Genomic DNA, 1,097,500 nt, shown 5'->3' with positions numbered 1-1,097,500 from the left:
TTTCATCCAACATTTCTGCTGTGGCTTCTAACAAGAAACTTAATTATAAAATGTAGCTCCTTTGGTAGAGTTTGCTTCTTCAGATCTGTCATCTGGTGTGAAATGTGCCTACAAGACAAATACAGAAGCATTTCTTACTGAGAATTTATGGTGCATGGATTTCATTTTCAATAAATTTGTACCATATGCCCCCCACCCCAGCGTTTCATTAGTTCTCTGTTGCTAAGGCTTTCATGTTTGAGTCTAGATAGGATAAAAATCAATTGGTTAAAAAAAAAAAACCTTTCTGCTAAAGTGTCATTTGATGTATGTTGGGCAAGATTTATATTGGATTGTTTTTAGCGCAATACTTCACTTGAAGCCAGAAAACTGCTATTCGTCTTTACGTTTTAACAATATTTAAGAGACAAATACACATTCCAAATTGACAATAAAGGTCAGCAATATATGAATATCTGAAATTTTCTTTACAGCAAGCCAGACAATGTGTATCCGAATGTTCCTAAATTCCTCAATTTGGAGAAAATCAGTAAACTTACCCAGCACCTAGGCTCACATCTTGTACTGGCAAAAGACACAACCCCTTGGGAAAGATATACACCACTGCATTTTTAAGGGGAGATCTTCTTACCCTAAATGGATGGGACAATTATCATCCCAACAAAGCACATTTTCTAAATAATTTTGAGTAATATACCAAGCAAAGTGCAACTTTTTTTTCCCTCGTGAAATATTGGACTCGCATCAAAGCATAACTTAAGTCTTCCTGAACTAAGGAAAGTGAAAACTGCAGCTGGGAATATCATGCTCAGCAAATCCACAGAAATCAACCAGAAGAAATTCACTGAAGACAGACTGCCAAACATTGATATGCCCCTCCAAACATTTCCCTAACCTTCTGGTGAGCCATGTTGAGAATCACCTGGAGTTTAACTTTGACAAGCTCCACTACCCCCTGAGGAGAATAAATAAATATAAATATAGAGCCTCACTAAGGATGTAATAGTCCCCATTCTACCCAAAAGGCTCCGTTTTACAGGGCAGCAAGCGAAGGATCAAACAATCACAGTGTTACTTATGTTTTTGAAATCGGCTAAGATTTGGTATCCAGAGAGGCTAAGCATCAGGTAAATGAGTTCAATAGGTAAATAGATGAATAGCCCAGAAACCCAAAGATAATAGGCACATCGGACCAAAACCAGGAACCAGATAGCAGCAGGCTGCTCAAATTTCTGGACAACCAGAAATGTTGTATCGATGCTGATTTGGTCTTAAAACAGTGTTTTTGTTTTTATTTTTATCTTCAAAATCTTTACTAGACCCAGCTGCTGCTACTGTTCATCTTGGTCCAGTCAAAAATATTTTTTGGGAATAAAAGTTGGTAGCAATAAAATATAGAGAAATAGAGGAGAACTGGGTATTTTTACCCTTCCTGATATTCTGAACCCTACAGTAAGTATTTGCATTCATGAAGGACAGATACAACCACTGATTCAAAGTCAAACTCAGTTGCCCTTTGCATAAAGAACAGTTCTGTCACGTCCTTCCCAGCAGCCTTCAGACCCAAAGCTTCTTAAAGTTCTTCCTCCTTCGCATATATGTAGAAGAAGCATTTAACGTTCCAATACTTCTGCCCTATTTCTTAGGAAGAATATTTCCACCAAGAGGTTTTGAAAATTAGAGGGGAACAGGAAAAGGAGGAAGGGGGCATGACAGTGCACAAAAGCACCTAAAATTGATATTTTCCCCACATGCGCTATTTAAATACACAGGGTACAATATGGGAACAGTGTGACTCTACGCAATAGAGTCAGCCTAGTTTAACTCATGCTTTCTGCATTATTCCTATAACCTTTCCTTACACAATGCTACCTCCAAACATATTTAACAAGTAAGCAGATTCAGAGTGTGCAAAATGGTTAGAAAAAGTCGTAAGAGTTTTCTCCTTTGCACTGAAGAAGTAAACATTTATTTACCTTTGTGAGGCTACAATTCAATGGGAATTAGAGAGAGGGGGGGAGGGAGGGAGGGAGGGAGGGAGAGAGAGAGAGAGAGATTTCTTTTTTTTTCCAAAATGTTTTAAGTATTTTAAAAGATATCAATTTTTTCAAAACATTCCACGCACAGCAGAGAAGAAAATGATGTTACATTTTTTATTCCACCAACTAAAGTTCTTTTGCTTTATTCAGGAGTAGATTACTTCTTAAGCCAAGGGCGCTTTTCCAAAAGGCAACTGGACATTCTTGTGGGTTTTTTCCCCCTTGAAAATGTTTCACTTCTCATCCAACGATCTTCTTCCATTCTTGCTTCTTCAAGCTTCTTGGATGTAAATGAAATGTTTTCAAGGAAGAAAAACAAACAAGAACATCCAATTGCCTTTTGGAAAAGCACCTCTGGGACAACCATGACCTATGAGAATCTCTATGGACATTACTTTTTAACGTTTCAGGAGATTTAGCACAATATATGGTCTAGCATAGCAATAGCAATAACACTTAGACTTATATACCACTTTATAATACTTTACAGCCCTCTTTAAGTGGTTTTTACAGAGTCAGCATATTGCCCCCAACAATCTGGGTCCTCATTTTACCCACCTCGGAGGGATAGAAGGCTGAGTCAAACTTGAGCCTGGTGGAATTTGAACTGCCAATTTGCAGGCAGCCGATAGTCAGCAGAAGTAGCCTGCAGTACCACTAACCACCAAGGCTCTTGTGATCATGCTCTAGCATGATCCTAGCTTCATCTTATTCCACAATAAAAAAAAGCTTTTACCGTTTTTAGAGGAAGACAACTGTGCCCAAAAGTGGCTTCCAGTATTATGCGATTCTTTCCCCATAGTTGGTTCTCACAGGCACAGCTCAATATTTAGATGAATGAAATGTCGGTGACAATACAGCAGGACGTTAAACTCCCGTATGCCAACCTTGCATTTGCTGGAGGCAAGCTGTAGACAGAACCAAAAGCATCAGCTTGACGTGGAGCAGATGCCAGAAGCAATCCTATGAAAGTGACAACCAAATTTCTTATTCCAACATATTCTGGAATGTTTAATGAACAGTATCCAACAAGGCTTTATCCTAATGAGATATCTGATGACCTGCACTAAGCATAGATCAGTTTTATTTTATTAGTTCTTAAGTCTTTGCACTTTGATTAAAATAAGGTTTCTGGTTGAAATTTTGTCAGAAATCTTGCTGCCTACACTAAAGGTAACATGACAGCCAATTTCAAAAATGCCAGGGCCAGGTGCAAGGTTTGCTCTGGGTCTCAATTTGGCTAGCCTAGTTCCGTTTTGCAAACCTAACGCAGAAACACAAGAAAGAGGCAGGTTTCCTGGGGCCATGGTTCTCCCCTGCTGGATGGTTTAACATATTTCATGAATTAGCATCTCCTACTTAGCCCATGAATCAACGCTGTGACAGTTTGACCATGATAAGGTGGTTCTGTATTATACAGAGGGTCCTCAGTTTACAACCCGAAGTTACAACAGCACTGAAAAAAGTGAGTTATGACCGTTTTTCACACTTATGAACATTGCAACACCCCCATGGTCACAGGATCAAAAATTGGATGCTTGGCAACTGACACATATTTATGACAATTGCATTGTTCCAGAGTTATGTGACACCACCCCTTTTTTGTGACCTTGTAACAAGCAAAGTCAATGGGAAAAGCCAGTTTCGCTTGACAATTATGTTACTAACTTAACCACTGCAATGATTCACCTAACCACTGTGGCAAGAAAGGCTGTAAAATGGGGCAAAAATCACTTAACAATATCTCCCTTAACAACAGAAGTGTTGGGTTCAAAAGTGTGTCAGCATTCCAACGAAACTCCCCCTACTCCTTTATCACTCAGATGCAGAGTTCATCCAAGTAAGAATTTATTAGAGAAGTCATATTGGTACATCTGGGAAAACCCAAATCTGAGAGTTCTGGGTTTTCCCCCAGTAACTGAAAATCCAAACCCAACCTCTGTACCCATCAGTTCATCACATGGCCCAATCACCAATCGCCCCAACTGGAGACATCCCTTTAACCACTCCTTCCCCAAGTCCTTGACTCAGAAGAAGAATGGTGCTATGTCTAATCTTCCAGCTCTCTGTAAGATTCCCCGCTCCCAAATTCCCGGGCACTAAATTGTGGCAGCGTGGAAATTTCTAATGAAATATGGCTTCCAAACTGCCAATGTGGTCATAAGTGGAGGGTATTTCTATTAAATACCCTATAGAGAAAGGTATCATTTTGCTTGGGAGGTATTCCCTCCAGTAACCTATTCCATAAATATTGTGCTGGGATTGTAAAGAAAAGAAGACCCAGCTGTCTATTTGATTTTTAATGTCCCACCAATAAATGTTTCTTACTAGTTACAAACCAGTCGAAGTTTATGACAAGGCTTTTTCAGCATGGTGATACACAGAACATCAAAATAAAACTCAAAAGGCATAGATTCTGGGTCAAAGCAAATCAGCTTTGTAGTTGAGCAAAAGTAAATGTCTTTTAGGATTTTCAAATGATTGTCAAACAAATATCTATATGGAGTTACTTCTAAATTTCTAACTAATCATCCAAAGTTTACCTTTTCTTGCCTATAAAGAGGCATATTATGTGGAAAGCACAAGACTACACCAACCTCTTTTAATGAAAGACCTTCATTATTGTTACTGGATTTCTGGATTCACTAAGCAGATTTGCCAGCTGACACCTACAAATCCAAGACTGGATTAAAGATGCTTAAAGTGCCTAAGCGTGTAAACTAAGCATCCCTGTTAAAGCTGCATAATACCAGAAGTTTCCTATTATTACTATGGTACCAGTTGTGACTGAGGATCAGTGTCTTTAATTATTCAAATGTAATGGAGAGTGAAGGTGCTTTATTGCAGGAGGAAATCCCATTTGTATAATTTCACTAATTGCAACAGCTTCTCCATTTCCCAAGTGACTAAATGAAGAGTGAGAAACTAACTAGACAAGATAATACTTAAACTGGATAGAAAGAGCAAATCTTGTAGAAACTCTACATATTCAATCAGACTTACACACATCCTCACATTTTCGGATATGAAGAAATAACTAAAAATAAGTGCAAATTGCCCAGAGAAAGGTAGATATTCTACATTTAAAATGAGGACACAGATTGTTGGGGCAATATGCTGATTTTGTAAACCGCTTAGAGGAGGCTGTAAAGCACTGTGAAGCAATATATAAGTCTAAGTGCTACTGCTATTTACAACTAGAAAGCTATACAAATACATATAGCAACTTTTCAAATCATACAAAAGCAACTCAGGGAATCACTAATGGCACCAGAGAACATTCCATCACATTTCTTTATCAGTACTAATTTTCCCTTGCTGAGCCTTCACAGAGCTGGCTTTTTGGTGCAACTGGATGAACCAAGGTTTAGTTATAGTCCTGGACTTTACATCTGAACTTACCTTCACAATTGGGATCAGCATCTCGGTCATTGAGCGAAGCACTCATTAAGCAAGAGGTCACATGATTGCTTTGCTCAACAACTGCATTCCAGGTTGCAGTCGTTAAGTGACCTCGCAGGTTATTAAATGGACTTGCCTCTCCCACTTTGGCTCTTGCTTGATTTTGGCATGGCCCTTATTTAACCAGCCTCTAGAGATTAGGAGTCTTCTTGGTAGGGGGCAGAAGCTTGCAACTTTCCTGCTGGCTTCCCCACTGATTTTGTTAGAAAGCCAGGAGGAAAGATTACAAAAGGCAATTACATTATTTTGGAGCACTTGGCAAATAGTCATAAACGCAAATGGGTTACAGGAGTGTAGCAACGGGCATAACCTCTGTCACAGGTTATAAATCCCTACTTTCAGCACCATCAACAACAGTTGCCAAACAATTATCATTAAATTGAAGACGATCCATACATATGACTCAAAATTATATAGTGTATTAGAATTACAGACACATACCCACAAAGTAATTTGCAGAAAGCCATTATACATAACAGAAAATGTGTTAGTCTTCTTTGCAATTGAGGGATACCGAGGGGGATAGGATCATGCCACTATTTATACCTGAACTGGCAACAAGACTGAAACAACCATTGAGTTTTCAGTTGTAGCATGACTCACATGTTAATTTCCTTAGACAGTGCTGGACCCAGACATCCATATTATCTTTCATTTCCTGCAGCAAGCTAGAGATTCAGTGATTGCATGAGACAGAGAAAAGAAGGTTGAAAGGTTCTGATATTTAATCTGTTGATCAACCAAGGTGATAATAATATATAAGATTATATTGTTTATTGGCTTTTCATAATTTAAAAAAAGAGATTGAACAGGGCTTTTACAGACACTATTTACACCTCAAAATTGTGTAATCCCAGTCAATGTACAAAAAGATCCTTGAAAGCAAAAGTATGACAAAAAAAATTCACACATTTAAACTGCAAAGCAATATTCCAGACAATATCTCGTTATGTAGCAATGTGTAGGGAGACCCAGGAGTTAACTAGCTGAGACAGTATGTATAGTAAGTGAACCAAGAAGTCACCTTCCGATCAGTGATCCAACGAGGGCAAAAAGGAGCATCAATTAGAAGTCCACCAAGCTAAGGGCACATGAGAATTCTGGATAAAAAGAAACAACAAGCAGAAATCTCAGTGTTGAATGGCAAATACCCACAGGATATTTTACACTCATGACAAATGCCCAGAGGATACTTTACAATCCAACTTACTATTGTGAGGAAAATAGGTGGAGGAAGGAACATTAGGTAAGTTTGCCATCTCATGTTATTTATACAATAATAAAGTTGGGATAAATAAACACATCAATCAATAACAAACCCATTACCTGGGAAAAAAATTAAAAATCAATAAGTGTTGTGCGTTTGCCACATATACTTTCATTATCACATTATGAGTTTTACAACTCTAGCCTGAAGTAGGTACAGAGGCTCTGTATAAAAAAAAACAAGCATATAACATTTGTGTGCCACAAACAAAACAAGAAAACAACAGAAGTACTTATTGCTCAGCATATTTGTACTCTACTACTGAGGAACTTGGCCTGCTAAATTATTTAATGTCCCACTGGCATAACTGTGAGTAGGACAATAGCTGCCCAGTGCCATCTTATCCACATTTACTCACGTATGTTGTCATGAGTTAAATGGGTCACACTACCCAGGCAGAATGCATGCAACATCACCACTGAAGATAGAAAATCTGCATTTGGAAGAAATACCCCCGAGGGCAGTGCCGTTCAGTAGAATTTCTGCCCTTGTTGCTCAAAGACCACAGCCTTAGCTAATATTTCACCTAGTGAGCATTTTGTATAAATAAAATGGCCTTTAAACTAAAATCTTTTGGTTGAAAATCCCTATGCTTAGAGACACATAAAACATATCAGGACTGTTAATGTTACCCTGTGTTCTTACAAATATGGAACTTTCCCCAAAGGACATCTTGAAAATCAAATGTAAATTCTTTTTTCATAAATGGGATTGCATGAAGCTGCTTATACTTTCAGCTCTTTGTATGGAATCTTGCTAAACTACAGCCAAGATGTGTAATGTTTTAGGCATTGGGCTAGGACTGAGGAGGTCCCAGAACAGATCTATCATCTAACCTGAAACTCAGTTGAGGACCCTCTTGCAGGGTTACGCTTGTAGAGAATCAGAGGTGGTATTCAGGAGGTTCTGACCAGTTCTGGAGAACCTGTAGTGGAAATTTTGAGTAGTCTGGAGAACCGGCAAATGCCACCTCTGACTGGTCCCGCCTCCATCTATTCTCTGCCTCCCGAGTCCCAGCTGATCGGCTGGGTCTTCTTTTGTTGCCCTGCACAGGAGAACAGAGCTGGAAAGCAGGTTAGTGGGGTGAGGAGGGAATGGGGATTTTGCAGTATCCTTCCCCTGCCAGGCCCACCAAGCCACGCCCACAGAACTGGTAGTAAAAAAATGTGAATCCCACCACTGTAGAGAATGATGGAAGGAGTGGGAGGCCTGTGCCTGAACAAAACACAGATTTTCACTGATAATACTCCACTCAGAATCAGCTAGTTAGCTAGTCTGTATATGAAACACTTTCCTCATACTTGATCATTTATATATAGTACTTTGACAAATATTTTCCCTATAATGCAGCCTAAAATTTAACATATGAAAGTAATCACCTTCCTTTTTACACATTTGTAGAAGAATTTTTAGACATATTTGCAATGAAAATTTAACACACCAATTCTTTGTCCAGCCAGGAATTTTTCCTCATGTTTCAGAGCTGTTCTATGGTCAACAAAATCTACATTCAGTTCCTTAGCATGAAAATGCCTGATTCTTGAAAACCTCCAAAAAGTATTGCATAAATACTCAGCCAGATTTGTGTGTGATGCTGCAAGTGTTGGTCAGGCAGGAATCCACAAAGTGAAAATATCACACTTTTGACCTGGATTTTAGTAAGGAAAATGGCTCGGACAGAATATAGTAGGCACATTTCCAGAGGGTTACAGAATATTACATTCTGTACCCTAGTTGTGTTTCTTAGCATCATTCAGCATCTGTGAATTTTCACAGACTGTCAAACCGCTTGACATATTTCAATAACCCTTAATTAGTTTAAAGATCTCTACTTTGAAAGTACCAACCAGCATTTAGATTCACAACCACCAGCTGGCATTTACAGTCCTAGCAGAGCAAAATCCCTAACTTTGTGAATCAAAGAGGAAGCTGAATGCCGTAATTGCTGCTTCGTATCTGCATATACTTCATTCAGTCGAATTACATTGTAACATTTAACAAAAATAGCTGAAGAGCTATTTCAGGAAGCTGTGTTGAATTCTGTGCAAATTAAAAAGAGAAAATAGAAAGCTACTGTGTAAACAAAGTTAAGGGACTCTTGTTTGCTAGGAATACAAGAATCTGCACTACTATTTCCACAGCAGCATTGTATTTTGCTTATTATTTTCCTCAACTATTTTAAACATTGAAACTCAAACACAGTCACTTCTGGGGCAAAGCACAGTTATTACAACTCTAATCCTAGCCTAAGTTTAACATTAACCAACTCATTAAATTAAATCCACTGGGTGAACTTCAGAACAAAATTAACCACCTACCCATAATGTTGATATTGTGTTACAAAATAACAAAGGAGTACCATTTCCCAACCCACCAACCAGGATTCTGAAAACCAGGTGTTAAGCCTGGATTCCCCAACGGGTGTTAAGGAAAACAAACTAAACAGAACGTGCAGCGAAGTCAGATAGGAAGACAGGTAAATGTGTGAGATAAGTTTTCTAGTTAACGCGCAGTAAAAATACAGATACGCTTGTGCTATCAAAAATATAGTTTATTCCATTTAAGAATTATAGCATAGTCAAATGTAACGGTCCATTAGTCATATATCAATTTCAGTCAAGTCTTGTCGGGGATACTCTATTTGCAAAGTCCGTGTTGAATAGCCAATGTCAGTTCACTTACAATAAATCAGTCCAATCTTTATCTTCTCTCCGTTGAGAAATATCAACACTCCTTTTTCTCTCCCCATTCCAGCAAGAACGCAGTCATCAATCCATCCAGTAATTAGGGATCAGTAAGCAAGAGAGAGAGAGCTGCAATTGCCTCGCTTCTTATATAGTGCTTTTACAACCACACCCTTAATTACATTCTTGCTGTTAAAGTTACACACACTTTAACTAACAAACCATGATACCATATTTATTATTTTTACCCAAAACAGTTAGGGTAAACAATGTTATCCCTAACACCAGGAATCAGTCACAGCAAGCAATCCGTAGATCAAGGGCCTAAGCTTCATCATGGGGTCTAAGCCACTAGACAACTGGGAATGCAAGTGTTACAATTTGTGCAGATTCTACAGAAAAGGGTCACCATGAGGAAAAGAGTATTTGAAATTATAGAATAAAAAGGACATATTTCATAATTCATCCTTTCTTTTTAAATTTTATATACAGCTTTTATGTTTAAATATTTTATTTGTGTACCATCCAGAGTCCCTCTGTGTGTGAGAGAGATGGGAGTTTTAAAAATTTAAAAATACATTTAAATAAATAAACAATAGCAGCAATAGCACTTAGACTTATATACTGCTTCACAGTGCTTTTACAGCCCTCTCTAAACAGTTTACAGAGTCAGCATATTGACCCCAACAATCTGGGTCCTCATTTTACCAACCTCGGAATGATGGAAGGCTGAGTCAACCTTGAGTCTGGTGCGATTCAAACTGCCAAACTGCTGGCAGTCGGCAGCTGGCAGAAGGAGCCTGCAGTACTGCATTCTAACCACTGTACCACTGCAGCTTCTAACAAATGTTTGTTCTTAACATATATTGCACTTCAGCTCACAGTGGAATTTATTGCTGCTTTAGGAGAAAACTTTCCCAGAACTGTGTCTGTCTGTCTGTCTGTCTGTCTGTCTGTCTGTCTTCTCCTTTCATTATTTTTATAAACAACTCAAGGCAGCGATACCTCCTACACCTTCCTCCTATTTTCTCAGAAGAACAACCCTGTGAGATGGGTTGGATTGAGAGGGAGTGACCATGGGGATGCTACAATGGGCCTACGTGCGAAAATGTGCCATAAGTCACTTTTTTCAATGCCGTTGTAACTTTAAATGACCACTCAACAAATGGTGACAAGTTGAGGACTACCTGTAAAACACAAGGGAGAATAAGAATCTGCTTGCTTCCGGAAAGATGGCAAAGTCCTAGGGAAAGTGTTCCAGACCTGGGAGCACCTTACCTGGGAGCAGACCTGCTACAACTCTGCAAGAGACTCCATCTGTTTGGAAAAATTAAGGCCCTCGCAAGTTATATCAACACCCTAAATTACAATCCAGAACTGATATTGTATGAAACTGGCACTTTATGGTTCCTAACATGTAGCTCCAGGCAGTACCCTTGTACTTTTTAGAAACTTAAGTTTCTTCAAGGGCAAACCCCCATAACCTATATTACAGCAACCAAAGCAACAGCTTGACATAAGATTAACTGAAGTGAAGCTATTTCTATCCAAGTAGGCTTAGCTCCACGGAGGATACTTGGAGCTCAGATAGAAATGGATCTTAAACACTCCCTAAGCACCAAACTCAAACCTTTAGGGAGAGTGTGACCTTTTCCAGAACTGGATGAATGCTGTTGTTCTGCTGTAAGGATGTTGATCTCTAGAAATCTAACCAAGAAGAGTGGGAAAATGAAAAAGATGATGTCTCTGAGCAAAGACAACAAACACTTGCATTTCCTCCACTGAAGGGAAAAAATGAGTCCTCAATTTTTTTCTATTATTTAGTACACTGAAGAATGATATCTGGTGTAGGGCCACAAGGAGAGCCAACTTGATGTGACATTGTGAATACACCTGATAATTCACAATTTACTAACAGTTACACTTGTAGCAGCAGAGTGGTAACACCTGGGTCTCTAGTGGAAAGTTTTAAAAGCAAAGGTACATCGCCATGCATTCATTACACAGCCTCAATTACTTGGTGAATTGAAAACTTGATGTTTTTTGCAACTTATAAATTGCTTATAGGTGGATAATGTGTAAGGATAATTACTATGAAATATGGCAATTCTTCACTGAAATTGTTATATATACCGTATACACACATATTTTTGCTAGATTGCTTTTTTTCTTTTCCATTTCTCTTTTTATTATTTTTATAATAATAATCTTTTTTTAAGATAAGGTAACCTTCATTGTCATTTTTTTTACTGTGAGCACACTGGCACACATTAAAATGAAATTCTGTTGCCTGCTCTCAAAAAAAGTGTGTGTGTGTGTGTGTGTGAGTGTGAGTGTGTGTGTGTGTGTGTGTGTGTGTGTGTGTGTGTGTGTGTGTGTGTGTGTGTATATATATATATATATATATATATATATATATATATATATATATATTCTTAAGTTTTAATTGGTACTTACATGTATGGCATTCAGCTTTGTTTGGTATTTTCCCACATCATTGTAGTTGTGCTTTTAAAGTTGTAGCGTTTGGCAGAATCTCATCTGCCATCATCAGGCTTCTGTATGATGAACACTATACAGAAGCCTGATGATGGCAGATGAGATTCTGCTGAAACGCTGCTACAACTTTAAAAGAACAACTACAATGACGTGGGAAAATACCCGAACAAAGCCAAATGCCATACATGTAAGTACCCGCGAAAACTTAAGAATGAATATATATATATATATATATATATATATATTATACACACACATATACACACACACACACACACACACATATCCATCCCACACATAACATACAACATACAGTACATATACACATGCTATATACATACATATCAAACACACACACATATATAAGGTATGTATCACACACATATGATGTATGTGTGCATATAGCATGTGTATATGTACTGTATGTTGTATGTTTTGTGTGTGTGTGTGTGTGTGTGTGTGTATTAATCACTGACCATTTTGAATATATGGTAGAAAAAGAAAACTTGAGAGCTCATAAGGTTGACACTATATGGACCAAACCTGTGACTGAATCTAGATGTTCTCCTTCGGATACTACGAAACCTCCTCCCAGAAGGTAACAAGGAAAACTGGTCATGGAGAGGATGTGTAGCATCCCTGACAATACTGTGGACTCTACTCAAGCAGCGCTTATGGGCTACATCCTGGATAGAAGGAAGTGAACTACTAATTATCTTTTCTGCTGTCATCACCATTCTGTACCACCTTCCTATCCAAAGTAGTAATGCTGCCAAACCAGACAGTAATGCAATATGACAGGATGCTCTCAATCATCGCTCTACACAAAGTGATAAGGACAGGGGAAGGAAGATGACCTTTTCTCACGCCACCTAGAAAATGCAGGCGCTGCTGTGCCCACTTCACTAGTGTCTCACTGTTGAGTGACCAAGATAACGTATTTGTTAGCTGCACACCCAGAAACTTGATGCTGCCAACCCCTACCACAATTGAATCATTAATACACAGAGGTGTGTGCCTGCCTTTTCTGAAATCAAGAATAATTTCTTTTGTTTTTCCTACATTTAAAATGAGGCTGTTTTTATTACACCAGTTCATCAAGTCCTCTACCTCCTTGCGATAACCTCCCTCACTATCATCCTAAATAAGCTCCACTACTGTTGTATCATCCACATACTTCACAATATGGTTTGGGGCAAACCATATTGAACAACAGTCTTGGGTCAACAGGATGAACAACAGTGGACTTAGGATACAGCCCAGAAGAGAACCTGTGTTCAAGGAAGTGGTGTTTAGAAATATTAGTCCCAAGTTGCACATACTGGGACTCATCAATAAGAAAATCAAGAATCCAGATGCGCAAAGAAATATTGAAGTCTAAAAGGCCCAATTTTAATGGACTCATTACACAGCAAGACAGTTTTCAAACGACTCCAACTAGCTACACTCTGTTGAATGTGTGGTACATGAACTTCTCCATATTTTCCTTTATATTTTAAACAGTTTGTCACAGAATAACATTAGTTCATAGAAGTTGAAATAGAAGGGTTGATTTTACGTGCAATGCAAAATATACTGACTGGTTTAGCTAGAAGCACTAATGTTAACTATTGTGCAGAGAATGGCATTCTTACACAATTTGAATACAGAAGCAAATGCCTTTAAGAAACAAAGAGATCTGCTGAGATCAATGTAGTTCCCTAAAGCTTAACCTCTGAAATATATACACAAGGATTTGCTTCAGGTTCTCCTGACTTCAGGAGGTGCTCTGCAGATGTTTCAGCCTGTTGCTCTCTGAGGCTTTCTCAGTGCAACAGTGTCCTCCTTCTGAACCATGGGAACCAAGCTAAGTGGAAGTATTTTGTGCATATGCCTTGACTTGAGTAAGGCGCAAAGCAGCTGTACTTTAGAGCTGCTTCTCTGAAGCTTCAAGGAGTAGAGTAGTATTTCATTCTCACTGAATCATTCGCACGGGCCCACTATAATCAATTTTCAATCAAAAGGCACAATACAAATCCAGATGCAAGGATTTTCTTTCAGCGTTCATCATGTCCTATTTCAAATTTGTTTACACAAAATAATTTAAATTAAAAATCAAAAAGAGGAACATGAAAAGTAGTAGATATAAATCACAGTTCTTCCAATTAACACTAATGTCCCCGATATTACACAAATCACAAAGCAGTTAAATTATAATTTTGGAACAGTGCTGTTAAACAACTAAGCAACAGCATAATCCTACGCAGAATTGATCCCCAGCAGCCCAGCCAACAACAGGCACTATTTTTTTCATTTGCATACTTCAAATGATTGCCTTTCCCACTCTCCAAATGCATTCTTAAGGTTTTCATCCTCTTACAATTGCAAAATAGCTCACTTCTTCAACATTCATTCCATCCAAGCAACTCACAGCTTAACATTAACTGACAAATTCTGCTAGAATTAGTAGTAACTAGAACACTGAGCTGTGGTTTTCAAATGATTCTATTTCCCATAAATTGGGCAAGTTTTATCTTTCTTGCTAGAACATGAGGTTTATACTTATGGGCACTGTTAAGATGTACATAAATGACATCTTGCAATTTCAGTCCAGCAGAGGTTATTTCAATGTTACATTGAGATCATAAAACAGACTCCCTAGCTTGATGCCGTCCAGATGTGCTGGGACTGCCATTTCCAAAATCCAGTCCAGACTTTTCCTGGAATAAACCTTTTACCGGATGGGAAACTGAGAGATGTCTCAAAGTTTTCTACTGACACTTGGCTTCCCCCCCACCCAATGAACATACCTAAATAGCCTGGGGAAAGGAATAAGTAACTATTGCTTCCCTTCCAAATTATGATCTATGCCTTGGTTTCCCAATCAAGAGTATTAATGACCTGCAAAATCAAATCAAAACCACTTCAGTAATCTCCTCTTACTGAAGGAAGACAAAATTAGCTGGTTATTTTCAATCCACATGAAGAATGTGACAACACCCTTTACTCATCCATCTCACCTTGATACACAAGCCACATAAAACAAAGAAGAAGTGATGAGCAAAGCTGTAGTGACAAAGGTAGGAGCTGACAGTCGTGACTACAGTGTTATTGTAAGTGGCATAGTCAATTTCTTCAGCAGACAGAATTTGATCAGAAATGATTGGGTTAGAAATCTTAGTATGGAGAAAGAATAATAGATTCCCTCCTCCCACAAGCTGCTCAGAGCATCCAGTAGTGGGAGGTGCTTCAGTCTCTGCTTCTTTAGGCTGGGCTTAATTTGTGGAATGCTCCTCCTCCTCCACAGGACTCCTTCCCAGCACTCCCCAGTTTTAGCTCAGCCTCATGAGAGATAGGCAGTGCTTTTCGTTAATCCTTGGCCGAAACAGGAGAATTCTTGTTAAGGTTTGCAGATAGTCAATTTCCTCTCCTTCTAACAATTGTTATTTGACTTACCGCCGCTGCCTTTGCCAACTGGCTATCGGGGATCACATTATCAGGATGCACTCCTAAGCGTAGGGAGGCTTCGATTTCATTTCCCCCCCCAACCGCTAGCCCTACCCTTTTCATTGCGATCACCGCACCGTTTTAACATTCAAACGGTGTGGCTTTTTCTCTCTCGCTCTCTCCCGAGTCGTATCGCAGGTTTTTTTCCCCCCCCCAAGAACGCTGTTTAGGGGTGGAGGTGTAATCGCCTGGTTATTTTCACCCCTCCAAGCCGGTTGAGCCCTAAGGGAAAGCTGTTGGAGCTTATCCCTTTTCTCAGCGGAGATTGCTGCTGGCGCGCGCACCACAAATAATGGCTGGTCACCATTTTTTTGCTATAAAGGGATCGCGTGGCCACGTTGAGTGCTAATTCAATAGACTGTGTGTGGTAATCCTTATTCCAGATTGAAGGGTTTTTTTACACAAAATACCCCAAGGAATCATTACAACCTCGTTTCCAACCTATTTGAGGCCTTTGTTAATTCGTGTTGTTGGCTCAACCCTCACAGTTCTCCCTATCCAGCGGCACAACAGCGAGCACCTAGGCCAGTGTCCACCTGTGCAGGGAAGCTGTTGAAGGCCTGTGAGTGATAATTTGGCCTGCTAGGCGTTCTCAATTTGGCTGATTGGGACTTCCAAATTTGATATATATTTCCATACCCATACGCTCTGGTAATATTAATAATTATATCAATATAATAATACTAGCAATATCGTAACAATAATAAATTATTATTGTTGAGATACGACTCAATTTTGAAGCAGATATCCATATTTATAAAAAGGGGGGGATTTGATTTCAGGGCACCCTGTCCATTCGTGGCCAGGTCCCTGGGCGCACCAACTGCCTACTCAATATAGCATTAAATAACGAGCATACTGTTCATTCCACAATCAAAATGGCAGGGGGTAGTGGTTCACACACCTCAACTTCAAGGGGCAAGTCCAAATCTCAACACAATCCTAAGCAAAAAAAGGGGGATTTCTAAGGCATCAGAAAAGGACGCCAACAGACACCACAAGGCACTGGAAAAACAAATAGATAAGTGCACACGGGAGGCACACAGGACCTCTCAAGCTTCCTCGCCCCACAGTCCAGAGCCGTCCTCCTCTTTCCTCCCTCCTACCCCCCTAGATCTCTCTCTCTCATCCAGGCGCAGTGTGGCTCCCTAGAGTCAACAGGCCCAATCAGCTCAATCACCAACCATGTGAAGGATACCCAAAGCGACGTTCACACCAACGGCTGCCAGTCTTCAACAGGAACAATCTCTTCCAGACGATGTGCCAGAGCGAATGAAGACCTGGATGGAGACAGCTATCCGTCAGGGAATCGCAGCAGGCCTACAACATGCAGTTCTAACCAGGATCATCCTGCACCCGCTGAGTATGATTCGCAATCAGTTCAGTCATTGGCCAGGTCGGAGCAACACTATACCCAGGTACAGTTTCAAGGGGGTATGCTCCTACAGGGGCCGCAGGACGAGGAGCAGGAGGAGGAGGCAGAAGAGGTGGAACACATTGAGCAGATGGACCAGAGTGAATCAGAATCAATGCATGATACTGACCCAGCCATGTCAGAAGCAGACCCCTTAAAAAGGGGGATGTCTGAGGATGAGGGCCTTGTTCCCGACCAACTGGTATTTACAGGCTTATTCTGGCCACAACTTTTCAAATCTCTATTGTTCAAGACCAAAAGCACTGCGCGCCTGAACAAGCCGGCCCCTTCTACCATTCCAACTCCGTCAGACGAGGGACCAGAGAATCTCATCTTCACCCAACCTGTAGTCGAGGCAGATGTGATTCCAGTCCATCACATGTTTGCAGACCTGGTACAGAAACAGTGGGCTTCTGCAGCAGTGTACCCGGCCCCCATGGGTTACGACAGGAAATTCTTTTTTAATTTGGCCCCAGATTTCTTAAAATTGTTGAATACTCCTGAGGTAGACGAACCCATTGTGGGAATAGCGTCCTTGTCCTCCATTCCCAGTGAGGCGCTGGAGGCATTAAAGCCGGAGGACAAACTGGCCGAGCTAGCCCTATGCAAGGCCCATCAGTCTGATGCATGGGCCATCAGAGCGGCCACAGCTGCTTCCTTCTTTACCCGTTCTTCCCTTAGATGGCTCCGGCTATTACGGGAGCATGTCCCCAATTCTAACACTAGAGCACACCAAGACATTGCAAAGCTTATAGCAGCTGCTGAATTCTCAGCTGATGCAACCTTTCATGCAGTTAAGTTTTCAGCCAGAGCCATTGCTTCACATGTCACAGCACAACGCTTGCTATGGTTAAAGAATTGGCAAGCGGATATTAAACATAAATGCAAGCTCGCTTCATCTCCTCTAGCGGGAGACAGACTGTTTGGCCCTTCCCTCGATCCGCTACTCATCGAGACTCGAAACAAAAAGAAAATTTTACCTTCCCTTTTTCGGAAATCAGACCCTAGAAACCCTCAGTCCTTTTGGAGGGGATCCTTTCGGCCCTTTTATGAGGGACCATTCTCAACCAGATACCAGAGACCCCCACCTTTCTGACCAGGGCAACAGCCAGAGAGGTCAGACTTTGGGGATAGGAACAGAAGGGGTGGCCAACCCAAGAGATCCTTCCAAGGAGCAGGAAATAGATTTTTCCGGCGTCCAAGATAACCCCATAACTCCCATTGGCAGCCGCCTTAAATTATTCGCGGACCAATGGGACACCTCAATGTCTGATTCCTGGGTCAGAGACATGATCAGATTCGGCCTCACGCTGGAGTTTCAATCCACTGCCCCAGACTTCTTTATGTCATGCCCTCTTTCCAGAGATCCAGTTAAACGAAATCTTATGGAAACAGCTATTCAGCACCTACTGGACATACGAGCCATCCAACCAATAGCTACCGACCAACGAGGGTGAGATTTCTATTCACATCTTTTCATTGTTCCCAAAAGTTCAGGGGGGTGGAGAGCAATCTTGGATTTGAAACGCCTTGATCAATTTTTAGTATATCGCAAATTTAAAATGCACACCCTGCAATCTATCTTACTTGGTATCAGAAAAGGTGATGTCCTTACATCCATAGATCTGACGGAGGCATACTTACATATTCCCATTCGGCCTTCCCACTATAAATTTTTACGATTCTGTTATAATAATCTCCATTTTGAATATGTGACTCTTCCTTTCGGACTAGCCTCTGCCCCCAGGACCTATACAAAGGTTCTCGCAGCCCTCGCTGCTCATCTCCAGGGTGTCCCCATACGACTGCAGCGTTACCTCAATGATATCTTAATTTTGTCATCTTCTGTTCATCAATCAGTCATAGATACTCAGACTACATTACAATCCCTACAACTACACAGGTTCTCAATCAATTGGGAAAAGAGTCATTTAACACCTTCAGTTCAATTAATCCATCTGGGGGCAGTCATAGATACAGTGGAAGGCAAAGTTTTCCTGTCACCAGATAGACAAAACAGCATTCATCAATTAGTTAAGGAGATCAGGATTCATAGGAGGGTGTCCCTAGCTAATCTATCAAAATTGTTACGCAAGATGATCTCATGTACATCTATTATTCCTTGGGCCCAGCTCCACACTAGATCCCTCCAGTGGTTCCTGCTCCCATACCAGTGATCCGGACGAAGCAACTCCAAATACAAGGTCAAAGTTCCATCATAGGTTCTCATATCTCTCCTCTGGTGGACCAGACCAGCCATAAACAAAGGTTGTCTATTCAAAGAGCTCCACAGACTTACCATCACCACCGATGCCAGCCTGATTGGATGGGGAGCTTATTTTCAATCGTTCACAGCCCAAGGCTGCTGGTCCTCCATAGAACAGTCGTGCAGTATAAACTGGCTGGAGCTTCGAGCAGTACACATGACTCTCCGCAGCTTCCTTCCACAGGTACGCAACCAACACATATTGATATTGACCGACAACGTAACCGCGAAAGCTCACATAAACAAACAGGGGGGAACTCAGTCGAAACACCTCATGTGAGAAGTGGAACGTTTGTGTCGTTGGGCAGAGAGCAACCTGATTTCCATCAGAACACATTTCAGGACTGTCGAATACACAGGCAGATTGGCTAAGCAGGGCCACGATAGATCAATCGGAGTGGTGCCTCCATCCGACCCTCTTTCAAGAGGCGGTCAGGACATTTGGGCAGCCAGTGGTAGACCTGTTCGCTTCCCCCCTCAACACTCAGCTCCCGAGATTTCTTTCAAGATACCCCTCGCAAGGAGCGGAGAATTTCAATGCGCTTCACTGCTGTTGGCTCCTGGAACTTCTGTATGCATTCCCACCACTTCCACTGATCCCCAAGGTCATCCAGAAGCTGCTCGATGAGAGGGCGGACCCGCTTCTGGTAGCTCCTGGCCCAGACAGTCGTGGTTTGCAGACCTCCACAGTCTATCTGTATCACCACCATAGAGAATTCCACCAGACAGGGTCTTGTTAACCCAGGGACCCTTTTAACATCCGGACCTTCAATGGTTGCACCTGACCGTCTGGAGGTTGAGCGGAATCATCTGAAGAGCGAAAAGTTTTCCAACAGAGTTATCGCCACCATCCAAGCTGCCAGACGCCCCTCAAGAACTCGCATCTACAATGCCACGTGGTCCAGTTTCTGCAAATGGTGTACCAAGTCTCAAATTGATCTCCATCTGTGGCTCAAATCCTAGAGTTCTTACAAGAGGGGATTATCACCTAATACGTTGAAAAGACAAGTGGCGGCCTTGGCATCAGTTGTCACTTATGAAGGTCTCCTATCTCTTTCTCATCATCCACACATACAATGTTTCCTTCGAGAAGCCACAAACTTATGCCTGCCAACGGTTCACTGTTATCCCACTTGGGACCTTAACAAGGTCCTTCTTGCACTCACTAAGTGCCCTTTCGAGCCTTTGCAATAGTCAAGTCTCCAATTTCTGACGTATAAAGTAGTTTTTCTTGTAGCGATCACTTCCGCTCATCGTATTTCGGAACTGGCAGCCTTGTTGATCAGACAAGATCTTCCGATAGGGTCATCCTTCATCCTGATCCTACGTTCATACCCAAAGTTAATTCAGCCTTTCACAGGGCACAAGAACTGATACTTCCTAATTTTCGTCCCAGACCATCCCAAGGGCTGGAACGACAATGGCATCGGCTGGGTGTGAGGCAAGCGTTGCGAATATATATTCACCACACAGCCTCTTTAAGAAAAATGGAAGCTTTATTTGTGTCTTTTCAGCCCAACAATCAGGGATGCAAGGTCTCATCCTCCACAGTAGGCCATTGGCTACGGGCCGCAATAGCGAAAACTTATCAGACTCAATCACTACAGGTGCCCAGGGGCATAACAGCTCATTCAACAAGGAGCGCTGCAACATCGGCAGCATGGGCCACGCAGGCACCAATCACTGACATCTGTCATGCCGCAACCTGGGCCTCTCCCATCACCTTTCATTAGGCATTATAAAATAGATGTGTTTGCATCAGCCGAGGCCTCCTTTGGCAGAAGAGTTCTGCAATGGGTCCACAGGGACCAGGAGGGGATCCCAAGACAGACGGAGTCCCTCCCGTAGGACAGGCCAAGCTTTGGTATGTCCCACTACTGTATGCTCTGAGCAGCTAGTGGGAGAAAGGGCGTTGGTACTTACCTGACATGCCCATTCTCTTTGAGCTGCAAAGAGCATCCAGCTCCACTTTCTTCCGTCTGGTGGGATCTTGTTTCAGCCAACAAATTTTTAGCGTATTAAGGGCGAGGGTGTTTGTTTCTCTCATCTTCGCCAAAACTGGGGAACACTGGGGAGGAGTCCCGTGGAGGAGGAGGAGCATTCCGCAAATTAAGCCCAGCCTAAACAAGCAGAGATTGAAGCACCTCCCACTACTCGATGCTCTTGGCAGCTCAAAGAGAACGGGTGTGTCAGGTAAGTACCAATGCCCTTTTTCATCTGAAGTTCATTTGTATCCCCCAGAAAATTACCCTCAGATGAATTATTTGCCAAATTATACTCTACTGAAGGGATTCTGTCTCAATTGGCATTGCATGTTTATCCAGCCAGTTTAAAGTCAGGAAAACAAAGAGCCACTGTTCTATAATGCACAATAGCTTCCTTTCATAGTCAACATGTTAGTGCAAATTGCATTTACACATTTACAAAAGCTGGACTGTACTGAGCTGTAGCCTAAAGGCTTCTTGGGAGACTAACATTTTTATTTGAACCACTCCTACCATAAAATTAATTTAGGAAAGATTGATGTAAGCATCACTTTCTACATTAGTGTCTATTCTTACATTAGTGTCTCTGTTTGCAAAGGAATGTTTCGAAATTGTATTTACAAGCATCAGAAAGACAGTAAACTGTCTTACAGAGTTGAATCATTTATTCAACAAATTTCTGGAACCTTACCAATGCACATTTCGACAATTGATTTAATGACCGTTCGGCAATCTTCAAATCTGCATTTAAAAATGGGGTTAAAATATGGGTATGATAAAGTAGAGAGTCAGCTTGGTGTAGTAGTTCAAGCACCAGCATAGAATCTGGCAGACCATGAGTTCTTATCCTGACTTAGGAAGAAAACAGACAATCGCTCTCAGTCTAAGGAAGAAGACAGAAACAAACCATTTCTGAAAAACCTTGCCAAGAAAATTGCAGGAACTTGTCCAAGCAGTCAAAACCTGACTTGAAAGGAAAGAGGATGGGAGGGAATCTCTTCCCCTCTTTCCCCTTTCCATTTCATCAGGTGACCCCAATCCCATGGGCATAGGACTTGGAGAAAGTTGGGCAAACCTTACACATAATCTGGTGTAGAAATAAATTTTTCTTGATTGTTTAACGTAAAGTGCAGATAAAAGTTATCAGAATGCCCCAGAAATTTAAATAAAAGAGACCTAATCAACTGATGTGAATGTCCCATGGCAATACAGAAGAAATGGGAATTGGGATTTCTATGGTACCTATGTTACAGGGCCAGTTCTGGACATAACTATGTGTATGTGTGCCTGGGTGGAGAAGGACAGGTAAGATACCGTAGTTGTTTTAAGGTTCGAAAATAAATTACTAGAAGCAATTTCACATTTTGCTGGAAGCATAATGAAAACTGTAACAAAATCTGCATCAAAAATTAAAAGATGGGTACAGACAAAATAATGATCAAAGAACTAAACTGTAATTCTTTCTTGTGTGAATAAGGATTTAGAAATTCAAAAAATCAGAATGATTTGCACGTGGTAAGATTATGGTAGGTTAGCACAAGGATCAAATATAATATAATGAAGTTTTAATTATAGCACATACAGTGATGCCTTGGTACTCATCCTTAATTGGTTCCAGGAGGTATAATGAGTACCAAAACCAATGAGTACCAATTTTTCCCTAAGGAATAATATAGTCAGTCACAAGGCACCTGACACCAGTAAGTTCTAGCTTGTGCATTGAGTGTCAAACAATGAGTACTAGGACAAAATTTGAATGTCAAAATATGTTGAGTCTGATGCATTTCAAACTAGTTAACAACCAAGGTAACATTCTACGTTGTTTTCCTGGAACTAAAAGAAATTATATGATGGACACTGAAATAATTTTTTATGGCAAACCTTTTTGTTGAATAGCGTTTTCCTATCCTAGAAATTCTGTCTGTCTGTTTTGCATTGGGGTAACTCTGAAGTATTACATCATACACTAACCTTGAGAAGATGTAAGAATTTTGCCTAATCTGTCTTTTTAAGCATACTGACCTACTTAGTATCTCCCAGACTACCATGGGCTTCATCTAATTGCCATGCTGGTGCACATTTCTCCTCATTTTGTATTGCAGCTTCTGACTCAAATGTCGTATCAAAATAGCCACATTATATAAAGCTCCATATGGAAATGAGGATGAGTTTTCACATTGTTAACAGACAGACCCAGAAATTCAACAATACAAAGTTATAGCAAGAAACATGCGAAATAATCACAGGCCAGACATAGATTGACTGGTCCATCTGGAGTTAACCTCAAATGAAATTAAGAGCTCTTGTCAGTTGATCTGAATCCTGTAAAATCTTTTTGGGGCTGCTATTATGATTATTTTGCTTTAGGAAGTCATTCCAATGGATGCCATATTTTTAACAAGTGTTGGCACGTTATTGTGTCACTAATCCATAGCTTCTTATTCATTTCTAAAACAGTTTCTGAAGCTTAGCCCAGTTCCTCTGAACTTTTTTTATACTCTGAGCTACAGCTTCAGAAATCAAAGGTGGTAAATAAAACATTATTCTATTAATCAATAAAATGATTAATATTACTGCCAACCAATTTAAGGGAGTAGGCAGATCATTTTATAATGATGAAAAATCATCTCAAATGCCAGGCCTTTTAATCTAAATTGCTCAACACAATTGATTTAACACTGAACCATCTACTACAGCAGACAGCTTTGCTTTAAAATTAGATTTAGAAACACCCTATTCAGTCCATGACTATTTGAATCATCTCCTGGACTATAATCTGAATATTTTCATACCCACAGTTCCCAAGTCTGCCTTCCAAAAATAGAGTACTAGACATTCTTGGCACAATGCCTAGCAGGGTTTTATTTTTAATTATTTTTCCTGTTATTCTGAGAATCCTATCACATGGACTCTGACAACTGACAGTCAAAACTGACTTGCTGACGAACAATTCTTTTGAAAGCACGTCTAAGTAGATTGCCTCAAAGGCAGCACTGAAACTGCAAAAGATACTGCTTTACATTTTATCCACTGAAAGACAGGCTTTCATGCCACATATAATTTTATGTGAGCTAATAAAGAGATATATGAATTGCAGTTCTGAATACATACTGTGTGGCAAACAGCTCATAGCTAACACAATCAAAGCTAAGAAAATCTTAAAGGCAGAACTGGGAGGAATGAGTTCCCATGAAGGTGATGATGTCAAATGTGATTTATGTATTTTATTTCATTTATATTTTAAATCATGTTCTTGACCATATCTCAGTTGCTAAAGTATTACATCACACTTAATTCAATGCAAAGTTCCAAAAATGTAGTCAAATTGTTTCTGGCCTGTATGTTTATACAACTCAGTTCCTTATTATCAACAAATTAGGATAAGTTTATCTCATGGGCAAGTTCAAGCCTAATCAGGTAAAAAAAACAAAAAACCAAGACTGCACTGGGAAAGAAACATTGCCTATAGAATTTTAGTAGTGATATCCTGTATTACCACAGCTTGTCTTCATCGTGTATTATTCTAATTTTATCTAATGCTTAAAGCATCAGGTTAGAAACCAGGAGTTCTAATACTAAGGCACAAGAACCAGTTGGATGACTTTGAGTCATCACTCAGAGCCCACCTCACCTCACAGCAACAAAAATAGGAGAAGGAAGGAGTATCACGTATCTTCATTGCCTTGAGTTATTTACAAAAATAATAAAGGTGGGATATAAATAAATAAAATCATAGATATGTCAGAGGCACACATCTCAGAGGCACACATCCCTGAGTTAAACAAGAACAGAATAAATTGGTGGTGGGGAATTTAACCCAAAGTTTAATGCTGCACCAAACAAAGTGTGGAAAGGTTGTTTTGAGCGTACAAATTTTACCATATAGTGCTGTCTCTTTTAAGCAGGTAAAGGATCATAAAGAAGAAAAGAAAGCTAAAAGATCTTGGAGATAATCAATACACATTGTTTTGCACTTTCTGAAAATATTTATTCAGAGCCAAATTCCTACTCTTTCAACACATGAGTCTAGTGACAATTTAGCACCAACTTGAGAGTTTTCTGAATTGGCAAGAAGATAGGCTTTTGCATCGCTTCAGTTTGACAGTTCTGCCAAATGTGGGTCTCAAAGGCTGGTTATTTTTCTCCACTAACTTACAATAAGACTTTACAATACTTGGTTTTTTCAGTTTGTTAATGTATTCTGAATCACAGAGAGCTGCAATTTTTGTTTTATTTTTCTTTAAATGCAGTTTACCTGTGGCAGTTTTCACGCAATAATATTTTAATTGATAATGCAGTGAACTCAAATAGTTTAGTAACAAGATGAACATTTTAAATGCTAAAGGATACAAGAGGAAGAGAATGAGTTTATAGAAGAACAAGGAGGAGGAACATCTGAACATATTTATCCTATAAAGCTTTTTGTATTTGCCGGTTGATTTCCTCAGAGTATGCTAACTCAACAAGAATGCTGAGTAGTAGTCACAATTAGAATATGACGGTTCTCCTCTGGGGTGGGCAAAGACATTACAATGAATACACACTGACATTCAAATAACTATTAGCATATCTACTTGATATGTAAACATTCAGTGTAGTAAGGACTAGAATCCAACTTAATGTAGAGTACAAAATATTCAAGGCAACTAAAAGGGAAATGTTTAAAATACATAAATAATATAACAAATTAATAAAGCAAAGCTACTCTGAGTCACCTTGCAAGGAGATGGAAGGCAAAGAAAGTTAATAGCAATAGCACCTAGGTCTATATACCACTTTGCTGTGCTTTACAGCCTTCTCTAAGCAGTTTACAGAGTCAGCATATTGCCCCCAACAATCTGAACCCTCATTTGGTGACAGGAAGGGCATTTGGCCATTAAAACACTCTGCTAGCTCCATTCAGTTGCCCAAACATCACCCCACAAGGGATTATGATGATGAATCAGAATCCTCATTTTACCCATCTCAGAAAGATGGAAGGCTGAGTCAACCTTGAGCTGGTCAGGATCGAACTTCTGGCAGTGGGCAGAGTCAGAGTCAGCCTGCAATACTGCATTCTAACCATTGCACCACCATGGCTATTAATAAATAAATATATAAATATTAGTACGTTAAAAAATACCATCTGACTTAACAATTCCATTTTTTGCATCAAAGATCTGGAAAATTACTTGCCAACAGAAGAATGAGCTAACACAACTTCATTTGTCAGAGACTGCTTCAAAAGAAGGTGACAAAAGTTGCCCCCTAGATTTCCAGCCCTATACTCTGATGATGCCATATCTTAAATCAGGAGACCTTAAGAAAGAATACTTTTTTAAAATTGTCTTGTTTCCAAGTCAAATAGTGATTTACAATTGATTAACAGTCTATTGAGTGGGATCTAGAAACAGACTGGTAGCCAGTGGAGCTATTTAAATAGCAGATGCATTCCTTACCACCACATATGGCCAAATATATACTTCCACCATTTGGGGCTCATTGGGAGTCCAAATCAATAATACCACATCAATGCTTTTGGGGTGCAACTAAAACTGAGGTTACAATGGTCCAATCTGATTATCTACATGAAGAAGAAGCACTGCTATACAAGAAAGATGTATCCCCATGCAATTTGTTTGATGAAATCTTGTGTAGTTGTTATCTCATTAAGAACTTTAGAGCAAAATTTACAGTTTAAAAAGGATTGTCACATTCCACTTTGAGAACTATGTGATTGAGTGCCAAGAAAGCAAATGTCAAATCACAAGTTTATACAACAATCCCATGGAGTCTACCAAAAAGCAAATGGATTGTGTGGAAGAGTGAATGCATCACCTGGAATGAGCAGCCATTTTTTTCTACCTGGGATCCAAAGGTTTGAGCGACCTGTGAAAGAAGTGTTAAACAATCCCATCCTTTTTATAATTGGAGAGTTTGTTTTATTAAAAAGGAACTGAAATCTAGCATGTGTATAGTGTCTCCAGGAAAAGAGCCAAGCCCCAGAGGACACCAGAGACAAAGAGAGTCTCAACCCAAAGACAACTTTTTCCTGGAGGCAAGAAAAAACTTCTTGGAGCTGCAAAACCAATGAGACAAGGAGCTGAGAGAAAGCGAGGAAAACTGAAAACTTATGATGCAAGGAATATAAATCCTTCCATTCGCCACCATTCAGCCAGAACTGAAGGAGCTTCTTAGATGAGAAGCAAAATGTTTTCAAGGAAAAAAACAAAAACAAAAACAAAAAAGTCCAGTTGCCTTTTGGAAAGCAGCTTTGGGACAACCATGAGCTGGATGATAGAAAATCTCTACAGACACAGAGAGAAAAGTGCTGACTAGCACCTAAAAACCCAAGCAAGCCCAAAAGCAGAGAAGCCAGTTACAGAATTCAACAAACCAGCTTCAAAAACAGTGCTAGAAAACCCATTTCTAAGTATATAAAGGAGTGAAAAGGGTTTTCACATACAGATAGACTGTGATTGACAACAAGACTGGGAGCTGAAGACTGGGAGGTGGGAGGGGAGGAGGAAAGATTTAAAGAATAGTTAAGATAAGACAACATAGTACTAATGTAGGAATGAGAACATAGAAATAGAACACAGCAGTGGTGGTATTCTACCGGTTCAGCCTGGTTCAGTCGAGCCGGTAGCAGTGATGAGCAGTGGAGACCAAACTGCTTCTCTCCGCTGCTCTGCTGTTGGGCCCACTCGGGCTCCCATACTCACCTTTATCCTCTTCTTTTGAAGTGCAGCTGCTTTGCGCGGCACAACGGAGTGCTGCGCGGCAGCTGCTGAAGCGACCAGGAGAGTGCAGGCTTGCAGGAGGTGACTTGGAACACCTCTGCACCTGCGCAAACACCTCTGCGCCTGCGCAAATGCCTCTGTGCCTGTGCTAAGTGCAGATTTGGTGTGCGCGTGCATGCAAAGTGTGTGCATGCACGCAAGGCACGCCCACCAAGCCACACCCACCAAACTGGTGGTAAAACATTTTGAATCCCACTACTGGGACACAGAGATTAAATAAGAATAGAAATATAATAGGTATAAACTTACAACAATAAGAAGATAGTAGAATAAGATAATCTAATTGTGTGCAACAAAACAGGTATGTCTGGGAAAAATAAATAGTATAGAGTTCTGTGTTATCTTTTTAAAAAATCAATCTAACAATAATTTAAGTGCATCTCAAAAATAATATGCACACCTGACTTACATTACAAGCCTCTTCCAAGCCTATAGCAAGTGAGGTGTGCATGTTAATTATGAGCTAACTTAAGCAAAACCTTTATACCCAATGGGCATTTTTTACTAGAAACCAGAAATAAATGCCAGGTTCCACCAAAAAAACTGTCATAAATCATAGTTACATGACTGCAAGATGCTGAAAATGGCCACAAATATGCCAAGGGGGTAGGAGCAGCCACAAGAACTTCAAAATCAAGTTGCAAGTAGCTCTGGGGAGGTCCGTCGTAATTATAAACAATTCCAAGCAACCGACTATAAGTTGAGGAGTGTATGTATAAACAGTGAGCAAATCCAACACTCACTGGTACTGATGATGTCACCTAGTCAGGTAATGAAATGCCAACAAACATACAAGCTCAGAGAGCACCACAACATATGTATACCCCAGAACTCTTTGAAATGCATAGAGGTGCTGTGGCAGATACTCAGAACATTTCTTGGAAATCAGATAACAATAGTCTTTCAAGACAGAAGCCTGAAAGTCATGGGCTTAAAACGATAAGACAACCCCCTGGGAAAAGCTGGCAATATAATTAGCTTGCAAAGATGACTTTTAAATAAGAGCAATGCCATCGCTAGTGGTACAGAACAGCATGTTTGACAACACATCAGAAAAACACAGTAACAGTGGAAAAGATTTTTGAAAGAGATTCTAAAGTAGCAAAGCATAGCGTTTTACCTAGCACGGATGATACCATAACAATTCGTGTCATTTCTCAAGTAGCGAAACAGAAATATTAACTGGCTTTGTTGGCAAGCTATCCTGCATACTAATCATTAGTCCTGGTCTCAGCCCATGCTCTGGCATCAGGTGGCAAAACTCCTACACTTGGTTCAACAAGGTCAATCCTATTATTTCTTGAAACTTCTGAGAAGCAAGGTGAAATCTGAGATGAGGAAGATGCTTCCTTGAGGAAGGGGCAGTCTCTGTGGTGACTGAATTTCAGGGCTCTTAACAACACCACATTCTTTCAGCTGTAAGTGAAGTTGAGAACAATCAGCTCCAAAGCTCATTTACAGATGGAATCATACCAAAAGCCTCCCACCCATTCCCAGGGGAGAAATAGAGAAATTAACTGAGTGTGGTCCAGCTGCATCACAGCAGATGTATGAATCCCAGTCAGTTTTAAAAAACAGGACCACATTGTTGGAATTATATATTTGCAGCTAAATCAAGCTATCAACTCCATATTTAAATTGTTTGATTTCTATAATACAGACCACCTGCTATTGCAAAACAATGTTAGTTGATGTTAGTGGATGAAGATTTCCAAGTCCTCTGATGAATGCCAACGTATTGCTTACATGCCACACACAATCCTTAAAATAAGTCCAACAAATGCTTCTGATGCTGGAAGAAAAAAATTAATTAATGATCCTTAGACAAAAAAAGGTACGCAGCAAACAAAAGTGGTTAAACAAAGATAATGGAGTAAAATGGTCAAGTTTGCAACTGAATTTAAACCTGATTTGGGGAGAATCAGTGGTGATATTCTACCGGTTTGGACGAGCCGATAGCAGAGATGAGCAGCGGAGACCGACCCGGTTCTCTCTGCCGCTCTGCTGTTGGGCCCACCTGGGCTCCCATACTCACCTTTATCCTCTGAATTTGAAGCGCAGCTGCTTTGCATGGCACAGAAGAGTGCCGCACGGCAGCTGCTGAAGTGACCAGGAGAGTGCAGGCTTGCAGGAGGTGAGTTGGAATGCCTCTGCGCCTGCGCAAAGTGTGTGTTTGGCATATGTGCGCACACAAAATTTGAGCACGCACGCAAAGCGTGCCCACCAAACCATGCCCACCAAACTGGTGGTAAAACTTTTTGAATCCCACCACTGGGGAGAATGGCTTAACTTCATATATTAACTCTTTTTCTTATTGTCTATTTAATGTTGCCATCAATGTTAACAGATGTCAAAAGCACCAATATTAATAGTGATCATCTATTCCCACAGAGAATGAACAATATTATCTTGCTGTGTTAATGGATGCAGTATGCTAACACAGGCAAAGTTCAAAAATTCTGTAAAACATATTTAAACAAACAAAAGTTAGATGGCATTCAATTTGCTTAGTAAGCACTGCAAAATCTATGCTTGAATTTGAAAGAATTGAGGTTGATTGGAAATATATCACATTCAACTTAAATTTTATCTCCTTTACTTTTTATTTTATTTATTTGAAGTCTTCCTTTATTATTTTTACAAATAACTCAAAGATACAACTTCCTCCTCCTAGTTATCCCACAACAATCCTGTGAGGTGAGCTGGGTTGAGAGACAGCGACTAGCTCAAAGTTATCCAGCTCGCTTTCATTGCTAAGGCAGAACTTGAACTCACAGGCTCCTGGTTTCTAGCCTGGGGCATTACTACTAGACCAAATGGGCTATTTAATGAATATTTTTATGAACATTTCTACCAAATCTGTCTCAATAAGCTTTCCAGAAGGCTAATCTCACTACCTAAGGGAAGGCAGAAGCACTAATCCCTCCCTAATCGAATACTTACCTTTTACTTTCCTCCATACCAGCTCTTGGCCCAACTGTGTAATGTGTTTCTTTTTGGCCCTCGGGATGGCCATTTCACTGTCCTTTCATGCCAAGTCCAGGCTTTCAGGAGAAATGCTTTGATTGAATGAAAAGTTGCTTGGCTTTCAGCTTCGTAAATTCAGATTTTAGGTATACGCAAAACAAACCAACGGGTATATTCTAAGAAATGTTCTCCATCAAAAAGATACTTTATTGTAGAGGCAATGCCTCATAGAGAATGGGCAGAGAAAGTAGTATTACTGATATGCAACCATTCACCCTACAAATGCCAATCATGCCAATCAGAGTGAAATCTTTATAGAAGATGCTGCGTGTTTCAATACTGACTCAAAATTAGTTTTGCTACCAATGTAAAGACAGTATTGAATACAGGTGGCAGAACCTGCATCAGCGGATCTTTTTCAGTGGGATTTTATCTGGTCCTTTGCATTACTTCTAACCCAACCCCACCCCAATTTTCTTCTTTTTAGTATCCTGTAATCTCTTTTTATTGGGGTGGAGTTGAGGTGACTGAATAGAACTGAGCATTTACCATCTGAATGCCCTTCCTTACACCTGCACGGTGTTTGCAGCAGATATTTTCTCTTTGTGCCTTGGTAGAGAAACATCTGTCACTGCCTAGGACTGAACTGAATGGGAGTCTTTTGAATGGGAGTTCAGTTTCTTCACCTCTAGGCTACTGTGCCACTCTACATCTACTCCCCACAAATAATATATCAAAACCAAACTATATGCATATTTCCTGAAAGGAAATTTTACTGAAATCGAGAAGTTATGAAACCCAATTTTCTGTTTACATGCATTCTCCAGGTTGAGAAGGTCCAACTTACAAGCAACTAGTACTTATGAATGGATTGCCATAAAATCTATTATACTACAAAGTGGAGTTATGTATAATGGTTTGTAGTAACAAATGCACACACTATGATACTTATGAAAACAGTGTGCAGCTTCAGGGGTTTCTTGGCTGGAGAAAGGAGAACACCATCCACCATTTTAAATTGGATCACACTGCTGTTAGCATGTTGAATGTGTAACTTAGTACTTGGCTTATATTTTTCTCTTATCTACCCTTGTAGCCATGACTCTGACTTGTAAATTCAATACAAGTGCTGGTGATGTATCAAAGAAAAGGAAAACAATTATGATTGAAAATGAAGTGGAAATAATAAAGCTATCAGAAAGAGGTGAAACATCATCAGTCATTGGAAAAGTATTAGGCTACTATCGGTCAATAATTAGAACAATTCTAAAGAGTAAAGTAAGAATAATGGAGCATCAGAAACACCCTGCCTTGATGAAAGTAATTATTAATAAGTAACAAGTGATTTAATTACTGGAATGGAAAGGCTATTGATAATTTGGTTAGATGATCAAATCAGAGTAATATATCGGTTAATCTTATTTACACTCAACGCCTTTTCAATTATTTAAAAGCTACACATGCATCAAGTGAAGATTGTAGTGAAGAACAATTGGTTCAATTGTTTTAAAGTGAGGGCAAATTTACATAATATTAAAGTACAAGGTGAAGCAGTGAATGCCAATATAAATGTGCCATGTAATTTTCCTGAAATATTGAAAAAATATTAAGAAAGATTATTTGTCCAACCAACCATTTAATTGTTTTTGGGGGGGAGTACCTAAAAGGACCAACATTTTAAAAGAGGGAAAAAAGAGATCCAAGGATAGACTGAAGGAAGGATAGACTAAAGTTATTGCTTGGGAGTAATGCATCTAGGGATTTCAAGTTCAAGCCTCTGCTTGCATATTGCTCCCTAAATCCAAGGGCACTTTGGCATTTCATTACGCCATCTCTTCTTGTTATTTAAATGGCAAATGCAAAGGCTTGAATTACAATGACCATCTTTGAAGGTTCTTGAATCATTTTGTTCCTGCTGTTGAATGTTCCTGCTCAACCAAGAAAATGGCTTTCAAGATTCTACTTGTCTTTGACAATGCACCTGGATATCCAAGAAATCTAGAGGATTGTAATCCAATGTAATGGTTATATTTTTATCTCCCAATATCACATCAAGACTTCAGCCAATGGATGAGGGAATCATAGCCTCCTTTAAAGCCTATTATTTATGGCAGATCTTCTCACAAGCAGCCAAGGCTAGCCAAGATGATGTGATGAGCTTAAAGGAAGTCTGGAAGAATTATAACATCTATATTCTATCAAAAATATTGCTGATTGGGGGGGTAGAATGAAACAGTCAAATATGAAAGGAATGTGGAACAAACTGTGCCTCCAATTCATGCGTTCTTTTCAGGAGTTTAGAGATGACAACATTGCTGAAGCCAGGCAAACTGTGGTTTATGTTGATAATTAACCACAATTAAACACCAGTGAATATTTCAATTATACACTATCTTAACGATGTCTAAGTGTATTTGGAAGTATTTCTTGAGTGTTGTATATGGTTAGGAGGTAACATATATAACGTATACTAAAATAACATTTGGTTAACTAATACTAAATAACTGTTCTGACTTATCTACACATTCAACTTAAAAACAGAATTAGAAACAGGCCTCATTTGTAACCCAGTGACTGCCTATATTCTATGCTCAGATATCACTCCCAAATGAAGGATAATTTTCTACCTTTTATATTTCATAAGCTGTTCCATTTTTAAAGAGAAAGTAGGCTACTGAATTAAGCCTAAATCATACCAAAGGGTACTTTGATCCTACTGAACATACACTTATTTACAGTTATATCAAGATACAAGGCTCTAAGGATCTGGATGGGGAAGAAGAGGTTGAAATGAAATCACAACAAGCTAGTTTGTCCATAAATCATCTGACACTCTAACTGCTCCAGTGAGTAAAATGAATGTAGATATGTCACCTTCCTGCATTCCACCGCTCTTGTAATACTGCTGATAAATTGTACCAATATCTGGTCATTGGCCATAATAAAGGATTTGATTTTACTGAGTGAGAGAAATTTCATCCAAAGCACCTGGAAAAGCAGAGATTTCCTCTCCTTGCCATGTTCAATATAAACAGGATTATACAGTAGCCCTAAAACGATAGCAAGCACATCCTTATCTTTGAAAGCAACCACTACCACCTAACTTGATATTTTTTTAATATAACACTTCAAAAACAACAAGGAATATTGAGCAAGGAATAAGATTATATAGTGACAGGTTTCCTTATGAGATTATTAATTTTTATGCCGCCCATCTCCTATATAAGGGCAACTCTATTCTTGATGTTTTCAAAAATAAGCTAACAGGCTAAAAAAACCAAAGTTGTAGGGATGCTTTTTCTCTTATCTACAGAATCCCATCTTTTCCCTTCCATCAAGGGGCTTTATGAGAGCAGTCACAATTACTGAATACTTTAAACCAGAGCTATCAAATTCGTGGCCTACAGGCCAGATGCATCACACACTGGCCATGCCCACACCCAGGTTAGCAAAAGGGAAAAAGTCCCAATACATCACACAATGATGCCGTGATGACATGAGTTTGACACCCCTGCTTTAAACTATGAAGCTTTTCTTCTGACAAATCCCCCCAAATACCATTCAGACAACACCCTAAATTTTTAAAGTAAACTCAGAACATTTGTACATAAAGTACTGTGATCCCCACCTGGTTAGGGGAAAGAAGTAGCAAATGGAATCCTAGACTTCCTGAGTACAGCTTGTCCCCTTTTATATAACAACTGCGGTGCTCCCCTGTCCACATCAAAGCAAAAACACAACTAGCCAAGTGCACAGAGTCATGCCAGTTGAAACTTTTGTAGTAAAGCACTTGTAACAGTAAATGAACTACATCACTATGGCAAGGGACTTCAAAGCCAAATTAGATTGCAGTATCATGGTAACATGTAGTCATTGAAAAGAGAAAGCTTGGCAAGGTTTTTATAATCTTTCCAGTCTGGAATGCAGTGCAGAGAGGAAGAACAAACTTAATGCACTGGAGAGCTCACACACTTCCATTTCAATGGCCAACACTTAAGGACTGCAGCCAGCAGCAGCCACAAAAGTCAGTGGTTTGTTTCTAGTTCACAAAGGAACTTAAGCAAGCCAGATTACTATTCTCGGGAGGGATATTATTCATATTTTCTTGCTTTCAACCTTCTGTCCTCCTTTTCTCTTTTTCTCTGGAATTCAAAGTTCACATCAACATCCAAAGTTCACATCTTCATCAGCCATTTAGGCACAGAGCAGCACATCAGGAACACTACATCTTGGCATTTAAAATCAGTTATGCACTTGGGTCTTAAAACTCAAAGAATCATTTACTAAATTAAGTTGGAATTACTGAATACTGAATAATGATACTACTACTACTAATATTCTATGGTTCATCATACAATCAGCCAGGTGTTCAGACTGGATTTGGCATTTTTACATAGAGTCCTTCCCAGGGACTTAGGATAGGCAGATGCTTTTGCTTGATTATATTAAAGGTATTGTTGCATGATATAAGCTGTTCCAAGTAAAACTGCCTTTTACAATTGACTGGTGGTGATTTGTCAATTCCGATGGTCAGGACCTGCAATTCTATATACGCTGCAAGAGTGTCCAGGAAATGGGTATGACTCCTCCTACTGACGTCATAGAGTGGTAGGCCAGATGTTTCACAATTGCATACAAGGCACCTATCACTACTGTATTGATACTGTACTATCTTTGCTTTCTTTTGCCTAGTTATTCTATTTCTATTTGCAGGTCTTTGAATTTTATTATTTTCTTTTATTCTATTCTGCAGTCTCTAGGTATTGCAATACATAGACGAAACACAGATGCTCTGGATGCAATCCTGCCTGATCCCTGTGCAAAACATTTGACACTCCTTCAATGGCTGGGCAGGTAGTTTGGATTGAAAGAGTTTTCATACTTAAAAAAGAAAAAAACTAAAAATCAACTATAGAAGTTCAGGTGGACCTCGAATAACAACTGTAATCAGGACCTGCAACTCTGTCACTGAGCAATGCAATAGTAAAACATAATGGGCGTTGGTAGAATTACCTGAGAACGCCCTTTCTATATACGCTGCAAGAGTGTCCAGGAAATGGGTATGACTCCTCCTACTGACGTCATAGAGCTGGGTCTGCCACTATAAAACCAATCAGCCTTAGCTGCTCGCCATCTTTTAGGAGAAGATTCTTGACAGACATAACGTGTCTCTGGAAGATAAACAAACAAATTAGAACCAAACAATGCCCCCCAGACGAACTAGGGAGGGGCTGGACACTTTTGCAGCATATATAGAAAGGGCGTTCTCAGGTAATTCTACCAACGTCCATTCTCATACACGCTGCTAAGAGTGTCCAAGAAATGGGACATACCAAAGCTCGAATGTCCATGGGAGGGTCAACATCTGGGCAGGTCACTCCGACTATGGAACCACCTGCTGAAGCACCCTCCGTCCGAAGGAGGCGTCCGCCGAAGCAAAGGAATCCAACCTATAATAACGTATGAACAGTGATGGCGATGCCCAGGTAGCCACCCTGCAAATCTCCTCCAGTGAAGCCTGCGTAGACCAGGCAGCCGAAGCAGCTGCGCTTCTAGTGGAATGGGCCATGATGTTTGTAGGCACTGGCAGGGACAAAGCTTGGTAGGACTTGGTGATGCAAGATTGAATCCACCTCCCAATCATTGAGGGAGCCACCTTGGTACCCGAGGAGGTGGGATGAAAGGACACAAACATGGCCTCCAATCATCGGAATTCTGCTGTCCTCTTGATATAAATCTTGAGGGCCCGCCTTACATCCAGTCTGTGTCACCTACGATCCAACTCATGTTGTGGGTTGGGGCAAAAATTAGGCAACACCACCTCCTCCGCCCGGTGAAACCAGGAATTCACCTTAGGAACAAACGTAGGATCTAATCTCAATACCACCCTGTTCTCGTGGAACACACAAAGATCTTGCCTAATGGAAAAAGCCGTCAACTCCGACACCCTCCTGGCCGAAGTGATGGCCACCAAAAATGCCACCTTAAAAGTCATCATTTGAAGAGAAACTGACTTAAGGAGTTCAAAGGGAGGCCCCATAAGGGCCTGTAGAACTGAAGGGAGATCCCACGTGGGAAATCTGTGAACAACAGGAGGACGCAGGTTAGTCACCCCCCCTTAGAAACCTGCGTACGGAGGGATGATGAGAAAAGGAATCAAAACCTTCCCAGGCCAAAACAGAGGACAGTCAACCTTGAGCCTGGTGGGATTTGAACTGCCAAATTGCAGGTAATCGGCAGTCAACAAAAGTAGCCTGCAGTCCTGCATTTTAACCACTGTGCCACTGAGGCTCTCAAACTATGGTACATTTAGGTTGGTCTTCCTTCTCTTGCCGTTTTCCAAAATCATCCTGTCAGTTACGAGCTGATATTTTGCTCCATTGCTCTTTGGGCAGATTTCTTTCTGCTCAGCTAATCATAGTTTAAAAATCCAGGCTTAGTATATGATATAGTCTTAAATTGAAGGCTTTCTTAATGGTTCAAAAGATGTAAATAAGTTCCAGCACCAAAGCAAGTCCCTTTGCAACTCCTTCCTCAGCCGCAAAACATAATGGAATGGATCTGGTTTCATGGTAGGAAATCAAGCAGACCACTATAACCAAAAATATCTCATTACATATAAATGCAATTGCCAGATTCCGTATGTTCCAGTCTCAAGTGGAAACATTTATATCAATCATTATCAATAATAAGTACAGCCGCACATAAAATAGATAGGAATATTAGAATGAACTGTATATGTTTAACCACTGCCTTTTTTATCCTGCCTTCCTGTTTCAGTTTTGTTTATTGTTAGAGATATAACATATCTTTCCTCCAGGACCTCAAGGCAGCTTATGTGGGAATCTCCTTTCATTATGGACCAGCAACAATAATCCTGTAAGACACGATGGACTAAGGAAAGTCAACTATGGCTGGCACAAAATCATTCATGAACTTCCATTGCTAGGATGAACTTGAACCTGGCTTGAACCCCATCTTTTAACTACTACAAGGCAGCATCTCAGAAAGGCCATCACATAAAATAGAAACTGTAAGACTTTCCAGCGAAACTTTACCTTGAAGGGAAATCATACGAAGTACAGTAGTGCACAGTCGGTCTCAGGACTAATTAGGAACACCAGAATTTAGCAATTAACACATGAAAAGTGTGCCATTACGTTGTACCTTTCTTCCAAACAGTATCAGCAACAGCTTCTTTGTTCTGTTATTTGCTACTCTTTGTCTACAATTGCATAGCACACTCCTATTAACATCACTTGAATCACAGAAAAGACATAGCAGCCAGCAAAAAGCATAGTTATTGTTGTCGTCATTGTTGTTTTACCCCAGAGGAGTCTATAGGCCACTCTGAGCAGTAAGGAAAGCCTAGGACATAAATAAATTAATAAACTGAAAGATCAATTCTACCAGTGTGTGCCAATATTCACGTGATCTGCTACTTTTTCTCTTGATTTAGTCTCCTACAAACATGTAACTTTTTCTGCAGATCTTTGGAGGTGATGAAGGGATGAGGTTAAGTGTTCATAACTACTTTATTCGGGAGAAGAGTCTGTGTATACTTTTCCAGCCCCTCCACAGAGGCTTTACTGAAAGCTTAACTTCTGGGACTGCCGAGTCTGATACCGTAGATAGGAAAGAGCTCTACTCTGGAAATAAGCCCATTTGCTATCCAGGGGAGCTTTATTTTGACAGATGTGAAGCAATTAATGCAAACATCTGTCTGTCCTGGTTAAACTTGCCTCCTAATGATACAAAATTAGACGCCAAGGAGGCTGAAGAATGGTTACTCCCCTAAGACTCTGGGCTGTTGCTTCTGGCCCTGGCGGTTGGTTTACAATGGGTGAAGTCAAGCAAAGGGGAACCTTTGCTGCTCTAGTTTGGACAAAGAGCTCCAACTGGCAAATGGGCCAGGTCACACTGTGTCTTTTGTTTGAGGATATTTTTTTAAAAAAAAACAGGAGAGTATTCCTGTAACTTTGCAGTTCTCACAATGATAGCTTCTTCACCAAACTATAGAGGTCAAGGAGTGACTTTCCCTAGTTAAAGCTTCAGGGGAGACGGGAGGGGAGGGCTCTCTTGCACATGTATTGTTATACTAATCTGAGTGGACAAGGTGAAAGTCCTTGCTTTGGCTAAAATTGTCTTTGCAAATACTGCGATGTTCACAGATCAGGAAGTCTTCCTGAAAAGACCAAGTAGTCATTCTGGAGAGTGAGGATAACGTTGTCAAGCCTCTCACTGAGGCTTCTGTTGCTGTTGTCACAAAACCTGATCCAACTTGGGATCATCCCTTGGGATCTTTCATCCCTTGATTGGCAATCTCTATTCACTGGATACAATACTGTTGAAGACCATTACGACATATTTTTACTTGAAGTCGAAAGAGTCATCAAACTATATGTACCAATAACAACTCCCAAAACAAAAACCAGAAAAACAGATTACCCATAACAATAAGGAAATTTCAATCCAAAAAGAGATCACTCTGGCAGAAAAACAAATCTGGTCACGTTGCCAATTTCAAAAGTCGATACAAAAATTTATGCCACCAGATAAAGACTGAATGCACCAATTATCACATTAAACAAGAGGAAAACCTTCTACACACCAATTCCACCGTGCTTTTTACAATTTTGTAAACAACAAAATAAAAGACTCAAGGTCCATCCCACCCCTGATAGGACCTAATGGTAAAGAATACAATGACGACACCATTAAAGCCAACATCTTTAACACATTCTTTGGCTCAGTATTTGTAAACAGCAATGGATCATGCCCAGTATTTCCTAGCCGAACCACAGAAAACTACAATGATCTAATACATATCGATTTTATAGAAGACAATGTTGAAAAAGCACTACGCAATCTAAAACTATCTCTATCAATTGGACCGGACGGAATATGTGCCTACTTCTTAAAAAAAGCTATCCACTGCCAAAGCAGAACCTCTAAGCATAATCTTTGAAAAATCTTTCAGGACCAGCTCCTTGCCTAACCTATGGTCACAAGCCACAGTCATCCCCATCTTCAAAAAGGGAGAACCCAGCCTAGCTGAAAATTACAGACCAATCTCCTTATGCTGCGTCACCTGTAAAGTCATGGAATCAATTATTAACCAATCCATTATCCTTCACTTAGAGACAAACAACCTACTCTCCAATAAACAATTTGGTTTCAGAAAAAAACTATTCTGTAATCTGCAACTCTTACACTGCAAAAACATATGGATTACACCACTCGATCAGGGCAAAACAATAGATGCAATCTACATAGACTTCTGTAAAGCCTTTGATTCAATGACACACAACAAACTACTCCTAAAACTAAAATCCTATGGTATCTCTGGACAACTGTATAACTGGATAGAAGCATTCCTGGCAAACAGACAACAAATGGTCAAAATTGGAAGTCCTATCAAATTCTGTATCTGTCAATAGTGGTGTCCCCAAGGCAGTGTTCTAGGACCAACTCTCTTCATACTCTACATCAGGGGTCCTCAACCACTGGGCGCGGACGTACCAGTCCGTGGAGCACTCTGTACCGCCGCAAAGAAAATAAAAATAAAAAAATGGCGCTTTCTTCGCCTCGGTGAATGCTGCTGGGATCGGGGATCAAGGACACAAATGAAAGAAGGGGGAGGGCACCATGGCTCAGCGGCCGGTTTCCTCCCGCCTCGCTTCTCTGCCCACCAGCCCAGGAAGAACTGCCAACTCTCGTTTACCCCACCCCACCCGCCCGCCGCTCAAATCAGTGCTCCGTTGCTGCCTGCCTGCCTTCTTCGTTCGAGCAGCTTCGGCTGAGAATAATAACTATTCGCCTCTTTTTATCAGCCGAAGCTGCTCCGAAATGAAGGCAGGCAGGCAGGCAGGCAGGCAGGCAGAACGGAGCACTGTGGATTGAAGCACGCGCGCTGGCGGGGTAGGGGTAAACAGGCGCTCGGAGGCGCTGCGGCGACAGGAAAAGCCACCCCCGGCTTCTTTGAAGCAGTTTCTTCCTGGGCTGGTGGAGCAGCGAGAGAGCGACTGAGAGGAACGAGGCAGACACCTGAGGGAGGGAGGGAGACACCTGAGGGATGGGGCTGAGGGAGGCAGGGCGAGGCGCTCCTGAACTTGGTGGTTTTGCTGGCAGACGTTTTATTACCCGACTAGGTAACAACATCAGATGTTACCTAGTCAGGTAATGAAACGTCTGCAAGCAAACCACCAAACTCGATTCTCTCCCCCCGGTCCTTGAAAAAGTGTTTGTGCTTGAAACTGGTCCCTGGCACAAAAAGGTTGGGGACCACTGCTCTACATAAATAACCTCTGTGATCATATTAAGAGCAACTGCGTTCTCTTCGCTGATGATGTAAAGCTGTTCAATACCACAGACAATACTGCTACCCTTCAAAAAGATCTTGACTATGTATCAGAATGGTCAAACAAATGGCAACTTCAAATCTCAACAAATAAATGCTCTGTCTTATATACTGGCAAAAAAAATCAGAAAATAAAATACAAGCTGAATAGTCAAGACCATGTTGATGATCCAAGCTCTGTAAAGGAACTTGGAGTACACATCTCTAATGACCTAAGCGCTAGAGCCCACTGTAACTACATAGTCAAAAAGGCATTAAGAGTTGTTAACCTAATCCTACGTAGCTTTTTCTCTGGTAATATCACACTACTAACTAGAGCATACAAAACATTTGCTAGACCAATACTCGAATACAGCTCATCAGTCTGGAACCCACATTACGTATCTGATATTAACAAAGTTGAAAAAGTCCAGAAATATTTCACAAGAAGAGTTCTCCACTCCTCTACTCGTTGTAGAATACCTTATGCCACCAGACTCGAGATGCTAGACCTAGAAAACCTAGAACTACGCCGCCTTCGGTCTGATCTAAGTATAGTATATAAAATCATACATTGCAATGTCCTACCTATCAATGAATACTTCAGCTTCAACCAAAACAATACAAGAGCACACAATAGATACAAACTCAAGGTTAATCGCACCAAACTTGATTGCAGGAAATATGACTTCAGCAACAGAGTGGTCAATATCTGGAATACTCTATCTGACTCTGTGGTTTCTTCCCCAAACCGCAAACTCTTTAACCTTAGACTATCTACTATTGACCTCACCCCTTTCCTAAGAGGTCTGTAGGGGGCATGCATAAGTGCACCAATGTGCCTACCGTCCCTGTCCTATTGTTTTTTATTTTTCTTATATGTACCCATTTCATGTATTCATAACTATGTATATACTTATACCTATTATCTTGTAAGTGATTGACAAATCAAATAAATAAATAAAAATAAATAAATAAACTGGAAATATTGTCTATCCAATCATATCCCCCTCCTTTTGTCCCAACAGCAGCAAACTTAGAAATTAACATTGTCAAATAAAAATAGATACAGTAATTGGGGTTCTTGTGACATGCAAGAATTTTCAGAGAGCCCTGGAATGTCTACTTCCAATTTAAAGTATGTTTTGCTAACAGCTGAATTTTCACTGCAAACCACTCAGATGTAGACTACAACTTCCATTCATGGCTGTTGCTGCCTATCTCCTTTTTTTTCTTATTGAGAAATATTTAGCTATATACAGTATTGAGTCATTCTTGAAGGCACTGGATTCCTTCTAGATAAATCTGAATTATGCCGCTGTAATTGACAGCTATGCATTCAGCAGATTAATCCACCTTCACTGAGCACTACAGCGAAATCTGCTACTTTAAAAATGGTATTAATAAGGGCTTTGAAATTGTTGCTTTGTGTTTTTTTTTTTTTAATCCTGGCAAAATAGGGCAGACGTTACAATGGAAAACTACAATTTTGATTAGGAAGTAAGGAGAAGGGATAAAATCAAGCATTTGTTTTTCTGTAGGAAGGTTTTTCCATGCAAGGAATGAAAAAGCCCCCACCTTAATTCAATCCAATCTCACACCCCAGAAAATGCAAAACACAATTCTGGCTTAGCAAACTGTGGGGATACAGTCAAGATGAAACAAGCATCAAAACAGTCAACATCTAATTGATCTGTAATTTAAAATACCAAGTTTAATACTGCAGTTTTCTTCACAGATAAGAAAACTCTGTGTATTTGAATTCCAGCTGCTATGAGTGACTTCTGTTTTCTACTCCAAAATACAATTGCCAGAATTCTTGGACATGAAACTTACAATTAAGCTATCTTGCATCTGTAAGTGCAGAATGATATGCTTCAAGTGTTTTGAAAACAAGTGGCCATGCCTTTATTAACTGCAGCTGAATTAATCAACCTCTAAGATTCTCCCAGTTGGACAGAGCAGACCTGCGGAGTCTACTCGTTTTTGATGAGTAAAGCAAGGAAAAATGAACTTTAACCCAACGGAAGCAGGCACAGTATGGATTCCATAAGAAAATATTTGAAAAATTAGCTTCACAGCACACAAACTCATATGAGGCTTAAAACAATGGTGAAGTAAAGAAAACTAAAAAGAGAAATCAAATTGCGTACATATTGTTGTTCTGGCCCAGTTTCCCAAATATGACAAACCCTGTGAAATGAACTCAAAAGTTTCCTTTATTAGGAATGCCAGCAGCCCCTGCAAAAAGTTTCTCTCGCAGGCTAACAAGTCCAGCCGTCCAGAAGATAAATTGTTGTCTGCCACACCTATTGATCTCCGCCCCCTGCCTTTTATCCCCAGAGCTAGGGTGGGGACTCGCTAGCAGCGGTGGCTCTTTCTTCCTCAGGATCAGTTCACAGCTTTCACTGCTCTCGTCTCTGCCCTCTGCACAATGGAAAGCACTAGACCCAGCTGTTCCTCCTCTTCTTCATCAACCACCTCCAGACCTGGGTCCTGTTGACTCGCCATCTGAGGGCTGATGGATGGACCAGGCTCTGCCTCTGTCTCTCTCTCTCTCCCAGCTCCATTCCCTCTTTTCCCTCGGAGCTCCCAAGTTGTCCAGATGGTGACCCTTCCACTCCTCCTCCTCCTCTGATTCAGCTGCTGGAGGGCCCGGTGGCCAACAGGCCACAACAGGTGCATGAACATTAAGGTGTGCTCTTCAATCCAGGCACATTATCAATCTGCTTCATAGGCATCAGTTGCCATGTTTTGGATTGTGTAGGAAAGTCCTTGAAGCAACCTGCTACAACCCACAATCAGCAAACTAATCAATTAAGCGCACCAAAACGTGCCTACCATCCCTGTCCTATTGTTTCTTTTTTTTTCTTATTCGTATCCATTTCATGTATTTATAACCATGTTTATACTTATACCTGTTATCTAATAATTGTTTGACTAAATAAATAAATAAACAAACAAACAAACAAATAAATAAATTATAAAACATTATAATTCATCCAGTGTTCTATCAAACCAAAACAGCTAGATTACCTTCCATTGTTAGCTGAAAATGTGCCTTCCCCAGTTCTTTGCCATTGAACCAAGGGTCGCCATGAGCAAATGCCTTAAGCAACTGTAATTTCCACTGTCTCCCCACCCACAAATATTGGTCCTAATGGATATAGCTAAGGTTAGAAAATAGCTTCAGCAAAACATCCCAAAGCATGTTTCATGTAGGTACAAGAAGCAAAAGAGCACCACAGTAAATTATGTTTGTACAATTTCCATCCTCCTCTTTACTCAGAACGGAGTATCAAACATCAAATATACTGGTATGTTTCTTCTGTTCATTTGCCTTCATTTCCTAACAAATCCTACAGCAGCCAATTCTTCCATTCTTCATTAGCCACTAGCATTGCTACCTGGCTTTCACTCAAAACGGCAAGGCCCCATTTTCTTTTTAAGCTGAGATTCAATTATGCAGATTTGCCAATATGTAAAATAGAAAGTGAAATTCTGGGCCTTTGGGCTGGCATCCTATTTTTCAATGGAGCCACAAATCAAAGTGGGGGGAGGCATTCTAATCAGGCCTCCTCCCTGACAAGTTCTTTTCCGACGTGCAGGGGATTTATTTCATGCAGAGCATACTGCCAAGTGAACCAAGCCTCCTGTACCAAATGCGCCAAAAGTTACCAACTCAGGGATCTCTATGCTGCCCATTAAGGAAACAAGAATATATTGAGGAGGTAACCAACCACTACAAGGGATTTTAGTTGAAAGAAAAAACATAGGTTTTGCATGTATAGTTCTCAGTTTTTTATTTACCCTACTCCTAGCCAGCCGGGTGACTGAAATTGCCCAAGAAGATAATGGCCCACCAAATTATAGTTTGTATTGTGGTAAAGGGGGCACCATGGCTCAGCGGGTAAAGATGCTGAGCTTATCAGCTGGAAAGCTGTTAGGTTGGGTTCAAAACCCAAGTGCCATTCCTTGCTCCAGCTCCTCTCCCCCTCGTAGTTCGAAAGCATGTAAATGAGAGTAGATAAATAGGTACCACTTTGGTGGGAAGGCAAGAGAGTTCTGTGTGCCTCAGCATATACAGGTAGTCATGCTGGCCACATAACCATGGAAATGTCTTTAGACACTAATGACTCTGTTGGCTAAGAAATGGAGATGAGCAACACTCCCAAGAGTCAGATAAAAGGGGAAACCTTTATCCTTATTGTCATAAAAGGGAAGAAATAGTACATAGAGGCAATCATATTCACCATATTTAATTTCAATTAAAACTAAATTAAAAGAAAGGGAATCTATCTTGGGTTTCACTATTGTGGCCTCTCCTGTCACTCAACAGTCAACTACAACCACCTCTTTTCCATATATCTGATAGTGTTAGGTTTACACTTTGCAAATCTGCATGACTTCCGTTTCCCCACTTTTTAAAGTTGCTATTGGACCCATAGAGAGTGCAAATAGATCCCTAGTTTCCTCTCTGTGGAGGAAAATGGAATCTAGAATAAAAATATCTTAACCATATCAATCTGCTTTTGACAACCTCCTACAATCCTAACAATCTGTTCCAGAAGTTGGTCATGAGAATCGCACCATTTCAAAGCAGCATATGAAGCATATTTCCAAATATCCTTTCTACAATACCTCAGTGACAAATATGCCTTGGCTTCGCTTATTCTAATCTAGCTAGGATGGCTACAGTAGCTGTGCAATTTTCATGATCTATGAGCTTTTAATTACGTCTATCAGCACAGCATAACCAGGAGGGATGTTAGCTTTCCACAGAAAATAAATAAAAGAGGGTTAAATTATTTCATTGCATTTTTAAAAGGTTCTGATAAAAAAAAAAAAATCTTCCAAATTTTAACAGTTCACTTCATCAAACAGCTGAACTTCAGCATGTATTCATTTTTATAATCATCATATCACTATGATTTGTGTGTTAGTTCATGAAGAAGAAAAAACCTGAATTCAAAAGAATTAAAATGATTGTGGAGATAGAAAGTATAATTTCAAAATAATAATTTAAGAGGATCACCAGCAAAACCTGAATGATTAAATACTATCTGGGGTGAAAGAACTGAATGGTCACATCATAATAGCTTACCAAATATACTTATGGTCTTTCATAAATATACTCTTCTATAGCCAATCAAGGTAGGAATACAAAAACTTGGGGAGGGGGGAATACTCTGCCTTTGAATTGCAGGCCCGAGTTTACACTGCAAAATGTAAACAGAGCCAGTATAAACATTAAATTCAATTAACTTAATGAAATACAAATATGAATGTAATGTTATGGGCTTAGTCCTCAGGTAATTTCTTCCATTTATCACATTAAAAATTACAATTTGGTAATAGGTTGAGGGTTTGATGGCTGCTTCCAAAGCTTTTGATGATTAAATATAGGCATATAGTCTCATTGGTACACTTGACTAATGAGCTGAGAATTTCAGACAGAGAAGAACTTCACAATATGAACTTCTGATATAAGAAGATTTAAAATTATTTCATAAAATTATTTTTTTTCAAAACAGGTCATACCTCCCCCCGCCCCACATTAGATAAAAGAATTTTTTCAACAACAATTTGAAAGTTCACATACTGTACCATAAAATAAAACCCAGAATTATGCCCAACCTTTTAACAAAAACTCTTATCTTATTATTGGGAAGACTGATAGCTTAGCAGTCAGATAAAGATCAGTTGTTCTTCCTAAACAGGTAATATTTGTTAAGAGCAGCAGATACTTAAGATCATGTGCAGGGCAGAGTTGGTATTCAGGAGGTTCTGATCAGTTCTGGAGAACCAATAGTGGAAATTTTGAGTAGTTCAGAGAACTGGCAAATATCACCTCTGACTGGCCCCACCCCCATCTATTCTCTGCCTCCCAAGTCCCAGATGATTGGCTGGGTCTTCTTTTGTTGCCCTGCATAGGAGAACGGAGCTGTAAAGCAGGTTAGTAGGGCGGGGAGGAAACAGAGATTTTACAGTATCCTCCCCCTGCCACGCCCACCCACCAAGCTATGCCCACAGAACTGGTAGTAAAAAATTTGAATCCTACCACTGATGCAGTGCCCTGCTGAATTGGACCCCTGATCCGTCTCTGTTTTCATGGTGGCCAACCAACTGCACAAGGAAACCTAATGGTGTCGCAGCAGATAGCCTTCATACTGTCATCAAGATTAACAGTGGAGATCACCATAACATCCATGAATTGGTCCATCTCTTTTCTGAAGCCAGCCAAGCTGGTAACAAGCACATTTCATAGTAGCAAATTCCAAAGTTGCATTATACACTGTGGGGAAAAATCCTTTAATCTGTCCTTATTCTTCCAGATTATAATTCTATTGGGGACCTCTGGTTCTAATACAGGCAGTCCTTGACTTACATTAGTTCATTTAGTGACCGTTCGAAGTTACAACAGCACCGAAAAAAGTGATTTATGATGATTTTTCACACGTATGACCGTTGTAGCATCCCCATGGTCACATGATTTACAATCAAATGCTTGACAATTGGTTCATATTTATAACAGTTGCGATGTCCCGGGGTCACGTGATCACTTTTTGCAAACTTCTGTCAAGCAAAGTCAATGGGGAAGCCAGATTCACTTAACAACCACATTACTAATGTAACAACTGCAGTGATTCACTTAACAAATGTGGCAAGAATAGTTGTAAAGTGGGACAAAATTCACTCAATAAATTTATCACTTAGCAACATAAATTCTGGGTTCAATTGTGGTTGTAAGTCGAGGATTACCTGTATTTGGGAAAGGGAAAAATAGCTTCTCTTTGTATACTTCAATCATATCCCTTCCCATTCACCCCCTTTCTAAACTAAAAAGCCTCAAATATTACAATATTTTCTCAAAGAGAAGCTTCTCCAGCCCCTTTATCATTTTAGTTGCCCTCCTCTGAACCTTCTTTAGCTCCACTATATCCTTTTGTGGCCAGAATTGCACAAAATGTTCCAGATGCTGTTGCAGCATTAATTTATATAAGGGCATCATGATATTGGCAACTCTATTTTCAATAATTTTTATTATCCCCAACACGCTGCTGGCCTTTTTGACAGTGAATTCATACTATGTCAGTGTCTTCATTGAACTGTTTATCATTTTTTTTCTTTCTTTTCTCATCCGCTACTGCTAGCTCTGATCTCATTGTTTGGTATATGTAGTCTGGATTTTGGGGACCAATGTGCATCACTTTCAGTGGTGGGATTCAAATATTATTGCCACTGGTTTGGTAGGTGTGGCTTGGTGGGCGCACTTTGCATGCATGCACACACTTTGCGTGCATGTGTGCACCAAACGCGCACTTTGAGCAGGCGCAGAGGCGTTCTAACTCACGTCCTGCAAGCCTGCACGATCCCAGTCGCTTCAGCAGCTGGCGCGCAACATTCTCCTGTGCCGCGCAAAGCAGCTGCGCTTCAAATTCAGAGGATAAAGGTGAGTATGGGAGCCCGGGCATGTGGGTGACCCCAACAGCATAGTGGTGGAGAGAACCGGGTCAGTCTCCAACGCTCATCGCTCCTACTAGCTCACCAGAACCAGGCCAAACCAGTCAAACACCACCACTGATCACTTTATATATACTCACACTGAAAGAACACAAACCCTTTATTGTTTTTTGCCACTCTGAACAATTTAGTGTCATCATTAAACTTAACTATTCTACTAGTCATGACTGGTGCCAGATATTTTATGAATATGTTTAAAAAGTACTGGTCCTGGAATGGAACCATGGGAGACCTAATTAGTTACATTCCTCCAATGTATTCTTGCTGACTATTTTTTAACCAGTTTATTTATTTTATTTATCAAGTTTAGAAACGGTTCATCTCCTTCACAGAGCTGCTTATTCACAAGAGGTTCTGCTTTTTTAATTGTACAACATTCAGTTTATAGAGAAGTCTTTGATGAGGAACTTTATCAAATACTTTTTTAAAATCTAAGTATATGAAGTTGCCACAAGTTTATTTAACACACTCAAAAAAAAGTTCTGGTAAATTAATTAGACAGGGCCTTCCCTCAATGTAGCCATGTTAGGTATTCTTGAGCAAGGCCAGTGTCTCCAAAGCTGGTAGTTATCTTTCGTAGCAGTTTCTATTATCTTCCTTGGAACAGATATTAACCTGACAGGCCTATAATTTCCTGGATCTCCCTCTGAGACCTTCTTAAAAATTGGAGTTACATTGGCTACCTTCCAATCCTCAACTCCAGAGATCAATAGCAGAGAGAGGTTGCATGTTTTAGTTAAAAGGTCCACAAACTCCACTTTAAACTCCTTAATAACCCTTGAGTGGATGCCACTGAGGCTTGGGTGATTTTTTTTAGGTTCAATTTGTCAGTAAGGCCTACACAAGGGTCTTCAAACTTGGCAAGTTTAAGACTTGTGGACTTCAACTCCCAGAATTCCTGAGCTAACATGACTGGAGGAGGAATTCTGGGAGTTGAAGTCCACAAGTCTTAAAGCTGTCAAGTTTGAAGACTCCTGGCCTAGCATTTCTTCTCCTCACTATATGGCACAATTCATTTGATTTCCTTCCTGAGAATAGGAGTGTTGTGAATCAATAAAAGTTACTAACATAAATGCAAATCAGGGTTTGGAAACCTGCACACCTGATTGGCCCTTATACAACAACTAGGGATTGGTCCATAAGTAGTCCCTGATTGGCCACTATTTGGACACTTCTCATTGGTTATAAGTTTGAACTTATGGCACATGTCATTGGTTAATAAGGTAGCAGATAACCCTATAAAAGGGTTGCTGTTGCCCATAGCCTTGCTCTGTTCTGTTCTATTTACGATTATTAAAGAGTTGAAGTCACTGGTCAGATGTCTGGTCTCCATTATTTCCCAAACTTAACACTGGCGACGAGGATGGGATACGGAGACCGAAGAGCTGACTGAGTTACAGAGCAACCAACAGAGCACGTGGTCGAACACGCACCATCAACAGCAACATGGCCAGCGGTGCCGTACCACCCGCTCCATTCAACCCAGAAACCGAAGACTGGGAGGCATACATGGACCGGTTCCAGATGTTTCTGGAGACCAACAATTTGAAAGATGCAACAACCGGCAAAAAAAAAGAGCTATCTTTCTAACTCACTGCGGGCCTACCGTGTTTAAAATGGCAAAGTCACTTGCCAAGCCAGCAGAGGTAAAAGAGATGGACTGGGACGTCCTCGAGCCCTTACTACGGGCTCACTACGCGCCCACCATGCCAACCTTAGTCAGAAGACACGAATATTACCAGAGGGACCAACGGAAGGGCGAAAGCCTTGCCAATTACATCGCGGACCTCCGCAACCTTGGAGGCCTCTGCAGATTCGCCGACTTAGAAGAAGCCCTCCGGGACCGCCTGGTTCTGGGCCTAGAAGACGGCACGATCCAGAGCAAAATTATGGCTAAGGGGACATCAGCCTCAACGATGCCCTTAAAGAAGCCTCGGCAGCGGAGGCGACCAAGAAGTCGGCAGCCGAATGCGCTGCACCAACGCACCGCTACGTAAACTCGCCAATGATACCTCGCCTCGCTCAGAGAGACACCCGGTATCGACTCACCACGAAGACCTAGAATCCCCATCAGAAAGCGATGAGGAAGAGGTCAACCGACTCGAGCGGGCGAGACCAGTTCACATAACCCTCATTCCGACCGTGTGCAGGATGTGGGGCTAATCACCCACGATCCAACTGCAAATTCCTCGCGCACTCTGCGAAATTGCGGGAGACGAGGTCACATCGCAAAGGTTTGCAGAAGCAAACAAAACTCCAAACCCGACAGGCGAATGCCAATCTTCAGGATTCTTCAGCACACACCGAGAAAAACTGAACCACCAATGGGGAAACCACTCCTACAGAAACAAGCCGTCCACCACTTCCACCAGGCGTGAAGAAACCAGGCGGGAAGAGACCCACCAAACAATCACCATTGGCCACGCTACATCCCTTGATGCCGGGAAAATCCGAGTAAAGGTCGCCATCGAAAACAAACCTTGCGTGATGGAGGTAGACTCGGGATCTTCCCTCTCGATGGTGTCGTGGAAAACGCTCCAACAGCTCATTCCAACGATTCGCCGCCAAGACCTTAACCCTCAAAGGGTTATACTCAAAGACTATCAGGGCAACCGAATTCCCGTCGTCGGGTCCCGCAGATTCCAGATCTCTTTCAAGGACCGTACTGTCGCTCTGCCACTGACTGTCGTGGACCGCGACAGGCCTAGTCTTTTAGGCCTTCAATGGTTCAGGCCGCTCGGAATTACTGTAGCCGGAGTCCACCGAGCCGAGAGCAACGATTGGGAGGAAGCACTCGTGCAAGAATTCCAAGACGTTTTCGCGAACGGACTAGGCAAGTACAAGGGGACCCCGATCTCGTTTAACTTGAACCCTGAGATAGCACCCATCCGCCTTAAGCCACGTCGGGTGCCATTCGCCTTGAAGCCTAAAATCGACGAACAACTCGATAAGCTAATAGCGCAGGGCGTGCTGGAACCCACCGACCACGCCCGCTGGGAAACCCCTATAGTGACGCCTATCAAGCCTGATGGGTCACTGAGAATTTGCGGAGACTACCGGGCCACCTTAAACCACGCACTACAGCAAAGTGCATATCCAGTGGCGGTAGTACAACACTTGCTCCATTCCTGGGTGGCGGGAAAGTTTTCGCTAAACTAGATCTAGCCCAGGCGTATCAGCAATTGCCTGTAGATCCTACCACGGCAGAGCGCAAACTATCGTAACGCATAGGGGCGCATTTAAATGCAACCGGCTCCAGTTCGGGGTAAGCGTTGCCCCGGAATCTTTCAGAGTTTAATGGAAAGGTTGTTACAAGGGATCAGAGGGTCGTACCATATTTCGACGATGTACTCATTGCCGCCCCTAACAAAGACATCCTAGAAAAGCGACTCAGAGAGGTTTTACGAAGATTCCAAAAGCATGAGCCTCAGAGTTAAAAAGATAAATGCCAGTTATGTACCGAAAAAGTAGAATTTTTGGGATACCTCCTGGACAGCCAAGGAATCCATCCCACCGAAGACAAATTAAGGGCGATTAAAAAGGCCCCCCACTCCAAGGAACAAGGCAGACCTACAGGCGTTCCTTGGACTTATCAATTTCTATAATGTCTTTTTACCCCACAAAGCAACGGTAGCAGAACCATTGCATAGACTATTAGACAAAAAAGCAACGTGGGTTTGGGGACAACGGGAACAATGTGCTTTCCAACAAGTAAAGAAATTGCTAACTTCTGATTCTGTACTTATGCAGTACAACGAGACTCTTCCGCTCACTATCACGTGTGACGCATCACCTTTTGGGGTTGGGGCAATTCTGGCCCACGTATTACCAAATGGAGTGGAAGCCCCCATCGCGTTTTTTTCGCGAACCCTAGCTAAAGCTGAAAGAAATTATAGTCAGCTGGACAAGGAAGCTTTAGCTATTGTGGCTGCAGTTAAAAGATTTCATGAATATGTTTATGGCCGTGCGTTTACGATAATTACTGATCATAAACCGCTACTGGGGATCATTGCGGGTAATAAACCAACCCCGTATATATTGTCCCCCAGAATGACCCATTGGTCTGAATTCTTGGCGGCCTACAACTACACCTTGCAACATCGCCCGGGGAAATCAATTCTCCACGCTGATGCATTGAGCAGAACACCGCTCCCAGACTCTGTTGTAGATCCAGCCCCAACCATCTCAACACTACAGATCGAAGCTCTACATGCACCACCATTGACGGCTAGAGACATTGCCTTTGAAACGAAATGTGACCCAGTTCTGCAACACATCCTGCGCTGGGTTGAACGGGGGTGGCCGACGGACCAAATAGCACCGGAATGGGCGCCTTTCAAAGCCCGCCAAACCGAACTGTTTTCCCAAAAAGGCTGTATCTTGTGGGGCGATCGAGTCGTAATCCCTGGCAAATTGCAACAAACTGTTTTGGCGGTATTGCATGAGGGACATCCGGGTATCGTGCGGATGAAAGCACTCGCACGCAGCTACGCTTGGTGGACGGGAATCGACAAAAGAATCGAGGCCTGGGTCGCTACTTGTCAACGTTGCCAGGACGTCAGCAACGCCCCGCCTAAAGCAAGCCCAACCGAATGGGAAACTCCGAGGGGACCTTGGTCCCGTATTCATATTGACTTTGCGGGGCCTACCAAAGGACACACTTTCCTTATTACTGTCGACGCCTATTCAAACTGGCTCGAGATTCATCGAATGAATACAACTACAATGGACTCAGTCATCAATAAATTAAACAGACTATTTGCCACACACGGGTTTCCGGACGTGTTGGTCTCGGACAACGGCCCACAGTTTACTGCATTACCCTTTGAACAATTTCTTGCTGATCGAGGCATCCGCCATGCGCTAACCTCGCCCGCGCACCCTGCGGCGAATGGACGTGCAGAACGCATGGTACAATTTGTAAAAAAGACCCTTCACAAAATGGAATTTGGCAACATCGACGAGAAAATCAATCGAATTCTCTTGTTGCAGCACATCACGCCCCACAGCATGACCAACAAAACGCCCGCTGAACTTCTTATGGGGCGGAAACTACGATCGCACCTTGACCGGCTCCACCCCGCATTCGCACCGGAAAAGCCCTTCGGCTCCAGCAGCAAATGCCGGGAATTTAAGGTAGGCGATTTAATCTTTGCCAAAAACTTTTCCGGCGACCCGTTATGGATACCCGCAACCGTTACCCACCTTACCGGGCCTAGATCTTACCGCCTGCTAACGGACGATGGGAGGGTGTGGAAACGCCACATAGACCAACTCCGATCGAGATTACCACCCAGCACCCATGACTCCCCGGGTTCACCAACTCAAGGGGGAGGAAATATCAAGGAAATTGACTTTGATATGACAAATAGCGGGCCAACAGAAACCCTACGGCCCAGCGAAACACTGGAACTTGAAGTGGGGAGGGAGTTGAATTTTTCAGGGAACTTTAATACGGGAAACCGAACTGCAAAACCCGAAGAAACACGGAGTAGCAGAGACAACCACAGTGGAAGCAGCACGGAATCACCGTGCAGCGAAACTGAATTTAATAAAGATCATCCAAACGCTCCACCGGAACCGGACCTTAGACCAAAACCGGTGGAGCCACGGAAATCATCCAGACAGACCAAACGGCCTGTCTATCTTGAGGATTTTATTACAGCTCCCCTCAAACGGAACCCAAGGGGGAGGGGTGTTGTGAATCAATAAAAGTTACTAACATAAATGCAAATCAGGGTTTGGAAACCTGCACACCTGATTGGCCCTTATACAACAACTAGGGATTGGTCCATAAGTAGTCCCTGATTGGCCACTATTTGGACACTTCTCATTGGTTATAAGTTTGAACTTATGGCACATGTCATTGGTTAATAAGGTAGCAGATAACCCTATAAAAGGGTTGCTGTTGCCCATAGCCTTGCTCTGTTCTGTTCTATTTACGATTATTAAAGAGTTGAAGTCACTGGTCAGATGTCTGGTCTCCATTATTTCCCAAACTTAACAAGGAGCTCAAGCGCACAGATCTCTCAATCTTTCTCTTATGAAGATGGAAACGAAGAATTCATTCAGCTCCTCTGTAATTTCATTTTCTCCTCTTAGCACACTTTTGACTCCACCCAAAGAAGCCACAGCCATTATCTATCTTCACAGTTTTGGCCATATACTGCTTAGATTTATTATTATTATTTGCCTCCCTCTCTGTCTCTTTGAATTTCTTTTGCCAGTCATTGATTTTCTTGATTAGATGTCAGTCCTTTGAGGTAGACCAGACTAGCAAAACATTATAAATACTGTTTTTATTATAGGGTTACACTAATAGAAACTTGCAAGTCTGAGCCTCTCACTCCTCTCTGCCTTACCTTTACGAATACCAGGAAGGGTCAGGTCTGAGACATTTTCTCAAAATTACATTTGTGTTTTGGACTCAAATTTGTTTTATCTGACTTTTATCTTTCATCACAATCTGAGTCTAGATTGTGGGGCTTCCTCCCGTTGCTCAAGGTTATTCTTACAGCCCATTATGCTAGGTTAGGTAATCTTCCATTTTGTAAATGGTTCTTGTTTGATCTTAACAACTCCTTTCACAGTACAACTTGCAACAATTCACTTAGTCACCATCTGAAGTTATAACAGCACTGAAAAAAGTGACTTATGACCATTTTTCACACTTATGACCATTGCAGCATCCCCATGGTTATGTGATTTACATTTGAATGCTTGGCAACTGATACCAACTCACTTAACAAACTCAATGCTTGGCAACTGATACAAACTCACTACATATATTAATCAACCATGAACCCTCTCTTCTTAGACTTTGGGGCCATATTCCTAATTTTGGTGATACACTGTGTCTGAACCTCTTATTGTCATGGTTTTAAATAATACCAAGCTTTCTGAAGGGATCTTGCCTTTCCACTTTCTCTTGAGAAGTCCCTTTTTTTTTTTAAATCAAACATGACTATGTGGGACCTGCAATGTAGGTTATAATTTATCTGCTTTTTAATGCACAAATCTTCTTGTGCCTGATGCAAGCAGCATAAACCTGGCAGAGATTAAATGACATATGGCAAGTTTATGAATAAACAATGCATTTCACTTTAGGATCTTTTTCATCTGCTGGGCTACTGCTGTGGGGATTCCTCCAGAGAAAAAGACTATTTGATTGGAAATATTTCTTGATTGTTCACAGAATACAGCAGCCTCATCTGACAATCTCGGAGTAGGCAGGAGAGAGGTTACAGGATTGATGTCCAGTCATACTTCAAATCCCATGAGCCTTTTTACAACATCACCCATAAAAGGAGAAGTTTTAGATTTCCTTTTCTTATTCATTCCTGTCTCCCAGATTGAAGATGGTAACACATTTAGGATCTATGCACTTCTGTCAAAGACAGGAAGGTAGCAGGCTAACAAAATACTGAGAGTTACAAGCTTGTCAATCGTTTTTATGCAACAATAGGTCTTCCATTTCAACAATGAAAAACTTTAAAAGGCAAGTGTGATCTAGGGAAACTAGTTATTTAAGGTCCAGATCAATGTACCATTGTTTATGGCATGTGAGCTCTTACCTAGCAAAATATCTGAATTCATTCTATCAAGCAGTATAAATTCTTTCAATGTGGCGCTATTTCAAAAGAACAAATCCAATTTAATTCCTGTTCCATACAAAAACATGGAGAAAACTATCTTTGTCAAGTCAATCATTTCTGACTCAGTGTATTCCACAACATGGTAGTTCCTCTGTTCTTTGGGTTTCAACAGAAAAATCCTTTCAAAGTCTTTAAAATTTATCACCTACACCTCTCCTCCAAAACAATCCCTTCAGGAATACAGGATCGATGTATATTTACTGATTGAGTAGAGTGATAAACAGAAGCACAATCATTATCATTAGATTCTAACTACCTATTCGAATAGCTTTAAATACAAATAGGAGCATTGGTGTAAGCAACATGTTTATTTATTTATTTTCCACCAGGGCCTTCTAAATGACTCAGCCTTCCATCCTTCAGAGGTGAGTAAAATGAGGACCCAGATTGTTGGGGGCAGTATGCTGACTCTGTAAAAACTGCTTAGATAGGGCTGTAAAGCACTAAGTGCTATTGCTATTGCCAAATGGAACAGGAATTCCCACCTGAGAAAAGTAACACTCTCCATTTTATAAGCACAGAGAAGCATTGTGGGTTTTCAGCATGGGATTCGAATTTGCATCAAAGAACCAATATTACAATTTTTTAAAACGTTTGTTTGTAATGTTTATATAGCTACCCTTCTTTCAAACCAACTCTGGGCAGCTCCCAATCAAAAATTAAAAGGCATATAAAATCATTTTTAAATGGTAAAACTCAATTGATTAATACATTAAAACATTAAACACAACAAAAACCTGGCACCAATCCATTGTAATGTATGATTAGTCGTCTCTCAGTGCTTGGGGGCACCAGATCTTCAAAGCTGGAATACAGAATACAGAAGGGTTGAAGGGTGGAGGTGTGCCAAATACCTGGGGGCAGAGTGTTCCATAGGGCAGAAGCTGCCAGGGAAAAGACATGCTTCCTAGCTCCAGTCAGATGATAATATTTAGGGGAAGAGACTAGGAACGTGCCCACATTATCTGAACCGGTGATAGATATCCTTTGGGAAGGGCAGTCTTGCAGATAACCTGACCCTATGACATGAATGGATGGATGGATGGATGTGGAGCTTTAAAGCAGATGATCATCACCTTGAATTGCATGCAGAATGAAACTGGAAGCCAGTGCAGCTTGCACATCAGAGTGTTTTGGGAGAAAACCTATTACTGTGCATCCTGCTGTTTTCTGGGTCAGTTGAAGTTTCCAAATGGTCTTTAAGGGCAGCTCCAGGTAAGGAACATTGCAATAATCTAGACAGGAGGTGACTAAGACATGAGTGACCATGAGCAAGGCCATAGCCAAGTGTTGCTTTATTCACTGTTGTTTCAAGCCTCACTAGTACAAGAGCCTTACCACTATTTTTTTTTCCTGACCAAAAATTTAAGGCAGTACACTATTGCTAAAACTCTGCACTTTAGTTTGCTCTAGTTTTCTCAATAGCACTATTAACAGAGAAATTGTGTCCAAATGAAAAATCAGTAACTGTATCTATGAAGTTTTTTTTAAAAAAAAACACCAAATGCCATTAGCATGATGTTAGCATAATGAAACCATAATTTTCAAAGGCAACACAGCACAGCCTAGCTCATAAGTCAACTCAAAGATATATAGATGTGAAAAGCTGATTCCAAGTAGAAGATGCTTCAGTATTTCTAAGATATAAACAACATTTCAATGCTGTTTTATTTTTCCGCTGCCAAGCTATATACAAACTACAATGTAAAGCAATGTAAAAATTAGACTCCAAGGGAAAAATACTGCATGTGTTACAAGTCAAAATACTTAAAAATTGCATCACGCTGCTCTCTTTTTTTAGATAGCAAGAACTACTAAGCCATTTGTAAAGCAACTTCAGCATGGTGTTCTGGTATCTGGGAAAAACGAAACCACACAATAAAATTAATCTGCGTCTCTCTGCTTGACAAGTAGTTACTAAATCCTCATCTTTTACTCAAGGATTCCAGCAGAAAAATCACATTGCTACACTCCAGTCCTTTAATTGTTTTACTATGTACCTAAGTGAAGGGTAAGATTTGAGCTTGCCAACAGCCTCAAGCGCACATACGTACCTGTATGTACACACACACACACACACGACACAGCCTTACCCCATCAATGCTATAAGTACATGGGGAGAAGTTTTATATTTGATAGTATGAGGAAAGAATAATGTGAGGGAGAAGAAGTCAAATACAGTCACAGGCAAATGATTATATTTTCAATTATCCCCTTACCACTTATAAAAAAATTAATCCTTGGGCAAAGAAAATTAAACATCAAGCAAAAGTGTATCTGCACAGGCGCAACAGTGGACTGCTTTGTGCTCAGATTGGCCCGTGAGTAATCATGCTACCTGTGAGTCTCTTATGTCCTTGTAGTTCATTTTAAACGGAACAGAAAAAAATGAAATATGATAGGCCTCCCTGCACCTTCCCGCATATAAAAGCATATGCAAATCTTCCAAAGAAAAGCCGTACTGTACATCATAGGCTATTTTGCCATCCCTAAAAAGAAGGGGATGATAAGTCTTGTTTTTGGGAGGGGTTCTCAGCAGGTGGCAGCACTTGAGTGACCTTGTCTCTGCTCAGAAGGTACGCAGAGTCAAGTCTAGTCAGAACTTGAATTCAGGGTCAGCCAGAAAGACATCTTGGAAGAAGACAAAGGCAAAAAAAAACCTCTGTACTGTTAGCAAGGGGAAAAAATGCTTTCATGTAGCCACAGAAGTCCAGTTTGACTCAACGGCATCTTTACCTTAAAATCAAAAGACTTAAGTCACCTCACCTTTCTCTAGGCGAAGGTAAAAATTTCTCTGATCAGTCATGTCTGACTCTAGGGCACAGTGCTCATCTCCATTTCTTGGACAAAGGAGCCAGTGCTGTCCGAAGACAATTTCTGTGATCGTGTGCATAGAAAGGTGCATAGAACACTGTGACCTTCCCACCAAAGTAGTACCTATTAATCTATTTGCATTTGCATGCTTTCGAATGGCTAGGTGGGCAGGAACCTTTCTCTAACTGTGGCCAAATGCCATAATTGATGGAAGGAAAGTCATTTATCTAAGTAATAAGTTTCTGAGCTAACAAGGCATCTCTGTAAATTCACTTGTAACTAGCAATAGGCTGTTACAAACAGCTTTACTAGAATAAATTGCAAAAGATTTAAAAATACAAAAGTTTAACATTCCAATTTTTTCCCTAAAATTCAAGAAAGCTAATATATGAAATAATATACAAATAAATAAGAGAGTAAAGTACATCACAGATATAGTTATCAAAATACTGCTTGTAACATTATGGACTTAGAAAACGTATGCTTTCTCTGGTTTTCTTAAGAAAACTTCAGTCTTCTGCATATGAAGTGATATGACTTTATGTCTCCAACATCACATACTAAGGATTGAATAGGATTCTAAATGTATCAAAACAGCAGATTCATGCCAGATATTATCAGCCAAGATGAATTTATCCCAAATTGGCAAGAACTTGGTAAAGATGTGGTTCAAACAAGATGATACCATAAAGTGCACTTGGTGAGGCTTGAGTCATTTTTAGGAAGAAAGTTCTTACACATTTAATTATTACATAAAGATATTCCTCAACTTATGGTAACTATTGAACCCAAATTAACATCGTTAAGGAAGGCAGTTCTTAAGTGAGTTTTGCTCTATTTCAGGAATTTTTTACCATAGTTAAGCAAATCACTGCAGATGTTAAGTGAATCATGCGGTCATTAAATGAATTTGGCTTTCCCAATTGACCTTCCATGTGGGGAGCCAGCGGGGAAGATTATAAATGATGACCACATGATAGCAATAGCAATAGCACTTAAGATTTATATACTGCTTCATAGTGCTTTACAGCCCCCTCTAAGTGGTTTACAGAGTCAGCATATTGCCCCCAACAATCTGGCTCCTCATTTTACCCACCTCAGAAGGATGGAAGGCTGAGTCAACCTTGAACCACTCAGGATCTCCAGGAGTGAGCAGTGAGTTAGCCCTGCAGTACTGCGCCACCACGGCTCCCTGGACAATGCAACTGTGATAAGTACATGCCGGTTTCCAAGTCCCCAAATTTTGATCCCATGACTGTGGGGATGCTGCAAAGGTTCTAAGTCCCAAAACCAGTCATAAATCACTTTTTTCAGCGTCACTGTAACTTCAAACAGTCACTAAATAAATAGTTGAAAGTTAAGGACTACCTGTAACTTGTTTTGTGGTCCTATCAATACATATTTTGAAGAATTATTGCTGTGTGCTATAAGAGTATATTCATAACAGAACATTATTCAAAAATCTAAAATCTAAATTTGTTTCAAGTCATTCCAACTCGATACTTCTTACTGTTGTATCTACCAGCTGCCTTTGTTGATTCCACTGGTAGAAATGACTCTATATCTTCCATCTGTTATATGCTTCATATAATTCATCCATCTCTTAACACTTTTGTATCAAAACCTATGCAATAAAAATGAGGTGCACATTTCTTATGTGATGCAGGAGAAGTCCTGGATAATCAAAAGGGGCAAAGGAGAATGATTGGCAAATAATATTCAATATGACTCAATATGATATACGTATTCATCATCTATTACTTCACCATCACAGGAGATATCTTCACAATTAGCAATCAAAAAATAAAAGGCAAATCTTCATGCCATCCACCAGGTATTAAACCTTTAAGAGAAGGAGGAAGAGGAGGAAAGGGGAAGAATAAGGAGATTTATAACTCCCCACCAAGCATTGCCCATAGGGGAAGATGCTGAGAACTGTAGATTAACAGCATCTGAAGGGCCCCAACCCTTCAGTCTTTCTTATCTCAGCAATCCACGAGCACCACATATAATTCGGAAAATTTTGCAGTTCATCTAGCTGCTTACGAGGACTGTCCAAAAGGTAAATGAAGCAATGAACACACCTGAGGTCGAAAAAGATAATTACCTTTGAATGCAGTAAGTCAACAGTCAATTGCAGAGAAACCAATTGGCAGCAGGCAGCAGGGAACCAAACGGGAATACATTTATGGGATATTACTGTCAACCTTGGAGGAAGAAGTAATGTCGCCATTTGTCATAAGCTAGAGGTAAAGCTTACAATGACTCAGTACAGTGTGTGCAGCTTGCATTTAAACAGAGTTGTAGAATTTTTGCTTAGATAAATTGGATATAAATCCACAACAAAAGTGACGCTTGAAATTCTAACTAGATGCTGTGGTCCCAAGTGCAACATGCATATATTTTGATATACAATAACTTGCAAGGACAGCAGTACCACACTGCAATACCTCCAGAGAGGCAGACAAGCAGTAAATCAGGAAAATGAAAATTAGAAAGCAGCAGCGTTTGAAACAAAAATATGACCTGTAGGACCTCATAGCATGGGTTGCTATATCCTTTTTCCCCCAACATCAGCAATTGTGGAATAATTATAGGAGGAACTCCAGCTATTCAATGAAGTACAGATTTAAATGATCAGGTAATTGCTCACCATATCATTATGCTTTAATAAGATCCTAAGAATATAGGATGAGACAGGAAGCCAATGAGCTCACTCATGCTGCTTCTTTCTATGCAGCAGACACCACCATGTTAGGGCTCTGCAGCACTTCAGACCAAAAAGGCGATCAGATCATCTATTAACAACTTTCTAAAAGCATCTGTTTCTTTTTCCAGGGTCAGATCATGTCAAAAGATAAATTAGGTTTACAGCGTTGCAGACAAGTACTGGAAACAAATATCTTTTTGCCTTCAAACCTGAAGCGGTACACACCCCAATATTCACAGTTGAAAAATGTTACATATTTATATATTCAGTAAATGTGTATGAGAGTCTACAATAACAATGAAATAGAGCAGGCGTTTCCAACCCACGGTCTACAAACTGCATGTGGCCCTGGACAGCTGGTAGAATGGTTCCACAAGATAATAAAAAAATATTTAAAAAATAAAGAAGGTTGTATATATTAACTGTATTTGGTAGGTGGCCCAAGACAACTCCTTTTCACTCAATGAGGCCCAGGCAAGCCAAAAGGTTGGACAACCATGAGCTACAGCTATCATTTCTTCACACCAAAAGAAAACAGATGCAAGAGTTGTACGAATTTTGTTCCCAAATCTCTAGATCCCACATAAAGAGGGAGAAAAACATCACACATCTCTGCAAGAGAAGCATTAGGAACATACTGGAGAGAATACTAAATGAAAACATATTGGAAGTATGCTAGCATGACAAAATAGAACATGAATTGGCGAGAAAGGTATGTGCGGTCCGCAGCCATGGGAGTACAAACCAGTGTGAGAACTATTGGCTGTATATTGCTTTGGGTCTTACAGGATCATTAACTGTGAAAAATGCATGAATTAATAAATGCATATAAGCTCAGAACAGGTCGTTCTGTTGCTTTGCAAAAGCAGGCCTTGAACTTTTCCAGGTGTTCCCTGTGCCAAAAAGGGCTGCTTTTTGTCCTCTTCCTTGGCTTCCCATAAGGACGAAGAAATCAATATTTAATTCAAAGCATTTTCTTGCCCCAGTTAGTAAAGTAGCGTTCCAGTTTTTAAAAGGTGCATTTGGAAATTTTAATCAGATTCACTTGAAACTGCCATAACATATGGAGCTTTTCTATGTAAATTTCTCTACTGTATAAAAATTGTATTATCAATTCCCAAAAGCTACTTTTCATAGAAATTCTAACTACATTTTCTAGTGCCAATTTCTAGCGCAAGATTCTGTGAAGTTCTTAAAAATAATTCTGAAGAAAACAGAAAAATACATTTTTTGAGAAACAAACGTTCCGTTTTCACATGAAAGTATCCTGAAACTTAAAGAAGTGGCACACTTTTTATATAACTGTTGCCATATATGAAACTTCATTATATGGATTCAGAAGTAGGTTTCAGCAGTTACAAGCACAGATAGTGTTAACAGATGTGATAAACGAGAACACACCTGATAACTGAGAAGAAAAACTCCTTCAAGGAATTAGCACTCTTATTTTTAAGAAACAAAACACAAAGTAAGATTGTGTATTGCTGTCACATTTTTCAGTCTATAACTAGCGTTTATTTAAGAGTAGATTCTGGTAAAGTACCTCCATTTGAAGGTGATTTCATTCTATGGTATACTGCTTTTAAGCTGGATTCAGTTCTAGACTCTCACCACATCTGGAATTAAAGGTATCACACAGTGCCCCATAAGTTAACCAGAATCCAATCTCCATGAAAACCTGCAGATGTATAGCTAGAACTGCAATCTCCAGTATTCCCCAAACAATATTACCATGATTATTGGGAATTTTTGAAGATGCAGCCCCAAAACATTCAGAGCAGGAAACGATTATGAAGGCCAGCCTAGCAAACTAAAGTGAAATCTAAAACAGACAGTTATGAAATGCCATGTTCCCAAATAATTTGGATAAGTACAGCCATAACCCAAACAGAAACAAGTGTTTGCACTACTTAATATGTGCCATGCTAAGGCTATGTAGCTAAGTTGAACTCATTTTAAAATATAAGCTCAGAACAGTAGTCCTCACTTACTGACTATAATTGGGATCAGCAACTCCATCACTAAGCAATGCCGATCATCATGTGACTGCACCCAATTTATGACATCAGGTCTGCCTTGTTAAGAAAATCATGCATTGTCATTAAGCATGACACCAGGTGACCACAACTTGCAACTTCTTGCCAGCTTCCCCATTGACTCTGCTTGTCAGAAATCAGCTGTGAAAGTACCCACATGACCATAGGAAGACATGACCATTATATTTGTGAAATGGTTGCCAAGTGTCCCAATTACAATCATACGACTCTGGGGCATTGCAACAGCCGTGATAGAGCCAGTTGTAAATCTTCTTTACCAGCACTGTCATAACTTTGAATGGTTGTTGAATGAGCAATGGGTAAGCAAGAATTACTTGTAATATAACTGCAGTAAAGTTGTTCTAAAAGATATTACAACTTGACCTTAGCCAAATGGGGGGGAAAAGAAAAGAAAAACCATTGCTTTTTTAAACTCACCATAAAGAGATGGCCCTCAAATTCACTGAGACAAGTTAATTAATGGTCTAGGACAAGGGTGTCAAACTTGCATCATCACGGTGGTGTCACATGACGTATTGTAACTTTTTTCCCTTTGCTAAACTGGGCGTGGATGTGGCCAGCATGTGACGCATCCGGCCCGCAGGCCGCAAGTTTGACAACCCTGGTCTAGGACATTATGGTGGGGAGGAAAATCAATACATAAATTTACATTTTGGTTATTACAATTTATTTATTATGTGCCTTTAATCTGATTAAAGAAATTCAAGTACCAAGTACAAGTTTGTATCCATAAAAGTTTGTTCCTCAAATAATAGAAATAAATAAATAAAACATCTATGTAAAGCTTCTCTTATTATTGTCAATATATGAGAGTTAAAGATACATTATTTTACATTATTTAAAACACTGAGGCCCCATTTGGGAGGGGAGGTGAAGAATCTTTTGGCACAAATTATAAAGTCACCTGAAATTATTGGGCCCTTGCCTGAAAAAACATTTTTTTAACAAAAGTTTAGCTTTGCATTCCAAAACATTCTGCTGATACATTTATTCTATCTACCCTTCTGTTTTTTCTAACTTGTGCCCTATAAAATGTGTTGCTTGCAAAATTTAAAAAGATGTTCTCCTCCTTATTTTAATTTATTGGTAAAAGGGGAATTGTAATACTTTTCAGATGGGGCACACAAAATCTCTGTGCCTGATTACTCACATCTCAATAGACTGAAATGAGCTCAGGAAAAAAGCTCTAAAGAGCAAAAATGGTCATTTCACTTTCCAAATTCAAAAAGGTGAGAATTACTTGAAAGGCATTTACAGACCACATTAAGGACTTTTGTTTTGGATATGCTAAATATAATCTAAACATTCAACCATAGCTATTTTTAACATCAGCCTTCTCTCTCTTCCTTGTGTGGAAAATCCAGTGGTACTTACTCCTAGGTGAGTAGGCATAAAAGTAGAAAGTGCTTTAACTGGAAAGTCCTCTGGCTTGACTGGTTTGTAGTTCAGTCCATCCTAAGTCAGGATGAATGAAACAAGAGTCTACACTACATCTTCCTTACCTTACTATGTTAGACAATAAAGGACTAATTTTTAATCAGGCTACAAACCAAATGATATTAGCTTTCAGCAAGAATGCATCCATGACAGAATTTAAAACTTGCTACAAAATCATTTAGCAGGGGAAAAAATTCCACTCTGTAATTAGCTGGGTTTTTTTTCTTTTTTAAAAAATGATTTTTTTTCTTTTCCGAGCAACTTTGCATCAGGCAAACAGTATTATTTTAAAAGAAACCATTTCCACAAATTAGACTGTCTCAAAATCATAAACTGAGGATAAGAATTACACATCTTTCAAGACTTAAAAGAAAATGCACGTATCGACATGTACAGATTGCCAAGGCACTGTTTGATACTGCCCCCTTATGTCAAGTGAAGCCAACAGCTGAGGCTTACATTCAAACTTTTCCTTAGTTGTGCAAATCCCCAGAAACGTATTGAACAAAATGTGAAGCCATGCCAAAACTGCAGAAAGGGATAATAAACCACAATTCTGAGAATCTCGAGTCACAGTTAAACCTAGATATGAAAGATTTTTATCCTTTGTCATTGTAGTTCCGGATGAAGTCCCATCTCTCTGCTCATTGCAACCAAAGATCCCACTATAAATTAGAACATTGTGCAAGAGTTTCATTACTGCATTTAGCTAATCCTCTCCACTGACGCAAGGGGGGATTGGCTAAATGCAATAATGTATACAAGCATCAATTGCAACACCAAGTAATTGATGCTTGTATACCTGGAATGAAGTCCCATGGACTATAATGGTATTTACTTCTGTACTAGGTGGTGCTTTCAATTCTAAGCTTGTCTCACTTCAATGTCTTGAACAGGATTAGAATTCACTCAAACCACTATTTCTTCCACAATCATATTAAGTTCATTATCGCCACTACTCAAACAAATGCATTTTCTCCAGGTTTGAACAGTTACATCAGACACAAGAAACCTGTGGCCAACCAGAGAACACTGAATTTTATTCTCAGCATTTGATGGTATGAACCAATGTGCCTGAGGTCACAAGTTCTCCACCCATACTCACATTTAAAGAAAACAGTAAATACCACACACAAACCTATGACGAACAATCCCTTTAGCACTAGTTATATGTCAAAGCACTTTTACCAGATTATGAGTCTGTAGCACTCATTTATTGTTAATTGCAAAGACTGAGCAAAAGTAGATTTATTGAATGCCCTGAAAACTACAGAAACCTTCCTGAAAGACCATCCCAGTACAGTCACCTGAACAGATTAACATTCAACTATCAACCTTGTACCTTATATTATAGAACTGTCGGCAGGTATGTTATGAACATGAGGCCAAAGTTGCCCTAAGACCCAAAGAATCCTCATCTCCTAGTATAATATTTGCAAACTTGTTTCGACATCCATAAAATCCAAATTCCAGTGTCAGCAACTCTAAGAAGTCTGAATTTCAACTCCCAGAATTCCCCAGCCAGAAAAATAATACTTCCAGTAAGGAGAGTTAAGAGTTCTCAGGAAGCACACTGTATTCCCAAAAAGCAAAACTGTCTTCCTTCAAAATCAAAAACAAGATTGAGGGGAAAAAATATGTTCAGATATTGTCTAAAGTTGTAACTGAAGTACAAACACAAAGATGCACATACACTCCTGTTAAAAGATGCTAGCACTCCCAAATAATGTTTGCAGTGACTATGATACCACCATCAAAAAATAAACTTTATAACTCACACAACCTTTGCAATAGGGATCAAGAGGTATGCAACTTTAAAAAAAAAAGCTACACAAAAGACTAAACAAAACATTAAGAAAAAAGCTTTTAAATCAAGCTATAAACTAGTCAACCATTCATCTTGCTTCATAAAATGTACACATCTATAAATGCTATGGTGATATACAAGAAAACAGATGACTATTGGCTAAAAACTTAAATTGAAAAAAATCAAGCTTACAATCTTGTCAGAAGCGGCAGCCTTTATCTTTCATGTGAATACCTTGAGGCAGAGTAGCATTGCCACTAGAGGTATTTTATGTTTGGAGCTAAGAGCTGCCCCTTTAAAAAGCACATTCCTTAAAGCAACTCTTAACACAGAATGTCTATAGCAATAGACATCATCTTCCAATCTGTTTCCTACCTCTTATTCAAAATCTTGTTTTAGAATTCCTCAAGACAGAGCCAAAGCACCCTAGCAGGAATGTAAGGTCAACCACAGCCTAAGATACCTGGGAGAACAGCAGAACTGGGGGGGTCTGCTGTTCTCTGTTACAGCAACACACACTGCAAGACTGAACACACAGCTCTCCCTGAACTAGTTTATTCTTCAGAGACTATTAATCATAAAACAATCTGAAAGGGGAGGGAAAAGTTGTCATGGGGGAGTCAGTAAGAAAAACTAATGATTCAAATAGATGCTGCATCTATTTTAAAACTCTGAGTAATTTGTTTGAGCATTAGCAGATTTCACTTCCCACCCCACGCTTCCAGTGTGCAACTGCAATACTTTTCCTTGGTTGCCTTATTGATCTGACATAAGGAGCAAGTTAACAAGGAACGGTGAGGATGAACAAAGCCTCATCAAGTCCACCCCCTCATAGCTATCAAGAGCTTTTCTTTCCAAGATCTCTGTCCCCATTCAACAGCCAAGGTTGGATTCTTTCAAAAGAGGGGCTCAGCCAGGTTAGCTAGCCTCTGTCTCAAACTTCAGAGCTGCCTTTCCTGCCCTCTATGACAAGAGAACAGGAGGATAGTTTGGGTGGGTGGGAGGAGGGATTTTTACTTTCCAATCAGAAACAGAAAAAGGAGGTTAATTTGGAACAGAGATTCAGTTTCGACACTCCTGTTCAGGAAAACAAAAAGTAAAATAAAATCAAGGGCTGGGACTGAAGGACACAAAAGCAATGAAATGTTAAGAATTTAAAAAGCAAGAATTGTGTTGCCTCAAACTTCCCATTTTCTCTCCCATCACTCCAATCAACTAAGTCTTTGGGGGGAAAGCAATTTATTTATTTTTTTCTGCCAGACTGGAAAGCTCTTAACTGCCCACCACCAGGCATGGTGTGTTGACATACCAAGTCAGAAGTGGAACTGTTCAGGAATGGAGACCAACAGATTTCTTAGGTGAGGAGTTAGGGAAATAAAAAAGGCATTTGGACCATTGAAGGAGAACGTTTATGCATGTGTGGAGTGGGAGAGGAAGGTGGTGCAGGTCTTAAATGTATTAGACTCCATTTGAGGTATTTTCTTATTTCTCCCCCCCACACACACACACACTCCAATTCCCCTTCCTCTTATTTCCAACAATGCATGAAACCAGAGAACCATGCAAGCTTCTCTGCTTCCCTCTGCTTTTGATCTTCATCAGGACGTGAGCAGAAAGTTAATGGGGCCAGCCCTACCACAAAGGCAAATTACCATCCGAACACAACACAACAAAACCCCAAAAATAAAAAACCCCAAAAGCAAAAAAACAAAAATCTTCTGCTTCAGAGCCGACCTTTCTCCCCAAAGGCATCCCCCCTCTCTCTGCTCAGCATCCCCTCAAGCTTTCTTACTGCTTGCAGCCCCCCCGCCCTCGGCCCTTCCCTAATTCACGGACGGAGAAAGAATCCTGCGATTTAAATGGAATTAGGCAGCGCTAACCAAGCTGCCGGCGATTGGGGAGTCTTAAAACGGCTGCAAGATCACCATTGCTAAAGCTTTTTGTGTGTTTTTTTTCCTTCCCCTAAACCCGAAGGGGAATTTGCCGCGGGGCCCCGTTGCTCAGATGCGTTGCGACCGCGGATCACAACGCATCCCAGGAATCATTCAGAAAAAAAAGGAAAATAAAAACCCGATCCATCCCTCCATCCTTCCTCCTCCGACGCCTTTGTTTGTTCCCAACGATCCGACCAGAGAAAAGGCGACGCAACAACATCCAGCAAAGAAAGAACAAACAAAAAACAAAAAACGGCAGCCACCTTTTTCGCCCAAGTCGCGCTTCAGACAAAAATGCTTTGCGCTTCCATCCTTTCCCAGCGACAGACTACGCCTCCCTTCCTCCTCCTCCTCCCCCCCCCCCAAACTCAAGTTCCTAAACTTTACAACTTCCTCCTCCACTTTTTTTCGGGGGGGGTGTTAGAAGAGAGAGAGAGAGAGCTCCCACCCCCCATCCCCCTCGCAGACAAGAGGGGATGGCATGCAACTCACCCTTTGTGATGTCTCCCGGGCGACGGCGCACAACTGTTCACCCGCACATCTTTTGAAACCAAAGCCTCTCAAACCGGAGCTGAGGAGCAGGAGAAGAAAAAGAAGAAGCGAAGAAAAAGCAAGAAAGTCCCGGCGGCGACCGCGTGCTCCCAGTAGCCACCTTTGACGTTCCCTCTGAGGCGAAAACCCGGAGCGAGCGGGCAATATCCCACCGCCAACTGCAGTCGCCCGGGAGTCGCCGTCCTCCTCCTCCTCCTCCCGCTCGCTCGCTCGCTCCCTCCTTTTCCAGCCAAGGAGCCGTCCACTCTCCTATCAGAATCGCTTCAACCTTCTCCATCAGGAGGGGAGGAGACGGAGAAGGAAGGAGGGAGCAGCGAGCCAAGCCAGCGAAGGGGGCCGCCTGCCCCACACGGGCTGATGTCAACTCTCCTCTTTTTGAAGAGTTCAACGCGGCACTTTGTCGCCCGCAAGCCCCCCTTCCAGTTATAAGGCGAACCTGGGCGACTGCGAAACGTTGCGATTTCCAGAGGCAGCCAACAAACTAACGCCCGGTTTGGAGAATTTAACGCGCATCTGTCTATATTACAATTACAAATAGAGCTTACCTCACCGCTTTAATCCTCAACGGAGATTTCTCCTGTCGTTGCCTCGATTTGCCTTTTCCCGCTTCTGCGCCCTGGAATGATTCGCTTCGTCTATATGGAATTAATCCCTCTTTTTCTTTCTTTCTTTTTTTCTTTTCCACCCAGGAATGGCGGCGCGGGCCGATTTATAGACGGGTGCGTGCCCGAGGGCAGAAAGAGGAAAGAGAGGGAGAAGCCGCCGGGGTGTTTCATTTCCACTCCTCCAGCGTGCGTGTGCGACGCGGATGGTGAAGGGCAAAGCTTAAATGCATTTAACTGCTGGTGCAAAACGGCGTTTAAACCGTTTATGGCCGATTACCTTTACCTGTCCCGGGAGGACCGGCAGAGAGGGAAAAATTTCCATCCAGCAGGACGTCCGAGGCGGGCTTTTTCTGCTGGGACCCCCCCTCCCTCTGGAACATCGTCCTTCCCGAGGGGAGGTTTAGCCCCAAACCTTTTTTTTAAACCCTCAAAACATGTTTCCCCCAGCAAACCTGGGGACTTGCTCTTTACCTCGTTATTACATTCTTTTTAATGTCATACTTCCCCTTCGCGCTCTTGCTTTACTTTGTTGTTTTATTTTTTGGAAGAAAAAAAGTAGTTTTACAGAACGTTCTTAATTAGTGGATTTATATTACGCCTCCCGGAATCACTTTCGTGTGACAGGGGCGGCCATATAAATTTGACAAATAAATGCCTAAAAACCGACCTCCTCAATTTCCAGGGAGTGCAAACGTGACCTGGGCCAAAGGGGGAGGGTGTGTGTGTGAGGAAAAAATGGGGGGCTCTTCTGGTGCCCTAAGAGAACGGGCGCTTGCAGAAAGTTGGATAAACTCCCTTTCGTTGCTTCTTCGGTGCAAGCGCAGGTGAGCACTGTGGCAATCCGTTTGCAAAAGGAAAAAGCCGAAGATTTCAGGCTGCAGGAGAAAGCTGACCCGTAGAGGGCAGTAAGGGACCGAGAAACGTCCGCTCTCGGCCCAGGTTTGGAAATGGAATACAAAGAGGCCACTTTAAAGAAACTTAAGAAGAAAGTACTTCTTCCTGATCAAGAAGTACAAATCAAGTTAAGACACTGGTGAACTCTGATTAAAACCTAATTAAGAAGGTATATAACTTCTTACTAAATTTAAAAATGGTTGAACAAATAAAAGACACAATGGTACAATGGGGGAAAAACTTTGGCTATAACATAGATCTAGAGAAATGGCAAAATTTATGAAAAGGGAACTATAGATTAACAGTAGCAACTTCTTATTAAAAAAATTCAGATAAAATATTTTATAGGTGGCATTTACCCACCTGCTAGATTAGCTAAAATGTTTAAAAATATGTCTAGCAAATGTTGGAAATGTAATTTAAAAAATGGGCACATTTTATCATATGTGGCGGACTTGTGTTAAAAAAAAAACAATTGGGCAAAAATACACAGATGGCTAGAAAAGATAACAGGGAAACATGTAGATTTTAAACCTGACCTGTTTTTATTGGGGATGATGTCAGAAAAATGGGATAAGGAAAGTATGTATTTAATATTACATGTCTTAACAGCAGTAAGGATTATCTTCACACAATATTGGAAAAATGAAGAAACACCGCAAGACGAAGAGATAATTAAAGAGATACTAGATTGGGCAGAAATGGATAGACACATTGAAAATTAAACAGAAAGAAGACACAGAATATTATCAAAGATGTAACTTATTTTATCAGTGGTTGGAAAAAAGGGGCGGAAATTAAAAATATAATCTGTATTGCTAAACAAATTAAATACCCAGACAACACAATGTTTATTAAGCACTAAGAAATGTAATTAATAAAAAATAATAAATTTTATTTTTTTAAAAAAGTACAAATCAAGCAAAAGGGCTTGATGATGAAAGACATATTTGCAGCAAGACGGGCCTTCAAGCTGGATCTTCAAACTGATTTGTTGTGGGGAAACTAGGAGGAGGAGGAAGAAATATTAGATGTGTTTGCTCCCTTGAGTTATAATAAAAGCAGGATAAACAAAAAATTTCCTCTTGGCATTGTACCAGGAGGTATTTGGCAAGCAGCAAATGGACTGTCTGGCCACTACAACTACTATTCCATACAATATTCCATACTGACAAACATCCTAACTGCATCTACTTGTGGGCAAATCCAGGGAAGCATCTCTCGACAATCCCAACTTTATTTTAACTTGGAAATACATTTTCCTCTTTTCAGGTTTTCCTAAAAATTTAGGCAATTTTAGTTGCCTTATTAAATCAGGAATAAAATTGCAACTCAAAGAAATAATTTCCTTCAGATTTGAAGGCCGAGGGCTAGCCATCGGCATAAAACCCACACCAGAAATGAAAAAAATGCATTTTGCTCCATGAAGCAAACACTCTGTGGTTTCAAATGTTGATAGGATTTGTAGTGGGTTGTGATGCGGCTAAAGTGAAACCAGACGATTTAGATTGGTCTCGGAATCCACTGAGGCAAATCCAAAGGCATTTTAAAAAGGAAATAGGGCTCACGGATGCTACATTTCACCACTACTAGTGGTGGGATTCAGCTGGTTCACACAAGTTTGGGCGAACTAGTTGTTATATTACCCATCCAGCGCTATCAAAGTGGATCCTGGGTGCTGCACTGTAATGGAGAAGGCCGCTTTCCCTCCTCCTTCCCTCATGTCGGCTGCTCCATTGCCCGTTTCTCCATTGCAGTGCAGCGCAGCCCCCAGGATCCATTTTGATTGGGGGGGTAATTTAACAACCAGTTCACCAAGAGCCAGGTTGGCTGTTGGGGGAAGCTCGTCCTGCATGTGCAGCGGAGCTGGAGGATGGGGATTGGCCACAGCTCCCACAACAGCCAACCTGAACCTTGGCGAACTGGATGTTAAATTATTTGAATCCCACCACGGACCACCGCCCGTGTCTTGTACCCATCCAAAGACTTTGCCCTATGTCTCTGCACCAAGTACTCTGATTCCCCTACCACTTTTCAGTTGCCCCCTTGCCGCTCTGCTGCCATTCATGGCCCTTTCTCCCCACTGTTTGTCAATCCGAAACACCTTTTCCAGAATATGCTGTCCCTCGTCTTTACACAGACCAAACACAGATGCTCTGGATCAGCGGTGGGATCCTACCTGTTCCACTATTGGTTCAGTGATCGTGCGCATGTGTGCGCGCACCTAATGCACATGCCCCTAATGCGCACATGCAGCTTTCCCCCACACCAACTGAGGCCTGCAGCGCCAATCAGCCGAGAGGATAAAGAAGAGGAAAGTGCAGGGGTGGGTGAGAGGGATGATGATCCTGCACTTTTCTTTCTCCTCTCAGCTGCTTGCTTTTTTTTTACTACCAGTTTGGTTGAACCGATCTGAACCAGTAGCATCCCACCACTGCTCTGGATACAATCCTGCCTGATCCTTGTGCAAAACATTTGGCCCTCCTTCCATGACTGGGCTGGTAGATTGTATTGAAAGAGTTTCCATACTTAAAAAGAAAAACCTAAAAGACAACTATAGAAGTTCAGGTGGACCTCGATTAACAACTGTAATCAGGACCTGCAACTCTGTCACTGAGCAATGCAATGGTAAAGCATAATGAGCATAATTAGACTTACAATAGCTTTATTGTCACTTTGAATGTACGCTAATCGGCATACAGCAAAAGTACGTTGCATACAGCAAAAGTACGTTGCATACAGCTCTCAAAGGGTCTCTACCTCTAATATAAACATAAACATGACAAAATAATAAATAAACAAAGCACATACCCATATATATTATATGACATTGGAGAAACAACACAGTCTAGTTCGGATGTATACATGTACATGGTGAGAGAAACAAATCTTGCACATTTACCAGATGGATGGCATAGGGAAAAAAGCTGTTACAGAATCTGGAAGTCCTGCTAGAAATACTTTGAAACCTCCTCCTAGAGGGGAGCAACAGAAACAGACCATGAAGTGGCTGTGTGGGGTCTCTAACAATGCTTTGAGCTGTAAGCATATAGCGCTTATAAGCAGTATCCTGAATGACAGGAAGTGAGTTTCCTATAATCTTCTCGGCTGTCCTTACCACTCTCTGAATGGACTTTCTATCAACTTACAATAGCAGTTCCAGTTGCTGTTATTAAGCAAATTCCACACAGGTAATAAGCATGATATTATACAGTTGCCATTTGCAACCTCCTACCAACTCCTTTATTGACTTTGCTTGTTGGAAGCCAGCAGGGAAAGTTGCAAATGGCAATCACTTAACTAGGCAATGCTGCAACAACTTTGAAAACTAGCAGAAGTCTCATTCAGAACTATAATACAGGTAGTTCTCGACTTATGACCATGATTAGCCCAAAATTTCTGTTGCTAAGTGAGACATTTGTTAAGTGAGTTTTGCCCCATTTTACAACCTTTCTTGCCACAGTTGTTAAGTGAATCATTGTAGTTGTTAAGTTAGTAACAAGTTCAGTGAATCAGGTTTCCCCATTGACTTTGCTTGTCAGAAGGTCACTGTGATGACCCAGGGTGGGGTACAAAACAAACACGGTCACAGAAAACAGGTGAAGCCCCTTTTATTCCTTCAGTTTGCTTCCAAGCTTCGAATATCTTTGACGGAAAACAAAAAAACTCCCACACAGTTACACAAAGAAGGAAAAAAGGAACACAAACCAGGCAAGATAAGGGCTGGAGGATGTCCACAGATAACACACACTGGGAAGGACGCCAAACTCAGAGAGGAACTATAAACTAGATATATTTACACGATTTGTTTCCAGCGTTTGCCAGTACGCAGGTCCAAACTCTTATTCAGTTGTCACACCTGCAGCCCATGAAGAGGATCAAGGCCCTTTCCTCCCGAGGAGACCACGTCTCTCCTTTATCCTCTCCTCCCTGCGTGCCTTAGGATGGAAAGGGGATGGGCCTGGGTCCTCCTCTGTCTGCTCAGCCAGCCTCTGCCCTTCCCCAGCCTCCTCCACAACCTCTGGAGCCACACTTCCACTTCCTGTTGGCTGTTCCTCCTCTCCCTCAGAGTCAGTCTGCACCAGGGGCATGATAGTCGCAAAAGGGGATCACACAACTCCGGGACATTGCAACAGTCATAAATATGGGTCAGTTGCCAAACATCTGAATTTTGATCACACGACCATGGGGATGCTGCAACGGTGGTAAGTGTGAAAAATGGTCGTTAAGTCACTTTTTTCATCACTGCTGTAAATGGGCTATTGTAAGTCAAGGGCTACCTGTAACTTTGAACAGTCATTGAATGAATGGCATTAAGTGAGGACTACCTATACAAGGTTTATAAATGGAACACCAGGAACTCTGCCTTCTCTCTAAAACAGGGGTGCCAAACTCAATTTCATTGAGGGCCACATCAGGGTTGTGTTTGACCTTGGGGGTTGGGGTGGGCGTGGCCCGGGTGGGCATGGCCAGCTCAATGTCACTCAGGTCAGGGGCACCTGTGGCAGCCCAAGCACTCTGCCAACGAAAACGGGCTCCCGAGCTCCGTTTTCTGCTGTGATGGCCTTCTGCAACCCACTGCCAGTGAAAATGGAGCTTGGGAGGACCGCGCTCCATTTTCTCTGGCAGAAGCACCACGGGCTGGCCCAGCGAGCCAGATCTAAGTACCCCGCGGGCCGATCTGGCCCACGGACCTTGAGTTTGAACCCCTGCTCTAAAAAAATAAAACTCCCTCACCCAAAAACGGGGCCAATATCTCAAAGTACATAAACCCATCCACAGAATATATACCATGGCAAGGTGTTCCATATGCCAAACCAGAAATCCTGCTTGATAAATTGGCTGATTCGCTTTTCAGATGATGTCAAAAGCCCCACAAATCATACCCTGGCATGCTCTGTTAGGTTGAGCCAATTTATAATTTTTAAGATCAGAAAGGAAGTTTCTTAATTTTTCTTTACCTCATACGAAGGAGACTGCAAAATGAAAAGCCAGTTTCTAAGATTTCAAAGCAGAGGAAACAATAGCTTTTCTTTTCTTTTTTTCTTTTCTTTTCTTTTTCTTTATTCTTTTGGGATATAAAATATTCAGGTGATATGGAAGGTAGTTAAAAGAAAATATTAGACAGCATTTCATAGCTCATTTCTTGCCAAATTTTCCAGGGATAATAAAAGGCCCCAGAAGAAGCAAAAAGCTTTCCCCGGGTTCCACCCGCCCCCGTGTGTTCACTTATCTCAATCCAAGTAGAAACCCTGAAGGGCTATAACCCAGGAGACAAGTAAGTATTGTTTCTCTTCTTCATTTATATGGCAGTAATGGCTTATGGGGCTTCTTGGCCATTTGGGGGCAGCAAGCAAAACATCAGTTTCCATTTGTTCTCATAACAATAAAATGCTTACCTATTTTACACATACTGCACTTCATCCAAAACATTAAACCAAAAAAGAAAAGAAAAAAGACCTGGGGACAACATTTATAGAATATGCAAACCATGGTTAGTTTTAATCTTTTTGTGTGTCATAGCTTGGTATACAATCAAGTCACATTCGTTGGTTTGTAGCTCAATATGTTAAACCGTATGAAAAATATGCCATGGTCTCCAGTATACATGCTGGAGTGAAGCCTATGCTGAGATAGAAAACTCTGAGTTCAAGTCCTGCCTTAGCCATGAAAAGCTGCTAGGTAACTTTGGGCCAGTCACTCTCTCTCTTAGCCCAACTTATCTCATTGTGTTGTGGGGGAAACAGGAAGATGTGCTGGACATGTTCACTGCCTTGTGTTATTGGTAAAATTAATAAAGGCAGGATACGAACAAACAAATAAAACACACAACCCAGGGAGTTGTCTTTCCATTGGACAGTAGGAGCACAGAGTCATAGAGTCTAGTTTGTTTTTAGGGGTCTTCAAGGTAGTCTTGAAGACATCACATGGTGAGTGCCTGGTCTACAGGTAATCCTCCACTTACAACAGTTCATTTAGTGACAGTTCAAAGTTACAACGGCACTGAAAAAAAGTGACTTGTGACCATTTTTCACATTTATGACTGTTGCAGCATCCCCATGGCCATGCGATTCACATTCGGATGCTTGACAACTGATTCACATTTATGACGGTTTCAGTGTCCTGCAATCATGTGACCCCTTTGTGCATCCTTCTGACAAGCAAAGTCAACGGAGAAACCAGATTCATTTAAGAACTGTGCTACTAATTTAAGTTCTGCAGTGATTCACTTAACAAATGTGGCGAGAAAAGTTTTAAAATGGAGTAAACTCACTTAACAAATTTTTCACTTAACAATATAAATGTTGGGCTCAGTTGTGGTTGTAAGTTGAGGACTGCCTACAGTTCCTGTAATTTTCTTGACAAGATTTCAGAAGTGATTTACCCTTGCTTGCTTCCTAGGGCTAAGAGAGAGTCACTACTGTCCCAAGGTCACCCAGCTGGCTTTAGGCATAAAAGCAGCAGGCCTAGAACTCACAATCTCACTAGCCTGATGCCCTATATCCACAACACCAAACTGGCTATCTCACCATAGAGTAGAAATCTGTAAATGACTACTTTCTTTGTCTCCAGGCTTCAGGTCTCAGAACATATGGACAGGCATCTTGTCCTGAAGCACCTGGCAGCACAGCTGCGCGTGGTTAATATTTACTAATGGCTTTTCTCATCTTTCTCTTCATAGCTGGCATGAGGTCTGCAGCCATGCTGCTTCCTTCCTTACTAATGGAAAAATGATACCGCCTGCCATGCAACGGCTTTAAAAGGACACCCACACTGGATTTCCCTGATATTTTACTCATTTCCACTTCAAAGTTTTTAAGTGGGGGAACCAAGAGTTGTTCCAAGTATTTCACTTCATTATCTGCTGCAAATGAAGCATGTCAGAGAAAATTTAGAATTTCACAAATTAAAAAGTGCCATGGGGCCTCGTCATGTTTTCAAACTCGGTTGTTGGAGAATACTTCTGAGAATATTTTGGATAGCCAAGGAAACGAACAAATCAGCTCAAAATTCTTCCTTGTGGCAGGCTCAGATTATCATATTGTTGTTGTGGTTCGCCGGCAGTCTGTGCAGATGGCAGTGGAATCGGACAGTGGGGGAGAAAGGGGACCAGTCAGGGAGTCTGGAGAGGACTCGAACCAGAGTCCTATGTCCAATGCAGAGATGGGGCCAGCACCATCTGGGAGTGGGGTGCTGCCTCTGGAGCCTTCGGAGCTGGCACCAGCAAGGCAGAGGACCTAGGGCGGCCTTTTCCCAGTGCACGTGTGCATAGAGCTGCTAGAAGGCGAGAGCAGCTGAAACAAAAGGCGCAACTTGGGAGTAAGGCTGGGAGGTGATTGGTCCTCCCATAAGGTATAAAGGACATGCAAAGATGATGAAACCTTTGCAGGAAGCAAAGTCGTTCATTCGGTTCAGACTCATTCTTGAAGCTCTTTGTACTTCGGTTGGTTTTCTTTCTAATTAATTTGACACTTCTGTTATTGGCAGCACTTCACAGGAAAGCAAGGTGGATGCTTATCTCAAGGGACTGTTTGAGATTAATTACCGGCTGGGAATGAAAATAATTCCCAGTGTTGCAATAAAACAAGACTTGTTTTTAAGATAAGCATGTGCATAATTACGGTCTCGGGAGCCTTGGCCAGAACAATTATCTAGATTAGGGATGTCAAATAACAAGGCCCACCAGCTGGACTCAGCCCACGATGTGTTCAGATTCGGCCCACAGTGCCATTCTGGAAAATGTAGGGGGCCAGCCTGCATCGCTTCAGCCCTGTCTACCAATGCAAAGAGGAAACATCGGGACAGCAAGGCTTCGGCCCAGTTTACCCAATGCAAAGTGGAAACATGCCAGAAGTCTGGGGAGTGGTGTCAAGATGGCCACGCCCACTCAGTTGACCACACCCACCCAGTTGGCCATGCCCCCCTGGAACCCCTGAGGTCAACCACAGCCCTGATGCAGCCCTCAATGAAATTGAGTTTGACACCCCTGATCTAGATCATTCAAGGAATCTATAATGCAAGGAAAAAATAGAAGGAAAGAGAAGATGATGACCAGATGCAAGGTGACTGGACTCAATTATAATCAGGAGAGATGCACTGTTGGAAGAACCAGGATGGGGAGAAATCATCTGGAAAAGAATTTATCTGTGGTCACTAAATCGACATTGATCTGATGGCACATAATCACTCAGTGGTGCTTTAGGAACTTATACGAGCTACCTCAGGCTGTTAACTTAACAAAGTGTGGTACTTAGCTGTTGAAAGGTAAATATTGTTCTTTAAATAATGAATGTGCCCTGAAATGGCATGCAAGCCAATAGAAACAAAGTACATTTGCAGGAATGAGAACCGTTTTCTCACTATACATTTCCTAGGCACTTGTATGAATGCAATAACATATTCATACAAGCAGTATGACTCCACTGTTACAAATGTACCTTATATCCCCCGAAAACAGATTTTTGACCATAAATGTTTGGTTTTTTAATTCATTTAATTAATTTCTTCTTTTTTATTTCATGACTTTTACATTATGCATTTCAAAATTTGCTTTAGACCTTGGGTTATATCATTGTTTCCAAGTACCAAAACATATTCATTTGTCCAGGCCAATTATCCTATTTATGCAAAAGAATACATTTATAAATAAACATGAGATTCAGTTTTTCATCCACTAGATGGAGTTAGTGTGTCCCTTTTCTATTTTCCAGAGCAGGAAAAATAATCTGGATATTTTATGTTAGTTGTTTATTTTTGTTTTGCACTGTTACAAAAGAGCAGCAATTGGATAATGTGTGTGTTTGGGTGTGTGTCTATGTGTGTGTGCATGTGTGTAAAAAAGATTTCAGGTACAGCTGAATTTAAATTCTTAATTTCATCATCAGAACCTAAGCACGTAGATTTGAGATTCCCATATCCCTTCCAATTCAAATTTTAGGAGCCATAGACTTTAGTGGGTATTAAAAGATGAATACAATTGTACAGTATTGTTATGTTACACTATGTTACACTATATTATATATATTATTATATTTATTATATACTATATATTACATAACATCATATATTACATTATGAATATAATATGTTTAATATATTATATTATCATATAGTACAATTAGAAGGCTAGATCAAATAATCACTGAAAGCGATGGCACAAGGCAGTTCTTATTTGCGTATATTTTTGCCTGCTGTACAAGAATAAGACATTCTGACTGCTGGTCCAGCACAACCCTTGAATCTTGTAAGACAGAAAGAATTGTGAGATGTCTTACTGAGGGTCCAAACAGCAGCCTCTCTGCCAGAAGAAAGAGGCTTCAGCAGAAAGCTTTTTATGCTATTATCTGCAAATTAATAGGAAACATTAGATATCTTGGAATGTTGATAGGATCCCAAGTTTGTACTGATTCCTTACAGAGAACTCAAAGAATCAGCTGAACAACCCCATATGCTAAGAAGCATCTTTATTGAGCATTATAAGGCTTGGCACATAGACCAAGTCCAGGGGATGGCCAATTAGTCACTATTACAAGGCAGTAAACCCAACTCAGCCTGTGCCATTTCCAAATAAATGCAGGTTGGCTCATCCTGTGCAAAGGGAAACAAGGAGGTATTACCTGTTATGGTTCGCCGGCAGTCTATGCAGATGACAGAGGTATCGGACAGTGAGGACGAAAGGGGACCAGTCTGGGAGTCTGGAGTGGACTTGGATGAGGGTCCTGCATCCGATGCAGGGATGGAGTCAGGACCATCTGGGAGTGGGGTGCTGCCTTCAGAGCCTTTGGAGTCTGACAGCAGCGAAGCAGAGGACCCAGGGGAGCCTTTTCCCAGTGCGCGTATGCACAGAGCTGCTAGAAGGCGAGAGCAGCTGAAGCAGAGGGGGTGACTCGGGAGTAAGGCTGGGAGGTGATTGCCCCTCCCATAAGGGATAAAAGTAGACCTCAATGATGAATGCTTTGCAGGAAGCAAAGCAGTTCAATATATTCTGAGTCTTTCTTGAAGCTCTGTGTATTCTGGTCGGTTTTTTTCTGCTCCTGTTATAATTAATTTGGATACTTCTGTTTTTGGCAGCATTCCACAGCACTGACAGGAGTGTGCTTATCTGTTTAAGTTAGTTTTGGCTGTGAATGAAAATAATTCCTAGCGTTGCATTAAAATAGGTTTTGCTTTTAAAACAAGTTTGTATTAATTACCAGCTAAATATTTTCCTTGCACCACAATGCATTGAACAGGAAAGTTAAGCCTTGTCTGTTACAGACCAAGCCACTTCATAATAAGAGAGAAATACCACTGAAGAAGGGGTAGGCGCCTTTTCATGGCCAAAGAGTACTTGTCAGATTGTGGGACAGGGCATGAAGCAATAATGGAAAATGCAACCATGTCATTTGTAACAGGCGAGGGATGTTGTCAGCATTCCAAGTAATGCACCATTGAGTTTTTCTTCTTCTGTGATATTCCTATATGAAGGCTTTGGGAGCTTCTTTTTACATCTTTGAACCTTAACTTTATCTATGATATATAATGAGGTGGCACAGTGGTTAGAGTGCAGTACTGCAGGCTTCTTCTGCTGACTGCTGGCTGCCTGCAATTTGGCAAGTTCGAATCTCACCAGGCTCAAGCTTGACTCAGCCTTCCATCCTTCTGAAGTAAAATGAGGACCCAGATTGTTGGGGGCAACATGCTGACTCTGTAAACTGCTTAGGCCTGTAAAGCACTGTGAAGCGGTATATAAGACCAAGTGCTATTGCTATGATATATAATGTGCATTTTTGTGTTTCCACATCCATTTTTCTCCAAATCAGTGGTATCTGGCAGTTTGTTATTCAACAGCATAATCTGCAGGAGGCTATTAAAGAAGAGGGAAAGATTCAATGTTGCTCTGCAGCATGGGACAACCCCATGCAGAAACACCTATGCAATAACACCCTTCTAGTTAACCTGGCTTGGATGGCTGCAGTTAGATCAGATCTTTCAGTACATCTGGTTAGCAATTGTGGCCATGCCAGGGTTTCTCGACCTTGGCAACTTTAAGATCCATGGATTTCAGCTCCCAGAATTACCCAGCAAACATGGCTATGTATTTGAGTAACAATATGTGGAGGGAGGTGAGGGGAAGGAGGAGGGAGGGAGGGAGGGAGGGGGAGAGAGAGAAATTGCTTTTGAAAATACAAGCCCTAAAATGGCACAATCAATGTATTGCTATCATCTTTTATTTTATATAAAAACAGCTGGTGGGAAACATAGGCCTCTCCTAAGCAACATGTCTTTATACCTGAGGCCTGCTACTTGAATTCTGAGTATACAGAAGCATAGAAGTATGTAATACAGATCTGTGCAAAGCAGTCTTGCCGCAAGTCATCATAATTTTTTATCACCAGCCAAATGTTAGAAGGCACCAGACTCTAAGTAATTTTATGAGTGTTTAAATACATGGCTGCTCTGATCCCTCAGGCAAACTCTAAGACGACCTTAGTATTCTTGCTTATAGGAGACAAGATTTCAGAAGCACAGATTTGTTGATTGCACTGTATATATGAGAATTGCAAAACTATACAATCTATGTAAGGTTTCTTTAAGACATAAGATATCTTCAGAGCGCTCACAATAGGTATTAGGTTATCAATTGTGCTCAAGCTGCAATTCCCCATTCTCATAAGCAATTGTGCAATTTTAGAGCACTCAATTTACACAGATAACAATAATTTATGACATTTATATGCCACTCACTACTAGCAACTCTGGTGGTTCACAAATTGTTAAAACCATTTAAAAACAAGGAAGCACTACCAACAACAATAAAAGATTAAAGAAGGCAGAAACTGAAGTAAACAAAAAAAAACCTAGATGGAGACCATTAAAAAGTCCCTCTACATGGATTTGATGAATGAAGAGGAAAGGAAAGCAACGCCTTTTAATGGTTGCCTCTATATTTAGAAACAATGCCATGTTCAATAATACATGTCTATTCAAATGTAGAGTGCTATGTTTAAATGCCACTCTTCTAAAAAGTGGAAGAATGATTACACATTCCATTTAGAAGCAAGTACTTAAAATACTGTTGATTAACACAGGTAAAAAAAAAATGAATGAACAAAATATTATTTCTCTGGCTGCACAATACACTTCATTCCAAGCACTGAACATCTTTTGACCATCACTGTACTGTACAGATGGTCCTTGATTAAAAACAACTCATTCAGGGACCAAAGTTACAATGGTGGTAAAAAGTAATACTTATGACCAATGCACAAAGCTCTGGCCATCCCATCACTGTGGTCATGAGATTGCAACCCTGGTGTTTAACAACTGGCTCACACTTATGAGAGTTGCACAGTCCACAATCACGTGATCACTATTTGCAACCTTCTCTGCTGTCTTGCCATAAGCAGTCAATGGGGAAGCCAGCAGGAAAGGTTGCTATCAGAGTATATTCATTAACTGGCAGAGACATGGTTAACAAAATCAGTAAGTGAGTAAGCATGGCAACGGACCAGCCAATGGGAGCTGACAGCCTGGGTATGGTTTAGCTCTGTGTGCTTTGCTGAGAATTGAAAGTGAAACTAGTTTTGTTTACTTGCTGAAACTGAGTTCCGCTCTGAGCTGCTGCTGCTTGTGTTTGCTTGTGACCTTTCTAGGTAGGAAGGAATTACAGGTATTGTACATTTACTTATTTTATATAAAAGGAAGTTAATGGATCCTGCTGAATCAGTCATCTGTGTGTTTTCTGGACTTGAACTTCTGCTGCAAACTCTAACAGTTGCAAGTCAGTCTGGTAAGTGTCCTGCACTCAGCAGTAGCCAACCCAAAACCTATTCCCCTCCCACCATTCTCCTATTACAGTTCTTTTTTAAACTATACCAAATTGGATTGAACCAGACTAAAGGGGAAAACATAAAAGCACCAGTCCCCGTACAAGTATGTTTTTAGTATCTCTGTACAAGGGTTAGGCAGATGTTTTATTTTGTAAGAACAAACATAAAAGTGATATTTGAGGGCTTTAGATTCCAAAAACCAAGAAAGACACTCTGAGTTTCTTCTAAACAGTTTCCTTTATTGTTCCTCGCCCAATTTTATTCAAAATGAACTGATTCCTTACACCAGACCTGGGCATTTTATGACCCGAGGGCCACATTCAGCCCACAGGTAAGCCCAATCAGGCCTGTTGTGTTGGTGGCATCTGCAGCAGGGGTGGGCTAGAGATGGGGCATCAGAGCATCAATAGAGGGTGGAGCATTAGTGCATCAGCATCAGGGGCAGAAGGATGGCAGCGATGGGGATGGTATGCAGCTCTCCACAACAGTCCCAGTTTCTCATGTGGCCTCTTGGGAAAATTAATTGCTCACCCATGATGGTTAAACATATCCTCTGAGAGCTCTTAAGGAACTTTTTTGAGTCTCTTCCAAACTTCACTGACATTTGCTCCCCTGGAATGTACTCCCTAACTTTTGGGAATCCAGACTTTATTCCACCACACTGCTTCCTACATTCTATTGCTACGTCTATAACAAAAGTGTAGTATTACTCTTCCATTACTATTATAACAATGTTTAACATAGTCATAGTCAATTCAACATATCATCGTCTATACAATTACTATTCAATTACTATTACTGTTATCTATTACTCTATTTATATACTAACACTCTTTTCTGTTTCTGTTAATGGCCAGCATGTAGAATTCTTGCACCTTTGTTACGTTGTCCTCTGTATTGCTGGGCTACTATACTTCTTTTCCTCTCTTTTGAACCATCCGCTCCTTCTGAAGAAAAAAATGCCTTGGCTGCTATTCTGTTTACTGTTTGTTTCCCACAGAGCTCAAAACACATCTACCTCCACTCTATTCTCCACACTTGTGTCAAGGTTACCGCTTTATTGGCAACTCTGCCATGCTGACACTGGGGAAAAGGTTAAAATAGAAGGGAAAGGCAGCAGCACAGGTGCTGGCAATTTTGTTCTAGCAGCCTTCTATACCTCTCCCACCCAGCAGCAGCCACATGCCTTACCTGTTGGCCCGACTGCAAGCCACTGACTTGGGTTGTTAAACTGGCAAGAAATGCCCTAACTTAATGACCCTCCCCAACCTCCTTTAACTATGATAGTAGGCACTGCCAGGATTGTCATTGCTAAATAATGCAGTCATGCTTTACAATTGCATTGCATAATGACTGAAAGTCCAGTCTCAATTACTGTCATTAACCTGCACTATACATTTAAAGATCAAGAGTAGGTTTGACACTCTAGTATATTCTGGCCTTTAAGGCATAGCCGCAATATGTAACCCTAGGACTTTTTTCCACACCTGATGTTCTTGATGAGCATGAGAGTACCATGGTAGATAACCTGTTATCTTTATAACATGGGACCCAGGTGTTATGTATTGAATGTATACAGTTGTGTAAGCCTGCTAAAGTGAAACTAACCTTTAGCTGACCCTCATTGTTCATTCCAATTGTTTTGGAGGGAAACTTTGAACATTTATATTTGGGTGGATTTTTCAAGCATTATGATTGGTTAAGACCCTATGGGCCCAGAGTATAAATCACAGGCATTTGCCTGAAGTTCCTCAGTTCCAGTTTTGAGTCAATAAATGTTGTTGCAGCTATGCAGATCTGGTTCTTGCCTACTGAAGCCCACGATACAATACCAGGAAGCAGACCTTTCTTAGCAATGCCTGTCCTTTGGAATAACCACCCGAAAGGTCTACATGGCCCCTAATCCGACTATCTTTAGAAAGGTTCTGCAACCTGACCCTGATAAATGGTGAACCACTTCAGAAATTTATATTATATGCCATTGAATTTTTCCCCCAGATACTCGTGGTTCTTTTATCTTTTTGGCTTCCATTGTTTTTGACATTATATAATGCCCAGAGCTACCTGGAGTGGAGTAGCTTTATAAATTTAATAATTTTATTATTTGTATGTTTATACTGCATAATAAGTTTATTATAAGTTTAAATAATGTTTTATAAATGAAGAAAATTAAGGGTACCCTACAAATGGCTTGGTTATGACCCTCAATCGCGTTAAACACGTATACAAAATAATATTCTTTGGAGATGTGTAATTTGATAAACATTTTCTCTAGCTGTATATTTAGACCTCTTCTGCTGATTATCGAACAAAGCAATACTGCCTGCCAATATGTCTCTAGGCAGTGAATGAAGCTTATAATGCAGAACAGAAATTTGATAATAGTAAAGTTCTGATGAAATTAAATGGGCAGCCAACTTCGCAAGCAATTACAGCACATAGTAGAAAATCTGTACTACAGCACACTTGGAACCCATCATTCAGCAGAAAAAAAAGGTTAGATAAATGGGTTATTAGGGCAGTATTTGAATACAGGTAATCCTTGAGTTACGACCACAATTGACTCCCCCAAATTTGTGTTGCTAAATGAAACATTTGTTAAGTGAGTTTGCCCCATTTTACCACTTTTTCTGCCACCATTGTTAAGTGAATTATTGCATTTGTTAAGTTAGTAACACGGTTGTTGAGTGAATCTGGCTTCCCCATTGACTTTGCTTGCCAGAAGGTCACAAAAGGGGATCACATGATCCTAGAACACTGCAACCATCATAACTGTGAACCACTTGCCAAGCATCTGAATGTTGACCATGTGACTATGGGAAGCTGCAATGGTCGTAAGTGTGAAAAAGGGTCATAAGTTACTTTCTTCGGTGCTGTTGTAACTTTGAACGGTTACTAAATGCACTGTTGTAAGTCAAGGACTACCTGTATTCTAGTCCTCAATTAATGCTGCTCTGTTTACCAACCATTTCAAGTTACAACAGTGCTGAAAGAGTAGCTGTGGCTAACCTCACATTTATGGCTGTTGCAGTGTCCCTCCAGAGCCATGATCGAGATTTGTGTATTTTGCAACCATCAGGCATTTATGATCATCATAACTTCCCACAGTCAGGATTAGCCTGTGACAGGCAAAAGCAATGGATTTCACTGACAGTCAGTCAAATCTCAAGTCATGGTTATGTGGTGTCTCGTTTAACAATCATGGATGTGTTTTTTTTTATGACCGTGGTGGAAGTAAGATTTTATATCCATTGTGGTCACTTGATGTCTTGCTTAATAATTGTGTTGCCTAGTGACAAGAGCTTCTGGTCCCAACTGTAGTAAATGAGAATTTCCTGTAAGAAAAAACAAGCTGTAATCATTTAACACACAACAGGTTTAGCCAAAACAGTTGAGCTACACACCTTTAAGTCTCTGCATGTCCTAATGTAGTGGGCTGTGGTACAGTAGTTCCCCCTCCTCAAAGAAAATGAGGCAACTGTGCCCCAAAGAGTGCAAGGCCTACAATAGGAGTCTAATTTTCCATCTTATTTCAGGAATCAAAGAGTTATATTCTTCTTTTCACAGTTCAGATTCTTATCAACTCCCCTTCCAGGACTGGCACCAAAGTTTCTCATGGGGTTGTATGCAGACCTAATCAATATGAAAATGTAGAAATTTCTTATGAGGCAACTAGTATATCATAGACCGCAGCTTTCAATGCCACATTGTACTTTCTTCACCTGCGACTTACATATTTGCTTTTCTGTTCCAATACAAGCCAGGAGTTATCAGTCGGGTCACTATTTCTATTTTGTTTTCAGCCTTACAGGTCTGTGGCAGATTGTGATCTTGAGATTAAAATGCTGGTAACATAATTTCAGGATACAAGCCCTGTGGGCTTTATTTCATAATAAAACAGCCATTAGTATGCTGAGAATTGTTTTGGACCACAGAACAGTTATAATGAATTATAATTTTTGCCAGAGAGGAAGAGAACTGGTGCTTGAAAATGAGAGCGAGACAATTTTCTTAGGAAACAAACAACTTGAAGCTCATGTTCTCCAGGGACCTATGACTCAGATTTCGCTTTTTGACATTCATCCAGAAGCTGGGAATTATTGTTGATCTGGCAAAAGGGCAGGTAAAGTAAATGTAAGGGTATCATTTATGCAGTAATACTGGTTTTTGTCCCCCACAAAAATATTATTAAATATTGTATTATACAAATACAACTTATACAGTTATGGAATAAAAATGCATTAAAAAGAATAGGTGTGTGTGTGCAGATAGATAGATAGATAGATAGATGATAGATAGATAGATAGATAGATAGATAGATAGATAGATAGATGATAGATAGATATATAGATACATAGATATATAGATATATGTGTGTATGTGTTTGTGTACATGTACAAACATATACACACTCACACATATATGTCTGTGTTGAATATATAATTAATGTATAACATACATCGGCCGACGAAAGCTCCCTTGAAGGCAGAGTCCCCAGCCGCTTTGGGGCAAGGCGTGGCTGCCCGTGTCCCCTCGCCATTAGGCAGTGTCTTTCGGGCGATGGAAGCTCCCCAAGGGCAGTCACCAGCCACTTCGATCGGCCGATAGAAACGGCCTCACGATGAGGGGAGTGTGCATGTGCACTTGCCCCGAGACCGCTTCTACTGGCCGATCGAAGTGGCTGGTGATTGCCCTTGGGGAGCTTCCATCGCCCGAAAGACGCTGCCTAATGGTGAGGGGACATGGGCAGCCATGCCTCACCCCGAAGCGGCTGGGGACTCTGCCTTTGGGGAGCTTTCGTTGGCTAATAAAAATGGCCTCGTGGAGAGGTACGTGCGTATGGGCCACTCTAGGTGGGGGAGGAAATTAAGTCACCCCCCAAAAAATGGCTAGGCCTTATTTTGTGAGAAACACGGTATTGCATAGTATAACTAATCAAGAAGAGGAGCAATCTAGAATTAAAGAGAAACTTCCTAACAGTGAGAACAATTAACCAGTGGAAGAGGTTGCCTTAGAAGTTGTGGTTGTTCCATCACTGGAAGTTTTTAAGAAGAGACTGGACAGCCACTTGTCTGAAATGGTATACTAGAAAACCTCCAAGGTCCCTTCTAACTCTATTCTGTAATATATGTAACAATATATAGAAGGAAACTTGGAGGTCTTCTTGTGTGTTCTCATGGGAGAGGATCTTTTCAATTATTTACTGTACAAAGCCTTAGATAAAGTCCACCTGAGCCCTTAACCATATAAAACTTTCTAACTCCAACAATCCACCCTTTTGCTCTATGTTCCAAAAATATAAACTATAATTAAACTATATCTGGGGTCTCCTTATAAGTTTGAAGGAAATTCACTCTGACTTCAATAAAACTTCTGAAAAATTCAACCATTAAAGAAAGCCAAAGAATTAAATAACAAATAAAATCCAAAGTGATTAAAAGATGTCCATGAAGGCAACATTAGCAGCCATAAGCACAATGGAATCCTACAGCTCCCAGTTCTTGACATCTGCTTGCAAAAAAATTCCCCCCAGCTATACAGGATACATGTGGATAATCTGACAATCTCTCTTTTTCTACAGAGAGATTGCAGCAGCCCAGTTCTTTCAAGTAAGCATCTTTTTGGCCACAGTATGTTCCTCTCTTTATTTTTTATTTTTTTTTATAAATAAATTTTATTAATTTTACAATTAAAACAAACCAACAACACATACAGAAATGAAAGAAAAGAAAAGAAAAAAAGGTCAAGAAAATAGAAAAAATAGAAAACAATTAAAAACATTCTCATCTTCAACAGTTTGTAAGATCTCTTTTTTTTTTAACCCTTAATTTATGCCATATACACACACCTAATCCTTACATATATCTGTATATCACTACTATGGTTTTATCCTATCCTCTTTTGCCTTATAGTGTAAAATCTATCTTTGGTCTATCCATTTGTACCAGCAGTTCCAGCTATTGTAGTATATTGAGGTGTCTTTATTTTTTAGTGCCAAAGTTAATTTGTCCATTTCTGCACAACTTGAAATTTTTTGAATGATCATTTCCTCTGATGGAACATGAGGCTGCTTCCAACATTGGGCAAAAGCTAATCTGGCCGCTGTCAAAATGTGTATTATTATGTATTTCGCTTTTTTTGATATGTGTTTGTCAAAGATCCCTAACAGAAAGGACTCTGGTTTGTATTCGATCTGCTCTCTTGTCATTTCTTCCAGCCAAATTCTAATTTTCTGCCAATATTTTTGAGCTTCTGTACAGGACCACCACATATGGAAAAAAGTTCCCTCTTTTTTTTTGCATTTCCAGCAATTCGGACTCATATTGGGGTGCATCTTCGCTAATCTCGAAGGAGGAAGGTGCCATCTATAAAACATTTTATAGGCATTTTCTTTATATGCTACCGACTTTGTAATCTTATTGTTTCTACCCCAGACCTTTTCCCATTCTGTTAAGGTGATACTACGTCCTACATTCCTACTCCAGGCAATCATGTTCCCTTTTACAATTTCTTCTTCTAATTCGACTTCTAATAAATAATTATAAAATTTTGTTATATTTTTTTGCAGCTAATATGTCATGTATCAACACACTGGCATGCATTAGCTCACAACTCACTGATGAATTATCACAGGAAAAAAACTTAAAGAAAAAGACAAATTGAAATGATATTTAGCAAATGTCTAATCCACCCTTCAGGGGGAGAAAAAAAAACCCACTTCTCGGGGCATGGAGCCATGTAGAATACCAAACAAAATAAAGGGAATCTGAGTTACAACTTTTATAAAGAATAAAGAAAATGCATAAAGGGGATAAAGACTATACAGCAAGGATCAAAATAAAATCTGAGATCATCAAAGGCTTGGGAGAAAACAGTACTCCTTGTCCAGAGCTCAAATGATAGATAGAATTGGTCAGGGGTAGGATTCAATTTTTTTAACAATTGGTTCTGTGGGTGTGGCTTAGTTGGTGGGCGTGGCTTGGTGATCATGTGACTGGGTGGACATGGCTTGGTGGTCATGTTATTGGCTGGGCGTGGCCAACTCAATATCACTCACATCGAGGCATGCATCTCCTCGTCTGGCCTCTCAAGTCTGTGGGGATGCTGCAACAGTCGTAAGTGTGAAAAATGGTCATAAGTCACTTTTTTCAGTGCCATTGTAACTTTGAATGATCACTCTACACAAGCAAAGTACCAGCAAAGGAGGGGGAAAAAACTCCAGAGATGTTCCTGAGACAGGAAGTCTAGTCCTGACAAGAATGTAATAAGGATTAACGGAGAGGCAGTTTCTGTAAGCAACACCAGAATGTTTCCTTCCTGCCTTCCTTACGGGATTAGGCCAGTAATTTCTTCTAACAACCGGTTCTCTGAACTGCTTAGAATGTTAACAACCGGTTCTAGTGTATAGGTGTGAACTGGTAGAATCCCATCCCTGGTATTGGTTTAGAACAACTCATAGTAGTTCAGCAGCAAAAGGAATTTTCTTACCCTAACTGACTTATTCATTAGCTTCTCCATTAGGGACCCATGGCAACTGGCAGAGCCAGTTTTAAGGCTCTTCCCAAAGGCCAGAAGGCTGGGGGAAGATTTCATATCTTGGGCCAAGATGTTACAAAATGTGGGAGCTATGGCAGAATAGGCTTTTCTCCTAGACCCCACCAATTGAAATTCCTTGGCTGATGAGGTCCGTAGTAGGTCTTTTTTTTTTTTTTTTTTTTTTGCCATAATGAATGGGGTAAGCTGATTCCAGTGGGGCAAGATAATTCCACGGATATTCTGGACCTTTAAAGGCCTTTAAAGGTTTTTATAATAAGTTACATATAATAAGTTACATAACTTACATCAAGACAGTTCCCAAGTAAAAGAAAAGCATATAATTATGAAAATAGATCCAGATATTCAGATCCCATCCTGCAGTAAATATTTCAGAGGTTACGACTGATGAGAGCATACCAGAACACAATAGCACTTACAATTCTTAACATCCCACCTTAGCTTCTGTCATTCAAGATGTGTGTGAAGGCAATTAAGGAAAGGCTATATGGAAAACTGACCTTTAAACCATGCAACCATGGTTAGACCACTCACATAGCTTTCTTTCATTTCTTCATACACACACAGATGCATATAAAAATACACACACTTTGTCAGCAACTGACAATATACCACCATTGGGGGAAGGGGAGGGATCATGGAATAATGTAGACAAGGAACTTTAATTGCAGTCCTATAGGCTTCCTTTTTAAAATGTTTAAAAATAAATGGACCTTTAAAACCCTACATGGCATAGGTCTATGTTATCTGAGGGATCCCTTCTTCTCCTTCCATCAAATCTACTTGTCCCATCAGCTCTGGCAGGAAGGCATGCTCTGTGTCAGCTTTGGAAGCCATATTAGCACCAGAAACTTCCATGCTACCACATTCCTGTGCTTGGGAAATTGGGAGGGGGGATTTTTGTAGAGTGGTTGTAGTTAGACATAATAGCCTGCTTCTTTACAGTCAAGGTTATTCCTGCACCTGGAAGAGGAGCGGTTTAAGGCATGTCTCAAGAGGGAATGGAGGGGGAATTGGGCCATGTGATGGAGCGATGGGTGCGGGGATGGATTTTGTGATTTGTAATTATTGGAGGAAAACCCGGAACTCTTAGATTTGAGTTTTCCCAGATGTGCCAGTATGACAATTCTAATAAAATGGAACTTTGAGAAAATGCCTGTCTCGGAGTTTTGGTGTTGGAGTTTGTTTTCCTGGAATGCTGATACTCTGGGACCCATCTGCGAAGAAGTTCTGTCTGGATGTGAGACTTTTCTGCTCTGACACTTGTCCTCTGGAACGTCATCCTTCCCCAGATCAAGTTAACCCAACCTTTATTGCTTTCTGGAAAGCCCTTAAATTGTGTTTTTTTTTTTTCAATAGGCCTGCGGATCGCCTGGAGGTAGTGAGCCCATCTGTTAGTTTTATTATGTGTGATATTCGCCCAGTATGGTTAGTTTTTATCTATGTTTATTGTTTTAATTGACTTTAATTGGTTTCATAATATTTTTTAATACTAGATTTCACTGTGTGAGATACAGGGCTATATACATTTCCCAAATAAATAAACAAACAAAGCCTTCTCCGGAGTTAGCTTTTTCCACCCCCCCATAATGTGTTCAGATTAAAAAAAACAAAACCAGAGAGTTTGATTACTACTATTCAGTTCACAATAACTCTCCAAAACATCTACATGACACTAGAACCAATTACATTTCCTGAAATTGGGACAGAATGCTGTATATTACACATAATCTTAACAAGGTATATTCAATGATCACAGCTTCTGATAAAGAAAAATGATTGCAGCAAAGTGTGGAATTCAGGCAGGAACAGAGGGCTCCTGCTGTAACATTCAGTGATTAATAACATGCAAAACCTTCTCTGCACACTATTATGTCCTCTATTCAACGCGACATCACAAGCACATGATTTTCTTTTTTTAAAAAATTACATCCTGCCTTTTGGACATGCTACAAAAAAAAGAAAACCCAGCAGCTTTCTGATGCCCTCTCTTTTTTTTTTTAAAGGTATAGTTCTAAAGTGCTACCTTTTAAGAAAACGGCATTCTGTGTTAGCACATCATCTAGCAATATCAATGGGACAATAGCACCCTTTGAGTGGATTACAGGAATTTTGAGCAGGCAATAACTTCGAACAATGAGACCAAGATTATTGCACTGTTGAACTCAATTAAATGGGAAGGTGTTTCTGAGATACAATAAAACGGCAACACAAGACACTTGCAATTTGTCTTCAGGACAGACCCATCCCTCTCAAGATTGAACTGAGACATCTGCTCTGGGTGGAAGTTCAAGAGGGGTGGCATATTGTGCCCAGGCAATTCATCTGTCACAAATGCCTGCTTCTACTGTCATCGCCACAGGTGCTTTAACTCAATTGCAGCTTTACTCTTTTCTGCATCTGCCTCTTCTGTGTGAACTACAGGCCAACCAGCTGGGTCCTCTCATTCATTTCTGATGTACCTGGTGAAAACAAAACCAAACAAAGCAAAACCGGACAATAAAAAATTCCTTCCGCTATTGGCAGACTCATCTGTACTCCATCACTATGGTTCACTCTCTGTCTGGATTCTGGCATGCTATACAATTGTTGAAGTAGGCTAATATTCCTTTGGGGAAGCACCAACCATTAATTTCCTTGCTAGCTAAACCTACCTTAGGAAGACAGTTGGCTGTGGCTTCTTCTGAATGCAAAGGCATACTTCCCTTTCAGCCCTAAAAAGCCAGCTGCTTCCCAATCACACCATGGCTGAGCCCAGCAGGAAGGTAAGTACATTTGATTTAGTATGCCTTAATTCCAGAACAGCCTCAAGCTCTAGCTACTGTGTCCTCTGCCCTCACTATTGTCCTAAGCATTAATCAAAACATGATTTTTACAGGCACAGCTTCAAAGCAAATCCACCCTTCTGCTTTACCCAAGAATGAGGAGCTGCCACTGAGGAAGGCAGAAATCAAAGCATGATGTAACATCTTCCTCAGTTCTACCCCAGCTAGCCAGCCAGCCAAGGCGAATTCCACCTGTGTTTTCTGGCCCCCGTATCCCAAATAGACTTTTCTATCTTGCGCTGTCCACTTTGCAGGTTGCCAGTCGATTCTTTGTAATCCAATCTCTTTATACAATATGCCACTGTGGTCTGCAGTGGGAAAACTCTCTGCTTCTCTGGCCACGTTAGGAGGGGAGGTGCAGATCCCATTCATGAAGCTGTGCAAGTATGGACTGGTTTTTCTCTTTACAAAATGGACTCTCATTTTAGCCCATGTGACAGAAAAAAATGATGAACCCTAGCTGTTTTCTGTTCTACTACTATGTTTCCCAAAAAATAAGACCCGTCCTGTTTTATTTTGGGCACCAAAATAAGCACCCGGGCTTATTTTGGGGGAAAAACAATTTCAGGGTGATCAGCCCAGCTAGGTGCCCCACCCCGTGGAGCACACACACAAGATCATGCAAGTCTGAGGGGATCAACAGTAACCAGAAGCAGCTGCAGCCCGCCAGTCCCTTAGTCAGGGCATTCTGGGGTTCTGTAGTGTGGAAGGCATGGAGCAAAAGGCAGGCGATCCCAATGTGTGGAGCAGAAGGCAGGCGATCCCAATGCGTAGAACAGAAGGCAGGCGATCCCAATGCACCAGTGAGCTGCAGGCAAGCCAAGAGGTACAAAGATAAGCCTAGCGCAGCTGCCCACAACTTCAACCCACCACCTCCCGGCTTTCCCATGGCCGCATCTGGATTGCCTGCCTCCCCCCGCCTCTGCTTCTGTCTGCTGCTTGCACAGGTACTCAACTCATCTGTGCTGCGTGAGCTGTGGCTGCTGCCCAGACACCATTGACCCATGCACGCTCGCCGGCTCCTATGCCGGCCATGCCCACTTCCCTTCACTAGGGTTTATTTTGGGCATAGGGCTTATATTAGACACACACATAAAAAACACCCTGGAGCTTTTTGTGGAGTAGGTCGCATTTTGTGGAAAACATGGTAGTTTGGGAGGGATAAAGGAGTAGAGCCCACAGTAAACACAGTTGGGAGAAAGTATCAAGCCATCTCTGTAAGGAGACTTCTTGAGACAGCTTCATTTTCTTTATTTTATGTGTGGGAAATAATTGGCTGAAGGCTGCAGCTCCCCTAACTTGGGGACTTAGAAATGGAGATAAGGGCCCTTATTTTTTGCCTTTCTGCCTGGAAAGGAAACTCACGTTTATTTACTTATACCCTACCCTCATTATTTTTATTACACAATATTTCTTCCTCCTACTTTCCCCATAACAACAACCCTGGGAGATGAGTTGGGCTGAGAGGAAGAGACTGGGCCAAAGTTACCCAGTGTGATGATCCAGGATGGGATACAAAACAAATACAGTCACAGAAAACAGGTGAAGCCCCTTTTATTCCTTCAGTTTGCTTCCAAGCTCCCAATATTCTTGACGGAAGACAAAAAAACTCCCACACAAACAGTTACAAGAGGAAGGAAAAAAGCAACACAAACCAGACAAGATAAGGGCTGGAGGATGTCCACAGACAACACACACTGGGAAGGACGCCAAACTCAGAGAGGAACCATCAACTAGAGATATTTCCATGCTTTGTTTCCAGCGTTTGCCCATACACATGTCCGTCCTCTTATTCAATTGTCACAGCTGCAGCCCATGAAGAGGATCAAGGCCCTCTCCTCATGAGTAGACCACGTCTCTCCCTTATCCTCTCCTCCCTGCATGCCTTAGGATGGATAGGGGATGGGCCTGGGTCCTCCTCTGACTGCTCAGCCAGCCTCTGCCCTTCCCCAGCCTCCTCCACAACCTTCGGAGCCACACTTCCACTCCCTGTGGGCTGTTCCTCCTCTCCCTCAGAGTCAGTCTCCACCAGGGGCATGATACCCAGCTGGCTTTAATGGCTAAAGCAGAACTAGAACTCCCAGTCTCCTGGCTTCTAAGCTGATACCTTAACCACTAGATTAACTGGCTTAATGGACCTACACTAAATTTATTCTGTTTCAAACATAGTCATTTGATTTTAATCCACATTATTTTCCCTGAGGATGGGCTCCAGCATGCATCTGAAAGCTCAGAAGACTAAACCTTTGGTCCTGGTGACTGATCCAGATTGAGTCCTGCAACACACACACACACACACACACACACACACACACACACACACAAGTTATTTTGGTTCTCAAGATGCCTAAGTATCCCAAGGTTACTTTATAAATATTCAGGGTTTGAGGGTTAAAAAAACAAAACACCACACTTACCTTCTGTAACTAATAAGGGTAGATGATAACCTTTTCCAGTATTCCTACAGCATTCAAAATCTCTGGAGAGCTTATAAATAACCAGTGAGCCTAGGAGATGTCAGGTTTATATACATTGACTTAATAATGAAGACTAGAAGGAGAGAAAGAGATTATCAGCAAACAAAAATAGATCAATGCACATTGTAGCCACCATTTGTTGCAACTGAGCCCGTCTTCCACAGATTTACATAGGATTAGCATCTTCATACCAAAATATTTTTAATGGAGAGTCATTCCTTTGAGCAGCCAAGTTTCCCTCCTGTCTAGATCGTGCCCAAATTCTTTCACAAAATGCACCACACAGCCAATTTCAAGCAGAAATACATACAGTTCAAGGACTAGATATACCAACGATATAGTTCAAAAGGTGAGTTTAAACACAGCTCAAAATCCAGGGATTCAGCCATCAAAATAACTCCTGAAGCCTATGATACAATACAATATTGCTTCAAGCAGGGAGAGGCTTAGAACGGATTATTTTACTGCCCAAACTCTCTGGGCATTGCCCAAAGCTCAGATGCTGGCCATTGGAAAGCTGTGGCAGTAATTCTGCTCATGGGCAGGTCTTTACTCAAAGCAAGACTGTGTTTGCATAATGCACTGGTTGTGTAACCATGGCTTGCTGAATTAACTCGGCTGATTGAATTCAGAGAACGTTCTGACTCCAACAAGATAGAAAATCTTTTTATTCATTCATTCATTCATTCATTCAATCAATCAATCAATCAATCAATCAATTAATTAATTTATTGGCCACTTATCTTATCACAGGGTAACTCCGAACAGTAATTCTTGTTAACTTCAAGAAGATAGAGAAGAAAATAACAATTACTCTTCAAAAAGAATAAAGGCTCCAGAAATTCTCTTTGAAGCCCTCCATTTGCAAAGGACAAAAGTTTTGAAGGACACTGGAAAATAGGATTGATCCAGCTATTAAAAAAAACACATTGATCCCCTTTTTTTTCCATTGCCTGGGTACAGTTCGATGACATAGATCTAGAAAAAGGGTAGAAAGAAGCTTAAGAGAAATCAGTGTTCTGTTCTAGTCTGTGTTGTTAGGATCACACCTAGGATATTGTACAGTATTAAGTCATGGGAATGCAGTGGCTCAGTGGCTAAGACTCTTGAGTTTGTCAATCAGAAAGGTCAGCAGTTCAGCGGTTTGAATCCCTAGCACTGCATAACGGAATGAACTCCCATTACTTGTACCAGCTTCTGCCAACCTAGCAGTTGGAAAGCATGTAAAAATGCAAGTAGAAAAATAGGGACCACTTTGGTGGGAAGGTAACAGCGTTCCGTGCACCTTCGGCGTTTAGTCATGCTGGCCACATGACCACGGAGACGTCTTCGGACAGCGCTGGCTCTTCGGCTTTCTAACAGAGATGAACACTGCCCCCGAGAGCTGGAAATGACTAGCACATTTGTGCGAGGGGAACCTTTACCTTTACCTTAAGTTCTGGATGCCACATTTTAGGAAGGATATTGACAAAGTAAAATTTGCCTGGAAAAGAACATTATCAAAGCCCAAAAGTAGGAGGAATGGTTGGAGGCACTGAATTTTTAACCTGGAGAAGAGAAGACTGCAAGGGCAGATGATAAAGTACAAGCCTTGACAGGTGATACACTCTATAAAGTTCTTTAAATAGAGTAAAGATAGCCAGGTGTCAGGGACACAGGATTAGTAACTGGCAGGGGATGGACTAGATGACCCAATGCACCTTCCAACCCTTACATTTATGGGATTACATACTATATGATTTTCTATCACAGCCCCAGATGTGCCAGTCTCAATCAGGTCATTATAGAATGGTGATTTTTTTTTCCTTAACAGGAAGAAAAATGAAATAGGAAATTGTCGACAGAGTGCCAGTCAGGCTCTTCAAAAATGATAGGAATGCATCTGGTAAGATTCCCAATAAAAAGAACTCCGGTTTCAAATCTATACCTTTCTTTGTCATTTTTTCCAACCACATGCGAATTTTAGTCCAATATTTTTTTGCGTCCTCACAAGTCCACCACATATGGTAATATGAGCCAGGTATCTGATGACATTTCCAGCATTTTTCAGATTTGTTCTTGAACATTCTTGCTATTCTTGTCGGGGGAAAGTGCCACCTGTAAAACATCTTATACAAATTTTCCTTATATGCTGTTGACATTGTCATTTTATAATTTTGAGACCACAATTTTTGCCATTTCTCTAAATCAATCCCATATCCAAAATTCTACCCCCAAACAATCATAGTTTCTTTAACTTGTTCTTCCTCTAATTTAATTCCCAGTAAATAACCATATAATTTTTTAATCACCTTCTCATCAGTACCCATCAAGATCTTATCTAGATCAGTCTGTTTATCATAGAATCCTTCTGTTTTAGAATCTTCATCATACCTTGAATGTATTTGCGCATATGAAAACCAATTCATCTTTATACCTTGTTCCTCTAAATTTTGTATCGATTTAAGTTCACCCTTTTCATCCAATAGTTCCCCATATCTAACTGTTTGTTCCTTCTTATAAATTATAGGATAGGAAAATGCTTCAATAGTCGATAACCAAACTGGAATTTTCAAATAACATTGTCTTTTTATCTTCTCCCAGTTTAACCACAAAGACTCCCGTATATAATGTCTTCTAAAATAACCCTGTGTTTTAGTTCCCTTATACCATAAAAAAGCATGCCAACCCAACAGCAAATCATGACCTTCTAGTGTCAACAATCTAGTCTTTCTTAATGTTATCCATTCCTTAACCCACATCAAACTTGCAGCTTGGTAGTACAATTCCCAATTGGGCAGGCCAAAACCTCCTCTAATTCTAGCATCTTGCAAAAGCTTTAGCTTTATTCTCGCTTTCTTACCTTGCCATATATACTTCAACATAATTTTATTTAAATCATCAAAATAGTCTTTTCCGAGCCTAATTGGTATTGTTTGAAACAGAAATAGAATTCTGGGTAAGATATTCATCTTAATTGTTGAAATTCTCCCTATTAATGACAATTGCAAGTTTTCCCATTTCTTCAAGTCTGTAGCTATCTGTTGTTTAAGTTTAATATAATTATTCTCTTTTAATGTGCTACATCTTGCTGTCAAATGTATCCCCAGATACTTGACCTTATTCGTAACCTGAATTTTCAACAGATCTGCCAGTTCTTCTCTTTGTCTCAGTAGCATGTTCTTTGTCAAAATCTTTGTTTTGTCTTTATTTATTTTCAAACCAGCCACCTCACCATATATCTCTATCTTTTCCAATAACTTTGGAGCTGTTTCTAATGGATCTTCCAAAATAAAGGCTAAGTCATCAGCAAAGGCTTTACTACATATAGTAAAGATTTGAAATATCTGATTGTAAATGTGTTAACAGCGGCTAGGATTGTATTTGCTAAAAACTGGAAGAATGAGAAAATACCATCACAGGAAAAAATTATTAAGAAAATATTGGAATGTGCTGAGATGAGTAGATTGACATTTGAAATTAGAGAGCAAGAGGATAAACAATTTTATGAAATTTGGGATCTTTTTTATCAGTGGCTAGATGACAAAATACGATAATAGAATATTTAGAAAGTTAGATAGCAAGGAATACCTTTATTTTTTCTTTTGCTTATGTTATTTGACATTATATCTATAAAGTGTTTTTAGGATAGATTTGGTATGATTATATGATTTGTTATAGAATAAACTGTTTAAAGTATTGTTATCTCATAAAGCATGAATGATTAAAAGTATAGTCAAATGATTTTAATAGCGATATTAGGATATATAAGTTTGGATTGACAATATGAGTTGTTATGTAACATAACTGTAATTGAGACTACGAAATGAATGCACAAAACTGATGAACCAACCGACACACTGTACGTACATAAGAGAGTTGATGTTTTAATGTTTTGTTTGTCTTGTTTGTTTGAAAATCAATAAAATTGTTTTTTAAAAAAAAAGATAGGAATGCGATGCATTATAATAGGAGTACTGCCTATTTCTTTGACTATCTGACACTGGATCAATAATTTACCTATGGCTCAGACCAAACTGTGCATGATATGCTTATTCATTTTTGGCAACCGTGGTTTAAACATAGCTTTTACCCAAGTGCTGTGATCAGGTTAAATGCAGAGTTATGAATCTGGTGGTCTTAACATATATATATCCTGGTTGTATAGTTTTTAACTGTTAATTGTTTTAATTTGTTTTACATTGTTATTTGTATATGTTTTTTGGTGTTGTTCAGTTGTATGTTGTGAAAGAGCACCTTATTTCATTGTTCTCAGGTTCTGAGTACAATGACAATAAATTTATCTTATCTTATCTTATCTGGTTTACAAATTTACCCTGATTTTCTGCCTCTGCTTTATTAAGATCATGTCATTGTTGCAGAGCTGGGTTGCAAAAAACCGGACAATAAGCATAAGAAAAACTACCAGGGTAAAGTTTTCCAACTCAGTTTTTGCTGCCAAGATTTGACAGCCCTAATTATGGGCCATTTGATAAACCTCTACTACTAGTCAAAGTGAGATTTTTATCTCCAACAGGAGAGATAAACACTATGGTCTCTCTCTCTCTCTCTCTCTCTCTCTGTGTGTGTGTGTGAGAGAGAGAGGGGGGGGGGGGGGAGAGAGAGAGAGAGAGAGAAAGAGAATCTGACTTTCTGCAGGAATTCAAGAGGATTTATAGTGCATGAGAGTCTCTCTTCCTTTTCTTCTCACAGCAACTCTGAGAATGATTGGCCCAAAGTCACTAGGGAGTTTTGGTCCTAGGTTGGACTTGATCCTGGATTTTCCCAGTTCCTAATCCAATACCTCCATCACTGTGCTAAGTAAGACTGTACTGTATGTCATGAAATGGTGATAAAGTGTTAGTTACTATTGTCATATTTTTACTGATAGGGAAGGAAGAAGCATTTGTGAGTCTTTTACTTTACTTTGTTTTGAATGCTACATAGGTACGACACAACACAATTTGTGTGGAACAAGGCGGGAAAGACCCGTTTATTGCTTTGCCTCAGGTAGCAAATATCTTCTTCAGCTAATTCCAACCCCAGGATCCTACTAAAATGATTGTACTGTAACAATATCATGTGAAGTTGCAGCGGTTTAGATGGATAAGTATTTATTAATGCTGCAAGGCCATAAATACAGGCAATGAAATTATTCCCTGAAACTTAATTTCACATCACCTACTAATACCTAAAAGAAGAGATTCTGAGGCTTAAATCAGCCCTTTATTGATCCATCCTGACTTTCACAGAGAGAAGTCAGGGTGACACCTATAAAGGATTATTAATTTTTCTTTCATAACCCCATGAAGCAGATTAAACTCATTTACTTGAGGAGCATTATAGCTGCAAATATCTACCAGTTCCATGCCTGAAACCAGGGGTAGGATTCTACCAGTTTGCACCTATTCGCTAGAACCGGTTGTTAACATTCTAAGCAGTTCAGAGAACCGGTTGTTAGAAGAAATTACTGGCCTAATCCTGTAAGGAAGGCAGGAAGGAAACATTCTGGTGTTGCTTACAGAAACTGCCTCTCTGTTAACTCTTATTACATTCTTGTCAGTACTAGACTTCCTGTCTCAGGAACATCTCTGGAGTTTTTTTCCACTCCTTTGCTGGTACTTTGCTTGTGTGGAGTGACCATTCAAAGTTACAGTGACACTGAAAAAAGTGACTTATGATCATTTTTCATACTTATGACTGTTGCAGCATCCCCACAGTCATGAGAGGCGAGGTGAGGAGATGCATGCCTCGATGTGAGTGAAATTGAGTTGGCCATGCCCAGCCAATAACATGACCAAGCCACATCCACCCAGTCACATGATCACCAAGCCATGCCCACCAACTAAGCCACGCCCACAGAACCGGTTGTTAAAATTTTTGAATCCCACCCCCGCCTGAAACTCTAGTGCGGTGATGGCTAAACTTTTTGGCATTGAGTGCCCAAAGCGTGTGCGCGCACATCCCCAAAATGCAATGTGTGCATGTCCCCCATGCATGCGCCCTGCCCCCATGCATGCACATGCATCTCCGCACATGCACACCAGTCCCGAGCATGCGCATATGTCCCCATGCATGCGCCCCACCCATTGCACATGCGCAGCAGAGACCTGAAGATCAGCTGGCTGGCAGGAGGTACGCGCACATGCACAGTGGAACTAGCTGGAGCGATAGCTCACGTGCCCACAGAGATGGGTCTGCATGCCACCTGTGGCACGCCTGCCATAGGTTCGCCATCACGACTCTAGTGCTTTTACCATAGCAGTTCTTAGCTTGGTTTCTTACCAGAAGCTAGATTAAAATATAGTTGTCTGGCTGTCATTCAGGATACTGTGTCAATGGAGTCAGGGTGGTTAGTTTATGGTTCAGTCCTTTTTTTTATCAACAGGGATGTTGAGGAGGGAGCAGGAGGTTGTGTGACCATGCCATTTAAGCCCTGTGCTCTTTTCTCTCGCATCCTGTTTGATACATAACAAGCAGCAAAGAGTCAACAGTGTGGCTGTAAACACTTTCTTGACTTTTTTGAACCATCCCTGGAGATGCTGTATTTGTAAACTTGTGTAAGTATATATCACAATCTTTTAGTCACTTCTGTCCTCCTGCAATATTTCACTGTCAAATCTGCGCAACTTTTCTTTTTTAACCAAAGGTGACAATTTAGTGCTGCAAAACTTGCCGCATGTACAACATAACATTACATGATGCACTGCAAATTTAACTCTTATTCCCAAGCTTATATTTGGTGAGACTGACACAAAATTAAAGTGTGCAAAATACATTCGCTGATGTCTCAGGTAAGCTAACGGCATTCATCTCTGAGGCTGTACTTCCTACCACCCAAAATTAATAATCTTTCTCTGTAGAGGTATTTGTATGTCTCCACAGTCACTTTCTTCAAAATACAGTACATTTTTCTTTATTGATTGACATTAATAAAGTACAGTAATATGCCAAGGCTTCAAAGCACTCTCAACAGAGAGAGAGAGAAATCTGACCTTGCAGATCTTTGTCTAGGGTGCCTACACAACAGAGATGGTATTCAGCAGGTTCTGACCAGTTCTGGAGAACCGGTAGCGGAAATTTTGAATAGTTCAGAAAACTGGCAAATCCCACCTCTGACTCACCCTGCCCCTATTTATTCTCTGCCTCCCAAGTCCCAGCTGATCGGCTGGGTCTTCTTTTGTTGCCCTGCACAGGAGAACGGAGCTGGAAAGCAGGTTAGTGGGGTGGGGAGGGAATGGAGATTTTGCAGTATCCTTCCCCTGCCATTTATTTTTATTTATTTATTTTTATTTATTTATTTATTTGATTTGATTTGTCAATTGCTTACAAGATAATAGGTATAAGTATAAACATAGTTGTGAATACATGAAATGGTTACATATAAGAAAAATAAAAGAATAAGAGAAACAATAGGACAGGGACGGTAGGCACGTTGGTGCGCTTATGCACGCCCCCTACAGACCTCTTAGGAAAGGGGTGAGGTCAATAGTAGACAGTCTAAGGTTAAAGTTTTGGGGGTTTGGGGAAGAAACTACAGAGTCAGGTAGAGCCATACCACACCCACCAAGCCATGCCCACAGAACCAGCAGTAAAAAAAAAATTTGAATCCCACTACTGTTACATAAGCTCTGTGACCCACACAAACAAGTAAATAGGTCTCTTGTTCACCTAAAAGGGAAGGACATAAGAATATTGGGGCATGATGACCTCTGCAGGTACCAGATGCAAAAGTATGTAGGATTTACCTTGGGAGATTGGGTGAAGAGATGCTGCATAGGGAATGGACAGATAAGAGAGAACAACTGCCCCACAATTGCATAACGGGAGGAGCAAGAAGATCAGGAGGGACCTTCCCTGAGTTCTCAGGCTCTAAAGGGGGACAAAAGACCAAGCATATTCTCACGAGACCTCATGCTTCTGCATCTTGAAATTTATGTTTGACATTGAAGCTTTCCCAGGCTCTGGAATGGTCCTTTTGAGAACTGGCTGCCTGAGCCTGAAGAGGTTTATCAACTTTCCTAGCTGAGCAGAACTTTTGTCAAAGCAAACAAGTCATGTTGGCTCTAATGTGTTTCTGGAACTCTTCTTTCTTCTGAAAATCTGTCAGGTAAGTTTTGATATCTCTGCCTTTGTCCAGGTAATCCTTGACTTACAACCCTTCGTTCAGTGACCTTTTAAAATTACAATGGCACTGAAAAAAGTGACTTATGACTGGTCCTCGCACGTATGAACATAGCAGCATCCCCATGGTCTCATGAACAAAATTTGGGCATCAGTATTTATTTATAATGGCTGGATCTTGCATGTAATTATTTGAAACGTTCCCAGCCGGCTTCCAGCAAGCAAAGTCAGTAGGAGTAGCTGGATTCATTTAATGACCGCATGATCCATTTAACATCTGCAGTGATTTGCTTAACAGCCAGGGCAAATAAGATAACATTGGGGGCCACTCACTGATTATTCAAATATTTAGCTCCCATCTTTTCTCAAAGTGGGTCTAGAGGTAATATATTTGTTTCAAAATTTAAAAAAGCTTAATATCCCAATTTTCATTCTAACTCCAATCTAGCTCACATATTGTTCTGACCCAAACCCTTTTCCAATAAGACAAACAATAACTAAAGGGAACAGAAACCTTTTAATGAGTCTTACGAATCCCCGGTTAAAAAGCTGCTGCAAACTAATTACTTTTGATAAGCACAAACCTTGCCAAAACTGTGCAAGACTGCCAAGAATCAGATAAGAAATATTTCACAACACAAGTCTTCAAATACCAACTGTAATGTCCATGAGGCTGAGTTTCAAAACGACTTTGCTTCCTGCAAAGAACGTTTGCTTCACAGCTATCTTTTATCTTCTTGAGGGAAGGGCCATTACCTTGCAGCCTTACTCCCGAGTCATCCATGCTGCTGCAGCTGCTCTTTCCTGTGAGCAGCCCTACGCGCACTTGGCACAGGCACCTCCTCATCGCTGCTGCCAGCCCCCACAATCTCTGAAGGCAGCAGTCCATTCCCTAATGATCCTGGCCCCTCATCTGAGACCTTGCTCTCCTCAGCCATCTGCACCTGCTGCCGGCTAACCACAACACATATCCAGCCATCTATTGAACACACAAGGTGTTTTCCCAAAAGATACTGGGCAAAACTCTGGTTGAATAGTTTGAGGTCCAATGTATCAAGCAAATCCAGTCTGCCTACTTCTACGTGCAACTTGCTTATGGAGCAAATAGCAGAAATATTTGCACCCAAGCCATAACCCAATAGCATCCATTGCAGAGGCATGCACAGGCATTATTTCTTCCATTATTCTTTGGATCCTGCCAGTTAGTATCTTAAAAAAGAAAAATAAACAAGAGGACAAAAGGGCAAGAAGCAGAACAGGAGTCGGGAAGCCCACATTAATTTGTGGAAGCAATAATAATTTTGCTCATCATCTGTGTTTCCTGCGGGGTGTAACTGCACTGATTCAAAGTCACTGAGGTTACATTTGCTTTTGCTTGTCGTCAGTTAGTCTTGTCCAGCTCTTCTCCAAAGCTTCAGAATCACCTGACCTTTGCATCCGTCCGTCATTCCTTTACATGACAGTATTCAGCCTAGGGATTTCTCAGCCCCAGATTCCAGCATTAAGCCATGTTTTTTATTTCCTTTGCTTGATAATCACCAAATGTTTTCCACAAAGGTTAAGAGTCTTCGGGGCATCTTAAAGACTGACAAATTTATAACATGACTATAATGCTAACTTGAAGATATTCATTGTTGCCTAGGCTTTTGTGGATCATAACACACTTAGCAAATGTATTAAAATATTATGAATTTCATTTAAAAAAAAAGTCTAGCATTTATGGGAGCAGACCTAAGTAGAACTGAGAAAGCTAAAAAGAAATGAAATATAAGAAATATAATCAGTGATAATTCCATTATTAACAAAGGCCATGCATGATTTGCTTGCTCAGGGACTTAAGTGGTGAGAAAGGTGTGTATAAACACAAACATCTCCCAATGTAGCTTATTAGGGCTCCCAGTTGAATACAGGGTTGTTGAACGGATCACTTTTGACAGCTCCTTTTGCAGTCTTCTGGCTAAAAGGACACAACAATCTTTTCAAGAATCTAGACCGGGGTCCCGAAACTTGGCAACTTTAAGACTTGTGGACTTCAACTCCCAGAATTCTCAAACAGCTCTGCTGGCTAGACAAAGAGGAATGTACATTGCAGGGCTTGTATGCATATTCAGACCCTCATTTTAGCTTTCTAACTAAGCAAACACATACAAATATTTTTATGTTGCTGGCCTAATTGACAGGTAATATAATTTTTTTAAAAATCTATTCAAGTATAGTAATAGAAAATAGAGATGAATTTCTCTTGATGTCAATAAAGTAAATATCACTACCTATACTTTAAACATTTCTTATCACATTGACCCTACCATTTATTAGGCCAAATGTATGAAAATCAGGATAGCAATTCACACATCTAATTACTGGGCTGCAGTGTTCAGAACCTAGTAGTACAAGAAGCTTTTAAAGTGGACAGAATAACTGGAGTTTATTACCCAAAATGAATGCCTCTCTGGAAATTGTTTTAAAAGTTAACTTGCTATCTCCATAGAATTTAGTGAACTTACCTATGTTTTATGTATAAATACAAGGAAATTTGGCAGAATGTGATGCTTAATTAGCAGCAACACTGAGCTATCTTTTTATTCAGCATTATTTGCATGCCACACCTTCCTTGTGCATCATTTCCCAAGTCATTTCATGTCTTGTTCCGAGATGTCCTTTCATAACATTGTCCTAACTCAATCTGCCTTGCAGTTCTTGCCAGCTAGTAATATCCTTAATTCTGAACATTTCAGCCTCTCAAATCCTAGAGAGATTATCAATGTTTTTTTGGGGGAAAACCCATCCTTTTCCCCATCTGTCTTCCTTGACTGTTACTGATTCTATAACTGGATTGTTGGATTAAAAATTGGCACGCATATACATGAGAAATGGGATCAGGTTTCTCTCTGTGACACATTTTCATTTCATTCATGGAGATTGCTTGCATCTTCATGTGAGGATGCGAGATCTATACCCAAGGGGTCCCTTGCCTTAAAATGAAAGAATTCTTCTTTTACCTATAAAGAAAATAGCACAGATGATAAAGACCCACACATTTCTACTTGCTGCTTATATTGTTTGACTGACTTGATGTACGTCAGCTGAACAGTATTTAATGTATATTAAATGAATAAGAATCACTGATTAAAGAGAATGTCAATACTTATGCACTGTCAGGAAGTTTTCCATGATTTTGTTTCATACACACTCATGTGGGAGTAAACAAGCCGAGTGATTAGTGGCTCAATGAACATGCATAACAGTGCACCATCACTCTCTGTGAGCAAGTTCACAAACCTAAATAAGAGTGCTTTCACACCTTCACAGTCCTTATGATCCATGCTAATTTCTCACTCCTCCTTCCTTGGTTATATCTGTTGTTTCCTTTTCTCTCTCAACACAGATCCCTGGGCTTCTCACCCCTCTCCCTGCCACCTTTTATTTCTTGTTTGCTATTCTTCCCCAATTCTTACATGTTCTTAGGATTTGCTTGCCCAACACATTTTGTTAGCTGGAACAACAAATGATATATTTCCCTCCTTCTATAGAGGAGTATGCATTATATTTAAGGCTGGCCAAGATAGGTTGGTACCTCTGACAACAAATCCAGAATCGCTTTCTCCTTGGAAGTAAAAATGGTGTTTTTAAAACATCCAGCCATTTTCTAGTATCTAGAATCAGCTGCCTGGAGTGGTTCTCTCATTTTGTTTGAAATCAGGGCTGATCCTGCTGAAGTGTCCTGTCTTTGTTCTTGTTCTACCCATCTGCCAGCTTGTCATATCAGACTGATGTCAACCCTCAAAGCAGGCCCCCTTGTCACATATGCAGCCCCTTGGGAACCACAGAGCTGTGTGAATCCTCCCTGATGGACAGCAGCTATTAAAAACTCCTGGAATCTATCACATTCACCTGCCTGTGCAGAAAGAGAGGCAATCAATTTGTGCTGTTTTAATTTGTCCAGAATAAAATAAGATGCAGTCCATCCCCCCCCCCCCCCCCTCAATAGAATATTGGAAATAAATTACATAAAGCAGCTTGAGCATCCGTTCATTGGTAGGATAATTCATTGACAATGGAACAGAATGGAACCAAATTTGGTATGGTGAGAGAAGTCAGCAAAAGACATTTTCTATTAAAATGGGGTCAATTGGGTGGGAGCTACAGAGAAAAACAATCCAGAAATAATGCACTAAGAGCCTTGGTGGCACAATGGTTAGAGTGCAGTACTGCAGGCCACTTCTGCTCATTATCGGCTGCCTGCAATGTGGCAATTCAAATCCCACCAGGCTCAAGGTTGACTCAGCCTTCCATCCTTCCGAGGTGGGTAAAATGAGGACCCAGATTGTTGGGGACAATACGCTGACTCTGTAAAACTGCTTAGAGAGGGTTGTAAAGCACTATAAAGCAGTATATAAGTCTAAGTGCTCTTGCTCTTGCTAATGCATCCCTAAGGGAGAGGCTAAGTTCACAATTTTGGTAATTGCTCCATTCTACACCTCCCTCATGTGACTCAGGGTGGAGCTCTTATAAATGGGCTGAAAAGAATTCCCACAAATATCCTTAGATCTCTTAAATATCCTTAGACTTCCATTTATATCACTTGGAAAAAAAATGGGATTGGGATAGTTAATCTGGAATTCTCCAGGAATCAAGGAAGTTGAAATGTAAAATTTCTGAGCTGGCATCAGGACCTGAAATCCATGTCTGTGGAGTTATTAAGTTGGGCAGAGCTAAATGTTAACTAGCAAAGAGAGTACACCTGCTTTCAATAATTATTTTATTTATTCCATTTCTAAATGATTGGCAGTCATGTGGCTAATGCACTAATATATGTAATACAATTTTCTTGTAGGCATTCTTCTCCCACAGGGAATTCCTCACTGCAAGCAGCAGAAATGTAACTCCTTTCAGTTAATTTTTTTTTTTTTTTTACAAAAATGCACTAGACATTTTATTTGGAAATGATTCATCTAAATTAATTCATCCTTGACCATTATTTTATGATTGTGGCATTGTCTGGTTCCTGGATTTGATCCACCATAAAGATCAGGGTATGATTCAGAACTGTAAATGTTTTCATTGCCCTTCTCTACTTCGGAAATTACATTTCCTGCACATTTCCTACATTTGTAAAGACTGCCAATCATGTTTTATCTCCCAACAAATCCCTACATCCCTTATATAGCCCTCTCTATATAACAGGGCCCAATTTTGCTTGTCTTTAGAAAAGCTTTTAAGATCTAGCTTTTTCCAGGCAACTAATTCCAGTTGAGCAGAGTTTCCCCTTTGGTTGCTAATTCAGTGCTTCTCAAGCTTAACCACTTTAAAGCTGGTGGACTTCAACTCCTAGAATTCCCCAGCCAGCCAGCCATGCTGCCTGGGGAATTCTGGGAGTTGCAGTCTATTGGTCTTAAAGTAGCTATGAGAAACACTGGTTTAATTGCCCCCTTTGCTCACAATTTTATATTTGGGTTGTTCTTTTTTAAGGTTGTATGGTTAATTGTCTTTACTTCTCCCCACTTTTGTACATTACCCAGAGACATTTTGTTTAAGTTGGGTGACCCTATAAATCCATGAAATAAATACATAAATAAATCCACCCAAACTTAAGGATACAATTTAGGGCTTTTCCCCCCCTCATTCTGTGTATTTTTGTGAAATGCAACTTCCAATCTGAAAGGTTCTTTTTTCTCCTAATGTCTTATTTCAGACACACCTAAAACCATTGAACTTGTTCCAGCAATCTACATAGATACATCTGCACTCCATTCTGTTGTTCTATAAGATTTCAGCTGGTCCGTACTTTATTACTATTTCAAGGTTATTCTTGATTTCTATTTCTTAGGATCTGATACTTGTGCATATCTTATTATTGTGGCTGTCTCTATCCCTTAGCTAACTTTGCTTCTCTTTTTAAATCACCTCAGATGAGACTATGCATTAATGGTAGATGCATATCATAAGTTTCTAGTGCCACCTCAGAGAACATCCCACGAACCTTCTAAAGTGCAGTTGCATTCCTACAATTAGAACAAAGTTCTACTTTTCTTTGAACATATTTTCTTTGCAAAAAAGTCAAGTAACTTTAAGCCATTGGCAGTTGCCTGGGGGAATCTCTTGATCAACTATTCACGGATTTGATGCTGGAAGAAGCTTGGCTGTGGGGAAAATAGGAGGAAGAAAGTGGGTATGTTCACCACCTTGAGTTATTTGTAAAAATAATAAAGGAGGGATTATTATTATTAGTAATATTATTATACACTTTGTTCATTAAACATGAAACTCAGTCAACTGAACATTCAAAAATGCATCACAAATACCAATGACTGGTGCTAATGGTTGATACGGGTTGCTGCCAGTGTCCTAGGTATCAACCAAGTACCTTCTTAAGATGTATGATGTTCCAAGTAGTGCATTTTTTTGCTGGTGTAATTGCAGGAAGCTGCAATTTCTTGATTTTATAAAATTCTTGGACATGGTACCAAGTGCCCTGATGACAATGGGTATCACTGTTACATGTTTCATCCATAATCATGTAGCTTCGATGGCCAGGTTGTGATATTTTGTGATTTTTTCCCCCCGTTCTTTTTCTTCAACTCTGGCGTCTCCTGTCAAACACAATACAAATAATTAAATCACAACAGTAGCTGTTGTTTGTTGAAGCTGAATAGGGAAAATTATCCCATCAATAAACACAGGATTAAACTTCACCAAGCACAGAATTAAGCTTCACCAAAAACCAGTTTTAGACCAAAACTCAGAAAGGGTATGTAAACTCATGTTTGAATGTCAATCTTTCTAGCTCGCCAAGAAGCCTTGCTGAATATCACTCATCTTGGTTCCCTGTCAGTAAAAGCTCTGCTTCATTATTCAATTATTTCTTCAAAGTGATAATTGTCCAGGCAAGTATTTCCTCCCAAGAGCAACGTAAAAATCCCTTCCCCTTTAAGAAAGGCAAGCCTCAAGAAGCTCCAGAGACAGGAAGTCTAGGCGTTCTGGCAAGAATGTAATAAGGGTGGACAAAAACAAAACGAGATTGCTTCTAACTACCGGTTCTCTGAACTGCTTAGAAAGTTAACAACGGGTTCTATAGAACCGGATAGAACTGGTAGAATCCTACCCCTGCCCTGCACTTAACAGTTGTTGATAAGAAAGAAAGAAAAATCTGCATAGTGGATGTGGCAATGCCTGGAAACAGCAGAAGAGAAGAGAAAGAACTGGAGAAGATAAAATACAAAGACCTACAAACAGAAATAGAACGACTATGGCAAAGGCAAGCAAGGGTAGTACCAATAGTAATAGGTGCCTTGGGTGCAGTCCCAAAACAACTGGAGCACCACTTGAACACCATAGGCTTTGACAAATTTGCCATCAGTCAATTGCAGAAGGCGGCTTTACTTGGAACAATTTCCATCCTGCGACAATATCCATAACACCATCAAACATCCATATCTGCCTTTCCCTGGACTTGATAAGTAGACAAAAATGCCAAATCTAGTCTGAACATCTGGCTGACTGTGTGATGATCAATCATCATAATCATTATCATTAAAATCTCTTGTTAATTATGTATTCAATCGTCATCATCATCAAAATCCCTTGTTAATTATGTCTTCAAAGATTTCCAGGTAGAATAAGCTTCAACTTCTAATAAAAACAATCCAAAACAACTGTCTCCCACTTTGGTTGATTTCAATTGTAGCAAATGACAAAAAACAATTTGTAGATCTTGTTGTATTGGTCTATACGGACACACCAGGCAGACACAGGAGCTGAAGAGTAACGTTTCTTTATTTGAAGCAGTAACAGATTAACGTGGCTGCCCAGCTGGGCTGGCAGCCGGCTGGCTGGAGCCGGAGCCCCCAACTGCCCCAGCTGATGCCGTTTGACAGCTCCTTATATAGTCTGCTGTCAAACGGCACCAACCAATGGGAACAGTAAGATGGTCCCGCTCAAAATGCGGACCAGGTTGAAGACTTAGCTAGTCAGGGACACAACACCCCTTTCCCCTAGCTAAGGACATGCGCTGCCCAGCCTTTCGGGAATACAATGGTATAACCAGGAAATTGAACTAGTGAGGAAATTGAACTAGCGGCCAGGGACGAGCACCTGGCCTGGGAAGGAGACCCTGACAAACGTGGCAAGCAACCCTGCCCAGGTGACCTCCCGCCTGTGGCGGAGTAGGGGCCCCACATCCCAAGGGTTGTGGGTCAAATACTGACAGCTGCCTGCCTTGGAACCAACGCTGTAGAGATGGCAGGTCTAGCTGTGGCTTGCACAAAAAATGGCACCCCACCTGTCACAAGGCAGGAGCCTGAGAAGGGGAACCAGATAAGATGGTGAATAAACCTGTCTGGTGACTGCCTGCATGGGGTAGGGCAGAGGTGCCTGAACCCTAAGGCTGGAGGCTCGTTGTGCTCTCCTGGCCCCCTTGGGACAAGAACATCCAACCTCCCACCTACCTAGCTTTCGCCCCCTGGGGAGTGTAGTGCTAATGACAAGGGAGACAAGCCAAGGTGGGAGAGACCCTGGAGGTGGGTGCATGGAACTTCCTTGTTCAACGCCTGACACCCCCCTCCCCTAAATACCGGATCCATCCCCCAGAGCCATTGGAAAGGGGGGCAGAGAGAATTTTTATTATCTGCATCTCTGCAGAGCCAATGGCTGCACCCATGTCCACAATGGTGAAAAGCCTGAAAATGGAGAAAGTCCTGGAGCTGAACGCAGCAGGCCCACGAAGAGCTGCACCCGCAGTAGGCCCATCGCTCGGCAGCCGGTGGAAGTCGAGGAGGCGCTCGGGCTGTCGGCGGCCACGGCGGAGGCGGCAGCGGCGGCGATGGCCGGGACGGGAGGCGACTGCAGCGGAGGCGCGGCGGCGCTGCGGAGAGAGACGACGAGCTGCGGATGCGCGCGGCGGCGGCGGCAGAAGAAACGGAGGCTGCGGCAGCGGGCGGGCGCGACGCGGCGGCGGCAGAACGGAGGCGCGGCGGCGGCAGGAGAGAGCAGCGCGCGGCGGCGGCGGAGCTAGGCGACGGCTGTGGAGGCCCGCGACGGGCGGCGGCAGAAGAAACGGAGGCCGCGGCGGCGTAGCGGAGGCGCAGCGGCGGCAGAACGGAGGCCGCGGTGGCGGCAGGAGAGCGGAGCGCGCGGCGGCGGCGGCAGCGAGGCGCGGCGGCAGCAGAACGGAGGCACGCGGCGGCGGCTGAAGAGCGGAGGCGCGGCGGCGGCTGAAGAGCGGAGGCCGCGGTGGCGGCTGAAGAACGGAGGCGCGGGCGGCGGCAGAAGAGCGGAGGCGCGGCGGCGGCAGCGGAGGCGCGCGGCGGCGGTAGCGGAGGCCGCAGCGGCGGCTGAAGAGCGGAGGCGGCGGCGGCTGAAGAGCGGAGGCGCGCGCGCGGCAGAAGAGCGGAGGCGCGCGGCGGCTGAAGAGCGGAGGCGCGGCGGCGGCTGAAGAGCGGAGGCGCGGCGGCGGCAGAAAAGTGGAGGCGCGCGGCGGCAGCGGAGGCAGCGGAGGCGCAGCGGCGGCTGAAGAGCGGATGGCGCGGCGGCGGCTGAAGAGCGGAGGCGCGGCGGCGGCAGAAGAGCGGAGGCGCGGCGGCGGTAGCGGAGGCGCAGCGGCGGCTGAAGAGCGGATGACGCGGCGGCTGAAGAGCGGAGGCCGCGGTGGCGGCAGCGGCGACGCGCGGCGGCGGAAGAGCGGAGGCCGCAGTGGCGGCAGCGGAGGCACGCAGCGGCGGCTGAAGAACGGTGGCGCGGCGGCTGAATAGCGGAGGCCGCGGGCGGCTGAAGAGCGGAGGCCGCGGAGGCTGCAGCGGCGCCCTCGGCGGGAGCGGCTGCAGCGGAGGCGCTCGGCGCCTTGCGGGAGCGGCTGTCGGGTCGCGCGGCGGCGGCAGCGACGGTAACAGCGCCGGATCGGTGGGGGGTGGAAGTGTAGTCTCGCCGGCCTTCACGGCCTTGAGGCGAAATCTGGACCTCTGCTAGAGGCTGTAGGCTTTTGCGCTCTTGTAGCGCCCACGGGTGGGGGTTTTTCGCCAGCCTTCACGGGCCTTGAGGCGACGTCTGTTCCTCGACTGGGAGGCTTTTCAGACTTCTGCGCTTTTGGTAGCGCCAACAGGGGTTTCGCCAGCCTTCACGGGCCTTGAGGCGACGCCTGTTCCTCGACTGGGGAGGCTTTTCAGACTTCTGCGCTTTTGGTAGCGCTAACAGGGGTGCCTTTCGCACGGGAGGCTAGAGTGCCTGTCAGGCAGTAACTTTCTCCTCAGCTCAGGGAGACTTTCTTTCCTCAGCTCAGAGAGACTTTTCCTCAGCTCAGAGAGACTTTTTCTCCTCAGCTCAGGGAGACTTCTTTTCCTCAGCTCAGGGAGACTTTCTTCTCAGCTCAGGGAGACTTCTTTTCCTCAGCTCAGGAGGCTCTTTAAATTTGGCGCGCGCAGAGACTTCTGCGGCTCCAGACATTCTGTGGCTTCAGCTCTTTCTTCAGTGACTTAGCTTCTTGCCTGGGTGTCTCTTCTGACATCCCATCCTCGCCGCCAGTGTTGTATTGGTCTATACGGACACACCAGGCAGACACAGGAGCTGAAGAGTAACGTTTCTTTATTTGAAGCAGTAACAGATTAACGTGGCTGCCCAGCTGGGCTGGCAGCCGGCTGGCTGGAGCCGGGCCCCAACTGCCCCAGCTGATGCCGTTTGACAGCTCCTTATATAGTCTGCTGTCAAACGGCACCAACCAATGGGAACAGTAAGATGGTCCCGCCAAAATGCGGACCAGGTTGAAGACTTAGCTAGTCAGGGACACAACAGATCTAACGGAAGAGATGGAGCACATCTGGAACCAAACATTTATAAACGGGCAAGAGACATCCGGGTGGCAAGACAGATGGAAGACCTGTCAGCTGGAAATATAGGTTTTATGGTTTCTTGGAGTAGCAAATCATGTTAAGGTATCGAGAAAGAAGGAAGAACACCACCAACTTTTACACCAAGGGTAACTGACCTAAGTAGGCATAAGTGCAGCAGGAAGAGTCAGTCTCAGTTACAGTTTAGCTAATTGGTTTCTATTTTTTAGCCTGGAATATATTCAAAGTGTACTAAAATAGTACATGGGATATGCATTTTGGAGATTGCTTTTTTTTAGTTTTTTGCTTGCTTTTTTTATCTACAGCAGCATAAACTTAGGAATGTACACAGCTCTGATTTTTAACTGGTCCATTCACTGTATTTTTCTACTCTTAGATATATTAGCTGATAGCCTGTTGAACCAAGGATCACCTGGTGTGTCCGTTTTACAAAATAACAATTATGGCAGCTTTGGCAAAATGGATGCTGTGATGGGTTAGCCAGTCATGAAACATGTATTTCTTAAAGAGCAAAGTAGTGAAATAGCTTCCTGCGACTTCCTGTAGTTTTCCTAGCTATTTTTCTCCACTTAGCTTATTTTTCGGAGACGTTTGGCAATGCATCCAAGCGAAGGACTAGGCTACAATAACCCATTCTTTTTCATTTTCCAGGGAGGCCTGGGGGAAGAGGAAGAGGGCATTCTTGAAGGATGCCAAAAGCTATTATTTGTTTTGCAGCCCAGTTTTTATGTAATATTTGTTCATTAAAAGCATCTCTTAAAAAAATTAAATCAGGTGAGACACAAAGACAGGCAGGTGCCAAAGGAAATGATTGCATCTAACGTGCATCAAACAACCCACTCCTATTTTATAGCAGCGCTTTCAAGATGGAAATTAAGTATGGAAGAGGGACATCTGTATTTTGTAGATTAATCATCTAATGATTAATTAAATGTAGGTTCTCCATTATATGATGAATTTTAAGGTTTTCATGTGTGTCGTGGGTAACAAAAACTGACTATAATGATTGTGTTTAGAAATAAAGGTGGTGAAAGAATTAAAGATGTGAGTAAAAGATGATATTTAGTTTAGTTTACTTTATTGTCATTGCACCTTGTACAATGAAATCAAACACCATCTTCAGTACACAACATGACCATGACCATGAAAATAAACACAAACACACATTCTTCACCCTCCACACATTGAACCGAAAACCCCCGACACCACACCAACACTGCACTATACAACAGAATTCAAAAAAGCTACTGTCCTGGGATAGAAGCTGTTTTTCAACCTATTTGTCCTTGTTTTTATTATTCTGTACTGTCTGCCAGATGGTAATAGTTCAAAATAAGGGTTCCCAGGATGAGATGGATCTTTGAGAATGTTTTGAACTTTCTTAAGGCAGTGGGAGCTATAAAACTCTTCCAAAGAGGGGAGAGGGCAACCAATGATCTTCTGGGCAATGACATTAACCCTCTGAAGTGTGTTCCTATCTGCCACTGTGAAATAATATAATATAATACACATGGAAAAGTGAGTGAATGTATACACTCTGATTATAGAAAAACGTGATGCAATCAAAAATATACGCACATAGTCCTCTACTTACAACTGCAATTGGGATCAGATTTCTGCTTGTAAGTCACTAGTTGTAGTGTAGAGGCATTCATGTGTTCACACTCAATTTTACAATTTTTTTTGCAGTGGTTGTTAAGTGAATCCCCACACTTGTTACGTAAATCCACTGTTGTTAAATGAACCCCACAGTTGTAAATGTAAACCTATTCTACTGAGTGTGCAAAAAATACAGGTAGTCCTCAACTTACAAGTTCATTTAGTGACCGTTACAATGGCATTGAAAAATGCGACTGATTTTGCAAAGTTATAACCTTTGCAGCATCCCCATGATTGTGTGACCAAAATTCAGATGCTTGGCAACTGGTTCACATTTATGACCGTTGCTGTGTCCCAAGATCATATGATCACCTTTTCGACCTGCTGACAAGCAAAGTCAATGAGGAAGCCAGATTCACTTAACAACCTTATCAACTGCAATGATTCACTTAACAACTGTGGCAAGGAAGGTGGTAAAATGGGGCAAAACTCACTTAACAAATGTTTCACTTAACAACAGAAATTCTGGGCTCAATTGTGGTTGTAAGTCGATGACAACCTGTATTACAAATCATAGCCACGTGACCACAGAATGTTGCAACTGGTCATAAAGACAAACCAATTGCCAAGCACCCAAAATGTAGTCACGTTACTGCAGGTGTGTGTATTGTGTACGTAGCACAACATTTTATGACGACCATTTAATGATGTGCTTTAGGGGCTGTAATTTTGAACAGGAGTCATACATAAGGGAAATGGGGGCGGGGGGAGAATGTAATTAAATGGAATTGCTCACTTTTTTATGTGTAAAACATAGAAAGGATTTCTAACGTTAGAAATAAAATCTGACAGCAAGAAGTACAGTAATAACTTTCACAGAAGGCTGCCCACCAGCAATGCTCTGTTAACTTCATGAACTGAAAGTAATTTCGCATTGTTCTCGGGCTGATGTTGAAACCACAGAGAAATGTAATTTTTATTACATTTGCATTATTAGTCAAGATTGTATTAATAAGTATGATTATAATTAATAACAACAATAATCACAATATTATTACAGTGAAAAAGAATTAGACATGATGAAATGCTTTGAAGATAGTAAATATTGTTATAATTTGTGCAGTGGCTACCATCAGATTGGTTTTATTACATATCAGGGTTTTGTTTTGTTTTGAAGCCTATAGTAAGTATGTGTCCTGCTAATACCAAATGCGTATATTCAACTCTCACTTTGCTTTACTGACCAGGGAGTGAAGAACAAAACCAAATTTAATGTCACACACTGCTGGAACCCAATCTGACTGCAATTGCTAAAAACTGTTGTATTATTTTCTGCCATTTCAAGCTGGGAAACACATGAAAGGAATCGTATCACTCCCAAATATGTGTGGCATAGTGTAAAGCACAAAAGATAAATACAAACATTCTTCTTAGGAAATATATATATACACACACACACATACATACATATATACATACATACATACATACATACACACATACACACACACACACACACACACACACACACACACAAACACTTGGCTGTACACAATGCACAATACAATTCCACATATTTTGCATTACTGGCCAGAAAGTTAAGTATGGACTCTGGTAATCCAAAAGTTGATGATTCTTCTCTTTTCTACTGCATAGTGGTTTGTATCTAGGAACAAGGTTGGTTTCTGAAAGAAAATTGAGCTTTACAAGAAATTTTAGAAGTTATATTCTCCTGGGAGCCGTTCGGATCATCCAGTGTGTGGGAGGTGCTTCAGTCTGCGTCGTTGTAGACTGAGCTTAATTACTGAGGATTGCTCCGCCCTTCATCACGTGGCTGCCTTGCAATCCCCAGTTTACGCTCAGCCTTCGTTAGGTTAGGCTGTGTATCTCCCACTCTTTGGCCGATTCAAGCATACTCATTATTATTTCAGGTTTGCCTTTTATTCCTGGTTCTCCCTTAGCCTCTGTGCAATTGGGGTGGCTGTAGCAGGGGAGCGCGTTTCTTCGCCCCAGGGGGATAGAGAGCGGGCGGTTTTCGCGCTCCGGCCAATCCTCCCCCCTTTCAATTCGGCTCCTTGCCTGCCGCTTGTTTCGCGCCGCTCTCATAGCGGCTTTATCGATCGCGCTGATAAGCGCAGCTGGTGTTCCCCCCACCAAACGCCGATCGCCCCAGCAAGGGGCGAAAATTACTTGGCTGCCTCGCTCGGCTCCTAGGTGTGCCGGAGAGGCTTATGTAGCGCTCTGAGCGGCCCGGGATTGAAGAGTAGGTGGCGGCCGCCATTTTGGGCGCCGCCGCGTGTATAACGGGCGTCATTCTAATAGGCCTCGTTGGGCTGCGAAGGGGCTAGCTCCTGTTGTAGGCCTGCCAGCCTATGAGAGCTACTGCAGATTCAATTTAATTGGCTATCTTGTTGGCTTTCCACAGCATGCTCAGAGCAGAAAATCGCAGCCTATCCCTCCCGGTTTGTGCCTGGGAGCTCCAGCTGCCAGAGGCCTCACTCCAGCCTCAGGCGTTTATTTGGCCAATTGGAGATTTTTAGCATTGTATCTGAGGTCACTCCCTCCTGGGAGCACTGAACAGATCCCTGTTCATTTCTTGTATATGAAAAATAAATAATAATAATTAATAATTAATAATAATAATAATAATAATAATAATAATAATAATAATAATAATAATAATAATAATAATAATAATAATATAATGAAATATTATATAGAGATATACATATATATCTATTGGTACATGGCAATAACGCATTACCAACACTGATTGGATTACATATACAGTGCTTATAAGCATGTATATATATTTATATCAATAATTATAACAATAATAATATTGTAGAACTTACATATCTAAATTCCAAAAGGGGGCGCGGGCCAGCTGAAAGGACACCCGGCCTTTGTTGTAGGCCAAACCCTTGGCGAGCCAACCGCCTTAAATTGGAGCTATAGTCCTTTCTTCTATAATGGCAGATGACAATTCCACTAGAGGCCCTTCGTTGAAGGCCAGATCTCAGTCCTACCACCTGCGCAGACAGGCTAAGGAAGCCTCTAAGGAAACTTCTAAGGCTTCTCAGAGAGACGCCCTAAGGCGCCATAGGGCACTGGAGAAAGAATTTGACAGGTGATCTAGAGAGGCACAACCAGTGCCCCCAGCCCCCTTCCTTCTACCTCCAGACACCCCCCTCCTCCAGATTCCTCTTCCCTCTCCAGGCGCAGCTTACAGGGACACCAGGTGCCCAAACCAACAACCAGACGAACACTCGAAGCCACTTTCACACCCACGGCCGCTGGCCTGCGCCAGGAGGAGGCCGCTCTGTCGAGATTCCTGCGCACATGCAGGCATGGATGGAACAGACTATCCGCCAGGGGATAGCAGAGGGCCTTTAACAGATGTCCAGGTCCGGTCCCCTCGATGGCGCCCGAACACGTCTCGCCATCACTCAGGTCCTTGCCTAGATTGGACCCCACTCATGGTCAGGTACCTTTATGGGGGACAGCCCCCACTCAGAAGGGGAAATGGAGAAGGCTATAGAGGACCTGGTTCGGTTCGGGAGGAGGAAGATCTTGAATGGGGTCCATACACCAAGGGGAACCCTATCGGAGATAGACCCGAAGGAAGGGGACATGTCCGAGGACGAGGGCCTCACCCCGATCAACTCACCTTGTGGGTTTGTTCAAAGCACACATATTTTAAATCCCTGCTATTTAAGGCCAAGAGCATTTCTGGCCTATCTGTTCAGTCCTCCTCGCTCTCCCCCTCCGGCAGAGGGACAAGAGGACGCCGTTTTTAGGCAACCCGTGGTGGAGGCGGAAGTTATTCCGGCCCCACTCATATTTCACGACCTAGTTTCAGACCAGTTGGACTCTATAAGAGCTCCCCTGCCCCATCCAGCCAGGACAAGAGGTTCTTAACCTCGATTCGAGCTTCTGCAACTTGCTTAACACCCCGAGGTAGACGAACCCTTCGTTGGCTTAGTATCCTCGTCCCTCCCCAGTGACCCCTTGGAGGCTCTAAAACCCGAGGACAAGAGGTCCGAACTGCCGTTGAGTAGGGCTCATCAGGCTGACACCTGAGCTGTCAGATCGGCCATGGCCGCTTCCTTTTCACCAGGTCCTTGATCCGGTGGCTCCGCCAACTGAAACAGCATGTTTCCCCTCCAACACTAGGGCACATCAGGACATCGTAAAGTTAACGGCCGCAGTGGAACCTCGGCCGACGCCACCTACCACAGCCCTTTGTCAGGTGGCCTAGAGGTAGAGCACTTGCCTCACAGTCAGGAGGCTGTGAGTTCGATCCCAGGTAAAGACTGATATTTCAGATAGACTCTCCTGCTCTTGTACATTACCTCAACGGTTAAGTTCTCCGCCCGAGTAATAACCTCTCACGTTACAGCTCGCCGCCTACTCTGGCTCTAGCACTGGCAGGCAGACATAAAAAAACAAGGTTAAGCTGGCCACTGCCCCCATTAAGGGGACGGACTATTTGGCACCGCCCTGGAGCCATTGCTATCTGTAACCTGAAACAAGAAAAAATTTCTCCCCCTTTTTTTTTTTTCCGGAGGTCAGAGTCAAGAAAGCCTCTGCCCTTTCGGAGAGGTTCCTCCCGACCCTTCTACCAGTCCCCTTCCAGCCCAGGTATCCGAGACCCCCTCCTTCCGGCAATTCCAGCCCCAGGATCGAGCCGATCCAGGTTACAGGAACAGGAGGGGCGGCAGCCTACAGACGGCCCTTCACGGGCCCCGGAGGGAAGCCTCTCTGGCGCACCAGATAGACCCTGCTCCTCCCTTCCCATCGAGGGATGCCTCAGGCATTTCGCCGACCGATGGGATTCCCCACTCCGATGCCTGGGTCCGTGGTACCATCAGGCTTGGTCTCGCGCTTGAATTCCAGCCCCCCGACTTCTTTATGGCATCCCCCTTTCGAGGGACCCCACCAAACACAACTCAATGGATTCAGCCATTCAGCACACCATCCCAGCGGGGGCAGGGTTTACTCCCTCCTCTTCGTGATTCCCAAACCCTCAGGGGGATGGAGGGCGATTCTAGACCTGAAACGCCGGAACCATTACCTGATCTACCGCAGGTTCAAGATGGACACCCTACAGTCCATTCTACTGGGCATCAGGCAGGGGGACTGGCTAGCCTCTATAGACCTTTCAGAGGCGTCTCCCCCTCCCATTCCGGCCCTTCCATTCCATATTCCTCAGATTCTGCTACAACCACCGCCACTTCCAATATGTGGCTCTTCCCTTTGGGTTGGCCCCTGCCCCGAGGATCTTCACTAAGGTCCTCGCGTCTCTGGCGGCCCCCGCAGGAACCTCCCGGTTCGTCTCCATTGTTACCTGGATGACATCCTCGTCCTGTCCCACCCCAGACTCTAAGCAGGGAAGGATGTCAGAGCTACCCTCTCTGCCCTCCAAGACCATGGGTTCCTGGCAAACTGGCAAAAGAGCCGACTGTTACCACCTACACGGATCACCCCTTGGGGTCCGTCATTAACTCAGTTCGAGGAAAGGTTTTCCCTTCCTCGGAAAGATTCCTTAACATTCAGGAAACCGTCAAACAAGTCAGACGTTCAAGAAGGGTAACACCTTTAGAATTGTCTAAGCTACTAGGTAAAATGGTCTCATGTATTTCCATTGTTCCCTGGGCCCGGTTACACACCAGGTCCCTACAGTGGTTCCTGCTCCTGTTCCAACGGTCCTGCAGAAGCAATTCAAAGGCCACGGTCAAGGTGCCTTCAAGGGTCCTCACGTCTCTCCTCTGGGTACCAGTCCCGCCATCAACAAGGGACATGGCTTCAAGGAGCCCCAACGCCTCACCCTCACCACAGACGCCAGCCTGTCCGGATGGGGCGATCACATCCACTCGCTCTCGACTCAGGGCACATGGTCTCAGGTAGAACGAGCATGCAGTATAAACTGGTTGGAACTCCGCGCCATCCACCTGGCCCTGCGCAACTTCCTCCCTCAGGTACGCGGGCGGCATGTCCTCATACTCGCGGACAACATCACGACCAAGGCCCATGCCAACCGACAAGGGGCACCAGTCCATCCATTTGATGAGAGGCCGAGCGCCTCTGCCATTGGGCGGAGCGCAATCCCCTCACTCTCAAAGCCGAGCACATCTCAGGGGACTTAAACACCCAAGCAGACTGGTTGAGCAGGACCACGGTGGACCAGCCCAAGTGGCGCCTCCACCCGTCACTGTTCAGGGAAGCGACCAAGCTGGTCGGTCTCCCGTTAGTGGACCTTCGCATTCCCCTCAACTCTCGACTCCCCAGGCTTTCTCGAGGTACCCCTCCCACGGGGCCGAGAACTACAATGCCCTCCGTTGCCCCTGGCCATCAGGGCTTCTATATGCATCCCTTTAGCCCTGGTCCCCAGAGTCATCCAGAAGCTCATCTCCGAGAAAGCAGAACTGATTCTGGTGGCACCCTACTGGCCCAGGCGCCCATGGCTTGCGGACCTCCGCAACCTATCGGTGGCCCCTCCCTGGAAAATCCCTCCGATCAGGATATCCCTTTCTCAGGGTCCCCTCCAGCACCCGGATCCTCAGTGGCTCCTGTTAGCAGTTTGGAGGTTGAGCGGGAGCGTTTAAGAAAGGGGCAGTTTCTGACCAGGTTATCGATACTATTCTAGCCGCCAGGCGGCCCTCCACAACCCGGATATACAATGCCACTTGGAATAGTTTCTGCAAGGGTGCCAGGGGTTCCAGGTCAACCCGCTTTCACCCTCCATCGTTCAAGTGTTGACATTCCTCCAAGAGGGTCTGAGGAAAGGTCTTTCTCCGAACTCCCTGAGGCATCAGGTCGCAGCCCTTTCAACCGTCATTGTTTTGACAATCTGGGGTCCCTTCCCTCCACCCTCGCATCAGGGCATTCCTCAGGGAACCACCAACTTTGTCCCCCAACGGTTCACAGATACCCTACCGGGGACCTCAATAAGGTCCTGGTGGCCCTTATTAAACACCCCTTGAGCCTCTCAGGGTATCCTCTCTCCAGTTCCTAACGTACATAGTCGTGTTCCTGGTGGCCATTACCTCGGCTCGCCGAATATCAGAGATAGCAGCCTTGTTGGTGAGGTAGGACCTCTGCATCTTCCATGCCGACTGGGTAGTTCTCCGGCCGGGCCCTACCTTCTTGCCCAAGGTCAACTCAACCTTCCACAGGGCACAGGAACTTACACTTCCGAACTTCTTCCCCGATCCCCGTGGGAAAGGGAGAAGCTCTGGCACACCCTGGACGTTAGACGGGCCCTCCGCATTTACATTAAACGTACCCAACCCTTCAGGAGATCCGAATACCTTTCCTCTCCTTTCAGCCCAAATCATTAGGCCACAAAGTGTCCCCGTCAACCATCAGCCGCTGGATTAGTGCTACTATTTCCAAGGCGTACTTGTCCCAGGCCCTGCCAGTTCCCAGCGGAATAACGGCACACTCCACCAGAAGTGCTGCTACCTCTGCAGCTGGGGCCACTCAGGCTCCAATTGCTGGTATTGGTCGGACGGCCACTTGGGCCTTCCCATCTCCCTTCATTAGACATTATAAGATCGACATATTTACCTCGGTGGAGGCTTCGTTTGGTAGAAGAGTCCTCCAGCGAGTCCTCGAGGAACCACAGGGGTCACAGAACCAGACGGAGTCCCCGTAGGACAGCCAAGCTTTGGTATGTCCCACACACTGGATGATCGAACGGCTCCCAGGAGAATGGGCGTTGGTTCTTACCTGACACGCCATTTCTCTGGGAGCCGTGAGGATCATCCAGCCCCACCCTTATTAGTTTTCCGTCTGGTGGGGTCTTGTTTCGCCAATGAACCCTTTAGCATAGTAAGAGGAGAGCAAGATTTTCTATTCACTCTCGACTTCGCGTAAACTGGGGATTGCAAGGCAGCCACGTGATGAAGGGCGGAGCAATCCTCAGTAATTAAGCTCAGCCTACAACGACGCAGACTGAAGCACCTCCCACACACTGGATGATCCTCACGGCTCCCAGAGAAATGGCGTGTCAGGTAAGAACCAACGCCCATTCTGAGAGTGCAATGTGACCTATGCTTAGTGGCTAGAAGAAAACACATCCTTGCCAGGGGTGGGCTGCTACCGGTTCGCACCAGTTCACACAAACCGATATTTAATTTTTATGGCCAGTTCAGCGAGCCAGCAAATGCCACACCTCCCATGAGTCACTGCGCAGCCCATTTTGGATCACAGGTAGGTGCAAGGCCCATGCAGAGGCTCAGGGAGGGAAAAAAATGGGCCTCCTGGAAGTTTCAGAAGACCAGAAACAGGCCCATTTCCAGCCTCAAGAGAGCCTCCAGAGCCCGGGGAGGCCGTTTTTGCCTCCCAGAGACTTGAGGAAAGCCTCCGGAGCCTGGGGCTTCCCGGAAGTTCCAGAAGGCTGGAAATGGGCCTGTTTACGGCCTCTAGAGAGCCTCTGGAGCCCGGGGAGGCCATTTTCCCTGGAGGCTCGAGGACGGCCTCCAGAGCCCAGGTAGGCTGAAAATGGCCCCCTCACAGCCCGTTTTCACTCCCAGGCCAGGATGGTGCAGGAGGCTGACTAGGCCATGCCTATCATGGCCACACCCACCCAGCAACTGGGCAGAGAACCAAATGAAGATTAGCTGGCAAAAGCCAGAAAATAATATGAAATGTTGCTAACACACTGAAAGCTACTTTGGTCTAGTAATTATGCACTGGACCAGAAACCAGGAGACTGTTTGCTTTAGTTCTGCTTTATGCACAACATCAGCTAAGTGACCATGGGCCAATCATTTTCTCTCAGCCCTAGGAAAAAGGCAAGGGCCTTCTGAAATCTTGCCAAGAAAACTGTAGGGACTCAGGCACTCATCAGAAGTCAACAGTGACTTGAAGGCCCAAACACAGAGACAAAAATCCAGTTTAAATGGGCCTGGCACTTCAAGTTCATACTGTTTTACTGTTGGAGATCACTGTGGGTAATTTTCAATTTAGTTTCCACCCAGCACACTCCAGAAAATTCCCACCTTCAGATCAGATCAAGTATACAAGCCGTCCATTATAGCTAGCAGAAAGTATAACTTGATGCTTATTTATAAATCACCAGGAAATATCAACAGCTCACTGGTAAAATGGGACATAAAGCAGGCAAAAGTGACGAGAGAAAGATATGAACAACAGGAAAGAATTTTCATTAGGTAGGTTATTTATATAAATAGTGTTCGGGTCTTTTCCCATGTAAGATTGAGAGCATCTTGGCAACATTTCGGCGAGTTCCCACTCACCATCCTCAGGATGGTGCTTTCAGCTTCGTGCCAGTGTGTGATTGGAGCTGCTGTCTCTCTATAAATACTGGTGGTGGGGGCTGGTGTGCTGGGGTGGTTGGCTACGCTGCTGCCTCTTGATTGGTTGATGGAGTTGGTGTTGGCATAATGGGCTGTGTGATGGCCTTGTGAGTTTTGTTGTGGAGGTATCCTGGATCTTGTCCTGTAATCTCCCGGGTCGTTTGTTTTGTAGTGATCTTTTTTCCATTAGCCTCTTGTGTTTTAACGGCTTGGGTAATGGGTTGTGTGATGGGGTTGTGAGTTCTTTTGTTGTGGTATCCTGGGTCCTGTGTTGTAATCTCCTGGGTCGTTTGTGTTTTGATCTCTTTTCCATTAGCCTCCTGTGTAGTAACGGCTTGGGTAATGGGTTGTGTGATGACCTTGTGAGACTTATTGCTGTGGTATCATTGGTCTTGTGCTGTGATATCCTGGGTCATTTGCTGTGTTGCAACTTCTTGAGTTCTTGTGGTGTAATTTCCTGAGTTTTCTGATGTGATATCCTGAGCGGGTGGCTGTGATGTAGCATTCTGGGTTTTAGTCTGGCTTCGAGTTTGGGGTCTGGGTCTGTGTTCTTGGCGTGTGTCAGCTTGTTTGGTTTTGGGGTCAGGGGGTGCGACAGCTGGCGAGGCAGCCATGGTCTGTTTTCTGGATGGTGGTTGTCCTTCGTTTATAGGATGGGCTTGGGCCTGGGTCTGATGAGGGGGATTGGCGGTGGTGTCCCGTGTTGTTTCGGGTCTGGTGTTGGTTTTCGTGGCTGGGACTCATTTGTTGGTGAGGGCTAGCTTCCAGATGTCTGGTAGGCGGGAGGTATCGTCCCATCTATTCATGTTATGGGGGTGTTTCTCTATCTTGATGGCTTCCCTGATTATTCTGTTGCTGGAGTGTTCAGGGTTGGATATTAATTTGGTTCCTTCGAAATTAATTTCATGTCCTGTGGCTTTAAGGTGCTGGAAGAGGGAGGAAGTATTTTCTTCTCTTCTGACTGTGTTTTTGTGTTCTGCGATGCATGCATTTATTCTCCTGTTGGTTTGTCCACTGTATGTGGCTGGGCAATTGTTGCATGGTATTTCATAAACTCCTTGGTTTTCTAGCTGGATCTTGTCTTTGGGGTTTCTTAGGATGTTGGCTATTTTTTGGTCAGTGCCGAAGGCTGTCCTGATATTGTGTTTGTGGAGAATTTTGCTGATTTTTTCTGTGGTGCCTTTGATGTAGGGGAGGAGTGCGATACTGTTGTCTTGTTCTGTGTCTTGGTTTTTTTGGGGTATCTCTTTTCGGATTAGATTGGTGATAGTGTTTCTTTGGAATACATTGGAAATTAATACATTAGTGAGGGTGTGTAGTTCTGTTCTCAGGTGGTCTTTGTCAGCTAGGTGTTTGGTTCTGGAGATGAGGGTCTTGGCTACGGAGTTGATCTGTGCAGGGTGGTGATGAGATTGTGCATTTAGATAGCGTGTTGGTGTGTGTTTTTTTCCGGTAGATGGTGTGTCCTAGGGAGCCACTGGTTTTTGTAAATTAGGACGTCCAGGAAGGGAAGTTGGTTGTTGGTTTCTGTTTCCATCGTGAATTGTATTTTGGGGTGTAGGTTGTTAAGATGTGTGAGGAAGTTGTCCAGTTTTTCTTTCCCATGTGGCCAAGTGTTGAAAGTGTCATCTACATATCTGAGCCAGAGTTTGGGTTTGTGCTCGCACAAGCACGAAGTCGAAAGCACCAGCCTGAAGATGGCAAGTGGGACCTCGTTGAAACGTTGCCAAGATGCTCTCAATCTTACATGGGAAAAGACCCAAACATACCAAGTCCTGCATAGATAGATAGATAGATAGATAGATAGATAGATAGATAGATAGATAGATAGATAGAGAGAGAGAGATGTTTTCTTAAGTTTTCGCAGGTACTTACATGTATGGTATTCAGCTTTGTTCGGGTATTTTCCCACGTCATTATAGTTGTGCTTTTAAAGTTGTAGCAACGTTTTGGCAGAATCTAATCTGCCATCATCAGGCTTCTGTATTGTGTTCGTCTGTGAGTCAGACTTTCACAGCCGTTTCAGTTTTAAATTTGGGGCTAGCCTACTGCTGTGCCAGAATGGTTTTTTCTTCATCCTGATTGGTTGGGAGTCTTGGTCTGTGTTTATTGGTCTTGGAGTTTGCTGTGTTCTGCTTGATTGGTGTTTCTAATATTTTCTGTCTGTTTTTTGGCTCTTTTTGTATCTTGATTGGCTGGCAGCATTGTGTTACTTTATTGGAGGCCTTTAGTGCAGCTTGGCTTCGGGTAAATGGACGGCTAAGTCCTGAATAGATAGATAGATAGATAGATAGATAGATAGATAGATAGATAGATAGATAGATAGATAGATAGATATGTTTCATGGGTACTTACATGTATGGTATTCAGCTTTGTTCGGGTATTTTCCCACGTCATTATAGTTGTGCTTTTAAAGTTGTATGGCAACGCTTCGGCAGAATCTAATCTGCCATCATCAGGCTTCTATATTGTGTTCGTCTGTGAGTCAGACTTTCACAGCCATTTCAATTTTAAATTTGGGGCTAGCCTACTGCTGTGCCAGAATGTTTTTTTTCTTCATCCTGATTGGTTGGGAGTCTTGGTCTGTGTTTATTGGTCTTGGAGTTTGCTGTGTTCTGCTTGATTGGTGTTTCTAATATCTTCTGTCTGTTTTGTGGCTTTTTTTGTCTTGATTGGCTGGCAACATTGTGTTTCCTGTATTGGAGGCTTTAGTGCAGCTTGGCTCCAAGTAAATGGACAGCAATCATTTATTAGGAAGGTAGATTTCATCTGGGTGCCTGGTTGGGGTGTGTTTGAGCTGGAGGTATCAGGGGATCTGTTTGTGCCCAGGTGTTTGCCTGGCTTGTGGTGTGGAGATTTTTTTGTTTGTGAGTTCAGGCTTCCAAATAATTGACAGTCTGGTGGAATCATCTCTTCTATTCATGCTTTCAGGTCTTTTTTCAATCTCTATGGCTTCTCTGATGTGAGGCCTGTGTAGTATCTTACTGATTTTGTCTGTAGTACCTCTTATGTAGAACAGGACAGCTGTTCCATAGGTCTGTTCATCTTCTAGGTCTCCATTATGTCTCAGTGTGTTTTTTTGGATCAAGCCAGTGATTTTGCTTTTGTGGAAGCTGTTAGCTGTCAGTACTTTAGTCAGGGTGTGTAGTTCAGTCTTTATGTGTGTCTTGTCTGCCAGGCATTTGGTTCTGGCAAGTAGTGTTTTGGCCACGGAGTTTATCTGTGCTGGGTGGTGGTGGGATTGGGCGCTGAGGTAGCGGTTGGTGTGTGTTTTCTTCTGGTATATGGTGTGTCCTAGTGTGCCCTCTGTTTTTTTGTAGATTAGTACATCTAGGAATGGTAGTTGTTTGTTTGTTTCCGTTTCCATGGTGAACTTGATTTTGGGGTGTGTGCTGTTTAGGTGTGTTAGGAAATTGTTTAGGTTTTCTTTTCCATGGGGCCAAATCACAAATGTGTCATCGATGTATCTTAACCATAGTTTGGGTTTGTGGGTGGCATTAGCTAGGGCTCTGGATTCAAATTCTTCCATGAACAGGTTTGCAATGACAGGTGACAGTGGTGATCCCATAGGGGCTCCTTCAATTTGCTTGTATCTTTGTCCTTTGTATATGAAATATGTGTTGGTTAAGCAGTGTTCTGCTAGTTCCATGAGGTGTTTAGCTGGTTGGTATTTATTTTTGATGATTTCAAGAGTTTCTTTTATCAGGACTTGAGTGAATAGTGAAACCACGTTGAAACTTACAAGCAGATCTTCTTGTTCCACATGTAGATCTTTGATCATTTCCAAGAAGTGGTATGAGTTTTGTACATGTGAAGCTGCTGCTTCAGCATGGGGCTGTAGCTGCTTTGCTAAGCGTTTATCTAGGTTTTGTAGTGGTGCTCCTCTGGAGCTGACTATGGGTCTGAGAGGTATGCCTTCTTTGTGTATTTTTGGGAGGCTGTATAGTTTGGGGCATCTGGAAGATTTTTCTCTTGGGATGATTGTCTGTTGGATCTCTTTGCTCATGTGGCTGGTTATAATTTTCTTCTTGGTTATTTTTTCCAGATATGTGGTTGGGTCCGTGTTTATGGGTTTGTATGTGGAGTCTTGGAGTAGGTCTGTCAATTTTGTTTCATAGTCTTTTCTATCCATTACTACTGTGGCATTACCTTTATCTGCTGGAAGTATGATTATGCTGCTGTCGTTTATATATGTACATACACACACACACATATACAGTATACACACAAACACACACACACATACACACACACACACACACACACACACACATTATCTATATCAAAAGCTCTGCACTTTCCAGAGCCACCAAACAATGCTGTGGGTAATTAGCATGGAGGGTTCCAAAGGGAATGGCCTTTGGTTATTTTAGCTTTACTCTTTTATACACTTAATATTAGCAGAATAAAGGTGGATAATAGGACACAAGCTGATCCCTCTTTTATGCTGCACCACAAAACAAATATGTGGGATATATCGACAAGAATAATGGAAATAAGTCACCAACCCAATTCATATCTACTCCAAAGGAACCATTAAAAAGTCGCTTTCCCATTCATTGACAACATAATAGAATGATCTTGTAAGGATTTTGTATATGTAAGCTGCCTTTCTTGTGACGCTATTCGAAGACTTGTGCTACCCCAGAGGTTTTAAAGATTAAAGTTTAAACTTTAAAGGTTTAAAAGGATTTCTTTCATTATACTCCATTAAATACACTATAGCAGGGGTCCCCAATCCCCAGGCCAAAACCTGGTACTGGTCCGTGGTCCGTTGGGAACTGGGACACACAAGCGACAGGTAAACGCAGGAAGTTTCATTTGTCCATGCGCAGGATTAGGTTGCCACCAATTCTGCCACTGCCAGTCTGTGGAGTCAGAAAGGTTGGGGACCGCTGCTCTAGAAGAATACAACATTGTGCAACGTGATAGAATCAACAAGTAAAATATTTGAATTATTCTTTGAAAAGGGGACCTGGCATCTGGTTATTTGAGGTTCACTTTTAACCAGATTGCGTATGTTTTGAATAAAGTTTCCAAGCCTGTATTAAATTCCTACAAAACTATAGATTCTATTAATGTTATATGTCTCCTTAGGGTGCCCTTTGACAAACAGACAAAAGTAAAGTATAAGATGATATATAACAGGTTAAAACCAAGCTAGAAACCAATGATAAATGCAAGAGAATCCCACCTTTTTGCAATAATAGTTGACAACACTCCAAAATACCAAAGACCCCTGGCCAGAGACTAACTATATGGGAATAATTATCATACAACTGAAGTACAACAAAATGATACTATCTATATGACAAACATCCAGTGTGGATATTTGTACAATACATGTTAAGCATTAGGCACATTAGAGTTTAATATGAATTGAATTACTGATACTCTTCAAGTTATGACAGTAATTCAGCCCTCAAGTACAGTCATAAATAGGCCACTTACATGATTGGCAAAAACGTAAATCACAGCCATGTGATCACAGAGCACTGCAAATAGCTGTAAATGCAAGCTGATTGCCAAGCAGCCAAAATTCAGATATGTGACTGACATCAGAACTTCATAATTAGGTTATAAGCAGCTTTGAGGGGAGGTCTGTTGTAATGTCAAACGATCACTAAGTGACCAGTAATAAGTCAAGGATTATTATGAAGGACCAATTCTGTCTCAAATAAACACTCCCCACTCCCCCTTCTATCTTTCTGTCTGTTCATTTTTGTCTGTCTATCATCTAATATAATCTGCTTATCATCTTTCTATCATCTACCCATCCATCCATCCATCCATCCATCCATCCATCCAGGATTGAAACCATTTGGTGATTAGTTCATTTATATTTTGCTTTTTCTGTTATCAGCCAAAGAAGCCTTTCCTCACACATGAGACTTTACTTTCATGCTTAGTCTGATTTTACAAGCTATGTCACTGAAGCTCTAATGGTGACAACAACCCCACACGTAAAATATGTCTCCCAGTCTGCTACGTGCCACTGCAGTAAAATTCAAAACAGTCCAGCCTCTACTAGCGAGAGCAATCAAAGTGCCATAAGAAATTTCCAATTTCATAAATATTCATTTGAAATAAAAAAAAGTTCAACCTCTTTCCTGAGGTGGACAGGGATGGCAGATGTTTTGGTGTCTTTATATGTGATATGTCTCATATGATATGATATATTTCTCCCTAGGATGACAAAGTCTTTCCCTTTCCTTGTGTTTAAAAATCAAAGGTCCCATTGCCTCCAAAAGCTTGTGCATGGCCCGTCCAATTTTAATTTTTAATGTGACTGCATACAAAGAAATATATTGCATATGGAGTTATAACTATCCAATTTATATATGGATACAAGTAGTCCTCGACTTATAACCCCAATTGAACCCAACATTTTCACTGCTAAACAAGGCAGTTACGTGAGGTTTTGCCTCGTTTTATGACTTTTGCCACATATATTAAGTGAATCACTGTAATTGTTAAATAAATCACGCAATTGCTAAGTGAATCCAGCTTTCTCACTGACTTTACTTGTTGAAAGCCAGCTAGGAAGGTTACAAATGGTGATCACATGACCCTGGAACAGTGCATCAGTCATAAATACATGCCAGTTGCCAAGTGACTGAATTTTGATCACCTGACTGAGGGGATACTGCAGTGGTCGTAAGTGTGAAAAATGGTTATAAGTAATTTTTTCAGTCCGTTGTAACTTCAAATGGTTACAATAATGAGATATATGAATCAGAGGTAGTATTCAGCAGGTTCTAACCAATTCTGGAGAACCGGTAGCAGAAATTTTGAGTAGTTCAGAGAACGGCAAATACCACCTCTGACTGGAGATTTTACAGTGTCCTTCCCCTGCCATGCCCACCAAGCCACGCCCACAGAACCAGTAGTAAAAAAAATTGAACCCCACCACTGATATGAATGAATGGTTGTAAGTCAAGGACTACCTGCATAACTAATCACATTCATAGTATTTGACTGACTTAATCTAAATTAAACAAACCTGAATTCTCCTCCTAGCCCTATACCCTTTGTTGGTCTGGTTCTACTTATTATTTGTCTAAGAGTGTGGCTTCCAGCCTTTGGCTAAGAGTAGCCCTATGATCTGAATAAAAATGCACACTCAAGTTCCAAAATAAATGTCACGCACCTCCTTAGAAATCAACTTTTGAGCATCGGCTTTGCAATCATTTATTCATTCTCTCTGTATGATGAATTCCTTTCTCCTTCCTTTTGTCAGCCTTCATCTACACAAAAGATCATTGTAATGTAAGCCTCTTTCTTCCTTGGCTAATTAGAAAGATTGCAGAGCATAGAAAGACCCCCTACTTGAGGTTTTGGCAAGCTGATACCAATTAAGGGGAAACATTGGACTTAGAATGGTCATTTCCTGATTGGAACAAGGGAAATGCATTTTCTGAAAACAAGCTTGGCATGTAAAAAAAAAAAAAAAAAGACAAAAGACAAGAGTAGTTCGCATACATATTCATTCACTAATATAGTGTAGAAGCAGAGTACAATTTCTATAAACTGAATAAAAATCCAACACATCTCATTACTGTGTGCAAAACCACATGCAAACGTTATTTTCATGTTTGTCTACTCACTCCCTTTTTTGGTCTAAAAGCTAGTTCCTACATGGCCCAAGCAAGCCGACTGATATCAGATCTGGCCATTCCCAAAACAAGAAGCATAAGGAAACTGTCCGTCTCTCTCCCCCCAGGAAAATGTCACTTCTACCCTTTTTGTTAAAAAAAGGCAGGAAAAAGATGTACAAGAATGTGGAGCTGATTGCACTTTAAATAGAACTGGGATTTGATGCTTATCGGTTGCTAGAACTCTTTTGTAATGGCTTCGGAGCTTTCGTGAAATAAATCAGTTTTTATATCCTTGTCCATCTGTTTTGTCTTCCAGTTCACCTTATCTGAGAGACGCCTGACCTTTTGGTACTATCTATTGCTGAGCTCATTTTCAGAGGCCTAACTACTAATGCTAGAAAGCACATTGAGAAAGAAGTGGGAATGCCTGACCCTAATACAGAATCTCTTGAAGTTTTAGAAGTTTAACTTGTGCTATTCTTACACTCAAAAAAAGTGAACTGGCATTTCAGGTGGTGGAAATTAGGCGATGCTTCGGGACAGGATTTTCTCATCTTCTGCTGTTGTCCATTGCTGCAGTCCAAACGCAGAGGACAGCACCACATATCTAAAATGCACAACAATGCAGAAAATGTTGGCTATAGTATCACGTTGGGATATGACCATTCTGTATTCCACTTCAGCAGCAAAATTTCTTGAGCTGATATTGCCCTCAAGCTCTCAAGATTTATGAACAGCTTCTTCTATAATAACCCATACCTCAATAAGTCTATCTGTCTGCCTTCTCCTCCTGAGCTATACTCCTGGCATAAAATGAAGCTGTGTGAGAGAGAAAGATAATAAATTATGACCAAGTTTGCACATCACATTAAGGTTTATTTGGTTCTGGCTCCGCATTTGGTGTGAATCCAGTCATGGAAGTTTGCCGAAGCCATAAACCATGAATGTGATTTCAAACTACATTTATATGTTCTGCGGCAACTAGGAAATTGCCCTTCTGACCTTTTCCCTCTTACACAGGAAAGTAACTCTGCCTTTCTGAATATAAGAAAGGTGTCCGTCCTTTTTGTGATTTCAAGTACTATCCCTTCACCTCATTTGCAAGTCTAGCAACTGCAATGCACCATAAATACTTGGGGCTTTTTTCCCCCTTTTGTCCCTAATGATGGGACAAAAATACCCTGACATGACCACTTCCCCCCTGTTCTCTGTTACCTTTACCATCTTTCATTATGTTTGAGATGGTTTCCTGAGCAATGGCACATATAAATATAGGACTCTTTATTGGATATTTAATATATTTGGAATCTTATATCCCACCTTGCTGTCTTTTATTTTCTTATATGTACCCATTTCATATATTCACAACTATGTATACACTTGTACTTATTATCTTGTAAACAATTGACAAATCAAATAAATAAATAAATAAATAAATATATTTGGAATCTTATATCCCACCTTGCTGTCTTCTATCATCCTCTAATGTGTCCCTTTTGTCTCCCTGAAAGCTGAATGGAAATAAAAATCGGGCTGACTACCATTTAAATCTCCTGGGCTGGCTACTGCTTAGGACTAAACAAAAAAGTCCAGACACTTTTTCCTCCACCTGCCTCAAAAGCAAGAAAGCATACTTATTCCGGCTTTCTTTTTAGCCTGACAGCAGTTGAAGGAAGAAGAATATAATTTTCTCTTTGTTTTTAAGCATCAAGAAACTAAGTTTGGTCAGAAGATTGCTTTTTTGAAGGACATGCCTGGCTTATCTCTTCCTCCTCTTTTTTCCCCCCCGCTTTTAAATGTATTTTGTCATATTTTTTTAATTCCCAAAAAGTTTGCCAGAGGATGACAGAAAGAGAATGGGTGTCTGCTACCTAGTCAAATGTTCTGGTTAGAGAAACTCACTCTCTTCCCCTTGTCCTAGATTTCCCTATACACTTGGCAGCCCTTTCCCAAGCCCCTTTCTCCCAGGCTATGAGAAATCTTACCAACTTTTATTATCATTTCCACCCTTAAAAAAGAATTCCTTGGTTGAGAACCTATATGTTATTTCCCCTCTGCCTCCCCAACTCCACAATACATTATTCCCACAATCAAATTGCTTCCTAAACGGAACGCAGTGGTGGGAAACTGAACGAGACCTTTCTTTTAGGGAAATTACAAACATAGAACTTGTCTAAGACTAATCTACATTCCGGTTGTAAACGGAATGTAAGAAATAATGGTTCGGAGAAAGATGGAAATATAAATTTTCTCTCCTCTCCCCCCCATCACCTTCAGCCAAAGTTGAATTAAAGATGAAAGAGGGAGTTGTGCTCAATGGATTTGCAGACATGTTCAGAAAGAGAGTATAGGGTCTATCAGTCTCCCTTAATACACACTGTGTACAAATACTGTATATACCCATCCTGGTATTCTGTTATGGTATAAGCAACATTAAGCTGTGCTTAGATAAAGAAATAGCAAGCCAGGGAAATTGGAATGGGATAAGAAAACATAGCTAATTTCAGTTTACTGCAGCCTCATGCATTATACCTTTCTCTCTATGCTTTCGATCTGCTTAAACCATCTTTTTCTTCTATCACATCCATATGTTGCTTTCACAACCCTCCTTTTGTGGTATTTCTTTTTTGTCTCCCTTTCTCTGATTGGGGATCTTATCTCCATCCAATTTTTGGTTTTTTGGTCTTCGTCTCCCTCTTGGCCATTTACTCTTCCTTGGAAATATTTATTTTACAATTTGATCCTCATTCTTTCTACATGACCAAAGCATTTGCTGGTCACTGGCCTTGTATTCAAATCACCATCATTCATCATCTATTTGCATCTGGTTCTCTCTTCCTATTTTAACAATGCAACTTCTTAATTACCCCTAACCTGCTGCATTCAACTTATTTTATGTTACTCTGGACCCAGTCAACTTTCTCACTTCCCCCTAACAAACCATCTTAGAAGCATGCTGTTATACACAGCCAATTTTCTTTCAACCAACATTAAACTTAACACATGAGCTTGCCCATAAATGCACTAAATAACCAAAGAGTCATCAGTCATCCTTGTCTTACTCCTTTTTCAAGGCTGAACTGTTTGCTAAGCATTCGTTTTATTCTCACTCATGCATTACTCTCCTTGTATATTGTTCCGATTATATTCAGCAACCAATTTTTAATTCCATATTCATGGAAAAGATTCATAATATTATTCTATTCATAGTATCATTCACTTTATATTAACAAATGTGCAATGGACATTCTTCTTCAGATTCATTTCTCAATGACTTGCTGAAGAAATTCTTACCTGAAATTAAGTCATACAGTATTTCTCGATTTTTTTTCTCCCTGACACTCAACATACCTCCCTGCAATCATACCATGTATACCTGCAACCTACCATTTCTCATGGCATGTTATGACATTTATCCAACATTTTTGGAGTTAATTTTTGTAGCAATTCATTTTGTTAAAATTCCATTCTTCAATACATCACTGTCATTCATATATAAATCGCTAACATGTTGCTTTTATCATTTCCTCTCCTTCGGTTTCATCCCAAATAATTTCATCATCTTTATTCTTAATCCCCAAACTTTGCTGGGGATGATTTCAGAGATAGTATTCAGCAGGTTCTGACCAGATCTGGAGAACCGGTAGTGGAAATTTTGAGTAGTTTGGAGAACCAGTAGCAGAAATTTTGAGTAGTTCGTAATACCACCTGATTGGCCCCGCCCCCATCTATTCTCTGCCTCCCAAGTCCCAGCTCATCGGCTGGGTCTTCTTTTGTTGCCCTGCACAAGAGAAGGAGCTGGAAAGCAGGTTAGTGGGGTGGGGAGGGAATGGGATTTTGTAGTATCGTTCCTCTGGAGTGGGGTAGAAATGGAGATTTTGCAGTATCCTTCCTCTGCCATGCCCACCAGGCCACGCCCACCAGACCATACCACACCCACCAGGCCACGCCCACAGAACCGGTAGTAAAAAAAATTGAATCCTACCACTGGGTGATTTGTCTAGTAATCTGTCCTCACCTTCAAAAAAAATTTTTTTTTTTAATTCCATCAAAATCATTCTACTTTTTCTCTGCTCTTTTAATTATTTATTTTTTTGCAACTATATTTCTCCCACCTTTATTTTAGGCAGCATTTTTATATGCATTTTTCTTATTATTTTTCTTGTTTTTTTATTCTTTTTTATTCAAGAGTCATGGTGGCGCATTAAGTCACAATTTCCTCCGTGGCGCAGTGGTTAGAATACAGTACTGCAGGCTACTTCTGCTGCCTGCCGGCTTCCTGCAATTTGGCAGTTCAAATCTCATCAGGTTCAAGGTTGACTCAGCCTTCCATCCTTCTGAGGTGGGTAAAATGAGGACCCAGATTGTTGGGGGCAATATGCTGACTCTGTAAAAACCACTTAGAGAGGGCTGTAAAAGCACTGTAAAGCGGTATATAAGTCTAAGTGCTATTGCTATTCTTCATTTCATCACTTTATCACATGTTCCTTTTTATATTTCCTATTACAGTATTATAAGTCTACACAGAATCTTCCTGTTTCACAAATCCTCTAGGCACATCACCTCTGCACTTCTACAGACTATTAGTAAATCATTCATCTACCAAATTTCCCCCCCCCTGCATTAGAAAACAGGCTAAAAATGGTGGGGCAAGAAGCTTGCCAAGTTGACTCAGGTTTATCTATTTTCAACTGCACCCCAAAAAGGTGGAGGAAGGAAATCCAATTTAGCCAAGCCAGGGTTACAAACCATTCTAATATTAGAAGATCTAGAATAAAATGTGCAGAAGGAACAGCAGATCTTCTCTTTCTGCCAATCATTTTACCCAGTGTGCCTTGCACACATAAAATAGGATACCACATCCAGTAGTAAATCAGGGTAGAGGATAAATAAAATCAGAAATGGAAACAGGAAAATTCATGTTGGTTTACTTCTCTGCCTAATCAAGATTTGGTGAAGAGAATTTTAACTCAGTAGAATTCTAAGCCTTCACAGCCTTGAAAGTAGAATCAGTATAAAGGTGCGGAAAGAAAAATTCTAATATGGAGAGCAAGAATACATTTCCTTTGTGCAACTACCGTACAGTCTGATCCTGTTCAAAAACCTTACTAAATCCTATCATGCCCCTGGTGGAGTCTGACTCTGAGGAATAGGAGGAACAGCCAACAGGGAGTGGGAGTATGGCTCCAGAGGCGGTGGAGGAGGCTGGGGAAGGGCAGAGGCCGGCTGAGCAGTCAGAGGAGGATCCAGGCCCACCCCCTATCCATCCATCAGGCAACTGATCCGCCTCCTTCTCCCCAAACACACATTGGGCATATGATTGTCCAATCGACTTATTGCCCGATGCAAAATTGCCGGTGGGTCAGATATATTCCCTGTCGGAACCAGAGTTGGCCACGTTGCGGGATTTTATTGACAAGAACCTCCGGAAAGGGTTTATCCGGCCTTCTACCTCCCCATTGGCTGCACCGGTGCTTTTTGTGAAAAAGAAATCAGGGGAGCTACGTTTGTGTTGTGATTATCGCAAGTTGAATGCAATCACAGTGAGGAATCAGTATCCGCTTCCCCTCATCCCTGAACTGATTGAGCGGCTTTCTCAAGCTAAGGTCTTTATCTACAATCTGGTTCGCATTCGTGCAGGGGACAAGTGGAAAACAGCTTTCCGGATGAGGTACAGCATTTTGAGTATACCGTGATGCCTTTTGGATTAACCAATGCCCCAGCTGCGTTCATGCATTTCATGCACAATGTTTCCGTGATTTGTTGGATCAATTCATGGTCATTTATTTAGATGACATTTTGATTTACTAAGACTTCCTGCAGGAACATTGGCAGCATGTGTGGCTAGTGTTGCAACGTTTGCGTGATAACCACCTGTTTGCTAAACGTGAGAAGTGTCAGTTTGCACAAACCACGATTGACTTCTTGGGACATCATATTTCACCTGTTGGGGTGGAAATAGACCTGGAAAAAATTCAATCGTTGCAGGAGTGGGAACCTCTGCAGCGGGTTAAGGATGTGCAATGACTGTTGGGGTTTGCGAACTACTACTGCACATTTATTCCCTGCTTTGCTGCCTTGACTGCTCCCCTTTCTAATCTGCTCAAGAAGGGGGAGAAGTTCCATTGGGGTGCTGAGGAGCAGGCAGCTTTCGAGGTGTTGAAAGTCACCTTTGCTTCTGAGCCTATCCTCAAACACCCTGATCCAGGCCAGCCATTTGTGGTGGAAACAGATGCTTCCGATGTGGCTGTTGGTGCAGTGCTCCTCCAGGCCTATGCTCCCATAGGCACCTTGTTCCCATGCGCTTATTATTCCCAGAAGTTGCCGGCTCCAGAGCGCAACTATACGATTTGGGACAATGAGCTATTGGTGGTTAAGGTCGCTTTTGAGACAAGGCAGCACCACCTGGAGGGGGCTTGTCACGAAATCGAGGTTTGGACGGATCATCGCAATTTGGAACACCTACGTACAGCTCGGACATTGAACCAGCATCAGGTGAGATGGTCCTTATTCTTTGCTCAATTTGATTTCCGGGTGACCTATGTTCCGAGTGGAGGGAATCAACACGCCGACGCCCTATCTCGGAAGCCTGAGTATACCCGAAGGGAGGATAAAATCTTGCCCCGTACGGTGATTCCATTGGAGCGGTTTGCGGCCACCGAGGAATCTGTGGACCTTCAAGTGAGGATTCAGGAGGCGCAGCGGCAGGACCCATTCATGACAGCTCAACGTCGAGAATTGGATGAGAATGGGAGACAAGAGACTCCTTGGGTGTCTATTGGGGACCTGTTGCGGTTTAGTGATCGCATTTATGTGCCTGGAGGTCCTCTTCGTGGCCTTATCCTATGTCAATGTCATGATAGTCCAGCGGCAGGACATTTTGGGGTGTTCACAACACTGCACTTCATCTCTGGGACATTTTGGTGGCCGAGACTTAAACATGATGTGTCGGGATATGTGGCGTCCTGTGGGATCTGTCGCCAAGCCAAGTATGCTCCTGGTGTGCCCCCTAGTTTATTGCAGAGCTTGCCCATGCCAGAACGACCGTGGGGGGCTGTTTCATTGAATTTCATTATTGAGTTACCACCATCGAATGGTGTCACAACCATTTTGGTGGTGGTGGATATGTTGACTAAAATGGCCCACTTTATTCCGTGTGCAGGTCTTCCATCGGCCAAGATAACGGCTCAATTGTTTATCTCTCATGTTTTCCGGTTGCATGGGTTACCAGACCGCATAGTATCAGATCGGGGGTACAATTTACGGCACGCTTCTGGCAGACCCTACTCGCAAAACTGCAGGTTCAGGTGTGTCTGTCGTCTGCTCATCACCCCAAAACTGATGGGGGAAAAGAGAGATTGAATGCTATTTTGGAGCAGTACCTCCGCTGTTTCAGCAATACTCAACAAGACAATTGGGTGGAGGTGCTGCCGGTGACGGAGTTCGCTTATAACAATGCTCAACATGCATCCACCTGTGTGTCCCCTTTCTTTGCTAACTATGGGTTTCATCCAAGACTTTTGCCTTTAGTCCTGTCTGATTCCCCAGTTCCGGCAGTGGATACGTTTTTGCAGGAGTTAAAAGCCGTGCACCACATGGTCCGCGATCAACTAGAAAGAGCCAAGGAAGACAATAAACAGTATGCAGACCGACATCATCGCGATGTTCCACCTTTAGCGGTCGGCAATCGGGTTTGGCTCTCTACTCGATATTTACCAATAATGCGACCATCGAAAAAGCTCGATCACCGTTACTTGGGACCTTTTCCGGTGAAGGCACTGATCAATCCTGTGGCTTATCGTCTCTCCCTGCCATGGACCATGTGTATCCATCCTGTTTTTCATCGTTCCCCGTTAGTTCCTGCCTTGCCCGACAGTCCGCATAGACCGGCTCCATCACAGCCGGCCCCAGTAGCCCCACTGGGAGAGGAGGAATACAAAGTGGATAGCATCCGAGATTCACGCCAGTTGCGGGGCTGATTTCAGTATTTGGTGGCATGGAAAGGTTATGGACCAGAGGACTTCACCTGGGTCGATGCCACTGATGTTCATGCTCCTCGTTTGGTCCAGGACTTTCACGCTCAGTTTTCTCAACGTCCTCATCTGCCTGGTCTTGGGCGAGGGGGCCCTGAGGGGGGGAATAGTGTCATGCCCCTGGTGGAGCCTGACTCTGAGGAAGAGGAGGAACAGCCAACAGGGAGTGGGAGTCTGGCTCCAGAGGTGGTGAAGGAGGCTGGGGAAGGGCAGAGGCCGGCTGAGCAGTCAGAGGAGGATCCAGGCCATCCCCTATCCATCCTAGGTCATGCAGAGAGGAGGATCAGGAAGTCTACTCAAGAGATTACCATAATCCTCCTCATGGCTTGCAGGTGGGAGCTATGTATATAAGTTTGCAACTGCGCAGTTAGAATTGCTGAAGTCAATTAGTGTTTACCTTGAAAGAGGTTTATCTTTGCTGGCATTCTTCCCAGGGACTTTTCTTGGTTATTTTCCTGGAGTTTATAATTAGTTATCTCGGCTTGCTTCAGAACTCTCATCAATGTGGTTTGTTTTGGTTTTCTGTTTGCCTCATTATTTACTTTTGTGACTTTAAACTGTGCCTAATAAAACAGTGAAGTTAAGCTTTACCGGACTTTAATATATGTTTTGGGTTATTTTGAGAGACTATGGGTCATCACAAATCCATTGATTTCCACAAAAATGCATAAAGGGCTGCAATGATTAGTAAGCCTTTTTCTATCATGACCAGAGAAAATGGGCTACAGCTGAATTAAGACTGAGATGAAATAGGCAGCTGAAAGAGAAAAAAAATCAGGTTTGGCTGCAAACTAAGATCAACGTCACAAGAAAAAAGTGAACGATATTCAAAAGATCTTCACATGTCCACTTGAAGGACAAACTTACTTTATGAACATATTTCCAAACAAATCCCAACTATTTGGTAGGTCTCTATCTGATTTGCCACATAACCTTCCTGTCAAGATAGAAGTGTAATACAACTTGGAGAAGAATGTCAGCAATAATGAATCTCCCTACAAAGCAGGCAAAACAGCTTAAGTTATTAGAAGAAACTAGCTATCTAAAATGACATCTGTGTGGTTTGATTGCATTGTAACTCGACAAAACTGTTTTTTTCATTGATTTGCTGAATTGTTTAGGGGGAGCTATAGGAACTCTACTTAATCTTACCAAAGGATTAAGATATGAATTATTGTATCTTCTGTAAATCATTTTTTGAAATCTCTGGATTTTGAAATTACTGTGTAAAAGCTGGAACCCTACAGTCGGAAAAAATCCAACACGCAGTGTGATTTTGTTCCAAGTTGCAAATGTACTTTTAAATTTAAGTAAAAGTAAGCCTATGCTGTGTTGAAAGATGCCTTTGCTCCCTCTTTCTGCCTTTTCAGGGCACATTTCTTCTCTACTCTGATTAAAGCTTTCCTGCCAACCTTTTTTGGCAAAATTTTCACAGTGAGGTTGCATTTCCATTCTTTGAGAGCAGCGGCTGTACTATAGAAATATCTGAAGATGTAAGCAGTTTGACACAAAGGAATCGCATAAGGGTTCTGATCTTCATTGAGGGTTTTGAAATTCAAGCGAAACTAGACCAGCATACACAGGCAGGGATAATAGCCTTTATGATTTGCATGGAAAACTATTTAACAATGGCAGGGAGCTATAAGGTACTTCTGTTTGCTAAATCTAGTTAAAATCGCACCTGCCATTGGAGAAGTATTTCTGTACTTGCATTTTCAGTATACTTTCCTCAAATCCATGCCCAATATAATATTTTAAATGGTATATATTAATAGAGTGCCATTTTTACTATTGGCTGGTCTAAAATCCAAACAAGGATTATGCAGATAAGACCAAAAATACTTCAGATTCAAATAGCAATTCTAAAGTATCACAGAATGTATTGCATCTGTTTCCTTCACTATTTCACATACAGTTTGCCAGTTCCTCTTTGGACTAATTCACAAGTTTACACCCAAATGAACTATAGGACTAGTTGATAGGATTCTGAGTTCTTAACATATAACAGATTCAATCATCCATATTTCAATAATTTTGCTTTTTCTGTGGTAAGATTTGCACTGTGGAATGATTTTGAGAAGGACTTACAGTTGCTTTCCGCTTACACTTGAGGAAGAGAATAGAATAGAATTCTTTATTGGCCAAGTGTGATTGGACACAAAAGGAAATTGTCTTGGTGCAATGCTCTCAGTATACATAAAAGAAAAGATATATTCATCAAGAGTCAAGAATCATCAGGTACAACACTTAATAATAGTCATAGGGTACAATAAACAATCAAATCATACTAGGAAACAGTCAATATAAATCATAAGGATACAAATGACAAAGTTACAGTCATACAGTCACAAGTGCGAGGGGGTGGGTGATAAGGAGTGATGAGAAGATTAATAGTAATAGTAGTGCAGACTTTGTAAATAGTTAGTGTTGAGGGAATTCTTTGTTTAGCAAAGTGATGGCGTTCAGGAAAAAACTGTCCTTGTCTTTAGTTGTTCTGGTGTGCAGTGCTCTATAGCATCGTTTTGAGGGAAGGAGTTGAAACAGTTTATGTCTGGGATGTGAGGGGTCTGTAAATATTTTCACAGCTTTTTACTCATGCAGTATACAGGTCCTCAATTGAAGGCAGGTTGGTAGTAACTGTTTTTTCCATAAAGGGTAGGAAGAGGCTTAAAACATACCTTTTTAACTAGGCTAGTTGCTGTCCTGGAGGGGCATGGAATAGTTTAAACTTTTTTTTTTACACCATTTCAGCTACATACAGCCTTGGGATTGAGCATGATATAAATTTGTTAAATATTCTGAGTTATTCTTTTGCTTTGTGGAGTATGGGCAGCTGTGTAATGATAGAATACACCACCTGAAAACCTGTAGACCCATACTTGCTTTATTTATTTGGTTTCCAGCTTGCTCATTCATCAAATGATTCTGGATGGCTTACAAACAATTGAAAGCACAGAGGAAAAAAAAATCCATTAACACATCCCCAAGCAGGAAACAAATTCCAGGTACAGATTAATAGGTGGGTCTGCATCCTGGCCTAGTATCTGAAAGAATAACCCAGTTGTCAGGATTATATCTATCTGGGGCAGGCCCAGTGACAAAGAAGACACAACTGTGGGCCCCATGAGATGGCATTGTTTTATTGGCAAGACTTGAATGATGCTTGCTCTGTTAGGTCTAGTAAGGTAGGCAGAGATTGTAGCAACTGGGATTATTGGAATGGTTCGTAAGTGCTATAATACACAGACTTTCTTAGCTCATGTACACTGATACTCACAGAGACAGTCTCCGATAAATATTATAAGACGCCATCTTATTAAGACGGGCACTCTCCTATGAAATCAAAAAGTAGCCCAAAGTGACTCATGATTGATTAAAACATCTCTATGGTAGGCTTGAAAGTAAGATAAATTTCCAGGAACATTTTGCAGAAGTTTCCTGATTCTGCAGTGACCAATTTGGATACATTATCTATTACTTTCCTGCCATTAGCATTCCTAGCAGGGGTTACTGTCCAACTTGCTCTTTGTGTGTATATAATTTGGAAAATCTAGCAATTAATTAATCATTCAGCTATAATTATCAAAATGAAGGTTATGCAGATTGATTCTGGAAGGGCTGAGCTTCATTTGTTTATCTGAAATTTTGGACGGTTCCCAATTCAATCAAGGCTGGAAAAAATCCAGCTCTCTTCAGGCAAGTCAGCCAAGGCTTTAAACCATAAGTATTTTCCTTCCGCAGTTAGTTAGTTGATGGAGTGTGAGAAGATCTTCTCTCAACCTTGAATGTGCCAGCTCAGTGTTTACATGTTTTCCTCTAGTTGGAGTAACACTGGTTCCTGGTTTCTCTAACTTAATAAGCTCAAGGTAGCTCCATGGAGACCTTCTTTCTTGTTATCCTCACAACAAAATATTATGAAGTAGACTGGGCTGAGAAATATTTGCCCAAAGTTTCTCAGTGAATATCTGTGGCTCAATGAGTTTCTATGGCTAGTGGTAAATTTGGACTGTCCTCCTCCAACCCCTTAATTGCTCCCCAGTTCTCCTATAGTATAAGCTTTTCTCTCAGGGTACACAGATATAGATTTGAATAGATGTGAACAGGATTCTGATGTATATATGTGCACATGTTTGGCAGTGCATTCCCTGTATTATTGTTGAATATAGAAGTGGCTTAGATGGGGAAATCCTTAAGAAATACATCAAGCAACTCCTTCCCGTTTGTTGACCCATCCTGCCTATAGTGCAGCAGTTCTATTTTACAGGGTGATGTCAACTATTTTTCTGTGCAGTTCTGTGGCACTAATCATTTTCAGCTGTTTATAGCTAGAACCAGAAAAGTGGAGCAGTGCCTTAAATAGAACACACTGATTAAGAGCAAATTTCTAATCAGCCCTTATGCTACTTTAAAAAATACCTGAAAGCCAGAATAATATATTTACTGCTAGAGTCCAGATGTGGTTTAAAGTAACTACAATACACTAGAACACTTCTTATTGAGAGTGTTGCCTAGAGCTTGTTTTGTAGCATGAAGTATGTTAAAGGGACCAAACCTATTAAAGGGATCCCAGGTAGCAAGGTTCAAGAGCTCAGCTAATTGCCTCCCACAACAGACAGTCCTGTCTAAGAAGCTGTTGGTTAAAATACTTGCAATGCTTTTAGAGATATGTGATGGGAAATAGGGAAGGGAAAACTTCAAAGATCAGAATTTTGTGAGACTATAAACATGTTTTTAAGTTCTCAGATGGCTGTCTTAATTTAAACAGAAAAGTGGGGGCTGACTTCGTAATATTATTTTAAAGGCCATACGATAGAATGATTTAGTTCTTTATCTATTTGAAAAAGAGGGTTAGGTCCCCTATGGAAAATTAATTCATTAATTTGGGCCAGTCATTCTCTCAGCTCAACTTACCTCACAGGGTGGTTGCTGGGGTGAGGTATTGAAAGAGAAAACGCTGCATGCTGTCCTGAACTCCTATCGCGTAAAAGCACCCATTAACAATTTAGAACTCTCATTTACTAACAGAATAGGTACGCGAGTCAGTACATCTGAAAATGGGGGTGTAAGTGCAAAATTATGGCCTGCTATCAAAAAGTGCTGTAGATTTATTTTTTAAAAAAAACAACCACCCTAAAGATTGGAATAGAAACCTGGCTGTTTCTAATCATCTCTTTGCAAGGCCATTGACACCCCCCTATAGAAGACTAATCCGAGGCAAGACATGTAACCTACAGATCATAAAAGGGAGAAAGGGGTCAAAGCACTAGCCATCATTAACAAAACCATCCCTGAAGCGGGGGAAACCCCACCATAAAAGCAGTCGATTAGGACTCCGATCTGAGATGAGATTTGAACCCGGGCTTTCTCGGTTGAAACAGTTTCCCCGCCGTTCTCAACCTATTCGGACTGACGCACCTTTCCTTCAACTCGCTGTCCTTTTTTCTCCTCCCCCGCCCCCCAGAGAATGAGCGCCTCCCATTCGGCGGCCGGCGGGCGGGCGGGCGTTCCGATTCTTTCTGCCACCTGTTTCCTCGCCCAACCCGAGCCGCTCGCACGGCGGAGACTACAGCCCCCAGCATGCACCTCACCGCTCACTCTTCGGCTCCAGTACGGTATAGCAGGGCTTTTTCCCTCTGTGTGTGTATGTGTGTGCTTTTTTTCCCCCCCTCATGGATTGCGCATGCTTAACCAGACGTGGCAGCAGCCGCTCGTTCTTCCAGCGCGAGCGGGAGCCGGAGCTTGAAGCCGGAGCGGGCTGGGTTATGGCTCAGCCGGGGCGCAGCTTCAAGGGGGCTCCGGTCTGCGGAGGGAGAATGCTGCTGCTGCTGCTGCTTTCTCTCTTGGTAAGCACCCGGCTTCTGCGGGGAGGGCTTCTCCTTTTGGCAGGGCGACCGTTGAGGGATGGAGCGGGCGAGTTTTTTTTTTTTTCCTGCGGGCGCTTGGCTTGGGACCCCGGGAGAGCTGCTTGTGGGACAGTCGTGGGTGGTGTGTGTGTGTGAGACTGTCGCCCGAGTGTCATCCAGAAGCAGCCGGCGCAAGTTAAGCGGGAGCTCCGGCAGCGCTAGAAGTTAAACTTCTTTGGCCTCGGGAGGCAGGGGCGGGGGAGGGTAGCTCACGGGAGGCGCTGCGGTTGGAGCTTGCGAGGCTCGCTTGCACGGGAGAGAGAGTTGGCGGGGTGGCTGCCTCCAAGAAAACCCGGGCGCCCTTCCTGCTGACCGGCTTCCCGAGGCTTTGCCTGTTTTTTTTTTTTTTTTTCCCCCGAGGACCGTTCCTTAACGCACTTTCTTTCTTGCCGGTGTTTTATTTATTTATTTATGTATTTATTTGGGAACCGGTGGAAGTCACCACCTAGTCTCTGTGAGGTGGGGTGCCTGGGGCAGTTCCAGGTGTTGGCTCTCAGTTGCATCTAGGAAAGAATCTCCTGCGTGTATTTTGCTTCTCTGCAAAACAAGACCCTTGACGATCAAAGCAGAGGTCTAGTAACTCACCTCGTATTTAAGGCTATGTATGCAATTGTGTAATCGCTTGAAAGTATTTCTAGTGTGCGTGTGTGTGGAGGGTGGATTTTCCCCGGGTAATTGTGCCTGTAGCCTAAAGGTTAATTGTTGAAGATAGTGCTTCAAACCTGCTTCCAAGCAACAACAACAAAACCCACCAATATCCGGCTGCTTACATCCTATTCTGATGTGGGATTACTCAGCAGCAAATCCCTCTTGGATGAACTCCCAGATCCATGGAATTGCTTTTGGCTTGATCTTAATTATGTTTATTCAGAATTCTCACTCTGTTGGGTTTACGGTGTGGATTTGGGTTTTCATTTTATGTAAAGGACCATTCTGCAAATTCTGGTTAAAAATAGCTATTACTGTGTATAAGAACTGCAAGTATTTCCTTCAAAGAGGTTGAGGATGGAAGATTGACAGCTGGGATTTACATGGGTGCTTAGATTTGTGACCTTGCCTGCAATGCAACACATTTCTCAATATTTGTTTTCCACTTCCCTTGATTCTCTGGACTTTTTCCTTACCTCTGTCTCAAAACAGGAACACTTTGTGAGTGTGTGTTTTTTTCCATTTCCTCTGTTATTTTCTAGACTTGTTTTTTAAATGTTTACTATTAATGCTTACAGTTAATACAGAGAAGTAGAAGACTGTCCTTCAATTAGAAGAAAAACTCTCCTTGCCTAATATTTATTTGGTTAACACTGCTATATTCAGTCATATATTTGTTCTAGTCCCCCCCTTCAATTGTTAAACTCTGGATCCATAAGATAAAATATAGTTGACAACGTGATCTTAAGGAGGCACTAAAATGAGAAATAATTCTGGAGCTGTCTATCCTCTCCCTTCTGTAAGATCACTCTGTGCATTGTTACATTTCATATACAAGCTTTTTTACTGAAGGTTTTGGGATAATTGAGTTAGCTTTGTAGTTCTGAACATTGAATAGAAAAGCTTTATCACTCCACATTGAGAGTTATCTAGGAAAAGTATGCATGCTTTAAATGCAGAGTACACCACAAGTTGTTTAAATCATACTAACTTTTAAAAATGGAGCTCTTTTTTGTGGTAGAAGAAAAAGCTTTTAAAACTCTTAGTAGATTGTGTAAAAATCTTAACATGAACAATAAAAAGTGAATGCTTGTGTGAGTTACTGGATAGAACTAAACTGCCATAGAATAGAATAGAATAGAATAGAATAGAATAGAATAGAATAGAATAGAATAGAATAGAATTCTTTATTGGCCAAGTGTGATTGGTCACACAAGGAATTTGTCTTGGTGCAAATGCTCTCAGTGTACATAAAAGAAAAGATACATTCATCAAGAATCATCAGGTACAACACTTAATAATAGTCATAGTGTACAAAAGCAATCAAATCATGCTAGGAAACAGTCAATAAAAAACATTAGGATACAAGCGACAAAGTTACAGTCTTACAGTCACAAGTGGGAGGGGATGGGTGATAATGAGTGATGAGAAGATTAATAGTAATAATAGTGCAGACTTTGTAAATAGTTAAACTCTTGACAAATAATATTAGAATAACATTTTAATTTCCTGACTTCTATTACATCAGAAGTATAGTTCCAACACAGAATGGTAGAATGATAATCCACAATTCTGAATATAGCAAACAAAATATTTCTGCCTTGCTTTCTTTTTCTCTCTTCATTTAAGTTTTGTTTTTCCTCCTACAAAGGGAGATTCACAATAGTGGACTGACTGGCCATCTTTGGAAAAGTATAATTGGTTGACCTTCATTGATCCTTGTCTCAAACTTGAGCTTTACCTGTTGGCTTAAAAAGACAGAAATCCAAGTGAAAAACTGTAAAATAGTCTTTATCTGTAGAGTTTAGTGCTAAAGGTTTCGTTTCTTGGTAAAATACATTCCTCATGCAACTTCTAAGAATTTTACCAAAAATCTTTATTGAAGGAAGCCGCAAGTTGAGAAGTGTTTCCTTCTGATATATTACTGCTACTCTGGAAGAACACTGCAACCATTTTTTGTTTTGTTTTTACAGATCGGAGACTCTTGCTAGGTGCTTGGATGCAAATAATTCTCAGACCACAGATGGAAAATTCTAAGATGAGCAGGTGTAGATATAATTTCAGTTCCACTGAAATAAATTTTATTAATTTTTCAAATTTTAGAAAACATAAAATAAAACTTTATACATTGTTATCAACATCAAGGCATCTTTTGTATCTCCTTACATTTTTCAGTATGTTTATTTATTCCTTTACCATTACATCTTACTCTTGCTATAAGTCTATATCTTTTATCCTTACACATCAATCTTCTCTGTGGTATATTTACATATTCCCTCATTCTTTTCCTAATTGCCATTTTATTTTCTTTTTATTTCTAAACCACTCATACCAGGCATCCCAGGCCCTATAGTAAATTGAATCTTCTCTGTCTTTTATTTTCATCGTTAGCCTGTCCATATAATCTATTTTTTTTTATAACCATGCCTTCTGGTGGAACCCCTTTTTCTTTCCAGAGTTGTGCGTATGAAATCCTTGCAGCTATTAATATGTGTAACATGATATATCTATCTGTTTTATTGCATTTTTTGTTGTTATACCTAATAAAAAAGTTTCCGGATTAAATTCAATTTTCTGATTCGTGATTTCTTCTAGCCATTGTCTAATTGTATTCCAATATTTTTTTCACCTCCTGGCATGTCCACCAGGTATGGAAATAAGTGCCTTTTTCTTTTCCACATTTCCAACAGTTTGGGTCTGAGTTAAACATTTTTGCCAGTCTAGCGGGAGGAAGGAGCCATCAGTGGAACATTTTATATTGATTTTCCCAGTATGCTGTAGATGTAATTATAATTTAATCTCCACATTCTCTCCCAATTTTCCAGATCTATATTATGGCCAACATTTTTCGCCCATACCACCATTGTCTCTTTGACCACTTCCTCTTCCATTTTAAAATCTAGTAGAAAGTTATATATTCTTGAGATCATTTTCTTTTCCATTTCTTGTAGAATTTTATCTAATTGATGCTTTTCCATGCAAAAACCAAATTGTTCTTTGTCCTTTTTGTATCTCACCTGAATTTGCATGTATGGCCACCAATCTATTTTTATAATTTGTTGCTGTAATTCTTGTCTCATTTTTAATCTTCCTTGTGTGTCTAATAAGTCTTTATAAGTCCTCTTTTTTCCCAGATCCATTGCGTTTGGGTAGATTTGTGCTTCCATAGTTGACAACCAGTTTGGTATTTTAGTATAATGGTTCTTTTTAATCTTGTTCCACGTCCAAATTAATGAATCTCTAATCATATGTCTTTGAAAATATACATGCTGTTTACATTTCCCATCCCATAGAAAACTATGCCACCCTCTCTGCAAGTCGTGACCCTCTATCAACTATACTCTTCTATTTTCCAGGTTGATCCGATCTTTAATCCATACCATAGCCGCAGCCTGGTAATACATTTCCCAGTCAGGGAGTCCAAAGTCCCCCTTTCTCTTTTGTCGTGTAATAGTTTCATTTTTATCCTGGCTTTTTTCCCATCCCAAACAAATTTACTTATTATTCGATTTAATTCTTTAAAAAATGTTTTATCCAATCTTATTAGTACAGTTTGAAAAAGATATAGTATTTTTGGTAAAGTACACATTTTAATTGCTGTGATTTTTCCCAGTAATGATAGCTGTAATTTCCCCCACATTTCTAATTCTTTTTTAATTTGTATTATTGTTGTAATTATATTTTTTGATTGAAGAGCATCTTGCTGTTAACCAAATGCCTAAATATTTTACCTTTTTCACACTTTGCATTCCCAATTTTCCTTCTAATTCTTTTTTTTGCTTATCTTTTAAATTTTTAGCCAATAATTTTGTTTTGTTTTTATTTACCTTAAGGCCTGCGACCTTGCCGAATTCCTCTATTTCCTTTATTAATTTTACTCCCGTATCCTCTGGATCTTCCAGAAAAAATACTATATCATCGGCAAATGCCTGTACCTTATAATGCTCCTTTTTGATTGAAGCCCCTTTGATTTCTTCATTTTTCCTAATGTTTTCCAATACATTTTCTAAGGTAAAGATGAAGAGAAGGGGTGACAGTAGGCATCCCTGTCTTACTCCCTTGTAGATCTTAAACGTTTCCGTTCTATCACCATTCAGTATTACACTGGCCATCTGTGTTGTATAAATTGTCGAAATCAGTTTGATAAATTTATTGCCAAATTGCATGCTTTTTAATTGTTGTATTATAAACTGCCAATTAACATTGTTGAATGCCTTTTGCACATCGAGGAAGACCATTGCCAATTGTTTTTCTGAGTTTGCTTCATAGTATTCTATTATATTCATTACCATTCTGGTATTATTTTTGATTTGTCTATTTGGTAAGAATCCGTTTTGGTTGCTATGAATGATCTGGTTCAAGGTTTTTTTCAATCTTTCTGACGTTATGGACATAAATATTTTAAAGTCAACATTTAAAAGGGATATGGGCCTATAATTTTGAATTAATCGATGGTCCGAATCTTCTTTTGGAATCAATGTTATGTATGTCTCCTCCCATGACTTGGGTAACTTCGCTGTTGTCAGTACCTCATTGTAGAGTTCTAACAATTGCATTTCTAATTTTTCTTGGAGTGTTTTATACAGTTCCCCTGGGAGACCATCCGGTCCTGGTGTCTTATTGTTTTTCTATTTCAGGATTGCTTCTTGGAATTCTTTTCGTGTTATTTTCCTGTTTATCTTTTCTTTATTCTCTTCCGGGATTGCGGGTAGCCCTTTCCCTTCTAAATAATGTTGGATATTTTCCTCTGGTATGTCTTCCCTACGATATAGTTCCTCAAAGAAACTTTTAACAATATGTTTTTTTCTTTACAATTTGATGTTGTAATGTACCATCAGCATCCTTCAATTGTTGAATTCATCTTTTTTCCTTTTCTTAAGTCTGTAGGCTAGCCACCTTCCCGGCTTGTTCGCGTGCTCAAAATAATTCTGTTTTATCATTTTCATGTCCTGTAACCATTCATCTTGGGCTAACATATTCGATTTGTGTCTAATCATTATCCTTTCTGTATTTGCTGTCTTATTATGTGGTGTTTTTTCTAATGTTTTTTTCTGACTCCTTAAGGATATCTAATAGTTTAGATTGTTCTCCTTTTATTCCCTTGTGTCTGCGTGTATTATATGAAATTGCTAAGCCCCTAATGTATGCTTTAGTCGTGTCCCATAGGTTTGGAATTGATGTTTGTTGTTTTTTATTTTCTTTCAAAAAGAACTCCAATTCTTTTTCCATCATCTTGTCACATTCTTTTTCTTTTAGGATCTCCTTATTTAGCATCCATCTTCTCCGTTGAGCTGCTACGAGCATCCAGATAATGGGAGGTGCTCTAGTCTTCGCTCTGACAGGCTGAGCTATAATTGAAGGAACGCTCCTCCTCCTCCACGTGACATCTCCACGCGTTCCCCCAGTTTTTAGCTCAGCCTCGCAGAGACAGGCAGCTTTCGCTTTTCGCTCCTTGGCCGAATTGGGATTTCTCTCTAAATTTATTCAGGTTTGAATTTCTCCTTGTTGTTTCCTCTGGTCCCTGCGCAGTTGAACTGTCTGTATAAGAAGGGGTCGTTGGTTTTCGCCCCTCAGGGGGAGATTGGGGGGTTTTAGGGCCATTTCGCCCCCTCCACCCCCCTCCTCTGGTGCCTGCCGTTCTAGCCGCATCGCAGCGGCTTGTGTTAGCGTGCTGCATAGCGCGTCGTGAAAGCTTTCCCCCCACGAACGCAGGAGAGAGAGAGAGCTCTGCTCTCTCAGGCCCCTCGTCTTGCCGCGTTTTTTCGGCAGTTTTCTTTCTGTTTAGAGGGGCTTTCCTCCTCCCTGAGTGAGTGCTGGTTCCGGCGGCCATTTTGGGTGCGCCTCGTGGCCGGCCGCCATTTTTGTTGTTGTACTTTTCACTTTCATTTTTGGCTGCGACGATTTGAGAGGCTTAGAACAGGACCGGCAGGCCTGTTTGCAGTTTGTTTTTTAATTTTAAGGGGTCTGTGGTTCCGTGCCCTGCTGCCCTGCTTTTTAGTTCTTTTGGTTGGCTACCGCAGCGACTCTGAGGTGGAGGAGAGACACCTACTTCCCATTGGTGTTGGGAGGCTGTCTCAGGAGGCCATTGTTTTTCTTCATAGATATTTATAAATTTTTTTCTTAAAAAATTTCACTCTTTTTTTGGCTCTTTTTTGCCTGGCCCCAGCGTTCATTTGATCCATTGATTCTTTTACATCTTAATTTGGCCTACTTTAATTTGACCTACTTTTGATTCTTTTTTGTTCAAAAAAAAATAAAAAATAAATAAAAATAAAAATAATAATAAAAATAAAATAAATAAATACAAATACAAATAACACAATTTTTTTTTTTTTACCAAAAGGGGGACGCAGCTCAACATTAAGGTAGCCGGCCCACAACTAGGCCGAACTCCTAGGCGTGCCAACCGCCTTTGTATTTATATTACCTTAATCAGGTTTTATTATGGCAGAAGGAAATCCCAGAGGTCCTTCTTTGAAGGCTAAGGCAAAGACACACCACCTGCACAAGTGGACCGAGGAAGCTTCCAAAGCCTCTCAAAGGGATGCACTTAGGCGTCACAAGGCTTTGGAGAAGGAGTTTGATAGGCGTTCTAGGGAATCTCAATCTGTACCACCAGCCCCCCCTACCCCCTCTACTTCTACTCACCCGCTTCCTTTGCCAGAACAACCTTCTGTTTCTAGGCGCAGTTCTCCCGCTCGAAGCCTCCAGACCACCTGGCCTGAAGCAACCTTCACACCAACCGCTGCAGGCTTGCGTCCAGAAAACCCGTCCTCATCCATTATCCCGGACAGCATAAGGGAGTGGATGCAGATGGCTATCAAACAAGGAATAGCAGAGGGCATGCAACAGTTGTCCAGAACTGGATCCCAGACAATGGCACCTGAGGTCGAGTCGATGTCCGGAAGATCTCTCTCCAGGCCGCCGTCACATCACGGTCAGGTACCTTCCCATGTGGAAGCCCCCTTCCTGGAAGGGGGGGTGAGCCAGGAAGAGGAAGAAATGGGGTTTGAACCCTTCAGGGAAGAGGAAGGTTCAGACAGGGGGGCGATCCAGTATTCAGAGCCATTCTCCGAGGTAGACCCCATGGAAGGGGAAATGTCCGAGGACGAGGGCATTTCCCCTGACCAGCCAGTATTCGTAGGCTTATTTAAGCCGCACTTGTTTAAGTCCTTGTTATTCAAGGCAAAGAATGTTTCGGGCCTGATTCCCCAGACTTCTTCTGAACCATCACCGGCGATCCCGGGGGGACCAGAAGACTTAGTTTTCAGTCAGCCGGTCATCGAAACCGAGGTCGTTCCAACTCCCCCAATTTTTTCCGATTTGGTCGCTAGACAATGGGCCTCTGCCGGCCCCCCTCCCGCTCCCTCCAGTCAAGACAAGAGGTTGTTCAATCTCGACTCAGAGTTTTCCAACATGCTGAACACCCCGGAGGTAGATGATCCAATAGTGCGGCTAGCGTCCTCATCCAACCCCGCTGACGCCTTAGAAGCGCTTAAGCCGGAGGATAAGCGGGCTGAGATGGCTTTACGGCGAGCGCACCAGTCGGATGCTTGGGCCATCAGGTCGGTCACAGCCGCATCATTCTTCACCCGGGCTTCTATCAGGTGGCTCAGGCAGTTAAGACAGCATGTCCCCCCTTCAAACACTAGGGCACATCAGGACATTGCGAAACTAACGGCCGCAGCAGAGTTCGCGGCCGATGCCACTTTTCATTCTGTAAAATTTTCTGCTAGGGCCATCTCCTCACACGTCTCTGCACGTAAATTACTGTGGCTTCGGCACTGGCAGGCCGATGTCAAGAACAAAGCCAAATTAGCCTCAGCTCCTTTGTCAGGAGGGAAATTGTTTGGCCCTGCACTTGATCCGTTGCTGATGGAGAGCCGAAATAAGAAGAAATTCCTTCCATCTCTTTTTCGGAGGCAAGAGTCTAGAGGATCTCAGTCCTTTCGGAGGGGCTCCTTTCGATCTTCCTTTCCACCGGCCTTCACCCCCAGGTATCAGGGCTCCCCAATGTTCCGGTCGTCCTACCAGGACCGGAGCGACTCTGGGGATAGAAATAGACGGGGAGTCTCCTACAGGAGACCCTTCCGGGGCGCTGGGAATAAAGCTCCCCGCCGTCCCAGGTAGGCCTTCAATTTCTTATCCCATTGGCGGCTGCCTTAAGCACTTTGCCGACCAGTGGGACTTATCCACGTCTGATTCCTGGGTTAGGGATACTGTTAGGTTTGGTCTCCCTCTTCAGTTTCAATCACCTCCCCCGGAACACTTTATGGTTTCTCCCCTTTCCAGGGACCCGACTAAGCGGGCTCTCATGGCGTCCGCTGTCACTCATCTTTTAGACATCAAGGCCATCCAGCCTGTACCCTTGTCGCAGCGGGGAAGAGGGTTTTATTCCCTCCTCTTTCTGGTCCCAAAGCATTCCGGGGGATGGAGACCCATTTTAGATCTAAAGAGGCTCAATCGATATGTAGTTCATCACAAATTCAAAATGCACACACTTCAGTCTATCTTACAGGGTACTAGGAAGGGAGACTGGCTCACTTCCATCGATCTCGCTGAGGCTTATCTGCATGTACCTATTCATCCATCGTATTCCAAGTATCTGAGATTTTGTTATAACAATCAACACTTCCAGTATGTAGCCCTCCCTTTCGGTCTTGCCTCGGCCCCGAGGACCTTTACCAAGGTGTTGGCGGCTCTGGCAGCACACCTGAGACATTTCCCTATTCGCATTCACTGCTACTTCGACGACATCCTTATTCTGTCTCCTACCCGACAGCAGGCTGAGAGTGACACTAAGATTACCCTCTCAGTGCTTCAGGCCCATGGATTTCTCATTAACTGGGAAAAGAGCCAGCTTAATCCTTCCACCCGTATAGCGCATCTAGGGGCTGTTATTGATTCGGTTCAAGAGAGGGTATTTCTTTCACAAGAAAGATTCACCAGTATACAAAAAGCTATCAAGACAATCAGGCAAAATAAAAGGGCTTCGTTACTAAACCTATCCAAGCTGCTTGGAAAGTTGGTCTCCTGTATATCAATTATTCCCTGGGCACGTTTACATTCCAGATCTCTGCAGTGGTTCCTTCTGCCTTACCAACGTTCCGGAAGGAGCAACTCAAGGCTCGTGGTGAGGATCCCCCCAAGAGTTCTTGCCTCGCTCCTCTGGTGGACAAAACCGTCTACCAATCGAGGTCATCTCTTCAAGGAGCCCCAGAGGGCCACTCTCACAACAGACGCCAGCCTTTACGGATGGGGAGCTCACATGCAGTCGTTTTCAGCCCAGGGAACTTGGTCAGTAGCCGAGCGACGCTGCAGCATCAACTGGCTGGAGCTGCATGCAGTGTATCTGGCTTTACGTGCCTTCCTCCCTCAGGTACAAGGCCGTCACATTCTGGTTTTAACAGACAACACTACCACCAATGCCCACATCAACCGTCAAGGGGGCACTCATTCCATTCGTCTTATGAGAGAAGCCGAGCGCATTTGTCGATGGGCAGAAAGACATCTCTTATCCATCAGGGCAGAGCACATCTCGGGGGTCTCGAACGTCCAAGCAGACTGGCTGAGCAGGGCCAAGCTGGACCAATCAGAATGGCGTCTACACCCCTCCTTATTCAGGGAGGCGGCAGCGAGGTTCGGTCAGCCTGTGGTGGACCTGTTCGCATCTTCCCTCTACGCCCAGACACCGAGGTTCTTCTCTCGTTATCCTGCCGACGGCGCAGAGAATCACGATGCCCTGCGTTGCCCTTGGCCCACCGGGCTTCTATACGCCTTCCCACCCCTCCCGCTGATACCCAGGGTGATTCAGAAATTGATCATCGAACAGGCGGAGGTTCTCCTGATAGGGCTAGGTTTTGGCCCAGGAGGCCGTGGTTTGCGGATCTGCGCAATCTATCAGTGGCTCCACCGTGGAGGATTCCCCTTGACAGGATCTCTCTGTCCCAGGGTCCTCTTCAGCACCCGGACCCGCAGTGGCTTCAGCTAGCCGTCTGGAGGTTGAGCGGGAAAGATTAAAGGATGAGGGTTTGTCGGCTCAGGTCATCTCTACCATCTTGGCAGCAAGGCGGCCTTCGACTACTCGCATCTATGACGCCACCTGGAATATTTTTTGTCAGTGGTGCCGTAAGTCACACGTGAATCCGCTCTCACCTTCAATCGCCCAGCTCCTCGCCTTCCTACAAGCCGGGCTAGATAGGGGTCTCTCCCCCAACACTCTGAGAAGGCAGGTCGCAGCCCTGGCAACGGTGATTTCTAGCAGTTCTTCTGGTTCACTCTCGCACCACCCTCGCATAAGGTCTTTCCTTAGAGGGGCTTCCAATATACGCCCTCCAGTGATTCACAGGTACCCTACCTGGGATCTTAATAAAGTTCTGATGGCATTAACTAAACCTCCTTTCGAACCTCTCAGGGAGGCGTCACTTCAGTTCCTCACACTCAAAGTAGTGTTCTTGGTGGCAATAACATCAGCAAGAAGGATATCTGAAATAGCAGCTCTATCCGTGAGAAAGGATTTATGTGTCTTCCACGCTGATCGGGTGGTTCTGAGGCCAGACCCCGCCTTTATGCCTAAAATCAACTCGGCTTTTCACAGATCTCAGGAATTAATCCTACCTAATTTTTGCCCCAAGCCTTCTCGAGAAAGGGAAAGGCAGTGGCACACTCTTGATGTGCGAAGGGCTCTTCGTATTTACATCTACCATACTCAATCAATCAGAAAATCTGAATCCTTATTCCTGTCTTTTCAGCCAAAGACGCTGGGTTGCAAGGTTTCCCCGTCTACTGTTGGTCGTTGGATTAGGGCCACTATATCCAAGGCCTATATAACACAGGCTCTTCCTGTCCCTAGTGGCATTACCGCTCACTCTACAAGGAGTGCGGCCACCTCGGCTGCCTGGGCTACTCAGGCGTCAATTCAGGACATATGTCGAGCAGCTACCTGGGCTTCTCCGTCTCCATTCATACGCCACTATAAAATTGATGTTTTCGCCTCAGCTGAGGCTTCCTTTGGCAGGCGAGTCCTTCAACAGGTGGCAAAGGATCCAGAGGTGATTCCGGACCAGACGGAGTCTCTCCCGTAGGACAAGCCAGGCTTTGGTATGTCCCATTATCTGGATGCTCGTAGCAGCTCAACGGAGAATGGGCGTTGGTACCTACCTGATACACCCATTCTCGTCGAGCTGCGTAGAGCATCCAGCCCCACCCTATTTGGTCCGTCTGGGGGGGAATCCCGTTTCGGCCAATGATGTTTATAGTTCAGAGTTGAGTCTTGTAATATAGTTGACATGAGAGGATAGCTGTTGTCTTCTCGTCTTCGTAAAACTGGGGGAACGCATGGAGATGTCACGTGGAGGAGGAGGAGCGTTCCTTCAATTATAGCTCAGCCTGTCAGAGCGAAGACTAGAGCACCTCCCATTATCTGGATGCTCTACGCAGCTCGACGAGAACGGGCGTATCAGGTAGGTACCAACGCCCATTCTGTTCCTTTTCAATCCTTTCCAAGTTATTTTAATAGGATTATGGCTGGCCCATGTGTTAGTTTCAATTTCTATTTCTTTTATATTACTCTCAATTTCCACATTTGTCCATAACATATCCAATCTTGACCATGATGTGTGTGGTGCTGAATAATAGGTATATTGTTTTTTGTCTGGATTTCTTTCTCTCCATATGTCTTTTTATCCTAATTCTTCCGCCATTTGATAAAATACTTTTGGTAATGTTTTCCTTTTCCTTTTTCCCCCTGGATTTTCATCATTATAATCTTTTCCTAAACTTGCTGTTGCATTGAAATCACCTAGCCGGTATATGTTCTCATATTCCTGTTCTACTAATTTTCTGTATAATTTAGTATAAAAATTTTCTTGTTTCTCATTCAGCGCATATATCACTGTCAATAACATTTTCTTATAGTTTATATAAACTTCTAACATCAAGATCCTACCCTCCTCGTCTGCATATACCTGGTTTCCTTGTAAATGTTTCTTAATATATATTGCTATCCCCCCCTTTTTTTTGTTGGGCTAGAGATACATATAAATCTCCTAATTGTGTTGCTTCTAACAGTTTACTTTGATGTTTCTGGATATGTGTTTCTTGAAGGCATATAATGTCTAACTTCAATTTCTGTAGTTTAGTTATCGTTTTTTTCCTCTTAATTTGTGAATTTAAACCGTTGATATTAATGGAAATCAATTTGATTTCTTCCGCCATCTTACTCTGTAGTTGTTACTTGTTGAAGCTTGTTTGCTCTTGTTTGGTGTCTTGTTCTTATGCCTTCTCTTTCCACTTCTTCCTCTCTTTCCTCTTATTCTGTTTCTCTTTCCTCCACCCGATCTTCTTCTTGGCTCCTACTTTCCACTTCCTGATTGCTGTTCTGGTCTTCTCCTGATACCACATACAGTTCAAAAAATTCCCTCGCTTTTTCTATACTATTTTAAAAAAATTTTTAACAAATTTTATTCAATTTTTCACATTAAAAACAAAAATCTCTTTTTAGTGGACAACATATTTCCGGGTCATCACCTTTACATACGAATATGACAGCAATTATACATTCATGTATGCATACTTAATTCTATTATTACCTTTTCCATTCCAAATTTTCAGTAAGGAGAGAAACAAACACATTAATTCTAGCCTTTCGTTAATCTCAATCGAAACATCTTTTTGTTTCATTTCAATTATTTCAAATATAATCCTTTAATATTTATTTTAAAAATAAAGATAAACAATATGTGTTTGCCTAATAATAATAATAATAATAATAATAATAATAATAATAATAATAATAATGGTTACCAATGTCTCTCCTTGCTTTTAATAGTCTATATTAACTTATTAATTTAGTTGGTTCTTTAGTCTGTCATATTTCCTTTCCATTACACCTTCTTTTTATAAATTCTAGATTAATACAAATTTTAACACTAAAGAAAAAAAAACAAGTGTAGGTTCCCCCCCTTTTACTGCTTTGAGTGTGACACCTCAATGATTAAAATATACCTTTATTCCCTCATCTTGATTCCCAATAAACCATTATTTTTAAGAAGTTACAATAATAATCATTACATCTTTTCATTTGGATTCCGCAGCATATTCCCCCCCCTCTTAATTTTAAATAAAAGTTATCGTATCTATATTACCTTATTTTCTAAATATTTTTAATTGCAGAAATATTCTTATTACACCGTCACCCTGTAGAATCCCCTTTTTAATTCATCAACCATTATCTCTGAAAAAACAATTTCTTTTCAACGTTTTACTATTTCCGTATTTCTTTATTTCATGAACCTGTTTCTTACTGCTTCTCCTCCCCCTCTTTTTCTCGTATCTTTTCTCATTCCAGTTTATATCCCTCTCTGTCTTAATATCTTCCTTTCCCCTTTTCTGCTGGGTCTTTCTGCCTTTCCTGACTTCACAGGTATTCCCCCTTTTGATTGCCTTCTTAAATCTCAACTTTTTAACCTTCCTTCTTTCCCCACTTCTTTGTAGTGTTCTTTCTGTTAATTGTCTATTTAAAATGTCTTCTCCTTGAGTCGATTCCTCCTCCTCTGAAGCTCTTTCTTCTTGGTCTTCAATCGCCATTTCCATTTTTTCTAACACAGAGCAAAGTGATTCGCCTCTTTCCTGTAGTAATTCTCTCATATTTTTAAGTTCCATTTTTAATTCCCGAAGAGATATCATCATTACACACTCTTGTATTTTATGATCATTAAAGTCCACCAAAAAAAAAAAACACCCACCTTTACTTTCCTTCTTTCTTCTTTCAATTTTCTAAAGTTCTGAATTATTCCAGCCCAGGGTCTGTACCAAAAACATCAAGCAATCCCACAGTCAGTCAGTCCTTGCTTTTTTCTTTATTCTGGTTCTGCTTTCGCTTTCTAAGATTCTTACTTTGTTTCAATATTTCTTTAGTGTTATATCCACACAAGTTCATTCAGAAACAGGATGCTTTCCCTTTTGTTTGAGCTCAAGTTTTTGTCAAAAGGTGGCACTCTCCATTATACAAAGTCTTCACCTTTTTCCCCTATTTTTTTGTTTAGGGTTTTTCGAACCTCAATATTCCAGCACAGTCCAGTCTCCAATTTGTAAACTTTATTATTATTATTTTTTGACAATCTTAAGTCCAGCTTTATTTTATGCCTGTTTATTGCCAAACTATTTTAGTCCAATTTAGTTAAATCTTTAGTTCCGGCTTCTCCCTTTCCCGGTTCGAAGCCCCGCTTAGCTGTCAAAAATATTTTCTTATTTTTTTTCCTGTCCCTTTGTAATTTCGCCGCTCACTTTTCTTTTCTTAAAAGTTCAATGTTACCTTAATCCCAGGGTATTTTTGTTTAGCTGTATTGCCCAGTTGTCCTGGTTCAGATGTTATTTACCTCTTTCTTCCCTCCTGCACAAATCTTAATCCAGCTGAGTCCTCCTCTTCGGGGTGGCCATTTTAAACCACCGCTGCAGTCGTCTTCGGGGAGAAAAAGACCAAGCCCAGGAGGGGAGATGCGGCTCCCCTCAACCTGGCTTGCGGCTTCCCCTTACTCCGCCGCCCCCTCCAAGGCAGCTTCAGCCCCTAATCATAATGATCAGGGCTCTCCAACGAAAGAGCACAGACCATATCCACAGAGAGTCGCAATCTACGGTCCGTCAGCGAGGAGGCTCCGCCTTCTTCTCTATACTATTTGAAATTTTTTATCCTGCCATGATATTAACATTCCCTCTGGGATGAGCCATTTGAACAGGATGTTATTCTTATTCAGTTGGGCGATCAGGAATCTATATTTCTTTCTGTGTTCCCTTATTCTTCTTGGAATTTGTTTCAACGTTACAATTTCTGTTCCCTTAAATATCAGCGGTTCGTCTCTCGTCACTTTGTATATCTCATCTCTCAGTTGTTTCTTTGAGAATCGTATATGAACCTCTCTTGGAAGTTTAAAATGTCTTGTATAGTTGGTATATATTCTATATACCTAATCCATTTCCCTTCAAACCTCTTGGCCCTCTTTTTGTAACACTTCTGCTATGAGATCTGCCATTAATTTGGGCAAGTCCTCCCCCCTTTCTTCTGTTACATTCTGAAATCTGAGGAATCAGCCTTTTCCATCCCCAAATATGCAATTGCCTCTTCTAATTTCCTGTTCTCTCCCATTAATTTCTGTTCTATTGATTCTACTTTCTTGTCTGTCTGTTCAACCTTTGCCTCAATTGCTTTCATCTTGTGTTCTGTCTTTGCTACTGTTTGTTGGATTTATAATTTCAGTTTCATTATCAACATATTTTATGAGAATTTCCCTGTGATGTTATGTGGATCCCATTTTTCAGCTTGTCTATTACAGTCTGACTCCTCTTTCCTACTGTGTTGTTTGATTTGCATATATGAAGCCATAGTTTGATTAATTTTAATTGAATAAATTAAAGTGGTTCTCCCCTTTCTACTGTCCACAAATCTGATAATCCTACTTTTCTAATCCCTCATCCAAATTTGTGATAAATACAGAGCAGGTGGTAGTTGTGAGTGTCACCAGGTAGCCATTGCATGAGTTTATCTTGTGCACCAGTTGTAGTTTTTCCTTGACCAGAACGCTCTTAAGACAGTCCCTCGTGCCCTAGTCACCTCATAAATGGACTCTAATGTGCTTGCATGTTGTTTCCCTTGAAGACCATGCTGGGTCCAAATTCAGCAGCATGAGCAGTAATGAGTGTTTGTCATTATGTTCATGTCCATTTTTTTATTTTTACACCTTCCTCCTCCTCCCCCCTCCCCCCCCAATATCAACCACGTGAGGTAGGTAGGCTGAGAGAGTGACTGGCTCAACGTTTCCCAGCTGGCTTTCATAGCTAAGGCAGAACTTATACCGCCCGGTTTCCCGCTTTCTAGCCTGGTGCCTTAACCACTAGACCAAATTGGCTTTAATATTTGCTTGTAGCATTTACACAAGCTGCATTTGGTTACCTGTTTGCTTCTGGGTGCAATTCAAGGTGCTAAATATTAGTTCTACAAGTCACAAGGGCTATTGCCAATTGTTTCTGTCCATCCGGTGCATTTGGGCAGTGTGGGTATGCTTCAGTCCCTTCAATTAGATGTTATTTTGTGGGACCGAGGAAGCATGCCTTCTCTAATGCAGCTCCTGCCTTTTATAGTAACAACATTCCCTGGAGATACGAATGGATTCCACTCCCCAAGGGTTCCAGAAGTCTCTTAAAACATGGCTCTGTTCCCAGACCTGGAACTAGGGTGTCTATGGAGCCTCTATCAAGCCTTTTTTTCTCAGTGTTAGGACTACTGTTTTGGTTCAGGGAACTATATTGTTTTAGTTGTATTTTTCAAACCTTTGTATTAGACATGCTAAAAGCTTCCCAGAGGTTTTTGTGAGGTTTTCTTTAAATTGAGTGGCCTTGACAAATCTAATAACTAGTGTACAGTACAGGGCTTTAAAAAGGAGGCCTACAGAACATCGGTTTATACTTCCAAGTTGCATGTAATTGATGCATAATTTTTGGTATAATTGTTTCACAACTTCTTCATCTGTCTAATGGTGGTGTTGTCTAGCCCACTCTTCACTATATTCCCAGCTATAATCTAATGGGATAATTTGTCAAATCCTTTGTGGAAATCAAAATGCATCATGTCCATCACATTCCTGTGGTCAGTTAAACTGGTCATTCTATCAAAGAAAATATACCAAGTTGGTCGGTCATAATTTACTCTCGATAAATAAATGATCAGTGCTGGCTCCCATCAAGCAATGTTTGGTATTTTTTTTCCCAAATATTCACTGCTTGTGTCAGTTGTCCTGCTTATTTCCATTTGAACACAATTGTAATAGTATGTGAGAAAGGCCTTGAGAAACAGGTTAAAGGGTGCTGCCTAGGGAAGAGAACAGAGAAAGAGAAAGCATAGCCCGATTGGCAGCCCCTGTTGGGTGATCTCACCACTGTCTGGCCCCACCTCTCACCCTCCCCTCCCAGTCACTCCTCGCCTGGCCTGAGAAGGTAAAACACAAAAAACAGAAATGGGAGGGAGAGACAGAGACAGAGAGAGGGACAGAGTCAGAGAGACAGAGACAGAGACAGAGAGACCCATTCCCCACAGAAAACGCCAGGAGCCACAAAACCTGGGTAGGTGTGATGTGTAGGTCATGTGACTCAGGAGTGATGTTGAGTTGGCCATGCCCAGGTTTTGTGGCTCCCAGTGTTTTCTGTGGAAAATGGGTCCAAATGGCTCTTTGAGTGTTTAAGGTTGCAGATCTCTGGCATAGCCCATAGCTGCTAATGGGCAGAGAAGGAGAAACCCTTTTTAATTTCTCAGGCTGTAAAGGAGATGAGAAATTTGTACTTGCAGACTTGTTAATGTAACCTGTCTGGTCAACCTGGGAAGGGTGATACACATTCCATTTGGGGAGAAGATAAAGCTAAGTTGGTATTGAGGAGCTCTGACCTTCCCCTATCACTACTGTCCTACCATCTTTTCTTAAATAGTAGTCTAATCCTCATATCATTTACAACCAGGAAGGTCTTTTTTTGTTGCTTGTGAAGAGTTTACATTCCTTTTGTGCTTTAGCCCTTCTAATATAACTAATTATTTCTGAAGGTGTTAGCTATTTGCTGGTAAGCTTCCTCAATTATCTTCTATTTCCCATGCATCTTTTAAAATGCATAATTCAGGTGAAAATTCCTTATAAATCCACAATAGTTTCCCAATCTGCAGCACATCCATCCATCCATCCAATTTCCATAGCTGCTCATCTCAGTCAGTGATTATGGGCAGCATAAAATTCAAAAAATATATTACAATTAAAATATTAAAAACATTTTAAAACTATAAAAACACTAAAAACAATTTTATTTTTTATTCTGTCTCATTCAAATGTGATTATTTTATTTTTGAAAGTTTCCTTAGCCTCCTGTGTCTTCTTTGACCAGAAGATTTCTGTCCAAGGGCCCATCACACTGTTTATGGTATATTTTTTCATTTCTCCATCCTTTGTTCCTGACTTTCTTCTGGACAGAAAATTCTTATGACTCTTAATGTCCTTGCGGTTCTATATTTATGAATCTTAAGTGATAGCCAGCTTTTACACAATTTACATTGATTCAAAGGGTCTTTTTTTCAACAGTACATGGGGTTTTTTTTCTCTGATATTCTGAAATTTGAAAATTTCTGTATTAGCTTGACACTATTTAGTCAGTTTATTATAAAGCTGTTTCAGTCAATTTTTGTGGAAATAATACAGTGATGCAAGTCCCATTTTTAACCATACATAAGTCCATTTCACTGTAGCAAAATAGTTTGAATATCATGGATCAAAGATCTCAGGGCAGAAACATGTTCTAACTTGATATTTGCATTGAAAATGTGTACATTGTGTGTTGTATTATAAATATATGCATCCATGCAAATTATTTTTTTTAAACTGGCTAATTTGCAAAAAGGCAAGCATTCTATAATCTTTGGATGAATCCTATATATCTTTACTCATGCCTATTGTGTTAGTTATTTTCATATGCATGTTAAAAAGTTCTTTATTTCATCATGCTTATCTTGATGTTCTGTTAGTGGAGCTATCCATTGTAGCTTGCATTTGACTGATTGGAGAAATATATCATTGCACTAAAAGGACATTATCATAGCGTTCACGGTTTGAAGTGAGATAATTGGAGTAGGCAATGAAATAGCAAAAGCAATAGCACTTAGACATATATACCACTTTATAGTGCTTTACAGCCCTCTCTAAGCATTTTACAGAGTCAGCATATTGCCCCCAACAATCTGGGTCCTCATTTTATTCACCTCAGGAGGATGGAAGGCTGAGTCAACCTTGAGCCTGGGGAGATTCAATCTGTCAAATTGCAGGCAGCTAGCTGCAGCAGAAGTAGCCTGCAGTACTGCACTCTAACCACTGCGCCACGGAGGAAATTGTGACTTAATGCCTATTTTTTTCTTCAGGCAAAATATTTAACAAAACCAAAAGTGCTATAAGTTTCTAACCTTCTACAATCTTAGCTCTCAGAGATTTTTATTATTTCTGTGTCTTCACATGTTCATCATGAGAAACTGGAAGCTGCTTTCAGCCAGTTAAGCACTCTGTTATTTATCCAATCTAGCAAGAGGAGCCAAGGGTTGGTTGATTGACTTTCAATGAAACATCTTTCTGATTCTTCCCTTTATTTTTCACAAAAATAAAGTGTTGATGAACTTGACTTACAGCTTTTTGCAGGGAAAGAATGTTGTACTGATGGGAGAGAAGAAATGTTGCTTTGAAATCTTTATGCAAAGGTTGATAACTTCCTTCTGAGGATGGCAAAATTTCATGGGCCCCACATGTGGCAGAACAGGTTTTTGTCTACAGTTCTTGGCAATTTGAAAATAGGAAATAGATTAAGCAATGCCATGTTTGCGTGCTTGTACACACACACGCACACACGCACACAATCGCACACACCCCGATGCAGAACATTAGAACAGATATCTGGCAGGATGGTTTGTTTTTAGAGGTTTTCTTCCAGTATAGGCAGTCCTTGGGTTAAGAATGAAATCTGTTCCTGTCTTTAAGTCAAATTTGTATGTAAATCGGAGCAGGCTATTTAGCATCAGTTAGTCAAATATTTGTCTTAGCTTGCAGTATTTATTCTACCTTTCTATGCATATAAAACACTTCAGAAACAGCAACGTGATCTGACTAAAATTGGCAGATGGCGTTCTCTTTTCTTGAACCTATGAATCACTGAAGACAATGTTTTCATGAAGCACTGAAAACAGGTTGCCTATTAAAAATGGACGCACTACTTTGTAACACTCATGAAAACATTGCGTGGCTTCAGTGCCTTGTTGTGTCAAGGAAGGAGAACACCGATTGCCATTTTTAGCAATAGGAAGTCCATTCGTAAATATGTGTAAGTCGGGCAATCTTAACCTGGGGACTACCTGCATGTAAGAAAGGTATAAATGGCTTGGAGAGAGCAGACTCTTTCGGCTGTAAGCCATTCTCTTCCTATAATAGCACTTGCTTGTCCAACTCAACCCATACATAGAAATCTATAACAAACCAGCTCTAAAGCATCTTTTGTTTTTCATTCAGAGACCTTGATCTAGCAGTAAAGCTATACAGGAAATTAAATGCTTTCTTTATGTCTTAAGTATATTTACCCATGTGGTATGGTTTTATTATTAACCTTTTCATCTTTTCTACTGCCTTCCCTTATTGGTATCATAATTATGTTTCTTAATTTGCTGTTGTTTTGCATGTACACTGAGAGCTCCTGCACCAGAGACAAATTCCTTGTGTGTCTAATCACCCTTGGTCAAATAAAGTATTCTCTATATCTTTAGCTTCTCTCTCTGGATATAGTGTATTGTACTCTTCCAAAATTGCTTCAATATAGTTGCTTTTTCTCCAGGAGAGGGCAGGAGGGGAAGTCTTATTATACAGTAGTGACTACACCAAAGATAAACCAAGTATGAGTACTTCATAGGGAGCTTAGAAGATAGGTATTTGTAAATGTCTTATTGAAAATATAAAAAGAGAATGAATTAAAAGGATCTGAAGAAAATGGGCTGACATGATCAGAAGAAAGAAACTGAAGTTCATTATTTAGAAACATAGAAAATTGACACAGAAAAAAAGACCTAGTGGTTCATTGAATCGTCCCTTTGAATTTGTTGGGGTTTTTAAAATTAATTAATTTTAACTTTTTTTAAAAAAATTGTCAGATGATGGGCATGTGCTTATCCTAAGCATGTTTAAACTCAGTTATTGACAATTGGCACACTACCTCCACTGGAGGTTAGTTCCAAGCTTCCACTACTCTTTCTGTGAAGTAATCCTTTCTAACATTACTTCTGAACTTCCATCCTGTCAGTTTGAGGTTACGTCCCTGTGTTCTTGATATTTGCTTAGTATTGAAAATACTGCCTTCTAGAACCTTGGCTCACACCTTTAATATATTTAAAGGTTTCAATCATGTCCCTTCTTCCCATTCTGTCTTCCAGGATGTACATATAAAGTATTTCTAGCTACAGTTCTCCTATTTTTTGTTATATAAGATCAGATTCATACCACAATTGGGTGCTGATGCTTCTCTATTGAAGTTATTAGGTATGAATTTTCACAGGTAATGGTAGGCAATCAGTTCCTGTTCCTATTATATATTTCAAAGATTTTATGACCAATTTAATTTTAAGGTACTAAAAGTATGTCAGAATAAGGTTGGATAGTGGCTTCACTATATCAGCGGTAGACTGAAAATAGACTTGAAAATGTCTGAAACTTAGCGTTCTGAAAACTGATAAGGTAAATTAGGCCTTGAGGTTAAGAAAGGAAGTAATACCTCCAAAAGCTTAAGCTGAAAAACCAGTATAATAGGAAGAGGATTAAGGTAGAAACTCTGTACTTAAACTTTAATTATCATTGAAAGACTTTTGAGCCTAATTAATTTTCAAATGAATTTGAAGCTTATTTCTGTCTGGAGTATTGGGTTTTATTTTCCTGTGTCATATGGTTCTGCTACATAAATATGTTGTGTATATATCTTTATGAATAAATTGTATGGGGAATCTTGTTTTCTGTGGGGTCCTTGTTGCTCTCTGAGTTTAGTTGTTTTCTTGCAGATGTTTCATTACCAAATAAGTAATATCATCATTGCTAACCCTAATCTTAACCCAGTACTGATAATGTTACCTAATTTGATAATGAAACATTTGCAACAGAGGTGGTATTCAGTAGGTTCCGACCAGTTCTGAAGAATCGGTAGCAGAAATTTTGAGTAGTTCAGAGAACCGGCAAATACCACCTCTGACTGGCCCCGCCCCCATCTATTCTTCTTTTGTTGCCCTGCACAGGAGGATGGAGCTGGAAAGCAGGTTAGTGGGGTGGGGAGGGAATGCGATTTTGTAGTATCCTTCCCCTGGAGTGGGGAGGGAATGGGGATTTTGCAGTATCCTTCACCTGGAGTTAGGTGGGAATGGAGATTTTATAGTATCCTTCCCCTGCCATGCCCACCAAGCCACGCCCACCACAGAACCAGTAGTAAAATTTTTTGAATCCCATCACTGGTTTGCAAGGATATAACCAAGCTTAGAGAGCACCACAGACTCCACAGTTCAACTCTGAGTTACAAATACAGGTCGTCCTCTACATACAACCATTCCTTTATTGACCTTTCAAAGTTATAGTGGCACGGAAAAAAGTGACTTATGGATGTTTTTCACACTTTCATCTATTGCAGTCATAGTGATAAAAATTCGGAAGCTTGGCAACTGGATCATATTTATGATGGTTGCAGTGTCCCAGGGTCATGTGATCACGTTTTGCAACCTTCTGACAAGCAAAGTCAATTGGAGAGCCAGATTCACTTAATAATCGTGCTACTAACTTAACCCCTGCGGCAATTCACTTAACTGAGGCAAGAAAGGTTGTAAAATGGGGCAAAACTCCCTTAACAGCTGTCTCACTTATCAGCAGAAATTTTGGACTCAGTTGCGGTTGTAAGTTGAGGACCACCTGTATTTTTTTTCCGATTGGAATCTTACTTTCCATTTAATGAAAAAAAGAGGTGAGGTTAGCAAGAGCCTATTACAATACATTTCAATATATTTTAATGGACTAACCCATTTGAAGGGTATGAAAAAGGAGCATCCAGGTTTATAATAATAAGGATCTTTAATTATCACGTGTACAGAGATATTTTGATTAATAATATGGTTTTTAACCCCAGTTTTAATATTGCATTTATTTATCAAATTTATATGGTGGCCCATATACTTTACAAGAAGTCACAACAATCAAATGAAACAGAAAACATGTAAAACAAAAATTTAAACAATCATTATTAAAGATTAATATATTACTAAACTTAAAATATACAAACTACAAGGCATTGAGAGAGATAGAATATACTAGCCTCAATAGATGGATCTTAGAATGTTTCTGGTTCCTTGGGACTCCCAAGTCTGATGACATAACCAGGTTTCGAAGCATTTCTGCAACATAAATAAGGATGGGGCTAACCTAATTTTGTGGGGGGGAGGAAGTTCCATAATGCAGGGGCCACAGCAAGTAAGGCCCACCTCCTGGGACCCACCAAATGTAAGTCTTCAGCAGAGGATGCCCATGGCATGCCTTCTCCGTCAGAACTAATGGGAGAGGATGATGTAATTGGGGAGAAGAGGTCCCTCAGTCCCATACCATGAAAGGCTTTAAAGGTTTAAACCAGCATCTTCAATTGGACCTGCAAGCAAACGGATATCCAATGCAGTTTGTGGAGCAGAGGTGTGAATCAAGGCCTCTTTCAGAGGTAAAGGAACAACTCCCTTATTTGAAGAATTCACCACTGCTAGAACCAGCTTGCACAATCACTCCCCAGCTAGGAGGGACATGGATCTAAAGAGCAGGTGGCTGAGCTCACAGTCCTAAAGACCTTGTCCACTTCCTCAGAACCAGCAGGTTCAGACCATTTCCAGATAACTAGACAAGTCTTCTCCCCAGGCATCTCTTCTGGGCCTGCAACAAGGCTACTATCCAACTGCAGATTGGGTGGTAGCCTTGGTTGCTACCAAGTTGCAACCGAGCAACTTTGTCTGAGAGATGCTGAGCAAACTCCTCCATACACTCCTATAAGAGGTTTCTTGAACCCCCTTTACACAAGAGGGTTTGTGTCACCCAAGCAAGCATAGTTGAGAGGCGGCTATTTGTGGATACAATAATAGTGGAAAAGTTCTGACACTTCTCCTCCCCTACCAAAACAAGGCATTTGGCAGGATGACTACCTTTATGAGATAACCCAGGAGCAACACACAGCAAATAGAGGCTTAGACATTAATAGTGGTTTAATATACAGGTATATACAGAAAATATACACGTGGTAGCAAAATGCCTTTACAAGCAAGCTTTTCTTCTTCCTAACACGCAGAGAACTTCTGCACTGAACTGGTCACAAGGAACGAGCACCATGCCCTCTAATGGCTGCCTTTATGTACATACCTCTTAAGGGGAACTTTGCTCTCCAGCCTTAAAGAGAAATACCCATACTCTGCTGAATCAGTCTTGTTATATCAGCCAGACTTACATCAGTTTCATAGCATCGTGCAGTTATTCACCACTGGTCAGTTTCTAAATCTTAATACTTTAACATAGGCCTTACTAGCTCTACCCCATGTTTGGGTTTGTCCTTTACTGAGTGTCAGTGAGGCTCTAGACATCTTTTTTCTTATTACATCTCCCTCAATGCCTCTGTGTATCAGGGAAGTGATGGGACCCCCTAGAAAGGAGAGCTTGCATGGGCAAGATCAAGTCACTTCAGCAGTTCCCTTATTCTAAGCAGTGACTGAGGCTTTATATGGTCTTTGCAGTAGACCAGTAGGAACAACCCTTATCTCTGTCTCTGAAACATATCAGGTTCCATCAATTGCTGGCCTCCCTGCAATGGATAGTGGCACTGGAGAATCCAGTGGAAAGATCTGATCATAAGAAGACACTAAGAGCTCTCCCAATTTCTACTGCTCTGACAGAAACACCAGATTTGGGGGTATGGCCTCTGTAAGTCTAGGGAACTCCATTGCCAGGGAGGTTGGTAAGCAGCAGGGAAACTCGTATAACAATCCCATTTGACCTCTAGAGCCTAGCTTAATGAACAGGGTCTCATATCTGGTGAACTGTAGTGCAACGCCCCTCAAATCATTGTAACATTTATATTAAGGAATTAGTTTCTCAATGCTAATTATTAGTAGCTTGATAAACCAAAGGTGGTTTTTTTGACAAATATTACACTAGTCTACTTTATCGTTCATTTCAGAATTAGTGTATTGTGTTGGTGCTGATAAAATTCTAATTTAACATGCTTTATTTTTCTCAATGTACTTAGTAAAGTAGGTAGGTTTTGAAAAGTCAGATTGAATTAATGGGATCTTCATGTATTGGAGACATAATTTCTCTAGAAGGAGGTTTTGATGTGACAAAAACATGACCACTACATTAATACAATATTGTATTAATATACGAAGGATTTTCACATAAATGAGTGCTAGATGATAGAGTATATAGACATTTTGTCTAGATTACAAAAGCAATTCAAGCTAGAAAGAATTAAACAAAGATACACTGTTGTTCAATTGGTACATCAACTCAGTATGGGAATTTTAACCAGAGAAAAGCATCATCTCCCAAAGTTAGTCAGAAAATATATATGCAACAGATGGAATAGTTTTATCATAATCTTAAGTAGCAAAAGGGACCAAGGAAAGCTATGTTCCATTTCTGCAGAGATCTCTTACTACAGATGAACTTTGAAGAAACCAAGATTATGAATTTTTCAAAAAACCAAAAAAAAACCACCTCTAGCATTGAGCATCACAATATTAAGAAGATGATATGTACCAATAAGGAAGAATATTTGTAGCTCAGGGTTGACATGAGGGGTCCTTAATGCCCTCCGAGCTTGGTTGTTTCTTTGCAATATTTCATTACCCAAACTAGATGATCAGCACTGATGATGTTACTTAGCTTGAATAATGAAACATCTGCAAGAAAACAACCAAAGAATACCAAGGACTCCTCAAGATGTTATGTTTCAAATACACTGCTCAAAAAAATAAAGGGAACACAGAAATAAGACATCCTAGATGTGAATGAATGAAATATTCTTATTGAATACTTTGTTCATTACATAGTTGAATGTGCTGATAACAAAATCACACAAAAATTATCAGTGGAAATTTAGCAACCCATGGAGGTCTGGATTTGGAGTTACACTCAAAATTAAAGTGGAAAAAAACACTACAGGCTGATCCAACTTTGATGTAATGTCCTTAAAACAAGTCAAAATGAGGCTCAGTCGTGTGTGTGGCCTCCACGTGCCTGTATGACCTCCCTACAACGCCTGGGCATGCTCCTGATGAGGTGGCGGTCTCCTGAGGGATCTCCTCCCACACCTGGATTAAAGCATCCCCCAACTCCTGGACAGTCTGTGGTGCAACGTGGCGTTGGTGAATGGAGCGAGACATGATGTCCCAGATGTGCTCAATTGGATTCAGGTCTGGGGAACGGGTGGGCCAGTCCATAGCATCAATGCCTTTGTCTTGCAGGAACTGCTGATACACTCCAGCCACATGAGGTCTAGCACTGTTGCATTAGGAGGAACCCAGGGCCAACCGCACCAGCATATGGTCTCCCAAGGGGTCTGAGGATCTCATCTTGGTTCCTCATGGCAATCAGGCTACCTCTGGCGAGCACATGGAGGGCTGTGCGGCCCCCTAAAGAAATGCCACCCCACACCATTACTGACCCACTGCCAAGCCGGTCATGCTGGCAGGCAGCAGAACGTTCTCCACGGCGTCTCCAGACCCTGTCACGTCTGTCACATGTGCTCAGTGTGAACCTGCTTTCATCTGTGAAGAGCACAGGGCGCCAGTGGCGAATTTGCCAATCTTGGTGTTCTCTGGCAAATGCCAAACGTCCTGCACGGTGTTGGGCTGTAAGCACAACCCCCACCTGTGGATGTCGGGCCCTCATACCACCCTCATGGAGTCTGTTTCTGACCATTTGAGCAGCCACATGCACATTTGTGGCTCGCTGGAGGTCATTTTGCAGGACTCTGGCAGTGCTCCTCCTGTCCCTCCTTGCACAAAGGCGGAGGTAGTGGTCCTGATGCTGGGTTGTTGCCCTCCTACGGCCTCCTCCACGTCTCCTGATGTACTGGCCTGTCTTCTGGTAGCGCCTCCATGCTCTGGACACTACGCTGACAGACACAGCAAACCTTCTTGCCACAGCTTGCATTGATGTGCCATCCTGGATGAGCTGCATTACCTGAGCCACTTGTGTGGGTTGTAGACTCCGTCTCATGCTACCACTAGAGTGAAAGCACCACCAGCATTCAAAAGTGACCAAACCATCAGCCAGAAAGCATAGGAACTGAGAAGTGGTCTGTGGTCACCACCTGCAGAACCATTCCTTTATTGGGGATGTCTTGCTAACTGCCCATACTTTCCACCTGTTGTCTATTCCATTTTCACAACAGCATGTGAAATTGATTGTCAATCAGTGTTGCTAGCTAAGTGGACAGTTTGATTTCACAGAAGTGTGATTGACTTGGAGTTACATTGTGTTGTTTAAGTGTTCCCTTTATTTTTTTGAGCAGTGTATATGAGCATCAGCATTTTTTCCGACTAGAAACATAAAATATTATCTCAAATTACAAAACTATGTATGTAAATAGCGGTATTTTCGTGAGTAAAATGGACTTGGATTCGAGAAGTTCAGGGTCACATTTTATCATGAACCTCATTATCTGATTTTGACCAGTCAGTTTCCTCAGCTCAAAAAAAACCTCACATGGCTGAAAGATCCATCTATGTATACTTGAGCTACTTAAAGAAACAGTAGAATATAAATGTAATATTATATACCGTATTTTCTATCAATTTGTACTAAAATTACTTCTGACAATAATTCAAATATATTAAATATAAATATATCAAATTAAGGAAAAAATAAGCAACCAATTTCAATACCTTCACAGTGACAAAGCATTTCATTCACTGCTATTATATCTTATTAAAATTATTTGCACAATTATTTCCAGAAGATTCAGGAAGTCACAATATAATAGAATATGAGTCAAAGATTCAACATAATGTACTGTAAGAGAAGGTTCTTTCTGCAAAGGGAATCTTTCTTTTGACATTATAGTCAACAAGTGCTGATAAGATGTCCAGTTGCATTAGCATAAAAGGACTGCAGTATTTATGAACTGCTCGGTTGCTTGTAATTATTAATTTAAAACATATGGTTTTCCAGTTCAACTACTACAGAAATTCTACTAAATTCAATTTGTGATTCCCTATCCAGAGTCCGTTTGCTACAGCCTACTCATAATCAAAAAAACATTAAAATCTCGGAAGAATATCCAGTGTCACAGTCTGTCAACAATGTCCCATTTCAGAAAGATTGATCACTACCAGCCAGTGTTTGTGAGAACAGACTACAAGGCAGACATTCTCCGTGGAGCTGCTGCGAGCATCCAGATAGAGGGAGGTGCTCCAGTCTTCACTCTAACAGGCTGAGCTATAATTGAGGAACGCTCCTCCTCCTCCATGTGACTCCTCCATGCGCTCCCCCAGTTTTAGCTCAGCCTCGCTAGAGACAGGCAGCTTGTTCGTTATTCCTTGGCCGATCCAGGTTCCTTTCACCTTTTTTTCTGCAATCAGGTTTGATCTCTCCTTCCTCCTTGTCCCCTGCGCTTTTAGTTTTCGTCCCAAATTTAGTTTAAGAGCCTTTTCGCTCCTTAAGGGGGGAAATAGGGGGTTTGGAGCCCTTTGCCCCTCCCACCCCACTCCTCTTCCTCTGCCGTTTTTTCCTAGCCGCACTACAGCTGTAAAGCGGCTTGAGATCGCGCTGTTGATAGCGCTGCGTTGCGCCTTCCCCCCAGAACGCTAGAAGAAGGGAGCTTCTTCTCTCAACCCTCATTGCTCTTTCTGTCTCCTTTTCCAGCCGTTGGTGGATTTCAGAAGGTTTGGGTGTCTCTGGGATTATCGCACCGGAGCTGGCGGCCATTTTGAGGGCGCCTCGTGGCAGGCCGCCATTTTGAATTCTAGTATCTTTCCGATCGGGCTGCGAGGCTGCTACAGGCCATAGCGGGACCGACAGGCCGCATGGATCCTGGTTTTGGAGGGTAGAGTGGTTCAGTGCCCAGTTACCCTTGTGCATTGTTATTCTTGCTGGCTTTCTTTTCTTGCCCGCAGCTCGCCCAGAGACTCAGGCACTCACTTCCATTTTTGTTGGGAGGCTGCCTCAGGAGGCCCACCTTTTTTTGACCTTGTTTAATTTTCTAATCCGTATTTTTTTCCTTTTTACTGGCCTCTGCGTTCATTTGGTGGATTGGTTATTTAGGTTTATTAACTCCAAATTTATTTTTCTTCTTTTTACTAAGATAAGTTGAAGGTACATTTTGGTTTTATTCTGTTGATTGGAATTTTTTTGGGCCCCGCCCACAAAATAATAATAATAATAATAATAATAATAATAATAATAATAATAATAATAATAATAATAATAATAATAATAATAAATACATAAATAAATAAATACATAAATAAAATAGAAAATAAAAATAAAAAAAAATTTTATCCAAAAGGGGGACGCGGCCCAACTATAGGAAAGCCGGCCTACGTTGTAGGTTGAACTCCCAGGTGTGCCAACCGCCTTTTTTTCCTTATTGTCAAAAATCTTTCTGGTGTCATGGCAGAAGGCAATCCTAGTGGCTCTTCTTTGAAGGCAAAGTCTAAGACGCACTATCTGCGCAAAAGGGACAAGGACTCCTCCAAGGCCTCTCAAATGGATGCCTTAAGGCGTCATAAGGCCTTGGAGAAGGAGTTTGACAAACGATCTAAAGACTCGCATTCTGCACATCCTGCCCTGCCCTCTGTTTCTACTCAACCCCCTCCCCTTTCAGGTCAACCTTCTCTTTCCAGATGCTCACCTGCACGTAGCCAGACTTCTCACACGCCTGAGGCGACTTTCACACCAACTGCAGCGGGCCTACGTCCAGAAGACCCGCCCTCGACCATTATCCCGGACAGCATTAGAGAGTGGATGCAACTGGCCATCAGACAAGGGATAGCAGAGGGTATCCAGCAGTTGGCCAGACCAGGTACCCAATCGATGGCTCCCGAAGCTGAATCGATGTCCGGACGATCGATCTCCAGGCCGGCTTCACATCTCGGTCAGGTACCTTCCCACGCGGAAGCCCCCTTCCCGGAAGGGGAAGTGAGCCAGGAAGAGGAAGAAATGGGGTTTGAACCCTTCGGGGAAGAGGAAGGTTCAGACAGGGGGTCGATCCAGTATTCAGAACCATTCTTCGAGGTGGACCCCATGGAAGGGGAGATGTCCGAGGACGAGGGCATTTCCCCTGACCAGCCAGTATTCGTAGGCTTATTTAAGCCGCACTTGTTTAAGTCCTTGTTATTCAAGGCAAAGAATGTCTCGGGCCTGACTTCCCAGGCTCCTTCTGAACCATCACCGGCGATCCCGGGGGGACCAGAAGACTCAGTTTTCAGACAGCCGGTCATCGAAACCGAGGTCATTCCAACTCCCCCAATTTTTTCCGATTTGGTCGCTAGACAATGGGCCTCTGCGGGTCCCCCTCCTGCTCCTTCCAGTCAAGACAAGAGATTGTTCAACCTCGACTCGGAGTTTTCTAACATGCTAAACACTCCGGAGGTAGATGATCCAATAGTGAGGCTAGCATCCTCATCCAACCCCACCGACGCTTCAGAAGCGCTGAAGCCGGAGGATAAGTGAGCTGAGATGGCTCTACGGCGAGCGCACCAGTCGGATGCTTGGGCCATCAGGTCGGCCACAGCCGCATCATTCTTCACCCGAGCTTTTATCAGGTGGCTCAGGCAGTTAAAACAGCATGTCCCCCCTTCAAACACTAGAGCACATCAGGACATTGCGAAACTAACGGCCGCAGCAGAGTTCGCGGCCGATGCCACTTTTCATTCCGTAAAATTTTCCGCTAGGACCATCTCCTCACACGTTTCTGCCCGTAGGTTACTATGGCTTCGGCACTGGCAGGCCGATGTCAAGAATAAAGCCAAATTAGCCTCAGCTCCTTTGTCAGGGGGAAAATTGTTTGGCCCAGCACTTGATCCGTTGCTGATGGAGAGCCGGAATAAGAAGAAGTTCCTTCCATCTCTTTTTCGAAGGCAAGAGTCTAGAGGGTCTCAGTCCTTTCGGAGGGGCTCCTTTCGATCTTCCTTTCCACTGGCCTTCACCCTCGGGTATCAGGGCTCCCCGGTGTTCCGGTCGACCTATCAGGACTGGAGCGACTCGGGGGATAGAAATAGAAGGGGGGGCTCCTACAGGAGACCCTTCCGGGGTGCTGGGAATAAAGCTCCCCGCCGTCCCAGGTAGCCCTTCAATTTCTTATCCCATTGGCGGTCGCCTTAAGTATTTTGCCGACCAGTGGGACTTATCCACGTCTGATTCCTGGGTTAGGGACACTGTTAGGTTTGGTCTCCCTCTTCAGTTTCAATCGGCTCCTCCGGAGCACTTTATGGTTACTCCCCTTTCCAGAGACCCGACTAAGTGGGCTCTCATGGCGGCCGCTATCACTCATCTTTCCGATATCAAGGCCATCCAGCCCGTACCTTTGTCACAGCGGGGAGGGGGGTTCTATTCCCTCCTCTTTTTGGTCCCGAAGCATTCCGGGGGTTGGAGACCCATTTTAGATCTAAAGAGGCTCAATCGCTATGTTGTTCATCACAAATTCAAAATGCACACACTTCAGTCAATTTTACAGGGTACTAGGAAGGGAGACTGGCTCACTTCCATCGATCTCTCTGAGGCTTATCTCCATGTACCCATTCACCCCTCGTATTCCAAGTATCTGAGATTTTGCTATAACAATCAACATTTCCAGTACGTGGCCCTTCCTTTCGGTCTCGTCTCGGCCCCGAGGACCTTCACCAAGGTGTTGGCGGCCCTGGCGGCAAACCTTGGACACTTCCCTATTCGCATTCACTGCTACCTTGACGATATTCTTATTCTGTCTCCTACCCGACATCAGGCTGAGAGTGACACTAAGACTACCCTCTCAGTGCTTCAGGCTCATGGATTCCTCGTTAACTGGGAAAAGAGCCAGCTTAATCCTTCCACCCGTATAGCGCATCTAGGAGCTGTGATTGATTCGTTTCAAGGGAGGGTATTCCTCTCCCAAGAGAGGTTCACCAGTATACAAAAAGCTATCAAGACAATCAGGCAAAATAAAAGGGCTTCGTTAGTGAACCTATCCAAGCTGCTTGGAAAGTTGGTCTCCTGTATATCAATTATTCCCTGGGCACGTTTACATTCCAGATCCCTGCAGTGGTTCCTCCTGCCTTACCAACGTTCCGGAAGGAGCAACTCAGGTCTCATGGTGAAGGTCCCCCCAAGGGTTCTCGCCTTGCTTCTCTGGTGGACAAGACCATCTACCAACCGAGGTCATCTCTTCAAGGAGCCCCAGAGGGTCACTCTCATGACAGACACCAGCCTTTACGGATGGGGAGCCCACATGCAGTCGCTTTCAGCCCAGGGAACTTGGTCAGCAACCGAACGACGCTGCAGCATCAACTGGCTGGAGCTGCATGCAGTATATCTGGCTCTACGGGCCTTCCTCCCTCAGGTACGAGGCCGTCACATTCTGGTTTTAACAGACAACACTACCACCAAAGCCCACATCAACCGTCAAGGGGGCACTCATTCCATTCGTCTCATGAGGGAGGCCGAGCGAATCTGTCGATGGGCAGAAAGACATCTCTTATCCATCAGGGCGGAGCACATCTCGGGGGTCTTGAACGTCCAAGCAGACTGGCTAAGCAGGGCCAAGCTGGACCAATCGGAATGGCGCCTTCACCCCTCCTTGTTCAGGGAGGCAGCAGCGAGATTCGGTCAGCCCGTGGTGGACCTGTTCGCATCTCCTCTCAATGCCCAGACACCGAGGTTCTTCTCTCGTTATCCTGCCGACGGCGCAGAGAACCACGATGCCCTGCGCTGCCCCTGGCCCACCGGGCTTCTATACGCCTTCCCACCCCTCCCGCTAATACCCAGGGTGATTCAGAAATTGATCCTCGAACAGGCGGAGGTCCTCCTGATAGCCCCGTTTTGGCCCAGGAGACCGTGGTTTGCGGATCTTCGCAATCTATCAGTGGCCCCACCGTGGAGGATCCCCCTTGACAGGATCTCTCTGTCCCAGGGTCCTCTTCAACATCCAGTGGCTTCAGACCCGCAGTGGCTTCAGCTAGCCGTCTGGAGGTTGAGCGGGAAAGATTAAAAGAGGGTTTGTCGGCCCAGGTCATCAATACCATCTTGGCAGCAAGGCGGCCTTCGACTACTCGCATTTATGACGCAACCTGGAATATATTTTGTCAGTGGTGCCGTAAGTCGTCCGTTGATCCGCTCTCGCCTTCAATCGCCCAACTCCTAGCCTTCCTACAGGCCGGGCTAGATAGGGGTCTCTCCCCCAACACTCTGAGAAGGCAGGTCGCAGCCCTGGCAACGGTGATCTCTAGCAGCTCTTCTGGCTCACTCTCCCACCACCCTCGCATAAGGTCTTTCCTTAGAGGGGCTTCCAATCTACGCCCTCCGGTGATTCACAGATATCCTACCTGGGATCTTAATAAAGTTCTTATGGCATTAACTAAACCTCCCTTCGAACCTCTCAGGGAGGCGCCACTTCAGTTCCTCACACTCAAAGTGGTGTTCCTGGTGGCGATAACATCAGCAAGAAGGATATTTGAAATAGCAGCTCTATCCGTGAGAAAGGACTTATGTGTCTTCCACACTGATCGGGTGGTCCTGAGACCAGACCCCGCCTTTATGCCTAAAATCAACTCGGCTTTTCACAGATCCCAGGAATTGATCCTACCTAATTTTTGCCCCAAGCCTTCTCGAGAAAGGGAAAGGCAGTGGCACACTCTTGATGTGCGAAGGGCTCTTCGTATTTACATCTACCGTACACAATCAATCAGAAAATCAGAATCCTTATTCCTGTCTTTTCAGCCAAAGACGCTGGGCTGCAAGGTTTCCCCGTCTACTGTTGACCGCTGGATTAGGGCTACTATATCCAAGGCCTATATAACACAGGCTCTTCCTGTCCCTAGTGGCATTACCGCTCACTCTACAAGGAGTGCGGCCACCTCGGCTGCCTGGGCTACTCAGGCGTCAATTCAGGACATATGTCAAGCAGCTACCTAGGCGTCTCCATCTCTATTCATACGCCACTATAAAATCGATGTTTACGCCTCAGCTGAGGCTTCCTTTGGCAGGCGAGTCCTTCAACAGGTGGCAAGGGATCCAGAGGTGATTCCGGACCAGACGGAGTCCCTCCCGTAGGACAAGCCAGGCTTTGGTATGTCCCACTATCTGGATGCTCGCAGCAGCTCCACGGAGAATGGGCGTTGGTACCTACCTGATACGCCCGTTCTCGTTGAGCTGCGTAGAGCATCCAGCCCCACCCTAATTGGTCCGTCTGGGGGGGGGAGTCCTGTTTCGGCCAATGATGTTTATAGTTCAGAGTTGAGTCTTGTAATATAGTTGACATGAGAGGATAGCTGTTGTCTTCTCGTCTTCGTAAAACTGGGGGAACGCGTGGAGGAGTCACGTGGAGGAGGAGGAGCGTTCCTCAATTATAGCTCAGCCTGTTAGAGTGAAGACTGGAGCACCTCCCACTATCTGGATGCTCTACGCAGTTCGACGAGAACGGGCGTATCAGGTAGGTACCAACGCCCAATTTGGATTTAGCCAATAATAGCCTAGTCTTTATTTTATTAATCCCCATTTCTTCCTAAATGCACTAGGATCACTTCCTTTCAAGTTTGGTTTGAATTGCATGAAGTTTAAACAAAAGTGGTCGATTGGTTTAACTAGGATCACAGAAGAGAGTTGCATTAGTGCCTCAACCTCAAATAATTGTAAAGCTGTTGAAATATATCCCATATGTTTCAAATAGAAAAAGTAATAATTAATGAATCCCCTTAAGAATTTAATTAAACATGAATAATACAGACATTCTGGTTTCCTGCAAATTGAAACCCAAACACTAAATACTGGATTTACTAACTAACAAAAAGTAAACTGTCCCAAAGGTGCTTTTTTCAAGAGGCAAGTGGACTTTCTGATTTTTCTTTGAGATGTTTCGCTTCTCATCCCTGATTGTGGGGTGGGGAGGGAATGGGGATTTTACAGTAGCCTTCCCCTGCCACGCCCACCAAGCCACCCCATGCCCACCAAGTCACGCTCACAGAACTGGTAGTAAAAAAATTTGAATCCCATTGCTGGGCAGCTCAGAGTTGGGTTTTTTTTAAGGTTTGGGTACAGAAATTTATCTCAGAAACAAAAGTTTATTTCTTTGCCATTTTAAAAGCTTTTTAAAGCTATGTAGCAGTTAATATCAGGACCAGTTCCTGTTATTTTACACATATCTCTTGCTTTAGCAGTAATGTTACTTAAATGTCATTGGTCCATTAATCTGTACTATTACTGTGGTGATGATGATTTGAAAAGCAGAATTGGTAATGTGAAGTTTCAAAATGACAAAAAATGATAGATTAGATGAAGTTTAGATAATAAATACACAAAGTGAATTTCCTGAAATTATACCAGTTGGTCACCTAATTAGAATTATTCTTCTTTTAAGTCTATTATTTTTCAACCAATTTCCTGTATTATTTTCCAGAAGTTCAGAATGAGCTTTATAATACTGCAGATTGATGACATTCAAAATGACTTGCCTGCTGTTGAAATCAATGCAGCAAACTGGAAAATCATGCATGAAATACTTGCCAGCAAAATAAAGGAAATGTTATTATGCCAATCCTAAAGCTCTAAGAATTAATGTTGTCAATTTTATTACTCTCTGTAATAAAACGTTCAGTTGAATATTTTAACGTTCAGTTGAATATTAACATTTTTATCTTGATATAGAAAATAGAATTAATGTTAAAGGAGACACGGTTACCTGAACATTAAGCACAATGGTTCAGAAAACTCAAGCTTGGAATGATTAAATTAAATATCAGCTAGTTTAGTTGTTTTCATTTAGAATTTAACCAAGATATTGGACTTAGGTTGAATACACATATCATGTAGCTCTATGTTAGTTTGTTTGATTTTGTAGCGCTAAAATGTGGTTTGTAAACAGTGGTTAGAATTAACCATGTATTAAACGTTCTTTTCCATAACCAAATGCATTTATATGTTTGTTTTTTTGCTTATAAAGTTATTATTGTACTGTATTTTGCAATTATATGGTTTTTGTAATGTCCATCTACTTCAGCACTATGATCAGTTTTATTTTTATGTATTTTGTTCTTTGATAGTCCACATTTATTTCTACTCCATAGTTTCCCCCCCTTTTTAGGAAAGTAAAGTGCTGCTTGGCACTGAAATGATACGCACTTTCAGTTTTACTACCAAGGTCATGTTGGAGTATTTTGAGGAAAGAGGGAAACCTAAAGAATTATAGTTCCTTGGTGAGAGTCAGTTTGGTTTGGTGGTTAAGGTGCTGGCATAGAAACCAGGAGATTGTGAGTTCTGTCTGTAGTTTTGCTTTAGGCGTGAAGGCTCACATGACTACAGGGATGCTGCAATAGACGTAAGTGTGAAAAATTGTTATAAGTCCATTATTTCAGTACAGTTCCAACTTTGACTAGTCACTAAACAAACTGTTATAAGTTGATAACTATCTGTACGCTTGTCATGTGAAATCTTATATATGTCGACTCAAAAGTAAACCATATAAATCCAATAGTATTATTCTCCCATGAGCTGTTCAGAGCATCCAGAAGTGGGAGGTACTTCAATCTCTTCTGGAAAGGCTGGGCTTAAAACTCTGGGACACTCCTCCTCCTCCACGGGACACCTCCTCAGCATCCCCCAGTTTTAGCTCAGCCTTCGTGGTAAGAGGTTGTGCACTCCCTGACTGGAATGGTTTCTGATTCAGCTAGTCAAGATTCAGGTTTGCTCTTGGGTTAATTCGGCTTGCAAATTTTTCCCCCTATTAATCTGGCGATTTCAAGGCTCGTGGCTCTATTAGGTTATCCCCCCAATCAGTTGAGAGCAGCTCTTTGTGACTGGCGGAGCCTGCCACTTCGCAGGCAGTCTGAGACGGCCGCTTCAGGCAATTAGCCTATCTAATTCCCCGATCGTCTTATCTTTGCGATCTTGCCGGAACGCTCGCAGCCGCGGTTCACTTCTCCTTACAGGATCATTTGTCTGACATTTTGGAGAGTCAGCAGCAGCGGCTCCTTAAACTGCTCAGGCATTTAACATCAGAGATTCTGCCTTCCCGCCTTTTTAAACGGCTGGCTTCAAGTTTGCGCCTAAATATTACAGGCGCCTTTCCCTGCTGGTTTCCCTTCTTGGGGACCGGGGCAAGTACTTTCCCACTCCACTTTCCTGGGATTATTTCTCTCTTAGCCTGCTGGCGTTGGATAAGCAGGCTAGTCCTTAAATAGGATTTTTTTTTTCCCCTCTTGCAATTGCTTTTGGATTGTTACATTGGAGCGAAGCCTCAAGTGCCATTTCAAACAGCGGGACAGGAAAGGATCCATCCAGGACCTGTATAGCTGGTTTCCCTTGTTGGGGACCAGGGATCCTGAATATTTCTTGCTTGGAGCGCTTGGGGGGTTTCCCTTGCTGGGGACCCTTAGATACTGTTTCCCATATGTATGGGCTTACATATAGATATAGGCATACATATATATGTGTGCGTTTGTATATAGAGTTATATATATAGACTTACACTCCTGGAGAAGCGCCCTACTTTCAACCACAGGGGTAGGCACCACCCCCAAATACAAATTAATAATAATAATAATAATAATAAATAAATAATAATAATAATAATAATAATAATAATAATAATAATAATAATAATAATAATAATAATAATAATAATAATAATAATAATAATAAAGTTAGAGACACGAGATTCAGTCCTCCACAATGGAAGGTGACAATGTCTTCCGCTCCAAGACAAATAAGTCCCGAGATAAGTCAGTGGGCCCCAAAAAGGCCTCAGGTGGCAGATAAGGATGCCCATAGACGGCACCAAGCCTTGGAAAGGCAGTGGCAGAAACGGGCCAGGGAGGCGGACAAGATGGCTATGACACAACAATCGGATCAGGGCCCAAGTACATTGTTGGGGCCCTTGGACTTATCCACCTAGCCCAGACAGGCTATTTCTGGACAGCCTCCCATAGGCATATCTCCTCCAATGAGCACTGCCCGGCGAATCCCAGAGGCAACCTTCACCCCTACGACCGCCGGTTTAAGACAGGAGGAGGGATTATCTGAGACTATTCCCATCGAAATGAGGCAATGGATGGAGATGGCCATACAAAAGGGCATTGCGGCTGGAGTTCAGCAATCCATCTGTACCAGACACTTTTCGGCTACTTCGGAAGCGGGATCCCTGTCTGCTCGATCCTTTGCGCATATGGGACATCATCAAACTCAGGTATTCCCCAATATCCCTGACATACCAGCCCAGGGGCTTCGGGAGGAGGTGGAATTAGATGACCAGGGTGTTCCCATGGAGGTGGGGTTGATATATCAGATGGACTTGGGGTTGTCAGAGGCTGACCCACTAGAACGAGGAATGTCGGATGATGAAGGCCTTTTCTGGCCTTTTTCGTCCGCACCTTTTTAAATCTTTACTGTTCAAAGCAAAGAACACCGCTAAACTAGGCACATCAAGCCCTCATCCATTATCAACAGGGTCTCAGGACGAATCTGAGGATCTAATATTCTCACAACCGGCTAATGAGGCAGAAACTATTCCTGTCCCTCGTATGTTTGCTGAATTAGTACAAAATCAATGGGCATCAGCAGCATCCTACCCAGCCCCAACAGGGTACGATAAACGATATTATAATTTGGCAACAGAGTTTTCAAATTTTCTCAAAACGCCGGAGGTGGATGAGCCCATTGTGGCACTGGCCTCTTCTTCCACCTTTCCCAACGAGGCCGAGGAAGCCCTGAGACCGGAGGAAAAGAGAGCAGAGTTGGCACTCTGTAGGGCACATGTTTCTGATGCCTGGGCCATTAGGGCAGCTACAGCTGCGTCCTTTTTTACACAGTCCTCCCTACGATGACTCTTCCACTTGAGGGATATATTGCTGGCATCAAATGTGAGAGCCCACCAGGACATTGCTAAGATTATTGCAGCGGCAGAATTCTCCGCCGACGCCACATTTAATGCAGTCAAATTCTCGTCTAGAGCCATAGCATCTCACGTATCAGCACGGAGACTGCTATGGCTCAGACATTGGCAGGCGGATACCAAGCATAAATACAAGCTGACATCAGCCCCAATATCGGGGGATAAATTATTTGGCAGTGTCTTGGAGCCCCTGCTTATTGAGAATAGAAACAAGAAAAAAGTGCTTCCCCGTCTTTTTCGGAGGTCTGAAAACAGAACGCCCCAATTGTTTCGAAGGGGTTCCTTTCGGACCTACTATCAAGGCCCATACGTTCCCAGATCGCAAAGAACATCAGGCTACAGACCCAGTTTTAGACAGGATAGGTCGGAATCTTCCGACAGAGGTCAGCGGGGAGGCCAAAACAGAAGAAACCCCAGAGGTGTACCGGAGGCCAATTTTTTTGTCGCCCCAAGTGAGTCCTTGACAGCAGCTCCCATTGGAGGGCGGCTAAAATTGTTTGCTGATCAATGGGACAGCTCCACCTCTGATGTGTGGGTCAGGGATTCTGTTAGGTTTGGTTTGGCGCTAGAGTTTCAATCCTCCCCTCCGAACTTTTTCATTAGGAGCCCTAGGTCCACAGACCCCATTAAGAGAGCGTTGATGCAGGAGGCTATCAATCATCTTCTGCATATACGGGCCATTAGAGAGGTCCCATCTGAACAACGGGGTCAAGGCTGTTACTCTCTATTGTTTGTGGTCCCAAAGAGTTCGGGGGGCTGGAGGGCAATTCTGGACCTCAAACGTCTGAACAGATCATTAGTTTATTGAAAATTCAAAATGACTACTGTCCAGTCCATTCTGCTCAGCATCAGAGAGGACGATGTCCTGACCTCTATAGATCTGACAGAGGCTTATCTACATATACCAATTAGACCTGCTCATTACAAATACCTTAGACTTTGCTATTGTGATCGGCATTACGAATATATCGCCCTACCATTCGGTCTGGCTTCGGCTCCTAGGACTTTTATCAAGGTTCTAGCGACTTTGGCTGCCTCCCTCAGGATCAAATCTATTTGTTTACAATGTTATCTGGATGATATTTTAATTTTGTCATCTTCTAGACATCAAGCAAATTTGGATACCAAGATTACTCTGGAGACCCTTCAAGGTCACGGCTTTTCCATAAATTGGGATAAAAGCCATTTGACCCCTTCAACTAGGTTAGTTCATTTAGGGGCAATGATAGATACCGTGGAGGGCAAGGTTTTTCTCTCTCAGGACAGGTTGAATAGTATCCAGTCTTTGGCCAGAGAGATCAGAGCCTTAAAGAGGGTATCCCTGGCAGTTCTGTCTCAACTGTTAGGGAAACTGATTTCTTGTATTTCCATTGTGCCTTGGGCTCGATTCCATTCTAGAGAGCTGCAATGGTTCCTGCTATCTTTCCAGCGATCCGGAAGAGCCACTTCCAACGTCCGGATAAAGGTACCGCACAATGTTCTCCAATCGCTCCGCTGGTGGTCGGAAAACACGATAAACAAGGGGTGTCCTTTCAAGGAACCTTGCAGGGCAACGATCACAACCAATGCCAGCCTAGTAGGATGGGGAGGTCACTTCCAATCCCACACTGCACAGGGAATTTGGACTATTTCCGAACAATCACAAAGCATCATCCTGTTGGAGCTGCGAGCAGTTCATCTGGCATTACGCAGTTTTCTACCCCTTTTCCAATCATGCAACGTTCTGGTCTTGACAGACAATAACACAACCAAGGCCCACGTAAACAGACAGGGGGGTACCCACTCCAAACTTCTGATGCTGGAGAGGGCCAGGTTGTTCAAGTGGGCCGAGGCTAATCTGTTGTCGCTCAAGGCAGAGCATGCTCAAGGCCTTAAACACACAAGCGGACTGGCTCAGCAGGGCCTCAATAGATTAGGCAGAGTGGCGCCTACACCCGTCTCTCTTCCAGGAAACAGTGCGGAGGTTTGGGCAACCGGTGATCGATCTATTTGCCTCTCCCCGCAATGCCCAATTGCCCCAGTATATTTCAAGGTACCCGACTAAGGGGGCAGAGGCCATCAACGCTCTGCAATGTCAGTGGCCTCCCGGACTTCTACATGCGTTTCCTCCACTCCCTGTAATACTCAGGTTGATCCAGAAGTTATTGGAGGAACGAGCAGAACTGATGTTGGTTGCCCCTTACTGGCCCAGGCGAACATGGTTCGCGGACTTACAGGACCTGTCGAAAGAACAACCTTGGAAAATTCCACCATCGAGGGTTTCCCTCTCACAAGGGCCGGTACTTCACCCGGACCCACAATGGCTCAGCCTAGCCGTATGGAGGTTGAGCGGAACCGTTTAAGGACCCAACAGATTTCAGAGGATGCCATTGCCACCATACTAGCATCCAGACGCGTGGTCCGCTTTCTGTCGCTGGTGCCGGGGGCCTAAGATTGACCCAACTGCCCTATCAATAGGACAATTATTGGACTTTTTACAGGAGGGGTTGACCATGGGCCTATCTCCAAATACTTTACGCAGACAGGTGGCGGCCTTAGCCTCGGTGATATCCTGGGGTGACTTTCGTTCTATAGCGCACCATCCACATGTCCGCAGCTTTCTTAAGGGTGCTGCAAACTTACGACCTCCTGTAATTCACCGCTATCCCACTTGGGAGCTCAACAAAGTGTTAACCACACTTACAACTGGCCCGTTCGAGCCTTTAAGAACCGCTAGTCTCAAATTCCTGACATATAAGGTGATCATCTTAATTGTGATCACATCAGCAAGGAGGATTTCCGAGTTGGCAGCATTGTCGATGAGAAAGGACCTGTGCGTGTTTCATGCGGCTCTCAGATTGGATCCATCATTCATCCCTAAAGTAAATTCAGCCTTCCACAGAGCGCAGGAGTTGGTGCTTCCAAATTTTTGTCCGAAACCATCTCATAGACTGGAGCATCAATGGCATCGACGTGATGTTTGAAGGGCGTTAAGCATCTATCTAGACCGCACGGCGGCATTTTGAAAATCTGAGGCTCTATTCCTATCCTTCAACCCATCCACTTTAGGACACAGGGTGTCGTCGACGACCATTGGTAGATGGTTGAGAGCCACCATAGCTAAAAGTTACGAATGCCAGTCCATCTCAGTTCCTAAGGGCATTACAGCCCACTTGACGAGGAGTGCGGCAACATCAGCAGCATGGGCCACATGGGCTTCCATAGACGAAATCTGCAGAGCGGCAACTTGGGCTTCACCATCGCCCTTTGTCAGAAATTATAAAATTGATGTCTATGCCTCAGCGGATGCTTCATTTGGCAGAAAAGTCCTGCAGAGGGTCCGTAGAGTTTAGGAGTGGATTTCGATCCAGACGGAGTCCCTTCCTAAGGACAGGCCAAGCTTTGGTATGTCCCACTTCTGGATGCTCTGAACAGCTCATGAGAGAAAGGGCGTTGGTACTTACCTGATACGGCCGTTCTCTGTGAGCTGTGAAGAGCATCCAGCCCCACCCATTTCTTTCCATCTGGTGGGGTTCCGTTCCAGTCAGAGATCTAGATTAGGTGATGAGTCCTGGACTTTGGCACTCAGTCTTCGCAAAACTGGGGGACGCTGAGGAGGTGTCCTGTGGAGGAGGAGGAACGTCCCGGAGTTTTAAGCCCAGCCTTTCCAGAAGAGACTGAAGCACCTCCCACTTCTGGATGCTCTTCACAGCTCACAGAGAACGGGCGTATCAGGTATCAGGGCGTACCAACGCCCTTTCCCAGATAAGTGACCATAAGTTTTTTATCACAATCTGCCTTTTCCCAGACATATCTGGCTGTTTCTGGGGCATTAAAACTCTTCCTAGCCTGATTTCTGCTAAGAAGCCAAAATTATCCAAATCCAGTCTCTTTACACTATGGTCTGAGTTCTAACAGCCAGATTTACCTACACCAGCCCTATGCATTGGGTCAGTCAGAGATGAAATTATTTGTAGAGACAAAACTCTGTCAAACAAAAGTGATTTCAGTATTATTTCAGTTGGGTGTTAAGTATCACACTAAGAAATCTAAGGTTCCTAAATAGAAGCACCACAAAACATGTTTCCAAGGCCAAACTGAGCATAATGAACTGGTATAAAAATACCTTTAGTTAACCTGATAAAAAGGTTGGCAGTTGATGATAGTAACCTGGCACAGATATGTAGCTGAGCTGCCAACAAGATAATGCATATTATAAATCTGCCTGAAATCAGAGGCCTTATTTAACATCCTGGATTCATGTTATTCCCAATGTTAAATATGAAGGGAAGTGCTTCATGATAATTAGTTAATATTGGGCTATAGCTGAAGACATTACATTCTATACATGTGCTAAGTATTATTAAGAATAATTTGTTCCCGTCTCTGATTTTCATTTAATGTGTTGATACATTTAGTGAATCTCTCTAGCCTTCCTTTTAGCAGGTAATAACATGGCATGCTTTTTTTTGATTAATTTTTAGAAATGCATTCTTTTCACAAATGGTAATCTGGAACAAGTGTGTTAATGAAATAATATTGGAGTATGCTTCATGAAGAATTGAATTCTGCTTTCATAGTGAAAAGAAAGAGAGGGAAAAAGATCTTTGTAAGTGCTGCTAATTAACCATGTTACAATCATTGGCTAATTAATAAATAGTTGTGAGGGTTTTCTTCAAGAATCATTTTGAAATTCATAGGATGCAACATCAGTAGCTGGCTACACAAGGGTTTACAAAGATTTGCGGCAGCATTATTATAACTAAATTCTGTTTCGTACAACCCAGCATTTAATGGTAATGTTCTGATGTCAAGTCCCAGCATTATCTTTGTAGCTTGATAACTGCTTATTTTGATAAGCTTGATAATTTCTTATTTTGAAAATGAGCAGCTAGAAAAATTAATTTAAATGAATGTCCTCTCTATTCTGGTGTAGACTTTCATAGCCAGTATCTGTTGAACCGGTATTGGGACTTCAAGTTTTATTTATTTTATTTTATTTTATTTATTTATTTGTCAAAAGCTTACAATATAACAGAAACAAGAATAAATATAAGTTTAAATACAAGAAATAGGAACTAATAATTGGGGACAATAGGACAGGGACAGTAGGCACAATTGTGTGCTTATGCACACAATTACAGACCTCTTAGGAATGGGGTGAGGTCAATAGAGGTTAGTTTGAGGGTAAAGGAGTGGGGGTTTGAGCAAGTGACAAACAGAATCAGGTAGTGAATTCCAGACATTGACCACTCTTGCTGAAATCATACTTCCTGCAATCGAGTTTGGAGTGGTTTACATTTAGTTTATATCTGTTGTGCGCTCTAGTGTTGTTGTTAAAGCTGAAATATTCATTAACTGGTAAGATGTTGTAACATATGATTTTATGTACTATGCTTAAGTCCAATCTTAGTCGCGTAGTTTAAGGTTGTCTAAGCCAAGAATCTCAAGTCTGGTGCTGCAGGGTATTTTAATGACAGTAGTCTAGACAACAGTTTTCCTGATGTTTTGTTGTAAACTGTGGCTGATCCCTTCAGAAGCAAGGGCTTTACCCAAGCTGCTTTCTGATTGACCAGCCCTTGCCAACTTGCACCAGTTGGAAACCAGTTTTGCTAAAGATGAATTAGCAGTCAGGACACCTGCGATAAAGAGAGGAGCCCAGTCAATTCCTGGTTTATATGTCCCGCTGAAAGCAAAAAAAATGTAGTGTAGGGTATCAGAATAACAGAGTTTGAAGGGACCTTGGAGGTCTTGAAGATCAACCCCCTCCTCAGGCAGAAAACTATAACATTTCAGAGAAATAACTGGATTGATACATTTCTGTTTGAAAAGTACAGAAAAAGTATTCAAATATTAAATTATAGCTAAGGATCAGAATGATATTTTGTAGGGACAAATAGAAGTGGACTATGGTGACTTTTGCACACTTTGTATCAGATTATTCTAAGATTCCTGTATCTGTAGTTAAGATGTAAAAATAAACCATTTGATGTTGAAAAGAAGGTTGAAAATAGAAATACCAAATAGTTGGAATATTATAATAATTAGTCTATTTTGGAAAAAAAAATTAGGAATCCAGTAGCATCTTCTCCAACTAAGACAATTTATTAAAAAGAATAATAATAAAGAGCAGCCCATGTCACCAGGTTTATAGAATGCCCAGACTGATGTAGGATTTAAAATGGGGTGAGGGGAGGAATGAGAGGAAAATAAATTGGTTATGAAGATGCAGATTATATGTGAGATGGATTACAATTACCTTGTCAATTAACAGTTACAATGTGTTAAAAACACATTGTTTTGGAGACCTTCTGAGATTACCTGAAGCCGCCTGATGTGTGTGCCAAGTTCAACTGATTTCTCACTCATTTATTAAAACCCAATATTTCTAAAATAGTCACTATGGAGTGTCTTAGGAGGTTGAATTGCTGTGATATTACTTTGTCCTCAATTTGATGCTGACCTTAAGCTTGCATACATTGATTGTTTTGCGCACAGTTTTACCCTGTTTATCCTAGAGGACAGTTCTGGCAAATGATGGCATCTATCATATGATCATATATAGCACTAGCACTTAGGCTTATATACTGTTTCACAGTGCTTTACAACTTTCTCTAAGCGGTTTATAGAGTCAGCATATTGCCCCCAACGTTCTGGGTCCTCATATGGGTTAGGGCTTATTAATACTAAATTATTCATAATTTAAGTGGCTTGGGCTGTGAGTCGCAAGAAATAACCATGGTATTCTATTTCTGTGATCTGTCTTTTAATAGGCCTTGGGAATTAATATGGCTCTATTGATTTTTCTATTGATCTCATATACCTATATCTATAGTATATAGATATAAATATATATGATTAATGGACAAATAAACTTTTATCTTTAGTTAAGATGCACAGGTTAAGTATTGATGTTGATAAAAGTAAAAAATACTAAGTGTAGTGTTTTTAGAATAGCATGTATTCTTGCCTTTGTGCATTAAGAACCAAATACCGTATATACTCGAGTATAAGTCGACCCGAATATAAGCCGAGGCACCTAATTTTACACAAAAAAACTGGGAAAATTTATTGACTCGAGTATAAGCCGAGGGTGGGAAATGCAGCAGCTACTGGTAAATTTCAAAAATAAAAATAATTAATTTGGGAAACGATCTCACTATCATGAAAGGTTTAATTGATTCACTAACCCAAAAGAAGAAGATGATGATGACAGCGGGAGGCAGGAGTCACTCTCTTCCCCTCCCTCGGAGGCCCCCTGAGTCAGGAGTCACTACCGCCGGCGCGGCCCCAGTCCCGCCGCTCGGGAAGGGAAAGGCAAAGCGCTTTTGCCTTTCCTTCCCGGTGGCTGTTGGGAGTCGCTGCCGCCGGAGGCCGCGACTCCACACCATTTTTTTTTCAGAGGGAATCTGACTCGAGTATAAGCCGAGGGGGATTTTTTCAGCACAAAAAATGGGCTGAAAAACTAGGCTTATACTCGAGTATATACATAACTCTACTTAGTTCATCCCACAATAGTAGATAAGTAAGACTTCATGTTAAAGAACAATTACTTTTAAATATATATTTAGATAACTCATAGGCCTCCAGGGTCCCTCTATGATCATGCACCAAAACTGGATAGTCAATTGTCAAGCTATGTTTTTGTTATCTTTCAAATATATTAGAAATAGATATATTTCATTAGGAGAAGAAAAAAACTAACATCCCTATTTTACTTTTCTAAATTTAAAAAAAATCTGAAATCTATCCCACTCTTCTGCCATCTCTTGCAAGGATGGTAACATAATGGCTATCATCTCTGGAATCTAACAGAAAATAAAAAATGTATTTCCTCCTGCTGAAAAAAGATACTAGCTCTAAACATTAAAATAATTTCTTTAGCTTATCATCATCTGCACATTTAGTTTCATAAGTTGGCTATGGTTTTTACAGCTCAGTTTCCTCTTGTGACAGAACAATAATAATTATAGTTCATGCATTTGGACATGAGAGCAAATTGCTTTCAGCTGTAAAATTGCAAACCAAAATGTGGTTTGATAATTGATTAGTGAGTTGTCCATAGGTTTGCATGTTATGCTCCACTGAATCCTTATAATAGAAGAATCAGGAGTTTGTGGAAGAAAACATGTAACATTCTGAATGAATGCAATCTAGATGAAAAAATATATATTCTGCCACACAACATGAATGGATGAGTGGGAAGGTTATGAGAGAGTACAGAAAAAGTAATCGCTCAGAGATGCAAGAATGAATGCAAACGGTAACTCTTCAGTGAATATCCACTTTAAAAAGGGCCTGTTTCTTTAAGCTTGTCTGTTCATATATAGACATGGCAAAGGAAGAAATATGAATTTAAAAACATGATTGATATGATTGTTTATGGCAGAATTGGTAAAAGATACAAATGGTCAATGTCTGGAATACTCTACCCGACTCTGTAGTTTCTTCCCCAAACCCCAAAAATTTTAACCTTAGACTGTCTACTATTGACCTCACCCCTTTCCTAAGAGGTCTGTAGGGGGCGTGCATAAGTGCACCAACGTGCCTACCGTCCCTGTCCTATTGTTTCTCTTATTCTTCTTTTATTTTTCTTATATGTACCCATTTCATGTATTCACAACTATGTATACACTTATACTTATTATCTTGTAAACAATTGGCAAATCAAATAAATAAATAAATAAATAAATAAATTTGGGAACAGGGACAGCTTTGGAAGCATCAAAAGTGGACCTTGGGGAAAACTGAACATGGAAGAAAAGGACAGAAATAAAGAGTGAAAGTAGAATGATCGCAGAAGTATAAATACAAGTAATGTATGAAAAATGGTTAAAAGAAGATTAACCTTCTAAGAGAATGAATGGAAGTGGAAAAGATATTTGATGCCCCTTAGTTCTTTAATGTATTTACGGATAAATGTATATGATATGTTTTTGGTGACGTTAAAGATATGCTGGTTGGAGGAATCAATATATGTGTATTTTTGCATTTAGTTGAAATCACTTTGTGGGCTGAAACCCATAATGATTTGTAGCCTCTTCTCCTTTAAACTTCCATGATGATGAAATGCCAAAAATGAATTGTTAGATGCTTCCATGTTTTCATCTTAGGCTAAAGAACTCATTCTGTTTCAGTAACAGAAGTAAATAGATAAAAAGCTTTATGGTATCCTTGAAGATTTTCAGAGGAATTCATTTCAATTAGGTCCACAGAACAACGCTATGTGAACTGGCTGATTAGTGACAATTCTATTAAGGATGTGGCTGATTAGTGACAATTCTATTATCACTGACCTCCTCTAGAAATTAAGTCATGTATTTGATAAAATGTTTTCTTAATAAGTAATAACAGTCCAGAATGAGGAATTTTGTTTTTTCCTAGTAAAAGGATGAAATTGATAAGCTAGTTGTAGCATCCTCTAGTGATGACAGACAACACACAGTAAACAGGATTAGTGTGCAGACAAGAAAAGGTCATTCTGTAATCAATTATGTTGCATAGTTGCAGGCATGGCTATGATAATCTGAAAGCAATTTCAGATTCTCTGAACTTTATAGAACTCTTCTTTTATAAAATAAAGTATTGATGCAGAATAAATAAAATAGGCTCTAGCAGCCAAGGTTGTGGAACATGCAGCTCAGTAAGATGTATGCATGAACATCTTTGGCTGTTAGCCCAGCAAGCAGCCTATTTTTGCTTCAGCAGGATTATCCTGGTGGATTGGCTGCTTTTCTGTGTAGAAGTTTTAATTCAACCTGGCATTTTGTTGTTACGTTATACTGTGTATTTTAATCATTCAATGAGTAGTCTTGAGTTTTTTAGATAAGAGCCTGTGAATCTTCTAAATAATAAATGAAAGGACATTTTTTTAGAGATGGGTACTGAATCCTTGCATGAAAGAATTTTTAACTTTTCATAGGGCTCTGCAGTAGAACGTACTGCAAAGAGTTCTTTCAGCCCTACATGTCACTTCACTAGATTAAAATCTGAAGCACTTCTTTGTAATGTCCCTTTTGATATCATGTATCTGTTGAATAGAGAGACATGGGAAAACCAGAAATCTACTTAGCTTTGATGACTTTTATCAGCATGGAATAGATACCTGGTTTAAAGAAAGTCCAGAGGATTTCTTACATTGTTTTAAAAAGGTAGAAGCTAAGTTAGATTTCACGGCACTCTGATTCTTTGCATGAAGAAAGTTGGAGAAAAGGGCTTTTTGCTTTTGTTCCTTGGTCTTTTGCTCTTGAGCCAAGTTCATATTTTATTGTAAGTACTTAGTTGTTCTCCATGTCCATCATTATCTGATTTGGAAAAGGAAACCATGAAGAAAAAAAATATATTGCTGCTAAAGGATTAAACAATAGGGATGGGTAGTATGTTAAACTTACAAGGCTTTCAAGTTCATTTCACACTCAATTCATTTCACATAAAGCTTATTGAATGACCTTGGGTAATTGATAGAGGCGCAGGTCAGACAATTCTCAGATCATAATTTGAAGAACTTGTAAAAGAATCCTTCGTTTTTCTTGGTTTCCTTTTTCCTGTTCAATACTAACCCCACTGTTCATTGTGAGTTCCATATCAGCAAAGTCTGATTAGAACTATCTTAAATAAACAGACCCCTCTCCAGCTCAACATGCACACAGTGCTGGGAAACTAAGGAGCACTATGCACACTTGCAGTTTCTTAAACCAGAACTTGGGATATCTCCATTCTCCAGATGTTGCACAGTAATGCAAATGAATCTTGTTCATAAGCTAGATGGTTAGGGATGACCAGAATTGATACTCCACCAGGATTGTCTGAATAGGGTATCTTTCTGCTTCACCTACTACATAGAATAGTTGTGAAGGTCAGGGAAAAAATATGATTCTGAAGTTAAAGAAAGCCCAAAATTTAGCTGTGATTGAAAAACAAATGTAATTAGGAAACTTCATAATTGTTATAAATGTGGTCTCTACGCTTGGTTGTTTGCTTGAAGACATTTCATTACCCAACTCGGTAACTTCGTTGGTGCAAGTATATATGGGTTTGCTCCCTGTTTATATGCACTAGCTTGCCCTGCTAGTTTTGTTGGGTGTAGTTTCCTCCTTGGTGGTTCATTTATTGGAGTATTGTTTTCTGCCTTATTGTTTGCCTTGTTCTGATCCCTGCTTATCTATATATGACTTCTGGAGGAGATCTTTTGTAGTTGTTTTGTTTCCTTCCTTTTGCTGTTGTTTTTCTCTCTCTTTTACAAAGGTTTCTTCTATAATAGAGAAGACACTACAAACTGTAGGATCCACATAACAGAGGCCTATTTCTTTTTCTGAATGTTTGGGGATCATGATGATAACCCCTTTCCTTTTTGTGTGATTCATCTGGAAATTTTCTCAAAAAGTGTTGGATATTAACGATGAAGATAAACAGAATTGTCCTAATCACTGTATCTTGGAAAACATTTGTTATCAAGACAACAGTTGAGAGATCAAAGTGATTACAGTAGTCTAGACTCTAGAGAATGTAAATAGCAATGGAAAGGAGCAATTCATGAAGGGAAAGAAAGGAATTACTGCACAAGGTCAGCAGTATAATATTTTTCATGATGAACAAAAGGGAAAAGTGTGTCTCAAGTCTTTGTCTGCTCTCTGTCATTGTTATTTGAAGAGTAACATATTTTGGACAATTCTGTTTAGGATAACAAAAGTATAGATACGGGTTCCAAGACTAGACTTGTAAGTGTATGACCAAATAAAATAATTTGATTTAAGACAACTCAATACTCTTGTTAACCAACTCTTAGATTTTGGTGTAGACTGTTAATAGTATCTAAAGAACATGAGTATTAATCAACATTGCTTTCATAGTATATTACTTTTTCTTCTTACATGATTAGTGGTGAAAAGGTATGTTTGTCAATCAAAAATATGCTTTCTCTTGAGATTTGTTGAATCATTATTAAAATCAAGAAAATCTGAGCAGCTGATCAGATATTGTTTGTTACATTTCTACCAACTTTGACATTTCTTCTTTCCACAGTTTTAATAAACTTTTTATTAAGAGACAGGCATTTGTTTACTTGCTTGAATTTTTATTGGGCATATTTATCATTTTTTCAATCATAACTTGCTATCATTTACTTTCCCTTATCAAACCTAATTGCCTTGGTCTTTGATACATTTACTCATTGTCCTTCAATTTGAATTCTACCATGTATTCTCCAGATGAGCTGTTCAGAGCATCCGTTGTTTGGGATGATGCTTCTGTCGCTTGTTTGATAGGCTGGGCTTTAATTGAGAGGATGCTCCTCCTCCTCCACGGGACTCCTCCCTAGCGTCCCCAGTTTTTGCTCAGCCTTCGTGGATATAGGCAGCTTAATTTCCTTTCCCTTGGCCGGAATAGCAAGGGCTTCAAAAGGAGTCAACAAAAAGGTTTGCTTTTAAACTCTAAACAACTCCTTTAAGGCTTTTAGTTTCAATGAGTCAAGCAGCTCCCTACGATATATAACTCGAGCAAAGGGAGCTCACCGTAGCTTCAGATAATGATCTCTCGCTCCCAGGACGATAGGAGGTGATAACACCTCAGCTGCATGGCTAACACATTACGATCTTTTCAAGCCGAGCCGCTACGATCACCGCCGCTACGATCACCGCTGCCCGTGCCCGATGGGAGAGGCTCTATTTTAAAAGGGTCCAAGGCGTTTTTCTCTCCCCTGGGAACACCGTCTGGGGTGGGGGCATCAGCGCCCATCTGCCCCACCGCGCCTTTTTATTCAAGGGGAAACTCTGCAGTATCGAATCCCCACAAGGCGTAGAAGTGCTGATGAGCCGATTTAACTCATTACGCGCCTAAAGAGATAATGGCTGGTGCCATTGCAGACTCACTAACCATGCGGTAGTGATCTGCATTTTATTTCTGGAACTGTGAGAGGCTCTATGTAGATGCGTAAGGCTCTTCTTACGTCTAAGCGGTGCCATTGGTGTTCGAGCTTGTATGATAGACATGAGCAAAAATTTGGGAGCACCAGCTCTTGAATTCTATGGAATGCCGAATTAACTTTTGGAATGAAGGAGGGATCTGGTCTGAGAACCACTCTACCCGAATTGAAAATGCAGAGATCTTTGCGCACCGATAATGCAGCTAGTTCGGAGATTCTTCGGGCAGATGTAATTACTATCAGGAAAACTACTTTGTAGGTTAGAAATCAAAGTGTTGTGGTCCTTAGTGGTTTGAAGGGACCTGTAGTAAGGGCCAGTAGTACCTTATTTAAGTCCCAAGTTGGATATTGGTGCACTACAGGGGGCCTCAAGTTCTTGGCACTGCGCAGAAAACTGTGAATGCGAGGGTGATGAGATATGGAGGTAAGATCATCCCAAGATATGACTGAAGCCAGGGCCGCCACCTGTCTCCGCAGAGTATTGGGTGATAACTCTTTGTTTAGGCCCTCCTGTAAAAATTCTAATAACTGCGCTACTGATGGGGAAGTGGGGTTGATCTGAACCCTCTGACACCAACGGCAGAAGCTAGACCAGGTGGCCTCATAGATTCAGTTCGTCGAAGGACGTCGAGCTGACTGAATACTGTGAATAACTTGAGTAGAAAGATGTTCATCTCTCAGACGTCGCCATTCAACTTCCATACAGCTAAGTTCAGCCATTGGGGATCCGGGTGTAGCACTGGGCCTTGAGACAGAGATATGACTGATGATGGGATCCTCCACAATGGTACCATCGAGAGGTCCTTCAGGTCTGTGAACCATGCTCACCTTGGCCAATAAGGAGCCACTAATAGCAGGTCTGCTTTTCTTCCAGCAACTTCTGAATCAATTTGAGTTCTCCTGCTCAAATTCTCAAATTCTAGTTAGATTCTCATCGGCTCACATTAAAAGGTGATGGTTGATGTTACATCTTGATGACTAAAACAACGCCGGCATCATTCTGTTTATAAGAATTCCATGACATTATCTGTTGAGAAGCCACTTCCCCTCACAAGGATCTTCGTGAGGGTCCAGGGGACATTTATGCCGATTACGGACCTCTTTCTGAGGTTGACTATTGGTTGACTATAAGATGACATTCTTATTCTGGCATCTTCCATCAATCAAGCAAATTCAAACACTCAAACTACACTTGTAACCCTACAACAACATGGGTTCTCAATAAATTGGTCAAAAAGTCATTTAACACCCTCTACTAGACTCATTCACCTTGGCACCATCATTGACACCCTGGAAGGCAAAGTTTTCCACTCCCCTGACAGACAAGAAAGCATTAGAGATTTGGCTCAACAGATCAGAACTCTTAGGAAAGTACAACTATGTCTCCTTTTTAAATTACTTGGAAAAATGATTTCTTGTATTTCTATTATCCCTTGGGCCCGGTTCCATGCAAGAACCCTGTAGTGGTTCCTGTTGCCATACCAACGCGCTGGGAGAGACGATGCCAGGACTCGCATAAAAGTTCCATCAACCGTTCTGAGGTCTCTATGATGGTGGACACGACTCAAAATCAATAAGGGATGCCCTTTCAAGGATCCACACAGGTCGATTGTTACAACAGATGCCAGTCTAGTGGGATGGGGGCCCCACTTCCAATCACATACAGCGCAAGGCCTTTGGACGGATTCAGAGAAGGCACACAATATCAACTGGCTAGAACTGAGAGCGGTGTACTTGGCACTCCGACAATTCCTCCCGCATCTCCATTGCAAACATGTGCTCATCTTAACAGAAAACATAACTACAAAAGCCCATATCAACAAACAAGGGGGCACTCATTCCAATCTACTAAGGAGGGAAACAGAAAGACTATTCCTGAAATCCATCTTCTCTCTCTAAAGGCGAAGCACATATCTGGAGTAGTGAATGTACAAGCAGATTGGCTCAGCAGAGCCACGTTAGACCAATCAGAGTGGCGTTTGGACCCCAAGATCTTTCTGGAGGCTACTTGGAGATTGGGCCAACCAGTAGTTGACCTGTTTGCCTCCTCACTCAGTGTACAGCTTCCCTGATTCATTTCTCGTTACCCATCGCAGGAAGTGGAGGACGTGAACGCCCTCAGATGTCACTGGCCCACCAGACTGCTATATGCCTTTCCTCCCCTCCCCGTGATCCCCAAATTGATTCAGAAGTTGCTGGAAGAAAAGCGGACCTGCTATTAGTGGCTCCTTATTGGCCAAGGTGAGCATGGTTCACAGACCTGAAGGATCTCTCGATGGTACCATTGTGGAGGATCCCATCATCAGTCATATCTCTGTCTCAAGGCCCAGTGCTACACCCGGATCCCCAATGGCTGAACTTAGCTGTATGGAAGTTGAATGGTGACGTCTGAGAGATGAACATCTTTCTACTCAAGTTATTCATAGTATTCAGTCGGCTCGACGTCCTTCGACGAACCGAATCTATGAGGCCACCTGGTCTAGCTTCTGCCGTTGGTGTCAGAGGGTTCAGATCAACCCCACTTCCCCATCAGTAGCGCAGTTATTAGAATTTTTACAGGAGGGCCTAAACAAAGAGTTATCACCCAATACTCTGCGGAGACAGGTGGCGGCCCTGGCTTCAGTCATATCTTGGGATGATCTTACCTCCATATCTCATCACCCTCGCATTCACAGTTTTCTGCGCAGTGCCAAGAACTTGAGGCCCCCTGTAGTGTACCAATATCCAACTTGGGACTTAAATGAGGTACTATTGGCCCTTACTACAGGTCTCTTCGAGCCACTAAGGACCACGACGCTTTGATTTCTAACCTACAAAGTAGTTTTCCTGATAGCAATTATATCTGCCCAAAGAATCTCTGAACTAGCTGCATTATCGGTGCGCAAGGATCTCTGCATTTTCTGATAGAGTGGTTCTCAGACCAGATCCCTCCTTCATTCCAAAAGTTAATTCGGCATTCCATAGAATTCAAGAGCTGGTGCTCCCAAATTTTTGCTCATGTCTATCATACAAGCTCGAACACCAATGGCACCGCTTAGATGTAAGAAGAGCCTTACGCATCTACATAGAGCGCATGGCGCCCTGCAGAAAGACAGCAGCCCTCTTTGTGTCCTTTCAGCCTAACACCCTGGGGTGCAAGGTTTCACCCTCTACCATAGGTAGATGGCTAAGGGCCACCATCACTAAGTCGTATGACTCTCACTCGAATCCAGTGCCCCAAGGCATTACCACTCACTCCACCAGGAGTGCATCCACCACAGCAGCATGGGCAACCCAAGCTACAATAGAGGAGATTTGCCGAGCTGCAACCTGGGCTTCTCCATCTCAATTTAGAAATTATAAAATTGACGTATTTGCTTCTGCTGAGGCTTCATTTGGTAGGCGAGTTTTGCAGCAAGTTATTTCAGAGACAGTTAGGTCTGCAACCCAGACGGAGTCCCTCCCTTAGGACAGTGCCAAGCTTTGGTATGTCCCATCACTGGATGCTCTGAGCAGCTCATGGGAGAAAGGGCGTTGGTACTTACCTGATACGCCCGTTCTCTGTGAACTGTGAAGAGCATCCAGCCCCTCCCTTTTATTCCGTCTGGTAGGGGGTCTGTTCCGGCCAGGGTTATTACATAGGCTTAAGCATACAGGGTATCAATACCTTGGCTTCGCAAAACGGGGGGTGCTAAGGAGGAGTCTCGTGGAGGAGGAGGAGTGTCCTCAAGATTAAGCCCAGTCTTCCTAGAAGGGACTGAAGCACCTTCCCATCACTGGATGCTCTTCACAGCTCACAGAGAACGGGCATATCAGGTAAGTATCAACGCCCTTTTGCCATATGACTACAAGAATGAGATGGGTCATACTGCCCTTAGGATAAGCAGATTCTTATTCATTATTAAGTATCTGAATGGCCCAGTCACTTTTTCTGTATTTCCATCTATGTATTCATCACACCTAACATAATTATTTTTTTCCTTGGAACATATTCATCCAGAATATTGCACATTTTTTCCAAAAATCATCCCTGATTCTTCTGTCATTCACAGGATTATAATGTGCTTTCAAATATTGCATTGAGCACAGCAAGAAATCTCAACACTGCAAAACTAATTAATAGCAGAAGCTGTGTATATACAACACTGCTTTGGTATAGAGAAGAAAGAAATCACATTATGTGTAGAAGATCTGAAAATTGCAGAATAGAGAATCAAGTCCTGTACTGAATATAGGTCTACTTGAAAATTTGCATTGCAGTATAAGTCTTTTCCTTCCAACTTTTTGAGTCAATATAGTTTTTTTCCATTCTTCACCAGACTTAAGACTCTGAATCATCTCAGCATTTATATAATAGTTCTAGAAATTTGGACTGAGAATTGCTGGTTTCAACCTTGACAGCTCTAGTTTGTACAACTCATACTTCCCTATGGATTTCTACTTTCAAATGCACCCTCATTAATCTAGATCAGGGGTATCAAACTCAAGACCCGTGGACTGGATCCAGCCTGTGGGGTGCTTAAATCTGGCCCATGGGGCTAGCCTGGAAATAGCAATGGACTGGCCCACGGTGCCTCTAGCAGTCAAAATGGAGTACGGGGGGCTGTGCGAGGACCCCCCCATGCCCCATTTTTTCTGGAAGGGTGCTTCAGAAGGCCATCCAGGCCAAAAAAAGCGGTGCAGGGGAGCCTCCTGTGCCCCCGGTGCCCCATTTTGGCCAGCAGTGTGCTGCAGTGTCCGTCCCATTCCCCCCCGGCCAGCCCGTGGAGGAGAACAATGCCGATCCAGCCCTCGAAGAAATCCAGTTTGACCCCCCTAATTTAGATGGTAGCATTTCATGCTTCCTGGCCTACATTTTAGCCTCTTTGTTCATAATTAAAACCATGCCTTTGGTTTTTTGCATATATACCACACAATATCAGTCCATGTTCCTTCATAGGCTATTGCCCCCCTTCCTCCTTTTCTCAGTTATATGCACAACATTTATTTCTTTGTTTTTCCTGCCTTTCATTTCATTTCATTGATTCATTTCATCCATCCATCCATTCTTATTGGTATACAAAGAAGACTTGGAGAGAGCTGCCAGTTTGTATGAGGTGTAGGAAACTGTAGTTATTAAGAGGTGTTGTGAAATTGATTGGAGGTTTTAGAGGTTATTGTGTTTTGTTGTTGTTTGGTTAAGGAGCAGTTTAGGAGGCCTAGATTTGAGGGAAGATTAGGATTACCAGCTTCGAAAGGCCTACTATGTTGCTGGTAGAGATTGGGCTGTACTACCATGGAGGCTTTTCAGGCTATGTAGCTGATGGAGATTAGGTGTTATTTGGGAAGCAAACAACTAGTTGCTGCTGGTTAATGCCAGGTGTATTTTTAATGGAAGCATTTCCATCTGTGATCTGGTAATAGACAAGCAGGTAGATTCAATATGTATTACTGAAACCTGTCTGAGGGAGGACAATGTTCCTTTCTCAGAAATCTGCCCGTTCATGTTTCAGATCTTATACCAACTTCAGTATCAGGGTGGCATTGACCTCTCATGATACCTTGTTATGTTCAGGATCACTGTATCTAAGATGGCACAGTGTGTGATTGTCTATGTGCTGGTCTGGGTATAAGAACAAGTAAAGACTAATGAACTGACTGCCCTGCTGTTCACCAGGATCCCTCGCTGGACTCCTTGATCTGGCCAGTGGCTTGGTAGTGGAAATTTCCTGCTTCCTGTTATTGGGTAGCTTCAGCTTTCATGTAGGGGGGTTGACCAACTCTGGTAGAACCCAGAAGTTCATGGCTTCCGTGAAAACCATGGGTTTGTCCAGTAATATTGAAAAGTAGAATCAAGACTGTGTAGTTATTTCTTAGTTTCTATATAACTTGGTTTTGGATACTTTTCACTGGCCAATTATTGTATTTTAGAAGCTTGAGTATGAATAGGAAAAATGTGTAGGAGGAAGAAAAACAAACTTGTGACAACCATTTTGCCAATAATGAGTAGGTTATAGAGGACAGCCTGTTTATCTTTTGGCAGCATTATGAAAGCTGGATTTGAGTTAATTATATCTTATCACATTTGCGTGATACGTTAAGCAAACCTAAGCATTAAATGTGCTCATACACTCACACAAAATGCAATCCAAATGTCATTAAAACTGTATCAGCCCTTTCAGTCCTCATTTATTTTTTGTTGATATTCTAGACCACTTTTTCATTGGCAAAAAATTACAACCTTTTCCCTCATGGTCTGATCTGAAGCAGACCCATTGTGTAGGGGGGAGAGAAGAAAAATTAGTCTTTTCTCCAGTATCTTTGTTGTTGAAATCAAGTTCTTAAGTACCTGCGGAAGATTAAAATGAACATATCTATAAAGCAAAACACATGAGATGGTTCCACAGTGTAAATTTTGTAACAGCATTATCTTTTTTCTCAAGGACTAACAAATGCTTAATCAGTGGGCGAAGTTCACACAAGTTAACACATTAGATTTTTGACATAGTAAGCTACTCTTTAATGAGCCATGGTTAGCTGCCCAGAGTTGCTTGTGAGATGAATGGCAAATAAACTCAATAAATGATTAATAAATAAAATGATTACAGACTGTGGTAAAGCATTCCTTGGTTCTGTTCCCCCAACCTAGTAAACTACTAACTTCTTACTGATAGGTTTGGCAGCACCCTTTGGAGAGTAGAGTCTTAAACCATACAATCCAATGCTTAGGAAGAAAACATAGACATCTCTTTTAGCAGCTAATACTTGGGTGACTAGGAAGCAATACTAGGTAAACTGGAAAGAAACAGCCTAATGAAGGCGCCATCATGGAGCCACACTCCCATTTAGACTGGCAAGGTAAACTACTGTATATAAACATCCACTAAATACCACTTTCCCTAATGTTGATGAAGTTGTCTAGATTGATAATGAAATTCTACAAGAAAATAACCAAACCCAGAGTGCACTGAGAACTCCTGAGCTAGGTATATTCACTGGAGGCTATATTGTTATAATGTTAGTATGTTGGATTACTTTGTAAAAATTGCAGTTAAGGTCAAAATACATTTGTATGCTTGGTAGCAGGGACTAACCTCATATTTTACCTGCTGTTGCCGCTATTTTGAAGATCAACTCAGTGTATTAGTATCCTTTTTTTTTTTTTTTTACTATTTACTTAGGTTAGGATTCAGGGACTATTTAAATTCACATACTAGTCCTCAAATAATTGAGGTCCCATTACAGTCCCTAATCTGTTATCACAGATGAGATTCCATGATCACAGCAATTCAAAACACAATGACTTCCCAATAATTGAAATTTCTGCCTCTGTCATTTGCTAAGTCTGATTTTTGCTGTGTTCAGCTTGTGCAGAAAGCTTGTGTGACATGAAAGGAGGAAAAAGCAAAACAGCTTTTAAGGAGTTTTAAAATTGCTTTAACCCTTATTCAAAGGGAATTTAGCAATCTGCTTTTGCATCTCTGCCAATAATTTTTTTTAGAAAATCTTAGTTCTTCTAAACAAAAACTCTCTCCTTCAAAATAATAGTTGCCAATTAGACCTATGCCAGTCTTTAGAAAAAATATGAAATGCATTCAGTAAATGTAATTACACAGCTCTTTTGCCTCTGCATCCTGACTTTCTCTTTAGGTATGCAATATTAATTTTATGTTCTGTAACAGTTTTTCAGTTCAGTTCAGTTCAGTTCAATAGAAATCAATCTATTCAGTTTTTTCTCTAGGTACAGAGATTTGATTTCAGGTTTCTTAGATATCTTCCAACATTCTAGGCCCGTGATGGTGAACCTATGCCACGTGCTGGAAGAGGCACACAGAGCCATCTCTCCGGGCATGCCGGCCATCAAATTGACATTTCCCCCCCCTCCATGCTGCTATGGGTGTGAATCTCAACTCTCCAGATAGTTTACTTATATTCAGGAAGCCACTCAACATAGCTTCCCATAAATGTTCAGAATTCTGGCTGCTGCAGTATAGAAATCAAACTCTGTGTGTATATGTGTGTTTTGTGCAGTGGTGGGATTCAAAAATTTTTACTACCGTTTCTGTGGGTGTGGCTTGGTGGGTGTGGCAGGGGAAGGATACTGTAAAATCTCCAGTCAGAGGTGGTATTTGCCAGTTCTCCGAACTACTCAAAATTTCCGCTACCGGTTCTCCAGAACTGATCAGAACCTGCTGAATACCACCTCTGGTTTTGTGTCTGTTGCAAAGTTTATATTCTAGCCCTTTTCTTTCTACTGCAGTTTTCCCCACAATAACAACCTTTTGAGGTGAGTTAGGCTAAGAGGGACTGGCCGAAAGCCACCCAGCCAGCTTTCATGCCTAAGGCAGACCTAGAACTGAAAGTCTTCTGGTTTCCAGGACAACACCTTAACCACTACATCAAATTGGTATATGTGTATGGTATACATGAACTGTCTAGAGCAGGGGTCTCCAACCTTGGCAACTTTAAGACTTGTGAACTTCAACTCCCAGAATTCCTCAGCCAGCAAAGCTGAGTTGAAGTCCACAAGTCTTAAAGTTGCCAAGGTTGGAGACCTCTGCTGTAGAGTTGGTTGAAAGATGGGCAGTTATCCAAATATTTTAAATAAATAAATAAAAATTAATAATTGACTGTATGTTCCTTTGGCTCTTTACAAAGTAAATACTTTATAATTGTAAAACAATTTTATTCATTCATTCATTCATTCATTCATTCATTCAATTTTTATGCCACCTAACTCCCTATTAGATGATTCTGGGTGGTTTTATTATATATTCACCTCTAATATAATTGAGTTTTGATTCCAGAGCAAAAGCACTGCACATACATTTGGAGTATTTTGGAATTCTTTTAACTACCTGTTTCTATACAAGTATGAGGCAAAATAGGTAGGTGCAATTCAGAGTTAAGAATTCATATCATGATTTTTGGCTTCTAAATATGCAACAGGAAAGCAGGAATTAGCTGTTCTCACCTAGTTTACTACATTCACTACTTTGAAAGTTTGCTAATAACTTTATAGAAGAACTATCTCAAGTTGAGCCACTATAATTTACATTTTTCAGCAGTTTGTAAATATGGAAGTAACTGTAAATCACAGTACATATACTTTTATAAACTAGACTGAATACTTGACAGATGGTTGAAACCATGGTGTTTGAAGTAACCAGTATGGATTTTAAAGTAACTGTGGTTTGTCATGTTGTTGGAATGCAGCTATATAGAACTAGTAACAACTGATTTCATGGTGATTTCCCCCTTAATTTCATTGCAGAAGATAGCCTGGCCCTTAAGTTATTTGTAATGTTGTTTTTAAAGAATAAAGTAACCTGTTCCACCTACCCAACATTGCAATTCTCAGACTTAGCAAGTCATTAAAAATGCTGCTTCTTAGTTTGATCTCGAAGATTCAACAAGTTTATTTATTCCAGTAAATAACTGCTAACACATAATTCTCTTAGCAACCAAATAATTATAACATTTCAAAATTCTGCATGAAACGGATCTGTAACTTAGAAAAAAAGAGAGACAAGAAGGCTGTTTATGAAGGCAGGCAGGTCTTTAATTCTTTTCAAAATATCCCTCTTTATTCTTAGGGAAAAAAACCAGACATCAAAGCTGCTAAAAGTAGTGCTGGTCCCCAAACTTGTGTAACAAAATTGTTAGTCCATCCAATTATATCACTCTGGATCCACTGTCAGGAAGAAGCTGTTGGAAACATGGTGATAATCAGGAGTAAACAGTCTCAAAAAGAGCCTGATTACAGTTTCCTGTAGAGATGGCAGCTGTTTTTTTCTCACTTCTCAAGGGCATCCTTAAAATTCCGTACATCAAAAGACCAAATTTCCCCCCCTGTTCAGGTTAGAGGCCTCCATGATGGGCAAGCATCCAAAGTATATACAACTGCATACATTTCCTCAACCCTCTTGCTGGCAGCTGTGAAGGAAATGGACTGAAATTGATCCAAGCAGACATAGCAATAGAGTGCCAATGACACCTCGGCTTCCTCTTTCTTTCAACAATAATAGCCAAATTGCACCGGATGTGAGCAATTTTATACACAAAATGTCCAGCCGACTGTTTCACAAAGGGATTACTGAAATGCGGAGACGAGAAAATTCCTTCTCATCCAGAACTTCTCTTCTGTCAGTAATGTGACAGGACATCTAATGGTGAGAAGAAATCAGTAGCTGTCATGGATTCCAATAATGGGTAGGAACAATGTAGTTAGCAATTAGAAGTAGTATTTCTGCTAGGTAATTTCTGTCTTGATATAACTTAGCTTTTCTAAAGCATGAACAATTACAGTTACATTTGTGAACTGTTTTTCTCAAGATTTTCAAACAGAATTCTAAACTGCAAAAGGATTTTTTTTTTTAAAAAAATGTTTCACTGTCAAATGATAAGCTTTTCAAAATTGTTAGTGAAACAGATTTCCTGTTGTAAGTGATGTGTGATGGAGGGGAGAGATTTGGGGAGAGAAACATTTTTTTTTGCAAGAGTGTGTATATTTTTCTATCATCTGAAGATGTGATATTAGGTTTAAACAAACGAATAGAAACTGAAAGGCTAGTATTATCTTTTTGAAGTCAGTTACAAAAGATATACAGTAATGGGCATGTCTTTTGAGCCAAATCCCAAATATTGACAAACTTTGTTGCTGTGGATAGTCAATTAATTGAGCAGTGTTATTAGTTACCTTTCCAAAGTTTTCTTATTTTTTCTGTTACTATTTTTGAAGGATTTTTTAAAGAAAAAAACACACAAAGCATGCTTTTCAGTTGACAACAGAACACTAGAATAGAAAAGCCCAATTTTTCTATTAATTACTTTCCCAAGAAAAAGTGTTAAATGTTATATTATTCTAGCAATTGTTTAGTGTTTTGAGGTCAAGGCTTAGCTTCTAGCGATGGTTTAATATTTTGAGTGCAAGGCTGATTGTTTATTTATTTATTACACACCTTCCTGTGCATTTTACAATAAAAACAGCTGTAAAGCACAATAAATAATGCATTAAAACAATATTGAAAACAATATATTCATTAAAAAGTTAGTAATGGGGAATAGTCTTTTACCATTCGCACTAGGACAGAAGAGGTAAATTTACAACCTGTGTCTAAAAGGTAGGCTTCTCCCATAATTTAATTGCCAGGATACAGAAGCATTCTGAGGCTGTCCCTCCCTACAAGTAAGACCAAAACCTCTTTTATAAAAACACCCAATTTCAAGCTCCCTGAGATATCCCAAGAGTGTTATATAACCAGTGGTATCAAAAGCTGCTAAGTCAAGTAGCTTAAACGGTTTCTTGCAGGAGATCAAAGTGATCATGACTGATTTTCTCCAAATCACCCTGAATTCAGACTGAATAATACACACACATACACAAACACACAGAGACATGATCAAAAGCACTGTTTAAATACGAACAATTCACAGATATGAACAATTTATCTTCAAAGTGCTTTGCAAATCTTGTAGCAGGTAATGATAACCAAATCAATTAGCCATGTTGGAAGAGATAATTGCAGTCCTAGCCTTACGCTCAACTAAACAGTCTCAAAACCTTACTATGGTCATAGAGGTAAAACAGAAAAGAAAAAAAATTACTTATACCCACACCATTTATTATCAATACTATCAGGATGTAATCCTTCCAATGTAATAGACCTAATTTCAATAATGCACACTCTTATTGCTAAATAACAAAAGTTTCTAATAAAGTAGGTAACTTCACAATATGTCTCTATTAAAAAGTAATTTATGAAAATTTCACCTCTGTGATTGGACAGATTTTTAAAGAAATGGTCGAAGTAACCTAGAACACAGCTCTAAATAAAATTCACATCATAGAAAGGTACTCTCAAAGAATTTGATCTCTCCCAATGCTCATAAACAGAATCTCTGAAAGGTTGGGACTTTATTTACTGATTTGATTTTTTTTTAACCTACTGCATGTGAGAGATTATTTATCTTGCCCTCTGAAACCGCTGAGGGAAAAGTATTGAAATGGGGTCTGGAGAAGACTCACTAGTACATAGAATAACTCAAAGATTATAAATATTTCTCTGAAAGCAGGCTCTGAAATCTAAAATAGGCAATACATCCTTGTGGTTTGAGTTGACTCATTTTGGACTTCTGCAGACCACAAGGTCTGGAATCTACCACTCAAAGGTGGGCTTAATTGATTTAGCTGGAATCAAATCATGATGGGCTTAACCTGCCTTAAATTGATCAATCAAACAACACAGGTTTTGGACCCATTTGGCAAACAAATCTGTTATGATATGTACAGAATAACCCTTGAGTAACAAGGATATACACATGGAAACATTTATGAGAGTAGTTATGAATAATTATTCAGCCACACACAGATACACTAAATTGAGTTAAAGTTTACTTTAAGAAATAGCACAGTCCAATAAACAGTCCAGGTCATATATGTTTAACAGTCAAAAGAATATCCAATTACAAAATCTTACTGTAAACAAAATCTTGTTTACAGTAAACAAAGATATCAAAGTATAAGCACAGCAACAGAATGTCAGAGAGACAGAATGTCAGATAGAGCAAGCCATGATCTCTAGCTCACTCTTATGGCAATTCACAATACAATCAACCAATCAGAACATAGTACAAATCAGTACAGTAACTTTGTCTTAAAGCTACAAACATACATTGTTGGTTTATATATTGCCAACTCAACTAATTGGTGGACAGATTCCTAACAAAATCAAGGGAAAGGATAGCCAAGTCTGGCTTTCTATGTGGCAGATGAACCTTCCCTAAGTCCCTTTCAAAAGAAATACTGGCTTGGTTTGTAAACTAGACTTCTTTTTTTTCCTATTTTTTTTTAAATATTAAAGCCAGAGCAAAATTGTAACTACTACTGCTTGAATTTAGACCACTGTACACTTAGACCTTGACTTATGCCCACAATTGAGCCCAACATTTCTGTTGCTATTCCTTGTTGACCTTTCTTGCCACGCTGGTTAAGTGAATCACTGCAGTTTTTAAGTTAGTAATATGGTTATTAAGTGAATTTGGCTTTGCTGGTCAGAAGGCTGCAAAAGGTAATCACTTGATCCCAGGAGGGACACTAGAACCATCATAAATACAAGCCAGTTGCCAAGCATCCGAATTTTGAATACGTGATCCAGAGGTTGCTGCAACCACTGTAAGTGTGAAAAATGGTTATAAATAATTTCTTCCAGTGTATTGTAACTTTGGACGGTCACTAAATGTATGGTTGTAAGTCGAGGACTACCTGTAGCGACAGTCAAGTTTGTGCTCCCTTTCTCTTTCTCTCAACCCCACAACGCTACCATACATCCAGTTCATTTTTATCTAATTTGGGGCAGGACTTTCTTTCTGTTCTACACTTCAGAGTGATGGATCCAAGGCTTGTGTGAGGGGTCCTTGGTGCTCTCTGAGCTTGGTTGTTTTCTTGCAGGTGTTTCATTACCCAAAGTACGGTAGGTAACATCATCAATGCTACCCTAGCACTGATGATGTTACCTACTTTGGGTAATGAAACGTCTGCAAGAAAACAACCAAGTTCAGAGTGTATCAAGGACTCCTCATTTCAACCTTGAGCTACAGATATTCTTCTTTATTGACAAGGCCCATGTTTTCGGGGATCTGGCCCCACTTATATCTTTGGAATCTGTTCTCCCATTTCCCTGTGAAAGTTTCATGGCTTTTAAAAGGAAATTAAAATGCTTTTCTATTTGATTAGTGGATTATTAATACAGGGTCTATTTACCCAACTTTATTCTTGTATATATGGATGGTTTTATAGGTTAGTATTTGTTTGATCTGAATTACAAATGCATGTACATTTTGATATTCTCAGATGATACTGTTTAATACGTGTGATTGTAGTGGCTGGATAGTTAGGTTTGATTGTTAATTTGTGCACTATTTACACTGATGAATTTTATTTGTTTGTGTCTTGGAAAAGGAATGGTGTTGTTCTGCTGCTGTTAGTATTATTCCTTTTATACTATTCATATAATGGCTATATATAGAAATATATAGAAATATAAATTGATCTCAACATCTCAAGTATTTGGTAAACCTAAACATGCATATGTCCCAATGGCATACTTTCACAAAGTTGATTTTTGACATTTTGAATTCATTGTTAGTTTTTAACAAAACAAAAGCAGCTCTTCCATAATTTCTTTTTGTACAGCTCATTTTGTGGTTCCAATGTGATAGTTATGGTCCGTTACGCACTTCTTAAACTTTGTCATGCATAGGACTGTTACTGATCTATTACCATGAGTTTATTACCCTTTCACACTATAATTTATTCACTTGGCACTTCTGTGATATTGAGATGTTATTCTATTCATTTTCCCACTTAAAGCAAATTAGAGCTTGAAACATATCCTTATTTGCTTGGGAATAAGCTATTTTTGAACACTGAATCAACATGCATAGGAGGCACAGCGTGTTAAAGGAAGTGAAAAATACATAAAGACATCTGAGTCTCATAATAATGTATTTATGTCTCTTTTATTATAGAGTTTTTGTATGAAATTACATACTGAAAGTATCTAACTAGCTTTCCAATACAATATTGACCAAGAGAGATTGACTGTAATGTAACTGAAAAGAAATACAGCTTGGCCTTCACTTACAGCCATTAATTTAATGACTATTCAAAGTTACAAAAATAAGTGACTATTGACTGTTTTTCACACTTACTACCATTGCAGCATTTCCATGGTCACATGATCAAAACGACTGCTTTCTGTATTTGTGATGCTACATACAACAGCATATAAAAGTACAAACCAATGGTCCTGATTTAAGCTTTATTTCCAAGAAGATTTTTGATACAAGACAAACATTCATTGTATGTGTGTGGAGGGTGGAAACTTTCCTTAAGCTTCATTTTTGCATATTAATTTTTGAAAGAAATCAGTTTAAAAACCCCATGTGCAGTTTGAGATGTGCTTATTTAAGTAAAAACAAAACCTGGACTTTGTTACATAATCTGGTAATTGAGGCATAGTTCAAATATTTTTGTATTAAAGGCTAAATAGCACAAACTGGCTATCACTCTTAAAAAGTATAGCTTCTTGCAAAATTTAGGAAAGCTGATATGGATGACCATTGTACTGTACCTTAAATCATGCAGTATCGCTTGTCTACATAAATAGAGCTCTAGTCTTTATAGGCTCTATATGGTATACTGATTTATTCAAGAAGAAAATAAAGTTTAATTGCTCACATATTATTGTAATGTTCAAAGCACTTAAAATTTGATCAGTTATTTCTTGTCTTTGAAGAGATGCTGAGGTAACCAAATAATTGGCATTTGTCCAAGAAGAAATGAATAACAAAGGCCTTGTAGTTTATATTTTCTTTCAAAGCTGGTCACAGGTACCCAGACGGAGAAAAAAATTGCATCTAACAAAATTTAAAAGTCACCAGTTACATAGTTTCATAAGATGCATTAACCCATGATGTAATTTGGTTAGGGTTTAACATGTATGAATCATTACCATTTTTGGTTAAGTCAAACCATTGTTACTAAGGTGAACTCATTCAACTTTATAAAATATATGCATACGATAGAATCAATAATGATTTGTTTCCTATATCATGCAAATATGAAACAGATAGGTTATTGACTCCACCTTATGCATAATAGAGTTAGATGACTGAAATAAAATATATTGTTGTAATGTCTTATTAAGGTATAGTCTTCATACCTTATAGTGGAGTTTATAGCTCCAAGCTGATGTAAGTTGATACATTTCATACTGTTAATGCAAGATCGCTGGGATGAACATTCAGTAAATAATAGTTTTTCATCAGGAAAATAAAGATGTTCTAGGAGATACAAGTCAAACTTAATATATTATGGAGCTAAAATATGTGTCTCATGTTACTATTAGATAATGCTCACCTATCCTGCTAGACAATCAATGTATAAATTATATATCCCACTAGCTTCTAGCTGGAACATTATTTGTCTTGAAAATAGATAGATTTTTAATATTCATAAAGTTTCACAGACATCACTTTCCTATTCTTGCCAACCTATCTCATTTTCTCAAGAAAAAAAAAGGCTTATCATGGGAATAAGAAATAATACTAGGTTTTGGTCAGAATAAGACATTTATCAGTTCCTTGTTTCTCCATTGCAGTCCTTAGTGCTTAGTAGGAATTTCATTTGGCAATTGTTTATCCAAGGTATAGATATAAATCACATTCTTGCTTGTTGAGTTTTTATGAAAACTAGTGTAACTGCTTAAGAATTCCTTGGGCTTTATTGTGGTTACTTCTAGTTCCCCCACAATGTTCTTAGCAGTAACAAACAATTATTAATTTATTATTTATTTTATTAATTCATTAAATAATTCATCTATTAATTAAACCTATCAGTAACAAGTAATTTATGAAAAATCTATTGTAGGGGTACTCAACCCATGGCCGCAGTGTCGGTCTGTGGTGTGTTAGGAACTGGGCTGTGTAAACAGCAGGAGAGCAAACAAAGCTTAATCTGTGTGTATGCGGGATCTAGGTTGTATGCGAAACCATCCCCCTCCTTGGTTTGTGGAAGACATTTTTTCTTCCGAAACTAATCTCTGGTACCAGAAAGGTTGAGGACAGTTGTTCTATAGCACCTACCTTCTGAAACACCATCTGAAATTAGGTTAGCCTTGATTTTGTGGGCCATGGTGGCGCAGTGGTTAGAATGCAGTACTGCAGGCTACATCTGCTGCCTGTCTGCAGTTCAGCAGTTCGATTCCCTCCAGCTCAAGATTGACTCAACCTTCGAGACTTCCGGTTTGAGCTTCTTCGGCGATGGACCGAAATCTGCGATCATGCACGATTTCGATCTGTGCTCGCCGCCGGAGCGCCCCGAGCTGGCTGGATTCAGGGCTAAGCCAACCCATAGAGGTGGTGAAGAGGGGGGAGACTGCCAGCAGGGTTGAGGAGAGCCGCATCTCCTCCTCATCTGTCCATTACTTCCTTTCCCGAAGGCGGTTGCAGCGGTGGTCAGAAATGACCCCCTCAAAGAAGAACTCGACTGGAAAAGAATGTGCAGGAGGAAGATAAAAAGAGAAGGTTTTGGTTGACCGGGTTGAACTGAAAAAGCAACAACGTAAGGTACCCTGGAATTTGAACTATAAAAAATAACATTGTTCCCAAAGAGGACTTTGAAGCAGCGAAGGAGAGAGGGAAGGGAAAGGATTTGGCTTTTTTTTCTTCCCTTCCTTATACTGACAGCTAAGAGATTTAAGTAAGAAATTGACAAAAATTCACTTTGACATCAATAGGCATTTAAGATGAAAATAAAATGTCAAAGGGATAATAAAGACTTTTGGATACTCAAAAACCTTTAAAAGCAGGAAAGGAGAGAAAAGGAAAGAATAAATGGGCGGGATCTGGAAAAATGGAGGAGACTGCCTGGAACTAAAAGGAACTTACAGTGAAACCTTAACAAGATTCCTAAAAGATACATTCTAACTGAAACTTTGTAACAAAATAATAGAACCCCAGGAAGAGAAAGTGGAAAAAACAAGCAAGAAGAAACAGCTTTGGATTATTTGGATTACTTGGTGATTTTTGGCTATTGGATTTAAATGACTAAAATCAATCGGGTGGTTGTTTAAAAGTGTTTAAAATGGCATCACTTTTAGAAGAACTGAAAATGGAACTTAAAAAACAGAGTGAAGATGCGCAAGAAGGAAGAGGTTCTTTTGGCTTCGTATTTCAATTTTTAGAAATGGAGATCTGGTACTATGAGAAACACTAAGAAATGCTTTAGAACAAGAAGGTTGGGACAAAGAAGAAGCCACCTTTAATGATCAAGTAATTTTATGTGGGGAAAAAAAGGAAAGGGGGGAAAGAGAGTGAAAAGTTTTAAGATTTGAAAAAACAACCAAAAAAAAAAGAATAGTTTGAAAAATAATTACAATATTAGGAAGTAACAGAAGAGAGGATCACAGAAGAGAGAATTAGAAGTAGAGAGACAAGGGGGCAAAAAGGGGAGGGAGAAGAAGAGGGGGAAGAAGAAAGGAAAAGAATTATAAAAGACAGAAACAAGATATAGAGAAACAGGGAAAAGGTATAAGGATTGAAAGTATAAGCCTATTTAGAAATAATGGGTAATGTTAGGGATAACATTGGTTACCTAACTTAGTTTGGGTAAAATAATATATAAACTATGTTAGTGAGTTTAAGTGTATGTATCACTTTAAACTGTAAACCAAGTTTTTGGGTGTAAAAATCACCATAAGAGGGAGCAAGAGAGCTCACTGTTTACCCTGGCTTATACTGGATTGCTGACAAAGATGAATTGATGGTGATAACTGCGTGTTTGCTGAGAGAAGAAAAGGGGTTTGATTTTTCTTCATATCTCTGACTGCAAAAGAGATATATCACTGGACTGATTGATTGTAAGTTTAATGAACTCTTTTTCAACACTGGACTTTGCAAACTGAATAACCCCCGGACTGACTGAACTTAGTGTATGAAATATGGACCGTATGCTAGGGTGTATATCCCTAACAGGTGAAAATTTAATTGAAAAAAAATGAAAATGAAAAAAAATGAAAAAAGGATTCTGCAGAGGTACATAAGATAGTATTGTTATATTAGAAATATAAATAATTTTAGAAAATATGAAACAATGTATGATTAAAATGATGGATAAAATACATTGTAATGCAGTGGAATGTTTGTTAATAAATAAAATAAAGTGAATGAGAGAATGAAATTAGGAAAGGATGGGAACATTTTAATTATTAATGATTTATAAAAATATAAGTGAAGAGATATATGGAAAAAAAGAATTAATTATGGAAAGTTTGCAAGTGTTCACAAGGAAGTATGATATTCAATTGAAAAGAAATGTTAAAGATGTTAAGATTCTAACTAATATTAATGATATAATTTAATTGGAATGGAATGAGTGTTTTATTTACTATTGTTTTGTGTGTGTGTGTGTGTGTGTATCTTTGGTTATTCAGGTTTTCTCCCGCATAAAATAGGAAGTATCTAGGCAACGTTTCAATGAAATCTCACTCATCATCTTTAGGCTTGTGTCTTCGGCTTTGTGCTTCTCAGAGTAATGTGAGCTTGCAGTTGCTTCTTCCTTTTAACTGCTAGTGGGGGTGTGACTTGATTGGGTGGGGGCTTGGCTGTGTTCTGATTGGCTGGGGTGTGTTCTCATTGGTTGGGGTTTGGCTGTGTTCTGATTGGTTGTGGGGTTGGCTGTGTTCTGATTGGCTGGGGGTGTTGTCTGTTCAGGTGGGGGCTTGGTTGTGCTCAGGTTAGTCTTAGTTGCTGAGGGATTTGAGCTGGTGAGCTGTGATCCTGTTGTTTGGCTTCGCATTCGTGGTTGTGCCACATCTTCATGGTGGGCGTCAGTTTGCTTCATGTATGGGTTGGAGGGGTTTGAAGCGGGTAGTGATGCAGCTGCGGTACGGCTTCTGGTCCGTGGTCGTGTCTCATCTTCTGTGTGGGTGTGTTCTGATTGGTTGGGGGTTTGGCTGTGTTCTGATTGGCTGGGGGTGTGTTCTGTTCAGGTGGGGGCTTAGTTGTGCTCATTTTACGCGGGAGAAAACCCAAATAACCAAAGATCCACATACAAATACCCACAAAAACCTCAGAAAACATTTATATATATATATATATATATATATATATATATATATATATATATATATATATATATGTGTATGTGTATGTGTATGTGTATGTGTATGTGTATGTGTATGTGTATGTGTATGTGTGTATGTGTGTATGTGTGTATGTGTGTATGTGTATATGTGTATATGTGTATATGTATATATGTATAAACATAGTGTGTATTTTAAGAATGTACCAAGCAGAATTCAATTGGAATTTATGTACTATATTGAATGTTATAATTTTAAAGGCATAAATTGAAGTTTAAATAAGAGTTGAATGGATAAAATTAAAAGATATAAAGGTGTCATACTCCAATTAGTAACTACAGGGGGAAATTTGTTTAATGAGAAAAGATAATATGAAATTGAAACAGGACATGCAAAAGTATAAATATAATGATTGGAAAGACATTGAAACTTAGAAAAAGATATATAATTGAATTTAGATATGAGATAATTAAAATTAAAGTTGAGAAAACCAAAGGAGGGGAAAAATTATGGAGAAAATGTTAAAATAATAATAAGATATGGAACAGAACACAAAGATGAATATGAAACTGAGTTTGTGTCTGTATGAAGAAGTGATAACCCGGGGTCATGCTATTCTAAAAAAAGATGTTTTATTTGTATTATGTTTTGTGAAAACCCAAATAAAATTTATATTAAAGAAGATTGACTCAACCTTCCATCCTTCTGAGTTCTGTAAAATGGGGACCCAGATTGTTAGGGGCAATATGCTGACTCTGTAAAGCACTGTGAAGTGGTATATAAGTCTAAGCGCTATTGCTATTTGAAAAGTCATTAATAACTAGGTATTTGCTTAGGAACAAATAAGGGTCAGGAAGTTAATTGAGCCTAACTGGTTTCCTGAGTTGCCATACTATGTTTTTGCCTTTATCTTTAATTTTCTTCTCATTTTAATGGTGGTTTGGTTTTTAGATTCTGTTAGCTGCCCAAACTTTCAGTTCAAATAAATAAATATTGTGATTTGTAGTTTGGGAATCTGGTCCCTCTCTAACCCTCTCTTTGTGGGTCTTCTACTTGATTATGTTTTGGATATGATCATTGCTGTATGCTATTGAAAATTTTAAAAATGCCACAATTCCCAATGTGTTGTGGTTCGTCGGCAGCTTGTGCAGACAGCAGTGGAATTGGACAGTGGGGAAGAATGGGAACCAGTCCAGGAGTCTGGGGAGGACTCGGGCAAGGGTCCTGCATCCGATGCAGAGATAGGGCCAGAACCATCTGGGAGTTTTGGCTGACTCCAGAGCCTCCAGAGTCTGGCAGCAGCGGGCAGAGGAACAAGGGGAGCCTGTCCCCAGGGGCGTGTGCACAGAGCTGCTAGAAGGCAAGAGCAGCTAAGACAAAAGAGGCGACTGGGGAGTAAGGCTTGGAGGTGATTGCCCCTCCCCTGAGGTATAAAGGAAGTGCAAAGGTAGAGAAACCTTTGCAGGAAGCAAAGTCGTTCACTCTGTTCGGAAGCTCTGTGAAGACTTTGTACTTTGGTTGGTTTTTTTCAGTTAATTTGACACTTTAGTTGGCAGCAATTCAAAGGAGATAAAGGTGTGTGCTTATCTCGAGGGACTGTTTGGGACTCATTACGAGCTGGGAATGAAAATAATTCCCAGCATTGAAATAAAAAAAGAGTTGTTTGGACTAAGCGTGTGTTTAATTACGATCTCAGGAAGCCTTGGTCAGAAGACAAAGTACCATAATCCAGAACATTATTAATAATAAGTGATTGTCCAATTTCTTCTTAAAAACCTCAGATGAGAATGATAACGAAGATTAAAGAACAAATGGTGGGGATGAAGGATCACATCCCAAACACCCTTCAGAGAGTTGAGTCTTTGCTGGTTTCTAGAAGGCCATCACCAAAGGGGCCAGGAGTTTAAGATCAAGAAGGCTATTCCCCAAAAATAGGCACCATTGATGAGCTTGCTGACATTGGTGGGAAAGTCGGTCCCATATTCCAGAGCTGCAGTAGTCACAGGACTGGCCCTTTGGTCATCCCAGAGCAGCTGCTCTTCCACCGGGTGCACCCGCCTTCCATGGACTGGAGGAGCTGCTCTGGGATGACCAAAGGGCCAGTCTTGTGACTACTGCAACTCTGGAATATGGGACTGACTTTCCCACCAACACCAGCAAGCCACCTCGGGGCAGACTTCCCTCCCTCACCTTTGGTCTTACCTTCCAGTTCCAGCTCACGTGGCTCTACTCAAGGTAAGGTTTGTGCTCAGCCGAAGGGTGGGGGCCAGCGGGTGGGTGGGCCATGTGGGTGGCGCAGCCTTGTCTTCCCGTGCAGCATGGATTAATTGCTTTGGGGGGGACATTTCTCTGCGGACCACCAAAATTTTCTCGTGGACCACCAGTGGCGACCACTGCTTTAGTGGACTTCTTTGCTTGGATACATATGAGGTTCCATGTGGGAATGAGATGTTTTCTTTTTATATTATTGTTTCAGATTGTTATTGCTAAATATATGTGCCTTTATATTTGAAGACTATACTTTGAGGTCCGATGTGATATCACTATTGGTACCAAATAGTTGATAAGTGATACGTTGATAAGACAAGATAATAAGTCTTATTTCAGCCCACTGTGTGAGCACAATATATAGTTGCCCAGAGTTGCTTTGTGAGATGGCCAGCATATAAATTTAAAAAATAAATTAAAATAAATATTAAGAATTTTGGGCAGAATTTGTGCCAGAAAACATTATCCATTGTATCCCAGTCATCAATTCATGGATTAATGTTCTTGTTTTCACTTGAATAAAATTAAATTACAAATATATTAGAACTAATAATTTAATTTTACAAGCAATGTATTTTATATATATATATATATATATATATATATATATATATATATATATATATATATATATATATATATATGTATGTACGTATGTATATATGTATATATGAATGACAAGGTACTGTGCCATTTACTGACACCAATGTAGAATCTAAAAACACCTTTTTATGTTTTTTAGTTTACATCAGCCATTGGCCGAAACAAAGCATACCATTTCACTGAATAATATATGCTTAGTATTGGAGTATTTTTTTTTATTTTTCTGCATAGTACAGAATATGCATTTTCTCTTTATGTATGTGTTGGGAGAGCATAATAAAAATGGTGGCTAATGTTAATCATGAGAATAGCATTAAGGTATAAAATGTAAACTATATAACCTACATAATAACAAACAGAATGTATAACCAATATATCAGGCAATTGCTTTAAAAGGCATATTGAGCAGAAAATACAAGTCTTTGCAAAATAAAAAGGGTTGAACAGCACACTGAACATAATAATAGAGTGGACACTTGGCTCCTATAAAAAGGATCTCTATAATTTTGGGATAGCAGCCAATAATGCCTGCTCTTGTCTCTGATTCAGGATGTTTGGTAACAATAGTAGACAAATGAGAAATAAATGGAGGGATAAAGGATAGGAAGAGACAGGCATAGTCACCCAGGACTCGCATTATAGATAGAGCGGTCCAACCTCTCTACTGTACTTTTGATTGCATTTTATAGCGATTATAAAAGGAGATGTGATATTCAGTAGTTAACACTAAATTATTTGTGTTATAAAAAAGGAAATAGCTTCTCCCAGATTGCTAGTACAGGACTTTTCTCTCAATAATTCCACAGGAATGGGCTTAGTGGATTTTTTTAAAATCATGATGACTGCTGGAAAGGAAACATTTGAAGGCTTCCTCCCTGCTTGCAGCTGTCTGAAGCCTAATAAACAAATTCAGTGCAAACATCTCTCATCTCTTTCAGAATGTTATCAGATAAATAAGGGGAACTTGTTTTATGTCACTACAGTCTCACTAAAAACAAGATATGTCACTAGAAGGCAAAATCATGAAAGTGCACCTCACTTACTGTGGCCATATCATGTGGGGAAACTCACTGAAGAAATCAATTATGTTTGGAAGAATTAGCATTAAAAGAAAACCAGGCCATCAAAGAACATGGTGGCTGGACTCCATCAAATCTGACACCATTTGAAAAGCATAGAAAAACTCAAATAAGTAATGCAAGATTAGAAAGTGTCAAGAGACCTAATCCATAGAATTGCCAAGAGTTGGACATGACTGAATAGATATCCTCATCCTCATCTCACTAAAAAAAATAGTTGATAGCTAGGGTTGCTCTTAGGCCTGATTTTGCTGTAGCAGCTTTTGGTTAAGAATGATCTTGCCATGATATCCACATTCTGGCAGGTGAATCATAAACTTGCTATGATATGTAGCTCAGTTGTAATCCATGAGATTATTTATTATGGATATTTATGAAAGTCAGGAAAAATGCTATGGAGAATGTTTTGTTAATTATAATTCAAATATTTAATACTGGAAACAGGAACAGCATGTATGAAATATAAAATCATTTCTTTAACACACTGTTCCAAATCAGCCTTCTACAGTAAGGGCATCCTCTCCAGATGTGTGGACTTCATTTACAGAATGCCTAACCAATATGGCTATTGCTCAAAATTCTGGGAGCTGAGATCCATAATCTAGCTCAGTGGTTCCTAACCTTGGCAACTGTAATATAAGTGCAGTTCAGCTCTGAGGCTTCCCAGCCAGCATGTTGTCAAGATTGAGAAACACTAAGCTAGAGGATGCCCATACTGCAGGAAGGCGATTTTAGCATAGTCTGAGCAAGTAAAAGAAAAGTAGGCAATGTTTTTAGCCAAGAAAGCATGTTCAGTCTGTGGGAGGGGACTTTTAATTTAAGAAGCGATCCTTGTTCTTGGAATTACTCAGTGAGCATAAGAGAGAGAATGACTGCCTGTATGGTGTTAGTGGCACATTCAGTAAATATAAATGTGGTGTGTGTGCTGCCATTAACAAAATCTTGTCGTTCCCCACCCCTCAATATACAGTATATCTTGGTAATGGTAAAGAATTTTGACACTTAGCACATGGGGGGGGGGGTGTTCCATAATCACCTATAGATCTCTAAAACTTACTGTTTACAGGAGAGAAAAAGTATCTTAGTTGCTGCTTTGGCAGCTGAGCTGAGAGAGCTCTGTGATCAACCATAAACTTGTTTCACTGTACTGACAGAACAGCTGTTAACACATGTAAAAGCTGAACAGCCCAGTTAACACTCATGCTTTCATTAACAGTACAGCTGTGTGAGAGAGAAAAAGAATCTTAGACCTTTGCACCTAAGAATAGGCAATGGTTGATCTTCCAGATGCTGATAAACCTGTTCCCAGCAGCCCTCGTCAAAATGGGTAATGGCAGAGAAATGATGGATACTATGGATACCTTATAGAGCAGGGGTGTCAAACTCAATTTCATTGAGGGCTGCATCAGGGCTGTGGTTGACCTTGGGGGGCTGGGTAGGCGTTGCTGGCTGGGTGAGTGTGGCTGACTGGGTGGGTGTGACTAACTAGGTGGGCGGGGCCAGCTTGATGCCACTCCCCAAACTGCTGGCATGTTTCCTTTTCGCATTGGGTAGACTGGGACAAAGCCAGGCTGACCTAAACTTTCCTCTTCGCATTGGGTAGACCGGGACGGCCCTGTGGGCAGGATCCAGCCTGCAGGCTTTGAGTTTGACACATGTTGCAAATATTTGGTGTACATTGAGAATAGCAGTGGGCATGACCTGTGAAAATGGCAAAGAATAATTCTTATTAGCCATTCCATAGTGAACACTAGTAGTTCTTGGTTTATTTAAAAATCTGTCTCTTAAGCAGACTTTAGTATCTTTAGTATTAGGAATTGAAATTGCTGCAGCAGTGAGACATAAGAATAGAAATTCAAGTCTTTTGTAGCTCTAATGTGTTTCTATAGTGTTTATCACTTCTTATTTTTCCATTCTTTTGCACTGGACGTTTAGATTTACTGTATGCATGAGAGGGCAAAAACAACTTAGTGCTTGGGTTCACATTAAGACATAATAACATTTATTTGTTTGGGCATAACATATTGTGCGAAACACTGCAACTGTGTTTGGCTGAACTGGATTTCTCATTTATTGTGCACTCAGCCAACAGAAGAACTGGATTTTTGCTATGCTATACAATTTTCCTCAGGACTTCATTTACAAAGGAATCCAAAGCAGATGCATGTGCCCTTTTCTGAGGCTAAGGTTAAAGAATTTGTGTCATAATAAATAAGACTTCCTTTTGAAATTTACTTGTACTTTTCTTTTTATCTTGGCATTGCAGGCTATCTTTCCAGCATGTGTGTTACCATCAAAGATATCACCTCTGATAGAAAAAATTAGTGATCAGAAGGACTTCAAGAAGCTGTTGAGAACACGAAATAATGTATTGGTGCTATATTCCAAATCTGGTGAGTGTTCTTCAGTTTGAAAACATTTTAAGGATAATTAGTATTTAAACAAACATACTTGCCTAGATGAGAAGATAGGAAAAGCAGGAAAGTGTTTTAAAATCAAGATTTTGCACAACACTTCTACAGGACCTGCTTTAGAAACTAAAACTTGCAGATAAAATTTAGAGTGAGTTTATATCAATATTCAATTCTTCTCTGGTTACTTGATCTGTCTCATGATGTTAAATTACTTATTTTATTATTGTAATTTCTATAGCACTTCTCTTTAGAAAGACCTGCACAAAGTATGCAACCAATAACTATAGAAATAGTTTTTAAACATATTTGCAGCTATTTTATAACACACACACATACACACACACAAACACACACAAACATGGCTGGTACCATAAACCTAGATAGTGGAAATACAGGTTAAAATTTAAGCATATATATTTCCACTATCTAGGTTTATGGTTAAAATAAAGTGTGTGTATGTATATGAGTGTGTGTGTGTGTGTGTGTGTGTGTGTGTGTGTGTGTGTGTTCTGTCTCACCTTTCTTCTTTCCAAAAGATGAAAGAGTACAAACTCACACAAACACAGGCAGGCAGGCTGGCTCGAACTTCACAGAGTTAATTCTTTGGAACTGATAACGTCCTTGGCATTCCAACACGCTCTGCCTGCCAAGTCCGAACTGATAACAAGTAAAAAGCTACTTACAGAAAATTACAAGGCAGACCACAAAAATCATTCACAAAGAAAACCTGAAGTAAGATCAAACTTTGTCCCGTACAAAGTTCCAGCCGACAACACACCCACTTTTATCCCCTGTGGGGTGTGGCTCAATGACTCAGCTCACTCTCTGACCCTCCCACGCCTCCTATGTTGCTTCTCACGTTTCTCCCTACGACGCTGCCTAGGATCAAGCCAACATTCTTCCTCTTGACTCCCTGTCAGGGGCTGCTCTGATATGCCTTCCTCCTGATTAATCTCAGGCTGTTCCTCTCGGTTGTCTGATGAAACCTGAGGCATTATCAGGGAGGAAGGCATTGCCAGAGAGGAAGTTCCTGGGGAGGAAGGCATTCCCTGTTCCTCCTCCTCATCTTCTGAGTCCTCTTCCTCTAACAGCACAGGCTCGGGAATCGGAGCCACAATACATACATACATACATACATACATACATACATACATACATACATACATACATACATACATATTAACCTGCATTTAACCTGCATATGCATGTATATGTGTGCATGTGTGTGTGTATGTGTATGAAATGCAGTTAAATGCAAGTTAAAGTAAAGTGTTTGTGTATGTGTGTATATAAATTGCATTTCTACTATCTAGATTTATGGTATCTGCCTTAAGTGCATACAACAGATATCTGCTTGTTTTCTCCTTAGTTTTTATTCATGTATTTATAATCAAATTTCTAGGCCATCCAACTCCAGTGTTTTTGCATGGCTTTAGCATAAAGAACCAATAAAATCAAAATCAACCCCAAAAGATACTGACATCTGCTTCCCCCAACAGAAGTAGAAACTCACCCCTCACCCCAAGCATTCTAACCTAAGATCTCGGCTAGGGGACAAAAAGTCATATTTAAAGGTTCTTTTAAAAGCTGGTAAGGTGGGTGTTGTGCAAATTTTTGCGGGCATGCTGTTCAAGCAGCAGGCGGGGCAACCAGCAAGGCCTTGGTAGATGAAATTGCTTAATCTTCAAATGCAACAGAGACCTAACTTTGAATTCTAACAGGACAGTCAGAAACCATAAGAGACACAAGGTCCCTGAAAATAATTAGCCCCTGTGCCTACTTGGCAAACCGGTAACAGTTGTTTTAATCCTTAACACAGTTAAGTTGTTTATTTATGCCTATTTATGCATTTTTATTGTCATGTGCTTTGCATTATCTGACGCTTCATCAATTTCTATTAATCTCTTGCCTGCTAGTCACCCACCTGCTGTTTCATTCTGTTGGTATGAACTTGCTTAAGCCCCCATTGCTTTTGCTGCTATTTGTTTTCTTCTTCCACCTCTATCCCCTTTTCTGCAGTGCAGTTTTTCTTCCACTTTTTAAAATCATCCATAACAGATTGTGAGCTACTCTTGGCAAGATGATTTACATGAACCTGGCCCATTTAGAAGGTGGGTTAATTACACTCATGTATAGTTGTTAATTACACTCATGTATAGTTGGCAAGAAGATGCATTTCTGCCCGTTAGCTCAAAAATTAGACCAAATTTAATGGCCTCAATGCCTTCTCCTTCACACTTCTTTTTTTCAGTCAAGGAATAAGAAACTAGCCAAATTATGTGTGCTTTTAACAATTTGTTAAAATATTATGCATTTAGGCTTCCAATTCCAACTCCACTATTTCTGAAGGAATTCCCTTTGGTTTCAGAAAAAAACTATCCTGTAATCTGCAACTCTTACACTGCAAAAACATATGGACGACACAACTCGACCAGGGCAAAGCAATAGACGCAATCTACATAGACTTCTGTAAAGCCTTTGATTCAGTGGTACACGACAAACTACTCCTAAAAATAAAATCCTATGGTATCTCTGGACAACTGAATAACTGGATAGAAGCATTCCTGTCAAACAGACAACAAATGGTCAAAATCGGGAGCGTCCTATCAAATCCAGTACCTGTCAATAGTGGTGTTCCCCAAGGCAGTGTTCTAGGACCAACTCTCTTCATACTCTACATAAACGACCTCTGTGATCATATTAAGAGCAATTGCGTTCTCTTCGCTGATGATGTAAAGCTGTTCAATACCACAGACAATACTGCTACCCTACAAAAGATCTTGACTATGTATCAGAATGGTCAAACAAATGGCAACTTCAAATCTCAACAAATAAATGCTCTGTCTTACATATTGGCAAAAAAATCAGAAAATAAAATACAAGCTGAATAGTCAAGATCTTGTTGATGACCCATGCTCTGTAAAGGACCTTGGAATACTCACCTCTAATGATCTAAGTGCTAGAGCCCACTGCAACTACATAGCCAAAAAGGCATTAAGAGTTGTTAACCTAATCCTACGTAGCTTTTTCTCTGGTAATATCACACTACTAACCAGAGCATACAAAACATTTGCTAGACCAATACTTGAATACAGTTCATCAGTCTGGAACCCACATTATGTATCTGATATTAGCACAATTGAGAAAGTCCAGAAATATTTCACAAGAAGAGTTCTCCACTCCTCTACTCGTTGTAGAATACCTTATGCCACCAGACTTGAAATTCTAGAACTAGAAAACCTTGAATTACGCCGTCTTCGGTCTGACTTAAGCATGGTATATAAAATCATACATTGCAATGTCCTACCTGTCAATGAATACTTCAGCTTCAACCATAACAGCACAAGAGCACACAATAGATACAAACTCAAAGTAAACCACACCAAACTTGATTGCAGGAAATACGAATTCAGCAATAGAGTGGTCAATGTCTGAATACTCTACCCGACTCTGTAGTTTCTTCCCCAAACCCCAAAAACTTTAACCTTAGACTGTCTACTATTGACCTCACCCCTTTCCTAAGAGGTCTGTAGGGGCGTGCATAAGCGCACCAACGTGCCTACCGTCCCTGTCCTATTGTTTCTCTTATTCTTTTATTTTTCTTATATGTACCCATTTCATGTATTCACAACTATGTATACATTTATACTTATTATCTTGTAAACAATTGGCAAATCAAATAAATAAAAATAAAATAAAATAAATATCTGAGTAACTGATTTGAGGATATTTTCCTGTGACAAATTAGCTTCTCTGAATTTCATACTTTTCTGATATTACAATAAATCAGCTAGTGGGCAGCATTCGAGTCAAAGCAGAATTTTTGTGGAATCCTATCAGTTATCCTGGTAACCGAAAGTAGTGTTTCTCCCTGTTTTTGTGAAGACAAGTTTGGCCTTTCTTGCAAATTTGTCTTTATTAATTAAAAATAGAAAATGACAATTGCTTGTTTCAAATGTCTTTCCAAACTATAATTGCAGAACTTGAACTATGGCTTATACTAATATAATGATTGTAACTGCCAAAACCATTATATGTGCTAGATTTGATGGTCATGAATTATGATATGGTTGGTCTGATATCTGACCTGACAAATCATAATCAAGATAGCAGGTTGCTGAATTTTGGAACAGGAAAACGTTCTTATTATTTCCTCAGATGAAAGTGGTGAGTAGGTATAAAATGTGATTTACATTGAACTTACAAGCTCAAATCAAAGTTTGATTTCTGTGGTAATGTACATACATATATAGATGAATAGGCCAACAAATAGATATAATAGGTTTGGATTTCAACTATTTTAATAACTTAGAAATATGCATAAGTGTACCATAAATAGATCATTCCATAAATAGAACACCAACTTAATGAGGCCTTGCTCAGATTAAATATGCAGGTTCTGATGTATGTACGTTTCTGTATGTTTCATATTTCTAGGCCACCCATTTCCCTCCAAAGGGATTCTGGGTGGTATACAGTACAATATCATCATATAATTCAATATATAAAAGGAAAGTTATTGAAGTTAATTTAGGATTAAAATTTTAAAAATTATAAAATTATAAAAATTTCAAAAAACCCAAAAAATTCCAAGAAGGCATTTTGACCTTGATAAAATTGGATAATAAAGACTGAGGGAGGGCTCTCATGGCACCAACCAACCCCACAATGGCATAATCCTTTGTGCCTTCCATGCAAGGCTACAAAACCATGTTTTAACCACATTTCAGAAGGCCATGAGAGTGGGGGCCTGCCTCACCTTTTGGGGAAGGATATCCCATTGTGTGGGGGCAACAGCAGATATGGATCTCATCCTAGACACTGGGAATTTAGTTGGGATATAGACGATATCACATTTTCCTGGCTCAAGTTTTCCACAGTGGGAGCCAGTGTGGAATAGGAAAGCTGTTGTTGGCAGCAATGACTAAGAGAAAGTACAGGAGAATTTTTTTTTAAGAAGTTCAGTGGGATGAGTTGGCTGATTGAGATGCCATGCTTCAAATGCAGTGTCAGCAGCTAAGGGAAAGAAGATGCTAGGAATATTGGGGAAAGGGGTAAATGGACTGGTTGGGTAATGCAATGCTGTAATCCAGATGCATTGGCCAAGAAGAAGGAAGCCTTTGGTAAAGGTTGTTGGGTGATTAGTAAGGAGGAAGAGAGAGGGGACAAACTTGCATTATTTGCTGCACAAGAGTCTTGTTGGAGTTTATTTTGGCTAAAACATGCAACAATGAAGTTGTTCAGGTATTCCGTTTAGATTAGGCTGTGAACTGTAACCTGTTCAGAATGGCTCAGCTGAAGTGCTACATCATAACCTGCTTGTTTTGTATGTAAAACAAATACGTTTTCTGTTTCATTTGCATGTTTAAGCAAAACCTTGTCAAACAATGTACTAAATTACACCAAATTGTTTGCGCAAATAGAAAGGCTGAGATAGTGAGACGAACCGAAAATATTGAAATATTTATTAGGGAAAGGCATAATTTAGAAATGGCTTCTGGTCCACACAGGCTCCCACAAAGAACTATAAACAATTACATTAGTGCTATGAAATAATCAATTAGGAGATAAATGCAGGAGGGAAAAAAGGCAACAGAAAACCAGTCTCATCTACAATATCTAGAAAACACATTTAAACATATTCTGAAAAATCTACATAAGCCATCCTGGATAGTGTCTCTTTTTTATGGTCCTTCGGTAGTAGGCAAAAAGGTTGGAAATTGCAAGGAAATAGGATAAGATTTTTTTTTCTTTTCCTTTTATTCTGAACATATCTGAAAAAGCTCTATGCATCTTTGATGTATACTTCTTTTTGGAGGTTGCTTTTTAAATACATCACATTAAACTCTTTTAGAAAGAGTAAGTGATAACACAGTTGTAGGCATGCTTATGCGGACATTAAATTCACTATGTCATCAAGTTTTCTTGGGACATTGGTTGGAACAGAATAATGCACAACTTCTAGTTTTCCACATAGTGTGGATAGATAACTTTATTTTTTATCTGTTCATTTGTGAATAAAATTTTAAATTCCTGGATGCTATGAGCTAGAAAGTCATAAAAATGACTTAAAAATAAACTAATGTATTCAGCTGGTTTAAAACAGTGGTCCCCAACCTTTTTGTACCAGGGACCAGTTTCACGCAGAAACACTTTTTCAAGGACCGGGGGAGGAAGTCGAAGTTTGGTGGTTTGCTTGCAGACGTTTCATTACCTGACTCAGGTAACATCTGATGTTGTTACCTAGTCGGGTAACAAAACGTCTGCTGTGCAGCAAACCACCAAGTTCAGGGAGCGCCAATGCCTCCTCATTGCAACCCTGAGCGACAGATACATTACAACAGATGAAGACAGCAGAACAAGAAGAAGGAGAGGAAGCCATTTTTAATAAATTTCAGAACTCGACCAAGAAAGAAGGAAGAGTGAAAGGAAGAGAAATAAAGGACTTAAGATTTAAAAACACTTAAGAAAGGGAAAAATAAGGTGCAAAATCAATATAATGATAGTAAACAAAAGGGAAAAGGAACACGACAGAGAAGGGAAGCCAGTAAGGCAGAGGCTAGAAGAAGGGGGTAGAAAGGTTTGTTGGGAGAAGAAAGAAAGGGAAAAGGTGGAGAAAAGCTACAAAGTTTTGAAATTAAAATGGGAAAAAAGGAATCTTTTTTTTAGGGATAAAGGATAAAGTATAACTTCTTCAAAAAGATTTTGCAGGGTACATAAGATGATATTGTAGTATTGTATTAGAAATAGAAAACTTAAATGGTTTAAGAGTTGATAAGAGATTAAAATGTTGAAATAATAAAGACTGAGGGAGGGCTCTCATGGCACCAACCAACCCCACAATGGCATAATCCTTTGTGCCTTCCATTTAGCAAGGCTACAAAACCATGTTTTAACCACATTTCAGAAGGCCATGAGAGTTAGGGAATGGAAGGCATCATACTCTGATTAGTGGGGGCCTGCCTCACCTTTTGGGGAAGGATATCCCATTGTGTGGGGGCAACAGCAGATATGGATCTCATCCTAGACACTGGGAATTTAGTTGGGATATAGACGATATCACATTTTCCTGGCTCAAGTTTTCCACAGTGGGAGCCAGTGTGGAATAGGAAAGCTGTTGTTGGCAGCAATGACTAAGAGAAAGTACAGGAGAATTTTTTTTAAGAAGTTCAGTGGGATGAGTTGGCTGATTGAGATGCCATGCTTCAAATGCAGTGTCAGCAGCTAAGGGAAAGAAGATGCTAGGAATATTGGGGAAAGGGGTAAATGGACTGGTTGGGTAATGCAATGCTGTAATCCAGATGCATTGGCCAAGAAGAAGGAAGCCTTTGGTAAAGGTTGTTGGGTGATTAGTAAGGAGGAAGAGAGAGGGGACAAACTTGCATTATTTGCTGCACAAGAGTCTTGTTGGAGTTTATTTTGGCTAAAACATGCAACAATGAAGTTGTTCAGGTATTCCGTTTAGATTAGGCTGAACTGTAACCTGTTCAGAATGGCTCAGCTGAAGTGCTACATCATAACCTGCTTGTTTTGTATGTAAAACAACACGTTTTCTGTTTCATTTGCATGTTTAAGCAAAACCTTGTCAAACAATGTACTAAATTACACCAAATTGTTTGCGCAAATAGAAAGGCTGAGATAGTGAGACGAACCGAAAATATTGAAATATTTATTAGGAAAGGCATAATTTAGAAATGGCTTCTGGTCCACACAGGCTCCCACAAAGAACTATAAACAATTACATTAGTGCTATGAAATAATCAATTAGGAGATAAATGCAGGAGGGAAAAAGGCAACAGAAAACCAGTCTCATCTACAATATCTAGAAAACACATTTAAACATATTCTGAAAAATCTACATAAGCCATCCTGGATAGTGTCTCTTTTTATGGTCCTTCGGTAGTAGGCAAAAAGGTTGGAAATTGCAAGGAAATAGGATAAGATTTTTTTTCTTTTCCTTTTATTCTGAACATATCTGAAAAAGCTCTATGCATCTTTGATGTATACTTCTTTTTGGAGGTTGCTTTTAAATACATCACATTAAACTCTTTTAGAAAGAGTAAGTGATAACACAGTTGTAGGCATGCTTATGCGGACATTAAATTCACTATGTCATCAAGTTTTCTTGGGACATTGGTTGGAACAGAATAATGCACAACTTCTAGTTTTCCACATAGTGTGGATAGATAACTTTATTTTTATCTGTTCATTTGTGAATAAAATTTTAAATTCCTGGATGCTATGAGCTAGAAAGTCATAAAAATGACTTAAAAATAAACTAATGTATTCAGGTGGTTTAAAAGATAAAAGAGTCATAAGTGATACTTTAATTAAGAATGTTTATAAAGCCAGTATATTATTCCCAATGAGGACAAAAATAAATAAAAAAACCAAATACCGTATTTGCCGGCGTATAAGACGACTGGGCGTATAAGGCGACCCCCAACATTTCCACTCAAAATATAGAGTTTGTTATATACTCGCCGTATAAGACTACCCCTCTTCCACACACCTTCCACTTTTGCACTTTTTTTTTGACGCACTTTTCTGCTTTGGACAATTTTGAAATGAGCTAATCCAATTTTGAACCAAGAATATGCAAATAGCTATGGAGTTTAGAAATGAGTTTTAAAAATATTTTTCATTGCTTACCATTAAGTGTAAAATATGTTGTAAATAAAATGAGAACACAGGAAACGTTCTCTTCTCAATACAGCTGATCTCTCTCTCTCTCTCTCTCACACACACACTAAAAACCGGACACTGAAAAGGCTGCCAAGGAACAGTATATTCAATGCCTTCTCTTTAATCAAGAAACAAGGAATTCCTTAGAATCTTTTTTTTTCCCCAAGTGGCCCTCTTTAAAAAAAAAATGGAGGTAACACTTTCATTCAAAAAGTCTTCCAGTATCTGGAGTCGCTCAGACATATTGAAGTGAGGCAGGAGAGTAAGTGAAATTTGAAATGATCCAGCTACCGTTTTCTTCCCCTCCCGCCCGAAGGCCATTATCTCCACGTCAAAACGAACGAGGGAGGCAAAGAAGCCAAACACGCTAAAAGGATCTCTTTATTTTCCTACACAAGGTCACACCTACTTTTCCGCATTCAAAGGACAACCTCTCCTCACCACCACCACACACACACACACACCCCAATACCCGCAAACAATGTTCTGGGCATTAATCACCATTGCTACATTAACCTGGTAAATTTATACCCTGCCTCCCCCAGTGTTGCTTTGACGGCAGGATTTCACACAGCGGGCGCTCGCTCGCTCTCTTCTCTGCTCTCCCACCGTTCGACACATGTTGGAAGCACCGTAAAACCTGATAACCCACCCGGGGCTCCCCATCCTTAACCTACAGCCGCCCGCATGCAAAACCTGCGTGCAAAAAGAAAAAAAGAAAAAGAAAATACGCTGCACGTGAGGATCTTCGAATCCTCTCCTCCCCACACCGCTAAGGAAGGAAGAGGGGAAAGGTTGCGCAGCGCGTGGCAGTGACACCCGCCACACACACACACACACACACACACACACACACCCCGCTCCCCCAGCCTCCCTCCCGGCTGCAACTCAAGCTCGAAGTGGGAGTCGGAGTCCTCCCGGCGTATAAGACGACCCCCACTTGGAGGCATGTTTTTCAGGGCAAAAAAGTCGTCTTATACGCCGGCAAATAAAAAAACCAAATAATTCTTTTACACAAAGTATACTTTAGTGAACCTGTCAGTTTGTGTAAGGGAAATTGCCTTACCTGAGATCATTGCTTTTTTTCTTTATGTGGTGTAAAACCAAGCTATCTAACACTGAAATTTGAAGATACATTGTCTGAGGAAAATCTGCAGCAAATGGTGATTAACATTCTTCTGGCTCCTTGCCAGCCCAGTGTGCCTTTTGAAAAGGTAGCTTCAGTTTTTCCTGCATGTAACCTGCCATATTTGTATGGCAGTAGTCTATGTAATAACACCTGAAGTTTCCTCCCAGTTCTTTGGAAATACACTAAATTTCCCTCCTTCATAGGGCTGTGATTCCAGAGCTAAGCAGCTCTGTTGTCATATGTGTATAAAGTGGGCTTGGCAGGGATTGTAGACAGAGTCAGGCAAAGTGTGTTGCATCCCCCTACATTTTAATTTTCATTTCAGATAAGGAATTTTTAGTACCTGTGAACTATATCATGTGTTTCTTTGTTTGCCAGTAGTTATTATTCAACAGCATACAGCTTTAGGAAACACTATAGGAGAAGATAATTTAAACGGTGTAATTACACTTAACTTTTTAGAGGACTATTTTTCTTCCATAGAAATGTTTAACATTTGAAGTTTTGTCGGTTTAGTTTCTGTTTCTCATCACCATGCTATGGGGCTCAGTTTTCCACAGAACTGCTAAATCTGGGGAGCTGTCCAACAGGTCAGGCATAAGGTTAGAATAGCACAAGAGCTGTCCAGCTCAAGAGTTGTAAACTGGGGAGCTGAGAAGAGCCAGGTATAGCATTAGGTAAGTAGCTTCATAGTTAGTGCTGTTACAATTCTGCTTTCTCTTATACAGGTCCCTCATCCACAATAGGTATTGGTTGACACATTTTTTTCATGAGGACAGTTTAGGGGAGAGAAACTCTGTCTTGCTCCCAAAATTATGGAGATTTCTAATCTTAGCTTTAGTTCAATTTACTCTTTCCAAAGATCACTTGTCAAGGCTGAAACCTGTATGTAACCAAATAAATGAAAGAAGAAATCAATGAGCCCAGAGTTATGTTTGCGTATTCACAAATATGTGAAAAAGCACATATTTTAAGTATTTCCACAGTTTGTAGTCATAACTGGATTACTGTAAAAAGGATTATAGAAATGAATGAATGGATGATGATGATGATGATGATGATGATGATGATGATGATGATGATGATGATTTGTTACGGTTGCCCATTCCCCTAGCCTCTGGATGGCTTACAAATTTCAAATACATAATTAAAACAGTTAAAGAGATAAAGTAAAATAGACAGCCCAGACTAAAAGCAGCCATAGCAATAAAAACAACATGAAGCCCCACAAACTCATTAACCCCAGGTCTAGGAAAAGAGCTAGATCGTGAGGGTTTTCTGGAACCCCAGGAAAGGGAATGTTGACAGTGTTTAATTGAGAAGACCTGGAGCACACCAATTTGGCCTGAATGTACTAGGTAGCAGAAACAATTGGAGTTAGGCAGTCCTTCAGATAACCAGGTTCTGTGCTCTGAAGGGCTTAAACATAATGGCCATCACCTTGAATTGTACTCAGAAGCAAACCATTGCAGCTTACATAGCAGCAGCTATACATGGACATAACGAGAAAGGCTTGTTACTGGCCACACTGCTGCATTTTGAACCAATTTTAGGTTCCAGATGGTCTTCAGGGCAACTTAATGTATAGTCCATTGCAATAGTTCTGTCATGAGGTGACCAGGACATGAGTGTCTGTCTGAAGAGCTTCCTAATTGAGAAAGGGGTGCAACTGCAGTACAACATGGACCTGTGCAAAACCCCAATAGCCACAATTCACACCCACTTTTTGAGCAATAGCTGTGAATTCAGGAGGACCCCCAAGTTATATACCAGTTATGAATAGGGAAGTTCAACCCCATCCCAAATAGACATGAAAGCTTCTTCTGAAACTCAGCAAGATCCTTCAGTCACCCGGAATGGGTAACCCTGTCACCTTGTCAGGACAGGTACCATGAGTGAGCTGGAAGGCAGCCAAAGAGTGATCTGTCCATGGCAACAGAAGGATGTTTATGTCCTCCAATACCAAATCATACTCCAACTGCCCTGAGACAAAAAATAGAACTAATATGCAATCTCCAGCATGTGTTGGCTCTCAATTATTTGAGACAAGTCTATATTGCCATGGAGGCAATGAATTTTTGAGACATCCCAGATGCGATGCCACAATGCCACCATCAACCCAGCAACAGTTCAAGTAGATGCTACACAGCAAGGAGGGCAGTACACCAGAAGCAATTGGAAGTATTCCTAAAGGCCCAACTTCATTCAGCAAGAGGTCTCGCTTCTGCTTATCTGGAGCAGGACCTCAACAACTCATGGGTGACAATAGCTATCTTTCCCCCAAGGTATCAGCTGACGTAAAACCTGAAACCAGGAGGGCATATTTCTGAGAGGGGAAGTCTTCTTATCCGGGAGAGTAAAGCTATCATTGATTAACAATTGCTATGGATATTGTCACTAGTATCAGAGACAATAAGTTTCAGTACTAGTTCCGATGGAGCATATCTAACTGGTGATGCTCTCATAAATATCACATTGAGCTATTGTAGGACAGAGTGCCTGGTGGCAGGGACCTTTTGGTATGATAAAGTGCAGCTATTTTTTACATCTTTACAGACAAAGCAACAAAATGAATAGATACTGAGAAAAAGTATGGACAATAAATAAACCTTTATGGTTCTTCAGTGTAAAAACGATATATTCAACTTGGATATGTCAAAATATGCAGGAAAGATAGGAAGAACCATGCAATTAATTCTGTGCACTAAAAGATGCTTGGGGTTTGTAGTTTATCCACAGAAACTTTCTGTCAAGTGGCAAGGTACTTTTGAGATGACTTCAAGAATAATTTGTGAAATGAAACAGTCTTCTATTCCAAAAGGCAGGGAAAAAAAGTCTTGCTGAGCATGTTCAAATGCTGTTTCAGATCCCAGCTGCAGCAAAAGGTTATGAGTGAAGTTCATACTATATTTCGAAATATTTATTAGTTTCTAGTGCTCTCTAAAAATTTCAGTTAAAAGAGAAAATGTTTTATGGAAGAATTCTGCCACATTGTGTCTAGATGCTTATGATTTTTAAAGTAAGTATATTCCTTTCTTTCTCCCAGCGGTAGCTGCCGACAGTTCGCTCAGGTTATTATCTGATGTAGCCCAAGCTGTGAAAGGCCGTGGTACTATAACATGGATAGATTGCGGGTACGTAATATAATACCTTTCATTTTGCCATCTACTGAAAACAGTTTTATCTAAAACTAAAGTTTTGATATTGTTATGTGAATTCCCCAGACTTGCCCCCTAATCTTTGACAATTGTATTCAGCATCATCTTCAGGGATGTCAAAAAATCTGTATTGTGGTTGCCAAAAACAATGAAGGTGACATCACAGTACAAAAAAGTCTTGTATTAGAATGCCATATCTACCATCTTGCCATTATAATCTCTCACCCTCCCCCACTCCCATGCCACAGGTTACATTTACATGTGGATTGTTAGCTTGGGAGAACTTTAAGAGCCACTTTGGATCAGAGCAAGTGGCTAATCAGATATCTATGAGAAGAAATTCAGTGTAGCTTCAAGTTGCTATAAAGATTATTATCATCCATGTTCTAAGCCTGAGACACTTTAACTAGTCTGAACATGAAGGTGTGGGATTGGGATTTACTGCTAAATGCTTCTCTGGGGAACTTCACTACTTTTTGTTATTAAATACCTACATGTAAGTGCTGACTGGGAAGTTTAGAGATTTTGGAGTTCGGCCATCATCAATAGGTGATATCATATTTCTACTTCGACTTAAAATCTTGTAAGACTCTGGTGATGGAAGATCAGTGCTCCAGTGGAGTGCTTAGATCAGCTCAATTAAAGCTCAATCCAGTTAAAGGAGAGCTCAGTACTTTATATCATATGACAAGACTGAATCGGTCCAGGGAGAGTTGAACTTTCCCTGAAGAGCCAGGTATATAGCTTGGATGTTCTTAAAGCAGGAGTACAATTTTGGGAGGTAACAGCTCACATTTAGAATGGTGTGCTGGGGGTTACGGTGAAAATGTAATTTTCATTCAAATTCAATTTGATTTAATTTACAATCCTTTGTCACTCATTGTAACTTGGGAGTGACTGTTGGTTGCATGCAAATCATAAGAGGATTCAGGAGATTAAAGATGAGCCTAGTTCCTGCCACCCTAGTAGTTCAAAACCAGGCAAATGCAAGTAGATAAATAGGTACCACTTTGGTGGGAAGGTAACAGCACTCTGTGACATCATGCAGGGCAGATGACTGTGGAAATGTCTTTGGATAGCACTGGCTCAATGGCTTTGAAACAGAGATGAGCACTGCCCCCTATAGTTGGCAAACACTAGCAGAAAAATATCCTCAGGGACTCCTCCTTTTTAAACCTGAGGATTAAGATTATGTCTGTCTGTATGTCTTTCAAACCCTTAAATTCATCCTTGGAAACTCTTCATGAATCAATTGTTTCCCTAATGTCTGAATCTAGTAGTGTAGCAATCAAGATTTGTTGGGAGTGAGTGAGTGAGTTTCGAATCTCTGAAAAGCTCTTTGTTCCTGGAATATTCTCCCATGTTCAGTGCCACCTAATAACTATTCTGGTCTCACAGACAATGTTGCATTTTAAATACTTTAAATACTTATTTAATTTAATAGTTGTTTTAGTTCTTCTAAGCCTTTTAACTTTTATGCCTGATGGTGCTTTTAATCTTGCTATTTGCATTCTTTTGAGTTGATATGTTAGGTTTTTAAAAATGTTTTATTAGTTAAATTTATGCTATGCATAATAGAAAATAATTTATTTTAAGAGACATTAAATAAATTAAATAAAAATTAACCTTTGTCCAAATGACATTAAATGGGAAGTATTTGGCAGGTACTCTGTGATCCGTGCTCATTGCAGCATTTGATGGTTTATGCCGCTAATCAAATGTCATTGCATGCCCTTCAGCAAAATCACTGTCTTATATTTCTACTTGTAACTTGAGAATCTTCAGAGGAGATGTAGCTGGATCTCAGAACTACTACTATTCTTCAAAAAAAAAATATTAAATGGATTGAGTTTGTTTCTGCTATTGCTGCTTTGCAGGACGTGTCCTAGTAAATAAAAACATCTCTCTCTCTCTCTCTCTCTCTCTCTCTCTCTCTCTCAGAGAGAGTATAAAATATACTCTCTCCCTCTGTGTGTATAAAATATAGAGAAATTTGAGCTAGAACTGGTGATTTCCTATTGGAATATTCCTATTCCCAGAATGCTGTTAGATGGAAAGCTCTGTGCTCAGATTTGTTCATTGTGTCCGTGTGTGCATAATTTCCCACAAGTTGGACTTCTTCATTCTGTCCAAGTTTATCAAGCCTGTTGCAGACTATAGAAACTTCTGGATTGGCTCCCCGCCCCACACACACACACACACACACACACACACACACACACACACACACACACACACACACACACACAATTGCTTCAGAGAGATTTCTTCCATTGTAAGTGCACCCTGTAACTCCACGGTAGATTACACAGAAGTTTGGGAGAAAGGGTATTTTTGTGAAAGCTTGACTTGTTTGACAAATATTGACAAGAAGCAGTTTGTTTGGCAGCTGTGTTCTCTGCAGCTCATAATTTTATTTTTATTTTTTTGGTCTTTTCATATTATGGTATTGAACAAGATTTCTGAAAGAAAGAAAAAGCCTCTTCTGGATGTGGGTGTTGGCACGGCTGTCAGGCGTGCTGTGCTGGGGCTTCTGCTTTCTGCTCTTCCTGCAGCGATAACAGCTTTGCCTTTTAAGGAATTGGCCATATTTTGTTTCTTACAGTTAATATTCTGTCTTGAGAGGAAGGCAATATTGGGCCTGCTACTTATCAGATTTCATTATTCCGTTTCTTCACTGTTGATCCTAGCATTCTTCAATAATCTATTGTTACATTCCTACCGCTTAGTTATTGTTACTAAACAACAGAAAGCAGTCATTAATTTTGCTTACATGGTGTGTTTTTCGGGTTTTGTTTCTACAAATTTCTCTTTCTGCCCTTTCCCAAAGTAGAATTTCTCTGCCGTTCCTTTCTTAAATTATTTAAGCATGATCAGTGCAGGGCTGCTCAACTAGGTGGCAACACTTAACGAACTGACTAATCTTAAAAAAAAAAAAAAGTGAAGTTAGGCCTGGCCGGGAGAAAAGTAAGAAAGCCGGTTATAAGCTCTATTGGGAAGTTAAAAAGAAAATCTCAAATGATGCCGGTGATAAACCTTTTCAATATTTCCAAAAGCTTACAGTAGGGTGGCCTTGAAGTGACTAGGAACCTACTTCAGTTCTGCAGACTCTTTAATTCATGACCAACTATTTGAATTTTATCCACAAATTTTATCCATGCAAGAGCCGTGGTGCACAGAGGTTAGAATGCAGTATAGCAGGTTAACTCACTGCTCACTCCTGGAGTTTGTTCCTGACCTGCGTCAAGGTTGCTTCAGCCTTCCATCCTTCCAAGATAGGTAAAATGAGGACCCAGATTTTGGGGGGCAATATGCTGATTCTGTAAACCGGTTAGAGAGGGCTGTAAAGCACTGTGAAGCAGTATATAGGTCTAAGTACTATTGCTATTGCTATCCACTCTTGGCCACTTTTCCTTCATTGTTTCCTTCAGAATGTTTTCAGTTCTAGCAACATAAGAACTGGGACAAAAAGCTTTGATAAACTGCACTCCAGTTATACAGTATGCCTCTTTGGTGGGAAGGAAACCTCAGCGCATAGCCATGCTGGCTGGCCACATGACCACAGAAATGTCTTTGGATAATGTTAGCTGTCTCAGCTAAGAAATGGAGATGGATACAGCCCCCTGTTACAGTCGGACATGACTGGAAAGGGGACACCTTTACCTTTATCTTTTCTCCAATTGTATATTTGCTGTTCAAGAAGTAATAGAAGCAATCATTACAAGCAGATGTTTGTCCTTTTGATTTTCAGCAAAAAAATGTTTTATGGCAAATGTACGTTATTTCTGTTTATTTCTCCTAAATAAACAGTTGGAAAATAAAAGTCTTGACATGTTATGCTTGACTTGGAGCACAGGCAGTGAGAAAACACTGTAAACGTGATTGATGAACCAATAATCAATGTCTTCTGTCACAAAGAGAATGAGGTTATCTCCTCTTGGAAATTACATGATAAGTGCTTTCTGAAAAGTCTTTTGCTTGACTTTGAGTGAATAGATTTGCCCAGATCTAGATTTGGGAGATAAACTGAGACTGTGGCTAATTTCATTTATTTATTTTTTGCATCTAGGACGTCATAGGATAACTCTGAAAAAGATACCATTTTTTCTGGAGTAGGGAATGGATCTATTTGTAAAAACAGTTCAAATGGTCCTCACTTAATGACCATTCTTCAAAGTTATAATGGCACTTGAATGGTATTTATAACTGGGCCTTATACTTACGATGATTGCAGAAAACCTCACAGTCACATGATAATCCAGGCAACTGTCCCACAGTGACGATGTTGCAACATCCCATGGTCATGTGATCGCCATTTGGGACCTTCACATTGTGACTCCAATGAGCAAAGTTAGTGGGGAAGCTAGCAGGAGGTCACAAATGGCAATCACATGACATCAAGCTTACCAATAGCATTTAATTTGTGTATAGGTAGTCCTCAACCTACAACCACAATTTAGTCCAAAACTTATGTTGTTAAGTGAGAAATTTGTTAAGTGAGTTTTGTCCCGTTTTACGACCTTTCTTTCCAATTTGTTTAGTGAATCACTGCAGTTACTAAATTAATAACATGGTTGTTAAGTGAATCTGGTTTCCCATTGACTTTGCTCGTCAGATGATCGCAAAAATGGATCTCATGGCCCTGGGACACTGCATCCATCATAAATATGAACCAGTTGTCAAGTATCCAAATCTTGGTCACGTGACTATGGGGATGCTGCAACAGTCATAAATGTGAAAAATGGTTGTAAGTCACTTTTTTCAGTGACATAATTTTATTCACTAAACAACTGTTGTACAGTTGTGCTCGTAAGTTTACATACTCTGGCAGAATTTATGATTTTTGGCCATTTTTCAGAGAATATGAATGATAATACAGAACCTTTTCTTTCACTCATGGTTAGTGGTTGGTTTAAGCCATTTATTATCAATCAACTGTGTTTACTCTTTTTAAATCACAATGACAATAGAAACTTACCCAAATGACCCTGATTAAAAGTTTACATACCCCAGTTCTTAATACGGTGCATTGCCCCCTTTAACATCAGTGACAGCTTGAAGTCTTTTGTGGTATGTGTGGATGAGGCTCTTTATCTTCTCAGATGGTAAAGCTGCCCATTCTTCCTGACAAAAAGCCTCCAGTACCTGTAAATTATTGGTCTTTTTTTTGTTTTTTGCATGAACTGCACATTTGAGATCTCCCCAGAGTGGCTCAATGATATTGAGGCCACTCCAGAACCTTCATTTTATTCTGCTGTAGCCAATGACAAGTCGACTTGGCCTTGTGTTTAGGATCATTGTCATGTTGGAATGTCCAAGTTTGTCCCATGCCCAGCTTCCGGATTGATGAATGCAAATTTTCCTCCAGTATCTTTTGATAACATACTGCATTCATTTTGCCATCAATTCTGACCAAATTTCCTGTGCCTTTGTAGCTCACACATCCCCAAAACATCAGCGATTCACCTCCGTGTTTCACAGTAGAAATGGTGTACTTTTCATCATAGGCCTCTCCAAATGTAGCGTTTATAGTTGCAGCCAAAAAGCTCATTTTGGTCTCATCACTCCAAATGACTTTGTGCCAGAAGTTTTGAGGCTTGTCTCTGTGCTGTTTGGCGTATTGTAAGTGGGATACTTTGTGGCATTTGCGTAGTAATGGCTTTGTTCTGGCGACTCGACCATGCAGCCCATCTTTCTTCCAGTGCCTCCTTATTTGCATCTTGAAACAGCCACACCACTTATTTTCAGAGAGTCCTGTATTTCACCTGAAGTTATTTGTGGGTTTTTCTTTGCATCCCGAACAATTTTCCTGGCAGTTGAGGCTGAAATTTTAGTTGGTCTACTTGACCGTGGTTTGGTTTCAACAGAACCCCTCATTTTCTCCACAAACTTCAAGTGTACCAATAAAGAAGAATATTTGTAGCTCAAGGTTGAAATGAAGGGTCCTTGGTGCTCTCTGAGGTTGGTTGTTTTCATTTCCCAAACTAGGTAACTTCATCAGTGTTAGGCTACCACTAATGATGTTATCTAGTTTGGGTAATGAAATGTCTACAAGAAAACAAGAAGTTTAGAGAGCACCAAGAATTCCAAATTTCAATGGTGTCAATACTTTGTATGTTCCGCTTCTTGCCAAGTTTGGAGATCCTTGGGCTAAAGTTATGGCCTATTTGGGAAGCTATCTTTCTATCCCTAAGGAAAGTGAAGACATTTACAATAAATAAATAAATAAAAATAAAAAACATCCAAACTAACCATTCATGACCTTGTTTGTACAGCCTAGAGAAATGTTTTGAATGTTAGGATGGCAGATCATCCAGATTACAAAACCCTCCTGCGTGCAAGACTTTTAATGTCAAGTGCCCAAGGGCACTTAGCATTGGTTGAGCAATATGCTCTCATGCGTAAAAGTGAAGTCCATGGCAGTGCAGTGAAGTGGGGCTTCTTTCAACAGTGTTGCCCTTCCTTCCTTCCTTCCACTAGGGAGAGATTAGGAAGGGGCTGTTGCTTCCTCTATGTTTTGCCATCTTTTTGATTTCAAGCAGGCTCGATAATGAACTTGATCTCTCTCTTTCTGGTTCTGTTTTTTTTCACAGCAAGCGGCTGTCAGCACTTCTAGAAAAAGCAATAAAATAGAAGCCTCATAAAGTGTAGCCAGTGTTACTGGATGGTGATCTGACTTTTCATCCCTTCCCCAATTTGGTAATACTAAAATAGCATGGCATTATTAAGTTCATTTGAGGTAAAATTATCTGCCCCCCCCCCCCCGAGGAATGTCAAAGGAACGCATGTTTAAAAGTGGCCGGTTTCCTCCTTTCCCTTCTCCACAATGCCAGAGGGAGAATTTTGCATAATTAAGACAAAATAGGTTCCATTTAAAAAAGAAAGACCCACAACTGATGTGCCAGATATGCTTTCATTTTATTGCAGTTTCCTCATATTTTAATTAGAGAACGCTTGTCCAGGGATCTGATGTAGAATGATTAGCAGAACAGATGTTGGCATTTTAATAACTTCTGGTGAGATTCAAGATATCTACTGTTTGTAGTCTTTCAATTTTGGGAAAGATGGGTATATTTTGCTTGAAATTGACAAGATCTTAATGCATCAAATTAATATTATGAGCCAAAGGCTAAATATTAGGGCTGGCAATATAATTACTGTAATGATTGCAGTTCCATAAATTTTTATGCACTTTATGCTCAGTACGTATATGTAGGTAATAAAGGACCAAAATGACCCAGATGTTGTGTCGTAATTATTGAAAGCTTTCCTTCTATATGATCCCAGTTAGCAAAAATCCATAAAACCAAGCAAGAAAACCTGTTAAATCTATTCAAATCAATCTGTTCCTATCTTCATTTGGACTTCTTTCCAATTTATGGAAAGTTTTTGTTTTATTTCTTATGTTTTGGCATTATTGTAATGCTTTTGTTTTGGGAAACTTGTTTTAGTGAGACCTCCATTATAAAGGTTGTATACAAAAGATATTCTACAAACAGCTGAAAGGTTTCTAAATCATGCTGTTACAATGCATGTTTTGCTTCCCAGCCATTGAAGATGGTAAAGGCCGTTTTATCTGAATGAAACTTTTTTTTTTTCTGATTACTCTGAAACTTGTTTGTTCATTGTACAAGTAGTCCTCGAGTGAAAACCATAATTGAGCCTGGAGTTCTGTTGCAAGTCATGGCAGCCATTAAACAGGTCACCACATGACCACACCCAATGTTATCATTTTTGCAGTGAACGTTAAATGAACACCATGATCTTTAAATGAACCTATTTTCACCAATGACTGGAAACCAGAAGTAAATGCCAAAAACAGCAAAAAAAAAAAACCCATCAAAAATTGAAATGACATAATTGCGGGACACTGCTAACAGATCTGGCTTCTGAAGTCTGTTTTTCTTTGCATTTTATACAGAACATTTATCTGTCCTTCAAGAAGTTTCTAGGGACAAGTTTGCTGACAGAAATAGTACATTCTTTTTAACTTCATCAGCACAGTTAGATAGCAAAAAACATTATTAAATCACTTACCCAAACCAGGTAAAACACACAGCACAATAACATGTAACTGATTTGATTTCCCCAACCAGGCAGAGATGGTAAAGCATTTAACCTAGTGACAGAGAAGGCCCTATGATGATACCACCATTTTTTTATTTTATGGCAGTCTAACTCCGCCCTTGGGTTTCCTGCATATCTTACATATAAATACTAATGAGGCCCAGCCATTCTGAGCTTCAAAGCCCTAAAAATTTCAGCCAGATGCTGCTGCCTGTGAATTATAATTAACCACTTTCAGATTCATACAAAATTGAACTGGTAAGTTGTAACTTGTGCTGGTTATGGATAGGACTGATTTTAAAAAGTGAAAAAGTATTTGCTCCTCTTTGTACTACTTATTTGAAACCGTGGAAGACATGGTTTAGGACCAATGAAGAAATCAGAGATTTTTTAAAAAATTAAGGTTCTGTTTGCAGAAAAAAATTCTTCCCAAATTGCTTAATTAAGGAAATGTTCCCTTAGTAATGTCAAAAAAAGATAATTCATTGAGGAAGAATACTTAAACTCAATCTGATAATATACCGTTTCCCTGAAAATATGACCTACCCTGAAAGTAAGTCCTAGCTTGATTTTTACATGTGAGCCCAATATAAGTCCTACCCCCCCTCAAAAAATAAGCCCTAATTAAGATCCTAGCCACTCCAGAGTGCACAGGTAAAAATTAAGCTAGGGTGGGGATGGGGGGGTTAGAGCTGCCCTACTGTTTATCTTTGGACAGTTGTAGCTAGGTCCCACACACCTCAACACCTGCCTTGCTGGCCCATTTTTTCTGCAGCCGGCAAGGCTGGCAAGGCTTTCCTGAAGGCCTCTGTAGCTGATAACAAAGCTCTGGATTGATCCGGAGCTCTGTTATAGGCTGCAGAGGCCTTCAGGAAAGCCTTGCCAGCCATAGTAGTAGTTCCTGAAGGCCTCTGACAGTGAAAAGGAGGGCAGGGGTGACACGTGCAAGTGAGGTTAGTCAATGGATGACATCCCCTGAGAATAAAACTGGTGCTTTTTTTGGTGGCCAAAAAAAATCAGACAGGGTCTTATTTTTGGAGAAACATAGTAGAATGGAGCAAAATATTTTAACAACGGATGCATTAAGAGATATTTGTGAACAGTGGACTTAGAGGCTAGTTGTAAAGATCCCTGCTATAATTGATAGACTAAGTGATGCTATGGAAGAGAAACAAGTTTTGCTGGACAAGACTGAAGTTGATTCAAATATGCACTTAAAAATGACATGCTAGGATAATTCTATGTAAAAAGATAAAATATTAAATATTCAGATTAAATTGACTTAAATTTACAGTCAGAATTGGGTTTCCTCAGTTTAAAATCCAATGTTCCATGTCCTGCACTCTTGAACGAGAGAGAAACATGAGAAGGGAGGTCTTTTAGGCATTTGAAGGGTGCTACCATATCTCCCATTCTGCTTGTGTTTTTCAAAGTTAAATATATCTAGCTCATTGAATCTCTTCAGAGAGATTATGAAGACCTAGTTTCTAGTGTTGGAAGAAAAATCTGGTCTGGTTCCAAGCCAAGAGAAAGGCGCTGGAAATAAAATGGAGGCTGACTGGCTACAAAGAAAGAAGTTTTATTTGGATTCCAGAAACTTTGTTGACAATAGCATGTTTCTGGGGTGGCTGACCCCTTGGTTTAGGAATGGATGAATTTTTATAGGGTTCTGAGATGCTGCAGGGGATTGTGCAATGTAGTGAGCCTTGTGCCTCTTTTCCAATTCCTTGAATCCAGGGGTGGGATTCAAATTTCTTAACAACCGGTTCTGTGGGTGTGGCCTAATTTGTGGGTGTGACTTGGTCATGTGATTGTCTGGGCGTGACTTACTGACTGGGCATGGCTTGGTGGTCATGTGTCTGGCTGGGCATGGCTTGTATGTATATATTATACATATTTATGTAAATATTGAATTTTTTATAAAAAAGAGCAACTTTTACCCAAAATCAGGCAAAGCAAGCAGGCAGATTGAGTTGCTCACAGAATCACAGATTCACTTAGAGATCTGTGTTTCTGCCATCTGCTACCTGAGTCTGCACTGAATAATAGAAGCTTCAGCCTCAGCTCTGCTTTTAGATTAGCTAGAAAGCAAGAAATCCAGCGATTTCCTGCTTTCTAGCTAATCTAAATCTCCCAGCACAGCAGAACAGCTGATGGTCGGGGGGGGGAGGAAAAATAGCAACTTAGCGGGCAAGTTTGATGGTGCACATGCCAGGTAAGGAGTGAGTGGGTGAGGCAGGGCCAGCCAGTGGTGCGATTTGCCGGTTCTCCGGCAGGTAGAATCCCACCCCTGGTGAGAGTGTGTTTTACGCGCATGTAGACCATTTACTAAAAACCTTAGCTGTGCTGCCTGGGCAGCTGACAAGCGCTGAGCAGCATTTGAAAATCCTCTTGTTTCGGACTTCCGGTTTGTTTGTCGTCAGAGCGGAATCCGCGATCATGCACGGTTTTGCCCGAGCTCACTTGCTGGAGGGTCCCGATCGAGACCAGAGCCACCCTGGAGGGGTGGTGAAGAAGGGAGGAATTGCCTGGAAGGTTGAGAGGAGTTGCAACCCCCCTCCTGACAGGAAAACCTCTCCCAAAGGCAAGCTGCAGCAGTGGTCTTAAAATGACCACCACGAAGACGAAGAACACTCTGGGAAACTAAGACTGTGCTGGGGAGAAGAAGCAGCAAGCAACCAGGCAAAAGACATCATTTTTGAGGTACCCTGGTATTAAAAATAAAGGAGGAAAGTGTGTGGAAGAGGTGTCCAAAGAAAGTGAGAAGGAAATTGGATTTTATAAAATTGGCTTGAATCATTGTATTGGATTAATTTGGAGGAGAAAATTTAAAGGAAAATATTTGAACACAACAAAGGTTTAGAAATTAAACTGAATAACTATTGGATTATGGGCACTTAAAGGGCATAATTAAATGCTGAAATTGAGTGTGTTGAAATGAAATGAAATGAAATGAAATAATAGTTAATGATTGAAATTAGCGAATTAAATAAAAGTACTATATTTAACAAAGAAAGTTAAAGTTAAGGAAGGAGTGGACTGTGGAAAAGGCTCAAGATCAACACCCTGATGGTACAGGAAAAACTTCAGTGATCTTTTTTTAAAAAAGTGCTTGGTCTTTCTAAGAAATTGGACTTTGCAACTTAAAAGAAAGTAAAAGAAAATCCATTATAAAAAATAAAAAACCCTGGAAAGTGACATCAGAATACTTCAAAGGGGAAGATACTTGAAAATATTGACATAGAACCACCGGTGATTGTGGGAAACAGTTGGAAAAGGGCCCACTTGAATGAAACAAAGATTCAAGGACACTGATTGCTGAAAATAAACTTAAAAGACACTGACTGAAATAATATATTGGACTTTGGGATTGAATACACCAATTACAGAAGAGGAAAGAAAAAAGGAGAAGATACAATGGAGGAATCATTTGTTGAAATGTGATCGGATTTGCAAGATATAAGGGAAATGATGAAAATTAGACTTGAAATGTGTAATTATTTATTACAGAAACTAGAAATGGTGACCCAGTTTGTAGAAGAACAAAGTAAACCAGAGGGGGAGGAGATTAACAAAGAAGAAGCCAGCTTTGAAGAACAAAGGGACCAACAATTATTTAAACAGGGGGGAAAGGAATTAAAATTAAAAATGTGTGGTCTGTAGTGATAATAAAAGGGAAAATGGTTCGGAAAATGAAAAAAAAAGAGAGGGGAAAAAGCTGAAAAGGGAAGTTCAAAAGAAAAACTGAAGGAGGGAGGGAGAAAAAGTTAATAATTGGAATGAGAAATGGAGAGGAATAAGAATGGGGAAAAAGAGAATTAAAAGAGAGGACCAGAAAATAAAGAAAAACAGGAAGCAAACGAAGATGAAAAGAAACTATATTGTTAAAAGAGCGAGAGACAATGGGTGAAAAAAAAGAGGATAGGAAGGAGGATATTCATATTTGTATAGTTGTGATATATATGAATTAATATTGAAAATAGATAAGTATGTAACTGATGGGATTTTTTTTAGTTTCTTTTTCTCTCTCTTTCCTGTTATTAAAGAATTATTGCTATACTAGACATGGAATTTAATGGAATAAATATGGAATTGGGAATGTATAATAAAAATATATAGTAATTGATGACTAATGATTTTTAAGAAAAGGGGGAAAGATGATGAAATGAGAACTATTATGGAAGGATTAATATCAGTTGCTATACTTAATTGATTAGACTAATATGTTTGTAATGTCTAGATGATTTATAAGGTGGTTGAGAAAATGTAATGAGGAATCTGATAAATATTTACCTACCTACCTACCTATCTGTGTGTGTGTGTGTGTGTGTGTGTGTGTGTGTGTGTGTGTGTGTGTGTTATAGTAAATAGGGAGATGGTATTAAGGTAGATTGAAGGTGGCTGGCTCGAATCAATAATCAGAGGGGACAATTTTGAATTAATAAGCTAAGGATTGATAAAATTGCAAATATGACAGAAAAAGGTAATATGGGAAATGAACATAGAAATGAGATGAGAATTTTAAATAACATTGTAAAATAAGATATGAGAATATTCTAAGGAAAATGAAATAAGTTATAATATGAATTGGAATTGGATAAGTATAATATTTAATACTAATAAGGTTAATGTGATATGAAATTGAGTAAACAAAATGAATAGGTAAATATGGTCATGTTTGTATAGATGTGAAACCTGGAACCATACTGCTTGCCAATTGAGAATTTTTTATTTAAAAAAAATTGAGAAGGAAATTGAATAATTAAATTAGGTATGTTTAACTGATATGGTGGTTGGCATTAGGAGAGATGTATTAACACAGGGATCCCCAACCTTTTCGACGCCGCTGCCCGGTTCCGCGCGTCAGCTGGGCGCCGCGGCCCGGTTCCGGCGTCAGCTGGGCGCCGCCATTTTTTTGACGAAAAATCACTTCGGTGACGCCACCGGAAGTGATTTTTTGTCAAAAATGGCGGCGCCAGCGCTCGAGAGCTTTTTCGGGTAGAAATGGCTTTCTACCCGGAAAAGCTCACGAGCGCTGGCGCCGCCATCTTTTTGATTTAAAAATTGCTTTTTTACCAAAAAGATGGCGGCGCCAGCAACCAGCGGCCCGGTAAGGCTTGTTCCGCGGCCCGGTACTGGTCCGCGGACCGGCGGTTGGGGACCCCTGTATTAACAGAGGGATACAATCAAGATCAAGGGAAGTACTAATACCACTCTATAAATCCTTAGTAAGACCACACCTAGAGTACTGCATCCAGTTTTGCTCACCACATTATAAAAAAGATGTTGAGACTCTAGAAAAAGTACAGAGAAGAGCAACCGAGATGATTAGGGGACTGGAGGCTAAAACATACAATGAATGGTTGGAGTAACTGGGCTTGGCTAGTCTAGTAAAGAGAAGGACCAGGGGAGACATGATAGAGGTCTTCCAATATTTGAGGGGCTGCCACAGGGAGGAAAGGGGTCAAGCTATTTTCTAAAGCACCTGTAGGCCAGACTAGGAAGAATGGATGGAAACTGAACAAGGAGAGATTTAACCTGGAAATAAGGAGAAACTTTCTGACAGTGAGAACAATCAACCAATGGAACAGCTTGCCCTCAGAAGTTGTGGGAGCGCCATCACTTGAGACTTTCAAGAAGAGATTGGACTGCCATTTGTCAGAAATGGTGTAGGGTCTCCCGCCTGGGGGGGTTGGACTAGATGACCTACAAGGTCCCTTCCAACTCTGATTATCTGTTAAGCTGTTAAGAGAGTATTGAAATGTTAAAAATAAGCAAAGAAGGGTTTTGATTTAATGTGAACATGGGTAATAAGAGATATGATTGGTATTATTAGGCTTGCCTATATTAAAATGTATGATATATTGATGCCACACAATTAATGTATTGATGTGTATGTATAGAATGAAATTAAAAAAAATATTATAAAAAGAAAAAAGAAAATCCTCTTCTTTCCTGCTTTTTCAACCTCAGCTGTGCTGCGCAAAGCAGCTGAGGTTGAAAATGCAGGAAATAAAGGACAGCCAAGAGCCCGGGCGGGAGGCTGGGCCAAACAGAGCAGCAGACACTGAACCGGTTCGATGTCCTGTTCTTCAGAGCTACCGGTTCTATAGAACTGGGCCGAACCGGTAGCATCCCACCCTGCCTGAATCATTCTTAAAAATATTGTAGCCAGAACTGGCCACAGTGCTCAAGGTGCGAACAATGACTTCCCATGGGTTAGATATTGTATTTTTTATTCATGCAATCTAAAATTAAATTTGCCGTTTTGCAGCCATTTTACACTTTACAGATAGTCCTTGACTTATGATTGGTCACTTAACAACTGTTTGAACTTACGATAGACTTCCCAAGGGTACTTACACCCCAGTTCTGACAATTATGCCCCAATTGAACACCTTTTGGGTGCTTGGCAATTGGCCCACATTAATGGCTATTTGTAGCATCCTGTGGTCATGTGATAGCATTCTACAGCTTTTACTTCCAGTTTTTAGTAAAACCAGCCCGCAGCAAAAATGGGTTTGTTTAATGACTAATTTGATCCATCACAAAAAAGTTCATAAAATCAGATCAGTTGTGTGGGTGTCCTGCTTTACGTTCATCAGAATTTACAGTCATAATACATAATTAAAAGAGTGTTTTAACAATGAAAGGACACATAAGTCAGATGGGTTAGATTAAAAGACGTACAACGTCCCTTCCAATTTTGTATTCTGTATTCTGGGCATGCCCTATTATATTTTTAAGTTGAATATTCCTGTAGACTTATATTCAATTCATAATCAATATTATTCCAAGATCTTTTTCACCAGTATGATTACCAGCTAATACTAGTATCTAGTCAGATATCATCCATTTTATACTTTTCATTTTTGTTGTTGTTTTCTTACTGAAGGATTTTATACCTGTCTCTGTTAAATTCTACTTTATGACTTTCAGTCTACTTAATTTATCAAGATCACCCCACCAAAACTGGTGGGGAAATCTACTGCATATAAATAGGCAGCAAATCTTACAGTCACTCACACTAATAATGTTGTTACCTAGTTGGATAATGAAATATCTGCAAGCAAACAGCCAAGCTCGGAGAACACCAAGAACTCCATAGTTAAATCCTTAGTTACATATTATCTTCTTTTGGAACTGTCAAAATCATTTTGAATTTTATTTCTTGTAGGGTATTAGCCAATCTTACCTAATTTTATGTCATCCTCAAATTTGATAATCATCCCACCACCTCTTCATTCAAACCATCAATGAAAATATTACAGTAGAAATCCCAAGGCTGATACTATACCCATTTGACACCTTTGTCCAATTTGTTGGGGAGCCATTGATGAGCACTTTAAGAATAGTTTTCCAGTTACTTATGGATCTAATTATCATGCTGTTCAGCCCACAGTTAGCTAGGTTGTTAAGCAGTGTGTGATGAGGTGCAAAGACTTCACTGAAATCAAGTTAGAGCATGGCTATTGAATTTCACAATCTATTAAAAAGTGAGATATAATTAGTCTGGTAAGGTTTGCTCTTGACAAATTCATTCTGATATTTAGTAATTACCTCATTTTCCCCCCAAGATGCTTAGAGAATGATCTTTATCATCTGCTCTAGAAAATTCCAAAGTATTACTGTCAGATTAAAAGGTCTATTGTTTAATGAGACTTTTGTTTCTCTTTTTCTGTTTTTCAGTCATGTGGTATTTCATGTCTTCAAGGTCTGTCAAAAGTATAAGGGTTCAGACAGTAAGGCCCTGTTAATAGCATCCCTCATTAACCTTGGTTCATTCTGACCTTTTGTTTTCCTGACACTAGCTCTGTAATCATGGATTACCTGTCTACTCTTCCATTGTAGCTTCCTGTTCTTTTTTTTCAGCCTTGAAAGTTGAGGAACCTTAACTCTCAAAAAAAGAACTGACTATTTGAAATGGTTTCAGTCCTGGAGTACAATAAACATTCTTTAATTGCCAGGCATGGCCTTTTGCGTTTCTGCAATGTACTCTCACTTGCTTACTATGCTCACTGAAGTACACTTGTTTGGCATGTCAGTTCATAATTTACTGCCATTTTAGTTAAGCCAGAGTTCAGTGTTGGAATTTACGAGGGTTCATAAATGATAGTTTTAATGCTGAATTTATAAATGAGAAAAGCAGGATTATTTTTTTTAAAAAAAATACTAATTCAGTAGTTTACCCTGAAAGATGTGTCACTTTAATGGTAAGAGCATAAAGTTTTTCAGAGAAGGGGTTTAATATTATTTTCATAAGTGAAGCTGATTTATCTGAGGGGCCTGCTTGAGTTTAATTTTACTTTAAAAAAAAGTATTCCAATTGTTTGTTCTTACCCTGCCTCCATTCATTTGTCTTAAAATAAAATACAAATATCTCTTATTAAAATAGGTAGAGTTTAATATAGTGATGTATACATTAAGGGTTTTTTATTCCGCCTTTATTATTTTTGTAAATAACTCAAGATGGTGAACATATCTGGTACTCCTTCCTCCTCCTCCTCCAATATCCTCCACAACAACAACAACCCTGTGAGGTGGCTGAGAGATAGTGACTATCCAAGTTTACCCAGATGGTGTTTGTGTCTAAGGAAGAACTAAAGCTCAGACTCCTGGTTTCAAGCCAGGTGCCTTAGCTGCTAGACCAAACAGTGACTTGATTTCAGTGAGAAATTTCACCACATCTTCTCTTCTCTTGTTCCTATTTCTGAAATACAGGAATGCAAGATAATAGAATTTCATAAATATACAAAACTGGGAAAAATAAGAAATGTTGCAAAACAAAATGTAGTTATTTCTTTTTTGTGTATTTAGACTTTACTATAGATTAAGCAAAGAAAGAAAAGGTCACATCTCCATAATTTTTCTTGTCCCCTCACCTGTATAATCTTTTGTCTATCAACATTTCTCCTTCAAATCATTTTTACATGTGTCACCACATTGAGATCCAAAGCTTGGCAGCATGGAGATGACTCATGGATTTCAGACCGCTTTTTCTTCCTATTCCTCATAGAGTCTTTTTATTTACGGGTTGGGTCTTGGGTTAAGAAGCAGGTCTAGATTTTATCAATATGTGTTAAAAGCAGAAGCTGGTGAGATGTGAATCCACAATTTTCAGGTCAATGTCTCCAGCTTTCAAAGCTGAGAGAAGAACAGTGAGAGGTCCATTGACTCAAAAGAGTGGGAGGAAAAGGTCTAAACACTGGGGTTTTCTTTCTTACACACATGCATGCAGACACAGACACAGACATATACAGAGAGAGAGAGAGAGAGAGAGAGAGAGAGAGAGAGAGAGAGAGAGAGAGAATGTGTATGTGTGTGTATATATTTCTGTGTTTTACAGAAGACAGGTCGTGTGTGTGTGTGTGTGTGTGTGTGTGTGTGTGTGTGTGTGTGACTTATTTTTTTGTCTGCAGTAAAGCAGCCGACCTAGCAGTATTGAGCTGTATGGTTACTGCTGCTTCTGAATGTGAATTTGAGTTTCTGAATACTTTATTGCCAAGCTTTTTGAAGTCTAACAACATGGAAGCAAGAGACCATTATTATATTGAGGACGCTCATTGCTCTTTGGCGACGAAAAGCCTTGCAAGCTGTCCTGGCAGTTCCTGAGTGTCATTCCCTCTCTCACCCCTCCTCCTTTTAAATTAACGTTGTCTCAAGGGATTGCAACCGTCCTGAAATAATTTGCCTATAAGGCTCCATATAAATATGATTTATTACTACTTCCATTAGTGGCAGCTGCCATTGTACAATGAGGAAGCAATCATAAGCACACCAAAGTCGTCTCTGCAGCTAGAGCAGGAACTGATATATTTTTAATGTTGCTAGCACAATTCTGTAGCTTCTGTTTAATACATGTCCTCCAACTAGAGGGGTTGTAAGAATGTAGAAGATGATAATGTCAGTCTTTCCAAAGAACTTGTTCGGACAGATTATTTTAAGATTAAGAGAAAATTTTACAATGGTCTCTTATTTAAGGCAGTAGTCTCTAAATGTGCTTCCAAGCATCGCAGAACCAGCCTCTGCTAGCTTATTAAACAGGTATTGAACTGCAGTAAAGGGTTGTACTTGAATGAGCTGTATGGTGTGCTTTGTATTCTCTTTTGCAGAGCCAAATAAATGGGTTTAATCAACAAAAACTGCTACTTAAATTCCCAGTGAAATTGCCAGTTACTGGATAGTGGAATAATGAATGTTGAGTTAACTGCTGTTGATCTCCTCCTCCTCCTCCTCCTCCTCCTCCTCCTCCTCCTCCTCCTCCTCCTCCTCCTCCTCAGCTGGAAAACAACTACAACAAAGGCTTGGTGTGGTGCTGCTTCAAGGACTTCCTAAGGCTTTCTGGGCATGCTCAGAAGTTTCTTCTTCCAGGATAAGAGGCAAAGCACTTCCAGATATGTGAAGAGCTTGAGAAGTCCTCAGAATAGCTATAGTATGTTGAATCTTTATGTAGCTGCTTCATGGCTTCAAGTGGTAAGGAAAGGCCTTGTCAGATAATGTACATCACATCATAGTTATGGCCTCAAGAGTACAGAGTGAGAGTATCAGGCCCCACTCAGTTGGGCATGACCAAGGAAACAAGAGCTGCACTAACTTCAGTAAAGTATGTTTAATGACTTTAATGTACATACAAGTAGTCCTCGACTTGTAACTGATCACTTAGTGACCAACACTAAAAAAAAGGGACTTACTGCCTAGATTTGAAGTACTGACGTCCACTCCCATTCATTTGTAGTAAGGTTCTCTGAATGATTCTTCTTGGGTTTCCTTCCATTTCACTGGGCTGAGTTGCCTTTTATAAGATGAGCTGCAATAGAGTCTGCTTTTGATGATATTACCTAGTTGGGTAATGAAATGTCTGCAAGAAAAAAAAAAGCTGAGAAAAAAAATCACTGTGTGATTATGCCTCCTCTCCCTTCCATTATTTTTCCAGTCTCCTGCACTCTCTCACATCAAGCCTCTTTAGTCTTTTCTTTTCATCTCTGGCCTTGGCTTGAAAAATGTGTTGTTGTTTTAAAAAAAAATCTTGTATTTTTTGTTATATTAGTGATGGGGAGGCTCTGAGAACCTTTCCCACTTAACTGATGTGGCATTAAGAACACCAATGGAACCTTTTTGGTTTATCTAGCTGGAGCACTTGTATAATTTTTCTTCCTTATACTGAATTCTTGGGACCAGAAACCCCATGAGGATTTCATTCACTCCCTATTGCTATTTTTGAAGAACCCCTGTAAGAGATACGTGAATCCCAAGACATTGGTATAAATAAAGATGAAGTTGAGTCTGGTGATTTGCTTTTAAAGCATGTCAGCTGCTATTTTTAAGTTAAATAATATTTTTTCTTAAAAAGGACATAGAATCTGACAGGCATCAAATGTATGTGTCTGTGCTTTCATTTACCATGTCTTACTCTTCTAAAACTATTTATAGCCCTAAGAATGAACGGAGATTACCTCCCAGTTTTCTCTGTACACGCTGAAGTCTACCTGAGGAAGGAAGGAAGAAAGAAGTGGAACCCACATCATTTCAGTCAGTTACTTGACCTCATTTTCAGACCTGTACTGCTTTGATGTCTTTGTTAACCCTTTCTAAAAGCTACCTGCATTTTTCCAGTGCAACTAAGCAGAAAAGTGTTATTTGAAAGGAAAGAGTTTTTACAGAGTCTGTCAAGGGCTACCTCCTCTCTCCTGCATGGATATTCTCAGATAGCCAAAGAGCTTTCATAGTCTTCCTCATCCTCTCCATCTTACGAGAGAGAGGAGCTTCTTGGGAGGCTAAAGTTGGCTGAAATCCAAAAACCTTCTCAGAGCAGAAAACAAAATGTCGGCTTGTATTTCATCATGATTCAAAATAAAAGGGGGCATTCACCAAATATTCCCTGGAAGTTTGGTATGATGAAGTTTGGCTTCTTTTTCTAGCATTGTAGTAAAAATAACAAAAGAATACCAAAAGAATTATAGTTATTTATATTTCTTTCTCCTCTTTCATTTCAGCCTCACTTCTTTGTCCGGCTAAAATAGTCCCCCAGTGGATTTGGGGACACAACATTTGTAAAAATTAGATGATAAATGCCATAGTGTATAGCTTCTTCTTTTCCCTCTATCAAATACAGATCTCTTAGTCCTTGATACACTGGTTTTTAAATCTGTACCCATTGCAGTACATTTGCTACAGTTCATTCAAAGTCTATTCAAAGTTCATTCATCCAACAGCACATCACTGTCTGAATACAAAAATACATGTGCATTCATGTCTCTCAAACACTTCTAACATCACCGCAAACATTTCTCATACAGGTAGTCCTCAAGTTATGATGGCAGAAATTGGGACCAGGATTTCTGTAACTAAGCAAAGTGTCATGAAATCTGGCCATATCGCTCAGGAATGGCAATCTCTACTGTCCCATTTGCCATAATTAATTGAATCATAACAGTAGTTAGGCAAGGATTTCCTTGTTATTTCCCACTGGCTTCCCACATCCAAAGTCGGTGGGAAAGCCAGCCAGAATTTGCATGTCTCAGGTGGTGAGCAAGCAGGCTGGCAAGCAGGTAAGTGGGCTGCTACTGAATAGGTAAAGGGTATACATGGGTGTGCAGCTTGGCTTAGGGTAGTTGCTTCCAGCTGGGAGAGTGAATGAGTGATGGGTTCAAGGTTTGGGGAGTCCCAGGGAGGGTACACAGAGGTGTATGAGGGCACACAGGTGGGAGAAACTACCCCCAGTGACCTACAACTTCCCCTTCCCCTGGCTTCTCCATTGATTTTCTTGGAAAACTGCCAGGGAAGTTGTAAATGGCAATCATGTGACCCCAGGCACTGCAACTGGGCATAACTGCAGATGGGGTCCCAAGAGCCCAGATTGTGATCATGTGCTGGGATAAACAGAACTCCAAGGACTGGTTGTGACTGTCATTTGTTCAGAGCTGTTGTAATTTAGAATGGCATCATACAAATGCATATAATTGAGGAATTGATATATCTTATATCTGTAAATATATCAAACATCCCACATTCTGTCTTAACATCAAACCATTCACTAACATTTATTCTCACACATGCTTTACTATCATATATTGCTGTTATTACATTTGGCAACCAACTTTCAAGACAATATTTGCAGAAAATATTCCATGTCTGCTAAATCAGCAAACGTACTTTCTTTCTCACATTCATACATTACTTGGTGATCTGCCAAAAATCTAAGCATGCTTATTGAAATGCCGATGAAGAATCTGAAAGGAAAAGATCTGTTTTATGACCCCTAAATTTCCATATATTCTCTCAAGTTACTTTGGTTGTGATTTCAGCTGAGAATAGTAAGATCCAAGCATCCATGAACAGTAGGACAAGAACTACTGGGGTGTTATAAATACTTGTGCAAGTGCCAAAGGAATAATTCTGTGCATGAAAAGATTCTTTTGAATACAAAACACAAAAGGATGTATTTTGGAACTGATCCAGTAAATGGACATACTTTTGCCATTTCTATCTATAACTAAAACAGAAATTGGTTTTTGTCCAATTAGCTTGCATAATTTTTGATTTTTCACTGCATGTTCAGAGTATTTGTTAGACTCTTTATATTTTTATTTGAGATGTAGGATAAAATGACTCTTCCAACTCTCTACTCCTTGCTTTAATGAAATAGCATCCTAGTGGACCTGGGAACACATTTTTTTTTTGAACTTAGATAGTATGTGCAATCACATATATATATTTTTCTTTCGTTTTTTTAAAACAATAGTCATAATTGGGTGAAAACAGACAAGGCCTATATTCTGCCCTGAGAGCAAAAATCTAACTTTGGATAGGGATGTTTTTGTTCATAAAAAGTAGCCAAAGGAGGAAATGTTTCCATATACCGTAGTTAGTCCCTTACTTATGAACAGGTTACGTTCCAAGAGGCTGTTTATAAGTGTTTTGTTCATAAGTCCAAGTATAAAAAAAAACATACAGAATACAGTTCTCATCTTACACAAGTTAAGTTATACTTAATTGATCACAAGCTTTCTCTAATCCCCGTGCCCTCCAAGAAGCAATGAGAGCCTTAGCAATGGAAATTTTGGACTTAATTGTAGTCGTAAGTGAAAGACTATACCTGTGTGTTTTTCAATTGGAAAGGCACGTTACTTGCAAATCTTGGTGGTTAGGTGGAGAGTAGGCCCTGCATGCTGGAGATTCCATATCTTACTCATATTAGTAGTGGTTGCAGATCCTCTTCAAGCGATGACCTCACAGTCTATATAAATGATTTCCATTGTTTTGCAATTCTGTAAAATTCCTAAGACTTTCCAGGAAATCAATGTGGTTGTTTTGTATGGTGCTTTATGATTTTGGAAGTGAGTCTGACCTTATGTTTAAAATCTATATGGACTAACAATGTTATGTGCAACTTTGCAGAATCCAGACTTTGGGCAGATTTCCCAGTGTATGCTTTCTTTTCTGACAACCATACAATCTGTTAGGCAAGGTATTGACAAGATGGAAAGTTTAAGTTTAATTGGTAAAAGCATTTATCTTTAAGTAAAGAAATGAGTCTTAGCATTTTGCTCTTTAGTAAAATTCTAATTCTAAGGGCCTGCTAGAGAGCTGATTGTTATGCATTGCTGCATGTTACATTTTTCCCAATCAGAGTAACTACCATCTGTAGGGTATATACTGAGCTTTCTTCTTACCCTAGCTCTCCTATCTTATCAGTAGCGTAGTGTTAATTTATTGTTGTTCATTCTTCACATTTGCAAGGAGACAGCTTGAAAATGTCAAGAGAATTAACAGGAATGCCAGCAGCAGCAAAAGCTGATTAGGAAAGTCACCCGGCTTTTTTTTTTTAAAGGGATCCAATCAATTTCACATTTCTCAAGTGTGGATGCATGCTCAGCACTTTCAACATATTTTTTTCCCCTTTTATTCTTTTTGCTGGGCAGTTACATGTTCCCTGGGGCTCTTGAAACCAGACTCTGTCCAAAAATGTTTGGAGACAAGTTGCTGAAATAGGCTTGATCCTGCTATTAATTCTCTTTCTCTTGCCACCTTGTATTATTTTCAGTCTGGGCAATTGTAGTCCAGTTGCATGTACTTCTCCATATTTGACCACAATTTAGTCAAAATTTCCATTGCTGAATGCGACAATTGTTAAGTGGTTTCCCCATTTTATGACTTTTCTTGCTGCAGTTATTAAGGGAATCACTGTACTTGTTAAGTGAGTCTGTCTTCCCCATTGACTTTCCTGATCAGAAAGTCCCAAAAGGTGATCACATGACCTGGGGACATTGTAACCATCATAAACATGAGCCAGTTGCCAAGCACCTGAATTTTGATCATGTGACCATGGGGATGCTGCAATGGTTGTAAGTGTGAAAAACGGTCATAAGTCACCAATAAAGGAGAATATTTGTAGCTCAGGGTTGAAATGAGGGGCCTTGGTGCTCTCTGAGCTTGCTTGTTTTCTTGCAGACGTTTTATCACCCAAACTGGATAACATCATCAGTACTAGTTACAAGTGACTTATTTCAGTGCTGTTGTAACTTCAAAAAGTGAGTAAATGAATGATTGTAAGTGGAGGACTACCTGTATATCTGTCTCTGGTGGAAATAACTCAGTTTTTCCTTACTGGTTTATGTGGTCACCATTCTTAACAAGAATTTGGTAGTGACCAGGATTTATCCTTAAATAACTGTTTATCTATAAAAACTCAGCACATATAAACATTTCTGGCATAAAACATACCTGTCTAAAGCGGATAATTTTTAATCTTATCTATGTGTAAAATAATACATATTTCATTACATATTTTTATTCCTTCTAACTACAACTATTGAGTGTGTTAATAATCTATTTTGGATTCTTTGAAGGGTTGCAATTCAGGTATATTAGTAATGCAAATAATAGGACAAGAATGCATAAGATCAGTTTTTCAATGTAAAAACCAAAAACAGCATCTCTTAACTAAATGACATCAAAATAGAACTTAGTTATATTTGGTAGTAGTGCTATTTTTTATATTTGCCTTTTCTTATTGGAACAACAAGCATCATGTTTATCCAGCAAGCCAATGAAGACATGTCTCAGCTTCTAAAATAGATGTTCTAATTTCTGGAATTGTATCTCATTTACATCCACTCTAAAATGATGCTCCAAGTGTTAGCATTAAGTGTTCCATCCATTTGGGATCATATCTTTATCTGTTAATATTTCTTATTAGACTAAGTGATACCAAAGCTCAATTTTTTTTCATTTTTGCTTTTAATGTTTATTTGAAAATGCATTCCCTAAGACAAAATTTTCTGGTAAAACCCATTATTCTAATGATCTTATTTCAGTTATTTAGATACATTTAGATACATTCAGTTATTTAGATACATTATTTAGATACAGTTTATCAAGTTAACCCATGTACTTTCCGTTGAGGTAATTCCCCGTTAGGAGAATGAGCGCATACAGGGAGACATATTGAGAGAGAAGTGTTTGAATAATACACACACAGCACACAGATACACTGTACAGTAAATGTAGGTTTTTTACTTCCAGAAAGGTTTAAGCAAAGTTCAAAACAATCAGTCCAAAGTCATTCACAGGTAAGATCAGTCAGTTTTTAGTCCAGGGATAATCCAATAACAAAGTCCAGTGTCAAAAACAGTTCAGTATCAGACTTACATCAAATCCAGAAATAGCAGTCAATTAGGAGTAACGGCAATACTTTCCAAGGAAAAACAGAGTCTCACTCACTTCATTGAGACTCTTCTGAGACTAAGGCTAAAACAACCCAGGTTTCTGGCTCCATCTGATGGCCGTTTGAGAAACCACACCTAATTACAGTTTTGCATTTTCTTAGAGACAGTATTAAAATGTCTACCCTGGTTTATATATTTTGAACCCAAATACCTGTTAGGTGACTTATATTCCTAACACTTTCCACATTATGTTAGCTCATTAATTGGTAAGTAAAAGAAACTCATTAATTGGTAAGTAAGTAAAAGAAAAGGAAAACTTTTATCTTTAAAATATTTATTTTAATCATACTCATCTGAACCCGTTTTTGTAGGATACTGAAACTGAATATTGACACTTCAAAAACGTAAATGTGCAATTTCTGCTGCTAAGAATCATGTATTATTGTGTATGAAAGAAAAGAAAAACTACTAAGATACTTGCTACATCTGTCATGTCCTGTTGCCCTATGCTTTAGAAATATAAGTGTGCCATCTTTCTTGAATAAAAGATTACAAATTTTTTAACATGCACTACAGAAGAAGCCGATCTGGGCTGGACTGGGAAGCTCAGTGGGACTGGGCCTAGATCAGGAGTGGGCAATTAATTTTGCCAAGGGGCCACATGCAAAACAGGAACTGTTATGAGGGGCCAAACCAATAGGCTACCACTGCTATCACTGCTGCCACAGGCTGGACAGCCAAAACGCCGGATGTGGCTCATGAGCCATAGAATGTCCAGATCTGACCTAAATAGTACTTGGTCCCACCAAAGAACAGTTGGGCTGTAGGCTAAGCAGGGAAGCCCAAAAGACTCCTACTCTACGGTGCTATGAAAACTACACAAATGTGTTCAAGTACAGTAATCACCAGGAGTTGAGCTCAGCTCAAGGGGATCTTCCATTTCTTTTAACATTTTGATTGCCTCTCCCTATTTTTCCCACTTATCTGTATTTTAGTGCTAGATATCATCTGCTTTAATTTCTCTTCGCAAGATAGATTTTCTTATGCAAACAGAATTTTTAAAAAATAACAAAGAGTACTTCACAATAAATGTGTGGTGTAGGCCTCTAACAGCAATTTTCCTTTGTAACCATTTTTTATATTTGTAGTGTGAGCTATTCAGATATTTATATTTGTATAACACACACACACACACACACACACACACACACACACACACTGTTTAAAATATGTATATGTGTGTATGCATGCACACATATATAAACATGCATAGTATTTATTTTTAGCTATTTTACTGAAATAGAATTCCCTAATCAGTTTTTGCTGATTAGTTCTTATTTCTCTTGTTTAAAATTGCTGTTGGCTGAACCCTCATCAGTTGAACTTCTAAGTACTTATTTGTCAGCTAGTTTTCTAAGGGTCAAACTGAGTGTTAAAATCTATTATAGTTGCCTATTTCTTAGAACTAACTTTGGTTGGACCCAATCTTGAACATTTTTGTTACATCCTTTTATGTATTTGGGAGGAAGCAATCTTTTTAACATGCAAATTGCAAGTACTGGAAACTCTATTCCAGATTAAAAAATAAGTGACTACTCTCTTTAACATGTGTGTTTGATAAATAAAATGTGTAGAATGATTATGACAGAACTTTCCTATTTACTTTCTGACAAATGTAAATGTTTATTTATAGGTTTCCTTCAGAGTTACTGAAATGTAGGATCATCTTAGTTTAAAATATCTGTAGAAATAGAAAAACTGGATTGAAGAAACGGTGAGAAGGAGACCAGCTCTTCAATAATTCCTCTCTTGATAAGGAGAGGACTTGAGACTGCCCACAAATGTTCCAGCCAGTGGTCTCCAGCTGGTTAAGAGACAAGAAAATAACTGTCTTGCTCAAACCTCAATCAGTGCCTTTGAAAGGACATTCAATTCACATATTTCCTTTTCTAATCACTTTCAGAAATTGCTTTTAAGCTATTAGGAACATTTGGATTAACAAGTTATATAGCACCAGGTGAGTTCCCTTCAATGTTCAGTGAAAGAAGTTTTAACAAGTTTAAGAACTTTTTTTAAAAAAATGGGAAAAATGAGTCTTTGCCGGTGCAGCCTCTTGGAGCAGGATGCCTTGCAGGGTCCCAAAGACTCATTTCTGGTGGAATTTGGGGGAGAGAAAGAAAGACTTTTGCTTCTTTCCTTGCGTGCAGCCAAAAGCAGCAGAAGAAAGTAGTGGTAAGAAGCAGCCCGGTGACCAGGCAAGTTCCCCCCTCTGCCCTTTCCCCCCTCCCCTCACTACTTCGTGTTGTTCACAATGCAAGGGATGCAAGTCTTGTTTTCCCGCTGGCTATGTGGGCAGCGCAGCCTTGTATTCCCACGAAGCCTGGATTAATTGCTTTGGGGGTGCTTTGGGGTTGACATTTCTCTGCGGACCATCAACATTTTCTCGCGGACCACTAGTGGTCCCCAGGCTACTGGTTGGCGACCACTGATTTGGAGGGACTAAAGAATATTAGAATTAAAAGAAAGGAATATAAAGTGGGTTTATTTGATCTGATTTAAAATAGATATATTGTTGTTTCTGGTAACCCTTAGATTTTTGCTGACATCAGGAGTGAAACAATGAGGCTTTATACATTTGTTTATAGGTAAGAAGTAGGATATGGGAAGAAGAGATCATTTTATTGTATTTTAAGAGAAGGTGGTAAGTTACTAAAATTGTTTATACTTGTGAAAAGATGAGAAATCTCTCTCACATACACATACACACACATGTATTTTTGTTTAATTTTTCTTTTCTATTTCTATTTCCTTCCCTTTATCTTATTTTTCTGTACTCTCTTTTATTTTTTCATCTTGTATTAGTTTTGCTTATTATACTTACAATCTTTAATAAAATTAATGTATAAAAAAAATAGAACTTCTCTGTCTAGGGTTTGGAAAATCTAGTTAAAACATATCTAGTTGTATCTGATTTCCATATGTATTCTTGTGTATTTTCATATGTTCTTACTTGCATTTGTCCAAGTGTCTCTGTGCTAGGGCTTTCTCAGTAGTGGAATTTTCATTCTATAACACTTCTTGGAAAACTTATCTGGGAGTAAATCACAGAAAAAGAAGGATAAATATTCTGAGCAACATCCAGCTTCTTCATCTTGCCAACTTCAGCTAAAAATAATCCTAGAATTTCCCCTTCTAAATGTGAGTGAATGTCAGAAATATTTGTGTGCTTGTGTGTGCGCATGCATGGAGGTATATTTGCCAGAAATTCCATCTAAAACATATGTATTAATTGAAACAATCACTATTTAGAATTAAGTCTCAGTACAAGGAGGTGTAAAATCGATTAATCCTCATTGCATATAGTGAGGAAGAGGGAAGGAGAGGGAGAGAAAGAGGGAGAGACATTTGTTCAGTGAATCACTGCAGTTGTTAAGATAGTAACACTGTTATTAAGTGAATCTGCCTTTTCCATTGACTTTGCTTATCAGAAGGTTGCAAAAGGGGATCATATGACCCCAGGACACTGGAACGGTCATAAATACAAGTCAGTTGCCAAGCATCTGAAATTTGGGGTGGGGATGCCGCAGTGGTCATAAGTGTGAAACATAGTCATATGTCACTTTTTTCAGTCACTAAATGAACTACTGTAAATCGAGGACTACCTGTAGCCAAACATATCTGTCTGAAGCATGGGACGTTCATGGTTTTATGTTACTATTTCATTATTCTATTGTTAATTGTTATTGTTTCCATTGAGAACTGGCATAGTGGAAAAAGCAGGTTCAGAAAAATATTATAAGAAGAAACTTGCTTTTTTTTTTTTTTTAAGGTTGTTTATCTCGAATAATGTAGGTTCTGCTAGATGCTGTATTTTCTTCAGGCTCTAATGTGATTTCAAATTCACAAATAGAATTTCCTGCCTGGCAGGTCGCCAAGTTGATGTACAACCAAGCAACAATGAAAAATTAATTTAAAGCGTTTACATCATAAAATTAGAATCAGAAAACATTAAACCATGTTGAAACAATCACAACTGCTACCATTAAAGTATATAGAAATAGAATGGCTTTAACTTCTCTATGAAGGAAATATTATAATCAAAATCCTCAAAAATTATTATCTATTATCTACCTCAATATACAACTGAAATTTTGATATTTAATGTGGATTTTTATTTGATCTAAAGAATTAGGCACTTTAAATAAAGCTGATAAACTAGAATAATATGCTTATAGTTAATGTTGATTTTAATATGATACTAACATTTTATTAAAAATAAAATATTTTCATTTATCTCTTGTAGTGATTCAGAAAGCCGAAAACTATGCAAGAAGATGAAAGTTGATCCTGGTTTGAAAGAGAAAGGGATAGAATTACTACACTACAAGTATGTTCATGAGTGGGTTAATGGATGTTACATTGAAATTGCTAGGATGCTCCATGGCTTTGAAAATGACATTGTTGCACACTACAATCTTACACAGGGTGATATACATTTATTCATTTATTTATTTAAGAAATTTTATATGGCCACCCAACTCTCAATGACTTTGGGTGGCTTATAAAAATCCCTTTAAGTCTAAATCAGAATAGGCTAGTAGCCTGTATCTTGTATGAATAATCTTGCTCATTAATGCAGTGGTTATTTCATTGAATATTTGTATTTTAGTTTCAGCTTCTTCCACATTTTGACTGCCAGTGCATTCCATTGTGAGGGTTAAAACCCATGCTGGCAAGATGTCCAAGATTGCTTGCAATAAACTGGTAGTCTTAAGTTAAATTCTCATTGAAGTTGAATCAATTTCTCTTATTGAGTTCCATGAGAGGTCAAAATCTTTGCTTAACCACCTTGTGCATGTTAATATGATTTTAAAATGCTTAATCTAGATTACTATATATAACAGATACAAATCTGATTTCTACATTGAATGCTTTGTAATTTTTTAATATCCTGGACAGCCCCAGATCTGCTTGAATTATTCCCAAGGTTGAGTTCGACCCCCTGTTTATGTGTATTGTGGATGTCCGTGGGGGAACTCAGGTACTGGAATGGAGCTTGATTAATCTTTGCATTTGCTAAAAGTTGGAATCCTATGAAATACAGGCCACAATTTCCCATTTCAGGTTGGTACGAAGAAAACTTCGTTTCAATGTCTTTCAGTCAACTTGCCAAGCTAAACTATACATGTTTTGTGTACCTCCCCATTCATATTTCAAAAGAATGCTAACGTTAGCTTGCTTTGCATTGTTCTTGAAGCTCCAGATGCAGAGGTGGTATTCAGCAAATTCTAACCAGTTCTGGAGAACTGGTAGCGGAAATTTTGAGTAGTTTGGAGAACTCACAAATACCACCTCTGACTGAAGATTTTACAGTATCCTTCCCCTGCCATGCCTACCAAGCCATGCCACAGTAAAAAAAATTGAACCCACCACTGTCCAGATGTCATTGCTCTTGAGTAGAGGTCATTCCCTTAGCACAGAAAAGTGACAACTGTGGTTTTCATAAGTTACACTTCCTTGAACAGGAACTCCAAGAGATAGTCTTCTTGAGTCTGATTCAGTCTTCTTTACAAGAAGTAGGACTCAATGGTTGTCACCAGGGCAGAGGCTTACAATTCCTTAAATATTTCCCTACCAAGTGTTACTTCTTTACTGTCTAATTAAAGAGGGATGCAGAATTTTAGTTCACTTCATATTTCTTGGAGCAAGTTGCAGCCTGGCAATTTTGATATATCTGCTCATCAACCTCATCAACTATCTCTCGTGCTCATGGACTCACTTCCATGTTCAGGACAAAATGCTCAGCAAAAACAACAATAAGCAAAAATGGCCAGGCTTCATTCAGAATTTGGAGCTGATCAGCTAGCACAAGACCAATTCTTTCACTCTAAAAAAATGCAGGCATCATAAGTAGGCAGGGCCTCATCATTCTGGCTGTCATCTCTCTCTTTTCTATAGTGAGATGGTAAGTAGAATTATAAACAGCTGGCTTCTTGGGTTGGTTTATTTATTATTATCGAGATTTTTGTTACGATAACAACAGTGTGTTGCACCTTTGGAGAACTGCCTCAATTAAAATGTGTTACAGATCAATAACAATCTTTTTTATTCCAGTACAAGCAGCAGTAATAGAGGGTCAAAGTGATTTCTGGAAATTAGCTCTTTTTTTCAAATCCAGTGGGAAAGAAATAGGGAAAATCATGTCAATATGATCTTGAACTAACTAGTGTTTTAAAAGACAGTTATATTTGAAAAACAAATATAATTCAGAAACTAATACCAACACTTTTGAGTTACTTTGAGCTACCTATATGTTCTTTGATTCATTTCAGTAAGGTGGTCTCTACCAATGTTTCCCGAGTAAGCTGAAAGTATTTTATCAGCTCATTGATTTCAGAGGACTTGAGCACATGTCTGCTTTTGTTCGGTGGGGATTAAGCTGCCTAAACAGAGCAGTGCACTGTTAATGGAAATTCCCCTGGGTATCTGCCACTCCCTAAACCTGCTCTATGGTAAATGGTCTCATTAAGGCTTATGGAAGTGATTGCCCATTAGAGACCTGTTTGCTTCAAAAACTTGTTTTTCATTATTCTGTTTTGTACAGGCTTGCAAAATGACAAAAAGTTCAGTTAGTCTGGCCAGAATAAAGAGCTGCGTGATTTTCGAATGGCGTTGCTAAAATTAATTACTGTTTTTCTTCTTTACAGAGATGGTGCATTTCACACTGAATATAACAGAGCATTTACACTGAAGGTAAATTTACAGTTCTTCCAAACCTTTTGGAAAAGAAAGGCTGCCTTTGTATGTAGAACAGGTGTTAATATATGCAGCTTTATTTTTGGATGGGAGAGAGGTGGTACATTTTGTAAACAGCTGCTTGAGTGACCTAAAAGGTCTCAAATCTCCTGTACATATGCATGCCAAACATCCTATGAATCTGTGTGATTAACTAGATCGAGTTAATGCTAAATTGCAGCTTCGTTGCAATCTGCTAACAAAGGGAGAGAATGGTTATTGTGATTGTTTTAAATGAGAAGATTTGGCTTTGCTGTAAATTCCCTTTTGTGCCAGCCTATATCTAAAAGCATGAAACTGAGAGTGATTGGGAAAATACTCATCTTTTTATTTTATTTTTTTCATCTGCTGTGAAACAAGATTAAAAGAGAGATGAAATGGCCTTTTCCAAGATCTCATTAGAGACATAGATTAGAGATGTTGCCTTCAGTCTAGAATGGGTGAAGTGGCCTTCCTCCCTAACCATTGTTTTCCTTCTCTTTCCTGCCTGGCCTTAATAGGATTTACACAAAGAAAGAAAAAAGGCCTCTAGAGGACACCAGAAAATAGACCAGGTTAAAGAAGCACCATCTCTGAGGTTAGAACCATTGTCAGAGGCAAGTGTGTTTGCCCATTTGCTGAGGGTTTTGCCTAGAAGGTGATTCCATTGCCAAAATTTGGAGACTTTTGGCTTTTTTTTAGTTGTGCTTATGGTTCCCAATTCCAAGTAGGCAAATAGTGAGGATCAAGACAGAATGGTAACTTAGCAGAGGTTGTCCTCTTTCTCTACAGAAAAAGGTTGAGTACCTCTAGTGTGGTGACTTCTAAATTTAGACCTAGCACAGTAGTAGCTTTAAGAAATAAAATAATTCACAAAGAAAACTCAGAAGGCATATGGATTTCAGTTGGCTCTGGCTCTGCAATTATTTCAAGTGACATACAGATAGTCTTTTGTTAGCGATCATTCTCAGTTACGACAGTGATTAAAAAACAACAACTTTGTGACCAATCCTTGCATTTATTATCTTTGCAGGTTTGTAAAGGAAAGGAAAGCTGAAGTAAGATCGTAAATACAGTTACATTTTCATTTAATGATTGCTTTGCTTAAGGACCGAGTTGCTGGTCCCAATTATGATCACTAAATGAGGACTAACTGTATTGAGCTCCAGGGTATCTTTAAAGCATTCTGCTACTTGGGTCCACTGTTCAGCTCAGTTGAATTTACCTTGTAAAAATGTAACCCCAGATTTTCATCATAACCTACAGAAGTTCTTCAAACGTCCCAGGGCAACTTTAGGCTATGAATTTATATAAATCCATTTTATTTATCATGGGAAAGGTCCCATTTTTGAATAAGTTAAGCCTCTGTAATGTAGCTATCCTTGAAATTCCGGGGGAATTATTCTGGGATGCATCACTAAAGGGATCACCAGGAGGAAAATACCACTTTAGTCAGACACCATTTGGAAAACTGTGTCCAGTTCTGGAGACCTCACTTAAAAAAAAGATATTGACAAGATTGAGCAAGTGCAGAGATGGGCAACAAAAATGGTGCAATGTCTGAGGGACAAATTACATCAAGAGAGATTGGAAAAACTGAGTATATACTGGAGGACAGAAGGGAAAGACATGACTGAAACCATTAAATATATTAAGGGTGTGAATAAGGTTCTAGAAAGCAATATTTTTGACACTAAGAAAAAATGAAGAACCCAGGGGCATAACTCCAAACTGGCAGGAGGGAAGTTCAAAAGTACTGTTAGAAAGTATTACTTCACAGAAAGAGAAGTGGAAATTTGGAACCAGCTTCTAGTGGAGGTACTGGTTAGTTGTCAGTAATGGAGTTTAAGCATCCTTAGGATAAACACGTGTCCATTATCTGACAAAAAATTAAAATAACTCAAACGACACGCTTGATGGACAGGTCACCAGGTCTTTTTCTGCTGTCAGTTTTCTATGTTTTTATGAAATGTTCTACCTATGTTTTAATCTTTCAAATATTTAAAAGGTAGAGAAGGTGCAGAAAAGAGCATACAGAGGCTACAGAAGCAGCTTTGGGAGGGGCAACTGAAGTATTTACTCTCCTTTATATTGAGCAAAATAAGGTTAACTAAGGGGGAACATTAAAACAGCTTATAAATTGCAAAGTGCATAAAGAGAACAGAGCGGGTGTTTGCTTTTGCAAACATTTGTTGGATTCAGAGTAGACAGAATAAATGACTTCGTATGCATAAACTTCGGATAGCTTTAAAAGGGAAATTGATTAATTCCTGGAAGGAGAGAGATATCAGTAGGTAATTACAGTAATGGAATCCTATTTCACAGTGAGCAGCAGCACATGCAGAAAAAAAATCTGGGTGTCTTGGTGCAGAGGTCCTCAACCTTTCTGGCTCTATGTTGGGGGGAGGGGATAGTTTCGTGCACTCGCTTGCTGCTTGCACAAAAGGAGCTTCGTTAGCTTGCCCACTGGTTGTGCGGCCCAGTTCCCAACAAGATGTGGACCAGGGGTTGAGGTTAGGGTTGTCAGATGATGGGGTCTTAGTGAATCATAGTCTGAATGAAGCAAGAGTTTTATGCAGTCACAGAAAAGTCAATGATACCTAGACTACATATACAGAGGAATAGCCTCAGGATAGAGAAAAGCCACTATTCTATTCTATTCTGTTTTTGTCAGAAAATACCTAGAATACTTCATCCCTTTTGGGGTATTGCATTTTTAAAAGGACACTGATAAACTGGAGCATATCTGAAAGAAACCAAGCAAGATTAAAAGGGGCCTGGAAGGAAAACCATGTCAGGAATATTTAGAAATGTAGTATCTTCTTTATCTACAGAAGTAAAGACTATGGGGAGGCATGATAGCTACCTTCAAATATCTAAAGGACTAGCAAATAGAGCAGAATTGTTCAGAGTTGTTCCAGAAAATGGGACAAAAATTATAATAAAGTAGTTTTTAATTGGTATCAGGAGAGGTTTCCTAAGAGTAAGAGGTGTAGAACAATGAAACAGATTGCTATGGAATGGCTCAAATCTCTATGGGTTCTATTTTATTCTCTCAAGAAAGAAGTAAAACCTTTTGAACTTTTAACTATTTTTAAATAATTATGATACTCCAGTGCATTAATATTTTAGCACTCTGTGTCATTGAATAAGTTTAGTGAAAATGATGTATGGATCTAAAAACATAACAAAATATGGTTTTTCAGCATAGTTTTTTGTGTATATGAAAACAGTAGGAATTCACAATATGGTCACCATATTTGGTTATATTTAGGGGGATTTACATTACATATTCTTACATGTGTATTTTGAAGTGCCCTCCTATTAGTATACTTGCCACATCACTTTCTTTCTTACACTATTTATTTATACAATTTAGTGGCCGCCCATCTTACCTTACTCTGGATGGCTTACAATCATAAAAAATAAAAACTGAACAAAGATGAAAGCATTAATAAAATATTATTCACAGCCAAATATAGCAGCCTGATTAAAATATGGGGAGGGCAAGACCAAGTTGGGAGGAAAGTGGGATATGTTGTTAATCAATCACTGTGATGCTCCCCCTTTGGATCTCCAAGCCAACTGGCAGAGAGAGGTCTTTAGGCTCTTACAGAAGATCAGAAGGGTTGGGGCCAACCTCACTCTGGGGGCAAGATGTTCCAGAGGGCAGGTGCAATGGGAGAGAAGGCCCTTCTCTTGGATTCCTCTGGGGACTGCAGCATGCCTCCTATGCCAGTATGAGTGACACCGACTTCCCCAGTGATTCCTACAGGGAGAAGAGAATCATTTTCAAAAAGAGCTGCTCATTTGGACCAGGCAACAATTCTAAACTTCTTCTCTGGCAGTAGACTTGCTTGTTGAGTGATCTTCTACTTCTATCAAGGTTGGCTGTAATGGTATGTGGAAATGACCTTGGGAGACAGGAGGAAAAGCCTGCTGCTTTCTGAAGACTTTCCAAAGCATCACAAGAACGATGTCAGCCTTACCAGATAGATTTGACATAAAAATTGACCAAATAAGCCAGGGGTCTTCAAACTTGAAAGCTTTAAGACTTGTGGACTTCAACTCCCAGAATTCCTCCTCCAATCATGTTAGCTCAGGAATTCTGGGAGTTGAAGTCCACAAATCTTAAACCTGCCAAGTTTGAAGATCCTTGAAATAAGCCAGTTCTACTTTACTGTAAAGGTACATTAATAGAATCTTGCAAGTCTGAAAGTACAATTCTCTTCCATCTCCTTTACAGCTCAAGAACTTAGGGATTGTCCCTCTTGAGGCATTTGTTCTGCCGACTATACAGCTGTGGGATAAGCTCTCTAAATATCTGACTGCTCCCTAGGCAGCATCTCCACCCCATCTCCAAAGAGGCATACCATTCCCACATGCCATTACAAATGATGCAGGCAGTTTGGAGAATGTAGATGTAGCCTTCTTCCAGGGCTTTGCAAAGCCTCAGAAGCTTTCTGGAAGCTTTCTGAAGCATTGCAAGAAGGATATGTGCTATTTGGAGAAAAGCACAAGCAGCCTTGAAAAGAGAGCCTAATGCAGCCGGCATAGGGTCAGGCAGGGTGTGCTTTGTCTGTAGTGGGAGGAAGATGGTGACAATCGGTTGTGTGTGGCAGGGCCTGTGGGGTGCAGAGCTGTTGAGATTTTGTGCAGGGTAACCAAAAGGTCAGTGATGAGGAGATAGGCAAGTGTGGAGAATTGAAGTGCCCCTGCAGTTGTAAGTGCGGTTGGACTGCCAAGCACTTGAATTTTGATCATGTGACCTTAGGAACTGGGCTCAAGTACCATTCATTTGGTGTAACAAGAACTTTGAATGGAAGCTGAATGCTGAATGTTCATTCATTAAGCAAGGACTACTTATATTCTGAAACAGAATGCATGCTAAGGCTTAACCATGCAGTTCTAGAGAAGAAATACCCAACCCAGCAGTAATCAAAAAGAACTTCTTTTCAGAAAGAGAAAAGAACTGTTTTCTTACCAAACACTTACTAGCTAGACAAAAGCCAAGTAGGGATTACTTAGTACTTAGATATAGCCTTCTCCTAAATTAATGAGAAAATGAGAGCATTTGCGCCGAGACAAATTCCTTGTGTGTCCAATCACACTTGGCCAATAAAGAATTCTATTCTATTCTAATAATAATTTTCAATTTACACATGTACATTGGCAATAAACTTTTGATTGATTGATAAAACAGCTATCCTCCAGGTCCAGAACATAATTCAAAAGTATTGTTGACAGAACCTTAAAATAAAAGCAATCCAGAACTTGTCCTTTGCTGGAACTGCTACTGTAATGTTTTGCCTAAATCAAATGTAATGAAAAAATACAGCTGAAAAAAAATACAGGATCTATTTGGCACTTGAAACAAGCTTCCAACATTTGTTCTGCTAAAAGTAGTATGCAGAATGTTTCTAATGATTGTTCAACAGAAATAAGAATGAACCTTCCTGAAATAATTATCTAGACTCCATAACAATTGTTAAATTGTGCCGATGACCACATCTGCAAAATTATATGACAGTTATGCCTACCAGGGGGCATTTCTTTTTATATCTCACCCCTGGTGAAATCTTGCCACTGCTGTTTGAGTAGAAGAATTCTTTGAACCTTAAAGCTGTCTCATCCTGCTAATACTAAGCAACCAGTATCTATATTGTTAACGTTTGAATTTAAAATTTCATTCACAGAGAGAGAGATTCTGCAGATTAAATCAAGCTTATTCTATTTACATAATATTCTAATCTGAACATTTGTTTGATTTTGAACAAAAAGAAGGGTTTAATCTTGTCGTGCATGATGCAGCTGGGCAGTATGCTAAAGTTCCTTTCTCTTTTATTCTGTACATGTGGATAAAAACAAAAATACCTCAGCAGTCACCTTTTCTGATTTCAATCCATTCTGTTTTTCTTACAACCTTTTACGTCAGAGCTCTCTGCAACCTGCTGTTCTTTGAGATTACTGGAATTCTGAACATTGCAGTCCACATATATCTGGACGTTAGGGAAAGCTATTCAGTGATAATAGATTCTAATTCATAAATAAAATTTTGAAGACTTTAAAAATTAGGCTCCAGATAAAATATTGTCTACGTTATGATAAAAGACACTAAAACTCACATTAGAATCTTCTGTTGTGTTTGTTATTACCAATTTTAAAGCAATCATTCCCTCCCTTCAGGCTCACAATTTGTATATGTATCAATAACAGAGAGACAAAAACAGTTATATCAATAACTCAGCAGAGATTGCTTAGAAAATGTAATTTGTTTTATATAATTTACTCTAGGATCAAACTTTTATTTTACTTTGAAATCGCTCTCTCTTTCTGAAGAGAATCCTCTCCTGCTGTTTGTGCTCTTGCTTTTAATTTGTGTATGCTGTTTTTAAACTGTTAATAGATTCAACGCTTCATTTGTGTCAAATCAGCAAGAACAAACGAAGCTCTCCATATATGCTCTTTTGTATTTTAAACATATTTTCTTTTTTGGGCTGCAGCCCACTGTGGCATTTTATACAAATATAAGATTATGTCTAAGAGGAGTGGAGATTCCTCTCAAACCTTCAGCAGCTTCTTCTGAATGAATGCATAAGGTTTCTTCTAGGTTTTTGAAAATGATTTCTTAAGCAATGTTCGTCCCTTAAGTTACCCAAAACGAGATTTAGAAGTTGTGGTAAACCTAGATTATTAAACTGCAGAACCATTTTGATGAAAGGTGAAAGAGATGTTACCTTTACCTCATTAAACTCAATAAGATAGGTATTGACTCCCATTAGTAAGGTCAGGTCTGAGAGGAACTCATCCACAATCACAGTTACGTGAATCTGTGTTGAGTCTTTATTGTTTTCCACACATAGAAATTAGCTCATTTTACATTGGCAATCTGATAGAAAATTTAAATTTTCTGAATGTAATGGTTTAGCTGAAACAGAATGCATGCTAATGAAGTTCAGTGGCCCAATTATCAACAACAGATCATGGAGCTTATAAGTATTGTTAGCTTATGGAAAAAACATGTGTAGTCTGAGCTTCTTTTCATATTTGAGGAAATACTGTTGAAATGGATATGATTGTGAGAATAAATATCCATAAGGCTATGATATTAACATGTGCAGACTTGCTAATAAAGGAAAGAAATCACTAAATCTAAACGTTTTAAATAGTTGTCCCATCCTAATCATATCTCTTAGTCAGATCAGAAAGGAATTGTATAGAATTTTTTTCTTAATTCCTCAGCTTTTAGCTTGCCTTACAAACCTTGGATTGTAGAAACTACCTTGACTTTAGATCTCCCATTGTTTTTAAGATGAATTTAAGTATCAGAGAATAATAGTAAACTAATAACAACATGCTGCCTCTTCTACTGTAACTTCAGGAATGAAATCTTTTTCAGTTCTGTTTATATTGAATACAGGGAATTTTGCAACATGCTAGCTATCCAGTTATTTTTACATTAAAGGAGGATTTATTTAAAATAATCAAGAAGGCTGGAGTCCCAAGAGAAATGTTTGTGGCCTCTGTGTTAAAGATTCCAGATCTAGCACATGAATTTGGTATGCAGGAATTTCTGAAGCTAAATAATGCAGCCAGTTTTTTTAACACTTGAAAGATTAGTTCCTCCCTGTCCCTCAGGACTGCCCCAAGGAAAACTTATACTGATAAATCTGAGGAGAAGCAGAGAAAGCCAAAGGGTGTGTGCAGTGCATCTAAATAACTGGATAGGACTCCCTGCATTCACATGAATGATACACAGGATATAGTTTTTGTTCTCAAGAGAAGGAAGGACAGAGGGAGGGAAGGAAAGGAAAGGAAAGGAAAGGAAAGGAAAGGAAGGAGGGAAGGAAGGAAGGAAGGAAGGAAGGAAGGAAGGAAGGAAGGAAGGAAGGAAGGAAGGAAGGAAGGAAGGTGTCAGTGTTCTGAGTAATGAACCCAACCAATTGAGCAACTCCAAGACTTTCAGCTTTCTCAAATTTCAGCACAAATGAAAATAAAACTGTTAAAACTAAATAAAATAAAACTCAATAAAACTGTTCTTTGAGAAAGCTAAAATAAAACTCAATAAAACTGTTCTTTGAGAAAGCTAAAAGTTTCGGAGTTCCTGAATTGGTTGGGTTTATTATCCTTGACAAAAGGAAGCCATTGTAACTTGTCATACTTTTTCAGTGAAAAGAAATTCCTTGTATACATTGGATTGAAACAGCACCATGCCTTTCCGCCCCACACTATTTTGGGGGACTGAGTAATATTTGGAACCTTGCACATATATTGTGGACAGGCTTACAGAATGGTGTGATCAGTTATACAAAACATGCATTTCCACAAAGGCAGACCAGTGAGTCTCAGAATATACAAGTAAACTTTCCATGCACCATATGTCAATCATCCATTGCTAGAAAATTAAAATGGGCAACACACATTGCACACATCATCCAAAGAATAGGCATGCTGGTCATAAAATACAGATACATTAAGCATCATGCCCTAATTTCAAGCAAAAGTACAGACCAAAAATATCATATATTAAAACAAGGTAGGTAAAGCAGCCAAACCACATCTTATTTTGAAGCAAAATATAACCTTCCTATTCCAGCACTCTTTACAATTGCTAATTCCCATATGTTTTCATGATTTTAGGGTCCGCTGAATAGATATACGGAGAAAATTTGGCCATGGCATCTATGTTTGTTTTTAGAAAAAGCTTTTGTGACTCTCTTATCTCCTAGAGATACTCTTGTTAATAACCCCATCACATAGTGTTGTGGAGAGAAAAGGAGAGAGTGCTCTCTACATCATATTGAGCTCCTAAATGAAAGTTGGAACATAGATCTAGTAAATAAATGATGGAACATTTAATTTAAAAAATGGATACAAAACTATACCGTATATAGAGAAAGATGTATATGCTAAGTCTATAATAAAACATATGCATTGATCTTGAGATACAGGTTATTGAAACTGAAGTCGTACTTAATTTTCAGCTTATAAGAAATAGTCAAGTTCTATTCTAGTACATTGGACAATTCATAGTCTTTCAGTAACCAGATATTTCTGTTGTACAACATTCAATTTTTATCTTAGTTTTCCACCATGGAACTGTAGAGGTTTACATTCCTTTGTCCTTGTCCTCAGAACAGTCTGACTAGTAGCTTTATTGTAAACTGCCCAGTCCCTTAGATGAGATGGATGGTGCAATAGATAGGCAGGCAGACAGACAGACATTCAGCATGGCCTTCTCCCAATTCTAATCCTTAAAGAAATTACTAAAAGTGCCATGTTTTGGTTCAATACTTTGAATCTGTTTTTAAACAGAAACATATCAGGGGACAGAATTTCTTTAAAATCTTCACTGGAAAAGCAAGCCAAATATTTCTATTTCTCATGTCTGAAAGACCAAGACAGCATTTGTCAGATCTATTGTAATTGTGATTAAAGGGCTGTATCTTCTTTTCTAGTCACTGGTTGCCTTTCTAAAGGATCCTGAAGGAGCTCCATTGTGGGAGGAAGATCCTGAAGCCAAAGATGTTGTCCATATTGACAGTGAAAAGGTAAGCTCCCTGGAATTGTAATTAACATTAGAGGACATTTTAAAAAACATATACATAAATATCAGGAATGGGCATTTTTATTCTGGCATGTTTAGAGAGCTAGTCTAGCAAACTGAATGCACTGCAAGCTAAAATACATTGAGCATATTTGTTCAGTAGAATAGGAAAGGAGACCCTGATTGGGCACCACCTCATGCTAGCTATGGATTTATTTCAGAATCTGCTAAGATAATAGCATGAATCTTACCCCAAAGCATATTTCAACTTGAGCTGCCACTACGAGTGACTAAATTTATGTTGGCTTCTTTGACTGAAGGGTCCTTGAAAACTGCAGCTTCTAATTGTCTTGGTATAAAATGCATTAATGCCTTCAGCATGGGATTATGGATCTTAATAGCTTGCTAGCTAATGATACTGCCTGGACAAATGATTGGTAGGTTCTGGCTGAGATTAAAGGAAAGGTTTGAAGAATGAATGAAAGTGTGCAGAACTATATGAAGAATGTTCAGAGTCAACATCTCTAGATAGGGTTGGGAGAGGCTACCATACCTCTGAAACCAGGGAGAGCTGTTGACATTCAGTGAAGGCAACACCATTGTTCAATCAACTAACCATCTGAAAGCATAAGACAGCTTCCTGTGTTCATTCAAAATATGCACTTTTATGCAGACATTAAACCTCTTTCTCCTAGAAATGATTGATCAAACTGTTAATTGATTGGGAACCAAGAGATTCTCTGAATCATTGGCATTCTTCAGTCTCGAAGGACTATGGTATCGTGCTCTGAGAAGAGGTCCTAAAACAGCTTCTAGTATGGCTAAAAAGGCCAATTCAAGAGGTGGCAATCTCTTCCACACTGAGGACAGATACAATCTGTCCCCTGTCCAGCTCCCAGATTTCGCTGGTTCCAGGACTGCCTCCTTGCCTCAGCCTGCTGAACAAGTATCTCTTCGAATTGGAGAAGGCCATACTGCATATTTAGCCTCCAAGCTGAACAATCAGAGGTCAAGGTTTCCTAGCTGTTTTCATATAGATTGTAAAAAAAATGACTTGCTGTAGATGCTTGAAATAAGTCATGTCATGGAGCAAAATTAATTAAGAAGTGTAACCCGTAGTCTCCAAAAGTTGACTATGTGTCTCAGTTGCTCTTATATAACTAAGAATTAATATATTCTGTGTTTGGTTCTCAGAATGCTGACATTGTATTGTTTTTCAAAACTCTGATGTAAACCACAGCCAATATATAGACGTAGAGAAGCATCCCTCGCCTCTAGGTTTGAAGGACTAGTGGTATACTTAAGGGTCATTAGAAAGTTCTTTGACTTTAGAGGAAACAGTTTTTAGTATTTAATATGAACAAATTTGGCAAGGGCATTGAATATTTTTAGATGAACTCATGCAATCTTAATTTTGTTCTATACTGCATTATGTTCTATACTCTTATTATGAAACCTAACATTGCTGTACTTGCTTCTCCTTCTCTAGTGTCTATTTTTCTTTCCATTCTAATCAAATTTAAATTTTAATTGATTATTCTCATAGTCATTTCAGTTTCTTAGCTTTCATTCCACTATTAGCAATAGTTACTTTGACATTCACGTTTGTCAGAAGATTAATTTTTAATGTTCACCTTTCTGCTCTCAGTTGCAGATTCTCTAGGGCTTATTTTCAATTTAAAACGATGCCTTTCTCATCGTGGTAGCTTTAAAAAACTCTTGGTGTCTTTCTATTATCTTGGATTGGTTTCTGGTTAAAGGAAACAAGTTATTTTGTCTATTTGATTGCATTCTGAAAAAGAATTTGACAAACATCCTGAATATACAGTTATCAACCAGAGATTCTTAATCTTATTTTAAAATAATGTTTGTTATAGTCTGCTGTGTGGCAGCCCCTGAATAATATATGTTACGGTCTGTATAATATCAACAGTTTTATCTTAGCATAATTTCTTTGGCTCCTATATTCTTCCTTCTTGGGTCCATGGATAGGACTAGAAGTTCCTGCTTTTGGCATTGAACAAACCATGGTTCTTGAATATGTGTGAATTCTGAACTGTATAATATTTCAACAATGGTAGCAAAAATGAGCCAACATTAAATAGGTCTTTACCTACTGTATGTCTGAACACATTATTTGCTAAATTATAATGTCACAGGAAAAACAGGTAAGTTTACAATCAGAAGTATTTTTTTCTGATATTAGGTTTCTGTGCAGTTAAGGATCCATTGCACAGAAGCTTCCAAATTATTGTAATTTATTTATATAGGGCATGATGGTTTCCCACGATGTATGAATTGCACATTAGCAATTTAAATCATTGGTTGTGTTTTTTTGAACAATAAGATGAAAAGCAAGAGAAAGTCAAAGCAGTACTTATTTCAATAAAATTATAGTTCCATAAAGTCTTCTCCATGTAGCTGGGAAAGCAAAGAATCAAAACAAAATCACAGAGGGAAGAAATGTAGTCCTAAAAATATGCTAGGAAGTTTACAGGTAGTCCTCAGTTAACACTACACTGAATTGGAACTGGCAACTCCATCGCTAAGTGAAGCAGTCATTAAACAAAATTTATGATCACACCAACTTAACAACAGCAGTTCCAGCAGTCTTGGTTGCAGTTGTTAAGCAAATTACCATGGTTATCAAGCAAGACATTATGTGATCACAATTTGCAACTTCCCACTGCCTTCCCCATTGACTTTGCTTGTGAGAAGCGGATTGGGAAACTTTCAAAGGGTGATCACGGGATGTTGTTAACATCGTAAATGCATGAGGGTTGCCAAACACTAAAATCATTATCATCTGACACAGGGATGCAGCAATGGTCATAAGTGTGAGAACCAGTTACAAGGCCCTTGTTCCAATGCTGTTGTAACTTTGAACAGCTGCTAAACAAATGATTGTTAAGCAAGAAGTACTATGGCAAATAAATTTTACAATAAAAATATCTCACAATTAATACAATATTAATAAAATGTGAAGAATATTGCAAAAGACAAATATTCAGATAATAAATACAGTGACTAATGGGCCCTATCAAGGCTTTTAATCCAAGAAGTATATAGTATTGGTCTACTGGCAAGACCCAAGGACTTTTCTGTGATCTTTAATTAAATTAAGTCTCAGTTGTTGAGGTGTTACCTAGGTAGCCAATTTAAAGACTACATTATTTTTTAACTTTATCACAGTTGGTTATTCGATATATCATGATTTTAAATTTCATTGTGTTTTTAAGAGATAATTCTAAAAGAGAACAACAATCATTTAAGTGTCTTAAATACAAGTGCAAAGTCAACTCTTTAATATGTTTTGGATTTATCCATCAATAAAACATTAGAATTTGTTGGTGCTATAGCCTTGTCTTTTGCAATATAGACAGCTATATGAGTGAGGTTATATAGGCTCACCCTGTTTTGAGGCATGGTCTATACTTTGTGTATATGAATTCAGATGCCTCATAATGTATATAAGAAGCAGAGCTGCATTGTAATCAACATCTGATCCTATTGATGTATAAGGCTGGGAGAGAGTTAAACTCTTAAGTTTAGTGAATTAAACTATAAGTTTCAATTGAAATATAATCCTTAGATAGAAATGGTTTACTGAGTTTTGTAAACTGTGTTCATAAGTCTTACATGGTTACTTGGATATGGCCAATGCATTCTGTCCTTGCATAGTAATGCATAATTCAAATCCACATCTTTTCAGCACCAATATAAAAATCTGTACAAGTAGTACTAGCACATTGGGGTCATAATGAAGTAGTAATAAGCTTAGTTGATTTATCCAGCTAGTCTGATTATATGGAGATCTCAAGGATGGTCTTAGGACACTCTTATTAAAAGTACTTTGAAAGCAAACACTAGCAGTGGTTATAATTAAGTTTTTAATCTTGGAATTGGTTGCACATTTTGGTTGCACTTTTAAATGTAGGTATTTTAAGTGTGGGAACTTCAGTAAGAAGTGTTTGAACCCTAGTTGATAACAAATCATCCATTTGTTTGTAGCTTTTTAATTGAGGATTTAATGATAACAACCAGATCACAAACTATTTGGCAGTACTATCAAATGGCTCCAATAGTTGTTGGAATTTTAACTAAAATATGTGAAGTAAAGACTCTTAAATCTCATATTTTTTATTTTCTCTTTTGGTTTTAAGGAACTGAAAAGACTTCTGAAGAAAGAAGATAAACCTGTTCTGTTGATGTTCTATGCCCCTTGTGAGTAATACAATATTTTTAAAAATTTGGCAGCCCCCTTACTGATATTTGTGTACCACTATTAAATTATTCCATTTGTTCATAGAAAACTGACAGCACACATTCACTATCTGCTCATTACTCTGCATTTGATATTCTTCATTCCTCAGTTTTTATTCCATAATTCACCACAAACATAGCAGTATAGTATAAACATATTTCAAATGATGTTCTTTTACTCTTTTTCTCTGGTAAAATTATGCAAAAAATGGACACTCAGGTTCAGGTGGACCTTGCACATTTATTTCTAGTTTTCAATGTGTTCAGACTATTCTTAAATACAATAAACTTTCTTCAAATACCCATTTGCTCCTGTTGTAATTTAAGGATCTGTAGTTATGTTGTCCTGCCATCATTCTTAAAATGGCTTGGACATGTCAAGAGAATAATATCCTGCCCCAACCAGCAATCATTGTAAAAGAGAACCCATCAAAAATAAATAAAATGATACCTTGGAGAGTTCTCTGCAACAGCAGTAGCTATTCAATAGATTTTTTTTTAATCTCTGCCTTCTCAAGTTTGAAATAATGCCGGCCACACCCCTGTTCCTCCAGTAAAAATACACAAAAATTGCTCCTGCAAATTTATCAGGTAACAGCCAACCTAAGCTGATCTTAGCTGTCTACGTAAATTAGAATATGCAATCTAAGCTGCCTAAGTGAATTAGAGACCATCTGGAAATTTCAGAGTTTTGGCTAAATTAGGAAAAAAATATAGAAAAAAACTCCCAGTGTTGAGCTACAGCTGTAAGGCTGACAAAAATACTGCATGGATGCTGTCACCAGCAGACAAACTCAATTGGTGGGCATATTTGTCTTTTTAATCTAGGTACATTTGTGCCTGATAGCACATTGAATGACCTACTTTACTATTGCTAGCCATATGGATATCTTTTTCTTCTGTGAGCCTCTATGAGGAATAAAGGCTTTTCATTGTGAGTGATTAGAATCTAGGACTGCAGGCATGTCAAAAACATATCACAGAATTCATTTCCTTAACTCTGATCCTAGTGATACCGAACATCCTGCCTGCCTTTGTTGTAGTATCTCATGGTGTTACAAGGGGCCAAAACCATCAATGAAGCTTTTATCAGGAGGGAAAAAAAACCTTATGAATCTTCATTCCCAATTATAATTAGGGTGAATAAATGGAAGCCAAACTAATCTCCAATTTTTTATTTGACATAGGCCTGAAAGTTAAAGCCTCAGCTTCATCTTCCATAGGAAAACAATTGAATGTATGTTTCATGGTTCTATCAGCCTTTTTTTTTTTAGAAAAACTGGGAGTGTATTTCATAATATTCTTTAATCAAAGTAACTCACATTATTGAATTGCAAATTATCAGAGAAGTGAATTCTTTCTACATATCCTTTTTTTAAAGTTATATGGTATTGACAGGAAACCTGTGTCTTCAGGATGTATTGAAATCATAATTTCACTTGAATTTCTTTTGTAGCCAGACATGAAATTGGCAAAGTCAAAACAAATAATGGTAGTGTTTTTCCTGACCACAGTGATGCTATCTAACACACACTGTGAGATAACTACATGCCCCTAAGAACATGTTTCTCCAGATTTCTGCTTCCAATCTTGTAGTATAGTTCTGTTGCATGTTTAGGAAACATATCAAATTTCTTAACAAGCACAGTCATTTATGTCCTGCTTCTGGACTAAGAATGATAGGAGTTGCACACTACACACATCTGGAAGATACCAGCTTGGCAAAAGCCGCTTTACATTTCAGTAATGAAAAACACTGTCAATGAGATCTCTCTGTTTTATCATTGCAAATTATTTATATTCTGCTAGCAAGGGTTGGATTACCACATGAACAGGTAACTTTGTTAAGTTCCAAAAATGAATTTGTAGCAAAGGGGGAAAAAAGAAGTATGGAATCAGGTTGTAACAAATCTGAAAGTGAATGCATAACTGTATTAAATAGATATGTGGTGTTCCTCAGCAAAAATACTTTGCATTGTTATGAAGATGCTACATAATATATTTACATTGCTCCACAAGAAGCTACTTACCTGCGAGGGTTGATTTTACCTTATCATGGCTGAATATAGTGGCATTCTAGCCATTTACCAAGAGAGCCAGGAACTAGCAGGATGAAATTTAATTCATGTTATTGGATATATGCGGAATCATATCGGATATATGTGGAGTGGTGTTGTTTGTAAAAAGGCAAAACCCCACAATTTTCCCTTAAGGTGATAAGCTCTTAAATAATCCTTTCAGAATACTGTTTATTTCTAGGACATAGCATATTTGTCTTTCATGCATATTTACTCTTCAATACTGTTCTCTGAAACTTCTGTAGGCTCTTTGTAAATTTTAGATTTATCTCAGAAAAGCCTGGCTGTTTCCTGGTTCACAGCATGCCTTGCAATTGACCACTGTTTTTATGTTGGTTGAAGTTATAATGTTTGCTTTAGTCTTATAAATAATTCCTTCAGGCTATGATATTAAAAAGCCTTCTTCCTCTTTTTTATTCACTAGCAAATAACTTATTTTCTGCTATGAATTACAAAGTAATTCATTACAAAGTATATCTGAGTCATTCAGTTTGGGCATTCCCCTAAGCAGGTTTCCCCAGCATGGTTTTAGAACTCATTTCTACGTTGTTCGTTTGGATATGTTCAAAACTTACATTCTTTTTGGGGACAAGAATCTCTCCTCCCAAGTATTTTTAGATTCTGGTGTTCCTGATTCTGCAATGGTGTTAAATGGAATACTGCATCCAGTATATACAAAACAGATGTTGAGATCTTAGAAAGAGTTCAGAAAAGAACAACAAAGATGAAAGTCTGGTGGCTAAATCATAAGATGAACGATTTAGGAAACTGGGTATGTTTAGTCTAACTAAAAGAAGGACTAGGGGTGATATGATGGCAGTCTTCCAGTACTTCTGTCACAGAGAAGGAGGAGTCAATTTCTCCAAAACACCTGAGGGCAGGACAAGAAGTAACTTGTCATTAAAGGTCATTAAAGAGAGATCCAACCTAGATAAATTTCCTGACAGTGAGAACAATCAGTGGAACTACTTACCTCCAGAAGGTGTGGGTACTCCATAATTGGAGGTTTTTAAGAAAAGATTGGGCAGTCTTTGTCCAGAATGGTATAGAGTCTCCTCTTCAGCAGGGGCTGAACTAGAGGATCTCCAAGGTTCCTTCCAACCCTATTATTCTATGTTATAAGAATAAGTGAAATAGATCTCCATGAAACAGACGATTCTGTTCTACTGGCTTTATTTATTTAACGTGGGCCAATTTAGATCTTAATCACCAATCTTCATCTCCAAAAGTTGAATTTAATTCACCTAAAATAAAAAAAAACAGAACACTTAATTTGATATTCATAGATTTTAGAAGTATTGTCTTGTCCTTCAGACTATCTAACTATATATGTTATATAGGTCAGTTTCTAATTCAGATGACTTGGCTTTGCCCCCTCTTTTAATGAAAAATCTGTCTTCTGACTCTGCTGTCAAATGCTTCTAGATACTTATGGAGGATCTTCTTTGAAGGTTACTGCTCCTTAGTAATCAAAGTAACACTGGGGCTACAGTACTGTTTTTATGTTTAATATGATGAAAAACGCTTCAGCTAAATTCCTTTTTAATCAAATAAGCTTTGAGAACTCATGAGCAGACCCTAGGTTGCTTAGGCATGGAGTCAGCAGATTGAAGTAGGAACAAGAGGATACGTGTGCGCGCAAACCCACAAATATATACAGAGAAAGGAAATTGCAATTATACAACAAACATTAACAAGATGAATAGACTGGAGCAAACAGATCAATAATATATTATAAACAGCATAAATATGTCTAATACAACTAATGGTTTTGAAAATAAAATTCTATGCATCCATGACTCCAACTACCTAATAGATTTTGAGCTATAGGGTTTCTTTCTTTCTTTCTTTTTTTAAGATCTTGTATATATTGCTATTAGTCCAGAAATTCTGCTTTTATGAACCAATTGTATATCACTGGGTACATGAACTTCACTGTGTTTTTGTACCAGTGGTTGCAGGTGAAATAAACAGCCTCTCTGGTCTGACTTTTCTGCTTCAGTAGTTTCTCCTCCAGTATATAAAACTATCATAACTGATTGAGAATCCTTTTCCACAGCTAGCATTTTCTGATCTGGATTAGTATGAAAATACCCGTATCAATATTGGACCATTTCCAGGCTAAACATATTAAAACTATTATCAGTAAAAGGTAGATCCCTGCCAGAGCCTTGCTTAGTTTGCTTGTCTAAATGACGTTAACCTTATCTTATATTTAAAATTATATCTGGGAGAAAGTCTGACTTTTGCTTTCTAAAGGTTACATCTTCTCTGGGACTGACTTTATTGCAACTTCAAATACTCACTTAGTAAACTAATCATAAGACATTTCTGAAGAACCTGTCCAAAACTCCTCTAATCTTCTAATTCCCCACTGGAAGGAAAAATAGAATACTACAAGGGATTTCTATAAACATATTTTTAAAATACTATTAAAACTTACCATGAATATATTCCATTGGTGGCACTATATTCCTGTAAATTATATAAGTCTCCAGCTTTCTAGAGTTAGTGTTAGCAGAATTGATCTCAGATTGCCCTATTTTTGGTGGCAAACCCCAACTACTCAAATCTTGAAGAAAATAGGAAGACAATGCAACAGTGTTTCAGAAGTAGTCCTGCTGTTGGTTTATTGATCATTATTTCTATACATTGATGCAACAATTGAATCAGTTCCTGTTTCTAGCTGCTAAATTTACTATTGTAATATTCTAAAAAGCTAATTGAAATGATAGTAATTAAAATTTTGGAAATAACTCTGGCTGAAAAACTAGTGGAATGGTTAAAAGCTTTGAAAATTGCTACAATTAAGGATAAATGTATTCAAATATGGCCACCAATTATTAGCTGCCTTAGCAATGTTTTTCTTGTTCTGGTGACTTTCTCTGTGCAAAATGTTATTTTCGATAGAAATACTGAACATGGGTGGTATTTGTATTTCTCTGAAAGATCACATGTTCATTCAATCATCTATGAGTGTGTTAGGGCTGGGCAAGACCTTGGGTTTCCTTCTAAAACATTTCCTCGAAAGGTCCAGGATATATATTAAACATTTCGTTTGCAACTCTTTAAAATTACTGTAGCTACGGAAGAGGCCTGTCACGCAAGCCTCAGAAAAGATACCGCTACTTTAAAAAATTGCAGAAAGGTGCTACATTAATACCCCCATGCACTTGAAAATGATTTTTCTAAAAACAATTTCATTCTGTGTATTTCATAGCGATGGTACACACAGGTTCATGGTTTCTAATCCATCTTTTCACTTCACATTTGGAATGAATCTAAGAAAGGTAATATTATGAAATAGGTTTTTGATTGTTGAACACTTGGGTGTATAAAGGCCAGGAGAAATGTTTAACTCAAGAATAATTTTGGCAAGTCAGGAATAATTGTATGCATTTTAAAGCATATGCACACACAAAGTATGAGAGCCAGTGTGGTGTACTGGTTAAGGTGCAAGACTAGGAGCAGAAAGAATTAGGTTCTAGATCTCCCAGGGAAGTTGCAAAAACATCTATGAACGTGCGCTACACTGCCATGGTAGACTATGATTATGGTGACCATATTTTCATGGGGAAAAAGTAAAGGACAAGCCTGAAAAAGGGACAAATTTAAAAAGGTTCATAATAATAAAATATTGTAATGTTTGTAACTTTGTTTTACAAAGGAAAGTAGAGATTGAGGAATCAAAAATTAAGATAAACTTTACAAAATGCATATTTTAATAAAAAATAATATCAAATAATATATGGACTTTTTTTTAAAGGAACTTGATTTCCATAATTTTTACACCAAGTAAAAGGCTGTGCATTACGTCATACTATAAAGGCCCAGAATAAAGGACAAAAGTGAGTTTTTGGACAAGTAAATAAATCTAAAAGACATTTTTGTGAAAGAATATCCTTTATAATAAAGGACATATGATCGCTATAATTATGATCCATGACCGTTAATGAAGAGTCCTTCATTCTGCAATCGCACGCATGCATATTGCATGGAGGAACTTTGTTCATTCAGTTTGCTTTATAGATAAATTTAAGAGTGAGTATTTCTTCCCTTATATCTTGTATTAGGGTGTGGAGTTTGCAAAAGAATGGTGCCAGCTTTCCAACAAGCATCCACTGAACTGAAGGGCATGTATGTAAGTGAAAAGTCTTGTAAGACGTTTTTGGGTTTTTAATTACTTCATTAATAAAAGTAAAGCTTCTTTATTGGCATGTTTTTAATATGTAATAGTTACTGAATGTAAAAAAAGCTTAAATTAAAAAGCAAACAGAAATATTACCTTATTTATATTAATCCTCTGGGAACATTTACTTGAAAGTATCAATTTGGAACAGGATTCCATGGTTCCTCGTTATACCTGAACATAAAGTCAAAATTAGATTTCCCATCTGGCTATTTTATTTCCAGGGAAGGTTACTTTGAATTGAAAGTGATGCAGTACCATGAAATCAAGTGTTTCCAATTCTCCCTCCTGTTGTATTTAATCACATTTACATTCCCCATTTCTTCTGGGAGGTAGACAGTTTTTCAGAAGTAACACACTGGGAAAATTTAGGCTGAATGGGAGTGACTGGTCCAAGACCATTGTTTACCGAATTAGTGTCATTTGCATTGACATTTGCATAGAAAGTCTTGGACTGGACTGTCCATCTCTGTCACCTGTAATGTTAGATGAGTGCATCTGTAACTCTGGTTGAGTCTGTCCATGACCTCTTAAAAAATTTGCATACATTTATTTTTCTTGTGCCAGAGTGCTATATCTGGTGAAAAGACTTGATGTTGTGGGGCTTTTTTGGTCATGAGCAATATATTAATTATTTGCTTTCAAGAGTGCACTGAAATATGTAGATAAAATATATAGAGTGTCTTGTGGTAAAAGAAATAGGTTTCATTGTGTATACATGATCTGAGATTAGGGCCCATTGCAGTTTACTGTCTCATAGCTTACAAAATGTAGAGGCTATTTAATATTGCAGGAAGACTGGTAATGCAAACTCTTCTTCAAATGTAAAATTATTAAAGACTGTGTCCTGAATTGGTAAGTAACACAAAGCAAAGTTAACCATGTATGCCAGAAAATTCTAGAGTTCATATTGAGATGATATCTTTGTTAGGGCAATAATGGTAGAATTGTCAATAAGGAAAGGAAAGTAATTTTATATACGGTGCATTCAGAAAGTATTCAGACCCCCTTTACTTTTGTCAATTTTGTTATGAAATTCATTTTTTTCTCATTAATCTGTAGTCAGTAACCCATAATGACAAAGTAAACACAGAATTTTAGAAATGTCTGTAAATTTATTAAAAATAAAAAAACCTAAAATATCAAGTGGCATAAGTATTCAGACTCTTTGCAGCAACACTTAAAATTTAGCTCAAATGCCTCCCATTCTCTTGATCGTTACTGACATGTTTCTACAACTTGATTGGAGTCCACCTATGGTTAAGCTGAATGGAGCAAAGTACAGGAATATCCTCAATGAAAACCTGTTCCACAAAGCTCAGGACCTCAGACTTGGCTGAAGATTCACTTTCCTCCATGACAACGATCCTAAGCACACAGCCGAGACGGCACAGGAGTGACTTATGGATAACTGTGAATGTCCAAAAATGGCCCAACTAGAGCCCTGACTTGAACTCTATTGAACATCTCTGGAGGGACCTGAAAGTGGCTGTCCACTGATCATCGCCATCCAACCTGACTGTACTTGAAAGGATTTGCAAGGAAGACTGGCCAAAAAATCCTCTGATCATAGTGTGCAAAACTTGTCACATCATATCCAAAAGGACGAGGCTGTAATTGCTGCCAAAAGTGCTTCAACTAAGTGAAGGATCTAAATACTTATGCCAATGTAATATTTCAGTTTTTTCTTTTTAATAAATTTATAGACATTTCTAAAATTCTGTTTTCACTTTGGAATTATGGGATACCAAGTGTAGATTAATGAGAGAGAAAAAATGAATTTCAACAACTGTAGAATCAGGCCGCAGCATAACAAAATTGACAAAAATGAAGAGGTCTGAATACTTTTTGAATGCACTTTATATCCTTTTGGAGTTTCATTGACCAGCTATCGCCACTCAGATTGATTAAAAAAACATTGGAAATTACCTTTAGCTTTCTTAATTAAAAATACCAATCCAAAATCCTTTATAGTGTCCTGTTTTGGATTTTCTTTTGCAAAAGGATTTCCCCTGATGAATAATTCTAGAGACTTCAGAGGCTTTTCTAATTAGCTGAAAGATATTGAATTAATATGGATTTTGGTTGCTTTTAATATGTTCAGCATGGCAACATTTGCTCTTTATGTGACACACAATATGAAGTGGTTCAGGTTAATTAAAGAATTTTTATAAGTAATTCTGTGGCCTCATTAAGTATCCCGTGTCTTTTTCTGAGTGGCTAAGGATAATAATATTGAAAAACAGTGATTAGCAAAATACAAGGAGGAAATGATAGAACATGCTGACATAATCCTTTGGGAACAAAAGATAACAAGACCAATCATAATGCACCTAAACATCTCTTGACAGAAAAAAAATAGCCCTTTGTTGACCATTGGTGGAGTTTCACAGATGTCTTCCAAAGGGCATTTCTAAGAGATAATCCAAAAATCTTTAAAGTCCTTTCTGATGTCCTGGCTGTCTGATGTCAGAAACAAAGGATGTAATCTTGAATGTGGTGAAATAGTGTTAATAATTGGAGAAATCAATTGACTGCACAGGTCAGAGCCCTCCAGGTGTAATTGAACTTCAGTTCCAACCATCTCTAACCAGCATTGTTCTATTAGGAAGTACAATAGGAGCACTGTTAGATTTGGAAAGCCAATTTTGCTTCTTCTCGATGTCTGCTATGTTAGCTGCATTGTTAGTACTGATTATTGCAGCCATTGATCATTTTATTCAATTATAATTAAACCTATTAATATCTGTATATCGCTCCATTGCACTTTCAAAACTTCAGCATTTGCAGAGGTTCTGGATACGTGGTGAAGAGAAAACCCCAGCTTCTTTGTGAGAAAGCCGCATCAGCAGGGCATGAATGTTTGCCAACTCAGTGCCTGCTGACTTATCAAGACTATTCTGAAAAAGAAGGGGGAGGAGATAGGCAGGGAATAGAGAAAAAAGATGAGAAAAAAAATCCAAAAGCCCAATGATTGGCAAAAAGGAAGGTAGACAAGAAAACTGCTGGATTATCCCTAGGAGGCCTGTACAAACAAACTCCCCCACCTTTCTACACTGACTGAACTTGAATCAACTTACTGCCCAGGCAGAGAAGGGAGCTGATTTTTTGAGCTGGACATCTAAGAGGGAGGGGGGAAATGTGGGGACTACACAAGAAAGGAGCAGCAGGTATATCCATATTTGAGGCTGGTGAGCCCATTTTTGGTAAGATTGTTGGAGATCAAGCCTCAAATTGCTGCTGCTGGAGCAATTTATCTAATGGATAGGCTTCCCTCTCCCCCCAAAAAACATTGAGTTCTTGCTTTTTGACTCTTGTGGCTCCAAAGAGTCTTGTTTTTTGCTTTCGTACCTTGTCCCCTAGTACTCAGGGGATAGAATAATTCACATTCTCTTCAACTTTGGAAGATTGGTTATACGCTAGTCATCTCCACATCTCTCTATCTAAAAAGGTCTCTGGTACAGGATAAATTTCTTTAATCTGATTTTGTTTTGAGATGCAGTGTTTAAATCTGTAGTGTGTTACTGTTCAGATGCACTGGACATCAACACCCCATCCATGCTAAAGTTGAAGTCCAAGTCCTTCAGAGCCCCAGGTTGTAAGAGGCTGCTATAACTATCACAATTTTCAGTTGTTTGCAGAACCATCGGAACCTTTTTCTGAAAAGTGTGTTGGTTAAGGTATTAGACAAGGTCTAAGGAGAGCCAGTCTCAAGTCCACCCTCAGTTGTGGAAGTTTGCTGCATGATTTTGAGCAAGTCACTTCTTCTCAGTCTAACTTATTTCACCATGTTATTGTGAGGAAAAAAAAATTCAATATTTTTATTTTGGCTAAGAGTCATTAGACATACAAGGAATTTGTCTCTAGCGCAGAAACACTCAATGTACATGCAAAGCAACAGAGTAATAAACATCATAATATGCTACCAATAAGAGTGGGTAGTAGAGAAGATGAGAAGGATAATAATCCTAAACCATAAAAATGGGTAAATATACTTAGACATAAAACAATATGGTGAGGATTAGGTGTTCAGCAGAGTGAGTGATGGCATGAGGGAAAAAACTGCCCTGAACTCAGGAGTTTAATTAGGAGGAGAAATTGCTATGTATGTAAATTGGAGCTCCTCAAGGAAAGGCAGTATATAAACCGACCAATCAAATAAAAACAAAACAAAACAAGTAAAACAGGAAGTTTAGATCAGGAGAGGAAAAATCATCACTTCCCTCTGTGTAAATTGTATTTAGATCATTCTGTATTTGTGTGGCTAGCATAATCGTTCCTGATTTATTGTAAAACAATAATATTACTTCAATTGTATTGTAGGATACTCCACAACTTACAACTGCAATTATGGGTGGTGTTGCAATTCTAAGTTTTTGTGGTTATAAGCAGGGGTAGGATATGACAGGGTTAACTACCGGTTCGGGATTTACGAGCTTCCCTGTATGATGCGAGCCATGCGCCTGTAAATCGTCATCAGTATGCTGTTTGCAGAGAAGCAGCCTTTGAAACAGCCCTCTTTTCCTGCTTTTTTAACTGCAGCTGTGCCTCGTTTGGTAGCTGAAGTTGAAAAATCAGGAAATAAAGATCAGGTAAGAGCCCGGGTGGGCAAAAACATCAGCATAGAACCGGTTCTATGTCTGCTGCTCTTCAGAGCTACTGGTTCTACAGAGGTGGACAGAACCAGTAGAAACCCACCCCTGGTCATAAGTTGAGTCATCATGTGACTGGTCCTGATCTTACATCCATTTTTACAGTGGTTGTAAGTCAAGTCACAGAGGTCATTAAGTGAATTCAGCTTTCTCAGTGACCATTTTGCAAATTGTGATCATGTGACCACGGGATGCCACAGCTGGCTATTAATGCTGACCATGGAAGGCATTGTACCCAAATGCCAAAATGCCCAAAATGCAATCACCTGACCATGGAAGGTGTTGTGATGGTTTGCGATAGTTGTAAGTGTAAATTTAAGCCATAAGACAACTCTTTTGGAGGTTGTCTTAATTTCGAACCATTGCTAAACAAATAATCATAAGTTGGGAACTACCCGTACTGCGTAATTGAAATGAGTACTTGAAGAAGATTATAATTGTCTGAAAAAGAAAAGTGAATCAGACAGTTTGCTAAAGAAAAAAAGGCTTGCCTTTTCTAAAGAAAGTAGTAACATTCAAATTTTGAAAGACTGAGTGAAGCATGAAGAGGTTTTACACAGATAAAACCAGGTAAATTCAGATTCATTTGTTCATATTAATTTTTGTTTTAAATATAGAGAAAGATTCAAGGACTCAACAATCCTCCTATATGTGCAAAAATTAACTGATTCTGTTTTAAGATGAGACAACTAGAAAATGTGCATATAATGAATATAATGGCATATCTGAGTACAGTACTGATAATTATATCTCTGCTTTTATTCTTCTCAGTCAGAATTCTTTCATAAGGGGTATGTGCAGGGTGCAAGGGTACAATTACACCCTTTATACCAACTGGATATTTTGTTGCGTTATAGATAATAAGTTTTATAAATCAGCCCAATGGGTTTTAGAGGTTTTAAGCCTATAATTGTTGTCCTATCTTAAATTTATCATTTACCTATAAGAATATGGATGTTTTGCTGGTTTTTTTTTATTGCCACAAAGTCACAGTCTGTAATAAATGTTGTTCTGTTCAGCTTCTCCTTTCCTATTTTTGTCTTGCCATAGCACTTTACCAAAAGATAATTAGCACCTGGGAAGAAATTGAGTCAGGTTTCTTCAAATTAGTTTTCCGAGGAAGCCTTTTTGATGTGTAACATTTCATTAAACACGGATAACTGGACTGCTCAGTAGCAGACTAGAGGCAGTACTAATGTTATAAAGGACAAGGATTTTCAAAATACAGGCTTCTCCAGTGATTGGCATATAAATGTCCAGTTGAAAATTTAACACTTCCTCATAAAAATATAAACTCCCCTCTGAGAAAAGTTCATAAAAACAGAGCTGCTTCAGAAAACAGAGCTTTCTGAAGCATTCTTTTGCTATTCCTAAGAGTGGAATTAGCTACGTCAAACATAAAATTGCCAGTGATTTGCTACACCATGCTTTTCTTTGTCCATAATCCAGCCTATTTCTGGTAGAAACTGTATTCTGAGGTATGGAAGAATACCTCAGAGAAAGAGACAGGTTGACAAGGTGTTGCTTTTAAAGCACCAGGAGCAGCAGGTTTGTAAATAAACAAACAAACCTAGTGTTCTGGTATTTAGACTTAATAAGAATAATTGTGGGGTTATAACTGGTTGTGAGGCCTATAGAATTTAGTCTAAAGGGCTGGGGTAGAGGGGGGTGCCTTTATCCCCATGGTAACTTGATACATCACTGTTTCTGAACTGAAAAATTAAATGAAGTCCTCAAGAGGTAGCTCTGCAGCCATGATGGATGAGAAGAGAGAAAGGGGAAAGAAAGGGGAGAGGGAGAAAGAGAGAGAGAGAGAAGGAAGGAAGGAGAAAGAAAGAAAGAAAGAAAGAAAGAAAGAAAGAAAGAAAGAAAGAAAGAAAGAAAGAAAGAAAGAAAGAAAGAAAGAAAGAAAGAAAGAATATGTGAAAATAATTTTCCAGGGTCTTGTAACAATGAGATGGAAATGAATGTAGGAGTTTTCCTATTAATCTATTTGACATTGTTTAAAGTAGGTGTTGAACATCCAGAATAGTCAATCAGCTGACCTTCTTCGATGATCTACTTTAACATTTCATACCAGAGCAAAGATTCTGTGCAGCTTATTCTGATGAGGGACAAGTAGAGATAGATTAATTCCATGCTGCTAAAGGGATTTAAGTCTTCACGGGTATTAATCAGAAGTTAATCTTTCAGTTGTATCTTCAACAACTAGCCACTATGGGATATAGCAGCAAGACTACTTGGATCAGAGAGAAGCAGTCCTGTCCTCATTATAGTTTCATTTAAAAGTGCTTGGGGCTTTGGAGGAGCAGAAAGATATTATTTCACGGAGAAGATCTCAACTTACAAATTCGTGATCTAAGAGCCTCTTTTTAGTTTTGCTTGTGCCAAGGAGTGAAGAGAAAATTTTGAATCTACTCCTTTTTTAAAAAAATTAAAAACATCATACTCTGATTAGTGATTTCAGGAGAAATTTTTTTTTTTATTATAAGGAATGAGATAGAGGGATAATAAAGAATGGGCAAAAGATACAAATATAATGATTTAAATTAAGATGGAATAAATAAGATAGAATTATGAAGAGTGAAATGTGTGGAGAAGTTTATATAGAAGATATAGAATGGTAAATAAAATAGGTAATGATATGTAAGATGAGCATGAATATAATTGAAGCCCATGTTCACGGGTATTAATCAGAAGTTAATCTTTCAGTTGTATCTTCAACAACTAGCCACTATGGGATATAGCAGCAAGACTACTTGGATCAGAGAGAAGCAGTCCTGTCCTCATTATAGTTTCATTTAAAAGTGCTTGGGGCTTTGGAGGAGCAGAAAGAGGTATTATTTGCTCATAGGAAATGACAACTTAAATATTGGGATATAAGAGCCTTTCTCTTTTAGATTTTAATGGAAAAGGTTCCAAGATGTAATGTGAAGACAAAATGTTTGTCTAAATCTAATAATTTGTTTAAAAAATTAAAAAACTACCTTGTACCTGAATGGCTGACTAGTATGGCTGTTATTGAAGTTCCAAAGATATCCTAGTGATACAATTTCCAACAAATATGAATGCTAAGTTATTTTCACTTGCTTGAGATGTTTTTAAGTATTCTTATCTGGAAATGTAACATTCTCATGCAATCTACGTTACATTTTCATCTATATTTCCTGAACATTTGTCATATCCACAAAATTAGTAGAATTATGTGCAAATAATGTGCTTGTCTGGGATTTGGTAGGAGCTGTTTCTCTTCATCTATGAAGTTAAAAATAAAATAGATTGTTTCTACTCCCTTTGGTTTATCTAGCTTTTGCAAATTAATTTGCAAATTTATTATATAATCTGGCCACACTATCCTGTTCTAGCTTGTTTGTAACATATTTACCTTGCCCAAAAGCTTTACTTGCCATAGGAGAAAAAACAACCTAATTGAGAGAAAAAAATAGATCTAAAAGAGAAATTGCAAATTTAACTTTCTGCAACAGTTTTTTTCTTCCTCCAGGGTCATGGTTATCTCATATGTTTAGATAAATATTCAGAAGATTAAGAGATTTTCACAATCCACATGTAGTCAAGATTATAACAATATATATTTTACTATTCATGCTACTAATTTAATCCAGGATGATATGCATGGAAGTCTCCCCTATTATCTTTGTAGCAATCTTGTAAAATAGCTTAGGCTAAATGGTTGTGATTTGTTGTTAGGAAGCTATCACAAAGCTTTATGATATGATTTCAGTTTTCCCTGGTAATCTCCAACCATCAACCACTATGAAATCATATATGTTCTCAGAAGCCTTTCACACAGTTATAGAATCTGAATGTGTTAGTCATGATGGCAGCTGTGGCAGATACTTACACCATTAGGAAATTGCTATCAAAGAAGGCTTTTACTGTATAATTGCAGTATCATCAGTAGGACTTATTAAATGTTCTCTGTTATGTCCTTAACACCACAGTAAACTTAAGACTTACTTACATGACTAAGATTGATAGAAAGGAATATATTAACAGAATGACATTTAACAGACTTTTAAAATAATAATTTGCCCAGGAATTGATGATTAATTGCTAGCATTGACACTATGGCAAGAATAAAAAAGAGTTGAAATACTAATTGTGTGATGTCTGTTTTAAATTGATCTCCAAGTTATGCACGCAGTAGCATACTTTATTGTTTAGACAGTTTTCCTACTTCATTGCATGTTTGCTACCATATTAAGTGGTGGAATAGGGAATGATCTCTAGATGTTACTGAACTACAACTCCCAGCTGCCTTTATCACAAAGACTCTGTTTGGAGCTGCTGAGCATTGTAACTTTCAGGGAGCACAGATTCTACAATTATGTGCTATGAGGTCACAATTCATTTTTCTTCATAAATATAACAGCAAGTCGCAGCATGTAAAAATAGCTAAAATTTTATTGAAATTGTATAAGCCCATAAAGGAATGAATTAGAGGATATGTAAATGGGATGATTCCCTTGATTTTTGGGTGGGAGTTGCTAGCAAATATTATTTTAAAATATTATTTTCTTGCAATTAATGTTGGGTTTTCAAATTTTGGGAAAGCTGATTGGAGTAAGGATATTTTGATTCTGTCATTGCAGGTACTTGCAGGGATGAATGTCTACTCATCTGAATTCGAAAAAATAAAAGAAGAATACAATGTCCGGGGATATCCAACAATATGCTACTTTGAGTCAGTCTCTACTTAATCTGCACATAAGTATTGCATATAATTGCATATCTATATTTATTCTTGTATCCCAACTCCTCTCTGTTTCACTGCTTTTACAGAAAAGGGAAATTCCTATTTAATTTTGAAAACTATGGTGCTACAGCAAAGGACATTGGAGAATGGCTGCAAAAGTGAGTTTTTAAAGTTGATACCTTCCATCTTTGAGAATGATATTTTTTGATGAGCATTAGGGGGGAAAAGAATATATAACAATGCAGTTATGAGTTAATGAGTTAAAGGTAATCTTGAGCTCTCACTTTCATTTGTCATGCTTTTTATTTTGCATGTGTTAATTACAACTCTCCATTATCTTTTACTGAGTATTGATTTCACTTAAGCTTTACTTGTGAAAAAAATACTTTTTTGTCAGTCTCTCCTTTGTATCTCAATTAGGATACATTGTCCAACAGTTCTGACCACCTCTGCATGTTTCTTTGGCTCATGGGGGCAGCAGTGGACAAACTTAACGATGTACATGCAATAACCATCACAGAGAAACAGTGACATTTCTACCCTCAGATCTGTTAGATTAGTCTTGAATTCTTGTAATACATTCCTTCTTTTCAGAGCCAATAATGCATCTTAGGCATTTGACAAGGAATAAAATGATACAATCATGAATATATTCATTGCCCAAAGCATCTTAGAGGAAGCACAGCATAGGTTGAAAAATTACAAAGCGGAGATACAGGAAAATATGCAAGGGTCTCATAGAAAGTTATATACCAATTATTTGCCTGTGTTAATAGTGCTGGTATCTCTGTGCCATGATACTGCTAATAAAATTTGTTTTTTTTTCCGGTATGATATTTGAGCCATGTGGAATCCAGAAATGATTCAAATATATTCATGTATTTGGTCTTCTGCCAGACTTGTGAGGCCATTATTTGTTCTGAAAGCAAATTGAGACAGTGTATTGCTTTAAGGATTTAGATTGATATATTGTGTTAGGAGAACATGAGTCTGTGATGATTTACCATTGGGGGAAAGCAAGGTTATTTTAAGTGAGTGCTTAAAGTTTCTTTGAGAATAATGGGGGTTTGCATCTGTTATGTGAGTTACCCTAATAATAGCTGTCAAAAGATGATAAATGTCACACCAAAATTAGACATTTGGCAGTATGGGCTGAATTGGAAAAGACAGTAAATCTCATCTTAAGTCTTGTATCTCTGCTAATTCACAGCTGGACTGAAACATACTTGGACACATCCAATTCAAATTGGACAATAATGTCATGATGGATTGGTAGTTTGCATTGCTTTTTATTCTTCCCATATTGGATGCATACATATCAGTGATTCCTTTTTGGATTATACAATATTATGCAGAGACAGAAAAAGGAATAAGAAATATAAAGTCAAAGACACTGAAGGTGTAAAATAAGAAAAAAGAAAGGAAGCATCAATAAAATCTGTTTACATAAACACCATTTGTTATACTTCTTCATACCTTTCTGTCCCTGCATAGCGTCCTTGCTTCTACCATATCTGTCCATCACTCCATACATTGCCCTTTATTCTTTATACTTCTCCCTTCTCTCTCTTTTTCAGGATTTCATCAATTCCATCTAAACATGACTCTTTCAGACTTTTTCTTTTTTACTTCACTTTTCCTTCATTTTTTTGTTTTGCAGTTTGATCCTTGTTCATTTTCTCTGCATTTTTGTCAACATTTTGGCACCTTCATCCATTTTCCCATCTGTGTTATACTTTCTATCAAGAAATAGAAATTCATCGACTTTTCTGCTTTCTGTGTAACAATTGTTCTCTCAAACTTCAGATATATAGTCCTTGAGGCCTCTCGGCAAATCATTTGGATTCTCAGCAAACAACATGACACTATCTGCATACAAAAGTACTTATTCATTCACTTCCTTAACAAATACCCAACTAACCTGGCCACAAATTAAGAACCAAGGGAACATCTTTCCTTTATTCCCTGTTTATCTTCAGTCATCCCATTAATTCTTACGCATGCTAGAATTGATACAACAGATAAATCACACATTTAAAAAAAAAGCCATTCATCACATTCACAATCAACGTTCAATTCTGTAGTAACCCAAAGTATTCTATAATTCAAGTTTGTTCATTTGTGTTTATCATACACAAATAAAAATTCTCATATTTATATATTTCTCAGTGATCTGCTAAAGAGCAGTAACTTGGTTCTGCCACAGCTTCCTGTTCATGTTTAACAAACTCCACCTTGCTATCCTTCTCTTTAAAAATATTAAGAATAATGACATCCTTCCAGTTGTCAGACACGTGTGCAGTTTTCACATACATGTTAACCAAGTCACACAGCCACTCCATGAATGAGTCACATCTGTTTTTAGTATTTCTAAAGAGCCGTGTGGCGCAGTGGTTAGAGAATGCAGTACTGCAGGCTACTTCTGCTGACTGCCAGCTGCCAGCAATTCGGCAGTTCAATTCTCACCAGGCTCAAAAGTGCTATTGCTATTGCTATTCTGCAATCACACTTTATGCCAGGAGTTTTTCAACATTTCAATTGCATTTATGGTTTCTTTTTCATCATTTTTTCTAGGAGACTAATTTTAGTAGCATTAATGTCAATACCACTGTTTATACTGCTATCGTTCACATTTAGATCAATAAAATACTCCAGCATTTCCTTACTTTAGTGTCAGCCCAAATTATCTCATCACTGTTACTGTTAATTTCTTTTGCTATTCAGCAGGGCTCCCTGTTGAGAGCTGCTCACCCACTTCTAAAACATTTTTAAAAAAATCTATCAAAACTGCTTTTTACATCCCTGCCACTTTAATTTTAACGATCCATTGCTCTCTTTAGCTATATTATTATAATTATCTTTTTCTTTTGTACAATATCTTTCAGATTCATTTTTATTGCATTCTTATATGCATTTTTCTTCATCCACAGCCTCTTGCTTTATATCAATCCACCAAATATCCTATTTCATATTTTCCATTAAATGTAATGTACTATGCACTATAATTCTTTTTACTCTCTTTCAAGCAGCTCTATTTCTTTCTTCCTTAAGACCCCTTTCCAGGCATTCTGTTGTGAATTTTATCTTCTTTTTTATACAAGGCTCATATTTTCTTTTTCTTGTTCAGTCAATCTACTTTAACCCCTATTTCTTTCATAACTCCCATTCCTTTAACTTTTCTTCTTTTTCTTTCTCAAATTTCACTGTTAATTCTATCCACAAATGTTTTGTCCCATTCAGAACCTCTCGTCACTCTTGTAACTGTCACTCATATATACCTGCATTTGTCCAAAACTACCTGTACACTTTCATTTCTGGGCAGACGTTCATCAACTCAACTCCATTGTACAAGATCTGATGATTTTGGTCCAGATTTATTACACCATTCCTCCTTTTTCTTAGCTTCACAAGACTTGTATTTTTTTTTCTTCAGTTTCATTTCACTTGTTAATTCATGCTCTTTGTTCTTTTTCCTATCTTGGATTCCAAAATACAACCTTTCATGTGCCATGCTTGTTATTAGATAGGCTCATATTCATCTCCATGTCCACAGTGGCTACAGGGTGTACTTAAATTGACCACATTACTGAAGCCCTGCTCCTTTCTACAGAAGGCGGGATTTGATCATATGGTCATGGTTGCCACATTGACCTTTTTTTTCATCCCCTTTCCCCTCTGCAAACACCCTTGATTATGAGTCATAACTGTCATGAATCCAGGCTTTCACATTATTATTTTTCACATAAGGGGGAGATGTGTATGCTAAGCCTATCGATTTTAGTTGTGCAGTTAGTCCTTGACTTAACAATAGTTCGTGTAGTATCTGTTCAAAATTACAATGGCGATGAGAACAAGTGACTTATGATTGTTTTTCACACTTATAACCATTGCAGCATCCTCATGGCCAAGTAATCAAAATTCAAACACTTGGCAACTGACTCATATTTATGACAGTTAAATGAGGACTATTTGATTTGCCCCTTTTATGATTGACAAGCAAAGTCAATGGGGAAACTAGACTCATTTAACAACCGTGTTACTACCTTAACAACTGCAGTTATTCACTTGTGGCAAGAAAGGTCATAAAATGGGGCAAAGTTCACTTAACAACAGAAATTTGGAGCTAGTTGTAAGTTGAAAACTACTTGTACTTCATTTCATTCAACTCAACTAACTTAAGATCAACATTAGTCAGTATTTGCCAATTTTCGTTAGCATGTTTCAAATGGAACCTATATGTAGTTTATACCAAACTTGCTCAGGTTATTCTGGAAAAGGTAAACCAAGTAGTCCTCATTTAGTGACCATTTGCAGTTATGACAATGATGAAAAAGTAATCTTACAGTCAATCCTTGCATTTACAAACATCACGGTTCAGAAAAGCAAAGGAAAATTGAAATAAAATATTAAGCCCAGTTGCAGTTTCACTTAGGGATCACTTTGCTTAACAGTCAATATGTTGGTCACTAAATGAGGACAACAACTATCTTTAATCTAGAGCACGGGTGTCAAACTTGCAGTGTCACATTGCCGTCACGTGATATTTAGCAATGTTTTCCCCATTTGCGGAGCTGAGGTGGACATGGCCTGCGTGTGACACCCCTGATCTAGAGAGTACTGTTCTTTGTTAGCTATCTAACAATTGCCTTTACATCTGTCACCTTTACATCTTCCTTAGGCGTAACTATTAAGGAGCACAGCTGTGTTTCTCTTAATTCCATGTAATGCAGTTAAAAGGAAGCGCTAATAATGGCAGATCTGGAAGCTTATTTAAAATATGCTTCTTTGGGAGTTGTGTGTTCCAAGGTCCCTGGTTTGCTCTCACTACTTTCTGATTCTGTGTCAGAGAGGGGGGTGTTTGTGTCAGAAGAGGCATCACAGCACATTTAGGCTGCAGCTTCTTACAGTGTCAAACATTAAGCACATTCAGCACCTGCTGTGCAGATCAAAGAGGCAAAAATGTCCTTAGTGTTAAAGCCTCTTTGGTCTTTTAAGGAAGCATGACCAATGAATGCAGAGAGGTTTTTTCCCCCCTTCCCTGAATAATGATGCATGCCTTCATCACCTTCAACACCTCCTTTTGCCTGAGCAAGGAGGTCCTTATCACTTGGCAACCACATGTGAACCATTTCAAGAAACATCTAGAGTTATTTCCCTCCCTCCCTTCATTTCAGTTTGCCCACTTTATAGTTTCCTAATCCCGGTAATATTCAATACTTTTATATCAGTGCTGTGACAGCTACTGGATGCAGTTACTGAATGCAAAGCAAAAACAGCTGCAGACTATTTCCAATGATAATGTCTGCTAACAAGCCACTCTGGGCTTTAGCTGACATTTCAGCCACCTAGAGTTAAAGGCAGCTGTTTGTTCACAATTAATTTTCAATGCGTGTTTAATAGTTTCCCACAAGAAAAAATGATGCTGCAGCTTTTTCCCCCTCTCTCCAAAAGAAATCAATAGGGGGGGTATTGAGAAACCATGCTTTAGTAGAAACCTAACAATAATTACAGTTGGTGTTATAAATTGTTTGTAGTGTAAGCCTGGCACATATGCACAGTAATAAGTAATAACTCAAATATGTTTTTTAGTATGAATGGTCCAAGTGTCCTACAACAGTCATTAAAAAATGCTGGAAAAGTATAATTGAACATTTTGATGTATGTTTGCCCTATATGGAAATAAGAAATCACATTAAAAAGAGTAACAAGAATAAACAACTCCTGTTACTTAGTGTCCTGTTTCAGACTGAGCACACACATACTTGCAAGGAGCTTTTATAGCTGCTAATAAGAATAGAATAGAAGAATACAAATAGAAAGAAGAAGAGTAGAAGGCAGCAGAAAGTCACCTATACAGGTTAAGGGGTCAGCAGGTTGGTGGGATATGCTTTGCTGTGACTGTGGCAGCAGAGGGAGCTGGGGGGAAGTGCTGGAAAGGTGGGCAGACAAGCAGGTGGGATATGCCATGCTGGAATATAGGCAGCAGAAGCTAAGGGAGGAATAGAACATCCTGGGAAGACAGGCAGAGGGGTGAGATAGACTGCACTAGAAGCTGTAGAGGTGAGAGAGGTGTTGGTGTGTACCAGTCTTGCTCCTTGCTTCTGGACGTCATAATTCCTTTCTTATCTGGAAAAGTAACTGGATACCTGGCATGAGATCAGATAGTCTTCAAAATAACTAATGGAAAAGGACAGATTCTAGTCTTAAACAATTTCCCAAATATGGATATGCATTTAAGGCAGGGGTGTCAAACTGGTGGCCCGTGGACCGGATGCGTCATGCTCAGGCCACGCCCACCCCAGCTCCGCAAAGGGGGAAATGTTGCAAAACGTCACATGACAGCAACATGACTCCACGAGTTTGACACCCATGATTTAAGGAGTTGACTAGAAAGACTTAATGCTAGGTTCTAAGTCACTTTGTTCTATATTTGAAAACTCTGATAAAGAATTTGACCTTGTTCTTAAAGACAATTTTATGAACAGTTAAATTTCTTCATAAACTTCAGTTGTGACAAATGAAAAGCTGCTAAGTAAAATAGAGACATAAATGAAAAATACTTCATTCCACTAGACAACCAGTTCTAGATTGTGGTACTATATAAACTGTATACACCAGTACAAACTGTTGATGTATTGATTGCCTTGCAGAGCTTGTTCAATTCTTTACTTTCATTTCTGGATATAAGCCAAATACTTCTCACTTTTCACCTCCCAACTTGCTAAGTGTCTGTTGTTATTTGTCTTCTGTAAAAAAATGACTATTTTCAGCAGTGTTGTATCAAAAAGAATTATGCAGTTTATAGTGTTAACACACTTTATGGTTTGCATTCATTAGCAACTTTTTATTGGATGGTATTTTTACATTATGTTTCATTGTCGGATTGCAACAGATTATTTATAGAAGTTAAGGAGGAAATTAATAAGGCATGTCTCTTGTTCCATCTTAAAGCTTTTTGTATGTAGTCCATAATTACCATTGTTATTCTTACAAAATTTCTGTGCCAGGTGCCTCTCCACCCCTCTCATCCTTTTTTTAAATTTGTATTTAATGATTACCCTCCTTGAACAGAGACTTGTATCAAATTACTGCATTACATGTTAGCATTTACATAATCAGGTGAATTATGATCCAGACAGCTGCTCTTTATCATCTAAGAGCCCTGACAATGCAGTGGTTTAAAGTGCTAACTCTGCCCACAGTCTGGAGTTTGATTCTGACTGGCTCAAGCTTGACTCAGCCTTGCATCCTTCCAAGGTCGGTAAAATGAGGATCCAAATTGTTGGGGACAATATGCTGACATTGTGAACTGCTCAGAGAATGCTGTAAAACACTATGGAGAAGTATGAAAGTGCTATTACTATTAGTAGTACCTTCTGAACATGGGCTACTCTGTTTTTTTATAGTCCTCAGCCCCCTAAGCCACAGGCTCCTGAGATTCCTTGGTCAGAAGAGGAAAATGCTGTTTTTCACCTAACAGATGATGATTTTGACAAGTTTATCAAGGAACATTCTTCTGTATTAGTGATGTTCTATGCACCATGTGAGTATGTTTAAATTCATACCCAGATTCAAACCATCTGTAGAATGAAATGGGCATATTATATATAGCAACCTTTATTTGTACAGTACAGCTTGTATGTTGAAACATGGAACGACAGAGCAGACAAATTGTCTAGAACATCTTGGAAAGGTAATTGGTTTGTGGTGATTCAGATGTGACAAACAGATTTAAAATTAAGTTTAAATAATTGCTCAGAAAGAACATTTACTTGAAATCACTTGTTATATAAAAATTGTTGAGTCACTTAGGAACTTAATGCTATCTTCATGAAGGCAGTGAATCCCTTCTGCTAGCATACTCAAAATTTATCGAAAAGTTGTCTATTCTATGCTGTTTAGAAATCACCACAACTGTCCATAATTGACTCTAAAATGCAGCTTATTCTTGTATTAGGTACTGATCTGAGTTTCACTCTATGTACATTGATCCTTTTTGACCATTACTGGAAGTATTCTACATAAGAATGTGTCCTAGGCCATTTTCATTCTTTTTTGCTTCAGATGCTATTGTTTTAGTAGTAGCATTTATATTGTACTACAACACATATGTTTTCAGAGTCTCTTTTGTTTTCTGAATATCTGACCTGGTTTCTTAGTTCACACCATAATCTTTACAAATACATAGAATGAGCACCTTTCAAAGCAGCTATTGGTCAAACTGAATTAGAAATATTTGGAAATAAAGTCCAAGGTCAAATGTTGTTATGTGCACAGTTCACTGAATGCAAGTCCCTAAAATTGAGAAATTACAGATATCAGTAGATGTAGAATTCTCAGAGAGAGATGGGGTTAGGTGAATTGCTTCTTCGTCCCACATCCCTTTTACAAATGATGTGTTTTTGAGGAATTCAAAACCTATTTCCCCCCTCACACACACACACACACACACTCAGTGAAGAATTACAAAGAAGGTTGTATTCTGAGGGTCTCATCTGGACTGTACCATGGTTTCATAAGATCTGAACAAAGAATCACTGCCAGTTTGAATCATTTTTTTCAAAGAAATCTAATCTCTTTCCATAGTCTCTTTTTCTCCATGATATTATCTTTTAGGGGGAATCTCTTTTGGAAAAAAAACAGAAGGATCAAATACTATGTTAGACATATCCTTTTTCATTAAAAATAGAAAAGGTAGAGAATGTATTAAAATAATCGTATCAGACAAAAAAATTTCCGGGACCTTAAGGCTGATTATTAATTTTCTGGAAATTTATTTTAGTTATTTCTTCTCCAGACCTTCCTTTCTTTTTCTTGAAATTACATGAATGTGGTCCAGAACTTGGAAACCACTTCTGGACTTTGTGCTTGAGGTAGAAAATAATGAAACTTCGATTTTGGGTTTTACCAATTAGATAGATTTGTTGTTATAAACCTATGCCTAGGTTTCTGTTATGATGGAGAATCTAGATTTTACTTTCAAGTAATGGTACTGGAAGCTGTTTAGAACAGGACTCCTGGTCCGTGGAACTGGGCTGCACAAGTGATCAAAATTTCACCTGAGCATGCATGGGATATAGGTAGTGCACAAAGTGACACCCCCTCTAACTGGTGGTCTGTGGAAAAATTGTTTTCCCTGAAACTGGTCCCTGATATCAAAAAAGCTAGGGCCTCTGGTTTGAAACATACAGGTAATCCTTGACTTATAACCACAATTGAGCCCCAAATTTCTGTTGTTAACCAAGGCAATTGTTGAGTTGCACCTCAAAAAAAACTTTTTTGCTACAGCTGTTAAGTGAATCACTGCAATTGTTAAGTGAATCATGCTTCCCTCATTGACTTTGCTTGTTGGAAGCCGGCTGGAAAGGTAACAAATGGCAATCACATGACCCTGGGATAGTGTGATTGTCATAAATACATGCCAGTTGCCCAGCACCCAGATTTTGATCACATGATAATGGGGATGCTGCAACAGTCATAAGTGTGAAAACTGGTCACACATCACTTTTTTAGTGACTTCAATAGTCACTAAATGGATGATTGTAAGCCAAGGATTATGTGTACATTTATAATTTGGAATGTCCTTAAATAATGGAATGCTCTTAAATGTATCCAGCAGAACCAGGAACTACCTTAACAGATATAAAAATGCCAATAAAGTATTTTTTGCCTGATTGAGTCTCTACAGTGAAATTCCCCCACAAACTTTCTCCCAAATACTGAAGCTTTTGAAATAGAAGTATAAATTCCCCGAGGCCCTATTTAAAAACTCAAGTTCATTTTGTTAAATAGAGTAAATATTGAACAGACTTTCCCAGAGCATTGCTGATGCAGATTTAGAGGCAGAATTAAATCATCCCTATTCACTGATGTTTTATTTTTTATTTCAATGTGCCTGAAAAGCCTATTGGGTGTAGCTGGATTCCACAACTGAAAGGTTTTTTTCTTCTTCTTGAACAATTCATGGGCTGCTGAATTGTTTTGTGTAATGATGCTTCCTTTTCCTCCCCCAGGAGTTAAATTGCAAAACCCTCAAGAGTTTATTGTGATGTAATACACAACCTGTAATGATATTCTGTGAATGAAATCTCTTGTATTCAGCCTAAACCAGAGACTGCTATTGATGCGGAATCAATTATGGGATTGTTTGGTAACTGGATCGATGTCAATTTATGGCACTGGATGACATGGCAGGCTGTTTAGAGTAGTACATTCCATCACTTGTCTTATGGATCCTGGCTCTACAGTATTTGGCTTGTAATGTGTAGCTTGAAAGTTACTAGAAGAAGCCTTAACAGAGAAACTTATAATATGAGGTAAAAGTACAGAGAATAAGGAAGATGACCTTGACAGAGATAGACTATTTCCATTACCATAGCAACGAGCATGGAAAAACATGGCTGAAGTACAAAACAAACCAATCTCAATAAAAGTAATCATAGCTTTCCTGTGGGGTTGACAGGAGACCATTATTAGACTACTTCCAAAGAAGCCTACACTGGATCTTTTGGAGATGGGCAATTATAGTTGAATAAGAGAGTGGTGGTTTAAGAACAGGTAGTCCTGGATGCAGCAAATCATCTTGAGCTACTGTATTTCAAATAGGCTCAACCTAATGAGGTTGAGACTGACTTGCTCAGTCTGATGAATGATCTTTGGGGACTGACATGGGGAGTTACTCTGATCATTGTGCTCAACCTCTCGGCTACTTTTGAAACAATTGATCATGATATCCTTCTGGGAATAGGAGACACTTTTTCTTTCCTAGTAGATTTCTGGCAATGTTACTTGGAAATAGTTGCTCCCTGAAACAGACACCAACCCATGTTGTCCTTTGGGGCTCTATTTTGTCTCCGATGTTTTCAATATTTTCTTGAAAGTCTTAAAAGAGCAGCAGATGATGTGGAGCTGGGTGTTGTCATTATGTTGATGGCATGCAAATCTGTTTCTCCATATCATCTTCAAGTAATGGTGTGTCCTACTGAATGTCTGCCTGCCCTTGGTAAGTTGAAAATGAACCCAGACAAGAATGAATTACTTATTGTAATGATTTGCAATTCCAGAAAGAGAATAGACCTCTGTATGGAGCCACACTGTCTCAGAAGGAGCAATTATTTGATGGAGGGGAGATGCTTCTAGACCACTTTCTCTAATAAATAAATAAATTCTGGGTCCCTTGCTGGAAAAAAATGATCTTAATTTTCTGGTATATGCACTGGTGACCTCCACTCTTGATAATTTCTGTACCAAGTTATTTGTCTAGTCCAAATGCTGCAGAATTTGGAAACTAAGATGGCCTCTGGAAGTTTTTAAAGAAGTCCCCAGTTTTATTTGTACTAAAAGCATTGTAGCTTCTTCCCACTGAAGTATAATGTACTTCTTAGTACATTTGAAAGCCCAATTTGGCTTAGGTCTAGGCTACCAAAGGAATAACTGGTTTCAACACAGTATAGTTCCGTCTCAATTTATTGATATTATCTAAGATTTGTGTAAAGGTGTCGGCTCCTCTTGCATTAAGTTTGAATTGTACTTTCCCTGTAACCACCCTGGCTCTTTTTCTCCACTGTGTTTAGGGATCCAGTCTTTTATCTTCCTTTCTACAATGCTACCTAAAATATGTCCATTTGAATACACATTTATCTGTTTTTAGTTGTTCTTAATGTCTCTGATTTAATTTTGATATATTTTGTCATAAGCTACTGAGATAGCTCAATAGAGCTCATCAATAGATGACATTATAATAAGTCTAATAAACAAGGCTAGGCAGCCTTCTTAATTGTAGTAAATAAAATCAAATTCTCATTATGGCCACAAACCAGGATAACAATTGCAGTTATGTTTATGGGAGTTGATCCTGTGCACTTAGAAAATACCAAATTGGACAAAACTGCCATACGGTATCTTTTTAGTTTTAGTTGATAAGATTCTAAATTGCCATCTATTATCAATCTGAAGAAATAATTGTGATTAAGAATAATTATTTGACGTTATGTGTAATTCATCCTTTAAAATTTTATCTCCATCTTACAGTTCATAGTGTGTCTAAAATTAGGTTTCATATAGCTTTATTTTTCCTTTTTGTTGTTGATTGCTGCTCTGGTAGAACAGAATTAGAAATGTTGTCTACTATCTGCAGGACCATATGTTTCCTAATCCCAGTTTAATCACTTCATTTCCTCTGTGCTACATTGATAATACTCCTTTTTTTAAAATAAAAAGGTATTTATTGTCTTACTGTTCACAAGATATTTCAAAATCCTTGGCATCAGCCTTATGATCATTCATATTAGAGATGATATTTAATATACAACACATTGTGTAGCTGATGACTAGGATTTCACACAGTATCACCTGGCCAAGGCTGCTTACTATTTTTTGGATGAATTCAATTCAGGTTGCCTGCTTCCAAGCCTGTCACTTCAATTTATGAGTTTGTATACATACACACGCACAAACACAAACACAAACACAAACACACATACACACACACACACACATATATATATATTACCATACTCCAAATATCTCATTTTAGGGATATGCAACATTATGCTGAGTACTTTAAAAAGTAAGAATTAGTGAGCCAAAAAGTTAAAGAAATGAAATAAGAAAAAGAAGCATAGGTAACACTAGTTTACAACATCACCATTATGTACCTCCCTCTACTTTCTGTCCTTAAAAATTATACTTGCTTCCTTTTTTAATTTTGCTGTTTCTTCTTTAAATTTGTCATCTTCTCTTTTTCAGGATCGCCTCTACATCTAAAAACCCAGTTTTCCTCTTTCTCTTGTCACACTCATTTTCTCTTCATTTATTTATTTTGCAATTGATCCTCATTCTTTCTCTTAGTTTCCCAAGCACACAATATAATTTATTTTATATCATTTGTTAACTCATGCTCTTTATCATCTTATCCTTTTATATATTCCAAGTCACAGGCTTTCATATGCCATGGTGCACCCATTATAGATATGGTTAATTAATATTTTTGATAATATAGATAAAATGTAGACTAGCTCACCGGCTTTAGTTATAACCCTGCCGTATGCAGCCATCACTAAGGACAGTACCAAGTCAGTTTTGGCACATTTTAGTCAGTACATCACAAATGCAATAAAAAAATTAATTCCAGGCATATCATTGCATCTTGCAAGCCAGCATACTGTTGCCCACACCCCACCAAGTATGTGTACTCACACACATTCGAGATCTGTCTAGAATAGATTAAGGTCCAACTAAAGATTATACAGTCTTTCTAAAAAGCACATTTATAACTCTTTTTCTGGTAAGGAAGATGAAAGTTAATGAATAGTAATGAATAGCATCTTTCTACTGGAATTCCTGTTAGATGACATTAAGTGACAGTAAATATATTACAAGATAATTAACAGAAGCTGAATATCATAAACCATTTTCTTTATGATTAAAAAAAAATATCCTGCAGATATGTTATATTGGCTAATGGAGTCACATTACAAATGTTACAAAATTATTCCATCAAAGTAATGCATTAAATCCAAGGATTTGATTTATTATTTCAACCTTGGTGCAAATTAAAGGTTATAAATGCATTAGTGCAAAAACAACAGCTAACAAACAAAGACCACAAGTGATGTCAACTAAAATATAAAATTAATGTCTTTTAAACTGATTTTTGTGTGTGTGAGATTTGCAGCACTGATTCATTTACTAATATGCCATAGAGTGGTTAACATTCTACAAATCATTTGTTTATGAAGGTGGATGATTAACATCCTACAAATCATTTGTTTATTTTTGGAGAGAAGATTGATATGAGGAAATCTTCCAACTACAGTGCTATTGAATATTAATAAATGGGGTGCAGTTCAGACACATTTGAATTTGAAATAGCTGCATCAGTAGTAAAAGAAGGGTAATACAAACAATTTTGCTACATGCTGCCATTCCTCAAACCCCCAGATCATGTGACTTCCTTATTTTACATTGTCCAACAGTAGAGCCCATGCTCCTGAATAAGGTGCGCTTTTGCATTGACAATATGAATGAAAATGGAACCAAGGTAGGTTCCACAGAAGGACTGTTTCTGGAGATATTTCTGCCTCATTATCATGGATTTCCCAATTCTCCCAAGTCCCACTCCATACAGCAGAGCCCCTAGTTCTCCAGATATATTTTTAGGGATGCTCTTGAGAAACTTGGATGGAGCATTCAGTCTTGGCTGGTCCACTTCTGTGGAGTTTTCTTTATAGCCAAAATAAATACAGTTGAATAATTTAATGCACATAATTGACAGCATATGTGCATCTGAGTGGATACATGTGGACCTTCTATCACATATAAGTGATAACAACAACCAATCAATCCGTCTTGGCATGGAAGTATAACACTCAAGCAATGTATTTGTGGACTTTCTAAGAGAGTAGCTTCTCAGTCCAGCACTTATGAAAGAGCTAGAAATTGTTACGGTAGGGATGTTGGTTGTGTTAATAAGCAACACTCAAAAGCACAAGACAAAGTGTCTTTAGAAATGTGGGAAAGACAGGAAGAAGAAGCAACAGGTTAAATTACTATAGGTTTCATAGTGAATTGCCCTCTCATGTAGTCAGTGATGGACAACCGGTGGTTTCATATGCCTGCTATCTTACAATAAGAATTCTTATCAGGCTGTGTCATATTAAGAATCTGAGAGACTTCTGCTGAGTTTCAACCTAATAGCCGATTTAAGCCATGTAAAGAGGGGGTGGGAGATTTATTGCTGAGTCTTGGTCCAGGGAGCCTGACATCACCTGAGAGCCTGTACATTATAAAGCATTTCTTATAGATAGTAAATTATTAAAAGTGAACTGGATGATGCAGTTGAAGATAGAAAATGATGCATTAGGCTGGTGGGAGTTTGATACAGTAAGCTGAAAATTGGTGAAAAATGAGACAGACCTCTTTAGTGAAGCAGTGCCTGGAAAGGATTTTTTTTTCCTTTAACCATCCTGTGGGAGAAACCATCATATATTGCATGACTTCCTAAATATGGAATCTTGCATTGCTGATAAAAAGTGATTTGAAGCAGAAGAGAGAAATTAAAGAAGACAAACTATTTTCCTTTTCCTGCTGATTTGGGGCAATGGGAGGAAGTGTACCTGTATATCTTCCCTGAAGCTCATTCTATTTCTCCCCAAAACATTTCAGAGATAGGAGAACTTGGAATCTTGCTTCAGAAATGACAACCTGTTTAACTGAGTATGTGTGTGTAGACATTTGGGAGGGGCGGGGGGGGGGGGGTTTCCAATTGTGGCAGTACATGATTGTAAACTCTACATATGCAAAACATAGAAATGATAAATGATTGCAAATTCTTCAGCTGTTCTTCATTCTGAAGGCATTGGATAAGGGGAGAGAAGCACTGCAATTCACCAAGAACACAATTGGGGTAGCAATGGCTCATAACATTAGTCACACGCTTTTCACTTTCCTTTCCCCCCTATTTTCAATTAATTAATCTGACAAAAAGCTAATAATAATAATAAATTCCAAAGCTTGCAACTATTTTTTTTAAGTGGCTAGCTTACTAAAAATAGCCCTTCTGTCTATTTCTTATTTATCGTTATTATCCTAAGCTGCAGGGGCTAAGGGAATTGTACTTCTGGATCCCTTGCTTTATATTACTGAGCGGTCAATAGGGCTGATTGAAGTGAAACAGATTGATGAGGATGGTGAGATTACATGATAAGCGTGCCCTGCTCTGGCAGATAGCTATCTCCTGATAGTTAATTCTCTTCTGACATATAGTAAAAGAGCAGAGCTATCCAAGTGCTGCTCTCTCGTAGCTCTCTAAAGTCACTGCTTATCGGCCAGTAAAATTTGTTGTACTGTGACTAACAGCTATGTTATGAGTCCTCTGTGTGCTGGAAATCAAAGCTGGTTTATGGTTCATATAATCAATAATAGGAACTGCTCAAATAGGTCTCAAGCTGCTCTATTTTGTAAGAAAAAAAAAAACCTATTAAAAAGGAAGATACTTCGTGCTCTTCCAGCAACCCTAATTCTACCCAACTTATTCTGCATAAAACTGCAGTAATCCAAACCTTGTTTGGTGAAAATGAAGCATGAAACCTTAAAACCAGAACATTTGCTCACTCTTTTCTTTTATGTATATGACATAAACTTCTTTCTAAAAAAAGTGCTTGGGAGTACTTTTCCATGCTATCCAGGAAAGCTCCTGTGATTTAAATTGTTTTTGTGGGTCTTGAAATAGCACTAACTTGTTCAAATATAACATTGCACACACCCAATCTTATATAATACCGTAAAACCTGGGTATGTTAGTCTTTAATAGGGAATACCTAAAATATGTCAGATGGTATCTGACAGAGGAAAAAAAAAAGATGGAAATTTATGCCAGGAGAATAAACTGTAGGTGAAAATGTGCAGCTATTAACACTTGTCAACTAGCTCCCCCCCCCCCCCAATGTATTTATGCAAATCATTTATTTTTTTTGCTTAGATCTGGTTAGATAAAAATGTACTCCATTTTTCAAGCAACCCAGTGGGACACTTCAGTCCTTGTAAGTTTCCTAAATATGTTTGGGTAACATTAAGGGGTATATTCTATTTACAATAGCAGCATGGCACCTTTTTATCCCCCCCAACAATGCTAGTACAGTACGATACCAACATGAAGGGACAAGCCAAGTCAAAGAGGTTTTGGGAACTATGAAAGAAGTAAATTTGATTGAATATAATTATTTCATTTTAGTTCATTGGTTTTGGGCAATATCATTTGTTATAGATCCCTATTTTCAGCCTCCATACAGTATATCCTTTTAAATAAGCCTTGCTGGAATTTCAAAAGAGTAGCTTGTAAATCTATATTAAAACAAAATCATCCAGAAACACATTTTGATGGCATAAGATTTAATGGATTTCAGTTCACTAAATCAAATGCATGGAGTGCATACCAATGGATGGATTCTAGATTACAAAAGTTTCCATCATAAATTGGATGGAACTACAACTTTTCCTTGCTAAGATTGTTAATGTAATTCTTGAACTGGAACTAGACGATAACTGGAACAGTAAGTGGAACTGAAGTTTTGACTTCTTTAGAGATAGATCATGGAGTTTTAGCATATCAAAGCGAAATTGCATGTATTTTGGTTTGGTAAGTGATAGGGATAGATAGCCTAATAAGCTTTCAGCCATGGGGCATAGTCTTATTTGAAATATATGATATCAACCCAGGGGGAAATATGTTTCTATATTACATATATCAACAACTGCAGAACCATTCAAAAATAGAGAAATGACATGCAATATCTGGAAGGAGATAAAGCATTCAATGTCATTTTGCATCTTTAGATGAGCAGCATATAAATTTAATAAATACATTTGATAAATAAACATGAAGGGAATTAGTGGAATTTTTCTCCTGATAGTAACAAAGGTACTGAGAGAAACAATCAAATTTCTGAGAACAAATTAATGCTTCCCATTATTAGCATACCATTCATCCAAAGAATGGCTAAGCATCATCCTTACGCATTCTGGTGTCAAGAAAATAGGAATATGTTCCAATATCAACAAGGCAGTTTTGATTATTCAGAAAACTGAAAGAAAACAGTTTTGTTCCAAATATGATACCAAACATGGAATGAAACCAGGTCACTTACAGGACCATCTTTCTGCTTGTTGGATCTGTTTGTTCCAAGCCTTTATATTAGGTCTTAAAACAAGTGACTTTATAGCTGAGCTTGGGAACCAATTTGTGTTGGTTGAGCCCATATTCTGGTTATATTGAAGGTATTAATTGATTTTACTTAGCTCCTATATTTGTCATTTATTGTGGTTTTTTTTTGGGGGGGGGGTGTTTTTATCTTGTTTTTATTTTTCCATTAGCTGCTCGGAGTCAAATGTTGGAGATAAGTAGCTATATAAATTGAATAAATAAATAATTTTTTCAAGAGGCATTAAGCTGAGTATTTCAAATGTTCCAAATGACAGTTGAGTTGTTGTCTAGGGACTCGTAAGTTGATTGCTTTTTTCATCATTTTTAAAGTTAACAGCAGCAAAATAATCAGCTTCCAGCAACTGGCATATTAAAGTAGACTATGATGTGGGCCAGGACTATTGAGAGAAAAGAAGTACAATAGCCAGCCAGAAGACTATTCACTATTCCTACCATGCCTAGAGCACTAAGCATCATCCTGTGAACTTCTTACACACTGCACATGGCTAGGCTGAAAACTCTGAACAATCCCTAGATGGTAGCAAAGAGTTCATGCTTTTCAAAAGTCCATGCCATCATTTACTAATTGTCAGGATATTTGTAGCATTAAGTCTGCCAATTGTTCTGGGAAATTAATACATTTATTTTTAAAAAAAAAAATTGGCGTGGGGCAGTTCAAATTCATGTGACTATATAATTATCCCCATGACGTGTATATTTAAAGCAATTGAAGAGAATCCTGTCTGGTTGTTTTCCTATTGAGAAGTATTTTAATCTAAACAGATTTTCCAGTTGATGAGAGTGGGGCGACAATCCTGTATATATTTTTATATTTTAAATAATAAACATTCTTAACCAGTTACTTGCCATTTGGATGATAGTTATCTCAACATAGATTGCCCCCCTATCTAGTCTTGTGGACCTGAGTTGAAAAATAAGGTAGCAGTAGCTGGTCCTAATTTTCTATGATGTCCCATGGCTGCGAAATTCAAGTTACTTTGAGTTTTGTTCCAGTGGAATGTTTCAAACTTGAAACAAAACATGCATTAGGGATAAACAATGCTGTGGGCACCAGCATGTCCTCAAAAAAAACCCAGTGGTTTCTCCTGACTGTTTAAATATTCTTTTAATGAAAGCAAATTAAGCAGGCCTGCTGCAAAACACCAGGCTTTAGTATCATGCTTGCATGGAAGAATGCCTTTGGGTCTATAAAGGTCTTATTGAGATGGTAGAGAATATCCTGGGGAGCTAGTTAATGGATCCTCTATGACTGATGATGGCTTTCATGATAGCCATTTTGTGAAAAGGCAGATGTCCAATAGCATCATTTTGTGAGTGTGCCTATTACATGCTCTCAAAATTCCAAATATGCACCTGTCCCAAAGTTGGCCTGTCTGAGCTAGGATGGTGGGAAGGCCTGGGGGGGAAAATGGAAAAATTGGGGGAAAGACAATGTGGTGTTTGTTTTTTTTCCAAAGCCATTTGGGAAAAAAAACAGAAAAAAAGTTTTCCTCCCAATTTTTCTGGGTTTTTTTTTCCTTCCCATAACAAAATATGTTTTAGAATGTGTAATCTTTCTTTTTTATCATCCTTTGAATAACTGTTGACTTGAAATGTTCCTTCAAATTTTCTTATCAAGTTTTTCGGAAATGGTTTGCCCTGCCTTCTCCTAGGACTGACTTGCTTTGCTTTGTGCCCAAGGTAGATTAGAATGGGGTATGAGGTATGGACATTTTGCTTGTTAAAGAAATGATGATGAGAATGTAAGTTGACTATCCTTTAAAGTAAACCCTCTTTGAACTGAAGTTTCTTACCTCAGTTGAGGAGGAAAAATAAAGGCAAGAAATTGAAGAGATTGGTTTGCTCAATTAATTATTGTAAGTAATTTTTTGGATGGCTACAAGGCTACAATCTTGGTGACCAGAGATAGATTATTCTTAGTGAATGGACAGGCAATAATGGTTGTTGCAGTTTTAATGTGTTCAGATATAGGTTTTTAAAAAAACATTTATAGTAGATGAGCTGGAAGCCTCATCCTACATATCCCAGTGATATGTGACGTGACCTAAGCTTCTGCCTTGCCTTCCAATATTGACAAAAGCAGTAAACTAAAAGAAAGATCAAGCAAGAAAAAAAAAATCAAATAATCCGTTCAGATACTGGAAAGCAATTTAAATGAAACATAATGGATTTAATTTAATAATTTAATGAAACAAACATGAAGCATGAAATGTGTTTGGATAAATAATGTATAATAAATAATAATGCATAGCATTGTCCTTTCTCATGGATCAGGTAAATGATACAGGTAATTCTTGACCACAAGCAAGCCTGAAGTTTCAGTTGTAAGATATTGTGGCTGTAAGTCAAGTCAATATATGACTGAACTCAATTTTACAGCCATTTATACAACAGTTTAAATCACCAAGGTCATTAAGTGAATCATGTGGAGTGTTCTTTTGCCAGAAAACAGCAATGAAAGAGACCTCTGGAGCTGCTAAATAGAATACTCAAAAGTGGAAAAAAAACTACAGCTCAATTAAACACTGAATCACAGAACAAAGGTGTTATTTTGCAACAGAAACAGATGTAAGGTAAAATGTAAAGGTTTCCCCAGGGGTGGGATCCAACCTGTGTAACTACTAGGAATCCAAGCAGTGTGACCTTTTGTAATTGACAGATGAAAATTTTGTCAATGCACAGGTTTTCTAAGTGCCATCCAAGATTTTTTTATATGACTCCCAGTATACTGATAACCACTGGATCACCATTGCCAATCTAGATTATAATTTTTCAGTTTTGATTTTGAAATCCTGATACTTTTTGATCTTTTCCAATTCTTTGTTCTACTATCATATTTCCACATTAATAATCCACACTTTCTTCTTTTCAACCACAGTTAAATCTGTGTTATGAGCCAAGACTTTATCAATTTTTATTCAGAAATTCCACAATATTTTAAGCTGCTTATTTTCACCACTTTTTCTACTGTAAGCTCCCATCAATTTTCATTATTGGCAGATGATAATTTTTATGGTTATTCTACTGAATCATTTTGGCAATTGTCTTATATAGTTGCTTATAATCAGTCACTTTCACACGCTGAGTATATAATTTACTGCTTCTTTGCACAGTTTGCTCTTTGAACCATTTGAACTTGATTGCATTAGTTTGAGAAATTTGCTCTTGAGCAGTCAAAATCAAACCTTCCATTTCATTTTTTTAATGTTCTAGTTGTAAGCCATTGCCATTGCCAAGTTTTATCTTTATCCACTTTCCTCTTGATCTTTTGTAAAAATTGATCGTGTAATGCTTTTCCTTGCAGCACTCTTATAGTGCTTTTGTTACAATTATTTTTATATTCATGTTTTGTTTCCTGCACATTCAATAAGTTCCAACTTCAGTGCTTGTTCTTTAATGTCTTTTACATAATCAGCCAATGCATTCTTTCCTTCTTCAACCATCCGTCTTGAAGTAAATTTCTGTTTCCATTTCTATGGGGCAGATATACCATAATCTATCAATATCACTACAGAGATATAATGTATAATGAATAGATATCAGTTTTCTTGTGTTTTGGTTCAAACTGCCCAGTTCAGCTATGTCCAATTAATAATTCCAGCAGTTTATTGTGTCACAGGGATGGCCCAGACTTTTATGATGTTTCCATTGTTGAATTTTGTCTTTAGTAATGATGCCTCTTCCAATTAGTTTTTTGTCCAACCTTTTCAGTAGTTGGAGGCACAATCTTCAAATTTAGCAATATTAACTTGAAAAATAAATACTGTGTCCTAAGAAACTTACATGAGAATTGCTGTTGGGGTGGGGAAATCTTTACATATTTATGATTATCAAGTAAAGAGATGGCTGTAATAAAAAAATCTGAACAACTGAATTACTAGTAAAATTTGATGGGTTACCTAATCAGATGGATGTTGGTAATAAAAATGGTTTATTATCCTTCTTAATCCATAACTTATAAGAGTCATGTAATCAAACACATTTGGATAGAGACTCCAAGGTCTAGATTATTATGAGGTTGCGAAAAGACATCATCACTGCTATTGGTTTTATTAATTATAGGCTTATGAAGATTTAATTCTGAGCAGTGCTCATGTCATAACATATTCTATATTTCTATATCTGTCCCTACACCGTAACTGATTATGTGATTTAAAGTTTTGTGTGAAATATTAAGGATACTTAATGTTTCTTTTGGGCATTCTGCCACATTTCCTATGCTAAAAGTTTTGAAGAGACTTTATGCAAATTCAGAATTTTCATCTCACTGTTGGGGGTCTCCAATGTACATACTTCTAAGCTACATTTAGAAAAATTGAGCTGTGGTTTGATTTGATCCTGTCAGACTTGTCTGAGAATTAAACATTTTTGGATCAGTATATTTTTGGTACTCATTAATAATGTTGACAGAGATATGGAATTACCAAAAATGCCAAGTCCCAAGGCTTGATCTTTGTTATTTCCACATATAAGATTCTCTGAAAGTACAGCTGGGGAACTCCTTTCAGGAAGACATATTTTTCAACTTTGATTTTGAAATCCTGATACTTTCTGATCTTCTCCAATTCTTCCAAACGTGGAATAATTGACTCTATAAAAGTTGTGCCACCAACAAGCTAGTTTGGAGAGAGGGAAAAGGAATAAAAGGAAGCATCAACTGAGAGGATAGGTCAGACTAAAAGAATGCAGCCCTTAGAAATGAGCAGCAGAGAAGAAGGGAGGAAGGAAGGAAGGAGTGTAGAAGGAAAAAAGAGCTAAAAGCACTGTGGTATCAGAAGGCCAGTGTAGAAAGCAGCGTAAGCAATGTAATTTGAGGCCAAGGAACTCTCACCACAGTGAGCTGGGTCAGAGTCCTGAGGGGACAGCACAGAGGAATCTCTGATTTATATTTCTGAGGAAGGGAGGAAAAAGAAGAAAAAAATGTCAGAGAGTTGCAGTAATTCTCCTGTAAGGAAGAAATATGCTCTACCAGTAAATGTTTCTGAATGACCTTGGGTCAGTATCTCTCTCTCTCTCAACACTAGGAAGGTAAGGGTAACCCACTTTTGAAATCTTGTCAAGAAAAATGCAGGGACTTTTCCAGATAGTTACCAGAAGTCAAAAACTGACTTGAAGACACACATACAAAAATCTTTTCTGAATCTAATCTTCCATTGATATGTATGTGTAAAAAAGGATGGAAAGAAGGATGCAGAACACCTTAAGTTCTTGGTAAGAACTCAATGCATATGAAGGCCAGCACCACCTAAAGGACTGGTAGCTATAATATCATATTGTTGTGAAGAGATAATAATAAAGACAACATCAAACAGAAGTGAATACATCATGAAAGTGATGAAGATTTCAAAGTCCAAGCTTAGTGGAGGAAACATCCTCAGTATAATTAACATCTGGGCAATTCCGTACGTTGCTGGAATAGTGGAGGTTGTAATGTATTTATGTAGTATATTTGCAAATCCAGGCAGTGTGGTCTTTTGCATTTGACAGGTGGAAATTTTGTCAATGTGATTTTTGGTATTGCATTTATTTATTTATTTAAATGTATTTATTTATTGTTTATTATTATTATTATTATTATTATTATTATTATTATTATTATTATTATTATTATTATTATTATTATTATTATTATTATTATTAGAATAAACTGCTAGTCACAAATATTTAAGAATGTTTTGTTTTGTTTCTGGGGGGAAATTAGGTAGATAGTGGGTTCCCTCCTGCCAGTGATAATAAGATTATACCTTGTCTTCTACACATTCCATAACATCTTTCTCCTATTCTTGCATGACAGTGACATTCAAGAAATATTGTAAAATTCATTCCTTAATTATCTGGATCAGTTGAAGAGGTGAATGCTCTCTTTTCTTTAGACATGGTCTGGAAAAAGTTTGGTAAAGTAACACAGTGTCTTTCCTTATTTACTTACAATATATATTAATGTAGCAATGTCTTTTATCTCATTTATCATAAAAGATTTTTCCCAATGTAGGCTATCATGCAAAAGCCTTATCCAATGTAGTGCTTTCCAAACATTCTGCATTTCAATCAATTGGAGCATTTGGCTCTTTCCATCTAAGATGGTTGGTGGGGTATCAGATCAGAGAAGATTTTCTTTGATGCTCTTAGACAACTTTTGTAGAATGGAAGAAAAGAAGGAAAGCATAATTAATCACAAATGTAATCTTGGTTCTGGAAATTGGAATTCGAGACTCATTTGTGGAACTAACTTACATACCATTGCAAATCTAGAAGAGACTTGCCTGTATTCTGGGCTTTCTAATGATTGATGTCACAATAAAACTATTTTATGTCATCAAAATAGCTATATGTTCATGCCTTTTAAAAATGAATTTTCTCTGTTGCCTAGTGCATAATACCAATTAATTTGAAATATGGCTGCAGTTACTTCCCTGTAAAAAAATATCCTGTATTGTTTAGTCCCTTATTATACATGATGTTGAGCTGGTTTTTTTCTCACTCAAACTTGTGCCAGAATTGCTTACGGTAGATTCCATAATATCATGCAGTATGCAAAATGATGTTCTCCGAACAGTGCACATTATCTCAAAATAATTTCAAAGTGGTTCTGAAAAAACTTTATAGAAAGAAAAATACATTATTTCTTAACTTGTGGATGGTTTCTTTATTCATATTCTTAGTATTTCTAATGGTTTTAAAATACCCTGTTTTCTTCCCAGCGTATTGCATAATTATGTCTAGGCACTTTATCTGAAATATAGAAGGTTAAATGCAACAGACGCATACTTCCTGTGATAGATGATCTTCTACAAGTATGAAAAAAAAAACCTTTCCCCCAGCTATTTATTATTACAGAGCAAAATTATATTTTAAACAGATCCACTCTGAATATAGTGAGCATAGCAGAAGACCAGAAAGTTAGGAAGTGTTTTTGATGTAAAACGAATACATCAGCAAAACCATCAGCTTATAAAACTTTCATAAATAAACTCAAATAGGAAAGGGTGATCTGTGAAATGAAAGATTTTATTTCAATTTGCAATCCTGAGACCAAGTTGAAAACATTAAAGTTAGGAAGAAAATGTTAGCTAGTTGGGAACAGTGCCTAAAAATAGCAGACTCATCTATTTCTACTTGTTCATATTGATAATGTGCTAAAAATTGGTGTTAAGAATGGATATCATAGAATAGAAACAAGACTATAATTTAAAAGTTGATCAGAGTGCTGTCAGATTAAATGACTCCTAGTAGCACTGGTCAAAAGAGATATAAAATTATTCCATTTTTCTGGACCAAGGAAAGCAGTAAAAATATTTTAAAAGTAATAATGAAAATCAATGCCTTATAATCCACAAATTTGGTAAATTGAGTAAGATGGTAAAACAATTACAAATTAATATTGAATATTTTGATTTACTTTCGTAATATTAGATTAGGATACTTTAAATGTCTTCTATAGCCCAATGAAATAGGGTCATAAGAATATATTGATGCTTACTACAGGTTATAAAATAAGTATGTCAATAATAATAACTTTATAAGGATGTAGATTTGTATCGCAACTGACTGATTTGTCACAGGTTTTGCTGCAAATCTCATAAATTGTACATTGTTGGTTTTGTATAGCTGTTCCTTTTCCCAATTTAACCATGTTCAGAAAATATGAACAATCTTGATTAAGCCTGCTGACTTCTTTCCTACCAATAATTTAGCTAAAATGATGTTTTTCCCCCTGGAATATTTTATTTTATTTATTTTTCAATTTTATAACTGCACAATTTGACAGCAACTCTGGGTGACAAACAACACTAAAAATAATATGAGAAGAATAAATCATACAACCTAATGTATGCATTCCAATAAATTTTGTGATCAGACTTGTTTTTCAGAATTTAGTTTTAGAAAATTTACAGAATGCTTGAATAGGCAAAGTATTTTTCTAAGTTCTGTGTTGCTCAGTAGAGGGACATGAACGAATGCTTGAATTTTGAGGGATCCTGTTTAATCAGATGCTCATGTATTTTGCTCAAACTAATCTAATCCATGACTCCTATATATAAATAATTGTTATTGTTTCAGATTTTAATATCAATGTTACTTGCAGACACCTTTAATGCTGAATTTATTTATTTATTTATTCAATTTCTATAGCCATCCATCTAAATCCAATTTAATCTCTAGAGGATTTTTTGATTCATTTTCCTTGATGCCTCATTTATACAATACTGACTTTTCTTTTTTCTCAATTTAAGCAGCAGTGAGCTGTGTTTTAACAGCAGCATATACCTTATCAGCATTTCCCTATCTAAATATGTCAGTCATAAATGAATTTCTAGAGCTGTCTATACTTACATTTCTTCCCCTTTCCCTTCTCCCAGATTGGCCATGATTTCCATGTTGCTTTTTCAAAAATATAATTTAGTTGAAGTATTTAAGCACAGTAAAAGTTAAAATATGCAAGCCAGAAATATATGCAATTTATATATAGTCTATATGCAAGCCAGAAATTATCCCAGAAGGATGTACTTTCTGTTCAGAAAGACTTCCAGAGCTTGGGGTATGAACTTAGTAATATGGGCTGTAGGCTTATCTTTTCAGAGGTTCTGCCAGTATACAAGAAACAAAAAGGGAAAGGGCAGCGTGTAGCAGAGTTTAATGTGTGGCTAAAGGAGTGGTGTAAAAGGGAAGGCTTTGGTTTTATTAGTCATGATGTCTGCAGCTGGTCCAATGAAAAACTGTACAAAAGAGATGGTTTGCATCCATCAAAGAAAGGGACGGAGTTACTTGGCATTAAATTCACAGATTTCCTGGATAAACATCTAAACTGAACAGCAGGGACAGAGAATTAATGGATTCAGAACATTTCTGTCCCCAGCAACCTAAAACTAATAAGGATATCAGTGCATGCAAAATAGATGTTTGTGCAGGAAAGATTATCAACCTTGATGCCAACCAAAACCAAGCATTTAATAGTGAGTGCCATACCATCAAATAGGTGGCAAGAAAGTAGGGGCAGGGAGGCACAACACAGGTTATGTAGACAGTAAACACAGTGTTAGACATAAAGATCTCAAGTGCCTATATACAAATGCACAGAGTCTGGGGAACAAAACAGATCATGCCAAACCAATCTTATTTCATTCTTCAACACAGTGACTAAATTAGTAGACCAGCAAAATACTGTGGGCATAATATATTTAGATTTCAGCAAGGCATTTGACAAAGTAGACCACAACCTACTTCTTAGTAAGCTAGAAAAAAGTGGAATAGATAGCACCACCACTAGATGAACTTGCAACTGGCTGGCAAACCATACTCAACAAGTAGTCCTTAATGGGTCTAAGTCTACATGGAGGGAAGTAAGCAGTGGGGTGCCACAAGGTTCCGTCTTAGGCCCAGTACTCTTCAATATCTTCATTAACGACTTAGATGAGGGAATAGAAGGGGAATAGAAGGGGAACTTACCAAATTTGCAGATGATACTAAGCTGGCAGGAATAGCTAACACCCAAGAAGATAGGCTCAAGATCCAGATGGATCTTGACAGACTAGAACAGTGGGCCATATCTAACAAAATGAAATTCAATGTAGAGAAAAGTAAAGTCCGACACTTAGGCAAGAAAAACCAAAAGTACACATATAGACTAGGTGAAACCAGGCTCAATAGCAGTAACTGTGAGAGGGATCTTGGAGTCTTAGTGGACAACCAGCTAAATATGAGCCAGCAGTGTGCAGCAGCAGCCAAAAAAGCTAATGCAATCCTAAATTGTATTAACAGAGGGATACAATCAAGATCAAGGGAAGTACTAATACCACTCTATAAAGCCTTAGTAAGATCACACCTAGAGTACTGCATCCAGTTTTGTTCACCACATTATAAAAAAGATGTTGAGACTCTAGAAAAAGTACAGAGAAGAGCAACCAGGATGATTAGGGGACTGGAAGATAAAACATACAACGAACGGTTGCAGGAACTGGGCTTGGCTAGTCTAGTAAAGAGAAGGACCAGGGGAGACATGATAGCAGTCTTCCAATATTTGAGGGGCTGCCACAGGGAGGAAGGGGTCAAGCTATTTTCTAAAGCGCCTGTAGGCCAGACAAGGAATAATTGAGGAATAATTGAAGAGATTTGTCAGAAATGGTGTAGGGTGTCCCGCTTGGGCGGGGGCTTGGACTAGATGACCTATAAGGTCCCTTCCAACTCTGATTATCTGTTAAATCTGTTATCACCTTTTCAGTCCTGTTCAGCAAAAAGTATATTAGGAGTTGCCAGAAATATCAAATAACTTATCCCTGATTAAATAGTCCAACTATATATTCCTTTTTTTTTTTTTGTTCTTCACAATCTTGATCTTTAAATCATTCTCATGGAATCAGGATTTAACCTTTCATCAGTCTTTGGCATTCAAGAGGAATCTTCAAAGCTTTCACCTGTCTACTTTGTAGATCCCATAAAGAGCTATCATCCAGGCTTTCTTGTTGCAACTGTTCCATTTCCAGGTCCTTTCTTTGGTTTATCTTTTTTATTCCCATTTTGGCGATCTCAATTTTGTTGTCTATGTCAGGGTAAAAGTTTTTTAAAAAATTTCTCCTCATCTTCTAAATTGTATTCATTTAAATCTGTACTGTTTCTGAAATTTTTGCTATAAATATCACAATCCAATTACCAAAAAATTCTTTAAGGTAAAATTGTAACCAGTTTAGCTATTTTTAACCCTTTTCTACCTGGTCCTTTAGTTCCCTCTAGTGTCCATTTACCAACTTCATTAAGACTAAATTCCTAATATGGGTTTAATTCCATTTCAGTCATTTCTCACAAGTATATTTTTAATGGTATTCTTGTTTTTCAGACCTTACAGCAAAAAACCCACCCAATATTCCAATATCTGTGCTTTCCCAATCTGCTTAAAGCTCTCCTAAATCACTCCTTATTCCTCCTTTTTTTTTTTTTTTTTTTTTGCTTTTTGCCAATTGTATATTATTTTAAAATGTTAAGTCTCTGTTTAAATTTCTTAAATCCAAAGAAGGTAAAACCCACCAGTGTCAAATTAAGCTGTCCATTCTTGAAGGCCTCTTAATATTCATAAAATGGTTAAATAAAGAATTTTCAAATGTGATAAGAAAATGAATCCAGGTGGCTGGGTGTCCTTATTAATGGCCCCACTGTTGCTGAAAGCAAAGATATCATCTGCTTCAGCTTCAGGTGCTCAACCCTCGGGAGATTGCTGTTTTATTGTCTCCTCATGAGGAGTTGCCATTCAGAGCACTCCTGTGTGATCTCTAATTCTCTCCTCCAGAGAGCTTCAAAGGACCAGTTTGCTTACCAGTCTTTCATTCTACACCATGGTCATCATCTCTGCTCATTTGCAGAGCCGTCTTCAGTCTACCATAACTCTCAGTGGAAGCCCCATTTCCATGTTCCCCTTTGTGCCTCTATTATCCCCATACCTTGCTGTTACAGATAGACTTCAACTTACGACCATAACAAATCCAAGAGTTTCTGTCAAAAATCACAATGGTCATAAGTCAAGGCACCCCATCTAACCAAACCCCAAATTCTGACTTTTTTTGTGGTAAATACCACAGTCATCAAGTGTCCAGTCTTCAAACTGTGTCAATACTCACTTCAATGCAAAAAGACATATCTCTGAAAAATGCATACCATTCACACACACACACACACACACAAATTACAGTCAAGCTGTAAGGCTTTCTGGTTATTCAAGCATATTGGGAAGCATTTGGGTTTAATGTGCTCTTGGAGAGTTTTCTTTGAAAACCAAGAGGAGGTTTAGCAGCAAGGAATCTGTTTAGAGGGTTTATAATGCAGCAGTTGGCAGGGATGTAAACAGCTCTGAGATTTCTCTTGTATAGTTAACTGTTAAATCCTCCTAGCATATTTGAGAGATCAAAAAAAAAATAGTCCAACTTTAATAGGAGTAAACTAGCAAAGAAAGGTGGATTGGTTTGCATTGGTGGTGGTCTGGGAATTAAATTAATATGCAGTAATAAAGGAATGAAAATTTCTAGGAAATATTCATGAAGTATCCAAATAGAGAAAAGCTTTGTTTCAAAGTCCCTCCCCCCCTTCACTATTGCAATGGGAAGAAAATAAAATAATCTAGTTCATATTCATTTGTTACATTTTATTACCAGGGCCAGTTTTGTCTATACCATCTCAGCTGAAAAAGAAAAGAAAAGCTCTTATATTTCAGGATCTAATCATTTATAGGCAGAACAGTGTGTGTGTGTGTGTGTGTGTGTGTTTCCATAGGCTGTAAACAGAATAATACATGTATTGATGTAAGTAGAATTATGGAAGTATGAATCTCAAAGAAAATAATATGGCCCTCATACTAACCCTATTTAATATCTATGAAGGATAAGTTTTGGCAGTAATTATGCTCCTCTTCCAATTGTTTGTTTCATATGGTTTCTGCATTATTTTATTATTGTTTCATATTGTATGGCATCCAGAATTGAAAACAGGCAGGCAATTTGCAAATGTAATAAATAAATGAATAAATAAATCTGGTGAGAACTTGAGGGTACAATCTGTTCTGCTTTGCTGTGTTCTTTTGTCTACTCTGACATACAAACACTAGAGCAATGGCTGGCTACATGTTCCCTAAAATTATGAAACAGATGCTTGTTTCATTCTGTTGTCTGATGATTCCTACTTATTATGGTCTGATAGTTCCAAGAAAAATGGTGACACACGTGAATGTATTATCATTTTCAAAAAGCCCCAAAATAATTACAAGTAAAAACAGATGAGGTAGGGTTTTTTTTATCCACAAGGTGTCTGGAAAGAGTAACGATTTGAAAAATAACTTCCTTGAAAGATTGGCTTCATGAAACAAGTTCTCTTAAATCTTGATAGAGGCTCAGATATAACTCCAGTTACAAGGGTTGAAAGAGAAAAATGGAGCTGAAAATACTTATATAACACTTCCCTGATTTTAATGAAATATGCTCGTTTACTCCCCTATTAACAAACTCAGAAGTAAGTTGTACAAGTGCAATCTAAAGAAGCACAGACCTGTTGCAGGTAGCATGGAAGTCAGTTGCAATGTAAAATAAAATAATTTTTGTTGTGTTTTTCCTTTGGCTGTGTGATTAAATTATATTTCAGTGTATTTTATAAAGTGTGCGCTTTCAAAGATAGCTGCACTTTCCTCTCCATTGACGAGAGCAATAGTATAGTGGATACAATGTTGAATTGTGACTGGGGAAACCCAGATTCACATCCAGCCTCAGCTAAATAAACAATCTGGGTAACTCTGGTAAAGAGAACAAAACTAACAGGGAATAAAGAGAATAAAACTAACAAACAAATAAATAAATAGAACAAGCAGGAAGAAACACTAATAAGAAGGACAATACATCCATATAATGATTGATCAAGATAGCTAATGGGGAGGTAAGATTTAGAGAACCAAAACACTGTAGTTTAAAAGAATCCTATCCTATTACCTCTGGTCCTTTATCAAAAGAAACATTGTCAAATTGGTACAATTTCACCTGTGCATTAGAGTGCGGAATATACCAGTATTTACATATAAATATTTTTGAAGAAGATATTAAACTAAAGTATTTAAAAATTATTCTGGGGAAAAGATGAAATTGTCCAGTTGTGTGGAGAAAGATGGTGGGATATATGGAGTTACATTGTTTTACATTTGACTGTTTTAAATTTCTTTTTTAGTTATTTAATAAAAGTCTATTGCTTTGAAAAAAACTGTTGGAAGAAGCTAAGGGGCTGAAGTGGTGGAGGATAAAATATTTCTTCGCTTCCGTAACTGCTATAGAATAAGTTTGATTTTCTGTAGAAATCATTACTAAGATATAATCAGATTCAAGAGGAGTTTTTCTCCACCTGTTTTCTAATCATCTTCTGACGTGCTTCACTGCCCTCATCTGAGGTGTATTTCAAGGAGCCTATGGGTTCAGCACAATTTATTTATTTACTGAAATTTGTATGTTTTCCCAATCAAGGGCTCTGAATACCTCATAGTTCCATAAATTCCAAAATCAATTATCAGTAAGAACAATTCTACAATAAAATAGAACATTCTCAGAGGTATAAACCAGACCAGAGGTCTCCAAACTTGGCAATTTTAAGACTTAAAGGCAACTTAAAGCTGTGCTGGCTGAGACATTCTGGGTGTTGTCCGCAAGTCTTAAAGCTGCCAAGTTTGGGGGGCCCTGAACTAGACAGTTAGCAGCCGTAGTGTAGCACTCCCTTGCATAAATCAGTATTGTTAACTACCTTTTGGAAGATTAAAGCAGAGAGGAGGCCAACTTGACATTGGGAGGCAAGCTGTTCCATAAGGCTGGATCAGCCACTTAGTGTTCAGGAATGATCAAATCAACTGCCTAGGACATTTCCTCATTTCACAAAGTAACCTAACCTAGTCTCCAGGCAAGAATCATCAACCACAAATCTACAAAATAATTATCCATTTCAAATGTCTTTTTCAAACCAAATATTACCTTAAACAATTTATTTAAAAAATAGTGAATGTGCACTTGTAAGAGAAATGTCCCTCACAAATTTCCCCTAATTTGTGTAAACCAGAGACTAGCGCACAATCATACAGAAACAGATATTGTTTACTATAGTATGCAAAGCAACCACAACAAACCTAAATATGGGTGGAATCAGTCCTGCATATGGTTGAATATAGGAAATCAAATGTGTAGTGAGGTCAGCAAAGCAGGGTAGTACTATGAAGTAATAAAGACAGTATTTCAAAGACTTCAATATATTTGAAAGAACAGAATATTTCATGAGAATTATTTTTGCTAGGGAGTTACTTTTCTGGATTTATCTTAAAGTGGTCTTGCTTTTTAGATCCTTTGTTCATTTCTTGGGGTCTCCTCCTAGCTCTGTCAATAATCCTTGTCCTTCTCAGTTTTATGACTGAGCAGGTTTATTTTTCTCAACCCCTGGAAATGTAATTTTAGGGAGGGGAATGTGTCCCTAACCAATGGCATTTTTCTACTAAGTTACTATAATAGAATGTAATATGAAAGATACAGGTGATAGAATTACACAATTAAAGTTGAAGTATTTCTTTTATGTTTTATGAAAGTCATGGGATGAAATCATGGACTGTAAAAGTTTGTGCTAGGACCAAAAATGCTACCTGGGTCTGCCTTTTTAAATTAGTATTCTTAAATGTCTTTTGAGAGGTCTATGGAGATTCAGTCATCCAAGTCATGGTTTCTCCAAAGGTGTTTTTTTCAAGAGGCACCTGGACTTTCTTCTAACCCAAAAGCTAAAGAAACTTCTGGAATGAGAAGCTGGACTTTCTGGTTTTTCTCTTAAGACATCTTGCTTCTCATCCAAGAAGCTTCTTTAGCTCTTAGATGAGAAGAAAATGCAGTTGCCTGTTGAAAAAACACCTTTGGGATCTTTTGAGAGGTGTTTATCTAAGATTTTTGAAATGTATGGGAGGATATGTATATTGACTTCAGTGGACAAGGCTCCTGAAATTAGTTATTTTTTTATCCAAAATTGTTATATACTGTCAGGTATGGTAGACCTTCAGTCAAAATCTTTGGTGTTTATTGGACCTGGAAACATAATGTAATATACCTTTCCTCCTGGAATTTTTGGTGGTAGAGATAGCATTTCTTCCTCCATTTTTTTCTCCACAACATAGTATCCTTTGTTTTTGTCTTGTTCATTACTCAGGGTTTCTTGGATAGAAGGGAGCCACATATACATTGGATTAATAATAAAAATATTTTTTAAATGATTCAAGATTGGGCTTTGGAAATTTATAGCTGGCATAAATCTATCATATCTATGAGTCCTGGGGGAATGGGACACTATAAAAATATACTAAATTCTAATTTACACTTAGAAAGGAATTTACATTTATGAAGCAATTTGTACCTGGTGTTAAATAAATATTAATATATTGTATATTAATAAATCAAATCAGCTCCAGTTCTGGAGATCTGTGCATGTACTGAGACAAACAGAATCGTGGGCTGCATGGGAAAATTTAGCTGCAGTGCAAGTCTTTGCTCTTTGTTTTTTATTTTTATGTTTTTATTTTAGTGTTGACATATATTGCTTTTATTTTGGGGTTGTAAACCACCCAGAATTTGGCTCAAGATGGGTGGTCATATAAATGTTTTAAACAAACAAACTTTAAAAGAAGCAGGATGTGATAAGGCAAAACATGAGACTTTCCCTATGCAGTTGATTGAAAAACAGGCAGACAGACCAATTTGTCTTCTGGTATTACTGAAGTGAACCGAGAAGAATGACTTAGGATAATACAGTTCCCTTTCTACTCTATTTTCACATATTTTTGAAGGCTCTTGAAATACATTTGATGGGTGAATATATGTGTATAAAAATTTATCTGTAGAATTTATCAGGACCAAAAATGCTGTGGACTGACTATTTCTCTATGAAGTGAGAGGAAATTCTTGGATAGTCAATTGACCCTGATAGGACAAAGAAGATAATGAGAGCTCACAAAGGGTATATAAAAAAACAAAGAGCAATAAATAGAACAAACCACCACCTAGTTTTCACTGTATTACAACATTGATCTACAGTTCCCTGGGCTGAAAGGTAGCCATTTCATGTGCATCCAAGTGAGTCTCAAAGGAATACTCTCTAATGTAAGATGTATCTTAGGATGCCTAGTCTAGCATCTGTCCCTGAGTTTTAACTCTCAAACCTAGTTTAATGTATGGTTTAATAGCTTCAACTAGCAACTCCTATTACAAATTCCTTTTAATGACAGCCATAATTTGTCTTAAGAATGGTATTCTTTTTCTTTCAACTTCTACTGTCCTGTCTTCAAATGATACAAACTATTATGCAGAGAATGCCTTATAGAAAAGCCCATTATCAATTTTCAACCAATAATAGAAATAAATAACATTATAGTATTTTATTATCTGCCTTTATTTGAAATACAATTTTCAGATATTTGGAAATTGGAGGATTATGGTGCTGCTAGTCAGATATCCATTCTCAGAGGGACATGATAAATTTCATTTTTAAGCAAAGTACAAGCCTTCCAGTTAAATAAAAAAGCTTGTATGTGGCATCATATTATTCTAAATGTTTCAAAACAGAGGACAAATAAAACAAATCCATGATATAGTGATACATGATACAGGAATTGACCCATATTTCTTAAAATATGATGGCATTTTTTTAACCCCATGGCTACCCATGGTGAAATGTAGCAGGCCAATACTTTTTGCTAAAAAAACCACTCCAACCTTCTAAACTTTTCTTTGTCAGGGTGTGGACATTGTAAGAAAATGAAGCCAGAATATGAGCAAGCTGCAGAGATACTCCATGCAGACAGTGATGTAAGCTAATTTCTTTTCCATTTTCAAATGATCCATAATAAGTAACTGAAATAATAAAAATGTTCTTGTTGCAATTATTTCATCTTCCCAAGGGTTTGCAAAAAAGATAGTTTCAAAGTATAATCTCATTGGTAATGCATGAGTTATGCCAAATAATTAGGAAGAACATTGTGTGTTTAAACACAAACAGAAAAAACATGTTATATTCAGCCATTAAACCTTGTATTGTGCATAATATGATAAAGTTCAAATTCTTCATCAAACTGCTTTGTTTTCTCTATTAATTACAAATTGAATGTTTAACGTAAAAAAATTAAGGAAACACTGGCTTGGATTTTTGCTATTTACAGATATGCTAATGAAAACCTTCTCACTTTAAACAATTGTCAAAGGTTTTCATTTGAATGTATGTGTACCTAGAAGATCAATTATGCAGATTAGTCATGCCATAAGTAGGAACAGATCTTCACTTAGGCACTTAATACCTTTTCCTTGTTATCTTAAACATCTACTGTATAATGATTCAAGAGCTTGAAACAGAAAGTGGATAGATTTTGAGATTTCAGTATTTGAGACAGCACCCTTGTGCATTTGTCTATCCAAGCATATATGGAGCTTATTCCACATTTTACATGATGCATTGTTTCTTACTGACTAGGGGTGTCAAACTCAATGTCATCATGGCGTCATCATATGATGTATTGGGACTTTTTTCCCCTTCACTAAACCGAGTGTGGGCATGACCAGCATGTGACACATCCGGCCCATGGGCTGGGAATTTGACAGCCCTGGTTTATTGTATTTTAGTTAATTTTTTATTATGGTTAAACAGAAGTATTTTATTATTTTATAAAGCTTCTCTTGACTTGATCAATTGATTTTGGTGCATCATAAGATCTGTGATAATTTTGCAATTCTGGAAAAGGCAATCAGGAAAGATCTCTTCAAATGGCATTTACGTAAGAGTGTGTTTGTAAAATTACTTTAACCAAAGCACAAGGGCCTATCATTACACAAGTTCTTCAAGCTTGATCACTACTATTAGCTGTGAAGCTATTCATTGGCTTAATGTTTATTTCTTGGTGCTATTTTTCCCACTTCCCTTTACAACATTAGATGAAATACCGTAATTAAACAAATGTTTGGTTAATTGGTTGGACATTTTACAGAAGGATTATCCTTAAACGGATAATGTGTTTGTCATAACAAAACTTGTAAAACTCTCCAGAGTTGAAAGTTTCCAAAGCATTTGTATTGCCTTTCTAAAGTTGTTGTAAATTGTAGATAACTACTCTGTCACCATTTATGCGCATTGTTCACAATTTAGGATATACTGTTACAGGCATTGCTTTATATTGCAGAAACCAGGTGTTTTGGCAGCAGTAGATGCAACTGTCAACAAAGCTGTGGCAGAAAAATTACACATATCAGGATTTCCAACCGTCAAGTTCTTTCAGGATGGAGAAGAGAAATACACCTTGCCTCATCTCCGCACAAAGAGTAAAATTGTGGAATGGCTCTTAAAGTAAGTGATCTCAATAATAAAACATTTGGAAATAATCAAGTTGTTCCAATTCCTACTTTGGAAGGCTGAGACTATAGCATGGGCTTGCATGTTCTTCCATTCTAATTCCTACAGTTGGCACAGATCACAGAGTGTATTGCTCTGAAATTTGAAATCAGTTCTCACTTCAAACCACATTATTGATCTGGTGGTGGTTTGGATGTAAACTATGGATGGTAGAAATAAGCAGGGAAAGAGTAGGGTTTCTCCCCCTTCCGGTGGGACTAGTCTATCAGGGCAACCTAGTCTACCTAATTATGGGATGGAGCATACTGCTTCCATTTTCACTTTCAGCCCCAATCCAGGGACCTTCTCAGGAAGTCGCTTTTGCGACAAACTCTTTTTTTGTGTTAAATTTATGTTTTACTGACAGAATATGTAAGCAGCCCAGGTTTGAATCCCAGAAAGGTATGGCTAGCTGATGAGAGCTAAATAGCTTGAAATAGATCTATACTAGTCTCCCTTTATTTCTTTGTCGGTAAAACATATATTTAAGCAGGGAAGGAATGACCACTCAACTCCAACATGCATTTGTGATGCTCCAGACTCACCTGGAAAATTCATGTGTGAAGCAAATAATTTCATCTGCATATGTTCCCAAATAGACACATGTTAAAAATGCACTTTGTCAGGGATGAGGGATTTGCCAGGAAGGGGAAACTGAAACTATTGACCAGTAAACATAGAAACTACAATATATCCATGAATAGTACTTTTACAAGGTGATGCTACAAGTCTGTGATGTTGTTACCAGAACATCAAGATGCCTGTTTTGTGCATGGCCATACCTCTAAGGCAACTCCTGCACATTATTGCTCATGATATTTTCTCAGAATCGAATATATGACTTCAAAAAAGTTGCCCACCAATGTATTTGATCATAAGAGCCATATTGGATTAATGGGCTATCAACTATTTTGTTTTGAATTAGTTTAAAAAATACTTTGCTAAATAAAAATGGCATCTTTATTCCAAGCCCCTGATTTGTGGAATTGTAGATAAATATTCTGAGCCTGAGGCTCAATATATGTAGAAAGATGCAATTCAAAACTATGGTATTTATTGTAGCATTTTTGTTGCTATTTGGTACTGTAGTAGCATCCTAGTTGAACTTAACTGGTAATTAAAGTTTCTAATCAATCAGGAGGAAATGATAAATTTTAAACAAATGGTAAATTTATGAATTAAAATTGTGCATGTTACACAACAAGAGTATAAAAGTGCCATTTTGTAAGAAGTTACTGTTAATCTCAAAAAGTTTAATTTTTGTCAGATTGACAAAAAGATCCTTTTCTGTGTTTCGGAAACTATTTTGTAGGACTAAAATTATATATATGTTTTTTAATTAATTGTATTTGGCTGTTTTATTAGTTGTGCCTCTTGACAGCCAGTTTAATTAATTTGGCATCACACTAGCTTTATGCAAGAACTTACAGTATAAAACTTCAATGCTAATACCTTGAATGTTCAGCTAGGTTTGGTTTCCATGGAAAACCTGTTTGTCATAAAACAGGTAATCAAATAACTGTTGTTGAATTGCTCCCAGGACTGAGCTATGAATGGGATGGAAAGTTTGATATTTTGAACCATTAACATACTGGTAGTATTCAAATTACATTTGTGTATCAACCTGCTTATATAAATTCATTGTCATCCCCACTGTAACAAAGATAGAAGCCTCAAGAAGAAGATATTGGAATAATAAAAGAAAAGACTAAATCTTTTTTTCAGTAAACTTCCTGGTTATCACTTCCATAAAGTAATAACATTATCATAACTTAACTGAGTTAATGTTTGCTTTTGAAATGGCATTTTAGGCACTGCAATTTCACTTGTTATTATTTATTTAGCATATGATGACACCATGACAGAAGAGAAGTAAATATATATACATAGTCCACGTAATTATAAGTAAAACTTCTATGAGGGTATGGCAGTGGCCTCATAGGTGGATGTCCAATTCCAGGCGATGATCATTTCTGGCGTTGCTAGGGAACCAGAGTATGCTTGTTGTGAGCAATCTTGCACAATATATTTAATAGTTTGCATATCAATGCCACAACTGCAACAAGAGGAATTTTCCATCCCCACTGAGACAGGGCAAGAGGCACTTCATTAATAATTAATAATAGTTAATAATTAATAAAATTAATTATCTGCCAACTTAACATTGTAGTCCACTACTGTTAGGATATCAAGATAAACCAGAGCTCTTCATAACGAGATCTAGCCTCAGCAACTCTCATTTTGATGGATTTGTACCCGAGAGTACTATTAGCCCTATTTTTGAGTTACTTGAAATGACCCTAACTCAAGAATTGGTAACCCAAAGCCAAGACTTTGAGTTTGATTTGTTAGATTAACTGTGGTCAGTCAAAAAAAAAAAAAAGCTTCCAGGCTCTTATGCCCATGTTGGAGGAATGTGAGATGTACAGTTTTTGTCTCCTGGTAATAATTCCTATGTTGCCTTGATATCTGAACTAACTGTGTGCCCTAAAATAGAATATATGATAAAAAATATATTGTGAATGCACCTTTGGAACAAATATATACCATATGCCCCTGCTTATAAAAAAAGGTTGCAATGTTATTTTTTCTCCTCAGTCCTCAGGCACCTCCTCCACCTGAACCAACTTGGGAAGAAAAGCAGACAAGTGTTATCCATCTTGCAGGCGAAGACTTCCGAGAATTTTTGAAAAAAAAGAAGCACACTCTCGTAATGTTTTATGCTCCATGTAAGTGAATGTTGTCCGATAAAATATTGAACATTCATCTACACCAGGGCTGTCAAACTCAGATGCATCATGTGCTGGCCACACCCACTCCCATTTTAGCAAGGAGGGAAAAGTCATGATACATCACATAACCACAACGTGACAACACGAGTTTGACACCCCTGGTCTATACTGAATATCAGCAGAACGAGAAATGGTTTTCTAGTGGTTTTGAATTAGCTAAGCACAGTTCATTTATTTTGTTCAGTCGGAACCACAGATGGGTGGCAGAGCATATCTCTTACATTAGAATATCTTGAGTTACTCTTTCACTTTTTGACAATGCCAGCAGCAAAGGGGCAAAAAGAGCAACATCATGACTTTGGAGAAAGGATGTTTTGCACTGCATTATTAACAACAAAATTAGCACTTGAACCAGTGATGGGATTAATTTTTTTTTACTACTGGTTCTGTGGGTGTGGCTTGGTGGGCATGGCGTGGCTTGCTGGGCATGGCAGGGGAAGGATACTATACAATCTCCATTTCCACCCCACCCCACTAACCTGCTTTCCAGCTCCATTCTCCTGTGCAGGGCAACAAAAGAAGACCCAGCTGATCAGCTGGGACTTGGGAGGCAGAGAATAGATGGGGCGGGGCCAGTCAGAGGTGGTATTTGCCAGTTCTCCAAACTACTCAAAATTTCCACTACCGGTTCTCCAGAACTGGTCAGAACCTGCTGAATACCACCTCTGCTTTGAACTCCATCTTTGGCCAATGTGAATGCTAACCAGTTAACCAAACTAGTATAGATAATGCCCTTGCCACAAATGTCATCACATGGTGGGTTCTGCAGGGTGTCCTGAAGATAATCTCAAAGATCAAGAAGCACTGAATTGAACAATATGGATATACTGAAACTAAAAAGAAAAAAGAACACAATTAAACTAAAATGGAATGTGGGATTGCTTATCAGCATCAGCAATAATAAAAACAATACGCAGCAATAAGCCACAGCCTCATCCTACTTAGACTACCTCCCACAAGCAGCAACCAGATGACTGAAATGGCTTCCCAGAGTGGCTGTCTAAATGCCTGCTGCTTAATTCCAAGTCTCCCTCAGATCACCTCACCCAAGCAAAGCTGATACATAGCAGCAGGAATATGACTGGTAACTAATGAGTGGATTTATTTTTGATATAAGCTGAAGATTAAATGTTTGTTCTCTATAACAAGAAAGGATTCATACTTCAAGAATAGGACTTCTGGTGTATTTTCGAATAGGTGCAACAATGGTTTTGATAGAGAGCCCCACTTAATTTCTGTACTCTTGTGGTGTATAATGCCACCTCCTTGAAATAATGAATAGCTTAATCCTCACTCTAGTAAAAGGTAAATGCTTGTTTAACTTCTATCATTTCATTACTTTCTAAAGGTTAGAATGGGTACTCTACATTCTCACGTTTATGGTTTTCACTCTGATATATCTGAAATAATCATATTAGGGGTCTGTATCTCCTTAATTATAGTTGGACTGTTTTAAGAAAAATACATGTTAATAGTCTTGCCCCATATATAGGGATAGGTTACAATGACTACCAAAAGAGTTGTTATTAGCTGAGCACATTTCTAAATGCATTTGAGATAAAAGATCAGACTTCTGAATCACATTTAGTAGTATCTATACTTTTAATTACAACCACAAAATATTTAAACAAGTTTATTTAATAATGTATTGCATTCAAAAGGCACTGTTTCTTCAGTTTTATTTTAGATGAGTGTATACATGTGTGCTACATCTTTGATATATATAATGCACTCATATACAATAGCTATTTCTTAATCAAACGCTGTAGGGAATCACATCTCTGCTTGCAGTGCGATAATTATAAAGAAAAGCAGAAGTACAAATCATTGTGCATTGAAATTTGCTCTCCTTTTGTACCAATAATGCGCCTTCTGTTAAAATATATTTTTTATCATTTCTTCAATCATGGGAGCTCTTGGAGTGTTTATTCCTACCATTTATTACCAACTTGCTTTGTTTTAGTACAGAAGAACCACTAACATTGCCATGCTACTGTGGTTTAAATAATTTTCTTTCTCAGCTCTGAATCAAGTCCCGCATTAGTGAAGCTTGTTAGCTGAAACTTTCTTAACTGTGTTCACCAGAGACATAGAAACATCTTGTGTGATTCGATTTGTTTGTGGATTGGAACAGTTCAGTTCAACTCAGTACTTTTTAAAGATTGCATTTGGTTAAGGAAAGCATCTTTGCAGACATTATATTATCTGCTACATCTTCATAAATCACTACTGGGAAGCAAGTAAACCTGTAGAAAACTAGTTCGCAAATAGTTTTCTTTCCCTTTCATTTTTCAGATTGCAGAAGTAGTGCCTGCAAACTTCTTTTCTGAGACTTTGCAACCAAATGTTGCTGCATAGAATTCAGGATTTTAACTGATTCATTTTCTCCTCTAACCTTCCCCCAGTAGCTTGAGACTATCCGCTCTTCTAAAGTTGATTGCTGTATTCTATTAGCTGACCGAATTCTTAGATTGCATGATGAATTTTGCTGCTGAGTTTGGAGATGGTGAGTCTGTTTTGATCTGGTTTTGAGAGAGTAGGAGATCAGATACGATACACTGATGTGGATATATTAGAATCTTACGCTCTTTCATTGCTTTCTAGGGACATTTAAAAGTAGCTTCTTGGGATGAACTACTTACTATACCAGCCTATTTATACAATTATTTAGTTCTTGTTTTTTCCTCTCTCTTCTTTTTTCTAGACAACACTCTTAATCACTGAGGGGTGTGTGTGTGTGTGTGTGTGTGTACAGTATATATATGGAACTAGCAGAACACTGCTTAACCAACACATATTTCATATACAAAGGGCAAAGATACAAGCAAATTGAAGGAGCCCCTATGGGATCACCACTGTCACCCGTCATTGCAAACCTGTTCATGGAAGAATTTGAATCCAGAGCCCTAGCTAATGCCACCCACAAACCCAAACTATGGTTAAGATACATCGATGACACATTTGTGATTTGGCCCCATGGAAAAGAAAACCTAAACAATTTCCTAACACACCTAAACAGCACACACACCCCAAAATCAAGTTCACTATGGAAACGGAAACAAACAAACAACTACCATTCCTAGATGTACTAATCTACAAAAAAACAGATGGCACACTAGGACACACCATATACCAGAAGAAAACACACACCAACTGCTACCTCAACGCCCAATCCCACCACCACCCAGCACAGATAAACTCCATGGCCAAAACACTAATCACCAGAACCAAACACCTGGCAGACAAGACACACATAAAGACTGAACTATGCACCCTGACTAAAGTACTGACAGCCAATGGCTTCCACAAAAGCAAAATCACTGGCCTGATCCACAAAAACACACTGAGACATAATGGAGACCTAGAACAGGGGTGGGCAATTAATTTCTGTCAGGGGCCACATGGAAAATCAGATCTGCGTTCGAGGGCCGAACCAATTTTATAAAAGGCCATTATAAAGGGCCCATTATAAAATGCAGCAAATTATATATAAGAATCATTTACCTGTTCAGTGGGAGAAATCCAGTCTGTCTTGGGCTTGAACAAGTGCACTGAAATCTGGCGGAATATCTGAGGTGGCTATGCGAAGGACAGCTGAGAGGTGGTCATCAGTGATAGAGGATCTGTGTCTGGATTTGTTGAACTTCATCACTGAGAATGTCTGTTCACATATGTAGGTAGATCCAAAGAGGACTAGAATTTTCAGAGCATGTCTCCTCATGTGTGGAAAGTTCTCCTCTTTGAGCGATGAGTAAAACTCAAGCAGTGGGACAGACCTAAAGTGCGCTGCCAGAAGTGTGTCAGACTGCAAGTCAATGAGTTCCATCTGAACATCACTGGGTGCATTATCCACATTGCAGCTGAAGGGAGAAGAAACCATGTCCATTTCACTCTCAAGTGTTTTGAAGTCTTGAAAACGCCTTGAAAACTTAGCATGCAGTGCTTCTAACATGGATGAGTATCTGTGGAGGTGATCAGCTGATGGTTTGGCTTCCTTCAGTGTTGGCATGTGAGTAAGAATATTGTTCCCCATTTGGCTTGAGAGAAGCTGCAACTTTCTCATGAAAGCCTTCACTGCGCTGTACATTTCATGCACAAAAAGGCCCTTGCATTGCAGTTTGACATTCAGGTCATTCATCAAAGAAGTCACGTCTACAGCAAAACTAAGGTCTGCCAGCCAGTCTGCATCTGAAAGCTGAGGATGTCATTTCCCTTGTTCTCACAGAACTGCCAGATCTCCTCTCTCAGGTCCCAGAAAACTTTCAGGACTTTTCCCAGGCTCAGCCACCTGACATTTGTGTGGTAGCTGATGTCATGATGTTCAGACTCATTTTCCTCCAATAGTGCAACAAACTGTCTGTGATTCAGTGCTCTTGCTCTGATGAAGTTAACGGTTTTAGTTACAACATCAACAACATGGTTCATGTTTAATACTGACCTACACAACACTTCCTGATGTATGATACAATGCAAAAATGTCAATTTCTGCTCAGGGTTAATTTCGGTAACTTTATCCTGCATTCTCTTCAAAAGTCCAACATTTCTCCCCGTCAGATTTGGACAACCATCTGTTGTCACACCTACAAGTTTGTCCCATTTCAGTCCCAACTTGTCTAAACATGCATTTACTTCCATTAGGAAATCACTCCCTGTTGTTGTCTCTTTCATTGACTGCATGGATGCCAGTTCCTCCGTTATTTTGAAGTCTGCAGTGATCCCACGTAAGAAGATGAGTAGCTGGGCAGTGTCTCGTACATCGCAGCTCTCATCCAGAGCCAGGGTAAAAAAGGAAAATGTAACCGCTCTGTTCTTCAGCTGAAACTCCAAATTTCCTGCAATGTCCTCAACCCTTCTCGTCACAGTACGCCGAGACAGAGGGATGTTCTCAAATGCACCCTTTTTCTCTGGACATATTAGCTCAGCAGAGTCCACCAAACACTCTTTAATAAACTCCGTCAGAAAACGGTTTACTTCGTTTAGCTATTTTATGAGATATGACATAACTTGCTTTGGTAGCTGTATCTCTGGATGTGCTAAGTTTTGAAAAAAGTGTTCATTGAGTTTGCAGCTTGGATAGCAAAATCTCCGACTCCTTTGCTCGCTCTTGGTCAGACAAGTTCCTATATTTATCCTCATGTTAGGTCACATAGTGGTGATTCAGATTATAATCTTTAAACACAGCGACAACTGTACCACAAACTAAGCAAACGGCTTTGCCTTTGACTTCCGTAAATAAATATTTAGCAGTCCATGTCTTGTTGAAAACACAGCATTCAGAATCAACTTTCCTTTTTTTAATGTGAGCCGACATTTTGGGGGGAGCTTAGTGGGTGAAACCCCTCCTAAAGAATATTAACCCCCACAGATCCAATCCCAGGTTCCCAGGTAACCTTCGTGCAAGGGCGCCGCTTGGGAGCGAGAGAGAACGAGCCAGTGAGGAGAAGGAGGAGAGGGAGGCGCGAAGCGAGGCGAGGCGCGCCGGAAAGAGGCGCTTCGTGGCCTACTAATACTGAATCTAAAACTTGATCGAATTCCTCACTTTCTGCTGAGCCCACATAAATGATTTTCCATTCCAAATCTACATTGGAGAAAAAAGACTTTTAAATAAAACGTTCAAAATTTTGGTCTTCCAAACCACCATCTCTTTGAACTTGAAAACAAAAAACCCTAATACTTAGTTTCGATCAAATCAAGCTTGTACCAAATGCTGAAGTCAGTGGCTAAGGGGAAAATTAGTTGGGTGGGGAGGGTAATTGAAGTTTCAATTTCGAATTACAGCAAGCAATTCTCCAACACCATTTCCTCCGCTCGAGGGGGAAGAGAGAAGGCAAGGAAACGAGCTCTTTGCCCGCCAGTTAAGTCTCAGTTTGCAAGGCTTGAACTGACTCGGTGATTTTATTTCGCTACTGGAATTGCTCCCGAGCTGGCAAGGTCCGATCACCGAAGCGCTCTTCCAAAAGAGCAGCTTCCGGAAGAAAAGTAACACCGCGGCTTTCCACGCTTTCCAATCGCGAGTCCCAGGAGAGAACAAACAGCAAACCGCGCTCAGGGGCATCCAAGCCCACCTAAAGCTAGGCCGCTGCTGGTGGAGCCTTGCCCTGCCTTGGTGCCCCGTTTCCTGGCTCAGCGGTCCTGCTCGGGTGGAACTTTAAAAGCCTGCTCCCAGCACCGAGCAACTTCCCAGCAACTTTCGGCTTCCTTTTAACTCGCGGGCGCTGCGCCTGGCCCCGAGCCACGCGGCGGAGGGAAGCCCTGAGCGCCGCCGGGTCGCCTCCTCCAAGCAGCCCACCCGCCCGCTGGGCTTCCCTCCGCCGTCGCGGCTCGGGGCCAGGCGCGGCGCCGCGAGTTAAAAGGAAGCCGAAAGTTGCTGGAAGTTGCTGGGGTTTCGGGGCTTCAGGCTTAAACTTTGCACAGGCGGCGGGGGAAAACCGGAGCGCCGCCGGGTCGCCTCCTCAAGCAACCCGCCCACCGGGCGAGAACCACTCCCGCTCCTTGGCGGGAAGACGCTCCCGCCTGCAAACTTTGCCTGTGCAAAGTTTAAGCCTGAAGCCCGGAAACCCGAGCAACTTCCCAGCAACTTTCAGCTTCCTTTTAACTCGTGGGCGCTTGCGCCTGGCCCCGAGCCGCGCAGCGGGGAAGCCGGAGCGCCGCCGGGTTGCCTCCTCCAAGCCGCCCGCCCGCTGGGCTTCCCTCCGCCACGCGGCTCGGGGCCAGGCGCGGCGCCCGCGAGTTAAAGGAAGCCGAAAGTTGCTGGGAAGTTGCTGGGGTTCGGGGCTTCCAGGCTTAAACTTTGCACAGCGCGGAGGAAACCCGGAGCGCCGTCGGGTCACCTCCTCCAAGCAGCCCGCCCACCCGCCGGGCGGAACCCTTCCCACTCCTCGGCGGGAAGACGCTCCCGCCTGCAAACTTTGCCTGTGCAAAGTTTAAGCCTGGAAGCCCTTTCGGCTTCCTTTTAACTCGTGGGCACTCGCGCCTGGCCCGAGCCGCGCGGCGGAGGAGAAGCCGGCGGGCGGGCAGGCTGCTTGGAGGAGCGACCCGGCAGCGCTCCGGGCTTCCCCTCCGCCCGCGCGGCTTGGGGCCAGGCGCGGCGCCCAGCGAGTTAAAAGGAAGCAAAGTTGCTGGGAAGTTGCTCGGGTGCTGGGAGCAGGCTTTTAAAGTTCCACCCGAGCAGGACCGCCGAGCCAGGAAGCGGGGCACCAAGGCAGGGCAAGGCTCCACCAGCAGCGGCCTAGCTTTAGGTGGCTCAAGCAGCCCGCCGCCGGGCGGAACCCTTCCCGCTCCTCGGCGGGAAGATGCTCCGCCTGCAAACTTTGCCTTTGCAAAGTTTAAGCCTGGAAGCCCGGAAAAAAAGGGGATCGGGGGACTCACCTTGGAGAGGTCGCACTCGAAGGTGATTTCAAACTCTCGGCCGAGGCCTTTGCAACGTTCTTTTCTTTCCTACTCCGAGAGCGCTCCGCACTGTTTTGCAGCTTTGGGGGCCACGCGGCGCAGGGCAATACGCCACGCCCAGCGATTTTTTTTCAGGGGCGGGCCGGATTGGACACACCAACGGGCCGGATGTGGCCCGCGGGCCATAATTTGCCCACCCCTGGCCTAGAAGATGAACAGACCTATGGAACAGCTGTCCTGCCCTACATAAGAGGTACTACAGACAAAATCAGTAAGATACTACACAGGCATCACATCAAGACTGCCTTCAAAACAGAGAGAAAAATAGCAGCCATCCTTAGCAACCCCAAAGATAAAATTGACCTGGAAAACCAAGGCATATATGAAGTCCCTTGTGCATCATGCCATGCCACATACATTGGACAGACCAATAGAAGAATAAGTACCCGCCTGGATGAACACAAAAACACTGTAAAAAAGCTGGAACACACTTCCTCACTAGTCCAACACATGAAAGCAACAGGTCATAGCATCGACTTCAATGGCACCAAAACCCTAGCCACTATAGAAAACCCCAGCCACAGAATTATCAGAGAAGCCATAGAGATTGAAAAAAGACCTGAAAGCATGAATAGAAGAGATGACTCCACCAGACTGTCAATTATCTGGAAGCCTGAACTCACAAACAAAAAAATCTCCACACCACAAGCCAGGCAAACACCTGGGCATAAACAGTCCCCCCTGATACCTCCAACTCAAACACACACCAACCAGGCACCCAGATGAAACCTAACTTCCTAATAAATGATAGCCGTCCGTTTACTCGGAGCCAAGCCGCACTAAAAGCCTCCAATACAGGAAACACAACGTTGCCAGCCAATCAAGACCAAAAAAAGCTACAAAACAGACAGAAGATATTAGAAACACCGATCAAGCAGAACACAGCAAACTCCAAGACCAATAAACACAGACCAAGACTCCCAACCAATCAGGATGAAGAAAAAAACCATTCTGGCATAGCAGTAGGCTAACACCAAATTTAAAACAGAAACGGCTGTGAAAGCCTGACTCACAGACTAACACAATACACAAGCCTGATGATGGCAGATGAGATTCTGCCGAAACGTCGCTACAACTTTAAAAGCACAACTATAATGATGTGGGAAAATACCCGAACAAAGCTGAATACCATACATATAAATACCCATGGGCAGTTAGCAAGACATCCCCAATAAAGGAATGGTTCTGCAGGTGGTGACCACAGACCACTTCTCAGTTCCTATGCTTTCTGGCTGATGGTTTGGTCACTTTTGAATGCTGGCGGTGCTTTCACTCTAGTGGTAGCATGAGACGGAGTCTACAACCCACACAAGTGGCTCAGGTAATGCAGCTCATCCAGGATGGCACATCAATGCGAGCTGTGGCAAGAAGGTTTGCTGTGTCTGTCAGCGTAGTGTCCAGAGCATGGAGGCGCTACCAGAAGACAGGGCAGTACATCAGGAGACGTGGAGGAGGCCGTAGGAGGGCAACAACCCAGCATCAGGACCACTACTTCCGCCTTTGTGCAAGGAGGGACAGGAGGAGCACTGCCAGAGTCCTGCAAAATGACCTCCAGCGAGCCACAAATGTGCATGTGGCTGCTCAAACAGTCAGAAACAGACTCCATGAGGGTGATATGAGGGCCCGACATCCACAAGTGGGGGTTGTGCTTACAGCCCAACACCGTGCAGGACGTTTGGCATTTGCCAGAGAACACCAAGGTTGGCAAATTCCCCACTGGCTCCCTGTGCTCTTCACAGGTGAAAGCAGGTTCACACTGAGCACATGTGACAGACATGACAGGGTCTGGAGACGCCGTGGAGAACGTTCTGCTGCCTGCAACATCCTCCAGAATGACCGGTTTGGCAGTGGGTCAGTAATGGTGTGGGGTAGCATTTCTTTAGGGGGCCGCACAGCCCTCCATGTGCTCGCCAGAAATAGCCTGACTGCCATTAGGTACCGAGATAAGATCCTCAGACCCTTTGTGAGACAATATGCTGGTGTGGTTGGCCCTGGGTTCCTCCTAATACACGACAATGCTAGACCTCATGTGGCTGGAGTGTGTCAGCAGTTCCTACAAGACGAAGGCATTGATGCTATGGACTGGCCCGCCCGTTCCCCAGACCTGAATACAATTGAGCACATCTGTGACATCATGTCTCGCTCCATCCACCAACGCCACATTGCACCACAGACTGTCCAGGAGTTGGAGGTGGCTTTAGTCCAGGTGTGGGAGGAGATCCCTCAGGAGACCATCCGCCACCTCATCAGGAGCATGCACAGGAGTTGTAGGGAGGTCGTACAGGCACGTGGAGGCCACATACACTACTGAGCCTCATTTTGACTTGTTTTAAGGACATTACATCAAAATTGGATCAGCCTGTAGTGTTTTTTTCCACTTTAATTTTGAGTGTCACTTCAAATCCAGACCTCCATGGGTTGCTAAATTTGATTTCCGTTGATAATTTTTGTGTGATTTTGTTGTCAGCACATTCAACTATGTAATGAACAAAGTATTTAATAAGAATATTTCATTCATTCAGATCTAGGATGTCTTATTTTTGTGTTCCCTTTATCTTTTGAGCAGTGTATAAACAACTAGATATGAATCATTTATGGTATAGGAAGTAGCGCTATAGAAAATAGGAAGTCTGAAGAGCAAGACTTAAAAGTCTGAGTATAATGAGTTCTCATTTATTTTTCCAAGTTCCAGTCCTGGGACTCCCTCTTGGTCCCCCAAGCACATCCAAAGCCATTTAGTTCTTTGAGATCGGTATGGTCAGCTAGGGGCTGTCATCTAACTGAGCCTTCAATAGATAAGCAGTAAGCTTAAAAAGTCACAGTTGATTAATTTGCCTTTAATCAATATGCTTGTGGTATACATTCTTTAAAAGGGTTGGCCAGAAACAAAATGTCATTCCAAATATAAAAATACCTGATAGTGGGCTTGGTGCAGTATCAAAGAACAGCCCTTAATAGAATAAGATTTGAGTTGCTGAACTCCATGGTAAAGTATGGAACATACAATGAGAGAAAATATATATGAGGAGCCCCAGATATAGAAGACATTATGTTATTTGAATGTCAATTGTATGCCTCAACCAAGACCTGGTATTTAGAGTCTTTACTTGACAAAATGACCTATTGGGACTTTAACAACAGATTTCCCTACCTTCAGGGTTCTACTAATATGTAGCCAGCAAAGCTTCCAAGTTTATAGTAAAAGTTGTTAACTTGGGGTTTATACATACAACAGATTGGTATCACATGTAAAGATAATTCATTTATCTGAATGCATTTTGTTCTGTATTTTGGTATATTTGTACCTGTTTTATTCATTTGTCAGTTGACATTGTGCTGAGCCGTGATATTGATTAATCATTAAAGTGATTAACTAATCCCTGCCTGATTCAGTACTGTTAAACTATATCTGACATATTGCTATCTAGCCGTTGTTTCAAAACTTGAAGTGAAAATGAATTTACCAATTCCAGAGGCAATATTTACATGGTTGAAACCTATTACAATTATGAATTTCATCCTGATGTTCATTTGACATCTCTTTTACTATAATTTAAATACATTGTTTTTTATCATGCAATCTGGAATAACACTAAACAAGTCTTATCTTCTGTTTAACAGCCCTTTAGCTAATAGAAGGCAACATAACATGTTTTTCTATATTCTAGGCTAATCATATCCATATTTTTCCTTTAGGCACCCTATAATCTCTGTTGCTGTCCTCTAGGCATGGATCAATTTGTCAATGTTCTTCCTAAAATACAGTGTGCAGAACTGTATGCAATATTTTTATGTGGTCTAACCATGCAGAATATAAAGGAATGATTATTTCTCTTAATCTTGACACTGTAGTTCTGTTGATTATCACTTTGAGAAAGAAGTATTTTATAAACACACAATCTGGGGGAAGGGAGAAAAGGGATTTCAAATTGTAAAAGGAGAAATAAGAGACAGGGAGAATTACCTGTAGTACTGATAAATAAGGCAATTAGTTGGGTATGATGAAACATTCTTTCATAATAAGTAATAAGAAATCTTAGCTCTCTGTCTTGTTTTAATCCATGCTTAAACAATGTTAAATCTTCTAATGAATTCTAATTGGCTGTTTTACCAAGAAAATTGGTCTTTATTTCATGTTGATGCCAGACAAAATAAAAAATGGATTATTAGGCTGCTGATTCACAAACTCTTAGAAAAACAATTACATGCATATTAAAACCCAGTATGATTTTATGAAAAACAAGTCATGCCAAATGAATCTGATTCTTTTTGATAAAAAGAGAGGCTGACTATCATACCGTAGGAATGCCACAGGCATACTGTACCTTGTGTTCAGCAAAGCATTAGTCAAAGTCTTTCATGAAAAGATGGCAAAATATATGGTGGACTGTGCCAATTCATGAAAGGTTATGTAAGAATGCTTCCAAGCATTATCTGAATATTGTGAACTTAAAAATGCTTTAGTCCTTGTTTCCTTGACAACAGAATCTATTTTTCTATGAAGGTCATCTTTCTTATTCTTTCACCATTAATCAAAGAATTAGTGAACTGAAAATAGAGGACATACTGATTTTTTAATTCAAGTATATTATAAATAATGAAAAATAGTATTTAAGTCTGATGCTTTTGCTTTTTTTTTCTAAAGAGCAGTAGCTTATATTGCCTTGCATTTTAAATAGTCCAATGGTACATATAGTGAGATTTTGGTAACAGAGCATGATTCAACTTAATTTGAAAACAAGGTGGCTACCTAAGATCCCATTAATTATCAAGCAGCTAAAATAAATAGGGCTTCGCAACAAATTATATTTCCCAGAGGAGCCTTTACCTTCAGATAATTCACCTGGCTGATGTGAAATGAATTTTTTCATGGGGCCTATATCTAATTATCTCATGCAATCCCTGAAACTTTGTAATAATCCTTAAGTATACAATGGTCTGCCTTTGGCTAATTTCTTCTGATTCTGGGGCAAAACCCACATTTACATAGAGCACTGTAATTACTGTTGGGAGAAAGAGACATCAAGGAATCTGTGATGTGATTTTCTTCTCATTTGTCCCTATTTCTCATTCTTTTTATCCAAACATATTTATTTATCCTATGGGAGTCTCTTTTCTTAAATATTACTCTTCTTAAATATTGCTGTTACTCCCAAGTTATGTCAGCTGAATGAGCGGCAAAAGTAGCAAAGCAGGTAATGTATATAGAAAGGTGTGCTTTTGAACTGTGATGGTAAAATCTAAAGAGACATTGGCCTAAAATTCCAACTTCTGTGTAACAAGATTTCTTTTATAAATCTTTACTAAAATTTTGAATCGGCTTTAATTGCTAAAAAGATTGCCTTTAGTATGTGGTCACGTGAATGTCTCTCTTTGGCAATCACTTTAACAATTTGCCATGTTATCATTTTCCATTGAATAATATGCTTCTACATTAGCATATTCTGCCTAATTATAAGGCCACCAAGTTTAATGCCACTGAGCTTTAACATATTGCTTTAAATTCTGTCAAGGCCTCTGGCTAGCCATAACTCTAAATCTTTATGTTTCCAGAAGTTCTCTGCATTCCAAAGCTAATTAACAGTAGAAACTTTTAAGAATTCAATATTGTTAGAGAAGTTCTTTATTGTGGGGAAGAAGAAAAATCAAATATATAGAGGTAGTCTTATTTGTCTGAACTTTGGGATCTCATTTTAAGTCTTTTAGGCCTCAACCCTTTCAGGTCAATTGACTCTTTTTTATGTATCTTTATGAACCTTATGATTCTTGACAAATTATCAGAGGTAGTATTCAGCAGGTATTGACCAGTTCTGGAGAATCGGTAGTGGAAATTTTGAGTAGTTTGGAGAACTGGCAAATACCACCTCTGACTGGCCTCGCCCCTATCTATTCTCTGCCTCCCGAGTCCCAGCTGATCGGCTGGGTCTTCTTTTGTTGCCCTGCACAGGAGAACGGAGCTGGAAAGTAGGTTAGTGGGATGGGGAGGGAATGGGGATTTTGCAGTAATCTTCCCCCAGGTGTGGGATGGGAATAGAGATTTTGCAGTATCCTTCCCCTGCCATGCCCATCAAGCCATGCCCACAAAGACATACCACGCCCACAAAGACATGCCCACAAAACTGGTAATAAAAATTTTGGAATCCCACCACTGGAATGTAGCTTTTCTTTTATGTACACTGAGAGCATATGCACCGAAGACAAATGCCTTGTGTGTCCAATCACACTTGGCCGATAAAGAATTCTAATTCTTGGCCAGGCTTTTGTCAGCATTGAGACTGGAAGGCACCTATTCCATGTTTACACTATTCTTTCAGGCATAAGCTGCACCGTCCAATTTTCTTCTTGCCTGTTTCAGATTATTGATTCTGAATCTTGGTAGCTCTGTCCTGAGGCCTAGTTTGTCTTCACTCTTAAATTATGTAGAACTCAGGTCCTGTTCACAAAGATATTCTTTTCATAGCAGTAACTGTCTTCAATGTAATCACTATGGAGCAGAATCTAGATTTAAGACCATGGTTTTGCCATTTAATAAAGTATGAAAATAAAACATTTTCAAATAGCAAATGTGTGGTAGAGCTGTTAATATAGTTCCCACTGTGTCCTTTCTGAGCTCCAGGAGGACTTAGAACAAGCATACTTCAGGGTTTGATAGCTCTTATAACAGAGCCTTGTTTCTAAACAAAGTAAGAAGATGGAAAATATCTCGGCAGTTGCTGTATGATGTTTGTTGCTTTCACAGAAGATAACAATCTAATAGCTTTTCTTCCATAGCAGATGGCACGAAAGGGATTTGTGGAAAGGAAGTGCATGACTTAGATGGGATTTAGAAAATTGCATCTTTGTGAATTACTGTTTTTTATAATGGAGAGCAAGTGGCTTGGAGAGCAGAACAGCCTAAGATATTCCAAATAAAATATATCTATTCTTCGTGCACATACAGGCCTCACACATGTTTTCTCATGTATTGTTTGTTTTCCAGGAAGCATATTTCAGATTAAAATATTGGCAGTATTTTTAAAGATATAAAGTACAAATAATCAGACTGATCTTATAAATTACTGGGTGATGCTGGATTTCAATTGGTCAGGACCTACAACAATAAATGTATTGCAACTGCAGAAATTTCTTAGTTGTAAACTTGATGATTTATACTGAAGCAGTAGGAGTGAGCTTAAATGGACTCCAGAAGATGGTAGAGGACAGGAAGGCCTGGAGGAACGTTGTCCATGGGGTCGTGATGGGTCGGACACGACTTCGCAACTAACAACAACAAAAAACCAAATCTTTTACACCAATTCAGAAACGACATGAAATTGGTAGCCTGTATTAAGCAGTGGGGAATGATTAATTTGGAAAACCATTGAAGTTCCTAGAGCTTTACACATTTATTTTACACAATCATAAACTCACAACCCATGATAAATAGAATTTACTATAGCTTAATATGCACAAGGACTACCATATTGATTTTAAAATGTAAAAGTTGAAAAAAAGGATGGTGCTTACCAAACATGGAGCTTACCAATATGGTGCTTACCAAACATGGAGGTGAAAGACATAGTTCTACTATTAGTTTTACACTTATTAAGAGGCGTTAAATAGAGAAAACAGAATTACAAGTCTTCATATTTTGGTCATTTGTCAGCAATAAGAAAAATTTGGTATGAGAAAAATATGTATTCATTACACCAAATGTTCCATGTGTTATAATTTCCCAGATTAGATTTGTTTTGTTTTTGGTAAATATGGTCTTAATATGAGATCCTGAATGTTCTATCAAAAAAATATCAGAAATTAGGTGCCATGTGACAGGCTACCCTCTCAACCCTCCAAGGTAATGTTCCAATAAAGGTAGGATATAAATAAATAAATAATAATAAAATAAATAATAATCACATCTTTTCAGACACAACCCAAAGCTAAACAATGGGGGGGGGGGGACTATAAAAATGTAGGTGACATCTTGGACAACTGTACCTAAGAGATTAAAGCTCTTAGTGGGTTTTAACCAAAACCAAGAAAAGAGTACAAAAAATTAAACTCAAAGTCACATCAGATAGGGAATGAATGGGCATTTTTTTTCCTTCCCATCTGTTTTCCGTTCAAAAATTAATCTTGGATTTAAAAGGCTTGTCTCCCTTTAACTCTAGTACTTCTAACATTAATATATTTGCTGTGCCTAGATGTACTGATCCTAAACAGTCCTTCATTTAGATTTTAGTTCTTAAATTCATTGTTTAGACTGTGATTAAACCTGCAAGTTTAAGACTCATTGGTTCAAAGAGGATTATCTCCTAGCTATATGAAATTCAATTTTTTTTTGCAAATCACCCATAAAAATATAGTACTAGTACATTTCACATGGAGAACTGAAACTATTATCGTAATCTTCATAATATCCAGTCTCCCATTGTGCCAGTTTTTATCTTCAGGCATAAGAGTCACTTATATTTATTATTGAACACGGCCATTTGTGCTGAAATGTTGCATATGTCAGGGCTCTGACAATCTACCCACATTCAAATCATGAGCCTCTAGCCTCATCTCTCAGAGTTTAAAAAAATCATTTATTAGGAGTGAACAAGCCGGCGTTACCTGGGTGCAGCCAACTCTGAGACAGGAACTAGTTTTCTTTGAGCAGGAGATTCATTCTTTTACTATACCAGGGGTATCATACTCACATCATCACGGCAACATCACGTGATGTATCAGGACTTTTTTCCCCTTCATTAAACTGGGCGTGGACGTAGCCAGCATGTGACATATCTGGCCCACGGGCTGGGAGTTTGAGAGCCCTGTACTATACTGTCAGATCTTGCACTCTTAAAAATATTGAAATGGTCTACATATCAAATTGATAAAGACATTTAAGAATATTACTTTGAAGATTTTTTTGTTTTTGGAGAGAGAGCAAAAACATTATTTAAAATGTGATATTGGATGAAGGCTTGTGCAAATGGAAGCTGCTGTTGAAGGAATGGAAATCACATCTGTAATGGATTCTGAGCTTGCCTGAACTTTTAAAAAGTTAATGATTAAATTGAGTTTCTTCCCATTTGTTGCACTTGGTAATTGTAATAGATGACGTTCAGCTAGTCCAATGATGTCAGTCTTCTTAGTTATTTTCTGATAATTTCTTGCTCCTTGAGAGTTTCACATCTTCCTGTTTGGAAAGATATCCAAAGTTTGATTAATGCCACTAGCTTTTAAAGCTGTGGCTAGGGAACCTTGAATGATAAAATGTTTGTTTTTCACCTAAAACATTGGAGAAAATTTCTGGATTAAATTTGTGCTCTAAAGAGTTATACTATTGCTCTTGAATCAATGAGTTCAATGAAAAGAAAGAAAGAAAATGTGTAGTCAAAGGCCACAAAAAAACTGACAGCAGGGGCGGGGGGCAATTTTTCAATTGCAGCCAATTTTTCTTTCTTCTGAAAGTTGAAGATAGAATCATGATAGCAATACACACTGGCTCTGTTTTTCTGCAGTTAAATAAGGCTCCATTTCAAAAAAAATCTTCCTTGTTTCTTACATATGTAGGATAAGAAAAGTTTACAGATATAATATAATATAGACAGCAGTCTGTCATCAGGAATGTGATTCATGTATCCTGTACAGGTGACAATTGTGCATGATAGTTGCTGAAGTTAAAGCTTACATATTGTGATCCATAATGTGAAGGCAAGATTACAGTGATTGGAATGATCAAATGCAAACAATCCTAAAGCTCTGACAGATGACTAGAAATAATCACTGGTGCTACAAGCATGAGCTTACAAGAATTCAAAGAAGCCATTACTGACAGACGATCTTGGTGTAATGATGTTTATTGGGTCATAAAGATTCAGAAACAGCTGAGCATCTGAACAAAAAAAAACAAACAAGTTTTCTTTAAAAGACCTTGGAAGATGTGCTTCTATCACTTGCATTTTGTACCTTTCCTGAGCAATACATAAATTATCCAATCGATGGGTATATATTCCAGGTAATATATAATTTGGTTTATCAGTGGCTTAGAGCTGCTATTAGGATACTATTAGGATGTTCCATGAAGTCTTTCTAATTGTTCTTTCATCCAATGACTTTTCTTCCCCTCATAAGTTAAAACCATGGGGGGAAAGGAGAATTGCATCAAACCATTTTCCTTCATTTGGTTCCTTGCTAATCAGTTGAGCAGTTTGGGTGGATTATGGAAGGTGTGTAACCCTTCTCTCTCAATTCCTGATGATAGAGACAGTCTACAAATGAAAGGTACATATCAATTGCTATCAAGCAAAGAATACAATTTGAACAATTTGAACTGTAACATAAGTCTTAAAAGAACACTATGATGTGAATTATCAGGAAAAATACACGATATGATATCCACATCTATTTATGGGATTTAGGCGCCTAAATTCAAAGCAAAGTTAGCAATCATTTGATTTTTAATGAATATTTTTACTCTGGATCCACTTTAAAGTTCTACCAGTTCAGTTAATGAAATAATAAAAAGCAATTCTTCATTTATTTCAGTTCTTATAATAATGCAGCCTAAAAAAATAATTTTAAAAAGACTAGTTCAGTTTAGACCTGAAATCTGTGGGGACAGGCTTTTTAAGCATTGGACTGAATGTTGGAAAGGGCTATTTAAAAGGTTTATTAAGGTTTATTAAGGTCTTGGCAGTAGAAAAATGAGAAAAATATTTAACAATTAGAATAATAAATCCTGGTTTCATTAAGAAAAATATAGTAACAAAAGGGAGAAGATGATAATTTATGAAATCGGAAGGTGGAAATAAAAGTTTAAAGACTATGTTCTGTGTTGAAGTGCATTTGCTTTTTAATCTGCTGAGACTCCTAAAATCTCCTGCCTTCTAATTGATTTTCTTCCATCTCTCCAATGGTTTCATTATAAATTTATTTATGGATCAGTTAGACATGATCTGCAAAACCAGTTTTCCACTGATTTCCTTCAAGAATACGTTGTGGACTGAATCATGAAATTCAGTTAAGCAGTGGGTGAATGGAGGGAAAAATCTGTTCTTGAACAGTACTTCTATCCATATCAGACTATGCTGTAAACATTCTCCCTAAGTTTTGTTCTCTGATTATTTGCTGCTGATGGTAGGGCAGGAAGCCTGCTTCTGGAGTCCAGTGGGACTTCTTAAGGTCATTAATCAGATTCCTACTTGCAAGCTCACATGGCCTCCAAATAGTACTGTGCAATATATATTTTCCAAGAATAAGTTAACAAATATATCCTGAAAGGGAAAAGACTGATAGGTGTGCATTTAGGCATGTGCAAGAAAAAGAAATTTATATTCTATCTTTTGTGCAGGAGCTCTAGACAGCATACCAGGGGGGTATGTTGTGCTTTCTCTTCCTATTTTTCCTCATAACAACCCTGTGAAGTAAATCACCTGTGGTGATAAGCTTCTAGGGCCAAAGGTGAAACTAGAATCTGGCTCCTAGTCCAACAGCTTAACCACTACACTACACTGCAATGGTTCTCTAATATGCATGTATGAATGAATAATTTGAAGTGTTAATTGCACTCAAATCTAATTTAAACTTTTGTTTTATGGAACCAAGGATAGCTAACCACTGGTTTACTTTGTTCTAGGGCCTTAATACTAAATTTGATGTATGTTGACTTATTGTAAAAAGATACTCACCTGTGGAAAGATGTTGAGCTCCATTTCTTGCTATACATTTTAGAGTTCCATCTTCTCCCACATCAGTTTACCTTGTTGTTAAAACAGTTCTGTTCTTTTTGCCTCTATAATTTGCTCACATAAAACTTCTGTGTGAAAGGGAATTAATTATTCCCTGGTTAAATGTGGATTCCATCTGTTACATTAAGAGAACTCTTCTTTGCCTATTGTCCAAAAATTTAGGTACGGCTTTCTAGTTCTCAGTATATCAAGGCATAGGCAGAATTCTACTTGACAATAAAACATGGTTATGGTATTGAAGATAGTTACCTTGCATTCAGAAGTTATTGAAAAGAAAGAAAATCTCATAGGATGAAAATAGCAGATCATCTTACTGCAGACAATGGGTATATTGAAGATCAGCTTTAAGATTACATTTTGGGGGCAGAAGGTAGGAATGCTTGTCTGATGAACTTATCAAATGGGGTTTCTCCTTCTTTTCATGCATTCATCATTTATTCACTCACTTTCTAGAGCCACCCATCTCATTCAATGACTCTGGGTGGCTTACAATTGAAAAAGATATATTACAATGAAATGTACTAAAAACAACAATAAAAATACTAAAAATATTCAGGTTAAATATACTTAGAAGTAAGATTCCCCTGTCCAGTTGCTTTATGTTTTTCCCCGACTTCCTTCTTCTTTATGCTATTTCCCCCTCTTTCTTACTTACAATAGACAGAAATAATCTCAGAACAACTATGCAAAGTAAATAAAAGTGTTCATGTTCTAGTCTGCTTTGTTGTGCACTGTTAAAAGATAGGACAAGTATATAGGTAGGTGTTGGCTGATGATACTGCTGAAGTCAAATTAAAATCTTTTCACAGTTTTTGTGATCTGTAAAATAGATCCCTATTTAGCTTGTTTTGGTAAACAAGCCTGAATTTTGAGAATTGTATGATATGAGTTTGTATATTTGCTGCTACAAGTGATATTACCATGGTATGTAAATAGTGCAAGAATTATGCACGAACAGAGTCCCCTTGTGGTGAAATTTAATTTAAAAAATGATAAATAAAAACATCTGATTCATTCATAGGAAGATAGATGTGCTATTTCTTAGCTTTCAAACTTGCTGGAAATATCTAATGGTGCTTTTTATTATCAAACATATCACATGTGGCTTATCACTATCTTTCTTTATCCCACAGGGTGTCCACATTGTAAGAACTCAATCCCACATTTCACAACAGCAGCAGAACTCTTTAAAGAAGATCGTAAGGTAACTCTACAGTCATTTGGGGGTTTTTGGAATCAACTCCAGATTATTTGATCTATTGTTTACTTCTTCTGCTTTTAGAAACATGTGAATAATTTCCCACTTTGCCCCTCTTCTTGATTTCTTCCAGTTAAATGTGATTAGTGGAGAAGGGTTGTTGTTTTTTGTCTTGGGGCAATCTCAACTTGAGGTGAAGTTTTTTGTCTAGGATTTAAGGAAAAGAAACATAAACATGTAAGAAACCCCCAAGAGCAGCTTGCTGTGAATGTTACCGCTTGTTCTATTACTAAAAGAGACCTACTCTTTTTCAATTTTGAGATGAGAATTGTCATTAGCCTGAGAATATTGGTTGGCTAGATTCAAATTGTGGAAAAGGCTCAATTATTTATTATGGACTTCTAACACATAATATAGATAGCATCTTCAACAGTCCCATGATGTACTAATTAAAGTTCAGAAAGATCATTGCAAAATGACAGATCTAGTTGTAGGGTTCAAATGTTGAGAACTATGAATATTGCCCTATGAGAAAATATTGAGAGAAGTTACTAAGTCTTGGGGAAAATGAACCATGGAATTCCTGATCTAGGTTTAGTAGGTGTCTGTGCATAGATATATGCATAAATACAAACTTACATATGTGTTTGTGTTAACCATTTTGGGGAGGATGCTGGTGCTATAAGTTTTCACCAAAATGAAATATCTAATTTTGCCACAAACATTCCTCCGAATAATACTTCAAATGAGCATTGCACTATTCTGTGTTATTCTGGAGTGCAGGTCACAGGAGAATTAATTTAAATTAAAGGAAGGCAGATTTAAACTTCTTAAGACTAAAAGCTGTTTGATAGTGGAACCAATTACTCAGAGAGATAGTGGATTTGCCTTCACTGTGTATCTTTGGATCAAGTCTAGAGACTCTACTATTGAGAATACTTTAATTAGGATTCCTTCACTGAGCAGGGAGTTAGTCTTAATGGTCTGAATGGGCTTTTCAAACCCTGATTCTGAACAAGAGCTAGAAGTTGAATTAGGAAAGGCATGGAGACAGCAATACATTCTTCCTACTGTGACAAGCACTTCAAGGAGAAGTATATTGCCTTCTTTTGCACGTATATGAGTATTTTTAAAATCTTGATTATTCAGTATCAGTTCCTCTTTTGCCATACCATCAATACTAAGAAAACTTATTGCTTTTCAAAACTCAAATGGTTTTATTCTATCTGGCAACCCATCCCAAGCAACATGCAACTCCACACCTACTCCTCCCTCCTCTATAGCTACAGCATGAATACCACAACTTTGTGGATAGCCCATGAGTCTTTCTCAACTATGGTAATTCCCCTAATACTGAGAACTTTGTGTGTATAATGTAAAATAACTTTGTCCAAATTATGGGTGAATTCAGAATTTGCATTGCTTCCATTGAGTAATAGATTTATTCAAAACCTGACAAAGATTGAGAGAGGTCCTTTTAGACCTCAAGATGGTGATTGATGGGTGCAGCCCTTATTTCAACTAATAGTAGAAATAAGAAATGTGCCAGCCAACTAAAATGTAGAAGTATAAAATTTAATGAGCTGGAACCTAAGTTCCAATTCAGGATATTGAATTTGAGAGTAGTTCCTGAAGGCCAGGCATACAGGAAACACAGCTATGTTTTTATCTACTTTGCTTGACTTTTCAAGGTGGTGGAGATTGATAATTCTATACTATTTCTTCAATCATATACAATTCAATTCTGCTGAAGTGCTCTTGGATTTGCTAATGACCTTTATGGATATTCTATACAGACTGTACTGCTGTTCAGGGATGCACTTCAGCATTATCGTAAAGCTCTTTTTAAACAATTCCTTTCTCAAATTTCTATGAATCTTTCTTTTGGTCTGGCTGCTGCTACACAGTTCAGTAGACAACAGATAAGCAGATATGTAAAACAAATTGGACTTTAAAAATCCAGCGAGCTTTTAATTTTCAAAGGAAAATATTTGCATGTGCCACATAGTTTTTTTACAAGCTTGTATTTGTCTCCAACATTGTGGTTCTCAATTTTCCATCTTCTTAAGCCAGTCAATATAATACCACAATGGAGGAACAGATTGTATAACCCAGATAGGAGAATTAAGATACAGAGTTATCAGTCTCTGTCTTTTGCTAGCTACTTATTGAAAATCCTTGAACTATGTCATTGCCTTCATAAGGCGTTTTCCTATTTGAGAAACTGCAGTGCATATTTTTAGGATCATAATTCCAGTACCTTCAGCCAATGCAAATATTTGGTTTGAACTGTTTCCATTAATTCCATCATGGGAACAATTATGAAACTTTGAAAAGATGGAATATCTATTGCTGATTCCATTTTACCTCTTACATTCCTTTAGAATTGTATATTTTGAATAGTTCTTGCCCACTTGCCTATTTTGTACTCAGTCTGTGTAAAGTAATGTTAGCGATTAATATTTAGAGTTATGAGGAAACAAGTTACCTAATCACCATACAGTAGTAAAAACATAATAATATTAGAGAACTAACACCAAATAAAAACATTTTCTTAAACGTTGAAACCAAAGTATATCCTATTTACATTCATGCAATATAATCAATATCACACCCAGTCTTGTGACATCTGAATGTCTAACAAATGTATTCTCTTATAAACTGTTGTGAATATGAGGCTGTAAATACCCATACTGCATTTTTATATGGGTTGTATATGTTTAACTCTACGCCAAGCAGGGTGACTCTGAGGTGGAAATGGACTGTACCTAAATTTGATAAATAAAGAAGTAAATAAAAGATTTAGGATTTTCTTTTCCTGCATACCAGCATCAGCAACTACATACACTGAAAGCTTTAATCTAGTCACATCAGAAACACCACTAATACTCCAAAAGATCCTCAGCTGTTCTTCAATTACAAGTTACCATCCAGCATGAGAAGCTCATATTTTGGCACCATATTGTCAGTCACTTCATATCATCTATGGCTGTGGTTTTCTTGGATTGATTTGCCATTTCTTTCTCCCACACAGAATGTAATGACATCTTTGCCATTATAACTAAAGTGATCATCTGCTTCCAGCAACTTCATATATTGTTGCCACCCTATGTAGAGGCCAGCTTGCTTTAGCTGGACTGCTGGGATGAACTTCACACCACAGGTGACTCTACTGGGACTATATATTCTGGGGATACACTCCCAGCCTTCTTTCTTCATCACCAACATTATTCCCAGCTTATATGCAGCATCCAAACCTAGGCTGATCTCCTGGGAATCACTGCATAACTTCATTGAGTTGATCAGAAACACAACATTTAATTGATACAATAGTTCATAAAAACTAAGCATCCTTCATCCATAGCCCCTTTATAGGGAACCAGCATTCTGTAATATTCATATGTAGAATCGGAACTGAAGTCACTTGGTATTAGTATCCTTTTCTGTATAAACAGGTTTGTCAACTTTAATTCACTACTTTACAAAAGTAGTGATATTTTTAAAAGAGATAACATTTCAGTCTGGGAAAGAACATTGGGGGAATTGAAGACTTGCCCTTTTTCATTCTTCTCTAAAATCAATGTTCAGTAAGCTATTCACTTCCATTTTCATAACAAATGTCAATATTTGCTGCTGTGGAGATTTTTTCCTTGAATCAATAAACTGATGAGTGGCAGTACATATTTTAACAGCAAAAAAATAAGCCGAATGTTCCTCAGAAGGTTTTTATTATCGCAACTGTAAGAGCTTAAAAAAACAGTCCTTGGAAAGGCAAAGAAGGCAAAGAGTATGAGCATTTAAAGTGACTTTTTCTTGTATTTTAGTCAAACAAAACCTAACATGAATAGTTTGCTGTTTGTTTGAACACAAATAAATCATAGCAGTTACATGCTTCAATTGCTGATAATTTAAATTTTAAAAAAAACCTAAGTTTGTAGGACAATAAACCTAAATTGAAGTACCTTACACAGTTTTTATCTGTTTACTACATTCTTTGAAAGTTCTTGTAATGCTTTTTATTAAGTATTGGGTATCATTACATTCCATGTCACGACAGAATTCACTCATCTGTAAATAATCATTTGTTCTTGGATAGGAATACCAGATTTTCTGATGTTTAGGATTTTGTTCCCTATTATGCATTTTAATATCACAATGACAACTAAATTCTCAGAACATCCGTTTAGCTATTTTACTTCTTTTTTACTATGAGTGTGGTATTACTAGCTTATCACTCTGTGCCTTTTTTGGTAGAGTAGACAGAAGGACATCTCCTCCAGGATTTCTTTTCAATAAAACCGTCTAACCTGTGTGAACTGCTGCCATATTGAATTCAGTGACAACCTTTGGTTAGTATTTTCTGAAAGTATGCAATGTATGAGGAGATATGGATAGTCCTCGACTTACGACCACAATTGACCCCAAAATTTCTGTTGCTAAGTTGAGACATTTGTTAAAAGAATTTTGCCCCATTCTCCGTGGAGCTGCTGCGAGCATCCAGACAGTGGGAGGTGCTCCAGTCTTCACTTCTAACAGGCTGAGCTATAATTGAGGAACGCTCCTCCTCCTCCACGTGACTCCTCCATGCGTTCCCCCAGTTTTAGCTCAGCCTCGCTAGAACAGGCAGCTTGAATTTTCACTCCTTGGCCGATCCAGGTTCTTATCTAATTTCAAAATCAGGTTTGATCTCTCCTTTTTCCTTGTCCTTTGCGCTTTTACTTTTTCGTCCTAAATTTACTGGAGGAACGTTTTTTCGTCCCTCAAGGGGGGAAATAGGGGGATTTGGAGCCCTTTGCCCCCCCCACCCCCCCTCCCGTTTTCCTCTGCCGCTTTTCAAGCTGCGCTACAGCTGAGCAGCGGCTTGAGATCGCGCTTTTGCTAGCGCGCCATTGCGCCTTCCCCCCACGAACGCCTAGAAGCAGAAGCTTCTTCTATAGCCCTCGTGCCTGTTTTCCAGCCATTTTTGTGTGTGCTAGAGGATTGTGCGTCTCTGTGGTAATCGCGCCGGGGCCGGCGGCCATTTTGGGCACGCCTCGTGGCCGGCCGCCATTTTGGATTTGTTCGTTGCTATCTTTCCGATCGGGCTGCAAGGGTTTTAAAGGCCCATAGCGGGACCGGCAGGCCGTGTGGAGCCTAGTGGCTAAGGGTAGTGTGGTTCAGTTCCCGGTTGCCCTTTCATATTGTTTCTAGTTGGCTTTTCTTGTCTTCTCCACAGCTCGCCCAGAGACGCAGGCACTTACTTCCCATTTTTGTTGGGAGGCTGCCTCAGGAGGCCTCACCCTTTTTTTCCATTGTTGATTATTCTTTTCTGGCCTCTGCGTTCATTTGGTGTATTGGATGGTTAGGATTTAGTTTAAAATTTTTTTTCCTTTCTTCTTGGTTAGCAATAATTTGAAACAGCTTATTCTTAAACCTTTTTTTGTTTGGACTTGATTGGCACCTTTTGGGCCCCGCCCACACACAAAAAAATTAAAATAAAATAAAATAAAAATAAAATAAAATTCGATAAAGAAAATAGATTATAATAAAAGGGGGACGCGGCTCAACTATAGGAAAGCCGGCCTACATTGTAGGTTGAACTCCCAGGCATGCCAACCGCCCTTTTTTTCTTGTCTAAAATCTTTTTTGTGTCATGGCAGAAGGCAATCCCAGTGGCCCTTCTTTGAAGGCAAAGTCAAAGACACACTATTTGCGCAAAAGGGACAAGGACTCCTCCAAGGCCTCTCAAATGGATGCCTTAAGGCGTCATAAGGCCTTGGAGAAGGAGTTTGACAAACGATCCAAAGACTCGCTTTCTGTACATCCTGCCCGGCCCTCTACCTCTATTCAACCCCCTCTCCTTTCAGGTCAACCTTCTCCTTCCAGGTGCTCACCGGCACGTAGCCACCAGGTCTCTCGCACGCCTGAGGCGACCTTCACACCAACTGCAGCGGGCCTACGTCCAGAAGACCCGTCCTCAACCATTATTCCGGACAGCATTAGAGAGTGGATGCAACTGGCCATCAGACAAGGAATAGCAGAGGGCATCCAGCAGTTGTCCAGACCAGGTTCCCAAATGATGGCACCCGAGGTCGAATCGATGTCCGGAAGATCTCTCTCCAGACCGGCTTCACATCACGGTCAGGTACCTTCCCAAGTGGAGGCCCCCTTCCCAGAGCCAACTTAACCCTTCCACCCGTATAGCGCACGTAGGAGCTGTGATTGATTTGGTCGAAGGGAAGGTCTTCCTCTCCCAAGAGAGGTTCACCAGTATCCAAAAAGCTATCAGGACAATCAGGCAGACTAGAGGACCTCGTTGCTGAACTTGTCCAAGTTGCTTGGAAAGTTAGTCTCAAGTATATCAATTATTCCCTGGGCACGTTTACATTCCAGATCCTTGCAGTGGTTCCTCCTGCCTTACCAACGTTCCAGAAGGAGCAACTCAGGTCTCGTGGTGAAGGTCCCTCCAAGAGTTCTCGCCTCCCTCCTCTGGTGGACAAGACCCTCTACCAACAGAGGTCATCTCTTCAAGGAGCCCCAAAGGGTCACTCTCACAACAGACGCCAGCCTCTCTGGATGGGGAGCCCACATGCAGTCGCTTTCAGCCCAGGGAACTTGGTCAGCAACCGAGCGGCGCTGCAGCATCAACTGGCTGGAGCTGCACGCAGTATATCTGGCCCTGCGCGCCTTTCTTTCCCAGGTACAGGGCCGTCACATTCTGGTCTTAACAGACAACACTACGACCAAAGCCCACATCATACATCAAGGGGGCACTCATTCTATTCGACTCATGAGGGAGGCCGAGCGAATTTGTCGATGGGCAGAGAGACATCTCTTATCCATCAGGGCGGAGCACATCTCGGGGGTCTCGAATGTCCAAGCAGACTGGCTGAGCAGGGCCACGCTGGACCAATCGGAATGGCGCCTTCACCCCTCCTTGTTCAGGGAGGCAGCAGTGATGTTCGGTCAGCCCTTGGTGGACCTGTTCGCATCCCCGCTCAATGCCCAGACACCACGGTTCTTCTCTTGTTACCCTGCCAACGGCGCAGAGAACCACGATGCCCTGCGCTGCTCCTGGCCCACTGGGCTTCTGTACGCCTTTCCTCCCCTCCCGCTAATACCCAAGGTGATTCAAAAGTTGATTCTCGAAAGGGCAGAGGTCCTCCTGATAGCCCCGTATTGGCCCAGGAGACCGTGGTTTGCGGACCTTCGCAATCTGTCAGTGGCCCCTCCGTGGAGGATCCCCCTCGACAGGATCTCTCTCTCCCAGGGACCTCTTCAACATCCAGACCCACAGTGGCTTCAGTTAGCCGTCTGGAGGTTGAGCGGGAAAGGCTAAAAAATGAGGGTTTGTCGGTCCAGGTCATCAATACCATCCTGGCAGCAAGGCGGCCTTCGACTACCCGCATTTATGACGCAACCTGGAACATCTTTTGTAAGTGGTGCCATAAGTCGTCCGTTGATCCGCTCTCGCCTTCAATTGCGCAAATCCTGGCCTTTCTACAGGCCGGACTAGATAGGGGCCTCTCCCCCAACACTCTGAGAAGGCAGGTCGCAGCCCTGTCCACGGTGATCGCTGGCAGCTCTTCTGACTCACTTTCCCACCACCCTCGCATACGGTCTTTCCTTAGAGGGGCTTCTAATCTGCACCCTCCAGTGATCCACAGATACCCTACCTGGGATCTTAATAAAGTTCTTATGGCATTAACTAAACCTCCCTTCAAGCCTCTCAGGGAGGCGCCACTTCAGTTTCTCACATTCAAAGTGGTGTTCCTTGTGGCGATAACATTGGCAAGAAGGATATCTGAAATAGCAGCTCTATCCGTGAGAAAGGACTTATGTGTCTTCCACACTGATTGGGTGGTTCTGAGACCAGATCCTGCCTTTATGCCAAAAATCAACACGGCCTTTCACAGATCCCAGGAATTGATTATGCCTAATTTTTGTCCCAAACCTTCCCGAGAAAGGGAAAGGCAGTGGCACACCCTCGATGTGCGAAGGGCTCTTCGTATCTACATCTATCGTACACAGTCAATCAGAAAATCAGAGTCTTTATTCCTGTCCTTTTAGCCAAAGACGCTGGGCTGCAAGGTTTCCCCGTCTACTGTTGGCCGCTGGATTAGGGCTACTATATCCAAGGCCTATTTAGCGCAGGCTCTCCCTGTCCCTAGTGGGATTACCGCTCACTCTACAGGAGTGCAGCCACCTCGGCAGCCTGGGCTACTCAGGCGTCGATTCAGGATATCTATCGAGCAGCTACCTGGGTGTCTCCATCTCCCTTTATACGTCACTATAAAATCGATGTTTACGCCTCAGCTGAGGCTTCCTTTGGTAGGCGAGTCCTTCAGCAGGTGGCAAAAGATCCAGAGGTGATTCCGGACCAGACGGAGTCCCTCCCGTAGGACAGGCCATGCTTTGGTATGTCCCACTGTCTGGATGCTCGCAGCAGCTCCACGGATAATGGGCGTTGGTACCTACCTGATACGCCCATTCTCGTCGAGCTGCGTAGAGCATCCAGCCCCACCCTAATTGGTCCGTCTGGTGGGGAGTCCTGTTTCGGCCAATGATGTATATAGTTCACAGTTGAGACTTGTATTATAGTTGACATGAGAGGATAGTTGTTGTCTTCTCGTCTTCGTAAAACTGGGGGAACGCATGGAGGAGTCACGTGAAGGAGGAGGAGCGTTCCTCAATTATAGCTCAGCCTGTTAGAAGTGAAGACTGGAGCATCTCCCACTGTCTGGATGCTCTACGCAGCTCAACGAGAACGGGCGTATCAGGTAGGTACCAACGCCCATTTTATTATCTTTCTAGCTACAGTGGTTAAGCAAATCACTGCAGTTCTTAAGTTAGTTAAACACAATTGTTAAGTGTATCTGGCTTTCCCATTGCCTTTACTTGTCAGAAGGTGATCACATGACACCAGGAAACTGCTACCATCATAAATATGAATCTGTCGCCAAGTGATCAGGTGACCTTGGGGATACTACAGAGGAAAGTGAAAAGTGATCATAGGTGACTTTTTTCAATGGCATTGTAATTTCAAACGGTCAGTAAATGAATGATTATAAGTCAAGGAATACCTGTAGTTGCTTTTGTCTGAATTGAAAGTTCTTTGTTAACCAACCTAAATCCTAACATTGTGAAAATTACACCCTAAACAATTTTGTCCTACCATACCTTAATTTCCCTTTTCTGTACAGCCTTTTGCTCTCAACTCGGTAACATTTCTGAGATGGAGCAATGATGAGAACTACATACCTTGTAGTTCAAATGTGATACTTAAAGTCATTGAAAATAACCCATTCTGTATATTTTCAATAAATCATTAGACAATTTTTTACTAAAAAGAATGTCCAACTGTTTCCTGGAAAAAGTGTTTTAAAAAATAAGTTAGTATACTGATGCTCACTCAGAGTCACATTGAATCATGAGATGAATGACAAATTGATAAATAAATAAAAATACTGCTATTTCAGTAAAAAAATTAAAAACCATGACAAAATATATCTCATAAAGTTAAGATTTTAAAAGGCTTTTTTAATATTTCTAATTTCTAACAGATATGTACAAACATGCAACTCAATATCTGGAAAGGGTCCCAAGTTAAAGAACAAACAATTGGTAAAAAAACTAGGCCATTTTTAATTCCTGACATACAGCAAAGCTAAATATTTCAACATTTATCTGGATTTCATTTTGGATTATTTCTGAAATTCTTTTCCAGAAAAATCAATTTCTGCACTACTTGCCTGTACTCTGATAAACTATCAGATAAGGCTTAATCTCAAAAGCTGGCAAGGAATTGACATGTCAGGTTTCTATAAACATTTATAAAAAATAGGATTGCAAAGGAATGTTGTGGGTTAATACCAGAGCTAACACTATTGTTTGTCTTTATTATAAGGTACTTTATATAAGTAAATAACAAATAAAGGAAAAAAGGCAGAAGTGAGCCATGGAGTCACTGAAGCTTACTCTACCACTAGGTGTTGTTCGCTGGGTTGAGGAATTTGCTAACTACCATTTTCTGATAGGCTCTAAGAAACTGGCAGATCAGTGCTTCAGAAACTCAGATTTTGAATTTAAAAAATTGCATATTTTTAACTTTATTATTATGTACTAATTAAATTCAATTTTATATTTCCTTTCCAGAACTTGTATAAGGAAATTTTATACATAGTTATAATTTGCTGTATATATAGGAGGAGAAACCGTTTAATGTAAATGCATCTGGATTTTTGAAGAATGCTATCAAATTTTCCAGAGATTTCACTCTTTGGGATACAGTATTTTATTTTCAAATAAATCAGGCTATCTGTTCACCAGTCTGTCTCAGGGAACTTCATGACTGGATTAATATGCATTCTTTCCATCCTTGTGTCAAGATAAATTGCACTGTCCCCATAGCCAAGCTCCATTGTTTTGCAACAAGAAGGCCAGCAGATGGTTCTTTCTTTACAGATCTAATATGGGGCAATTGCAGGGGAGCCATTGGAAGATTCCCCAGCTTCCTTTCCTCTCACACCCTAAATCATCCTGTGACAGGAAAACCAGTTACTCTCCATAACAAGCGACAGGTGGGTTGGCAGACTCAAGATATGTGCTCAAGGTGCAGAGTTTAGTTATTTTTCAACTTGCACAAGTGAAAGGGTGTTTGCTTAGGGCAATTTATTTTGCTGTCAATTAAAAAAAATCCCAGCTGCTAGATCAGTATGGAGTGGGAATATACAGAGTGCCATAACAGAAAGCTTGCAGGAACATCATCAGGGCCATCCCACATTATCCTGTGCTTCCCCTGAACCTTGACAACCAGTCAATCAGGTTGTCATTTTTATCCACAACTATCAGTCTTCTGGAAGATAGATTTCATTATATTAAGATTGATATCCACATATTAAAAAATGATCACGCTGTCATACAAGTCCATTCTAGAAGATCAGCATTTCCCCATAAATAAACAAGCATTGCTCTTTCAGAAGTATGACAATCACATTTAAAGATGGAGCTGGCAGCACCTTGAAGGAACCCACAGAGTATGCAAAATTTACATAGCCCAAGTGATCTATAAATTTTGGACTTGCCCAAGTGGTAGTACTATGATCCAGGTAATAAATAATAAAGATAATTTGTGAAAATCCTGTTATACATTTGTTGGGGAGTATTACTACCCTAGTTTAAATTATCCAGTAATCATCTTTTTTGGGGGGTTGGGAGAGGCCATAAATGCATTGGTCTTTTGCAGTGTATGTTTAAAAGCAGGTCCAAAACATTCCAGAAAATTAGTACGTGTACAAACAACTCATGTCACATCTAACTGGAGGATTACACTTTACATACTGTAAGCAAATGTCAATCATGAAGAATCAGGATCACATGTTAAGTTTTAGTTAAGATTATTTATTCTTCAAGTCTTTACACAAGAATCTAGTCACTAAGTTTTGGCATTTAGTTCATTTGATATGAGTACTCCAAGGTCCTTGACAGAGTGAGGATCATCAACGAGGTCATATCCGCCTATCTTATATTTGGTGTACTGATTTTTTTTACCAATTTGTAGGACAGAGCATTTGTTGGTCGAGATTTGGAGTTGCCAATTGTTTGACCATTCAGACACATAATCAAGGTCACTTTGAAGGACAATAGCATTGTCGGTGGTGTTGAGTAGTTTTATGTCATCTGCGAAGAGGACGCAGTTGCTTATAAAGTGATCACAAAGGTCATTTATATAGAGTATAAAGAGTGTGGGTCCTAGAATGCTGCCTTGGGGGACACTGCTGTTAACTGGAGCAGGGGTTGTTATAGCACTCCCTATTTTTACTATTTGTTGCCTGTTTGGCAGGAACGCAGTAATTCACTTATGAAGGTATCTGGAAATGCCATAAGAGTTTAGTTTTAACTCTTTTAGTTTAGTTTTAGTTTGTCATGTACCACTGAATCAAAGGCTTTGCAGAAGTTTATGTAAATTGCAACTATTGCTTTACCCTGGTCAAGTAGAGTAGTCCATATGTTTTTGCAGTGTAGGAGTTGTAGATTGCAGGACAATTTTTCCCTGAAACCAAATTGTTTTTTGGAGAGTAGGTTGTTTGATTCTAAATGGAGGGTGATGAATTGGCTAATGATTGATTCCATGACTTTGCACATGACACAACACAGTGACTTACTTGCAGCCCAAGCCAAAATAGTCAGTGACCAGCTGAAAAGGGGCATGCCCACAGCAGATTTAAGCAGCTAATGGGAGGTGAGCAAATTCTGCCCTACAATCATGCCAGCAATATCACAGAGGCATTGTACTTTATGTAAGATTTGTGTCAGGAAAGAGGTAAAATGTCAGGTGATGTTAGGCTACCTCCATAGCATGGTGGCGATGAAGTGGAGGTGATATGATAAAAACAAGTCCCTTAAAAGTGTTAGCCTGGCAACCTCAGGTACAAATGAGCCTTAAGTAAAGAAGAAAATGAGAATAGACTTTTCCATCCAAAAATTAATGTATATATTCACAGATAAGCCAACCCTCAACTTTTTCACCAAAATATCATAAAAATTTGCCATCTGCAAATAAACATTTTATTTGACATTTTAATTTTCACAGTAATAAGACTTATTTAAGACTTATAAGTCACAGACTTATTTGTGGATGGCACATTTTCATGGTATTTTGGTTAAAAATTCAAGGTTTGTTTATCTGCGGATGTTCTTATCTCCAAGTGGGATACTTTTAAAAAGTATGACCATATATACTCAGGGATAAGCTCATTCCTGGATAAACCGAACATATTTTGAAGGTATATTTCAGCACCTAAAATTGTTGACTTATCTGCATGTATATAAGAGTAAATTTATGTTTGCAATTGAGGTATCTATAGTTTCAGCTCGTAAGCCAATAATTACATGTCCCATTTTTTCACAAATTATTGGACAAACAAGTCAGTGTGTTGATCTAACTACTTCTAGTCACAGGCAATTATTTTCTTCTAGGGTGTTTGTTCTATGAAATCACTTAGTAAAAGCTTATTCATAGGTTTTCCAAGGATGACTCTCTGGTGCTTTCCTTTTATTGTTCTAACATCCTGAATTCTTCTAGCTGATAGTTGGTGGAGGGACAGACTTCGTTCTCCTCCTTTCTGTCCCTTCCCCATTGCAGGACAACCCAGCAGCCAATCAAATAGCATTGGGAGGAAGCAGGGAAGAGGAAGACAAAATGGCCACCTAGAAGCACAACAGACCTAGAGCTCGTGAAGAAGAGGCTGAATAAATGGAAGCCAAAGCCCAGGAGTCAAAGTAATGAGTAAAACTAAAGGCTAGGTAGCTCCGCTGAGAAAGATGCAATGGAAAGGGAGGCAGCAGCTGAGAAAATGGGAGAGAAAAACATTTTTTTCCTTCTTTCAGATCTGGTATGAGGGAAAGTTCTTTCATTTCCCTCAGCTGGAGTCAAGATTTGGAAGAGGGAAAGAGTCAAAAATCCCCCAAAAAGCAGAACAAGCAAAGAAAATGTCAAAACTTTGACACAACAGAGATAGAAAGCAGAAAGTAAGATAAAGAGATCTCTCTGTGTGGAAAAGGATAATTACGCAATAGAGGGTAACCACACAAATATAAAAGATTGAACACAAAAGAAAATTAGAGGTCAGCATAAATATATTAGGGATGTAGAATAGAAAGATATGAAAATATAATGAAGCTGGACTTTAAATAATGTAATGTAGATAAAGAGCCTCTGAAAAATGGACAGCTAAAATAGAATATAATTTTATTAGTGAAATACTAATTTCTGAACTAATTAAAGACATTTATAATTTATAGTTTCTTTTTTTATGATAAGCTTTCCTTATAAAATAAAAGGGAAACACAGAAACCCAACTAACTCTCTCAAGTTCCCAGCACTTCCAATCTTTATTGATTCTGAGTCATATTCATAGTTCAAAAAAAACCTGTGACATAGTCATATTTCAAATATTTGCTATTTAAGAAACATATTGTGATTAGCTGAGGGATTTGTTTGTTTGTTTGGGGCTTTGTTTTTGTTTTGTTTTTTGCTGTATTTTGTTTTTATTTCTCAGGCTTCTTTGCAAAAAAATTCTTTTTCTGTCTTCCCATCTTCATATTGACATTTTTTCCATTTCAGATAGTTGATTGACATAGTAGTTTATATGTACATTTAGAAGAGCAGGGGAAGTTTAATCACTGAAAATACTTTGTGTACATCAATCTAACAGTAATTGAAGAAAAAAGAATTAATCTTAGATAAGCTTACTTATTTTAAGTATATACAGTAAAAAGTATGAGAAAGAGATAAAATTAACGTTCCCTGAGCCATCAAAATCTTTCCTAATAACATTTTTCCCACCCCCTTTCTCCTTCATATATTCTCTGAAAATAACCTTGTGAAAGTTATAATTCCCTCAAGACAAACAAAAGATAAAAGATATTAGACTGTAGTGAAATGAACTGTATAAAGATACTTTACAAGAATTAAAGTCCATTCTTTTCAGGGGCAATAGAAGGAAGGACAACACTGGAAGAAATTTGTGGGGAACAATGGAGCAAGGCACCCTAACTGAAAAGTAGCCATCTTACACTAGTAGAGTGAAATGATTTGAAGGGATGGGCTTTTACATTGGAATCCAGGGACAAGTTATTAGATAATTTTCTCAAGCTGAAGAACTAAGAACAGCATATATAGTTACTTAAGAGTTGTTGTTGTTGTTAGTTGTGAAGTCGTGTCCAACCCATCACTAACGCATGGACAACATTCCTCTAGGCCTTCCTGTCTTCTACCATCCCCCAGAGTCCATTTAAGCTCACACTGACTGCTTCAGTGACTCCATCCAGCCACCTCATTCTCTGTCGTCCCCTTCTTATTTTGCCCTCGATCATTCCCAGCATTAGGCACTTCTCCAGTGAGTCCTTCCTTCTCATAAGGTGGCCAAAGTATTTGAGTTTCATCTTCAGTATCTGGCCTTCTAAAGAGCAGTCGGGGTTGATCTCTAGGACTGATCGGTTTGATCGCCTTGCAGTCCAAGGGACTCACAGGAATCTTCTCCACGGCACCATCATCGTTCAAAGGCCTCAATTCTTTGGCACTCAGCCTTCCTTATGGTTACTTAAGAGCAGTTTCCTTTAATTGTCTTTACCTACAGAAAGAATTTTGCCAGACTAAAGCAACTATTTGCATAACTACAAGTACCTACATCTGGGAATAGCTAGGAAGGATCCATTTTAACCCTCTTTCTTTCTCCAGACCAAACTTTCTGAGCTCCACTGCCATTTTGCCCCCTGGAATGCAGTTCCTCCCTCCCTCTGGGAATCCAGAGTACATTCTACCACAAGTCTGTACTGAGTTATCATTGAGTCATTCAGGTCCCTCCTATGGCATTTGTAACTTCTAGATAGGTAGAATTTTCAAAGATAAAGATTTTGGAGATTCTAGTTTGTCAATCCTTAAACTTGTTTCAAGCATCTCTCTCCCAGATGTTGAGAGTTCAATAGATTTGTTTGGCTTTTCATAGTAGTCTACTACTCAGGATGAGTATAACAACTGTGTGGGAGAGGTCCAAATTTGAACAAAAGAAATAAAGCATTTTGATTTTTGAAATTGGTAAAATAAATCGAAAGCCTTAATGTAATATCTTGCCTTGTACATTAAAAAAATCAATTACCTAATTTGTGTGTATGTATTTGTTGAATTTGTCACTCATCAGAACTTTTAAGCTACAGCAAAATCATATACATTTTCACAGGAATCATTTGTATTACATGACCAAACCAATACAAGCCTGTTTGGGTGCAAGAAGCGCTGAAATTTGGCTGCTTTCAACTTTAACAAATCTGCATTTATTTCCAGCTAGTTATCTCTCTAGAAGTCTTTGGAATATAGGTGGTAATTTTAACTTACTTAATTAAAGTAAGTTTACTTACTTATTTGTTACATCTGATAAATCCTGTAAAATAAGTCATAAGATAGACTGAATCAACTTATTTTACATATATTCAAAAGCTGATGCAATGTCTAAACTCCAGGGGTGGAATGCTACCGGTTCGGCCTGGTTCTATAGAACCTGTAGCTGCGAAAAGCAGTTGACACCGAACCGGTTCAGTGTTTGGCCCACCCGCCTGCCCGGGCTCTAGGCTGTCCTTTATTCCCTGCTTTTCCCTCCTCCGCTGCTTTGCGTGGCACAGCTGAGATTGAAAAAGCAGGAAACGAGGATTTTCAAATGCTGCGCACCTGAGCACAGCACTTGTCAGCTGTCCAGGCGGCACACACGATTGTCCCCAGTTTGGAGAACCGGCAAATCGCTCCACTGGCTGACCCCGCACCTCCCCGCCCACTCACTCCTTACCTGGCATGCGAGCCATCCAACTTGCCTGGTTTGGTAAGTTGCTATTTTTCCTTTTTTTTTTCCCCCGACCATCATCTGTTCTGCTCTGCCAGGAAATTTAGATTAGGTAGAAAGCAAGAAATCCTTGGATTTTTTTACTTTCTAGCTAATCTAAAAGCAGAGCCAAACCTTCCTTAGGACTGAAGCTTTTCAGTGCAGACTCAGGTAGCCGATTGCAGATAGATCTCTAAGTTAATCTGTGATTTTGTGAGTAAGTCAATCTGCCTGCCTGCTTTGCCTGCTTTGGAGTAAAAGTTGCTCTTTTTTTATAAAAAAAATCAATATTTACATAAATATTTATAATATTTACATACAAGCCATGCCCACCCAGTCACATGACCACCAAGCCACACCCACAAATTCAGCCACACCCACAGAACTGGTTATTAAGAAATTTGAATCCCACCCCTGCTAAACTCTATTTGCATTTGAAAACTAGAGACAGAAGTTAAAATTAATTTCAGCAGTGTAATTTTATAGAAGATGTCAAACAAGCTCAAGATAGGAAACAAAGATATATTAGCGTCCAATAAAAGACATGGTAAATTTTGCTTCTAAAATGGGAATTTCCGAAAGCTTTATGAGAGAGGGACCCTTGATGTTACAGGAAATCATAGTCATTTAGGAATATAGAGTTCAACAGTAACTTTAGTTGTGCTTAAAAATAAACTGGAAGTTGCTGAAGCTTCAAAACTATAGGGGATCTCTGTACATGAAAAAATGTTGCTGATCTATATTACTTTTCTAGCAAGCCCAAAAAGAGACTACCACACACATTTCAGATACAATTTATTTTTTAGAGGCATCCAGATAGACTGCTGCAATGGATGTGACTAAGCCATATATAGCAACCAGATCCATCTTTTCCATGAAACAGCACAATTGATCTGTATAAAAAAACACTTTTGGGCATAGATGTTATCTAAGTATCTGAGAAAAACACTGGATACAGGAACACGCTCAAAGGCTTGCTGACAAGAACAAGGGCTGTGTGCTGCATCCAGTGAATTTGTAGCTAGTGGAATAAACACACTTAAGGAGTCCTCATACATAATGCATCACACTGGAGGCAAATATCAAGTGAACCCCAGCCTCTAGGGCTCTGTCCTTGTCTCTGTGCTCGTCAGAATTGTTATAAGTGATCTAGAGGATGGAAGGTAAGAGGTGCTTATTGAAATTGCAGATGGCATCAAACCAGAGAGATTAACTAATTAGAGAACAAAATTATAATTTCAAACAACAGGTTTGAATGTTGAGACTAAACTAACAGGATGTCAGTTATAAAATCCTGCATCTTTGGTAAGAAAAATTACATGCATACAGAAGAATATTTTTCCCAAAATTACACTGAAGTATAAATAGGGCTATTGACAGGACCTGTACCAGAAGGAAAAGTAAAAGAAGCCTAAAGACTTGTAGGTTTACAAGCACTGTTAGGTATAACATTGATACCAAATATGGTTTGGGTGAATAAATATATAAAACTTAGATATCATGGTTTAAGTGCTTATCACTTTAAGCACAATGCAGCAGGCAATTAGCCGATTAAGGGTGCGGTTAGAAGTTACAATATAAGGAAGCATTAGAAGCTGGAAAGCTGACTGGCTGTTACTGTCTGGCTGTAACTGTGTGCTGCTGCGACTAACTGTGATTACTGACTGTGAGTGCCTGTGACTGAACTGTTCTTGTTTGCTACTGTTTACTGAATATCCAGCGTTTGTTTCTCTGGAGAGTGAAACCGGAGGATCGGCTGATAAAGATATTGCAAGGACTCTTAACTTGGACTATACTAGTGAGTCTTACTGGATGGAAATACTGTGAATGACTTAATGGACTGAATGACAATGCTTAAACTCTAACTGGATTAAAAAACTATTTAAACTACAAACAGGGTTTGTGTTCAGTGTGTGTATACTCTGGGGCCCTTCCACTCTCCTTTGGTTGCCTGGCTTGACTACTGCTGCAATACTCTGCTAGGGGTTAATCCTCAAAACCCTAACCTTGGTTATGGGCCCAGCAGCATAGTCTAACTAACCAGGATATAGCAGAGAGAGTTGGTGTGAGTTGCACATTACTGTAAAAAACAAACTGTTTTAATTAGTTTAAAATAGTCAAAATATCTGAAGAGTAATGGCACAAGTAAATTTGTCACAACTGTCCATGATATCCAGGCTGGATGGAACAAACTATGTTTCATGGTCAATGAAATGTAGTTTACTTCTACGCAGAGAAGGTTTGTGGGACATTATAGCAAACCCACCAGATGTGAGTAGCTGGGATCCTGCTAATGATGATGATAACGAAAAGTTACAAGACTTTAAACTGAAGAATGAGCAGGCTTTATGCATCATAGGACTGACTCTCTGTGATCAGCAGCTTGTCCATATTCGTGGAGAAGAAAATGCTGCAAACTGCTGGGAGAACCTCAGGAAGATTTATGTTCGGGACAGTGTAGGAGCACATATAAATCTTACACGGAAGCTTTTTCGAACGCATCTTCAGAGGAATGGAGATATGTTAGTTCATTTAAACTGTATGAAGAGCATTTTTCAAGATTTGCAAGAAAAAGAGCTTATATTTAATGAACTGCAACAAGTCTACATAATATTATCTTCATTAGATCAAAGCTATGATGACTATGTGACTTCGTTGGAAATATTGCCAAAAGAAAGCCTATCATTAACCGAGATTACAGGCAGGCTACTAGAAGAAGCCAGAAGAAGGCGTGAGCGTGACGAGCTGAGAGAAGATAAGAAAGAAGAGAAATTATCTTCAAAGCTTGAAAGAAACCAGCAAAGCAAAGTAAAGCACCTGGAAGAAGAGAATTTATCTTCAACGGCATACACAATTAAAAAGTGTTTTAATTGTGGAGGCAGAGGACATTTGGCAAGATTCTGCAAAAAGAGAAAAAGCCAGAATGTAAAAAAGCCAAAGAAAGCATTTGAACTAGCCACGTTTAGCAACTCTGATGTGAAGAATAATTTATGGGTGGTTGACAGTGGCGCATCCCACTGCATCACAAGAGATAAGACAAAATTTATAAAAATGTCTACAAGCTCTCAACATATATCTCTTGCAAATGGCTGGAACCTGAAAGCGAAAGGTCAAGGTTTTGCACGTTGTCCGTACATAAACCAGGATATAAAAATGTTGTATGTACCACAACTAAAGTTTAATTTGCTTTCAGTAAGGGTATTAGATAAATTAGGTTATGTAATTACTTTTAAGGATAATAATTGCATAATTGAAAAAGATAACAAAAGGGTAACTGCAGCTTTAAATGGAACATTATATGTATTAGATAATAGTAAGAAAGGGGAGGCTCAAACTGTATTTAATAATATAAAGCCTCATGAAGAATGTATCCATTTATTGCATAGGCGTTTGGGGCATGTAAATTTTAAAATGCTAAAACGTACAGTTGAGTTATCTGAAGGAATAAGGTTAAAACCTTGTGATAAATATTTGCGTTGTAATGTTTGCTGTGAAGATAAGAGCAAGGTATTGCCTGCAAATAGGCTAAATGGTTTCAAAACAAAAGAACCTTTAGAAGTAGTATTTGCAGACATAATAGGTCCAAAGAAACCCAGTATGGGGGTGCTAGATATATACTGAGCATTATGGACCATTATTCTAGATATGGGTTTTGCTATTTAATGAAAAGCAAAACTGAAACATATCAACATTTTTTCAATTGGCTTAGGTTTGCTGAAAGAAAGTCTAAACGACAACTGATAACCCTGGTGACAGATAATGGTACGGAATTTATTAATAACAAATTCCAGAACAGACTTAAGGTAGCTGGAATAGAGCATAAGAAGTCTGCTCCATACAGGCCAGAACATAACGCTTTTATTGAAAGAAGAGGCCAAACACTACAGGCAATGGTTAGAACAATGTTAAATGATTCTGGGTTACCTGATTCTTTGTGGGGGGAGGCTACAATGTGTGCTAATAACATATTGAACAACGTTGTTAATACAACAACAGGTGAAATTCCATTCACCAGATGGCATGGCAGGAAACCTGATCTAAGTTACCTGCACACATTTGGTGCACCAGCATGGGTGCATATTCCTGCACAAATCAGAAAAAAAGGGCAACATAGAGCTAAAAGATTTTTCTTCGTTGGTTATCAGGCAAACCATAGGGCATATAGATTTTGGGAGAAAGGCACATCTAAAGTGTTATGTAGTGCTAGTGCCCAATTTCTAGAACATGAAGGATGGGAGAAATTAGAACAGGATGCCAATAAAGATGTAATTGTTGAATCCTATAGAAATCCCATTAGTTATCCCTGTAACTTTAAAAAATAAAGTAAAGAGACAAATACAGGATGAAATAGTGCCCATAAAGGAAGAAACAGATTCAATAGCTGAACAGGATGAGGAAGATGAACAGGTAGTAGTTCAACAAAGTCCTCCTGTAAGCCCTGTAATTCCCAGAAGAACTACACGTATATCTAGACCGCCTGATAGGTACCAGGCTAACACAGTGTGCCAGATTAATCAAGTTCCTAATTCTGTAGAAGAAATTAAAAAGTATCCTAATAAGGAAAAAGAAAAATGGTATGCAGCAATGAATAAGGAACTGAATTCATTAAGAGATATGAAGGTGTATGAGAAAGCCAAATTACCTGTAGGAAAGAAATCCATTGGCTGCAAATGGATATTTAAGGTAAAAATAGATAAGGATGGTAATTTAATCCATAAGGCAAGGTTAGTAGCCCAAGGTTTTAGGCAGAATGCTAATGACTATGATGAGGTGTTTGCACCTAGTCTTAAGGCAGCAACCTTGAGGGCAGCTTTAGTGTGGGCAGCTAGTAAAAACTATATAGTTAACCATTTAGATGTGGAAACTGCTTACTTGCACGCCCCATTAAAACATATTATTTATATGAAAAAACCTGTTGGTATTAAAAGTGAAAATAAGGATAATAATGATTGTTGGTTGTTAAAGAAAAGTCTCTATGGTCTTAAACAATCAGGCTATGAATGGAACCAGTATATTGTAAAGGAACTTGACAATATAGGATTTAAAGCTGGTTTAGCCGATCCATGTCTGTTTAAGAGGGAGACAAATGGGAAAGTATCATTATTATTACTATTCACAGATGACATTGCATTGATAACTGAAACTAATGATGAAGCAAATAAAATAATAGCATCATTAGGAAAGAGAATAAAGATCAAGCAATTAGGGAGATAAAGAAGTATCTCGGTTTGAATATAAAGAAAACACGGAAAGGTTTTAAGATATCTCAGGAAGATAAGATAAGCAAATTGCTAAAAGATTACAAGATGGAGCTTTGTAAGCCAGCTAAGACTCCAATGAGTCAGGAGTTTAGCAACACTGATGTACAAAGCCCTGAGTTTGATAAGGTGATTTATCAATCTTTAATTGGTAGTTTGAGTTATATTAGTAATTGGTCTAGACCAGATATTTCGTACTGCGTGAATCAGTTGGCTAGATTCAATTCTGCACCATGTGAAAGACACTGGATTGCAGCTAAGAGGATATTAAGATATCTTAAAAGACAATGAATTATTCATTGTATTTAGAACCAAAGGGTGATTTAATTTTGAGTGCTTATGCAGATGCTAGCTTTGCATCAGAAATAGACACTAGAAAGTCGACTTCAGGAACAGCCATAATGCTGGGTAATACATTAATAGGCTGGAAGTCAATAAGACAACAGCATATAAGTTTGTCTACTATGGAGGCAGAATTCTCCTGTTTATCATTGTTATGTACAGAGTTAATAATGTATAAACAAATGTTAATTGATATAGGTATAACAGTAGATTATCCTATAATTATACATGAAGATAATCAGGCAGCAATTCAAATGGCCACAAATATTGGAGTAAAAACAAGGAGCAAGCATACAGATCTAAGATACCTAAACGTGAGACAATCTGTAAGAAGTAAGATGATTCAGCTAGAGTACTGTATGTCGGAGGACAATTTAGCTGATAATTTTACTAAAGCCCAAGGTGCCAATAGGCACCAGGAGAGTTGTGAAAAATATGGGATAAGATTGTAAAGGTATTATATATTTATTTCACCCAAAAGGGGAGTATGTTAGGTATAACATTGATACCAAATATGGTTTGGGTGAATAAATATATAAAACTTAGATATCATGGTTTAAGTGCTTATCACTTTAAGCACAATGCAGCAGGCAATTAGCCGATTAAGGGTGCGGTTAGAAGTTACTATATAAGGAAGCATTAGAAGCTAGCAAACTGTCTGGCTGTTACTGTCTGGCTGTAACTGTGTGCTGCTGCGACTAACTGTGATTACTGACTGTGAGTGCCTGTGACTGAACTGTTCTTGTTTGCTACTGTTTACTGAATATCCAGCGTTTGTTTCTCTGGAGAGTGAAACCGGAGGAGGAGAAGATATCTTTATCGGCTGATAAAGATATTGCAAGGACTCTTAACTTGGACTATACTAGTGAGTCTTACTGGATGGAAATACTGTGAATGACTTAATGGACTGAATGACAATGCTTAAACTCTAACTGGATTAAAAAACTATTTAAACTACAAACAGGGTTTGTGTTCAGTGTGTGTATACTCTGGGGCCCTTCCACTCTCCTTTGGTTGCCTGGCTTGACTACTGCTGCAATACTCTGCTAGGGGTTAATCCTCAAAACCCTAACAAGCACTTTGTATAGACTTATGCAAATCATCCTTTTATTTGATTGATTACAATTACAGATACGCATTGGTATGTGATAGGACATGGTAATGTGATTGATAATGTTAATTGGGTTTGGGTTAATTAATGTGTTTATTTGAATTCATAACAAGAAGTGGAAAGAAATGGGATCATATCCCTCCTATACAGCAAAGGGTTTTGGATTAAACTAGAGGCCTAAAGTTATTATGTTGGGTTAGCCACCATTCAAAAACCTTGAATTCCCTGTGTTAATTGCTAATCTTTTTTGGTCAATTATTTTTCTTGTTAGTTCTTAATTCCTTTGGTGCAGCTGAGAATTCCAAATATGGGATTACTTTTTAACTGGGTTTGCATTTTGTTTATTTCAAAAATATTTTCTCCTAGAATGGAATATGAAAAGCTAATTTAGTAATGCTATCAGAAGGATCTAGGAGTACTGGGAGCTTTGTATGATTAAGGTATGTGATGAAGCAACTAAAACAGCCAGTGCAGTCTAAAACGGTATTAATAGAAGCCATTTTCACTGTATTCTGTTCTACCAAGACCACAAAGTATTAAGACCAGTTCTTAATACACCACTTTTAAAGTACACCACTTTTAAAAAATGACATAAAGGGGGTTCAGAAGAGAGTTACTAAGATAATAGTTTTGGAAACCAATCCCTATGAGGTTCAGTTAGTGAATCTGGATATGTTTAATTTGCAAAAAAGAATATTAAAAGCGGCTACAAATATGTCAAAATTTCTTACATATAAGAGGAATGAACGTGGCCTGTGTTAGAACCAAATTGAGGAAAATGACTACTGAGTTAATTTAAAAGATAAGCAACCTAAGCTAAATATTAAGAGGGTTTTCTAGGTCAGCAGTCTCCAACTTTTGCAGATTGGCAGCCCAGCTGGGAGGAAGAGGGAAACTGGGCCATGCGAGCATTGGGCCAGTGTGCATTTGCATGCATGTGCAGCTCAACTTGCATGAGTGGCAAGCCGGTATGTGCATGAGCATGCAGCTCAACTTTCACAATTTGAACTGTTCGCATGTGTGCACAGGCTCCAGTCCACCACTCATGCAGGTCAAGCTACATGTGCATGCCAGCCTGCTGCTCAGGCAGCCCAGTTTCAAATTGGCTACAGCCCGGTAGTGGGCCTCAGCCTGTGGGTTGGGAACCTCTGTTAAAAGGTTACCTCTGTTAACAGGTTAAAAGCTGTTAAGTGGTGGTACAATTTGCTGGAGGTTTTCAAATCAGGGCACCAATACATAAATTTGTGCACAAGGAAGCACTAGATAATAATAATAATATATAAAATCACATCTGCTGTTACATTCTTTGATGTAAAGAATTTTTGAGAATGAGGGATCTTTGGTGCTTGCTTATTTTCTTGTAGATGTTTCATTACCCAAACTAGGTAACATCATCAGTGCTAATTTGGGAGAAGCCCTGTGCAGCAAATTCAGGTTTTAGGAATTATCTCTTTGATACCTTTGAATGTTTTTGTTGTTTATATTGTCATGCCAACAGGAGGAATTGAGGGCATTTTTTGAACTATATCATTATAACATTTCAGGACCAATGCTTACCTTAGTGATTTGTTGAATCATTAAGGAATCACTGAGATAAACATCTATAAATATTTTCTTTTGAGTGGTCAAGTAACGATCAGGATTAGACATATGGTATTATGTACTTTAGTGTTTTTCACTGTGCTTTTACTTGGCTTAGTTACTTCAAAGAGGAATTGAAAATACTGGACAACAAAGGTTTTGCTTCTTGAACATATTTGTTATAGATTTTTGGCTGCAAATCATGAAAATGACCTATAATTTAAACTATCATGTACCAGTTTATATAAACCTCCTGTTTTTGCAATTTCTTCTTATATATTTTAAGTTTATTCATTTTAAGCTTATTAATTTCTAATACCTACTAGAATGGCATCACTTTATTGACTCATCAGTTTTAAGCCTCAAGGCTGTTGTTTTAGACAATGGCAATGTATATCCTTCAGTACCTGTTGGCTATGCTAAACTGATAAAAAAACACATGGAACTGTTGTTGAAGCACATCCTGTACACCAAGTGCAACTGGAATATCTGTCCAACTAAAAATAGTGACTCTGTCACTTGAAATTCAGCTGGGATGCACCGAGTACTTTTATTACATATGTAAATATGATGGCCATCAAAAAGAGGCACATTACAAAAACTTCCGCTTTGTCGGCTTCGCTAGCGGCCAAGATTTGCGATCCTGCGCGATCCCTGCCGTGCTAGCCGCTTTGGTGCCTCCGATCCACGGATCTGGAGGCTAAGGCTGCCACGAAGAGGCAGCCGAAGATAAGGGGGAGCTGGTGAGGGATTTGGGGGTGTTGCAGACCCCCTTCCCAGCTGGCAAAACCCCCTTCTCCCAAGACGGTCGAGCGGCAGTCTGTAATGGCCGCCTCAAAGAAGCCGGCAGCTGGGTAAGACTGAGCAGGAGGAAGAGAGGAGAAAGTTGTCAAGAGAAAGTTTCTTTGGCTGACCAAGGATTTTAAGAGGTGTTTAATCCTGAGAACTATGGTTTTCTGAACACTTTGTTTCCAGAGGAGGATTACAAGCGGCAAAATTGAGTGCTGAAAGGGAAAGTTCACTCTCCTTCCTTATGGAATCAACAAATGGCCATTGAGAAACCTGTTGTTTTTTTATAAAAGGTAAAAACTTGGCTTCTTGTTATAAGTGGGAAGGAAGAGGACAAATATATATATATATATATATATATATATATATATATATATATATATATATATATATATATATATATATATATATATATATATATATATATATATATATATGTTTTCTGAGGTTCTCATGGTATTTGTATGTGGATCTTTGGTTATTCGGGTTTTCTCCGCGTAAGATTCAAAGTATCTAGGCAACGTTCGGCGAGGTCCCACTCGCCATCTTCAGGCTGGTGCTTTCGGCTTAGTGCCAGTGCAAGCAGTGTGTGACCGGAGCTGCCATCTCTATATATACAAGTGGTGGGGGATGGTGTGCTGGGCTGGTTGGCTGTGCTGCAGCCTCTTGATTGGTTGATGGAGTTGATGTTGGTATAATGGGCTGTGTAATGGCCTTTTGTTGTAGAGATATCCTGGATCTTGTGCTGTCATCTCCTGGGTCGTTAGCCTCTTGTGTTTTAACGGCTTGGGTAATGGGTTGTGTGATGGGCTTGTGAGTTCTTTTGTTGTGGTATCCTGGGTCTTGCGTTGTAATCTCCTGGGTCGTTTGTGTTTTGATCTCTTTTCCATTAGCCTCCTGTGTAGTAACAGCTTGGGTAATGGGTTGTGTGATGACCTTGTGAGATTTATTGCTGTGGTATCCTTGGTCTTGTGCTGTGATATCCTGGGTCATTTGCTGTGTTGTGACTTCTTGAGTTCTTGAGGTGTAATTTCTTGAGTTTTCTGATGTGATGTCCTGAGTGGGTGGCTGTGATGTAGCATTTTGGGTTTTTAATATGGCTTTGAGTTTGGGGTCTGGGTCTGTGTTCGTTTGGCTTCGAGTTCGTGGTCGTGCCACATCTTCATGGTGGGGTCAGTTCGCTTCATGTATGGTTCAGAGGAGTTTGAAGTGGGTAGTGATGCAGCTGCAGTGCGGCTTCTGGTCTGTGGTCGTGTCTCATCTTCTGTGTGGGTGTGAGTCTGATTTTTACGTGGAAGTGTGGTGGTGGCATCTTGTGTGGCCCTCATGGGTGTGGGTCTGGTGTCATTTATCATGTTGGGTACTCGTCTGTTCATGAGGGCGGGTTTCCAAATGGCTGGTAAGCGGGAGGTGTCATCTCTTTTATTCATGCTGTGTGGGCGTTTTTCTATCTCTATGGCTTCTCTGATTATTCTGCTGCTGTGGTGTTCATTTTTGGCGATAGTTCTGGTATTTTTAAAGTCAATCTCATGTCCTGTGGCTTTGAGGTGTTGGACCAGGGAAGAGGTTGGTTCTTCTTTTTGATTGAGTTCTTATGTTCTTCAACGCGTGCACTTATTCTTCTGTTAGTTTGTCCAATGTATGTGGTGAGGCAGGCAGTGCAGGGGATTTCATATACTCCTTGGTTTTCTAACTCGATTTTGTCTTTAGGGTTTCTTAGGATGGTGGATATTTTTCTGTTTGTGCAGAATGCTGTTTTAATGTTGTGTTTTTGGAGGATCTTGCTGATTTTGTCTGTAGTGCCTTTTATATATGGGAGGAGGGCTTTGCCGTTCTCTTGTTCTCTGTCTTGGATTTTGGTTGGGGTTTCTTTTTGGATTAGGTGGGTGATCTTCTTTCTTTGAAATCCATTGGCTGTTAGTACGTTGGTGAGAGTGTTTAGTTCGGTTTTTAGGTGTTGTTCATCAGCTAAGCATTTTGTTCTGGAGATGAGTGTCTCAGCTACGGAATTGATCTGTGCTGGGTGGTGGTGTGAGAGTGCGTGTAGATAGCGGTTTGTATGTGTTTTCTTTTGGTAGATGGTGTGTCCTAGGGAACCATTGGGTTTTTTGTATACCAAGACATCTAGGAAGGGAAGTTGATTGTTAGCTTCTGTTTCCATGGTGAATTGTATTTTGGGGTGTAGGCTGTTGAGGTGTGTGAGGAAGTTGTTCAGTTTTTCTTTCCCGTGTGGCCAGATTATGAAGGTGTCATCTACGTATCTGAGCCAGAGTTTGGGTTTGTGATCATATTTTTCTAGAGCTTGTGTTTCAAAGTGTTCCATGTAGAGGTTTGCGATGACAGGTGAGAGGGGTGATCCCATGGGTGCTCCTTCTATTTGTTTGTATTTTTGTCCGTTGTAGGTGAAGTATGTATTGGATAGACAGTGATTGGTCAGATCTAGGATGTGCTGGGGGTTGTATTTGTTTTGGATGGCTGTCAAGGCTTCTTTTATTGGCACTTGGGTGAAGAGGATATGACATCGAAGCTCACTAGTAGGTCGCTGGGTTGTAAGTTTTGTTTCTTTATGATCTCGATGAACTCGATACTAGTGAGCTTCGATGTCATATCCCTCTTCACCCAAGTGCAAGGTACATAAGATGGTATTGTAGTATTTGTATTAGAAATAGAAAACTAGAATGTTATAAGAATTAATAAAAGATTAAAATATTGAAATGTTTAGTAATGATAGATTTTAAAATTTAATAAAAGATTAAAAGGAATGTTTAAAATATTGAGTTTAATTAAAAAGTTTAATTTACTGTTGTTTTGATCTTATTATAAACTCATTATTGTAGCACTTGTTTCTTGAAATAGACAATTGGAATGTTATAAGATTTAAAATTTAGATTTATTATTTAATTATATTAATTATTATGGACTTATTATTTTCTCTCTTTAGAGGTTAGTAGGTTGAATGTACTAAGCAGAATCAGATTGGGTATTAGGTGTTATTCTAAATATTTTTAGGGGGAGGATAGAAAGGCATCATACCTTGATCAGTGATTTCAGGAGAAATTCTTTTTTTTTTACTTGCTGTAGGGAATGAGATAAATGGATAATTTGGAAAGAATGGACAAAAAATATAAATATAATGATTTAAATTAAAATGAATTAAATAAAATAGAAATAAGAAGAATGAAAAGCGGGGAGAAGTTATATAGAAGATATACAATGGTAAATAAGATAGGTAATGGTATATAAGATGAGCACGAATTTAATTGAAGTCCATACAAAGAGAGGTAATCTGGGGCCAAACTACTTTCTTAAAAGAAGTTTTATATTTTTGTGTTTTGTGTGTCTATGTTTTCTTTGAGAATTAATAAAACCTCGGAGGAATGTTGGATGAGAATAATGTTAAACAAGACAGAGAGGAATGAAGAGGATGATTATAAACTGGATAAATATAGAAAATTAATAATAATTAATGAAATTGAATACGAAAAGAGAAATAATGAGAAATTTGTTAAGAGATATCTATATGGTTATATTGAAATGGTGAAAAGCAGAATTATGTTGTATAAAATAATATTTTATTTGACTTGTAAAGTTAATAATGGAGAGGTTTTGTGTATTTAAAGGTTAACGATGGTTTGTTTGTCTTTAAAATCAATAAAATTTGTTTCAAAAAAAAAAAAAAAAAGAGGCACATTACATTTAAAGGAAATGGCGTCTTTGAAAAAAGAAATGGTTCCAGGAACAAAAACATGGCACATTAACCACTTGTTGAAACATATTTTTGCCTCTGCTTCACGTAAAACTCAGGCTAATAAAAAGTTTTGTGAAAGCAATGAACAAGGAAACAGAAGGTGTTTATTTTTTGAGGCAGATGTTTCTTGATACCAAGATTAAGGAAGGCATTTTTATTGGTCCATGTATCAGATATGTCATTAATGACAAGCAGTTTAAAGTTCTGTTGGTAGAGCCATAGAAAATTTCTGGAAAGCATTCAAGGATGTGGCTGGGAATTTTCTTGGCAACTGCAGAACACCAAGCTATATTCAATTAATTGACAAACTTTTTACAGAATATAAGATCCTGAAACGCAACATATCACTGAAGATTTGTCTTCTGCATTCACACTTGGACTTCTTTTCTGAAAATCTAGGTACAATCAGTGACAACCATCATGAAGGGTTTTACCAAGACATTGCCACAATGAAAAACTTTTTTCAGGGCAACTGGAATCCATCAATGTTGGCTGACTATTGTTGAACAGTGCAACAAGATGCATCAGACACTGAGTACCAACAAAAATCAGCAGCAAAAAACACTTTTAGCCTGTTGAACTCATGCAATGTGCCGGAAATATTATGTAATTAAATACACTATAGTCATTAAACATTAATTTCATATTTCTTGAGATTTCTATGTGAAATCTCTTCCTCTCCTGGCTAGTTATGCTTGAAGAGAGTAATAATTCATACAGGAGTCTGAACTAATCTCCTGCAGAGGACTTTCTAATTAGTATAAAAGTGGTTTTCAGGTGTTCAGAATTGCAGGCACACACTATGTATCCACGAAGTATTGTGTTTACTCATGGTTTGTTTGTTTTTTGTTTTTTTGGTTCATTTGTTTGCTTTTCTTCTCAAGGGATCAAAAATGGTTTCAATGTAACTGGCCTCTAATTTCCTGTCTCAGGCAAATTTGCTCCCTCAGATGCTTTCAAACTTCTAGTTGGAGACAAGAGATTACTGTCTCCACTGTAGAAAATTGTTAACTACCTTTCTATATGTTGTCTGGACTTTAGGTAAGATTAATTATAAGACCTTTTTTTCAATCTGTAGCTCTTAGGCATACTTCTGTATGTCTAAATGCATACTTACAGGTAGGATAATATAGATTTTAAAAAATAGTCGTAATAATAATAAGACCTGACAAATTGCGTATATATTATAATGAATTTGATGGCCTCATCAATTTAAAAATAGAAAAGAAACAAGCAAACCAATAGACTGCTCAGATCAAGAATAAATCGGGCAGGCCTTCAATATACCCTAGCTATTCCCCCAGTATCTTATTCTTACTGTGTTAATTAAATTTGCAGCTGCCTTCCCTGTAGCGTTTCCAGTGAGAGAGGCAGTCAAGAAAGATGGTAATTGCTAGTTACATTTGAGCTCAGGACCACATATATCTCAAACTTGGTTTGAATGATAACAGTTTATCTTTTATGTATAAATAACTCTTCTTATATTTTGGGACATACCATGAGTTCGTGTGATTAAATCTACAAGTATGTCCACTTCTTAAAAGGCTTTGAGTAGTGGCATTTTATTGCACTTTGAAGTACTTAGGGCAGCCCCTTTGTGATTTCCATGAGATTGATTCTGAAATAAATCAGGGCACTCTTATTTTTATCTTCATTGGAAAATGCTCCTCTAGGAGACCGCTTCCAAAAATATTTCAGAAACCACCCTGACAGATGGTTAGTCTAGAAATCATAACTTTGAGATGCTAGTTTTTCTACTGAGTTAGTTCATTTCATTTTGTATGGTACAGTATACTGCAAGGCCATGTTGTGGTTCGCCAGCAGCAGATGTGGACGGCTGAGGTCTCAGAGAGTGAGGATTCAGATGAGGGGCCTGCGTTTGATGCAGGGATAGGACCAGGACCATCAAGGAGTCGAATGCTGCCTTCGGAGATTGTGGAGGCTGGCAGCAGTGATGAAAAGGTCTCTGAGGAGCCTGTGCCCAGTGCGCATGCGCACAGGGCTGCTTGAAGGAAAGAGCAGCTGCAGCAGCACGGGTGACTCGGGAGTAAGTCTGCAAGGTAATGGCCCCTAGCTTAAGAGATAAAAGCCAGCTAAGAAACCGGAGTTCTTTGCAGGAAGCAAAGAGGTTTTTGCACTCAAGCCTCGGAATATCTTGGTTGGTGTTTGGAGATTCTTTGTGTTTGAAATATTTCTTAGTAACTTTATCTAGTGTTCTTGGCAGTCTTGCATAATCTTGGCAAGGCTCGTTCTTATCAGAGACAATTAGTTTGAAACAGCCTTTTAACCGTGAAGGAACGGAATTCATAAAGAATCATTAAAAGGTTTTGCTGTTATTTCTGTTTCATGGTTGTTTCTTTGGAACAAGGTTTGGGTCAGAACAGGCCATAGATTAGATTAGATTAGATTAGATTAGATTAGATTAGATTAGATTAGATTAGATTAGATTAGATTAGATTAAATAGAACAAGGCAATAACAGAGAGAATTTAACTTTGATAGTATCCATAGCCTCTTGTGTTGTTGATACTTTATTTTATTTTATTTGGTTTGGTTTGTCAATTGCTTACAAGATAATAGGTATAAGTAAAAACATAGTTATGAATACATGGATACATATAAGAAAAATAAAAGAAACAATAGAACAGGGACGGTAGGCACGTTGGTGCGCTTATGCACGTCCCCTACAGACCTCTTAGGAAAGGGGTGAGGTCAATAGTAGACAGTCTAAGGTTAACGTTTTTGGGGTTTGGGGAAGAAACCACAGAGTCAGGTAGAGTATTCCAGACATTGACCACTCTGTTGCTGAAGTCATATTTCCTGCAACCAAGTTTGGTGCAATTAACCTTGAGTTACTCCTCCAGAGAAATAAGGCTGGAGAAAAACTATACAAGGAGATAATTACAGAAAAGATCAAAACTGAAAATATCTGTAGAAAATTATACATGAATCCATGAGTGAAATTACTCAATTATTGTTGGAAAGTCAGAGATCCAGTGGCACAAGTGAAATCCAAATATAAATGGTCAAATTGTGTGTGTTGAAAATAGGGAGAAGGAAACATATTTTCCTAGAGAAGAAGATGCAAAATATGAAGTCAGAGATAGATGAAAGGAGGTTGGGAGGAAACCCAGTATGTCAGGAAGATTACGATTTGTTCTGGAGGGTTTAAAGAAAGAACCTAAAGAAGGAACCTTGGTTGGATTCTATGAATTCTGCAGGTGCTCATTATTTCAAGGATTGCACCGTTTCATCATGGAGAAGGAGTTGTGTTAGTTAAGCATGCAGGATCTCATCGTTAAAATGCTCAATGCTATTGGACATCCATGCAGAGTACAAGTGGAATAACTTAACTGTGCTGTGCCAATTGGAGGAATTCTACTTGCTAAAGCAGCAAATTAACACAAGTCCACTTGCTCAACCTGACAAATTAGTTTGTATTGCCAGGTAAGCAGCCAGCACTTCCTAACTGCCCGAATAAGGAGACTCTGAAATAAGAGTGGTCTGTATTTCTCAAAAGAGGTTGTAGGAGGCAGCATCAGTTGGAGCAAGGAAATAATTATAGGGAGTTCTGAGTAAATCAATAGAACTGTAAGAACTGGCATGCCCATTGCTAATGATAATTGGTAAGAACTGTGTAATAGGTATATATTAACAGTAACCATGGATTATCAGGAAGTTAAAGGAGTACCAAAATGCATTTAACCGTCATAAATCTGTGATCGCGGACAAGGCAAAATGAGGTTATTCTAAGCAGATTGCATTAACTTTCCTATTCAGTAGTCGAGCCAGCAATCACATTAAAATTAAAAGTATTGTTTGTAATCAAGCAAGTTTAAAACTATACAGGAGCTTACTTTGGATGTTTTTGTAGGTAGACTATATGCATCAATAATATTGGGAAATTCTGAACAGTTAGGATAAAAGTGCAAGGGAATTTTGCAGAAAAAACTTGTAAGCAAATTTGTAACACGTCGATCTTGCAAGCCCATTTTGAATAGGGAACTCTTGTGAGATTTGTGGAGGAAGCATATCTCTTTATAAATCACATTTAGTTTCAAATAAATATGTAAAATGTAGGCATACAGATATATGTAAATATACCCACAGTAGCTCTGGGTATATTTACGTCCCTGTTTTAGAGGATAAGCCGTAGGTGTATAGAACTGTGACTAGTTGAAGACCAAGTACATTAATGGCTGAGATGTACTTTGTTAACTACTACCTTCCACTATTATAATAACAGGTTTTCATTAGAAAGCTCTTCTGTTAATCATACCAAGAAAGTTCTTCAATTAATCATATACACTAGTTACCTCATGGCTTGATTGCTACAACATTCTGTACATGGGTCTGCTTTAGAAGACTCCCCAGACGCTTACACCGATTCAGAATGCAGCCGCAGTATGGACAGTGATAGGTATGTTCTGGTATGTCCATTTAATACCTCTGCTTCCCAAGCTACACTGATTTCCTGTTTGTTTCCAGCTGTAAATCAAGATGATGATCATTATCTATCAATCCCTTCATGGCGAAGCACTGCCTATCTCTCGTAATATCTGCACAGCTATATTGTCTGGCAGGTTTAGTGCCCTCTGGGTTTCTGGAATGGATTCCCTCTGAAATCTGGGTGGCCTCCACCCTACTGTTGTTTTGAAGAGCCTTGAAGACCTGGCTCCTTCTCTGGCCTTGGGCGAAAGTGAGTGAACATCCTCGGGTTTGTAAATAATAATACATAAAGGAATAAAACAGAAAACATAGAGATACAGGAGGCTGATAGCCACCTATTTCCCCACTTAGAATTTGCAGAACCCGTTCCCAGAGACTTTGATTAGACAGACTTTAAGAAGTTATAATTACCTAATTATTTTTTTCAAATGTGCTAGTATTGCTTTCTATGTGTTTGTGCAGTTGGTCTAACTAAATTTTCGAGGAATCTATATCAGTGCATTTGAGAGAGAAGGTGTTAGATTTTGCCCAAAGTATGTACTGGAATTTGGAATGTATTTAATTGTACCCTGCCTTTATTATTTCTATAAATAATTCAAAGTTGTGAACATATCCAAAGACACCTTCCTCCTATTTTTCCCACAGCAACAACTCTGTGAGGCGAGTTGGGCCAAGAGAGAGCCACTGGCCCAAAGTTGCCCAGCTGGCTTATATAGTTAAGGTGGGAATAGAACACATTGTTTCCCGCTTTCTAGCTTGGAGCTCTAGCCAACTAACCAAACTGGCTCTTAGAGAATGTTATAAATTTGATCAATCCTATTCAATCCTGGACCTTAACATTTTAAAGCTAAATGGTGTTTAGATACTAGAAATGTTTTCCAGCTCGTATCTTTTTTGATATAATAGCCATTCAGGATTTAAAGCATCTGAGCTCCATTTAACTGATCCAGTCTTTTTTTTTTTAAATTTCTCTCTCCAGATTGCCTACGCTGCAGTGGATTGTGCCAAAGAACAAAACCATGACTTGTGTAAGCAGGAAGGAGTGGATGGATATCCAACCTTTAACTATTATAATTATGGAAAATTTATAGAAAAATACAATGGAGACAGAGCGGTAAGTATATGCTGGAAAACAAAAGTCAGCTATTTAAATGATAAATAAGCATATATGGGGCGGGACAGCATTTAGCAAAGGGGATTTAATGCTTCCATAAAGGAGGCTGCATTTGGTTATCATCTTGTATATTTGGCACGAAGTCATTCTGGAACCTTTTATTGTGAGTCTTGCTTATTAAAATATCTGAGTGTATTTGGCACTGATGAAAATTAGTCTCAAATTTTTGTATCCAATCCTAGCTAATATAGCAAATAAACTCATCCGGAGGATGTTTTAAAACTCATTTTGAATTAGGTTTTCAGTTGTCCTTTGGGTATACTGAAATTATGAGAGGGCATTCCAGAATATCCTAAAGGACTTCCTTTAACATTATTGCAGTTATATCATGTGGGAATTCTACAGAAATAGGGCCTTAACAATTTAATATTCAGTGAATAATAATGTGTTATAAATTTTTCATGTGTTATAGTTTGCTTTTAGAATGAGATTTTATCAGCCAAAAACTCAGACACCTCCATCTTAATAATTAAAAATTGAAACAGTCTAGAGAAGATCTTACTAGAATATTTATTAGAAGGAAAGTTAAAGTTGCAACAGAAGAATTCCAGGTAGTCCTCAACTTACAAACACAATTGAGCCAAAAATGTATGTTAAGTGAGACATTTGTTAAGTGAGTTTTGTTCCATTTTACGACCTTTATAGCCACAGTTGTTAAGTGAATCATTCAGTTGTTAAGTTAATAACATGGTTGTTAAGTGAATCTACCTTTCCCATTGACTTTGCTTGTTAGAAGGTCGCAAGAGATCTTAACATGAATCCCAGAACACTCTAACCATCATAAATATCAACCAGTTGCCAAGATTCCAAATTTTGATCACATGATCACATAAATGCTACAACGGTCATAAGTGTGAATAATGGTCATAAGTCACTTTTTAGTGCTGTTGTAACTTTGAACGGTCACTAAACAAACTGTTGTAAGTCAAGGTCTACCTGCACTTTGGAATTGAAAACCTACCTCTATATAAGGCAGCAATACTCAGAACTATTTTCTGATACTTTGGGGTACAAAGAGGAATATGCTTTTTTTTTGTTCACTTGTTTCTCATTTTGGTAACTGCTGTTAGTGTTAAATATGAGCTATCCTCACATTAAATAGAAAAAGCACTAATTTGTTTTTAAGCCATAGTATTACTGATTTTATCAAGTCAGTTACAAAAATTAAATGGCTTGTTAAAATGAAAAGTAGCAATAGCTTATATACATAGCATTTACAGTACACTCTGGGTGGATTACAAAGTAAGCATTATTTGCATATTGCCCCCAACAATCTGGGTCCTCATTTTACCAACCTGAGAAGGATGGAAAGCTGAGTCAACTCCAGGGGTGGGATACTACCGGTTCTGCCCAGTTCTATAGAACCAGTAGCTCTGAAGAGCAGCAGACACCAAACCGGTTCTTTGTTTGCTGCTGTTTGGTCCACTCGCCCACCCAGGATCTTATCTGTCCTTTATTTCCTGCTTTTTCAACTCAGCTGCTTTGCGCGGCACAGCTGAGGTTGAAAAAGCAGGAAAAAAAGAGGCTTTTCAAATGCTGCGTACCCACGCACAGCACTTTTCAGCTGTCCGGGCGGCACAGCTGATTTTTTTTTACATGTGCGCACAGCGCGCATGTGCACGCAAAATGTCATCACTGAACTGATAATAACATTGGTTGAATCCCACCCCTGATCAACTCCATTGAACTGAATCGCACTCCAGGCTAGGGCAGAATTTGCTTACAATACTGCATTCTAGGCCATTAGGGCTCTGTTTACATCATGTTTAGATGTTGATTTATCAAATGAGTGTTCTTTTAACATTCTTGGAAAATGTATTTTTCCCATGTAAATTGGAAAAAATAATTAGTTGTTACATTACTTTTTTTTGTTTAATGACCGATGCAGTCTTATCTCATAAACAGCTAAATTATGTGTGCTACAAAAAACTATTATTGCCAAGCTACTATTAAATTACTCACCTGTGTGCCTTTGCTTAAAGTAACATGCATACTTACCTCTTCTTCCTTGCAGCTTGTATTAAACAATGTTAGCTCTGTTGACAAGAATTCTGGAAATCTCTTTTTAACATTATATTGCATTTTTATTCTTACTGAAGAAATCCTCAAGCTTTACAATACTTACTGTTAAAATTATAAATACATTTAAGTACTCATGTAAATCAGATCAGGTTATGGGCCTTGCAAATATCAGGGGGGGGTGTTTTAGAGAGCAGGTATTGTGGTAGTATTTTGTTCCTGGATCCCATCAAATAATGTTGTCTGAGCATTGGAGCCCAAAACACATTAACTGACCCATTGTACAGGATGGCAAAAGCTACGGAAGACAGATACTCCCTCAGAGAACCAGGCTGTGTGCCATGAAGGGCCTTGCAAGAGATAACTAGCATCTTGAATTGCACCTGACAGCCAACTGGGGAGAATTTAAATATGTGTTCTGCTTCTAGACATCTCCAAGGATCATTTTATTTATATCTTAGAATACTTGGGCAATCTCCTGAGCTTCAAATATGGTTGATGATATTATTGGCAGTTTCAGATGGTAAACATTGCACCATCCCTATCTTCTGTGCAATGTATGGTATAGTTTTTTAGATCTTGATTTCTAGCTACTCTGCAGTGAGTATGGAAAAAGATAGGCAAAGAATATGAATTACTATGAAGAAAGAGGATTGAACATCTTAAAAGAGTCGTTCATTCATTCATTAAATATCTAGAGCTACTCTTCTCAGCCAAGTGACTGGGCGGCTTACAATTCTAAAACTATAAAACAATAAAAACAATAAAAACATACAAAAATAAATATATACAGCAGTTGAGATACTTAACCACGCAACAGTAAAACCAAGAAATGGAACCCTTAACACATTCTGAGGGCGAGGGCTGAGAACATAGTCAAGTTTTTAAAGGCTTTTAAAAAGCCAGCAGGGTTGAAGCTATTCTAACCTCTGAGGAGAGAATATCCCACAAGGCAGGGGCTATAGCAGAGGCAGCCCATCTTCTAGTCCTTACCAGTCAATATTACTTGACTGACAGGATCTGCAGCATGCATTTAAAAGCACAATTAATTTGTAGAAGTGTTGTTTTCAGTGGTTACATAGATAAAGTATTGGCTGTTTTGTTAAAGTGACGAGGGAAGCATCATAAACAGCTTCACTGGGCTGGATAATACATTTTGGATAACATTTGTAATAGCAGGTAGAGTTCTAATCAGAAAGTAGTTGTTTAGGGTGTTTACTAGAGTCTCAAATTTTATAACTAGTGATGCGTAACATTCTCAGTTAAGATTGACAGATGCAGCAGACAAAGTAAAGTAGCTCACTTCCTACTGCATTGTGTGTCCAAGCATTTTGGATAAATTGTCAGATCTAATCTAAACCTCTCAGAAATATTTAAATAAAAATATTTAAAGGCATCTGCAGTGGCTTAGCTTTAACCCTCACCGTCCATTGGAAAAGATCTAAGGATATTGAACCAATATCCTGTTGATTATAGATATCATTCTTGCTGAGTTGCCACATAGAAAGCAAAATTCATTCATTAATTCATTCGCTCCTTCATTTTTATATTATTGACTCCCAAAGGTTTGTGAAGATTTTCAATTAAACACAGTATTACACATCTTGGAAATGTCATGTTTCTTTCTAGAAATAATTTGTTTTGTGCCATGCTTATCAATAGGCTAATAACACAGAAGATCATTCATAAGGACAGTCTGACACTAGAGACAGAAGCTTATCTTGATAATAATCCTTTCTAGACAATTAGATCTTTATTGAGAGACTTGTTTGGATAAAAAAGTTTGATCTTTTTAAAATCATAAATCACAGCCCCAATAACCTTACACCCCTGTATATAAAGAAAGGCACTTCTTGTGATTTAATAATTAAGTCTCCATGTATTGTAATACATAAAATGTTATATATGGAATGATTGAACTAATAATAGAGGGGGGAAAATTACATAGAGAGTTGGAAACTATCAGTTACCCTAGAATATGGAGGGAGTTGTATGGGAAGAGAACTCAGGCTGTTTCTTTCAGTGACAGATAAGTTCCTTTCTCAAGCCCCTCCATCTAGAGCAGAGTTGGAGAATGATGGGCCCTTTATCATTTGTGGACTTTAACACTCAAAATTCCTGAGCCAGCATGGTTGGTTCAGGAACTCTGGGAGTTGAAGTACACTAGTCATAAAAGGGCCATTGTTCCCCAGCCCTGATCTAGAGCAACTGTGGTGAATGGGATATTTACTTAAGGAGAGAGGTCCGCTTAAGACCAAATTGTCACATGTTGTCTAGCAACAAAAGTCCTCACTTCCTGCTCCTTTTAGCTCCCACTCTATACCATCACCTTCCAGTATGAAACTAATTGTTTGTTTTTGTGTGACATTCTAGGAATCTGGATTTTCGGTTTACATGCGAACTCTCCGAGAGCGAGATCATGAGAAGATAGGGAAGAAGAAAGACGAGTTGTAATTTCTGCCTCAAAAAGAAACAAAAAAAAAACAATTCCACTGCACTGTGAAGGGTCTCAGGGTCACTGGTACAATGCCTGAGATTATACATCTTTTAAAGAACAGACTTTGTTTTTATAGACCGCCATTGCCATTTTCTACAACTTTGAAAATAAATTGAAATCATGCTCTCTCTCTCTTTTTTTTTTTAAAGAAAAATACCGTCATTGTTGCCATATTCTGTTATGGAGAAGAACAAAAGAAGAGCATTTTCTTGCTGTTCAGTGCACCTATGCCCATTGATACTCCTATGCAATCTTTTTGTAATCTGTAGGTTTGATAGTGATTTCCTCTGACAAAGTAATCTTTGCGTGTGTGTGTTGTTTTTTTTTAATTTTGAAAAGAGATTTTATGAGAAATGGCTTTTAAAAATGGGAGGGGGGCAATAAAAGAAGATGCAAAAGTATTCATCAGATGCAAGTCCAATTAGGGAAGTAGAGGAAGTAGAGCATGCTGGTCCCCTCAGAGGCCTCGGCCCAAAGATTCTTCAAGGGCAGTTTTATAGGGCACTTGTGCCTGGCACTTACTTCAGGACCCATTTGGGGATAAAGGGGCACTTTCAGTCCGTGTTCTGCACAGTGTCACTTTGTGTAGTTGATGGGACATCAGCAAGAACAAGGCACCATGGCAGGACTGATACTATTTAGGGGCTGCGGGAAGGAGAATAACTTTTCCCCGCAATCAGAGGAGACATTTCTAGCCACGTTCAATTTTGCCAAATGCAGAGTATATCTAGATAATGTTTTAGGATGTCCTCTTGCCAACTTTCAAAGATTATGCTTCTTCCCCTCTCCCCCCACCCCCCAGAATTAATGTGGGAGAGTCATTTTTAAGATGCTCAGGGATAATAGGAAATAATGAAGCAGCATTGGGCCATTTCAGATCTTAATTGACTGTAGTGGTGTTTTCCTTTTCTTCCTCTTCTTTTTGTAATATGCCGTACCTGAATTGTTTACATATCTTTATAGAATGTATGATTAAAATCAATGTCTCTGCAGCAGTACACATCAAGTATGAAAATGACTCTTGGTGTATGTGTTGTCAAATGCTTCTTTAGGTGTTGTGCAGGTAGAAGCTTCTATTTAATTTATGACAACAACTGAGTATTTGCTAAGCATCCCACTTGACTGTTTGATAGAGGCATTGATATTTTTGATAGGCAGAACCATCCTGTAATTATATGTATTTATGTTCCAAAGGCTTGTTTGTATGTGGATATTAAAAGAAGCATAAGTTTTTAAGAGCTCTATAGAAACAGGTCATACTTTTTTTAAAAAAAACCAAAACATACCACTTGTTTGGCCCTGTTAGCGGTGTAAAGAAAATACAGCATTAGAACCAGCTTTTACAAGTCCATAATTGTGTGCTGATTCTGTGAAGATGATCTGGACACTGTGTCTTTATGGGTTTATGATTATTATTTTTGTGATTTTTGAATTGGATCCAAAAATAAAAAGATTGGAAATATGCAATACTGATTCCCTTTATTGTAGAAATATAAACTGAAATTGTACAAGTGAGTAGAAAGTCTTATCATTGCAGTAAACCATTGGTGCCATCCGGAAAAGTCCAGCATTTTCATTTACTTATTCTCTCTCCCAAAGGTCTCTGTAGGAAGGAAGAAGGTTGCATCTTTTATTCCTTCGCTAGAAGGCTCCTTTGCTCCCTCTGGTGGAAGATTGGGAGAAATTATAAAAGTTAATCAACAACATCTGGAATATCTCCATATCTACTTCTCTGCAATGCATAGGGAGCTGCAGAAGGGAGTGTGTAAGAGAGAATAAGATAAATGAAATTTGGGACTCAATCAATATAAACTTGCAAAAGTTTTGGAGTTGGAGCAGATCCCGTGCATAGTAGGGAGAGGGAGCCTGGAGAGGTTGCATAGAATGGTATTAACTTGGAGACCAGCTGCAGTATCAAGAATTATTTAAAAAATCATTTTACAAAACCTTCCCTCTGTAGAACATTACCAGTCCTCCACCTTGGAATCTCTTGTTTGTGGAATGTATACCTTGAATAAGCTTATATCCCACAGATGGTAATTTGTCTTAGATGTCATGAGAGCACAAGCTTATGCATGTTATCCCGGCATCTTCTTGTACAGAATGCATTCCTATCACCTATCACATTTATCTTAATTCTATATTAATTATTATGGTTTATGTCTCTCTCTTTTTTTTAGAAAACTACAATTAATATGGTTTTCATTAGAAACTGGTTAGCAGTGTAGCCTACCATGGTGAATTGTTAAAAGTTTTCATTACCGCCTCATAAAAGAGGGAAAGAATAGTTACTTTCTCTTCTTCCTTTTCCTCTCCACACGAGCATGTTCCAAAATATTGACTTATCCTTGAGTTTAAGTAGAACATTAAAATGCAGTCTTGATTTTTTTCAATAAAATCCAGAAACAAATATTTAAGCTGAATTGTATACACGTGTATCTTAGATTTTGCCCCCTATTCCTGACTTCATAAACCAAAGTTGCTAGATTCATTCTTTCCTTGAAATGTCCCCTTCCTTCTTTTCATAGCACGGATGACTGAACGGGATTGTAAAACAAATTAGGGAATGATTCCTAGTTTGTTGAATCCTGGACAAGGCCAAATTGCCAACCTGAATTTACAGTTTCAGATTTGTTTAGAAAGAAGTCAGGAGCATGATAAACTTTGCATTTCTGATTAGCTTAGCCACTTATGTTTGATTTTTTTTTTTTTTTTGGTATTAGCATTATGCTAATGGTAATCAATGATTTTTGCCGGCGAGTCAAGGTCTCTTCTTTCTGCTAAGCTGGGATTCACAATTCTGTGCGAATGCAGCCACAACATCTTACGTGATGCTTTCTTCTGACCCTTGGTTCATTAATAGAATTATTTTACCAAGGGGAGTGAGAAAGGAGACCCCATAGGGGTTCCCACTCTTTTCATTCTCAATGCATTTCCTGCTTTTTTTTTCTGGCCCAATTAATGCTTGTATTTGTTTGGCACTCATTAATCAGTTGGAGCCCCTACTATGAATTTGGTGAATGATAATAGGCTGATTTTCCTTGTGTGGTAGTAAGCTTGTTAACCATAACATAAATTTAAGCAAAGGTACCATGCCAAGCAGGATCTTTTATTAGACTCTGCATGATCTTTCTTATTAGACAGTTAGCCGTCTGGAAAATTAATGCTGGTTTTTTTTTTCCCTCTCTCTTTCTGAATACAGTCTAACCCTTACTACTATCTTCTTCCTATCTTTTATTCTGAGTGGGTATAGTTAATGGAATTTTTTTTCCCCCTGGAGATTTTTAACAATATAAAAATGATTGTTTGTGTATTACTGCATTATTCATGTATTACTGCGTGCATTGTTTTGTGTACTGAACACAGAAATAATGGAATTAACCTTGATACAGATAACTCTTTATTCTGAGCAAGGCCAGCTGCTTTTCTTTCTCCTCCCTAGTACTACTATGGCATATTCCATGTTGTGGATTGTTTGCGTACTAATTATGTTGTAGATACTCACTAAAGGCAGAGAAAACAGTACTTTTTACTGGCAATCAAATGAGACAGGAAACTAAGCCCAACTTCTGGCTTCATAAAATGTAGTTTGATAGATCTTGGGAGCATCCTAGACACGGTATATCTTGTTTCAGGTTAAATGTTTTCCCAATGTATTTGATTATATCCATGTTAAAATGGATTAGATACATTTTAGTTACAATACTAACAAAAGAGTTCCTTGAAAAGAATGCTAGAAGACTCTGTCTTAAACCCTGTGCAATTTAATATTTATGACATCAGGGTGGGCACAGAAAAGAGATGCTTATGAAATTAATAGATGACACAAAACCAGAAGTGACAACTAACATCATGGAAAACAAAACCAGATCTTGAAAGGTTCAAACATTGAACCAACCACGAAATGTGAAAGATATATACAATTTTGTTTTAGTATTACAAAAATTAAAGGCATGAGGAAATGTGGGGGAGGGGGAGAGACAACTGAAGCGTAAGCAATAGGAACACGTACAGTGTGATTACTATTAGTCCTCAAGTTATGACTGTTAATGGAACCTGTCCATTAGCATTGGAAAAACGAACTGCCTCAAGTCATGACCAGCCATCCCTGTTCTCTCCAGGGCATTTATTAAACAAATGCCCAGGTCAATAAGTGAAGTTCAAGGGTGGGGGAGATCCTGGGAGGCCTAGTGCAGGTACAAGCCCACCTGCCTCAGGCCTGCCCACCTCAAGATACCCCATGTTCTCCTTCCCACCTCTTGGGTGCCTTGCATGTTGGCCCGCCATACATCTTACTATCTTGCCAGTGAGAAACAATGAAGTAAAACGTTGGGTATGCCTGCCTTTCCTAATTCTGTCCCTTATCACAGCTAAAGAAGAAAAAACTTGCAATGTCAATTAATGATAAGTTTGTATCTAGAAGACGCATACAAATTTTGTAAAGTAAATAGAAAAATTAAAAATTGGAATAGAATAGAATAGAATAATGATAGGGATAGGGACAGGGATAGGGTTAAGGTTAGCTGAATAGAATAGAATAGAATAGAATAGAATAGAATAGAATAGAATAGAATAGAATAGAATAGAATAGAATAGAATAGAATAATGATAGGGATAGGGACAGGGACAGGGATAGGGTTAAGGTTATCTGAATAGAATAGAATTAGAATTAGAATTAGAATAGAATAGAATAGAATAGAATAGAATAGAATAATGATAGGGATAGGGACAGGGATAGGGTTAAGGTTAGCTGAATAGAATAGAATTTAGAATAGAATAGAATAGAATAGAATAGAATAGAATAGAATAGAATAGAATAATGATAGGGATAGGGACAGGGACAGGGATAGGGTTAAGGTTAGCTGAATAGAATAGAATTAGAATTAGAATTAGAATTAGAATTAGAATTAAATAGAATAGAATAGAATAGAATAGAATAGAATAATGATAGGGATAGGGACAGGGATAGGGTTAAGGTTAGCTGAATAGAATAGAATTAGATTAGAATAGAATAGAATAGAATAGAATAGAATAGAATAGAATAGAATAGAATAGAATAGAATAATGATAGGGATAGGGACAGGGATAGGGTTAGGGTTAGCCCAAAAGAATAGAATAGAATAGAATAGAATAGAATAGAATAGAATAGAATAATGATAGGGATAGGGACAGGGATAGGGTTAGGGTTAGCCGAATAGAATAGAATAGAATAGAATAGAATAGAATAGAATAGAATAGAATAGAATAATGATAGGGATAGGGACAGGGATAGGGTTAGGGTTAGCCCAATAGAATAGAATAGAATAGAATAGAATAGAATAGAATAGAATAGAATAGAATAGAATAGAATAGAATAATGATAGGGACAGGGACAGGGATAGGGTTAAGGTTAGCTGAATAGAATTAGAATAGAATAGAATAGAATTAGAATAGAATAGAATAGAATAGAATAATGATAGGGATAGGGACAGGGATAGGGTTAAGGTTAGCTGAATAGAATAGAATAGAATAGAATAGAATAGAATAGAATAGAATAGAATAGAATAGAATAATGATAGGAATAGGGACAGGGATAGGGTTAGGGTTAGCCCAATAGAATAGAATAGAATAGAATAGAATAGAATAGAATAGAATAGAATAGAATAATGATAGGGATAGGGACAGGGATAGGGTTAGGGTTAGCCGAATAGAATAGAATAGAATAGAATAGAATAGAATAGAATAGAATAGAATAGAATAGAATAGAATAGAATAGAATAGAATAGAATAATGATAGGGATAGGGACAGGGATAGGGTTAAGGTTAGCTGAATAGAATTAGAATAGAATTAGAATAGAATAGAATAGAATAGAATAGAATAGAATAGAATAGAATAATGATAGGGATAGGGACAGGGATAGGGTTAGGGTTAGCCCAATAGAATAGAATAGAATAGAATAGAATAGAATAGAATAGAATAGAATAGAATAGAATAGAATAGAATAGAATAATGATAGGGACAGGGATAGGGTTAAGGTTAGCTGAATAGAATTAGAATAGAATAGAATAGAATAGAATAGAATAGAATAGAATAGAATAGAATAATGATAGGGACAGGGACAGGGATAGGGTTAAGGTTAGCTGAATAGAATTAGAATAGAATAGAATAGAATTAGAATAGAATAGAATAGAATAGAATAGAATAGAATAGAATAGAATAGAATAATGATAGGGATAGGGACAGGGATAGGGTTAAGGTTAGCTGAATAGAATTAGAATAGAATAGAATAGAATAGAATAGAATAGAATAGAATAGAATAGAATAGAATAGAATAATGATAGGGATAGGGACAGGGATAGGGTTAGGGTTAGCCCAATAGAATAGAATAGAATAGAATAGAATAGAATAGAATAGAATAGAATAGAATAGAATAGAATAATGATAGGGATAGGGACAGGGATAGGGTTAGGTTAGCCCAATAGAATAGAATAGAATAGAATAGAATAGAATAGAATAGAATAGAATAGAATAGAATAGAATAGAATAGAACAGAATACTTTATTGGCCAAGTGTGATTGGACACACAAGGAATTTGTCTTGGTGTAAATACTCTCAGTATACATAAAGAAAAGATACATTCATTAAGATCATAACGTATAGGGTACAATCAATGATCAAATACTAGGAAACAGTATAAATTGTAAGGATACAAGGGGATGGATGATAAGGAGTGATGAGAAGATTAATAGTAATAGTAGTGCAGACTTTGTAAATAGTTGAACAGTGTTGAGGGAATTATTTGTTTAGCAGAATGATGGTGTTCGGGGGAAAACTATCCTTGTGTCTACTTGTTCTGGTGTGCAGCGCTCTATAGCGTCGTTTTGAGGGAAGGAGTTGAAACAGTTTATGTCCGGGATGTGAGGGGTATGTAAATATTTTCACAGCCCTCTTTTGGATTCGTGCAGTATGCAGGTCCTCGCTACACAATATACTATATCAGGCTTGAAAGCAGGGGTGTCAAACTCAATTTAATTGAGGGCCACATGAGGGTTGTATTTGACCTGGGGGCGCAGGGGTGGGTGGGTGGGTTGGTTGTGGCCAACTCGATGTCACCACATGCGGCCTTCCCAAGCTCCATTTTCACTGGCAGAGGCACCGTGGGCTAGTCCTTCACCATTTCCAGAGTGGCTCCATGAGCAAGATCTAAGCACCCTGCAGGCCAGATCTGGCCTGAGGGCTTTGAGTTTGACATCCCTGCTCTAAAGAATTCCCTTGATACTCAGATGGTGTGCACTTTGGGAGAGAAGCGTCATACAGTAGGACTGCTGGCTGATAGGCATTCCACATGCCCACTTAAAATTTCATCTCCTTGCCCGTAGCCACAACTGAAGTTTCTCCTCCCTTTTTATTTTCTAGGGTTTCAGCTTTGGAGGGGGGAGGAGAAATGTTAACCCCCACCTTCCCTGTGCAAAAGCTTTTAAATTGTTGTAGAAGAAACTACTTTTGTGAAAAAATATCGATTTTGTATTAAAAGATAAGAGTTTTATTATAGTAAAAGAAAATAGCGGAGAAAAGAAGTTAAAACTTTGTGGTCCAAACTTTCTTCAGTTATTTTCTGCGACAATTCAGTAGATTTTATATCAGATTTTATCCCAGGCTTTCCTAATTAAACAGCTATGGAGCTCAAATTGATACACGCTGGTTTGTAGTGTCTGAATCTTTTGTAGGCCATTAAAGTTTAATTGTTGATTTCAGACATCTTGGCTGAAAATGAAATGAGCTATGAAAGCATAAATAGGAGGCAAATTATATTTGCATGTTAAATGGGAGAGGGAAAGGGAGAGAAATCTTCTAAGGCCAAAGACTACATGACAATATACCAATGGGAAAACGGGATTCTTTAATGTTCAAGTCATTGTCGAGTAACCAGGGAAAAGAATTGCTCAAAGCACAGTAATTGTACTGAACATGCACCGAAGCCAGTAATTCAGAGTGATCTCAAAAGATGAAGTCACTATTGGCAAGTTTAAGCTTTAATTTTTAGTTAATAAAAGTCTGCCCTTCTCAGCAATTAATACAGATAAGAGCACAGCCAACAGCTGTGGAATTCATGGACAATTTTGTTTGTGGTAGACAAAATAGGGACTTGATGGGAAAAGCTATAGCCTTTGCCTCCAGTCTAAGGCTAATTATACTTTTGTCCTTCCTACAGAGATCAGCAATGAAAGGCCTTCCTATTTCGAGTATAAACACTGGGGGTGAACTGATTTCCTAAAAGCTTAGACCTGGGAACTATTATATTTCTAGAATTAGATGAAAAACCAGGCCAAGGAGACAGATAGTATTTGATTAAAGAAAACATGCTGTGTGACTGGTCATTATAGTTTTAGCGGAACATTTCCATAATTGCACTAGGTGAAACTCTGTAGTTACTCTTGGGCCTTAATGTTGCCTTTCCTCCACTTTACTACTAGATTGTGGCAAGCAGTAAGGATAGTAATTAATGTATGCTTCTGCCATAATTTGACATAAGCGTCAACAGGCTATAAGCTTCAATTTAAGAGGAGTACAGGTAGTCCTCGACTTATTATCACTGTTGACCCCAAAATTTCTGTTGCTAAGTTGAGACATCTGTTAAGTGAATTTTGCCCCATCTTATGACCTTTCTTGCCAGTTGTTAAGTGAATTGTTGAAATTGTCAGTAACATGGTTGTTAAGTGAACCTGGCTTCCCCATTGACTTTGCTTGACCGAAGGTCACAAAAAGGGAATCACGTGACCCTGGGACACTGCAACCATTATAAATATGATTCAGTTTCCAAGCGCCTGAATCAGTGGTGGTATTCTACCGGTTCGTCCCAGTTCTGCAGAGCCGGTAGCAACGATAAGCAGCGGAGACCAAACCGGTTCTCACCACTGCTCTGCTGTTGGGCCCACCTGGGCTCCCATACTCACCTTTATCCTCTGAATTTGAAGCACAGCTGCTTTGCACGGCACAGAAGAGTGCCGCGTGGCAGCTGCTGAAGCGACCGGGATCGTGCAGGCTCGCAGGAGGTGAGTTAGAACGCCTCTGCACCTGAGAAGGTCACGTTTGGCACACGTGCACCCACCAAGCCACGCCCACCGAACCAGTGGTAAAAATATTTGAATCCCACCACTGGCCTGAATGTTGATCTCGTAACCATGGAGATGTTGCAATGGTCATAAGTATGAAAAACAGTCACAAGCCACTTTTTTTCAGTGCTGTTGTAACTTTGAACAGTCGCTAAATAAACCGTTGTAAGTCGAGGACTACCTGTATGTCAGTTCTTATCTTTACTGCCGCTTCCTTTTATGGGGCATCTCTTACATTCCTGATATGTATGCTTTTTTTAAAAAAAGTGTGTGTAGCTTGTTCAGACTGGGAGGCATGGTTGCTCTTGAAGTGCAATTCAGAATGTAGGCGAGAATAAACATGCCATTAGGAGAAGGAGCCTGCTGAGTCAGATCCACAGTCCATTTAGAACAGCACTGTGTGTGCTTCCTGCAGCTATATCTAGTATTGAGAATAAAACTTCCAGGGATTTGTCCAATATCTTTCTTTTGAGGGGGGGAGGAGTTTTTGTGGTTTAAGTGATTACAAAATCAATGGCAGCAAATATTTGTGCACTGGGTACAGATGAGGCCAGGACAAAAACTAGAATTGGCCGAGATTTCAACTGAATTTAAATTAAGTGTTAGTAGGATGGGTTTCCTCGGATTTAAAAATTCCATTTTAATTAAAAATTTAAATCAAAAAGGCAAACAAGGGGTGACTTTGGGAAGGTGGTATCTCAGGGCTTTTCAGAGGAGTAGGTCCAGTTCAGCAGATCATCTGCCTCAGCTGAAAATGCAGAAAGACTGTTTCAGAACCAAAGTGGGCATTTTAAGTTTTGTTCCATGAACAAGGCATTTATTAACAGATTCAAGGGAAAAAAATCATGAAATATCTTGCTTTTAAAAATGCATAAACTAGTTGATTGGGAAGTATGTTCAATACTGGAGGCAGAGTAAAGAGCCTATCTCATTATGCCTTTTAGCTAAAAAAAGCAGATGGACATATTTATGAGCACGCATTCCAAGACGGGCATTGTAAATCAGGTTTATTTTAATGGTTTTGCACTGTATAAAATGTGCTTAGCTTTGTATTAATGACTTTTACAAATTGGCAATGACTACTGATCTATAGAAAATATTGATCACCCTATCATTTGGGCATCCACAGATGTTACACAAGGAGAGAGAGAAAAATTCAATCATAATATTCTTTTATTCTTTAAAACACTAGAAAGACATACTAGGAGTCCATGGTGTGCACACATTTATTCAATATATACAACTGGCAGTAATGATTTTATAGTGCAATAATCCATGAAGTAGTTACTAAGTATCCTGATCAAATAGTGTAATTTAAATGCTCCTAATTGGTTAGCTCATCTGGTAATACATAATCTATGGTAGCTTGCTTTAAGAATGCTATGAAGACTTAAATTAGACAGGTTTACTTTATCAAATAAATCACCCATATCAATTTAGTAGAACAACATGGACGAAGGTAATTTTTCATACTACCCATTATATGAATTTCTATATGTGACAAATGGGTTGCAGCTATTTAGTCTCATACAAATATGAAATATTGAATAACTCCCAAGTACCAATTTCTTATAAATTTAATATAGTTTGAGGAGTATCATGTAAAAGATAAAATCATTTTGAGCTGACCATACACACTGAGAGTGAGAATCACATAAATTTAAGCTCAACTGAATAGAATAGAATAGAATAGAATAGAATAGAATAGAATACTTGGCCAAGTGTGATTGGACGCACAAGGAATTTGTCTTGGTGTAAATACTCTCAGTATACATAAAAGAAAAGATACATTTTGTCAAGAGTCAAGAATCATAAGGTACAACACTTAATAATAGTCATAGGGTACAATAAGCAATCAAATCATACTAGGAAACAGTCAATATAGATCGTAAAGATACAAGCGACAATTACAATCATACAGTCACAAGTGGGAGGAGGTGGGTGATAAGGAGTGATGAGAAAATTAACAGTAATAGTAGTGCAGATTTTGTAATAGTTGAACAGTGTTGAGGGAATTATTGGTTTAGCAGAGTGATGGCGTTCGGGGAAAAACTGTTGTTCTTGTGTCTAGTTGTTCTGGTGTGCAGTGCTCTATAACATCGTTTTGAGGGAAGGAGTTGAAACAGTTTATGTCCGGGATGTGAGGGGTCTGTAAATATTTTCACAGCCCTCTTTTTGACTCGTGCAGTATGCAGGTCCTCGATTGAAGGCAAGTGGGTAGTAATTGTTTTTTCTGCAGTATGTTTCTGACAGACAAATAGAACATCTGGCTATTATTTTTAAAACATTGATGTATTTATTTACAATGGGTTGGATTCAAAAAAAATTGTTCAGTTTGTGGAGAGAAGTTAAAAAACAGCAAAGGCTCCCGTGGGAATGTTTTTTTTTTTTTTTTACTCTAGCTCCCCTCAGTGCCAACCAGCATGACCAATAGAAAGGGATTAGACCAGGATGTCAAATTGACAGCTCGCAAGCCAGATGCATCACATGCAGGCCACGCCCACCACTGCTCAGTGAAGGGAAAAAAATGTCATGAAACGTCATGTGATGTCGTGAGTTTGACACCCGGGGATTAGAGGAACTGTATTCCCCCCCCCCCCCAGTCTTACAGGACAGCAGGTTAGCTAATATAATTTTCAGCAAATGACAAGTGGAGCTCAATGAAAATTGCTACTATGTTCTCTGGTGATTATGTCACTTGTAAAAATGTCATGTGCATTTGCAGTCAAACAACTTGCAAATTTTCTGTATTTGTATAATATAGCCATAAGCACTTGATACATTCCTCATTGGGAGAGCTAAACAAGTGTGGCAAGATAATATTTTGAGGAAGAATATATGTTTTCAGGGTTGGACTTCTTTCAAATTGCTTTGATGTTATTCTTTCTGAGGTGGTTTCCTTAACTAATCTTCTTCAGCTGCCTTTACTGATCCCCTTGAATGTATTCACCTTTAATTCCTGTATTCCCCAGATTTGTGCCAGGTGTTGTGGAGATTATGGAATTTGAAATCCAATACATCAGGAAGATAAAGTCACCCTGTGAGTTAGATGGGCGGTCTCTAGATTGGATAAATAAAGTTGGGGCAAATTATTCTACTGCGAAGTGCTCAGAATCTTGAACGTCTGTGTTGCCAAGAGAAAGAATTTGCTTCTGAAACTCCCTTCCTTCCCTCCTTACAAATGACTTTCAAGAAGTCATTTGTTACTGAGCTGTCTTCTGCAAAGAAGTTCCACAAATACCAAACTTAAATACTTAGATCAGGGGTGTCCAACCTTGGCAACTTTAAGACTTGTGGACTTCAACTCCCAGAATTCCTCAGCCAGCAAAGCTGGTTGGGGAATTCTGGGAGTTGAAGTCCACAAGTCTTAAAGTTGCCAAGGTTGGACACCCTGACTTAGATGGAAGCAAGAGGGCAAAGGTTACTAGACAGTCACACTAGTTGACCCCCCAAATACTGTATGGTGCATATCAGGGGTGGTATTCAGCAGGTTCTGACCAATTCTGGAGAACCGGTATCGGAAATTTTGAGTAGTTCAGAGAACCGGCAAATACCACCTCTGACTGGAGATTTTACAGCCCAGAGAATTGGTAGTAAAAAAAATTGAATCCCACCACTGGTGCATATATATATTCAGCTGACATATGCAGTATGGCCACATGCTTGCAAGGGAAGTGTTGGTTTATCAGGCTAACTCACAGAACCTTAGTGAATTATTGTCCCACCTTAGACACAAAGTCAGCTGAGTGACCTTGGGACCAGTCATTCCCTCTCAGCCTTAGGAAGCAGGCAGGGGCAAGAAAGCTGCAGGGAATTGGTCAGGCAGTCCAGAAGTCAATATAACTCAAAGGTACCAAAAGCAAAACAAAGCCACCGGTATAAAATAGAGCATAGTATTAATCAATTTAAGGAGTTTTGCTGACATGGCACTATTGTTCTTCAACCCCTCCCCAGCCATGAAACAATCAACCTTAGGCAATTCCAAAAGTTCAATGCTAGGGATTGCTTATATACAAAAGCCAGCAGTGATGCTAAAAAAGAAAAGCAAACAGATTTTAATCAAAGGGACCTCTGCTGATGTCTCTGTGGATTAATTATGCTGATAGTCGTTCAAATATCTTAGGATTCCATGCCGGATTTTCTTGTTCCTACAGGTGTACCAGAAGTTATAGTCCGTTCTTTGCGTACTGTTTGCTGCTTATAAAGGGCAAGTTATGCTGTTATGTTGCAATATGTGTACATTATGAAAATCAAACCATTATTAGAGCTTTTGTCAAGCTATTCGTACTGGCAGAAAAGATGGCAGCTATTGACCAGAGATTGTCAACACACAGGGCGTTTTCAAGGAAGCCAGAATACTAATGAATGATTTCTTCATTTTCCATGTAAAAGAAGCCAGCAGATAACACAATTTACCAAATGTTCATATGTTATAAGAAGATAGTGGAATGTCTTGCTTACTTACCTTTCAGACTTCACCATAATGATGAGGCCGAATTCTTCTTATAGGAGAAGGCAGGAAAATAATTGGATTACTCACAAACGATATGCAGCCTGAGTGAGTCTATTACTTGATAAAATAGTTCTCTCTATTCTCCTAATTATTATTTTCAGCCTAGGATGGATCAATACAGGCCACCCGAAAGTAGACTATGTAATACTGGAATTTTCAAACTTCAAGGACAGAACTAGGGCTACCCTTCTCTTGTTCCAAAACTTCCATTTGCTGAAATAATATGAACTTAGAATGGAACATACTTGTAGTAGTAATACCTAAGGGCATTTTTCTTGGATTCTTCTCTGCAATTCTCTCTTTTCCCCCCAAATTGTTAATTTTTAGTTAATTTTTAGTTAAAACAAAATAGGATTGGGAAGTGTTGAAACAATTAGTACAGGGCAGTTGCAGCTGAGATTTAATCAAAAGGGGAAAAAATGTTATCTCTTCTTTGTAATTTCTCCCCTGCATTTAGTTTTACAAGCTAAGTCTATAATTGATATTTCTATGTTTACAAATGAAACATAACAAATGTCTCCTTCCACAAGTGAGTATGGAAAGTTAGCTGTGCTACTTTTGTGGTTTAAGAAGCATCCCTTTTATAATGGCCCATTGTAAGAAAAACCCAGTTTATCAGTGATATCTCAATTTGAAACAAATTGCTTGGAATTATAAATTCTCTTCCCATTGAAGTTTTATAAAATTGGGAAAGACGCTTGACTTATCACACTTTCTATTGCTCCTCTTTAATTTAACTGTGTACATATTTGGCATGTGGAATGTGATGTTTTATGTATTTACTGCTAAATGATCTATAAAAGCTAATCAGATTTTCATGCAGAATTGCTCAAGTTAATGAAGTTGAGGCGCTCGGTTGAATAATCATTAAAGGTGAAGTCTAACATTCAAGCTCCTTATTCTGTTGTGGAAGATGTAACAGTCAAATTGGTATCTATATTTGCAGAGAACATAATGGCTAACCTAACTTAACCTAAATTATTGCAGGCTTATTTTTGACCTTGTTGATCAAGCTATGGTAATAAGCCATTTTGGGGGGTGGGAGAGAAGACACAGTTCAACAGCTTTGGAAGAAACAGATCAGTAAAAATGTCCTGGTACATTTTTCAGATTATAAATCACTTTGATTAGCACTCCAGAAAATCTATAATAGCCTTGAAGACAGACCTTAAGCTAGTATAGATGTTTTATTGGAGGCTGGGTGATGTACACAAGAGGTAAATATGAATGATACCTAATAAGGTAATGAATAATAAGATAAATAGTGGAGCGCTCAAGACATATAACATCAATCATAAACTTATATTTGAGTAATCCTATCTGTGAAATAAAAGATGTAACATTTTCAGCAGTGGCCATGCTGGCTGAGAAATTCTAAGAGCTATAAAACTTATAAACCTGGAATGAATCTAGAATAAGGAAGGCTAGAATACAGCCTTGCCGAAGATGGTATCAAGTCTTGGGAATGTGGTAAGATCTATATTCCAAAAATGTGTTATGACAAGATCCCCGAGTGTGGGCTTAAGAGGCTTCTACACTTCAGCTATCCATTTAATTTAATTATCATTCCAGTTCCCAAAAATGTGAGAAAAACTGTAGTCCTGTACACTTGAGATGGAGGAGATCAAGGTCTGGCTGGACAATGGAGTCCTTGGGCCACTATTTTTATATCATTGTTTTTAGTATTTATCCTCAATGGCAAGTATGACAAAAGTTTACTCACCCTTTTCTCTCTCTTTTTTAATAATAGAATTCAAGAGGGCCATTCACTGAAATTAAATGGAAGATGCTGGACAAATAAAGGAACATTATCTTTGAAGAATTGGAATTAGGTACTAGTTTGAAGGAAACACATGCTGTTAAAAAAATCAGCATTATCTTCCATGCTGTTCTCTATCAATGGCTTCTAGTTATGATGGCAGAAAAAAATCAATTCTATTTTTATTTAATTTCTCACTTTGTTATTACGGTAGGTGAGGTTGCTCATTGATATTAATTGTGAAAGGTTGTGGAAATTTCCTGCCAGAGCAGTTGTACATTGCTTTGCTTACTGTGTTTCACCTTTATGCCATAGGAATCTTTGCAATACCAAGCCAGATTATTTGTTCACCATCTGGTAAATTCGAATCAGCAATAGCATTTGAAAGGTGAGCAAGATTTTTGTCATCTGCTGCTTGGAGCTATGTGGGCTAAATTTGAGAGCTAATAGATTTAATACAGAGGTTTTTAAGAAAGAACTATTGAAATCAATGAAATGAAGTTTGATATAGATACCTTGATTTCAGGAAGTCAACTTTCTTCAATCCAATTCAAATAATTCAAGATTCTCCACTAAAGTCTTCTGTCTAAATGAATAAGACCATATTACTCTTGATATGACTCAACTTTTTGGTGGACTCAATTTTTATACACATGGTAAAGCATTTTGCTCTTCCATCAACCAATCCTTAGGGATACATTTATATACTATTAAATTACTGTAACTTTTTTATAAATCACTCTTGAGATTACAGTGTTTCTTTAAAATATAACCATTAAGATATCTGGAAGACTTTTGCCATTAGCTTTTTTTATTTATTTATTTATTTATTTATTTGATTTGCCAATTGTTTACAAGATAATAAGTATAAGTGTATACATAGTTGTGAATACATGAAATGGGTACATATAAGAAAAATAAAAGAATAATAAGAGAAACAATAGGACAGGGACGGTAGGCACGTTGGTGCGCTTATGCACGCCCCCTACAGACCTCTTAGGAAAGGGGTGAGGTCAATAGTAGACAGTCTAAGGTTAAAGTTTTTGAAGTTTGGGGAAGAAACTACAGAGTCGGGTAGAGTATTCCAGACATTGACCACTCTATTGCTGAAGTCATATTTCCTGCAATCAAGTTTGGTGCGGTTAACATTGAGTTTGTATCTATTGTGTGCTCTTGTGTTGTTATGGTTGAAGCTGAAGTATTCATTGACAGGTAGGACATTGCAATGTATGATTTTATATACCATGCTTAAATCAGACCGAAGATGGCGTAGTTCAAGGTTTTCTAGTTCTAGAATTTCAAGTCTGGTGGCATAAGGTATTCTACAACGAGTAGAGGGTGGAGAACTCTTCTTGTGAAATATTTCTGGACTTTCTCAATTGTGCTAATATCAGATATGTAATGTGGGTTCCAGACTGATGAACTGTATTCAGTATTGGTCTAGCAAATGTTTTGTATGCTCTGGTTAGTAGTGTGATATTACCAGAGAAAAGCTACGTAGGATTAGGTTAACAACTCTTAATGCCTTTTGGCTATGTAGTTGCAGTGGGCTCTAGCACTTAGATCATTAGAGGTGAGTATTCCAAGGTCCTTTACAGAGCTTGGGTCATCAACAAGATCTTGACTATTCAGCTTGTATTTTATTTTCTGGTTTTTTGCCAATATGTAAGACAGAGCATTTATTTGTTGAGATTTGAAGTTGCCATTTGTTTGACCATTCTGATACATAGTCAAGATCTTTTTGTAGGGTAGCAGTATTGTCTGTGGTATTGAACAGCTTTACATCATCAGCGAAAAGAATGCAATTGCTCTTAATATGATCACAGAGGTCATTTATGTAGAGTATGAAGAGAGTTGGTCCTAGAACACTGCCTTGGGGGACACCACTATTGACAGGTACAGAATTTGATAGGACGCTCCCAATTTTGACCATTTGTTGTCTGTTTGCCAGGAATGCTTCTATCCAGTTATTCAGTTGTCCAGTGATACCATAGGATTTTATTTTTAAGAGTAGTTTGTCATGAACCACTGAATCGAATTAGCCTTCCTACTACTTCCTCCCATGTAAACCTGATATTTTCAGGATGGACAATTTGTTATTTGCTGTGAACTAATTTGCTTTTTCTTGCATGGAACCAAGAGTGATCCTCTAAAATAGTCCCCGTCTCTTTCGCAACCTTATTTAGTTTGAAAGAAAAACCTATCTAACATTTAGCTGCTTGAGTTCCTACAACGTATAACTGAATACTTATATGTAATACTTACATATAACTGAATACTTAATACTTATACAACTGATACTTCCAGTAATTTATAATCCCAGGAACAGTGTCTCCTTTATGGAAGGTGCACCACTGAGTCTTGGTGGAGCAGTGGTTACAGTGCAGTACTTCTTGTGATTGCCGGCTGCTTGCAGTTTGGCAGTTCAAATCTCAACAGGCTCAAGGTTGACTCAGCCTTCCATCCTTCCGAGATGGGTAAAATGAGGACCCAGATTGTTGGGGGCAATATGCTGACTCTGTAAAACTGCTTAGTGAGGGCTGTAAAAGCATTGTGAAGTGTTATACAAGTCTAAGTGCTTTTGCTATTGCCATCATGACTATTAGTTTTATATGCCCAACACATCAAATCACAAGCAAGTTAATTATATTGTAGTCTAATGGATTGTGTGGACCTGGGCTATGATATTAGTTTATCATACAATGAGTCATATGAACCGAGAAAAATTTATTTGACTGAGTCCATCATGTTTCAAATAACCATGGCCAAATATTTTGTTTGAAGCTAGTCACTATAACTCATAGCTACATCGTATATCAAGAGAATTACAGACTAGAGGTAGATTTGTTATATGTTAATTCAGGCATTCAAGAATGCTTTTTATTTTTTCCTGGTAAAGAATTGTGGAAATCCTGTTGCTGAGAAATAAGCAAGTTAGCATCATTTCATTGAGCAACAACAGAGGAAGAAATGGCAGAAGACAAGAGGCTGCCAGACAGTTTTCTAACTCAAAGAATACAGCACATCATCACTGCCTTTGTGGTTGCTGTTTATGAGGTGTGTAAATAAAGGGAGGGTAAAATATGTAATATATTTTGTATGCTTGTACAAAGCCTTGAAAGAAGCTTTGTTGGTAAGGTTAAAAGGTAACTCAAGAATCCTTATAGTAAACAACCATGCACAATCTTTAATTCCTTTATGGTTTCTTCCTTTTTGACATAAAAATAAATACATTGCTAATTAAATAAAGCGACACAATTCCAAGTTATTAATTATCAGCAGCCTTTAGAAGTTGCACTTCAAAATCACTCACCCATGGAAATAGCACAGGCTTTCAAATGTGAGTGGTTTGGTTGCCTTTAATCTGCTGTGCAGAAAAAAAGAGGTATCAATACACTGTTAAAATATGGGCCAATAGGCACATGTTAGACTGCTTGCATAATTCTGTATTTATTATTATGGATTCGATACAGAATTCACGAGGGGTTTTTTTTTATGTTTCTTTGCTGTGACTGATGAGGATGTGAAGTGATTCCAAACATTTACAAATGTGTTGTTGTATTCTTTTATTTGTTCAAAGAATAAAAAAATAGTTGTGCTGTGTTTTCAAATGAACAGAAGTACAGGAACAATGCCAGATGAAAAAAAAAGTCTGGAGTTCATCAAAGAATGAGATGGAGCTTTGCAATGGATATTCTTTCACAAGAAAGTAGTATTTTCCGTTAAATGCTAAATAAAGGGATGTGGACTTGTTTTTGAAATTGACATGTTTAAATACAATTTTAATTCTGGATTTCTGAGATACACTTTATTTTCTTCTTAGATGTGCCTTCCTTGGTATAGGTGGTATTTTCACTGCAAGTTTCTCTACGGACATCAAACTACTTGACTATAAATCATTTACAGGGAAAAATATTTAGAATAGCTTTTCTCATTTACTTTAATTGGTTAATTAACACCTAATTACATTGGGGAGAGAGAGCACTCAGGAATGGATGAGTTGGAATGAGTTTTTCTCTCTTCAAAGATAGACAAAGGAGTGTACACAAAATCTGAAAACATGTTCTACTACAATAACAGAAAATTCAACAAGACTACACAATAACTATCATAGCAGCATTGCTGGTACATAGAAAGAAAAGTTGGGGAAGTGAAATCTCTCCCAGAAACCTATTGCATCAACACATCTCGATTCTGCCTCCTAGCTCCTGCCATCAACTTTCTTTCAGGGGATGGCTCAACTAATGTCCACGTCCAACCCCATTATGTGAGAGAAAGGAGCTCCCACAACCTACTATGCCTTTCTGACATGTACTAGAATGGAAAACAGAAATAATGAAATTATTTCTATAGCATAACCTTCTGGTCTTGTAAGAGACTAGTGTTTCATCCCTCCCTCCAATTTGAGGTAAATCAATCTCATAAAATGTAAACAAAATTAAACTTTACTTGACAACATGAGCCCCTTTGGGTCATCATTTCAGATATATTTCCTAAATGGAGAAACAGAATGACCATGGATGAGCAAAAATGGCAGTGCGATCAGGAGCAACTTCTAACTTCCTTGAGTTTTCTTGTGGGAAGCTGCCATGTAATCGATAATCCACCTTTATTCCCTCCCTCCCCTCCATCTTTCCCTGCCTTCTCTCTCTCTCTCTCTCTCTGTCTTTCTCCCTCCCCCTCTCTCTTCCCCCTTCCTTCCCTCCCTGTCATTCTGTCATTTCTTTCCTTCCTTCCTATGTTCCTTCCTTTCTTCCCTCCCCTCTCTCCCAGATTAAAGTTCCTGCCAGCTTCCTCATTTAATTTTCTTGTGAGAAGTTTACAGGAAGAAAGTCAATGGAGAAGTCAGTAGGACATTTTAAATCCAATTTGGGGTTGCCCAAGAGATGCTGCATGACTCACGGAAGGTGCATGGGAGGGGCGTGGGTTGAAGAGATACCCTCTTCAAGAGGGCAGTGAGGGGCAGTCAAGAGGTGCTGTGTGGGTCAGGGAAGGGGTGCATAGGAAGGTACAGACTGGAGCATGTGGGGCAGTGGCATGGGTCAGAAGGGGTGTGCAAGGGTTTCTTCCTCTCTGTTCCTCCCTTCCTCCCCACTTCCCTTGCAACCATAACCTGAACCTAAACTTTCCAGATTAAACACAGAAATTTTTTGTTCGGTATCCCAAGAGTTGGACTTTTCTTTTCTTAAAAAAAACAAACCCTTTATCTCTGGAAAAGGAACAGCTGAAATCGTTTGCTTGGTGGGCCATACCTGAGGGAAGGTGTGTGTTCAAACTTAAGTTCTTTCTACTATTTAGATTGGCAGGAAAGCTGCAGTTTTGTAAATATTGGCTGGCCATTTGCAAAAGTTATGAATTGTATTAATATGGCTTAGGATTTGATTTCTTTTACTGGGCAAAATAGTCACGCATCAGTGCGACAGCTGTATTGTGGTGTGATATGAGAGATGGTGGAGGGGCTAGAAAAGCAGGATCAAATCAGTTGTTAAGATGATCTCATAAATCGAACATCAGCCCAAGTGGGGAGACATCTGGGAAAGACCATTTCGAGGAGACTCCACCTTCATTAATTGACTATAAATTGGAAATTCCTATTACAGTTTCCAGAATTTTGTATTTACCCCAGGCAAGTATTTTAAAAATATTGAAATCTGTCTTGTTCTTACTTCACAGGTCTCACCAGCTAGGTAGGGCTTGACACCTGCTTATCACTACAAGACAGATTTGCTTTACTTGGCTAAAAGCCCATGTGGCCATGACACCAATAATGAAACGATACCACTAGTACATCAATCTGACAGAGTTGTGAGTTCCTTAAAAGCAAACAGCATTTCTGTCTTCAGCACAGTTCAGCCGGAAAATAGTAAGAGGCTTTTATGGGCGGAGATTTTTGTCTCTGGATCCTCTGAGTATCTGTCTTCTAATTTCAAGAGCTTTAGAGAATAAGTTGGGATCATAGCCTCCTATCCTCCTTAGCAATGAGGTTCTCAAATGTCTACCCACCCCTGGTAAATCTTTCTTTAAATGCAGTAGGAGAAAGGGGGAAGAAGTGACTTTTACAGTTTACCACTGGAAGGATTTATTTTGTGTCTTCTCTCATCCTTCATTTTATTTCACACATAAGTTTTGTATTAAGTGCCTCTGTCCTATCCCAAATGGAAGTTAGCTTGTGGGGATGGTTCACATCTATTGGCTGGCTTGAAACAAAGAAAAAAGTGGTGTGTTTCCATGTAAAATGTCATTTTCTTTCAAAAGATTGATGGGATAGTATCCACTTAGATGACAATGATCACATGTGGCCTACACATGCATCCATCTCTTGAGTAGTCCCTAAACTATCTGCATTATTTGTAAGCTGGCTGCCTCATTCTGCCAAATAGTTGAAACAGTGATAGTGGGGTTTTGGGGTTGTAGTTTTTTTTGACAGACTGAAAAGACATGAATTAGAAATCTTCCTGAAGCTTAGCAGGTCCAGCTTTGGTCAATAATTGCTTCAAAAGAAATCTTGACACAAGAAAAATATGGTGATGATAAAACAGGAGTTACAAAAGCAAAACATTAAAAAATGTATCAAGCTTCTAGGGTCTCTTGAGACCTAGCTTTCATCTTTACCACCAATTTTTGCAGAGGAATAAGCAGTTAACTAATTACCAGATGTACTATATGTATCAGATGTGCAACTGTACCTTCCTCAGTGGTTACTAAAGAGCCAGATTGGTATAGTGGTAAAAGTGCTGGACTAGGTTTAGGAAGATGTGAGTTTGCATTCTGCTTTAGATAGAGGAACCAATTGGATGACTTTGTTCTGTTTCTTACCTGTAGGTAGGAAGCAAGAAAACTGCGTGGACTTATTGGCACATTTACCAGGAGTCAAGACTGATTCAATGTGCCACACACCAATACTTAGAGAATTGTTTTGAGTTGTAGCCCCTAAACCACCATCAATACATCATAGTCTCCTTTCAGTTAAGAGCAAACGACCATTTTAAGAGACTCTTCTCAATCAGGCTTTATGTTGGGTAATATTAACATAAACTAGTAGACTTGCTCTGATTTTCATGTTCAGAAAGCAGTATCTGATTGTAGCCCTTGAGTTTGCTGCCCTCCATTTTCTTTCTCATCCCAGTCCTCTTTCTCTGTGTCTCACTTTCCTACACAAATGTAATAAATGTAAGTTTTTTTTAAAGGGGGGAGGAATATTGTTCAAATTGTAAGTATCAAAACCAAATGCTTTTAGGGAATGTTATGTATAGAATTATCTTTAAGCACTTTGTGCGTATCTTACATTGACTGTCATAATTTTTCTATAATGTTTCACGGAACATCACGGAAGTGGAAAATAGTCTTCATCAAAATGATCATAAGAGTTGCTATTTTAATAGCTCTAGAGAATCTATCAAAATTAATGAAGACATGTGTCAGCGTTCCAAGTAACAACCTCCAAGAACAAAGAGTCCGAGGCTAGCATTTCCTCAAAGTTTCATTTTATTAGAGATGTCATATTGACACATCTGGGAAAACCCGAATCTGAGAATTTTCGGGTCAAGAATCCATCCCCTGCACCCACAAGAACATCACATGGTCCAATCATATCTTCATCCCAACTGGAGACTATCCACAGACACTCCCCTCCAGGTGCAGAGAAATCGTCCTTGACTCCCAGAGAAAGGAACGTTGTTGGGGCTAATCTTCCATCTCTCCCTTCCCTCTTTCCCAGGCACAAAAATGTGGCAGCCTCGAAGCTCCAAGGAAAAAAATGGCTTCCAAGGCTGACAACATGATAATTCAAAACATTCTTAAAAGCCAGCCCTATCTATTAAGCGTTTTGGATTTTACATAAAAACAAAACAAAGCTTTGAGTTTTGAAAAACACTCAGGCTTAAAATACAATTGCACAATAGTTGATTGAAATAAAAACATTGCCAGATAGGGCTCTTCAAATACCAAAATGTTTACCATGAGCACTTTTTGTACAGTGTAATAAACATACTACAGCTATTTAGCAATGCACTTGTCAAATGTAGACATTGCACTTCATAACTTCACTGCATTTGTTTTGTAAGAAACTGTCATTCCCCCATCCTTAATCATGGCAGCAACTGTGTTCATACCACAGGTGGTCCTTGCTTAATGATAATTCGTTCAGTGGCAGTAATTACAACAGTGCTGAACAAATGGTAGTTGTGACCTGTAACCAAGTTTCAGCCATTGTGATGCTCCCATGGTCACATAATCAAAATTAAGGGCTTGGTAGTCCACCTGTATTTATGACCGCAGAGTGCACTTCATTTCTCTCTTCACCCACCTAATTCTATTCTTTTGGCCAATCCCTGATGACATTTGTCATCTTCTTTTTTCTCCTACTGACAAGGTGTATCTATCCAAGACAACTTCTGGCCCTGTGGGGGCCTCATCTTCCTCCTATAGCTGACAAGGAAGATGGCAACAGTCAGCTAGGGATGATATGAGGAGGGGCAGTGGCAGAGTTCAGGATGGCCAAAATGGGATAGGCGGAGGTGAGGGTGGCAGGGCATAGCAACCCCAAAAGGCCATCACTTAACAATCACAAACAGAGCTACCACAGGGGTGCTTTTCTACCGGTTCGGCCTGGTTCTGGTGTACCAGTAGTGCTGAAGATCAGAGGAGACCAAAATGGTTCTCTCAGCCACTCTGCTGTTGGGCCCACCTGCCCGCCTGGGCTCCCATACTGGCCTTTATTCCCTGCTTTTGAAGCGCAGCTGCTTTGCGCGGCACAGCAGATTGCCGCGGGTCAGCTGCTGAAGCTACAGGGAGAGTGCAGGATCGCAGGAGGTGAGTAGGAAAGCCTCTGCGCATGCACAAAGTGTGCATTTGGCACGGTGGCGGGATTCAATTTTTTTTTACTACCGGTTCTGTGGGCGTGGCTTGGTGGCGTGGCAGGGGAAGGATACTGTAAAATCTCCAGTCAGAGGTAGGATTTGTTGGTTCTCCGAACTACTCAAAATTTCTGTGACCGGTTCTCCAGAACTGGTTAGAGCCTGCTGAATACCACCTCTGGTTTGGCATGCACACCCACACAAAGTGTGTGCGCACAAGCAAAGTGTGCCCACCAAGCCACACCCACTGAGCTACCAGAACCACAGTCACTAAGTGATATGATAATATATTTTGCCTAATGATCACTTTACTTATCAATGGAAATTAGGGGCCCAATTAGGGGCTTTAAGCAAGGATTGCCTGCATATAATACTTGTATTGAGTAATATTACCTAAGATATTGAATACAAGTTATTTCAATTTCAGTTGAAATATAACCGTCCTAGAGAAATACAGTATTATCATATTTAATCTTCCCTGATACGGTGGAACATTAGTCTACAGCAGGACTTGTCTGTCAGGATTCCATGAAAACTTAGGGCCTATGAGATATTGTGAAAGAAAAAAGAATCAGCCACTACTTAGTGCTATACTTGCAATAGCTGAAATTTTTATGTGCCACTGGCCTACAGCTTTGTTGTTGTAAACATTGTAAAATGCAGATTGTGCAGATTAGAAGTGAATTGTATTTTGAAATTTTTTCTTTTTCTTTTCTTTTTTTTACAGTTTTTATGCAGGTGTTCCCTGAGACCTGAACATTATTTCAAGGATTCCTGCAACGTAAAAAAAAGTTGAGAAACACTGCTCTACAGTAAGAATCCCTAAAAATGCAGAATTCCAGAAAGCAATTGAGGCATATTATAAATATTAAAAAAAGAAATCACTCTGGCACACATGATATAGACTATAACCAATATTGAAGCATCTGGATGTTTTCTCTATAGTTGTGTCAAGAGATGAACATTCACAAAAACACAGATTGTCAACACTGAATTTAAGCTAGGTAGTCTAATGAATTTCACAGATAACTGTCACCATTTCCAAATATTCATACAGGTAGTCCTTGATTTATGACCACAACTGAACCCAAAAATTCTGCTGCTAAGGAAGATTGATTGTTAAGTGAATTTTGCCCCCTTTTATCATCTTTCTTGCCCCAGTTGTTAAGTGAATCACTGCAATTTTAAGTTAGTAACATAGTTGTTAAATGAGTCTGGCTTCCTCATTGACTTTGCTTGTCAGAAGGTCACAAAAGGTGACCCCCCAGGACATTGCAAAAGAAATGCATGCCGGTTGCTAAGTGTCCAAATTTGATCACATGGGGATAAGCGCTCCTAAGATACTTTTTATAACTGTTATAAACTTCAAACTGTTTAACTTCAAACAGTCACTAAACAAATGGGTGTAGGTTGAGGACTATCTGTATATACAGTATTATGGTACATCTCTGTTGACCTCAAGGCTTAGGGTGTTTAGTAACAAGCCACCTAAAAGCACTGCTTTGCAGATGCCAGGAGCTGGCTTCCCAGGAACCAGTAAGGTATGTTGGTCCATCAGTGTTAACAATCGATCAAATAAAAGTATGTTCTGTTTCTGTATGTTTTTTTATTGTTCTTCAATGCGTGCACTGAGCCTCATTTTGACTTGTTTTAAGGACATTACACCAAAGTTGGATCAGCCTGTAGTGTTTTTTTTTCCACTTTAATTTTGAGTGTAAGTCCAAATCCAGATCTCCATGGGTTACGAAATTTGATCTCCATTGATAATTTTTGTGTGATTTTGTTGTCAGCACATTCAACTATGTAATGAACAAAGTATTTAATAAGAATATTTCATTCATTCAGATCTAGGATATCTTATTTCTGTGTTCCCTTTATTTTTTTGAGCAGTGTATGTGTATGTATCTATATCTATATCTATATATCTATATCTATATCTATATCTATATCTATATCTATATCTATATCTATATCTATATATCTATATCTATATCTATCTATATCTATATCTATATATAACCTCAGAAAACAAAACCTCAGAAAACAAATCTATATATATCTATACATATGTCTAGGTGTGTTCGGGTCTTTTCCCGTGTAAGATTAAGAGTATCTTGGTGACGTCCCGGTGAGGTCCCATTCGCCATCCTCAGGTTGGTGCTTTCAGCTTCGTGCCAGTGCAAGCACTGTACCCGTGAAAATCTGTACCCGTGAAAATCTGTACCCGTGAAAATCTACGAAAACACACACACACACACACACACACACACACACACACACACACACACACACACACACACACATTTTTTTATATATATATATATATATATATATATATATATATATATATATATATATATATATATGTGTGTGTGTGTGTGTGTGTTTTCTTAAGTTTTCGCGGTACTTACATGTATGGCATTCAGCTTTGTTGGGATTTTCCACGTCATAGTTGTGCTTTTAAAGTTGTAGCGACATTTCGGCAGAATCTCATCTGCCGAAACGTCGCTACAACTTTAAAAGCACAACTATGACGTGGAAAATCCCGAACAAAGCTGAATGCCATACTATACATACATACATACATACATACATACATACGTGTGTGTGTGTGTGTGTGTGTGTGATTCAGCTTTGCTCGGGTATTTTCCCATGTCATTGTTGTAGCTACAACTTTAAAAGCACAACTATAATGACGTGGGAAAATACCCGAGCAAAGCTGAATACCATACATATAAATACCTGCGAAAACTTAAGAAAACAAACATATATATATATATGCAATTTGTTACTTCATGAACCTGGCTTGGGAAAGAGAAAATAGGAGATTGGTATGAATGTCGCAAAGTTTATTGGGTCAGTTTTCGTTCTACAAACAGGTGGCAACCTCTGCTTAACTTTGCATAAAGTAGCTTTCCACACTATACATGCTAGGAGAGATAAATGTAAAGATCATTAGCAGAAGAATTCCATTTGGTTGTCTCCTTTCCTTGTCCAAAAACTTACTTTGTGAATCTCCTATTGGTTAGACTACATCCCAGATATTTATTTCATTTACCTGTCCGTCTCTCTAGAGCAGAAACCCAGAATACCTTTTTCTTTTACAAAACTTACACTGCAAATTCTAGTGTTGCCCCCCAAAAAAAATTCTTTCCTCTGTATAAAGCTACCTATTGTCCCCTCCCCATATTACTGCCAATGTTTTTTTAAAAAAACTAAGCTTTTCCGCCTTCCCTCTCAGGCAACTACAGTAGTAACTAATTGGAGTTTCTGCTCTTGATACCCGTTCCAGCTCTTAATTCCAGCAGTCAACCTAGCTATGCAAGTGATTCCAGCTTTTAGATCTTTAATATAACCATCAACTAGCCATGTTTCATCTTCCATTTAAATAAATTCAAGCACGTGGTCAAACAGTAATTTAGGCAGAAGGAGAAATTAAGCTTGCTGTGGAGAAAGAGTAGAAGCAAGATGAGAAATAATGGATGAAAGTTTATTTTGGTATAACAGAGCACAGACAAGTGGCAAACCAAATGAAAATGGGAGGGTAAAATCCTTTCAACACGCTTCAGAAAGCAGAGCCTTTCAGATAAACATGAAATTCATCAGGGAACTAGGTAATTGGATATTGAAAATCTTTGTTCAAAGTTGTCAATTCAAATCAAGTGCAGTTAAGTTATGATGCAGCGTTACTAAGGTTTGAAAATTGTTTGTTGGCCTTTGTGAGATTTATTAGGTAGTCAAACTCTACACGCTGGGGATAGTTGTATATAGGAGAAAAAACAACAACTTAACTGCTATTACTGATTTCCAGGCTTCTTTTCCAAAAAATAATTATACAAACATTTAGGTAATGTTTAAAGATGAATTATTCTAGGCATTTAAAAAGAAGCAAACAAACTTTGGCTGTGAAAACTCCAAAAACAGGTCAAGTAGCTCTGGGGAGATTAGTCATAAATTAGAACACTTGCTAAGCAACCGGTCATTAAGCGAGGACCACTTGTATTTGATTTGCCAGTCACATGGCCACTTGGCCACACCCACCCAGCCAAATGACCACCAAGCCACATCCAGCCAGTCATGTGGCCACCAAACCACGCCCAGCCAGTCACATGACCACCAAGCCACGCCTAGCTGGTCATGTGACCACCAAGCCACACCCAGCCGATCATGTGACCACCAAACCACACCAACAATTTAAGCCACACCCACAGAACCACTTGTTAAAAAATTTGAATCCCACCCCTGACTGTTTACCAATTCCCCAACATATAACTGACAACCAAAGGGAACCTTGGGGGTTAAAATTTTGGATTGCATACGTGTTTGGTAATTTCACAGGCTACTATAACTCATGTTCCACTGACATAATTGGCACACTTTCCCACTTTATTTTATTGAACTTTTTTAGCCTACAATGTGATTTTTCCACATTCTATTAGTTTTATCCAGGAAAATTCTCCACAATTTTCCTCTTCTGATTATAATTAGAAAGTAGGGTTGTACCTTAGGCATTTATCTTTTATCCAATCTAATTTGTGTGTAATTTACATTTGGAGTTGGCAATAAATCACAGCTTTCCAACATTTAACCTCCATTCAGCTTTTGGATTGACTTTGGCTTGACTTTCTTGGCCATATTAGAATGCTGTTGATGTATTTGAAGCTTTATTTTAACAAGAATTCAATCTGTGCATAAGTACAGGTGAAACTCGAAAAATTAGAATATTGTGCAAAAGTTCATTTATTTCAGTAATGCAACTTAAAAGGTGAACCTAATATATGAGATAGACTCATTACATGCAAAGCAAGATAGTTCAAGCCATGATGTGTCATAATTGAGATAATGATGACTTACAGCTCACGAAAACCCCAAATCCACAATCTCAGAAAATTAGAGTATTGTGAAAAGATTCAATATTCTAGGCTCACAGTGTCCCACTCTAATCAGCTAATTAAGCCATAACACCTGCAAAGGGTTTCTGGGCCTTTAAATGGTCTCTCAGTCTGGTTCAGTAGGAATCACAATCATGGGAAAGACTGCTGACCTGACAGTTGTGCAGTAAACCATCACTGACACCCTCCATAAGGAGGGAAAGCCTCAAAAGGTAATTGCAAAAGAAGTTGGATGTTCCCAAAGTGCTGTATCAAAGCACATTAATAGAAAGTTATGTGGAAGTGTGGAAGAAAAAGGTGCACAAGCAGCAGGGATGACCGCAGCCTGGAGAGGATTGTCAGGAAAAGGCCATTCAAAAGTGTTGGGGACTTTCACAAGGAGTGGACTGAGGCTGGAGTCAGTGCATCAAGAGCCACCACGCACAGACGGATCCTGGACATGGGCTTCAAATGTCATATTCCTCTTGTCAAGCTATTCCTGAACAACAAACAACGTCAGAAGCATCTTACCTGGGCTAAAGAAAAACAGAACTGGTCTGTTGCTCAGTGGTCCAAAGTCCTCTTTTCTGATGAGAGCAACTTTTGCATCTCATTTGGAAACCAAGGACCCAGAGTCTGGAGGAAGAATGGAGAGGCACACACTGCAAGATGCTTGTAGTCCAGTGTGAAGTTTCCATAGTCTGTGTTGATTTGGGGAACCATGTCATCTGCTGGTGTTGGTCCACTGTGCTTCATTAAGTCCAGGGTCAATGCAGCCGTCTACCAGGAGATTTTGGAGCTCTTCATGCTTCCTTCCACAGACGAGCTTTATGGGGATGCTGACTTCATTTTCCAGCAGGATGTCGCATCTACCCACATTGCCAAAAGCACCAAAACCTGGTTCAATGACCGTGGGATTACTGTGCTTGATTGGCCAGCAAACTCGCCTGACCTGAACCCCATAGAGAATCTATGGGGCATTGCCAAGAGAAAGATGAGAGACATGAGACCGAACAATGCAGAAGAGCTGAAGGCCGCTATTGAAGCATCCTGGTCTTCCATAATACCTCAGCAGTGCCACAGGCTGATAGCTTCCATGCCACACCGCATTGAGGCAGTAATTGCTGCAAAAGGGGCCCAAACCAAGTACTGAGAACATATGCATGCTTATACTTTTCAGAGGTCCGATATTGTGCTATGTACAATCCTTGTTTTATTGATTGCATGTAATATTCTAATTTTCTGAGATTGTGGATTTGGGGTTTTCCTGAGCTGTAAGCCATCATCATCACAATTATGACAAATCACGGCTTGAACTACCTTGCTTTGCATGTAATGAGTCTATCTCATATATTAGTTTCACCTTTTAAGTTGCATTACTGAAATAAATGATCTTTTGCACGATATTCTAATTTTTCGAGTTTCACCTGTATATGCTCTGGCGTTTTAAGTTCTCAGCTGTTTCTTCCTGTCTTTTCAAGTTAATGGATATTTGTTGGTTAACTTGGACGGCTGAGATAGGTTTATATATCAAATCTTTCTGTCCATTGGGAACCATTTATTCTTACTCTATCATCTTTAGCTCTTAGCATTTCCACTTTTCATTGAAATTAGATATTCTGGAATTTCATTCCAAGCTTGCTACTCAGATAGAAAATGTGTTATATTGCCTGGATTTTCATTGGGCAATAGTATCTCATTAAAAGTCTTTTTCTAAAGCTAAGCATTTGTGTTTATGTTACAAAGTCTCAAACTATAAAATGGTTGGTCATAATGTTTATCAAGTATATATTTGACTAATGGCAAATTTAAATGTTTTGCCCTTATCTAGAAGTATACCCCAGTAGTATATTCATTTGATGCTTATTTTCTGGAAAATATGTTTATTTTAATCATGTTTAATTGTCAGGCATATATAGGCACATATATATTCATATATAACTCACACTAAGAGAGCAATTATCAAGTGATTCTATATTTTTTTGTTATATGTTCACATATCTGAATAATTTGTTAATAACATGGTAAGTCTTTTTAGACGAGGACAAAAAATTCAGCTACTCTATTTAAAAAACAGAGAAACCTGTATCTAAGGTTTATTATACCCGGTATAGTAAACAACGAAAAACTTATCTCTGACAATTATCCATCTGAGATAGATACATTTTAATTTGAAAAAAAAAGCTTGCATGCAACAAGTGACTAGCTTCTACTATAGCTTTCTTTTCAAGAATGACTCAAATGTTACATAGATCTGAAACTGATTCTTAGAAAATAAACAAACAAGATTGATAGTATACCTGTTTAAAATATGCATATATGTCCAGAAAAAAAGACACACCTGAACACCTGAAATTTCCCAAGATTTAAATGGGTTGGTAAGAAACAACTTCAATAATTTCCCTTCTGGTAAATGGGTATTTATTGAGCAGGGGGTTGGAGTAGAAGACCTTTAAGGTCCCTTCCAGCTCTATTCTGATTGATTGAGTGGTCTTATTCTCCATAGTGGCCATTTTATTAATGAGCAAAGCTAGGACTATCGTATCTGGACTTTCATAATCTGGACTGAGTAGCAGTAAAAATTACTTTTTTGGTCATCTGGGTTTCTGCAACAAAGTAATGGTGACTCTACCATATCTCCTTCCACATAGTGACCATTTTGTGTACTACATGCTTTAACATTACAAAAACCGTGATCCAAAAAGATTACGTATTATTTCATGCCTTAAAGAATTAGCTCAAATATGGGCTCTGGCATTTGCTTGAGTGAAGCTATCATCCCATTATAGGGAGTCTGGGTTTTATACGTAGAGGATTATAAATTGTTCTTTCTCCTCAAAGGCTAAGAAATCATAAGACTTTAATAACAACTATCAAACAATACTGATCAACAATCGTTTTGCATTAAAAAGCTGTTCTTTCACCTGAAGCCATCCCACTCTTCTAATACATGACTAAATAATATAATTATTCCAGCATTACTGAGAATATCTTACCTTTTCCACAGATTTCAAATGGAAGACATGCTTTCTTCTCATTTCTACCTAACAGAAGTCTGAAAACACTATAGAGCTCACCCATTTATTCATGTGAATTCACAACAGTTGACTCACAATGTCACTAAACAAGTTAAAGGATGTATTTATGTCATCCAAAACTAAACCATTTGGTTGAAGAGGAAATATATACTTTAATTTTACTTCCATGATACATGTTGTAAGAGGAAAACATGAATAAAATCCATTGTGTATTGTGTAACTGTGACTCAAACTTCAAAAGTGCAAGTTGATACTTTTCTACTGCAAAAGGGACATTGAAACATTGAACAATCACACGTTGTGCTCTGGGAAAATCTGGGAAAATGTGTACGTGTTAGGGAGCATCCAACTTCCTGATGTTCCATATTTGGTGATGAATTGTATACTGAAATTCAATAGGTAGATTGTAAACCAAGCTATCATAGGATGGGTAGGTTAGGGCAGGGATCCCCAACCTTTTTGACGCCGCGGCCCGGTACCGGCATCAGCTGGGCGCCGCGGCCCGGTACCGGCATCAACTGGGCGCCGCCCGGTACTGGCATCAGCTGGCGCGCCCGCCCGCACCGCATCAGCTGGGTGCCGCGCCCGGTACCGCATCAACTGGGCGCCGCCATCTTTCTACCCGGAAAAGCTCACCGAGCGCTGGCGCGCCATCTTTTTGATGAAAAGTGCCCGGTGAGCTTTCTACTCGAAAAGCTCACCGGAAGCACTTTTTACCAAAAGATGGCGGCGCCCAGCAACCAGCGGCCCGGTAAGAGTTGTTCTGCGGACCGATATCGGTCCACGGACCGGCGGTTGGGGACCCCTGGGTTAGGGTATAAAATAGAATGCAAACTTTGCTCTGGGTTCCTCCCATCTGCCAGGGCAGGAACTCGTTTCTGCAGAAATGCTACAATAAAGCTGTTTTCCTTGGATTAATATCGAATCTTTGGTGCTTCTTTTAAGCCACATTCTCACAATTTGGGGGCTCGTCCGGGATCCTCGACGGTGGTCGACTGGAAGGCAGGGACCAGGTAAGAGAGTGGCCACAACCTCCCATTGAGAGGCACCTCTCCCCGAATTCGGTCAGGCTCCAGAGGCGACTGGAAATCCAGACGATCCTTGGAAACAGCGTTTTGCCGGCTGATAGACTATCGAAAAGAGAATAGAGAAAAGCCTGAGTTGGGGACGCCCACACATCCACTACCTCGGAGGTCTGGAGTGATCAGGTAAAACTTTGTTCCTTTCATTTGCAGTCAGAAAAAGAAAAGTGGGGGAAGAGGTCCTTAAACTCCCTGGGGGAATCCAGCGTCTGCTGGAGGACTTGGACTAGGAGTCTGAAAGAGAGGGGTCCTTAAACTCTCTAGGAGAATCCAGCGTCTGCTGGAGGACTGGACTGGTGAGTCAAGGCTCTGGGAGTCTGGAAGAGTAGAGATGGGAAAGGGACAAAGCAAGGGTCTTGGAGACCAGGAAGAAGCCTGTCTGGGACAGGGAAAAACTGACAATGGCAGGAAATCAATTCTGGTAGATTCGCCCCTGGGACAGCTACTCCAGCAGTGGATCTCCCCGAATTTAAAGGAATTCACCAGACATCTCGAAAAGAAAAACATGATTTATCTTTGTCGAGACCGATGGCCAAAATATTTATTTATTTATTTATTTATTTGATTTGTCAATTGTTTACAAGATAATAAGTATAAGTGTATACATAGTTGTGAATACATGAGATGGGTACATATAAGAAAAATAAAAGAATAGAGAAACAATAGGACAGGGACGGTAGGCACGTTGGTGCGCTTATGCACGCCCCTACAGACCTCTTAGGAAAGGGGTGAGGTCAATGGTAGACAGTCTAAGGTTAAAGTTTTTGGGGTTTGGGGAAGAGACTACAGAGTCGGGTAGAGTATTCCAGACATTGACTACTCTATTGCTGAAGTCGTATTTCCTGCAATCAAGTTTGGTGCGGTTTACTTTGAGTTTGTATCTATTGTGTGCTCTTGTGTTGTTATGGTTGAAGCTGAAGTATTCATTGACAGGTAGGACATTGCAATGTATGATTTTATATACCATGCTTAAGTCAGACCGAAGACGGCGTAATTCAAGGTTTTCTAGTTCTAGAATTTCAAGTCTGGTGGCATAAGGTATTCTACAGCGAGTAGAAGAGTGGAGAACTCTTCTTGTGAAATATTTCTGGACTTTCTCAATTGTGCTAATATCAGATACGTAATGAGGGCTCCAGACTGATGAACTGTATTCGAGTATTGGTCTAGCAAATGTTTTGTATGCTCTGGTTAGTAGTGTGATATTGCCAGAGAAAAAGCTACGTAGGATTAGGTTAACAACTCTTAATGCCTTTTTGGCTATGTAGTTGCAGTGGGCTCTAGCACTCAGATCATTAGAGGTGAGTATTCCAAGGTCCTTTACAGAGCTTGGGTCATCAACAAGGTCTTGACTATTCAGCTTGTATTTTATTTTCTGATTTTTTTGCCAATATGTAAGACAGAGCATTTATTTGTTGAGATTTGAAGTTGCCATTTGTTTGACCATTCGGATACATAGTCAAGATCTTTTTTGTAGGGTAGCAGTATTGTCTGTAGTATTGAACAGCTTTACATCATCAGCGAAGAGAACGCAATTGCTCTTAATATGATCACAGAGGTCGTTTATGTAGAGTATGAAGAGAGTTGGTCCTAGAACACTGCCCTGAGGGACACCACTATTGACAGGTACTGGATTTGATAGGACTCTCCCGATTTTGACCATTTGTTGTCTGTTTGATAGGAATGCTTCTATCCAGTTATTCAGTTGTCCAGATATACCATAGGATTTTATTTTTAGGAGTAGTTTGTCGTGGTACCACTGAATCAAAGGCTTTACAGAAGTCTATGTAGATTGCATCTATTGCTTTGCCCTGGTCGAGTTGTGTCGTCCATATGTTTTTGCAGTGTAAGAGTTGCAGATTACAGGATAGTTTTTTTCTGAAACCAAATTGTTTATTGGAGAGTAGGTTGTTTGTCTCTAAGTGGAGGATGATGGATTGGTTAATAATTGATTCCATGACTTTGCAGGTGACGCAGCATAAGGAGATTGGTCTGTAATTTTCAACTAGGCTTGGGTCTCCCTTTTTGAAGATGGGGATGACTGTGGCTTGTGACCATAGGTTAGGCAAGGAGCTGGTCCTGAAAGATTTTTCAAAGATTATGCTTAGAGGTTTGGCTATGGCAGAGGATAGCTTTCTTAAGAAGTAGGCACATATTCCATCCGGTCCAATAGATAGGGATGGTTTTAGATTGCGTAGTGATTTTTCAACATTGTCTTCTGTGAAATCGATATGTATTAGGTCATTGTTGTTATCTGTGGTACGGTTAGGAAATACTGGGCAAGATCCATTGCTGTTTACAAATACTGAGCCGAAGAATGTGTTAAAGATGTTGGCTTTAATGGTGTCGTCTTGCAGTCTTTACCATCAGGTCCTATCAAGGAGGGATGGACCTTGAGTCTTTAGTTTGTTGTTTACAAAATTGTAAAAAGCACGGGTGGAATTGGTGCTTAGAAGGTTTTCTTCTTGTTTAATGTGATAATTGGTGCATTCGGTCTTTATCTGGTGGCATAAGTTTTTGTATCGGTTTTTGAAATTGGCAACGTGACCAGATTTGTTTTTCCGCCAGAGTGATCTCTTTTGGATTGAAGTTTCCTTATTGATATGGGTAATCTTCTTTTTGTTTTGTTTTGGGAGTTGTTGTTGGAACATATAGTATGATGACTCTTTTGATTTCAAGTAAGAATATGTTGTAATGGTCTTCAACGGTATTGCATCCAGAGAATAGAGATTGCCAATCAAAGGATGAGAGGTCGTTGTCTATAAGATCATAGTTGCCTTTTTTGAAGTTATAATTGGGGATTACATCATTGAGGTGATTTTTGTGTGGACGTATGTTGAGACAAAAGTCAATCATATTGTGGTCACTGCTGAAAAGGGTTCTTTAGTTTGTATTCGTAAATTAAATTCAAACTATTGCAGAAGATGAGATCGAGGCAGTTGTTTAGTCTAGTGTTGTTGGTTACTAGTTGTTCCAGTCCCAGATTTGTAATAGCATTGTAGAAGGTTGTGTGTATGATTTCAGTTGTACAATTATTTAGGGTCCAGTCGATATGAGGTAGATTGAAATCTCCAAGAAAGATAAAAGGGTATGGGCAGGATGTAGCCCATGTTAGTAATGTATTTAGCTTGTTTACATGTTCGATGTCATAATCAGGTGCTCTGTAACATAGTAAGAATCGAATTGTGATATTTAAGGATAGTTCACAGATGATGGTTTCAGGAAGGGCAAGCTCCTGGGTAACTTGGATATTTTTTAGATGTAAGGATTTTTTATAGAATATAGCAACACCACCTCCTCGACGGTTTTCACGATCTGATCGGTAAACATGATAGTCTCTTACTGTGGTAATGGAGTCGGGAGAGATGCATTGAGCCATGTTTCACAGACAAATATAATGTCGAAGTTAGCCGTATTAAGGAGGATGAGAAATTCAGGTATTTTATTCACGAGGCTTCTTGTATTGAGTAGTTTGCATTTAAGTCCGGCAGTAGTTAGAATTGAGGTAGTTGGGGGCGCGCGTGCCTAGTCTTGGGTGATGGTGGATGGGTTGAGGTAGGGTTGTGGTTGAGGGTAAAAGTTGAGAATTGGGTTGCGTGGCTTACTTTTGATACAGTCAGCATGGTAGTCAATGTACAGGTCCTTCTCTCCATTGTCTAGACGGTTTTTGAGTTCGATGCGGAGTACACGGGAGCGGGCACGTTGCTGTATGGTTAGGTCAGGGCGGCAACGGAGGTTCTTGTGGTTGGTGTTGGTTTTGGCGAGTGAGTTTATAGTATAAATGAATTTACGTTTGCTTGATTCATTTTTGCAAATGACCCTGCACAAGCGTGGGGCCACAGAGCCGTCTCTATCTTTGAGCTCTCGGTCGATGCGGGAAATGTCAAGTATTTCATCAGCGGAGATGGTTGATGCTTGATAATCTCTGATGATGTTTCGGACAGTTGTGATGTCATCATTGACATTGATGTCTTCTAGTCCAAATAAGATGGCGTTTGGACGTTTCCGTTCACGCTCAACAGCTTCTCTGATGAGGATTGGGATATCAATATTTGTCTGGGTTGTGTTTATTTGTGGATTGGGTTTTGGATTGGATTGTGGTTGATGGGTGGAGATGTGGTTTGTAGCTATTTGATGTTCAGGTTTTTGCGTTGTGTCTTTTTTTTCAAGGTTGGTTATTCTTTCTTTTACGGCGTCCAGGGATGCTACTATGGTGTTGAGGGATGTTTTAATGGTTTCAATGATTGGGGATGTTTCAATGGTTTCGATGGTATCATCTCTTTCAGACAGATCCAGTTTGGGTATGCATGATTTGCAGAAATATGGATACTCATTGGATGATTCTAGGTATTTAATCATTTGCTCAGGTAATCCCAAGCAGTCATGATGAGTGTATTTTTTACACAGAGAACATATGATGGAGTATTTATTATCCTTTAGACTTTTGTAGCATTTAAGGCATGTGCAGGAGTCTTGTGGTTCATTGGTGGGGATTATCTTCTCTTTAGGTTGTGGTTTGACGTAGGATTTACTTTTTGGCATGGTAGGATTGGTAAAATAGTACGTTGATTGAATTAATTAAAGGAACAGTTTTGGGTAATCTATATAGCCAATATTACATCAAACAATATCAAACAATCAATTGTAGTAATCTCTCAAGTCAGATAATATTCCTGAGCAACAATCAGCCTGATCAATTAATTACTCTAATCACTAATCAATTAATTACACTAATTATTAATCACACTGTTCATTTAAATTCACTAAATCAATGATTTTGCTATTCAATTAAATTACATGAATTTTGATATTTTAATCTAGTCAGTAATCACACTGTTTGCACTAAACACTCTAATCACACTAATCAATTAAAAACAATAAATTAATAAAACCATTAATAAAATATTTTATAGAAATTGATTATCTAATCGTTGATATAGGTGATGAAGTAGAAAAGTTGTAAGTTTTGAGGTAATGAGGTAGTATTAGGAGTCTGCAAGGAACGGGTTGATTGTTTTACTAGCAGCTGATGAGAGGAATTTATCGCTTTTTGAATAGCAAATCGCTATTACTCTGTAAACAGGAAGTTGTAACACAGTGTTCTCTCTCAGCAGTTGAGGGGAAAAACTCTCAAAGTTGGGGGAAAAGCCACGTTTGGAGCGTTCTCGCTCAGGGAGCGATTCACCCGGCCGGCGCTCCTCGGGCTTTCCTCCATCTGGTGCTCCTCGGGCTTTCCTCCTTCTCTCTCCGGAGCGAAGCGGTAGCAGTGGTAGCGGCAGCGGTGTCTCCTCCGAATTTTTCCCTCCCTCATTGCCCGTCGTCTCCCCAACCAACTTCGGGACAGAAAATTCTAACTTGGATTTACAGCGGATCCCTTGCAAGAACGAGCCTTGCTTTTACGCGGATCCGCCGCTTGGATTCTTCTTTGTCTGCGAGGCTCGTCCCGGTTAAAATGGCGTCCCCCCTCCACTCCCGGCCTTCGCCCGCTTGCCTTTGTTCTTGCTTTGTTCCTTTGCGCCTCCGGGCTGTCTCCGGGCTGGCTTGATCTCCTCTGATTGATCCTAAATTTCCATATCACTGGAGTCCTGAGGGGGAAACCAGTACCTATTGGATAACCAAATTGAGAGACTATATTCTCCAACACAAAATGACCACTCAAATTGCATACATAGATGTATGGTTTCATGTGAAATTTGAAGGTCCCGTCCCTCCAATAGAGGGTCAATACATGTCTCAACAAAAAGACAATGAGAGTGAGACGGACGATTGGCTGCAGAGTCCGCCGCCCGCAAATCCTAATTTGAATAACGTGCCCGCCGACGTTCCTATGGCACCACCGCCATTGCCGGTGGCACAACCCCCTCCTCAGCTGCCTCTCTATCCACGACTGAGAAAAGAAGTGGAACAGTTGAGAAGTGTTCAAAATTTTCCCTTCAGAGGAAAACCTGAAGTGGATGCATTTCCTCTTAGGGAAGTCCCTAATGGGATCAATGCTGCAGGCAACCCAGTGACAGTCTTTGTGGCTGCCCCCATAAAACCAGCCGAGTTGCGAGAATTGAAAAGACTCTTCCAAAACTTCATGAGAATGCTCATGAGGTGGCCGAACAGTTAGAACTACAGAGACACTGTAAAAACCAGACAGAAGTCACAGATGATGGTTGCAGCTGTGCAGGCTGCAGCTAAGAATGAGGTGAAGAAAAGTGTGGATTGTGTAAGGGGTGGGGCAATGGGAGGCCAGGGTGAGAGAAGGCGAGGCGGAATGCAAGGAAGTTTCAGAGGAAGAGGAAGAGGTTCCAGAGGAGGAGGCATGGGAATGAGACAGCCTGGAATGAATTTGTTGGGAAGAGACTTGTTAGATGTTTTTGGAATAGAGTTGTAAGACAGGAAGAAGGAGATTTGAATGTGTGTATTAACAGAGGAAGATGAGGAGAGGATCTCTCCTGAAGTGTGGTCAGGAGGTGAGGAGATTAGTAGAATGAAGATGGAACCAATTCAGATAAAAGTAAAGCCAGGGGTCCATAGTACTCTATGGGTAGAAGAGAAGGGTTGAAGCCTGTGATTGATAAATTGTTGAAACAGGGCATGTTGGAGCCTAATATGTCATCTTTTAATTCTCCAATACTTGCTGTGTTGAAGAAGGATGGGAAACATAGATTGGTTTTGGATTTGAGGAAGATCTCCTGATCCCTATACTATCTTGGGACGAATCCCTCCCAAAAGACAAATGGTTTACTGTGATAAATCTGAAGGATGCCTTCTGGGCTTGCCCCCTTGAGGAGGGAAGTAGAGACTTGTTTGCATTTGAATGGGATGATCCTGAGAGTGGAAGAAAACAGCAGTTCCCTTTGTTGTTTGGACAGGCTTTGAAAAGTTAGTGTCTTTTGAGAAAAGGAAGGGGATTATGTTGATTCAGTATGTGGATGACTTGTTGTTGACTGGGGAGAAAGAGAAAGAAGTTAGAGCAGTGTCTGTGGCTTTGTTAAATTGGCTGAAGGAACAAGGATTGACAGTTTCAAGGGAATACCCCAGAGGTAGTTGGAAACAGGTGGGCAGACAAATGGGCAATGAGGATTGGAATCCTGAGGGAAAAGAGAAAGATAATTTGGAAAAATAAGGGTGTACATTAACTGAGGATGGGTGGAGAACTTCAGAGGAGGTGAGGGTGGTTCCCGTGAATGTAATGAGAGGAATTCTGGAGAAGGTACATGAGGGAGGGCACTGGGGAACAGAAGCACTGGTAACAGCTGTGAAACCACATTTTTGGAGCCCAAAGATGTGGACACTAGCCCAGAGTATCTGTTGGAAATACTTATTGGTGATTAAAGATCAATTGACAGGAGGCCTATCCGACTAGAAGAGCCACAGCATTCACAGTAACCAAGATCCTATTAGAACAAATCATTCCACGATATGGGATGATGGAAGCTATTGATTCTGACAGGGGGACACATTTTACACAAAAAGTGTTGCAATCTGTGATGGAAGCTGTTGGGGTGAAATGGGATTTGCACACCCCTTGGCAGTGCGAAAGTGGAAAGGATGAACGGGGAATTGAAGAGACATTTGACCAAATTACAATTAGAAAATGGGTTACCATGGACAAAGAACTTATCCTTGGCACTACTCAGAATCAGAACATGTCCAAGGAAAGACACTGGGGTCTCTCCATTCGAGATGCTAATGGGGCGACCCTACTTGGCAAAAACAGGGAATCCAATTCCTGAATTTAAAGATTTGTTTCTGAGAAAATATTTGCAGACACTGTCCAGGTCTTTGTTTTCTCTTTATAAACAGGGATTGTTGGCCCAACGACCACCACTTGCGGGAAGCCAACACCCCTATGAAGTTGGAGATTGGATCCTAGTAAAGACTTGGAGAAGTGAGAAGCTGCAACCTAGCTGGGAAGGCCCGTACCAGGTGCTGTTGACAACTGAATCTGCAGTTCGCACTCGAGAAGGAGGCTGGACACATTACAGCAGAGTCAAGAAGGCACCAGATCCAAATTCTACGTGGAGGGCAGTTCCAGTGGACGGTCAGCCGCTGAAGCTCACCTTAAAAAGATGAAGAAGATTGGACCCTGGACTGAGCTAACCACCTTGACGATAGTACTGATGATTGCATCAGGAGGACAGATTCCATATATTGGACCAGCTGGAGACTTGGGGACAGATTTATGGGAAGACAATACATACATGAAGGATTTGAAGAAGGTATCACAAGCATTGAACATAACTGCTGGATGTGCATGCACATGCCAGGGAAGACAGGGGAGGGTTTAACATTACATGCAAGCCCACTAAGTCAACAGGATTTGAGACCAAAGGGACATAAATTTGAACAGGCTCCTATGAAAAGAAACCTATCCGGGAAGGTATTTGTCCATTTGAGAGAAAAAGCATATGCGTGTTTCAAGAGAAATGTATCCAAAGGAGTGGATTTGGGTGATTGGGAAAAATGCAACAAAACTTTTGATATGCCTTTATCTTGTAGTAACCACAGTTATTCTAACACTCATCATCAATTGAGTTATTTTAATCACGACCAACACCAGATGTGTATGTATTTTGAAGATATAATCAATTGGACTCGGACTGCAAATCAAACATACGCCGTGGAAAATTTTAGGTGGGTGTTGTGTGGGAAACATGCGTATAGAGAAATGCCACCACGTTGGAGTGGGATTTGTACCATGGGATACGTGATACCAGTAATATATAAATTGAATACCTTACCCCAGGGACGGATTCGGAATAAAAGAGAAATCAGTTCAGGACTAACGCTGGGGGGGGGGAAGGTTGAAAACACAGATAGCACGGGGAATGCTGGCACCGTTGGGAGTAGCCATGAATTATAGAGATTTACATATCCTGAATAACTTTACAGTAGCCATGTTTAATGATACTATCAAGACAATCAAAATATGGGGGATGTGTGCTTTGGGGGGATGTGTGCTTTGATTCACACATATGGGGGATGTGTGCTTTGATTCATTCACATTGCTGTGTATATATCCATGATTTCCAACCCAATATTAAAAAAAACAGTGCAAATGATGGAGGAACGCATTCGTTCTAATCCACTATTACAAGGAGGTGATTCCTCATTGTCAGATCTGTGGAGGGGCATTATGGTCTTGGCTTCCCAGCACTGCTTGGTTGAGATCTACAATCATGGGAATTATATTAATTATTATATGCTGTGTGATGTTGTGTTGTTGTGTTCAGTGTTTCCCTGGTGTAATAGCAATGTGTGGAAGACTAGGGAAAACTGTAAGTTCAAGATCCGGGAAGCAGGAGGAAGAACCTCTGATGATGTTTCAGAAGGAGATGGCTCTGAAAGAAGCTGGGGATCTGTTGCGTGAGTTTGAGTCAAAAATGTAACCAGAAAAGGGGGGAATTGTAAGAGGAAAACATGAATAAAATCCATTGTGTATTGTGTAACTGTGACTCAAACTTCAAAAGTGCAAGTTGATACTTTTCTACTGCAAAAGGGACATTGAAATATTGAACAATCACACGTTGTGCTCTGGGAAAATGTGTATGTGTTAGGGAGCATCTAACTCCCTGATGTCCCATATTTGGTGATGAATTGTATACTGAAATTCAATAGGTAGATTGTAAACCAAGCTATCATAGGATGGGTAGGTTAGGGTATAAAATAGAATGCAAACTTTGCTCTGGGTTCCTCCCATCTGCCAGGGCAGGAACCCGTTTCTGCAGAAATGCTACAATAAAGCTGTTTTCCTTGGATTAATATCGAATCTTTGGTGGTTCTTTTAAGCCACAATCTCACAATGTCTTCTTAATATCTTTGTATCTGAAATTACTTCTGTACTGATCTATTACTGTTGTACTGATTGGAAACTGGGACCTGCAACCTATGAAAAAATTTGGAAAGATGGCTAGTTTTTTGGAAGTTACAAAGGGATTGCTTTGAGGTTTAGATAACAAGACTACAAAATTTGGTTAATGAGCTCTGGGAGTAAAATGGTGGCATGGACATGCTCCTTAAATGAATTTTCTGACTGTGTTGCGCAACTTTTTATCCAGTTTCTAATAAAACACTGAATGGTGCTGATACTCAGCAACCCTAAAACCACAGCCATGAATCCATTGTTTATTCATTTTCATTCCAGTAATTGTTTCAAAATAACATGGAGCAAAGGATTTAATCCAGAATTTAAAGATCTTTCTGAATAAGCCGATTATATTTTATTCCTTCTTGCCCAACAAATTTGTGCATATACTGTCACCCAGAAGCCAAAATATTTCTTTCTTTGCTATTCCAGTATAAATATTCCTAATTAAATTCCAAACCCACTTTGCAATGTCAGCTCCCCGTGATCCTAGATATTACGAGTAATCCTTGATTTATGATCACAATTGAGTCCAGAATTTATGTTGCTCAGTGAGAACTTTATTAAGTGAGTTTTGCCCCATTTTACAACTTTTCTTGCCACATTTGTTAAGTGAATCACTGCAGTTGTTAAATTAGTAACACGGTTAAGCGAAACTGGCGTCCCCATTGATTTTGCTGGTCAGAAGGTCACAAAAGATGATCCCATGACCCCGGGACACCGCAACTGTCATAAATATGAGCCAGTTGTCAAGCTGCCAAATATAAATCACACGACCATGGGGGAAATGCAGCAACCGTCATGAAATGTGAAAAACGGTCCTAAGTGACATTTTTCCCTGCATTCTAACTTCGGTCACTAAAGGAACTGTTGTAAGTCGAGGACTGCCTGCCTATCAGGTCAAGATGTGGCTGGAAGTTGCTCATCAACCTGACCCAGACCTGGATAAGGCAAAGGCTCTTTTGACACCAAGATGGACTCGAAAGTATCTAGAACAGGGATCCCCAAACTTGGCAACTTTAAGACGTGTGGACTTCAACTCCCAGAATTCTCCAGCCAGCTGGAGAATTCTGGGAGTTGAAGTCCACACGTCTTAAAGTTGCCAAGTTTGGATACCTCTGATTTAGAATAAGGGGATGGGATCTCTGTAGGCCAACGGTTAAAATCCGTTCCCCCCTCACGGTCCGATTATCGGCCTGTAGACCCAGCGGCCGCTCTTATCGTCAGAGCAACGCGGCCCGCGCAGATCACCGGGCGCCATTAAGGCGACGTCAGGTGACGTCCACTTCAACGGGCCAGCGCGAGGAGTGTGACGTGTCAGAGTCCCAGAATTCCGCACGGGAGGCTTTACACCCGTGGCGGTTCGGCGGCCGGTGGTGCCGAGTCGACGAAGCCAGGTAATTCCGCCTCCTCGCGCTCCCTCGCCCCTCCAGCCTTTTTTTCCGGTTGCCTAGCAACCGAGGCAGCCGCCAGGCGAAGCGCGGGCCCTCAGTTAAGGGACTGGGCCAAGGGTGTAGTGGTGTGGACGCGGTGGCACGCTTGGGTGAATGTCGCCTTCCTGGATGACAGCTGTCGTCAGTGGTCGGCGGTGCCATTTAACTTCTACGCCTGGAGAGCCGGGACGCCATAAGCGCTCGCCTCTGCGGATGGGATGAGACCTGTCGCAGTCACGGCAACAAAGCCCTGCTCGCCGTTTGTGTCTTCGTGCACTTTCTGGGCTTCGCAAATTCTTCCGACCAGGTTCACGAGAAAAACGGGTCCTCGTCAGCTTAGCATGTCACCTAACCCGAGGAAATATCCCCGATTTCTCTTTCTAAGCGGAGACACCCCCCCCCCCCGAAGTGTATATAGGGGTGAACCGCGTGCTTGGCTAACCTTTCAGAGAAAAAAGGCTGTAGGAAGGATCTTGAAAAATTAAATAACTTCATTTTACAAACAGTCGGATAAAGCCAGCTTCTTAAACTCGGTGCTGGTGAACTATGAGAGGGCCTGTTAATAGCTGTGTGGAAAAACTGGTTCTCCCCCGCTCCCCCTTAAATTGGATAGTGAGCGAGAAAGGGTGAGAAGCTTGTGGGCATCCTTCTAATCTAGAGCTACCCAATTTGGGGTTCAATCATCTAGACAACCACTAGATCGTGGATCTTCAAACTTGACAGCTTTAAGACTTGTGGACTTCAACTCCCAGAATTCCTGAACTAACATGACTGGAAGAGGAATTCTGGGAGTTGAAGTCCACAAGTCTTAAACTTGCCAAGTTTGAAGACCCCTGCACTAGATGAGGACAGAGGTGGGGGTCTATATCCTTTTGCTGCCATCTCATGATTCCGGTGGCTTTTTATAGCCCAGATATAGAAGCTCAATTTTTCTGCCAAGAAAGGCATTGCTTTCTTGTTAGTGAAATGTAACTTCCAGCAACCAGGATGCCCAATGGAGAGTGAAGCTGGGAGTTTAATTCAACGTATGAGGAAAAAAAAGTTACCAACTTTCTCTTACTCAGGGCAGCTCTTCGGGCATTGCAACTGAAAGTTATTATTGCACAGATTAGTAAAGATAGTGGTGTAGGTAAGACTGTCTTGCTCACAACGGTGTCTTCCAGATGTGTTGACTGCAAATCTCATCAACCTGAAATAATATTTAATGGGAATTTTGTAATCTTGTACGCTTGAAGACTGCCACATTGTGGAAGAAATTATCTACTTTAGCATTCAATTGAGGTTGAATGAGGTATTATTCAGGAGTTCTTTATTCTTTTGTATATCATCTAGTATTGGAAGTTTTCTAAACAGGTGTAAAGCAAGATGAAAAACCAATGTACATCTACTCATAAGTACTATTGAATATATAAAATTGTATATGATTGCTGCTTTTAAAGCTTTCAGAGGACTCATCTAACAAAACTGCCTGTATTGTTTTAACATCAGTTTCAATAAGCAAACAATAAAGTAAACAATAAAATATTAGAATATGCTTTCCTTTAACTGAGTCAGTTACAGTATTACATTTTGAAACATTTGGAATGTATCTGTATGAATATGTATATTAATGGTTGGCTGATATCTGTTTCCAAGAAAATGTAACAGCATTTAAAAAAAAATAAAATTAAGACCATTTATATTTAAAGTAAGGGTTTCTTATTTGGTAGCACAGCATTTATTTGCCCATCAGGTTTCGCAGTGCTAGCTGTTTGCTGATCATGCATAACAGCCTTTATCCTACTTCAATAGTGAATCAGAATGGGAGATCTAGCTACTCATGTTATTGATGTTCTCATCACTACCTGGTTGGATTCCACAATGTGGTCCACATTGAACACTAGAAGTTACATTTGGCACAGAATATATAGTCTACCTCTTAGCTGGCATGCGTCACCAGAAGCATCAAAATCCTATGTTCTTCCAGTTCATTTCTGGGTACAATTCAAAGTGCTGGCTTGACCTTACAAAGTCCTATTTTGCTTGGCAACCAGGTGGCTAATTTTGTTCTGTTGATTTTTCACATTGTTTTGTTATTACTTATTACATTACTTATATTTACTATTGACATTTAATATGTGTTCATTTACTGCTGGGAGTCCTCTTAGTAAATTACAAGTAGTCCTCATTTAATGACCACTCATTCAGCAGCCATTCAAACTTAAATGACAGGACTGAACTACTGGTACTACAACCAGTATTAATATATATATACTGGTAGAGATAGAGAGAGTTGGCTTTATGTTACCAAGATCCCTATCCACATCATAGGCATTATCAATTGAAATTGATTTCAGACCTGGGTTTGATAATGAGGCAAGTTTGATTGCTTTGGTGAATGATCTTATTAAATGGAAGAGTACATTTCTGTTGCTTTTCCCCAACCTTGCAGTTGTGTCCAGTTGGGTCAACCATAGTATCCTCCTGGACTACATGACAGAGGAGATTTTAAAGGGGAGTTTGTTCTACCGGTATCTAAAGAGCAAGATAATGACAAGTTGATAAAAAATCTGATACTTCTTCTGGTGTCTACCATCTCTAAGTTATTAAGGCCTTGAGACAACTGTAGCATCTTGAAGTAGATCCAGAAGCAAATAAATAATTAGTATAGTGCTTTTAGAATAGGCACAAAAGTAACCATATTCTATTTACTGTTCTGTTTACTTAAATGATTTTTTTGTCATTTTCAACAGAACTGTAAAATCTGAGACTAGCAACAAAACTAGAAATACAAACTTGGAAATCACTAGGTAAAGTTTATTCACAAAATAGTGAACTTAGTGTAGACTTCAATAAGGGAAGAGTTGACAAAAGGGAGAATATCTTTTAAGTAATGAATTGTGTCAATTGGGATATACTCTATAATATATCATGGGTGTCAAACTTGATTGTATCATGTAACATATGACTTTTTTGCCTTTACGGAGCCAGGGTGGACATAGTCTGTGGGTGATGCATCTGGCCCATGGACCTCCAGTTTGACAGCCCTGCTCTATATAAAGCATGTAGGATTAGGTAATATTAGACACCTGTGACCTATGGGTCATCATTTCAGAGATATTTCCTTACCAAAAACCTCACCACCTTCAAGAATGGTAGTTTCTAATATACTTGAAAAGCTCTTAAAAATCAGGAAGGTATTTAGAGATCTGTTTTAAAAATAGCCCATGTTGAACTATATAGCACACTCAAATATCAAAAGTTGATCAAAGGAAATGTTTTCTGACATTTTGTATTAATGTCATAAAATACTTTATGATAATGTTTATGTCATCAATTCCACAGGACTTCATTTTGGACTCATTTTGTAAGTTTGCCCATCTAAAGTAACTTGGTTCAAAAATTGTTGCCCTATGATGCACTGTTTTGCCTGGTCATAGATTACACACAAACAAACAGAGTTTTAGTAGTCTATATAGACAGATGTGATTGAGCAGGCATAGCTCAGAGTTTAATGCAAACTGAGCAAACATGTAATGCCATAATGATTTTGGGGGGTAAAAATACAGGTAGTCCTCAACTTGCGATCACAATTGAGTCCAAAATTTCCATTGCTAAGCAAGTCAGTTGTTAAGTGAGTTTTGCTCCCTTCTATGACCCTTTTGCCATAGTTAAGCAAATCACTGCAGTCATTAAGTGAATTTGGCTTCCTCCATTGACTTTTCTTGTCGGAAACTGACTGGGAAGGTTACCAACGATGATCACATGATCCCAGGACTGTGGGAATTATTATTCTTTGTTCTTTGCGTACGTGCAAGGACAACGGGCCTTCTGGTAGTTGACTATAACACGAAGCAAGGAACAAGGTCAGAATGTTGCCATTTCTTACCCAGAATTGTAGCAAACTTAAACTTTACAGCTTTGTATGCTTATATGGCATTTTGTGTGATGTAATGAGTTTGTGATAACACACTAACAAAAAATTGCTACGTTAACAAAGATTGCTTCTAATAAAAGAGGATGTCAGAGTTTGCTTTGTGCTCTCATCCCGATCTGGCTTCAAGACAATTGTCTCAGTGTATTTATTCATGAGAGACCACCACACAGGACAGTGTGATTATCATAAGTACCTACCATTGCCCAGCACCCAAATTTTGATTACAGGACTGTGGGAATGCTGCAAACTGGTCGTAAGTCACTTTTTTCAGTGCCACTGTAACTTCCAACATTAGCAACAGCAATACCACTTAGGCTTATATACCGCTTCACAGTGCTTCACGGCCCTCTCTAAGAAGTTTACAAAGTCAGCCTATTGCCCCCAACAATCTGGGTCCTCATTTTACCCACCTCGGAAGGATGGAAGGCTGAGTCAACCTTGAGCCTGGTGAGACCCGAACTGCCAAACTGCTGGCAGCCAGTGATCCGCAGAAGTAGCCTGCAGTACTGCATTCTTGTAATCACTGCGCCATTGCAGCTCTTCAGCACCACAGTAACTAAACAAAGGGTTATAGATCAAGAATTACCTGTATATTATATTTTTCAGCATGCTTAATTTGATATCTAAATGAAACATCAAGAGGTGGAAAAATCTGTGTCTGAAGTGATTGGGTGAATATCATATACCCAGAGGCTATAATGGTTGAATAGACAACTACCTAGACATGTAATAGGTCCTTATTTGTCTAGTTTTTCTTCTCAATATAAAGAAGATCCTAACTTGGTACTATTTATTAAAGTCGTCCCAAATATTTTCAGGTAGCAGCATCTGATCATCTTCAGAACCACTCTTCTTACTCTGGAGAAGTAAAGTTGTCTTGTCATGGAAACATGCAACACTAGCTCAATAAGGCAAGGGTCTGTAGGCATGTCATCATTATACTAGTAAATAATCTGCAGTCTTCATTCCAAGTTTGGAATTGAAAAGAATTATGTGGCTTCTAAGATGTTCCAGGCCTAAACATTGTAGTATTAAAGTAAAGAGAAAATTTAATTATTCATCAGATGGAAGCTGTAACTTTATGTGAGAACTGCAGTTGTTTGAAATAACAGGTATGGACTCTACCCAGGGAGATAATGTATTTTTTTAGTTTACTTTATTGTCATTGCACCTCGTACAACTAAATCAAACATCATCTTCAGTCCACATCATGACCATGACCATGAAAATAAACACAAACACGCATCCTTCACACTCCACACATTGAACCGAAACCCCCGACACCACACCAATACTGCACTATACAGCAGAATTCAAAAGAGCTACTGCCCTGGGATAGAAGCTGTTTTTCAGCCTATTTGTCCTTGCTTTTATTATCCTGTACCATCTGCCAGATGTAATAGTTCAAAAAAAGGGTTCCCAGGATGAGATGGATCTTTGAGAATGTTTTGAACTTTCTTAAGGCAGTGGGAGCTATAAAGCTCTTCCAAAGAGGGGAGAGGGCAACCAATGATCTCCTGGACAATGACATTAACCCTCTGAAGTGTGTTCCTATCTGCCACTGTGCAATTGGCAAACCATACAGAAGTGCATTAAGTTAAAATGCTCTCTATGGTTCCACGGTAGAAGGTCAGCAGCAGTTTTTCATTCAGTTGTTTTCTGAGAAGTCTCAGGTAGTATAATCTCTGCTGGGCCTTTTTGACCAGAGCTGCAATGTGGGCACCTGAGGTCAGGTCCTCTTTTATGGTAACACCCAGAAACTTAAAACTGGCCACTTGCTCCACTCAGTCTCCAAGGGCTGGATGTCTGATCTGTTCCTTCTATAATCCACTATAAGCTCCTTGGTCTTATTGGTGTTGATACTGTCTCCACACCACGAAAGCAACTGGCCCACCTCATCTCGGTAGGCAGACTCATCCCACCCCCCCGGAGATAAGTCCCACCACTGTTGTTTGTTTGTTACAATTGTTTGTTTGTTAGAATTATTTCCATAAAGCTCCATTCCAAAATGATTCCTGGTGAGTAGTATGTTACTCTGGTGGTTTCCAGTAGTGTTAAAAAAACCATAAAAAGGCAATTAAAACTCAATTAAAATATCCAATTAACAGCATCACCTCTCAGCAACCAATCTCAATCATCTCCTTTTATAAATTCTGTAAATTGAGACTTGAATGTGTTTCTTAATTACATTTTGTGTATTTTACAAAATGCTGCCTACAATGCAATTTAGATTCCTATTATGAATTATTACTAGCGATACCTTTTGCATTATGAATGTTTTAATAAACTCTGTTTTCAGCATTATAAAGTATAATATATGTAATGACTTGGAACAATATCTCAAACTAAGTCATCTGATATGTAGCATAGTGCTGATCATCATATAGAGAAAACAGGAGTGGGGACACTTAGATACATTTGTACGGAGTTCCCCTCTCCCACTGAAATCCCTAAAGTGAGGCAAACTCCCCAAACAGCCCAGTATGGGAGACTATGGAATCTTGGTGGATAGAGAAAGGATAGAAAATAGAAAATATGGTAATAGTAGAATGCAGTACCTTGGAAACAAATATTACTGCCTAGAACACTTAGCTGGAACATTCCTGGTATCATGTATCTGTATGTTAGTCTTCTCTTTGTGTTTGGGTCCAGTTAAAACTTCTTAATGGAACAATTCTAGCGAATATATGCTGTTTCTAATTTAACCCAGACTGGTAAACTGCCAGTTAGGTAGTCATCCAGGTGAGAAAGAATAAGCTCCAGGCAACCAGTTTTTGAAAGCTAGAGAAGAACTCAAATGCAAATAGTTTTGATAACTATATGAAAAAGAGTGGATTAGTACAGGTATTTTTGTAGCTTGCTCATGTTAAATATTGTGAAACTAACTCAGTCTTCTCAGTCATCCAATAATGATAAATCCAAATGGTGTCATGAACGAAGGGAAAAAAATAAATATAATCTTATTTGTGTGCTCTGTTCTAGATTTTACTTTTTATTGTTGGCGATGTCCATTATCTTGTCTGCCTCAGTGGTCCGTGTGAGAGATGGACTCCCTTTATCTGCTTCTACTGATTATGAGCAAAACACAGCTGTACAGGAATGCCGAAAGTACTTTAAAGGTCTTGCAAAGAGACTCACAGAGCTTCCAGACCGATGCACCTTACAAGCAGGAAAGTATAACATAAAGTAAGTTTTCTCTGGCCTGTGTATTCTTTCTGCAACATTGTTCTTTAATGTTTCATATAACCTAGATACAGTAGTTGCTCTAAATAACAATGAAGGCGGCCTCTTTTTGCCACAGTGACATTTAGAAATTACATTCTTCTTAAGAAGCATTCCTATTATGCTTACCTGCACAATAAGGTAAGCATAATTTTTAACTTCTGCTAGAACAAGGAGCTAAAGAGGCAGGGCAATCCTTTTGAGGAATGTTACTTATCACAGATTGAATTGCCCTGATGATTTCTGTAGAATCATTTTAAGCAAGGTTCTTCTGGGCCCATCTCTTATGTCTCAAATATTGAATCTTTGGACAATACAGGACCTGGCATAAAAAACTGCTTCATTGCATGCTAACTTTGTTAACTGCAGTGTTATCTATAGCAGCTCTTATAGTTATATTGTAGACTCGATTGTATCTTTTACATTATTTAAGGAAAATAACTCTCTTACACATCTTAACCTTATGTTTTATTGTACCAATATTATATTTTGAAATGTTTATTTATAAAGAAAAACCAGGGAAATTTTATAAAGGCTTTGTGTTCCTAAAATGCATCTTCTTTATTATTTATAAGAAGAATACACTGGATATTCCAATCTCCCCATTTTTCTGTACTATTATATTTTTGTAATTCTTTAAAGATGGGAGGGGCAGATAGTATATTTTTATAAGATGTGCTACATATTTTTAAGATGAAGTGTCCCCTAGGTTAGATTTTATCAACAAAATAAATGGGAAAATCTGTGTAATTCTGTGCAAAGGAATGTAAATTGCCTCTATGCACAACGCAAAGATAGAATATCTCATTTACATTCATAACTCTGCATTTGATTGATACAACCTTAATACAGTATATAAAGTTCCTAAGATACTTCTGATAAATTCTTGATGTTTCAGAAATAAAACAAGCAAATGTATCAGCATAATTATTTCAGCAATGTTTAATATATGGCATATACATAAAATTGTCTTAGAATTGCTGTTTTGGATGCATAAGAAAATGATGGATTAATGGATTATTGTAATGGAATTTTTAATAAATGAAGAGCATAAACATATGCTAAATTTTAATTAGAAGGCAGATTTTTACATTTTATAATAAGTTTACTTAATGTCTTTGCTGGATTCTGATGAAGAGGCATCCTTGCTAGAAAAATATTTCACTCTCTCTCTCACTCAGTAAGATAATTCTGTTGACCTTTTTTTGTTATGGAATGAAATAGATGTATAGTTAAGAATAACTGATAAATAAAATATTTTGAAGACCATAGCCTTTATCTATTTCCTCTCTTCCTCTTTGAAGGGGAAACACTCATCTTCATTCTTCTGACGTCTTAAAGTATATTTGTATATGAGAGAGCAAGTGAGATACATATCATGCTACAGCCATGCTTATCCACCATCCCCTGCCCTCTTTTTAAATATTTATATTAACTATTGATAGGCAATAGCAAAACATTAAACCCAAGTAAAACTTCATTGTTCTGTGAAAATTGCATTATAGTTAGAGACGTAGAATATTATATTCCCCTTATGGGGGTGGGAGGAATATATGCTGGGGAGAGTTCAGTGGTTTCTGTGGGTATATTCTCTGAATCAGAAATAGTCTGGATCCAATATATGTCCAGCATACTTTAAATTGCTTCTGGTTCAAAAGATTTACCTCTGGGAATCGCTTCCAGAACAGCATGATCCAAGGGGAGGTTCAGCAAGATCACATTCTGTTTCTGATTCAGTGAATTGTGTATGCCCTTAATTTATTTTCTCATGAATAGTATTACTTTCATTAGACTCATCGTGATTTCACTTGTTGTAGTTATGTGTAAAGCCTACCTAAGCTAATCTGTGAATACATTATTTTAATTTTAAATGTTAAAAGACACATTTTCCCTCCCCCACCAAAACACAGCTTTATTAGTTCCCTGGGAGTGAGTTACATGATGCTCTGCACTGAAAATTACCCCAACGTCCTTGCCTTCTGCTTCCTGGATGAGCTTCAAAAGGAGTTCATTACTACATACAACATGATGAAGACAAATACAGCAGTCAGACCTTACTGTTTCATTGAATTTGGTAAGGGTTCATTACTTTCTTCAAGAACTGGCTTGATTTTGGGCTTCTAAACGTGTCTAATATATTTGCTTCAGCATGGTTTACAAACTGTAGTAGTTTGCATTCTTTTTATTTATGACATAAAAGAACACAACTTGGCATTAAAATATTCATTCAATCATTGTTTGATTCACAAACAATGTACAGTGATCTAAAAATAACTTCCAAATGCCTGACAACAATATTATTTCATAGGGATTTGGAGCAGCCCAATGGATCTGTTTTATTCAGGAGTAATTCTCCTGCAGAGATGGAATCCAGATCTTCTACATTTATGAACAAGGAGGAAAAGGTGCTTTAGAATATCTAGGAGGTTTAGATTTTTGCTGCCTCTTGCAACTTACCACGAATATGTATTACTAATACTTGGTGTATATTGATTGACCTGTCACTTTCATTAGGGGGTTACTTTCTGCCTAATGTTTAAATAATTCTTGTTAAATGTTTACCATGGACATATGTCCATGCTCTCTCTTTTGCACTCTGACATCATCTTCTGCAGCCTGTTAATACCAATTTAAGATGCCAGTGGTTTATTGTTGATTGAGTGCATGGTTTTATAAACATCCTGCCTTTGTATGGATTCTCAAGGCAATGTTTGTGGGAGTATCCTATCATGTTACCTTCAAAACAGAAAGCTTATGAAATAGGTACAAACCAGTGAGTGATGAGGGCAATTTTAATATAATTAGTGTGTAATTAAATTATATTGGAAATGCATTTAATTTCATTGTTTGTGTTTGTAAATCTACAGACCATGATCTTACAGAAGCTTTGTAGACCTAAAAATTCTATTAATGGGATCTGCCATTTATATGGAATAACCCAAAAAGCAGCCTTACTTAAAAAAAACCAAACTCTAATCTAACAGAAGTAGAGAGCAAAGCCATATTTTCTATTTTTTTCAGAGATCCAAGGCTTAACTTTCATTGAATTTGTAATATTAGAAATATCATATTATAACAGTATATACACCCTTGGAAACCAGAATAGTGCTTACTACTCAGAATTGTAGTAAACTTTAATATGGACAAATGTCTGGAATACTGGTACTAGTTCATATTACAAAGCCTTAGAAATTGGTGTAATTTATAAACAGTCCACAGTTTTCAGAAACCAGAGGAATGTACATTGAGACATGGGATGACTGTATTTCACATAGCTTGATGTCTCTTATGGCCCTGTGTTTTGCTTATTTTATGACCATCTCACTTAATGCCTACTGTTTCCATGGGGATGTAGTAAAATTTATTTATTTCTGTCATATAGTACAATAAGATTCTGCATAGATTCCTGGTGGTTCGCAAGAAAATAATATTGAAACCAAGGCAACAATATAGTAATAATGCTTTGCAGTAATACAGATGGCATGAATTCCTCATTCCCCAAATACTGTCTGGAAAAGCTCTGATTTTAATAGCTTCTGGAAGGCTGTTAGAATGGGTGCTGATCTGAACTCAGTGGGGAAGCTGTTTCTATAAAATAAAGACTGCAGCAGAAAAACATGGCCTCTGAGCCCTTCTTCGTTAACTGCTGTTAATAGGAAGCAATTAACATATTTTTGGAGGGAAGCATCCCAGTTATCCCCTCAGATCCTGTTGTGCTGCTTCATTCTGGCAGGGTGTGTGTGTTCCTGGGGTGGATGAGCAAAGAACATCTGGAATATCTCCCAGCAGGTTCCCCCAAGGCTTAAAATCCATCCCAGTCACTAGCTAAAGAAGTAAAAATTATCAAAAGAAGAAGAGGAACCAAAACCAAGAAAGACAAAGATCTCAGGAAGGAACTTAACCAAAACTTTCACAGAGCTGTTAGAAAGATACAAGAAGTATTACAACAACTTCTGTAAAGACATTGAAAGCAGACAGGAGTTCAAAAAGACCTCTGAACTCAGATTTCATCCTCCAATTTGCATGTCAAAAATGCCAGTAGATAGACAATGCTATGCAGCTCCTGGGTAGTCTTCAGATGCTGCTCCATGTAAAGTACATTGCAGTAATCTAGTCAACTGGGAATAAGTACTTAAATCACATTGCTAGTAACAGTGAAATAGTGCATTTAACTTCTCAGCTTTATAATAATATCTTCATTTAATTTTTTTTTAATTGATAATAAAGGGTACAAATCTAAATGAGATTACACTGGGGTAAGCTTGTAAGAATTAAATGGAATATACTTTTAAGTCACTGTGTATAATGGCGCATCAGATTTGATAAGCACAGTGATACTTAGCATGAAATTATAAATAGACTGAGTATAAGTAGAAATTAAAAAAAAAACACCATTTCACCACTCTTGTACTCACTGTACTGTGTATTTTGGTAACTATTAATTTGTAATTGTTATACTATGCTTACATTCTATGGGAAAGTATTTCATGCTATAGGAGATGGCATTCTAAATATTATGAATATAATGTTATAATTCAGAAAACTGCCTGGAGCTCAGAACAAATGCTTATTTTTCCTAAGAAAGTTTTCTGAATTACAAGAAAAACTAAATCAAATGTAATTAATTAATTATATTAGTTGCACTTTCAGGCTTGCCAATGCATGCAACATTAGTTTATTCATAGTTAAAATTGTAGCGTTTAATCTCCTGGTGTTGCAAAATTAATTAGCCCACGATATAGTAGGTAGAAAGTAGCAGCAACATTAAAATTTTCCATAGTGAATCTAAGAAATTTAAATAATGAATTTAAATGTGTGCATCTGAGATGTATATTGCCCATAAAGCTATGGGGTCCTCAGTGATGTTTTCATCAAAAATCTAAAGAGGGTTGCTTTAATTTTATACAGATAATTTTATTCAGAGGACCAAACAAAGATACAACAATCCACGATCTCTGTCTACAAGGATAAATCTTGCTGACATGCAAACAGAAATTAGACTGAGACCACCTTACCAGATTTCCCTGTCAGAACTCTGTTCAGCCAATGGATATCCATATGGATCCCTGCAAGAAAACAAAGATACAAGAAAATTGTCTCCAGGTGAGATGATGGATTTAAATTTACTTATTTTGGGATAAAGGTAGAGATTGATCTGCTTGGTTTACTGCATTCCTTTTGTAAATTTCATGGCCAGCTGCAACACGAGGACTTTGGTAATGTTGGATTTTGAATGACTTACTCAAGTCAGGTGGGGGGAGGGATCCTGAACTAGTTTATCAGTGCAGTGTGAAGAACTTTTTTTCCTTGGTGTCCCAATGAAAAGTTATTGTTCACAAGGATAGTTTCATCACATCTTGAATGATGTGTGTGTGTGTATGTGAGAGAGACAGACAGACAGAGAGAGAGAAAGAATTAGGGACCTTGACCAAGAAAAAGATAAAAATGCTGTCTCCCAGGAAACCATAGATCTGAACAGTCATTATTCTCCCTAAAATCAGAAGACGAGATTGAATGATAATGAATATCCAATCCCTTGCCAATTGTTTCAGTGACATAATAAAATTCTAGATTAAAAACAATTATAGAACTTGATCAGTCTACAGTATAGCGGTCATCTGTAAGAATTCCGTGTTGTAAAGGAGATTGAGAACTAATTTCAAAGCCTGTTTTATTACGATGGTTTTGACAAGTTGAGTTTAGATATATGTTTCAATGAGTTGCTGTATTTAAAACTATTCTTCTGTCCCAGCAGCTTCTCCCCAATTTCATGTTAAGCTGTCCACAACTTAGTTCTTGGCAAAACAAAAAGGCTTTTTGCCTTATAAAGTTTGGAAAGAGCACTGGTCAGACAGAAGCAGCCCTCCTCTTCTCTAGAGAAATTACCTTTGTCATTTGTGAGCATTTTCTGACTTTATGAACTACTTTGGAGGGCCTTTCTGTTGCAGCTGTTCAACGCGCACAAGGTAGAATGGCACCCCTCTTTCTATCAATGTTCCAGCTCATTAACTTCATTGTCGGCACCTTTACACTTCGCTGATTTAGACAGAATGATTTACATATGGTTCATTCACCTTATTGTCCCTCTCTCTATGTTGCCTAGACTACGGGGGTGTGTGTGTTGCCCTGTGTGTTTCCCCCCTACATTCCGTTTCTGTCACTTGTAGAATCTCATAATAACACTTGTACACACATTCAGTATGAATTGGCAATCATTTGTGCATATAGTTGGCATTTCGTGGAAGAGATGAATATCAGCAAAGGTGCTTACAGTCTATATTCTCTTTATTTTTGCCCTAGCGATCATGGAGAGAATAGCAAATGTGGAGCTCTTTTGTATCCAAGGAAAATAAAATGCCTACTAGAATGTGGGGTCCTTGGGGCTTCTCTGAGCTTGGTGGTTTTCTTGCAGACATTTCATTACCAAAGTAGGTAACATCTTCAGTGGTTTTATTGGTAGTGACATGTCTTCAAGAAAACCACCAAACTCAGAGAGACTCAAGGATCCCACACTTCAGAGCTACAAATATTCTCTTCTATTGAAATATAAGAGTTTCAAAAATTGTCATGTATCTTTTAGCTTTCCTCTGATTCATTTCACGATGTTCTGTTTAACAGAGGCCTAAAACCAAACCCATGTTGCAGAACCCCTTTAGGATCAGCATGGCCTGTCATTAGATGGAGATATCCATATAGTTGACCAAGGAAATATTGACTATATGTGCATAGTAAGTTCATTGGGGGGGGAAAGTAGGAAATGAGTCTGATAGTACTCCGTATCTTTGGAAATATATATGCATATGTGGTGTTTGTAATCTTCTGTACCTCTTTCAGGAGCAATTCTCATTGGTATATCGATGCCCTCTGCATAAGTGTATTTAGCATGGGCTTTAATCACTCTTTAGACCTGTAACATGCTTTAACAAAGAAAAAAACTGAAATGTGAAAAAGTATAATTTTAAAAGCCTGATTTACTTAGTCATTGGCTAATTGTTAGGGTAACTTTATGTTTTTATTTTGTTAATATGCTGCCTAGCTTAGGTATGTTAGTTTGATACTGATAGTTCTTGACTTACAATCATTCGTTTAGTGACCATTTGAAGTTACAATGGCTCTGAAAAAAGTGACTTATGACCATTTTTCACACAACTTGTAGCATTTCCAGGGTCATGTGATCAAGATTTGAATGCATGCAATTGGCATGTATATACACTGCTCAAAAAAATAAAGGGAACACTTAAACAACACAATGTAACTCCAAGTCAATCGCGCTTCTGTGAAATCAAACTGTCCGCTTAGGTAGCAACACTGATTGACAATCAATTTCACATGCTGTTGTGCAAATGGAATAGACAACAGGTGGAAAGCAGAGGCAGTTAGCAAGACATCCCCAATAAAGGAGTGGTTCTGCAGGTGGTGACCACAGACCACTTCTGAATTCCTATGCTTTCTGGCTGATGGTTTGGTCACTTTTGAATGCTGGCGGTGCTTTCACTCTAGTGGTAGCATGAGACGGAGTCTACAACCCACACAAGTGGCTCAGGTAGGGCAGCTCATCCAGGATGGCACATCAATGCGAGCTATGGCAAGAAGGTTTGCTGTGTCTGTCAGTGTAGTGTCCAGAGCATGGAGGCGCTACCAGGAGACAGGCCAGTACATCAGGAGATGTGGAGGAGGCCGTAGGAGGGCAACAACCCAGCATCAGGACCGCTACCTCCGCCTTTGTGCAAGGAGGGACAGGAGGAGCACTGCCAGAGCCCTGCAAAATGACCTCTAGCGGGCCACAAATGTGCATGTGGCTGCTCAAACAGTCAGAAACAGACTCCATGAGGGTGATATGAGGGCCCGACATCCACAGGTGGGGGTTGTGCTTACAGCCCAACACCATGCAGGATGTTTGGCATTTGCCAGAGAACACCAAGATTGGCAAATTCACCACTGGCTCCCTGTGCTCTTCACAGATGAAAGCAGGTTCACACTGAGCACACTGAGCACATCTCGCTCCATCCACCAACGCCATGTTGCACCACAGACTGTCCAGGAGTTGGGGGATGCTTTAGTCCAGGTGTGGGAGGAGATCCCTCAGGAGACCATCCGCCACCTCATCAGGAGTATGCCCAGGCATTGTAGGGAGGTCATACAGGCACGTGGAGGCCACACATACGACTGAGCCTCATTTTGACTTGTTTTAAGGACATTACATCAAAATTGGATCAGCCTGTAATGTTTTTTTCCACTTTAATTTTGAGTGTAACTCCAAATCCAGACCTCTATGGGTTGCGAAATTTGATTTCCATTGATAATTTTTGTGTGATTTTGTTGTCAGCACATTCAACTATGTAATGAACAAAGTATTTAATAAGAATATTTCATTCATTCAGATCTAGGATGTCTTATTTTTGTGTTCCCTTTATTTTTTTGAGCAGTGTATGATGGTTGCAGGGTCCCAGGGTCCCACGATCACCTTTTGGGACCTTCTGACTAGAATAATCAAAGGAAAAGCCAGATTCACTTTACAACCATGTTACTAACTTGATAACCACAGTGATTCACTTAACAACTGTGGCAAGAAAGGTTGTAAAATGAGGCAAAATTCACTTAACTGTCTCATTTAGTAATAGAAATGTTGAGTTCGGTTGTGGTCATAAGTCGAGAACTACCTGTATGTTATTACATCTTGGAGAAATGAAGTTCCTACACAAGCAAAAAATATATATTTTTCTGTTGGGGAGAGGCTGCATTGTAATCTGCACCAAAATACAGCAATTTCTAATGTGCATTCCCAAGTAAATATAAAAGTTGCAAATTGACCACTCATGCCCTCAATTAGCCGTGTTTCTTCATTTAAAGTATTTTGTCTAGAACAAAACAAAAACTGAGAAAAATAACCTTAGCAGGTTTTGTTCAAACATTAAAGAAAGCTTTTAAAATATTTATAGTGTTTCTTCTCTCTGCTACCAGCCCCTCACCAACGACTGGAACCTGTGACACTACCGGGAATTGTTTCCTTTCTTCTTAGCGTTTTATGTGCTGCTTTGAATTTAATCCGTGGTTTTCATGCTATAGAGAGTCTTCTACAGGTACCGTTGTTACATTCATAACTTTGAAACAGGAAAAAATATTTTGAAGATTAAGAGAGTAAATTTATTTTTTCAAATAATTTAGCAGTGTTTAACAGAGTCAGATCACTCTGGAATAGTAATTGGATAAGAACACTGTCTTTCCCTATCAGGCTGAGTTTGCATTCCTGAACTGAAGTGTTTGCCATCTCATGTTCCTGGTTTCGTGAAAGAGCAAGAGAGATTTCTTGATGCAGACATGTTACAGGCAGAATTCTCTTTCTCTCTCTCCTCCCCGTCCTCATTCCCTCCCTCCCTCTTCACCCAGCTTTCTTAAAAGGAAATAAAGGCCACAGAGAAATCTGGAATGAACTATGTATAAATGTCTTAAGAACTGCATTCCTTGTTAAATTGTCGAGGGGAGTGGGAACCTGGGTTGGTGGTCTATGTGTCTCACATAAAATAGGTTGAAGCTGATATGTTTTAAGTTTTGTCCTAGTGCATGCTAATATTGGCTGCTGATTAAAAGGGAATTCAGGATGCATTAATCCAGACAGATGAGATATTTCAGACAATTCCCTATGAAGGGGAAGAATCACTATAACCATGGTGAGACTGGGTTCAAAGACTTTTGCACTCAAACATCACATTTGCGCGCTCTCTCTCCTTCTCCCTGTCCCCCCCCCCCACATTCTCTCATTCTGCCTCTCTCGTTCAACTCTCCCTCTTTTAGAATGCAGACATGCTACAAAAACTGTGTACTTTTGAAGATGAGAATGTGTACATATTGTCCACCTATTAACAAAGGCTATACCAAGATTGCCTTAGTATTTCCTTATCCTATTCCATCATGCATATTTAAAAAGTTAAAAAAGTTTGATTTTCAAAACTGTATTTATCAACTGAGTTAAATTTCTGCCTTTTGTATTACCATTAATGAACAGTACACGCTCTGGGCACCATTCCAGTCTTCCTCTGCATTTTTCTCCCTCCCCTGAAACTTCTCCTGAAAACCTTCTCTCTCTCACCCTTTCATAAGGAAGAACTCCTTTTTCTGGGAAGTAGGCCAACTGTAAACAATTATATATAATCCATTTGTACTGTGTGGTCATATAAAACACATATGGTGGGAAGGCAGGAATTTTGTTCTGGGTTAAACAGTCAAGTCCATTGCAAAACAAATGTATTTGGGTCTTCTGGGTCCAAATCCCCTGCCCAGCATCTTGAGGTATTCCAAATGACAGAAAAGTGCTGTGTTATTCTTAGCTCTCTTGCCAAAAATAATTGGATTTATTCTTTGGGTTCTATGGCTTTTTAGTTTAAAAATTTACTTTGTGAGAGCATAGCGCCATCTGCTGGCTGTGTTCTATTTTACAGGATTCTCATGTAAACTGCTCTGGTTTAAGGCCAAACTAAACATGAAAACAGCTGATCAACTTATTTAAAGGCAACAGGCAGAAATTACTTAAAGTGGTAGCAGGGCTTGTGTCCAGTTCTAAGATTAAAAGGTTAAAAATCAGGCAAACTGCTAAATTTCCCATCTCAACCCGGTCTAGGCTTTACATCAGGGGTGTCCAACCTTGGCAACTTTAAGACTTGTGGACTTCAACTTCCAGAATTCCTCAGCCAGCTTTGCTGGCTGAGGAATTCTGGGAGTTGAAGTCCACAAGTCTTAAAGTTGTCAAGGTTGGACACCCCTGCTTTACATAATCTGTCATGGAAACTTTACTTTTCTCCCAGGCTGATGATGGAACCGTCTACAGGGCCTCAGGGAGAAGAGCCATGGATGGCAAACCAATTGACTCTTCTCACCCAAATGCCTAATACAGATCTGGCTGCTGCTAGAGAAGATTTATAAAGAAGGGGCTACCATACTTTATTTTGTCCCTTGGAAGTTCTTTTTATTGACCCATCAGTAAATCCCCAGGAGCTGTCAATAAATAGAAAGAGAACACAGGTCACTCCTAATTATTTGCCTAACCCGGTAATGTGGTCATCTGAGCAGATATCAGGACCCCCTTTAATTTCAGTTTCTAATTATAAGGATCCTCATGTGTCTGTTAAAATGAAGATGGATGGCATCCAATTCATGCTTGGGGTTCCTGATTAGGGAAGGAAACTGCTACTGCTGCTGCTGCTGATGATGATGATGTGCAAGCATATTGATACAATTGACCATAGAAGACTGTAAACTTCTAATCTCAATACAAGAAAAACTTGATTGAGTTCTGGAAAAAAGCTTCCAGAATTCCAGTATTTAAGTATGTGGTAGTCTGTCTTCTTTGCATACCATAAAATGCGTTGATTTAAGAATGCTTATTGTGTCCATTTTTTCAGAATGAAGAAGATGACTTCAGTTTTGTTATTGCCTTTTTCCTCGGCACAGCAGCTTGTTTATATCAGGTATGTCCTTAAGTATTTTTAGATGTTATTAGTTTTGTCACTAGTCACAGCCTAGTGACTTAGGTTGTAAGTACTTTTAGGACTCCACTGGATTTGGTCATTCTGCCCAGATTCCTGATTAATAAAAAAATGGACCAAATTGAATATATTCTAAGGGGAATAACTTGCAAAAGTTATTTTGGTGGGTTTGTACTATAAAATACAAACTTTAAAAGTTTGTTGCTTTTATATGGTTGATTTAAAATGATGCAAGGTGTGAGGCTTATTGTTTTCTGTTGCAAAGTAAAACTCTTTGAGTGCCGGAAGAGCATTCAGAGAGAAAAGAGATATCTTCTTTATCTTTAGAACACACCTTCTTTTGTATTATGTGTGATATTTGATAGAATTGCAATTCAAGTCAGTATAAACATTCCAGTCAGTATAAAACAAATTTTACCTAAACTCTCTAGTTGCCTAGAACATTCAGATTCTAATAGTCAACCAAGAGCACTGTTATCATCGCTATATGGCTTCGCAAGGCAGACTTGAGTGACAAATTTTAGTTTTCTGATGTGAGAATTTCTGAAAACTCGTCAAAGTCATAGGAAAGCAAACAGGTCTTTTCTTCCCTAAAAGAATAACAGTAATATTGAAAGAGGTTTTTTCCCCCCTTTATGTTGGGTAGAGGATTTTCCCCCCCTTTGATTTCTTTGAGCTACAGAATCGAGTAAAGTCCTACAAGCTGTCATTTAACTATGATCATTATTTTTTCTTTGCAGTGCTATCTGTTTGCATATTGCACGAGCTGGCGGAACATCAAATCTTTCCTAACGTTTGGCTTAATCTGTTTGTGTAATATGTACCTTTACGAATTGCGCAATCTCTGGCAGATCTTTTTTCATGTGACTGTGGGTGCTTTTTTAACGTTACAAATCCGGCTAAGGCAGCCACAAGGAAAAGCTCCCGATTACAATGTGTGATGGATGTCCTCTGATAGTTTTACGGCAAACTTCATCCGAACAGTATCCTCCTCAGGAATGAAAAGCTTTGCTGTACGAAGAGAAGTTCCATGTACTTTGTTTGAGGCACTAATAAGTCGGCAGTGAAATTCTTCCTCAAATAATTTAAAAAAAAAAAAAAGGTTCAGGAACTAATTGAGGTACAAATGCAATCCAATGCTGGAGAATATACCCCAAGGATAAATGAGTATTTGGAGGGCAGCATGAAAAGCTCCATATTCAGAACTCTGACAACGACAAGAATCTGTATTGGACCTGCTCGGCATATTAAGTGATTTCTCCAGTCCCAAACCAGTTTTGCCTTTGTGAGACAAGAGAAAAGGCTGAAATAAAGGGATGGTATTGCATATTAACAAACAGTTCGGTATGAATGAATTCCTAAATGTCAGATTATTGGATTGCACATAAATTTAATGATGTGTGTCTGCATTTTCCTTAATTAAAACCTAACCCGGAAACCATCTGTTCCTGGGGATTAGTTCTTGAGCCCCAAAGGCCTGCCATCTAATGCTGTTAATTATGAACTGCATTAGTACTTCTGTTCCTTCTGCCTTCTTTCATGGGCTTTGAGAGAGAGTTAGAAAATGATCTTATCTGTCCCAATGCATCAATAACATCATCACATTTCCTCTTTGGTTCCTTATCTAAAATTTGAAGATTAAAAAAAAAAATCACTTTGTGATGATATAGTGGGAGGAGACAGACATTTTCTCTATATAATATAAAATCAGAAAATGAATTAAAACAGTTGTCTAGATGGGATGCGGGCTAACTTTTAACCATTTCTCTATCTTATGAAAGTATTTGGAGTGGAAGAAACAGCTTTGGATCATTGCAATTTATTTATTTATGTTATAACAGACTATAACATTGACAGGGCTCTAGGCAGTGCGTTAATCTACCTTTCTCATGAATTGCATGGCTTGGTCTGAGAGAGCATGGCTTGTCCAACGTCACCCAGATGATTGCTGAGCCTAAAGATGGACTAACATCTGGTCTTCTTGCTAGATCACTGTGGCTCTCATTGCCAATGTATAAACTGCAAGGGGAACCCCCTGTGCTAATTAACTTGTGCATTCCCTATAGAGAGGGTACAAATAATACAATAAGATGGAGGCTACAGCTATTTTTTCCCCCAAACACAGAGATTAGGCAAAAAGTAGGCCTTGGCATTTAAAAAGATGAGTGCTAAGAGCTGAATTCCAGATGAAATTAGAAATCATTAAAGTTCACTGAAATCAATAGAGGACCTTAAAGTTCATTTGAGATATTATCTCCGACATGCGGGAATGCAAGAACTGTTCAGATTTCTTAGCCTCTGAGTGATACTAATTTCTTAGTTTCTCTGGTTGAATTCTGTTGCAGAATAGAGTAAGACAGTGGTTCTCCACCTGTGGTCCACGGACCGTTGGAGGGTCACGATGCCATCATGGGGGAGTCCCCAAAGGCTTGAAGGAATATTACAATTTAAATCTTGAATTAAGCGTTGGGGGAATCCGTGGCCACAAAAGATATTTTAAGGAGATCCATGGTGAAGAAAAGGTTGAGAACCCCTGGAGTAAAATCATATTGTCAACATTGGAAGAGCTGGACAAAATTTGGTTCCAGCTAAAACTATTATTAAACATTCCTCCTTGCATTATTAAATTCAAATTTCTTACATTTGATTTTAAGGAAGAATTATATTGAAGCAGGTGTGCTAAAAGATAATTGGAAAATTTTCTAAAAAGATTTCAAAAGAGGTGGATTTGTTTTTGGAGTACCTGATCCCCACTAATAACCTATTTGTCTCTTGGCTTGAATTGCATGTCATCTGCAAGTAGTGATAATTGTAGACTGATTCAGTGGAGGAAAAAGTCTTTGCTTGGGCTCGCATAGTACATTAAGCCATGATTTGCTTAATCACAATTCTAATAAGCCATAATTGGTCTGGTTAATATAATACAAAGCCAAAAAAGTAAATCTTCCTGTGGTTTGGGTTTATACAAGCCCAATTTCTGAATTTTTGCCCACAATATACAATAATTTTCAGTGTTTCATATATTAGATTCTTTTCTATGGTAATGTGATTACGAGACTTTACGGGACTGCACTAAGCCAGCAATGAAAAGCCAGTGTTTTAATGCCTTAATTAAATATATGGTGTGTATTCGTGTTCTACTGGAATAAGAAAGTGTAAAACAGCTCATGATAAATATTTCATTGAGGACCAAATGATAACTGTGTGCATGTTCCTGAAACTTTAGATGTAGAAAAATTTAATATATATCATTGTTGCTACATTGCTAATTTTCCATTTTTCCAGAAAGGATATATCACTGAAAATGTCTCCTGCTTTTTTAAAATATAAATTTGCCTGAAGCTATTGTTACCAGTTGTAGATTTATTCAGATAGATGCCGAAGAGTTATTTTCAGTTAAGTATTGGGCAACTTTCATGAGTTTTAATTTCTAGTGCCTCCCCCAAGTATGAATGTCATGTACTTCTGGTCAAAGATGAATGCCACTGTATTCAACTATATGCAGATATCTTCCCACAAAGCTTGGTAGTAGATTTTTTTGCTTGGACTTCAAAACTGTAGCTAGAAATGCTACTGCCATGTATGCTTTATGATTTTTTTAGGTATCCAGGGTAGAAACTTATCATCTGTTGCTGATGTCAAGCCTATAAAATACAGAAAGATTTCATCACATTCTCTGATGGCAATACAGCCATTCTGTGTTGTACATGCAGAATGTTGTATTTTTGTAGTTGTCCAATTAGTGATCATTGGTCTGAGCTATTCAGCTTTAGCTACCAGCCCAGGCAAGTCTAACATCATGATCACTAGTTCCAACCAGCTATTTCCTGGAAATTTTGGAAACCTAGTTTATAACATTTCCTGTGAAAGAGAATAGTTTACTGCTTGCACACAGACTTGATTTAAAAAGACGAATCTAAGGCTAAGTTTATTCCCTCTAGGCCAGTGGTCCCCAACCTTTTTGTACCAGGGACCAGTTTCACGCAGAAACACTTTTTCAAGGACCGGTGGGGGGAAGGAGTCGAGTTTGGTGGTTTGCTTGCAGACGTTTCATTACCTGACTAGGTAACATCTGATGTTGTTACCTAGTCGGGTAATAAAACGTCTACCAGCAAACCACCAAGTTCAGGGAGCGCCAATGCCTCCTCATTGCAACCCTGAGCGACAGATATTCTCTTCTATTGGGACATTTAAAACGGAGGGTTTCAGCTGCAGATTCAGGAACTGCGCCTGGCTGAGGAGCGCCTTCAAAACTGAGCGCTGGGCAGCGGAGGCCCACGGCTGTCTCCGCGGCTCAGGACAAGTCCCTGCAGGACGGCTGAGAAGCCCCGCCTCTCGCCCCTGCCTCCCTCAGCCTCATCCCTCAGGTGTCTCCCTCCCTCCCTCAGCCTCATCCCTCAGGTGTCTGCCTTGTTCCTCTCTCAGTTGCTCTCTCGCTCCTCCACCAGCCCAGGAAGAAACTGCTTCAAAGAAGCCGGCAGGGTGGCTTTTCCTGTCAGCGCAGCTCCCGAGCGCCCGTTCACCCCCACCCGCCACCAATCAATCCAGGTTCAATCCAGTGCTCCGTTCTGCCTGCCTGCCTTCATTTCTGGTTGTTTTGGAGCAGCTTCGGCTGAGTAAAAGAGGCGAATAGTTATTATTCTCAGCCGAAGCTGCTCCGAAACAACCAGAAACGAAGGCAGGCAGGCAGAACGGAGCACTGGATTGAACCTGGATTGATTGGTGGCGGGGTGGGGGTGAACGGCGCTTCGGAGGAGCTGCGCCGACAGGAAAAGCCACCCTGCCGGCTTCTTTGAAGCAGTTTCTTCCTGGGCTGGTGGAGGAGCAAGAGAGCGACTGAGAGAGGAATGAGGCGGAGGAAACCGAAGCCACTGAGCCAGAGAGTAGGACAGGCTTTGGTTGCTTCCTCCCTCCCCTTCTTTCATTTGTGTCCTTGATCCCTGATCCCAGCAGCATTCACCGAAGGCGAAGAAAGCCGCCATTTTTATTTTATTTTTTTATTTTATTTTCTTTGCGGCCTGGTGCAAAGTGATCCATGGACCGGTACCGGTCCGCGGCCCGGTGGTTGGGGACCCCTGCTCTAGGCTGCTTAGAATGTTCTCTAATGTATAAGCTATTTGTGTTTTTTTGCTCTGTAGATAAGAGCAGGAGAACAACTTAATAAGAAAATGTTTTCTCTGTTGGATTCCACATTTCTTTTAACACCATTCCACGTGCCCCTTAATTTCTTAATTTCTTCACTCCCCCTTCCCCATTCTAGTCATTTATTATCCAGCCTTCAATGTTCTCTTTGTGGAGAAGGTTGTGAAAAAAGGTATATAGCAGCTACATAGGATTTTGGAATAAATTGTTTATCTGGACCTATTTCAGTTGGAATTCAGACCAGGGTACAGTATCAGGAAAACATGGTCACACTTGTTGATTACCTTTGGCGGTTGGCAGAAATGGAGATTGTGCATGCATTCTTGTGCAACTTGACTTCTCAGGTTTTCAATATCATCAATGACAGTGTCCATTTGGATTGGTTATAGAAGATGAGAGTGGGAGGAACTATATTGCAACCTCAGCCTCCATTGATGGGGATATTTTTTTTTTGCCCCTGGCCTCTCATTTTGGGATGCCTCCAGGCTCAACATTCCACCCGCCTCTCCTTTTTACATGAAATCATTGGGTGAGGTCATTTGTCAGTTCAACATCTAGTATCAGTAAGCCAGAGATACCCAGTTTTATATCTCAACCCTGACTGCAAATGAAGCTGGTGATGTGTAGCTCCAATGTCTGGAGGCCGTTTGAGTCTGGCTGTGGTGGAACAGGCTTTGCCTCAATCCTGGCAAGGTTGACTAGGTATGGCTGTGTGACACCTGGTTCGGAGACGATTTCATTGTTCTTGGCTGGGGGAGCAGCAGCAGCAGCAGCACTACCACCCCTTTGGTGTGGAACTTCCTGTTTTTCCGAAAATACTGGAAGTGACTAAACGGGGTGAGTTTTCGGCCTGCAAAGCCTGCAGAAGCCTGCAGAGAAGCCTTCCTCAAGTCTTTGGGAGGCCAAAAAAGGCCTCAAACCCACCGAAAACGAGCTGTGAGGCGTGCGCATGCCCGGTGAGGTAAGTTTGTTCGCCATCACGGTTATAACCATTATAAATACCTGCCAGTTGCCCAGTGTGTGAATTTTGATCACATGACTAAGGGGATGCTGCAATGGGTGAAAAACAGTCATGTCACATTTTTCAGTGCCATTATAATATTTGAGGGGTCACTAAATTAATGATCGTTAGTCAAGGACTACCAGTATTACTGTCATCTTAAGAGATTGAGGAAGTGTGTCTTCTCTGCCATGACCCCTACCCTTGGAAGAGGATCTCCCCCCTCCCCAAGAGATTTGAACAACACCCTCTCTCTAGCGTACGCAAAAGTCCTTGAGACCTGGCCTCGGTCCCAATCTTGTGGTTCAAATATTTGTCAGTCCCCATTTGTGGGGTCAGATATTTGTCATATGGCTATTACTATTTTGACAGTTTCAGTCTACACTGTGTTGTTTTATGATTTTAACTATTTTTACTGTTTTGAATTTTGTAAGCCATCCAGAGTAAGCATCTGTAATAAATTTAAATAAATAACAACCAAGAACAGCACAGGAAATAGCAGACCAGCAATAGAGGTAATGATAATGACTTCAATATGCTAGAAGGATAAACATTCATCTGAAGCTCACTATTTTTTTTATTGAGAAAGGAGATTGCTGCTTAATCAGTTATCTAAAAAGTAGCTTTAGGCATCTGTATCTTTTCAGAGCATGAACCAAACTTAAATAATATGCTTAGTTCAAGATGTTTACAAGTACAGTTGAGTCCTATAGTGATAAATGGAAGAGATATGCAGTCATCTGAATAAGTTAAGTGCACTCCATTAAAAGTATTCACATTTTCAACACATTTCAGCATAGAAATGTGACCTTCATTTCAACAATCTTTATTTGTTTAGCATATGGAGACTACAATGCTAATATAGAGTAGTAGTTTGGCTGCCAATTTACTAGCTCTGTTGTGCTACACATTCATGCGTTTTCCAAGGTGCGCCACAGGACAGCAAGCCTGTTTCGCATCAGAAATAAAGACGAGTGGCTCTTCCTGCAGTGTCATCCAAGATCGTCTCCCTCGCAAATGTGCATCACAACCTGGAAGGTTCAGAACCAGTCGAATCTGACTGCCTGCATGAAACACCAGCTCGTCTCCCCACTGAAGTGGTACACATTTATCTCCTCGCATAGAATATACTTTTTGTATATTCTGTGCGAGGAGATAAATGAGCAACGGTGGCGCGCAGTGGGTTAGAGTGAAGTACTGCAGATTACTTCTGCTGACTACTGGCTGCCTGCAAATTGTCAGTTCAAATCTCAGCAGGCTCAAGGTTGATTCAGCCTTCCACCCTTCCAGAGATTGGGAGAGAGTTTTAAAAAATGACTACTTGAAGATGTTTCTGCCAATGCGGACCCAGATTGCTGGGGGCAATATGCTGACTCTATAAACGGCTTAGAGAGGCCTAAGTTGTGAAGTATATAAGTTTAAGTGCTATTGCTATACTTTTCGAACTGCTAGGTGGGTAAGAAGCTGAGGCAAGTGACAGGACTTCTGGAAAAATGAGCATTAGATAGACAAGGCAAAGCTAGAGTTACTGGGCCCCAGAACTAGAAGACATGTATAGCAAAACCCAAACACAGCATTTCACCGTAATCTTATCCAACTGTAAAGCACTAAAGAGTAATGTGAGACCATCTATCAGAAGATTGCACTTGAACGGAAACTGGACCTTGCAACATGACAATAACCCTAAGCATTCCAATAAATCAACCAAGGAATAACTCGAGGTGGGCGGGTGGTGGTGGTGGAGAAAGATTCTAGAATGGCTGAATCAAAACCCAGATCTAAATTCCATCAAAATGCTTTGGGGCGATTTGAAACTGGCTGTGCATACGAGAACCTTTGCAACATTTAACAGCTTGGGGAAAAAAACTGCATGGATGGTGGGAAAAAATTCCAGTCAATATCAGAGATTGGGAGAGAGTTCTAAAAAATGCCTCCTTGAAGATGTTTCTGCCAAAAGGGACAATAACAACTATTAGAGCTAAAGGTATACCTTTTCAACAGAAAGGAATGGCATATTTTTAGTCAAGTGATCGCAAAGTCAATTTTTCAGTTGTTTTGTCCAATTACATCAGTTTAGAATGAAGATAAAGTATTTCTACAATGTTAAACATTTTCTTTTTACACAGTGTACTTTTTTGCATGACTTTAGAGTGTGGTGGTATCTGGCACTGAATTGCAAGAGAGAAAGGCTCTTTCCCATAGACAAATTAGCACTGAGTCAATTTTATGCAGACCCAGAAGGGATATCCTCCCTAAACCTTCACAGGATTTGTCTGGTAGTTACAAAGTATGCTTTAGTCTGGGCAAGTTTCTTGTCTATAGGCAAACAGCAATAAATAAACTACTCTGAGTAATTCATTGTGTCACACAGGGCTCTCTTGCCAGACAAAAGCACACTCTGAATAACTATCAGATAAATCCTGTGAAGCTTTAGGGAGGATTCCTTCTAGATCTCTTTCTGCAGACTGAGGACTCAATGTTGATTTGACTTGTCTCTTACTTCCTTGGGAAAGAGAACTTCCCTCTTGCAATTCAACCAGTGGTGGGATTCAAATTTTTTTACTACCGGTTCTGTGGGCGTGGCTTGCTGGGCATGACTTGGTGGGCGTGGCAGGGGAAGGATACTGTAAAATCCCCATTCCCTCCCTACCCGACTAACCTGCTTTCCAGCTCCATTCTCCTGTGCAGGGCAACAAAAGAAGACCCAGCTGATCAGCGAGGACTCAGGAGGCAGAGAATAGATGGGGGCGGAGCCAGTCAGAGGTGGTATTTGCCAGTTCTCCAAACTGTTCAAAATTTCCACTACCGGTTCTCCAGAACTGGTTAGAACCTGCTGAATACCACCTCTGAATTCAACAGATTTCAACAAGAATCAGCAAAGAACAATCTTATACAGGTAGTCTTTGACTTACAACCACAATTGGGATCAGAATTTCTATTGCTAAGCAAGGCAGCTGTTAAATAAATTATGCACAACTTTATGACTTTTTTTTTTGCCATAGCTGTAAGGTGAATCATTGCAGTCATTAAGTGAACCCAGTTCTCCCATTGATTTTACTTGTCGGAAGCTGACCGAGAAGGTTGCAAATGACAATCACATGATTCCAGGGTGCTGCAACTATCATGAAATACATGATAGTTGCCAACCACCTCAATTCTAATCATGTGACCGTGGGGATGCTATGACAGTTGTGTGAGGTTGGGTTGTAAGTTACTTTTTCAGTGCCATTTTAACTTTGAATGGTCACTAACCGAATGGCTGCAAGTATGGAATTTATTTATATGTGTACTCAAAATGAGATTTTGTTTTAGCTAGAGGTGGTATTCAGCAGGTTTTGACCAGTTCTGAAGAACCGGTAGTGGAGATTTTGAGTAGTTCGGAGAACCAGCAAATACTGCCTCTGACTGGAGATTTTACAGTATCCTTCCCCTGCCACGCCCACCAAGCCACGCCTACAGAACCAGTAGTAAAAAAAATTGAATCCCACCACTGTAGGGATGCCATTTAATGCAAAGTGCATTGCATTTATATACAGGAAGGGCTACTGGCCTGTCCTCCCACGATACTAGTCCCCCTTTTAAGTTCCTATAAAGTTCAGTTTCAGGCTTTGATTTCTTTGTCCCAGAGACGAATAGCCATTGCTTCTATGTCCACCTGATGGGTATGGCAATGTTTTTATTACAATCTTTTGCATGAATCTTCTGCCTAGACACTCTTCCTACTCCAAAAGCATACTTGGGTATCATGCATTTCTGTCTAGTTCTCTATATCACCTTGTAAAAATATTTGGGAGATCACCAAAATAAAGTCCATTTGTCATTTTAATGCATTGTGACAAACTTCTTAGTTTGTTATGAGCCAATAATAATAAAAAAAAACTCAGAAAAGACTGACAAGTGAAACAGTGTTTAATATAGTTGTTAAATTAAACAGATTGCAATTTCCATGGGAAATCCTAACTGTATTCATCTTGCAAGAGCCAGAATAAAGAGTGCATACCCCTTGAAATGATCATGACACAGTCAACAATCACAGTCAGAGATACAGGCGACTGAAAATTTCATTGACAACACAATTGCGCAAGGCGGTCTGCTCAAATGTTAATGCACACTTCAAAGCAGGAGGCCAACTTAAAAAATGATCCTATATTGTGCTATTAATTAAATTTTGGAAGTGGTAAATGATGCCAGAAAGAAAGGGTGGAAGATAATGAACAAGCTGCAGTACCATGTAAATTAAAGACCTTTGGAAATCAGATTTTGTTTAAAGGTTAAAAAAAACATATAGTACAAGGACAAACTTGGCAGTTTTCTAGAATCGGGCTGTATTATGTTCCAGGATGTGCCCCTTACTGGAAGGGAAACATACATACCCAAGAGAAATAAGATACTACTAGGTTCTTGTTTAAAAGAGCTCCACATAAGAATTATGTTAAGCCGTTTAATAAATTAAGAACGTGGATATTTAATTTCTTGATCAAAGATCAGAGCCCCTTCTCCCGTGTCATAGCCATACAGTTTATTAATGTTACTAAAAATCTATTTTGTAAAATGGAAAAAAATCTGTCAAAAGTTTTTAATCATTTTGGAGATAGGCTTAATATAAATTCCTTTCCTACACTGAAATATAAAAATATATGCTTTCTACACTTTTAATATTTTAATAAAATGTATGGGCATTGAAAATTCATGATGAACTCATTTATAAATGCGTATCAGTCACTCCTTTTCTTAAAAATTGTTAGATCATCCCAGCATCCGCAGTCAATTTTGTTCGGTTATAGGAAGAAAAAAAAAACCAACCAAACCTTCCCAAGCCTTTTTTTAACTAAATGCCATGTACAATGAATTGAAAGTAGAATTTAATTTCCCACCTCTTCACGATAGCAACATTTCTAGATTCCACAGCAATTCGACATTCCACAGCAATTTGATACACATTAATTGAACAAACCATTAAATATTTTAATATTTGTTCTTTCGTTTCTTTGAACATTGGAAATCGTTTTTATCCCAAAGTATTTCAAAAGCTATTTCAAAATTGGGGATACATTTTATCTTTAATTTTATCTGGGCTAGTTCCTGCTTTTCTTTGTTTTTGTTTTTTAGCCTAAGTTTCATCACCTTCATCTATTTTTATTTTTAATTTTTATCCTGGAGCCCCTTTTCAGCTTCTGCTTGCTTCCTGGACTGTACAGAAATTGAAAACTGCCAAGCCTGCAACTCTGAAAAGAACAAAAAGAACATCCACATTTTTATAACTTATGTACACCTCCCAAGATGCACAGCCACCAGTTTCGACTCTTGTGGCATCCAGCAAGAGGCTTCCCCCGGTCAGCTGAGTTCAGAAAGAGAACAGGGGAAAGATTTCTCACTGATCAGCTCTCTTGCAGACTGAAGAGGCCCAACCTGGACTTCCCGTTTCCCCTCTCCTCCCAGGCAGATTATGACAGAGAAGGGAATGTATGTCAGGTGTGCATGAATGGATCAAGATTGCTTCACCCAAAAGATAAAAGCAGCTGTACCAGGTGTTCAGTGCTTGCTTAAGTGCTGCATGTGAGTCTCCCCTCTTGCTACCTTTTCACATAGCGGTCATGTGTACTGCATTACAGCGGGTACACAACTGATCACAATTGCACAATTGGGATGAAATTTTAATACATAAAATCCTCAAAATATAGAATTTTGGTATATTTGTTAGTGTCAGTGTCTCCCATATTACAAAATACAAAACCTCCCCAAATAATCCCACACATATCAGAGAAATCTCCCTGACCAACAGGAAGATTTAACAGCTAAGTCTTTCGCCTGTGAACCAAAATGCACCAGTAGGAGTTAGGTCTTTTCCTTTAATAAATACATATGAAAAAATTCTTTTTCCTCGCTTTAAACAATTACTCTCCCTCCTCTCTTGCTAAAATGAGGAAGCCTCACATTTGTGTAAGGGTAGGGATAGCAAGAGTACATAACAAGGCAACTTTTTTCCATTTAAAAATATTACCGATGGCATAATAAAAAAGGCCCTTTATAAAGAGTTACAGTGAGAGCAACATCTTTAATTTTAAAAGCCCACTCAAACAGCTAATATAAGAACAGTGGCACATTCAGGGAGCTGACAGCACAGACCAGAAATAGTATGGGAGTGCACAGCCTTTCCAAAATAATGCTGTTCGTTTTAGTTTTCCTTTTGTTGATGAATCATACTTTCCTTCCACCAAGTAAAAACATTGTGTTACTTCAAATAAATACTTAAATAGTTTTAAGTCCTGCGTAGCAGCCACAAACGAAGATCTCAAATCCACCTCTTCGTCTCCGCATTTCTATGAAGCATAAATCTTTGGTCAATTCACTTAACGTTCATCTTCGGAAAAAAGGTCTGCAGCAGTGCTAGGTGACTTCTGAAGTGTGTGCTAGGCAGCCCAAGCTGTGTTTCTTTTCTTTTCATTTTCCCTCTTCGCACACAATCCTACTAAAAAGGCATCGCATGAAATATTCAACCGTGCCTTGGGATCAGATTCACTGTGAAACAGTGACGTTTTCTCCAACGTGCTATTGTGTTTGAATCAATGGAGTCATCCTTGCCCACTGTCGTTAACTCGCTGGCGGGCCTTCATTTAAGAAGTAGGTGGTCATTTCTCCTTTACCTTTGACTTTCACAACCCCTCGGCATTCTAGTTGGTAGTTGTTGATGGTTAAAACCTGATACATGTCCGTAGTAACCTGTAGAGTATTCAAAAAGAAGAATCAGCGTTTAGGCCCCCCTCTCTTGTTGAAGTTAACAATTGAACGTTTGCAGAAGGCATATTAAAAGTTTTATCTGGGATTACTGGAGAGAAAACTTTGCACTCCGATTGTGTTCACAGTACAGAGGCCTTTGCATTCACTGAAGCATCAGAGGAAATGAGGGAGCTTTTAAAAAGGCATTTAATTCTGCTGAAACCATGTTCTATTTCCATATAGAAGCAGAGATTGAAGACCTGATACTAGGCAGGTGTACCAGATTTAGTAGATTACTTGATTATACTCAAGAAGTCTTATTAGCAAATGCCAGGCATAAGCATTCAGCCTCTAAATACAGAGTGCTGGTTCTATTAAAAGGAGGGTACAGAGTACAGAGTGGAAAGGCCGTTGCATCAAATACACTGCTCAAAAAAATAAAGGGAACACAAAAATAAGACATCCTAGATCTGAATGAATGAAATATTCTTATTAAATACTTTGTTCATTACGTAGTTGAATGTGCTGACAACAAAATCACACAAAAATTATCAATGGAAATCAAATTTAGCAACCCATGGAGGTCTGGATTTGGAGTTACACTCAAAATAAAAGTGGAAAAAAACACTACAGGCTGATCCAATTTTGATGTAATGTCCTTAAAACAAGTCAAATGAGGCTCAGTAGTGTGTGTGGCCTCCATGTGTATGACCTCCCAACAACACCTGGGCATGCTCCTAATGAGGTGGCGGATGGTCTCCTGAGGGATCTCTTCCCACACCTGGACTAAAGCATCCCCAAACTCTTGGACAGTCTGTGGTGCAATGTGGCATTGGTGGACAGAATGAGACATGATGTCCCAGATGTGCTCAATTGGATTCAGGTCTGGGGAACGGGTGGGCCAGTCTATAGGATCAATGCCTTCGTCTTGCAGGAACTCCTGACACACTCCAGCCACGAGGTCTAGCATTGTCTTGCATTAGGAGGAACCCAGGGCCAACCGTACCAGCATATGGTCTCACAAGGGGTCTGAGGATCTCATCTCGGTACCTAATGGCAGTCAGGCTACCTCTGGCGAGCACATGGAGGGCTGTGTGGCCCCCTAAAGAAATGCCACCCCACACCATTATTGACCCACTGACAAACCGGTCATGCTGGAGGATGTTGCAGGCAGCAGAATGTTCTCCATGGCGTCTCCAGACCCTGTCACGTCTGTCACATGTGCTCAGTGTGAACCTGCTTTCATCTGTGAAGAGCACAGGGCGCCAGTGCAAATTTGCCAATCTTGGTATTCTCTGGCAAATGCCAAACATCCTGCATGGTGTTGGGCTATAAGCCCAACCCCCACCTGTGGACGTCGGGCCCTCATACCACCCTCATGGAGTCTGTTTCTGACCGTTTGAGCAGCCACATGCACATTTGTGGCCCGCTGGAGGTCATTTTGCAGGGCTCTGGCAGTGCTCCTCCTGTCCCTCCTTGCACAAAGGCGGAGGTAGCGGTCCTGATGCTGGATTGTTGCCCTCCTATGGCCTCCTCCATGCCTCCTGATGTACTGGCCTGTCTCCTGGTAGTGCCTCCATGCTCTGGACACTACACTGACAGACACAGCAAACCTTCTTGCCACAGCTCACATTGATGTGCCATCCTGGATGAGCTGCACTACCTGAACCACTTGTGTGGGTTGTAGACTCCGTCTCATGCTACCACTAGAGTGAAAGTGCTGCCAGCATTCAAAAGTGACCAAACCATCAGCCAGAAAGCATAGGAACTGAGAAGTGGTCTGTGGTCACCACCTGCAGAACCACTCCTTTATTGGGGATGTCTTGCTCACTGCCTCTGCTTTCCACCTGTTGTCTATTCCATTTGCACAACAGCATGTGAAATTGATTGCCAATCAGTGTTGCTACCTAAGTGGACAGTTTGATTTCACAGAAGTGTGATTGACTTGGAGTTACATTGTGTTGTTTAAGTGTTCCCTTTATTTTTTTGAGCAGTGTATATCTTCTCCTCTTTCACTATTACAAGTTATGTAAGCGCTGCTGCAAGCAGAGTTTGGGAAGGCAAGAAAAAGGTGTGAAGAAGACTCACCTGAATCCTATCAGGGACTCCTGTACTGTCCATTCGACTAGCTACATTCACAGTGTTGCCCCAAATATCATACTGGGGCTTACGTGCACCTATGACCCCTGCTACTACGGGACCAATATTGAGCCCTAGAAACAAAGCGGTAAGGAATTAAGACTTCCAAAAATAAATTGCTGCTTATTAGTTTTCATCTGTAAATCCCATGCAGAAACAACACAACCACCAGATTCATCCCCAGGCCTCATTCATCCCTACTAAGTTTCGAAGAAATTACCTTTTAGCTTTGTATAAATAAAAGGAGGAAAGGAAGCTTTTTGCTGCACACCCTTATTTCATTTGTTTATTTAGCTGTTAACTAGTGTAATTTATACCAGAGTCGTGTTTTTTTAGATAGGCCATATAAATATAATAAATTATTTTTAGATTCATATTTTCCCACAATTATTATTTAAAAAAATATTTTAACATTTTAAAAAAATGAACAAATACAAAGAAAGAGAAGGGAGAGACAGAGAGAGCGTGCACGCAGGGGAAGAGGGAGAGAGAAAAGAAACGATGCATCCTTTGCACAAGTTTGCAATTAAAAACTTATAAGCATTTGGAAACCAAAGCGACAATTTGCTCCCGCTGACTTCAGTGGAAACATTCAGAATTTTCCTAAATCTTTTCCATCAAAATCCATAAGGATTGGATTTGATCACAACCCTATTAAGGTGTTTCTGAAGCTACTGAATTTAATGCCAGAAGGAATATTAAATATGGAGATAACTGTCTTGCTCTTTAGCCTTCTGCGCCTCCTACAGGTCACAGGATTCAAATGTGAAAGAAGTATTTTGTTGGAACATCTGAACTGAAGAACCATTATTTTTCTTGCCTCCAATATGTGCCCCAACGAGAGTGAGAGCAAACCACGCCTGCTCTGGATATTACCAGTAATTTTTTTCTTTCCAGTACATCAATGTGAAGGAAATTGTATCAAGGGAGAAATCAAAAATGATGATGATGATGACGACAATGATATCGCTCCCATATTTGCATTTTTGGTCCTAGTGAAATGTAGGCCTATTAGGATGCAGTTACAAACCTACTTACTGGAAAGATTGCATTGCTACTAGTGTGTATTGTATGGGTGAAATTCTGGAAGCTGAAAAGATCACCGATTACTTGCCTATCTTATTGTATGCTTATTCTTAGATACATTTTTGTATCCAGAATGATTTATGCTTGTAGCTACCGTACTCCAAAGAGCAAAAATACTTCGTGATGCAGGGGTGTATATTGATTTTCCCATTATCAGTAGGACATGTTATATAATTTGTATAAGCCATAATCGCCACTGCCAAATGAATACTAGTCAAAAGAAACAACACCCAGGATTACTTGCAATCAGTGGTTTCGTGCAAAATATGGCATTTGATTATTATTATTTTTAATCATAGAGAGTGGATTCACAGGGTGAATTTCTGGAGCCTAAAGTACAACCGCAATATTTACCTATTTTCATTTGGAAATTGTTGAATGAATGCTCGTTGATGTATTTCATTTGATCCATTAACCTCATTGCAAAGTCCGCCAGGGCCTTGATATGTGTTTTGCCCACCTTGTCATAGGTGGAATCATTAAGACCCGAAGCAGCCATATATGTGCTCCCTATTGTTTTGATCTTTTCCAGCTGTCGAAATTGGTCTTCACTTATTATCTACAAACCCAAGGAAGGAAAAGGACATACATGTAAATAAACCCATGCTCTGTAAGTGGTCTGTGCACAGCCCTAGGCACTACATGCATTAACCCACAGCGGGAACAATCCAGCTTGATTCATATATGAAAAGAAAATAGATGAGCTATTTGGATCCCGAGTACAAACATAGACATTGAAGTCCTATATTAGCTATTTCAAAATAACTTGAAAACAGTTATGGTTGTGCTTTGAATTATTAAGTCCTAGATCTGATGCAATATTCTAGTCTGGTATAATATATCATAATATAATATAATTATAATATGAATATATTCCTGTCTGTCCAAATTCTTGTGTCTCTAGTATTACAAATGACATGTGTCAGTGCTTGCTATCAACACAGGTAATTGAATTACACTATTTGCACTTTTAATAATATGGCAGAGTTTATTCCCTTATAACAGGAGTGGGAAACAATGACCCTTTTATGACATGTAGACTTCAACTCCCAGTATTCCTGAGCCAGTCATGCTGGCTCAGGAATTCTGGGAGTTGAAGTCCACAAGTCATAAAAAGGCCGTAGTTTCCCATCTCTGCCTTATGATGTAATTCCTTCTTTGCGACAAAAAAGATTCAAGAAAATCCATGCTAAGTATAATGAATAAATTTCCTAGCAAGTGCACATGCTTATTTCAGCCGTCTTGGCAAAATTCCTACTTGTCCCACCCACTCTAAGGCACCAGGGACCAAAAGACTAAATAGGTGACCAGGACATGCAATCACTCAATTGGGATAAGATAACTAGTTCCATGGAGTTTTGAGGAACTATGATTGTAGAGAAGGTTCAACTAAATTTTCGCATTAATCTCTAGTATTGCAGAAAGTTTAAAAAAAAAGTCACTTAAAAAAACCCCCTGAACTTAGACACCCCAAAGTGTCAAAGACAATATTGTGTGGAACAGGGTATTTACATAGTGATCGGTCCTCAGCATGAAAGAGACCATTGTTCTCCTTGAATTTGCTCACCTCATCGAAGTCAGCAATGATTTCATTGAGGAGCCTCAAGCACTCCACCCCTTCATTGTTGGCCTCTAACTCCACATAGAATTCTGAGAAGTTGCTGATGGAAGCAAACATGACAGCAACACATTCACAGGATTGGTAATACAGTTCATCGTTTCTCCGTTCCTGTGCAAGAAAGTGGGCTGCTACATCCTTTGGCAAGATATTATGGAGAAGCCGTCTGTTGTAGGCCTGCAGCTCCTCCATCTCCTCCTTTTCTTCAGTAGCCTGAAGAGAGAGACAAGGAGGTGGTTGCAAGTTAACTTCATTTATAAGGGAAATGGGCTGGAAATAAATATGCATTAATAGACTGGTATCAACAGAATTACATTTTACACTTCATTGGGTTCTAATTTTAAGCATACATAGAAGGCCTATTACTGAAATTATTAATTCTGTCCTCAAAATTGAACTCTCAAATATCGGTGGAAGCTTCGTTTTAAGTTCTGATTCAGTTTGGTGAGCAGATCAATAGGAGCAGAATTCTATGAAGAAGAAATAATCAACAGATGTTTGTAAAAGCAGAAAGATTTCCAAAATTGTTATCCTTGAGGTGTAATTTCATCGAGTAAAAGTAATTAGTTTTTGAAAAGGACTCCCACTGAATTACAAAACTCTTTCTTTACTCAATTTATAATATTCGTGTAACACTTTTTTCCACACAAACGTTCTGTGTGGAATATGCTTGTCAGTATTGCTTAAGTAAGCTATAGGCCCACTACACTAAGCTGATGTCAATCAGCCCCCTGTAGATAACATATTGCAAAGCAAGATATCTATGATCATGAAATGTAAAAAAAAAATCCTGCATAAGTTTCCTCTGATCTGAAAATTCTAGTTCTGATTTATGAGCACAGTAGCCCAACAAAATAACAGCATGAGCAGCAATTGCACACTGATCATAAGAAGGTATTCTAATATAATATTAAAGACAGGCATGGAAGAATAAGCACCTGCGGACATACGCACCTGAAGCTTCCAAAGGAAATCCAACCTCGCTGTGGATTCCACCTGCTGTGCATGCAGATAGACCGCCAAGACAAAAACAGTGATGACAACAGGGGTTACAATCTTCAAAGCAACCCTGGACACATGGGAAGGACTATACAGGAAACAAAATGCACAAATCTGAAAATTATAATGCAACAGTGACTCAAGCATAAAGAACATAATGCTTCGCATGTTGTCAAATCAAACCTTCCAGTCTTTCTCATCCCTAGAAATGCTGCCAGAGGGCTTGGAGTTCAATTTCTCCGTGTCCTGAGTGTCCCTTGTTGTGTATTATTATGTATGTATTTGTTTATTTACTTATTTAGTTTATTTGCTGCCCATCTCATAACAAAATGACTCTGGGTGGCTTCCAGCATTAAAATCCTAACAAATAAATATTGTTAAAAGAATAAAAAAAGAAAAGAAATCCCAATCAAGATAAAATATAGTTAAAAGTTGAATGGGAGGGGGGAATGGGATTGCCTCTTAATTCAACAACCACCTTCTAAGTGATGCTCCCCCATTGGGACCCCAAGCCACCTGGCAGATCCAGGTCTTCAGGCTGCTGAGGAAGGACTGAAGGGTAGGAGCCAATCTCACCTCAGGGCGTAAGATCAGGGGTGGGATTCTACCAGTTCGCACCTATTCGCTAGAACCGGTTGTTAACATTCTAAGCAGTTCTGAGAACTGGTTGTTAGAAGAAATTACTGGCCTAATCCTGTAAGGAAGGCAGGAAGGAAACATTCTGGTGTTGCTTACAGAAACTGCCTCTCCGTTAACCCTTATTACATTCTTGGCAGGACTAGACTTCCTGTCTCAGAAACTTCTCTGGAGTTTTTTTCCCCTCCTTTATTGGTACTTTGCTTGTGTGGAGTGACCATTGAAAAAAGTGACTTATGACCATTTTTTACACTTAACAACTGTTGCAGCTTCCCCACAGTCACGAGAGGCCAGGCGAGGAGATGAGTGCCTCGATGTGAGTGATGTTGAGTTGGCCATGCCCAGCCAGTCATATGACCACCAAGCCATGCCCACCAACTAAGCCACGCCCACAGAACCAGTTGTTAAAAAATTTGAAACCCACTCCTGGGTAAGATGGAATAAAGGGCAGGAGCCACAGGAGAGAAGGCCTTGGAATTCCTTCACCAACAGGGTCTGCAGCAGGTCTCCTTTGTTGGTGTGGGTGAGGTGGGCCAGTCCCAGTGGGGTAAGGCAGCTCCTCAAGTAACCCATGAACCCATGTCATGCAGGGCTTTAAAGGTAATAACCAAAACCTTGAACCGCAGCCAGTGCAGCTTGCGGAGCAGCGGTGTAACATGGATCATCCTAGGGACCCCAAGAATTGCCAGTGTTGCCATACTTTGCAGCAGTTGACGCTTCCAAATGCTCTTCAAGGGTAGCACCATGTAGAGCACATTGCAATTGTCTAGATCAGAGGTGGCATTCAGCAAGTTCTGACCAGTTCTGACCAGAACCGGCAGCGGAAATTTTGAGTAGTTTGGAGAACCGGCAAATACCATCTCTGACTGGCCCCACCCCCATCTATTCTCTGCCTCCTGAGTCCCAGTTGATTGTCTGGGTCTTCTTTTGTTGCCCTGCACAGGAGAACAGAGCTGGAAAGCAGGTTAGTGGGGTGGGGAGGGAATGGAGATTTTGCAATAATCTTCCCTCAGGAGTGTGGTAGGAATGGAGATTTTATAGTATCCTTCCCCTGCCACACCCACCAAGCCACACCACACCCAGCAAGCCACACCCACAAAACTGGTGGTAAGAAAATTTGAATCCCACCAGTGGTCTAGATGTGAGATGACCAGGACTTGAATGACTGAGTGCAAGGACTCCTGATCCAGGAAAAGATCAGGTGTATCCTGGGTAAAAGAGTGAATGCAACCAGCTGCAGTCCAAGTGCAGCATCTTGACCCAAGACCACCCTCCCTCCTTCTGCCACAGATCTGTACCAATACAAGCTTCCACAGAGTCTAGATGAATTGCTGAAAATGCAATAACATCGCCCTTCATTAACTCACCATATTCCATTCTCAGTCTCATTGGAAAACACACTGAAAGAACAAGAGGGACATATTTTAGGCAAAACAAAGAGATCTTTCGTTTCTTTTAAACATCATTAGCCTGTGGAGATTCTCAGTCATCAGGTCAAAGTTGTCTCAAAGGTGCTTTATCAAAAGGCAACTTCCCTTGAGGAAGAAAAAGAAAATGTTTCGTTTCTCATCCAAGAAGCTTCATCAGTTGTGAATGAATCGCAACGGATGAAGCTTCTTGGATGAGAAGCGAAAGGTTTGCTTCTTCTTCCTCAAGGAAAAACACTCAAGCTGCTTTTCAAAAAAGCACCTTTGAGGTGATCATTAGAGTGATCATCATCACTTGCATTGATAAGCTTTTGAGTTAGCCTCATATCTTCTTTCACTAAACTGCTGTAGGCCAGACAAGGAATAATGGATGGAAACTGAACAAGGAGAGATTTAACCTGGAAATAAGAAGAAACTTTCTGACAGTGAGAACAATCAACCAATGGAACAGTTTACCCTCGGAGGTTGTGGGAGCGCCATCATTTGAGACTTTCAAGAAGAGATTGGACTGCCATTTGTCAGAAATGGTGTAGGGTCTCCCGCTTGAGTGGGGGGTTGGACTAGATGACCTACAAGGTCCCTTCTAACTCTGATTATCTGTTAAATATGTTTCTTATCCTTGTCTCCCCACTGGCAGAATGGGATACACACATTGCCCTGTTGTGAAGTGGGAAAGAAATTTAAACAAAAGGAAGTACAAAAATTGTTCTGGGCTACATGTTCCCTTTTTTTGCCCAATGAAAACATTTATTTTGCATCCAATAAATGACTATAGCCTGATGACTTATGAGCACTGCATTTATTTCCTAGCTGGAGGGGTGCAGGCACACATGAGCACACATCTCTCATGTCTGAGATTCGAACTGCCAAACTGCAGGCAGCTGGCAAGAATAGAATATAACTTTATTTATCAGACCAGCAATAGACATCACTATTTACAATATATATAAAAAGTACTGACACATTATAATACATTAATAGTGGATAAAAACATCCCTGTTAAGAAAATACATGTTCTCAAACAGTTAGGGGCACTCCCTAGTTTATATGAATGGAGAGCCAATAAGTATGTGTGTAAATATCATTTTCCAAAGATTGTTCTATCCCCTTCATGTCTGGAATGTAACCAATTCAGTCAACAAAACTGCATTCTTTCCCAAGCCCCATCCATCATACACAAAGCCATTTGCAAATTCAACCTACTAACCATCTGGTTGAAACACAGACATCCTATGCAATGTGAAAAATATAAGAACATCCCTATGAGGGATGCATTTAGGCAGCAGCATAGAACGTTAGTGACTTCTTCCTCCTAAGCCTCACTCCTTTCTCACCCCCCCCCCCAACTTGTCAATGACCCAGAGTGAAATGTTCACAACCCACCACCAGCTTCCCAGGGGACATTTACACATACATGCACACAAATGCAACACTTTTTAATACACAAAAGAAAATAGTGACACTTCTTATGATCATGGTTGATAAAGAGGTTGAAAATAATTTCAGAAATGTTCCCTGACCTTGTTTTTCTAGAAAGCTTCCAAAGTACCATTCGGTTCAATATGCTAATAAATTAAAGAAGCATACATTTAGGACAGAGATTTTTAATGTGCAAATGCTCCATAATAACATTCTTTCAGTTTTTCACTTTGGACACTATGGGGAGCTATAACCACTTCGAAAGAATGTGTTCGATGAGTATGGTTAACACACGAGGTTTAATCTGGACCTTTTGGATTTAATTTTGGTTGAAGGGAGGATTTACGGGGAAGGATTAGAAGGGAAATTATAGAGTTAGACAAGACATTGTATATCTACTCTGCTTAGAAGTTAAGCAAATAATTCCAGTGATGTGTAAATCTAAAGATATCTATACCCAAATGGGCATAATGTATTGGTTGTGAAATATTGCATTGACAAAATCCCTTTTAAGGCCAAAGTATTTCACTGAATTATGTGGAAAATGTGAATCTTCATATCTACCAAATTGTACTGGAAGCCTGGCACTGACAAATCAGCCATCAATAGACACATAGACATTAACAACATCTATAGACTATGAAGAGAGACAATCAACCAGCCCAAAAGAGACCAAAAGACTCCAGCACCTCTCCACCAGGAATCAGCACCCAGATCAGCATAGATTAATTCCAAGGTTAACTTCAGACCAACAATCAAATAAGCAACACCCTAATCAAGAAACTGCCAAAGAGCCATCAGTAAACAGCCCAATCAAAGAATCTCTAAGATTGCCCACACCCACACAGACAGTCAAGTCAGCAAAATATAAACTGACAGTAAACAGCACTCCTTACTAGCACTAATCATGTTACCTAATTAGGATTATGAAATGTCTGCAAGAAACAAGCAAGCTCAGAGAGCACCAAGGAACCCTCGTTTCAACCCTGAAATGATATTCTCCTTTATTGACATTATTTCATTCAATGGAAGAATATCTTACAATTACAATTTTCTTCATATTTCAGGAGTAGGAGTGTGTACCTTCCTGGAAATTTTACTTATATCTTGTCACAGATTTAAAATTTCGTTATGGTAGAATCAAATTGTTACGTCAGCCTCAGCAAAGGAAATGTGTAATCAAATTAATGCCATTGTTTTCCTTTCTTGCAGTTCAAATTAATGTTTCAAATTAAACATATTTCAATTAAAGTACGTTTAAAAGTATATTAGTTAAATTTCTATTTAGCTAACATCAAGCTGTCCATGTATGTAGCCATGCCGAATTCTTGCAGTTGATTTTCCAGTTACAACTTCAAGTGCTTTGTTGTTCTTGTGGAGTTGCAGCCACAGCTCTGTGAATATGGACCATATTTCCACATCTTTCCTTAGAATCAGAGAATGGGAAGGGGGCATTTGGGACTCAGCATCTGTTCCTCTGCTCAGTGTAGGAAAAAGTGGCATCTCTATGTAGCTAACATTGCCCATACAATGGTACCTCGGTACTCATCATTAATTGGTTCTGAGAGGCACAATGAATACCAAAAATGTTGAGTACCAAACAAATTTTTCCCAAGAAAAATGTAATGAGTCACAAGGCAGCTGAAATCAACAAGTTCTAGCTTATGCATTGAGTACCAAACAAACGATGAGTACCGGAACAAAATTTTCATATCAAAATGTGTACCAAATTCAATGATTTTCGAAGCAGTTGAGTACCGAAGTACCAGTGGTGGTATTCTACTGGTTCGGCCTGGTTCGGCCGAACCGGTAGCTCCGAAGATCATCTGTTGGCTTTGACTATCAGCTGCTGGGCCTGCCCCACCCCAGCTCTATTCATACCTTTATTTCCAGGTTTTCAAGCTGAGCTGCTTCACGCGGCACAGTGGATTGCCATGCGTCAGCTGTTTTACACACAGGGCTTGCAGCAGAAGATGAGTTGCAAAAGCGCGCACCCACACCGAACCGGTAGGAAAAAATTTTGAAACCCACCAATGTGAAGTACCACAGTAGTTTGGTGGATCGGGAATGCATATTAATTCAATTAATTCCACTTCCTTGTTTTCCACATAATCATCATCCTCTATAAGGATAATTGTAGCAACTTCTTTTGTGGTAAGATTTCTTTTCTCAAATCTCTGTGAGGGGAGGGAATGATTAGCCCAAAATCACCAAGGAAGCTTCTGTAGTTGAGAGAGTAGAATATGCCATTCCTAGTACACCTTAACGACTACACCACAATGGATCTTAATAGAAGAATTGGGCTCCCTGGGTCTGGAAGCAGGTGCACCTAAGCTGTGCTTGGCTGTCCTAAAAGTTTCCCACCAGCCATAAATAGTATGCCAAGTAGTGAGTCCTAGCTATTATGAAGACCCAGATTCTTGGGGGCAATATGCTGACTCTTTAAACCGCTTAGAGAGGGCCCTAAAGCACTGAGAAGCCATATATATGTCTAAGTACTCTTGCTATTAAAAGAACTTTCAGAACAAAAGTTAATACATAGCAAAATGCAGCTCCAACATTTATTTCTTGAAAAAGATGGGCTTATTTACTTCATCTTATTCCTGACATCTTGATTGTGAGGTGATGCAAGTAATTGCTTCAAAGTGCTCTAATTTAGCCTGCTCAAAATTCCTGGCACTGTAAAATGTCTAAAAGAGGGTTTGTTTTCAGGTTACTCCTTGCTTCTAATTTGCCATCAATTTTCTCTTATAGGAAGAGAAAAATTATGTTCAGGTGGATTATCTCAGCAAAGCAATTAAAAATATGATCCCCCTCCCTTTCTGTGAATCAGACTGAGAAAGTTTTTACTTTCTTATCTTTTTTTGATGCATTACTCATTTACCGAGTTCAATCAAAATGGCTATTCAGGGTATTTTAAGGGCATTATGAAAATAATAAAACATTGCTGGACTAAATAATATGAGAGCAGCGAGGTAGCTAATCACCAAAGGAATCAAAATGTTGCAGAGCAGGAAGCCAGCTCTAATGAGTCACTAGTCAAATTAATGAGTCATCAGCACATCCAGGCAACACAATCCAGGGTGTGTGCTATTTGAAAATAAAGCCCCTCTGTGTCGAAGGAGGCTTATTCCCAAGAACTGCACATTTAGAAGGCATCTTTGCGATCACTTAATGTCAATCTTAAAGAAATCCTGCAAGCCCAGAGTCACCCACAGAATTCGATTTTCCACCTCTAGTATCAATGCTGAATTCTTGTATGCCTGGCATGGGAGATTTTGGCTGGTCTGAGTAAGATTTATGGGAACAGGCCTTGTTATATGGTGCCCTATATGGTTATATGGTGTGTAGGCAAGACCCAGCCCTGCCTACGCAGAGCTGGTTTGAGAGTGGAATGAGATAGATTCCACTAATCAGCCTCAATAACTTCTGGTCGATATTGTAGGGAGCAATGGAAATGCAACCATTTTGCAGGAATTCCTACACCATTGCTGCTACAGCACCATTAGACATCAGTTTCTGAATTGGATGCTAGATGCAGCTGTGTCAGCTTCATCAAATGACAGACATGGAGCAGCTGTACTCAATTGTCTGTATATTGGTGATAACTTCACCTTAGGACCTGCAGCCATGAAGGTCAAGCAGTATTTAAAAATGTAGACCACTTAACCATGAATAGTTCATCTTTTGGAGCTTAACTTGAGAATCCTTCCTTCCTTCCTTCCTTCCTTCCTTCCTTCCTTCCTTCCTTCCTCCCTCCCTCCCTCCCTCCCTCCCTCCCTCCCATCAAAGTAGATATCACTGGCTGGCCATCAAGTTACCACCAGCCTTGTCACGCTGCTTGAATTTAAATGGGAAGAAATTAATCCTCACATGAGAAAACAAGCCTTTTGTAGCTAAGCGCTGGAAGCTATCCCATGCACCAACCTTTCATCACTTCAATGAGAGAAGAATGGAAATAGTGACCCTTATTTTTCACCACAAATTCTAATAACTTGATTCCTGGAGGCACTTCAATCCCAAGGGAGGTTCCCTTTCTGATATCATTGCGGTTCTCGACCTTTACTTCACCCCAGATCCTTTTAAATATCTTTTGTGGCCACAGACCATGGCCACGGATCCCCAAGACTTAATTCAAGATTAAAAGCACTAGACTGCATCAAATATTTATGGGCCCCCCTGTGACCGCATCGCAAATGCCCAGGAGTCCGTGAATCAAAAGTTAGAACCACTGCAATATCACATACAAGATGGGAAAGGGATTTGTGGCAGGGATTTAAGGCTAGAAAATAATTACTTCTCCTGTTCTGCATCTCTTACATTCGTGTATTTCTCTTCACTATCAGTGCCTCCCCTTGATACTATGTCTACATAAGGACATTGATGACATTCCCCATTGGTCATGGGGCTTCCCATCCTTGGGTGGCAAGCATTCTAAGAATCCTTCTGGAGCAGTGCATGATATGATCTCTCATATATCCCCACACTTAGTTGGTCTTGGTTTATTGATCTGCATGGGATGTGGCCTCCCATACATTTTGTCCTACGTGCAATGGGAGAACCACCTGCAACATCCTATTCAGGTGGCTGCTGGGATCTCCTTGACCACTTGGAGTTGGCCTATAGCTACTGCAGATTTGCTTGAAAAGCTGTACCTGGCATTTGCCTGTAGATGGATGAGATACATCTTTGAAAGCCAACTGATAAGGTTATAGCCTGCCTGCAATCCATACAGCAGTACAGAGCTCTTCCCTTAGCAAATACCGCACAGCTTTTCCAACAGCTCCCCAAGCCAAGGATAGCCATAACTTCAAAAAAAAAAAAACAAGGAGCTAGGCTACCACAATATCCACTTTTTGCTAGCCCAATGAGAACGCCATTCCCCTACAGCCAGCTGCAGTTGTATCACTCTTGATTCTAGGATATTTAGGATTTCCCTCTATACTTTCCATGTTCCCTTCCTTCGCCTCTACTCCTCAGATGGAAATGGCATGCCAAGGGTGCCCCAAAATTCTCATTCTCAGCATGGTGTGAGGCAAATCAACATTTAACTCCAGGCTGACTATTATTTTTTTGTATTCTCCTTACTGCCTGTGAAAACTTGGAGATATATTTGTATTTATTTGTATCCTGCTTTTATTATTATTATTTTTATAAATAACTCAAGGCAGCAAATATACCCAACATACCTTCCTCCTACTATTTTCCCCAAAACAATCCTGTGAGGTGGTTTGGGCTAAGACACTGCTGAAATATATTGGATAATGGCACCAATTTGGCATGTGAAGTGATAAACCTGGTTCTGGACTATTCCATTTCATTTGGTAACACTTCTTGATACGTTAAATTTTTGAAAATAATTTTCTAAGATATGTGGATTTTTATACACATTTTTTTTTTAAAAGTGGAAAGTGTTCAGTCATACATGTCAAACAAAGTGGTCCAATCCAGATAAAAAATATATCAATTTACATGGTTCTTCAGGAAAATTTCACACCATCAACCATGGCCACCTTCCCGTCCCCTCCTGGACTCTTTATGTTTACCTACATGGCGTTGGCTGTAACCAGAAGGTCTGCATTATCGAAGAGAGTAAGGCCTGGCACTTCCACAATGAGGACGTATATAAATTCAATAATCAACATCAAAATGAGTTTCCCGATGCAGCTGATCTGAAGGAACACGGAGCAGGCCAGAAGGGTCAGTAAAACACTGTAGGTAAAGTACTGGGGGGGTGGAGGTGAGGAAAAGGGGAATGAAAACAAAAAGAGAAGAAAAATCAATAAACTAAAGGTCATCTTAGCAGATTTACAAAACATGGTTAAAAAGGAATAATATGTTAGTTGCAAATTAAGACTTGTCAGTTTCAAGGGTCTCCATCCTGAGGCCAGCACAGGCTAACTAACTTTCTTTCCAGGAGACCCATGCAACCTCTGATCAAATGGGAGTTCACTGGACTGGTAAGATGCTTCCAGGACAACAGTGATCATGGAGCTCATTCTCCCCACCTGCCCCCATGCCCCATTCTATAAACAGCTGGCAGGGCATCAACCTCCAGCATATTCAGTTGGATAGTTGACAAACGGTGCTGATAGTACACAGAATATGGAGCCTTTTTCTTTTTTTCCATTGCTAATGGAGGAACTGACACCAAGATTGTTTTTGAAATGATTTCTAAAACTAAATTGAATTTTACAACTGCAAATTACCACACAGGCTAATAGAACATAAGCATATTTTAGGCCCTAGGAAAAAAAAAAGTAACGAGTTTAGAGGTTTATTTAATCTTTTTTTTTTCAGGCCAAACTACTCTCCAATAATATGCAGTATTAGGCCAAATTCCCAGTGATCTAAAGAAATATTAGATACATTCTTCACTGTCAAAAAGAGCCATTTCTTTGAAAAGCTTACCCTCCAGCTCTGTGTGATGTGTATGTATGTCAGTACACAGATGCATGTACATGTATAAACTTTGCAGCATGCAGGAACAGAAATGTGCCTGCAGCTCCTGAAAGCAGGCTGTTGGGATTTGAAGGCAAAAGTTGCTTTGCGTTGCCTGTAGATGCAAATGTGGCACCTCTATGAAGCACCTTGAAGCAACCATGAGTTCTGCAGGGGTTATAGAGCAATTGCAGAAGGCCCACCTACAGTCCCCAGAAAATATGTAGTTGTGGCTACATTTTTGCCCCTCCATGCTTTGAAGCAACTGCTCTGCAATTCCTTCAGTAACATTTTCCAGGATTGTGCAAGGTCCCTAAAATACCCTCACAAGCATGGAATAGACTGGAGTCTTTTTAAGTTGGGCAGATTTACGTTGCAATTCTGTATATATCTTTGCATACATATCCTTATTCTTTTTGGTGGGACTAATGTCCAAGTGTTTGGAGAGCTGCAAGCTTTTTATCATAGGAGGGGGTCAACAGAGGCCTTGCTGAATCTCCCCTCCCATGATGAGCTCCTCCCTCTGTCCCCAACTACAATTTCTGCAGGCTGAGATACATAGAAAAACCTCTATGTCATGCCCCTGTTGAAGTCTGAATCCGAGGAGAAAGATACACAGCTGACAGGGAATGGAAGTGTGGCTCCATTGGCTGTGGAGGAAACTGGGGAAGGGCAAAGTCAGGCTGGGCAGAGTAGGAAAGAGGTAGAACAAGGGAGAGGGAGTTCAGAGGAAGACCCAGGCTCACCCCTTCTTCATCCTAGAGCACACAGGGAAGAATGGAGAAGAGAGCAACGCAGGTTGCATGGCTTACGGGGGAGGAAAGGACCCTGATTCCCTTCACTAGGCACACCTGGGAAGAGAGTTTAAAGGATAGGCAGCTAAGAGCTGCGTTTTCCAGGAACAAACGTGAGTTTATCTTGTGTTGACTGTGGCTCTCTGCGTTCCTGGCATCTTCCCAACTAGGTTGATTTACTGCCGTGTTATTGCACTTCTGGAACTCCTTATGTTGCCCTGCCGGATTTATTACCTCATATTGCCTTGTTTGGACTTATAAAGTTTTCTGTTGACAACATTTTGGACTTGAACAGCCACAGGCTGTTCCTGGGAGAGTTTTTCTCCAGACCAGAAGGTAACCAGAACCTTGGGGGCAAAGTTTGGAGCTAATAAAGGGATTCCTACTTATTATCTGGCTGTGTTGCCTTTGTGCCATGCCCTGGGCCATCACATTCTACACCAGGGGTGTCCAACCTTGGCAACTTTAAGACTTGTGGACTTCAAGTTGCCAAGGTTGGACACCCCTGTTCTACACAGTTCAATTGGAAAAGCATACTGCTTTAAGGGTGTGGGCTCCAGAATGGGACTGCCTAGCGATTGTGTTCTTGAAAGTTATTCAATAAGCTCATCTTGCAATATGAATGCATTTAATTTTATATAAAAGGGCATGCATCCTAGCACTTAGAAAGCTCCCAATTCATTGCCTAGAAAATGGCAATTCAGAAGGGAGCTACGCTAATGCTTATCCTGTGGTGTCCTAATTTTACAAGGCAAAGTCTGATTACACACGGGAACATTCTGAAATAAAATTATTCACTCCTCAGCCTGAAGGAGTTTTCATTACTTCATTGTATGGAACATGAAGAATTCTTCTTAAAGATCATACAGAGGTAGATTAAGAGTTGAGTGGCAAATGAAAGTACAAAAACCCAAGCCCTGTTTCAATAAAGGATTCTAAGGAGCAGATGATGCCATTTTAGTAGACTATATTGATAAAAGCTGAGAGAAAAACCAATATAATAATGAAGACCCCAATAGGATGTTACACCATTTTTACCCAAAACAAAGGCACCCACATTACAGCACAAAGCAAATACCTCTGGAAAGTTACAGTTTGGCTGGGAAGTAGCACAGAATCCTTCTGTGGTTTCCAGGCTATAATTGGAATAGCCAACATGGCACGAATTCACCTGAGGGGGAGTGAGATTATACTCTGCAGCTATACAGTCACGAAGGTCCACAGTACTACAGGTGAACTGGTGGAAAAAGAAGAGATAAACATCAAACAAAGACAAATCCAAGGAGAAAACTAACCAAAGCAGCATTCTTTGTGCCTCATAGTGTATACATGTCTTTGGCGGTAGTTCTTTATACCAATGCACACAAGATGGAGAGTTTTCCTACAGTATTAAAATCTAGGGTCCTTCGTTGAAGATAAATTGTGGAGAGCTTACGAACAAACAAAAGGAAATATTTCCTTCCACACCACATGGTCAGATGGTACATAAAAGTGACACTTTATATGATTTTAAACAGGGGCTGAGAAGTTTATGGAGGGTTGATACATATCCACAAGTTTTTAAGGAAATATTCTTCTAAAATCAAATTACATGCCAATTACAAAAGAGACAGAATAGCCAGTGCATATAGTGGTATACTCTAACAAATAGTTTGGGGCAAAGAAAGGAGATATGTAGAAAGTAAAATTTAATAGTTTTTCTTAATTTATATTAAATCTAATCAAATTAAATACACTGTGTATGATTATTCTATATTTTTATATTAATAATTACCAACCCACAGCAACATTTTGGCCTTGCTCTTCAGCTTCTGCAGCACTAATAATTCACACTAAAGCTCAATCATAAAAGGGAAATGTAGCATACCATATTGACAAAGGCTGAGAGGAAAACTAATACAATAGTGAAGACTCCGACTAGGGTGTTATTGGTCTTGCACTGAACAATTTTCCGTGAAAGAGTCTGGAGTGGACCTGGAAACAGCTGAATAGAAGGAGAAAATAAGATATTTAAAAGTATGATTTTGTACAAATATATGGCATGCTGAAATGCTACAGGCATTAATATTTAATTGCCCAAGAATGAATTAATGACCAACTGTCTCTCCCCACATCCATGTAATTTTTGCAGTGGGAATATACAATTGCTGAATAACTTGTTATATTGACTTCATTCTCCCTGGTAGTTATAATAGATTTTAGGTGAAAATCAGAGAATGACATCCAAAATTAGGAATGTTTTATGATCAGATCCACACTTGTTTTCAATGTGTGATCAAAGCCTAATCCGGGAAAGATGTATCAACTTGAATATGCTTACAAAAATCTTCAGCATTCTGTTCTGTTTCTAAATTGTAAACTATTTAGACTTTTCTTATATAAAAAGGGTTAAGGGAAATCAAGGTTAGGTGGACAACAAATGCAAACAAAATAGTCAACTGATGATATCGATGCTGACAAATAAAAATGCCCTGAAACCTCAGAAATTTTATGTACTACGCTGACCTAAGCATAGTACATAAAATTATCTATTGCAATGTCCTACCCGTCAATGACTACTTCAGCTTCAACCACAACAATACACGAGCACACAATAGATACAAACTTAAGGTAAACCGCACCAACTCTGTAATACGACTTCAGCAACAGAGTGGTCAATACCTGGAATACACTACTGACTCTGTGGTTTCTTCCCCAACCTCCCAAAACTTTAACCTTAGACTGTCTACTGTTGACCTCACCCCATTCCTAAGAGGTCTGTAAGGGGCGTGCATAAGCGCACCAGCGTGCCCACCGTCCTGTCCAAATGTTCCCTTTTATTCGTATATGTTTGGCGTAGAACAAGCAAACTACAATTAAATCTGATCATCCTAAAAATTGATGGAAATGCTACCAAAGATACCAAAAGTGGCCTGATAGTTATCAATATTACCTTGAATAAATAAAGTCCAAAGAATGTTGACACATGAATTTGGGCTCCCTGAAATGTATGTGTGCTGAAGTTTTTATCCTGGCTAGAGAGTCCTTTTTTCCTTTGTTTCTTCCTCTTCTTCTCCCCCACTTCTCTTTCTCTTACTATTACTAGGTTTTTGTTTGGTGTTAAGTGTTTTTTTTTCCCCTTCAACTCTCCCACACATATTTTTAATGTCACAAATCCATGGAGACCAAACAGATACTTTAGGCTCAGAATGCAAATGCAGAAATTCTATAGAAGTTAAAGGCCTCCCTGCTGGGTGTTAATTTCAGCTCATCATAGTCCTCTCCACTGCCATTCCTAGAGAAAAACCCAGAAACAAAAGAGAAATAACAGCTCCCATATCCATCACTATTATTTCATCAACTAGCTTCTAAGCATTTTTTTTAAAGGGGGGGGGACCCAATTAGCCTTTTAGCAATGACTAACCCATCAACCTCCCCCTTTTGCACTTAGAGAAGGACTTTCACTTCCTTCAAACACAAACATAATTATGAAATTTGATGATAGGAAACATGGATTTTCTGGCAAAAGAAAGAGGGGAACAATCCACATAAATGTTGATTGTTTTTAAGTTGCTACTCTCCCTGACATCGAATATAAATAATTTTTCTGTGTTTTCTAGAATAGGCAAAGGAATGGATTGGAAAGGAGGAGACATATAAGAACGTGATATAAGACACAGCAAAATGCAGTATCATATTGTTAGTGGTGAAGATGAAGATGATATGAAAATAATGGAATGTGCAGAAATGAGTAAATTGACATTAGCAATTGGAGAACAAGAAGATAAAGAGTATTGTAAAATTTGGGATTTATTTCATCAATGGTTAGAAAAGAGAATAGGGAAATAGGATATAATACAATATAAATACAATGATAGAATAAAGATAAGACAATGTAATATGTTATAATGGATTATAATGAAATGAATATTATGAATTGAGATATCTTAAAAATTAAAATTTGCTCAAAAAGGATGATATAGTTTAAAAGTAAAGTCCAATATAGTTAATAACAATATAATATAATATGCATATTCATGTAAAATAAATTTTAATAATGTAGTTAGAAGGGAAGGACTATTGATATTGTGCACAAGAAGATTTGTAACAGCCAACACACTGTACAATGAAAAGAAGGTTTTATGTTTTGTGTTTATGTTTGTTTGTTTGTTGTTAAAAAATAAAAAAATCTTTATAAACAAAAAGAAGATGAAGATGATGATACTAGAAACAGCAACATTTGACAATGTTCTTGTGGTTAAACTAAGAGTGTAGCACACCAGCAGCTCGTACTGTTATGGATGAATCACAGTGAAATACCACTCCATTTTATATTGGCAGAAATAAATTATGCACCAAACCGAGAACAAAATTACAGGCAATCCTTGACTTATAACTATTTGTTTAGAAACCATTCAAAGTTAAGGCAGGGCTGAAAAAAGTCACTTCCTCGCACTTGTGACCATTACCCTCCCCCGTATTCATGTGATCCCAATTTGGGCAAGCAACTCAAATGTATGACCCACTGCAATGTCCTGTGGTCAAGCAATCGTGATTTGTGACTTTGTTGTTGTTTATTTCTGGCAAAAAGTTGCCATTTGGAAGGATGAGTTTGCATTTACAACCCATTCAGACCCATACGAAGGGGTTTGCTTAATGACTTTGGTGGGTGATTCACTTAGCAACTATCGTAAAAAAGGTCGCAAAATTGTGTCTGATTTGATTTACAACTGCAATGATCTATGATGGAAATGCCGGTCCCACCTGTAGTCAGAAGTTAAGGACCACTTGTATTATCAGCACTTCTTATAAGTACTGATACCTCCCTTAAATCCAAGAGTATTTTTTTAAAGCCGCATAGGTAAATCCTCTCCAATCTGGATGCCTCTAGATCAGTGGTTCCCAACCTTTTTTTCGCCCCGCACCCCTAAAGAAATTTCACTCGAACCTCGCACCCCCTGAAATTTAGACTTTAGGAACTACTGAACGCGTTAAATATATGGTAGGATTGAATCTTTTCAGCTATGTATGTGACGGACACTAAATAACGATACTTAACTCTAAAATGAAAACAAAGTTAATCCATTGCATAATAAATAAAAATGCCAACATATAGCCAATATCCTATCATTTACCTGGACTTTTCTTGCACCCCCTGGAATATCGCCTCGCACCCCTAGGGGGTGCAAGCACCCCAGGTTGGGAACCCCTGCTCTAGATGTATTGGACTTCTGTGTCAGCACTCCCAAACTGCATGATGTGAAAAGGACTGCTCTTTAGACTACCAACAAACCTGAAAACAGCCTGAAAATGGCCCCAAAAACCAGCCTGAAAATGGCCCAAAAACCAGGCCGTTTGGGGGGCATTTTCAGGCTATTTTTGGGACATTTTGGGGCCATTTTCGGCCATTTTCCAGGCCAAAATCGGCCCAAAAAACGGGCGTGTGAGGGGCCAGCCAGTGGTGGGATTTGCCAGTTGGCCGAACTGTACCTGATCTTAACTATCAGTTCACTAGAATCGGTGCGAACCGGCAGCAGTCCACCTCTGCTTTAAACCAGGAAAAGAGATCACTCTTCGTATTTGTCCAAGAACCTACCTGCCTGTCATTTGACCATTTGGTAATAATTTTTTCAAAACTGCATAATTGAGCAAAATAGCCCATATAAGGAAGTATAAAAACAAAGTCTTCATATCAATGAGGGAGAAATATAATTTCATGAAGCAGTAGACTTTGCAGAGAACAATAATAATTTAGGATGGAAATGTTTAATGGTTAAAAGGCCAACAATGCGTTCCAAGATTTGACATTGATGGTTTCAAAGATATGGAAAAATATGCAAGAAGGAAGGAAAGCAAAGGACCATGAAGGTGGTAAACCACGAGTTTTGCAAAAATGGGGCAGGGAAAATGGGTGGTTGTTTCAGAAATGCAGGAGTTGATTCAGAACAGGAGTTGATTCAGAGTACCATCAGGACTGTCTACATCAAAATGCTTTTGGATAACAGTTCAGAGTCTAAGCATTTAAGTTAACGTGCCAAGGAGCTGGAAAGTTCATAATTTCAACTGCCAGATTTGTCCCCGAGTCTTTCATTAGTCAATGTTAGCCAAAGTTAACAGTTTCTTACTGACTTTTTTCTCCTTGTAAAGGAAATCAGAGAATCAGAAGAAAATCAGAATATTTGTGTTCTGGCTGTGTTTGTTCAGCAGACAAAAGGGGAAGGGACTGATGGGGCCAGTCAAGGATATATGGCGCCCCAGGCTATATTGACTGGGTATCATCAGATGGAAAGATTTGTATTTTTGGAATGCTTTGGAAGGAATGGTAGCTTTAGTGACCTTCAAACTGAAGTCAACTGCCTACTTGGCTTTAGCCTGAAGTCTGTCATGTTGCTGGATGATATATATATTTATTGCTTGTGTAAACATACAATTTTGTGCTTTATCAAACCAACTAAATGTATGCTTGCATACAACAATGATAATAATGTGATATAAAATTTTAAAGACCTGGAAATCTACAGTATATTATACATAAAACAATTCCCTACCCCTAACCTCCGATTTTGACCAAATTGCTTTATTAAAGCCTTATTTCTGGAAGTTCAGTTAAAAAAGGGTCAAATGTTGGTAAACAATGCATATTAGCAATGGTGCAAACCAGAAGTTTATCTTTCCAATACTGTATATTTATGTTGGCCGTTCCCCATGCATGGTTTTAAGCATCCTGATAAATGCCAAAAGAAAACAAGAAAAAGAAATTATTGAAACACAATCTTTCCTCTGAAGTTACGTTAAAAATCCTATGGATTTCAGCCCTAAATATTGCAATAGTAGAACAATACCAAACCATGTGAATTGATGTACCAATAGGATGGACATTGCTTCTAACCTATCAGATATTCACTGAAAAAATACTGTTCTCATATTTGAGGAATTGTAGTTTCTATGGTCTTCATCTCATTTTAAGATCAAAAGAAATTTCCAATTTTAAAATCAACCTTCTACTAATTTACAAGTATGGGACATATAATTTCCTATCACTTTAATATTTTTTTGTTTCAGAACATAACTTTCAACCCACAAAAGTCATCGGAAAAACTGCTGCTGAGTTGTGATGGGAAAATGTATTAAGTATTTAGGGAGATCAAAATTTAACTCTTGACTTCCTTCACCATTTTCCTCTTGTTTGAAATATGGTTCCTACTATGTTACTTGCCATGTGTAGCCCTTTTCTATCCAAACTCTTGTTTTAGTGTTTTAAGGTTAATTAATTAAAACAGTACATCAGGAATCAACTTACCTTTACACAGGAGTAAATGACTGAAACAAACACTAGTGTGGTCAATATCACAAAACAGGATAGGTAAAACGCCAGCATGAACACTGAGCTGAAACCAGAAAACAAAGTCGGGTGGGTCTACAGCTTGCATTATCCATAAATCATACAAAATCTCTATTATCATCCTAGATCAGCATAAGGTAGGTAAGGTACAATCAATTAAATAGCGCAGAAAATACATTAGAGACCAAAATGAGGGGAAAAAATCAATAAAAATACAAAAAACCAAAACGTATTAAAATAGAAAGCGTATGTATACATGTTTGTCTAAAAAGTATCTAAAAGGAGGGGTAGGAGCATTAGAAGGGTAAGGAAGCATAAAAAGTTCAAATTACTCTAATAGGCACACTAGATGCTCATTAAATTTAATTGATGGCACAGGTCACCATCCAATGAACTTTGAGCACTGCTGTGCAGAACCTGGCAACAATGCCTGTGAGCAGCAGGGAGATGTGGAATTGTCCTGGGTGCCCTGGATATTTATGCAATAATGGTGAGATGAGACTATTATGGCTATCTCTATAATATATGCATTGGAGAAGCATATGCTCTGTTGTTTCTGTGTTTTCCGAATCACAAGGGCATTGCCTCTTCAGGTAAGGAGTTTTTTTGTATCAGCCTTCGTGCCAGGGTACCAGTCCTCCAGTGTTTAGGGATTTCCAGTTTAGATATATAGGGACAGGCAGAGTGCCTCTTGGATTCCCTGGCAATAAAGTATAAAGCACTCTGTATCTGCTACATACTCTGGTATCCTCCATTTCCTTGAGATACGAATCACAACTTTATAATTTAAATAGCTGCACCTTCAAGACAACTTCTCTAGCACAGGTCAGCTAGGTGCAGCAATCTTCAGTTTAAAAGAGAAACAAAGGGGATTCGATCCAAAGAGATGGTAAGGGAAAGACTTTCACATAAATTCTATAATGTAATTAAGAGAATGGGAAAACTCATTTGCTGGCTTTCTTAATCAGCAAGAATCAGGTTGGGAACATCAATACCATTCCCCTTGGTATTTTATATAAGCTTTCCATTACAGAGGTGTCTGCAGCAATAAGCAAACCAGTGGTACAAAGCCCTTCAGTTGCTGCTGGACTATAATGACCCATAAACCCCAGGTGCTGATAAATGTCAGGGGATACTGAGGATACTAATTCAACAACACATTTTGAAATATCGTAGAGGCAAGCAACTTGCCTTTATATATCCCATTTGACAATACTTTATTGCAATGTCTTGTTGGTATCATGTACGAATTCTTTATAGCACATGCAATATTGGGTAAGCTGTCAATATTCCTATTTCCTCATCATTCTTCTTTGTCTCCCTACTCTGAAAAAATGCCTGTAGAAAGTCAAAAGGACACCAGAGCAAAGGCACAATATGGTTGTGTGCCACCAGCAATTCTGCTGCCTTCAGAGGCATTTCTAATGACCACTGGAGCTAAACTATATTTAGATCTTTATTTAGTGTTATCTGCCATTTCAGTTTTGAACCTCATTACCATATATGAGTGTACATTTTATCTTGACAATTTTTCTGACTTATTATGTATACAATCCACAAACCAAGCAGGCTTGCGTTCCTTCTGCCATGCAACTTCATCCATAATTAAAACTACAATGATTATCAAGCTCAGGAACATTAAGGCTAACCTCGTGAAAGCCAGCAGGGTTTCAAATTCGTTTTTGACTACAAAGAGCACTTCCACTTGCTAATTTATTCACCTCTTTCCTGGCATTCCTGCTGATTATAATGGAATGATCACTGCAAAATTTTCAAAAAACAAAATACCCCACTAAATTTCAAAGACCCCTTCAAAGCATATTCAGTGTCATAAAGCATCTATTCCTCCTATCAGATGAGCAACACAATCAATCCTATAAACCATTTTGGGAGCAATGCATTTTGTGCCCACAATCCCCTCCTTATTCCTTCACTACTTGGAGAATATCAGAGTTTCTAAAAACAAGATTTTATGTTGCATCTGACCTGATATTTTATGGCTGAAGTATTGCTCGCAATAAAGATATAAAGCCAGGAATTTTCCCCTAAGAATATAAAACTGACAAAAGGGAAAATGTAGGTTAAAAAATCTTTCTGAAAAACTACTTGATTGGGCAGAGACTCTTTGTCTAAGCAGGGCTCTTACAAAATATGATAATGTTGTTGTTCTCATCTGCTTTTAAAGACCTTTTGTATTCATTGAATAATGATACATAACCTACTGGTTTTGGGGAGTGTAGCTCATAGAACATAGAAAATAGAGTTGGAGGGGCCTCAGAGATCTTCTAATCCAACCCCCTGCTCAAGGAGGAGACCCTGTATCATTTCAGGCAAATGGTTGTCCAGTCTCTTTTTGAAAGCCTTCAGTGATGGAACACCCACAACCATTGAAGGCAAACAGTTCCACTGGTTGATTGCTCTCACCGTTAGGAAATTTCTCTTTAGTTCTAAGTTGCTTCTCTCCTTGGTTAGTTTCCAACTGTTGTTTCTTGTCTTGCCTTTTGGTGCTTTGGAAAATAGTTTGACCTCCCTCATCTTTGTAGGAGCCCCTCAAATATTGGAATATGCTATCATGCCACCCCAGTCCTTCTTTGTCAAGTTCCATCAAGCTCTATCAAGAAGAACACTTGTCAGTGCCTGTAACAAACCACAGCTCCTAGACATGGCAAGTAGAAATCAAGATGGCGTCTTGGGTATAAAACCAACACTGCTTTCTATGGTAGAATGCAGCAGAAGAATCTTTTCCAGTGTTTTAACATTCCCCAAATTCTTAGTCAACTTAGCCAGCACTTTGTACCACTTGAAGGTTGGGAGAAGTCTACTTATACCTTCCTGCCTGCTTGTCTGTCTCCAAAATCTCTCGGAGTTCTAGTACCTAACTTTTATCAGGGTTAAATCACATAATGATCAGCTGTAAGCTGAGGGCATATACCGGTCCAGTGTCTGATTTTTTTAAATATAAATGATGTTCTTGAACATAGATCTTTTTAACATTTATATTTTATTGTGTTTTACTATTCCAGATGTAATGTTAATATATATTGCTAGACCATGTAAGTATGCTAAATGAAATAAATAAGGATTAAATTTCAATTCCTTCAAAATAACTATTGATATTGTTAAAGTATGGCTCTGTTTTAAATCATCTTTTGTTTCTGTTGTTGTTCAGCCAGTCAGCTGTAGTCCTGCTCTAGTGGACCTGCTTGAAGATTGCAGAAACAGAGCTGGTTTGGGTTTGCAGTGCTGCAGATAGTGCAACCTAAAGCAGCTTCCCTGATCCGATGCCTAATAAAATGCCCTACATCTCTTGTAAATTCCACCCAACTTCACCGATGCAGTTCCAACTCTCGGTACCTTTTTTTAGGAAACAGGGACAACTCATATAGCGGGTTTTTAAGTAGGTTGCCCTTGCCTCCTCCCTAGGGCTGAGAGAGAATGACTAGCTCAAGGCTATCTAAAGTGGAACTGAACTCACAGTCTTCCAGTTTATAGCCTACTTTCTAAACCACTACATCAAACTGGTTCTTCATTACCATGATTACTTCCATTTTCAAAATATTTTTCTTCATCTAGAAAAGGGGAGTCAAACTCGTGTTGTCATGGCAGTGTCACGTGACATATCGGGACTTTTTCCCCCTTCACTAAACCGGGCGTAGGCGTGGCCAGCATCCGGCCCACAGCCGAGAGTTGACAGCCCTGATCTAGATTAAAACCATGGGTTGTAGGCAACTTTTATATGGCTCTGGATTAAGCCCAGAGTTGTTGGGTTATATAGAATATATAATCTTCTGCATAACCATATGCAGGTACAGCTTCAAGTCCAACTCCCACTTCATCCATTTAAATATATTCTTTTTTATCACAACATCCCTTCAACATGGTTTTGTTACCTATTAATAAATATATACTTATTCTATTTCTATGAATATGCCTTGTATCTTAATAATTATATAATGTATCCGTTTACAACTGTAATCTGCAATCTTGTACTTTTATGAAACATCTTGTGATTTAATTTATTGTCTGAGATAAAATGGCTGTCAATGTGCTTCTGTTATATTTATTTATAAAAAATGTATTGACTGCCCATCTTATCACAGGATAAGATGCTATTTTACACAAGAGTTAATATTAATACATTAACATTCAGAAACACATAAAAAGGGGATTACAAACACATTTCTACTTTGTTGTTTGTTTTTTTGACAAAATGGGTTCTCTAGACCTTATCTCAGCAATAGATGCCCAGGACATATTTCCAGCGCTGCATAATATGGTTGGGAACAATCAGAAGCAAAATAGTAAATGTTCTTGTTTTTGTGATTGCTGGGGCAGTTTTTATTAAAGTGGCAAATCCCGCGAAAATCCTCATTCAATGAAAATTATATATCTGTATATAAAGATTCCAAGATGCTAAACTCATCTAGAAGGAAACACTTTAATCCCTTTTAATCATATATTCAGTGCAGAGATCAGGCTGATTGTAGGTGTAAGTTTCATGTGGATTTATGTTTCCTAGATGAAGCCCTCTAAAATGTAAATGATACAGCTTTGATTACTGCTGCTTTTTGAACCAGTTCTGCCTTTTGTGCTCTAGCACAAGAGTTCACAGTGATAGTTAAAGACCGGGGAAGTTTCATGAGTAAGGTAGAGCAGGCATTCTTGGAGATCATTAGCTGAAGTGGACTGCATTTAACTGAATAACAGAGTTGGAAGGGACCTTGGAAGTTTTCTAGTCTAACTCCCTGCTCAATGGTATAGGAGACCCTATACTATTCCAGACAGGTGGCTGTCCAGTCTCTTCTTAAAAGCCTCCAGTGATGGAGAACCCACAACTCCCGAAGGCAAGCCATTTGACTTTCATGGCAACCACTCTTCTTCCCATCTCTTTTCTTCTTAAACATCTCTCCCTTCCCTTCCCTTCCCTTCCCTTCCCTTCCCACATATTCTCCTTCACCAAACATCTCCTGCCTCCTTTGATGGAGAGAGGCAGATGGGAGAAAGGCTGGAATTATCACACCTGATGCTTAGATTCCCCTTTGGAAAAGGGAGGAGACTCTTTGATGTACTCATTTCTCTTCCTTTCTTGAAACCAGCTTGGAAGGTATCAATTCCATTCAACAGCATGCTTTCTTCTGAAATGTTTTTCAACTTTTGATCCAGCCTACAGTCCTGGGGTGTTCTGAGTACTAATCAGGTCAAAGTTGGTGAAGATCCCTCACCATTAACATTTTTCTTCATTTCGGATCCTACTTTCCTACTGCCCTAGCTTAAAAAATCACTACAATGTTGGTATAACCCTGCATGTTCCCTAATTCTTGACTCCTTGTTTTCAGAAACCCTTCTTTGCTTTTCAGTTTGAAGTACAAAACATCCCCATTATTTGTAGCAGTTCCACCCAAACTGAAGTTCTCAAGATTCTTTGCCTGCAGTCGAGGTGATTTACCCACAGCTTCTTCTGCCATATGTATTCAAAATATGGAGATCAATGTGTACAGAAGGCTTCTTGACAAAATACAGTATCTTGCATAGTTAACAGGAGTGAAACTGTCCTGAGCAAAAGTTCCAAAGTTCAACTTTTAAAAACTCTTTTGTATCAATTAAACATTTCCAAATGGGAAGGTTCCTAAAGATTCTACCTATCTGCGATCTATTCCTACTTCTATAATTCTTATAATTTATCATTTATAATTCTTGTTTTAAAATGAAAGCTTCCCTTCTATGTGCATATTAAATGCTAAAATGGTGAGATACTGTGCTGCTCATTTTGGACAATTGTGCCATTGAGATTTAGTACAAAAGGCAATGGAGGTTTCAAGAATCATAAAAAGCGTTTATGGGCCACCAGTTGCTACCCGATTTTGCTTTAGTGCAATAAAGCTAAACACAGACAGACAGAGAGACAGTAGATAGATATTAAATAACCAAATGTACAAAGATCTACTTACTGTGGCACTATTGTGATCTGAACAAAGCAAATGAAGAGGAAGACTAGGGAAGCACAAGCCACATATGCACCAAATCGATCATCCACCTGTTTGGAATACTGCAATGAAAGAAACCATTCCATGTTTTTTAAAAAAACCTGAAAACTCCGAGTCATAGGCAACAATTTATGATCTACTAGATGTTGTTGAAACTCAGCCCCACCATCTGTAGTAGATCAATAGCCAAGGATGTTATAAAGTATAACCTAGCAATTTTAAGAGAGCCACTAGTTGCCTTCTACTACAAGCCCTTCTTAGCAAATTTGGCTTGCTGTATTGACTGAGCTGTAAGATTCCCTGGACACTGAAAAAAAGGTTTTCAGATTGATAGCAGGGATTTCTGAAACAATCATCTTTATAGGTATCTGAACTGCTTGGAAAGAAGGCAAAAGATCATAAGCCAATTATATTCAATGCAAGACCACTTCTTTCAAAAACTTTTTGAACATTACCTTTCCTGGAAAGAGACTGCAACATAAACTTGTTGCCAATATGAAAAAATAACTTTTTTCTAGTTGCTGCGGCAAATTCTAAAAAGAAAATCTTTGAATGAAGGCCTAAAAAGATGTGAAAAGAACAAACCCAAGTCCTGAAACACATGTCTCCCTAAATCTTGTGGAAGGTCATGACGACCAGATTTCCAGGTGCGGTTCTATGGCAGACGACTTGCGTCCAAAATCGCAGAGATGGCACTGCAAACTATGGCCAGTGATGATTTTTGCCTTGCAAAAGTCTTTCTGGATAAAAGAGAAGCAAAGACCTATTTTCATGTTCCTGCACCATTCGACATTTAGCTAATCACTTTGGGATGAACACCCTTCAAATGGTGGTGAGTATGAACAGATTTCCAGAAAAAAAATGGCTGACTACAGGATGCAGGTGACCCTGAGAGCACAGATAAACCTCCAAGTGGCCTCAATGACTCTCAGAAAGAAGGCTAACAACCAGATGACAGTAAGGAATATAAATCCATCCATTCTCCACCTTCAGTCAGAACTGGAGAAGTTCTTGAATAAGAAGCGAAACGTCTTCAAGCAAAACAAGAAAATCCAGTTGTCTTTTGAACATTGCGTTAGAATATTAGAATACTGAGAGCATTGTAGAGATATAAACATTCTGTGGCCAAAAATGCCTTTTATGAGTTTTAGCACCAAAGCATTTTATAGGGAAAAAAACACGGGGAAATTATTTTTATAAATTATTTCCTGCTGCGAAACAACTAAGGGGTGTGCATAAGTCCACCATCGTGCCTCCCATCCCTGTCCTATTGTCCCCATTTAATCATACCTATTTTTTGTATTCTTACTCATGTTTACACTTATACCTATTTTGTAAGCGATTGACAAATCAAATAAATAAAATAAATAAATAAAATAAACTATATACCCCAAAATAGAAAGATTCTAAAATACCCACAATGGAAGGATGGTTGATGAAAATAACAGAACAGAGATGGCAAAATTAACTTGTTTGCTTAGAGTAAGATCAATTATTAAATTTATTAGTTATTAGAAACTCCATATAGACTTTTTGCTGGAAAAAGAAAAGACACGAATGGATGGTTTATGGATCTTATTATTAGAATGGGTAGATTATAGAAAGGAAAATTTTATATCTTCAGACAGAGAAAGTAAAATATAAATATATTTATGAGTGCTGTTAAGAAGACTGGACCTACTTCTTGATTTTTCTTATTTTTTCTTTTTCCTTTTCTCTTTTCTTAATTTCTTTTTAACTTTTCTCTTCTTTACTTCTCTTATCTTTAACTTAAAGTTTGATATTGTTTTTATTTTGTGGAAAAACTTACTTAATAATACATACAATACTTACATATACATATACATACACACACACACACACACACACACACACACACACACACACACACATATATGTAGTGCATGATAGCCAAGTAAAGAATTGTTATTTACAGTATAATTGCCTAATTTAATGCCCAATTTTCCATCCATTTGTCTACTGAAAATGGGTTTTTGAGGGGGGGAAATCAACAGAATTACTGAGGTAAAACTGTGTTTTCAAATGGAAGGAGGTTCTAAAAAATTCCATGAGGTACTTCTTCTGGACGTTCATATGAATTTTTACACAGAACTATGATTAAACACACCAATTTGCTGCCCTGATGTCTAGTTTGCTCTTGCTAGTGGATTTAACATTCTTATGGAAGTTTACCTTTTTCTCCAAATCAAGTTCCCTAAACGTTAACAGAAACTTGCGAACATGTTCTGAACGTAACCGATCAATACTTCTTGCATCAATTGCACGACCCAGAAACTCATCCACCTCATCTTCTGGATTCATGCTTTCCTGGATATTCCTGAAACAACAGAATAAAGTAGAGGCTAATTAAGTGGTGTTTATGCAAAATAAAGTTTCTTAAAGTTGCTAGTTAACTGACTAGAACTTTCCAGATGTAAGATCCCACTCTAAGGAACACCTCTGCTATGTCCCATTCTACAATTCTTTGGCTCCTTTTTCTACAGCAGACACAATGCACCTATCTCATCCAGGGGGTTGACAAAAATGTGGTGGAAATTAATACAACAATATTTATAACCACAATATGTAATTTAGCCTCTCACTCCTTTATTCAAACTTTTCTTCTCTTGAGTTCTTTTTTGGGTTTGTCATTCCAAAACTGACAATGGAGACATCTCCTCCCCCAGGTAGTAATATCATTTCCTCCCCTAGGCCTGCCTCTGGAACAAGTGAAAGAAAGATAGAATACTTGACCTATGATGGCAATTGGAACCGGAATTTCTGTCACAAAGCATGGCCACAATCACTTTGCAATGACACTCTGGCTGTCCTGGTTGTTACTCTAACCAAGTTCATAGGTGAGACTGCAAGGGTCAGGGAGGATGCATGACGGAGGTGTAATGAGGGTAAGGGAGTGTGCATGAGAGTGTGTGGGGGGAGCTACTCAAGGCATATTGAGGCATATTGAGGAAGGTGTATGAGGGAGCAAAGGAGGTGCAGAAAGGCTCAGAGAGTGTTGAGCAGAGCTGCACAAGTGATGAGGGAGGCTCGGGGTTATTTGGAAAGATGCACGGGTGTGTGTGAGTGGCCAGCACAGCCCAAGTGGAAAGGGGCTGGGATGAGGGTGACTTATCAGAGTGATTTGTAACTTCCCTGCAGGCTTCCCAATTGACTTTCTGCAGAAGTCAGCAGAGAATATTGCAAATTGCAATCACGTGATAGTGAAATGCTGCACCCAGTTGTAAATGCCAGCTGGTTTTCAAATGCCCAGATTGCAATTAAGTGACCTTGAGATGCTGGGATGCGTAAAACACCAAGGATTGGACATAACAGCATTCATTGAGTACCATCGTAACTTTGAACAGTTGCTGAATGAATGGTCATAAGTCCAGAACTACCTGTGCAATGAATCTTCACCCCCTTCAGTCATACTCTCCTTCAGGATACTATAAACTGTAAAGGACACAAGCAGATCAAGGCACTCCAGTACTCATGCGCACTTAAATCACCTAATTAAGGATTTCTAAAACTATTTTTATTCTGAAGACATATTTTATTCTCAAGACATATTTTGTCAGAAAGGACAAAGAGATTTGTAGTCTACATTCATCACTGGTTGGCATGTAATGGAAAATATTAAAAGGTATAGCCATTGCACACCATACAGAATTTAAAATATTCTGCCGTAACCTTCTGCGAAACCTCTAAAAGCTATTTTATTCCTAAGAAGGTAGTAATTTAGTATAAACCACAAGATGTTTTAATAAATGGTAGTCTGGCCCAGTTCTTCAATTATTCACTGCAGATTTTCAGAGCCAATGTAGCACTCATTACATTTTCTTTGGCATCATCACAATTAAAAAAAAATACTATCAAATATCTTTAATTAGGCAGTCACTCGTCTGATTATTTTGGAGTTCTGTCTCTCTGCCATTTTTCGCCTATGCTAGATAACTGCTTTCCGAAATTTGCCAGCTGTCATTGCAAATTTAGTTGGCACCCATAATATAGGCAACAGCAACCCAAACATGCTCTTTGTTTATTAAAATCAGTCTTATTTTCATAAATATGGATGATGTAGGTTGACAGAGAAGTAACCCCAGGTAGAGCATTCTCTTGGGTAACATGAAAAAAAATTAAAATATGCCTTACTTTTTATTAAGCAAGAATTTTAATTAAAATAAAAAATAATGTTCATTTCAAAAGAAAGAGTTTTGGTCTAAAAACACTGAATTGGATTCAATGTAGAAGTAGACTCTGATTTTTGGAAGGCAGGGTATTGCAATAAGAAGGGGAAATCTAAAAATATCACTTCTTTCTGCCAACATAATTGGTCTATTTAGTCAGACACCTTCTGCAATCCAAAGGAACCGTTCCATCTGTAAATGTAAGACCCTACTTTTAAGCCAACTTTTTTTTTTCAAAACAGAAAAGACTGTTACTTTAAGGCAGTCTAAATTGGCATCAATCCCAATTCATCAATTTGTTAGAAAAATTTCTCTTGTTAATGGTAAATTAGCAACAGAAGGGTATGCTTCTGAAAACGTTTCCTAATTAAACTCCCTGCAGTGTTAGTTACCATACTATTCACACACCTTTTATTATGAAACTAAAACAAATGGAGAATTATGAAGGGTAGGGATAAATTGGATTTTTAATTATAAAAAATGTATTGAAAATATATTAAAAGGAAAAAATTATATTCACATTATATTTATCCTGAATAAATACTTTTAACTTCTCTCTTTAATGCCATAATTTTGAACACTTTAATGTGATTGTCAAGAGCTAGTTTGCTGTATGGGTTAAAGCACCAGAAACCAGAGTCCTACCCTGAGGTGGTATTCAGCAGGTTCTGACCAGTTCTGGGGAACTGGTAGCAGAAATTTTGAGTAGTTCGGAGAACTGGCAAATACCACATCTGACTGGCCCTGCTCCCATCTATTCTCTGCCTCCCAAGTCCCAGCTGATTGGCTGGGTCTTATTTTGTTGCCCTGCACAGGAGAACAGAGCTGGGAAGAAGAGAGTGGGGTGGGGAGAGAATGGGGATTTTACAGTATCCTTCCCCTGCCACGCCCACCAAGCCACGCCCACAGAACCAATAGAAATTTTTTTTGAATCCCACCAATGGTTAGCCAGTCCCTCTCTCTCAGCCCTAGAAAAAAGTACAGGTGTTGCCTGTGCAATCGATAGGAATCAACTGGCTCAAAGTTATAAAATATTATATTACTGTTTTCCTTCATAAATTAAATTGATTATCTCATGTAATACATCTCTATAGTTCCTTATGCGAACCGTGAGTCCTTTTTTCTTCTATGGGTAAGCAAGTGCATATATACTCTTATAATATTTCATAATTATTCAACCAGCGGTTTTCAAACTTATCCAACAATATGATGATACATTTTGTATTCTAGGTTTTACCAGCATGTCTTTTCAATTATAATTTTGTCAGAGTGCCAAGGATATTTTTGCTTTCAAATTTCTTTAGGCTTTCTCCTTCCAAAACTACATGGCCAGAAAGAAAGAAAGAGAAAGAAAGAAAGAAAGAAAGAAAGAAAGAAAGAAAGAAAGAAAGAAAGAAAGAAAGAAAGAAAGAAAGAAAGAAAGAAAGAAAGAAAGAAAGAAAGAAAGAAAGAAAGAAAGAAAGAAAGAAAGAAAGAAAGAAAGAAAGAAAGAAAGAAAGAAAGAAAGAGAAAAAGAGAAAGAAAAAGATGCTCAGGTCTTCTAGTGTAAATATGCCCCTTGACATTCATGGAAATTGGTATCTTGGTAGACAAAATAATAAGAAAGGAGGATCTGTTTAATGTTTTTTATCACCCTTATTCCCATATTCATGTAATTCTAGGATCTGGTGAACTATATATCTCTTCTACTTTGATTAGAAATAGCTAATTTACTACAAGCTCAACATACTATCTCCAATAAATTACATTTTACAGATGAATATAAAAACTATTGTACAAATTGAAAACGTCAAACTTTAAATTTCTAAGATGTAGGAGGCATTTTCCACAGTCTTTTGTAGACTGTAATCAGCAATCAACAAGGAAGATGGCCAAACATATAGGGATATACAGAGATGAGTTAAAGGGTTCCTATATCTTTCCTGCTCAGTCATCCATTTTTATGCAATTTGAAATGACTTCTCTAGATGTGTCACAAAGGAGGGATGGATTGAAAGCAACTGCTTGGTTACCATCCTAAGATATGGCCTCTAAGTACACAAAATTAATTACAAAAATCTTGCTGTTTTTTGAAAAACAAACCACCTTTTTAAAATCAAGGTTTACTGAACAAATACTATATAGGTCTAGTTTCATGTTTTTTTAAAAAATGGATTAAATAATAGTATTTGCAAGCTGGTACTTTGTCCAAGGCAAATTCTTTACCACAACTACCCTTCACTCTTCCTCATTTATAAAAAACATTTTAAAGTTATCATCCCTTCTTTTGATTTTTTTTTTGTGTATTTTAAATAAATTAAGATTCTGTATGATTAATTATTAAAGCTTACATTAAAAAATAAAAAAGATAAAATCCGTAGCACGGTGATATGACGTATTCTAACCTCTAACAAGTATTTATGGAGAAAAATTACAGCAAAAAAAGCACCAAAATAAGATTGTACTCTATTTTGTACAGTGACAAACTTCACATATTTCAATAAAAAAGAATAATTAATGTTTCCTTTTCTTACTTGTCTTTTGGATCTTCAAATCCCTGAAAAGAGAAAGAAATGCTAATTAGCCAAACAAAATGACAGTGAATACATTAGAGTTAATGCAAAACCACTTAGGGGACATCCATTTGTAATATCATGCTGATAAGTGTCTTGCCAAGAGTATGGAGCATTATCTATTCCAGGTCAGGGCACCGAACATTTTGCAAACTTCAACTTAATGGAACAGAGTTACTATCTCAGTCAGTTGCTATGTGCAACATCTACATTTATTCTAAGAGTATCTTCTTTTCTCAGAAACACTATGCTTCCTTTTTTTGTGCTCTGTATAGTTAACGTGTATAGTTAATGTGCCTAATATTAAATAGATAGCGTATGGATAATCCCTTAAAAAAACATGAAATAATCACTAACACGTCAGTCAACACACACTGTTTACATCTGGCTTATGTACTTAAGACAGGAAAGTGTAATTGTGGTATACACAGCTAGGTGACAGTATCTCTCTAATATTTGCTTATCTCAAAAAATAAAAACATTGTAAGTATTTTGACAAGAAACTACTAATTCCTAGAACTGTAGACTGGAGAACAAGAAAAAAAAATCTCAGAGGAACATACATAATGGTAATTCATTTCCATAATTTTGCAAAGAAAAATCATATGCATGTCATCAGGAACTAAACTTGAATGCTCAGAGGCATTAAACATGCTACAACCATATGATCATGAATATACAGAAAACATATTAATACCTATAATACAATGGAATGGTTGAGATCATGTATTCTTAACTTTGAGCTGAGAGGACTCAGTCTCACAACTGCAGCACACAATTTTCCTTCAGGAAAGTGTTTCCCACGCTTTTAATGCACAAGGAGTTGGTGCAGTTTCTAGAGGTATGAAAGGGTAAATCGACAATTTTCTCAGAGTGCAGGGCCTTATGAAGCAAGTACCTTGGGTTTTTTTTTTAAATAAAAGATACTCTGAACTAGACTTACTGCTATTCCATTCCACTGTTTTCAAAACATTTATCTGACTTCAGACAGCTTTCATTTTTATTTATTGAGACATACAGGTAATCCACAACTTACAACAGTTAATTTAGTGACCGTTCAAACTTACAACAGCACTGAAAAAAGTGACCTACGATTGTTTTTCACACTTATGACCATTGCAGCAATTCTTTCCCTATGGTCACATGATCAAAATTAATATGCTTGGCAACTGATTCATATTTATGACGGTTGCAGTCTTCCAGGGAGTCAAATGATCCCTTTTTGTGACCTTCTGACAAGCAAAGTCAATGAGGAAACCAGATTCACTTAACAACTGTTGTTACCAACTGAACAACTGCAGAGATTCACTCATAAAATGGGGCAAAATTCACTTAACAACTGTTTCGCTTAGCAACAGGAATTTCAGCTCAATTCTGTTCGTAAGTCAAGGACTACCTGTACATGTGTTGCTGATTGGTTTCTGTTCTTAAAACGTTTGGAGCTTTTGGTTACACTTTCCAACATTGGACTGCCAATGTTATAGTCATCTACAAATTCTCTATAATCTGAAACCTGTGTGATTTATAGTCTAGTTTCCAAAGAATTTATTTTTTAACATTTTATTCTTCCTGAGAAACACCAGGTCCGCAAGATTCTTAAGCCTCTGTGTGTGTGTGTGTGTGTGTGTGTGTGTGTGTGTGTGTGTGTGTGTGTACATCTTTCTTTGGTATGATTTTTAGTGCTGAATTTTAACATTTCAATCTTAACTTCATTTGTATTTTATCAATAATATTTTCATGCTATTTTTGATTGAAATAACTAATAGTACTGAAAAATACCCAAAGAAACAATGAAGTGGAAAGGTGGAGGTAAAAGTAAGAGTTTGATAATACTGGAATAAAATTTAAAATTCCATAAATAAAATTCCAGAATAAAATTTAAAATTCCATAAATAAAATTCCAGAATAAAACTGAAAATTCCATACATAAAATTCCAACCAGTGCTCTTATTGGAATATAACTGACTCAGCAGTCCTTCTTTCTCTGGCTGGAAGAAGATTCCAGAATGTGTTTTCCTCTTACTTTTGCAGTGTGAGAACTAATGAACAGAGTCAGGTGCCTTTCTAGATGTTGTTATATGCAAACATGTATTTCTTTTGTTTACAATAATTCAATTAGTAATTCTTATACATTATATAAATACATAGGCTATAACTTGCTAATTTAGATTGTACAATTGAATGGAATTATGGTATTCAGTTTAGTTTACTTTTTAGCTTCTTGCAGTAGTTGAATTCTTTCCATTGCTAATTGGGCAATAGCTATATTATTTAAAATTGGGAAATTGTTAATGTCAGAAGGAGATAGTAATAACTTTTAGCTCATTAGTTTACATCTACTTTAAATAAATGCTTTCCTTTCCTTAAAGCAGAATGGGGGAACTTATGACCTCTAGATTTTGAACTCCCATAGTCACTTAAACACTAACTAGGCTAAGACTGCTAGGAATGGCACAGCAGTAACAACTGGAAGGCAAATGTTTCCTTGTGCCTCTTTTGCAGATTTTCAAGGAAACAAAGAAAATGAGAAAAGATGCTTTTAATTTTTTTAAAGATAATTTTAACAAGATACTCTTGAACAATCAGGTTGTTGAACAGAACTGTTTGGGAAAGGAAAACTGAATTTAGAACGCTATAAGAGCCCTTTGTTTAAAAAGAATCATGATGTTTCTCCTATGCTAAAAGCAAACTCTCATTGTTTATTGTGCAAATCAGTTTGTTGGGTGCAGCATAGTGGCCACATTTCTGACTAGGCTCTAAGTTTGTAGTTGAACATCCAAAATTTCTAGTCTCTAAGTTACATTGGAAAGAGCGATTACTCGTCATTGAAAGATGATCCTTTTAAGTGTCTGGGTCTCCTCCATTATCCAGAACTTAAATGGACGCTAATAAATATGCTATCTGTAGAATACTAATTGTCAAAAATGCCAATGGATCCTGCTCTAGTTCCCGGATTACTATCAGTATTGAAATGGGGTTTGGGTTATTTTCAGTCTATATTTTTTTTTTAATACATAGTTAACACTATTTGCTATGGCAGATATTAGTTATTTGCAAGTATTTTGGAATAAACATTTTGTATATTCCATACTGATAAGTCAATGGCTAAATGAATGTCTATTACTCTCTAAAAAGAACCAGTGTTACAAGTAATTAAAACTTTTGCATCATGTGCAGAAAGAAATGCAATTACAAAGTGTTTACAATGTTCAGCTTGAACATATAGCATTTCATACCTGCAAAAAGTTAATGACATAATTTGCATTTCCCTACTGAATATCTGCTTTTAAAATTAGATCTGTTGCAAGGTACAGTGAATACATATCCTGTAAAGTCGTTTTCTAACCAAATTTCAAAGATACATTATTAAAAGGAAAATCAATTTATTGGGTAAAGCTTTTTTGTTGATGCATAGTTAATATGCCAAACAACATGGAGTTTATGCGAAATAATTGAATTTCATAACCAATGCAGGCTCTTGTGAAGCATTTTAAATTGAACAGACATTTCCTTTTAAAGACTGCATTTATGGAGATAGAGCACCTTTTGCTATACAATAACCTGTGGATTTACTCTCCTATTTGTACCTCTAAAGATAACAAAGAATGATAACATATTAATATTTTGTGAATTGGGGCTTCAGAAGATGGTTCTAACAATGATTCCTGATATCCATAAGCATATTACATGCTTTCAAAATCAAACAAGAAGTTATCACCCATAAAGGCCTAGCTTATGACTAAAGTATGTCTAGCAAATCCCCACAACACCTAAAAGGATTAAACACCATTTTTTCTTTAATTTGGATGGTTTCTCTCTCTCCGTGAGGAGCTGATCTATAAGTTATGATCTGTGTAGTATCAGCTACAGGGCAAGATACACATACTGAATAATGAATGCTTGCCTCTTTTAGGTTTTTTACGGTACCTTGTTAAAGTTTTCTCCCATTGTTTCTTCCAATGCTTTTTTCCTAAATATGGCTATTCAAATCATGAACTACATGCTAGATGCAATTTACATCTCAGAAATTATTTCATGCAGTGAATCTAAGTAAATCCCTCTCAGTCTTAGTCACCCATTTGTAATAGGTGTGACAAGTGAGAACTAGTGTGGTTGTGGCAATTTCTAAACTTCAATCTTTAATTCATTTTCACAAAGCAACTCATTTCAGTATAAAGACAGAGATATTATATATCTTTCTGGCAACTTGCAACAACACATAATGGTCAGAACTTTTATCAAAATAAATATTTTTTTTTAAAAAAAAAACATGAATGGAGTAATAAAATAGAAATTACTTTCAGGAGTAAGGACAATTCAGGGAAACAGAATATCAAGGAAATTGAGGAATCCATATGTACACTTCATACATTTGCCAACAATGGCAGTAATATTCCATAGATCTGAACATCCTTACCATTCTTTTCATCTCTTTAGAAACTTGACTGGTGCTTAAGTGGTTATAAAAAGAGCGATCTACCCCCCAGTGAGGTGGGTTGTGACCAATAGAATTAGTACGCTGGCGATTCATTTTTGCTATTGTTGCTTTCTCATCTTTCTAGAAAAAGGAATCGAGATAAAGAATTAATTTTTCAACCATTACACTGTAGAAATGAAATTCAGCACACAAACAGGGATTAATCTGGGGAAAAACTTAAATTTTGCTTCCTAATTTGTCTTTAATCCCCTCCGCCACTATAATAGCCAATTAATTTTTTGTTAATTTTGCCTATCTAGACATTCCTTCATTTATGATTTTCTTGGAAAATAGAGTTTTTGTTTTGTTTTCACCATAATTATACCGCTGTTTTTATCATTATTAATTATTTTAACAACTCTTTTCTTGGGATACCCAAAACATTTTCAGTTTGCAAAGGTCAAAATGACCTTGTTTCAAAGTCATAATCAGGCCATGAAAAGGTTGCCACAACCAGCTCAAAATAGGGTACTTCAAGCTCAAAATATTTCCAATGTAAAATGTTTTTATAAATTCCTATCCTTTCTACTAGACCAGAAAAATCATTGTACTCATCTGTATGTGTGCATGAGAGGAAGACTAGAAAAACAGTAAGTACAGAAAAGGGACAGCAGGCAAAGAAGTAAGGCAAACTTTTCCTTTGTTCTCTGTACAAAAGTACAGTTTTTACAGCCATTTCAAGTTTAAAACAAAACTTAAATATACACACAGTTAGTTAATTCTCAGTTTGCACTACACTATACAATATACACAATAGTTGGATTAATTGTGGTGTACAGCATATTCTTTACATTTCTAGAGAACAGATTTTCGCTTTTAATTCATAAAAACAATTACATTTTAAATTAGCATCTTTGCGGCTGTATTCTCTCTCCGAATCCTGTAATACTGAAATGTATTACCCATAGTTCTCTACTTCAGGGACACTTATCTTGGCCATGGCTGGTTACAGCAGGATATATGGGAAAGGCCATCTAAATCAGCACAGACCTACTGCTAGTTTTTGAGATACACAGTTTGGAAACTTTTTCTGAGAGTACAGTTTCTTAGTCAAAGATACTCAGGAAAATGGAAAACTTAATATAATGCAGACTTATCCATAATGGCATCTCTGTGGAGTCCTAACCAATTGGGGTGGTGTGGTGTGGAGACTATATAATAATTATTTATATATTAAATAGGTAAAGAGACTTTATAATGGACTATCAAATTTGGTACCTCGAATGTTTCAGGTGATAATTCTCTGCATATTGGTTTAGGATACTTGGGGATAAACAACCCCTTTAGAGTAAACTTATGTAAGAGTATACATAGTAACAATTAACCAATCTGGGTAATGATCAGGGATGGGATTCCACCGGTATAACAACCAGTTTGGTGATTCGCACGCTCCACATTTTAAAAAGGCAAGCCCATATTTACCTTCAACTGCCGCCTCTGTGAACAAAACAGCTGAGGCGCAGCAAACCTCTCTGCTGCGCGAATCGGCTGTGTTCTAAACAAAGGCATAAAGCAAAGGAAAGAACAGAGGCGGGCGGGCAGGCCCACTTCCTTGTCACAATGAACTGGTTCAGAGCAAGCTGAACATGGGAACAAGAGGTTCTCCTGATCCGGTCCGAACCGGTAGAATCCCACCCCTGGTAATGATCCAATTTTCAAGCTCCTGTTTGCTCAGATGGAAATATGCATAAGGGAGAGAAAAGCATTGATGTGTGGAAGAAATGCCACACAGAGCTAGAATATCGGCATCTCCTGCACCCATTACCTTATGAACCCACCCTTGTAGATCAGTCAAGCCAGCCCTTTAGAAAGGAGCTCAGCTGTGCAGGAATCATTGACATTGAAAGAGAGGATCAAGAAGACACAGAAGGAAGAAAGCAGAGAAGCTTTAGATGTAGCTAAGAAGTAAGCTAAGGCAGAACACAGTACAGATTATAGGATTTAGGCGACAGAATACAGAAGGAGGTTTGGAATTAGTAGTAAAAGACTCTTAACAACACAATAGGTAAGATCTAGTAGTACTGCAAGTTTAAGAATCTTGTGTCCTTACTAATGACCAATGAGAAGAAAAACAACAGCTCCCAAAAGAAACCAGTATGGCTGCATAAAGAACTCTGATAAACTGAAGGACAAAAAGGACAAGTATAAAAAGTGGAAAGAGGGGCACACAACTAAGGCAGAATATCAGCAAATAGCCTGAGCCTGCAAAGATGAAGTGAGGAAAGCTAAGGTTTGTGACAAAAGTAAAAAATAACCCAAGAAAAGCTTTTTCCAATATGTTAAAGACGAGAAAAAAGTTGAGGAAACAATTGGTTCATTGCTGGGAGAAAGTGGCAAGAAGGTGACAAGCAACAGGGGGAAAGCAGAACTACTTAAGTTGTTTTTTTGCATCTATCTTTAGACAAAGGGGAAAAAACAGTCCAACCTATCAAAAACAGCACCACAAAAAAACAGATTAGGAACACAAGTTAAAATAGTGAAGAAAATGATCCTAATTTTTCTGATTTAGGTGAAATAAAATCCTTCCAAATCTATGGAAAGATGGATTTCTGATGTTTCATGTTAGCATATAATTCAGGGCAACATAAATTATTGGTGCAAAGGTACACCAATTAAATACTGAGGTATTTAGAAGGGACAGGTCCAGAGATGGGATTCTACCAGTTCTGTCCGGCTTTGTAGAATCAGTAGCTCTGAAGAGCAGCAGACATAGAACCGGTTCTATGTCTGATGATGTTTTTGCCCACCCGCCCACCCGGGCTCTTACCTGATCTTTATTTCCTGATTTTTCAACTTCAGCTACCAAACGAGGCACAGCTGCAGTTAAAAAAGCAGGAAAAGAGGGCTGTTTCAAAGGCTGCTTCTCTGCACGCAGCGTGTTGATGATGATTTACAGGCGCACGCGCGCAGTGAAGCACATCATAAATCACCGAACCTCGGCGGTAATTAACCTTGTCGTATCCCACCCCTGGACAGGTCCTTATATGTTGATGTGTTACTTATACAGATGATGATTATGATGATTTTCTTTGAAAATACTGTATAAGAAAAAAACACCAGAATGATTTCACCCATAGTGAATGTTTATTCAAATAATCTAAACGTGACCACAATAAAACAGGAAAATTCCAAAAACCAATTCATGGAAAATCTTATTCATGCTCTTTACTTCTATATAGCTATATTAGAAGCACTGTCTACTCTATAACAGCTCCAGCTATAGACCTTTTGTGCCAGAAAATAAGAAAAACATTGGATAACCACCAACACAGAGGTTTGGAGATTCTAAAAATACAATAACATGAAATCATTTTTAGATTATGTATTTGGTTAATTCTTTTTTAAAAATTTGAAATAGCCACACTGATTTATTTTACATTCCTAGCCCATCTACTGCCCTCCAGCTAAAACTGATTCTAAATCTACACATTTCAAAAAATATATCTCATTAGATGCCAAAAAAGGAAGCAAAAACAAAACATTATTCTATGGCGAATACTATTTAGCCAGGCATTCTGCAAACATTATTTATCTAAAAATATCTGAAGTTTAAACACTACTGATGGCTTGCTTTATGAAATGAGTAATGGAAAACAATAGGTTCATGTCAGAAAAGGAAAAATCCCTTACTGCAAATGAATGTTTATCGATTGTTCTTATATGGAGTGAAACTAAGAAAAGACAAGGGGGGGCGGAGGGGGGAAAGGCTCATTATGTTGCTATGGCAAAAACGAGAATAACTATTCAAGCTAATAAGAAAAACTTCTGCATATTCTGGGTCATGAACAGATCTTGCCATGCTGCTTGCCTCCATTCAGTCGATACACTATGGGAAAATGTGTGCAGTTTGTGCAGGTCAAGCAGCTTGCACTAAATAAAGCTCACTCTGCATACTTGCCAGTGTTGCTGGGAATTGTAAAACTTCTCTGCAAAAGCCTTTCCAAATTCAGATTGCTGACAAGTGTGTTCATAGTTCTCTTGAAAAATGTAGCCCTTGTAGCAACTCATTTTATCTGGCATTAAGAATTAGAAACTGAAAACTTACTTACTCCACTCCTAAGACTGATCTCAACTACCGTGTTTCTCATATAATAAGGCCAGGTCTTATTTTTTTTTGAGCCCCCCAAAAATGGCTAGGCCGTCTTTTCGGGGGGAGGGGTGACTTAATTCCCCCCCCTTGTACCTTCGGGCGGGCGGGCGGCGACGGCTTGGATGTTGACCTCGGCGTTGGTGGGGCACTTTGTATCGGGGTCAACGCAGGCAGCACCATATCCGGGTGTGCAACAAAAGTACTTCCTAACAGCAAGCCCCCTCCCACCATTCCCCCCCATTTCGCATGTTTTAATATAGGCCTTAATTTGGGGGGAGGGGCTTAATTTCATTCCATGCCTATAAAACATGCTGGGACTTCCTATTGGGGGAGGCCATATTGTTGGAGAAACTGGGTATCTTTCAAAAAGTTGAGAAGTGACTTCGGAAAATGGTAGTTTCATTCTGGACTTAGGGCAGTGATTACAAAGAAGCAAAATTAAATAAACCAAGTTTATCATGAAGAAGTATCTGTTTAAGAACCTCAAGTCTTCCAACATAATAATGCAATATTTATAAAAGTCACAATGTTCAAGTAGATTTTTTTCCTTTATAAATAGGAAAAGAGGAATTCAAAAATTCTAAATAATTTGCATGGTGACATATAGGTGCCCAGACTATTTATGGGAGTAAACCTAGAACGCCATCTAAGAAATATTGCATTATTCAGAAGCAAACATGGTTGAAAGAAAAGCACTTTTACCAGGGGTCAGAAATTAAGTAATGCCCTCACCGGTTATAAATCTATACCATAAGGAAAACAGCTGAAGTCATGCTTGAGGTTATTTATAGAACTTCCTTTTCTTTCTCCATGTGCCTTTTGCTCTACTGTGGGAGATTTATTATATTATAAAGTCAAATTCTAGTAGTGTAAGTGACCTTCAGAGTAGCCAGTAGCTATTTTCTTTTCCAGAAGAGACTATGTATGTACATGAAACTAAATAAGGTCATCACTTTAGAAAAAGAAATATTTATATATTATGAAGCAATGTGCTCACTGAACAACTAAACACCACAGAATTACAGACCAGAAGATTAGCAAGTTAAAAACTCTAATGGAGGGGATAATGGAAGCTAGAGTTGCTGGTACAATTTACATTGGCACTCAGTTCATGTAAATATGCAAAAGAATTTTCCTCTATTGTCTCGCAGAAGAAGAAAAAAAAGGAAACGTAGCAACATTTTATTTATAACATTTTATTTATAAAACTAAACAAAAATGCCTCACAAAATTTATATTAACCAAATAGGGATGGGGTGCTTTGTAAATACCCTGAGAATGTGAATTTCCCCAACAATGAGTAGCAATAAAGGAATATCTTTTAAAAAGTCTAATAAATATTGACTCATTTTTATTGGTGGATAATTTTGATAAAATTTTGTACTAAATTTATAAACCTACAACTTTCAATATTAGACTTTCTGAAATCAGAATGATTTGGTTTCAGAAGAGATGGTTAAAACAGTAATGAAAGCTTAACATTTCATTATATAAGATGTCACATGTTCAGAATAATTTAAAGTATGGCAGAGCTTTCTGATTGGAGAAGGAAATCTCTATAAAATAATTCAAATATTAGTTCCCCAATCTTCTATGGAAAAGTAAAGATTGAGGAGCTGAAATAGAAATTTCCTGCACTAGATGGGATTTGTCAATGTCCTTTTCATCCTAGGGGCAAACATTTCAGACAGAATGCAAACAGAATAAAAAGACTATGAATGTATACAAACTTAATATAATGACTCATCAGCTGTAACACTCTGCTATGTGCCATTTCAGTAATGATTACTTCAATCCTATTTGGTTCTTACCCGTTTTTGGCTGCATTGGACAATGAGGAAAGTCTCTATACTATGCTCCTTGAGGTAAGCATTGCGTTCCCCTCCAAAGCCCAACTCCACTTCATAATCACCATTCAGATAGTTTAGCGTAGCTTTTGTTATGTGGATTCGCCTTGATCACAGACAAAAGACAATCAAATTGTAATATCCATTTGTTAGTAACAGGAATCAAGTAGTAAAAATTTTAGAATGGGTTAGATTGCACTGCATTGCTACCCTACAACTACACTTTTTTTTCCATGATAATTTTTTTCTCCACTGTACAGGGAAAAAGTCCTAATATGGGCAATTTAAAAGAAAACATAATCTATTTGTGTTGGTGAAGTTTTCTTCATGGAAAAATACATGTATTTCACCAATTTTGTCTCTCTTTTCTAAGAGGGATACTTGAATATGAAAACATAGCACAAATCTATGTTTCATGGAATATTTCTCCAATCAAAGGAACTGCCTGAATCGCTGGTTTATAAAGGACAACTCAGAGAGATGTGTTTCAGTCTCCTTAATTTAGTAAGAAGATTTAGAAATGAGAACAACATGTGAAAGCACTATGTGGCTCTAGCAATTCTTTGGAGTTTGCCAAGTGCTCCTCTCTGATATAGAGACAGATGGAAATATTTCCACTGATCTGCATTCTGACTGAGAGCTCTTACCCTGCTTTGCCACCGGCTTCCATGTGATTGGCTAACGTGACATCATTTGACCACACATCAAACTGCCATTTCCTGAGGCCCAAAACTCCGCAGTGGACTCTCCCGCTGTGGATTCCAACTCGCATATTCACATTGACACCCGTCACTTCTCGTACTAATCTGAGGAAAGACATAGGGATAAAGAAAGACCATTCCCAGACAAATAAAACTAAAGGAATGTAAACATTTATAATAGCCAATTTTGCCTAAATATATGTAAAGATTGCAATTCAACTCAATCAGACAGAAAAAAATGGCAGGCTAGCTAGACAAGCGGGTTGGAGGTGTTCTCAGAAGATGAAGTCAGTGAGCTTTCAAGTGGCAAAGACAAAACAAAAAGCATACACAACCCTCTGGTTTCCATTTCAAAGCCAGCCATAACTTGCCGATTCTAATGAACTTTAATAGCCATGTTGCAAAGACAGAAGGGAAAGTGATTACAGAGCCCCATTTGTTCACACTACCCCAGCATCAAACTTCCCACAGATGAAACACAATACATATGTGAAACAACTGCTTCAGTGTGATATATCTAGAGTTCTGTTATAATTGACCAACAGTTATTTCTTCTTTAGTTGTTCCAACAGGGTCCAATGTTTTTTAAAAGATTGCTCCCAAAATTATCATGTGTAACCTTTGTGGAATTTTGATTTTGAGAACAAATGTTTATTAGGAGGAACACAACAATTTGAAAGCAGATTATAACTCAGGATTAGGGAGAAATCTGTTAAGATTACTCTTGCCCTTGGAAGACCTTAAATGATTAGTTGAAAATGTTGCTGTAGCTGCTTAGTATTGTATTGGCCAGGATTAGTATTGTTGTACAACCTGGGGTTTAACAGTCCTTTTCAAAGGACAAAACATATCTCATAGGGCAGATTCTTTCTCATATCAAGTATATAACTTTGTGACCATAAACTGTATCCTTAGATTCTCTCCAGGTCCTGCCACCTTCTTGCAAAATGCAATTTATTGATAGAGCAGATCATTACAGATTACTGTAATGTTCCAATTCTTAAGCCACAAATGGAAAACTTATAGCCCTCAGGAAACATATGACCCTCATATTTTCTTTTTACAGACATAGACATACACACATATTTTAAAGGATTTTTAAACACACACACACATCCAAAAAAATCCTTGAAAAAAAACCTTAACTTCAGAAAGATTCTGTGGTCATGCCTTAAGCATTTCTTACATAAGAATTTTATGCAATATACTGGCTAAAACAGATCTTCATACAAATTCAATAAAGTTGACCATGTCTATTTAGCAATAGCAATAAGACTTATATACCATTTATAGTGTTTTACAGCCTTCTCTAGGCAGTTTTACAGAATCAGCATATTGCCCCCAACAATCTGGGTCCTCATTTTACCCATCTCAGAAGGATGGAAGGCTGAGTCAACCTTGAGCCTGGTGGCTCAAGGCTCTTTATATATTTCAAACATAATGGGGATATTAGAGGATAACACCAGCTTCCTCAGATCCTAACAATCTATCAGTTATCTCTGCAAATGCATTAGTAAAATGCACAAGTCCTTACACAGTGATAGAATTAACGGAACTGATGGCATCTATCTTTGTCTTTCTAAGTTCACAAAGAAGATGAAAAGACAAACATACAAAACAAGAATTTGCAGTAGATCCCTCAAACACAGCTTAGTCCTTCCCTTTCACAATTGTACTATTTAAAAGATAGATATATATACATTGGTGACGGCTGGCTTAATTGTTAGCTTCATGCATTGGACAGAGGATCATTATTCATTACTGCATTATTAACAGAACAGTGGCACTTATATAATTTTGCAGATAATTTCTTAGTGGCCTAGTGGCTGACAGCCAATCACTGCTATAAACTGGTTTCTCCTATGCGCTCGCAATCCCCAGGATGTGGATGTAAAAAGGAAATATATGGACGAACTCTATGGAGGAAAGGAAATCTAATTTGAAAAGGAGATCTATGGAATCTATGGGTGCTACTTGCTTATCTGCATGAGCATAGACTATTGTCATTTTTATCATTATTAATTTATCCCAGACCTTTTGCATGAACGAAAACAACAGTACTGAGAATAAGTAGAAAAATCAGGGAAAGTAATTATGGGCCACTTGCTAGAAACATGTGCAACTAAGTAAAATAATGCCCTTAAGAAGGGATTCTTTGAAAACAATTTACAGCTATTATAGCAAATTAATCCCATTTAACTTCTTGAATGTTATTTTAAAATGTGCTTTGTAGTTGTGGCTAATGAGCAGATTTTGTTTAAAGCAACAAATCTTTAAGAATTAGCAAATGTGTTGCCAGGTTATTTAATTGCATTCCAAACACTACAGGAAATCTGGAAGGGTCGTGGGTCACATAGAAAACAATACAGTGATATAAAAATTAAATGGAGAAAGTTATACCTTTGAGAATAATACAAACTTTTTATGAAATTAAAGATCTGCCAGGTACTGTATACATCACTGTAATTTTGAAAGGTGGCAAAGATCCACTGCACATCTAGAATCTCTGTTAGCTGTTTGACACTAAGATTTGTGGAGTTATGTTGGAAAGATTACAGAAAGTATTCCCTCTAACAATTCATCCTAAACAGTCAGTCTCATGAAAAAGCATTGTGTCTCAGTCAATACAAGACTTGAGGTTTCTGTAATAGCTTTGCATGCGGATAAACATCAACCATTTGGGCTGACCTCACTCTATGCAGAAGGGCTTTGATTTGATTCAAATCTAATTTGGGGTTCAAATTAACAATGTATTATTATAATTCATCTGTTTATGTAATTACTAATAAGTACATCTGGCTAGTGATTAAACTATATCAAATATGTCCTAATAGGTACATCTGGCTAGTGATTAAACTATATCAAATATGTCCTTTATCTCCTCTACTTTTAATTTGATGCTGGAATTCTTGGCATGTCTAATAAAACAAACTGGTGAAATTCAGGGAGTCTTAAATTTAAATATAAGATATTACATGCAATTTTTTTCCCAATGATGATTAAGAAAACTTTTATTTGAATCTGAAAGTATTATACTGGGTAAATAGTAACTCTGAATAAATGAAATATTATCCTAGTCAGCAAGACATTTCTGAGCAAATAGTTGTTGTATATTGTCCAGAATCTATTACCATATATACCTGGAAATTATTGTCTCCTGGAAAATATCCTGTTTAAGGCATAAGAATATTTCAGTAGTAATACTCAGATGAATTAGGATATTAAAAGATAGATGAATATCTAATGGTTTGTGGGGAAGTATTAATATTGTAAAATTAATTTTGCACCAAAATTGATATATTAATACAGAAATGTCTACTTTCCACTTAAACATTTTAAATATATTAATAACCATTTCTTTATGAAAGTAAAAAATTCTGTTCAAGTACAGCTCCCTTATGATCAGGGTTATAATTTTCTAGTTTTAAATAATGCCAAAAGAATATTTGTTAACCACAATCAAGTCCTGGAATAAAAATGACATCATCTATTTATAACTGTGGGGTCAGCTTCAGAGTTAATACTGAGCACCCATATGATCCTGGAAAGTTTTTGGTACTAATCATAGCAGAAATTTGGTTACTTTTCAGTGGTCAATTTCATTTAACTGGACAAAAAAAATTACATTTGATTTTTTTTCTTGTGAGAATATAATACTTTGAAGCAATTGTTATTAAAAATAACCGGTAACTTTTTTGCCTCAAAAAAAAAAGTAACAGTTTAGTAACAGTATCTTTAAAATGTGAGGTTTTACAAAAATAATACAATTTATCCAATAGAATAGAATGATAATAAACATGGATGAAATGTTTAAGGTGAATCATTAACAGGTTCTCACAAAGTAGCATTCTAACATCTCATCCAAAGTTCTGTTCCTTTGATGTGTATGTGATGTCATGGTATATATAGAAAAGGGCCTGTCACACAATCCAAATGTCTAAATGGAGTTTAGTGAGGTTGTTAGTAAAGTATGTGGCATTTGCAAAGACTTGCACTATGTTTACAACAAGAGTTGGAAATAGGTGTGGAGGAGTACTCCATTCTTTGTTTACAAATTGTCCCTTGTCAGCTTTCAAAAAACCTGGTTCCTGTTTTGTGTGGGATTAAAATTATTTAACAATCTTTACCTCATTCTAAATCTGGAGTGAGAGACTTTCTGTTCTCACTACTCCTCCGTCTTCCCTGATGAAGAGAAAATGCTTTTCAGATAAATGAAAGTAATAAAGATTAAAAAGCTGAACTGTAAGGCATTATAATTGCTGGACCGTTCAGGAAGCTCTTTTGATAATTTAACACAGCTTTTTTTGCCTTGCAAACTTTTAGCAATTAGTTGATAAAAAGAGTAAGAATTTAGAAAGCTATTAAATTCTTTACCTTTGAACAGAAATCTACAAGGTTCCCTGAAATAATAGGTGAAATTTAGAAAAAGTAGGGTGCCTCTACATTCTATTAAAATTAATGGAAGTAAACAATCAATCAAATACTTGTGTTACATTAATTTTAAGGTACCTTTTGGTATCCAATAGCATAATAGGTCAAAACAACTCTAGTGTCTTTCCCAGATGATGGGATTGCAACTTCCGGACTCTGTGTGTGTGTGCGCACGCACGCGCGTGCATACACACACACACACACACACACACACAAACATACACACACACATATGCCTTTTGAGATTTGGCATGCCCCGGAATCAATCTAGCCTTGAGGAAATTTAACTGGGGTGGGCATAGCCTATTATTGTGGCTTACATGGAAGCCAACCTATCTGCAGCTTTTCTGACTCTGTGTTCATATAGAATAGATGCCAGAAAATGTTGTTAGCATGGTTTGTGCTATGTGAAGCAAATTGTTAGCTAAGCAAAAACCCTCACAGCTCCAGTTGGTACAATTTTAGCTATGTATCAGAGTATAGGTAGCCCTTGACTTATAACCATTCGTTTAATGACTGAAGTTAGAATGGCACTGAAAAAAAGTGACTTATCATTGATTTGCACACTTACGACCACTGCAACATCCCCATGGTCACATGATCAAAATTTGGTTGCTTGTCAACTGTCATTGAATTAATGACAGTTATACTGTCAATGGTAATCATGTGATTACCATTTGTAATCTTCCCAACTGGCTTCTGACAAGCAAAACCAATGAGGAAACCAGATTTGCTTAATGACTGATGATTCATTTAAAAACTGCAATTGTGGCAAAATAGGCTGTAAAATGCAACTGATTTTTAGGCTCAATTGTGGTCATAAGTCGAGGGTTACCTATAGAGGGGAAATGTGGATATTGATGTGGAGCAAGATTTCAATCTTAGTGTCATCTAGATTCAGACTGGGCCTCTAAATAATATCTACTTCAGGTCAAAAGCTTCTATTGACAAAGTTGTCATCAATGTAACATTTTGAAGAACTGGATATGAGGCAAGTTCATGATTATTACTGATATTAGGATTTATTTTTTATATTTATATCTTGCCTTTACTCTAAGGAACCCATAAGCACTCACTCCTTTTTTTATTTTCATTATAATAACCTTTGGAGCAGAGATGCATTCAGCAGGTTGTAGCGGAAATTTTGAGTAGTTTGGAGAACTGGCAAATACCACCTCTGACTGGCCCCACCCCCATCTATTCTCTGCCTCCCAAGTCCCAGCTGATTGGCTGGGTCTTCTTTTGTTGCCCTGCACAGGAGAACGGAGCTGGAAAGCAGGTTAGTGGGGTGGGGTGGGAATGGAGATTTTACAGTATCCTTCCCCTGCCATGCCTACCAAGCCACACCCACCAAGCCACACCCACAGAACTGGTAGTAAAAAAATTTGAATCCCACGACTGCTTTGGAGGTAGGCCAGACTGAGCTCCAAGTTATCTACTAATCTCCATGTTTAAATGAGGTTTCTACAGCATCAATCCATCACTTTAATTGCTATGTCACATCACCATACAACATTATGGAAAATGGTGCCAGTATACATTTGCATTGTTACTGAATGAGCATTCCAACTGAGCGTGTTATTAAACATCAGTCTATATCTAACCTCTCCAATCTGGTGCCTTATCATGTGGCACCACTACAAAACCTAGAATTCCTATCAGACTGCTGACTGGGAATTTCAGAAACCAAAGTTTTAAAGCATTTGGAATAATCATTTGATATATGGTCATTACTCCACCTTGGGGATATGTATACTTACGAAATGGCTTCTATCATATCCATTCCCATTTCAACACAGCAGTGTGCATGATCTGCTCTGGCTTCAGGTAATCCAGATACACAGTAATAGCAATCACCTAAGATTTTTATACGTAAACAGTGATTCTCCTGCAAAACAAGGGGGGGGGGGAATGTACTTTTATTTCACGATCCAGGATGTTGACAGGTTGCCTTTGAAGGCAATGGACAATTTGCAATAGACCAAATACAACACCACCATAATTGAGGAAGCAAAGGATGAACCCTACTTACAGCAGCAAGCTTATCAAATCTGGCAAAGAGTTCATTCAGTGTCATGACCAACTCCTGAGCAGTACACTGGGAAGCAAGACTGGTAAAACCCTCAATGTCTGCGAAGAGGATGCTGTGGGAGAGAGAGCAGGAAAAAGAAGAGGAGAGGCAGACATAGCTCAATAAAAGATACTCTTCAACTCATTTCAACAGATTCTCCTTTATCTCCAAATGTGCAGATAGTTCAGGAGGGGTGTTTATAACGAACATGAGCAACCTGGTCAAGGCATACTTTATATCTGCTGCAAACTCTGTATGTGAAAAAGTCTCGTGATAGTCAACAATTAGCAGACACTTGTTTGATTGTTTGCTCTTTGCTGTACAAGTTCCAGCCTAAAACAGAGCAGGGGTGCTCAGGTTTTTCTAGAAGAGAGCCCTTCTTAGCCTTGGAATGCATTTGAGTGAATTCTCCAAAAATAGTTTTTTAGGCAAGAGCACAAAATAAAATTGCTGTTTTTTATACACACACACATTATCCATTCATAATTGTTTTTGCCTTCTTCTGTCACATTAACAGTTACAATTAGTTAGCAATTCTAGAGCTTTCTCATTACTGCACCCAGGGTTTTCATATGTGACTTTAATCTCTGACTATATAGTATATACATAGTATATGCATAATATATAGTACATACATAGTATATACATAATATATTATAGTATGTATGTATGTATGTATGTATGTATGTATGTATGTATGTATGTATGTATGTATGTATGGTATTCAGCTTTGTTCGGGTATTTTCCCACGTCATTATATTGTATTATACATTATAATGACGTGGAAAACCGAACAAAGCTGAACACATATAATACCGCAAACTTAAGAATATATATATATATATATATATATATATATATATATATATATATATATATATATATATATATATATATATATTTGTTTTCTTAAGTTTTCAGGGTACTTACATGTATGGTATTCGGCTTGGTTCGGGTATTTTCCCACGTCATTGTAGTTGTTCTTTTAAAGAACCTCAGATATATATATATATATATATATATATATATATATATATATATATATATATATATATATATATATTTATATTTATATTTATATTTATATTTATATTTATATTTATATTTGTTTTCTTGTTGTCGCTGGTATTTACAGAAGCCTGATGATGGCAGATGAGATTCTGCCAAACGTTGCTACAACTTTAAAAGAACAACTACAATGACGTGGGAAAATACCCCAAATATTAATAAATATTCAGTTGTTTAGTTGTAGCAACGTTTCGGCAGAATCTCATCTGCCATCATCAGGCTTCTGTATATATATATATACATATACATACATACAGAGAGAGAGAGAGAGAGAGAGAGAGAGATAGAGAGAGAGAGAGAGAATATAGCTTCAAGACAATATTTTACATATTCTAAGAAATTACAATTCTCATACTTTTAAGAATTATATCCAAATTCTTCAACTTATATGAAATATACCATATACCTTCATATATAATATAATGTCATACCCATATACCATTCGTGGATAAGTAAAGTAAAAATAAAGGAGTCCCTGAGGATTTTACTTCGCTAGTTGTTGCTGACTCTAGGGGGCAGTGCTCATCTCTGTTTCAAGGCCATTGAGCCAACACTGCCTGAAGACATTTCTACGGTCATGTGACCAGCATGACATCATGGGAAGTGGGTACCTTCCCACCGAAGTGGTACCTATTTATGTACTTGCAATTGCATGCTTTAGAACTGCTCGATTGGCAAGAGCTAGGCTGAGGATAAAAGCTCACCCCACCATGTGGCGCTCAGGCTTTGAACCTGGTTTACTAGCTTTCCAATCGACAAGCCCAGCACCCTAACTGTTGAACTACCATACTGCCATTCATGGATAAGCTGCCCCTCATGTATACTACAGCAACGTAATATATTTGATATCTAATTTAATAACATTAACTCAAATATTATGTACAGCTATATTAATCTGGATAATATCGAAGGTCAGAACATAAAACTCATCCACTTTCCATTTGTGACTCACCTAACTTCCCACCACTGAATGCTTCAATACCCTTTCCACTTATCACTTGAGTCTGCAGCATGAAGTGACACTTAAACATCAATTCAAGGTTAATGGATAAATGGATAAAATAATTCCACTCATTCTTTTCAAAATTGTGATTATTTCCAGTGAAGTAATTCTCAGAAGGCTGTGGGTAGAGTTTATCCACAGAGCAACAGCAATGTAGTTTCTCCTGTCCTTGAGATGGGAGGAAAATATACCAATATGAAAAACACTGTCCCAAAGTTTATTTTTATTGCATGGCACCAACAAGGCTGATCAACGCAATCTGGAAGTATCACCAGAACAAAGATTGGTAAACCCCTTTCTCTTCTTATACAACATCACATATTGACAGAAAACTCAACCATTGACACTAGTCTTAATACACAGTAGGGCAGATTTTTAGACTGAGCAAACATGTTTATTTGTAGACATTTCTTGTTAATGTTTCATAACATCCTTATCATGAGCAGAAGTCAGGTCACGGGGCCTTTTTAGAAACTAACTTTGGGAGAGCCAAAGCGATTAAAAATAAAGATTTCTGCACAACACAATCATTCAGCAGTAGACTTCTTAAAATATGGTAGCTACCAATCTTATGCATGGGGACTAGACAAATTCTCAAAGTGTATAACTATCAGTTATACTAGCATGTGGGTATCAGTTATTTATTTGTATCCTGCCTTTATTATGTTTACAAATAACTCAAGGTGCCAAATATATTCAATGCACCTTTTTCCTCCTGTTTTCTCCACAACAGCAACCCTCTGAGGTGAACTGAGCTGAGAGCAAGTGATTGGTCCAACATTACCCAGCTGGCTTTCATGGCTAAGGTGAGTCTTAAACTTACAGTCTCCTGCTTTCTAGCCTGGTGCTTTAACCACTAAACCAAACTGATTATACTGGTATGTTCATAAGAATTGTTGGGGGAAATGAGAAGATATTACTACCCCATGCCTCACTTGTGGGCTTCCCAGGTATTTGATTGGCTTTAGTCTGATCTATCCGAATTTGACATTCTCACATGGGTAAGGGTTGTTGTCATTTCTCAATTCCTATGTGGCTGATTTTATTTTTTGCCAGAACAACACGTTAGAACTCAACTGACCCCTGGCTTCCCACTCTATCCTGTCAGTTCTGAGAAATAAGATATCAGCTGTTAAATAAGTTTACCATCTAAAAGTCTGATTCTATCAAATCCTATTGAAACCAGATTTTGCCACATACCGCCTGTCCCATTCAAGTAAAATGTAACTGAAATACTGTGAAAGGAGCAAAGGAACAACATCACTTCAAGGAAAGAAAGAGTGCCACAGACCAAATAATTCTGACTAAATAACTGGCCTAGTTTCCCGAATAATACCCTGAACAAAAATAGAAACCAATTGACATACTAAAGCTAAGAGCTTTATTTAAAGTGCTGGGGAACACTGCCGATTCAGCCTTAGTTAAAAGCAGCTGAGTATTGTGGAAGCACCTTACAACTTTCTTATTCCTAGTCCTGACAGGAATAGCGTCAGCAATTTCTGCTCTCCTTTTTTTAAAACCCTGCAGCAGAAAACTAAAAAAAGACTTTTAAACAAAGCAGGGACTTCCAGATTGGGTGGCCTGAATCCTCGGAAGAGCTGTGGATGTAAAATCAATCAAACAAACAAGAATAGGGCCTTAGGTGCTCAACATTACAGGAACTGGGGGGGAGGAGGGCAGGGAGAAGACAAAAATAGACAACATCTTCCCCCATCTTTATTTTCCATTTTTTCTGAACAAGTGGTTAACTTGTTCAGTTTTGACTTTGCACTAGGGCAGGGGTGTCAAACTCACAGCTTGCGGGCCGGATGCATTACATGCTGGCCCCACCCCTGCCCGGTTTAGCGAAGGGGACAAAAGTACCCATACGTCATGTGACGACGGTGTGATGATGCGAGTTTAACATCCCTGCACTACGGTTTCAAACTAGGGACTGTATTACGCAAATACTCTGCATTTCAGATAATTTGTATCAGGAAGAATGAGAATGATGAATGCAGGGGCTCAGAGTTCAGCTAATGATTCAAGATGCTCCTCATAATTAAGATGCAAGGGGAAAAATATGTTCTTTATCCAGGCCTCACTTCCATTTCCAGGCCAAGTCTGAAAGGTCACCTCCAGTCACTCACTCTAAAATCTTCTCTTAAGGACAGGAGGTTGTCTTAAATGTTGCAATTGATATTGTTAGATTATTCTTTCCAGCCAAAGTGGTTTCAACAAGAAAAATGCCAGAAAGAAAAGGTCCAAGACAAATGTCATCTTAATAAGGGACTCCAAGGACAGCAGGAAATCCACCTTATCTGAGATCGCCAAGGAGGATCCCAGCAGAACCTTTTTCTCTTACTGGTTCAAAGAAGCACCTCTTACCGGGTTCAACTTCCTTTTCAGGTAATGGTGGACCAAGTGCAGCCTATACTCTTCAAAACAATTGCCAAAAGTACTCCTGCTTTACTGCTATTTTAAGGATGCCCCAACACCTGCCAACTCCAAAGCCCCTCTTTTCTCTGATCGATAACGTGTTAGTAAGACTGTAAGAGAGTGCATTATGAATTTGTTCTCCTCCATAGCCATTCTTGTAAGATGGTGCAGGGTACTACATGAGGCGATCCACAGAGGGCAAAATATAATCTATTTAGTTGTAGAATTATAATGATGCCTGATATTCATAATAGCTTTTCTGAGTGGCTGAAGAGCTGATTCACACATTAAATTATCATATAAGAAAGACATGAAAGGTTGACAAGAATAAGAAATACATATTCTGTTCTCTATGGTTGCAGAAGATATAAAATCAGAATATAAGGTTTATCTTGAGACCTTCTGAATTTGAGCCTAAAGGAATTTTATGGAACAACTCAGATATTCTTTCCACTCAAAATGTCACACTGAGTTAGGATTTAATTTTGTTGGTTCCTTTGTGCAAGTATCTGCTTAGAAACAAATTATTTCAAAATATAAGCTTTTGAAAGAAATCTGCTCACATTTTATTTGATTCATCTTGGTCTTTCTGTTCTTCAAGAGGAGCATTTGACATTTAAAAGTCTACAAAATTCACCAAATGCTACTGTCCTTTTTCAACTTAAACCAAGACCATCATCATTCTGGAGTCAGGAGCCCCTTCTGAATCTTAATGATCTCAAATCTGACAAATTCTCTCCCCCCACCACACACCCAACAATTCTTTGCTACCATTCATAGTTAATTTACAGGTAGAAGTGAAAGAAGGGCTATATCAGTGAAAGCCAGAGCTCCTTTATTTCTGCAGCAGGGATCATGTAAAAAATAAAGCAATTCTGATTGGCATAATACCAATCCTCTTGTTAACTGATTATTTCTCCTGTTCATAGCTTGTCACATCTAATCCTTCAGTTCAGTCATCCCAATATTTTTCTGTCTTGCTGCTTATCCTCCCCCACCCCAGTGTTTTTTCATTATTATTTTTAGGTGTATAAGAACCATTGCAATCATTGGTATGTTTCCAATGCCATATTACTTGGTCAAAAGACCTATGTCACCCAGCAAGGGACAACATATTGATTCACCATCTGGGGAAGCTTATGTTGGCATAATAGAAACAGACATCTCTCATTTTCCAGTATTACCACCTTTTATCTTCAAAATACTTATTTTATGTTTATTATTAATACTCACACTTATTATTGTGACATTCATAAACTTCACAGAACATTATGGACGAGGGCTATTGTGTGAAGGACAGTGGGGTTTCCTCTCCCTCTTCTGTTCAATTATGTCTGATTCTCAGAAATTGCCTGGATAAGTCTCTGCTTTGCAAGTTTTCTTGGCAAGGTTTTTCAGAAGTGGTTTCCCACTGCCTAGGGCTGAGTGAAAGTGACTGGTCTAAGGTCACGCAGCTGACTTTGTGCCCAAGGCAGGGCTAGAATGCACAATCTCCATTTCTAGCCTGATGCTTTAACCGATACACCAAACTGGTTCTGAGGGACAGCAAGTGCAGATTAAATTCACATAGCCTACTTTAAAAGCTACTAGAGTCTGCAGCAAGACCACCCAGCTCTGATGATATCATCACTTTGCACTTGCTGATGCTATCTTTGTTATGCTGATGCTATCCAACTTTTTTATTTTATTTTCTGGAACATACAATTGTCCCTTGCTTACTTGAAGAATTTAGACATCTTATTTGTTTCCCTTGCTTACTTGAACTTTCTTTCTTTCTTTCTTTCTTTCTTTCTTTCTTTCTTTCTTTCTTTCTTTCTTTCTTTCTTTCTTTCTTTCTTTCTTTCTTTCTTTCTTTTTCTTTCTTTCTTTCTTTCTTTCCTCCTTTCCTTCCTCTACCTACCTACCTACCTATGCATGCCACACATCTCCCTACAAAGTGAAAAACTATTAGAAGCAAAATCATGAAGAAAAAAATGCTCATATATCCAAATGATCAGCAATACATACAGAGAAGAAATTACAACATCAGTTTCTATAAAGAGGCATGTGTGTGGAAGATAAAGTTCAGTTTGGATATTGCTATTGGGACTAGGTCTATCTTATCAAAACACATGCCTCTACTGCCTGGATAGGTTCACTCTGGCATGTCCACAGGATGTTGGAAAGACTATTGTTGATTCTTAGATCTTTTAAGTGAGGTGATAAGGTCCAGCCAAGAGGATTGTGTGGCTACATTATAGGAATACAGTCTTCTTTGGGGAAAAGATCCAACACTGTATGAACCTTCTTAAAATCTATATTTACAGCAGGCTTGGATTCAATCAAGACTTAGTTATATTTAGAATACAGGAAGTCCTCAGTTAACGACTGCCCTATTTAGCTGCTAGTTGAACTTACAACAGTGCTTTAAAAAGTACTTGAGCTTACAATAGTCACAGTGTTCCCATGGTCATGTAATCCCGATTTGGGCTTTTGGCAACTGATGCACATTTACAACAACTGCAGAGTCCCAAGGTCATGTGATTATCATTTGCAACCTGCACAAACTGGTTTCAGATAAGCAAATTGAATGAGGAAGCTGGCAATAAGTTGCAAGCCACAGTCACATGAAGTCTCACTTAATGACCATGAATGATTTGTTTAACAATTGTAGTGGAATTTATGTCATAAGTTGGGTGTGGTTATGTGAGGTTTCATTTAACAACTGTGTTGCTTAGTGATGGAGTTCCAACTGCAGTTGTTAAATAAGGGCTACTTGTATATTCATTGACATGATTGAAACTTAAACCTGTCAAGAATAATATACAATCCATTAATTTAAATAGATTTACTCTGTTTAGATATATCTCAGTTCTAGGGGACAATTGATACTTGTAGATGATAGAAGACAATTAGGATAATGATTCATCCATTCTAGTTATTTTTTCATATTATTTTTTCAAATATGATTGTAGTTTTCTTTCATGCACTTTTGAATACACATTGATCATCAATAGACTATTCTATGTTCAGTTCTTAGGAAACCACAATGATCCAATGCCCTTTTCTTCTACCCTGGTTGAAGTGTAGTCAGTCGGTATTCTTTCAGGAGAAACTTCATTTTTTTCCCCTCCAAAGATATGTCACACTTCTTCACAAATGACCTTTCTGCTTATAAATGCTTTCTATAAAGTCATGTAAACTCAGGAAGAAAAACTTCGGCACCAGCAATACTCTAAAAATATTTCCTTTAATAGCAGATGATTCTTTATCTTCTTTTAATATACTGTACTTTTGAAGCTACTTTCAAATCTATTATAAAGATTGCTGTTAGGTGCAGGTGCCCTTTTAAGCAATTTTCTCTCAAAACTATTCAATGTTTTCCTCCATCCCTCTAATGGGGACATGGGGAGCAGAACTAGTGATTTCAGCAGAGACTACCAGGCAGGCCTACAATTTAAGGTCATAATTACATCTCTAGCAACAGATCACTGCTATAGAATGGTAATCATTATAAAAATGTTAAGGTTCCTTTAACTTCCCTTTTGAATCTGCCTGGAATTTTAAGTTCAGTGCTGGAGATCCTCCTTCAGGCATCTTCTTTGGCAAAATTAAGATAACTGACACCCAAAAAGGGGTCTTTTCACTGAACAGTGTGTTATTCAAGAACATGAGGCTGTGATGTGCCACTTAAAGTCCCCTCACTTAAAGCTGGATATAGCCCAGAGCTCAGTGATGGGATTCAAAAATTTTTACTACTGGTTCTGTGGGCATGGCTTGGTGGGCGTGGCAGGGGAAGGATACTGTAAAATCTTCAGTCAGAGGTGATATTTGCTGATTCTCCGAACTACTCAAAATTTCCGCTACCGGTTCTCCAGAACTGGACACAGCCTGCTGAATACCACCGCTGCCAGAGCTCCTACACTGGTTTTGCTCTTGTTCTACTTCTGCATAGGAATCCCTGTTGTATAAAATCAATGGGCAGAGACACTTACACTGTGTTGCATCAAGTTTTCTCCAAAAATGCCTTTTCATACAGACATTTTAATTGTTTCATTTTGTAATTCAGAGAAGAGGCTGTGGAATTATGTCTGAGGAAAGCAAAACTGGAGCAGAACTATGGATGTCCAGAGTGGACAGTTCAATTGTTATGTAACATTTGTTTTGGGATGTTATGTGCCAGGACCATTCCTCATACAGACATAGGTTTCACAGCATTGCCATGAAAAGTAAATGCACATATTTAGCTTGTCATTATCTTCCCAAAGTTCACATTACAATGATTTCACAGAAAGAAGAATTGACATATATTTGGCTTCTGGACTTTTACTCAAGATGGCACTTTTTTTCCAAATTAATGAAAAGTTATTACTCTAACAATTCAAAGTTTTTCTGTGAATAAAAAACTAAAACCTTTTCTTCCGCAAAAAAATAAACTGAACATTAAATAAATTGTTAGGGTGATTGAATCTAAGCTAGGTCAGCTACTTCAACCTAAGCTTACTTAAAGTACTGAATGATGTGTTAAAAATCACATAACCTTCATTATTTGCATAGGTGACCATACATCAACAGTTTTGTTTGTACTAGACAAACTTAATTTCTGAAGAATCATTTATATCTCACTGCAATGAAACCTACTGAAATTGCAAGTTCTTAAAAGCCCATACTTGTGAGAGGAGGAGGATGAAATTAGAATTTTCCACTTATATCCTTGATTGCCTTAGAAGATATCTTAGTCACCAAAAGCAATTGGTCACATGCAGATCTGCATATGTAGACTAAGATAAGCACAGTATGAGCAAGAATCGTGTGTGTATGGGTATGTGTGTGTGTGCGTGTGTATGTTTTCTTATGTTTTCACGGGTATTTATATGTATGGTATTTAGGTTTCTTCGGGTATTTTCCCACGTCTTAATAGTTGTGCTTTTAAAGCACATATATATGTATGTGTGTGTATGTATGTACTGTGTGTATGTGTATACACAAACACACACACACTTTATATGTGTATAAAGTATATGTACTTTATATGTGTGTATACACACATACACATACATTATTTGAATTGTAAATTTTATCTTTGGATGGTTAAGAGTCAAGTACTTTGTAAGAGCTATTGTTTTATTGTTAGCACAATTATCTAAATATAATAAATGATTTCATCAGTGTATATTGAAGCCTTTGTTCTGGCTTATATTATCTTTCTCAGCTATTTTTGTTTCTAATGACCTATGAACGACCGTATATTCATCTCCCTGCTTTGCAGCAAATTCCCCTTTTTAAATGCAGTTGTCTGCTTCTCTGGTATCCATAAATATGACTTAAAGGCAGTGATGGTGCTGTCTAAAGGCTCTGATGTTGGTGGTCTAATTCCAAACCCATCATAAAAGCCCCAAACAGTTGCCAATCTGGCATTAACCACACCAATTAGGGCAGGCTATTTCTAATTCAAAAGCGTAAACAGTAACGCATTGATGAGCCATGCTGTGCTATTTTGACTTCAGCTGATTTCTTTTCAGACAGTTTGATGAGACTAAATTCAAGCATTTCTATTTGTGTGCTGGTACAGAACTTCTTCATCTGCCTCTTTGGAATCTGGCCAGTTAAAACCAAACATTCTAGTTTTAGTGTTTTACAAATTAAGATACTCAGATGGATAAATGATACAATCACTGCTTGCTAAGCAAGAAAAATACCTCCTGCTTACCACCCAAATAAAGGAGATTCAAACCTTTAAAAGTAAAACTAACTATAGAGTCAGGCTTTCCCTTTCTACTTCTTTCATAGAGAAATTCATCAGCATTTCACATCCTAAATTCTATGGATTTTGCTGGTTAAATGTATAAGATAAATAAAGATCTATAAACCACCCAAATGTAGCTATATGAAATATGCACAAAATATGCACACCCTGCCCCTGAATGATCTTTTACGTAAAAGTGATAGCAACAAAAAATCTGCCCTTCCTCCAATTTCTACAGGCCATGAATTAGGGAAAGAGAAAACTAGTAAATACAATACCAATTCATTCAACTCCAAGCTATCAAAATCAGAGGTTTATAGCTCAGTTCAGTTTTAGCTTAGTAAACTGCAATTGTATGAATTCAGTCCCTGTGGTTTGGAAACCATAATTTATGGCTTAATATCATATTTGAGCAAAACTAACTAATACTGCTCTGGTCTTCCCATGCAATTTTTCCATGCAAGAGATATCTAGGTGTTCTGAATTGAGAAGATATATCAAACAAAGAGGAACTCTTGAAACAATACCTAATTGCTACTTTGGAATAAAAAAGTGTAGCCTGGGAATATGTAACCTAAAGTGCCAGGGCCTCAGGTAGTCTTCCAAAGTCTTGGCTATCCAAAATTCCTTTAAAATTCCTAACTAACTTGTAATATTTAATGTGGCAGAAGATGGAAAATATTAAACACATAGGAAATAATCACATTCAATGTACTTCATGTGCTTATCTTTCCTTTATCTACTTTGGCTCTGGTATGCCATTCAAACTCACAAGCAGACACTCTTTGTGCACCTCTGGCATGGGAATACAGAAACTCAAGCAGAGGACATGCATATCTCATGTCCTATTTCCTTCCTTTTTACAAAATTGCTATGCTGAATTATGGATGCACCCCACTCCTTTCCCTCGGCACATACCTGACATTGTCATGTTTCTGGATATAAATTTTATGAAACATCATATCTTCTTTTTTGGCATTAATGTCAGCTTTCATCTCCATGGCAACATGGCGAGGCAGTACAGAAAGCAGGAGACGCTCCTGTGGAATCAGACAGATAAACCAATTAAGACACCTGCTCTTGCTTCAATTTACAACACAAACATGTTTCTCTTTGAAGATCATGGTAGCAAAATTAAAGTGTTATTTCATTATGGAAACATAGAACCAAACGTATTTCCCATAAAGCCTGCCCTTATCAAGTCATCTATGATTCTGTTCCACTTAGTCAAATAAGAAAATCAGGGATATCATACAAAAAGGGATTTTCTCCAGTTACAGCTTGGATGGCCAGCTGTCCATAGTCCCCAACTCAGTTGTGAAATTCAACTTTCTTATATTTGCTAGGTTTTGTCTATATAGCCATAAGAAGATAGGCAAGAGCAAGTATTATAAAGGAGAAACAAGTCATTACTTGAATTTTTTTCTTTGTATGCTATAACACAGAGATCCCCAAACCCCTGGTCCATGGACTGGCACTGGGCGCAGCATGAAAGAAACCAAGCTGCGCAAACAAGCAAAGCACCATCTATGGGGTGCAGGCAGCACACAAAACTACATTCCCTCCGGCCCACGGAACCACCTCTCCCCATGGAACCGGTCCTTGATGCTCAAAAGATTGGGGGCCACTGCTATAACATATAGTCACCTTCAAAAGTGTAGGCACTCTTTGTGAAATGTTATGTTCCAATAGGTGAACAGAAACTGTCACAACCTCCTCAAAGTTAAATGCAGCAAATTTCTACAAATCTGGATATTGATATTACAGAATCAAAGTAAAAAATAACAAATATGGCAGGTCCAAACGTTTCAACACCCTTACAAGTCAGATTTTTTTTCCCCCACAATGGAATTAAGAAGCAAAGATGATTCGGACTATTATGCGGCTTGGAATAGATAGGTGGTACAAATGGGGTGGAGGATAGAAATAAGAGTTGATGTTTATGTATAAAAGGAGATGTATGTATGAATAAAGACACAAACACTGTTAATGTGAATAGAGATTTGTATTTTTGTTTTTTAGAAATATAATAATAATAATAATAATAATAATAATAATAATAATAATAATAATAATAATAATAATAATAATAATAATAATAATAATAATAATAAACAAGTCAGTATTTTTTATGAAGCTCGTTTGGCAGGAATAACAGCTTTCAAAATAAGAGTTTCTTTTCACCAGTTTAGAATCTTTCTATTCTTGATTTTGAAAGCTTTTCCCACTCTCCCTTGCAGTCCCCCCCCCCTCCAACTCTCCCTTGCTAGCTTAGTATCATTCCCTGGCCTTCTTGCATGCATCTTTTCAAGAATGCTCAAGTCTGGGAATTGGGAAAGTCATTATCTTTCTTTTCTATAAGGACTTCATATTTGATTGGAAAGTGCATTTTGGATTGTTGGCTTATTGAAATATCCCATCTCTTTTCCATTTCAGTTTCTTCATTGACTGTGGCAGTGTAAAAAAAAAAGCCTCTAATGATCAGCTGAGAGGAAAAAAATCCTCCACAATCAGCTGAGAGAGAAAGAAGAAAAGTGCAGGATTGGCCCTTCCCCCCACCCCTGCACTTTTCTCTTCTTTATCCTGTCAGCTGATTGGCATTGCAGGCCTCAGCTGCTATGGGGAAAGCTGCGCGCGTGCGATCACCAAACCAGTAGTGGAACAAGGTAGGATCCCACTGTTGGACTGTGGGATCTTTACTTCTGGGACACATTGATAATTTGTCTCCAAAACATCATTGAAACCATTTTTCCTTCCAACATTTCCTGTGTCACTGGCTGCCAGAACACCCCACAATATAACAGAGCCCCTCCCCCAAACAACAACCTTTTAATAACTGCAAGTTTTATTGTCTTGAAATGTGCCATCCTTTTTCTCCAAATGCATCTTGGATGGCTGTGGACAAACCCAATTTTATTTCATAAGTTCAAAACACTTTTTTCGAAATATTTCAGGTTTATCAAGATTTCCTTTTGCACGCTTTAAAGCAGGGGTGTCCAACCTTGGCAACTTTAAGACTTGTGGACTTCAACTCCCAGAATTCCTGGCTGAGGAATTCTGGGAGTTGAAGTCCACAAATCTTAAAGTTGCCAAGGTTGGACACCCCTGCTTTAAACAATGGCTTTTGGGGTGAGATAAGCGGAAAAGATTTCCTTTTGTCAACTCTCTTATACAGTTCAGTGTTTTATAAGCAAAACTGTACCGCAGACCCATGGACAGCTCTTTTAGTGTTAACTAAACCTCACAGCAGCTTCTCTGTAGTCAATTTGCAGATCTGATCACTTTTTCCTAGTTCTCCAGATTTGGCCTTGATTTCAACAGTTCTGTATGCCTAGCATTTCTTAACAGTGTTTCTCAAAACCAAAATTGCTAGTTGGAAGTGTTTAGACATTTTTACAGTCTTCCCTGGCTTTGTAAGAGTGAATTATTTTCAAATGCTCAGACAGCTGCTTAGAGAAGCCCATGACTGTTGAAAGCAGACAGAAAACAACACTCAGACTTGAGAGGTTAGAAGGGTCACAGTATTTGTTTATCTATGAAATTGTTCTTGTGTGGCATCTTATGCTCTATGATAGCTTGTTCCAACTCACAAAAACTGATTGTTAAAAGTTTCTGAATTTTGAAGCTGGTTTTTGCCACAACATTTAAGCTGGTTTGCATGAGCACAGATGTATCAACATTTTGATCAAGACTCACCATTTTGTACATGCATGCCACACCAGTGCATGTCATGAAACCAGTCGTGCCTACCATCCCTGTCCTATTGTTTCTCTTATTCTTTTATTTTTCTTATATGTACCCATTTCATGTATTCACAACTATGTATACATTTATACTTATTATCTTGTAAACAATTGGCAAATCAAATAAATAAATAAATAAAAATAAATAAATCAATCGCTATGTCATGCCCATCACTGTTGCAGTTTGACACCTCTGCACCCTATGGATTCACCCAAAGTTGAAGTCAAGTTTCACACTGGCCACAGATAATTGACTTTTCTAATCTGATAGGGATATTAAATACAGGTGGGATTCAAAAATCCCAACAACTAGTTCTCTGCCTGGTTGCTGGTGGGTGTGGCCATGGTGGGTGTGGCCTGCCAGAACTACTGGAAGGACCGTTTTTTGCCTTCCCCAGAGTCCAGAGGCTTCCCTCGGGCTCTGGAGGCCCTCCAGAAGCCAGAAACAGGCCCATTTCCAGACTTCCAAGAGGGCCATTTTTCGCCTTCTCAGAGCCTCCATGTGTACCCTGCACTTACCTGAATCCAAAACGAGCCACATGGAGATTCCTGGGAGAGGCGGGGTGGGTGGGGCCAGCCGGTCGGTTCAACTACTGGTTCAGCGAATCAGAATCAGATGTAACATCTGCTTTGCCTGAACTGCACCAAACCGGCTGAATCCCACCCCTGATATTAAAGCTTCAAGACCTGCACTTACCTGAATCCAAAACGGGCCACATGGAGATTCCTGGGAGAGGCGGGGTGAGTGGGGCCAGCGGTCGGTTTAACTACTGGTTCAGCAAATCAGCGAATCAGATGTAACATCTGCTTTGCCTGAACTGCACCAAACCGGCTGAATCCTACCCCTGATATTAAAGCTTCGAGACCTATTGGGCTTTGCCCATGGAGCCTGAAAAGTCAGAGGCAGACTTTAGAAATGTTACATTTTCATTGTTAAATTAAATTAAATCATCATTTACCTGTTGCTGGTTTTCTCTCTGAGAATGTAGGCGAGCTTGAATGCATTCCCTTGTTTCCTGAAAGGCCTGTCTTTGGGACACCTCAGCTGGATAGTGTGTACACACCCCTACAATGTTTGTGCAGATGAAGATGAGGATGTTGGACACCAGCTGCAAGGGTCATATGGGTAGGAGAGAAAGACAAAACAGGGTATGTTTCATAAATATGTTCTAAGAATAGACATATAACAACTACATCTCTTTGCTATGAGAGCATAAAGGAAGATGTATACACCATTCTAGTAGCATCTATATAAGCTCTTCTTTAAAACCACTGACTTCCAGGACTCAAGTAGTGATTAAAGCTCATGTACTGTCATCCAACTGCAAAAGTCTGTGAGTTCAATTCCTAGTAGAGTACGAACCCTGTAGAACAGCATCTGGCTATTTATGTAAAGTTGACAATGCAATCTCTTCTTTTGATAATTGTTGCTGTTATTACATAATGCTTATAATTTATAAATAATTACCTACCTGCCAATCAACCAACTTTTAGTGTTATTATATCTTTTTCTGAATCTTTATGAACCAGATTATTTTTTTCAAGTCAGCAATAAAATATGGTAATTATGAGTGTCCCAGAATGTAGATGGAACAATGGTTAAAGATTTTTATCTGCTTTTCCTCATCTACAGAGAATCTGGCAAATCCTTTATTATGATACATTATTGCTTAATCAGGCATTAGGGCCTTGTACTTGAATTGTTCCAGTAAAATATAGGGCCACATGGATGCCCTCTTAGGATATGTTTTCAAAATCACTTTACAGAGTCTCATGCCACAGAGATAGTGCCTTTGTTGAAACATCATTTTAATTCAATGTTTCTTTGTTGATCCTTATAAATATATTGAACACGGTATCGTAAATGTACAGTATATGCTTATAATGCATTTCTAAATACCATTGCTACATGGCGTTTTCAGGAAATAGTTCCAATCCTGGCCCACCTATCAAACATACTTTTGACCACTAATGTGTCTTAGACTCTATACATATTTTTACATGATGACTTGTGGAAGTAAACACACTAAGTTTTTGATGAATTACTCCAACTAGTAAGCACTTATAAGCATCTCTATATATGGCACCAAGGTTATAAATGGATCACATCTTCCTTTTCGCATATGCCTTACATTTCATGATAGGGTTTAACTTTTGTGAAGAGTTCTAAATTTAATTTCAAATAAATAAACAGAAAGTTGTGTTACTGTGAGTCAGCTACTCAATCACATTAACACTGACCACAGATTGACCATTGTGTACGTAAAATCAGTCACTGTGGTTTTAAATAATAATTTATAATTCTGTATGCTACATAAACCTGAGCAAATATGATTTGTTTTAGTAAGCCATAATAAAGTATGGCTTTAGGTAGCCAGTTAACCCAGTCTTCTGAAATATTAAAGCAATGTAAACAGAGGTTAGCAAAGCTATAAGTAAATTAATAAAATGTCTATTTGATATTCTGTCTGCTTAAATATTTTAATTTAATCTAATTAACTACTTGAAGATGTTAAAATGGGACTGATAAATTTAAAATAATTTTGCAGATTGTATTGCTACAATCAATTTTCTGAGAAAACATTATTTCAACTTATGGCAATCATTTATCAGGTTGCAATAGTTATAGATAAAGTCTATGTCTTATTTTTATCTTCTGCAAATAAAAAAAAGACAAAGATGGACATAGAGATATGGTTGTTACTGCAATATAGTTTTTTTAATGCTTAAAACTTAAATGTTCAAATTTGAAACTTTCCTGGCCTAGTAGAATTGTTGGGATTATTCTCTAAATTGTTTATTTTAGATAATAACAGACAACGCTAATGTAAAACTGTATTTGATATTGTATATTTTTAACAGCTTTGTACACTACCCATGGAAATATGCTATCAAGGCAGTTTAGAAATATAATTAATAAACAGACTCTTGCAAAATTAATAGCTGTTATTTATAGCAGCTGTAAATGCTTAGTTTTATTTAGGCCATGAACAATTCATTGTACTTGGAATCTGGCTGCAAATCCCTGCTCATTTATCTGGGTGTAATCCTGCTAACCTCATCATTGCTTACTGTATGTATAAGAAGAATTGTTCTGTAAGTAAAATTTCAATCAAGGCTGATGCCTTCTGAATTTATAATCATTTCAATGTTGTTCTCTTGGCAACAATACTAAAATGGCTCGCCATTGTTTCTTTTGAGATGTTTTGTTGATTTTCCAGTCTCTTCCAAGTACTAAGATTTCTGGTGGTCTCCTGCCCAAATATTTAATTAACACCAGGGCTAAATGTTGACACTTAGCAGATGGAAGCTTCAAGTACCTTTCTTAGATAGCAACGTTTGAGCCCTGCTCAACTAGAGACATCTGCGCTCCACAAAAGTCTCTCTAGATCAGGGGTGTCTAACTCACGGCCCGCTGGCTGGATGCATCACATGCTGGCCCTGCTCCCACCCAGTGTAGCGAAGGGAGAAAAAGTCCTGATACATCACATGACGACGCTGTGATGCCATGAGTTTGACACTCCTCCTCTAGATCTTTGGGAGTCTTCCCGAATAACTTGAGAGGTGAGCGAGTGGGCTGTTGGGAGAGGAAGAATATTGGATCTTATGGATCCCAACTATTAAGTACACACAACTATTATGGCCACATTTGAATCCAAAATTTATGTTGTTAAGTGAGACATTTGTTATGTGAGTTTTGTCCCATTTTACAATCTTTCTAGCCACAGTTGTTAACTAAACCACTACAGTTGTTTATGTTAATTGCATGGTGAATTTGGTTTCCCCATTTGCTTGTCAGAAGATTGCAAAAGCTGTTCACAAGACCCCAGGACACTGCAACTGTCATAAATATGAATCCGCTGCCAAGCATTTGAATTTTGATCACGGGACCATGGGGATACTGCAACAATGATAAGTGTGAAAAATGGTCATAAGTCACTTTTTTCAATGCTGTTGTAACTTTGAATGGTCATAAACAAACTGTTGTAAGTCAAGAACTACCTGTACTTATTAAATATATGGACATTTTCATTTAATGACTCCATAATCCCTTGCGGGGTGGAGTCCGGGCTACTGAATGGAGCTAGCAGAGTGTTTTAATGGCCGGCTGCCCTTCCTGTTGCCAATCCGGAGTTACATTCAGCCGATACATTCTCAATGTCCCCAGAGAAAGAAATATCTGCCTCTACCTAGGATCGAACTCACAGCCTCCTGATTGTGAGGCGAGAGCTCCACCTCTATTATTAAATATATGGGCATTCCAAGAAAATCTGAATACTATTTTGCTTCAAAGATCTGCAGCAAGCAGTGGCCTTATATGGTCATAATTAAAGTTTAATGAGGTAGAATGCTTTCTGAACTCTGTTAACGAGGAGTAAGCCTTTGAAAACAAGGAAGCAAAGTCTGAAATGTACAAGATAACAGAACAAATTACTGACTGCATTGCCTCCTTCTGAGATGATTAATAGCAAATGGTGCACTACTGTCTTTTTTTAAGCTGACAAAAAACATTATGTATGTTCACCCTAAATCTAAATTAAATGGCTTGCTCTTTGTAGTTTTTCCAGTTGATGGATTTATTCTCTGGAGTCCATGTATTGAAGGAATCAGGGAGTAATTCCATAATGTGTGAGAGTGCTGGCAAACCATCTCATCAACTCAGCAGTCAATTAGAGTGAATTCTTCCTGGTTTTAAGAACATCAGTGAAAAACCACCCATTCAGGCCTCCAGAGCTTTTTATGTACCAATGAGAGCAGCAATTATACCAATTACCCTGTTTCAAATCTCCATAAAGTCAAGGTGATGAGTTATCCCAAAATAAATAGGAGTCTTGGTTGAAACTGTATTTCATGCATGGCTTACCTAATATGAGACAAGAATTAAACTTTTAAAATGAGATTTCTGCACCCTATTCCTACCCTGAAAGCAAGCACAACTCATAACTATAAAGGGATGGAATTCAATTTAGACACTAAAAAATGAGCTTCAAATTGATTTCTAAGTCATGACTAACATTACTATGACTGAACATGTTCCAGACTACCTGACTATCACACAGAAACTACTTCTTATGTAGAAGAAAACAGAATAAAAATGAATTTTAGAAGCATATCTAAAAATCACCTAGCTCATATTATTCATATCATAACTATAATATTGCACATAAATTATTACATAATTTAATCCTGCCACTCTTCTACCTGTAATTCTCCATCTTCCAGTTCTTCTGCTTATTTTGCTGTCCAAATATCTCCTGATCCCTGATATAATACAGTTCTTTCTTCGTTGCTCAACCTTCATGCTGGAACTACCTCCCAGAACAAATTGTAGAAAAAAGTTTTCTTTCTTCTTCTTTCATTTCACTACACCTCTGGAACAATCCTCCAAAATAACCAGCATGTGACTATCAAACTGAGGTAGAAAATATCATGAGGGGGAAGTTCTAAAGAGTGTTTGGAAATGATTTACAACAGCGTTTCTCAACGTTGGTTATCTTGAACATGGGTGGACTTCAGCTCCCAAAATTCCCCAGCTGGCCAGTAATGTCTGAGAGTTGAAGTTCACCCATCTTCAAAATGCCAAAGTTGAGAAACACTGATATACAATATTGTGAACCATAGATGATTTTTAACGTATTTATCAGTAGGATACAAAATAAGACTCTTTTCTCATTTCCATGACTTTTTAAAAATGTATTAGTTGAACACCACATCATTATCACTGCAGCCCTTCTCTCCCTCTCTCTCTAATTATGCTAATTAAATTACATCCAGACACACATGCCTAACCATAGTAATTCATTAAAAGTGAAAAGGAAAAATATAAGCTTGTGTTTCTCTAATTTTATCTTTCATCAAGTAGAAAAAGAGATCTTGAAAAGGAGAATTGTTTGACTTGTAGATCTAGAACTCAAAATTATTAATAAGTTTAGAATGTAGTCACTTCAAGATGGTGAAGAAACAATGTTTGGTTGAAACCTAGATCTGAATACATATAACTGTATATATATCAATGGCGTGGCCAAAAAAAAGGGATGGCCAAAAAAGTGAAGTTGGCAACTGCCACAATTCAAGCAAAGCTCTACTCTTTTATGTGAGCAGGGCTTTGATCACACCGTAGTAACCTCTGTCTTGCAATATTTCCTCCAGAAGCCACTGGCAGTAGTATCGATGGGGGAAAGGGATCAAACAGGCCTGATCTGTGAAAGCAGTACTGTGCTACTAGCCCTGCTGCTTTTGTAAGTGTATCATAATGTCACACATTTGTACCCAAAATGGCAGAATTTTGTAGAGTGAAGGTGTGATCATTTTCAGAAAAGCAGTGGGACCCCGTGGACACCTTTGATGATTTGATGTACGACTAATCTTTTCTCAGTAAAACCATTCTTACCCCTCCTTTACCAATTAAGTCTACAAGATATATCTACTGCAGAACACAATATTCTACAGAAAGGCTTTAACTTCCACACAGATGATCCCAATCAGCTAGAATTCTTTGCAGCCCTAGAAGGAGCTTTTAAAACCACAGGACCTCCCACAGATCCAAGAAAGCATAAGACAATCATATCAAGAACAGAACCAACTCAGAGGGAAAAACAGCCCTCAAAAATCTAAAGAAGGACCAATCTATCATCATCCTACCGGCAGACAAAAGTCAAACCACAGTTCTCATGGACTTATCACAATACATACAAAAAGTCAAAAATTACTGGAAGACAAGGAAACTTAACACCCCAGTGAATACCAATCCAATACAGAAACTAGACAACCAGATCAAGAGAATGCTCAGTGACCTTACCAAGAAAGGTCAAATCACTAACTGATTCCCCACTAGTCATTCCCTACCAATCCCTCACTCATTCCCCATCAGTCAGTTAGAACTCAAGAAACTTCTTGGATGAGATTCAAAATATTTTCAAATAAAAAAAAACAAGGAAGTTCAATTGCCTTTTGGAAAAAAAACCCTTTGGGATAAAGTTAATGTTACCTAGTTGGGTTATGTAATGTCTGCAAGAAAACCACCAAGCTTAAAGCGCACCAACAGTCCATTCCTGAGCTACAAATATTCTCCCTGTACAAATAGGGAGAGATAGCACATTAGAGCTTTGTAATTGTCATGAAGGATTCCAAGGAAATAAAAGAGACTCTGGAACAGGCAAGAGCACCGTTACTGGAGCCCCTGTTTGCATTGGCTTGACCCAGGTTAAAAGAACACTCTCAGCAATGGAAAATCTACTGGCTACCTTTGAGCCAGAAATTCTTCTCATCTCAGCTAACTTCATAGGATTATTGTCTAAGAAACTACAGCACTACATTTGTCTTCTTCAGCTCTTGAAGAAAAGGTGGGAAATAAATTCAACAAAGAAACAAGCCAATAAATATATTCCTTAAACCAGTGGTCGCCAACCAGTGGGGCGGGGACCACTGGTGGTCCACGAGAAAATGTTGGTGGTCCGCAGAGAAATGTCACCCCCAAAGCAATTAATCCAGGCTATGCGGGAACACAAGGCTGCGCTGCCCACATGGTCAGAGAGAAAGGAAGACTTGCATCCCTTGCATTGCGAATAACACGAAGTAGTGAGGGGAGGGGGGAAAGAGCAGAGGAGGGGAACTTGCCCCACTCGCCCCATGTGCCACCAGGATGCTTCTTTCCACTTCTTTCTTCTGCTTTTGGCTGCACACAAGGAAAGCAGCAAAAGTCTTTCCTTCTCTCCCCCAAACTCTGCCAGAAATGAGTCTTTGGGACCCTGCAAGGCATCCTGCTCCAAGAGGCTGCGCTGGTGCAACAAGTCTCACAAAGACTCATTTCTGGCAGAGTTTGGGGGAGAGAAAGAAAGACTTCTGCTGCTTCTGCTGCTTTCCTTGCATGAAGCCAAAAGTCTCTCTCTCTCTCTCTTTCCCCCTGAGAACGGAGCTGGAGATGGTATCCTGTGATCCCAAATAAAGAATAATTGATTGGTAGGAAAACGGGATGGGGAATTTTCCTGCAGACTTTTTTTGGGGATTTTCCCAGGGTCTCTGGTCCGTGGAATTTAAAATTATGAGTTTGGTGGTCCCTGAGGTCCAAAAGGTTGGCAACCCCTGCTTTAAACCAGGCAGGCAGTTGCAGACAGGATATAGATGGAGATGCTTTAATATCTGTATTCTGAAAATTATTCTTTTCTTTTTTTAAGAAATAAACTTCTGCCAATTTCCATACCAAAGACCAAACAAGGCCATTGAAAATTCTTAATTGTTGAATAGATTCACACAGACCCACAGAGACACTCATTATTGCATCTTTCAGTGATAAGTTAACACGAGAGTGATTGAGCAGCCTGACGTCTAATACTAAGTAGATTTACACAATCTATTAGACTTGGTGAAGAGAAGGTTGTCTGGTGTCTAGACTGTATATTGTTTGAAAATGAGCAATTGTTTCGGTGTGTTTGAATAAATCAGGTTGTTACATTAAATCAACATGTAGTTTATTGGTTTTGACATTTCATGTCATGTCAACAGAACAATTGTGGTTTGTTAATTCAAGTTTAGGGTTTAGCTTTCCTCAGACTTCATCACAGGAACACACTGGTTCTCTGACTGATCTTTGTAGAGAACTGATTGTATTGTTTTCGCAGTGGATGAATCACTGAAGAAACATTTATATGCTGTTTAGTTTAGTGGGCATTTTTTCCACTTCAAAACTAGAACTATCTTTAGTATTGTCTGTCACTTAAAATCCTGAAGGGCCTGGGTAGTAGCTTTGTACTGTAATTATTCAAAGGGAAGCCTGGTTCAGCCACCACAAACAGAGTGACAGACCAGCTTGTGTCAATATGCTGCTCCCCTCTGTTGCATTTGTATTTGATTATTCAGACACCAGATGCCATTCAACAGGCAATTATGGGCAGAAATCATGGTAAAAGAGAAATGCTGTTAGGATAACCTCTGATATTTCCTAATAATGCAAATCTTCAATTGGATAAAACTAATAGAAGCAAATATTACCTTATTTTTAGAGTGGTAGACTATTTCCTGTATCTGAACCACAGGCAACTGTTTACTTCACTTCATTTGTTTCTTCTTAAGGGAAACAAACATATAGACAGAGGGAGGAATGGAGGGTGAAATCCTCATCCAACACATGGTGGGACCTCTTAATACTAATTCTGAGAACGGACTGAAATAAGTAGCCACTGTGTAGCTATTCAAAACTTAGGAAAGAGAATGACTGTTTGCAATCTGCAACGATAAAGCAATGTTCCCAAATCACAATCAGTACCATAATGAGTTATAATTGTTGGAACATATTGTTGGAGACCTATTCTCTCTGCATGAAAACTTTTTCCACAGTATAAATTGCACTTAAAATATGTCTCCTCATGCCTCAGGTGTTTAATATCCAGTTCTCTTCAGGCTGTTCTGTTCTAGCTTTCCCAGTATGACACCCGTAATTGGTGGCAAATCCAAGATGGCTGGATTTTTTTTAGACATTATACTTCCATATATATCTTAAGGGAATCCAATTGAGCTTGGTTGTGCTCATCTTGTACAGTACAACCTATTATCCAGGAGTGAGAAATTTATTTCTTATCAGTAACAGGATTACTTGTGGCATAGTGAATGGAAATCTATGGCCCCGTGAGTGAAAGCTTTTTTGTCTCATGATTCTCAGCCCTCTGGAAAGACTGCTGTCAGTAAGATGCTTTCAAACCAGTTCCTCACTGGGCAATCTAAGATGCTTATACTTGGCTGCTCTGACTTTAAGCCCTGTAAAACCCCAGGATTTACCGCCTAGGAGATAATAGTAGAATATTTTAAAAAGTGCTCTCTGTGAAAGTTACCACCTATAGTACAAAGTCCTTGCTAAGGAATCCCAAATGAACAGTTGAGAAGTCAACACTGCTCTTTGGAGATAATCACAGAGCAGCAACAGTTATAGTATAGACACTCAACAGAGACTGATAGGAGAACTGATTAACATTAATCTACAAAGCCTATTTAAATTCAGGCACACTTATAATCTGTAGGTTCTCAGCCATGTTCGTTGATATTGCTGAACTCATCGGCTGCTTATGATACAACCCAGCTAATTAGAAATACACATCAAAGCACTTTCCTTCCAGAGCTGGATGTGCAGAGACTGTTCCAAAATAATCATCTTGGATGATGTTGCTAACAAGGATTCATACAAATTGCTTTGCAAGAGTTAATGGTTTTACAAATTTCATGCCCTTGAGGATTTCCATTAGGGAGACGCTTGTTGCAATTACGAATTCCACAGGATTTCTTTTCATACCACAAGGGCACAGAGGTCTAATGCCTAATAATACTTTTCTTGCTTCATATAGAAGCTCAGAATTTATCAGCTATAAGCAGTATATCTCCAACTGAAATGAGGAGAAGAGGACTGATAGAAATGACTGAATGCCTTATGGACTAGACCTTATGGACACAGACAAAAATCTGTGCTCACTTCAAAACGGAACAAACCTATATTGCCCATCCTATGTACTAAAACATGGCCTAACACATAATTGCCTGATTTTATTTAAAAGCAAACGATTGTGAGAAGAAAGAACATGTCACAGCATGAAGGCTATTTATCAACATTTCCAAAAATGAAAACAGAAATATAGGGGTGGAATGTACAGGTAAAACTCAAAAAATTAGAATATCGTGCAAAAGTTTATTTATTTCAGTAATGCAACTTAAAAGGTGAAACTAATATATGAGATAGACTCATTACATGCAAAGCAAGATAGTTCAAGCCGTGATGTGTCATAATTGAGATGATGATGGCTTACAGCTCATGAAAACCCCAAATCCACAATCTCAGAAAATTAGAGTATTGTGAAAAGGTTCAATATTCTAGGCTCACAGTGTCCCACTCTAATCAGCTAATTAAGCCATAACACCTGCAAAGGGTTCCTGAGACTTTAAATGGTCTCTCAGTCTGGTTCAGTAGGAATCACAATCATAGGAGAGACTGCTGACCTGACAGATGTGCAGAAAACCATCATTGATACCCTCCATAAGGAGGGAAAGCCTCAAAAGTTAATTGCAAAAGAAGTTGGATGTTCCCAAAGTGCTATATCAAAACACATTAATAGAAAGTTATGTGGAAGGGAAAAGGGTGGAAGAAAAGGGTGCACAAGCAGCAGGGATGACCGCAGCCTGGAGAGGATTGTCAGGAAAAGGCCGTTCAAAAGTGTTGGGGACTTTCACAAGGAGTGGACTGAGGCTGGAGTCAGTGCATCAAGAGCCACCATGCACAGACGGATCCTGGACATGGGCTTCAAATGTCATATTCCTCTTGTCAAGCCGCTCCTGAACAACAATGTCAGAAGCATCTTACCTGGACGAAAGAAAAACAGAACTGGTCTGTTGCTCAGTGGTCCAAAGTCCTCTTTTCTGATGAGAGCAACTTTTGCATCTCATTTGGAAACCAAGGACCCAGAGTCTGGAGGAAGAATGGAGAGGCACACACTGCAAGATGCTTGAAGTCCAGTGTGAAGTTTCCACAGTCTGTGTTGATTTGGGGAGCCATGTCATCTGCTGGTGTTGGTCCACTGTGCTTCATTAAGTCCAGGGTCAATGCAGCCGTCTACCAGGAGATTTTGGAGCACTTCATGCTTCCTTCCACAGACGAGCTTTATGGGGATGCTCACTTCATTTTCCAGCAGGACGTGGCACCTACCCACACTGCCAAAAGCACCAAAACCTGGTTCAATGACCGTGGGATTACTGTGCTTGATTGGCCAGCAAACTCGCCTGACCTGAACCCCATAGAGAATCTATGGGGCATTGCCAAGAGAAAGATGAGAGACATGAGACCAAACAATGCAGAAGAGCTGAAGGCCGCTATTGAAGCATCCTGGTCTTCCATAACACCTCAGCAGTGCCACAGGCTGATAGCTTCCATGCCACGCTGCATTGAGGCAGTAATTGCTGCAAAAGGGGCCCAAATCAAGTACTGAGTACATATGCATGCTTATACTTTTCAGAGGTCCAATATTGTTCCATGTACAATCCTTATTTTATTGATTGCATGTAATATTCTAATTTTCTGAGATTGTGGATTTGGGGTTTTCATGAGCTGTAAGCCATAATCATCTCAATTATGACACATAATGGCTTGAACTACCTTGCTTTGTATGTAATGTAATGAGTATGTAATGAGTCTATCTCATATATTAGTTTCACCTTTTAAGTTGCATTACTGAAATAAATGAATTTTTGCACGATATTCTAATTTTTCGAGTTTCACCTGTACTTGAAACAAAAAAGAGATACAGAACTTGATTTCTGCCATTTTCTCCTACCTCTTAAAAGCAGCTCCAGTTGAGATCATATGACCAGAAGGGAGGCAGCTTAAAAATAGCACTTCAATTAATATTCTGAACCACTTACCAATGACCTCTCCCATAGGGATGCATAGGGTTTTTTTCTTTCTTTTCAGCCCCTGACCGGATCTTTTCAAACTCAACTTTTCTTTTCCAGTTTCCCCTTTGCACACCAAATTTGGTAACATTCCATTCTGTTTTTGGAAAGTCATCCTATTGATGGAGAGTTGACAAGACTCTCAAGGCCCTTTACGTAATTCTCTTCCAATATTCTGTAGAGCTGGAAATATTTTAAAAGGAGGATAGTCATTGTTCAAAAGCATTTCTGCCTTCAGGAGGCCTTAGAATAAGGGTCACAAGCAGCTCTCAGCCAAATTCAAAAACTCTCTGCCATGTCATCAGTTCACACCAATGGAAAAGAATAATGTGTCTTTTCTAAGAAGACCAGTGGTTGAGAAGACAGCATGGGAGCAGTGAGGTGCTGGGAAAGAGCTCCTCTGGCTAAGGATCACTGTCCTAGATTGTCCATTACCCACAATGATGCCAACATGTTGTAGTATGAGTTGTGGCATCATCACTAAACAAGTTTTGTCCTTTTGTATCTATGATGTGATATTATTTATCAATGTCCCCCTTGCCTGTCTCCATTTATGCACAGGGTGTGGTTTCCCCCATATCCCAATATCAGCTTAGTTACTTGTTCTTTCAATATCTGTTAGGAATAACATAGGTTAACTAACGTAGTTTGGGTAAAATAATATATATAGACTATGATAGTGAGTTTAAGTGTGTGTCACTTTAACTGCAAAGCATGTAATTTTGGGTGCGGCTGTAAATCGCCATAAGAGGGAGCAAGAGAACTGGATTGATTGCTGGCTTACTGGATTGCTTGCAGACGATGATGGATTGTTAACTGTGTGTTCTCTGCTGTTGCTGAAGGAAGAAAGGAGGTTTTACTTCTTCATATCTCTACTGCGAAGAGATATATTACTGGACTGATATTTGTAAGTTTAATGACCTATTTTTCAACACTGGACTTTGCAACTGATTAATCCCCGGATGGACTGAACTAGTGTATGATATATGGACTGTTTGACTATGCTAAAACTATTACTGGAATAAACTATTTAACTAGCACATTGTATCTGTTTTACTGAGTGTAAGCTGCAAAACGTTTATCTCACATATTTGCCTGCCTGCCTAACTGCCATGCAGGTTCTGCTAGGGTGTATATCCCTAACAATATCTATCAGGCAAAACAAAAACAACAACAATCCCCAAACAGGATCATTTCCTTTTTCTATCTTTCAAAATAATAGCATAATTGTGTTATAGTATATTCCAATAAAATAATAGTAGCAACAGTAAGATAGGACATCCGATTTCTGGGCTAACAGCTCTTACAAAACTTTTTTTTTTAAACAAAGAAAATAACTTTGTCTTTCCCATTAAATTGTCCTCTTCCATCCTTAACAAATAGTAGAAACTCACAGCTTTTCTTCTTCCTTTTATTGCAATATGTTTTATCCTGGGTTTATGACTGTATAGAGTTTTGGTTTTGTACTCACCATTTTGATTCTCTTTATATGAAATTGGCAAGCATGTCTATAATTTGTCCAGCCTTTTATGTGTAAGCAAATATTTAAAAGTATTTAAAGTAGTCTAGCTATTTCTTGCTCTTAAAATTGAAGAATTCCGGTTTTGGTTGAATGTTTGGATGGTGGTGTCAGGATTCCAGCGGTCACCCTAATGAAATCATGAGCCTTGAGCCAAACTTCAAAAAGCTTCAAAGATTTCATTAGAAGCAACATATTGGCATGATCGGTATGTAGCTGATTCTGAGACATGTAATTCACTGTCACCCTTGACCCTGGTTTTCCCCCATCCCTCTGGGTGTATCATAATTCATATTCTCCAATGAAACACGTCTATAGCCAAGAGTCATCAATCATGTTCTCCAATTAGAGATTTGAATGGCAGAAACTCCAGTCGCTTAGTTACAATGTTTGCAAGGTATGCATGGAATGCACTTTTGCTTCCAAACTGCTGCATTGCTCTTTCAAACTCCTTCCTCCCCTTTCTGTTGGCAACTATAAAACGGGCATAGAAAACATTTTATGAGTTGACAGGTGGTACTGTAAGGCCCTAGAATGAACTACCCACATTCACATATTGTTATCCCAGATTTTAAAAATGATTCGCCATGATGACTTTTTGCTAAGATTCCTAGAGATAGAAAAATAGTTGACAACAATGATACATTTTTCATTATCAATAATGTTCTCCTTTCTTTTTTAATTCTTTTGCAAATTTGCTAATAGCAGAATTTCTAATTATGCCAAAAATCTTTCAATCTGAAACTTTTTCTTGGTTGTCAGGAGCTCCAATTAAAAGCTCAAATATGCAAATGCCTGCAATTAATAATGTAAAAGGCAGCCTCAAGCTCTCTTTTGTCTTAAATCCATTTTCCAAAATGCCCATTTATAAACTCAATCTACGCTAAAAGTCTCCACTCATTGTACAAGATGATCTCAATACTCTTGCCTATTTAGTAAAATATGAGGGTCACTTCAAGAGCGCTTTTTCATTTTCTTGCTGATGTCTTAATCAGTTTAATAAAAAAATATACTCCTACTCCCATTTGCTTTTCAAGGGAAAAGTATACTGAAAGCAGATGGATGAGGCATCTTATTTCAAATGTTCTCCAAAAAGCCAGTATCTAAAGGCTGCTATCCATGGAATTAAGAAAAAAAAAATGCTAGCAACAGATGAGAGCTGAAATAGAGTTGGTGCAGCTGATCTGATAGATAGGAAGAAACAAAAGAGTGTATTATGTATTTGCTAGTAGAATGCTCAAGATAGCAGAGCAAATAAAGTTGTACATACAAAGCAACAGCATTGCTTATGATCAATGTTGTCTCCTCTGAATGGCTGGGATTCTCCAGAAACTTTGACTGGGAGGTGTCAAGAGGTCTCATGCAGTACAAGTGTTCTACTAACGCAAGGATGGGTAACTATGGCCCCTTTATGACCTGTGGACTTCAACTCCCAGAATTCCTGAGCCAACACTCTTAGTTTAGGAATTCTGGAAGTTGAAGTCTACAAGTTGTAAAGGGCCCATTGTTGCACACACCCGTACTAAAGTTATGGTTTCTAAGTGTTCCATCAATCTCCTCGTTTCATCACAGCAATATTTTACAAAATGAATCAAGTAATTTAATTTAATTTTTTTTGCATCAATTGGATCTAAACTAAATGAGGTACTATAAATCTGTGATTGTTTTAATCTTTCTTTACAAATTTGCATAAGGCAACTCTGGAGAGCCAAAAGCATATCCAGTCTGGAGTGTAGATTAGAGACTTCACTTCTCTTCTTATATCCCAGTCTAAACCACGTTTTACTATTGGTGATATTTGCTTATTAATTGTTGTTGCTCTTGTTAATCATGAAGTCATGACCGACCCATCGCGACCCCATGGACAACGTTCCTCCAGACCTTCCTGTCCTCTACCATCCCCTGGAGTCCATTTAAGCTCATGCCGACGGCTTCAGTGACTCCATCCAGCCACCTCATTCTCTGTCATCCCCTTCTTCTTTGCCCTCAATCGTTCCCAGCATTAGGCTCTTCTCCAGTGAGTCCTTCCTTCTCGTTAGGTGGCCAAAGTATTTGAGTTTCATCTTCAGGATCTGACTTTCTAAAGAGCAGTCAGGGTTGATCTCTAGGACTGATCGGTTTGATCGCCTTGCAGTCCAAGGGACTCACAGGAATCTTCTCCAGCACCAGAGTTCAAAGGCCTCAATTCTTTGGCGCTCAGCCTTCTTTATGGTCCAACTTTCAGTCATACATTGCAACTGGGAAAACCACAGCCTTTACTATACACACTTTTGTTGACAGGGTGGTGTTTCTGCTTTTTAGTATGCTCTTTAGATTTGCCATAGCTTTCCTCCCCAGGAACAACCATCTTTTAATTTCTTGGCTGCAGTCCCCAACTGCGGGGATCTTGGAGCCCAGGAAAATAAAACCTGTCACTACCTCCATTTCTTCCCCATCTATATGCTTATTAGTACATATCCTTTCAAATCTATAACCTATACAGGTAATCCTCGATGTACAACCACTATTGAGACCAAAATTTCTGTTACTAAGCAAGACCATAATTGTGAATTTTGCCCCATTTTACAGCCATTCTTGCCATGGTTGTTAAGTGAATCACTATAGTTGTTAAGTGAATCTGGTTTCCCCATTGACTTTTCTTGTCAGGATCATATGACCATGGGACACTGCAACCATCATAAAAACATGCCAGTTGTCAAGCATCCAAATTATGGTCCCATGACATAGGGATGCTGCAACAGTTGTAAGTGTGAAAAAATTGTCTTCTTTTTTCAGTACTGTTGTAACTTTAAATGGTCCTTGAATGAATGGTTGTAAATTGAGGACTACCCGTATTAGGATTAGAACCTGGGTAAGGAAATACATATATACTGTCAGTGTGTGCTCCCTTCAAGATCCAAGAAAGAAATACTCAGACTCCATGGGTTAGAGCAAAGTTATCCTTTTACTGGAAATCAAAGTGGAAGCTACAGATTTAATTCTGAATCTAAAGAATTTGGCGCGCAGATCACATATACAAAGGAATGGAATTGTTCCCACCCCCCAAAGTCCAAATGATTCTTCCAATTAAAAGTTCTGAATATGATCATGTGGGCATCTTCAGGTGGTGATGATGCCTCTGTCCGTTGACCTTGACATATTTTGATAAAACTTCGCAGCTGCGCAAAGGGAATAGAAGCTAGCCAAGAAATGGAAAGTTAAAGACAAGAACTCATACACCCCCTCCCCTTGCTACCCACAGCAAAGGAATGCAAAACACCTCCAGCTCTCTTCCCTTCCAAGTTCCCCCCTCCCCCCCCGTTGCTAATGACAGCCGAAAGAAATAGCATAGCATAGCAGCAGAGAAGATGCAATAGATAGGATGCAGAAGATATAAGATGTGGAAGATATCTTGAGGCTGACATATACATACATAAACAAATGTGTTTGGGGTAACTGCTTTGAACACATTATTTTTGTCAATTTTCTTGGATATGAAATAGATGAATAATTTTACAACATCAACAAACTGAACAAAGCGCAGGCAAAATCATGAAAAATCCTGCCTAAATCCAAGTTCCTGTGTTTTCTGGAAAGTAGAACTCTTCAGAAAACATAGTTAAAAAAAATCATCAATGATGACCGTAACGGTATATGGGTATGATATCGGGGAGCAGAAGGAAGACCTGTAGCCTAGGCAGGCCCAGTAAGGAGCAATCCAATCTGCAGGTGGGGAGAAAAGCATGGGAAGCAGGTCAAATGGGAGCCTTCCTAGTTTTCCAGAGACTGAAAAGAGAGGAGGAGAGAAATATGTCCGTCTTGTAAGGTTCTGCTATTGTAACCTTATAATAAAGTAGGATTTATAGGATCCAATCTGGGTCGGTCGCCTGAACCAGAGATTTAGTCTTCTGAATTTTCAGACTCGTGCTGGAGCCAGAGGTGTAAGTTCTGACAGGTTCTGGAGAACCGGTAGCGGGAATTTTGAGTGGTTTAGAGAACTGGTAAATACCATCTCTGGTTGGCCCCGCCCCCATCTATTCGCTGCCTCCCAAGTCCCAGCTGATCGGTTGGGTCTTCTTTTGTTGCCCTGCACAGGAGAATGGAGCTGGAAAGCAGGTTAGTGGGGTGGGGAGGGAATGGGGATTTTACAGTATATTCTTCCCCTAGAGTGGGGTGGAAATGGAGATTTTACAGTATCCTTCCCCTGCCATGCCCACCAAGCTATGCCCACCAAGCCACGCCACACCCACCAAGCCACGCCCACAAAACCAGTAGTAAAAAAAAAAATTGAATACCACCACAAGCTGGAGCCCAACCGCAGAGAACTTCTCTCTAGCAGTGTGTCTCTGTAGGATTAGTTCAACGATGTATGCATCTTGTTTGGACGCCACTGCATGACTGACAGTAGCCAATGAACTGCTACTGTTCAAAAGGCAGTAATCACTGCCTTTACAGAGCTGCATTATCTATGACAGCTTTTAATAAAGTTGAAGAGAAAATGGCAGAGGCTTAAATTGCCTGTGATTTATTTTGTAGGAGTGGGAGAAGGCAAGATTAGTAATTTGACCTCTTATACTGATGAAATGCTTTCCATCAATGGGTGGGGTCTGATCTCTCCCACCTCTTGCAAGCTTCAAAATCTGTCATAGAGACTGTGGACTCTCTAGCTCACATCTGGGGTGGTAGAAAACATGAAGGGGAGAAGAAAGTCTAGTTGTAAAAACTGAAGGCATAGGATGCTGAATTTTGTTCCTTTTTAGCTGAAGAGATTTTCCAGGACATTTAAGAGTCACCAAGATGACCTTCAATCACTTCAACAGATAAAATAACATTGTTTTATATAGTTCTCCACATATTCTTCACTACAATGACAATGCTCAACGTTCAGTTTTTATTCTGGCTGAAGATATTTGAAAAAAAAAAAAAAATGACTGCACCCAGAATTTAAATATGACAAATATAGGGTCCATTGAGCCATAAGCCTCTCTTTTTAACCATTAGTCAAAATCATGATCTTCTGTTCCAACCTTAGGCACACTTTAGTTGAGACAATAATCAAAAAATTCAAACAGTAAAAACTGTTAATAAGCTTTGAATTCCATAATGCAAAAAATGTTCTATAACTTCTAAGGCCTTAGCTCCAGCAGAAACTTCTATTAATGAAAGGTAGAGAGAAAAAAATTTCTGCTAACTCTCTTCCTCTTTGCCTTTTCTGCTGTAGGACTTCTATGTGAAAATAATTTTTGCAGCAGGACACTGAGAGCCAAATAGGTAGGAAGAATCAGTTAGACGTCCATTGACGGGAGTCTAAACTCCATCATTCTGTTCTTTAGAACAGCAAAATTTAAATGAATGTTTGAAAAGGTTGGCACTTAACAGGAGCTATTCATGCATATATGCCACTCTGAAATGAAATTTACCTGATGATTAATACATTAAAAGGTTAAGACTGCAATTTATGAATCCATCATAGCAGACGCCGCAAAGCAGAAGAAACTCCAGTATTTCCTTCTTTATCAGCATGTTACAGCATTTAAAATGGTGTTGCTGCAACATGAAAGCTCTTCAGAATCAAAGGGTATTCCAAACTGTTATGTTTAAACAGGCCACTGAATCTTTCAATAAGTATGACTTTCTTGCATGGTCATAAAGGAAATGATTAAATTTATTCTACAATCAGAGTGTCTTTTCATCTCACAATACTCTCACAGATGTACCCAACCTCACTACTTTTTCAGACTATCTTGTAAAGAAAGAAATATGCAGCAAGATCTTAATTTACTCTTTTCTTTGAATTTTCAATATCAGGGTTTGGGGACTACAGTTGTCAGAGCCCCCAATAATCATTTGGCTAAAAGTTTTACAAGTCCCAGTCCCAGACTATTTGGAGGATGAGAATAGCTGGGTGACCTTGGGCCTGTTCTCTCTCAGCATAAGTCACCTCAAATGGCTATTATTGTGGGGAAAATCTGCTGCCCTGAATGTAACAATAATAAAGGTGAGAGATAGATATGAGAGAGAGAGAGAGAGAGAGAGAGAGAGAGAGAGAGAGAGAGAGAGAGAGAGAGAGAGAGAGAGAGAGAGAGAGAATATGAATGGATGGATGAACAGACGGAGTACTTGAGCAGGATAAGCTAAAATGAAAAAAAAGTCAACATTAAGAAAATGTAGTGGAAGGAATTTCTTATAGAAGCTAAGAGCTATACAAGGTTTCTTCCTCATCTCAAATGGCATCTAGCCACTCGCCACCCAGATACTTTGAAAGTGACCGCACATACAAATGGCATTTGCAAAACAAATGTTATTTGCGAACCCTGGATAGTTGTTATTCCTGTTAAAAGTATTTTTTTCACTAGAACAACCCCCGGTTTGTGGACCTGCACCAGTTCATGACATGCCAAAAACCAGGTCGTGCAAACAAGCAAAGCCCCTCTATGTAGCATGCCCCCTCCAGTCCACAGAAGAACCTCTCTCCGCAGAACCGATCCCTGGTGTCCAAAAGATTGGGGGCCGCTACACTAGAATATAGTCCCGTCTCTCTCATTCGCGCTCTCTGACTCTCTTTCCACCATTTGCTAGAGACTTTATTCAGGAACCAGTCATGATTGCTGTAACTATAGCTGGTGACAGTAACAGGTATACCGTAATCTAGTACTCATTTTTGTTTTCTCAATCAGGTTCATATCTGACAATATTTATGGTTTCATTTGAATCTATCATACAACATGATTCCTTATACTCCTTCCATGTAAGGAAGTATACTACCTAACTACACTTATGGGAATACATATTTTTGACAGTAGTATTTCTAGGAAAAATATGTGACTTGAATTAAGGAGGTTGAGAAAGACAGTAAAGAAACAGTTCTAGGAGAAGATTGGTGATTTTTTTTTCCATTGAAGAAAACAGATATTTCTCCAGAAGCAAGCAGAATGATCGAAAGCAAACAAAAGTGATGGATTAATGAAATGAATAATATAAAAGCAGAGTGTGAGCCAAATCAAGGCAGGTATATAAGACATACCAAGAAAGGGTGTGTGACTTATTTCCCCCCCACACTTCTACTGGTTCTGTAGACCTTCGTCTCTCTTCTAACAGCTAATGCTCACCATATAGCTCAAGCCCGCTTTAATTTATCAGCAACGCTTCATAGCAAAGGAAATTAAATGCTAATCATAAAATTGTGTTATTGAAATAGTGACACAGTTGGCTTTCTATGTATAAATACTAATCATATTACCAAAAGGACAAAGACTTTTCTAGGTTGAGACAAGGATAGACAAGATGGCATTTTCTGAGACTTTTTGAACTTCATTCAGCTGGAAGTGTTTGTGGACGTTGTAGTCCCCCCAAAAATGGAAGGCTGGAAAATGCCCACTGAAGCATCAAGTTATTTAGTCCAAATGCTTAGCAGGGGAATAAAATGCTGGAATACTCAGAGATTTCCAAGTGGAATCTATTTACAGGGCTAGAAACCTGTTCTGCGGAGAGTGAATTTTTGACCTACTATGGTAAGGTTACATAAATTTGAAAGATTGGGAAGACTAAAATAAATGTTATGCTTGTAATGATTAGAAACTACAAATCTGATATTTCATTACCATCTCAAGAGATTGTAGAGAAGGGATGAACAAGTTGGCTTTGTGTGGCTGGCTGCTTTTTTTCATTTCAGTCACATATAAAAAAAGCTAACATTGCTATTAGCATCTGTTATCTTGGGTAACACTGGAAACTCTGAAGATCCAAAAATGGCAGGGCAAGACCAAAGGAATGCAGTGCTGAAGATCCTTTTGCTCTAAAAATATTCACCAGCAAATTGCTTTTTTGGCTTGCATGATTGTTCTTGGAGTGACAGGCACTTTCCAATGGACACATTGTGTATTTGTTAAAGGTTTTTTCTCTCTTAAAAACAAAAAACACTTGCAAAATCCATTATTTATTTTCAAAATGAACACAGGGATGTTCATGTGTCTTCCCAGAAAGCTAAAAAAATTGTACAAAGGGTGTTATGTCAATAAAAGAGATTTTTGTAGGTTAGGGTTGAACTGGGCGGGGGGTGGGGGTCCTTGGTGCTCTCTGAGCTTCGTTGCTTTCTTGCAGATAATTCATTACCCAACAAGGTAACATCATCAGTACCCTACACTCAGTGGGCACCATGGACTCCAGAGGTGTTATGATCTATTTACCATACATACATCTCACTTTAAGTACACAGTTCAGATATACTTGTAAGCCCTCAACTTACAATCACAATTGAGCTCAAAATTTCCATTGTCTAGCAAGACAGGTATTACCCAAGTTTTACCCCATTTTACAACCTTTCTTGCCATAGTTGTTAAATGAATCACTGCAATTAAATTAGTAACATGGTTGTTAAGTGAATCTGGCTTCCCCATAGACTTTGCTTGCCAGAAGGTCGCAAATAGTGATCACATGACCCTGAGACACTGCAACCATCATAAATACAAGTGTCCAAATTCTGATCATGTGATCGTGGGGATGCTGCAATGGTTGTGTGAAAAACAGTCATGAGTCACTTTTTTTTCAGTGCCATTGGAACTTCAAACGCTCAGTACATGAATGGTTGTGCATGTTTTCTTTTGGTAAACTTGTTGGTTATAAGGGGAGACAATGCATATACCTTCACCCCAAATAATGCAAGGGCAGGGAAGAAGTCGCAAACCTACAGAATCTTTCCTGAACAAAGATCCTATATAACAGTTGTGGGTATATTGTGGTCCTGATTTCCCAGTTTACAGCCAATGGAGAAAAACTGCTAGTTTCCACCCTGTTACAGAACAAGTTCTTGCTAGCAATTTCCACTAGTTTTGGTAACCTTCCAGAAGATTGTAGTTTCTCTGGTCTTTGTGTTATTTACTGATGTGTCTATGAGTATACAATCCATGAACAAGAATCAGATGTAGACCTCAGAAGTTTATCCATATAGCAATACCAAAGGGACAACCTTTGAATTTCACTCTATTGCATAACGGTTTAAAATACAGAGATAGTGTCAAAGAATCCTATTTTCTTAAAAGTAAATTTTATAACTGTAGCCCAAAGCAGCACTAGAAAGAATAAAAAAATATAAATATGTACACATATAGAACAAAACATCATTATATACAAAAGCCATGAGTGGCACAAAGAGTCATGGAAAGCTACAGGCTCGGCATTACAAGACAAGACACAAAGATCTGCACATGGATTAGAGAACAAACAAAAGTATACAATATCATCAAGAGAGTAAAAGAATTGAAATGGAAATGGGTTGGTCACATAGGAAGAAGAACTGATGGCAGGTGGACCAAGGCAGTCCTAGAAAGGATCCCACGGTAAAAAGCGTCCACGAAAGAGACCTAAAACAAAACGGTTCAAGTATATCAGCAAGTTTTGCGGGTCCAATTGGTGAAAGAAAGCTCAGATCGTATAGGTTCAGTTTTGTTGATCTGAAATCATTCATAAATATGTATAATAGGTTGTATCCAGACTAACTTAGTCACCTTTCAGTATCACTGAAATTTTATATTCTAAGGCTTTTCTACATCCAAGAAAATAGACAGCCGTCTGTTTTGGGACTTCAATGCTCTGCTGAAACAACAGAACAGCTGCACTAATAGTATTCAGAAGAGCCTTGACATCATATGCTTTCATGTCATACAGTAGCATAAGATTAAATCCAGACTCTTAATTGGGACTGAATTTAAAAGAATATTTCAGGCTGTGACATCAAAGAACTTCCGTTAGCTTCCCTCCCACCTTCCCCCCCAAAATAGGGTGCTTCAAAATGGTCTTTGAAAATACTATGAGGCTAAGACACATGGCAGAAAATGAATGACTCAATGTTCATTCGTATTGTTAGAAATTATATTTGGCTTACCACTCCTCAATCTTCCTTTCTAATCTACTTTAATGCAAAAATATGACAAAAAAGAAAAGGATTTTAAATCCCCAAATATTGTATAAGATCTTTTTTTTGGGGGGAGGGGTGTGTGTCTCTTTTTCTTCTATTAGGAAAGCACCCATCTTAATTACCCAAATTTCCATCTTCCTAAATTAGTTCAACAGCACATCAATTTTATGTTGATGATGTGTTCATTTTGTCCATAAGTTTTGTTGACTTTAAGACAAGTGCAAGTTTGCGTGTTCTTTAATTTCACTGCAAAAATGAAGAATTGGACAAAAATTATTCTAAGATTATTTCATTTTCCAAATGTCCCAAGCCACACAATTGGCAAATAGAAGCATACGCTGTCAAGCAAATTAAAATATCCAAATGTTTAGAGATGTTTCTCCAACCTCCAGAGCCCCCAAAACGTCTACTGGGACTACAAGGACACAAGCTCAGCCTCAATTATACAACCTTTTCTTTGTAATTGAGGCATATAGGTCATCCCAGCTGCTGTTAAGTTATTTACAGCCAAGGCTTGTGCTCAGTTACTGTACAGGATTCAAATAGGCCCATGCAGTGATAGCAATATTAAAGAAAATGTAATCTAAATCTTTGATTATTTTTCAGGTCTCTTTTTCTGTCCTAAATATTGCAATTTGGCAAGAAGCTAGAGTCACTAAAGTCAAATACATTTAACTTTGGTTGAAATTATTACATTGCTCAGCTGGATGGTCCCTTTAACCATATTAAATTATTTTGAACCCTCCTGGAAAAAAATCCATTTTTAATAAATTACACTTTATGGTTTTTCCCAGAGCATTGGGACAAAAGCAGACTAGTTCAACTGTGAAACAAAAGATTCTAGATGTGGAAGGCCAATTACATTGTGCAGATTGTTCCATAATGTATTTAATAAACAGTTTTCAAATGTTAATTGGCTAGTTATCTGGACTAGACCACTGTTGTGAAATTTAGAAGAGTCCAAACGTTGGCCTATTTTAATGCTTTTGCTACAACAGTGTTGAAAGAGAAATCCTTGTTGCCAATAAATGGTGTAAATATGATAGAAACTACAGTCCCTGTTTTGCTATTCTTCCAATTCTACAAGGACTTTGTTTGCTGCGATTTCCCCTCTCCTTTATAAATTCCCATTCTGCTTTATTTTACTTATATTAGTTATTAGATAAAAAACAATTTAAATGTTGCTAAATTCCTGTTACACTGTTTGAAAATTCTGCCCTACTATGGGCTGTGATTTTGTTTGTCTTCTTTTTCTGGTCATCGAACCTCATGAAGTTTGTCTAAAATTTATCTATTTTAAGGCATGCAGAAAACAGCTCCACTTTCAAACGGTCATCAGCTTTAAATTTCCCATTCCTCCTCCTCCTAAAACCAGGCTAACAAGCAACACTTTTCAACTGAACGTGAAACACCATTATTCCTAAAATTTAAAAGATTATTTAAAAGTCTAAATGGCTTTCAAAACCATGCATGTATTGCTGTCCTTTGTTCTCAGACATTGAGTGAACTAGAAAGTTAATTTTGTACCCTCAAGAACAGTGCTGACAATCACATGTTGTCCTACTTGCTCATTAATTTGTCAAATTTTGCATAATAAATCTTTTAGGGATTTATCATATGCACAAAAGAGTTATCAAAGAAGGAATGGGAAGAATATGACAATTATCATAACATGCTACAAATAACATTCCAGCTCTTTTGTATAAAAGGCACTAATCTCCACCCAGAAATGTTCTTTTATGTGTGTATGGAGTGTGCCTGACTAGTTTGTACATCTTTTCATTAAAGTCAACTCCTGAACATTACGCCTGCTGCAATTTCTACCTTAGAGGGCAGGATCACTCTAGAAGTTGATAACAATAGCAATAGCATTTAGACTTATATACAGCTCCATAGTGCTTCACAGCATATTGTAAGCAGTTTACAGAGCCAGCATATTGTCCTCAATAATCTGGGTCCTCATTTTACCAACCTCGGAAAGATGAAAGGCTGAGTCAACCTTGAGCCAGTCCTGATCAAACTCCTGGCAGTGGACAGAGTTAGCCTGCAATACTGCATTCTAGCCACTGCGCCACCACAGGTTGGATCTTATAAGGTAGATTTTTTGAATGGTGCCTTTTCACTTTAATACATAGATGATATAGGTAATACACAGATAACCCCCAACAGATAATGTGCTGATCCACTGCTTTCCAATAATTTTTAATTGCCTGGGTTCTTTTGAATGCAGGTCTTCTGGAAGAGGAAGTACAGAGGAATCCAGTATAATCCAATTATTACCAATTCAAATAGCTATAGGAATTGATGTACAGAAATATGGCAACAACATATTTCATGTCCAACTCAAAGGGGCGGTATCCACCTCCTTTTCTTAGCTGAGGGAGTCAGCATTGTCCAAAGAACTTCTATGGACATGTATAGGTGCTCAGACAGTGGTGCACAGAGCATTGTTACCTTTCCATCAAAGTGGTACCTATTTATCTATTGCATTTGCATGCTTTCAAATTGCTAGGTGGGCAGGAGCTAAAGCAAATAATGGGAGCTCACTCCATTGTGCGGCGCTTGGGTCTCGAACCCGGCCTATCAGCTTTCTAGGCATCATGCCCCTTATATGATATGTAAGCTTTACAAACATGGGAGGCGGGCACAAATAATTATAATGAACTGCAGTTTTCAATATACAATAAAAAGGCCATTTGCACCTAAGCTGGGGCTTAAACATGTAGAATAAAATACATGTAGATATTCACATAGCTGGAGCGGAATCTGTCCAAATATAGGGTAAGGACAGTTGTATTTTTAGGACAGGCTTTTAGGGAACAGATAAGTAATACATGGTGAGAGACACATATTCAGGAGAGCTGAGTTCACATACTTCTTGAATTATTTAAGAAGCTTATCATCATTTCAAAAATAAGATGGAGTGGTCTAGAAAGAATCCCCAAATTGTAAAGCCAGCATTTCTTTGGAAAAGGAATAACAGCCTCAGCGTGTGCCAAAGGACAACTCTGCTGTTTTTAATCTGCTCAGTTGACTCCCTCTAACTCAATTTATCTACAGCAAGGATGTGTTAACGTTATCTGACAGTTACTATTAAAGTATCACAGGCCTCTGTCTTGTTTATACAGCAACTTTACTGACTCTTTGGGTTACATCAGTCATTTTAAGCAAAACACCCAGAAAAGAACACGTTGTAATCAAGTATCACGCTGAATACGGTATTGTAAAGATCCTTATGTAGTAACTCAATACCCCATTACACATACGAGAGATATCTAAGCAGCATTATGAGATTACCAAGGTTTAAAGAAATAGGAGAACACTGTGAAGTATACATTGAAAAAATAATTAAAAATTATATCCACCCCACAAAATTTTTACAAGGAGTAAGCATACTCAAACCTGACAGAAACTGACTGACAGAATTATAAAATAAAAATAAAATAAAATAAAAAATGAAGTAGAATAGAATAGAATAGAATAGAATAGAATAGAACTCTTTCTTGGCCAAGTGTGATTGGACACACAAGGAATTTTCTTGGTGCAAATGCTCTCAGTGTACATAAAAGAAAAGATACATTCATCAAGAGTCAAGAATCATAAGGTACAACACTTAATGATAGTCAAAGGGTACAATAAGCAATCAAATCATCCTAGGAAACAGTCAATATAAATCGTAAGGATCCAAGCGACAAAGTTACAATCATACAGTCACAAGTGGGAGGGGATGGGTGATAAGGTGTGATGAGAAGGTTAATAGTAATTGTAGTGCAGACTTTGTAAATAGTTGGACAGTGTTGAGGAAATTATTTGTTTAGCAGAGTGATGGCATTTGGGGGAAAACTGTCCTTGTGACTACTTGTTCTGGTGTACAGTGCTCTATAGCAGGGGTGTCCAACCTTTCACCTTCCCTGGGCCACATTAGAAGATGAAAATTTGGTTTGGGCCGCACATAATTAAATTAAATAATTAAATTAAATAATTAAATTAATTAAATTAATTAAATTAATTAAATTAAATTAAATTAAATTAAATTAAATTAAATTAAATAATTAAATTAAATTAAATAATTTAATTTAATTAAATTATTATTTATTATTTATTATTAATTATGAATTAAATTTTTTTTATTTTTTATTTTATAATTTTCCAGCCAAATTTTGCGGGGTGGGGGGGAAGGGGGGGAAGAAAGCTTGCCCGCCTCGCGCCTACCTCTCCTCCTGCACATTATTTATTTTTATTAATTTTCCGGCCAAATTTTGCGGGGTGGGGGGAGGGGGGAAGAAAGCTCGCTTCGCCCCGCCTCGCGCCTGCCTCTCCTCCTCCTCCTCGCTGGATCTTTCATGAAGGTTGGGGTGGGCGTTGGGCCGCATTACGAGGCGACCTGGGCCGCATGCGGCCCGTGGGCCGCGGGTTGAACAAGCCTGCTCTATAGCGTCATTTTGAGGGAAGGAGTTGAAACAGTTCATGTCCGGGATGTGAGGGGTCTGAAAATATTTTCACAGGAAAGGAGAAAAATTGAGAAATATTTTGAAAGAATATTTTGAAATACACTTGGCTGGCCCTGCTTACAAAGCAGGAAATAAAAGTCCTCTCCTTTCTTAAATCTGATTAAATCTGGTTTGCAAAATAACTTAACATTATTTATAAATTGCCTCAACAGCTGTTGTGGTGATATGGTTATGTAATGCTTAGAGCAATTTTACCTAGTGTAGTGTCTTCCAACATGTCAGACTTCATTGTGACACTGACTAGTCTACTGAAATGATGGCACTTGCTTCATGGTATAGTTCATGACCACAATTGAGCCCAAAATTTCTGTTGCTAAATGAGTCAATTGTTAAGTGAATTTTGTGCCATTTTACAACCTTTCTTGCCACAGTTGTTAAGTGAATCACTGTAGTTGTTAAATCAGTAAAATGGTTGTTAAATGAATCTGGCTTCTCCATTGCTTGTCAGAAGGTCACAAACCTTGGGACACTGCAACCATCATAAATATGAGTCAGTTGCCAAGCAGCCAATTTTTTATCACATGATCATGGAGATGCTGCAATAATATGTGTGAAAAATGGTCAAAAGTCACTTTTTTCAGTGCTGTTGTAAATGAATGTCACTAAATGAACTGTTGTAAGTCAAGGACTACTTGTATATGTAGACCAGTGTTTCTTAACCTAGGCAACTTGAAGATGTGTAGACTTCAAATCTTAGAATTCCCCAGCCAAATTTACACATCTTCAAGTTGCCCAGATGGAAAAATACTGATTTAGAGAATAATTTTCTGTGAAGGCCAGGTAAGAGATTTGCCCTGGGAAAACTCTCTAAAACTGAAGTTGCTGTAGAAGGTGGTTTGGCATTGCCTTCTTTCCTGATTTTTAAAAACCATTTAGTCTAGTTTCCCAGGATTTGCTAATGGTCTAAAATCTTTCTTATTATTGGGCATTTCTATTAATTATATACAGTATATTTGAATAGAAGACAGCAATGCATGTAAATCAGGATTAAGGCAAATCTCATGCCTGATTTTGAAGTTCCAATGTCAAGAGTTTTAAAGAAGCAGAAAATGAAAGAAATTTTCTTGAAAAAATTTAGATATGGTAAAGAACATCAGTACTGTAGGAGCCCAGTTTATTAACCCCAATCTTAATTCATTCAAACCATGAAATGTATGTTTTATACAGGGTTTGGGACTACTATATAATAAGAATGAAGTGCAGTCATAAATAATGTCTCATCCTCCACTAAGAACCTCTGGGATATGTTTTGTATAAATTCAAAGAATAAATCACCCAGAATAGGGTCTAATTGCAATCTTAACATTTTTAATTGGGTTGGAGACCACTTCAAAGACTGAGATATTCTCCACACAATCATACCAGGGCTGTGCTTCTACTGGGATCATAAATAAGTGTTTTTCACATGATCCAGCTTCTCGTGTATCATAGTTTAACATTTTTATTGAGTTGTAAGATAAAATAAGATACAAAATATGAAAATAAATAGGAAAGCAGTGGGGAGGAAGAGGGGGAAGAGAAGTGAAGAAGGATTAGGAAAAAGAAAAAGAAGAATTGACTTCCAACTCTTTTGCAGTAAAATAAGGCATTAGCATCAAATCACAACTTTTTGTTTTTTCATAATAATATAAACTAGCCATTTCTATAAGGATCTAACAGTCTACTCGGTAAAACCAAAAATCAAAGTTTCATTCTTTTCCACTTTCAGCACAAAGTTCAGAAGCGATCTCCATATGGAAAAAAAAGTACTTATAGTCTTTTCTTTAATCAAAATAGTCAATTTTGCCATTTCAGCCAACTCCATCAACTTCTGCAACCATTCATCCATGGTAGGAATCAGAGTGTCCTGCCATTTTTGTGCATACGATAGTCTTGCTGCTGTCAACATATACAGTAACAAAGTTCCTTTTTTTTTTCTTTCCCTTTTCATGTATCTAACCTGTAAAATCATTTTGGGGGGATGACAGTAAATATTTGAAAGAAGAAGATGTCTTAAAATGATTAGGTTATCAATCACAAACTTTCCTGACCCTGTTAGTCCAGGTTACAAACCTCCTTGATTACAGTAATGGGGCTGCCTTGAAAACTATATGAAAATTGTAGCTGGTGTGGCCACCCGTTCAAAGTTACAGGGTTTATATGCAGAGGTGGAATTCAGCAGGTTCTGACCAGTTCTGGAGAACCGGTAGCAGAAATTTTGAGTAGTTCGGAGAACTGGCAAATACCACCTCTGACTGACCCCGCCCCCATCTATTCTCTGCCTCCCAAGTCCCAGCTGATCAGCTGGGTCTTCTTTTGTTGCCCTGCACAGGAGAACGGAGCTGGAAAGCAGATTAGTGGGATGGGGAAGGAATAGGATTTTACCTTCCACCAGGAGTGCGGATGGAATGGGCGTTGGTAGAAGGTAGAGGCTGCCCTGAACGCCCTTTCTATCTATGCCGTGAGAGAGCCCGGGATGGGTTGACTCCTTCCTATGACGTCATTTAGCTGAGTCTGTACTAAGATATAAAAGCCAGCCCCTGGGAGAGACCCCAGCTTTGGCGAAGATACTTGACAGACTGAAAGGTGTCTCTGAAAGCACAAAATGAATACAGAAATATGACTTACCCTCTCCGGACGAATCAAGGGAGGGGCTGGGCTCTCTCGCAGCATAGATAGAAAGGGCATTCAGGGTAACTTCTACCAATGCCCATTCTCCTCCATTCTGCATCGAGAGCCCAGGATGGGACATACCAAAGCTTGCATGTCCACGGGCGGGTCCTCGTCCGGCTCATCACACTGACTGTTAAACCACTCGTTGAAGCACCTGTCTGCAGAAGTCTGCAGCCGCCGAGGCAAAGGCATCCAGACGGTAGTGTCTGATGAAAGGAGACGGAGAAGTCCACGTGGCCGCACGACAGATCTCCTCCAAGGATGCTTGGGTCGCCCAGGCAGCAGAAGTGGCCGCGCTTCTGGTAGAGTGCACCATCAGACCTCGAGGAACCGGAAGGGCCGCAGCTTTGTAGGCCTGCTCAATGCAAGATCTGACCCACCTGCTAATAGTAGGAGAAGTGGCCTTGTGCCCCAAATGAGAAGGGAAAAGGAAACAAACATGGCTTCCGACTTCCTGAAGGAGGAAGTGCACTTAATGTATATTCTAAGAGCCCTTCTTATGTCTAGCCTGTGCCACTGCTGCTCTAAGTCATGGTGCGGGAGGGGGCAGAAGCCAGGCAACACAATGTCCTGGGACCTGTGAAACCAGGTGTTAACCTTTGGAATAAATGAGGGGTCCAGACGGAGAACAACCCTATCATCGTGAAAGGAACAAAGGTCCTGTCTGATGGAAAGAGAAGCGAGCTCGGATACCCACCTGGCTGAAGTGATGGAAACAAGGAACACTACCTTCAGAGTCAGGAAACGGAGAGACACTGTTCTAAGGGGTTCAAAAAGGGGCTTCATAAGGGCATTAAGGACCACATGAAGATCCCAGGAAGGATACCTGTGAACCACCGGTGGGTGCAGGTTGGAAGCCCCTTTCAAAAACCTCCTGATTGAAGGGTGATGGGATAAGGAAGGACGCAAACCCCATGAAAGAACCGAGGAGAGGGCTTCAACCTGCCTGCGTACGGTGTTGGGGGGCCAAACCTTTCTCCAGATCATGCTGAAGGAATCTAAGAACCTCTGCCAACTCGGCTGAAGCAGGAGAGAGACCCTCCCTAAGGAAAGGGCCTTTCAGGTGGCATCATAGATGTGCCTTGTAGAAGGTTTGCGAGATGCCAGGATAGTGATGATAACCCTTTCTGGAAGATCAGCTTCCTCTAGCCGCTGCCGCTCAAGTGCCACACGGTCAGCTTGAGCCACTGGAGCTCTGGATGGAGCAGAATCCCCTGATGAAGGGAGATGAGATGGTCTGGGATCCTCCAAGGAGAAGCCACCGATAGGTTGACCAGGTCCACAAACCAGGGCCTCCTTGGCCAATAGGGAGCCAGGAGGAGGAGCTCCGCTCGTTCCTCCAACATCTTCCGAATTACTGCCAGAACGATGGGAAGCGGGGGAAAGGCGTAGAGGAGACCTTTGGGCCATCTGCACCAAAGAGCATTGGGCCCCTCCGCTCCCTGGCAAGGAAACCTGGTAAAGAATCTGGTGACCTGGGCGTTTGAGGAGTGGAGAAGAGATCCACCTCCGGCGTTCCGAATCTTAGGGAAAGGTCCCTGAATAGAGACGGAGGAATGGACCATTCTGCCTGGTCGACTAGGCTCCTGCTGAGCCAGTCGGCCTGGGAGTTGTCGACCCTGGTCCGCCGAGATCGACAACAGGTGTTTCTCTGCCCATTACCCAAACTGTAGAGCCTCTCCCAAGAGGGCTCTGGAACTTGTCCCCCCTTGCCGGTTGACATGAGCCATTGTGGCCATGTTTTCCGAAGGACTAGAATATGAGAGCCGGTCACTGGGTGCCTGAAATGCTTGAGAGCTAGAAAAATGGCTCTGAGCTCTAGCCAATTTATGGGAAGGGTCTGCTCTGACCTGGACCAAACGCCCTGAGCTATCCGGCCCTGCATATGGGAACCCCAACCAAGGAGGCTGGCATCAGTGGTTATCACTAGCCCGCCTGGGACCCTGAACAAAAGTCCCTTCCAGATTAACGGGGAACGCCACCAATTGAGAGATCTCCGTATTTGTGGTGGGAGCGGGACCTTGATGGATGAGTGGCTGGTTCCTGCTGGTTGGTAGGGAAGCAGGAACCATTGGAGTGGACAGGAGTGGAAAAATCCATGGCTCTGGAGGTATGACAGGGTAATTTGCAGATCCCGATGGGCTGCATGGGTGGAGGAGGGCAGAATCAAAATGTTGTCCAAGTAGCATTGGATCCTCATTGGAACAGAACACAGAGATGCCATCAATGCTGCCAGAACCTTCGTGAAGACCCTTGAAGCCGATGAGAGGCCAAAGGGAAGTACTCGATACTGGTAATGGGTATTCTGATAACAGAAACGGAGAAACTGGCGATGATGAGGCCAAATGGGGATGTGGAGGAGAGCCTCCGTGAGATCAATGGAAAAAAGGAGATCGCCCTCCTGAACGCTCTCTTAAAATAGAATGCAGAGTCTGCATTTTAAGTCGCCTGTATTTTACAAATTGGTTGAGGAATTTTAGATCAAGGATGGCTCGCCACCCCCCTGAGGCTTTGGTAACGATGAAAAGGCGAGAGTAAAGCCCCCGTCCTCATTGAGAGGGGGGAACTTAAACAATGGGTGCTTAAACAATGTAGAAAAGCAATCAAGCAATCAAGCCTCCAATGACCCGGTGGATTACGAATAATCACCACCAGGAACTGTTGAGCAGGCCTGCCGGTCCTGCTGTCTCTGAAAGGGGCCGCAGTAGAGATTGGATAGATAACGGCCGCACAAAATGGCGCCTGGCCACGAGGCGGAGCCAAAATAGCGGCCGCAACTTCGTGGGCCTGCAGGGGCCTAGCGGCGGCAATGGAGGCCTCCCTAGGGGCGATCTGAGTCCCCAGGGGAAGGAATTCTAAAGAAACGAGACTCAAACGAAATTAGGCTGGCTAAAGTAAATCGGAGGCGGGGGGGTGAAAAACGGAACGAAACGGAGCGATTTAAAACGAACAGAGAAACAAACGGCAGCAAGGCAAAGGGAGAGGGTGGGGGGGCAGCCTGTAAAGGGTGCTAGCCCTCCTCTTGGTTCCCCCTGGGGCCGGGAAGCCTCCCAGGGAAACGGAGAAAATGAAAGGGAACAACCTGCGCAGGGCTAAATTGGAAATAAAAAGAATAGAGAAACAATACAACCTGAGAAGGTAAATAAAAGCACAATCGAATAAGGTTTGCTGAAAGCAACGGCCAAGAGCACGATCACAATCTGCCTACTCTGCACGAGGGCTGAGCATAAACTGGGGGAACGCCAGGACTAGACACGGGATGGAAGAAGGAGGCGTCCCTCAGAAATTAAGCTCAGCCTACAACAGCAGAGACTGAAGCTCCACCCATCCTCTGGATGATCCGAGCAGCTCTAAGGAGAATAGCTCTGATTTCAAGAAGGTGCTGAATGGCCTGATTTATGAGGGCTTGCCTTGACATGTCCCGAGAGACAGGACAGATCAAAAAATTTTTGGTGGGGTGGCATTAGGAAGTCCAATTGTAACCCAGACCTAATACTGCTGAGCACTTAGGCGTCTGTCGTTGACTCATCCCATTTGGAGGCAAAGAAGGCTAAGTGACCTCCGATGGGTGGGGAGAACGAGGGATTACTTAGAGCGACGGAAGGAATGACCCCCTCCCCCCGAAAGGGCCGTTTACCAGTAGAAGGTTGTTGCCTGCCAGATGCTTCCACACATTGGTCTTGGCATTGGGAGTACGGCCTCTGAGAGCGGGGGAAGCGAGATGAGGTCTCCGCTTGAAAGGCAGGAGGGCGATAAGGAGCTGGGCGATAATCAGATTTCTTCCCAGAGGAAGAGAGAATTTTACGTTTATCTCTGGTTTCGATGAGATAAAGTCCCAGAGCATCGCCAAAAAGCTTATCACCTGCGAATGGAACTGAAGCCAGCTATCTAACAGAACGCTTTCAGAGACACAGCTACTGACTGAAAGGAGCTGAGTCAAAAGCCGGGGTCTCTCCCGGGGGCTGGCTTTTATATCTTAGTACAGACTCAGCTAAATGACATCATAGGAAGGAGTCAACCCATCCTGGGCTCTCGATGCAGCATGCAGGAGAATGGAGATTTTACAGTATCCTTCCTCTGCCATGCCCACCAAGCCACACCACGCCCACCAAGCCACGCCCACAGAACCATAGTAAAAAATGTGAACCCCACCACTGGTTATATGCTATTTATAATGAAATATCTGAACTGCCTGCCAATTTGCTTTGGGGTCACAATTTAAAAGACTGGTGTTGAACTTTAAAGCCATAAACAACTTAGGCCTCCACCTCCTAAGCCAAGCTACTTAAGATCAACAAGAGAACCTTTTGCCAGAAGTGCAGCTGTCTGTTCTGGGGGAAAGTATCTTTGGCTTAGACTTTGCCAGTAGGAAAACAGCAAAGACCCGTCTTTTTTCACCAGGTTTTAATTCTCTTAATTGATTTTTATGGCATTGATTTTATTGTCATTGTTCACATTATGCATTTAGTTTTAATTGTTCTAATTACTTTAAGCTGCTGCCTTGAGTGCATGCATAAGCAGAAAGGCAAGGCGTAAATCCAAATAAATGAAAACAAACAAATTAAAAAAAACCATTGCCAATAGAAGGCTTCAATCAGTGGAAAGGGGAAAGGAGCATTTTCCGCCTCTCCTCCAAAAACATCTATGCTTCTCTTTGAAGCAGAAAGGGGATGAAGGATACCTACTCTACTACAGTGGAAGAAAAAGAAGCAGCAACACCCACATGCACATGCAATATTAAAATTTACCTTTTATGATCTATGTTTCATACACCAGCTGAACAAGTCTTCCCCAACTTCAGTCTCTTTCTGAAGACTGAATAATAATAATAATACGATTGTATTATTATTTAGATCATCCCCAATCAATACATAGATAAAATGGAGACTACCAGGTTGGGGGAAGCTGAGCGAAGGGATAGGCCATTAAAAACAGCAGTGCCATTAATGCTTTTGGTGAAAGCTAACTTAATATTTAAAAAGTTCTCTAAAACATTAATAAAAATATATCATTTGGTTTAATGGTTTAGAAAAATTTATGTGGAATTTTATTAAGTACTTTATGCAGGCAATATTTTCAGAACACTTGAGATATATGGCCCACAATATTCCCATGTTAGAGTAATTCTATAATAGGCAATTTTCAACAAATAAAATATATTACTAATTAAACAAGCAGGAAGCCGAGTCCTGCAATATGAACTATGGATATTAATAATGGTAGCTCCTGAATTCTGTTAATAATGCTACTTTTGTTTTGTTGTGTACATTTTAATTAATTTCATTAATTAATATGAAAAATAAAAACAGGGGAAATCAGCTCAGATTTTGGATTCCACTCTAAAGTGAGTAATATTGTTTTATATGTGTACTCAGTTAGATAATTATAGTTCAACGATGAACAACCCTTTCGACCAGAACATTGGGTTTCATTTTTAAAATAAATTACCTACATTGTTAACAGAGAACCCTAATGTTATTCGACAGGGCTGTTTAAAAGAGAGTGTGGAACATGTGAATATAGAATTTAAATTGATTGTATCATGAAGGATTAAAAAAAAGGTATTCCATAAAAATGAAAAATAACAGCACTACATACATCTATGAATTAATACAAGCTTTATATTGCTTATTTCATTAACACATTCTGTAAGAGGCCAATGGAATTCAGACAAAGGTTATGCAAAAGTATTCTTTACTAATAGGGTTTAATCCCTTGCATCTATTTTTGTTAAAGTTACGATGGTCATGCCAAAGATGCTTTTCAAAAGGCAATTGGACGTTCTTGGGTTTTTTTCCTTGAAAACATTTCGTTTCTCATCCAAGAAACTTCTTCAGTTCTGGCTGAATGGTGCGGAATGGAAGGATTTATATTCCTTAGCAGTTACCTGGTCATTAGCACTCTGAAGGATAGTCATTAACTCTCTAAGAATTGTTTAGATGCCTCAACGATCAAATTATTGCTAAGGAATATAAATTCTGTCATTCTTCACCATTCAGCCAGAACTGAAGAAGCTTCTTGGAAGAGAAGCAAAAAGTGTTCAAGGAAAAAAAAAACTCTAAGAAAGTCCAGTTGACTTTTGAAAAGCATCTTTGGGACAAGCATGACTTGAATTATTGAGAATCTCCATAGACATTATGATGGTGGGTTTATGCTTTTTAAAAATTGCTCTCACTCATACTTTTTATCAAAGAAAAAAGAACGACTACATTTATAAAAATTAGACATTGATTAAATAATTTACAGTTGAGTAAATTTTGACTGTTTAATCAATTTAATATAAATGTGTAAATTATTCAAACCTTAATTTAAGTGTTCTGAGATTCCAGAATATAAAAATAGTATATATGTAATTGTAAAAATAAGAAATACTGAGAACAGTCCATCTTCAACATCTGCTTTTTAAAACTCCTTTTACAGTAACATACTAAAACTAAGAACATCTCTCAAATTGTAAAGTACCGCAAAAGTCAGCACAAATTAAATTCACAATCTCTCAACAACTAAATTGGTCCCTAACAATTTATCAAGAAAAGCTCCCCTGCTACCAGATTACTAGAGAAGGAAAGGTAAAAGATGATTGCTGAGAAATTCATTTCATGCATAAATCTGAACTCTTAACTTTTGTAGAAGAACAAACTAAACCTTTCTTCTACAGAAGATTAGGAACCCTTTCTGTGACTTAGTTAGAAATTCATCAGGAAAAATAATACATTTAAAAACAAGAGGAAAAGCAAGCAAAACTAAATCAGGGAGAACAACGATATATTTATACAAGAAAATATTTTCCTTGAAAGTCTGGAGGGAAAAATGTAAATAATACCCAATTCTGGTAGTAGCCAAATTGTGTCTCTCCAGATTTCTGATCACAATCCTGCATGCATATAAATTTCACTGAATTCAACAGTATTTGACACCTAAACAGGCCAGATAGACCATAACTTTCACACTTGTACATGGAAATAAAAGTAACCACTTCTAAACATACAAACTCGTCATGCCACAGTCCATACACAGTCCAGATTTCTAAAGCAAGTTAACATATGCTTCTTCCCCCATAACCTCTCTTTTCCCTGAGCCAAACTTAACTTTCCCCCTTCATCTCTTCAACCTCGATGAAAGAGTTGAACAAGAATTTGAACATGCTTCAAATTCGAGTTAACCTTCACTGAGTTAAATATTGCTGCCAATTAGTTATTTCATCACCATTTGGAGGAAATTTGCTGGCAGTGGAGCAGTCTGAAGAAGCAGGCTGCAAATTGGTTAGTGTAACTTAATAAAGAGTATTATAATTGTCCCTGTCATGAATCCTTAGCAAAGATATGATGAGCTCTATTTTCTGTTAGAGATTTTAGACACTGATTTATTTAGTACTTCCTACAAGAACAATCTAGTCCAGGGGTATCAAACCTGATTTCATTGAGGGCCGCGTCAGGGTTGTGTTTGATTTTGGGGGGCCGGGGTGGGCGTGGCCAAGGTGGGGGTGGCCAAGGTGGAGATGGTCACTCATGTCAGGGGGGGTGCCTGTGGTGGCCCGAGCACTCTGCCAGCAAAAATGGGCTCCCAAGCTCCGTTTTCAGCTGTGACTGTCTTCTGCAGCTCCCTGACAGCAAAAATGGAGCGGGGGGGGGGGGCTGCCTTGAACTCCATTTCCGCTGGCAGGAGGCTGCAGGAGGCCATCAGGGCTGAAAATGAGTCTGGGAGGGACCTGCATGGCCCTCCTGAGCTCCATTTTCGCTGGCAGAGGCACTGCAGACCAGTCCTTCACTGTTTCCAAGGCGGCCCCATGGGCCAGATCTAAGTACACCATGGGCGGGATCTGGCTCGCGGGCATTGAATTGACATGCCTGGTCTAGTCAGTTTAGATCAGTGTTTCTCAACCTTGGCAACAGACTTCAATTCCCAACATTCAGGCTCGAGAATTCTGGGAGTTGAAGTCCAGGTATCTTAAAGTTACTAAGGTTGAGAAACATTGGTTTAAATGTCTTAAAATGTTTCTTCAAATCTTCCTGTATTTTTCTATATGTAAAAATTTAGATGAAGAAGGAAAGAAAGGAATGATGAAAAATGTATAGATAATACAATGGTTTTTTTTAAAAACCACAGAAAACTAAAATAAAATTCTAAGCTTTGACACATTGGCAAAATGGATTGTAAATAACAAATAAATGAAATTTAGCAAGGAGAAATATAAAGTTCTTAAGAAATAAACATAAAATGTGCAAGTTAAGAATGGGTGACGCTGTTACTATTTAGTAGTAGCACTTGTCAAAAAGATCTTGGAAAGTGGTGGACTGCAAACAGAATAAGGGCCAAAAGAATGATTTGGATCTGAATGATGTTTAAGGCTGAATAAAAAGAAATGTAATTTTCAAAAAAATAATAATGTAAGGTTCAGGTCATGGAAAGCAAACTTTTCTGCTCTTTTGTGATTTGGGCAGACATCCCATTGAGTACTATCACTTTAAGAAGAATTCAGCAAAATTGGAATGGGTTCAGAAAAGGACAATAAAGTTGGGTTATCCTAGGGAAGAGGACATGATTTATTCCCCATAGCACTTGAGGGCATGACAAGATGTCATAGGCGAAAACTCATCAGAGGGAGATCCAATGCGGAACTATGGAGAAATTACCTGACTAAGAAAACAATTAATCAATTGAACAGCTTGCCACCCAGAGTTGTGAGTATTTTATCGCTGGATGTTTTCAAGGCAAGATTGAACAACCATTTGTCCATGATGGACAAGGCAGAGGTCTTCAAACTTGGCAACTTTAAGACTTGTGGACTTCAACTCCCAACATTCTCTAGCATAGCTGGCTGGAGAATGCTGGGAGTTGAAGTCCATAAGTCTTAAAGTTGCCAACTTTGGGGACCCCTGGTATAAGGATTCCTGCTTTGGGCCGGAAGTTAGACTAGAAAACCTTCAAGGTCCTTTCCAGCCCTATGATTCTATGATGATCTTAGGACTTGAAACTAAGCCCTATGAGAGGAAAAATAAAGAGCTAGGTATGTTTAATCTTGAGAAGAGCTGAATAAAGGGGACACAATCACATTTCCCAATATCTGAAAGGACACCACAGAGAAGAAGCCCATTATCTCTCATGCCAACGTGCAAGACATGGAATAATGGATTTAAGTCACAGGAAGACAGCTTGCCATTGAATGTTTCTGAGAAGTTTGACAGTCAAATCAATTATCCAGACAGGTGCTTGGCTCTCCACCGGAGGTGTTCAAACGGAGGCTAGACAGCCATTTGTCTGGGATGTTTTAATTTGGATTCTTGCACTGAGCAGAGGCTTGGAGTCAGTGATTAAATGGCCTCTTCCAACTTTTAAGTTTCTGTGTTTTTTTACAGCTTCTGCATACCAGTGGTGATATCCAGCCAGTTCACCCATCTGAGCTGACATTTACAAGAAGCGAAATTAATTCTGTGAATTTGGACCTGAAGAATTCATTGCCTACATACATTACATATTGTTCCAGGGATATAAATAGAAATAAATAAATTACTTACTTAATAAGAGCATATCTTTTTTCATACTCTGGCTTTTAAGGTTGAAAGCAAAATGGCTGATAGCTAAATATCAATCATGGAACCCAAAGAACTTTTATTACTAGGCAGATTCTCTTCTACAATGGAATTCATCCAGTACAAGGTATTCTCGGATTTCTTGTTTGTTGTATTCTTGTAAAGTATAAATACACAAAATGACTTTCAGGTCTCGCCCTGTGTGTTCTGAACCCATCAGCTGTACAGAGTTTCATCTGGTGCCTGTGGAGAACAGAAACAATCCCAGGGCCAGGATTTCTTGAAGAAAGGGAGGGAGTCGGCATGCATGAGAGAGGGAAAAACAAAAATGTTGGCTCTAAAATGCTAAAACATTGACGGAGTTCATTCCTAGATTTGGCTCAATAAACAAACACACTGAAATGCACTCTCTTAAAATAATGGAATTTAGTACTCTAACAGCACCCTCTGGGGAAAAAAATGCAAAGAGAAGCCCAAGAGTTAAGATGTTAGCTAGGAAACAAATGATCTCAGTCTGGATGTTTGGCACTATATTTGCACGTGTTCATATACTCGGAGCCCAGTTTTGCACATGTCAGCTCCCATGTACACAATATGGCCCTGGGAAAAAGAATTAAATCCAAAGATATCTGTAAAGAAAATGGAACATTCTGCGGTTCACCAAGCAGAGCCAAGGGAAGACAATTGACACAAGATCCTTCTGTTAAGGCAGGGACTCCAGGGAGGAACTAGCAGTCCCAGTTCTGTGTTCCTAGATGCCTTAGAATCAAGCAATCAACATCCAATTGTAAATCAGTTTCTCAGACATGGTCTGTACTTTTGTTCTTCCAATTGAATTATCTCTTTTAGGGTTCAGATACCTCTCTGAAATAAAAAAACCATCTCTCCCAATTCCTAGCTCTTCCCCTTCAGAACAGACTGAAATGTCAGACCCTTAATTTCTATGGTATCATCACATAGTTGCAAGGTTCCGATTGAATTTGAAGACCAGTTAACAAAAAGATCACACATATCAACTCCCTATCCTGTTTCCTGACCATATAGCATACCTGGAGTCTTGCTGAGAGATTTTAATATAATTGATAACGCACTAATTTTGTGATCTGGCAACTCTAATGAGAACCATTTATTTCTTCTTTTTATCCTACTATCACAGCGTCTTTTTACTGACCCTTCGATAAAGCTTGACCCCAATTTAGTTGATGGGGAACACTGAACAGAGATTTGCAAATGGCAGCATGGTAGGTAAAATCAGTGACAAAACATTAATTAGATGAAGGGTAAGGTTGCTTCCCCACCACTTTAGCTTTTAGCTTCTTGGCATGCTTCCTAAGTAAATATTGGGTTGCAATATTGTCCCATTTTTGTTTTCTATGATTATTCAGGTGGCCTTTGTGTGGCCCTAAAGCATTCAGCGATGTAAAGATGATATTGGAAAAAAGATGCTTTGATTTATTGTTCCAGCATTCAATTTATTGTTCATATTATTGATTTAAAATAACCTTAAAACTGTAAAAGCCAGGAGGAGGGGGAAGGATTTGGTTAAGTGCTGAAGACAGTATCTATGCTTGGATGACGGTGATGGACGAGCAAGGGAAAAGCAACCGATGAAATGTATGTATGTCACATGTCATATATTTGCATCCAATGTCAGAATTCAAATACAAAAGGCCAGAGTTTGTCTGTAATGCACAACTTGTCAGTTTTTCTCAACTTATTGGTTTTGTAGAAGATGCCTACGGGTATACAGGTATACTGCCTATCCCCGAGTTGAAACATTATCTACTAAATGCCACAGGAAAAGGGAGGAAAAGTGAACTGAAAAGCAAATTCCGAGAAGATGCCAAAATGATAAAAAGCTTCAACATTAAGAAAAATATGTTCAAAAACAGGCGCAGTTCTTGAGGAAGGCCTATTAACTTGTTGTGGAGAAACATATGGAATACTGTTTTGCATTAGAAATAGTCAAAGCAAGCAGATAGCTGATATGGGAGTATTTAGACACAAGGGTTCAGATTTACCTGAAGCTTAATCAAATTAATTCTTTGAGAACGTAAAGACTACTGTAGTGCAAAATACACAGGTTGCTAATTGGGCTGTGAAAGTTTACACACAATCTAAATATAGTTTGCACTTGTGAAATCATCAGCGCGTACATATTAATCAAGCATTGTAAATATAGTATTTCGGCAAAGATATTCTTGGCTCTTATTAACAAACAAGAACATTGCCAAGAAGGTGTGTGAGGTAGAGTGCACAGCTTAATTTAAGACCCAAGTCCTATTCTGTTTGCCTTACATGTGAGAATAAAAAGATAGAGATCCAGGATTCTTTTTATGAGGAACCTATGAAGGTTTGCCAATAAATTTTAAATAAATATACCAAAGACAAAAATAGCATGAATAAAAAAACATTTCCTCCCTGAAACTGAAGAAAGAGGAGGATGCATTTTTTAAAAAAAGGTGCAGTAACAATTAGGATGACCAACCAAATGCAACCATCTTTGGATGGTTATCCTATCTTATTCTGAAAATTAGGCTTAGTGACTTCCTGAGTGAGAAACCATTTGGAAGTGTGGAAAGTGCATTTCCCTAAAGTAGAAATACAGCAGAAAAATCCTCACTCCTATAGAAAAGGCTGGGCTATTTAGAGACATCTAAAGGGATAAGCCAGCTGAGATCTAGTAAGGCACTTAAAGTGGATGCCATTCATCCCTGAATAAGTGATGAGCCCCAATCCTGGCCTCACTTTTTACATAAGCCGGCAGCTGAACTAACTTCCTGAAGGTTAGGTCCCAGCTATAAGTGTTTTTATTTTTCAGAGGCAACAGATTCCCTGCCAATTATAACCAATGGTGCCATCACTAAAATCTAGGCTGAACATCAATGGACTTATAAAGGATCCTGCCAGAAAACCAAGCTGCATTAATAGCTGTCATAGAATAGAATAGAATAGAATAGAATAGAATAGAATAGAATAGAATAGACCTTGGAGGTCTTCTAGTCCAACCCTGTTCAGGCAGGCAGGAAACCCTATATCATTTCAGACAAATGGTTGACCAATCTCTTCTTAAAAACTTACAGTGTTGGAGAATTCACAACTTCTAAAGGCAAGTTGTTCCACTGGTTAATTGTTCTAACTGTCTTCTTAGTTCTAAGTTGCTCCTCTCCTTGATTAGTTTCCATCCATTGCGTCTTATCCTGCCCTCAGGTGGTTTGGAGAATAGCTTAAAATAGTTTTAAGTCATTAGAATTGATTGGTAACTAATATTAAGTCCTCCAGTGAAAAAGCATACTGAAAAGCTCCGGTCTGATCTATATGTAGCTTTTGTCAATATCAATCAATCAATACCATATATAAACTAAAAGATAAAGTTGCTTCCTGTAATTTTAACATTAAATTACTTTGAAATTTAATTACAAATTATATTATTAATTATAATTGTTCAGTCGCACAGTCAGCCAGAAGTTCAGACCGGATTTGGCATTTTTATCCGCCCATTGAGTTCTTCCCAAAGACCTGGCATAGGCAGATGTTGATGTTGTGAGGTATTGTCTCAGGATGTAAGGATTAAGTATAATTTATATATTTATTTTAAATTAAATACTTGAGAATAGTATATATAATAGCAGTAGAAAAAGAGTAAGTGAGGAATTGCCCCATCTATGAATTTTATTTTAAATTGATAATATAAAACACGTTGTGGGGGTGAGAATATCATTTACAATATATAATTCAGCAGATAAGAAAGAGTTCAGTATGTTGAGAATATATTAACAAACATGTTGTCATGTTACTATCATATGCTGGAATTTTAATGATTGCATATAAGGTTTTAATATCATAGGATTCACGCAATGGCCATGACTACAAAATTTATGTGACTCAGAATGCCCCAAAGAGCTCTGCAACTAACATGTCATATTTTTGGCATACTGATTCCAGTGGCAAATCAGTTTTTTGCTATGTGAGAAATTCAGAAATTTATATTGTGCAGAGCGGCATATTAGCTATCAAACTTACTGATCAAAATTTGGGGGGGAATGGTTTCAGATGACCTACCTATGTCCCCACTGTCACCCTGTGAATAAAAGTGGATTTACTAACAGTAGAGACAGAAATCTATTAAGTTTATACATGTTTAAGGAAACATCTGTTCCTTCCTAAATATTTCTGATATTTAGGAAATAACAAAACATAGAAATGGGTTAATGGCCCCCAATTTGTTGTGTTAATTTGTCCATGAGCAAGAAAAGGTTGCGTGAAAACAAGAGAGTGGTACAGATTAACAATCTATCAGACTGAGGAGTAGCAGATGGCAGAAAAGCTTAAAAGGAGACAAGGGGACATTTATGGAGGAAAAAAGCATTCTGAGATTTTAGCTTGTAAATCTGTGTCTGATGAAACCATCTAATGATATAAATTATAAAAGGTTATTTGCAGAGTTTTTCCCCCAGCCAAATCACAGCAGATAATGGCACTGTCAATATGAAAGATGGCGAAAAACACCATACATGTAGCCCTTAACTTACAAACATTTGTTTAGTGACTACTCTCAAAGTTATAATGGCACTGGGAAAAAAAGACTTATGATCACAGTTTTTACACTTAAAACCAGTTGTAGCCTCCTTATGTTCATATGACCAAAATTTGGGCACTTAGCAACTGGCATGCATTTGTGACAGTTGCATTCTTCCAGGGTCATGTGATCACCATTTGTAACTTTCCCAGCTGATTTACAACAAGCAGAGTCAATAGGGGGAAGCCAGATTCATTTAACAACGGTATGATTCACTTAACAGCTGCAGTGATTCGCTTAACAGCAGTAGCAAAAAAAAATCATTAAATGGGGTGCAACACACTTAAAAACCGTCCTGCTTAGCCACAGAAATTTTGCTCTCAATTGTGGTCATAAGCTGAAGACTACCTGTGGTTTACAAATGGAAGTAAACCCATCTACCTATCTACACAAATGCCACAGGAAAAATTGGTTTTCTTGTGGTTGTGACATGGGCAGAGAAAGTCACCACTGTTTTTCAGCAGTAGTAATCTTGAGAAAACTATGTTTGTAGGAAACGGAAACATTTCTTCACCTTTCTCTGCTATGTCCCTCACTGTTGGGACTGAAAAATGAAGGCTTAAGGCTGTTAGTTAATTTGTGGCTGTTACTGCTTGAGGTAAATGTTCATTCATGAAAGAAGAAATCAAAATACCAGAGGGGAAAACTATTTAGCAAAATGGTAAAACACATATCTCATTAAGACGTAATGGTTAATTATTTAACATTTGTTTTAATTCAACTATATTTTATAGTTGTTTTATAGTTCATAATGTCAACAGAAGAGAATATATGTAGCTCAAGGTAAATCTATGGTCTCCTTGGTGTTTGGTTGTTTTCTTGCAGACATTTCATGATGTTAACTAGACATAAAGACAGTTTTCCCTGAATGCCATCACTCTGCTAAACAAATAATTCCCTCAACACTGTCCAACTATTTACAAAGTCTGCACTACTATTACTATTAATCTTCTCATCGCACCTTATCGTCCATCCCTCCTACTTGTGACTGTATGACTGAAACTTTGTCACTTGTATCCTTACGATTTATATTGTGACTCTTGATGAATGTATCTTTTCTTTTATGTACACTGAGAGCATTTGCACCAAGACAAATTCCTTGTGTGGCCAATCACACTTGGCCAAGAAAGAATTCTATTCTATTCTATTCTATTCTATTCTATTCTATTCTATTCTATTCTATTCTATTCTATTCTATTCTATTCTATTCTATTCTATTCTATTCCTATTCCTATTCCTATTCCTATTCTATTCCCCAACTAGGTAACATCATCAGTGCAAATGAATGTGGAATATGCTGCCTGGTAATAATTGTAATTTACTCTGCCAGTTTTGGGGGGCAAGTGTTTTCCTCCTTGGTTGTTCATTGATTTGGACACTTTTTTATGTTTGATTCTTCCTCTGGTGTTAATCCCTGCTCATCTGGGTGTTGGCTGCTGGAGAAAATGTATTCTGGTCTTTTTCTTTCCTTTTTAGATTTTATTGTTTCTGTCAATCAGAATGTAAATATTTAGTTCTATGTATTTATTGATAGCTGATTTCTCCGAATGCCAAGTTTCCAGGAATTCCCTAGCATTTTTTGGATTTAGCTTGATCTAGAGAAGGCTCACAGATTTCCAGCTGAAACTGTAGTTGAGTCTTTCAATGTATTGTGAAGTAAGGAGTTTTTAGGGCATCTTCTGATTGGTAATTAGTGTTCATAACCGACACAACCATAGCACACAAACCAACTAAACCCTTCCAAAACATCTTAAATAAACCAAGAAAAGAAAATCACCTACAACATGCAACATTAGAACTGTGACGACCTCTATGTAGAACAGACAGGCAATAAACTAACACAGCATATCCATGAACACCATGAACATGAAATATATTCACCTACGCAGGGGGGAAAAACCCCCAAAGATGTATCCTATTCCTAAGGACAACCTCAATAGCGTCTTTGCTGTGTTGTCCACACTTATGCAGACCTTGATAGTCGCATTGTCAAAGCAGCTAATAATTTCTAAAAATTCAAAATATATTCAGCTCCAGAGGGTGTCTAAGCCTGAATTACAAGGCAGATCTGCAGCATAATCACAAAACCACCATTTTTAGCAACTCCAAACAAGTATAAAATAAAAGCTTGCTGTCAAGCTTCCATTAATCAAAACACTCTCTTAGACCAGGGGTCTCCAATCTTGGCAACTTTAAGACTTGTGGACTTCAACTCCCAGAGTTCCTCAGCCTTTGCTGGCTGAGGAATTCTGGGAGTTGAAGTCCACAAGTCTTAAAGTTGCCAAGGTTGGAGACCCCTGTCTTAGACAACATATGAAAATACATTACAAAGTTTCCTTATAGTCCTGTTCTGAAATCAATACATGAATGTTGCAGGAAGAGGGGAAAAATCCCGAATTTTTCTTTGTTGTCTTGAATTTGATTTTTGAAAAATAATTATCCCCACAATTTTGGAGTCATTATTTCATTTCATTTTTAATACACAGCTTAAAATATAAATGTTGCATAAGGCAGAAAGAAAGGGAGACACAAGTCTGCCATGTAGAAGTAACTATGGGTTTTTCTTCCTTTTTTTTGGCCAAGAAATAATTGGCTGGATTTTATTATCATAGGCCAACATTTATTCACAGATTTTTAGTTTCTGGAGTTACATAACACATTGTCAAGATGTTCATAGGATTTTGCCTCCAGAAAAGCGTAGTTAAGTAAATTTCATCAACTCAGTGCTCCAAATAACTCTTCCAAATCAAGAAAATTAATTTTGTCACAAGCCTAAGGAAGAAGATTCAACTTCAAACTTTCTTCTGATTATAAAATTATATTGCCACTAATGTCTCCATACTGAGATGAGCTGCCAATAATGTGACAAATAAAAGGCAAATGCAATTTTAAAAAAAATAATAATGGGCAGGCCAAGATTACACAGAAATAGCACACATATTGCTTAGCTTTGTGGATCTTTGTGCCTGCAAAAATGGGTGCCAATAAAAACAGAACTCTATATGGAGAACTGTAATATACATTAAGTAGTTCTCACTCACTGCAACAGTAAAATCGGGACTGGAATTTCTGTTGCTAAGTGACACAATCATAAAGCACAATGTCCTGTAACTGTGCTGCAGCAATTCCAGAACTTCTGATTGTCATCATTAAGCAAAACACAGTGGATTGTTAAGTGAGGACTTAAAGTGGCTGCCATTTGCAGCCTCCTGCTGGCATTCCCACTGATTTGCAGGGGACTGGCAAAATGATGTTCATGTGACTGCAGGAAGTTGCAACATCATAACTGCTGGGAGAGAGGTCATAAGTAATAGTACAACACCATCATAAGGACCATCTGTAGCAAGAGAAATATCTAAAGCAGGGGTTCCCAACCCCCGAGCCATGGATTGGTACCGGTCCTTGACCTGTTAGGAATTGGGCCGTGCAAGCAGCAAGAAAGCAAGCACACGCGTGGGATGTAAGTTGCATGGGAAACTATCCCCCTGTCCTCCCCCCAAAATTTTCTTCCAAAACTGGTTCCTCATGCCAGAAAGGTTGGGGGTCACTGATCTAAATACGATTTTTAAAAAACAACCACATCAAGATGATAGCCATGACAGTGTGACTGAAACCGCCCATTTTTCCTGTGCGACCCTGATTTCAGCAAAACTCATATTTTGATGTGTGGATTGAAGATTTCCTATGAGTGGTGCGGTGGCCTAGAGATGGAGCTCTTGCCTCACAATCAGGAGGCTGTGAGTTCGATCCTCGGTAGAGGCAGCTATTTTTGTTGTGGCCTGCCAGCTGTAAGCTGTAAGCGACAGAATCAAAGGATGAGGAAGTTGGGGAGGAACTTGGGCCGGTTCTGGAATCTGGCGAAAGCTCTGATGGAGGCTCTGCGTCGGACACAGAGATAATAGAGCCAGAGCCGTCCAACATTTCCCAGCCAACAAAGAGGCAGCTGCCTTTGGAGGCTGATATATAGTGAGGAAGAAAAACAGCTGAGGCCTGTTCCAGACGCACATATGCGCAGAGCTGTTAGGAGAGGGAAACAGTGAAGATTAAGGAGTCAATTTAGGAAGCAAAGCACACATGGACACTAAATGGCCCCTCCCTGGCTGGGGAATAAATAGAAGGAAAGCGGGGTGGTTATTGTAGGAGACAACAGTTAGTATTGCTGAAGAGTTTGCTCACTGTATTTCATGCCACAGAGACTCCTTGCCAGAACTTTATTTGCAGCCTTTCTGCTGGGAGCTCAGGGCCTTGCAATTATCTCAAGGAACCGATAAGGTCTGTTACTGCAGTTAACTCTTTGAAGGGCTATTGCCTGGACTTTTCAGTGGGTGAATGCCATTAATTCACAAAAGGGAAATAAAGAGGGGCTTTTCATGATAAGGAGTTTGTTTCTTGCTTCTGCTAAGGCTAGGTCAGAACAATTTCTCTGTCTGGGCACAATGAGAATATATCTGCTGAACAAAACTCCACACTGGCGACAGGAAGGGTATCTAGCTAGTAAACACTCTGCTAGCTCCATTCAGTTGCCCGGGCTCCACCCCACAAGAGGGTTAAAAGATTATGATGATGATTGAAGATTTCCTTCTGCAGTTTCTAATCCTTCCAAACCCTACTAATTTACTTTTCCTTTCCTTCAAATAAGAAGCAAACAGGACATTCCCTGGCTGGATTCCTTTCTGTGCAGCTACATGCAATGTATGAATCTGGCTAGGAGAAAGTACAGCTAGTCCTCAACTTACGACCACAATGGAACCCAATTTTTCTGTTGCTAAGCAACACAACTGTTAAGTGAGGCTTGCCCCATTTTACAACCTTTCTTGCCACAATTGTTAAGCGAATCACTGCAGTTAAGTTAGTAACACAGTTGTTCATTGAATCTGTTTCCCCCATTGACTTTGCTTGTCAGAAGGTTGCAAAAGGTGATCACACAACCCCGAAACACTACAATCATCTTGAATATCGGACAGTTGCCAAGCATCTGAATTTTGATCACATGACCATGGGAATGTTGCAATAGTTGTAAAATGGTCACTTTTTTCAGTGCTGTTGTAACTTTGAACAGTCACTGAACACACTGTTGTAAGTCAAGGACCACCTGCCCTCTTAAAAAAAGAAATAATGGCTTAGACTAGACAGATGAAGCAAGTCAGTTATACCAGAAATCCTTAATTTTGCTCTTTGCCCTTGTACGTCCCATCATCTGCATTAAAAACAAAAACAAAAATATACAGAGAAAATGACATGCTGTAATGGAAAGAAGAGAACTTTTCAAATTAATTGACAGCCTAATCCTTGGTTCTGTTTTTTCCACAAACGACAGCTATCTACAAATTTGGCACCCAACTGATGTGTTCAGATGGCAGATCTCAGAATCTGAATCTACAGATCAGACAAGGCCAGTTCAGATCCATCTTTATTGGGGTAATTAATCAGGACAAAGCAGCAAAGCAACCTGAGAGAAACTCTAAAGGGAAAGGGTTAGAGTGATAGGCAGTAAGTATACAACAGTAATGTTAACTAAATGTTAAAAAGCTTCATTTAAACAATAGGATAAAACTGGAAGTATTAGAATAACTGACAGTGGATAAATAAAGCACTAATTTTAATTCAAATAACTCTTTAAAGAAAAAAGCATCACAAAGAATCCATGCATCTGTGTGAAAGACAAAAAAGGGATGAGAAACATTCTCCTTTTAACAAGCCACTTTAAGGACAATCTTAGCAACATGAGGGACAATTCGAGCATTTTACAACCTCAGCTTATCCAGATTCTAAATAGCTAAATCTATTGTGAATTTTATTGCACTGCATTTTTTAAAAACATTTGCAACAGATTACATGTTTTGTAATCTGTCTTTAGCTTGGTATAGAATTTGATAGGATATTGTCACAGTCCAAATAAAATAAGACTTAAAGAATTTGTGTGGCTAACTAACTTCAATGTGGTAAGACTGTGTCTACCTTTCAGAGTTAATTTTCCATAGGCATCTATAAAAGCAACCCCAGCCGATTCTTCCTATTTTATATAATTACAGACAGCACAAAGTCATCTTTAATTCAACCAGAATGCTGCTGGAATACTTCCAGAATGTTAATTCAGTTACAGTCTGTAACCTTATGCTTTGGTCTGAAAAAGCACAAGTTAAAAAAACAAATCCTAAAATTCTCATAAGTCATTATCAAAAATCCGGCAGTAAAGGGTCTTATCAGGAACTATCTAGAGTTGAGCACCAATAGTTGAATTCCATATATTTCTATATATTACCAGAGATAAAATAGCTTTTTATAATCATTATTCTTAATTTGTAGTTATTCTTCTGTGCAGTTATTGGAAAACTCTTCTGTGCAGTTATTGGAAAACCTTTAAGAAATTAATTAAAGGTAAGTAAAACCTTTTCTTTATAGATTAAGAGCGGGAGTAAAAAAGTATTTTGACCAGGTAATTACTGAACACACCATATATGCTGATAGCATCGTATGGACATAGAGAGATACAAATGAATAAAATAAAAGCCTATATAACCTGACCATTATCAAACAAACAATAAATTTACTGCTCCATCAGATCACTATAATTAGTTCTATAAACCTTCAGATCCTATGGGATTTCAGCTTTCCTGGGAATGATGGGAACAAACCCGATCTATCTGGAACCTTAATAAGCAATGTGGATTCTCAAAGGTGTTTGCTGATTTCATTAGTGATATTTTGATGGGCAAAGGAAATATATGATACAGTACCTGTTCTGCAATATGCACACTCAGAGCTGCAAATTCTTACAATAGAAGGTGGAGGCCCTAATTTTCTATCAAAAACTCTTGACAGTTTTGAATTCCAATGTTTAAATATAAAACTTACTTTTGATATAACATCAATACTGAAGTTTTTATTCCAAAATTTTATTTTATTCCAAAATACATGAGAGACAAATCCATATTTCTAGATTTCACGTGCATAGTTTCCCAATAAAGAATCTATCATTCTTGCACAACAGTTGGCTTCTAATCTGATATTTTAGAATTATTTTGAGAAAGATAAAGAAAGATCTTTGTATATCCCTAAGACATCACTGGCCTTTTGGAAAGTCATTTTTAATTCCTACTGTGACAGACAAGCTTTCAAGCAGAGAAATGCCAGATGGAAAATTTGTATCTGCTTATTAAATATTTTTAGAGGATGTGAAACAATGCTTTCGTCTTTAAAACATGCTATTTAATATTTCCGCACATGAATCATGTCTTCTTTGAATAACAATTCCAATTATAAACTGGAAGTAAACTTTTTTTAAAAAAAATCTGCACAAGTTGGAAGGCACTGCAAGATGAAAAAGGGTGCCATTCAAATATTCAGGAGCCCAGAAAGTTTTGCATTTTTGCTGGGATATCTAGATTTTGATCAGGGGGGAAAATGTGTAGTTCCATATGAATATCTGCCTGCTATTACAACAGATACTTCACTAGGCACTGTCTCAACCCACCTTACAGAGTTGTTGTGCAGAAGCTAGTAGGAGAAAGGTGTGCTGGATGTTTGCAACTTTGCATTATTTGTAAAAATAATAAAGGTGGGATGTGAATGAATGAATGAATGAATGAATGATCTGTGATCACTAAACAAACAAAATGATGAAATCATCAGTCTTTTGGCCACTCTGAGAATCCCCTGATGGATTCTTGTCAGTTGTGAGAAATAGTGAAAAATTAAGTCGGGAGCTTATAAACCAGAGCTTTTGTCTACTTGCACCATAAATAAAAAAAAAAAACCTTCCCACTGATGTCATCAGGATCCAATTTCATTCATATATTTCAGTGTATTTCTTCATTTGGTGCAGGGGGTATTTCATCTATTTCTATAATAAGCTGTTCACCCCAGCCCACTGTAACTACATAGCCAAAAAGGCATTAAGAGTTGTTAACCTAATCCTACGTAGCTTTTTCTTTGGTAATATCACACTACTAACTAGAGCATACAAAACATTTGCTAGACCAATACTCGAATACAGCTTATCAGTCTGGAACCCATATCATGTATCTGATATTAACACAATTGAAAAAGTCCAGAAATATTTCACAAGAAGAGTTCTCCACTCCTCTACTCGTTGTAAAATACCTTATGCCACCAGACTTGAAATTCTAGACCTAGAAAAACCTTGAATTATGCCGTCTTCGGTCTGATCTAAGTATGGTATATAAAATCATATATTGCAGTGTCCTTTCTGTCAATGAATACTTCAGCTTCAACCATAACAACACAAGAGCACACAATAGATACAAACTCAAGGTTAACCGCACCAAACTTGATTGCAGGAAATACGACTTCAGCAACAGAGTGGTCAATGTCTGGAATACTTTACCTGACTCTGTGGTTTCTTCCCCAAACCCCAAAAACTTTAACCTTAGACTGTCTACTATTGACCTCACCCCTTTCCTAAGAGGTCTGTAGGGAGCGTGCATAAGCGCACCAACGTGCCTACCGTCCCTGTCCTATTGTTTCTTTTATTTTTCTTATATGTACCCATTTCATGTATTCATAACTATGTATATACTTATACCTATTATCTTGTAAGCGATTGACAAATCAAAATAAATAAAATAAATAAAAATAAATAAATAATACAGTAACCGTAGAGTACCAACAGTTATTTTGTCAAATAGACAATGGTGTGTGGAATGAATAGAAGGCATAATTAGGAGAGTTCATCCAACCAATCCAATAAAGGAATTGAGAAAAGCCTAACTGAAATGCATTTAGGTATTATTAGGTAAAAGAGGTCCAGATTTGCCAAATTAAATGAATTTCATTTCCTGAAAATGGAAGAAAAGGTAAAACATATGTCTGTGTGTGCTTGAGCATACAAAGGGGTTGGTAGTACTGTTTTAAGAAAGTCAATAAATTAGTTTTTGGTACAGCAAAATCCAGCTAAAAATAATTATTCTATTCATGTATGGTAGGTTTATCTTCCTTTAGAGTGTGAAACTTCATGAAATATTGGGGAAAATACCTCTAAAATTACAGCTTTGTTTGAATGAATGTCTTGTGCTAGTTTCTAGCATTTCTAGTTTCAAAAGGCACTAATATTATTATGGAAATGATGTAGATATCAGAAGCAAAGGAAGTATGTTATTCCATTTGTTTTTACAGCACTGAGTTCTTGGTCAGGGTACTAAAATCTCAGTTTTCCTAACAGCCTTTCTGAGCACTAAAATTGCTATAACACCTAAGAAAGACTTCTAGACAGATAATACTATTGCAGTAGATTGTACAATTATTCAAAGTTGGAACGCAACAGACGTTACTGATTCAGAAATAGAAAGGAAATAAAGATCTGCTTCTCCCAGCATTTCAAAAAATATAATTCTGTTTGAACAATTCTACTTCTAAATGAATCTGGACACAAACTATAAATGCTATTTATGACCCCTACAAATATTAGTGTATTTTGCAATTAAAAATCACTGTAAACATTGGCAACATTTGGATAATTCTACACACATGGATTCTTTGATAACTAAAGTTTCAAAAGACTTTACCTCTAAGTTTTCAAGTTTATTATACTTAACAGCTGGAATGTGGCTTTATTTAATAGAAAGGATGGTAAAATTGGTACTCTGTAACCATTTTTATACATCTTTAATAAGTTCACCTATGCACTAATAGCATTTTCATAAAGCAGACTTTAAAAGAGCTTGTTATATACCAAACATTTTACCATGATATTAAAATAGAAGGAAAAATATCCATAAAATAGCCACTCTAGATTTTTTTTTTATGGAAAACAAAGATAATTTTCAAAAGTGTTGATACGTAGTCACTGCTAAATTACAGGTAGAACTAGCTCTACTATTTGACAACTTAAGTCCATATCAGGTGGCAAAATCTGGTGTACACAGTGAAAGACTTCAAAGTAAACCTTTAGGTGGTTTTTTTTAATGTAATATGTTTCAGAACAAATTCATCTAGCTCAGGTCATAGTAGTAATTTTAAACTGGTCCATACAGTCCTTGAAAACTACGGTATTAACCAGAATTGCACACACACCCCCAAATAACTGTCCAAAAGAAAGCAAAATGCTCTGGTCCATTTCTGATTTAATCAAGTACAGATAGACCTATGACCACAACTGAGCCCATGTTCATGGGGATGGTGCAGTGGCCATAAGTGTGAAAAATGGTCATAAGTCACTTTTCTCAGTGCCGTTGTAACTTTAAAAGGTCATTAAATGAACTGTTGTAAGTCAAAGACTACCTGTACACAATTGCAAAGCAATAAGAAGATCTTTCTTAATATTGCTAGAATAATTCAAGGCATCCTTGGTATAATGTAGAAGCTATTTTAATTATACTCTCCCAATTCTTTGAAAATAAAACATACTTCAGTGGAGAGCTGATTCATGTTATCATTATCTTGTACAAAGTCTTTAGACAATAATAGGCTGAACATTTGTTAAGCTATTTTTTTAGGTTGTTGCAGTTGGAGTATAGCATGATTATATAACTGGAGGAGCATGACACATTTTTATTGTTTTCAGAGGATGGAGTGTATCCCTCTCTTTTATAGAAAGAGTAAGCCTATCTGCTGAAATCTTAAATCATCATTTCAGAAACAATAAGGACCATATCCACAGCCCTTATCTTGGCCCCTGCTGCATATTTCTGTGTTAAGTACAAAGATTGCAGATGACATAGAGAATGGCTTTGAGGGAGAGGAGGAAGAGATACTGACAAAGGTACAGTCACTTAAAAGAAATCTGAGCCAGAACAGACATAGGTAGCATACATTAACATCTGTAATAAGCCCCTCCTTAGTTCACATGAAGATAAAGGAAGGGAGTGGGGAGGCTCATTCAGGCTTACAAGATTCTGTTATCATAACTTTACAATAACAATAGCTAGCACAGGTCTATATGAACTTGGTTTTCTAGGCTGGTCTAGGAAGGGCTGACAAAGATAGGTGCAGAATTACCATCTCAGGCATCTCTTGCTTACATGAAATTCAAGACCTCACCCAATTATTCTTCCCACATCTCAACATTTTGTCTTGCAGAAGAAGAAGAAGAATCAGTGCAGCAAACACACAGGGCAAGAAAGGATAACAAGTAAAAAAAAAAAAGAAGAAGTGGAGTATATTGTAGATTGCAGTATGCTCTGAGAAATAGCCAAAGTGTTTCAGTTAATAGCAGAAGCCTGGGATGTACTTAGAAGCCAGAATGCTAAATACAGTTCTCTGGGCCCCAAGATAAACCTCTCAGACGGACCCCGCCCGGTGGTCCCTACCAATGGTGAGAGAGTCCAGATGCATCTGGGGTGGAAGGAGAAAAGGAGGAGGAAACTCACATGGATGCTTCTTCTCTGGTGCTGCTGAAATATTCTTCAGACATCTGAAGGTCTCCACTCACTTCTCAGTTATTTCCAAATCCCATTCTCCACTCCTGACAGTAGAGACTCCTCATATGCCTCCTTGAAATCCTTTCCTTTTCAGGCATACCTTATGTGGGCTGATAAGATCCCAGTGGTCACTAGATGACAGCAAAGACTTGTCTTGAGTCTTTCTGAATCTCTGCTGCCATCTAGTGGAACCCTGTAGTCCATGCTGACACCTATGGATGACTCAGGAGTCCTGGCAGAGGAGAAAATCAATAGTAATGGATTTTCCCTCACCTCTTTCCTTCTATCATCACTTTTCTTCTAGGACTCCTATTGGGTCTTTGTGCTTAGACAACTGTGCTTAGGCTCCAGAAATGTGAATGATCCCTAAACCTAGCAGCCTGATACATTCTTTGGATGTAGACCTTTTTCAGGCCAGATATAGTGCCCCACAATCAAGTTTGTGAAAGGCGGAAATCAAGGAGGTCCCCCTTATGCCATGGGCCACAAGATGGCTACCTCTTCTATCTTTACAATATTTGCTGTACTGAATATCTAAGGAAGCCAGCTATGGATAGTTGGGTACTGGACCTGTTGGCTACCAATCTATATATCAAAAATGTGTATGAATTAAAGTCCAAACATTTGAGATCTGTTTGTTGAGGAGTGAATGACAGTGGCATAAAATATAGCCTAAGGGATTAATTTTATAACTATTACAGTAGTTTGTTTGGGCTTTTAACATCAACAACTCGGCTGATTTGTAAAATTATAGTTTTCTTTTTCCTTGTGGAATAAATGCTTCCTTTTTTTCTGTGGATAAAATAAAATTCATACAGAATTTTTCTCCAATGCACATAATAGGAGAATCAAATATTCTGCATACAAAAAAGGCTTGGCAGATAATAAAAGGCCTTGTAGCCAGTATCTTTCATAATAGCTTTCTGAGGTTGCCTGATGAAAACTGATAGAAAGAAAGGGTTTTCCCCGCCTTTGAAGCTCAGTTCTTTATGCCAGAATGAGAGAATTGTTCCAGCTCTTTAATCATGTTGATTGTTGTTTCCCAACATCTTTTGTGAGATATCAAGTCCAGAAGTACAATAGATTGCAAAGGAAACATAGGTATGAAGATATTAGTATTGAAGACATTATTGCTATGACAGCTTTTGCTTCAATTTCTTTCCTAGCTACCACAAATGTAGAATGTGGATGAGGCTCTCAAGACTTAACAATAATTTACAAACCTTCCACCCCACACAAATTTACTCCCCTTAGTTTGGTTATCTATCAGAAAGCTCCCAAACTAAGCTCAGCTAAGTAAAAATTTTAACTAGGGACAAAAATAAAACCATTTAAAATAATTGAGAGCTCACTGCTGATTGAAAAGATATAAAATGACTTTTAAAACCTTGGCATTTTTAAGTTGTTCTTTCACCCTTTTGCCTTTCAGACAAATTAAGAGGCTCACCATGGTACACAGTGCCCTTGAAACCAATCAATTATTAACTGTTTACCCATCAGGCATCTGTGGTCTAAAACCTATTGGTCCCATATAAGCTTTCACAGATTTTTGCCTTTCTCACTGTCTCCTGTTTATCAAACTAGAAGTGAATACAGTCGCTTCCTGCTTGAATTTTAGCAAAAGCATTGCCTCTCTAAAACTGCTTTTTGAATATCAAGATAAGCATCCTCTAGTCTAGCACTAATAGAGACAGAAATAGAGACAGAATTTGAAATAGAGACAGAATTTCCCAAGTGCAACTACTGACCTAAAACAAATCCAGGGATATTAGACATATTTTTTGAAAATGACTTGATTCCTGAAATGCTCGTTTCTATTAATACAGCAAGGGGTGAGAAGTATTATCTCTGATGAATTCCTTACCAACAATTTCCATTAGTGTTCTAATATCTAAAAGGCTGCTACAAAGAAGAAGGCTATTCTTCAAAGCAAGACAAGAAGCAATGGGTGGAAACTAATTAAGGAGAAGTAACCTAGAACCAAGGAGAAATTTGTAATAACAATTAATTAGTGAAATAGCTTCCCTTCAGAATCTGTGGTTGTTCCAACACAGCAGATTTTAAGATGAGGCAACCATTTGTCTAGAATACTATAGACTAGACGACTTCCACAGTCCCTTCCAACTCTGTATTGTATTATTCTATTAACATGATTATATCAACCTGAGTTATTGAAAAGAATGTTGAACTGATTCAGAATAAAACATTGAAATTTCCATAGTCTTATGGCAGCCATACTCAAAGAAAAATTAAGACAGGTGAGGAAGAGTTAGATTTTAGGTATATTACTAGTTTCCTTCTGCTGGTTGAGTGGCAGCTGGTTAAAATGTTACCAAGATGAAGCATGAACAACTCAACTTTGCTTTCTGTAAGTTCCACTATAGAATTAAGGGTATCAGATGGGATTTCTAAACTCTGAAATTTCCATAAAGAGCAGAAAAAATGTACAAGATTCAAAGCTGCTCTGAGAGATGCTCCTTCATTTGCATTTAAACTAACCAAATATATATATATTTACAACTGTAGATTGCTTTATACATACAGGTAGACCGCAACTTAATAGAGCCTGCCCATCACGGTCATAAGTCATGATGGTCATAAAGTGAGTCTACATGTGATCCAATTTTACAACCTTTTTGTGGTGATCATTAAGCAAATATCATGCCCATTAAGTGAACCCATTATTTGCTATGGGGAGTTTTTGCCAAAAACTGGTTTTCAATAAAGATGTCAAAAATCATGACTGTGTGACCACAAATGGCTGAAAATATGGGCCAGATGCTGAGTACCCAAACTGCAGTGGGGGCAGGACAATCGCCAGAACTACAGACCTGGGTCAAAGTTCCTTTTGATCAGTGGTGGGATTCCAATTTTTTATTACCGGCTCTGTGGGCGTGGCTTGGTGGGTGTGGCAGGGGAAGGATACTATCAAATCTCCATTCCCACCCCACTCCAGGGGAAGGATACTGCAAAATTCTCATTCCCTCCCCACCCTACTAACCTACTTTCCAGCTCCGTTCTCCAAAAAAGAAGACCCAGCTGATCAGCTGGGACTCAGGAGGCAGAGAATAGATGGGGCAGGGCCAGTCAGAGGTGGTATTTGCCGGTTCTCCGAACTACTCAAAATTTCCACTACCGGTTCTCCAGAACTGGTCAGAACTTGCTGAATACCACCTCTGCTTTTGGTACTGGGGGTGGGGTGTCTGTTGTAACTTTGAATGGTTGCTAAGCAAACAGTTGTAAACCAAGGACTGTCTGCATATTATACAGGCTATGTCAGGAACCCCAGACAGATATATGTTTCCTTTCCTTTGGACATACAGTACCATATCCAGTAAGGTTTCCATTCGAGTGTTATAACTTTAAAAGCAGCTATTTATGAATGTTACATACAAACATATATAAAGTTAGAATAATCTCACATTTGAACTAAGGTAGTAAGAGTAATAATAATTATTATTACTTCTATGTGGCTAATACAGAGACAATCAAAGCTTTGAGATAGGTCAAATGGAAAGGAAAGGTAATTCAGAAGAGTAGTATTCCAAAGAACCTGTACATTTCCTGCAATAAAATGAATTTAGTGTGTGCAAAACCTGTGCAGAATCAAAAGCTAAGAAACAAGTGTTTCCTTAACAGTGCTTAGTCAAAAACCATTGTTTGAAATGTGCTTTTCATCTTCATCACACCTGTTCCATCTGTCTTAGCTGCCTAAATAGGTCTCTTGTAAAACTTTTATTTCAAACAATACACATTTCCAGAACATGGCAGGAAGTTATGCAATAAATGTTTTTGCTATGAAATATTTCTAAAACACAGATGGGGCAGCTGGGATTCGTGAACCTTGTGGAATTGTGTATAAATCAATGGACACAGGAGGAACTCTATACTATCTAGCCAATTCACAACAATCATTGATACTAGGATTGTGATTATTAACACTATGCCTGACCATGGTTCTGACCTTTCAAAATCACAGCTGTGTATCTTTTATTCTGGTTTTCTTGTCCTGTCTCAGGACAGATTGCCAGGTCACTGTAAGGAGGATGCCCTGCATTTCCTCATTATCCACACTCAGGACTGAGTACCAAAGAAAAAAAATTGTCTCAGTATTCAAATTGCTTATTGATATGATGGATCAAAGCAAAAAATCTACCACCCAGCCACATACGGTACCCCTTGCATGATTTTGCTATGAATCTGGCACTGCTGAACATTTCCTATTCCAGGGCTAGGTAGATAACTAAGCATAATCCAATGGCATTATGTGTCTGTTGCAATGACACAAGAGAGAAAGCACATCAGCAGTTCAATGTTTCTGATTACAACCTTCCTTGGGGAGGAGAGTAGGTGCGGAGATGCACAAGAGGTTGGAAGGGGTGCAAGGGTGTAAGTGGGTACACAAGAGGTACAACACAAGGACTGAGGGGACACAAGTGTTAGGTAAGAAACAATGATGCCACAGGTTTTAATATTGACTATTAAATATTAAAAATGTAAAAATTTATTTTGGAAATGTGTACTGAAATTTAATTGCAAGTGTGTTAAAATTTTAAATTGTACTTTACAGAGATTTTAAATTAGGCATGGCTAATTTGAAGTTTAATACTGAAGTTGAATTTTCTCCCCTGTCTGTAGTTATATGATAATCACATACTGCATTCAAGTTAGAATTTCAGTACAAAATATCTAAAACCAGGCTTCTTTTTATATGGATACCCAATTGAGACACAGCTGCATTTTGTTTGAATATTTAGGTTTTTTTTTTTTCTGATTCAAAAGCTACTTCTATCCATAAGTTGTTTCTACCTGTGGTGAAATGTCTAAACATTTACACTCTTATGAAGAAATATGTCAGTAGAAATATATCAGTAGAGCATGCTACAAAAGGAAAACATATTAATAGCAATTAATTGAAAAGGCATATTTTGGATAACAAGGAATTCAGACTTCATTTTATACATACAAGAAATGTTCTGGATTTATATCTATTATCAACCCAGACTTCTTAAAAATGAGTTCCTCTTTTATACAGTCTTCCTTGTTTAGGAGTTTTTCATACAGCAGTTTTCAATTGCTTGTCTCAGGTACATAAATGGATTAGAAATGAAGCCAGCTTAAAAAGTCCCTTTCTGAATTTCAGCCACTTCCTCTGCTTTGGTCCCAGTGACAGCCTCAGGTTTTATCTGGGCCATATTTACTAGTGGGATTCCTCTAATTCTTTACTCCTCCTAGACGGTTTTACAATTTTTTTCTTCCATTTGGGCTAGAAAAGGAAAGTGGCAGAATTACCCATTTCACCTGGTAAAAAAAAAGCCCCGCCCCCATGGTTTCACTGTTGTAACAGGAACATCTAAATAATAATAATTATGAAAGGCAACACTGGTGACTAGAGAGGAGACAGTATTCTTGCCATAATGTGCTACAGTCAACTGGCATGGAGAACTTGGCTTACAATAAGATGAAGTACGGCAGATGAAACAGGCAGTGTCACGTGGGCCTGCAGAAAACACTACTTTTTATGTGTAGCAGGAAAAGGAAGGGTGTGAAGATTGCCTTCCTAGTGAGTCTGGATAAAGGTAGAGCATAACATTGGCCCATTTTTTTCTGGTTTCGAAACTGGCCATGGGACAAGCTGATCATACAAATATCAGCCCTTCTTCACAAAATGATTCATGGTGAGAAGACAGTAAAGCTCTAAAAAAAGAATCTGTCTATATATCTGTGTCTCAACCTAGCACAGCATTCCCTTGCTAAAAAATTTGAAAATTGATTGAAAACTTCTCATCTTGCAGCCTAGCAAAATAAGAAGAATTCTGTTGATTCAAAGCTCCCAAAGCAACCTAACTACCGTGTTTCTCCAACAATACGACCTCCCCCAATAGGAAGACCCAGCATGTTTTCTAGGCATAAAATCAAATTAAGCCCCTCCCCCCAAATTTAGGCCTATTTTAAAACATGCAAAATGGGGGGAAGGGCGGGGGGACTTGCCATTAGGAGCACCCCGCGGGCAGCAATTCCTCGCCACCAGCTGCTCCTAATGAGCGATCATGGCAGAGCGCAGAGAGCTCCCTACTCCTGCCAAGCACCTTTGCGGCAGACCCAAGACCTTCAGCGCCTTTGGAGCACCACTGCTGTTTGGAGCACCGCTGCCATTTGGAGCTGCCGCTTCTGAATTTGGAGCTGCCGCCGCATTTGGAGCTGCCGCTTCCACATTTGGAGCACTGCCGCTGTTTGGAGCACCACCGCCATTTGGAGCACCACCGCCACTCCAAACACGGCGGCAGCTCCAAACGCGGAAGTGGCAGCTCCAAACATGATGGCGGTGCTCCAAATGGTGGCGGCACTCCAAATGGCAGTGGCACTCCAAACACGGAAGCGGCAGCTCCAAACGTGGCAGCGGAATGGGCAGAAGGGAAAGCAACAGCGGTGGGTGCCAAAGGTCTTGGGTCTGCAGCAAAGGTGTTTGGTGGGAGTAGGGAGCTCTCTGCGCTTCACCATGATCACCCGTTAGGAGCGGCTGGTGGCGAGGCTGCCCGCGGGGCGCTCTAGATGAGGATGCAAGGGGGGGAATTAAGTCACCCCCGAAAAGACAGCCTAGCCGTTTTTTCAGGGCTCAAAAAAATATAAGACCCGGCCTTATTTTATGAGAAACACAGTAGATAATGTGAAAAGTACACAGGCAGGAGACGAGGGCAATAAACCCTCTTGTGTTTCTCAGCAACATTATATTAAGAAGGTTGTTGATACAAACAGAATGCTATTTTGATGTAGACGATATCATCATAGTATCCATCAATAGCCTTCTGTAATTCCTTTTAAAGTTGTTCAAGTCAGTGACCATCACTTCCTGTTATGGTATAGCTTTCTTAAATTTAATTATGTGGTATGTCAAGAAATATTTATCTATCCTCAATATTCCCTCATTTGGCTTCACTGGAGACCTAACTCTATACTGTAAAGAAAGTCAAACCACTGCCTACTGACTTTTAGCATAACATATACTTATGATATATGATATATTCTGATCAGTCTGTCTCTTCATCACTTGCCTTCAAAGTTTAAAAGCCCCAAACAGTGTAGGAACTGCTTACTTAACAATTAAAAAGATAAAATTCTTAGCTGAGGGAGCCAGCGTTGTCTGAAGACACTTCCGTGGTCATGTGGCTGGCAAGATTATATGCCAAAGGCATAGAACACTGTTACCTTCCCACCAAAGTGGTACCTATTTATCTACTTGCATTTATATGCTTTCAAACTGCTAGGTTGGCAGGAACAAGAGCTCACCTTGTCACACAAGACTTGGGTCTCGAACGGCCAAGCACCCCTTTTGTTTAGAGTTAATGAATGCTTATCTATGGGTTCATGCACATCTGCAGTGTGCCATGTTAAGAGAGAAACCTTTGTAGGATCCTTGCCTCTTAATGCCTGAGTTCTGAAATCCCCACAATTTAAGTAAGTAAATTAAGTAAATTAAACCAACTAGCGGTACCTGAACACACTTGTAAGTGGATCATAAGCTTCCTAACAGACAGGAAGCAGCAGGTGAAGCTAGGCAAAATCACATCTGATACCTGTACAATTAGCACAGGGAGCCCTCAAGGCTGTATGCTTTCTCCACTTCTCTTCTCCTTATATATCAATGACTGCATCTCAAACGATCCATCTGTTAAAATGTTGAAGTTTGCTGATGACACAACAGTGATTGGTCTCATTTGAGACAACGACAAATCCGCATACAGACAGGAAGTTATACAACTTGCCTCATGGTGTAACCAGAACAATCTGGAACTGAACACACTCAAAATCATAGAAATGGTGGTAGACTTTAGAAGAAACCCTCCCATACTACCACCTCTTACAATACTAGACAACACAGTATCAACAGTAGAGACCTTCAAATTTCTAGGTTCTACTATATCACATGACCTAAAATGGACACCTAACATAAAAAATGTCATCAAAAAAGCACAACAAAGAATGTTCTTTCTGTGCCAACTCAGAAAGCTCAAACTGCCCAAGAAGCTGCTGATCCAGTTCTACAGAGGAATTATTGAGTCTATCATCTCTACCTCTATAGCTGTTTGGTTTGGTTCTACAGGACAGACACAGACTTCAGAGGATAATTAGGACTGTAGAAAAAACAATTACTACGAACCTGCCTTCAATTGAGGACCTGTATACTGCACTAGTCAAAAAGAGGGCTGTGAAAATATTTACAGACCCCTCACATCCTGGACATAAACTGTTTCAACTCCTTCCCTCAAAACGACGCTATAGAGCAGTGCACACCAGAACAACTAGACACAAGGACAATTTCCCCCCCGAAAGCCATCACTCTGCTAAACAGATATTTCCATCAACACTGTTCAACTATTACAAGGTCTGCACTACTATTACTGTTAATCTTCTCATCACTCCTTATCACCCTTCCCCTCCCACTTGTGACTGTATGACTGTAACTTTGTCGCTTGTATCCTTACGATTTATATTGACTGTTTCCTTGTATGATTTGATTGCTTATTGTACCCTATGACTATTATTAAGTGTTGTACCTTGTGATTCTTGACTCTTGATGAATGTATCTTTTCTTGTATGTACACTGAGAGTATTTGCACCAAGACAAATTCCTTGTGTGTCCAATCACACTTGGCCAGTAAAGAATTCTATTCTATTTATCTGACTGTCAGGTGATCCACAAAAGGATCCACCTGAAGCACATAAGTGTGTATTCAAATGACCATCTGAAGAACTTGAATTTTTCTTCATTATCCTGTTTGCATGACATGAACAGCTAATTCATTTACCTTAAAGCTGAGAGTTCAACTGAACAGGAAATCAAGGAAGCAAAAAAATATTTGATTAAAGGTTGCATCTCCCCTAGAGTGTCTTTTAAAAACAGATGATATGTTCTGATTGCCCTTCGGCATATTTCTGTGTGAAAACATGATGAAATGCAGCAGGCTAAAGATGGCTGTGGTGGAATACCTTCCGATGACATCAGGTCAAGAAAGATTGGCTAATCGGGAGTTGAGTGTGACAAAGGCTCAACCAGAATAACAAAGGGATTATACTGGGAAGTGCTAATGATAGCAAATGAAGAGGTGGGAAGTTTAGGACCTGGAATACAGTAGGGCTTGGAAGATAATTTGAGAAGAAAGAAAAGTTGATTCATCCAATTTTTTTTAAAAAAATCTATACCTGGTGCAATATATTTCTCGTTTTTGATTGCACTGGGAGACAATAGGGAAGGTAACCCCATTAACCAAAGATAATAGGAAGACTTGATGTAGTGAACTATTTTCCTTTGTGCTTGGCCTAATGAACTTGTCTTTTGATACATATGCACATATGAGGTAGCCCTCGTTTCAAGGATTGTCTCATTTAGCAGTCAGTTGCAGTTAAGATGGCAATAAAAAAAACTTCGCAACCAATCTTTACATTTGCGCCCTCTGCAATTATGTAAAACAAAACAAAGCTGATGTAAAATCATAAGCAGAGTTGTGGTTTTGCATAGTGACTGCTTTGCTTAATGGCCAAATTGCCAGTCCCAAATGTGAGGACTACCTTTATTGCTTTTATACCTTTGACTTGATTATTCAATTCAGATGTTTCTTTTCTTCTAAAAATCTCTTAAAACAAGGTGTTCTTCAGAAGTTCAAAAGATAAAACACAGAATGTACTATAGTATATGACAGGTTATTGTTTTTTTAACTTGTCCCAAAGTTCTCATTTTGGATGGAATTTATGTTTACTTTCATAAAGTTTATTTCTCCCATCAAATTACAAATTTCCCATTTAGCTAAGTCAGTTCGTTTTGTCCTCCAAATCAGATTAACAATACATCATGATCATTGCAGCAGTCCAGTCTGACAACTGGTTTAACAATATAAAATTGCACAGGGGTGGGGGGAATGAGGGAAGACAGTTTGTGCTTTTGGCACAGGCAAGCTTTGTTTAATAGATTCAGACAAAAATGCAGTCTCTTTGGTTTTCTTACACTAAACATTACTTGTGCTGCAAAGCAGGCTCTTTTTCCCCACTGACATACGGATCAGTTGCACTTCTAACACACACTGGTGCACATTCGTTTTTGAAAAAATGATCTAATGAGCTGACAGCCACACTGCATGCAAACTGCATTTTCTAAGCTAAAGATACTGACGTGTGGGAGTGAATTGAGGCCTAGGTTAGAGCCTAGACATGATGTGATGCATCTTCAACTTTTTCTTTTATTCAGTTGTGTCTGATTCTCAGAGACTGCCTGGATAAATCCCTGCAGTTTTCTTGGCAAGGTTATTCAGAACTGGTTTGCCACTCCTTCTTGCTAGGGCTGAGAGAAAGTGACTGGCTCAAGGTCACCCAACCAGATTTGTGCCCAAGATAGGACTAGAACTCACACTATCCTATTTCTAGCCTGGTGCTTTAACTTCTACACCAAACGGCCTCTATCTTCAAGTTACAGAACTGTATACATCACATGTAAACATTCTCCTGAAAATAGGGTGGATATGGATGTAGAGCAGCCAGTGGGTGGGGGAAGAGATAGATGAATATCTGACAGCTGCATTTTCAGGATAATGTCCTCTAAATGTCCCTGGGAAACACATTTGTTATCTGTCTGGAGAGTGCAGTTAGTTCCATTAGAAGTGGATTGATTCTTATGTTTGCCAATTAGCTAATGGAAAAGTATTTCACTCATCTTATAAAAGTAAGGTTCTTTCTAGGGAAGATAGTAAAAGAGGGAGAGAGGGAGGGAGGGAAGGAAGGAAAGAAAGAAGAAAGGGAGGTGGGTGGATAGTGAATATTAAGAGATGGGGGCATGCTATTCATTTCATGATCCAGAGATCATTAAAATTAATGGAAGCTTTGACAGAAGTGAATGACAACCCACAAAACATTATTTTTAAAGCTCAAATTTGTGCATCTCCTGAGGAACTGGCTCACAGGACTCAGATCAAGGAAACTTCTAAAACCTTAAAAACTCTTTGTTTGCAAAACATTAAAACTAAAAGGGATGCCTCTGGAGTTTGAATGGTGGCATATTATCATTGCAACATTCCAAACCGAAGACATGATACAAGGGTTTCTAGGTAACCCACGACAATTATTAAGTGAAGCAGATGGACAGCAACAACTGCCACCAGGTGAGCTGGGAGAGCTCTGGTTTGGTTTATCCTTTGAATGTCAGAATTTACTCAACCAAGGGGATTACTTTTGCCCAGCATCTGCTTGCAGGAGAAGATAGGCAAATGTATTCGTGAACTTTCAAGGAAGGCTGGGCAAGAACGGCTCTGGTATTTTGGTCTTTTGAACAAGATATATTGTTCAATGCATTAGTAATTCCATCTCCAACGCTCCTTTATTCAGTGTCTCACAGGTAGACTACTTCTGTTCCGTATTAGCAGGCTTGTAGACCTGCATTCCTATTGGTCCGGAAGATCCGGGCCATGATTGGACGTTGTAAAGCACTCTTGATTGGCTCGTATGGGGTTTGCCGTGATTGGGCAAAACCAAGTGCGGCAAGCTCAAAAACCTGTCATTGGCTGCCGAGCTGCCGCGGCTAGGGCTGTCGTCTCAGAATCTATTGGCTAAATAAAGAGCTGTTGTTCACTACTCGAGCCTCGTCTTTCTATGGGACCCACCGACCATACTTAACAACTTCCACTATAAAATGCTAAGTTTGGGATGAGGTGACAGAAAAGTGTCAACTTTTCTGCTTCAGATGATGTTAATCTGCTTGAGTGGTCAGATGGCACCTTTGGCAAAATCTAGAGAGATTTTCTGGTTCTCATTGAGATATGTTCTCTAATGTCAGGTAAAAAGCTTCCAAATGCCTTATTTTATAGCTTCAGAGAACTGTTTCAGATGATACGAATAAGGAAAAGTATCCTGCTTTAGGAGAAAGAACTAGATTATTTCTTGAATTTATCTAATCCAGCTCAGGCTGAATGAGGCAGTTTCTCTGACCCTTCTGGCAAAGGTAAACAAGGTTACAGAGAAGACTGTCGCAGTGATGTTTTTAGCCACATAAACTCAAGAGGTTCCCCAAGGTGAATAACTCCACAGTTGTTGTGTTCACTAAAATCTCATCCGTGCCCATTCCTTGGACTAAGTTGGGAGGTGATCTGCTTACCAAGACATGTCCTCACATATGAGGCTTCATTTTGGAGCCTGCGAAGCTGAAACCAGATCAACATACTGTGGCAGGATAGTATTTTCCATCAGAAAATCTGATACACCTTGATTATGAAGATATACTGATTCATATAGGAAATAAGCCTGAAGCAGATTGGAAATCTATAGGGTTTCAATTGATATGTAGCAGAATCATCCCCTCCCATCAGGCCACAGGCTCCATAGCCATTTCTGCTTTGTGACTCCATAGACATTTCTGCTTTGGCTGCCAAACATAATACGTCTCACTTGTCGGTCAATTGCATCTTTTGAGTCAATGGAATATCAACTTCATAGAAAACGTTCTGTGAAGTCAATATTTCCATTTCTGCCCCCTCATAAATATTTATGGTACTGGCTGCCCTAAATGGGTGGTGGGAGAGAAGGGTAGGCATGAGGTCTCTTCCCCTAGCTCCATGATGGTGAATCTATGGCACGTGTGCCACAGGTGGCATGCAGAGCCATTTGTGCGGGCACGTGAGACCCAGCCAAACTTATCTGCACTGTGCAAGTGCGCGTCTCCCAGCTGATTTTCAGCCTGTTTGAGGCCGTTTTCACCCTCCCGGAGGCTTGAGGGAAGCCTCTGCAGCCTTGGGAGGCCGAAAAATGGGCCTTCCGGAAATACCGGAAGTGCCAAAACGGGCCCGTTTTCAGCCTCCCAAGGCTGCAGAGGCTTCCCTCGAACCTCCGAGGAAGGCAAAAATGGCCTCAAATGGGATGAAAATCAGCTGGGAGGCACGCACACGTGCAGTGCAGTTAGGGGGGGTGGGGCGTTGCATGTGCATGCGCAGGGGTGGGGTGCATTGTATTGTGGGTGCCAGCACATGTGCACTTTGGCACACCACAACAAAAAGGTTCGCCATCACTGCCCTAGCTATCAAAAGTAGTTGATTGCTTTCCTATATTGCTGCTTGGGCTTGAAAAGGCAAGAGTGTGGCAACTTGGAGAGTTTTCCCCATACCAGACAAGTTCATGAAGCCAAAGACTTAGCAGCACACGTGGTAGTTTGTAAACGATCCATCATATAAAATAGCTTTCCATAAGGGCAATTTTGGATACAGCCAACTGGAGCAACTGTCCAGCCTATTTCTCTAAAGCAGAACTTCATCCTCACTTCTTGGGGAATATAATTTAAAGTATTCATTTACAAAAATAAAAGAACAATTATGGTATTTACAAACTGGAATGAATTTACATACAAGTCATGGAGGGAAGAAATATTACCAGACTTTCTCACAATTAGTGAGGTACTATTTTTTAAAAATAATTACCGTACTCCCAAAGACCAAGTGATATCGCAATAGACGCAATCTACATAGACTTCTGTAAAGCCTTTGATTCAGTGGTACACGACAAACTACTCCTAAAAATAAAATCCTATGGTATCTCTGGACAACTGAATAACTGGATAGAAGCATTCCTGTCAAACAGACAACAAATGGTCAAAATTGGGAGCGTCCTATCAAATTCTGTACCTGTCAATAGTGGTGTCCCCCAAGGCAGTGTTCTAGGACCAACTCTCTTCATACTCTACATAAATGACCTCTGTGATCATATTAAGAGCAATTGCGTTCTTTTCGCTGATGATGTAAAGTTGTTCAATACCACAGACAATACTGCTACCCTACAAAAAGATCTTGACTATGTATCAGAATGGTCAAACAAATGGCAACTTCAAATCTCAACAAATAAATGCTCTGTCTTACATATTGGCAAAAAAAATCAGAAAATAAAATACAAGCTGAATAGTCAAGATCTTGTTGATGACCCAAGCTCTGTAAAGGACCTTGGAATACTCACCTCTAATGATCTAAGTGCTAGAGCCCACTGCAACTACATAGCCAAAAAGGCATTAAGAGTTGTTAACCTAATCCTACGTAGCTTTTTCTCTGGTAATATCACACTACTAACCAGAGCATACAAAACATTTGCTAGACCAATACTCGAATACAGTTCATCAGTCTGGAACCCACATTACGTATCTGATATTAGCACAATTGAGAAAGTCCAGAAATATTTCACAAGAAGAGTTCTCCACTCCTCTACTCGTTGTAGAATACCTTATGCCACCAGACTTGAAATTCTAGAACTAGAAAACCTTGAATTACGCCGTCTTCGGTCTGATTTAAGCATGGTATATAAAATCATACATTGCAATGTCCTACCTGTCAATGAATACTTCAGCTTCAACCATAACAACACAAGAGCACACAATAGATACAAACTCAAAGTTAACCGCACCAAACTTGATTGCAGGAAATACGACTTCAGCAATAGAGTGGTCAATGTCTGGAATACTCTACCCGACTCTGTAGTTTCTTCCCAAACCCCAAAAACTTTAACCTTAGACTGTCTACTATTGACCTCACCCCTTTCCTAAGAGGTCTGTAGGGGCGTGTGCATAAGCGCACCAATGTGCCTACCATCCCTGTCCTATTGTTTCTCTTATTCTTCTTTTATTTTTCTTATATGTACCCATTTCATGTATTCACAACTATGTATACACTTATACTTATTATCTTGTAAACAATTGGCAAATCAAATAAATAAATAAAATAAAAATAAATAAATAAATATCCAAGACTGCTTCATGATCTGCATTTTAGCCCTGGAGCAGTCTTCTTTGCCTTCTAGGTTATTAATGGCAAAATCAGTTGGAGGGTAGAACTAATTTGTAGCTCGCTGGCATGACATTTTAATGCCACTTTTTAAAAATAAATGTCAGGAAAACTGCCAAATCTAAAATGGAACACATCATCAGCGTAGCAGTAGTTTTGCTGGTAATCTATGTTGACTCAAACCGTGAAGTTGAAACTTCTGCCTTTCTCATTGAGCACCAACTATAAAAAGTTCAGTCAGTGTAGAGTTGTCTATGGAAAACAACAAGCTTATGTTCTCATCCCTCTGTTTGAGGAAAACTTCAAATTATTCATCAATGTATGGTAATTCTGAGCCTTAGCCGAGAATTCATTCACGTGAATGAATCAGATACTCTTTGCTAAACAATAAAATTTCAGATGTGTTTTTAAAGCATTCTTACCTGTCTCTTTTTGGCCCTGACACAAACAGTTATAAGGAAGATTATTCAAGCTTAGAGAATGAACCACTGACACCTACTATTATTGATTTTACATTTCCCTATTGATTTGCTACTTTGACAGATGAAAGCAGGGAATCTTAAATAGAAACCTTTCAACAATGAAAATTATCATTTACATTACAGGTAGTCCTTGACTTCTGACCACAATTGAGCCCAAAATTTCTGTTGCTAAATGAGACAGTTGTTAAATGAGTTTTGCCTCAATTTGTGACCTTTCTTGCCACAGTTGTTAAGTGAATCACTGCAGTTGTTAAGTCAGTAAGTGAATCTGGCTTCCCCATTGATTTTGCTTATCAGAAGATCATAAAAGGTGATCGCACAACCGTAGGATAATCCAACTATCATACATATGAGCCAGTTGCCAAGCATCCAAATTTTGATCACATAACCGCAGGGATGCTGCAATATTTGTAAGTGTCAAAAACGGTGATAAGTGACTTTTTCAGTGGTGGTGTAACTCTGAATGGTTACTAAGCAAATAGCTGTATAACAAGGACTACCTATAATTTTATGCAACTTGGTTTCCCCGAGATGATTTGCAATCCATAAAATACAAGAAACTGAGACTAACCAATGTTTGTGGCAGTAGCCAAGCAACCTTTTTTCCTACAACCAAAAGAGACACATTTCCTATATTTCTTTGCAGAATGTAATATCAAGGTGAAGGAGGAGCAGGAGAAGAACTAATACACTGCTGGCCATGCACCTGGAATACAATTCTGAAATGTTTCTTATAAACTGAGACCAGTCTCAACATAAATGCTTGCTCAATTGATCTCTCATTCCTTAGTTTGAGGAAAATAGTATTTTAATCACTGTTTTCTTTGCTGTATAAAATGAGGTAAAACTACTGTAAACATACCTATTCTGATCATTGTTCCATACTATTCCACCCTCCTATTTCTAGATATATTTTAGAATGTTTTAGTTATCCTGACTCAAAAATAACGAAGTGTAAGCTCAGCCACATGCAACATTAATACAATTGAGTGAGTCCAGAAGTATTTCACGAGAAGAGTACTACACTCCCCTGCTCGCAACAGAATACCCTATATCACCAGGCTTGAAATATTGGGCTTGGACAACTGTGAACTATGCCGCCTATGGTTGGATTTAAACATAGTACACAAAATTATCTGCTACAATGTCCTACCAGTCAATGACTACTTCAGCTTCAACCGCAACAATACAAGAGCACACAACAGATACAAACTCAGTGTAAACCGCTCCAAACTTGATTGCAGAAAGTACAACTTCAGCAACAGAGTAGTCAATGCCTGGAATGGACTACTTGACTCTGTTGTTACATCCTCTAACCCACACTCTTTTAACCTTAAACTATCCACTATTGACCTCACCCCATTCCTAAGAGGTCTGTAAGGGTTATGCATAAGTGCACAATCTTGCCTATCGTCCCTATCCTATTGTCCCCATTTATTCGTACCTATTTCCTGTATCCTTACTCATGTTTATACTTATACCTATTATCTTGTAAATGATTGACAAATAAAATAAATAAATAAATAGTCTTCAAGAAGAGCTTCCTGTCATCTTTTCACACAGCTCTTCTTGAGAAATGCTACAAGGTTGAAGGTGAAAGAGAAGAACTCAGCCAAATCATTTCAGGAAATGCAGTCCTTAGTCACAACATGGAAAGCAAGGTTTTAAATGAAGATTTGGCAAAGGTACTGACTTAGAGCCTCATTATGGTTCAGACAAAGCCACGGGAAGCAAGCTAAAACTTCACCTGCAGCACTGCCAAGATTGAGATTTTACACGTGCAAGCTGTTGGAGAACAGAATGGAAACAGAATTATTAGGTAACACAGCAGGCAAATTTAAAGAGAAGGTGCTTTTTTCCTCTTCAGGTGTTCAGAAAAGCAGGTGAAAGTGTCAAGAAAGAATGGCATTCCAACAACGCAGGGCAGAAACTGTAAGCAAAGAGAGGCTGATGTATCCAGGTGATTATGCTGCATCCAGCATTTTGTCAGCTAGGAGACAAGGCAGCCTAGCAACCAAGACATGTCCTATATCTGCTTGGACATTTATCTCCAACACAATTAGAAGGTGGCTTGCATGGCTGAGTTCTACTCAACATGTACACACAGAGTATTTCCCACTTAAAGAGCAGGTCAATTAAAAAACATGAATCATAACAGGAAAGGAGGGGGGAAAAAATCTCCAAAGATTTCACCAGGCCCATGCTCCCTTGCCATTTTACTTATTTTTCTTCTGCTTTCCAGGAGAATGTAGAAAAAAAAAAAATGTAAAAGTGCGGTTTCCTTTCCCTTAGAACAGAGCATGAATATTCTTGCCTTGGCTACCAAAGTTTTCAAGTAATTAAGGAAAGCTTGGAGGAAGTACAATAAATATGAATACATTTTAATGTTAACTAAGTCAATTATTGTGGTTATGAAACAAGATTTCTCCATAACTACCACATTCTTCTTGAAGACATTCCCAGAAGTTTTTCTGATCATTTAATGTCTGTGGAGATTTTCAATCATCCAGGTCATGGTTGTTCTGAAAGTGATTTTCAAAAGACAACTGAACTTTCTGGGTTTTTTCCCCCTGAAAACATTTTGTTTGTCATCCAAGAAGCTGAACTGAACTGAAGAAGCTTCTTGGATAACAAGCGAAATGTTTTCAAGGAAAAAGACCCAAGAAAATCCAGTTGCCTTTTGAAAAGCACCTTTGGGTCAGATCTTTTAAAATCTGGGCTAAGTGGTGATGTTGAAGAATTACAGTAGATTAATGTTCTTATAGATTTAGTAGACAAAATGTGTATAGTGAGATCCCTTGTGTCTTCTATTCAAGCCAATTTGGTCTAGTGGTGAAGACATCAGGATAGAAACCAGGAGATGGAATTCTAGTCCTGCCTTAGACATGAAAGCCAGCTGGGTAACTTTTGGTCAGTCATGCTTCCTCAACCCAACTCATCTCACAGGGCTGTTGTTGTGGGGAAAATAGGAGGACAAAGGAATATTATGTATGTTCAGTGCCTTCAGTTACTTATAAAGTAATAAAGGCAAAAAAATCAAATAAAAATCAAATAATAAAATAAAAAATAGAATAGAGTAGAGTAGAGTAGAGTAGAGTAGAGTAGAGTAGAGTAGAGTAGAGTAGAGTAGAAGAGTTGGAAAGGACCTTGGAGGTCTTCTAGTCCAACCCCCTGCTTAGGCAGGAAACCCTACACCATTTCAGACAAATCTAATTATCTAATTTCTTCTTCAAAACTTCCAGTGTTGGAGCATTCACAACCTCTGGAGGCAAGTTGTTCCACTGATTAATTGCCCTGTCAGGAAATTTTTCCTAGGTTGCTTCTCTCCTTGATTAGTTTCCAACCATTGTTTTCTGTCCTGCCCTCAGGTGCTTTGGAGAATAGCTTGACTCTGTCTTCTTTGTGGCAATATTGGAACACTGCTATCATGTCACCCCTAATCCTTCTTTTCATTAAACTAGAGATATCCAATTCCAGCAACCATTTTTGATACGTTTTAGCCTCCAGTCCCCTGATGCTGATGCCCAAAGAAAAGCTTTATTGACTTTACTTTCTTCAATGATTGTGACGCCTATTCTGTGGACTCTTTTAAAGATGGTATTGGTGTATTTCAAAGCCTTCTTTTTCTCCTGTTTTATGAAGATGTTTTGGAAAAACTATTTATGGCTGTTATAAGACAGGATCCAGACAAGGAATCTACGGTATTTCCTAATTTATATCAGCCCAAAGGTCCAGCAGAAGAGAAAAATTCTATGCAATCAGTTGTCCTACATGTTACATATACAATTTCTACATTTCAGATACCCAACTTTTGGTAAATTATTCTGTTCCCTATCTTTGGCTTTGAGTTCTAAAATACATATATCACTGTGACATTTTTTCCAGTATTTTATATTCTGGTCTTTGTTTCAACTAGCTGTCTTTTTTATTTGTGGTAGAACAACAACTAACATATTTGTAAAGTTAATGCCAATTTTATTTGCAGGACTCAGTAAATATATATATATATATCTCACAGTTTCAAGAACTCAGCACCTGGGACTCTTCTCAGCTTGACAGCACGTTATTGTTTTGTTCTCAAATTGTTTATTAAATATTTCCTACGTAAACACACACACAAAGTAATGGAAGATAGTAATCCAAACCTGGTGCTTAATGACTGCCAACATTTACAGATAAAACAATTGTATATAGGGCCATGTAGCAAATGTCAGAAATCTGTGATCATAACCTTTCTTTCTGTCCTTAATAGTCATGGCATACTAAATGTCGGGTAACTGTAAATGAAGTAGACATTTCCATATTTGCTGAGTACCTTCAGTTAGCCTTGACATTTTTACTGATAAATTTCTTTCAGCAGAGCAGATGGATGGATGGAAAGTAGCTGCTACCAAAATGGATGAATGTATATTGCCCACATAGATTCCTTCTCATCCATCAGAAGGAAGGGAAATAAAGAACTCTCATATCGCATGATATGCCAACAACGTTTAGCACGTCTACTAAAATGTGTGGTGAACTGGAGCAACATGTTCTATATAATTAAAGCAAAATCAGCCACTCTTCTGATGGCTGGAAGCAATATTTCTTTGTGGGAAAGCTGAGGGCAGCAGAAGTAAAATGAAGGCAGTCACAAAAGACTGCAGAAAAGGGGCTTAGAGGATACAGACTGTCTAACCGCTCACTAAATCATGGCTAAGCACTATATGTACAAGTTAAAACAAAACTTGGATTCATGCATTTCCCCCCCACCCCCTTTCTGTGCTGCTCTGCAGCTGGGAATAAACCAAGATTGAGGGTTTTTTTTTAACCCCTTGATCCATTGTTAGAAGCAAAGCAATAGGCTCTGCTTAGCAACCGACTGATGTTTATTTTAATGAAATGAAAAGTCCGTATTATTTAACAGGATTCCAAGTTATAGGAGCATCTGCAAGTGGGGGACCCGGGAGGACAAATGATGAAACATGCTTGACCTATCATCACATAAATGCTACAATTTACGTACTTGCATTCAGACGTCAGGACACATGCATATACTGACGACATTTGTGTGATGTCATTGCTTGTGCATCAACGGGTTGGCATAGTAATTTATTGCAGAAGCTGCTGCTGGATTTGCATACCATGATATTATAATGCAAATTGGCTAAGGCAACACAGTTTTAGTTAATTACTCCTCCCTTTGTATAGAACGGAGAGACGCTAGAGATCATCTGTCTTCTCAAACTCATATGAATTAGTGTTACAAAGAAACATAGAAAACACCTGTATTTATATTGATATGTAAGTATATAACATCCTTAATTTTTCCAAATTTAAAATTCCAAACCAGAATAGCAATAGCACTTAGACTTATATACCGCTTCATAGTGCTTTACAGCCCACTCTAAGCAGTTTTACAGAGTCAGTGTATTGCCGCCAATAATCCGGGTCCTCATTTTACCGACCTCACGAGGATAGAAGGCTGAGTCAAACTTGAGCCAATGAGAATCGAACTGGTAGCAGTTGGCAGAATTAGCCTACAATACTGCATTCTAACCACTGCGCCACCACGGTGCATGTCATTTATGTCATTTACTTATTATATGGCTTTAAAAGTTTTATTGCAGCTAGTTTTGCAACAAAACACATAACTTTGGGCCAGGTAAATATAACTAGCAAATAAAGTTTATGACTCGATCTAATTCAGCAACCATCTACCTAATGGAACATAAGAGCAGCTGGCAAATTATGAGAAATTCATATTTTAAAACATATTTCCCAGACATTCCTTATTGCAAAATGCTTTATTTTACATTAAATCCTTGGGTTTTCTGGTTATACTTCAAGAAAGCAGTTAAAAATCACTCAACTATTAACGTCCACCCCCCAAACTACCCAGATGGCTCATAGTCAATAGGAATCAAACTTGAATCAGCCTGGTTTTTAAGCCACCTCTGCACATCCATGCACCTCTGCATGGATCCTAACCGTGACATAAATATATTTGTGCAACATTTTTTCTTCTTCCATGTCCACATGACATCACCAACCCAAGAACAACACAGGATTAAGACTTTTTTTGCTGTAATGTTGTTAAACAGTTAAAGTATAATTCCTCCCTTTTTTATGAAGTTGCACCTTATGTGTGTAGAACTGATACACACACACACTTTCTCTACCCTACATTTATTAACAATGATTCACAAAACTGCAATAGTAACCCCTCAGTAATTATGCTCAAAGACTACTCGGATTTTGATTACATTTTTCTGCTTAGTTAAAACACTTAGAGAAAAGTGTTTTCTCCTATTACTCCAAATAAGTATGACATTCATTACTACCTCGCCTTAACATTTCCCGAACTCTATAGCAAGCTGTTAGCTGCTATGTACTACAGTACAGATGAAGTGGGTGAAATGAATCATGCTTTATTTATAGATCTGTGGTCTGTATTTTTTCACTACTATTTCTTTTAAAATTGACTCAATCTGTGCACTTAATATGCTAAATGCTGATAAGAATTTCTGCTTTACATTCTACTACTTTTTACATTTATCCAGAACATTAAGTGTTCTTCAACAAACCTGTATCAAAAGGAGGGGGGAGGGGGAAACTAGGCTTAATTCAAAGGAGTATAATTTTAATGTCCCTTGTTTGTCATACCTGACACAGGCAGATCCCCTTTATGATGCAGCAGTTGTGATTCACAATTTCATTTAAATGTATACCTGTCCCTTTTCAATATGTTTTTAAGGGCACTCTGCAAGCAATAAGTAATGATACAAAAATAAGTTCCAATGCTTTCTCTCAGATTCAGGCTGTTATTTCCTTGCCAAAATGTCCTTCCTAAGAAAAAAAATTCATAGGTTTTCAGTATAACATATTCTAGAAAAACATGGCAACCTAAGTGTTCTGTACGAGCCATTAACATACTTGCAAGCGCCGCGCTGTGATTGGTCAGAACGCACGGCAACCTGATTGGCTGAGCGAGCCGCACTGATTGGCCCGCCGCGAATCCCCTGCGATTGGTGGAAACTAATCGTGGGAGATTCAAAGCGGTGCCATTGGCCGCGGCCGCCGCGGCCAGAGAATAAAATCCGCCGCTTTTCTTCTGTAGCCCGAGCCGATCTCGGGACTTAATAAAGAGCTGAACTAAGTCACTGGCTCCCGAGTCTCCTTTCCCTGCGACGGACACGACACTGGCGACGAAGGTGGGATCCCGCAACTGATCCCCACCGAGCACGTGGTCCTGAGGGAACGAGACCGACGAGATGGCCAGCCTCGCACCGCCTGCACCCTTTAACCAAGCTACTGAGGACTGGGAATCGTACATTGATCGGTTCCTGATGTTCCTAGAGAGTAGCAACCTCAAGGACGCAAACGGGCAGAAAAAAAGGGCTGTTTTCCTGACACACTGCGGGCCTGCAGTGTTTAAGATGGCGAAAGCCCTTGCGAAACCCGAGGACGTGAAGGTGATGGACTGGGCTGACCTCGAACTGTTGCTCCGAGGCCACTATGCTCCCGCCGTGCCCACCCTCATCAGGCGGCACAACTTCTACCAGAGGGACCAGAAGTCGGGTGAGAGCATCAGCGACTTCGTGGCAGACCTACGGAACCTAGGGGGCATGTGCGGCTTCATGGACATGGACGAGGCGCTACGAGACCGCGTCGTCCTCGGGCTCAAAGACCCGGTCCTACAAAGCCGGCTGATGGCAAAAAGAGACATCTCCCTCGCCGACGCCCTTGCCGAAGCCACCGCCGCCGAGGCAACCCGGAAATCGGCGGCTCGAATGCGGAGACAGGACACCGGAGACCGAGCCACGACCTCCGAGGCGAGCACGACAACCAAGGCGCGTCCAGAAGCAAGCCGCCGGGAAACCACCACCCACCATGGTGACCTCGACTCCACCTCCGACACCACGGATGAAGAGGAGGACATCCATCGACTCCAAACAGAACGGGACCGGCGCGATCGACGGAGTCATAAGTCGGGGCCCCAATGTGCCGGGTGCGATCTGCCGGCACTGCGATAAGAGAGGCCACATCGCCCGAGTCTGCCGCCTCAAGAAAGCCTACAGCCCCTGACGATGAGACAACAGCGGCCGGAGATGAGACGGCACCCCCCCAGGCCCAGGGACCGACAAGCCGAGAGTCGTTGGAACCGGGACGGACAGGGCCGACGGGATGGCGAGAACCGGAGGAGAGAGGAGACCCACCAAACGGTCGTCATCGGCCATTCATCAAGCGCAGACGCCCGGAAGGTATACATGGAAGTGGGCATCGAGGGCAAGCCATGCAAAATGGAGGTGGACTCTGGGTCCTACCTCTCCATGGTTGCATGGCGGGAAATCAAGTGCCTGGTGCCCGAAATCCACAAGAGGGGCTGGAAAGCCAGAAGTTAATCCTTAAAGACTACCAAGGAAACCGCATCCCGGTAGTCGGAACAGGACACTTCAAAGTGACATTCAAAGGGCGCAGAGCAAAGCTTCCCCTGATGGTCGTGGACCGAGACCGCCCCAGCCTTTTGGGACTACAGTGGTTCGCGCCGCTCGGAATTGAAGTGAGGGGCATCGACCACGTCGCAGAGGCAGACTGGGAAGAGCAACTCGCAAGGGACTTCCAGGAAGTGTTCGACGGCACCCTAGGCAAGTACCAAGGGCCCCCTATTTCCTTCAGTCTAGACCCCAGTGTTCCCCCGATACGTTTAAAACCACGGCGGGTACCTTTTGCACTCCGGCCTAAGATCGATGAGCAGATAGACAAGCTCATCAAACAGGGGGTCCTAGAGCCAACTGATCACGCCCGGTGGGAGACCCCCATAGTCACCCCAGTCAAGCCCGATGGGTCGGTGAGAATCTGTGGGGACTATAAGGCCACCCTCAACTGCGCCTTACAACAAAGCGCCTACCCCATCCCAGTAGTGCAGCACCTCCTACACTCACTGGGGGGAGGCAAGGTTTTTGCGAAGCTCGACCTGGCACAAGCTTACCAACAGTTACTGGTCGACGCAGAAACCGCCGAGGCGCAGACCATAGTAACCCACCGGGGGGCTTTTCGCTGTAAGAGACTCCAGTTTGGAGTCAGCGTAGCCCCAGGAATTTTCCAGAGCCTCATGGAAAGACTCCTAAAAGGAATCAAGGGGGTGGTGCCCTACTTCGACGACGTACTGGTGTCAGCAGCCAACCAAAGAGAACTGGAGGGTCGCCTGAGGGAGGTACTAACAAAATTCAAAGAGGCCGGGCTTAAAGTCAAAAAAGAAAAATGCCAGCTGCATACAGAGAGGGTTGAGTTCCTAGGATATCTCCTAGACCGGCACGGCATTCACCCAACCGAAAAAAAAATCAGAGCCATCAAAGAAGCCCCCAGACCAAGGAACAAAACAGAACTGCAGGCATTTCTTGGGCTGATTAATTTCTACAATGTTTTCCTACCCCAAAAGGCGACCACGGCAGAACCGTTGCATAGGCTGCTCAATAAAACAGCCACCTGGACCTGGAGGAAACGAGAGGAAACTGCTTTCAACCAAACCAAGGACCTACTCACATCGGATGCCGTCCTCATCCAATACAACGAGACCCTCCCGCTGACAGTCACGTGCGACGCATCACCGTTCGGGATCAGGGCGATCCTCAGCCACACACTCTCAAATGGAAACGAAGCACCCATCGCCTTTTACTCAAGAACCTTGTCGAAGCCGGAAAGGAACTATAGCCAACTCGACAAGGAAGCCCTGGCAATCATCGCCACCGTCAAGAGATTCCACGAGTACCTCTACGGCAGGACATTCACCATCATCACGGACCACAAGCCATTGTTGGGCATCCTGGCAGGGAACAAGGCCACCCCGAACATTCTATCCCCAAGAATGACAAGGTGGTCTGAGTTCCTCGCCGCCTACAGTTACCGGCTGATCCACCGACCCGGCAAAACGATCACACACGCAGACGCCTTGAGCCGCACACCGCTACCCAACCTGGATGCCGACCCAGCACCCACAACATCCACCTTGAGCATCGAGGCCATACCCAACCTCCCCCTAACAGCATCAGACATTGCCCACGAAACCAATAAAGACAAACGTCTGGCGCGGGTATTACAATGGGCGGAGAAGGGCTGGCTGGAAAAGGACGTCGACGAGACATTCAGGACTTTCAAAAACAAACAATTGGAACTTTCCACGCAGAAGGGGTGTATATTATGGGGGGACAGGGTGGTAATCTCAGAAAAATTACAAAAAAGGTTCTTGGACTTGTTACATGAGGGGCACCCGGGAATCGTCAGGTCAAAAGCCTTGGCCAGAAGCTACGCTTGGTGGCCAGGGATGGACAAGCAAATTGAAGCCTGGGTGGCTAGCTACAAGCAATGCCAGGAATCCAGACCATGCCCACCCGCCGCCCCAATCCAGGAATGGGAAACCCCCAGGGGACCATGGTCCAGGATACACATAGATTTCGCCGGACCCACAAAAGGACCCACATTCCTCATAACGGTAGACGCTTACTCCAATTGGCTGGAGGTAAGCGACATGAAAACTACCACCACCGAGGCCGTCATCCGAGAACTCAACAGACTATTCTCAACCCACGGCCTCCCAGATGTGATCGTGTCAGATAACGGACCACAGTTCACCGCTCTGGAATTCGAGAAATTCCTAGCAGAATGGGGAATACGGCACGCCCTTACAGCGCCAGCTCATCTGGCGGCGAATGGTAGGGCGGAACGAATGGTCCAATTCATGGAAAAAACAATTCAAAAAATCGAGACTGGAAACATGCAGGAAAAAATAAATAAACTTCTTTTCATCCAGCACATAACCCCAAACACAACGACCAACAAAAGCCCCGCAGAACTCCTAATGGGGAGGAAACTAAGGTCCCCCCTGGATAGGCTGCACCCCACATACAACCCCGAAAAACCCACCGATTCATCAAGCAGGTACCGAACATTTACACCAGGCGACACGGTATACGCAAAAAACCTGAGAGGGGACCCCCTCTGGATACCGGCGACAATAACCCAAGCAACAGGTCCCCGCTCGTACCGGCTACAAACAACCGACAGACAAGAATGGAAACGACACATCGATCAAATAAGATCAAGAACAACCACGGGAAACACAACCGACACGCAAACAAGCACAGACAGACACCCAGAAAGAGAAGGGAACCTCCCCAGCACAAAACAAGAGGGGAGGGGAGGCCCCGGGAACCAACCCCAACCAGAAAGAAACCAGGAATACTTACCAACCGAGACAGAAACAGACACCCAGCTCGAAGCCTCACCAGGGAGAAGCAGCCAGGCCAGCTCAACCAGCCCAGAAAGACCGAGCGGGAGCAGCGACAACAGCAGCTCGACCAGCCCGGGTAGACCGGGAGGGAGCTGCAACGGAAGGCCCGGCTCACATTCCAGGCAGTTCCATTGATGAGGCAGAGAGCGACACAGAACCCGACCAAACCGGCCGAAGGCCAACCAGCAACTAACCTGCGCAGGTCAAGTAGGCAAGTACGGAGCCCCGCCTACTTACGGGACTACATTACGTAGGACCATACCAAGAGGGGAGGGGTGTTCTGTACGAGCCATTAACATACTTGCAAGCGCTGTGCTGTGATTGGTCAGAATGCACGGCAACCTGATTGGCTGAGCGAGCCGCACTGATTGGCCCGCCGTGAATCCCCCGCGATTGGTGGAAACTAATCGCGGGAGATTCAAAGTGGTGCCATTGGCCGCGGCCGCCGCGGCCAGAGAATAAAAGCCGCCGCTTTTCTTCTGTAGCCCGAGCCGATCTCGGGACTTAATAAAGAGCTGAACTAAGTCACTGGCTCCCGAGTCTCCTTTCCCTGCGACGGACACGACACTAAGTTTTTATTTTCAGGAGAAAAAGAATAACCAATGATAAGAACAAGATTCTTTTTACCCCTGCTGCCCCCCAAATGATTATATATGGTTAATCACTAATCAGTTAACATTTATATCTTGATCACATAGAAAAATACTAGGATCACATTTAAAAAAATATTGTCCTTACCTAAAAGGAAAACTAGTTTTTTCCCCGTCCTGAATAATTTACGTTTAAAATAGAAGGATTGTATTGGATTTGCTAAGAACATAGTAAAGGAAGTAACTCAATTTTTTTTTAATCTAATCTTCAGTAGGTTTAGCTAAAATTTGGATTGTTTGCCTTTTTGGTAAATATAATGCATTTCAATTCCAAGATACAATAACGTGTGGATTCATTTAGCCATTCTTCATGCAATTATTTTCCTCAGGCTTTATGTTTTAAACAAACAGATGTTTTAACAGATATGGGGAAGGTCTTTTTATTTCTTTGCTTTCTTGAACTATTTTTTCTTTTTTCTTATTTTTTTAATAGTTGTTTCTAAAACCTTTAATAAGATTTTTATTTAAAACAAGCAAATGTTTTACTGAGTTATGCTGGTACGAGGTAGCTTGGAACTCATAATGAATTGAATTAGTATGAGTCCCAGAGCAATGGGTACAATAAAACGCTTGAAATCTTGTGAATCATTTCACCCAACATTTCATGCCATTTCAGATAGGAATTGGAAAGTCAATGAGATATTATTCATTTGTATATAATTATTTTTATTACCAGATCATCATGTAAAATAGTTGTTGAAATAAAGGCCAACTTTCATTATAAACAAATAATCCCTCAACGGCTTTACTTCCCAAATTAATATTTTAAAACTTTTGAGAAGATCCACTAATGTTATTTCCCTTATGGGCTTATGTTCAGGCCACATTCTTCCTTTCTTTCTTTTTCAGTTCATAACTGAGAAATATACCCCCCCCCTTCATTTTACTTAAACTGTTCTCCCTCAAAATGCAATCAACATTTTACGAGCTTCTATATTTGTCCCAAGTTTTACTACTCCTGAGAATGACTGGGATTAATCAGAAGCTGCCTGAGAGCAACACCCTCTGCTGTACTTCCTAATTTTTTCCCTATTTTCTATGATTGCCAAATGAAAAGTCCTAACTTAAGATTTTGATTTATTTCACTTTCACACTCTGTGAAAGATCCGAAATAAATGTCATCTCCTACAATGGGCTAAATGGCTTGCTATTTAACCTTCCTTAGGATTAAGCAGAAATATGCAAGTTCTTTTATTCTGCAAATAATATATTTATATAGTCGAGCAAAAAACAAAGTTGAGGGCACTTTAGAACAGCAGAGCTTGTCAGATAGGTTTACTCCAGGAAAAAAAAAAATCAGAAATGATACTAGGAAAACCAAAAGACCTTTCCACCTCATAAGATGAATAAAGTAACAGCTTCCTTATTGGTTGCATTGGTTAGCTCCTACTTATTGAAAAAAGGCCTCTCAATAAAGCAATTATGAAAAGCACTGAAAGAAGCAGAGAGACGGTGAAAGCTAATATTTGTTTGGTACCAAAGAATTAAAGGCCACATTCTTCTTACAGAAGGAGTAGATGTCTCTACAACAGTCTTGCCAGTGGTACTGTGGATTTCAAAACAACCTCTTATAAACTACATTTGTAAGCTATGATTTAAAAAAAAACATTAAAACACATTTTTCTTATAAACAATTGGAATCCAAGCTATTGCTTGAAGTCAGAGCAAGCAAAACAGTTGTTACATTTCTGTTCAAATATTACCTTCAAAGAAGTTGCTTTTAAAAGTGATAAATAAATCTCATTCACAGAGACCTGCTTTAGAGGAGTAAAATAAAGCAAAATTTCCAGGATATTTGATGTTTTTTTTTACAGATATGATTGGTCCTTTATGATTGAGCATAAAGAATTTGTATTATGCTCTTTCAAGATTTTAAGATTGCATTACCTTTGTACTACTTTTTATCATTTTATTTATTTCCGCAGTCCTCAACATACAACCATAATTGAGCCTGGCAATTAAAGTTGAAAGTTGTGATGGACGTAACGTGAGTCATTACATGACCAATTACATGATTACATGATTTTACATTTTTTGCAGCAGTCATAAAGCAAATGCCACAGTCATTAAGTCGCTACAGATTGGTTTTGCCTGAAACCAGAATTAAATGCCAGTCTCTGGCAAAAATTTTGTAAACCAGAATTTACATTACCAAGGGATGCTGCAAAGTTTCTGAGAGCCCAAATGTGGACCTGTGACGGAAGGGGACAGCCAATGGAACTTCGGAACTGGGTTCTAAATAGCTCTGGGGAATCCATTGTAACTTTGAACAGTTGTATAGTTTGAGGATTACATATATCTTACTTTTGGGTTCTTTAAGTAAATACTTACTAAATTAATATCACCTAGTAAACCTAGTTCAGAAAGCTTAAAGTGATTGCCTTTCTAGCAAGAACAGAAACAAACACTATGCAACCTAATTGGAATGAAAACACCTCAGGTGAGAAACAGAATTGCCAAAAAGAGAATTAGCCTGTATTTACTTTGGCTTTTTACAATGAAAATAATGTAAAGGTATATTTAATTCCTTCTTTCATCCTAAAATACAGTTATAGACTGTTTTTCATTACCTTTGTATTATCATATTAGATGTTTTCCCTTGTAAAATACAAAGAGTTAGCAACAGCAATAGCACTTAGACTTATATACCACTTTACAATGCTTTACAATCTTCTTTAGGTGGTTTACAGAGTCAGCCTACTGTCCCCAACAATCTGGGTCTTCATTTTACCCACCTCAGAAGGATGGAAGGCTGAGCCAAACTTGAGCCTGGTGAGATTTGAACTGCCAAATTGCAAGCAGTCAACAGAAGTAGCCTGCAGTACTGCACTCTAACTACTGCACCATCGCAGCTCATATTTGCATGATTGTGCAGTTAAAATAATCCAACAAACGAATAATTGATTAATTCCCAGAACCTTTTTAACCCATTTTTTCTAGTAGAGATACATAATAGGAAGAAAAAAATCCTTCTGGTTCTGTCGGACTGGACATTCTTGGTAAAATTGGAGTGGGAAAATCTGCATTTCCAGCTAACCTCTGCACAAGAATAGGCAACCTATCATTTCAAGAGAATAGGAACTAATGACATTGTCCTTGGATTGCCCCAAACCTACTTGGAAAGCTACCTCCATCCACGTTTCCTTGCTTCACAGTGAAAATACTGGTTTTCCTCTTTCAATTGGAACATCTGGTAGACATCTCTCCCCCAGTCACTATTCTGTACCTTCAATGGCCATTTCATATTTAGCCCTGTTGTGAAAGACCACATCTTTGCACTCCCCACTCTACCCCAAATAGTGAATAGTAAAATGGTGACAATTTTCTTTTACTTTTTGATGGGTTCAGCAAAAGAATATACTTTCACACTCACTCACACACACATGCACCCTTTTAACTGGGTGAAATTGACAAGAGTTGTGCTCTACAGTATCAAGTTTCCCTTTTTAGTCCAAGTCTGAGTTTGAGGGAGGTTAAAAAAGGGGGAGGGGCAGAGGAATCCACCTATCAGCTTAACTGCCATCCAACAGAAGAAACAGAATATCTCAAAACGCATTTCTGAAACCAGCTTCTTTTCCAGCTAGTTTATGCATGTGAGATAAGCAAGGTGAAGGTTGCCATGTGGAAAAGCTCTTAAGATAATTAATGTAAACACAGAAAAGCGAAATACTTTGGAGTGTATTTACTCAAAGTAAAGCTTTATGGAAATATAGACATGCATGGTCTACCGTAGAATAAAAATATGAAAGCTAATTCTTTGTTAAAATAGGAAGAGAGTGAAAATAAATGCAGTAGTAAAAACTGCATATAGATCTTGGGGGGGGGGGAACTGAAATGCTAGGATTTTATAATCTGCTGAATATGGATAGAACTGTTCAGAACAAAGCGCAACATGGAAATGCAGTGTATTTTGTCGTGTAGTTCATTTGCAATGCTTCTAATCATGTCACATTCTGCTCTATTGCAATCAGCTCTCACTTGCAGAACAGCAAAGCTATTAGCAATGTTCAACACAGCATTACATTTGGAAACTCACTATACCTGTTCAGGTAAGAGCAAGGATGTGAAAAAAGCAGGCCACGGGATGCACACAAGTCCAATATCCCATATGTGGTCCTCCCCATGCCCAGGATCCTGAAATTGTGCCACTGACATTCCAAATAGCACAGTATAGCAGCAGAAAATTGTCTTTTTAAAAATTCAAGGTGAAAAAAAAGAAGAAACCCAGCATTTTTGTGATTTTGAGGGGCCTAAAAACGGGAAGCCATTGGAAAGTAAACCACTCCCATTTTCACTTTTAACTCCACCCCAAACACAGGACATGTGGACTAAAAACAGGATTCCAGACCAGTTTCCAGAGTTAGAGTTTAAGGATGGGAATTGATGTGTTTTGATTCCCAAAAACCCCCTACTTGCAAATACAACAGTAAAAATAGGGGAGATTTTCATATAATCCCTTCTGGAGGTGTCATTATTGTCACTGGATGGCCTCCTGTGGCCTTCCAGAAGGCTGGGAGGTTGAATCATAGCCTCCATTTCTCAAGCATTACTCATCCATGTTTGAAAGAGATGCTGTGATTTTGAATCAGAGAATGATGGCATAAACCTTTTATGAATCTGCATAGGCTAGAAATGAAATTCATTATTTATTCAGTGCAAACTGGCCTGTTTCTTCATTTTCCTCATTGTGAATGTTCCGTTGCATTATAGTACCCATAAAATCAAAAGATAACAATTGAAACAAGGTATATATGAAGGCTTTGCTCTGCTCTCAAAGTACATCATGTTGGCTAGATATTGGATGAAATTTGAACAAATAACAGCAATCGGTACATGCTGAGATCCAAGAGTGGAAGCATTTCGTTTTATTTCACTTTATTTCCTTTCATTTTATTTTATTCAAAAATAAATAGACTCTAAGAAATTTACATTTACTTGTACGTTTAGCCATTTAAACCTTGATTAAACATTTACGCCATTTTTAGCCATTTGCCAAAGTAAAAATCAGAATTTGGGGTTTTTCCCCAGGCTTTTTACAGATTACTGAGTTGTTTATTAGGCTATGAGTTCCCATTATATAATTTTTCAATATTTTGGGGGAATGTTTGGTTCTTAAGGCCTCCACAGAAACTCAGCTTTACATGTGTGTTCCTCAGAAGCAGGGAAAAAACTAGTTGTGCTGAAGCCATGCCGTTGGTAGCTAGAGGAAATGCCATTTCTAAACCCATAATAGCATTACAGGCTCAGCAAAGTCTTTACATCTTATGTTATAAGGTTATTAAGGTTATTAATTTCCAATCTGCTGGCTTTTTGAAGCATGAGTGGAATTGCAATGAGTTTAATTCTATCATTTAACCTGAAATTTTTTCCCCATATAATAAATATATGAGTAACTAAAACTATGTGTGAATTTAAAGTCCTCCAAATTAGGAATATTTGTTTGCTTGTACAAGTTATTTCTCACTTCTGGATAAAATAGCAATAACAAACAAAGCAATCAAGGAAGAAGGACAGACTACAATATAAGTTTACTTGTAATGAGCATGTATGAAATACTGGAGCAAATTTTTTGCATAATCCGCTGCAAAGGGTTACATAATTATGAACCACGGTATTAGGGTAATGACAACCCATCAGATTATGAATTTCTCTGAATATAGTGATGCAGCTCACAGTACTCAACCAATATATACTTTTATGTTGATAATTTTTTCAGAAGAAAGTCTCTACTTAGGATAAATGAATATTTGGAGAAGGTTTTCTTTTAATTCAGAATTAATGCAGGAATGGGATGTGTTGGAATGGGATGTGATGGGAATAAAACTTTCTGATAGTGATACAATGGGAAAATCTACCTATCTCATATATCCTGAAAATGTCCTTTGAAAATAATGTCTGCCATCTATGTATGTATCTCGAACTGAATAGCCAGAGAAGCATTATAAGTAGTCCTCGACTTATGACCATGGATGCTAAGCAAAACAGTTGTAAAGCGAGTTTTAACCCACTTTATCTTTCTTGCCAGTTATTAGGTGAATCACTACAGTTGTTAAGTTAGCAATATGGTTGTTAAGTGAATCTACTTCCCCATTATTGACTTTGCTTATCAGAAGATCATAAAGGTGATTACATGACCTTGAGAGATTGTAACCGTCATAAATGAGTCACTTGCCAAGTAGCCATATTGTGATCACACGACCACAGGCATCCTGCAACAGTCATAAGTTCCTTTTTTTCAGTGCCGCTGTAACTTTGAACAGCCACTAAATGAACAACTGTAAGTCAAGGACTACCTGTACTTTGGTTTAAAAAAAAAACAATTTCTACCCTTAATATTTCTAGACTGAGGATATTTTATATGCCAGCATATCAGGCCATTTGAACAGTAGACCATTTACAAGGAAAAAGTTCCCAGAAGAAACATTTGGCTGTCACTATAGTAATGAATTAGCAGCCAGAGGTACACCTGTCTTCAAATGCAAACATAAATATCTGTACAAATATACAGCATGTCAAGTGAGAAAATAGATCAGGTGTATATACTAAATCCAAAGGCAAACAGAAAGCTATTGAAAGCAGCAGAAATGGTCTACTATCCTTCACACCCCTATTATTAGATCAACCTAGTGGAAAGGTTGGTGGCCCACAACAGATGTAAGACAACAGGCATAATAAAGAAGAATTCATAAAAGTTAGCTTCTTTGATTATAAATGAGACAATTGCCAACCTGATCCCTGTGCATTCTTTTGACTCTGTGGCTTAAATAATCTGAAGACCTCGTTCTGTGCTAGGAGCCAGTTTCTTCGCTATGTTGAGGTCTTTTAATGATTTTCCAGTTGCTCTCTGCTTTATTTCTCATTTGTGTTTGTGTGTGTGTGTGTGTGTGTGTGTGTGTTTTCTGAGGTTTTCGTGGGTATTTGTATGTGGATCTTTGGTTATTCGGGTTTTCTCCCGCGTAAAATTGGAAGTATCTAGGTAAAACTTAAATAATTTTTAAAACTTAAATAATTTTAATAATATTTTTAGTACAGGTTTTGTTTTTATTAATCATACAAACAGTAGATACTGAAAACATGAATACATACATAAATGAATTTTTTTTATACTGTTATTGTTAAATATTGATACTTATGTTTCTCCTTTGCTAAAAGCCGAGGTGAAGGTAAAACTACACTGCTTATGTATTTAACCATTGTACAGTCACTGACTGTTACACATCACTAGGACAACTTTTAAGTACCACGGAATAATAGACTGAGATGTAAGGTAAACAATATGTGTACTAATACAAATCTAAAAGTAGAATGCTTGCTTTCATGTACCCCAAATGACTCTACCATGCCTAATGGTATGATATAATTCAATTTATATCGAGCCTGTGTCAGTTGTCTGCACATAACCATAAATTATGTAACTTCTAAGCTGTTTTGCCATAAAAAATAATTTTCACACATACGTGTGTGTGTGTGTGTGTGTGTGTGTGTGTGTATCTATCTCCATCCATATATTATCCATCCATCCATCCCTAATATATGCATTTATCAAACAATTTCTCAACTACCAAGATCTGGAAAAAATGGCATCCAAAGGATAATTGCATAATAGTTCAAACAACAAGAAATTGATCAGTTCACTTGAAAATAGAAACTAACTAAAGTAAATTTTCAGGCAAATCTATCCTTGTACAACACATAAGAAAAAATATTAAGAAAATATTAGCAGATTTGGATTTGCAGAAAATAGATTTATTATTTTAAGCTTAATTTTAAGAAGTGGGAAAGAGAATAGGCCAGTGAAAATGAACAAACTATTAGTCAAGAATACTGATAATCTTTTTATTACAGAAAACTGTAGGGGATGGAAGTTACAAGAATGAGAAAGCTGTGGTTATTGCCTGGAAACTAAAACAGAAATAAGTTATTCTGCAAGTCACGGATCCCACATATATTTAATTTTGAGGTCCAATTTGTGAATAAGCTATGCACACTAATTTGGAACTTAAGGTACAAAATATGTGTCTGTCAGCTCTGACACTAATTTAATATTTGCAAGGAATACCAAAAAATGAAAATGATAATACACTACATGGATCTTTGTACTCTTATTAAATCATGGTTCAAATTATAGCAATATGATTCCCAAGAGTTGCCCAGACAATTAACTAGACAGTATTTTGAAATCTGTGTTATAAGCATTGTACTCAGTGGAGGGATTCAATTTTTTTTTTACTTCCAGTTCTGTGGGTGTGGCTTGGTGTGCATGGCAGATAAAGGATACTGTAAAATCTCCAGTCAGAGGTGGTATTTGCTGGTTCTCTGAACTACTCAAAATTTCCGCAACCGGTTCTCCAGAACTGGTCAGAACCTTCTGAATACCACCTCTGATTGTACCTGCAGTAGAACAGAAGAGGCGGAGCTACACGTGTGGTCTGTGACACACCAGAGCTTGAACACCAGAGAAGTAAACAAGTCAAAGCTCTAAGTGCCGAGCAAGAAGCAAGAATGATAGAAAAACATGTGTGGTGTTGGAAAATTGTTTCTCAGAGAGATGCAAGGACAAAGCTGCTTTTATATAGTTCAGGTATTGGTGTTAATGGAATATTGCCGCTCTTCCTTCTGAAGGAGGTGAGCTGATCACATTTGTTATGCTCCTTTTGGCTGGTGGTTGGGCACCCCAATCCTCATACTCTGAATCAAGTCCCACCTAATCAAGCTGAGAGTTCCTAGGGTTCCTAGAGGTGTCTGTATATTGGCTTTTCAGGCTGGGAGTCTATCTGGCTTGCCTGTTCAGCCTTTGACTAAGAGGATTCAGAGGAGGCCATGTAATCGTCAGTAAATATGCTTCCTGAAGATTATGGGTTCTAGCCCAATATATTTGGAAGCTTCCATTTTGAGAAAGGCAGATCTATAGTATTGCATGCATGTTAGGCTTCTCTAGTGAGCACAATCCCACCAAGAGGACCAACAGGTGCCAGAAGAACACGGTTTCTTTCAGTTGATGCCTCCTTCTCCAAATTTCCTCCATTGGAATCAATATATCATCATAAAGAAGATTATTTTCTGTTTGTAGTCATTGTATCTAAAAGCAACATGGAATGAATTTTGACTTTTGGAAAACAATGTTCAACTGAGAAGAATGAATGCTGCACATTCACATTCACTTTTATCCTGAATGGTTTTTAGATGTCTTTATTTTTAAATTTGATGATTATCTAAATTTTCATTTTCGTTAATGGAATTCCTTGTTTGGTTCAAGACGAAGAAATTAATTGACAAGCAGATTGTCTCTCTTCTGTTTTCAAAAGGCACATGGGAAAAGTTTTGATTCAGCTGGGTGGATAGCTTTTCAAAACATACATATTTAATGCAAACTTTTTTTTCAGAATGAGCAAGTTTCTTTTTTGAAAATCAAATTATCTTGTTGCCCACTTATTTTCTGTCATAATCTGCAAAATGCTGCAATGTAAATTACCACTCACAGAAACAAGAAACAAATGCTTTCACAACTCAACTGAAATTTTGATATGTACACTGCTCAAAAAAATAAAGTGAACACAAAAATAAGACATCCTAGATCTGAATGAATGAAATATTCTTATTAAATACTTTGTTTATTACATAGTTGAATGTGCTTAAATTAAATTAAAATTAAAGTGGAAAAAAACACTACAGGCTGACCCAACTTTGATGTAATGTCCTTAAAACAAGTCAAAATGAGGCTCAGTAGTATGTGTGGCCTCCATGTGCCTGTGTGACCTCCCTACAACACCTGGGCATGCTTCTGATGAGGTGGTGGATGGTCTCCTGAGGGATCTCCTCCCACACCTGGACTAAAGCATCCCCCAACTCTTGGACTGTCTGTGGTGCAACGTGGCATTGGTGGATGGAGCGAGACATGATGTCCCAGATGTGCTCAATTGGATTCAGGTCTGGGGAACGGGCGGGCCAGTCCATAGCATCAATGCCTTCGTCGTGCAGGAACTGCTGACACACTCCAGCCACATGAGGTCTAGCATTGTCGTGCATTAGGAGGAACCTAGGGCCAACCGCACCAGCATATGGTCTCACAAGAGGTCTGAGGATCTCATCTCGGTACCTAATGGCAGTCAGGCTACCTCTGGCAAGCACATGGAGGGCTGTGCAGCCCCCTAAAGAAATGCCACCCCACACCAGTACTGACCCACTGCCAAACCGGTCATGCTGGAGGATGTTGCAGGCAGCAGAACATTCTCCACGGCGTTTCCAGGCCCTGTCACGTCTGTCACATGTGCTCAGTGTGAACCTGCTTTCATCTGTGAAGAGCACAGGGCACCAGTGGCAAATTTGCCAATCTTGGTGTTCTCTGGCAAATGCCAAACGTCCTGCAGAGTGTTGGGCTGTAAGCACAACACCCACCTGTGGACGTCAGGCCCTCCACCCTCATGGAGTCTGTTTCTGACTGTTTGAGCAGCCACATGCACATTTGTGGCCCACTGGAGGTCATTTTGCAGTACTCTGGCAGTGCTCCTCCTGTCCCTCCTTGCACAAAGGCGGAGGTAGCGGTCCTGATGCTGGGTTTATGGCCTCCTCGTCTCCTGATGTACTGGCCTGTCTCCTGGTAGCGCCTCCATGCTCTGGACACTACACTGACAGACACAGCAAACCTTCTTGCCACAGCTCGCATTGATGTGCCATCCTGGGTGAGCTGCACTACCTGAACCACTTGTGTGGGTTGTAGACTCCGTCTCATGCTAGCACTAGAGTGAAAGCACCGCTAGCATTCAAAAGTGACCAAACCATCAGCCAGAAAGCATAGGAACTGAGAAGTGGTTTGTGATCACCACCTGCAGAACCACTCCTTTATTGGGGATGTCTTGCTAACTGCCTGTGCTTTCCACCTGTTGTCTATTCCATTTGCACAACAGCATGTGAAATAGATTGTCAATCAGTGTTGCTACCTAAGTGGACAGTTTGATTTCACAGAACTGTGATTGACTTGGAGTTACATTGTGTTGTTTAAGTGTTTCCTTTATTTTTTTGAGCAGTGTATTATTTCTTCATTGGCTTCAGTGCACAAAGTGTTTATTTTACAAAGCAAAATCAAACACAAGTATTCCAGAATAATTATTTCCAGCTTCAGAGTCAATAATTAGATGAACTTGTTGTAATTGTACACTTTTATCTTCTTCCCCAAACCCTCTTGAATAAGAACAAATACACGGATATCACTAACTCCTCAGATCATAATGGCTGTTATTCTTAAAAGTATCACAAGTCTGGAGAAAAACTTTTCAGATGAAGAAGAGAAAGTGTATTTTTCTCTGGACATTTTGCTGATGAAACCAAATCTTTCTAGATTCTTTAAGAATTTTGCAAACAAATTCCTAGAACAGGACTCTTTGTTATGCACAAAAGCAAGTTCTCATTAATATTACTACTTAAAAATAATTACTGACTTATTACAAATGAACCAGCATGCTAGGCGTCAAAGTGATTTAATAGTTAGGGCAATAGATGAGCAAAAAAAAACCACAGGAAATTATTCCACATAAGATCTAGTATTTTGGGTCATGTCATCTTTCAGCCCATTGATTTGGGGGCATAGGCAAAATTAAAATTAAATATATGCCATCTTAACTTCCATTGGAAATGCTAGTTAAAAATGGAGTGATAATAAATACTGTTTATTTCAATAGAAGTCAAAAACAGTTCCCTACCCACTCTGTCAAAGCTATGGTTCAAGGGTCTTCAAACTTGGCAAACTTAAGACTAGTGGACTTCAACTCCCAGAATATCTGAGCTAACATGACTGGAACAGAAATTCTAGGGTTTGAAGTCCACAAGTCTTAAAACTGTCAAGTTTGAAGACCCCTGCTGTGGATACATCCTTCAAACCCCTTCCAATAGTTACTGCTAAATTATTAATTGAGGGGGGAACTTATTCAACTGCCTTTAATGAATTTAATTAACAAAACAGAATGAACACACATAAATCAGATCAACGTTTCAAAATCCATTGGAAATGTCCATTCATTTTACTTTCAGAATAAAAATTCGTTTTTGTAAAACATGAAGAATCACTCCTGATGGGAGGGAGAATGGAACTATTATAAAACAGAGTTCGAATGTTGGTGGGAAATGCTTAATAGTTGTATATGTGATTTATCGTCAGTAATTCAATCTCAAGTAATTTTAAATAAAGTACTTGAAAAATCTGAAGAGCAAGAAAAAAGTGTTATTAATCTTCTTGAGCATGGTGCCTACAGATACTACAGATTGGGTAACGTACCAAAGATACACACACACAAGGGCTGTGAAAAGATTCAAAATCTAATTTGAAAGACATTTAATTAAATTTGCACACTGCAGTGATTTTCTGAATAGGATCGCTCAGATCAAATGGTCTAACTGAACTTCTTGTCAATGACTTTAACTATCTTTTGCATACCTAAAGTATGTTTTATATTTCATTAATTCCAGTCAAAATTCCAAAAAGTTGCTGTTTAAATCTGATTCAATCTGTATGCCCGTTCTAGTATATGTTCAAGTCTTGATTATTTCAAGGTTCCACATTCCTTTGAAGATACCACTGGAATTTATTTTTATCTTAGAGGCAATGTTTCTAGAAATTACCAGGGAGAAGGAAACTACCCTTAAAAAAACCTGCCATAAAACTTTCAATCAGCTACATTGAACAATCATCCCATTTTGTTTCCTGACTTTTTAAAAGGTCATTGAAATGCATTGCATGCTGACATGGCCAATTACCAGAATCAGTTTCATTTGTTCATGAAAGTATTAAGCAGTTAAACTGAGAAGAATGAGAATTCATTCTTCATTTTCCAATTCAAAATAAACCCTTTTTTTTAAATTACAAGAAAATATGTTAAGGTTTTTGGATTGGTTTTAGACAGACTGAAATAAATGGGTATATGAACATTTTTTAAAAATTACAAAAACAGGAACTTCATAGTATGGTTTTAATGTTTTGTGTTTTAATATGTTTGGAGTCATTTTGAAAGGCAGCATTTGAAATTAGATTGTTTTCAATTTAAGGACACATTTTGCTTCCCTTCTATCTTCCCTGCCTTCCAAAAATTGCAATACTTTCACCTGTAAGCAAAAAACGAAAATGTTCTGCTTAAATTTTTTGGTAATATCACCAATGGTTGCCAGGCAACCACTTTCCCTGCTCTGTTACCATCTAACTTCCACGATAATTTCAACTTGTTTACTTAAAATCCATTAGAAAGGAGGAGGAGTGAAAGAGACAAAACTACCGGTGTCCGGCTTTCACACCATCTGGGAAAATGCATGGCCAATTAATAAGTTTGCTTGCTCTCACCATATACACAAACTTTTAAAAAGCAGGGATTTTATTCACAGGTATCATAAAACAGCTGGCATATTATTTCACCAAGAGCTTCATCAAGGATTGGCAAAACTTTTTAAATGAAGGTAAAGGAAATCCAAGCGAATATCTCTTTAACTTTAGAAATTATGAAGATGACGAAGATGATGATGAAGAGGAAGAACATGGTATTTTTTTCAGAATATGAGGCAGAATTAATGAAGCAATTCACAACTTACACCTATATCTGTATACCAAAACTAATTCCCAATGAGTACCATGAAATTTACATTGTTCAAAACTGCAGCCTTATTTCAGCTTTTTCAAAATCCTCCTGGGAACGGCAATCAGAAAAACAAAATAATCCTTTCAATTATTGTTCTTGTGCTTCTCCCTAGGCTTCCTTACTGAAGCATAACTTTGGTATTTTATGCTCCAGCTCTTTGCCTTTCTATCACATCAACCAACTCTAAGGACTGAAAAAGAAGATGTTAGAAGCGATGCGGAAACAGACCCAACCTTGATTTCGTCTTCATTTCTTGGTGTATTTTAACATTATATGTGCTGGGCCCATAACTGTGATTGTAAAATATATGTATTATTCCATAATAATTTTACAGGTTACCAAAATCTGGTAATAAATTAGGATATAATCACCATTAAGAATTTCTCAGCAGAAATAGCAGATGTCAAAAGAAGAATAAATCCCTTAAAATGCCATCAATGTCAGAAACACATTACAAAACAAATATTCCTGATGTCAGAAAATAAACCCCTTAACCTAACTACCATTGTAATCTCTCCCTAGTGTCCGGCATATATGTCTGAGAATTAAGATACCTCTGATCATGACTGCACAGCCTTGAATGAAGTATTTTGATCAAAGGATCTGCAAAAATTGCCTCATATATTCAAATTATGTTAATACATGCAGTGAGCAGAGAAGGATTGCTATATTGCTAAAATCATCTCCTGTATGATCTTCCTGAAATCACACACAGCATTCTTTGCCTTGTCTGGACTTCCATTCTGCCCACAACTGTTTGCAAATGTACTGATGTCCCACAAGCTGAAATCATAATTATTAATCCAAAATACTGTCTTACAATCTCCTCAAATGTGTACCATTCGCCCCCACCCCATCCCCCATGTAGCATTTAACTGCAATGGAAAAAGGGAGAAAATGCAGAAGCTTTCTTTATTTTCTCAGATTGCCCTACCATGCCTACGTTTTCATACCTAACACTCTCATTCCAGAGGTATGTTGAAATTTAGTGCTTCTGTCACATAAAAAGTGACAATACAGCTGCAACTTTTAATGAGGCTCTCAAGATTGCCACCAAAGCTTTAGGAAACCACATGAGCATGGAAATGGTGCAGCTGGTGCTATTCTGTCAAGTATAGATGCAGGGAAGGGATTTCCACCATTGCACAAATAATGGTGCAATGTTTCATCTGTTTCAACAAACATTAAAACAATGCTTATTAGTAATAGGTAAAATTAAGACATAGTATTAATGTGCACTGAAGTTGGAATTCAACAGAACCTTTACGAAGCAGAAGCTTCATGTAGATGGACAGCACATCTCATTGCCCAACCCCACTTTCTAGTAAGTGTACATTTTCACACTGAATCTAGCTCTTGTTTCTATCAGCCATGGTGGCACAGTGATTAGAATGCAGTACTGCAGGCTACCTGCAATTTGGCAGTTTGAGTCTCACCAGGCTCAAGGCTGATTCAGCCTTCCATCCTTCCGAGGTCAATAAAATGAGGACCCAGATTGTTGGGGTCAATATGCTGACTCTGTAAACCGCTTAGAGAGGGCTGTAAAAGCACTGTAAAGTGGTATATAAGTCTAAGTGTTATTGCTATTAAGTATATATACCAGTGTAAATCCTGCACTGTCCAGAGTTTCATTCTCATTACCGTTGCCTCTTCCCTGCTTTCACGATCTATCTTTATTCCAATCTGAGCGCTTTCGATTTTGTTGAACCTCAGGTTTTCTCAATCATTGATGAGAGATAACTACTCTGGTTTATTAATACAAACTTAGAATTATATTTATGAACAGAAAAAGTTGTATAGGCAGAGGATAATGAATGGAATAACATACCTCCCCTTCTTCATTTTATTCTGGAATGCTGCCTACATGTGCTACAGTTCTATAAGTAGAGTTTTGAATAAGAAAGTATCAGATTTTTTCATAAGAATTTCCCTCTCTAGAATGCTGACACCCTTCCACATATAGGCAATATTACAGGAACAGAATGTGAAGCCACTCCATATATGTGCATAGGAATGGATCCACACCAAAAGCAGTTTAAAAATCAAGAGAAAAGTAACTCTCAGGCATCCAAAGTTTGAGACTCAAGAACTCATTTTAATGGTCACCAAACCTCCACACTGTAGAAAGTATCAAGTAATCCATTAAAAAGGCACTCAAGGGAATTAAAATGGCCTTAGTTTGGCATTTTGGAATGCTGTTGCCAATCAAATTGGGTCAGGAAAGCCAAAAAGTGAACTTGTTGCAAAATGGTTATAATTCAACTGTGATTTTGCATCTACCAAATGCAAGGCCTCTCTTTTTAGCTGCACTTCTAGGAGGAAGGGCCGCTACTACTGTACTGTATTCAAAATCAGCAGAGCCAGGAAAAAGTGATTACTTTTTTAAATGTTCTGCAGTCTTTCAAAACAAAGCTATTTTTGCCATGCCCCTAAAAGTGGGATCTTATGAGTAGCTCCCAATCTTTTCCAAAATAGTGATAGGCCTTGAATCTCCCATAGGAGATTCTAAATATATACACCCAAAGAAGTGAGCAGGGCCACATGCTCACTTTCTATTATTAGCAAAATTATTTTTTGCTTTCTGCATTTATGATTTTGCTGGGATTTAACAGAGGAAAAGACTGGGAGGGGAGAAGAGCTCTCTAGCTTCTCATGCAACTCCAGATGTAAAGTGAAATGCAGAAAAAGTCACTGCATAAGCTGTACATTAGTACACAGGAGCGTAACCCTCCACATTCTAACATTTACTCTACAGACACAAGAGGAACATTTGATATTTGTACAGCCAATAAAATCAACATAAAACAATGTGACTGATTGTAACTTAAATCTCTCTCAGAGCCTCAGTGTTCTGCTAAGGAGAAATTTCCTAATGGTGAGAGCAATCAACCAGTGGAATAGCTTGCCTTCAGAAGTTGTGGGTGCTCCATCACTGGAGGTTTTGAAAGAGACTGAACAGCCATTTGTCTGAAATCATATAGGATCTCCTGTTCAAGCAGGCGGTTGGCTAGAAGACATCCTAGGCCCCTCCCAACTCTATTATTCTATGATTCTATTCTATGATTTCACATTACAATACTGAGGAGATGTTAGAATCCTACAGAAAGGGCGTTGGTACTTACTTACCTGATACGCCCGTTCTCTGTGAGCTGTGAAGAGCATCCAGAAGTGGGAGGTGCTTCAGTCTCTTCTGGAAAGGCTGGGCTTAAAACTCCGGGACGTTCCTCCTCCTCCACGGGACACCTCCTCAGCGTCCCCCAGTTTTGCGAAGACTGAGTGCCAAAGTCCGGGACTCATCACCTAATCTAGATCCCTGACTGGAACGGAACCCCACCAGACGGAAAGAAATGGGTGGGGCTGGATGCTCTTCACAGCTCACAGAGAACGGGCGTATCAGGTAAGTACCAATACCCTTTCTCCCATGAGCTGTTCAGAGCATCCAGAAGTGGGACATACCAAAGCTTGGCCTGTCCTTAGGGAGGGACTCCGTCTGGATCAAAATCCACTCCTAAATTCTGTGGACCCTCTGCAGGACTCTTCTGCCAAATGAAGCGTCCGCTGAGGCATAGACATCAATTTTATAATTTCTGACAAAGGGAGATGGTGAAGCCCAAGTTGCCGCTCTGCAAATTTCGTCTATGGAAGCCCGTGTGGCCCATGCTGCTGATGTTGCCGCACTCCTTGTTGAGTGGGCTGCAATGCCCTTAGGAACTGAGATGGACTGGCATTCGTAACTTTTAGCTATGGTGGCTCTCAACCATCTACCGATGGTCGTCGACAACACCTTTTGCCCTAAAGTGGATGGGTTGAAGGATAGGAATAGAGCCTCAGATTTTCGAAATGCCGCCATGCGGTCTAGATAGATGCTTAAGGCCCTTCAAACGTCAAGTCGATGCCATTGATGCTCCAGTCTATGAGATGGTTTCGGACAAAAATTTGGAAGCACCAACTCCTGCACTCTCTGGAAGGCTGAATTTACTTTAGGAGTGAACGATGGATCCAATCGGAGAATGACTCTGTCTGCATGAAACATGCACAGGTCCTTTTTCATTGATAATGCCGCCAATTCGGAAATCCTCCTTGCTGATGTGATTGCAATTAGGAAGGCCACCTTATATGTCAGGAATTTAAGACTATCGGTTCTTAAAGGCTCGAACGGGCCAGTTGTAAGTGCGGTTAACACCTTGTTGAGGTCCCAGGTGGGATAGTGGTGAATTACAGGAGGTCGTAAGTTTGCAGCACCCTTAAGAAAGCTGCGGACATGTGGATGGTGCGCTATGGACCAGAGGTCACCCCAGGCTATCACCGAGGCTAAAGCCGCCACCTGTCTGCGTAAAGTATTTGGAGATAGGCTCTTGGTCAACCCCTCCTGTAAAAAGGCCAATAATTGTCGTATTGATGGGGCAGTTGGGTCGATCTTAGACCCCTGGCACCAGCGACAGAAGGCGGACCACGTGGCCTCGTATATATGATTTGTTGAGGACCGTCTGGATGCTTGAATGGTGGCAATAGCATCCTCTGAAATCTGTTGGGCCCTTAAACGGCTCCGCTCAAACTCCACACGGTTAGACTGAGCCATTGTGGGTTCGGGTGAAGTATCGGCCCTTGGGAGAGGAAAATCTTCGATGGTGGAATTTTTTAACGTTGTTCTCTCGACAGGTCCTGTAAGTCTGCGAACCACGTTCGCCTGGACCCATAAGGGGCGACCAATATCAATTCCGCTTGTTCCTCCAATAACTTCTGGATCAACCTGGGTATTACCGGGAGTGGAGGAAACACATATAGAAGTCTGGGAGGCCACTGACAACGCAGGGCATTGACGGCCTCCGCCCCCTGAGTCGGGTACCTTGAAATATACCGGGGCAATTGGGCGTTGAGAGGAGAGGCAAATAGATTGATCACCTGTTGCCCAAACCTCCGCACTGCTTCCTGGAAGACAGACGGGTGTAGGCGCCACTCTGCCTGATCTATTGCGGCCCTGCTGAGCCAGTCCGCTTGTGTGTTTAAGGCCCCTGCTATGTGTTCTGCCTTGAGCGAAAACAGATTGGCCTCGGCCCACTTGAACAACTTGGCCATGTCCAGCATCAGAAGTTTGGAATGGGTACCCCCCTGTCTGTTTAAGTGGGCCTTGGTTGTGATATTGTCTGTCACGACCAGAACGTTAATTGATCGGAACATACTATTGTATTAGCTTAATTATATAGACCAATGCTGATCTGTGACCGCAATAAAAATTGATTGATTAGTTTAGTTATATAGAGCACTGGTTCTCCAAGTGCAGTCTGGGGACTGCTGGTGGGGATCTCCAAGACGCTTCAGGGAATCCACAAAGTCAAACATATTTTTTTTTATTTCTTAGTTTTAATTTTGATATAGTAAATGTTGACAGATATAACTCACATAAACCAAAACTCTTTGCAGCCCTCCAAAATGTTAAAGAATGTAAAATGGTTCCGAGTCCAAATGTTTGAGAAAGGGTGTTGGTTCTTACCTGATACACCCATTCTCTGGGAGCTGTGACGAGCATCCAGGTCAGGGTAGTACCTGGTTGTTCAGAACAGCTCACTGTAGAATTGTTGATACAGAGTACACCTGCATTGGGACACATCCAAACATAATTGGATAATGAGATTTCTCAATCAATGCAGAATTTTATTTGTAAAGGGAAATACTCCAGAACATTATGACAACTGCAAAAGGGAAGTTGTTTACATACATACAAAAATGAACTATGACAGATCTAGTATGCTTAAGATATGTTTATATGCTGTGTATAAAATGAGTAATCACAGAGGGAGAACTTTTGTACATTCTGTGTTACATCAGGTACATCAGAACAGGAAGGATAAATAAACACAGCTGCTTTATGAATGGAGAGTTGTACTCTTTCTCCCTAAACCCTCTAAACTAGAGAGAGATATTAAGTAGGGTGCCAAAAGATTTGTCTTGAGTCTTCTACTTTTTAATATTCTAATTAATGGTTGGGATGAAAGGGTGGAGATAACACTTATCAAATCAGCATAAAATTATGCAGGATAGATAATACCTTAGAAGACAGAAATAATATTCAAAATAATCATAATGTAATTATGCAGATACTTGTCCCCATTAAATTAATATCTATTATTTGAAACCCTTTCTCCTATGTATTAATAGAGAAGAGTGCAAGTTTTTGACTTAAGAGGGAAAAAATCCTAGGAAATTTAACTCAAGGAACAAAAAACACACAGTTATAGAATGAGGAATACCTGGTTTAGTAATAGTGCTTGTGAAAATGATCTTGGAAAAGGAGTTGATTACAAACTAAATATAAGTCACCTACATGATGGGGCTACAAAGAAGACACAATTTTTAGCTGCATCAACAAAAATTTCCAAACCAGTCCCTGTTCTTTATATCATTCATATCTAATCCTAATCTTCACTCCCCAATAACAGGCTGGGATAGGTTCTCCTATGTCCTATTCAAATTCCATTTATGGATATATCCAGGCATTCAAAAAGTAATACCAAAACAATCTCTCTTTATTGGAAGCTATAAATCCCCAGCAAGATGGATAATATTGCTAATACCACATCTATTCCCTATAAGATACTGTACTGTGGACTAATTCAGAGACAGATACTAGACAAAACAGATTGTTGATTTAACCTGACTGGAGAAATCCTATCTCTCATTAATCAAATGAAGCACAAGATTTATTTAATATCTTTTAGCTAAGATAAATTGCTCCACCACTGACACGATTATAGAACCGCTTATGGAAGTGTTTGTGCAATGTGCTGCACTCATCACATCATCCATGTGACAAGGCAATCCAAAAATGTATGTAGCAATTTAATTTGTGTATTTTTAAATTAGAAATGGATGCCTCTGAATATTCATACTATCATATGTACACTGCCATTAATTATATGCATATACTTAGAGACCTGTGCTATATATTTATATACATGTGTATATACACTTTGAGAGACACACAGACAAGACCCATACTAGATGCTGGACTATTTTTCTCTAGTGTTTCAATAAACACAAAACCCTGTTCAAATGCATCTAATCAGCAAAGATTTCTGAGGGAGGAGCATCCATGTTCATTGGCTCCACCCACTCATGCCTTCCGTTCCCCAGGAGACAGATTCATTCAAAATACAGCAGATTAATCTAATCTGGCCCAGCTAAAACTGTATAATTTTAGACCACGTTTACAAAACATTTTTTATCCATCAAATTTGCAGCTATAAAATCTTATTTTTCAGGAAATTGATTGTACTACTTTTTAATGTTTGTTTATGTTTCATTATAGTTGAAAAAAAAATGTAAGCCTCTAAGCAACTAACCAAGATTTTTTTTTCAGAACCTTCATTTTAAGGCCACCAAAATCAATTTACTGTGAATTTTTAATATTACATTATAAAACAAATAGCACAAGTAAGCATTTTAAAATATTTAACATGAAATTTTTAAAAAATGTCTGCGTGCCTATCTACGTCTTGAATTTAATTAGTTAAATTGAGAATCAGGCGACACTTTTTCACATTTAATTTGTAGTTAGCTATTAGTATTAAGATTTAATACACAGAAAGGAGTCTATATTATGACACTATAGATAAATTATGACATATATATTATACCACTCGTAGATAGTAAGAAAATATTTTTTGGTTATTCTGCAGTGTGGAACAGGCTATTAATAAAATAAATATGAGCAGCTATCTTCTAACATATTATTGGTTTTCCCCGTCATAAAATATAGCAAAACAGCCATATCAAAGTATCACAGGGCAAAAGATGCCTTTTTGCTGTTGTTGCTCAGTCGCTAAATTGTGTCCAATTCTTTGTAACACCATGGGCCATAGCACACTAGGCCCCAACCCGTTTCTCCTCCATCTCCTGGAGTTTGCCCAACTCATACCCACTGCTTCAATGACATTATCTAGGCCAGGGGATGTCAAACTCAAGGCCCAGGGGCCGGATCTGGCCTGCGGGGTGCTTAGATCTGGCTTGCAGGACTACCCTGGAAACAGCAAAGGACTGGCCCGTAGTGCCTCTGCCAGTGAAAACAGAGCTCATGAGGGCCACGGGAGCCCCCCCCCCCGAGTTCCGTTTTCACTGGCAGAGGGTTGCAGGATGCTGTCACAGCCAAAAACGGAGCTCAGGAGCCCTTTTTCGCTGGCAGAGTGCTCAGGCCATCACAGCCATCCCCAATTCGAGTAACATCGAGCTGGCCATGCCCTCTCTGGCCACACCTGCTTCATCCCCGAGGTCAAATACAACACTAATGCAGCCCTCAATGAAATCGAGTTTGACACCCCTGATCTAGGCATTTCATCCCCTGCCAGCCCCTTCTTCTTTTGCCTTCCATCTTTCCCAACACCAGGGTCTTTTCCAAGGAGTCCTCTCTTCTCATTTGGTGGCTAAAATAGTTGAGCTTCACCTTTGGTATTTGTTCTACTAAAGGACAGTCAAGGTTTATTTCCTTTAGGAAAATATGCCTACATACATTTTAAAAAGTGCAATGTTTCTCACCAAACGTTTTTGTAATTTCACACAGTGCTTCGTTACTGTAAATTTACAAACCTAATGTTTCTAAAACACGGCCAACAATGCTTCGTGAATTGTTACTTCATAAACTGTTTTGTGAGCTATAAGATTTTATCTTGACATTCTTTTCAAGCTCTCTAATGTTCAAAGATAGAGATTTGAAAGATTACATCTACATTCTTTGTTCTGTGTCTGCAGGTAGACCTCAATTCTATTTTCTGATATAAGATAGATAATACCCCTCTTTTGTTTGCTAAAAGGATTTAAAATGAATAATTTGGTTTTAAAAAAATCTCACTCCTGACTCCAAATGCTTAAATTGCCTACATTACTCCCTAAGCAAACATAAATCCCTTGTAAATTCTTGCAAATGACTTTTTAAGCTATTATCCCAATTCTGTTCAAGTTGTTATAGAACTGATACTTTTATTTCTCTATTTTCAGGTGTAACTCTTCCATCTAAATGCACTTGCAACACATGATCTCTATTGGACTAGACACATTCGAGTCCAAAATAATATATTACAAACTGAAAGACACAAACTGAAACACAACATAGCCAAGTGAAAAGCAGGGTTTCCACAAGTAAAAAAACCTTGGAGATCTTTGCCTGAAAAATGCCCAGTCAAGATGTCACAGAATATGTTTCTTGTGTATACTCTTATAGCTTCCTCTTCTTTTACTTTTACCCTGCTGCCTCTTGGTACCGCCATTCTGCTTCACTAGCCAATATAGAGAGCTGCTAACCTAGACCACTAGCCAACATAGACCAATACCTACTGCTCCTGAGAACGCAGACATCATTGTTTAACAGCAGGAAATAAGAGTTACACACAATCTGATATTTTGTTATACACTTCCCAAAATAAGACGATAACCTGAAGAAATATAGGAATAATCAGATCTTTTTGTAAAAGAATAGACCTGAACCAGAGTGTTGATTTCATATCTCTGAAGACCAAGCTCATACATTATGTTAGACTTGATTTGTTGGATTCATAGAATTTTTAAACCACAATTCATGCCTTCTAAATCACAACATAATGGCTTTGGCTGTCTGAATCCAATATGTCATACAGGGACATAATGGCTTAATGGTTTGATTTCCCTAATTACAAGAGATATATTTAAATCTAGATGGCAAACATTCACAATAACTAAAATAAGCTTAATAATATTATTGCAAAAGACTCCCCAACTATTGAGAAAAAGGTTGCACCCATAAAATATATGTATTGTGTTACTTATTCCAATTATAGATGGGCACGCTTTGAGGGCACTCTCTCCCTTCTGCAATCTTGGAAGACACGTTCCAAAACATTTCAGTATTGTACTGACAATGTTTATGTAGATCAAGTCTATGAAGCACAATAATTTATTTTAGTAAAGATTTTACTGAAATTATTTAAAAATAGAGTTCTCTTAAAAATAGCAATTATGGGATAAATATTAGGCACCATAAATAATGGCTACTTTTTAAAGGGAGATTCCCTAAGTTCATGGAGGATAAAATACTCAATGGTTACTAGCAGAGGTAGTATTCAGCCGGTTTGGACCGGTTCTGGCATACCGGTAGCGAGCCCCTGCCCTTTCCTGTCCTATATTCCCTTGTTTTTTTAGCTCAGCTGATTCATGCAGCAGAGCGGTTTGCCGTGCCTCAGCTGAGCTAAAAAAAACAGCTCACCTCACTAGCGCTGATAAGAGAGGACGGGTTTTGAATGCAGTGTGCGTGTGTGAAGTGTGCTCTCATAGAACTGGTAGGAAAAAATGTGGAATCCCACCACTGGTTACTAGTCAGGATGGTTATATTTTGGAGGCCTATGAGTACCATGTGCTGGAAACGTGACCAGAAACCACATCTGCATTCATACAATGTGGTTTCTCATCCTCTTCCTTCTCCCTCCTTAAAATCAGAATCTCTGACTTATTTTTCTTATATGTATCCATGTATTCATAACTATGTTTTTACTTATACCTATTATCTTGTAAGCAATTGACAAATAAATAAATAAATAACTTTGCTCTGATGCAGCAGGATCCTTCTTTATTCTTTCCAGGATTATTCATTACAGAAATAATCATGCAAACACACACACACACACTCACACTCACACACACATACACACACACACATTTCTGGTCATCTTGAAGCAGAATTAAAAAATGGCAAGTGTCATTCTTAGAGTAAGATTTCCACGGAAACCCTGTATAGCAGCTCAGCATAACATGATATTGAAATCGGTTACTTTATGTGGTATAATGCTTTCCTTGGGAAAAATAAATCAATACTTTGCATCTGTCTTTGCAAGTGTGTAATTCATGCCCATGAAGGAAAATAACAAAAAGGACATATTAAATTGTATAAATCCATCATGCTTGCAAAGGAATTGCAATACAGGTGATTCGACAATATTATTGTTATCGTGAATAGAGTTTTCAGCTTCTGTAATTATGGGGTCAACACCTTTACTTTCAATCATTCTTAGGTTCAGCAACGAAGATGTCTCCAGTCACTCCCTTCTTGACCAAACTGCTCCAAGCCTATTGCAGACACTTTTGGGAGAACTAATTTGCTTTCCTAAGTTTTGCCTGATTTACAATGCCTTTTTCTTGTTGCTACTGATAAAATATTTGTTTGTTTACATTATTGGTAAAAAAATGTTGTTCTAACATGTCTGGATAAAATGACAAGTAAGGCTTGGAGCAGATATTCTGGAGTTTACCTTAAACAATTACCAATTGCTGATGACAGGAATCTAGTGAATTCTGTATCTGAAAATTTTAAGTACAGTAATTTAACTTCCCAGGGAACTAAATGACGGGGCTGTGTGAAGTATTTGAACAAAGTATTTTCTGATTTAAAGGAGGACAGATCATAAAAGTAGCTGCAACTTTTGCAAGGTTGCACATTCATAATCATTGCATATTCATGCTCAGAAATATTATCAAGGCTAGCTAGCTATCCATCCATCCATCCATCCATCCATCCATCCATGTATGCTAATGGAGAATCTTAAGAAAGTCAGTGCAATGTTAAAAGTAAATTAAGTTACATACATATTATGCTCATACCGTACAGTCACTCATAAACCCTCCAAAATACAGGGTGAAATTTAACTGTGATTGATTTCAGAAGATTAAACTGGGAGTAGATTTATTACTTTAAAAAAAAGTTTTTAGGGTAATAGATTGTTGATCTGTAATAAACAAAAACCAGAAATTCCACTAATATGTCTAAATCAAATAGTACAGTATTAAGAATTTTGACCCATCTCTAATATCACATTCCAAACTACCACCTACTATGAACATTATAGTAATTAAATTTCTAAGTTGTTGAACTTAAGCAATATGCAAAGAATTTTTTAAAAAATATTGTTTGTATTAGTACATTCACAATATTTGTTTTAAAAGTATTGTTTGTATGACATGCCCCATTATGTAAAAAAAAATTCTTGACAGATATTTTAATGCATCAAGCAGGTATATAAATCTCTTTGTGACTTAAAGGCAATGCTTGGGAGTACGTTTCTGTTATGATTTATAAGCAAATACAAAGCAGCTACTCCTACTCAAATACACACACACACACACACAAAAAAAACATGATTTAAGGCAATGACAATTTATAGTGTAGCTTTGACCTTTTAAATTCCCATTCATTTCACCAGTGATTGAAGAGATTCATTTTATGATACATATAATTTAGAGGATGGAAACAGACAATCTCTTGCGTTTTCATCAAAAACTGAGTCACACCTGTTGGTGGTTGATAAGTAAAATAATCAAATATAAGTCACAACAGCTCATTAAAAGCTGCACTAATTTACTGCATTATTTAAATTCTGCAGACATTTGAGGAAAAATTCAGACATAAATTGAACCAAGAAAGATAATTGAAATATAATGCAACTTATAGTATTCAGTATAGTATATAGCATAGAATTCCCAATCAGCATGGTCTTTCCTACACCAGCAAGGAATTCTGAGCTGTGTGCAATTCCAACATACAAAGGTTCTAGGCTGGGAAATGCTGATCTAGATACAGGTAGTCCTTGATCTGCAACCATTCCTTTAGTGACAATTCAAAGTTACACCACCACTTAAAAGAGTAACTTATTACTTTTTTCGCACTTAAACTATTGCAGCATCTCCATGGCCACGTGATCAAAATTCGGGCGCTTGGCCACTGGCATATATTTATGACAGTTGCACTGTCCTGGGGTCATTTGATCACAATTTGTAAACTTCCCAGCCACCTTCCGACAAGCAAAGTCAGTGGGGGAAACCAGATTTGCTTAGTGACTGCATGATTCACTGAACAACTGCAGTGATTTGTTTAACAACTTGGACAAAAAAGGTTGTAAAATGGTGTAAAGCTCACTTAACAACTGCCTTGCTTAACAACAGAAATTTGAGATTCTATTGTGGTTGTAAGTTGAGGACTACTTATATCTCTATGCTGAATTGTTAGCACATCAACAATACAACTATTTGTTTTTGTTTGGATACTCAAATGAAATTTGTCTTGGATCATACTGACAGTGTTCCTAATTTCTTTCAGAATTTACACATTTTAATTAGCCTCTTCCAGTTACGTAAAATTAAAGGTCAATGTACGTGATTCCAGAAGTATAGCAACATTTTCCACCACCAGACTATCAACCTGTGTAGGTACTAATGACACTATAATACATAACTTTTAACATTTCAAGAGTGGCTTCGAGGAGGAAGGAAGGAGAAAGCTCTTGAGTGCAGATAATATTCTCACCAATACTTTTCCATTGAAGACAAATATCCATAATGTCTTGCTGTAGTCATAAGATCTTTGATAAGTATCAAACTCTCAAATTATGGATTGAATATTACAGCAAATCAAAGTGTTTTGGAAGTTACTGATTAACAAAGAAATAGAGGGAAATACATGTATGAAGAACAAAAGGAGACTGAACACAAGGGACGCAACCTTTTATCATATACTTCTATTTATTAATACACAAGCAAAATGAACTACATGTCATAAGGCCTCATATCAAATATTCCACAATACAGAAATATGAGTGGGATGAAGCGTTGGGTGTGATGAACATACTTTGTTTCAAGGGCAACACAAAAGAAGAGTTGTATAATACAAAGGAGATGGTAAAACGTGTTTCAATCATTTCAAAATGATTGAAAGCACTTTGGTTAAAATAAAAGGGAAGGCTAGAAGAAAGTATACTACCCTGGGGGTCTGCTATAGACCACCAAACCAGTCAAAGGATATAGATGAAGTTTTGTACAGAGCTGAAGGAGCTTCTTGGATGAAAAGCAAAATGTTTTCAACAAAAAAAAAACCTAAGAAAGTCCAGTTGCCTTTTAAAAAGCAACTTTGGGACAACCATAACCTGCATGATCAAGAATCTTCATAGACATTTGAACAAGCAGATTACTGAAGCTTATGAATATGTAGTTGTGATACAAGAGTTTTAGTGGACAGCCAGCTAACTATGAGCCAGCAGTGTGCAGCAGCAGCCAAAAAAGCTAATGCAATCCTAAATTGTATTAACAGAGGGATACAATCGAGATCAAGGGAGGTATACCACTCTATAAAGCCTTAGTAAGACCGCACCTAGAGTACTGCATCCAGTTTTGGTCACCACATTATAAAAAATATGTTGAGACTCTAGAAAAAGTACAAAGAGCAACCAGGATGACTAGGGGACTGGAGACTAAAACATATGAAGAACGGTTGCAGGAACTGGGCTTGGCTAGTCTGGTGAAGAGAAGGACCAGGGGAGACATGATACCAGTCTTCCAATATTTGAGGGGCTGCCACAGAGAGGAAGGGGTCAAGTTATTTTCTAAAGCTCCTATAGGCCAGACAAGAAATAATGGATGGAAACTGAACAAGGAGAGATTTAACCTGGAAATAAGGAGAAACTTTCTGACAGTGAGAACAATCAACCAATGGAACAGCTTGCCCTTGGAAGTTTGGAAGTGTCATCACTTGAGACTTTCAAGAAGAGACTGGACTGCCATTTGTCAAAAATGGTGTAGGGTCTCCCGCTTGGGCAGGGGGTTGGACTAGATGACCTACAAAGTCCCTTTCAACTCTAATTATCTGTTATCTGTTAAGATTTCCACTACCCAGACATCTGTTGGAAAACTTATTTCTACCAAAAAGAAGATGTCAGATAAATTATTGACTTTGGTGGGTGATAATTTTCCCTTTCAAAAAGATTAATTAATCTGATACCTTGGAGTTAGTCCTTATTACTGGGAAGAATTAACTGAAGATATTTCAGTAGTGGAAACTAAAGTAGCTACATATTTTAAAGTTTTTAATTTTAACAAAATTAACCTTGTAATATAATTCAGCCTCTATATCCACCATTTACTATCCAGAACAGCGGCTCCCCAACCATTTGGATGCCAGGGACCTGTTCCATGGAAGGTGGTTTTTCTACAGACGGGTGGGCAGTGTGGTTTTATGTGCTGCTGGAGTCCCGTGCATGTGTGGATGGGGCTTTGCTCGCTTGCGTAACCCGGTTCCTGGCAGGCCATGGTGCCATTCTGCAGCCCAGGGTCAGGGACTCCTGGTCTAGAACACAAATTGGGCGTTGGTTCTTACCTGACACGCCATTTCTCTGAGGCCGTGAGGATCATCCAGTGTGTGGGAGGTGCTCCAGTCTGCGTCGTTGTAGGCTGAGCTTAATTACTGAGGAACGCTCCGCCTCCGTCACGTGGCTCCCTTGCGTTCCCCAGTTTGCGCGAAGACGAGAGTGAAGGAAGGTCGTTCTCCCATCCTCCTATGCTAAAGAGTTCATTGGCGAAACAAGTTCCCACCAGACGGCAAATCTAAAGGGTGGGGCTGGATGATCCTCACGGCCTCAGAGAAATGGCGTGTCAGGTAAGAACCAACGCCCATTCTCCTGAGAGCCGTTCGGATCATCCAGTGTGTGGGACATACCAAAGCTTGGCTGTCCTACGGGGGACTCCGTCTGGCCCTGCAACCTCTGAGGTTCCCTAAAGACTTGCTGAAGGACTCGTCTACCAAACGAAGCCTCCGCCGAGGCAAACGTGTCTATCTTATAGTGTCTAATGAGAGGAGATGGGGATGCCCAAGTGGCTGCCCTACAAATGTCGGAAATTGGAGCCTGAGTGGCCCAAGCTGCCGAGGTGGCTGCACTTCTGGTGGAGTGCGCTGTGATCCCCCTGGGTACGGCAGGGCCTGGGACAAATAGGCCTTGGCAATAGTAGCCCTAATCCAGCGGCCGGTGGTAGACGGGGACACCTTATGGCCTAGTGAATTGGGCTGGAAGAAATAAGGATTCTGATCTCCGGAAGGGCTGAGTACGTTTAATGTAAACGCATAGGGCCCGCCTAACGTCCAGGGTGTGCCAAAGCTGCTCCCTTCCCGAGAGGGATTGGGGCAGAAGTTCGGGAGTGTGAGTTCCTGAGCCCTATGGAAGGCCGAGTTGACCTTGGGCAGGAAGGTGGGATCCGGTCGGAGGACCACCCGGTCGGCATGGAAGATGCAAAGGTCCTTCCTTACCGACAAGGCTGCAAGCTCTGATATTCGGCGGGCGAAGTAATAGCCACCAGGAACACGACTTTGAACGTTAAGAACTGGGGTGAGGCCTCCTGAGGGGCTCAAAGGGATGTTTAGTGAGGGACACCAGGACCCTATCAAGATCCCAGGTAGGATATCGATGTATGGTTGGGGGACACAAGTTGGTGGCTCCTCTGAGGAATGTCCGAATACGAGGGTGGTGGGAGAGGGAACCCAGATTATCACAGGCAATGACTGTTGAGAGAGCTGCAACCTGACGCCGCAAGGTGTTTGTAGAAACCCTTTCCTCAAGCCCTCTTGGAGAAACTCCAAGACTTGAGCGATGGGAGGTGAAAGCGGGTTGACCTGGAGACTATGGCACCACTTGCAGAAGCTATTCAAGTGGCGTCAGTATATACGGGTTGTTGAAGGCCGCCTGGCAGCTAAAATGGTAGTAATAACCTGGTCAGAAAAGTGTTCGTTTTTAAACGCTTCCCGCTCAACCTCCAAACGGCTAACTGGAGCCACTGAGGGTCCGGGTGTCGGAGGGGCCCCTGGGAGAAGGATATCCTGTTGGAAGGAATTTTCCAGGGAGGGGCCACCGACAAGTTGCGGAGGTCCGCAAATCAAGGCGCCTGGGCCAGAGGGGGCCCCTAGAATCAGCTCCGCTCTCTCGGAGATAAGCTTCTGGATGACTCTGGGAAGCAGGGCTAGTGGAGGAATGCATATCGGAGCCCTGTGTGCCAGGGACAACGGAGGGCGTCGTAATTCTCGGCCCGTGGGAGGGTACCTGGAGAAAAACCTGGGTAGTTGTGTGTTGAGCGGGGAGGCGAAGAGATCCACCAATGGAAGACCGAACATCCTGGTCGCCCTGAACAGTAACGGGTGGATGCGCCACTCGGACTGGTCGACCGTGGTCCTGCTTAGCCAATCCGCTTGAGAGTTTGAGTCCCCTGAGATGTGTTCGGCTTTGAGGGAGAGGAGGTTGCGCTCCGCCCAACGGCAAGGTGCTCGGCTCTCTCATCAAACAGATGGACTGGGTGCCCCCTGTCGGTTGACGTGAGCCTTGGCGGTGACGTTGTCCGTGGGTATGAGGACATGCCGCCCGCATACGTGTGGAAGGAAATTGCGCAGGGCCAAGTGGATCGCGCGGAGTTCCAACCCGTTTATACTGTATTCCCGGTCTACCTGTGACCATCTGCCCTGTGTTGAGAGGGAGTGGATGTGGGCGCCCCATCCGGACAGGCTGGCGTCTGTGGTGAGGGCGAGGCGTTGGGGCTCCTTGAAGAAATGGCCCTTGTTGATGGTGGGGACGGGTCCACCAGAGGAGAGACGTGAGGACCCTTGAAGGCACCTTGACTGAGGCCTTTGAATTGCTTCTGCCGGCCCGCTGGAACGGAGCAGGAAACACTGTAGGGATCTAGAGTGTAAACGGGCCCATGGAACAATGGAAATACAAGAGACCATTTACCCAGTAATTTAGACAATCCTAAAATTGTTACCTTCCTTGATCACCTGATATGTTTGATGGCTTCCTGGATGCTAAGGAATCTCTCCGAGGAAAGGAAAACTTTACCCTGAACTGAGTCAATGACGGCCCCCAAGTGGGTGATCCGTGTAGATGGTGACAGTTGGCTCTTTGCCAATTAACTAGGAAGCCATGGTCTTGGAGGGCTGAGAGAGTAGCTCTAAAATGCCTCTCTGCGTGGGTTTTGGAGGGGAGAGGATGAGGATGTCATCCAGATAACAATGGAGGCGGACCGGGAGGTTCCTGAGGTGGGCCGCCAGGGCCGCGAGGCCCTTGGTGAAGGTTCCCGAGGCTGAGGCCAGCCCAAAGGGAAGGGCCACATATTGGAAGTGGCGATGGTTGTAGCAGAACCTGAGGAATTTGAAATGGGAGGGCCGGATAGGGATGTGAAGGTATGTCTCGGAAAGGTCTATGGAGGATAGCCAATCCCCCTGCCGGATGCTGAGTAAGATGGACTGTAGGGTGTGCATCTTGAAACTGCGATAAACCAAATAACGGTTAAGACGTTTCAGGTCCAGAATGGCCCTCCATCCACCAGAGGATTTAGGGACCACGAAGAGGTGAGAATAGAACCCCTGTCCATGCTGGGATGGTGGGACGGGTTGAATGGCCTGTATGGTGAGGAGATGACGGATTGCTGAATCCATTAGGTTGCGTTTGGGAGGGTCCCTTGAGGGGGGATGCCATGAAGAAGTCAGGAGGGCGCGCTGGAACTCAAGCGTGAGACCAAGTCTAACGGTATCACGGACCCAAGCATCAGAAGTGGAGGGGTCCCATCGGTCGGCGAAGTGCCAGAGGCGGCCGCCGATGGGAAGGGAGGATGGGATCTATCTACGCCGGAAGGGCTTCCCTCCTGAACCCCTGGAGGGGTGCCTGTAGCCGCTGCCCCTCCTGTTCCTGTCGCCCGGATCGGTTCGGTCCTGGGGCTGGAATGGCGGAAGGAATGGCCTAGGGTACCTGGGCGGGAAGGGGGACTGGTAGAAGGGACGGGAGGAACCTCTCCGAAATGGCTGAGGGGCTCTAGATTCTGACCTCCGAAAAAGAGGAGGAGAAATTTTTTCTTGCTTCGGGTTTCAGAAAGCAAGGGGTCCAAAGCAGAACCCAATATTTTGTCCCCTTTATGGGGGCGTGGCCAGCTTAACCTTGTTTTTATGTCCGCCTGCCAGTGCTTGAGCCAGAGCAGGCGGCGAGCTATGACGTGGGATGTTATTGCTCGTGCGGAAAACTTAACCGCATGGTAGGTGGCATCGGCGGAGAACTCTGCCGCGGCCATCAATTTTGCTACGTCCTGTTGAGCCCTAGTGTTGGAGGGGAGACGTGCTGCTTCAGTTGACGAAGTCACCGGATAGAAATCTGGTGAAGAAGGAGGCGGCAGTGGCCGATCTAATGGCCCAGGTGTCTGCTTGATGAGCCCTACGGAGGGCGAGCTCAGACCTCTAGTCCTCGGGCTTTAGGGCCTCTAGAGGATCACTGGGGGACGACGAAGAGGCCAGGCCAACGATGGGGTCATTTACCTTGGGAGTATTAAGTAAGTCGCAGAAGCTTGACTCGAGGTTGAAGAACCTCTTGTCCAGGCTGGATGGGGCGGGGGGCCCTAGTGGAATTCAGCTGGTTAGAGACCAGGTCGTGAAATAAGGGTGGGGCCGGGATTACCACCGCCTCCACCACGGGCTGTCTAAAAATGACATCCTCCTGGCCTTCTGCCGGGAGGAGAGAGTCAAGGAGGGCTGCACGGACAGGCCAGAAATAATCCTGGCTTTGAATAACAGCGACTTGAACATGTGTGGTTTGAACAGTCCCGTAACAGTGGGTTGGTCCGGGGTAAGGCCCTCGTCCTCGGACATGTCCCCCTCCATGGGGTCTACCTCCGATAGGAGCTCCTCTTGGTGTGTTAGGTATAACATTGATACCAAATATGGTTTGGGTGAATAAATATATAAAACTTAGATATCATGGTTTAAGTGCTTATCACTTTAAGCACAATGCAGCAGGCAATTAGCCGATTAAGGGTGCGGCTAGAAGTTACAATATAAGGAAGCATTAGAAGCTGGAAAGCTTACTGTGGCTGACTGTCTGTCTGTAACTGGCTGTAACTGTAACTGTGTGCTGCTGCGACTAACTGTGATTATTGACTGTGAGTGCCTGTGACTGAACTGTTATTGTTTGCTACTGTTTACTGAATATCCAGCATTTGTTTCTCTGGAGAGTGAAACCGGAGGAGGAGAAGATATCTTTATCGGCTGATAAAGATATTGCAAGGACTCTTAACTTGGACTATACTAGTGAGTCTTACTGGATGGAAATACTGTGAATGATTTAATGGACTGAATGACAATGCTTAAACTCTAACTGGATTAAAAACTATTTAAACTACAAACAGTGTTTGTATTCAGTGTGTGTATACTCTGGGGCCCTTCCGCTCTCCTTTGGCTGCCTGGCTTGACTACTGCTGTAATACTCTGCTAGGGGTTAATCTCCAAACCCTAACATTGGTTATGGGCCCAGCAGCATAGTCTAACTAACCAGGATATAGCAGAGAGAGTTGGTGTGAGTTGCACATTACTGTAAAAACAAACTGTTTTAATTAGTTTAAAATAGTCAAAATATCTGAAGAGTAATGGCACAAGTAAATTTGTCACAACTGTCCATGATATCCAGGCTGGATGGAACAAACTATGTTTCATGGTCAATGAAATGTAGTTTACTTTACGCAGAGAAGGATTGTGGGACATTATAGTAAACCCACCAGATGTGAGTAGCTGGGATCCTGCTAATGATGATGATAACGAAAAGTTACAAGACTTTAAACTGAAGAATGAGCAGGCTTTATGCATCATAGGACTGACTCTCTGTGATCAGCAGCTTGTCCATATTCGTGGAGAAGAAAATGCTGCAAACTGCTGGGAGAACCTCAGGAAGATTTATGTTTGGGACAGTGTAGGAGCACATATAAATCTTACATGAAGCTTTTCGAACGCATCTTCAGAGGAATGGAGATATGTTAGTTCATTTAAACTGTATGAAGAGCATTTTTCAAGATTTGCAAGAAAAAGAGCTTATATTTAATGAACTGCAACAAGTCTATATAATATTATCTTCATTAGATCAAAGCTATGATGACTATGTGACTTCGTTAGAGGTATTGCCAAAAGAAAGCCTCTCATTAACCGAGATTACAGGCAGGCTACTAGAAGAAGCCAGAAGAAGGCGTGAGCGTGACGAGCTAAGAGAAGATAAGAAAGAAGAGAAATTATCTTCAAAATTTGAAAGAAACCAGCAAAGCAAAGTAAAGCACCTGGAAGAAGAGAATTTATCTTCAACAGCATACACAATTAAAAAGTGTTTTAATTGTGGAGGCAGAGGACATTTGGCAAGATTCTGCAAAAAGAGAAAAAGCCAGAATGTAAAAAAGCCAAAGAAAGCATTTGAACTAGCCACGTTTAGCAACTCTGATGTGAAGAATAATTTATGGGTTGTTGACAGTGGCGCATCCCACTGCATCACAAGAGATAAGACAAAATTTATAAAAATGTCTACAAGCTCTCAACATATATCTCTTGCTAACGGCTGGAAACTGAAAGCGAAAGGTCAAGGTTTTGCACGTTGTCCGTACATAAACCAGGATATAAAAATGTTGTATGTACCGCAACTAAAGTTTAATTTGCTTTCAGTAAGGGTATTAGATAAATTAGGTTATGTAATTACTTTTAAGGATAATAATTGCATAATTGAAAAAGATAACAAAAGGGTAACTGCAGCTTTAAATGGAACATTATATGTCTTAGATAATAGTAAGAAAGGGAGGCTCAAACTGTATTTAATAATATAAAGCCTCATAATGAATGTATCCATTTATTGCATAGGCGTTTGGGGCATGTAAATTTTAAAATGCTAAAACGTACAGTTGAGTTATCTGAAGGAATAAGGTTAAAACCTTGTGATAAATATTTGCGTTGTAATGTTTGCTGTGAAGATAAGAGCAAGGTATTGCCTGCAAATAGGCTAAATGGTTTCAAAACAAAAGAACCTTTAGAAGTGGTATTTGCAGACATAATAGGTCCAAAGAAACCCAGTATGGGGGTGCTAGATATATACTGAGCATTATGGATCATTATTCTAGATATGGGTTTTGCTATTTAATGAAAAGCAAAACTGAAACATATCAACATTTTTTCAATTGGCTTAGGTTTGCTGAAAGAAAGTCTAAATGTAAACTGATAACCCTGGTGACAGATAATGGCACGGAATTTATTAATAACAAATTCCAGAACAGACTTAAGATAGCTGGAATAGAGCATAAGAAGTCTGCTCCATACAGGCCAGAACATAACGCTTTTATTGAAAGAAGAGGCCAAACACTACAGGCAATGGTTAGAACAATGTTAAATGATTCTGGGTTACCTGATTCTTTGTGGGGGAGGCTACAATGTGTGCTAATAACATATTGAATAACGTTGTTAATACAACAACAGGTGAAATACCATTTACCAGATGGCATGGCAGGAAACCTGACCTAAGTTACCTGCACACATTTGGTACACCAGCATGGGTGCATATTCCTGCACAACTCAGAAAAAAAGGGCAACATAGAGCTAAAAGATTTTTCTTCGTTGGTTATCAGGCAAACCATAGGGCATATAGATTTTGGGAGAAAGGCACATCTAAAGTGTTATGTAGTGCTAGTGCCCAATTTCTAGAACATGAAGGATGGGAGAAATTAGAACAGGATGCCAATAAAGATGTAATTATTGAATCCTATAGAAATCCCATTAGTTATCCCTGTAACTTTAAAAATAAAGTAAAGAGACAAATACAGGATGAAATAGTGCCCATAAAGGAAGAAACAGATTCAATAGCTGAACAGGATGAGAAAGATGAACAGGTAGTAGTTCAACAAAGTCCTCCTGTAAGCCCTGTAAATCCCAGAAGAACTACACGTATATCTAGACCGCCTGATAGGTACCAGGCTAACACAGTGTGCCAGATTAATGAAGTTCCTAATTCTGTAGAAGAAATTAAAAAGTATCCTAATAAGGAAAAAGAAAGATGGTATGCAGCAATGAATAAGGAACTGAATTCATTAAGAGATATGAAGGTGTATGAAAATGCCAAATTACCTGTAGGAAAGAAATCCATTGGCTGCAAATGGATATTTAAGGTAAAAATAGATAAAGATGGTAATTTAATCCATAAGGCAAGGTTAGTAGCCCAAGGTTTTAGGCAGAATGCTAATGACTATGATGAGGTGTTTGCACCTAGTCTTAAGGCAGCAACCTTGAGGGCAGCTTTAGTGTGGGCAGCTAGTAAAAACTATATAGTTAACCATTTAGATGTGGAAACTGCTTACTTGCACGCCCCATTAAAACATATTATTTATATGAAAAAACCTGTTGGTATTAAAAGTGAAAATAAGGATAATAATGATTGTTGGTTGTTAAAGAAAAGTCTCTATGATCTTAAACAATCAGGCTATGAATGGAACCAGTATATTGTAAAGGAACTAGACAATATAGGATTTAAAGCTGGTTTAGCCGATCCATGTCTGTTTAAGAGGAGACAAATGGGAAAGTATCATTATTATTACTATTCACAGATGATATTGCTTTGATAACTGAAACTAATGATGAAGCAAATAAAATAATAGCATCATTAGGAAAGAGAATAAAGATCAAGCAATTAGGGAGATAAAGAAGTATCTCGGTTTGAATATAAAGAAAACACGGAAAGGTTTTAAGATATCTCAGGAAGATAAGATAAGCAAATTGCTAAAAGATTACAAGATGGAGCTTTGTAAGCCAGCTAAGACTCCAATGAGTCAGGAGTTTAGCAACACTGATGTACAAAGCCCGGAGTTTGATAAGGTGATTTATCAATCTTTAATTGGTAGTTTGAGTTATATTAGTAATTGGTCTAGACCAGATATTTCGTACTGCGTGAATCAGTTGGCTAGATTCAATTCTGCACCATGTGAAAGACACTGGATTGCAGCTAAGAGGATATTAAGATATCTTAAAAAGACAATGAATTATTCATTGTATTTAGAACCAAAGGGTGATTTAATTCTGTGTGCTTATGCAGATGCTAGCTTTGCATCAGAAAGGGACACTAGAAAGTCGACTTCAGGAACAGCCATAATGCTGGGTAATACATTAATAGGCTGGAAGTCAATTAGACAACAGCATATAAGTTTGTCTACTATGGAGGCAGAATTCTCCTGTTTATCATTGTTATGTACAGAATTAATAATGTATAAACAAATGTTAATTGATATAGGTATAACTGTAGATTATCCTATAATTATACATGAAGATAATCAGGCAGCAATTCAAATGGCCACAAATATTGGAGTAAAAACAAGGAGCAAACATACAGATCTAAGATACCTAAACGTGAGACAATCTGTAAGAAGTAAGATGATTCAGCTAGAGTACTGTATGTCGGAGGACAATTTAGCTGATAATTTTACTAAAGCCCAAGGTGCCAGTAAGCACCAGGAGAGTTGTGAAAAATATGGGATAAGATTGTAAAGGTATTATATATTTATTTCACCCAAAAGGGGAGTATGTTAGGTATAACATTGATACCAAATATGGTTTGGGTGAATAAATATATAAAACTTAGATATCATGGTTTAAGTGCTTATCACTTTAAGCACAATGCAGCAGGCAATTAGCCGATTAAGGGTGCGGCTAGAAGTTACAATATAAGGAAGCATTAGAAGCTGGAAAGCTTACTGTGGCTGACTGTCTGTCTGTAACTGGCTGTAACTGTAACTGTGTGCTGCTGCGACTAACTGTGATTATTGACTGTGAGTGCCTGTGACTGAACTGTTATTGTTTGCTACTGTTTACTGAATATCCAGCATTTGTTTCTCTGGAGAGTGAAACCGGAGGAGGAGAAGATATCTTTATCGGCTGATAAAGATATTGCAAGGACTCTTAACTTGGACTATACTAGTGAGTCTTACTGGATGGAAATACTGTGAATGATTTAATGGACTGAATGACAATGCTTAAACTCTAACTGGATTAAAAACTATTTAAACTACAAACAGTGTTTGTATTCAGTGTGTGTATACTCTGGGGCCCTTCCGCTCTCCTTTGGCTGCCTGGCTTGACTACTGCTGTAATACTCTGCTAGGGGTTAATCTCCAAACCCTAACATGGTGCATAGACCCCCATTCCAATTCCTCCTCCACCCCAAACTGATCTTCCATGGCCTCCTCCAGATCTCTTTCTGGAAGAGGGCTGCCCCCTTGTAAAGGTACCTGACCATGAAAGGGATCCGATCTGGGCGAGGACCTGACAGATGGCGGATCGAGTTCGGACGCCAATGAGGGGGACCGGACCTGGCCCTCTGCTGAAGGCCCTCTGCTATCCCTGGCGAATGGCCCGTTCCATCCAAGCCTGCACGTGTGCAGGAATCTCTGGTGTGACAGCCTCCTCTGGGCGCAGGCCAGCGGCCGTGGGCGTGAATGTAGCTTCAGGAGTCCGTCTGGTCGATGGACCGGGAACCTGTTGTCCCTGGGATGGGCTGTGCCTGGAGAGGGAGAACAAACTGGAGGAGGGGGAGGAGGTAGAAGGAGCTGAGGGCAGGAGGGTTGGAAGAACCGGTTGTGCCTCTCTAGATCGCCTGTCAAATTCCTTCTCTAGAGCCCTATGATGTCGTAGGGCGTCTCTCTGAGAAGCCTTGGAGGTCTCCTTAGGGGCTTCCTTAGGGGCTTCCTTAGCCTGTTTGCGCAGGTGATAGGATTTAGATTTGGCCTTCAAAGAAGGCGCTTGTTGAAGTTGTCATCTGCCATTATAGAGAAAGGACTACAATACAATTTTAAGGGCGGTTGGCTCGCCAAGGGTTCGACCTACAACAAAGGCCGGGTGTCCTTTCAGCTGGTCCACACCCCCTTTTGGAATTTAGATGTATAAATTCTATAATATAGCAGTTGGTATAATTATTAAGGTTCTGTGCACCCCAAGGCTTGGCCTCCAGTGGGTGCTGTAGGAATTCACAATAAGTCTATATATGTGTATGTATATACATATATATATGAATCTAGACCTGCAAAGATGCAGTTATACAGTTGTGATCAATAGTAATATTATTACTGTTACTACTATTATTACTATTATTACTGATATTATTATTATTATTGTTAATATTATTAGTATTATTAAAATAATATTATAATTATTATTATTCTATGATTCTTCTGCTAACTGACACCAATGTTTGAATTAGAACGCCTGAGGCTGTAATGAGGCCTCTGGCAGCTGGAGCTCCCAGGCAACAACCGGGAGGGATAGGCTGCTAAATTCTGCCCTGAGCCAGCTGCGGAAGGCCAACAATATTGTCCAAATTCACAGATTAATCAATCGGTCCTCTGGCTGAGGGCCTGTATGTAAAATCAGTCACTTCGCAGCACAACGAGGCCTCAAGAATGGCGCCCGCGCGGCGGTGCCCAAAATGGCGGCCGCCCACGCTCCTGTAATTACGGGCTGCTCAGGGCTGAGTAGGGACCTCTCTGGCACCTGGAATGCCGAGAGAAGGTAGTTAAAGCTGTTCCCCTACTTGCTGTAAGCGGCGTTAGCGGTGGGGGAATGCCAGCAGCGCTATCTGGCGCGTTTAAACAAGCCCGCTGCGATCGCGGCGAAAAGAACGGCAGGGAAACGTCCGAATGGGGGGGATTGGCGCCGAAGCGCTAAAGCCACCCGTTCTACAACCCCAGGGGGCGAAGAAAACGTGCTCCCTTGTATCTCCTATACGAGCAGGCTAAGGAAGGAAGGATTGTCCCTTTTAAATCAAAAATCAAACCTGAAAGTTAATAGCTTGAATCGGCCAGAGAGAGAGAAGAATTACACAGCCTAATCTCACGTAGGCTGAGCGCAAACTGGGGAACGCAAGGGAGCCACGTGACGGAGGGCGGAGCGTTCCTCAGTAATTAAGCTCAGCCTACAACGACGCAGACTGGAGCACCTCCCACACACTGGATGATCCGAACGGCTCTCAGGAGAATATTCCCATTTCCACATGGAATGTTTAGCACCTTGTTATATTTTTTTCCCCTTCAAGTCCGTTTGAGACATTTGCTTAGAAATAAATCCAGTCAAATAAGTCTACAGCATACCCTTCTCAGTATTTTTTTCTTCTTCTTATCCTTTTACATCTGTTGCACTGCATACATCCAAAAGCAGGACTTGGTTGTTTTCCAAAAACAACAACACCCCTGACCAATACAATGGAATGGACTAAATTTAATTAATTGAGAAGAAGACAATGGAGTTCCTGGTGGGATGCATGATCGGCATAGTTCGCAGAATCCTGGATTCTATGTTGATGAAGTCACCTACGCTGACGCATGAGACCATAATCACCCTGATGGCAGAAGTAGCAGCTACCATCAACGGTCGACCTTTAGTTCCGGTTTCCTCAGATCCTGAGAATCCAGATATTCTCACTCCGGCCACCTTGCTAACTCAGAAGACAGGTGACTGGTCCATACCGTAAGGGAACTTTGATTCTAAGGACTTGTACAAACAACAATGGAGACAAGTCCAACGGCTTTCCGACATTTGAGAGAGAAAAAATTAAACTCAGGATCATTTCTCTTTTGAGTACATATGGTTTTCAAAACTCTAACCACTTGTTTTTAAATTCATTTCTGAACTGATAATAGTGTTAATTTTTCAAAACTTGCCCAGAGCAGCTGGTATTTGTTTTTGCAGATGCATTTCTACCTAAAATACTTCATGGATAGTAACTTTTTTTAATGACAAATCTGAACAACAACAAAAAAAATCCAAACAGCAACATATGCTTTGAATTAGTACTAAACAATCAATACAGCCAAACTACAGTTATCAAATGATGAATTAAAATAGGAAGTTTTATGAGGAATTCACTAGATTTACACACCAAAAGCAGCACTTTGGATGTATTGTATGGGGAGCAACAGTATGATTACAGTTACTATGAAATCCACTCATTATTTATTTCTATAATACCTATCTTCTTCTCTTTTCTAAAATAATGTACATTTTATATAACTATTAGATAAATAATTTCAATTCTACCTTTTAGTATAACCAACGAGAAGCAACCACAGCAAATCATTTGTACAAATGAAACAACATTATGGGAAGGGAATATTTATGATGAGACTTTTCACTGATAAGTATTATTTTTAATACTTTAGTATTTGATTTGTGGTATCAAATCAATGAATTCAATGAGAATTATAAATATTGCATACTATGAAAATAAAAACACATCTACCAATTATTAGACTTTGCAAGATTTTAAAATAATTCTTGATTAATAAAAAGTTTGACCAATGCAATAAATTGGATAGTCCTTAGAAGTAATTGTTTCCCCTTTTTCCAAATTCTGGATAATTTCAAAAAATGTTCACATCAGACTGTGAAAAGCATTGAAAGGATCATCTAGGTGAGACCAAAAGTTCCACTGGCAAGTCTTTCTCTGAATGAGTATTGTCATCCTTCTCCCACATTTGTAGACTGTAATTCCAAATATAGTATAACTGGAGTTTGAGAGGTAATACGCTGATTGTGCAGCATGAAACAATTAAAACAAGTATTTGGACTCATTCTTGGATTAATCTGTTTTGAAGTAATACCGAATTGCAGATAAGGTCAGCAGATATGATGAAATGGTCTTCCACTAAAACCCAAAAAAACTTAGTCAGCATAGCCATTACTATATGCTGCAGAGGTCTGCTACAAACCTTTTCTTTAGAAGGTTTTAAATAGAAGACAACTCAACGTATTGAACTACTCTCTGAATCCCAAGGTGAGAAAATCATTCCAGATATAAATTTATCTTCTACTCTGTTCCTCTGTTTCTATTGCTTGTGGTCCAGGAAAACAGAATGCAAATGACTGGATGCTTGCACAGTATGAAAATTATTTTTTAAATCATATTTTCCTTCTGAAAAGTAATGAGGTTTGCCCTGGAACAGCTAGCTGGCTCCCGTCTATCATGGCACACAAGCCAAAGCTTGACAGTTTGTTTTGACCCAGAACTAGACAGAAAATGGTGGAAATAGAGGCTGAATTATATTACAAGGTTAATTGATGCTGAGTTTATTTTTATTAATTGAACAGAACATTTTTCTGCTTATGTCATTATTTCTAAATTGCTTTTCAAAGAGATCTCAAAAATGGATATGCTAGAAAGATAGACACAATTAACAGCAGAAACTATCAAGAACAATACTTGCTAAATAATATTAAGAGAACCAGTTTTAGCTCGCTGGCTAAAGGCATTGGGCTAGAAACTACTTGGAGACAGTGAATTCTAGTCCTGTCTTTACAAAGGTCAGCTGGTTAGAAAAAAGGCAAGAGCTGATTTCCTCTAAAACTCTTGCCCAGAAAACTGCAGGGACTTACCTAGGCAACTGCCAGGAGTCAAGAGTAATTTGAAGCATCACCCCCAAGACGGGAACAAAAATATACAGATTTTAATATAATAACATATATGTAATAATAAGAGGGAGGTTTAGAAATTGAATGGCGGTAGCATCAGATATGTTTAAACAATATGAAACAATGAAAATGAAATGTAATAATCATGAGTATGCCTCAGTCCCAACACACGGCCTTGGAGCAGAGGAGAGCCACACTGAATATCAATGTGAAGATGGGGCTCATTCCTAGGACAAGCACCTATCTTAGGGCAAATGGATGCATGTCAGTTCATCTAGGCCAGGGCTGTCAAACTCCCAGCCCAAGGGCTGGATGTGTCATCAGCTGGCCACGCCCCCACCACACCCGGTTAACAAAGGGGGAAAAGTCCTGATATGTCACGTGACACCACCGTGACAATGTGAGTTTGACACCCCTGATCTAAGAACATTTACAGGCTACTCCTGACTCAGGCTCGCTCCCTTTTATAAATAACCTTTAAATTAAAATTGATATTTTTATTATCTTGCTCTAGGACAGGTTGTTTACTGTTCTTATCTGCGGTGCCTAGAACTTCTTTAGGAGAAAGACAAAAACATTGTTGTGGTTGCTATTATGTTATAGTTATTTCCATCTCCTAGAATAATTGAAAAAGATGCTGGCTTTTGATAGTATCCACTGGTATTTGGCAGCCATAGAGATGCGCTGAGATTTTTGCCTCAGTATCAAAGTTCAAAATGGCTTTTGAGGTGAAAGGAATTAAAGAGCTCTCTACTCTTTAGCACCTCTTGGCTCTAAGAAAATGAAGCATTTTAAGTAACCAAATATGCGAGAAGCAGAGAGGTTTCTTGCACTTTTAATAGCAGAGAGAAAGAAAGATTTCCAGAATGAAAAAGGGCAGGAATGAATAAATTTGAGCAACTGGGTCCCACAGTACAGCTCCCCAAATTTCTTCAACTAGTGATTTCTGGCAGAGTTAGTGTTTGTATTTTCTTTTTTCATTTTTCATTTTTCCCAATTTTTAAACACTTTCTTCCACAGGACAGCTGAAACTACAAATTTAAAATTCAGCCATCTTCAGCATCTAAACTTGGAGCTGCTTTGAAGGATTTTAGGGACTTTTAAGGGTAAATGCAGGAGCAGTTTCCCTCCCAAAGGCCTGCTAATACCACCTCCACTTTTCTTAAAGCAAGCAAATGCACATTCCATAAAGGAACTACCTTAACATAAAGGAAATAACTATAACATAATAGCAACCACAACAATGTTTTTGTCTTTCTCCTAAAGGAGTTCTAGGCACCACAGATAAGAACAGTAAACAACCTGCCCTAGAGCATTCTGCCACTGAATTTCAATAGTACAATCTTGGATTGCTGGCAGTAGAGGGCAAATTACTCTTTACTGGTATAATCTGACATGTTGCTGAAAGTTTTCCACACAAACTTTAAACATACAGACACCTTATCATGTTTTGGTATCTGTCCTACATCTTAAGAAAAGTTAGCTTGGTCCAGTGATGGTGAAGAGGAATAGTAGGTCTTTTTGAGTGGTAGCAATGGCGCTAGCCTGAAGTGGAGGGGCAGATTCAACACTGCCACCGAGTGCTACTGTTTAGGGAGCCTGGATGGAAGGAGGAAGACTGTTTCTCTTTTGTTTTAGGGGAGGGTTGAGTTCATAATTATTAGAACAGAGTCAAATTAGGCATTTTCTGAATTTTTGACTAACAAGCCCAAAAAGTTCACCATCACTGGCTTAGTCATTGTTCGACTGGTTCCTTATTTCACTAAACCACTACAGGTTAATCCAGACCTGGGTATTTTATGATCTCCAGGCCACATCTGGCCCTCCAGCAATGCCTGTCTGACCCGTGGCATCAGTGATGTTGAGCAGGGCAGCATCAACAGGGGGTGGGGCAGCATCAGGGTGAGGTGGGATAGGGCAGCAGCCCTCCAGAATAGTCCCAGTTTCTCACATGGCCCCTTGGGAAAATTAATTGCCCATCCCGATTTAGTCACTGAATTAGTAATGTATAGTTTAATCGCAATCAGTACAGTTTAATCTCTAAACCACTATCGTTTAATCACTAAAATACTATTATTAAAATTTAATCGCTACAGATTATCACTTATTTCAATAAACCACTACATTTCTATCAGATGTATGAACCCCTTAATACCAGCAAGTTCCGTACAAGATGCTCTACGGTTTTTGGACCTGTGTGAGATGCAGCAATGGCAAGATTTCTTTTCTACATTTGTCATTATTAAACTTAATTACATTATTTTAAGCCTATTTCTGTAATCTATGCAGACTTTTTAATTTTATTTCAATCTTCGAGAATATTAGCCATTTACAGTCAATTTTGTATCAGCTTCAAATTTGGTAAGCATTACTTCCATTTTTGCCATCCAAAGTATTAATTAAAAAAAGTACTGAAGAATATAGAACCCAGCACCAAACCGCATTACACCCATTCAATACCTCCTTCTGGTTTGATGAAGAACTGTTGATAACTCTTTAGGAACAATTATATATCTCTTAGCGAATCCTTAACTAGTTTGCTATCAAAACATCATAAAGTATTTTGACAAACGTTTTGCTGAAATCAAGATGTCTGTGGTATAATCAGCCTACCTATAATCAAGTTATCCAACAAAAATGTGATAAGGTTGCTCTAGCAGTACATTAACACACCTGCAATTCTTACTTATCCAACTATAAATAAACCCATCATCTGATCTGATAAAGCCAAGTGGAGCCTCAATGGTGCGTTTCTCAGTCAAAAAAAAGGAGAGCAGGCTCAATGTTTCTGCCTTTTTACTCAGCATCATCCTTTGTATAATGAGATGCAATACTTTTATCAGTATCTAGGTGACTACCCAATCTGCTTTTTCAATAGACTGACACGAGTTATTAAACCATGGAAGCTGCCGGAAGCCTGATAAAGAAGGCATCCAACGTTGCTCTTGTAATTTAAATTAGCCCAGTGGTTTGAGAGGGCTGCACACAGTGGCACAAAGCAGGAGATAATGACTGCAGCATTATGTTGCATGTTTCCTTTTGCCTCATTTTTTTTCTTTCCACCCACAACTCTGAGAGGTGAATTCTGAATAAGTGAATGCATGATTCTAATGCAAATTCTATTTACTGAACTTGGTTGTCTCATCCTTCCTATGCCAGAAGGTTAGTACTTGAGCTGTTACCTTCTGACACAAACCCAGCTGCCATTTAACAGGCAAAGATAACCCACCCTCCAGGTCAAGGCCTCTGTTAGATACCACAATAATTAAAATCCAGATGATTCATCTCCAATTTCTGAGAAGAGGGGATAACATTACCATGTTTTTCCACCTCCATAGTGATTACAGGTTTTTCTTTTTATTAGGAGTTGGGCCTGAGAGGAACATAGTTGACACAAACATATAGAAAAGTATATGGTTTTGAGGCTGAGCCAACCTTCCTTGGGACGAATTTGTATGGAGAAGATAATCAGATCTTGAAGAAGGTAGATCAAAGAGAAGGAAAAAGGCAGATATTTTTTCCATGCAAAACTTCTTTCTTGCTTTTACCTTCTCCAAGGAAGCAACAAAAGCATTAACAGAAGTATAAAGATCAACACAAACATGTAATTAATAATTCCACATTAAAAACAACATAAATAACACAGAACTGAAAACTGAAAACAGCATTAAAAAGGCAGATCAACGGATGAGCCAGAATAGAATGAAATAAAGGTTAGCACCTGTGAATAAAGAAAATTAAATTACTGCAACAACTATATCAAGCTTGTTTACTTTCGGTTCTGCTTCTCTCAGTATAGTTCCTGAAAGTAAAGTAATGAGAAGGCTAGGAAAACTGTTGTATTCTAGAAAATGTAACAGATTGTGGAACAATAAAATGCGTCAAGGGAATCCACCACACCGTGGCAGACTAAATCAGCTGCATAGATGTGGACACCATCAAATTGTACTGACCTTTGAGAAGTCAAAAATGGGCTTCCTAGCAACTCACTTCAAACACAAGGTCAAATCATTCATCTCATGCTTCTCAACCCAGGTAGGCAAATGGCACACTTGACCCGAGTTTTAAATCTATTTAATTTTTAATTAATGTTTCCCCTTTCTAGACCCTGCATTTCTGATACTCATAGAGGAGACTCTTAATTGGCCCAGGGTACTCTTTTTCTTGGATTCAGTCATTCTGTCAACATCTCTACCATAGAACTTCCCGGTATCGTAAATCTGCTAAGTCAAGAGTTAGATCTAACTACTCCAGATGATCACAACTAAATGCTAGGAAACTAAGTGGAGCCTTCTCACAATAACAAAATGACTCAGACCATCCTAGTATCCTGAAAAGTTTGTGGTGAGTCTTTTTTAGATAGGCCAGAAGAAATGGAGCTTCTCCAACATCATTGTTCAACACATTAGTCCTGTCCTTTCTTCAAATAGGCCATGACAATTCTTGAAGCCTTCACCATCATAGATTGACACCATCTTTGTCCTCATTCTTATTACTAAAAGATTTTTAAAAAGACCTCTCATTAAGAGCCATTACAGGACCTCGACTTACAACAGGTCACATAGTGACCATTCAAAGATATGACAGACTCTTCCCCAAAGCTATTTATATCACAATTCCAGAGTTTTGATGGCTGCACACACATTCCATGGTGACATGACTACATCATGGGTGCTTAGCAACTGGCTTACCTTTATAGCTGATTGCAATGTTCTGCAATCACATGACCACAATTTATTACAGTTGTTGCAGTTTCCAGCACAATAATGCCCATATAAATACACTGATTCATTTAACAACCATTTATTTTCTTAATAAACATTGCATTCATTTAATGACCTCTGCAAAAGAAGTTGTAAAATCGGGTCTGGTCATGTGAGTGCCTCAGCTTATGACCATCATGATGTGCAATGAAAATTCCAGTCTCCTTTACAGTTGTAAGTGGAGGACCACCTGTACTATGCCCAGGTATCCATTATGCATTCTTCAGCTAATATTTCAAACTCTAACTCAAATCAAGCTACAATTCTTGCTTAAGTCAGCCTTATAGCATCTAGCACGGAAAATGACTTTCCCGGCAGCCTATTTTGATCAGGCAAGTATCCAAAATATGGAATCTATCAGGAAAGAATTTTGCATCATCCAACCAGATACTGTCATTCTGTATCCAATCTTGATGACTAACATAACCTCAATCTTTCACAGTGCCAGGAAATGACCCTTCCTTTCTTCTGTTCCAATCCCAAGACCAAACTGCACAAACTCAATGTCAGGAGAGACAACGAGAAGAATACAAAAAGCCTCCTGAGCTGCAAACTTTACCAACCATGATCTTCAGATGCATCAATGTCTGTATCAAAGTAGCCCACAAGACACAAAGTAAGATTAGCCCACAGGGAATTGAGGCCCACTCCATTAGAGGTACAAGTATCCTGGCTGCCTATGACATTCATATTCTTCTAAGAGACATCTGTTGGACTACCACATGATATTCTCCTCTTAAGGCCAATAAGCTTATGATATGCTTGGGTGAAACCTTTGACAAGATGGTGCTGAGAAAATAATTCCTAGTTAGATCCCTCATTTAGGAACACCACTGGCATGTCCCATTATAAAATGATTATGGAGATTTTCAAGCATTCAAGTCATAGTTGTCCCAAAAGGTGTTTTTTCAAGAGGCAACTGGACTTTCTAGTTTTTCTTTGAAGACATTTTTGCTTCTCATCTAAGAAGCTTCTTCAGCTCCAGAAGAACTCTAGAGCTGAAGAAGCTTCTTGGATGAGAAGCAAAATGTCTTCAAAGAAAAACCAGAAAGTCCAGTTGCCTCTTGAAAAACCACCTTTGGGACATTATAAAATGACTGGCTCCTCTGTAGGAAAATGGCGCATTGGATTAACCATGAAGGTACATATATTCTACAATGGAGGAAGGACATCCTGTCAATTTCAGCTATCATTTGTTTTATATACTTATCTTTCAATTACCATTTCTCAAATGACCTTCCTTTGAACTCCTGGCCTCCTGTTCTGAAATTAGGGGTGGAGCATCTTATTACAAGAAGCAAACTCCTAGCTCTTCCTCCGGGCAGAATTGGAAGGATGTATCCCACTGTATAATGCTGTCTTCACCTTCACAGTAAGACCAAACATCTGAAACACCAGCTTCCAAATATTTCCTAACGTGTCATTTTCCCCTTTGACTTTATAGCAAAACATTGGTAGAATATTTATTGGGTTTATTGAAACAGCATTTAATGTTTGCTCAGAAGCAAAGCCACAAATTCAAATAAAATATAATTTATGAAACTAAGATTCTACCATCACTGGCTTAATAGTTGTCTTGTTATTAGACAAATGGGTATACTGAATTGCTTGCTTATTTCCAACATAGCCAACTGTCTCCTTATTTGTAGCTATTGTATTAAATGCTGACTTTTTTATTATTCTGCGTGAGGAAATAAATCAGAGTCCCATTTAGAATGAAAACAAGGCACAATGTAACTTGCATATCAGCTCTCCATTTCCTGTTTCTTTGTCTACATTGCATTCTTTGAAATGAAATATAGTAGAAGATAACACAATCAAATTATTAGACTATGAGGACTTCCTCAATAGGGATTCTAAAATAATGACCTCAAGTGGACTTGCAGTGACTTCAACATGTCCCTCCGTACCCAGGATATATTTTGGTATAGTTCCAGAATATTTCCCCTGAAACAATCATACACGCAGGCAAATCTTGTGTTGCGTACAAGGGAGACTTGGGGTGAAATGGAATCACTTTTCTCAAAAACAAATTGATTATGGTTAATGCTGAAATTCTTGCTTATGAGGGGCATCATACTTTTAAGGCATGCCTTTATGTGGCCTTCAGACATCCTAAGCTAGGAATTCTGGAATTGAAGCAGGCTAGTTGGGAGAAGTTGCTTTAAGGTAATCCAAATCACAATGGAGATGGAGATAAATGCAGACTTTAAACTGTGAAGAAATTTAATGTCCAAGCTGTTCTGCCTACAGAGTGGCACACAAGAAACATTACCCTCCTTTCTCTTACAAATTGTTTGAACTAGTGCAAAGCTCCCTGGATTGTCAACACAATGATTAATGTGTCTAGCTGGTAAATGGGTTTATGCTGCTATTTGAGGAAACTGGTGAGGGCATACTCCTTCAGTGCTTGAGTACTGTTTCACTTCTTTAATAAACAATCTTGTTCCTTGTCCTTCCACCAGCAATACCATTTCCATCCTCTAGAAACAGGGAACTTAATATTGTCCTGTTGCAGTTCTGAATTTCCAGATGTAATAAATTGATATGGATTTGTAGCATGGCTACCTCCCTCACTTCAATTAAGAAAAACTATTATTCTAATTGTTCAAAGCAATTAGAATTTGTATTCCTTGCCTTGGGTTATTTAATTATTACCTGATTTTATAAACTGCCAACTTCAAACCAACGCCCGGTGATTTACAACTGTTAAAACAATATAAAATCCTAACATAATCAGAATAAAACAGTAACACCTTCAGAGATATGATTACCCCACCCAGGCTTTGCTTGAAACTACACAGTTCATTGTAGCTGCTCACTCTGCTCCACTTGTTTACATATGTATGAAGTTAAATCAAGTCTTTAAAAAACCTCAATGGATGGAGACCATTGATTTCTCTTTGCTCAAATTCTTTGTTGCTGGAATCCTAATGCACACATTTTAATTTATACTTTTTAAGAGAGGCTAGCATTCAGTGCTGCCTGCAAACTGCAACCATGCAAATATCACACCATGCAAATATCACACAGCAGCCATTTGTATTCCACAATCAAAAATAGCCTTCTGACCTTCCAACTACTTACAGGGTTCAGCAGAAACTGTAAGAAGGAGGGAATCTTATCAAGAATACTGAGAAAACTGTGATGCCCAGTACTTTTCAAGTAATCCTACTAATATTTAGCTGTACAAAGGCAGGGAAGATATTTTATATTAGATTATGGTTTTATTCATTTATTATAATGCAATACAGTTGTGTATATTATAATGATTTGCTAATTACTAAATTAATTATAAATTAGTTAATTTCTTCTGTCTTACAATAATACACTTACTTTCCTTCCTCTCTTCCAGGGTGAAACTGGAGCAACTACTGCAGTGTATAAACAATTGAGAAGTGGAAAATCAGTAAATCCAAAATAGAACAAGAAATCATGGAAGTTAGGAAAATGAATACAGTAGCAGTGACTCAGTTTTAACTTTAAGCCACCTACTACCAATAGCAAATGATGAGCAATATCTCAACATCCTTTTCTGCCAAAGACTGATACCCAGATTATAAACTTTATAATCTGGGTATCAGTATCCAATCCATTGTATTCCTTTTAGCATTTTACCCATTAAAAGATGACACAAGTATTCAACACAAACATTTCTGTACAGATAGTACAGATAATTCCCACTTAGTGCCATCTCACTTAATTAGAATTTGAAGTTATGGCTAAAAAACAATATATTGTTTTTAAAAAAAACAATATAGAAAGCAGTCCTCCCCGTTTATGACTTTCACAGCATCTCTCTGCTCATTTTCACTTGCTTATTTACCTCACACCAAGATGTCCTCAAAGAGAAACAGAAGAACCCCAGTTCAGCTGATGGAAGTAGCAAGAGACAAAGGAAAACTGAAATAAAATCATAACCATGCTAATGTGACTGTCAAGATTGAACCTCTTTGCTTCTTTCAAACCTTATCGCTATCCAACTTGCTGTGGGGAGGGAAGGGTGAAATGGAGTACTAAGAATGTGTGCATGGACAGTGAGAGCCTGGCAATCATCAAGGTCACAACTGCAGGTACTTGAGAAGGAGGTGGACTGTTCCCATAAAAAGGACAATGTTCCCATAACATTGTCCCATCATTGGACAATGTGATCATCCAGGGATGAGGAGAAAGGGAAGTACTGTTTAACTAGACAAGTAGTTGCGCGAGAAAACCAGAGCTGGTTTTGATTCTTCAGTACCAAAATGGTGTATCCTATAAAGCAGGGGTTGCCAACCTTTTGGACCTCAAGGACCACCAAACTCATAATTTTAAATCCTGCTGACCAGAGACCCTGGGAAAATCCCAATAAAAGTCAAGTACTCTTCAATGCTAAAATGCATAACTCCAGCGCAGAGACTGAGACAGTCACATATGAATTACAGCATTTTCATAGCAGTTGGTTTTATTTGGATTAACTGATAAATTAACTTCTAAATTGGAATATCAGACATCCAGATATGAACTGTAACCTAAATCAGTAATGACACTTCGCACTGTAAGTAAATGGTGACAATGAGTATTTTTCCCCTATATTTTTTAAAAAAATATTTGTACATAAAAGCCTTCATGCCTAGAAGGGTTAAATCCTGTCTATTTCTGTAATTTGCTAGTTATCAACATGGATTAGTCTTTTCATGGAGAAATCCCACCCAATTTCAAAGGTGGCAAAACACAAAAATTAATTTGCCCCTTTATCTGTTATTGGCCAATCTACTGGCTAATTTCAGAGTAGCTCTCTGATTCCATGTCAGTGCTTCTTCACCTCTCATCTTCTTCCTTGATGTGTGGTCCTAACCACACAATTCTGTGGAATTAAAGTCCACACATCTGGCACTTGCAAGAGATAGGAAATTCTGCTTGTGAATTGTCAAATTTCAGCTCTGCATTCAACTAGCTGCACGCAGAAAGTTATCAGTCACAAACTCATATTCCACTCCATGTCTAAATTGTCATGTTAGCTTTGTAAAGAGCAATTAACTACCCTGGACTTTGAACTATAATTATGCAGCTAAAGGCACAATTAAGAACAGATGAGAAGCTACTGTACCGATCCATGTTTTACAAAGCTTTGCAGTTACTTATATATTTTCCCCTTCAGGAGAGCTTTGGAGAATCCCTTTTTTTCCACTCATTTCTTAAAAAAAGAAAACCTTGACTAGAGTCCAGTTCTATGATAATTTTATGTAACATTAAATTTTTTCAAGTGGTTATCTGCTTTCCTCTCAAGCATTTTATGACACTATTAAATTTGTGTCTTTGCTCTTACTCCCAAATAAATATTTATTTCAAAAATATTTTGAAGGTTTGTGCACACCCCTTCAACCACAAAACAGAGCTTACAAGTTTTTATTTCTGTCCTCATTAACTCCCTTTCTCATAACCTGTTGGCAAGTATTTATAATCAAAGGATAAAATCAGCTTATTTCAACAACCTGTGGTTAAATAAATTAGAAACAGAAATTTCTAGTTCTACCAAGAAAAGGGAGCAGAGATAAATGGCAAACCAAGATATGGTCGCATCACAGCCTGGTGCCATCTAGATACTTTGAGACTAAAGTTCCCAACATTCCCAGCTTGCAAAACAGATAAGAGAGGGCAAGGCCACCATAAAACATGATTTATATTGATGTCTGAATGTGACTTATGATTAATGAGGGTGGCGTGATTGTTAGGAAAGAATGTACACTGTTATATACAATGTTCAGCCAACAAATTTATTTTCTATAATATCAAGGAACGGACCTCAAAGTTTTTAGAAACAAAATATCAATGTATGTTGGCTAAATTTGGAAATGCTTTTTACTGAGCAAAATGTAATCATGAGCAACTATTTGGTCAGACCTGATAGCCATTTTAGATTAGCTGTACAAACAGATATATTTTGTTTGCAAATTGCCTGTCTTCCTCTCATTTAATTTTAGTATGAGCTGTTGTTAAAATGAGTACTTGAGGCCTCCAGACTCTTTTTTTGAAGCCAGTCAACTCTGAGCATCTATATGCACAGGTTAATGTTCCAGCACAAGTATCATAGAGAGAACAACATTTTATCTTGAGAAGTTCAAGAAGCATTATAGCTCCATTTTAGAATGGAGTGCTAGATGCTCTTGAACTCCAGTAGGCAAGGGGACATCTGTGGAGACTCATATGCATGGAAACTTCACTGGTGCCACCAGGTTTACAGCCCCACCTGACTTAAAAGCCTTTCCAATTTTAATCTTAAGGGATTTTGCCATGCTACAAAACAAGACCTCAGCCCCAACAGCCTGCTATCCTCCCTTCCTTCCTTTTCTCAGAGGTTGATCCTCTATTTACTTCCCAACCAGAAAACAAAAAAGCTATTGTTTGCAGCCTACTACTTTGCTTGGAAGCAGAACATCTGAACAGAAAGTAGGCAGAAACACATTGGGGTGGCTTACTAGCAGGATAGAGAGGGGCCAAAAGGACTGACGGATAACAAATTGAACAGTTTGCCATTTTATCATTGTGGGCTTTGTGACTAGCCACATCTTTTGTGGGAGCCATTTTTAAGAACACTTGTGACATGTTCTTGTACCAGTGACTTTTAGAGGAAAAGAGCTGGATCAGGTTTGTGCTGGCAAAAAATGATGGACTCTGAAAGTGAGTCCAAACCTTGCTTTTGTGGTCTGCAACTCACTGTAGTGATGTAGGATTTAAATTTGGGGGGGGGGAGGAGAAAGAGAAAGACAAGTTGATTATGTTGATGAAGATTACAAGAACCTTATCAACTAACCATTTAAATTGTTAAAAACTCATTGTGTTTGTTGAGCTTGTCTGAAACATTTCAAGGTGAATTGAATTTCTCACTATTAAAGTGTCAAATAATCATTTAAAGATCTGCCATGGAATATCCTGGGAGGCTGAAATGCTCAAAACAAGGACTTCAGGTGTAAACAAACAAATCCTGGAGACATATACCCTGTTTTTTTTCATATTGTATCATTACATTTAATGTGGCATGATGTCTCCATGGATTAATGATACTGGAAATGGTTTCTGCTCCAGTGGTTCAAGTCCTAGCACTGTGTGTCGGGGTGAGCTCCCACGGTCGCCTCAGCTTCTGTCCACCTAACAGTTCAAAAACATGTTCTATATGAGTAGATAAAATAAGCACCATGGTGGTGGTGGGAGGGATGAGCTGGTGCTCCATGCAGGCAGGCAGATTCCTGCCCTCTGAACCTCCCGGTTGTGGCACCCATTTGCGAGGCAGCTCCAGGTAGGGAGGGAGCTTTGGACGATGCTGCAGGAAGAACTACTTGTCTTTCTTTCTGGTGCAAAGCCAGCTCATCCCCTTGTGGTGCACCATGGGAAGTGTGTGAGTGTTTCCTACAGCAGAGCTGGTACCTTGGCAGCCAAACTACTACTCTGCAATTGCGTTGTAGTCTCCTGGTTAATATAACAATGCCATACACTAATAATAATAATAATTAAATTTAATACAGGTGCCTTGCAGGGAAAGGTTAAAAACTTTAGAAAGGGGATACAAGCCCACCCCCATAAACTTGTATAATGTCAACATGCATACAAACAGTTGTGGCTTTGATTCTGCAGCCATGTCCATTATTTTAATTTTTTTTAAATCTCCTCACCCAAACCATGGATACCTTTGGAATCTAAAAGATATTGGTGCTTCAGTTTATTTCACTGTATTTATTTGTCATCTAGAACCCTCCAAACTTTACTTCTTATCCTATCATCCCAGATTAAAAAAGGATGGTTTATTCTCTAGGATAGCGTGAACAATAAGTTAAGGATTGTTTGCCAGAGATAGTTCCTCAGGTATTTCAGTGCCCATCCCTGAAAACTGAAACAACCCTGAATTATTTATCAAAAGATAGAGGCTTATGCTGCAACTTATGCATATATTTGCTATTTTGCCAAGTAGAACTCTACTTCTTATAATGTTCCCTCTCCTGCTTGAGTGGGGGTTAGACTAGAATACTTCCCTTCCAACTCTGTTATTCTGTTATCTATTTAACCCAGGAGAAATCCAGAGAAAGTTAAACTGAGGAATTAGTTTTCGACATTATTTATAGAAAGTGTGTAAACTGTTTTCTTTTACAAACTGATACCCGTAGTACTTTCCAACTATGATTTCTTGGATTTAAAGAAGCCACATTCCCATTTTCCTTTTCTACTCCATATCTTCCACTGGTTTGGCTTTCTATCTTGGCTTCTAATTCACAATCACATCAGTTTCTTGGTGTACATATATATACTATGGTTTCATGAGCCAGAATTCACTTAATTTAATTTGCTGGGTAATTTCTTTCCCGGGAGTTGAGCCTGGGCTAAAATAACAATTTGTTTTATCATATCAAATTTAACAATCTGGTCTAAACTAAGCCATTCTTTGACACAAAATTTAGAGCCCTAAAAACTAAACCAGCTGTATATAAGGATCTTTGCCACAACACCCTGTATTTCTGAAGTCTTAATCTTTCCATTTAATTTTTATTCCGTGAACTAACAGCGTGGGAAACTCCCAGGCTGGCATATTCTCTAGTCGATAGGGCAAACTTGGCTTTAACCCAAGCACTCAGAAATACCTGGCTATGAATAGTACATAAACAAGCAGCATTTTTTTTAAAAAAGGCACTACATATCAATAGTACAATTACTGAAGAAGAAGGTGAAAAATATCACTGTGGGAATTGTTTTCACAATATATGACCGTGTTAAAGCAATCTCTTCTGTTAGGCCCGAGAATAAACAGCATTCACAGAGCAGGGATGTCTAATGCATTATTATCTTTGCAACAGAAGCTGATTTATTACAAGATTAAAAAGGACTTGCTGAGATTTTCATAGCACACTGCTGTATTGTCCATTCTTTGGGTTTTTCTTATCCTCTTGTGTCCATTAGTCAGCACTCTGACAAAAGGATGAACACTAGTTCAGAATCTTTGTAAATCACAGTTATTAAGATGATTCCATCAAACTAGAAGCTCAACTTGCTGTTATCTCTTTTCACCTCAAATCTTCTCATGTCAAACTGCATATGCAAAAAGGAATGATGGAAACTTCCTCCCCCACCCCCCACCCCGTTTCCCCCAAGAGCAAATAAAGGAAATAACTGACCTAGGAAAATGGGGAACAGCTCATTGTTCCATACTGAGCTCATGAACCAGCATGCAAAAAGGTTCCCACTTTAACATCAAGGACTCTTAAGTTAAAGACCTGCAGGTACGACTAAAAGAAATCATAACAAAGCTGATAAAAATGTCTTTACAAGCAAAAAGGAGGAGTATACATTTAAAACCTTCAACAGCTAATGCCTCTCAGAGTAGGTAGTAATGAACTTTAACCTGGTACATTCTGCCTGGTGATAAGAGATTCTGGAAGGAGAACATCCATACCTCTGAAAAGCAGAGTTTGAGAAAGTTTGGATTACATTGCCCAAAACAGCTTCATCTGTCCACAAATTATTTCAGTGTGCAACAAGCAATACAAAGGGCATGATGATAATACTAAAATTCATCCATATGGGCTCAAATGCTGGATCAACATGGATCAAAAATCCATACCAGATCTTGGATACATATTCAGCAATTATATTCTAAAATAGCTTTCTTAAATCAAGTGTCTGCCAGGTATGTTGACTAATTCCCAACAAGTCTGTTTTGGATGCCGATGGCCAGATATTAAGGAAAAAGTCAACGTACCTGGATGGCTCCAAGTTGGGAAGGTGATGTTAAGGTTTTGGTGAAGAAATGCCTGCTCCTATCTTACTTCCTGCTCACTTTATAGACTGAACAGAATCTCCTTATTCAATTTGTGTTTATTTCCATGATTTTGGAAATATAACTTCCATTTTCAGTAATTTTCAACTCTCATTGCAAATCCATTAATACTGTTTTAATGATGCTCAATCTCTCCAAACTCCATTACTGTCCTTGGCCTCATTTGTTCTGATCACCTTTTAGTTTGATTGGCAGGGTAATCCTATATAGCTTTGTCATAATATTGCTAAACAGTATTATATACCGATTTCATTAACACCAGAGGTTTGTCACAAAAAACCCATGTGATTGCCCATGTCATCTCAAACAAAGGAAAAGTGCTACTCAAGGCAGACAAATAGACAAGAATGAGAAAAATACTATAGAATGAGGAAACTTCAACTTGAAACCCATCAAGATTGTCTCAAATGATGCAATCTTTGGCAGGAAAAAATATTTATTTTGCAATTACCAAATTTAAAGCTGACAATCCAGGCCTGTTCTTTTGTCAGTAAAAGAGAAGGGCAAACTCTGCTACATATTGCTAAAGCAAATTAATCCAAAAATATCAGTTTAATTTTACAGGCTGCAGCTGCCTTTAACATACAAATACTTTGATCACAAGACTCAATCAGCTGCCATGTCATGTACCAATCAAAAATCATGCATTTACCCCAGGACCTTCATCATAGGAAACTCTTCAATATATAAACTAATTGCAGTTAATTATGTACAGACTGATAAATTTCTCTAGCTCTTTGCCATCCTCTAGCAGTCCTCCAGATTTTTGCAGTTACTTATGGTAATTCCAGTCATGTGATACAACAGGAATTGTTAACACCTCATCTCTGCAGCAAAAACAGCTTATGGAAAGCATTACCTATACACTGCACAATTCAAGCATTTCAGATCTCAAAAGACATTCAGTCATGGAAATATAATACGACGCTTGGGGATTGGACAATGTGACAGATGGGAAAAAAATCAACTGTTAATTTTCCTAGTTCTTCTTTTTCAATGTTATTTTGTTATTATTGTTGTGTTTTCAGATGTTGCAAATGGTGGGAAGGAATATAAAGTCTTTATACACTGGGGAGCTAATGTAATATGTTGGCCTGGGACCATGGAGAACTAAAATCAATCTTTGCTCAGCACTGGAATTCAGTGGTTGATCTTGGATCAACCACTCTCCAGTAATCCAATCTAACAACACTGGTTGCTGGAATATATCAAGGAAGTCTCCTGTTGATGCTGTCTTGAGCTGACAGTAAAAATGTAGGATAGATGCATTGTAGTAATATAATAATTATAGTAAAAAGCAAACTGCTTCCTTACAATCACTTTATTTGCATTATTAAATGTGTGTCCTGTCTTTCCACCTAACAAGGCGCTTAAGCATCTTACACCAAATTACATTTTAAAGTATGTTAGTTTTTTAGATATATATTCTATTTTTCCTTCAGTTCACGACACTGCACCCATTTTTCTCACAGCCCCAAGGTTAGTTAACATCTCACCAGAGCTAACTCAATACTACATACACTACACCATGCTGCTAAATGACCTAATTACACAAAGCGTCTGTTAAATGTGAAAGTAAAATCAGGATTTGCATTCTCACCTGCAGATATGAAATGGATATTTAATGAAATCTAAAATTCAATTTAAATAAATAAAAGTAATAAAAATCATTAAAGCAATTCAGAAGGCTAGAGGATGATCAATTCCTTTAAATGCAGTTTCCAGAGGAACACAATCCACAGTGTAGAAATGACCAAGGAAAAGGCACTTTCATGTATATCTAACCAATAAACTTCTTCTGTAATGGAATCCCTATACTGGCCTCTCCTATATTATGAATCTGTAGAGATCTTAGAATCTCTACAGGTTCATAAGAAGCAGTCCTTTAAACAATTAGGCTTTAAGCTATTTAAAATTTTAAAAGTTAAATCATCAGCTTAAAAGTGCTCACAAAAAATTAATAACCAGTCTGAGTTTTTAAAAATCAAAAGATCTAAGCCATGCTTACAGAAATAGTAAACAGATAATTGTTAGAAAGTATCATTCAATGTTAATTTAATATAATTTGAGGTGTGTAATAGACATTGAGAGCAGAGAACAAATCATCTGCCCATTAAAGAATCCAACTTCTCTGAAGTCAATCATCATACCTTCATATCTAATTGGAAGACCACTGTAAGGGGAGAATATACATAATTTTGCCACCCTGGGCTCCTTGTAGCAAGGATGTGACAAAACAAAAGCAGTAAAACTTAAATGCCATTGTTTGGAGATAAGTTCTGGATTTTTATTAGACGATCCCTGCATTTAGATGAGCTTAGCCTGTGTCTGGTTGAGCAGTTATTTTGGGGGGCAATGCAGCTACTGAACTGCCAGCTTTGACTGCAGGAAAGGGAATGGTAGCAAAACAGATGGCATATTAAGTGTTAGACAAACTCAATTAGTATTTTCAAAATAGCTCCTTCCTTTGAGACCCTCCTTTAATTATAGTCATTAACAGATAAGGAGAGAAAGGCATTAAGAATCTAGAATATACCTGGGCTGCCTCCACTTGCTATTTTAATGACCACACTGGGAATATAAATTGTTCTCAAGTACATTAACACAGGCTCAGAATTGCCCTAATCCTGGGCAGAAGAACAAGCTAGTGTAAGTGCAGACTTATCATCCTACCATGTTTAATTCTGTCCAACACTGTCACCTGAAGATCCAACAGATATACAGCTGTGAGGTTTTTTTTTTGTTTCTGTGCCATCAAGTCATCTTTGACTCTAGCAACCATTAAATTCTTTACCCAACCTTTCAACTTTACATCCATTGCCAAGTTCATCCACCTTACTATTGTGATCATCCACTTTCATTCTACTTTTTCCAATACTTGAGCCTTCTCCAAAGGGGTGGGACTTTGCATAATGTATCCAAAGTAAGATAATTTTAGTCTGGTTATTTTTTCCTCAAATGACAAATTCTGGTTGATTTATTCAATGATCCACTGTTTTCTTTTTCTTGGCTGTCCATTTTCAGAAGACTTTTCAACACCAAAGTTCCAAGGTGTCAATAGTCTTTCAATCCTGTTTCTTCAAAGACCTTCAAAGGTTGAAGCATGAAAACCCCTGATAGTTGCTGCCATCTAGTCGTTACTCTGATTTGTACAACTCAGGTAGCCCTATTCTGCAGATGTAGACTAGGTAAAGCCACTTCCAAAAACTGTAATTTACCAAAGCAAAAATGTAACCATGTAGTATGTTGATCAGCTTTACTACTTTCCACAATAAAAATAAGGCCGTCATTCGACTATATTTGGTACAGAAGTTGTCCATTTGTGGAATACTGGTACCCTCCATAAGAAAGTAGACTTGACTTTTATCCTTTGGGTTGCTGACAAGGAACTCCTCTGTATTTGATACTGCTTTTTCAAATTGTTTTATGACTCAAGAATTTTTTTTCATTTAATCTATAAATAATGTTGTAGATCAAAGCTAATAGAAATCACACAAAAAATATTCATAAATACTGTATCTTCCTCTGGACAATTTCCCAAAGACATTAAAGATTCAAGAAGAGAGCATTTACCTTGGATATAAGGAAAAGTAGCAGAAGGATGCCTTTCCTCTTAAAAAAAAAACACTGCTCATTTACGTGTAAATCTTAATCAGTCTCTTGTGCAAGTGCTGTCATTGTCACAGGCATACAGAACATCTCTGAACCCTGTGAGATCTCCTGGGCATCAGGAAAGAAAGAATGAAAATGTTTTGTTTGCCTGTTTTATTCTCCTGACATTTGTTCGTAGACAAAATCTTTAATTATAAGCTGAGAGAGAGAGAGAGAGAGAGAGAGAGAGAGAGAGAGAGAGAGAGAGAGAGAGAGATGAAAAGAATTTAACATTTTTGTCAAAAATTAAAAACAGGTCAGCATGTTCCAATTATAACTGACAACATATGTAGTTCAGTTCACTTTCTTTAGCAGAAGAAAGTTACCTAATGGTTCTGTCCTACAGAGAATTCCCGATTATACCTTTTCTCAGCTCTGCTATTCAAAGCTCCTGCTCACCTTCTCACCATTTACCGCACAGAGGTTTCTACTATCAATCTCAAGAGCGAAGTTGAACTTCATATTTAAGGACTATGAAAACACTGGAGAATTCCGATAGCCTTCAAACCTACAATCTGCTCGAAGTATTTTGCTGATTGTAACTATAACACAAAACTGGCCAGATGCGGGGGGAAAACAATTATTTGCAATCATGTGCATCGGCAGGGGAAAAGGAGAAGAGGAGAGAATGCAAATGATGGAGTGTGCATAATGACAGCATTGTGCAAATGCTGTGACTTGTCTATTTGAAACAACAATCAGGACACCAATCTGTAATAGCAGCATTTGTGTAATGATGCCATTGCATCTGTGATGTTCTGGTCTCATTGCCACTTGTGATGTGGAAGGAAGGTACATATAAGATCCAAGTGTTTAAAACAACAAACACGTGCACCAGTATCAACTTTAGTTAATACTTTCTAGTATATTTAATAAAGGAGGAAAATTTTCCTGTCTTTTTTTCTCAGCCTTTTAGTAGATGAGAATGACCGGAAATGATATGATACCTCAACATGATGAATTTCTTTCACTTTTATACCATTTGCCTGTCTTCTGGACAGTGCAGAGAATTACAACTGAGTGGGGGCATAGAAATTTCTGCCGCAGAAATTCTGAATAGCTCCTTCTTCCTTATCTACTCTGATCACAGAACTACAGCCTTTAAGGGAGAAACTGTCATTCCATTTCTTTCAGTGTTTGGCAATAGCAGCTGAGGAAGGCAATTGGGCTCATACAGAATTGATTACTAACTCTCAAGAAAGTGTATGGCACCCAATAGCTGGGAAGATGGATCTTCTGCTCTGTGCATTGATGTCACACTTCTTTTAATTTTAGAGAATAAACTTGGGTATAATGAGATAGCCAATCTTGAGGCTCACCCTATAAAATATACGTTCTCTCACTGTATAAAATATATGTTCTATGATTATCAGTGAGTTTGATAAGATGTTAGCAACCAAGCAGCATGTAACGGGCAATAATAAATAATAGGAGTGTGGAAAATGTTATTTAATACTTCCAGATCTAAATTGCTTAAGACTTTAAAATATACAGAAGCATAAGAAATTGGGTGCCACCAAACCAAGGGTACCCAATTAATTTTCCCAAGGAACCACATGAGAAACTGGGATTGTTGGAGAGGGCCAAACCAATAGGGCTATGAAGGTTTGTAAGCATGCACAAATATACGTCAGATGAAAACAGTAGTCACCTTCAAAATAAAAGCAATGCAGTTGTGCATGGCATACTTATTTACATTTGATATCTAATTTCCAATTGATCTCACACAGATGGGACAGACAGCAAAAGGCCCTGATCTGCCCTAAAATTTTGAGAATTCCATCTTGTAGACTCCCAGTTCCTGCAGAAAGTTTTGCAAGCACCATGAGGGAAGATTACTTGCATCCTTGCATCTGGGAAACCCTGATTCCATGTTGGGGGATTTGCTTCAGTTGTTGAGACTGTAAATGTGACAGTTGCATCTTCTATCCAACTAGATATATGCTTGACCCTTGCCTATTCTTGCTATGGAGAGCAAGTACAAGGTGTTTGACAAGTGAGATCAGGGAGTGGTAGATGCTCATTACACAGCAGAGGGAGGTGTGTAATGAGCATCTACCAACCACACCTAGTTTGGATGTTGCTATGGAGTGAATGAGGGTCAATAAGCCATGAAGATATCTTGATTAAAGGCACAAACACTATGGAGTAATGGCTTATGAGTCCAAGAACTGGATAAGTCTCTATGGATGATTTTTCATTCCCTTTGAAAAGATATGACATTTTGGAGTTCTTGTTTATTCACTTCTATTTGTCATGGCTGCCATTCTGCTAAGCCACGCCTCGCAAGCTGACATTTGGACATTAGTAATGGGGGAAGGAAGCAGCAGGGTAGGGATGCTGGGTGGGGGAAGTAAAGAAGAATCAAAACCAAGCTATGTTATCCCGTGAAAAGTTCCAGGCATTTCAAGATCATATCAAAAGAATGCAGAATCTGTGAGCTCGTGAAGCCAGGGACCATTTCCCAAACACTTCGTTAATCCCTAATTGAACAGTTACGGATAATCAGGGAGTTGGCCAGGAACAAGGGAAAGCTAACTGTATCATTTGTGCATGAAAGACACATATCCAGCTTTGCTTATTCTGTAACCACTTTGGCTTTAGGAAAGTATACTTTTGGTTAACCATGGGCCAGAAGTCCTTCTTTCCTAACTGACCAAGTCAGGACAGTTGACACTATTGCTTGAAGCCCAGGTACTGTTGGTAATCTGAAGCATATTCGACAGCAGTAGTTGATCTACCAGCTGTAATATTTCCTTGATTAGGATAGTCTGGTGGTCAGACTAGGTAGTGTTCAATTATCTTCTCTGGAAGGACAATCTGAAACTGCAACTGGTGTAGAACCCATTAGAGGTAATGGTGTCTGGAACATTTCTTAGAATTTTTCTAGCATCAATGCTAACATTCTGACATGGCCATATTATCTTACTGGCATTTCCAATAAGGAAGAGGAAGATGCATTAAATTGGAACAAGGGAAAGTGGGTTCTCTGTTGTGGCACATCAACTTTGGAATGTGCCCCTGGATGGCTAGCATCAATTCTTTTAACTGTCAAGAGAAGATCTGGTTTTAAGGCTAGTATTCAGAATTTACCAATTATAGCTGGCCATAACATCATCCCTAGGACAATCTGTGCCTCTTTATTATAGCATTAAATTACAGTACTATTGTATAAAATCTTTTAAAATACATTTTATTTTTATTTTACTTTATTCTATATAACCAATCCTAAGATCTGAAGGGTGGGCTAAAAATGTTTAAGTAAATAAATAAAAGAATTACCCACTGCAGTTTATAAGCATCAATCAGAGCAGCTGCAGTTTGGATTTGCTGAAGTTTCAAAAACATGTTCAGCATGTAGCATTTTAAGCAGCAGAATAAAAACTTTACATCTGTATCAAAGCAATATGAATCCAGGTCTTCTCCAAAACATGTTTGCTTGTTTTGTTTCCTTGGGGGGGAAAAGAACACCGAGCGAAAACTGCATTACAAAAATTAGTAATTCTAGCTCAGAGTACCCTGCTTGTAAGCAACACATTTTGACGAGTTATGGAAAGCCATACATACATATTGGCACTGTCACGAGATTGGTTTTATTGCTACTTCCTCCAAAAGACAACAATAAACGAAATGAAACAAGAGATCCTGTTAATCTAAAGCAAAAAAGATAAACAGTTATGCCAGTTATTGTGTGCTACAGAACTTGTGTAATTTGGCATCAGACACCACTTAGTGTTGTTCAACCATTCAGCAGAAGGAGATCACTATGGACCAGCACACTGATTTCCCAAGTGCATTTACATGTTTAATCAAATACAGCTTTTTTATGACTGGGGAGAGGCTCTGTAGGTGGACCAGGGTGTTTTTATCTCTTTCCTTCTAGAAGGAGGAGCATCACAGTTCTATAAAAAAAACAAGTCCTTTCTTTGATAGGAGGAAAGGAAAAAGAGAAAGAAAAGGAATAAGAAAGTACTCTAGACCAGGGGTCTCCAACCTTGGCAACTTTAAGACTTGTGGACTTCAACTCCCAGAGTTCCTCAGCCAGCTTTGAGTTGAAGTCCACAAGTCTTAAAGTTGCCAAGGTTGGAGACCCCTGCTCTAGACAACATAATCAAGAATTAGCACATTATATGTAATGAGTTTTAAAATATGAGTGTTGAAAGCAATGTAGTTGTTACCTCTGTAAAACATATTACCCAATACATTACAATACATTGACTTACAACCACAAACGAACCCAAAATTTCCGTTGCTAAGTGAGACAGTTAAGTTAGTTTTGCCCCATCTTTATGACCTTTGCTACCACAGTTGTTAATCAAAGCGATTGTTAAGTTATGAACATTCAGGGGTGGGATCCTACCAGCATAACAACCAGTTCGGTGAGCGTGCGCTTTGCTGTGCGTGCGTGTGTGCACTATTTACAAATTACCGGCTCCGGCAAGCATTCACCTTCTCCTGCTGACGAGCGGCGCTTAGCTGTGCCGTGAAAAGCAGCTGAGGAGGAAAAAGCAGGGAATAAAGCACAGCCTAGAGCCTGGGCAGGCGAGCGGGCCAAGCAGAAGACCAGAAGACTGTTGCAGCGAACCGGTTCGGTGTCACCTGCTCTTCAGAGCTTCTGGTTCTATAGAACCGGGCCGAACTGGCAGAATCCCACCCTTGGTAACATCACTGTAAAGTAAATCTGGCTTCCCCATTGACTTTGCTGGCTAAAAAGTTACAAATGATGTTCACATAACCCCTATGACAGAGGTCCCCAACCTTTCCAGCTTGGTGGCCTGGCCCAGCACGAGGGAGAAGGGCAGGCAGATGTGCACGTGCATAGCTCCATTTGTGTGAGCGGCGGGCGCACGTGCCTTTCAGTCACACAAATGCAGGTTTGTGAGTGGTGGGTGCTTGTGCTCATGCATAAAGTTCCACTCGCACAAACGGCAAGCACTTGCCTCGCAAAACTCATTCATGCAAGCCCCTCTGTGAGGCGCTGCCCTCCCTGTGGCCCGTCTGACAGGCTGTGGCCGGGGGGGGGGGGGGGGGATTGGGGGGGGGGACCCCGCCCATGACCTTCCCAAGTCCTGAAAGATCCGTCATTCCCCTCATGTCATCAAGAGCCCCAACTCTGGTCCTGGACGTACCGTTCATGTGGAACAAGTCCCATTTGCCCATCTCTCCTGTGGCCCGATGTGAAACAGGCCGTGGCCCGGATCAAAAGTGGGCGGTGGCCCGGAGGTTGGGGACCCCTGCCCTATGAGACATCTTCCCAAGTCCTTGAAAGATCCTGTTGTATCTCCCCTCAGTCATCTAGAGACAACACTCAGGAGTCCTCGGTGCTCTCTGCGCTTCCATGTTTTCTTGCAGACATTTCCTCACCCAAATTAACATCATCAGTGCTAGTTAAGGAATGGGATTAATTCTCAGTTTATATTCTAGTGGCTTGCCCTGTCAGTGTTGGGAGGAGTGAAGGTTCTTTGGGTTGTTTACTGTAAGCGTGACTGGAAGTTCCTTCCTTGGGGCATTGTTTACTTCTTGTTAGTTAGATGTTAATCTTGGAGTTAATCTGTGCTCATCTGGGTGTTCATTGCTGGTGGAGAGTTGTTTGGGTCTTTTTGTTCCCTTTTTGTCTGGTTGAGACAACACTTCTCAGAAGCCCATCCTGTTTGATATGCTAGATGAGAACTCCAGAAGTTATGGTCCCAACACAGTTAGGGGATATCAACTCATTATCATAACACTAATATAAACAGTTACAGTGGCAGACCATAGAAGATAAAAAAGTCCTGCTTGGATTTTGAAACCCATAAATAGTTTAGCACATCCTCATGACTACAATCAAGGATAGCCCAACATTTGGTTTCCAGCAATAGGTCCAATCTGTGACCAAATAAACTCTATAATGTTTACTCAGCATGCAATTAACAGCTCCAGTTAATGGCATGGACTCAAGGCACTGCTGTTGACTCGACCCCAGGAGGAACAAAAATAACATTCCAGAAACGTTCCAGCTTTATAAGAAGAGCCACGCAGGCTACAACAGATAACAAGTTTTGACTTACTCCCAGTTTACAAAGTAAAACAAGGCGGCAAATTATATTGTTGGTTTAACCCATCTAAGAAATGGCCTGATGGGAGAAAGTTCACATTCCAGATGTGTAAACATCCCACGATAATTTGCCTTTCTATTCCTAATCTTAGGCCATTTCCTCCCTACTGCTATGCAACAGTTTCTACCACCATCAGATCATTGCTGGACTGCTATATACTGTCACATTGCCTCAATGATGCCTAGTTAACCAAGGACCAAGGGGGAACAGAGTGAAATGAACAGAAGGCTGATACTCACAACCCTTCGTTTAGTGACCGGTTACAACCGCACTGAAAAAACTGACTTACGACCATTTTTCACACAAAATTCGGGTGCTTGGCAACTGATTCATATTTATGACAGTTACAGTGTCCTGAGGTCATGTGATCACCTTTTGCAACTTTCTGACAAGAAAAGTCAAGGGGGAAGTTACTTAACAATCTTGTTACTAACTTAATTGCAGTGATTCACAAGAACTATGGCAAGAAAGGTCATAAAATGGGACAAAACTCACTTAACAACTATCTCACTTAGCAACAGAAATTTTGGGCTCAATTGTGATCATAAATCAAGGACTACCTGTAATCTGGTCCCATGCCATATACAGTGTTTATCTTTTATATCCAGGACTACCTGTAACGTCATGTGAATGCCACATACGTTCACTGGAGATCATGACAAACGTATTTAACTGCAGCGTTGTGAGATGATGTCATCGTATCTGTGTTGCTGTTTGGACAGTACTGCGGTGTTATAAATATGGCTGCATTGTGGTGACGCAGCAATATGGATCATAAATATTCATGAGGAAACAGCCTTAGTAGCCATCCCACAGTTATATAGCTTTGTGCTTCAGCATAAGGAATTCACTGTTCCCAGGGCATTATCTGACTCCTTTCTAGAGGTCATCCAGTGGGATCCAGAACCCGTGTTTTCTGTCAATACACCTGCCCCATAGAACATCCTTCTTTGCCCCGCCCACCAGCCCCTCCAAGATCTAGATATTTCTGACCTTTTCTTCTTTAACATCAGTCCTACACCCAGATTTTCCAAAGTATGGGGTCAGATTATTTTGTGAACCTGTCTGGATTGCTTGTTTTTGATTGCTGCGTTGCCTCTGGTGTAATTGATTTATGTCAGTTTATGTTTTTCTTACAAAAATCTTACCTATCATTGTAAAATTATGTAGAATTGCCATTTAACAATGGCAGAAATGTAAGATTTTGATGCCTACGGCCACTGGCGCTACCATTATTTCTCTTTAGACCTTCAAATGTTTTAAAAGACAAACTTTGTCCACCAACAAACAGATCAATGGCTTTTGCCTAATACTGTCCATTTATGAGAGGAGCTGCATCATTAATTAGCTTTCTTTGTCCCAAGGAGAAAACTCAGTTTATAGAGATCAATCCTAAAATTTATTATTGCATTATTGCAAGCACAGTATAACCACTATAGATTTAATTTTTATACTGCCACCAAATTAATAGAGCATATAATCATTTGTGATGAGCTTACAGAAGTGAGCATGTATATTTCTAGAGAAAAATCACATCCAAAACTTTTCTATCTGGAGAAAGCCTCTACTAACAACTATTATTTTATTAATATTTTACTTTTTCTCTGCAACCTCAAGCAGGCATACGTGATGGTCTGTCTTCATTTCATTCCCACAACCACTATGTGAAGTAAGCTAGGCTAATAATTGCTGGTTCAAAGCCATCTTGTCAAACCTGCATTTGTATTGGACTTGAATCACCACACTTCATTTCTTCTATAGAATAATGATAGACATTTATATATGGAATGCTATCCCCTTTTAATGATTTGGTAATCATGGGACGGATAAGTTCTCACAGCATGCTAGCCTAGGCTAAAATAGGGATAACTAGACGGTAGCTGTAGCGCCCAGACATCTGAGCATGCTCTGTGGCTGAGACCATCAAATGAAGACAGCCAGTCTGGTCTAGTAGTTAAGACATCAAGGCTAGAAACTGGGAAGCCATGAGTTCTAATCCCAGCTTAGACATGAAAATCAGCTGGGTGACTTTGGGCCAGTCACTCTCTCAACCCAACTCACCTCAGAGGGTTGTTGTTATGGGGAAAATAGGAGTATTAAATTCACTATCTTGAGTTGTGTATGATGAATTGATAAGTGTGAGGTGTAAATAAATACATTATTAAGCAATAATTAAGGTTTTTTTTTGTTTGGGCACAGGTGTATTATAAGAATAGCAAGTATGTTTTATTAATTTAAAAAGAGCATTAGCTTTCATGAGAACCTTGCCAAGGTTTAGTGTCTAAACTAATCCAAGTCAAATTTTAGTAGATTTGGTCATTTGGCCATGAAAAAAATAACAGCTTAGCTTATGCAATTAAATAATTAGAAGCTATTTAAAAGGATTGATTGACAAAAATATTAATTACTTAAACAAGCAAGAATTGTGAAACTATGAAATTAGACTCTTGAACATGATTGTTTAAAGCTAATAATATACCGGTACTAACATAAAACTAGAAATTAACATGTATACCTTTGAATTGGTCAACTGTGAATTCTATTACAATGCTACCACAACTTGCTAGTACTGGATATAAATAATCTTCAAGGCATTTGGCAGCATGGGTGTCTGCAACTGACCATACTGATAACCCCCCACCCCCCAGCAATTCGTATATGAGGATGTCCCAGTGCAAATCCCACCTTATATCCTCAGTTCCGATGTTAGCATTTATTTCAGAACCACAAGTATCACCCAAGTATGACAAACTCAGATTGGAACACAATTTTAAAAAAAAAACGTTTAAAAAAACTGTTCAAACCAACAGTGGTGTGAATTTCCTTGATGTCAGCAAAAATTTCTTCCAAATCCCTAATCCGGGAACTTCTTATTTCCACGTCAACTAACTGAATAAAATTAAGATCAAATTTAAAAGGCAGACTATATTTTTATAATGTAGTATATAATTTTATATTTTAAAAGGCAGACTAATATCCATTGCTTAACAACTTAAAAGTCAAACGATTAGCATCCCACTCACCCTTATCGGCCCATGGAAACTTTTCTTTTATTTATTTACCATATTTATACAGCAATTCATCACACAAACAGGAGGCTCTGGGAAGCATACACCATAACTGCACTTTAAAATTCTGTAACAATTTTCACAAACAATTAAAATAAATAAAATGCACAGATAAAGCAAAACAGATAAAATAGGTAAACTCAAGAAAACAGGAAAACAAACATCACTTAATCTCGTACAGCCACTTGCGGGCTCTCCCTGGGATCCCCACAGCTGGTAAGAATTTTTTTTTTTTTTTAAAAAAAAGATGTTTTAAGGATTTTCTAGGGAGGCTAACAGAGATGGGGGCTAACCTCATGGGAGAGGGGAGACGGTGTTCCAGAGGGCAGGGATCACAGCAGGAAAGCTCCTCTGTCAGGGTCCCATCAGATGAAGATGGTGACCCATAGCATCCTCCTTCTACCTAACCTGGTGGAATATGTGGGTGCAGTCCCTCAAATACAGGTACTCCTCGACTTTCAACAGTTCATTTAGTGACCTTTCCAAGTTATGAGAGCACTGAAAAAAGTGACTTAGGACCGTTTTTCACCGTTATGACCTTTGCAGCATCCCCATGGTCACGTGACCAAAATTCAGGCTCTTGGCAACTGACTCATATTTATGACGGCTGCAGTGTCCCAGGGTCATGTGATCCCCTTTTGTGACCTTCTGACAAGCAAAGTCACCGGGGAAGCCCGATCCACTTAACAACTGTGTTGCTAATTTAATGATTGCAGCGATTCACTTAGCAACTGAGGCGAGAAAGGTCGTAAACTAGGGCAAAACTCACTTAACAAATGTCTCACTTAACAGGAATTTTGGGTTCAATTATGATTGTAAGTCAAGGACTTCCTATAACCTGGTCTCATGCCATGAAGGGTTTTTATATCTTTTATACCCTGGGTACTAATATAACTTAGAGAATGGCTTCAACTTGGACAGAAAGTCAGTCAGTCCTGGTTCTGGAGAACAGGAATATTCTTAAACCAGCAATAAGCTTGGTGTTAAAACTCTGTCCTTCTCATTATTTTGTCTACTTGTAGGAGAGATGTTCCTGAAGCAAATGCTTTTATCAAGCAAGATCCAGAGAAAGGGATGTTTTTTTTTACAACTAGTAAATGGTTTGTCCAACAGCTTCCATACATTTCCCATATCAAAAGAACAAGAAGTCACGCTGCCGACTTCCAACAACTTAGCTGGAGGGCATTCCAGGGCTACAGAAAGATGAAAAACAGACTCAGATGCTACAAGTACTCCTTGGAGCTCCTGGGCTGCTCATAGCTGGCATGGAAGAGCAGTCCCATCATATATGGGAATCAAATCAGAGCTTAGCTTCAAAATCAGCAGAATTGCTATAAAGTTCACAATGAGTTCATATAATACGCGTGTGTTGTTAAAGCCATTATCTCTAGCCATTAAATCTCAACAACTCATTTAATAATACTCATTTTTTTAAAAAAAAACGAACAATTCAACATTTCTTTTCATACAAGAGATAAAATAATTTTGATGAAAACGTGGTCAACAAAAGTAAAGGAACTAAATGAATCCAGTGGTGAGTTTTCCCACGGCAAGTTGGCCATGGCAAAAAAGTGATGAGTTGGCCGTGGCAAGTTGGCTGCCGCAAATTAGCTGCTTCAAATTAGCCTCGGTGAGTTGGCCATGGCGAGTTGTCCCATTCCATTCAGAAAGGGGCAGGTGGGCTTTTATTACATTCTTCATAAAGGTAGCCATATTACAACTAGGTTGTTTCAAATGAGCATGGGTTGTGGGCAGAAGAGACACCACATTGTATTTATTCTCACACATGAAAAGTCAAGAGCACTGAAGGGGGGATATTGTGATACAGGCCTTAGTAAAAGGTCTAAATAGCTGAGAGGGTGGCTTGGGTAAGAGAAGAGTTATAAAACAGAGACACATGGTAATGCAGCTGTTTAGAAATGGTGCTATCAGGCTCTGCCCAGAAAAAGGACAAATCTGAATAAAAATGCAAGCGTTGGAAAAGAAGATTGTTGTCAAATCTCAGGTCGCCAGGAAAGCTAACAGTAGATTAAAAGTATAGTATCATTTACAGGTGTAGGTTTGTTTTAGACTTTCAGAGAGCTCTATTCCAGGGCTTGGATCTTTGTATGATACATTTTATATTCCAGGAAACTGTATAATTATTCTGTTTTTCAAGATGTGTGCCCAAATAAAATACACTAAAATAATATTCTAACAAAAAGTACAATATTAAAGCATACATAGAATAACATAGCATCTGCAACATGGAACATTTGTTGGTCATGTACAATCATAAGTAACCCTACACCTTACTCTTTAGCAAAATGAATCAAGAAATTGCCACTGAAATCTCACCAAAAGAAAAACTAGAAATGAAATTTAGGATCCTTTTTAGGACAGGTTTTTGAAGGGAGTCATGGTAAATGATTGTAAAACAAGTTCTCTAGGCTTGGAAAACCAAGATGTATGAATCACAACGTAATGCATAATTAAGTATACACTTTTTAAAAATAAAATGGGATGGTTTTTTTGGCTTTATTGTTCCTAGTAAATCATGTGAGCCAACACACCTGAGAAGCACAGAGCTGTTCAGGTTATGGCTATGAAATCGAACAGAGGAAGATTTCCTGCTGAGAAGATCCTTCAACCAACACTGCTGGGGGAAAGGAGAGAATGCATCCTGCAAAATCTGGAATAATTTGGAAATCCTTAATATTGAGGTTTTTGTGGGAACACCGCCAGAGAAGTCCAGTAAGGCAGAGTTTCCAAGCCTTGGCCACTTTAAGATGTGTGAACTTCAACTCCCAGAATTCTCCAGCCAGCATGGCTGCTGGGGAATTCTGGGAGTTGAAGTCCACAGATGTTAAAGTGGCCAAGATTCAGAAACCCTGCACTAAGGCAACATTGGGTTTCATCCACCAACCTTATCTGCATGTGATGCCATCCTAGATTAGTTTACCCATAAATAGAGTGGAGAGGCTCTTATTCCCATGAAAATAGAGGCATGTCAGAACTCTGCAAATGTCGGACTTCCGGTTTGAAGGGCTTCGGCGATAGACAGAAATCCGCGATCGTGCGTGGTTTCTGTCTGGGCTCGCCGCTGGAGCGCCCCGAGCCGGCTGGTTTCGGGGCTAAGCCACCCCGTAGAGGTGGTGAAGAGGGGGGAGACCGCCAGCAGGGTCGAGGAGAGCCGCATCTCTCCTCCTCAGCTGGCCATTACTCCCTTTCCCGAAGGCAGTTGCAGCGGTGGTCAGAAATGGCCACCACAAAGAAGAACTCGACCGGAAAAGAATGTGCAGGAGGAAGACAAGAAGTGAAAGTTTTGGCTGACCGGGTTAAATTGTAAAAGCAACAACCAAGGTACCCTGGAATTTAAACTTACAAAAAATAACATCGCTCCCAAAGAAGAGTCGGAAGCAGCGAAGGAAAGTGAAAAGGGAAAGGTTTGGCTTTTTTTTCTTCTCTCTCCTTCTCTATACTGACAACTAAGAGACTTAAATAAGAAATCGGAAAAATCCGCTTTGACATCAATAGGCAATTAAGCTGAAAATAAAACAAAATGCCAAAGGGATAATAAAGATTTCTGGACATTAAAAACTTTCTTTTTCATAAGCAGGAAGGGTGAGAAAAAGAATAAGGGCAGGATCTGGAAGAGGGAGGAGACTGCCTGGAATTAAAAAGAATCTAAAGTAAAACTTCAACAAGACTTCTAAAAGATACATTTTAACTGAAACTTTGCAACTAAATAGTAACCCCAGGAAGAGAAAGTGAAAAAAAGAGCAAAAAAGAAACAGTTTGTGTGTATTTGGATTATCTGGTGATCTTTGGATTTTTGGTTATTATATTTGAATGACTAAAATCAATCGGGTGGTTGTTTAAAAATTTATACAATGGCACCACTTCTGGATGAATTGAAAATGGAACTTAAAAAGTACAAAGAAGATGCACAAGAAGGGAAGGGTTCTTTTGGCTTCATCTTTCAATTCTTAGAAATGGAGATTTGGAACTATGAGAAACAACAAGACTGCAAAAAAAGAAGACTGGGACAAAGAAGAAGCCATCTTTAATGAACAAGTAATTCTATGTGGTGAAGAAAAAGGAAAGGGGGGAAAGAGAATGGAGAATTTAAGACTTAAAAAAACAACCAAAGAAAAGAAAAATAATTCAAAAAATAAATATAATACTGGAAAGCAACAGAAAAGGGGAATACAGAAGAGAGAAATAGAGGTAGAGAGACAAGGGGGTAAAAAGGGGAGAGAGAAGAAGAGAGGGAAGAAGGAAAGGAAAAGAAGTTACAAAGGACCAGAGTAAGATATAGATAAACAGGACCTATTTAGAGATAATGGGTGAAAGTCTAACTGAAAAAGGGATTCTATAAAGGTACATAAGATTGTATTGTTATATTAGTAATAGAAATAACTTTAGAAAATTGGAAACAATGTATGATTAAAATGAGGGATAAAATAGTTAGTGTAATTTAGTGAAATGTTTGTGAATAAGTGAAATAAAATAAATGAGAAAATTGAATTAGGAAGGAACGGGAACATTTTAATTAGTTAATGTTTTATAAAATATAAGTGATGGGGGGGAATTAACTATGGAAAGCTTATAATTGTTCCCATAGAAGTATGATATTTAATTGAAAAGTAATGTTAAAGATGTTAAGACTTTAATGAATATTAATATTAATGACAGAATTGAATTGGAATAGAATGTTGTTTTAATTATATACATTTATATATTTTTTTCTTTTTTTAAGAATACAGTGCGTATTTTAAGAATGTACCAAGCAGAATCCGAATGGAAGTTATGTATTATATTGAATGTTACAACTTTAGGGAAAAGATATAAAGGCGTCATACTCCAATCAGTAACTACAGGAGAAATTTTGTTTAATGAGAAAAGATAATAAGATAATTGAAACAGGACAGACAAAAAATATAAATACAATGATTTGAATTGAGATGAGATAATTAAAATAAAATTGAGAAAATTAAAAGAGGGGAGAAGCTATGCAGAAAATGTAAAATAGTAATAAGATATAAATAGAAATATAATATAAATATAAATAGAATATAAAAATGAGCATGAACCTGAATTTGTGTCTGTACCAAGAAATGTAACCCGGGATTATGCTGCTTTCAAAAAAGATGTTTTATTTGTATTTTTTTTTCTCTTTGTGAAAACTCAAATAAAATTTACAAAAAAAAAAAAAACTCTGCAAATGTCCTGTCTATATGGATTTCATTAGGAAAGAATGAAACGAAAACTGAAAATAACGGAAAATTATTAGAATAATATTTAGATTTGGTCCATTCCCATGTTTTCTACCCCCACCCCAGACTTTCTTATTTGGAAGAAAAAGGAAGGATATGCATCAGCGGGGCAGTGTCAGAGAAAAATTAAGATTTCTATGGTAACAATCTACAGTCTAGGTAATAAATGGCCTGTTAAGTTGTGAGGTAGTTGCCAATTTAAATTTTAGTATCAGATGGCTCTAAATATAAGCTTCGTTTATAGTTTGAAAGGCAACATTTTAGACTAGCTATCAACTCTTCTGACAGAAAGAAGAAAAGATGTGAAGAACTAACCTATAATTTAAAGTAAATTAAAAAATAATCTAATTGTAGTACAAATAATTCATAGGATATACCTGGCTAAAAGTTTCAAAAGTTACAAACACTTTATATTCTGGGTCACTTCACAATTAAACTAAACCACTAATTCAACATAATCCCTTTTTCTTCATGCATGACAGTTGATTTACAATTTCCTATTCTATCTGTGAAACGATTCTTTCACTTCAGGTGTTAGTGTATATGTGATGTGTGCTAAACAGGAAAATAAACAAGGGAATCAGGTAATGTGATAGGAAAAAGCACAAAATTGAAGCTCAATCAGCCAGTTAGTAGAAAACCTTACAAGAGTCCAACAAAGTAACCAAGAATTATCATCTTCATTTTGCAGATAATCAGTGGGAGAATCAAGGACATTTATTTAAAGTTTAAGTAAAACGTCAACACAAGTTGTCTTATAGCAGCAAAAGTTTGAAACACAAAAGTGCTTTGAAACCGAAAGCTTTACTAGGCTCCTTCTGAGGAAAAACAAAAAAAAAAAAACAGTTTTTGAAAGATTTTCTAAGTTAAGTTTAAAAGATAGAGGCAAGATATGACAGCCCTCCTTGCCTTCTTTGTCAACTAATTTTGTTTAACAAAGATGAAAGTGTTGTAAAATTAGGAAATGATCTGCCGAAGTGTTATTTCAGCAAAACTGCCCAACTTTAGCAATTCCCTTAGTAAGTTTCATGTAGCACCTATACACGTAATCTTATTCCACAGGCTGGTTGTTCCAAAAAATATTAATGAAGCCACTCTGTTACTGTTACTATTTAATTTTCATGCTAATACGGCAAGAGAAAATTAAATAAACTAACCACAAAACTACAGTCATGCTTTAAAGGAAACTTTCACAGCAGAACTTAAAGAGTTTCTCTATCTGGATTGAAAATGTCTAGATGTACACTAAATGATAATAAAATCATATGAATTTTTTTTAGTCTAATGGCTATTATGATTTTTGCAGCACAGATATGGTATACTTTGGTATCAATTCCCAAATGAAAGCACTGGGGGGTGGGGTATAATAAATATGGGTGTGCAAAGTGAGATGAAGTTAGAACACAAAGCCCCTGTGCATAAAATACAGTCCTGTATAACATGTTCAACTGATGTAACATCAGACATTCTCATTAGTTATAAACTGATACTCCAGAGGAATCTAAACACCTGATTAAAGGAAAGTTTACATATAAGGACGATACATAACATTCAAGATTAAATCATGTTTTATTCTCTGGTCTTGACAATAGTGACATAACTATAAACAAAATCCTCCCTACACCCACGCAAAGAGGAAACTGCTTTATCAGAAAGAAAATTTCCTTCCAGAGCAACAAGCTAATTTGGGAGGTTTGCTATGCAATATACTTATTAGAAGCTTTTTTTCCCTCCACAACTTTGTGGAATTTCATTGGGGGGAAAATTAATTCTGACAATTGCCACAGAACAATGCGGTTCTTGGTAGCATGGTAATCATGTATTTCCCAATTGTTTTCACCTCTTTAATTAACAATACTATTGTATCAATAATCAAATCCATAGAATTCTTTAACAGCAAGAGGCTATGTTTCTCTCCTATTGGCCAAATAACCCATGCCTCAACCCCAATTTCCGAGTGTTCAGTTAAGGTCAATTAGGCATATAAATAAAAAGAAATGCAAGGAAATCAAATGACAGGGAGCATCAACACAGAGAAAGAACTAAGCCTGGAGCCAGGCACTTCCAAAAACAATCCCCAGGTATTGCAAGTTCTCAGTCCGAATTAGCAGCCACACATCCAACAGTTCAGCCTTACCTGTTGTAATAAGACTTTGTCTTCTGCATTGATTTTGAGAGAAATGGCCAGGTGGATGGCAGACAATACCACACCACTGATGACTGCTGCCCTCATCCTGATGGGTAGCAAAGTATAGATGCTGTAGATAAAAAAGATGGTCCACCAGATGCCCTCTGAGGCACTTCTGGGCTGCATTAGCAAGCAGCCAACCACTTGCACAGCTAACACCACAAGGATGACAGAGTAGCACATGAGCCACATGTGGTCCTGGTGGAAATCATTGCGGTTGCAGATGGCCCCCAGGGACACCATTAGCAGGATGGCCAGGGACAGCACCACCACGTAGGGCACTTGGTAATGGCCATGACCAGTGTGGAAGAGCAGCATGACCAGGCACACCAAGACTAGCACTGCCATCAGCATGGTCAGGCTGCTCTGGTTGAGACGGAAAAAATACCGCTGGTAGAGGTGCTCCAACTTCTCTGACTGGAATTTCTTAGACCTGAAGATCTGCAGCAGGCTTCCACAACAGCTGCCCATTGAGAAGATCATCTCGGAACCCACTTCATCACCCCCCTGCTCCTCCTCCTCCAGCTCGTCCATCTTGGCCTTGATCCGTTTTTCCTCGAGTCCCAGCTCCACAGAACGTGGACGCACCTCACCCTGCTCACTACCATAGTGTCTTGGACTTGGGGCAAGGGAGGGATCTCCTGCCCGACAGGAGTGCTGTCTGTTGTCTCCACTACGATCCTGCCAAGCAGATTTGGACCTGAAGCTCATCATCCTGCAGCCACTTACCCCATGGTTCCTGCTAATTGGCAGATCATACTCCTCCTCATTCCTCCACCTGCTCACCATTCTGGAAGATTCCTTGACTGAGGCCCTGGTAGGGAGAGGGTAGGAGTAGCCATTGGCTCTGGATTCAGCTTCTCCCCAGGCAGAGCGATGTGGCTCTGCCCCTCCACCCCTGGGCGCAGCAGAAACTCCAAACCCCGGAGGGCTTACGCTGTTGGAGCGGGACATGCCCTGCTGGGGCAGCAGAGGAAGGGCAGGAATTCCAGGAAAACCAACAAGAGGGTGGGAGGGAAATCAACCAGAAGACATTGGGTGGTTCACGACACAGAACCAAACAGCATCTCTCCGGCTCTTCCAAACAGCATCTCTCCACCAATGAACGGGAGGGTGGAAGCAAGGGCAGGAGACCAAACCTCAAATCCAGAACCAGATCCAACAGCGTCCCCAAGGATACTCAAATCTCTCTTAGTTGCCAGCTGGAAAGCCACTCGGGTCTCCTTCCCTTCCCAGGAGTCCAATGTTTCCTCATGCAGGATTTATATAGCCACATAGAGAGCTGGCTGGGAAGCAAGTTTCCCTCCCCTCCCACGGAAAGAAAGGTGGGCTCTCTGGCAAGGATTCCCCTTCTGTCATTTCCCGCCCTCCCCCCCCAAGTCCCCGGGGTTTTGGCAGTTCGCCGGCGGATCAAGAATTCAAATCCACCACACCGGCATGCGTAGAAAACGGAGACAGAGGACGAAAAGGCACCTGGAGTGTTGATTCCCCCCCCACTCGCTTTAAGCCACAATCACTCTACAACCAGAACGTAACTTTGTAAAATCATCACTGTGGAGCATCTTGGCATGTCTCTCTCTCTCTCTCTTTCGGGATCTCCTCCCAGCGAAAGACCTGGCTGTCCAAAACGAACTCAAAGAGGCGGCATCATCTCCTCGCGATCTACTCTCCAGGAAGCGTAAAGAGTAAAACCATGCAGAATCGTCATTTTTAATTTGGCCTGGAGGCAACCAGCCTTTGCGTTGGTCATCTGGGCAGCTGTGGCAGAGGGCAGCCCCAGAGGCAGAGCCCCAGGCGCCTGGCAAGCCCCTGGCTCATTGTCCGATCCCCTCCAGTTTCGAGAAGGGTTGCCCTAAGGATCGGCCTGAGGAATCGCGAGCGAGCCAGCCGCCTCTCCGAAGCCCCTTCTCGGTTCTTTCCCCAACCCCCAACCCCTACCCCCACCTCCAATTGCTCTTGCTCAAAGCAGCGGCGACATTGCTGCAGTGGAAAGGGTTAGCGAAGCACCACCAACCCCGGAGCCGGCACTTGAAGCGTTATTTATTGGAAGCCAATCGGCCGCCGGGTCGGCCCGGGTATCTCTTCCCTCTTCTCCCTGCTTGGAGGGAGCCAAGTGGGTGGGATCGCTGACGCTTTGCCGGGACGGGCGCCGCTATATTGCCCTTGGAATGATGGAACCCGGAATCCGGTGGATCGAAGGCAGAATCAGGCGGGGTGGAAGCAAAACCAAAAAAAACGGGCAGGGCGCAGGCGGAGAAAGCGAGAAGCTCCTTCTTTCGACCGTCGCTTCAGCCAGCGGTGGCAGGGAGTTCTTTCTTCGGCACACACAAAAAAGCCGACGCTTGCGCTGCTGCCTCTCCAAGCGAGGATGCGCCGTTCTCCGCTGCAGCCAAGGAACCACCAGCCGTTCACCAGCTGTAGCGGCGGGGCAAAAAAAACAACACCGCACAATCATAGGCTAATTGTGGGGCTGGGAGAGGTTTGGAGGGGAGGTTGACGAGCGCGCAGGAGCTGCCTTGTGGCGCGACTTCTTCGGAGACCACCCGCCCGCCTGCCGCCGCGCTAGACCTCCCGTGCCTAAGCCTGCAAGGCGCTGCGGCGGGCTGAGGAGAGGCGACCTTCCCCTCCGACAACGTCAGCCTGGCAGCGGCTGCCCGGTTCTTTTTGCACGGGGAAAAAAGGGGGCCTTTCCCGCGTTACAGCTGGCCTCTTCGGCGCCACGCCGGAGGAGCTTCCCCTCAGTTTCAGCGGCGGCTCCCTCGCCTTCGCCCCGCGCTCGCACGCTCTTCTTGCGGGGAAACGGCAGCCCGCCCCTTTCAAACCAACCTTTGTACGGCCCCTCTTCCACCCGAGCTGCCGCCTGGCAGAATTCCGCCTCGGTCTTGAAGCTATTGGCTGGTCGGTCGGCCGCCGCGGTGTAGGATTGGTTGGCTTCGCGAGTTACTCTGCTGGATTGGCTTCTCCTCCAATGGGTAGTTTAGGAGGCGGGGCAAAGTTGATCTGGTGCCCTGCTACTCATCACCATCGCCAAAGCCTAACCTGGTTGTGGTTGAATTCTGGAACGCTTAAAAAAAAGAAAACGAGGGAAAAATAATCATGGCAGTTCCAGAACCAGCCTTGCAATACAATCAAAGCCAAAACTGAATAGTTTTCAAGAATACCGAATGTCTGCTATGTAGAATTAAGGGCAGAACTGGAGATCCTCTCATGGGTGGCTGTAGTAAAATTGTTCAAACGGTATAAACGGTGACATGGTCCACTAGAGGTTACAGGAAAAAATTCTGTTGCACTGTTTGCCAGAAAACCATTGGCATATGATGTACCTGAAAAAGTTTTGCAAAATGGGCTGATAGAAATTTTGTGAAATTTCAGAAATCAAACCAATAGACCACAATACAGTATAGCCAGGGGTGGGATACGACAATAAAGGCAGTATATTAGTGGCTTTATCATTGGTGAAGGCACTGCGTCATCTGGTAAGGAATAAATTCTTGGGTCTGTAACCTTCAATGAAATTTCCCTCCAAAATATGATTTTTTTTAAAACAGTGATGGAAGGATGAGGAAACCACTCAGAAGCTTGCTGATTAGGTAGGGCTGGTTGGGAGGTGCTGACAGCAAGGAGACACACCAGAGAGCTGGGATGCAATTTTCTTTGCATTCTGTAGCTCCTTTTATCCCCGCAACAAAGTGTCAGGCAGTCCTGTGGGTCAGCCAAGGAGGAGGTGTAGTTTCTGATGCTGCCTGCCAGCTTCCCACAAGCAAAATCAATGGGTAAGCCGTCAGGAAGCCACTGCGTTTTTGTACACTTGTGGCCATTTTGTTTCTCTGTTTAGGTAACGAAATATCTTTGAAAGTTTGACCCAACAGGCCATGGGTTGTCTGGTACAACATATGCTGATTGAAAATTGGTCTTGTCAAATCCATTCAGTCTGGAATTTCTAAATATTTGCTAAATCCTTTTAATACTGCATTAAGAGTTCCAATTACAATAGGTACGATAACAGATTTTACTTTCATAATTTTCAAGCTCAATTTGTAAATCATGATATTTTGATATTTTCTCCATTTTTTTTTCCCAAATCAGCTTCACTGTCTTGAGGCATTGCCACATCAGGGAACCATTTGTTCTTTTCTGCAACAGTAATATCTGCTATACTCAGGGGTGGGGTTCTACCGGTTCTGTCCACCTCTGTAGAACCGGTAGCTTTGAAGACCCCCCCATCCCTGGGAGTCTGACAACCAATGGGATACATTTCTTGCACAGGAACAGGAAACACTAACAGAGGGTATATAAGGATCTCAGCATCTTGGCCGGCCCCTTTTTTCTCTTTTCCTTCACCTTGGAGCATGTGATCATCCTTCTTTGGAGCTTTGAGCCATGTGGTCCTGTCTGCCATTAAACCATCTTTCCAAATAGCCTCCATGTTTCCAGTGTCTTTTTCCCCACTTGGAACTGAACCCAGAAGGATATTTCTTCCAACATTGGAAAAGTGATACATTCAGAGATATATTTGAAAACAGCCCATATCGAACTGAATAATACAATCAAACATCACCATGAGAAACAGTTTAGATTTTGGACACATTCTTAAGTTAGCCCATTTAAGGTACTGTGGTTCATAAACTGTTACCTTACAGTGCACCATTTTGCCCAATTAAAAGTTATGAGAACTAGAGTTTTAGTAGTGTATGTAGAAGTGATACTTTCATGAATCTCAAGTTCTTGGTGAGAACCCTGATCAATGGTGTTAACATGAAGCAAACGTTAGGTAAATTAGGCTGTAATAATCATTAGGATGATAGATGAAGATGATGGCAATGTTATTTTTACTCCTTTAGGAACCTCACAATTAATTGGTCTGCTGTTGTTACAACTTCACTGCTTTTTTTATGCCTGATTACCTGGAAGGGAGACCAGAATAAACCACATGTGCCTAAAACTACTGTATTTTGATTAAGATTGGCTACAATAACAAAACCTTACAGGTCCCAACAAGTCTCTTTTACCTTTATCTAAATCTTGGAAGTGTCTGAGATACTTTCTAGCCCTTCTGGGTTTGTGCAATGTTTACCTGCTCATTGCCTTGGCAATGGATCATCCCTCTCTCCATTGTGATCATCCTCTTTAGTCTCTACAGGTACATGCCATCCTTGGGCTAGTCCTTTTCGCCTGATGGCATCACCTCTCACCAATGTGAAAATTTGCATTTTCAGAATAATTCTGGAAGACCTGAACAAGCAGCCTAGTGTGACTTGTCAGAGTTTTTTTGAAAACTGAACAAATCTACTGCCTCCAAACATCACAGGAAGGGCCCCCTGCCACCACCTGTTCTTTTGCAGACACCTCTGCCCCAAAATCAGAGGTGCCATTCAGCAGGTTCCAACCAGTTCTGGAGTAGTGGAAATTTTAAGTAGTGGAAATTTTGAGTAGTGGAAATTTTGAGTAGTTTGGAGAACCGGCAAATACCACCTCTGACTGGCCCCACCCCCATCTCTTCTCTGCCTCCCCAGTCCCAGCTGATCGGCTGGGCCTTCTTTTGTTGCCCTGCACAGGAGAACGGAGCTGGAAAGCAGGTTAGTGGGGTAAGGAAAGGATAGGGTTTTGCAGTATCCTTCCCCTGGAGTGGGGTGGGAATGGAGATTTTACAGTATCCTTCCCCTGCCATGCCCACCAAGCCATGCCACGCCCACAGAACTAGTAGTAAAAAAAATTGAATCCTATCACTGCCCAAAATACACACTGCCAGACAACTTTAATGCCTCCACATGTCACTGCCAGTTCCATAGCTCCAATCCTATCATTGCATCACTGCTGCCAAAGAACGACTGGCATGCCAAATATTCCTTTGGAGCCAATGATTATTTTTTCAGGTATCAATATGACCTTTTCCCTTTTATGAGTTGTTCAGACCTGCTCTAAGCTTTGGCACCCTAGGCTTTTGCCTAAAGCTGGCCCTGTGCCTATCTTGATGGCAAGCAGATACTCACCTACTTTGATTTCATGTGGCAAAGTTGAAAAGACTAAGACTAAGTCAAGTTGGTGGATAGAATTAGAGACATTATTGAAATGTCCTTGGAAAAGCTACTGACTGTTGCTATGGGGACAAGTTGCAATGTGACTGGGGATGCTGTGATGGTCATTTCTGCAAGGACCAGTTATAAGTCACCTTTTTCAATGCTGTTATAACTTTGGACAGTTATTAACCAAACAGTTGTAACTTATGGACTACCTGTATTTAGTAACCTTCTCTCTAGCTGGCATTCCTCAACTGGTTGATCAGGAACAAGTTTGGTAAGGAAAAATGTTCCCTGATTTCTGATCAGATTAGAAGTCACAATTCAGCACGGGTTACTAAAATAGAAAATCAAATGCCAGGAAATGTATATGCTGGCTATAAAAAGAGAACTATTCTTGTAGTTTTAAGCACCATATATGCCATGCTGAGCTCAATCTCTTCATACAAATTCTCATTATTGCATCCATAGAAAGCAGAGGATTCGTGAAAGATACAGTTGTATAGTTCTATTTGGAAAAAAAATCAATGAATAAACTCTTCCAAATATTTTATAGAATTTGACATTCTCATTAAAACTATAGACATTTTTTTAAAGGAGAGTAAATACACTTGGGTGTATTTACAGTACAAATAATTTACTGTATTTTTTTGGTGTATAAGACACACTTTTCCCCCCATAAAAAGTGGTGGAAATGTCTGTGCATCTTATTCAGCGAATATGGGCCCATTTTTGGCCTCCAGACAGAGGCCTCTGAAGGTCCCGTTTTTGCCCACCCCGGCATCCAGAAGCACTTTGCAGGCCCAAAATGTACCTGTTTGCTCCAGGGAGGGCAAAAATGGCACCTGCAGAGGCCCCTGGAGGCCAAAAACGGGCATGTTTTTGGCCTGCAGAGTGCTTCTGGACATCAGAGAGTGCAAAGATAGGATGCGCGGAGGCAAAAAACAATTTTTTCTTGTTTTCCTCCTCTTAACCAAGGTGCGTCTTATAGTCTGGTGTGTCATATTTTGAAAAATATAGTATTGCAGCTTATTCATACATTGCTCTAAACCAGTGTTCTTAACAGGTTTAACAGATGTGTGGACTTCAACTCCCAGAGTTCTCCAGCGAGAAAAGACCATTCCTGAAAATTCTGCGATTTTAAGTCCTTGTATCTGGAGATTACCTCTATTGGGAAACACTACTTCAAACCATAACCAAACAGACCATTTATGGTTGAATGTAATATGTGATAAATGTCCCAGAGCATACTGTTGGGGAACAGCTGCTGTTTCCTGGGCTGAGGAATTGACCTACTTTCTGCCCTGCTTCTGGAGAGCTTGTGGGGTTTCTTTGTTGTCAGTTGCAACTGCGATCACTAACCTCTACAAATCAGGTCACAAGCAGTGAAACTGCCATTATCTAAGTCCCTGAGTTGGCTTTTTGATAAACGTTCCATATCGAGTGAACCCAAGCTTTATGTGTTTGTACTTTATGTGTTTTGAATCTGTGATTTTATTTAATGGCAGCTGTTAAGTATGGAGAATAACGGAGACCAGACATCTGACCAGTGACTTCAACTCTTTAATAAAGTATAGAACATAACAGAGCAATGCTATGGGCAGCAGTAACCCTTTTATAGGGTTAGCTGCTGCCTCATTAACCAATGAAAATGTGCAATCAGTTCAAACTACTAACCAATAAGAACAGTCCCAAAAAGTGGCTAATCAGGGACTGGTTCTGGCCCAATCCCAAGTTGTTGTATAAGGACCAATCAAGTGTGCAGGTTTTCAACCCCTAATTTGCATTTAGGTTATTCACTTTTATTGATTCACAACACCCCTCCCCCTTGGGTTCCGTTTGAGGGGAGCTGTAATAAAATCCTCAAGATAGGCAGGCCGTTTGGTCTGCCTGGATGATTCGAGGCTCCACCGGGTTTTGTCTAATGTCCGGTTCCGGTGGAGCGTTTGGATGACCTTTGTTAAATTCTATTTCGCTGCACGGCGATTCCGTGCTGCATTCACTGTGGTTGTTTCTGCTACTCCGTGTTTCTTCGGGGTTTTGCAGTTCGTTTTCCCCCATATTAAAGTTCCCTGAAGGCGTCAACTCCCTCCCCGCTTCTCGTTCCGGTACTTCGCTGGGCTGTAGGGCTCCCGTTGACCTGCTATTAGTTGTATCAAAGTCAATTCCCTCGATACTCCCTCCCCCTTGAGTTGGTGAACCGGGGAAGTCATGGCCGCTGGGTGGTAATCTCGATCGGAGCTGGTCTATGTGGCGTTTCCACACCCTTCCATCGTCTGTTAGCAGGCGGTAAGATCTAGGCCCGGTGAGGTGGGTAACGGTTGCGGGTATTCATAACGGGTCGCCGGAAAAGTTTTTGGCAAAGATTAAATCGCCTACCTTAAATTCCCGGCATTTGCTGCTGGAGCCGAAAGGTTTTTCCGGTGCGAAAGCGGGGTGGAGCCGGTCAAGGTGCGATCGTATTTTCCGCCCCATAAGAAGTTCAGCGGGTGTTTTGTTGGTCACGCTGTGGGGCGTGATATGCTGCAATAAGAGAATGCGATTGATTTTCTCGTCGATGTTGCCAAATTCCATTTTGTGCAGGGTCTTTTTCACAAATTGTACCATGCGTTCTGCCCGTCCATTCGCCGCAGGGTGCGCGGGCGAGGTTACCGCATGGCGGATGCCCCGATCAGCAAGATATTGTTCAAAGGGCAATGCAGTGAACTGTGGGCCGTTGTCCGAGACCAACACGTCCGGAAACCCGTGTGTGGCAAATAGTCTGTTTAATTTATTAATAACTGAGTCAGTTGTAGTTGTGTGCATTCGATGAATCTCAAGCCAGTTAGAATAGGCGTCGACAGTAATCAGGAAAGTGTGACCTTTGGTAGGCCCCGCAAAGTCAATATGAATACGGGACCACGGTCCCCTCGGCGTTTCCCCTTCGGTTGGGGTTGCTTTAGGTGGGGCGTTGCTGACGTCCTGGCAACGTTGGCACGTAGCGACCCAGGCCTCAATTCTTTTGTCGATTCCCGGCCACCAAGCATAGCTGCGTGCGAGTGATTTCATCCGCACAATGCCCGGATGTCCCTCATGCAATACCACCAACACAGTCTGTTGCAATTTGCCAGGGATTACGACTCGATCGCCCCACAAGATACAGCCTTTTTGGGAAAACAGCTCGGTTTGGCGGGCTTTGAAGGGCGCCCATTCAGGTGCAATTTGGTCCGTCAGCCACCCCCGTTCAACCCAGCGTAGTATGTGTTGCAGAACTGGGTCACGTTTCGTTTCAAAAGCAATGTCTCTAGCCGTCAATGATGGTGTATGTAGAGCTTCAATCTGTAGTGTTGAGAGGGTTGGGGCTGGATCCACAACAGCGTCTGGGAGCGGTGTTCTGCTCAATGCATCAGCGTGGAGAATCGATTTCCCGGGCGGTGTTGCAAGGTGTAGTTGTAGGCCGCCAGGAATTCAGACCAACGGGTCATTCTGGGGGACAATATATACGGGGTTGGTTTATTACCCGCAATGATCCCCAGTAGCGGTTTATGATCAGTGATTATTGTAAACACACGGCCATAAACATATTCGTGAAATCTTTTAACTGCAGCAACAATAGCTAAAGCTTCTTTGTCCAGCTGACTATAATTTCGTTCAGCTTTAGCTAAGGTTCGCGAAAAAAACGTGATGGGGGCCTCCGCTCCGTTCGGTAACACGTGGGCCAGAATTGCCCCAACCCCAAAAGGTGATGCATCACACGTGATAGTGAGTGGCAGAGTCTCATTGTACTGCATAAGTACTGAATCAGAAGTTAGCAATTTCTTTACTTGTTGGAAAGCATGTTGTTCCCGTTGTCCCCAAACCCACGTTGCTTTTTTGTCTAATAGTCTATGCAATGGTTCAGCTACTGTTGCTTTGTGGGGTAAAAACACATTATAGAAATTGATAAGTCCAAGGAACGCCTGTAGGTCTGCTTTGTTCCTTGGAGTGGGTGCCTTTTTAATTGCTCGTAATTTGTCTTCAGTGGGATGAATTCCTTGGCTGTCCAGGAGATATCCCAAAAATTCTACTTTTTCGGTACATAACTGGCATTTATCTTTTTTTACTCTGAGGCCTGCATTTTGGAATCTTCGTAAAACCTCTCTGAGTCGTTTTTCTAGGATGTCTTTGTTAGGTGCGGCGATGAGTACATCGTCGAAATATGGGACAACGCCTTTTATCCCTTGTAACAACCTTTCCATTAAACTCTGGAAGATTCCAGGGCGACGCTTACCCAATTGGAGCCGGTTGCATTTAAATGCGCCCCTATGTGTTACGATCGTTTGCGCTTGGCTGTGGTTGGGTCTACAGGCAATTGTTGATACGCCTGGGCTAGATCTAGTTTGGCGAAAACTTTCCCGCCGCCCAGGGAATGGAGTAAATGTTGCACTACCGGTACTGGATAAGCACTTTGCTGCAGTGCGTGGTTTAATGTGGCCCGGTAGTCTCCGCAAATTCTTAGGGACCCATCAGGCTTGATAGGCGTCACTATCGGGGTTTCCCAACAGGCGTGGTCGGTGGGTTCCAGTACGCCCTGCGCTATCAGCTTATCGAGTTGTTCGTCGATTTTAGGCTTTAGGCGAACGGCACCCACGCGCTTAAGGCGGATGGGTGCTATTTCAGGGTTCAAGTTAAACGAGATTGGGGTCCCCTTATACTTGCCTAGTCCGTTCGCGAAAACGTCTTGGAATTCTTGCACGAGTGCTTCTTCCCAATCGACGCTTTCGGCCTTGTGGACTCCGGCTACCGTGATTCCGAGCGGCCTGAACCATTGAAGGCCCAGAAGACTAGGCCTATCTCGATCCACGATAGTCAGTGGCAGTGCGACGGTGCGGTCCTTGAATGAGACCTGGAATCTGCGGGACCCGGCGGGGGTCGGTTGCCCTGATAGTCTTTGAGTATAACCCTTTGAGGGTTAAGGTCTTGGCGGCGAATCGTCGGGATAAGCTGTTGGGGCGTTTTCCACGACACCATCGAGAGGAAGATCCCGAGTCTACCTCCATCACGCAAGGTTTGTTTTCGATGTTGACTTTTACTCGGATTTTCCCGGCATCAAGGGCTGTAGCGTGGCCTATGGTGATTGTTTGGTGGGTCTCTTCCCGTCTGGTTTCTTCACGCCTGGTGGAAGTGGTGGGCGGCTTGTTTCTGTAGGAGTGGTTCAATTTTTCTCGGTGTGTGCCGAAGAATCCGGAAGACTGGAATTCGGCCTGTCGGGGTTTGGGGTTCTGTTTGCTTCTGCAAACCTTTGCGATGTGACCGCGTCTCCCGCAATGGCGGCAAAGTGCGTCGAGGAATTTGCAGCCGGATCGTGGGTGATTTGCTCCACAGCCGGCACACGGTCGAAACGCAGTGTTGTGTGGACTGGTCTCTCTCCGTTCGAAGTCGGTTGACCTCTTCCTCATCGCTGTCGGACGGGGACTCTAGGTCTTCGTGGTGAGTTGATACCGGGTGTCTCTCTGAGTGAGGCGAGGTATCATTGGTGAGTTTACATAGCGGTGCGTTGGTGCGGCGCATTTGGGCTGCCGAGTTCTTGGTCGCCTCCGCTGCCGAGGCTTCTTTAAGGGCATCGGTGAGGCTGATGTCCCCCTTAGCCATAATTTTGCTCTGGATAGCGCCGTCTTCTAGGCCCAGAACCAGGCGGTCCCGGAGGGCTTCTTCTAAGTCTGCAAACCCGCAGAGGCCTCCTAGGTTCCGGAGGTCCGCGATGTAATTGGCAAGGCTTTCGCCCTTCCGTTGGTCCTTCTGGTAATATTCATGTCTTCTTACTAGGGTTGGCACGGTGGGCGCGTAGTGAGCCCGTAGTAACGGCTCGAGGACGTCCCAGTCCATTTCTTTTACCTCTGCTGGCTTGGCAAGCGACTTTGCCATTTTAAACACGGTTGGTCCACAATGAGTTAGAAAGATAGCTCTTTTTTTGCCGGTTGTCGCATCTTTCAAATTGTTGGTTTCCAGAAACATCTGGAACCGATCCATGTAAGCCTCCCAGTCTTCGGTTTCTGGGTTGAATGGAGCGGGTGGTACGGCACCGCTGGCCATGTTGCCGTTGATGGTGCGTGTTTGACCACGTGCTCTGATAGTTGCTCTGTAGGTTAGTCAGCTCTTCGGTCTCCGGATCCCATCCTCGTCGCCAGTGTTAAGTATGGAGAATAACGGAGACCAGACATCTGACCAGTGACTTCAACTCTTTAATAAAGTATAGAACATAACAGAGCAATGCTATGGGCAGCAGTAACCCTTTTATAGGGTTAGCTGCTGCCTCATTAACCAATGAAAATGTGCAATCAGTTCAAACTACTAACCAATAAGAACAGTCCCAAAAAGTGGCCAATCAGGGACTGGTTCTGGCCCAATCCCAAGTTGTTGTATAAGGACCAATCAAGTGTGCAGGTTTTCAACCCCTAATTTGCATTTAGGTTATTCACTTTTATTGATTCACAACAGCAGCTTCATCTGAACTGGATGATTTCTGAATTACTTTGAACATCCTCTGGTATATTTTATGTGAAATTATTCACTACATACAATGCTAATGAGAAAGAACTGTAAAGGGTAAAGAGTTAGCCCAGCCATTTTCAACTTCAGAAGTTGCCTTCCAGAAGTTTTCAGTTGCAGTTTCCAAACTGATCCTGTTGTCTAGATAGAATGGGAGATCCAGTCCAATTAGATAGGTGCTAGATCAGATTGGGGAAGGCAGGGATAGTAATTCTTTTTCATCCCATTACTAAACAGGACTCAAGAGCATTTGGTGCCAATGTTAGATAAAATACCTTAACAATGTCACATTCATCAATGAAACTTATTACCTTGTTAAGTGGTGAGCTCCTTTTTGCTAATTATATTTAAGTGGAAGGTAGTCAAGCATCTGCTATAAATATGAAAAGGCAAAACTGAACAATACAGAGTTCATTGAAAACTAGGATTTTAGAAATGTAGTCTATACATTTTAAAAAACAGTTCAAAACCAGCAGTTTTAGACATCACTTCACATGGTATCATACAGTAATTATGGTAGTTTTGTTTCAGAAATACTTTGTGCTTCACAAAGTCATGATGTTTGTTTGGTTATATTTTATTTATCTGAAATTTAGTAAACATTGTCACTATCATTTTTTCTTTTTTGTGTATATTTCCTTTATTTCAGAGTTGCCTGTTTAAAAACTGATTATGACATCTCAAACACACAAACTGGCAGTTTTAAATACATATTATTTTAAAATTCATATTCTCATTGTTATTACAACTACCTATAAAAACTGGCAATGAGAAACATTATCATCTATTTCTCACATATTCGTTGCAAGAAAATATCTTTGCTAATATAGGTGTTCATCTCAAAACAGCAAACATTCTGCTTTCATTTTTTTTTAATTGCAAAGATTTGATAATCAATCTTATGAATTTTAAGCCATTAATCAAAATTATGTAATTGAGCAATAATCCTGAGCAAATAAAAACAAAAAACTTTGTTCAGGCATGTGCAGAAATCTATTTAGAATTCAATTATATTTGGGTATAATAATTGTGTACAGTATGTGAACCAAATAATCAAAACTGACCTCAGTGGAATATCTTCAAGCTCCGTGTTCCATAAGCAAAGTGGTGAACAGAGAAAGCTCTTTCCCCATTTTTCATGCAGGTTGAATTGACTTGAAAAGAGCCTTCAGAGGTGACTTCAACATATAGAAGCTTGATATGGATAATTATTCCAATTGATAGATAAATACCATAATTTTCAACTGGTCCTAGATATGGAATTATTAAAAGCTTTGTGGGCTAAAACATATTCCAACAACCAGTTCTGGTAACACCTGTAACAACTTTGTGTTGGAAGGTATTTCTGTCCAAAAATAACTATTTAGCAAACATCACTTTTTAAACCCTTTCCCATCAGGATTTGGAATTCTGGAAGGCTCAAAAAAGCATATATATTTATTTGTTTGCTTGCTTATATCCCACTTTTTAAAAAATAACTCAAGGAGTCCTATTTTTCCCACAGCAACACTGTGAGGTGGGATGAGCTGAAAGAGATGACTGGCCCAAGGTCGCCCAGCTGGCTTTCATGGCTAAGGAGGAAGTTGAAGTCATGGTCTTTGGCTATCTAGCCTAGTGCCTTAACCTCTAGTCAAAGCTATCTCAGTAAGTTGTTATTGGAAGGGAAGCATCATGGGTAGGATCAGATGCCTTTGAATTGCTTTGAGGGCAGTTCAGAGATTTGATCAAATTTTCTGTGGGTTTTTGGCTTATGGCATCTCAAAGCACTATTGCTACTTTCTTTCCATGTATGGACACAGCTGAGTAGGATGGAGTTAGAAAGAAGGAATGAGGTGATGGTATCTGATATAGACAGCAGTTGCTGAGCAATGAGCTTGCTGCTCTGCTATCTGTTAGAATTCAATTAGGCAGGTGCCCTAGGAAGTGTCTATGGAGATTCTCAATCATCCAGGTCATGGTTGTTCCAAAGGTGTTTTTTTCAATAGGCAACTGGACTTTCTGGTTTTTCTTTGAAGATGTTTCGCTTCTCATCCAAGAAACTTCTTCAGCTCTGACTGGATGGTGGGGGAATGGAAGGAATCCAATCAGAGCTGAAGAAGTTTCTTGGATGAGAAGCGAAACATCTTCAAATAAAAACCAAAAAGTCCAGTTGCCTCTTGAAAAAGCATCTTTGGGTTCTCTAGGAAGGCAGTTTCAAATCCATTCAGAGTTTTTGAAAATAGAAATCTATTTTGCTTTTTTCCCCAAGATCATCTATGTCAGGGGTGTCAAACTCAAGGCCTAGGAGCTGGAGCCGGCCCATGAGGTGTTTAGATCTGGCCCATGGGGCCTCCCTGGAAACAGCAAAGGGCCTGCCCATGGTGCCTCTGTCAGCAAAAACAGAGCTGGGGAGGGCTGTGTGAGGCCCTCCCAGGTTCCATTTTCACTGCCAGAGGGTTGCAGGAGGCTGCTGCAGCCAAAAATGGAGCTCGGGAGTCTGTTTTCTCTGGCAGAGTGCTCGAGCCACCACAGGTGCCCTGACACGAGTGACATTGAGCTGGCCACGCCCACCCCAGTCCAAGGTCAAACACAACCCTGATGCAGCCCTCAATGAAATGAAGTTTGACACCCCTGATCTATGTTCTGCAAATCCTTTCCATTTTATCTTTACCATAACCTTTTAACCCTGACCCTTTCTTATGCCTCAATTTGTCCCACTTTGTTTCTGTACCCAGTCTGCCATCACTTCGTCATCTTGTTCAGTCCTCTCTTCATTCTTCTACTCCCCTAAAATTTGAACAAAAATAAATCATCTGTTGTCTTTGGAGCAATTTAATCTGTCTTGTTTTATACTGAGTGACTGAAATGTCACTGAAACTTCCTTCTATGGACAAGTCTGAGGTAGTATGATTATTGTTTGGTTATTAAGTTTAATACAGACTCTTCATGTTACAATGCATTACATATTAAGACAGATACACAACCCTGGGAAAAGATGTTAACTATTTTTAAGTTTTTCAAAATTTCAAATTTTAAAAAAATTCTGAAAGACAGAGTATCAGGACCCCTATATTCTGAAGCAACATTTCCTTTTCAAATCCAAGACACCATATCGCCATATCGATAGTTCAAAACACATCTCACAACAAAAACATTTGTTTTACTAACAACACATTGCAGTTGCAGCACATAATTCCCAGAAATTACTGTAGTAACCTTGCCCAAAGTCTTATTCACAAACCCTTGCATTTTAATGGAATGGGGTCAAGAACAGTATCTTTATACCTGTCAAATACTGATTGTTGGCTTATCCTTTTTCTGGCTACATTCCTTCTCCTTAATTCAGCACCACACACAAATAGAAAGGGTTGGATTTATGTGAAATCAAGGAATTAGGCACAATGGCACCCTGCCTGTTATATGGACTCCTGTACTGATTGATCAGTAGCCCTTCTAATTAAATGTATTATTAAGATGGAAATGGCCATGGAGTCCATCAACTATAAGAGGACAGGTTGCTAAATTCTGCTCTATTGACATAGGTTTCAGCAGAAATCTTAGCATTATAAACTTGACTCTTTGCTAATGCTTGGGTATTGATATGTAATGCTTTTTACATTGATCCATGTGAACAAGACTGTTGTCAAAGAAAAACAAACTATCACAATGTGATGGACTTTCCCCTTTGTTATGAATGCCTACTTTTAAAATATTCCTTGGTACTCAAAGCCAGAATTGAATATTTTGGACATTGGTTCTCTATGTAGATACAGCTTCTCAAGTCAGCTCTTTGCTGGACAATTTGGATGATTCTACGCATCCTTTTCTCATCACTACTAGTTCTGCCTTAACAGCATCCCTTATAGTAAAACTGCATTTAGCCATCTGAACTTGATAAAATGATTTCTATCCTATTCTGTCCCCCCAAATGAAGTGGTTCCATGCATTTTTGTGCTTCTCCGTGATAGCATATGCTTAAGTCTAAAATTTTATTCTTGAATTTTAATTTATTTGTATGCCTTTCTTATTTTTACAAATAACTGAGGGCGGTGAACATATCCAATATACCTTCCTTCTCCTGTTTTCTCCACGACAACCTTGTGCGATGGGCTGGGCTGAGGGAGAGTGGTTGTCCCAACGTCACCCAATGACTTTCATGGCTAAGGTGGGACTTAAGCTCATGATTTCCCACTTTCTACTCTGCTGCATTAACCTCTAGAGAAAACTGGCTCTAGTCCATTTAAAACAAAAAAAAAATTTCTATCCTGAAAAGCTATGTAAACAAGACAGTATCCTGAATTCCCCTCTGAAGCTAATTTGCAGTATTTTACTTTGAAAGGGTAGATGTGACCAATGTATATGTGTTTGTACTTTGTACTAGCTGTAACTTTCACATAAAGCTTTTTTTTTTTGTTGGGGTAGGTTCCATACAGGTTGGATTACTATAGACCTCCAAATGTGTAAGCTGTACAAGAGTGACTAAACCACTTCATACAAGGCCAGGAATCTAGTGTGACTCAGCCAATGCTAAATAATAGGCAACTACATCCAGCTATTCTAGGTAATAAGGGATCTCAGAAGTAATTCTGAAAATACTTCTTTGAGGAGAGCAGGCAAGGGTCAAATTATACTTTGAATACACATTCATATAATAAAGCCCCTACCTTTTTAAAATGCAAAGTAGATGCAGAAGCCAGAGATGTTTAATTGAATAGCAGTAGCAACAATGCACAGACTAGATATTTGATGGATTAATTACAATTCTATATTTAACTTTGCAAAAAAGTATCTGAAAACATTCATAGAAAAACCATCTCAGGTTTGAGGATGATCTTAAGTAGAAAATTGGTTTCACATATGCAAATAACAGTAAATTACATTCAATATCTTCTTAAGAGAAGGAAAAGACAACAATGTAATTGTGTAGAAGAAATCATCCATACAAATTAGCATGCTTAAGTTAATGTATTTGTCCTAGGTTAATGTCCTAGGAGCATTTTATTTGGATTATCCTGCTTCAGTAATACTGATTACTATTCCAAATTCAAGCAGGCATAATTACTTCAATACTACAGTACTGAGGGAAAATGTACTCAGTCAACCATTTCACTACATAGCAAGTACAATTTTTTTTCTTTCAAATGCACATACATTGTCTCTCAAAGCCCCAGTTATTATCAAATTTCAAAAATGTTTGAAAACATTTGTGCTGTAAAGTATTTATTATAAAATTACAATTGTATTGTTCACAACATTAAAAAAATTACAAAAGACTACAATTTCTATCAAATTCTATTACAGGAATATGGATTAAAAATCCAGTTGTATATCAATAACAAACATGTTACTTGAAGCATAACAATTTTATAAACTGGCCTACACATACATGCTCCAAATCTTTCCTGCCAAATTAAATGAAATTATGATTATTTATCATAATCAATAGAGATGAAATCGCCATCTGTAAGTTCAGTGTGAGATGCAAACTAGATATCCTGTTTATACTATCATTATATACATCACAAAAATTATCCCAACCTAAGCACATGGCTTCTGCTGCAGCCTTAATATACATGCAGAAGAAAAATTAATAAAATATATGAAGAACATCCCAGACTATCGTACAGGAGGAAAATCCTCCTAACAGAATCCCATAAATAATTCACTAAAATATACTTCAAAAGACAAAATTCAACCATTTCAAAAAGTACAACTCAAACTTAATTTCTGATGATTGAGAAACTAATATTGAATTTGTGATATGGTTGAAGTAAAATGTATTTTAATAAAGCGACATTGCAGCTTAATCCAGATTCTAAAGATTGTCTTTACAAGAATTGAAAAATAAGGCAAATTTATCTTGAAATCAAGTCATCTTAACAGCCATCTGGTAAATGGAAATAGTACAAAGGTATTAGATAAGGATACTTAACACTCAATAAATTCTCATTTGGGATACATTAACCAAGGTGCAGTTACATGTGTATATTTGGGTCTGGTAATCACCATTGGTTTTTTTGTCTTCAAGGAAGCATGCATCATATAGACAATTAACCTAATTAACTCTTCCTTCACAAATACAATGTGCCTAACCTCAACCCTCCACAAAGTTTTATGTGTGTAGAGCCCTGGTTGCCATTTACATTAATGAGCACAGTGCCCATGCACAGCGCAGCACTAATGACTGAAGAATTCATATGGCATTAATTGATCAACTAAGCAAGAGCAGAGCAGTTCAGCCTTCTCCAGATACTGGGACAGCAGCTCTCAGCAGTCCAACCACAACTCTTCCAGAAATTTAATGGAAAAAGTCTTGCTTACTGCATTGTTGTATCTTAAGTAAATAGTATCGAAGGCACTGATACACAGTTTTTGCCTTAGCTCACTATAAGTAAATCATTCAAGTCCTAATAGCAAGTCTGTAATGGAAACCAATGGTACATAATTCAATGCATTTTCCTCCTTAGTGATGTTCTTCAACAACCTAGCAGTTGTCATTGCTGTAGCATGAGAAACATCAAGTTAAAAAGCAGTGCAGTGTTTAAATGTACAGAATCCATGGATTTAAGGGCTGGCTGTAGGTTAAATGCAGAACGCACGCAAAGGTCTCTTTCTTTCAACACAAAGAGGCTCAAAGGTTCCAAATATTTTTGATACAAGAGAAAAATTAACATCCCCTTCCCCCATTTGCTTTCCCCCTCCACGTGGGTACCCATAACTCTTATGCTTCAAGGGGAAAATGCTTGAAGTAGCAAAATAACCTACAGCATGGACCTCAACTGTGATTTGGAGCACCTGGCAGGTTCAGGAGTTTCTTAGAAGGGAGTCCCCCCCCCTTTTTTTTTTAAATGGAAGTCCAACTCAGATTTTTGAGTATTACTAACACAAAATTGAAATCATCAATTGCACTAATTAGTTTAACATATTAGGAGGTCATGTATCCCAATTTATAACCACTGGCATAACCAGTAAATGTTAATAACTCTACTACACCATTCCTCCTATTCTAGTAGTTGCCTTCAGAGAGTAGTTTCCTTACACATACAATTAACACTATTGTACATACTGTATCTGTTTCAAACGTATTTTGGCAGTGTGATGAAATGTTGAGCAGGAAATTTTATAATAAAACAAGGTTCCTTTGCTGCTTTTTGAACAGCCTTAGTAACAACTCAGCTTTATACAATACCACAGCTGGCAGCATTTTTCATTAATTACTGGAATGCATGGAACCAATGTATAGGAACTTCAAAAGTCAACTTCTAAATAATTGGTCCTAGAAATCCATTTTCCAGTCTTACATCCTAGTCTACCAAGCTTTGGTATTTGCCTAGTGAAAAAGTCATTTCTAGCTGACCCAATGGGTAGACTAATTTCCTCTAATCACAAGTTAGATGCTGCCTCTCCCTTTTTTCCTATCCATCTCTTTATGGTAAAATCATCTGAAGAGCCTGAACACTAGTCTATCAGAAGGAAAAATGAATCTAAATGTAAGTGAATTAACTGCTTGATATCCTTCTCTCCCAGGAGAAACTTGCCATAGCAGTGCCCTAAGGTAATAAGTTTGGTTAGATGGAAGTAAATAATGCAAAGCAGGAATATAAATATATGGTTCAAATTAAAATGACATTTCTAATCTAAGGTTAAGGCAGACAAACACAATTTCTATCTTTTGTTTTAGAATTATGCCCAGATTAATGCTGTTTATGAAGGTAGGTGTTTATTAGAATCACCTTGAGGTAAGATGGGCAACCAATCAATTTTACAAATGAATATATTGTGGAAAATACAAAGCCAGCCATCTTACTATGGCCTATTTTTATGGCCATTATAACATGCCATTCAGGTGTTCTCTAAGAGCCTCTTTGATGCCACATTTAAAGGATAAGCATAATCTATATGGGTCATTCAGATACATAATTCCTTATGCCCTGATTATATTGGTTAGGTAAAGGTCTGAAATAGAGGCTCTTTAGTCTAAACTGGTAACATAAGAGCAATACTTTACACAAAAATGGATTTGCCTCTCAATAGCTGTGGGTAAAATGTAATTAACAGCTGTTTTACTCTTTTAGGAGTTTTCCATATACAGTATTGGTCAATATGTTTTTTACCAGTAGCTGGGATCAAATGACCTTCAGGATTGGTCTTTTCATCCGGGAATTCACAATAGAAGGGATATTGAAGAACATTAGTAAGAATCAGATGGGGTGGGTGTAAAAGCTCAAAGGTGTATAAAACAAATAGAATTAAAGAGTTTGAAATCCAGTGCTTCTTCAGCCACAATTCTTAGACCAAAATTATTTTAGAACACGATTCTACAAAACTTTACAGAAACCTTATGTCAGATGTGGCCACTTCTTCACAATTTCAAAAATTTGTTCTACATTTATTAGAAGTTCAAAAGGTGGGCATTAAAATGTTTCTGAACTGGTTTTGTTTCCTAAGGATGGTTATGTTTCTTTTCTCCATCAAGGGCTTCAGAAACAATGTATTTGGACTAGAAAAGGAAACAATTGAATTTGGCATGTTTCACCCAACTGCTACAAAAATATCTTATTAAATTCTAAAACCAAACGTGTTTACATTTTCCTTTTTATTACAGGGTGGACAACTCACAGCCAACCTCCATTGCAGTTTTCGGAATCCAAAATACCCTAAAACAAACTACATATGCCCATCTTTTATTTGAAACGATTCCTATTCCACCAAAATGGAAAAGAAATCGATAAAATCCTGTCCTTTGTTCAGTGGCATTATTCACGGTATAAGTCATTTCCCTTATGGCTCTTAATTGCAAAGCAAACAAATACAGAAGAGCTCTCAACAGTAAAGAAATTACCATTCTCTGCTGTAAACTACCAGGGCAATTTTCAAGCAGCTTACAAAATATCCTTATTGAACCTATGCAAGCAAAGATATGACAGTAGGAATAGCAGAAGCAAAGCAGCTTAAAGAAAGGACTGTTAAGGATAAAGTAAAATCAATCACATCAATACAATGTGTGCTGCCATATAAAAGTAGGTAAATCTGTTTAGGGGGTAGAACTAACCCATCAGAAATAAAACGTTGAGCTGTTGTCTTGGGTCCAGTTTGGAAGAACTATGGAATATGTAGAAACATTGATGCATAGTGCTTCTCGGTAGTTCAACAGACACATCAATTTCCAAGCTCCCAGAGTGTAAGGATTGGAAAGATAATCCTGGAGATTATTTAGTCCAATCTCAGTCTGATGCAGAAATCTATCAAGCAGCAGCTATGCAATCCAGGGGCAGATGTAACTATTTTCATGAGCTGCACGGTAGATACACCTGCATTCTGGTGTGCTGAGATTTTTCCTAAATCAAATCTAAAACATTACATACACCAACTGCTGCCCCGTATCATGCAAAGCAGCCTTTAGAACAGCAACAGGGATTTAGAGTTATTCGTGCCAATGGAAAGTACTTGACCAGCAGCTACAGCTAACGGAGGTAGTAAAGTATTCCATGCCCTTTTTTCCTGCTGAATAGATGTACGATGAGCTGAAAGGAGAGGTTATGCAATATTTGCCAGGTTCCTAAAGCCTTTATAAAGTGGGCTAGCAGTGAAAAGCATTTTCATAATTCAGATGGACTCAAATTTTATTGAATTGTCTTATGTCCAAGTTGGCAAGAACATACCATTCTAAAGTTAATCACAGAACCCATGGTTTTCATAAGATAACCTGAGCTTATGCACAATCACAAGGATAAAACTGAACCAGTCTGGTAGAATCTTTTTTCCCCAGTTATAAACATAAAATGGCTAAGTGTTGAATCTGGAAATCAATCCCCTGAATCTGTGGATGTGGCTGCTTTGTTGATGGCTAACTATCAAAAATTCCAAGAAAACGCACACTCTATTTTAATGATCCTGCCAAATGTGGGGATGACAACATTCCCCTTTCCAGTATAGAACTGATGTGCTAAGCTGGTAGCATGCAAAGGGAAGGAATAGAATGAAATTTGCTGCAGGCTTAGAATGATTCAGATGGCACAACTTGTTCTCAATAAGCCACCCTATTCCCAAAGGAAAGGCTGTCTCATCCGCACACCAAATGGATAACTGAGGAATGAGCTAAGTGTTGTTCTTCTTCCAACCTTCACACAAATGTATGCTTATGTTTGCTGTATAAATTTGGCTATGAACCATTTAATACAAACCACTATTTGATGAAAAATTGTTACAGACAAACCATTAGGGCAAACTCTTTAACATGTTGCACTATGTATCTGGCTTGGAGGAAATAATGGGACCAAAAAAAATATATATCTTTCTACAGAATGATCAACAAGAATGCCAAAGGTTTCTGTAAGGCATTCCCGGCACCACTAGCACCTCCATGGTAGAACGAAGTAAAAAGTGGCAATGAGATACAAAGTAAGTTACAGCAATGGAGTAAAGGATATGCTTCTTCTCCAACCTTGGCAATTTTAAGACCTGTGAACTTCAACTCCCAGAATCCCGCAGCCAGCAAAGCTTAGAGTTGCCAAGATTGGAGACCCCTGTATTAGACTGTAAGTTAATGTATATAAATTTAGTAATAGGGAGGATGAGCAATACCAGCATCATTTTTAGCAATAATAAAGCTTATCCCCTTACAATGATGGCTTCTAATTTAAAAATATAAATGACAATTTGCATTTTCTTCAAGACTATCAAAGCAGTTATTTAATAAAAAGTATTCAAAGATTCCTCAATAATTTTCCATATAAAATGTCAATTTTCCAAATGAGTTAGCTTTGAAACACATTAAACTTTCATGCAACAGCATGAACTTTAAGCCCAAAATTAATGGAGCCTTAAAATGTTTTGAATTTTACATGAACAGATTTTAAGAAAAGTATCTTCAATTTCTCTAAATGCTTATTTTACTAAAAGTATCAACATTTCCTTAACATGTTGCATTTGGATGAATTTGGACAGCAATTTTAAAGCCGTAACAAAAGTTTTTTTTTATCAATATCAATCACAAATTACTTAAAGCTACTAGTGTACTAGTTAGGAATACAAAGGAAAGAAAGGAGGAAGATGTATCACTAAAAAGTAATTTACTTTTTCTATTTTTCACTGTTTTTTTATCTTGTTTTCCTATCTTTGTATATTTTCTTTGTATTTATTCTCTTTGTACTTCAACAATTAAATACAGATTATAAAAACAAATTACCTATAATGTGTGTATTTCAATAGAACAGGGTTTTGGTGGGGAGAAGCATTCAAGAATAGCAAGAGAACATCCAAGTTTGAGGTATTAAGATTACGTTGCATGTTTAAAACACTCATTCACTCTTGTGCAACAATGCAGTATTTTAAGGCCCAACTACATAAAAAAAATCAGTTGTGCAGATTATGCAACTGGTTACAGATATTATCATGGTAACACTGTCTCTTTGTTTAGGCTTGTTGGATATGAATATGATCTTCTCTAAGATCAGGATCAGCAATCTTTAAGAAGCTGATGGCAGTTTAGGCAAATGTTTAAAAGCATTCCAGATAATATTGTTATGATGCAATGTCAGACATGCAAATTTTGAAATAATTCTAATTCTAATCCAAGCATAATGCTTACTTATCTATGACCTTAATTATCAAGGATGTGATGGTAGTTTTTAATCAACAGATTATAGATTCACAAAAAATAAAAAGTTTCACTATAACAAGACATGCTGAAAATGCAATTTCATAGAGTAATGATTTTACCCAAAATTACTACTGTTGATAACTTTAGTAATATTCGAGCAGTCAATCAAGTATTTATTTTGAGTTTCTCAAAATACTACTATTCTGTATTATTTATAACTTGGATTGAGTGTTCATATTTGGGTAGGTTCCTCTTTGCACAAACATTTGGGCACAACTCTAAATAGAAGTTGGAATTATTCAGATTTCTTGTGTTCTTCAGTAACAGAAAGTACTTTTCTTCTCTGATGTAACATGTGAAAATACAGCTGAGGGAAGCCTGAAAAACAACAGAATTGGGCAATTAAAAGTCAGGAGCTTTATCTGTGCACATTTTGATTAGTTTCATATATCCAAAGACTCTCACAAAAAGACATTGGTGCCTCAAAACATGCATTTTTGGTCTTTTTCAATATATCAAGGTAAAAAGCTACTCAGGATATGCTAATTCGCTAAACAGTTTTTCTTTGGACACCTTTCATTTCAATATTCAATTTACTGTATTTTTTTCTCTATGGCACACTGTATGCTTAAAGTAAAGGCTTCTTTAATTAATAAAACAAGTCAAAGCGAAAAGAAAACGATAGCTTCTAGCTTCAATATTCAGAAATTAAACTGTCCTTTCCTCTACTTCCTCTTCTTTCTATTATTCACTTTTATTTGGGCACTGTAAATCTGACCTTCTTTCAAACAAATCTGTATCTCACACAATTATCTCATTCTTGATGTAACAGCTGCAGAAAGTTTTTGTTCAAATAATTTCTGGTTCTCCCCATGAAAAAGCACTGGTTTGATAAGATTTATGCTTCAATTACAGCACAATACAATAAAAATGCTGGCTGTCTAATATCATATCTTCTTCTTCTTTTATGCCTTCGAGGCAGTGCTGACTCCTGGGGGGTGCCTTAGAAAGATTTTCAGAGATGGTATCGTCTAGTAATAGCAAAATGAAATTTGCAATGTTTGTTGTTCAATCAGTGCACCGATTATTACTTTCTAGTTCTAGGAAAACAGATGACAATGGGCTCATCCACCTGACCCTGATTCTGAGATGGACTGCTTACTGTTTGCTAAGGGCACTTCTTCATAGTGCAGGTCCCACCTTGTTGCCAGTTGCTTCTGAAGAAGAATGAAGTGGAATCGAGTGATCCAGCAGAAAAGTGATGTTCTGCTAGGAACAAGAACGTGGAGCTACCCTTGAGGGCTATTTGGAAGCTACAATTGGTCCAAAATGCAGCAGCGCAGACAGTTTGGTAGGATTCTAGGTGGCACATGTAACACTACTCTTAGGTGAGCTGCACCAGCTACCGATCTGGGTGCAATTCAATGTGTTGGTTATTGCCTTTAAAGCCCTTTTTGGTATGGGTCCAGCATATCTGCGGAATTGACTTTTCCCGATGGAATTGGTCCATCCCACTTGTACTGGCAGAAGAGGCTACTACAGATCCCATCAGCCAAGGCATTTCAGTGGATGAGATCCAAGAAAAGAGTTTTTTTCTGCCACGGCTCCTGCTCTTTGGAACATCTTGCCACAAGCGGTAAGACCTGCCCCTCTCTTTTATCCTTCAGAAAGGTCCTTAAAAGCTGGTTCTGAGGACTGGTCTCTCTAAAAACTGGTGGGTTTTTTTTTTTGTTTTTGCACAAGGTGCTTTTCTTGATAAGTGCTACACAGCCCACTGCCCATTCCACTCTGCCAATCTCAAGCACTGTGTAGCCTGTCCCGACCTTCCGCAAAGCCTGTCCCCTTCCTTGCTCCCTTGATGGCGGCTTTCCTTTGCCACCCTCAAGGAAGCATGTGCTTGGATGGGGAGAGGGGTCTCCAACTAAAACTATAGGGAGAACAGCCTTGGAAAGCTGTTGTTTCTGGTGAACAAGAGAAAAGCAAAAACATCATCCCAAACAGTTCAATAGTTATAGTTGTGTAACATTATAAGTTGATATATATATTTTTTATTTAACTTGATATTTATTCTATCATACCAGGATGGCCATGACGAAAGGAGGGTGAGAGACATTCTTGATGTCATCCAGAAATAGGTAGTAAGAAACTCTTGCTGGACAGCACTGCCTTTAATAGCAGCAGCGGGAGCTGCTGCTTACTCACCCTTGAGGCATGAGATAAAAATAATGCTGGTGGGGGAGGCCATCAGTTTTGAAAATGAGATGCTTTCCTGGCTTCCAATGATGGAAGGGAAAAACATGTAAGGAAGGGCCCAATGTGAAATCTGCATATTCCAGCTAATGTGGAAAGTAACCAGAACAAAATGAAGGAAAGGGAGGTTTAGGAAGAGTTTTGTATATTTAACAGATGTATAGCTTTAGCAGATTACCATTATAACAATTGTTGCAGAAACCCCCTTCACAGATAAGGGATCTGTACATTTATGTTCACTGTGGTAATCTTAAACATACACATACAAGTTGGTGTAATGGTTAAGGGGCAGAACTAGGTTGTGGATTACTAGTTGATTTTCAGCCAGAGAACCTTACTAGATAACCGGGGTATATTTTTCACATAGAATTCGGTTAGGGAACAACTCCTGGAATACAGGTCTGAAAATAATCCCGCCAGGCTTTTTGCAAGATTATTCTAGAATACCAACACACAAAATCTTTAACTGCAACAGATCACAAATATTTTCAAATTGTTTTAGATACATAAGGCAAGAAAATATGAACTGAGTCTGTACTTACTTGGAATGTAAGTTAGCATAACCAGGATCAGAAATGTGTAGTAGTCAAATGAAAAATTATATTTGTTAGGTAAACTAATAGAAAATAAACCAGATCGCTTGACAAAGGGAAGAGCAGCATACATTGTGAGCATTTCTCCAGTAACTCCCATTGGATATAGTATGATGAATAAAGTATACCTACAAAACCAAAATAAATATTCACATGGGGATAAAAGTCAGAGAGGCAATTCTAGATATTGAAATTTCAATGACTTAAAGATACACACATTTTATAACCAAATCAATATAAAATTTGTTATAACTGATTAGTTATACCTTGTTTGAGGATAAAATATTCAAAGTTAAATAAACTGCAAATTTTTCATTTCTAGGAACTCAGGATATAATCCAATACACATTTACTCAGATAAAATTTCATTAAAAACACTGGGAACTTCTAGACACAAAAAAGAACTGCTTCATAAGTATAGGTTGTTGCTTCAGTACGATTCTGCAAAGGATTTCCTGAGCATTTCCTTAATCAAAAATAGCAAGACAGTTGAAAGAGGGGACAAACAAAGAAAAGGGAGAGAGAGAGAAGTATGAAGACAAATGGAAGAGTCATTTGACAGGTTAAAAATAAATGAAAGGAAAAGGAGTCCAGTAAGGGAGACTTCTAAATAGAAACAGTTTAACTACAGTACACTAACTGGCTATATGCTTTTGTGCTATACCAATTGTTACTGCAAAATAAAAATGCAATTGTTCATCAATTAGTTCTCTGAATATTCAAAAGAAATAAAATAATGCCCCCTCCATGCATGGGTATAATCTAAATTAGGAAGCAACTGATTCCAATAACCAGTTGCAACTTCTCTTCTCCCTCCAAGCATTCCTGCACATGCCTTATTAAGCAAAATTGATCCAAATCTATTGACTTTCTTCCTTTCCAAGCACAAAAAACAGCAACAATCCTAATATCCCCCTTCTCCTATCTTATAATTAATTGTAAGAAACTGAAAGAGCAGCAAAGGGTATTTTGCAACCCAATCAAACACAACTTCTCCAAGTTCAGCACCCAGATGTCCTTAATGATCTTCAGAGTCAGAGCAATTATAAGGCAGTCAACACATTCCCTATGCAAAGGGCTTTAGATGCAAACCATTTTAACTTCAAAACTCCCTTCTTTGAAATGCTAAATGGGCTGTTCCAATCTTTTTGGAAATATTTCAAATTGGGCCAGACCTGTTTTGAATAGAGGTAGTCCTTAAGTTATGATGGCCATTGGGACTGATCTTGCTAAGTGACATAATTATAAAGTGCAACAACACATAACTGTGTGACTTAGCAATAGTATTTTCGTCTGTCCTGGTTGTCATTGTTAAGTGAGGCCCTCACCTGACCGAGTCTTCTGATTTCCTGCTGGCTTTCTCACTGACTTTACTTGCAGAAAAGCAGCAGGGAATGTCAGAAGTCACAATCACATGACTGTGGCTCACTGCAATCTTGTAAATCACAAACCAGGTACTGAGTGTACCAAATCACAATCATGTGAGCATGGGGATGCTATAACAGCCAGTCCTCCAAGAATTGGTTGCTAAGTCCTTGTTCAGTACTGTGGCAAGTTTAAATGATTGTTGGGTGAGTGACTGCAGTCTGAAGATCACTTATAGAAGACGCTCTGCCTCTGAGCTTGAAATATTATATTACAAAATATTTAAAACATTTCACATCTGGAACAGTATCTCCATGCTCAAAATAAGTGCTTCAAATCCAAACGCTTTTCATGCTCCCATTAAACTCTTTCCTTACATAAAATGTCTAGTGCATTGAAGATGGTGTTTGATTTAGTTGTACGAGGTGCAATGGCAATAAAGTAAACTAAACTAAACTAGTGTCTGCTTGTTTCTCTTCTGCTTCACTGAGCTACTGTTTCTTAAACTGATAATTATTAAGTATTTAATCACCTTACCTGGCCCACTTGATAAAATAAGGAAGGTGGTTTAGTAAACTAAATGTGTAAAAAGAGTAACGGATGATCTCTGTGATCGTCCAGGCGACCACAAAAAGAAGGATGCTGTCTTCACTTTGCACCTATAAAAGATAAATGCAGCTATTGAAAGTGGAAAATAAATTACATATATAATCTAAAATATTAAACCGTGCTTATATTCTTTGACCCCAAGCAGGTGAATCATACCATACAAAATGAGGCTTCGGGATAACCATCCTTCCAATGATTTAAAGCTTTGCATATATAATCACACTAATTCATTCTTGTTTTTTTAAAAGCCATCTCAATTCTCCCTCCAGAACAGACTACAGGAAAATAGTTTTAAAATGATTTTTGCCTCCCCCCATCAATAAGCACTGAAATGGAGTCTTTTAAAAAATTAAAAATGTTGCACAAATGAATCTTCATTTTTTTAAAATATCAACTTCTAATTTGTATTATTATTCTAAAGTGAAATAATTAAAAGACAGCAAATGCAGCAGAAAGAAGGAGTCTATGTAATGCATTGTTGTAAAGAATTCTGGGTGACTTCAGATCAACACAGCTCCTAGCTCTACCAGTCAAAAGATACTGGATGGTTATTCTGTCTTTACTTAACAGATTTTCTATAATAAGAAGAAAAAAAAAGAAATTGTGTGAATAAAAGGAGGGTTCAAGTGGAAAACATTCTTAATAATCCCTGTAAAACTTTGTATTAGAGGCAATTGCATAATAAAAGCTTCATCTGGAAACTATTTCTGTTGTATTATAGAAAAGGATAAAGATTAGGAGAAAATTACATCTTTGGACCAGAGGACAGTAACACTTGTTATCTTTTGGGAATTGTTGCACACTTGGATGCAATGGCTCAGGTGTACAAAAAAAGGAAGGAAGGAAGGAAGGAAGGAAGGAAGGAAGGAAGGAAGGAAGGAAGGAAGGAAGGAGAGAGAGAGAAAGAAAAAAGAGAGAGAAAGAAAAGAAAGAACTGGTTGTTTATTTGTAACTTTGATTTTTGTAAATTATTATCTCTGACTTTACATACAATAAATTGTATCTGTGTCTGGTTAATAACCTATCCAGAATGTTCTACAGACTAGAAAATCAGGAAAATAACTGGATTCTGTCCCTCAATATTTAAGTAAAGGTAGAACTGCTGCCATTTCTCTCAATCTCTCTGAGGACTGCCACTGCATACCGAAATATACTGCATATAGGTAGTCCTCAATCGCCCACTATTCATTTAGTGACTGTTTGGCCCTGAAAAAGGGGACTTAAAATTGATACTCACACTGCTGACCATTGCAGCATCCCCACAGTTATGAGATCAAAATTCAGGGATTTGGCCAACTGGCATGTCTATACAACGGTTGCAGCATTTCACAGTCATATGATGGCCATTTGCAACTTTCCAAGCCAGCTCTTGACAAGCAAAATTAATGGAGGAAGCCAATTCACTTCACAAATACACGATTCACTTAACTGTAGTGATTCGCTTAACAAATCATGGCAAAATGAAGAACACGGGGCCAGAATCTCAGACAGGAGGGAAGTTCAAATATTAGAAAGCATTACTTCGTAGAAAGAGTGGTGGAAGCTTGGAACCAACTTCCAGCAGAGGTAGTTGGGTCAGTCACTAGTAACTGAGTTTAAACATGCTTATGATAAACATATGGCAAAAATTAAAAATAAATAAAACATTTAAAATAATGATTAATTAAAAAGGAAACAAAAAATTCAAAGGGAAGACTTGATAGCCTGCTAGGTCTTTTTCTGCCATCAGTTTTCTATGTTTCTAAAAAAAAGGTTGCAAAATGAGGCATGACTCACTTAACAACTGCCTTGCTTAGCAATTGAAATTCTGGTCCCAATTGTAGTTGTGCAGGTTGACTACCTATACTGAAACTCTCCTGCAGGGAAGGAAGAGAGGACGGTAACCTTAACCTTATCCCTAATTCTCATCCCTATTCTGCGTTGTGGTGTCTGTGACATACATATGGGGAATCAGCCAGCTAATCTATCAGAAAGAAGGGGACAGCTAAAATAATAACTTTAAAAATGTGAGCCTTGCAATCCTACCTTGTTGAAATGAAGGCTCAACTAATACTGCCAAATTAATTAGGCAGGCTGAAACTAGTAGACTGACAGATCTTGGATAAAACAGTACCCCCTCCCCCAAAAAAAGCTGTTAAAATGACCCAAACCTATGTTATATAAGTGAAGGTTCTTGAACTGTTTGAATGTTCAATATTTCTACATAAATATGACCTATAAAACATGAATATTGAAAATTCAAATAGGTTCTTAAACTTTTAAGCGCTGCTGTAAGTGGCCTTGAACTTTCATAGTCACTTAATGGAGATCAAAGAAAGGATTAAGAGCTGCCATCACTCTTCTTTAAAAACACTGAAATGAAACTGAAGTACCTTGCTTTGTGCTAACATAGGAAATGAACAAATGTGGGATTCTTTTAGAAAGGATATGTTTCTGCTGAAGCAAAATGCAACAGACTTCCTAGTGTCAAGGGCATTAAAATATTATTGAAGGAGAGCTGTAGATCTATGAAAAAAATCAGTTATTCATGTAGATGAAATCCTGACACTCCTTTATGCAAAAAGGAAACAATTGGTCATTTAGTCCATATTAAAAAAAATCAAAATTACACTTGTATGATCAGAAGGAACAAGGCTCACTGGTACTATATGTCACTCCAACATGGAGAGAAAACAAAGTACAATCAAGCTTGCAAATTTATTATGTCTCAATAAAGTATCATTGTAGTCTTCCTGAGGAGTCTGTTTCCTGATCAACCATGTAGGGTTGGCATAAATTTTGTAGACCTGATTATGTTTTACTTCAGAAGCCTGCCTGTGTATCTTCTCATATGATCTTGTTTCCCAGGGATCTTTTAGCCCTCTCTGTTTATGTAATTGTTGTCTATTTCTCTCAAGGTTCCCTCACTGACTCTCCAACAGAAACATGCTTATTCTAGGAATTTGGATAGTTCTCCCTCTGAAATAGATTCAATGCCGAAGATATTTGGGGAGCGGATTTTACAGATGGTTATCTCACCAAAGCATTCTGATAGTACAGAATAAGAGGAATGGGGGAAAGAATTGAGGGAGGAGCCATATCACTTGGTACCAATAAAATTGGATTGATGAGGAGTGCTCTAAGGTAAAACTTGGCTGATGCAGACAAAACAATATGGACTTTACCAAGGCAGAGAAGATGAGATAGATGGGACAGTTCTTTCTATAAAAGAATAGCTCAAACAACATCATCCAAGTAACCATGTGATAATGTTTGAATAAAGAACAATGCTTTATGATTGGTTTCTGTGCTAGAAAAGAAGTAAATGATTCTATCTTTGTGATGGTCAAAAGAATACTCTGCCTAAAGTAATCAATGCTTTATATCAATGACATTACTATTAACAATACAAAAAGAAACTTCACTTTAAGGAGACACCTGCATTTTCAGAAACAATATGTAAATTAACAAATTACAGGTTCTAATTTCTTGCAGTATTAAATACATCAATTGTAGTATCATTGCATTAACTGGGCTGTGCAGAGAGAAGAGACTGATATCCCTCACGTTACTAGTAATTACTGAAAAAGCTTTTATTTGCACTGAAAACTTTCCTCTGTGCTATTACTTTTTTAAAAAAAGAAAAAAACTTTGTACAAGACTGCAAACAGTACATTTCATATCATATTAGTCTTTCATTATAAATATTTTGTTAGAGTACATCTTATGTCACCTACTGCCATCTACTGGGCATATGATGAACACTGTTTTACATTCCTCTCTTCCAATGACAAGAGTAATGAACTAAACAATGGCTACTCACAATCAGCTAATGACTGGAAAACCATTTTTAGCATCATTCAAAACTAATAGAGTATCGGAGCTATTATAAATAATCAATGCTGTTACAACAGCAAATAATTCATAGCTTAAAATGAAACACAGCTATCCCTTCATCCACAACCAATAGCTGGTTTAATTTTCTCTCCAATGTCCAAGGTACATAAATATTCTTTCTTTTAAAAATAGTCCTCAGTAAGGAATTCATTTTTTACTGTTGCACAAATAAAAAAAAACAATAAATCTATCAAAATTTAAACATATTTATTTTACTTATTTCTATTCTGCCTTGATTAAAAAAAACTTGGTGGTTTACACAAACCAGTTAAAACTTTCATCGCATAAACTTCTCAGTAAGAACAATAAAACAGTACCCACCAAATATAAGAATGAAAATAATAAAAATAGTAGTTTCCAATTGTGTGATAAAACCAGGGGAAGGCTCTCCAAAACAATTCTGTCTTTAGTAGCTTCCAAAATGTCAACTGGGAGGGGGTTAGAGCCTAATTTCTACTGGGAAGCTGTCCCACAGAGTTGGTGCTGTCACAGAAAGGCAGAGCCCTCCCATTCTCAAAAATACGTGATAAGTAACAATCTCTCTCTTTTTATCTGATCAGTTGGGCCAGTACTGGTTGGAGTAGGTGATCATATAGATATTGGATACCAATAAAGAGCTTCATAGGATAAAACTAGCACCTTTAATTGTACCTGGAAAACTATTGGCAAAACCTTCCTATTTGCTGATGATATTGGAAGAGAGGAAGTATACAGCCTGCTTGTTTTGGACCAACTTAAAGTAGTCTTTAAGGCCCAAGAGTTCGTTATAGTCATCCAATCCAACTAGATGGTGATGATAGGCTCTATTTAGGCACTCCTGCCACAGGTAGGGTCACAAATGGTACAACTAGTTAGAGCCCTGAGTCCAGAAGGGTCTCAAGTCATGAACTTGCTCCCTCCCTGACAGGTTGTGCTCGCTCATCAAGGAAGAATTCTGATGGTGACAGAAAACCTTAATGTATCAACACCAACTCTGACTTACCAGGATTCAACTTCAGTCTATTCTCTCTCATCCCAGATTCCCACAGCCTGCAGGAACTGGTAGGTAATATTAACAGTATCTCTTTCTCAACTGATACCAAACTCCAAGCCATCAGATGATCTCTCTCTCTCCCAGCAGCTTCATATAGATGTTAAATAGCAGGGGACAGAGGAGTGACCTCTAGAGAATCTACACATCAAAGGCCACTCAGCCAACCTCTCCACCCCCACCACCAGAGATTGGAACTGTCCACTGAGGAAGAAAAAGAACCATTACAAACAACACATCCTATCCCAAATATTTGCAGACAGTCCAATAAGGTATCATGATTGATGGCATCAAAAGAAAGGCTGCTGCGGGGGGGGGGGGGGGGGGGGGGGGGGGGGGGGGGGGGGGGGGGGGGGGGGGGGGGGGGGGGGGGGGGGGGGGGGGGGGGGGGGGGGGGGGGGGGGGGGGGGGGGGGGGGGGGGGGGGGGGGGGGGGGGGGGGGGGGGGGGGGGGGGGGGGGGGGGGGGGGGGGGGGGGGGGGGGGGGGGGGGGGGGGGGGGGGGGGGGGAGTAGATCCAATAAATCAGGAGGGATAGATTATCCAAGTCCTGATAAAGGTCTTCTAAGAGAGTGGACAAGGTTGCTTCATTCAATACTGAACCAGAATGCTTAGGTGATCTCCTTCATCAAGAGAGCTGCAAACTTGTTCTGCTACCATCAGCTCAACAACTCCCACAAAAAGATCTCACCAATTGTCCATGTTATTATTAGAAACAATAATCTTAGCATTGCAAACTATCAACATGGGTAGCCATGACTGGAAGTTTTGCTCAATAACATCTGAAAGGAAGATTCACTTGCTTTTTGAGTCTTTCAGCAATACCAAGGGGTTTTTTTTGTTTTGCTAAGCAGGTTAGTTGTCAAGATGCGGATTAAGCTAGATTAAATCGGTGAAATCTCTAAACTCAGTTTTTTTAAAATCATAAGATCTGCTGGGTTCATTCTGCCACATGAAACATAAATTGTCCATCAAAATAATATGCAGAAAGCTAATGACATATCAGTGTTCTGAATAAGAGCTTTACAGTACTGGACCCTAAGCTTTCCCCCACCAACTAAAGATTATGAGAATAATGTAAAGATATTAAAGTTAAGCAATGCCTGACACGTTAAGAAAACAAAATGTAATCAAGCCTGATTAACTCCTGGTTTGCAATACCCTTGAATGCTGGCACATTGTCTTCAATCTGGCATTACATCAAGTTTTGGCTTTAATTCACATTTGCTTGCCATACTGGTTTAAAGGGAAATCACACAAGGCACTCCTATCTTTGAATCACTTGTCTTCCCTAATGAAAAGTAAGAAAGCAGGATTTAAATTTAAGATTTGGCAGGTTTTTTTTTCTTCAATTCAACTTTTAAAAGAGGGGGAGAAAAGACAGAACAAGTTAACAATGTTATCATCTTAGTAGAACAAGCACATTCCTCGAGCATCACTGGACTCATGCAATTAATATTATGCAATAAACATCAGAAAGCATCCAAGAAAAGATTAGAAGAACAATCTGCTATCATATATTTGATACCAAAACAAATAATTCCTTCATTAGACTGGTAAATAAATTAAGATAGCTTTATCCTGGTTTGAGAGAAAATTATATTCAAGAGAAATCTGATCAAAATTATTAAAGAGTCTCTCACTAAAAGACTTGAAAAAGACATGAAAGATTTATGCAAGAGATGAAACACATGCATCTTACAACATTCTCAATAGTTGAACTTGTTCAAAGAACTCAGGTATGTAGACAGCCTTTCAAAAAAGAAATGTAGAATGCTTTCATAACAATGCAAGCAACTATTTTTTTCAAAGAAAACAATACATCCTTTCAACTAGCCTGGGCTACTTAAGTAATCAATCAATAAAATTACACTCTATTACAGCTACAATTTTAATTTTGGATGTTTGTGTTCTACAATCCAGTTCTTACTATGCTATAGTTAAGATATTGGAATTATTTCTAATCATATGTTTAAATTATATTAATACAATTGTGTATTCCAATGGAATCTACATCAAAGCTGCTTAGTTTTGAAAAATAGATCCTCTCTCAATTCTTCTAGCAGACTTGCTAGAAATCATCATCATCATCATCATCATCATTGTCTTTTAACAACCTCATAATCCCTTGAGGGGTGAAGTCTGGGCAACTGAATGGAGCTACTGCACCACCCTAGCAGTTACTTAAAAAGATATTTTTTTTCTTTATATAGATTTTTTTATTGGGAGCTGCTCAAAGTCACTTAGAAAGATATCTGGCCATACAACCTGAATAAATAATAATGATAAGTTTGGTTTATGGAAAATTGAATGCAATAAATGAAACCAATGAAGTAAAAAATGAAACTGTTCATGGGAATGTTGATTGTCCTTTCCAAACAATGAATTGGATCATGACCCCTAGTTTTCTTCAAGCCTACTGAATCTCACTTGAAATATATTAAATGGCAACAAAACGATGTCTACCAAAAAGCATTCTAAATTACATGTCCACGGTGTTGAAATATGACATTAAAACTAACAGTACTGAAAAGGTTATTTGTTTACCACATGTCTACATACACATCTATTATCAGCAAAAGAGATTATATAGTGGTGTCCATAGTGAACAGAGATAGGAGCTTCATGATAAAGGATGAATAAAATAGTTCAATCTCAACTCACCTCTTTTACACTGTGGACTATACCCCATGTCAAAAAAACTCTTGACATGATTTGGAAAGCAGTCAAGACAACAGAAGAAGGAACAATCCCTGTAAAGACAATTTAGATTTACTACATTTTTGAGCTCCTAAACTACCCACCCACCCTTTAATAGTAATCTAATTTGGAAAGAGATAGTGTTATGAAAATTAATTTTAATGTTTTAATATTAAAATATTGTTAAATATTCTTTTCTTGGTTTCAAAATTTCTCTCATGTCTGAATGTTGGATCGGAGATGAAAACACAAGGTTTGCTATGACTTTCAAGTAATAAATTTGATAAACACATGACTAGTTTCCCTTCTGATTATCAGATGCCAGAGCTAAAAGAACAACAGATATTATGTCCCATGTAACATACTTGAATGAGATTCCTAGATGCTGGTGCCAAGCACAGAAGGAAACAAACACCCAGTAAGGCAATTACAACAATAGCATTTTCAAATGACTTTTTTTGCTGAACAGCAAACTCTTGTTTATGAAACAACACTTATCTCTGATAGTAAAGGGACAATGTCAAATCTGAATATATGACTAATGAATATTCAACTGCCTATGACAGATGTTGAAGGAAATATATATTTTCCCAGTACTTTTATTTTCATGACACCAATGATTGTTTAATAATTCAATAATTAAAATTCAAACATTTCCACTGAAATGTCTGAATAGCATTAACTAATTAATAACTCTGGAAGAGGCAATAGATGAAAGATTTTTCATGTGTAAAACTCATGTCTTTCTATAAATTAATTCAGTTTAATATTAGTAAAGGGATATCAGTTCTCACTTGTAAACATTTGTGCATACATGAAGCACTATTTCTAATTAATTTCTCACAATCAAATTTTGCTTTAGATTTTGTCACTGAGTTATTAGATGCATATATGTAGAAAGTTTGTTTTTGTATAAATAATAATAACAACAACAACGACAACCATTGACCCTGCTAAGGAACGGATCTTCAATACAGGATAGGGAAAATGCATCAATGGCAGCAATTCCTTTGCTAAAGATTCCAGGAGTACTGGAGTCAGCAAGCCCACTTGTTCTGATAGACTCTGCAAGTTCACAGGATCCCTCAACTGTTTTCTGATAGCAACAGACTCAGATATTGTATTCAGGCCCTTGGCCTAAAGCAGAGGTCCTTCATGAAGATCCAGTCAAGAACTGCACAAATCTGAGACTGGCCAAAAGGCATTGGGGCTGGGGGCAAGAGGAGAGCAGACTACTATCCTATGAGTCTCAGCTGTGGACCAGGCAGAGGTTCAGCATTACTTATTAATGGCCATCCTTCTCTTTCGGCAATGCTGAGGACAACTTAATTAAAACCCATCTCTTGACTATCCTGATCTTATTAACTCTTCCTTCTCCTTTGGATTCCCCTTCTGACTCGTCTCCAACCCTGTTTGTCTGTTTGTCCCAGGACAGTGATCTCTTCTCAGAGGTCCTGCAAAAGGACTTTTTCCAGCTAGTTACAATAAAACCTAAGCTTGATTATTTCTAGCCTGACAATTGAAATAGCATGCTCATTTGCTTTCTGGCAGCCAGGTCAGCTATTTAAAAAAAAGTGTGTGTGTGTGTGTGTGTGTGTGTGTGTGACTTTGCTGTGATGAGGCTAGAAGAACTGAAAATTGGATCACATTTGCAACTTATACGTAAATTGCTTCAAAATGCTGAATTTTATTTTGGCAAACTTTAATGTTTATACCTAACAGTTGTTCTATAAGCAGTATGAAGCAGAAATAGACCAATTTTTATTATTAAATAATTAACACCATAATAAAATCTATATTCAATACAAGCAATAAACATAAAACGTTGAAATAACTTGTTAGTCTGAACATGTAATTCTTACTTTTGAAAAAAATGATTATATTTGCATATTCAAATGCATGTTTAAAACAAAAATAAAGAAAATCAAATGCTGAGAAACTGGATGTATGTCATGCTATATATAGTTGCAATTCCTTTAAATGACTGGGCAGAGAATATGAGTAGAATTCCCACCTTGCCTTCCAAAATAGAGATATTAAATATTTAATTTAAAAACTTACCTACTGCACAATGCACGATCTAAAAAAAAAAGTCAGAAATAATTAAGACTTTTCACATTTGTAGCACATTTTGCTTTACCACAACAGTATCATGATTATGACTAAGAACATTGTTCTTGAATAGTATCTCCACCAGTCATTTTTATCATAACATATATCTCTCATCTGTTCAATAATAATTTTGTGAAATTTTAATCTCACCAATGACTAATTTCCCCATTTACAATTCTGCTGTGCTGAAAAGCCACCTTTTAGAAAACTATGTTATTAGAAAAAGATTGACTTTTATCTCTTTTAAAAGAGATTCTGGGGTTCTCAAACATCATTCTTCCTTGTTCATGAGACAATGATCATTGTCAGATCAGAACTTATTCCATGAAATAAAGCAATCCCTCCTTTGTATGCATTATTGGGAAGAAAAGTAAATGACAGGTTGGGCTACTGTTGAGATATCAGAACCATCTTTAAAAAGTATTTAATTTTCTCTGATGAACTCTCTATCAATAGAATATTTCTTCTTTATACTGTGATAAAAAAAGCATGAAAAGTCTCTAATTTGACATTTTTACCAAGTATGTCAAATGTCTAAACTTTAATTTCAAAGGAAAACACATTCACTTGAAAGTAATAATTTTATCATGTCAGTCTCTTTGTTGCACCTGATATCATTATGCTTCCTATTATGCTTATGTTTTATCAATTTTTTTTCATTTGACAGAATAAACCTTGGAAAAAGATAATGCATTTAAAAGGGATAGTAATTAATCAAACATTACAACAAAGGAATAAGTTGAAATGCCTAGGGAAGTGATGGCAAATCTTTTTGGGTTGGTGTGACAAAAAAAAATAAATCAGAAAATGCCTATCTTGACTCTACTGGCATCCTCGAGAAAAAAAAGGTCTCTCTGGACCTCCTCTTCAAACTGTCCTTTCCTCTCTAGACCCTCTGGAAATTGCACAATTTTTGGACACCTCAGAGCTGTGTGAGTTCAAAGGCCTTTCCACACCCTTTGAATGTGCAATTTTTGGATGTTTCGGGTTGCACAAGAACAAGGCCTTTTTGCACAACTTCCAAAGGGCTCCTGGCATGTCACCAAATGTCATGTCATCTCTGACATACATTTCACAGATTTGCCATCACTGGCCTAGGGTTTGAAGACTGTGATAAACCTACCTCAAGCAAAGCTCCAGTCTGGAAGAATTTCAAAGGCTTTTCTATTGAATGATAGAGTTTATGATAGCTACCTGTTGCAAGGTATGCTCTGACTAAACCAACTGCTATAACAAGCCACCTAGAAGAAAAAGAGAGAAAAACACGGTGATGTTTTTCTTGAAGTAGCAATAGGAACAGCACTTAGGCTTATATACCGCTTTACAGTGCTTTATAGCCCTCTCTAAGCGGTTTACAGGGTCAGCATATTGCCCCCAACAATCTGGATCCATGCAACAGATACTATGAAATATTTTGAGAGTAATATAATAAAATAAGTAATTCAGCATTATATTCCATCGAGAAAGAAATATATTTTACCAGTCTGATTGCTGAAAAAACTGTGAATTATAGTCAACAGTTACAACTGCAAAGCTAAAAATGAGCTTCTTTTAAATATTTTAAATAGCAGCAAATAGCACCTGTATTAATTGAAGATTAGGAATAAAACTGAGTCTAAATCCATTAGGTTTTGATCACTTCACTCATTTATCCAACACAGAGCTCTCCTATGAAGTTTAACAATGTCATGCAATGTTGTATGAAGAGCAGAATTCAATATTAAATGTCTCCAAGGAAACAAAGTACAAGTGCACATCATCAAATAAATTGTGTTCTACTACGACTACTTTACTAGCTACTTTTTACTGGGATCTAGTAGATCTAATAAGACTTGCCAAGTAATTATATACACTTCAAAAACTTATTTTCTTAGAAAGTTGGTGACATGCATTGTTTGGTGTTGGTGTTATGCATGTCAGCCTTTTTGTAAAAAAAAAATCTGGTAGGACCTGGAAACAAGTGAGTACTTGCAGGCTTAACATCAATGGGAACTAGACTGGGAATTATCTTAATTTAAAATTACTATGTGAATTATTTAGCAAACTCATAATGAACCAACTTAGTCACGTTCATCATTATGTATGGCTAAGCACCCATAGGGGAAATTCAGGAGGCACAGTGTTGTGCTGGCTTTAGATTTCTGCACTTTGTAACTTGAATTCTTTAAAACGATAAGGTTAAAGGCATAAGGTTCCTGCCTTGAGCAGAGGCTTGGCCAGAAAACTTCCAAGGTCCCTTCCAGCCTTATGATTCTGTTTCTAAAAGCAGAATGTGTTCATTTGATGTTTGAGATAACATTGCTAGAGAAATCTATTCTACCCAATTTAAAGTGTCACAAAATTGTTACTGAAACACATCTTTAAGAAACATCTACTAATCCCTGGAAAGTAGAGAGCTCTAGAGATTTAGAGACAGTTTTGGAATGAATGAAAATGATCTGCAACTTAATATAGACAAGACAGAAACTGATGATGGGAAAATACATTTTAGCTAGAGCGGTTCATCCAGTTCTGAATGGAACTGCATACTCTCTGGAAGTTCCAGATCATCATTTGGGGTCTTGCAGAAATTACAAGATTGTGGTATCACATGAAAGCTGTGATAATGACTATATTTGTAGAGTTAGGCTCACTAACATGCTTCCAGACATTTCCCATTTAATACCTTCTGACCTAAAGTTATAAACAATCCATGAAGTTTCGTATCCTATCTTTTTTTTACCTTTTACTTAAATAAACTGAATGGAAAATTGGCACGCTAAAAAGTAAAGTACTGGCTTGTAGATTTACCTTTACTACAATTCTTGTATTGGTATTTTTACAAAATATTTTTTTTTAAAAGGGAGTGACTATAGTATCAAATTTTGTGTGGAAATATATCCACCTACCCAGAAAATAAGGCAAAGATAATCAGATAATTGATGCAAGGAAAAATTCTTATGAGAAGCATTGTTCATAATTAACTTTTCTCACTATCATTCTGCTTCTTCAAAAAATCCCACTTATTACGCTCACATTTATTTGCTGCCCATCTTGCAGTTCAAAGCAACTCTGAGCAGCTTAGTGACTTAATTGTTTACCTTGTGGATACATGCATGGATTTGTGGTGCATCAGCATAGAGAAACAGCACCTATTTCTCACCCTGTGCAAATACATCCAAAGCAAATGATACTTTAGTTCAAGGGTCTTCAAACTTGGCAAGTTTGAGACTTGTGGTCTTCAACTCCCAGAATTCCTGAGCTAACATGACTGGAGGAGGAATTCTGGGAGTTGAAGTCCACAAGTCTTAAAGCTGTCAAGTTTGAAGAGCCCTGCTTTAGTCAACAAGCAGTTCTATAGTGACAGTGATCACTGAGCACTGATCTCTTGGCTGTTCTCTCTTTCTTTAGATAGTGATAAGGTGATAGTAGAAGTGATACAATCCAAAAAATGGTTGCAAATGATGCTGATTATACTGAAAGACAACCTGCTGACATTTAGAACTGACACCCAAATCAACCAATACACACCTCATATATTCTGAGTATGTTCCTACCACATGTATGCTCAATCCTGGAACCTTAATGTTGTATGTACTGTTGTAACACAGAAATTTGTAATGTACCCCAAACATATCAGATTCAAATGATTGCTTTATTGTGATTAGAATCTAACAATTATTTCTACAGTGCAATTCTATAAGCAAACAGAAAGAACAAATGCATTTTAACAAACATGGCACATAGCTATCTTACAATATCCAGGTGATAGTTTCAGAAAGTGATGATGAAATAGCCCCAATCAATTTAAGGAGCTAACAAAAGTTATTCTGCAGATAATCCAAAACATTACCAGAATTTTAGAAAATGCCAAATGCCCAATGTTAATCAGCATAATACTATATTTTAGACTTCAAATGCTTTAAAAAAATCAAGGGCACTACTTACAATTATTTCCAGCTTTTGTTACTGTAAAATCCTAATCCCTCTACTTTCCCCCACCCCCACCCACCAAAGGTGTGTTTTACCTGTGATGTCTCCATCCCTAAGAGCTGAACCTGATATTTCTAAAGAGAATTGCTTAAGGCTTGCCACAGATGCAAGCTTTGATGGCTACAGCATTTCCCAGAGCCTAAGCTGAACGCTTCAGCCTCCATAATCGCCTCCTAAGTGTACACGTCAAGCCTCGAGAACATTATTACCACATGAAAAGCATGATAAAGAAAGCTCTTTGGGGAAGGAAACGCTCGCATATTATACAATGACTTCCGACTTAGAAATAAAAATATTTCTTATTAAATCACCAAGCTGGGTTCCTCAGTAAAGGATCCCCAAGAGGAGAGGCGCCTGCTTATGTGCATCTCCAAATTTTTACCGGGGTAAAGGCAAGGAGAGGCACGTTCAAAGGAGCAAAGGCCATTACGCCCAGGGGAGGGAAAGGAGAAATGTCAGGGGAGGCAGAGGGCCGCCGGGTTCCCCCGAGAAGAAGCGGCCCCCAGCACACGCCCTCCTTCCCGCGCCCCGAAGCCGAGCCCACCCACCCGTCAAGAGTGCGCCGGCGCTCACTCACCCGGCGGTCATGACCACGTTGTAAAGGACTAGATAGGCCGTCGCTAAGGCGCCGGGGCCTCTCCGCCGCCGGCCGCCGGCCTGCTGAAGCTGCGGGCTTTTGCTCTCGGAGCCGCTCTCTGGCCGGCGGCCGCTCCCGCTGCAGCTCCCGGACGCCGCCATGGCGCCGCTTCAACTGCTTCCCCTGTGCCGGGAGAGCGCGAGGCCAGGCGCGCGAGGCGGAGCTTGAGCGAGGCGGCCGCCCAGGAGGGCCTCGCCTCCCGCGGCGTCACGCGGGCTCGTCCTGGGGAGGTGGGGAGGAAGAGAACGAGGCCGCACGGCCAGGGGGGAAGAGTAGCGGCTGGGGCTGCTTTGCTGTGGCCGGAGGCTGAGCGGGTGCATCGGGAGCCTGCACCAATGCGCTGTAAATCCTCGGCGTGCATTTTGGCTGGCTTATTCTTCACCCCGGCTTGACTCGGATTCCTCCTTTCTTACCACCTTTCCGGCGTCTGTTATTTGGACCCTATCTAGTGGACCAATAAGTAACAATAACAAGGGACCTTGGAGGTCTTCTAGTCCAACCCCTATACCTTTTGAGACAAATAGTTGTTTGTTTATTTATTTATTTTATTTTATTTGTCAATCACAAGATAATAGGTATAAGTATAAACATAGTTATGAATACATGAAATGGATACATATAAGAAAAATAAAAAGAAACAATAGGGCAGGGACGGTAGGCACATTGGTGCGCTTATGCACGTCCCCTACAGACCTCTTAGGAAAGGGGTGAGGTCAATAGTAGACAGTGTAAGGTTAAAGTTTTGGGGGTTTGGAGAAGAAACCACAGAGTCAGGTAGAATATTTCAGACATTGACCACTCTGTTGCTGAAGTCGTATTTCCTGCAATCAAGTTTGGTGCGATTAACCTTGAGTTTGTATCTATTGTGTGCTCTTGTATTGTTATGGTTGAAGCTGAAGTATTCATTGACAGGTAGGACACTGCAATATATAATTTTATGTACTATATTTAGATCGGACTGAAGGCAGCGTAGTTCTAGTTTTTCTAGGTCTAGAATTTCGAGTCTGGTGGCATAAGGTATTCTGCAACTAGTAGAGGAGTGGAGAACTCTTGTGAAATATTTCTGGACTTTCTCAAGTGTGTTAATATCAATATAATTAATATAATTATATATATAAATATGTAATTAATATAATTGTTTGGTCTCTTCTTGAAAACTTCCAGTGTTGGAGCACCCACAACTTCTGGAAGGAAAGCTCACCAGATCAGACATTTAAAAAAAGAAATAATGTTTTATTTATTGATGTCTTTGTTTATTTATTAAATGTATATGCCTACCCCTTTTGCAAAGCAGCTCTGAGTGGCAATCGTAAATATTAAAATATTAAAAATATTTGTAATAGACTTTGCCTGTCTTCCAGGTCTCCCTGAAAAGGAAGAAACAACGTGACTCCACCAATTTACTGCAAGGCTGGCTGTTAGGAATGGACTGGTTTCTCTTGGGTGAGAGCCAGAGAGGCTGAGAGGTAGTGAAACTATAATGCCACGAGTCGCCTGGCTTCTCCCAGGGACGGTTGGTGAGGACAACAGGAAGTTCCCTGTTATTCCTGATCTTTGGGGATCTGGTTTGGGGGATCAAGCTTCAGGGGGCCCTGAATAAAGTGAATTATCTGGATCTTTTTCAGTCAGAACTCAGACCCAGGTATGGGATAGAAACAGCATTGATTATGGATGGTCTCTGGCATGGGCAGGATGGAGGTTGCCTATTGACCTCTCAGCATCAAATGTGGTGCCATCAAATGTGGTATCCTGGAGTGGCTCAGAGGATTGGCAGCGGGCAGCCTGGTTACCTGCCTCCCTTATTTGTGGTCAGTTATGGAAAGTGGCAACTAGGAAGGAGAGGCACACCCTTGGCCTACATGGGTTGCCACATGGTTGAGAGATCTTCCTTTTCTTATTGAACATTTACTCACATGAGACTGTTTGGTGAGCTTATCCTCAGCCATGGGATGAGGTATCATGGTGAATTAAATGAGGCCATGAATGTCTTCTCCCGATATCTGGAAGCTGTGATGGCGGACAAAGGCTTCAGCTGAACTCTGGCAAAAATGAATGGGCCTACTGGTTCTAGGACTATGCCATACCTGGTGTTCATTATGGATGACCTTGGGGATTGAAGAGATGCTCCTGAGGAAACAATCAGATAAGAGAGGGAAGAACCCCCCAGTGGTTTAGCAGTCAGAGAAAGAAATTTAGAAAGGATCTTCTCTAGTAGATTGAGCAGTTAAAAGTGGAGGCAGGTAGTTTGTACTTTCAGAAGTGCAAGATTCTGTTCACATAACTTTACACAATAAAGTAGAATTAATTCATTCAGTCCTGTTTCCTGTCTGGTTTATCTGGGAGGGCTGTCATCCAGACAGACCCAGTGCACAATTTGGAGGGGTCCTAGTCCCACAATTCCTACTCAAAAAACCAAATGGCGGTTGTGGCCTTTGCACTGCCTTGTAATTGTGCACCAGTTGTGCTCTTTCCTGAGTCAGTTGTGCTCACAATTGCTCATGCCCCGGTCACCTCCAGGTTGGACTACTATAATGCACTGTACTTGGAGCTGCCCTTGAAGAGTATCCCGAAGCTTCCGACAATGCAGAACGCAGTGGCCCAGGCACTTATGTGTGCTCCCAGGAAAGAAGATACTACCCCTCTGCTCCACAAGCTGCATTGGCTGTCAGTCTGCTTCTGGGTCTAATTTGAGGTGCTGATTTTAACCTTTAAAGCAGAGGTCTCCAAACTTGGCAACTTTAAGACTTGTGGACTTCAACTCCCAGAATTCCTCAGCCAGCACAGCTAGATAAAGTCACCAAGTTTGGGGAGTTCTGCTTTAAAGCCTTTCATGGTATGGGAGCAGGTTATCTAAAGGACCACCTCTCCATGACTACATCAGCCTGTCCTATCAGAATGGGCAGAGAAGGCATGTTGTGGTTATCATCTGCCAGAAATCTACATTTGGTGAGTCACAGGAGGCGGGTCTTCTCTGCTATGGAGTCCTCCCTATTCTCACCTCCGAAGTGAGGTTACCTCCATCCCTGTTATTATTTCAAAAGTCCCTTGAGATCCGATTGTATTATCAGGTCTGGGGGTCCCAGGGATAGTCTTAGGTAGCTTCATTGGGATCAATCGTTTTACTGTCCCAGTGTGGTTTATATACTTTATAAATGCTTTAAATTTTTATATTTCTATAATGATTTTTATATTGTTTTATTGACAGTTGAATGCCACCCAGTTTCTTATGAGATGGGCAGGCATATAAATGGGATTAATAGATAAGTAACTGTGTGACATTAGAGAAAGGAAATCCTCGAAAGATTTCCACAGGGAAGTCTTGGAATCTTCCCTTCTCTGTTTGGGAAAAGTCACATATTTTATTTACTAGCTTCCTTTTAAAGGTAATCAAGGGAACATTTTTCAACTCTTACAATAACTGGTTTCTCTTAGAATTTTAGCTTTGAAGCTGTACTTCTTTTTTCCAGAAGGAAGCCCTGTTTAACAAGGCTGTGAATAATAGGGGCGGGGCCTGTGGATAATTTTGTGTGTGAGTGCAGTTGTGGTTGCACGTGTTTAGGAAAGCTCTTGGTTTTATCAGAATTCTATACAAGTTTATTGAGAAGCAAAGTACTTAGTTTTGCATTGGAATTATGGGATTGCATACCAAGTTTCTTAGTTCCTCCCAGAATTATATGCTGAAGAAGATAGTCAGGATTCTGTGATTTACAAAGAATCCAACACTACAATTGTACCTATTATGTGAGTGTGTGTGAGAGAAACTTTAATGCTTTTTCAAAATGTTGATTTAGAAGGAGTACTAGTGGAAAAGTTAGGCCTCTGGAATGTCAGCTTATTGTCCTAATAGCTAATATCAAATCACATTTCTGTTGGGAAATGTTAACATGAAATACATATGCCTCACAATTCTTGGTTCACTCCAGTGCATGAATAGAAATATCAAGCACTTGAGCATTCTGTCTTCCAAAGAGCACATCTTTCCAGACATTATGCATTAAGAATTGCTGAAACTAAACAGAAGCTTTCAAACTTTTCCAAAACTTTAGATCGTACATAAAAATACTCTCTGAACTAGTTGTTTTGGTGAAATTTTGCCATTATTCGTTTATATTCCCTTTATTGTTTTTATAAAGTGGAAAATGAGTTGAGCCGAGGCAGAATGACTGACTCAAAGTCATCCAGCCAACTGTCATGCCCAAGGTGGGACTAGAACCCATCGTCTCCTGGTTTCTAAATGCTGAATGGACTTTCGATTTGTATTTCATATATGTTCAAAAAGAGGGATTTGCAATTATAGTTTAAATCTTGGAATTCCAGTCTTGAGCAGTAGAAATCAATTTAAGTCTCTGTGCATGTATAAGTGTATGGAAGTGTATGGAAGTTCAAACTGCAATCTAAATTGCAATAAAAAATCGGTTTTGCAGAAGGCCCATAGATGGCTAATTTAACCATAGTTTATTCAGCTTGCCTTTAATTCAGAATATGCATAGCATTGACTGCTCTGTGAGCTAATAATTCACACAGGGTGAATTATCATATCGGTTTATAATAGTCTGTCTCCTGAAAAGAACTTTCTCTCTTCCCCCACTTAGCACAACCTGGAGGGATATTGTGTATAGGAACTACACAAGTAGTTCTGTGCTTTTTGAAGGCAGAACAGTTGGGAATGGAGAAAAACTTCATACCATACTTCTTAAGGAAGAACTATCAGAAATCTAATTCATGTGGAATTGTTCTTCCTGCCTTTTCGACCCTACCTCATTCAGATTGAACACTGCAAATATTAGCTATTTTGCAACATGCTCACAACTGTTAAACCAATGGATGACGAAGGGAATTTTGGGGAAGAGATTAAGCATTCTCATCCATTTATGTTGATTTTTTTTTTATAACTTCAAAAAATACAGTGGAAAATGACTTTTTAAAAGCAATCTAGCAATAACAGTAGGACTTCATAGTGCTTTACAGCCCTCTCTAAGTGGTTCACAATGTCAGCGTAATTGCTTCCAACAGTCTGGATCCTCATTTTACCAATCTCAGAAGGATGGAAGACTGAGTCAACCTTGAGCTGGCCAGGATCAAACTCCTGGCAGTGAGCTGAATTAGCCTGCAATACTGCATTCTAACCGCCACAGCTCTTTATCAACAGCATGGGGAGACAAAACTGCAAACTTAATTCTTAAAAATGTTTCTTTTTCCTCCTCCTTGGCACTTGTTCGTTCCTTCACAATGCTGGATACCAGGAAATAGCAGCCATGAAAGAAAAAGTAGCACACCTTCACACATCACGAAAGCTAGTAGATGGTTCCTGTCATACTCCAGTATGTAGTAATGTAGGCTACATGGAAGGGAAAAGAAGGGAAAAAAGGATGAAATGCCTAGGAGGTAGAGGCGGAAAAAAAAAGGTGCTGAAGTGAATTAGAAGGCAGTGGGCAAAGAAAGAAACCAAAAAAGACCAAGGCAGAAGACAGGAGAGCAGGCCACCATTTTCAGCCTATAATATTTCCTCCAGGGGGTTGTGTCAGGTGCAAGAGATGAGAAACCAGAACGGAGTTTAAAAGTACTACAAGTTTATTTCATGCTACCTATACACAACAATCTGATCTAAGTCAAGATGAATTGGTGCCAGATAAGTCAAACTTCAAGGGGGACTGTGTCAAAACCTGCTGGGGTTTGCCATACCCGGCGGAAGGGTGATTGGGGAACAGCCACAGCAAGACAACCAGCAGCAAACAGCAGTGGCAGTCCCAGCCTCCTAGAACAGGTGATCGGCGGCGTGCCGGGCCCCCGAGAGCTGCTCACTGGTGAAGTCTCCAGTGCCTACCAGGCGAAAGCGGAGCATGATGTTTCCAGTCACCCGGACCAGCTGATCAGCAAGGCACTGGGATGCTAACAATCAGCTGGCCAGTGGCTCAAAAAGCGGCAGCTGAGCCCTGGAAGGTGCTGGACGATTGGTTCCTGGGGAAGATCGGAGCCCTGGAAGACTCTTTGCTGTAAAAAGACTGCTAGCTGAAGAGGGCCAGTTGGCTACCAGATGGTGGCTGAATGGCTGGGGGCATATCCAGGTGGGGAGGGCGTGGACCCTGCCTACAAAAGATGCTGGGGGACAGTGGTTCCCAGTGCTGACTTCCTCTCAATGGGTAGTTTTTACTAAGCTGGACCTGCGGGAGGCCTACTACCAGCTGACCATTAGCCTTTAGGAGATTGCTTAACAGTAAGGCTACCCTAGCAAATAAGGGGATAAACTGCCGATAAAAATTGGCAAAACCTAGGAAACCCTGCAGTTTGTCTGCGTGACCTCGATGCCTGCCACTCCATAACAGCCTGGACTTTGGCTAGATTCATACCCACCCTGGCTCAAGTCTCTTATGGGACGTAGACCCCAAACTAATGATTAATTTAACCCAACACCCCAGGCTCAGTCTCATCATCTCCTAAAGGTTGCCTCCCTTTTCCTTGCCTCTACCATTTCTTCCCATTTCACCTTCCCTCCTTTTTGGGAACCTGCAAATAATTCACCAGTTATAAGAAAAACTGACTAAAATGGGTCTCAGGGCAGGAGGTTCATACGTTATTTTTCTTTCCTGTACTATTAAGATTTGCTTTTTTTAAAAAAAAATTAAGCATGTTAAAAGAATATGTTCTTTTCTCCAAAATGTTAAATAAAGTAGGTGTGCTTGTTTGCCTTCAAGCAAATATTTCAAGGCTTATAGATTTTTAAAAGAGAACTGTTAATAGAATCATTTTGCAAACACACACCCCCTTCCTTGTATGAGTTAAAAAGATTCATGGGCCAAGATGAATAATTTAGTTCTCAGCTAAATTCATCATAGTTATGTACTTTTACAACTCAAATCTCTAGGTAGAAAGTTATATAACTGTGGGTATATGCAAGCAGTATAATTTATAAATTTATCAGGGAGCAGTAAAGTTCTCAAACACTCACCTTCGATCAAGAAAGGAAAGTAGAACTTAAATTGAACAAATGAACTAGTAGCAACATGTTTTGTGATATGTATTTATTTAAAAATTGTGAGTAACTACAGCTGTAGTGTTCACGAATATTCCCTCTCTGTTTAAGACACCAGAAAACATTAGCATATTTTTTTAATTAAGATATACAAAAATACACCCCGTTGTTTTCTTAACACATTGAAAACATGTGAAAAAATGCCTTGTATGCACTAAATAATATTAAAATTGCCTTATAACAATGTGTGGCAAACTGGCAATGACTGTGTTTTATTATAACAAAAGTTTCTCATCCACTTAAAAAGAGGACATGCTGATAACTAAGAAACAGCGAAAGCAGTAATAAAAAAAACCCACAGCAAATGTGAGTACATATCATAAATGGAATTTTGAATATCTGCATTCCAACAGGCAGACAAGCAAATACAGAACATGTAAGACTACAGTAATAAGATCAAACGTTCTAAAGATACTTTATGTATCTACATTGAAGTATAGTCAATTTTCCTCTTCTGCCTTGAGAAGCTAATGCAAAATTTGTTTTCTGTGTTCTTTAATGAAGCCAATGTTATGCTGAAAATATTTGCATCTTGCAGAAGTAGTGGAGAAAAGCCACAGAGTTGTAATGATACACTAAGTGTAGACAGATACTGTTAGGTATTCTGAATGACAGCTGTGAAAGGAAAGCAATATGGAAAAATCTGAATGTGTTAATCAATTTGAGGAAGGTACATATTTTTTAACCACCGGGTGTCTCTTTTGTATCAGGAAACTTTCTGTGGTACTCTTGTATTTCCAGTGGGCCCCTTGCAGGTAAAATTTTATTGCTCCAAATGTACTTCATTCATACATAATTCAATGGTGTCACAGGACACCAAAGATGCATTTTTGCTAGCTATATTGCTTGATGAAACAATTAGTATACTTATCCAGTTCCTCAATCCTGATCATACGTTTATGAAAGAAATGGTTGATTCTAGCAGATTAGCTTCATATGGTGTGTTCACATTCATTGTCTGGGCTATGCAACTGATGCTTTAACTTAAACTAAATCCAAGCACAACAGCCAACTAAAGTGCTTGTTAATTCAAGTTAATGCCCATAAATAAAACAGGTGTCAGCCACACTGCTGATAAAATAAATCAAGAAAACTATAACCTAGTGTAATACTACATGAGCATTAAAGAGTCTCCAACTGAGTGATTTTTGTCCTCTTCTGTTGATTCATTCTTCTTCTTCCTCTTCCTCTTCCCCCAACGTTTCCACAATAAGTTCTGCTGTACAAGTTGATTCTCCCAAACAGTTAATTGCCTTGCAAGTATATTTGGCATCATCATCCCCACAAACTTCAGAAATAATCAAAGAGCAATTGCCATCTTCGTCATAGTCAATCTGGAAGTGCCGGGATTCCTTGATAGATTGCTCATCTTTGTACCAAATCACTTCCGGGTCAGGGTAACCTGAGAAATACCAGATGCCAAAATGAAGATATTTTATTTGTTAATTTTTTTAAGCAATAACTGAATATAAAAAAGAAATAGACAATCATTTGAATTTGCCATTAAAAAAAAACAGGCTATGATGGCCAGGGGATGTAGATGTGCATCTGTCAACTAAGTTACCTTTAACAGTTAATAGTGTACAAAAAGTGCAGCACAAATGGAGTTTTTAGAGTAAATCCAATTCTACGAAATTGCAGGTTATGTAAGAGAATCCTGCGGAATCTTCATAATCCAGATGTCACTCTTTAACAGCTCACTTCAAATGCTGCATAGGTCATTAGCAGATATGGCATAAGCTCAGTAAATACAAGATAATTACCATGTGAAATGTAAAGTGGGTAGATGTATGGTTGGCTTTAGAGTGATTATATATGGTTATAAAAATTTACACCCACTTACCTGTAACACATGTACTCAAGATTTCAGCTAGAGTCCAACAGCAACTGTTTCATGATATGTCTTAGTTGTACAATTATAATTAAATAGAGACACTAATGTCAATCAATGTATATATTTGTAAGTCTGCAATTCCTGTAAGTTCCCAATTAATTTGAAATAGGCAGATAAACACACAATGTTTTCTTTACATGGCAGGTACGTTAAAATAAATCAATAACTAAAAGCCAGATGTGGTCATTGATAACCTGAATAAAGCTGTGTTAAAAATTCTATCTTGTAGCACACCCAGAAAATGAGAATGAGAATTACCGTGTTTCTCATATAATAAGGCCGGGTCTTATTTTTTTTTGAGCCCCGAAAAAATGGCTAGGCTGTCTTTTCGGGGGTGACTTAATTCCCCTTGCATCTTCGGGCGGGTGGCGACAGCTTGGATGTTGACCTCGACGTTGGTGGGGCACTTCGTATCGGGGTCAACGCAGGCAGCACCATATCTGGGTGTGCAACAAAGGTACTTCCTAACGGCAAGCCCCCACCATTCCTCCCCATTTCGCATGTTTTAATATAGGCCTTAATTTGGGGGGAGGGGCTTAATTTCATTTCATGCCTATAAAACATGCTGGGACTTCCTATTGGGGGAGGCCATATTGTTGGAGAAACAGGGTAGCAAATAAGATACATCAAATTGCAAGAAGATAACAAATACCAATACACCAACCCCAAAAGGAAAATGACAGGGGGATAGCTGAAGATAAAGTCTTCTGAATTAGTGAAGAATACCTTCAATTTTACAGTCAAATCTAGCAGCACTGCCTTCCACAACTTCTATATCTTGAATTGTTTTAGAGAAATAGGGCTTCACATGAGACCTTTCTTCATCAACTGCTTCTAAAAGAGAGCTGGCTGTTTCATCTAGGAAAAACAACAACAACACAGTTCTGCTTTATCACAGAACAACTGTCTGATAATAATTCTTACAGCCTAATAAATGTCAAAGCTTGTCTTTCAGCCACAACATAGCAGTTTTCAGAAGTCTACTTTATATTTTTTCCATGGCAATCTTTAATGACTGCTAATTTAGAATTCAAATAGGAATATTTTATTCCTTTTGGGAAAATTCATGTGATAAAGCATCATGGATATACATCCCTACAGTTCAGACATCAATTGTGGTAAAAGGACAATGCACATATATCATAGACTTGGAAGGAACCAAGTGTTTATTGAAACTAGCTTCCTGCTCAAACTAGACCCTTGCTTAAGCAGAATTTAAAGTATCCCAGACAGATGATTATTCAGTTTTGTTTGAAAACACTCAGAGAAAGAGGATGTTACAATTATCTGGGTTCCATTTCAAATTACTCTATACTAGGGGTATCAAACTGGATTTCTTTGAGGCCAAATCAGCATTGCAGTTCTCTTCTGTGGGCTGGCAGTGGGAGGGGTGAGCGGGGGAGGCGGGGGCAGGAGGGATGTAGCACCCTGCCAGCCAAAACGCAGCACGAGGGTCCAAATGCAGCCCCCCTGCACCTTGTTTTCACCCTCCATGGCTTCCTGCAGCACTGCCAGTTTCGGGCCTGTTTTCAGCCTGTTTTATACTCATTTTGGGGCCTGTTTTTGCCCATTTTTGGCCCATTTTCAGCCCAGTTTTTGGCCTGTTTCGAGCCCATTTTTGGCCTGTTTGGGGCCTATTTTGGGCCCGGTTTTGTTAGGCAGAGTGCTGCAGGAGGTCATGAAGGGTAAAAACAAGGCACAGGGTCCCCGCATGCGGCCCGTCTTAGGCACCAGAGGCACCCTGGGCTGGTCCTTTGATATTTCCAGGCTGGCCCCACAGGCTGGATTTAAGCAACTCGCAGGCCCAATCCGGGCCGTGGGCCTTGAATTAGACACCCCTTATACTATTATGAGTAACAGCAAACAAAAATCAGAATCTCATTTCCTGAAACTTAAATTCATTATCATATCTTGCACTTTAAAGCAATGAAGGACAAATTGTAGCCTTCTATATGACACTTCTTACAATATTTTTAAAGTGCTTTCACAGTATCTTCTCAAGGCTTCCCAGTTCTTTCCATTTTTCCTCCATAGAACTTAACTTCTAGTCCCCAGTTCATCCTGGCTGCCTTTCTTTAAATTTGCTCCAATGAGTGGTATAATTGCTCAGAAATGAACAAAATACTCAAGATAGGATCTGACTAAGAGTCATAAAATAATGTTAATTTATTATTTCCTGTGATTTGCAAATTAAATGTCTGTTGATACAACCTTAAACAACTTTTTAAAGCCATACTATAGAGATAGTTTATATTCAGTATATAATCAACTCGGTATCTTTTTCACAGGTATTACTGCCAAACTGAGGTTCCCCCATTCTAGATTTGCATTTTTCTATTGTTTTTATATGTCTCTCTGTCAAATTTCCTTTTCAATCTAACATATTGGCCATTTCACCCAATTCTGTGCCACCTGTATTTTTAAAAGATATTTTTCCACTTCCTCACCCAAGTCATTAAAATTTTGATTTTTTTGGGGGGGGAAGTACAAGGCCTATAACTATTCCTTGTAACATATAATATGCCACTATATTCTAGTTTGTTAAAAAAAAAAGACTGTGGATGAATATTCTTTATATAATACAATTTTCAAGCATCTGTTTAAGTGTTATGCCATAGTCTATACTTAAATAATGTGGCAATCTGAATGTCATGGAAAGGTTTCTCAAATACATTTTTCAAAATTATAAGATACCCTACAATATTCAGACATATTTTTGTGTCCCATCTGTTTGACATCTGTCTTAACTATCTGTGAAGCTAGTTGCATCAGTTTTCTTATTTCAATTGAAAGTTGAAATGGTAGTAAAAGATGCTTCCAAAATATGGAATGGTAATTCTACTGTTTGGATGATTTACATGGCAAACTCTGCCCAATATTTTACTGGTGAACAAATAATCAATATGCAGAAATGGACTCAAATGTGCTTAGGCTAAATGCAGACTGGCTATTAGCCTGAGACACAAAAGACTATAGATTTCTGCAAAATAGTGATTAACCATATGTCCAAATTAAGAAAATACCAATAATGATAGAAGGAAAGACATCACAATATTTTTCTATGATGAGTTTTGGAACTAACAGAATCAGTCTTCTCCAACCTTATGGCCTTCAGATGCTTTGGACTTCAGTTTTCATAATCTTCTGTCATTGTGCTCAAAGTTGGAAAGGCTATGGTGTACCACTATACCTCCACTTCATATCAGAATTTCCATACCTCCAGCTTCAATCTCCGTATTAACAGGGCTGGTTGGTGAACTTGAAGAGGACTTCCGTCCACTCAGGCCAGAAATCATTGCCATAGAAGACAGCCTTCCTATGGCACGAACAGCATTTCCTGTTTTCTGTAACATAACCAAGAAATGCTGATGAATTCCTTCTTACCATATGCTATTTTTGATATATTTGTAAAAGATTGAGAAAAATACAACAGTTCTATTTAGTGCATTGAAAGCAGACTCTAGAGATGGGGGTCCAATAACACTTGACCCAGCGAATGGAGGGTAATAGGTGTCTGGTAAAGATTTCAACCATAGAACTTTTGGGCAACTTGCATTATAGCCTGACAAGGAAACCTGTGAAGCAGCTGGAGTTTTAGGAATTTCCCTTCTCACAAGAACAGAGGAAGGAATGAAAATCAAAAAGGGCAAATCAATATTGAGTACCCGCCCAAATGTAAGAAAAAGTTACCAGCCATGTTTCAAAATGGTGTAATCACTATGCCTCACATTTGCTACACCATAATAAAATACTTTAAAAAAGTTATTAATTTGTTTAAAATAACAAATAAAAATCCCCCTGAATACATCCACAATTATCTCAGCAGAATTTTCTTATAAGCATTGCGAAGATACAAGTTTGATCAAAGCCAACATGATCATTAATCTGTTATTATTAAATTAAATGTACTAATAGAAGAGAATATAAGTTACATGTATTTACTTTAAGGACAGGGATTGGAATAAGGCAATTTAAGATGTCCCTCCTTTATCCTGTACAGATAGTCCTCAATTTACAACCATAATTGAGCCCAAAATTTATGTTGCTAAGCGAGGAATTTAAGTGAGTTTTGCCCCATGTTATGACTTTTCTTGGCACATTTGTTAAGTGAATCACTGCAGTTGTTAACCTAGTAATATAGTTGTTAAGTGAATGTGGTTCCCCCATTGACTTTGCTTGTCAGAAGATTGCAAAAGGTGATCACATGACCCCGGGACACTGCAACCATCATAAATGTGAGTCAGTTGCCATGCATCTGAATGTAAATCACATGATCATGGGGATGCTGCAACGAACATAAGAGTGAAAAATGGTCATAAGTCATTTTTTCAGTGCTGTTCTAACTTCAGTCAGTAAACAAACTGTCGTAAGTTGAGGATTACCTATAATAGTTTTCCTGCAAAAGATGCATTGTTTTCTTAAACAAATGGCCTTTTATTTTCATATATCTTACAAATTCATGCACTTTAGAACGTACAAAGAATTTGTTTCATATGTTCTTGACCAACTTAACCAATTTCATTGTATGCATGATGTACAATGACAATAAAGGCTTTGAACTTTGATCACTATGCTTACCTGCCCCAAAGGTGCTTTTTGAAAAGGCAACTGGACTTTTTTTGTTTTTTCTTGAAGACATTTTGCTTCAATTCTGAACTGAAGAAGTTTCTTGGATGAGAAGCAAAACATCTTCAAGGAAAAACAAAGAAAGACCAGTTGGCTTTTGGAAAAATGACCTGGATGATGAGAATCTCCATAGACATCAGTTACCTGCCATTTTCTTCTAGCCATGTATTTTTTCATCCTGTCTTTGGAGAGCTTTTTCGCTTCCATGTGTTTGGTATCTTTTTGCAGCCACGGATGCTGTAAGCACTGAGTACAATTCAAGCGGTCCCTATGAGTAATAGAGATAATAACTATTATACTTACATAAATAAAACAAGATTTTAATGAGCTCTGTATTTAATAATATGGCACCTTAGACTACTGTACATTATTCAGTTGCAATTCCCAAAGTCTCAGATGTTTTATTTCTAGCATTCTATTAGGAAGACTGGAAAGCTGCTTGCTTTCTTGAGGATGTAAATCTTTTTACATTGGGATATGTCTACCCAGAACCATAAGAGCCTCCAAAATTCCTTATAAATGCTGACTTTTACCTTACACTTCCAGATGGCACAGGGCAGCTGACTGACTGCAGAGCAGAGAGCTACCTTAAATAAGCCATGGGATGAGTTCCAGTGATAATTATATGTCAATATATAAATTAATTTTAATTCATAGAGTGATAAAAGATTTATGTCTTTGGAATATTATGACAAAAAAAATCTAAATTTAATTCTTAAAAACCTCTGCTGTAAAGTATTTGAATATTTCATTATTGTGTTTCATATTTCTTATTCAGATGTATTTCATTACTTTCTGATATCTTTGGAGCAATAAAAAATGGCAACTATACCATCTTTTTCTTGGAAACAGTCTACATTTGTTACTTATTAACACATTATTTGTCACTAAGTTTTCTCATAACTGCTGTGCAGAAGCAACGAAATCACATAATGAGAAAAATATCTATTATTAATGCTGCAAAAAATCTTACGTTATTGATTACATCTTATTTTTTATTCCTAAATCATGGGTGGGAAATGCAACATTTAGCATCTGTATGCAGGTTCCAGACTTCTTTTTGTAGGCCACACAGATTCTCTGGATTATGCTGCCAAAATTAAAGTAGCATTTTGAAGCTATTTTGTAATTTCCACAAATCAACAACATGGGGGAAAGGTGTGAGTTTCAAACATGCACACAATTATCCCTAGAGATTTGAAGTTTTTTAAAAAAAAATTTAAAACCATCAGTGCAAAATGCACATAGAATATTACATTTCATAGGATCAGAGGATCGGAGGTCTTCGAGCTCAACTCCCTTAGGACAGGCATCTAAATTAAACATATTAAACTATATTTCATATGTAGTTATATTAAGAATAACATAATTACACTACACATTGAGTTAAGCATTTTTTGGGGGGATGCATCTATCTGCATATTTCTATGATTTCTCTCAGTAAAAAAAAAAGTTGTCCTAAAGAGGTACTACTCATGGCTGGACTGCTTGTGTGGAAAAATGCCAACACATTAATAATTTGAGCAAACCTGAAATACCTAAGAATTTTGTTGTAGATCCACTTGCCTTGATTTACAAACTGTATGTGAGTGTCAAGGTTCGGATGAAAGGATTATGGTGTTAGCAACTATTTAAAGGAGTAATCTAAAATTACTAGAACTTAATTCTTTCCTTGACCTGCTCCTTTGCAATTCCCACACAAGGCATTAGAGCCAAGCTGAATGCTAATACATATGGAAAGCAATGGACTAGAATAGGAAATGTTAAAAATATTCATACCTTAAGAGTCATTACAAATTTATAGAAGGGAGTTGGATTTATTAATTGTATTTATTTAATCAGGTTTATAGGCCATAGATTAGGATTATTAGATCAGTTCCAGAAACGCAAAGTGAACATAGGCATGAGTCTAAATTTATCATGTACATTAAATTAGTGCAGAAGTTCCACAATAAGGATACCTCTTATGCATATTTAGAGTAGTATGTGAACATTATATGAACGTAATGTATCCTTACTTCATATCTTTCTTTAAAAGGTTGTTTATGAAGTCTTTAGCATCATCTGATATCTCATCAAAAGCTTCATCATCAAAATCCCAGGTGGCTGAGGTAACATTAGCTAAGGTTTCATTGTCATTATCACCCATGAAAGGGGAAAGTCCACTGACTCTGAAATTAAGGATGAAAACAGTGAATGGTAACATTTACTTGAGAGTGTTGATAGCGTCTGAAGGAAAAGGAAACATTATTTTTAAAAGCATGCATGGTTTGCAAATATGTAGATTTAATGATTACATACAAGAAGGCACCACGTTAGAAATAAGTTTTCAAAAGAGTCCAATAGCCTGATAAACCAAATATTTACTATACTAGAAGCAGAACTGATCTCATTCTCAATAAGATCTCAATACTTTAAAACCAAGGAAAAAATAAGGTGGATTTGTTTTTGAAATGCATAGAAGTAGTAAACAAAATAAATAGTTCCATTATTTAGTCATTAGAGGGAGCCAGTAAGCTAGAGGTCTTTTAAAAAGAAAATAAGTGATTTTTGTTTTGTTTTAAAGGAAATTAGTATATTAGTGGAAGGGAGCTTCTGATCCAAAGGCAAAATAAAAATATTAATTTAGAAAATGGAATAAATGCATGCCATTACAAGCAACCCTCATCTGAACAATGTCTATGCAATACTTAAGTTTGTTTCATTTGCAGAATAGTAGTTGTGCTACTCTTAAAAAATATGCAATGCAAATTTAGTTCATCAAATTATTGGTGAAAGTGTGCGCACTTTAAAATTACCATATTTTTCAGAGTATAAGACACCCTCCCCCCCCCCCAAAGTGGGTGGAAATGCCTGTGTTTCTTATACAGTGAATACAGGCCCATTTTTGATCTCCCAAAGCCTCTGTGCTTCCCATTTTTGCCCTCCCTGCAGGCCAAAAATGTGCCCATTTTTTGCCTCTGGAGACCTCCGTGCATCCCGTTTTTGTCCTCCCCGGTGTCCAGGCCAAAAACGGGCACGTTTTTGGCCTGCAGAGGGCCTCTGGAACCTGGAGAGGGCAAAAACAGGACGCGCAGAGGCAATTTTTTTTTCTTATTTTCCTCCTCTAAACCAAGGTGCATCTTATAGTCCAAAAAATACAGTAGATGTGAACATTTTACTGCATGGTTTGACACCCACACCCCCCAATTTCAGTTCTACAGTATACAGTTAACACAAATGCTATTAAACAAAAAGTACTGTGGATTTCACTATTTTATTTTATTTTCAGGAAATCTATTGAAACTGTAGATGAATTACATAGTAACAAACTGTCTCTCCAACATCAGAGGCACAACTGATCATTGCAGAAGGTATTTTCTGTGACCATCTTCAAGTGTAAAAGTTCCCATGCTCTCTCTCCTTCCTTGATTTCTCTTTAAGACTGAGCAGACTTTTGGATCTCCAAGTTGCTATGTTCATTTTAATTGAGATCACTGCTATATTAGCTTATTAATGCATTTTACCTAAGCCATTTTGAGTCATTTCAAGACAGAAAAGCTGGAAAACATGATATAATAACTGCTAAACTTCGTTTCAGAATATGAGTCAAAGAAGGTCCCATCAGTTCACTTTGGATCTGCAAGACCATGGAATAAGATACAAAGAATGAACTTTTCAACTAATTGCCTTGAAAATAATGGTAAGAAAAACAGTATTCCTTAACCAGTTTGGGAAGGAATAGAGTGTTCAGGAATGGAATTTGCTGGCATGCTTCATAGAGTGTCTTCATTTTTTCCACAGATCTCTGTAACCTTGATCTCTGTTACATTCAATAGTGAAACAGTATCTAATAGCAAAACAGAGCAGTATTTGTTTATGGAAACTATTTCCTTTCTGCAGTGTCATTGTCAAAATGAAAATGAACAGCAACCTTTAAGGAAAAAATAATTTGGAGATGAAGGTATGCAGCTACTTAGAGCTAATATTGACCTGCTTATTGGAAAGGTTTCTTCAGCTACTTAGAGCCAGCATCTTCTTCATGTATGGTATGCATAAACCCAGGCATACCTTAAAAGTCTCTGACAATTCTACTTTAACCGGGCAATTAAAAAATGATGTGCGCACCTTTCAATAATGCTAGAATGAAATCAAGGTATCCTTCCTATTAACCCTTATTCTAATTTATACTATCTGAGACTGACTACTCAGCTCCTCCAAGATGGCTTACGGAGAAACTCAAGACCCAAGCAATGGACATATTCCTGGGCTTTCAGCTTGGTACTCTACAGCGGGGGTCTCCAACTTTGGCAACTTTAAGACTTGTGGACTTCAACTCCCAGAGTTCCTCAGCCAGCAAAGCTGGCTGAGGAACTCTGGGAGTTGAAGTCCACAAGTCTTAAAGTTGCCAAAGTTGGAGACCCCTGCTCTACAGAGTTCACAACAGTTGGATGAGAAGGGTCTCAGGAAGTGTGGATAACTTTTCCCTTAGGACACTCTACTCTCATGTCAAAAGATCATTGTGCAAAATGTGCAAATCTATAAAAACTCTTGATATGTGTAAGTTTGTATTAGCTCAGTGCCAACTGAAACTTTACACTACTCTTATTTACCCCAAAATAGTCCTGCTTGGGGGAAATCAGCCTATTTTGGCCCCAAAGTAAAGTATTTCTAATCCTTTACCCTTATCTCTTCCTTTATGTTTTAGGAAATAATTTGTCTTTCCTTCCATAAACTTGCACAACATAAAGGAGTATGTATATGTAACCACACTGTTTGAACTGTGGATTTTTCCCAACTGAAATAGAGTAATGCAGTTTTACGTCTTTTGACTTCCCTTACCTATTTGTTGACCAATAACATTTGCTTCATTATGTTTTATCCTTGTGCTCATAAGCTTTTTTAAGTGTAAGCTACACTAAAAGATAAGCTATTGTTCATATAATGGCTCATTACATGCTAAAGGAACATTTAGATGTGATTTTTCTGCTAGAAAACCCAGAATTGCTTTCCAATGTAGGGTTCTATGGAAACTGTAATCTAAAAATGCTGTTGTGATTTAACAACAAAATATAAATTTCATGCCCCCATGTTCTCATACATTCAGCTTAAGAAACTGCTTTGCAGATAATGATGTAACAAAAGGAAAACTCTAAAGGAAGGATTAAATATTTAAACATGAAACTGTGAATCAGGAAAGAGACATTCTCACATACATGAGAATGAATAAAATAATTTTGTGTAGGGTTAATTATTTATATTGTCTATTGTATCATTTCTCAGCAATCTCACAGTGGTTAAATGACAATTGAACTTTTGTATCCTTGAAGTCAACAGGATTCAGATTTAGTTTAAAGGTAGTTTTAGGCAATTGTAAAATTCAATTAAGACTAACTGGAATAATTTACATATTAGGACTAGGATAACAACACATATCATTCCCTAAGTCTTAAAAGGACATTAACATATTTACAAAACTGTGATCTAATTAAATTCTTATATTCTGGGAAGTTTTGCGTTTAAAGAGCATGAATGTACATTTAAGGGGAAATAATTTCAAATAGAACAGTTCTACTGTATATGGATATGTTTAGATTGGTATGTTTTTGGAAAGTGAGGATCTAGAATGCAAGCAAAAAGAATGAGATATTTTAAATGTCTGAATCAATTAATTACTTACAAGATGTAGCAGATGACTCCTATGCTCCACATGTCAGTAGCATAGCCAATAGGTTCATAATTAATAACTTCTGGAGCCACAAATTCTGGTGTTCCAAAGAGGACCTTCAGAGAACCTGCATTTTCTAAGATTACAGAGAAGGTTAAAATGCTGTGTGTTCAATATAGTGTCTCTGAAATTGCTCTCTGAAGTTAAGCAAATTCTCTCCAAATTTCAGAATTAACATAGAAAAATAATTTTAAGGCAGTCTAGGTAGAATACAAAGGCAATTAGGAATGTGAACCTTGGGTGATTATCCAAATTTACATTAGTACGTACATTCCTCTACTGCTGAACAGTTTTATATGAAGACTGGAAAGTCAAGAAAAGATTCCTTCCCTCTTTCCCTGCCTGCTCTCTCCTTCTCTATACAAAATGCTTCTAATCCATTATATGTACTATTCCTGCACAGTGTGTGAGTATGCATGTGTAAATATATCTACCCACTCAACAATATACTATAATGAATGTGTACGTATTACAGATCAAGAAGCTACAGTTCTTCAGATGTTGTACAAGTCCCATTGTCACTGGTAAGGGCCATGTCGGCTGGATAATGTAAATGGAAATAGAAATTTAAAAAAAATATTGGAAATGCCTCCATCATTCAGTAACGATCCACAATTAGTCACAAGATTCTTATTTCAAAAATAATACTGAATTTCTAAATATGTTAAGTACAACCTCTTACTTGGAGTAGGAGAAAACTAGTCAGCATTCAATGAAGATTCAATGTGAGTGAGAGACCATCTACCAGAGAATTTGGGAGATAATAAGTATGGTGGGACAGTTTCTATAGGAAACAGCATAGAACTGCATCTATTGAGATTCTAATCTATCCCCAATTAATTTCACACATATTAATCCTTCAGTACAGTATGGTCCATCTTATTTCTTTATTAATCTGTTATTTTATTAAAACATATGCCTTTCTAAAAGCCTGTTTCATATTTTTGTTGAAATGCAAGTTGGCACAAGGTTTTGAGTTGAGCACTCAAAAGTTCAAAAAGATGAAATTAATAAGTAATTATCCTATAATCAAAAAGTAGTTTAGGGGCTATTAATAAAATCTGTTCTGACTGGGATCATAAATTCTGCTTCCCTGATTCTCCTTAAAATTATGATGATTTGCCACAGATATTTATTTCAGTTTATGAAATCTATACACCTAGCATTATTGTTTGGAGATCAGTCAAAGCCTATCCAATGACTTTTCTCAAGTTCTAGAATTTATGGATGTAATCATCTTCTGATTGATGACAGAAGGAACTGCATTCATCTGAAGGGTCCACTGTAATGGATCTCTGGCAAGCTATAATGCTAATTAAGCCATACAGAAAATGGGACAAGCCAATTTTGAATTAAATAGTAGTTCCAAGTACCCAGTGGTTGCAATTACTATACATAATAAAAATGCACTGTATCTGACAGTTTTTAAGATAACTTAGAGACTTTACCTAATCTTCGTGCAAGTCCAAAATCAATCAGCTTGATTCTTGTACCAGTTTTGTTGACACACATAATATTTTCAGGTTTCAAGTCCAAATGAACAATGCCTTGTTTATGAATGAATTGTACACCTTCTGAGATCTGTTTCATGTATTTAATGCATTCCCTCTCTGTCAGTTCAAAGTCCTCATCAATGATTCTTTCGAAGAGCTCTCCTCCAGAAACACTAAAGCAATATAACAAAGAGAAAACAGACTGCATGGAAAACACATCCTTTACATGAAGGAAAGTCAGATAACCTAACTCTGATTATTCTGAAGGACTATTCTGAAGGACTAAGGTGGGATGGGCAATAGGAAAAATGTAATGTATCCATGCACAAACATTGTTAGGTATAACATTGACACCAAATATGGTTTGGGTGAATAAATATATAAAACTTAGATATCATGGTTTAAGTGCTTATCACTTTAAGCACAATGCTGCAGGCAATTAGCCGATTAAGGGTGCGGTTAGAAGTTACAATATAAGGAAGCATTAGAAGCTGGAAAGCTTACTGCGACTAACTGTGTGTTACTGCGACTGCCTCTGTGTTACTGTGACTGTGCCTGTGACTGAGATGTTCCTGTCTGCTACTGTTTGCTGATTTACTGCGTAATTCTACTGTTCTACTGTTTGAACTTCTTGCTGAATATCCAGCGTTTGTTCCTCTGGAGAGAGGCACCGGAGGAGGAGAAGATATCTTTATCGGCTGATAAAGATATTGTAAGGACTCTTAACTTGGACTGTAATAGTGAGTCTTACTGGATGGAAATATAGTGAATGACATAATGGACTGAATGACAATGCTTTAAACTCTAAATGGATTAAAAACTATTTAAACTACAAACAGTGTTTGTGTTCAGTGTGTGTATACTCTGGGGCCCTTCCACTCTCGCTTGGCTTCCTGGCTTGACTACTGCTGCAATACTCTGCTAGGGGTTAATCCCCAAACACTAACATTGGTTATGGGCCCAGCAGCATAGTCTAACTAACCAGGATATAGCAGAGAGTTGGTGTGAGTTGCACATTACTGTAAAAACAAACTGTTTTAATTAGTTTAAAATAGTCAAAATATCTGAAGAGTAATGGCACAAGTAAATTTGTCACAACTGTCCATGATATCCAGGCTGGATGGAACAAACTATGTTTCATGGTCAATGAAATGTAGTTTACTTCTACGTAAAGAAGGTTTGTGGGACATTATAGCAAACCCACCAGATGTGAGTAGCTGGGATCCTGCTGATGATGATGATAACGAAAAGTTACAAGACTTTAAACTGAAAAATGAGCAGGCTTTATGCATCATAGGACTGACTCTCTGTGATCAGCAGCTTGTCCATATTCGTGGAGAAGAAAATGCTGCAAACTGCTGGGAGAACCTCAGGAAGATTTATGTTCGGGACAGTGTAGGAGCACATATAAATCTTACACGGAAGCTTTTTCGAACGCATCTTCAGAGGAATGGAGATATGTTAGTTCATTTAAACTGTATGAAGAGCATTTTTCAAGATTTGCAAGAAAAAGAGCTTATATTTAATGAACTGCAACAAGTCTACATAATATTATCTTCATTAGATCAAAGCTATGATGACTATGTGACTTCGTTGGAAGTATTGCCAAAAGAAAGCCTTTCATTAACCGAGATTACAGGCAGTCTACTAGAAGAAGCCAGAAGAAGGCGTGAGCGTGACGAGCTGAGAGAAGATAAGAAAGAAGAGAAATTATCTTCAAAGCTTGAAAGAAACCAGCAAAGCAAATTACAGCACCGGAAGAAGAGAATTTATCTTCGACGGCATACACAATTAAAAAGTGTTTTAATTGTGGAGGCAGAGGACATTTGGCAAGATTCTGCAAAAAGAGAAAAAGCCAGAATATAAAAAAGCCAAAGAAAGCATTTGAACTAGCCACGTTTAGCAACTCTGATGTGAAGAATGATATATGGGTGGTTGACAGTGGCGCATCCCACTGCATCACAAGAGATAAGACAAAATTTATAAAAATGTCTAAAAGCTCTCAACATATATCTCTTGCTAACGGCTGGAATCTTAAAGCGAAAGGAGAAGGTCTTGCACATTGTCCGTGCATAAACCAGGATATAAAAATGTTGTATGTACCGCAACTAAAGTTTAATTTGCTTTCAGTAAGGGTATTAGATAAATTAGGTTATGTAATTACTTTTAAAGATAATAATTGCATAATTGAAAAAGATAACAAAAGGGTAACTGCAGCTTTAAATGGAACATTATATGTCTTAGATAATAGTAAGAAAGGGGAGGCACAAACTGTATTTAATAATATAAAGCCTCATAATGAATGTATCCATTTATTGCATAGGCGTTTGGGGCATGTAAATTTTAAAATGCTAAAACGTACAGTTGAGTTATCTGAAGGAATAAGGTTAAAACCTTGTGATAAATATTTGCGTTGTAATGTTTGCTGTGAAGATAAGAGCAAAGTATTGCCTGCAAATAGGCTAAATGGTTTCAAAACAAAAGAACCTTTAGAAGTAGTATTTGCAGACATAATAGGTCCAAAGAAACCCAGTATGGGGGTGCTAGATATATACTGAGCATTATGGACCATTATTCTAGATATGGGTTTTGCTATTTAATGAAAAGCAAAACTGAAACATATCAACATTTTTCAATTGGCTTAAGTTTGCTGAAAGAAAGTCTAAACGGCAACTGATAACCCTGGTGACAGATAATGGTACTGGAATTTATTAATAACAAATTCCAGAACAGTCTTAAGGTAGCTGGAATAGAGCATAAGAAGTCTGCTCCATACAGGCCAGAACATAACGCTTTTATTGAAAGAAGAGGCCAAACACTACAGGCAATGGTTAGAACAATGTTAAATGATTCTGGGTTACCTGATTCTTTGTGGGGAGGCTACAATGTGTGCTAATAACATATTGAACAACGTTGTTAACACAACAACAGGTGAAATACCATTCACCAGGTGGCATGGCAGGAAACCTGACCTAAGTTACCTGCACACATTTGGTGCACCAGCATGGGTGCATATTCCTGCACAACTCAGAAAAAAAGGGCAACATAGAGCTAAAAGATTTTTCTTCGTTGGTTATCAGGCAAACCATAGGGCATATAGATTTTGGGAGAAAGGCACATCTAAAGTGTTATGTAGTGCTAGTGCCCAATTTCTAGAACATGAAGGATGGGAGAAATTAGAACAGGATGCCAATAAAGATGTAATTATTGAATCCTATAGAAATCCCATTAGTTATCCCTGTAACTTTAAAAATAAAGTAAAGAGTCAAATACAGGATGAAATAGTGCCCATAAAGGAAGAAACAGATTCAATAGCTGAACAGGATGAGGAAGATGAACAGGTAGTAGTTCAACAAAGTCCTCCTGTAAGCCCTGTAATTCCCAGAAGAACTACACGTGTATCTAGACCGCCTGATAGGTACCAGGCTAACACAGTGTGCCAGATTAATCAAGTTCCTAATTCTGTAGAAGAAATTAAAAGGTATCCTACTAAGGAAAAAGAAAGTTGGTATGCAGCAATGAATAAGGAACTGAATTCATTAAGAGATATGAAAGTGTATGAGAATGCCAAATTACCTGTAGGTAAGAAATCCATTGGCTGCAAATGGATTTTTAAGGTAAAAACAGATAAAAATGGTAATTTAATCCATAAGGCAAGGTTAGTAGCCCAAGGTTTTAGGCAGAATGCCAATGACTACGATGAGGTGTTTGCACCTAGTCTTAAGGCAGCAACCTTGAGGGCAGCTTTAGTGTGGGCAGCTAGTAAAAACTATATAGTTAACCATCTAGATGTGGAAACTGCTTACTTGCACGCCCCATTAAAACATACTATTTATATGAAAAACCTGTTGGTATTAAAAGTGAAAATAAGAATAATAATGATTGTTGGTTGTTAAAGAAAAGCCTCTATGGTCTTAAACAATCAGGCTATGAATGGAACCAGTATATTGTAAAGGAACTAGACAATATAGGATTTAAAGCTGGTTTAGCCGATCCATGTTTGTTTAAGAGGGAGACAAATGGGAAAGTATCATTATTATTACTATTCACAGATGACATTGCATTGATTACTGAAACTAATGATGAAGCAAATAAAATAATAGCATCATTAGGAAAGAGAATAAAGATCAAGCAATTAGGGGAGATAAACAAGTATCTCGGTTTGAATATAAAGAAAACACGGAAAGGTTTTAAGATATCTCAGGAAGATAAGATAAGCAAATTGCTAAAAGATTACAAGATGGAGCATTGTAAGCCAGCTAAGACTCCAATGAGTCAGGAGTTTAGCAACACTGATGAACAAAGCCCGGAGTTTGATAAGGTGATTTATCAATCTTTAATTGGTAGTTTGAGTTATATTAGTAATTGGTCTAGACCAGATATTTCGTACTGCGTGAATCAGTTGGCTAGATTCAATTCTGCACCATGTGAAAGACACTGGATTGCAGCTAAGAGGATATTAAGATATCTTAAAAAGACAATGAATTATTCATTGTATTTAGAACCAAAGGGTGATTTAATCCTGAGTGCTTATGCAGATGCTAGCTTTGCATCAGAAAGAGACACTAGAAAGTCGACTTCAGGAACAGCCATAATGCTGGGTAAGACATTAATAGGCTGGAAGTCAATAAGACAACAGCATATAAGTTTGTCTACTATGGAGGCAGAATTTTCCTGTTTATCTCTGTTATGTACAGAATTAATAATGTATAAACAAATGTTAATTGATATAGGTATAACTGTAGATTATCCTATAATTATACATGAAGATAATCAGGCAGCAATTCAAATGGCCACAAATATTGGAGTAAAAAAGGAGCAAGCATACAGATCTAAGATACCTAAACGTGAGACAATCTGTAAGAAGTAAGATGATTCAGCTAGAGTACTGTATGTTGGAGGACAATTTAGCTGATAATTTTACTAAAGCCCAAGGTGCCAGTAAGCACCAGGAGAGTTGTGAAAAATATGGGGTTAGATTGTAAGGTATTATATATTTATTTCACCCAAAAGGGGAGTATGTTAGGTATAACATTGATACCAAATATGGTTTGGGTGAATAAATATATAAAACTTAGATATCATGGTTTAAGTGCTTATCACTTTAAGCACAATGCTGCAGGCAATTAGCCGATTAAGGGTGCGGTTAGAAGTTACAATATAAGGAAGCATTAGAAGCTGGAAAGCTTACTGCGACTAACTGTGTCTTACTGCGACTGCCTCTGTGTTACTGTGACTGTGCCTGTGACTGAGATGTTCCTGTCTGCTACTGTTTGCTGATTTACTGCGTAATTCTACTGTTCTACTGTTTGAACTTCTTGCTGAATATCCAGCGTTTGTTCCTCTGGAGAGAGGCACCGGAGGAGGAGAAGATATCTTTATCGGCTGATAAAGATATTGTAAGGACTCTTAACTTGGACTGTAATAGTGAGTCTTACTGGATGGAAATATAGTGAATGACATAATGGACTGAATGACAATGCTTTAAACTCTAAATGGATTAAAAACTATTTAAACTACAAACAGTGTTTGTGTTCAGTGTGTGTATACTCTGGGGCCCTTCCACTCTCATTTGGCTTCCTGGCTTGACTACTGCTGCAATACTCTGCTAGGGGTTAATCCCCAAACACTAACAAACATTCCTTTGTCCCAACACTTAAACCTTTGAACATCTCAACATCTGTCAATGCAAGACAAAGTGACACTTTCTATTTTGAAGAATAATAGAGTTGGAAGTGAATTTGGAAGTCTTCTAGTCCAGGGGTCCCCAACCACCGGTCCGCGGACCGGTACCGGTCCGTGGAACAAGTCCTACCGGGCCGCTGGTTTGCTGGGCGCCGCCATCTTTTTTGATGAAAAGTGCTTCCGGTGAGCTTTTCCGGGTAGAAAGCTCACCGGAAGCACTTTTTCATCAAAAAGATGGCGGCGCCTAGCGCTTCTGGTGAGCTTTTCTACCCGGAAAAGCTCACCGAGCGCTAGCGCCGCCATCTTTTTGATGAAAAAGTGAGGTCACCGGAAGCACTTTTTCATCAAAAAAAGATGGCGGCGCCCAGCTGACGCCGGTACCGGGCCGCGGCGCCCAGCTGATGCCGGTACCGGGCCGCGGCATAAAAAAGGTTGGGGATCACTGTTCTAGTCCAACCCGCTCCTCAGGCAACAACCCCTCCCCGGCCTATACCATTTCAGACAAATGCTGTCTAATCTCTTCTTTAAAACCTCCAGCATTAGAGCACTAACAACTTCAGAGGCAAGTCGTTCCATTGATGAATTATGCTAACTGCCAGAAAATTTCTCCTTAGTTCTAGGTTGGTTCTCTCTTGATTAGTTTCCATCCACTGCTTCTTGTCTTGCCTTCAGGTTGACCTTTTCTTCTTTCTGGTAGCCCCTTAGATATTGGAACACATTGCAATAGTGAACGAGTACTGTGGTCTCTTCAGGAATTCATACCTTTAATGTTTAGATTTCATTTTGTTCATATGATCCAATATGATGTTAAATACATTTTTTAAAAAGAACATGTTTGGGTAAAACTTTTAGAGAAAAAGATACCAACAAACAAAGACACTAAAAATGAATTAAAACAGTAGAGCAAATTATATACTTTGGGACTAGTATTGTATGTAACCACCTTACGAAAAGGACCATGATTAAATAGATTAGACATAAGTACAAATGGTAAAAATCTGCTTTGTTAAATGGAAATGCTTTATTGAAAACCTACTCACATACACTCTGAATTTCACTGATTTGATGTTTTTATATATATATATATATACATACACACACATGTATATACACACACATACACACACACACACATAAACTATTGAGACAGGAAAAACATTTTCCCCACATATGGTGTTGAATTTAAAACAAAACGACAGCAGTGAAAACTTGGATCTGCAAATCACTTTTGCAAAAAGGAAGAGTTAACAAATCTAGTTAAGTACTATTTACACTAATTTATTTAATATTTATCACTCCTCTCTGTTTTAAAAATATTAAAAGAATCTGACAGCAATTGAACAAGAAATTTGATAGTCAGCAATATAAGACTTTGTATTAGTTATGCTTTAGGTAACAGAAGCAAAGACATTTTGGAGTCCTACTCTGAACTGCTTTATTTATTTATTTTTGTCAATTGCTTACAAGATAATAGGTATAAATAAAAACATAGTTATGAATACATGTAAGAAAAATAAAAAAAAATAAAAGAAACAATAGGACAAGGGACAGTAAGCACGTTGGTGCGCTTATGCACGCCCCCTACAGACCTCTTAGGAAAGGGGTGGCATTTGTGCTCCTGCCTGAACCCAACCCAATTTAGTTGCATAAAGTGGTGCCTGAAGGAAAAACTATGAAGGTTGGAGTAATAAGTGGACAATTTCAGATCGTAAGAAAAGATGAAGACTCATTTGACCAAACAAAGGGTGTGCTACAATGGATGGTAGAGAAAGCAATTCTACTTAAGACAGTCAAACAGAGCAAATTATGTAGATGAAAAGGCTAACAGGGTAAGGGATATGTAAGATATTTAGTATTGCAAGAATTTAGAAACTGCTTTCAGACCCCCACAATAGAAATAGGTTCTGAGTTTGCAAAAATGGGAAAAAAATCAAACTGCTAAACAGGAGATAGGAAGGTGGAACCCAGAAGATGCAGCTTTGTAAAAAGGTGAAGAAACAAGGTAATTGGTGACTGATTCTCCAAGAAAACAAATTTATATCGATTGGAACCATTAAGTATCTGATCATGGATATGATAGATAAATCTCAAAGAGTACTGATAGTTATCCCTTTCTGCTAGTCCAAATGGACACTAGTGATGTTACCAAGAGTAGTTATAACATCATGGACTATGAAGATTTGAAGAGGTTCAGAATAATAGTACTCAACTGATATTCTCATCCATCTTCTCTACCCAGATAACAGAGCCTTAAACAACCAATCAAGAGATAAACAGAAGATTTTTGGTTTCTTGGAACACAGACTGAATTTTTTGGTGATGATTACAGGCGTGAAATGGTTGGTACCTGACCGGACAAATACTATTTGATTAAAGTATGCCAGGTTTAATTAGAGAGACTTGAAACTGAATCCAGGAGGCTGAAGATTAAAATGCTGAAGAAAAATTATCAGGTACAGAACTGTGCAATACAGAAGGATGTTAGGGGGTTGCTTTAATGGGATCAATTAAATCCTTAAATTAAAAAACAAACAGAAGAAATATTGGCTCATAAAAATCATGCTATTTATTTCCCATGTTCGTGAGTCACTAAATCAGTAAGGCAAATAAGGCCTAATATTAATAATAGATCTAGTGCAATGATTCCTGCAATTACAATACACCCACTCTTTGTTTAGCAACTTCTTCATTTAGCACACATTTGCAAATATCGCAACAATAAAAAAACCCATCTGATCAATATGTGCCTGACAAAAATACATTCTAGAATGAGAGTAACACTGGCATAGTTGTATGAGAACTTAATTTGTGTGAGACTGTAATACTATTCGTTCAAAAGGACTGCAAAAACATCTTTTCAGGTTTCTGAACTCTTAAGATACTGTGTCATTATCACTTAGACCATAACGCTTTAAAAGTCAAAATAAAACCGGGGGATTTTCAGGCTTGATACAGCTGGAATGTGCATGGAATTATTAGCATTCTTCAGTCCTCTGATTTCTAAAGCCAGAACATAATTCTCACATTAAAGGTGGGGGGGGGGGGGGAAATGCATTAAAAGCTTGCTAGATTCATATAATCTCAGATGAACTCGAATTATGATGGGATAAATCAAGCTTGAAACGCTATTTTAAGAGCTTTCATTTGCAGGGCCGTCCTTTCTGCTTCTGGGAAATACTAGATTGAACTAAAAGATAAAACAGGAACATACAATTGAATTCAATTCATCCTCCACAGAAGTTGCCTCATTTTGTTCAGTGAGTTCATTCCCCCATAAGCCTGCAAACTATCGAAGTGCTCATGTTGTAAAAACACCTTGGATTGGAACAATCACCATTTATCAGTCTATTTAAAGGGAAGGGAAATAATATTTAATGGTTTAAAAACAGCGGACTATTGTGTTTTGTAGAGCTGAATTAAGTATTCTAAATGGCAAGATGTTACTTAAAGCAGTTACTGCAGTCAAAGCTGAGAAGACAGAGAGTGGCTGTACTGACTGTACTGTTCCAGTGTAATACAGCAGCTTACTATTAGTCTGCTTTGGGACCTAGGAAGAACTTAAGGGGAAATGTGTCATTAAAAATAATAAACAAGTTCAGGATTGTTAGGTAAGAAAATAAAGATTATAAAAACTTTGACACTGCTATTAGTCCTACTACAGTCAACTTTTTACTTACATTTCCAATACCATGACAATGTTAGCTTTCTCTTCAAAAGCATCCACCAACTGGACAAGTTTTGGATGGTGCAGACAGTTCATTATGCTGATTTCTTGCCTTATGTTTTCTTTATCCTTAGCTGAATACGCTTTAAAAAATTTTCCTGCCCAAACTTTTCCACCTTTTTTCTCAACAAGCCGGAAAACTTGTCCAAATTTACCTCTGAAAAATATAGAAAAAAAATCCCAATGAAATGAAAATATGTAACACAGGAAAACATGCTTTCTGGATGCCCCAGATTCTAGGGTTTAAGATGATTAATGTGGTTCTTATGCTCAGTTGACAGGTATTAGCCAGAATCAGCATGCTTGAATTCACAGGCAGACATGAAAAGGCAAGAGTTATCGGAATGTGGAAACTGCCCTACAACAGTTCTGATTTTTTTGTACTTGCCTATATAGCACACTTTTTTTTACAATAACTAGCAACAGCCCTTGCAATACTTAATATCAGATATCTTAAAATTAGCACACCAAGTATTGAACTTGGAGACCTTAATGTGCAAAGCACAGACTTTTCTGTTAAGCAACACAATAATTAATCTAGTAATAAAAGGATTAAAATGTAATTGGAATATGTAGGAAATTTCCCGATTACAAAAGATGTGGAGAAACAAAAAAAGTCCTTTGATCATTGAATATTCTGAGTAAACCAGAGGGGAGGAATCCTAAACAATTTCTTTGTGAATTCTCTACCATGATCTTGAAATCTAGCAGATTTGCCCTTCTACAGAGAATTGACTTTTCAGAAAGAATGGAGTTGCAAATCTGATAAAATGGATTAGATTTCAACAATAGGATGCATGTCAGAATATAGATGGGTGCCAACCAAGGAGATCCATTTGGACCCACTAAATCTTTCCTTTCTCTATGAATGATGAACAGTTTTTCACAATAGCTGTTTATACATTCTCTTTAATTTAAGGGAAGAGAGATTGTAACTATATTATGGCAATAGAACTACTTATCTTAGGGTAGTATTTAAAAGTTTGCAGAGTACTTGGAGAGTTCTTGAGACAAAGAATAAGAGCCAATGTCAGGGACCTGTTTCATCTTGTCATGTTTGTCACTGGGCTAAGTCTGTTCCTGGAAAGTCAACCAACTTGTTCCAGTCTGCGCCTTCTGACATCAGAAATACATTACTGATCTTCCCTCTGTGCAAGGCTACACAAGAATTCCAGTAGTGGTGGATTTATTTACAAAGATGGCTTATTTTATTCCTTGCAAGGGCCATTTATTGGATATGGAAACAGCGCTTTTAGATCATGTTTTTAGATACAGACCATGCTTTTAGGTGCAGGAATTAATTAATTGTGTGATCTCAGATTGCGGGTCTCAATTTATATCTAAGTTTTGGAAGTTTCTTCCACCTGTTGCTGTAGACATTTAAGAATCATTTGTCATCTTCAAACCATCCAGTCTCTAATGAGTTTATAATGAGCCAAATATTAGAACAACACTTGAGGTGCTATGTTTCTTATCAACAGGACAATTGGATTGAATTGTTACCTCAGTTGATTGTAACAATTGAGTGCATTTCTCCATATGTATATGTGTCTTTCAGGAAACCTACATCTAAGTAGCTAACCCAGTATATACTGCACAGCAGGAGAAACTTTCCAGTGCCATTTGATGTTGTACAGCAAGTTTTGTCTTTTGGGTAGGTAAAAGGTTTGGGTAGGTGTTACGGTTTATGTAATAAGTGCCAATCACACTGTCATTAGTGTGAACCAGTGAATATATTCTCTGTTTCTCCAAAAGCTGAACTGTCACTGGCAGTTGCCAAAATGATCTCTTCTATATTTAGCTTCAGAACAATTCCATAAAGTTAAATCAATTGATTGGTAAATGAGGAAGACAGAATGTTTTTTTTTATTCTTGTTGATATCTGGGAAATCTATGCCTTCTTACATCACAAACTGTAGCTTAATTTTTTAAAAATAGTATCAATAAAAAATAACCCATACCTATATCTTTCACATCATATTGAAAAATTGTCCATTTGGCAATATAGGAAACAAACCTTATGGCAGCAAGGTTGTAGAATCTGATTAAAAAGCTAATTACTGAAACAGACCAAAAGGTCCAATTTTATTGTTCCCAATTAACTGTAAAATTATTATCATTTGATGACTGCAAATATTAAGATGACACACTCATTTGGTAGAAAATTATTTGAGTATGAATAAGAAATAAGATACACCTTAGAGACTCACTTAACATGCATTTAAAATAGAATAGCACTGGCAATAGATTTTTAATGAGTCAATGTATTTTTTCAGTAAAAAGGGAAAACACGTTATACTTACGATCCCAATCTTTCTTCAACATGGTAGAATTCTGAAACTTTTTGTTCTGTATTGATAGATACTGTCCGATAATAACTTTCTGTTTCTTTCTCTTCTACAATTTAGTACAAAAATATTTAATTACAAAAAATTCCCTTATATACTATAAATCCCATATTTTGCATTAGTCAAGGTCTTACCATCATCAGATCCTTCAGCTTCTTCTTCTTCTTTAGGGCCTAAAAAAACAGACATATATGTATATATATGCCACTTAAGAGTCATAATCCACCTTGTCTACTTCCCTGTTTTATTTCAAATGCCTTGTGACTCCTTTCTGGAATAAGGCACTTATGCACACTGAACTTGTTCTGAAGTTTGGAGGTATGCAATATTGTTGAACTGCTTTCCTATGTACTGTGATCTGCCCAATGACCAATCCATGAACATTTTCATGGTTGCCAATATGCTGGAAATACTGAAAGGAAAAATTTTAACTCCTGATCATTTAATGGGAACACCTAACTCCTGGCTATTGTTGGCAATATAATTTGAATTCTTATTTGGGCACATCAGATTTGTAAGCTTGATCTTTTTTCTCCCAACATATGCTTTGCAAATAGGTTCCCAAACTGAATTTTCCTTCTCCCTCATCTTACAAATTTATGTTGTTTTACCAAAATAAAAAATATATATTAATGCAAGATATATTCTTTTCCTTATATTATTCCTCCACTCCAAGCAGAGACATTGTATAGCAGCTTTACTAACAACATATTATTTGTTTACTTTTTTTTAGAAGAAAGCTTTTGGGTTAACTTTCTATAAGCACTTTTGCACATGGTATTTGTTTTTAAAAAATTAGCTTCGTTATTGCAACTCTCATCCTATTTATATCTCTTAAGATACCATTTATGGGAAAGAGCTACAGTACAGTGACAGAATAGTGTGATTTGTATGCAGGTTAGCAGTCACCAGTTATGAGGATCAGATGGCTATTCATGAGAAAGCTTCTGTTTGGGACAGTCAGAGCAGACAGTAATTATCTGATCTAGCTTAAGACAGTATCTTGTGAAACTACAGACCAAAAATAAGCTTTCCAAATTCTTTTATGAGGTTTATAAATTAATATTTGGTATTTATTTTAATAAATGTTATAAATATAAAATTGTCACTATCATGTAGAGGACACCTGAAGACCTTCCACTGCTCCAAAACTTCTTTTATTGCCAGGCATGATCAATCTTCATGCCATTTGCATATATCTGGCACTATACCTGGAGTCTTAGCCTCACTTTTGAATGCAGGAACTAGTAAATGCTACACCATCAGTATCTTCTGAATGTTCCAATGTTAATGTAATACATTCTAAATAAAACTTGTATCTTGTATCTGAATGTTTATTTTATTTCATTATTACAGATTGTTGTGCTGAAGCAGAGCTATAATGCATGGCTTCCAAAGAAGGCTGGATTCAGATTAAACACATGCCTCAGGCTTGCATACAAAGTATAATCACATTTATTATATTTCCTTTTATAACTTAAAAAGTTCACAATGTTTTTTTCCACTGACAGGGTTGTGGGGAGGTTGCAGCACAGAAGAATCTTTCCTCTATATGGACCGTTCTTTAAAACAGTTGTTTTCCAGTTTTCCATTGCTTTCTTTCTTGAAATGAACACATTTTTGACAGTGAAATTATACAGTAAGTATTTCAGTGAGATTCCCTTAATGAAATCCTGAGTGATCAAAAAGTGAAAGAATCCTACAAATATATAAACTACTGCAATGTTTTACTCTAAAATAATACTATGAACTCTTTTATTTGGACTCAAATCTATAAAGAGGGCATACAGAGTGTATCTTAAAAAGGAAACTGGATATTGAAACACATGATCCATTGTTTATGGGCTGAATGTAAAAAAAAATTCCCTTTAAAAAATAAAACAACTTGTTATTTCAAGTGCTTAAACCTGGCTTTCTGGAACTCTTCAGATACATTGGATTTCAATATTCAATCTCCAAATGGGGCTCTGCTGGTTGGCATTTTTAGAAATTGCTGTCCAAAACAGACTGAAGAAAGTTAATCTAAGATACTATTTGGGGGCTGTATTATCTTTGTTCAGCAAGTTATACAGTATCAATCATAAATGCATTTGAGTATGATTGAAATTTCCTGGAAAAGATGAAACCTGCACAAAAAATTTCTTCTGTGAAAAGTATTTTATGGCAAAGGACTGACGTTTTCAACGTGCAATGGATGAGAAACTTCATAATGAAATGAGAGATCAGAAGTTTTTTCTTCATGTTTTCAATGATCCTTCCTCTTCATGATTAATTTTGTTTTGCTGCACATTTACAATGTAATCTTACATAGGTAAAGCATTAAAGGAGCTACTTTAATCCTATGAACCAATCAAATGATGCCAAGGTATCTAAAAGCTAGGTACCTGCTGTGGAATATAAGCTTTAGAAATATTTCTTGTTCTATTCACCTTAAGCAGTAAAATCCTGTTGGGCGTAAGAAGTTGTGTTGTTTGTCATTAATTTTAATGAATTTTTCACCTTTTAGTAGAATAGAATAGAACAGAGTTGAAAGGGACCTTGGAGGTCTTTTAGTCCAACCCCCTGCTTAGGCAGGAAACCCTACACCACTTCAGATAAATGGTTATCCAACATCTTTTTAAAAACTTCCAGAGTTGGAGCATTCACAACTTCTGGAGGCAAGTTGTTCTGTCAGGAAATGTCTCCTTAGTTCTAAGTTGCTTCTCTCCTTCATTAGTTTCCACCCATTGCTTCTTGTCCTGCCCTCAGGTGTTTTGGAGAATAGCTTGACTCCCTCTTCTTTGTGGCAGCGCCTGAGATATCGGAACACTGCTATCGTGTCACCATCCTTCTTTTCATTAGACTAGACATACCCAGTTCCTGCAACTGTTCTTCATATGTTTTAGTCTCTAGTCCCCTAATCATCTTTGTTGCTCTTCTCTGCACTCTTTCTAGAGTCTCAGCATCTTTTTTACATCGTGGCAACCAAAACTGAATGGAGTATTACCACTGGCCTTACCAAAGCATTATAAAGTGGTATTAACACTTCACGATTCTATCCCTCTGTTTGTTTATGCAGCCTAGAACTGTGTTGGCTTTTTTGACAGCTGCTGCACACTGCTGGCTCATATTTAAATGGTTGTCCGCTAGGACTCCAAGATCCCCCTCACAGTTACTACTATTAAGCAAGGTACCACATATACTGTACCTGTGCATTTGATTTTTCTTCCCTAAATGTAGAACCTTACTTTTTTCACCATTGAATTTCATTTTGTTAGATAGCACCCAATGTTCAACTCCGTCAAGATCCTTCTGTATCTTAAGCCTATCTTCCGGAGTGTTGGCTATTCCTGCTAGCTTGGTGTTGTCTGCAAATTTGATGAATTCCCCATCTATCCCTTTGTCCAAGTCATTGATGAAGATGTTGAAGAGTACTGGGCCTAAAACAAAGCCTTGGGGTACTCCACTGCATACTTCCTTCCATGTAGATGCAGTTCCATTGAGGACTATGCATTGAGGCAGTTGGTCAGCCAGTTACAAATCCATCTGGTGGTGATGCTGTCTAACCCATATTTTTCTACTTTATTTAGTAGTAGGCTATGGTCTACTTTATCAAATGACTTACCAAAGTCCAAGTAAATTATATCGCAGCATTCCTCTGGTCCACTAATTTTGTCACTTTGTCAAAGAATGCAATAAGATTAGTCTGGCATGATCTGCTTTTAACAAACCCATGTTGGCTTTTGGTTATTACTTTGGATTGGATTAGATACTTTGGATTACTATTATTGGATTGTACGTGAGGCTTTTTGCTCCAATGTGTGATGGTTTTATTCCATCATATATTGACCAGGTAAGCAGGAGTATTATTTATAAACTAATAAACATAAAAGCAAAAACATTTTGTGATTATCTTTTTCCTCTGCCCTGTGCTAGATTGTTTTCTAAATAAACAGTCTTTTGAAAACAATCTGCTTTCAAGTTTTGGAGAGTCAGACTTCATATACAGAATTATATTTTTGACTAAACTGCAATACCTTGTTCTCAAAAACAGCCATTATCTGTCAATTCTTTGTTGATGTACATATAAGGAAATGGCACAGTCTGTACCACATCCTGGTCATGATAATCTAAAAATACTGTACTGTAATTCATAAGCCTCCCTCCATCCCAAGATCACAAAGCAGTCCTTTTTGAAAGATGTACATACCCCTTTCCATTAATAACATAAAATATTTTATGCTTATTGTGTCAGTTACCATATAAAAGACCTGCAAAGTAATTCAGAACAGCATTTTAGAGATGGGAATTCGAGTTGTAAGGAAAAGTGGTTTATTATTATAAGATGCCTTATGGGCAACTGCTCCATAAAACTCAAGATTTGTCTTTGCCAAATATTAAAGGGAAAACAACATAACCTACTATTTAAGTATAGTTTACTAACGCCAAGCTATCTAATAACTCATAGCCAGACTAATGTTTAAATGATGAATTACGAGGAAGAAAGTGATGAACTGAATTTTTGCACTCTAACAGCAAAACTCTTTTACTTTGCCGAATTTAAAGTAGAAAGATAGCAACAAAGATTCAACTATACTTCATAAGACTAAAGCAAATATATCTTTCCTAAGACAATAACACTCATTTCCAAATACCAGTATTCATTATCAAACCAAAAAGTTTGGATTTTGTAACTAACTGGATCATATTGAGACACAAATAGATAAAACCTCCACTTTATAATTTTATTGCATTTAGAAGTACACAATTCCTAAGTGACTCTGGGCAGCTTATGACTTAAAAGAAACAATAAAATGAACGAAAAAAACTTCATACTTCTGAAAAAAAAAACCTACCTCATCAAAAAAGCCAAAACCAAACAGAGGGTCAACAACCACTCTAACTCCAAGCTGAGTCAGGTTTTTGAAAGAATTACAAATCAATTGTAGGGTGGGAGCCACATGGATTTCAGATGTGAGGGATGCTTTTCCAGAAGGCTTTCATGTGTGTTCACATAATCCACCCTCACTTCCTCATTTTGTGTAAAGGGATTGGATGCACTTCTAGTAACTAGCATTCCTGTGATATAGAAATATTTCAAAGCATAATCCCTTGTAGTACTTACCTTCTTCTTTCTTTCCTACTTTTACTAGCTCAGATTCATGACTTGGCTCACTTATCCCATACACATTAGCAGCTCGCACCCTGAATTTGTACTCCCGGTCAGCTAGAAGATCATGGGCATTGTATGAAGTGCTGCGGCAAGTGGTGAGATCTGTCCATTTCTTGTCCACTGTGTCCCATATTTCCACACTGTAGGATTGCACTGCACTCCCACCATCATACGAAGAGCCATACCATGAAAGGGTGAGGGAAGAACTCCGAATATCAGATGCACAGGGGGTTCCTGCTGGAGGATCGGGCTTATCTGCAGATAGGGAAATGTATATGCAATGTATTATTACTGTTGTTGTTATTGGTTACTTGTTGAATTTATTTGCTGCCTATCTTTTTGTGGGGATACTCTAGGTGGCTTACAATAATAAAAAAAGAAAAAGGAAAGGAGTGTGAACAGAATAGAATTAAAATAATAGAACAATAAAATACAAAATGAAAAAGAGAACACAACAAGAATACATCAATATGATAATCAAAAACAATCATTACCTCAGCAAATCCACTTTCTTATTTCTCATACAGAGGAAAGGCTAAGCTTGAAGTAAATTTGAAAAATTTAGTTTTTCTCAAGACAGCAAGTCACACTTTATAAGACTTTACCTGCATAGTGTGGGACACAAACTTGTTAGATTTGAAGAATCCTAGAGTGTTTCTGTAATCCTGCACTCATAACTTACTTAAATCATGGATTCAACAATGATATTTTATACTCAACACTCCTTACCTTTCATTTATCATTCTTATTTAGAAGACAGTAAGAGACAGAAGTGATTTGTCAGCAGGCGAGTCTTTGGTCATGCAATTATTATCCATAGTAGTACTTTATGCTACATGATATAAATCAGCATATTAAGGTCTGTGTTTCATGTGGGGCTGTGCTACCTCTGATATTTGCATGCAGAAAAAAATCTATGCTACATTAATACACATTTAGTAAATCACACATTCACAGCACACATACATATACGGTTTCCTGCCATAGTGCCACACCCTAAAATGAAGGTAAGCATTTTCTTGTCCAGAGATAACAGAATCTTTCATACTTTCTCTGATGGATGAACAGATATTAACACAATTAATACAATTAAAACCAATTGAGTGTATTGAAAATTAATGATTTGGCTCTATAGCAGGCCTTTCAAATACTTTGAATTTGTTAAGGCTTTCATAGACTCTTTAAATCTCTCTAAACAGCTCATTTATTTTCTAGAGTACAAACTTAAAAATGGTTTTAGGTAAGTATTAGATGCAGTAGCCACAAATGATAGATAACATTTTGTACTCAATGCATTAATTGTATTTGGATCCCTTCTTTCCAACTTCCCTTTTAAAAGTTGCAAGTATTTTAAGGTTAAGAATTTTCTATACAGACTATTTAAGGCCTATCTATCTATCTATCTATCTATCTATCTATCTATCTATCTATCTGTATGTGTATGCATATGCATATGCATATGCATATAATAAAAAGCTAGCCGTAATTTCAAATAAAAATTCAATTTCTAAGAGTGAAGATTAATGTTTGGAACCCAGCACAATATATAACTGTAAAACTAAATCAATTTAAAAGAAACATAGATCTTCTGTTACTTGTATAGGTGCACTAACAGCAAAAGAGCAAACCATTTTCAGTCCTAAAAAAATAGGACTGAATTTTTCAAGGAACTGAATAAAATGCTTCCACACATAAAAGCTATTTTACTAAACAGTACAATCCTAAATATATTTACTAAGCTAATATAACCAATAGTAATAATGTAAGTTAGAATTGCTAGGTCAAGACTCATTGTTCCTTATGCTACATACTATAACAGGCTACAAAACCATCATTCCCTAATTTATGGCCCATATTGGAAAAGTTGGACAAAGTCAATAAGGTGCAGATGCCATGGGGTAGGGTAAGCAAGGGGAACCCTAACAATGGCTACCACCAAAGGCAGCCTCCAAACTGAGAAGCATCATGCCTTGAAAACATATGTTGAGAGAGACAAAGACAAGGTTTTGACTTCTTAATGTGCTTGCCAGCTTCCCAGAAGAACTGGTTGGCTGCTCTGGGAAACAAGATGCTCTATTTGTTGAAACATCAACTAGAATCACTGCAAAGCTCTATTTTTAATGAATGGACTTTAAATACTACTAACTTCAATGGAATCTGTTTTCAAGCATCTATATTTGGCTGCAGCTTTATGGCAAATGCTATTAATTGATATCAAAATTAATGGATTGTGTTCATGTTTATTCAGTAAGGGAGAAAAAGATTGGATATAAGAAGTGATATTTATGAATGGGCTCTGTGTGTTACTGTGTATGAATGTTAAAACTTTCTTAAGGCATGGAAGAAATCATTACAGCTGGAAATATTACAGATAAATACTGGTAGATTTATGTTTGGTACAATTATGTCATATTCATAGTGTAGTGTTAGTGAATACCCATTACTGGGTCTCTCCCTTGTGTTTTAAAAACATGGATGTTTTGTTTCCCTCTTGGCAGGTCTGATGAGCTGTAGTAGTAGCATTCACAAGTAATGTTCCAGTTTTTATTTAAGAAGTTCTTTAGTGTTTAATCTTCAAGTGTCAATATGTTATTACTTTTAATTTTTTGTGCAGTATAAGCAGTATTAGAAAGCATTTGGAAAAGAAAAAATGCAGAGTAAATTTCTCTCTCCACAAATTTGTGTTTAATTTGCCAGCAATAATAATTTTTGTATTAATTATTATTATTATTATTATTATTATTATTATTATTATTATTATTATTATTAAATTTATCAGCATTATTATGACATAGAGTAGCATGAAAAAGCATTTGATAAAGTGACTAAATTAGTGGATCAAGGAAATGCTGGTGATATAGTACATTTAGATTTCAGTAAATCATTTGGCAAAGTAAATCTCAGCCTGTTTCTTGGTAAGACAGAACAGTGTGGGATAGACAATACCACCATCTGATGGATAATTGTAGTGGGCTGACCAAACAGATTCAGCCTATGGCTGTCAATGGAACTACATCTACATGGAAGGAAGCATGCAGTGGAGTACCTCAAGGTTCTATCTGAGGCAAAACATCTTTCAACATCTTCATAAATGACCTAGATAAGATAAACAAAGGGGTGCTCAGCAAATTTGCAAATGACACCAAGCTGGGGGGAACTGCTAACAGTCAAGATTTAGAAGACTCTTGACACACTTAAGCATTGGGCCCTATTCAACAAGATACAATTCTGCACTTAGGTAGGAAAAACCAAATGCACAGGTACAGAACAGTTAGAACCTGGCTCAACAGTAGTGCTTGGGAGAGCGATTTAAGAGTCTTGGTGGACCACTATTTAAATATGAATCAGGTGCCAAAAAAGCCAGTGCATCAAGGTTGTATCAACAACATTCCCTATTGATGTTGCTTGTCAGAAAGTCACAAAAAGTGATCACATGACCTCAGAACAGTGCAACTGTCATAATTATGAGACAATGGTCAAGCTTCTGAATTTGGATCACATGATGCTGCAACAGTAATAAGCCTGAAAATGGTTATAATTCATTTTCAAAAATTATAATTTTTTTCTCATGAGCAAGTAAGGAAAAAATTAAAAGAACATACATGGACATAACTGAAATAGGAATGTCTAAGCCCTTCTTTCTAAGGATCTAATAGATTTATTCTGTCTATCCTATGAATGGTCAGTAATTACTACATTCCGTTGCTTCCAGGATGATATCGAATTATGTCTACATGAATTCTACAGCCTTCCAAACTCTTAACTGATTCATCTCCTTGGAAGTACAAGAGCTAGTTTTGCTATGCCATCCCTCATTCTACGTAATTACAGTCTGTGTATTTTTATTGTCACTTATGCATTTATTTCTATTTATATCCCACATTTTTGCCCATAGGAACACAATGTCCCATTATAGAAGCAGGGTGCACCCAGGGTAGACGAGTAAAACCTGGGCCCAGACAAAAATGCTGTATTAATTTTAGTCTACTAAGCATTGGAAATATTTAAAATATTGCCAGTAATTTCAACAATTTAAAACAGACACCATGGCCTGGAAAGGTTAAGCAAACATTCACACTGGACTTCACACTTAGATGCTCATATCATGCCAATCCTATGCTTCTTGAATTTCATTTTTCTAAATAAGTATTCCCATGCTTTCACAATCTGTCATAATTAATTTTCTGTGGTGGTTTCTGAGATACAGCCAGAGTATGAAACAGAAGGGACCAACAATTGAGCTTATCCAACAGTTTTAAAGTTAGTTGTGTTTATTTGGTTCATTTCTATATTCATAAAAGATGTAGTATGGCCTAACAAACGTGTAGGAGGACAATTATGAATGCATCTTATCACTGAAATCTTGAATTACATCAGGAAGAAGAGTAAGCTTCAAAGCTTCAATATGCTGGCTTTTAGATATTAATATTACAACATGCAGTGGCACATGACTATTATTGCAAAACTGGTGTATTTAACTTTATTAAAACTGGTTCAAATAAATGGAAATGCTGCTCATTGGGCTTTTATAGGGGAGGCTGAGATCTTTGAGAAAATCCCTTTTGTCATAATTAAAATGTGTGAGGGTGACTGCTTTCAGATTTTGAAATGCTTTGCTAAGGTTGCTCACACAAGCCTCCTTTCTTTTATTTTTCAATCAGTTTGAAAAATATTGTTATTAAGGCAAGTCTCTGTTATCTAAGATAATTTGCTAGGTGGTGCTGTTTGTGTTGCAATTGTGTTTTTAATAATGTTTTCATTATCCTTGAAACAGTAAGAGCTTTTTAAAAAGTAATTGATCTTTTTGTCAAAATCTTGAACACCAATTGCTGGTGTAAAGGCAAACATAAATAAAATAAAAATCAAATAACTCTGGGTGGACAATAGTAATATGGGATGTGGGTTCTTCCTTGTGCACATTCTCAAAATCAGTTATCTAGAGGCATTAGCATTCATTTCAAAATTCTAGCTTCACAATTCCAACAGTTTACTCACAGAATGTTCTCCATTCAAGATGGAAGCAGCTTCTCAAGAAAGTTCTCTTTAGATACCTTGGCTCCTTTTTGAGTGATCATATTACCATTCCACACCATTATTAGCTATTGAGAAACTTGCCAGCCAGATAGAGAGCAGGCATAAAGCAACAATTAATTCTTTTCCATGGGCTCGTCTGTTTAGCCAGAGAAGGTATTTAATATACTGCTAAAGCTGGCTGGATGATGTCCATGCCGACATTACTGGCAAAGGCTGCACTTGAGATTCATTTGTGGGAGAAAAATGAAACCATAAAAGGCCATAACTGAACTCTAAGTTACTGCTCTCAGGGCTTGGGGTCACTGTAAACGTCTCTGCTTTCATTGGAAAAAAAACATTGTGTAGCTTATATTTTCAAGGGAGGAAAGAACTGTAATTTAAAGGCATTATTCTACAATATATAGATGTTAATGAATTCTATTTTTAGAAAAAAAAATTGGATTTAGACAAGAAATGGGTAAGTTTTATTTAAAAAATCTTCATGTAGTCATTAAGTTCCATAATAAACAGAACTTTCTCATAAAACTGTATCTTTTTCAACACTGAAGCTACAGGGAACTTTAATTCTCCATGAGAGCTTCTTTGCTTCCTAAAAGGTGTCAGTTGAGTAGACAAATTATCTAATGTGGTATCTTTGATTATGTTATTTTACAACCCTTTCTCTAGTTAAATCTTATAGCTAAAATAAATAATTATTGAATGACAATATTGAATTCCAATGATTTCTTATGCATTTATGAAAATCTTGGAAAGTGTCTTTTCATCTTCATACATTACTATATAACTTGCTTTGTTAATATTTAGAAAATTTTAAACACTGAATTATATAATGTTTCCATTTTTTTCTGCAAAGTTGAGAGACTTTCATCAAGGCTCATAAAGATAAAAAGGTATAAGGAAGATGAGCTACATACTGGGTAGTTAAAAAACCCAAACCTCAATGTAAAAAAATGCATTGTTTTTGCAAATAATGTTAGTATTAGAACCATGAAATAGATAGTGGCAGCTATATTAATAAATTTTGGAAAGGAAGGTTTCTAAAATCTTTTATTGACTCCTTTGAAGTTACCATCTCCAAGCCAAAAATTCCTGAAAATTTAACGTACTTTCAATATTTTGTAAATTTACGCATGTCTTTATGCTATCAGATAACAAGGATCAAACTTTATGAATTTAAGATTAATATTTTTCCAGGGAAACAATTTTTTAACTTGAGTAAAAGGTGTCAATTTCCAAATTTATCGGACAAACAATTTGCTTTTCTCTTAAACAATCTAAATCACTCAATATTTATGTTTTGTTTCTCTGTCTTTGTAGTTCTTTCATATGTAACCTGGAATATCCCAACTCTACTATTTTACTTGCTGATTTTTCCATCAATACATTTTTTTGGATCTGGAATAGCCTGAAATATGCTCAAATATAGGGAACAAAAAGAGGAAGTTATCCAATACCTTTAGTCAATCAATCAAATCATCTAGCCTAGTAAAGCTGCCATTAATACACACTTCTTTCAATTTCACATTTGAAAAAAAAAGATAATCATAATTCACACCAATGGTTATTATAAACAGGCATTTTATAGCTTGTACTACTTCCTGAAATTTAACTATTTTGACAGCTCACGCTAATTTTCCCAGTACAATAATAAAAAACCTCCCTGCAACAACCTGACCTAGCTAAGAAAATATATTCTACCATAAATTATAGCCATGTTTAAAATGATAGTAGATGGTTGTTGGAAATAACAGATACAAATTTACACATTCTTATTAAAGAGATACAGATATAACAGAGAATTGTTGCTAAGGGAAATAATGCTATCTGTTGCTGTGCTTCTGGCTAAACGTCCGCCCTCAATGGCTTAAATATCTTGGCATCCTCATGAAAGGTGTTCCTCAACATCTCATACCTTCTTGGATACCCTGTGCAAAATGAGAATGGTGATTCCCCTTTTGTTATCTGGGCATTCTCAGCCAACAGCATTGCATACCATTCTAGCTATGAACAAGATCCTGACACAGGGATAGTCCTGTTAATCAAGACAAAGAAGTGCAGAAATAAACAGTGTAGTAGTTGGGCTTCCATTAAACCTGTTTTGTGTCATAGCATTAGCTGTTCACATTATATTTATAATTGTGGGAGAGCCAAATACAGGAGATTGCTATGTTAAATCTTTCTATGGTACACTTCTCGAGACAAATAAAATTACTAAGGGAGGTCAAGTAACATATAGGTGGCCTAGGAAAAAACACAACATTTTTGGAGTGGAATGTGGGATACAAAATAGATGAGGTGACTTGAGGGTCAGGCTTTAGGTTTGGGGTTTTCCATTCTGATATGCCAGTTATAGCACTTGCACTTTAATCTGCTTCTAATAACAAAATAGTGCAAAGTTTTGATCATAGAAGTCAGGATCAGAAAGAACCCCAAGAAACAAAAGGGCCTCTGAGGTCATGGTGCTCCTGAATTTACAGGTTGTTCATTTCTGTTCTTGAGATACCTCCTTGAACAGGAATACTTCACTGAAGGTGATCTCATTCATGTTAACTCAGTGCAGGAGGAAACTATTCAAAGTGAATTGAGGGAAGACTGCCCAGAACAGAAGCTACTGTTAAAGACAGAAGAAAGATGAAAATGAAAGTGCAAACCTACTGCTGCTGAAAAGCATGGGTGTTTTTGAGAATTGGATCAGTACTAAAACATTATAATAGCAGCCTTGGTTCATCATTCACACTAAAAGCATGTTGGACCCAACCTTTAACAACCTTACAGAAGTTAAATCTAGTTAATATCAGGACAATTTCATTCTACAATCTCAATCTGTATTTAGACAGTAGAAGACAGCACTCCAACTTCTTATTGAAACAATTCTTCTTATTTGTTATATATTAATAATTTCCCTTTGAATTAGTATTGCTTTTTAAAGTTAATTTATTTTACAACATCTAATTATATAGCTAATTATCTATAATTAGATAAATAGCTCAAGTACTCCAAATGAAAACACAACCTGATTCTAGAAACATGAAAAACAAAAATAAAACCAACATTTTTTGTACTTACCTACAACTGTAAGGTTAACTTGGGCTTGCTTACTACCCAGCTTGTTTTCCACTACTAAAGTATAACATCCACAATGTTCCTGCTTTGTGGAGGAGATGGTCAGCATACTGCTATTCTCAGCATTCTCAATTTTGATGTGTTCATTTTCTTGGAGCTGCCAAATTAAAACAGGTAGATTAATATAGATAGTCTAAAAATATAGTAAACTAGGATTTCATAGGATAAATATACCAATATTAATAGGAAATGATAAAAGAAGTGTGTTTGGCTGATTATAATATTCTGTCTTTTCTTGAGATCACCCCTGTATATACTCTCATGTGATATTAATCTCATTTTTAGTCAAGAAAAGCCTTAGAGAAGATATTCCTATCCCACTGATAGACTTGACTTTCAACCCAATCTCATCTAAGAATGCTTAGAATGAAGAAATTATGAACATCTCACCCAGTACAATCAAAATGTAAATTTAAAATTGCACCTTTGGCGGGAAAGAGAGAAAATGAAATTTGATTTTGTGTTTTAACAATTAAAGTGAATTATTAATATAGAAATGACTAGTAGATACTATTTTGTATAACTAAAAAGTTGATACTGTAACTTTATTGTGTTTCTTACTGCACCAAAAATTGTCTGAAGTTACTGCTTGTTTCTTTTATTTCTTTTTCCTCTCCCCTCACTTTATCTCCTCTATCCCCTTTCTTTTCCCTTTTTTCTATCACTTTTATTTCTATTTGCATTTTATATTAAGAAAACACTTTTAATAAAAATATGTTTTAAAAATTTAAAGCTATGACATAGAGGATTTTTTTTGCTGTCAAAGTAAGCCATACCCTTAACCAAAAGTTGTTAATAGTCCTAATCATAAATTTTCTTGGAGACAATCAAATAAATATTGCTTTCCTTTGATAGTAGTTCTACCATTTGGATTTGCTTCAGTATTACATTTTTAACCTAAGTAATTATATTCAGCAAGAGCAAGTGGCTGTAAGTACAAACAATGTATTAAATAATATTTAATATTAAATTCTAGAAAGGCAGTTTTAAATTGCATACACATAAAATTAATGCTAACATTTAATACTTTGCTCATTTCAATATTCTGATTTTTAACCAAATTACAAAAAGATATTCAACCAGTCCTTAAAAGATTTATTGTGGATTTTATTACTTCATTTCTTTTTCTAGATTAACATTAACAGAAGAACTTGGAGCATTTACATTTGTTTGTCTTCTAACTTTGGAATTATCTAGTGAGAATTCCATATCTACTTATATGCACACAGGCTTCTTTCCACTAGTTACTGAAATCACACTAGAGACTAAGAAACTCTTATCATATTGGGAAGAGGCATCATTGGCAGCTTACACAAGTAGCATTTACTTCATCCATTACCTCCCAAGTAGCATTTTGAAAATAAGCTCTTGAGTTTTCCCAGTTGGAACTGTTGGTCTTCCCAAATCTTACTCTGGATTCCATTACTTTAGATTGGGAAATATCAGTGAGAAATTGATATGCATAAATTGGAGTCAGTAAAAATATTATTTAATTATAAGCATATAAAGAAAAGCACAGATTATTCTAGATGTGAAAATACTTGGGTCAATGACTTTTATGTCATTCCATTAATTTCCTGTTAGAGAATAGTTTTTCCAGTTCATCCGTAGAGTTTCATAAGAAGTAAAGGCTATTTAGTTTGGCTTTTCTTTCCATAATTTTTGAGATTTTTTTAAAAAAATCATGAACATTGTAAATCGTGTATTGGTTAAACACCAAGTTGATCCTACAGAATAAGTCGTATATTCATAATTATCGTCAGAGAAGACAGTATTTTCAATTTGCATTGTTTTGTCTTTTCTTCAAGTCCCTTCATTTCTTTTATTAGTGCTCAGCAAGTGTTCCAGATATGGAATCCAGATGTTCCATGTAACCAAAGAACTAAATACCCATATTAGCAATTCATTTGCAATTGTGCATTAATACAATTCCTGTATTAGGGATCTTCTGATCAATGAAAATAATAATAATGGTGTGGTATGATGATACTGCCAAATTCTGGAAATCCTTGAAAAAGATATTGATTTAAAAAAAAACATTCAACATTGCAAGTTTGGCAACAACTGTTCTGTGTTAATGCATGTAATAGTTTGATGTTATTGTGTGTCCCTGAATTGGATTTCATGATTATGCTGCAGCACATTTTCCACTACAGATGATTTTTTTAGTTGTGTGTTTTCTTCTTGTGTTATTTCGGTTAAGTGCGGAAACTGTTTCGTGATACCGATATACAACTGCCAAGAGGTAGACTTAGGATGCTGTGAGTAGAGTCTCTGTTGTCCTTGGCTTTCCTGGATTTTTTTAGTCCACCAAAACAATTCTGATCAAGCACAAGCCAAGAACCAATCAGAGATAAGCCCCTACCTGCACCAATGAGAAATCCTTTTGGCTAAAGACCAATCAAAAGTCAGGTCACCTGGTTATAAAAAATGGTAAGTTTTGCTCCGTTTCTGTGGCCTGAATCTCTGAAGATGCCAGCCAAAATTGCTAGTGAAACATCAGGAAATTGTTGTCTAAACCACAGTCTCTAAACATCTGAAGTTCAATATTATCTAACAGGCCATTTTACATCAGTATGATGAGGAATATAGCTTTCTTCACCTAAAGGTTATTTTAGTTTAAAAAAAACCTATCTATTTCTATTAATAACCTTGGCTCGAAGATATGGAATTGTGAATATAAAATAATGATGCATAAGCCTCAACATTCACCAAGGTTATATTTGAGTTTGGGACTTATAGCCTGAGACAATAATAAAATATCAGTAGCTGTCTTCCACTGTCTCCATAGCAGGCTAAGTTCAGACTAAGTAATATACACTGTACTCTGTGAGAAATATCAGAAGAAATTGAGACAGGGTGCTCAGCTGTTATATATTTGGGTTAATATTATATATTTACCTCTAATAGTGTACAATACTGTCAGTTCAACTATACATTATATTTTATAAAAAAGGTTTTTCAATTGTTGTAAAGAGGGACAAATATTAAGCTATTTTGGATATAGTTAACTGTGTTATTTATAGTTCAATGAATATTATTTAAATAATGAGGTGATTAAAATCAGGATTGGGATATAGTAGGTCAAGAAATTTAACATTTTTTTACAGTTGTAGAGGTTTTTTTTTATTCAACCTACATCTTGCAGCAGTGTAAAAAAAATTAATCTTTCTACCAGCATATTCAATTTTCAATCCTTGAGAATGGGATTTTTGTGCCTATTTTCCTTTTTTAAAAAAATCTCATTTTTTAAAAAACTAGAAAGTATCCACATAAGGCCAGCAGCATATTTAGTGCTAAATTAATATGTCCATTTCTGTGCCCCAAAACCAGAGATAGCGCTAGCACTTACTTATATACTGCTTTACAGTGCTTTACAGCCCCCTCTAAGCAGTTTACAGAATCAGCATATTGCCCCCCAAAATTTGGGTCCTCATTTTGGCCACCTTGGAAGGATTAAAGGCTGAGTCAACTTTGACTTGCAGGCAGTTGGCAGTCAGCAGAAATAGCCTGCAGTACTGCACTCTAACCACTGTGTCACCGGGGCTTATATTAATTAATTAAACATATATCACAAGGGCTTCCTTTACCACAAATGCATTCAGCTGGCTGAGGGATTTTGGCTGAGGAATTCTGGAAATTGAGATCTACATATTTTCAAATTGTCAAGGTTAAGAAACACCGGGCTAGACAGTTATTATTACCAGAATTTCATAGCTTTAAACCATTTTGCCCTCTCCAATGTATATTTGTTTACAAAGCAGCTTTTGGTTATTTACATACCACAAGCAAGAAATTATTTTCAATCTTGAGGAAAATTCCATAAATGTAAACATCTTTTTTTAGATTCCCTTTTCTATCATACAATTTATGATTAAAAGAATAGCAGCAACAATTCTATTACCTGCTTCCGAAATTTCATCCAAGTACATATTAAAGGTGGGGTTCCTGCTACTTTGCACAACAGCTCTACTGATTCACCAGACCTTACTTTCTGGTCTTCTGGGAACTGAACAATTTGAGGAGGAAGAGCTGATAAAAAGAGGAAACACTTTTGAGTATTTTTTTTCAGAGGTAAAAATTACAAAAATATTGAAGCGGATATATAAAATAGAAACCAATTGTTTATCCAGTCCCAAAGCTAGATCTAACAAAAATAAAGGATCTGGTTTATGGTTATGATAATATAATCTTTCAACTTCTATTTAATAGTTCAATGCCTGCTAGCAAAATATGTATCCAAACTAAGGAATCGGTAAACCTCTTTTGAGTCAAATTCATGAATGATCATTAGTCAAACCTCAAAGGACGGAAGAAGCTTTATAAATCTGTGCGGATAAAACAGTCCTGGAAAAGAAATCTGCCAGTGTCCTTGCCATACAATTGACCATCCAGATCCTTCTCGCTTATCCAAAGCTCACTTTGGATAGTCATGGTGAGAATGATAATCCACTATAAAATGCACTAACAACTTTGCCAGACTGTAGAAACTAATGTTCTAAGCCCAGTCCAAATTCAGAGATTCTTTACAGGGGGAAAAGCGTTCCAATTTTATGCTGGCTATTCTAGCAATCATCCTATACAAAGTAAAGATGTGGAGGCTTCCTACTTCCATAGAAAGTCCTCTTGATCTTAGGATCTTTTTGGTTTAGACTTAGAGAGCGTTTTATATTCCCTGTTTCAGATTTTAGGGGAACAAATCTGTTTTAAATTAACCCAGGTCTTGGAGTAGTTCATTTATTCCTTTTCCAATTGTTTTAGTAGAATAATAGGATCACATGCAAACCTTTCAGCAAAATACAGGGTTTAAATATTTTCAGTAAATACATACTGTCCTAAACTACCTACTCATGGCTCGCAGTCTTTTCTTTTTTTTTTTTTTTAATTTTTTTTTAAAACAAGTTTTATTAATTTTTAAAACACACAAATTGTCATTATTCATTACATGTTTAAACCTTTTTTCATTGTCAATTTAACAAGTCAGATAAATTATAATTCTGTTTTAAACCATTTCCATACAACATACCAAAACCTCTTATTCAATTTCTCTTTACTTCTCTTTACTCTTATTCAATATCATTATTATTATTTCATCTGTTTCTTTCTGACTTAGTTACCATTATTCTCAATCTATATTTCTACAATTTTTAACTAATTCTCCCCCAAAAAGACATATACACACAACACACAAAACATAAAAAAATCTTTTTGGAAAGTAACTTGGACCCAGGTGTCTCTCTCTTCATGGACTTCAATTATATTCATGCTCATCTTACATATCATTACTTATTTTATTTACCATTCTAAGCCTTCTATATTAACTTCCCCACATATTTCACACTTCTTACTTCTATCTTAATTAATCATCTTAATTTGAATCATTATATTTATATCTTTTGTCCATTTTTATCATCCCTTTGTCTCATTCCTTATAAAAAAAAAAGAAAATAAGTTTCTCCTGAAATCATTAATCAGAGTATGATGCCTTTCTATCTCCCCCTAAGTTAATCAAAGTAATCTTTAAAATAATATCTAATACCCAATCCGATTTTGCTTGGTACATTCTATCTAACTAATACATCCAACATAATTAAGTACATAATTAGACAATAAATCCAAATATTAAAAAAGATACTATAATAACAATTTTATAATAACATCAATACCATAGTCTTATTAAACTCTTTAATTAAAACAATATTCTAAACCTCCCCTATTATTAAGTTTTAAAGCCAATCATTTTTAAACATTTTAACATTTTAATCTCTTATCAACTCTTAAATCATTACAATACTACCATCTCATCTTATGTACCTTGCAAAATCTTTTTTTTTTTAAAAAAATTATACTTTATCCATTATCCAAAAAAATTTCTTTTTTCATTTAATTTCAAAACATTGTAGCTTTTCTCCACCTTTTCCCTTTCTTTCTTCTCCCAACAAACCTTTCTACCCCCTTCTTCTAGCCTCTGCCTTGCCAGCTTCCCTTCTCTGTCGTATTCCTTTTCCCTTTTGTTTACTATCATCATATTGGTTTTGCACCTTATTTTTCCCTTTCTTAAATGTTTTTTTAGATCTTAAGTCCTTAAGTCCTTTAATTTTCTTCTTTTCTCTTCTTTTCTTTTCTTTCTCTCTTCCTTCTTTCTGGATCAAGTTCTGAGATTCATTAAAAATGGCTCCTTTCTTTCTTTCTTGTTCCTCTGCTGTCTTCATCTGTTGTAACTTCCGGTTTGTCGGCTTCGCGAGCGGCAGGGATTTGCGAAGCTGCGCGATCCCTGCCGTGCTAGCCGTTTTGGCGCTCCGACCCAGCCGGGTACGGAGCTAGAGCTGCCCTGCAGGGGCAGCTGAAGGTAGGGGGATCCGGAGAAGGGTTTGGGGTGCTGCAGACTCCCTCCTGGCCGGCAGAACTCCCTTTTCCCAGGACGGTGCAGCGGCGGTCTGTAATGGCCGCCACAAAGAAGCTGGCAGCCGGGTAAGAATGCGCAGGAGGAAGTGGAGAAAGTGATTGAGAGGAGAAAGTTTTTCTTGGCTCCTAGGACTCTAAGACATATCTAATAAAATTCCTGAAAAGTATGACTTTCTGAATAATACCTGCCAGAAGAGGAAAAAGCGGCTGTTTGAAGGTGCTGAAAGGATAGCTTTCCTCTTTTCCTACGGAATAAATAACTGGATATTAAGAAACCTATTTCTTTTAGGTGAAAATTGGTTTTAAGCGATGAGTGGGAAGAGAGAGGATTAAAAAGAAAACATTTGTATGCTAAGACTTTGTTGGAGCAGATGCCTTAAGGATTTGAAGACTAGAATATATTGCAATAAGATTTTAAACAGATTTGGACTTTCTTTCTCTTGGATTGATATTACCCCAGAAGGAGAAAGTGAGAACTCTGCCTTGGTTTGGACTGACTGATAACTTTGGGACTGTTTTATTTTTTTATTTTCTTTTGAATATTCTGGTTGTTGTAAGAAGAAAGAAGGGGAAAAGAAAAGAAAAGATTTATAATGGCTCTTTCTGTTGAGGAACTAAGAAAAGAATATGAACAAGCAAAAAAATGGTAAAGATGGTGTGGAAGAAGCTTTCCTTTTCTTAGAAATGGCGCTTATTAATTATCAACAAACATTACAACAGATGGCTCGCAGTCTTTTCTATACTAATAGCAATTAATGAGCAATTAATACCTGCTTTGGGTGGAGTTTTTGGAGCAGGTTTCTTCTTTACAGTTGCCTCACCTAGTAAGGAAAAAAAGTGCAGCTAGTTCAGTTGTTGAATGTTGAAACTCTTACTTATCCAACAAATATTATCATATCTTATCGTAGACAACATCAGCTTATAAATTATGCTTTAAGGATGAAACACTGGTAATCTCTACCCAAGAAGAGTTTCCTAGTGGGAAATAAATGTGTACACAGGTCACTGTATGAGGTAACAAAGGTAAATTGCATAACAAAGCTTATGATGAAACTCCCAAAAGCTCTCACAGCTTTCTAAGTTCTTTATTTGGGTAGGGTTCAAGGTAAAAGTAAGCTCTAACACAGAGGTGTCAAACTCGCGGCCTGTGAGCTGGATGTATCTTGTGCTGGCCCCACCCCCACCCGGTTTAGCGAAGGGGGAAAAGTCCTGATACGTTACATAACGCTGCCGTGATGATGCAAGTTTGACACCCCTGCTCTAACATATCTCTTCTTATTGAGGACCTTTAAATCCACACTTTTTAACCAAAAGGTGAAGCTTATGCATATAAACATTAGGGTTCAACACTTTCCTCAGCACATCTGCAGAAAATAGAATTTTGACCATGGCCTTGAGGCATTGATAGAAATATTTCTATCCTTTTCCCTGTGGTTTGGGGCTCCTGTTCAAACTAAGTGAAGGAGATATGTTTACTTTTTTACAACACCAAACAAAAAACAAAATAGGAATTTCAGATATGGAAGTTTTCAGCTTAAGATAACAGGGAAAGATAGCATGAATTCATAGAAACTGGAGCCATGACAATAAATATTTTCAGTGCATAGTGTAATAATAAAATAAAAAAGAGAAAATTCCCCCCATAAATATTGTGCTTAAACACATTTCTGCAATCAACAAATTGAGCAGGTTGACACAAATTATATATAGCACAGAGTAACCTGACTTAGTATTTGTCTTTTTTCCATCAAAAAACAGGATGAAAATAAAACTTCATGTCATTAAAAGACTGTAGCTTTGACCTGAAGAAAAGTGCATACCACATGGGAGGAAAAATCTACCTCCTGGGCCTGCAGCTATGAAACTTTTGTCATGCCATTTGCTACAATCCCATAAGAAGAGATGTTCAGAAGAACTGTGTTTGTTCCTGTCCCAGTCTCTTTCTCCTGTTTCCCTTTTCAGGCATTTTACTAAAAATAGAAATGCAGAACTCTCAACTCCTCTAACCTCTCAACGAATAGCTCTCTGTGAAGTTCTGGTCAGAGCAAATCCACAAAAATGGGGGGAAATGCATGCAACTGCACAGTGACCATCTCCTCCACATATCCTTAAAACTCTGTTCCACCAAGATTGCTTTACCCAGACACAGGTTCCCCAATGGGAAGTCTGTGCCACAAATGTATTTGGCCCTATGTACTTTTGGCCCTATGTACCTGCAAATGTACTTTTTTTTACTAACCATTTCTATTTCATGCAGAAAAAAGGCAAACAGATAGTTCAAAGCAGTGGTGGGATTCAGTTTTTTTTTACTACCGGTTCTGTGGGCATGGCTTGGTGGACATGGCAGGGGAAGGACACTGTAAATCTCCAGTCAGAGGTGGTATTTGCTGGTTCTCTGAACTACTCAACATTTCTGCTACCAGTTCTCCAGAAGTGGTCAGAATCTGCTGAATACCACCTCTGGTTCAAAGGCAATTCAAGTTGTTTGTTCACAGAGTGCCAGAGTAAATTTCTGACAAGATTTACCATCCAAAACAAAAGAAGACTGAAGTGAAAATTGAGATAGGTGAAGGCAGCATTTGGCTAGTAATATGAGAAATAAGTAGCATAACAGGGTTATAAGAGGGTTCTTGAACACTGGTAGAGCCCCAGTGGTGCAGTGGTTAGAATGCAGTATTGCAGGCTAATTCTGCCGACTTCCAGCAGTTCAATCCTAACAGGCTCAAGCCTTCCATCCTTCTGAGGTCAATAAAATGAGGAGCCGGATTGTTGGGTGCAATATGCTGAATCTGTAAAATTAGAGAGGGCTCTAAAACACTGTGAAGTGGTATATAAGCCTTATTGCTACAGTGTGAAAAAGCTGCTGTCAAAAAAAAAAGGCCAAAATCCCGGAAGTGCAAATGGTATTTTCCTTATTTTCCCATCTAGCCACTTATAGATATTATCAGACTCCTGCAATTTTTTTTCTTGAAAAAAGTAGTTCTTGAAAATTTATTGCCTTGTAAGAAAATGTGGCGTTTATAAGCTAGATTGAAGTGAACATATAAACAACCAGATTACCTTCCTTAAAAGAATAATCGTGTTGCTGATGCTTGGCCATCTGTCCTATTCTGCCAGGTAGTAAGAGAAACCATTCCACAAAGTGTCTGATTGGAAATCATAAAATTCTAATAATTGTACAATTCTTATTATTTTTATCAAGGCAATTCTTCCTAATACACACAAACAGACATATTTCATTTTGAATGTTTCTGTTTTTTAGCATGCTCATACATTATTACTCCTTTCCCCATTACATAAACTGAAAATAATAAAAAAAAAAAAATGAGAGTGAATAACACAGAGAGAGATTTTAAAATGCCCCCAAATAATTTAATATTTCAGTAATGATCAATTGGGTTAAAAATTCTAATATCAGATGAAGGCTCCATTGGGCTGAGCTCTATTCCTTGTGACCACGTGATCATGTCTATTACTTTACCAAACAAAAATATGGAGGTGGTCTTCCACTACCATTTTCCAGGAAGTTTTTTTTTTCAATTCTTCAGTTTAACTCTAGCCCACGGTTTTGTGGTAGTCTTCAGTATGATTATACTCCTATTAATAATGTGTTGGTCGTCCCCTCTGTCACTTGATGATGGTCTTCTACAATGAGTTCCTATCTCTGACAATTCAGATCTAAGTCCTATGATGTTGAGTAAGACTTAATGCCAAGCAAACACTGGCCAGTATAAATCTACCTCTGCCACAGAAATAAACAATACAAATCCAAAATACATCTACAATCTGCCTTCCAGACTTCTTATTTTTCTTTGTGTTTCTTTTTGTCTTTGGGCACTTTTTCAAACAAAACCCTGGGATAGAAATGCCTACAATATTTTATTTCTTAAGAAAGCCCATAAAGCTGTAGAGGTTTTCTTATACACTAAAGATATTAGATATCATTAATTGTTCTGCAGCATGTTAATTTCATTTTAAAAAATAATTAGTTTAAAACAGTTTTTATAAAAAATTAAATGTGATTCAAGGAACCTGGTAAAGCCAAGGCAATTATGTTGTTCACTGTGGATTTCTTCCTGTCATATTTACTACTGCAAAGTGGTGTAGTTTATGTTTATGTTGTTTTGAAAACAACATAAAGAGCCACTGGAAATCATACCACAATGAATATGTGGGGTAGAGGTTGTGCTTAACCAATCAGCTTCGAGCCTCTCCCATTTACCTCCATGCCATCAAGAATTGCAGTGAAATCAATTGGGACATAGAGCTGCTCCTCCAACTGAGACATCCAAGCTGCCTCACTCAATGGAATGTTTATCAGATTCAAAATTCAAAAACATCTCCCAAAGCATTGAGAGCAGAAGGGAATGGAGGAGTTAAAAACAAGGGAAAAGCTAATTTTAGCATGAAAAAACAACTGTGTTCAGGAATTTGATTAAATATTTTGTATCTTTACCAAAAATCTACTTTAGAAAGCATGTAAGGAACTATTTACTTAAGGGTTTCTTCAGTTTTCAGATGAAATAACTGCTGTTGTGGGAGGCTATATCTCTGAATGAACTCCGATTGTAATATCCTTAACTGAGACTAGCCAAGATTTGTTGCTTTCTAAGTCATTAGTCTTCTCCCCACGAACTGCTCCCCATATTCATATACATTCATATACAGTATATTGTAGTCTCCACCTCCTAGAACACATGAACATATTGCTGTGTTACATAAATAAAGGAAGGGCAAAGTCTTCTGGTTAAATTAGCAAAAGAATTTTCATGAATCCTGCTTTGACATACTTTTTTTCTTTCTGATCCCAACATGACAGCACAAAACATACTCGATAACCTCTGCCTTCCAACTAACTTGCCAACATGCCTTTTTGGATTGTCCTGTGAGTCCTCCTATTTGCTTCTATTACCTTGTTTTACCTTACATTATAGGATGCAAGGCAGTATTCAAGGCAGCTCTTCAATTTTGTATAGGAAATTAGTTCTGAATAATAATTATGAATCTTGCTGCAGGTAAAAAAGTCAATATCATAAAAGAAAAAAACAGCTTTAATTAAAAATCAGGTAAGGGGGGGTGGACAGACATTAGCCAAAATCCAGATTCCACTTGCATAGAAAAATGAGTGTGAAAAAGAAAGAGGGATGAGAGGGAGAAGGTTAAAAAGGAAAGGGCTTATTCAGACTGCTTCTTCCACCACTGAAAATAGGCATGTAGAAGAGTGAAAGAGGAAATGACATAAAAAGGCCCCACATCTTTATCTTTTCTATTGTCAACCATGTGCAAATCACTTATCAAGATTTGTGATGGCATGATTTCTTCATGAAAAACCAACCATTCCTTAATGAAAGACCTAAATTCCAAGTTTAAAGCACAGGCCTGGGACAACCAGGTCTCAAAATAAAATAAAAAGATAGAGAAGAAAAAAGAACCCCCACCCTAAACTATTCCTCAGTTATTGCTGTTCCAAACTCCATAGCAGAGACAGGGAATATTTACCTCCCTATATTAAGAAAACTCAGTTGCTTAAGTCACTTCAGTAGAGATTACAGAGTTCTCCCCCCAAATCTAACCCAGGAACCATTTGCTATTTAAATTTGCCACAACCACCACCTCAGATGTTCTGGAACAGTATACTAGATTCAGAATAACAGCTGCAGATGTACTGATGTAAGATTTTGCTGATGTCCTTGGAAACTTAGATACAAGGGTCCTAATCACTTTTTCCAATCACTACCAAGTTTTGGTTTTGAGATTAGTCTATAGGTTGTATACAAGATCATCTGATGAACACCAGAAGGTCATTAGTATGGATAAAAACATTGAAAATCCTATGCAACATTGAAAACCCCTGCTGAGCTTGCAGCAATAGGCACTGGGACATAAGTAAAGTGATACAGAACAATTTATAATCTATATATAAGAAACTGCTGTACAGCATTGCTGTCATTGACCACGCCAGCCCAAAACTCCAAACCCTCCACTACCAAGCAACAACAAAAGAATAATATCTCTACCAGTGACCTCCCAGACTCCTGCACATGCTTCAAATGTCTTGAAACCATCAATGAAAACAAAAATAACATTAAATGCCACCTATGTGATAATCAAGCCCACCTTGCCTGCTTAAACTTAAACAAAAACCTAGCTGATCTCCTAAAAGCATCAGATACATTCCCTTGTCTATGTCCATCATGTTTACCTAAGCTAAAAAAACAAAGTACCCTGCCTGACAGAGTTGAAAGCATAGAATCATTCATTCACTCAATAGAAGAATGCTTACTAACATGTTTTGAAACAACTATACAAGCAAGCCTAATCTCTCTTGAAAAAAAATACAGCACAGATAAGTGAATACCTATCAGCTCAAACTCAAATCCCAACTCAACAACCACTACCACAGCTACTACCTCAACTACAATCACAATTACAACCAAAAATAACCACCAAACCACAGCCACAAATAATCACTATCCCATCAAATAATTCCACAAATGATAACCCGTTACTCATCAGAGACCTCATGGAACATGATCAGAAACGTCCAAATGCCATCTTATTTGGTCTTGAAGACACCAACAAATCAAATGGTATCACCAAAGTTCATAATATCATAAGCAACTCAAATACAACAAACATCTCTCCTGAAGATATCATTGAAATAACCAGAGATGGCCCTGGGTTCAAATACAATGATGGCTTGGTGGCCCCAAGATTTTGTAGAGTTGTTTGCAAAAATGAGTCCAGCAAACATATATTCATTCATACAATAAACTCCATTGCAAAAACCAATCCCAACCATAACAAACTTTGCTCAAGACCAGACTTATCCATACTGCAAAAAATCTGCTCCCGTGAACTTTGCACAGAACTCAAAAAATGTCTAGACAATGGAGAGAAGGACCTGTACATTGACTACCGTGCTGATTGTACCAAAAGTAAGTCACAAAACCCACAACTCCACATCCAACCCTACCTCATCCAAACCACCATCACTCAAAACTAGGCATGCATGCCCCTAACTACCTCAATTCCAACTACAACTGGCCTTAAATGCAAACTACTCAATGCAAGAATGCTTGTAAATAAAATACCTGAATTTCTCCTCTTACTAAATACGGCTAAATTCGACATCATATTTGTCTGTGAAACATGGCTCAACACATCTCTCCCTGACTCCATTACCACAGTAAGAGACTATCATGGTCACTGATCAGATCACAAAATCCGTAGAGGAGGTGGTGTTGCTATCTTTTACAAAAAGTCCCTACATCTAAAAAACATCCAAGTTGCCCAGGAGCTTGCTATTCCTGAGACCATCGTCTGTGAACTGTTCTTAAATATCCCATTTCGATTCTTATTATGTTACAGAGCCCCTGATTATGACATTGAACATGTAAACAAGTTAAATTCACTACTAACATGGGCAACATCCTGCCCACATGCTTTTATCTTTTTGGTGACTTCAATCTACCTCATATTAATTGGACCCTAAACAATGTAAAACTGAACCCATACATGCAACCTTCTACAATGCTGTAACAAATCTGGGACTGGAACAACTAGTGACCAACAATACTAGACTTAACAACTGCCTCAATCTCATCTTCTGCAATAGTTTGAATTCAATTTACGGAATACAAATTAAAGAACCCTTTTCCAACAGTGACCACAACATGATTGACTTTTGTCTCAACATACGTCCACACAAAAATCATCATAACGATGGGATCCCCAATTATAACTTCAAAAAAGGCAACTATGATCTTATAGACAACGATCTCTCATCTCTTGATTGGCAATTTCTATTCACTGGATGCAATACTGAAGACCATTACAACATATTTTTACTTGAAGTCAAAAGATTCATCAAACTATATGTACCAATAACAACTGCCAAAACCAGGAAAAACAAATTACCCATAACATTAAGGAAGCTTCAATCCAAAAAGAAATCACTTTGGCGGAAAAACAAATCTGGTCATTTTGCTAACTTCAAAAGTCGATACAATAATTTATGCCACCAGATAAAAACTGAATGCACTAAATTATCACATTAAACAAGAGGAAAACCATCTATGCACCAATTCCATCCGCACTTTCTACAATTTTGTAAACAACAAACTAAAAGACTCAAGGTCCATCTCACCCCTTAAAGGACCTAATGATAAAGGCTGCAACGATGACACCATTAAAGCCAACCTCTTTAACACATTCTTTGGCTCAGTATTTGTAAACAGCAATGGATCATGTCCAGTATTTCCTAGTTGAACCACAGACAACTACTATGATCTAATACATATCGATTTTACAGAAGACAATGTTGAAAAAGCACTACGCAATCTAAAACCATCTCTATGTATTGAACTGGAGAGAATTTGTGCCTACTTCTTAAAAAAGCTATCCACTGCCATAGCCGAACCTCTAAGCATAATCTTTGAAAAATCTTTCAGGACCAGCTCCTTACCAAACCTATGGTCACAAGCCACGGTCATCCCCATCTTCAAAAAGGGAGACCCAGCCTAGTTGAAAATTACAGACCAATCTCTTTATGCTGCGTCAACTGTAAAGTCATGGAATCAATTATTAACCAATCCATTATCCTCCACTTAGAGACAAACAACCTACTCTCTAATAAACAATTTGGTTTCAGAAAAAAACTATCCTGTAATTTGCAACTCTTACACTGCAAAAACATATGGACTACACAACTCGATCAGGGCAAAGCAATAGACGCAATTTACATAGACTTCTGTAAAGCCTTTGATTCAGTGGTACATGACAAACTACTCCTGAAATTAAAATCTTATGGTATCTCTGGACACCTGCATAACTGGATAGACGCATTCCTGTCAAACAGACAACAAATGGTCACAATTGGGAGTGTCCTATCAAATTCTGTACCTGTCAACAGTGGTATCCCCCAAGGCAGTGTTCTAGAACCAACTCTCTTCATGCTCTATATAAATGACCTCTGTGATCAAATTAAGAGCAACTGTGTTCCCTTCGCTGATGATGTAACTAACTAGAGCATACAAAACATTTGCTAGACCAATACTTGAATACAGCTCATCAGTCTGGAACCTGCATTCAACACCACTGACAATACTGCTACCCTTTAAAAAGACCTCGACTATGTATCAGAATGGTCAAACAAATGGCAACTTCAAATCTCAACAAATAAATGCTCTGTCTTACATATTGGCAAAGAAAAAAAGAAAATAAATACAAGCTGAATAGTCAAGACCTTGTTGATGATCCAAACTCTGCCAAGGACCTTGGAGTACTCATCTCTAATGATCTAAGTTCTAGAGCCAACTGTAACTACATAGCAAAAAAGGCATTAAGAGTTGTTAACCTAATCCTACGTAGCATTTTCTCTGGTAATATCACACTACTAACTAGAGCATACAAAACATTTGCTAGACCAACACATGAATACAGCTCATCAGTCTGGAACCCGCAATATTTCACAAGAAGAGTTCTCCACACGTCTACCTGTTGCAGAATACCTTATGCCACCAGACTTGAAATTCTAGACCTAGAAAACCTAGAACTACGCCGCCTTCAGTCCGATCTAAGTATAGTACATAAAATTATATATTGCAATGTCCAACCTGTCAATGAATACTTCAGCTTCAAACATAACAATACAAGAGCACACAATAGATACAAACTCAAGGTTAATCGCACAAAACTTGATTGCAGGAAATACGACTTCAGCAACAGAGTGGTCAATGTCTGGAATACTCTACCTGACTCTGTGGTTTCTTCCCCAAGCCCCAAAAACTTTAACCTTAGATTGTCTACTTTTGACCTCACCCCTTTCCTAAGAGGTCTGTAGGGGGTGCGTATAAAAAAGAATAAAGAATAAAGCTTGTTAGTGCAACTGCAAAAAAACTTATGTGCTTTGTGTACAGCACAGATAAGCTTTCATAATCTACTTCTGTAGTGGCAATCAATAACAATCATGCTTTCCTTCTACCTGCCCCCAGATAGCAGTGCAGAAAATAAACTGTAAATAAAACCTGCATGGAAAATTCTGCTCTTTGCCAGTATTAACTAAGTCACAGCTTGTGTCCGGATGGCATAAACTATAAAGTATAATAATCTGACTGAATCTCAAAAGCATACCTTGCAGAAGCTTTAACTGGGTGCCAAGAAAGAATGATTTATTCAACTAGAACATTCTCCCCATTGCTCTACACATAACAATTGGATTCCACAGTTGCACAACACTAACCTAAAGAAAATGCCTAGCTATAAGGAAAAATCATAAGTATACATCTTCCAGAATGTAAAAGAGAAGATGATTTATCTGCCAAAATCAGGTTTTTCTCCAACGCCATGAAATTATTACACTGTAATTGAAATTAATCTTTCCAAGCTGTGGGTACTGTTGAAGTCAGACCTTCTTAGAGCTACCTCCTAGGCTCTTTTCCTCAGTGTGTGTTTCTGTGTGCCTGAATTTAATAGCAATTTCTCCAAATATGTAAGCTTTACTATATCAGGTTTTGGAATTGTACCAATGCTACTTTTTTATCCTGACAAAAGAAATGAAAAATACATTTAGACACTTGATGCCTTGGTTGTATGCTATCTAACAGAGATTGTAATATAAATATTTTTATAAAATGTAAAACATTTTTAATACAATTAATAGATAAATAATTTCCCCCTTTCCCTACTAAAAAGTGCTCTATATCATTTCCACTTTGAAGGGGGGGGGGGAGATACAAAACACTGGTCATATTTATTTTGATGACAATCTATTAAATTAAAGCTGTAATATTCTAGTCCAAATGCTAGGATTTTAGTTGGGCACAAAACCTCCCATTCTTCATAAATTGGAGATTATTAAGTTCTGGGGAATGAGTACATTCAAAAACAAACACACAAGCACTTGGATGGGGATGGGGATAGGTTTATTTCTAAATGCAAGGTGAATTAGTGTTATGCCAAGCAGTAAGTCCTCAAAAACCTGATATTGTTCCATTTGATATTTTGAATAGAATGCTATGCCATAATATAATTTTCTTAGAGGTTAACTCTAATTTAGAAATCCAGACACTGCGCAAGGTTCCATCTTCTTCTTTTTTGATGAAGTGAAGTCAACATACTGTATCAGGAATGATATTTATTAACCTCTTTCTCCAGAAAAGTAGAACAATCAAGGAACACATTTGTTTGGCCTAAAAATCAAGACAGATTGTATGCAATAGCAGGCATGAGGATCTATTTCCTCAGGGATTCGGATACCACAAAAACATTGTGTGTGTGTTTTTTTAAAGATGCTGGAAGAAATACAGAAAGAGAACTGCACCATAAACTCTGAAGCAGCTGAATTTTTCACTCAGCACAGAAGGGACACATTTTCTATGGAACTTAGCATTTGTGGATTTATGAAATGCTATTTTAGCAAAAGATGAGTGGAAGTATAATAGAACAGACATAAATAGACAAATTAATGGGCAACAAAGTAATGAGACTGAGGCAGTTAATAAGCAGAGTTAGAGGATAACAGAAATAAAAGACTCCTGATCAACAATGTTGCAAAAAAGAGAATTATTCTGGCTACATTCCATTATTGGATAAACCTTTTTAAAGGTACCAAGTTATTCCTTTGGTTAGTATGGTTCATAGATAAATGGTTTTTTAAAGCTATCTTGGTGGATTTGTGAGCTATATCAGTAATAAAGGGAGTCCTGCTGCTTTCCATAAGTTAAAAATCATAGCAGCATCTATTCTGTGGAACGGTGGGGTGGGGGGTAGCTGGAATCGACAACCTGGGTAACATCCCTAATGTTTTCTAGGGTCCCTTAGAAGTCTAAAGAAAAAAGTCTACATGTTAGCAATTTTAACACTGAGTTAAAATAACTTGTTCAGGAAACACACACAAAAAAACCTATAAAGAATTAAATAAGTGGCTAGCAATGTTTGAAAAGTATGTAAAAAAAACCCCAACAACTTGTTTTATATTTTAAAAAAATGACCTTTGCAAATAATTTGCAAAAGTTAAGGGTAGCAGGAAAATCCTTGAATGGAACAGAACCGATTTTCAAAAAGAAATGGTCAAAAATAATCAAGTATCTCTATTAAAAGATGCATTTTCTTTCCACACTAATTTTCATTCTAGATTCTAATCGTCATTGTCGTGTCCATGCTTTTGGAGTATTGCAATACTCCCAAAGATGCTTTTTTCAAGAGGCAACTGGACTTTCTGGTTTTTCTTTGAAGACATTTTGCTTCTCATCCAAGAAGCTTCTTCAGCTCTGGCTCCCCACCATCCAGTCAGAACTGAAGAAGCTTCTTGGATGAGAAGTGAAAAGAAAAACCAGAAATGCCAGTTGCCTCTTGAAAAAAAGGCATATTTGGGACAACCATGACCTGGATAACTGAGAATCTCCATAGACATATTGTAATACTCTTTTTCAGGAGAATCATTGGAAAAGGGGGAACATAAATCAATAAGGACAACATGCTGATTTTTCCATAAAACGTGAAAGACGAACTTTCCCTAAAGTATTTGGAGACAGAATCAGTCCTTTCATTTTTGCTCATTCCTAATAATGTCCAGGATTTTATAAAAGAAACAACAATTTCAGAAAATTCTTTTGAAAGCAGAAAAAACAAAAAAAATAAATTCTGACTTAGCACCACTACTGAATAGTATGTGTGAGTGAACTGATTTCATCAGGCTTTTGCCTAAACATTGTAAGGAATATTTCATATAACAACCTGAAATGCATTAAAAAATTTACTGAGAAAGTAGACTGGAAAATGAGGTTTTATATTTATATAAACTCTAGAAGACATATCTTGAAGAATATTATTAGCAAAATAGCATAAATATTATCATCAGAATAAAAATCTCCACTCATACCAAACTGAAGAATAACATTTAATAATACTTAATGTGAGTGCATACAGCCCTTTTTAATCAGTAAATCCAGGGATCACCAGTTCATTTTTGTTCATTTTCAGAAAAAAATCCACAAAGAGCTTCCAGTCTTTTCTAAAAGTAGCTATTGCACCTTCCCTAATCAAATAAGTCAAATTTAAATTAACTTTAATCAAAATTATCTGTGAGAAGCTGATCAAAGTACTAGATTAATGGCTGTATCTTATATTTTCTGTATAACATATCTGCATTTATTTGGAATAGTAACCTACAAGTCAGTAACTAGCATGTTGTACACTCATGACTATGAGCTCATTCTGCTTACTAAGGCTGAAAGATGCGACAATAAGCATATTTAAAGGACAAGTTGTCATGATGTCCACTGTCTCCTCCCTAGCCTTCTACATAAATATTTCCTCTTTAGTTGCTCTGGTGTGAAAAAAAATGTTTTTCTTTCTCCTTCCAAAACAAAACCTGCTATAAGGACAACATAAGACACTAACTACAAGTAAATGGTTAGTCCACCTAGTGAGAAACAATGGCAAGAAGGAGATGGGCAGCAGGGAGAAGGCAGAACTGCTTAATTCCTTCCTTCCATCTGTCTTTTGCATCTGGAAAAGATATTCAAGAAGCGGATTTATGAGCACCTAAAAATACAGAGTTATTCTTAGAAGCCAGCGTGGATTTATTAAAAACAGGTCATGCCAAACAAATCTTATTGCCTTTTTTAATAAAGTGATTAAATTATTGGACCAAGGAAATGTTGTGAATGTAATATACTTATTAGGTTTCAGTAAGACATTTGATAAAGCAGACCAGAGCCTGCTTGGTAAGATAAAATAATGTGGGATAGATGGTACCACTTCCAGATGGATTTGTAGTTGGCTGTCTAACCACGCTCAGCATGTGGTCCTCAGTGGAACTATGTGGAGTGAAGTATGCAATGGGGTTAATCAAGGTTTTGTCCTGGACTTTGCAGAGGGAGATCTAGCCTGGAAATAAGAAGGAATTTCCTGACTGTGAAAATAATTAATCAATGAAACAGCTTGCCTCCCATAGTTGTGTGCGCTCCACTGCTGGATGTTTTCACGATAAGACTGAACAATAATTTGTCTGGGATAGTTTATTAAGTAGTAGAATAGCTTGCCTCCTAGAGTTGTAGGTGTTCCATTGCTGGAGGTTTTCAAGGAAAGATTGGATAATCATTTGTCTGAGATGGTATAAGGCCCCCTGCTTTGGGCATCAGGGAAGGGCATTGGACAAAAGACAGTGAAGGTCCCTTCCATCCTATGATTCCTACTGAGTACAGGTATAATGAAGTTAGGTGGCTTAATGTTACAGTGGCTTAGCTGTGAGAAGCCGAGAAACTTGCCTAATCTCTGTCTCTCTCTCCCTCCCTCCCCCCTCTTTTTTTAAAGGGAAGGATCAATGCCTTACTATAGGGATCACAATACCTGTGAAACTCCTGATTAACAATTTTATGCCAGTACTAAATTCCCCTCCTTACGGTCTTTTCTCAATATTAATTTAGGAATAAAGCTAGATACTTATTCAGCAAATCAGAAGTTTGGTTTTCCTCAGCCAACTCCCAAACCCCAAGCAAGCATTTACATTTTTGTAAGGGAGAAAAATAATCAGCCTGTAACATAATTGCAAATTGGAAAGAGGGAAAAAGCCATCACAGAAGTTTATTTGTAAACCCCTGCTTATATTATGGTGGAACATTTATGTGCAATGGTTCATAATTACATTGGATTGTCCTCCAAAACATATGTAGGTCAAAGCTTGTTTGCATCATAACTATCACAGCTAGTCAATGTCATCAATGAAAGTCACAAGAAATTGACAGGCACTGAAGTTATTCAGAAAAGCAAGGCTATCCAAGAACTAGTGGCTATATGTACAATAATTACATCGGCAGAAGATAAAAAGCAATTTCATTAATTTTTTCCTTGCACTTTATCCCTTAAGCATCTAAAAAATATCAGGTAATATATCACATGTTCATTCATCATACAGCCCCCAACATTCTCTTGTCATGGATTTCTGAGCACACAAGGTTCAAACTGCTAAAATTAGCCATAAACTGCCAAATTACAGGACCCTGATTAATCTGTTACTTTGAATAATACACACACACACACACACACACACACACACACACACACACCGTTTCTTAGTGCTTTACAGTCCACTCTAAGCAGTTTACAGAGTCAGCATATTGCCCCTCAACTATCTGGGTCCTTATTTTACCGACCTCGGAAGGATGGGAGGCTGAGTATATGAGCTTCAGATTGGATTTATATACCAACAACAACAACAAAATACACACTAGTTATCCTCTCTGCCTCTCTAAAATAATCGATCACATAATCTCTCCTTGCCCACTGGTACAATGTCAGGATATCACGGATACCTTCCTCAAAACAGAAGAGAAGCTCAAATTGTCAAAAGGTTGCCCAGGATTAAGATTAAGGTAAGATTAAGATTAAAGGTAAAAGTAGGATTAGGGGTGGTTATGAGGCTGCAAGGGGAACCTGTGAAAGTTATTTGCTATAATTGGAAGGTGTCTTTTTTTTTTTAATGGAAAGGACCCTTTGGATGGGTTACACCTATGGCTTATCTCTGGATGTTTCACAGAAGGGAGAGAGGTAATGGAAGAAATAAAAATAAAGGGATGGACATGGAATTCATTCATCACAGTATCTGAGCTATATCTGAGTAACTCCAGTATTTTTATCAGGTTTCCAAGTTCAATACAGAAAAATTGATACTGGGTCAAACCACCTACTTAGATGGTGAAATTATTACAGAAAACAACTTCAAAGCACCTACATAATTTCACAAAAAATGAAGAAAAAAGAAGATACATACTTTCTGTTCCATGCACAGAACCCAGTGAAGTCTTTGGCTTTTTGGTCTTCGTTTCTGTTGACTTTAAAGACTCTAAGATTGGAAACAGATTGCAGGGGGAGGTTAGAATAATTAAGAATCAAATCTCCATTTTGACTTAAAGAGCAATAATTGAAATGAAAAAAGAATTCTGGTTTGTGTTTCACTTGATTCTGATTGGGCTAGAAAGCAAATGGAGCTTGTTGGCTGTTGTGATATTTAACAAAGAGGACTTGGACAAGCTACATTTTGAAGAACAGAATGAAAATAGTTTTCTTTGCTCCCCAGGAAATGTTACGATTAGAACTCTTTAAATCTCTAAATTTTAAACATCCATCTTATTACTTTACTCAAAGTGTGCATGCAGGTTATTTGGGTTATGTCCCATGTGGAAGGTTGTTTGCTATGAAAACATAGGAATCTGCTGAAGAGGACTAAAATGAAGGAAGTTAGGAAAAAAAGTCTATTGGGCTAATGCTGAAAGAACTGATCAAGTTTCAGTTTTTGAATAGAGCCACATAAGCTGAAATTAGGGTTTTATGCTAAAAACTTCAGGAAAATTAAGACTATTTGCATGAAGATACACATTGTGTATGTTCTACCCAAAAACAGATGTTTGTATCTCTGTACCATTGTAAAAACGTATTTAACCAAAAGCAATAGTGAAACCAACAGAGTTTGTACATATACTATTGGAAGATATACTGTATTCAAGGAAAACAAAATTATTTTGGTATCCACTATGTCTTTTGCCTTTTGAGGTAATGCATCTTTGATTTCTCATAATAGTCACTGGTGTGCTTACCTGTGGCAAATAAAATCAGTTTAAAACATTTAAAACAAAACAAAGCAAAGCAAAGCAAAGCAAAAACACGACACAACATTCTACTGGATGGAAATGACTAATCTAGGTCTGGTCAAGCAAGTTACTAGTAAGGGCACATGCTATAATAATTTTGATGAACATGAACTGATCTAGGTCTGGTAAGTGCTGACTGGAAACACTATGTCTGATACTTGTAATTTCAAAATGTGGTGTCTCTTTGCAAAACAATAGCTGCCTTTATTTCCAGTACAACTTTACAAACAAAATCAGGAACAAAATACTGATATTTGTAGTCTAAATTTAAACAAAAATGGTGATTATTCTGGGTATGAGTTACTGTTAACTTCTCAAGTTTCTATTTCAAATATTATGGCAGGATTGAATTTGGCACAATGTACTAGGGTAGCAAAAAAAAAACACCTCCTACTATTAGCAGCACTTCATTATACTGGCTGTAGTAGTAATCTATAAATATGAATCTTTGCTTCTTTGTATGGTAAGTGACTACCTAATCACCTTATAATAAAATAATGAAAACTGAAGAGTGAAGTGCTATGGTACTTGTTAAGTATTTCCTTATACGGTCACAAGAGTGGGGGGTCTGATGTCAGACTCCGCTCATTGGACCGGCCACTGGCGGGAGAAATGAAGTCCCGTCAGTGGCTGAAACTTTGGACAGTGCTGGCGATATAAGCCGGCGCTAGCCGCGGCTGGGCAACTATTACTTAAACTACACAAATAAAGCTGTTACCTGTTCCTGCCGTGTCCTGCCTCTTCAATCCGTGCGCCCATCTAACACTACTGTTCTAATTTCATCGTGAGTAAAGGTGGGCGATGTTCAAAATAAATTTGCATTTAAACTGCAAGAGCTAATTTGTTCTAATGATGCAACATAACCTTAAAAAGACACTGAAGATCTTGCAACATATCCTGCAAAAGCTAGGCTTTTATCCAATGCCCTCTGCCAAGATTTTAAATTATCTTCAAATGGCTTAAGAGTTACATGTGAACAGAAAGAAAGAAAGATGAATTGGGGAAACTAAGGAAGGAACAATGGGGACAACCAATATATCTGTGGCTAATAACTAGATATTGAGAACAGACGTTCTATCAATATCTTTGGAATTTAGCACGTGGCTGTTCATTGTCCAATAGTGAGGAAGATGGAATGGCCACGACCTGAAATAAAGCAATTGTGATGAACGGAACAACCGATTTTTAAAAAAATCAGGGATTTTCCCCTGATTTCATCTATTCAATTTATCGCAAATTAGTCAGCATGTCTGAAGAATGTATAGCTAGAGGACCTTGGTGACTTCAGTGGTATTGTTCTACACACAGAATGATCTCTGCTGACACAACAATTTCCCCACTTACCCCTAAGGCACTTCAGAAACCTGTAATCCATAGGGAGAATCAAAAATTTCTTCAGAGCAAGTTTAGGAAGCCTATAAGGATTGCAGCTAGTATCCCACTATAGGAGCAAAAATCTACAGATAGTCTTCGTTTAGCAACTGCTTTGTATAATGACAGTTTGCAGATATGACCAAGATGAAACAGTAACTTGATCAATCATTGCATTTACAACCTTCACAGGACTGTAAAGCAAATGAAAGCTGAACTAGGATTTCAATGCAGTTGCAATTTCACTTACCAACTACTTCACTTAATGACCAAGTTGCTAGTTCCAATTGTGGATGCTAAATGAGGAGTACTTGTACTTGTATAATGTTTTTCTTCTTCCAACAGTCCAAAACTAAAACATCCAATTATACTGTCAATGAATTCGGAACAGATAAGAGGAAATCTAAAATGTGTAATTAATCTACAAAGTACAGTGCCATTGGATGTGATAAGGGGTTTAAAAACTAATTAGATAACTAATTAATGAAATGCCTACCATTAATTATGATGATGATTATATGGAACAATCAGATTTGGAAAAAATTAGTTGCTAAGAACAAATTTGGAGCATGATTTCATATTGGGATTTACTTGGTTTTACATTAATTTGTTGTATCTTTTACTTTATAAGCAGCGTATGATATCTGAATCCCACTAAACTGTCCTATTTGAAACAAACAATATCCTAGTGTGATGAATCAAGAGTCCAAATATTAGTTTTGTAATTGACAGAGTAGCCACCACCAAACACAGTCAGTCTAATAAACCCCAAAAGAGAAGATGAGTGAAAATTTTGAGCTAGATCAGGTCAGGAAACAGACACCACATGAACTACTGAAACTCTTATTGTTTTAGGTTATAATAAAAGAACCTTGAAAACTGACATAGATTGTCCCTCTTCCCACGTATATTAAAGGGAATCAAGGCAAGGCAATCTTAAGTGCTTTCCTTCCCCACCTCCTTTTGCTTATCTGGGCTAAGTTGAGGTTTATATGAATTCCTTCCGCAGGGTCATCTCCAAATTACTTTATGGAACACAATAATATAAACTTCCCTAAGTGAACTGGGAAAAAGGCTGGATTTAAGTAAAATAAAATTAATATACTGACTAAATAAAAAGTCTTAGGGATAATCTACACTGCCACAAAAGTTACATGTGCTTTGATTTAAGCTTGAGTTGGTTTTGTCTGCTTGCATTAGGAGTGGTGGATGAAAACTAGCAAAGAAACAGTCGCGCCCAGAACAACAAAAGCACAAGCTCTATTCATTATTTTCTTGGTTGATAAATTTCTATCACAGTTCCAATTCAACAACAAAGCACTAAAACAAGAAACATTAGACTTGTTCGTTCTTCACATCACCTGTGCTATTAGTTTGTTAATATTAAATCTTATCTTGTGTGCAGTAACTCATCATTTGGTTAAAATGGTTCAAATATAGATGTTCCTTTGACACAGAAACAGTATTCCGTAATTGTATTACCGTAATAATACTGAATACTGAAGTAAATTCATATTTGGCAAAATTTTGGCAGCATGGAGGGCCTTTAACTGAGGCACAATACAGACACATGATAGTCTGGTTTAATGTCCCATTCAAGAGCCAGTTTACTATGAAAGGCATATGGACCAGGGAGAAACTAAAAAGAAACCCCCTCCCCCTTTTTGCATAGTTTTAGGAATGGGAATCAGACAGGAAGGAATTGGAATTTTGACATAAACAGAATCGGAATAGTACTACCTAAGGCCTCTTAAGAACAGTTCTGAGTCTAGGGTCAACTTACTTACCTTGCACTAAGACGCTGCAAATGCATTCTGATTTTCCTGCAGTATTCTCAGCTATGCATTTGTACTGGCCCTCATCCTCAGGAAAGGCCTTGTCAATGGTCAGGGAGCACAATGAGCCTAAAGGAAAGCAAGAGAAAGTCACAGAAGTGTAATGAATTAAATTAAAAAGAACTCTACTCAATGAAGAATTGATGACCAAAATCATAATCTAACCATAGTTTCCAACATGAGAGTATGCCAAAAGGTTGGTCTTACTTTTGATTCAGTGAAATCTAAATTACATGGAAATAGGTTTTCAGAAATTAATAATGGTGCTATGATTAAGACATCCAAAATTTTAATTCCTGCCTTTATCTCTTTTCCAGTGCAATTTCAAGTCAAACAACTTGGGTTTAAAACTATAGATGTTCAGTCAGAACACAGAAAAATATAAACAATTCAAATAATATCCTTTGCTCTGGTTGGAATTATAGCACCCAGAAATTCCAAATAACATGACTGTTGACCATGAAACTATTCCTATAGATTTTGCTTCCTTCAATTTGATCAAGTTTTTGGTTTTGGAAATCACTGTGTTTTCCCCAGTGTTCCAAAACCTAATAGCCTTCAGATTTGTGGGAGCATTTCTCAACATTAACTAGGTTCTTAGGATTGCTAGGAATTATAGGTTAAGAAAATCTGGAGGTCCATATGTTTTGCATCCCTACTCTAGAAAATTCATGTGAACAATATTGTCATTATGTCATACTATATATACTTTGTATATATATTATAAAAAGTATATTATATATACTTTGATAAAAAAAATCCACTATTACCACCATCACCACTCAATCTAGTTCAGAAATTAAGAGTCAAATCAATTCTGATTTCTCACTACATTACAAAATACCAATTTCTCTCTCTCTTCAAAAGTCAGAGCAGAGGATGTTCACTTTAGAATTAAAAATATCTGATGTTCCAAGCTTTAATCATGTACAAGTGTTTTTCTTAAAGTACTTCAAGTAAATGTACAAACAAAAAGCAAAGCTAGCTATGTTTACTAAGGACACAACATTTTCCAAAAAGTCTGTGACCTACACAATTGCTTCATTCCCTGGGCTGGGAGAACATATGTCTGTCAATGAAACATTTGGTATTTCCTCCACAAAAGCCCTTTGTTGACCTCCAGAGATGAGATTCTTTTCTCATAGTTCTGAGAAAACTCTGTCTGGTGACTCCAGTATGGAATTCTGAATTTCTTGGCACCTTACAAAATAAAATCCCAAGAGAGAACAACAGCATTGCTGCAAAAGCTGATCTATCCCTTCCCTGATCTGTTTATATAGCTGTCGACTAACTAATAGTGTGTTATGAAAGTTATACGTCTAAAATGAGCACTGCAATATTTTGAAGCAGCAACTTCAGTGCATTAGGCACAACATGGTCAAAATGTTTATAGCTGGGATTTTAACAGAACATGTTTCCCAATGCTGTGGGAAGGATCCAATCTTTCATAGAATTTATAGCATAGGCTATAGATTCAAACTCTCTTAAGACACTCTTGAGTTTTGGACTTATTTGAAGGTGATGTTTAGTTTAACTGAAATAATGCAAACTTGGAAAAAGATTTCCAGTTCTTGTCAGCTTGATAGTAGGGTTGTCTTCAAAACAAATATGCAAACCATCAAAACAGGGTAGCTCTTGTGTTTTACTTTCCTATCGTGGTCAGCAAAACATGTTCCCTCTTCCAGCTGTAATAACTCCTGCTATGTACCTCAAGAAATATAAAAAAAATATTGGGATGGTGAAATCTGAAAAAACAATCAAGGCTGAGGCATACAAGTAACCAAAGTTGGGAATTTAAGTTCAGCTATCTTTTCACATTATGCATTCCTGCCGAAGTATGCTACCTTATTTTACCTCCTACTAATAGTAAGTATCTGATATACTAGTTTTACAATACCCATTTTGTATTCTGCAAAAACACATTAACGTATTAAGGCCACCACAATATACTGTTCCATGAATTAATAAAGAACAATATTTTTCACAAATAAGGTTCCAGGTCTGGACCCTAAATATGGTTGAGTTTTCAAAAGTCAAATGTTCCTTCTGCCATTTCTTTCTTGGCTTTTGATGGTGTTTTCAGTGGATAAAGCATCAGAGTTCTACTTGTTACAAAAGACTGGTTATAAAACTAAAGAAAAAGGAGCAGCAAATGAGCACTCTCATTTTGTACATTATTGATGCACTGAGACACAGTTCCCTATTCTCCAAATTACAATTTGGTCATCTTAGTAGAAGTGTAGCTTATTTGTTCTGTATACTGATTTCTGCTATAACATTGGAATCAGCTGCGATGTCTCTTTTTCCACAAGGACTATTCCCAGATCTACTCACCCACAGATTATGGGAAGGAGCTCTAAAGAAACTTTTATGCTTTTTTTTTGTTGCTAATTCTAAAATACTTCAGATGAAGGACAGAAACATCTGTTCAGTAAAACTAGAAACATCAAAGAATTTAGAAAATTATGGTCCCAGCTGGTCAGGAACCAGAGCTACCCTAATTCCCACTAAGAAAGCATCTGGCAATGCAAGCAAAATTCTGAGAATGGGCAATTCATCATTACATGTGATATCCAGTGTTTCTAAAAAAAAAAAAATGAGTTTCCAAATGTGTTTAAAAAAAAATCTTACTATTAAGATTCATTTGCTCTTTTACAGTAAGTGCTAGGGTAAAATTGATGCATAAATGCAGAACAAAATTCTACATGCTATTTTTAAAGCTACTAGCCATTTCTTGTATATGTTGTACAGAATATATAAATATACAGAACACCAAGTTCACACATCTAACAGTTTCTGTAAGAGACTATCAGCATTGGAAATACAAGTAGTGTACTGGAACAGATACATACTGGGATTATTCCACACACACACTCCTTCAAAAAAGCAAGGCAATGCAGGAATATTCCCAGATCATTTTTGAATAAGAAACATCTCTCAGGTAATCTTTAAAGCTACTAAATGGTATGACTAATTTACTTTTATTTCTTTAAAAGATTTGTAAGACTGCCCATCTTAAAACACAACTTTGGATGGCTCGTGACAATAAAAACCATAATACACAAATAAAACCATAATATACAACAAAAATCCCAGATATTCCCTTGAGATGCCCCAACAGCCAATCCAAAACACTTTCTCTGTACCCCTGCCTTTTACCTGGGTAAAAAGCTAAGTCTGGATGATCTTCTGGAAGGTTAAGAGAGAGGAGGCCTGCCAGATCACCAGGGGGAGGATATTCCAAAAGGTAGAGGCAGCCACGCACAAAAAAGGCACAATTCTGAGGTCCCACTTAATGGGAACATTTCAGGAAAGGGACTGGAGCATGCCTATCCTATCAATCTGCTAGAACAGGCAGACACTCTCAGAAAAGTTTAATAATCATGGCAGAATAGAAATTATAATTCTAATTCATTTTCCCCAGAAATCATTCTGCAGTTACTGATTACTAGAACAATTATGTATAGAAGACATCTGGCTAAGGAAAGACTGGCATATGAAAATTGATAGCAAAACCTTTGACTTATAATTTTTCTTAAAGAAATTGGCATTATTATTGGAATTGGATCAAATAATGTGGGTAAGTAGTATGGGCTCTGCTATAAATTGAATATTTTACTTAGTTAATAGAATATCTTCTTTTATAGATAAAGATAAGCTTTTTCCATTTTAGGCTTCCAGATAAATTGGCAAAGCAGAATCCATGACGTTTCCACAAAGCTTCCCCTAAACAGGCGAAATGAACAGAGCTGTGTCATATTTTGCAGCCTATATTCCAGAAATGCTCTAATTTATTCAACATGTAAATTCTCTCAACTAAAAATTAAGGTAACAAGCCCAAACCAAAGGAGCACAATAGCATTTCTTTTTTAACCTTCTCTATTCTATTTGTCACTCCAATCTGAAAACCCTGAGGGTCTTATGTAATCCTGAATACAGGAGTAAGTTAAAAATAGTAATAACTAGGGGAAAAAAATGACTAATACCTGTAACAACTTCTTACACTTCAGGCATTTTTCCCCAAATGTCCTCCAGAAGAGCTGTATTTTTCAGTTATTGACAACTTAATAGAGAATAGTTTGAATGTTGCAGGGAGATTATTCCAGTTGAGTGGGGGACACCTTTGAGAACACTCAACAATGAAGATGGCATTCCTCTAATGGCAGATGTCACTAGATAAGAACATTCCACTTAAGAAGAGGCAGCCTCAGAAGTACCCATGCCTTAAGTCATGAAGGGCTATAAAGAAGAAAGAACCTTGAACTGAACCTAGAAGCTATCTAGCAGCCAATGCACACCAATAACAGTATGACCTTTGCACACTGTACTAGTTGCAGTTTCTGAGCGGTCCGCTCTATACAGTACAAATTGCAATAATCCACAGATGAGCATGAGTAACTATCAGGCAAAACTTCATGCCATGTAAATAGCTGCAACTGGCCATGTAATTGTGCAAAAAGCTTTTGGATGAGGCCTCCAACTGATTGTTCTAGCACAGGGGTGGGCAAACTTTTTGGCTCGGGGGCCGCATTGACTTTTAAAATTTGACAGGCGGGCCGGGTCAGCACAAGATTTTTTGGGAATCGCCCCCCCTTCCCCCCTCTTCTCCTCCTTTCCCTCCCCTCGGAGGCCCCCTGAGTCAGCAGTTACTACCGCCGGCACGGCTCCATGAGGCTCCAGTCCCGCGTTGCCTCGGGAAGGGAAAGGCAAAAAGGAAGAGCCGCGGCGGTGCTTTGCAATGGGAGCAGCGGCACCGGAGGCTCAGGCTCAGCGGCTCCTGGTTTTGCCTTTTCCTTCCCAAGGCAACGCGGGACTGGAGCCGCGCCAGCAGTAGCAACTCCTGACAGCCCCAGCCGGACACCTGAGCGGAGCCTGGGGCGGAACTGCCTGTTGCTGCTGCCGGAGCACCGCCGGGTCGCCTCCTCCAAGCAGGGCTTCCCCTCTGCCACGCGGCTCGGGGCCAGGCGCGAGCACCCGCGAGTTAAAAGGAAGCCGAAAGTTGCTGGGAAGTTGCTCGGGTGCTGGGAGCAGGCTTTTAAAGTGCTGCCCGAGCAAAGTTTAAGCAGCCCGCCCACCTGCCGGGCGGAACCCTTCCTGCTCCTCGGCGGGAAGACGCTCCAGCCTGCAAACTTTGCCTTTGCAAAGTTTAAGCCTGGAAGCCCCAGAAAAAAAAGGGGGATTGGTGGGGACTCACCTTCGGAGAGGTCGCACTCGAAGGTGATTTCGAACTCCCAGCCGAGGCCTTTGCAAAGTTCTTTTCTTTCCTACCCCGAGAGCGCTCTGCACTGTTTTGCAGTTTTGGGGGCCACGCAGCACAGGGCAATATGCCACGCCCAGTGATTTTTTTTCAGGGACGGGCCGGATTGGACAGACCAACGGGCCGGATGTGGCCCGCGGGCCGTAGTTTGCCCACCCCTGTTCTAGCAGTAAGTATGAGTCCAAGAGATCTCAAGTCAACTCTGTCTAGGGTGAACATATCCCTATGCAGAACAAAACTGAGGCTAAAACCAGAATCTGTTAGCTTCAAATCCACAGGCAATCCATCTTGCTTGGATTGGGCCAAAGTCTATTTCCCCCTTAGCAGCTTTCAGGCACCAAGACTTTCACTGTACCTATGATATGAAACAACATTGATGATATCTCATCCAAAGACCTTTCTCAGTGGCTTTGTGTATGTTAAGCTGAAAGAGGAGAAGGGGTATGCATTGCAGCACCCATAACCAAGTACCAAAGGGTTTAATCTACCCCCCTTTCAGAAACATCAGAAGTAAGGCTGCTGCAACACAGCACTGTTTTTAACCTCTTGCAACTGTTTCTCACAAGGCTACAATGGTTGATGGTAGTGAACACGACCTGATAAGAATAGAATAAGATGATGAAAGAACTGGACAGACAACTTTGAACAACTATAGTAATGACTGTACTGAAAAATATGCATTTCTTTGAATATTAGTCATTGAGAAGAAGTACTTTTCCAATAAATTTAACTCATTTTGTGACATCTAAACAGGACTACTTGCTCTTTTCCTCTCCTTCCCTATTCCATAATGTCTTCCTTGGTCTTCATTTCTATCTAGTTCTGCTCCCCCACTTACTGTTTAGATCTTCTTTTAGGGTGGCTACCTTGTTACTTTAACTCATTTCTACCATGCTTTCTACTGCTGGAAGATAAGGAGGGGAACTCTATGTGTGTGTATGAGAGAGAGGTTTGTTATGTGAGATAGAAAGGCTGCCAAATACAGCTGGTAGAATCAGACAACCATACAGGATACTATATTTTACAGATAATTTTAATCAATTACTATTAACAACATCTATCCATACCTACTCTTAAGAGGACAAGCATAGTAAAATAATTACTATCTGATGTTTTATCAATCTTGTTTTAAACATAGGTTTGTTTTTTTTTAAAAAAAACAAACCTCTGCAGAACTGTCTAATCAAACTACATATAAAATTGGACTAATTACCGGAAAGCAATATTAAAAATGAAAGCAAGTGTGTGATAATGTTACAGCAAACAGTATGCCTGAAGCTTAATTCTCATTATTCTCTTTCTGCTATGGATAACGCATTAGCAATTCAAAAAGAGCTTTTGTAGAAATTAAATCCATTAAGGTAAGTTAGTTCCAAGTAACATTAATTCATCCTCTCCCTGCTGCGCCAGACTTTTCAATAGTTGAGATCAGTATTAAATGCAAAACTTATTGAGAGTTGCTACAGATAGATTGACAGAATAGTTATATAACATTTGAGTGTATAGGAAATCCTCAACTTATGACTGGTGGTTTATATTTGGAGTTACAATGGCCTCAAAGCAGGTACTTTACATCTCATAAAGCACTTTTGTCCATCATAAATGTTGTGGGCTCCTCCTGCAGTCATGTGATTGCATTTCGGGTACTTGTCTTGCTCTCTTTTTTGCTGATTTCCGGCAAAAGAAAAGAAAGGAAAAGACTAATTCTGAAAAATGTTTTTGCTTAATGACCATGGTGATTCGATTAACAATCACAGCAAAAATGTTGAAAAAATGAATCTGATTAGGTGGGTGCCTTATGACCCCAATGACTTACAATTGGATTTCCAGTCCCAATTGTGGTCATAAATCAAGGACTACTTGTAATTTTTTCCCTCCTATACCAAATCTGATGGGATGGAAATAACAGATGTTGGTTTACTTGCACTACTCTACCAGATTCAAATTCCGACAATTCTGTATAGGAACTGGGAAGCAGTCCTATCATGGGCAGCCACTGTTAATCAGTAATGAGCTGGCTGGATCAATGCTCAGAATCAGAAATTTCCTATGTAGTTCATGAAATTACCACCCAGTCCATCCCTTACCATCTTGTTCCATGTTCCTTATTTTTCTTATCATTAGCTAAAGTACAGGGTTATCTGACTATTGATTTTTATAAGCTGCCTTTGTCAGCCTTGGAAGCCATTTTTTACTTGGAAGTTTTGAGGCTGCCCTATTCAGTGCCTGGGAATTTGGGAGGGGGAAATTAATAGTGAGGTAGAAGATTAAACACAACATTATTCTTTCTCAGAGATTCAAGGACATGTTGCCCTGCACCTGGAAGGGAGTGACTTGGAACGAAGATTTGATTGGGCCATGCGATGGACTGATGGATTGCAGGGGATGGATCTTTGATTTTCTTTTGGAAAGGGAAAACCTGGAACTCTCAGATTCAGGTTTTCCCAGATGTGCCAATATGACAACTCTAATAAAATGGAACTTTGAGGAAATGTTTGTCTCAGAGTTTATTGGTTTGGAGTTGGTTAGTTGGAATGCTGACAGCCTTTTTTGGCTAAAGAATGGGGTAAAAATTGTAGAATTATGAATACACTGCTCAGCATTTAATCAGGATTCCTTATTCTATGACTGATGTCTTAAAGTTACTAAATTATATTTTTTGCTTCGGGCACAGTACTTATTTAAACTACAAAGGTCATCTAAGTAGAAACTAATGCTTTTTGTACTCCGATCTGTAACGGAGCAAAAATTAGAGTAGCAAAGCCAAATGAATAACTGGGATAAGAAAAAAATTATAGTGAGAATATATTTTAAGAGATAAATATAGTTATTAAAACAAACTCAATCATTGCTTTTTAAATATCCACACATGCATATGGTAAGTAAATAGTTAAAACCAGTGAAAGAATGATGACTTCCTAACTTGGTCAAATAAATATTTTACTGCTTTTTTCTAGTGCTGCTATTGCATGAAGTGAATCCCAATTCATCCTAAGCAAATTTATAGTTTCTAAGAATAACATAGATGAAACAGTGGACAATGGTGTTATATAGATTGCATCAAATGTACAAAATTATGACAACCCCTGCATACTTAAAACCAAGAGGAATGGCTCTAAATTGAAGTATTATTTAAGGAATAATTGATCTAGATCTCATTTGCTCTCCCTATACTATACATTCAAAATATTCAAAAGTTGCCTTTTATTAAGGGACTTATTAAATAGGTCATTGGGGGGTGGGGGTAATGAGCATAAGTTTCTATACCTGCAATCAATTTGTTTTTTTGTGTGTGTCGTACAGGTCACCTTCAAGAAGCGAGGGGAGCCGAATGTCAACACACAAAACATTTTCCATACACATTTTATAGTTGTCAACAGAAAGAAGTGGGGTGGAGTTTCAAAGAGCAGGCAGCAGTGTGGAATCGAAAGTACATTCCATTCATATTTTTTTCAGAGACTGATTAGATGACTGAAGCTTCCGCCGCGTAAAAATCTAATTGGAGAGCATGATTGATGACTCTTGGCTATCGACATGTTTCATTGGAGAATATGAATTATGATACACCCAAAGGGGTGGGGGGGAAAGTAGAGTCAAGGGTGACAGTGAATTACATGTCTCAGAGTCAGCTACGTCCAGGTCATGCTGACCTGTTGACTTCCAGTAAATCCTTTGAAGTTTTGGGAGTGTGGCTCAAGACTCATGATTTAATTGGGGTAACTACCAGAATCCTGACAGAGGGATTAATATATTGATGATAATATATAGAGAAAAATAAATCAGGATCTCTTTACTCTAGAGCTACGTACTGATATTTTATTTAAATCAGATTAGCAGAAGATATATTCTTCAGAAATTTGAGCAGGAGAAATTTAACTTAGTTTATAATGACAGGAAACAATGTTTTAATAAAAAAATTAAATTGCTATTAATAGAAATTGATTAGCTGAAAGTTTAAGAGTATGGGATTATATCCCTCACTGGATAGATTCTCTGTTCTTCATAGGAATTAAAATTAATGTTAACTGTAAAATTAATTAATTGCTTCAAAGTACATATGCAAGAACAGGTAAAGGACACATGTAAAAATCTAGTTATAAAAATTAATTTAGTCATTATTTTAAGTTTAAGTTTATTTATTTTTAAAGAATATCAAGCTTTTAGGACTAACAAATCAGGATTTTCAAAACCAAGCTGTCGTAAACCAGTATGGAAATTCAAGTTAGACAAATCTGTTCACAGTATATTTTTATGTATGTCATAAACAATGCCCCTGAAATGCAGGGCAGAACAACACAAATAGCAATCATTAACATTTATTTATTTCCACATCAGTTTTCAGGAATGGCAGTACCTCAAATCCCACTGCCATATGTATGTCAGTCAGGTGCAATTCACTGACTGATTGTCTAGGCAATAGATTCACTTTCAATCATTGAAGCCTTCAAGCACTGCAATGCAATTGCAAACCAGGAGAAAATTTCCTCCACCCTCTTTGATTGGACTCTTCTGGGTTCTGCTACATCTGTATTTTAATTTTAGGAAGATTGGGTGTTTAAGATGCTGGAATCCATTATTTCTATCAATTTTTCTGCATTGTTTTTTGTAATATATTCAAAGGTTCCTTGAAAGATAGCCTAGAAGTATCATAGCCAACGGCTTGATAATTTGGTGCAGACACTGAATGAAGCAATATAGGTACAGAGCTGCCTAGAAAAAAACAAGGCCTAGTCCTTCCTATATCTTTGACTTCACTTATATGATAAAATAACCCAAGGGAGGGCCAATTGGGGGTATAGTAGTTGTTAAAGGCTCCAGGATAGAAAGTAAGAGACTGAATTCTAGTCCTCTTCCATTGCTAGGAATCAAAATTGACTTGAAGACATGTTTGGGAGCATAAAAATAAGAGAGCCAAGGACAATGATATTTTTAGAGATCTGTTATCACCAAACCATGCATAGATGAATGAGAACTAGCTTATTGCTATATGCCCTTTAGATACTCTCTGCCTCCTGTTAACTAACAGAAACACAAGTACAGTGAAATGTTTAAATCAACACAGTGGTCTAAGTAGTCTTGAAGATTCATACCCTCTAAAGGCCCCACCTCTGCTTTGGCTGTAGCTCCATTTCTCCTCGTCATTGTCAAGGTTTCTGCCTATGTGCTTGTTCACCTGTGCTATTGGTACAGAATGGACGGGCCCATGAGTGGCACTAACAGTGGTACACAGGAGGATGAATCAAAGCCAGTGCTGTTCATTTGACTACAACTTCTCTGACAACCAGCTAACTGTGATGATAGTGGGAGGACAGAGACCCATGGAAAAAGGAACCATCCCCTCTTGATCTTACTTTTCCCCAAAATTACTCTAATCATTAAGCTGGAACTGTGGCTAATATGGAGAATCTGTGATTCTCCAATGATATTGAAGTATAATTCCCAGCAACCAGCATACCCAATGTTGAGGAATGACAAAAGTGTTATTAACTCAGCAACAAATATAGTGCAACATGGTCCTGGGAAGAAAAAGCTATCTTCAAAACCATGTATGTATTTTTGATTTTTGTTAAAATAGTGATTATTACAATTTATCCCTTATACCTTTATTTGCCACAAGCTCACAATATCAGTAGTGAGTGACAATTTTAAATGTCGATTGCAGAATTCAAGTAAGATATAAGATAAACCTTATAAAATATATTGTTATTAGTTCATGGCTTATCACTTCAAGTATTTCAGTATATTATATCTCTTTTATGCTCCAATGCCTTTTGAGGCAATATACAATCATTTCTCTCCCCCCATCTTCCAAGATATAAACAAAGCCTTTATACTACTTTCTTTCAGTTGATCATGTTATGTAAAGACCAGAAAAAGAGCAACATATAGTTAAACAAAAAAAGTGAAGAGAACACAAGACAAATAAATACAACTAGAATTATTTTACATCATGAGCATTCACTTTCATCTTAAAATGTATGTAAAATGTATATGTAAAAGGGGGTCTTAATTCAGCCTCCTTCAACCTGGGCCTTTCAAATGGTTGGGACTATAACTTCCAAAATTCCCAACCACCATGCTCTTTAGCAATCCCGGGATTTCCCCAATAGACCAAGTAAAGATTAGTCTAATATTTGGCAAAGAATGTTCTGACTTCTGAAGTTAGAACTTGGTTAGATAACTTTTACATTATAATTTAATCTTTAGGTTTGAAGAAATTAGCATATGCTTATTGTTTAAGTATTATTGACTTCTCATATCCTTGTAGAATAGTAGAAGCTAAATTATAAATAATATCAGTGTAAATTAATATTTAACTAGAGCAAATTGGGAATTAATTTTCCTATATTTTGTTTCATTCTGGATTAAAGAACATGTTTAAACAATATAAATCCCAAAGCAATTAGTTGCTGCTGTTTCAATTTCAACACAAAGCAAAATTTTCGTTTAATATGGTAATTATGCCAGGATTTAGATACCAAAAATGAAAAGAGTCAATTGCTATGAAGGAGTTCCTCACCTGAAGTTTATATTTATATAAAACATAAATCTGAATTTACACGCACTGTTGTAATACAAATTTGCCTGATGTTTCTTAAGTTGAAGAAAACGTTTTAAAAAGACTATTTTTTGCTCCTTGCAGAAAATCAAAATCCTGACAAATTTTGAATCAATTAAAGGGATAGAAGTAAACAAAATTAGAGTGAGATATCATAGTTAAAAATAATGAAATCAAAGAAGTAGGCTGTAACCAGCAGCATGCAATGGGGTTTCCTTGCTGTTTACATCAATTTACCTTCTTGGGAGAGAACAATAAACTTTGATGATTTGATGACTTTGCCGTCCAGAGTCCAGATGATAGTAGCAAGTGGATCTGAGGATACCTGACATTGCAAGACCAGTTTTTCACCTTCTACTACTTTGGTATCCTGTAGCTTTTCAGTAAAGGATGGTGCTATTCCCTCAGGCTCTATTTTGTTATCTTTTCCTTTATCTTCAGTTATCCGTCCATCTACTTCTGGTGGGTAGTCACCTTTGCAATTACTGTCATTCTTATTCTCTTTCTCCCTTGATTTAACATGTGACATTTCAGAGCTGGAGTTAGTAACTTGGTTTTCATTCTTGATGCTAGCATTCTGTATTTTATGCCTAGAGCTGGTATCCTGGGACTCCAAAACAGTGCTGGTCTCTGGCAGTTTCGAAGTAGCATTGACAGCGTCCAACTTCTTGGATGTCACAGGATTTTTAGAGGTGATGCTGATATCTGGCACTTTATTGGTGGCACTAGATTTCTGCACTTCAGAGTTGGCATTCACATTCTGGACTTGAGTCCCAGGGCCACCATTTTCAGTTGGTGTTTTTTTCTTTGCAGCAAGCACAGATCTAAAATCTGGGGTGCTTGGCTTTGAACCTGCTGCCTTGTCTGGTAAGGAAGGTTTGGGAGTGCCCTTTTTTGCCAATACTCCACGAAAGTCTACCTGTTGTGGAGCATGGACCTTCCTTTCTTCTTCTGACAAGGTTTTCGGCTTGACCTGCCGTTGCAGGGTACCACGGAAGTCCATTTGTTTGGCTGGGATATCCTTCAACTCCTCCTCAGAAAAAGTTTTGGTGTTAACTTTCTTTGCCAAAATGTCCCGGAAGTCAATCTGCTCAGCCTCCTGTTGCCTTAGCTTCTCCTCTGTGCTCTCTCGGGTTTCTACTCGTCTTTTAAGCACTCCACGGACACTTTCCTGCTCTTCCTCAACTTGCTGGCCTTCCCCAGTATTCCTCTTGAAGGAGCCACTGATGTTTCTGAATGTCAGTGCATCCTCTCCACAATCAGCCTCTTGTCGTACTTTCTGCCTCCCACTGTAAGCAGAGAAGAGTTTGAGAGGGAGAGAGGAAGGGGCGGGAAAAGAGAAAGAGGGGGAGCAAAGAGCTGGTTTAATGAATTCAGGAATCACCCCCTCAGAGAAAGGACAAAATATGTTTATAGAAGGGAAGGCTGATTAGAGGAATAGTTTATTGCATCAATGATGACTTCAGGAACCATATAAGGGAACTAAATTTTTTAAAAAGTGCTCCACATTGTCAGCTGTATGATAAAAACAGCTTGTTGGGTCACATTTGGGGATTAGATTGAACAGCAGCCAACCCAAGTCTACAAGGAAAGAGAGTTAGCTGAGCAAAAAATAAAACCCACCCACATAAGTCCCTGGGAACTGTACTCACTTTTTTTGCGTTCCTTCTTTGGAAAATGAATTTTCTCCCAGCGTCAAAGATACCTGACAGTTGCATTCTCCAACTGGGTTTCTGAAAAAGTACAACAAAGTGAGACTCAGCCAAAAAAAATTTTTTTTCTCTCTGTTAGATAGTACACAGAAGAGATCAATCCTGCAGTATGCTGATTTCTTTTTGTTCCCCAGCCAAGCATTCCAGTAGTAGATAGTTACTTCATCATTGGCCAGAAAGAAACATTATTCCTCATTCCACCCACTCCAAACTTTTCTCCTAAAAATAAAGCCACAGGTGGAAATCAGAAGAGAATATACCTCTAAACAAGTAACTTGAAGAAAATTAGCCGAAGGGGTTGGGTGGGAAGGAAAAGAGCCGCTTTACAGCATCTACACTCTTTCTAATTCTTGTCCCAGTCTTTGTTTATACAAGACCAAGCTTTCAACTTTCCTTGCACTGAGACATTAAAAATAGGGTCTCCTTTCCCTGCTCCTCCTTTTCCCTCCCCCATCAAACAGTATAATCAACCCTCACAGATTGTTTCAGCCTGTGCATGTTTATATTTAAAAATAATAATAAAAGTGTCACCATATATGGTGCTGAGCCCTTATTCTTCCTTTTGCAGAGGAATGCCAGAGATGCCTGCAGAAAATGACTCCCATTAAAGTCATTAAAATACTTTCCCCTCTTCCCGCCCGCCCTCAGTACCATGTTATGCTTCACAGCAGATACATCTTCAAATGGTTCATCTCCCCGAGAGATGTAAAAAAAAAAAAAAGAGGGGGGGAATGTAATTCAGATTGTGTAAACATTGCTACCACATCCTAAGCAGCTTGCCATTTTATGAAAAAAAAAGGGCTTTCTCTGCCAACTGCTGAAGAAGAGGTAGACAGTATATCAGATGGATTTTCAAGATTTTGCTATCCCAAACTAGATCTAAAAGTGGTTTTTAAAAATTGTTTAAGAGAAATGCCGGTTCTACTTTCAGGCTTGCTGTACTTCAACAACCTTGTCAAAATAAAATACAAGGCTAAAAAAAAAAAAATCTTAACATGACTGAATAAACTATAGTTTGCTTGATCCATACTATTAAGAGCATAATTTCTAAACTAGGAATGAGAAATTTACTTATATGAAATTTACTTATTTCAAACTGAATGCTACCAGAGTTTGCATGCTGGAAGACAGGTGGTGCAAGCTTATATAAATGTGAATAAAAACAATAAAACTAAAAATATAACTACTTGTAGATTAACCTTAGCTTAATTTGAGAATGAAATTATCAATAGGGTAATCAATAGATGAGAGACAGAAAGGAAGAAAAAATGTATAATTTGTCCATCTGGGGTTTGGGACAAAATTGAACTCCACATAACTACTTCATTGTCCAAGAGAACTTAGCCTTTAGCCCTAAAAAAAAGGATCCAACACTCTTTACACTCTTAATAAAAAGACTTCTCATCATTTTTATCCCATAGGTATTTATTGCAATATTGGGAGAAAAGCTGTTGTGAAGCAGGTATTAATTGGTACTAGTTACATTAATTACTTTATTCTGAGAGGGTTTAGCACAGTTGACACACACAGCACTAAGTTTTATTTTTTAAAAAAGAATTGCTTCATGTTATGAAGTTTTGAAAACACGAGATGCCCAGCAATAACTAATTATCAAGTTTAGTAATCAACAATTATCCCACAATTATCCCTATTCTTAAACTTTGAAGCTGTGGCTTTTAACTTTGATTCAAGCTTTTGTTACATATCAGCTGCCACAAAGAGATCCACATACTTATGCTAACCATAGGGAGTTTAATCATTGTTTGAATAAACCACAAGCAGCTTTGTACGTGCAGCACTGCAAATTGCTAATGGTGACTCACAAATAGCAATATCTAGATTCAGAAAAGACACCAAAATCAAGCCAAACAAACAACTTTATATCTTAGCACAATGTATTGTAGACCAATGAATCCTGTGGGTGAAAATACAGAAAACAGACAGATTAACCAATCTACTAGGACAGGGGTGTCAAACTGGATTTCTTCGAGGGCCAGATCAGCATTGTAGTTCTCCTCTGCAGGCCGGGGGTGGGGAGGCAGGGAGAGGGGGAGGAGGAGACAGGACGGACGCTTCCTGCAGCATCCTGCCGGCAAAAATGGGTGTTGCGGATGCTGAGGTGTAGCCCGTTTTTGGCCGGGAGAGGCATCGTGGACCGGTCCTTTGATATTTCCAGGCCAGCCCTATAGGCCAGATTTAAGCACCCCATGGGCTGGATCTGTTCCACAGGCATTGAGTTTGACACCCCTGTACTAGGACAATCATATATTACAAGTGAAGTAGCTGTGCTTGCAATGAAAAAGTTCTGTGAGCATATTGCAAAAGAGGGATCCACAAGAAATTGATCCTTAAAACTAAGCAATGTTACAATTATACAAACTGGTGGCTAGCAGCGTCCATCAACTACATGGTAAATATTAAGCAAAGTAGTAATATAGGTGTCTAATACCCATATAATCTAAAAATATCTTTTCATATTAGTCATAAGAACCGCTAAGGACTGTAAGGTAGAGCCTGCTGGTCCTACCTTCTTCCCAGGAGGAACTGCTTTCATTTCTTATGATGCTTAAACCCACAACTTTGAAGGTATAATCAATTTGAAACATACTGATATCAATCCATACATCTGTATTTTATGTTTAAACCACAAGCACAGTAAAAGCCTCTTGCCCACACAATCTCATTTTTATTCAAAATAAACATCAAATATAAAAATAACCTTATCTCTTTATATTTATAATTTATATACCCATACATCTCACATAAGCGACTTTGGGTGAGAAACTCACCCAAACACAGAAGCTCACTACACACAAACTCCCTGGCATCAAAGGATAAACTATGATCCCATTTATCATAACTAGTACCGTGTTTCTACAACAATACGGCCTCCACCAATAGGAAGGCCCAGCATGATTTCTAGGCATGAGGTGAAATTAAGCCCCACCCCCAAAATTTAGGCCTATTTAAACCATGCGTTTCCCTGCCATTTCTCACATCGTTCGTTAGAACTACATGAGGTGAAGAGAAATGGGGGGGGGAAGGGTGGGGGGTGGGGGGGGAGAAAACTTGCCTTTAGGAGTGCCCTGCAGGTAGCCTAGGCTAGAATACCCCGATCTACTACTGATAGAACATCAGCTGATAGAAGCTTCCTGAAGGCAGAGTCACCAGCCGCTTCGATCTGCTGGTAGAAGTTGCCTCGGGGCGAGTGCCCATGCACAATCCCCTCTCCACGAGGCCACTTCTATCAGCCGACGAAAGCTCCCCAAAGGCAGAGTCCCCAGCTGCTTCGGGGCGAGGCGTGGCTGCCCGTGTCCCCTCGCCATCGGGGAGCTTCCATCACCCAAAAGACACTGCCTAATGGCAAGGGGACACGGGCAGCCACCCTCGCCCCAAAGCGGCTGGGGACTCTGCCTTCAGGGAGCTTTCGTCGGCTGATAGAAGTGGCCTCGTGGAGAAGTACGCACATGGGTCGCTCTAGGTGGGGAGGAAATTAAGTCACCCCCGAAAAGACGGCCTAGCCGTTTTTTCAGGGGTCAAAAAAAAAAAATAAGGCCTGGCCTTATTTTGTGAGAAACACGGTAACAACAGCAGAATTAACAATTATTTGAATATTAACGTCAATAAAGAGAACACATAACTGTGAAGAGTAAAATTTAAAGATTACTCTGAAGTTTGCAAAAACAGGCACCCTTATTCTAGAGTAAAGCCTACCAAATATAGTGGAACACTTTTAATGTTCCATTCAAAGATGGAAAAAATGTGATTTTTTTTCCCAATCTGAACATTTTTCTAATCAAATAAAAAAGGTAGCATGTGATCCCAGACCAAAACAGCCATGTAGGTTAAACAAAATAAAAATAATTACCCAAATAAGGGAATACATCTCAGTGCATTAAATAGTATGTAATAATATTATCAGTAAAAAGATATGCAACTATATTTTTAACACCATACCAGATAATACAGTTTTGTAACTGATTAGTCTTGGTTAAAAGGTTTTTTTTTAAGTTACTTAAAACATTTCATATTTTTAAAGTGTAATTTTTTAAAACGATCTAAATTCAAACTCTACAGATAATTGCAATGTAACCTTATAAATGCTTGATAAGGCTCCTTGTAAGAATATTGTACAAGATACCTGAGTGGAAGTCTATTTAACACAATGCATTGTTATATATTTGGCAGATGAGACAACAAACTGTCCTCAGCTGCCTTTTCCCCATGTTCATTCACAAATCCCTTGGCAAGGTTTTTCAGAGGTGGTTTGCCATTGCCTCCTTCCTATGGCTGAGGGAAAGAAACTGGCCCAAGGTCACCCAACAGGCTTTGTGCCTAAGGCAGTGCTAGAATTTATGGTGGTCTGATTTTTAGCCTGATGCCTTAACCACTACACCATTGTCCCCCAATAAAATAAATACATAGCTTGAAGGTATTCTTACATCCTACTTTCTTTCAGCTCCAACCCTTTCTGGACTAGTATAAATCCAAGTGACTCTAAGAATATAGAGTGTATTTTAAGAATGTACCAAGCAGAATTCAATTGGAAGTTATGTATTATATTGAATGCTATAATCTTAAAGGTATACATTGAAGTTAAATAAGAGTTTGAATGGATAAAATTAAAAGATATAAAGGTGTCATACTCCAATTGGTAACTACAGGGAAAAAATTGTTTAATAAGAAAAGATAATATGAAATTGAAACAGGACAGACAAAAGTATAAATATAATGATTTGATTGAGATGAGATAATTAAAATAAAGTTGAGAAAATTAAAAGAGGGGAAAAACTATGTAGAAAATATAAAACGGTAATAAGATATGGAATAGAATATAAAAATAAGCATGAAATTGAGTTTGATGTCTGTATGAAGAAGTGATAACCTGGGACCATGCTATTTTCAAAAAAGATGTTTTATTTGTATTTTGTTTTTGTGAAAACCCAAATAAAACTTAAAAAAAAAAACACCTTATGTTTATTCTTGTTTCTGTTATATTGTAAGCTTTTGACAAAAATAAAATAAACATAAGTAAATAAATAAATAAATAAATAAATAAATAAATAAAAAATGAGCTGAAGAGTTTGGGGATCCAAACTCTCAACTGGTACCGACCAGCTAATTTCACAGGGGACTAGACTGGACTTAAACATATTGTTCAGATGTTTCGCTCTAGAAGCAACCTGAATAGAGACATCTTCTGTTCATAACACAATTGTTCTCGGTCGCAGCATGTTAGATGTTTCATTGGGTTTTTAGCTTTTATGATAAAAGGATACATAGGAAGAGAGCCACCATGTTACTTTCTGGTGGCAAAAAAGTCAGGATACTGGTAGCACCTTTTATTAAAAGGCAGGGACTTTTATGAATTGCAGTTCATTTCATCCCATACATGGAGTGATTATGCTGATGTAGGAAGTTACACTAGAGTGAGGGGGGAGATTGATTGTACAAATGGTAGAATGTATGGAACTTGATAAGTGCAATCATGCAATTAATGATTTTAGAAAATCAGCCATCCAATATGATGGAAGATCGGAATTTCACCACCATTTGTATCTGATTTCCTCTGATTGCCAGGTTTTATCTGGTAATCACCAAAAAGTTTGGCTCTCCAAACTCTTCAGCTCAATTAACTTAACTTTCAGTGATGCAGGAAGATGTGTCAGAATTGCTAAGAGCATCAGGTCCTAACTTTACATCCATGTGGTCTTCAAACATTTGGTTCAACTGAGTGTGCACCACTCTTTCCTTTCTCACAATGTGCACTGATGGGACAGTGATGAGAATGAGGGGATTTCTTCCACTGCTTTCCTTATCAACTGCATATTTCCTGACCCAAAGTAGCCCACCATGGGAGCCAGGAAAAACATCAGCTTCATTAAGAAGCCAAATGATGCAGCAAGAGTACTTATGCCAGATCTACAGATCCAAATATGGCATACTGTTAGTCTTTATATACAGTATAAAGTATCTTCATCCTCAAAGGCACCCTCCAGGCTCCATAAAACAGGACAAAAGAGTGAGTACGATACATGAGCAGCTAAACTCAGCAAGCCATCATCAACAGAATTTGACTTGACTGCTTTTCAAAATGTCTATATTAGTGGGCTTATTTAACCTGGTCAACTCATTTTGCAGTTTTTGACTTTGAGTCCATTTGAAAAGCAAAGAGTAATTTTGGCTCTTGGTTTTCTTTCTTTTTTAAAAAATTTGGTGTCTGCCCATTCTGCCCCCTACATTCTCTCATGCCCTTTTTGTTTATGGAGACTTCAAAGTGCACTTAAGAATATAAAAATACTCTCTATGGTTGGCTATTTAGCTTAAATATGTATTAACTGAGAGCACGCTGTGGATGAAATCCATAGTATGGCTTATAAAAGCTAGTTTTAACTAGTTGATTTGACATGTTTCTTACAATTTTGGACTGTAGTGCTTTAAGCCTGAAAACAAAAGAGGTTTTGCTGAGCAAGGATATATGCATGAATTATGACTCCTGGCTATTCTTTTATTCTGAATGCTACTGAGAATGTCCATTTCAGATGCAAATGAGAGTAGCCAGGGAGGGCTCTTCTTCTCTCCCTCCCTCCCTGTGTGTGTGTGTGTGTGTGTGTGTGTGTGTGTGTGTGTGTGTTGGGGGAGAAATCCCTCTTTTGCTTTTCTTTCACTAATGCTTGTTTTATCAAATTAAAAGGTATCGTTTTAATTTATCAGATTAAGAAGTTTTTGTGTGTACAACCAGTGGGGAGAGGGGGGGAAAGTAACCATTTAAATACTGGGGAAGAGGGAGAAAGTTGACTAACATTCCTGGCTCTCTGCAAGACTTGGTAAGGCACTTCTGTGTTCCCATTCCTTTCAGTTTCAACACCTCCAAGTTCCAGGTAAGTGAGAGGTAAGGTTACTTTGCAGATCTCCAGCCAATCAGTGAGCGGGTAGCAAACAGATTACTCCTGTATGACTTTTAGCTGGTCCAGATTTTTTGCAACTCAAATCCTAAATCCCACTGTTCCCATGGCAGAAATACCAGGGTTGTTCTAGCAAAAATGTAGAATAACCAAAACATTCAAAAAAATATTTCTGAACAAATTGTGTTCATTCATAACAAGTAGACCATACTTCTACCATGCAAAGTTTTGTTCAAATATGATGTTTTGTGCCTCACAATTGCTTCCAATGGACAATGTTTCGAAGCATTCTCCTGAGTGAAGGATTTCTTGGTTGTGGGACCTTGACTCTAGAACCCACTAGGTGTGCCTGTTTCTTTCAAGATTTGAGTTGCATAAAATGAAAGCACTCATTTTAATATAAGACTTTGATTCTAACTGACCCTTATATGAGAAAAGAAAGAACAAATAAACACACAGGATCACATGTGAATTGCAGATTGAATGTTAAAAAAATTATTAGAGGTAAGCAAATTAATAAAGAAACTAAGAATAGGCCAGGAGAGCAACTGCTTGTAGTGAGGAGAATATTGACTGTTTCAATAGTTTAATATGAAATCCATATGGCAACTAATGTAGGCATTTATATCCTAGGAACCCACTGGCAAAATATATAATGAACACTTTCTTGAAAGCAAAGCCCAATAGAAATAAAATGCCTTATTCATGTTTAGACAACTGAAAAAGCTACTCTTCCTATAAATACATACTTCCCTCAACATACCTGAGTTGTATTTCATACTGGCCAGCATGACAAGGTTCAATATTCCTTATAATCAAGGTAAAGATGTCTTCATTTTGTAGGAATTCATAGCCTGCTTCTGTTGTTAGTTCCTCTCCATCTTTGAACCAATGAACTGTGGGGAATGGATCTCCAGCAATGGCACAGGAAATAATAACGTTCTGCCCCACTACTGCTCTCACTGACTGTGGTTTGCTAATAAACCATGGCTGAATACCATCCTGAGGTTCTGGAACACAAAGAAAAAAAATGTTAAGATGGGCAGGGAGAAAATTTAATAGCACTGGTGGAATCATGTGTGCTGAATTTCATTTAGCTTCTAACAAACCATTTTATGGATATTTTGCTTTGGATGCATATTCTGAATTGAGAACCTACTCACAATATTCTGGCTAGTGCAGCAGCAGAGGTAATAATCTTTAGCAATTCTCTATATAGCATAAGGAGGATACTTTCCTCAATGGCCATGCTTACCACAGCAGCCATTTGTGAAAGTGCAAACAAACTTACAAAATGCTATGTTCTGAAATAAGGGATCATGTCACTTCCTTTTAAGTTTTCTTTCACTTTTTTTTCATCACAAGTTAATAGGTCATTCTTCAGAATAGTAAAAGTTTAAATTCAGACTTTATCATAAGTCACTTTGCACAACATGCAGAAAACTTGCATGTTATATACATATCCATCCATCCCTTTTCCTGAGGAAGCTAACAATACTCAAATAATTTCCATCTGAATAGTTAAGTGTTTGCTGTAACAAAAGTTTCCATAATAGCTACAGCGACGGCATGTCTAATATGATTACAAAGAAAAAAAAGGGGGGGGAACCAAACAAACAAGGTGATCTATAAATACAGAGGGAAACGTTTTGGGGGAAAAAAGATGAGCGAACACATTATTGTGTCTAGGTAAAGAGATGGTAGCTCAGTCATTTCAGATGTGTTTGACTTTATAAGAAGTTTCCCGGAGGATCTCCATGTTTCTTTTGCTTCCAAAAATCTGAAGTCTTTAAAACAAAAAGCAACAACCCAGATGGTACTTTGTGTATTTCTTTAAAAAAAAATGGTCTGCTGTGGGCTGGAGAGAATGTTTAAGTAAATAAATGGAAGAAAGATAAATATAGTCCACGGTTGTTTTAAATATCTAGACAAATGAAAAATGAAGCCATGAAATGTCCAAAAAAAATCAGTACCTGGCATCCTAAAATTCTGATGTGAAATTTACAATAATATATTATTAAATAAAATTGAGATTGCTTCACATACTCTAGAATGAAGACACAAGGGATCTCAACTTGAGAGTTATTCCCTTGTATAGAATTATCTCAGGAGAAGACAGTTAACTTTGTAGCTGTTCATTTGCTATTTTTATAGTCTTAGTAATAAATCCCCAAAAATGCAAATTTTTCAAAACCCGAGAACAGCCTGCTTTAACCTAGTGCCCTCCAGATGCATTAGATTAGAATTCTATACCTGTATGGACTGAAGACTGGGATTTGTCTATTATATCTGAGGATAATAGGTGGGGAAAAAACAGTGTACAATGTCATTATCAAGCTCTGAACCTTTACACAACATATTTAATCATAACCCATTTGCAGATAATTATATACATATAAGAATGTTTATGCAAGAATTTAATGATTAACCCTTTCTCATCTACTGCTAATCTTGGGGTATGTTCCATAAACTATCTTCACTGTTTCATTATTATTTACTCCATCAATATTCTCTGCAAGGAGACTGTGCAGCCAGAAGTAGAGAAACTGAGAAATGGGCTATAGAAGAAAATGAGGGAGAGTGGGAAGAAAGGGAATGGCTTCATTCACTTTGCTTTGGAACTCCACTCCCATGCATGTGAGCCACAGTAGAGTATTCCTAAAAGAATTTGGGCCTTGATAAAATAATTCAATAGAAATTTTCCATCCCTGCCCTAATATGTAATATCCATGGATGCATGCTCGAATAAAGCATTTGTGTATAAGTTTACCCTTTTCATATTCCCATAAGCATATTCATGCAGCTGGGTGTCTCATTTTGGCTAAATAACATTTGCTTTCATTATGTGTTTTGCTTTACTCTCTTCACAAAAATTCACTGCCATCATTCACTATACTCACAAGGGCTGGGCTGCACTTCCTTTAGCTTTAGTGCCATGGCCTTAGCTATTGTAACCTTAAGTCTCTTTTTGGAAGTGCTACATCATGAATAGGCCCATGCATTACTTCAGATCTGAAGAGTAAAATGATGCTTCAGGGGTCAGCTGTACAGCACCCTCTGGTAACCCTTTAAAGTGGCAGCAGCAGCAACTTTTCCCAGAGCTGCTATGATGCAATTCTGGGAGAAGACATATTTGGTTTCTGGAATTGCTGACAGACACTATGTCTGTGTCCATGCATGCAACATATGGGCTTCCTCCCTCCTTGCTTGTTTAGATTACTCAAAGCTATTATTTTATGGCCTGTAGTTTTCTAAATACATGAAATGTCTAAATTAGGTCATTAAGCACATGGCAGTATATTATTGCTATTCTGGTAATTAATATACATAATTTCTATCTTTAAATATTCCATTCCATCAGGTGCTTGAACAAATAAATGTAACTGCTTATAATTATACACACACACACAAGCACATACCGTATTTGCCGGCGTATAAGGCGACTGGGCGTATAAGACGACCCCCAACATTTCCACTCAAAATATAGAGTTTGTTATATACTCGCCGTATAAGACGACCCCCACTTGGAGGCATGTTTTTCAGGGCAAAAAGTCATCTCATACGCCGGCAAATACGGTAAGTTGTAACACTTGGGGTATTCTGGATATAATTCTTGATTGACACCCCACCCCTTTCCCCAAACTTACAAAGCCACCAAAATGCTTTAGAGAGGCAGCTTCGCCTTTCTCAGGCTGGCACTCAATTCCTCTCCCTTTCTTTGTGACAGCCCCGCGTGCGTGCATCGGGACTCCAAGGGTGGGGGATAGACAGCTGCCAACTCTCTCTCTCTCTCTCTGTGTGTGTGTGTGTGTGTGTGTGTGTGTGTGTGTGGTGTGGAGGGTAATTCCGGCTATCTCTGGCCTCCGCTCGGTTTAAAGTCACTTGGCCGGTTCCCAAGTCGCAGCGCGCGCTGGCCGGGAGACGCGGCGCCGGGTGGCAGCTCGGTGCAGGGGAGGCGGATCTTTCTCTCTTAAGTGAGGAGGGGACAAGAGGAGGGTGGGACGGGACGGGGTGGGAGGAGGTCCCTCACCTTCTTCCACCGCTCACCGGACCCTTTTCTTCCCAAGGGGACCCTGGAAAGCAGCTCGGGAGCCGGGTGGCCCTGCCCAGCAGGGTCCCATCAGGAACTTCCTGAGGACACCCCCGCCCCAAGCACAGCCCTCCCGGTCTTTCAAAGAGGGAGGGAGAAGTGGGAGGAGCAAATTGCCGCCCCGCCCGCTGCCCAGAAGGAGGGGCGCCACAGTCCACCCCACCATCTTCTCCCTCCCACTCCCGGGCCATTACGCGGCTCGGGGCTGGCTGGGCGGCGGCCCGCCAGAGACCCTCCCGCTCCACCCCACCCCACTTCCAGATTGGCCTCCGCAGCGCCCGAGCCGGGCGGAGGGTGGGGGGTGGGTGGGGGAGGAGGAGGAAGAGAGACTCGGCTGGACTTGAAGGGGCTTCGCAAGTTGCGGAGCCCCGCCCATCGCTCTTGCACCGAGTGACAACGTATTTACCGGCGTATAAGACGACCCCCCACTTGGAGGCATGTTTTTCAGGGCAAAAAGTCGTCTTATACGCCGGCAAATACGGTATATAGTTTCACCCATAAATAAGAAAACAATAGATAGAATATACTAAGTGTAACTTGAACTTAAAATGTTATATTCATAATCAAGTTTCTGAACTAACTATTCAGTCAAGTAGTCACATCCCTAAGCTCCTACCCTCTACACTACAGAAACACATCACAACTTTTTATAAATCTATATATTCTCATTTAATACTTTCTTTTCTGGTTATAGAAATTAGACTACATTTTTCCGAGTGAAGCAGAATGGCAATATCCATTAAAATTGTATCTAAAGGGAAACTATGGAGTTTCAGAGAGACAGGGAGGTTCTCAACTTTTTGAATACTTTCCTGTGTAGCTGTTAAACAATGCAGTAAAACAGTGTGTGTGTGTGTGTGTGTGTGTGTGTGTGTCTGTCTGTCTGTCTGTCTGTGAGCGTGCGTGCATACCTGTCGGCATATAGATATAAAATCTTTACCTTGTACAGTCAGGGTTGCTTCAGTATGAATTCCTCCCAAGTCATTCCAGGCCTCACAGGTGTATTCTCCTGTGTCCTCAGGAAATACCTCTTGGATACAGAGGCGATACACATTGCCTTTCTTCTCAAAGTGAAAATCCTCTGTTTCCTGGATTTCTTTACCATTGTGAAGCCAAATTATTTCGGGAGGTGGATTAGCTGAGCCACAAATAAAACAGAAGTCTTTGAGATAAAACAAAGGCAGCAGGGGAAGTCATGAACTATTCTATTAGGCCAGCTGCAACTATAAGATAAGGCAGAACAAGAAACTCACATGGACTTCCTGCTGCCATAACAATATTAAAAAGCCCTATTCTCAGTAAAATACAGGGATATAATATAGAACATTATAGAATATTAGTGAATTCTTATCTGCACATACATACATGCACACACAGACCAATTCTTTGGCTTTAGTCACATCAATGCACCTGTGTCTGATCAACTATTATATTATGGCTTCCTATCAAAAGCAAAACATGTGTTCAAACATACATATTATGTTCCAGAATTAATGGAACTGTCCTACCCCATTCTTTTTTCTAATCTTCTGAAAATGTCTTTTGCAAAAAATAGAAATAATAGTTTCTTCACATGTGCTCTTGGCACTTTTCTCATTGTGTGTTTTACTGTTTTGCACCCCATTTAATCCTATTATTTAATAGAAAAACTGAGTTTTCACAAATCATTTCTCACTCTTCCATAGATCTAGATAAAGGGTTCTATTTATTTGTTTGTACTAGTTTTATAGCCTAACCCAAACAGGGTCTGGACAAGCTACAACAAAGCCCAAAGAAATGCACAAAAATCATATAATATAATTAACATGTTAAAGTTAACATAAGCATATTCCAAAAAAAGAAGGCACTTCTTTATTCTACAATGACAGTAGAGCCATCTATTTACCTTAGATTCTACTGGTTTCCCTGGCTTCTCTAATGATAAAAAGTTAAAAAAAGAAAAAAGGCAGTAAACATGAACCAAAGGCAAAAAACTGCTCAATTACAAAACAGAATACCCTTGTTAAAATTATGAGCAATTTCTTATTTCTTATTTAGTTCTATTTCTATATTGCCTTTTTCCCAAGTTTTCCCACTAGAAAACACAAATATTTACCTGAAACCTCTACTGTCATAATCACTTGGCTCCCATCCATTACCTTGAGATCACTTAGGCCTTTCAGGAGGATTGGAGGAAAGGTTTTATTGGCTGCAACTGTCTGTGCACTTTCTAGTTTAATTCTGCTCCTCTTTTCTGCTTAAATAAGAGACATAATGGTTTCCATAAGGAACTCTTGTAAAAAAATGCAATTACACTTATCAGAACACAACTTAATAGGACAGCACCATTTCCAATGTAGAAAGACTCAACACTTCATCAGAAATCATTATCATAAAGTATAACTCCACATTTACGGATTATTATTAATCAAACATTTTAATTTAATTAATTGTCATGCAAAAACTTCTGAAATTGTTATAGAACACATAACACCAACTTTATTATTTATACATCTTTGCTAAAGATGCAAGAAAAAATAATATTAAATCACATCCTAATTTTGGATTACTCTGTTGAGAAATTTTCTAAAAGATCTTTGCCATTCATTTATTTCCCTAGAAAGGTTATATAAATAATGAGAACAATTATTATTGCCTAAAGTATGCTATTTGGCTCAAATGTAACTAATCGCAAATTATTTTTATTGAGCAGCTATATTCGGAAGTGTACTGAACAAAAATGTCTAGGATATTGAGATAGATTTTTAATAGCTATTAGAATAAGAAATAAGAGCAATGCGGTGGTCTGGAGGTGAAGGTGCTCGCCTCCCACTCGGAAGGTTGAGAGTTTAGTCCTAGGTAGCAGCAGGTGTTTTTTTCTCAGGGCGCAAAGAGAAAATATCTGCCGCAAATTCTGCATAGGCATCAGGAAGGACTCGGCTCCATTCAGTCGCCATAACTCCACCCCAAATAAAGGGTTGTAAAAAGAAAAAAAGTGTAAGAAATAATAAAGACAATGAAAATTGGAGTGGGGATAGAATGGGGGGCTGGGAAATGATTCATAGATTAGAGCACCAAGAAGCAATTTTTTTTAGAAAGGGGAGGATTATATATTATATTTATACTTATACTATACTTATACTATATAATTACAGTATATAGTACATAGACAAGCTACTCCTAAAATTAAAATCTTATGGTATCTCTGGACAACTGCATAACTGGATAGAAGCATTCCTGTCAAACAGACAACAAATGGTCAAAATTGAGAGCGTCCTATCAAATTCTGTACCTGTCAACAGTGGTGTCCCCTAAGGCAGTGTTCTAGGACCAACTCTTTTCATACTCTACATAAATGACCTCTATGATCATATTAAGAGCAACTGTGTTCTCTTCGCTAACAATGTAAAGCTATTCAATACCACAGACAATACTGCTACCCTTCAAAAAGACATTGACTATGTATCAGAATGGTCAAACAAATGGCAACTTCAAATCTCAACAAATAAATGCTCTATCTTACATATTGGCAAAAAAAAATCAGAAAATAAAATACAAGCTGAATAGTCAAGACCTTCTTGATGATCCAAACTCTATCAAGGACCTTCGAGTACTCATCTCTAATGATCTAAATGCTAGAGCCCACTGTAACTACATGGCCAAAAAGGCATTAAGAGTTGTTAACCTAATCCTGTGTAGCTTTTTGTCTGGTAATATCACACTACTAACTAGAGCATACAAAACATTTCCTAGACCAATACTTGAATACAGCTCATCAGTCTGGAACCTGCATTATGTATCTGATATTAATACAGTTGAGAAAGTCCAGAAATATTTCACAAGAAAAGTTCTCCACTCCTCTACTCGTTGCAGAATACCTTATGCCACCAGACTTGAAATTCTGGACCTAGAAAACCTAGAACTACGCCGCCTTCGGTCCCATCTAAGTATAGTACATAAAATTATATATTGCAATGTCCTACCTGTCAATGAATACTTCAGCTTCAGCCATAACAATACAAGAGCACACAATATATACAAACTCAAGGTAAACTGCACCAAACCTGATTGCAGGAAATACGACTTCAGCAACAGAGTGGTCAATGTCTGGAATACTCTACACCTGACTTCCCCAAACCCCAAAAACTTTAACCTTAGACTTTCTACTATTGATCTCACCCCTTTCCTAAGAGGTCTGTAGGGGGTGTGTAAAAGCGCAACAACGTGTCTACCGTCCCTGTCCTATTGTTTCTTTTTATTTTTCTTATATGTATCCATTGCATGTATTCATAACTATGTTTATACTTATACCTGTTACCTTATAATCGCTTGACAAAATAAATAAATAAATAAATAAATAAATAAATAAATAAATAAATAAATAAAATGTAGCTTATACTATATTTACATGGAAGAAATATATGTTGTTAAAAGAACTCAATAAAGATAGATATTTTATTGTTAGGAAAAACCCAATTCCATGATTGTTGCAATTGGTGATTAAATCCCATCAAGTTTGGGGAAATCATCTTCAGGCAGCCAAATTGACTTTAGATCAGGATAGAAACAGTGTAGCCTTAGAACCACATGCAGGTCATTAGCATCTCTTCTGGGCCTCCAGAGCACTCCTATTATCATGGTAATGAATTCAGGAGCAAATAATACTTCCAACTTGCAAATAAGCCTTATGTCCACTTAAGGACCAAGACCTGTTTTAATCTCATCTATTTTTAGGATACAACCATTGATCTGATTCTTGTGTAGACTGAAATTGGGAGCTTTTGTTTTAATGGAAGGAAATGGTTTAACAAGCTGCTTTTTCTCCTCATATTTTCAGGAAGGAATACAGCAGAAGGAATAACCTGACCTAAAAATTCCGGAATATAACTTCACGCAAATAAAAACATCCATGTAATTATTTTATACTGTTCTCATTTAACACTTAGCTAGTATTTAAAACTGGCACACATATTGCATGTTAGGCTGACTGGTATGTCTTCCTAGAATTTCCTGGATGCTTCAGTCAGTATGGCTTAACTGGGCTCTTGGCCCAGACTCAGCCTTTATGGCATGTCTAGCTAAGAATTTTTATTTGCATACTACAAGAAAACACTTAAACAATTCACTGTCCTTTGTCAAGATGGAGGTACAATTCTCTTTTTATACACACTATAATTTAATTCCAATAATTCTTTCTCTTAGTCTTCCTATTGTTTAATGAATTTTTCTGCCCTGTACTACTTAGCTTTGAAGCTAGATGATTAGTATTGTTGACATAACTGTCATCTCTATCTTAGAAACTATGGCTCTCAACATCCACAAACTATTAATAGAATTGGGTTATAATCTTTATATGATGTTCAGGAAGAAAAAATGTGAGTACTTTACACTTATTTCATGAGCACTTAAGCAATGAAGCTTTCCAAACCTTTTTTTAAAGCTTTAAATATTATATGGACATATAAATGAACAGTGTTAAATGATGCTTTTATATATTTATATTTATCTCCCTTGGTATATGAGAATGTCAAATCTGCATCTGAAAATATTTTCTCTTTATGCACCCAACTGAACAAATCTTTATCTAAGGGGATTAGGGGTTTTTGGTTTTTGTATTGGGGTTTTATTTTTGTAAGTTGCTCGGAATTGGGTGGCAATATAATTGAGTGAATTGGGTAGCAATAATTATAATTATTTTCAATAAATAATAATTGAAGCCAATGGCCCATCAATAAATATCTTGTTTTTTTTTAAGATACCAAAGATATTTTAAGTTCTACTGCTATAGCTAGTAACAGACATGACTCCTTTCAAATTTATATTGTAACAGGTTTTAATTAATAATTTCCATTATTACTTAGCCCATCTAAATATATTAAGTAAATATTTTTGTTCTGTTCTTTGTAGGAAATTCTTCGCATCAAAGAATTGATGAATGTTGTCATTAAATCTCCTGTTTTGGTCAGTGGGTATTCTATATATTTTTACCACATTGAAATGAGCAAGGCAATTATAAATGTGCCATGACAATGATACAATATTTATTCCAAAACCCATTGCTCAAGAATAATTGAGTTATTCAGTAATAACTCACCAGTAGACATTGAGAACTGACACTAAAATCTATATATTTTGCTTTTGAACTCAGTACAATTTACTTCTGACAATAAAGGAGCAACATTAATAGAATACAGTTTTAACAACAGAACAGGAAAGGTTAATCCTAATTCTTTTTTTAAATTGTACCTGTCAATGTGTTATCAAATTTGCCCACTCCCCCTTGCCCCATTTATATATGTGTCTCTTCCTTTCAGTTTTAATACTTTGCACTCCAACCTTGGGAAGCTATAATAACACAGGATGCAGATTCCAATGAGAAAACAAAAAGCAGCTTCTCCAATTACTAATCTAAAAATGGCCATGCTTAGTTTGAATGGTTAGAAATGGAAAAGGAAACTTCTAAATAATGAAAAGCATTTTTATTCCACATAAAGTTCACAAACAACTTTCCCACAGCACTCCTTCTTACTTAATACAGCAGCTTGATCATGAATGAAAAGGGCCATCTTTTATTAGCATCCCGACTGTGAGTGGCATACAATGCTCCTTGAGTCAGCTCCCCAGAGATTTAGGTTCAAGTGCTTCTTCCAGAGAAATATTTTTTTCAGAATGTAGAAAGTGCCCTCTGCTCTGCTTTACTTTCTTCTGCCCATATGACAGTTTCCCATGATCACAGCCAAAACTATCAGGAAATTGAAAGGGTATTAATTCACGGGCCAATTTCAAGATTCTACATTCCCCCTTCTGGGGACTGATGTACTAAAATGGGAAGAATGCATTCAAGTACTTTCCTAACGTTTCTTCATTTGCTTAACAATATACTTCAAGGACTCAAATTAGTATCTGACTGGCCAACAGTCTGATTCATTCAGCAATACAAACAAGGGAAGCCACCGATCATTGCTGCTAGCATCTCTTAGCCAATCAATGAACTTCTAGTGCTCTTAACATTACACTATCTCATCAAAGAGTTAAGATCTCAGATACCCATGGTCTGGTTCAAATAGAATAGAATAGAATAGAATAGAATAGAATAGAATAGAATAGAATAGAACAGAACAGAATACTTTATTGGCCAAGTGTGATTGGACACACAAGGAATTTGTCTTGCTGTAAATACTCTCAGTATACATAAAGAAAAGATACATTCGCTAAGAATCAAGAATCATAAGGTACAACACTTAATGATAGTCATAGGGTACAATCAACAATCAAATCATACTAGGAAACAGTCAATATAAATCGTAAGGATACAAGCGACAAAGTTACAGTCCTACAATCACAAGTGGGAGGGGATGGGTGATAAGGAGTGATGAGAAGAGTAATAGTAGTGCAGACTTTGTAAATAGTTGAACTGTGTTGAGGGAATTATTTGTTTAGCAGAGTGATGGCATTTGGGGGAAAACTGTCCTTGTGTCTAGTTGTTCTGGTGTGCAGTGCTCTATAGCATCGTTTTGAGGGAAGGAGTTGAAACAGTTTATGTCCGGGATGTGAGGGGCCTGTAAATATTTTCACAGCCCTCTTTATTTCAACTTTCAGCACATCTTACATGGGTAGTTCTTAAAAGTAATCTCTCATTCATTTCTCATATGGCTAGGTAATGTTAGGTGCCTCAAAATGTAAAGTATCGGGGAGAGGGCCAAAGGAGAGGAGAAATTGCTATATATAATATGTAGAAAGATCTCCTTCCCCACACTTTTTATTTATGGATAAACATTTAACCATGATGGCGAACCTATGGCACGCGTGCCAGAAGTGGCACACAGAGCCACTTCTGCTGGCACATGAGAGGTCACCTGGAAGAGCCCCACTGCACATGCATGTGTGCCGCCCACCAGCTGATTGTCAGGTATCTGGTGCGCATGCGTAGGGGTGCATGGGAGATGTGTGTGCATGCGCAGGGGCATGCTGGGTGTAGGCGCATTGACTTCTGGCTGCTGGCACATGAGCGGGAGCGCAATTTTTGGCACAGGAGACAAAAAAGATTAGCCACCACTGACATATAACATAGTGTAAATGTGGAATGATTTCTAAGAATAGACAGAGAAAATGTCTCTCTTTTTTTTTTTTAGATTTGAGGAATTCCCTGTTGTGCCCAAGAATGGCCAAATTTCTATTCTTAGTCTTCAAAAATTTCCTAAGAATATTGCTGTCATAAGTCCTTCTGTTCTCAAAACTTTAAGCAGATCCTGAAAGCCTGAGAAACTGGGCCACATTTTTGGACATTTTTGTAGAAACCTCTGCACATATTAAAAATACAAAAGGAAGGGTGGGGACACATGCATTCATTTCTCAATACTTATTCACAACTTTCTATACATTTTTCTTGTATTTGTTCTGGTATCTTGAATGACTGTGTTATCTATTTGCCTGTCCGTCAAACAAATTATTGTCACTTAGAGAATGAGGTCAATACCTTTTTTCCTTTTATAATAGAAAACTCACAAATTTAAAACTAATCAAATAGTGGCTTTATTTTCTCATCAGTAAATTCTAATAAAAATAAACTAAATTCAAATTTAGTACAATGGGGAATCATAATCCCTAATGTTTAGTTTCAGGAAAAGAGATTTAAATCAGCCAAAGGAGTCTGTTTGCCAGAACTTTAGAATAAGGCAGCCAAATAACGCCTAGCCTGAATCCTTTGCAGACACACATGCTCAGCAATACTGACCATTTATGGTGATTAAAATATTGTGTTGGCTCCCAGTCTCATAAATCAACTGAGCCGCAGAAAAACACTTAACTCTCAAAGAACTAGTTCGCGAAGTGTGCATTGAAATAGACATACAAATATCCATGAAGCCAAATCACTCAACCAGCATATTTCAAATAAAATGTTCCACATTAGAGTTCAGCTCCATTCTGGTTTACACACACACAAACACACCTTACTTATGATTTAACACTGTTAATTCAAAGGGAAGAAACAAACTGCTTAACAGGAATCCAAAGTGATTTGGTTTCTGTTTTTTGCTACAAAAAAGTGTTTTTAAAACTGCAATCCCACAAACACAGCTTGAAATTAACAAGGTGTGATATGTGTAAGTCGTATTACAATCAACATAACATTCATGAATTTGTTTCCCATCAGGGAAAGCATCTACTTTTGCTATGTCTGGAATTGGACAAAAGGATGAGACTGAGAGAAAGCAAACCTTCTCAACAATTTTGTATATACACAAGATGATCCCTAAATATAACCCAGTCATAATGGCTGTGAAATAACTTTTTCAGTCTAGCAAGAAATAGATACATTGCTTATCTAAATAATTGGGCAATCCATGCTTATCATCCCATTGGCTTAAATCAAGAAAAATGCAATTAACCCCAGATATGGTCATGTCAGTTGCAACAACTCTGTCAGACATAAATAAAGCAGCTTTTCTTTCAGCTGAAGTACTTTCAAGACTTCGTGTTAATATTTAATGATACAAAATGTGCTATCCAGCAACAATTCCATCTCCTTAAATGCAACCAAATCCTGCACTGTTTTTCCCCCCTTAACTGCAATATGGAGAAGGTTAATCTAAGATGTGATTACATTCCAAGGTTGATAATAATTGTTTCTTGCATTAATAACAGGTTTCTGGAAGGATCTTTAGACATAGTCAAAATCACAATCAAATCCTAATTTGGGTAATAAGAGATTGGTAAAGGAGGTGGGTTTACCTTCCCAGTAGGACACTATATAGTACAGTAAACCAGACATGGTACATGGGAAGGGCAGTGCTGACACTGGAAACCCTCAAAATTAGTGTTAATTGATCTCAGTGTTAATTTTGATGTGGCTTGGTTGGGGCAACTGAGGAGTACAGAGCAGCTATGGTAATCCAGATTTGTCAAAGATTTGTCAATATACGATGCAGGACACATAGTCAATGTGGCCTATGTTATGATGGACAGGGATGTTCTGATTGTCAAGGAGTGCTACTATCTTGGACTTCTGGTGGGAAAAATGGCAGTTTAGATGCTCTTGAAGATAATATCGCAGCTTATTTTGTTCCCTGTATAGCAGGAGGCCTTTCTTCCTCCAGATCAAAGGAGAACACTAGACATTTTATCCATGTGGCCCATACAGTGCTGCTTCTCATGAGTTAAGATGAATGATGGCAGCGGGGAGGGATTTTCATTAAGTTTACAGTTGTGATGCAGCCAAATTTATGGAACTAGAACTGATCTTTTTCATTTCTAAACCAATTTTTATATTTATTCATCTTTGCAGCTAAAGAGAGACTCTTTGGAACAGATAAGTATTTCTCTTTGGAGTTTTTTCTTTATTTCTCAGGCTACATTTAAATTAAAATGTTGGAAAAATTTACTGGTATTTGTTTGACTCACAAATTTTGTAAATAAAAGAGACTAAAAGTATTTAAACAGAATTAATTTTATTTTTGAAGGGTCGAAATTTGAAAATATACTTAATGAATCTGCATTGTGAAATTATAGCCTGAACTTCAAACAGGCTTTGGGTTTTTTTAAAATCTACTTTGCCAGTTGGTTGAACTTATAAATGAAGGGCTTCCTTCTTTGAATTAAAGGCTGCTATTTTTGGCAATTCCTATTAGGATTTTCCATATGAGAAAAAAATGTTTCTTCTTAACACATATTTTTGAAGCAGAAAGGGATTCCACTTCACTGGGTTATTAAGCTTCAGGGAATAATTTGTACTTTTCAACAATAGTGAAAAATCCCCCGCCCAATCTTTTCACTATTTGAGAAAATTAAAACAAGACAAATTTGTTTCCAAGAAACACACTTAATAAAGAAAAAAAAACTAAATGTGAAGTATCTGATCTGTAAGACTTTGAATGAAGAATTTATATCAGCAAGTTTAAAAAAGATTAATGAAGTAGTTATATTAATCCAGACTTAAAACCAAAATTATTGACAGGTGAACAATGCCTCAAATGAGGCTAAAATGTAAGGGATTAAATCTGTAATTGTTGGCCTCTATTTTCCAAATGAGGATAAAGCAGAGCTTTTTAATAATCTTATGGACCAATGTTTTCATATGAGAACTGGTGCATGATGAGGGATTGGATGAAGTAGTTACTCTATGGTTTTATAGAATTTCAGATAAGGAAATCAAATTTAACTGAGGCAAATTACCAAAAGCTTTTTTAACATATGATGAACAATCTATTCTTGGTGGACAATTGGAAACAGAGGTATGGTCTTTCTAGGGAATATATTTATTTTTCAGAAACACATAGATCCTTTTAAAGAATTGATATGATATGGATTTCTAAGAATCTTGCAAATAAGTTCTCTAAGTTAGAGGTTCTACCTAAGGCTTCTTCTGATCACAACCCTATCAATTTGATGCCGAAGAAAAAAATCTACAATTTTTAGATGTATGAATGAAGGCTGATTACAGAAAAACTTAGTGAACAACTGTAGGAAGAAACTCACTGAACTCTTTGGTAACAAAGGAACAGACTTAAAGACCATTTGGGATACCAGTAAAGGTTTTATGAGAAGTTATTTTAATCCAACTTAATCAAGAGTTAAAAAGAGAAGTCTCAAGAAAAATTGCAGACCACTTTGGATGAAATTAAAAAGAAAGAAAAAGATTTATAAAAGTCATTGACAGATACCACTATTATATATCAGATTAAACTTCTATAACAATAATTATCTATGTTAATAGATATAAAGGCAAAATTAAAATATTTGAAAAAGAAGAACTTTTAGTTTGCAAATAAACTTGGGAAATGAATGACATATAAATTGAGAAAGGAAAAAGAAAAGAAAATTGTAATGAAAATTCAAAAAGGAGATAAAGCATTTGTGGATAATATGAATATGGTGAAAATACACACTGTTGGAAATGGATGAAACCCCCCACAAATTAAACGTTCAAGACAATATCATAATATTCTAGAAAAGGATCATACCAATTGGCACATGACAGGAATATAATTACATTTTTCCAGATAGACTTCCCTACTATGAGATATTTTAATGACCAGAAAAATGTTTAGGGCAAATAGAAATGTGTAACACAGCTTTAAATATATGTACTGATATGTTAGAAATATACTTTAAGAACATACCGAGTGAACAGCAATCCTAAACAGTCATATCCTTAAGGAGGGAAAACTCATGAGGGCTCCATTTTGGGTTTTGGGGCCAAGAGCATAAAATGGACATCATTTAATCATAGTGTCTTGTGCATTCTATTGCAATTGCATTCAAGGCAACTTCATCACTCTTCCTTAACATGTGGACTGATTCCATGATATAGCATCTGCTGCCAAGGATATTCAGCCATGGCTTAGAAATGCTGTAACTAATGTGCAAGAACCATGTGAAGAACACACTACATTTTGAAGTGGAAAATTTCAATTTCAAGGAGTTTCTAAAGAATAGTAATACTAAAAGGCTATAATTTTTATTTATCTATACCTACATCTATAGCTAGTCTGCCCTCCAAAAGTTGAAAACTTACTGTAGTTTGTAAATGGTACAGAGCTTGTTTTAAAACTCTTAATAAATATTGACCGAGCAATTAGATGAACCATACCATAAAGGTATTGTAATTTTGTTCCATGGTACAGCATTCCAAAATTGCTATGATTGCAATTTTGATTATGCTGCTTGATAATTCTAAAAGTCTCAGCTCCAAAATATCTGTAGCATATCAAATTATAATGGCTTTCATATTGGATGTACAGCATGCCTCTATCTCCCTTAGTCATACAAACCTAAAGAAGCAGACATACTTAATTTTTTTAAAAAATTAAACCCTTTCAGAAAATCAATAGTTTACACAATTTCCAGAAATAGAGTAGTAGCTGCAAAAATCAGTGGTGATTTGATATAGCCACTTCCTAAATCATCAAAAGTAATATTTACCCTGTCTTGAGCATCCTCAAAATTTAGATACAAATTAATTAAACATTGCAATAAAACAGAGTTGCTATGGTAATACTTCCTATGTTTATAAATGTTACAGCCTTGGGTTACTGTTAATTTTGGTTTTATTAAAACAATTTGCATACTATAATTAATGGGCAGGACCAAATTGATTAGTATAAGGCAGGCCTACTAAAATCAATATGCCGAGTTATGAAATAATACATGATTGTTGAAATATTTTTTTCTAAAATGTTAATAATTTAGACAAAATTCACCCATCTCCTTGAAGTTTATGTATCAAGCAGAATTATGCTTAAAGTTACCAACCAATAATTACTGTGTAACCTTACTATCTATAAAGAGATATGTTTATGAATTTATAAATATATAACCACAACAAATAAAGCTTTCAGAGTTGTTGGATATGAGATGGGTAGCAAATAAAATTTATAAATAAATAATTAGTCACAACAAATAAACACATTCCATTTTAGAGAATCCTACCTGGGACCCCCAAACTGTATTTTGCAGCCAGCATCTCTGGGTTGAGATAACCTGTTAAGAGCAGCTGTTCTAAAAAGATTTTAGATGATTCTAATCTGGTAGCCTGCTGATCAATGAATGGCTGCTATAAGCAGATTATGAGAACTATGGCTATCTAACAAAAAACATTTAATGCTTAAGGAGCCTACATGAATTATCCATATACAAAGATAAAAATATTACATTTCTCTCATGAGGAAATTTTTCTAAATTTTAACTCTAACGTTTTAATATTTATATACTGTTTTATATTTTGATGTTTTATTGTACAGCTCCCAGAGTGTCTCTTTGAAGGAGAAGGGAAACCTAAGTATATGCTATCAGCTGCTTGGCTTTTCACCAATAATTAAACAAGGAGATTAATCAAAGTACTGTAAGCAAAACAGTACAAATGAAAGGATGTTCACATTAGTAAAAACTGGTGAATTCCAAGATGTCCTGGTGGAGATAGGGAAATCTCTATGACAAATCATCCAGTTATTTATAAGATGCAAATAACACTTCTGTTTGATGCTAATAAAATTTTCTCATCAAACACTTTTGAGTAAATTTAGGAGACATGGGATTAAAAAAAGGTGGCCTTTTTGTGGACTACTAATTGACTAAAAACAAAAAAAATACTAAAATAGAAATAAATGGGACATTTTCTCAATGGAGAGATGTAAGAAGTGAAAAAACAGGGATTGTAACAAACGGCAGAAAAATATTTTTAAACTGGCTGATTACAGAACCCAGGGGCAAATCAGACTGAATTTAAGAAAGTGAAAAGAGATGCACACTGGGACACCTATAACTTCATGTATAAACTGATGGGATCTGAGATATCCACCAACTGTCTTAGAAAAAGACATTAAGAGCCTACTGCATATCCCCCAAGGCAAGTTTAAGACTTGTGGACGTCAACTCCCAGAATTCCTGAGCTAACATGACTAAAGGAAGAATTCTGGGAGTTCAAGTCCACAAGTCTTAAAGCTGTTAAGTTTGAAGACCCCTGGCATAGCCCAATGAAGATGGAAACTCCGTGTAGCAGTTGTAAAACATAAAAGCAAAATCGATGCTTAGGAACATTATAATAATTAAAATAAAAATGCCAAAATTGTTATGCTCTTATATAGATCTATGATACATCTGCAGTTTGATTTATGCAGAATGATTTATGTTTATGTAATTGAAGAGGAATGTAGTAGAACAAATAAAATTGCACAAGAGGACAATAAAAATTATTGGTGACCTAGGAATTAATAATCAGAAGATATATAATGGGCATCAACATGGATAGCTTTAAAAGTCCAGAACAATCCCATTGGCCACTGTGAAAACCTCTCCCATTGGAGAGCCAAAGTAGTACAGTAAGTCAAGTATTGAATTAGGATCAAGGAGATCAAGTTCAAATACATTCTCAATCATGAACGATTACTGAACTTGATGCCAGAAATTCGCTCTCAGCTCCATCTACTTAATAAAGGAAATGCTATAAGAATAGACTAAGTGTAACCTGTAAAGTGAAGTGAAATAAAATGGAACACAATACAATACAATACAATACAACACAATGCAACCTGGCTCAATAATGGTAACTGCGAGAGGGATCTTGTAGTCCTAATGGACAATCACTTAAATATGAGCCAGCAGTTACCAAACTGCTGCAGCTACCAAAAAGTCAACACAGCCTTAGGCTGCATTAACAGAAGGATAGAATCAGGATCATGTGAAGTGTTAATACTTTAAAATGTCTTGGTAAGACCACATTTGAAATATTGCCACCAGTTTGGTCACCATAATATTTAAAAAGAGGCTGAGACTTTAGAAACAGTGCAGAGGAGAGCAACAACGATGATTAGGGGACTGGAGGCTAAAACAGAAGAAGGTTGGAGGAATTGGGCATGTCTAGTTTAATGAAAAGAAGGATTAGGGGTGACATGATAGCAGGGTTCCAATAATTAAGGGACTGTCACAAAGAAGAGGGGGGTCAACCTATTCTCCAAAGCAGCTGAAGGCAGGACAAGAAGTAATGGATAGAAACTAATCAAGAAGAGAACCAACCTAGAACTAAGGAAAAAATTCTTGATAGTGAGAACAATTAATCAGGGAAAGGACTTGTGCCACTGTGCTCCAAAACTCCAGACAACCAATAGTCTGAAATGGTATAGAGTTTCCTGACTGAGCAGGAAGTTGGACTAAGAGACCTTCAAGGTCCCTTCCAACTGTTATTTTGTTACACATAATGCTGGACTAGAGGCAAGCAATTTGTTTACATTTGCCATGTTTGAATTCAAAAACAGCAGGTCTGGGAGAAAGAAATTTGCTGGAAAGGTCAGCTGGTGTACAAGTCATGTAGAAGAGGAAGGGAATGAAGAGCAAGGTGTCTTCTCTTTGTCTTACTCATCCTGCAAGGCTTCTCTGGAGCTTGTCTCCGTCAACATTCAGAATAACCAAACTGTTTCAGGTTTGGGTTGTGCTAGATTGCAACCTACCTGGAACAGTATGCCCAAGTATTGAGCCTCAATATGTTTGTTTCAGGCACAGAGAGCAACACATTTTTTTTCCTTTTCATTGCCTTAGCTAGTAGGTCTTGAAAAATGAGTATCTCTTATTCTGTTCAGATTTGTGAAAGGTATCTTCCTTAGCCTGTGTAAGGTCTGACAAAGCAACACCCAGCAGTTCCCAGGGTAGAGAGGACTATTATCTAAATATGTCTGAAATGATCAATGTCATCAAATGAAGGCATCCATTAACTCAGAATGGCAGAACACAAAAAGCCAAGTCTCTATATTTTGGATTACAGACCTGTATAGACTGTGATTTTTTTTACCTCCACAAAGAGCAAAAATCTGTATGTATATGGCATAATTCTTGACCTCAACATAGAATTTAATTTGGTTGTGCCATACCTGAAAGTCTTCTACCCATTCCTGAATAAGGTTTTAAGTATCTGAAGAATGGAGATTTACCGCCAAACTCTGATACTAAGCTTGACAGCTGGGGAGTCACACAGTAGAAAACTTGAGGGGGGAGGTCTTCAGAAGGGACTCCTCTGCTAATCTTAGTAATGGAAAGATTAGCAGAAGAGACAATCCTTCTGTTAATAAGGACCTAAAATTATTTACAATGTTAAAGGTCAATGCCATCACCTTAAATTGAGCCCAAGAGGCAATAATCAGCTAGTGCAGGTCTTTTAGAATAAGCTTCACATGATCCCTATACTCCTGTTAAGCAGCCTGGCATTTTCCACTAATGGCAATTTCCAGATATTTTTCAAGTTTAACCCTACATAAATTGCACTGCAGTAATAAAGACGGCATGCAGCCATTGCTAAATTAGACCAGCACAGAAAAGATTGCAGCGGTTGCTTCCAACAAATATGTTGCACTTTACCAGTGCCTCTGCAAATCCAATGGCAGTTGGAGATCAGAGAACAATCTTCAACTGAAAACCTATCTTGCAGGAGAACAGCCTCTTGATTCAAAAGAGGCTTCACTTCTCTCCCCAAGAACCTATTTTTCTCCTTATCAACAGCAGCTTCTTCTTCTCTAGAAGGCAAGCTTAACAGACATATAATGTAGGGAGAATTTTATTCCCAGGAGTAGCAAATCAGCAACAGAGAATATTCTACATTCAAGATATTTCTATATCCAGTTGACAGAATATCTCCTTTTGGGCTGGTAATATGCTTTCAGTTTTCAAATCTGATCACATAATCCAGTGGAATTTATAAAGACACACTTGTCCCTTTAAAAAAAAAAATTTCCATTTGCTTTACAAACTGCTTATATACAATAATCTTTTTACAAGACTGTTAATGTCAAAATCTCTTGGTTGGGTTCGATATTTCTTGTTTTCTTCAATAATGTATTTTTAAGGGGAAAGCTCCAAAGGATTTCTGGAGAAAAGTCGTGTGGGTCCACTTCAAAGCCATTTAGGGCCAGGTAACTTTCTTCAAATTATTTGCTTCATCATAATCCATTTGTTTGGAAAAGACAACCTAGTATTCTCCAGAACTGTTGGATTTCAGCTCCTGTCAACCTCAGCCAACATGGCTGATGAAAGGGGTTGATGCAAGTTGAAATCCAAAACTTCTAGAGAACATTGAATTGTTTATCCATGCTAATTTGCATCAGTTAAATATGAAGTGTGTACACTGGAGAGTTGAAGGTATTTTTTGTTGTTCTTCACTAGCTTGGAATAGTACACCGAAGAAATGAAATTTTGTATTCTCTACAGAGAGATAGCAGTGATTGTCTAATGACATTTCCTAGCAATTATCTGTGTCTTCAGAACAGCAGATTCAGATCAATAACACAGAGGATTTGCAAAGATGGTGCTATACCCAAATGTCTTTAAACCCAATACTATAACTCTTTTTTATTATTTTTCTAAAATAAACCCCTGGTCTGTCATTTTGTTCTGTTTCTTCACTGGAGCTATGTAATATACATTCATTCAAAACAGCAATAGATACTTGGAATCATAATTAAAATGTTACTTTGCAAATACTATTGAAGCTAAGCAGATTTCTGCCTAGATTGAATCTGGATGAAGAATGCTTGAAGATTAAGATAAATGTGAAATTAAAAGCTTATTGTGTCAGCCCACAGAATATAGGAATTTAAAAAGTGGAGTAATGAAGGAGTTCAGTCTTTTCACCTGGAGGCAATTCATGGTTTCTCAAATTGTCATTCTTATTTCTATCTCTTCTCTACTCTAATTTATCTTTGTAGAATAGACTTCTTCAATTAGACAGACTTTTATATGTTGGAGTTAAAGCTTTCAAAATCCTTTTCCAACATTGTCAAAAGCTGACTGGAAATTTGGAAATTTACAATTCCAAAATAATTGAAGGACATCAGATTGAGGAAGTTTGCTATAAAATTAATCAAGATTGGAATCAAAATAGTAGTAGTAGTACAGAAGGAAATAATTCCAATTACAGAAAACTGCAGTTTACCATAATTTACTGAAATATAACTCATTAATGTTTTTCAAATCGATTGAAAGATATCATGCTACTAAGTAAAGGTCAAACATATGGGCAGGGGTTTTTAAAAGCAGCAGGATGCATAAAACTCTGCACAAGCTCAAATACGCCTCTTAACGGATAAGTAGATTAAGATATAAGAAGATACATCTGTCAAAGATACAACAAGATCAGTTCATCAATGACCACTGATTGTATTTCCACTGAACAGTAAAAAAAACAACAGAAAATAATTAAAGTTTTCAGTTCAGTCCTCAAAGGACAGATCAGCTGGACATTTATCTTCATAATTACCTTTAACAGTAACCTGAGCACAGCAGGAAGCTTTTCCAGCAGCATTTTCTGCCAGACACGTATATACTCCATCATCTTCTGGTAAAGCATCTTGAATAGTCAATTTTGCAATTCCATCGTCAAAGTCAGAACACACATACTGAATTGGTTGATCTACAGAAAACAGAAGGAAAAGCAAGAAATTTGCTGAAGTTCCCAGTTTGCACCCACAAATGTGTAATGGAAGAATATGGACCCTCAAATATGGACCCTTTTAAAATAAATCTGTATCATGCACAATCGTTGACCATTTGATAAAGCATTTACAACAGCCCCAGCAATAAATTATTATGGACACTGATAAACTAGATGAGCAGATTTAAAAACAAAAGAGCACAGTGATTTTATACATATAACAGACTCTTTGGCAAGTGCCTAAAACTGAAAATAATTCTTTCCGAGAATTATTCTCATTGTCTCTTTAACATGTTGTATTGAGAAAAAAGGATGACATTACAAGAACTCTAGTAAATGACTACTTCCCACTTAGAACCAATGCGACAGAATACAGAATTTAAACACTGCCTGCCATCTGTCATATAATCTCCAGACATACCATCAATACTTGCAGCTGATAACTTGAGGATGGAAAAGAGCTGGGAAAATCAGATAAGGCTTCTATACAGAACAGGGACAAAAAATTAAAAGGCTAATATGACAAAAAGAGCTAATAAGACAAAATGGGAATAAGTAATTTTAGAAAGAAGACAAAGAATTTTCTGGATGATTCAAGAGCACTGAAGATAAATCAGTATGGATACCTCTGTGCAAAAAAATAAGACATGACATGGTGGTAAAAGAGGCATGCTATCCAGCATTGATGCCCAGAGAGGGAGAAAAGGATCCAAAGTCTAAGACAAAGTTCAAAATGCCAGCTATGAGAGATTGCCAGTTAAGTTTTAACTGAAGCCCTTGATTAACTCTATATGGGAAATTTAGTAATGGCTATATTGATAGCAATAGCCTAAAATAGGCATATATAGTTGTTTTAGGAGAAGCAATGCAATTCCAAGGAATGACAGAACTAATATTGGAATGGTAAAGCAAATACACCAAATATCAATTTGATACATTCTATTCTTCTAAAGTAAAAAGCAGCAAAAGATTGGTCTTTTGGCTTTAGTTGACCATCACTTTAATCTTTAATCTAGAGAAAGTAAAATTTTCTACCTTTAAAATTATATGAATATAGACAAATTTTGAACAGGTTTACAAGTCTTTCATGCTTTGTTTTGTATGTTGGATCTTTAAAAACTCCTCATAACCAATATATATTTGTAGAGAGACCTTGTTTTCTAATAGGCTTTCTGTAATATGATAGGAATTGGGTCTCCTGAGTGATAATGAATAATTTTGTAGCTGGCTGTTTACATAATGGTCTCATGAATCTTTATCACTCTGAAAATCATTTATTTCAGCAGACATAGATACAAAATGCTGTAAAATCTAATTTAATTTGAAAATTAGAAGAAAAAAAACCTTTCCTTCATGTGGGGAGCCATCTTTGCTTCACAGCAACTTTGAAAAGTCAATCCATTAGATAATGAATATAATACTCCTGCTTATTTTCCCAACAACAACAACCCTCTCAGTTTGGCTGAGAAAGTGACTGGCCTAAAGTCACCCAACCTAAGGAAAACCTACTACTCACTGTTTCTGGGCCAGAAATTTAACCACTACGCCAAACTATAGAAATAATATACTGATGATAAATGACTTCACCAAGATAAAGAGATATAACACAGCTCTTCAATTTGATGCACATGATTGGCACCAATATCTTATACATAGTTCTGTTCAACTTCAGTTTGTATTTTATCAATTTAACAGAATCTTTGATAGAATTTTCCTTTCTTTAAAAGAAAGTTTCAATGAGACGGGGGGGAGAAAGGATTAGAAAAAGGATGAAGTTGGGAGTTTAGGAAAAGAATAATTTCAGACCTTCTTTGCTAGATATACTGTAGATATAAAGTACATTAACATCTTACTCTAAGATTAACATACACAGTATTAACGTATACAGTATTTCTATAATCACGAATAGTTCTAATTGTCAAATCCTAGAATTAGAGTTTCACTTCAGTTTCAAACAAAAAGTCCCAAAATGGTCTCCAATAGGGAAAAAAAAGTCTTTTCCATAATCAAAGTAGTCAGTTTCACCATCTCAGCCAGCTGAAAACACGAAGGGATGATTCTTTCTTTCCATAAACCCTCAACTTGGTTAACAAATTGTTCTTGACATTGTTTATCATGAGCTGCATGTTGTTTTTATTATTTGAAAATGTATATGGAAATATAAGCATAACTAAGGACATAATGTAAAAATCAGTTTAAGTATAATGTCAACATAACTTTGAAAGAATTTGAACAAGGAAGGTGCTTCTACCACAAATCATTTAATATCTACAAGTCAGTCTAGGGTATAACATTGTTTCCTGAGATGTCAAGTTGTTGGTGGATGAGTGAGGATGTGTTGTATGTTGGCATGCCAAAAATTTCTGTGTGGATTTTTTTTTACTGTTGTGAACCACCCGGGGTTATGTTGCATAAGATGGGGGGACGGCTATATAAATAATTTAAATAAGTAAATAAATAATCTAAAAATTCCTATCTGTGACTGAATAAAATTTAATGCATAGGATTACCTTAGCAATCTTAAATATTTCCTTGAGTCTATTTTGAGTATCCTTTTGTTGTTGCTGTTGTTCCTTCAAGTCATACTTGATCTCTGGCAACTGTCTAGTGGTTTTCTTGTCAACTGTCTAGTGGTTTTCTTGCCAACATTTTTGGAAGTGGTTTGCCACTGCCTTCTTACTACGACTGAAAGACAGTGAAAGGTCAAAAGTCACCTAGATGGCTTCAAGCCTAAAGGAGGACTGGAACTCAGAATGATCCTGGTTTCCAGCCTGTTGTCTTTAACCACTTTACCAAACTGGGTCTCTAATTATACACAGGCCTTTATTAAAGTCTATTCCTGCCTTTGGTTTCATGAATCCTGTCTTTGTTTATAGAATTCAAGCCTGTACAGGTATTTAGCATACCCTCACCTTATTATATACTTTTAATCTTGTCTCCTAAACTGGAACCTCTAACAGACACTGTCTGGCCTAAGTTCAAAGAGATAGTTAAGTACTATCTGTGTACTATGGAATCATCTTTAAAAGCAACCCAAGGTTATTTGAGGCTTGAAAACCACGATATCCATGTTTGACCCAATATGGAAATATTCTAAATTCTAAATTCCAAACATCAAGTTACAGTCTGCCAGCTGAACAATATTTTAACACAGTACTGTCCTGAGTTGCCACTTAGGCAATGTACCATAATTAAGCATGTTGGGTATTAGCAATCATGAATTAGGAATGGAATTCTCGCCTTTATTGGGTAATAGGCAACTATCCTTTCCTGCAATGTAATCATCATTTACTGAATGTTGTTTGAATTCACAAGCATAATGTAATTACCCAACTTGATTCTTAAATAAAATTGTCCTAAAATGTATATGGTGAGAAGCTACATGAAAATGTAATGTTTGGTTATAGTTTATAAACTAAACCAAGCCAGTACCAAATGATATATAAACAGCTCTGCATCATGATCAGAAGTGAGAGAGAGTTATTTGTGAGTGCTGTAACTTGGGAACAAAAGTAACTTGTTTATGCCTTGCAGATAAAACACTAGGTCTCCTTCATAATTATAAATTCCTGACACTTCTATTAGGCAAAACCATCTTCTGTTGGGTTAAATTCAGGATTTAAATTCCAAAACCCTAAATGGATTGAATTTTTTTTAATAAAGAAAAAAATCCTGACTTTTCCTCCAGATCCTTTGAATGAACCCAGTTCTGAATGTGCCATTAAAAATGTACATTCACATTGCGGGGGGTGGTGGACCCTGAGATGTGCTGAAGCATATAGAGGGTATCCTCCATTTACGATCATAATTGCTCCAATTGTTCTCACCTCTGAATTCCATATATCCTTGCCATCTGTAAATCAGATTTAAATTTTTTTGATCATAATAAATGCAAAGAAACAACATAAAGTACAATCACATTTATATCACCTACACCAAGGATGTTAAACACAAGGCCCGGCCGCGATGTGGTTGGATCCGGTCTGCGGGCCATCCTGGAAAATATAAGGGGTTGGCCCACATCGCTTCAGCCAGTCTACCCAATGCAAAGAGGAAACATCAGGCCAGTGTGGCTTCAGCCCGGTCTACCCAATGCAAAGAGGAAATATGCCAGCAGTTTGGGGAGTGGTGTCAAGCTGGCCACGCCCACCATCGGCCACACACACACCCGAGGTCAACTAGAGCCCTGATGCAGCCCTCAATGAAATTGAGTTTGACACTCCTGATCTATGCCATAGAGCCGTGGTGGAATATGCTGACTCTGTAAACCACTTAGAGAGGGCTGTGAAGCACTATGAAGCGGTATATAAGTCTAAGAGCTATTGCTCTTATAGTTTATATAGAAATTGATTTCTATTGTTTCTATTACAAAATAGAGCATGAATCAGAATCGCCTATGTACAAGTAAGAGTAAAAAACTAAGCCATGGTCAATATGTATAAATCAGTAGGCATAGTTGGTCAGTGACTTAAAAGACACCAGATAAGGTCTATACTTCGAGTCCTAGCACCACATGACGGAATGAGCTCCCATCACTTGCCTCTGTTCCTGCCAAACTAACAGTTTGAAAGCATGTAAATGCAAATAGGTAAATAGGTGGGAAGGTAACAACGTTCTGTGTTTCACCATACGCTTATGCACTGCAGAGTGATGTTATGCTGGCCACAAGACTTCAGACAGCGCGGGATCAATGCCTGAAAGAAATGGAAATGAGCACTGCCTCCTAAAGTCGACTACAATTAGTGGAGTAAAACTGCAAGGATACCTTTACCTTTCTGCAAAGAATCAATGTGCATGAAGAGTTACATACAGGCGATCTCTAGTAGTAACTCTTTTTGAGTAAATGACCATGGAAGAATAAGTACAAGTATTTCCCTAATTTTTCACTGTCATTCTCAGAAATCCTGAAGATGAATCACACACGAAAGGGGATTCTTTATCCTTACTTCAACAGGATCCCATTTTCATAAATACTGAATGCTTAAGAATTACCATTTTCGACCTTCAGGAAAAAAATGAGAAGGGTACAAAAAGGTGGCATAAACCTCATTCAGTTGGTAATTAATACATTGTTCAAAATGTAAGCTTATCACTTGAAGTCTATATTCAATTGAAATAAAGCCTATTCTTTGGAGCCAGGAGTATGAAATGCAGCCTTGTCACTAATGCTCCCTGCTGGACAGCTTTTAAAGACTAGCACAGCTGCTGCCTTTTCTCTCTTGTAGATTAGGCTCCTCACAGAGGAAAAGAAATTAATATGTAGGCAGTCCTGGTTTAGCAATCACAACTGAGACTAGCAATTCAGTTGTTAAGTAAATCGTTTACTAAATGAAAACTGAGACTGTGCTTAGAAGCTTACTAAGCTTACTGAGATTTCCTTTGCTTTGCAGTCCTGTGAAGGTTGTAAAATTAGTTTTCCACCACCACTGTAATCGCAAATAGTCACTAAATAAGAAAGTTGTTGAATGAGGACTCCTTGAAATTGAGAATTTTAAGATAATGAAGATAATTAATCTGTCCTACTGAGTTCTTCAAAGCTGTTCTTAAATTCATTGACAAATCAAAGAAAATAGCCTTTTAGTGAGTCTCAGAACCTGAAAACCATAGAGGAGCACACAAAATCCATCAGTGGCCTGGGATGAAACTATTATGTGATGAATTTTATTTTAGTTAAAATATTGGTGAAACCAGACACTGTGGTTTGTAATAAATCATTTATGTCTTAGTAGGAAGGAAGTACGAAGTGCTCTGATAGCAGTTTATTAAATAACTTGTGATTTAGCAAACCATAGTTTAGCGTGATATATAAAGCCCATATTTATATGTTCCTGTCAAAAGATGAGGCATTGCAAACCTCTTTTCTCTGCTTGTCTGCTCCAGGTCATACATAAAAGTGAAATAAATTGTCCATTTGTAAAATGTGAGGACAAATTTAGATAATTTGGAACCCATTACTTGATTCTTCATGTGTATGGACAAGTTTTCTGATCGTGACCTTACCGTTAAGGAGCCAGGTGATCTGAGGAACAGGTATCCCCTCAACTGAGCACCGAAGTGTAAAATCCTGCCCTTCACTCACACGGCAGGATTTCAAGACCCGGAGAAAATGGGGAGGTACCTCCTTCAGTTTAGGCCCTACAGATCAAAGCAAAAGGCAGTTAATAAAATTCAATGCTAACAGATGATCTCAGAATAAGATATTCTAGACCAATGACAAAGGTAATCCTTAAAGAGAAAAACATGTTTTACTAATGTGTCAGAAACATAGTCAGCAAAATTAACAAAGTTTAGTTGCTTCTAGTCAAGAACTTCAGATATAGTTCATATGAACGGAATTCAATCTAAAATGAGAATGCAAATTGATATGTATACATTATTTTCATTCATATTTCTAATTTTGCTTACTTCTTGGTGACTCTAGGTAGCATACAAATTTAACACCAAAGAAGTAGAACAGCAGCAGACAAAAAAAGAAAAGAAAGAAAGATAATATCCTAGTGAAATAGACATAAAACACATCATGAAAAAAACCCTCATATCCCACCCTAGCCCAAAGCTTGGAGAAGAGTCAGGTCTAAAAGGATGTAGCACTGGCATTATTTAGTGTGTTTTATACTATGAAAGGGAGTATCTTTTTTTCCCAGGTGAAGAAACTATTACATACCTAGACAGTCACCTAAGCATACTTTGCAACTAAAAAATGCTTACTTTTTACTGTTAATAGCCACCTGGTTGAAGCTTGACCTCCAGGATTGAAAGCTTTGCAAGAGTAAAATCCACTGTCTTCCAGCTGAGTTTTTTTCAGGCATAAACAATGGACTCCATCTTCTTCATAGATCAGGATGCTGTCTCCCGTTTCCAGGAGGGCTCCTTCTTTGAACCATTCAACAGTTGCCTGGGGTTTCCCTGAAACTAGTTTATTACAGGTGGATTAAGGATGGGGATGGTGGTCTAAATTTTACAATTTCACAATGTCTCAGTATTTTTCTTGGCTACCACCAATCCCTAGCTTTGCCCTTTAAAGAGTAACCATAATTTTGACACTGCTAAAAAATTACTCAACTATTCAAGATTAGATTTGTGTTGTTCATTTTTGACTGGCCAATGACCGAAATAAAATTCTGCCTGTCTAGATTAAGTTTTACAATAATAGTTTAGAGTAATAATCTTAGTTGCAAAACTATAATATGATATGTTGTTTGGAGAAAGTTGAATTTGATTTTTTTCCAACAAATAATCAAGGCAGAATATCTTCTTGGCTCATCCAATTAATCTTAATTAGCAGACTTAAAAAAGATTTTGTTTAACTAGATCCATAGGACAGTACTGTACAAAAATATCTTCCAAATTTTCCTTCAGATTTTTTTTAAAAAATGAATGTAAATGAAAAAGCAATGTCACATTATTTTTCAGTTTTTAATTTTCAAAGTTAAAACAAACTTACATTAAATCAAAATCCACCAGACTATGCTTGAATTTAATTAAGAGAGTTAACGATATAAAAACATTGAAGTCATTGTTCTAAATCTAAACAGTTGAAACATCGTCCTATTGTGAATTTGGCATCTCTGTCTAGCCAACATGTGGTAGCAAGATATTTCTGAATGCTCTTCCATGTTAAAGAAGTACAACATAACAGTAATTTTAAATCAACTCTGCTAATTCTCCTAAATTCCTATATAAGTAGTCCTTCAGTTACGACCACAATTGAGCCCAAAATTTCTGTTGTTTAATGAGAAATTTGTTAAGTGAGTTTTGCCCCATTTTGCCACCTTTTTTGTCTCAGTTGTTAAGTGAATCACTGCAGTTGGTAAGTTAGTAACCTGGTTATTAAGTGAATCTGGCTTCCCCATTGGCTTTGCTTGTCACAAGGTCACAAAAGTTGAACACATGACCCTGAAGTAATAAATATGAACCAGTTGCCAAGTGTCTGAATTTTGACCACATGATCTGCAAAGGATGCTGCAAAGGATATAACTATGAAAAACTATCTTAAGTCACTTTTTTCACATGGAAAGACTGTAATGCACGTGATTTTCCCTGTGAAGTATAAAGTAATACAATCCATTCTTATTCTATTCCCTCATGCTTCTGCACACATACCCATGTGTTACTAATATAACTTTTGGCTTTCATTATCAAATTCTATAGCTGAAAGCAGGAGTGTTATCTAGCCAGTTTGACCTATGTGATCTGATTATAATGTTCTTTTTTCAGCTCTTCCATTGGTTTCCTCCAGAAGGGGCAGTATGCTGGGGATTAGAGCTGAACTTGTACACCATTCTAGGCAGACTGGGTACTGTGCCTCTTGCATTTCATCTACTTTTTGCTGAAGACAAAGCCTCATAATGGGGGGTGGTAATGCTGTACAAGAGAAACTAACCACACTTACCTTATAGTTACAGTAAGTGCAGTTATTTGTCTATGCTTGTCTAGGGAAACAAGAGGCCAACCCACATTGCCCATGCTACGTAAAAGCTCTGGCTGAAAATATCTCAAACTTTGTCAATGGTTAAAAAAAAACTCCTTTGATATCCATGGTGAGATGGCCATCTATTTTCTGTTTAAAAACATCCCAGAAAGGAATCAGTAAATGCTTTCTTACCTCTGCATCTAAATGTAATCACTTCTCCTTCTAATGCTTCTTGGCTTTGAGGCCGACACTCAAATTGCGGAGGGATTCTCTGAATCTTTATTTCTGCTGCACTCTTCTTTAACTCAACATGATTTTCCGATTCTTCAGGGGTCAGATTATCTGGCCTGGTAGACAAAGCAGCCTGGCAATCTGCTGCCAGTAATTGCTTTGTTTTTTCTCCATTAACTTCCAGTTCAGAGGAAGCTGCCTTCAATTCTGCCTTTGGTCTGGGCTGTATTTTCACAGAGCGAAGAGTTATGGTGCTTGATGTTTTCTGCAGAACCTGTTGGCCTTTCTTGTCTTCTTTAGGTGGCTCTCTGATGGGTTCCTTCACTTGTTGTAATTGAGTCTCTTTCGCTACTTTGGATGGAGCAAGGTGAATTTCTCTCTTCACCAATGGCCTTTCTTTGGATTCTAGCAAAAGCTCTGTCGTAGTTGATTTGAGGTCTTTAACTATCCCATTGCTAGTGGGTTTTCTGATCTCTGAGGTTTCAAAAGCTTTGGTAATAATGGTGGATTTTGTAGAGGCACTGGGATTTACTGATGTGCTAAAGGGAAAATATTTTCTTAAGCCAAGAGAACAATTTGTAAAAGTAAATGTATTTCTTAAAAACCACTTGCTTAATGTTTGAATGTTGATTTTAGGCAGATCATTTGATTTCTGTTCCATGACGTTGTTTCACATCAAATGTGTATAATATTTTATGTAAAAGGAACAGAACTGCATTTTGACATGCTACTTCTGTATAAACAAAACAATTGTGGATGAGGCAAGCCACTCTTTATAAGGCCAATGCATATATTATGAGGCAAACCAAGTAAAAATCCCACATTTATTTTTCAGTAACTTCAGTAAAAATAATTTCAATAAACAAGGCTTGAAACATTCAGTTCCAGCTAACTCACTGTGGGACAGCTCGCCATGGACAACTCACCATCCGGACAACTCACTGCAGGACAAGAGTTACACTAATATCAAAGAAATGGTAGAATAGAATCATTTAAGAAAGGATGAAAAAGGAGGGGCAGAATGAAATATGAGTGGAAAAAATTAAAATTAATTTTTATTTATTTAAATAATTAAATAGAATTGTTAAACTGTCCCACAGCAAGTTGGCCAGTGGCAAGTTGTCCAGCAGCAAGTTGGCCAATGGTGAGTTGGTTCTAATGAGTTGGCTGTGATAGGTTGTCCCATTCTGTTCTCAGAGAATCAAAAGCTGAAATGCTCTATTACATGACAACCATATGTCATGTTTGGCTATTGAAGATTCAAAGACATACATAATTGACAGCAGGTAAGCTGAAGGCTTAAACAATAATAATAACATAAAATGTGTTATCTATGTTGTTTTTAAAAGGTAAAACCCAAGATAACGGAGGAAGGGATGGAAAATACATACCAAAAAGGTTGAGAACATGCATCCCTTTTTAGAGAACCTGAAATGACAAAAGATTAAAAATGAAACCTAACATTTCAAGCTAAAGTATAAACTGCAGTTCGCTTTAAGATAGAACTATACTTCTTGATCCCTGGTCTCATGTTAACTTGTCCCTGAACATAGACATCTGCAGGGAAGAGAACACAGGTCAAATGACCTTGTTGGGCAAATGGCACAGCTTTAACAAGTACAAGTACAAAATAGCAGCATTTGTATGATGACAAAATCATATATACACAATCATTTTAGCACCATTACAATTTAAACCAGATGTAGTTTCCATCCACAAAAAGAGAAGACGAAAAGGATAAACTTAAGAAATATGGAAGATAAAAATATTTTTATTATTTCTCCTTTCCTTTCCTTTCTTCCCTTCCCTTTCCTCCCTTGTGAAATAATGAAAAAAAAAAAGAATATTGATTACTTTGAACTATGGAATATATTGTACTAATAACACCATGAGGTTCAGGTAGAACCTATCATTTGATCCTGAGTGAAATAAACACTGATGGCATTCTTGAGGCCAAGATCAGAAAGCAGAAGTTCATGTGATTTAGGTATTTGATGAGAGCAAATCAAGGCTAGAAAAAAATTATAATTGGCAAGGTTCAGGTGTACAGAAGAATGGGAAGATGATCAGTAAGGCAGATGAATGAGATCAGGGAACAGAATGAAATATCCTTGAAAAGTGTTACCATGATAAAAATGGCAGGAATTTCTTGGAAACAACACAATAGCCACTAATTAAATTTTTGGCATATAACTAACTAGAGAAGGAAATCAAGTGTCTCTGTAGATATATGTTCTTTTATTTGATGTGCTTTGGCGTTCTGCAATGCACTTTGCTTGGCTGCTGCCTTTCATCCTTAATCTTCTTGGCTAGGAATTACCTTCTGGTCAGATTTGAGAAGCTCAAACTCACATGAGATCATGATTCAAACCTTTTATGATTACAAAAAATGTACTGGTCTTTTTTATTCCTATCACAGATTGATCTACTCTTGCCTTTCTGCTTCTTTCTGTCCCAATCTTAATAATCAATGCTCAGTTAGTTTACAGTCTGTAAAAATTAGAAGGGAGTGAGATTTGCTCTCATTTTATATACTGATGGTGTTAATCTTGGTAGTTCCTTGATTAGGCTGTTGTTTATTATTAGCTTGTTTGTCTGATGATGTAGCACCAGGCACAGAAATCAATTATGAAGTTAATACGATGACATTGGGCCAGTCTTTTATGTAATCTTTTTTACATGGTTAGGGTGATGATTAAAGGGAAAACCATACTCTCTTATGACTCTTAACTCCTTTAAGTATGAGCTAGTTTACAGGAGCAGAATCAACAAAAAAATGACATCGTTATCATCATCCCCACCACCACCACCATTTTCACTCACAAGATGTCTTCTATTTTTTAAATATGACTAGGAGGAAGAGAAAGGAGCCTGGATGTCACTATAATCTGTTTCTAATAATTGGGAAAAAAATTAAACCTGATTTATAGGTTTGGACCATAATTTAGGAGTCACTCTGAAAAAACAGGAGGATGGAAAGAGTTTTGAAAAGTAAAAGAAGAACTGGCCCAACTCTTGGAAAACATTTAGTTGGCAAGTCTGCATTTTTTCCTTTTAATCTGTTTTGACCATACCTTGAACCATTAGTTCTGCAGTCACAGAAGCCTTCCCAGCATTATTCATCAAGGTACAAGTGTAAATTCCAGCATCAGCCAGCTGAACATTTTGGATTTCCAAAAACTGGATGCCTGCTTTCTCAAACATGTTAAAGTGATCATTTTTCTGCACCGGAATTTCATCCTGCATGCATCAAGAAATAAAATGACACGTCTAGATGTATGCATGAAAAGAGAAAAAATATATCATTTAATTTCATGTTTTATTATTTTCTTTATTTCACAATGCAGTGCTTTCCTTGCCATATTCATATAATATTAAAATGCTCCTCAAAAATAAACCACTCCACCAGAAACAAAGTAATTGACAACTAAAAAGACCAAAGAAGTATTTTTTTTTAAGTTTTTTTAGCATGTCGGAGTCCTGACATTAATACTCAAAATATGAGCATTATAGAGTTAGTTTCTTTAAACCAGGTCAGATATTTACCTTCTAAACACTGGATCAAAAGATATTTTTATTTGAAAAAGACATGTCTGAGCACAACATCCTTGAAGGTAACTTCTAAGTGTTTGCTTCTCTTAGCTCTTTCTGTTGGACTTATCAACATTAAAGCAGGCAGTGAAAAAATATATGATAAAGTGGGCCAAAACTGTAGTTATAATATACAGATGGAACAATGGAAAATATGTGGTTGAAAGGACTTAAATTTATATTATACTATAATCTTAAATATAATTTCTATAAAATGAGGTACCAGTGGTGCAATGGTGTATGTCAACAGAGAGGTTACTTAGAATATTTAAAGGCAATTCAAATTTATGTTGGAAATGTGAGCAACAAGAAGGGACATTTTACCATGTTTGGTAGACATATAAAAAAGCTAGAAAATTTAATACACTGGTTCAAAGGATTTTAAAGATTAATATACAATGGAAACCAGAGGTTTTTCTTGTAGGGTTGATGGACAAACAGTTGAAAAACTCATAGAACTTTGTTTTATACATAACTGTAGTGAGATGATTGTATACCCAAAGATGGGTAGATTCGGCACTACCCACAACAGGGAATGGCTGAAGATAATATAATTTTGCAGAGATGGCTAAATTGACTTTGAAAAGATAAAAAACAGTATCTATGTTTATTGCTGACTGAAAACCCCTTATGGACTTTTTGCATGAAACAGAATAAAATTAACTTATGGTTTATATTTTTGATGATGACAGAATATAGAAAGAAGAGAGCTAGCTATTAACCATTGAGTAAGAGGTAAAATTGTAATTGTACTTAAAACTCTTGTAAAGAAGATCAGAAGCTACTTTTACCTTTCTTGATCTGTTTCTTATTCTCTTCTTTTTCTCACTTTATATTAGTTTTTATCTTCTTAAAGTTATGTAATAAAACCGTGTATTTTACATACACACAAACAGGTCAGAATTGAAGGGCAATGAGTGGGTAGAATGGCCATGATCTATAAGAATTCCATCTTGCTAACAAGATGTTCCATCCTATATACTCTGTCAGTTTGGAGTGCATATGTTTAGATGGGTGGGATATGTATGGCTACTGTTAGCTACCATTCATCCTGCTACCTTTTCCTCTTCCCTAGATGGGTTACCCATTCTGATGTAATTAACCATGTTCAACTAGGATCTGGCCTATGATTGTAATATGGCACATGCTGGATTTCACTTTCTGTTCAGGTGGAACTTCATCATCGTGGACAAAGCAGATACTCAAGAGTTTTATCCATAATCCATAAAATTTTATCCATAAAATTCTGCAGGGGTAAAGGTCCCATACATGAACCCAGGTACCCAACAGATTTGAATTATTTATTGATTATGCTTCTGTATCATTATTTGCAATGCTGTTGATGGAAGTGAGCTGGTACTTGATGCTACCCTACTATTTCAAAGCATTTTCTTCCTTCTCATAGAGCCACATGGCATAGTAGGGAATGGACATTGATGAAGTGGATAAGACATCAGTTACAGCAGAGCACAGAAATTCTCAGGTGTAGTCAGATTAAGTGAGCAAAGCACATCTAAATAGTTCAATTGCAGTGGAGACAGAAATAGTACTTATTTCTTTAACTCCAAAGCATCTATATTGAACTTGCCAACACAGCTTTTCCTAACTGTATGACATTTCTTCTACCAAGAGAAAGCTCTGGGATAATTTATATTGTGATCAATCTACAGTATTCTTTGTGGTCAGGATAATTAAATCTGTCCACAATGTGACATTGGGGTAGATCAGAGAAATGAAACTTTGGTATGTGCTTCTCTCTCTCTCTCTCTCTCTCCCCCACTCTCTCTCCTCATTTGTATTGCTTCAAAATTATGACACACATTCTCAAAGGACTTGAATTTGACTCCCAACTCTCTTAGCATTCAGAAAATCTATAGAGACAGATTTCTTTTACTGGTATTTTCACTTGTAATTGATTCTGACAAGTATTCTTAATTTTAATAGGTTTAATTTTAGCTTCATGTTGCACAGAGACAAGAAATTATCTGATCATTTTATACCATCAGAAGTCAGAAGTATTACATACCACTAAAATTAGAACACTTTGAGATGGCAACGTTGACTTGTTGGGAAAAAGACATTCTTAATAACCAGAAACCCTATGTTTTGTGAAAATTGGGAAAAAATGAACATGTATTTTATAGTTTGATGCTTAAAAGGGATAGAATATGGAAAAAAAGGAAGCCATGATGAAACCGTGGAGAGAAAGAGGATAAAATATAAATGCATTTATAATTTAACAGATAACGGATAATCCAAGTTGGAAGGGACCTTAAAGGTCATCTAGTCCAACCCCCCGCCCAAGCGGGAGACCCTACACCATTTCTGACAAAATGGCAGTCCAATCTCTTCTTGAAAGTCTCAACTGATGGCGCTCCCACAACTTCCGAGGGTTTCTGTGAAGATCAGAAGCTACTCCTTTATATCTTTCTTTTTTCCTTTTATTTCTTTTCTATTTACTTATGAATTTTCTGTTACTTTATTTTTTCCTTATTATTTTTACTTTGCAAAAAACTTAAGTAAAAATTAGAAATTGAATAAAGTTAGAACATTCTTGTATGTATGAAAGTCTGTCTTTCAATGTTACTAAAAGGATACATTCTGATATGCCAAACCACAATTTTACTAGTGATGCAAATGGGGTCTAAAGGATCTATTTCCCCCCTAAATATAATACTAGACTAGGAAAAGGAAAAATGAACCAGGATTGAAGATCCTCTCAATATACAAGTATAATCAACTCTTCAGAAAATCTGAATAGTTGTGAAAATAACTATACCTTGAACCAGATGACCCGAGGCTGAGGTCGCCCTGTTATCTTACAGGAAAATTTACCACTCTGTCCTTCTCGTACAATAACCCGGTTGGGTTTTGTAGCAAACTTGGGCGGACATTCACCCCAGATGCTTGGCCGTTGTTCTATAGGTAGAACAGCAGACTGACCCCTGGAATGAAGTAATCAAATATTATTACTGAATCATGCTTCTTACTGAATTTCAGAATATTGCAGGCAACATATAATATGGTGCCACTCTAGAAATGAATTCCAAACATATTGTCCTGGAGTACATGTATCTTCAAGCATTAGAAAACAAAAGCTTGCTTTTTTCCAGTATTATGAGAAGGCACACATGCCCACATTTGAACAAATGGTAGATTTAGACTTGGCACGAGAATATACTTGGTCTCCATGAAAACTCTTGCACTTAAGAAGAACGGAAACTCTGTGCATTAGTGTGTGCATTATGGAAGTGCAAGTTCAATAGATATATAAGAATGATCTTTACAATACAATTCTCCTGAATTTAAATAACATTTTACTTACTGATTTCATGCAATATACACAGAAATGCACCTTCCCCCCCAAAAAACCCCACACTATTTGACAGATCTAACTGCAATGCAGCAAATAAGCTTTCTTCTTGGTCATTATTTCCTGAATTCTTGCCCATTCTCTTACCATCATCTGAGTCCAACTGAACTGTGTGAGTCTTTGGAAGAACTATGCAATGTTGTACAAGCATAAATCAGGTAACTTTCTCAAAGCTACCATTAGATTAAGATGAAAAATATCAGAGTTATCCCTCCATCCCCAGGATAAAATGTAGGAAAAATTTCCATTTGAAGGGCTTGGAAAAAATACCTAGCCCAGAAGCCTCTTTCTACCTGCAAAAGTAGTGATAGAAAGAAGCCATCGTGATCAAAAAGGAAAGAAAAACAGCCCCTCTATTGATAATATCCCACACTTGGCTTTGACTTTCACGGAATATTTTTCCAAGTAAATCAACTCGTATGATTCTGTAAAGCAGACTCTAATACATATGTTTTTGGAAGAATTGGAACTATTTACTGCAGATGATTTCTGGCAATTCATCTAAAAACAATGTATTTTGTTTCAGGTACATGCTGTAAAACTGTCATTATTTGGCTTGGTTAATTTGGGGAATAATTCCTGGCATATTTGTAAAGGTGCAGGGAGAAACCCTCTTGTTCTTGATGTTTCAGTCAACTGGTACATTTACTACCTTATGAGCACTCTTTTTAAATTTTAAGTACTAAAAGTTATTTAAAAAGTAATACTAAGAAGCTTGTAAGAATTTTGTGATTTGAGAATGAGCAGCTGGGGAACAACATTAGTTTTTATCCTTTCTCTATTTTTAAAGATGATGAACATGTTGCCATAAATATCTCAGAACGAGGCCTTTCAAAAAAAGATCAGAATGTGTCCCTTGCTATGTATGATGAATTAAATTAATTATATATTTTTGCAAATGTTCATCAAGCTCTGCTTGTATTTCAGAAATTCAAAGGTCAAATAACCAATACCAGTTCAGTGAGTTCATCATTTAAAACTGTGATAAAAAGCCATAAAATAAGGAACAGTAATAGAACATTCAATATACACTAAGCAATACCTATTTAGTCTTGTTCATACCAGTTCTTCACCAGTTCTGGTGGACCTGGATTTTTATAAATTTCCAAGCCAAAATACTGTTGGCTAAATTCCAAAAAATGTCAAGCACAGAAGGTTAGAATTAGGGTTACAGGAAGTCTGGTTCACTTTGATGGCAAATATCACCATCACACATAGTAGTGAATAATCAACAGTGATGAAAATGAAGCTGTGAGTTTCAAGCAAATTTAAAGTCATGGTTATGGCTCTGCACAAAATGCTTACCCATATGCAAACAAGTTTGCTCATCTTCTGCAATATATTACAATACTAAAAGAAACTTATGAGATTTCAGCTCAAAAAGTAAACACTATATTGTAAACAATGTAATATAGGGAAACTTAATATGTAAATTATAGTTAGGTGATAATTAATTAGCTAAATATATTAAAGGGCAAAGGAATTATAAAAGTTGGGCCACCAATGACTTCTCTCTATTTCTTGCTTTAAAAAACACCTAGCAGATAAATATTATAATCTGTACTTCCTAGTGAAATAATAGTTATACTAGAAAATACATGAAATACATGAAACCCAAAAAAAGCAAGTTTCTATTGGCCACACTAGAGATGCCTAGATTAGATCTAATAGCAAATTTAAAAAGAAATACATTTGTGGAATACATTACTTATAAATTTGGTTCAAAGTTCTGTCAGCTGAACAGAGTAAGTACAAAAGAGGCCAAATGGCTTACAATTCTTAACAATACTGAATACTGTAAAAAGTAAGGAAGATGAACTTGATAGAAATGTACAGGAACCATTACCTAGGGAAATTAAGCCAATTTTTTTTAAGTTGAGAGAAACAAGATTATTTGGAAGTGGCTCAGGCACAGGTCTCCCTAATTCACAAGAGTATAAGAAGTAGAAGAAACACCACACAACCAGATTTGCATCAGTAATATGAACTCCATTAGTTAGGCTAGACAGGAAAATATATTAACATTGTCATAAATAGTTCCATGAAATGTTTTGAATGCAGAATTATTATGACTAAAGCCAAACAGAAAATCTTGCCTTTTTTAGATATTTCAAAAGCTCTGCATGTTATGGAATAGATATCTGCTCTTAAGTATATAAATGCCACCCAAACTCTTACCCAGAACTTTTGGAACTGGAAGGCAAGTTATATTTCTTCAAAACTTTTCCTAAAAGAGAATAGAAAAATGGTCAGACATAAAAAAATACTTTATCAGGACCGCAAATCATTGGGATCCTTAATTGAATTTATGGATTTTTCTATCTCTATATCTCGCAACAACATATTTGTTCATGATATTTTTTTAAAAAAATACACCATTTGCTTCTCCATCTGTTCATTCTCCACCTGAAAAACACATCTAATCAAGCTTTACTTACTTGTACCCATATGAGGTACAGTAATTGCAGCACGCTAACAGCTATTTGCTGTGGAGTACTTTGAGAAGCAGCCCAAGCTACAGTCCTATACACCCAAATAAGAAACTTCTACTGAAAATATGGTTTATCTCCTTTGTCCACACATACAAATAGAACTGCTTAATTGTTTTTGCTATTTCAAAAACTGCTCATAGTCGTTCAGTGAGAAGTTTTTATTTAATTCCAAGTGACTAGCTTGAAGCCATATATTAATTCACCATATATTAATGCATCTATTACTTTAATATATCTAAGACATTTCTATAACACATTCCTATGCAGAAGTAATCCAGCCAAAACTTTAAATCAGGGTTGAAGGTATTATGTTGTGAGTCTGCAGCACCATCTACTGGATGTGAGCAAGTGAATTTTATGAACTTCAATGGATGGTACAGTTGGTTTCTGTAAAATATAGGGAACAGCATAAAATATTGAAAAACATTAATGCAATTTAATGCAAAATTTAGTAAATAGTCATTTATGCTGATCTCAACAGAAATCATGGTGGTTAAGTCTGACATCTGTACCAAAATGTCCTCAGATCAAATTCTCCCTATATCATGGGTTTCTTCTAGAGATGCTTATGCAAGCAGTAGGAGGATAACCGTGTTCTATCCTCAAAAGTAATTGTTATAAATTACCTAGGTTAACCTGCTTTGAAATACCAAAGTAGTCTTCCCACTTGGTATCCTGCAGATGAGAATTCTGTATAAAAATAGCTGTGCTGGATCAGGTTAAGGCAAAGCCTTAGGCACAGCTCAACTCAGCATTCTGTTCCCAGTCAAATGCCTTTGGGTGCAGGAGGCACTGAAACCTCTTTGGAGAGATACTTTTTCAAATCTTGGAGGGAAGATTGAGTATTTAGGGTAGATGGTATTCAGTTGATCCTCCATTAATTAATTCAGTTTCCTATTAAAGCCTCCAAGCTCTCAAAGACAATAGGTTAGATTAGGATGGGGTAATCTATAGCTCTCCAGATATTGAAAATCTACAGGTCCCAATAGCCCAGGTCACCACAGCCAATTGTGAAGAGACACAGTTTTCTCAAATCATAGGTTTATTGTTCCTGATTTATTCTCAGAGTGTTTCATGGCTAAAGGCCTTGTCCCTCAAAGTCTTTGCCGCAAGTACACATTTCAACTTGTGTATTTTCAATCGCTGTGTTCCTTTCTTCCACTGAGTTAGCCAAGGCATTAAAAAAAAAAAAAGGTAGCCAACTGGCATTCTATCCTCAATTTTCCACATTTGCTTTTTCAATCAGGAAAAAAATAAACAAAATTGGGATGGGGCAAGTCATTGCATAGAAAAAGAAAGAGCTTTCAGAATGGAAACTGTGCTAGACTGCTAATATTCTTACCTTCCACTGTCAATTCCACAGTCACCTGGCGAATCCCACCAGCATTTCTGGCCTGACATGTATACAGACCACCATCTTCCTCCTTCACCCCTTTAATCATCAAGCTGAAAATCCCTCGGATGCTGCAATCTGCTACACAGCGCTCTCCTGTGACAAGGTGCTCATTTCTGTACCACGTGATCTGAGGTTCAGGGTTGCCTCTCACCTAAAACAGTTCCATATAGAAGTAACCAGAGGAAAGAAATGGGGATTGAGGAAGGAAAAAAAAAACAGAAAATGATTTTACCTGGAACAAATGTAGAACACTTTGCAAGCCAGTGGAAAAAAAGTATTTTCTGAAGTATTGTCTGTTAAACACATACAAATCACCAAGCGCCAAAAGGCAAAAATTCGAACAGAAAGAAGAGAATCTACAGATGCATCATGCTGTTAAACTAGCAATGTTGATCCAAGAACTTCTTCTGCCTGTTGAGCTTTAAAAGCCAAAATTGAGAAATTTTGAGAAATAGTTTCAGATGATAAATCTATGACCCCATTTTTCAATCTGGTATGGCAGACATATAACAGTGTAAATTAAAACAACCATATGTAGGTTGAAAAATCACAGGATATAATTTCTTTTATCAGATGAATTCTCCTTGAAAAGTATTCAAAAACAGCATTGTTCAGACAATTCCATATAAACCAGCTGCAAAATAAAAAGCAAGCAACAGTAAGTGTGCAAAGTCTGGTCAACAACATTTTTCACAGATGAAAATCAGATCTCCCAGATAAATTTTGTAAATTTAACTATTCTTTTCTCTTTTGGATAGTAGAGAATAACGCAGAAGGCCAAAACATAGTAATTATCATCTGTGGAATATTTCATGCATTCACATTAATCTGAGCTTGAGGAAAAATTATATTTGAATCTGATTTTCAAACATTCATTCAAAGGATATGTATTTTCAACAAGGTAAACTGGGAAATAATTTATTTGATATTGAAAAAGAGCTGTTTCTATATAAACATATGCAAGTTAAGCACCAAGATTTACTGAATTATCTTCCTTGAATTTCGAGTTTGCAAATGATCATGTTCTCTTCTCATATAATTGCATCCAAGAAAAGTACAACAGCTATGAATATATTTAAGATTGTTCTCTAAGGACACATTCACACACACATAAAAGCATACTCAAGAAGCAACAGCTTTCAAGCATAATTACATTCTATCTGGTAAATTACAGCATTCAGGCCTTCTGTTTATAATCTGATCAGATGAAGAAAAAAATCCAGATACATTCTAAATCCACAACTAAGACTAAATTTTTAATCTAACTCTGAGACCAGCAGAAGATTTTTCAAGATGTATCTAAAATATAGTATACAGACCGTGAATTTCTGAAAGAAATTGAGTGCTATAGCTCATAAGCACATAATTAAGAGTACCAGGGTATTTGTTAGGCAGAAAGTCAGCCATATAAAGTCAAATCACTGTTGTTTTTCAAACGCTACAAATCTTTTAAATATCACTCCCAAAGAATAAAATTGCCCCACCAAAAAAGTACTGTGGTACATTAAACCTAAAATTGCAGAATATTCTTTATCATGCTAATAGTTTACTTTATAATCTAAATAACAAAACTTTTATTACAGAAGTCAGCAATTCATGATCATTAAGCAAATCTTTCAAAGTTAACATCATTCTCATGGATAATGAATAGCCCTAAAACATTCTCATGGATAATGAATAGCCCTAAAACATTCTCCTCCAACTTGGTGCTCTTGAGAAGACTGTAATTTTAGCAGGTTTAGAAACTACTAGGACAGGTTTAGTAGATTGTGATTTTCAATTCTTAGGATTTCTGCCTCAAGAATTCAAAGCAGAGCCAGTATTTTAAGTTTTAATTGCATTATTATTACAAACTTATTGTTCCTAAAATTTAACTGCAGAATTCACCTGGCAGCTACCAGAAGGGAAATTTAGAGACTTTTCTCTGAATAGGAATGGAATTCAATAAAATATTCTAATTATGAAGTAAAATGTACATTATTTAACTATAAATTCCAGATTTTAATCAAATTTCAGGAAGAACAAGTTATATACAATGACACACCATAGCTGCCACATGTTTGCCAAGAACAGAAAATGCTGACACGTCATAAAGAGATTGCCACCAATGTTTCGTCTAGAATCCCAGATAGCTTATTAACTAATAATAAAAAAATGAAATCAAATTCATTCTAAACTACTCATGCATTTCAAATAACCAAATGCAATTTTCAACTACAACACAAAGAAATCACATTTTGAAATTCCACATCTGGTGATGTTTAGGTTCTTATTCCATATGCAAACAGTACGAATAAGTAAGTTATTTTGGAATGATCCAAATAATCTATTATGCAAAGACAATATGCTTCATATTTAGACACCCCACCCGACAGTGATCAAAATAGCAAAAAAAAAAAAAAAAAAAGAGCCAACAATAAAAAATGCTTTCCAATTCTCAGTTGACTCTAACAATTTAACTAGAAACCTTATCTTATTAGTTACTTGCAGATCTTTTCAAACCAGAGTGGTATATAAGTCCAATCAATCAATAAACAAATTTCACTAATCAAATACTTGTATCCTTATCAACAGTATAATGTAGTAGCTAAAATGCTGGATAGAGAACAAGGAGTTACAAATTGAAGTTCCTACTTGACCAAAAAGCTCAGTGAGTGTATTTAGGCCAAACACACTTCACACTTCCGTCTTGATCTCACTCTAGTCTACCTTATAATATTGACTTGTCAGAATCAAATGAGGGGAGATCTTCTCTCATCTCTTTAATATGCTACTGAGTGCTCAAGAGAAAAAATATGATATAATGCAACAAATAAGTAAATTTCATGACACTTATCTTTAGAAATGGTGTGTTATCTATTTTTCATCCCACAATAAAAAAAAGGGGGGGCGGGACACTTTCAAGCTACAAAGATCTATTAACCAGATCAACTAAACAGAACATCTACAGCCATTTGAGGTAGTCCAAATAAGAAACCAAAACCATGAGTAATAAACTACTTTTTGTTATCAAACTGTAGGAATAGAATATTGCAAGTGTGAAAGCACATCTCTCCTGCCTTACCTTTACTTTCTAGGGAACTTCTGAGATGTTTTCTACACCTCCGTTCCTTCTGTGGTCTGAGATATATCTTATATGACTATTGCCCTGGCTGTGGCGGTCTTTCAAGGATATTCCCAAAGTCCATTACAATATCCATATTGGAGGAATCATGCTAGTAATTAAAAAGGAACGTGAAAGCCACAAAAAATTGAGAGACTATATTCTGCCATTATAGTTCTAATAGCCACAATTCTACCCCATCCCCTAGAGCAGGAGTCCCCAACCACCGGTCCGCAGACCAGTACCAGTCCGCGGAACAAGTCCTACCGGGCCGCTGGTTTGCTGGGCGCCGCCATCTTTTTTTGATGAAAAAATGCTTCCGGTGAGCTTTTCCGGGTAGAAAGCTCACCGGAAGCACTTTTTCATCAAAAAGATGGCGGCGCTCAGCTTTCGGTGAGCTTTTCCAGGTAGAAAGCCATTTCTACCCGGAAAAGCTCACGAGCGCATGACCGCCATCTTTTTGATGAAAAAGTGCTTCCGGTGAGGTCACCGGAAGCACTTTTTCATCAAAAAGATGGCGGCGCCCAGCTGATGCCGGTACCGGGCCACGGCATAAAAAAGGTTGGGGATCACTGCCCTAGAGTGATTAAAATATGATGTGTCTCTAGATAAAATGGTTTTCTAAGGACACTGCTATTTTTCTCCAGATAAATTTATACAATCATGTAATATCACTCTGAAGATCTCTTGGAATAACAAATGGTAGTTATCATGACTACTGTTAAAGTAGCAATCAGATTTCTTCCTGTACAATTGAGGTGCCCTCAAGTGAATATGTCCCTTCCACTACCTTCAAGTGGTACAGTGTAATTAGACTGTGTACCTGAATTTAGAAAATACTGAAATGTAAGTCAAGAGACTGAATTTTTTTTAAAGAACTTCAGATAACTTCAAAAGATAATATATAAAAATATGTTCAATAACTCTTTAAACATGGGCCTAACAAATCTCCATAGTTATGGATATTTTTCAAATTTGGTACCATCACCAAAACCCTCTGTCTTTTTTTTTTTTCTTGCATGGCTGATTTGTGAAACAGGATGGGAAGCAGTCTTCTGGTTGCAATCAATGCAGATAATCTTCAGTGCACGATCATAATTGAGCCCAAAATTTCTGTTGCTAAGCAAGACAGTTGTTAAGTGAGTTTTGTCCCATTTTGTGATCTTTCTTGCCACAGTTTTTAAGTGAATCATGGCAGTTGTTAACTAAATAACATGGTTGTTAAGTGAGTCTGGCTTCCCCATTGACTTTGCTTGTCAGAAGCTCACAAAAGATGATCACATGACCCCAGGACACTGTAATTATCATAAAGCACATGCCAGTTGCCAAGTGTTCAAATTTTGATCACGTGACCATGGGGATGCTACAATGGCTGTAAGTGTGAAAAACAGTCATAAGTCATTTTTCCGGTGCCGTTATAACTTTGAACATTCATTAAATGAACTGTTGTATTGTAATTGAGGAGTACCTGTACAGATTCAATGAATTTCATAAACATAACAATTATTCTGATGAAGATTGAGCACTAGAAAAACTCTATTAACATTCATTCTTCCTTTTCCTATGGCACTGAAGGCACTATGCCAATGATGGAGTACTTTCCGTTGTTGCTGGTGAATGTATTAAGCCCCTATACCAGGGGTGGGCAAACTACGGCCCGTGGGCCACATCCGGCCCGTTGGTCTTTTTAATCCGGCCCGCCGAAGATTGGGGTGCCCGTTGGGGCACCCAAGCGGGAGCCAGGAAACAACAGATCCGGGTCGGACGACGGCTTGGCGGCTGAGCGGGGCGGCCAACAGCAGAGGGGAACAGAGGACAGTCCACCTGCCATCCGAAGGGAGAGAGACTCGCCAGCTGCCCTTCGAGGAGCCGGTGCGCGCCCAAGGCAACGGGGGAACCCCGCTGGCAACCGCGGAGCAGCGGGCAGGCGCGGGTGACTACGGGTGGGGACAGACTGGCGGACGGAGGGGGCGGCAGGCTCGGGAGCCTCGCGGGGTCTGCCTGCCTTGCTGGCTGCCTGCCTCCCACGCTGGCAAAGGGAGAGTTTGGAGCGTCCGGGCACGGATGTGCGGCGCCTCTCCATCCCTGGAAAGCATCGAGCCCGGGGCGGCGGGCGGCAGGTTCAGCGCTTGCCGGGCGGATTTCTCCCGTATTCAGGACCGGTGCGGTGGTATCTGACGTCTGGGGCTCGCGTGTGTGTTTTGGGTCTCCCCCTTTTTGCAAGGGGGGGTGTATTACTCGGTTCTCCCAGGCTGACGACCGACCTCTTGCCTTTATTTATGCCAAAGGGAGTGTGGGGTTTGGGGGTGGGGAATGGTCTTGCCGTGGCTGGCTGGGGAGCGTGTTTGCAGGGCTGCTCGGGAGGAGATCTGGGGGTGCCCGCCTCCCCAAAGTACCCTAGTTATTTCTCGTGTACAGGTTTGTGTGTGTGTAGTGACAGCTCCGATGATGTCATATGCCGCTATGACCTCCGTTCTCCGCACGTTCGTTTTGTCCCTTCCATAAAGAATCTTTCGCTGTCAGTCCGGACCGTTGGAGAGAATTGCGCTCGGATTTCCACAATTCCCACCCTTCGTGGACTGGGCTCTGTTTCCAGCCACGAACAGTTTTGCGAGAGCGTTCGCTTGACCATGCCAACCATGAAAATGCGCGGGGTTTACGCCAGGGGTGCTTACTAGGGAGAAAGCCTCTCTTGATCGCTGTTCAAGGTAGGGTCTGACTGACTGACAGGGGGTGGATTTTGCGGTTTCTGCATTGACACCCCCCCCCCGAGCCTTTTCAAAGCATCTCAACTACAGTGCCCATGATCCCCAGCAAGAAGAGTTTGGGATAATGGGGTAAAGTTAGGCATGCTTGGAAAGTACCCCAGAGCAAAGGTCTGCTTGACATTCTTATAGGACCTATAAGAAAAAAGGACCTTTTTTCTGTTTATGTTTGATATGTACTGTTAACAAATGCAGTTTTTTATATGTATCGTATCTTGTGCTGACCCGGCCCGCCTGTCAAATTTTAAAAGTCAATGATGCCCCCGAGCCAAAAAGTTTGCCCACCCCTGCCCTATACTCTTTCATGACACAAACTTACGATTATCTGTTGTATTTTATCTGTATTCTAGACCATCTCAGATAATTCTGTGGTAATAAAATTCAGTTCTCCCACCCTTTGATTTCAATTCTTCCCGATAATAAGCAATGACATCTTTGCATTATTAAACAATGCAGTAATGGAGAGAGAAATGACAAATAGAGGTAGACAATAATTATTTTTGTAAAGCACATTTGGGAGTACAATACTAAAACAATTAAAGTAATAAAACATCATTATAGAAACTATAGTTTTTCCAAAACAAAAGCAAAACAAATACAAAAATTGTTAGTAAGGTTAAGCTGAGAATAACATCAATTTTTTATATATACTTGTAACAGAAAACTGTTCATGACTGATCTATAAGAGACAAGGTCTAGTAATTAAAAAAAATCAGGCAGCAGCTGCAAACCATACTCTTGATAATTATTTTGCTCTTTTTAATGTATCCTTGCAAAAATCCAGGAGGACTGTGGTATAGAAGTCGGTGTCATCATTTGTCATAACAACATATTAACTTTAATTCTTTCAGGAATTCAGGCATAAATGCACTTTAAATTGTTTCTGCTTAGATAAACTAGAGTTTTAACACTCCAAAAGTTTTACCTCCCATTTTTAATGAAAGAAAAATTACTACAAGATTCAAATAAATTACAATCAACATCACCGGCACCATACTAGAATGAAGTGGGATAAATTTTCAAGTAATAATCCAGAAATATATCTGCACTGTGATGTCTGGCCCACTAAAAAGCACACTACACATTCCTCAGAACTTCTTGATATGGTTTCTGCTTCTATATATTGTATTAAAAATCCTCTAAAATGTCTTATGGCTGCTAAAAATGTACTATGTCTCGATGCTATTTTTTATAATAACATACCACTACTGAAATGTAATCATTGATGTAATAGATTGGGATTCATTCTTTTAGTACTACTTGGTGACTAACTAAATGGTAATGACTAAGTGGACACTAACATTTTGTAGGTGAAATTGTACATAGATGTATAAGTAGGTACTTGAGAGATACATGTGACTTCCACCTACAATCATACATTTAACCTCCATGTATGTTTGAATTCAATGTTAAAATATAGCTGCTATAGCCGAGAACAACTACAACTCCTTGTATTCTGCCTCCACACCTACGTTTTCCAAAAACTTCACCACCCTCATTAGTGGGATTTTCCAAAGCAATGTTTGTTCTTTTATATGATGTACATATATGTATTATGCACACATGCACATCTCATGCTAATGAGCATTAATAAAATAGACTAGTATAATTCTGCAGGGAAGCACATGTGCAGCAATTATTTTAAAATGGGGAAAAACTGTAGTGTGAATTGTTAGATGTATTCATAGAACATTGTAGAATCTGTGACAATTCAGTTATGATCACTGAACAATTAGAGTCCAACTCTTATAGCAACTCACATTACAAAGACACAGGTTGTTTATCCATATTCTTGTGCATTATAACTCATTAAAAGTTTCCCTTTACTTGGTAAGAGTCAATTCTTACTTCAAATACATTTTCCCATTTAAAATGAAGAATTCATTTTTCACACTTCATGCAGAATCCTGGAACTGTTGCATTATTTTGCATTTAGCATTCTGTGCTATCAGACTGGTAAGCCTACTGAGAAAGGACTTGCAATGAAGGTGCTTTATGGCAACCATCTATCTGTTGCCTCATGACATTCATGATTTTGGGGAGGGGATGTGTGCCTTTGAATCAGTTTTTGACTCAAGGTGATTGCCTGGAGAAATCCTTGCAGTTTTCTTGGCAAAGTTCTTTGGAACTGATTTGCAAGATGACTTGTGGAAAATATGCAGTGCCTCAGAATGAATATAAAAATTGTGGAAAACAAATGAAACCTGTCTTGATGTTTTACGACATGTGGCTGAGATGGCATTTAAGCAAGGTCAATCACCTTGACTTACAATAAAAAAATGTCATACCTATGGTGTATACAGACACTGTTTCCTATGAGCAAAGTGAATATGCATAGGCACTTCACTTTTCATGTAACCACTATGAGATAAGAAGAACATATCTTGTCTTTTTCTTAAAGCACAGTGCCTGGTCCTTGTTAAATCCCTATCATGCTGTAGCCTATCACATTCCCCACTTTCTCTCCATTGTCATTCCCTTGGCAGAATAAGCATCAGCTTATAGATAGTCAGAGCTTTGCACAGAGACCTTTGGTCTCTGGGCAACAGTACAACTGAAATGCAAACACAATGTATTCAAAAAGAACATTCAGACTTCATGCAGGTCCCTGGAACTATTGTGTTATTTTGAATTTGGGATTCTGTGGTATCAGACTGGTATGCCTACTGAGAAATGACTTGCAAGAAAGGTGCTCTATGGCAACCACCTATCTGTTGTCTCATGACGTTTTTCCACATCATATTCATGACCTTTTTTGAGTGTGTGCCTTTGAGTCAATTTTTGACTCCTGGCAACTGCCTGGATAGTCCCTACAATTTTCTTGCCAATTTTCTTGGCCTTATCTATTTTCTAGAACTGAGAGAGATTGATTGCCAGGTCACCCAACTGGCTTTGTTTCTAAGGTAAAACTATAACTCACTGTTTCCTGGTTTCTAGCCAGGTGCCTTCATGACTACCCCAACATGGCTCTTGTGACCTACATTTTGAGAAATGCAGAGGTAGCCTGAAACAAATGTCTTTTGATGTTGCCCCAATAGGTGGATGGAGAAGGAGGCCTTGAAGTACAGGGGAAAAATGAAATACACCCTTTTCTTTACACTTTTTAAGAGTTTGCTGAATGGTGATGATATAGTTTTAATGACTCCGCTATCCTTGACCAAGCTAAATCCAAAAAATGCTAGGGAATGCCTAGTAATATACAGTATGTTACAATATATTTTCATAATACACCACTCAGTAACTTCTTGAGAGAGGTCAGCCATTTAAATTTGATAAATGAATAAAATATAACAAATAAAAGCTTGGCATTCAAACAAATCACCCATCAATAGATGCAGACATCACTGACTTCCGGTTTGTCGGCTTCGCGAGCGGCAGGGATTTGCGATCCTGCGCGATCCCTGCCGCGCTATCCGCTTTGATGCCTCTGATCTATTGATCTGGAGGCTAGGGCTGCCATGAAGAGGCAGCCCAAGATAGGAGGGATCCGGACAGGGGGTTGGGGTCTTCGCAGACCCCTTCCCCACCCGGCTTAACCCTCTTTCTCAAGGCGGTGGAGCGGCGGTCTGTAATGGCCGCCACAAAGAAGCTGACAGCTGGACAAGATCGTGCTGGAGGAAGAGAAAGTGCTGAAGCGAAAGTTTCTTGGCTGAACTGGACTATAAGATACAAGTAATACAAGTAATATCCTGAAAATTCGGATTTTTTGAAAGATACTTTGTTTCCAGAAGAGATTTACAAGCGGCGAGTGAAAGTGTTTTAAGAGAAAGTTTACTCTCCTTCCACATGGATTTAACAAATGGATATTGAAAATCCTGCTATTTTATAGAAGGTAAAAATTTAAAGCTTTCTGTTATAAGTGGGAAGGGAGAGGACAAAAAGAAAATTTTCATTAAGATTTTGCTGGAGGAGATGCCTGGAAGATTTTGAGATTGGAAGTTAATTGTAATGAGACTTTAAAATACAGATTGGGGTTTTTTTTCCCTTGCCAACTTATATTACCCCAGGAAGAAAAAGTGTGAAGAACTTTGTGTTCTGTTTGGACTGTTTGATGACTTTGGGATTTTGGAGAATTGTTTTAAGTTTTGAATTCTCTTGGTTGTTTTAAAAAGAAGAAGAAGATAAAAAAGAAGAAGAAAAGGTTTATAATGGCTTTATCTGTTGATGAACTGAGAGAGGATAAAAAAAGAAGGTAAAGACGGTGTGAGAGAAATTTTTTGCTTTTTAGAAATGGCACTTGCTACTTATCAACAAACATAGCAATTAATGGAGGATACAGAAGAAGAAGAAGAAGAAGAAGAAGAAGAAGAAGAAGAAGAAGAAGAAGAAGAAGAAGAAGAAGAAGAAGAAGAAGAAGAAGAAGAAGAAGAAAGAAGAAGAAGAAGAAGAAGAAGAAGCCATCTTTAATGAGTCTAAAAGGACATAAAACTTAAAAAAAACATCCAAGAAAGAGAAAAATAAGATGCATAATCAATATACTGTTAGAAAGCAAAAGAAAAGAGAAATGTAACAGAGGGGGGGAGCGAAGGGGGGTAAAAAGACCAGATGGGATAAGATAGGAAGGAAGAAGGGGGAAAAAAGCCAAAAAGGTATGAAATAAGGTGTGGAGAAGAAATCTTTTTTTATGGATAATGGGTAATGCATAACTTTGTTTCAAAATGTTTCTGCAAGGTACATGATAGTATTGTAGTATTTGTATGAGAATTAGAAAATTAGAATTTTATAAGGCTTAAGTAAAGATTAAAATATTAAAGGTTTAATAATGATAGATTTTAAGATTTAATAAAATATTAAAAGGAATGTCTAAAACATTTAGTTTAAGTATAGAGTTTAATTGACTATTGTGTGGATGTTCGTACGAACTTATTATTATGGTATTTGTTTTTGAAATAGATAATTGGAATGCTATGAGATTTAATGTTTATTTATATATTTAATTACTTTATGGATTTACTATTTTAGTAAGTAGAATGTACTAAGCAGAATTAGATAGGGAATTAGATGTTAATGTAGGGGAGCGATGGAAAGGCATCATACTTCGATTAGTGATTTCAGGAGAAATATTTTTGTTTTCTAATATGAATTAGATAAATGGATAATTGAAAAGAATGGACAAAAGATACAAATACAATGATTTAAATTAAGATGAAATAAATAAAATAGAATTAAGAAGAGTGGAAAGCGGGGAGAAGTTATAATAAAGATATAGAAGGGTAATAAGATAGGTAATGGTATATAAGTTGAACATGAATTTAATTGAAGTCCATACAAAGAGAGGTAATCCGTGGCCAAGCTACTTTTTAAAAAGAAGTTTTATGTTTTTGTGTTTTGTGTGTGTATGTCTGATTGAGATTTAATAAAACCTTGGGAGAAAGTGAGAGGAATATTTGTAAACAAGGCAGAGGGAAATATGAATATGATGAGTATAAAATGGATAAATATAGAAGAAATGTAATTGAATAAGAGTAAAGAGAAATAATGAGAAATTTGCTAAAAAAATATTTAAGTGGAAATGGGATATATTAGAATTGTATTGTATAAAACAATGTTTTATTTGCCTTGTAAAATTTATAATGGAAAGAGGTTCAATGTCTTTAATGTTTAATGATGCTTTGTTTGTCTGTAAAATTAATAAAATTTGTTTTAAAAAAAAAATAGATGCAGACATCACTCACATTGACACAGATAACCATGGAGGGATTAACTTCAAGGAAACAATCAAGCAGAAAACAATAATCAAGAAACTACTAAGGAGGAAAACACATCCCTATCAACAGTAGCCAGGGTAAGTTACTGTATACAACCCAGGAGCAAACCCCACACTATTAATTATGTATTAATGATGTTACCTAGTAAGGTTATAAAATATCTGCAGGCAAACAACCAAGCTCAGAGAGCACCAAGTTCAACCCTGAGATAATATATTCTATTCTATTGGACAGTATTAAATAACTTTTTGTGTGTGTGCCTTCAAGTTCCTTTTTTGAGTACCAGTCACTGCCTGGACTATTCTTTATAATTTTGGGGAGCAGTGTTTTCAATAGTTGTTTGCCATTGTCCTTCCTAGGGATGAAAGAGATCGATTGACCTAAGGTGACTGGCTTCATGCCTAAGGCAGAACCAGAACTCACCATTTCCCAGTTTCTAGCCAGATGCCTTAACCAGTGCATCCAATCTGGCTCTCTAAAGAACTATCACACACTCCTCCAAAAAACCTTATATAGAATGGCACTAGGAATGAAAGGCAAGTCCCAATTCTAGAAACTTAATCATCTCTGCATATAGAAATTAAATATTTAACATCACTGAGCACACTCTCTTAATCAAGATTCTTTATCCTTTGGCACATTCCCTGCCTCACTTTTCAGACTAGCCTCTTTAGTTTCTTTGGGAATGGGGAACACATATATCCTAACAATCCATCCCTCAACCTAGACTACGTATAAGCTCCAAATCTGCTACACTGTTTTTTCTTGCTTTCCTTCATTTTCCAAAAATGTAGAAAAAGCAATCTTAATTTCTGCTAACACACGTTTTAGAAAAGTTCAAAGAAGAATTCAGTTTCAATTCACAGCAAATCTGTTCTTTTGAAATAAACAATTTAAACATAATATCCTTATTGGAGTTTTGATGAGCCAACATGAAACTTCTAACAAGTACATATCTAACCGAAAACCAGAAATACCATTCTCTCACTATGCCAGAGCTAAGCTCTGCAAAGCTTATGGTTAGCTTTGCAAGGCTGAAATTATTACAATTGTATTCAAAAGGCAGAAAGGTTTTAAATGGAAATGGTAGCTGAACACATCTGAAAGATATACTAGAAGTTTCTTTTTTGGACTGCAGCTTACCAGGGATACAGTTTGTGGTCTTTTTTAAACTTGCCACTTGCAAAATAATCATAGCTGTTTAGCAAGCATGATTGCCATGAGTGTTCTGGAATTAGAATCAATAGGATTTACTGAGCCATTTATTTATAGTTACCCAGTATCAAAACTTTCAGAGCAACTCATATAGAATAAAACAAGGAATTGTGCTCCTGAAAAGTTCACTTGAATGAAAGACAGTAGGTTGACTATTACAGATTGTCAACTAAAAATTTAAAAAGTCAAATCAGTACCTATTTAACTAGTGGGACCTGAAGAGGAGAAAAGATGTATTTATTGCTATAAATTTTATAGATATAGGTATAGGTATAGATAGATAGTTACAGATAGATAGTTTGGATCAGACAATCACTGCTGCCATCTTTTTTTGATCGTCCCCTTGCAGACACTGTTAATTATAAGCAATACTATAAACATGTCGAAGAGACATGATCTCTAGCCAGGCTGAAAAATATGCCACCAAACAGGCTTGTGTGGCTTGCCAACGAGTTGGTTTTGTTTTTATTTTTTAAATAAACCACTGACTATGAATGTCACCACTAGGAGAAATAATCTGTTGTCTCCAACTAGATTTTTGCAGACTATGACCCTAAAAACATACTGTCAAGCAGCTCCAAAACCTCTATTGACACGGATAGCTAGGCAGTGCTAACTGCTTTTCCAAAATATAGGTAGTCCTCAACTTATGGCCACAATTGAGCCCAAATTTTATGTTGTTAAGGGAAAAATTTGTTAAGTGACTTTTGCCCCATTTTGTGACTTTTCTCATCACATTTGTTAAGTGAATCACTGTGGTTCCTAACAAAGCTGTTAAGTGAACCCGGTTTCCCCATTGCTTTTGCTTGTCAGAAGGTCACAAAAGGGGATCACATGACTTTGCACACTGCAACCATCATAAATATGAGTCAGTAGTCAAGCATCTGAATGTAAATTTCATGACCATGGGGATGCTGCAATGGTCATATATGTGAAAAATGGCCATAAGTCACTTTTTTCAGTGCTGTTGTAATTTTGAATTCTCAATGAACTGTTGTAAGTCAAGGACTACCTGTAGAAACAGAAAAGGTTCACAAATACCTTAATGACTCTGATGCTACACTGGAAAAAAACCTATACTTCAAAGTATGGAACAGAAAGGGTGAAAACCTACCATATATGCATTGTCTTCCTACCTCATACAGAGAGGCTATTGGCAGGTTCTGGAAAAGTCAAATATAATATGCAGCCTCAATATAAATTAAAATTAATAGCAAGTTTGAGGTTTTCCATTTCCTGGTAGACATGAAAATAATGCTTGTGTGTAAAGCTGGCTTTGTTTAGCCTGGCATCAGATTTATAGAATCAAGGCCATCACCCATGCCAGAAAGACAAAGGTAAATGATGAAAATGGCATGTTTCCAAGCAAAGTGCCTCAATGTAATGTAATGCATGATACCATTTCATACTTCCATTCTAAATGATAAAAAGTAAACTTCAGCTGATCTAAAAAAAATTCCAAAGTGCTTTCATTGGAGCAGAATGATTTTATTTCTCAAACATCAGGAATACATTTATTTTGTATTCCATAGTTAGCCTGAACTATACAGAGAAGAGAATGCAATTGATCAGTTTTATGAGCAGGTCTCTTCATATTGATCCTTGTCAAAACAAAGTAAAGGGCTCAATAAAATTCTAGCTAACAGGCAACCATAGGAAACATGCTTAATTTTGCTCAAATGAAACATAATATCAACCCAAGGAAGCACAAATCAATGAATTATGTTGTGTGCTGTTAAAAAAAATAATGGAGAACCTTTGGGGCTTGGCATGTCAAGAATTCCGAAAATGCCTAACTTTACTCTGCTGGTGTGTTATTCCCCCCTCACCTGAACAAAAGAGAAACAATTCTCTGTCCCACACACCCCATTCCATCTAGGACATCTGAGTAGCAGCACTCAGTGGCAGCCCGAGACTGGGCCTGAAATAGAGGCCGGACCTCGACTTTGATTCTAACATCACCGCTGGCACTCAAAAGGGTTGCCTTGCAGTCCCAGGATCTGCCACACACTGCTTATGTCCCCACACTGCTTATGTTCAGATGCTTATGCTCTCTTTCTGTTGATAGGCCTCTGCAGCCTAATCAATGTTGCTCCAAGTCGCATGTGGCCTTCATTCTTGAAGTGGCTTTGGAGAATGCTCTTCCATGACCTCTGCAACCTCTGAAAAACACACAAAAGTACGCCCCATTCTTGCATTATTTTCAGAGGCTCCAGAAGCCGTATGAAAGCACACCCCGTTCTTCTGCAACCTCCACACACGCACCCCAAATCATGCAAGAATGGGGCATGTTTTTGAGAATAGTTGCTATTGGGTATTGTGAATGTTGGAGTGTTACCCAAAATATTGTGACCAACAAGGTTTTGAAATAATGTATTCAGACTCCAAAATGGATAATCACTAGTATCCAAATAGAAAAAGAAAAATAACTGAGAATAATTAGATACTGCAATTTCAGTATCAACAGTCTACTCTCTTAAAAAACCCCAAACACCATATGTGGAAACATTACTATCAAGGGAGACCTGCTGTTTGCTTTCTTTTTTCATAACATTGCTAAAGTATTTTAATTGGGAAGAAACAGGAATGAATCAATATTTTTAATACACAGAAACTAAAAGTGTCAAATAGTCGATCTCAACAGGGGCTGGACCTTTGAATACTATAAAATACCAGACAACTGGATTAAACTGCCTTTGATCTATTTCTTCATCATCTTTGCAATTTTAACTCATAATTGTAAGCAGACTTTTATTACTATAGTTTACTATAGAATACCAAGGATAAAGCATTAATTAATGCTTTTTGCTGGTATTTGCTGCACTCAGAAGTTACAGGAGTTTATAGGAAAAATAAAAAAGAAGGAAAATGCCATTCCCTTTCTGCTTTTTGGAAAAACAAACGACACCCTAAATCTGGTGTCTGATGATCAGTCTGGAGAAGATTAAGTTTTCAAGACATGTACCAGATTATAAACACAAAACGTAAATTGGCCTCCCAAAATAATTGTTTAAAATAGTGTTTAGAATCTTATTATGAACATATTACAGTAAACACAGATGAATGTTAGATGTAAAGAAAAAGGATTAGGCCTCAATAGAAAAAGTGTGGACAAAAGAGGAATAGGAAAACACTTCTGTACTGTAAAATGGGAATTAGACCTCAGAGAAAAGTAAGTTTTGAAACCAGGTAAAGCTTGAGCATGTACAAATTAAAATGCTAGTTGAATTCCTATTCTGCATAGCCACTGCACTCATTAGTCTGGATAGGTTAAATTCTTTCCTGCTTCGTCAAAGACTGCACCCAGGTTTTGTTAAATTTCTTTCTTCACAGTTACAGTAGGTGCTGTTGACCTTTTCCCCAAATGTAATTAAATATTTTTCTACTTTACAATACTTGCTATGAATTTATGCCATTTTCTAAAGCTCCATCATTCTTTTTCATCCAAAGTGCTTTACAAGCTTTTTATATATTTAGGAAAGAATAAAGCTTTTCTTTCTGAAGTATTCTTACTAGATATTTCTAAAATGAGAACATAAGGTCTTCACAATATTATCCTTATTTTCTGTCTTGAAATGTCAAGGAGTTTATTCTTTCTGATTACATAAATTCCAGTGGAAAAAGTTCTTTGAAGAAAATTTATTGTCTAGCCATTATTTCTAAAAATAGTTTTAATTCAAGAATACTTCAATATTCTTAATATTTATATTATGTGATGAAGGCAACATTAACAGCCAAAAATCTATCTTAACATTCATCATCTATGGCTTCCGGATAACTGAGAAAAAATGAGAAAACTATAAACATCTTGTTAATATCTGATCGTACATAAACAAATCCAGAAAAAGCACAACGTTTTTGTTTATCGAGAAGTGACATTTGCTACCACAATCCTAATTAGCACTTTGGAAATAAGATATTAAAATTTACATGGTTAAGGCCAAAATAATTGTGTTGTCTTAAAATCTCTCATGCATAAATGAAAAAGGAAAAATAGATAATCTAAAATTAAATAGAACAAAAACTATGCCTTGCAAAAAGGACAGAATCAGGACAGAATAAAAATGAAATTTACATTAACTGAATTAATAATGATTAATTCACAATAAAAGAATCCGTTTAATGTAATGGTTAAGGTACTATGGTAGAAATGTATGTTCTGTCTATAGGCATGAAGCCAGCTAGGTGATTTTGGGTCAGTCATTTTCTTAAAGCCCTAAAAAAAAAGGCAATGGCAAACAAATTTTCTTGCCAAGAAAACTGCAGCACATAGTTCTGGAAGTTGCCAGGAGTCAACACTAAACCAATATATAATGATAATAATATCAACAACATCACCTTTAATGCCTTTCTCTTACTCTTGCACACAGATGACTTTCATATATAAAATACATAGACACACACTTTCTCCACTCTCTTCAGAATACCAGAGAACAGACTGTATTATTGTATAGTATAGCTCTGCTTACCTGTCCTTCAAATTTTGCTGTGCCTCCAAATGGCACCTGGATATTTCGCGGAGGTAGAATAAATGCTGGTGCTTCTGTTGCAGTGGGAGTTCTTAGAGAAGAATGGTTCAAAGTCAAGGTGGCTTTGGAGATCTGAGTCGATACCAGCTTGACATCCCCCATATTAAGACCTTCAGAAATATTAAAAAAAAAAGAACAAGATGCTTAAAAAAAAAGAACAAATATGAGATTAACAAGCATTATTAGAAGGACAATCCAGTTACTTAAATCTGCAAACTATTATAGATATAGTTAAAAGTATACTGCTCTAAATGTGATGGGATCAGAGAAGATACCCATGAGCATACAATATTTACAAATAAAATTCCATTTATTTAAGTGGGAACTGAAATCACTAAATTATGGTTAGATAAAGCCCAATAGTAAAATACAGGTAGTCCTTGAGACATGACCATAATGGAGCCTGCCCATTACATTTTCATATTGCAGTGGTCATTAGGTGGAGCATTTCATCTAATAAACCCTCACCCCTGCTTGCCCCAATGAATTGTTAAATTAATGCCTGGGTTGTTAAGGGGAGTTCAGGGACCTCAGGGATGGAGGAGACCCTTGGAGGCCTAGCACAAGCCAACACCTGCCTGTTCTTCTAAGGCCGCCCCTACCACTCCGAGATACCCTGTGCTCCACTTCCCACCCCTGGCTTCCCATGGGTCTTTTTCTAGCCTTAGGCCCAATTCTCATCCTACCAGGCCAAACAACTGCCTCCTCATTTATTTTTTGAAGGGCTTTGAGCCTTCCAGAATACTGGAATGAATTGCTTTTCTGTGTAGCTGCATGGTGCAGTTCCAGAAGCGGCCACCATTTTGTCCTACATACTTATAGTGGACCCATTCAGGTTTCCACTGCATGGCCCAGGGACAAACTGCTTCGTTTTGCTGCCTTAGCAAGGTCTGCATGGTACCACAAAACCTTTTTCAGATTTGTACAGACCACGTTAAGTCAGCAAAATGAAGCAGTTTGTCTGGTAGCTGCCATTTTGTCTCTGCTCACAAGTGAGTGGGAGAAAACGGCAGCCATGTTTGCGCCATCACCACACGCCCAGGGGAAAAACTGGAATCTTTCTTTTCTCCCTGTTGCACACAAAATTAGCAGTGTCTAAAATCCCAACCACAACTGCACATGTACTAACCTCACATTAATTGAATTTTTGGTTGCATTAAACTCAACCTGCTATCAATTTACAATTTGCACTAAACTGAATATTGCATTATTTGAACTTGTATTAATTGTGACCTAGCTGAATACTCTTTGATAATTCATACCCTGACATTTATTAAGAGCCCGGCAACTTTTTAAATGTTTGAGAAAATGTTCATTTACTGTAACATAAGAAGGAAAATCAGTTAACTTTTGATGACATCAAATATACTACAATTAACAGGAGGTTAAAGTTCATTATCTATCTTCCTTCATTGATACAAAATTAAACAACAGCATTCCTGTCACGACTAACACATAATTCTAGGTAACTCTCAGTTGATTAAGAGCAGGACAAATGTGTTCATTATAAGGAGTAAAGTGTTGTTTAATAGGGACATACTTCTTTAAGAATTTATTCCTTTTTAATTATCTGATAAATTAAATCTGGATTACATTAGTTGGGTCAAATGATGGGACTATCTTTTTTTTTTTAAAACAAGTTTTATTAATTTTCAAAACACACAAGTCATCATTATCCATTACATATTTAAACCTTTTTCCATTATAAATTTAACAAGTCAGATGAACTATAATTCTGTTTTAAACCATTTCCATATAAACATACAAAAACCTCTTATCCAATTTCTCTTTATTTCTCTTTACTCTTATTCAATTTTATTATTATTATTTCATCTATTTCTTTCTGACTTAATTACCATTATTCTCATTCTATATTTCTGCAAGGTTTTATTAATTCTCCCCCAAAAAAAACATATATACACAACACACAAAACATAAAAAAATCTTTTTGGAAAGTAACTTGGACCCAGGTATCTCTCTTCATGGACTTCAACTGTATTCATGCTCATCTTACATATCATTACTTATTTTATTTACCATTCTAAGTCTTCTATATTAACTTCTCCACATATTTCACTCTTCTTAATTCTATCTTAATTAATCATCTTAATTTGAGTCATTATATTTGTATATTTTGTCCATTCTTTATTGTACCTTTGTCTCATTCCTTATAAAAAAAAGAAATTTCTCCTGAAATCACTAATCAGAGTATGATGCCTTTCTATCTCCCCACTAAATTAATCAAGTTAATCTTTAAAATACCACCCAATACCCAATCCGATTTTGCTTGGTACATTCTATCTGAATAATACATCCAGAATAATTAAATACATAGTTAAACAATAGATCTAAATATTAAAAACAAATACTATAGTAGAAATTTTATAATAACATCAATACCATAATCTTATTAAACTCTTTAATTAAAACTCAATATTCTAAACCTCCCCTCATATTATTAAATTTTAAAACCAATCATTATTAACATTTCAACATTTTAATCTCTTATCAACTCTTAAGCCATTTAAGTTTTCTATTTCTAATACAATACTACAATATCATCTTATGTACCTTGCAAAATCTCTTTGAAGAAATTATACTTTATCCTTTATCCCTAAAAAGATTCCTTTTTCCCATTTAATTTCAAAACTTTGTAGCTTTTCTCCACCTTTTCCCTTTCTTTCTTCTCCCAACAAACCTTTCTACCCCCCTTCTTCTAGCCTCTGCCTTACTGGCTTCCCTTCTCTGTCGTATTCCTTTTCCTTTTGTTTACTATCCTTATATTGATTTTGCACCTTATTTTTCCCTTTCTTAAATGTTTTTAAATCTTAAGTCCTTTATTTCTCCTTCCTTTCCCTCTTCCTTCTTTCTTGGTCGAGTTCTGAGATTTATTAAAGATGGCTTCCTCTCCTTCTTCTTCTTCTGCTGTCTTCATCTGTTGTAATGTTTGTTGATAGTTAATAAGCGCCATTTCTAAAAAAAAGGAAGGCTTCTTTCAAACCAGCTTTACCATTTTTTTTGCTTGTTCATAATCTTTTCTCAGTTCCTCAATAGAAAGAGCCATTATAAATCTTTTCTTTTCTTTTCCCCTTCTTTCTTCTTACAACAACCAGAATATTCCAAAGAAAAATAAAACAGTCCCAAAGTTATCAATCAGTCCCAACCAAGGCAGAGTTCTCACTTTCTCCTCCTAGGGTAGTATCAATCAGAAAAAAAGAAAGTCCAAATCTGTTTCTTAAAATCTTATTGCAATATATTTTAGTCTTTCAATCCTTAAGGCATCTCCTCCAACAAAGTCTTAGCATACAAATATTTTTTTTTTAGTTCTCTCTTTTTCCACTCATCGCTCAAAGCCAGTTTTCACCTAAAAAAATAGGTTTCTTAATATTCACTTTTTATTCCGTAGGAAAAGAGGGTAAGCTTTCCTTCAGCACCATCAAACTGCCGCTTTTTCTTCTTCTCTCGAAGGTATCATTCAGAAAGTCATACTTTTCAGGAATTTTGTTAAATATGTCTTAGAGTCCTAGGAACCAAGAAAAACTTTCTCCTATCAAACACTTTCTCCACTTCCTCCTGCGCATTCTTACCCGGCTGCCAGCTTCTTTGTGGCGGCCATTACGGACCGCCGCTGCACCGTCCTGGGAAAAGGGGGTTCTGCCGGCTGGGGAGGGGGTCTGCAACACCCCCAAACCCCTCTCCGGATCCCCTACCTTCAGCTGCCCCTGCAGGGCAGCCTAGCTCCGCACTCCGTCCGGATCGGAGCCCCAAAACGGCTAGCGCGGCAGGGATCGCGCAGCCGCGAATCCCTACCACTCGCAAGCCGACAAACCGGAAGTTTTTTTCAAATGATGGGACTATCTTGTGAAACTGGGCAATCCATGTTCATTTTACTAAACTGGAAAGTGGCTTCCATTAATCACCACATATGAAACGAATTCCAGCCTGCCAAATCATGGAATCAGAAGACTAGCTTTTTGGATGATTAATGTTACCTTCTGTATCTACCTGAATTAATGATACCTTCATACAGTTACACTGCTACAAGTGTTCAAGTTTTTCTCCATGCTCCTAGCATTTAGGAACATTAAGATTCTGTAACTAAAGAAATTTCATGCTAAGCTATTACATAGGAGATATTAGGAGGACGACAAATATATTTAAAGTTGGATGTTAAAACATGGAAGAGAACATCTGGCTTGGAGCCTATTGACAAGGATGAAAAGGGCCCCAGGATTTATTTTCCAGTTTTCCATGAGACCATTGCATTCTAAGTAAGAGATTGCTTCCTTCCACTCATTTTACCGTTAATTAAAAACAATAACAGCACAATGGCAATGTGCATGCCTAAAGAGGATACATCATCTATGAACCTGTAATGCAGTAATAAATGCATAATGCCTTAAGACCCTCAAAGAACAAAATACCTCAAACTCAAACCGATAATGGATTACATTATGAAGGGTGGAAAATACAAATCCTCATAGTTTTAAAAGTAAGGGGATGAGAATGAAATACTGAAGGAAACATACCACATTAAGTTTTCCTCAAGTTCTGCCAACCCTAACAAGTCTATTACACCATTTACCCTAACAAGTCTATTACACCCCCAGCTCACAACAGTCACTAGTATTGCAAGTGTAATTAATCATAAATGAAACAAGAAATAATTAAGGCTAACTAATGGATTCAAGTCATTTATTCCAAAGCAGGTTTTATTTCATTACTTCATAAGAGGCCCCAAAGTTTTCAATTTTTTTGTTAAGAACAAACATACGGATAGATATACTTAGCATAGGTAAAATGGGATATTATATTAGCAGCCCTCTGAATATTATTCCTGAGATTCTTCACCTTTTGGTTTAGAAAAAGCAGCTGTGGATAACCCTGTTGAATGTGGAACTCCATCATTGGAGAAAGAATAGACAACCTCTCGGAGTCATTTTCCCCCCAATGAAAATGAATTTCTCAAAATTATACATTATTTCGATATCAAAATGTTTTAAACTTATATTCTTGGGGCTTTATCACTTCCTTCCTCTCCCAGTTCACTCCTCTCTCTTATGAGTTTGGCCTAAGCCATTCAGGTATTTACCTGATGAGATTCATTCTCTTTCCAAGATAGGGAAGGCATACTGTAGGCTCTTAGCAATGGACAGACATAAGGCATTTAACTCATGCTTTTCCAGCATCAAGTTGTTTCCTAAATAAGGCTTGTCTTTATTCTTCTGTCACACAAACACCAGCCTCAAAATTATTTTTTATAAAAAATATATATACTTCTGACCTCTGTGTTTCTCTCTTTCTCTGTATAAGCCTACAGAGCCCTTAGCCCTCTCACTGGGATGGAAATATGTCTGGTTTCCTGTCAATCTATTCTAGATTGTTGAAAATGACTTTCCTTGAGAATCCTCTTCTGCTTTGTCTCTCCAATTCAGGACCAGAAGTTTCGTTTCCTGATCTGTACATGTAGCCCTTGTTCAGCAATCACTCATTCAGCCACCATTTGAAGTTACAAAAGTACTGAATGCAGTACATTTCTTGTAGTTGTCTATGGAGATTCTCAGTCATCCAGGTCATGGTTGTCCCAAAGATTCTTTTTCAAGAGGCAACTGGATTTTCTGGTTTTTCTTCAGCTGAAGATGCTTCTTGGATGAGAATCGAAATGTCTTCAAAGAAAAGTAGAAAGTCCAGTTGCCTCTTGAAAAAGCACATTTGGGGTTTCTTACAGTTTTGGCCATTGCAGTATTCCTGTGCCAACATTTATTGAAAATGGGTGTTGGTAAATTTATCTGTGAACGTCCTTTCTATCTATGCTGCGAGAGAGCCCAGGATGGGTAGACTCCTTCTTATGATGTCATTAAGCTGAGTCTGTACTTGTATTTAAAAAGCCAGCCTCTGGGAGAATCCCCAGCTTTGGCCAAAATACTTGACAGACTGAAGAAGTGTCTCTGAAAGCAAATAATCCAATATATTAACATGCCTTACCATCTCCGGATGAACCAAGGGAAGGGCTGGGCTCTCTCGCAGCATAGATAGAAAGGACGTTCACAGGTAAATTTACCAACGCCCATTCTCCTCCATGCTGCAGCGAGAGCCCAGGATGGGACATACCAAATCTTGCATGTCCACGGGTGGGGTCCTCGTCCGGCCAATCACTCCAACGGTGGAACCACTCGCTGAAGAACCCGTCTGCTGAAGGCCGTCGTCGCTGAGGCAAAGGAATCCAGACGGTAGTGTCTGATGAAGGGAGATGGGGATGTCCATGTGGCTACTCTGCAAATCTCTTCCAAGGATGCCTGGGTGGCCCAGGCAGCTGAAGTGGCTGCACTTCTGGTAGAGTGCACCGTTAGACCACGGGGTACCGGAAGAGCCACTGCTTTGAAGGCTTGTGTGATGGATCAGGGTGCCTTGGCGCAGGGAGATAAGATGGGCCGGGATCCTCCAAGGGGAAGCCACAGACAGGTTGACCAGGTCTGCAAACCGGGGCCTCCTTGGCCAATAGGGTGCCAGGAGAATTAGCTCCGCTCGTTCTGCCAGCAGCTTCTGTATGACCGCTGGAATGATGGGAAGAGGGGGAAAGGCATAGAGGAGACCCGTGGGCCATTTGCAACAAAGAGCATTGGTCCCCTCCGCTCCCTGGCAAGGAAACCTGATGAAGAATCTGTTGACTTGGGCATTTTGAGGAGTGGAGAAGAGATCCACCTCCAGAGTTCCGAATCTGAGGGAAAGATCCCTGAATAGGGACAGAGGAATGGACCATTCTGCCTGGTTGACTAAACTCCTGCTCAGCCAGTTGGCTTGGGAATTGTCAACTCCGGAAATGTGAGATCAACAGCAGGTGTTTCTCTGCCCATAACCCCAAACGTTCTGCTTCCCTCATAAGTGCCTTGGATCTCGTTCCCCCCTGTCTGTTGACGTGTGCCTTTGCAGCCATATTGTCCGTCAACATGAGAACATGGGAGCCGGTCACCGAGGCTCTGAAATGCTTGAGAGCCAGAGAGATAACTCTGAGCTCTAACCAATTTATGGGATGGGTGCTGTCTGATCTGGACCAAACCCCTTGAGCTATCTGACCCTCCATATGGGAGCCACAACAAAGAAGGCTGGCATCTGTGGTGATTACTAGCCTGTCTGGTTCCTTGAATCGGAGTCCCTTCCACAGGGACGGGGAGAGCCACCAATTGAGGGACCGCCGGGCCTGTTGAGAGAGCAGGACCTTGATTGACAAGTGACTGGTTCCTGCTCGTTGAAAGGGGAGCAGGAACCATTGGAGCGATCGGGAGTGAAGCCATGCCCACAGGATGATGCCAATACAGGAGACCATCTTCCCCAGTAGTATGGACAGCACCGACAGTGGAACAGTCTGTTGTTGAATCTGGCTGATGATCTCTGCAAGGCTTTTTCCATGATCTGGAAACAGGAAAACCTGGCACAAAGTCATGTCGATGACTGCTCCCAAGTGTAGCAGTTTGGTCGTGGGTGAGAGATGGCTCTTCTTGGTGTTGATGGAAAACCCGTGGCTTTGGAGGCAAGACAGGGTAATTTTTAAGTCCCGATGGGCCGAGTGGATGGAGGAGAACAGTATTAACATGTCGTCCAAGTAGCATTGGATTCTCACTGGAACAGAATGGAGTGAAGCCACCAATGCTGCTAGAATCTTTGTGAAGACCCTTGAGCCAATGAGAGGACAAAGGGAAGAGCTTGATACTGGAAGTGGGCATCCTGGTAACAGAAATGGAGAAACTGGCGATGATGAGGCCAGATGGGGATGTGGAGGTAAGCCTCCATGAGATCAATGGAAGAGAGGAGGTCGCCCTCCCGAACGGTCTCTAAGATAGAATGCAGTGTCTGCATTTTAAATTGCCTGTATTTGACAAATTGATTGAGAAATTTTAGGTCAAAGATGGCTCGCCACCTCCACCCAAGGCTTTGGGAACAACAAAAAGACAAGAGTAAAATCCACGTCCCTGTTGTAAGGTGGGAACTGGTTGAATAGCCCTTATGTTGAGTAGGTGTTGAATGGCCGAATTCATAAGGGCTCTCTTTGAAGTGTCCCGTGAAACGGAACAAATCAAAAAAATTTCTGGGGGTGACGACAGAAATTCCAATTGTAGCCCTGACCTAACAGTGTTGAGCACCCAGGCATCCATCGTTGACTCCTCCCATTTGGAGGCAAAGAAGGCTAAGCAACCTCCGATGGGTGGGAAGAACGAGGTATTACTTAGAGCGACAGAAGGCATGACCCCCTCCCCGCCGAAAGGGCCATTTACCAGCAAAAGGTTGTTGTCTGCCAGGTAGTTCTTGACATTGTTCTTGGCATTGAGAATATGCCCTCTGTGGCCGAGGAAAGCGGGAGGTGGACTCCGCCAAAAAGGCAGGTGGGCGATAAGGCAAAACCTCCGTGTGTACTAGTGGCTTGGAGAAGAGCGAGGTTCCCCTTGTGGTCCAGGTGCTGCTTCCTCAGGTGACAGCTTGGCAGTGACCAGGGCCTTGCCAAGTAGGGGTTTATAGAGGGCTGGTTTAAAGACTAATGCAGAGGAGGGCTGATCTGGATGAGAGTCTTTTTCCTCTGAAAGATTGCGGTCACAGATTTCGCCCTCTGAACGAGAGGAGCAATTGTATTCAGATGGGGAGGCACCTTCTTCCCCTTCATACTTCTCCAATTCTGCCTGTGAAGCATGGACCCTGAGGTCTTGGGGTCTGTGGAAATCTCATTGCGGAGGTACGGAAGCCATAGACTGAGAAGGGAGAAGGGCCTGAACCCTTTCCAGAGGCCGAAGAATAAAACCTTCAGCCAATCCCTGTCTAATGGCTAAGAAAACAACATCTTGGATCTCCCTGGGCCTGTTATCAAAGGTAATGGAGGGCCGAAGGCCAGCTGTAGTGGGTGTGAAGGTGGCTTCTGGCCTGATCTGGGAGGCCTGAACTCTGGAGGGAAGAGAGGGGGCATAGGACCCAGAGGTTTGCTGGAAATATGGCCCAGACCTGCTGAAATCCTAAGATTGTTCCTCAAATGCCTCAGGGGACCAGACGGAGGGGGTGTCCAAAGGCTCTATGAACAACTTCCCCTCCCCTGGGGGGGCTTCTCTGGAAACCCTGATGTTCGGCTGGCTGGGAAGCCTGTTGCAGTTGCCCTCTCATTTGTTGAATAGTCTTGTTAAATTGTCTCTCTAGAGCCACATGTCTGCGTTTCTCTGCCTTCAACTCAGCCTGAGTTGTCTTCTTAGGGGCTAGAGCCTTAGCTCTGATTTTTGCAGCCACTTCCCTCTGAGTAGTATGTTGTCTGCGTCTTTTCCTTTTAGTGGGTTGGAGGGCCTCTTCCACTGGGAGGGGAAAGCTCTTCATGAGCACTGTCCTGATCCATTTTAAAATAAGCAAGGCTCAAGCATTGAGAGAATGGCTCTCAAAAGTGCTTAAGGATGGCAGAGGGTGGAATTGGGTCTTTGGAGCCCTGAAAATGGCCGCCAGGCCACTTAAAATGGCTGCTCACCTCGTATCTGAAGAGACTGCACTTAAAGATGGCCGCTGCTCATCGATGGCTCCGAGAAGTGAATTCCGCTCCTTAGGGTATTGCAAGCCCTGAGCGATCAGATCAGCCAGAGAAGGAAGAGATCACCTCCCACGTGATCAGCTGGCTGGCTCTGTTATCAGTTTGCCGATCAGTTTTACAATCGGACAAACTGCGGCTATGGGGAAGGTCTCAGACGCTTCCCTGCTTGCCTAGCAGCGCTTGGGAAAATGTTTATCCCAACGTTGCAGGAGAACGGAGCCCCGCTCTCCTGAAGTTGTAGCTGCCCGGATCCCCGAGAGCTGATTGAAGCAAGGGTAGCTTCTGTAGAAAATCGCTGAATAAAACGCTAACGCTTTCAGAGACACAGCTTGTGACTTAAAGAAGCTAAGTCAAAGCTGGGGATTCTCCGGGGGCTGGCTTTTTATATACAAGTACAGACTCAGCTTAATGATGTCATAAGAAGGAGTCTACCCATCCTGGGCTCTCGCTGCAACATGGAGGAGAATTCAATAAATCCACTGTCACAAAAAGTTGTTATCACCATTATTGCTACTATACCAAAAGATGCAATGCCACACACCTCTGTTGCTTCCAGGCTTCCTCAACACTGTTTTGGTATCAGGCTTATCTGTAAAAACAGTATATAATTCTTCAGTCTGAATTTTTTTTTCAAAGAACTCAGGAAGATTTCACCTTAATTAATTCACTGACAGATAAAGGTGGAAATTTTGCTTATTCAGTTGCCAAGATTCTGTAACATAATCTTGAAAAAAAATTTTATATTAAGTCTATTTAAAGAAAATCCATGAAAGAGAAGACTTTCTGGACAAACCTTGGAAACTTGGTGTTCCCCTTTATTAGAGGTTGCCTAGTTTCATGCTCTAGACCTAGACTATGACAACTGACCCATGGGGGACCACTGACAACTGAATAGGTTACTGATATCTTATTTCAACACTAGCAACAGGTGAATATTACTAGCTTGCATAATGTTGTTATTCAGATATTACAGAAAATGGGTCAAGTCCTCCATTCCTGCTCCTCCAGCTTCTCGTTTTATTCTCTAGGATTTCTACTAGAAAGTTTAATGGAACTTTTTTGTCTATTTTAAAAATAGATTTTATTAAAGGTCTTGCAAAGAACATAAAAACTAACACAAACTAATAAGGAATTTTAAAAAAGGAAGGAAGGAAGGAAGATGAAAAAGTGAAAAAAAAGAACCAAAAGACAGAAGGGGGGGAAACTTCCAATTTCTTCTGCAGCAAATACTCTTACTCTGTATTTAGAAATTTTCCATGGCTCATATTGAAGTGGTTTTGTTTCTTGGATTTTTGACACATGAAGATGTCTAGTGGGCCATTCGAATCACAGGCAACAATGATCCCATAGTGGACAACTGTGGCAACAATATTTGGAAATATGTCTGGCTGTCTTGATGTTAGTAATGACACTTTTAGGAGCCTAGACTGAAGTCACATTAACTTTGTATCACGGTTATTGTATCATACAATTTATGATTGTGTAAAACCACATGCTATCCATAACAGTTATTTCAATCAGTTACTGATGTCCTAGTCATATTACAGCTTGACTACTGCAATATGATGCACACTGTGGTATCTTTGAAAACTACTTGGATGGTTCAGAATGCAGCACTGCAGGCAGAGATGCATATGCCCATGTGACACCTGTGTTTTGAGAACTAAACTAGTGGCTAGTATGCTTCCAGGAATGACTTGAGGTATCGGTTAGCACTTCTATAGCCCAACATGGCACAGTTCAAAGCTATATAAGGGACCATTAGTATCTGCCCAGTCACTATAATAAGGTTATAACAATGTGGATATGCTCCAAATTCCTTCAATTAAGCAGTACTATTTGTTGGGCTGCCGAAAGTATGCCTTCTTTTTTGTGGCCCATGCCACAAAGATCATCTTGAAAATCTATGTGCCTGAAATCATCTTGAAAATCTATGTACCTTTCACCTATAAAGCTTGAAGATCTGGTTGTTCTCCCAGGTCTTGGATTAAGATGCAGGGAGTGTTTTGTTTGATGTGATGTTGTCTATTTTTGTACAATATCTGATCCCACTTTTTCTTTTGTATAATATTTTCACTATTTAGTATATTATGAGTTTGTGTATGTAATTAAAGAGACAGATAGGCGGTACTATCAAAGCAGAAAACCACATAAATAAATGCATAAATAATGCATACATTCATAACAAATTTAAATATATTGGGTAAAATACTTAGCTACTGACAAGGATAATCTGCACCATCTTTTAAAACTATTTAAAAGGTAGTTTAGTTTCCCTTCCTTCTTTACTGTTCCTTGTTCATGGGATTTTTCAATATCAGTTTTAACAGTTTTGAGTAAGGATATGCAAGAAATGAGCTTTTCTTTTATTCTTAAAATATTGCTATAGAAAGAATTGGAAACACTCAAAAATAAGTTGCAAAGAAAACTGAATATTTTTATGTTTCTATAGGAGTTTATGTTTCTATAGGAGTTACTAAAAATGGGAACATCAATAAATCTGGTTGCTGTTATTCTGTTTCTACTTTTAAATGTTTCACATGTACGGTATTTTCTTTTCAGGATTTTATTTTGAATATTTCCAACAACCCTTCATATAATCTGGGGGTATACTTTATTTGAAGCACAGCTCAGCATAATGAAATCTTATGTTTTATTTATCACATTTAGAAACCGCCCAATAGCTTCCCTGTACATTTGTTTTTCTGCTTGTTTTATAATGGAGAATTTTGTTTGTGTAAGTATGATTGGTGTTAATCTAGCACCATGCATCACTATATGGGTAGTACAAATAAATAATCATCATTGATCCAGATACATGAAATGTCTGTATCTATTGGGTTATACATAGGTTCTGGATATAAATATCTTGCCTTAACAGAAGAGAGTATTTACTCTAGCTTTTATTATTCTGGCTTCAGCAGAAAGTATCACCTATTTCTGAGCCAAATCAGAGAAATTAAACAAGATCACATTTGATTAGTACAATACAAGGACTGAGGATTTCCAAAAATTTCCAAGGCTGTTGGTGAAACTCCTTTATCAGAGCAGACTTTCTGAAGACAACATTTTAGCAATCTTTGTGAAAACAGCATTGAACGCAAACTGAATTTGTGTGCTTTTCCCAATTGAAAAGATCACACCAGCATGCTATTGAATTGGAAAGGTTGAGGAACTGTGTGGGAAGATGTTTTTAAGTGATGCATGAAACACTAAGCAGGAACTGGGAGCAAGAAGGTACAGCAAATATTTCCTCTGATGGGAAAACAAATGCTAATCAGCACAACCTATTTGTTGTAAACTTATTGTATTCCTAAAGAGAAAGAAAATTGCAAACAGGTTTTCTTTAAAAAAAATGAACCACCAGAACTTTTCAAAAATGCAGCATTGAACAAAACTTTCATATTGTGTAATTGACAAGGATGCATTCAGAATAAATTTTAGGATTAAGTTAGCATGGTAGACCTCCATCAATTAATTTATTTTGTGTAGCAAAATGCTATTATCAATTTGTTCTCAATGTCTCTATTTCAATAAATTAAGTTGTACAAGATGTTTACTTTTAAAAACTTTATGGAACTAATTATTACTCCCTCTCCCATTCCACCAACAAATTTTTTAATCTGCTTTATATTCTCCATTTTCCTTCAGGCTGCTAAACATTATTTTCATGAATGGTCAGGATTCTAGTAAAGCACATCTTCCTAATGGGCATTAAGCAACAAAAACTAATCCAGATGTTTCCAATAACACCATAGGGCAGATGTGAGAGGCTGACTGTTAAGGTACAACATGAACAGGTTTCTTCTTTTGTGACTTGAATATTGGACAATACTTAAGATTAGCTTTGTACTGATAAAAAAGTGGACACAGAATAACAAGTTGGAACTTGGAAGTCTTCTGGCCCAACTCTGCTCAGGCAGGAAACCCTATATCATTTCAGACAACATTCAGTTGTCCAATCTATTCTTAAAAAATCTCCAGTATTGGAGCATCCATAACTTCTAGGGACAAGTCTTTCCACTAATTAATTGTTCTAATGATTAGAACTAATTGTTCTAATTCCTCCTTGGTTCTAGATTGGAACTCTCCTTGATTAGTTTCCATCTTGCCTTTTTGTCCTGCCTTCAAGTGCTTTGGAGAATAAATTGACCCCCTCTTCTTTGTAGCAGCCTGGGGTGGGATAATACCAGTTCTGCCCGGCTCTATAGAACTGGTAGCTCTGAAGAGCAGCAGACACCAAACCGGTTCTGTGTTGCTGCTGTTTGGCCCACTTGCCCGCCCGGGCTCTTACCTGTCCTTTATTTCCTGCTTTTTCAACCTCAGCTACTTTGCGTGGCACAGCTGAGGTTGAAAAAGCAGGAAAAAGAGGCGTTTCAAATGCTGCACACCTGCGTGCAGCGCTTTCCAGCTGTCCGGGCAGCACAGCTTAAGGTTTTTTACATGCGCAGGCAGCAAAATGTTGTCACCAAACCGGTAGTAACACCAGTTGAATCCCATCCTTGGTGGCAGCCCCTTAGATATTGGAACACTGTTACATAAAATATCAGATATGTAATTTGCAGTTTTACTGTCTTGCTGCTGAATGCAGATTCCTTTTAAGTCTCCGTAATGGACAGAATTTGTCATTTATGAAGTAACTATAACTGTTGGTTTCCCACATGCTGATGCTGTAAAAAAATAAAAAAAATAAAGAGACTACAGGTAGTTCTTGACTGAGCCACAATTGAGCCCAAAATTTCTGTTGCTAAGTGGGACATTTATTAAGTGAATTTTGTCCTATTTTATGACCTTTCTTGCCACAATTGTTAAGTGAATCACTGCAGTTGTTAAATTAGTAACACAGTTGTTAAGTTAATCTGGCTTCCTCATTAGACTTTGCTTGTCATAAGGTCGCAAAAGGGGATCACACGACCTTGAAACACTGCAATGGTCATAAATATGAGTCAGTTGCCAAGTATCTGAATGTGAATTGATCACATGACCATGAGGATGCTGCAATGTTCGTAAATGTAAAAGTCACTTTCAGTGGTCACAAATCACTTTTTTCAATGTTGTTGTAATTTCAAACAATCACTAAACGAACTGTTTTAAGTTGAGGACGATCTGCAATGCCCAACTCTGACGGTTTGTGATTGTACATCCAATTAAAATTGCCCACAGATTTTCTTTCCAAATCAAAATTCTGTGCCTTAGAGACCCATTATTCCCAATTAAAAGAAAGCAGTATCCATCAAAGATTATGAAAATATACTTTCTGCATACTGAACGTATTCATTAGCAGCAGATTTAAGATTCCTCATCTATTTCAAAACTGTTATCTAACCAAAGAGGAATAATAACAATAGGATGGGAATAAATAAAAGTAATGAGACATATAAACAGAATTAATCACTGAAGAATTCTTGGGTTCAGTCATCATTAGACCTGGTTATGTCCTGATAATAACTGCCTGCTCCTTAGAGCATCTTGAAAGTTTTTGGGTAAGGTAATAGAATGTGAGTAACTGAAAGCAGTAAGCCAATGAGGACTTTTATGCCTCTACCATAAAACTTCAGGTGGTAGAGGAAAAAAAAATACTGTGCATTTTCCTTTTCCTTTGAGGTTTTATGAACCCAAGTATAAATCTATATTCTGATCATTTGACTATATGGAAAGTTGAAGAGACTAACATAATACTCATGTAGTACATACAAGTAGAAATTTGTCATAACAAGAATGTATTTTGATAATACGAATAGCACTCTTTTGTGAAGCTTTTAGAAGAGATTCACCCCAAACTCCCAAATTTCATTTCGGCAATAATACTCAGTACTGCAACATTGAAAAAAGAACTGTGAATTGTGAATTACCTGCCCAGTTCCAAAAACAATCCTCAGAAATTGTACAAATTGCTACAATAAATGAAATGAGCATTGGAGTGTTTACATTCTGATGTATAAAATACTAAAAGCTAAGCATGTTTTAAAAAAGTATAAAAAGCATGTAGAATCAGAATAAGACTAATTGAACCGAGAGGTTTCCTCATGCACAAATAAAAAAGGTAGAAAATGTTCTCTATACACTTCCATAGTTACAAGTGGAAATAATTCTGATTACAATGAAATACTTCTGATGCCAGGAAGGAATCCATCATATTATAGAATTTCCAGATCATATATACAAAAATCCTTTTTCTTTAAGCGAAATGTTAAGCGAAAATATTGGCACGTGCAGCTTTTTTCATCAGAATACTTTTTTACCGGACAGTTAAAAGGCTCAGAAGTACTAAAATAAGCCAAACCTGTCATGTCCATAGAAAGCAGTATCCATCAAAGCAGTATCCATAACTGGAGATAGCCTTAATAAATAAATCTCAAATCTTTGGCTCTACCCACTTTTGCTCTAGGCATGCCAACAAAGCCTCAACTGATTGGTCCAGCATGGCATATAACATTTGTATGGACAAATTCCAAATTCCATCTTAGCTTTCTCCTTTGTTTCTGGAATCAAATCTGTCCTACTATGCAGAAAACCAAACTCTCCTTTAGTTAGGCATCAAATATGTTAATGTTTTAATCCTTATTTCAAAGAAGTTATACATAGGGTAAATGTACACAAATCCCTTGTTCACAGGCCACCTGCAGATACAAAACATCTGGGCCTCATTTCATTTGTTTAAAAACAATCCTTCTTTCTGTATCTTCCAGTACATTAGATTCACTTGGAGAGACCCCCATGGCAAGATTGAATATACTAAATTATACAAAAAAAACCAAACTGTTTCTTCTGTCCTCTCTACTTCATAAAACTGGTTTTCTTTAAATATTTCTGCAGATTTAGCATTGCTGAATATAACTGATTTTAACTCTTTGTTGGTCTTTTAAGATATTGATGAAAACCATTGTATAGGCAGACTTTATAATGCTTTGAATTATGATTTATAGCTTACTATGTTGTTTGGCTTCTCTAATTAACCATGATAATGCAGGTTATATCTTTCCATAACCTGCAAACCCATTAACTGAATCATCAGGAAGAAAGGTATAAAGTATACCTTAATTGGCTCCCAGGCTAAAGTAATGCATCACCTACCTAAAATCCATTTCAAATAGTGGAGTCATATCCTCTTTCTTAGATTAATCTTATTTATTTGTAACTTCTGAAAAATATTCACATATGTGAAAGTACACAAAAATCAAACTCAAATTCATAGCAAATTAAGAGATTTTCAGAAAAAACTAATTCTTTCCAGCTTTATACTGCCATACCCGCTGCAAAACAGCAGTACATGCTCTGAAAATGAAGATCCAAACTACCTCTCAGGCATCTTGGCTAAGTGGCTTCCAACTCCTCAAAAAGTTTCCACTCACCTAAGTTAAGAAGTTCTTAAATATCTGAGCTCTTCTTATCAACAGGATATGTTTAATATATAACTTAAGCATAACCATTTGTACTTGAAAGCTCCTTTCTTTTCCACAGTGGAAAACAGAAGCATTTTTTCCTTCTGTTCTAACAACCTTTTAAATAAAGAAAATATTAATGCATTATCTCAAGTTTTTTTTATACTTAAATTAAATAGACTTCTTCTTCCAGGTCGCCCTCAAGATTTTGTTCGTGCCTCAATTTTCAATTCAATTTTTTTCTATTTATCGCCATCTTTCTAGAACTGGATTATGAGGAAGGAAGACTGGATTATCACCCCACAGTGTTTATACAACAACTTATCATTCACTTAGTCATGGCTTGTTCAATCTCATTTTCTGGATTTAGATCAGGGGTGTCAAACTCAAGGCCTGGGGGCCGTATCCGGCCCGCGGGGTGCTTAGATCTGCTTAGACCATGGGGCCACCCTGGAAAAAGCAAAGGACTAGCCCATGGTGCCTCTGCCAGTGAAAACGGAGCCTGGGGGGACATGTGAGGCCCACCCAATCTCCATTTTCACTGGCAGAGGGCTGCAGACCATCGCAGCCAAAAACAGGAGCCCATTTTTGCTTGCAGAGTGCTCCGGCCACCACAGGTGCCCCCGACATGAGTGACATCAAGATGGCCATGCCCACCCTGGCCCCCGAGGTCAAACACCACCACTTACTGTATGTTAAGTGGTGATGTGGCCCTTAATGAAATCGAGTTTGACAAATCTGGTTTAGATGATATACTGGGCAAACAAAAAACACAAAATACTTGACTAAAATGTGATTGGATAATTGGTAGTTAAGTATATGGTGTGTGAATTTAGCCAGTGAAAATTGGTTTCTTGCCTGTCATTATTTTACTCTCTCAAAATAATAGTTTGCAATAAAATCTTCCTTCTTATTCTGTAATACAACAGAATATATATCACTCAAGGCTGAATCTGACCTTGATTGAGTGTTTGAACAGTATTCATTATCTAAGTAACATCATAAATAAAAATGGCTGTGAAGTATGCTCCTTCACTTGCCAGTGTTGGTTAGGGGTGAGGTTTTCTCCTTGGTAATCCCTTGATTATTGTTTTTTGCTTGATTGTTTTTCTGGTGTTTAACCATGCTTATCTGGGTGTTGGCTGCTGGAGAAGATTTGTTATGGTCTTTTTGTTTCCTTCTTAACTATTTTTATTGTCTATATGTCTGTTGATGGCTGATTTGTCTAAATGTCAAGCTTCCAGGAATTCTCTAGTATTTTTAGATTTAGTTTTGTCTATAACTCTCACAATTTTTCAGTTGAAACTATGTTTATCTATGTGTTGTGAAACACATCTTTGGACTGCTGGTTGGTGTTCATGGATACACTCTTACATTAAATGTTGCAAATTGCTCCTGTTTTTTGTGATGTAGGGTAAATGGAACCTGTTGATGTTTAACTGTGAAGAGGAACCAATGTTAGACAGAGAGTAGTGAGGGACATATTTTGAGGTGACACAGTATGAAGGAACTGGAAGGGAGGAGTTAAGAAAAAGAAAGCAGTTTGTGCGCAGAGAACTCACATGTTAGGAGTATTATTACAAAATACGACATGGTGTCAGAAGTTCTGTAACACGGTAACTGAACAACGAGGTCTACCCAAAAGAGGAAAATGAGCAGCAGTGGGGATGAGCAGAATGAGGAAGGAGTTAGCAGAATGGCTAGCACACCCAGCACTACTTTTAACATCCAACCACCAGAGCCCTTTGATTTTTCCAAACCAAATGAGTGGACAAAATGGATACGGCAATTCAAGAGATTTAGGCAAGCAACCAATCTTGCAATAAGCTCCGAAGAAAATCAGGTGAACACTTTGATTTACTGTATGGGAGACGAAGCAGATGATGTTCTGCGTGGCCTGAAACTCAGTGAAGCTGATCAGCGTCAGTATACTAAAGTAAGAGATGGCTTTCAGTCATTCTTTGTAATAAAAAAGAACATTGTGTATGAGCGTGCAAGATTTAATATGGGCAAACAAGAAGCAAATGAGACAGTTGATGCATTTGTCACAGTGCTGTATGCATTAGCAGAACACTGTAACTTTGGAGCACTACATGACGAGCTCATCAGAGACAGGATTGTAGTAGGCTTGGTTGATACACGGCTATCAGAATTTATGCAAATGGAAAAAGACCTAGACCTGGATAAAGCTATTAATATGGCAAGACTATCAGAGGAGATTAAAAAACAGCAAACCACATTGAGAAGTGATGCTAGTGCTGTAAACCTAAAGGATGTGAACTCTTTGGATAGACTGTTTAAAGGCAGGCATCAGAAAGAAAAGCAAAAATTCAGCAGATCAAAGAATGATGGAGCAAAGCCTCTAAGCAGGCAGAACAAAAACACTAAAGACCCCCAGTGTCACAAATGTGGTGGCATGCTTCACCCTAGACAGGAATATCCTGCTAAAGATGATAAATGCCATACATGTGGGGAAAAGGGTCACTATCAATGTGTATGTTTTGCAAGCAAGGCTATGCATGGCATTGAGGAAGAGGAGAGAAGCTTCTTTCTCGGCTCTGTGACTTCACATGCTGATCTATGGACGGTGGAAATCAGAATGATGGATAAAGACATCTCGTTCAAGTTGGATACTGGAGCAGATGTTACTGTTGTTTCACAGAAGAATTTCGCCAATATTTTTCACAACACACAGGTGCCGGTGCTGCAAAAAGCAGAGAGACCTCTACTGAGTCCAGGGAGAATTCCACTGGAAGTGATGGGGTTTGCCAAACTACAACTAAAGAAAGGACAAAACAAATTACAGAGAAGGTGTATGTGGTCAAAAACCTGAGTATGCCGGTCTTCCGGTTTTGCCAGGCTTCGGTGGCGGCGGGGTGCGATCCCTGTTGCGCTAGCCGTCTTGGTGCCTCCGATCCCGACGGGTCTGGAGGATAAGGCTGCCCCGTAGAGGCAGCCGAAGATAGGGGGGATCAGGACAGGGGTTTGGGGTTTTTGCAGACCCCCTCCCCACCCGGCATAACCCCCTTTTCTCAAGGCGGTGGAGCGGCGGTCAGTAATGGCCGCCACAAAGAAGCCGGCAACTGGACAAGATTGTGCTGGAGGAAGAAGGAGAAAGTTTTGAAGTGAAAGTTTTTTGGCTGAACTGGGACTATAAGATGCATTTAATATCCTGAAAATCTTGATTTTTTGAAAGATACTTTGTTTCCAGAAGAGATCTATAAGCGGAGTAAAAGTGCTGAAAGAGAAAGTTTACTCTCCTTCCCTATGGAATTAACAAATGGATACTGAAAAGCCTGCTATTTTATAGAAGGTAAAAATTTAAAGCTCTTTGTTACAAGTGGGAAGGAGAGGACAAAAGAAAAATTTATATTAAGATTTTGTTGGAGGAGATGCCTGGAAGATTTTGAGATTGGAAGTTAATCGCAATAAGACTTTAAAATACAGATTGGGTTTTTTTTCCCTTTCCAATTGATATTACCCCAGGAAGAAAAAATGTGAAGGGAAGAACTTTGTGCTCTGTTTGGATTGTTTGATGACTTTGGGATTTTGGGGAATTGTTCTAAGCTTTGAATTATCTTGGTTGTTCTAAGAAGAAGAAGAAGAAAAAAAAGAAGAAGAAAAGGTTTATAATGGCTTTATCTGTTGATGAACTGAGAGAGGAATATGGTAAAATAAAGAAAGAAGGCAAAGACGCTGTGAGAGAAATTTTTCGCTTTTTAGAAATGGCGCTTGCTACTTATCAGCAAACACAACAAATGATAGAAGAAGAAGAAGAAGAAGAAGAAGAAGAAGAAGAAGAAGAAGAAGAAGAAGAAGAAGAAGAAGAAGAAGAAGAAGAAGCCATCTTTAACTAATCTACAAAGTTGATTAAGAAAGGAAGGAGAAAGAAAGGAAGGAAAAAGGACATAAGACTTAAAAAAACATCCAAGAAAGAGAAAAATAAGATGCAAAATCAATACAATGTTGGAAAGCAAAAGAAAAGAGAAATACAACAGAGAGGGGAAGCTAAGGGGGGTAAAAAGACCAGATGGGATAAGATAGGAAGGAAGGAAGGGGAAAAAAGCCACAAAGGTATGAAACAAGATGTGAAAAGGAAATTTTTTTTTAGGGATAAAGGGTAATGTATAACTTTGTTTCAAAAGGATTCTGCAAGGTACATAAGATAGTATTTGTATTAGAAATAGAAAATTAGAATTTTATAAGACTTAAGTAAAGATTAAAACATTAAAGGTTTAATAATGATAAATTTTAAAATTTAATAAAATATTAAAAGGAATGTTTAAAATATTTAGTTTAAGTATAGAGTTTAATTGACTATTGTGTGGATGTTAGTATGAACTTATTATTGTAGCATTTGTTTTTGAAATAGATAATTGGAATGTTATGAGATTTAATGTTTAATTATATATTTAATTACTTTATGGATTTATTATTTTCTTTCTCTCTTAAAAACTAGTAGGTAGAATGTACCAAGCAGAATCAGATAGGGAACTAGGTGTTACCTTAAATGTTAATTTAGGGGAGCGATGGAAAGGCATCATACTTCGATTAGTGATTTCAGGAGAAATCTTTTTTTTTTCTACTATAGGGAATGAGATAAATAGATAATTGGAAAAGAATGGACAAAAGATACAAGTATAATGATTTAAATTAAGATGAAATAAATAAAATAGAATTAAGAAGAGTGGAAAGCGGGGAGAAGTTATAATGAAGATATAGAATGGTAAATAAGATAGGTAATGGTATATATGATGAGCATAAATTTAATTGAAGTCCATATAAAGAGAGGTAATCCGAGGCCAAGCTACTTTTTAAAAAGAAGTGTTATGTTTTTGTGTTTTGTGTGTGTATGTCTGTTTGAGATTTAATAAAACCTTGGAGGAAAGCTAGAGGAGAATAATTGCAAACAAGACAGAGGGAAATATGAATATGATTATTATAAAATGGATAAATATAGGAGAAATGTAACTGAATAAGAGCAAAGAGAAATAATGAGAAATCTGCTAAAAGATATTTAAGTGGAAATGGAATATATCAGAACTATATTGTATAAAACAATGTTTTATCTGCCTTGTAAAAATTTATAATGGAAAGAGGTTTAATGTCTTCAATGTTTAATGATGTTTTGTTTGTCTTTAAAAATTAATAAAATCTATTTAAAAAAAACAAAAACCTGAGTATGCCTTTGCTGGGACTGCCAGCTATTGTAGCTCTTGGTCTGTTGGTTCATGTGGACACTATTGACATGGAAAACATGAAGTCAAGCTACCCTAAGTTATGCAGCGGCCTAGGGGAAATTCGACAACCTTGTTGTATTAAGCTCAAACCCGATGCTGTGCCTTTCTCTTTGAAAACCCCAAGGAGGATTCCCCTACCATTGATGGGGAAAGTCATACATTTCCAATGTATGATGGCGGAAGTTACACAGGGGCTGGAAAGTATAGTTTGCCACATGGAAAACTTGGAAGTAATCACTCGTGTGGAAGAGCCTACGGACTGGTGCGCAGGCATGGTAGTGGTGCCCAAGAAGGACAGCAAAAAGGTGCATTTGTGTGTGGACCTGACTGGCTTGAACAAGTATGTGTGTCGTGAAAAATTCATTTTACCATCAGTAGAACAGAGTCTTGGAACATTGGCTGGTGCTAAAATGTTCAGTAAACTAGACGTGAACATGGGGTTTTGGCAGGTACCCCTCACCGAGGATTCAGCAAAGTATACCACATTCATTACACCCTTCGGGCAGTTCCACTTTAACCGTCTTCCATTTGGCATTGCCTCAGTGCCCGAACATTTCCAATGTATGATGGCGGAAGTTACACAGGGGCTGGAAAGTATAGTTTGCCACATTGATAATCTACTGATGTGGGGACGGGACCAATAAGAACATGACAAGCGACTCCATGCAGTGCTAAAAAAACTGGAAAAGGTGGGAATCACTCTGAACATGGATAAGTGTGAACTCTCCAGGAGTGAGGTGGTCTTTTTGGGTCACATCATCTCTGATGCAGGGATACGACCTGACCCAAGGAAAACAGAGGCTATCAGAGATATTAAGGAGCCCTCTAGTGTGAACGAACTGAGGAGTTTTCTTGGCATGGTAAACCGGTTCATCCCTCAGTTGGCAGAAAAAGACAAGCCACTTCATGATCTCCTTTCTAAGAAAAACTGTTGGGTTTGGGTTGTGGAACAGGTCAGGGCATTTAAGACATTGAAAGATTCTTTGTCTTCCCATCCGGTGCTGGCCATGTATGATCCGAACAAAGTGACGAAAATGTCAGCAGATGCATCGTCATATGGCTTGGGCGCCGTTCTTCTTCAAGAGTGGGGAGATAAATTGAAGCCTGTGGCTTATGCGTCGCATTCACTCACTCCAACTGAACAACGCTATGCACAGGTGGAAAAAGAAGGCCTGGCTCTAACCTGGGCATGTGAAAGATTTCGAGATTTCCTCCTAGGAAAGCATTTCTGCCTGGAGACTGACCACAAACCACTTGTCAGTTTGTTTGGAGACCAAGCACTAGATCTTCTACCCTTGAGAATTCAGCGATTCAGGATGAGGCTCATGCGTTACTTTTACTACATTGTGCATGTGCCCGGAAAGTCACTTTGGACAGCAGACACATTGTCACGTTCACCTATGGACCCTCATATGTCCAAAGCAGAACTGGAGCTAATGGAAAGCACTAACATATATGTGGACTGTGTAGTAGACACCTTGCCTGTTAGCCACACACATATGGAAATCATAAAAGAGCAGTTGCAAGCTGATAGTATTTGCTCTCGAGTCATGAAATTGTGTGCAGATGGATGGCCAGTGCATGCAAAACAGGAACCTGCACTGAGAGGATACTGGCCAGAACAAGCTACACTCACTGTACGAGATGGATTACTACTGAAAGACACTAGGCTTGTGATCCCATCCACTCTGAGGAATGAGGTGTTGGAGAGGCTGCATGAAGGACACCAAGGGGTGATGAAATGCAAAGAATGTGCTCATCAGTCTGTGGGGTGGCCAGGACTCAGTCAGCAAGTCAGTGAAATAGTGCTCAAATGCAGGACATGTATTCAAGAGCGTCAGAATCTTAAAGAGCCATTCATAACATCTGAGTGCCTGGAAAGACCATGGCAAAAGTTAGGGACTGACATGTTTGTACTTGGAAGGAAAACATACTTAGTTGTGATAGACTATTTCTCCAGATATGTCGAGATTGCACTGCTATCGAACACTAAGTCAACTAATGTCATTGTCCATCTGAAGTCAATCTTTGCCCGGCATGGGATTCCAGAGGAGTTGATGTCAGACAATGGACCACAGTTTTCTGGCCAATATTTCTCTCATTTTGCATCCACATATGGGTTCAAACACGTAACCAGCAGTCCAAAGTTTCCACAAAGTAACGGAGAAGCTGAACGTGCAGTTCAGAGAGTGAAAAGTCTCTTGAAAAAGGCTAGCGACCCTTATCTGGCCCTGCTTGCCTACAGAGCTACCCCTCTCCAGAGTGGGTTCAGTCCGGCTCAGCTGCTTATGGGGCGACGTCTTTGTACCACTGTGCCGACTCTTCCCTCTCAGCTAGACCCAGCATTGCCAGATGTTGACCATTTTGCTCGTAAAGAGACAGAGATGAGGAAAATGAATACTGAATACTACAACAGGAGACATCATGCAAAACCTCTTAGTGATTTGGTACCAGGAGAGCATGTATGGGTCACTGATACAAAAGAATCTGGGACTGTGCTGCAGAATCACACGAGTCCAAGGTCATATCTGGTGGATGTACCTAAATGTGTGGTGAGACGCAATCTTCAGCACTTGATACCCTTACACACACGTGCAAGTGAAGGAGGAGCGGTGGAGCAGCAGGAGTTACCAGAGACAAACAGTGAACAAGTTTCTACATCACCTGGGAAAATACTTAAAAACTTTCTTAGTGTGACAGCTACCCCAAGGACAAGGTCTGGGAGAGCTACAGTTAAACCAGAGAGACTGAATCTGTGAATTGAGAAAGTGAAAAAGAGTTAATGTTGATGTGTAGTTCAGTAAGAAATCTTAGGTGCAGAATAGTTTAAACACAGTTAGGTGTATTGGATTAGCAAATAGTTATATGATAACATTTTCTTCCCTACAGGATTTAGATAGGAACAGAGCTTCAACAAAAGAGGCAGAATAATCCTCTAAGGTCTGGTGAGACAAAGGTAGTCTACCCTTTGTTCTCTGGAAAAGGGAGATGTGGTGTAGGGTAAATGGAACCTGTTGATGTTTAACTGTGAAGAGGAACCAATGTTAGACAGAGAGGGACATATTTTGAGGTGACACAGTATGAAGGAACTGGAAGGGAGGAGTTAAGAAAAAGAAAGCAGTTTTGTGTGCAGAGAACTCATGTGTTAGGAGTATTATTACAAAATACGACATTTTTCTTCTTGGGTCTTTTGATTCACTTAAAAATGTTTTGGAAAGTTTTATTTGGTTTGCTATGGTGATGCTGTATGCAATAAGCTATTGAATGTTTTTGTATATAGTGTTGATCTTTTCATAGCTTCTATCTTGGTTCTGCTGTAATGGATTAAGTTGTAAGGCACTTTTTAAATAAAATCGTGTAGGTATCAATTTTGTTGGAAGATAATGTACTGTCAGTGGTGGCTAATTTTTTTCGGTTCCCATGCCGAAAATTGCGTGCGTGCTTGCGTGCCAGCACCCAGAAGGCAATGTGTGCTGGGCCCCCTCACACACCCCTGTGCATGCACGTGACCCCCTGCACGTGCGGCGCATCTCTGCGCATGCGCACGTCTCCTGTGCCCCACCCCCATGTATGCGTGCCAGATACCCAACAATCAGCTGTCGGGAGGCGGTGCGCACACACACATGCACAGTGGGGCTCTTCTGGGTGACCTCTTGCATGCTGGCAGAAGTGGCTCTGCGTGCCAGTTCCAGCCCACGTGCCATAGGTTCACCATCACAGGTATAGGTGATCTGTTACTTTTTTCTCAGGTTCTGCAGTGCATCTGTACTCATCTGAATAATGTTCTTGTACACCTCCTCCTGTAGGAGGTTGGTAGTTACTTTGATAATGGAGCACTCAGTTAGGGTGGGTTTTTCAACACACTTGCATTTCAAATTTACTGCCATTTCCTCTATTGATTAGGAGCTCCAGGAAGGGAAGTGAACAGTTGTTTACTTCTCTCCTTGTGAATATTATTGTTCCGAAGACATTGTTCCTGTTTCATGTAAGTTCTCTAGTTGCTTCTTTTTTTATTATGACAAGGGTATCGTCTACATACCAGATCCATACTTTGGGTTGCATGTGTGGGAGTGCTATAGTTCGTAGATGCTGCATTAGGGTCTCTGCTTTGAATTCTCAGAATATTGATCCCATGGGTATCTCTCTGATTTATTGGTTCTTAAATTTCTTGAGGGCTGCTCTATCATCTGCTTTGATTTGACTCTGATTCTGCATTCTTCCACACTGTGGTATGACTGTCTGCCTTACCTTTTCCTGAACCTCTGTGCCAAGTCCTGTTGTTTTAAATGCTGCTTCTAATACAGATTAGCATTGTCTATATTCTGGATGAGAAATTTCTGGAGGATACTGTGTTTTGTGGTGGATAGTGGTTGATTGGACATTTGGCTACCTATTTGCAGCCTACATCCAGATAGCAGGGATTAACACTAGACAAATAATTAAGCAGAAAACTACCTTAATCAAGGAACTATCAGGAGGAAAACACACCTTCACAAATACTGGCAGGGCAAGCTTTTGTATATAAACAGGGAGCAAAACTCACATTCGCATGCCCTGATAATGTTATCTAGTTGAGTAATGAAACATCTGTAAGCAAATCTCAGAGAATACAAGGACTCCACAATCTTCCTATTGCTTATCAAAGTATTGTAAAAATTCAATGTTAACAGATATTGGGTACATAGTGCATCCAGCAGAATAAATTCTAAAAGGGCTGATATGACACTCAATTGTAGAAGTTAGTTTCTAAATTATTTTGCCAGTATTAACATTATGTTTAATACAGCTTTTTCAGGCTAGAAGGATGACAATCACCAAACAGACATTACTCAATATATTTTCAGAAGGAGCTACTACCAGGGCTGGGCAAATGTCAAAAATAGCTTGGCAGAAGTGCTTTAGAATAGCAGCATTTCTCTGGTATTTATTAAATAAGCCTGTCTTTTTATAAGCTTCTGAAAAAAAGTTGTGAAATATAAGAATCATGTTATGAATCCATTCCTTAAAGCTGTGGCATCTTGTTTCCTGTTTACATGAGAAAAGACATACAGATAATCCTCATTTAGCCAGCACAATTGGGATTGGAAACTTGGTTGTTAAGTGAAGTGGTCATTAAATGGAACTGTGACTGTGGTTATAATCTTACTTCAACTTTCCTTTGCTTTACAGATCTGTGAAGATCATAAATAAACTGAAGTTACTTTTTCATTATTGCAAATAGTCATTGGACAAGGCAGTTCTATATTGGGTTTAATGAATAACATACAGTAGAATAGAATAGGCCAAGTGTGATTGGACACACAAGGAATTTGTCTTGGTGCATATGCTTAACATACAGTAAGTGGTGGACTATTTGTATTCATGTGAACTCCAAAGTATTTGTGGTTTAGAAAATTTGAAGTGTACAAGAACATGAAAGATAAGAACTGAAGGGCCTAAGTGGCCCATCCCAACTTTGATTCTAAGATGAACAGAAGGCACTAAGTGCAAGGATGGGGAACTTATGGTGCTCAAGAAATTCTCAACCTACAATAATAACAATAATAATATGGGAAGTACTAAACTGGTGGATAAAAATGCCAAATCCAGTCTGAACATCTGATTTGACTATTGCTGAACCATAATAATTTGTTGGCTGAGACTGCTGAAAATCTCCATAGAATTTCGATTAAAAGTTTCTCATGCTTGATTTGCGGTGAGCAGAAGACATATCAATGCTTATTCCTGCATTGTTGCTCTGCGTTTGCTTTTGTTCTGACCCAAGCCTTGTTCAAATTAAACAAACATAAACTGTGTATAAAAGCAAACCATTTTTAATGCGGCTGTAACTGTAACTGTAACTAAAAGGAATTTACAGTGAAACTTTAACAAGATTCCCCAAAGATACATCCTAACTGAAACTTGGCAACAAAATAATAGAACCCCAGGAAGAGAAAGTGGAAAAAAGAAGCAAGAAGAAACAGCCTTGGATTATTTGGATTACTTGGTGATTTTTGGTTTTTGCATCTAAATGACTAAAACTAATCGGGTGGTTGTTTAAAAGTGTTTAAAATGGCATCACTCTTAGAAGAACTGAAAATGGAACTTTAAAAAATGGAAAGAAGATGCACAAGAAGGGAGAGGTTCTTTTGGCTTTGTATTTCAATTCTTAGATATGGAGATCTGGAACTATGAGAAACAACAAGAAACGCTTGCAGAACAAGAAGATTGGGACAAAGAAGAAGCCATCTTTAATGATCAAATAATTTTAAGTGGGGGAAAGAGAGTGAAAGGTTTAAGACTAGAAAAAACAACCAAAAAGAAGAAGAGTTTGAAAGATAAGTATAATATTAGAAAGCAACAGAAGAGGGGATTACAGATGAGAGAATTAGAAGTAGAGAGATGAGGGGGTAAAAAGGGGAGGGAGAAGAAGAGGGGGAAGAAGTTGTAAAAGAAGAAGTTGTAAAAGAAGTTGTAAAAGACAGAAACAAGATATAGAGAAACAGGGAAAAGATATAAGGATTGAAACCATAAGCCTGTTTAGAGATAATGGGTGAAAATTTAATTGTAAAAGGGATTCTGCAAAGGTACATAAGATAGCATTGTTATATTACAAATAGAAATAATTTTAGAAAATATGACTAAAATGATGGATAAAATATTCACTGTAATGTAGTGGAATGTTTGTTAATAAATAAACGAATTAAAGTGAATGAGATAATTAAATTAGGAAAGGATGGGAACATTTTAATTATTATTAATAATTTATAAAAATATAAGTGAGAAATATGGAGGGGGGGAAGAATCATGGAAAGTTTATGTATTCCCAAGGAAGTCTGATATTTAATTGAAAAGAAACGTTAAAGATGTTAAGATTTTAATGAATATTAATGATAGAATTGAATTGGAATAGAATGTGTGATTTATTTACATATATATATATAATCTTTTCTTGTTAAGAATATAGTGTGTATTTTAAGAATGTACCAAGCAGAATTCGATTGGACGTTATGTATTATATTGAATGCTATAATCTTAAAGGTATACATTGAAGCTTAAATAAGAGTTTGAATGGATAAAATTAAAAGATATAAAGGTGTCATACTCCAATTAGTAACTACAGGGGAAAATTTGTTTAATGAGAAAAGATAATATGAAATTGCAACAGGACAGACAAAAATATAAATATAATGATTTGAATTGAGATGAGATAATTAAAATAAAGTTGAGAAAATTAAAAGAGGGGAAAAACTATGTAGAAAATATAAAACAGTAATAAGATATGGAATAGAATATAAAAATGAGCATGAAATTGAGTTTGTGTCTGTATGAAGAAGTGATAACCTGGGACCATGCTATTTCCAAAAAAAAGATGTTTTATTTGTATTTTGTTTTTTTGAAAACCCAAATAAAATTTTCAAAATAATAATAATAATATAACATTTACTATGTTAGCCAAAGAGGCCAAGTACCGCCAAAATTGTACTTCAAATTAGAAAAACTTTCATAACCTAAAGTCAACATTACCTTAGGTTAATGTTGAGGCACCTTCATTTATAAGGATATCAGTGATAAAATAAAATATTTTAAAATAAGGAAGATTTACAGTAGATTATTCCTTTAATTAAACTGGTGGGGCGGGGATGGAGGGAAATCATCCATATTTCTACTATGCTGCTTTTCTTCCAGGCTCACTTTAAAAATCAGAAAAGACAGTACTCTGTCACATGTGTGGACACAAATAAGAAATTGCAAAATCTACTCTTAATGTAATACTAGGCATACAGAAAGCCTGAAACAGGAATAATGAAGGCTCTTCAACAGATAGCATATTGCATCTGTCTAGTCCAGTCAGAAATGTCAATGATACATTAACTTCAGAAAATACATATGTTAAAAGGTATAAATTAATTGCCTTAATTTATTCCTGGCAATACATTGAAAAAGCAAAAAGTCATATTTTAGTGTTGATTTTAAAGAATATATTTTAATTTTAATAAAATGGTCTCAATAAAAAAATAGTTTAGTTCCCAATTACAGAGCACAGTGCTTCCAGTTCAGCAAACCCCATACTTGCTTTTTTTTTGGAGAAAATCTAATCCCTAATAGCTTTGTTATGGTTGTCATCTGCCTATGAATTTTCCAAAGTACGAAGAAACATTAATGTACAGAAGAACTGCTTGTCTTTCTCACCTTACCCACATTCTAATTCACCCTTTGTTCCAAAGAATTTAAATTAACTGGATCCATTGGGATATATGTTATATAAAGTCAACTGTGTCTAATCTAAAGCCAGGGCTCTTCTAAAAGTGAAAAATAGCAACTAGACAAATTATTCTCAAATTATATTTTCAGGACTCTATATTAACACATATCATTCCTTATCTATGGCTATTGCCCCACAACATTCTTAACTCAGCTAGTATTAGTGTAGGATTTTTTTTAATTAATTGACCAGGTTAATTAAACCCAAGCAGATTAGACCTAGCCTTAAATTGACCAATCTTGCCTAGGATTAAATTCATTCCTCATTAGATAACAGTGAAGTTAACAAATTCTTAAATCCTCCTGAAATTGAAAGTCATAGAGAGGCCTGTGAAAATGGGCCCTCTCTAGGCACTCCTTCTTTATGGCAGCCAAAATCAAAAGTAGATGAGAGACGTATCACTCTCTGCCCTCAACTTATATCACTATTATACAGTATTGCAATTCTCTTCCCACGGAACATTCCACTACAAATAATCTTCCACTACAAACACTTTTCTTGCTACTTTTTTGTTGTTATTTTGGCTTTCAGAAAAAGCCCCTATGTTAGAATGAGTGTCAACCCACTTCAATTGATTGTTGGCTGCTTGGCTTTTGAAGGTGTCTTCTCCTGGTTGCTTCTGAAGGCTCTGTAGTGGGAAATTTATGCAATTGGTTGGCCATTGTGAGAGCTGGACTAAGTGGACCAGGGTCCAATCTAGAACAATGCTTATGTTGCATACCATAGGATAAACCATGTCTATGAAGTCACTGAAATAATTTGCAACCACACTAGTATGTATGGAACTCTGAAAAATTACCAAAGCCTTATGGGAAACTTCTTAAGACTATGTGCCATAGTAAATTGAACTGGTGACACTGTGACACAAGCTGTTTGCTCTATGGCAAGTTGGCTGCCTGGATCATTCAGGCTTCAGAAAGCAAATATCATGGAAAAGGATGGTGATGATGATTCCGATCCTTTCTATTTTGTTTTTAACATGCTACAGAATGAACCAGAGAGACCTTTTGTCAGAAGCATTTTTAAAGCAGGCTCAAAATGTAACAGCATTGCTGATACGAACATTTTTAAGGAACAGACAGCTTGCCAATATTTGGTAATGTGGCTAACTTCCCATGATCTTCCAGCTATCCACTTACAAAGAATTCAACAGAGTGGTGATGATTTTGAACACTGGAAAAATACATTAAGTTCTTGGAACTAAGCAACGTGTTCACAGATTTTTCTGCTCCTTGGAATCTTTCACTTCTCCAGGACTTTTAGTATTTAACAGCAGCCGACCATTGCATCATCCTGTTCAGCGGAGAAACAAAATTCACTTCTGGGTTTGGAGAATACTGGAGATAGACTTATTTAATCAACAAAGTTAAATTAAAAGCATTGTGTTTTTATCATGTCCCACAGGTTCCATTTTAAATGTTGAGATGGAACCAAATGTAGCTGCTGGAACTCTGCAATCATATACAAATTCTTGTTTTTGAAGATGGACAAATCAGATCAGAAAAGAGATTAGATTCCTATCATTACAAAATACTGTATATTCAATGTATCTCAAGACACATTCAAATAGAAAGTATTTCATGCTAATTATAGCTTAAACAGTCTTGGCTTGGTTTTATTGTATTGTTCTACAGTGGGTTTTTTTCTAGCTTCAAATATCATGCTAATCGGAGGGGGGGGGCTTAATTTTTTTTAGTCTGATGAACAATTAAGAAGTCTGAACATCTGACTCTTATAAATGACTGTCACTATTGGCACAGCCCTTCACAAAACCACCATTCACAGGAGGCAAGCAAGATTATTTCTTAACACCCCGTACCAGCACTTCCACCAAGATACTCTATAGCTGCAAGAACCATACATGTTTTTTTTATTATCATAAATGACTTTATTCCAGAAGCTGTCCTTTAGATCTATTTTTCAAAAATTCATTTTTGTCCTTTATTTTGGTCATTTAATTTTTATTATAAAAAATAGTACCACTTAAAACACAGGTTTCCACGTTCATGTAAACAAAATGGAAACTGAATTGTGTCTATGTAACATGAATTTACATATGTTGTTTGATTTATTAGAATGTCTTTTTCTAAATTTTCTTTTGTAAAGCAAAATTATAAACATTGATATATTTTTATCCTTATAAACCTCTTTTTGCCACTTTTTCAGGTTTGTTTTTTAATTTTTCCAAGAAAATATAGTCCAGTGGTTCCCAAACTTTTTCAGTGCACTGCCCCCTTGGTGCTACAAACTCAACCTCAGTGCCCCCCACCCAAGGGTGGGATTCAAATTTCTGTGGGCATGGCCTAATTTGAGGATGTGGCTTGATGGTCACATGACTGGGTGGGCGCGGCTTGCTGGTCACGTGACTGGCTGGCGCGGCTTGCTGGCTGGGCATGGCTTGCTGGTCACATGACCGGGTAGGTGTGGTTTGGTGGTCATGTGACTGGGTGGGCGTGGCCAGGTGACTGGCAAACAAGTGGTCCTCACTTAATGGCCAGTTGTTTAGCAAGTGTTCTAATTTATGATTGGTCTCCCCAGAGATACTTGACCTGTTTTTGGAGTTTTGACAGCCATGCACACACATACACACACACTCCCTTCTAACTCTGCTGGAGCAGGTCATTGGACTAGAATCGGCAAAGCATCTCTGATTAGATTCTAGTAGTGAATAAAATCTAATCAGAGATGCTTTGCCGATTCTTATTGATTTGTTTTATTTGTATCTCTTTATGTTATGTTGCTGAATTGCATTGACATGTGTGTCCCTTCTTGTGCACAATCCAGAAGCTTTTGTGATTCTTTGCAGCAAAAATTCCCGACCTCTGGCTTTGCTCTACTTTTCAAACATGCCGACACTGCCGCGTTCTAGGTGCCGGCCCTGCAGGTCCACCCCATTGAGTCCACTGCACTGGAGGGACCTGCCCAAGCAAGTCAAGTCAATGGGGTGAGAAAGAGAGAGAGAGAAAAGAGAGAAAGAGAGAAGGAAGAAAAGAAAGAGAAAAAGGGACAGAAAGAAAAAGGGACAAAGAAAGAGTAGGGAATGAAAGGAAGGGACAGAAAGAAAAAGAAATAAAGGAGGAGGGAGGGAGGGAGGAGAAAGATAATGAGATATCTATTCTAGTCCGATCCCCTGCCCAGCAGGGTTAGAAGAGAGAGTGTGTGTTCTCCTCCTTGTAATTTACCAGTACATTTTGGTTTTGCCTTCTTCAGAATTGGCACAATACATTGGGGAAAAGTAAGTTTTAGGGTGGAGATCTGGTCCAATGGATGCTGTTTAAAGCCTCAACAAAATGTGAGAGCTTCCTGATAGTCTTGACCATGTTTCGTCCACAAAACTTTTAATCGAAGCCAAAGATGTTTCAATGTAGAAAAGGGCCTCAGTCTAAACTAGGCCTCATTTCAATCTGATGCATCATCTCTCTCTCTCTCTCTCTCTCCTCTCCCTCCCTCCCTCCCTCCCAGACTGACTTTGCTCTACTTTCCCAATGTGCCTGCAGGGCTGTCGCTTTGAACATGGATGGATGGATGGATGGATAGAGAGAGAGACAGATAGGTAGTAGGTAGGCAGGCAGGCCTTTTGGATGAATGTATGGATAGGTAGATAGATTGGTAGATAAGTGGGTAGGTATGTAGGTAGATGATAGATAGATAGATGTATATAGGTAGATAGGTAGGCAGGCAGGCAGGCAGACAGACCTTTTGGATGGATGGATGGATGGATGGATGGATGGATGGATGGATGGATGGATGGACAGACAGACAGACAGACAGACAGACAGAGACAGAGACAGAGACAGAAAGAAAGAAAGAAAGAATGTGACAGTGGCAGCACTTTGGGAAAGTAGAGCAAAGCCAGAGTGGGAATTGAAGTCCACACAAGTTGCCAAGGTTGAGAAACACGGCTGAATATATCAACCCAGCCATTCTGGTTAGAGTTTAGCATGCTGTTTGATTCCGGCTTAGTCAATAAACCATGGCTAAGATCTTCATTCTCCTTAATGCAGCTGCCCCTCTGCCCCTTCTCCAGACCCCTGCCCCAGTTCTTTCTTTGGCATCCAATTTTGCAATGCTCTGCCTGGGAGGAGGAAGGCGTGCGGAAGCAGCCCAGACCAGCAGTGGCGGAGGGAACAATCAATTGGAAAGTAAGCAAGCAAGCGCAGGGCTCGGTCAGAAGAACTGGGCTACAGAGGGAGGCTAGGTTCTAGGTCCAGGCTGGCCACTTAGAGCCAAACTGAACCGAGCCACACGCCTTGTAGAGCCGCAGCTACACCCACCCGCAACCCTCACGCAAGCCCGGCTGGCTGGAGAGACGGAGGCTGGGTAGGGAAGGGGGCCCTAACGCCGTACCATCCACCCCTTCCACTACGTGCCTTGGGGCGGTTTTGCTTTTGGGCCTTCTGGTGCGCCTCCGCTGCTTTCACCAGAGAGGGCAGACTGCAAGCTAAGGCGCCCCCTTTCCGCCACCTCCCTCCTCTCCCCCCCAGGCTTGGCAAGGCTTGCCGCATGCGGGTTCCACATTCAAGGCACCGGCTACGGAGTGATGAAATAGTCAATGGGCTGCGTGGCCAGCAGTCAGTGAGCCTGCAGAGCTGGCACCTCGAATGCACCCCTGCTGCCTCTTAGTGCCCCCCTACCGGCCCCCTTGCCTCTTAGCGCCCCCCTAAGGCATCCCACCCCCCAGGGGGCAGTACCGCCCACTTTGGGAACCACTGATATAGTCACTGTTATCTATACTTCCATTTATCACGCACCTTTTAAAAAATGGGCAAATGGGGATATCCATAAAGCACTGGGTTATAGCTATACCATGTTTTTATTTCCAAAGAATATCTGTGGAATCTATAGCAGAACAGAAAATTCAGATGGTAAAAGGATCTAATGTTTTACTAAAACAATTTAAAAATAACACATCAGGTAAAACATGAAGTGGCCAATGCCAAAAGGATCACAAGGGGAGCCATGGTTCCCCACAGTCTGCAGATACAGTGATAGCCAGGGTGTCATGGTCTAAGCCAGTGGTTGCCAACCAGTGGGCCGGGGACCAGTGGTGGTCCATGAGAAAATTTTGGTGGTCCGCAGAGAAATGTCACCCCAAAAGAAATTAATTCAGGCTGCAAGGGAACACAAGGCTGTGCCACCCACATGGCCCACAGGAACACAAGGCTTACGTCGCTTGCATTGTGAAGAACACAAGGTATTGAGGGGAGGGGGAAAGGGTGGAGGGGGGAACTTGCCCCACTCGCCTGGCCTGGCCACGGGCTGCTTCTTTCCGCTTCTGCTTTTGGCTGCATGCAAGGAAAGCAGCAAAGTCTTTCTTTCTCTCCCCCAAACTTCGCCAGGAATGAGTCTTTGGGACCCTGCAAGGCATCCTGCTCCAAGAGGCTGCGCCGACATGACAAGTCTCACAAAGACTCATTCTGGTGGAATTAAGGGGAGAGAAAGGAAGAGTTTAGCTGCTTCTGCTGCTTTCCTTGCATGAAGCCAAAAGTCTCTCTCTCTCTCTCCCCCTGAGAACAGAGCTGGAGACATTATCCTGTGATCCCTAATAAAGAATGATCGATCGGTAGGAAAACATGGTAGGGAATTTTCCTGCAGACTTTTTTGGGGATTTCCCCAGGATCTCCGATCCGCGGGATTTAAAATTATGAGTTTGCTGGTCCCTGAGGTGCAAAAGGTTGGCTACCCCTGGTCTTAGCCATACTGTAATGTAGTTGGAGTTTGGCTTAAAATGTCATGTCACTGTGGTTTGTAAATTATGGTTGATTTTATTGCATTAATCTATCTGATTGTACATTATTCAAGAAATGATTGCTTAACAAATGGATTCACAAACAATACTATGTTTTAACCTGTTTTATAAGACAATAAGTCAAGATATTTGGGTTCATGTAGTATTGTTAAGATAAACTGAATTTGTAATGACATGTTCTCCTGATACTTAATTAGAATTAACTGAAGTTCACAATTTTGGGATTAGATTGAGAGCTACACTAAATGTAGCTCAATTCATGCAGGATGGATGCTCAATTGGGTTCCTGTTTTAGGAGCTTGGCGGATTGGGTTGCTTATACTAAATCAAAGACTTACAAATGGTCCAACTTCATTAAACCTTTTCCATTTTATTCTTATTTCTGAAAAATAAAATAAAATAAAAAGTAATGCTGAAATTACATTAATAATTCAAAGGTAGGCAGCTTTAGGCTACACCAAAAACAACTTCTTGACATTTACCTCATATCCAGTATCATATCCAGACACATCATTTTGAGCAAAGTTCAGTGGAACAAAACCTTTCCACCTGCTGTCTTCTACCTTGTAACCCAGAGCCATAAAACTTATAAAACATCAGTTACCAATTGTATTCAGAAACTCCACACAGGCCACACCACAGTCCTGTTCCCTCAGTCCTCGTTTCTCATGTTACGTCCCCTGGCAACATCACAGGTCATTTACATGAAAAAGAGTAATCGATCTTCTTTAAAACACACACACACACACACACACACACACACACACAGAGTCCAGACAAAAGGAAACATATCTCACAATGAAACAATGTGCAGAGTCAAAATTGTCTTTGTTCCGATAGGAATCTTTCGACACAGTAAGATCAAACAGTTTGCAAAACCCTTTGATGGTAATTTAATTCTTTTAAATATGTACAAGGTAATTGGGAACACATTTTAAAATACTTGAGATTATAAAATGGTACCTCTGCAGCTGGACAGAATAAATAATGTTGAAATATTTTTTTTATGGGTTTATAATCCCACAGTGTCCTGCCAGTGGAACAGACAGTTACTACTGACAAATAAATTTTTCCTTCTTCTCTACAATTCATCTTCAAATCTCCAGATCTGCTTGAGAGAGTTCAGGGACACTGTGAAGTATACTTGGAAATGTGGAGAGAAGTGAAAAGAGCTTCCTTTGCATGAGAAATTCATTTGCATAATTTGCATTTAGCCAAGAGTAATTCTCCATTACAAATTAAAATATCACATTAATACTCTAGTCTTTAGAGGTAGTCCTCAACTGACAACTGCAATTGAGCCCAAAATTTATGTTGCTAAGTGAAAAAATTGTTAAGTGAATTTTGCCTCATTTTTGGACCTTTCTTGCCACATTTGCCAAGTGAAATCAGTGCAGAAGTTAACTTAGTTGTTGAATGAATCTGGCTTTCCCACTGACTTTGCTTGTCAGAAGGTTGCAAAAGGACATGATCCCAGGACATTGCAACCGTCATGAATATGAACCAGTTGTCAAGCATCCAAATGTGAATCACATGACCATAGGGATGTTGCAACAGTCATAAGTGTGAAAAAACTATCATAAGTCACTTTTTTCAGTACTGTTCTAACTACAAACAGTCATTAAACAAACTGTTGTAAGACGAGGACTACCTTTATTTTTAAAATTTATTTGTATCCTGCCTTTGTTAGCTTTACGAGTGATTCAGGGCAATGAACCTACCCAATCATCCTTCCTCCTCCTATTTTCTAAACAACAACCCTGTGAGGTGAATTGAGCTGAGAGTGAATGACTGGTCCATGGTCTCTCAGTTGGCTGGCTTGACTTGAACTCAAGGTCTCCTACTTTCTAGTCTGGTGCCTTAACCACTAGACTAAACTGGCTCCCTTTCCAAGCTAACCATGCTCCAAATATGTGGGTTTCCATTTCTAGAACTCTTAGCAATGGCCACAGTAGCTGGGAAACTTTCGGAGTTGAAGGTCTTAGATTGCTCCCAGGTTGAGGAAGTCCAAAACAATCTACCATATTTACATTAACCCTGTTTTATTCATACTGAGATCATGTTCTTCCTTTATAAGAAACTAGCTCAATACCCATGCTTTGCTACGAAACTATGTGATCGGGTTTAGTTTTTGGGGAGGAAAATAAGGGGGGGGGGAATTGTGCCTCTGCCTACCAGCATCCATCAGTATTCATCTGGCTAGCATCCTATCAGTGTGTGAGAGAGTTGAGGGCTGTTTGGAAACTGAAACAATATTTGCCGTGTGAGCAAGGAGACAGCAAGGAGCCTGGGCATGGCTTTGCTCAAGAGTTCTGTACTAAAGCTGGTTGCTGCTGTGAAATTAAAACTGAACCTCCTCTCCTCTGCTTGGTTTTGCATGTGAACAGATTTCTTTTCAGGTGGGAAAGGGGAGTAGAACTCCTTAGCATCAGAGCGTGTTAATAGTAATATATAAAATACTAATGCTAATGATGGTCATTTCAAAAAATCTTTTCTTAGTGAGCACCTAGAAGCCAAGAGGAACATACATGCCAAATTTCAAGTTTATAGGCTTTACGGTTTTGGAGATTTTATGATGATGGGCGAGTGGTGTTTCACTTATATGTATATAGATAGATAATCAAATGGAATTTAACTATGAAATATTTCCATTGGGATAGTTGCTGTTTTCAGCATGACAATTGCAAAACTTGTTCTCAAACAGGTCCAGTGCTATTTAAGACTAATATGGGCACTGATTCAAACTAAGGTGAACTAACTAATGGAGGTGACTGCCATTGCCTAGTTTACCTGGCTTTATTGTGAGCATAACCCTTCATGTCACATAGGCTTTGATGTACCCAGAGCCTGTATTTTTTTCAACCACGATCTCTGGCATGTAAGCAAAGTGCAGACTGACCTCAACCCCTTCTGCTGCTGGAGGAGTGGCTTTGTCCTTCTGGGAGAGGACAGGCAATTCTCTGGGGAAAAGGAGAAAAGCAAGAAGCAGGATGCTGGGTCAGAGAAAAGCAGAAAGCTAAAGTCATGCTCCTGTAGCTCTGGGTTAAAGGCAGGAATTCCAGAAAAAACAGAGAATCCACATAAAATGAACCGGAGGAAGGGTCTGGGTTTTTTCAAAATTTAAATAGATAATTATCTAGTTGGAATTGATCTACATTTTATCTTCGTTCTGATCCATTTGCATTGCATTCATTTTATGTGTCTGCATAATTTAAGGGTATTGTTTTTTCTGTCAGTTTGAACCCAATACAGAATTAGTGGTATTGATCTCGTAAAAACTAATTTTCCCTTATAGAGAACAGATCAACACCATTTCGACCTCTGCTGGAATGCTTATGTTTCTTTTTCCATAGTCCTTTGGATCTATTTTTGGTTTTCTTCTGTTCACTCATCAGACATGCAGATTGGAACAACACTTATTTTATCTTTTCCAATATTGATTATCTACCATCTAATATTTAAAGTCACAATGAGATTTTCTAGAATGTAATGTTTTTTTTTAAGAGTCAGGGAATGCCACTGAAATATAAATTGAGAAAAAAACACCAGTTACCAGCACTGATGATGTTACCTAGTTTGGGTAATGAAATGTCTTCAAGGAAACAACCAAGCTCAGAGAACATCAAGGACCGCTCAATGAGGGAGGGAGGGAGGGAGGGAGGGAGGGAAGGAAGGAAGGAAGGAAGGAAGGAAGGAAGGAAGGAAGGAAAATAAACCAGTCCTATACATTTAAGTGAAAACATCTGATTTCTGACACTGGATGTTTAAAAGTCAGCAAGAAAACCACTCCCTATAAAATTAGCAGTCATGTGGAAGGCACAAATTAAAGATCAGGGACAAATAAGCACCTTTCTTTCGGTCTAATTCTGCATCCAATCATAATGATATGACACAGGGACTGGGATTATGTTACACTAAGCTTTAGTGTAATTCAATTTGTTTTGGTTTCATGTACTCTCTGAATCCATCAGAGTTTTATCAATTTATGGGTTAGAGTTATAAATCAATCCAGACAGCTGTGGCTTTTCAATAAATTACAGTAAAGCAAATCTCTAAGAATGTATCAGTGTAGCCAAGATTCTTAGTGTTCATTTACAATGACTCTCTTTATAATACTCTTTTGGCTACAGCTGGATAATGCAAGCGAAATTCTACCCAAAGGAAAAATGATGGAAATAGATACAATATCTTTACTCACAATTCAGACAATCCTTACTGTTTAACATGAAAGAGAAAATCCAGATATGACACTGCATAGAATTAACCTGCTGTTTCCCAGATTTCAAGTTACCGGTAGTTACATAGTAAGCAATTTAGAAGGCTGAAGTAACTTGTTATATCACATTCCCCAGAGAAATTGGGGAACCAAATTCTCCAATTATGGAGGAAATTAGGGTATGAATGGAAGACATATCTCTGATGGATGAAGATGTCAGGTTAGCTCAGAAACTAATGGTACACCAGATGGAAAAGCTAGAGTAGGGGTGTCAAACTCGATTTCATTGAGGGCCGCGTTGTGTTTGATCTTGGGGGGGTGAGGTGGGCGTATCTGGAGTGGGCAGGGCCAGCTTGACATCACTTGTGTTGGAAGTGCCTGTGGTGGCCAGAGTGCTCTGCCAGGAAAATGGGCTCCTGAGCTCTGTTTTTGGCTGCAACGGCCTCCTGCAACCCTCTGCCAAAAAAAAAAACGGGGCTCAGGAGAGTTGCACGTGGCCCTCACAAGCCCCATTTGCACTGGCAGAGGTACTGCAGGCCAGTCCTTTGCTGTTTCCAGGGCAACCCCATGGGCCAGTTCTGAACACCCCATGGTCCAGATCCAGCCCCTGGGCCTTGAGTTTGACACCCCTGAGCTAGAGCAACAAGGTAAACCATAGCTGCCATGAGAATGCAAATAATTAAACTCTTATTGATATTTGCCAAGATTCTGGTCAGGAGGGGAAGAGCCAAAACAGCCATTAAAAAACAGGAAGGCATTGCCAAAAATTGAAGAGAGGTAGAGAAGTGCAAAGATGGCCATCCCTTTTTATCCTATTAGTAAACATGAACTTAGCAAGAGAGACAAGGACGGTGTGAGAAATACAGTCAATGTTGCCTTGTCTTGACTCTTTTTGGTACAAAAGGGAGGAAGGGGAGACATGATCAGGACTTCCAATAGTCTATTAATACAGCTTATATCAATAAGAGTTCTTGTAATTCTTATGGTATCTGTTTCTCAACATGGTCTACCTCAAATGACTGACAAGTTTATCTCACTGCTTGTTGTTCCATGAAGTACACACATCAGTACTGAAGTTGCCCCAATACAATTTGTTGTGTGTTACCAATTATAAGATTCAGCTTTCATTTGTGAGTAACCACTTCAAGTATCTAAGCTGGCTAATTAAGATGTCACTTTCAGATATACAGGTTGCCAAGATGAAGTTAAAATGACACATCAATATTAAGTCTGTAAAATATGGTACAAAAGGAGGGGGAGGTTTTTGCGCTATATAGTGTATGTATCACACAGTATTGGGTATCATGGTATTGGGTTACATAACCTATACTTTCCAAACTGTGAGAAGATGAAGTTTGTTGATGTGTCACAATGTTTTGCAACTGAGCTGAGAACTTTAGATGAGAGGGCTTAGAACAGTTCCTCATCCAGGTATATAGTGAGAGACATACAATGGACAACGAAAGCCAGAAAGGATCATCTCCAGTGACCAGAACATCAATCATCAATGGCAGAATTTCTTAAATGAGGACAGAATTGAGAGGAACGGCTGTCTTATATCCATGCTTAGGCAATAGTAATAGGAGCCCTTAAAGTAAAGCAAGAACTAAAGAATTTTTTTGAGTTGGTAGCTAGAAGAAAGGCAGGAGAAAAAACTATAAATACAGAATTGCAATGAAGTTGGACTTCTCTCTCCAAGAGGAGCAGCAGTGTTGTATTCCATCCATTATATGGGATAAATTGCAAAGGCTAAAAGAACTAACCATACTGCATGTTACATGACAACAGGAGGGATGCATGAAAAACTCAATCAGTGTCACCCATGATTCAGACCATATACTTCTTCACCTCTGTGCAACAAAAACACATCAAAAGTTTATAAAATAATTCACAAATAGCAGCTTGCATTGGTTTTCTGAAAAGTATAACTGGATGAACTATTTACCTATCCACATACTTACATATATCCACTTGAAGACACCTAATAAGCAAACCACAATAAACTCCATTCTCTCTCACACTCACATACACACACTCATTGTTTAAGGCTGGAGGTTGTTGTAGAGGAAGTATTCAATGCTCTGTTAAGCCTCTGTTTGAACAATGTTGCTATGGAAGCAAATCATTGATGCCCTGCACTTTTATCAACACTTCTCTATTTAAATCTTCTTGAATTTTCAACAAAGCTATTCACTGAACCTTACCTAATCTAAGATTCTGTTCAGATTCTCTCTCTTCTTCCCTAAATAGTCAAAAGGCATTTTCCCACCATTAGTCCTACAGTTGTGACACACGTTCATGTAAAATTTGTTCCTTGTCTTTTCAGATCTTAAGAGGTTTAGAACTTAAATTCCTATTTCACAATCAAAAATGGCAGTATTCTGAATGTAAATTCATTCTTCAACAGCTGGCTTTTCAATTCTTATTCTCCAAAGGGCTAGAAACACATTTATTTCATAGCGATATGTCTACACTGTTTAAAAACTTCTAGCTGATCTGTTTGTTTTCTTCTTCCAATTCAGTCAAAATCTTCCTTGCCCAAAATAAATTCAATCCTTGAGATGATAAAATGTAAAACACTATTTGGTTTCATGAATATGTTGGCCTGAAATGTTCACTTACCCAGGGAACAAAACAATTTGCATGGCAATTTGTAGAAGGGAAGGGAAAGCTATCACTTGGATTGGCACTGATCTTCAGAAAAGACCAGGAAAAGAACTAGAAACAGGTCCTGGCATATGGAGAAATTAAAGTATGTATATAGTACAGTACCATTACATGAGCTAAGAAGGCAAGAACTGATGGACAGGTAAGTGACCTGATAGCAGAGGAATTAATTACCTGAGGCAAGGAGCTGATCACATGCTTTGAGGGAAGGTTTTGATTCTTTGTAGGTGATACAGAAGACAGGTATGTTTATCAGGTAGCTGGAAGAATTTAGAATCTGCCACTAGTGTAATATTATGACCTATCATGTGAAAATGAGCAAGACACTATGATTTCATTGAATCTATGCATTAATTCAACTCAGTTCTTCAACCACTGTTCAGGTTTCTAATTTTATGGAGATCATGGTTTCTTATACAAGAACTAGTTTATAGCTCATAGCTAATCACAGAATTATCACTATAGTATCACTAGAATGATATAAATATACGCTTGGGACTGGTTTTTTGTTTCATTTTATTAAACCATTAGCTATTTCCACAAATAAATATAAGCAGGTTTCATGTGTCTTGTAATAATTTACTTCAACAATAAATCAAATGTGTAATTATTTAAATCATTATTATCCAATTGTACCAAATAAAGTATATTTTTGTCAGAAGATAAAAATAACAAAAATTGGGTAATAAAATGGCTGCAAGAAAACAATCAAGTTCAAATAGCATCAAAGATTCTACTGTTCAGTCCTGAGCTACAAATCAAATCAACCTTTATTGTCAGAGTACAATATGTGTACAATGAGATTGGCTGAGTTTCCCTTCGTGCACCCCTCTAACACAACTCACAGTGAAGACAAAAAAAGAAAAATTCCTAACCCAGTGAATCCAACTAACAAACACACTATCTTATTGCACCATATGAACTTATTGCACAACACGCCAGCCCTACAAGTCTATCATACTATGTTGACATGAAGTTATTTTCCATTCAGAAGTCTGACAGCCCACAGGTAGAAACTGTTCTTCAGCCTGTTGGTGTGGCTGGCTATGCTTCTAAATCTCCTACCTGATGGTAGGAAAGTGAAGAAGTGCTGACAAGGGTGTGAGTCGTCCTGATAATTTTCCTTACTCTTCTAAGCGAGCATCTTAATCCATGGATTTGTACCACATTCAAAATTTGGGTTTTTCAATGCATAGAGTCCATATTTTAATTTTACAGGGTAAATTAAATTAAAATTAAACTAAAATAGTCCCTTAATAATATGGGCTCAATTTATTGCAGCATATAATCTTAGTTAGTAAATTACACTGTGTTAACCGTACATCTTGATAACTGTTTAGCTTAAACCTTAATAGTGATTTTTAGATTTTTGAAGCCATAACATATTCAGTTATTCACGATTAATGAGATACTGGGGAAATCTAATCTCTATATTTTAAATCCCTTGTTTATTCATTTTGTTTTATTCCTTTATTTTTTCTTTTTTTTATCTGTTTAAATATCTTTTTTTTTAAATGTTTGGTAATTAAAGTCAAAAAGTCAATAATAATTTGGATTTCCACATTGAGCAGGGCAGTGGACTGAATTCCTGAATGGGGCCTTCCAACTTTATGATTCTATAAAACTTCTTAAAGTATTTTGGCTTGATTAACAATTTAAAAGCAATACAAAGCTGGTCCTTGACTTCGAACAGAGTTCCCCAACCCTCCTGGCTTTGCAGACTGACAGGGGATAGGGGATGGTTCCACGCAAGCAGCCAACAAGTGTCCGTGAGCAGGTGCAGCTCCATTTGTGTGAGCTGTGTGCATGCATGCCCACCAAGCACAGGTGCACAGTCACCATTTCTGTGGCCCAATTGCAAATAGCTCACGGCCCATTAGTGGGCCACAGCTCAGCGGTTGGGGACCCCTGACTTAGATCACAACTGGGAGCAGAAATTCCATCACTAAGCAATGAGGTCATTAAGTGAGTCATGCCTGATTTTACTACCTTTTTTGCCACAGTTATTAAGTAAATCATGCCGTCATTGAGCCAAATCTGGCTTCCTCTATTGAGTATGTTTATTGCAAGCTCCCTGGGAAATTTGCAAATGATATTCACATGACCCTGGGAAGTTGCAATCTTTGTAAATAAATGTTGATTGCCGAGCACCTGAATTTCAATCACGTGACTGCTGGGGATACTGCTGTGGTGGCAAATATGATGACTGGTTATAAGTCACTTTTTTCAGCACTATCATAACTTTGAACAGTTGTTAAAACAATGGTTTAATTTGAGGTGGGTATATAATTTACATCTCTAAATCCTTACTTGTTTGTTGTTTCCTGTGTTACAATGTTAGTTTCTATACAGTAAGGTTTCCAAGAGAAGTTTTGAGTGACACAGATATTTGTATTGCTATAAAAACAGACCATTAAAAAAGAGAACTTAACAAAGTGTGATATAAAACAGTTATGAAAGACTGCTGGTTGCAAAGGGAAGATCCTTGACCTGGTTTGTGTTACTGACAGTGCTGATGATCAGTAAATGAACAACTTTGTTCATATCTTCACATGTTCACAGTTTTGAAATCCTTGATTAAAAAGATCCAGCTGAGACCCTGAGCGGCCTGTCAGCAAATTTCATGTCCTAATCTAAGTTGTCTTCCAGCAAGGTTGTGCCTCTGGTGCCATAAAATAAGTGGCTCCTGTGGAAGCAGGAAAACTTTCAAAAAATTTGGTAAAGTGCTGAGCATCACCATTTATAACTGTCGGATCATGAAAGGATTTGTTTCCCTACAAAACAGAGCTGCTAGCAAAAAAAAAAAAAGGTGCCTGAGAGTGTCAATAATTCACCAAAAATAGCAAATAACTGGAGATAGAGGAAAATGTGAGGTCTTACCTCTTGTTACTGTAAGAACTCAATAGTTGGCTTAATTATGCCAAGTTACTCAATTATATATTCTGAAGCTGTTATCTTATGTACCAACAGACCTAATCATCATTTTTCCCCTAATAAAATTCCATTATGACCACCTACTCATACTATTTTCTTGCATTTTAGGAATCCCAATGTACATTAGTGAGCAAATACATAGAGAATAATTTTATTTAAAAAAAAACACCTGTGTAAAGCATGAATATTCTATATTGGTGTTAAAGTCATTTTAAATATTACTTCCCATCATGAAATACGTACATATCCTAATTTTTTGTCCCCTATTTCTGCTGTTCATACAGATGCTGGAGACTTTGTAAAACACTGATGCTTCTTAAACAATGTGCTTCAACTGGTGGAATCTGCTTAGAAACTGTCTTGTCCTCTAGCCCAATAATGCCAATTATTAATGTGTCCTTCCAGAAGAGCATTCTCCCACCAGCAAGCAGGATCCCCCTATTTTAATCAGTCATGGAGGGAGGATGATTTTTAATGGGAAATTATTCACATTAATAATATATTCTGGATAGCAACCCCTCAATTATTAAAAAAAATAAATCCGGCCCTTTTAAACACATATTGTACTTTGATACTTAACAATCTTTCACATACCTCTTAAAAGTTGGATTCAGGGAGATAGTGTGTAGTGTAGAATCTGGTCTAATTATTCTAAACATGCATGTCGTTGCCTCACTCTTCAAACACAAAATGAGTTATTCAATGAGCCATTAAGTTAAAAATATTCAAGAAAAAATAAACATAAGATTCCATTTCATATGAAAAAACATTTTAAGAAGAAACTCAGCTAAACCAAATGCAAATTTTATACAGCTATTTTGTTTTCGCACCCATTTGGATAAGGTATAATCCCAAACGCATTTAGTTGATACAGTATGTTCTAACCAGAAATCAAATTTCACATATATTTAGACATTCGCACATATTTCAAATGATATGTCATGTTCTCTAGCAACACAGTTATAGAGTATGGGCTAATACCTGAATAAGTCCACTTTCACATGGAACTGGTGATGTTCAATATTTCTACCAATGATTTTGATGAGGGACTTGAGGCTTAGCATAGTTTTCACATGGCACAAAACTGAGAGGAATGACTAACTCTATGTAGAGAAATGTAGAGGACAGAGGAAATTGAGGGACAAGAAGAAAAGCTACTACTAAGATAATGGCTAGATGAAGAAACCAGAGTCTGACACAGAACTGATTGTACAGGTATTGGATGTGATTCTGCCTAGCTTCACCTGCTGCTTCCTGTCTGTTAGGAAGCTTACGATCCACTTATAAGTGTGTTCAGGTACCGCTAGCTGGTTTAGTTTAGTTAGAAGAATGTCTGGAATGATGGTATTGAATGCTGAACTGAAGTCTACAAAGAGGACTCTTGCATAGGTATTTGGAGATTCAAGGTGTTGTAGGATATAATGCAGAGCCATGTTAACAGCATCTGTCGATCTATTTGCTCGGTATGCAAACTGCATGGGATCTAACAGCGGATCCGTGATGGTTTGAGCAGCTCAGAATCACACTAACTGCAGCAAAAATCACAATTTTATAAAGCTGAAGTTCCCACCTAGTTTCTGAAGGAAATACTTTGTATCACACAAACCATCTCACCAGAAGAGACTACAAGGCTTCATGACACCACAAACCTCTTCCCCATTGCCCTCGCCAGCTGTAGTAGGCTTGTAGTAGACCACTTTGGTCTAGTGGTTAAGGGACCAGAGTAGAAAGCAGGAGATCATGAGTCCAAGTCTCCCATCTTAGCCATCAAAGCCAACTGGGTAACCTTGGGCCAACAGCACTCTTTCAGCCCAACTCACCTCACAGAATTATTGTTGTGAGGAAAATATGAGGAGGAAGGTACTTGAATTATTTGTAAAAAATAGCAAAGGAGGAATACAAATAACAATTTGTTCCAGCCTATTAATGCTTGAGATATGTGCTCTGTGTATGAACTGTGGTTTACTTATTTCTTAATTAATTAGTTGTTAATTGAGAGTTTCACTATTAGTTCAGAATCTCTTCTCAGAGGACTAGACAAAACAAGCTTGTTAACTGGGTTTAGGTTTTCCCACATGACTCATTGGGTAGAAGTTAGCTAAACTTTCTGCATGACTGGATCTGTTTGGATTTAATTTAATCTCCTTTTTCATGTTTCCCTAACATATTCCTTCTCCCACGCTAACCCACTTAAGTGTGATTTGGGAATAGAGCCATGCGCACTCAGAACTCTCCTGCTTATACATCCCAAATCACCTGCACACTTCTATAAACATAATAAAATTTCAATTTCAAAGATACTTATTTCCTAGACATGGAATGCCACAGCCAAAAATTAGATTGTGCTTCATCTATAAACAATAAGTGGTAGTGGTTTTTTTATTTTTACCCTCTCCAGCAGTAGAATTTTCTCATGGTCTCTCCTGAAGCACTAGCCTGCTATGATCCTGCTTAAATTCATTATCAGCTAAGGCCAAATAAATATAGTTCCTGAATCTTATCAGAACCTTTGCCTGCACTGCATCCTACAGCATTGCTGCAAAAGAATGCAATCTTTTACAAAGCTACGAATAGCAAGTTGGACGAGCTCTTGAGCAACCCCTGTTTGATCATTCCCAGGCTATTTAAATTTTATCACATGCCTGAATCAAACAGGTTGCAAAACAGTGACTGGTTTGTCAAGGTGGCACCAAAACCAGTGTTATCACTGGTGTGACAACAATATTAGAGGGAGAGCAGCTCCATAACCATTTCTCACCGTTCAGAATAACACCATATGTATTTACACATAAATATAATGGCCTCCAAAGCTAACAATAATTAAAAATAGGAGATTGCACACAGTTGAATAAGAGACCTTTAAAACACAGGGGGGAAAATAGAAATAACTATAGCAGGGGTGTCAAACTCTCGGCCCACAGGCCAGATACATCACATGCTGACCACGCCCACCCCAGGTCAGCAAAGAGGGGAAAGTCATGATACATCATGTGACGATGTGACACCATGAGTTTGACACCACTGAACTACAGTGCTCAAAGTCACATGATGCAGAAAGTGGTAATATCCTAGCTATGCTTTTATTTTTGTGTATTTTACATTTCTTATCTTTTAAAATTGTTTCTATTCCACCCTTCTTGTGTTGGTCTGTGACCATAATAAATATGTGATTGATTTAATATGGAAACTAGCTGTTAAAAAAGTTGTCAGGGCAACAATAGTTGTAAAGTGCCACAATTAGAACATCACTAGTTACAACAGTTTATTTAGTGACCATTTGAAGTTACAATGGCAGTGAAAAAAGTGACTTATTACCTTTTTCACACATACGACCATTGCAACATCCCCTTTTGCAACCTTCTGACAAAGTCAACTGGAAAACCAGATCCATTTAACAACCAGGTTGCTAACTTAATTGCAGTGATTCACTTAAAAACTGTGGCAAGAAAGGTGGATTACCTGTATAAGAAAGGTCCTATCTTTTGCTCTACTAAAACAACAGCCGGTCCAACTGTTAAACTCAAGAGTCAAGCTAAATGAAAAGGGAGAGATATTTTCTTGTATGCCAAGTTAAAAAAAATATCTTGGGCTGCTTTTATATGGGACTTAAACATCTGGCAGTAGATTTTTTTTTAAGTCAATCTTCCTAAACTTGTTCTCCTCACATTCACCAGACTTCCACTCCTTTTATCTCCCAGACAGCACAACCATAGGTCTTTTTCAAACCTTTCTATTTTAGTTTTCAGAAGTCTTAGTAATTGCCACGCAACTGAGGGAATTCTGGAGCTGAAGTTCATATATCTGGAAGTTGTTCAATTTGAGGAAGGCTGACACAAATTATAGTGATTCAATCTAGTTCAATACATCTGGGAGCACCCGGTTGTGAAGACTGTGTTATGAAGTTTCCCTGCCCCTTTTTGCATGAAAAAAATGAAAAATATCTTTAGTGCATCCTTCTAAGCATTGCAGTTTCACATTAAAAGGTTCCATGAGCAGATGTCTATTTGACTCAGACACTTTAACTTAGGTGTGTTGCTGACTCATTGATAAACCACACATATATTGATTCCTCTGTGTGTGTATGTGAAACCAGCAGATGTGGTTAGTTTGTGCTGTCACACAAACCCAGCACTTAAGCAATAATTAAGTAAACTGTGGCTCAATTACTTAAGTGCTGGGTTTGCGTGACAGCACAAAATCTGAAGCTTGGATAAAACGCATAAAGGGGAAGGGTGAGAAATGGCACTGCACACACACTTATTCCCAAAAGAGTTTTGCATGTGTGAGAATAAGGTCTTTGTGCTTGGGGGGGGGGGAACCAAGAGCGTGAGGAAGAATTGTGAGCATGGAGCTGATGTTCATTAAAAATGATTGGTGGGGTGTGGGTGGAATGACATTTCTTATCAAAAACGTATGCTTCTCTGGCATCTGCTGGCTGGGGAAATCAGGCTCCACCGTTTAGCATCACCCCCGGGCGTTGTCCTTCAAACAAGAAGTAGCAACCGGAGAAGCCCGCTGAGAGGATTCTCACACTTGAGGCAGGAACTCGGCGGTCCTTTCAGAAAGGGAGGGAAACCTGGTAACCGCAACATAAGTTGCGCTTCGCGAGGAAAAAAAAAAAAAACGAGGCGGCGAAACACTGACCTTCGATCCAGAGATTTCTGACAACAAAGCCCACAGGCTCCCAGGAAAGTGGGGGGGAGGGGAGAAGGGGGGCAAAAAAGCGCTTCTTCGCCGACCACAATTTCCCGCGCTTCAGTGATGGGTTTCAAACCCTCCCCTCCTCCACTCACACCTATTCTTCCCCGGCTGCCTTACGAAGCGCACAAACCACCTTTTCCAAGGTAATCCGCAGGTCGCACTCTTGATCCGTTGCATCACCAAGCCGGTAACCAAGCCAAGCCGACGCGAAAGGGGCGGGGGCTATGTGAGAATCAGACTGCCTCGCTTGGCCCAAGCCACTTTCGGCCACCCTATCTTCCGTTTCTTGCCTGCGTTTTGCAGACGGCATCCTAAGACTGGAGCTTCCTCCCGGTTGTCAGTTAGGATTGCGGCAAAAAACAAACTTGTTTGTTTTGCAGGAGTAGCTGTTGTAGGATTCGAGCTGCTCGGAAGTTAAAACGCCGTCTGCAAAAAGCGATTCTTGGGCACATTTCTCTCAGCGAAAGCCCTACTTCCCCCCCCCCCTCAAAAAAAGGGGGGAGCGGACGCCGGGCGCCCTCGCAAGATCGCAACCCGGCGTTTGGTTGTTGTTTTTTCCCTTCATTCCCACGCTGCTCCAGGGGACTTACTCTGAAGTAGGTCTGCACCAGATGCCTCTTGAGGATTAAAGCAGACCTCGTGAGGAAGAGGCGCGTACTTAACACACAAACGCGGTCGGCAACGTGGAAAGAGCCGCGTGGCTTTTAGGAACCCGCTGCTCCTGCGGGTTTAATCTTTTTCCAACTCCCGCTGTCGCTTCCCCGAGGCATTGAGGACAAATTAGCCGCAGGAGCTAAATCGAGAATAGAAAGCCCAGCGCTTTAAGCTGGGAGAAAGGAGGCAGAGAGAAAGGGGAGGGGACGGGAGGGAGGGAAGAGAGACTCACCGCAATCTCTCCGGCGGCTGCTAGGTATCATCAGCGAGTTAGAAACTCCCGCCGGATTTCAAGCTCTCTTTGCTCGCGAAGTTTTCTCAGCGGCGTTTTCCCAACAAAACAAAACAAAACAAAACAAAACGGGTCCCTTGTTAATTTCCCCCCCGGTTTGTCCTTTCGAAAACGCGGGCTGGCCAATACCTGCGAAACCTTATTAGGAAATGTTTATCGGAGTTTTGAGCCCAAGCGGGAAGCCGGACTTTGAGCTAGGGCATGTGGTAAAGGCGGCCCGGGAAAGGTGGGTGGGGGGCGGTTTGAAGCAGGCAGCCGCCTCCGGAGCGGACCGCTTGCAGTTTTGACAACAAACGCTGGTGACCTGCGGCCAGCCAGAAGGGAAGAGTCAGCCTCCTCGAGGCGGGAACGGATGGGTTGGCTGCGCCGACAGGGGAGGGTGACCGGTGTGATGGCCTGGGGGACGGAGGAAGAGGGGGAAGGCAACAGCTACGGTCGCTGCGATAAACAATGATCCTCAATTCTACAACTGTCAGGGGGTCGCTTCAGACGTTGAAGATCTCGGAGTCTTTGGGATCCCTGGGCTAACCAGGTTATGTTCCCAAGGTGACATAATTTTTCTGGAGGCAACTGGATTTTGTTTTTTTTCTTTGAAGACGTTTCACTTCTCACCCAAAAAGCTTCTTCAGCTCTGACTGGATAGTGGGGAATGGAAGATCTTTTCATTACCCACTATCCTGTCAGAGCTGAAGAAGCTTCTTAGATGAGAAGCAAAACGTCTTTAAGGAAAAAACGACGTCCAGAAAAAGCACCTTGGGGACAACCATGACCTGGATGACTGAGAATTTCTACAGACTTTTAACCAGGTTATGCTTCACTCCCTTAACCCGCTGTTCCCACACTCACACAGCATCTTAAAACTTTGAAGCATGGGGTGTGGGGGAAGCAGATGCCCACTCTTGAGGAGGTGGCATCATCCCAAATGAGCTGTTTTTTCCCCCCAGGTGTGACTTCTGGCTGCCCAAATCTTGTCCTTTCCTGCTTTGATGTGTCCTTTCACTGGACTGGATGGGTGGGTTGTGTCTTCACAAACAGGTATTTTTTATTCAGGACAAACGGGTATTTTTTATTTAGATTTGGAAGGTGGCTTATAGAGTTAAGAAGACAAACACCTGAATAAAATTATCCATTGTGTTACAAAAGAACATAAGGGCTCAGCTTGTGTCAGCCCTTTGAGGTGGTGCAGATAAGAAATGCCAATCCTGAATACTAACACTTCATTAGAAGAATTATAGTAACAAATTTTTCAAGTCTGAAAGTATCTCTCCCTCCCTTATTTTTATTCTCCTGAAAACTTGGGAAGGTCCCTCCCCTGACTCAGTTTTTGTTTATCAGACTGTTGTCTAGGCTGCAGCTCTTCCTCCTGTCTCTCAAAATCATTCCCACATAACATTAAAACACTAATCCAAACTTTCAAGCAAAGCTATGCTTTCAAAGTCTTTTGAAACGTTTGTAAGCGGGGAGGGGAACTGCATATCTCCGTGGGAGGGGGGATGCTGTTCCTGAGGTCAAACACTTTGAAAAAGAAGACATGCTTCTGGGGTCCCACTACTAAATGACATTAATTGACCCAGGAACACCTGCATTTTACTTGATCTTGCCAAGACCACTTGTGATCTTCCTCAAATAAATAGGGCATATGTCACAAAAAGCTCTATGGGTGATAACCAGCCCCTTGAATTGCAGTCAGAAGCCAAATAGCAACCAGTATAGTTCGCACAGAAGCGATAATATATAGGCATATTAAGTTGTGCCCATTGTTACCCATCCCACTGTTTTATACCAGCTGTAGCTTATGGGTGGTCTTCAAGTGCAGTTCATGCAGAGTGCATTGCAGTAGTCCAATCATGAGATGACTACTAGGACATGAGCAGAGGTTCTCACAGCATTCAGCAGGTTGTCATAGTTCTGGAGAACCGGTATGGAAATTTTGAGTAGTTCAGAGAACCAGCAAATACCACCTCTGACTGGAGATTTTACAGTATCCTTCCCCTGTCATGCTTACCAGCCACGCCCACAGAACCGGTAGTAAAAAAAATTGAATCCCACCACTGGACATGAGTGATTCTCCAAAGGGCCTCTAGGTTGAGGGAAGGGTGCAACTGGTACACAAGATACAAAGGCCTTCCTGGCCACAGCTGTCACCTCTTCAAGCTGTAGTTATGAGACTGGGATGAATCCCCCTCACACCCATCAAGTTGTGTACTAGTCTCAGATGGGAAAGCCATCTAAATCCAAAGGAGCAAAAATGCTAGATCCAGAAGGACCAAAATAAACACAACCAGAGGTGATATTCAGCAGGTTCTGACCAGTTCTGGAGAACCAGTAGAGGAAATTTTGAGTAGTTCGGAGAACCGGAAAGTATCACCTCTGACTGGAGATTTTACAGTATCCTTCCCCTGCCACGCCCACCAAGCCACGCCCACAGAACCAGTAGTAAAAAAAAATTGAATCCCACCACTGGACACACCCACTTGGCCTATTCCTTATCCAGACCCAAACAGCCTCTAGACACTGGGTCAGGACATCAACAGCAGTTCCTGGATGATCCGAATTAATTGGTATCATTGGAATGGTGATAACACTGGACCCTAAACCAACAGATGACCTCGCACATGTAGATTCCATGTAGATGTTAAACAGGAGGGGCAAAAACTTTAAGCTGTGAAGCAATGGACAGAACTTTCTCCCATACTTCCATCAACATTAATTGGAACTGACCATAGAGAAAGGAGAACCACCTCCACCACAATACAGTGCCTCCCAGTCCCAAACCCTGTGGTTGGTCCGGAAGGTTGACAATATCAGAAGCCAATGAGAGATGAAGTAGCACAAGAATGGACACACTATCCCCCATCCCAGCTTTGCCAAAAGCCACCAACAGAGGTTATGATTTTAAAGAAAGCTATTCATTTCATTTCTGGAGTGATAATTATGGATTTATTTCTATATTTCAGAATAAAATTGGATAGGAAAAGGAAGGTGTCACCGTGTGTTTTTTTATATTCCATCAAAAGCATCTACCCACAAAACAGTGGGAAGTGCAGGCTATTTTTACATTGTCTTTCCTCCATTTTCCCCCAGATTGCAAGGGAATGACATCAGTAGACAATACAGCTAAGGACAAATACTGAAAACCTTAAAACACAGAGATATTGTAGCATGTACTGATGGAATCTTCTTACTAGTAGTATAACTTCTTTTAATAGAGTTTACATATCAGTCATCTTTAATGTAAGCTCATGCAAACAGTCAACTCAGGAAAGGGTAATCCATCCTTTAATAAAGTAATGTTTATGTTCACATGATTTACTAGGCCTATATTAAAACAAACTATTATCTTGGCTTGTGCAACCTTTTCTGAACCATAAACTAACCAGATGGACTTGATTTCCAAAGCATGTTAGGCTAAAATATGATTATTTTATTGATTTGTGTTCTCTATGAATTGAGAAAATGAAAGTTCTTGTTTGTTACGGATGTCTGCACATAATGGCCTTGATACCTCTATGCAATCTGAAACTCACAGAGAGAATCTTGAACCTTTGAAGTGACTGAGTCCTTAAGAAAGAAAAAACAAATACATTTGTTATAAAAAATACATTTGAGTTTTAAAATACATGTGTTGTGTCTCCTGTCTGCTTTCTCTCCTCTATTGACAACTGCAGAAATAATGTGGAATGTTATATGTAACACCAGTCTTTCTATTGCCCCCTCAAGAGGATGTGGGAATGGAACATTCTCTGGTTGTGTTACCAAAACACATTAAGTCATCTATTAGTCACATTTTAAGTCTAATATGTTGTTAGACTGGAAGTGTCTTTAGCATGGATTTTAAATCTAAACAAAATACATGCTCTTTTTTTGTTTTCCTTGTTAAAAACAATGGCAGTGAATCTTCCTGTTCTTTCATTGTAATTTGATGTTGAAATTCACTGATGCAATATCAAGGAACCTTATGAAAGTTTGATCTTCTCCTTATTAGAAAATATCCATCATACTTATCTTTTAACTGGATGGGAGGCAATCAGAAATTTTCACTAGGAAATTTTTAAAAATACCAAGAAGGCAATAGTAAACCAATTTCATATTCTTGTCTAGAATGCAATACTGTCTTTCCCCCTTTTTTAAAGCAGCGAGATATTTCTATCAAATAGGTGTCCCCCAAATTTGAAGGGCATTAACCTTAGTGCACCGCAATGCGCTTTCCGCAGCAGTTTTGAGGGCTGATACAAAACAACAACAACAACAACCATATAAACTGAAGTATGCCCCAGAGGACAAGAGGCCATTCAGATTAAAGTTCACATCCTATTATACCGCATCTTCTATAAGGACTCATGGACTCGAATATATAACATGTTACCTAATAAAATATATGGGGAATACTGATCTCTTCTACATTCAACTACTGTTATCGGATCAGTAAAAAGTAGTTTCTCTGAATGTGACCAGATTCTGTTATGGTGTATGCAAAATTAGACTGTAACTGCCTGATGCTAATCCATCACCAATTTAATATATTATTTAAATGCCTTTTTTTTTTTTGCAGTCATCTGTCTGACTGATATTCTTCACTACCACCATAAAAAAGCTCATAAAATTGGATGTAGTCACATGGTGACATATGTTACAACTGTAACTTCAAGCTCAGTTATGGTTGTAAATTGTATGCCAATATTACCTATTTGATACAGATCAACCTAAATTGTAGAAATAACTCCAAAGGCTTCATTTTAAAGTTGAAGAATCTTTATTCATCATCATCTTTGATCTTAGACAACAAAAAAATGCAGTTCTTGTCTTTCCTCTCTCTCTCCCTTCCTATCTTCCTCCTCCCTCAAGTGCTGCTATTCACAGGATTGAGTGTTTTTCCAGTGAGACCGGTCTATCGGGGCAACCTGGTTTACCCAAACATGGGTCGGAGCACACTGCTTCCGCTTTTGCCTTTCAGGCCCAATCCAGGAGCCTTCGCAGGCAGTCGCTTCTGCAACAAACTATTTTGTGTTACATTTAAATTTGCGGAGAAATAAATAAAAGGAGACTAGTATAGCTATTTCAAGCTGTTTAGCTCATCAGCTAGCTGGGATTCAAACCCGGCAGCTAGGTGTTACTACACCTACCTAATATGCAAGCAGCCCAGGTTCGAATCCCAGAAGGGTACAGTTATCTAATGAGAGCTAAACAGCTTGAAATAGCTATACTAGTCTCCCTTTATTTCTTTGTCAGTAAATTTAAATTTATTCACAGGATTGTACTTTATAACAGGATTGTATTGTGAATAGCACCATAATTTTCACAGGGGTCTGCATTCTTCTACAGAAGAGCTTCACTGTTGAGAAAACTAACTTTTTGGATTCATTAAATCTACTGGGGAGAAAAAATAAAGTGGGATCTGTTTTTCTGCATGGTTTTGGAGGTGCATGGGCAATTAACATTAAGTTATTTTTTTTAAATAATTTCTACTCAATGATTAATGATAGACACAAATGATAATATCAAAAAGGTCCTGCAATTAAAACACTAAACAGTACTAGATCACTCAGAAAATGCAACAGATACTGTATTCATTAATGGGGCCATATAAAGCAGAAAATATAACCAAAAGCAACAATGCATGTTCCCAGGAAAAGGAGGGAATCCTAGTGGAAGACAAGAGTCCTTAATGGTGCCTTAATGTAATGCTGAATCATGGCTTTGTATTATGTCTGAAAAGCCTAGTGTGTCAGAAAGAAATCAGTCCAAGTACCTTGAAAAAGTAGCAAATTCTATTGCAGATAAGCATGATGCACGATCTTGTACAATTTTCTGCCTGTGTCAGACTTAAAAGCAATTTGCAACTTTTGGCAGTGCTTGTATGAAAATGTGTGGGCTCTTTGGAAAAGAAAAATATCTTTCACTCAGGCTGGGATACCCACTCTAGAGAATTCTCTTTTCAGTCTCTTAAACATTACGAAGAGGCCTCCCTGTGACTTCAAGTGTTTTGTTCCACAGCCAAAGTCTGCCTCTCATTCTGACCAGGTGCATCCATTTCTTCTCTTCCTTTAAAAAACAGCATGCAGAACTCTGCAGCCAGTAGGATTATATCACTTTATCACTTTGTTTGAAACAAGCATACCTATAGTCCAGTGATGGCTAACCTTTTGGTCATTGCATGCCAAAAGTGCCGAAACCCATAATGCTATGCATGCACTTCCCCCCTGCTCCCCCCACCCCCTGCGCATGCAACCCCCCCATACTCCCCGTTTCCTGTGCATGCACATGCAACCCCATGCACTGCCCTGCACATGCACGCGCATCTCCTGCATGCGCCCCACGCATGCAGGGCAGATACCTAACAATCAGCTGGCTGGTGGGAGGCGTGCGCACATGCGCAGTGGAACTGAGCTGGGGCGACAGCTCAAATGCCAGCAGAGATGGCTCTGCATGCCATGTTCAGCACACGTCATAGATTCGTCATCACGGCTATAGTCCATGCATGCACCCTCATCACTGCTGTTCCATTTTGGAATAGGTACAGAAATGAAACTAATAAATAGTAAGCCAAAGAAATTAAAGGCAAGAAATTAGAAAAGAAATGGAAATACATACCTTGATATATCAAAGTTTATATCAAAATCATTTGCTATACTTTTCTATAGGTTCTTGCAAATCATCCTTACTGCTTTAACATCTGTCCACTGAACTTATACATGGTCTTTTGTTCTTTAAAATTCTCCCTTCTCTCTTTCTGAAGATTTAATCAACTGCATTCACTCAAATGTTCTTGGTTTTTCCTTTCTCACAATTCACTCACTCTTTCTTTATAGATGCCTTGTGATTTGATCCTCATTCAATTTTGTACTTCTTTTATACTGATCAGTAACTTTTGTATTCAGTCATAATTTTCCTATTCCTTGCTCCATGTTGACTAAATTTTCCATTCATTCCCATACAATTTACTTACTTCCATCATAAACTACTCTTATTACATTGAGCAACCAAACATCAACTCCAAATGTTTGCACAACATGGCTTTAGTGAAGCCTGTTTATTCTAGCTTCCTTTCCTTTCCTTTCCTTTCCTTTCCTTTCCTTTCCTTTCCTTTCCTTTCCTTTCCTTTCCTTTTCCTTTCCTTTCCTTTCCTTTCTTTTCCCTTCCTTTCCCTTCCCTTCTTCTGCATTTAATCTCCCTTTAGGTACAACTTAGGTATATTTCCTTTAGGTACAACTAAAAGAAAAGCCAGAGGGGAAAAAAAAGCCAACAGAAAGTAGAAAGAAATTATAAATATTGTAAAAATGAGCATCAGCTTTTCAGTACTACTTTCAGCAAATAGTCTGTAAATAGTCTACCTGAGCTTTAGAAACCAACTTTATATTTGTTCCTTTTACTTCTAACAATTCTGATCTAATTCACTCAGAAATTGTGATAGGACTGATTCTATCTTCAGTTTTTCTTTTTCCCATCCCAAATGCTCCTTTGAGGATTCTTGTTCTTCTCCAGCTTATACTATTCAGAAGAAAAAAAAAGCAGGAGAAATTGCTACGTATTACCGAATTTCTGTAAAATACTTGTTGGGAAGTTAAGGAACCCATACACTCCTCTTTGCAAGTCTTTAACAGAGGCTTGTGGTACAATTGTCATTTAGACCCAGAACAGATACCAGCTGCTTCATGAATTATATTCCATCAAATTCTTGTGCAGTCTTAGTGACCTTGTAGATAAAAAATTTTTCTGTGATGATCTATCCCTAATCTGCTCTTTCAGTCTTCTAACAGAACAGGGAAGACCAGAATCCAGTCTTTTAGCATCCAGTTTTCAAACTCACAAAATGACTCCTTTCGGGTCATTTTGGAAATGGCCAACTGGAAATCTGAATGAAAAGTTGAACATGATAGAACGTGCTGTCATTAACAGAACTTTTCAGCTGTGTAGTTTATGAGAATGCCTCCACTGTTATACTTACCTCTTATCACATGATCACTTTTCTCCCAAAGGAAAAGGGCAAAATTAAGTGCCCCTTTTCAAATCAATGTTTAATTTCAACTGTTGCTGGACCTTAATTCTCTTTTTTGCTTAGCCAGAGCTTGTGGATTTTTTTTTCTTCAGGTGGCAGACTCCTAGCATTACAGTCAAGGATCCACAGTGCAGCTATTCTTTGTCTCTTTAATTGATTTTCTCTGAAAAGAGACAGGAAGGGAACAAATGGAGGACAAAGTAGGCTGAGCTCCTTGTAACATTCTTTGAATAAGAGGGGCATTACGCAATAACAGCCTCATTCGGAAAATCCATTGTCGGACACAAGATTGAGAGAGAATGCAAAAATTCCAATTTTGGCATACGCATACAAAAATACTCTAGATCTTCAGGCCCAAAGAATGTTGGGGGCTGAAGGTTCTGTCCCTTGCCAGGACTATCTATAACTTGTCAGCCACAAAAATTTGCATTTCAACACTTTTGCATATGGGTTGAGCTCCTGTCATAACAATGATAATAATAGTAGCTTTGTACATTTGCTCCTTCCAAGAGCATGGCTTGCCAGGTTTTGAATATAGCTATTATTGCTTTGTTTCACATACCTAAAAAGTTAGAGCCATGGATTGGGACACAGTGATAAAATGCTGGGAGCTAGTCCATAACTTGAAAGTAGAGGAAAACAGATTGTAACAGTTGGCACAAGAGAGCCAATAATTTTTCCATGCAGGTGTTTATGCTGCTTTTTAAAAAATAAGTTTGATCTATACAGGTTGATCTATAATTTATTGAGGATGTAGAACTACTAAATAGAGAATCTTTTGGATCTGCTTTTAAGAGGAAAAACCACCCCCACCAATCATTTCTACAGCCTGAGTTCAATTGGAATTTAACCTTTTAAAATATATAAATTGAGCCAGGATTAGTCTTCTCAGGATCACACCATTTCATATAGGAGCCAGTAAAACATTATATTTCATCAGCCACTACTACTAAGTTTATATTTAAGACAAAGCAACAGAAAATATGAGACTTGTGGCTTTAATAATCTGTAGTTGCATCCACTGCTGCCAGGAAGCAAAGGCAGCTGAGACATATGTAGGTTTCAGATAGTTTGGAGAATGTTTTCTTGCAATATAATTCAGAATTGGTCAATGAAATATCAGATGGGGCAGCTGCCTCAGTCGTTTTATTAAAGCTATACACAAATAAGCATCACCAAATTCAGCAGAATTGTGGTCAATGTTTAAAATAGTTTTCCAAATTTGGCAACTCTAGGATGTGTCGTGCTCAGGCTGGCTGAGAAATTTTGGAAGTTGAAGTCCACCCATCTTAAAGTTGCCAAGTTTGAAGAAGATGTGGTCTAAAGTCTCTATTCCAACTCATATTTACTGTTCTCAAAACCAAGTAATAAATTTAACAAGAAACATTTTTTGGGGTGACAGGTTGTTTTTGTTTGTTTGTTTTTGAGTGGGGGATATTCAATAAGGGAGGTAAGCTCTTTGGGAGGCTTCACATACTGAGTTTGGACAAACAAACAAACCTCACCTTACTCCATTGACCCCATTCTGAAAGTATCAGCCCTATAACCCATTTCCTTTCTGGCTTGAATTGCATCCTACAGAATTGAGTTGAATAGCCTGCTATTGGCTAGATGGCTTATATTTAGTTTGGAATATACAAAAAAAAAAAAATAGCTCTGCAACCAGTTGTCCAAAAAGGAAAGGGTGACAATCTTAATACCCAGATAGAGCAGCATAAATTTTGTGGGTTATTGTTTATGGGTCTGGAGAGTTTCTAGGTTTTTTAGGCTTTTAAATTAAAAAAAACATCTCAGTAAAGCAAAGAAAGATCTAGAGTGCTGCAAATCTGTTTTAAAAGCAGATGGTTTTGTTAATTTAAAACTTCTTGTGATCATTAATAGAAATTAGAGCTTGTAGTGATGCCACTGTGCCTTCTGCAAGAAACCATGGTTTAAAATGGCTTTGTTCAACTTATAGAGATTTAGGAAAAATAGGAGAAGAGCCTCTGATAGCAAAATGTTTCCCACTTCAGGACAATTAAATCAGAACTTTGAAAACTGTATTTGATAAAAGTGAAGTAGTCTCCATAGAGCTAAAGCACAGTTAACAGAGTCCTTAAGACCCACTGAAACCTGAATATTATACTGTATTAATACAAAATGCTAAACCCTTTCTAGTCTCTCTTTAATACATATAAAGTATCAATTAATACTGCAATCTGAGCCACTTGTTACTATATATTCAAGCTTAAAGGGGGATTTAACTCAGTCTCCTCTTTGATGTGATCCTTGCCTTACTTATTTCAAGGCTTACCACCTGCAGGTTTTGCTTTTCAGCTTTTACTTGGCTATTGTCCGTGTGCACATTCTTATTTTGACATTAGCACTTCCAGGCAAAAAGGTCACTTAACAGTTGTGTTTGTACAACTTATTTATGTATGGTTAACTGAACCACACTTTGTAAAATAACATAATTCCCTAGGTCTGTATGACACACTAACCCATAAACTTGCTCTACAGGATAAGTTAATCATACAATTTAGATATAATTTAAATGCCATTGGGTCCAGCCTCATGTTCAATGCAGGAAACCTGTGAATCATTAGAGCCTCCCCCCATTTTTTGATTTACTTGCCATCATTTGTATGTACCCATTCTCCAGGATTTCTCAACTGTTCAAAAATAATTAAATAATCACCATTCTTTTCAGTTACCTTTAAAGCTACAGCTTATGTGGTTTTACAGCTTTAAATTCATTCAGAATAAAATTCCATTACCATGTTTTAAATGGATAGAATTGAAACTATGCTAGTGGTCTTCAAACTTGATAGCTTTAAGACTTGTGGACTTCAACTCCCAGAATTCCTCCTCCAGTCATGTTTGCTCAGGAATTCTGGGAGTTGAAGTCCACAAGTCTTAAACTTGCCAAGTTTGAACACCCTTGCTCCATGCATTATATTCTGCTCTTCATAATTTTCTTGTGAAACATATATATTTGTTGGAGAGGACTACAGCAAAATGGTAGTGTAGCTCTGCCTTTTCTTTCTTACTGATTTGGATTTTGCCATCTTCACTGAGTAGTGGTATACAGGTAATCCTTGACGTACAACCACAATTTAGCCCAAAATTTATGTTGCTAAGTGAGAATTTGTTAAGTGAGTGTTGTCCCATTTTACAACTTTTCTTGCCACAGTTGTTGTGAATCACTGTAGTAGTTATTAAATTAATACTATGGTTGTTAAATGCATCTGGCTTTCCCATTGAGTTTGCTTGTCAGAAGGTCACAAAAGGGGATCACATGACCCAGGAACACAACAATACAACAAATGAGTCAGTTGCCAAATGGCTGGGCTTTGATCACATGACCAGGGGATGATGCAATAGCCAGACCTGTGAAAAATGGTCCTGTCACTTTTTTCAGTATCATTGTAACTTTGAATAAATGAACTCCTGTAAGACCTGTACTGATTATTATCTATTTCTTTTATTCTGAACATAATTGAAGGTCATTTGGTGGAAGCCAACCATTGAATCCAGAGCTTCTGTAGAATGACAAAACTTGTGCTGTTGTGACCTCACCCAAGCAATAGCCCTCATGTATTTGTGTGCAACAGTGCCACATACAAAGGGCCTAGGCCTACACACATTTCATCATTTGCTCCCTTGTTCTTATTCTGCTTCTTTTGTTCTTCACCAACCACAACCCTGAACATTGGTTATCTGTGCTTCCTCTACTGTTCCAGATAATTTATCTGTATTCTTCCTTAGTGACTATCCTTCCTCTTCATTCAAATGGCCTCTTCTGCTGTCTTATCTTCCTTTTCTTTATGGAATTGTGAGAGTGCTTTTAATGTTTGCTTTTTTAAGAAGCCCTCACATTTTATTTTTCCCATCAGGTTTTCTGCCATGAAATCAACCTATAATTGTTCTGACTTCATTAAAGCTACTTTTTGAAGTTCAAGATAATGCATACAATCCCTTCCTCTTAATGCTCTTGCTAGTCTACTTCAATTAAGTCTTCCCTGTTACTTGTTACAATACAACCTTTCTCAACTGGAATGCCATGAAATTTAGGGTTCCATGAAAGTCAGGTTTGAAAAAAATATCAACATAATTTACAAATAAAGCTCATGTTGTAAGCTGTAAGCTGTAAATATAATAGCTTTTGTGCAGGAGTTCCTGAAATTCCTCCAGAGTTAAAAGCAAAGTTGAAAAAGGCTGGTATATCATCAAAAACAGTTAATTCTTTTAGGTCTTCATCCCCTGAAGGAGGACGTTGTCTACAAGGCAAACCTAGAATTTCCTGTAAAAACCATGCTTCTTTATTCCCAGCAGTAATTTGAGTCCCTAATACTATAATCATTAATACTATAAGTATAAACTTTTTGAAAGGGTTTGCAATTTGCTTCTGGAAACCACCTTGTGATTCTTTACTTTGATTGGCTGGGGCACAGGAACTATCACCAACAGTGGTGATTAATTAATTCATCCACTTAACCCAGATGCTTCCTGTTCTGTACAAGTCAATTAACATACTCGTAGCCCCGCGTCGCGATTGGTTAAGGCGCGCCACGACCGGATTGGTCGAGCGAGCCGCACTGATTGGTCCGCTCTGCGAATCCCCGCGATTGGTGGAAACTAATCGCGGGAGATTCAAGCGGTGTCATTGCCGCGACCGCCGCGGCTCGAGAATAAAAAGCCGCAGTTTTTCCCTTCAAGCCTAAGCTGTATTCAGGAGCAAATAAAGAGCTGAAACCAAGTCACTGTCTCCGAGCTTCCTTTCTCGACGGACGCGACACTGGCGGCGAAGGTGGGATCAAAGAATAACCACCGAACACGTGTCCCGAGGAAGACAAAGGACCGGCGAGATGGCCAGCATGACCCCACCAGCACCCTTCAACCCCGCTACCGAGGACTGGGAATCGTACACGGATAGATTCCTGATGTTCCTCGAAAGTAGCAATTTGAAGGATGCGAACGGGCAGAAGAAAAGGGCCGTCTTCCTCACACACTGCGGGCCCGCAGTGTTTAAGATGGCCAAAGCCCTCGCGAAGCCAGAGGACGTGAAGGCGATGGACTGGGCGATCTCGAGCCACTCCTTCGGAACCACTACGCCCCGCTGTGCCCATTCTCATCCGGCGGGATGAGTTCTGTCGGCGAAACCAGCGGCAAGGCGAGAGCATTAGCGACTTTATAGCCGCCTTGCGAGACCTAGGGGGATGTGCGAGTTCAGGGACCTGGACGATGTCCTCCGAGACCGCGTGGTCCTAGGCCTCAGGGATCAGGCACTAAAAAGTCGACTGATGGCAAAGGCAACATCGACCTCGGGACGCCCTGGCGAAGCTTCCGCGGCGAAGCCACCCGGAAGTCAGCAGCCAGACTTCGGAGGGCAGACAACGGGGACCACACTGAAACCCCGAGACAAGCCAACGAGAAACCACCACACACCACGGGGACCTGGACTCCGCCTCCGATACCATGGACGAGGAGGAAGACGCCCACCGACTACAAACAGGACGGGACCGGCGAGATCAACGGGGTCGTAAGTGGGGAACCAGTGCGCCGGGTGCGGGGAAACCACTTTCGATCCGAGTGCCGTTTTATCGACGCGATCTGCCGGCAGTGCAACAAGAAGGGCCACATCGCCCGAGTCTGCCGACTCAAAAGACACACAGCCCCGCCGGCGAGAACCAAGCAACCGGGACGCAGACGACACCCCCGAGAATCAGAGATCGCCAAGCCGACTATCGCTGGAACCGAGACAACCGAGGACGACGGAGCGGGGAAGGCCGACAGAGAGAAGAAACCCACCAGACGGTCACCATCGGCCATGCCGAAACCACGGATGCCCGGAAGGTCTCACGTGGAGGTGAGCATCGAGGGCGAACCATGCCGGATGGAGGTAGACTCGGATCCTACCTCTCCATGGTCGCCTGGAAAGAACTCAAGCGCCTGGTGCCAAACATCCAGAAAAGAGGACTGGAGAACCAGAAACTGATCATCAAGGACTATCAGGGAACCGCATCCCCGTCATTGGGACCGGACAGTTCGTGGTGACTTTCAAAAACCGCACCTTGAAACTTCCCCTGACTATCGTGGACCGGAACCGACCCAGCCTTTTAGGACTCAATGGTTCGCGCCACTCGGGATCGAGGTCACGGGAGTAAACCACACCACAGAGGCCGACTGGGAGCAGCAGCTGGCGAGGGACTTCAAGAAGTATTCGACGGCACCCTAGGCAAGTACAAAGGGCCCCCTATCTCTTTTAGCCTAGACCCAAATGTCGCCCCCATACGCCTAAAACCCAGACGGGTGCCTTTTGCACTCCGGAAGAAAATAGACGAGCAGATTGACAAACTCGTCAAACAGGGGTTTTGCAGCCAATCGACCACGCCCGGTGGGAGACCCTATAGTCACCCCAGTCAAACCAGATGGGTCAGTAAGGATCTGCGGGGACTATAAGGCCACCCTCAATTGCGCCCTGCAACAAAGCGCCTACCCCGTCCCAGTAGTGCAACACCTATTACACTCGCTGGGGGGCAAGGTCTTGCGAAGCTCGACCTGGCGCAAGCCTATCAGCAACTGCCGGTCGATGAAGAAACCGCCGAGGCGCAAACAATAGTCACCCACCGGGAGCGTTTGTTGTAACCGACTCCAGTTTGGAGTCAGCGTAGCCCAGGAATCTTCAGAGCCTCATGGAGAGACTGCTGCGAGGAATCAAGGGGTGGTTCCCTATTTTGACGATGTATTGGTGTCAGCAGCCAACCAGGAGGAACTAGAGGGTCGCCTAAGGGAGGTGCTAGAAAATTCAAAGGGGCCGGGCTAAAGGTGAAGAAAGAGAAATGCCAGCTATACACAGAGCAAGTCGAGTTTCTGGGGTACCTCCTAGACCGACATGGCATCCACCCAACCGGAAGCAAGGTCAAAGCCATAAAGGAAGCCCCCACACCCAAGAACAAAACAGAGCTGCAGGCATTTCTGGGACTGCTAAATTTTTACAACGTGTTCTTGCCCCAAAGGCGACGTGGGCGGAGCCTTTGCATGGCTCCTGGACAGGACGGCCAAATGGACCTGGGGAAACGGGAGGACACCGCATTCAAGAATACCAAAGACCTGCTCACCTCGGATGCCGTTCTCATTCAGTATAATGAGACCCTACCCATCGCCGTCACATGCGACGCCTCACCATTTGGCGTCGGCGCTGTCCTCAGCCATACACTCCCAGACGGAAAAGAAGCACCCATCGCTTTCTTTTCAAGAACACTCAGCAAACCCGAAAGAAACTACAGCCAATTAGATAAGGAGGCACTGGCCATCGTCGCAGCAGTAAAAAGTTCCACGAGTACCTCTACGGCCGCCGATTCACCTCATCACGGACCACAAGCCGCTGCTAGGCATCCTGGCGGGAACAAGGCCACCCGAACATCCTATCCCCAGGATGACAAGGTGGTCTGAGTTCCTCGCCGCCTACGACTACCGGCTCACACACAGACCGGGTAAGGCGATCTCCCATGCAGACGCGTTGAGCCGCTCGCCGCTTCCCGACCTCCAGACGACGATCCAGCTCCCACGGACGACCACCCTCAGCATAGAGACATTGCGGACCTACCCATAACCGCGTCAGACATTGCCCGAGAGACTAATAAAGACAAGCGTCTGGCGCGGGTATTACATTGGGTAGCAAAGGGATGGCCAGAGAAAGACAGCGATGATGCATTCAGGACATTCGAAACCGGCAAACAGAACTGTCACTACAGAAAGGTTGTTTGTTATGGGGGACAGGGTGGTCATACGGAAAAAACTGCAAGGGAAGGTATTACAATTATTACACGAAGGGCACCCGGGATTGTGAGGACTAAAGCTTTAGCCAGAAGCTATGCTTGGTGGCCAGGTATGGACAAGGAGATCGAGGCCTGGGTAGCCAAGTGCTCGCGCTGCCAAGAAACCAGACCAAATCCCCCGCAGCACCAATTTTAGAATGGGAAACGCCCAGGGACCATGGTCGAGACTCCATATAGACTTTGCCGGGCCCACAAAAGGGAACACATTCCTCATCACGGTGGATGCTTACTCCAACTGGCTGGAGGTAAGCAACATGAAGACCACCACAACAGATGCAGTAACCAAGGTCTTAAACAAACTCTTCGCAACCCACGGTCTCCCGGATGTCATCGTGTCAGACAACGGACCCCAGTTCACCTCGCTGGAATTGAAAGATTCCTAGCGGAGCAGGCATACGACACGCACTGACAGCGACGGCGCATCCGGCGGCCAATGGTGAGGCAGAACGGATGGTTCAATTTACAAAAGAACCCTCCAAAAGATCGAACACGGGGACATACAAGAAAAAATAAATAAAATGCTCCTAATACAACATATCACCCCTAACACAACGACTAACAAAAGCCCGGCAGAATTACTAATGGGGAGAAAACTAAGGTCACCACTCGACAGACTACACCCACATACAACCCGGAAAAACCCCGGACTCATCTAGCAAGCACCGGGTTTTGCACCAGGCGACATGAGTCTATGCAAAAAACCTTACCGGAGACCCACTATGGGTACCGGCAACTATAACAACTGACAGGACCCCACTCCTACCGGCTACAGACAACCGACGGACAAACATGGAAACGCCACATCGATCAAATAAGATCAAGAACAAAAAACACAACCGACACGCAACCAAACACAGACGACACCGATAACACAAACCAAGAGGGGAGGGAAGACACAGAGGATCAAATAGGAAATAACCAGCAATACTCACCAGTCAACAGCCAGCCCGAAGTCTCACCAGGAAGGAACAGCCAGGCCAGCTCAACCAGCCCGGAAAGACCAGGCAGGAGCGGCGAAAGTCGCAGCTCGACCAACCGGAGTAGACCAGGAGGGAGCTGCAACAAGAGGCCCAGCGACACCTTCCAGGGGTTCCATCGACAGGGCCAAGAGAAACAGAAGTCCCGACCGAACCGGCCGGGAACAAACAACAACTAAGCTGCGCAAGTCAAGTAGACAAGTACGAAGCCCCGCCTACCTACGGGACTACGTTACGTAGGACCGAACCAAGAGGGGAGGGGTGTTCTGTACAAGTCAATTAACATACTCGTAGCCCGCGTCGCGATTGGTTAAGGCGCGCGACGACCGGATTGGTCGAGCGAGCCGCACTGATTGATCGCTCACGAATCCCCGCGATTGGTGGAAACTAATCGCGGGAGATTCAGCGGTGTCATTGGTCGCGACCGCCGCGGCTCGAGAATAAAAAGCCGCAGTTTTCCCTTCAAGCCTAAGCTGTATTCAGGAGCAAATAAAGAGCTGAAACCAAGTCACTGTCTCGAGCTTCCTTTCTCGACGGATGCGACACTTCCTGCAATATCTTAAAGTTTATTCAGAGTTTTAGCAGCTGTGGCTTTACTATACTGGGTAACTTGTTCTACTACATCTGTTCATTTTAAACAATTATATTCTTTGACTTTTACGCCCCAAGCATAGGAATCTTCCACTATGTCTCCATTATATTATTTTATATTTTGCTTTCCTGTACTAAGAATTACAGCTCTCTTGTTTAATTTTTGAAATATTAAACATTAGCATGTGGAGAACAAAAATCTTGATGAATCAATATATTTTTAAGTTTTTTTTTTCTACTGAGTGGATTAATTGTCTCCATTACTGCAACATTCCCATTACCTACTACAATACCTGAGCTTTATCTTAACTTTTCAGTTACAGATTTTCATTTTAGTTAAAGATTCATTTGAAAGGCCTCATGATAAAACTCTCCATATTTCAGCTGAGCCATTTTTCACCCGCCTTCATGAGGTGTTTATTCTGGGCCATAATTCAGACAATGAATCCAAAATCCAAATCCTGCCAACATGATTTACATAACCAATCATCCCTCTTCTTTTTTCCCTTGTCTTCCCTTATAAATGAAGATCATCCTTAAAGTTTCTTGAGCTTCCTTCCTGGCTGCAAAATTTAAGGCGATCCACAGTTGGAGTTTGCAATATTTTTGTCCTTCCGTGGATTAGCAGTAAGGAACAAATGTGTATGGATTTAATCATCCTTGGCTGTCTAGTCCTGATCCATGCCCCAGGCAGGCAGCATACTTCATAACTACATACGTGAGCCTGATCAGCACTCATCATATCAGTTCTTATATAGCAGGGGTCTCCAAACTTAGCTGGCTGGAGAATTCTGGGAGTTGAAGTCCACAAGTCTTAAAGTTGCCAAGTTTGGAGACCTCTGTTATACAGTATTCACATATAGCAATGAGTTTGGTTGTCTACTTTTGGTTTTGTACTTGCAGGGCACAACTGTTTCTCCTGAGTTCCACAGGAATCAATTGTCTGCTTTCTTATATTGTATCTTTTTGTTCCACTCAAAGGCCCAGAGCCAGTCTCTTCTGCAGAACACATTGAACCACAAATTAACCAACTACAGTTTAACTTAAAACATCCTGCAAACCCATTTACTGATTCTGTTCTATCGCCAGAACAAAGCAGACTTGAGACCGAAATTGAATTCAGCTCTTTATTAACTGTTAGGAACTTCAACTAAAGCCGAGCCGCAGCAGCCCTTTTTATAGCGGCTGCTCGCGGCTTGCAACCAATGGCATTTATTTAAAACTCCCACCGCTTAGGTGGCCAATCAGAACTGTTGTTATCTACCAATCGCTAGGCGGCAGTATCTGCCCAATAGGAATGCAGTATTACGAGTATGCAAAACAAGTACATAACACCCCTCCCCTCTTGGTTTGATCCAAGGTTATGTGATGTAGTCACGTAAGTAGGCGGGGCTTTTGTGGGTCCTAGTTGACCTGCGCAGTTCAGTCTCTGCGTTAACTTCGGTCGGTTCGGACAGGCTCTCTCCTGTTCTTCTCTCTGGAACCTCCTGGAAGGGTGAGCCAGCCATGCCACTTCTGCCGTGCTTTGTTGGGTTGGTTGGACAGGCACTGTCGCTCCCTTCTGGCATGCTCGGGCAGGTAGAGTTGGCTCGGCTGCTTCTTCCTTGGTTCTCCTCCAGATCTCTTCTTTTGAATTCGCCAAATGGTAAGTAGTTTTTATTTCTTTTTGGGTTTTCAGTTTCTGGTTGGTGGTTTGTTAATGGAGGGTTTTCCTTTCCTTTATTATTGAAGGGTTCCCACCCCTCTCTGGTTTTATTATTATTGTCTATTGGGTCTTGTGGATGTTTCTGCTCCATGTTCCGGGGGTGTGTCAGTGTTGCGTTCGATGTATCGAGATCGTAGTTGGTCGATGTGTCTTTTCCATGTTCTGCCATCGGTAGTCTCTAGCCGGTATGATCGGGGGCCTGTGATTTGTGTTATCATGGCCGGTAACCACAACGGTTCTCCGGTAAGATTTTTCACGTATACCAGGTCGCCTGGTATGAACGTGCGGTACTTACTGAAGGAGTCTGGTGGTTTCTCAGGATTGTAGGTGGGGTGTAGTCTGTCCAGATATGTGCGCAATTTTCTGCCCATTAAAAGTTCAGCTGGGCTCTTGTTTGTTGATGTGCACGGCGTTATATGTTGAATAGTGAGCATGGTGTTGATTTTGTCTTGTATGTCGCCTCCTTCAAGTTTTTCTAATGCTTCTTTTGTTTATCGAACCATGTGTTCTGCCCTTCCATTCGCCACCGGGTGAGCTGGCTCTGTCAGAGCATGTCGTATACCTTGCTCTGCGAGGAATTGTTCAAAAGCTAAAGCTGTGAACTGTGGGCCATTGTCTGATACTACTATATCTGGTATACCATGGGTGGTGAAGAGTTTCTTTAGTTGTTTAGTGACGGCTTCAGTCATTGTTGAATTCATGATGCTGACCTCTAACCAGTTCGAGTAGGCATCAACGATGATTAAAAATGTATATCCCTTTGTGGTCCGGTGAAGTCTATGTGGATCCTTGACCAGGGGCCTCTGGGTGTCTCCCAGTCAAGGACCGGTGCTAAGGGGGGGGGTAGGTCTGGACGGCTGGCATTTATGACATGTTCTTACCCAGGTTTCGATGTCTTTGTCTATTCCTGGCCACCAGACGTAGCTTCTGGCCAGGGACTTCATTTTTACCATGCCCGGGTGTCCCTCATGTAACATGTTCAGTACGTCTTCTTGTAATTTTCGTGGAACAACAACCCTATCCCCCCACAAGATGCATTCTTTTTCAATTGACAGCTCAGTTTGGCGGTTTTTGAACCGTTTAAAAGTCTCATTTTTGTCGTTTTCCGGCCAGCCCCTCCCCACCCAGTTCAGGAGTCGGGCCAGTGGTGCATCTTTTGCAGTTTCCCTTGCGATGTCCGATGCGGTGATGGGCAGGTTCGATATTGTTTCAATTTGCAGGGTGTGTGTGGTTGGAGCTGGATCGTCGTCATGGTCTGGTAGGGGTGAGTGGCTCAATGCGTCGGCATGGAGTATGGCTTTTCCTGGCCGATAGACGAGCTTGTAATTGTAGGCTGCGAGAAATTCCGACCATCTTGTCATCCTTGAAGACAGGATGTTGGGGGTGGCCCTGTCTCCTGCCAGGATTCCAAGCAGTGGCTTGTGGTTGGTAATCAAAGAAAATGTCCTACCATAAAGGTATTCGTGAAAACGTTTTACCCCCGAGATAGCAGCCAAAGCTTCTCTATCCAGTTGGCTGTAGTTTCTTTCAGCTTTGGATAGCATTTTGGAATAAAAGGCGATCGGTTCCTCTTTGCCATCAGGTAGTGTGTGGCTAAGTATTGCGCCTACGCCGAATGGTGAAGCGTCGCAGGTGACAGTCAGGGCTAGCGTGTCGCTGTATTGGATCAATACTGATTTAGATGTAATTAAATCCTTAATTCTTTGGAATGCAGCTTCTTCTTGTTGGCCCCATTTCCACATGGCTTTTTTATCGAGAAGTCTATGCAGTGGTTCCGCTATTGTTGCCTTCTGCGGCAAAAAGACATTATAAAAATTAATGAGTCCCAAGAATGCCTGCAAATCCGTTTTGTTTTTGGGTCTGGGTGCTTCTTTTATTGCTCATATTTTTTTTCCGGTGGGGTGGATTCCTGCTTCATCAATAAGATATCCTAGGAACTCAACCTGATTTGTGGCAAGTTGGCATTTTTCTTTTTTGACCTTGAGTCCTGCTTCTCTAAACTTTTGCAAGACTGCCCTCAGCCGGTCCTTTAGTTGTTTTTTTATTTCTGGCTGATATCAATACATCATCAAAATAGGGAACCACCCCTTTTAGTCCTTGGAGGAGGCATTCCATCAGGCTTTGGAAAACGCCGGGGGCCACACTGACACCAAATTGTAATCTGTTGCATTTAAATGCCCCCCATGTGTTACAATAGTTTGTGCCTCTGCCGTCTCAGAATCAACCGGCAACTGTTGATATGCCTGCGCGAGATCGAGCTTTGCAAAAAATTTTCCTCCCCCCAACGAGTGCAAAAGGTGCTGGACTACTGGAATGGGGTATGCGTGGTTCAGGGTGGCCTTATAGTCACCACAGATGCACACAGACCCATCTGGTTTCATGGGAGTCACAATCGGGGTTTCCCATCTTGCATGGTCGATTGGCTCTAACACCCCTTGTGCGATAAGTTTGTTCAGCTGCTCATCAATTTTTGGCTTTAACACAAAGGGGATGCGTCTGGCTTTTAGCCTGATGGGGGCTATGTTCAGGTTTAGGCTAAATGAGATAGGGGTCCCACAGTACTTGCCTAAGGTCCCGTCGAATACGTCTCGGAACTCCTCCATCAGGTCTTTTTCCCAGTCTGTCTCGGTGACGCTTTTGATTCCTGTCACTTCGATCCCCAGAGGCGCGAACCATTCTAACCCAAGCAGGCTGGGGCGGTCTCGGTCAACGATGGTCAATGGAAGAATTTCAGTGTTTCTTGAATTTTATCTTGAAATGTCCCAATCCAACTACCGGAATCTTGTTCCCTTGGTAGTCTTTTAACGTCAGGCTTTGCTCTTCGAGTTCTTTCCGCCGTATGTCTAGTATCAAGTTTTTTTATTGTGTTCCATGATACCATTGACAGATATGAGCCAGAGTCTACTTCCATTTCGCATGGCTCTCCTTCTATCTTGACATTTATTCGAACCTTCTTGGCATCAGTAGCTCTGGCATTTCCAATCATAATCGTCTGATGTGTTTCTTCCTTCTTGTTGAGTCGCTGACTTCTATTTTCCCGGCTCCAACGACTTCCAGTTGGCTTCTCCTTAGTTCGGGGGGGAAGTTGCTGCCTTGTCTTTTCGGACTATAGCTCTTTTTGTTTTGGCAGACCCTTGCAATGTGCCCCCGTTTTTCGCAGTCTGCAGATGGCGTCCAGAAAACGGCACTCAGACCGCGGGTGATTTCCTCCGCATCCGGCACACTGAAAATCATGTTTTCTCCCTCTTCTTTCTCGTCGGTTCTGCTCTGACTGGAGTCTGTTTACCTCTTCGTCTTCTTCCTCAGAATCAATTGATGACTCGATGTCTTCATGGTGGGTGGTTGCGGTAGTGTGTTTCTGGGTACCTTCCGCTTTCTTTTCTCTGCTCTGGCTTGGACTGTTGGCCGTATTCATTTGCTTCATTTTCGCCGCAGATTTTTTTGCTGCCTTGGCTGCGGTTGCTTCAGCGATGGCTTCATTTACAGTAATGTTGGGTCGATTAAACAGTTTGCTCTGCAGGGTAGCGTCTCTCAATCTGAGGACTATGCGATCCCTCATGGCTTCATCCATGTTGAGGAACTCGCATGCCCCTCCAATGTCCCTTAGTGCTGCTACGAAGTCCCCAATACTCTTGCCTTCTTGTTGATCCCATTTATAAAATTCATGTCTTCGAATGAGGTTGGACATGACAGGTGCGTAATGGTTTCTTAGCATTCAGTTCAGGTCTGGCCATGCCATCTGTTTGACATCGTTCGGTTTCACCAACGCCTTTGCCATCTTAAAAATGGTCGGACCGCAATGTGTCAGGAATATGGCTCTCTTCCTCTGGTCAGTGATTCCTTGTAGTTCGTTGCTTTCCAGGAACATCAGGAACCTGTCAATATATGATTCCCAGTCTTCTTCGGCTGGATTGAACGGTGCGGGTGGCGAGTTGTTGCCGGCCATCTCGTCGCTTTTCTGGCTTCCGTTGCCACGTGCTTACGGTCTTTGTTCCTTCGATCCCATCCTTGTTGCCAGTGTTATATCGCCAGAACAAAGCAGACTTGAGACCGGAGTTGAATTCAGCTCTTTATTAACTGTTAGGAACTTCAACTAAAGTCGAGCCGCAGCAGCCCTTTTTATAGCGGCTGCTCGCGGCTCGCAACCAATGGCATTTATTTAAAACTCCCGCCGCTTAGGCAGCCAATCAGAACTGTTGTTATCTACCAATCGCTAGGCGGCAGTATCTGCCCAATAGGAATGCAGTATTACGAGTATGCAAAACAAGTACATAACAGATTCTAAGCAAGAATTCATGGTACATGCATAGATTTGCTCTTCCTGGTAGACTGTTCAGCATCTGCTGTCTGGGATACTTATTTTTTTGTACACTTTGCATAAGAATAAGAACACTAGATAGGAAAAAAACCAATTGTATATGCATGTATATGATATATACATATACACTAAATAAACACACACACACACAGGCTGCTATGGTAAAACAGCACACTGCTCCTGAAATAGCTTGCTCTATATGAAAGTTATTTCAGGAACAGTTGGCTACAATAACCTAACATCCTGATTATGGTTTTAGTGAAGCTGCTGAAAGAAAAATGGTTTGAGAACATTATTAAATGTATTCCTTTTTAAGGTGATGTCACAAGCTGTAAATTGAGTTTTTGGTTGAAATTGGGAACATCTGTAACAACTGCAAACATTTATTAGCACAGGGCTATTGATCCTCACTAGTCTCAAGCATTATGGAGGGAGCAGGCAAAATGAGAGCAGAAGCAATAATTACATGGAAGTGGTGCATTAAAATTGCTTTATGGCTGACTGTTTTACTTTATTGGGTAAGGTATTGATTGCGTGTGTTTTACATTTGTAAGTGTAGTCTCACTTTGTATCTAGAGTATAAAATGTCACAATTTTTTGGAGACCAACTTCTCAATTCTGTTATGTGTTATAATAGTAGTTATTAGCTGTAATAGGATAACTGGAAATATATTCGTTTAGAAAAATTTTAACAAGATTGTGGTTGTACTGTACTTGCACAACATGCTAAATTATAAAGCAGTGTTTCTAAACCAAAATGGCAAAATTGAATTTTTTCAACTTGCATAATTTAGCAATTATAACTTTTTGTAAGGCCACAAGTTTTTCAAGGTGAAAGATAATTAAATATTTGAAAGCAAATTACATTTTTCAATAAATATAATTGACTTTTAATTTAAAATGCTTTGATTTAAATGTTTGCTTCTTTTTCCTATAATTCATGCTGTTTAATTTTTCAGCCCTAGAATAAATAATATATAATGGTTTGATTTACTTTGCACTAAACATGTGGCTTGTTTCTTATTTCTGAATTTGTATGTTATATATACACAGCTGTGTGTTTTTTTAATAAACCCTGTTTAAATTGGTATAGTGTAATGCTTAAAATGGTCTTGAGTATTTTACAAACTGTGGCTTTGCTATGATCCTTATAGAATATTTTCCTAGAAAAATCCACGAATATCTGCTTTTACTATTTTTTTAGATTTTTTTTCCTTTTAATAATATCATAGCCTGTTTTCTTCTACACTATTGATTTATGTGTGAAATTCTAAACATCCCTCCTGAAACTTTAAAAAAGTAGAGAGCCTGAAATTTGTTATATCATGGCTTGTTTCATATGTACTGTATAATCCATGAACCACAGAATGGATTAGAAAGCAAACCACATAATGACCTACCGGGTAATTTCTGTAAAGCCTAGCCTTGGTCAGAAAGGGTTAGCTCTATTATGATCTTGGAGCAAATGTCTATGCAAGTAACAATATTTTTTTATCTATACTACTTTCCTTTGTATGACTTTGAACATCCATGTTACAAATAGCTTGAAATTAATTTGACTAAAATATATTTGCCTTCATGAAGAATAACCTCTAGCTATTTTTCTTAATTATGTTTTGACCTCCCAAACTCTAGGTTGCTGGATTTGTGTTAATAATCACAGGTGTGTGTGTGCAAGTGAAACTCCACAATGCTTTTGTGATACTGAACGAAGCTGCTTCAGGAATAGGTGTGACCATAACAGCTATTGGTGTGCTTATTATCATTGTGTCTGGCTTTGGAGCAATTGCTTTATTCAGATCGAGCAAAGCCATGATCAAAATGGTAAGGGCTATTCAAATATTAAATGCAATACAGAACATGTGTAGAGTTAATTTAATGTCTCTCAGTGTGTTTAAGATTGAAGGTCAATTTTGTTTGGAGTTTCTAGATGCCATAGCAATACTTCCTTAAGTTCTGATTCTTTCACAGATCAACTCTTAAGGTAGAACTGGATTAAACCTATTGTAATCCTGAGGTCCTATACATGGAAACAAGAAATTGCCTCCTGGTGTCAAGAAATTAAGCTAGGAATTCTGTATATATAATTATCCATTCTTACATAGTAATATATTTTTTATTTGAGTTGACTGCAAAAATTGTTCTATTTTGTAAGAAGCTACAATTATGTTAGATGGTTGTATGCCATTTAAATTCCACTTGTGTTAAATGTGTTGGGAAAAACTATCCAATTATGGTGTTTGTTGGTTTTAGTGCTAATATGCCCCAAAATACATTGGCTTGGAAATGTATGCATATAAAGCAGTCACTATAGAACAAGCCAAGTTTTCCCCATGTATGGTGCTGGTGGCTTGACTTGGACACATTCAGCCTCTCAGTTTCAACTCTTTCTAATGGTGACTTCATCATTTTGACCTATCTGTGAAGATAAGTGACAGCAATAATGGATGAATGTTGAGTTTGGCTTTGCAGTTGTCCCAGAGTGAGGTTGACATGCCAGGCAGGCTAAGAATTGGACCTCTGAATAAGAGTTGGGGATGGATATAGAAGGGTAAAAATAACAGTGCTGTGTTCTGAAAAGCAATTCTGATAAATTGCTGGCTTTTAAACTAAACTGGTCTCTCTCTTTCTCTCTGACTAGTTCACAGGTTTTCTGGTGTTGTTCTTGATCACTGAAATCCTAATTGTTGCCACTGCCTACGTGTCCAGAATAAAGGTGAGGTTTGGGGGAGAAGGTTTCAGGTTCAAAACACAAGTCTTATCTTCAAATTGGAGGGGACATTTTGCTTCTTGAGGTGTGCATTCTCAAAAGGAATGGAGAATTGCCACAATGAGAACTAATTCTTGATTTCTGATAGCTATCTGTATGTCCAGCACAGCATTCTGAACTTTGCCATTTCCTTAATAAAGGGTGCTTTTTTTGTCTTCTCTGTCACTTTAAAATAGAGAAATGGAAAGAGAGGAAGTGGGTGACAAGATTTATACAAACAATGATTATCTGGTAGCCTAATATTGTATGCTCAATTATCTCCCAAATCACTCTGGCAGAGGAGGTAACTACAATGGAGCAGAGCTTGATGTGTAATTTAATATTCAACATTATGCTCAAAAAATATAAAACAGAATCTGGTGGGGGGCAGTGTAAGTTGGCTGCTTTTTCCTAAACAGTTGAGTACCCCAACATTGAAAAGCAATTGACCAGAACCAAGCTATCTTACAAGGAACACCACTGCCAATCATATCAGGATAGTGTTCATAATTGGCAGATAAAAGACATCTTGTAACACTATTTGATTTCAGAGGAAGTGATCATCTTCTCTTCAAAATAATTAGTAATAATTGGTTAACCTAAAATATAAATGGCTTTTCATTGCTATTAGTGGTGCAATTTTACAGATTCACACCAAAAGGAGTCTAAACAAGGTCAGTTGTAAGCATAAAAAAGATTTTGAAAAGTCATATGTTCTGAATGTCCAAGAATCATTTTCTTTCGGACCCAACAACTGAGAAAAGGGGGGTGGAGTAATATTTAGTAATTTCAATTTTAACAATGTTTAATTCATGCTTCCCCATACTATAGTATTAAACTCTCAAATGTTTGGGGAGCTAGAACAGGAGAATAATAATTCTCTATTAAATCAACTTGTCTCAGCTTAAACTTCCAATACAATCTGTGCAATAGTAATTTGCTTTATCCTATATCTGCTCAGCTACACCAGACTGTATCCAAAGATTTAATGAAGATTCTGAACAAGTATGAGAAGAACAGGCAGGCCACCAAGAGGGTGGATATTCTCCAGGCAGAGGTAAAAGAAAGCTTCTCCCCTCCCGCCAGGAACAACTGAGCCCTACTTTAAGACAAAAATTGGTAGCATGAATTCTCACTTGCATTAGAGGAACAGCTATAGAAATTAAATACCGATTCTAGTAAATAGGCTCAAACCTTTAGAATCGGTGTTGCTTCTGTTTTGTTGTTTTACAATTTAAAAGTTTCAACTAACACAGTTTGGTTAGACTACTGATCTGTATCGAGGAAGGGTTTATAGAATCCCGCTGGGCTAAACTGGAGCTAACTGGCATGTAGCTCATTGCCCTTGGGCTCAAAGCATGCTTTCCAACTCAGTTAAAGGTTCAATATATTCTGCAGCCAGGTAATTATTGGGTAATGTTCAAAGGGAATGTTCAAATAGAATTGCTCCAAGTAAATCACCTCTGTGGATTTTTTTTTTTTCATGCCTGTAGATACATAGGGAAAATGACATGGGCATCCCTAATATGAATCTGACCTCAGCTGCATCTAAGAAAATGTCTAAGAAAATGAGAGTGTTCCAGAACTGCAAAGCCTTTTGGAATTCTGTCCAAGATGACTCTTTCCCATTTATCTACTGTGGATGTCTAGATTATTTACTTATCTGTTGTTGAGGCAATGTAAACCAATATTTTCATGATTCCAGAAGACATTGTAAATATTTAGCGAGGATGATACCTTTCTTATAGGAAAAACTTGGAATGGTTTACAATTCCAAAATCTAACATTAGGAAAACAAAGAAAGGAAACTACCTTCTATGATCTGCGTTGATTCCATCCTATCTTCATCTTTCCACTTTCAAGAACTTTGAAGAAAGATGTATGGCTAGACTGTGAGCAGAAAATCTCTGCACTCGCTTAAGGAAGTGAAGCTACTGATTCATGAAACTGTATTTTCTGTTACCAGCTCACATGCTTTTTCCTCTCTACTGTAGTATCAATGCTGTGGTGTGAAGAACTATACAGACTGGCAAAATACAACCTTTGGACTGCGCTTCTCATCTGTCCCCAAAAGCTGCTGCAAAATGCCTGTGGAAAGCTGTGTTACTGATCTAAATGAAGATATAGTTGGCATCAATCAGGAGGTAAAACTCCATATTGCCACCCCCCACTTTTTTTTTGTTAAAGGGTGCATTTGAATCTAAAGTGCTTTAAAGTTGGCTACAGTTCTTACCGGGAATATATTGTTAAATAGATTAAGTAAAGAACCTTGTTGTTCAGAATGATTCCTTCCTAGTTGCTACATCTGTATCAAGGGTCTTCAAACTTGGTAAGTTTAACTTATGGACTTCAACTCCCAAAATCCCTGAGCTAACATGACTGGAGGAGGAATTCTGGGAGTTGAAGTCCACAAGTCTTAAAGCTGTCAAGTTTGAAGACCCCTGATCTGCATAGTGATGATAGAATCTAATTCATGGCATATTTTGGTTTTAAGTGGATTCTTTTGCTAACTCTCCTACCCGCTCTGATTAGAACTAGTCATTGAGAAAGGAATAGAACCACTGTAAAACTGTTCCCTCAATCCCAAAGTAAGCATAACTTCTAACATTTATAATCTATGCCTGTAGGCTGTCCCTCATTCTCTCTCTAAGCTCTCTGATGGTTTTAATTGTTGGCTGAATTTAGTTTGATTAGCTTTTACAAAACATCCATTGCAATTATTACAATGCACCCCCGCTTTCTTTCTCAGGGCTGTCTTCTAAAACTAAAGACCTGGACTGAAAGAAACATTTCTGCATTGGGGGGACTTGCTATTCTTATAGTATTTGGTCAGGTAAGCATAAAAGGCTTAAATAAAGGACTACAGTAGTAGCATTTGGTGCTTGTTTGGAGAGACGAAATCAGAATGCCTAGACTTTCAAAGTAAAAACAAAACATTTGGGATCCTTAACATAGTTTCTCTTCTACAGTAGCTCTATCATACTACTGCTTTCAGAGCTTAGAGCCAAATGCCATCTACTGTAACAGGAATGATCTATTTCATTTTCCTACTCTCCACATGTCAGAATTAAATCACTTTCTGCATGTTCTTTACTTTCTTGTCAGGTAACTGGGATCCTGCTTTGCTATATTCTGCTGAAAATAATAAACGAAGACTGTGGTAAAACTGAAGCTTAAGAAGCCAGCATTCATTTTGTGACTGCAAAATTGAATTGAAATTGAAATACAATGCTTTTTTTGTCTTGCCAAATATGAAGTGCACTAAATAAAATGTTCTAAAACACAATTGTTGCTTTGGTATTACTCTTCACTCCTATTATCATGGCCCCTCTGTATTCCGCCTTGTTAACTAAGGCAATCTGTAAATATTTAAGTTGCTAAAATGTTGAGATCTTACTTCACATAGGACAATCCCACTCAAATTTCCATGTAGATACAGTAACTCTGTATTGAGTAGGGTATTTATAGGATAACAGTCTTTAAAAAGAAGTGGAGGTTTAATATACTAAGACAGCTAGGGTGTATAATAATTAGCAAGACAAAGCCTGGTTGGTTAGGTAAATGAATGTACAAGTATTACTTAGCAGGGCACTTACAAAGAACTGTGCTAGTCATATAAATAGCATGGGACAATGATAGATAGTAACATATTAAGAAGTAAAGTCAAGCTCACTTCCTGAAAATGTACACAGATACAGCCATGCAATTTTCTAGGAATAAAATAGAAATTTACCATCTCAAAAATTTCAGCAATGGCAATCTAGCCTACAACACTTGTCTTTTAGGCTTGTGTCTACTTAGCTTTCTAGATCAATCAAAGTTGCTCAGATGTTGCCTAAACTGCTTCACTAATGTAAAGACAATAAGCAAAATAATAATGATACATAATTTACACAGTTTTTAGATAACACCAACCTACAGTGATATTTTTGATGATAATCTACCGCTTCCAGTATGGAATAAATTAATAAACAACCCCCTCACCAAAAGCCAAGTACAATGCAATATGTAAATAGTACACTAAGGATATCTAAACTCATTCTTGTAATATAGTGCAGATGCTTAAATTTAGAGTAAACATAGAGGCATTCATTCTCCTTTGTAGAAACAAGGTCAGCTATCTCTCATATTAATCTCTCTGAAATTAAGCCAGGCTCCTTAAAATGACTTGGCTCATAAATTCTACTTTTGACCTTCAAAGGAAACTTTCAAATCACTTGCTCATTTCACTCGTTTTCTCTTTTCTATCATTACTTTTCTGGGTAGAAATTCCAAGCCCAGACTATTAGAAAATATATGTACTAATATCCCACAAAAAGAATTTCATCCGCTGTAGAATTTCCTTTATGGAGCTAAAATATTAGCATTTCTCCTTCCTGGCCTCCTGGAAAATATTCATTTGTTATAAGTATTTGAAGGAGTCTGCTCAGAATCTGCAAATCTATCTGCTAATGAACTCTGAGGGAGAGGGAATCTGTTTTGTTATAGCAACAATTTGAAAATATTGGAGTAAAGCAATGTATGTGATTGCTTGTATATATTGTAATGATTGAGAGATATTATTTTTATATGAGTGAGAGGAAGATATTGAATAAATGTGTTTTTAGAGAAGACAAAGCACTGAAGAGATTGGTGGCAATCCCATGGACTGTGAACTGCAAACACAAGTTAATGAAGGTGTGCTAAGTTCTGAATTTCTATATTTAGCACTGAAAATCCAGGTGGAATTGTGTGACATTTTAGTATTCAGAGGAAGAGCCCATTGTGACTGTTTCTAAGAAAGTGATACAATTATGGCTGATGCTAGTGAAATATTTTTTGAAGGTGATTTTTAAGTAGGTTGGTGTTTCTGGGCATAGATGTAGATTAGGCATCCATGAGCAAAGTTGGAAGTAATTACACTTCAAGCTGTCAAGATGACATTTTCCTCTATTAAGAATTAGTGAAACTACAATTGTTTAAATCACCAGTCAGGAGTTAACTGGGAAATTACAAACCTATCAGTATAATGGCCATACTGGATGAAGGCATCTAAACAGATGAGCAAGCAGCACATTTATCAGTGCTTAGATAAGGATGCTACAATTAACAGGAGACAACATGAGTTTGTTTTCTATCCATCCATCCATCCATCACCATCATCTATATCCTATCTATTTCTATCACTCTATTATTTTTATAAATAACTGGAAGTGGCTAACACATTAGTCCCTCCCACTCCCTGCATTTTCCCCACAATCCTGTGAGGTGAATTGGGCTGAGAGCTTTCTTGCCTAAGAAAGCCTCCTGGCTTCTAGCCTGGTGCCTTAACTACCAGACCAAACAGATTCTCAAAACACTCCCTTTTGTAAGGAATCTAGTAGATCAGTAGGCATAAGCGTTCACTTCTTCGACTTCAGCAAAGCCTTTGACATGGTGCCTTCTAATGCTCTTTCATGTGACATATATCAACTTTTTCCCCCTCTGCTAAAACATCACCAGTGTGTGATGCATCTGAGCCCCGGCTACGAGTTTGACACCCCTGGAATAGATACTATTGGGAGATGAACTCACTATTGACTAAATTACTAAACCCTAAAAGGATTCATTAACAGCTCTATTTAAGCTGCAGTGGAATTGCTGAATGGAGTGCCATGGGGCTATCTTGTCCTCTGCTATTCAACATTTTTATCAATCACTTGGAGTTAAGGGAATACTTATAAAGTCTGCAGATGACACAAAATTGGGAGGAGTGGTTGAAATTGTAGAAGATCTAAAGTCTTGAATAGAGAGCTGATAGGAATAGGGTGGAAGCTATATAAAAGAAAAATGGGTATGAGAAATGTAAGGCACAAATATATGGAGGAGCTATATTATGAAGGCAATCAGAGTGACTTTGTTGACTAGAAATTAAAATTAGCCAATAGTTTGATGCAGATGCTAAAATGATAAAAGCTGCATTAGCAGAAACATAAAGAGTCCAGTTTGCTGGAAGAAATTGTGTTGTGCTTTAATTCCAGCCTCCAGAAACTGTGTCTGATCCTGAGCACCAGGGTTCAACCAGACGAAAAACTGGAGAAAATTCAGAGGGAGAGAGGTCTGGAAACCAAGCCATAGGAAGGGCAAAGGATTGGGGTGTTTTTTTACCCTACAGAAAAATGACTAAAGGCAGATAAGATCCCTGTCCCACTCATGTTGGAAGCACTGTTTAAGGTGCTTCTGGGTTGAAAGGATTAGCTGGTGACAAGGCAGATATGATTACAATCTTCAAATATTTTAAGGGTCACACAGAAGAGGGAGGGGACTTTATTGACTTCGAGGGTAGACCTAAAACCAACGAAGTAAAGTACAAGGAAAGATGTTCATAGTTGGATATCAGGAGGAGCATCTTGATAATACAAGCTTCAGTCATTGGAAGAGGCTGCTACTTGACATAGTGAGTTGTCTTAGAAGTCTTCAGAGACAGATAATCTTCTTTTGCACAATTTGCAAAAAGCATCTGTAGAGAATCGTGCACCGAGTACCTGAGTATATGTGTATGCAAACATTTGTGGACTGGATGAAATATGTGGCCTCTCCCATCTCCGATTCTAAGCATATAAATATGCAAGAGGGCAGTAAGTATTTGTAAGCCTGCATTTAAGTTATGGGCCAAAATCTTATTAGCCAAATCAACAGGTTGTAGGATTAAAACTTCTCTATTATGACATCCATGGCAATATATTTCCAGTATGCATATTCTAGAAAGATATTACACACTGTTTGGCCTTTATCAATCATTCATGAAAACCACTATTCCTTTAATAATACATTTCAAAGCAATCGTACATCTGTAAATATTAAAATTTGCAGATCCATTTGAAATTCGCCCTTGATTTATTTTATCAGTAAGTTTTCAGTGATGAAACAGCCTTTTAATTAACAACTGTTAATTTATCAGTAAGATATTCACTGACGAAGTTTCAAAAGAATAAAAAAAGGTTACAAATCACTAAGCTTTTTAAAAAGTACATTTTCCCTAGTTATCCTGAACTATTGAGGTATTTTCAAAGTCTCCTTGTTTTTTCAAGCTATTCTGCAATGTCTTTTGCAGTCTTGCTATGTTGGCATCCAAGGCTGCTAATCCATGCTTGAAGTCTTCTTCATCTCTGGATGTGAACGTTGAAAAGGAAGATATAGTCCACTCAGATTTTCCTGACATCCAGTCAAGAGTGGAAAAACTGGAGTCAGAAGCAGAAATTCCAGCGTTCTTCTGCCCATTTCCTTTTTGAGCGTAACAGTGTTTACCAGGCTGAAGTCTGTCTGGATTGTTCAAAATCACATTAGCAGACCCATTAGTTCTTTCTTCTGGCTGCATTTGGAGTCTCTCACTTTCCAGCTTCTCTATCCTCCCCAGAGTTTCAGATTTATTTTCAACAGTCATTTTTCGACCAAAGCTACCATAGAATTTATCACCAATCTTGGTATTGCTCAGCATCCCAACCTTGCTTGGCTGCTTAGAGTCACAGTCCAGTTTGTGGGGAATCGAGTTCTGTTGTACGACTGTCTTCCTTTCAGTTGTCGTGACTGGTTTCTGAGATGGACTGCTACTCAGTGGAATGTAAATAGTCTCATCTAGCTCATGACCCTCTAAAGTGCTTAAGCAACTGGCTGCTTCTGCATCAAGCTTTTGGAAGGCAGGAAGATTTCTTGAAGCCACAGTTTCCTCTGCTACCACCTGACTCTCTCGGGCAGGATGCTCATCCGCCCTCACATCCAATACTTCCTTGGGCTCCTTCATCTCACTCTCACTTAAGAGGAGCTCCATGTTGGTTGGAACAGGATCCATTTCTAATTTTTTTAGATAGTTTATTATGGAATCACTTAGAGGGTATGCATTAGGCTGCAACTGTTTCTCATGAATTTCCAAGAGAGCTTTCGATAAACTGCTGACTTGTCTTGGCTTCACCATATCCCCAGTGAGATCTGACAGTAGTTTTGACATACTCCCTTGAAGAGCCCTGTAAAGCATAGATGTCAAGACATTATGTCAAAATGAGACAAAGGTGTAAAGGCTTGAAAATCCAAGGCACAATCTTAGCACCACTAATTGGGCTCATTTCTGAATAGATATGTATTCCAGTCAGGGTATAATCTGTCTGATACTTGAAGCATCAGGGCATCTAACTCTAAGTACATTCCACTGGGGAGAAGGGGAAACCATTTTACAGCCAAAACTGCCCTTTTCTTTCTATTTCTCCCCCATCTCTAAGGGCTGGAGAAAATGTATTCAGAGATGCCCAGCTGGTGGTGGTATGGTTCTCCAGCATTGTTTTGCTGCTACATGGTATTGCAGTGCAAAAAATAGAATTTTGACAAAAATATTTTGCACCTTTTTGGAGCTAAAGCACATGGGAGAATTTTCAGTCAATAATTTGTGGCTTTCCTGTAGAATGTGGGCCAGGAACTCTAGGGGCAAAAAACAGCAGGTAAAGGATTTATACTGCTTACAATTCCCCATCTTTCTCATAGAATGACAAATCATATATATTAATCTATTTATTTATTTATAAAATTTATTTTGTATTTTGCCTCTCCTGTAGTAGCTTCTTATCTAACATCTTAAGCACCACACCACCCTTAGAGAATTACCTATGCTGATCTTCAAGAGAACAAAATAAGATTGAAATTTAAGGTGGACCAATATTAGAAAGAAGTTCATAAATTAATTTATAAACCACAGTTATGAAGACATGAAATATTTGCTTTATAAAAAAAGTAAATATAAGATAATCTGGTCCTTTAATCACATCTGATTATGTATCTCACTATCAGACATAATTAAAGCCACCCTCCATTTAATACACATGCTTCCTTCAGCCTTTCTACTAGTCCTCTAGAATTGCTAATATTGTAACCTTTAGAATAGGCTTCATTAATATACCCCCAATGTTCAAGTCAAAATAAAGAACTGCACTTCCAGAGAGGATTTTCCATCTAACTGAGGCTACAATGTGCATGTGAGAGCCTTGGAGTATTAAAACACCACTTGACAGCATTAAGTAATGTACCTCTATTGGAAATAAAATAGGGATTAAAATCCACAATGTAAATAGTATTAATATACATTATTATTACAAAAGTTTTTTTTTCAATAAATCAGGTTTCAATTTCCTACATGAGTCACTGCCACCACCTTGTGGCTGACAATTATACCGAGAATTCATATATTAGTAAAATAAATAATATTTCCCATCCTCCATCAATAATTCTGCGACATTGTCCAAGTCTTTAGAATGTGAAATAAATAAATCAAATATTATTCCATTTGGTAGCTTTTCCTTCCTCAAATCTAAATTTATTGAGGTTTTCAATGTTTTTTCAAAGATGCACTTCTCAATTTATTGTTCTAAATCTCCGGGGCACTGTACAATTTTGCTAAGTGGATTTGAAACACTAAGAGAAATAAATAAGGTTAACAGTACCAGGTCAATTCACGCAGTCTATTCACTTCTGCATCTCGCTGACGCAATGTTATGCCCAAAATCTGCTTTTCTTTTTCAGCGGCTTCAAACTTGTACTGGTAAGTCTTCACATTGGTCAACATTTCATCTGCTTCTAGAATAGATCAGAAACCAATGAGATTTAATTTCCATTATAAATGCACAAAGATTGGACCTGCCCCAAAGTTTGCCAACTTACATACCGATTTTGAGTTTGGTTGAGTCAATATCATGCTGTTGTTTCTTTTCAAGAAGCTCTTGTTCTTTCTCTTGGATTTGTCTAGTTAGTCTTTTGTTTTCCTCTTTTTGGCTTTCTAGGATTTTAATGAATTCTTCATTTTTATCTTGCAACAACTCAATGCTTCTCATGGATTCATTCAACTGACCCTGCAACGTCATATTCAAAGACTGGAGGGACACAACTACGAGAGGAAAACATAACAGTTCTTTCAGATATACGGTTCATGGACAAATATTTCACTTGTTTAACTGAAAAAAAAGAAGGCACTTTCTTCTAACCTCTGAGATGTGTTACTGTAGGGCTCTTAAGTCTGCATGAAATACATTGCCCCAGCAACACACCTGACTCTAGACTTCTGGCACTTCAGAAGGCGGTGGCAATAATGGGCATTTATTGCCTGGGGTGGCACTTTTAGCAGTATGCGTCATGAATAATGAACTGCAGACTCTTTTATGGTTGACGATTTATAGCTGTATTTTATTGTTATATTTCTCAGTACATCACCTTGTGTTTTATGAGAGGGAGGCATTAAAACAGTATAAAATATTATGCAGCCAATATTTTATGCCTAATCTCTGGAATGATACAATTTGCCAGTGACATTCAATACAAGACAGTATGACAAGTGACAATCAACTACTCTTTTTGCTGTTTTCAGTGCATCTGGCAGATATTCATATTCTGTATTACACTCATAAAGTTTCTTGTCAAGGACTATAGTTACCCTGAAGGTAATTTATAAAAAGATATTAGTAAATATTATTGCTTTGTTCCTGTACAAACACAAAGACGCTTTTAAACTGGGTGAAGAATAAGGTCATACCTGCAGTCTCTTTTTATCTTCTCTAATCATCATACACCCATCCAAAACTCTGAAGAATACTTGCATTTACTTGAACTTGAATATCTCTCTCTATACAACCAATAACCAGAGTACAACCCAGTCCCAGTATGTTTGGCCAGCTGCACTCACAGTTAGACAAAAATAAATAAAGAATTCTTTGAGATCTCTGTGATTCATGTAAATTAGAAAAAACAGGTGGGGCCAGAGTGTTAACTCCATTCTCTTTCCAATGTGAAACATTTCCCTCACCCAGAAGAATGCCTCAAAATCTAGCCTTTGCTGAACCCTTAATAAAATATTTCCATCATCTTTGCAGAGAAAATACAATTATCACATTCGGAATCAAAATGCCAGTTATCCTTAAAATATCCCATCAGTGCTATTGTAGGCCACAAACATAATATGAGGATAAAAGTAGGAAAGAGAGAAGAGGAGAACCATATATGATGTGTGGCTTTAATAGAACTAATATAATAACTAAGTACAGAGAAGCACACAGAATCAGTCCATATTCCAGCAAATCACATCATTTCTAGAAATATGTCAAAGTATTTCCAGTTCTCAGACGCTATTGAAAGTGAGTTTAATACATGCTTAAACATTTATACCTTGTTACTTACCTTCCAAGTTGCTATCCAGGCTACATTCCTTTTCAGCTCTGTTTTGTTCCTTCAGCCGTTGGTTCAAAATTCTCAGTTGTCTACAATAAAAGGCAGGGATTTTTTTTAAAAAAATACTTTCTTCGTTAACAAATAGATTTGTTAGTTGGGTGCAACTTTAAAAATGCCCTCCCACCAGTGCTTTTTCCTCACTTTGACTGAAAAAAAGTAAAATCTGCCCATCCTGAGATAAACTTTCTTAAGGATGACTCTGAACTGAGGACACATCTCAGTCACTGAATGCAATATTGCCACTTTTCTTCTCACCAGCATAATATATACAGTCAAACACCAAAGCCTCCCTCCCCTTTTATTACATATCTGCCATTGTCAGAATATGCCCTGGATTCAGCTTTATTCTGAGAAGAGGAAATTCTGGGAGTAGCTTTGTTGCTGTGCTCAAGAAGATATGGATTCAGTCCAGATGTGATTTGATTTTCAATTTTTTTGAAGTGATTGACATCAAGCCAAAATAACAAGTATCTATATATTCAGAATCCCAACACAATGCTCACTGTATTATAATTAGATTAAATTTGGAATCTGGTGAACCACCGCTGTCGCCTTAAGTACAATGTTTTTCTCTTGTTTACTGACCTGCGCAACTGGGCGTTTTCACTTCTGAGAGGCTGAAGGGCAAGTGCTATTTCAGCTTGTACATTTGTATTCTCAGCAGCTACAGGAAAGAGTGACGTGGTGTCATCTATTTCATCTAGCACCCCTAACATTTCTGAATCTTCAGTGAGAGGAAAAAAAGGAAAAATGTATTTTCACAGATAGCCAAATAGCCATTCTTCAGAAAGTATTATTGTAGACAATCAAGTTTATCATCCTAATATGAATGGGCTGAACAGGTTTCCAATGCATGATTCTTGGCATCTGTTAGGTTTCTCTATCAACTGCCATATAATATATGAAAAACAGGGCCCACTCTTCAGATAGGTTGTTTTAAGATGAGGACCAAGAAATGTGACAGGTTTCCATTTATATAGCACTGACAGTTCTTATTTGAGGCTTCAACATTCCCTCACTGCCTTATACTTTTTATTTCAGAATGGTAAAAACAGCACAGAATTGTGGCTTCTTGAACAAAATGTAAGATTGGAAACATGACCCAACAAGACTAAAATCTCAAGTCTTTACTTCTATCATGATTTATTTTTGCAGACCATGCAACACCAATGGGAAAGTAAAAGTGCATTCAAAAGTGCAAAAGTTCAAAATCTTCATTTTGTCGATATAAAATTCTCATGGTAAATTTTGGCATTCATTAGTTTGCCCAGAGCAGGGCAAGATAGGAGCAAAGTTATTGTTTGTAATTGCCTATTTCCAATCATCATTAAGTTTTTAAAAATGCTGCAATTGTCCTATTTACTAGAAAGTGATTTATGATGGATGAATTTAAACAAGATTATTAAATCAATAAATAACCCAAAATTATTTTGATCAGATTACAAGTAATTTCAAAATAAGGAAATCAAATGAGGGAAGTTAAACAGAAGCTTATTTTGCATTAACAGGTTTGTGTTTCTTGATGCAACAACATGAGATGGGTTGGGCTAAGGCTAAGCGGTCGCGATTGGCCTAAAAGCTTCCGTTTTGAGGATATACTTTAATTTGTATCTCCCTGATTTTAGTTCAACAACTTAACCATTATATTGGCTACTTTGCAGCAAAGCAAGATAAAAATGATCAAAGAATATGTTTAATCCAGCAGGATAACTTATCAAAAGATTCTGCTGTTTGATCAAAGTTTGTTTTGAGGTTATCATATTTTCTACTCACATTAAACGGAGCACTTTTTCTGTGGTGAGTTGCTCCCATATGATGATAATAAATATCATTATCATCATTTTATCTCACCTTTATATAAGCAGTGAACATCCCCAATACAGGTATTCCTCAACTTACGACAATTGAGCCCTGTAGTCCTGCATATTTTCTCCACAAGTACCCTGTGAGCTAGATTGAACTAAGGGAGAGACTGGCCCAAAGTCATCCAGCTGACTTTCATGCCTAAAGAAGGGTTAGAACTCAGTCTCTCCTGGTTTCTAGGCCTGCACCTTAGCCACTACACCAAAGCACACAATATGAGCATATCTTAAAACCATATCTAACCAAGTCAGCAAGTGACACTAGTAGGCCACCTCGGGACTGATCATATTCACAAGTCACAAAGTGTTCCTCCCAGCAAATCATAATAAGAACAGTCATATTACCGTGGTCAGTTAGCAAGGCCTTGAGCTCTGCCCAAAGATACTTCACAGTTTTCACTTTTTGGACTCTTTTCTGCAGGCTGTTTTTTTGAGGCTTTAAGATTTCTGTGCTGAAACTAGTTTGGCAGCTTGTCTCTCTCACAGGTGCCATATCAATGCCATCTAAGGCATCCTCTTCACTTAAAGTGCCTTCATTGTATTCTTCAGTTATCTCCGGTTCTTTGGAAATGAGTGGCTTGGATGGCACTGGGTCAACATCTGGGCAATTTCTGATAGTCTCCTTCTGCTCACGCTCCCTCTCCCGTGTCTGCAACAGAGCCAGCTGTGCTTGAATGCATCTGATCAACTCTGCCTCATTAAACTGTTCTTTGTGGATTCCTTCTGACACGGCCTCTCTGCCAGGAGATGGAGCGAGGATGGCTGAGGATGGGAGGTTGCTTGGACCAGAGGGAGCTACATGGGATGGAGCAGAGCACAAAGCTGATGGTTGTGTCTGAGCCATAGAAGCAGAAGTCCTGAAGCCTTTGGATACAAGGGCCGGCCCCATTCGTGAGACGCACTGGCTGCAGGTGTCCATGGGAAGGCCCTGTGACAAGTATACATACACAAGCAATGTTCTGCCATGCTAAAATATATTGAACTTATATACTTGTAAGTTAATTACAATTCAAATTACATTAATTTACAATTAATTACAATTTTAAAAGGGAATGGAGTGTAAGATTTTCCATACCTTAAGCACCTATTGTATGAGCAAACAAGTTGCTATTAAACAATATGACAACAATCCAATACCAGAGAATAATGCTTGTTTGGAGACAGACTTCTTTAGTAACTAATTAAACTTGGTAACGTTCAACAGTAGAAATGGCAAATATGTATGGGAATTTCAGTACTGTTGCAAATTAGAGCGAACTTTGAAAAATGCTTCTTCTTCTACGATAGCATGACATATCTTTTACTTTTGTATACAACAAAGAAAACAACAATGACTTGATTTTTGTCACCAGGGCAAAAATAGATGACATGGAATAGAGAAAATTGGAATATGCAAGTGTTTGGATTTTTAAAACAGTTTTGCTACCTCTCCCCATTTCCTTCAATTGTAATGATCAGAACTGAAGTGGCAAGAGAAATTTTAGAAGAGGTAACCCGCAAATTCAATTTGCACATATTTGAGAATTTGCAGAATTTAGACAAACTGGGGGAAGGGAGAACAAACATTCAGGAACAAATTAATAAATACAAAGGGCCTCAAAACAACTCGGGTATTGGGAACAGCTGGATTTCTGCTTAAGAACACAGCATGTTGAATTTAAAATAAAATGTATCCGTTGCTTCTCATCTGAAGGTTCTAAAGATACAGTATCTGTTCAACTTGTGGACGAAAGCCAAAAGGAATTGAAGCTCAAGCGCCTTTTTTCTTTACCCATCCCAAATCCAATCACAAGTTCAGTCATGACTAGTGTGCACTGTTTTACAACAGTTCTATTTTAACATTTTGCTTTTAGCAACATGTTTAGGATAAAACAGGGAAATACAAATCAAACACTTACACTACTTCACTACTTACAGGGTGAACAACAGAAGGATTAACTGCCTGCTGTGGGGATAGTGCTGGTGTGGAAGTAGGCAGATGGCCGTTGAATGCTGTAGCAGGTTGATATGCTGCTAAAAGGAGGACAAGCACCAAACAATTAACACTACGATTAATTTTTGAACAAATGAACACAGTGCATAACGACAGCCAAACTGCTTCCACACTTACCCTCTTCAGGAATGAAGGAAAGTGGGACATCAGGACTATCACTAGATTTCACTGGAGGATGGATATTCAAGAGAGGCATTTGGGACTGTGCATGCTCACACAATTTCTGGTGCATTACAGGAGAATTCTGAGTGCAATGTCCATGAATCGATTTAACAAAAAAGGCTTGTTTGGTGCTTGGAGGAGTTACGTTTTTTTCAGCTGCAGTTTCATTACCTGAAACTACCTTTCTATTTAACCCAGATGCTACAAAAAAACAGAATGGAAAATGCTTAGCTTGTTAATATCTTTAATATTATCCAGATGCAGAACTAATTGTTTGGATTTGAGAATTTTGCTGTTGCAAGGTTTTTTTTTAATAAATACAGCTATGGATTTGTAGCTATGGTAAAAAAGCTTGAAATAACATGTTTATATTCATGTAACATTAGTTATATTCTTAAGCAGAAACCATCATTATTTTTAGTAAGACATAAACCAAGAATTATGACTGTTATATAGTGATTTACATCTAGCTTAACATTCTCACTTAACCCCTTCCAATAAATACAAAACATATTCAGTTGGTGGATGAAGGCACACATTCATGAAACAAATCTATTGAGTATTTTCAATGGTATGTTATCTATAGAGAAAACCAGACATTCAGGTTTTGGAGGCAAAAATTACATCCTGTAACTATTATGTAATTGAAGCAGAATGATGAATGAATGAGATAAATGCATGGTTTAAAAAAATTATTATTTAAAGAAAAAGTGCATACCTGTTTCTTTTTGCACATTTGCTGAAAGGGTTTTTTTCTTTATACCTCGCTTTTTAGCAGCACCCATTTTATTCAGCAAAGGTCTGGGAGCTGCTCTGAAAGTAGTTGTTTTCACTGCTTTTTGAGAGCTGCCCGCCATGCCTAGCATCATTTGAAAAAAAAAACACAACCATTTAAGCCACAAGATAAGCTATCAAGGATATGAACTTTATATTCAAATAATGAAAAGAATTGTTACCTTGGGACTCATTCTGAAGAATATCCCTTAGCAAAGATGCACAGCGATCAAGGCCATGATGAATATTTACAACCTCAGAAAAGATATTAAGAAGATTACAAAAGGCAGCTTCTAGCATAGGAAGCAAGCTCATTAATTTACCTTTATTCTCAAAGTTAGTGAATATTCTAGCAATAAAAACATCCCTCCATTAAATTATTTGAGTTCCAGGATCTGACTTTGATGAAACTTCAAACTGTTTATAGTATTCAGTAAGGGAAAGTGATAGGAAAAAAGAGCCAGACAAAGAATATTCATTTCTGGATGACTATAATTCCTGTTGGCATGATTCTTTTATTTAGAGAGAATCCAATTGTATGGTTGAAATCAAATGTTTAAAATTATGCAATCTAGAAAAGGGACACATAAATATTGTGTACTAGACAAAATTTTTGTTTAATACACATGCACTAAACAAAAAATTTCAAAATTCCTTTTAACACATGCATGGCTATCGTATACAAACAACTCTTCATGGTATTCTCAGAGATGTTTGCCAAAATCCAAATTCAAAAAACATTAATACTCTTTCTGGCCTACTTCTAATTTTCACTTTTCATAAAGCACATATGTTGCAGAAACAAAAAGAGTGCGTGCAACCTTATCTCATTCCTCTGCTGACCTGTTTCACCCTGCTGGCTCTAGACTCTGGCTCCCTGTCCTGTGTACTGGCAGTCCTCAATGTATGACCACAATTGAGCCCCAAACATATGTTGTTAAGTGAGAAATTTGTTAAGTGAGTTTTGCCCTATTCTATGACTTTTCTTGCCGCATTTGTTAAATAAATCACTGCAGTTTAGTAACACGGTTGTAAAGTGAATCCTGCTTCCCCCTTAACTTTGCTTGTCAGAAGGTTGCAAAAGGTGATCATATGACTCTGCAACCATCACAAATGTGAATCAGTTGTCAAGCATCCCAATGTAAATCACATGACCAGAGGGATGGTTATAAGTCACTTTTTTCAATGCCGTTGTCACTTTGAATGGTCACTAAAGGAACTGTTTTAAGTTGAGGACTACCTGTATAGACTTCATATGAGGAAATTAGATGCTCTGGAACTCCTGTTTTCTGAAAGGACATTCCACAGGTTGACTCAGTTGATGCATTCAAAGGTCTTTCTAAAGTCAGGGAAGCACATGCTAACTTCTTTTTGGTATACTTTGGCTATCTAATTATCAATTGTGAATCAGCAGTACCTCATGTTCCCTGACCTTTTCTAAAACCAGCTCGAACATCTGACATTCCCCTTTCCATGTAAACTCTAATTTGCATTGGATAAATATAAATATTACTTTTAATTAAACAATTTAATTAATGTACATATATGATAGACTGTACGTCTTATAAAATATAACATAGATGAAAAGGTTGCAAACAAAAGTCTCAGGGTAGATTTTTGCATCACATTCTCTTTTTACCTGATCCTCTGAATCTGTGGAATACAGGGAATAGCCAGCATCAGACTCTGTATATGCTATTTTTTTTGGAGCAATCCTGAAAGACAGAAATGATATCCCGATAAACTGTTCAACAGGCTACAAAACAATAATTTGTAATTATTATAGAGAACCAGCTTGATCTAGGCTAGACAGTGGGAGCCCGGGAGTTCAAGTCCCACTTTAACCATGAAAGCTGGTGAGGTGATTTTGGGACACTCATTTTCTCTCAGCCCAACACATCTCACAGTGCTATTGTTGTGGGGAAAATAGGAGGAGGAAGGTGCATTTGATATGTTTGCCACCTCATGTTATTTCTAAAAATAATAAAGGTGGGACTTAAATAAATAAAATAATGTCAACATTTATTATTAGGAAATGAGACATACTAAAATTCAATTGCAGAAGAAGCTCTGTAAGCAATTATATTAGAACAATAGTCTGAAGGTACTGTAACATTTTCAAGCGTACTACATTGTATAAGCATACTACATTGTGTACAACACCAGGCTTATCAAGAAGAGGACTATCTATAGCAGACAGATTTTCTGGATAGTTTAGAATCTTGAAAGGTACAGGTTTTATGGAGATAGGAGACTTAACAGTCTTCTCCAGTTTAGTGCCCTGCTCTCAATATACAGTATATTGATTGCATCTTTGTCAGTGTCAGTATAGCTAGAGAGCCTAAAATTGAACAAGGCTCCTACAGTTCTTTATCACTTGTATCACTTGGATGATGGGGTGAAAGATATTTTGTTAACGAATCTTAAGCATTTTAAATGCTTTGTTATCTACAAAACTGGGATTTTTGTTAGATAATAGGAACGATATCAGTGGCAAGCCTGGGGAAGTTAACAGTCCTTGAAATACTGTTGGATTTCATTCTAGCATTTTAATCTAACACAGCCAATGATCAGGACACATAAGTATAGCTTCATCTCTGACTTAGAAGAATACTAACAATTAGCTGCTTTACATGTCAATGATAATGTTGATATATACTAATGAAGATTGTTGGTAAAGACTCCTGTGCATTCTTTGGACAGCAAAAGTGACAAATAAACAAGCACATATAAAACCAGACACACTCCTGGAAGGAAACATCACAAAATTTCACCTTACTTATTTCGGCTATGTCATGCCATCAAATTTACTAGAAAGGGCAGTTAGGCTTGGAATGGTCAGCGAGGTCACTGAAAACCATGATGGCTAGACACCATCAAAGCTGTCATTAGCCAGAGCATAAAAAAAAATTGAAAGAGCCATACAAGATTGGAAAACGTGGAGAGAGCTGATCCACAGAATTGCTAAGAATTGGACGATTGAACAAATAGCATCATTATCATCATAATTAATGAAGATATCCTTACTGTTTTTTCCAGTTTGTCAGTTTAGTTGATCCTGTCAACCTTCCTGAAGTCAATGCCTGTTGATTGTATGAGAAATGACTCATTTTCACATAAATTTTCCAACAAGTCCATCACATCTGGTTTGCAAACAATGGCATATTTGTTTACAATGGCATAGTTATTTAAAATAAATATTTTATGAAGGAAAAATTCTATGTCAGCATAATAAATAATTAAAAATGCATGGGTTTAGAATGAAACATATGACAGTAATGCAAAGTAACCTCTAAACACAACAATCTGTAGCAATTTAGCGTCTCTGAATATTTATAAATATGGGTTAACTTAATTCACTTCTTAAGAGGGGATGAATTTAAAACAGGTTTTTCATTTTAAATTAACATATTTTCACAAACAGTATGAATAATAATATTTTGAATAATAGATAACACATATGAATTGGCAACCAAATTCCATTAACTACTCTATACTACAACAAGAAATGTGAAGTCCTGGGGTGGGAGGAGAGGTAAAACAAAACAAAACAAAAACATAACAAGCAATGTGGTAAGCTTTTCCTGAAACTTTCTGGGCCTTCATATTTTTTAGCCTCAAAAAACAACTATGCAATTTCTGATTGTACAACTAACTTAAGTGATTGAGCTTGCAGTTTTCAGAATGTGTGCTTGTACCTACAGTGATATTCATATTAGATAAATATGAAATTACCCAGAAAGGGCATGGTTACACAGATGGTATTAACAACATCTGCAATTATCCAACAGATGTAGATGAGGATGAAAGGCAGCTGGAAAGGATTATACTGTTTTTTTTTAATATTGGCAACTCATGATTTGAATGTAGATAAACAACACTTATTTTAGGTAGCTGAAATCATAAGTAGCATAAACAGTGCTTTTTAGTGTTTCAACAAGTGGGAAGTATAATGGAATGTAAATGCCCTACTACCCTTTAAAAAGCTGTTTGTTTTCTATCTTTAGTATTGATAGACTTAAGGATACTGGATGAAATATACTTCAGGTTGTCCAAATGTTTCTCAGAACTGGCCCTTTATGAATACATGAATAAATGTGATACAAATGTAAGATTATTTTTATATATGAACAGTGGTTTTAGAGAAGACTAACGCAAATCTATAGAGCTTTTTAAAGTTGTAATTGTTTTGATATTTTTTTTACTTTTTGATCAGTCACCTTATTGGTGAAAGGAGTGGCGTATAAATTTAATAAATAAATCAAATAAAGTCAAGCTTAATGAAGTTATATGCTTCTGCAAGAGCTGGATGCTTTTGTCAGGACGCTAATGTCATGCCACAAAAGTGCCACTTTTGTATAACTGTATCATATCATATCATGGACAAAAAGAGCAGAATCACAATGTCATGGTTTTGTTGTTATCCTGCCACCCTTAACCTAATCTCCAATGCGATAAATATAATGGTTAAAGGGTCAAGAATCCACCCTCAACCCAGCAAGGTTACTAAGGACTTGGGAGTAGTCTGTCTCTTTCTGATCTCACAGGATGGTTGGGGGGGTCCCTATATAAAGTGGTCTGACCTACTGGTACCACTTCTATGTTTGTCTGAATGGCCTTTCTCTGCTCCCCTCATTGTAGACACTGGAGATCAACACAGTTGTAGATTTTATTTTCTTTCTTACCAGAATCTTGAGATCCAACCAAAGGCAAATGCCACATACTTAAAAGAATTTTGAGTCCAACAATTTGCTTCCAACTGGTAAAATTTCACTATCCTGTCCAAAAAAATCACTCCTGGTTCTTGCAAACTGTCCTCACTTCAGCAACACAATGTTGCCGATATTACAACAGGCAGAGTCAGAACTTTCAGTTACTTAAACTTAAAATTAAATTGACCAGTGTGTGTATCTGGAGTGAGGGATTAACCTCACTCCAGACACACACACTAGTCAATTTAATTTTATATGCCGCACATCTCATTATTGAAGCCACCCTGAGCGTCTTACAAAATGAATATGCCTTATTTTTACCATTATTATTATTATTATTAAAAAGGTGTTGAATCCAGGCTTCTTCCTCCTCAAAAGATATACTTCCTGTTGCAAGAAATCTAAGTCTGCATCTCACTCTAAACCCTTTAGAGTTTTGTGTCAAATTATTTACTAAGACTGTATTACTATTCTTCTTCTTATCCTTCCTACTACCTATCTCTTCCCACTTATGACTATAACCGTGTTGCTTGTAATCTTTACAATTTATATTGTTTTATTTGTTTCCTAGTATGATTTGATTACTTATTAGTAACCTATGATTATCACTGTTGTACCTTATGATTCTTGATGAATGAATTTTTTTTCTTTGAAAGCATATACACCAAAGACAAATTCCTTATGTGTCCAATCACACTTGGCCAATAAAGAATTCTATCTATTTATCTATCTTAAGGAGTTGCTTTTCAATCCTGCTCTTAAGTGCCATATCAAAAATGCATTGCACATCCCATTCAGAGAGTTAACTGTTGCTATTTCGGTGGATTACTGTTCTTTCTCAACAAATAGAATAGAATAGAGCTGGAAGTTATGTCAATCCCTGCTCAACAGTCTCTTATTAAAAACCTCCAGTGATGGAATACCCACAACTTTTGGAGACAAGTGGGTTAATTCAGCAGTCGCCAACAGGTGGGCCGCAAGAAAATTTTGGTGGGCCAAAGAGAAATCTCACTCCCAGAGCAATTAATCCAGGCTGTGCAGAAACACAAGGCTGTGCCTCCCACATGGCTCATGGGAACCTTCCCCGCCCACTCACTCCTTACCTGGCAAACTTGCCTGCTAAATTGCTATTTTTCCTTTTTCTGAGCATCATCTGTTCTGCTGTGCCGGGATATTTAGATTAGCTAGGAAGCAGGAAATGGTTGGGTTTCTTGCTTTATAGCTAGTCTTTAGGTCTTCGGCTCTGCTTTTAAGCACAGCCGAACCTCCCTTAGGACTGAAGGTTCTAGTATTCAATGCAGACTCATGGCAAGCAAATTTGAGAGACTGAGTTAGACGATGGCAGATAGATCACTGAATGATTCTGTGAGCAACTCAATCTGCCTGCCTGCTTTGCCTGATTTTGGATAAAAGTTGCTATTTTTTTGTAAAAAAATTCAATATTAATATAAATATTTATAATATTTACATACAAACCATGCCCAGCCAGTCACATGACCACCAAGCCCCAGCCACAAATTAGGCCACGCCCACAGAACCGGTTAGTGGTCCCTGGGATTTAAAATTATGAGTTTGGTGGTCCCTGAGGTCCAAAAGGTTGGCAACCCCTGGGTTAATTGTTCTCACTGTTTGGAAGTTTCTTGTTCTAGGTTATATCTCTCCTTGATTAGTTTCCATCCATTGTTTCTTGTCTTACTCTCTGGTGTTTTGGAAAATAGGCTGACCGCCTCTTCTTTGTGGCAGCCCCTTAAGATACTAGTTCTTCTTTTAATTAAACTGGACATTTCTATCTCTATCTCTACCCATCTATCTATCTATCTATCTGTAACTAGATATACACATTTTAATCACACCTAAGGATAAGGACAACACAAGAAGACCTCCAAGTTCCCTTCTATATATTCTTACATATATTACAGAATAGAGTCAGAAGGGACCTTGCAGGTCTTCTAGTCCAGCCTCCTACTCAAGCAGGAGACCCTAAAGCATTTGAGATAAGTGGCTGTTCAATCTCGTCTTAAAAACGTCCAGTGGTAAAGCACCCACAACTTCTGAAGGGAAGCTTGTTCCACTGGTTAATTGTCCTGTTAGAAAGTTTCTCCTTAATTCCAGGTTGCTTCTCTCTTTGACTAGTTTCCAAGCCGTTGTTTCTTGTCCTGCTCTCTGATGCTTTGGAGAATAATTTGACCCTCATTTCTTTTTGTGGCTGCCCTTCAAGTATTGGAAAACCCCGCCACCCTTTCTGCAACCAAAGGGGGGGAACGAAAGCAAAATACGTCTTGCACTTATTTCCTTGCACTCAGTGGAGATCTTCAACCACACTTCCCCCGCCCCCCCGAAACGGGTTTATTCTTCCCTGCACTCCTCGAGTAAAGACGCTTTTACCTTGTGGTGCTTCAAGCAGCCCGGCCTCGCCATCCTCGCTCTTGGTTGTGGTGGTGGTGGTGGGGGTAGAGAGTGATCCCGCCAGCTCGCGCCGCGTCCCTAGACACGATTGGCAGCCCCAACGGCTCTTTAGGGGGGGAAGGGCCTGAGGTAGACCCCGCCCATTCCCCCCCATCGTCATTACGAGGCGGCGGCCGTCGGAGCGGGAACGGAGCGAGTGGGCGGGGAAATGGGATTACGCCTGCCGCTTATTGGTGGGAAACCGCGGTGACGTTGGGCCAATAGAAGCAGCGGTGCGCAAACTCGGTGTGGCTTAATTGAATTTCTTCGCGGGATCTGGGCGATTCCGATGGAGGCGTTGGTGTGTTCGTCCTGTAAATCAGGGATCTCCAACCTTAGCAACTTTAAGACTAGCGGACTTCAACTCCCAGAGTTCCTTAGCCAGCTTTGCTGGCTAAGGAACTCTGGGAGTTGAAGTCCGCTAGTCTTAAAGTTGCCAAGGTTGGAGACCCCTGCTGAATGCATACGAATTGTTCGGCTGTGTATATGGATGGCTCTTGCTGTTCAAAGGAGTGCTGTTATGTACAGCCGCAATGGATTCGTATGTGTCTAATGAAAAACTATAGAAGTTCAACTATAGAAATAATGCACTGAATTGGCTGCAAAGCTACGGGGGTGCGAAATTTTAGGAATGAATTCAGTCGAGCTTCTTCTGCAGAGGGAACTAGAGTTCAGCATATGAACCTGCTGTTTTCCTTTAAAGTGACGGGACGTTGTTAATCCTTTGCCAAAAGATACATTAGTTTGTTACCCAAAGCCGGGTTCTGTTGCTGTATGCAATGAAATTTCATTTTAATGTATGTCGATTCGTGTACATTCAAAGTGACAAAGTTAGTCTAAGTCTAAAGGTGGGTTCATACGTTTCAAAGTGCTTCCCCTTAGATAAATCCAGAAAACGATTCTTTCCAGTATGTAAAATAGAGTGGTTTTGCTAATACTGAAACACCCAAAGAATATTTCTTCTATTCTTATTTCTTAAGAATATTTTTACATTTTTTAAAAATTAAATTGTCCGAGAATATTTTTCTTAATGTTTAAACCTAAGCTTTTTGGCAGAAAGTATGGAACAAAACAATGTGTTCAAAAGTTGACTGTGCCCTCAAATCAAGCTTAATGCCTAGTGATGATATCCATGTGGATTCCTTGACAGCATTGGGAAACTATTTTGCCACTGCCATTTTGAGGGATATTTTGTTCAACTTCCCAACAATGCTGGAATTCCCCATCTAAATATAAGCAATGTTTACTAACATTGTTTAGAAAACAATGTTTACTAATGCTGAACTTCTGAGATAGATCACAGGCAGAGTGTTAAAATAAATACTGTGGAGGTAGGTGGCAGTAGCAGCAGTTCTTGAAAGGTTAAGCAGGTTAGATCTGGTAAGCCTATAAATGGGTAAACCCCTCACAATGGGGCTGTAGTGTACAAAGCTGGAAAAAAAAACATTTTGGAACAATGTAGTGCTAAAGCACATCTGAACTGTAGGGGTGTGTCCATGAAGTCACTAGGAATTAAGCTTGATGGGATTTTGCTTTTTGCAGAAGAATCTCTTTCCTTTCATTAAGAGCCAAGGTGGTGCAGTGGTTAGAATGCAGTACTGCAGCCTGCCTGAAAATTGGCAGTTCGATTCTCACTGGCTCATCCTTCCATCCTTCTGAGGTCGGTAAAATGGAGACCCAGATTGTTGGGGGCAAGATGCTGACTCTGTAAACTGCTTAGAGAGGGCAAGCACTATGAAGCAGTATATAAGTCTTACGTGCTATTGCTAGTGCTATTATTGACTTCCTGTTACTAGCAAACCCTGGAAACTGATCAGGCATCGCCAGGAGCACAAATGTGTATGGTTTAGCAACTCGGATTCACCCATTTAGGGAGGACCTAATGTGAATGAAATATCCCAAAGAAAGGAATGAAGAATCAATAGGTGTGATATATCAACATCAAAAAGCTTATATCAGTACCAGTAGATATTTGCTATTCCCTTTCTTTAGCAATTTACTTTGAAGAGAAGGAGCAAATGCAAGCTGGTGCCAAAAGTATAAATAATTGGGGGGAGGGGTTAGCAGACACCCATCAGGTTGTATCTGGCCAAGATCCACTCCCTCCAAACATGTCTGTACAAGGAGATTGTGTCTAATTCCATTAAGCTCTTTATTAATTAGTCCTTCGCTACATCTTACAGCATTATCTAGTAATTGTTGTCCAAGATAGCATAAAGGTGGGCAGGCTTTATATCCTCTCAATGGTTGCTGTAAGGAAATAGTTTTGAGAGAACATAACATCCCCATATAGCATCGCTTCCCTCCAAGATTTTGTGCTCAGTGAAATAGAGGAAGCTTCCTGGAAGTAAAGTTATAAGTCCTATCTGTATAGTCTGAAATACTGAGACCAAAAGATGAAAGAACAGTTGGACATTATTACAATAGATACCTTGGGAACAAACCCAGTATTTCCAAGTTAAGATCTAAGATGGCACCATTCTCAGCTGTAGAAACATTGTCATTGTTATTGTCACTTTATTATGAAGAAAAACACTTGCTTAAAATAGCATGATGGTGACACACCAAATGATATACCTAATATGGCAAGAAACTAGGCTATGTCAGATTTTAGTGCCATAGTTCATTAAGCAATACTCAGGTACCATTCCTCAGAGGGTAAGGTCTAAAACTTATCTGTTCACCATAAAGGTAGAATATCTTATGTGATGCCATATTCCATGGAAACACAATCCCTTTCAATAAAGCAAGAGATACATCTTTCTGCACCAAATCCAAAAGATTTTGATTTCTAGGGGAAAAAACCTTGCTGATCCCCAAGATTGCATGAAAAGATTATGCATAAAAGAAAATTACTATAGCTGTTTTGACACCACAAGTCTCTTATTGAAGACAAAAGGCAAAACCCAACAGACTTATAATTCTGCTTTCTTAAGACCTAAGGGAAAACTGTTCAATCTTTTCATTTTCAGCTGATTACAGGTCCACAACTTACAACAGTTCATTTAGTGACTGTTCAAAGTTACAATGGCACTGAAAAAGTGACTTATGACTATTGCATCATCCCCATGGTCATTTGATCAAAATTCAGATGCTTGGCAACTGACTCATGTTTATGACAGTTGCAATGTCCCAATATCGTGCTCCTTTTGCAACCTTCTGACAAGCAAAGTCAATGGGGAAGCCAATTTGCTTAACAACTGTGTTACTGATTTAACAACTGCAATGATTCACTTAACAACTGTGGTAAGAAAGGCCATAAATGGGGCAACATTCACTTAACAAATGTCTCACTTAAATTTTGGGTGCAATTATGGTATCCATAGATACCAACACATTATCTCAAATCCATTCCAATTTTGCTGTGAATTTGTGAATCAGGCCAGAGCATTTAGAAGGATTACTTTTTCTTCTCTAGCTTCTCTAGTTTCTTTTGGCATGAAATCATCGGAAGTGGTTTTACCTGTAAAAAGGATTTACTGTGGAAAACAACTGCAGCACTATTTATATGCTATTGTTTCACAGTACATAAAAATAGCTTGGGAAAACCAATACAATTGTTGCTATAAAACTCTGCCCAGAGTTAACTATAAAATGACCAGCAATATAAATGTTTTAAATAAAATAATATCCTCACTATATGGAAAGAGCCTGTAAAGGAAGTTTTAGATATGAAGAACTTTTAAACCACTATGCTTGGATAAATGATAATAGAATAGTCACTTAGAGCTATTAGAAAAGCAAGCTGATAGCCTGATCCTAAGTTTACTCTTTTCTTTCTATAATTGTAGATACCTTGGGAAAATCCTAATATTGTTCTGTAAATAAAACTTTTTAAATTCCCAACATGTTTGCATGGCAATGCCAGATAATTTGAAATGCAAAAAGAGGGGAGAAGGATGGACCTCAAATATATTCAATAGGTTTATACTCTTTGGTAGTCTGTGATATTTATTTGGGTGGACGCGTGTATATCAAAATACTATAAAATTAACAATAGACTGTACTGTACTTTACTGGCACCTTCTCAATCTATGTTTTCATCTTTCTTAGTGGTTGCTTTACCAAACTGTTTATTAACAGACACAAAGGGAAAAAGTGACTGCGAGGTTGGCCTATTTGTTTAAGTCATTCTATTCTCTGTTTCTTCCTCCATCTAACATTGATAGTATATGATGTACTGAGAATCTACTCCAGCCTGACTCGAGGATTCTGGGTAAAATCAGTCACCTTGATCAAGCCGTCTGGCCCGATGCTGTATGGAAAACATGGGAAAAATGGCTTAGTAGTACTCTTGCTTATGAAACACACACTCAAAATGTTTCTGACATAAAATTGTAGCAATATCCTTGTTTTGGATCCAGGTTTGTTTGTTTTTAAACAGGAACTATAATCATCCTTGTCTAAGTCTTTTCCTCCCCAATTTATCTTTAAATTATAACCATATACACATCACGATATTTGCATGGAAACAATCTCCTCTCTATTCCTCTCTCTCAGTTTCTGATTATGAGGTCTTAAATACATACCCATAGTTTTTGTGCTATGGATTTTGTAAATTTTCTTAGGATCTAGCATCCGGTATCAGGACATTAATTTTATAACTACATCAAGCATAGGCCATCTAAGAATATTTGACTCTTTAGCTGTAGGCAAGCAGTAGCAAATTCTCTATCTCTCTACCGTGTCATCTCCTTAACTGAGAGACCTGTCTAGATAACATCATTGTTCTGTATCAAGCCAGATTTAAAAAGTTACAATTCAAAAATAGTTTTAGAAAGTGCAATGATAGAATTCTTGCTTGCATTGCAGATGACTGTTCATTCTAACCCTTGCTTACAGAATGGGGCCTCTCTTTCCTAGGCCCTTTATTTTTTATTTATTTATTTAATTAATTTATATTGCTGCCTATTTGCACAGGGCAACTCAAGGCGGCTTACAGAATATAAAACCTCATTTAAAACAATAAAACCAGTAAAAAAGAATCAAATAAATTAATAATATAATAATATAATATATAATGTAATAATATATAATATATCATAAAATCGCCCCGGCGACACCACATCACAAGGCCCATTTAATTTATTTTTTCCTTCCATGCCCTCCTCCTATTTTGGGGAAGTCCTCCAAACTTCTGGATCAAATTTGAAAGTTAGAGAAAAAGTTAATTGGATTGGCACTAGGTGACAAGCATAGCTGAAAACAATCACTGATTACCAATGCATTAAATGTAGGGTAAAACATTTGTTCAGAGTTCCCCAAGTTATTGAGTAACATTCAAAAACGGATCTGCACTTCAGTTAGAAGAAGCACTCTATACCAGGGGTCCCCAATCCCCGGGCTATGGACCAGCACCAGGGCACAGTATGCTGGAAACCGGACCTCACAAACAAGCAAAAGCTCACCTGTGGGATGCAGGTAGTGCACAAAACCACGCCCCCTTCAGTCCGCAGAAAAAACCTTGTCAGAGTATATTCATGAAGTGGAACAGAGCTTAGTAACAAAGTCAGCCAATGAATAGGCATGGCAACAGACGAGTCAATGGGAGCTGAATTGGAAAGTGAAACTAGAAGTAGCCTGGGTGTGGCTCTAGTCTCTGCTCCGAACTCTGAAGCTGCTGCTTGTGTTTTGATTGTAACTCTCTGCCACGTTGGAAGAACCTACTATTGGCATTGTACATTTTACTTATATTATTATGTATACAAAGAAGTTAATGAATCCTGCGAAATCAGTCATCTCTGTGTGCTTTCTGGATTTGAATTTCTGCTGCAAAATCTAACAAACTTCTTTCCATTAAACTGGTCCCTGGTGCCCAAAAGGTTTGGGGGGCACTGGTCTATACAGTTATTTCCTATTTAAATAAATGGAATGGGATTTCAGGAAGAATTTGTGAACCTTCTTAATATTAGTCAAATCAAATGTGTGAAATTTCTATGTACAAGCCTGTAAATGAATTTGTTATATAACTTAGCTATATGCATTCCCCTGAAACCTATTCCATCTACTGCACACTTACGATGGTTGGCTGCTATTGCTAACATAAGCTACATCTCTTTGACATTTACCTCATCTACAGTATCAGTGTTACTTACATCTCTTGTTCAATATAGTTCAGCATTCGACTGACATGAGATGCGGAGATTTCTCCATCCACTTCCGCAATGTAAGTGTAGAGAAACTGGAAAGTACTGAAAGGGATACGAGCTGGACCACTTTCATTCTCGTTAGATAAAACTTCACATATTATCTTCAGTGTTTTTGCAATAGTCTGTTTTCAGAAAGAGAAAGGATATGACATTTATTAATATTAGTAACTGGAGAAATAGTCATCACATGTGTAACTCAACTATTCTTTTTTGGTCTCTATAGATTAATATGACTCTCCTCCTAAGTGTCCAGACTATTGACTAAATCTAGAATGCTAACTAATATTGGACAAGTAGTTTCAGGAAAGAGTGTTTAAAAATCTTAATGATGTACGATTTGTTACACTATAAAGAACAGACAATCACCTACAGAGAATTTAAACGCTGCAAACATGCTAGACATAAAAAAAGAACTAAAAAAAATAAGCTTACAACTCCAAGAGAGCTACAGGCCAGAGCTAAAAACTTGAGCCACTCAATTTCTTCGGTAAAACGTCCAACGTTCATGATACTTTCAAATAAATCTGTTGGGAGATTCAGCACCTTCCACATCTGAGCTAGTTCGTCGACATGGATGATTAGCCTCCCACCCACCTGAAAAGAAATGATAGCCATTATAAGTGAAGAAATTAGTGTGGGTTTATAGTTGCAAGCATTTCTTAAGGTTTTAAAAATGCAATTGTAAGGATAGCAGAACTGAGGAATTATGAAAACGGATGTATGTGTAACCACCATTGATCACTTTTGCAATTGTTACTACTGTTTTGAAAGAAAAAATGGGACAAAAATACCATAATGAGCAAAATGAGAGTGGTCTCCACTTAATGTACTAAGTCATAATGTGTCTTATTTCTTGGTCTATGCTTAGTATCATTGACACCCATGCTTGGAGGAGAGCCCATTCAGAATATGGCCCCAAACTGAAAATAAGCAGAGGGATCAGTACTTTTCATCCAAGGGCATGAAACTAATCAATTGAGGTCTGATCTCAAAAGTTATTTCATTGATATATACCTCGAGTCCCTTCTTTTGCTGGGGCATTGATTTCAATGTACCAAAAACAATGATTAAAAAAAGAAATATGATGCTGAGAGGTGATCTATTGCAGATGTCCCTGTTTTGAATGGTGCCAGATTTTGTTCTAAGGAGTATATAGGCAGTATGGAAGCACTTTTGAATTTGCATCTCTGGTTTCTCAGATAGAAGCAATAGCCCAGAGATTTTTGATCAGCTGTGGTTGATATAACAACCATATCCCTTCCAAAATGACTTTAAAATGATGGTTCTTGTGTTGCTAGCTTGAAAAATATTGTAGTATTCTTTACATAGAGCTGGAGCAGGTAAAAACTGGAATTGATACCACTCCCAAGTTGGTCTTTGAAAGAATTACAAAGATGGCATTACATTAATGCTAAAAATATTACAGCAGATTTTCGGGGTGGGGCAAAATATTTGCTGTGTATTAACTTTAAAGCTTATAAGTTTCAGGTTCAAAATACTTGAGAGAACATCTGTTTTAGGAGGATCCTCCTTATTCACAGAAATCAACCTAGGGAGAATTTTCCTACTGTGGTTCTGAGCTCATTTCAAGATAACTTGGAAAATCAGAGTACTTTATGGGGCACATTTCTTTGGTTTTAAAAGGCTTTAAAATCTTGCTTTTTAAACAAGGTTTTAGTTTTTAATTATATGTATAATTATTACTAAAAACTCTGGTTTTAATTTTGTGTGCATATTTATTGTAAAATATTAAGCAACAGTGGTAGTTCTTAGTAAGAATTACAGTCTTCAATTAAGGATCATAACAAATAAATACGTAAGTTCATCTCCCAGCCTTGGAAACCTTTCAGAATTTTAAAAAGTTCCAGATTTGTTCAGGATGAATCATATGTGTTTCCACGTGCTATAGTGATATATATGCATTACATAGTTTTCTAGGAAGGACCTCTATGATGGAACTTTGGGATTTTGAATGAATTCTCAACTCTGAAAGCTACCTACATCCTCCAAGAAGAAATTAACCAAATAGTAAGTAGGTTTATATATGTACATTAGCATAGGATTTAGAAACCAGGAGGCCATACACAAAATGCTTCAGACATTATTTCTCTTTTCTCTCCCAAAATATGTGTAAAGGGAACAAATTCTTTGTTCCAGAAATACCTACAAAAAGAACAATGTTCAGGCAATCAGGGTGAGTGAGTACAGATGAAGTCCAGTAAAACTTTTAATGGACAAGTTGGATGGAGAAGAAGTCTGATATTCCCAAATGTCCATTATTTTCCAAGTATGTAATTTGCATCAAGATACACCATTTTTGTGATATAATTATGGAAGTGGTATAAATGTCTGTAAATGAATCAAGTAGCTGTGGATGTAATAAAATTAAGGTAAAATTAATGGCCTCACTGGACTACTTTGGATGTGATATCTATTATTTCAGAGGAGATGGCCAAATATAATTTTTGTTTATTCCATCTAAAATTCACTACCTGAGCATCCATTAGGTTTTATTGTACCACAACTGAGCCCAAAATTTCTGCTGCTAAGTGAGACATTTGTTAAGTGAGTTTTGCCCCATTTTATGTCTTTTCCCGTCACAATTGTTAAGTGAATCACTGCAATTCTTAAGTTAGTAACATGGTTATTAAATTAATCTGGCTTCCCCATTGACTCTGCTTGTCAGAAGATCGCCAAAGGTGGTCACATGACCCCGAGACATTGCAACCATCAGAAATATGGCAATCATTAGTTGCCAAGTGTCTGAATTTTGATCACATGACCACAGGGATGCTGCAATGATAATGCAAGTGTGAAAATGGTCATAAGTCACTTTTTTCAGTGCTATTGTAATTTTGAACAGTCACTAAATGAACTTTTTAAGTCAAGGACTACCTGTACTTATAATTGCTCATACAATTGCTAGAATTAGTTATGATTCAATGTAAAAATAAGTTAAAATTTATTTTGGTTGCATACTGGCTGGAGAATTCTGGAGTTGAAGTCCACAAGTCTTAAAGTTGCCAAGTTTGGGGACCCCCTGTGTTAAAGTCAACATTTCCAGATTCTTTGTCTCATCTAGCAGGGTATCTTTTTTCCCCTTTTATTACATCTGTGTGTGATCCAAATCAATGCCAAACTGTTAATGAATACAGATCATCTGTACTGATCTTTGAATCTACCCATGTGATGCCCAGAACATTAGAATGCTGCCCTCCCACATTTTTTTTCTGGTACGGTAATTACGATCAAGTTTTATATACACTGCTCAAAAAAATAAAAGGAACACAAAAATAAGACATTCTAGATCTGAATGAATGAAATATTCTCATTAAATACTATGTTCATTACATAGTTGAATGTGCTGACAACAAAATCACACAAAAATTATCAATGGAAATCAAATTTAGCAACCCATGGAGGTCTGGATTTGGAGTTACATTCAAAATTAAAGTGGAAAAAAACACTACAGGCTGATCCAACTTTGATGTAATGTCCTTAAAACAAGTCAAAATGAGGCTCAGTAGTGTGTGTGGCCTCCACGTGCCTGTATGACCTCCCTACAACACCTGGGCATGCTCCTGATGAGGTGGCGGATGGTCTCTTGAGGGATCTCCTCCCACATCTGGACTAAAGCATCCCCCAACTCCTGGACAGTCTGTGGTGCAATGTGGCGTTGGTGGATGGAGCGAGACATGATGTCCCAGATGTGCTCAATTGGATTCAGGTCTGGGGAACGGGCGGGCCAGTCCATAGCTTCAATGCCTTCGTCTTACAGGAACTGCTGGCACACTCCAGCCACATGAGGTCTAGCATTGTCATGCATTAGGAGGAACCCAGGGCCAACCGCACCAGCATATGGTCTCACAAGGGGTCGGAGGATCTCATCTCGGTACCTAATGAAGTCAGGCTACCTCTGGAGAGCACATGGAGGGCTGTGCGGCCCCCTAAAGAAATGCCACCCCACACCATTACTGACCATGTCTCCTGATGTACTGACCTGTCTCCTGGTAGTGCCTCCATGCTCTGGACACTACGCTGACAGACACAGCAAACCTTGCCACAGCTCACATTTATGTGCCATCCTGGATGAGCTGCACTACCTGTGTAGCTTGTGTAGGTTGTAGACTCCGTCTCATGGTACCACTCTAGTGACCAAACCATCAGCCAGAAAGCATAGGAACTGAGAAGTGATCTGTGGTCACCACCTGGGATGTCTTGCTAACTGCCTATTCTTTCCACCTGTTGTCTATTCCATTTGCACAACAGCATGTGAAATTGATTGTCAATCAGTGTTGCTACCTAAGTGGACAGTTTGATTTCATAGAAGTGTGATTGACTTGGAGTTACATTGTGTTGTTTAAGTGTTCCCTTTATTTTTTTGAGCAGTGTATGAGCTACCAACCCCTATGATGTTGTTATATAAGTTTGGTGTGTTCTCATATGTATTTCCTTTTCAAAATTGGAAATTGCAAAAAGAATGTCTTTCCTGTATTGTATATTAAAAGCTGGACAAGATGATATGATGAATCTAAAACCATCTCTATCTATTGGACCGGACGGAATATGTGCCTACTTCTTAAAAAAGCTATCCAGTGCCATAGCCGAACCTCTAAGCATAATCTTTGAAAAATCTTTCAGGACCAGCTCCTTGCCAAAACTATGGTTACAAGCCACGGTCATCCCCATGTTCAAAAAGGGAGACTCCAGCCTAGTTGAAAATTACAGACCAATCTCTTTATGCTGCGTCACCTCTAAAGTCATGGAATCAATCCATTATCCACTTAGAGACAAACAACCTACTCTCTAATAAACAATTTGGTTTCAGAAAAAAACTATCCTACAATCTGCAACTCTTACACTGCAAAAACATATGGACTACACAACTCGATCAGGGCAAAGCAATAGACACAATCTACATAGACTTCTGTGAAGCTTTTGATTCAGTGGTACATGACAAACTACTCCTAAAACTAAAATCTTATGGTATCTCTGGACACCTGCATAACTGGATAGAAGCATTCCTGTCAAACAGACAACAAATGGTCAAAATTGGGAGCATCCTATCAAATTCTGTTCCTGTCAATAGTGGTGTCCCCCAAGGCAGTGTTCTATGACCAACTCTCTTCATACTCTACATAAATGACCTCTGTGATCATATTAAGAGCAACTCTGTGATCATATTAAGAGCAACTCTTCGCTGATGATGTAAAGCTATTCAACACCACACACAATACTGCTACCCTTCAAAAAGACCTCGACTATGTATCAGAATGGTCAAACAAATGGCAACTTCAAATCTCAACAAATAAATGCTCTGTCTTACATATTGGCAAAAAAAATCAGAAAATAAAATACAGGCTGAATAGTCAAGACCTTCTTGATGATCCAAATTCTGCCAAGGATCTTGGAGTACTCATCTCTAATGATCTAAGTGCTAGAGCCCACTGTAACTACATAGCCAAAAAGGCATTAAGAGTTGTTAACCTAATCTTATGTAGCTTTTTCTCTGGTAATATTACACTACTAACTAGAGCATACAAATCATTTGCTAGACCAATACTCAAATACAGCTCATCAGTCTGGAACCCACATTATGGATCTGATATTAACACAGTTGAGAAAGTCCAGAAATATTTCACAAGAAGAGTTCTCCACTCCACTACTTGTTGCAGAATACCTTATGCCACCAGACTTGAAATTCTAGACCTAGAAAACCTAGAACTACGCCAACCTTCAGTCCGATCTAAGTATAGTATATAAAATCATACATTGCAATGTCCTACCTGTCAATGAATACTTCAGCTTCAACCATAACAATACAAGAGCAAATAATAGATATAAACTCAAGGTTAATCGCACCAAACTTGATTGCAGGAAATACGACTTCAGCAACAGAGTGGTCAATGTCTGGAATACTCTACCTAACTCTGTGGTTTCTTCCCCAAACCCCAAAAACTTTAACCTTAGACTGTCTATTATTGACCTCACCCCTTTCCTAAGAGGTCTGTATCAACGTGCCTATCGTCCCTGTCCTATTGTTTCTTTTATTTTTTCTTATTTGTATCCATGTATTCATAACCATGTTTTTACTTATACCTATTATCTTGTAAGCAATTGACAAACCAAATAAAATAAATAAATGAAAAAATGTTAAACAAATGTTAATGAATTCTATACTCTTTTAAAATAATATTTAAATATGAACTATTATTTAATCCTTCAGCAATGCTTTTAGAACTTCTTGTATATCATGTATACAAAAAAGGGAATGCACCTAAAATTCATTTTAAAACAGGTGAATCAAATTCATTAAAAAATAAAACAAAAAACACAAAGTAATTGGACACAAACATGCAAATCTCTTATGTTCTTGCCCCTAAATGGAAAGTAGATATTTCTTACTCTCTGGTGTAAGACCTTCAAGAGCTCTGGAGTAAGCTCTGCATAATTTGATAAAGGCACTCGATCTGTTCGTTCTCTTACAGGAGGAGCCTCTCCACGGGCCATGGCATTAAAATAACTGGACACAAAGACAAAATAGGTGTTTTCCTTTTATCAACAGCTCTTAGCATAAATATGCGTGAGACATTGGCTGATTAGTTGCTTAAGACACCCAAAAGCTTCAATTTGTGTGTAATTAAGTTGACATTAAAATTATTGTTCTTATTTCAAATCTTTTTCATCAGGTTTGACACGCTAGCTTTTTTGTTTCTTAGTTTGAGGTTTGTTTATTTTGCTATAATTAATCTCAGTGAAGTTTGATTACTTACAAAGTGTGAATATAAATAGTACATATTTTAACAAAAGAACATGGTCTGAATATTGATGCTATGGATAATGTGATAAAAGACGTGAAGGAAAATTTGTACATTATAAATGCACCCAATAATATAGAAGAGATCAAGTACTTCAAGAAAATTGAATTATATGAAAAAACATTAAAATGACTGGAGATAAAACACTACAGAATAAAGGTCACTGGAAGTGGAGGAACCCCCCTCCCCACAAAAAAGTATGGTGTGTGTGGTAAAATTTCTTGGGTTTTTATTTTCTTCCAAAGTTACATTATGTAGATATGTGAGAGATTTGGATTGGAACTTTGGCATCGGGAGACAGAAGCATAAGTTCTACTTTGTTTTATCTTCTGCAATCAAGATTGTCTCTTCAAAGATGCTTTTTACATGATGCAGGAATCAGAGAGGGAAGTTAACAAATATATCTGAAAATATGGAAAGGTACTTCTTCCAAAAATGCAAATGGCAATATTCAAAAACTTGGGGCTTCTCTGTACTTATTGAGTAAAGCAGTGTAAGAAAAATATGTTTCTTCCAGTAGCAACCCCTTGTACCATGCAGGTGCTTCTCTATCACAATCCTGGGAGGACATTTTTCAAGAAACACTCAGGGTTCTCATGAGATTTTCAGCACAGTGAAATAATTTTAGGAAGCAAAGTCTGGAATATAAATGGTTTGTATCAGATTTTTTGTTGCCTTATAAAGCCCTAATCCCCAGTACTGTATTTTACTGAAATAAACTGATGTGAATATAACTGATATTCAAATAAAAGTATTAATAACTGATTTATATAAGTTCCAAATAATTTGTGCTATTATTTCTTGTTTGCTTTTTCAGAAAAATAATACAATTCAGCTTCCTTTTAAATTCCATTGAGAATTCAGAACGCATCTTAAAATGTAACACTAAAAAGAGAATAAGTAGGTTAATAGCCTTAGTCATCCTCATGCAACACTCAACATTCCCTGCAAATAGTACAAACAAAATATCGGTCTGTTTGGGCATAATTTGCCTAGTGTACTACAAGCACAACCAAAATCCAGTTTTATCACAAGGACGTTCAAACACTATTCTGTACAAATTGTGATATTATACACCAATGAGTTAGTTGGAAGCTGGTTACTGAATAAATTAAAAACCAATGTAAAAGGGAGTAGAGTATATTTGAGAATAGATACATGGAGAGCGAATGATTGTGCATTAAAATATATCTGTAGTCTGTTTACAAGTGAAAATGTAAAGAATATCTGTGATGATATTATAAGGGTGCCCTTTGGGGATGGGAATGTCTGAATTGTATACATTGTAAATTATGTTAACTTAAAGATTTAATGATGCAATTATATGATGCAGTAGGGAATGTATATCTGAAAATTACTGTATGGTATATACCAAGTATGTATCTAGACATTACATTATGTGATAGTGTGTGTTTATGCATGTGTGTGTGCACATGCTTGTGTGTAAGGGGGGGGGGAATAATTTCTTATTTAAGATGCAGGACATATAAGAATGACACTCAAGGTACTATAACTGATACAATTTAGGCTTAAGTAACTTTTCAGTAAGCATGATACTGAAGTTAAGCAAATATATTTGGCAAAAATAGTCAACTTACTCAGAAGACCATTGAATCAGGTCTGGAGGCTGAGTTCGAATAGCAGCTTTTGTAAACTGCTTCAGCAAATCTGGAAGCTCTGGAGGAATACATACTTGTTTATCTGTCTGCGGCATAATTATTGTGCCTGTTAGGAAAAATGGCAATTTTGGAAACCTTGTTTATATAGAATAAGAAAGCTCAACTATTAAGAAATCTATAAAGTACAGAATCCTGATTGTGAAATACATTGCAGAGACCATATATGTATGATCTTCCTAGGCCAAACTTATATCTTCAGAGTCCTTGTGAAGACTTAGGAGCAACAGAGATCATTTCCATGTCCTGTATACATTTTCATGGAATACTGGTATAATGCAGATTACTGAGGAACCCAAATATGCTTTTAAGGGACCCCTCAATTCTTGCTTTTAAAGCTATAGATTATATTTTAGCTTGATTTAATTCATCAAAATGAATTCTGGATCAAACTACATATTGCAAAGAAACAGAACCATAACTGAAAAAGCCAGGTTTGCAAAACATGAACTACTACAATTATAAAGGAGTATAGATATTTTCTACCCTTAATAGCTATTCACAAAACACTACACTTGCTGAACTACTCTCTTATATGAACAAATATTACAAGTGAAAGAACTCTATATATTATTGGGGAAGAAGCACGCTTAAACCAAAATCAGTTTTATATAACTATTGCATATTCATGGTTTACTTAATTAAAATTTCTAGTTTTGCATGGGATACTGAACTGATTCCATGGTTTGTTTTTGACAACATGCTAAGTAAACCGTATTTGACTTCCTTGTAGGTTCAGTGTTATGAGAACCCAGCCAGTCTGGCTTACTGAGTAACACGGCTACCAATATAATGCTTTTGTACTTCATTTTATTGATTGAGCCCTAAAGTAAAGGATGTCTAACACAATGATAGCAAACTTATAATGCAGAAATTCTCATTGCCTGTGTTCTCACAGCATACTGAACCACAAACTAGTGAATCACATACATGCGCTGTAGGCAATTTTTTCTTGAGGATTTGATGAACAACGAGCAGAAGTTCACATATTTTAGATTTGTGAAGTGAGGAGGTGGAGAACTTGGTAAACTTGGCAACATTATTAGAAGCAGAAAAAATAACTAAAGTAGACAGGCAGGATCAAAGAACTTACAGGACTATCTTTAGAAGAGCTACACTTTATTTACTGAAAACAGCTTGAGATGGCAAGCATCTCACAAGCAACTTCACCAGAAGTTTCACTCAAGTTGCTGGCATCTAATTATTGAAAATAAACCAAATCGATAAAAGAGAAACACTGCCATTAAGTGATGTGATAATTCTTATCCATTTGTTTTCCTGCTTAGTTTTAATTTTTTAAGGCTATTAAAGTTCCTTAGTTGTCAAGTAGAAAAAAATGTGAGGGTTTTGTTAAGCTTGTACATTTCAGCCAGGAATTGCAGCTAAACAGGAGGAAAAAGTTTTTGAGATTTGCTGCAGCTGCTTGGATGGAACAGCTTTATGGAGACGAAAGAGGATAAAAAGTAAGTATGCAGAAATGATTATATGAATATGTGAGACAGTGCTTTCAAGTTTACTAAAAAGGAAAAGGTATACAATTATTCCCATGACTAGCTACTTTCCTGTTGAAGAAATACTCTCTTCTCAGACAAATGTACCTCTAAACTAGAAGATGTAATGCTTCTTGAATGGATCTTGTACTCTCCAGATGCTGAAATGTTGAGTGAATTATCCCAATACTTGCTACAAGGAAGTATACCAATAATTGGGGTTGTGGGGGGAAAGAGAACATGTCCTGCTTTTAAGCACAATGCAAAAGCCAGTTGCTACTTCCTTTCTATGGAAAACCTCATCGACTTCCAGACACATGTTATGATTTGGTTTGTGATTGAGAAAACAGGAATCCATTAAATCTGAATGATGAATTTGGATGGCTGTCTGCAGCAATCACCCAACACTATTGCCATCCTAAAGATACCTAAAGGAAAGATGGAACTCAAGAAAATGAAGAACACTGGTGCAATATGGCTGAAATGATTTTTGCAGAAATATATATTCTTTCCAGTGCCTACTTAGTATGAGCCATTTACACTTGCCCATTTGCACACATATATTTTGTGGTTGCTCTATCCTGTTCTCATCAACCTGTCTTCCTTAGTCCTATCTAGATCCTGGCTGCTGTTCCATCACCTTGGCATACATTCCCCCAATGATAAATCCCTCCTCAATGCCTGCCATAGGCTTTGCATCAAACAGGTTCTTTTACTTTCAGGGAGAAGCAAAGCAGGTTAAGAATTTGATCCAGATAGCCAGTTCCTTCCTTTTCCTCAATTACCGGAGGCTGAGACGTCTCAGCCTCTTTGCGAAGAGTGCCCAGCTGCTGTTTTGGCGACAGTCACACCAGGCTCAATCGGGATCTTCACGCAGCTCCCACTCACGATGGGCCCTTGCATTAAGTCAGGACTGGGGCGTTTGTTTAACTGCAGCTCTAGGTATCCTAGCAACTGAGACTCTACCTCACAAAGGGCCTGATTCTGTCAGCTGCTCTTGCAACCAGTCAGGAGAAAGACTTGTGGAATGCTCAGCCAGCAGGGCAGGGCTTTTAATATGGCGAAGACATCTATGTGCCCTAGACTTGGAGTTGTGACTAGGAACCCCCCCCCACACACTTTTAGCCTTACTAAGGAAAATAGTTGGGTGCATTCTGAGTGCCATCTATTGAGCATCTGGCATTTTGGGATCCTGACTGAGAGAACAACTCAGGGGAAAGGCAGGGATCTAGCAAAGAGGATAAGAAGAAAGAAGAATTGTGAGGCAAAGGAAAACAGGGTCATTTAGAGGGAGAAGAGGAGATGGCAGCATTATTGTAGGCCATAGTATTCCAATGGCCGCTGTGGCAGTCTAGGATTTGCCTCAGAAGAGGTTGCCAAATGAGGCCAGGGAGAGAATTGTGGCCAAGGCTGCCTTTTGAAGGAGGAAGGACAGTTTGGTGGATGGATTTTGCTGGTCAAGCTGACAGTCTTGATGAAATGTGAAAATCTGGCACATTGATAAACTCAATTTTCCATAATACTTGGGTGGAAATGAATATCTGGCAAATTTTTCCCTAGCTGGGTTGAAAATAACCCTAAAACGCCTAGTTGCTATAGCAGGTGCATGCAGTGACCATTGGCTGAAGGGTTGCAATGGGGTTTTGCTAATGTTAGGACTTCAAGGATTGATGGGATTACAAGGCTTGGGGATGAAAGAGATGATGCCTTGAACATTCTGGACAACAAGAGAGGCAGTATATAAATCAAATAAGTAACACGCAAAACTCAAGCCCTCATTTTTCTTCTTAAACTCTACAAAAGCATCCCACATATGAAAGAAGTGGGTTAATTTTGAGTTCCTCTAAGAGCTCAGAGAAGGGTTCTGGCATACTGCATCCTCTTCACCCTGAACTACAAGGGAATATGTTGGAGTGAATCTCTGCAGCTGAACACTATGAAATTAAAGAACTCCATCACTGATTCCCAAGGAAATCTGTCCAGCAATAATATATTTATTATGCTGGCAACAAAACTGCAGAGGCCTAATAAACACATGTATACACAGTAGAAAATAAGTTTCAAATACCCTTCCAATTACATTCAAGTCACAAAGGCCAGCCCTACCAATCTGGAAAATAAAGACACAAAACATATGTGGCAAAACATATCATACAATCTACCATACATATTTTTCTCTAGATTAAAAGGCAGGCACCTTGAAATGTGCCTTAGATAAATAAACACAACAACATCACAAGGTCTACTGATCTATATTGTTGGAAATATAGAACACAGCTGAGGCTGATTGTATTTTAATACTGGCTAGAAGTGATTAGGATCCTCCATTTAGTTTCGTGGTTTGGCAACAAAGGCTTGGTTGTTATCATCCTGTTTAGTTTGTGTACAGGTGTATTTAAAAAGCTTTTTAATTTTGTTTATAGATCAGCTCAAAGTCTTAGCTTCTGGGACAACACATTGTGTTCTATTGGAGTTACCTTCTGGTGAGATGAGTGGCAAATGAATTTAAATAAATAATGTATTACAAGAAAAATAATTATCTAGTCACAGTATGCTGGCATAGATAGCTTGCTTCATAGGACTTTATGAAATGAAATACATTTTTTCCAGGGCAAGAAGTAGTGCTAAACACATAAAGCAGACAACTTTCAAATGAGCTTATATCCTTTTAAAGGGCAAAGAATGAATATGAAACAGATCATAATCCTGAGCTTACACTGCAAATCTGTTTGACAAAAAAGAATGTGAGCAAAAGCGCTAACAGAAATATATTGCACTGTAACTTCAAGAGAAATGGCTTGGCAAAGTACACAGAAACCATCCCCTATGTTGAGCAGGTGGAATAACATTTCTCATTTGTTATGGGGATAAGATTGAAATGTTGTCTCAGTATTCCCTCTCTTTCACAGAAACTGTATGATAAACTGACAACGCAAAACAGGTTTGGTAGAATCCATTTGGAAAGATTATTGCAAAGAAAGCTGCACAAAGCTTCTAAACCATTGCGCCCTTAACACCCCACTACTAAATAAAGATTATTTTGTGGAAAAAACGTTTTTTGTCCTTCATTCTCCAGATCCGTTTGATTTAATCTCTGACAGTGATACATTTAGAAACTGGGGATATAAGGGCAAGGATTACATTTAGAAAAAGGGGATTGGGGAACACATTTCAAAGGCTGTTTTGACATTCTACCCCAGCAGTTTAGCATGAACCACAGGTGGAAATTCAATACGTGGTTTCTTTTCTTTTAATTTATTTTAATCCTGCCTTTATTATTTTTAATAAATAACTCAAGGTGGCAAATATAATGAACACTTTTTTTTCCTCCTCCAATTTTCCCCCACAATCACCCTATGAGGTGAGTTGGGCTTAGAGAGAGTGACTGATTTAAAGTCACCCAGCCAGCAGAACTGGAACTCCGTCTTCTGGTTTCTTGCATGGTGCCTTAACACTAATTTTTATGCCAAGAAAAAAAGCACTCTGTGCGTGTGTGCGGGGGCTGAGAGGAGCTGGAAGGAAGAGAAAGCAGTTACTGAGAACTTGGAAAATAATTGCAGTGTTATTTTGTTCTGTACAATGCACAGAAAAAGAGGGAGAGCAGAAGGGCAAAAGAAGGATACTGATACAAGAATACTTTGCTAATCATCATGACTTAGTAATTAAAGCTTTCACATAATATTGCGTTAAATGCAGTGTTCCCTGGTAACAGTACAGAAACTGCTTGCAGCTTAGACCTATTTTGGCCAACACGTGCAACCAAACCCAAGCATGCTTGCCCTATTCAAATAAAACTAAGATTCCAGTCTGCCGGCTAGCTAACAAACCACTGTGCCATGTGTGACAAACTAGTGGCATTACGTTGCCATCATGTTTCACGATGTTTTTCCTGTTTGTGGAGTTGGGGTGGGCGTGGCTTGTGCGTGATGCATTCAGCCCAGGGGCTGCCAGTTTGACACCACTGTGACTACGCTATTGCCTATATCCTACCAACTAGGACAGGGGTCTCCAAACTTGGCAACTTTAAGATTTGTGGACTTCAACTCCCAGAATTCCCCGATCAGCCATGTTGCCAAGTCTAAAAGTTGCCAAGTGTGATGACCCTAAAGTAGAAGATAGCATGCACTATGCAGTAATGATATTCTGTGTTTTATGGCTTCACACTTGGAAGTATAGGGCAGAAATATTTATCATGGAAGAAAATAAATGCAAAATAACTGAGTATCACCTATAACCACCCATTATTTTCTAGACCCAGGGTTGTTCTAGTTCCTGACGGACAAACAAAGCCATTTGTGAAGACTAGATCATCTATGTTCTGATTGGTAGATATTTTCTTTTTTAAAAGACACAGCAGGACAATAGATGCAGCTACTATCTAGCCACTTTATTCAAGATCAAATACAAAGAAAGAGCTAATAAATTGATGTTAAGGAATTCTGTTTGTAAAGATAAAAGTCAGCTTTCATGATCTAGGAGACTGCTAGATTTTGCCTTCCATAATCTCTACTAAACTTCACTACAGGAGGTGAAGTGAAAGCACATCTGGGGAGCATCAGAAAGCAGTGGTTCTAATGTTGGTACTTGTGACAAATAGCAATGTAATGTAATGTGACAGCTATCATTAAATGAATGGGTAAAACTAATGATTCTTCTTACCCATTTTGTACAGGCTACAAGAGGACTTCGGAAATCCTTTAGGGTTAAAAGAACTTATCATAAATATAATCTTGAAGTTCAGCTTCACGTATTAAAACTTCAAATGGCACTCCTACAAGCAGATAATTGAAAATTCTTCGACAAAATACTGAAGAATCATGACTTGTTCTTATAACTGTGAAAACCAATACGTACAAGGTCACAGGCAAAAAGTGTGATACCAAATGAATCTGTTACTAAAAGGAAAGACAGATGGAAATCTCATCAAAAGGAGGGTGACCTTAAGACTGTAACAGCACATCCCTAAGCCAAAAAGTACAAACATTTGAAGCTTGATTTCACTATAAATAGGACTTGCATTTGATACACAGCTGTCATCAGAATTCTTTCCTAACAGTTTCATGAGCTTTTCTACAATAATTTATCAAAACATTTTATGTCCTGGGAAATTTAATCCTGCATTAGAAAAAAGCCTAACAGCTATCCTAATTCTTCTTCACTAAAGCCAGCCAGGGAAGGATTCTATTCTGTTCCCCAATTTCTTATTCACTCACATCCCAATTAATTTTGGTTCAATTTCCAGCTTAATTCTCTGACTCTTACATCTTACATAAAGTTTTCCCTGTCTTTAAATTTCAGAGTTAAAGGATTCCTGAAGGATTCCTTACCCAGACTCACTAATGTCATTGGCCACTTGCTACTTACAACCCCCTCTTCCCAAAATTGTTCATTATGGGTTTTAGTTACTAAAATGTTCCTCACCTCTGCCTTAAACCAATTATTAACCAATCACCATAATATACAACCTATTAAGTCATAGAGAACCATGCTATTTTTGCTTTAGTATGTTTTACTTTGTTTATTGAAAATGCAAACTGCTCATCCAGCACTGGGAGATTTCTAGCATGCATCTGGCTGAACTCCTAAAACCCTGCCCTGAGATTATTAATATACATAGGGAATGCAATCCTCTGCAAAATGGAATGGGACTGACAAGTGTCACATTTGTTGTACAGCAAGCTAATATTTTCCTCCTATCTTGTGAGCACTACTACGATGAGATTAAAACATTCTGAAAATAATGTATTGTTTTTAATTTCCTCTGTTTCTATTAGAGAAGGGTTGCAGGAAAAGGGAAAAAAATAGTTGAACTGTTGCAAGGACACAGATACATCCTTTAAGTACAATCACTATATCCTCTTTCATCCACAGAATGCAATAGAATGTCAGCTGAATCCATCTTTTCCAGAGTTGTATATGCTTCAAAAATGCTTAAGAACAACCACAATATAAAAAAAGATGTTGTGACTGGAAAGAGTGCAGAGAACAGCAGCAAGAATGATTAGGAGTCTGGAAGCTAAAACATACCAAGAACAGCTACAGGAATTGGATATGCCTAGTCCAGGAGTGTCAAACTCACGGCGTCTCCGCAGCGTCACGTGATATATTGGGATTTTTTTTCTCCTTTGCTAAACCTGGCAGGGGCGGGGCCAGCACGTGATGCATCCATCCCACGGGTTGCCAGTTTGATACTGTTAGATCTGGAGGTGTGGGCGCAATAACGGAGACAAGGCATCGGATAGTGACTCAACTCTTTAATAGTGACTTCGGAACAGAGCAAAATACTTGGGCAGCAGCAGCTCTTTTATAGAGCTGGCTGCTGCCACAACAACCAATGAAAATGAGTTAACCGCTCTAAAAACGTCCAATCAGTGACGGCCCGCTGTTAGCCAACCAGACCAGCCAGAGGCAGCCAATCACGATTCGCTTATTTGCGGGCCAATCAGAAGTGCAGGATTACGAACCTGCGGCTGGAGTAAAGCTAGTAGGGTTTTTTAATAATTGAGTTTATTTAGTTCGTAACACCCTTCCCCCCTTGGTTTCGTCTGAGGGGTGGGGTGACATATTCTCGCAAGTAGGCAGGCCGTTTCACCTGCCTGTTCGATTTTCGCTATTCCACCGGTTTCCGCTCTGGTTCTGGTTCCGGTGGGCTGTTTGTAGGACCGGGTGGTGACGATGGTTCCGCAACCTCGCTGGGTGACTCAGGGCTGTCTTCTCTGTTGTCATCCGGGTTCCCTGTACTTGCTTCTCTGACCGGGCTGCTCTGTGGCGAGGCAATCGCCCGGCTTGGGCCTCCGCTGGAAGGCGAGTATCCCATGGTTGGTTGTGCAGACTGCTGTGCTTCTATTATTGGGTCATCTGTTATTTCTATTTCAGCCCCCTCGTCTACCCTTCCCCCCCTGGTTAGAGAGTCAGGGGTTGAGAGAGAGTTAGGTGCCAATCGGGAACGAAGTTGGTCTATATGGCGCTTCCATAATTTCCCATCACTAGTCTGTAGACGGTAAGATCTGGGGCCCGTAAGTTGAGTTATGGTAGCGGGGACCCACAATGGGTCAGCTGAGAAGTTTTTTGCAAAGACTAAATCGCCTACCTTAAACGCACGACACTTGCTGCTGGAACCGCAAGGTTTTTCCGGCGTGTAGGTTGGGTGTAGGCGATCAAGGTGTGGCGAAGTTTCCGGCCCATTAGGAGTTCGTCCGGGGTTCTGTTTGTGGTGCTGTGCGGGGTGATGTGTTGGAGAAGGAGCATTCTGTTTATCTTATCGTCAATATCACCATGTTCCATCTTGTGCAAGGTCTTTTTTACGAATTGTACCATTCGCTCAGCCCTGCCATTGGCCGCAGGGTGAGCCGGTGAAGTTAAGGCATGGCGGATGCCCCGATCCGCTAGGTACTGTTCAAATGAAAGGGCAGTGAACCGGGGGCCATTATCTGAGACTAAAACGTCCGGCAGTCCGTGCGTAGCGAATAGTCTATTTAATCTTTTAACGACGGCTTCTGTAGTGGTGCCTTTCATTTTGTGGACTTCGAGCCAGTTGGAATAGGCATCCACCGCTATGAGAAAAGTGTGTCCATTGGTGGGTCCCGCAAAATCAATGTGGATGCGGGACCAGGGACCACGAGGTGCATCCCATTCAGTTGGAGGTGGCCTTGGTGGGGCCGCGCGGATTTCCTGGCACTTGTTGCAGGTGGCCACCCATGCTTCTATCCATTTATCGATACCTGGCCACCACGCGTAACTTCTTGCCAACGCCTTCATTCGCACGATGCCTGGATGACCATCGTGCAAAAGTTTTAGAACTGTATATTGTAATTTTTCGGGAATGACGACTCTGTCTCCCCACAAAATGCAGCCCTTCTGGGAGAACAATTCCATCTGTCAGTTCTTGAAGGGCGCGAAGGTATCGTTGGGTTTGTTGTCAGGCCAACCTCGTTCCACCCAGCTGAGGACTCGAGCCAATACAGGATCCTTTTTTGTTTCTGTGGCGATGTCTCGTACAGTCAGGGGTGGTGATGGGAGAGTTTCGATTTGGAGCGCAGTTAGAGTTGGAGCTGGATCGTCTATGGCTTCCGGCAGCGGAGAATGACTCAAGGCGTCAGCGTGGGGAATGGCTTTCCCGGGGCGGTGTTGCAGCAGATAATCGTATGCAGCTAGAAACTCTGACCAACGGGTCATTCTTGGTGATAAGATGTGGGGAATAGGCTTGTCCCCCGCTAAAATGCCAAGCAATGGCTTGTGATCGGTTATTATGGTAAACGGTCGTCCATATACATATTCATGGAAATGTTTAATAGCGGACACAATAGCGAGAGCCTCTTTATCGAGTTGGCTATAGTTTCTTTCAGTCTTTGATAAAGTTCGTGAAAAGAAAGCAATAGGTGCCTCATTGCCGTTTGGTAGAACATGGCTTAAGATGGCTCCCACCCCAAACGGCGAGGCATCGCAGGTGACGGTTAAAGGCAAAGTCTCGTTATACTGCATTAATACAGCATCTGAGATTAAAAGATCTTTTATTTGCTGGAATGCTCGTTCTTCCCGATGTCCCCAGACCCAAGAGCCTTCTTGTCCAGTAGTCTGTGTAATGGCTCAGCTACAGTCGCCTTCTGGGGCAAGAAGATGTTATAAAAGTTAATGAGTCCCAGGAAGGCTTGGAGATCTGTTTTATTCTTGGGTCTGGGGGTGTTTTTTATTGCAGTTACTTTTTTTCCGGTAGGATGGATTCCCTTTTTGTCTAGTAGGTACCCCAGGAATTCAACCCTCTCAGTACAAAGTTGACACTTGTCCTTCTTTACTTTCAAGCCAGCATCTTTGAATTTCTGGAGAACCGCTCTGAGTCGTTTTTCTAATACGTCTCTAGTGGGGGCTGCTATCAAGACGTCATCGAAATAAGGCACGACCCCTTTTATGCCTTGTAGCAGTCACTCCATCAGGCTTTGGAAGATGCCTGGTGCTACATTCACTCCGAACTGGAGTCTATTACATTTAAACGCACCTCTGTGCGTGACTATCGTCTGGGCCTCAGCAGTCTCTGCATCTACGGGTAGTTGTTGGTATGCCTGAGCCAGGTCCAATTTGCAAATATTTTCCCGCCGCCCAGGGAATGAAGAAGATGTTGAACCACCGGTACAGGATAAGCGCTCTGCTGAAGCGCGTGGTTTAGGGTGGCCCGGTAATCCCCACAAATTCTTATCGATCCATCAGGTTTGATGGGCGTTACAATCAGGGTTTCCCAACGGGCATGATCGATTGGTTCCAACACCCCCTGGGCTATCAATTTGTCCAATTGTTCATCAATCTTTGGCTTGAGTGCGAAGGGCACTGACGAGGCTTAAGGCGTATGGGCGCGACATCGGGGCTGAGGCTAAACGATATGGGGGATCCTTTGTACTTGCCTGGTTTCTCTGTGAACACGTCCTGGAACTCCTGGACGAGGGCCGCTTCCCAGTCACTGCTTCCGGTCTGGTGAATGCCAGCTAGTTCAATCCCAGCGGGCGAACCACTGCAAACCCAACAAGCTGGGCGGTCTCGATCGACGATGGTAAGAGGCAGAGTTGCGGTGTGGTCTTTGAAAGACACCTGGATGTGGCGGGACCCGGCAACGGGAATTCTGTTTCCTGGTAGTCTCTTAATATGATTTTCTGGGTGCTGAGGTCCTGGCGACGGATGTCAGGGATCAGCTGTTTGAAGGTTCTCCATGAGACCATTGATAGGGATGAACCTGAGTCTACTTCCATTTCACATGGACGATTCTCAATGGCGACCTTCACTCGGATCTTTCTTGCATCCAAGGATGATGCGTGACCGATGGTGATGGTTTGATGCGTCTCTTCTCGTCTAGCTGACGCAGCAGGCGCCGATTTCTGTAGTGATAGTGGTTCCATTGGTGATTCAGGCGGTCCCGGTTTATGGGTGGGCTGCCCGTTGTTTGGCGGGAGTTGTTTTCTCTCACGGATTGGACTTGACCCCCGCTTGCTCCTGCAGACCTTGGCGACGTGGCCCCTCTTTCCACAGGAACGGCAGAGTGTGTCGAGGAATTTGCAGTCAGATCGCGGGTGATTGGCCCCGCAACCGGCGCATTGACGCGAAGGTTTTGGCTTCGCTGGTCTCGCTGGTCGCGCTCTGACCTGAGTCAGTTGACCTCTTCTTCCTCACTATCAGATGAGGATTCGAGGTCTTCATGATGCGCCGTTGTTGAATGCCTCTCTGAAAAAGGCGTAGTATCACTGGCGAGTTGACGGAGCGGTGCGTTGGTGCGGCGCATTCGAGCGGCCGACTTCCTGGTTGCCTCTGCTGCAGTAGCGTCAGCGATGACATCTGCGAGGTCGATGTCCCCTTAGCCATGATCTTGCTCTGTGCCGTGTGGTCATCTAAACCCAGAACTATGCGGTCTCTCATGGCTTCCTTGAGGTTTGAAAAGCCACAGAGTCCACCCAGGTTCCGGAGGTCAGCGATGAAGTCTCCAACACTCTCGCCTTTCCACTGGTCCCTCTGGTAAAACTCGTGTCTCCGGATGAGGGTTGGCACCGCGGGCGCATAATGGGCCCGAAGAATAGGAGCGAGGTTATCCCAATCCATTGTCTTAACCTCTGCAGGTTTTGCAAGTGCCTTAGCCATTTTAAAACGGCAGGCCCGCAATGGGTCAGGAAGACTGCTCGTTTCTTGCCAGGCGAAGTGTCTTTCAGGTTGTTGGTCTCCAGGAACATCTGGAACCTGTCTATATACGAGTCCCAGTCTTCGTTAGCCAGGTCAAATGGAGCGGGTGGTATGGTGCCGCTGGCCATTTTGCCGTTGTTGGCGCTTTCTTAGCCACGTGCTCTGTTCGGTGCTCAGCGAGTGCTCAGTCAGCTCTATCGTCTCTGCATCCCACCTTCGTCGCCAGTGTTAGATCTGGAGGTGTGGGCGCAATAACGGAGACGAGGCATCGGATAGTGACTCAACTCTTTAATAGTGACTTCAGAACAGAGCAAAATACTTGGGCAACAGCAGCTCTTTTATAGAGCTGGCTGCTGCCACAACAACCAATGAAAACGAGTTAACCACTCTAAAAACGTCCAATCAGTGACGGCCCGCTGTTAGCCAACCAGACCAGCCAGAGGCAGCCAATCACGATTCGCTTATTTGTGGGCCAATCAGAAGTGCAGGATTACGAACCTGCGGCTGGAGTAAAGCTAGTAGGGTTTTTTAATAATTGAGTTTATTTAGTTCGTAACAGATACCCCTGGCCTAGTCTAATGAAAAGAAGGATTAGGGGAGATGTGATAGCAATGTTACAATATTTGAGGGACTTCTTCAAGAAGGCCAAACTATTTTCCAAAGCACCAAAAATGCAACATAAGAAACAATGGATGGAAACTAGCCAAGGAGAGAAGCAACCTAGAACTAAAGAGACATTTCCTGACATTAGAACAATCAACCAGTGGAACAGCTTGCCTTCAGAAGTTGTGAGCGCTCCATCACTGGAGGCTTTCAAAATGAGGCTGAACTGGTAGGGTCTCCTGCTTGAGCAGGGTAGGGGGTTGAACTAGAAGACTTTCCAACTCTTATTATTCTGTGTTCTGGTCTAAATGCTTCAGGTTGCAAACAAGCATAGTCCTTTCCTGCTATTCATTAAAACCACCTCTCTCAGACTTCTGCACGAGCATGAAAAAAGAAGCTACTATTTTAAGTTGGATCTGTTGAATTAATGCAACTCTTTAGCTTTTTTTTCAGCCTCGTGCTGAAGCCTAAAAGAAGCTGGATTTTTTTTAAATGAATTGTACGAAGGGATTGTGTTTGTATGAGATCTGAAACACATTTGAATTATTCTGAAGTACACAGCCTTAATATTTGCAACTGTATATAGCTATATGGAATGGATGACTGTGCTATCTCACCTATATTTTCAAATAAACAAATAGGGCAATGGACCCACACATAGATAAAACTAATTTGCATGCAATGGCATATATGTCTAAATATTATTTATTATTTTAAAATGTTTTAATGGGACCAATTTAAAACAACTGCACTGAGGAGAATCTCAATTGAATTTTTTCCTCTGTTGAGAGCTTGATTTTTGTTTCTGCTGCAATATCACTGGGTCAGTAAGCTCTGGAGTGATATGACACAATCTTTACCTGTGTTAAATTACAAACGAATTTTTTTTTTGTTTCTGAATGTTTCTAGTGACAAGAGAAATGCCGTGTATCTTGATGTGAAGGGAAAGGACCTGGGAGTTAGAGGACAAAAGAAGGAAAAGCTGAATTGAAGATCAAGAGAAGAGGAAATGAGAGTGTGAGAAAACACAAAAAAAATCAGGTGGCTTATGAGGACAGGGAAAGGGAAAGATCAAAGGACTAAAAGAGGGGAGGGAAGAGAGAAAGAGAATTATTTTCAGCAGCTGGAGAGGAGATGGGAAAAAAAGAAAAGTAATAGGTTGCCCAGCTGGGAAGACAGATGGAAAGAACTTCAATAAGAGTAAAACAAAATTGCTTGCAAAAGGTTGGTGTTAGAGAGAATAGTAGAAAACTATAGCCTGAATTGGTAACAAATAGCAGGAAGGAGCATCTGCTGGAGCTAAGAGAATCGCTGGAGCTGTTTTGCAAAATGTTTTTAGGAAGATGTGATCTACCAAGAGTTTCTCTGGAAAGTCATAGAAACCACAGTGATGTAGCTGTAGGGCTAAATTCCTGCTTGAACAATTAAGAAATCTAGGTATAGAGCAGGGGTGTCAAACTTATGGCCCACGGGCTAGATGCGTCAGGTGCCCCGGCCCAGCCCGGTTTAGCGAAGAGGAAAAAAGTCCCAATACGTCACGTGATGCTACCATGACAACATGAGTTTGACATCCCTTGTATAGAGCATTCCTGTTGCATTCCTAGGATTAGTAAGGCTTCCAGACCTTTTTTTCCAGCATTATGAGGAAGTATACTATGACTAAATACATTAATTCAGTTCGTGCTTATCTGAATATTTTCACTAGTAGTTCACAAACAAGGTATTTTTCAAGGTACCTCTTCAAGAGTTTCCCACTTAATCCTTAATATAAAATACAACATCCTATGATTATATTCACATAATATACCAACCATGCATTATGAATTACAGAAAAAAAAATCAATGAGCTACAAACTGGCTAGTTACTTTTTTTTTTAGCAAATCGTGCTTTGTCACCAACAGAAATACTATTCTGCTGATTTTTTTATTATAAAAAAGTAAACTTATGAAAAGTTTGCATTTTGCAGCTTCTAATGCTTTTTGTAAATATAGTTATATATTTATGGCTCAGACATTTATGGTTGTAGGGTTGAAAAAATATATCTTTCTAAAGTTTTTGATCATCCTAGTTCTTTATACTGTCTTCACTATTGAAATGATATAAAACCTGCTGTCTTTACTGTTATTTTGTCATAATAACAGCTAGCGTGATGACCCGGGACATGGCACAAAGGCAACACAGTCAAATAAGCAATAAGAGTCCCTTTATTATCTCCAACTTTGCCCCCAATGTCCAGGTTACCTTCGACTGGAGAAAAACTCTCCCAGGAACAGCCTTTAACTGTAGAAAATTCAGTCCAAAACAAGGTACATACAAACTGTAACTAAAAATCCAAACAAACCAAGCTGAAGTAATTAGCTTGACAGGGCAGGAAAAGGAATTTCAGACTTGAAAGCATGGCAAAACTCACACAGTTGGGAAGACGCCAGGAATGCAGATAAGCCACGATGATACATGTTTGCTCCCAATATCTTGCTGTGCGCAGCTTCCTCTTTTATACACTGTGTTCCCAGCTGCAGCTAATGAAGGGAATCTGGGCCCTTTCCTCCCCCATAAGCCACGTAACTCATGTTGCTCCCTTCTCCGTTCCTTCCTGATGAAGAGAGGGTGGGCCTGGGTCTTCCTGTGAATTCCCTCTCACAGGGAATTCACTACTTCTTCCCTGCTCTGCCCTTCCCCAGTTTCTTCCATAGCCAATGGAGACACACTCCCACTCCCTGTCAGCTGTTTGGCTTCCTCTTTGAGTCAGATTCTGACAGGGGCATGACAGCTAGGTAACTTTAGATGATTCTTCAAATCTAGTAAGGAAATTATCTTTGGGAAAGGAGTTCCTTTTCTTTTACCCATACTTCATTTCGCTCATACTTTCTGTTAGGAATATAAGTCACCTTACAGCTATTTGGGTTGGACAATATATAAACCAGGATAAACATTTTAAAACTGTATCTTTAAGAAAATGAAAAAAATGTAATTGGGTGTGGTTTCTCAAACGGCCATAAGTTGGAGCCAGAAACCTGGGTTGTCTTAGTCTTAGTCTCAGAAGAGAGTGTATCTCAGTGAGTCTCTGTTTTCCTTCTGTTGGAGAGTTTTGCCGTTCCTCCATTTTTCCTAATTGACTGATATTCCTGGATTTGATGTAAGTCTGATACTGAACTGTTTTTGACACTGGACTTTGTTATTGGATTATCCCTGGACTGAAAACTGACTGATTTTACCTGTGAATGACTTTGGACTGCTTATCTTGAACTTTGCTTAAAAGTTTCTGGAAGTAAAAACCTACATTTACTGTACAGTGTATCTGTGTGCTGTGTGTGTATTATTCAAACACTTCTCTCCCTATATGCACTCATTCTCCTAACGGGGAATTACCTCAACACTTTCTTCCACCCATATGTCATTAAATAATAATAATAATTTATTATATGCACATACCTTCCAATTTCCAGTGTCTCTGGGCAGTTTTTCCATGTATACTGTTGTTGTGTTTTTTGTAATCATGCAGGGCCAACTTCCTTGTTAGATAAGGAATCAGCAAAGAACTGAGCATTGCTTCAACTCAGTGATATAGGAAGTGTTGTTCTTTTCCAATGTATTTTGGAAAATACAAGCTTGCATGTCTTTTCCTGCCAGAGCTGGCAATCTACAAACTTTAAGAATAATTAACTTGGGTGCACAGCCTGTGATATCAAGATTGGATGCCTATCTAGAGACTTTTCAAAATTTGCCACTAAATTCTCTTCCAGCGAAAGAAAAATGTGATCAAAACAATGGCAAATATTCAGAGCCAATTTCAATTTATATTAATCACATTTAAATTAAATCAAGTTTCATATGGCCAGATCCGGTTTGAAAAGAAGCAAATCCTGAATTAAATAATAAGTAGTTATTTAAAAGGACAGATATGGGATATGAATAGAAGAAATTTGCCAAAGTCAGAAATGTTGGAAGCATATGTTGACCTTCTAATCCTGCTAACATTGTCAAGGCTCCTAACCAGAGGTGGTATTCAGCAGGTTCTAACCAGTTCTGGAGAACCGTAGTGGAAATTTTGAGTAGGTCAGAGGACTGGCAAATACCACCTCTGACTAGAGATTTTACAGTATCCTTCCTCTGCCATGCCCACATAACTGGTAGTAAAAAAATTTGAATCCCACCACTGCTCCTAACTAAGCAAGGTTCTGAGCTGTACAACCCAAAATGTAGCATAGGGATAATAAAGAGAACAATGTAAACCATGATCTTTAAAGCTGGAATATAATATCTGATAGTACTGTGGGATGACCTTACTGTGGCTATCCCAGCACCTCTACATTTTCCACCATTAATGGGACCGTCCCTAACCATCCTGATGTTAACCTCATGTATCATCTACAATGCCATTTGTTGCCCCCATATACTGCCTCCCTTCATACCAAAGGAAAGGCAGCATCCTGGTTTCTGTTCTCTCTCTATCTCTACGGTCATCGTGGGTTTGCTTTGCTTGCTTCTTTGCATTTCTGTGCCTTTTCACTGTTATGCTGTGTACAATCCATGATATTTGACCATCATCCACATGTATGCCATGTAAACATATAACATATACACAGCAAACCCAAAACCAAAACATGGTTTTATTCAAATGCCTACTAGCAAGTGGAAATCACTCCTGTAGTTAATAAAAGCAAAACATTTGATAGAATCTCAATAACTGCAGAATGGCAATTTTATTTATTTATTTATAAAATATATAGGCCACCCATCTTACTTCAAGGTAATTGTTACAGTTTAACATTCTGCTTTTAGACCATCTTTGCTGTATCTTGGGCAAAAGTGTCCTCCATTGACATCCGTGATAAATATTTTTTTAAGGATAGTCTTAAACACATAGGACTTCAGATAGTACGTTGTGAATTATTTAACAAAATGGCTGCACGGGAGGCTTTCCTACTGAAACAGGGTAGTTATTGTGGGGAACATGGGAGGAAGAAAGGATATGACATACGTTCACTGCCATGTGTTGTTTGTAAAAAAATAAAATCCCCACCAGACCATTGATTTTACTAGAATTGTTTAGTCCCGTGATGGCGAACCTATGGCATGCGTGCCACAGGTGGCACATAGAGCCCTCTCTATGGGCATGCGAGCTGTCGCCCTAGCACAGCTCTGCTGCACATACATGCACGCCTCCCACCAGCCAGCTGGTCTTCAGGTCTCTGCCACACATGCAGGGGGGCGCATGCGGGGGAAACACAAGGGTGGGGTGTATGCATGGGAGATGCAGCGCATGTGCAGGGTGCATACATGGGGGCAGGGTGCATTGCATTTAGATGCAATGTGCGCACTTTTGGTGCCAAAAAGGTTAGCCATCACTGGTTTAGTCCAACATATGTTATAGAGTTGTGAGGAAAAAAACTACCAGAGGACAAAAGGTGTGATATAAATTCAATTGTGAATAAAAGAACTAAAACAAACTTGCCATTTAATATCTAGGTACAGGCTTCTCAGATTTTGTCCAAATCAAGGCTACAAAAGGAGATTCGGAACTTTATTTTCGGAGATTCAATAAATCAGCAAAATCCCAGCACAGATGTAGAGAAACTCCTGGATGTAATAAAAAGGAAAAAACACAAAAAGCATCATTGTGCAGAATGCTGTTCTGTGACCTGAAACACTTAACTAAAATAATTTTGCAGGGAACTTTTGGCTGAGATCTTCCTGTTCTTTTCAGTTTCATCTATTATTGCTGTTGTTATTCCTTTTTATTGATGACTAGTTTATGAACTGCTTTTTTATTATATAAGTTTATTTCCAACAATTCCAGTTTAGATATAATTGATTTATCTGTTTTCTGTTTCTTTCATTCAAAATCCTGCTGAAAGACATCTTGAGGTTTTTTTTTTTTCTTAATATGGTAGATGGGACAAAGATTAAATAAATAGATGCAAGTAAAATCGTGTTGACTTTATTGGTGAGAAGTATCAGAGTCTTATCCTTCATAAACTGAGATTGAGAACAAGAGTATAAAAAAAGATGTAGGCAAAGTAGTTTGTAAAGGGGTCTGTCTCCTTTTGCTGTTTTCATTTTTTTTGGCTCTCTCAGGCTGCCAGTGTGAAGAGATTTTCATTTCACAGAGATCGTAGGAAATCTTGATGGCAGTTTTAGTAATTCTGTATTTTTTCCTGCACTCATTCAATTGGATGAAAGGGAATGTGCTTTCAAAATTTCATTGAACAATCACCTCCCAGCCATTTTTCTAGCTTCTCATGTTTTAATTAAACCTTAAGGGAAGACATCATGAACTCTACCTTTAAGTTTCCTGAACTTAGTAACCTGCTGGTCTTAAGCTGGGATGCATGCCAACATCACACATGCACACACACACACACACACACACACACACACAGAGAGAGAGAGAGAGAGAGAGAGACTTATGAGGTTTTTTTTCAGCCTGTCACTGCTTAAGGGTAACCTGGAGGAAATACTGGAGAATTTTCCCTTCTTTTGGAGAAATTGAAAGGCATTGTTCAGCTAATTATGCTGTCCATATATTATTTGATGAAGAATTTCAAGAGTCTGTGCCTAACTTTGGCCAGAGTCTCTTAAAAGTTCAAAGAACAAGGGTACTATCAGAGGTAATTCAGCAACCCAAAGAAATCAGTGATTAAGTCAATAGTACAAGATTTTGGACAAAGAAATATAATCCCAAGAGATGCAAAGATTTAGGATCAGAAATCAAATGCTGAACAACCACAATGCAATAGAACAGTCAAGCTAATAATAGACTTTGTTCCAGCACATTTGTTCCTTAATGTTATGATAGAACAAGGCCACCACAGTCAGCATTACTTGGTGGCAAAGAAAAGCATTTATGTTCCTATATATGGAGACGTTCATCTTCAGTTGTAGAGCAATCTTGCCTAACTAATCATTTAGTTCTATGCTTCCCTACAAAACTACAGCATTCTGATGTTGAAACACTCAGGCATAGGCATGTGTATTAGTGTGTAATGAAACCTTGTCCTCATGGTTGGAGGTCAGAGCAGAATTACTGGACTGGAAAAATCTGGACAACCACTAGATACCAGCAAACATCTAGTGGCCATCTCGGTTTTAGACGGCTGGATCTGGTTCTGGTAGCCCTAGTCAGATGTCAAACTCTATTTCATCTTTCATGCTGATGAAAATAATTCCACATAACTTCTCTTGATATACCTGGGTTCACAAAACTGTCTTGCTTTCCAAAAATTACTTTTGAAGAGAAAGGCAGGATTGTTCTTCAACATCTACAGAAGCAAATGGAATGGAGATATTCTGAAAGTAATGACTGTAACAATTGTCAAAAAAACCCTGTTCAAAAATACATCTTTCTTGTCCTATTTAAAAAAAAACACACACAGAAAGCTTGAAAAGGTAACTACTGTATATAGTTACATTATCTGATTGGTCTCATTCGAGATGACGAATCCACATACAGACAGGAGGTTGTACAACTTACCTCTTGGTGCGACCAGAATAATCTGGAACTGAACTCACTCAAAACTGTAGAAATGGTGGTAGACTTTAGCAGAAATCCTTCCATACTACTGCCTCTTACAATACCAGACAACACAGTATCAACAGTAGAGTCCTCCAAATTTCTAGGTTCTATCATATCTCAAGATCTAAAATGGACACCTAACATAAATATGTCATCAAAAAAGCACAACAAATAATGTTCTTTCTGCGCCAACTCAGTAAGCTCAAACAGCCCAAAGAGCTGCTAATACAGTTCTACAGAGGAATTATTGAGTCTGCCATCTGCACCTCTATAACTGTCTGGTTTGGTTCTGCAACCCAACAACACAGACATAGACTTCAACGGATAATTAGAACTGCAGAAAAAACAATTGCTATCAACCTGCCTTCAATCGAGGACCTGTATAATGGTCGAGTCAAAAAGAGGGCTGTGAAAATATTTACGGACCCCTCACATCCTGGAAATAAACTGTTTCCTACACTCAAAATGACCCCCAAAACGATGCTATAGAGCATTGCACACCAGAACAACCAGGCATAAGAATAGTTTTTTCCCAAACGTCATCACTCTGCTAAACAAATATTTCCCTTAACACTGTCAAACTATTTACTAAGTCTGCATTACTATTACTATTCATCTTCTCATCCTTCCTTTCACCCATCTCCTCCCATTTATGACTGCATGAATGTAACTTTGTTGCTTGTATCCTTATGATTTTTTAAAATTGACTGTTTACTAGTATAATTTGATTTGATCGCTTATTATTATGTTTCCTAGTATGATTTGATTGCTTATTTGTACCCTTTGACTACTATTAAGTGTTATACCAATGATTCTTGACAAGTGTATCTTTTCCTTTTTCTTTTTATGAACACTGAGAGCATTTGCACCAAAACAAATTCCTTGTGTGTCCAATCACATTTGGCATAAATGTGAATAAAGAATTCTGTTCTATTCTATTCTATTCTATTCTATTCTATTCTATTCTATTCTATTCTATTCTATTCTATTCTATATAGTAAGTATAGAGATAACATACCATAACAATAATTGAGAGTGAAACATACACATACTGTATGTGTCAGAATATAATTATTTAACCAGATTCGTACATTATAACAAGCTATAATTTACCGAATAAACCACAACTGGGTGTTCATGGATTTTTAAAATCACCCATGCTTTGTAAGGTACAATAAATAGAAATCTGCAAATGCAATCTCCTGTCAAAGATTCTGGCCACAGTTTGAGCAAGATGGCTATTCCCTCAAATTCCAGTGCCCCACACCTGCTGGAGACCACCATCTTTCAGTCTTCTTGCAAGGGTCCAGCTAAATTTGAAATAAGATTTCAGAATTAATTATAAAAGAAATCCTTTCAATGCAGAAATGCTTTTGTTTTGAATTTAAAAAAAAACCATAGTAAGATAGTGGTAGGAACTGGACACTAGAGGGAAGATTAAAGATTATAATTAAAGGAAACCAGTCAAATTTGATTGGCTATTATAGAATGAAGCAAAATATTTTAACATTTAACATTTTGAAGGATAATATTGAACAAGGGACCCAGAAGCTAATTTTAATAAGGTCTGCTTCTATAAATTGATTGTGTTTAAAGGTGGAAGAAGAACACATTCTACCTGACAAGATCAAGATTGATTTGAAAGTGGATTGGAAAGTGACAAGTTACAAGAATGACATGGAAAAAGATATTACCCCAGGCATATAAAATAAAATGATTGTCATGATAATTAAAAGAATATACAAAAAACAAATAAGGGTGTGACCAGAATAATTTTCCTATATTGGTTTTATGAAAAAGGCTTATTAAAGTCTTGAAGAATTTGGTGATAAGGGACAAAGAGAAACTGAAAGAAATCAAGTTCATCAAGAATGATGTTATTTGACGGGACTAAAGATCTAGATTGTTAGAAGTAAATGGAAGGAATATAAAGTTGGTTTATTTGGTCAAGCTTAAAATAGATATGTTATTATCTCTGATAATAATGGACTTCAGATGACATCAGGACTGAAGGATGAAGCTTTATGGATTTGTTTCTAGATAAGAGAAGGGAGATGGGAAGAAGAGAACATTTGTTGTATTTTAAGAGAAGGTGATAAGTTACTAAAATTGTTTATACTTTTTGTGATGAAGGGGGAAGTTATTTCTTTATATGTTTATATGTTTACTTTTTCTTATTTTTATTTTCTATTTCTTTCTGTTTCTTTTTCTTCTTTTCTGAACATTTACTTATGATTTTTTAAATTTATATTAGATTTATTGTTATAATATTTAATAAAATTACTATTAAGAAAGGGAAAATAATTCCATCATGATTAAGCTTCCTGAATGTACTCATTAACCTGGCAGTCTTAATCTTAGATACATGTAAATCTCACAAAAGATGAATGCAATTTGCATTTTCTTTTGTTTCTTCTAAACTAAGAATAAATTTAAAGACCTGCTTCTAGGAACATCTGATTAACAAGAAAAGTACTGCCACAGCTTGCTGCCAAGCTTGTAGTGATTTATGTTCACCAGGCTATACATTTCTTATGTTTAACTGCACCAAGATGTACTTATCTCTTTTGTTTATTGCATTTACTCCACCCTGGTGACTTTGTTTTCTTTCTTCACTAAGAATGCAAAACCTGGGTGGGAAAGCCAATGTACAATTGCACATACTTATTAATCCTTCTTACGCTAATTATACCCAGGCCAAGATCATTTCATTTTCTGTTCAAAACTGAGTTTTACAGTGTTTGATTGTAACAAATAACTTTAATTAGGTTCAAGAAGTAGTTCTGTTGTTTGGGAGGATTTAATCTGTGCAACCTATTTGTCCGCAGGATTTAGGATGGGAGGGAGAACCCTAAACTCAAATGTGCCATTACTCTCAAAAAGGAGCTTGTTGTACAACGATAAGGAAGCTGCCAAACATCCAACAATGACGAGTTCTGAATAGGTATCCCTGGTGTTTTAATAGTCAAAGCCAGAGTGGCATTCAATTCAGAAAAAACAAAACAAAAAAAAACAGAGAAAGATCCTGACTTTGTACATCTTTTGGCTTTATCAAAAAGCTCAGGGTGCACCATTTATATTAAGCTATTTTAAACTGATGCATATTTATAGGCTCCAGCACAATGAGCCAGATGCTTCTGCATGTAGCACAGAATAGAAGGGAAAAGGTGGGTGGAGCATGATTCAAGTGCTTCTATATTAAAGAACAGGCTTCAGTACTCAAGGAGATTGTAGCAAATCTATTGAAAGAGTTGGATTTTCCAACAGCATGAATCTATAAGTAGTCTGGGGGGAAAGTCCTACTGAATTTCCAATACGATGAAGGCATACAAGGGATGTATGGTACCCCTACAAGAAAAATACTCTGAAAAGCAAGGAAAAAAGGGGAAAAAATCCATGATCCTTTTTTTTTAATTGATGCTTTCAGAAAGAGAACAAATATAGTTGATTTCATTTACTTTAAAATATGATAATTCAAAACATCATTTAAAGATCAATAAGTCTAGGATAAAATTACCTAAACATGCAAATATATTTTGTAGTTCATTTCTAGGTGCATACTTAAACATGCAAAAGGTGAACGCAGTAAAAAGAGCTGTGGCACTAGAGGAGTTAGAGAGGGTTGCCTAGAACTGGGAGGATCCTGGGTTCAAATCCTTCTTCCGTTTGCTGAAAACCCTAAGCAAGGTTTTCAATACTTCAGTATAGACTTTAGTTCTAAGATTAGAATGGGAGAAAGAAAGAAACTACATTGCTCTAAGTTCTGTGGAGAAAATAAATAAATAAATAAAATAAAACAAACTTTTTAAAGTCTATCTAATCACTCTTTTTTGGATTATATTCAATAGCTATCAGAACCAAATCTATTGTAACCAATGTACTGTAGTACCTTTAGTACTGCCATAATCTCTATAACCATACACTGCTTTCCAGAATTTTGTCATATTTCATCTTGTATTGATAAAGACTTGTCTTCTTATTACCAAAGCAGAAGAAGATATCTAGTACAGAAAGTATTTAAATTATTCAGGGATGCAGGGATACATAAAGAGCTAATGAAACAGGAAGGTTATCCGAAAACCTGTTTTGTATTTTGGACAAGTGAATCCCATAAAGGGAAGGTATCTTTAGGGCATCTCCTAATCTTTGCCTTCAGACTGGCTCATATTGAGATAGTTCTTTAGATAGCTTTGAAATCATTTAAAGTTTAACATCTTCAATTGTTTTTGACAAGCACTGTAAATTTTATAACACATCTAGCAATGTAACTGCTGCATTTTAGTTAAATTTTTGGGGATTCAAATGCAGCATGCATATAACACTTTGCATAGTCAGTCAATATGTAATTAAGGAATAGGTGACTCCTGCTAAATCTTCTAACTTAGAAGTATTTGCCATTGGGTGTAATTGTGCAGTTGCATTCTTTTCCAGCAATGTCACATGAGAATCCAAACATTATTGAAAAGTAAGAAATATTTCCAGATCATTCAAAGGGATTATATAATATATATTCACCTAGAATAGAGAATATCCCAATCCCTGATCACCATACTTATTGATCAGTTCACTTCTGCTTCAGCATTTTCTTCGTTAAAATCAGGATTGGCTAAGTCAGAGGTCTCCAAACTTGGCAACTTTAAGGACTTGTGGACTTCAACTCCCAGAATTCTCCAGCCAGCAAAGTTCACAAGTCTTAAAGTTGCCAAGTTTGGGGACCCTTGTTGTAAATGATCTTTCAGCTCAAAAACTCTCAACAGCTTTTATTTCTACCCAGAGATTTGGCAGGGAAGAGAGAGAGGAAAAAAGGAAACTTGCACTTGTAAATCAACTCTTCTAAGCCTGAGGGCTATTTCTTCATCTCTTTAAGGGCGGCCCCACCTTTCAGTGCATAGCCTTTTGAAAACACCCAGCACCCGAGGTTGCTGCCCATCCCACCTCATGTATGGATGAAGCACGCAGGTTCAGCGCCCCCCCCCCCTTGCCTGCTAACCATCCAAGTGACTCTGGGCAGCTTAGTGAGACATAAGAGAGTGCTCCCACGCATGCGCAGAGAGCTGCAGGCCTAAGCTCCGAAAGAGATATCGAAGTAGGTGCGCTTTTCCTGCTTCTGTTGAAGCTGTCTTGAGCAAGGCGAGTTAATTGGCGGTGGTTGAATGAAATGTCTTCCAGCTCTTCAAGATTGAGTTTAAGAGCACCCCATGGAGGAAGCCGAGAAACCGAGAGCAAGGCAGGGGTGTGTTCCTCCACAAGGAGCGTGAAGGGAAGCAGAGACCGCGCCTCTGAGGAAAAAAGGAGGGGAAGACCTGGCTGTCATGTGGGAGGGGACCATGGAGGGACTCATCACATGCTTCTGTTGCCCGCACAGTCACCGAACTACTGGGAACTGTAACAACCGGTTCTATAGAACTGGTGAGCTATAGAAACTGAATAAATAAATTAGACACAGTATTTCATACTTTTGCTCTCAGCTTCTTCCATGGGGCGCTCTTAAACTCAACCTTGAAAAGAGAGAGCTTGCAAGTCCCCCTCTCATCGACATGGCTCCTGGACAGCAGAGAAGCAGCTCAGTTGAATCCTGCTTCTCTCTGCCGCCTGGGAGCCCATTTGATGAGAGAGGGACTTGCAGGCTTCTCGCTTTGCCAGGAGAGAGGCACTGTCCCTCTCCCAGATGAAAAGAACAATGGAGAAGCTTGTATCGGCTCTTACCTGCTCTTGAGGAACATCTCCCCATGCATGTCCACTCTCCTGGCCCCACCATAGCCGCCGGTCACAAGAGGGGGAGGAGGGGGGAGGAGGAGAAGGGTCGCCTGAAGGAACTGGCTGAACCATGATCGCCAGCCATGGTGGAAGCATCCCTTTGGGCAACCCTTCTCCTCCTCCCCCTCCTCTTGTGACCAGTGGCTGTGGTGCTGGCGATGGCAGCAAAACAAAAGGAAGCAGTTTTGCTCCCAATAGAAGCAGCGGCAGTGGCGGCAGCAAAACAAAAGGAAGCAGGTGAAGGCGGCAAGGTGGCAGAGGTGCTACAGTGGTAGCGGGACTATGGAGCACCCCCCCAGGCCCTCCCAAAGTATGGTACCTCTGCAGGTGGCAGTGGTAGCAGCAGCAAAATGTATGGAAGCGGGTGGAGGTGGTGGACCTGGCTGCCTCCGGCCACTTCCTTACGTTTTGCTCCCAGTAGAAGTGGGCAGAGGCAGCAGAGGCAGTGGAGGTCCTGTGACGATGGTGCTTCTTACAGGAGGCCGCCACGTGGTAGGGAGAGCTCGGAGAGTGCTGTGTGGTGGCTTAGTCAGCCAGCCAAGCCTGGGGATGGGGGACAGGTAGCCAGGCCCCAGCCACTGCTGCTGGTGGGATGGGACCACACTGGTGGGGAAGCCAGCCATCTGAGCCCAAGGATGGGGGGTAGGTAGGCTGGGTGAGGCTTGGGGAACCCCAGAGAGGTCTGCGGGAGCCCCAGAGATGGCTGGGGGGAGGCTCGGGGAGGCCCAGTGACAGTGGGGGAAGGGCTAGCATGACTCGCAGGCTTACCTGTAAGCAGGCAGATCAGTGAAGAGGCTCGTGTCACACGAAAGGCAGGCAGCAATGGCTGCCCTGGTGGGCAGGCAGAAACAGGCTTCAGGCATGTCGCACATGTGCACAATGTTGCACGTGCACAATAGGGACTGACTGGGCAGGGAGTGGAGAAGAGGGTAGAGAGGGCCAGGGCCAGCCAGAGGTCCAATATACCAGTTCTCTGAACTACTGAGAACCGTGACAACCAGTTCTATAGAACCGGTGCAAACCGGTAGAATCCCACCCCTGAGCTATAGAAAATGAATAAATAAATTAGAAAATGAATAAATAAATTATTACATGGTATGTAATAATGTTTTATATTCTATATTGCCATACATTAAATAACAAATTTGTATACTACATATTAACCTCAATGGTTAAAACCAGTAGTAGTTAATTCAATACACTTGTTAAGGAAGGTTTTACTGGCACACTTTGAAGAGTATACTTCAAATTCATCAGGAAAGTAAAAGAAATAGTCTAGTGTCCTGCAAATGTTTTTGATTGAAATGTAGTTAAGGTGATAAATTACAAAAGATTATAGGAATTATTAAAAACATGCAACAGATAGAAGATTGTATCTGTATCTCAAAAATATCCTACAATATTACAAAATCATACATTATTTTCTGGGCCACAAAACCTTTTGAATTATGGACATATACCCTACATATCAGATCTCTCCATTTGAAGCAAACATGCAACAGTTTCTTTTTTAAAAGATCTTAGATTCCTGTAGGTATTTTAGTGATTTTAAATTATTTCATTTTCATTACCAGTCTTAATTTTAAAAAATGCCTTGGTTCTTTTGCTTCTGACCTTTGATGAGGTGGTGCAAACTTACTGTACTGGGAGTTGCACATGGCTTACAGGGGACCGGTTACATGGTCTTGACTTAGAACAATATGTGAACTAGGTCATAAATGATTTCCTTGATTTTGTCTTGGTGTGATTTATAAACCCTGTTAATATGGTTTATTTAACAACCCAAAATTAGCCTCATGGGTGGCCTCACTTGCATAATCTAAAATCATACGAATACAAACTCAGCTCCCATTGCAGTGTGTGTGTATGTATGTGTATATATTTTACATATATATGTATATAAAATATACATATACACACACATAAAGAAAAGTAAAATTTTAAAACAACATACAGCAACGTCATAAAAATGTGAATAAGGATAGGATGTTGGATAGTCCCCAATTTTAAGGCACTGTGCTATTCTAACTCTAGAAGATATTTCTCTATAGGAAGTGCACCAAGACTTGGCTTCTTGAATGCCAGCTGGTAAGCAAAGCTTAAATATGTCTCTCAGGAGCACTGAGAGAAAAGCATTGCAAAATAGTTGGAGAAGCAGATGGTCTACAAGACCACTTGTTAAGTATGCACACAGACAAGTAATGAGCTATTTAGCAGATTGCATGATTAAAATGCCACCCACTACCTCTGTCTAGAAAAAGGTGGGAAAGTCCATGTATCATCTTACTCAACTGTACAATGAAAGAAACATATCATTGAAAAGATATCTAAGACCAAAAAAATTAAGCGTGTCCCAGTTGAGAATATATAGTGAAAGAGTCAGGCAAATAAAGTTAAATAGATAATGTGCTGTTGTTTCTTAAGATGTGATTTACCTGATGCTGGGAAGAACAATGGAGAACTACCGTATTTGCCGGCGTATAAGACGACTGGGCGTATAAGACGACCCCCAACATTTCCACTCAAAATATAGAGTTTGTTATATACTGCCGTATAAGACTACCCCTCTTCCACACACCTTCCACTTTTGCACTTTTTTTTTTTTTTTTGACGCACTTTTCTGCTTTGGACAATTTTGAAATGAGCTAATCCAATTTTGAACCAAGAATATGCAAATAGCTATGGAGTTTAGAAATGAGTTTTAAAAATATTTTTCATTGCTTACCATTAAGCGTAAAATATGTTGTAAATAAAATGAGAACACAGGAAACATTCTCTTCTCAATACAGCTGATCTCTCTCTCTCTCTCTCTCTCTCTCTCTCACACACACACACCAAAAACCCGGACACTGAAAAGGCTGCCAAGGAACAGTATATTCAATGCCTTCTCTTTAATCAAGAAACAAGGAATTCCTTAGAATCTTTTTTTTTCCCCAAGTGGCCCTCTTAAAAAAAAAATATGGAGGTAACACTTTCATTCAAAAAGTCTTCCAGTATCTGGAGTCGCTCAGACATATTGAAGTGAGGCAGGAGAGTAAGTGAAATTTGAAATGATCCAGCTACCGTTTTCTTCCCCTCCGCCCGAAGGCCATTATCTCCACGTCAAAACGAACGAGGGAGGCAAAGAAGCCAAACACGCTAAAAGGATCTCTTTATTTTCCTACACAAGGTCACACCTACTTTTCCGCATTCAAAGGACAACCTCTCCTCACCACCACACACACACACACACACCCCAATACCCGCAAACAATGTTCTGGGCATTAATCACCATTGCTACATTAACCTGGTAAATTTATACCCTGCCTCCCCAGTGTTGCTTTGACGGCAGGATTTCACACAGCGGGCGCTCGCTCGCTCTCTTCTCCGCTCTCCCACCGTTCGCACATGTTGGAAGCACCGTAAAACCTGATAACCCACCCGGGGCTCCCCCATCCTTAACCTACAGCCGCCCGCATGCAAAACCTGCGTGCAAAAAGAAAAAAAGAAAAAGAAAAGTACGCCGCACGTGAGGATCTTGAATCCTCTCCTCCCCACACCGCTAAGGAAGGAAGAGGGGAAAGGTTGCGCAGCGCGTGATACCCGCCACACACACACACACACACACACACACACACACACACGCTCCCCCCAGCCTCCCTCCCGGCTGCAACTCAAGCTCGAAGTGGGAGTCGGAGTCCTCCCGGCGTATAAGACGACCCCCCCACTTGGAGGCATGTTTTTCAGGGCAAAAAAGTCGTCTTATACGCCGGCAAATACGGTAAATTATTGATTATTTTTCAGTGCTGCCATTAACAACTCAAGAGCCATCACTCTTGCCTATCAACAAATCCATGATAATTTATATATGACCCATTGGAGTGAACCAACCTATCCTTGCTCAATGTTTCCTTACAAAGTTTTAAAATAGCAGAGGCTTCCCGTTGGTAATGAAAAGGCAACCACATAAATTCCCCAAATTGTAGTAGTTGTAGCAACAGCCAAAAAGGACAGCATGCTCATGGAGAAAAGAAAACAATTCCATTCCAACTAAAACTGGAATAAGGCAGCTACATATTTTATTGATTATAGCTTACAGAAGGTTTGGCATGAACTGGCAGCCTTCCCCAACCTAAATGCCCTCCAGATATGTAGAATTTCCAGAATTCTCAGCAACAGCCATGATGAATGGGAATTCTGGAAGCACATGCATTTTTTGTCAGTAATTACTGATGTCCATTATTATTTTTCCAGCCAACATGCTGGGCCCACTTTGATGTCTGGACTACTAGGATGAGCTCTTCCATCATCTTAATGAGGCTACTAGTTCAGCTAGGACTATCAAAGTTCTGTAGAAAATCAGCACCCACCCCCCAGAAGAATGAAATGTTTTGGAAAATATTAAAAAAGCAGAATATTATAATTCCCTAATGGAGAAACATGATTTTTTTAAAAACAGAAAGCAGACTCAATCTTTCTTAATAGCCCACAGCAGATATTTTATGCCCATTAAGAAAGATTGGGCCAGCCTATTCAGAAACCAACCCCAGTTTCCCTGCCACAAACAGAAACTAAAGAGGCCAGCTTTTAGAAATGCAGATTTGGTAATCCATTCAGAAAGACTGGGTCAAGACAGAAGCTCAGATAAACAATAAGCTAGATGTTGACCAGATTAGCTCAGACAAGCACCTAGGATTTGCATTTCCTCTTTTGCCTATAGAGTCAGCTATGACCCCCTACATGACCCCATAGGAATCTGACAATAGCCAATAGAATATTAAAGGACATATTCTGGCATAGGAACAGGAAGCTCAAATACAAAACTCAAACACAAAGCCCAAAGAAGGTATTAAAAAACCCCACTCTCAACTCCATTTTGTCAACTGCACCAGAACCACAAACCCATGTGGTTCTGCTTCATCAGTAAACCATCTTTCCAATCAGCCTCCATGTTTCCAGTGTCTTTCTCCCAGCTTGGGACTGAATCAGATGGATATTTCTTCCAACTGTTCCTTATACCCTTTATTTATTTATTTATTTTATTTATTTGATTTGCCAATTGTTTACAAGATAATAAGTATAAGTGTATACATAGTTGTGAATACATGAAATGGGTACATATAAGAAAAATAAAAGAATAAGAGAAACAATAGGACAGGGACGGTAGGCACGTTGGTGCGCTTATGCACGCCCCTATTTCGGACACTGTCATTCCACTGTCATTTGTGGAATGACAGTGTCCGAAATCCTACCAAGCCATCAAATGGACTTGCCTCAATACTTTATTGCAGTGGTGATTATCACTATTATCATACAGTAAACAATTATTTCTATTTACTGACATTTAAGGAATTCAAAATGTTGAATGACAAAACTCAGCATTTGTATCAAGTTATTCCCAACTTGGGTAAGTGTGACCATCAGATGCCCATAGCAATGTAGGGTGAAGCAAATTGAGTATGTATGGAAAAGAAATCATGTTTTCCAGAGGCCTTAGATTGAAACAAACAGAGTGAACCAGAGGTCAAGAAAATGCCTCCAGGGTGAAAGTTATGCTTTATGTAGTCAGAAGCAAACAACATAATAAAAAACAAAGCTGTTACCTAAATAAGGAACAGAGGGAAATTGTATCTCTCACCCCAAACAGAATTGCTTATAGTCCTTTATGTAGAGTGGGTAGGAAAAAAGAATGCTGATTATAGGAATGTGTCTTTAATACAGAGAATTTTTGTTTAATGAGAAAAGTTAATAGACAATTGAAACAGGACAGAAAAATATATATAAATATAATGATTTGATTTGAGGTGAAATAAATACAATAAAATTGAGGAAATTAAAAGAGGGGAGAAGCCATGTAGAAAATGTTAAATTGTAATAAGATATGGAATAGAACATAAAAATGAGCATGAACCTGAATTTGGGTCTGTATGAAGAAATGTAACCCGGGATTATGCTGCTTTCAAAAAAGATGTTTTAATTGTATTTCTTTTCTTTTTTGTGAAAACTCAAATAAAATTTACATACGCACAAAAAAAATAAAAATACAGAGCAATCATTGGAATTCTTTCATAATGGCTTCCTGGTTTTTCTGTAGTAAAACTATCTCATCAGAAGCTCCTGGATTCTTATATGCCTGTCAAGTTTCAGTCCTGACAACTGCCCCCCCCCGACCCCCGCACTTGTTCTGATTAGCTCCTAGTGTGCAGGCTAATGATCCCTTCCAGGTATCCAGTCCGTGCAGGGGACCAAAACTTACCTGTGCATTTTATTTTTATGTCATCTCGCATCAAGCGATAATTAATGTGGTGCATGTCACTGGTGTGTGTGTGTGTGTGTGTGTGTGGATGGAAGCCCTGCTCTTTCTCCGTATTTGCTAGGATGAAGAATTGGGGGCTCTGACATTATCAATATAATAAGCAAGGTATACTTACACTAGAGGGAGCAATAGCACCATCCCTTCCTTGCTGCTGCTTAGCTACCCATCAGTTGCATGGCAACATTGCAAAGCGGGGAATATATAAAAGAACAATTCAGATTCAATGCTTTGGTCTTTTATATAGTAAAGTTGCCCTAATGATTTATGCTAACTATTAGTATATTATTCAAGTCAAAGCTGAACATGCTGTGAGCCCTGAGCAAGCTTGGCAACGCTACTGGATTGGCTGCAGGAAAGATTCTCCCCCGCTCACTCATCTCCCTTGAAATAATTTTATAAGGATGTTTGGGGTTGTTTGGTTTTGGTGGAATCGATTGCAAAGTGGATATGGTTCAAAGAATCTAATGGCAAGCATCTGAAGGAAATATGGGTAAGTGGACTCAATCTTTATTTTAAACAATTCAGGAGAGTGGGAGGCATCACACGGACTGAATTCCTATAGATAGCCATGCCCTAAAAATAATTTAATTCTTCTGTTTGACTTATCTATTCCATTGAAGGGGTCCCTTTATATATAAAACAGCTCTCTTTAATCTGTGTCTAACGGAACTGGAGGATACTTGGTTAATCTAAGTTATCAGGTACTGCCTCCAGCTTTAATATTTAAATAGAAGAGGAAAAAACATTGGCAAGTGAAGTGTGAGCTGCAACTGCTAGTACTCTTTTTTTTTGGTCCAGCTTTCAAGATATACGACCCATTTCATCTTCTCCATCTGGTGATCATTCTTATCAACTCATTGACTGAGACCTCATTTGGAATGCTCGTACTTCATACAGCTAATGAAGTGTCCAGCTTTCCTAGCGATTAAATAATTTAAAGGATGTAATTTTAAAATATCCAGGAAGTGAAGCTTAGAAATTTAAAATCTAAAACGAGTCTCTGGGATAGTTTTTAAATTCCTCTCTCAGAAATATAAGCACTGCCTGTTAATCTAGCAAGCCCTGGTATGCAGAGAATCTCTGCTCTTCAGAGTATTGCTTAATGGCAGTATCTCAGTATTCCTCATTATTAGACAGGCTTGCTTGGATTTCTTGGGATGGGGGATTGAATAGCTCTCCATCTCTGATCTTCCCAGTTTTTAGAGAGAAGATAGCCATCTATTTAAGGGATAAAATAAAAATAAGGAGGGTATTTATGTGTGTGTGTGTGTGTGTGTGTGTGTGTCATTTCCCAAAACATTAGAACCTAAAATCATCTATACAGAGCTGTCAAGAAATAGTCAAACCTTCTAATTGATGGAATTTATTACTAGATATGATAAAAACCCCACATTTAGAACATGTTAAATGGCATTAGACAATTTTGTGGATAGGGACATCACTGCTATTCATTTCGATGACACCAGACTAACTCCAGAATCAAAGAGATTCAAAATCAGTGGCTTGAGAGCAACAATGCAAAGGGGCTATCATTCTAGTCTATGTTGGTGAGCTTCTTGATATATGTATATGGCCACAAAATCTGGGCCAAGTAATCCTTTGGCCTATAATGTCTCAGGACTCATATTCTTACATTAGTCTGGATTCATCAGTTCTGACTAGTATTTTTTTCCCAGGATCTGAAACAAAATTATTTCTCCTCATCTGCTACTTGATTCTTATAAATGGAGATAAGAATCCAGCATAAATAAATCTCCCCCTCAATTATTTGTAAAAAAAAAAAAATCTAATTATTTAAAATGCCTAACTATTTTTAGTGGGTAGAGAATTATCCACAACAGTTTTGACTTGGCAAATGTTTAAGAAGCAAATCTTGCAATGCTAAATTCAGTGATCTGAGCAAATTACTTATTAAAGATACAGTATATTTTCCTTTTCAACTCAGTATTTTCAGTAGTTTTTGTTCATATTTGATTACCCTAGCAGATAACCTTTTTTCATTTTTAAACTTTATTTGTAGGTAAAAATAAAAAAGCAAAAGACTAAATAATTCTCTTTAAAACATTTGTACACATATAGGCAGACATATATATCAATCAAAGCTTGCTTTCATTATATAATAGATAATTAAATCAACATTTCAGTCAAATAACAGGGGAAATAGATGGAAAATGGGAAATTAAAAGAAATTTTAATTTCTAAATGGTCCTCATATTGGTACTTGTAGCTGCAAAATGTTTATAGAAAGTAAGTTCTTTGAGGCTTTATATAACTTGATGAACTCTTATATTCCAGTCTTGTGGTATATTTATATATTAATCATAGAAACACTTATTGTCCACTTCTATTGTTCTCTTTTTAATTTCCAGAATATTAACATATAATTAGAACAAAAATATGCATCAACCCAACATGTTTTCCACTATAGCAGAGATCATATCATCTGAACCAATACTATATTTTAGCTCCAGATCTCTGTTAGTTAAAACCTCCATTTTCTTCATGAAATGCATGCATCCTGCAACAGGAAGATCTATTTCAAGAGATGTATCTAATATGCACAAAACAATGCTTTGTTAAATTAATCATACTTCTCAATCTTTGACAATGTGAACATATGTAAATTGTCTTGACATATGTGGAAACAGCCAGGAACAGATTGTGAAACAGCCACTTTACACTTTGCACAATGATTTGAAGAGATGTGCTTTGTTTGTGAAGCATTTCCTTCAAATATTTTGTATTGTTCTACTGGGCACCATTTCTTCATTCCAAACAAGGGTGTTTGCCACAAGCCATGATGTCCCCAAATTGAGGACAGAGGATTGTGATGTCATTGGGGGTCATGACCTCTAACACAAGTTCATAATTTATGAACAGGTGATGATGTCAGAATGTTTATATCAGGTGATGATGTCAGAATTCTTATATCATGCCTCCCCCCAGATTGCCCCAGGGGTTCCTATCATTTATTATTTTGTAAAACAAGCAGTTAAACCTCTAGTACTAGAGGGAGTTATAAAGCAACTCCCATTTCTGTTAAAATGAACTTGCCGTTATGCACTGCTTGATAGGTAATATTTATAGTGCAAATTCTTAGCACAAATTCATAATTTAATCCTATTAATGAACTCTCATTAGATTAACACAGTGGACAATCAAGCTATAATTTGTCCTCCTGTTTGTTCTCATCAGCTGAGGAACACATAAGCAGTGTCTTTACTGCTTAAAAAATGCAGTTCAGATAGGATTTCAGGCAATCCTGCTTTATAACCAGCATATGAGAATATTATCACAGGAAAAGCACAGTATGTTAAGTTGTAGTAGCTGTTGCTCCATTTTTAAATGGAGTGCCCTGCAGTAATCTGAGAATAAAATGTTTTTAAAAAACTATGATGGGATCTGAGAGAAAATGTTTTCAGCAGGTTTGAGAATTACAGCTGGAACAATAAAAGTTGCTATCCTATTTAATAGTTTGATCTTAGGGATTCTTTGGGTTTAAGTCAGGAAGAAGGTGTAGTTCTGACAGCTGTTTCAAATAATGTTGAGGAGGTCATTTTGCTTCATTATTTACATAGCTATATATCTGTGCGACAGAAGTATAATCTGCTCGGTGTTAAGGCATTAGTAGAAAAGCTAATTTAATTATTCTTATGCTAAAGATCATTTTCCAGGCTTGGATTAACAATTGTCCAACAATCTTTAAGAGATTTAGAATTTCATTGATGGAAGACAGTGTTGTCACCCATCTGTTTTGAAATTGAAACAATAGGTTTTTTTTGCATACTCCTGACTGAATATGGGAATCCATAATTACCTATGTATCTACTTATCTATCTAATCACTTCTTGATTAATCAATAATCAATAACCACCAATCCGAGGGCAAGGATTATTGCCTTGAAGTAGTAGGAGGATTCAACAGCTCCTGTTAACGCTGAGAATAATGCCAGTGGAAGCATAAATTTCTAGTAGGATTCCCCCTTGCTGAAGGTAGGAAGAGAGGGGAGCTAAGGATAGCCCACAGTGAGGTTGAGGCCATGGGTGAGGGAATCAACCGTTTAGAAGAAGAAACTCCAGAATAAAACTGGGAAGAGAAGAGTGGTGAAATACTTCTGTATAGTTGCCAAGAAGTTTATAGATATGGTCCAAATATTTTGTTTAGTTTGGGTTCTGGATGATGAGACACATCTTTTGGATGGCTCTCTTCTGGCTACTGGAGAAGAATATAAAAAAAATCATGAGTCTATTTAGAGAAAATATAAACCTCCAGGCCAAATTTGCAAGGAAGTTTGGTCACTGATCAGAGATGGTATTCAGCGGGTTCTAACCAGTTCTGGAGAACCGGTAGCGGAAATTTTGAGCAGTTTGGAGAACCGGAAAATACCACCTCTGACTGGCCCCTCCCCCATCTATTCTCTGCCTCCTGAGTCCCAGCTGATCAGCTGGGTCTTCTTTTGTTGCCCTGCACAGGAGAATGGAGATGGAAAGCAGGTTAGTCGGGTGGGGAGGGAATGGGAATTTTACAGTATCCTTCCCCTGCCACGCCCACCAAGTCATGCCCAGCAAGCCACGCCCACAGAACCAGTAGTAAAAAATTTTGAATCCCACAACTGTCCTTGCAAATTTGGTATCAGGATTAGGATGGTATCAGTATTAAGAAAGATACCAGTATTGAAAAAGACACATCCTATTGGAGTATGAAAATTTTTCAGGAAAAATAAAAAAAAGGATAACCAGGAATTATTGAAGTTAAACTACAGCATATTTTAATTGTTTAAGGAATAAGTGAACATAGACTGGAGTGAGCCATTATAAATCAAATGATTGTGGTATACTGGTTGAGATATGGGGCTAAACAAAGAAATGGAATGATAATGCTACCAAAAAAAATCATTATGTGCTTGGCTTTAACCTAATAGACCAGTGGCCCCCAACCTTTTGGGCACCAGAGACCAGTATCCTGGAGAGAGCTTTGTCTGTGGACAGGAGGGGGCATGGTTTGCAGGCTGCCTGCATTCTGTGGATGGGGTTTCACTTGCTTGCACAGCCCAGTTGCGGGCATGTCGTGGACCAGTGCCAGTCTATGGACTGGAGGGTTGTGGATCTTTGTAGTAGATGACAGGATCATGTCTGTTAGGTTGTGTGGATTTCCACCAGAGCTGTGTTTTTTTTTTCTGACCCAGCTCCCCAAACACAACAAACCCTCTGACGCGAACTCAAAAGATGCCTTTATTAGGAGGGCTGGCAGCCCCGGCAAAAAGTTTCTTTCACAGGCTAACAAGTCCATCCGGCTGCAAGATGAATAGTTGTCTGCCCCACCTATTCATCTTCGCCCCCTGCCTTTTATGCCCAGAGCTAGGGCGGGGCCTCGCTAGCAGTGATGGCTCTTCCTTCCCAAGGATCGGCCCACGGCTTTCCACTGCTCTCCTCTCCTCTGCCTTCTGCGCAGCCACACATCAGACACTGGACCCAGCTCTTCCTCCTCTTCTTCATCAACCACCTCCAGACCTGGGGTCCTGTTGACTCTCCATCTGAGGGCTGATGGATGGCCCAGGCTCCACCTCTGTCTCCGCCTCTCTCTCTGCCAGCTCCATTCCCTCTTCCCCTTCAGAGGTCCCAGGTTGCCCTGATGCTGACCCTGACTCCCACACCTCCTCCTCGGATTCAGCTGCTGGAGGAGCCAGCGGCTGACAGGCCCCAAAAGTACTCTTTATAATTATTCAGAAAAAGTGATCCAGACCTAGAGTAAGAGCAAGGCCTGTCTGCTATTTGTTAAGGGAGGTCAACCATATTTCAGACTTTTCCATAAGTCTGTAAAAAAACAAACCCAAAGATTAAGTTAAGGAAATGTAGTCATTAAAGTTAAGAGACATTCAGCGTGTCCTTTACCCCCACAGAAGACTAAAAAACTACCAAAGAGCTATATTAATTCCAAACGCAAGCAAAATTTTGTATAACATTTACAAAGAATAGGCATCCGTTCAGATAAAAGTGCCAAATTGGCCATTTCAGAAAAGGTAGAGAGAGATTGAATCAGGTAGCACCTCACAGGGTTGTTGTGGCGAAAAAAGGTTGATGGGAACAAGATGTCTGCTGCCTTGAATTATGCAAAATAAAGGCAGTCCCAAAGGTGCTTTTTCAAGAGGCAACTAGACTTTATTTTTCCTTGAAGATGTTTTGCTTCTCATCCAAGCTTCTTGGATAAGAAGCGAAACATCTTCAAGGAAAAATATAGTCCTGTTGGCTCTTGAAAAAAGCACCTTTGGGACAACCATGACCTGGATGGCTAAGAATCTCCATAGACTAAAATAAAGGCAGTATATACATCTAGATAAGATAATGGATACAACAAGAGTTTCTAAGTATTACCTTTGCTTTAGACTACCTTTTCTACCTTGTAGAACGTGACAGAATATAGAAAATATTAAGTCAAATGGGCATGCCAGAATACTTTTTGAGAAACATTGATAGGGAACAAGAAGCTACAGCAAGAAGTGGGCCAGAAGGAACAGAACAGAGTAGAGAAGACTGTGAGACAAGGAGGCATATTGTCTCCATGTTTGCTCAACTTACACAGTGAATATATTATACAGAATGCCAAGGCTGTAAGAAATGACAGCTGGAATCAAAATTGGAAATTATAACACTAAAAATTTGAGATATGCAGATGACATCCTTTTCTTAGCTGAAATAAAGAAGACTCAGAAAAGCTTGTTAAGGAGAGTAAAAATAGAAAGTTAAAAAAAAATCTGGCTTGGTGTTAAATAGGAAAAAGACAAAGAGATCTAGTAGGCTTGTTGAATTCACAGATGACAGAAAGGATACAAAGGTAGTAGATAGTTTTGTTTCCTTCGGTTTAGGAATATATTAAAAAGGGCTGCATGTTGAAGAAGTAAACAGATTGATGTTAGGGAAGAAGGCAACGAGAAGCAGTCTAAATAGGGAAGGATGAAGATGTTTCTATGACAATGAAGATCAAAATAGTGAATAGGGTTGTGCAGCATTTCAGATTCAAATAAAGTACCCAGAAAAGTTAATTTAGTACTTTGGGGCAACTCCTTACCATCAACAACCCCTTTAAAGCATCCATGCCTTTTCCTGTGATTGTGCTACTGTGTTTCTCAGCTCTAGTGTAATCTCGGGAGAAGGCATGGCTGGATTAAGGAGGTCCCAACAGGTTCTGTGAGCACACTCATGCCCACTTTGAACTACCTGCAGGTAGTCCTCAACTTACAATCACAACTGGGCCCAAAATTTCTGTAGCTAAGCGAGGCAGTTGAGTGAGTTTTGCCCCATTTTACTAAAAGCCCTTTCTTGCCACAGTTGTTAAATGGATGACTGCAGGTTTTTCAGATAATCAGAGTTGGAAGGGACCTTGTAGGTCACCTAGTCCAACCCCCCACCCAAGCAGGAGACCCTACACCATTTCTGACAAATGGCAGTCCAATCTCTTCTTGAAAGTCTCAAGTTGCTAAGTGGATTGCTGCAGTTGTTATGTTAGTAACGTGGTTGTGAAGCGAATCTGGCTTCCCCATTGACTTTGCTTGCCAGAAGGTCACAGAAGGTAATCACATGACCCAGGGATGCTGCCACCGTCATAAATATGAACCAGTTCAGTGGTGGTATTCTACTGGTTTGGCCTGGTTCGGCTGAGCCAGTAGCGCCGATGAGCAGCTGGTTCTCTCAGCCGCTCTGCTGTTGGGCCTACCTGCCCGCCTGGGCTCCCATACTCCCCTTTACTCCCTGCTTTTGAAGCACAGCTGCTTTGCGCAACACAGCAGAGTGCCGCGTGGCAGCTGCTGAAGCAACAGGGAGAGTGCAGGCTTGCAGGAGGTGAGTTGGAACGCCTCTGCACCTGCTCCAGAGACATTTCTGAGACAGGAAATCTAGTCCTGCCAAGAATGTAATAAGGGTTAACGGAGAGGCAGTTTCTGTAAGCAACACCAGAATGTTTCCTTCCTGCCTTCCTTACAGGATTAGGCCAGTAATTTCTTCTAACAACCGGTTCTCCAAACTGCTTAGAATGTTAACAACCGGTTCTAGTGAATAGGTGCGAACTGGTAGAATCCCACCCCTGAATGAAAGCGGATCATTAAGAAAGAAGAGAAAAATGAAAAAAAAGTGCCTTCAAATTGTGGATGTGAAGATGGTTACTGAGAGTACTATGGACTGCAAAAAACAACAACAGCAACAACCCAATCAATCATTTCTGGAGAAAATAGAGTGACCGCTCCCTTGAGGCAATGCAATTGATGTACTTCGCTGTGTGATGTAAACAGATGATGAACTAGAAAAAAAAAAGAATTATGCTGTAGCAGAAGTAGGAGGCAAAACCATAGATAAACTGGAGGAACAATAAAAAATATTTTAGGAACGTCCCTGGAAAGCTGCACATTTCCAGCAGAGGCAGGCTGAGATGGCAGGTGCTTGTTTTTATATAGTCAGCTGGAGTTGGGCCTGTTTTGATGATCAATGTTAGGGTCCACTCCACTGCTTATCTCCTGCATGATGCCCCCATAACTTTCCTCCTCTGATGTTTTTTTTTTTTTTACATTTTTGGGGGAAGGAGGAACTCTCTATTGTGATTGATTCGTCCCCCCAAAGCCCAGGTGTGAATTTGTGCAGGAGCAGAGGAGCCAAAGAGATTCCCTTCTTTTTCCAGCAGCAAGGTCACAAACAAAGCTACAGCTTCTGCAAGCCAGTGGAGCTGAATAAATTGAGAGTAATGACCAGCTTCCCTCTTGTTCCCTCTTCTGCCTGCTGGCCAGACCTTCTCCAGCCTAGCTTGCCCTCCGTAAGCAACCCACACCTGCTCCTCTATTTTAGTGACTTCTCCTAACTAGCGGGAGCAAAGACAGCCCAGGGGAACTGATCCTGTTGGTGTTGCCTGACTGCCTTTGTCTTCAGGATTCCTGCCCACCTCCTCCCACAGAAAGACTTCCAACTTTCTTGGAGGGGTTATGAAGAAGAAGCCAGGGTCACAGAATTGAGTGCACACCAGCTGTTAGAGGCCAGGTGGCACAAGAAGATTAAGCATAATTGGGGCCACCTAAAAAAAAAAAAAAGATGCACAACCCACTCAAATTTGCTGAGCACCTTTGCTGATAGAAGTACAACTATACTTTTTTTTTCTGTTCCCTGATTGGTTTTCACATCTTTGATGACCAAAGTACATTTTTGTTAAGCCAAAGTATGGCTTACTTAATTCTGATTTGCTGAAAGCCTTATAATTTGAGTTTATTGGACAAATCATGGGTCTCTGTGACACATGTTGTTCAATAAACTATGAATAAAATCTCCTGGCTTAGCATGACATGAAGGACACTCACCTTGCTTCAATTTAACTGTCGGGATTGACACATTGAGTTTCGGTTGCAAATCAGCCTAAGATTATATAAGCAAGAGTCAGATCTGAAAGACTGCAGTTATGTTCGTGTATCACATGAAGGCATTAAGTTATTGATTTAGTATTGGCTTAAAGTGTGGATTAAGCTAGTCAAAGAGATTTGTAAGCAAATATAAACATCCAGAGTTTTCTTTTAAAGTGAGATGGGCATCATAGAAATTAATTAATTAATTAAATACATTTATGCATTAACCTAATAGGTTTTTTTTATTCATGATATCATGATTAAGTAGTATTCATATTGCCATATGTTAAACCACAGTTAACTAGGCAATGACGCATTGCATCTTAGTGTGTTGTGTGAATCTGAACATCTTCTTAAGTCAAAATGAGTTCTGCTTCTTCAGGAAATTTTGTGTTTGATCAATCACAAATGTCTATAACCATTTATCCAAATATGTGGAAATGGAATGACTTTAGCATGCCCCTTGCTTTTGGCTCATCACTCTCTCTATTAAGAGCGGTTGTACTTTTGCTGTTGTATCAAATTTCTTTGTCAAAAATATATGTGAGAAGGTGCCTTTCTGGATTCAAAATGTTCTTCAAATCTCTCAAAACCATTTGTGTTTACAACATTTGCTTTTCCATACTGTTGCTGTGTCTGTGCCATTGATGGCGCCGGGGGAAGAAGGAAATTTCTTTTCCTGCAAACATTTCAAAGAATTAGGAATCGTGAAATTACAGATCGAAGCAATCTAACCTAGGAGAGTTTATTTTCCCTTATTGCTGCTGTGACAAGGCTGAAGAGGAAGACTTTCTCTCTAAATGATCTCAGCTAATCAAGAACGGAATCCGGTAGGGATGGCTGGATTCCAACTCCCAGGCAACATTTCTGATAATGATGTACCAACATCTGAATTGCTCATGGACACCTCCCATCTGTGCCACCTACTCTATGGAATACAGTGACATTGGCATGCTACTTTACCAATCAGATGGAGTTATGTGCCAATGTCACTGAGGACAAGTGAACCCATATTGCTATTAAGGAACATTTTGTTGCTAAGGAAACTAGGGAGATTATTTTCAGTTCTTTTGCGTTGAAAAGAAACTACCATAGTGTAGCATGGTGCAGCAAAACATGAATATTGGGCCCAGTTGCCTTGGCAACACAAATATTACGTTAGCTGTTCCCATTTTACTAAAGGTATGTCCCTCTTCCCAATACTTGTACCTTTCAGGTTTCCCAATAACACTAAAAGGTTCTGGAGATGCAAACCATTGGCAAAATTAAGCTTTTCCTTCTTCACCTGAGTTCTTGAAAAAAATGTTATTTATTTATCTAGTTAAAGAAGTTATTTGGCTGCCCACCTCAAACACTGTAACTCTGGAATCTTTGAACAGCATCTTTGGAAAGTAACAGTTGGAGAAGGTTAGTAATGTATCTTTCGTACTTTATCGGGTCCAAAAATATGCTGTGTTTCTGAAATGATGCAATCTGTAACTTCAGCCAGCATTACCTAGCATTTGATGATACTCCAAATGTTTCGAATTTCCAAAGGCTGATAACTGGAGTCTTGGGAACTATAGCCCAACCTGTCTGGAGGCCAAAAGGTTAGAGAAATCAGTTCTGGTTAGAAAATCTACAGGTCAGTGTTTTAGACCAGGGGTCTCCAACCCCCAGGTTGCAGCCCACTATTGGGCCAGGGCCCATTTGGAACCAGGCTGCACTAGAGGTAGGTTGATGCGCATATATGCACACCATGCACACACAACTCCACTAATGTGAGCAGCACCCCAAAGGCTTCTCTTCTCTCTGGCATGAGTGTGCAGCTTGGTTCCCCTCTCCCCCGCCCAGCCGGGCCACCAAGCTGTAAAGGTTGGGGACCACTGTTTTAGACAACTTATCTCTAAGTTATTTTTAAAAATATATTTCATTTTGCTTGAAGTTTATTTTTATTGCTTCAAACCCCTTAACGATATGATTGGTAAAACTGATGTGGTTAATTCAACTATATCTCTATAAATTGCATTTTTATCCATTTTTCAATGTATGTGTACATATGTACACAAACCCAAACCCATATTTATGGTAAACATGAATTGAAAAACAGGTTTGTATTTATGCTCAGTCAAGCGTGAAATTAATGTCCTACAAGCACATGCAGCTGAATACATTTAGCTTTCACTGTTTAATTTAGTAGTTAAAGACTCTTTTTGAACTGCTGCCATACAGGGTAATTCAGCAAAAGTTCAGCTCCATGACATAGAGTATACATTCCCAAATTAATTCACAAGTCTCATGAATTCAATAGGTTGTCTCCCACATAACTGTGTATGTTGGATTATAGACTCTACACATTTATTTTGAATTAAAAAATAATAATGGAATGGGGTTTAAATTTAGTTTGCTCCTTTTCATTTGGATTAAATCTGCTGAAGCCAATGGGGCATTTTTTAAAGTCACGATTTGGTATTACCTGGGACAAGTTCATAATTACTGTAGAAGCTAAAATCCTGAAGAATTCCAAGGCTGTTTGAAGAGAGAATATCTTGGGGATACATGCCAGTTTCACTTGTTCATTTGCCATTAGATTGAGGATAAATGTGATGTTACTGCAAACTCGGTGTTTATCATCAGCAGATCAAGTTGACCTCTTGGGGTCAGGTTGAGGCATTTGGGCTGGAAGGGGAGACCACTACCAAATTATTCATTAGCCTTACCCTGCGACAGTTTACCTGGTGATACCTCCACCATGTCTTCTTCAACTTCTTACTAGCAATATGTATGTAAGGGACCATTTTCTTCTCTAAAGCTTAGCAATGAATGAGAGGCGGTTTTGTCTAGTGCAGTGGGCCGGGGACCACTGGTTGTCTGTGAGAAAATTTTGGTGGTCTGCAGAGAAATGTTACCCCCAAAGTACCCCCCCCCCCCAAAGCAATTAATCCAGGCTGCATGGGAGCACAAGGCTGCGCTGCCCACATGGCCCGTGGGAACACAAGGCTTGCGTCGCTTGCATTGCGAACAACATGAAGTAGTGAGGGGAGGGAGGAAAGGGCGGAGGGGAGGAACTTGCCCCACTCACTCTATGTGCCTCACCTGACCACAGGGCTGCTTCTTTCCGCTTCTTTCTTCTTCTGCTTTTGGCTGCACACAAGGAAGGCAGCAAAAGTCTTTCTTTCTCTCCCCCAAATTCCGCCAGAAATTAGTCTTTGCACCCTGCAGGGCACCCTGCTCCAAGAGGCTGCGCCAGCACAACAAGTCTCACAAAGACTCATATCTGGCAGAGTTTGGGGGAGAGAAAGGAAGACTTCTGCTGCTTCTGCTGCTTTCCTTGCATGAAGCCAAAAGTTTCTCTCTCTCTCTCTCCCTCTCCCTCTCCCCCCTCCCCCCCGAGAATGGAGCTGGAGACGGTATCCTGCGATCCCAAATAAAGAATGATCAATCGGTAGAAAAAAGGGGTGGGGAATTTTCCTGCAGACTTTTTTTGGGGATTTTCCCAGGGTCTCTGGTCCGCAGGATTTAAAATTATGGGTTTGGTGGTCCCTGAGGTCCAAAAGGTTGGCGACCCCTGGTCTAGTGGTTAAGATACCAGGCTAGAAAGCTAGAGAGCGTGAGATCAAGTCCCCCTTAGCCATGAAAGCCAGCTTTGAGCCAGTCACTATCTCTCAGCCCAACTCACTTATAGGGTTGCTGTTGTGGAGAAAATAGGAAGAGGAAGTTGTGTTGGATATGTTTGCTATCCTTGAGCCTTCTCAACCCAGTTTGTTTCCACATCCCCTGATCTATACAGATCAGGCCAGGCAATTTCAAATCTTTTTGCCAATTTCCCATAACTAAGTAAATGCAAGGATTTGTGAATGATCCACGGTTCTTATATATTTGGGAATATATACCGTTGTCTGATTATCCATTTTTTCCTTACTGACATTACTATACGACATTTCTTCATCAGACCATGCTTTACATCCTAGCTGCTGCAGCTGTTCTCTGTTCTCGTCTTTCTCAGCTAGCTTACCCAATAGTTACCAATATTATTGATTTCACTCCTCGTGACTGCAGGTCCTCCTTCATCTCTTTTGTTGGAGTGTTTTACTGTTTTACAATGTAAAAAAAAAGATGTTGAGACTATAGAAAGATTGCAGGGAAGAGCCACACAGTTGATTAGGGGACTGGAGGCTAAAACATATAAAGAGCGGTTGCAGAAATTCGGTATGTCTAGTTTAATGAAAAGGGGGAGTGGGCCAGAGGTGATATTCAGCAGGTTCTGACCAGTTCTGGAGAACCGGTAGAGGAAATTTTGAGTTGTTCTGAGAACTGGCAAATCCTACCTCTGACTGATCCCGCCCCCATCTATTCTCTGCCTCCTGAGTCCCAGCTGATCGGCTGGGTCTTCTTTTGTTGCCCTCCACAGGAGAACGGAGCTGGAAAGCAGGTTAATGGGGTGGGAAGGGAATAAGATTTTGCAGTATCCTTCCCCTGGAGTGGAGGAGGGAATGAAGATTTCACAGTATCCTTCCCCTGCCACGCCCACCAAGCCACGCCCACCCAGCCATGCCCACAGAAACGGTAGTACAATTTTTTGAATCCCACCACTGGAGTAGGGGTGACATGAGAGCAGTGTTCCAATATTTGAGGGGCTGCCACAAAGAAGGGGGCGGGGGAGGACAGGAAGCAATGGATGGAAAATAACCAAGGAGAGAAGCAATCTCCAGCAAAGGAGAAATTTCCTGCCAGTCCGAATAATCAATCAGTGGGATGGCTTGCCTCTAGAAGTTGTGCGTACTTCAACATTGGAGGTTTTTAAGAAGAGATTAGACAACCATTTATCTGAAATGGTGTCGGACTAGAAGACCTCCAAGCCAAGGTCCTTTCCAACTCTGTTACTCGGTCATTATTCTATTATTCTGAGGGCAAGGATAGACCTTTCCTTCTTCCAATCAGCTTGCCAATTCTTGTTCCTTCTCCTTCTCTTCCTCTCTATGCCCAGTCAATCCAATTCAATCCACTGATCGCCATACCTTTTAAAACATCACTTGCCGTTTCTTTACTTTCTTTGTGTTGTGGGATTCTAATTTCCCTTAAACTGTATTCCTTTTGATTCCCCTCACCCCCACACATTTAATTGCTTTGTTTGACTGTCAGCCTCTGACCACCATGATGATTTCTTTCCTCCCCCAGAATTGCTATGATCATCCCAAAGCTAACAAGGCCTCACCCAATTGTAAGAGGTAACATCTCACTCCCAGGCAGGCATATACGTTCTTGTCACAGAAGGCAAGTGCAAAAGTTACTATTCAGATAAATAATTTTTGTCTACAAAATCAAACCAAGCTACTTCAAAGGAAGAGACGCATTTGGCCCACAGGCAGTGATCTTGCATTCATATTAATGGCACATTGCTAATAGATATTAATTATTTACTCTTGTATCTGATTTTGAATTACCATTTTATATTATTAGGTTTACTAAGCAGAGAGCTATATACAGTATAAAATATAGAGGATATGCTTACATTACATTCCTTGATACAGGTAATCCTCAACCTACGATCACAATTGAGCCCAAAATTTATGTTGCTAAATGAGACATTTGTTAAGTGAACTTTGCTCCAATTTATGATCTTTCTTGCCACAGTCATTAAATGAATCACTGCAGTTGTTAAGTGAATCTGCTTTTTCCCCATTAACTTTTCTTGTCAGAAGGTTGCAAAAAATGATCACCTGAGTCCAGGACACTGCAACCGTCATAAATATGAACCAGATGCCAACTGTCTGAATTTTGATCATGTGACCATGGGATGTTGCAATAGTTGTAAGTGTGAAAAATGATCATGTTACTTTTTCCAGTGATGTTGTAACTTTGAACAGTCACTAAATGAACTCATGCCCCTATCGGAATCTGATTCGGAGGAGAAAGCCGAACAGCTGATAGGGAGTGGGAGTGTGGCTCCATTGTCTGTGGAAGAAACTGGGGAAGGGCAAAGTCCGGCTGGTCAGAGCAGGGGAGAAGTAGAACAAGGGAAAGGGAATTTACAGGAAGACCCAGGCCCACCCACTCTTCATCCTAGGGCACACAGGGAGGAACGGAGAAGAGAGCAACATGGGTTGCCTGGCTTACGGGGGAGGAAAGGGCCCTGATTTCCTTCATTAGCTGCAGCTGGGAACAGTATATAAAAAAGGCAATCTGAGTGCAACAAGCTGTTGGGAGCAAACATGACTTTATCTTGCATCTGTGTTCCTGCCATCCTCCCAACTGTATGAGTTTTGCCGTGTTTTCAAGTTTGAACTTCCTTCTCCTTCCCTGCCACTAATTATTTCAGTTTGGTTTGTTTGGATTTTAAGTTACAGTTTGTGTATACCTTGTTTTGGACTGAATTTTTTACAGTCAAAGGCTGTTCCTGGGAAAGTTTTTCTCCACCCCGAAGGTAACTTGGACATTGGCGGCAAAGTTGAAGATAATAAAGGGACTCTTATTGTTTATCTGATTAAGTTGCCTTTGTGCCATGCCCCTGGTAATCACAGAACTGTTGTACGTTGAGGACTAACTATATATTTGTATCAGCCAGGCACAAATAGTGCAACATGTTGACAGAGTCAAATTGACTTTGGATTTCTGTCCCTACTCTGTGGTCTTATTCTAAATATAGTATCATCCCGGAAGTAAAAGGAGAGCGTCACAGCTGAAATTGTGCCTGCAATTTACATGGTCCTTCTTATTATTCAGTAAACAATCAGAATGATAAGAATTAATAATTCCAGGGAACGCAAAGAACAAACTTTGCAGCTCAGTCGCTCTTTTAATAACATTATAGAGAGAGAGACTATCTTTCTATGGTTAAGGGCCACTGTAAATGGTTTGGGATGAGATCCTCAGTGAGCAAAGCAATGATGCTGCCTGGTTACAAGTACATCATGTTATCAGCATTTGCATCTTCTAAGATTGGACGTGTGTATTTGTGTGCACAGCATGCATGCTTGTAAGGTTAATTCTGATTTGGATCTGTTAGGACTAATCTTTGTTTTATTATACTGCATAAAGTTTATTTAGGTTTCTAGACTTCCAGTCTCAAAATAATGAAGAATCAACATTAACCATGCAGTCAAAAGATAGTCTAGGAGCCACAACGAAATATTGAGAGCTTTGGAGGCTGTATGGGGATTTGGAATTCCAGCTGTACTCACTCACCCCTATGTCATCCACCTTGAGTGCTTGCCCAGGACGGAGATAAATCAAATAAAGCAACAGAATAGAAAAACCACACAAAATTGACCTTAGTTTTTCTCTGCTTATCTATGGCTCTGATGTGCATGACAGAATAATGTCTGAAACTTTTAAGACTATATATTTGGCGAAATTTTTGTTGAGCTGCTACTGAGGATTTCATGAAGAAATATTAGTTCTTTGTTCAGCAAACATCTATTCACTGTATGAAAAAAGTGAAATTACTGAAAGAAGCTGAAGAGAGGTGAGCAAGTGGGTGAATAGGAATATATGTGTGGTTATTTACTGCCAAAGGGATTCCCTGAAGAACTCCAACCTATGGTGAAAATGAAATGAAATATTGTTTATTTGGTCCAGGACTCACAAAAATAAATAAAAAGCAACAGCCAAAGTGAAAGCAAATTGTTGAAATAAGATCCTAGAATAACAAAGATAAAATAACACATAAAATGTGACAAACTCTACTATAATAATGCATTAATTACTTGTGCAAGTGTAAATCTAACATTTATAATCTATGAAATAAAATATGTATCATCTAAAAAGCAAGCTAGCTAGGATGTATTAATCCTAAAGTGATAAATAAAACAGAAGTAATTATTTGGCTACTGCACAAGTGATAAAGGGTTTTGAACTTCTAGAAGTTGATTCATATAGGACTTGCTTGGCCTTCCTGGAAATTTACATATTAGGGAAAAAAACATAAACAGGCCGGATATTCCTGTAGAATTTACAGTGTAATAATACATGCAAAATGATTTCAATCTCCTTGTCGCCATATAGGCAGGTAACCTTGTTTAATGGGGTTTTGGATTATCTACCTTACCGTAGTATGGATACAAGGTGTTATACCTGACTTTGAAAAATGCTGTCCTCAGTTTGGGGAAAGATAGTAAAGATATTTTGTTGGTCAGGCCTATTAGTGGATTGCCTCAACTTAGTTGAAATTGGATATCGAATTTCAGTCTGAAATTCCATATCCTTTACTCTTTCAGTGAGCAGTTGTTTGGCTTGGTCATATCCTAAGGCAGGACTCAAAATCATGGGCCGTGGGCTGGATGCGCCACACACTGGCTATGCCCACAGCCTGTTTAACAAAGGAAAAAAAAAATCATGATATGTCACATGACACCGCCATGACGACATGAGTTTGATACTGCTGTCCTAAGGAAATTAGGAATGGCGCAGAAAACCCATATAATTTTGAATTCTGCTCCTAGGCCTGTTTCCAGGGAGAAGGGAAATTGTCTATTAAAATTAAAGGAGCTTATTCTGATAGGGAGGAATTGGATGATCAGCCAGTAGTTTCCAAGGCCTTACCTGGATTGCAGGCATTCTTCTCTCAAGCCTTAACTGTGCATTTGTTGCTGCATTGGGTATAACAAGAAGTGATCCTGTAAATTTCATTTGCAATGTTTCCAGTGCCCTCTTCTTTGCATAAATTCCTACTGGTGTACCATAAAGGATTTGGGCCAGTGGTTTGGCCTCAAAATGTTTTAATGCCCCCAGGGATTAATTGTCCTCTGCTAGTATAAAAGAAGTGCTTAACAGCGCTTGTAGACGTAGGAGCTGGATGTACTAACTACATGATCTGGTGTGCATTCCAGTGCCTGTAGAGTGGAAAAACACGCCAAGGTATTTCAGTCAGGGGTGGGATTCTAACAGTTCGCACCTATTCGCTAGAACCAGTTGTTAACATTCTAAGCAGTTCTGAGAACTGGTTGGTAGAAAAAATTACTGGCCTAATCCTGTAAGGAAGGCAGGAAGGAAACATTCTGGTGTTGCTTACAGAAACTGCCTCTCCGTTAACTCTTATTATATTCTTGGCAGGACTAGATTTCCTGTCTCAGAAATGTCTCTGGAGTTTTTTACCCTCCTTTGCTGGTACTTTGCTTGTGTGGAGTGACCATTCAAAGTTACAATGGCACTGAAAAAAGTGACTTATGACTATTTTTCACACTTACGACTGTTGCAGTATCCCCACAGTCATGAGAAGCCAGGCGAGGAGATGCATGCCTCAGTGTGAGTGATATTGAGTTGGCCATGCCCAGCCAATAACATGATCACCAAGCCACGTGCACCCAGTCACATGACCACTAAGCCACGCCCACCAACTAAGCCATGCCCACAGAACCGGTTGTTAAAAAATTTGAATCCCACCCCTGATTTCAGTCCAGTAACGTATTCTAATTTGTGTCCTTCAACTGTTCAATGAAGGACTGCTAGATGGCTCTCTTAGCAAAGACTAGAAATTTAGACTTTTCAGAATTAAGACCTGGATGAGTTTTTTTTTCTGCAGTGCCAAAATATCACTGCTTATAGCTCTTTTCATCCCCATAGCGGTTTGTGAAATTATGGTGGCACCATCAATGTAGTGGAGTATAGGGATTTTGCACCCTGCTAGTTTAAGGGAGTGAGGAAATCCAGATTATGAAAAGGGTCCACTGAACTGACGTGCAAGTTGAAAAGAGAGGGGACAAGAATATATCCCTGTCACACTCCTTTCTGAGCACTTAGTGGGTCACAGGAGAGGCCCTTGGGGATTGCAGCTCACCTTAAAGTGGTGCTGAAATATGGTTTCTAGATCAAAAAGAGAAGGCAATGGTGAAAATGCAAATGCTGTGTTTTTTTCAGCAGTCTTCTAAAGGACTAATATGTTTCAAATTATAGGTTCAGCTTAGCAATATTTATTTCCACTTTCCCGGAGAAGTTGCAGATTACCAAGGTATTTTTCATTTAATTTCATCTAAGCCATTTATTTATAGGTGTTTATTCTCTTTCATGTTCTTCCTCAGGCTGCTTACAATCAAATACAACATAAGCAAGTGAACAGTGCCATAATTAAAACTTAATAGCAATAAAACCCAAAAAAGCAAATAAGAAAGCACATTTGCATATATATTAGCATTCCCAAGGTGTTTTTTTTTTAGGTAAAGGTTGTCTGCCTGACATTGGAACTTTAAACTAACTTCTTATCAGCCACAATGTTTTCCCCCCTTAGGCCCACCAAAATGCTTCAATTAGATGAGACCCAATACAGTAGTCCTTGACTTACCATAGTTTATTCAGTGATCATTTGAAGTTACAATGGCACTGAAAAAAAGTGACTTATGACTGTTTTTCACACTTATGACCATGGCAGCATCCCCATGGTCATGTGATCAAATTTCAGATGCTTGCAACTGGCATGTATTTATGACAGTTGCTGTGTCCGGGGGTCATGTGATCATTGTTTGCGACTTTCTAACAAGCAAAGTCAATGGGGAAGCCAGATTCATTTAGCAACTGTGTTATTGGCTTAACTGTTGCAGTGCTTCACTTAACAACTGTGGAAAGAAATGTCGTAAAATGGGGCAAAACTCATTTAGCAACAGAAGTTTTGGACTCATGTGTGGTTGTAAGTTGAGGATTGCCATGAAGCTTTCAAAACTACAGTGGCAAGGAAGGCAACTATTCTTTGAAGATAAAGATTCTACAACATGAAAGCCACTTTTTAAGACTGACTGCCTATGTCAGGGGTGTCAAACTCGCATTGTCATTTGATGTATCACGACTTTCTCCCCTTCGCTAAACTGGGCATGGGCGTGGCCAGTGTGTGATGCATCCAGCCCGCGGGCCGCGAGTTTGACAGCCCTGGCCTATGTGAATGCTTTAGAACTGAATTTCTCAAACTTTGGCAACTCCCAGAATTCCCGAGCCAATATCAGAGCTTATGCCTTTAGTTTTCCTCTGCCCTTGGTATGCCAATTAAATTATTCCTTCTGTCCAGGCTTCATTCGGTTTCTCCCTCAGAGTCCATTTGCCAACATCCAACTCCTTAATTCATTTATATGACCTTTTATTGCCACAAGTTAAATTTAACTATGTGATTTATTAACTATAAGTATGTTCAGAATCATACTCTATAGTGCAATCTTATGCTTAGATATTTGGTTGTAACTTTTGTGTTGAATAGGTCATGTTTCTAAGTAAGCTATCGATCTGATTCACACATTGTTTTAATCCAAGGATTTGTTTATGGTTTATTCAGTAAGAAATAAACTATGATTAAACAGGGCCAATGATTGAGTTCACACCTTGGGCTAAACCAGCATTGTCAAACTTGCATCATCATGCGTCATCACGTGATGTATCATGACTTTTTCCCCCTTCACTAAACCGGGCATGGGCGTAGCCAGCACGTGATGCATCTGGCCCATGAACCATGAGTTTGACCACCCTGAACTAAACTGTATGTTTTGAATCTTTGTTGTTCTGCATGCTGTGATTTATTATGTCATTCAGACCTGAAAACATAGTTACCAAGGCTGCTAAGCATAATAAGCCTAATTACCAATCATCAATCTCTTAGTTACCATTTACTGAATATAACAAAATTAGCTGAATTCACACAAAGCTGAATCATAATCCATTGTTACAAGCTACAATGCTGTGTTCACATAACATGCAGAGACATACAGATTTTTTTTTAATGTCTTCAAGTTGATCTTAACTAGAGGTGACTAGGTGGATTAGTTCCTGCAGTTTTCTTGGCAAGATTTTTGAAAACAATTTGCATTTCTACGGCTTGAGAGAGAGAGAGAGAGAGAGAGAGACTGGCCCAAAGTCACCCAGCCAACTTTGTGCCTAACAACAGACTCCTGATTTCCAGCCTGATGCCTTTATCCACTACACCAAACTGATACTCAAACTTCATTCTGGCTTAATGTGTAAACTCAGTCCACCTTTAATCCTGATTTAGTCATAGTTAAGCAGCAGTAGCTGGGAAGTAATATGTCATGTGATTTCAGGCTAGTATAAGTAATCCTCAACTTACAACAATTAACCCCAAAATTTCTGTTTGCTAAATAAGACATTTGTTATGTGAGTTTTGTCCCATTTTACGACCTTTCTTACTGCATTTGTTAAGTGAATCACTGCAGTTGTTAAGTGAGTAACACGGTTGTTAAGTGAATCTGGCTTCTTCATTGATTTTGCTGGTCAGATGGTCACAAAAGGTTAGGCTTAAGGCTGCACTATGCAGCCTTTTCTTTCTTTTCCCCTTTTTCTTCCCCGCCTTTTCTCTGCCCTTTTTTCCTTCACTATTTTTCCTATTATTTACTTTTGTATTTTCTTTGTATGCTACATTATAAACTAATAAAATTGTTATTTTTAAAAAAAAGGTCGCAAAAGGTGATCACATGATCCAAAGACACTACAACTGTCATAAATATGAGTCCATTGTTAAGTGTCTGAATTTTGATCTCATGACCATGGGGGCAGTCGTAAGTGTGAAAAAGGTATGTCACTTTTTTCAGTGCTGTTGTAACTTTGAATGGTCACTGAATGAACCATTGTAAGTCGAGAACCATTGTAAGTCGAGAACCATTGTAAGTCCATATATTATTTTTTCTTATTTTGTGGTCATATATGGATTTGTGTAACTTTGGTGGATGTGTTGGTTGAGACCATGATTGGATCACCACCAATTTGATGCCATTTGGAGGGGAAAACCAAAAAACTTTCCATGAAATGCCAATTGACAATCTGCAACAAAAACCAAGCCAAAGGGAAACAAGACTACCAACTCACTAGCTATTGTTTATTGTCTCATCTTGGTTCTATTTATTGGAGAATTGCCATATGCCTTGTTAATATCCATTCATGCTTACTATGTCAATTCAACATAGTTTCAGATTACCAAATGCTTCTCAGACATATATTCCTTCAAGTTTCATTTACTGATATAAATTGTTTTCCAAATGTGGCCTGTTCAATAAACATTCAAGCTATAAAACTGGGTTTTTATAGCATTCTTAATGAGGATATGCCTCTTTCACTGAAGCCTTCACAGAAGTTTATGTAGAGAGACATTAGCAGTGCTACAGGACTGCAGCCTGATATGAAAAGGTTTTATAGTTTGAATACAATTTTTAAGCACTGAAAATGTATAATAAAAACTGCACAAAGTAAATAGAGGATTAGAATACTGCAGTGTTAGTGGTGCAAGACTATTGTTTTAAAGCATTTTATTATTTGTGGTCCTTCCTATATACGTCACATGTTAAAAACAGGCATTCAGAAACATCCTAACTGTTACATTTCAGCAGTTTGACTGGAAACCTACATTAAATAATAAAATGTTTAAGAATGGTTGACATAAAGCTGACATTCTATTCATACATGTAGTACTTTATGAAAACAATGGCTACGTAGCTTGGCAGAAGAACTCCAAATATTTATCATTATGAGTGATATAAAAATGAATGGTTGCTATAAATTAACTTTTGCCAATAATTAATTGCTAGTTTCTGAGCAACAAGAACCACTTGTTATAATCAGTATAAACCAGAAATGATGCCTGATCTGTGCTTGTGATTTTTTTGTGTTTCACTCACTATGTATATATAAATATGAAGTGAAAATATTTGTTATTTAAGTATTAACATGGTTGAAAACATCTTTTTCCATATGGACATGCATTGTCACCAGTGGTAGCACCCGGGAAGGTCAAACTAATGAGACATGGTTATGGCATGGTAATCAAAGTGCTTCCCCATGTATATGAAATCTACAAAAGGGTGAGGTTTGAATTATGATGCTGCATCTGTCCTCTTGCCTGTTTTCACCGCCCCCATGGATGCTGTTGTCATATTTACATCAGTGGAGTATCTAACTGTAAAGGCCCATGGTTGACCATTCCATGTCTTCCTTTGCTAAACAATACATAAAGAAAGCAATTTCAGTTTACACTATTCATTTACCACAGGATGAATTTTTCTGATAGTTTAAAATTAGAATTCTAAGCCCATCTGAACCCTTGATCCATTGTTAACTGTATCAAATTGATTTTCTATGTATCAATTTATTGTTTAATCCAGAAAGTAATGTTTTTCAAAAACCTTAAAATTGTATTTAAAATTCTAAATAAAGGAGAAAGCAGCTCACTTGGCGAATGCAATATAACAATATTCCAAATATTCTTAAATCCTTCTAAAGCGGCAGCAACCTTCTAAAGCAACAAGAACAAGAACAAAAAGTAAATACAAAGTGATTAACAAATTATGTTTGTCCAATTTTATGTCCTTAAAAAAGGTTGTCTTCATAACTGTGAATAAAGTTGGTTTGTCCCACAACTCTCAGCCCTGGACTCATAAACTAGCCACAAAACTGTGATACCTGTGATTTAATCACAAGTGACAAGCAATCCACTCATATTTGATATATACATTTTGGCATTCAGTTAAAAAAATGGAATAATAAGAATTTGGTAAAAGGAGCAAGATTCACAGCACAACCTATATACTCGTTTGTTTGTTTTTAGCAAATTCCAGATATTTTGATTAGTGCAGCCAATTCTATAATTTTATTATGAATGGAAGGATTTCTCCTAATTCTAATAATTTGTAGAATAGCATGTTAACATCATTCTAAAATTTTGCATTATGTTCCTTCTTTATGCATTGTACATGAGAACAAGTTAGTAGAGGGAATATTACTCTCACACTGAATTGGCTTCATTTTTCCCTAGCCTGCTAAATATATTGGGCTACATTCTCAGTCCTCCAACTGGGAAAGCCGGTGATCCTGCCAATTATGGAAGTTGTAGTTTGACACGACAAATTAAATGAGCTATAGTCTGTACACATTGAAAAGATTCATAGAAAAATAGTGGTAGGTAGGAGATACTGTCTGTTGCAGTACACAATATAAATAGTATTCCTTCTCTGTAGGAGCATGGTGAGGGACAAAGTGTGAAAACATAAACCTGTAAAGAATTCAGAAACAAGTTTTTTTGGATATTTTAATCCTCAGAGGTTAAGGGTTTCGTTGTAACCATTATGAAGTTTGTCATTATGAAATAAGCAATGCTTATTTCTAAATAGGCATGATCAAACAATCTTCCATATTTTATTTTAACTACATTTTAATGAACAAATCCCAGGGACTAGATTCATCCAGTATGTTACACCAAAACTATATATATATATATTCTGAGGTTCTCGCGGTATTTGTATGTGGATCTTTGGTTATTCGGTTTTCTCCCGCGTAAGATTGGAAGTATCTAGGCAACGTTTCGATGAAGTCTCATTCATCATCTTCAGGCTTCTGTCTTCATCTCTGTGCTTCTCAGAGTGATGTGAGCTTGCAGCTCACACATATATATATATATATATTTGATTTTTTGAATTGAGGTCAATAATACCTAGAAGGCATCACATTAGGGACAATTGTCATAAAGACATCTATTTATACACTGAAAGAGAAAACAAGAAAGATTCAGCTCCTGTCCCAGTGAGAACAAAATCTTATTCTATGCATAGTGCAGCATACGTTGGTTTTTGCTAAACTAGTTTTATATCCAAGTTGCCAACTTCGAAATAGTCAAACAAGTTAGACTTTGGAAAGCTGCTGCTAAGGATCCTAAGACAAAAACAACTACAGCTTAGTGACTATTCAAAGTTACAACAGCACTGGAAAAAAACAAGAATTATGATCATTTTCCACACTTAAGACCATTGCAGCACCCTGTGGCCACCTGATTAAAATTCAGATGCTTGGCAACTGACATGTATTTATGACAGTTGCAATGTCCTGAAGTCATATGATCACTTTTTGTGACTTTCTGACAAGCAAAGTCTATGTGGAAGCCAGATTCACTTAACAACTATATTACTAACTTGACTGCAGTGACTCAATTAACAACTGTGGCAAAAAAAGATTTTAAAATGGAGCAAAATTCACTTGACAACTGTCTTCCTTAGCAATGGAAATTTTGGGCTATTTTATTTAAATGGAGAACTACCTGTATCTTTATGGTTGAATGACCCATTAGTCAAGAGATTAACATCAAGCATTTGTCTCCTCCCCCTCCCCAAATTAAGAAAATTAAGTTCAAGGGCTGTGACTAGGGTCACTTGAATGTCAAAAAAATAATAATTGGGGTGCTGGTATCTTACTTCTCTTTTACTCACTTCTGCTTTATTTCCACCTCCATTTGATAGTGAGAGTGGAGAACATTGAAGTAGGCACAGAAAGGGAATGCCTAGAGCAGGGGTGTCAAACTCAAGGCCCAGGGGCTGGATCCAGCCTGCAGGGTGCTTACCTCTGGCCAGAAGGGCTGCCCTGGAAACAGTGAAGGACCAGCCTGCAGTGCCTCTGTGAGTGGAAATGGAGCTCAGGAGAGCTGCGGGTGGCCCTCCCGAGCTCCGTTTTCACTGGCAGAGGATTGCAGGAGGCCATCGCTGCCGAAAACAGAGCTTCACTGGCAGAGTGCTCAGGCCACTACAGGTGCCCCCGACATGAGTGACATTGAGCTGGCCATGCTACCCTGGCCACACCCACCCCAGCCCTCCCGAAATCAAACACAATCCTGATATGACCCTCAATGAAATTGAGTCTGACACCCCTGGCCTAGAGAGACTCTCCTTTTGTGGAGTCTTTCTAGAACTTTTACTCTGTTTCCAGGACAAGAACTGGATTAGTAACAGGGCTGTGGTATATTTCAGATTTACAGGGGGGGAAAGTGCTTTGGAGCATACAGATACACTTAAGGAGCATTTTTGTTTTGCTTCTTACAGTAGCTGCCCTCTGCAGGTCTAGTGCAAGCCTAGGGACTTATTACATGTTTGAGGAGTTACTGAGAGTGGATGAAACCCCTCTAGCCTATGGTTAAATCCAGGGTCAATAGTTTCCATGACATGGTTGTCTGATGAAGAATTATTTTAAATCTATATATCATTGGCTCTGTGACAGGCTAATTTAACCCAGCCTGGCCTGGAAGTTAGCTTCCATAGCTTCTGTTTATACAAGATATTTTTCAAATGTATCTAAACAACTATGAGGCTTTGTGCCTTTTACAGGATGGATTTTCAGGAAAAAAATAGCTTGGTTGGCTGTGGCTACAGTTTATATGAATTTAGCCATTTGCAATTTATTCCAGGAAATGTAGTTAATTCATTAAATCAGACTTAGTGTGATGAATGAACAAGATGAAAATTATTTACTATTCTCCTGCTTTTCACATTTATCAGCAGTTATTACTATCCATTTCTGTGGCTTCTGTTTATGCAGCAAACACTATGTTTTTTATCACTGTGTTAAAATAATCTCTGTTATAATGTTTGTGCTACTGCCAGTGGGTGGATGTGTTGGAAATATTATTATTTTAATATTAGATAATATTTTATATATTATCTGATATATTTCTAATAATATATTAGAAATAATAATATTGGACTTCAATTATTGATTGAAGTAATTATTCCCCTTCCCCAGAAGCAGTCGTTCCTTGTTAAAGCACAGTGCAAAATTATCATGTCTGAAAATGTGTCAATTCCACCTGTACATGTTTATATATGTGAATTGTGAATATGTATAAGCAGAGAATGTGCAGTAACATCCAATGTAGAATAGAACCTTTAAAAAGTAGTTTTTAAATTTTCTGCTAAAAATATTTATAAGTGCTTTTTTTTGTTTGTTAAAGTAGGTGCACTTTAATTCTGTAGAAGCCTTTTTTAAGAGAAGACTTTGGTCTTTACATACTGAGTTATTTTTATATACTGGAGGCTTTTATTCCTTCAGTGCTGTTTCTATGGATTTATTTTCTGCCTCTTAATGTGTAGTTATGACGCTGATCCTATTTTACTTTACTCATTTACTTACAGATTCTATTTTGCCTAAACAATGGGAAGCATAGTTAACATCAGTACCTAAAACATCAACTGATCTTTGATTAAGTTTTATTCAACAAAAGAAAAAAACACCCCACAATATTTTGGATGTATTGCATTCTGTTGCATGTATATAGAAAAAAAACTTGAGATAATTGTTCTTGGAAGTATAATGAGTTTAATGCTGCATTCAGACATCTGCACAGGATCAGTATTGTCTGCAAGGGGGAACAAGGTGGATCAGACTGAGGAAAGCACTGTTGCAATGGTGTGATGCAAGCCCCTCCCCTTTTTATATTTCTTACACTGCTGCTTGCATGCCCCAAAGGGGCAGGACATATCTTGCTATGTTGCCTTTAACTGAAGCAGAACCCTAGATATACCACTGTACAATGCCCTAAATTTATTCCATTTCCCCCCCATATTATATTTCCATCATAGAACCTGAATAAATAAATAAATAAATTAGGAGAAGCAGTTATCACAAGTACTAACTCAACTCTGAATGAAGTTCCAATATTTTCAGATGTTCATATTATTCCTTTCATATGGAAGTTGACACCTAAGCAAAGAAAAATCAGATACTTATAGTTAAAAGGCCTATTCTTCAGCATTGGAAAGATAAACATATGGCCCATGGGTTGGCGAAGTTGATGCCCTTGGCAACTTATGAATGAATCATTTATCAGCATGAATTAGCTAGGGATGATTATAATGACACATGGTTACTGTTCATTGCAATGCCTCTGTAGAACTTTTTGTTTATGTATATGTATTTGTCAGTATATGTCATGTAAATTTTTATTTCTTGTACTTTTGTGTATTGTTTATTTGTATTCTACTCAATAAAAGCAGTATATAAATAAGTGGTTTTATGCAATTTCATTCAAATAATAAATCTAATAAGCTTACCAATGCAGTTCACAATAAGACACTGTGCAGTACATATAATAATAGAAGTACATATCATAATGAAAATGACAACTTCATGAATAGCACCCAGAATCATATCCATCTTTCTTATCTCTGCCCACAAATGCCTGTTCAAATAAAACACATTTTCTCAGTTTGTGTGGCACATGAGAATACAATGAGGGTACTGATTATATTTTTGTACCTTGGGGGCGGGGATGTTTTTTGTACTTTTCTCCCTCCCTCTCTCCCTCTCTCTTTTCCTCTCCATCCTCTCTCTCTCTCTCTCTCTCTCCCTCCCCTCCAATTCATGTCTCAGATAGTCTTAGGTATAAATAACAAGCAACATGTGACCTTCCATGTACATTGGATCTGTAATGCTGGAATACCCTAGCTGTTGGGGCCACCATGAAATCCCAAGCCAATCCTGATCCCACTTCCAGGTCTGTGGATTGAAAACAACCACCGTATTAAAATATTGGATATATTAATCCCTTTATTAAGGGTTACATCATGTGAAGTCACTGGGAAAACATGTCTCCGTTCTGATTGCACCCTTGGGTTGCTATCTGATGGCCCAAAGAGTTGTGGTGGCACAGTGGTTAGAATGCGCTACTGCAGGCTAACTCACTACTCACTACAGTATTTCGATTTTGAATGGGTCAAGGTCGACTCAGCCTTCCATCCTTCCGGGGTTGGTAAAATGAGGACCCAGATCGTTGGGGGCAATATGCTGACTCTGTAAAATGCTTAGAGAGGGCTGTGAAGCACTGTGAAGTGGCATATAAGACTAAGTGCTATTGCTAACTCATTTCCTTTTGTGAAGTTAGGGTCAAAAACATTTTTTAAGGACCCCTGTATGGGGGAAAGATGTACTTTCAGACTTGCAAGGTTCCATTAATGTAACCTTAGGATAAAGTTGGGGCTACTGCTTCTGAGCATGCTTCTTGTCTGGACTCTCTTGCATGGCTGACATCAAACTTGCAAGTCTGAGATCTTTGCCAAGCCCCCGTTGCTTTCGTAGACTCAGCTGCTGTTTGTCAGTCCTTTACTGTGCAACTCTTCCTGTAGCCTCCTAAGGTCATTCCAATATATCATTGTAGCCACTGTGAGAATTTTTCAAGGCATCTGTTAGATAAAATCTTTCAGGTTCACTCTGAGCTGGACTGCAACTGTGCAGATCCTGTTGAATTAGCTAAGGTACAGTCTGGCATGTTACCTAGGAATAGTTAGAATCTGTTGGTTGTAAGAAAGTTGATAGATAGTTGTAAAAAAGTTGATAGAGTGCTCAAAGCTATGACTGTCACTTAGTCCTAAATAAGACGTGACTGGGCCCAGATAATGTGAATTCATCTTTGAATGAGGAGGTGATTCCTCCTTCACTTAGGAAGATAGCGGCCTCCAAGAAGCTATCACTCGACTCAACAGTATTAGATAATTTCCAGCCTGTTTACAATTTTTCCTTCTTATGAAAGGCTGTAGAGAAGGTGATCACCTTAGGCTTTAAAGGAAGAAGTTATCACGCAATCAGATTTCAGGGCTTTGCACAATACAGGTAGTCCTTATTTAACAACCACAACTGGGACTGGCAACTTAATTGTTAAGTGATATGGTTGTTAAGCAAAACTTTATGTGATCATGATAGGCAAATCACCCCATCATTAAGCAAGATATCACATGACCGCCACTTGCGATTTTACAGCCAGCTTTTCCATTGTCTCTGCTTATCAGAAAATGGCTGTGAAGGATCCAAGTGGTGATCACGTGACCATTGGGACACTGTGTATGTATGAGGATCAGCCAGAAAGTTACTTTTCCAGGGCTACTATAATTTTGAAAAGTCACTAAGCAGGGAAATCATGAAGCAAGATCTACTTGTGTTGAGATGCATTGGTCATACTTGTGGTTGTGGCATGGGACCAGGATGGAACTAGTATATCCATCCTGCAATTTGATTTCTTAGCAATCTTCTATATCAGGGATATCAAACTCAGTTTCACTGAGGGCCACATCAGGATTGTGCTTGACCTTGGGAGGCGTGGCCAGAGGGTGTGTGGCCAGCTTGACATCATTCATGTTGGGGGCACCTGTGGTGGTCCAAGTGCTCTACCAGCTAAAATGGGTTCCCGAGCTCCGTTTTGGGCTGCAATGGCCTCCTGCAATCCTCAGGCCTCCCAAGCTCTGCTTTTGCTGGCAGAGGCACTGTGGGCTGGTCCTTCACTGTTTCCAGGGCCTGTGGGCCGGATCTGGGCCCTGGGCCTTGAGTTTGACACCCCTGTTCTATATCATCAATCATGGTATGTTTCTGGATGAGCTCATGAGATTGAGAGAGAGAGAAAAGCTGCTGGTTATGGTGCCTCTTCCTTCGTCTAGGACTAGTTTAAGTCAGTGTTGATAGATGAGAAGTCCAGACCTAACCTCTTATTTTATGAAAAACCTCTTTTATTTAATCCCTGTTGTCATTTAAAATCTACTTGAGATACTGAGCGGGGTCAACTGTTGGTATGAAGTTAGGCATCAATAACATTCTAAATGATGCTGTCAGTTCTGACTCAGTGTTTGGAGTTTGGGTGTGTAGAGGAGGAGGAACAGACTCAGACGCAACCCTAGTAAGACCAAATGGCTGTGGGTTTTGAGGTCTCTTGGATCTAGAGCAGTGGTAGTCAACCTGGTCCCTACCGCCTACTAGTGGGCGTTCCAGCTTTCATGGTGGGCGATAGGGGTTTTGTCCCCTACTTTATAAATCACCATTACTGTGGAACCGGTGGGCGGTTAGAGAAAACTTTACTACTAACAGAGATACAAAAGTGGGCGGTAGGTATAAAAAAGGTTGACTACACCTGATCTAGAGGGTTTTTTCCCCCTTTGGTTCTGAATGGGCCATACTCCCTCAAATACGGAAGTGGGATTCAGCAGGTTCTGACCAGTTCTGGAGAACCGGTAGCGAAAATTTTGAGTAGTTCAGAGAACTGGCAAATACCACCTCTGACTGGAGATTTTACAGTATCCTTCCCCTGTCACCAACCCACACCCACAGAACTGGTAGTAAAAAAAATTGAATCCTACCACTGCTCAAATAGACCCAGTAGATAATCCTCCTTGACTCATCACTCTTGTTTGAAGACCAGAAGGGCTCAGAGGACCTATGAATAAGACGTCTCAATCCTCGCATTGTTTTCTCAATGCAATACACTCTACATGGAATTTCTATATCACCCATCTCACCTACATGACTCTGGTTGGTTATCTGCTATTTATTTACTAAATATTACTATATCTTGGAAAATATACTCATCTGGCTTTGTACATGAGAAACAGCTGCTAGAGTGTTCTATACTTCTTTTTGGAAAGCACAAATAATTCCTTAGACAGAAGAATGATAAACTGAGTTATGGGAATATGTGTCAAAATCAAAAATTATTTCATATTTTTAATCTCATAACATTTTATAAAATTTAACTCAAATGCATGTCATTTTTGGATTATAATATTGCACAAAGGGTTCATACCACATTCATAGTGTCCCCCATTCTCCAATTTCCTAAATTTGATACATTTTTCTTTATATAATTTTTTGAAGATTTTTTACATGAATAAAAGATAGACGATTGGATATAACTTCTTTAATTAATACAGCAAGAACATATATAAAATAAAGAAAAAGATGAAAAGAAAACAAAAGGTGAAAAGCAGTACAATAAAGAGAAGATAATTAAAGATTACCAACCAATTTATTATCCTTCCTTCCTAAGATTATATCCACCTAGTTGCCCTCTATTCCATCTTGTTTCTTAGTTTAAATTTATAAACTGAATCATACTTGCTAAAGCTCTGTTACTGTTCAATAATCCAAGCATTGCAACTTCAACTCTGATTTCAACTTTCTAGCTTTCTATCAATGTCATTTCAATTTTTTCTTGTCAATTTCCCTTGTTTTTCCCCCTGATGATATGTACATTTAATGATTCAACATGATTCAAAAATAAACCCATCAGTCTGAGCCCAAGGTCTCCAGCAATCTGAAAATCTAGTTCTTGGTGGACCCTTTTCTCTTATTATCTCTACAGTAACTCTGCCCGTTGCTGTAAGTGAACACTACCCTGAAACCTGAACTTAACAAGCCCTTGTAAACATGAAAAGAAAACAAAAAGAGAGAGAAACAGCTTGAAGGATGTAAGCACCATAGGTAAATAAGAAAGTGATTTTATAGGGATCTTTCTGAATGGATACCAGTTTGAAATGCACACTGCTGGAAATAGTTTTCCTTGAAGGAGAAAAACAAAAACCACTTGTTGAAAAACTGAGTGATTTTGCCCTCTCCTCTTTTATCAATTTTCCTTTTGGGCAGACATATTTTTTTTTTGGACACCTTCAAAAATGGAACTTCCAGTCCTATTCCAGCAACTGTCAAGGCCTCTAATTGCTGTTCCGAAGCCTCCCGATCCTCCTGTCTGCCACAATTACCCAAGTGGCGTCCGCAAGAAACGCCCCCTCCTCTCTCCGAAATTCAACAGGAGCCTGCCCCGCCCTCTGCCCACCTAGGTCCCCAGCGAAAAGCACCTGAACATTTCCTCGCCTTTCCCCTTCCTCCTCCCCCACGCCCCCGTTTGCTTGAACTCTTCCGCCCGAGAAAGAAACGACGTTAATTGCAGTTTCTGTCAATGGAAGTGACTCATCTTAAAGGAGAGCTGGGCGGGAGGCAGGAGAAAGGGAGCCGGGTGGGTTGGGGGAATGGGAAAAGAGAGGCCGTTTCGGCCGGGAAGGTAGCCCACAACGGTACAGAAAGAGGAAGCCCCTCAATCTCTTGGCCTCCCCTAGTAAACGCGCCCCCCCTGCACCCCTTCGCCCTTCCCGCGCTTCTTTTCCCGCTCCTCTCAGGAAGTCCTGCCAAAGCCGCTCGCAAACAACAATGAGCCTTCAAAGGAAGCGAGAGCGGGCTCGGCTTTGGGGGACATCCTTCGGCAATAAGCCGGCGGCGACGGGGCTCCGCAAACGTGGAGCTGTCATCGCTTCTGCCGCCCACCTCCGGTGGGTTTGGCTCGGTGGGCTTCGCCTTTCTGGCGACGGGGGAGGGGGGAGGGAAGCTGGGAGATGGGGGTGGGTCTGAGAGAAAAGTCCCGCGGGGGGCTTGTCCAGCGAGGAGAACCGCCGGCACGAATTGTGAGAAGGCGGCTTGTGGGCGAGGACGTCCAAGCAAAAGCCGGTCTGAACAATAGAGGGGAGGGAAAGGGAGCGGGAGGCGGGGGCGGCGGCGGACGGGCAGAGCCGGGAGCGGCGCAAGGAGGCGGCTGCCGCTACCGCTGAAGAAGATAGGGTTGCGGTGGGTGTGTAAGGTCTGGGCGTGCGTGCGTGTGTGTTGTGCGCACGCCTTTTGAGAAAACGGCGGAGAGGGACCCCTGCCACCCTCCGCCGGGTTGTTGGCAGCGGCAGCTCCCAGCAGACACTGTGGCAAAGGATGGGAAGTGCCGAAGCGGGCTGCTGAAGACGCCTCCATCCCTCTTTCTCTCCCCCCCCCCACCCGCCCGGGGGGCGCGCGCGCGCGCGGGCGCGTGGCTCCTCTCCCTCTCTCTGCCTCTCTCTCTCTCTCTCTCGCCCCTCTCCTCTCTGCTTCCACTCACTGGATATTACCCAGCCGCCGGGGTCGTTTGCTGCTGCTTCTGCTGCCGCCGCCGCCGCCGCCGTTGCTGCTCGCGAGTCCCTTCTCCCCGTGCCCAGCCATGAACCCCGCCGAAGGGGCAGCGGAGGAAGGAGCGGTCCCGGATTCGGAGGTGGACGCCTTTTTCCGAACAGGTAGAAACGCGGAGGGGACGGCGGGGCCAGGGGGAAGTGGGCGGGGGTGGGGTGCGGGGAGGCTGACAAGACGGAGAGGCTGCCAGCGCCCAAGCGAGAGACCTGGTTCGGCGAGGTGTTGCCTTGTGCGGGGACGGTTGGCGTAGCGGCGTGCGTGAGAGGTTCGGTTCCCTTTGTTAACGGGAGTGGGGTGGGAGAGAGAGAGAGAGAGAAGCTGAAGGGTTCCTAATCGGGGAGCCTTCTTCTGGACTCACGCCTCCTTCTGATCCTCCGTCTCATCCCCCGCCCTGTATTGTTTTCCTTGGTAGTTACGAGCAAACCCTCCTCTCCACCCCACAAAACCCCACAACTTCGTGTTTCCTCTCTCTCTCTCTCTCTCTCACCCGCCTCTATTCTGGCACTGGGCAAAACGTCTCCCTGCCAAACGGTGCTTTTTGTGAGCCGAGCTTTGGTGTGCTTTTACCGCGGAAGGATGGGGTGTGTGTGTGTGTGTTGGGCGAGGGGAGGGGGGGAGAGAACAAACTGTTGGCTGCCTATCAGTTGTTGAAGGCAAGGCGAGGCGAGGCGAAGCGGACGGATGCTATGCTGGCTTTCCTTTCTTACGTGTTGGGTTCCATTTAGGGGTGTGCGGTTTGTGGTCTCTTGTGTGTTTTTCTTGGGCTTCGTGGCTGTCGGAACACTTACTACTATTTATTTATTTATTTTAAAAAGAAGAGGATTTTGCTTTTCCCTCGATCACTTTTGCACAACCGAGAGGCGGCTTGTTGGGTGCTTGGATTCCGCACTACTCGCATTGTTTGAAGCGTCAGTGCAGCCTGTCTCACCTCCTGACTTTTAGGCATCAAAGCCGACTGAGGTGGACGAAACGATGCTATAAATATATATATATACTATATATAATATATATATATAGTGTAACGTTTTGCCTTTCTGGGGAAAGCGGTCGCACGCTGGCTTTCTGAACACATCTTCTAAGCTGATGTATAGATCAGGTCTGGTGATGGAGCCAGAGGCTTAAATATTAGCCATCTTCGAGCTGTTACTACGATCTGGCACGGTGTTACTTTGCGCCGCCCGAGGTTTTTAAGAGGAATAAGAATTGTGGGCGGGGAAGAGGATCTTCAGTAACTACAATTTACTAGTGTGTAACAGAGATGGCATTAACTCTACGCTGTCAGATCTCAGTAATTAACATAATTGTAAATACACTCATGCCTCTTTTTCAGCGCATCTTACTGCTCTGTAGGTGATAATGATATGGATGTTTTAAAAATACAAGGGAATCTTCGGCTTACAACCGTTTATTTAATAACTGTTCAAAGTTACAATGATAGTAAAAAAAAAAAAAAAAGTGTCTTGCGTTGCACTTACAACCATTGGAGCACGCCAATGGCTATGTGTCCAAAATTTGGGCGTTTGGCAACTGGCGTTTATTTGCAACGATTGCAAAGTCATGTGCGACCTTCCTAGGGTGCCTCCAACAAGCAGGAGGAAGCTGAATGTGCTTCACTTAACCATCACCTTGCTTTGCTTAATGGCTGTGGGGGGAAAAAAAAGAATCATTGAATCAGGTGACTCATTGAAGAACCACATCACGTAGTGCAGAAATTCTGGCCTCAGTTGTGGTTGTAAGTTGAGGTACTACCTGTAACCTCCATGTTTTCACTTATGACTTTTAGGTTAGCTCACCAGAATTTCAGTAGAACTCTGGGATTTTAACCGTGTACGAATGTTTCCTGGGAAGGGAAGGCTTTTCTTGCTGTGAACTTTACAGTCAGGCCTTTGAGAAGCATAAAGGGCATGGCAGGGGAACTGGGGTTTGCTCCTTAATTCTGACACCCACAATAGAAGTGTGAATGCAAGTAGCTTCATTTCTCTAAAAGGCCACAGGAGAAGAGGGAACTGTGTGAACTATGCCTGTAAATGCAAGAGGGAGCTTGTTTTACCAATGATGTTCTTAGTCTAACAAAAGTGTAAGAAATGTTCCTCCTTCAGTGTCTTCCTGACCGGGTAACAGAATTTCCTCCAAACTGGGGAAGTAGTCCAGGCAGTTGTCATTAAAGAGTGCAAAGTATCTGTTACTTTCTTTAGAGGGAAGCTTGACCTTTCTTCATGGGGGGTGGGGGTTGGTGTTTTTTTTGCTCCTACAGTGACAGTGTGCTTTGCTTTTCCAGCTGCTTTTCTTTTCAATCTTAAATTCAACCCTGATCATCTGTCCCATCCAAGGTTTCCTGCAGTTACACCAGACCATCACATTATCCCCACAACTTTTCAAGAAATTTGTTCATGTTGGACTTCCCTCTTTAGTCCCCTGCCATCCATAGAAGGTTACAGCCCACTTAAGGGAATCTGCTTTGATCTCAAAGGATAAGTATAATAAGATCTGACTGTGCTTATATCTCATGATCTTCTTGGAGCTGAATGATATTTTCATATTGAAACCTTAACAGGGAAACTAGCATGCCAATTATAATTTTTTTACAGCTTCTGGAGTACCTATGGGCTCAGTGGTGGATTCAATTTTTTTTACTACTGGTTCTGTGGGCGTGGCTTGGTGACTGTGGCAGGGGAAGGATACTATAAAATCTCCAGTCAGAGGTGGTATTTGCCAGTTCTCTGACTTACTCAATATTTCCGCTACTGGTTCTCCAGAACTGGTCAGAACTTGCTGAATACTACCCCTGTATGGGCTATATATGGTATAAAGGATACCTTTTAATTTGTACAAATCTTATCAAATTCAATATCTTTAATTCTTTCACTGACTATTTGTTTACTTTGAAAAGTAATTTCTGAATTCTTATTTTGAAGTAATAATCTGATGAGAGATTTCTGGCCCAAATAGAAATTCAGTACTGAAATAATCTTGTTTATAATTTAGATTAGGAGATCTGTGGATTTATAGTATGCTTATATGTGTGGTTTTGGCATTCAGATTCATTCAAAGAAATATTTGGCACGTTGTGGCGATAAGTAGCGATTGTGTTCCATGCGGGAATTTATTATTAAGTCATAAAAACAAAAAATATTCATTTGTAGTTATCAGATAAGGCAGAATTTTAAATTAAGGAGAACAGTAGACAGCGAGAGAGAAAGATCCAGTCTTCTGACTGTCAGCTTCAAATCGACAAAATCACATTAACTATTACTGGAAAAATCATTTGCTTAGATAAATTCTCCTTCAGTTTGTATAATTTTTCTACATTGCATATATACCATAGATGTTCAACATACTTAGATCTGTTATTGTCAATACTGATAGATGCTAGAAAAGTAGAAGAGAACAACAGAACAGTGAGTAGATTGTTCAAAGAATATATTGTTGTGAAGAAAACTTTATAAAGAATTAAAAGCCATGGTTGAGTGAAATAATAACTAACAGGAATGTTCATTGTTACCAGTAGGAATGCTATTTAAATAAATAAATAATAATACATTAAAAGAAAGAACTGGGGGGACTTCAGGCTATAATATCAGATTTTGATTCTTTTTAGAAAAATATTTTGATTCTGAGGTCTTCTCAGAGCTGTTTTAGTCACAGACCAAGTTCACAACATTGCATTATAGCAATAGCAATAGCTATTATGTATATTAGACGTATATACCACTTTGCAGTGCTTTACAGCCCTTTACAGAGTCAGCATATTGTCTTCAACAGTTTGGGTTCTCATTTTACCCACCGTGGAAGGATGGAAGGCTGAGTCAACCTTGAGCTTGGTGAGATTTCAACTGCCAAATTGCAGGCATCCGGCAGTCAGCAGAAGTAGCCTGCAGTACTGCATTCTAACCACAGCACCATTGTGGCTCATAAATAAGTCATAATATGGTTTTTTATTTGGCTTAGTTTGCTATATGAATGTACACATTATGGCCTATTCCATGCAAATCAGGCCACAATATCTTGTCTGATAAATGGGTGGTTTTAAATCCCTAGTTCAATGTCATGTGTGAAGTCAGTCATAACTTTCCTGTTACATTCAAGAACCCAGTGTATTTGACAGTGGCTTGAGTCCTGGAAATGTAGATCGCCCTTAAAGATACCTGTGGATCTTCTCTTCTTGAATGGACCTAAACCAAAAGAGTCCAAGAAATTAGAACTTTTGCTTCTCCTCGTCTCATCTCCAAGACCCAGTAATTCTTCTAAAAGAAGAAAGACAAGTTGCAAAAGTCCAGAAAAATACATTTTTCCTGCAGGGAATTTGGGATCTGTAGTCTCAGTCTCAATTCATACAAAATAAGAATCACTCTTGGAGTGCCTTCCATCCAGTTAGATTTGACAGATGGCATGTCCTAGCTCCATCTTTAAATTATCTGATGGGACCTAGGCAATATCCTTTTGCTTCCCCCCCCAGTTGATAGGTTAGAATGTTTGAGCTGCAGTGGAAATTTTATAAACATGCTTTATGTGCTTTATTATCCTCCTTTTTTGTTTGTACTATCTTGTACATCACCCTCAATTGCTATAAGTTGGCTGGCTTAGAAATCAGAGTTTTAAATAAACAAGCATTATACATACATTTACTGGAGCATTTTCTTGCTCCAAGGTAGGTTATTGGAGCCAGGAAAAAGGAGGTGGCCATAGCTTTCAGCATGAAGGGGAACTTAATTTTGATTACCTGACTTGCAGAAATTGTAAGAGGAGAGCTATGTGACAAAAAAAGCAACAACAACAGGAATCTTTTTGCCTAGAATGCAGAGACTGCATAGAGATAGAGTAGCTAGAGAGGCTCTAGCATCTAAAAGTGTATGCTTTTAAAAATATTTGTTGTTTGCCAGAAGGTGTTATCAAAGTCCTTCTAATTACTAGTAGAATATTTGTTTACCTTACTTTGGTCCCACTCAATTTATTAATATGGTAATATGTTCCTTTTGTATATGCGTATCTTTTGAGACAGTGCCTGGGGCCTGCCTGAAGTAGTCCCTGCAGTTTTCTTGGAAGACTTGCAGAAGCGCTTTACCTTTACCTTTTTCCTAGGGCTGAGATAAAGTGACCGGCCTGTACTATATTAGCATACTCCAAACCCTCGCACCTGATTGGTCCGGACAGACAGCGACCTGATTGGTCGAAACCCCGGCTGTGATTGGAGCGCTAGGGATCTGCCGCGATTGGCTGTGCCGATCGCGGGAGATTCAAAGCGCTGCCATTGGCCGCCCAGCCGCGAGCCAGCCCTATATGAAGGCTGCCGCGGCTTGTGTTTCTTCAGACTGTTCCTAACCTGAATAAAGAGCTGAACTCACTAGAATGGTCTCGCGTCTCCTTCGAACCGATCCACCCCAGATCTAACAGGCCCATATCACTCAACTGGCTTTGTGTCTAAAAAAGGGCAGAGCTCATGGTCATATGTTTTCTACCTGGAACCTTAACCACTACACCAAATTTACCATCAATATGTAATATGTCCAGCAATCAGGTATATTCCACTGGTATGTTCACCAATGAATGGTGATGGTTCATGCAATCTTGTCTTTAACAGAAGTCACCATTTTGCAAGGAGGATCTGAGAACCAGGCTGTGGCTGTTCTATAGTTTGTCAGATCCTCGGGTAATTAAAAATTGAAATAGACATGGCAACTTGATGAGATGTTATCCTGCCTATGTCAGTTTCTGACTCTGACAGAACTATGGAGTCCCCTTTCCTGTTCCTTGAACTTTTTCTTGTGTGATAGTAACTATTGATGCTGGGGCACTTTGCATGCAGAGCATGTTTTCTCTCACCAAAGCAGTTCTACTGGATGTCAAGCTTTCCCATCATCTTCCATCTGACGTTACTCTGAAAAAGAAGTATCAGAGGTTTTCTGTATGCAAAGCACATGGGTTCGATAGACTCTCTTCCCCTAAAATGATATGCAGACCCCCATGTCATAAGCTCAGCCGGGGATGGACAATTGGAAACATAAGCATATTTAAGCAGAAGAACATTGGTGGAAGAGCAGATGACATTGGTAACAAAATCACCGGCATGCCTTGGCAGCAGTTGTACAACAAAAACAAATATATTGCACAAGAAGGCTGCTATTACCTTGAGAGTAATATGCTGTCAAATGCCTAGGTAGTTAGGAAAGACCTAACAGCACTGGGTGATAAATTAGCACTGAATGATCATGATATTACAGAGACCATGAATACCATAGTAGTAATATTTGTAGTGCATTACAATATGGTACAGTAGGGGCTGCCTAGACTTTATTTTTTTAAAAAGTAAATTTATAGTATAGGCCACTTTTCTCGTACATATGACTCTGGGCAGCTCACAATTAAAATGGAATTAAAACAGTGAAAGACAGCCAGAGTTAAAAATAAAAATAACATAAAAATTGCAACCAAGAAGACTCTCACTCAAGCAAGCCATGACACAGGCTCACTCATACTTTTCAGGGCCCCAGGCTCAATGGCAAAGCCAGATTTTTAGTGTCCTATGAAAGGCCAGCAATGTTGGAACAAGTCTAATTTCTGAGAGAGAGTATTCCAGTGTCAGCCTTCCAGTTAGACCAGATAAATACAGACAAGAGAAGCTAATTTTACTTTATTTTTAGGCTACATTAACAGAATCTTGCAAGTCTCAAAAGTACAAATCTCCCACTATCTCGTTTTACAGTGTGATAAATCATGTCAGATTTTCTTCCTCTGCCTGTAATGCAGCTGTGGGCTCCCACTTTTATCTGATTGTTCCCCAGGCAGCATCTCTGTCCCTCAAGCTCATTCCCACATACCGTTTCATCCAGAAGTTGGGCACCATGACAAACAAGGATCTCCTTCTGGATCCTGAAAGATGATCTCTCTCCCAGACAGGCCTCTTCTGCAGATCTAACAGGACAAGTGGATGCTATTAGGGGAGAGATGGTCTCATAAGTAATCTGGCCCCAAGCTATGAGAGGCTCTAAAGCAGAGGTCTCCAAACTTGGCAACTTTAAGGCTTGTGGACTTCAACTCCCAGAATTCCTTGTAGCTGTCTGAGGAATTCTGGGAGTTGAAGTCCACAAGTCTTCAAGTTGCCACGTTTGGGGACCCCTGTTCTAAACATACCAGTGGCCAATGTAGCCCATGGGGCAGAGGTGTCCCATGTGCTGAATGACTGGCACACACATAGCTTCATGATTGAAGTGGCATACAGGATGATTGACTGAATGAATAAATGAACAAATTAAATAAAATGTTCATACAGATTCATTTATGCAGAAAGCACAAACTATCCCTGACTTGTCTCTCTCCCAGAGCACTGAAATCTGGTGCTATAAGTACTTTGCAAGATACTTGAGTGTATACAAAACCCCACTCTTCATATAATGGAGAAACTTCTTATTCCTGGCTTGTATGACTTCCTCTAAGTTGCTTTGAGATGCCTCCCTCTTTGTGTGCACTTCTGAAGCATTGTGATGCATGTTGTTATGGCCTGCCAGCAGCCAGCAGAGTTGGTGGTGGACTCAGACAGTCAGGAGGTTGGGGAGGAACATGGGCCAGTCCTGGAGTCTGGGGAAGGCTCTGACAAGTGCTCTGAGTTGGAGGCAGAGATGGGGCCAGGGCCATCTTACAGTTATCAGCTGCCTTTGGAATTGGAGATCAGTGGGGCAGAAGAACAGCTGGAGTCTGTTTCCAGTGTGCACATGTACAGAACTGCCAGGAGAAGGGAACAGTTAAGGAACCAGCATTAACTCGGCAGTAAGGGCACAGGTGGATGGTGAATGGCCCCTCCCATAGGGAATAAAGAGGAGCGAAAGGGGAGTGGTGTTTGCAGGAGACAATTAGTTCAATTCATTAGGGTGAAGATCTGTTCCTGACTCCTTGCCAAGTAATTTCTGCTACAGCGTGGCGTTTGGAAAATATCAGCTTGACAACTCTCCAAGCCTGATAAAGGTCTGTAGTTGTGAAATCTCTTGAAAGACTTTGCCAGGACTTTGCTGGAGAGGAATTCCCTTCAACCTAAATAAAAGGAGTTTTATTGGGATGAGGAGTCTGCTTCATGATCTTGGGAAGCCTAGGTCTGAACACATGTACCCAAACGCAGAGACAGTCAGGAGTAGCTTATAAAGCAGCTGCCCAAATCTGGAAAAAAAAAGATGGCTGCTTTAATTGATTTAATTGTTCTCTTTTAATTATTTTCTTCTTCCATTTTTTGGGGGTTACCAGTCACTGAAATTCAGGGTTATTATTTTACTGATATTCATATAGGGGCAAGTGATTGGCAGTTCTATTACTAAATAAGTTGGAAAAGAATGATTGGCAAGGGATTGAGCTGTTTGATCAATAGAGCTTCTTGAAATTCTGTCTGTTGAGAAGGATTCCTTGAGGCTGAAGAAATCTGAAGCTCTTAATAAGCCATAGATGTTGATTCAATACAGTGCTTGTCTCTGGTGGTGGGTCCTGCACTTCAGGATGTCTTGATTCCTGTGCTTTCAGACTTTGTAATGGATCAGGTCAGCTTTCATGATATGCGCTAATCAATGAGTCTGAGGTCCAGAAGAGACAGTAATATTTTGGCCATGAATCTCTGTGTCAACTTTAACATTATTGCAGCCTTCTCTGCCTGCATTACAAATCAGATGCAGATGTACACGGCACATTGATAGATAGTGTTGAAAGCTTCAATGATTTGTTTGCTGTCAGATGGGTATTGTGCTCAGTAACAATCTGCCCGCACCTCGGCTGAATTAAAGGCCATGCAGACACGACTATGCTTCCTTGTCTGTTAACGTGGTAGAAAGCAGCTATGGAGGTTGAATGCAGAGGGCCATGCACCAAATGCTCTTCCCTCTCTACCTGCAAAGCATTCTTCAAGTAAAATAATTGTATTTGGTCATTAGGAATGCGAAAGGATTTCAGTGGAAGATTCCTCAGCATGAATATGTCTTTCCCTGGTTGCTTGTGAGACAACACGTTTACAAAAGCAAATAGTACACTCTGTAGTGGATGATTGGGGGAGTCTGGAAAAAAACAGGATTCCTAATTGTGTGGAAGAATTCTCTGCACAAAACAGGCACTCAACACAGGTTGCCTGTTGGCTCCTTCTTCTGTAAGTTTTCCCTCTGCGAATGCAAGCCATACAAGCACTTCTTCAAGCTTCTAAATTCAGTTTTATCTTTGCAAATCCACCATAGGCAAATCCTTTCTGAAACTGTTTGGCAGTCCTAAATGTAGTTATTTTGACGATCTTTCTCAAATTTTGACAGGGGAAGCAGTTATTGAAATGGTGAAAATATGGACTCCCCAACACATTTGATCCAGTGTCTCTGCAAACAGGCTTCAGCTTAAACCTGGGAAAAAGATTGGACTTACATATTAGGAAAGAAAATGCTTGAGTGGGTTTTACACTTTATATTTCTTAGATATATCTGGTTATTCAAATCTGAATATCTGTCTGCCCAGGAATCTAAAAGAACTAAAATGCTTTTTTTATTTTTAAGGGGGAAGACACCAAACAGCTTTGCCTCATCCATATCCCCCAAGTTCATTTAGTTAATTCTCCTTTTGTGTCCACCTGGAATCCTGCTTCCTTGTCCTATGTTCTCCTAGTACTTCACTTCCCCACCCTGGTATTGTCTCTAACTTTTCTCTCTTCTTCCTTTGATCCATCATTGCCCTTTGCCCATGCCCAACCATCAGATGCTTCCCTGACATTTTGCTGTCTATCTGTTTTCCTGCCGCTGTCCTCAAAAATATGGTCACTAGTGTGATACCCAATTCTTTACACACCTGTTCCCAATCTAGGACCTTCCCCTTCTTATCTTAGAATCTGGTCCTCTTCCTCCTTCCATCCCCTACTCCAGGATTTACATTCCCTTCTCTTCTGTGTTTGTGATGACAGTTATAGAAGGGGATGGACAATGAATCCTCTTCATTGGGTTTCACAATGGGGAATGTGAGAATGGACATCTCTTGGTAGCCCCAAAACTAATGAGACTCCTTTCCAAAATTAAACTTGATTTCATTGCATATGTATTGAAAGTTCACCTAAAATCAAATATGATTACTGTCTAGTCATTTTTTATTTTTTATTTTTATAACTTATAAAATACAATTTTGGATCCTCAGTGAATCTGTCTTGAAGACTACATGTAGCCTTGTGTTTTACTTCTGGTTTATGTCAAACAACATCACTTGCAAATAATGACTTTGCTCGCCAACCACAGTGTTTGCTTAGTGATGGCAGATTTATTTAATGTCAGTGGTGATTCACTTAATGTCGATAGCAATTTGCTTAACAACAGTTGCAAAAAGATGTGATAAAATTGGGTAATGGCTGTAATGCTGGGCTCAAGTAAGGTTGTAAATCAAGGTCTACTTGCAATTTATTATTTGAAATATCAGCATATCTGATCATCAGCAAGGACAGGTTTGCTCTCTGTAGTCTTTGGAGGCAGATCCTGCATTTAATATTTTCTATAGCCTAGAATACCAGACCAGGACTAAATTGCATAGGATAAAGCAGTGGTCGCCAACCAGTGGGCCACAGCCCACTGGTGGTCCACGAGAAAATTTTGGTGGTCCGCAGAGAAATGTCACCCCCAGAGCATCCCTCAAAGCAATTAATCCAGGCTGCCCGGGAACACAAGGCCGCGCCGCCCACATGGCCTGCGGGAACCCTCCCCACCCACTCACTCCTTACCTGGCAAACTTGCATGCTAAGTTGCCATTTTTCCTTCCCCCCTCCCGACCATCAGCTGTTCTGCTGTGCCGGGAGATTTAGATTAGCTAGAAAGCAGGAAATCGTTGGATTTTTTGCTTTCTAGCTAATCTTTCGATCTTCGGCTCTGCTTTTACCTCCCTTAGGACTGAAGCTTCTATTTGTCAGTGGAGACTCAGGTAGCCAATGGCAGATAGATTTCTGAATGAATCTGTGAATCTGTGACCAACTCAATCTGCCTGCCTGCTTTGCCTGGTTTTGGGTAAAAGTTGCTCTTTTTTTAAATAAAAGAATTCAGTATTTACATACATGGTGTGTTGTGAGTTAATTTTGTGAGTTTGCTTGCCAGCAAATGTTATCAGTTTGCTTGCAAGCAAATTTTATGTGACAGACTCAGGTAGCTGATGCCAGAAAGATAGATCTCTGAATGAATCTGTGATTCTTTGAGCAACTCAATCTGCCTGCCTGCTTTGCCTGATTTTGGGTAAAAGTTGCTCTTTTTTTAATACAAAATTCAATATTTACATAAATATTTATAATATTTACATACAAGCCATGCCCAGCCAGTCACATGACCACCAAGCCACACCCACAAATTAGGCCACACCCACAGAACCAGTTAAGAAATTTGAATCCCACCCCTACCTCTGTGTGTGTGTGTGTGTGAGAGAGAGAGAGAGAGAGAGAGAGGTTAGATCAGCTCTCTCTCTCTCTCTCTCTCTCACACACACACACACACACCAACGTCAGCAATCCACCGTCAGTCAAAATTCATATTCGTGGTCCCTGGGATTTAAAATTATGGGTTTGGTGGTCCCTGAGGTCCAAAAGGTTGGTGACCCCTGGGATAAAGGGATTTATGGAAGGGATTTTGAAAGCACATATTATTGCAAAGCAGGCCTGAGCACAGAACAGGAAGAGTGCATGCAGATGCAGTGAAGAAGTAAACTCTGCTTTAGTAACCTCTTGTGTGTCACAGTCCTTTATCATACCATTTATATGCTTCTTTTCCCTTTAAATAAATGGCCTGCTCCTTTTCCCTCACAGAGTTATTATTTTTTTCATGATTTATCTACCTGATTTATTAAACGTAGAGTCTGCCTTTCCTCCCTGAATTGAAGATAGTTTATTCAGGTAGCTCCCCCCTCATTTCATTCTCACCACAATGATCCTGTAAGGTAGGCTGTATGGAAAGAAAGTGACTGACCCAATGTTCTGTGCTAGAGTGGAAGCTTGAATTTGGTGCTTTCTCCAATCCTGATCCAACAGTTAAGCTACTACATCACTAGTTTTTATAATAATCTGTAAAACGCAGCAAAGATTAAAAAAAACATGAAAAGCCAAAATGAGCCCTTGTTGAACAAAATTAAACAGCAATTGAGTCAAATGCTTCAAAAAACAGATAAAAGGAAAAGGCCTGTCTTCAAAATAATCAAAGAACACAGACACCCATCTCATCATATGTTTAACTGGGTCAAGGAAAGCTTGTGTCTTATATATGAACACCCTAACCCAATCCCCAACAGGATTAGTTTAAACTCCCAACAACTCCAGGGCTATCTGGGGCTAAGCTAAGTATTTCAGCCAGTCACATTGTTCAAATACATTTGAAATGATTAAGAAAGCTTTAATTCCCTCTTGAACTAATGATGGGAATTCTGTGATCATTCATTCATTCATGGGTGGAAGGGAGAGTAGAAAGAAAAGTGTGCATACTATATCACTAAATTACGGACACTCACACACATGCTCCTGGGTCAGCCAACCTTTTTTTTCCTTTTTGGCAGTAGCTGGAGGCCTTGAAAATGGCTGCTGTCCTATTAATTGGGATGAGGATAATGTGCTGCTGGCAGAAAGGGATAAATCTTTAGCATGGAGAAAGAACCAATTTTATCATCCATGCTGTGTGAACATAGCTACTGAGAAAGATGCCTAATCTCTTCAGGCAGAAGTTTCATGTGTTTCTTATCTCCAAAAAAATCTATCTTTGTATTTTGGCAGGAACCAGGCAAGACTCTGAAGGCAATTAAGTCTGCAATAATTTAATTAATAGCAGAATAAATGTTTCAGTCCAGTCTGTATTGTAGGGGGAAAAAATTAGTTTTGTCCCCAATCACAGAGGAGTTTTTTTGGGGGCGGGGGGGGGGGGCGGAGAAGGGTTCATCCCATCAAACATGCAAGGGTACTATAACTTCATAGGTAGCCCTGGGTTGTTGCAGTGAAGTCTCAGGAGCACTGTGGGAATTTTAAATAGTTTCACAGGAAATAGAGTGATACTAGTCAAGGGGTACTGTGAAAAAAAATACTAGATAGTAGTAATGAACCAATACATTCTGGAAACCTCTGTTAAACCTCTGGGGCATTTCTATAGTCCTACCTAATTAGTCCTCCAGGTAAAAGAGAAGGATATAAAGTGTATAGAAAAGCAAGAGTGTTTACTACAGAATTCATTGGGAGAGTACTGGCATCAATGTCTATGCCAACTTAGCGCTAATAAACTACAACATTCAAGGTAAGTCAACTTTTGCTAGCCAGCTAATGAGTAAGAAGCTATCTAGATTGCTTCTAAGAAAGAAGGAAAGCTTTGCCTATCCTTTCTTGGCACAAGAGCTCATAAGCTATTAAACACCTCTAGGAGGAAGTGGGTGAGGACAGGATTACTTAAAATGGCAACCATTCACAGTTCCTGCAACTGTGCTAGACCCTCTAATAAGGAGATATGAGTCAGTGGCTGACTAGGTTAAACATAAGTTTACTGAGAGACATAATGGTTTGCCTTAAAAGTGCCCAAGGTCAAACTGGAGACATTTAGGATTCGTCTCTGTGACAAGACTATATCCAGCTCTATACAGCAGGTTTTATCATGATGGATTGATACTATTGTCTAACAACATATGGAGGGACACATTATCTGTTCAGGAATCAGGGAGAGCTTCCTGGTAAATTTTCAGAAAAGATTCCTATTTTAGATTCCTATCCTGACAACATCTTAATTCAGACCAAGGCTTGTCCACAGTTTTTGTCAATGGATAGATGGATGTTTATCTCATGGTAAGAAGGAGGTTGTATCCATTGCCCCTTTCAGTGAGCTCTGGAAATTCATTTCAGTTAGTTTGGATCTGCTTTTGGCTTAAGAGTGACAACACAACCCTCCTTCAAGGAATGTTTCTTCCATTTTTGGGTCTCAAGTTTACAGAAAAGAAACTGTCTCTAAGATGGAACATGAAAATCAGCCTCATATTCTCTCTTTACAACAGGCATGGATTTTGGCTTTTCTTTTGTTAGTGAAACAAAACTACTGTAATTAGGTACACAGAGAGTTTTTTGATAACATTATGCTTCACTGAAGATAATGAAAAGGAATTATCTTCATTTTAATAGTAGCAATTGGTAGGTTGAAGTGCCTGGTCATTTGTATAATAGAAATTATTTTGTGGGGTCATGTCCTGAGTAGGGAGAAACGGGCTTTGCTGCTCGGTGGGAGGCCATGATTGTTCCTCTAATATGAAGATCAGCAGGATATTCAGATACTTAACTTTGTCTGGCAGTTCACACTGAATAAAGGGCTGGCAACTCTTGGTTTAGAGTGAGAGTTTCACCAGTGCTAATGATAATCTGTATTACTTGGGAGTTTAAACATCTCCATAATTAAGTCAGTATTACAGTAGACTGGACTTTAATGTTTCAGAACAAGGGGCAACCTTTTCAAAAGGGAGGCATCAGAAATTGGCTAATAGAGAGGCTCAGTATTATGTGTTCCAGCAACTCTTCTTTGCCTAAAGACAGGAGGAATCTATGTGTAGAAAACAATCTGTGTCTTTTAGGATTAACTTTTATTTTACTCTGTGTTTCCACTGTTAGATTCCAGTGATTGAAAAAAATAAAGTTTTATTGCCTTTGTGGTCACACCAAAAAACAAAATTAAGTGCTGTTAGTGAGTAGATTTGGTGAATAGAAGTTTCCAAAGGAAAGGTAAATTATTTGACTGAGGGTTGTCTATAGTTTTTCTCCAGTGGCAACTTTTATTCTATTGATCTGCTATGATAGGAGGGCTATCACTGCAGTGATCTGTGACTCCAAGTTATTGGGGCTTTGTTTATGTCTCCCATTATTTGTGGCACAGTGAGATGTTGACCCAATGATCATAGATAGATGTAGTTCAGATTGCATAGCAACAGCAATAGCACTTAGACTTATATACCACTTTACAGGGGTTTACGTCCCTCTCTAAGCAGTTTACTGAGTCAGCATATTGCCCCCAACAATCTGGCTCCTCATTTTACCCACCTTGGAAGGATGGAAGGCTGAGTCAACCTTGAGCCGCTCCGAATCTTAACTCCTGGAGTGAACAGCGAGTTAGTCCTGCAGCACTACATTCTAACCACTGCACCACCATACTTTTTTAGATGACGATAATTTGTTAAACTTGTACTTTATCCATCTCTCAATACCTTTGGGCAGTTCACCACACTCAAACCAATTACAATCAAATCTATAGTACACAAAAAAAAAAGATAAAGATGAAAGATGGCAAACATGATGACATGAGGGGTCTAACCAAAGGCTTGGGTGAAGAGGTCTTCGTGACTCTTCTAGATAACAGCAGAGCATTGGGATCTCAGGTGAAACTCTTGTTCCTGAGGGCAGGCATCTCTTTCCAGATGGTTTGTATGTAGTACTATCTGTTACCCAAGCCATGC

The 1,097,500-nt window shown here is 39.0% G+C and overlaps 10 protein-coding genes and 1 long non-coding RNA gene across 25 annotated transcripts in view; 5 read left to right on the top strand and 6 right to left on the bottom strand.

Moving 5' to 3' along the window:
• The window catches only part of SEMA5B (semaphorin 5B), a 487,556-nt gene extending 417,061 nt beyond the window's left edge, over window positions 1–70,495 (bottom strand). For 2 of the 4 annotated variants that reach the window (XM_087950221.1, XM_087950219.1), the window contains exon 1: window positions 69,621–70,037. The gene's annotated coding sequence lies outside the window, so the exon portion shown is untranslated. Of the gene's footprint in view, window positions 1–69,620; window positions 70,042–70,225 lie in introns of those variants that run through there. The other 2 variants (XM_087950222.1, XM_087950223.1) reach the window with 2 other exon arrangements.
• A 13,275-nt stretch (window positions 70,496–83,770) lies between these two features.
• LOC148133186 (uncharacterized) lies at window positions 83,771–94,056 on the top strand. The gene is made up of 3 exons (XR_015747184.1): window positions 83,771–83,951; window positions 92,905–92,973; window positions 93,552–94,056. It is a non-coding gene; the product is annotated as an uncharacterized LOC148133186 (long non-coding RNA).
• A 53,965-nt stretch (window positions 94,057–148,021) lies between these two features.
• PDIA5 (protein disulfide isomerase family A member 5) lies at window positions 148,022–399,616 on the top strand. Of its 2 annotated transcripts, XM_087950217.1 has the most exons (17): window positions 148,022–148,184; window positions 226,299–226,425; window positions 239,307–239,394; window positions 268,456–268,539; window positions 270,860–270,905; window positions 280,385–280,477; window positions 284,637–284,697; window positions 290,888–290,955; window positions 300,269–300,360; window positions 300,459–300,530; window positions 307,779–307,915; window positions 335,360–335,430; window positions 336,792–336,955; window positions 339,599–339,729; window positions 360,092–360,162; window positions 394,765–394,899; window positions 399,352–399,616. In XM_087950217.1, exons 1-17 carry the CDS (start codon window positions 148,104–148,106, stop codon window positions 399,430–399,432), a joined length of 1,602 nt encoding a protein of 533 aa, XP_087806343.1. In that variant the 5' UTR covers window positions 148,022–148,103; the 3' UTR covers window positions 399,433–399,616. The 2 variants fall into 2 exon arrangements, with proteins under 2 accessions (XP_087806343.1, XP_087806344.1); XM_087950218.1 differs by lacking the exons at window positions 394,765–394,899; window positions 399,352–399,616 and adding an exon at window positions 363,191–364,521.
• Window positions 399,617–443,874: 44,258 nt separating this feature from the next.
• SEC22A (SEC22 homolog A, vesicle trafficking protein) lies at window positions 443,875–464,028 on the top strand. The gene is made up of 7 exons (XM_026665456.2): window positions 443,875–443,936; window positions 450,871–451,074; window positions 453,021–453,184; window positions 456,019–456,213; window positions 460,072–460,190; window positions 462,507–462,572; window positions 463,331–464,028. The coding sequence occupies exons 2-7, from the start codon at window positions 450,893–450,895 to the stop codon at window positions 463,529–463,531; spliced, it is 927 nt and encodes a 308-aa protein (XP_026521241.1). The 5' UTR covers window positions 443,875–443,936; window positions 450,871–450,892; the 3' UTR covers window positions 463,532–464,028.
• An 11,148-nt stretch (window positions 464,029–475,176) lies between these two features.
• Window positions 475,177–706,712, bottom strand: ADCY5 (adenylate cyclase 5). Its single transcript, XM_026665455.2, has 21 exons — window positions 704,741–706,712; window positions 544,586–544,735; window positions 540,802–540,923; window positions 529,631–529,742; window positions 529,359–529,486; window positions 523,114–523,272; window positions 522,431–522,572; window positions 516,470–516,610; window positions 512,014–512,036; window positions 507,507–507,651; window positions 505,278–505,375; window positions 499,288–499,375; window positions 493,876–493,992; window positions 493,087–493,245; window positions 490,324–490,499; window positions 483,295–483,327; window positions 481,247–481,379; window positions 480,242–480,505; window positions 479,029–479,233; window positions 477,538–477,662; window positions 475,177–475,452 (listed from the first exon to the last, which is right to left on the bottom strand). The coding sequence occupies exons 1-21, from the start codon at window positions 705,743–705,745 to the stop codon at window positions 475,324–475,326; spliced, it is 3,654 nt and encodes a 1,217-aa protein (XP_026521240.2). The 5' UTR covers window positions 705,746–706,712; the 3' UTR covers window positions 475,177–475,323.
• Window positions 706,713–726,899: 20,187 nt separating this feature from the next.
• HACD2 (3-hydroxyacyl-CoA dehydratase 2) lies at window positions 726,900–748,154 on the bottom strand. The gene is made up of 7 exons (XM_026665454.2): window positions 747,979–748,154; window positions 744,553–744,670; window positions 743,379–743,397; window positions 741,282–741,370; window positions 733,642–733,763; window positions 731,689–731,867; window positions 726,900–729,274 (listed from the first exon to the last, which is right to left on the bottom strand). Exons 1-7 carry the CDS (start codon window positions 748,137–748,139, stop codon window positions 729,192–729,194), a joined length of 771 nt encoding a protein of 256 aa, XP_026521239.1. The 5' UTR covers window positions 748,140–748,154; the 3' UTR covers window positions 726,900–729,191.
• A 6,888-nt stretch (window positions 748,155–755,042) lies between these two features.
• On the bottom strand, window positions 755,043–952,116 carry MYLK (myosin light chain kinase). 7 transcript variants are annotated; one of them, XM_087950208.1, is made up of 32 exons: window positions 951,916–952,116; window positions 900,286–900,455; window positions 882,972–883,176; window positions 881,316–881,364; window positions 878,544–878,709; window positions 875,248–875,413; window positions 873,565–873,601; window positions 872,135–872,712; window positions 870,238–870,441; window positions 869,530–869,664; window positions 863,356–863,508; window positions 846,736–846,873; window positions 845,581–845,778; window positions 841,314–841,560; window positions 833,586–833,666; window positions 832,171–833,222; window positions 820,070–820,186; window positions 816,035–816,106; window positions 801,030–801,080; window positions 797,759–797,886; window positions 793,798–793,951; window positions 785,650–785,952; window positions 780,680–780,718; window positions 780,501–780,594; window positions 778,151–778,354; window positions 768,744–768,961; window positions 767,248–767,371; window positions 763,607–763,759; window positions 761,733–761,856; window positions 760,180–760,306; window positions 757,689–757,820; window positions 755,043–756,470 (listed from the first exon to the last, which is right to left on the bottom strand). In XM_087950208.1, exons 1-32 carry the CDS (start codon window positions 951,944–951,946, stop codon window positions 756,235–756,237), a joined length of 5,886 nt encoding a protein of 1,961 aa, XP_087806334.1. In that variant the 5' UTR covers window positions 951,947–952,116; the 3' UTR covers window positions 755,043–756,234. The 7 variants fall into 7 exon arrangements, with proteins under 7 accessions (XP_087806334.1, XP_087806333.1, XP_087806339.1 ...); XM_087950207.1 differs by having other exon boundaries at window positions 846,736–846,876; window positions 951,916–952,103; XM_087950213.1 differs by lacking the exon at window positions 951,916–952,116 and adding an exon at window positions 951,620–951,753 and having other exon boundaries at window positions 846,736–846,876.
• On the top strand, window positions 950,985–981,408 carry LOC113410683 (CD63 antigen-like). Its single transcript, XM_087950215.1, has 7 exons — window positions 950,985–951,172; window positions 977,018–977,206; window positions 978,024–978,098; window positions 979,093–979,188; window positions 980,126–980,275; window positions 980,881–980,964; window positions 981,237–981,408. Exons 2-7 carry the CDS (start codon window positions 977,195–977,197, stop codon window positions 981,306–981,308), a joined length of 489 nt encoding a protein of 162 aa, XP_087806341.1. The 5' UTR covers window positions 950,985–951,172; window positions 977,018–977,194; the 3' UTR covers window positions 981,309–981,408.
• A 3,461-nt stretch (window positions 981,409–984,869) lies between these two features.
• Window positions 984,870–1,001,374, bottom strand: CCDC14 (coiled-coil domain containing 14). Of its 3 annotated transcripts, XM_087950206.1 has the most exons (14): window positions 1,001,237–1,001,374; window positions 997,167–997,222; window positions 995,779–995,854; window positions 994,322–994,394; window positions 994,084–994,224; window positions 993,321–993,566; window positions 993,126–993,223; window positions 991,556–992,138; window positions 989,934–990,072; window positions 989,298–989,377; window positions 987,796–988,014; window positions 987,575–987,707; window positions 985,103–986,110; window positions 985,003–985,035 (listed from the first exon to the last, which is right to left on the bottom strand). In XM_087950206.1, exons 1-13 carry the CDS (start codon window positions 1,001,267–1,001,269, stop codon window positions 985,129–985,131), a joined length of 2,859 nt encoding a protein of 952 aa, XP_087806332.1. In that variant the 5' UTR covers window positions 1,001,270–1,001,374; the 3' UTR covers window positions 985,003–985,035; window positions 985,103–985,128. The 3 variants fall into 3 exon arrangements, with proteins under 3 accessions (XP_026521236.2, XP_026521238.2, XP_087806332.1); XM_026665451.2 differs by having other exon boundaries at window positions 984,870–986,110; XM_026665453.2 differs by having other exon boundaries at window positions 984,870–986,110; window positions 993,126–993,220; window positions 1,001,237–1,001,360.
• Window positions 1,001,375–1,005,229: 3,855 nt separating this feature from the next.
• LOC113410656 (ropporin-1) lies at window positions 1,005,230–1,018,317 on the bottom strand. Its single transcript, XM_026665314.2, has 6 exons — window positions 1,018,215–1,018,317; window positions 1,015,862–1,015,988; window positions 1,013,851–1,013,968; window positions 1,007,878–1,008,039; window positions 1,007,392–1,007,567; window positions 1,005,230–1,005,551 (listed from the first exon to the last, which is right to left on the bottom strand). The coding sequence occupies exons 2-6, from the start codon at window positions 1,015,975–1,015,977 to the stop codon at window positions 1,005,485–1,005,487; spliced, it is 639 nt and encodes a 212-aa protein (XP_026521099.1). The 5' UTR covers window positions 1,015,978–1,015,988; window positions 1,018,215–1,018,317; the 3' UTR covers window positions 1,005,230–1,005,484.
• A 63,628-nt stretch (window positions 1,018,318–1,081,945) lies between these two features.
• The window catches only part of KALRN (kalirin RhoGEF kinase), a 554,985-nt gene continuing 539,430 nt past the window's right edge, over window positions 1,081,946–1,097,500 (top strand). For 2 of the 3 annotated variants that reach the window (XM_087950195.1, XM_087950194.1), the window contains exon 1: window positions 1,081,954–1,082,181. In XM_087950195.1, the coding sequence (XP_087806321.1) occupies window positions 1,082,109–1,082,181 (73 nt within the window). In that variant the 5' untranslated portion in view covers window positions 1,081,954–1,082,108. Of the gene's footprint in view, window positions 1,082,182–1,097,500 lie in introns of all 3 variants that reach the window. The other variant, XM_087950201.1, reaches the window with a different exon arrangement.

This window comes from Notechis scutatus, chromosome 1 (assembly GCF_049901735.1).
Source record: "Notechis scutatus isolate UNSWTSFEM ecotype Mainland chromosome 1, rNotScu1.2, whole genome shotgun sequence".
Lineage (NCBI taxonomy): Eukaryota > Metazoa > Chordata > Lepidosauria > Squamata > Elapidae > Notechis > Notechis scutatus.
This window is presented reverse-complemented; position numbering and strand designations above follow the sequence as displayed.

What these genes read in the sequence shown, in the direction of transcription:
- PDIA5 (XM_087950217.1), top strand. Translation starts at nt 148,104, where the DNA reads ATGGCTCAGCCGGGGCGCAGCTTCAAGGGGGCTCCGGTCTGCGGAGGG. An exon ending in ATAGAATTACTACACTACAA is followed by an intron (nt 268,540 to 270,859) that starts GTATGTTCATGA and finishes TCTTCTTTACAG; the next exon opens with AGATGGTGCATTTCACACTG. An exon ending in ATTGTGGAATGGCTCTTAAA is followed by an intron (nt 336,956 to 339,598) that starts GTAAGTGATCTC and finishes TTTTCTCCTCAG; the next exon opens with TCCTCAGGCACCTCCTCCAC.
- HACD2 (XM_026665454.2), bottom strand. Translation starts at nt 748,139, where the DNA reads ATGGCGGCGTCCGGGAGCTGCAGCGGGAGCGGCCGCCGGCCAGAGAGC. An exon ending in AACGTGGTCATGACCGCCGG is followed by an intron (nt 744,671 to 747,978) that starts GTGAGTGAGCGC and finishes TTTTTCTTCTAG; the next exon opens with GTGGCTTGTTATAGCAGTTG. An exon ending in TATGCTAACTTACATTCCAA is followed by an intron (nt 729,275 to 731,688) that starts GTAAGTACAGAC and finishes GTTGTTTTTCAG; the next exon opens with GCTTCCCTCAGCTGTATTTT.
- ADCY5 (XM_026665455.2), bottom strand. Translation starts at nt 705,745, where the DNA reads ATGTCCCGCTCCAACAGCGTAAGCCCTCCGGGGTTTGGAGTTTCTGCT. An exon ending in TCATTTACTCCTGTGTAAAG is followed by an intron (nt 493,993 to 499,287) that starts GTAAGTTGATTC and finishes CCTTCTATTCAG; the next exon opens with CTGTTTCCAGGTCCACTCCA. An exon ending in CTGGTTACAGCCAACGCCAT is followed by an intron (nt 483,328 to 490,323) that starts GTAGGTAAACAT and finishes TTGTTCTTTCAG; the next exon opens with TGTGTTTTCCAATGAGACTG.
- SEC22A (XM_026665456.2), top strand. Translation starts at nt 450,893, where the DNA reads ATGTCCATTATCTTGTCTGCCTCAGTGGTCCGTGTGAGAGATGGACTC. An exon ending in TTACTGTTTCATTGAATTTG is followed by an intron (nt 453,185 to 456,018) that starts GTAAGGGTTCAT and finishes AATTTTATACAG; the next exon opens with ATAATTTTATTCAGAGGACC. An exon ending in TACAAGAAAATTGTCTCCAG is followed by an intron (nt 456,214 to 460,071) that starts GTGAGATGATGG and finishes CTCTGCTACCAG; the next exon opens with CCCCTCACCAACGACTGGAA.
- CCDC14 (XM_026665451.2), bottom strand. Translation starts at nt 1,001,269, where the DNA reads ATGGCGAGGCCGGGCTGCTTGAAGCACCACAAG. An exon ending in CCACAGATTCAGAGGATCAG is followed by an intron (nt 994,395 to 995,778) that starts GTAAAAAGAGAA and finishes ATCTTTTCTGAG; the next exon opens with GTTGTAAATATTCATCATGG. An exon ending in AGACTGCGTGAATTGACCTG is followed by an intron (nt 986,111 to 987,574) that starts GTACTGTTAACC and finishes TATGCTTTACAG; the next exon opens with GGCTCTTCAAGGGAGTATGT.
- LOC113410683 (XM_087950215.1), top strand. An exon ending in TGGATATTCTCCAGGCAGAG is followed by an intron (nt 979,189 to 980,125) that starts GTAAAAGAAAGC and finishes TCTCTACTGTAG; the next exon opens with TATCAATGCTGTGGTGTGAA. An exon ending in TTCTTATAGTATTTGGTCAG is followed by an intron (nt 980,965 to 981,236) that starts GTAAGCATAAAA and finishes CTTTCTTGTCAG; the next exon opens with GTAACTGGGATCCTGCTTTG.
- MYLK (XM_087950207.1), bottom strand. Translation starts at nt 951,946, where the DNA reads ATGATACCTAGCAGCCGCCGGAGAGATTGCG. An exon ending in TATGACAGTAGAGGTTTCAG is followed by an intron (nt 845,779 to 846,735) that starts GTAAATATTTGT and finishes TTTGTGGCTCAG; the next exon opens with CTAATCCACCTCCCGAAATA. An exon ending in CTTTTAAAGAAAGATATGAA is followed by an intron (nt 761,857 to 763,606) that starts GTAAGGATACAT and finishes TATTACTCATAG; the next exon opens with GGACCGCTTGAATTGTACTC.
- LOC113410656 (XM_026665314.2), bottom strand. Translation starts at nt 1,015,977, where the DNA reads ATGCCGCAGACAGATAAACAAGTATGTATTCCTCCAGAGCTTCCAGAT. An exon ending in TGAAGGTCTTACACCAGAGA is followed by an intron (nt 1,008,040 to 1,013,850) that starts GTAAGAAATATC and finishes ATTTCTTTTCAG; the next exon opens with GTGGGTGGGAGGCTAATCAT. An exon ending in AACTATATTGAACAAGAGAT is followed by an intron (nt 1,005,552 to 1,007,391) that starts GTAAGTAACACT and finishes TTTTCCATACAG; the next exon opens with CATCGGGCCAGACGGCTTGA.